Raw genomic sequence first — 1153433 nt, forward strand, 5'->3', positions numbered from 1 at the left:
AGCACATTTTAAATTCTGGCACCACAATGGGTGGTTTTCTAGAGTTCAGTTCTGCAGGTTTCCCCTTATAAATTAGTGTTTCTGTGTGTACTTTCAAAAGTTTTAATAAGGATTAGGAGAGAAATGAGTTGTTTTTTCTTCCCCTTTATCAGCAAGGAAAGCAGCTGGAATGCCAACTACTCTACTCTTACATTTTCCTCCTGTAACACTCTTCAGCTCAGGAAACTGATTCCTGGAGCTCACATATTGATAATGAAACATGAGAGACTTATCAAGTTCTTTACAGCCATCTTTACCTGGAGTGGGCTCCATGAAGTTCTTTCCATTTAAGATATCTTTGATTTACTGGAAAATTATAAGCATTGTGCCTGTGTTTAATGTGTTTTCTGGATGGCTACTATAACAAAGCCATTGGGTGAATGGTTACTATACCAATAAGAAATACAATAAACATGTTTTATGCAATAGAATGGCTAAACACTACAACACTAGGCAAACTACAAGGTAAGGTAACTGTGGATTATTACCTTTCACTCAGCACTTCTCTCTCTTCCAAGTGTTTCTAAATGTGATGTAAATATAATTCATATGTTTCACAGATTGTGAACAACTTTTCCTACACCTTTGACCACCATACACAATGGCACCCAAGATGAACATAATTTTAATTCAAACAAGACTGCAGGCATCTACAGTTCCTTTTGTACTGCAGGTGTAATGTCAAAATGTGAAGATACTGGAGTGTACGTCATCCCTGTGCAAACACAAAAAAACAATGTAATGTTCAAGTACACTAAAGACAATGTAAAATAAAGTTCAGCTGGGCTGAGTCGACTATCCTTTTTGTTGATGCAGCTTGCACGCATAAAAATGAATTGTGGGTGCAAATCTGAGCGCCTTTGTCTCTGACTGATTTGCAATCTCAATCGTTAGCTAAAGGTAAAACTACTTGGATTTGGCCCTGCAATACAACTATGGGTGAAAAAATGTGGGCACAAGTTTTGTGACTGAAAATTGCATTCACAAAAGGGAGACCATCCAGCTGAAACTTCACTTCATAATATATCCTAGCTTATATCTTCTGCAAAGAAAGGCCCATGGTTTTATTTTCGATAGTATAGGACACAGCTTCCCCAAAGACCCCAAAAGTGCAAGCTGCTTGAGGCAGGGCCATTTACTATATGACCCCAATCCTGCAAAGACATAGACATGTGCTTATCTTAACTACTGTGCGAATTTCCATTAAGCATTCCTGTAAGTCTGCAGGATTGGGGCCCAAGTTTGTACAGTGCCTAGCACAATGGGGCCCCAACACGTTCAAGACTTCTAGGTGAAACAATAATAATGAATAATAATAAAGAAACTGGATCCACACAGGCAGACCCCTGCCAATACAGAGCCTCCAAAACCTTCCACTTCTAAAGTGAATTTCATGTTACTGAGTTTTCAAAGATCCGCACTTTGAACCAGAACCTGCACTGCAAATATATAAAACTATTTCTGTCATAAAGCCTTTCCCTAACTATATTTGGACTTTACTTTTTAACACTTGCTGCTGTTTTACACATGTTAAAATGTTTTACAATAACTAGCACTAGATTTTGCTGTAACTAGGAGCTCCGCTGGCACGGATATGAGCTCAGAATAAAAACCTAGAGAGAGACCATGTAATCCTCAGGCAATTAAAAAGGGGATCAAAGACTAAGAACAACTTGGACAATGCAACTGTGAATTCTTAAGTTGGCTTCAATGTAACTATAATGTGTCTCCGTTTGAAGCTGCCTTACCATAGCAGATACTGTGAATCTCTATACAATTTGCTAACATTTAAAAAATGAAATGAAAATTATTTAATCTCTTTTGCAAATCTTTCACCAAAAATATTTACAATTTTCTGACCAGTATACAGCAGAGTCAGTCTATTCCATGTAACTGACATACCAGCTCATGTGTGGGGTTCATATGCCTGATCTGGGCTGGCCAAAGGCATCCTAGGCTGGATCTTCTGCTACTGTAAATAAGAATAACTCCACTGAAGTCAATGAAGCTACACAAATTTCCACCAGCTGCAGATCTGGCCCTTAGCTTTTCCTCCGTATTTTGCCTATTTTTTATCACAGGCTGGGAGGTCTATGATCGTCTGACCATGCTCCCATTGCATTCCCATGCAGCTGAGGATGCCTTTCATGTGCCATTATACCTCCCAAATAAAAATTAATCTCTATTTTTAAGGCCAGATTCCGACATCCTTACTCAGAGCTTTAGTATCTTACTCTACAGACAGTTCTTCTTTCTTCCATGGAACTATTCCTGGATTAACAAGCTACTCACTATGAGCAAGGCTGGCAGAATCTGGCTGTCGTGAATAAGGTCCTGTCTTCTTTCCACATGGGAAAAAACATGCTGTGCTCTTTTACCATAGACCATGCTGTATAAATCTACACTTCTGTAAAACTCTCATTTAAGACGACCCAAACTCCATAACACAAAACATTCAGACAATTATTCAGGGTTTCCACCAAAGCCCTACAGGGTGGTGGCCCACCACAATTTCATTTTTTACCCCTACACATTTCCTTCCTGGGAAGCCTACGCCCACCATTAACTTCATCTACGATAACGCCAACAGAAACAAAGTTGTCTTTAAAAAGAAAAAAGAAAAAACACATTTAAGCTTCTACCACAGAAACCTCCTGATGGCTCGATTTTCATTCTTACTTAAAAATCCTGCGTATAACTCCTAATGTGTACAAAGGTGAAAAATACTGAGCTTTAACTACAACATACAGAGAAGGTTGAGCCGGCACCATCACTGTAAATTTCAGCTGGTTTCTGTCCTTATTGTTTTGCTCAAGAAACTGTACACAAGCTAACTAGTATTAAACTCGGCAGCCTTTGATAGGCTGCAGACATTGTGGATGGGGTTGAGCAATGATCCATTGCCCTAGCATCTAGTGAAAATTGAAAGAGACAGTTCAAATCCGGTTTCATGTGGGAAGGAGCGTAGGAGTAGTATCAGGGTGTGAGTGGTGTACCCAGAGGCTGAGTGTTACTAATGTGTACTTAGAAATTCTAATAGAGCTGAGTCACAGGTTATTCAGCACTTTCCTCCTTTATGATCTCTAGAGATTCCTATGACTAATGCAACAGTCACTGACTTGGCAGCAAAATGGTCTAAATGCCTCACAGCATACAACCCATTGAACAATCACAAACGTTTCAAAGAAGCCAGGCAATGATTTAATTCTGCCTACCTCCTTACCCAGAATCACTCGCAGTTTATGACTGATGTAAAAAGAATAATGAACAAACTATGTATTGTTTAGGCTTAAACTGGGTTCTGTTTTGAATTTTAAAGAAATTCCAGTAACTACTCAAACAAGAAACATTCAACTGACTGCAGGAAAAACAAATATATTGCAGTTACAAATATAAAAACTGCATTTGATCGCCTTCAATGGATGCACTTTCTGGAGAAAGGAATTACTATTATAATCCAAACACACTCTACTTGTGGAGAATCACATAGACATTAACGTGTTTTACCTCATATGCAGTTTGCAGCTCAGCAGTTAAAATCCAGAGTCTCTTTCTCCTTGATTTGTTCTTTATGTTCCATTCCAATCCTTCATGCACTTACGTACGTGTGTAACTTTGCGAGGCCCATTGGCTTCAAAGACATACCCCTGTATAGCCATTTATAGATTTGTGCTTTTGAATAGGGAGGAAAAGATACATGAAAATTAATCTATTTATCGAGGTACTGATATTGTCCCCATTACTATAACATCTGAGCACCTCACAATCATTAATGTATTTACCTTCAGAACAACCTTGTGAGGGAGGGAAGTGCCATTTTGTACAGACTTGGACCTGAGACAAAGGGTGGGATCCACTTAGTCTGGGGTTTAGGCACCTAAGTCCCAATTTTGGCTCCATTGCAAGTCACAAAACTCCCACCAAACCATATAGGTGCCTAAACTCACTCGGCACCTAAGTTTTTCAGGGTAAAAATTCCCTTGGTACCTATGTTCCTGGGCAGGTGCACTGCTGTTTCCTCTAGGTGTCCAGAAATCTATCTTCCACATAAGTCCCAGAGTGATTCACAAGCCAGAGGAAGACAGGCCTTCATCCATCTAAGTTGCATGCAGGGCTGATCCAGTCGGTGTGTTCATGGTTGCCTACTGGCTTGGGTCCCCATTCAGAATCCAGCTTGAGGAGGTGCTCACTTTTAGCCCAGTGGTTAGAGCACTCACATAGGATGTTGGAGATCCAGGTTCAATTCCCCCTTCTCTGCCAGAGGGGGAAGAAGGGATTTGAACAGGGGTGCCCACCTCTCTTGGGGTGCTCTAACCACTGAGCTATGGGATATTCTGACATGAGGGTGGGGATGTTCCTTCAATGTCTTCTAGTGAAGCTCATAGCTAACTAATGAAAGAGTGACTGGAGCAGCAGGACTAGAACCATGGTCTCCCAAATCCCAGGCTACAGAGTCATTCCCATTCCCATTCCCACCTTCTCTCTGGCCCAATGACTACCCCAGTGTGGATAAATAGTTAAACAGCCAACCACTGAGCTGATGAGCAATCTTCATTCTTTTTCTAGTGTAACTAATATTTAATAATTAAATTAGTTAACTGGAACAACTTCAACAATAGAGATTGGGGGAGCCCCCTCACAACAGAATATCCTATAGCCCTTGGTTAGAGCACTCAGCTGAGAGGTGGCAGATTCCTCTTCAAATCTGTTCTCCTCAGCAGGCAGACCAGGGACTTTCTCGAGTGGTTTCCTACGTCCCAGCTGAATACCCTAACCACTTGGCTAAAGATTACAATAGCATGCCTCCTTGGGCTGTTTTGTGTGGTATTAGGTGGTCTCCGAGAATACCTACCTGATTGGGGCTAGATGCCAGACAGGTGGAGGAGTAGCTATCCTTCTTGTTTGTGGATTGCTCTAGGACTTAGGCAGGAAATGGGTATCTAGTCGCCTAGAGCGAGGCAGCACTGCATATGCCCAGAGGCTGGAACTAGGGGTGCTGAGAGTACAGGAGCACCCCCTGGCTTTAAGTGGTTTCCATGATATACAGGGTTTATAGTTTGGTTCAATGGCTCTAAGCACCCCCCACTGTACAAATTGTTCCAGCACTGCTGTCAGAGGCAGAAACATAGGTGCCTAGGGAACTCTTATGGCAAAAATTTAGGTGCAAGAGTGAGTTTAGGTGCCTACAGGGTTTAGGTGGCAGCTAATCAGGAATTTTGTGGATTGCAGTGGTACCTAAAAAGGTGACTTACGCAGTTAAGTACCTTTGTGGATCTGAGCCTAAGCAATTTGCCCAAGGTTACAAAGGAAGTGTGTGGCAGAACCAGGACCTGAACTTAGTTCTTCTGAATTTCAGGTCAGCAGCTTAACCACCATCCCATTCTTAATGGCCATGCCATTTGAGTGCATCAAGAGGGTTTCAAACTTCCAGGCTAATCAGTATTTTTTACATCCTTATTCCCATTGAATTGTACCTTTTTTCTCATATATTCCCTCTGAAGCTAATGGGCCTATTTGTGGAATAAAGTTACTCAAAAAAATAAGAGTATCAGAATCTAGCCTTGAGAGACCAGGACACAGGCAGTGTTAAAGAAACTCAGGGTCTGTTTACCACTTCCCTCATGCTAAACCTTATGCCTCACTAATTGCTAATAGTACACAAACACCACTATATTTTCATATGTCCAAAAGAAAGTGCTAACCATAAATGCCAGCACGTTAAAAAAAACACAGTAGAACCTTTAATGTACACTTTGCTAATCCTCCCTCATAATTCACACACCTAAAAATGCAACCTTTCCCCATTTCTCAGCACAAATTAAATAGCAGAGAACTATACCGCGGTCTCATATTACTAAGACTTACTACTACTTTTACATAATACACTTTTGACTAGGGCTATCAAAATTAATCACAATTAATCATGCAATTAATCGCACTGTTTAACAATAATAGAATACCATTTATTTAAATATTTTTGGATGTTTTCTACATTTTCAAATATATTGATTTCACGTACAAAACAGAATACAAAGTATACAGTGCTCACTTTATATTTATTTTTGATTACAAGTATTTGCACTGTAAACAAACAAAAGAAATAGTATTTTTAAATTCACCTAATACAAGTACTGTAGGGCAATATCTTTATCATGAAAGTTGAACTTACAAATGTAGAATTATATACAAAAAATAACTGCATTCAAAAATAAAACAATGTAAAATTTTATAGCCTGCAAATCCACTCAGTCCTACTTCTTGTTCAGCCAAACATTCAGACAAACAAGTTTGTTTATATTTGCAGGACAAAATACTGCTCGCTTCTTGTTTACAATGTCACCTGAAAGTGAGAACAGGCATCGCAAGATATTTACCTGCCAGGTGTGCTAAAGATTCATATGTCCCTTCATGCTTCAACCACCATTCCAGGGGACATACAACCATGCTGATGACAGGTTCTGCTCGATAACAATCCAAAGCAGTGCGGACCGATGCATGTTCATTTTCATTATCTGAGTCAGATGCCACCAGCAGAAGGTTGATTTTCTTTTTTGGTGGTTCGGGTTCTGTAGTTTCCACATCAAAGTGTTGCTCTTTTAAGACTTGTCCATACCTCATCCCTCTTAGATTTTGGACAGCACTTCAGATTCTTAAACTTTAGGTTGAGTGCTGTAGCTATCTTTAGAAATCTCACATTGGTACCTTCTTTGCATTTTGTGAAATCTTCAGTGAAAGTGTTCTTAAAATGAACAACATGTGCTGGGTCATCATCCGAGACTGCTATAACATGAAATATATGGCAGAATGCAGGTAAAACAGAGCAGGGGACGTACAGTTCTCCCCCAAGGAGTTCAGTCAAAAATTTAATTAACACATTATTTTTTTAACAAGTGTCATCAGCATGGAAGCATGTCCTCTGGAATAGTGGCCGAAGCATGAAGGGGCACACGAATGTTTAGCATATCTGGCACATAAATACCTTGCAATGCTAGCTACAAAAGTGCCATGCAAATGCCTGTTCTCACTCTCTGGTGGCATTGTAAATAAGAAGAGGGCAGCATTATCTTCTGTAAATGTAAACAAACTTGTTTGTCTTAGTGATTGGCTGAACAAGAAATAGGACTGAGTGAACTTGTAGGCTCTGAAGTTCTACATTGTTTAGTTTTTGAGTGCAGTTATGTAATTAAAAAAATCTACATTTGTAAGTTGCACTTTCACGACAAAGATATTGCACAACAATACTTGTATGTGGTGAATAGAAAAATACTATTTCTTTTGTTTATCATTTTTACAGTGCAAATGTTTGAAGTCAAAATTAATATATTCTGATTTCAATTACAACACAGAATACAATATATATGAAAATGTAGAAAAAACATCCAAAATATTGAATATATTTCAATTGGTATTCTATTGTTTAACTGTGTGATTAAAACTGCGATTAATCGTGATCAATTTTTTTAATCGCGATTAATTTTTTTAAGTTAATCATGTGAGTTAACTGCGATTAATCACCAGCCCTACTTTAGACCCTTTTCTAGTATACTATGAAGTATGATGAACAATCATTGCTAATCTATATGTCAAATAGGTAAACAAAGTACAGTTTTTGTGTTTGTTTATTCATTAATTCACAAAGTTCAGCAATCTGCAATGAGTCATTACTGCAAATCAGACAAATTATAATAAAATGTTATCCAATTTAATACTTTTCCCTAACTTCTTAATGAGGTTGCAGTTGTCTATGACCTACTCCACCAAAGACAAAAATAATGTAAGATATTAACACAGTTTAGAAAACCTTTTAAAACAGTTATAGAGATTTACTTTGTTGTTTAAGATAAAGTATTTACAGAAAAGTGCCATATTTTACATCAATCATACAACAACACATCTGGTATCTCTAATTAAATTGTGTGAAAAAAGCCATCCTTTTGCTTTCATTATTCAGCCACGGTAATACAGCTACTGGGAACCACAAAAGTATTCTTCATGCTCAAAGCCGAACATGAATGGTTATGACAGGTAGTTGCAAAAATCAGTCTCTGTGAATAAGGGATTTTCTTTTCCATTTATGGTTAAGCTGCAACTGACTTACAATAATCATAATGGCCCTGATTCAGCAAAGCACTTAAGCACGTGCTTTGTTCTGCTGAACATGAATAGACTAAGGCCTGAGTTTAAGCGCTTCACTGAATCAGGATCAATGAGACTAAAGAAATAAATGCTCTTAATGTTGGTGAAGCTGCATTATTTTATTAATATGCATTTCTTTTAGAGATTATCTGCAGACTGATTCCCCTCGCTGACACCAGTGAAACTCTTCAAATCTGATTTACTGTGGTGTAAGGGAAAGGAGAATCAGGCCATAAAAAGAAGTAAACTCCAGTTGCTCTCAAAAATATGACTAAAAACATTGGCCCTGATTTAGGGAAGCACTTTAGCATGTGCTTAAGTTTATCCCTATACAGCAAAACATTTAAGCACATCTTTAACTTTAGGCATATGCGTAAAATTAATCAAGCGCTTAAAGACTTTCCCAAACAGGGATGTTTTTCTCAATCAGATCCATTATTCAGAGTAACTTTCATCTGTTTTAATGTGATTATTCTATATATATTCTGAAATAAGTTTTCTGTTTAGTTAAGCAAACTTTTTCTTAAAGAGTTGAAATGTATTTAAATAGCTGGTAAAGGAATCATAGAATCAACTTGCTAGGACATATTTCCACCTAATGCAAACAAATAACTCCTTAAAATACACTGTTTGTTTTCAAGTTGGAACTGGATGTTCCATTTCATGTGATGATTCAGTTATAACTCACAAAACATACCAATACACTCAGACTTTGTTTTGAAATAAAATTGGTCTCTAAGCCCTGGCAGTAATTTTGAATATGTTGCTTATGACTTTTTTCTTCCCCCTTTTTTTTATAAATACTTCATGTATGTTGCCACTACAAGCTAGGGGTGTGATTCCCAACTCATGTATACATACTTGTGCTAGCTCTCATCGGCACAAACATACTAAAAGTAGTAGTGAAGCCTCGGTAGCACGGGCAGCAGTGACACAGGCTAACTTCTCCGAGTACGTAACCACAGGGTCCAGGCGGGTCGGTATTCAAGGTGGCTAACCCATGCTGCGGCTGCTGAGGTGAGAACACAAGTATGAGTAAGCAAGCTGGGAATCACACCCATCACTCCTAGCCTTAGAGTGATCTGAAAAATATCTATTAAAATGCTTTCCTGTGTATTGTTACTTTCCTATTTAAAATTTATATCTTTAAAATCAGGAAATGCATGTAGTAAGAACATAATAAGTAATAAAGTCAGTGTGATAGAAAAATAAATATAGCATTTTTGCCTGGGTTAAATGTCAGATGTAAGGAAGTGCAGAGCATCCTTACTTCCTATAGAATCACTCATCCTTCCTCTACTGAGACTGCTTCCAAAAGGCTGTTGTTAAGTCTGGGAAAGGATGTGACAGAAAACCATGGTAAAACACTTGAACACATATGGGCTATAGACTTATCTATCATGAACTATATTTATTTAACAAAGGAGCAAAGGCATGTTCCATGAGCAAACGTAACATACAGGTCTCCATAATTGCACCTAAACTTAGGTAATGCTCTGTGCAGTGTTTGATTTAGAATGTTAAAATATTAACAGAAGTTTGCTACAGCATAGTGTTCCTATCAAAGTGCAATGACTCATAAGATGCTAAATTCAAACCAGATGGGCATAAACACTAACTGAAAAAAATCAGATATTTAGAGGTCAGCATGGGTCTTCATAAAAATGAAGCCGTTGTATGAGTTACTGAAAAATGAACTTCAGTGATAAAAAAGAAAACAAGAGAAAATATTAGTGATTTTATTTTAATTATACAAGCCACTGTCAATTAGAAGAACTAACATTTACAAAACTTTACACGGCTGTTTTAATTTGAAAAAGATGACTATGGTAATCTTTAGACTTCAGATAAACAGCACTTCAGAGTCTCCCGTACAGTGAGGGAGAAAGGGATACATTAGCTCAGTATGCCACGCTAATATTCTGTAAGAATCTCTGTGCTTCCCATCAAGGAGTAACCCTGATTATAGATTAGTATGGTACAGAAATCTTCAACCACAGCTCTGTGGCATGATGCCAACCTTAGCTTCTCTTTGAACCTGACCACAGAGGGGGAAAAACTCTCATTCCTGTTGTCATACTAAAACATTTCTGATGCTTTGTTGTTAAAAATGTGTTTTGTTTCGTTTTTCTTTCCTTGTGTTATCCAGTGCTCTCTACCATTTACAAATTGTCTGGAATACTTATTTTAAACTTTTATACCCTACCAAAAGAAAAATATGTGGGCTCAAAATTAATATTGTTTTTGACTTATGGTGAAATTCCAGTGATGTTTAACTTGGACTGCTATATTTGTGCATTTTAAAGAGAATAGAAAAGAATACTTTTTGAGCTGAAATGTGTAATGGGAGTTCCCTACTGTTTTGTTGCTGGAACCTTGGACAACAAGAAAAATGACAAGCGTATAATTTATTCCTTTTAAAACATACAGCCTAACTAAGTAGAGAAAATAAGAGTACTACCAGTGCTATAAACTATTAAGGCATATGTTTGTATCCCTGCTCCCCGATTAATTTGTTAACCACTACCATTCAACCTCCTCATAAAAAATGATTGTTCAATGTATATTACTGTCAACGATTTTATATTCCAAACCATAACCTCTTGGGGGCACAAGTCAGTGAAAGATATATGTGGCTTCCATCATGCAGAAGCCCACACAATGCTGTTGTAGCCAGTTTCTCTAGGCTTCTGGGGCCTCCTGCATAATATGGGGCCATAATTTTATTTTGGAGCAATGTTCCTTTATTTGTGGCATGTGTTCTACCATGAATGGCAAGGATTTTTAGACAAGGTAATGGCTAAAATCCCTTGTAGTCAATGGGGAACTTTGCTATTGACTTCAGTGGGAGCCAGGATTTCACCCAATGAATGTAAAGGGGTTTCAAATGGATGCTGTAGAACCTGTAGAGGTGTCGTCACAGTATTTCCAAGACAACGATCCAAATTCTGTGCAGATTTTCTTTTTGGGGTGCCTTATGATTTATTATTTGTGTTGCAGTAGTACCTAGAGATCCCAGTCAGGGATTGGGCCCCATTGTGCTAGGCACTGTACACACATCTTAAGAAGAGACCTCCCCCAAATCTAAGCAGAGATAAGAGAACTCTAAATCACCTCAGAGCTGTACTTCAAGCCAATCAGGGACATTGGTTGCTTCTACTCACTGCGTAGTGGAAGAAGTGGTTGGGAAAAGTTGGGGCTTCCTGAATAGCCTTAGGAAAACTTTGCTGTCCTGTTCTGAAACCCTCAGTTTAAAAAAAGGAGTGAATATTTGGGAGCCCCCAAATTTTCTGAGCAGGCACTGGTCTTCTGGGTGATCTGGAAGACAGTATGAATCTGCTGGTACTATATTATTTCTATAAAGATGTGGAGATATGGGCCCATAAGTGTCACTATATATAATTGGAGTTATTTTAAATTGTAACCAGGGCCGGCTCTAGGTTTTTTGCTGCCCCAAGCAAAAAAAATTTTGGCTGCCCCCTCCCCCCTGCTTTTTTTTTTGCTTTTACACGTTTGCACTTTGCAGTTTTGTTTTGACTGTTTAAATTTTTTTTAAAAATGAAAACAGAGAATTTGTAGTTAGTGAAATAAAACAATTTCCTACTAGTGTAATTTTAACATTTAATTTTAACAAAATCACAATTACAAACAGTTTGGGTTCAACTATACACTAATGAAAAATGTTAGTGTCTTCCAGTTTCTCATAAATTAAAAGAATTTATATGAACTGAATTTTTCTGGGTTTTATACTTGTGTAGTCTTGTAATAAGTCAGTGAAATCTAAATTTTTTGCCATAGTACTTTCAATTGAAATTAATGAGAGTCCAGACAAACGATTTTGAGAAATGGTGGACCTCAAATAATTTTTTAGTAATTTCAGTTTTGAGAAACTGCACTCACCAGAAACCACTGATACTGGTAATATTAAAAGAATGCATAATGCTATAGAAGTGTTTGGAATGAAAAAATCATTTCTTGCTATAAATTCTAATACTTTTAGAGGAGAAGTTTTAGGACTTATTAGCTCAGATAAAGCTATTAATTCATCATGCAATTCTACTGCATCAATGTCAGCAGAGTTATCAGTACTGAGCGCTAAATGTAGGTCTTGGCAGTGCTTCATGAGGTCTTCTTTGGAAAACTGATTTTTAATATTTCCAATATCATATAAAGATTCAAAAGTTTCACAATGACCATGCAACTGACAAAATCTTTCTTCAATGGAAGTTATAGCTACATCTAAAATACAATAGAAACATTCAACTTTAAACCTTTCGTTTGGATCGAGAATAGGATCATCATGAGCCTCATAACAAAACTGTCTTGTTTTTTCCCGAGGACGAACGAATTGTTGAGGTGCAAACGTCGGTTCAAAATCAAGATTCTCTGCTTTTGTTGTTGCTTCTTTGACAGTTTCTTCAAATCCTTCATCTGAACGGTATTTTTTTAAATATTCCAACATTTTATTCAAAATCGTCTTTGCCTCGGATATGTCTATGGCTATATTCTGCATAACTTTGCTGGTCAAATTAATTTGATTTAGAATATTATGCCAAATAACCGTGCAACATGAAAATTGAAACTGCATCATTTTCTGAGCCAATGTTTCAGATTCATGTTGAAATGAAGGATCATACCACAAGACCTGGCTTATTTTGAATAGTGCATTGTAAATCTCTCCTGATGAATATCAGAATGGTCTAATAGCGTCTATCCTGCTTTCCCATCTAGTTTGACTTAGAGGTTTAAGTGTGAGTTTTTGTTCAAGATGCTTCTTCAAGACTGCCAACGGTGTGTGGAAACTAAAAAAGTTGTAAATTGCTTGCACTGTGGTAAAATATGAAACGGCATCTTTAGATGATTTGGCGGCATCACTAACAACCAGATTGAGCGAATGCGCATGGCAAGGAATGAAAAAAGCTCGATTGTTTAAATTCAATATTCTTTGCTGTACACCCACATGTCGTCCTCGCATGTTTGAGCCATTATCGTACCCTTGGCCGTGCATATTTTCTAAAGGTATTCCATAGTGTTCCAATCTCTGTAGAATTACATCTGTGAGGGCTTTCCCAGTAGTTTCGTTCACTGGTATAAATTCTAGAAAGTGTTCACAAATTTTCACTTCTGCATTTTCATCAATTTTCAGAAATCGTAAAACTATTGACATTTGCTCAGTTTTGCTCAGATCTTGAGTACAATCAACTATAATTGAGTAATATTTGGCATATTTCAAATTCGATACAATTTCATTACGCACTCCATTAGAAATTAATTCTATTATCTCATTTTCTGTATTTTTACCCAAATAATGGGTGTGAATCTCTCCATCTTTCACTCTTCATACATGCTCAGCCATAACATTATCAAATTTTGCCAATAACTCAACCAATTTTAAGAAATTTCCATTGTTATTCTCATATAAAATATCCGAGGATCCACCGAATGCGAGGCACCGTTTGGCTAGGAAATTAATGATTTCCAGTAAAAGTTCCAACACAGCTTGCCAACGTAGAATTTCTGAATTTAGTTGACATTGCTGTACCGCATCGATTGTTGTACCGGAACGTAATCTGTTTGACAGCTCAATCCAATTTGTCAATGAGCGTAAATGATTTTTTGATATTTCATGTTCTTTCAAATGCTGATGCAAATTTCGCCAGTCATTAAAACCTGCAGTTGCCAGAAGAATGTCCAAGTTACAGAACAGTTTGCAGCAAAAACAAAAAACTACATCTTTGGTCTGTGAATACACTAACCAAGATCTATTAATTTGTTCCCCATTTTTCATTTTTTTCTTCATACTGGATGGCATAAATCGATGATTCGACTCATTAAATGGATATTCAAATGTAGGATCTAGTTTTGAAGGACTTTTTTTCACAATAATCATTTGCATTGCATCAGTAATTATTGTCGGCCATGTACTTGGATCCGATCCTATGTCAGTCTCTCCACCTTCCAATAATTGTTCTTCAGTTTTAGATTTGGATAACAGTTCTTCGTTTCTGGACTCTTCAGCTGAAGTAGTAAATCTTTGGATGGATTGTGATTGTTCGTCTTTATCAGTTAACGAAGATAATCTTTGGTCAGATTGTTGTTCATCTTTATCAATTGATAAAGGTAATCTTTGGTTCGACTGGTCTTCATCAGTTGATGAATAATCACCTTCAATGCATTGCTTAGAGCTTTCTCCTTGATTGTCGACTTTTTTAAAATACTTTTTTGAAGTACAAGAGTTTTTCTAATTCTTTTTGCTGTTTCTCTCTTTGTTGCCGGTAGGCAGCACCAGAAAGTCGTTTTCATTTTTGTCCCAGCATTTTAGCCCTATAACCACTGGCACCAACACGAAACGGAAATTAGCGCGAATGGCGCCGATAGGGCAGCACAGTACACACATGTAATCGTGATTTGAGTGACTGTGTCACAACATGACACGATATTTTTCAGGTCACGCTCCTATTGCACTACTGTACTTGCCGTAGATAAGGCGCTAGTCATTGGGGCGAGAGAGCTTCCCACGAGCTCGGATAAACACTGGACCCAGCCCTGCTGGCGTTTTTCCAGCGCTGATGCCGCCCTGCTGGGAGCCCGAGGAGCATGCAATGGAGAGAGCTCTGGGGCTGGAGGAACCAAGGAAGAGGTGCTGGGCTTGCTGGACAGATGCTGCCCCTCTCTGCCAGGTCGCTCGCCCCCTGCAGGAGGGGAGGCAGAAGGAGACTCCAGGCACCGGCGTGCTGTGCGGGGCTGGGGAGGGAGGCGACAGCCTCTGGGGCTCCAGCAAGCAGAAGCTTCCCAGGGGTCCCGGGGACCCTCCCGCCCAGCCCGACTCTTACCTTGCTGCGGATCTGTCCCGAGGTGGATTCATCTCCCATCGCCGCTGCTCCCGCGGCTGGGGGTTGGGGCTGCTGCTGGATCCCAGCCCCGCTCATCCTCGGTCTTTGCCTTGGCCCCAGTACGAGTTCGGTTTAGCCTGGGCTGCCGCTCCACTCCCTTCTCCCCTCCCCTGGCAGGAGGTGGAGCAGAGGGGAGGAGGAGGAGGAGGAGGCAGGGGCGGGGACAAGCTGAGGAGGAGCGGCCCGCCTGGGCCCCATGTCTTGCCCACATGCTCAGGGTCTAACTGATATTTGGGTCAGGAAGAAATTTTCTTCGTGTCAGATTGGCAGAGACCTGCGGGGGTTTTTGTATTCCTCTGCAGCATGGTGCATGATTCACTTGCAGATTTAAACTAGTGTAAATGGCGGATTCTCTGTAACTTGAAGGCTTTAAATCCTGATTTGAGGACTTCAGTAACTCACCAGAGGTTAGGGGTCCATTACAGGAGTGGCTGGGTGAGGTTCTGTGGCCTACAGTGTGCAGGCAGGCAGACTAGATCATCATGACAGTCCAGTCTATGAGTCTAAGTCACTCCCCAATACCAGTGATTGAGGCCCTACTACCTGATTTATGCAGAACAAAAGTATTCCTTGTTTGTGATGTCAAGAATAAGTTCTGGCATATTGAGCTAGATGAGCCATCCAGTCACCTGACAATATTTGCCACACCTTCTGGCAGGTATCGCTGGGTACAAATACCTAAGGGCATCCGCCCAGCCCCAGAGGTGCTCTGGTGCAAACGGAATCAGGCACTAGAGAAACTCCCAGGCAACAAGACTGTAGCTGATGACATTATTATTGTAGGAGAAGGCAAGATTAAGGAAGTTGCAATCCAGAACCATGATACCAAACTGTGACAACTATTCCACAGGTGCCAGGAGTGAATCTTAGGCTGAATGCAGAAAAGCAGAAGATTGTAAGGGAACTGAGGTCCCCTATGCGACGCTGTAGAAAAAGAAAGATTACCATGTTTTCACTAATGTATCACCACGGATGTATCACCACTGCTGCACAATTGAGATAAATCTTATACAATGTATGCCTTGTAAGGTATCACTGGAAAAGTTATAATCTGCTAAATATTATTATCCTGTTTAAATGTGTGTATCATCTTAGTATATGAAGTTGTGACACTTTGCTGTATGCTTTTTACTAACATATTATGTTCCTGGGTAACACCCACAAGATATATTTACATCAAGACTAGCCAGCTATATGTCAATGGGCCATTAAGGATAATCAACTTATCCAATGGGCCCCTCCTGAGGATGCCTCAGAAAGCATATGGTCAATGGAGGCCCAGTGACTCAGCAGGGCACGTAGAGCATGTGATCCCTGACTCCATGTTTGAGACAGTAACTTTCCATGCACATGGACAGGGAGGTATAAATTGGAGACTGTGATATCATCTCCTGGCCTCTTTCCTGCTCCACATCTCTGGACTGTGATTTCTAACAAAGGTAGCTTTGAACAATGGACTGAGGACTCCAATCTTTTGGATGTACTGAGAGACTTGTTACAAACTAGCAGATTTAACATCACTGCTATTACCCTGATCGGCTGACTCTGAAATCAACTGTAATGTATATGATTTGCTTTAATCATTTAACAACTCTCTTTTTTTCTTTTTTTTTTAACTAATAAATCTTTAGTTAGTTTATTAAAGATTGGCTGCAGCATGGTATTTGGTGAGAGCTGGAAGTACATATTGACCCGAGGTGAGTGTCTGGTTCTTTGGAACTGAAAGAACCAAATATATGTGATTTCTGCTTTTAATAGTCATTTATCACAGAAGTCTGGTTTGTCTGAGTGGTGTGTGAGCGGCTAGGGGGTCTGAAGGGGACTGTCTGTGGCTACATAATAACTAGTATAGTATTTTGGAAGCACACATTCTTCTTTGAGTGCTTGCTCATATCGATTCCAATTAGGTGTACGCGCGCCGCGTGCACGATCGTCGGAGAATTTTCTACCCTAGCAACACCGGCGGGTCGGCTGTGGAGCCCCCTAGAGTGGCGCCTTCATGGCGCTGAATATATACCCCAGCCGACCCGGCGCCCCCTCAGTTCCTTCTTACCGCCCCTGACGGTCATTGGAACTGTGGAGCGCGGCGTAGCTGTTCTCCACTCTCCCTAGCTTATTCCGTTTATTGATAGTTATAGTTATAGTTCTAGCTGTATATAGTTAGATAGTTGTTTAATTCACTTTGTTAATAGTTGTTGTATAGTTAAAGGGGATTAAGGGGGTTGTCTCCCCCTTTTTCCCCCGGCGCGTGGCCGGGCTCATGCCCAAGGCTCCCGGCTTCAAACAGTGCACGTCCTGCGCTAAGCCTATGCCAACAAGTGACCCGCACGACTCGTGTCTGAAGTGCCTGGGGGAGTCCCATCAGACAGATAAGTGCAAGATCTGTAAGGCCTTCAGACCGAGGACCAAGAAGGAGCGGGACTTTCGGCTTCGGCAACTCCTTATGGAGGCGGCACTTAGCCCGGACGCTCCATCGGCGCGTCAAGCCCCGGCACCAAGCGCCTCGGTGCGCAGTGCCCCGGCGGCACCGACCATTCCGACTACGCGAGTGGCGTCGGACAAGCCTCCACGGCACCGGACCCCGTCGGCACCGCACTCACAGCAAGTGCCTCGGCGCCGTTCATCATCGCCGGGACATAAAAAATCCCATAAGACGGGGACTGCCGTACCGAAGACGCCGGCTCCCCCGGTGCCGGGGGTAGAGCCGCGTCCACCTGTGGAGCACCAAAAACAGGTGCCTCCAGCACCGTCGACTCCGGCTCCGAGGCCGTTGAGTCCGGTGCAGACAGGGTCACCACCGCGACCGGCGGTGATACAGTGCCTCCCGTCGACCCCAGAGACCTTCGCGACGGCGAGAGACTTGATCGCTCTCACGGAGCCGGCACCGCCCCAACCACCGGCACCGTCGGCACAGTTGACTTGTCCGGTCCAGTCCAGGGGGAAACCTGCCTTGATGCGCCCTCCATCGCAGGGACTGGAACCACGGCACCGGTCCAGGTCCCGAAGCAGGTCCCCACGCCGCTCGCAGTCCCGGCGCCGGATATCACCTCGGCACCGGTCGTACTCGCGGCTAAGATCATCGTCGCGGCACCATTCTACGTCCCGGCACCTCTATGATCGTCGGTACCGGTCAACATCGAGACGTAGTTCTCGGCACCGCTACGATCGACGCTCAACGTCGAGGGGTCGCTCCCGGCACCGGGCCTACTCCAGGTCACCGTCCAGGTCCAGATCTGACTCCCGGCACCGGCGCGGTCATCGGCACCGATCGCGATCTCGGCACCGATCGCCGGCGCCACACAGAGATAGAACATCTCCAGACCGGCACCGTGCGGCACCGTATCCCACGGGAATCGTCTCGGCACAGTCGGCACCGCCATGGCCATCGAGATCGGTGTCTCGCTCCTCTGAGGACATATCGAGATCGGCATACCCCCCTCAGGGGCAAGCCGAGGAGCAAGATATAGGCCACTGGCAGGAGGTAGCAGAGGACCCTGCTCACGGCCCATCTCACTGGTCTTTCTGGACCCCGTGGGCGTACCATCAGGCGCAAGGGGCCCCACTAACTTCAGCCTCTCGCTCGGGTCACTCTGATAGAAGGGCCCCAGAGTCCACCATCTCTCGCCCTCCTCCAGGGGGCATGGAGGCTTCCGTGCCCGCACCACCTGACGTCCTGGACCCAAGGGCAGGTGATGCTCCGTCCCAGGAACAGGGAGAACAGGACCCTCCCTTGGACCCCTTACCACCGGAGGCATCTTCCTCTTCCTCTCCGGATGAGGCAGTGGCGGGCACGTCGTGCACAGGTCCACCCCCAATAGATCTTCGGGCTCATCAGGACCTCTTACGTAGGGTGGCCCGTAATATGGACCTACAGGCGGAGGAGATAGTGGAGGTGCAGGACCTCATTGTAAATATCCTCTCGGCGGATGCCCCATCCAGAGTGGCGTTGCCCCTGATCCGCACGATCCAGGCTAACGCCACTACGATATGGCAAACTCCTGCCTCTATTCCACCCACAGCCAGAGGGGTGGAGAGAAAGTACTTTGTCCCCTCAAAGGACTATGAGTACCTGTATACTCATCCACAGCCGTGTTCACTGGTGGTGTCATCGGTGAATGCAAGGGAGCGCCACGGTCAACAGGCCGCAGCGCCCAAATCGAAGGAGGCTAAGCGCCTCGATTTGTTTCGCCGTAAAGTTTATTCAGCCGGAGGGCTGCAACTTAGAGCGGCTAACCAGCAGGCGCTCCTGAGCCGCTATAACTTTAATTCCTGGAACTCTATGGGGAAGTTCAAGGAATTGGTTCCCCAAGACTCCAGGGAGGAGTTTGGGGCCTTGGTAGAGGAGGGTAAGAAGGTGGCTCGGACCTCCTTGCAGGCCTCCTTGGACATAGCAGACTCGGCTGCGAGAACCCTGGCTTCAGGTATCGCTATGCGGAGGATCTCCTGGCTTCAGGTTTCGGGTTTGCCTCCGGAGCTGCAGCAAACCCTACAGGATCTGCCCTTTGAGGGACACGGATTGTTCTCGGACAAGACGGACTCTCGTCTGCAGAGCCTCAAGGACTCGAGAACAATCATGCGCTCCCTGGGGATGCATGTTGCGGGTCCCCAGCGCAGACCATTTAGGCCCCAGCCTCAACGTTTCTACCCCCCTCCACCTCGTCAGAGACAGGACTCTGCCAGAAGGCGGGGGCGAGGTGGTAGGAGAAGGTGGACTGGCCCTCAACCCGGTCAGAACCAGGGGCCACCAAGGCCACCTTCAGGCCCCAGGCAGAACTTTTGAAGGTGCGGTCGAGGACGGCGCCCCAGTCATCCCCCAGGATCCAGCCCCCTCCTTTCGGGATCGCCTTTCCCATTTCCACCGTGCTTGGTCCCTTATAACCTCGGACCGTTGGGTCCTTCGCACGGTAGAGAGAGGATACGCTATCCAGTTTTCTTCATTCCCCCCCTCCCCGTCCCTCTTCAGGGACCCTTCTCACGAGCAACTTCTTATACAGGAGGTTTCCACGCTCCTATTGACGGGGGCCATAGAGGAGGTTCCATTAGAGTTAAGGGGCAGGGGATTTTATTCCCGCTACTTCCTGATCCCCAAGTCCAAAGGGGATCTGCGACCCATCTTGGACTTGCGCGGACTCAACAAATTCGTAGTAAAGTTGAAGTTCCGCATGGTCTCTTTGGGGGCCATTATCCCTTCCCTCGATCCTGGAGACTGGTTCGCCGCCCTCGACATGAAAGACGCATACTTTCATATTGCAATTTACCCGCCTCACAGACGCTTCCTGCGATTCGTGGTAAGCAAGGTGCACTATCAATTTGCAGTCCTTCCCTTCGGCCTATCCTCGGCCCCAAGAGTGTTCACGAAATGTATGGCTGTCGTGGCAGCATACCTTCGTCGGCAAGGGATACAGGTGTTCCCGTACCTAGACGACTGGCTGGTACGCGGTCGCACCAAAGAGCAAGTTCGAGCTCACGTCCACATAATAGTGCACACATTCAACGAGTTGGGCATCCTACTCAACAAGGACAAATCCACTTTAGAACCTACCCAGAGAATAGAATTCATCGGCGCAGTCCTAGACTCCAGACGTGCACAAGCCATCCTGCCAGACAACCGCTTTTGTACCATCACGAGCCTTATTCAAGGGCTCAGGGCCTTCCCAACTACCACGGTGAGGTCGTGCCTCACCCTGCTGGGTCACATGGCTTCCTGCACGTACGTAACCAGGCATGCCAGACTTCGGCTTCGCCCACTCCAGACCTGGGTGTCATCGATATACCGCCCACATCGGGACAGCCTGAACATGGTGGTCACGGTCCCGAACTCGGTCCTGACCTCCCTCACCTGGTGGCTAGATCACAATGTGGTTTGCGAGGGGATGCCATTTCACGCCCCACAACCCTCTCTGCACCTGGTCACAGACGCTTCATCTCTGGGTTGGGGCGCCCATCTCAACGAACACCATACCCAGGGCCTGTGGACTGCACCCCAGCTAGCCCTGCACATCAATGTTCGGGAACTGATGGCGGTGCGCCTGGCGTGCCAGGCATTTCTCAATCTCCTACGTGGCCGCTGTGTGTTAGTTCTCATCGACAACACCACGGCCATGTTTTACATCAACAAGCAAGGAGGAGCACGTTCGTCAATTCTATGCCAAGAGGCCATTCGCCTGTGGGACTTCTGCATCGCCCACTCAATCCATCTCACGGCATCGTTCCTCCCTGGAGTCCAGAACACTTTAGCGGACCGACTCAGCAGGTCCTTTCAGACGCACGAGTGGTCTATCCGTCCGGACATCATACATTCCGTCTTCCAGAAGTGGGGGTTTCCCCAGATAGACCTGTTTGCATCTCGAGACAACAGAAAGTGCCACGTGTTCTGCTCCCTGCAAGGTCGAGCTCCGGGCTCCCTCTCGGATGCGTTTCTCCTTCCCTGGAAAGACCACCTGTTTTATGCCTTCCCTCCGTTTCCTCTGGTCCACAAGGTACTGCTCAAATTGCGCAGAGACCAGGCACAGGTAATTCTGGTCGCTCCAGCGTGGCCGAGACAACATTGGTACACCACACTGTTGGAACTCTCGGTTCAGACACCGATCCCGCTTCCATTATGTCCAGATCTCATCTCTCAGGACCACGGCCGGCTGCGTTACCCCGACCTGCAATCTCTTCACCTCACGGCGTGGCTGCTCCATGGTTCACCCAGGCAGAGCAACAATGCTCACTCTCGGTCCAACAGATTCTGTTGAGCAGTAGGAAGCCCTCAACACAAGCCACGTACTTGGCCAAGTGGAAGCGGTTCTCCTGTTGGTGCGAACAACGAGCCACGTCCCCGTTACAGGCACCTATTCCTCTCATATTGGAATATCTCCTCTCCCTAAAACAGCAGGGGTTGGCGATATCTTCAATTAGAGTCCACCTGGCCGCTATATCGGCCTTTCACCCAGGGGAACTCGCGTCCTCGGTATTCTCTAACCCGATGGTCGTTAGATTCCTCAAGGGCTTAGACCGGATGTACCCACAACAACGTCAGCCCGTTCCGACGTGGGACCTCAACCTGGTTCTCTCCAAGCTCACAGGTCCTCCATTCGAGCCACTGGCCACCTGTTCACTTCTGTACCTATCCTGGAAGACAGCCTTCCTCGTAGCCATCACTTCAGCAAGGCGCGTTTCTGAACTCAGGGCGCTTACATCCGAGCCCCCTTACACAGTTTTCCATAAGGATAAAGTGCAGCTTCGTCCACATCCTGCCTTTCTCCCTAAGGTGGTTTCTCCATTTCATATCAATCAGGATATATTTCTCCCGGTCTTTCATCCTAAACCACATGCTACTCGCCAGGATCAACGTTTGCATTCTCTGGACGTACGCAGGGCCCTGGCTTTCTATATTGACCGCACAAGGCACTTTAGAAAGACGACGCAACTCTTCGTTGCAGTGGCCGACCGAATGAAAGGCTCACCGGTCTCCTCACAACGCCTATCCTCCTGGATTACGTCTTGCATCCGGACTTGCTATGACCTGGCAGGTGTCTCAACACCGCACCTCACCGCTCACTCCACGAGGGCCCAAGCTTCCTCGACGGCTTTCCTGGCGCAAGTTCCGATCCAGGACATTTGTAAAGCTGCAGTTTGGTCATCAGTCCACACATTTACAGCTCACTATGCACTAGTGCAGCAGTCCAGGGACGATGCTGCATTCGGATCAGCGGTTTTGCACACAGCAATGTCTCACTCCGACCCCACCACCTAAGTTGGGCTTGGGAGTCACCTAATTGGAATCGATATGAGCAAGCACTCGAAGAAGAAAAGACGGTTACTCACCGTTGTAACTGTTGTTCTTCGAGATGTGTTGCTCATATCCATTCCAAACCCGTCCCCCTTCCCCACTGTCGGAGTAGCCGGCAAGAAGGAACTGAGGGGGCGCCGGGTCGGCTGGGGTATATATTCAGCGCCATGAAGGTGCCACTCTAGGGGGCTCCACAGCCGACCCGCCGGTGTTGCTAGGGTAGAAAATTCTCCGACGATCGTGCACGCGGCGCGCGCACACCTAATTGGAATGGATATGAGCAACACATCTCGAAGAACAACAGTTACAACGGTGAGTAACCGTCTTTTTGTTACTGGTTTGGTGAAATATTGTGATAGAATATACCACCAGTTTGGGGCACATGCCCTGTATTCTGGCAGTCTGACCTGAGATTGGCGCTCTTAGCTGTGTTCCACAGTAGGCAGCATCACACCCGACATTGGATGTCTTTTGACTTCTGAGGGATTCCAGTCAAACTCTGACAAACTGAGAGGCAATAAAGAAATGGCCAGACCGTAGGTGGGGTGATCTAATGGTCAGAACAGGAGTTTGACCTAGTGGTCGGAGCAGAATCAGAGGGCAGACCCAGAGTCATAGTCAGGAGACAAGCTAATGGTCAGAGTCAGGAGTCAGGAGTTCAGAGGAAGGTAGGGACTAGGGCTGGAGAGGGAGAAGGCATGGATTGGAGCAAAGCCAGTACAGGAGGCAGGCCTGGTGCAGCTGTGGGCATGGAATGCATTGAGCAGCTACAAGGCTTAAATGGTGATCTCTTGGGCCTTCCGTCCAATCAGGAAACACAGTTACTTAGTGAGGGTTTATTCGCCCCCATTGAGCTCATTGGGTTGCTAGCCCACAGTTAGCTGAGGTCCTGACACAGACCAAAGGATGTGAAGGGAGTCCAGCAATCTCCAGGGACGCCCAATCATCTTCCCAAATTCTGCACACATATCAGAAACCTCTGAACCCTGGAGACTGTTAACACACAATGAGGCATTTTAAAAGTAAAGAAAATAATATGTGAAGCACCAGGCCTAAAGTACCACAGAGCATCTAGAGCTACAGGGCAATGCCTCAGAAGAAGGCTTAGCAGCAGCACTGATACACCTAGCATTCTCTAGTAGCGCCCTGACAGACACAGAAGGAGGATATGCTCAAATAGAAGAGGAGCTACTGACTATGCTCTTTGAATGGAAAGATTCCATCAATTCACCTCTGGGCATGAGGTGGACGTGCAGTCCGACCATGAGCCAATAGAAAGCATCCTGAAGAAGCCACTGCTGACTGCACCCAAAAAACCACAATGCATGTTATTGAGACTGTTACTGATGGGACAACAATGGAACAGGGAATGCAGATGTGGGGAATTAGGTTGGAAGCAATTCAGCTACAAGGATAGAGCCGTGCACAGAATTTAAGAATGTTCTATTTGTTCAACTCAACCTGCAGTCAGCTTTACTCCTTGCTGATGAAACATGCTGGTAGCGTCTGAGGAGTAAGTTCTGTGAAGTGCAGCAGCTGGCAACGTGAGCCACAGAACTCGGTCTGAAGGCCCCAGAAGTCTTGCATTTTGCGGACACTAAGCTAGCCCAGCAATGGCCCTATGGAAGGAAGCATTTGAGCTGTACACAGACCAGGCCATGCAGGAGGATGTCAGCCAGCAGGAAAGTAAAACTATTATTTTACCTTACTGGGAAACAAGGCACAGAGGCCTGCATCTCTCGGAAGCTCACCACTGCCTCAAGCCTCCCAGCATCCTTAGGAGCCATGGGGACCCACAGCTCCCAAAAGCAGAACACAACTGTGGAATGATACAGAATTTTCACTGGAGACCAATCCAAAGGGGAGGGGACAGACCCCTATGCTATTGCCTTACTCACATTGGATGCTACTTGCTATTTTAGGGACTTGACAGACTCCCTAATTCAGGATAGGAGAGTCTGCAGCACTTGGGATCACTACCTCAGGGAGTGGCTGCCTCAGGAAGGTGATCTGACACTGGATATTTAGACATGGGGCGTGCAGCAGAAGCCTGAAGAGAAAGGATGAAAGCTCTAGGAGGCACAGCAACCCCAGTAGTACATGCAGTGAGACAACATCAAAGGTCAATAAGTGGCCAGGATTCCACACCCATGGTGAGATGCATTTACTATGGGAGATACCATGAGTCGGTAAAGAAGAAGTGCCCCGCAGTAGGACTTGCAAGAGGGGGATGGCACATCACACAGTGGGGAGACATCATAACTCTCTCCTTGAGTTTGAAAGCTTATCAGGCTCAGGCTCTCAGGACAGGAAAGCAACTAGGAACAATACCAACCTCAGTGCAAGCAACAATGTTAATAGGGAAATGCCCTGTGTGATTTCAGCTGGGTAGTGGGGTCTCCTGCAATTTGATTCCTTGGGTTAAATTGGACTGGAACACACGCATTACAAACATCAGGTACAATCTACCAATATACAATGACAGCATAATGCAGCCTGTAGGAAAATGTGATCTCATAGTAACTAACCTGAAAAATAACAGATGTTACCAACGGAAGTTTGTAATAGTGGATGGTGACCACCAAATAACTCTCTGGGGGAATTCAGCCACAGAAGCCATGGATCTGATCAGGGTGCAGTGTCAGAATTTTATAGCTGCAGCACAAGAAGCAAAAGGGGAACAGTGGAGACAATTTTAAAAGCATAGGGGGATGTTTTCAAAGGTGACAAGTGCTTCAAAGGAAAGCTTCAAAGCTTCCACTCCCACAGTGGAACTATGTGCTTCCCTCAAAAGAAAATTCCAGTGGTGCTACATAATCCAGCATGCAAGGAGCTCAAAAGTCTGTTGAGTAGGAGAATCATGCCACCTGTAGAGGCCAGTACAACCTGGGTAAACAGCATGGTGGTGGTAAAGAAGCTATCAGCTAAATTGTGCATCTGCATAGATCCAAAGCCACTGAACCAGGCATTGAAAAAATGCCACTAACCACTTCCCACAAGTGATGATATCTTGCCAGAACTTTCCAAAGCCAGAATTGTAGTTTGTGATCTGAGGAAATGAGTTTTGGCACATAAGCCCTGGATAAAGAGTCCAACATGCTGACAACTATTGCAGCATCATTTGTTCTACATGGATGTCTGCACATGCCGATGGGCATAAGCCCAGTGCCAGAGGTCTTCCAAAGAAGACTCACCCAAGTACTGGAGAGACTCCTTGGGATGAAAATAATTGTAGATGATATCTTCATTATAGGTGAAGAGAGCAATGATACAGAAGCTGAACGGGATTGTGATAGAAAACTACAAGCTTTTCTACAGCACTACAGGAACAAGAATATAAAACTCAATGCAGAAAAAAATGTGACTCAAACAGCATGAGGTGACATACATTGGACATCTGCACACAGCTCAGGTCCCAACAAGACCCCCAACAAGATCAAGGCAGTCAGAGAAATGCCAGCTCCATTGGATGTGAAAGGGGTACAGTGTTTCAGAGGACTGATACTTTTTCTGTCCAAGTTCTGCCCACAGCTACCTGCAATAGCAGAACCCATACATCAGCTCACAAGGCAAGATGTTGAGTGGGACTGGGCAGGTCCCCAACAGCAAGCATTTGACATGCTGACACAAAAGATAACAGATGCCCCTATCCTGAAGCACTACCATCCAAAGGAGCCACAGACACTCTAGTGTGATGTATCAGAGAAAGGACTGGGTGTAACTCCTTTCCAGGAGTAGTTGGCTACTGATGCCAGTAGAGCCCTGCCACAGACTGAACAGGGATACACTCAAATAGAAAAAGGTCTTCTGGCTGTGGTATTTGGAGTGGATTGATTCCATCAGTACACCAATAGCCACCCGGTAATAGTGCAATCAGACCTAGACACAATCACAGCAAAACCCCTTCTTAGTGCTCCAAAGAGATTGAAGTGCATGTTGATGTGCCTCCAACGCTACCCAGCAGAGATCATATATTGTCCAAGATGATTATTGGTGTTAGCTGATAGCCCGAGCAGGGCATATAAACTCAGCATTAGCAATTTGGGGGATGGGGATCAGGACACTGAATTCATTAACATGCCACACTATCTCCCAGTTTCCACAGTGAAGCTGATGGAAATCAAAGAGGCTTTAGAAAAATACATCCAACTACAGGCAATCAAGAAAGCAGTACTAACGGAGTGGCCAAAAGACTCTGCTTCCTATAAAGGGTAGTCTGTTGTAGCCCATTGAGGAATGATGGATAAGACACAGAAGCAGTTAAGAGACTATCAAGCTAAGCAGGCAGTTCGCTACAACAGAGGAACAAGGATCTGAGGCTACTTCACATAGGTGAGCAGATTTGAATCCAAGCATCAAATAGCCACATAAAGCAATGGCAAAAGGCAACAGTCCAAAATGTAGTGGGAAAGAGGGCATATGAAACCAAAGACAACTGCATAGTCATGGCAGATAGCCGGCACACCCAGACAAGCAGCGCTAATGCCAGGACCAGGAGAACATTGAAAGATCCTCAGCTATCAGCCGTTCTGATGTAGGAGAATCAGAAGAAATGAGGCATATGAGCAACAGAAGACCAACAGAACATCACCCAGCAGAATGAAGACAGCAACAGGATAGAAGCAAATCCCTCACCAACAGTGAAAATCAAAACAAGACATGGGAGTCTAGTTTGAAGATCAGCACACTTGAAGGACTATGAGGCCTAACAGGAGACAATGGGATGGCCGCAATGGCTATGACCTTACGGTAGGCTGGCACAAAAGATGCAACAACAACAAAAAGCATTAAAAGGAAAGATGTGTGTAACCTGCATGAAACTTAGAGAGAGAAGCACAGGTTGCAGGAGGGAAGAGTTTGGAGGAGGCACCAAGAAGCCAGTCTGCAAGCACAGGGATTGAAACCGTAGCATTTCAGTAAATAGTTGTCTTAATAAAGAGCCAGTTTAGTTTTAGAAATATGGAGCCCTCTCATGTTATTACCCAGCATGTGGTACATGAAACGGGGACTGTGGTGGTTTAGCACATCAAGGAGGAGTGTCCTCCATACACACCCCTCTTTCTCACCACAGGCCTTACATTTCTAAACCACAATGATGCTATCAGAAGCAAAGTCAATAAAGACTAAAGAAGTCCTGAGATCAGGCAACTTCTGAAGCTGTGAATGCAAGTTCACTTTTTTCCCTGTTGCTCATATAACTACCCAAACTGCAATATACTTGTCTTATATTTTATCTGACAAATTTTAAAATATTTTTGAATTGTATATCTTCTTTTTCTTTGAGTAACTGACATCAAACTCAGTTAAGAGCAGTATATAGACCCTTCCAGAGGCATGGCATGCTGGCTTGTTGGGTGGCAGAACATGTGTTAGGGACAGCCTGAATAGCCTCCGTAAATGGAGTCTTCTGATGATAGTGCCAGTCCTTGTGAGAAGAAAGAAGCAAACTTCAAATAACCTCAATGTGGAGAAGATTTTACCTCTGAAGAACACCAAGACTATCCTGGTGAAATACTGGCTCCACTGAAGTCAATCGTAAAACTTCCACTGACTTCACTGTGACCAGGATTTCACCCTGTGAGTCTACTGCAAACACTTTTTATAAAAATCAGTTTAGATAAGGTGCAGTAAGTGTCTTTGTGTAGTAAGGGTTATTTCAGGTTGCTTTTCCTGTATAGGAAAATGATTTTCCTTCTGTAAAATGTATATGTAAGTTTCTCACCTCTTTTTGTATCCTCTGTTGTTATTCATAGAATCTACAGAAGGAAAGGACCTATTAGGTCATCTAGTTTTTCCTGCCAGCACAGAATTGTTCTCTATCAAACATTTATTAGGGTCTTGTTTAGACTAGTTTTACTTGTTCCAAGCAACAAGGCTTCTGCCACTTCCCATGGGAGATCATTCCACAACTTAATAGAGCTTTCTAGCAGGAAGTTTTTTCTTGATTTTCAGACTACATTTTCCTTCTTAATTTCATTCTCTGAGTTATACACCCAAATACCTAATTTTTTAGGCTATTCTATAGCGCCCATGTCATTACAGTATTCTCTCCCTCCTTGGTGCATATACCCTGCAGATCTATGTGCACAGTTATCATGACCCTATAGCCATATTTTACATATAGCACTCACTTTTTTATAGATCAGTTCCTGCAACCCTGTTACCATTTTGTCGCTGTTCTTTGAACACTCTCTAATTTGTTAATATCTTTCTGGTAATGAATCACCCAGAATAGAAATCAACATTCCCATGTGTGATCATACTAGAAAACGACTATTACCCACTTTGTCCCATTATGTGATGCTTCCTTGGATGCAGTCCAAAATTACAGTGGCCTGTTTTGCTGTCATAACTCACGCAGATTCATGTCTAATTTGCTGTCCACTATCTCCACTCTTTTGATGATCCTGCTTCTATATTTCTGCATTCCATTGAATGTGTTTCAGATTATTTCTCCCCACATATACTGACTTGTTTTTTTCCAGTTCATATTTCAATTATAATTTTAAATGTTAGAAGAAATTTGCCTTTTAATTTTCTTCAGTCTTTATAATGAACAGTCAACTGAGAAACAAAGGATCCAAACACAACCAAACTCATAACAACATGCTATTGTGACAGCTGGGGATTGAAACAGAGCTAAATGCAACAATTTGAACCAAAGTTCTGTAGCTTGCCCCATAACAGACTCATATCCTCTGTGGATTAGGCACAGAGAGGGTAGGGTGACCAGACAGCAAGTGTGGAAAATCAGGACGGGGGGGGGGGGGGGAATAATAGGAGCCTATATAAGAAAAAGACCCTAAAATTGGGACTGTCCCTATAAAATCGGGACATCTGGTAACCCTATGGGCTGGTCTACACTGGGGGCGGGGATCAATCTAAGATACGCAACTTCAGCTATGAGAATAGCGTAGCTGAAGTGAACGTATCTTAGATCGATTTACCTCACGTCCTCACAGCACGGGATCGATGGCCACAGCTCCCGCGTCGACTCTGCTTCCGCCTCTCGCTCTGGTGGAGTTCCGGAGTCAACGGGAGCGTGTTCGGGGATCGATTTATCGTGTCTAGATGAGAGGCGATAAATCGATCCCCAATAGATCGATTACTACCCGCCGATCCGGCAGGTAGTGAAGACGTACCCTAAGAGGGGGATATGTAACACACACTACTAGCAGTAGTAGCAACTTTTGAACCCAGTCCTGCTGATCTTGCTCATTTGAGTAATCTCAACTTCTTGCATGGGTAAGGACTACATATTTGCACGCATAAATTAAAGGCTTGGGACGTTATTCTTAGTACATAGAAGGAACAAGGAGACAACCCTGAGCACCAAGAATTTTATACAAATAGAACAATTAGGTGTAAGTATTAAGAAAAACAACACCGTTTTAACCTCTCAAAGTAACTTTCTCTCTTGTCATGGTTAAATGTTTTTTTTGCCAGGAGTAGGCAGATAGGACAGGTATTATAAGAAACCTTTCTGAAGGTTACATTTTATGAAGTATTGTTTTGTAGTTATAGAGTGGAGAGCAATTTCTGCTGCTCCAAATGAAAATAAAACATGAAATAAGGGTGGGAAGAAGATGAAGTATAGCTGTATCAAATTAAAATACAATTACTGAGTGACTTTGAAATAGCACTTCACAACAGTGCTCTATGAAACACAGTGGATATTTTCACTCAAGAAAAATACATAGAAGAAAGATGTAAAGAAATTATTTTCTTCGTCCATTTTACAATTAATCATTCAGAACCCCAAAATTCACTACAGCTGTTTACAATAAAAAGAAATGCAAAGTCAAATTTGGCAAATTGAAAGTACATGGGAATTGAGACAAAAGTTAGACCAACAACAACAAAAGGAAGGGAATCATTTCATCAACTGAGAAGACAGATGAGGAATGTGAATACCAGAATTTTCCCTAACTCCTGAATATTGATGGCTCCATCATGCTTTAATAATTTTCTCCCCCTGTACATGCCCTCTTCTGAAAACTTCCCACATAGTTTAACTTCATATCAAAATGTGGTCCTTCTCTGAAATATGACTGAAAACATTTCATTGTGGGGTTCTATGTTTCATGTTTATCAATGATTTCCAAACAAAACTGTTCAGTTACCAAGTAAAAAGCAGGATTTTTAAAATTTGTTTCTTAAACATCCAGTTCAGGAAATCCAGTCTGCAATCTGAAAAGCAAGCTGGGTTCTTTCTGCTTCACCTGTTTCCAACAACAGAGATTCTGCCATTGGGATTTGGTTAACAATGATGTTGATGAAGCAAAAGCCAGAATTGCAGCCAGCTCACACTGTGTGCAAAGCCAACACAGCTAAAAGGAGTCAAGTGTAATAAGAACTTATTTTTAATCAATAAAGAAAATTGATATGACTCTGAATAAACAGTTGAGTAAAAAGGTGCCATTTATATACAACTGCTTTTCAAATAGATCCTCACATTGTCCCCAGTTCAGGAAAGCACTTAAGGTGATTAACATTAAGTTGCTTATGTCCCATTGAAGTACAATTTGATTTTCTTGAATGAGGACAAACTTAAGTGTATGCTTAGGTGCTTTCCTCATCTGGGACTATTGCTATTAAAATATTCATATCGCTGCATGGTTATTTTTAATTTTTATATATTTAATACACATATACACAGACAGTGAGAAAATTTCATGGCTTCTCAACCCTGTATTTCCTAAAGGCAAACCTTAATACCACAACAACTAGCACAATATTGATATTTGTTAAAGGTACTTAAAAGACAAAAATGACTTATTAAAAGCTCCAGTTTAACAAAGCACATAAGTATATACTCAAATAGCTTTAATGGAATTTAAGAATATACTTAAGTGCTTTGCTGAATAAGGCACCAGTCCTGCAAACACTTATGGCACTGTTAAAGATAGTAAAATTAAGCTCATGCATAAGTGTTTTCAGGATCAGGACCTTGGGAAAGACTTCACATGATTAAAGTTGCATGTGCTTAAGTGCTTTTTCTGAATCAGAAGGATAATTGGGTTGCATTTTAATAACATTTAGTGGCAAGATATTTAACTTTATGAAGCATAACTGAAAATTATTTAGGAACAGAAAAACTTACTTCACTAATGAGTTGTGCAACTAGTTATTAAGGTATATGCTTCCACCTAGTGACTCATAGCAATAGCTTATACATTTTAGAAGACTGCAGAAGCAGCAAATAAATGTATAGAAAAACAATATTCATCATCTATTAATGGAAAGGACCACAGTACTTAACTACATTTTGTTACTGCCACAGTATCTACTTTGAAAATAGGGTGAAAATGTACACTCTTAATTTGTCAGCAATTATTCAAAGCATTCGTTCTGCAAACACCGTGACATCAGTGCTCAGCACTGGTATTGTGGGAATACTGAGATTTTAGTCACCTCTTTGTATCAATCACTGCACCACTAGTCTCTAGCTGTGCTGCTGCTGATCCTGCCCCTACAGTGGAGCTAACACGTGGCAGAGCAGGAGCCGCTCTATTACTATGGGAAGAGGCATTTCTGATGCCAGGCTAGTAAGGGGAGCGCTCGTGGTGACACCAGGATAACAGATACTACTAAAAATATCAGAGGCAATTTTTGTTTTTAAAGGAGAAAGCTTTAGCTTTTAATTTCTCAGTAATGCAAACACATGCGTATCTGCTCCAGCCTGCCCTGTACTAGAAACAACAGCAGTTTTAGAGCCCAATCCTCCTCCCCTTACTCTGGTAAGCAATCCCACCAAAGCCAACATGACTTCTTGCATGAGTAAGGACTACACACTTGCACATGAAAAAGTTACCAACAAGAGTCCTTAGTCTCTATGGTAATTAAAGGCTGTGAGGTGCTGAGCATTCTGCCCTGATCCAGCCAAGCACTTAAGTACTTGCTTAATTTTAAGCACGATTAGTCCCATTGAAGTCAAAAAACTTAAAGTCAAGGAAGTACTTAAGTACTTTGCTGAATTGGGGACCAAAATATTCCTTATACTCACTTATGGTTTACTGAGCCAAAATGATCATCTATAGTAACCTCCCATTATTGTTAGATCATTGGTCCGAATCCAGCCACAGTTGGAAATGAGTGAAACGTCATCACCATCTGACAGCTCTTTGGTGTCCCATGTAATTTAGTTGGTTGTACTGGCAGCAGTGTTGGCAATCCCAGGAGAGCCCAAGGAAATGAAGGGAGCGTCAAAATGAACTGCACTACCATCTCTACAGCTGACCTCTCCAAGTATACTGTAGAGCAATGTGAGGAAAGCTTGCATTGCTGGCTTTGTGGGTAAACAGAGGGCTCCAGTCTTTAGCACTCTCCATCCAGTATCTTTCAGGATCACAAATGACATGAAGGTGCAGAACTACTCCTCAGTATCAGAGCCAAGGGTCATTATAAGATCCTGGATCTACAGAAACAAACAATTCGTATCAGTTAATCAACTATCTCTTGTAGAAAATAAAAACTATTTTCCAAGTTCCTTTTTCGTTTCTTAGGTTTTATTATGCTCTAATTTTGTCTACATAAATTAAAACACAGTTTTAAAAAATGATTTGTGTAATGGTAAAATATGTGAATTTTTAGATTACAGTTCTTTTAATATAAATAATAAATCATAATATAATATACACTGAGAGACATTATGGTTTTACACAAATTAAAATTATAATCTAAAACTGAAATATTTTATCATACATTAAAAATCATAAAACATATTTTCTTCCTTTCCTATTCCTGTTAATTTCTCTCTTCCTCTGCTTATGTATTATTTTATGCTGGGACTTGGTTTGTATAAATGACACTATATATAACAGAATTATTTTGTACTGATTTAGCTTCCTTTAGTGAAGTTACTGCTGTTCATCAGCGGGAGAACTCAGAACTCAGACTGAATTTTAAAATGATTCAATTGATCAAAAGTACAGTCACCTTCCACTGAATAATAAACATTTTGTCATGAAAAGAATTAATACAATAGAAAAATATCTATTTGCAAAAGAAAATTAATTCTTCATGTGTATAGTTAATACTGTACAGTATTGACACTCAGAGCATATAAATTGTAGCCTACCTATTTTAAAATGTTTCATAGTATTTCCTCAGAATTTTCAAGCTTTTGAAAACTGTGGACAAAAATTCCTCTTAGTTGAAACTCTCTATATAAATTCCTGCTCTAGCACTGATTTGGCAATCAAGGTTGTTACCATATGACAGATGGCTAGAGTCAAATACAAAATTGGTTTTAATAGTTTCGTTTGCTTTTGCTTTCTTGATATTAGATTTGTAAATCACAATAGTGATTTATGCAGAGTGGTACCTTTTTGATATTAAAACAGAAAAAACAATTGTAATAGAACCAATACATTAATTAAAAGCTTACATCACATGACCATATTCTTTTTGCCTCTAGTTTTAAGGAAGATTCAACTTCACTGAAGTGTATGAATGAATCCTAAAGCAATTGCAGTCTCCTTGATTTACACTGTAATCCAACACAAACCCTTTTTCAAAATGTATCCAGATTTATTAGCAATGACCAGATGGGATCATAATATAACCTCAGGGAAGAAAACTAATGGGTTTCCCATCAAGTCATATTTGGATATGATCCAATCACCATTAACATATCCAGATTCATTAGGAGCCTCTGAATCCAAGCACAATTTAACTGAGAAGTTACTGAGAAAGATAATTTTGGAAATTATTTAATTTCTTTCCCATAGCAAATTCACATTGCATCTAAAGTTGACGTAGCTCACCATATGAACATCTGAGTGTTCTTTGTTTGCCATGCAATAATCACTGGGGTTAGCAAGGCTGGCCAGAAGCTGTATTCCTTAGTTTGCTTCTTGCACTTGTGAGGTCTTCAACAGAAACAAGGAAAACCCAAAACTCAAGTCTTCAAAGGAAATGTAGGGAAAAGAGGAAGTCATCTCAAATACTTTGTTTCAAATATATTTGCAAGTTTTAAATCATCCTATGTACTCAAATCTGCAAAAGTTTTGGGTCTAAAAAAGATTTTGCATGTGTTTTATTTACATCTTTTCATGTAATCTTTAAACAAATCTGGGGTTGCATTTAGGGTTTAATCCTTGCACTTATAAAAGCCAGTGGCAAAATTCCTGTTGATTTAAATGGTACAGGATCAGACCCTGAAGTGGATACATGTCCCACAGTGCCTATATGTCCAATTACTTTGTAACTGTACATATGCATGTAAATTAATTGTGTGTGCCTGTTATTATTTTATCTTTCTGTGTGTAAGTATATTTCTCCATGTTAAACAAAATTAGTTTTCTTTTATTAAAGTTAGAAAACAGTTCCTCCGTTCTGAACACTAGTTCATAAATTAATAGAACTGTACAATGGTGTAATTGTTTTGTGGATTGTTACTATTTTTAGAAGTAAAATCTTGTTCTTGAAGATTTGAATGAAAGGGACATATTTTTGTACATTTAAAATAGTTTTTATCTTTACCTTTATATTCCTTTATGTATAATACATTCGTGGGAAATTAAAAATGAAATTACTTTTCCCAATTAGCATCAATAATAGAGTAAGGAATGTGTGCAGCTGTAGCAACAGTGTTTGCTAGATTCCTGCTATTTCAATAATAGTCCTGGAAGCACAAAAGTTTTGTTTTCTGTGGGTTCTTGAAAAATGTGTTTTTACTATAGAATTAGTAGTCTGGTTAGAATTCATTTTTAAACAACAAATGTCCTTTCCTAATGACTAATGATACCTTAAGAATTTTAAAAATCCAATTTACTTTTCATCATCTATGTTGTTGATTTAAGTTATTGCATATATCTACATTTGGACAATGAAAACAGCCCAGATATTTTTACTTACGTTTCTGGTCAGTTTCACTTTCTGGTTTTCCTGCCAGAATATCTGAGCTGCAATCACCACATGGGACTTTTAAAATCCAAACAAGACAAGCAAACAAAACAACCCTCTTTTCAGTGATTTTTTTTTTTTTTAATTTCATGGGAACATTTGAAATGATTGATATTAGAGTCTGGCAAAAACTTTTCTTTAAAAAACAGAATACTACATTTTGGGACATGCTTCTTTTACATTCTTCAGTGATGGAATGATATGTTTTTTTAAAAAAGGCAGTGTGGGAAAATCTTAAGAATTTGGAAGGCATTCCTAATAAATAATAATTTTAAGATATTTTAAAATTTGAGCATGAAATACCAATGACTAGTGTGATTTAAGTGTGTTCTGCTATAGTTATAATTATGAAAATAGTAGCAAAGCTAAACAAACAAAACAAATATTGTAAAACTTTTTATTCTTTTAGATAAGTGACTTTTATAAAGTTAAAAAATGTTGATTGAAAATTAGTGGTATATTTAAACTAAAAAAGTTTAATTTTCTTTAATATTAGAAATGTGATTTTTTCCCTTGAAACAAAATTATTTTAAAAGAATTTGACTAGTTCATTTTTGCAGCATATTAAGAAAGTCGGATCAGAATTTTCCTCTGTTCCCAAAACTGTATCTGATACTCATGGTGCCATCTACTGGACAATATCATTAAAGCAAACAGTGCTCACCAAAATAAGGATCAGTGTTTTTATTTACTCACAGGACTGGTACAACACAGGGTACAGCAGTCCAGACTTTCTTAGACTGGCTCCTGATTAAATCATTTTTTGGAGTGAGAATGTAGTTCATTCTTCATGGCGTCTTTACTCAGAATGTCAATAAATATTCTAACTGGTGCCAATTGTGACATGTTTTCTAGGAACTAAACTGAGACGAGACCACCTACTCATTCTACTTAGGCCACTGAGCAGCCATCAGACACTAATGATTGTCACTAGGATGAATTTGAATCAGTCTCCTAGAGATGAAAAAAACACCATCTCTCATTACCAATCACTCAGGCCGTCCAGTCCCTTTCTCTAGACAGTTTGTTTTTGTTTTTGTTTGTGTTTTTAATGGTGGGAGGATAACAGGAAGACAGATTAGAGGGAATCTCTCATTTCCTCTCCCTCCCACGACCCTGGGGGTTGCAACTCAACTTCCAGCCATGGAGGGATTGACCCCATTTCCTCAGGAGCATGTCAGTGCTGTATGGAGTATTGGTCAGGGAGGCTTGTTCAGGAGTTACACAAGGCTGATAAATGTACTACCTCCAAACAGCCTTCAAAGGGGAGCAATGGGGGCAAAAGACATATCTGGCTTCAAGACTAAGCTTGATAAGTTTATGGAGGGGATGGTATAATGGGATAGCCTAATTTTGGCAATTAATTGATCTTTGACTATTAGCGGTAAATATGCCCAATGGCCTGTGATGGGATGTTAGATGGGGTGGGATCTGAGTTACTACAGAGAATTCTTTCCTGGGTGTCTGGCTGGTGAGTCTTGCCCACATGCTCAGGGTTTAGCTGATCGCCATATTTGGGGTCGGGAAGGAATTTTCCTCCAGGGCAGATTGGCAGACGCCCTAGGGGTTTTTCGCCTTCCTCTGCAGCGTGGGGCACGGGTCACTTGCTGGAGGATTCTCTGCACCTTGGAGTCTTTAAACCAAGATTTGAGGACTTCAATAGCTCAGACATAGGTTAGGGGTTTGATACAGGAGTGGGTGGGTGAGATTCTGTGGCCTGCATTGTGCAGGAGGTCAGACTAGACGCTCATAATGGCCCCTTCTGACCTTGAAGTCTATGATTCTACCTTCCAGGTAGCAAGGGACATGCAAAGGAGATGAACTGTGATCCCCTGCATTTCAGCAACATGCACAGATTGTCAGCCTGGCCCTAATGTCTAGTTCTTCAGTTTGTCTACACAAAATTCCAGACAGTCTGCCAAATAATTTTTAAAAAGTGATGCAATTAGACTTCTCAAATGTTGGACAATCTGAGGGCCTGCAGGGCTCAGATTTTTGTTTTTTAAAACAAGCAAAACAATAAAATTAAAAATCCTCAAGCAGTTTTCCCCTTAGGGACAGAAAAAGAGAAGGAAAGACCCACGATTGACAAATACTAATCACATTGCTTAATGCATTGTTGGACGATGCTCAGGTTTCACATTTAAGGACATGGATTAAGAACCAGAGTAGAATACACTAGATTAAGCATATCTAAATTTCAGGTGTTTTCACAAGATGTCTTACACAAACACAAGAATGTTTAGGCTGTTTCGGAGAGGAAGCACGGCCCAGTGTTTAGAACACTAGCCTAAGACTTGGCAAACTTTTAGTACAATTTCCAGCAGCGCCATAGACTTCCTGTGAGACCTTGGGCATTATGTACTTCAGTTTCCGCCACTATAAAATTAGGGATAACAGTACCTCTCTACCTCCAGTGGTAAATTATAGCAGAGCATTTGCTCTGTTGTAGTTAAGGCTGAACATCACTTTCCACATCAACTATTGTAAGTTTTCTAAAATATGCATGCTTACTTGGATCGTCTTGAAAATTTGCTGTTTCATGAGGGAGTAGGATAGGGGTGGGCAAACTTTTTGGCCTGAGGGCCGCATCGGGTTTAGGAAATTGTATGGAGAGCCAGTTAGGGGAGGGAGTCATGGCCCGGCCCCCACCTCCTATCTGCCCTCCCTGGGTCTCCTGCCCCATCCAACCCCCCATTCCCTGATGGCCCCCCCAGGACCTCTGCCTCATCCACACACCCCGTTTCCTGTCCCCTGACCGCCCCCAGATCCTCGCCGCCCCATCCAACCCCTCCTGTCATTCCTGATGAGCCCCCTGGGACCCTTGCCCCATCCAATTACCCCTTATCTCTGTCCCCTGACTGCCCCGGAACCCCTGCCCCTGACTGCCCCCTGTCACCCCATCCAACTCCCCCTCCTTCCTGACTGCCCCCCGGGACCCCTGCCCCATTCAACCCTCTATTCCCCCCCGACCGCCCCGACCCCTATCCACACCCCATCTCCTGACCACAATCCCGAACTCCCCTACCCTCTATCCAACGCCTCCTGCTCCCTGCCCCCTTACTGCACTGCCTGGAGCACCGATGGCTGGCGGCGCTACAACTGTGCCGCCCGGCTGGAGCCAGCCACGCTGTCGCCACCGCACAGCACAGAGCACCGGGTCAGGCTGGGCTCTGCAGCTGCACTGCCCCAGAAGCTCACAGCTCCACCGCCCAGAGCATTGCGCCGGCGGCAGAACGAGCAAGCTGAGGCTGAGGGGGGGGGTGGGAGGGAATAAGGGGAGGGGCCTGGGGCGACAGGACGGTCCCGCGGGCCATCGTTTGCCCACCCCTGGTGTAGGATAATGTTAGCGGTCCACATTTGGGTCATTTAAGCACAGGGTTAAGATACAGCCCCCACCGCAAAACCCCCAGCATTTTACAGAATCACCTGGTTCTTTAACTGATTTTTTGGACATAGCTAGAGCTCAAACTATGGTTCCAATTCTCTCCCAGTCACTCAGGATTTTCTTAGCTAGTGCACTTCATCAAATACTCCTTTGGGGGAAGCAACATTGAAAAAGTTAAGGGTAAAGTTTGTAACTCCAGGTCAAAATTACATGACATGCACATATGGAGCAAAACTAGAGTTCTGTCCTTAGTTCTATCTACAAACCTATATAACTATACCCCCCTAAATTTAACACACTTTATTCTGTTCAAAAAATTAGGAAATTTAAATGAAAGGTTAAGGTAATGCAAACATAAACTTATGAAGAAGCATGAAATATAGTTAAAATACATGCCACTCCTTCACTGCAATCTTAACTCTAACCCCTGGGGCTGGCAATAGCTCAGTAAGGGTGGTGCCATAACCAGAAGTAGAGTGACAAAGAGACATGCCATTGTTTGCTGGAAATTAAATCGAACACCACAATTATCTGCATGCACGTAGCTGCTTTCATCACATTAGGTGTAGGCGTATTGAATGGAGGGATTAGTTGGAACAGGCTGGAACAGCTGTCACTGTGATTTGAGGTCAGGTGCACATGTACTTTGAGACATCAAGCGTGTCCCATTTCAGCACTGAGTTCTGTAGGTCACGTCAGTAGTGATGAACGGGAGTGTTCTTGTGATGAGGACTGTCAGCAATCTGGTGAAGGAGCCATAACATTTAACAAGTCTGGGGTGGTTTGCATGGAGTACGCTCAGGCCAGGAGTAGATAGCTCCTGTTGCTATACCTAACTTAAATGCAAGCTTCACCTTAGCAAAGAGGATCTAGATATTGTTCTACAGTGCTCATATGCACTGTTCCCCAAGCGTTCTGTGCATCTGTAAAGGTAAAATACTAGTATGGGTTTTATTGGCTAGTTGGTGCATCACTCATAGGGCAGAATTAAGGTTGCATTGCAGGGATGGTGTTTACCTTAACTATGTATTTCCTGATTTTCAGAGTGTAGCTGAACTTGATGTTCTGGAAGGGCACAAGGGATGACCAGGCAGCCTGTTACCTATCAGCTCTGTGTTCTTGGAGAACCAGGGCGCAGTGTCCAGCCTGTCTGACTCATGAAAGACCTCCCTGCCCCCAGCCTCTGCTTGAACCAAAGTCAATCAGAAGGAACACTTACAAAAGGCGGTGGAAGACACACCCAAACCCCCCTGGACAAGGGTGACAGGATTAAGGAAACTCCCCTAGCCTCGTTTGCATTGAAGATGGGACAGGGAGGCATCTCCATTAGAATACAAAATGGAGAACAGAGATTCCAAGGCAAGAACTGCACTGAACTCTGGGACCAGAAAAGCAGGAAAGCACTGCATCATGGGGGATCTCTGCTCCAGATGTTAATGAACCCATGCCTACACACACCCAGCTCAGTAGTTATCAGACCAATTCTAGTAATTCATTCTTTATTGGTATACAAAATACTGAAGCTGCTTAACTACATTGTGAGCTCCCTGGAAGGAACACCGCCCATAGCCACGAATGATCAGTTCTTATTGTCTAGCCTGAACAAAACTTTGGTATACTCCCTTGAGCCATCAGTTTACCCATAAACAAATCTAGTGTTCTCCCTTGAACCATTGTTCTTTCCCTACAAAAACCCCTACCCATGCTGAAGTAAGTGTTCTGATTCCTGTATCCAAAATTTGCATCAGTTCCATTGGGACTTCATTTTCTCCTGAGTGATCATGCTGGGGGCTCTGCCTGTTTCCCGCACTCTGGACCCTCAGTTACCATCACCTGGGAACCCTGATCTATTCAAGTTTTGCGGAATGCTGAGAACCCAACCCTCTCTCCTTCTCTCTCGAGGTATAGCCTTCTGACCCTGACTTGTGTGATCAGTCATAGTTTTCTAAACCTGACTTTTATAATCAAATTTAAGTTAGACTTAATATTATAACTGTTTTGTTTGTTTGGCTCCCCTTGTATGGTTACTAGCTGGCAATAACAACTTTCATGGTTAAGCTGGTTGCTTCTCTCTCTCTCTCTTCCCCTCATAGATGTTTTTTGACTTCCCACTCACTCTGCAGTAACACTCCTTGCTCCTATGCTAAAGATTCCTGCAGCGCCCAAAAATCCTGTGGGGTTTGCTCCTCAAGTGGGTTACTACCAGAACAATTGTAATATGAAAGTGGGGATAGGGACATGCTGAATCTGGGGCATATAAGGGTGGCAGCTTGGAAGTGCTGCTCAACCCAGCCTGCTGAGTCCAGGGGCATATAAGGGTGGCATATTGAAAGTGCTGTTCGACCCAGCCTGCTCAGGCGTACTGTATTCTGGTGCGGTGCCTTGGCATATGAGGGCGACAGCTTGGAGGTGCTGTTCAATCCAGCCTGCTGAGTCCAAAAGCATATCAGGGTGACAGCTTGGAAGTGCTGCTCGACCCAGACTACTGAGTCCAGGGACATATAAGGGGTCAACTTGAGAGTGCTGATTGACCAGGTCCTCTCAGACACGCTCTGTTAATGTGTGTGTGTGTTCGTCTGATTCTGGGGCTGGAAGAACCCAGCCCTGGGGAACCTAGGTCCTGCAGGATAGCTCCATTGGGCGGGAACTTGCAGAAGGGAACAGAGCTCTGTATGAGAACACAAGTGACACAAGCAGTACGTGGATAGAGTTACAGAACACACACACCCGAGCAGAGTAACCCTAATAAATGAGCGTACCGCAAAATAACAGGCAAATCTGGTAACAAACCTTAACTGTGTTAATGTGGTTTTTGTCTGTGAATAAATTAACGATTGAGATGCACTCTTATGATGGTGACACGGACCATATAAATACTCAAAATTGCACTTAGTGCTGAAAGAAAAGCACCATGAGTATTTGATTTCCAACACATCGTTGCCATTTTCTTCATAAGAGTCTGCAAATCTCATACATTACATAGACTATTGATTTTTGTTAGGAAAACCTGAAAGACACTAACTTGATAGCCAGTAACCAGTGTCATGGAAAGAGGAGATTCTTGTACAAAAATGAGCCTCCTGCTATAATGCTTTCTTCAAGTACTGTCTCCAATGCCGATGCTAAAGAGAACATTAAATGGAATATTTTAGAGAAAGGTGAAGGAGGCAAGGATTCCAGGAAGAATTCTTTCAGTCCCACCTTTCTGTTTCTATATCATTTCAGGAAAAAATATACAATCCTACAGGAAATGGTTTACCTTGAACAAAAGTTCCTATGAAACATCCTTAGTTACAAAGAGACTACTACAGTTAAGATTGTGAGCAACTTTCCATAATAAACCCCATTTTTAATGTCACACACTTGCATAGAAAGTGGATCAGACAAAGCCTTTGTGAGACATGACAGTTTGAAAAGTCATAGGTTGTAACATTTTCCATACTGTCAAATCTCAAAAGAGGTTTGGATTAGACACTTCCAATTTGTTTTACTTAGGGGGTCTCCTAAAAGATACCTTTAAATATTTTCAGAAAGCCCTGGTGTTTCTCTCTCTCTTCCTTAGGTACTTTGAATAAACCCACCTCCAACTAAATTACTGGAAGTAAAATCAACACTTGGCCACGAGGGCTATGGGACAGATTTTCAAAGGTATTTTCATACCTAGTCACCTAATGGGGTTTTCCAAAGCACCTAAGCAATTCAGGCACCTAAATCTACTTAATTTCAATGAGACACACCTAACCTGTTTAGGTGCTTTTGAAAATCCCACTGGGTGCCTATCTGCATCTTTAGGCACCTAAATACTTCCTAAAATCTGACCCTATGCCCTTCCCCTAGCCCTGCAGTAGTGGGAGTGAGACAAAGTCACTAATTTCAACCCAGAGAATGTGGTATTTTTTTTTAGAGTAATAAAATATTTACCATTCAATATATCATTCAGCAATGAGGTGTTTAACCACATTAGAGATGGAAAGATCTATTAGGTAGACCATTTATTCACCACCTCTTCCCAGCCAAGAAAGAATTAAGTGATACTTAAATGTAAAAGTGAACTGAAAATAACATTTCAAAATTCCCCATCTGCTGGAACTAAAACATGAATTCAGTTCATTACTACCTAAAATATTCCCCTACTCTTTTTTGGTTCCCTGAAATTGTTGCTATAGCATTTATTATGCTGCAGTACCATGGCTACAGTAGCAGGAAATTCCAGTGGAACTGATGCACAGGAGGTTCAGATAAATTATTTTTTTAAAACCCTATTTGAAGTTCTTCATCTTTATCCTTTCATTGTGCTACTATACAACAGAAACAACCTCCTAAACACTTCAAAGCTCACAGTGTTGAAAATTAAGGAAAATTATAAAAATGCAATCATAAGATTACCTAATAAACTATCACTTGGTTAACATGAGAGATCCTCACTACTCGTCAATTACAATGAAAGTATTTTTTTCCAATCAGACCATCTACTTATCAAAATGTTCCTCTGCATTTCTCGAACAGAGATATTTAAGATAAACCCTACTTTGTGTTTTCTCCCAAACTGCCCTTCATGCTTACGAAGAGTTTTCCATAAACAGCCACAAAATTATCCTCCTCCTCCTTCAAAACTCTTCTTTCCCATGATGTCTACAAAAAGCTTAGTAACCACGAGACTGCTGTTGTACAGACTTTTGCCTAACATGTTGTCCAACACTATCTCAATGATTTTTTGTATTCCCTTGTCTAGCTATATCCATCTGTTGTCTTGTCTTACACTTAGACTTGGCTTGTAAGCCCTTTCAGGCAGGGACTCTCTTTTTGTTCTGTTTGTACAGAGCCTGGGGGGTCATAGCCAATATGGTAACAGAAACAAGAAAAATAATTTATAACAAAGATGCAAGAGCTGAAATTTTTCCATCATTATAACACATTATAAATCTTGTGCTGCAACAAACCTCCACTTGATTACAATTCACAGAATCATAGAATATCAGGGTTGGAAGGGACCTCAGAAGGTCATTTAGTCCAACCCCCTGCTCAAAGCAGGACCAATCCCACCTAAATCATCCCAGCCAGGGCTTTATCAAGTCTGACCTTAAAAACCTCTAAGGAAGGCGATTCCACCACCTCCCTAGGTAGCCCATTCCAGTGCTTCACCAGCCTCCTAGTGAAAAAGTTTTTCCTAATATCCAACCTAAACCTCCCCCACTGCAACTTGAGACCATTACTCCTTGTTCCGTCATCTGGTACCATTGAGAACCGTCTAGATCCATCCTCTTTGGAACCCCCTTTCAGGTAGTTGAAAGCAGCTATCAAATCCCCCCTCATTCTTCTCTTCTGCAGACTAAACAATCCCAGTTCCCTCAGCCTCTCCTCATAAGTCATGTGCTCCAGACCCCTAATCATTTTTGTTGCCCTCCGCTGGATTCTTTCCAATTTTTCCACATCCTTCTTGTAGTGTGGGGCCAAAAACTGGACACAGTACTCCAGATGAGGCCTCACCAATGTCGAATAGAGGGGAATGATCACGTCCCTCGATCTGCTGGCAATGCCCCTACTTATACAGCCCAAAATGCCGTTAGCCTTCTTGGCAACAAGGTCACACTGTTGACTCATATCCAGCTTCTCGTCCACTGTAACCCCTACGTCCTTTTCTGCAGAACTGCTTCCTAGCCATTCGGTCCCTAGTCTGTAACAGTGCATGGGATTCTTCCATCCTAAGTGCAGGACTCTGCACTTGTCCTTGTTGAACCTCATCAGGTTTCTTTTGGCCCAATCCTCTAATTTGTCTAGGTCCCTCTGTATCCTATCCCTACCCTCCAGCGAATCTACCACTCCTCCCAGTTTAGTGTCATCTGCAAACTTGCTGAGGGTGAAATCCACACTATCCTCCAGATCATTAATGAAGATATTGAACAAAACCGGCCACAGGACCGACCCCTTGGGCACTCCACTTGAAACCGGCTGCCAACTAGACATGGAGCCGTTGATCACTACCCGTTGAGCCCGACAATCTAGCCAGTTTTCTATCCACCTTATAGTCCATTCATCCAGCCCATACTTCTTTAACTTGCTGGCAAGAATACTGTGGGAGACTGTATCAAAAGCTTTGCTAAAGTCAAGGAATAACACATCCACTGCTTTCCCCTCATCCACAGAGTCAGTTATCTCCTCATAGAAGGCAATTAGGTTAGTCAGGCATGACTTGCCCTTGGTGAATCCATGCTGATGCTCTTCGCGGATGCTCTTCAGACTAAGACAATTTTCCTGTGGCACCACTGAACCTCTGAAAAACACTCAATCCTTCAGCTCATGCCCACCTGTGGTGATAGCAACAGAGGCTCAGATGGAATATGGGGGAAGAGGTTAAAGGGAGAGTGCCAGGGCACAGCTGGCAAGGTAAATGAAGCAGCTGGAACATGCCCCCACTTCTGGTCCTGTCAGAGCAGGAAAGAAACTGACAAAGCACTTTATAAAACCTAGTGCAGTTGGCAATCATTGATTCCTCTCCCACAAGTACGGTATGTATATTGGAGCTTGAAATTACCCTGATTTTGTTATCTACTTTCTTTTTTGCTGAAGAGCAAACAAACATGACACAACTCTAGGCTCCATCTGCTGGTCCTAGAAACAGCCAAATTCTGTCTTCAGTTACACCTGAGAAACCCTTAAACCTCAACAGGGGCGAACACATACAGGACAGAATGTGGGCCGCTGAACGAAAATAGTAAAGAAATACAAAGTGACTTATTTCTTTTAATTTCTCAGTAAACAGGTAATTCTCTTGTTTAAAAAAAAGTTACGGGATATTCTCTTCCTTATTAGCCATTTAAAGATAGTTCAAATCTAAAGGACATTCCATATTTAATATTCAAATAGTTTAATTAAATGTATTTTCTGTTTTGCAGTATGACAGCTGTAATGAAATCAGCAGATGGATATTTTCAAAGTACAAATGCCAAATATATATTAACTGTACAATATTGGGTAAGTTTATACCTTAATCTACTTATGTAACCAGGTCAAATTTGAAGTCTTATTATAGGAAACAGACACACAAATTCACAATATTCAAATAGATTTTATGCATACATTTCCCCAATTGCCTCTTAGTAACTTATATGCACTTACTGTTCTGTCCTGCGGGACCTTTTCACCTGATTTCACTTGAGAACTGAAAGGGAAAAGAAATCCCTCCTCCCACAACTCATTAAAAAAAAAAAAAAATTCTCTTGGAACCTGGAAAAATTTCTTATGTAATAATAGGGCCGCCAAAAGGGGGGAGCAAGTGGGGCAATTTGCCCCAGGTCCTGGGCCCCACAGGGGCCCCCACGAGTATGTTGGAGGCTCCCCCCACCTCCGTCTTCCCCCATCCCCCAGCGTCTCAGGTGGTAAGGGGGCGGGGCTGCGAGCTACGGCCGCAGGAGCTCAGGCCCCGCTGGAAACATCACGCCGCTGCAGCGCTGGATACGGCGCGCTGAGGCTCCGGGAGAGTGGGTAAGCGGCATGGTAAAGGGCAGGAGCCGGGCACCCCCCCCAACCCCATCCCCCACAGCCCAGACCCCCAGCTCCGAGCCCAGCCCCTCTGAGCCGGGCACCCCCCGTTGCCCTGACTCCCAGCTCTGAGCCCAGCACCTCTGAGCCGGGCACCCCCCCGACCCCATCCCCCCACAGCCCTGACCCCCAGCTCCGAGCCCAGCACCTCTGAGCCGGGCACCCCCCCGACCCCATCCCCCCACAGCCCTGACCCCCAGCTCCGAGCCCAGCCCCTCTGAGCCAGGCACCTCCCGACCCCATCCCCCACACAGCCCTGACCCCCAGCTCTGAGCCCAGCCCCTCTGACTCCATCTCCCCACAGCCCTGAGTCCAGTCCCTGTGAGCCAGGCACCCCCTAACCCCATCCCCCCCACAGCCCTGACCCCCAGTTCCAAGCCCAGCCCCTCTGAGTGAGACACCCCCCCTGACTCCATCTCCCCACAGCCCTGAGTCCAGTCCCTGTGAGCCAGGCACCCCCTAACCCAGAGCCCAGCTCCCCACCCAGCCCTGGGCAACAGCAACACCACCCCCAGGCAGCGACAGCCCATTGGCACTAACCATCACCATGACCCAGCAACAGCCCATTATGTAATTGCAAATGTATACATACCATTAAAGCATTTAATGTTTTTAATAATGTATTTAGTGTTTTTTCAAATTAATTTTTGAATGTATTTCACTAGTTATTTTTTACATTTCCAAATACATGTTACTATAGTATTGCAACTTTTTTTTATGGAAGGGGCCCCCGAAATTGCTTTGCCCCAAGCCCCCTGAATCCTCTGGGCAGCCCAGTGTAACGACAACACCAAGCTGACCAACATTTGTTTGTTTTTAATGTAGTACCTAAACTGGTATCTCTTTATGCTAAAAAGCATAAATCTTATTTCCTTTGTGTTGTAGTTACTACCTATTACACATACCGCCATGTAACCATTGGGCAATCAGAATACTTAGGTCCCAGTTCTGGAATACACTTTACATGGGTGGGGATCTGTGGGTAAAAGATCCTTAAGTGGGCAACATATTGCATGAGTGGGATCTTAATTATATCCATTTTTGAAACAAGAGCCTTTCTTGTAAAGATATAGGGTAACATTCTCATATCTGTCATTATGTACTATTGTTGATTAATATGCAACAGGTAACTGGATGCAGTTAAATAGCATTTGCTATGTAATCACACGATACTTGGGATCTTGTGTCTACTCTGTAAAGTAGGATACAGGAATACCAAATTAAGGAGATATTTGTCTACTTTAAAAAAAATCACACATATATTGCCAACATGTTTATTTACCTATATTACAACTGTTCAGAAAAATGTTTAAAGTACAGTTTATATTTATTTTATTTTTACTCTTTATGCCTTTGCATTCTTTCAGATGGACAATGAAAATCCATTAAGTCTATTTTACTTTCAATTTCTAAGTAGGATAATGTTTGGGTTGCAAACACAAGGTTTCTTTGTTTAAAAATAACCATTTCTATTCAAATTTTTAAAAATAATTAATAGCAACATTTTTATTGGTCTTGGGTTTTCAATGTTTCAATTTGAACCAAATTTCAGTTTATAATGTCTATATAAAGTCACACAATATGTTTTCATAATTTAATACTTCAATATTAAAACAAACACATCAGAACTCAAAAAAAAAGTTCTACGGGAAAATTAGAAGGACACTGTCAATTTACAGAACATGTTTCTGTTAAAATATTTTACCTCCTACGGTGCATAGGTGGTTCCATGGTTTCTACAGTTGTTCCTGTGTTCAAGACCAACACAGCAACAAGTGAGAAAAATATTTAAAAATGCATAACCACAAATATTGGTCAGAGGACTCAAAGGCAGGTGAAACACTTAATTTAAAAGAAAATGAGTTAACTAGATATAAAATTGATGTCCCTTTCATCAATTTCAGATCTAATAGAGTCTCCAGACTTAATGATAATTTACACTTGGTAGCTGGACCCAGCCTGAGGTGGCCTCCGTTTTCTACATAGTCTCTTTCCCATCCTTCAAACTTCTTTGAAGCTACCATGCTAATCCCTTGGCCACCTTGGATTTGTTTTTTCCTTTAGCCCGTTTTGCCTTAAGCTTCTTCCTCTGTCTGGGATTCATCCATACTGGGTACTGTCCATGTTGGTCTAAAAGATTCTTTTTGTTTCTTTTAATCTGTGTGTCCATCTTCACTTCGTCTGAAAAAAGAAAGCATTTACAAAAGTCAATAAAAACATCTGAATCAGCTTCATACAGGATACTTAGAAGCACTAGATTTACAAACAGTAACCGAAATAATCTCTTTTCAAACATGCCACAATTTTTTTAGTCTCGGTATTGACAGTATCAGGAGTTTCCATAAGAGATTTGTTTGTGCCTCCAAAAAAATGCAACACAGGGTGATCCCTTCTAAATAATGCTGTTTGCCACGGCAAAGAAGCGGGTCTGGAGTGTGCATTTGGTCAGATGCTCTTCCCCAAGCCAAGTATCTGCTGCTGAGAGCAGGCGATAGCTCGATGTGGGAGGGAGTGTGCAAACCCATGGAACTTAGGAGCAGGAGCTGGTAATGGAGTCTGTTGTTAGGAGAGAGGAACAACATGGACTATGCTATTACAGTTAAGAGCTACTATTGATTATAGATATTGTCTTTTCTCTAGTGTTGATGGGTGAAATGAAGGGTCACTAGTACCAACTAGAATGAAAAACAAGTTTTTTAAAAAAGCAATTCCCCTCCCCACCCCCCTTGCTACTCCATTCCAGGCTTGAAAACCAGAAAGGTGGTTGTGGGGAGGTGCACGAGGGAGGAAGTGGTTGCAGGGAATCCACGAAATAAAGGCGGATGGGAGGGTGGCACACACAGGGAGCTCTTGGGAGGAATGGAGGGATGCAAGTAGCCCCATAGGTGTGCTCTGAGCTCAGCCAACAGAATCCATGAAGTGTCTGACCCACAGCATAGATTCACAGCTGTATGTTTCAGAACCTAGGTTGTTTTTTCCTCTGGAGACCAATAAATAGCGCTGCAAAGTTAAAATCAAACTCACCACCTTGATCTTTGACTTTCTCGGGAGTGACGACCGTTGCTATTTCTTTAACCTCCTCCATTACAATATCAGCATTTGCTTTCAGAATGTTCTTTAACCGGCTGAGTTCCTTCGGCGCATTCTTCTTCCTTTTCTCAGCTCGCATCTTTCTCTTCCATTTACTCCTTAAACTCTTGGCCATTTTTCGTTTTAGCTGAGATGAGGGAGAGGTGCCCAAAAAACAACAAACTTAGCTTCCAAAATTGGACACTTCACATTTAAACCAACCACTTCCCCTCGCCCCCCAACAAACCCCGGACCCCGAGTGGGCGCGGAGAAGCCCGGCCCCTAGCCCTGTGCTGAGATGTGGGTGGGCTCCAAGCAGCCCCACTCACTCGCTGGACACAGCCGTGAACTGGCCCCGCCCCCGGGCCGCGTGCAGCCCACGTGCCCCGGGTTTCCCAGGTAAGAGCGGGCGCGGCCCGTGGGCTGGAGCGCGGCTCAAGCGGGGGGAGTCGCTACAGGGGAAAGGTCTCCGCCCAGACCCGCCCCGCGACACTCCCAGGCGGCCGCGCATACCCCTCCCCCCGTGCGGGAAGGCCCCGGCGGAGCACGCGACCGCCGGGCTCGGACGCTTCACTGGGCAGGGGCCGCACGTGGGCACCTCCCGGCCGGGCCGGGGCCGCGCGCTCCATAATCCACTCACCGAGAGTCGCACGGAGCCGGCTCCCCCACGCGCCCAACTGCCAGTTACTCAACAGCACTTGCCTTCCGGTGTCTGTGCGGCGCGTGCGCAGCCCTGCGGGGCGGGGTACTGGTGGAACCCGTACACGTATAGAGCCACATCAGGGGGCGGGGCTTATGAGCTGCTGAGTTAACCTGTTCAGAGCGGGGGCGGCTGTAGCAAACGTCTCCTGAAAAAGGGAGTGCGCGTGGGGCCAGGCACGTGGTGACCAGCGCGAAGCTGGGGTCCCTAGCTGGCACGGGATCAGTCTTGGCTGGGCCATGCATCCTCTCTGCAGTCAGTCTCCCAGGGAGCTGCTGTGCAGCAACAGCAGCCCTGCGGCCAGACCCCTGCTGGTCTTGGAGCAGAACAGCTACAGAAACTGAGGCATTACCCAGTATTCTACAGTCTCTAGAGCAGGGGTTCTCAAACTGGGGGTTGGGACCCCTCAGGGGGTTGCGAGCTTATTACATGAGGGGTCATGAGCTGTCAACCGCCACCTCAAACTCTGCTTTGCCGCCAGTATTTATAATGGTGTTAAATATGTAAAAAGTGTTTTTAATTTATAAGGGGGGGGGTCACACTCAGAGGTTGCTACGTGAAAGGGGTCACCAGTAAAAAAGTGTGAGAGCCACTGCTCTAGAGTCTAGACAGTGGGTCACTGTTTGCAAGGCACTGCTCCTTTGCCCAGGAGTACAGAGACAGATCTGAGCTGTTGAATTAGACACTAGTTTACTTAGAGGAAAATGCTTTATCTAATAAAAAGCCCCCTGACGCAGGGTGAAAATACCTAGGAGAACTTGGTCCTTCAACAGTTAATAAACGTACACATTAGCTATACTGGAGGATGGCTAAGTTAGTCTTCCTGGCTTTTGTTTCACGATTGATCATATTCTGATACTAAATCATGTGTTCAACACATCCAACATTTTATTTGCTGATAAAACCCGAGGAAAATAAGGTGCTATTTTCTAGATAAAACAGTAAACACACACAATGTAAATAACCCCAAAGACTGAGACATGTGACCTTGTTACTAAACATTTAAAATTTTATTATATTTCTTAATACAGCTCAAATATAAGAGCAAGTAGAACATTCATTTACAGTCCTCCTTGACCAACATCTCAGCAAGCCAAATGCATACCTGGTCTTAAACTATCCCAGTTCTTTATTGCTAAAAACAACTTTCACTTTGCCTCCCCTTACTGGCATTCCAAAATTTCACCAGCCTGGAAAAGAGAACCTACATTTCAACAGTACCCAGGTCTCCCAAGTTACAAGTACTGCTGCTAAGCAATGGTTTACATTTTTAGTTCTCTCAGATATGTGATTTTTGGAGCTCTCCAATTCATACAGCTAGATGAACAGATTTTAGGATTACGATTTTCCAATCTTAATGCATGCAAACATTTATAATTCAATGGTGAGTCAACATTTTTATATGTGCAAAACCACATTCCATCTTTCAATGATATTTATGTTAATCAACAGCTGAAAGATAGATTGCTCAATTATTTATTGCCTAACTCTCTATATTGTTCTGTTTATACTTGACCTTGGTAATAAAATAATCTCATAGCTCTAAACCAGAGTAGATTAAAATATTTTAAAGGAAGTGTAGTTATGTTTTACTAGTTAATAATTCCAAGGCTTTCAAATCAAGAGCCCACTAATATACATTTTTAGAATGACAAAATTTTAGCTTATGTAAAATATCACTATACACTAACAAAATGAAGAGGCTTGATTTTATACTATCCAGACAGACTTATGATTCCAAAGGAACCATCCAGAACAATTATAGGATAGCAGAAATAAAATGATGGGATTTTCTGACTGTTCATGTTAGGGCTATCAGAAGTTGACAAGCATTTTCATCAAAAGCTACCTTGGTCACAAATAAAGCCTTTACAAAAGTAACTGAAATGGCTGCAGTGTGCAATTAAAGTAAAATATATATTTTGAGCAGAAACTTATCAGTTACATAAAACCCTTTCATTTCTAAGAAAAAGATTCAGTAACCATGGAATGGAAAAACAGGAAAATTCAGTCTCAAAATATACTGCAGTTTGTATATAATCAAAACCAACCTTATTTAGACACAACCCTCTATAAACCAAATTTAACTATTTGAGGAGGAGTTTCACTACAGATCGCCTACAATTATTTTTTATTTAATGCTTCTAGTAGGCGCAGCAGGTGCAAGAACAGATTGATGATATCTAAGTAGAGATTAATGGCAGCCAATATATACTCTTCAGGGGACAGTCTGTGCATCAGCAAATGAGTGTCATAGATGATAAATCCGCAGAACAGCAGCGCTCCCGCAGCAGCAAACAACAGCTCTATTGTCTCACTATAGAAAAACAGCTATAACCAAATGATAACGTGAGAAGGGAAAACATTTGTAAGTTCAAATTTCTTATACAAAGGCACTTTAGTATGAAAACAAAATTACAACTAGACAATTGTAAATATTTTGCCCTTGTACAGGAATATACATATTGCTAAAAGCCAGTAGTAGAAGAGGAAATTCCAAACTTTTGTTTTCCTCACTCAAATTAACACCCCCACCCTTGAAGTCTTAGGTCAGTGTCGCCATTCTTCTGGGAGATGTGAATTAGATATGATTTACTTCAAAACTCAGTATATTTACACATATACTAATGATTCAGTAAGACTAGTCACGGTAGTGAAGTTAAGCATATGCATAAGTATTTGCAGGATAAGGGCCTAAATGAGCTGGGGGGGTTGCTACTGGGTGACGCAAAGTACTGCCCAGGGGCTAAGCACACTGCTGTTGCAGTATTCCAAACTCAAGGAGTAAGACAATGACAAACTGAACATGTATTTTCTGCAAAAAAGTGCAGGCTGTATGCTAGAGCCAGTTTACCAAAAACAGACAAATTCCTACCAGGCCTTCAATGTTGTCTATCCCAGGGGTTCTCAAACTTCCATTGCACCACAACCCCCTTCTGACAACAAAGTTACTACATGACCCCAGGAGGAGGGCGAAGACTGAGCCCCGCCACCCCCTGGGTGGGGGTGGAGTTCGGGCTTCTGCCCTGGGTCCCAACAAGTCTAATGGTGACCCCGTTAAAATGGGATCCCAACCCACTTTGGGGTCCCGACCCCCAGTTTGAGAACAGCTGGTCTATCCCTATCATTCCAAATTTGTGTCATTAGAAGCAATGCCTCAGAGGAAGCTCTACTTTCAGGACAGTAATAGTGAAGGACAATGAAGGAAAAAAAAAGTGGCCATCCTGCCTGCACCCGGTCAACCCAGAAATATAGTTTGATTAAGTTATTTCCCAATCAAACATACTCCCAATTTTACAGTGCCAAAAAAAACAGCATCCTACTGAAATCAATTTGAAAAATGTGGTCAAAAGGTTACAACATAACCTGTGCCAATAACGTTCATAGACTGCATCAGCAAATACCCACCGCTTTTAATCTTACAATATAAATGAAAGATTTCTACAAAATGGTGACTGAGCAGTACATTTTAAGTTTAATTACAGATAATTCATCACTACATTAACTTGTAGTCAATTCCCCTTAGAGTTAGCCAATTGGAGACACATACATGATACATTGGCTTATTATAGATCAAGGATAAAATTATCAACAGCACCCAAGTGGCTTAGGAGCCCAGGTCTTATTGAAAGTCAAAGTGTATTGAAAATCAGACTGATGATCCTAAGTCACTTTGACGCTTTTGATAATTCTATTCCAAGATTGTATAGATTTTACTCTGAGTTCTCAAGCATGTCCTATTCTAACAATTGTACTCTTTTAAAAATATATATATAATTAGGTGCTAAGTATTTTGTTTTAGTTACTAATTATGTCAAACAATCACTTCTAGCCCTGAACACAATATATCTTACCCTCAGGAGACTGGAGAGGATGAAAATCCACAAGCAAGCAAACAGCCTGGAAAAAAAAAGACATTTGTGTGTTAGCTATATTACTATTATTTCAAAATTTTCTTCAAATTTTTACATCCCACAGAAAAACACCTTGAATAGTCTAACATTTATTCGCATATATATGTGAATACACACAAATACCCCCTCACACCCACCCACCTCTAAGATGCCAACCCTAACATTAAATCTCTCTGTTGCAGGTAGCAATAAAAACTCCTGTTGATGATTTGCTATTTGAAAGTTCCCTAATATTTCAGTGAAAAATACAAATAAATAGTTTGCTAGTGTAATACTAATATTATCGTTTTAAAATTGTTAACATAAATAACAAAACTGCAAAATAAACTATTTGCCAAAGGAGGGGCCTATATAAAAACAAAAATTAAAACTCAGAACACCCATAAGATTCCCTTAAATAAATTACACAACTCAGCTTTCTGTAGGCCTGACTTTTATTCCTGTATCTGTAATACTTGTGCTTTTAAGATAGTCTGATAAGGGAACCTACCCTGCTCCAAATTTGCTGAAATCTCTCTTGGACTGCAAAGTATACACAGTCAACCCAAGAAACACAGCAGTAGTCAGAATAAAAGCTTGTAAGACAACTGATACATCATAGAAAGTCACTGTAAACGGAAAAAAGTAAATCATCATTTAAAAAATAGTACACTATGCATATAATAGAACAAGATTTTTGATTTAATAAATGCTTAAACATCATGATGAGTTTTTTATATTTATAGACTGTCAATGTGAGAGCTGGTTAGATTTGACCTAACAATCTTGAGACTCATACGTACAATACGCATGTAACATATGCTTCTACGTTTGCTGGTTCTTAACATTTCTGGTATAGGGTTAGCTTTCTTAAATGGGCATGTCAAATCTTTTGTACCTGTGCTAAAAAACACTGTCAGACTTGTGCAAGGAAAGCCCAATCCAAGAGCAGAGAGGGAAGAGAGAGTACTAATCCCATTCCTGCAATGGGAAAGTGGCATCTTTTCTTCTGCTCTTTAACAGTCAAGTCATAGGGGTACAAAGCAAATGTAGAACTTCTATTTTTTCTATTTAACAGGAAGAAAGAATGACAATCTGATTTCCTCCCTCTGCTCCCGTGACTTTGCTACACGTGTTGAAATCGTGTGCAAATCCAAAATAAGAGCTCCATCACCAGCCAGGCCACATTTGGCAGTTTTAATCAGCAATGGGTGCAACGTGTCCGATTCCTTTCCCTATTTCTGTCTGAAATCAACAGGCAGTATTAGAATGACTAACGTTTACCTGTAATAGCAACAGTCAACGCTTCCAAAAGGGTCTATGAGAAGAAATAGAAAAAAAAAGCATAAACTAAAGATATTCATATGAAAACACTGTACACATTCGCCAGTTTGTAGTTTAAGTATTTTGCTACATAATATTTTACTATATGTAGAATGTACCGTGTGCTATAGAAACATGTTAGTTGATTAAAAAACTTTCAGTTTTAAAAAATAAAACTCTCAGTAAGACAAAAAATGGAAAATACAGTATGTCTTGCTATCCAGTAGAGAGCATAATTGTTAGGCTGTAAAATAAAAATTACATGTATCTCCTTCTCCAGTTATGCTACATGACAATTTTAAGTAATGTGCCTAACAAATTTCCCTTAAATAACAATAAAAAGGTAGGTAGGTTTATCAGAACTGTTATTATAACTGAACTGTTTTCAGTTTCTCTGTCTGTATATTTTTCAGTATTAAAATACTTTCTTAGAGGGAATTTTAGGACTATGAGGTGGAAGTATGTACTTGTGTCCTTAACTTCTTTCCCTTGACCAATTAGCTTGAAATCAAATCCACTACTGTTGTATTGGCACAAGACTGAAACAAAACTTGGAATTTTCCTTCGTTTTAATATTCATTAAAGAAACATGAGGGGGAAAAACAGTTTTCGGAACAGTACCTTGGCTGTTTTTATCCTGTTTACTCTTGGGAGAATTCTGTGGTACTGCATGCCTGCAGAAAATGCGCCCCCCCCCCCCCCCAATTCCTTTGCATCCCTGCAGAAAATGACAGGGAAGCAAAGGGAAGCCAAGGGCGGGGGTGTGGGGATGACCATGGGTGCAGTCCAAACAGAGGTGAGGTATCGGGGGCACTCCCCCCCTCCCAATTTCTGCAAGCGCAGAGCTGTCCAGCTGAAGGAGGCTGTGCCTGGGCTCCAATGATTCTGCAGCTGAATGCTGCCTCCTGGGTCCTAGTGCCAGTCATGCTCTCCTATGTGCTGGGAGCCTTCCTGTTTTCTATGCAACAGTGAGTGTCCACAGTGGGGCTGGGTAAGTGGGGGGTGGGGGAAATGAGGGAAGGAGGTGGGGGGGGAGGGGAAGAGGCAGTGTGGAAGGAAGGAGGGGTGGAACAGGGCAGGGGGAGGAGGATGGAGGAGTAGCAGTGGGGGAGGAGGAAATGGGGAAGAAAAGGGGATAGGGGAATCGTGCGGGGAAGCAGGAGCCCAGCATGCGGCATCCGCTCGGCAGCAACTGGGGCTCCCCCATTAAGCAGGCCCATTGAACCCTCACCTCGACGAGCCCCAGCCCCCTACACCTGGACTCCCTGATGAGCCCCCCACCAGATCCCAACCCCACTGAGCCCCAACCAGCTGCACTTGGACCCCCCCCAGCCCCACTCCCTCAGCACCCAGACCCCCCCCGCCAAACCCCATCTCCCATACCCAAGCTCCTCTCCCCCCGCTGAGCCCCAACCACCTTCACCTGGATCCCCTGCAGAATCCCATTGCCCCTGCACCTGGAACCCCCCCCCCCCCCCCCCGAGCCCCTGTGCATCCAGATCTGCCAGTGAGCCACCCGCACCCAGATTGCTGCACACAGAAACCTCTCACCCCACACCTGGATCCCGCCCCCACTAAGGCCCTCCACACTTGGATCCTGCTGGGCTGAGCCTGCCTACCCACACCTGGTATTTCTGGGGCCAGCCCAGCCCTTGCCACTGCATCAGGGTCGGGTGCAGCCTCACTGCCAAGTCCCTGTACTGGAGGAGGTGGGGTCTTCGGGGTGATTCCCACCTCAGTGCAGCCAGTGACCTGTGCTCCCCACTGCCATGCTGGAGCCACATTTATTTACTGACCAATAAAATTTGCAGAATTTTAAAATATTGCTTGCATAATTTTTAGGCACAGAATTTCCTCGGGAGTACCTGTTCTGAGCCCTCACTTTCTTTAAATCTATTATGTCCCAAACTTACAGTTTTGTCCTATCCTTTTTGCAGTGTGTAATGTTTAAACTGTTGAGGAAAACTATTGGAATGCAACATTCCATACTGTACTTGGATGCAACTTTGACGAAAACTATTTTAAATAACTGGAATAAACCCTGAAATTTTTCTGCATCACAAGTTCAGAAACAGAAAAATATAAATCTACATTCTAATTAAGATAACTGACCCCCTGCATGGTTTTTGGAGAAAACATCCTTGTGTCTTATAAGACAGGAGAATCTGGTAGCTATCTTCAAATTTGAAGAATACAATTTACACCACTTCTTCCAAGATGTCAAAGCCAGAGGAATGCTAGTGGTGCAACCAACGCGCCTCTTTTTGGCAGACTGAACTGTCCCATTACTTGGAACAAGAATTCCTTAGGCTGTCAGAGGGTGACTGTGATAACTACAAAATTCTACATTGGGCTGACTGGTAGTTATATACTCTCATGCATGGGAATAAAAATTTGAGATTAGCTCATTCATATGTTCTTTGAATTGGAAAGATGCTCAAAACTCTTAACACCAAGAAGGAGAAAATAGATTTTAATCTTCTACAGTAGAAGCCACTACTGGTTCCTGTCAGCAACTGTGCTTGATCTCTGTTATCAACTATTTAACGGTTTAGTACGTATGGTAACATAGAAATTTCCTTGAGTCCCATGTTTCCTATTCAGCATCTTATAGCCAAAAAAAGGCCTTAAAGTCAAGGGAGATATTAAAAAAGAAAGAAGACAAAAAAAAAAGAAACGAAAACTTTGCTGAAGCCTATTTAAAGCCCCAAGACAATGTATTCTTTCCATAAGGAAGCTTGCAGAAGACTGAATGGAGGATATCAGGGAACAAGGTGTGGCCGAAGCATACAAAAATTCAAACGGGCTAAGAATTTTATACTATACTTCGCAAAAAGGTACAATGAAATAAATTAGCAACCACTGGTTTGTTTTAAAAAGCTGTTTGCAATTAACATTTTCATTAAGCATTACTCTTGTAAAGAATGAAGTTATAAGGATACTTACAAATCCGAAGAGTAGGTATAAATTAACAGGATGCTGATGTCTATACAGGGTTAGTGCTAAAATCATAACCAAAGATCCAAGCACAGATACCAAAAGCAAAGCAGGGCTGTAAAGTTTGACACAGGAAAGTCAGAGTTAAATAAAAGTAGTAACACTACTTCTCAGGTTTTCTTAAGAAGCTAATACTTACACCATATGTCTACAGTAACACTAAATTGAGGGGTGTGAGAGTTCCTTATACCAAAAGATACAGGCTGTTCAGAGATCTATTAGCTGGATCTAAAACAGTGATCTATTATGCTTGTGTTTGGACGGGAAAAAATAAGCCTATTACATATGCAAAATGTAAGAAGATATTGTTGTTAACTGTAAATAAAAAAAATCCATAATACTTCTACACATGGGCTCTGATTGTGCAAACACATACGAGTAATTTTATGCTCTAATCACACAGAATTCAACATAAACATTAACTAGTAATTTGCTGCTGAAATGAAATGGATAAAGTAGTTCCCCAAGCAAAACATAAAAAGTTTCTGAATTAGATGGGGGGTTTCCAGCTATGGCCATGTCTACACTATAGAGCTTATAGCACTGTTGCGCTGCTAGTGCAGATGCTCTAAGCTGATGAAAGAGAGCTCTCCTGCCGACACAGCACTGTCTACACCTGCGCTTAGGTCAGTATAACTTATGTCGCTCAGGAGTGTGTTGCTCATTCACACCCCTGAACAACAGAAGTTATACCGACCTAAGCTGTAGTGTAGACATGGTCTATAAATATAATCAAGTAAATATTTTATACGCAACAGAGGGTCCTGTGGCACCTTTAAGACTAACAGAAGTATTGGAGCATAAGCTTTCGTGGGTGAATGCCCACTTCATCAGACTTCTCAGGAAATCCGGAGATAGCTGAGAGTGCTGGTGGCATAGGGTCTGAGTAGGGAGTCCACATATCCAGACAGTCCTTCAATGAGAGTGCCAATGCCCAAGATGATGGGGCGTCCAGGATTTCCAGGTTTGTGGATCTTGGGTAGTAGATAGAATAACCCCGGTCGGGGCTCTAAGGGTATGTTGATTTGTTCCTGGGTTAGTGTAGGGAGTGTCCTGAGTAGATGGTGCAGTTTCTTAGTGTATTCCTCAGTGGGATCTGAGGAAAGTGGCTTGTAGAATTTGGTATTGGAGAGTAGTCTGGCAGCCTCCTTCCGGTAGTCAGACCTGTTCATGATGACAACAGCACCTCCTTTGTCAGCCTCTTTGATGATAATGTCAGGGTGTGGATGGCATTGCATTCTGCACGACTTAGGTTATGAGGCAAGCAACGTTGTTTTTCCACAATTTCTGCCTGTGCACGTTGGTGGAAGCATTCTATGTATAGGTCCAGACTGTCATTTCGACCCTCAGGAGGAGTCCATGTGCAGTAGTTCTTCCTGTCTGATGAAGTGGGCATTCACCCACGAAAGCTTATGCTTCCAATACTTCTGTTAGTCTTAAAGGTGCCACAGGACCCTCTGTTGCTTTTTACAGATTCAGACTAACACGGCTACCCCTCTGATATTTTATACGGTATCTATTATATAGCATTTTGTGATGCTGTTTTATTGAAATTGGAGAGAAAAGAAAAGTTAAGGCAAAATTACAAGAGCGTATGTGGCACAGTGCCTGAGAGGGAAAGTTCTAGATAGAATCATACAGATGGAAAAACAACTCAAATAGGATCAGTTGTGGTGAAGGGACACTAGTAGAAACAGTAAGGAACATTGGAGAGCAGTGGATACAATTTCTGAGGCAGAAAGAATCAGGTATGTGAAGAATTTCAGGGTAATTCTCAGTGAGTCAGCAATGGCCAGGAAGCCAGAAATGGTGATTGAGGATGGGGCGCGATATGGTCCAGCTTCCTGGGACACGAAAGTGACAGTTTGACTATAGAGCATCCAAATGCTGAGTCAAAAAGCAGGGATTTAGGAAGACCATAAGAAAGAAAACGGCATTAGGTGAGATATGAAATGATTAAGGCATGTATCTCAGCAGAGAGAGGATCAGGATATGTAAGAAGATAGGAAAGAGAAATATGGGAAGAAAGTAAACAAGATCTAGTCAAATTCTAAGATTTCTAGAGAGAAATACAATGAAAGAGAATTATAGAACCAAAGACAAAGAAGGTGTTCTACTCAGAATATATCTGGGAGATGTAAAAATATTAATATCATTAAATATCCTTTCTCCCTTCCCTCCCACAAATTCCGAAGTGACCATTGCACTAGCTACATTTTACTTTTTGAAAAGATTTCCCATTTCATTTAAGAACTTTACCTTTCATGCACAAACGTCTGAACTGGAGTAGAGTAGAGAAAAATCGCAGACGTCACTGTGGTCAAAAGAACTTGAATTGAAAGAATACTGTAGACTTTTCGTAGAAAAGCTGGGATAAAGAAACAAAAATGACATGTCACCTTTGAATACTCATTGCTGAATCACATTTTAAGACTTAAAATAGACAGCAAATTCAATCTGAGTTTGCAATGTGACATGGAAGCAACAGAAACTGACATAATTATTGAACTGCATAAAAACATGTCACAGAACAAAGCAGTAACAGTCCTTTCACCATACAGCTCTGATGCACCTGCACAGTATGTGGAGATATAACTAGGTGCAACGGGATGAAAGAAAGAAAATTTAGGCTATTAGATCATAAAACAGTCTCCCAAGATGGTAAAAGACCCTTGCTTGGGATATTACATAAAAAAAGACCGGTGAAAAATCCTGTATTGGCAGACACACGGTCCCAAATGATTTAAGTGTATTGAATATGTTTATAAACACAGACCCACACATTTAGAGCAAAAAAAGTCTCTTCACCTTGTCACCATCTGAATTCTTAAGATCAAGAAAAATTCTGTTTTTCTACACCTATAGTAGCTATTTTCCCTTCATTCAAAACCTCCAGTCTCCCTAACTTTTTAAAAAGTTATTCTAGTTCTAGAAGCCAAATTTGACATTTATGTTTCCTCCATAGCAATGCTTAAAGCAACAGAGGGTCCTGTGGCACCTTTGAGACTAACAGAAGTATTGGGAGCATAAGCTTTCGTGGGTAAGAACCTCACTTCTTCAGATGCAAGAAGTGAGGTTGTTACCCACGAAAGCTTATGCTGCCAATACTTGCATCTGAAGAAGTGAGGTTCTTACCCACGAAAGCTTATGCTCCCAATACTTCTGTTAGTCTCAAAGGTGCCACAGGACCCTCTGTTGCTTTTTACAGATTCAGACTAACACGGCTACCCCTCTGATACATAGCAATGCTTGAAGTTCAAACTGAATACTAGAGACTAAATCACCTAGTGAGAAAAAAAGTCAAATCTGAATAGAAGAGTTCACAGCCTCTTTCCTGCATTCTGATAAGAGATAGTACCTCAAGTAAGGAGGGTGAAATTCACCCTTGTGCAGAATGCCAGTGCAAGGCCTGTGTCCTGCTTAAACCGGATGTAAGTGGTGCACTGACTTTCTGCTGATTCTGCATAAAGATAAATTATATCCAGAAAGTTAAGAGAGTAACATATCAATTAAAGCTATAACCATCAAGTGATGGATTAAGCAGATGGGATAGCAGGAAATTCCTCTTACATGAATCTTAGAATTATCTTTGAATCCACTTTTGATAATAATACAAGTTGACCTTCCCCTGGACTGTACTCATCCTGGGTAAGTGCTTGGTGAATTACCCTAGATTGGGTACTAGGAGAAAGAATAGCCACACGGTGTTTTTAGACCTACTGAAGGGAGCTGGCTTACAACGCCTGCCCCTCGGATTGCAGCACTCGGAGCGTACGCAGGAAAAAACAGAAAGTGAAACACTGGCAAAGCCAAGCAGACTAGGACCGGTCCGCCCCAGCTGAGAGCGAAAGCAGCAGCCGGGGGTTGTGGGGCAGCGAACCCAGAGTGTCACCACCTTGGCTACCGGGGGACCGCGGGGTAAAGGCCCCGCGGGGGAGGGGAGGGCAGGGGGGAGTCCAAGCTAAAGGGGGCCCCGGCAGGCCCCGCAGGGGGAGCCCCACACGCTAACGGGGGGCTCCGGCCCGAGTCTCACCCATGCGGATGTGGACACTGGCCGAGGCCACGTTGCTGCCGTAGTTGAAGTCATCCTCGATGGAGGACCGGGGGTACCGCGGATCCGCCGCCGCCTCCATCGCCACCGTCACCAGGCCGGGCGCCTCCGTCCGTCCGACTGTGGCTGCAGCAAAGCAACCGACGTTCGCTCCGCGGGCTTCCGGGTGAGACAATCAAACTCCGAGACACCGAGCCAGCCACAGAACCGCCGAGAGCATCGATCGCCGGGCATCCTGGCTCCCTGCGGAGCGCGCCTGCCAGGGATGAAGGCGGAGCGAGCGGCTCCTGGTGGGGCAGGCGGGTCTGGGACGTCAGCGCCCGGGCAACCCGCGCGCGCCCCGAAGGAGAACGACACCCACGTTGCTCCCGTCGCTGCGAATACTAGTTCTTGCCTCCGTGGCTGCGGACAGCGCCCGACCGCACGTTGGCGGTTCCCGTTTAGCCGGGCGGGATATTTCCTCCACACTAATTTAACCCTAAAATCCTTTATTAAACCCAGAGCCAAATGGTGTTTATACAGTTGCGCTAAGCCTGCCCCCAAAGCCTAACTAATAGGCAGGCTACTATACCCAAACGGTAACAAAACATTTATAAGCATTTGATCAAGATATTTACAAATGGGCTAAACCCACTGGTTTAACCCAGGGATGCTTAGACCCATATCAGTCCGGGCCAACATGGTCAGGCAGGTATTAGCAATGAACCCTTTAAAAGTTTACTTTTTATACCCTTGAACAAACAAGCAAAGCCATTGCCAGTCACTGACTTCAGCTAAAAACTAATTTAAGACAGTTCACCCTTCTTTTGACTCTGAATCCATATAAGATTTTCAACCTCCTTTCTCTCTAAAGCCTTTCTTCCCTATCTCTTCCCCTCCTTACTGACAAACAGTTTTTCCTTTGCACCTGGGTTCACATAGGCCCTAATTTTTTAAATAACACTGGTATGTGGGGTGGGAAGAGCCATGTGGACTTATTTTAAGACAAATTCTCTTTGTCTTACTTAAAACCATCTGCAGTCAACCCTATATCATCAGTAAGAGGCCTTCTTTTTAAAACTTCCCCTTATTACATTAGTTCTTCTTTGAACCAGACATCCTCCCAATTTCATTCCTTCTGGCCTTATGACTCATTACCTTCAACAGGGCCGGCTCCAGGCACTAGCCTGGCAAGCAGGTGCTTGGGGCGGCTGCTCCGGAGAGGGGCGGCACGTCCAGGTATTCGGCGGCAATTCGGCAGATGGTCCCTCGCTCCCACTGGGAGCAAAGGACCTCCCGCCGAATTGCCGCCGCAGATCGCGATCGCGGCTTTTTTTTTTTTTTGGCTGCTTGGGGCGGCCAAAACCCTGGAGCCGGCCCTGACTTTCAAGGTCTTTCTTGCTAGTTAGGGCCTTTCATTACAACACATATTTCTTTAGCCTAACTTTAATTCTCTAATTATATATTTATTCAATACCTCATCTGGTAATTACACCTCCAGCTGCATTGCAAACCTACCTGTCTGTAGCATCAATGGGAGTTGAGGGTGCTCAGAACCTCCAGGGGTTGCTCAGCACCTGGCAGGGTTAAGCCCTAATTCACCATTTCTATTAAATAAAGTTCCTTTGTGATATAGCAACACTGAATTTGATTTATAATAGATTTTCTTTAGCATGTGGATAAATACGTACCATGAGAATCTACGATGTATTTCACATTAACAGCTGAATATAAAGTGAATATTTAAAAAAAAGGGGTGGGGGTTTATAAATATATGTAGAATTAGTATTTGTAGGAAAAGTTATTCACTATACTGACACTATACTGACACAGGTCTGTTCCACTCACTGGGATGGTTTTGTGAGGCTTTAGATTTGTTCTCGTCTCCTGGAAGCCTGTTTTTTCTGTTTTAAAGCCTGAAATGTCTAAGGGGAAATGTGAAGGTTGAAAAAGCAGCTTCTCTAAAAGGGTTTGCCTCAAAATTATTATGTGGTAGTACATCGCTTTCCTCATTGAGTCAAAGTAAACAACAACTATGTTCTGTAGAAGTTTTCAGAAATTATTAATAGAGGTAAAGGTGGCCTTTGGCTCTAGAATTTGCTCCTGGTGTATACCCCTCTAAGCCTGAGTTGTGCCACTTTAAGGGTACAATATAAAGCAGATCTTTGTTGAGGCTTTCTCCTAATAATGGGATTGATCCTGTAAGATACTTAGTACCCTCAGTTACATTCAGTGGAAATTTAAGGTGTTCAGCATAATTAGTATGCCAAAGATGCTGATATACTGTAGTGTTAGACACCTTAGAAATGCTGTAATAAATACATGTAATACATACAAATTAAATAAAATAATGTTTAAAAATTAGAAACAATTGAAATTGTAAAAAAAAAAAAAATTAACCCCAGTGGCTTCTAAATGTGTACGTCTCCCATGAGAATCTAAATATACCAATTCTACCATGCTGTGATGAAATGATTCTAAGCAAATTTTTCAGTTATTCAGTTGAGTTGGTTCAAGTTCCTACATGGCACTCTCAGAGGAGAAAATCTTATTTTAAAATTAACATTACTTTCTACTCTGCAAAATTATTATAGTTCTATTAATGTCATTTTGGATTTTAGACACTGTGGAGCAAAATCATTCAGCTTCATTCCTGGATTCTTTCAGCCTCAGAATTAGTGAGGACTGGACACTTTCACAATTGGAAAACTAGTCCAAAGTACACTTACAAACATATACATTACATTGTAACTACAAAATTTAATGATGTTCTTATGAGACAGGAAGTGAGCACAAAGAAACTCAAAGACAGATGTGCCATCTGCTGCTCTAATATCCTTGATCGTGATTGTGACAATCCACAAATCAGGGGACGAGAGTTTATCTTCTTTAATACTTAGAACTTCATGAAACAAACAGACTGCTGGTCTGGCCTTTGGCAATCAGATTACCAGGCCAGCCTTTAATTTTTCTAGGATGAAGTACTTCTCTGAATGTCTCCTTTAGCTGTACATACACCTTAGCTTTACTTGATGAGAGTACATTGCTATTCATCTTATGTCCTGTCTACACTACAATATTTGTCATTGTATATAACCAATGAACTGTAACTGGGTTGACTTCACACTTTGTTCTTGAACACACATTGTTGTGAACATATATTTCATACTGTTGTTCAACCTTGCTGGCAAGCAAGACTGTAGTTCAAAATAGGTCTGTTGCCTGCATAAAAAATTGGGACGGGGTGAGGGATAATAGGTGCCTATATAAGAAAAAGCCCCCAAAATCGGGACTGTCCCTATAAAATCGAGACATCTGGTCACCCTACTGCAGCAGCAGCAGCAGCACTACCAGCTGGGGGACAAATTTTTATCTATTGGAAGCAAGGAGGGGCGCCCCTCATCCTTACTCTCTTGTTCAAATAATGGTCCTTCTGTGAGAAAAATATATTTTAAATCAGTTTAAAATACATAGTTGGTTACATATGGTATATTTTAATGACTCAGTGAATAAAATCTAACACTCATAGATGAACAAACGTTTAATATTTATTAATACCTGCCAACCAAATCATTGTAATGCAAAATGGGCCCTTTTCAGGTGTGGTTTCTTGATTCCTGGTTGAAATAAATAATCTTTCACAACTCTTCAGCAATTATTTTGAAGCACTAGGCCATGTCACAAGACTGCAATAATTCTGTGGAGAGTATCACTTTTTTGGTTAGCAGAAAATTACTGCTGTGACAGAATTTTGGTTAATCTTCCCTAAGGAGCCTCTCAAGAGAGTGACAAAATTGACAGTGAAAATGTTAACATAATTAGTCTAATAAATGTAAGCAGAGGAAAGTCTAGCATTTCATATCCAAATGTTCTTTTCTCTTCTTTAGGAATATCCTTAAATTCTTCACATGGACAGAGGCAGCTCGTGCATGGATTTCAAGACATCAATTCCAAAGTATTCCCTAGGTAATGCTACTGTGTCTGAAGTCCCAAAGTAATCTGATATATTGCAGGACTGAAATTTCTGAGGCCTGGTCTACACTACACAGTTAGATCAACATAAGGCAGCTTATGTCAACCTAATTATGCCAGTGTCTACACTACAGCATTGCTCCTGCTGATGTAAGTGCCCCACTACGCCGCATAATTACTCCACCTCCACGAGAGGCATAAGGCTTATGTCGGTGGTAGGGCAATGCAGTGTGTGTGTAGACACTGCATTCCTTATATCGGCTGTCTTGTCAATTTCATGGCAGGAGCTGTGAAATTGACAAGAAAGCCCAGCTGCTAGAGCCCAGTTGCCCCCCCCTGATCCCCTGGAGGCTGAGCAGCCTTGGACCTGCTGCCAGCTGGGAGCTGAAGCCCGGGTGGTCTCGGACACCACTGCTGGTTGGGAGGCGGAGTGCTCTCCTCAACCCCTCCAAGAGCCAGGCAGCCTTGTCAATTTCATGGCTCAGTGAGCCATGAAATTGACAAGGCTGCCCGGCTCCCAGGGGAGAGCAGGTTGGGGGCTGGGGATAGGGTGACCAGATGAGGGAAAGAAAAAATCGGGACACATGGGGGGAAAAGCAAAAAAAAAAAAAAAAAAAAAAAAGCGCTGCCGGCGGATATTGGGACAATTTGTGATAAATATCGGGATGGTCCCGATTTTATCGGGACATCTGGTCACCCTAGCTGGGGAAGCTGGACCCCATTCCCTGGGGATGAGAAGCCCCCCCCCCCCCACTCCTGGTGAGGACATACACCCCCAACCCAAGGAGGGTAGTGTGGAGATGCACCACTGCGGTAATTACTGCAGTGGCTGTAAATTGACCTAATATAGGTTGACTTAGGTTTGTAGTGTAGACATACCCTGACTCTGTATGGCTGGGCTCCAGTCCCAATGAATCCAACAAGCAAAGGAAGTCAAACTCAGATGCCCTGCCCAGTACCTCTGGGATAGCTACTCAGATAAAAGCAGACTATCCACAAACAAACCATACTATGTAGGGCTTATTTCCCAGATCTGCCCAAGTAGACTCCACAAGCTTTTGGGGGCAATGGGGTAAGGGTCAGTTATCCAAATTTAGGTTGTTTGAGCTATGGGTTTCTGAGATGCAGGCCCGCTAAAACTCATGTGACATCAAAATTTTGCAGCTGTTTTAATGCTTTTTGTAGTCGCTTACAGCTCAAGCTATGGCTCTGATCCTTCCCAAGCTGATGTCACTTGTTTGGTTTTAATCTTACTAATGGCTGACATGCATTGCCCCTTTGGGGAAACAATATTTTTAAAGTTATTCTGGCAAAAAGTTGCATCTCCAGTATGGCTTGAGCTGTGGTGATATGCCAGAAAAAGTCATTCGCACTTGTGCAGTGGGATCAGAACTCTATTAGCCTGCCAGAGAATTTGTGAGGAATCTCACATAAGAGTAAATGGGAGTCTCACATCGGAGCAGAAGGTGGCATGGTGTTGCCACTTAACCCAAGCTGCACTCTTGTCCTGTGAGTCTGAGTCCTGTCTTGAGTGACTGTGTGTTGTGCATGTTACTCACTCTCTGCCAGCATTCTGCTTCAGCTGATGGACTGCATCTGCAAAGCTCCTAGCTTGAGATGACATTTCAAAGTGCTGCAAAATCCACAGGCATACTCAGAATGTTTTGAAAATTGCTGTACCTGATCAGTGTCAGGGAAAAAGTTAGCAGTGCAAGTCTGGGGTTATACAGACCCCCTTCTCTCTGCCTTAGCCCAGGAAGTGGTGCAACAAGTCTGGGGCTCTGAAACACCTCTCACTTGTTGCCTCCACCTGGCAGCTCATTACAGCCCATTGGTTACCATCTTCCTTCCTCCCCCTAGTTCCCTGCAGCTCTCCTGGGGCCATGGAGGGGCCAGGTGGAGACCAGAATTCATAGCTCAGGTGTGACTACAGTTTTTGTACTTGTTTAACCAGTGGTGCAAGTATGGTGGTACAGTACGCTGTACAGTAAGATATTTATAGCCAGTACGGTATACCAGAGAGATACAGGAGGAGCCTGCCCCTTTCCACGCAGCTGCATCTCCTGAGTCCTCCTGTCTGGGGTCTGTACAGCAGCCCCACCAGAGGACAGGGCTTGGGGGGCAGGGCTGGGGGTGGTACAGCAGCCACACCGGAGGACTCTCCTGGGAACCACAGCAGGGAAAGGAGCAGAACGTGGGGCCGCCAGGCAGCCCATGCCGGCAGCTCCTCCATACCATCCCCAGGTTGGTTCCCAACCCTTCCTTGCAGCTGCATCTCCTGAGTCCTCCTGCCTGGGGTCTGTACAGCAGAAGTCTCTGGCGCAGTGGCAGGAGGACAAACCCGCCCCCCCAGGTAACATGGGATGGATGTGGATCATGGGGAGGGGACAGGGAGAGTGTGTGTGTGGGGGGGTCACGTGGGGACGTCACATGCCCCCCCCCACTTTGTTTCCCTCCCATGAGTGCAGCGTACCAGCAAGAAATTATTTCTACTTGCGCCACTGGGTTTAATTATGTTAGTGGGCTGACTTTTTTTACTGAAATAGTTATACTGGTACAATCCCTACTATGGATGCAGTAATGTCTATAAGGGTGCTGTATTCCACTCCCTCCTGTAAGGAATAACCTATACATAAGCTTATAAGACACATAACTGCATCAATGCCAGGGGTATTGCAGCATTTTAACTATACTGGTATAGTTAAAGTGGTACAACTTATGCATGTATTTCCTACCTAGCCCCTTGATAATGCCCCTCTCACTATTACCACTTTCTTAAAAAACAAGGGAAATTCACTGTCCCAAAACATCATTCACACAGATTTGAGGTTGAATGGAAATGCCTTGTCCACTTCCAGAATGTGAAATGCACCAATACTTAAACCTCAGAAAACCAGGAAATACAGAATTAAGGTAATTTCTATCATCTCTTCCCCCACCCCATTCCCAGCACTGTCTCCTTTCAGCAATGCCTTAACAAGGCCCAGAGGGAGATCATAGGACTATACCATTCCTGAGCCCAGTATGCAAAGCTAACATGGAGAGTGTGGGGGAAACGCTCAGGCAGTCTTCCCTAGGTCAACGGTAGAGCTTAGGTCAGACTTAGCAAAGATGAGCACTACATACACCCAACCACTTAGCCTACTCTAGGCAAACCACCAAAGACTTGCTAGAACGTTAACATTTATACGTCCTGCTCCTAAGGATTTATTGAGCCATCATCTTCAGTTAGTCCCGACTAAGCCTTTGGTACAGTGTCATGTTTGACACTGTAAGGAGGAAATTTTGTTAACCCAGTAACATGCCGAGACTACTGCCCACTGCGGGAATACCAACTGTTATGCTTATTGCTGAAAGCAGCTAAAAGGCGGCCTTTCTGAAACCTTAGCACAACTAACAGGCCAGACGGGGAGGGAGGAAATGAGTGACCACAAGGAGTAAACATGACCCTGTGCCCTTCTGACTTGAGCTTTTTCCAGAGCATGCGGTTTTTCAAGATGGAAAGTCTGGCAATAGTTAACCGTTTGCCAGACTTCCCATGTGAAATACAGCTGGTTAACTGATGGGAAACTACATACTACAGGCTGGAAAACTCCACACTTAGCTTCTGCTCAGCAGTTTTTTTGGATGAACAAGCTATATAATCACAAATGGGGTATAAAAAGAGGAAGAAATCTGAGCTCAGTGGAAACTTGAACACTTGGATGCTTGAACACTTGGACACCTCTCAAGTTCCCCTGCAGACTGAAGGCTGGCCACTGGATGTCTCACTCGAGACCTCCTCCAGACCTTGAGTAAATATGAATCTGGGATTTTGGGGGTATTGTACCAACCTGTTGCAGATGTGTGTAAGTGCTTGAGACTAAATAAAGTAAAGCTTTAAGTGAAAGCACTCTTGATTTGTACTGCTTGTGCCAGCCATCTATCGGTCAGATGACTGTGTCCCCATCGATTTATTTCCTGCCACCACCTCACCAAAAGTGAAGAGGAATGATTGGTATAGCATTGTGTGGGATACAGCCCTTCATGGGAAATGGCAGATTTTGTTAGGAATAGGTCAGGTTTGGTCATCCCTGTGTCTATTGCCAACTCCAGGAAGGCAGAATGAAGGTTGTCTGGGAGATGTTGCCTTAACTCTTTATTTCCTGTTTTTCAGAGGTGTAAGTATGGGTGCATTTCCTGTTCCAGAAGGATTCAAGGGACTGCTAGTCAACCTTAACTTTATGTTAATGAAGGTTTTGGGCAATTACTTTTTGAAGGGGCAAATCTTGGGTCCATTGTGGTCCATGACTGGTGCTCCACACACTGTTACCTCCTTGCTCAGCAGCTGCACAAATTCTGACTATAGATCTGCTTTGAAGCTATTTCTTGCTTTCTTCTTCATTGGCCTAACCATCTGGAGATCTGTCAGGCCACTGAGGAAACCCTATATGTGAGAGCAAGGGGCCATTGGAAGAAAGCATCAAGATTTGGCCTGAGGTGAATGTAGTGCTGGTGAAAGTGACCAGATTAACAGCACTTGTCACTGAAGTTCTATTTATGAAAAGAAGAGTTAGCTGTACAGAAAGACAGTGCCAATGTAAACCAGACCAAACCTATATGCCTTAACGCTTTTTAGAGGGATCATTGCTAGGGTGAGAGATTAGTAGTGTGAACACTAGTGTGACATTGCACTTTTATAAAAAGATGTTTGTAAGTGTGGATATGATGTAACTGGAATATGCTTTATACGAAAGGTCTCTTGTAAGGTATCATTACAAAGCTTATAATCTACTGAGTGTATCATTCTTGTATCTGAAACTAGGAATATGAAATATAACTCTGAGGTCCTATTGTAATTATGAAAAGTGTGGGTCATTAATGATGATTTGGAATCTTGATGGCTCCCATTAATCAGGACAATTGGTTGTAAATGGCTCTGTTTACTTGTAAGATTTCCTGTATACGTGTGTGCCAGTGAGTGGGTAATGAAGTCTCACAGGACTTTAACCTGGTGCTTTTCCATTTAGAAGGGGGGGGTGGGAACCCAGAGAGAGAGACAAAGGATTTCCGCCTTGTGCCAAAGCTGTTAAAGGGGTGGAACAGAACAAATGCACTCCCAGTCATGTGGAATCCCCTGCTTTTCACCTAAGATGCCTGCTGGAACTAACAAGGTCTGTACCAGGGAAAGGATTGGGCCCAGACTAGGAAGGAGTCTAGTCTGTGAAAGAAGCCTATTGGCACATCTCTGAGGGTGAGATTTAACTGTATTCAGTTTCTTAAATGTATTAGGCTTAGACTTGCGTGTTTTTGCTTTATTTTACTTAGTAACTTACTTTGTTCTGTCTGTTATTACTTGGAACCACTTATGTCATAAACAGACAGTTAAGGGTTAATTCCTCTTTTACCTGTAAAGGGTTAAGAAGTTCACATAGCCTAGCTGACACCTGACCAGAGGAATCAATGGGGGGACAAGATGTTTTCAAAGAGGGAGGAGGGGAAAAAGTCCTTTGTCTGTTCAGTAAGTCTGTGCAGGAGTGAAGGATCCAGAAATCAGCCATCTAACATTTCTTAAAAGTAGTAAGTGTTTAGAGAAGGAATGTATTAGATTATGTTTATTTTCTTTTGTGACTTTCTTTTTGCATAGAGGGAGAATCAAATTGGGTTTCTTTTGTTTAACTTTAAGATTTTGCCCAGAGGGACACCCTCTGTGTTTTGAATCTGTTGTCTGTGAGAGTAGCTTGCATGCTAATCTCACAGAAGTATTCCTTTCACCCTTTTCTTTAATTAAAAGTCTTCTTTTAAGAACCTGATTGATTTTTCCTTGTTTAGATCCAAGGGTTTTTTGGATCTGGGCTCACCAGGAATTGGTGGGAGGTGAATCAATCTCAATCCTGCCAGGAAAAGGGGGATAAAGACTGGGGAAATATTTGGGGGGGAAGACAGAGTTTCCAAATGACTTTCCCATAAATGTTTGTTTAAACTATTTGGTGGTGGCAGCTACTAGATCTTAGCTGGTAAATAAGCTTAGGGGTTATCTCATGCAGGTCCCCACATCTGAACCCTAAAGTACAGAGTGGGGGTGACACCTTGACAACTTAAATCCTACTTTTTAATCTTAATAAACTCATTTTTGTTTATTATTATTGATTAATACCTGGGGGAGCAAACAGCTGTGCATATCTCTCTTTCAGTGTTATAGAAGGCGGACAATTTATGAGTTTACCCTGTATAAGCTTTATACAGAGTAAAATGGATTTATTTGGGGTTTGGATCCCATTGGGAGCTAGGTGTCTGGGTGCTGAAAATAAGTTACCTGCTAAATGGTTTTCAGTTAAAGCCTGCAGCTTTGGGGGCATGGTTCAGACCCAGGGTCTGTGTTGCAGCAGGCTTGCATGTCTGGCTCAACAAGGCAGGGTTCTGGAGTCCCAAGCCATCAGGGAAAGCAGGCTCAGAGGTAGTTTCAGCACACCAGGTGACAGTCCCAAGGGGGTCTCTGTGACCGAACCCATCACAACTAGTTCTTAGCCTCTGTCTTGAGACTGCTATTTAGGGCTAATTGTAGTAGCGGTTTTGAAAATGTGGATACCTATAGACAAGAAATTTCTGTAGGCCAATGAACAGCTTTTGATGGAACGAGTATGTGCTTTAAGTAATATTTTTAAGTGGGCTGCACTGTGCTATACTCTGCAGAAGAATTACTGTACTACACAAATGTGAACTGTGATGTTCTAGTGATGTGCTGGGAAGGATTATTGAATAGAATTATTTTTTTTTCTCCGTCAGGATGTAGCTGATGACAGGGTGGACAATGTAATGCCTATGCCTGAATCTTAGTACCTGGGTAAGAATATTTAAGTGTTCCTCCTTAACCCCAAATATATTTGATTCTCATTCACATGCAAATTCTTTCTGTAAATAGATTGCTGCTGGGAATGTAGCTTGAGAAGCTGCAAGCTTTCCTGAAACTTATGCTTCCCATGATGATAGTAAATTATGAAATTCATGTTAAAGGCCTACTAGCTCTCTCAGAATATAAATGTGAACTATTTATTCAGAGAGGTTTACAAAGAGGCTTACTGTCATCTTGCATTTGTGGGATTTGTTACATCTATACAGAGTAGAAAACAAATATAAAATGGTGCTAGAACTTTTTTATCTTTATAGCTATCTTGATCCATCAACAATCTAAAAGAACAGCACGTAGATCAGAAATGTTATCATAGATAGTATTTTAAAGTACAGATTAATTTTAACACCATTTGGCTAGGCTGTGGTACAGTTCAGTTCCTCTCAATATGAGAAAATCCATCAATCTAAATGCCTACCATGATTTAGCTACTATATTATGATGCATCTTGCTCCCCATCCCACTAGTACCATTCTCCTACAAAGCTACAATGACAGACAGAGTTTTTGTTGTTTCAGTCATCAAGCCATTATCAAAATGTGGCTGGGCATTCACCCAGCAAAACTGCTTCCTCAAAAGCTCTGCACCAGCAAGCTCCAAAATAAGTTTTATGACAAGTGGTCAGATCTTTCAAAAATAAGTATTGGTGCTGAATGTTAAGTAATACATTTTAAAATTAATTAATGCATTTTTAAATAGCAAAGCATCATTACTATAGCATAGAGTCCTTAGCAGAAGAATTAGCCTCCCTTGATTTGATGGGGGTCAACTAAGCCCATCACTCTGTGGGACAAGTTGGATAACCGCTTAGCAATAGCTCACATGAGATTTCACTGGTCCTCAGCTGAATTGGAGAAACATATCTACTACACTTTGAGCAATGTAAAAACAGTACAGTAATAATTAGGGCTGTTGATTAATTGCAGTTAACTCACATGATTAACTAAAAAAATTGTCCTTCAAGGAACATATGAATCTGTAGCGCATCTGGCATGTAAATATCTTGCAACGCTGGCTACGGTTACAACAGTGCCTTGCAAACGCCTGTTCTCACTTTCAGGTGACATTGTAAACAAGAAGCGTGCAGCATTATATTCTGCAAATGTAAATAAACTTGTCTGAGTGACTGGCTGAACAAGAACTAGGACTGAGTGAACTTGTAGGCTTTAAAGTTTTACATTGTTTTATTTTTGAGTGCAATTATTTTTTGTACATAATTCTACATTTGTAAGTTCAACTTTCATGATAAAGAGATTGCACAACAGTATTAGGTGAATTGAAAAATACTGTTTCTTTAGTTTTTTTACAGTGCAAATATTTGTAATAAAAATAAATATAAAGTGAGCACTGTATACTTTGTGTTCTGTGTTGTAAGGGAAATCAATATACTTGAAAATGTAGAAAACATCCAAAAATATTTAAATAAATGGTATTCTATTATTGTTTAACAGCGTGATTAATCCCGATTAATTTTTTTAATCGCTTGACAGCCCTAGTAATAATGCTTTGCTATTTAAACCACAATATTCAGCAGTAATAGTTCTTTAAAAAGATGCATTACCCTCAATTCATATACTGTCATAACATTTTTCTTGGGATTTGCTAACGCAGAGCTTTTGAGGAAGCAGTTTTTGCTGTGTGAGTACTTGTCACATTTGACAGCATGTCTTATAGCAATGTTTCTCAACCTTTTTGAAACCAGGGACTGGCTTGTAGCCTAAACTGTCATGAGAGGAAAAAAATAAATAGTGTTTCATTGTTATTCTTGCTGTTTTTTCAATATTGCCAGGCATTTTTTTTTGTACTATCTGCATGTAAGGCATTTCTTTCTTGCTCACCAGCACAGGGCCACTACTCCTGTTCTGTTTATTGGTTAAAGTCCAGTTCAACCTGTTATGGGATATGAACATGTTAACACGATTTTTAAACAGTGTTTCAAATGAAGGGTACCAATAGTTTTCTCTACAACTGTATACCTCACTTTGTGCACTAGAGATAATTCAACTGATTTTTAAAAATAATAAAAAAAATCAGATGGATTCACTCACCATACTGTTAATGAGACGTTTGTGCCTGTCTTGTAGACACAAGTCTTTCAATCTGGGGATGAATGTTTGAAAAGCACACTCGGAGCATCTTTCCAATGCAGCCAGTTGCAGTATTTTCTTTTTGTTGCAGTCATAGCTGAAAACCAGTTTCACGGAGGTACGTGCAATGGAACAGGAGCAAAGTTTTGACAGGAGTTCATGGAGTTGTGGGTATTCACTATACTGAGGACATCATTAAGCTCTGGAGACAATTTCTTGGTTGCCAAGACCTCTCAGTGAATAAAGCAGTGTGTTGTTTGAGCAGTCAGTGCAATTTCCATCTCTCTTGCCACTACACCTGAATGTCTGCCTGTCGTTGAGGCCACTCCGTCAGTGCAAATTCCAACACAGTGATTCCACTGAAGTCTATGTCCTCTCACATACTCCTGTAGGACCTGGAAGATTTCAGTACCTGTTGTGTTTTGTGGCAGTTCTTCACAGAGCAGATCTTTGTGAAATGTGCCTACATACGCATAGCTTAATAAGAACTGCTGCGTTAGAAATGTCTGACTCATCCAACTGAATTGCAAAGCAGCTTGACACTCTCACCCTTTCTGTCAACTGAGCTTCGATATCTTCTGCAATATCAGTGATTCCATGTGAGACGGTATCATTTGACAGTGGAATGCAACTAACTTTTTTGGCAGTTGCATCAGGCATCTATTACTGAAGACATGATTAATTCTTCACCAACTGTAAATATATATTTGTATTTAGCTATGTATAGGGAGAGCAGATGTGATGTTTTTAACATACCTTCATTTGATGTTATGGCAGTGTACAGTAGTTTCTTTTGCTCCTACACTACAGCTTGCTTCTGTTGGAAGAATTCCACTGGCTTTACTTTTAAATTCGGATGTTTGGTTTCAAGGTGTTGAATCATTTTTGAAGGTTTCATAGCATCATTGCTCAAAGTCATGCCACACACACAGGTCTGGGCATTCTACGTCCTCACTTGGAACAAACTCCTACTTAATGTAAGACTTAAGTTGGTGTAGTTAGGGTGACACAATGTCTGTGTAGACACTGGATCCCTTACATTGGCCATCTTGTCAATAAAATTAACAAGGCTGCCGGGCTCCCAGCAGGTAGCGCGGGGTGGAGGGGCTGAGAGGCTGGGCAGCTGGACCCTGCTGCCCGGGGGTGAGGAGCCCCAGGGCAGCTTCCCCCATGCTTCTGGTGGGGAACAGGGAGTGGCAGGGAGCAGCCTGCCAGGAGCCTGTGGGACAGGCAAGCTTCTGGTCGGGAGCTGCCAGCGGAGCTGAGAGACGGGGCTCTCAACTCCCCGCACTGCCTCTCTTAGGTCGGTGGAAGTGCTCCTGGTGAGGACACACACCACTGACCCAAGGAGGGTAGTGTGGACATGCACCACTGCAGTAATTACTGTGGTGGCTCTAAGTCGACCTAATATAAGTCAACTTAGGTTTGTAGTGTAGACATACCCTGAGTCACTCGCATCTCAGTTTTTCTGAATTTTTGTTAATTTAAAGAAATAGATCCAGAGCTAACTGCTTTGAGAATAACATTGTCTGGTTTAGCTAAGTAAAAATTTTACTAGAACTTAAATTTCACTTACCGCTTTCTGTAAACTACTTCCTTCCAACAATTGCATCCAAACGTGCTTTGCATATCAGCACCATGGCAACTGATGTCAACCCAGTTGGTTTATTTATTTTTTTATCAGAAACAATTGAATAAATACAGTGATTTAAAATGCAAGTACAAAAAAGTTTACGTTTTAAATATTAATATTCTGTGTCAGGGAAATCTCAGGGACCAGCAAGGAGGCTAACACAGACCAACACTGGTCCACAGACCGGTCATTGAGAAACCATTTATAACCCCTAAGGAGATTACATAGATTCCTGGGACTCTGTCTGCTGGCAGCTCAGGGAGAGGCGCACTGTCCCTGGTAGGGATGGGGGGCCAAGGCAGACTCAGAGTGAGCCCAGCAACCAATAGGGAGTGACAGGCCCTCCCAGGGAGAAGCCATTTTGTAGTCAGTCTGGAGCCAGCCAGGAAAAGGGCAGGACTGGTTGTGTGGGGGGCTGGTGAGTCCCAGGCCTGCATGCAGGGTTCACCCTGAGCAGGGCCGGCTTTATGACCTGCGGGGCCCGATTGGAATACTTGGCAGCGGTCTGGGGCTTCAGCAGCACTTCGGCGGCTGAGGGTCCGCTCCGGGTTTTCCACTGCACCAAAGGACCCCCCGCTGCCGCAATGCCGCCGAAGACCCCCGAAGCAGACCCCCTGCCGCCGAAATGCTGCCAAAGACCCCCAGAATGGGGCCCCCTTAGGCGCGGGGCCCTCTTCGGCGCAGGGCCCAATTCCGGGGAATTGGGTGAATCGGCTTAAAGCCGGCCCTGCCCCTGAGAACAGGCCTCTAGGGACTGCCAGGGCCTGTGCTACCATTAAGGCAAACTAGGCGGTTGCCTAGGGCGCCAAGATTTGGGGGCGCCAAAAAGCGGTTCCCCCAATTTTTTTTTTACTGTGTTCCTGGGCTGGGCTGCCGGCGGCGCGCTGATATGTGTGGCTCAGACTCCCTCTCCCAGCGCAGCGGCCGCTCCATGCAATTATTGTCATTGCCGGCGGGGGCGGCGTGCTCAGGGAGGGGGCGTAGCAGAGGTGAGCTGGGGTGGGGCGACCTGCTGCAGCTCCCTCCCTGCCCTGAGGCACACCCCCTCCGCGGCAGCTCCCCACCCGCCGGCCTGGGGAGCCATGCAGCAGCTCCCCACCCCAGCTCATCTCTGCTATGCTCCCTCCCTGAGCGCGCGGTCGCTGCTCCACTTCTCCCGCCTCCCAGGCTTGTGGCGCCAATCAGCTGTTTGGTGCTGCAAGCCTGGGAGGGAAGGAGAATTAGAGTGGGGGCGGCGTGCTGGGGGAGGAGGTGGAGCAGAGGTGAGCTGGGGTGGGGAGCTGCCACACGGCTCCCCGGGGGGGGAAGGTACCAAGCGGGGGGCACCTCAGGGCTGGGGTGGGGCACAAGGTGAAAGTTTCGCCTAGGGCGCGAAACTTCCTTGCACCGGCCCTGCTGACAGCAGATACCTCAGCTGGGTTTTTTCCTTCCCCACTGATGATTCCCAATTTGTAGCCTTTGCTGGGAAATTTCCCCAGCCAGGCTGAGTTCGCCCTCCAGCTCCCTAGGTGAGACCAGTCACCACATGGTCAGCTCTGCTCTGTCTGCTAGTCCGGGGAAGCTGCCTGCGCAGTGTGTGACTGGAGGCTGGCCTACGAGACTACAGTTTGGATGTTAGTGTAGTTGTATAACCTACAGCTTGAGCCCTGCACCCCTTTGTGGTGAGGGGAAATCCTGGGACCGATGCAGCCTGATTCCTGCCTGAGGAGGATCCCTGCCAGGAGAAAGCAGCCCCTCTGCAGTGACTGAGGAGTCCAGCATCATCTTCGAACCTGAGGATCATTCATGGAGTTTGTGAATGCACCATCTTTTAGTTAGTTAGTCAGGGAATTTGTTTTGGGGACCCCCTACTCCCTGAACTGTGTCCTCAAGCCAGGGAGTGAGGGTTTGAGGATTTTATAACCTGCTGCATATTAAACCTGTGGAGGGATTTACCACCTCCTCCCACTTGTGAGTCCTTTGGGCTGTACTGAACCCAGTCAGCCACACTGCTAAACCACTGCAGAGAAGAATTTTGTGGTTATAGGTCATCAAGGGCCCCAGCAAAGTACGCGTACCAACGGGACACTAATTTTACATTTGCTACATCAAGTCACGGGTATTTTCAGTGACCCTAAAATAGTGTTTCACCCTGTTATGTTGTATTTGTCTCCTGTTTAATATAATTATGTTGAATATATTTTTGTGTTTGTGTTATTTCTTGGAAGTCTCCAACTATCTGGTAAGTAAGTGGGGATTACTCTGTAGTTAGAATTTTCTGCCCAAGCTGCCCTGGTGACCCTTCCAGGAAGAGCGAGCGGGGTGGAGGCACCACCAAATAATTTCATAGGAAAAAAAGAAAGAAGATACATCCTGCTGAGTGGGTGGCAGGATCCAAAAAAACCCAGACCTGTCCATCAAAACCTGTAAGCGGATTGGCATTAAAGGAGGTAACCAGGTGGAGAGGGGCACTACACATATCATATACTGTAAAGGAGCTTTAAAGAGGTCAGAAGTGGGACCTCAGTATTATCCCCTAATTTAGGGGGCTCCTTTTGTGTGGAGCTGCTGGAGCAGCCCTATGCTGCTCCATTCCCAGCCCCTGGATTAGGAGTTGTGTAAGGGCAAAACTGGGTGGGGAGTGGAAGGAAAGTTGTGTGGCCTGAAGTCAGTGTGCTCCAGCTCTACTCTGCTTCCTAGAGCCCCTGAGGGATTCTGGGGAAGAGTGGAAGTTAGAGTATCCCTGAGGCTGCTCTAATTGATGCTGGAGGCCATGTATGCCCCCAAATAGTTCCAGAATATAAATGGCTTAAAGCCCCTTTTAGGCCCTTAAGCACTGTTCCTGCACTCAACACGGCATGTGGGTTACCAAAAATTCACAACCAGTAGCAGCAGCACTGATCCTAGAATATGGGTAATTGTTTAGAATTGTAGTATCTGGAGAGATGGATAGTCCCATGCAAGGAACCTCACATTTCTGTCTGCGCAGTAGTGTTAGACACTGACGAGCATGATATGACATTTCTGTCTCATTCTGCTGTCACCTGTCATTTGTGTTTCGATGGACACCAGCAGTGAGAACTCGAGGAAAACGGGAATAACCACAGGTATCTTAATTCCAGAAGTGATTGACACACAATGTTCCTGTTCCTAGGGAAAAGCCAAAACATCACAGAGGAAGAGAAAATATCAAAGACTTGATGATTGGAACAGGAGAGTTCTCTAAAGTGTACAAATTATATTACTGAAACAGGTATGGAATAAAACAGGTGCTCCAGTATGGAAGCAAGATTGTTTAGTTGCTAATGTTTCAATGCATATTTCTGATCCTTTTCTCCCCCCTACCCCTTTGGAACAATGTTTAGCTTTCTTGGACAATGTATGTCTTAGATATTACATGAATACACTACAGCTTTCCAAAATAATTTTTGGGTCCTGAGGATATTTATAAGATATGATACCAATTACTCTGTCTAGCAGTCATCTTCCTTGCCTACAACTGCGAGCTGTAGGAATTTTGTGGCACTTAACATAACAGTCTTGCACTGGCCGAAGCACTGTTATGGCAGAGTATTCCTGCAGTTAGCACTAGATAATATCCCACCAATGTATATTCAGTGCAAATGTAAAGATACATAAGAAAGAAGATTTTGAAATAAAATAATTTTGCCAATGCAATATTTTTTTTTAAAGTTTTGGAAAGTCAGTTCATTTTAATCTGCTTGAGTGATATATGGCCTGTAATAGCAATGGGGCCTGAGTATTATTCCCATGTGCTCCCCCTTCTCTATGTCCCAAACAAAAGGTTTTACTCTTTTCTCATAATTCCACTTGATCATAGAATTCACTTCCAGCCTTGTTCTTTTGCTGACACACAAAAATATATAACCCTGGAGAGTCCTCCAATTTAGAATTCCAGACATTTCAATAAGGAATGGTTTGATTGCCTTGGAAACAGCATATATTTGAACCATACCGTTTTAAAAGAATCTCTGTTCCTGTCCATATTCAGATTTAGGTTTGTTTGTTTTTAAAGACTTTTCCTGGAGTTTTAAGTGAACAGAAATATTTATTAATGGCATCAGATTAAAAGATGTATTTTTCTCCTGATGTGCATACATAAATGCCATTAGTCTAGTTCAGTGGTTCCCGAACTGGGATTCGCGAAATGTTACAGGGGGTTCTCGGGGAAAAAATTCCCTAATGGTGAACAGAGCTGTCCCTAGGGACCTCGGGCAGCACAGGCCAACAGCCCGGAGCCCCTGGACTTCCAAGCAGATCAAAGCAAGCATATCTATCACACTGAGAAGATTTAAACTTCAAGACTCCTTATAAGAAATGAAAAGGGAGGTGGATATTTTTTGCTGTTTTTAAAATTAAATAGGCAGCTAGTATTTTTAAAATTATTATGAAGAACAAGTTTAAGCTTTGTTGTAACGTGCATTGTTTGCTCAAGACCTGAATGCTTGTGTAGGAGGAACTCTGAGTTGGCTTCTTAAATACCTTTATGCTGTTTCACATCTGATACTCCTTGATGAAACATAGGAGCCTAGTTTTATAACAGGCTTATTCAAAGTGATACAAGCTATGAAAGTGAGATCTTGGAAGAGTTTTCATAATGTAATAAAATACTGTAATGATTAATAATTAATAATAGTGTGTAATCATGTCATAAAAACAAATTCTATATTTCCAAGATCACTGCTTTTATTAATTTATACTCAGGTAAAGGAGAAAATCCCTGGAAATATTCATTTTTAGTGAAAGGGGTTCACAGGTTGTTAAAGTTTGGGAACCACTGGTCTAGTTATACATGCAAATCAAGAAAGAGACTGTTGGTCTAATTCAGTGATGAGATAAGCAGATGCACCTAAGCTGAAGTCAAAGGACTTAACTATTTAACTGTGTATATGTACAGTATTTGGGTATAGCTGTTGGGAAGTTTTCCCCTAAATGTATGTTTAATGATGTTGATGTTTATGTTTGAATTAGTATATTTGCTGTAATGATTAGTATTTGCTGTAAATGAATTAATTATGGAACAGAAATCAATGGAGTCTATGATTCAAGATGTTGTGGTGCCATAATAACTCGGAGTCCAGGTTGTTGCTCTTTCTTGTCAGAACTTTTGCACCTTTTTAAACTAGTGGCGGGAAAAGAGCAACGGACTCGTAGGGGGCAGTTAGAACAAACTCAGACCACTAGGTTCGCGCCACTGAGCCTATAAAAGGGGCTGTGTGTCTGAGCATTCTTACTGTCCATCAGAGTGGCAGCCAGGTTATCACATTGATTTGCGTGGACTTCGAGGATCTCCTCAGGGACTTCGGACCCACACCATCAGCCAAGAAGACATCACTTACCATCACTCATGAACTATAACATCTACCTATATCCTGATTCCAGCACAGAGGTGGGCAAACTACGGCCCGCAGGCCCCTCCTGCCCGGCCCCTGAGCTCCTGGCCTGGGAGGCTAGTCCCTGGCCCCTCCACCACTGTTCCCTCTCCTTTGCAGCCTCAGCGCGCCGAGCTGCCAGTAGCGGCCTGACCCGGTGCTCTGTGACGTGCAGTGGCGTGGCTGCCACCAGCCACCAGTGCTCCAGGCAGTGCGGTAAGGGGGCAGGGAACGGGGGGGGGGGGTTGGATAGAGAGCAGGGGAGTTCAGGGTGGTGGTCAGGGGGTGGGGGTGTGGATTGGGGTCAGGGCGCTCAAAGGGTGGAGAATGGGGGGTTGAATGGGTGCAGGGGTCCCATGGGGGTAGTCAGGAAGGAGAGGGGGGTTGGATGAGGCAGCGGGGGGCAGTCAGGGGCAGGAGTTCCAGGGGCAGTCAGGGAGAAGGGGTGGTTGGATGGGGCAGGGGTCCGGGCGGGCATTCAGGAATGAGAGGGGTTAGATGGGGCAGTGGGGGGCAGTCAGGGGTGGGGTTCCAGGGGCCGTCAGGGGACAGCGAGCAGGAGGGGTGGATGGGGCAGGGGTCCTGAGGGGGCCATCAGGGAATAGTGGGGTTGGATGGGGCAGGAGTCCCGGGGGGGCCATCAGGTGGCAAGAAGCAGGGGGGGATAGGGGGTGGGCCATGCCTGGCTGTTTGGGGAGGCACAGCCTCCCCTAACCGGCCCTCCATACAATTTCCGAAACCTGATGTGGCCCTCGGGCCAAAAAGTTTGCCCGCCCCTGTTCCAGCAACATCTTTATCTGCAATCCTGGTTCCAGTAAATCTTTGCTGACGGTCCTGTGCTCCTCCCTCCCATAGCCCAAGTCAGGCTGTGAAGCTTGGTTTGAAGTCCAGGATTCGGAACCCACTCTGTCAAGCCACAACGAGATACACCACCATCAGCTGTTTTGTCGTACCTGAAGTTGTCGCCTCTGATTCAGTACAGTATTGGGTTAGTTTGTGTTTTCCTTTTGTTTGGTTTAAATATAGCCAAGGTTAAGTGTTGTACGGGTCTCCGGGCTTCACATCCAATTGGCCACACTTGCATTTGTATTGGGTTGTTTATTCTAGTTATCATTCCCCATCCCTGCTATTGTCAATTTCCTTAATAAATCTTTAACTGTTTTCAAAGCATTCACATCTCTCTGTCTCTTTTCTATTCTACACGAGAGGGAGGTGGGTGGACTGACAAACTGCTTCCACAGGTGATCAGATACTGTATGCCAGCCCAAGTTCCTGACCCTTTTGGCTAGGTTGAATGTTAACACCTCCATGTTGGTGTGTGAATGGGATGGACTGGTGAGGAGAGGCCCTTGGGCACACTTTCTCACCCCCTCTCCCAGAGCCTCAGTAACGGACATAAGTTGTGCAAAGAGCTCATCCATTACAGGATGAACTGTACCCTATATTAACAAGTCTTAAGTACTTGTGTAGATTTAAAAAATATACATTATTTGTTTCCTGGCTAATATACAGGAGAAACATGTGAAATGTCACAAACAGTGGAAATTCTCTCTCTCAGAACTTGAAGCTTTACAAATGTGAGTAGAGTTTATACCGATTTTTCTTTCTTTTTTTTTTTATGGCCGTGTTGTCACGTCATTATGTAAAATTTCAGTTCCTGACAAATGCAGCCTATTAGAAAGATTACAGTGTATAAGCAATCAGTTTAACTGTGCTACTCTCCTGGCTTCATGGGTAAGAAGCTGGGTAATGGTTGGAATTTATGTTATGGAACATATAGCAATTTGTAAGAAACTGGATTCAGACACAGTACAGTTTTTATTCTTGCCGTTACATTTTGTGAGGAGATATTTATATCCCTTCAATCTTATCCCATAACAGGAAGAGAATGATAATAAGTTTAAATGTTAAAAAGTTTAAATAAGTTTATTCTGAGTTATTTACTAGAATTTATGCATCTAGCTGATTTTAATAGTGAATTTGAACTATTAAATTGCCAATGGATTTATAATTATGGCCATGCAGCTTGGCCAGCAAATCCTATGGATTTCACCCATCAACCACTTTACAAATGGTAAAGAAATAAGCTTGCAGTAGAATATTATACAAAATTATCAATCCCCCATAGAATCATAGAAATGCAGGGCTGGAAGGAAACCCAAGAGGTCATCTAGTCCATCCTCCCTGTGCTGAGGCAGGATTACATACAGCTAGACCATTCCTGACAGGTGTTTGTTTCACCTGTTCTTAAAAGCTTCCAGTGATGGCAATTCCACAACCCCCTTAGGTAACCTGTTTCAGTACTTAACTAGTCTTATAAAAGTTTCCCCAATACCTAACCTGAATCACTTTTGCTGCAAATTAAGCTTATTACTTCTTGTCCTACCCTCGGTGGACATGGAGAACAATTGAGCATTGTCTTTATAACAAGCTTTTACATATTTGAAGACTTATGTCCCCCCTCAACCTTCTCTAGACTAAAAATGGCAAGTTCTTTTAACCCTCCTTATAGGTCATGTTTTCTAAACCTCTTATCATTTTTGTTGGTATGTTTAAAGCTAAGCTTCTGTGTATGATCAATACTCTCTGTGACCTTAATGGACATCAGATTCACACTGATGAAGAATTGTGACAAACTGACCTGAGACAATTGCTTGCTTTACATGGGTCGCACATGCTTGGGGTGACCGTAAACATCTGACTACCAGAAGCCAGGAGTGGAAGACAGGGCCCATCACTCCAAAATTGTCCTGTTCTGTACACTCCCCCTGAAGCTCTGGAGACAAGACAGTGGGCAAGATGGACCATGCTCTGACCCAATATGGCAGCTCTTATGTACAGGTACATAGTTCCTCCCTAGGCTGCTCAATTGTTAGTCCATTCCTGAGACAGTGACTTCAGTTTCAAACACTTGGGCGGTTTCCCTTTTTTTCAGTAGTTGCATATGCAAAAACTTTTTTATGCCTTGGTTTCATCACCCAAATGTACTTGAATTGGCTGGATACTTTTCAGAGAATGGGATAGTCTGCTTGGTCTACCTTTACATGAGAAATTACATTGCTTTTTTAGTCATGATGCTGTAAACCAAGAAAAATCCACGCTAATAAAAATTATGCATAATATTAAGAGAAAATAATATCTAGAGATAATTATTAAAATTCCATTACAGTTGTAATCAGCCAAAAGATGTCTCAGACTTTTTAGAGAACAGATTTTATAACATCCCACAGCATAAATAAATACATTGATAACATCCACCAAGGCAAAAAAAAAAATCTGTCTGGTAGAATCTGAAGCTTTTTGTAGTGTGCTTTTAGCCTAAGGCTCTGATCTGAGTTAATGCTTAGCACATCTACACCTAATTTAGAGCTACATACTATCCTCTTCATCATGACATGCAATGAACCAAATTGGAATAACTTACTCCAGAAAAGGCTAGGCAATAACACTGTGCCATGCTTGAAAGATCACATATCACAGTAATTTGGTGAGATGAGAATCAGGGTAGGTAGATCCATTTAAGAACAAGTAAAATTATATGGTCATCGATGGAGTTAATGCTGCTCCCAGAAGAATTATGTTAATTCATGATTTGCTTGAGCAGTGACTCTGGGAAAGGGCTTTAAGGCCCTGATTCGGCAATGTGATTAAGAACATGTTTAACTTTAAGTATTGGCTTAAGTCTGGTTTTAAGCATATATGTAAATGATTAGCCAAATCAGGACTCAAAGGCCACACGTGTCTTACTAGAGTGCTGCACTGCTATATCCTCCACTCGTGCACAGCAACCCTGTGAGAACAATGAAAATAAGACCCCCACTTATGCTAGGAAAATGACGTAGCAGTGTTGAAAATTCTTTCATTGCTAGTGTAAATGGTTTTGTTCCATTTACACACAAAGTGTGACTGAGTCTCTTTTGTGTTGAAAATGGTTTTGTCCTGTGCACATTAGTAGGTAAGTTACTTTCAAGGGGAGCGCAGGAGAACCCCTTGTTGAAAACTGCTGCAACCACAACAGGTTCCTTTGCAAAATAGATGGGCTGTAAGAGTCTCCAGCATATCTCAGTGAAAGTCCCTCAACATTACTGACTGCTACTCCCATGCACCCACATATTTCCTATGTCTGTTTTTAAGCTCGGCTCTTTTCTTAACCTAAGAGTGGAGAAACAGGAATTTATTCATGCATATGCAGCATATGCTGAAGACTCTTCGGGTTGCATATTTCCTGTGCTTCCTAGACAATATTGTGGTTATTTTGTAATAAAGGGGACAACGTGACCCTCGGTCTCATCAAGTTTGTCTATTTATGTGTTTGATCATTTTATTGCTAAAGATATTCAATTATGGCACTTTAATCAAGAAAAGTAACAAACCAGTTAGATGAGGGAAATGTAAAGAAATTGATGATATATCAAAATAACTTTGGCCACTAAGTAGCCTGTTTATATTCAAGGAAAAGAGAATACCTGGTGTCTAAAGATTAAGCATTTGATGCATTATTAAAGAGTTTTAATCACTGTTGAATATTTTCTTGGATGTATAACCTAACTACAGTTACTCTGGTTTTAGGGTGACAGTTTTCCACTTTGTTAGCTAACTGATCTAAATATCCTAATAGCAATAACCCTAGCTGTTGAGTATTTGCTCACAGCAGAACCCTAAGTGTGGCAATATAAATGAGATAAAGTGTACAAACGAACTTCTTGTAAATCTTATGTAATATGCAAATATACACAGCACTAGGAGCTAGTGTAATATAAAATATATACTGAAAACATTCATTCAAAGTAAATATTACAAATCTGTTTCAAATAATTGGGTTGCATTCATTTTGCTAATAAAAATATTACATAGTGTTGCCCAGTTTTATAGGCCCTTGATCTTGCAGGGATTTCCACCTACACGCTTAACTTAATTCACTGTTAATTATCCTATAGCCTTCAATGAGACTCCAGATAGTCGTACAGTTAAGCATACACATAAGTTTTTGCACAATCAGGCCCATAGTGTGCAAAGGAACTAGGTAGGCAGTGGGGATGGAATCCTTCTGCCATCTTCTACTACAAACCTTTTGCCAGGGCACAGAGCATTTGTGCAACCCCGCACTCCCTCCTCCTGCCTCCCCCCCCCCCCCCCCCCGCCCAGCAGCTTCCCCCTACAGGTCAGGTCTGTAGTAGCAGCCTTTGTGGCAGGCTGCATTAGAAGTGGCTTGTGGCCAAATTATGATGGGTGGCGCATATAAGAGGCTTGCCTCCCCCCAAATAAAAAAGGCTAGCCATACAGGGGCAAAGGCCAGATGCAGGTCATCTCCCTTTGGAGGCGTGCTGTCTGTCTCCTTTGCGTCATGGGAACAGGAGCACCAGCAGCTCCCTAGAAGTGTGGGGGGGCACCGATGCCTGGACTTTGGCCCTGCTCCCGACCCTCCCCTTAAGTGTGAGCAACGGGGGGAAAGGGTGGAGAGGGATGGGGGAGGCCTTGGGGGGAAAGGCGAGGGGGGGCCCATTCCGGGTGCTGGTGGCCCTCCCACTTCTAGGGAGCTTCCGGCGCTCCTGGGAATAGCCTCCCCAAACGAAAGACTCACGTTCCGCCTATGCAAATTATGAATTCACTGGCTCCACCACCTCCCCACAGTCAAATTCCTCCTGTTGCAGAGGATGCCAGGGAGCTATGTTCTGTCACTGTGTCATGCAAGGTGGTCATATTTCCTCTGTGTGGCCTCTTTGAATCCTTTTTTTACTTGCACAATGGAAGTGAACTGGTCCCATTGTATTGGTGGCCTCCCACAGTCCTTCCCCACACATGAGAACTTGACTCCAAAGTGCAAAAAAAAAAAGAAAAGGTCTTAATTTACATTACTGGCCAATGGCCTGCAATCTGTTGAAAATGAAGCCAGTTTTGATTTGTGAGATAGCAAAAGTGCATCTAAACATGGTTAACTTAGTTATGATTTATGCTCTTTCCTTTTTATTTTCCTCCCCCCGCCCCCTGCCCCAAGTTTATAAAATAAATTCATTCCTGAGTGGAAGCTTTGATCAGCAGATTTATTGGCTTTTTACCCCAAACCTTTTACACAGCAGTTTATAATGGAATTGGTGACAAAAGCATAAATACAAGAGTGCTGACAGCTACAGCGCCCAGTAAATTTTCCTCTTCCTCTAGAAAAACCACAGTGCATTAGTTAATTTGGCAGATGTGTTCTTGTTAGCCATCAGAGGATTTTTTGTCTTCACAAATGAAGATAGAGTGTGCAGTAAAGCTCAACCCTGCAATGAGCTCCACCAGGACAGACCCCGAGGCTTACATGGAGCCCGACTGACTTCAATGGGTCTCTGAATGGGAGCAGGACAGTGCTGGCACAGAGGTCACTGTAGAAAAGGGATCTACGTTTTGCAGTTTCTAGCCACAGCCATTCTGAGTTATGTGAGTGCAAAAAAAAAAAAAAGGTATGGTGTAGTAACAGCACTTATCCTCTCTCTGCCCTTCACAGAACACAAATACAGTATTGAACTGATTTTGCTGAAATTAATACACAAGATTCACCTCTGGGCTGAGACTAAGCATGGGAAATATCAGACCAAAATGAATTTGGTTTTGGAAGTTATGGGCAACTGAAAAGGAAGCAGTCATCTACTAATAATACATACTGAACACTTCTCTCTGATGGAGCATGTGCTTAACTTAAAACACCTGAGAAGTCTTCTCATTGAAGTCAATGGGACTATTCAGGTTATTGAAGTTAAGCACACAGTTAGCGAGATCAGAGCCTAAATGCACAGTAAAATATGTTCCTGATGAAAAGGAAGATCCCTATGTATGTGGAGGATGTTCTGTGTGTCTCAGATTGGTTGTGTATTTATTGTGCAGCCTGTTGTAATTTTCACCAATACACCATCATGCTATCAGAAGTTAATACCTTCAGTGGGCTGACATTAAAAGGCATATAGCTTGGTATTTGTAATTAGGTTTTTTTTCTTTGTGAAGTGTTCTGCCCCACCATACTAACAAAAATTTTAACTGATTTAAGTTTGTTGTTCCAAAAAGTGTAATATAATCCAAAGGGTGCTTAAACCACTTAAAAACATGAACAAGTCCAGATTAACCAGTTTCAAGACTAAATGCAAAAGGAGGTTGGATTTGCAGTAATCCAAATTTATTAGAAAAAAGAAAAGGGAGGAAATTGCTAGCAGCTATTGTTTAATCTCCATGGAATGCAAGACATTTCTGACATGGATGTTGGGACTAAAATGGCTTCTAGCAATTTTTATTCAATCACAATGGGAAGACTACAAAGTTGCAACTGAACTGGAAAAGTAAAAGCCTAAGGCATAGATTGTTTCCTTATGCTCAGTAATGGAAAAACTGCTAAGCTATATAAGCATCTGAGGCGTTGCTTGCAATAGAAAATTTACGATTTGTTTTCAGCAATGATGTAGCTGCAATGGTGTTAAACATGGAGCGAGCACTACAGTAGACTGAGTTCAGGTGATTTTACTATGTGTCATGGAAACCTGCTCAGATCAAGCCTACGTGACAGTGTTAAAAATGCCAGTCTACTCTACACTAATGCTCCCACCGTTGCTGCCAGCAGTGGAGCTGCATAAGGGGGAGATTTAAAGAAAAAACTCAGTGTAGATAAGGCCTCCCACTGCCTCATGTAGAAAAGAAGATGTTATACCAACACTTGATGCACTGGAGAAACTTCCAGGAATGTTATATATGAGCAGCATGTGTTTAAATGAAGCACACTCAGAGCTCAAGATGGCTGGGCAATGGTTTTCCTCTCCCAGGAAAAAATTAAATATGTCAAAAATGTTTTCCATCCTAAATCAGGATAAAAAGTCAAATCTCATAGTTGAAAAGTCATAACATTTTCACGAACCGACAATCCACATATTTTTATTTGGGTCAGTTGAAATGTTTTGGTTTTAACATGAGACTTCTCAGTGCTTAAAATTACACACATGCTTAAGTATTTTGCTGGATCTCAGGGCCTATGTCACAAAACTGAGGTGGTCCGGAGCCACATGCAGAGCAGATATGTGACTACATAGTGCTGAGTGCAGAAGAGGCAGGGCCAATCTTCGTGTCACCCGCAAACTTTATCGCTAGTGTCGGAGAAAACCAAGTCCTCACTCTGAGTTTGAAGCAACAAGCCAAAGGCAGCTTTATTTTCGAGCAATTGCAAAAGCATGGGAGAGTACACAGGGGCAGATCTCTGTTAGATAAACAATTAAGGCAAGCATTTATACCTTTTGTCACATACAGTAATGATCAACAGCTGCATTTTGTTTATACATATTCCTTCCTGATATCTCACTTTTTTTTATTAATTTCTGCCACAGTCTACATTCCATTCTTATCTAACACAAGGTCAAAACAGTATCTTTTAGTCTGTTCCCACTTGCCTAGGCCTTCAAGTCTCGCGTTATTAGAGTCAGTGTCAGCCTTACTCTTGCTCTATTCCTAGAGACTAAGATATCTATGTTCAAATTCCCTTTATCCCTTTCTCCACTTCCACACTAGTAATGGTATGTTTTCTTCCAAGTTATATTTTAGAATGTTAAAGATAGTGTAAGGCCAAGAACTGACCCCAGCGTGACCCCTCTGCGATGACTCCCTGTTTACAATTATATTTTGAGACCTATAAATTAGCCACTTTCTAATCCATTTCATGTGTGCCATATTGGTTCTGAATCATTCTACTTGCTTAATCAAAATGTTGTGTGGTACCAAGTCAAATGTCTTACAGAAGTCTCTTACATCAACATGATCACCATATCAAACTTGTAATCTTGTCAAATAAAGATATCAACTTTGTTTGACAAGATCTATTTTCCATAAACCGGTGTTGACTGAAATTAATTATATTACCTTCCAAGTCAATGAACCAACTGATTGGATCAACAGAATGGTGACAGAAAGCCAGGCAAAAGTCAGGCAAACTGCCAATCTGCATCCATCCTAAGACCTGAAAAGAGCACCAAAGCACACACCATAGCTCCTGGAAACCACTGGAGAAATGTGGCTAAATCTAGTAAGCCTTTTTTGTTCTGAATGTCAAAAATGGCTTTTGGTAAGCTAAGATGGACAAACAAAGCTGTTACTTGACAACTTTTTGGATCCGGCTTGTGCAACAGTAGTGGCTCAGAATGCCCTTTTATGTTTATGTTCCAGTGTGTGGCTGGGGTGAAACAGTGAAAGCAGCAATAGCTGTCAGTGATCACAAATTGACTCCACTGCTAGAAGAAGCAAGAATGAATAACCTCAAGTTGAACAAAAAAAGTGGCTTTTGACTAATTTGATTTGTATTTGACATCTGCTCCCAAATGAGGGAACACATCAGACTCGGAAGATGGCCTAGCACTTCTGGATATGCATAAGCAGCACAACATGTAAGAGGTACAGCGCTTTGTGAATTACCTTGCAAAATTTCTGTCTTACCCATCTGATGTGTGTGTGAGGCTCCTAGAACTGAGAAGGATTCTATCAGAAATGGGAGTTGCAACATTGCAAAGCAGTTGAACAGGTAAAAACATTTGTCACCCAGGACCCTACTACAAAGACAATGAAGATGCTACAGTGTGATGCAAGTGGGAAGAGAAGAGACAAGCCTGCTACAGGAAAGGCAGCCTATAGTTTTTGCATACAGGTCTCCTTTGCTTACAGAACAGTGATATATGCAGGTAGAGGAGTACCTTGCTTTGGAATTCACATGTCAGAGGTTTAATCAGTATCAGCACAGTTAAGATGTGGTCAATGTCAATTCAGACCATAAGCTTCAAGAAAACCTCTTTTGGACCTTCAACACCCCTAAGGACCTTCAACATATGCTCAAAAAGAACAGGAGTACTTGTGGCACCTTAGAGACTAACAAATTTATTAGAGCATAAGCTTTCGTGGGCTACAACCCACTTCTTCGGATGCATATGCACAAGTACTCCTGTTCTTTTTGAGGATACAGACTAACACGGCTGCTACCCTGAAACCTGTCAACATATGCTGTTCAATTTAGGGAAATGTTATCTGAAGGTACGCATATGCATCCGAAGAAGTGGGTTGTAGCCCACGAAAGCTTATGCGCTAATAAATTTGTTAGTCTCTAAGGTGCCACAAGTACTCCTGTTCTTTTTGAGGATACAGACTAACACGGCTGCTACCCTGAAACCTGTCAACATATGCTGTTCAATTTAGGGAAATGTTATCTGAAGGTACACTACAAAAAAGAATCATACATAATCAGGCTTCTGATCTAGAGCACCACTACCTCAGAATCAGACCTTTCAAACTTGACAAGCCTCTGAGATGTTCAGTAAGTAGAGAGCTCTTTTACCAAAGAACTTCAGCGGTGCTGATTTCCTGTGTGTGTCAGATAAATATATATCCCAGATACAAAGACATACCCAGCAAGATGAAACACTTAAGGAAAGATGAGGCTCCTGACAGCACAGGGAAACTAAGTGTTGGTCCTCTATTGCTGTTACTCCTTGTGGTCACCAGGCTTTCACCATGAGCTTTGCTGACTTTAGTCAGTGTGTCTTGTAAACCCTCTGGAGGTTGGCAGTCCTTTGCCCATATCTCTCATCTGGTCCCGACTTCTTAAATTGTCCTACAATCCCACATTGCCATTGCCAAGTCCCTGATTCAGGCCATGCAGCTCTGCTGCTGCCACCTCCTCTGCAGCTCCCACCTTCCAGTTATGTAGTGAATTAAAGCATCCGCCCAGTCCCTTCCTCTGCCGGCTGTGCTGTGGGCCGGGATTGCTGGGGACACCCATCTGCACAAGGAGCCACGTGCACCGTGGTGGTGGTATGGTTAGCAGCTTTGGCTGCCGTGGTAGGGCCCAGCACAGCACTGCTCTCTCCCCTCAGGCAGCAGTGGAAGCAAAGGCAGGTTGGTTTGAAAGGGAGGCAGCAGCTGCCATGTAAGCAGCTTGCATGGTGGCAAGAGGAGCTGTTGGTGGAGCCACGAGGAGCTGGGAGACAGCAGCACTGTGGTGACCTGGGAGAGCAGGTTGGGCAGGCGGTTTGGTCTGTCCTGTCCCAGCAGCAGCAATAGTGATGAGGCACTGAGTGCCCTGCTGGGCCTTCATGATGATGAAGTAGTAGTAGTAGTTCAAGTTCCATGTAGAACTGCAGGAGGTCTCTTCCATGCCATTCATCAACAAGATCCTCTTATGCAAGGTGCGGTTGCCAGACCGGGGCAGTTTCAGTGGGGAGTCCTCCTGGTAGGTGCCTTGTTGCTCCTTGCAGCCCCCTCCCTCCCCTAAGCACACTCCAATCCAGCTCGCCCATCCATCATTGTGTCCCTCGTTTCAAGGTGTGTTATCCTTCTTTTTGAGGGTTACTTTCCCTCATTTCAGAGTCCGGGGGTTCAGAGGTATGCCTTTGACAGTGCTCCAAGTCAGGTACCTCTTAAGTCTGTTCTGTCTCTTCCTCTTTCCCTTTCCCCAAAACCAGACTAGAGTGAATTACCCCAAAAGAGCTTACACTTGAATCTTAAAGAAAGCAGTTTAATTGGAAAGTTATCAAACCCAAATTAAAGAGTATAAAATCAGATCAAGCCCAAGTCTGGATAACAGCATAGCTAGAAAAGGTAAAAAGCAACAGAGGGTCCTGTGGCACCTTTAAGACTAACAGAAGTATTGGGAGCATAAGCTTTTGTGGGTAAGAACCTCACTTCTTCAGATGCTTTTTACAGATTCAGACTAACACAGCTACCCCTCTGATACTAGAAAAGGTAGAAATTCATAGATGTGAGTGTATTCATAGAACAAACAAATCTTGCTTTTTAGGTCTCTCCTGCTTGTCCGTCATAGCACTGCAGCATCTCAGAGGCTCATGCTCAGTTGGTGACCATTGCTATAATTAATTTCTCAGATGCCCTGCCTATTACATGTCTAACAGTCCTTGCAGTCATTTTGAATGAAATATCCGGTTTGACCAATGTGTTGCCACATAAGCCACAGAGTCGTATGTTGTATTTGAATAACTACCATAGCGATTAGGCAGATGGAATATCATAGGAAGGAAGTACATTTCTGTTTATTTCCCCTAAAATAATAGCCATTGTACACCATAGTTAAAAAAAGACAAGTTAACCATCCCCCTCCAAACTGTACGTATTCTCCCCTCTGTTTTCTGTGGTTTGCTCTAGCATTCTGAAATCTCCTTTGATCCTGCTGCATATAACATATATTTTATTTGCCATCATCTTGGTCAAAATGAAGCCTATTACATGTTAATGTTTTCTCCCTAAGGGGGTTTTGCATTCTCTTGCTGCCTTGTTAGACATGGATTAATCTCCTTTCATCACTTTGGAATGCAATAATCCGGTATTCCTCAGTAATAGCAGACTATATTGAATTCTCGACAGACAATATCTGTCTGTCTCAGGAATACCAGAGATATCATGAGGAATTTGGTGTGCAGAACGGAATCCTATATGAAGGACCCAGATTCATACTTAAAATTGTGAGACTTGAAATGTAGGCAATGGTGCATGCTAGTCATCTAGGCTACACTAGACATTCTCAAAGTATAGACCACTGGTGAGTCATGCAGCGCTAGCTGGTGGTCTGTGAAGAGCTGGCTGGTCACATGGTGCTGGCTCTCCTTGTTTCCAGCTGCTAAGTTGAGTTAAGACAGGTAAAATAATTAATATTACTTTTCCTACTAAGCAACAGCTGTAGTTGCCACAGGGAAGTGGTATACATTTCCCACTCAAAATTAGTATGGACTTATTTGTAGCAAAGAGGACAAGAAAATGCAAATGGATTTTGGGGAGGCCAATCCTGTACTACAATTGGAGTGTCAGTTACTGGTACGCCATGGTATTCCTTAAAGAATGACAACTGATATCAGTTCACAGTTCACCAGGAATTAGTTTGTGCAGTTTCATAAAACATGAGAATCTGAGCACACAACCTTATCAACGTCTCACAGTCCATTTAACGGAAATGGAATCAGAAGTCAAAGCTTAAGCAAAGGCAATGGTACAAATTTGTGGAAAAAGATTCTCAACTAGTGCACTACTTCAAAAAAAAAAAAAAAAAGCACCAATAGCTGCCCTGTACAGAAACCAATGTCCAGATGAACCAAACACTGCTCCCAACAGCCAGCAAACTACTGCAGTCAAAGGTTGTGGAAGGACCAGAGACCACAATTTTCAGCATTCCCGAAGTGAAGGCATCTTATGATCCAGGAACCAAAGAATGATCAGCTTTTCAGATAGTGCAGGCTATAGGTGAATCCAGCTCTAAATGAACCAGGAGGGAGGAAAGCAGGGACAGGTCTACAAGTCACACTAAGTTCATACCTTGTGGAGGTGGGTGGACAGTTATACTGACATTTCAGAATGCTCTTCTGAGATGCCACAAAAACAAAGATCAGATGAAACAAATAATTCTCACTGCTACTGAATCAACTGCTTCCCCTGTTCCTGAGCCAAAGAAGAAACCTGCAAGTGTGCAGAACAAAGACATGTTGGAGGAGGTACCAGTGTCATTTCACCACACGTGTGAGTAATTGAAACATCAACAAAATTTAAGTAGTATGTAATGGATAGACAGTGAATGTTCAAAAGTAGAGGCATGTTTTTGGTCCTTAGGGCTTGATTCACCACTGTGTTACTTCAATTTTACCTCAGTTTAACTTCTAGGATCACTCAGTGGCAAATCAGGCCCTGATCTGGTAATGTATGGGCAGACTGCTGCAGCCGTGCAGAGCCCCATTGACTTTAGTTTCATATAACTGATAAGTATGTGAAGCCAATGAAGTCACAGCCATGCAAAACTGGTGAAAGAGGAGGAGAATCACGCATGTTTTAAAATCTACAATCTCATTGCCCAATAAGTCATTATATGTGGAATCTACAATACCCACTGTATACCACAGCAGCATTGAACCAAGAAACATTCCTAGGGCATCAACAAAGCTGATGTCCAAAAATGTTTTAGCGTGATACAAGTGCTTCACAAGGTGAAACTGCAGTTTAGGAAAACAAAAAAAACGATTAATTTCAGATCCATTCTAAACAGTAAAGAAAAAAAACCTTCCTGCCAGCTAATGTTATTTTCTCAAAATATAACTCTGTCCAGAGTAGCCTGATATTACTGAAAAATAAGCTACACAGGATCAGAGTGAAATTAATTTCATGGTTTCAAATCCATTCCTTAGAGACCTGGCACTGAAATGATAAGGCAGTGGTTCTCTAACTTTTTATTACACCGATCCTCTCATCAATTGCTTTCTGTGTCAGTTTAGGTGGCCCAGAATACCAGTGTCTGAGAACTACTGCAATACAAATGTGTCCTTAAGCTAGCAAATTGACTTCTTTAAGACTAATATATCTTCTTCTGCCACTAGGGGTCACTTTCTCTACATTCTAGTGAAAGAGCAAACTCATTTAGCAAATTGAGTCACCATGAAATATTCACCTTTGTGTTTAATTTTTTAAGTCGTTTGCCATTTGTTTAATGGAAGCTGAAACCCTGCCATGGCTTACAAGCCTTGAAGCAGTGCTGTGTCGCCAGATTCTTCTGGCTTTGTGGGTAATGGCGATATTCATATTTGCAGTAAAGGAGTAGAAAATAAAATTGAACATGGCATTTAGTTCTGTGGAGTGAGAATTCAGATCACTGAACTCACGTGATAAATTATTTGAGGTCTTGATTATCTACAGTCTTAAATAGCTGATATTGTCTTATCAGTTGTTTTAAAGCACTTGCACATTTCAAAATTCCTAAATCCTCCCTCTTTTATTATTCCAGTTTTAATAATGCATGTCACATGCAGAGTGGCTGGATTAGCTTCTTGCTCTAAAGAGAAGGGGAGAAAATGTTGAAATAACCTCTACCCCGATATAATGCTGTCCTCGGGAGCCAAAAAATCTTACTGCAATATAGGTGAAACCGCGTTATATTGAACTTGCTTTGATCTGCCAGCGCACACAGACCCGTCCCCCTGGAGTGCTGCTTTACCGTGTTATATCTGAATTCGTGTTATATCGGGTCGCGTTATATCAGGGTAGAGGTGTATGAGAGTAACACACTCCAAAAGGAATCAAAACATATATATACATGGTGACCCATATTTCCCAAGGGAAAAACGGAACACCGCGTGGGGCTAGCCCCAGCTGCTCATCCGAGGTGCCCCTCCCCCCAGACTGTCACTGTTCATTCGAACCCTGACAGCCCCCCGCTTGAGGCTGTTGCTGGTCGCTGGAACCCTGCCTTCCCCCCACGCTTCCCCCCCAGTCCAGCCTCCCCCCCACATGGGGCTGGCATCTCTGCTTGCCCTCCCTGCACGGTCCTCAGCACTGCACCCCACTTTTTGGACAAAAGTGGGCATTTGTCCCATTTACTTTTGCCAACTTGATCAGTTTATATATAAATTGGGAGGGATTGCAAGTGCTTCCGAGGATAGGATTAAAATTCAAAATGATCTGGACAAACTGAAGAAATGGTCTGAAGTAAATTGGATGAAATTCAATAAGGACAAATGCAAAGTATTCCAGTTAGGAAGGAACAATCAGTAGCACACACACAAAGTAGGAAATGACTGCCTAGGAAAGAGTACTGCAGAAAGGGATCTGGGGGCCAAAGTGGATCACAAGCTAAATGAGTCAACAGTGTAACACTGCTGCAAAAAAAGCAAACATCATTCTGGGATGTATTAGCAGGAGTGTTGTAAGCAAGACATGAAAAGTAATTCTTCCGCTCTACTCTGCGCTGATTAGACCTCAACTGGAGTTTTGTATCCAGTTCTGGGGAGCCATATTTCAGGAAAGATGTGGACAAATTAGAGAAAGTCCAGAGAAGAGCAACAAAAAATGATTAAAGGTCTAGAAACCATGACTTATGAGGGAAGATTGGAAAATCTGGGTTTGTATAGCCTGGAAAAGAGAAGACTGAGAGGGGACATAATAACAGTTTTCAAGTACATAAAAGGTTGTTACAAGGAGAAGGGAGAAAAATTGTTCTTAACTTCTGAGGATAGGACAAGAAGCAATGGGCTTAAATTGCAGCAAGGGTGGTTTAGGTTGGACATTAGGAAAAACTTCCTAACTGTCAGAGTGGTTAAGCACTGGAATAAATTGCCTAGGGAGGTTGTAGAATCTCCATCATTGGAGATTTTTAAGAGCAAGTTAGACAAACACCTGTCAGGGATGGTCTAGATAATACTTAATCCTGCTGTGAGTGCAGGGGACTAAACTAGATGACCTCTTGAGGTCCCTTCCAGTCCTACGATTCTATATTTCTATACAATAAAGTTTTCCTCCATTACACAAGAAAAACCAAGCTCTTTATAGCCAAGTTTTGATGTTTTCTTCCCAAAGCATTCTCTGTTCACCTTCCTTAAAACTCCTGCATATGTTGACCTTCTTTCTCAGGCTTCTGCTGCTTCAAGTGCTGCTGATTGCAAATTATTGCCCTTGACTTTAATTTAACCACAGCTGGGCTTGCTAAGTTCTAATGCCTGATAGAAACTAGGAGGTAGCTGGTACAGTCATTCTCTCTGAAACCAGCTATAGAGGGCCCTATCATTATTTTTTCACTTCAAGAAAGACAAAGAAAACCTCAACTACGACTTTCTTTTATTGGGAGACAGATTAGTTTCATTCCAAAGTTAGCTGAGGTGTAGTTACACTGTACCAATCAGCTCACCCCTTCATCAGGGAAAGAAAAAATAGTTTCTCTCTGCTTCTGGGAAGAGTTTAGATAGAACATTGCAGCAATTTAGAGAAGGAAGAAAAATACTTAACTACCTGTCACGCCCCATCAGTATCGCATTCACTCACATACACATGCCATGTGAAAGAGAATTCTCAAAGCAGTAGAACTAATGCTTGGTGGGAAAACATCGTCAGTCCCTTGAAGGTGGGAAAGAACAGAGTTTTTACGCTTTCCCTTGAGGAGCCCCATTCCCAAGGATCAGATGTCAAGAAACCTCGTTCCCTGTTGCACAATTCCCAGAGAACCTTCCTTTCCTAGTCATGTAAAAAGTAGACTGAACAAAAACACTTCTAAACAAACTAGCTGTGCTGTCACAACACATCAGCTAATTTTTCTGGGTTTGCAGTGCTGATAACTACACGAAACCAAAATTTACCAGTACCATACATTTATCACAGTAGTGGAGATCCTTCCATGGGAAAATTATACCACTATACGTATGCATGGCCAAAAATAACAGGTAAGGATGTTAACCCTGTGCACCATGTTTATCGGGTCTCGGCTACACATTTAGTTTAGTTATGCTGTTCCTGAGGCTAAGGAGCAAGGAAGCACACCTCAATGTTATGTCTGTGGGCACTGATAGGGAGTGAAACAGAGCAGGTCTTGCCACAGCTTTTAAAAATGAGAAAGTGGGGGCAGCCTCTGGCCCTGGCCTTTCTCACTCAGAAACATCTCTTCTTCTTGATTTGTTTTCCCAGTTGATGTGTCCGATCTACTTGTGATGTAAAAAACTCAGTTTTCTTGGAGGGAAGCTTAGGGAATAGATCTGGAGAAAGCAATACACCTATGTAATAGTTTTTTCTCTTTTGATATTCAGATCACTAGAGGTGGTAATGAGCTGGACAGTTGTGACTTTTACTCTTTTTCACAGCCTTTGAGGTTTTCAGAAGAAATGATCAATTAGGCAATGCAAATTTTAGGAGAGCATTTAGAAGAGCTTGGCAACTGTTCATTTTAATATAATAACAAGGTGAGTCTGATGATCCAAGTAAGAGTTGAGCACTCAGAACTGCCATTTTAAATCAAACAGATGGAAAAAGCCAAGTCAAAGGGAACAGTAAGAACAATTGTAAAGTCAAATAGAATGAGAATAAGGTCCAGTGGAAAGCTGAAAAGAAGAAAATGCAGATATGGTGAAGGTAGCTGGAAGGAAGTTATCACTGCCATCAGTCAGGATGAACCCATAATAAATGATGGCATAGTTTTCACACTTCATCAGCAGAGAAAACCAGCTGAATATTAGACAGAATGATCCTTCCAGAAGGCTTGGAATAGTTAAGTAGTCTACTCTGGCCTCCACAAAAAGTTAATAGCTAGACATCACTAGATTTTTTGATAGATATCAAGAATATATAAAAGTACATGTCATAAGCACTTATCTCTGTTACCATCGCATGTATCTCCTTGGTGTCCTTTTTTTTCTGCTTGAAACACAATATAATAGATTCTGGACTTCCACTATTTCCACTTATGTGCAGAGGAAATATAAGGAGAGGAGTATGAGGGAATCCATGTCTGGGATTGTCATCAAAGAATTCCAAAAAACAAAGAGGTCAAGAAGCTATCAAATAATTCCCTGGATGGTTCTGAGGTTGAGAAATATTTCAGACCAGTGTCAACTTGAGATATATTTGGTTTTTATTTTTTTAATATTTGTTTTTTATTTTTAAATTAAAGATACAGTTTGACAAAAGTCCTCCATCTTGCTGTAATCTCATTTAATAGTTTGAAGATAGTCATTTATTTCTTATCTTTCAAATCTGTACAATATTTTAGACAGTTTGGAAGAGTTTCCTTAACACGCATCCTGTATGGTCTCTAGCCAGAGTTCACTTTCCACATTGTCTCGTGAAATTCCCTGTAAGAAGCAGGGGCTCTTTCGAGCCCTCCGACCCTTTTTCCTCCTCCCAACATCAATTCACAAAGTTCTAAATATATTGTTACTAGATCCTGCCTTACAGTCAGCTGAAAAGTTAAAGTTGTGGGAAGTTGTCTCCAGAAAGACAAATCTCTTTTACTGTGCTGAACTAGTGCAGGTGCCAAATGCAATGAGGCAGGTTTAAAGGATTTTTCCAAGTCAGCTCAGAGGAAGTGATTATCGTGAATTTTTAATTGGTTTCTCATAAATTAAATAGTGAATCACCATTTCCCCCACTTGCTAGATTGCTTAGCACTCAACTTGATGCTCTGATAGAGTGGCACATACCTAACTTTAATGAGAGGCTTGTGGTGATCTTTTATTTTATTTCTAGGAGATGTTTCAGATCTCTGACCTGGGAGTGAAGGACAATATCTGCATATCAGAAGTTATAATTAGGATAGTCAAGAAATACTTTTTAAATGTTGCCAGGGCTGTTTCAATCAAATCTAGGTCTCCCCCCAAAACTATTTTTGGGAAAACTATAATTGGGAAAGAAGGCATCTAAAAGCCCCAAGACCTGGAGTGAAATTTACTCCCCCAATCCAAGATTCCATGCCACCCAGACAGAGATTGGAGTAGATTAAGGGGGTGGAATAACAGCATAGGCAACACATCCAGAATTGATATGGCTGTGGTTTTGTGGTGGGAGGTAGGGGAGTAGTGGATCAAGATTTCCTGTTTATACAAGAAGGAACCTGTGATATGCTCTGCTCAGGACTGTGTCAGCAGGAGAGACATCCCAGTCACCAGTGATCTGTAGTTATCACCACCAAGCAACCTGTTTGCCTAAAGCAATTTATTCTCCAACCTATCAGCTCTGGAGCATGCTGGCATACTATCATTGCTCAGGGTCTCAGGGACTCTCTATGGCTACAAGTTAGATAGCTTTGTCTGAACAGTCCTCAATGTTATGTAAAAATCAAGATTTAAAGTGCAGTTCTACTCTGAAATGTGCCTGTGTAACAATGAGATTGGAGAAGGGAGGGAGCTCCATGTTTATTGTCTCTAATTGATTCAATACCAGATTTGATTCATTGGCAAATTAAAATATTTTTCCAATTGCCAATTCTGAAAACTCAAACTGGGATCTGAAATTTAAGCATATTCCTTCCAATGCATGCATGACCACCAGTAATAAAGATTACAATCTGAATTAGTAGGGCTGTCAAGCGATTTAAAAAATTAATCGTGATTAATCATGCGACTAATCACACTGTTAAACAATAATAGAATACCATTTATTTAAATCTTTTTGGATGTTTTCTACATTTTCAAATATATTGATTTCAATTACAACACAGAATACAAAGTGTACAGTGCTCACTTTATATTTATATTTTATTACAAATATTTGCACTGTAAAAAACAAAATGAATTAGTATATTTCAATTCACCTAATAGAAGTACTGTAGTGCAATTTCTTTATAATGAAAGTTGAACTTACAAATGTAGAATTATGTACAAAAAATAACTGCATTCAAAAGTAAAACAATGTAAAACTTTAGAACCTACAAGTCCACTCAGTCCTACTTCTTGTTCAGCCAATCGCTCAGACAAACAAGTTTGGTTACATTTATAGGGATAATGCTGCCCGCTTCTTGTTTACAATGTCACCTGAAAGTGAGAACAGGTGTTCACATGGCATTGTTGTAGCTGGGGTCACAAAACATTTACGTGGCAGATGTGCTAAAGATTCAGATGTCTTTTCATGCTTCCACCACCATTCCAGAGGACATGCATCCATGCTGATGATGGGTTCTGCTCGACAACAATCCAAAGCAGTGAGGACCAATGCATGTTCATTTTCATCATCTGAGTAAGATGCCACCAGCAGAAGGTTGATTTTTTTATTTATTTTTTTGGTGGTTCGGGTTCTGTAGTTTCTACATCGGAATGTTGCTCTTTTAAGACTCCTGGCAGCATACTCCACACTTCAAGTGCTGTATCTAACTTTAGAAATATCACATTGGTACCTTCTTTGCATTTTGTCAAATCTGCTGTGAAAGTGTTCTTAAAACAAACATGGGTCTGGGTCGTGCTGGGTCGTCATCCGAGACTGCTATAACATGAAATATATGGCAGAATGCAGGTAAAACAGAACAGGAGACATACAATTCTCCCCCAAGGAATTTAGTCACAAATTTAATTAATGCATTATTTTTTTAATGAGCATCATCAGCATGGACGCATGTCTTCTGGACTGGTGGCCGAAGCATGAAGGGCCATATGAATGTTTAGTATATCTGGCACGGAAATACCTTGCAATGCTAGCTACAAAAGTGCCATGCGAACGTCTGTTCTCACTTTCAGGTGACATTGTAAATAAGAAGCAGTCAACAGTATCTCCGTAAATGTAAGCAAATGTCTTAGCAATTGGCTGAACAAGAAGTAGAACTGAGTGGACTTGTAGGCACTAAAGTTTTACATTGTTTTGTTTTTGAGTGCAGTTATGTAACAAAAAAAATCTACATTTGTAAGTTGCACTTTCACTATAAAGAGATTGCACTACATTATTTGTATGAGGTGAACTGAAAAATACTATTGCTTTTATCATTTTTACAGTGCAAATATTTGTAATAAAAAATAATAATGTAAAGTGAGCACTGCACACTTTGTATTCTGTGTTGTAATAAAATCAATATATTTGAATATGTAGAAAAACATCCAAAATATTTAATAAATTTCAATTGGTATTCTATTGTTTAACGGTGCAATTAATTGTGATTAATTTTTTTAATCGCAGTTAATTTTTTTTAGTTAATTGCGTGAGTTTATTGCGATTAATCGACAGCCTTAGAATTTAGTTAGCAGTTCTGTTGATGATGTACAAGACAGCATAGCATCCAGCTGCTCTTCCATATGCATATTGTCTCAAGAACAATATCGAGAGCCAAAAAGTAGCAAACCTTGTTTTTTCCCCCAGTAAAATAAATACTGTAGCTACAATACTAGGAACAGTACTACTGGATGAAAATATGCTATTTTTACAAAATTACCATAAGTTTTAAAATATTTTTATGTTAATATAAGTAATTTGTATTATTTTGGGAGGGGGAGGGCATTTTTCTCTAGAAATGTAAATTGTATGTATCATGTTAATATATAGTTCCTTATCTTTCACTTCTTCATTCTTATTCAAAGTGAGTTCAGTGGCTGAATGTAGCTTTTCTAGGATTTCCTTTAAAAAATCATTTTGGCTTTCTAGATATTTAGATGACTACATCTAATGTAATCAAAGTGAGAAATCGTGATTCATTACTTGACTTTTTTGAAAGGGTTTTACCAGTTCATACACCCAATGTAATGTTTTTCTTTCTGGAAAACTGTAGGTGAAAGAAAACCTGTTCTTAATAATAATCAGAACTATTCATGAAAATGATTTATAGCATCCAAATGAGCTCAGGTCTGAAGAGGATTTGTCCATCCTGCGCTACACAGACTGTGGGGAAAAAATTCTCAAAAAGCCACTACAGTAAGTTATCTTTGTTTTTTTCCTTTTCCACTTTTCTTCCTGTATTGAGCAGCAATTTGTCCTTCATTCTTTTTCAGTGTCTATGTCTTCCCTAATTTTTCATCTTTTTAAATACTTTAGTTTACAGCTTTGTGGGGGCCCCCATATTCTAACCTCTTTACCCTTATCTGTAATTATGGGATGCTTTAACCAATTAACTTACCCCAAGATGAGGGTTTACACCTACCTTAATCTGTGAGAGTTCAGCCCCCATGATCAAACTACAATAGAGTGATTTTCAATAGAAGGGGGATCCCACAGTGCAGAACAGAGACTACATAATGCTCTTTCTGTAATAATTACTTTTATTAGCAACGAAACAATCCCCTTGTGGTCTCACCAGAGTAAAGGGGCATCGGTGGCTTGCAGTCATCCTTCTACTTCACTCCAATCCTATTGACAGCTGAGGACTAATCTGGTCCTCAGCAGTAGTTGGAGCAGCTCCAACTTGTGCCCCCTGGAACATCGCTAGGGACTCCTCTACACAAAGGGAATTCCAGTTGCCCTTGTAGGGCTGAGAATCTGGTCTGATATGTTGAGAATTTGTAACACCAATTTAAGGTGGCTCCCACCCTTAGTTATGCTAGCGCACAAGCAGGGGGGATGTGAGCACAGAGAGCCTCTTGCAAACATAAGGACATTTTCTGGAGCACTCATGGAAGTTCTAGATGTGGTCATGGAGCCATTTCATGAGAGAAAAATATGGCAGATCCACAAAGCAATGAATCTTTCAGTTTAGCTGGCGAGAACCTGCAATTATTAGATTAGGCATTAAACTGGCGATTCTACTGCGCAACATTAATGTTGTTTCCATGATACTAACAGTTTGTGTTGCATTTGCTACAAGCAGAGGCTGCTTAAGACAATCTGCTGCACAAGGCAAACCTTCAGTGTCACCACCACCCCTCCTATCCCTAGAACAGAGGCTCTCAACTGGGGAGCCTGCCCTGTCAGACTTTCGGTTTGTCGAACCTTCTGATGGTTTGGTAGTTATGGTAGAAGTGTGGGAGCCAAGTACCAGGTTGCAGTGCTACTCATTCAGGTTTGGCCCTGCCACCCCTCCATTCTGACAGAGGGGTATCTGGGCCAAATTTCAGTGAATGGAGTTGAGACCTGGCCCACAGAGTCGGGCGCCACTCAGGTTTAGCTTGGCTGCCCCTTGCCAATCTAGACAGAATCTGCCTCCCTAGGCAGCTGGCTAGTTTGCCCATAGAGTGGCTCCTGGACAAAAGTAATATAATTTCAAGGCATAATTTTGTTTTGTAGAGATGATCCAGCACTACTCCAGTTTGCTGAAGCAAATCAGCGACCATTGGGCATGTCTACATATTATGGTTTGGAGAGATTAAGATAAATGTAAATGAGAGAAGCCTGCCCATGGACAAGACTCATATATACAACTGGTCTTCTCACTTAACTCTGGCAAGTGGCATTAATCTTACTCTTCATATTTACTGCACGCTGTACTTACCAGAACATTCTGAAAACTGATTTCTGAGTGGAAATTAAAAAATGTCCATTTTAAAACAGGAAGATTTACATTTGCATTCTGTCTACTGACTGGGGGAAGAACTTGCTACTGTATATCAGGGAACAAAGCAGTAATGGAATGGTATGAATTATCTGTTTTTGTTTGTTGTGACTATTTACTTTTTAGGGCTTCAGATAGCTTTTTTCCCCCATTTAAATACAGTACTATTGAGTTCAAGTTTAGAAATACATTTTCCCCATGGACAGAAGAGTAATAACTTCCTTAGTGTCATGTCAGATTATACTCTGGGAGTCATGAATTATCACAGCAGTGATAATACAGTGCATTAGGAGGTACAATCATAGGGCTGTCAGAGTGCCTATTCCTTCTACTGTACATCCTCCTCATGTACTTGTGTGGAATTTAAATTGGGAGCTGATGGCAGAAAAGTCAGTCCACCAAGTTAGCTTAGGACTTCAAAGTACTTTTCAAGCTATGTTCTGAAGCCCTTGTGACAGGGTAATTATTGACAGAAACTCCTTGCCTCGTGTTGCTGTATTTTTCAGTTCCTGGCAGTCTGTTCTCACAGATATGCATCATAACATTCTGTTTTTCAGTTTTATTACATATACGTTATGAGTGACATCCTGGACCTACTGAAGTCAACAGTTTTGCCACTGACTTTAATAGTGGCAAGATTTCACCATTTATGCACTTAGCTGTATGAGAGGCTGTGTGGAATGAGCAGAGGACAGAAATATCAATAAAACTTGAGCTCTAATCCCAACGTTACCATTGATTCAGGCAAATCATTTAGGCCCAGATTTTCCAAAGGGATCTCTAATCTTGGATGTCTCAATTTTTGGCTGCCCTGCCCTGCTCTAGATACCATGGCCTCCTTAATGGGAGCAGCGGGTATTCACCATCTCTGAAAATCAGGCACAGGGTACCTGAAGTTGGGTGCCCAAAAACTGAGGTACTCAAAATTAAGACACTTTTAAATATGTGCTTTAGGCTCCCTGGGTATGAAATGGGGATAATATTCCCTTACCAGCCTGACAGGGGGCTTAAATGCAAACCACAATATTTTTATTGTTGTCTACAGGTATTAAAAAGCCAAGAGAAACCTCTGCCCTAAACTACATCCCAGGAACACCAATTCTGAGAATACAGGAATCAGATTTGTTGAAAATGACTTCATATTTGCAGCCCAACTTCTCATTCAAGAATGTACTTGTATATTCAGGTACATTCATCTCTCATTTACACAAAATAAATATGTAACTAAGTATTCCCAGGTGAAAATCATCTCGGGGCATTCATTTAAATATGTCTATACAAAGCAGCCAAGTATTTCCATGTGGAAATTGCCTTAAGCAATTAATTTAGGTATGATTCTCTGTATCAGAGGCTCCCACCCTCTTCCCCTTTTATATGTCGTGTTTTTAGCTTGCCATCTAAAGGGACTAATCTATAAATTATCTGTAAGCTCAGTACAGAAAAAACTGATTTCAAGAAAGATGTGGAGAACTTGGAGAGGGTCCAGAGAAGAGCAACAAGAATGATTAAAGGTCTTGAAGGAAGGCTGAAAGAATTGGGTTTGTTTAGTTTGGAAAAGAGAAGACTGAGAGGGGACATGATAGCAGTTTTCAGGTATCTAAAAGGGTGTCATAAGGAGGAGGGAGAAAACTTGTTCACCTTAGCCTCTAAGGATAGAACAAGAAGCAATGGGCTTAAACTGCAGCAAGGGAGGTTTAGGTTGGACATTAGGAAAAAGTTCGTAACTGTCAGGGTGGTTAAACACTGGAATAAATTGCCTAGGGAGGTTGTAGAATCTCCATCTCTGGAGATATTTAAGAGTAGGTTAGATAAATGTCTATCAGGGATGGTCTAGACAGTATTTGGTCCTGCCATGAGGGCAGGGGACTGGACTCGATGACCTCTCGAGGTCCCTTCCAGTCCTAGAATCTATGAATGTATGAATCTGTATTCTGGTGGTCCCAATCACTTACATGGGGTAGCATTATTACTGTGAGGCAAGGCCAAGTCCTCCTTGATAACTTAGATACCAGGGTTTCCTCAACTACTTATTGCATGTCTTAACCATTGGCATGGTCACCTTGCTGTCATATTAGTCGATCCGCCGACAGAAGAATTTGCTGATTTAGTCAAAGATAATTTCTACGATCAATTAGAATCTCTAGTACACATTGTCACTCCACAGGATAATCTTGTGATGCTGGGTGACCTAAATGCAGTTACTGCCCCCATTACCTGGCATGGACCAAGTTTTTGGTCATATCCCTTCAGTTTGAGAAGGTGGGTGAGGGAATATCTTTTATTAGACTCTCTTCCCCAGCGTGACGATAGGGAGGGGCATGAATGGTCACATGCCCCTCTCCAGATGCCTGGGGGGGGGCACATTCCAGAGGGGGCAGGGGGAAGCTGTCCCTGTCCTGTCCTGCCCAGCTGTGCTCAGGTACGTGCCTGGATGAGAGTAGCCTGCCTGTCTGAGCTCACTGGAGTCGCTCTGCCTGCTGCTGCTGGTAAGAAGGGGTGCTTCTTTCTTGCAGTGACAGGGCAAAATGGGAGGGCTCACGGGAGGGAGGAAGTTGAACGGTGGATGAGAAGCTGGATATGAGTCAACAGTATGCTCTTGTTGCCAAGAAGGCTAATGGCATTTTGGGCTGTATAAGTAGGGGCATTGCCAGCAGATCGAGGAACGTGATCGTTCCCCTTTATTCGACATTGGTGAGGCCTCATCTGGAATACTGTGTCCAGTTTTGGGCCCCACACTACAAGAAGGATGTGGAAAAATTGGAAAGAGTCCAGCGGAGGGCAACAAAAATGATTAGGGGTCTGGAGCACATGACTTATGAGGAGAAGCTGAGGGAACTGGATTTGTTTAGTCTCCAGAAGAGAAGAATGAGGGGGGATTTGATAGCAGCCTTCAACTACCTGAAGGGGGGTTCCAAAGAGGATGGAGCTCGGCTGTTCTCAGTGGTGGCAGATGACAGAACAAGGAGCAATGGTCTCAAGTTGCAGTGGGGGAGGTCTAGGTTGGATATTAGGAAACACTATTTCACTAGGAGGGTGGTGAAGCACTGGAATGCGTTACCTAGGGAGGTGGTGGAGTCTCCTTCCTTGGAAGTTTTTAAGGCCTGGCTTGACAAAACCCTGGCTGGGATGATTTAGTTGGGAATTGGTCCTGCTTTGAGCAAGGGCTTGGACTAGATGACCTCTTGAGGTCCCTTCCAACCCTGATATTCTATGATTCTATGAAGGGGAACAAGGAGGAAGGGGGGGCTGCCGGGGACACTGGGGATGATCATCATGGGGCCATGGGTGATGGGGGAGGCAGCATAGGCCAGGGCTGGGAGTCTGGTGGAGGAGTGGGGCAAGGAAGGAGCCCTCAGCATGTGGCCAGACTGGATAGGCGTGGGGGGTGGGGGTACAGGGGAGCAGCAGGGCCAGGGGCTAGCGATGGGGAGGTGTTTGGGGGAGGCAAAACCCATGGGGGATTTCTGGGGGAGAGAGAGGTTTCTTGGCCTGGGTTCCTCCAGCCACACAGTAAGCTAGATGGAAATCCCTGATGTCCTTTTAGCAATGCACAGGATTCCTTTAAAGCCATAAGGGTAGGAAACAGGTATTTTACTTTAAATAAGGCCTTGCCTGAGTCCCAAATGTTGCATGAGTGCAGAATCAGACTTATATTTCATGAAAGGAAACCAAACTTCTATATGATCTGGGCCAGCCTACTAGTAGCTGATGAGCACTTAAAACTCCAGTGCATCCTCCAAATGTTTGTTGTATGTTGATATGAAATTCAAAGTAGAGGAAGGATGGTCTTGTGGTTAAAACACTGGCTTCTCTTTATATGACCTAAATATTATTATTATTTTGCCACAGACTTCCTTTATGCAAGTCGCTTAATTTCTCTCTGCCTTAGTTTCCTTATCTGTAAAATGGGGATAATTCTTAGCTAAGAAGGGCATGTGATGATGAACTTGTCTGTGAAACTTTGGAAGAATGTGCTATAGAAGGACAAAGTATTTATTAAAATATTAAGGATGAGACTTTAAAGAATGAGTGCTTAAGTCAGGCACATATGGCATTATCTTGCATCACTGAACTCAAGGATACCATTGCCGCTGATCTCAATAGGAACAGGATCAGAGCCCTAAATCCTTATTGAGGTTCCTAAGTAAGTGGCCCAGTTTTTCAAAGCACCCATCAGTTTCATTTTTGAAATTGCATCATGTATTTTGGCGCCTAACCGGGAACATATTTAAAGGGGGGAAAAGTCTTGATCGGTGTTATCTGGAGGTTATTGCCTTCTTTGAGGCAACGATTATTGCTCTTTGGGCATTTAAAAAAAATCTGCAACCAACACTTGTAGAACATTTAACAGCAATTGTCATGCAAGAGTATGGAACTGAGTAACTGACATGTAAGCGATATCAAGGTAACTTGGTGCAAGTTACTCATTCTTCCTTGACTATGAATACATTTTGCATTTGAGTCATGCTTGCTAAATTGATATGAAAATGTACCAGCGGAGGCACAAATTCTACTAACCTGAACTTACAATATTTTAATAAAAGCAATATTTTACTTGCTTGTTTCCCCCCCAAAATGTGTTTATCATGCATGTGTGGAGTTTTGCAAGGGAGAATCAAGTCAGACTATGGAAAATGCTTCAGGAATGAGTGCTGATTAAGTTAGCAGTTCCAGAGTTTTGTGACTGATAATGTGGCACTCCCTAAATTAGTAGATTAGGGCCCAATCCTTCAAACATTTCCACACATGTGCAACATTATTTACATAAGTAGTCTTACTGAAATCAATTAGAGTAGTGATGTGGAATGCAGCTAATGTTGGTACATTGATTACTTGTGTGAGTACTATTTGCAGTGTTTGTACAATATGGTTTCAATCCGAAGACCCAATACTGAACTTAATGGAGGAGTAAAATCTTTAGCAGAAGCTAGGAAGAAGACTCTGCTGTCTTCCTCTTTAACTGCAATATAGCAAGGTTTCTCCTGAGAGAAGTAGCTGCTTTGCCTGATAGTTCGTAACTACACTTAAGTGCCCTCACCACAACTCAGTTAAATTGTATAAAGTAGGTACACTATCACATTTTGATCTAATATGTATTTAAACACCCATATTTTAGCCAAGCTTTATACCAAAGATTTTTTTTCATAATTCATTAAGTGATTTTATCTAGTCATATACCTAAGTGCATTCTATATTAACAGGAAAGAGAGCAGAACATTATTGCAAACAGCTCAGGGAAGACCTCCACTCACTGTGCAGCACAGGGGTTAAAAAGCAAACAAAATGTTAGGATACAAATGGAATGGAGACTAAATGGAGAATAAAATAATGCCAATGTATAAATCAATGGTATGCCCTCATCTGGAATACTATGTGGAGATCGGATCGTATAAGAATGTAAGCGGGGGAATGGTCCCGCTATTGTGGGGAACTTTCCTGGCTTCTGCACTACCCCAGTGAAGTGGGCTAGCAAAAGGATCTGAGTCCTCGCTCCCACTCCCTGTACCCAGAGGCCTTCCTGCCCTTGAGGACTCCCCTTCCACTCTCCTGTCTGGCAGAGTCCTGTAACCCCAATAAGGCTGGGCCCAGCATTCCTGGGGGGCTCAACCCCGAAGCCTGCTGTAGTCACCTAGGACAGGGGATAGGGTGTCCCCACTCTGGGGTACTCTCTCTGCACTGGGCATCTCCCTGACCCACTGATTATTCCATACAATTTAAAACAAATACAAGTTGTTTAATTAACAATTAATCTAAAGAAAAGAATAAAGAAAAATGGGAGAGGTTAAAGGAAAACACATCACCCCGCTCTGTGGCAGGGAACATTACAGTGTCTCTGGACATCAGGGCACTTCGCAGTCTGTTCCTTGTAGGTCCCAGATTTCCTTCTCAGGCCCTGGCTGTGCTGCAGGTATGCTGCGGGTTGAACACTTGCAATGGTGGTGGCCACACACCTCTGGGCTTCGAGTGGTGGGACCCTTCTTCCCAGCGTCAGCCCCCTGTCAGGTTAAGGTCCCCCTCCCGGTCTGGCCTGCAAGGGCCCTTGTCTGGGGGTGTCTTTCTGTGCTGGGCCCTTTGCCCAAGGTCCCCCCTTGGCTGGCCCCACTTGTTCACCACACCTGGCTCTGTGGCTGCAGCTCTGCTCCCAGCACAGGATCTGCTCTCCCTGGGCTGCATCTCTGTCCCCTCTGGATCTGGCACAGTTCTGCTTTCCAGCTCAGCTTAGGCCCCTGCTTTCTCCTTAGCTTGGCCCCACTCAGTCTGACCCAGGCAATTCCAACTCACACGGAGGATGGGACCCACCCTGGCCTCCTGTCGTGCTGATTAGCCTGCCCGCCCTGTCAATCAGGCTGACCTGGAGCATTGGCCTCTCGCCATTGTTCCTGGGGACTGTCAGTCTCAGGCTCCTGATTTGCCATCGACCCTTCCCCTTTTAGTGCTGGGAGCTAGCCAGCCAAAACACCCCCACTGGATGTTAGTAAGGGGCAACAGTCCCCTTACAAGAATAAAGCAGAAATAGAGAGAATTCGGGCATGGGTGCTGTGATTGATCCAAGGCATGGATAAGTTCTGATATGTAAAGATATTGAAAAGACTGGCATGTTTACTAGAGAGATGTGCTAGGATTTTCAGAAGAGCCCCAGGAGTTAGGTGCCCAACTCCCATTGAACTTAAATGGGATTTCAAGTGTCTAACTCAGGGGTCCCCAATGTGGTGCCGGGGGTGTCTAAGTGCGCCCACGTACTGGCCAGCGGACGAGCATCCACCGAAATGCCGCCGAATTTCGGCAGCATTTTGGCGGCGACACCTCTGGATGACGCCGCTTGTCGGCGGCATTTTGGCAGATGCTCGTCCACCGCCATGGTCCTCCGTGGCTCGTCGTCTGGTGCCCGCTAGACAAAAAAGGTTGGGGACCACTGGTCTAACTTTCCGAGGCTCCTATGAAAATCTTAGCTAAGATGAATGAGAGAGGACCTGATAAATGTGTAGAAAACAATGGATGGTACAGAGAAGGTAGAGTGGGAACTTCTGTTCACCCTGTCTCACACTGTGGGAACAAGGGGATATTAAATGAAATCAAAAGGCAAATTCAAATCTTGTAAAGGGAATTATATTTTCATGCAATGGAAAACTAGCTTGTGGAAAGTATCAGAGGGGTAGCCGTGTTAGTCTGGATCTGTAAAAAGGTGCCACAGGACTCTCTGTAGCTTGTGGAACTCACTACGATTTTCATTGAGGCCAGAAGCTGAGAAGGAGTCCAAATACGATTAGACATTTATGGATACTAAGAATATCCAAGTTATAATAGTAATTATACATTAAAAGAAATACCCTGAGGAATTTTGGCAGGAATATAAACCCTTAACATGCTGCAGGGCATAAGATAATCTATACTATTGGGGAATAGGAGTAAACTTTCCCTGGGGCACCATATACTATAACTAACTACAGCAGGGTTTCTTGAACTTTGTTCTGAAGCATCTGGTACTGGTCACTGTTGATGACAGAATACTGGACTAGGTTGACGGCTATTCTAATCCAGTCTGGTAATTTGGCAATTCCTATATTTCTGTGTTCCTGTTATTAGAAACAAGTATGACAGATTTTTGGAGTCCATCTAGATTTAAAATTGAGGGTGTTCAGATATATATATATATATTAAAATTTATATATATATATAAAATAGCCATTAAATTAACCCTATTCAATATGAATTCTCTAACCAATTTACACATTAAAAATAAAGCAAAACAAAATAAAAAAAATTAAAATCTTAGTAAACTAAGCAGCATCTGTTGTTCAGCTTGTTAAACTGGAGGCAGGTCAGAAAAGGTGGGTAAATATGCATTTATTTTGTGGATTTCTAATAGTGCACTACAGAGCTGTAGTTAATTGTATGTTACCAGCTGCCTCATCATTCAGTTTATTTTTACTTTTTTTGCAAATGAAATATTCCTTTTATTACAGGTCAAAAACTCAGGTGTTAACGGGACATTCATGGTTACCAGCAGGCTATATCTTTCTATATAGTTCAAGTGCGTTGCTCACTTTGAGCCTTTTAAGGTATGGGTCCTCAACCTCATTATAGACTCACCCCACTAGTATGAAGAAATATAGGCCTATAATATTTAACTATGGTTTGATGCACTCTTGTGTTCTGTGTATGACAGAGCCATTGAGCTTCCTTATGCTACACAAAACAATTCTGTGCACTTGAGTTTTCTTGTGCATCTAGCTATCCCTACGAATTAACAGGAGGATAGACTGAACATCAGAGTTACTTCAGGCCTGAGCTCAATAGGATCTCCCAATGTCTTGTTTGATCTCAGGAGCGCTAAAGAATAATTTTCCAGTCCTGGGTGGTGTGCCATGAATGCCTGTCAGCTTTATTTTGCTCTTGTCAAAGCATCTGTTATAGGGGTACAAATATGTGGTAATTGTTCCAACTTAAAAATAAACCATACAAATTCCTCCTCCTACGAACAGAAGGGAGTATCTCTGCAGACATTTTCCCACCAGATGTTCTTTTTAGGTATTTCTATATCTGAGGGAGAACACAATTTCCCAAATAGGGAGAGACAGGAATAAATTACTTTTGTGTCCCCTGCTTGTGAATGGACCAGACCACTTGCAGCGATTCCGGAAACATACTTTCTCCTGGGGTCTTTCTGGAGCACAAACTGCTTGATCGATAATGATTTGTCAAGTTTCCAGTATATATTAAAGATCTAAGGTTGGCTGTAGAGTAATATTTCCTGAAAGCAGGGTTGCAAAAGTGCTTACACTTTTTTTTTAAGATGGCCACCATCCACATCCTGCCTTACCCCAGGGTTGTGACAGTCAGTCTGGAATTCCCTACGGGGCTAGGAATCCTGCATTCCTCTCCAGGTGGGCAGAAATGTAGGATGACAGCTAAAGGCACAATGTCTACTTGAAAAAACACATTTCTGTCGGGGACTACGGGCCTAACATTTCTGTCTGAAAATGTTGTACAAGCTAACAAGTAGGATTACAAAAACCCAAGAGATTAGTGGGGGTGGAGGGGGAGGAAGAGTCTTCTCTACTTTTTTTCAGTTTCTTCAGTTTTATGTATTGATGGCACTTTGTGTATAGTCAGTTTCACAGTGTCCCTGTAAGGTCTGTTAGAGCTAAATTTGGGCCCTGCTGCAAGCACCATGTATGGGGCAATGCAATACCACCATAACCTTTATTATCACCAGTTACTAGTCGCCTATGTCTCTCCTCAACAGGAGCTTGTCCAATAAAAGATATTCGCTCACCCACCTTATTGCTCTCCAATTGCCTGGGCCCAACAGACTACAGCAAAGCTTTAAATAGCTTGTGCGGTGGTGCTGCAGTTTTACAGAGCAGCCCCAACAGCGTGGCTAGGCCTTGGCTGCGAGCTCTAGTAACAGGCTACTCGCCTCCCAGCCTGGTTTCCTCCTCACACTACAGCTGCTGCTGTTGTGTAAAGAACAATGAAAGCCAGACCCCGCCAGGCCAGCAGTTCAGTGGCGGGTGCGGCGCCCCGGTCGGCCGGGGAAGCGCAGCCAGCACATCGCTGCGCCCCTAAGGCGGGCAATACCATGGGACGGGGACAGCGGAGGCGAATGGCTGGCGGGGCCCGGGGCTGAAAGAGGCGGAAGGGCCTGGGCTGCTGGAGAAGCGAGAACGGGGTTCAGCGGCGGGACGCGGTCCCTCAGTGCCAGCTGGCTGGGCCCGCCCAGGAGGCGGCGGCGGCGGCGGCGGCGGCGCTGCGGGGAGGAGCCGTCCCCCCCCCTTCGGCCGGGCCCAGAGAGGAAACATGGCCCAGGCCCGCGGGAGGACGCGGCCCGTGAGCGAGCTGTGGGGGGTGCTGCTGCCGGCGAAGGGCAGGGAGGCGGAGGCAGAGGAGGAGCAGGACGACCCGCATCCCGATCCCGACTCGCTCTTCGTGGACGCCTCCGAGCTGTGCAGCAGCGGGCGGGTGCTCCGGGCTTCCCTGCCCGCGCGCCGAAAGGGTGAGGAGCGGTGCGCCAGGGCAGGGAGACCCTTCCCCGCGAGCCCGCCTCCCTTCTGCCCACGGGGAGCGGGGACACGGCCCGTCTCGTCCCTTCACCCCCTAGCTGGTCCCTCATGGGCTTCAGTGTCAGGCAGTGCCTCTGGGGGGCTGGCAGGGAGGGTTTCGCTGTGCATTTCAGTGACACATTTACCCAACTTCCTGCGCTTCCTCAGTGCCAGCGCTGGGGCATCTTCCTTTTCCCTCAGCCCAGTGTTTTCCCCAGGACTTGAAATGGGTGGTGGTGGTTCAAAAACATGGGGGGGAGGAGTGAAGACTGATGAGGGGTGAGACCAGTGGCATAGCCAGGTTCTAACATCAGGGGGAGCGAACACATAAAAAAAGGCACCACCCGACATATCAAATTACTAATTACATACTTTTAAATTTGTCATATACTTATTTTGTACTCCACCCCCCTTGCTTAATTTGTGCAAGGGTTTGCCAAGGCTGAGTCCCAGCACCTGTAGGCTTGGCAATTCATAGCCCTGGTACCTTTGGGCTTGCTGCGTCAGTTATGAAAGTAAAAAAATTGCTTGAGACCTGGCATCTTTCATTGTGAATTAAGCACTGATCTAGCGACATTTATTATTCTTTTTAGAGCCTCACCCCGTAGAGGCCTGTGAGTATGTGAGAATCTCAGCTATCATTAACAACAACAAATACAAGATACTAGCCCTCATGGGAGAGGGGCAAAGCTGGAAAACCAGGAACTCTAAAAGCTCAAAAACCAGAAGGCAAATAAAAAGAACCCCAATTTTATTATATTTTAAAATCTCATGATTTTTAAGCCAATCTCGGGATATTTGGGGGCTTGCCTCATGATTTTTTGAGTGCTTGGCATTAGCACTAGTAAGGGAATCACCTGGTTTTCGAGGCCATCCAGGATATATCCCTATGAAAAATCAAGGACCAAGGTTATTGTTGGGAGACCTGGCACCATAAGACGTAGTGTGGTAAGTCACAGGCACTGCTCAGAAACCAGGAAGGGTGAAATCCTGCCCCTTCCCCTATTGAAGTCAAGGGCAACCCCCCCCATTGATCAGCGCAGACAGAGACAGGCTCCTGCCAAGTGCTGGAGCTGGTCAAACGCTTGATGGGCAACAGCGTCCTAACGCACCACCTCCGTGCAGGACATAGGGCCCCAAAGGGCGCCCCTTAATACAGGCCAGGTGGCCTGGTGACAGAGTCAGCCCAGAGCAGTCACAAGGGAGCATTCTGGGATAGCTCCCGGAGGCCAATAACATAGAATTGCGTCCACAATACCTTTAACCTGGGATTGCGATCTCGATTTAAGCGCTACTCCACTTGCCAAGGTGGAGTACAGAAATCGAATTAAAGAGCCCTTTAAATCGAAAAAAAATTTGGTCATGTGGATGGAATCATTTTTATTTTTGAAATAACTCGGCTAATTCCGAAATAACAAGCTAGTGTAGACCAGGCCTTTGTTCATACTTTTCAAACCTATTGTACTTTTTCAGGTAGAAGTATTTTATCATATACTGTATATGCTTCTAAAGTGTGTATTAATGTTTCAATTTAAATTCAAATTTCCAACCAAAGACTAAATTGGCAACACTGCATGTAACTAGTTGACCACTGGAGGAGGGGGGTGTTGGGGAAATCCAGGGAGGGTATACACCCCCACTGGGGGGGCGGGGGGGTGGTGTAGGGAAATCCTTGCCTCCCTCCCCCACGGCTGTCCTGGCGCTCGTTTCTCATGGCTCCTTTGCAGGGGCCTGCCCACGCTCCTGTGGCTTCTAAGCAAATCCTTACAATACTGTATAGGAAAAAGATGTTTTTAAAACTTGCATTAGCTAACTTTTGAAACCCACTTAACACCTAATATAGATATTGTTTAACGCCTTTAAAATCATATTAGCCCATCACAGTTTTAAAGGTGGTAAACTGTGTCAGTCATAGAATCGTAGGACTGAAAGGACCTCCAGAGGTCATTTAGTCCAGTGATTCTCAACCAGGGTACGCAGAGGTCTTCCAGGGGATACATCAACTCATCTAGCTATTTGCCTAGTACTTTTTACATAGCCTGTTGTAAAACTAATGAAGTCAGCAGGGTGGATTTGATTTAAATCAGGGATCTCAAACTCAAATTATCACTGGGGCTACATAAGGACTAGTATATTGGCCTGAGGGCTGCATCACTGACACCTTTTCAAACAAAGCTACAAAAGCCCTGGCCCCACCCCCACTCCATCCCTTCCATGAGGCCCCACCCCCATTCCAACCTCTTGCCCAAAGTCCCTGCCCCAACTCGCCCCCTCCCTGCCCCTATTCAAACCCCTTCCCCAAATCCCGGCCCTGCCTCTTCTCCGCATCCTCCCCTGAGTGCACCACATCCCTGCTCCTTTCCCCTCCCTCCTGGAAAGTCCTAAGTGCCGCCAAATAGATGTTTAGCAGCGGGAAGCGCTGGGAGGTAGGCGGAGGAGCGGGGATGCAGTGCGCTCGAGGGGGGCGGAGTTGGGGGATGAGGGGAGCTATTGCAGGCCGCAGGAAATAACTCCATGGGCCGCCTGTTTGAGACACCTGATTTAAATCAAATTTAAATCACTAGTCAGTAAGAATCAATTTAATTATGGATTTCTATATAAAAGTGCATTCTTGTTGGTTGTTATAACCTTAATAGATATTCTTCAAAACTCAGAGATAGATGAGACCCAAACTGGGTCTCTTTTATGGCCTGCTGCCATTATAGGTTTTCCCTTCTAGTCAGAGAATGGTATGGTAGATCTCAAATCAATGAAGGCTACACTCAGAAAGACCTCAAGATTTCTGGAATATGCTGCTCAAACAGTTTCACTTTTGTTTCTACTGCCTGTTCCCTCCTTTCTCACATTTATCTCCAGACTTCTCCTTGTCCAGATCTATTCCGCCCCCAACAATCTTCTATTCATTGATTTTTTTTGAAATTTTGCACTTTTAGAGAGAGGTAAGGAACTGACTCTGTGTACACAAATTTGCAGAGAGACAATAGGGTTGAGGTCTGTTATTTCTCACCTCTATATATTTATTTATTTAAAAACATTTTTGCTGTTAACAAGCATGTTCTCTCTGGAGACACAAATCCACAGTTCGAGAACTGCAAAACTAAGCATCTCTGATGCTATCTTCTAGACTTAGCATTGAGTCCCATTGGGTAGATAGAAAGATTAACCTAAATAATTTATACAGAAGCCCCTGGAACCCCATAAGTTTGGGTCCCTAATCCATGAACTATTGGAAATCACGTACAAAATTTTTCTTAAACATGACATGAATATATTGTCTCATACTATAGAATTAGAATTTATAATCACTGTTCCATGGTGAGACATCTTTGAGCTATAATGTATCTTAATTAAAACTATCTTTAGATAGGTTTTTTCCCCTCAAAAAGCATTTTATCAAAAAAAAACGATTTAAATAAAAAAAACAATTGATTTTTATCCACCCTGGAAGTCAGTACAAATTAAAATTTTATACAGACAATGACTTGTTTATACGGCTCTATGTACCGTACACTGAAATGTAAATATAATATTTATAATCCAATTGATTTATTTTGTAATTATATGCTAAAAATGAGAATGTAAGCAATTTTTTAGTAATAGTGTGCTGTGGCACTTTTGTATTTTGATGTCTGATTTTGTAAGCAAGTAGTTTTTAATTGTGAAAGTTGGGGGTATACAAGACAAATCAGACTTCGGAAAGGGGACAGTAGTCTGGAAAGGTTGAGAGCCACTGTTCTAGTCTAGTTCCCTGCACTTACGGCAGGACTAACCATTATCTAGACTATTCCTGGCAGGTGTTTGTCTAACCTGCTCTTAAAAAATCCCACAACCTCCCTGGGCAATATATTTCAGTGCTTAACCACCCCGACAGGAAGTTTTTCCTAATGTCCAACCTAAACCGTGCTTGCTGCAATTTAAGCCCATTGCTTCTTGTCCTGTCCTCAGAGGTTAAGAACAAAAGAATGGCCATACTGTGTCAAACCAAGGGTCCATCCAGCCCAGCATCCTGTCTGCTGACAGTGGCCAATGCCAGGTGCCCCAGAGGGAATGAACCTAACAGGCAATGATCAAGTGATCTCTCTCCTGCCATCCATCTCCACCCTCTGACAAACAGAGACTAGGGACACCATTTCTTACCCATCCTGGCTAATAGCCGTTAATGGACTTAACCTCCATGAATTTGTCTAGTTCTTTTTTATAGTCCTAGCCTTCAAAACCAACTCAGGCAAGGAGTTCAACAGGTTGATTGTGCGCTGTGTGAAGAAGAACTTTTTTGTTTTAAACCTGCTGCCCACTAATTTCATTTGGTGGCCCCTAGTTCTTATATTATGGGAACAAGTAAATAACTTTTCCTTATCCACTTTCTCCACATCACTCATGATTTTATATATACCTCTCATATCCCACCTTAGTCTCCTCTTTTCCAAGCTGAAAAGTCCTAGCCTCTTTAATCTCTCCTCATATGGGACCCGTTCCAAACCACTAATCATTTACCATTACGCATTATTCAAGATGTGGGCGTACCATGGATTTATATAAGGGGCATTAGGAAAAACTTCCTGTCGGGGTGGTTAATGATGGGCCCTTCTCTGAACCTTTTCTAATGCCAGTATATCTTTTTTGAGATAAGGAGACCACATCTGTACGCATTATTCAAGATGTGGGCGTACCATGGATTTATATAAGGGCAATAAGATATTCTCTGTCTTCTTCTCTATCCCCTTTTTAATGATTCCTAACATCCTGTTCACTTTTTTGACCGCTGCTGCACAGTGCGTGGATGTCTTCAGAGAACTATCCACGATGACTCAAAGATCTGGATAGTTCTCTGAAGATGTTTCTCCTTTCTCCTTGTAACAACCTTTTATGTACTTGAAAACTGTTATCATATCCCCTCTCAGTCTTCTCTTCTCCAACACTAAACTAACCCAATTTTTTCAATCTTCCTTCATAGATCTTGGTTACTAGACCTTTAATCATTTTTGTTGCTCTTCTCTGGACTTTCTCCAATTTGTCCACATCTTTCCTGAAATGTGGCACCCATAAGTGGGCACAATACTCCAGTTGAGGCCCACTCAGTGTGGAGTAGAGTGGAGAAGAATTACTTCTCATGTCTTACTTGTAACACTCTTCTTATTATAGGATGTACTAATGTTAGCTTTTTTTTGCAACAGCGTTACACTGTTGACTCATTTGGCTTGTGATCCATTCTGACTACCAGATCCCTTTCTGCGGTACTCCTTCCTAGGCAGTCATTTCCCATTTTGTATGTGTGCAATTGATTGTTCCTTCCCAAGTAGAATACTTTGCATTTGTTCTTACTGAATTTCATCCAGTTTACTTCAGACCATTTCTTCAGTTTGTCCAGATCATTTTGAATTTTAATCCTATCCTCCAAAGCACTTACAGCCCCTCCCAGCTTGGTATCATCTGCAAATTTTAAAAGTTTGCTCTCTATGCCATTATCTAAATCATTTATGAAGATCTTGAACAGAATTGGACCCAGGACTTATCCCTGCAGGACCCTCACTCGGTATGCCCTTCCATCTTGACTGTGACCACTGATAACTACTCTCTGGGAACAGTTTTTCCAACCAGTTATGCACCCACACTATAGTAGTTCCATTTAGGAGCTAGGCGCTAAGTGGTGTTTCATATGTCAATTAATTTGGTCTAAAAGCCCTACATTTTTTCCTAGGCTACGTCTGTGCTACGGGTACTATAGTGGCATAGCTACTGCACCGTGGCTATGTTGGCATAACCTTGAGTGTAGACCCAGCCTGCAGCGAAAGAAGGGATTTTTTCATCACTGGAAGAACATCACCTCCCCAGGAAGCATTATTTTGTCAACCTAGTTTTGTCTACACTGAAGCTTATGTTGACATAGCTATGGCACTTGGGGTGTGTTTTTTTCCCCCCACACAACTGGGTTATGTAGCTATGTCAATGTAAATTTGAGAATCAGGCTTGCTCTACACTTAAAACTGATATTGGCATAGGTATGTCGATTAAGAATGTGCTTTTGTTTAAACACCATAGCTGTATTGGTGAATAAGCACTGGTGTAGATGCACTTATAATATCATAAAACTGCATTAGCTGCTATAATTTATGTCTCTCAGGGAATTGGTATAAGCTCTACTGGCAAAAGATAGAATCATAGAAATGGAGGGCTGGAAGGGACCATCAAGTCAGGCAGGACCAAGTAAACCTAGACCATCCCTGACAGGTGTTTTTCCAAACTATTCTTAAAAACCTCCAGGATGGATACCACAGCCTTCCTTGAACTTAACTACCCTTGTAATTGGAAAGTTTTTCCTAATATGTAACCTAAATTTCCCTTGCTGCCAATTTAAGCTAGTTACTAGTTCTCCTAACATCAGTGGACATGGAGAACAATTGATCACTGTCCTCTTTATAACAGTCCGTAACATATTTGAAGACTGTTACCAGGTACCTCCTTAGTCTTCTTTTCTCAAGATTAAACATGCCCAGTTTTTTTTAACTTTTCCTCATAGGTCAGATTATTCTAAATCTAGAGAGTCTCTAGACTCTCTCCAGTTTGTCCACATCTTTCCTAATGTGTAGTGTCCAGAATTGGACACGTTATTCCAGCTGAGGCCTCACCAGTGCTGAAGAGAGCAAGACAATTAACTCCTGTCTCTTACATAATACATTCCCGTTAATACACCCTAGAATATTAGCCTTTTTTGCAAGTGGATTACATTGTTGATTTATATTCAATTTGTGATCCACTACATCCTAGATTCTTTTTAGCAGTGCTACTACCTAGCCAGTTATTTTTCATTTTGTAGTTGTGCATTTGATTTTTCCTTCCTAAGTGAAGTACCTTGCGCTTCTCTTTATTGAATGTCACTGTGTTGATTTCAGACCAATTCTTCAATTTCTAAGGTCATTTTGAATTCTAATCCTTTCCTCCAAAGTGCTTGCAGTTCCTCTCAGCTTGGTGTCATCTGCAAACTTTATAAGCATACTCTCCACTCCATTAGCCAAGTCATTAATGAAAATATTGAATAGTACCGGACCCAGGACTGACAGCTGTGGGACCTCATGAGATACCCCCTCTCCCCTCAGGTTGACAGTGAACTATTAATAACTACTCTTTAAGTATGGTCTTTTAACCAGTTGTCCACCCACCTTATAGTAACTTCATCTAAACGACATTTCCCTAATTTGCTTATGAGAATGTCATGTGGTATTGGGTCAGAAGCCTTATTAAAAATCAAGATATAACATGTCTACTGCTTCCCCCCATCCATTAGGCCAGTAACTATGTCAAATTAGGAAATGAGATTTGGTGTGGCATAATTTGTTCTTGACAAACCCTGGCTATTCCTTTTCATCTTATTATTCTCTGCCTGTATAAGTTTGTCTGTACTAGGAGGATTTGCCAGCGTAACGTTTCTAGTTTTGATAAGGACTAAGTCAAGTTAGAAAAAACCTTTACCATCTTTGTGGGGCTGAAGAGATAAGGAATATGTGACTTGTTATGGCAATACTAAGTCATATTTGTTTATTGCCATTGGCTCATCCTGTGAGCCGTTGTTGCAGTATGTGAAAATCTCTCACAAATTTTCCCATATCATTTATAAATATTCATTTAAAACCAAATAATTATGGGAAATGTTCCTAATTCCTTCACTCGGCTCATTATTTTATGAGTTATTAAATATTTATCACTCTTAAGTGTAGAGTTCAATGGCACCCTGACCTTTTTTTGTTCCCTATTGGCTAAACAGACATAGGTGACCGAATAGACATAGATGGCCACTAGACTAGTCCTTGCCTATTTTTAAGTAACTATTTCAATTTTTTAGCTATTTAAATTATTTTAAAGAAGGGAACTGAATGTTCTGAATGAGCTCCTGGTAGACTCTATGCTTAAAACCATAGGCCCCAGTTCTACTCTATTACACCAGTCCAGCTATATAGAAATTGGCCCACAGTCTGATAGATCTTCAACTTTACCAGCACCCAGGAGCACAGACTTAAACGTTTTCCTGGCTCCTTATATTTTTCTTCTAAATTACATATATGGTTTTCATTGTCTGAAACCTCAGATTAGTGTATACCATTAGAAGATTTATTAAGACATTAGACTGAAATAACTACCAAACAACAACTACTTCTGTTGCACCCTGAAATTCTGCTGAGCTGCTAGCTAGTCACTCTGGCCTGGTGTACGTTTAAAAGTTGGGTCAACATATCAACATTGTTGATAATCACATCCCTGACCAATGTAGCTATGCTGATTTACCCCCAGTGCAGACACAGCTATGTCAATGAAAGAATGCTTCTGAAATGTAGCTACCATCACTTGGGAAGATGGTGTTCCTACTCCAGTGGAAAAACCTTCCAGTGTTACCTATGCCTACTCTATGGGGTTATGCTGGCATAGCTAAGGCAACATAGCTATGCCAGTATAGTCTCTATAGGATAAACATACTCTCTGGGTGGGAATGTCTAATACCTGACTATTGGCTGAGTCTGCCGAGCTTGCTTCTTGATTTTTCCGAACCAGATTATCCAAAGGTTTGGGGTTTTCCCTGAGACTTTAGAATAATTTAGTTTCTACTGTATTATATTTTTAAAGTTCTTACTGTTTCAATTGGAATAAAAAAGTGTGTAGCTTACTGCCTATATGGAGTGTGCCTGATGTGTATTGCAAAGATAATGTGTTCAAATCCAGTTACGATTGTACTTTTATTACACACTTTGTTCTCACTTCATTAGTGAGATTATCAATTAATTCTTGTCACTTTTGTAACAAAAATAAAACATAAAAACAGTAGAGTTAAGCTTTGTCTGACCTCTTTCGACTTCTCTGTCTGTCCTTAGATTGTGAGCTTCTCAGAGCTGGGACTGGTTCTGCTTTGAATGTTTGGAAAGTACTACCATAAACTAATAACAGAGCTTATCATTGTATACAGCTATAATATAAGCAAGGGGTTGCGTGTCCTTTAATGCAATCAAAATGTCCAAGAACTCAATTATTTTGGACAAGATATTATCATTTTTTGAAATAATGAAGTTAAAACTAGTTGTAAGCATATCTCCAATAACATAAAATTGCAATTGATTTAAATAGTGCAAAATCTGACCCATTAGTAAGCAGCTTTAACTGCTCACACAAATAATTAATACCAGAAAATTATTTGATGTATTGTTGACTTCAGCCACCTACAGAAACATAATCAATTAATCAATTTAAAAATCATGCTTATGTCTGAGGTGTTTTTTGTTTTTGTTTTAACTTACTACTGTTAAAAGCAATACCTAAGATTATTATAACTAAATTACACCTGAAAAAAATTAAAATTTTTGGTTTGTTTGCTTTGACTTAGTGAATTTGTTATGCAAAATGCAATAAAGTTTTAAACAATATTATACTGATTTTTTTTTTTAATTTTAGTTATAATACAGGATGAAAGATCCCAAAAGACGTATGAAGTGGTTGGATATTTTCCATTGGTTGGCCCTTGGTGGAAAGTTAATGTTAAAGTTAAATTGGTGGACTCAAAGTACTTTGTGCAAGGATATCCATCATACTTCCTACGAACCGATATAAGGGAAAACCAAAACGCAGTTTTTTCACTCTTTTTTAAAGAGTGCTGTGTTCCTGATAATTTCAGAGAGGAGTTTTTTAAGTGTTTTCCTGAGATATCTGATCTGAACTTCAGAAACCTTGAAGAAAAACTTAATCAGTTTCAAGAGTCAAAATTAAATCTTCAGCAAGGGAACAAATCTATTGAGACGAAAAATTTTAATATTTTTTATTATATTATGCAATCATGTAAGTATAATTTATATATTATTGGATTATAAAAATAACAGAGTTATGCTTTTAAGATGTTTTATCCATGCTAATGTGCTGGTAGAGTGTGTTTTTAAATGAGTATTGATCCCGCAAAGATTTTTGCTGAGCACATAAAGGGGACTACTCACATGCTTGTAGTTAAGCATGTATGCAAGTCTTTGCATGACCTGGGTCTTATACCATATAGATGGAACAGGAATCAGTTGGAGAAAAAAAGTAATAGTGGAACTCACTTAAATGAAGATCTGTTAAGAGTTAACTTCCATTTCACTCAAAAGTGCTGGCAGTTCTGCTTAACTTGACATTTGATTGAACTGAAGGATGGGTGATGTTTCAGGTTACCAGGTTTTTATATGTTGCGCACACATCAGGGGAGGTAGACTTGACTACTAATGTGAAACTGACTATATACAAAATTCTGTCAAATACACAATTTAATCAAAGTGGAAAAATATTTTTTAATCTATTTAAGTAATCTTACTCGTATCAATAGTATATAAAAGCTTTTTCAGACAGAAAACTAAAGAACCAGTTCTATTTAAGTTTTTTGGAATAAAGCCTGCTAAGCTAAGTAATCAAATTGCCTTCTACAAACACTTTTTGTATTTTAATAAATACTTTCTTGGTTTGTGATGAATATATAGTTACAGGAAAGACTGTTTTGGTAGCTTTGAGTTTCCCAGTGATAATGGAGTTCCTGCCAAGACTTCTACCACGTCATTTTTGCAATATTATAGAGGGGGTGAGCTGGCATAAAGTGACCAAACAGAACAGCAAAAGTGATGAAAAAGTTTCTCCTGCAGATGAGATACTACCAAAATTAGATGAGATGTTAAAAAAAGAGCCATGGAAACTTGGATTCAGCAGGGTAAGTAACATGAATTAATTACATTTTGATCATCATATAATTCAATACTATTTGTTCAAACTATGACCCTTAGATGGAGGCTTATTCTTTTTGGAGAGAGATAATTTTTCTCTTTTCAAGACCACCTGGGCAGCTGCACTAAACAGAAACCTTCTGGATATGTCTGCAGTACTTGTAGTGGGGCTCGCACCAGTGCACTAAAAATACCTGTGTAAATGTTGCGGTTGTGGGGAAGAGGTGTGGGCTTCAGAGCCTGAGCTTCAGCCTGAGACACAATATTGAAGCACTGTCCACACAGCTTTAGTGCTCTAGTGCCAGCATAAGTCTATGGATCCCAGGCTGTAATGCTCACTTCCAGATGCAGTGTAGACATACTCACTGGGTCCAGAAATACCTTATCTAACCTTGTTAGTATTCTTCCTAATCACTGTGCAACTGTTTCTAATATAATTTAAATATAAAGGAATTATTCAGTTTCTTGATATACTCCATGGAAGAAATGGAAATTGCTTTCAGACTGTGTGAACACAGGGAGTTTCATATAAAAGATACTGAGCTCCTCGAGATAATCTTGGTTTCCCACTTCAGTAAGGCACAGTGAGGCTGAATAAAGGTGTTTTGACAACCATAGTTAAGAGTTTAATGTTTAATGTTAATGTAGATTTCCATGTACATATCTATATAATGAGACTCCAGAAATGTCACTGTGTGTCACTCTGAAGCCTAAAATGTCTGAGTCCGTGTGAAGCGATGGAAACAGCTACAAGTGTGGAAGAGAGGTTTCTTTAGTTTAGAACAGTGTTTTTCAACCTTTTTTTCATTTGTAAACCCCTAAAACATTTGAAATGGAGGTGTGGACCCCTTTGGAAATCTTATACATAGTTTGCAGACCCCTAGGGGTCCGCAGCTCACAGGTTGAAAACCACCGTTTTATGGTAAGACAACCTTTCGCGGACCCTTTAGACATAGTTCACGGAACCCTGGGGATTCCTTGATCACAGGTTGAAAACCATTGTTTAGAATATCACCAGATTCAATCATCACTGGAATTCATCATCTGTTAACTTAAAAACTGGATTGCATCAGCCATTTCTGGCTCTTATGAATTATGTGCCTTTATGAATTATACCCATGTGATAGCATGGGGTTTCAGATACTAGTATTGCATACCAACTTACTCTACTTTATATTCTGGCTTCTTCAGCATTCTCCATATATTCACATTAGCTGTTCTTCTTAAGTCAACATATTTTAGAGGTGGTCATTCCTCTGTAGTTTGAGTTTTGTAGCTTACTTCCCATTATAAGCAGAGCTGGCTGGGAAACCAGATTTCAGTTCTGCAAAAATTTTTGAGTTTTCAGAAAAACTTAATCTAGAATCCTAACAAAAGTTTAAAAAAAAAATTGAAATATTCATGGAACTGAAATCTTACAATATTTCTTTTTAGAAACACTGAAATGTGGTATATTTCATTTTGGAAACACTCCTAGGATCCCCAGCTGCCTACCTTGTGGTTTGCAGGGAGTCAGGGACCCTGGAAGCTGTTGACTGAAATTATTGTGATTCTTGTTAGTTTCACTGCTGCCTATCACTGAATAGCAGCAGTGAAACTGACCAGACTCTTATTGTCATGTCAATAGGTACCTTCTCCAGCGCCAGATTCTTGGGAGTCAGGCAGCTTGGGTTACCCGTTGGCCTGAAAGTCTTGGGGTTCTTGACTCTGAGGCAGTCCACATAGTAGGCTGACCAGAGTGGCAGACCCTTGAAGCCCAGATCCCCAGCAGCCCACCAGACATGCTGCAGGACAGCTGGGTGTGTGATCTGCTAGGAAACAGTTCAGTTTCAAAACCTGGCTGGCCAATAGGTTTCCATCGGCAATTTGTCAGAATCAAACTTTCTGTAAAACATTTGATTTTAATCGAGTCAGCAAGTTTAGACAAAGTTTTGTTGGAATTTTTCCAACCAGCTCTAATTATAAACCAGATCTCTCTCTCTCCCCCTGCCTCCCCTTTTGTTTCACATTTGGTTAACTAAAATACAGTGTTGGAAGCAAAGCTGTTAATGTGTGTGACTAGAAATGCATAGTATAAATTTAAAAAGCAGTAGGATCTGAAGGAATATTATATTTGGTAATTGCCGAGTTTTTTATTAAGGACAGACAAGTTTGTGTAGGGGAAGATTAGCATGTGAATAGAATTGGAAGGACTGAGTTATTTGGTGTTATGAAGTGTTTGGTTGTATGTGATGAGGTGAATGAATCTGTGTAGGGTAGTGGAAGCCAGGAATTGACCTGAGTAGAGCTGGTTGGAAATTTTCTGATAAAACTTTTTGCTGAATCTGTTAAAGATTCCACAAAACTTCAGTCAAAATGCTGGCAGGTTTCCCTGCACTGTAGGCCTCCCTTCTCCTTCGGCAGCTCTGGAGGCTGGAGAGGCACAGCCCCCATGCATGCTACCTCCCTGCCACCCCTCTATTTTTCCCCAGCTCTTGGGGACAGGCAGTGTCTGTTTGGCTCCTGGAGGGTTGGTGGGAAGTCAGAGTTCCCTAGGCGCTCTGCCTTTCTAACAGCTGGAGTGGAAGGCTCTTGACATTGACAAGAGCATTCCTTGAGTGCAGCCAGGATGCCAAAAAATTCCCTCTTGGTTTTCCAGAAATGGATTTTTTTCTTTAACCCTCCCCCCCCTTCCTTGTATCTTGTCCTGCTTCTAAACTAAACTTTTTCTTAAAAAATGCAAATATTGTCATGGAAATGGATCACCTTTTTTTCAACCAGCCCTTGTCTTGAAAGCTCTTGCTTAAAGCAGGCTTTCACCTTACCTCTACTGGGGAGAAATGAGCAGGAGCCACTGTGGACAGGGACTGACATAAAGGCCTTTAGATATTTCTCTTAAAGGCACCATTTAACTGTTTTTTGCTTTTTTTCCCCCATAATCTTCTTGACTGCTGTAGCTGGGCAGGATGATGATGAAGGGCACATCAGATCAGCAAAATAGAACAAGTTGATTAGTGCTCTAGAAGAGAGGGAAAGTGTTCATGTGGGAGAATGATTTCTTGGCCTAGAGGTTTTTTGTTTTTGTTTTTTTTAAAGCTAACTGAGAAGTTTGCCTCTAACATTTTACATGGCTGTCTGTCTTGTCTGTTTTTAGACTGTAAACTGTTTGAGTTAGGACTAAGTTAGCCTGTGTTTTTTCATTTTTAGCACAGTGGGGGCTGTATCCTGATTTGGGCACTACCATGTTATAACTAGTTAAAATAAACATACCAACACAGTATTTATTGTGTAGTCCATTACATATGTTTCAGCAGCAAATAATTATAGATTTAAAAGGGGGGAATAAAAGCTTTCAGGTTCAGAAAAAATATGTAGATTTTAATACTAGTGTGTGTATATATTTGATGATTTAAAGAGACAAAATTTAATGCTGCATGACCAGTGCAAGGGCTGGTCTACAAGAGAATGTTTCACCTGTTTGTTTAATGGTGTGGTTTTAAAATTGATCTAGTTAAACCAGTGCAAATGGATATGTGGACACTTCAGTTCAAGATAGCATATTTTGGTTCACTTGAGATTGATTAGGAATTGGTTTAAGTTTAAACTGAAGCAAGCTCCTCTTAAACCACAATGAAAGTGTTCTCACAGAAGTTTGCAGTAGTTTAGGGTATGTCTATGCTAGAAACGCTACAGATGCACCACTTCAGTGTAGACACTTACTACAGCTATGGAAAGGGTTGTTCTGTTGCTGTAGTAAATCTGCCTCTCTGAGAGGCAAAAGCTTTTGTTGACCTAGCAATGTCTAGACTCGTGCTTAAGGCTATGTCGACCCTAGCACTTTTGTCGGTAAAACTTTTGTCCGTCGGGGCACCTTAAAGACTAACAGATATATTTGGGCATAAGCTTTCGTGGGTAAAAAAACACTTCCACTGCCATGCATCTGAAGAAGTGATTTTTTTTTTTACCCACAAAAGCTTATGCCCAAATAAATCTGTTAGTGAAACACAGTTTCAACTTTTAATACTGAACTGTTTTTTTTTATGTGAATTTGGTATCGAGATATCAATGCAGTATTGGCTTGCCAAAGTACGACGCTATTCAGTTGACATAACGTTGTGGTATTGTAAATTTACTTTCTAATAGCAATAGGCCAGCACTAAACTATAAGAAATAAAATCATTCTGAAAGGGAATATGGTAATGAGAAACAAAGGGTTTTTTAAAATTATTTTTTACCATCATTTTTCATCTGTTAGTAGCTTTTTCTCAGTCTCCTCTCTTTTGACTGCAGTTCCACTAAATGTTATTGAACAGACTCTGCAGAGCTGGTGTGTACATCAGGAATCAATGGAGCAGTCACCTTGATATTTTACTATGGAGATATCTTAATTTTCTTTTCAAATTTAATTTACTCTGTTCCCTTTTAAAATTTGTTTCCAGGTAACTTTATAATATCCTTTTAGAACACTGTATGTAAAATAATTTATTGAGAGGTCAATGCATACTTTTTGTGGGAGGGGGGTGTTTACGAACAAAGATCTCAAAACAGAAACAATTTGGTTCTCGATCACTGTTTTACCATTGTCTAGTTTGTCATTTCAAAATGGCTGTTTTATGAATTCTTTCTTACAGGCTATTGGTCCTTAAAGTGAAGTCAGCTTTTGCTATGAGGATATGAATTATTAGGGTGTTCAGTCCCATTTGAGTACAAATAAAATAATCCCACCGTTTATAAGTAATCTGGTTTTCCTAAATCTTTGTTTGCGCTATAAGAAGAAAGGGAAAAATATTAAAGCAATAGATGTAAGCTCACTAAAAGGAAGGAAAATGTGAATTAAAACCATTTCATCCTACTTTGCCAACATATTGCAGCGAATGAGATCTTATTTACGTATAATGTGTGCTATAATGTGTACACATGCACTCAGATATTATCACATGTATTGTATTATTATTCTATAGCAGTTTGCTCTTTTATTCGGCTGGTGATAGTTTGGGTAGAATACAGATTTGATACAAACCTCTTTTCTAGAACCCAATTTCTGTTAGTATTTTTTTGTACAATGATTCAGTTTTCTACAGCAAAATGACAGATGGGATTGATCAAGCCTCCCTTGCTTTGAAATTCCTTGCTTTGTTTGGTTTGAGAAGGTAGTATAGCTAGAATTTGTTAAAACGTACATATTGTCTGTGCTTCTTCATATCTTTTGAATTATAAAATTGTATTTAATGACAAAAGCATTAGTTCTGCAGTTACATACCAATGTCTTGTGAAATAATTTAAACTTTTTTTCCCTTTTGGTGGGAAGATAACCTACAAAGAACTGAATCTTTCCACTTGTGAGGCAACTTGGGCAGCCTTCTGTCAGTGTGAGCATCTCCTCTGGAAGATTCCTGAATTGCAGAAGAATGCATTAATAATATACGATAAGCTCAAGCAAAGATGTAGAGAAATGGGGCATACCTATGAAGAACAAGACATTTTGACTTCTTTAGTTTCTAAAGATATGCCCATTGAACATGCCTGGCAATCCTTGAAATTTATGAAAGATGAGAAGATAATGATTGGTGAGAAGAAACTGGTATTTCTTTCTCATCTTTACAAATCTGAAAAAGACATTGCACTTTCTGTAAATCATCTAATGAAAAATGACCCATGGCAGTTACCTGTTGATGTGAGAAAAGTACTTAATGTTAGAGATACCACCAAATCAAAAGCAAATGGAGATATTAAAATAAATAATAACCAGCCTCCTGAAACAGAGCAAGTGGAGGGCAGTAATGGCCCAGATATACAAAACAACAGTGACAGTGATTTTCTTTATAACGAACAGGTACCAGACATAGAAGCTACAAGTGAGGCAGAAGTGGACCCAGATCAAATGAAAGCTGTGAAAATGATTTGTTCTAATCCAGTGACAATCATAAGTGGAAAAGGGGGTTGTGGGAAGACTACTGTAGTTAGCTGCCTTTTACAGTATTTAAAGCAGGTGGAAAAAGAAGTGGCAAGTGCTTGTAATGATTTTGAAAAGGACCTGGATGCATCTGCTGAATGGAATACCTTTAATCATTTTTGTCAGGAGAACATTTGCACAAAAAACCTTTTAAATGTTTTACTTACTGCACCTACAGGAAGAGCAGCTAGCCTGCTGAATGAGAAAACAGAGCTTCCCGCTTACACTCTCCATCAGGTATATAATATTTGTGCATTCTCTCGCCAAAGATCTTTTAGTATAGTCCTCCTTATTTTGTACAATAATCAGATTGCTAACTGAACCTCTCTTATAAATCTTTTAACTGTTCATAATGGCGTTTAATAAGCACAGCTTGTCCACATTTAAGAGTCAACCTTGTTTTTCAGAAGTCTACAAGTCAGACTTTTTACATCATGTCAGCTGCAATTTTTGGCCTTCTTTATTTTAAATGTGCATTACAGTACCTTCTAGAGGCATAAAAATGATGAGGGGCTTTCACGTGACTTTTTTCACCAATTCCACATATCCTAAAGTCTATAGTACTGTATATACTTGTTCATTAGCCCGTTCGTTTATAAGCGGACCCTCCCAAAATGGTTAGGTAAAAATATCAAAGACTGTATGACCCTTTCATAAGCTGACCCTATATTTCAGGGGTTGGCAAACTTTGGCTCCCGGCCCGTCAGGGTAAGCCACTGGCGGGTCGGGGCGTTTTGTTTACTTGGAGCATCTGCAGGCATGGAGCCCCTCCGCAACCTGTGGCCGCAGTTCGCCGTTCCCAGCCAATGGGAGCTGCGGGAAGTGTCACCACTTCCGGCAGTTCCCATTGACTGGGAGGCCGCGGTTCGCCAGAGAACATAGAAAAAATGGGTGTTGCCATTCCAACTCTAACAAGACTAATCAATTAAGGTGGGCTATTATCAGCAGGAGTAAAAACTATTTCCCCATGCTAATTTTTTCCATACTGTTACTCACACCTTCTTGTCAACTGTTTGAAATGGGCCATCCTGATTATCACTATAAAAGTTTTTTTTCCTCCTGCTAATAATAGCCCACCTTAATTGATTAGTCTCTTTAGAGTTGGTATGGCAACACCCATTTTTTCTATGTTCTCTGTGTATATATATCTTCCTACTGTATTTTCCACTGCATGCATCCGATGAAGTGGGTTTTAGCCCACAAAAGCTTATGCCCAAATAAATTTGTTAGTCTCTAAGGTGCCACAAGTACTCTTCGTTCTTTCTGTATAAATAGTTTTAGTTGATTCTGCTCTGCTAAAAATGTGTTCTGGAGATGTGTACATGATTATTGGAGAGTAGGATTGAACCTTTTGAGCCTGTAATGAATCAGTTTCATCATGTAACTGAGATGATGGCTGTGGTAAATACAGCATGGAAGATCCCACATTTTACTTGTTATAAGAAAGTTATTTAAATTTGATAACTTCAGGTGTTTCTTGAATGGAAGTTAAATTATTTATTTTGATTGATTTCTAGGTCATCTACAGTTTTTATTCATGGAGATTAAGAGATGGACGAATGCCGTGGAAGTTTTCTACTGTGACAGTTCTGGTTGTGGATGAAGGAAGCTTAGTACCTGTACAAATGCTTAGTTCAGTTTTAAAATTGCTGTGTGACCACGCTCAACTTGCCAAGCTTATTATACTTGGTAAGTGAAAAGCAATAGTGTAAATTTAGTCTAATTTCAAAATATTTCCTGAGTTATTCATAGATTCTAGGATTGGAAGGGACCCCGTGGCAGGACCAAATACTGTCTAGACCATCCCGGATAGACATTTATCTAACCTACTCTTAAATATCTCCAGAGATGGAGATTCCACAACCTCCCTAGGCAGTTTATTCCAGTGTTTAACCACCCTGACAGTTAGGAACTTTTTCCTAATGTCCAACCTAAACCTCCCTTGCTACAGTTTAAGCCCATTGCTTCTTGTTCTATCCTTAGAGGCTAAGGTGAACAAGTTTTCTCCCTCCTCCTTATGGCACCCTTTTAGATACCTGAAAACTGCTATCATGTCCCCTCTCAGTCTTCTCTTTTCCAAACTAAACAAACCCAATTCTTTCAGCCTTCTTTCATAGGCCATGTTCTCTAGACTTTTAATCATTCTTGTTGCTCTTCTCTGGACCCTCTCCAATTTCTCCACATCTTTCTTGAAATGCGGTGCCCAGAACTGGACACAATACTCCAGTTGAGGCCTTACCAGGGCAGAGTAGAGTGGAAGAATGACTTCTCGTGTCTTGCTCACAACACACCTGTTAATGCATCCCAGAATCATGTTTGCTTTTTTTTGCAGCAGCATCACACTGTTGACTCATATTTTGACACATATGCAGGATGTGAGAGAACTTGCTGGGTGCGAGTGTGTTTTATAACGAGTGGTAGTTCCACGATAATTAGTTGAAAGAAATCCAGCAGAGGTATGATAGTTTACCTGTGATCATAATGAGGCTGTAATCTCTAGGGCCGTCTGAAAGGCATGTTCTATTCCATGGATTTTGCCACTCTTGCCATAAAATCATAGATGAGATGGAAAATAATTATATCATCCAGCCTACCTTCCTGTCAGTGCAGGATTATTCTCTATTGTATATTTCCTAGCGTTTTGTCTGGTTCTAAAAGTATTTGATAATGAGGCTTTCACCACTTACTTCCCTTTAGATTTTTCAACAACCAAAATAATACATCTTATTGTTAGTAAGTTTTCCTTCAGTTCTTTAACACAGCTTGAGTGAATGTTGACAGCATATGAACTGGACAGAAGAAAAATAAAATATTTGATTTTAAGGTAGTTCAGACAGATCCGGAACTAACTTGTTTTTAATCTAACAAATAGAACAAAGTAGCATGAAAAGAAATTAGGATTTTGTACCCCTGTGCCCGTTTTTGGAGATCACATTTTTATCCCACCAAAACAAATGCCATGATTTAAATTTATAAATTCCCATAGACAAGTCTGATTTAGTGTTGACATTTACCATAGAGAAGAGACTTAACAAGATGGCATGACATCGAGTACTAATGGCTGTTCGAATTGGGAATATAGAATATGCTCTGAACAGTGATTTAATGTATTATATACTGAAGGGAAGACAATTAGAACTATGCAACAACCTGATTCAAAGAAATTCCATTTGGGGATTCTTGGTGAGAAGCATAATTTCACAGAATTTGTATTGCGCATACATGTGATAACTCTGTCTTGTATTCTAATAGAGGTGGAGAGCATATTTCTTGTCAATACTGTATTTTTGGAATATTTCCCACTGATATTCTGTTCACTATTTATCACTGATCACAAATGCTATTAATATATCTTCTCTTTAGGTGATATCAGACAGTTACCCAGCATTGACCCTGGCAACATGCTCGCTGATATTTTTGAGGGTCTAAAATCTAGAGGCTGGTCTGTGGAACTGAGAACTAATCACAGAGCTGAGTCTCAGCTAATTGTAGACAATGCCACAAGGTAGGAATTTTTTGTATATACTGGAGAATTTTTTTTTTATAGAAGTCCTGGTCCTTTTATTTAGTCTGCAAAATGGTAGTGGCCCTGAGACATACAATAGAATTGTGTGACTCAGTGTTCCTGTTGCAGATCTCTCGTATTCTCATGTTTCTGTCTAACTTTGGGAAAGAAATTACAGCTGAAACACCGAGGAGCAATTTAAACAAAAACATAAAGTATGCAAAGTTTTTGAATGATAAAAGATGCATATTAAATAAAAAGAACCCACCAAAATTGGAGACTTTTTCTTGTTCACTCTTTATAAATAAAACATTTGGTCCCACTGACGTCAGTGGGACTATTCATGTGAGTTAGTGTTTGCAGGCCCTGATCCTGTGAACACTTAGGCACATGGGTAGTCATAGTGCCATAGGCCTTGATTCTGCAAACTGCTCTGTGCAGGGGACCCCTCATGAGCAGCTTGCAGAGTGACCGTTTTGTTTGTAACTGGTTTTGAATTGCTGTACAAAATTGGATAAACAGGTTCAGTGCACTTTTCTTTATTCTGACCTTCCATTTGCAATTACACCTTATCAATGGTAGTTTACCACAAATCCATGATAAACAGAGTGGATAAAATCAATGACATTAAAAAAAACACAAAACTTTCAAATTTAATTGAAATACATTTGTCTTCTTAAAATAAACCTATTTACAAATGAAATTTGCAGTGATGACAACCTATGATCAGGCCTAAATTTATTATAATCTATTAAAATAATTTAATTAAAAACAATATGTTTTAGCACTCAACCCTCCCCAAATGTTAATGAGTTAAAGGTTGCCTGCTCTTTTAACTATATACAGAATTGGGGGAAAAACAGCTTTAACTTTCAATTCATGCTTTATTAATATGCCACAGGGTATTGCAGTAAGTATCTACATTATTTTCAGTCTTTACAAATGGGGCGAATAAGATTGCCAACCCTCCAGGTTTTGCCATGAGTCTCCTGGAATTGGGCTCTATCTCCCAGGGGTTATTGCAGCCAAACTGGGAGATTTTTAGGCTGCTAAAAGTCTGGCGGCGCAGTGGGGGCCCAGGGCTAAAGCAGGCTGGCTGCCTGCCTGCCCTGGCCCTGCGCTGCTCCGAGAAGGGGCCAGCACATCCATGTGGCCCCTAAGTGGGGGTAGGGGTCTCTGCACCCTGCCTGCACCCCAAGTGCCGACTCTGCAGCTCCCATTGGACAGGAACTGCGGCCAATGGGAGGTGTGGGGGCGGCATGCAGAGGGGGCAGTGTGTGGACTCCCCTGGCCCTGCTTACCTCGGGCAGCTCCCAGTTGGCGGTGCAGCGGGGCTAAGACAGGCTCCACTCCCGCAGCTCCCATTGGCCATAGTTCCTGGCCAATGGGATCTGTGGAGTTGGTGCTCAGGGCGCGGGCAGTGTGCAAGGCACGGACATACCAGCCACTTCCGGGAGTGGCGCGGAGCCAGGGCAGGCAGGGAGCCTGCCTTAGCCCTGCTGTTCTGCCGACCAGGAGCTGCCTGAGGTAAGTGCCGGCAGGCCGGAGCCTGCACCCCTCACCCCCTCCCGCACCCCAATCCCCTGCGCCAGCCCTGAGCCCCCTCTTGCATCCAAACTTCCTCCCAAAGATTGCACCCCTCACTCCCTTCAGCACCCCAGTCTCCACACCACCTCCTGCACCCCAAACCCCTACCCCAGGCTCAGCTCAGAGCCCCCTCCCACATTCTGAACCCCTCGGGCCCCATCCCAGAGCCCGCATCCCTTACCGCACCCCAAACCCTTGTTCCAGCCAGGTGAAAGTGAGTGAGGGTGGGGGAGAGCGAGCGACAGAGGGAGAGGGGATGGAGTGAGCAGGGCAGGTCCTTGGAGAGGGGGAAGGGCCGAAGCAGAGGGCGGGGACGGGGCAAGAATGTTCAGGTGTGTGTGATCAGACGGTAGCCCTAGGAGCAAATGCTGGTAATTGTTTTTCCAAATATCAGTACTTTCAGTTTCTATTGTGAAGAAAAGCTTTTCCTTTACTACTTTTGGTTTCAATTAGCTAGCAGGTGCAAAGAGAATATTTTCTTCATTTGGACTAGTTAATTCAAAGTTGAAAAACTGACTGGGAATAGAAAACAAATAGAAAAGAAAAGGTTGGTTTCCTCTTCCAGTCTATGAATAAAAAACATGTGAGAATGAGATCTACTAATTCTACAAATGTGAAGTTGATGGGGCCAGATTTTCAAAGGTATCTAGACACCTTAACATGCAGATAGGTGACTAGAGAGCTTTTCAAAAGCACCTGAAGTTAGGCACTTCAGAAAATCCCACTGGGACCCTATCTGCATCTTTAGGGAACTAAATATCTTTACGCAAGGGTCACATGTTTCGTATCTTGTGTAGGCTAAGCTTATTGCACTCAGCCGGGGCTTTTTGCATCCCTCCATTGTAGCCCACAAGCTGTGTGTCACTTTCGCATCCCCCTCTTTCAGGAAATCCTTGCAATTTATCCCCCATAGCTGGGGCTCTATGGCCCTTTCCCCCTATGCCTGGGGCTCTGTCTCTCCCTGTCACATGCCAGGATCCTCCAATTTCTTCCTCTCACTACTAGGGTCTTTGTGCCTCATTCCCTCCTCCCCCTCATACCAGGGTCTCCCTTTCTCCCCCCCCCCTCCGCCCCATGCTAGGGGATGTGTGCATGCCCCCATCCATTCTCCGCATCCTCTACTGCCAGAATTCAGGTGTCAACATGTTAAACTCTGTTGGGAGAATGTGCAGAGAGAAGTTGAGTATTGTTATGCCGGAAAGTTTTAATGGTGCCATCAACCAGGTCTTTGAGCTATAGACAGTTGCAGAGGTGCTTGAAGCAGGGCCTATGCTCACCAGATGGCAGGAGCTCCATGTGTCCTTTATTTTTTTCCCCCTTTCAATTTTCCAATTTTCTAAAAATCAATAGGATTGTGGCATTTGATGCCTAGAATATTCCCTGAAATTTTGGAATTGATCATATGTGGCATTCAAATGTTATCACTTGACAGAGAGCAAGCAGTGCTGTTGAGTTGATTGTAAGGAGTAGACACGTTTTTGGCTCAAAAAATGGCCCCTGTTGACCAGAAACAGTCAGTTCAATTCACTAATTACAGTTAATTCCTCCTTTGTATAATAAATCAGTTATATTTTGAGTTTAAAACTGTTTTGGTAAACCTTTTTTTCTGATGTATCCACCAAGTTTTAAGGTAGTTTTTCTTTAACTAATAATTTTAAAATGCTGTTTTTGTGCATTTTTAATTCTAATTTCCATTCAAATGCAGATTGACACAAATCCCAAGTAAAAAATTATCCTATAGTAAATAAGACATTTGTCATTCACCATTTTCTAACCTAAGAAATTTAAAAATTAAGAATCTGAGTAAATATACAATTGCTTAAATAAATGCAAATAGATGCACTGTATCTTCCTGGTTAACAAAAATAAGTGCCAAATGTAGTGTAAAAAGGATATATATATTTACCGTAGAACCTCAGAGTTACGAATACGTCAGGAATGGAGGTTGTTCATAACTCTGAATACAACATTATGGTTCTTTCAAAAGTTTACAACTGAGCATTGACTTAATACAGCTTTGAAACTTTACTATGCAGAAGAAAAATGCTGCTCCCCCCCCCTTTTTTTTAAGGTTTTTTTTTTTTTTTTTAGTTTTTACATTTGACACAGTATTTGCTTTTTTTTGGTCTTGTCTGCTACTACCTGATTGTGTACTTCCGGTTCCAAATGAGGTATGTAGTTGACTGCTCAGTTTGTAACTCTGATGCTCGTAACTCTGAGGTTCTACTGTAGTTGCAAATCAGTGTTTTATTTGTTATACAAAGCAATGAGAATGAACTGTTCTTTAGGAAAGTAATTAAAAAGTCCAAATGCAAAACAAAATTAAAATAGATTATTTACATGCAGGTTTCCTGCTTGCTGATTTACAACACTTTTTAATATTAAATCAATCCACCCTAATGATAAAAGCAACAAATGGCAACTTCTAAGAATGACTGAAATACAATCAATATTTAGGTGATTAGACCCATGTAACCATATATTTCTGCTTAAGTATAAGTTGTTTCTTAATTTTTTTTCTTAAGACTCTTAACATTTAATATTGTCATTAATTTTATTGACTTAGGCTCTAAACAAATGAATACTTAAGCATGTGCGTAATTTTCAGCAAACAAGTAATCCTGTTGATTTCAGTGTGACTACTCATGTTCTTAAAATAAAGAACATGCCTAAGTGTTTGAAAAATTGAGGTCTTAGGGCCCTGTCATGCAAGGTGTTGAGTGTCCTCATCACCCTTTGACTTTAACAGTTCAGGGCACTCTGAAACTTTCAGGACTGGGCCCTTATAGAGAATCAAGTGCTGTAGGCACTTATTTACAAATTTACCACTGCCAGATATAAGAGATTGTTTTCTTCTGTAGTATTCTGAATTCCTCCAATAGGACACTATCTGGATGGTTACTAAATATCAATTGCAACATTGTCATATTTAGAAATTAAAGAAATACTAATACTTTACTGTGATTTTTAGTTATGATCAAAAAGCTTTTTCATTGTCTATATTGGGTAGACAATAGGTGGACCTTGGGCCAAATCCAGACAGCTGGACACTTTTGAATGGGCCACAAAATCTTCTTATTTGCTTATTGTCATAATTATTGTTGTTTTTATATTATTTTCTCTGGAGTCTGGACCTTGACTAAACCTTGACCAAGAAATTTGAATCTAGACAAAAAAAAATTGATTACCATTTGTCTATATTTTATAGAAGTTAAAGGAGATATCCATAAAATTGTATAAGTAAACTTAACTATGATGCAAAAGGTTGAGATGCACAGCTAGAATGTTTTCGTGTTAAACTATTTTTGTCTTTTTCTTTTGTGGTTAAGAATCTCCCAGCGAAAATTCCCAGAGTTTGACTCAGTGCTCAAAGTCTCTGATTGGAGTGAAAAGTTGACAATGCCAAGCCCCGAGAAGAAATTTATTTATGTTGTTTTGCCTTCTGGACATGGTGCTCACTGTATGTTTGTATACTCGGTTAACCATTTGTTAATATTGCAAAAACTCTCATCTTTCCCCTTTTGCAAAGTGTAACATATTTAACTGACATAAAATCAGTTTTCAGTAAATTTGAATTAGTCAAAATTATAGAATATTAAATTAGATTTTTAGTTATTTATCTTTTGACTATGAGCTTACCCATCAGGAATTAAATGCATGTACAGCAGTTTAAAAACCCCCCAATAAAATGGATAAATCATTATTTATATCAAATTACAGTAAGGGGTACCATGGCATGAAATAGTCTTGATGGGAAGGTGCAGAAGGCTCTATAGCTTAGGACCATGGTTTTCAAAAGTTTATTACTATTATCAGGTGCTAATTTGAGAGAACTTTAAATGAGGCTGGATTTCTAGAGGATAGGTGCTTGAGCTGACAGCACCATGGGTTAGCTTTTTTGGGGAGCTGGTGACAAGGCCTTCAACTCTAGATTTTGCTTCCATCCTGTTGGTCAACAGTGTTGGATCAGGGGACATTGGTGTTCGCATTTTGATTTTTAGGGTCTTTTGTTTGTTAACCTTTGAAATATTTCATATATAGCAAAATACAACTGCAGTGATAACTTTTTTTTTTAAAGACGTCTTAACCCCCCATAAATATAATATGGGGAAAGGAAAGTAATTGGTACAGTATTAATGTGTTCTGGTTTCTTAAGAAACGTATTCAGTGGACAGAACACTTGCATTTATTTTCATATGGGTTATGTTACAAAGTTTAAACTTCTAGTTTTAAGGCTTTTTTTCCAAAATTTAATACTTAAATCCCCTAGAAACTGTCCAATCAAAGGATAACTCCAGAGGTTTTTCTTTTAATTGTGTGAAATATATTGTAGAAAGCTGTGTAGCCTAGGGGAGCAAGAGGTTTTTCCCATGTCTTTTTCAGTACCATAGTCCCCCAGATTTGAGATATGAGACATCTGCATTGCTTGCCACAATTTTTATTTTTTTATTTTTTTTTTATTTTTTTTTTGTTAAATGAAGCTTTGTATTTCAGGTAACCAAAATTTAGCACCCTGGGGAATTGAAGCAAATAAATAAGCAAATTCTATTTTCATACTGAATTGTATTTTTTTTCTCTTAAGTTATTTATTGTTCTACACACTTACTTTTCTTTGTCCATTATTAGATTTGCAAACTGCCATACAAACTTTACTTGAAAAAGGACCTGGACTACAAGATGCCAAACAATCACAGTTCATCGCTTTCAGAAGGTAGCAGAGCATGTATGCAGACTTTGAAAGAACTCTTGCTAGCATATTTGTTCTAAAATGTCTAAAAATTGAGTAAAAGAGACTGGTGGTGGTATTGGCAAAAATAGGCCAGTTATCTTCTCTCTCTGGCTTAGATTTTTTTTTTTTAAATGTGGAATGTTGATAGCTTAGTTTTCTACTGCTAATTTATGTGGTTCCTTTTGCACTATGTACTTTGCCCGAAACTATCCACATGGGTGTTGGATGTTCATGTTCATCCTGGGGACAAGTAGCTCTCTGCTCAAGGTGCTTTGAGGAAATCAACATTTCACATGCCAGTTGTAGCAATCGAGTGATAACAAGCTGTCTTTCAGACTTGAATTGGAACAGGGTTCCTTATTCAATTTCTGACTCCCAGCTTGTACCCTTGACCAGCTTTATAATCTAATGAAGATGATTTTAGGTCTTCTAAATTCTTTATGATCTATTTTTCTTTCTTCACGATCTAGTCTCGTGTTGATCTTGTTAAGCTGTTCTAGTGCTAAGCAAATAATCATTCTCTACAAGCTTAATTGTCTCTTACCCACCCATATCTCAGCTTTTCAATTTTCCATATTACATTACAAAACATTATCATTTTGTAATTTTAATTTTCCAAATAATTACTAGAGTATTCATTGTACACACAAACTAATCTACACTAGGCATGCTGTTGCAAGGGGTCGTGGTCTTTTTTGTCTTTTCAGCCAGATCTGTTGCTCCTAAGATTGGTTCATTGCCTGGGCACATTTCTTTAGATTGCAATTGCATTTTTACTTATTTCTAGACTGTGTTAGTATCTAAGTGGCTGGTAATTTAAAAACCCCCTCCAAACTCCAAAACCTTTTGCCTAGTGCAAATGAGACACAAAATCAATAGTTGAGAGGGGCTTTATTTCTGACTTTGCCTCAGGTTTCTTGTGTGACCTTGTGCTAGTCATTTAACCTCCCAAAGTGGGATAATATCTGCCTGACTCTCACAGGAGTGCTGTGAAGCTAAATTAATTATTTGTAAAATGCTTTGAGATCCTCTACTGTAAACCATGTAATGAAAACTCAATATTAAGATAAATTGTTGATTTAACATCCAGTAGGAACCAAGCCTGCAGCATTAAATTGTGAAGAAAATTGATCTTATTCTGATGCTTTTCTTGGGGATGTCTATGGAAATTTGGAGTTGTAAAAACCCCAAATTCTAAAGCAGTAGTAGTGATTTATGGATATTTTACCTATATTTTATTTATATTGTGAACCCAAAGTGGCTCTGCAGTTGTTTTTAATTCCTCTGGTCTGCTTTGAAGAGGATCTTGCAGAATATTTATCATCACACCTAAATCCTGTAAATTCTAGCACACAGTTATTAAGCTCCATTTAAATGTATTATTTAGCAAATCTTGTGGGAACATAATCTGCAATAACAAGTTTTTAAGAGTTCTTAAGATCTCCAAGTTTCCAGAAAAGAAACATTAAAATGCTGGACTCCTTTTAGTTCCAAAGAGTCTATGGACAGACAAGCACTAATACCTGAATATACTAATTCTTGTTTTGCTGTGCTATCTTGGAAGGAAACTCAATTTTCCTAGGTATATTTTGCAAGCTGCTTGCCTTACTTCTGCAATTAAAATAAAACAAAACTGCTCTTTTGCAGCAGCATCTTTTGAACTACCTCTGGATTAATACACTTTTCAGTAGAAGATTGTCACTGCTAAAAATGTGTCCTCTTTCAGTTTGAACACGCTTGTTTCTAGATAAATGTTCATTATTCTTTGTACATGCCTCGTGTTGCTAAAGCTGTGCCTCTTTCATGTTTGTAGGCAAGATTGTGATCTAATAAATGAACTCTGTTGTCAGCACTATTCAAAACATTTAACCAGGTAAGACAATGTTTTGAGTCTAAAGGTGTATAGTGTGTATACATTGCCTTTCCTCTCTGTATCCATCTTATTTTATGTTTTAAAATTGTTTCACACAAGGGGCCAAAATTCTAAATACACTACATGAAAATATTTTAAACTTTTAAAAATTGGTTTTAGATATAATGTCTTTGGTGATTGTACAATGCCTTGTTTGGCATGTCCTCTAATTGCCACCTAAACAGCCAGCAGAAATGAGCATAAAGATTCCGTGACATATCTGTAAGTTTGATGAAAACCCCTGGGTCGTGGCTAGTGATCCTCTCTCTCGTTAAAAGAGGTGTTCATGTCCAAAAGCCAAAATTTTTGTGAGGAATTGCTGATCATTAAAGTTGATCTGCAAACAGTTATTTTAAAAAAATTGAGGTAGTGCTATTTTTTTGTTGCTGTGACAGGACATGCCTATCATACTCCTGCCACTTCCACAAACGCAGACCACTTTGAGACCTTCTTATTGACAACGTTAGCATATACTTTATTTACAGCGTCTCAGTCCCTCCACCAATACAGATCAGTGCATCAACACCTATGCACTGTTTTCCAGCTTTCTGGTCTCTCTCCTGACAAGGGTTGGATTGAAGTGCCTCTACTCCGAGAACTCCCCTAGAAGGCTCCCCTAGCTGCCTCTCTCTTTCTCTCCCCAGCTCCCTTCCTCTTCCAACACCACCTTCCTGTGCTCTTTTAACCCCAGTTATCAGGCCCACTTGTTACCAATGAGGCCCTCCCTGAGGAAACCTAATGGGTGCTGATAGTGACCAGAGTGCTGAAGCAAGGTCCACCTCTCAGTACTCTGTCACAACTGCTTTATGTTTTTAAAGAGGTTATGAAATGTGTGTTTTATACTTTTTTACCTTAGAAATATGAGCAATGTCAAGTGTGGTCTTCCTTGTTTTTTCTGTAGGTCTTTTTGGAGAATCTTAGAGATTCAACACCTTAACTGAAGGGGTGGGTTACTGAATCTTTAACCTTTCTTCCAAATTTTTGCCACAAACTAAAAAAAACAAAACAAAAAAACCCCACTATTTAACTTCAAAGTCAAAAAAGTAAGCTGCAAATGTTTGGGGCTTTTTAAAACTGGGCATGTGCCTTTTTTTTCTTCTTGGCTTTACGGTGTACAAAGAAGGCATTAAAGACTTTTTAAATGTTTTTTTTTTCCCCCCAGCCCCTCTGTTAGACATATCAGGAATGTCAAGTTTTTCCTTCTTTAGTTTTTCTGGAGGATGTTTCAGATGTCTGAGCGATGTTTTCAACAACAAAAGTTAAATAGTCTGACTGAAAATCCTTTTCTCTTTCAAGAACTTAGCCTTCATTCTCTACTTTTATGGCGTCAACAATTGCTAAGGTTAAGATTTTGTCCTGGTTATTTTTAGTAAAAGTCAGACAGGAAGCGAACAATAAACAAAAATTCACTGAAGCCTGTGAACTGTCCTTGACTTGTACTAAAAACAACATGGCGGCAGGGGGAGGGTGGAACTGACAGTCCAAGTGGTGGGTTGGCTCTGAGCCCTGCCACTGGGGGTTTGTGTGGGGAGGGGAATCCAGCCCCCACCATAGCCACAGGAGCTGAAGCCGAACAAGTCATGGAGGTTCGTTAAAGTGACGGAATCTGTGACTAAATCTTATCCTTACATTGCACTTGTTCTCCAGTCACCATAATCTTTTAAGAAATGTAGGATCTACATTTTTAATGTCAAAGACTGCTGGGGGAGGGGAGTCAAAATGCTTTTACTTTTTTTACTCATAAAAACCCCAAATAGGGTGCAAACTATATATTTTTTCCCTTTGCAATTTACTTGTACTTTTAATGGCTGCAATACTTACTTACAATCATGATATGGCTTTGCAGAGCTCCTTGGGTTTCAAGATCTGGAAGGCTCTCGTGGTTTTGTTGGTTTTGTTGGTTTTTAAAAAAGACCCATCCTTTCTATCTTCTGATTTAAAATGTGTATGTGACTTCAACTTTTGTGAAACATTTTCTTCTGGCACAGGAGTGCCAGACTCATTCTGTGCAGTGGACTGAACTCCATTTTTAATTGACTTGGGGCCAGGGTATAAATTTAAACTATAGATTAAGGGTAATAAATAGTTTTATCTCCTGTTGGTATAAGTGAGAGAGAGGACTGCATAAATTGCTTGGGTAGATTATGATCTCTGTGTAGTAACCAAACTTCTAATTATTGTTTGTCCAGGGGGAAAATATGCTCACCTTTTAGGATGATTCCTGTTCCTGCTCATTGCCCCTCTTCCATCCCAAACCACCTGCCTATCTCCTCTCATTACTTGCCTTTCTTCTCTGTGCATTGCATTTCTCTCCTGGAGGCAAGTCCCTTCCACTCCCTTCTCTATGCCAGCTGCTAAAATGATCAGTTACAAAGTAGTCATGACTTCAGCATTAACCCTTCAGATAGTAGGAAGCAGGAGAGTTCTTACCTCTTGGAGCCATCACTTCAGATGGCCCTTCAGAAGCGAACACTGCATTTGTTTATATTTGGAAGGTTATCTTCACAATCACGAAGGCTAGCAATTTTATTTTTAAATGAAAGCTTAGTGTGCATAGCTGAATTGGTCATATCAGCCACACAAATACATTGAGTGAGTTGCAAATAAATATTTGTTTTATTTCAATTTTTTCCCCCTCCTGATTCAGAAACCATAAAAATCGACTGGTGTTCCAATGTGATGACAAAATTTGTTCCACGAGGAATGCCTATCTCAAGGACCTTCTTCCAAAAAATGACACAGCTTGCACAAGGGAAAGTGACTCTCAGAATCCTAATCAATGTGAATGCAGAGGGTGTTGTAGAAGAAAAGCCTTCTTGAGTGGACAAAAGCTACCTGGTGATCTTGGGGGCAGTGCTGAGGATGACAGACGATTGTGCAATGGAGAAATATTTTTCATAACAGATGTATGTATTATTTTGAAAGATTAATAATTAATTGTTAGGATTTACCACAAAATTGCATTAGCATCCCCGTTTTCACTTTCCTGCTGAGGCCACCATTGCTCGTGAGGGGGTTAGAGGGTGGTCCCATCCCAGAGGGGGATGAGGAGGTGGTAGGCTGGTTCTATCCTGGGGAATATGGGCATGGGGCAGTCCTCACTAATGGCCAGGGCAGGGATTGGGGCTTGGCTCATTCTGCGCTCAGCTCCAGCTGCTGTTGCGGCTTCCTATCAAGTTGGTGCTGCCAACATGGGAATTAGGATCCTTGGCCTGGCCCTGCCCAGCCTGCCCCACAGTGGCCCCTGCAGGCCTGAGGTAGATACTGCAATGCGGGCTGGAAAGAGATATGAGAAGTCTGGGAAGGGGCAATTGGTCCCCTGCCAGTAGTAAATGAGGCCCCTGCAGGTAGGGACAGCAGTCAGAAACCAGATCTTCTGGGGACTAGTAGCAGGAGTGGAGACAAACCTGAATAAAGGACAGCAAGTTATTTCCTCACAAGGTGTTTGTTTTGAAATAGGGGAGGAGTCAACTGAGACTTCTATCATCAAATATGCTTTCTTTGGATTAAGCCTATTGTGCAGTTACACTGTTATTGAAAGAACTGGGTCAGTTAATATGATTCCATAGCTACAGCCCTTAAACTGTGTACATGTTGATCTGATTTCTACTACAACCTGGTCATGAAGTCTCCTCACATGCTGGTTCTATAGGATGTAGAAGTCGATAAGTGTCGTTTATTGACCATCAGCAGCACGTATGGCTCCAAATTCACTGTGGTGTATGAGGCACTGAAGAGAGAGTGTCAAATAAAGCATGCATGGGCCAGAACTATTCACACATTTCAGGTAAGAACTGTAATTCAGCACAGTTATGTCAACCAGTAAAAAGCCTGACTGCAGTGTTGCTCTGTAATTTCATCGGAAAGATTTGGTTTCAGGAGCACCCTTAAGACATAAAGTCCTTGAATATGAACTTAGGAACAACTTTGGGGTGTGAGGGAAGGAAGTGGTGTGATACTGGCTCTTTGGTTTACCCTCCCACTGGGATTAGCTGAGTAGCTTTGCAGTAAGTCTGAATGAAGGCACTCATTGATCCAATGGAAATTAACTTACTATCCAGTAATACTTAAAAAAAAAAAAAATAAGTTACACAAGTTGACTAGTCTAAATCAAATTCCATGATAGACATCCAGTATTATGAAGCATTAGTTAGTACATTTTCTGTAGCCAAGTGGGATGTGTGAATGTAGTTGACTTGTTTTGTTATTGTGGACATGGAAACAAACTGCCATTCCTATGAGAAACTAAAACTTTGAGAATTTAGGCAAAGAAGAGTCTCCTTCATTTATAGACTTGTACAGAATCTTGCCTTCTAGTACAACTTTGTCTACATACTAGTATGCACCTATGTAAGTAACATAAAAAATACAGCCCAAAATTCATGCCCATACTTCTGTAATTAACTGATGGCACTTCTCTAGTAAGCCTTTGTTTCTTGTTATTTTAAATATTTTTAAATTAAGAGTTCTTAAAAATCTGTGTGTGTGTGTTTCAGGGTTCAGAGGAAAGAACAATTGTCTATGTAGTCGGGAATGCAGGCCCACAGCACTGGCAGCATGTATACACAGCTGTGACTCGAGGATGCTGCCGGGTCTATATTGTGGCTGAAGAGACTCAACTCAGGAAAGCAGTTACTACGAAGAGCTTTCCCAGAAAAACTCGCTTACAACAACGTTTAAGAGAGACCTTTGCAGAAATGAGTGACTCTCCAGAACAAATGTCATCTCACCTAAAGGGTTGTTGGCAAAGTCAAGGGCATGATACTCAACCTGGTCCTATTTCAGTAACTGAGGATATTCCCCTCTCTTCTGTACCTGTTGAAGATGACTTCATTAAAGCAGAAGAGCCTGCAGTTCTTAATGACATACAAACTAATAATGGACAGTGGAGTACTGCTGAACTGGCCAGTGCAGGTAGTGAGACTCCCGTTAAATCAAATGGATGTAAAAGACCAGGCAGTTTTACAGATAGTTTTGAAAGTCCTTCAAAAGTTACTATGGTAAGAAACCCTTTAAAGACTATTTAAAATAAAACTTTTGCATAGAGCTGGTTGAGAATTCTTCAGCTAAACATTTTGGCAGAAAATGCAGTTTCATCAAAACCAAAACTTTTTGTGGGAACATATCAGTTTAATTAATCTTTTGTCGGGAAAGTTTCCTCAGGTCTCATATGGAATGAATGAGAGGATGAAGCTTGTCATACAGTCTGAGTAATTAATGGTTACTGTTTAAACTAGTTATGATCTTAGAAGTAATATTTGATAAATTGTTATTGATCGCACTGGCTCTTTGACTTGCTCAAAATGCATTAATAATTGATGGCTATAAACAACAACAAAAATTGTAGGGGCTGACCTGTGCAAAAGTACAATATTAATATAAACCATGCAAACTTCTTTTATACACATTAAATTATACTAAAGATAATTAACATTTACGAAGACAGGCTCTCCTGGGGTTTGCCACTTGTATATTGTTTTTTGAAAATAATTCTGAACTTCCTCTGTCATTAATGAAAATCTTTTTTTGAAAATAATCCTTGTGTTGCATAGTAACACTTTACTATATTTTAAGTGCTATTTCTAGGCCTCATCACTCTCTTCCTGTTTGTTTGACAGGTAAATAACGAAGGCTCGCCCCTTGCGTCAACCAGACTTCAGAATCTGACTTTGAGGAGCCCAACTCCCAAGCAGCTTTTTGGACCTTAAAAATCAAGTACATTAATTAATATGACACTTAAATATGTTATACAACTCCAAATAAGGTCTTGGAACAGAGAAATAAAGTCCGCGGGATCGGTCTTAATTTTTTTAATATGTTGCAAGTTTTTTTAGGAGCATCACTTTTAATATTCAGAATTTAGCTTGTGTTTAGCAGAAGATATGGCCAACTTTTTCTTGAAGGCTAAGATGTCTGTATATTATCTTTTTAATGTAGTTGAACAAATAACTTTGAATAGAAGCTTTGAGGTCCTAAAGATCTGTTGTTCAGAAGAACGGAATTTCTTGGCCCACAGTATTTAAGCCTATATAAGTTGTCGACGCAACACAAAGTATTATGGTTTGATAATGGCCGTCAGTTCATACCCATGTATTTTGACTAAAGACTTACTTACAGTGCAGATTTTTCTTCTGTACCCATCTCCTCTAGGTAACTTCATGGAAGTTTGGGTGTGACAAATAAGTACTAACTAGCCTATCACCACCATACAGGATCATGAAGTTGGGTCAAATCTTGCTCTGAACAGATTGTAATGAAAAATAGGGCTCTTAAAGTGTGGTCAAGTGCTAAATGTGAATTCCTTTTAATATCCTGGCTAATTACTTGGCTTGATGCACTGGAAGTTTCCAGATAGGGAAAATGTGCAAATTTAAACTACTGACTGACTAATATATACTGAAATTTGGATGGCTAATATTTGCCTAGCACAGTGGGGTCCTGGTTCATGATGGGACTCCTAGGTTCTGGAATAATACTTCGCATATTTCATCATAGATTATTTAAAATCCCAATATTTGCCTAAAGAGGCTTGCATTTCTTGTCTTAACTACACTTGTGGTAGACATACTTAAAAAATAAATTTATTTTTTAATAAAAAACAATTAAAATAAGATTGGGAAATGTGGTATCTCTGCAATAGTTTGTAAATATGCTATTTTTCCTGCTGTCTAATACATGCAAATACCATCTCGTTGTTAAGAATATTGTCTTTAAATCACTGTTTATTCCATTTTATACAGTTTTTTCCATACAAATATTTGCAAGTTTGAGTTCCCAAAATCCATACATAGACGATAAATATCATGCTATTAAAGTATTAAATTTGTACAAAAATACTTTACAGTTTAATACTTATTTGTTACAAATAAAAATACATATTTAAGTGACTCATGAACTTTCTGTTTTTACATGACTTGGGGTTAAATTTCATATTGACTGATCCTCTGGCAGTGCTGAAACATGAATGAAACATTACGCTTGTGTGTGCAGGGCAGGTGAGCTTGTTCATATAAAGGAAAACAGTATGGGGGGGATAGTCTTCCTAAACAATTTATATTGACCCAAAACAAATCTGGTTGTAAGATAATTGATTAGATATGAAGACTCTACAATTAATATACAAATTCAGTATCTTTATATTCACCAAATAACAATAATTACCAATGACAACTTGAATACTGGAACAAATCAAAGCAGCTGCTGGTGAGCATTAAAAGCAACTGGCAGTATTTTATTGCTTCAAGAGGGGTGGGTAGGAAAGAATTTGTCATATATTTGTAAAATGTATTTACAGTTCAAATTTCTAAAAACTTGTTAGGGTAAATATGAGAAGGCTGAAAACAAAGCCTTTGTAAATGGACTTCATAAATCTATTAGTAACCCTCAAGAAACTGTTTTATTAGTAAATAAAAATTTAGATTTGTATGTCCTTGTATGAATCATTCTCATTTGAATGGATTTTACATCAGTCCTCCATTGCTACTAGTAGTTGATATAATATAAACATTTCCACTTGACTGTTTTTAAAAAAAAAAACTTTAATTTGATTTACTTCTATTCAGTAATCCTCCATCAGAAGTTTCCCACTACCTAAAACATCTCTGTTTGAAATGAATCTTAAAGTTCCAAGACACATCCCATCTAGTACTTCCATTGCATAGGGAATCACGTAACTTCTAATAAAATTGTAGCACAGTTGGGCAGTATACTTGACCACCACACACTGCAGCTTCCTACGTGCATCTTTGCTAAAACACTTGAACAGCACTTAGTGTGATGGCTGCACCCCTCATGCTGCAGCAGAGCAATGGTTCACAAAACACTACTCTAACAGTATTGGGGCAGCATACCCCCATCTCATGATCCCCCTCACTCAGTAGCCAGCTAGCTTTATTAAAAAAACCAAAAGCCAGACACCTGTGGAAAAAGAGACTAATTCTATTTTTTCTGCTCAAAAACTAATGATGCGGTTAAGACAGGAAGGAGCAATTCAGTCTCTTTTAAAGGTCTCCCTTTCTGCTACTTCAGGGAAAAAAAATAAGGCCATTAGCCATTTTCTTTACTCAATATCATTCTGACATCAGGCTTAGTTTGGAATGGCACTACTCAGTGGCCATCACATTAAAACCAAACTCAATTTTTAAAGTAATCCATGAAGTAACACGAGCCTTGAGAGGGATAGTCAGACCCTCTGGGCTTTTTAATGCCACATGACATCTGTGCCTCAAGTGTCACAGAAATCTGAAAAGGGGATTTAGCACCATATATTGTCTTTCATTTCGGAGTGTCCCACTAAAATAACTTGTTGCTATATTGTGTTTGTAGGATCTCGTGTCTCCACACTAGCAGTATGTCCGGTTTGTTGAAAGAAGGCATTATTTTGGTCATTCCATTCCCCACCTGCTAAAGTTTGTTGATCTGAGGTCGCCTTCTGAGAGGCCAGTGGGTTTCTGCTAATAACCAGTTCCAGTTTATTGCCAGATTCTGCTATGAGAGGCACAACTAGACAGCAGTCAAAATCTCTGGTACGAACATGATTTACCTGAAAGGTTTAAAGTGTTGGTTTAGTTTTATTACTGTTTTAGATTTAGAAAAGAAAGCAACATAACACAAGTATCTAAGAAACACAGATGTTCTCTAAAATATGACTAGAATATGTGAGTGGCCCTGTAGATGAAGTACACAAAGTACAGAAAAGGCAACAACATGGTTTAAGGAGAACAGATAACTTTTTTCTAATCTGTATTTACCATATTGCACTTAATGCTAGTACATATCATGTGGTCATGATTATCAAATAAACATGACTTATTTCTCACTTGCACTAAGTTCACTAATATAAATGTCACAGACTATTTCTAACATTTCAGTCCTCTTAAGCAGGTTTTCCCAGAATTGTGTCTTATGAATAATTAAAACATTTATATTGAAAGTGGTCGGAGAGAAAAAGTTTAAAAAATAATTTCCAACTCATTTTAGACTCTAGTTTCAAAATAAATGTTTGGAGTAAGTTCTGCTAATGTGGTAGTTGGTATCTTGTGAGAGCAGGCACTGCACTGATCAGATATGTGACTGACTACTCATTTGTAGACCACATACAGCAATATCTCAAGAACAATGAGCACCACAAACTGAGGAAGAACATACCACAGGAGAGTTGGAAATTTCTGCTTGACAGTAAGCATTTGTTACTCCTGGGGGAATTCTGTGCATGTGCATAATTTATGTCCCCTGCAGAAAAATGACTTTCTCACAGGGAAGCCACCAGAGTAGTCATGCGACCCTCCCCAGCACTATGTTTCAGGTGCACAGGGCAGCCAGCAGAGAGGTAGATCACTGGGGGGCGGGGAAGACCTGGCTGGTGGCACCTACCCTGTGCTGGGCTCAGCTGCGGAGGACAGGACTTTGACTTCCTCTTCCCCTGCATGGCATCTGGGGCCAGGTCAGACCCACCCTCAGATTTCTCCCGCAGTTGCAGGAAGCTCTGCAAACTCTTCTCTTCCCCCACCCCTCCCACTTTCTGCACCCATTGCTCCTCAGCTGCAGGGGGAGGGAACCCTGTGCAGGGACCTGCTCCCTCATCTGCCCAACCCCTGGGCATCCAGACCCCTCATACAGAGACCTTCCTAACAAGCCTCTCCCCACCCCTGCACTCAGAACCCTCCCAATGAGCCCCACTCCCCCTGCACCACCCCGACAAGCCACCCACACCCAGATCCCCACCCCACTGAGCCCCACTCCCACAGCATCTGGTCCACCACATCCAGACCCCCCCCCCCACCCACACACCTGGTTCAGCCCCAACCACATTCACCTGGACCCCCCTGCAGAGTCCCATTATCATTGCATCCAGATCACCCCGCTCCCAGATTGCCCCACATTGAACCCTCTCAACCCACACCTGGACCCCCCCACACACATTAAGCCCCTCCACACTTGGATCCTGCCCTGCTGAGCCTGCCTGCCTTCACCTGGTGCACCTGACACAGAGGGGCAGGGCCCCAAGGTGTTTCTGGGGTGGCCCGGTCATAGCGCTGTGTCAGGGTTGGGTGCAGCCTGACCACTGAGTCTGTGTCCTGGGGCAGGGGCAGCTGCAGAGTGATCTCCCACCTCTGTGCAGCCAGTGGCCTGTGCTCCCTAATGCCATGCTGGTGCCTCCACATTTGACAAATAACATTTGCAGAATTCTGCAGCATTTTAAAATACTTTGCGCAGAAGTCCCCCAGGAGTAATTTGTACACCACCTTGGTGTTTTGAAGCATCTGACTTCATAAAATAGTGTTATCTTGGCTTTACAGAAAATCTAGCTTAGATATTTTTAGAGTTTAAAATGTGTCGGTACTAACTTTTCTTATCTGGATGTCTGACTTATTTCCGTTAATTACTATGAAGCAGGATAACTGAGATACACACTATTGTACCAATAAACACATTTTAAAACTCTAAAAAGTTGCACTTATTTTCTAGAGGGTGGTATAAACAGAATATGGGTAATATGGTCATTCAAAACAAGTGACAATAAAAACATTATACTCTTAAACATTTTATATATAAATCCCATACAACATTTATCACATACACCTTTTACAAAGAAAACTGTATACAAAGTACAGATAGTGTTACCTGTAAAAGTCTGTCATATGGCTTCAAACCACCTAGATCCCCAGGTCCAGCTGGTCTAATGTTTTTAACATATACGCCTTTTTCCAATAAACCATCTGAGACACTGAATCCAAAGTCCTCTACGTCTGACTCCTTGTACAAAGTTACCTGTTGAAATAATTTCGAAATAACAAAAGGAAAAGATTTTCCGCATTTCTGCACTGCTGCATATTATCACAGGTTTTTCTCTCAATGTTTATTTCATACTAGAATGATAATTTCCCTATTATTTTGCATTTCTAATTTGGAATGTAATTAGTGAAGTTCTTTTTGGAAAACTGCTAGGAGAATATGAATAATGTTTTTGTATATTTCAATAATAATCCTGAATCACCTCTTGTTAATCAACTTTTTTAACCTGTCTCCTTGGACATATTTTCTAGCCTTTTTCTGTTTAGTTTCTCTGTCATCTTATTTTCTGATTGCCCAGATCATTAGATACATGAATTAGAATGCTTTGCTAATCAGTTTTTGTTATGTACTCAGCACCTTTAAGATGTAGTACTTGTGTGTAGGCTAAATAACTGTGTGCATAGCAAACAAGCAGGTTCTGCTGTGCGACTGACTTCAATATATGGGAGGCTATACAAAAGTTTGAGTTCTCCCTGATCGAGGAGGGGAAAACAGTGGCGAGAGCCTCCTTACAGGTAGCTCCTGGATGCGGCTGATTCTGCAGCCAGATCTATGGCCACAGTAGTGACCATGCACAGAAGCTCATAGTTGCCATTGTCAGGTTTTCTCCAAGGGGTACAACAAACCCTCCAAGATCTCCCCTTTGACGGGTCCATGCTCTTTTAGGAGCAAACCAATGCTAGGCTCCATAGGTTTAAGGACTCTAAGGTGACCCTGAAATCCCAGGGGCTATATACTCTAGCAGTATCCAGGAAGAATTACAGGCCCTAACAGATTGTCAGTTACTTTGCCCAGCCAGCCAGCCAGCCAAGAACGGCAGAGGCAGAAGAACAGACATAGACCTCTTTCGCCGGCCTTAGGAGGGCTGATGCAGATCGCCTCCAGACTCCCGGGGAGCTCGAAACACTTGTTTTGATGAGATGCTCGAGGTTGACATCTCAATCCTCACAATATCAAATCCAGTTACTCCTCTTTTTTCAAACCACCTGACCCACTTCTTCAATGCCTGCACCCACATTACTTCGGACTGTTGGGTACTTAGCTCAACAGAAGTGGGATATACCCTCCAGTTTTTGTCTACCCTGCCTTACTCCCTCCCCCCCTTTTCACGAGCAACTATTGGAACAAGAGGTCCAATCCCTCCTTCAGGTGGGAGCCATAGAAGAGATTCCGCGTCACTATTCCCATTACTTCCTAATCCCAAAACCCAAGGATGCTCTCAGATCTATTCTAGACCTATGTGGTCTCAACTGCTATCTCAAGAATTTAAAGTTGCAGCTCAATGACTGGCTAATCAAAGGCCAGTCCAGAGCTTAGGCATAATCCAACATCCATCTCATACAATTGACCTTCTTGGCCCTAGCCCTACTGATAAACACACAGAAACCCACACTTATCTCAGTGCAGAGGACAGAGTTCATCAGTGCGGATTTGGACTCCATCCAGGCTTCCGGAAGACCGGTTTTGGGCAATTCAGTCTTGATAAAATCCCTCCAGACTCATCCAATCACAACAGCTTGAAAATATCTGAGTCTTCTGGGTCACATGGCATCATGCACTTACACAGTTTAACACCTGAGACTGCGTCTCAGACCTCTCCAAATCTGGCTGGACACAGTACATTCAACTTTGCGGCATCATCTGGATTGGTGTTCACCATCCCTGCTCAAGTCCTCAGTTCACTGACTTAGTGGCTGAACCACCGCGTGGTCTGTGCGAGAATGCCCTGTTCACAGCCCCCAACCATCGATGTCTCTGATGTGTCAGTACTGAGCTGGAGAGCCCACTTAGGGTCCTTCAGGATTCAAGGCCTATGGTCCCCAGAGGAGCTCTCTCTTCGTATCAATGTCAGAGAGCTCAGGGCAGTCCATCCTCTTAGGCCTCTCGGTAGAGAGCCCTCTCCTGCTGCCGGAACACTCGGACCTGATCTCCTGCGACCATGATTGGTACTACACCCGAACCTCAGCTCTCTTCATTTGACAGCCTGTAAGCTCCATAGATGGATCTTGAGGAGCAAGCATGTTTGGAGCAAGTCTGTAGAGTCCTGCTAGGCATTAGAAAACCTCCACCAGGACCACTTACATTGCAAAATGGAAACAATTCTCCATCTGGTCCTCCTAATATGGAGTTCTGCCCAGGCAATCCTCATTGCAATTCATATTGGAGTATCTTTTGCTTCTGAAATAATAGGGTTTGGTTGTGTCTTCAGTCACCTAGCAGCCATTTCAGCATTTCATCCCCGGGTCGACAACCGGTCTGTCTTTTTGCACAACATTGTTAACTGTTTTCTTAAATGCTGGAGAGATTATACCACCAGGTAAGAGAGTCGATTCCACTCTGGGACCTAAATCTCATATTGTCAAAGCTTACCGGTCCCCTGTTGGAGCCGCTGGCAATGTGCTCATTAGTGCACCTCTCCTGGAAAGCAGCTGCCTCAGTAGCCATCACCTCAGCCAGAAGGGTTTTGGAGATCTGTGCCCTCACATCGGAACCCCCATATATGATCTTCTTTGAGGATACAGTGCAGTCAAGCAGTCTTTCTGCCAGCTGCATGCGAACAGAGAGGAACAGTGCCTACACTCCGTGGATGTTAGATGTGCCCTGGCATTCTACATACAGAGAACCAAACTGTTTTGCAGATCAACCCAGCTCCTTCCCGTCTCCACCAAGAGGATTTCACCCTGGATTATGCATTCATGCGTGTTACGAGCTGGCCGGCGTTCCACCTCCAGCTAACCTGACCACTCATTCCACAAGATCGCAGGCCTCCTTGGCCACCTTCCTAACTCAAGTCCCTATTCAGTACATCTACAGGGCAGTAACCTGGTCTTTGGTGCACAGATTCTCGATGCACTATGCCATCACATAGCAGGCCAGAGACTATGCCAATTTCAGCCGCACAGTCTTGCAGTCAGCTTGTTCTTGAATTCCAAACCCACTGGTTCCATAATTTTGAATTTCATAGATTTTAAGGCCAGAAGAGGGACTATTAGATCTTCTAGTCTGATCGGTATAAGATGGGCCATAGAATTCCATGCAACTACCCTGGATTGAGCCCAATAACTTGTTTGACTAAAGCACCTCTTCGTGAAAGGCATCTAGTCTTGATTTGAAGGCTTCAAGAGATGGAGACTCCACCACTTCCTTTGGTAGTTTTGTTCCAATGATTAATCATCCTCCTGGTTAAAAAATTGTTCCTTTTTTCCAATTTGAATTTTTTCTGGCTTTAATTTCCAGCCATTGGTTCTTAGTATGCCTTTCTGTAGTTGAGCGACTCCCACAATTCTGTGATAGTATGATGCAAGAGCCAAAAAATGCCACCACAGAAATACCAAGGTCAAGACGGCAGTGGCAACATTAGCAAAAGATACACTAATGCCATTGGAATGGATTTTCTTTCCCAAGGATACATCCAACAGAAGGGATTTTGAAACGTCCTTGGCTACTCTCCGGGCATCCCCAGCAATGACCTGCTTTGCAAGAGCCACAGTGACCTGGCTGGATGACCTAACAGCCCTAGACAAGAACTATCCTGACTTCAGAGAACTGGATCAGACTGCAAAAACAGAGATGGCAGCACCATCTCTTAAGAGCTCACTATGACAACAGGCTGTGCTCTGGCCTGATGAATCAGGAGACTATTTTTTTGGATCTGGTATTGGAACCTCCACTGCATCTTCCAGTGAGAAAGGACATCCTTCACCAACGTCCCATCCTCCATGCAGACCCTGGCAGTATCTAGCTGGCAGCTTGGCTGTTGAGAGGGAAGTGCTAATTGCCCTTGGATTCTGCTGACCTCCAGAAGAACTTTAATGCTAAAGGCCTATTCTTCCATCTGGGAACAGTACAGTTCATATCAAGAAAACAGAAACCCCAAGGACACTGGTATCACAGCTATGCAGGACAGTATGGAAAAGGGACTTCAGCTCAGCACTATATAGCCCATAAGGTGTCAACCATAAGCACTGTTTCGCACACAGGGTCCTTGGTCTCGTTAGCTGACAGTCCTCAAGTTTGAAGATTTCTCAGAGCAGCTAGATTTGCAGTCAGACCAATCTTTCCCAAGTGGGGCCTGCCACTTGTGCTAAAAGCCCTAACTGCCCACCCTTTGCTTCAGTGACAACACTCGCACCATTCTACCCATCCATTAAAACCTGCATTTTGGTCACTCTCATGTCTACTAGCTGAGTCTTGGAGTTAGCCGTTCTATCTATCCAGGAACCACAGTGTTTTTCAATGACAAGATGGTTCTAAGGGTGCTAGGATCTCTTACCAAAGGTGAATTGATCTTTCCATGCTTCCTAGAGAGCAGTGCTTTCATCATTCTGTCCAAATCCACAGCACCTTACTGAAAAGCTGTGAGATAATCTGGACGTAGGCAGAGCACTAAAGATATACCTCAAGCACACTGAACTGATCCATCATCTTATTTGTGTTCTTTGACCCAAAGTGCCAAGGTCTTCAGGTACCCACACTATCCCTGGCAGATAGATAGATTAAATTATGCTTTCTGGAGGCATCAGGCGAACCTGAAGAAAGCAAAGCACACTCTACAAGATCCCTGGGAAGATCATGTGCAGAAAAATCTTGTACTTTGACTGAGGAAGTCGGTAGGGCAGCAATATGGTCGTCCATCAATACATTTATTAAATATTATAAGGTGGACTTTCTGTCCTCTGCAGAGGCCTTCTTTGAAAGGAAAGTAGTGCATGTGGTGATCAAAGAAAACACAAAAACAACAACAAAAACCAAACTTGTGCCATTCATGAATTTACTTAGGAGGCAAGATTTCTCTATTTCAGTCTGTTTCTTTATCTGTCCCAATTTAATGTTTACTGCTTGCAGCTTCCCCTATGAAGGATTAAAGGATTGGAAAATATGCCTTATAGAGATAGAAGTCACTGCTTAAACTGAAGCTTAATCTGTATATTTTATCAAAGAGAAGGTTAAGGGGTGACTTGATCCCAGTCTGTAAGTACGTACATTGGCAACAGAAATTTAATAGAAGGCTCTTCAATCTCGCCAACAGAGGTATAACACGAACCAATGACTAGAAGGTGAAGCTAGACAAACTCAGACTAGAAATAAGGTGCACGTTTTTAACAATGAGGGTGATTAATCATTGGAGCAATTTACCAAGGGTTGTGGTGAATTCTCCATCCCTGGACACTTTTAAATCAAGATTGGATTTTTTTAAGAAGGGATGCTTCAGTTCAAACACACGTCTTGGACTTGAAGCAGGCATTAATCCTGGGAAGTTCTATGGGTCTGGGGTATGCAGAGGTTTGGCAGGATTCAATTTAAATCAATAGATGTTGGTAAATGTCAATTTCAGCTGACTCTGAAAGTGATGGGGGGGGGGGGAAATCCATCGATAACAGTCTGAACAAGAGCAACCTCCCACTCCCACCCCATGCACCTGTAGACATCAGGTGTCACTGATCCTACGGCAGCACAGGAAGCCCTCTGCAGTCCTGCTGTCACAGCCCCACTCATTCACCACCTGAGAGTGCCAGTTCTCTGCTCTGCCTTGCCAGGCCTGCACCCTTCCCCACAACTTGCACCTGCTGGGATGAGGTGTCACTGGCCCTGCAGAGAGCCTTCTGCAGCCCCACTTGTTTGTTCACCAGCCAAGAGTGAGGGGCCATCCCCAGGCAGGAGCTGTTTAGCAGTGGGGTGGCTTTCCCCATGGCAGGGGGATCATCGCCTCCTTGCAGTCCTGCCTGGGGGTCTCTGCTCCATCAGGCCAAGACAACAGCCTCGTTTGCACCTAGTTAGCTTGGGCCCCCTCAGCTATGCAGTTCGCAGGCCAGTTAGTCTATCACACATAACTTACAATTTGTTATTAAGATTATTGTGACTAATCATATTCAAAGACTTTGTACATTGCTTTTGGAATGGCTCTTCTGGAGGGAAGCTGGAGAAGGGGGCATAGCCTGCATGGGCTGTGGTGCAATGCTGCACTGCCTCTGAGTAGCCCAACAATATTGTTGGAGATGCTGGGCTGCAGAAAGAAAATTATCGGGTAAGAAATTCCTCATTTTCCACAAGGTTAAAGAGCCCTTTAGTACGTGACATTTTCTTTCTATGCAGGTTCTCCTACACTACAATCAAACTTTAGCTGGCTATAAGGATTCATTTTCATGTACTACAAGTTGCTTTGAGACTTTGGCAGGGATTCTGCTGCTATGAGACGTATTCTTTCACACTGCAGGCTCTTGCTGACTCCATCTAACTTCTCTAGTGACCTCAGGATCTACAGAACATAAGGGATTTGCTTTTTTGCACCGAAGGCTGTTTCTTGTTGTGTCAATACCTTTATATTCTTAACTCTTATTTTAATAGAAGTTTAAAAAATAGAGGAAAGAGAGTGAGTTTCTTTAAAAAACAAAGTGGCAATATTACTACTATTGACTTGGTGGTCATTAAGTTGTTGAAAGGCAATATTCTGCAGGTAGCTTTCTTTTGTTATTTGGGTTATAGGATTTTTTGCCCTGAGATATTGGGAATTGGGAATATCTGAAAAATTCCCAGAAAAGATCTGCTGTCTGAAATCTTTTGCTTTGTATTTAAGATTCATTATGAGCAAAACCTTTTTCACTCAGGTAGCTCAGTTGTAGCTTGCTTACTTGTCACTAAACGGGCTTATCTGAAAGGTGCGCTATTGTTGATAATGAATATATCACCTAAGCTATTTTGTATTGTTTTAGTGAGTAATTTTGATCATAACTGTTTGGAAGTTTTGGCCTCGGTGGAAGATTCATTAGACTTTTTAAAATTGCATCAGTAGATCAAGAAAACACAAAATCTGAGATGGAAACTTAGGAAATATTATATAGGAAATTAAATATTCACAAATTTGAAGTAGAAACGTATGAAGTCATGAGTCTTTAAAGAAGCATCTGTTTCTATTTTTTCACCCTGAGTTCTGGGAAAACATCTGGATTTTAATTTTTTACATCTAGAGCAGATTGAATCAGCCATTCAAATTTCTCAACTTGCTTGTAATTTTAGGCAGATGACTATTGAAAATGAGAAAGTTGAAAAATTACCTGATGATTGTTAAATTCTTTTGCTGTCAAAGGGACTAGAATAGAGTTGTGTGAAACTTTTTTTAAAAGAGTCCCCTGCGGTTTATAGAAAAATGAATCCATATACTTATCTAGTCAATCAATGGATTAATTATACTTGGGTGCTGATGTAGCAATACATTATCCAGCTTAATTAAGAGTTGTTTATTACTATCTAAATTTTTTTTTAAAAGAGCTGGAATGATAGTGTTTAGATTCTGATGTGGTTTTCTCATTTAATTTTAATCAACTGCTTAAGAGAACCTCATTGCATGAGAACAATAATACAATGTAGTTGTGTATAATTGATAATGAGGTTTACATTAAGATTTATTTTACGACCTTGATCTTTTTTACACACTCACAAGCTGAGGACAGAGGTTGTTCTTGTGACCTTATTCAGAACCTTGCAGGGTGAGGCCCTGACTCGGCTGGTCCGTAGGAACTATCGCAATATATATGTTAAATAATAATTCTTCTTAACCTGGTGTTTTCTTTTTCCTGACTTAACAGTGACAAGGCCACATATGCATGGCTAAGCAGTATAATTAAAACAAATGCCTGTCATACCCATTCGGGCTTCCACTCTAAATAGTTTTAGCCACTCCACTTCATGGTCCTCCTCCATCTGCATCATAACTGGATTAGGGTTTTTTTGCAAGTGTGTTATAGCAGTGGGCTTTTTCATCAGTACAGTACTACGTTATTAATTTTACAAGTGAAAGTGAATTGACTAAGCCCTGGTCTACACTGGGGTGGGGGTAGGGGGATCGATCTAAGTTACGCAACTTCAGCTACGTCAACAATATAGCTGAAGTCGACGTACTTAGATCGACTTACTGTGGTGTCTTCACCGTGGTGAGTCGACTGCTGCCGTCGACTCTGCCTGCGCCTCTCACAGCACTGGAGTACAGGAGTCGACGGGAGAGGGCTCGGGGGTCGATTTATTGCATCTAGACTAGACGCGATAAATCGATCGCTGCCTGCCGGTCCGGCGGGTAGTGTAGACATACCCTAAGAGTCCAGTTCTATTAGGTTTCAGAGTAGCAGCCGTGTTAGTCTGTATCCGCAAAAAGAAGAACAGGAGTACTTGTGGCACCTTATAAATTTGTTAGTCTCTTAGAGCATAAGCTTTCGTGGACTACAGCCCACTTCTTCGGATGCATATAGAATGGAACATATATTGAGGAGATATATATACACACATACAGAGAGCATAAACAGGTGGGAGTTGTCTTACCAACTCCCACCTGTTTATACTCTCTGTATGTGTGTATATATATCTCCTCAATATATGTTCCATTCTATATGCATCCGAAGAAGTGGGCTGTAGTCCACGAAAGCTTATGCTCTAATAAATTTGTTAGTCTCTAAGGTGCCACAGGTACTCCTGTTCTTCTTTTTGCAGTTCTATTAGCATCATTACCATCACAAAATGGCAAACCCAATGCATGAGACCTCTGTCTGCTAATCCTGTTTTGGATTGAAGTTAAGATGTGAGCCCTGACTACAAGGCATAAATGCCCTGATTCAACAAGGTAGATGGACATGGCCCTTTATGGCTCTGATTCAGCAAGGTACTTAGAATGTGAGTAGTCCCATTAAACTCAATGCAAATATTCTTGTGCTTAAGTTAAGCACGTGCTAGGCACCTTGATGGATCACAGACTTAATGGGCTGTGTCTAAGCTCCCTCAAAGACTGCCTATCCAATCACAATTTTCCAAAACAGATATGGTTCCCCAAGTGTATGCAGCTGGCCCAGACTCAGACTCTTGCCTGCAGTGGGTAGAGCATTTTCAGTGGTAAGATTCTTACTTAGAAGGCTTTTCTCTGCCACAGCTTGTTCAGATCCAAATACAAGAACCACCTTTTCACATCAACCCAGAACTAGAGTTGGTGAAAGATAAAGAGAAAACAAACACATGTACATATTAGGGGCGGGGGGTATGAAAATATTGCCAGTTAGGGAACACTCACCCTGCCATCTTTAATTATTGCCTAGGTAGCATCGGGGTGGAAAAGCTCAATATGGCTCATTCCTCCAGATCCTGATTCTTATGTCTTCAATCTAATTGTAGGCATTTCTCCATTCATAGATCTCCTGCTCTGTTCCTAGCTTACTTGGCATGCTAACTCCTGGATCAGCTTCAGTTCCTTTTTGTTGAAGGAAATGAACCATCAGGGAGACTATGAACCTTATTTACTTTGACTTGAAAAACTTCAACTACAGCCGTATGTAAATACACAAGGCAAAGATTGTTGTTCTATTTTCTCTTTCAACATTCTTCCATTGAACACTTAATAAGTACAGCTTAGTTCAGGACTGACTTGTACTCTCCCTCCCTCCTCTTTATTCGTAAGTGACAGTGGGAGAAAAAAAGTAGATCAATACTTAAACTCCCATCAAAACAAAAGCAACACTGTTGTGACCTTAACAAAGGTTTTGTTCTAGTAATGTTTTGTTTTATTGCACTGCTGCATAGCAAAGCCAATAAATATCAACAGTGAAAGCCACTGGTTCTGTGTGGAGAATCATTCCTATAATTCTTCTATTTACCCTCATCATGGTTTAATTAATATATATGGGCAGGAATAGTGAATTTAATTTTGCTACCTAGCACACAATATTCTGTATGTGTCTCACGACCGCATTTTTCAAGCCCCAAAGAGAAAAACTCTCCCTGGGGAATTTGCATCTTCTGTTGCAATCCAGAACTTTGAGATAATATATCTCAAATTTTAAAATAACCACTTGGCTGCCTTTTTCCTTTTGTTACCTCATGGCACTTTACATTAGGTTCTTGGGCCAAAGGATTTTACCATTAAAAATATAAATGGCCTCCTCCCTTTTTTAAACTGGCTAGTAGTGCCACAAACTTCTGACACACAGCAAGTATTGCCTACAAAAACACCTGCTGCTACAGAGTATTCATGTCAGACATTTTTATGCCAGATGCTATTTTGTGCTGGAATCCAACACTTTTGGCTATTGTGCTACCTTCTTATCATTTGGTGTTCCTTCCGCCCTGCCCCACCCCCCCTTTAAAAGCTGAGAATGTTTCTAGTATATTTTTCTCTCAATAGTATAAATAAAAAGTGATCAGTACCTAGGATCACTGAACTAATGGGTACAATCACAGCAGAAAGAGAAAACAGCAGGTTCATTGCTACGTCAGATGAAACACATGGAACCAGATTACAAGAATTGAGAAAATGATTTACAAAGACAAGTGTGACAAAATAAAAAAAGGATAGCACATGATGTGAAGAAGAAGGCTTTCAGTGGGCCCCATTGACTTGGGTGGACTAGATTGCAGGATTCGGTCCTTGGAAGTTTTTACAAAAATACAAGATAAACATTTTAGGAGGGGGATTGACTTGTAAATTTTGAGACGGGGTGGGGTGAGGAAATCTTGACAGAAGAGGTAGATAGTACTAGGAAACTCAACAACTTTATTTCTGTGCAGAGTGGAAAAACATTCAGTTATTCTATCTCCATTCAGAAAATGTAACAGTTATAGCAATAAAAAAAATAATAGAAAAAATAGCAGCTGACGGGAGAGAAGGATGAAGGACAGGGACTTAGGGGTAGCAAATGGAATTAAACACCCAATAGCAGAAGTCTGACTCAGCAGCATGATGAAACAAATTCATCGTGGAAAAGGAGGAAAAGCAGGTTTTTATTCCCTACAGAAGAAAACAGCCTTTTTGCTTGATGGGAAAAGACTTTAAGGACCCCTCCAATGTACCTTTATTCTCTGTCTCACATTAACTGGACAGATGAAAATTCTTGAAGACTGTGCTTTTTACAAGTCCACCAATCATTTCACATCAAACTGAGAATCAAATGATTTCTGGAATGAGCATGTACTAAGCTAACTGATCTCCTGATTGATTACAGTGGCAATTAACTCCTCTTCCAAATAACAGATCCGCTTGCAGCTGCTATCTGGGAACATTTAATTTTGTACATGGTAGGGCTGTGAGAGACATGAAGGTTCAGTACAGGAATAGAAACCTGCAGGACTGTGTGCAGAGATTAGACACAAATCAAGATGTGCAAATTCTCTCTGAGGTTTGAGGCTGATGGCTTTTAACCTCTCATGAGGAATTCCTCCATAAACTGGCTCCTTCCTTCAAGGGAGACCCCTCCCTCCTTACCTTAGATGTCTCCTGAGGGAAGGAATTATCCCAAAGCTTGATGGGGAAGGGGGAATGCAGGAGAGTCACTGGATTCCCACCAAAGTTTCACAAACTTCTGGAAACACTGGTTGCAGTTCATAGACGCATCATACTTAAGGTTCAATAGAGCAGACTTGAAGTTCATTATGAATATTTTGCACAGCTTTACCGAAGACTGCCTTCAGCTGCACAGTCACCTTTCTGCCACAGGGTATGTCTATGAATGCCTGTCCCCAGGAAATGAAAAGCTAACCTGTTTTATATAAACCACATTTCCTAGACTTTTGCAAACTTAACACCATTAATTTGGGCTTGAATGGGGACTGGGAATGGCTGGCTCACTACAAAAGCAACCTTCCCTCTCTTGGTATTGACACCTCCTCATCAATTACTGGGAGTAGACCACATCCACCTTGACTGAATTGGCCTTGTCAACATTGGTTCTCTACTTGTAAGGTAACTCCTTTCTCTTCAGGTGCCAGTATATTTAGGCCTGTATCTGTAATTTTCACGCCATGCATCTGAAGAAGTGGGTTTTTTACCCACAAAAGCTTATGCCCAAATAAATCTGTTAGTCTTTAAGGTGCCACTGGACTCCTTGTTGTTTTTGTGGATACAGGTCTGTCGCATCTTACGCGCATTTAACATGCGCGATTTCAGCTTTACGCGCTCAGCAAAACCAAAACAAAAAACAAAACAAAAAAAAAGAGAAAAATAACAATTTTAATACTGTACCTGTAGTGCGGGCGATTCCGCCCGCTGTTACACTCAATGTAAGTTTGACTATACGTGATTTTCGCTTTACATGCTGACTGCGGAACGTAACCTCAGCGTAAGATGCGACAGACCTGTACAGACTAACGCCTCTGACACTATTTCCCAGACTGACAATTATTTTATCTCTCTCACAGAAAAGGGATCCCAGTTGTTGAGTGGCAACTGTGAATGTTTAACCTCTGTCCTATAGATTTCGAGTTGGTCTATCAAGTACATGGTAGCCTATGTTAATTTGAAGAAGGAAACAACTAAAGTAATGTAATATGTTGTAAAGCAACTATGTGAGCCACAAGCCATTGTGCATAGTTTTCTAAAGAAATATCTTTTCTGCAAATTAAACTTTGTTGTCTTAATAAATACATTATGCAGAGATGAATGATCACTGTTGTCAAATCAAATCGTTAGCAGATTCTCCTTGGAAAAGAGCAGTATCCACTGAGGATATGCTTTAAAAGCAAACAGCAAATGACAATGCATCTTACTCTATTTGTTCCCCCATAAGAATATATCATTAGTGTGTTTGCAAGAAATAATATACACAGCCCCAAAAGCCTGTCTTTGGGACTATTATGAAAAGTACTTAATATATCACACATAATTAGATTCCCTATGCTGCATGCATTAATCCAAAGCAAGGATTACTGCTAAAATAAAAATTACAGACCTTGTGTAACTCAACGGGCGTTGGTGACATGATTTCTTTCATTTCTTGTTTAATTTTTCTCAAAACCACAGACTTTCTCCCCACGTCTGATGGCAGCGTGTTACTGCGGGCAGCCTGGCTGTAATGTGGCCTCACATTGCTTCTTTCCTGGAAACTGGCTTGTCTTCCCAGTTGGCTGCGAGGCTGTGGATTTTCATGATTCAAGCTCATTGTACTTCCTGACATAATTGTTGCCTACAGCATTAACAGTTTTTTTTAAAAAAAATTATAAGTTGGATTAAAGAAAGGGTTACTTCATAACACTAGGCACAATTCTCTAATCTCTTGTCAAAACAAAACCACTTCAGGGCACAGTAAAAGGCAGGAGGATAGACATACAAACTGGTTGTAAATCACTAAAAAAAGCCCAACCGTGAGCAAAAGGTTTTCAGATGACATTTTAAACCAAAATGCCAAAGAAAGCATTAAAACTGCTATTTTTATGAAGCCAAACAGTACAACTGTTTACTTACACTGAGGATATTTTTAAAATGAAATGACAGCCAAATTCTGGAACATTAGCTTTCCCTAGAACTTGAACAAAAGAAGGCATTTACTATTGTGGCATATGCCGATTTCAAGGAAAAATACTTGAACCAGCAAAGTGTGAAGGCAACCCTAGAACCAGCACTGCCTTTGATGGTGACTAGACACTGCCACAGAACAGCAGATCATTTAGAGTAGCTGCTTGAGAAGAACCCAAATATAATAATGATGCTGTAGCAGTAACTTTCTGAAGTACCACCGGCATGTGAAGAGATACAAAGCTCTGTCTCTTGCATCAATTTCATTCTCCCAGGAACAGGACCCTTCTCATTGGTAATATTGCTGTGGATGCAAAGGGTGAAAACCTGGATCCACTGAAGTCAAAGGCAAAACTCCCACTTCATCCCCAGGGTAGAATAGCTTAATGCCGACAAATATCAATATAGAGGAGGAATTGTTTCCTCTGTTTTGTGGAATGTAAAAATCTAATCAGATGCCCTTAAACATTCAGTTTTACTTTCTGCAAGCACTGGGGGTAAAGGTTGTAACCACTGCCAGGGCAGGGATTTTGATGAGGAAGGGAGTCTCCTCTTAGATTAGGGAAGAAGCAGCAGAAAGGTCACAACTGAAGGGGACAGAGGATGCAGACAGCCCTTCCCAAATATGGAGAAGAATGGAGAAGAAAATCAGATACGTTTTTGATTAGAACCACTGGTTCTGGTGATGGATTCGGTGCTGCCCATGTTCCCGTCAGCACCAGCACTGCCTTAATTATGTGACAGTACTATGGTTGTAACAGCTTCCCAACACATTAAGTGTGACTTATGATGCTCCCTTGTGAAACAGCAGCTGCAAGAGGACTTGATAAAATGTATTTCACCTTGCTGTTTGGCTGAAGACCTTGAAATGAGCAATGAGAAGGGAGTCCTAATGAAGGAAGTAGGGATGATACTTTAAAAACAGACACAGCCCATTTTAGCCTTCTGATGCAAAAAGACATCTTGTCATCCATTGGGAATACTACTTCTATAATCTTATGTGGACAGATGTCTGTTCAGAATTGTGCTGGCCATACAATTACATATAGTGATAGCAGTAAAGCACTCAACTACAGTTTTGATTTTTAATTTTTAAACCCATAAATTGATGGTAAAAACTGTAAGAACGTCAATTGGTTGAAATATCCATTTTGGTTATCTATTTCCATACCCTTTTACTGTGCTCTGAATAATGAAAATCACAAGAGAACCCCGTGGTACCATGCCATAGATAACCACAGAATTAAACTAAACCGACATTAACTTTTCTCTTAATTTCTCTGTCTTGCAATTACAAGTATTTCAGAATCACATTAAAGTAACCGTACATGCAATACAGAAGCCATAAATCTGAGCATGTACAATCATTTAGAACTGCAAAAGTTTCACCTAGTTATGCCATTCACATTCCTTGTGGTTGCTAAGAGACTTCATATGACATAAAAATGAAAATGAGATTTTGCCAGTTTTGGAGCTCAGGAAATTGAAAAGAACATAAAAGAACATATTTTTAGGATTTTCCATTTGACAGTTTTAAAACTGTCAGTATTTTTAATAGTTCTGATTAAAGAACTTACAGAAAATGTATTAAAAATGCACAGTTATTGTTTCCTCTTACCTCCCCCAAAATCATCTGATACAAAGTTATAATGGAGTTCAGGTTTGCAATTAAACTTCAGGATGCAATGTGAAAATTTACTGTATACAACAACTTTTCTTTACTGTGAACATTTCTTGTGCTGTTTTTGTTCACAAGTAGACAGATTCCTGTTAAAAACATTTTTAGATGATGTTTTTCTTTTATGTTCATCTTAATCAAAGTAGGTTACAGACCAGAGGCAAATTATAACATGCCAAGAAAAACTTCATGAAACGGCTCTAAGGAGTGGGATGCACCGCTGCTGGAAAATTCTGGCCACTTAAAAATTCTGCACAAAATGCTGCATGTGTTAGCAGAGCGCACAGCAGAAGCTACAAGACAGAAAGCTTTTGGGTGATCATGTTTATCTACTTTCAACTGCATAATATAACAGAAAATAGCTTTATTTGGGGCAGGGGAGGCAGCTGCACAAGCAAAAATATAAACATAAAGGGTAGGTACCAAGAGAGTCATGTTTCTCAAATACAGACGCCTGTCAGCCTTGTCCTGTGGAAAGGGGTTAAAGCTTTTAAATGAATTTGTGTGATTAATGCAAATAAAGAAAAAAGAAGAAGAGAACAGAAAATGAATATAAGACAAAGAAAAATGTTATATCTCTATTAGAAAGATTGCACTACCTCGAGTTCCCTCAGAATTCCTGACTGGCCACAGGTCTCTAAATCCTCCAGTGCCTGAGACCAGAAGTTTTCCTCCTGGTCAGTTTCACTGTTGTCGTGGGCACCTGAAAAGCTGGGTTCACAAAGAGAAGTTCAGTCAAATGTACAAACAACACACAGGCTTCACTTTGCAGTGCATTAGTCAGACAAGTGTCTTGTCACACACAGCAGCTACACAACAGAATGTCAGTGTTATGCTGAGTGACTGCTTGGATCACAAACCTTTGAGATTGGATGTTAATGCACCTTTCAATGAACATAACTGTCAGGAAAAGTTAAACAGAAACCCCCTTACTTAAGACAAAAGGGGCTTGTGAATCTGCCAAGGAGTTTGGACTGAGTGATGGAGGGCTTTTGCTGAGCATTTTTGTGGGGGGTTTTTGGGGGGACGGGAGGGAGGACGGACGGGGGACAGACATCTACTCTGCTTTGTGGACCTGATCTGTGAGACTTGGTGTTTTCAAGCCCACGCTTGAGCGTCCACACTGCATTGTAAACCTGGACTTACAATTGCTAGAACCAGATCTCACAGCTGTGCTAACGCATCCCTACTGCGCTACCCAGACCTTCAGACTTGGGTCTGTGGCTTGTGCTACGTCAACATTGCAAAATGACAGAGCTTAGACATGAGTCACAGTGGGACTTGGGTTCTGACCCACCCTCTTAACAGGGTCCCAGGACCTGGGGTCTTAAGTGCTTGCTGACCTGAGCAGACTGATTTCTGTGTGGACAGAAGGGGAGCTTGGGCTCAAATATAAGTCAGAGCTCAGGCTTAGTGTGCAGTGTAGACACACCCTACAAGAGAAGGGGGGACACACAACAGAGAGAGAGCAGCAGAGGCAAAAAGCAAGGAAGCCAAGTAGGAGCCTGTCAGCACATTGTGACCCTGGAAAAAGCTAGAGAGAACTTTTGGGTCTGGTGTTGGGTAAAGAGGCTTGGGGCTGTCAGTTAAGAAACTGCTCCTTTTATTCTTGGTTCCTCCTACGTTCAGAGAAACAGGACTTCGTGCATTCCTTGAAAATAAACAAGATGACTGCCCCAGAAAGAATACTAGACTCCATCCATTTCTACTTCCAACTGGAACATCCCCAGGGCTCTGAACGCTGACTAGCTGTTTAGATTAAAAAGGGGAAGCATTACAATAAGAACGGGAGAGTAGGTAGGATACAAAAAGTAGGTGATAGCCAGTCTCCCATACATGGGCAAATACTAGCAGCTGACTGCTTGCAGAAGAGGTGGATTTTGAGCAGTGTTTTATAAGGGGAATGAGAAGTAGATTCTAAGAACAATCGAATGTAAATTTCCTTCTGTAATAATTGGGACATCTTAATGAAAGTTAGTGAACCAGGCATCATTACAGTTCATAGCTGATCAGTGCAATGAAATATTTGTAATTAGGCTTTTCCACCCACACATTTCCCTTGTGGTATGCAAAGAGGGCCCTCCAGTCTGCAAATAATGTCTCGCAAACTTATCTAGTCCAAGAAAAAATCCTGACACTTTCAGCTGTCTCCTTCATTCTATGCTACATTTATCATAATCAATTTAACCCCAGCCATGCTTCCATCAGAGCAACTGCTGCAATTGCAGTATGCAAACCACAGCCTGCAGGGTATAGATTCTCTTTCAGGACTTCAATGCTATTTCACAGACTTAGGGCTTGATCCAGCAAAGTGCTTCAGCCCCAATGAAGTCTATTCTCAGGACCATTCTTATTGTTAAGGATTTATGCTTTGCTTCAGAAAAGTGCTGAAGTCTTGTTACCAACTTTCTCCTGCAAGATTTTGCTAACAGTGACACGTAGGAGAGTGGGCCAGTAAGAGAGTTTTGATAAAAACAACCAATTTACTGCAGAAACACAATACAGAGTGACACCAGCATAGCATTTTAAAGCATAGCAGTAGGCTGGATGGACAAGAAGCTCGGAAGAAGTGTGCATGTGCACACACACACAGGAAGCACCATTATAGTGGTATTTCTGTGCTTCCTTGATAAATAGCATATTGCCAAACTAGTGTTATTAGTACTCCATTAACATAACAGCGATTAATGCCACAAACATTATAGCCTGAAATGCTTCACAGATGTGGCATTTTTGCTTCAAGGATGCTTTCTTACAACCACCATCAGTTAGGCAGATTGTGGTTGGCCATTTCAAGCAAATGTGTCTCCTTTCACAATGTCTTTCCATAGAGCGCCAGTGTCTATTCTAAGATATTGTTCAGCACTGGTGAGGATATCTGCTCAGATACAGATGCAGTTACTCCCAGGTAACACCGAAAGGCCTTTTCAAATGCTGTTTCAGAAAAGTCTTTGAGCTTAAAAATTGCCTTTTTCTACCATTCTGAGTACTTGCGTTTAATTACCAGCACTGATTTCAAACAGCCAAATATATCCAATATAGTATCTTACTAATACAATATATGTAATCCATATCTAACCCAGTATTTTACTAGTGCAGTGAGTCCTGACCTTTTTTGACTTGAGCCCCCATTAGGGTGACCAGATAGCAAGTGTGAAAAATCGGGACGGGGTGGGGGGTAATAGGAGCCTATATAAGAAAAAGCCCCAAATATCGGGACTGTCCCTATAAAATTGGGACATCTGGTCACCCTAGCCCCCATTACATAGATCAGTGTCTGAACTGAGACTGTTGGGTCTCAGTGCCATTCCCTGCCTGGAGCATTTGCTGTGTTTTGCCTGTTTTCTCCCCATTACTCTCTCTACTGTCACTTTTTGTCTTTGCTTTCTCTTATTCTGCTTTTTATTTCAATCATTTCTCTCCTTTTTTCTGGTTTCACTCGCTATTGTTCAGGCTGGGGTTTGCTCTTTTCCCTTCCCCTTCCACCACCTCTTCCCTCTAGTTCTCACCCTCTCTCTTGCCATGCTCCCTTAGCTACCTCCCTGGTCTTTCCGCTGTAGTTTACTCTGAATGGTTTCCTTGACTTGCCCCTAATGCTCCCACTTCTTTCAGTTGCCACGTGTTCTCTCTCCTCTCTGCAGCTGCACTACACAACACAAAGCAGGCAGAAAAAAGTATTTTTTAGTGTTACTCAGGGGAGGGACAAAGAACTTAGCTGGAGGCAGTGGCAGAAAGGGGCTAAAGCCCTATCCTTTTTTCTGATTGGCTGGAAGGATGGGCAAGTCCCTCAGAAGAATCTGGAGCTCCATTAGGAATCCCATCAGTAGTGGTATAGTCCATCTTCTAGATACTGTCTTCAGATAATCTTTATTTTTATTTGTGCTGCATGTCTCAGAGGATTTTCACATTGGTAAGTAGGAAATAGCTTTTGTATGAAGTATAGTTCTATTGATTTTGCTTTTAAAGGACAGCTGGAAAATATGATGTTTATTTTCAACAAATTATATGATATTTTTTATTACCCTGATTCCTTGTTGATATCTGATGACATTTTTTAGCCTGGTATTTAACTGGTCCCCAAACAGTAAATTTATCAAACCCACGATTATATCTGGTCCGAGGAACAAAGGATGAGTTTGAACGGAGGCTAAATGTGCTTCTTTTGGTAAAACAAAGCTATTAATTTAAAAACAATTGGGAGCATATAGCAAGGACGGATGGATTCCTTTACTAAATTTTTTACACTTGTAATCTCAGTAGTCAGTGTCCAAGAAGTCTGGTCTTCTGTTTGCTCACACATCACAGTAGAGTCAATGTCTTGCTTTTTCACTTTTTCAGCGCACTAATATGGAATTAACTGTCTGTGAAGAATTAAAATCCCTTCACCAACAGGACTGGATGTTTTATTACCTGGCTGGTAGAAGGGTGAAGAAAGGTATTTCCATAGTTTAATGCCATTTTTCACGTCTGGAACAGCTTCAGTTAGAATGGATGAAATCTAACTATTAACAATTCCAAGTCCTATTAGAAACCAATTCAACACCTTCAGTCATTTGAGTCTCGGTATGTAGAATATTAAGGCCCAGATTCTCAATCAGTCAATGAAACTGAGGAAATCAATAGGAGTGAGATGCCTAAATATCTTCAAGGATCTGGGCCTAAATCTCCACATCTACTAGAGTACACTTGTTGCATCCTTCTGGTTAAGTATCAAGAGGCAACCTCAATCCACCTACCAATGGAAGACTTGGATACTTTCATCATAAGGTGTTTGACATGGAAGGAAATCAATAAGAATGAAGTTTTATTGGGTTAATCAGCTCTATTTAAGATATGAATTAACTGCTCTCCTCACATCTGGCTTTTTTCGGCTGGGTAAAACAAAGGAATAATGATCTCCTGAAAGTTATGAAAGGAGGAATTAATCTTGGTTATGAATGGTTCCAGAGCATTGAGCACTACTTTGTCCTCATGGAAGATACAGTATGGCTCATATCTTCCAAGAGCAGAGATTTTTATGGAGAGGATTAGATGCCATCAGTTTGAATGGATGGGTCATGAGATGTGGTGGTTGTAGGGCCTTGCCCCAAATCTAGGCCTTGCAGTAAGAAATCTAGAAGAGCTGGCATGCCTGTTTTCCTGGGCTTGTTCTATTTCTCTTGAAGCAACAGGAGGACTTTGTCCAAACTCTTGCTCGGTCCAGGAAGGTAAAAGGCCTGCATGAGGCTATGAGAATCTCTATTACTTTGGATGAGTATCCTTTCTTGTTTAGGCCTTGCCACTCAGGATGTTAGGCTCAGGTAGTCTGCATTGGGATGAGAAGTGTGCTCTGGAAAATCCTGTCACCTAGGTAGAAGCAGCTAAGACCTCTGCAACAGTTCCACTAAGACTGAGGGTTACGGCCTTTGGAGTGATAAGCATTTCTGTTCTTTCCTCCTTTTGTATTCACACTTCCTAGTAGTTGAAGATGGAGGAAAGCCTAGAGTTGCTAATTCATCTGCTCCCAGTGATTCTTGGTTCTCTTTCCTTGTGAAGAGAAGGCTTCACATTTCAGCTGGATGTGTGTAGGTCCACCTGAAGCTGGCCTAGCTCACTGGATATTAGCTGGATTACTACTGGGTTCACGGACCATTCCAAAAATGGTTTATCTAATGGTTTAGCTAGTTTGCTTTTATGCTCAGTGTGGACTTCCCTGGTGGAGACTACCAGGAAAGAATCTGCATCGCACTACTGTTTAGACTTGAGCTTCTTGTGTGTCCTTGCTGTTTTATTTCTTGTATTGAACCAAGCCATGCTCATTCCTCAAATAATCCTGGAAGTCCCAAAGAACCAGCGTTCTTGCTCTCTAGGGAGTTGATGCTGTGTCACCTTTCTGACCTTGACCACATTTCCTGTGTACTGTTTTGCCCAGGTGTGCAACCCAAGCTGAAGGGTTGACATTTGTGGTCAGGACTTGGAGTCTAGATTATAAAGGGAGAATCCTACTGTTATGTGAGTACCATGCCTTCTCCAGCTGGGGGACTGAACCTCTTTGGATAGTATGTTGCCCTTCTGTTATATCTCCTGTGTGGAATGGTTCCAGTGTGCCTGGAACTTTCATACGCCATGAACTATGTAATCTCTATGTATGAGATCAGAAGACCTAGGTGTTGCAGGTAAAGATGGATGGATAATGCTCTGTTCTGTGACACCATAGAGACCAGTGTCTGGATCTTGTTAAACTTTTCCTGAATTGAGAAGACTCTAGCTTTCCTTGTGTCCTTCTCAAGTCCTAGGAGAAAAAATCCTTTGAGGAGAGATAAGGGAATGCTTCTTTAATGAACCTATGTGCCTGAAGTACGGAAAGTGTCTTCTGGACAACTTTCTGCAACGTCCCTGGGAAAGCGTTCTGTATGTCATTTAAGAATGGGCATTATTGAGTCCTTAGATTAAACCCCAGGAATGAAGGAGCTGTTAGAACTTCTTGTTTCTTTTCCTGTTTTCGGCTTTTTTGGTTGCCTCCTGGAGGGGGAGGGTGGCTTCTTTTCTACCATCTGAAGCCTACCACGGGAAAAGCACCTCAAGGATTTTTTTTCTTTGACATTAATACCTCATGCTATGTCTTTTATGCACAGAAACTCACGTTACTTACAAGCCTTGCTTTCAGCTTCGTAGCCTTTCATTAATGTCACTGATCTATCCTTATAAATCTCATGCAGCATGAAGTGGCATCTTAGAAAGGAGAAGCTGAAAAGCTGGGTTATTAAAGGTATTTTCATTCAAGAAGATCAGTGCTCATTTTTTAAAGAAAAATCACTGCAATTTTGCTGCAGTTGTAAATCTCACATTCCAACTTAGCATGTGACTTACCCACTTGCTGTTGGTCTGTCCCATTCATCATCACTCAGTCCTGTGTCATGAAATGGGTGGTTTCGTGGTCTACTGGGAGGGGACAAATTGTCTCTTTGCTTAGGACTCCTCCATTCATATGCATTGAAGTTGTATCCTGAAGCCTGATAGGTGGGACCTAAAAAATTAATCATATACTTTGGACTTTATAGATGTTCAAATAACTGAAAATGCATATATTTAATAGGCAGATGTTCAAAAACTTGTACCCATAATTTGTGGGCACACAACTGCCGGTAATTTTTTGTGGGTACAATTAGATACTTAGATGTCTAAGTTGTACTCACAATTAATTGTGAGCAAAAAGAGAGGTCCCTTAAAACCAGCTGAAACCAGATGTTAAATATCCGCAATACAAATGAAGCTGATTGTCCTAGATTGTGTCTCTGCCCCCTGCCCCCTTCCCCCCACTCCAGGGCTGTTCATCTAGTATCTTTGATAAGTATCACATTTTCTTGAATTTTCAAGAAAAACAGGAAAAAAGAGGCAATGGAGTTTAAATGTAAAAAAGTGAAAAGTCAACAGCAGCGCTGCCTGAAGCAAACTAAGATTATATTGTTTTTCGGTTTTACATGTTTCATATTTTAAGGTATCCTTAAAAGCACTTTAAATTAACCAGATCCAAGTGATAGTCAAAGTGGCAGCCCTTATGCATTCAGCTCCAGTTCACACAGAGACTTGGCCAGCAGCCATATTTCCTTGTGCTGTGATCCTGTCATATCTGAAAATGTAAACTGGATTGGATGGACTTGGTACTTGGATGGGAGCCCCCCAAAAGAATACCTACGTGCTATATGAAGCAGTATTAGGGATTCAATAGCTGACACTCTTCTCAGTCAGTACTGGACCAATGTTCCAGCATAGCATTACAGGGCACTGTGCTGCTAAAGGAGTTACAGTCCTTATACAATGTGATCTCATGGTAGTTTTGATACAAGTAGAGGGGCTAACCTCATTGTCCTGGCCAAATTCTATCTCAGGTTAATTACATTCTGCCTATCTAAATTTCCCCCCAGTTTCCACCATTTAAAATTCCCCTGCATTTGGAATAAGGTATTCATTACTTCCTGTCCTTAGGTGATATCTGTACTGTTGTGCCTCATTAAACTATTGTTCCATTTCATTGGTGGAGGAAGTGTTCCCTGTGTACAGTCTGTGACCTAGTTGAAGACTGGAAAGTGCTTTTGAATCTTCTGGGAGGAAAGACCCTATAAAAATGTCTGATCATTCTAACTATAACTTGACTTACTGAAGGGGGAAAAAAAGATTGGATCTGAACCTCAGGATTAACCGTACTTTTTTGTACAGTTTTCTACCAAAGGACCATTAACTTCCAGGTGGGAAGTCAACAGCAATAAGCAGAACTGACCTGCCCCAGTTAAAGATCTTATTCTAAGAATGGCACCTCTACCCAAAAATGTTCTGTCCTAAAAGGCTAGAATGCTACCAGCTGGGCCTTATTGACAGCTATTGTCTCTGTTGATGGCTGGGCTGAGCATTCTTCATAATCCTGCAGGTTAGCACTATTTTAGGTTCAGGAACTATTTACAGTTACAATATTTCATTATTTTGGTCTGACAGAAGCAGAAATATGAGCGGTGTGTCTGTAAGAAGCCATGTGTGTGATGCATGTGCAGTTTACTGTCAAACTAAATTACAGCTGCATGGTGAACATTCTGCTCTCCATAAGGGAAATGAAATGGCAGCAGTACAGTGCATTCTGGCACACTGTCAAACTAACCTGCTTGTTTCCCTGGACTGAAATAGAACAGCATAAAATCTTGCTGCTTATAGTACAACCTGTCATGCCTCTGAACATGATTTTAACCTCACAGCTCAATTGGATAGAAAATCTAGTCAAAATAAATATCTAAGCAGGTTCAGTTAAATTTTTAAATTAGATCATTAAGGATTCAATTTAAAACAACAAAACCAGAGCCATTCAGATGTATATCTGCGGTTGCATTTTAGGACTATTTCTGCTTTGCATTAATAAAGCACCTTCCAGCTCAGAAGCTCAAAGTACTTAACAAACAATGAATTTAACCTCACAATACCGTGAAGAGGTAGATCAGTATTACAATCCCCATTAAACATATATGGGAAATCAAGACATAAAAAGGTGAAGTGTCTTGGTGGTCAAGTGATTTATCAAAGATTACATAAGAAATTTATGGTAGAGTTCAGAATAGAACCCAGCCTTTCTGAGGGTATGTCTACACTGCAATTAGACACCCACGGCTGATCTGTGCCAACTGACTCGGGCTCACAGGGCTCAGGCTAAGGGGCTGTTTAATTGTGGTGTAGATGTTTGCTCGGGCTGCAGCTTGAGCTCTGGGACCCTCCCACTTCACAGGGTCTCCGAGCCCGAACATCTACACTGCAATTAAACAGCCCCTTAGCCCGAGCCAGCTGGGTCAGGCCAGCTACAGGTGTCTAATTGCAGTGTAGACATAACCTAAGTGCCAACTGTGTGATTTAACCATTAGACCAACCTTCTTAAATCTAGCGTAATATGCTCAGAATTGGCAGGGATCTCTGAACAGTGCATGATGTTACAGTAAACACTCTGGCACCAATTCTCCACTGCATCTGAGCTCGGTGGGGACACAGCGGAGACTGGTGGCACAGGGAACACACTGCGCTCTGAGTGCATGTTAGGGCTACACAAAGGCAGGCCTCACATATACCTCTGAAATAAGGTCCCCAAAGAACTTTAAACCATTGGAGGATCAGAAATGGCACAGCTCTGTTCCACCAGGTCCCTTCCCTTCCTTGCCCTACCCGCATGCATCCTCAGACAGCCCCTGACACACTCCTGGCCTCCCCTCTTGATAAGGGTTGGGAAGACTGCCTTGCGTAGAAGGTGGCAGAGCAGTCTCTGCCACATTTACACCAATGGAAAATTTTCCTTGCACAAGGGTATTTCTCCACTGGCCATCTCCAGACACTTGAGGTTTATCATGTGCTGCTTGTGCAGTCTACAGTATTCAGTCCTGCATGTGCTGGAATGTCTTAACATTATTTCAGTGAAACTTTTCTTATTTAATTTAATGTGGGCTGCATTCCAAATATGAAGAACCCTGTGCAATGACCCAACACATCCCTACAGCATCTAAGGAATTGTGGTGATGAACACCTGGTACAGTAGATTCTAATAACAATCCTTGATATTAAGCAACTTCCAGTTAATGTCAACATTGTGCTGGGAACCTGTCCCCTCCCATTAATATCAATGTTAATGGGATTTGGATATTGGCAATGGCATGCCACGTATTAGCAATTTGATTTTTTTTTAAAGACAGGCCCCACCTGCAGGCAGGTTTGTGAGGCTGCAGGCAGGGAAGGAAGCGCTGGGATGTGCCTTCCCAGGGGGCAGCCCCACAAACCTACCTGCAGCCAGTGCTCAGTCTGTCCCAGCACTTCCTTCTGGGGCAGCAGCCTGGCAAACCTGCCTGCGCACAGAGACCACACAGGAGGTAAGGGGCTGTGCGCTGTGGACAGGGCAGTAGCGGGGAGTAAGGCTCCAGCCCAGATGTCAGAGCTGCATGGTACCTCTCTCTGAACGCTCCAGTCTGCAACCTGCTGGGGGTGGGGTCGGGTGGGGGAGACTGCATACAGGGTAGGAAGCAAGGCCCAAACGCTAGAGAGCACAGGGCAAGATCCAGTTCAGCCCTATGGACCCCCAGTGGCCCCACTCACTGTAAAGAGCTGCAGTCGCCCTCCCTGCTGCTGTCCTGCCTGCAGGCAGGTTTGCAGGGCTGCAGTCAGGAACAACATGTCCAAGGAAAGCCACAGAGGGTCCTGTGGCACCTTTAAGACTAACAGAAGTATTGGGAGCATAAGCTTTCGTGGGTAAGAACCTCACTTGCATCTGAAGAAGTGAGGTTCTTACCCACGAAAGCTTATGCTCCCAATACTTCTGTTAGTCTCAAAGGTGCCACAGGACCCTCTGTTGCTTTTTACAGATTCAGACTAACACGGCTACCCCTCTGATACTTGACAACATGTCCAAGCACTTCCTTCCCTGGCTGCTGCCTCCCAAACCTGCCTTCTGCTTATTAACAACTGCTGGGTAATGGCAACATTTTGCTGGCAACCAAGAGGTTGCTAATAAGCATAATCTACTGTATTATTGACCCATGAATGAAACCACGTGTCTGTTTGGTGCACTGCACTGACCTTTTACATTTTCCTTTTTAACCCCTGTACAAGGAACTTTTCCACACACACTTTTGCTGGAGAAGCTCTCTTTTGTTGAGAAGCTCTGTTTATCGGTGACCAATACACAGGAGCAGTTCACTTCCTTGAATCTGTCTGGAATCACCTCCCTCAAAAGAGTGTAGCTATGGAGTTACTCCGTTACTCTTTTGGCTGAATGGCCAGCATTAATGCACCCAGATGCTGTTCAGGACAAGGGTTTTGCTTGTTTGTTATGGATTACTATGTAGGGAATGCTCTGGCTACCCCATGCTGGCACATTAGCCAATGGTCCTAAATATAGTGTCAATCCATCTGTGGGGAGAAACACTGCCACCAGCACTAAATCAGTATAACAAACAAGAGAAAATATTTTCTGGTGGTGCTACGAGAAGGTTTCCAAGACTCCTGAATTTGCTTAGTTTATATTTATGCCAAGAAAGGTTTGGAAAGGGAGCCAAACTGAGAAGTGACAGGTCAGGCTAGAATAGAATTTAATACAGAAGGGGGAGGGGGGGATTTTAGTACCAAGATAAGAGAATATTCATAGTAAGACACAACTTGATAACTACTCAGGCAGTTTAAGAGACATGAGATATACTGATGCAAGAATGGGACAGTATTTTTAAGGCAGATGGAGGAGATTTGTTTGCAGTTATTAGGTTAAGAAGGTGAATCATATATAGTTGTCAATCTGCCTCTTGACAATAGGATGACCAGACAGCAAATGTGAAAAATCGGGACGGGAGGGGGGGAGGAGGCTAATAGGATCCTATATAATAAAAAGACCCAAAAATCAGGACTGTCCCTATTAAATCGGGACATCTGGTCACCCTATTTGACAAGGACATAATCACTGTGGTAACATGAGTCCCCCTTTCACAGGTGACAAACATTCTCCTAGTACTGACAAGTCTAATCAGGGAATTGTTGTGATTCTTTCATTTAATCCATCTCTGGAACCATTTTTGGCAATATCAGCAGAGAGGACAAGGTCTCTTGGTCATGGAGTCTGAACTAAGCTCTCGTCTTCCTTCAGGACTACATCTGAGCACATTGGTGGGGCAGCATAGGGAAGTTTACGCTGTTACTGCCTGCTCTGAACCTGTTCTGTAAGTAAAAAGAGGATTCACTCCAGATCAATTCAAACAGGAAACAGATTTGTCAATCTAGCAACTTTCATAGCACTATATTCCCTTAAAATTATCAGAAAACTAAAGAAAATATAAAATTATTTATTCTATTAATCAGATCAAAGTGGTGGTGGTGGTGGTGGGGAGCAGAAAGAGGGAGGGGAAAGATACAAATGGGTCAGATTAATCTCTGCAGTAACTCCAGTGAAGTCAATTTAATATCTCGGCTCGAGTATGAGAATCATATTTTAGGCCAAAGAAAATGTAAATATAATAATAAATTAACCCCAAAACACAGAAAAGAGGGGTTATGATCTAATGCTGAGAGACCCTTTTGTACAACAGAGAGTTACTGCCAGGATATGCACAATAAGACCAAAAAATACTTAAAAATGAAATAAAAAAAAAAAGCAATCAATAGTGACCCCAGCTACTTCTTGCTCTAATATTATTAGACAGGCTTTAAAGGAAGATTGTCAGAGAGAAAATGACAAATGCTTCATTGAACCAGACATATATTAATGATATATAAGCAGTTAAAGTAATCACAAAGAATTTCAGTCTATTAAGGCAATGCATTGGGCCAAGGTCTGTCCCAATTCTCTGTATGGGGGTAAAACACAGCAGACCAACTGATCTGACTGCCCATGCCCCAGAAAGTCTTGACAGAAATGTAAAGATGAAGACACAACTGAACAATTTAATGAAATCAGGAGGAGGAAGAAAAATCTTTCTGGGTTAGGTGATCTGTCTGTGTAAAGATGTACTGTGCACACCAGTGGTAGTACAGAAATAATAATTTAAAAGACGGTCAAAGAAAACATATGAAGATGTTTGGAAGCCTCTTTGTTCTTTTGTAATTCAGAGTAATAAAGAACTGCCTACATTTTCTATAGCCTAAAAAACTTACGTCTTATCTTACATACTTAACGTGAATTATTTAAAAAATACTATTAAATAAACAGTCAAATCTAGCTATAGAAGTTTGAAGGTAATAAGAAGCCTGTTATTTCTTTAATTAAATAATCTCTTTAAACACAGTGATTACTTTGAGGGCTAAAAGTTTGACTCTAATGTCATGGGAATGAAGAAGAAATAAAAGAGTAACAAATCACTGAATGATCTCTCGTGTTCCCCTTCAGCAGTTTACAATAAATCTTCATTGTAGTCATCTTAAAAACCAATGAGAATGGGCCTCAGACACTCAATGTGTTCTGTGCCTTGTATTAATCTAATCTTGAAGGATAAGCTCATTTAGTGTGGATGAACTATGGATTGGGCCATTCAGACATTTGTAAAGCTAATGCAAGCCTGTTAATATATTGATAAATGCCTCATAACCCATCACAATGTTATGAAAGAATGAACTCAAGGCCACCTGAGTGTAAGAAATAACACCAGATACCAAGGGGTGTGCTCGTAATGAGACGTGCACACTGTGAAGTACAAAGTTGAAAGTTGGCGGGTAGGATTTTCTCTAATGTGGAGAACTGTGATTCAGACATCTAATCACTTCTGTGTTAAGTGGTGGTCGAAACTGTTGCTTGTACCTTGGCTTCCAAAGCTGGTATCAATACCAGAACCATCCCATGATTCTACTGCGCTGTCCACACTTGGAACTGTAGTAGAATAAATGTCCGAGAGTTTACTTGGTTTCTGTGTAGAAGAGGTTTCATCTTCAGCATCACTCAGCTCACTTAAGTGACCCGAGATGGAAAATTTCTTGGGGCTTGCAGCTAAATAGGGGTTAAAAACAAACATGATTATAGCCTCTTTGCAACCTAAAAAGATACTTCCCCTCCCTTTCATTATGGACAAGAAATTTCCCCTGGCACATACATGTTCAAATGTTTAAGGTGTAGAAATACACTGGTTCAAGAGCATAAATGTGACTCTAGCCATACTCACCATCTGTCTGCTTCTTGATTTTCAAGGTGACAGTCTCTCCTGCCATCTGTAACAAATGTATGGCTTCACTCAAAGGTTTTCCTTTCAGACTGCTGCTATTTATTGCTAGGATGCGGTCTCCTATGTGAATTGCACCTGTCCTAAAGCATCAGAAATAAAACACTGAAAAGATCAACAGAAAAAAATAGCAAAGCCAATTTCTTTGCATATTTTGAGACATGCGAGTATATTTTCAATTGTTCCTTTTAATTTCACATGTAAAGTATTATTACTGGAACTACTTTTAATCAGTACATTTGCCACTAAGGATGTGTAAATTAAGTTACTTCTGCTGCAGTGCGAGCAGCAGAGATAATGCACAGCAATGAAGATTTCTGTCTCCTTTGCTGTGGCAAAATGTGGGTGAACTGATCATATAAGGAGCCTGAGTGGTGCTCATTTGTTAAAAAACCTAAAATACTTTAATAACTTTAAAGTAAACTTAATGTTTACAGAAGTACCACTTTGACAGCACTGGACACTGAAGTCTCATAATCACAGGACAGATACAGCAAGTGCAATGGTAGCCTGGAAAACCACCCACTGTCGCACCAATATGCCTGTTCTGTAGGAATCACCTCAAGAGATGAGAAGATACATTTTGTGTGTCAATGCACCTGGTTCATTCCCCATGTATATATTTGCTTTTCTGGTTCATTCAGTTCTTGGCCTCTCTGTTTAAGATGGCCAGCAAAGGTGTCAGTTGCAATGACTATATGTAGTGGACACCTCCCCATCAGGACCTAAGGCCAAAATTTTGAAAAGTGACCAGTGATTTTGGGTGCCCAACTTGGGACACCTTAAAGGGGCCTGATATTCAGACTGTGGGTGTTCAGACTTTTCTAAAACTCAGGTTCTGTTCAGGTATCTCAAGTTAGGCACCGAAATCACTATTCACTTTTTAAAATCTTGGCCTAAAATCACCCACTCATTTCATACAGGTTCTGAACATCCACAAGATGGTTATGGATTTGAACAGCGTCAAACAAATAATAGCTCCATAAACTATTAATATTGCTCTTACAAAACAGTAAATTTATAACTTGCATTAAAAATAAGTATTACTGGAGACTGGCTTGTTCAATGGATTTATTGCTCATGTAGGGGTGTGTGTGTGTGTGTGTGTATATATATACACATATAAATTTTTATTGCTCTGGATATAATACACACACACTTACCTATAGTAACTACCCTTAAATACATGCAAAATTTTCCTGAAATAAATAGATAAGGTAACTTCAATATTTGCATTATTTCCTATACAGCACTTACTGTAGGGAAATGTTTAACATCCTTAATTAATGTTATCTAATGTAATTTCCAAGCTTTTAAGGGTGCCACTACATGTATGTGTAAAAGCACATACACAAATGCAGACTGTGTATTGTATGCATGTACAGTATATATGTATATACACAATCTGTGTGTGCATATATGTGCATTTTATATTTGCGCGCGCGCGCACACACACACACACACAGAGTGTCTTTTAGCTATTCCATTGCCATCTTTTCAAAAGGAGTTCATAAAATCTTCATGTGATGGAGGAGTTTGGCTGGCGGAGCTTTCTTAGGTGATTTACAACAAGGTCAGCAATCCTTATCACTCTAAGAAAATCATGCTGTAGGTTCAACAACATCCTGATAAAATATCCATGATACTGCTGAGCTTGGAAAAATCACAGGAAACATAAAACAACAACAAAGACTGGAAATGGTTAGTTTATCTTTTTTCATAGATGTTGGGAAAATCAACACATTCCTAAGCAAGAAAAAAAATCAGCATGTCCATGTGAATGAAGGAAGAAATGAACTTCGTAAATGGAAGTCCTATTAATAATTATTTCCAATTTACCTTTCAGCGAGTCCGCCTTTAGTAAGACTTGAGATGATTATTGGATCAAAGGGCTCTTCAGTACCAGAAATTGTGATCCCAAGTGGACCACCATAACGCTTGAGCTCTACAGTGTAAATAATTGCTCCAGAACTCTCCTGTTCATCTGCAATAAATGCCAAGAGGACGCAATTGGTTTCTTATGAAAGAAGGAATGAAAAGAATAATACATTCAGACAAGTGACCGGAAATCAGACAGAGTATCCTCAAAGGATTACAGTTCAGATATAATTTTTATTCATTATTCCACTGGCTTAATTTATAAAACAAAAATAAGAGAATCGCTAATTTATTTTGCCTTTATGGCCAAAAGCCAGTCCCAATGAAGTAAATGGTGGATCTCCCATTCACTTCAGTGGAACCAGAATTTGATCCTTATGTTTTAAAATCTTGATGTGTATGTTTTTTATACAAATGTAATTGGTAGGGAGGAGAGACTTTGCTGTGGGGAGGACCAAGACAATTTTTCTGTTAATTGGAGGAGACAGTAGGGGGGGTTAAAACAGGAAGGAGTTGTGAGGAGGGAGAAGTTTGAGGTCTTCACAGTCTTAGTTGACCAAACATTCCCTTGAGTTGAGCAGCCTTTATTCATGTATTTATTTTTAAAAGAAAAATCTGATATTAGGTCAATGTTTTTGAAGGGCATATTTTGAGTCTCAACTATTGATATAATTAAAAATAATTCCTGGCGTCTATGTATCAACAGACATCAAGCCAAACAATAAATTAACTAGGGTTATTTTCATGAAATCATTTGTATGACATCTTGTTTTTTTTGTCTTAGCACACAATAATCACGGAATAAAGAGGAAAATGTTAATGGGTGACCAAAAATGGAGTTCTCTACATGTTACCCAAAAAGTGTCACAGCAAGAGAGCAATCAACTGTAATGCTTATAATTTGTAAGAGGAAATTTTTAAATCTTAAAGGTTAGATTATCCTAAAACCAAAATAACAAATGCTCACTTGCTCTTGTGTATGATATTGGTATTCACCTAGTGTGTTTGGCCTGTCAGGCATGCATTCTCAGATCTGTGGGTAATGACATTTTGAAATGGCTCAGTAGGCGCTGATAACCCTTAAGGTGCATATTCAGCAAACATTACCAGAACTAAACCTTGACAGTCTAGAGTTTTTAAATGTTCTGCTCATTTAAATCATAAAGTTTTAAAATAAAGAAGGAAATATCATGTGTCATGGCAAAGGTCCATGGAGAGAGTAGCTTTCTTCTAACACTGAACAATGCACTGTATTAGAATAAGGGCAATGATATTTTCTTTAAAGCTATTCTGTCTCTGCTTCGCTGTAAAGCTACTGTCTAGAATCTTCATTAGTTCCCTTTTACCTAGCTTCCTGCTATAGATTTAAACAAACAATATATATATCATCAAAGCAAAGCAAAGGCTTGTGTTGAGAGAAGAATTAGTAATGTATTCAGCAAAGAATTACTGCTGGTGTATATGTCTTTCATATCTATCATGTACATTTGATTCCTATCTGGGACACCTGTTAAATGGGTTCTGGCCCTCTCACATCTCCTATTGGATGCATTTTTCTTGCCACCTGATTTCCAGAAAGTCACCATCACAGACAAATAAATAACACCCAAGATCCAGCTGGAAGTGATCAATGGTCATGTGATGATTTCGCACAAAACTGTTGCCACTTTAACAACAGAAAGGGCTGCAGACTCATTGCAGAATGTTGGCAAAGTGCTTAGAGATCCCAGGCTTGAAAGAGCTCCATAAATGTGGAACTTCAATAAAGAAGATGAACCGTATTGTTAAAACAATAACTAGCAAATGTTGGGTCAAACTGAAAATGCAGTAGTTGGTATTTACTGGGTGTTGACAAAATACTGGTATGTCCAGTTATCAATAGTGAGGTGTAGTGCAAGAGTAAGCAGACATTAATCATATGATAACTAGTGTCTGCATCCTACAGAAGGTTTACAACTATTAGGGGATGATAAGAAAGGAGGCCAGTCTATTACCTGTTTGTTTTGCTCAGTTCTACTTAAGAAAATTAATGACAGCAGAACAGATTTAAAATTGCAGCATTACTTATCGTTAATGTTACTTTCAGACAACTTGAGTTCTGACTATTTAACAACATGAAAAGTATATGGCCTGAATTCATAATGATAGCTGGTTTTGCTGCCAAATGGAAGACCTAGATTTGTAAAGACTTTTCAGGGTTGCAGGTTCAGGTCAATAAAGGTGATGACAAACTTCAGGGTGAAAAGTTGGCAGGAAAAAACTAGTATAATTTCTTGGACTCAAGTGCGTATGTTACCCCATGGTAAATAGGCTGAATCAAATTAGATCTAAACATATTAGGATTTCCTTAAGCTTGTTGAAATTTCCCCTTGTTGTCTCTCACCTACTGAAGCAACTTGAATCAAATGCAGAATCAAAGAATTATTACAAGTACTGTAGTGACTTAATCAATCATAGAATATCTGGGTTGGAAGGGACCTCAGGAGGTCATCTAGTCCAACCCCCTGTTCAAAGCAGGGCCAATCCCCAACTAAATCATCCCAGCCAGAGCTTTGTCAAGCCTGACCTTAAAAACCTCTAAGGAAGGAGATTCCACCACCTCCTAGATAACCCATTCCAGTGCTTCACCACCCTCCTAGTGAAAAAGTTTTTCCTAATATCCAATCTAAACCTCCCCCACGGCAACTTGAGACCATTACTCCTTGTTCTGTCATTTACTACCACTGAGAACAGTCTAGATCCATCCTCTTTGGAGCCCCCTTTCAGGTAGTTGAAAGCAGCTATCAAATCCCCCCTCATTCTTCTCTTCTGCAGACTAAATAATCCCCATTCCCTCAACCTCTCCTCATAAGTCATGTGCTCCAGCCTCCTAATCATTTTTGTTGCCTTCCCCTGGATTCTTTCCAATTTTTCCACATCCCTCTTGTAGTGTGGGGCCCAAAACTGGACACAGTACTCCAGATGGGGATTGGTCCTGCTTTGAGCAGGGGGTTGGACTAGATGACCTCCTGAGGTCCCTTCCAACCCTGATATTCTATAATTCTATGAGGCCTCACCAATGCCGAATAGAGGGGAATGATATGTCCCTCGATCTGCTGGCAATGCTCCTACTTATACAGCCCAAAATGTCATTAGCTTTCTTGGCAACAAGAGCACACTGTCGACTCATATCCAGCTCCTCATCCACTGTAACCCCTAGGTCCTTTTCTGCAGAACTGCTGCCTAGCCACTCGGTCCCTAGTCTGTAGCAGTGCATGGGATTCTTCCATCCTAACTGCAGGACTCTGCACTTGTCCTTGTTGAACCTCATCAGATTTCTTTTGGCCCAATCCTCTAATTTGTCTAGGTCCCTCTGTATCCTATTCCTATCCTCCAGCGTATCTACCACTCCTCCCAGTTTAGTGTCATCTGCAAACTTTCTGAGGGTGCAATCCAAGCCATCCTCCAGATCATTAATGAAGATATTAAACAAAACTGGCCCCAGGACCGACCCTTGGGGCACTTCGCTTGATACCGGCTGCCAACTAGACATGGAGCCATTGATCACTACCCATTGAGCCTGATGATCTAGCCAGCTTTCTATCCACCTTATAGTCCATTCATCCAGCCCATACTTCTTTAACTTGCTGGCAAGAATACTGTTAATGCTGCACTATCTCTGCTATACGTGCTGGTCTCTGTTCTGAAAAGTGATATTCGTTAAATACAGACTGGAGTGTGAAGCAGAAATACAACTGCAGAGCCGTATTAGCATGGATCACTTCACTAGTGACCTCACCGCTTGGATTCGCTTTGAGGAGAGTGGCAGAAGGCAGGCAAACATTTTGTTTTGTCTGAAGAAGTAAGGGATAGGAGAAAAGGCAGGATAAAGACAAACAGAAGGGTGAAAAATTTAAATAAAACCAGGATGAAGGTATAATAATGCATACAAAGAAAAGAGTAACCAAATGAAAGAGAAAGAGAATGCAAATTGGAAGGAGAAAAACTGTATGGGAAAGAAAGGGTGTAAAAATAATTTGCAAAAATAGATGATTAAAAACAACCTTACAAGGGAGAACAAGAGAAAAAACAACCCAACAACACCACAGTAATGAAGGATGGAGCAACAGAAGAATTCAAAAATAATCATTAAAAATCTTAGGGCTTGTCTATGCAGCGACATCCAGTAAAGTTAATCTGAATGAACAGAATTCTGAATTTGAAGTAGATGAGTTAAATCGCATTAAAATCCTCTATGAACACCCTTATTCAGAATTAAAGAGGCCATCCAATTCCAACTTTGATTTAGTTTAGTTCACATCCAAAATGAATTAAGTTAAATTGAAGTAAGGCCACTTTAATTCTGAATAACAGCATCAGCACAGGGATTTAATGAGGTTTAACGAGTCCTTTTCAAATTAACATCTTTAGTTCACGCAGACTATTTTTTCTGGAAGTCCCCATCTAGACAAGCTCTCTATGTTACACTGTGGTATAGAAATCATTTTAGAGTGCCCTATGCCTACTCATCTATAAACATCAATCTTCATTTCTCTTAGGGAACTTCTAATTAATGATCAATTTTATTGAGTTTAAAGGAACACCTTTGTTCCACGCAGCCCTAGTTGAGAGAAAATAATTAAATATTAAATTCATTTCAATTAAGATGGATATTTTGTTTTGTTTTACCTTTTGCCACCATTTTTCATAATGTTCCTTTTTGATTTCTTGGGATATTGATTGAAAGCCGCTTTTAAAAATTTTTAATCACAACATATACAGACTGGAACTCATTCAATTTTGTTTTAGTATAATCTGCATAGAAAATTATGTTCACTATGTCTACAACCTGTCTTTGTACCTAAATTTGAATAGATTTGGTTACACAGTGTAGATAATAGATTAATTAAAATTTACTAATCATATTTGTTAGTTATGCAGTAAGACAATTTAATTTGTAGATACAATAAATGATTCTCGATTATATTCTAGGTGTCATATTAATTTAGTCATAAAATTAAGAAACATTCATTTGCAAAAGTAACTTAGTAAGTAAGGGTCCTATTCAGACTAAAATATACACCATCTACCAGGGCACACAACTCCCAGAAGGCCACATATGCTGCTTCTGAGCAGACCTAGGGTGACATCTTGGCTTCAATGAAATCAATAGCAAAATTCCTAGATTTGTTCTGGGACAACACCACACCTGAGAGTTGCAGAGATGTTTAGAGTTGAGAGGGGATCATCTACAATTAACTCCTGCTGTGCCAGTATTTCTTATTTTAGATTCCAATTGCATCCCACATTGGTATTGCACAGGCTGCTAGTAACCTACACTTTTGACCGGGGAGGGAAAATAGGAGAACAGATAGGAGGAAGGTAGGAGACAGGATCCAGTGGTGTTATAAATAGAACTAGGTGGGAAACAGTTTTCCTGTCTTGTGAAAATTTTTGAGATTTCAAATATTTTTCCCATTCTGCATCAGGACAAAAGAGAGACCTTACCAGAGAGGGGTGAGAGACAGACTGACCCACCCCAGTCTGGTGGTTAGGGCACTCATCAGGGATGTGAGAGACCCAGATTCAAGTTGATGTTCTGAATCAGGCAGTGCAGGGGCTTGACCATTGTAATACTGGTTATTCTGGTGTGTCCCCATCCCTTTTGTTGTGACCAGAAATTCCATCCTGAACACAAGAAATCTCCTCTAAGGAAGTTTTGTTGAAAATGATACATTTTAGTAAACAGTTTTAGTGTCAATGAATCGGCATTTTCTGAAGGAAAAAACATTTTGTCCAAAAATTTCTGACCCGCTCTAGTTTCTGACCTTTAAAAAAAACAAGTTACTTGTGCGGGGAGAGTTCTTACACTTCCCATTGTTGAATGGAAACTCCTGCCCCAATCACCTGCCTACAATGGTTGTCTCTCTCTTCCATTAGCTGTTTCACTGAGCTCTGTAAAAGAGGTGTCAGGTAGGCGTCTCTTTGGGCCACATGATCCTTTATTTCCATAACTATCTGACATGAATTAGCCAGGCCAATCCCTCCCCCTCCCTCATTAGGATGTCTGAGGATGTACTGAGTATGTTTAACCAGTTCCACATCCTCATCCTTATGAGCCTAATCACCATATAGTGTAGGACAGAATTCAGTTTTAGTGATCATTTAGCTCACTGGATCCAAAGTTACTTTCCAAAAACCAATTTCTGCAGGTGCTGCTGGGTTTGCCCTTCATTAATACTGATCAGACCAGAAGTCATTTCTTTGCTGTTTTCAGCGGTAGAAAAGAATTTAAGAACTTCACTGCTGGCATTCAGCTACAGGACAAGAACATTATAGTGTGTGGGGTGCTAGTTTTAGTCAGTTATAACATATAATTTAGCTACTTAGATTGCAAGCTGTTGGAACAGGGACCATGTTTTTGTTAGGTGTTCGTACAGTACCTAGCATAATGGGGTCCAGGACTGTGGCTCCCCTGGGTGCTACCAAAATACAAATAATTAATAATAATAACTATAATTGGACTGACCTGCTTTGGCATTAAAATGCCTAGCAGAACTCACTCTATTCTCAACAAGATAGGGATTTGCTTCCATGAATATATGATTTGGGAAGTTTGCTGATTTATGGATCTGGATGTGGTAATTGACATAGTGTGCAAAATGGTGTTTGCCCCAATTCACCCTTAGGGGCTGATCCTTCAATTTGCTAAGCACTCTGTTCCCAATCCAGCAAAGCATTTAAGCACAGGCTTAACTATAAGTGTGTGAGTAGGCCTGCTTAAGTCAAATTTACGTGCTTAAAGTTAAGCATGGGTTTAAGTACTTTGCTGGATCAGGGTCATTGGCCTGATCAACAAAGGCACTAAGGCATTGTGTAATAATGCCAAGTGTTGCAATACCTATCTTTTAGGCACCTACAAATTAACAGGAACAACACTGTGATCGACAAAGCCAAGTTAGGAACCTAGGCTCCCTACACAATGCATGGGCAGAGATAGGTACCTATGAACATGATCCACAAAAACCAGCATGCTAGCTGGGGAGCCGCCTAAGCTAGCCAGCAGGAGATGCCAAGGAAAGGGGTGTGTCTAAGCCCTCTCCTCTCCTGGGGATGGCGCCTAAGTCCAGGCTGCAGGGAGGTAGCTAGTGTTCCACAGCTGGGGACCCCTCTCCTGAAGTCAGGTGGTTTAGGCACCTAAGTAATTTCTTGTGAGGATGAGTTAGGTGCCTGCCTCACTCCACACAAAATGGGGGGGGGAAGAAGAGGAACATGAGGTGGTGATGGTAGCACCACCACCACCCACCTTATAACTTTTAGACCATCGGTTAGAGCACTCCCCTGCAGGTTGAACTCCCCGCTCTGCCTGAGGCAGAATGGGTTTGGAACTGGGGTCTGCCACCTCTCAGGAGGGTACTCTAACCACTAGGCCATGGGATAGTCTGACGTGGGATTCCCTCTCTCACTCCTGTTGAGGTTGTTCCACTTTGGCTAAATTATTAAGTAGTTAATGACTTTCCAATGACACTCTCCTGAGAGGTGAGAGACGCTTAGTTCAACCCCTTTCTCCCGCTGAGGCAGAGGGGAATTGAACCTGGATTTCCCACATTGCAGGTGAGTGCTCTAACCAGTGGGCTAAAAGTCATACAGTAGGCACCTCTTTCTCTACCACCTCCTCCTCCAGCCAAACTTTGAATGGGACTCAATCTGGTAGGCAGCTTCTGAGTCCCATAGGCGACAAGGCACTGCTTCACTTATCTTCTCCTGGTTCGTGGGTCGCTTTGGGCCTCAGGTGAGGGGTAGGCATCGAGGTGTCTAGAGTGAGGCAGCAGTGTGCATGCCCAGAGGCAAAAACATAGGAATCTAGAGAACTTTTATGCTGAACATATCAGTGCCAAGTATGGACACCTACAGTGTTTGGTGGCAGCCGAGTGGAAGATTTGTGGATCGCAGCAGTGCCTAAAACTGGGATTTAGGTTCCTTAGAACCTTTGTGGATCTGGGCCAGAGTGTTCAGCATCTTGCAGGATCAGACCCTAAATCAGGATTCCACTTTGTGCGTCTCCGGTCCTTGGAACAGGGAAGACTTACATGGTCACATAAGGGCAAAATCAACATTATGTGACTGCATCTGAGGGGGAAAGTATCTCCTTGGAATACAGAGTAACTTCTACTACTGCAAAACCCCTGTAAATAATATCTCCATGGAGACAATTTTAGACTGTATAAAGCCCTGTGTTTACTTTTATTCTGAACATCTTTAACTGACATTAATAAATATAAACCAAATTTATCACATTTTTTAACTGCACTCTACAAACACAATAATAATCCTATGCTCTAAAAGACATGAAAGTGCATGTAACTACGTCACCATTCATACCGGAGTTATCTTCATCTTTGCGGATCTTTAGTTTTACAAGGTCCTCACAGTGTTGAAGGATCTGAACAGCATCTTCCATGGAGCAGTTGTCCAGTCGAATGTTATCTATGGCAAGCAGTTTATCACCAAGTTCTAGCGTTCCAGTTCTGTTTACAAATGAACAACGTTACATGATTAATTAGTAACATATAAATATGCTATTTAAAGTAGTGTTAACTCTCATGTACCATTCAAATGGATTTTTAATTATTTTGAAAAAAAAATTAATACATCTTTTTCATCTTGGTTTCGGATGACAATCATTAGTTTTAATTAATGGATATTAAAAACATATTATTTATTCCTCCAGTAAACTGATTCAATTGATTTGGAAACTTAACAGACCATAAAACTCTTGTAAGAGAGTTTCTATGTGCACAGAAGTTACATGGGGCACAAGCTGAAGGCAACAGACTTTCCCTGAAAGTTTGAAAGATCTCACCTATGAGCAACACTTCCTTTCTTTATATCAGAAATAACAAGGGGGTCCCCTGGTTTTCTACTGGATGGAGCTGCAATAAAGAACACACACATATATACAATTTAGATAGATAGATAGATATACTACCTGAAATATACATAACATACACTCATAAATTACACACACAAAAACTAAATTAAAAGACGATGCGAAATCAAGCAGCCAAGAGTTAGGAAATGCCATATTAAGATTGCCTATGCAACCTTAATTTAGTCCCATTGTGCATACGCATTACGACTGAGGCCAGTCCTACACTTGGAAGACTTTGCTGGTCTAGCTATATCAGCTAGACCAGCAAAGTGATCCTAGTGTGGAAGCAGTTTATATCAGCAAAACTGTGCTTTTGCCAGAATAGCTTATTCCAGCCCCTCTGCCCCCCCCAAAACTACGCAGGTAAAAGCTCAGTTTTGCTGATATTACTGTGTCTACACCAGGTGATTTTGTGGTACAGCTATGCTGGTCACAAATCACACCTTATCATATCCTGGGACCTGGCTGATATAGCAATGCTGGCAGATGTCTGTAGTCTAGGAAATAATGGCCACAGTCTAGAATTATATAATCACATTCTATTTGACCACCTGTGAAAAGTCTGGTTTAAGTGACTTGCCCAGCATCACATAGGAACTCTGTGGCAAAGGCAGGGATAGAATCCAATTTTCTGGGACAGCATTCAGCTGCCTTAACTATGAGACCATCTCCTCTCTCTTCCTGCAATTCACTGCCTCAATCATTACACATCGCCCAACTTCAGTAACAAATGAACCAGGGGAACTACAGACCATCTCCTTCACTACACAACCCTGATTCATCCCCAGAGCAACTCTAACTTGTGCAAAAAATAGTAGGTGATCATATAATTAAAGACTGTATCATAATGCAAACACACAAGGGGGCATTTCCTAACTAATGAGTGCTTGACTTTGCAACCTTAATGTTCTTTTAATATAGTTTTTGTGTGTGTAATTTCCTACATTTTTAAAAAAGCAAACTGAAAAAAAATTCCACCATGTGGCATCATATTGACATCCACATTGGTCATCAACAGGGTTGCAACCTTTAGATTCACCACACAGACCTCTGCCACTTGAGCTAAAGGAGTACCTGATAGCAGTAGTAGATTGTCATCATCTATGTGGACCAGCACCAGAGGCGAAAATCTCTACTGAGCATGTGTGATTTTTCAAAGGCTTATAATTTGGCCAGACTTAGGCAGATTTTCATGGAGATGGCCAAAGGCAAATTCCTGACACAAAGGCCACCCCTGGCCAAATTTCAAGTCCCGGTTCCAAATCATGGGGACGCTAGAGGATTTCAAAGCAAAAAATTGCCAGAATTTTTTAACATGGGTAAAACACTGTATTTTCCCCTAGCATTGTTCTTGGAACCAGCTGAACTGTCCTGGCTGGATTTCTCCCCAAAAAGACAGATGCCTGGCATGGAGAATTTCAGCCCAAATGGTTAAAGAATGGCAAAGTTATAAGCAATTAAAAGCAGGGTCTTATAATGGGAAGTGTCAGGTAACTTTAAAAGTAGGTGATACTACCCAGCCCCTCTTTTAATAATTATTTTATAAATAAATCAATCTTAGATTAAGCTTATATTTTAAAACTGATTTAGGGATGTCTTTGTCACCAAACAATTTTGATGAGGTTAATATCTAGGACCCTATCTCGCCTTTGGATCTTAATGCCTGTGCAGAGTCCCAGTGAAATCATTGGGCCTCCAGATGGGAACAAGGGACTTCCCATGTGGATCCGATTGCTAGATTATTTTAGCAAACATACTGATGGGATCTGCAAAAAGAAAACATGAAAACACCACACTCTTTTTCTGTATTTTGCTCCATAAGGAAATTTAGCTCTATTTTTGAAACTTCATGCTTAGTATATTCCTTTGTATGTAGCTATTGAGATCCCTGCACAGTGAGAGCCCTTACACCGGAGGTGGGCAAACTATGGCCCACAGGCCACATCTGGCCTGTGGGACCATCCTGCCCGGACCCTGAGCTCCTGGCCCGAGAGACTAGTCCCCGGCCCCTACCCTGCTGTCCCCTCTCCCCCGCAGCCTCTGTGTGCTGCGCCGCCAGCGCTCTGGCCTGCCGCTCCTGCTAGGTAGTGTGGCTGGCTCCGGCATGGTAAGGGGGTGAGGAGCGTGGGGTCTTGGGGGGCAGTCAGGGGACAGGGAGCGGTTGGATGGGGCGGAGGTTCGGGGGGGGGCGGTCAGGGGACGGGGAACGGGGGCGGGGATTGGATAGGCATGGGAGTCCCAGGGGGCCTGTGAGGGGGTGGGGGTGTGGATGGGGGTCAGGACAGTCAGGGAGCAGGGGGGGTTGGCTAGGGGGTGGGGTCCCTGGAGGGCGGCTGGGGCAGGGGGTCCCGGGAGGGGGCGATCAGGGGACAAGGAGCGGGGGGTTGGATGGGTTGGGAGTTCTGAGGGGGGCAGTCAGGGGGCAGGAAGTGGGAGGGGGGTGGATAGGGGGCGGGGGCCAAGCTGTTTGGGGAGGCACAGCCTTCCCTACCCAGCCCTCCATACAGTTTTGCAACCCCGATGTGGCCCTCGGGCCAAAAAGTTTGCCCACCCCTGCCTTACACACTCTGTATTCTGAACTAGGAGAGCGTGTTCTGAACTTGAAGGGTGCATAAGAGTGCATAAAAAGGTACAGGTGGTAAGTTCAGTGCTGAGGCTGAAATTCTGCTTTTAGTCCACTTTAAAATAAAATAAACTGATTAATACTTTGTATTTGTAATAATCATGTGTGAATTTCCTTTGATTTTTTTACACTCATTTAATATTCCAGAGAGGAAGACTATCCTGTGGTTAAGATACTGGCCTGGGACTCTGGAGATCTGGGCTCAATTTCTGGCTCTGCCGCTGTAATAAATAAAGTGGGGGGATAACTCCCTTTGACGGACACCCAGCCAGCCAGTTAGCTGTAAAATCCCTCCTGATAGCTGTTCTTTACTTGCTTTACCTGTAAAGGGTTAAAAAGTCCCCCAGGTAAAGAAAAAAAGTGGGCACCTGACCTCATAGCGTTCCCAGACCCTCCTTAAAACCTGAAGTATTCCATGTTAATTCTGTAAAGCCCTTTTATGCCCAAGAAATCAAGGTTCTTCAGTTTACAGCCCAGGAGAGAGACGACACTGAGTGGTCTGAAGGAGTCTACTATGACGGAAAAAACAACGGTGGCGTGGAAGAGGTGAGCCTTTCCATGATCCTTGGGCGTAAGCAGCGACAGCAAATCCAGGAGCTGTGCACCAGCTTCGCGCCAATGTTTTCAGCCACCCCAGGATGGACAGAACAGGCGTACCACTCCATTGACACAGGTGATGCTCACCCAATTAGAGCCCAACCCTACCGGATGGCTCCTCAAGGCAAAACCGCAATAGAAAGGGAGATCAAAGACATGTTACAGATGGGTGTAATCCGCCCCTCTGAGAGTGCATGGGTCTCTCCATTGGTTCTGGTTCCCAAACCAGATGGGGAAATCCGCTTTTGTGTGGACTACCGTAAGCTAAATGCTGTAACTCGCCCAGAAAACTATCCAATGCCACGCACAGATGAGCTATTGAAGAAACTGGGACGTGCCCAGTTCATCTCTACCTTAGACTTAACTAAGGGGTACTGACAAGTGCCGCTAGATGACCCCGCCAAGGAAAGGTCAACATTCATCACCCATGTAGGGCTGTATGAATTTAATGTGCTCCCTTTCAGACTGTGAAATGCACCCACCACATTCCAGAAACTGGTAGATAACCTTCTGGCTGGATTTGGGGAATTTGAAGTTGTCTACCTCGACGATGTGGCTATATTCTCAGATTCATGGGCAGAACACCTGGAACACCTCCAAGCTGTCTTTCAGCGCATAAGGGAGGCAGGATTAACTGTTAAGACCAAAAAGTGTCAAATATGCCTAAACAGGGTAACATACCTTGGACACCAGGTGGGTCAAGGAACTATCAACCCCCTACAGGCTAAGGTAAATCCTATCCAAAATTGGCCTGTCCCTAAGTCAAAGAAACAGGTCCAATCCTTCTTGGGCTTGGCCGGGTATTACGGACGATTTGTACCACACTACAGCCCAGTTGCCACCCCACTGACAGACCTGACCAGGAAAAAGCAGCCAAATGCCGTTCAGTGGACTGAAAAGTGTCAAAGGACCTTTAACCAGCTTAAGGCTGCCCTTATGTCTGACCCTGTACTGAGGACCCCGGACTTCAACCAACCATTCGTTGTAACCACAGATGCATCCGAACGTGGTGTGGGAGCAGTTTTAATGCAGGAGGGACCAGATCAACAATTCCATCCTGTTGTGTTTCTCAGCAAAAAACTTTCTGAGAGGGAAAGCCACTGGTCAGTCTCAGAAAAATAATGTTATGCCATTGTATATGCTCTGGAAAAGCTATGCCCCTACATTTGGGAACAGCGGTTCCACCTACAGACTGACCATGCTGCACTGAAGTGGCTTCACACAGTCAAAGAGACTAACAAAAAACTTCTTCGGTGGAGTTTAGCTCTTCAAGACTTTGATTTTGAAATACAACACATTTCAGGAGCCTCTAACAAAGTGGCTGATGCACTCTCCCGAGAAGGTTTCCCAGAATCAGCCGGGTAAAAATGTCCCTGTATTCTAAGTCATTGTAGTCCTTGAAATGTAAAAAGTACTGTTTAGTTCTTAGTAATTAGTAGTAAAATTATGAGTAAATATTATTAGTAAAATTAGTATGTATCTTATTAACTCTATTTCCTAAACCTCCAGTAAGAAATCCCAGCCGGTGTGGACCTGACCTGAAACAGGCTGGCCAGCACCGTCTGTGATTTGGGGGGCATGTAATAAATAAAGGAGGGGGGGATAGCTCCCTTTGATGGACACCCAGCCAGCCAGTTGGCTGTAAAGTCCCTCCTGGTAGCTGTTCTTTACTTGCTTTACCTATAAAGGGTTAAAAAGTCCCCCAGGTAAAGAAAAAAAGGGTGCACCTGACCAAAAGAGCCAATGGGAAGGTAGAACTTTTTAAAATTGGGAAAGAAACTTTCCCTTTGTCTGTTCTCTCGGGGCTGAAGGGTCAGAGCAGCCATGCTATAAGCAGCTAAGCCAGGTATGATTATAAGTCATCAAATCATGCCTAGAACTACTTACCTGAACTCCAATGTGTAAGTTCACCTCTACCCTGATATAACGCGACCCAGTACAACACGGGTTTGCATATAGTGCAGTGACCCCGGGGCTCCGGCTGACTCTGAAAGCCCACCCCCACTCCCTAGGGTTCAGAGTCTGAACTCCAGCCTGAAGCACGTCTGCACAGCTAGTTTTAGAGTGGTACCACGAGCCCTGTGAGCATGAGTCTGTCTACCTGGGCTGGTAGGCTCACTGCCTTGGGCTGTGTACACGTACCCCAAGTGCTACTGTAATATTACTATTAAAACTAGAAAAGGGAAATAAAAATCCCTGAAATCTACGGGAACCAATAATGGCAATGTCCCCATCAACACTACAGCCCTAGCAAAATCAGAAACTACACCTGCTGTCACATATCATTGCAAACATGAAACACAGGCTGCGGTCACTGAAACATCCATGAACTTTTTTTCAAAAATGTTTCCAACAAACCTGGATCAAATTACGATTTGGGCCAGAAACCAGGCAAAAGCATTTTTCCCCCTTAGTGTCCAGCCAAAGCGAGGCAATTGCAGCTGAGTTTGACTTTGAGGTTCCAACTTTGTTTGAACTCAAAACTCGAAGTAAAATTCAGAGGAAAATGGCTGTACACAAACCAAGTCGGCAAACTGAAATCACTGATGCACAGCTCTTGATAACCCCTACTTGTTAGAGCACACTGTTTACTAAAGGGACTAAAAAGCTCATTGAATCCATACGTAAGCAGTTCTTACAGTGGGATTATTTTTTGTTCTTAAAAGTGGATAATTAATATTATGATGGCTCATTTGGGGCTGCTGAGAGATGTCAAGTAAATCTGCACATTGTGGATGTGGGCCCAATCCTGCAAACCTTTGAAATATTATTTTCATTCTTACTCTTATTCCATGAGCTATTAGCTTCAAGGGACTACTTGTGGAGTAAGGTGCTATTTGTTGTGAGTAAGTGTATCAGAATCTTGCTATTTATATATAAGCACAAAAAAGAATAAATGACCTGCTAATCTTTGATGTATTTTTTTTAAGGCTTGCCTAATGTAAAGTGCCCATAATGATTTTTGGAAAATGAGTCAAGATAATTTGCTTCCAGGCTCAAACTTTGTACACCTGCTGCTTTCAAAGCCCCTTGAAATGATTTTTTTTTCTGGCCCACCTGTGAATGGAGGTTAATAATAAAAATTCTGATGACGTCAGAACTGTATCAGCACTAACAGACACTGCAAGAACTGATCTATGCTCATGAACAGATGGTTCAATACCTGAGTACAATGTAAGGCTAATACAAAGTAAATAAATAATAAAAATAGATAGTACGTATAGATACACCCATACATATACATAAATACTATTCAACATACAACTCCTCAAATATTTTTCTCCTTGACACTAAATATCACAATTAGCCTCCTTTTCTTAATATATAATGAAAACACCGTGAGGTATCAAAAAAAAAAAAAAGCACAATTATGCCCCACTTTTATTTGAAGACCACTTCTAATAGACAATCAGTTTTTGTCACTCGTTTTAGAGTGGCTGCTAAAGACAGGCTTTACTGTGTGTGTGTACACAATATTCTTTCATTTTTATATTTCTACAGTGGGAGCATATGCAACAGTTCTTTTATGCCAAAGGTGTATGATTTTCACATTTTTTGACTAAAGTTCAAATATACTTAATAAACAGGGACCTCATCCTGAAAAAATATATGCACATGTGAAACTTTACACATAAGAGGAGTGCCATTGAACTCGGTGGGCCTATTCATGTGAGTTACTCATGTGCATAAGTGTTTGCAGGACTGGGGTCTACATATGTTTTGGTGTATGATATACAGGACTTAGGAAATTACAATTTTCATATTACTTTAGCAAATATATCTTTTTGACATCTTTCAATGTATTTTTAAAATATGTGGCTATGATAAAGTAGTTGGTGTCACAAAAATCAATCTTAAAAAATCTATATTCCACTACGCTGTTTTAAAATCAATATAGATGGCAAATAAATTAAATCAAATTTAAACACCTTACAATTGCTGAGGGTTGACCTGCTTAGTAATTTTAACGAAATTACTGTTTAAAAAAAGGTGATATTGCCTAGCATATTGTTGTGTCGTACTTGGTTCCATTAGAGCTGGGGGAAAAAATGGATAAAAATTGTTTGCCAAAAATACATATTCAGGTCAGTGGAATTCACCAAATTATTCTGTCTGGAAAAAAAAATCTGAGAATGTTGAAAAGATTTGTTTCAACATTTTCAAAACAAAATGTTTCAATTTTTCAATTTGAAATGACTTTTTGTTTCAAATTTTGCTTCAGTTTTATTTTTACAAAAAGTAAAAAAGAACATAAAACAAAAACCCAAACCCAAATCCTTTGGGTCACATAAAATGTTTTGATTCAAAACAATTTTTTTCCAACTTTTTTGTTTTGCTGAAAAAAAGTGAAAATTTCTTTTTGGGTCAACCTGAAATGAATTTTTTCTCCGAGTTTTTAGTTTAGCTTCTGAACCAGAAAATCAGTTATTTACACAGTTCTAGTTTCTGTGGCCTGGTTTAAAAAATGGAGAAGTTCTAATTTCCAGAAGCAGTTAATTGGGTATGAAATTGGTGCTAACCGCAGTATGAAAGATAGAGTCACTTATCTTGGCAGACTATGGACTAGCCGCCTGATCCAAAGCGTATAAATATTAATGGAAAACAGGTCTTTCACAGGCCCTACGTGGATGCTAAGGGGACCCATAACCCATTAAAGAATTCTGGGGAACCATGAAAGACTTAACTAGGACCTTCTTTTGGGAGGTTAAAAGTGTAAAATTGTGTGTGTTAGAGCAGTGGTCTCCAAAGTGGGGTCTCCAAAGAGGATCCTTGGGGGTGCGTGGCAGGAGGAGCCAGGCGGGAGTCCGAGCGGCGCTTTTTTTTTTTGCTTCAGCGCGGCAGGGGGTGCGTGCTCAAAATTTTTTTACTGATAGGGGTGCGCGATCAAAAAAGTTTGGAGACCACTGTGTTAGAGCAGCATCTGACAAGCCCATTGTATTGAGAGACAGTTGACATAAAAGTTATGTGAAAGCTAGTGGCTTTGATTTACAGGGATTCACCTGAACTTTTCTTCTGGTTTTAGTTCATTATGATTTATGCCCCCTTAGTTTCTAGTTTGAATGAACCTTAAACAAAGTGAAATTCAGCCCCCAAAATTGAATTGCACATGGTTTCCTCCAAAACTCTAAATCTGCTCAGGTTCATTTAGTACTTTGTCCAGATTCACAAGCTTTTTGAGGACCAGCCAGTAGTTTCACGTAGACTTATTTACTGACCAAGAAAAATGAAAGAACCATCTTTACCTGGATCCCCCTGCAGAGTCCCATTACCATCTCACCCAGAACCCTGCAACAAGCCCCTGTGTATCCCAGGGCTGCCCAGAAGGGAGGGGGGGGGACAAGTGTGGCAATTTGCCCCAGGCCCCAGGCCCCACAGGGGCCCCCACGAGAATATAGTATTCTACAGTATTGCAACTTTTTTTTATGGAAGGGGCCCACGAAATTGCTTTGCCTCAGGCCCCCTGAATCCTCTGGGCAGCCCTGGTGTATCCAGATCCCCTCCGCACCCGGATCCACCACTGAGCCACCCACACCCAGATTGCCCCACACAGAACCCTCTCAACCCACCCCTGGATCCCACCATGCTTGGATCCTGCCTTGTTGAGCCTGCCTGCCCACACCTGGTGCACCTGGCACAGAGGAGCAGGGCCCTGGGGTGTTTTTGGGGCAGGCCTGGTCCTTGCGCTGTGTCAGGGTTGGGTGCAGCATCACCATTGAGTCCGTGTCCCAAAGGGATCTGCACAGTGATCTCCCACCTCAGTGCAGCCAGTGGCCTGTACTCCCCAATGCCATGCTGGAGCCTCCACATTTATTTGACAAATAAAATTTGCAGAATTTTAAAATATTGTGCACAGAATTTTTTGGCACAGAATTTTAAATATTTTGGTGCAGAATGCCCTCAGTAGTAATACCGATGGCACCTCAGACTAAGTACCTCACTAGCTCCTCTAGAACCTCTACATATGAACTGAACAAGAGGGGTAGCTGAAATGACCCCTGAAGGCTCCTGCATCAGAGTGCCTGCAGGAGTATTGACTATAGAGTGTCTACAGTGCTTACCCATTTCTAGCCCACATGGATATTATATCACCTGATCTCATGTAGTATTTATGCTCTAAGCTTGATAGCTCCAGCTTTGTGGAGAGTTGAATTTCACCCACAGTGCATGCAGATTCTTGTGTTTTTTTGTTGGGCCATTTTCATTTTGTTTTTTAAAAGAAAGCATTTAGCATTATGACAATAATATCAATAAATGGCATGCAGATATTAATGTGCTACAGATGCTCTGAGTGAAATTAGTATAAACCATTCACCCTGTTAAATCACACTGGCTCATTTCTGAGTTAATTAGGTAGAACAGAACAAAGTATTAAACCAAGCACAAGTACAACTGACTCAAGGTTTTACAAAGGGTCTGAAATCTATCAGACAAATTTCCAAAGTTTTAGTTAATGAGGGGGAGGATAAACACTTTAAAACCTTTGTATTACAGCAAATAGAGAAAAAATACATCTTCATATAAATACATATAAATAACATTATTAATACAAAGAAAAACTAATTTTTATAACCAATCAGGAAATCAACATTGAGCCATGGTCTAATAACTAAATAGAACAACCTCTTCCCATTGTTCAGGATTTTATTTGTATGAATGTTTCATGTGTTACCACTCCTTCTGCTGGCAGATCTATGATTTTAATTTGCATCAAACTGCATTCCTTATTGAGTCTAACAATTCTTGATATGCGTATATAACAAATGGGAACATAATAATCTGAACCTACAGTGGTGCATCTCATTTGTTCTTCAGATGCCCATCATGGTGCTAAATTCCTCACTTACTTTTGACTAATTTTTATCTGTCGTGCTGCTAAAAGCTTTGATAATATAAATTAAAGCACAAAAAAACCTACAGACATTTCACAAAGTATTTTGCATAAACATAACTCTGAATAAAGCTAATGGTCTAAGTAAGGCCACAAAAGCAATGACATTTTAATTCCTATCAGGCCAGATTCATCACCGGCATCCGTGCTCTATGCATAACACCCATTAACTTTAATGGGGTTGCGCCTGCTTGCACCATGGGTGGGGTCTAACAAGGTCAAGTTACAGACCAGAGCCACTTTTTACTGGCTGCTGAAAAAAAGTTAGAAATTCTTTTTTATTTCAAATGTAAAATGACAAAGTCAAAGTGTTTAAAAAATTAAATTCATATTTTTTCTCTCATTATTATTTTGACCTGAAATCTGTTTCCTTAATTAAATTAAATTTTCCTCTATGATGTGTCCATTTTTGGTGCACCATTAAAGTGTTTGCTGATCTGCTGGCACTAACACTTTTAAAAGTATAAACAGTTTTGAAGCTATTTGCTTAGCCCACACATAAACCTTGGGCCCTGATGCAGCAAATGACTCCTTGTGTAGGCCCTGCACCCAGGACGAGTCCCTCTGAAATCAGTGCAGAAACCACTTGCAGGACTGGGGGCCTTGCTTTGCAAAAATTGGCCCCGATGCAAGAAAGCATCCCTTGTCAGGAAAGAACTTTTGCTTGTACCAAAGTCCCATTGGCTTCTGTTTTTAAATTGACTACACTGGGATTTTGCATCTGCTTAAGTTCTTTCCTGAATTGGGGCATATATCTACTAAAAGATAAGTCAAATTTAAGTTATGGCAAACTTGACCATGCCTCTTCAACTAGCTATAAACATAATAAGGAAACTACAAATGTGTTAGAAGGAGAAACTTGATAATAGATAGCATTGCTAACCAAAGGCTCTGACTTTCTGTGTGCTCAACTCCCTGACTCTGTCCCAGGCCCCGCCCACCGCTTCTTCCCACTCCCATTCTATCCCCACCCCGCCCCCACTCCAACCCTTCCCCCAAGTCCCCATCCTGCTTCTTCATGCCCCGATCCACCTCCTCCCCTAAGCACGCCCTACCCTCGCTCATCCTCCTCCCTCCCAGCGCCTCCTGCATGCTGCGGAACAGCTGATCTGTGGCAGGCGGGAGGCACTGGGAGGGAGGGGGAGGTGCTGATCAGCAGGGCCGACAGCGGGTGGGAGGTGCTTGTGGGGAGGGAGCTGGCTGCCGGTGGGTGTTCAGCACCCACCGTTTTTTCCCCATGGGTGCTCCAGCCCTGGAAGTCCCAAAGAGTCTGCGCCTATGCTGCTAACCATCACACTGGCTGGGAATAGCACACACACAAAGAGGTATTTCAATTGAAACTGATTACAGCCCATGATTATATGATCCACTTTTAGCTATATAATATCTTACAATAGTGGGCTTAAAAATTAATCATAATTACTTACAACTTATGGTGATGCCAAGCTCCACGTTATGCTTCTTTGGTAGTTTTACATGAAATGTTCCACTACTTGGTATAACTGATTCTGTAATGAAAAGTAGATGAGTTACAGGTTGCAGTACTGTACTTGCAAGGATGTGGAGTTTTAAGTGCAAGCCAATGAAAATACATTTGTAACACTTACATCACACCTACCCATTCATGAAAACAATGTAGGAGTTGATGTGAAAGGAGCATGACACATGCAACATGTTTTATATCAGTGATGGTAATGTCACTGCATAAGGTAAGGGTCTGTAGCTTCATTATTCTGAGGGTTAAATCTCAACTGATGGAGACTGCATGTGCCTACCGGTGGCTTAGCCCACAATTTTGTGTGCGTGCGTCCATGAAAAAAAATACTGTTGTCAGGTAGCTTTTAATTAAAAAGACACAAAATTTCAGGCACTTTTGGGTTTAGGCCTAAGACATTTTGAAATATTCACCTAAATAACTGCAGTGGATTTTATTTCTCATGAAAAGTAAAGGAACAAAAGCATAGCATAGTGAGGGAAAGCAAGGAGCCAGCTGAGGCAATGAAAGTTTGAACACACAACGTTACATCCCAGTCCTGACTTGTGGCACCTCCATTGCCCCAGATAAATCAGACTGCATGTTGCCGTGGTTTAGAGATGTAAATAAATACCACTAGCAACTAGAAGTCTGATTCTGCTCTGGTGAAGTCAATGGGAGTTTTGACGACATTATTGGGAACAGGAGTAGGCCCAAAGTTTGAAACACAAAACTCATTTTCATTTGTGACCTCGGACAGATTTAAAATTTGCTCTCCAGTTGTGCATGGTGTTATTTTTGAATATTGCATTGGCTATGTACAAAAGTGCAATAGTCTGACCATACTTGAATGGAAATTTGCATGATAAGATATCACTCATAATTATTACTGTAGCAACCCTTAGCTGGGATTTTGCATAACATGACCATTATATGAAATTCCATTTGTAAGAATATTTATACCATGCAAAATCACTGCAGAACTAACACAGTAATGACTTCTAAGGAGCTATTACTAAATTAATGGAGATGTCTTAATGGTTCTTAATATTTTATATATATATATACATAATATTAATTTAAAAATATTTAAAAAATAATATATATGTGGGTGTGGGTTGGTGGGTGTTTTGGGGTGTACATTGTTTATATACTGTGCATATTACATATATAATCTGTGGTTTTGTATTCTATATGCTTCAATACCTTAAAAAAGGTGAGGAGTCATGGGAAAGTAAAAGATGCATTGGCAATCTTATGCATTTCCTGACTTTTATTAATTTAAGTTTTTGCATATAATTGTTTTTCAAGATGAAATTCTATTGATATTCTTTCTGGTCCATACCCTCAAGAATGGAACCATTAAGATTTCTCCACTAATCCACTTTTTACATAACACTTTTCTGTGCAGCAAAACATGTTATTAACAGGTAACACTCTATAGGAGATTGTAATACATTTAGGAATATTCTGCTGAGCTAAGACTCAAACTCTGGACAGAAATATGTTTGCAAATGAGGAAGAAGAGGGACTGTCACCATAACTTTCTACAGCATTTGTCATATCCACTGGGGTTTTGGAGCACACTGAGGAGGGCCATGTGCAATGAGAAAGCTGCACGAACAGGCATAATTTTCAGAGCGGCAGCTTCCCAAACAAATGGCATCTGTGAAAATAAAGTTTCAGCCTCAAATGCCTGCCAAATAAAATACACATGAAAATCATTCCTAATACTGTCTTGCAAAAAAATATATATATTATACATTCATACCTGCAACATCAAACTCTATTTCTAAAGTGACCTTGTTGGTGATAGAAGAGTCTCTAAGAAGCTGATTAGCTTCTTCAAACGTGCTGTCTTCTGTTGGGATTCCATTTATTGCCATGAGTCTGTCTCCTATTTGTAGAACCCCACACCTTGATACACAATAATAAAAATTAGCCTTCAGAGGTACAGGTAACCAGTATCCAGTTATACAAAATAAATCCCATCTAACCTTTATAAAGGATGATATATCAGCTCATTCTATGGAATGGCAGCTAGCAGTTGTATCTACTATTGAGCTAATGTAGTTCTACATGGAACCATGTTATCACAAAAACATATGTGGGTGCAGTTGAAATGTTCCAAGAAGTAATTAATAATTCAAAACTCAAGCATTTCCTATGTTATGATCTGAACTAAAACTTAACAGAGATGAATGCGGTTCCTCCTTTGCAAAGAGTTTATTAGTTTTGAATTTCAGAGATTTTTAAAAAAAATGAATTATCTCCTTTTTAATTAATATAGCCTCTAGTCTGCTGTTGAAGGAATCAGCAAGATAAAGGCGCTTCTGCTTGTTATTTGTCTTACACCTGACCAAGAATACAACATTTTATTATCAGAACAGGGAGTTCATTACGTGCTACTTTTCCACTGAGCAATGGTCCAGAATTTCTCAGAAATCTGAAAGCAATCAAACCAAACCATCCCCAGGCATCATCAGCAAGATATAGTTAGAAGCAATCATCTGAAAGAGCCTCACCTTTCTGCTGGGCTGTCACACTCAATATATGAAATCAGAGGTGGAGAAGACAAGGTCTCAGTGGCAAACACGCTACCTTGGAGCTGTATCCCAAATCCTACAATGGGGTCAGCTGTCAGCACTACTTCTGTGGTTTCTGTGTGGACAACCTGCCCAGCCAGACCAACAGTGCTAGAGGCTAAAGACACTAAAACAGAACAGACCAGAGGGAAAGACATTCAGACACAGAGTAGAAATGTAATTGCTTTCTGATATAATCCATTGTATAGATTTTAAGGGCAGAAGGGACCATCATGATAATCTACCCTGACCTCCTGCATATTGCAGGACACAGAATCTCACCCACCTACCCTGTAACAGACCCCTAACCTCTGGCTGAGTTACTGAAGTCCTAAATCATGATAACTTCAAGTTACAGAGAACCTACCGTTTACACTAGTTTAAACCTGCAAGTGTCCCATGCTGCAGAGGAAGACAAACCCTCTCCCACCTGGTCTCTGCTAATCTGACCCAAGGGAAAATTCCTTTCTGACCCCAAATATGGCGATCAGTTGGACCCTGAGCATTTTGGCAAAACCCAACAGCCAGACACCCAGGAGAGAATTCTCTTTAGTAACTCAGAGCCCCTCCCCCCCTCCCCACACACACTATCTGGGATCTATCACTGGATGTTGGGGAATATTTGCTACTAGCAGTTGCAAATTGGCTACATGCCATTGTAGGCAGTCTCATCATACTGCCTCCCTCCATAAACTTATCAAGCTCAGTCTTGAAGTCAGTTAGATTTTTTGCCCCACTGCTCCCCTTGGAAGGCTGTTCCAGAACTTCACTCCTCTGATGGTTAGAAACCTTTGCCTAATTTCAAGCCTAAACTTGTTGATGGCCAGTTTATGGCCATTTGTTCTTGTGTACACATCGGCACTTAAATAACTCCTCTCCCTTCCTGCTATTTATCCCTCTGGTGTATTTATAGAGAGCAATCATATCTCCCCTCTGCCTTCTTTTGCTTAGCCTAAACAAGCCAAGCTCTTTGAGTCTCCTCTCATAAGGTAGGTTTTCCATTCCTCGGATCATCCTAATAGCTCTTCTCTGGACCTGTTCCAGTTTGAATTAATCTTTCTTAAACATGGGAGACCAGAACTGCACACGGTATTCCAGAGGAGGTCTCACCAGTGCCTTGTATAATGGTACTAACACTTCCCTATCTCTACTGGAAATACCTCGCCTGATGCATCCTAGGATTGCATTAGCCTTTTTCACAGACGCATCACATATGCGGTTCATAGTCATCCTGTGATCAACTAATACACCCAGATCTTTCTCCTCTGTCACTTACAACGGATATGTCCCCAGCAGGTAGCAAAAATTCTTGTTGTTAGTCCCTAAGTGCATGACCTTGCACTTTGCTATATTAAATTTCATCCCATTTCTATTTCTCCAGTTATCAAGGTCATCCTGATATTCTTGTATGATATTCTGGTCTTCCTCCATATTGGCAATACCTTCCAACTTTGTGTCATCTGCAAATTTTATTAGCACACTTTAACTTTTTGTGCCAAAGTCATTAATAAAAATGTTAAATAAGATTGGTCCCAAGATTGATCCCTGAGGAACTCCACTAGTAACCTCCCACCAGCCTGACAGCTTCCCTTTCAGTAGTCTCCCTTTTAACCAGTTCCTTATCCACCTTTCAATTCTCATATTAATCCACATTTTCTCCAATTTAACTAATAATATCCCATATGGAACTGTATTAAATGCCTTACTGAAATCCAAGTACATTAGATCTACTTCATTTCTTTTGTCTAAAAACCAGTTCTCCTATCAAAGAAAGAGATCAGATTGGTCTGGCACAATCTAACTTTTGTAAAACCATGCTGTACTTTATCCCTGTTACTGTTCACCTCTATGTCCTTAACAACTTTCTCTTTCAAAATTTGTTCCAAGACCTTGCATACAATTGTGGTCAAGCTAACAGTCCTGTAGTTTCCCAGATCTTCCTTCCCCTCTTCCCCCATTTCTTAAAAACAGGTACTATCTTAGCAATTCTCCAGTCATAGGGTCTGACCCTGAGTTTATGGATTCATTAAAATCCTTGGTATTGGGCTTTCAATTTCATGTGCCAGTTCCTTTAATATTCTTGGATGAAGATTATCTGAGTCTCTGCAATTTAGTCCCATTAAACAGTTTAAGTTTGACTTCCACCTCGGATGTGGTCATTTCTACTTACATATCCTCATTTCCATTAGCCACCCTGTCACTACACCTAAGCTCCCCATTACCCTTATTAAAAATGGAGGCAAAGTATTTGTTGAGGTGTTGGGACATGCCTAGATTATAGTTACTCTCCACCCCATCCTCAGTGCTTACCGGTCCCACTTCTTCTTTCCTTGTTTTCTTTTTATTTATATGATTACAGAACCTTTTACTATTGGTTTTAATTCCCTTTGCAAGGTCCAACTCTGCTTGGCTTTTGGCAGTTCTCACTTTATCCCTACACTTTCTGACCTCCAAGAGGGAGCTTTCCTTGCTGATCCTTCCCATGTGCCATTCCTTTTAAGCTTTCTGCTTTCTCTTAATCACCTGTTTGAGATGCTTGCTCATCCAGCTTGGTCTGCAACCCTTCCCTATGAACTTTTCCCCCTTACTTGGGAGGCTTCAGTTAGTTTCTGAAACTTCGATTTAAAGTAATTCCAAGCCTCCTCCACATTCAGATCCATGAGTTCTTCAATCCAGTCCTCTTCCCTAATTCCTTTCATTTTTTAAAGTTTGCCGTTTTGACATCAAGGATCCTAACTGCAGATCTATTTTTGTTTACCCTTCCATTTAGTTTAAACTGAATTAGCTCATGATCACTCGAACCAAGGTTGTCCTCTACAACCAGCTCTTCTATGAGGTCCTCACTACTCACCAATACCAAATCTAAAATTGCATCGCCTCTTGCTGGTTCAGTGACTATTTGGTGAAGAAATCTGTCAGCGATCACATCCAGGAAAATCTGAGTCCTACTATTATTAGTAGCACTTGTCCTCCAAGTTAAAGTCTCCTACAATCACACAATTCCCAGTAGTCTTTATTTCTTTAAAAACATTAAAGAGGTCTATATCCATATCCAAATCAGATCCCGGGGGTCTGTAGCATACCCCAAGCACTATCTGTATGCCAGTCAGGCCAACTATTCCACTACAATATTTGGTTTCACTTCCTGCACCAGTAGCTATAGTTCCTCCATTTTGTTACCACGGCTCCTTGCATTGGTGCACATCTATTTAATAAACTCACTGACTCCCAGAGACAGTCAACTTCTCATTCAAACTCTATTTAGAGCAAAGTTTATAAATGATATTTAAATGGGTATGACCGCTAAAAAGAACAGAAAACAGCTGGTTTTACAATTTTAAAAAGAATGTGTCTGAATAGCTTACGGGAGTTATGTACCGACTCCCACTGACTTTCAGCCTCACTACCAGGGCTGTAACTAGGGTGGGACGAGAGGCGCAGAGCTGGTGGGGGCACAAAAATGGGGTGGCACAGGATCGGACCCAGCAGCATTAACCCCCCCCCCCGGATTGTGCCCAGTGGCATCAGCCTCCCCCACTCCCCAGGATCAGCTGGAGCCCAGGATGTTCAGCACACCCCCACCCTGCAGGATCGCGGGTCCAGTGACCCCATCTAGAGCAGGCTCTCCCCGGTGTTAGGACCGCAGTGGCAGGCAGGCAGGGCTCTGAGTGTTGAGTGGCAGGAAGGGCAGGGGAGGGGAGTGCAGAGGTTAGGGGAGAAGAGGGCACAGGAGGCGAGTGCAGGGGTTAGGGGAGAAGGGGGCGCAGAAGTGGAGTGTAGAGGTTAGGAGAGAAGGAAATACATGAGCATCAGCATAAGCACTAGGACGAAATGGGGTGTACAAGTGGGGCCTTGTTTCGGAACATACACAAAATGTGTTAGGTGCTGTACGAATCTGTGCCATAAGGAACTGTGTGTGTTTTTAGCTCAGGATGGAGCTGTTGCATTCCCCAGACCTGCTGTATGGCCATGATCCAATGGCTCTGCTCACGCTCCCTAACCTGTGTCCAGGGCTGAGGCCTGGCAGAGCAGTGTCGCCAGCTTGGGGGCATGGCCCTTCCCAGCATTGGGGGTAAGATGACCAGGTGTCCAGTTTTTGACCGGAACACCCGGTCGAAAAGGGATCCTGGTGGCTCTGATCAGCACCGCTTGACTGTCCGGCGCTGTCTACCACCCTACCCCTAGTGCTGCCCCCGCCCCAAGTGCCACCTCCGCAGTTCCCATTGGCCAGGAACCATGGCCAATGGGAGCTGCAGGGGTGGCGCCTGAGGACGGGGCAGCGCGCAAAGTCACCTGGCGGCGCCTCTGCATAGGAGCCTGAGGGGGGACATGCCGCTGCTTCTGGGAGCTGCTTGATGTAAGCTCCACCTGGAGCCTGCTCCCCTGACCCCATCCTGGGTCCCAATCCTCTGCCCCAGTCCGATCCCTGATTCCTCCTCCCGCCCTCTGAACCCCTTGATCTGAGCCCGGAGCACCCTCCTGCACCCCAACCCCGCGCTCCAGCCCTGATCCCCCTCCTGCCCTCCAAATTCTTCAGTTCCAGCCCAGAGCACCCTCCTGCATCCCAAACCCCTCATCCCCAGCCCCATTCCACAGCCTGCACCCCCCCCACATCTCAACCCCCACCTCAGCCCAGAGCCCCCTCCCATACTCCGAACCCCTCAGTTCCACCCCTCAAGCCCAGAGCCCACTTCTGTACCCCAAACCCCTCATTCCTGGCCCCATCCCAGAGCCCACAACCCCAGCCGGAGCCCTCACTCCCCCCTGCACCCCAATCCCCTGAGACAGCGCAGTTAAAATGAGCAAGTGAGTGAGGGTGGGAAGAGCAAGCGACGGGGGGCGGGAGGGGAGTGAGCAGGGGCATGGCCTCTGAGAAGGGGCGGGGCATGGCAGGGCCTCAGACAAGGGGCGGGGCAGAGGGCAGGGCAAGGGTGTTTGATTTTGTGCGAGTAGAAAGTTGGCAACCCTAACTGAGGGAGAGAGGACATCTGAGGTTAAGGCTCTCATTAAAGTTGCTAATCACCAGCTGTACACACTAGAGGGTGTTTGGAATTTAAACAGACTCATCCCTGATCAGGGTTTCGCTGTGGACGAGCTGTGTGATGAGCTGCACAGCCGTGGCTCTTGGGTGGCCTGGCTGAACATGGCATTGACGCACACCCACCGGGCACTGCTCAGGCCACTCACAGGGTCAAGACTGTCCTGGAGCCTTTGCCTCACAGAGTGCTGACCTCTGCCCCTTGCTTGACGACAAACATTTGAATCCCGATACAAATGCATGGCAATGGCAAGGAGGAAAGGCCTCCTAGAGCACCCCATGACAGCCCCTTGGCACTCACATGTGCTCAGCTCCCATGGAACTGGGGAGTCCCAGGCTGAAATTCCAGCAGAGGGGTCTATAGATGCACGTTTTTCACAGCTGCTGATGGAATGATGGCCCCTGTCACTCACACATGGATTGCAAATTACAGTGGCCAGCTCTTCTTTGACCCTGTTCTATGCTGTAATAACCTTTTGACTGCATTGAACAGCTCCCTGGGCACTGGGCCAGCAAAGGAGTAACTCAGGGCGGTACTGCTCCGTGGTGACACTCCACAGCCAGATGGAACTGCCATGTGCCACTGTGCTGCATAACAGCCTTGGAGAGCTTCACAGCTGCACCAAATCACTGGGCCCTGAGGCCTGAGCTAACAGAGAATCTCTGCTATCTGTTAGCAGTGTAGGGCCCATGACAACCAAGGGAATCACAAAAGGTACATGGTGCACATACACACCAGCCTGTTCACTGCACACGTGCCTAGATAGACAAAGCTTGCCCGGAGAACCAGCTATTCAGATCTAACTTCTGACATCAGCATAAGAAATCTCTGTGCACCAAATGCTTCCATCCCATAATTTCCACCGTCGCGGCTTCTCTTTCCTGCTCCACATCTCTGGATTATGATTTCTAACAAAGAAGAGCTTTGAACAATGGACTGAGGACCCCAATATTTGGGATGAACCAGAGAGACTTATTACAAACTGGCAGATTTAACATCATTGTATTAACCTGATCTACAATCTCTGAAATTAATTGTAATGTATATGATTCATTTTAACCTCTTAATAATACTCTTCCTTTTTTATATATTAATAAACCTTTAGTTTTTAGTTACTAAAGGATTGGCTAACAGTGTGGTTTTGGGGTAAGATCTGAAGTGTGTGTCGGGGTCTTTGAAACTGGAAGAACCTAATATATGTGATTCTTAGTTTTAATAATCATTTATCACAGAAGTCTGCTTTGTCTGAGTGGTGCATGAGGGGCTAGGGAGCCTGAAGGGGACTGTCTGTGGCTACATAATAACTAGTATAGTATTTTGGAAGCACACATTTGTTACAGGTTTGGTGAAATCTTGTGATAGAATATACCACCAGTTTGGGGTACATGCCCTGTATTCTGGCATTCTGACCCGAGATTGACGCTTTTATTGCGTCCCACACCAGGCAGCGTGACAATGGGATCTTGGGATTTGTCATTCCCAAATCCAGATTTTCCCCCCGAGAGCAACAGGCCCCTCAGTCACTGAGGCACCTCCTCCTCATATGGGACTCAATCCTGGCCATAGGGATTGAAACGGACTCCTCCCATTCCCAAAGCACAGGCTTCTCCCCACTATCAACTGAGCTGAATGAGGGTCTTATTGATTTAATGGTAGGACACAGCCGAACAGTTTTGACTCCACCTCAAGTTTTGGGATTGGGAATATCTTGCTGTATTATCTCCTGATTGTTCTAAATTTACATATAAACTTAAAATACAGCTTTAATTGGTGTTTATATACATTTTGTTCTTTCTTTATATAGGAATTAGATTCAGTGCTAATTTCTAAGTTATCTGCAAAAAGCCTAGAGTTTTCAGGTGCCTAAGTAGTCCATGGAATCACGGTCAAAGTTGCCCCCCATACCAAAATCTGAAATGGCGCCCTGCTCAGCCCGGGGGAGCGGGAGAGGTCTATAGGGAAGCGCTGACTGACAGCTGGTGCTGCATTCCGAGCCTGCACCAGCTGCCCTATCACCGTGACAGGGAGTGACACTGCCCCACACCTCCAGTGGGTACCCCCACCGCAGCTACCCCCTCCAGCGTTCCCCAAATACCCACTCCAGCGCCCCCCAACTGTTCCTCCCCAACTCCCTCTCTCCTCCTCTTCCCCCCAGCAGTGTCCTCTCTTTGGGAACATGAAATCTGTAACCCTAGAGGTCGCTCTGTTCTCACAGCCTGGGTTTCCGGAGCTGGCAGAAGTGAGTCCACCCTGCCAGCAGCAGCCGCTGAGCACCAGGTTCACATGGCCAAGGTGAGAGCTTGGGCTGTGTGACTGTCAGCCACAGGGCTGGGGCAGGGCAGGCAAGGAGCACAAGAGGTGATTCCACTCTGCATGCAGGGAGTGTGGGGAGAATGACCCAGCTGCAATGGCAGGTCCCTGGGCGGTGAATGGGGTGTGACCAGACTGCTGAGAGACAGGTGCCCAAGAGGGATGAGTACTCCAGAGGGAGCATCTCATAGCAGCCAGGATCCATGGGCAGGGGCTGGCCCTGGTCAGCACCAGGCTCCTTCAGGGCAGAGGCAAGAGCACAATGGGGAACAGCTTGGAGCTGTGCTGCCCACCCTGTCTGGGGAGTGCCAGGCCGTGCAGAGGGAGCAGGTCAGGGGAGAGCTCATGGGCAGCCAGCCAGTGCTCTGGCTCCCACAGGGTGGAGAATCAGAGTTCCAAGCGGCCAGGCGACTCCCTGCCAGCTCCTTGCAGGAGTTAACAGTTTTCAAACTGTGGGGCGCGTGCCCCTAGAGAGGAACACTTTTAAAACATCTGTGTTAAATGGCAGAAATCTAGGGGGATGGAGCGGGGACGTGACCCTGGGTGCCCCACCATGGGTCGTTTCTAGGGGATGCAAATATGCTTGCTCACCTTGGGCACTAAAATCCTTAGTTATGGCTCTGCTAGCTCCTGTAGGCTTCTTTGAAAATCTCTAATATTTTATTCATTAGCAACCGGGCAAATGTCCTAGAGAGGTAGGAAATCTCACCACCTGTCGTGTTTATTTCTCATTAACATTTATGTCAGGCTATTTGAGCTATGTAATACCAATTAACCACCCTTTTCTGCTTTATACCACAGTATAGACAAACATATTTGGGGAAAGAAGTTCTATAAGGTCCTTCAAAAAGACTGATCTTATAACTCCTATAGAAAGCCCCCCCTGTGCTTGCAAGATTCCTATGTTTCCGACAGACTTTTTTGCTCTCTCTTTATTCCCATTCCATCTCAACTGACTGCACTGCGGCACAAGTCAAGAGAAAAATGACTTTGAGATTCAACACCGATACCTACACAAAAGGATTAGGGTGCCCTTGGGTACATTGATCCCTGCCTAATGAGGTCTTTTATTATTATTTATATGTAGCCACTGGAAGACACTATTATCTTATACAAAGAGGACGGGCAGCAATTCGTTCTGTTTCTAGTCAAACCAGTAAAGCACTATTGCAGCGGTATCCCTAAATCCTCCAGCACTTATGGCACTGCAAGTGTTTTTCCAGTACAAATCTAGGCTACTGCCCACTCCTCCTCTAAATTCCTTCAAGGCTCATTTCTGCCTACAAGGAATTAGCTAAAATTTAATGACTCATCTGAGGGACAGTTTGCTTTGTCCTTTTTTAATGAGCAAAAACAAAGTTACTACTTGTTATTAAATACGTTTTGCATTTTGCAAGTTGTTAGCACAGCCGTAGAAAAATCACATTGGTTTTCCTTCCTTGGGATTTGTGTAAACATTTCCTTCAGTTTAGGGTTTACAGCACTAGTTTTTTGCTTTGAGTTTCAAATTAATATGATTTTGCAAACTCAATTTGCAAATTCATTCAATACCCACTGTAGTCAATAGGCGTCTGTCCATTGGCTTCAATGGTTTTATATCAGGGCATCATGACTGTTTTTTCATGTCACTTATCTTCCACTCATCTAATTAGGTGCCACCCCGAAAAAGATATTGACTATGAATGTATTATAAAAACAAACAAACTCCTCACTCCATAACCTTAAGCAGCCTCCTCAGCTAAAAGTACCTTGTATTCTTATTAGCTTCCCTTAATTCTCCACTCCTCTTTTTTTTTTTTTTTTGGTCATCATCTTCCTGTTTAGTGCATCATCTTCCTGTTTAGTCTAATTTTAGATAGCAAGTTCTTTGAAGCAAACATAAAAGGCTTAAAGGGACTATTTCTCAATCACAAAAAGGCAAACACTGTCCAAAATGAAAAGCTAACAATTCTGCAAGTAAAACACAAGAATGCAATAACGGAGTCCCCAGTCTACCAACTGCTTAGGCCTTCCACTCTTTTATATCTGTCATTCATTAGCAATATCTTTTTACCAACTTTTTTTTTTTTTGGCACCTAAACTACTATAAAGTTTTGACCAAATCAGTCTGAATATACTAAAAACATGCTTGATAAAAAACAAAGCTGGCTAGATAGGCGTGCATGTATTTTTATAAATTGACAAATTCAATTCAATTGTCTTCTGCAATTTTACTTCAACTATTTCCCACCATTTTGATGTAATGAACTGTGCCACAATCTAGTTTACACATATAGATTTGGGGAAGAACTCTGGAGCTTCATGTTGAATGTCAGAAGAGAGGAAAGGAACTGGGGTTACATCCCATCAGCCACATTTCAGACTTCTTTTTCTGTCCTGGCTTCACCTATGACTTTTGTATTTAGGTTGAACTCTAAGCTATGGCAAAGAAAGATTCTGTGGCTTCTCTGAATCAGTTTTTGATTTTGTGAGTGTGTGGTTCCAGTTCTTTATTGCTAAGATCAGGCCAATTTCCCCTGAGATGCTGACCGTAGCATCATCAGCATGTAAACTGTCAAGTCCCTTAAACCTCCTTTAGTCATTTTGTAAATGTAGTGCCTATTTGCAGAATCCCTTGCTATGTAAAATGGGTGTGATATTTTGATTGAAGGTCTCCTCTTGATCAATACGAATTCCTAATACAGATGACTGACATTTTTCAAATGACTTTTTTGGTTGAAAATGGCTTTAAAAATTATGAGGCCATTTTAGCTTTTCCAATGTTTTTGTTTTTCAAAAATTTGTGACATGACTTGTTGGCGTATAATTTAAACTTTTTCAATCAACCTACCATGAGACTGAGGGTGGCAGATGAAGAATTTTTTTAAACTTCTACAATGTTCATTAGGATTGTGTTAGATATTGCTTCTTACTCAATGAGGTTTAAATAGTGCACTAATCATGAATAGGTCAGAGAACGATTACATCTGAGAGTTCTAAATTTTTTCATTTTATAAGCAAATCGTGAAGACCTCCATGTCATAGTTTTATCTGCCCTTTTGGGTGGCATCATCAGCAACTCAGGCAAAATATTCTGAGGGTCTATTTTCAGACACAGAATCAATATTTTAAGTAGGCACACATTTTTCTCTATGCTTATGCCATTATCAGGCCACTTCTCATATTCAACCAGGCATTTTGCACTAATGTCAATGCCAGTTCTTTTTGTTCTTTAACTTTTCCTTTTGTTTCTTCATTTGCAAGTTGAAATCTGTCTTGAGGAGTATATCTAAGGTAAAATGTTTCAGTCTTATTTCAAATTCTTCAATTTTTTTACACAATTATTTTAATGGCATAATCACCAATTGATCTTTGCCATTTTTTAGGAGCCGAAGAACTGTGGATGGGCTGGCATCTTGAATGAAGCAGAGCTGTGACTAAAGTTATGATCATGATTATGATTATATTTCCATGACTAGGTATCTATCTAGGTACTTCTACTGTCCGTGTTATCATAGTATCTGATTACTGTAGAATATTCAGTGACGACAATGGCATCAAAATATTTCACTTGCGAAATCAAGCTCATCAATGTTATTCTCTTTCACTTCGAGGTTTCAGTCAAGAGAACAGTTGATTTTGAAGCTAGTTTTCTGCACTTTTTGAGATGAGCATGAATCTTCTCTCTTTTGCTACTCAAATTTTGATAATGTTTATATTTTACTTTACAAGAATTATGTTTTTTTTACTTCACCCATCCCATAGCTTCTTTCTAACCACTTCCTTCAACTTGAGTCATGCCGAGTTAGATAAATTCATACTCAAATGTCTTGTAATCACTAAATACTAAACATCCATATGTAGTAAGAATGAAAAACAAACAAAAAACCTCTAGTTTCAATAATCTGAAAACTGAAAATTTAGATAGTGACATAAGTATAGACCCATGTTATCAGATGCCCCACCTACCTGCCAGAAGTTTCCAAGTCCTTGCAAAGCAAACCTCCTAACAGTTCTTAATCGCACACATTCCCCTTTAACATCAAATGACAATTATTCCATTCACTAGCCACATCCCTCTCTCCCATCACCAATAACTCAACTTCTTTCCCTCCCTCAGCTTCCTTCATGACAGCTCTGATATTCGACTGAAATTAGGGCCTAATACTTATAGTGCTGAAACACTTTCAAATGTATATTTTGTTTCTGTAGTTACAGAGTCTAAGTGTGCCACCAAAGTTAAAAAAATATTAAAAAATCTGACAACCAATAAAACTCCACTGGAGGGTTTGCACAAACCTGCCACCCAAATGCCAGTAGAGGGATACTCTCTGTCTAGCCCAGGGGTCGGCAACCTTTCAGAAGTGGTGTGCCTAGTCTTCATTTATTCACTCTAATTTAAGGTTTCGCGTGCCAGTAATACGGTGGCCAGGACCCGGGCAGTGTGAGTGCCACTGAAAATTAGCTCGCGTGCCATAGGTTGCCTACCCCTGGCCTAGCCTCTAGGTTGTGTGCAGTGAAGGCCCCAAAGCTTTAGCAACTGTGCAAGGGCGTCTGGATCCTGTAGTCTAACTGCAGTAGGGATCAGACTGTGCCACTTCCAACTACTTGAGGGACATCTAAAAGGCTCTGTGGATAGAGGAGGGGGCAGTCCTTGCATGACATTTCCCTCTTTTGGAAGTCCAGGATATGTAGGTAGAAACAGCCACATGACACACTCTTGAAGAGACTGGTATGAAGGGAGGACTAAGAACACCAGGCCTCCATCTTAAAAGACATCAAGGATGAATGGAGACATGGGGGTTGGTTAAGGCCTTCATTGGTTAGAATAGTTTGGATGAATATCTGAACTTTTGGATGCTTCTGAGTACTGGAGTCCAAACCTTTGGAAATTTCCCTATCCCTAAAATTTGTCTGGAGTTTGATTATGGTGTATTAGGGCTTTGAGTACTATTGGTGTATTTCTGCAAGAAGAGCATGTAGGATACTGGCCCCAGTGAATCTTTGTTAATGCTGAGGGCTAGTTTATTGCATGTTTTTATACATACATTGAATATGCAAGCAGTTATTTTACTAAATGCTCCTATGTGTAATATTGTTGGCCTTCCTGGGGACTGGTTTACTATGTGCTATGCAGTATGTAGATTTGTAATCCTGAATATGGGGGTTGCATATTTGTTATTTTTATTCCTCTAATAGTGACAGAAGAAGGACAAGAATTATTAAAAGGTGAACGGGGGATTATTTTAGCTGCATAATTACAAATTAGCAGGGGAACTCTGGCAAATGTAAAATGCTCCATATTCCTAGAGGCAGTGGAGAAACTAGCCAATGACAGCAAAACATGAGAGATGATTGTCATGGGGTGTCCCACACTGTCTCAACCACTAAAGGGTTAATAGGGAAACTAGTTGCCCGCTCAGCTAGGGCTGACTGGTGGACTCACAACAACTACAGTGGTAAAAGGACTGCAGAGCAGAAGGCTGAGAAGCCATAGAAAACAAGAACCTTCAGCAACAGGCTGGTGAGAAGACCAGGAGACCAGACCCTCTGGAGGAGGGGACTACAGGAGTGACTTGGAGGAACAGCCTGCAAGACAAGCCTGGTAGGAAGCTGCCAGGGAAACAGTAAGAGGTGGGGAGAGTTTGGAGCCAACTGCTTTGCACAGGTTCCCTGGCCTGGAACCCAGAGAGTGGCCGGGTCTGGGTTCCCCTACAAACCCAGGAAGGGGGCTGATTAAGGCCCTGAACAAGTGAACCATACCTAAAGGGGTCAGGGACTGAGTACCTCTCATCTAGAGCCACCGGCCTCCTGAAGTATTGGGCTTTTTAACACCCTGAGAGGGGAAAGAACCATCAGGGACCTGGACAGAGAGCTAAGGTCAGAACAAGGAAGCAACAAGCAGGCTAGAAGGCAGGCAACATATCAAAAAAGGTAAACTGAGGCAGAGCTGCTGTGTCACCAGATCTTGCTGCGAGGTGGCACCAAAAATCAAAGGGATCACCAGCAATGAGGTTTTGTGAAAAACATAAAAACAAACAAACCAGGGATTCCCAAGACCATCTCTAATTCCTACCTGACATGTGGCCACGAAAACCATCACGTCAACTCTTATATTTCACCAACCCTAGTATAAATTTCATCTATCCTATTTACATAGCCACACTGCACAGCATTTGGGGATTTAAACTCTACCCAAACAGTGACATAATTGTTTCCATAGTAAGTAAAATACTTCAAAGGTGAAAAAGCAGAGGAAGAGGAAAAAATAAGTGGCATAAATAAAGTATGTGATGGCATGGAGGTGTCTTAAATTTTCACAACCACATGTTTGGGAAGCCCTGTATAAGTATTACAATCATTGTAAACTCACAGCAATAAAATGTTTATAGTACCCTTTGTTACCACGAGTTTGGGATGATCATATTAGTTATGCAGGTTTTTCTAACAAGGGGCAATGAAAACTTTATAGCACCCTTCACCAACATATCTTCTCCCTTTCCCTCTCAGAGATTTATTATAACTTACATTTAAAACTGTTCCACAACAATCTGACTGGTTAGAAATTGGTCACTAAACCCAAAACAGATTGTGCTATTGCTCTTCTAGGCAAAGGGCAACAATCTACATCTGACATAAATCACTGTTGTCAAGCAGGGACATTTGACCAGTCTCCCATTAATCCCCTACAAAAGGAGCTGGCAGGCTTGTCCAAATTTTTCTGCTTGGCAGTGGAAGTGGCCATCTCTCTGAGGGACATAAGAATTGCCATCTAATGGAGTGTCCTGTCTATGACAATGGCCAGCACCAGATGCTTCAGAAGAAGGTGTAAGTGTAACACCGACAGACCCCGGTCATCGGTGGGCGGGATTGAACCTGGGACCTCTGGAACTAAATGCATGAGCCTCTACTTCATGAGCTAAAAGCCATATGGCCCTTAGCTAAGGCTGTAGAGCAAACTCATTAATCTCTAAGTGGTCTTGGTGCCACTAGATGGGACAGAACACCACACCCAGAAGGTTTGTGGTTACATAAGGACTCCACAGTGGGCAGATGTGGGGTAATCTGATCAGATGTTATCAGATGTGGGGTAACCCCCTCCCCCCACTTTAGATGTTTCCTAATCTCTATTTGTTAGGGATTGGTTTAAAACCTGAAGCATGAGGTTTAATATCACTTCTTGGGTTGGTTGCATTCCCAGTTTCTCCTTAATGCAGGAACCATTCTCAGATGTTGCAGTATGTATGTGATTAAAGTGTGAAAATCACCTCTGGGCAGAGTGTCAGTACGAAGCCCCGCCCATGTGCCACTTACACCCTTTTATGTTGGCGCTCTGCACAGGGGAGAATTTGACTGAAAGACGTATGTTTATTGAAAACATTCTAAAAATATCATAAAAATAGGTAGTGACTGTCTCCAGAGGCAAGAGCAGTAATAAAATTGCCTCAGATAATAATAGTTTCTTCAATTGCACAAAATGACCACAGTCTGACAGGATACCACCATCTCAGGAAATATTTTTGCCTTGGGCAGTATTTTACTGCTATCCCTTTCCAACTCAATTAGTATTTGTATAATAATCCCTCTGTCTCTCTGCACGCATAGAGAAAGAAAGAGATTCATACTTTATAATACTTAATATTATCAATGCCACAATATGGATTCATGCAGTATCTCCTAATGATCTTAAAGGATATATTAGCAGATGATATGTCAAAATGTGTATTGGATTAAATGGCAGATCAGATAAAAAATCTGATGAAGGGCAAAACTGTATGAAAAGAGTTGTACTGCTAAAGAAACAGGCAAACACCCCCCCCCCCGCCCCCCGTCTCACATGGAGTTATTTGCTATTTCCCACAAAAATCAGAGATGATTTACATTGACGAGAAACTGCCATTTTGCTGTGACAATGGCAGATTTTTGAGAGGGGGTGGTGCTTTGTGTTGTGGTGGAATCCCACAATTTCCTTCACTACCATCCCCAAGAGAAACTTGTTCAACAGTGGAAATAGTGAAAATTTATCTCTGACTAATGCCCTAATCCTGCAGGCTGAACCGAGCAGGAACATCCATTGACCTCAATAGATCTCCATGTGGGCCAACCCTTATGTCTGTGCAGAGTCCAATTCAAGACAGCAGGGCTCTGTGCAGGTACAGGAAGTTTATCATTATGTATCAGATTGCAGGATCATGTGCAAAAACTCTCAGAATGAAAGACAGTAGTTTCACATGCTCTACTTAAAGTGGGCCTGGAGTTAGCAAAATAACTATATAAAAATGGCCCCTCTGCTCAATGTATCTGGTACCTATTTATCATGAATTGCCCAGGGAGATTAGGGAGACTATAAAAATAGAAAGCTCAGTAATAATGGAGGATTTCAATTATCCCCATATTGGCTGGGATACATGTCACCTCAGGACAGGATGCAAAGATAAAATTTCTAGACACCGTTAATACCTGTTTCTTGGAGCAGCTTGTCATGGAACCCACAAGGGGAGAGGCATTTTTTGATTAAGTCTTAAGTGAAGCCCAGGATTTGGTCCAAGAGGCAAATATAGGTGAACCACTCAGTAATAGCGACCATAATGTACATCTCTGTAGGGTGGAAGATACCAAAGAAATCCACCACAGTAGCATTTAACTTCAAAAAGGGGGACTACACAACAATGAGGAAGCTAGTTAAACAGAAATTAAAAGGAACAGTAACAAGAGTGAAATGCCTGCAAGTTGCATGGAAACTATTTAAAAACACCATAATAAAGGCTCAAACTAAATGTATACCCCAATCAAAAACAGTAAGAGATCAAAAACAGGCTACCATGGCTAAACAGCGGAATAAAAGAGGTGGTTAGAGGCAAAAGGCATCCTTCAAAAATTGGAAGTCAAATCCTACTGAGGAAAATATAAAGGAGCATAAACTTTGGCAAGTCAAATATAAAACTATAATTAAGCAGACCAGAAGAGAATTTGAAGAATAACTAATAAAAAACAGAAAAACTAACAACAAAACATATTTTAAGTACATCAAAAGCAGGAAAGCAGCCAAACAATCATTAGACGATCAAGGTGCTAAAGGAGCACTCAAAGAAGACAAGGCCATTGCATAGAAGCAAAATTACTACTTTTGCATTGGTCTTCTCTGCAGAGGATGTGAGGGAGATTGTCACACGTGAGCCATTCTTTTTAGGTGACATATCTGAGGAAATTTCCCAAATTGAGATGTCAATAGAAGTAGTTTTGGAACAACTACTTGATAACAGTAATAAGTCACCAGGACCAGATGGTATTCATCCAAAAGTTCTGACGGAACTCATATATGAAATCACAGAACTAGTAACTATGGTATGTAACCTATCTCTTAAATCAGCCTCTGTACCAGACTAGAGTATAGAAAATGTAACACTAATATTTCTTTAAAAGGCTCCAGAGGTGATCCTGGCAATTAGAGGCCAGTGAGCCTAACTTCAGTACCAGGCAAGTTGTTTAAAACTATAGTAAAGAACAGAATACTCAGACACATAACTGAATACAATATGTTGGGGAAAAGTCAACACAACTTTTGTAAAGGGAAATCATGCCTCACCAATCTATTAGAGGTCTTTGAGGGAGTTAACAAGCAAAAGGCAAGGGTGATCCTGTTGATACAGTGTAATTGGATTTTCAGAAAGCCTTTGACAAAGTCCCACATCAAAGGATCTTAAGCAAACTAATCAGACATGGAATAATAGGGACGGTCCTCTCACGGACTAGTAACTGGTTAAAAGATAGGAAACAAAGGGTAAGAAAAAATGGTCAGTTTTCACACTGGAAAGAGATAAATAGTGTGGTCCCCCAAGAATCTGTTCTGGGACCAGTGTTGTTCAATATATTCAACAATGATCTGGAAAAGAGGATAAACAGTGAGCTGGCAAAGCTTGCAGACAATACAAAATTACTCAAGATAGTTAAGTCCAAAGCTGACTGCAAAGCGTTACAAAGGGATCTCACTAAACTATGTGATTGGCAACAAAATGGCAGATGAAATTCATTGTCTGAAAAATGCAAAGTAGTGCACATTGGAAACCATAATTCCAACTATACAGGTCTGTCGCATCTTACGCACATTTAACATGCGCGATTTCAACTTTATGTGGTCGGGGAAAAAAAAAAGAAGAAGAGAAAAATAACTATTTTAATACTATACCTGTAGTGCGGGCAATTTCGCCCACCATTGAACTCAATGGAATTTTGGCTATACGCAGTTTTCGCTTTACGTGCTAACCGCGGAACGGAACCCCCGCGTAAGATGAGACAGACCTGTACATTCTAAATGATGGGGTCTAATAGCTGTTACCACTCAAGAAAGAGATCTTGAAGTCATTGTGGATAGTTCTCTGAAAATGTCTGCTCAATGTGCAGCAGCAATAAAAAAAAGCTAATACAATGTTAGGAACCATTAAGGAAGGGATAGGTAAGACAGAAAATATCATAATGCCACTATATGAATCCATGGTACATCCACACCTTGAATACTGCGTGCAGTTCTGGTCACCCCATTTCACAAAAGATATACTCGAAATGGAAAAGTTACAGAAGTACAGAAGAATAGCTTCCATATGAGAAGAGATTAAAAAGACTGGGACTGTTCATCTTAGAAAACAGACGACTAAGGGAGGATATCATAGAGGTCTACAAAATCATGAATGGTGTGGACAAAGAGAATAAGGAAATTTTATTTACCCCTTCACATAACACATGAATCAGGGGCACAATAGGCAGCAGGTTTAAAACAAACATAAGGACGTACTTCTTCATACAACGCAAGTCAACCTGTGGAACTTGTTGCCAGGGGATGTTGTGAAGGCCAAAAGTATAAGTGGCTTCAAAAAATAATTAGATAAGTTCACGGAGGATAGCTCTATTAATGGCTGTTCGCCAGAGCAACCTCGTATATTAAAATGGTATGTATTTTTATGATGACTGTAATGATTTTAGATAGTTGCCTCGTACAAACTGAATAATGAATAAACTCACCCAACTGTGTTTAAGTATTGGAGGGGTCCAAAACTAGCACTGCATACCCACCCAGAGAGTACCAAAGCAAACGACACTAAAATAATATATATTTTTAATCCTGGGTTACACAAACTAGAAGTAATCAACCCATTTTAGTGTTGGATGCCAACACTGCACATTGCTGATTCCTGCCCCCCAAATCGAACACACGGACACCTAAACTATTGCTGCTCTCCTGGCTACTTCTCTTTAATACATTTACCAAAGTAAAACTGCAGTACATTTTGTGCCTTTTCTTTCATCTTGTTTCCCCAGCCCGTCTGTCGCACACTTCAAATGACCGCTATTACCACCTACATGAGCTTTTGAAGTCCTTCTTTTTCATTCGCCGCCTCATCATTGTTCCGCGTGGGCTGGTGGAGTAGAGGCTGCGAGGTAAGGTCCCCATGTTCAGGGAACTCAGGCTGTATGCACTCATGGAGGTAGGAGAGAAGGACGAAGACACCAGAGCTGCTGTAAAAAATTGGACACTTGGCACATAGCACTCTATAGCAGGGAACAGTGCACCATAAGCCTGCAACTCACTCATGAATCAGACAGTGTGCATGGTGCACAAAAATGGTTTGTGTATCTAGTAACAAACACTCACATCAAACCTTAGGTGTGACCCTAGATAACAGCATAACCAGAATTTCAACACCATGTGAGGCATAAAAGGAACTAGGAACTAGCAAAGACACTGTAGACACAAAAATATGTACTATATACCTTATTTTAAGCAAAGTACATAAAATAAATATTTTTGAGACACAATGTAAATCAATGTGTCTGGATACTGACTCTAAAAATGCCTTTTTAATAGGTGATTTCTGACATAACATTTGTAAGCCATTCTTTGTATTCGAAGATCATGATGCACATAAGGTGCTGAAACCGAATGATCTAGTAATATGGTTTAACAACCAGGTCACTGAGAATTTTCAAGCCTTTCCCCATCTACGAAGACTGTCCAATTAAAGAAAGAAAAAGGCATAAGTTGTCAGAAATAACCTTGTCATAGTTATGAAAAAAGTGTGAACTGAAATGAGAGAAGAATGAGAGGAAGAAGAAGAAAAAAAATATATGTCAGGAGGAAAAAGCGTGGAACATTACGAGGGTTTTTTTGAGGAGGCGTTTTCTGGAATTTCAAGGCTGGCATCCTGCAATGGTCAGGGTGGTAGGTGTTATAATGGTGGTAGGTGAGGAGGCTGCTGTGGTTGTTGGCACAGGAATCCCAGGTAAGTTGCCTGTTGCTCCTTTGAACCTTCACTGCCCGCATGAAGGGATGACAGGAAATAAGAAAACAAAAAGGGACCAGAGAAGAGGGAGAGGTAACTGAATTGCATAAATAAAAAGTAACAAAAATGAAAGCTATTTGAAAAGGGGAAAAAATTAATGTGGTTTTGTCCCCTTTCTTGGTGATCAGCAAACACCGTGATCAACTTCAGAGATGGAAACCTTTCATCTTCCCAGAAATAATGCCTCTTATGGCTTTTTTTTTTACCCCCCAAAGATAAGTACTCAATCAATTTCTAATCTCCCTCTGGCCTTAAGAGCTAAGATTAAAACCTTTTTTGAAAAATACTTAAGTCAACATTATTGAGATGTATGATATATGACTAGTAATTACAGGTTTGCAAATCTCCACCCGCATTAGCAGGACTTGTATATATTGAGAAAATAAAAAGGGACTATAAATCACATTTCCCATAATGACTTGAAGTGGTTTACATGTCAGTCATTTCAATTTTCTGCTATGACATTTTAATTTTGCAAGCATCCATCACTGGTGGTTATACTACCCTGGGCAATAAACTACTTCACTCAACCATCAACACAAAAATCCTATCTTGGGGCCTGACTAATAAGGACAAAACAAAAGTCTAAAGTCACTATTTATGGTTTTGCAGCGTGATCGTCAGATCTTTTCCTTTTCCCGATTAAAATTAAGACCATATTTGATTCCTACTCTCAGGTTTGTGCTCAAAATGGGAATTGCCAAAATTTGTCAAAAAAATAAATGGTGGGAGGGGGGAGAAGGGAATGGCACATGTTGATCGATTTGCCAAAAGCCAGGGGGCTGCTCCTAAATTATACAAAATGGTACAGATAATAGCCACCCTCATTTTTAGTACCGAGATGCATCTCTAGATGCACAGTGGTCTGTTCACTCTGAACAAGATGGAACACAGTGTTTTGTGACCTGTAGTCAGTGATTAATTTGTAATGAAAGAGGTGCTGTGGCTCAAACAATTAGGTGCCAGGCTCAAGCAATTTTTTAACTTTCATATCTGACGCAGCACCAGAGGTGCCGAGGCTATGAACTGCCAAGTCTAGAGGTGTCAACCCTGGTAAGCCCTAGAACAAATTAAGCACTGCCTGTAGTCACCACTGGCTTCACCTTTGTATTGAAAGATGAGGTGGGATTTATCAAACACTATGAGCTACATTTGGTCCAAGGCCTAACTAAATGCCAGAGGAAAAGCTATAGTTTTTCTCTCTTTTATATTATAGAAGTAGGATCTCTTTCTTGGCTGAATACATTAAATCTTTTGTATCTAAATAGAGATTGCCCTCCCTCCCCCTCCCCAACCCCAGTGGAATGTTTCATTACAACAAAGGGTAGGTGAGGGAAGGTAAAAGGAAAGGAATGTATTGGACTTAAAAAATAAAATATGTTTTGCCAACACCACTTTATAAACCATTTGAGGGTCACCTGCAGTGAAATTAGGACATACAGTTCCTGGACAGAACCACTAAGCTTCACTTCAAAGTCCAATAGACTGATGCCTGAACAGCTCACCAATCTACTTCTAATAAAAGCAACCTTGAAGAAGTCTATAAAAACTTACATATCAAGCAGGGTAATGTGGCCAGGAAAATCCCAGCAGCCCTAGTAACAATCTATCTCAATATTTTGTTTTAATGAATCAAACTTACTGTAGTTTCCTATCATAACTTTTCAAATTCAACTGATTCTTCTTCTGATAATCTATGTCAATTTCTGAGCTTTAACCACAGTATAAAAATTAAAATCTGATAAGAATAATATGGCCAGGAGGATTTTCATTATATTCAGATTGCTATGAGCCCTGTTTAATTAAAAAGGCTGCTTCCAGCAGGAAATTGTCTGGCAGCTCTTGATTTTTTTTCTCTTGAACTGTGGATAGGTGTAAAAAGTGTCCTATGAGGTGGAAAGTCCATACAAATTAAGTTTCCATATCTTGCAGAATGCTCATTCCAATTCAATAAGAATTTTGTATAAACCTATAGCATGTACGTTAGTAATTCATTGAGCTACACCGGCCCAGGACTTCTTAATGCTGCAGTAAAATTTATGGGGCAGCAGTATACAAAGGAATGAGCTTGGCATTCCAATATAAAAGGAAAAAAAACTTAAAAACAAATCGGGTCTCTTGCGCTTTTTTTTCCTTTCTTTTTGGCTCAACTCTTTATTCTTCCATTCTATAACTCTCTTTGGGTATTTTGGTTTGATTTTGGGTTGGGTGGTTTTTTGGTTTTTTTTGTCAGTTCATAATTCAGCGCACATTCTAGGGTGAACGATAACTGCGTTCAACAGCGAGAGCCTTAATGACTCAACAGATCATGGAATCATAGAAGATGGTGATGCGAAGTACTTTTAAATCATCCAGTCCATCTCTCAGCCAATGAAGGATTGTTCCCAAGGCTACATATGTTTCTATAAAGCATGTTTCCTCTTGAGTAGGCTGTGGTTTTTAAGTAGCACCACCTGGGAATCTATTCTCAAAACATTTGGGCTCTTCTGGTTAATTTAAGGCAGCTGTCTCGTTGTCTAGGGAGAGCTCCCCTAGAAAGATATCCTTGCATACATGTCACTGAATCCTCTTGATGTCATTTCACAAAGCTCAGTGCCCATACGCAGCACAACAACTATACGGGCCTCCAGATTGCAGCTGTGTTAGGTGAGGTGAATGGTATATCACAGAAGTCTTGAAGGAAGACCTTGAAGTATTTAGTATTGTCTTAAAAAGCAAATTATAATCAGCTGTACAAACAGATTGCTACTGAATAGAATCTTTTGGCCATGGTACTCAACTTTTAACAGAAGAGAGCCGCTTCATCCTCAGAGGGAGTTTCAAACAGCCACAAAATAGCCACATGTGACATCTTTGCCTCATGATGTTGCATAGTTTGTAACATACTGGCACAACTGTATGGTAAGGAAATAAATCATCAACCGTGGTCTCCCCTCCCCCCACCCCAATACAGCTTTTGAGCATAGATGTCATGCCTCACTTTCTCTCATCCCTCCAGACTGCTGTGCAGAAGAGGGATGGAGACCCAACCGGAGGATGGCAGAACATGGAATCCCAGGAGCTACTCTTCATTTATCCCAGTAGGGGAGAAACTAAGTGGCATCCAAAACACTGGTTCATCAGTTCACAGCTTGCTGCTCTCTGATAAAATGAATAGATCATAGATCAGGTGCCTATTCAGGGCGCTATATTCAGCCATGTATCTACCAGCATTTCTTATCACTGAAGTATCTAGGCCTATAAAGCAGACTCTTGACCAAAGAAGCCACAGATTTAGTATTGCTGTCTTTGGCACTAAAATGCATCGGGTCTCTCACTACAGCATAGATATCCCAGTGCTGTAGGTATCTATCTATCTCCAGTATTTCTGCTGAAGATATACAATATTATTAGGTTGAATTTATCTGTGGATAATTGAGATTAACCACTTTTCATAATTATCCAATCTACAAGATATTCACTCCCCATATTTGAGCTGAATAAAAACAGGTGTCACATGTCTGGTTGGAAAAGTTCCTTTCTGCATAGCATTATAATATAACACCAGGAAACAGTAAATTGAACTAGGGTACGGACTTTGGGGAAATGTCCATAAACAAACATTACAATTTGTAAGTATCTAAACTGGGCAGCAGAGTAATTTGAAAAGCTCCCTTGAGAAGGATGGCAATCAATGACAAAGTTATTAATAAGAGAAATTCAGTCTTTTGGAAGTATTTTGAGAGAGGAGACTCAAGAACTTATCAGGGTTTACAGAAAGTAGGTGAATCCATGGGCATTCATAATACCCTTCAAAGTGAATATGCTTAAAGAAGTTGGTAATGATGCATATTATTTTTTCCATTTTGAGAAGCTATTCAGAGTATAATTCACTGAATTCATAGATAGCTTGTTTTCTTTCATATAACCACAAAGGTATATTCACCAACTCTCTTTTTTATATGACTGGAACTATGCAGAGGCACTTTCAACAAAACATTTTCTCCTTATTTTTAAGGATTTCTGAGGATAGATTGAGATGAACAAACAGTACACAGCTTGCAAGAGGTTTTCAGAAGCATAACCCGGACAGCTGAAAAGAAAGGTTACAGATAAAATTGCCTTAATATCTTTCCCCCAAGTTACAGCAATGGCAGTAGATATGAACATGCAAGAAAGAGGAAGTGGGATCTAGTGCTACAGATCCCCTTACCGTGTTCTGGTCCCTTCAATGCTAGCCGAGTCTGATGGTGAGGAAGGATCTCAAGTTTGACATTGTCTGCTGTATTAGCCAAGAACTGTGTTGCTTCTGCCAATGTACAGTACTCCATGCTGGTACCATCGATGGACAGAATATGGTCTCCTACGTGTAATGCACCACATCTATACAAAGGGAGAAAAACTCAGTATGATAAAGTGTGCTCTTTGCTTGGTATATGAGTTTTATAGCCTTCAAATTGGTCATGGCAATTATGAGACTGTACATTTTTAGAGAGAAAAAATTAATATTTTTATAAGGATTGTCACTGGACAAACTTTAAGTCTATTAGTACAAATCTTAAATACAATTCGGTAAATACAGTATATGTCAAGACATCACTCACAGAACTGGAATGGGGTACTAGTTGATTACTAGTATATGTGTGAATGGCAGCAGAATAAATGAGAAGAGCTTAAGGAGACTCAGCAAGCCTGCTCATATCCCTCACACAAGCACCCAGTTCATCATTTTTTGAGTTATTCATAGTTAAACATTTATTAGTACAAAAGCTGTAAATGATGATGAAATTATGCAGTAGTCAAACAAATAATGAAACCAGGGCTGGCATGGTGACTCGAGGAGTGGGGTGGGGAGGGGGCTAGCTGCTACATCTTGCTGCACTCAAGAGACTGGCTACTGGATGAGTTGAGAAATGCAAACACAGCAGTCAGCATCCCGACGTACCAGTCAAGTAGACAGCTCCTTTAATTGGTTACCCCCTGTGGAATGGGAAAAAACAGAGGGAGAAAATTAAAGCATCCTGCACCATTGAGCTGGAGAACCCCTCTGGATCAATGGCCGTCACTCTCAAAGGTTCTACTGTAGGGTAAAGCCCACAGTGGAGCTGTAGACTCACTGTTACAAATGGCTGCTACTAACAGCACCATTGGCAAAGAGGAATTACAAGGAAGGGTGACTGGGGACATGCAGGAGAAATTTGCTGCTGAAACATAATATTTAAGGTAAATTTAAAAAAAAGATCCCACAGCTTTACTACAGAGGTTACACCATCTGGGGCAGGGGTGGGCAACCTGCGGCCTGTCAGGGTAATCCGCTGGCGGGCCGCCAGACAGTTTGTTTACATTGCACAGCTGCCTGCAGCTCCCAGTGGCTGCGGTTTGCCGTTCTCGGCCAGTGGGGACTGTGGGAAGCGGCACAGGGACGTGCTGGACACCGCTACTAACCACGAACTGCAGCCACTGGGAGCTGCGGCGGCTGTGCAAATGTAAACAAATTTCCTGGCGGCTCGCCAGCGGATTACCTTGATGGGCTGCGTTTGACCCATGGGCCACAGGTTGCCCACCACTGATCTGGGGGAAAGTATCTAACCTTTTTTTTTTTTCTGTTTGTAAATATAATTTTATCTCATGATGGTGGAATTTTTCAAATGGAGTTGAAAAAGGGATTTTCCTTATAAAATAACTCTAAAATACAGGAGCCAGTCTTTCTAATACCTCAGGGGTATTCTAAAACCTTCATAAGAAAAAAATCCAAGTATAAGGAGTTCTATTTCACTGTGCCACAAGAATGAACGATGCACCCTAAAAGAGCACTTCATGGTTGCTAAGTCTCAAAATTTACTTACTTTGACAGATGTTTCATACTGTGGGACTTACTTTAAGAATTGCAGCAGGGTATTTATCTTTAATGCTAATCACTGCTGCAGCATTATATTTAAAAAGCCCAAGCAAACCTTCAAATTACTCTGCAGCACAGCAAAAGCAAACAGGTTCAGACATACTAGAAAGAGGAGACAGTGGTTTTTTATGGGCTGACATAGGGTATTGTTGGGAGTTGGTTTGTTTTTTTCTGTAATTTAATGCCGTGTGAATGAGCAAAAGTAAAATGGCGTCCAGGAATCTTTTTAAAAGCTCTACATTATAAAGCTACTGTTTGCCAAGAGGGGTTAATTTGAAGCTCTAACAACCTTGAGAGCGTCTTCTTCAGTCAAATTCATCTAAAATGCCAAGGGAAGTTTTTTTAAACAGCAACAAAAATACAGATAAGATATCAAATGGATGCGTAATCCTATAATGTAGGGCCTTCTGTAGCACTCACCTGTCTGCAATACTTGCAGATTTGATTTTGTCTATGACAATGACCTGTTTGTTGCAGCACATCGAGGTAGTAAGTGCAACCCCAAGAGCAGCACCAGGAGTTTTGGCAACTTCGACTAGCAATGGTCCAGATGCTGTTGCTACCGAATCTGTTAAAATTAGACCAAAAAGAGTATTTCAGTATTATACCAATTTGGTATCTGTGCCATTTTCATATTTCATTTTCACAGAAAATCTCTACAACTACTGTATTTATCTAGGCCGCAAACAGGAAAACCACACTGGACTGGGGAGTTCCAGAGGGAGCGATTAGGGGGTTTAAATAATTAACTAGGGAGCCTATATTTTGAGTGTGGAATGAATGAAAGTGAGAGCAGGTCAGTAAAGTCATTGTTGATAATAAGGTGTTGAGGTTAGGCACACGAGAGCTCTAACTCGAAGAACCCTATGAAGCAGCAGACAGATGCAATTCTGAGATGAAAAGAAAGAACAGAATGACTTGCTAAGAGATAGCAACTGAAGTAAAATTGTATCAGGGACATAGAATGCTATTTAAATAACTAAGGCAGTGAAGAGTTAAAAATGTTTCAATATCTGAATGAAGACCAATAGAGCTACATACGTAGGAAATGAATAGGTATAAAAGTATAAGATGTATAAAAGTGCATGCTGGTTTAGTTTTTGGAGAAGTGGAAGGCCTTTTATAGTAACTGAAATGGCTGAGAGAAAAAGGTGAAGGAAAATTTGATGAGAGGTGGAATCACCAGACTCAGGCTGAGATAACAGAAAAGACCATTGTGAAGAAAATGGAAGAAGTGACTGTATGGCAACTAGAAATAGTATGAAGAGCAGAAGAGAAAGGTGTGTGGAGTGATGCAAGAGACACTTGCCATAGATGCCCTGTCCTTAAAAAGGAGAAAGAACAGTCCAAAGATAGTAACTCAACAACTGGCCAAGAAGAAAGCACTGAATAGAAACCAGAAAGCAAGAAGCAGCAAATGAATCTAATTAGTGACTCTGTGTTGAGGAACTAAGCCCAAAATATTTGTTACCAAGATCAAGGGAAAAAGACGGTAGTCTGCCTCCTGAATGCCAAGATAAAGCATGTGATAATAAGAGTGAAGTATATTCTGAAAAATAACTGCGGAATCCCTACCAGCTATTGACAATCAGGCAACAAATGAGATAAGTGAAAGGGAGATTTGAGAAAATGAAGATACATTTCAGGGATGTAAGACGACAACTGAAAACTGGTACAAAGTAAATTGATCTTTTCAGAGGTGCTCTCAGTGCCACACATCAGTGGAGAAAGGAGAATATTAACATTGCAGTAAACTTAATGGATGTACAGAAGGAGTTTTGGTTCACAGAACACTGGGATGCCTGCTGTGAGGAGAGGCACATGTTTAGATGTGACGGCATCCACAGAAGCGGCTGGGACTGAAATTGGTACTGTTTATTAGCTGGGATTTAAACTAGTTAGGAAAAGGTAAAGGGGACATGAGGTCTTTTATTGAATATTAAAGAATCTGTCATGTATTTCCAATACACAAAGTGTGACAGAAAATGGAATTTTGCAGAAGAGGAAGAATGTGATGGCGTGATTCAAGAGACACCTGCAATAGATGTCCTATCCTTGACAAGGAGAAGGAACTATCCAAGAACAAGCCAAAGATAGCAACTCAACAAGTGGCCAAGAAAAAAGCACTGAACAGGAACTAGAAGATTAAGAATGTGAAATGTTGTATTATTGTCCCAAAGCATAAATACCGGGGAAACGTGTGTGGGAAGTAAACAAACCGAACTGGAAATACTATTAAGTAACGAAGGTTGGGTGGTCCTCATAACTAGTATACAGGAATGAAAGGGAGTGAAAAGAAGAAAGAGGGGGTGGGGTGGAATTGTTCATGATGTTAGAGGTATTAGCTAATTATTCTTCACGAAACCTCCTGTGAAGTAGCTTGATATTATCATCCCCTTCTTGCAGATGGAAAATTCAGGTAGAGAAATCAAGGCTAACTTTTCCAAGAGTGGCCACTAATTTGGGGTGCCTCAATTTTGTGCCCAACTCAGACCCCTTGGGCCTGATTTCCAGAGGTGCTGGACATCCATAGACACTATTAAAATCAAAGGAAGTAGAAGGCACTTAGCAACTCTGAAAATCAGGCCAAAACTGTCTCAAGTTGAGTTCCCAAAACAGAGGCACCCAGAAGTAGCCTTTTGAAATTTTTTCCCAAGTTGACTTGCCTACGGCCGAAGGTGTCCATTGCAGAGACTAGAACTTATGAACTCCTGGCTCCCAGTCCTGTGCTTGTTGTCATTTTTCAACTAATTTTGTCTACTGATGTTTGGAACTACAAACAAATTATTTGAGCATCAGTATTTTATGATACTCTGTAAAGAAGAAAGCCATTTTTGTAATAAATATTGTGGCAAAGAGCTGTACCAATAAAGATTCTGCAAGTGATAAACTTTAACCTGGCATTGGCCTGTCACTAGAAAGTACTTCTCATAATCTATGTCTCCCCTACAACCACAAAGAAAAAAGAAGATGCTAATGTCATCTGGTGATACTGAGTCAATGTCTCAAGATGCTGCTGCAGTGCTTGCAAAGTTACTTGTAAGAGGAAAAATCAGCTTATTCCCTGGCAGCATTTCTAGATGTCTGTTGAGATGTACTGGGAAGGTAAACTAAACTAAGGTAGACAAGGTGAATAAATAAGATAACTACATTAGAGAAAGCAGAAGAAAAGAAATGGAGTGTGTCTAACTGAGAAAAATAAACACAAGAAAGAGAAATCTGGAAAGGATAATCAAGTGCATATCCCCTGACAGAGAAGGATTAGTTTATCATGTTGAAGTAAAGCATGGGTATGAAAAATGAATCATACAGATATAAATTATTCATGTCTAAAGATGTTTCAGTCATTAAGATATTTACACCATGACTGAAGCATTTACACACCGTGTTGATTTACTGGCCATGTAATTATATAAGATATACTGATGAATGTTTGCATGGAAAACACACTAGAATTTTTATTTCGTTAATCAGTTTCCCCACTTTTGAGCAGTGCATCTCAATCAGTATACAAGGCTTGATTAAAACCTCCCAGAGGCTGTAAAATTACTTTCTGCATGCTAACAACAACCTTGCCTAGATTCATGTTTCTTCAGATAAATAGTAGGGAACCGTTTTTGCTTGTCAACTTTGACCATTAGCAAAAAGGCCTACCATATTTAATGTACTACTCAAACCAGTGGCAGATGTAGAGTTAGTGGGGCCCTGTGTGCAGCTTCATTTTTGGCCCCCCCAGTAGTGGTGACAGCAGCCAGGAGCCCCAGGGCCTTTTAAATCGCCAGACCAAGGGGCAGCTGCCTGTTTTGTCCCCCCCATCAGTGGCCCTGGGTGCAGGGGGTGCTGCAACACCCCCACGTTTTATGGCCGCCCCACGCCATTTATGTTAAAACATATTGTTAGGAGCAAAGAACCATCCAGGGTCCTGAGGAGACTGGGAGGTTCCGGTGCCAGAGCCCGGCCATGGGAGCTGCAGTGCAGCCGCAGCGGCTAAGGGTGATCGCAGCCGCCTGCTTTGCAAGGACCCAGTGGCCAGGGGAGGCGAGCAGAGATCAGCGTGCGGAGTCAGCAGGGCGCTCAGGTGGCCGCCGATGGAGCCATGCCCCTCCCCCACCTACAGGTGGGTGTTCAGCCCACCTGGGTCTCTGCCCACTTCTCCGGGCCAGCCAGCGGGGCAGCAGCAGAGCCCACAGAGCCTTGGGCGTGGGGTGGCAGCGGAGCCCGCAGAGCCCCGGGTGTGGGGCGGCAGCCAGGACCCTGGGCGCAGAGTGGCAGCGGAGCCCGCAGAGCCCCGGGCGTGGGGTGGCAGTGGAACCCGCAGAGCCCCAGGTGTGGGGCGGCAGCCAGGACCCTGGGCACAGGGTGGCAGTGGAGCCCAGCATAAAACATGGGGGTGCTGCAGCACCCCCTCTACCCCTAGTTCCCGTGCCTATGTTTTGGGGAGCCCTGTCATTGGGGGCCCCGTGCCACGGCACAGTATGTTTTAGGGTAAATCCACTCCTGACTCAAACAGCGATGAGCAAACAGGTCTTGATAAAATAAGTCAACCCTTGTCCCAAACCAAATGCAAGGCTCAAAAAGTGTTGTTTACTTTTAATTTTTTTCTTTTCAAAGTCTACTAGTACCCTCTGGTTTCAGCTAGGAAGTTCTGAAATAACATGAGAACAGTGTTTCTGGAGAGATTTCAAGCCCTATTTCTAACTGTATGTGCTCTTTACTTTTCTCTTCTATAAATGGAAGGGAGAGGGAGGTTGCTTCTTTGGGAGCTCTGCTTCTTTAGGTAAAAGGTTATCATCTTAAAATGACAGGCATAACCACAACAACCAAGACTAGGTGAAAATAATCATTTTAAAACAGTTTTAAAACAGATAAAAAGAGAGAAGAAGGAGGGATTTCACACAGTCTGTTGAGCTTAAGAGGGCAGCAGCTGTTGAAACACACAGCTACCCAAAGACTACTAGTGTTATTCTGTCTGTTATTTGGGTTCTCCAATGGAATCTCCCTCCTAGGTGCTCCAAAGTTCTACAATCTATTCACCTGAGAGAGATAAGCCTGCATAGCCCTTTTATGTTGTGCTTCTTTGACCAAAGCCAGTAAAAAATGCAGTGAGCCAAAAAGAAAAGTAAAACCACCCACAGTAGCTGTTTGAGGTCAACAGAATATTTAAACATGTGGGTTTCTAATGGCAAGTGATCATCAGTACATGAATCAGAGGCACTCACAAAATCCGATTCCACCCAGAGTGAAAGGAGAGATCATTGTCAGTTCCCAGGGGTTCTTGTTTTAATCAGAAAAGCGATCCAAACCGAGGGAAAATCTCTGCCAGTTTCCACAGAGCATGCTGATGCACAGATGTGGAAAAGGAAGCACGTTGCCCTGCTACAGAAGTGCTGCATGTCTGTATATATGTAAATAGTCAGGCTGTCAAACGATTAAAAAATTAATTGTGATTCATCGCAGTTTTAATCTTACTGTTAAACAATAATAGAATACCATTTATTTAAATATTTTTGGATGTTTTCTACATTTTCACCTATACTGATTTCAATTACAACACAGAATACAAAGTGTACAGTGCTCTTTATATTATAATTTTTATTACAAATATTTGCACTGTAAAAAAGATAAACAAAAGAAATAGTATTTTTCAATTCACCTCATACAAGTACTGTAATGCAATCTCTTTATCGTAAAAGTGCAACTCCCAAATGTAGATTTTTTTTGTTACATAACTGCATTTTAAAACAAAACAATGTAAAACTTTAGCGCCTACAAGTCCACTCAGTCCTACTTCTCGTTCAGCCAATTGCTAAGACAAACAAGTTTGTTTACATTTACGGGAGATAATGCTACCCACTTCTTATTTACAGTATCACCTGAAAGTGAGAACAGGTGATCACATGGCACTGTTGTAGCCTGCAGTGCAAGGTATTTACATGCCAGATATGCTAAACATTTGTATGCCCCTTTATGCTTCGACAATCACTCCACAGGACGCGCCTCCATGCTGATGATGGGTTCTGCTCGGTAACAGTCCAAAGCAGTGCGGACTGATGCACATTCATTTTCATCATCTGAGTCAGATGCCACCAAGGTTGATTGGTTGATTTTCTTTTTTGGTGGTTCAGGTTCTGTAGTTTCTGCATTGGAGCATTTCTCTTTTAAGACTTCTGACAGCATGCTCCACACCTTGTCTCTGTCAGATTTTGGAAGGCACTTCAGATTCTTAAACCTTGGGTCGAGTGCTGTAGCTACCTTTAGAAATCTCACATTGGTACCTTCTTTGTGTTTTGTCAAATCTGCAGTGAAAGTGTTCTTAAATCAAACAACATGTGCTGGGTCTTTATCCGAGACTGCCATAACACAAAATACATGGCAGAATGCGGGTAAAACCATGGAGCAGGAGACATACAATTCTCTCCCATGAAGTTCAGTCACAAATTTAATTAACGCATTTTTTTTTAACAAGCATCATCAGCATGGACGCATGTCCTCCGGAATAGTGACCAAAGGATGAAGGGACATTCGAATGTGTAGCATATCTGGCATGTAAATACCTTGCAATGCTGGCTACAAAAGTGCCATGCGAACACCTGTTTTCACTTTCAGGTGACATTCTAAATAAGAAGTGGGCAGCATTATCTCCCATAAATGTAAACAAACTTGTTTGTCTTGGCGATTGACTGAACAAGAAGTAGGACTGAGTGGACTTGTAGGCTCTAAAATTTTCCATTGTTTTGTTTTTGAATGCAATTATGCAAAAAAAAATTCTACATTTGTAAGTTGCACTTTCATGATAAAGAGATTTCACTACAGTACTTGTATGAGATAAATTGAAAAATACTATGAATTTTGTTTATCTTTTTTACAATGCAAATATTTGTAATAAAAAAAATAATATAAAGTGAGCACTGTATACTTTGTATTGTGTTATAATTCAAATATATTTGAAAATGTAGAAAAAGATCCAAAAATAGAACAAAAAGTTCTTTACATCAATTGTTAATATGCAAAATTGGCTACAAAAGATGATAACCCATGAAATTTAGGGCAGAGTGAGGTTCACTCAATGAGTTCACACAGGCCCTACAATTTTGTGATTCTCCCCTGGATCGCCTCAATACTTTAGTACAAATGCTTCAGCAGCTCAGAGATTTCAAAACAAAACACAGCATCATGCTGCAATCCAGGTTTTTACAAGGCCAGTTCTTCACAGCCAGCTATGCATCTCCTCCCATGATCCTCCCTCTGCGCCTCTTATCCCAAACAGCCCCTCCTTTCACTAGCTGACACACTGCATCTCTGCTGTGTATGGTTAGCACACAGTGCAGTTCCTTCATTATGCTAGGGCTATTCAATAGCTCCCTCTGTCCTTCCAGCTCCACTCACTACTGCTACTCCTTGCCCACCAAAATAGCATCCCTCAAAATTGCTGAAAGTCAGTGCAGTGGATGTCTTACTTATATCACTACAGCTGGGAAGAAATAGTTAAGAAAGTGAAAAAGCTCAATAAAGCAATGAGACACCTAGATGCCATCAGTCACAGTGGTGAGACTTATCAGTCAACAACCAGTATTAGTGGTAATGCCTTCTGCAATTTCTAAGCAGCCCTGTAAAGAAAAGCAGCTGGCATACATAGGTGTAATCGTGATCATGATTTTCAGAACCAACACTGAAATTAAAGAATCCTGTGCACTTCAAAAAATACAATAAAGGACTTATACTCCATGAACTTATCTAATTCTTTTTTAAACCCAGTTATACTTTTGGCCTTCACTATATCCTGTGCCATCGAGTTCCACAGGTTGACTGTGTGAAGCAGGCTGTGTGAGGAAGTACCCCTCCCAAGCAGGAAATCCTTCTCTACCATTGCTACACCTCATATGATAACATAGTGATCAAAGTAAGGTTTGTGCTCTCACAGAAACCAAGGGGAAAATCAGACATTTTTACCACTTATATGTCAAACAGCCTTCCTCTAGTAGCAAATAAGGCAAACTTTGAGCCTGAAAAAAGGAGAGAGGGTATTCTTTGTAGCCCAATTTTTGAGCCTTCCAGAAGCACTTTCAGCACAGTGAGATACCAATAGCACAAACTGCAGAAAACACCTGTAGCCCATGTCCCTCAAATATTCTCTGCTGAGAGCATTCCAAAGCAACTGGAGTGCTTTGTCAGTGTATAACTCTCCCATTGCACTAGCCTTCTTTTCAGGTGTATCAGAGCTCTTTAAAAGTGCATTAAGTGCACAAGTACATTAAGCGTCACCATGCTTCTGTGATGATCAGTGGGTGCTGTAGGTGGCAATCTGTCCCCTCCCTCCATCTTCCATCAGCACTCCTCTGATATTCAAAGTGAAAAGCTGGGACACTCTGGCTGGGTGTGTCACAAAGAAGCATTTTGGTGGGAATAAGGGAGGTTGTTGGTGAAGTGGAAAGAAAAAGAAGCACTCTCTTTCCTCTCCCACTTCGAGAATGAAAAATTGGGACATTTTACAGTAAAGAACAGCCTGGGAGAAACAGATTTTATCCCTCTGTGACTTCCAAACTCTTTCCCTTCAATTTAGCTCTTACCCCTCTCTGCCTCACTCCACAGAAACCTGGATTTCTTCCTCTATGCCTCCTCTCTCTGCTGCCTCAGATGCTGCAGGGACTCCTGCCAGGATCTCCCTGTGGCAACTAGATGTATTGCAGCCCCTAAGGACAGGAGACAGAGCTTCCTCGAGGGTGAGCCCAGGACTAGGCAATTAACTCCTCCAGGAACTAAGGTCCATCACAAACCTCACCACCTCCCGATCCAAGTGCAAGGCACATTTCCTTGATCGGCCCTCTCTAAAATGAAGAGAGAGCAACACATGCATGTGTAAATTTCAAAACAGAACACTCCAGTGCACACAATTCTTGCCTTAGGGAGAGGATGAGAGGACATGTTTTTCATGAAATGTTTGTCATGTTCTTAGTGCATTACTGGTGCTGAGCACGGTATAAGAGCCAGAATAAAGTTGAATCGATATAGGAGCTAGAGCAGCTCCAACCTTCTGTTAGCACGAGCTGGTACTGCTCCCAGCAATACATCAGCTGCACTACACAGTGTCTCCAGTGTCATTGATAGGTGAGGAATTATTGGTGGGGCTTAGCCACAACACCTCAAGTATCATTCTCCCTGTTTTACATATCAAGGGGCTGAGGCAGAGATATATTCAGGTGCAATTTTTCAAGAGTGGTTAGTGATTTGATGCCCAATCTGAGACATGGCTTGGCCCTGATTTTCAGAAATACTGGGCACACACAACTCCAATTGAAATCAATGAAAGCTGCAGTCTGAAACGGGGCCAAAATGTTTCTGCTTGGGCACCCAAAATCAGTGGCCACATTTGGAAATGTTAACCTCAATACTTGCTAAAAGTCACAGGAGTGTTGTGGCAGAGCTGGGAGTAGAATCTAGGAATCCTATTTCAAAGGCCTGTGCGTTAGCAGCAAGAGTATCTGTACAGATAATTTCACAGTGTCTTACACATGGTTTCTTTGCTGAAGACAATGGGAGCAATATAAAAGCACTCCGGGAATCTTTGCTCTTTCACATTCACTTTTTTCATTAACTCACAACCCATTCATTATTGTCAGAGAGTATCTTAAACTGCACTTAATATATCTTGCTGTCTTTTCTCTGGTATGTTTAAGGATCATTGTTTTAGAACTATCACCCACTTGATGTCCTTCAAAAACATACTCTGCCTCCTCCCTGTAATACTATGGAGACACTGAAGTTGTCCTGGCTTTCTCAGTGGTCAAAGTGGGGGAACATGATGGTACTTTGCTATCACGCCCCATCTACTATGCTGACAATCCAATAATCATATCTCCTTGCCATGCCACAATCCCATAATTACCCAACACCCCTTTTTCCGATCCTAAACTGGTGGCTCCTGTTCAGCCTCCTCCAACTGTGCGCTGTTTCCATGGTCACTTGCATAAAGGGAAACCGTTAAAGGGACTGTCTGCCCATTTTCAAGCCACAGATTGCTTTTGTAGTGGAAGTGAGCAAGTTTGGGGGGTAGGATAGCTTTCCTCAGCTTAGTTCCACAAATCCCCTCTCGACCAGTGCTCTTGTCTCTTCCCCTATTGTCTTGCTTCCCAGCAGGTCTATCAAAGGCAGGAAGAGAGGAAGCCCTGGCACTTATTTTCTTTGGTTATGCTTTTGACACAAGTAATGAGTCCTACGGGGAGAGGCAGCTTGAGTACTGGCATGCTGGACCGAGGCCTATCAATACATTCGAGCTCTACATTCTCCACTACTAACATCTGGTCATCCTTTGTTTGGCTCATTCCTCTCTCTCTCTCTCTCACACACACACAATCTCATTTACTTTAATTGTTATGGCATTTCATTAATTCAGATTTAAAGCCGAGCAGATGATTAACCTAGTCTCACTTTCCCCTCTCCCACACATGGTTGATGGTTCCTTAATGCCATCACTCTAACTTTCAAGGGGGTTATATATTTTATTTAAACTCCCATAATGCACTTCCAGGGTGGCTTGTCTCTCTAATCCTAATATGGGTCTATTTAAAAAATGGGACTTGGGTGGAGGCTGAATGGTTTAGGGAAAAAGTGGTAGCAGCAACAGGGAGAGAGAGCACAGCTGTTACAGAGAAAATGTCTGCAGCATCTCAAGGGCAGGGGAGCAACATTACAGCCAGCAATGACCATTATCAATCATAGTATTATACTATTCTTCATAGTTTACTGTCTATAAAGGTCATGAGTAAACCATACAGTAGTAGCAACCATATAGTACTGGCATTTGTATTCAGTTTTACTAATATAAAATAATGTTTGCACCCTGGCTTCATTCATGCTTCATTAAACAGAGTAACCTTTTTTATTTCAGATCTTGTGGGGAAATTAGAAACATCCTCAGCCAGCAATAATGAAGGCTGAAAAGCCAAAATCATCAACGGTATTTCTAATTCTCCCTCAAGAACTGGAATAAAGAAAATATTAATATGCTTAACGATGTGTGACACTTTAGCCCCAAAATATATTTTGGAATGGAGTAAGCTGGTACTGTGCAACTGCAAGCAGTATTCAGGTAGTGAAGCAGGCAAGTTTATTTAATAATATAACAGCTATTTAAAAATTAAAGAGCATTCTTGTTCAAAGGGTTTGTGGCAACCTCAGAGGCCCACTGTATAACCTACCAAAACATGTCTTTTCCCAGTGCCTCTGATTTTGGAAAATGTGTGTGTTCCATCAAGGCTGCAGAATGAGTAATAAGAGCATACGAACTGCCATACTGAGTCACACCAATGGGCCATCTAGCCCAGTCTCATGTTTTCGACAGCAGCCAGCACCAGAGCTTCAGGGGGAATGTAGTGAACAGGGCAGTTGGAGTGATCTTCCCCTGTCTTCCCCTCTTGGTTTCTGGTTGTCAGAGTTTAGGGTTACCCCAAGCATGGGGTTACATCCCTGATCATCTTTACTAATAACCACTGATGGATCTATACTCCATGAACTTATGTAGTTCTTTTTTGAACGCAGTTATGTTTTTGAACATCACAACATCTTATGGCAATGAGTTCCACAGCTTAACTATGCTTTGTTGAACAAGTACTTCCTCTTATTAGTATTATACCTGCTGCCTATTAATTTCATCGGGTGACCCCTGTTTTTTGTATTATGGGAATGGTTAAATAACACTTCTTTATTCACCCTTTCCACACAATTGATGATTTCACAGACCTCTATTATACCTCCCTTATTTGTCTCTTTTCCAAGCTGAATAGCCCTAATATTTTTAATCTTTCCTCGTATGGAAGTCGTTCCATAGCCTTGATCATCTTTGTTGCCCTTCTCTGAACCTTTTCCAGTCCCACTATATGCTGTTTGAGACAGGATGACCAGAACTTGGTACAGTATTACAAGGTGTGTGTACACCATAGTGGTATTATGATATTTTCTGTCTTATTTGCTATCCCTTTCCTGACAGTTCCTAACATTGTGGTCATCTTTTTGACCACTGCTGAAGTTTTCGGAGAACTATCTATGGTGTCTCCAAGATCTTTCTTTAGTGGTATCAGCTAATTAGAACCCCCATTTTATGTGTATATCTGGGATTATTTTTTTCAATGTGCATTACTTTGCACTTAACAATATTGAATTTCATCTGCCATTTTGTTGCTCAATCACCCAGTTTTGTGAGATCCCTTTGTAACTCTTCACAGTCATCTGTGGACTTAACTATCTTGCATAATTTTGTATCATCTGTAAACTTTGCCACCTCACTGGTCACTCTCTTTTCCAGATCATTTATGAATATGTTGAACAGCACAGGTTCCAGTACAGATCCTTAGGGGACCCTGCTATTTACCTCTCTTCATTGTGAAAACTGACCGCTTATTCCTACCCTTTGTTTTCTATCTTTTAACCAGTCACAGATCCATGAAAGGATCTTCCCTGTTATCTGATGACCACTTAGTGTCCTAAGAACCTTTGGTGAGGGACCTTGTAAAGGCTTTCTGAAAGCTCAACTACACTGTATCAACTGGATCACCCTTGTCCACATGCTTGTTGACACCCCTAAAGAACTCAAATAGATTGGTGAGGCATGATTTCCCTTTACAAAAGTCATGTTGACTCTTTCTCAACAGATCATGTTTATCTATATTTTTGATAATTCTGTTTTTTACTATAGTTTCTACCAATTTGCCCAGGGCTGAAGTTAGGCTTACTGGACTGTAATTCCCAAGATCGCCTCTAGAGTGCTTTTTAAAAACTGGCGTTACATTAGCTATCTTCCAGTCACCTTCTGTAGAGGCCTGTTTCAGCAATATGTTACATACTATAGTTAGTAGTTCTGCAATTTCATATTTGAGCTCCTTCAGAGCTCTTGGGCAAATACCATCTGGTCCTGGTGACTCATTACTGTTTAATTTATCCATTTTTATAAAACCTCTTCTACTGACACATCAGTTTGGGACTGTACTTCAGATGTTGCCCACAAAGGAGAGCTCTGATGTGGGTATCTCCCCCAGATCCACGGCAGTGAAGACTGATGAAGCTTCTCCACAGTGGCCTGGTCTTCCTTGAGTGCTCCTTTAGACATATGGTCATCTAGTGGCCCCATTACCTGTTCGGCAGGCTTCCTGTTTCTGATGTACGTAAAAAAATTCTTATTGTTAGTTTTCGCGTCTTTAGCAAGTTGCTTCTCAAATTTTTTCTTGGCCTGCCTTTTTATACTTTTATCCCTAACCTGCCAGAGTTTTTTGAACCTTCTTATTTTCCTCATTAGGATTTGACTTCCAATTTTTAAAGGATGCCATTTTATCTTTAATGGCCTCCATTAGTCTTCCATTTAGGCAAGGTGGCATTCTTTTGGTCCTCCTACTGCCTTTTTATTTGGGGCATACATTTAGTCTGAGCCTCTGTTATGTGTTTTTAAATAGTCCCCATACTGGCATTTAACTCTTGTGACTGCTCTTTTTAATTTCCATAAACAAGCATCCTCATTTTTGTGTAGTTCCCCTTTTAAAGTTAAGTGTTACCAAGGCATTTTTTAAAATTATCCCCGCTACAAGGGCATTACATTTAATTACGCTATGGTCACTATTACCAAGCAATTCATCTATGGTTATCTGTCTGACCCGATCCTGTGCTACACTTTGGACTAAATCAAGAATCGTCTCTCCCCTTGTAGGTTCCAAAACTAGCTGCTCCATGAAGCAGTCATGTATAGACATTTTACATCTGCATCACACCCAGAGATATTTATTCAGCCAATATGAGGATAGTTGAAATACCCCATTATTATTGCCCCTTCTGCTTCTGTAGCCTCTCTAACCCCCCTTAGTATTTCACAGTCACTGTCACCATCCTGATCAGGTGGTTGGCAGTATACGCCTACTGCTATACTCTTCTTATTCAAGCATGGAATTTCTATTCAGAGAGATTGTTTGGTCCAGTTTGATTCATTTCAGATTTTTACAGTATTTGACTCTATGCTTTCTTTAACATACAATGTCATGCCCCCACCAGCACAACCTACTCTGTCATTCCTGTATATTTTATACTCTGGTATTACTGTGTCCCATTGATTATCCTCATTCCACCAAGTTTCCATGATGCCTATTATATCAATATACTCATTTAATGCCAGGCACTCTAGTTCACTCATCGGAGGCCTGGTCTACACTACACAGTTAGGTCAACATAAGACAGGTTATGTCGACCTAACTATGACAGCCTCCAGGAGCATCAGGTGCACCTGACACAGACTCGGCTCCATCCTCATGACCAAGATACCTGGCCAGTAACTTGGCATGAGCAACTTCTCGGCTGGTAACTATAACACCTATACAGAACTTAAATGAATGATTGTGTGAATGAATCTATCTATCTATCTATCTATATATATATATATGTGTGTGTGTGTATATAAGGAATAAGTAGTGATAGGAATAAGTAGTCAAACAACGTTGTTTACTTTTATCTTTTGCTTTATCATTATATTTACAATAAATGTGGCATCTTTGCCTTATCCCTCTTAATAAGATCCTGCTGGTTTTTATTCTATCGGTATAACATTTTGCTGGAGAATTGCGAAAGGGGAAATATTGGTAAAATGCCTCAGTTATTGTAAACATTGGTGTGCAGACCACCAAGTAAACTTAGCATAATACATGTCAGAGTGCACACTACAGCCTTACTCCCGCCAATGTAAGTGCCCTACTACACCGACATAATAATTCGACCTCCATGAGAGGAGTAGGGCTTATGTCCGTGTAGTTAGGTCGACGCAGTAGGCTGGTCTACACCAGTGGTCTCCAAACTTTTTTGATTGCGCACCCCTATCAGTAAAAAAATTTTGAGCATGCACCCCCTGCCGTGCCGGCTCTACCATTTTTGCCAAAGCAAAAAAAAAAAAAAAAAAAGCCGCTCGGACTCCCACCCAAATAAAGAAAAAAAAAAGCGCTCCTCCTGCCGCGCACCCCCAAGGATCCTCTTGTGCACCCCCTGGGGTGCATTCACCCCACTTTGGAGACCACTGGTCTACACTACCGTGGTAAATCGATCTAACTTATGCAACTTCAGTTACATGAATAACGTAACTGAAGTCGACGTTGTTAGATCCACTTACCGCAGGGGCTACACTGCACTGTGTCAACGGAGAGTGTCTCCCGTTGACTTCCCTTATGCTTCTCGGGGAGGTGGAGTACACAAATCGATGGGAGAGTGCTCTCCCATCGATTTAGCGGGTCTTCACCAGACCCGCTAAATCGACACTCGCAGTATCGACTGCAGTAGTGTCTATCTACCCGCAAGTATAGACATACCCAGTGTCTGTGTAGACATTGCATTGTTTACACTGGAGCCATGAAATTGACAAGAAAGTTGGGCAGCTAGAACCTCACTCAGTGCCCTGCTGGTCACAGACCTAAACAATATGTTGCTTAACTGGACAAGCAACAGCAGAGAGACTCTAGTTTTAAGAAGCATGCGTGGGGGGGATGGGAGTGAGGGTCCCATACCTGCCTCTTTCTGGCTAATCTCAATTAACCCCAAACAAGCCTGAATTATTTGCTCTGCATATGCCCCGGTCTGCTGCCTGCCTGAAAATCATATGTTGCATGGTAAGTGCAGGTGGCACCAGCTCAGTTCCAGCCAGGCACGTTACAATGACTGGAGCACACAGGGGCTGGGAAGGGTAACTCATGCCCCTACCATGAATCTCTCAGTGGCATGAGATGGTACTGCAACATGCAATACAGCACCCATATTATAGGTACAACCCTTTATAGTCCATTTGACAACTCGGGCATTATTACTGTAGTTTAGCCTCCCAATTACTAATGACTAGCTGCTCCTGAAGCCAGCCCAGAACTGCTACACAGAATTAGATTGCTGTGAAACATCTAATAAAGACAGCCTGTGTGGCACCTAGAATTTAGCCTACATTTGATTCAAGGAACTGTAAGGTAGAACAATACTGCAACCCTGACTAATGTCCTCATCCCAAGAAATAAGAGGATCTTACATCAGTATAGATCAAATTTAAACTCTTCTGCTGACAGGTCCTACAATAACAAACCATCGGGCAGTGTTTTCTCCATTCTAGAGGGTGTGTGCATGCATATATCACCGCTCTACCTGGCTGTTAAATTCCGGTGAGTAAATAGGAAATTGAAATATACAAGCATCCTGATCTCTTCAAAAAGAGCCAAGTTCTTGCAAGGTTCTGTACTTGCCTGTTACAACACATAGAGCAAACAGGCAGGGTAGAGTGACAGCACAATTTGCATGTGTGCCAGCAAACTAAAACACAGCTGGTATTTGATTTTATGTCTGCCGGCCTGGAAAGTGTGCCTTTCAGCGCACACCACTATAGAGAATATAAAGTGCTGCAATGCCCATAAATTAAGTCCAGTTGCCACAATGTTCCTAGGCTTCCGTTTAACAGCAACAGCTGTAATTAAAGAGAGAGCCTGGAGCCCCTTTACAAAGCCTACAGAACACAAAGCTCCTATCTGCCAGAATATGACAAATAGGAAGGAGCTCTTTGAATACCCAAACTATCATTCCCTATGATGTTGACAGAGTTCACTTCTGTAATATTAGACCCCACAACTCTACAAGTACAATGACATTCCTGAAAGCTCCTGATCACAAGGTATGCACTTCCAAATTCTTGATATTAACCGAAATGATAGAGCGAATATGCCAAAAAATAAAATACAGCCTGTGAACATTATTTTGAAGGTAAGATTAATTGGATTGTTAACTTATTATTTACACTCTGATAGCAACCCCAGTGGGCAGCTAGACACAGTCCCTGCCTTCGACTTGTTCACTTCAGACTTGCTTTTGGTCTCATTGAAGTTAAGAGAACAGGAATGTGCTCTCAGTTTGTACGCTGTTTGAGGCAGGGACTTTATACCTATCTGTTAAACACTGAATACATGTCTTCACACCTGTTGGCAAAGCCTGCTGGCACTTTACAAATAAACATAAAATAAAAACAAAAATAAAAAAAGAGAATAGGTTGCAAGTGTAAATTTCTGAAGATATAAGCTTGTACCATCATAAATATCTGTTATTAAAAAACACTGGTATTCTTTCAATAGTCGGTGCACTGGCTTATGATGTGAAACCATGACTGGATTTTATATTCATGTACCATGGGTTAGAATGAGAGTGTTGCAGGTATCCAGGGATACTGGAAAGAGTAAGAAGGGCTATCAAATGCCAGCTAGTGATGAAATGAGATTTTAGTAGCATTAACCAAGAAACAAGCTGGTTAATTGTTCTCAAAATCATACTTCTAGTATTGTCTGAGGAGCAATTCAACAGAAGAACAGATGGGATCTAAAGGGAGTGGGGGTGAATGATAGTCCAGAATTTAGGTAAATTGCTCTACAATCTAACATTCACAAATACTGCTCTTGGAAAGCACTCATAACATATGAACTTTGATACAGAATGGTGGGTATGGGTTAGCAAAAAAAGTTCACTGAAACTTTGAATGTTTGAAAAAATCCAACTATGCTACAAGCTGGTAGAAAAACAGCAAACAATTTTTGCAAGAAAATTTGAAAATTCAAAAATTTCCAATTCCTGCCCATCTTCTACCCTAAAGGTGAGCCTCCAAGCAAACCTAGAGTTTCTTGCTTTATCCTTTATTGCTCCTTTATGATTCTTTTTATTTTAAATTAAAGGGGCACACGGGGAGTGTTTTGTTTGCTTTCACTTTTGAAATATCAGGATTTCACTGTCCTCACTTTGCTTGTGGATCCTGACAAGATCTAGAGAATATGGATAGTGATTTCATATGACACTGTTACCTCAGCTGCATCTCTTCTGCCACAAATGAGTGGGAAGGGGATGCTGACTCAAGAACATCCCTATTCAAAGTCTCCAAATCTTGCTTGAGACCTACAGCAAAGCAAAGCAAGTGAGGATCTGATCATTCTAATGTACCAACAGGCCTGCCAAGTGACACCAGCTTTCAGATTTGCCTGTATATCAGCTGGAATCTCATGCCTCAAGCTGAGCTATAAGCAGGCTGCAGGCATTTGCCTACAGCTGTGCTTTCCAGCCTGATGGGGCCACTGTGGCCTGTAGCCACAGGCCTCCGCTTTAACAGCCCCTTTTAGATTATAGCCAGCAAGGAGCAGCCAGGAGAAAGTGGTGGGCGCAGCACAAGGTGAGGGGGCCAATACTGGCCTCAAGATCCTTCCTAAATCACAGATTCCCAGCAAAAACAAATCCCCAGCATTCCTCCCCTAGCAAACCCTCACCCTTCCCCAACAGCCACAAGGATCCCACTGCTACCAGCAACTCCAGGCACCTGAGCACTCCATCTCCTCTCTGCTTCCCCATCCAGTTAACCTGCCAGATAGCCCCCACATTACTCTTCACATTAGCTCCCAGAGAGAGAGCCACCGGCTCCTCCTCAGACAACCTCCAGCATCCACCATCTCCATTTGCCACGTTTGGGCACCTCCATATCCTACACCTACCATTGCTAAGAGCACATTGTATTGACTGCAAGCTACAGTTTATAGTTATATGCTATGGTTATATTTAAAAAATTGTATAAAAGGTCACACTTAGAGCTTCACAAAAAATGCAAACATGAAAAAAGCAGACATATCATTTAAAAATAATTAACATTAAGACAGTCTTTATCCATTATTACACACACACACACACACACACAAAATGATGTTAAAAGATTATCATTAAGGTTGCAAAGTCAAGCATTCGAAAGTTAGGAAATGCCAGAATTAAGGCTAGTTTGATTCCCTTGTGCGCATGCAACATGATAGTCGTTAATTGTATGAACACATACCATTTTTCCACATGACTCCTGCCTTGTTTAGTGCACTAGATGGACAGTGCTCATTTAATGAGCAGTTATTCAATATTTTGTGTTATCCTCATTATTCAGTGTGTGGCCTCAGGCCTTATTTACTGCACAGTATCCAACCCTGCTCTGAAGACAGAATTATTAATTTCGACATGGGCATTTCATTGGCGTTTATCACGATAGCATTTGAATGTTTCACAAACATTAATGAATGTGTTACTACAATGTTCCTGTGAAGTGAAGAGGGTGGTATTATCCCCATTTTACAGAAGAGGAACTGAGGTACAGAGAGATTAAGGTCAAAAGTATCCACTAATTACGGGTGGCCAATTTGAGATATCTGGGACCTGATTTTTTCAGAGTACAGTAGAACCTCAGAGTTATGAACATCCCGGGAATGGCGGTTGTTCGTAACTCTGAAATGTTTGCAACTCTGAACAAAACATTCTGATTGTTCTTTCAAAAGTTTACAACTGAACATTGACAATACAGCTTTGAAACTTTAGTATGCAGAAGAAAAATGCTGCTTTCCCTTTATTTTTTTTTAGTAGTTTAGTACTGTTCTGTGTTTATTTTTTTGTCTGTCTCAGACTGCCTGATTGAGTACTTCCGGTTCCAAATGAGGTGTGTGGTTGACTGGTCAGTTTGTAACTCTGGTGTTCGTAATTCTGAGGTTCTACTGTACTTACCACTATATAGCACCTTATATATTCAAAGCACAGCTCCCATTTATTTCAGTAGCAGCTGAGAGTGCTCAGCACTTCTGTAAATCAGACCTCAGGGTCTCATGCTGTGCACCCAGAAAATGAGGAACACACAATTAGTGACCACCTATGAAAAGTTTGCTTTAAATGACTGGCCCAGCATCACCCTGTGGCACAGGCAGGAAAAGAATCCAATTTTCCAGAGCAGCATTCAACTGCCTTAACCATGAGACCATCCTTTCCCTTCCTACACTCCCCTGCCTCATTCACTACAAATCTTTAAACTTCTGCAATAAATGAAGCAAGGGTCTTTCAGAAAACAGGGATCCTACACACGACAATCTCCTCCACTACACAATTCTGATTCATCCCCAAAGCGGGACTAGCCCGTACACTGAAGGAGGCCTAGAAAAAAAAAGTATGTGATTAGGTCATTAAAGACTATTATAATGCACATGCACAAGGGGGCTGAATTAAGGTTTGCAACAGCAACCTTAATTCTGGCATTTCCTAACTTTTGCATGCTTGACTTTCCAACCTTAATAAAATCTATTTAACATCGTTTGTCTGTTATTGCCTAGGTTTTGAAAAAAGCAAACTGAAGAAAACAGAAGTTCCACCTTCTGGTACTGAAAGGGTCATCAGCAGGGTTGGAAACTTTAGATCCATCACACAGACCTCTGCTACATGAGCTAATGGAGTAATAAAGAACAGTAGTAAGTTTTCATCCTCTGTGTGGACCAGCACTAGAAGGGAATGAGACACACCCTTTGCCAGTGAATTTCACAGATCTTTGCTGACAGTAGAGGAATTTAGAGGGTCAGAAACAGTAGGCCTGGGTAGTCAATTATTTTTTGTCAAGGTCCAAATTTCGAGAAACATTTTTCACACCACAATAACAATAATGATAATAAGTCAATAAAAAGATTTTGCAGTCCGTTCAAAAGATCTGGCAGTCCGGATTTGGCCTACGGTCCACCTATTGACCACTCCTGTAGTAGATTTATTACAGTTTGTGTGGGGGTGGGGAGGGGAGTGTTCTCTAGTGGTCATAGTTCCTTCTGCCTGTTCCTACCAAACTTGATTCCTTCTGCTGTATCCTCTCTAATGTATCCCTGTCCCAGTCCTTTCTGTCCCCTACCCTGGCTCCTCATAGCCCAATCCTATACTCCTCATCTAGTACCAACACTTAAATTTCTAATCTCAGTCCCAGTCTCATTGCCCACCCAGTCCCAGTCTCCGACCCCCGACTCCTTGTCCATTGTCAGTCTCTCTCCTACATTAGCTCCAAGTTCTCCCCTGCTTGTTTCCCTCCCTAGCTCCCAGTCTCCTTGCCCAGCCAGCCTCACTCTCCCCCTAACTTCTAGTCCCAGTTTCCCTTCCCCACTGCAGCAGCCTCCAGTCTGAGTCTTCCCCCCATAATCCTCAGGCTCATTGTCCTAACCTACTCCTCAATCCTGGCCCGATTCTTGGCCCCCCCCAGCCGGTCCCCCTGCACCCGCGCTCCGGCCTCGCTGCAGGTTTGTTTGTTTTTTTGCTTTGCTGTTCTGGCCACCCAGGTTTTTTTGGCTTGGGGCGGCCAAAAAGCCAGAGCCGGCCCTGACTGGAAGTACAGGAGAGACAGTCTTTCTACTCTCAGTTCTGGTGCCTGGACCTGGAACTGGCCCAACTCAGAGTAGCAATTCCAGTAAGAGTCCTGCTAAGCCCCAGAAATGAGCATGCTCAGTACAGATGGAACCTTCAGGGAATTTAACGGCAAAGCTCTAGACAGCCTCTACTGAGCATATTTGAACTGTGAGTTTTCAAAAGCTTATAACTCTGTGAAAATCCACTCACTGAAACAGCATAAGGCACATTCTGACAAATAGGCCATTCCCTTCTAAATCCAGAGTTTTTGCTCCAAAGCATGAGGTGCTAGAGCTTCTCAAAGAAAAGGTTGCTGGTTGGTTTTCTGTTTGTTTCTTTTTTGATATGGGTAGAGAACATATTTTTCTCTAACTTAATTCTTAGAAATTGGTTGAACCATTTTGCCTGAAACCTTCTCAAAAAATCAGTCTGAGGCAAACATTCAAGATGGAAAATATCAGCCCAAATGTTTAAAGTTTGAAAAAGTTACAAGCAACTGAAAACAGGGTCTTATCATGGGGAAGTGTCAGGCAACCTTAATAATAGGCAGTGCTACAATCCTCACCTATAATAAAGAGAATTTATACATTATAATTAAGGCTGCGAGTTCGTCACGGAAGTCATGGATTTTTGCTTTGCAGTTGGCTTTTAATGTAAACAAGGCAGCTGACACCTGGCTACCATTCTCTGACAAACTAAAGAATGACAGAATACACTGCGTGAGACAAACCAGCAACATGAATGCTTCTCTGTGATTTATAACATCAAAGGCAGATATTTGAAATCTGGTCTGTTACATGAAAACCTGAAACTTCATCAAATGAAATTCACAGTATGCCAATGTATCAGTTTCTCAAGTACGCTTTAGGTAAGGGTTTGTGTGGTGTTCTTACTCCACATGAAAACTGGGGTGGACTATAAAAGTTGTCTCAAAGCTGGCAATTTGATACATCTACATCCTGTCCTCAAATTAGTGCTAATGACCCACAAGAGAAAAATCCTGATTAAGTTATAAGCATAGAATGGTAAAGCACAAAATTCTCTTTTCTTGACAAGAAACAAACTGAGTCTTTTAATGTTCCGTTGTGTTTGCGGACACTATTCAAACAACATATAGCGTGAGGTGTTTTGGTTTGTTTTTTAAAGTGCACCACAATTAGGTCCTCAGCAATATAGGTCAGGGGTGCGTTCCCCTCCCCCACCCATATTCTTGCCTGACACAGCCAGCAAAAGCTCTAGTGTTGATGCAGTTATACCAGCAAATATGTTCTGTTGATGGTATAGCTGATTTCTTTTGGGAACTAGTTTAAGCTATACCAGCAAAAAAAAAGAACTCTTTTGCCAATATGGACTGTGTTCCCACTTGGGGGGAAGGGGGATTGCTGATATAGTTATACCAGGATAACTATAATGGCAAACTCTTTCAAATGTAGACGAAACCATACTCTTTGTCCTTTGGGGCCTCATCTAAAGGTCACTGAAGTCAACAGGAGTTTTCCTATTGACTTCAGTGGGCTTAGATCAGGCCCCAATGAATCATAAGGTAATTTCAGGCAAGATAATGGATAGCTGACGTGACAATCAACCAGGCTTGTCTCATCTGAAACATGTCAAAGATTTGAAAACAATATTGAAATATACCCAAGACATACCCTAATAATCCTTTGTCTTTAGTGATAAACAGGTCAGCCCCTGCTGCTTGTTTCATCCTGTGAATTTCCTTTTTTGTTGATTTCACAATCTCTGCTTTTTCCTATGGCTCAGTATACAAATAGATCTACATTGTGAGGCAGACAATACACAATGTGCACAGGACCGGACAGGGAGATAAACATCTGTTACCTCCTGCCTAAAAGAAACATGTGTCACCTCTCGGTGATCTGCCTTAACTCCAAGACCTTAAAAACGTAACTCCTTAAATATTATCCGAACATATATTTTGCAATGACTATGATGACCAGTGGGGTACTAGCTCTCAGTAGAGACCTCACATGCCACTCTTTGGTGAACTATTATGCAGATATCTGACCCAGGAGATCCCTGTAAAATCCTATGCACCTCCTATAGCTGCTTTCAGTTGGCACCAAGAGGTCCCTGGGTCACGGTGTGGAAAATCCTAAACTTATGATAGGTTCCTAAGATTTATATTAACTTACATGTGGGGTTGTTTTAGTTAAGTTTAATCTGAATTTTAAAAATGCACACCGAACACAACTAATCATTGTTTGAATATTCTGTTTATGACATTGTTGAATCAAGACCTTTGAAGTGCAATTCTAAAGTGGCACTGTACAAGAAAGCATTGTGCAGCTCTATATTAGTGTGTCTCCATGATTTCCAGATCCAATTTGTTCAGCTCACAAGTAAAAAGATGGGTCCCCGTTCCCAACTGTCACGCCTGCAAACTCAGCTTGGGATCTCAAAGTCAAACCTGAGTGCTTTCCTTACTGAGAATATACAGTTTCCATAGGCCAAATTCTAAAACCTGTGAAACCTCACTGGGTCTGATTCTGATCTCACCTCAATTTTATTCCAGAACAGCTTCAATTGAGTTATTCCAGATTTAGGCAAAGTAATTAAAAACATATTTAACTGTAAGCACCTGCTTAAATTCATCCCTGTTCAGTAGACCACTTTAGCATCTGCTTAAATACTTTGCCTAATCAGTGCCGTAAACTGGTATAATGTAAATCAGAATTTAGCCCATTGTCTCCAAGTTCAGCCTCTCAGTTACACTTATTAATGATGTTCTAGGTTACGGCCTAAAGGGCTTGCAGGCTGCCCTCCCCTAGGCCAAATCCACCATGCACAGCATAGCCTTTATGCTCTGCTGATAAAAACTGACAAGAGGACATGTTCAATTCAAGCTCCCCGCTTCCATACCCCATCCCCACAAATATTTGGGGATGGTTCTAGTAAAATGAGCAATGTTCACCTTTCCACCAGACATTGAGTGGAGTGATTGCTACTGTTATTGACACCACCGCTGTTCCTTCAGGAACAGGCCTGTTTCTCCCACAGCCTCAGGGAAAACAACCCCAGCCCTTTCTAATTTGTTAGTCTTTAAGGTGCCACAGGACTCCTTGTTGTTTTTCTAATATGCAGAAATTCTATTTCATCCTAGTCTTTGGTCTCCTGGTTTGCTGCAACATCACTAAGCCAGCTCCAGTGGCTGACATTTTTTAATTGGATTTTTCTGATTATAGAGTTTCTCCTGCACTGAACTGTATGCCATGTTGAGACATTTCTTTAATCTTTGAGATGCTTAATTATCAGCCTGCCTTTGTGACATCATGACATTTTTGCCCTGAATTTAAGCACTTCATCTGCCTTGCTCAATTCTTTTTCAGACTCTCATAAACTGAGAGGAATTATTATGCCAATTAGTTTGGTTTTATCCAACTCAATAAGTAACAGATGAGCCATCCTAAAGAATGAACATTTGTTTAATCTCCACTGAGGTTTAGGTGTGTGCATATGGTTGGGACTTCAGTCCTCTTTCCTACAGCTCTTCCCACCCCCCTGCCCAGCACATCAGGATAGTTTTCATTCAAGGTGACAAGAAGAAAGTCAAGGAAAGTGTGAGCCCCTTACTGAATGAGGGAGGCAACCTAGTGACAGAGGATGTGGAAAAACCCAATGCTTTTTTTGCCTGTCTTCACGAACAAGGTCAGCTCCCAGACTACTGCACTGGGCAGCACAGCATGGGGAGGAGGTGACCAGCCCTCTGTGGAGAAAGAAGTGGTTTGGGACTATTTAGAAAAGCTGGACAAGCACAAGTCCATGAGGCCGGATGTGCTGCGGCTGAGCAGGAGCGCTGCCAGCTTTTCTGCTCCCCTAGGCGGCGGAAGGTCCCTCCCCGAAATACCGCTGCGGTCGCCACCCCCCAAATCGTAGTGCCCTGGGCGACCGCCTAGGTCGCCTAATGGGTTGCGCCGGCCCTGCATCCGAGGATGCTAAAGGAGCTGGCAGATGTGATTGCAGAGCCATTGGCCAATATCTTTGAAAACTCATGGTGATCGGGGGAGATCCCGGATGACTGGAAAAAGGCTAATGAAGTGCCCCTCTTTAAAAAAGGGAAGAAGGAGGATCCAGGGAACTACAGGCCAGTCAGCCTCACCTCAGTCCCTGGAAAAATCATGGAGCAGATCCTCAAGGAATCAATTCTGAAGCACTTAGAGGAGAGGAAAGTGATCAGGAATAGTCAGCATGGATTCACCAAGGGTAAGTCATGCCTGACTAACCTAATTGCCTTCTATGACGAGATAAATGGCTCTGTGGATGAGGGGAAAGCAGTGGATGTGTTATTCCTTGACTTTAGCAAAGCTTTCGATACGGTCTCCCACAGTATTCTTGCCGGCAAGTTAAAGAAGTATGGGCTGGATGAATGGACTATAAGGTGGATAGAAAGCTGGCTAGATCATCGGGCTCAGCTGGTAGTGATCAATGGCTCCATGTTTAGTTGGCAGCAGGTATCAAGCGGAGTGCCCCAACCGTTGGTCCCGGGGCCGGTTTTGTTCAATATCTTCATCAATGATCTGGAGGATAGCGTGGACTGCACCCTCAGCAACTTTGCAGATGACACTAAACTGGGAGGAGCGGTAGATACGCTGGAGCGTAGGGATAGGATACAGAGGAATCTAGACAAATTAGAAGATTGGGCCAAAAGAAATCAGATGAGGTTCAACAAGTCCTTCACTTAGGTCAGAAGAATCCCATGCACTGCCACAGACTAGGGACCGAATGGCTAGGCAGCAGTTCTGCAGAAAAGGACCTAGGGGTTACAGTGGACGAGAAGCTGGATATGAGTCAACAGTGTGCCCTTGTTGCCAAGAAGGCTGATGGCATTTTGGGCTGTATAAGTAGGGGCATTGCCAGCAGATCGAGGGACGTGATCATTCCCCTCTATTTGACATTGGTGCGGCCTCATCTGGAGTACTGTGTCCAGTTTTGGGACCCACACTACAAGAATGATGCAGAAAAATTGGAAAGAATCCAGTGGGAGGCAACAAAAATGGTTAGGGGGCTGGAGCACATGACTTATGAGGAGAGGCTGAGGGAACTGGGATTGTTTAGTCTGCAGAAGAGAAGAATGAGGGGGGATTTGATAGCTGCTTTCAACTACCTGAAAGGGGGTTCCAAAGAGGATGGATCTAGACTGTTCTCAGTAGTAGCAGTTGACAGAACAAGGAGTAATGGTCTCAAGTTGCAGTGGGGCCAGTTTAGGCTGGATATTAGGAAAAACTTTTTCACTAGGAGGGTGGTGACGCACTGGAATGGGTTACCTAGGGAGGTGGTGGAATCTCCTTCCTTAGAGGTTTTTAAGGTCAGGCTTGACAAAGCCCTGGCTGGGATGATTTAGTTGGGGATTGGTCCTGCTTTGAGCAGAGGGTTGGACTAGATGACCTCCTGAGGTCCCTTCCAATCCAGATATTCTATGATTCTATGACATTTGATTAATCCTTTCCCCACAATTATACTTAATAAAAGATATGGAAAGAGGACATTTTTCTCTAACCAGTAAGGTAAATTCCTTGTAGAAGACATTCTTCAGGCTGGAGGATTGCTCGCATATACCAGCTGGAAGCAGGCAGCAATTCCATGCCTATTCTTAAAAGTTAGCAGATATAATGTTAACACCAACCAAACAGAATGCATGCTCTTCATTTTTAGCTCTGCATGGTTTCATCCAGGTTGGTGGATTTCTACGTATGAGAAAATAAACAGTACAAATATGTCCACACTCTCATATGGGACATCCACCAAATAGGAAGACTGCTGAGAAGTAGGCAAGCAGTGGAACCACAACAAAGAAAATGAATTGAAATTAACAAACTTGAGATAACTACATACCCATCCATTTTATAGATCCCATACAAAAACTGTGTTAAAATTGAGTTAAGATTGAGAGTGCATATCAGTCATTTAATATATTACCTGGATGCTGTTGTTATCCCCAAATCAAGCATTATAAACCCAGGAAATTCAGAGTAAAGGTTAAACCGAAGAGAAATCCAAACATCCTAGGGTTTGGAAATGCACAGTTAGGGCACCCAAACAATTTTAACTTTGCCTTGTTGTGATACCATGCAACAACCTATTATTAGGATTAAAACATTTCAGTCATTGTGGTCCCAGGTTAGATTAAACTGGTTTATAGAGACACATTGGGGTTTCCCCCCCCACTCATGGCATGACCACAGGACACAGTTAAAGAGTTACACACATATAAACAATGGATACCTCAGAGACTTGCGAGATCTGAGAGGCACAGGTTGGGCTAGGCTAAGCTTTTCTTCTAGTGCTTTGTACAAGCACTTTTCAAAGACAGACCCAGAACCCTGAATTCAATCTTCATATAAAGAGCAGGGTTTGAGTTTTAATTACCATTAGTTACCCTCCCTCAATGTGTGTAGCTGGCAGATGAAACTAAGTTACACTGCTGCAGAATACTTGAGAGAAAGCAGCATAATAAAAATGGTAGTTTGGCAAAGCCACATTAGCACTGATGTAGCTCTTCAGAGGCCTAGGTGCTGATACCTCAAGGGCCAACTGGTTGTAGGGAGCATAGCAGGTGAGATACTGTGCTCAGAAAAGCTTTTCCCAGGAGTGAAATGAAAATTAAATGAAAATGAGAGAAGTTATCCAAAACCGTTATTTCTTTAGTAACGAGAGAGGCAGAGGGCAGCTGTTTCACAGATAGGGGCAGCTTACACTGCCTGCATCTCATTGAGGGATACAGAAACTTTAATTGGCACCCAAAAAGTCAGACCAGCTCCCTTCAGAGGACATGGGAGGACATACTATCAGTCCTCCACACAGATAGATGCCCTGCATGAAAAAATGCTACGTAATTTATATTGAATTCTCAAAAAATCAGACAATATTTACATCAGCACTAGATAGTACGGGTTCTAACTTCTTAATGAATCTTTGAAAGCAGATGTCTTCACTTCTCTGTGTCCAAATTAACAGAAAGTATCGCACAGAACAACATTTTTTTATTATAAATTTTGTTTACCTTCTGAATAGAATGAATCCCTCTTCTCTCTTATTATTTCAGATAATGAAATTTTATTTTTACTTATTCTGTAATAATAAAATTTCATTTCATCTTTATAGTTTTTCTCTCATACAGAACAATGTTCATGAAGTGGTATTTAATGAGCCTTTGGTTTCCAAAGTCCTAGAGAGAAATGTTAATTGGGCCTGTTAGAGTCATTTGTAAGCTATAAGATACCATTGAACTCTTTTTACTTCTCTTCAGGGACAATCATGAAGTTTTGTAAAGAAAAAAAATTTCCTAAGTGTAAAAAATAAAGATTTCTCCCCTTTTTTCCATAATCTTCTACTCACAGACATGGATAACAAATTATAACAACAAACAAAAGTAGACAACAAACAAGAAAGCCAAGTGAATTTAGCAGATCCAGTACAACACATGGGGTTTGTAATGCCATCTATTACTAAGGTTGCCTGACACGTTCCACTATAAGACCCTGTTTTCTGTTGTTTATAACTTTGCCAAACTAACCATTAGGGCTGAAATTTTCCATGCCAGATGTCTGCCTCAGGCTGTTATTTATTAATTGTCACTTATGAAAACTTCAGCTAAAACAATTCAGCCATTTCTGAGAACGAGTCTAGGGGAAAATACATTGTTCTGCCCATTTTCAAAAGTTTTTTCAGCCTTTATATTGAAAATCTCTAGCATCCCCATGTCTTTGAGCAGAGACTTGAAATTTGGCAAGGAGTTGCCTTTGTGTCAGGGACGTCTGTTTGGCCATCCACATGAAAACTGCCTGAATGTGGACAAGTTATAAGTCCTTGAAAAATTGCAATTTGCACATGCCCACTAGAGACTTCTTAGCTTCTAGCGCCTAAATTCTCCAAAGAGTCTGTCTGCACTGGGGATGCTCCATCCCGATGCTGAGCAAGACTTTCCCTGCAACTGCACCTCTGGGCTGCTGTGGGCCATGCCAGATCCTGATCCTGGCACTTGAACTAAGGGCAGGGAACCTGTCTCCTGTGCTTTCAGGGTCTGCCTACACAGGGATAAAAAACCTGCAGCTGGCCCGCATCTCGTGGGGCTCAGGCTCTAGGGCTGAAAAATTGCTATGTAGATGTTTGGGCTCGGGCTGTAGCCTGAGCTCTGGGACCCTTTGGTCCCAGAGCTTGGGCTCCAGCCCAAGCCCGAATGTCCACACTGCAATTTTTAGCCCCACATCCTGAGTCCCACAAGCCCAAGTCAGCTGACCTTAGTCAGCCACGGGTCTTTTATCCCTGTGTAGATATACCCTCAATGACACCCCGCCCCATGCCGGGCTAAGGCAATAAGGAGGAAGCTGCCTGATTTGCATGTGGAGGAGAGAAGAGCCAGACCTGCCAGTGGGAATAGAGGTGGGAGCAGATTTAAACAAGGATCCTTGGGGTGGAGGGAAGACTGGGATTGGAAGCCAGCAGGGAGTGGGAGAGGGAAACCGGGACTGGTAGCTGGGGTGGGTAGGAGACTGGGACTTGCACTGGAACCTGGGGGTGGAGACTGGGAGTTGAGGAGAGAGTCTGGGGCTGGTTGGTCAAACAGACTGGGACAAGGAGCCGTGGGTTGAACTCTGAGACTGGACGAAAAACCTGCTGAGAAAGACAGGGACAACAGGCAACCTTAGCAGTGGCATTTCCTAACTTTTATGTGCTTGACTTTGCAAACTTAATAGTGTTTTTTGAATGTAGGGGGACCTTTTTCAGTGTGGAATGATATACCAGGCAGATTAATATTTCAGCTAAGGCTACTATGACAATAACAGTAGTTTTCAGTATAAATTTGACACACATAGCGAGTCTGCCCCTGAAGGGACATATGAGAGATAATGTATTTTAAAGGATCAGATAATTCGCATTTAGAGTACCGTGGGATCCAGACCTTTTCACAGTGCGGCTATTAGCAGTCTCTTTCAAATGCCAGATCCCTGGCCATCCGTCATGCCAAAGTATTTTAATAGACTAAAACTTTGTTAATTTTAAGTTGTTAACAAAATAGGGGGGCCAATGCAGAGTATAGGAGCTGCACCGGTCCTTGGCTTCCCCTAGCTCACAGTATCTTGCTGAATTCATAACCTTTGCAAGGGTCCTGGCTCCTCCCATTGCTGCAAAGCTTTGCAGAGTTCCCAGCTCCTTTGGCTTCCCCTTAATCTGTAGAATTTGGGGGCTCTAAAAGTTCCTCAGGACTCCAGATCCTTTGCCTTATGATGCTCTGTGACGCTTAAGAGCAATCCCCAGGATTCCTTTTTTTTCTCCACATCTTGCCCTGCACAGGTTTTTAAAAGTGCTCATCAGATTGTGTAGATTACACAACATCTTGGACCATGCAGCTGCTAGACAGTGCCTTTTCTGCCAGGTGGGTCCTTAGTAAGTCTTTATAAAGAGTTACTAAATAATAAGGCAGATTTTTGTAATGTATCCTTTAAAAATTGTGATTGCTCTTTACGTATTCTATGCACCAAATTTTTTAGCTAAAGTGACCCAGTAGGTAAGACACTTGATAGAATATTTTAAAAAGTGTAATTGTAAAGCATTGGTAACTTTAAAATATTATGAGTAATTGTCTTCAAACTTTCCAGAAAACAAGCACATTAGTACTCCCCCCCCCCCCCCGCATGTACAAGGGAGTAACCATCATGTTCATCTCAGAACCTGGGGTGCAGCTCTGTCAAAGCAGCTGCTACTCAGTGGCTCTATCGTCAGAGTGATTTTTAAAGACCTAGAACTCAAAATCAGCTTGGCCAATTTCATTGTCATTTTGCAGGAAACAATTGTTGCTTCCCCCTGTTCAATGAAATGATTGCGACAAACAAATAAGTACTGTAATTGCTAGACAAACAAGTCAAATATGCAAGCTAGGATTAGAATCCTGTTCCTTTAGTTCTAAAAACAAGAATACAGGTCCCTACTACTTTAGCTAAGAGGAAGCCTCTATTACAGAGGTAGATTATAGAAGGATCTTTATGTTCTCTCACAGCTGTAGCCAGCCACCTAATGCTCATTCAGACACTATATCCTAACAATTGATAATATTTTTGCTTAATTACAACCTCTTTACTACAAAGATTCCCTATGCAGGAATTGTCAAGGAGATGTAACAAGGTAGCCAGCTTGAAGGGGCAACAATAAGCTATATTTAAGTTAGAGTTGCACAAAAATGTTAGATAGAGGTTAAAATTCTAAATCATGGTACTATTTTCATGTCCTGAAATATAAGCAGATTGATGAATTTTCTTCAAACTTTTCAGAATTTTTTTCAACAACTTTCAGAGTAAATATAGTAATTATAATTATGGGAATCAGATGTTCTTGAAAAGCCTGAAGAGTACCTTCCCTATTCTGCTCATTAAGAAATCTATTAATAAACTTTTATTCCTCCTCTTGGATGGGGACAGTGGGATTCTTAATTTTGAACTTGTGTCAATATCTTGTTTTGTGGCGACAGTCACACTTTTACAGGATTTCTCATTTGTGCCCAAAAGATCTCTGAAATCCAGCTTCTCCTTGAAGAAAACCTGAGCTCCAGATTTGTTTTCTTGGGAAAGAGTAATTTAGTGCTCATCCACTATCTAAAGTAAGCCATTATGAAACTCACTTGGCAAACTACAGTACAATATTTCTAGCTTGAACAATTTGAGGACTTACTTCAATCTAATGCAGTAATTCTCCATGTAGAGATTGTTCTTCTACCCTATACCATGTCCTCCAGAAATAGATACATTCCAGTGCAGGACAAGAAGATTCACTGTAGATATCTCTGGGGAAAAATGTCCCCTGTGTATTATCTCACAAAGCCAATTGACTTGACTCATATGTTTTTCTCTTCCTGAAGAGATTTTTAAATCACTCATTGATAAGAAAGTGCAGTTAATCTCCTGTCAATGGCTTAATTTAAGGACTACCATGAAAAATAAAAAAGCCATAAAGTCCATGCAGTTTATATCTCTGCAAGATACTAAATTTAGTGTGAGATTTTCACACCCTACTTCTGTGCAGACACACATGGACTTGCAGAATTATTTATTTTTCACAAAATCAGAAATATTTGTAATCTCCCCTAAATCTTCTAGGGCATATGAGCAACCATCTTCTTTCATCATCAAAACAGAATGAGATGGTTTTGGGAAAGGAAAGACACCTGGCAGATTGCCATCTCTACTCCTTCAGAACATTTCTATGCTCCGAATTCACTGTAAAGAGCGTTTTCCTCAAGCTGTCACTGTAGAACACATTTTCCTATCATTTTCAGAGATTAACCTATTATTTCTTATTCTTATTACACCGCTACCTCAATATAACGCCACACGATATAACACGGTTTCACCTATAACACGGTAAGATTTTTTGGCTCCCGAGGACAGCGTTATATCACGGTAGAGGTGTATTTCAAAGTCCTCTAGAAACTATATCCTAATGTCCTCCATGAATCAGTCTTTTAAACAAGACACATTTCCCAAGAAGCAGCAACAAGCAGATAGTATCCCTTTCATGTTGGTAGGCTGACAAGCTTCTTTGCACAACTCAGCAAGGCACTTAAGCATGTGAATAACTTTAAGCAATGCATAGTCCCATGAAGTTCAATGCAACTGGAGGGCCTTCAAGAAGAAAGTGACATGGTCTGATCAACAGGCAAGGAATGCTATTACCATTATTGGTATTACACTAGTGCTTAGAGCCCCAACTCAGATCAGGGCCCCATTGTGTTAGGCTACGGGCAGACAGACAGGAAGAAGCAGTCCCTGCCCTATGCTGTTTACAATCTAAACAGACAAAGGGCGGGGTGTGAGAGGGCGGAAAGGAGAGGCACAGATAGTATGTCTATACTGCATTGTGTGGAAGCAGAGAAAGAACTGACAGGGATTTGAAGGGGATTTCATATTCTTATGTGAGCAAGAGTCAGGCTAGCTGTAACCCTAATAACGCGAGATTTGTAGAAGCAAGGATTGTGTGAGGCGAGTGGGAAAGAACTGTGTGAGAAGTTGTTGCGACCTTGAGTTAGATAAGTATGGAATGTAGACTATAGTTTAAATTGGTGAGAAAAATAAGATATCAGGATGACCTACGCATAAACAAAATGCAGCTGTTGCCCATTATTATTTGTAACAAAAGGTATAAATGCTTGCTGTAATTGTTTGTCTGGGGAGAGACCTGTTTTGCTCTCTCCCTCCACGCAATTGCTAGAGATAATAAAGTAGCATTCCCGAGTATTTTTAAATGATTATTTTTAGGTGGAGAACAAAATGAATCTGGTTTCAAATGTGATGCCAGATAGCACTGATTTATCCAGACAAGCACCAAAGGTAAAATGGCAGATGCTTGGAAACACCCGGTCTCTGAGAGTCCTCTATGGCCTCAACATCATCTGCATTCATGTTTTCTCCAGAGAAGTTCTCCACCCAAATGGCTGAGCTACCATCTCCTTTCTGGCTGGGGGCCACGGTGGGTCTTCAGCAGAAACTATCCAAGGCCACCGCTGCTTTGCTAATAGTGGGGGGAGGGAATGAATAAATGAGAGTATATGCTATGTGAAGAAAAATTACTTCCAGAAGAGAGCTGTTCTAAGATAAACACCTGTCTGAAGTTTTATTTCTAAATGTCAATCTTTTCCAAAGTCTGGGCATTTGAATCCATGCTATGTGGCAAAATTCAAAGAGGTCACTTTCCTGCCAGGCAGGAATCGAACTAGGCAGCTGAGGAGGAATGAATGATGAAAGGCTCCCAAAAGAGAGTGGAGATGCTTCAATTCAACTGATTGCCTTTCCTGCCTATTGCTGCTGTTGATCCTGTGCCTTGTGATGTGCACAGCATGTTTCAGAATACGCCTTAACCAGCCGGGGATGTAATGGCAGGGGGAGGCCTGGGGCAAGTTTAGTCAAATTACTCCGTACTATATAAAGGCAGAAAATCAATATATTAGTATTGCTACAGTGTCATAGGTGTGCACAGTGCTATACAAACATATGCTGATATAAAAAGGCAAGTTCCCCATCATCAAGAGCCTTCAATCGAAGTGATACAAATGAGGGTGATGGAATCTCTCTCCAAAAGCAGATGAAACATCTATTCAAAACTCTGCTGTAAAAAACCATCTACCCTGTCTCACATTCTGGCCATGTTCAGCCCCTCATCAAATATCTTCACTGGATTCGCATTGCATCCTGTATCAAAATTCAAGCTCGTTTTGCATCTCACAGTTTATCTCCTTCCTACCTCCTTCTGCTCTCTCACACACCTTCTTTGCTGTTTCAGGATATTGGTGGTTGCATGGCTTTTGCCATTGTGTTGGCAGCTACACTGGCAAAATAAAAGAAGGACTCCTGCTACAGCAAGTAAACCTCCCATTTGTGCAATCTGGATAGAAATGCTTACACACCTTTATCTACTTTGTACAAACATAAGGTAGTCACTGAGAGAGTTCCTTTGCTAGGATCCATAGTATGGTGTCACTCTACAAACCATGGAATATCAAGACTCTAAATTACAGTACTGCTCACCTCTCCATGAACCGAAAAATATTAATGAGAAGGTGCTGATGGGAATATCTGAAGTATAACAAGTCAGAATCAATTTTGAAGTAGCTTATCAGGGATGGATAGTAAAATGTCACTGATGGCTGTCAGAACTAAAGCTCAGCATTTCAACATACCCATTACTGAGACGTCATATTCTATCAGCAGAGTCGCTTCTTGTCCACACTGTTTCAGAATACTCATGGCTTCAGCATGTGACGTTCCAAGGAGTCGAATTCCATCAACACTCAGCAACCTGTCACCAGGTTTGATTGTGCCCTCTCTGAAGAGAAATTAAAGGAACAGTCCTTATTAATTTAATAGCATGTGGTTTGGAGATAATAGCCACTTATGCAAAGCGATTCACTCACGCCCTTCCTGACATCTATCCCACTTGACTTTACTCTTAACATTTACTTTGACAGTAAAAACGTTCAGGGGTCATTGTGAAAAGGAAATTGCTTTAATCGGAAAATCAGTGATGGGAAAAACTACCCATCACTAAATAATCAAGTCACAGTGGACTGCTATTAGGTATTGGTTTTGTTACAATATATGCGCGCTCTCTCGCTCTCTCACACACACACACTGATGAAAAAGCAGATTGCTAACTGTAAGGGATCACCTCCTGATTTACATCCCTCAACCCATTTGGACAGCTCTCTTCTTCCCCATCTGCTATCTGAAAGAAAATTGGCTACCAATGCCATCCTCTCTCTAAGGTATATATCATAACATATCCTGAATTATTCTTAACCCAGGTCTCAGAGAAAATGGCAGGGAGGAAGGGAAACAGAAAAAAAAAAGACAAGGATCTCTTGAACATTTGTTATTTATTAATTTTAGCCAGAGACAAAATTTCTGAGCATAAGCCAGAGAACTCAGCATCCTTTAAAGAAACTGTGTGTTTAGTTCCTTTAATGGTTTAAGGACACCAATGCCATTTCTGAAAATGTAATTGACATATATAATCACTTATCAAAATAGCTTTTTTCTTCTTTTTTTTACAGACATGGGATTTATATATATGTATATATATATATAGAGAGAGAGAGAGAGAGAGAGAGAGAGAAAATATTCTAATAGGGCCACATCCTAAACTCCTTACTCAGGACTGATTGAGTGGGAGTTAAGCCTGAGAAAGGACTGAGCAATAACTCAGGTCAGGATTGGCTCTAATATTTTCCCAGAAAAAAAATATAATACACATCTAGATCATTTGTTTCTGTAGTGCAAGAGAAATACATTTCAAAATACAGTATGGAATTAAACTGTACATTAAGGTTGCACTGTGCATCAAAAGGTTGTTTGAAAGCTGTGAAGAGCATGCGATAATCCCATCATAGGATTTTTAATTCCTCTCTCTCTCTCTATATATATATTAAGTGTGTGACAGGCAATTCTGAAACAAGCAGTTTAGTCTCTTAATTAAAATTCATGCTATGTCATCATGCACCAACCTCCTATGGTTGCCTATTGTTATTACAATGAAATGCATAATTTTTTAATTTCAAAGGATTGGGTTTGAACGTGTCTATTGTACTCCACAGATGTCTGTCTTAACTTCAGTCTCAGACAAACTAACCTTTCTCTTTTTCTCTCGCTACAGAGGAAAATGAATTGTACCTGTCAGCAGGTCCTCCAGGTCTAACACATGTTATTACAACAGGACGAGATTTATTTCTGTCATCATGTGCTCCACCTAGAAAAGGGAATAAAACACCCTTGTACTCCCTTTTTTTTTTAAATGAAAACTCGTTTCCAAAATGCAATTCCAAAGGCTTGCAGCATGCACACTTACAGACTGGTTAGAAAAGCAAGAACCATTAAACCACTAAAATACACCTACATGGCTGTACATGTAGAGTAATGCTATGCTAGTTTATAATAGAGGGGATTTCTACTCTACTGCTCCTTTAGAATAGGATTTGTTAAATGGGGATATTCATTTCTTAAAACCCCCCACAAATTCATTCCCCTTTTTTGTTCTCAGTACGCCCTCTTTACGCCTGTATGGACATTAGCACTAGGTATCCTGAATACTTTGCTGCACCAGGGAGGGAAAAAATCTATTCTTAGAATAGCACAACACATTGAGGAGACCCTACACATTGAAAAAGACCCAGGACACTGCTTTCCCTGAGGTTAGGGTTCTGTTACAGGTTCCAGGGCCTGCAATGTACAGGAGGACAGACTAGATGATCATGATGGTCCCTTCTGACCTTGAAGTCTATGAGCTAATAAACTCCCACAATTTACTACAGGAGTATCATTGTCTAAAAGCTGCATAAAGATTTTCTGTTCTCTAATTCAGCGTGAAGACTCTCATTCTACTATAGAGACTGGGGATGTTACTAAACTATAAATCAAATTTTAATAGCTAGCTTATACAAATAGGGTATAAGGTATCTCCTTTAAGAGCCCTGATCCCATTGCAAATGGCAAACTTCCCATCTACTTCTCTGGGACGAGGATTTGGCCTTGTGTGACCCAAAGTCAGGTTTGTTCTTGGCATTCATTATTATTCATTACTATTGCTCCATAAATAAAAATTTATACCAGTTCATAAACACAGTTCATTAAGTACAGAAGAAATCATGCATTAATCACACAGGATTTACAAACTGTAGACAACAAATCTTGAAATATGATTGCACAGTATCATAAAAACTTATTGCTATTTTGCTTGTGCTCGTCTAGAAATTCAGACTATTCATGTTTACGGATAACTTACCTCGTATTACAAACCCAAAAGTGTTCCCTTCTTTATGTAAAGTAACTTCCACCGTTCTAAATATGACACCCGATCCTTGTACAGCTGAAAGATTTAAAAGAAAAGCTTTGTCTGATTATACTCATAGCTCTACCCTGCTTCCAAGCAAGCTCTTGAATTTCTGATCATACACTTGGAAGAGTTCAACTACAAAAAATAGTTTTTAACAGTTGTAATTTAACTACAACCCATGTTCTTACTGAGAACATTGTGGATCAGATCTTTAGCTAGTATAAATTGGCATAGACCCACTGAGTTCAATGGAGAGCAATTCCAATTGACAGCCTGTGACGAAGTGGGACTGTTCTTAATGTTTTCCTCAGTTTCCCCTATGCAGTTCTCAAGTATCTAGGGGGTGGGATAAGGGTGTATGGTTGCTGCAGAGCAAAGGGCCAGTGCACATAAATGCCCGACACTCTGTCTCCTGGCCTGATGGTCTGGGCCCCTCCTCTGCAAAGGTGCCAACTGAAGGTGTTGGAGACAAAGGGATCAGGTAGCCTCCTGGCCCGGGAAAGAGACAAAGCCCAGAGGAGGAGGGGCTGGACGGGGGTTGGAGTTTGGAGCTAGCTGGGGACTAGGAGTGAGGTGCAGACGGGGGGTCTGCCTCGCTGGGCCCCAGAATGGACCCGGTGGAGGGGTCCCGTTCACTGGACCTACAAGCTCTGTTTTAGACCATGTTCCTGTCATCTAATAAACCTCTGTTTTACTGGCTGGCTCAGAGTCACGTCTGACTGAAGTGCGGGGTGCAGAACCCTTTGGCTTCCCCAGGACCCCACCTAGGCGGACTCGCTGTGGGAAGTGCACGGAGGGGCATATGCTGAATGCTCCCAGGAGAGACCCGGGAGGTGAAGCCGTGTGAGCTTCTTGCCCTGAAGACAGTCTGCTCCGAGGGAGAGAAGGCTCCCCAAAGTCCTGAGTGGCTTTGTGGGGAGCAGTCCCAGAGCATCGCCAGGGGACTCCCTGACACAGCCACTGAGGGATCAGGCTCTCTGTGTTTGAAGGTATGTCTACATTGCACACTCCTTTTGGCAGTGTGTAGAGTACATACACTTCACACCCACCCAGCACAGGTATAAATAGCAGTGTAGATGGGGAGGTACTGCCTAGGCGAGCAGATAAGGACATGCCTGAACCCTGTAGGTATGTACCCTACTTGCTCAGGCAGTGCTTCCCAGCTGCTGCCACCCCCCAAAATCCCTCCCCCCCCCCCCCCCCCCCGCTCACTGCTATTTTTTGCAGTGTAATGTCCTGCTGCCTCTCTGCTGCAGGAGTACTTCCCCATTGCAGGAAAAGGGTACAGCAGTTCCTTGTGGCGGAGAAAGGCTCCAGCAGCAGGGAGCTGTCAGAGCCTTTCCCCGCTGCAATGAAAGACTCCAGCAGCAGGGAAAGCCTTTGGCAGGGCAGAGGCAGTGGAAAGGCTCTGGCAGTTCCCCACTGATGAAACTGTCCTCGCTGCCTCATCCCCGACAGAGCCTTTCATTGATGCGTGTAGCTACAAACCACAGCATGGACACAGCCTGCTTTTCACTACGGTGTGTTGTTATACATCCGCTACGTGCCATGCCACGGGTGTGCAGTGAGGCACAAAGACGTCAAGTCAATTGCTCGAGGTCAGTTAAAGAGTCAGCTGCTCAACCCAGAATCCAGGAACCTTTACTCTTGTTGCTCAAAAGGTAGAGTCAAGATTTTTAGGCTACAAACCTCACCAACATTAAGCTTATTTTTTTGACACTGCAAAATCAGTTGTTTCCAGAGTCAGGCTGACATCAGTTGAAAAGGCTGGTGCACAAACCAAGATGGTTGGGGACAATAAGCCATTGTATGAAAATCGAAGATGTTGTTGTTAAGAAACAAAAAGCCATTTACATTTAATTGCTAATAGAAAAAACTTTGGAAGAAGTGGTAAATTCACTATTTCCAAAAAACTCAAAAATCAACAGGAGAAACTTTTGCAAGCTTCTAACAGGGTCTTACAAACAAGGGAGCACACAAGGAATTAAAAAATTACTTAATAGCATTGTTCCATGTTGGACTTGCAGTTAGCAATGCTGCAGTGTAAATAGTTAAAAGGTCAGGATGCTGTTAATAAAGGCCATACTAAAGGTCTCTGTGGACAGAGGGGACAAAATATTGGTGCATCCACGAAATACAGAGAGGGGTCCCTCACCTACATATTGGGTTCTGTGCAAAATGGAAGGTGTGGGCAAGAATAATGGGATTACTACACTCTGCAGCACTGCCCCATCACAAGGTTTCTGTGAGTAAATTAATGCTTATTCCATCATTACTACACCACTGGCGGGTGCCCCCACAGTCTGAAACCACAACTACCCCATCTCCCCCAGCAGTGCAGTTTCAGCATGCTGGGGGGATGACAAGGTCTGGAAAGCATAAGCTTATATACAGAAATCTTCCTACTATATTACAAGGCATAGTACATATAATAGTCAGTAGATGTCGACAGGGATAGCTAGGATGCTATTATTCAGTCTCGTTACCAGCTACACTTGCACAAAGGTCAGAAATTCTGAAAACTTAAATGAATGGTTATGGTTACCACTGTAATGTAGCATGACAGACACATATTTCAACTGACCAAAGTCGCACATATACCAAAAGTACCTAAACTGTAGAAAGTAGATTTGGTTAGCTGCAAAAGAAAAAAAATGAGAGCAAAATAACCACATCCACTGTTTAATTTATTTAATTAATTGAAATATCCTAATTCTGAACATGAAGTTCAGTTATCCTCAGCAACCACTAATCAACAATAAGCATTAAAGCACATTAAGGAAGTTGCCAAAAGTTCATAAAAACAAAGAATTCCATAAGGAGAGTTAATTGCCAGCAGCTAGAACACAATGGGGTTTATTAACCCTTGCCCCTTGAGGAACCATAATGCGTCAGGAATGTAGAGAGATCAATGGGATACTCTGCTTCCAGTATGCTGCAACCCTTTGTTTAGGCAGGAAAATCCTAGCAAGCTGGTTCTGCAGGTCTTCCTTCCTTTTCTTGTCCAGTATCAGTGAGAATAGACTTTTCCCACTTCCAGTCCCTCCAGTTCCAGCCCCCACCTTTCCAGCTCACCATCATTCCAACTACCACTACCCACCTGATTCCTCCCAACTGCCACTAATTCTCTCTCTCTCTCTCTCTCTCTCTCTCTCACTCACACACACATAAACCTTAAAAAAACTGGGGATGGATGGGCTAAGGAAAGAGAGAAGGAAGATATTAAGTAGGACTGTGTGTACTTCTTTTCATAACAACACCCAAAATAAGGTAAAGTCAGCTAGCTTTGGGTGTCAACATGAACTTGAATCTTGGAGTCCATTTGGACAGCTTGAGGTCCTCCATTCACCCACTCAACCACACAGCTCCGAGCACATCTCCCCGTCTGCTTAAAACAACCCTCCAGGTCTGATGTCTTCAGGGGGTATCATAGAATCATAGAATATCAGGGTTAGAAGGGACCTCAGAAGGTCATCTAGTCCAACCCCCTGCTCAAAGCAGGACCAATTCCCAACTAAATCATCCCAGCCAGGGCTTTGTCAAGCCTGGCCATAAAAACCTCTAAGGAAGGAGATTCCACCACCTCCCTAGGTAACCCATTCCAGTGCTTCACCACCCTCCTAGTGAAAAAGGTTTTCCTAATATCCAACGTAAACGTCCCCCACTGCAACTTGAGACCATTACTCCTTGTTTTGTCGTCTGCTACCACTGAGAACAGTCTAGATCCATCCTCTTTGGAACCCCCTTTCAGGTAGTTGAAAGCAGCTATCAAATCCCCCCTCATTCTTCTCTTCTGCAGACTAAACAATCCCAGTTCCCTCAGCCTCTCCTCATAAGTCATGTGTTCCAGCCCCCTAATCATTTTTGTTGCCCTCCGCTGGACTCTTTCCAATTTTTCCACATCCTTCTTGTAGTGTGGGGCCCAAAACTGGACACAATACTCCAGATGAGGTCTTACCAATGACGAATAGAGGAGAATGATCACATCCCTCGATCTGCTGGCAATGCCCCTACTTATACAGCCCAAAATGCCGTTAGCCTTCTTGGCAACAAGGGCACACTGTTGACTCATATCCAGCTTCTCGTCCCACTGTAACCCCTAGGTCCTTTTCTGCAGAACTGCTGCCTAGCCATTCAGTCCCTAGTCTGTAACAGTGAATGGGATTCTTCCGTCCTAAGTGCAGGACTCTGCACTTGTCCTTGTTGAACCACATCAGCAGGGCCGGAGCGTCCACTAGGCGACCCTAGGCGGTCGCCTAGGGCGGCAGGATGTGGGGGGCGGCATTTCGCCTCTCTCTGCGGAATTTTGGCAGCAAGGGGCTCTTCCGCTCCGGGTTGTCGGCGGAACTTCGGCTGTGGGTCCTTCACTCACTCCGGGACCCGCCGCCGAAGTGCCCCGAAGGACCCCCACCGCCAAGAACGCAGCTTCAGAGGAGGAGCTGCTGCTGATTACTGTGGAGGAGCGCCGCCTAGGGCAGCAAAAACCCTGGCGCCGCTCCTGCTCATCAGGTTTCTTTTGACCCAATCCTCTAATTTGTCTATGTCCCTCTGTATCCTATCCCTACCCTCCAGCGTATCTACCACTCCTCCCAGTTTAGTGTCATCTGCAAACTTGCTGAGAGTGCAGTCCACGCCATCCTTCAGATCATTAAGGTAGGTGATATGCTGGCCAGCTCTCTTCCCCACTCTTAGGCTCACCCTTCTCCCTATGACTAAACTGTTTAGGGAGGGACTGTCTGGTCCACATCATCCTCTTACCTCTTCTGTAGTTTGCCTATTATACCAGTGCAAACTAACATCCCTCTGAGCCTTAGACTGAGGTAGAGGTCAGTGAGGTGCCAGAGACACAAAGAACAGCAATGTTTGTACACTGAGAGGCAGGCAGGTCTCCTATCACCCAGAAAACCCTTATCACGAATCTGTTGAGGGTTTGGACTTGAAGAGGACAGGAGGAGGAAAGGAGTGAGTTGGCAGTCCCTGAAGATGTTATGGAGTGGACAGGTCACTCCTCAATCATGACCCCAGAAGTCACAAAGGTAAGGTATTCATCAGAGGGGGCTTTATGCATGGAAGGGGACTGCATCTTAAAAGGAGGAAGGCAGAGGTACTGGTAATACTAATGGGCACTATTATCTTCTTGAGATATCTTATTGTTAAAACAAAAAGGTGGAGAGGAACTGAAGACAGAAGTACAGGGGCAACAGGAAACAAAAGTGGAGGTTCGAGTTCCTGTTCTCTTCCCCCACCCTACTCCATAGTTCTCTTGCCTCTGAATATATCAAATGTATTTCCCAATATCCTTAGTTAATGGTCATCCCCAAAGTTATGGGGAAATAGTGAATAAGGAGTAGGTATAAACTGTTTACGTTGCCTGTATTTGGAAGCTGATTTTCAACGGGACTTGTGCTCCTCAGCCATTTAGGTGATTTTGAAAATCCCACACTACATAATCATTTGATTTGACCATTTCTGTACTCTGCAATAACTGTAACGGAAACACACATTTTAAAAACCTCTTATTGAAAATGTCCATTCTGTTATTCTGTGTGTAAGATGATTTCAGTTTATCTGTCCATTACTTACAGACTGGAGGGAGCTCATACTCCACTTCTAGAACAACCCTCTCGCCAACATTCTTGAGGAGGCTGATGATCTCGTCATGGCGAAATTTTGTCAGGTTGATTCCATTCACAGATTTGATGTAGTCTCCCACGTCCAGCTGGTCACTTCTGCAACAGACACATGTTCTCTTCCATAAACTTGTACGTCATGTTGCCAAAGTAGCAAAGTTGCTTTCAATTACATTTTTAGTGTTGATAAAAATGAATCTTGCCACACAACTAAATTCAAACAAGCAAAACCCTTCTTGTGCTGATTTTCCAAATAGCAGAGTGACATTTCAAGAATTTAATCTAATATAATACATAAAATATATACAAAGAAGAGACGAATTAGAGTATTAATTTTTGATGTAGGAAATCAGGACTGCATAACCATGCCAGTGACAGTACTCAGCTATACCTGGGATGATTTCTCTTCCTTCATGTGCTCTTTTAACCTCCCTCCCGTTCCCCCGCCCCCAACACCACCCGCCACCTCTCTCTGTTTGGGCTACTGCCAGAAGTATTTTCTGGACAAGTTGTTGCCTCCACAGCCAACATCACAATTACAGCAGGTAAGCCAGAGCCCATTAGCACATGTTCTGCTCAGTTACTTGGAATGATTTGCCTTAATCTGGGTCTCTCCAGCTGCATCTCTCCCCAGTTACACCTTGTTCCGCTTTCTCTGTAGAAGCAGGCCAGTGATATATATATATATTAAAATCTTTAATAAACAGGTCATCAACAGTCATTTGAAACTATGATACCACCTTATCTGAACTTTTCAACTATATTTTTTCCTTGACATTATAATGTGTTTTTGTAGGTTTTATTCAAGGACAACAATTCATTAAATTTAAACCATTTATAAGAAATTAAATTATTCTTGAAATGATGCAACATCAGTATTTCTGGCTTTTTATCAGAGCAGCCTTGAGGGACGCAACGGTTCAACTACTATTGAAATGTTTCTTATATCGCTTCTCTGCTCTGATGTGCCGCTTTACAGATGCTGGTAGTCACTTATTTATTAGTGACCTTTTTGATGCGGTATGTATTTTTTGAAGCAATCACATCTTATAATGTATTTTGTGGCTTCAGATGTGGTTACCTAGCAGCGATTCCTCCTTGACGAAGGTTAGAGACTCTTGGTTTCCCATCCTTGTCAATTCCACCCGATACCGTAAGCCCTAAGGTGGTGCCTTCTTTTTTCATTAATTCAACTATTGTTGAGCCCTTGAATTCCTCTGTTGAAAGAAAATTATTGGCGTTATTAAAATTTAAATTGTATTACAGATGTTGCTTTTTTAAAAAACTATTTCATCTACCTCCCAAGGAAGTAATTTTGTATTTTAATAGGGTAAAATGTGTATATCTGCCTGCTTTTTATAATACAATTCACAGGCTTGGGCTACAAAGCTCTATGTATAGATAAATCTGATGTAGATATTCCATAACAGATTATTAAAAAATGCACCAATAGGCTAGTATACTTCAGACTGCCAATAAATACAAAGTGTGGCAAGGCTTACATAAAAGGTAATTTTTCTGTATTCTATTTCACATTCTCAAATCGCTTTCTTCTCTTTGATTTCTCTTTCTAAAACCAAGGTTTAAATTTACACTTTTGTTGGATAACAAATTGCTGGGATAAAATAAATAGCGGGCAAATGATGTAACTGAATTTTGGATCCAGACTAATTTTGAGGCCATTACTATATGTCCAGAATAATCAGGCATAATAAGATTTCAGGAAGAAATAAAATGCATCAGGTCCAATCAGTTCTCTCTCTAAGGGCAGGTCTACACTAACCCCCCAATTCGAACTAAGGTACGCAACTTCAGCTACGTGAATAATGTAGCTGAAGTTCGAAGTACCTTAGTTCGAACCTACCTCGGTCCAGACGCGGCAGGCAGGCTCCCCCGTCGACTTTGCGTACTCCTCTCGCTGAGCTGAGTACCGCAGTCGACGGCGAGCACTTCCGGGTTCGACTTATCTCGTCCAGACAAGACGCGATAAGTTGAACCCAGAAGTTCGATTTGCTTGCCGCCGAACTACCAGGTAAGTGTAGACCTACCCTAAGATAAACAGAGTTCCACTTTAATCTACAGATGAAAGGTGTTAGTTAAATGCTATTTAACTATTATTAATTTAAGATCCAGTTCTGTCAGCTTTATATTGAGTAACACCTTTCTCTACAAGTAGTCTGACTGATATTAATGGGACACTTGCAGACTCAAGTGCTACTCCTGTGAGTAAGGGTGGTAGAATCTGGCTCAGAAGTGTCCAATAATGCCACATAGCATGCCTTGTCTTCTAAAGCCTGATTTTGAAAGGTGGCCTCAACTATAATTATTTGGGCACAATTTTGCACCCACAATTGCCAATGCAAAATCAGAGGTTGAATGGGGTCCCATTTACAGGCAGGGCCTCGAGATACACAGACTTATAAATGTGTGTTTTAAAAGTAGTGGCCTGTATCTACAATGAAGTGTATCATATTAGTCATTGAGACTCCTCAAAATGCACTGAAAAATCTATCCCTGTAAATCAATACTTCTAGCATTACGAAACACCATGGAACAAAATATTGCTGTGCTTTTTTTCCCCTTTATAAAAATCTGAAAGTGAATTTAGTGCCCATGAAAGTAAGTTAATGGTGGTACTAGCCTGAGCCAAGCACAGTGTTCATTTGTGTGGACAGTATGTAAGAATCTTTATAGAGCAGTGCCAATGCAATATCGTTGACCTATAAACACCCCTGCTATTCCAGTCTTAAGAGAGAGGAGGAGACAGGCAATTGTGGCCAATTGTGGGGTGGTTTATAAGGATGTGCACAAATGTGGACAAGGAAAGGTCTTCCAGCCTTATTTTAAATTTGCAACTAATATGGGAACTGAAATTAGAAAAGAAAATTCTATTATTTGTCAAACTACAGAGTGGAATAAATGACATGAGTTCAGAAAATTCAGTGAATCGTAGCCTAAGGCTGAACATACTTATAGTTCTATTTGCCATAATCAGCTATAATAGAGACCTCAGTGGGTTAGGTAGCTTAGTGGTTAGTACCCTGAGTGCCAACCCCCCCAGCAGGCACGTCTTGCAATCCAGGCCCTCTTTTAATCAGAAGTGCAGTGAGGTGGGAGGTGGGAGGGGAGCCCTGGACCGCTCACTCCACCAAGCTGTGATCCAGGGCTCAAGGAGGGTCAACAGTGTCTGGTCCCCACAGATACCTTCTGAGTTACCCTCCGTAGGTCACTTTCTACTGTCTGCTGTTCTTCCCCAGCTTCCAGTTCAATATGAGGTGAAAAGAAAAAGCTGCTGAGACAGAGAACAGGATGTTCCTCTCCTCTGAATTCTTGAGATAGCACAACTCTGAATCTGACATTGGATGCATCTGTTTGGAGAATAAAGGGCTTCGAGAAGTCTGGGTGGAATAGTAGTGGCTCCTGGGTCAACTGGTCTTGTAGTGTACTAAATGCCCTGACACAGCTTTTGGTCCAATGGACCCTTTTAGTGTGGTATCCTTCACCAGGTCTGTCAAAAGGGCAGCAATGGTCGTGAAGTTTGGGATGTACTATCTCTAGTACCCCACTAATCCCCCCAAATGCTGGACTTGCTTTTTTGTGGAAGGGATGGGGCAGCCCGTTAGGGCTTGGACTTTGTCCACAAGGGTTTGTAGCTGCCCTCCTCCCACCATGGTATACCCTGGGTAGGTGACTTCTTGGGTGGCCAGCCGACATTTGGTTGGGTTGCCCATCAAACCTGCCTCTTGAGAGCCGTAACGCCGCACCAATGTGCTCCATGTGCTCGGCCCAGATGACAATATTGTCAATGTAGATATCCACAGTACACGACCCATGCGGCCACAGTACTCTGTCCATCAGCCACTGGAAAGGTGACAGTGACCCCATGAAGTCTACAGGGCATGGTTTCAAACTGATATAGCCCCCATGATGCAGAGAAGGTCTTTTTTTCTTTTCTTTATGGAGATATACCTCTCTCATAGAACTGGAAGGGACCCTGAAAGGTCATTGAGTCCAGTCCCCTGCCTTCACTAGCAGGACCAAGTACCGATTTTGCCCCAGATCCCTAAGTGGCCCTCCTCAAGGATTGAACTCACAACCCTGGGTTTAGCAGGCCAATGCTCAAACCACTGAGCTATCCCTTTAGACTTAGGTGTCAAGGGGATTTGCTAATATGAACAATGACAGCTCCCGTTCCTGACTGGATAGGACGGTCTTGGGGTATCTGGTGGCATAGTCCAAGATTACCAATGTATTTGTGCCCTGCTGCAGACTTCTCTACAGGCCAATCACGTCTATGCCTGTTCTCTTGAAGGGTACTTCCACAATAGACAGGAGGGCTTTTGGGACCTATTTCTGGCCTGTCCACTGACATTATGGACATGAAGCACAATAGTCTCACACCTCTTCATGGATGTCTGGCCAGCAGAACCTCATGGTCACACTGTCAAGAGTCTTCTTCCTCCCCAAGTGACCTCCACATGGGGCTGTGTGGGCCAATGCAGCACCCTCTTCCAGAATTTCTTGTTTTACCTGTCTTAGGATCCTTCATTGCCCAGTATGCCGTCTCCCCTATCAGTTAAAAATGGGGCCACTGTTTCAACTGCTGCGGGTCTAGTGCTTTACCACCTGCATGGGCAAGTTGCTCATAAACACTGCTCAGGGTCGGGTCATTTCTTCTTTCTTCCACAAAGTCCCCCTCATTGGACAGCAGGTCTAGGTTGAAAGGTGGCGGCGAATGCTTATGGCCCCAGTTGGGTTCAGGCAACGGGTCCTTTATCCGTGAAGGTGGTCCTACTCGAAGGTGTTGGTCCTCCGAGCCCCTTCCTTCTTATGGCTCCCTCTTGGCCACTGGGGCTACCCCTGCCTTCCAGGGTCTTCCGGCTTCAGCTCTGCCTTTTTTACAGGGGCAACTCACCACCCTTTGACCACTTCTTCAAAGAACTTCCAGTTGTGCCCAAGTATGACCAGGTAGGCCAGGTCTTTTGCCAATCCAGCCTGCATCATTTCAGTATGTTTTTGCATGGCCAGTTGTAATTCTCTTTGGATAGAATTGTACATCTCCATGGATATACTGGAGATGGATTATGTTCCCAGTTGTACCTCCCGTCCTCAGCAGCCTCTCCCAGACCAAAGTCTGACTACAGAATGAGTTTATCAGACCATATACTGCTACACCATTCATTTGTACTGGGACCAAGATCTTCCCAAGGCCCCTCTTCCAAGCCCTGTTATCGGCCGTCCAGGCCTGCCCATAATCACAGTCCATGAATAAGAAGCCCTTTCTGAAATGTCCTTGCTGAACACATACAAAACAGCTCCCAGTGGGAGGAATTTGTCTCTCTGTTGATTCTCTCAAGGGGAGAAATCCCTTTGGATAAGGTCGTTCAGCCAGGCCAACCACAGCCCTCTTGGTCAGTGGAGGGCGGACTTCCAGGCTCTTCTCTTGGCCTTTGTGTCTCCCTCCACTAGAGTTGGGTGTCCAAACCTCCCTAATTACCTTTGTTGGAGTTCGGGCATTGGTACTCTGCGGGGACTGGGGCTTCATAGGACTGACTTTTGGTGTTTCTGCCTCTAGCTCAAGGAACATCAGGTAAACCTCTGCCAGTGACACTGCCTTGGCCAAAGTTTCTGACCAATGTCTTACCACCCACTTGCACGACCCCTCTGGAAGGATTTAAGTGAATTGTTCTACAATGAGCTTTTCTGTCACCTGGTCTCCTGTACACATCTCTGACTGGAGCCATCGCCAGCAGTGTTTCTTCAGAGTCTGGGCAACAGCCCGTGTCTGCGCACAGGAAAAAATTTCTCAGGGTGGAACTGCTGTCGGTAGGTTTCTAGTGAGATGCTGGAGGCATCTAGGATGGCTGCTTTGACATGAGAGTAGTCCTGAGCAGTTGTTGCATGAAGACTCTGATACACCTCTCGGGACAGTCTGGTCAAGTAGGGGGCCAACAGAGCATCCTAGGATTTTATAATTATACTATGATAATTAATTATGATTTGATTTCATCCTGCCAGTCACCCTTTTTGAGTAGCAGAAAGGAATGACCCTCTGGGACTATGGGATTCTGTTTCCCATATGCATTACAAATTGGGCCCTTTTTAGTTCTTTGTTTTAAGGTTTAGTAAGTAAGAGACAGGATCCTGTAGTGTGTTTATGTTAAGTAGATTAGAGGAACGTTGAAGGCCTGGGTCTCAATGTGAATTGTTTTGGTTATAAAACTTAGCAAGGTTTAATTTACAATGTCTTTTTGCTCGATATAAAATACTTTGTATTCTCAAAGGTCTCTGTAAAAGACTGTGTGAATGAGGAATGCATCCATCAGGAAAAGAGAAGGTGTGAAGGCCATTGTTAACCAGATGGTCAAGAAAGGAGGAGTGAAGACACTTATTGAGACTTATTGACACCAGAGAACCATCAACGCACATCCATGATTGAGGAAGGGCAGATTGACGACCTTGAGGTGGAGGCTGGCACAACTAAAGTCAATTGATTAAATCAAATCCGGGACAGGATGACCCTCTCGGAGGTGTTTTGAAATGTTTACATCAAAAGATAAAACCAATTAAGGAGTAACCAGTCATAAACTGACACAGCAAAATCCATAGACTTCAACCGAGAAAAAAGACTATAACAACAGGGTGCTTTGCCATTGGACTTTGGGTTCGTCTTGCCACTAATCCAGGAGCATCAGATCGTGACCGACAGAGCCCGGCTCCTCTCCACCACCAATCTGGCTGGCCACTAGATTGATCCAGACTCTGGACTGGTAACTATAAACATCGACTGGCGGGGCTGTGTGCATGGTGTGTGTGTGTGACTGAAAAGCATATACTAACTGCTGTATTCTCAATAAATGCAGCATGTTGACTTCTCCCCTATAGAAGATCTTGTGTGCTTTGTTTAAGCATAACATTTTTGGTGGAGAATTGCAAAAGGGGGAAGAATTTGCGCTGTAATTTATTGACAATACTGCTAAGAAGGTATACCATACACTTAAAGGTGATCAATCATTCAGGTGTGCACACCCCCGGTCATAGAGATACCGGGCAGTAAAGAGAGAACCAGGTGTGGTTAATATTGTATTCACTGTTGGTGCTCTCCTTGGTCCATGACAGCCATGCTCTCCAACGTGACCAGGAATGCCTCATGCTCATCCGAGGGCCCCATTTTAGTTAGCTTCACCGGGATACCTGGGCTTTTATCAGAGTTCCTCCAACCAATGGTTAAACTCAGGGCTGCCTCGGGTGGTTGTAAGAGCATTGTCACCTGCTGGACTAGTTGCTGCTGTTCCTGCTGCCGTTGCTGGGCAGCGAGCTGCTGGAGCAGTTGGCTCTGCTGTTGCTGGTTTTCAAGAACCTATTTTAGCAGTTTCTCTATATCCATCCCTTTCTTTTTTTCCCACCTCCTTTCTGGTCTCCTATCAGGCCTGGGACACTACGATGCCCACACTCTCCACCAAATGTAATAGAGTCCTTGGTGGGTTTAGCAGGCCTAGTGATTAGTGTAATTAGTGTAACCCCCCCCCCCCCCAGCACCAGCAGGCAAGTCTTGCAGTCCAGCCCTCTTTTAATCAGAGGTGTGGCGAGGTGGGCAGTTGTAGGGGAACCCAAGTCCCCCCACTCCACTGGGCTCTGACCCAGGGCCCTAGGAGGGTCGGTATTTTTTCCCCCAAAGGTGCCCTCCAAGTTGGTCACTTCCTACCATCTGCTGGTCTTCTCTAGCTTCCAGTCCAATATAAGGTGAAAAGAAAAAGAAAAGGCAACCAAACCACCAGCCCCAACTGGGCTCACCATACAGTTTAGTCCCTGAGAGAGGCTTCTCTGGTGCTCTTGTCAGAGCATATAAGGGAGGTCTGTCCTCCAACCCAGCCTCCCCCTTCTGATCTGGGTTGCTCCCTTTTCAACCCTTTCTCCAATTGAAGCATGCTCTATGGGGCTGGATGGGTGGGTCTAGCTGGGTACAGTACTTTCCTTTAATCCCTTCCAGTCCAGTGTGGGGTTTGTATACCCTATTACACCATCTAAAAGGTATTAAACAAACTGGTAATATATCATCAAAACAGATCTGTGATATGAACCAAAACAATTATTTTAAGGCCAAAAGTTAAGAAAGAAAATATGACAAAGTTTGTAAATGCTAATGTTTCATATTTTCAAATACGTTTTAGAACTTTTTCCGAAGCCACCAATAATAAATAATAATAATAATGCAAGAGCACCTGCAGGCCCCAGTAAGGGACTGGGTGCTATTACAGTAAACTTAGTACACACATACAATAAAAAGAAAGTCTCCGCTCCAAAGAGGTTACAGTACAGGGCGCTGAGCATGCAAAGACTTACATATGTGTTTTACAAACTGTGAGTAGTGTCCATGAGCTTACAGTCTAAGTAAGGTGAATAAGTTAGCCTTGGGTAAGTAAGTTAACCTTACCAGGTAAGAGTCAGCATGCGTGTGGATTTAACCAATATTTTTATATGTGCCATTCTACTATAGACAAAAAGTGTCCTTTATATTTCCTGATTTTTACTCAGCATAGTACTTGGGCAACAAATATATAATTGAGTATCTGCTATAACAACTGAGCTCTGAAAACAATGTTATTTAAAAACAACTCCTCCTCCCCTTGAGCTGAATGCTTCTCTCAGTTACACTGTTGCAATCCCATAATTGAATGAGCCTGCTTTTCATTGGGGTCTTATTGGTGTTCCGAGGCCAAAATCTGTCCTGCACACCACAGAACTGTAAGTAACCACCATCTTGGGACAAGAAAATTTCAATGATAACAGAAAAGGTGCTCAAATACAATGGTCACTGAGGTAGACTGAGTTGCACCCCAAGTGCACCCCAAGTGAAATCCAAGAGACACTATGACAAGATTATTATTTCTTCAAGAAGAATTGGATCACGATTACAGTAAAAGTTCCGTTCATGGCTCGAATTTTAAATCTGACCTTTGTGGGTATTTGTCCAATTAAAGAAAATAAGTTGATTTTAATCTTTTGATTTTCATCAAGTTGATATAAATATTATGTGTTAATGAACAGAAAGCAACAAAAATTAATTGAATCATCAGAAATCATTCTCTTCTCCAAAAATAAGAGAGATTTTCACAAAACTACAAATGGAGAGAACATTTACTCAAAATATATTCAATTAATATATAAAAACATGTGTGCTGCTTCCAAACATTTAGTGTGCATTTTTCATTCCTTTCAATGAAAGCTAGGATTTTATTAGTTTCAAGAAAATACTAGGAAGTCTAGATTTTCAGGAAATACATTTGCAGTTTAGTGAACTACTCTGTGCGGGGACTAAAAGCCCATGGAACTTAAAAAAACTACTTGTTCCTGCTGCTTATTTTTTACCTTAAGACATGACTAATTAATAAGGGAAATCTATGAAGAATTTTGACAATGCAGTACCTGTGGGAATTTCCTCCACACGTCAGCAGAATTTCTGCAAGGGAGGCATTTTGATTTTACATTCTAAATGGGCCTCTTTTGTGTCTTAATAACAGATCACATAAGGATTTAGAGGGTTGTTCAAAAATATAGACTAGCTTCTTAAACTGGATAGACTTCATGGCTCCTAATGCTTTCAGTTCATTGTTGGCAGGCATGGTTTTCTGGCAGTCTCAAAGGAAAGAGAAATATAGAAAGATTATGGATAGGATTTGAAAACTTCCTTCCAGTATGGTGAATAGGGGTCTTTTCCTGGATGAGTACCATTAATTTCTGCAAAATCCAAGCTTTCATTTAAAAAATTTCAAATCCTTCTGCTGTGAAGAAATCCTTGAAAATATGAATCAAACATAAACCAATACAGAGCAGTCTCCCTGAGTCTGCAGACAGACAGCTCCAGTGCCTCTACTGATGACCACAGCTCGTCAAGCTGCAGCAAAATGAAAACTGACAAGTCACGTTACAGTAAAAGAATGAGAGACGACTAAGGCCTATGTCTACCCTAAAAATTTCTGCCAGTATAACTATATTGGCAAAAGCCTCCTAGTGTTGATGTAGCTTATATCAGCATATAACAAAAGTAATCAGTTAAGGTGGGATGGGCCATCCTGATTATCACTACAAAAGTTTTTTTTCTCCTGCTGATAACAGCCCACCTTAACTGATTACTCTCGTTATAGTTAGTATGGCAACACCCATTTTTTCATGTCCTCTGTGTATATATATCTTCCTACTGTATTTTCCACTGCATGCGTCCGATGAAGTGGGTTTTAACCCACAAAAGCTTATGCTCAAATAAATTTGTTAGTCTCTAAGGTGCCACAAGTACTCCTGTTCTTTTTGTGTTTAAACATGATTGTGAAACATGAGTGTAGCTCAACCCTTGTTAGGTTGTTTGGTTAAAAAAACACACATACAGATTAGGGAACCATGTTTTAGTTTTCATATTGACCAAGGTTAAAACATAGGGTTCCCTAACATATTCATACATTTCTTTCCTGTACACACAAAAGCCTCATCTACAGTGAGATGAGTGTCAAATTCTCCCAATATTGTTCAAGCAGCAATGCAGCTTCACCAATGCTAGCAACAGTGGGAGTTCTAACCAACTGCGAATCCGTGAGGTTTTTAAATTACTGTCTTGTCTGGGCCCAGCCGTGACACAAGACCATTTCATACCAACTGGCAGAGGGCACAGGGGATTCATAGGGCTGTACAGGGATCCCATGGGTCAGATATCTACAGAATACTGTATACTAATGCAAGAAGTATGGGGAATAAGCAGAAAGAACTTGAAGAAGAATGCTAGTAAATAAACACAACTATGACATAGTTGGCATCACAGAGACTTGTGGGATAATACACATGACTGCAATATTGGTACAGAAGGGTACAGCTTGCTCAGGAAGGGCAGGCAGGGAAAAAAGGGAGGAGGTGTTGCCTTATATATTAAAAATGTATACACTTGGACTGAGGTTGAGATGGAAATAAGAGACAGACTTGCTAAAAGTCTCTGGGTAAGGATAAAAGGGGTAAAAATCAAGGGTGACATCATAGTAGGCGTCTACTACACACCACCTAACCAGGAAGAAGAGGTAGATGAGACTTTATAAACAACTAACAAAATCATCCAAAGCACAGGACTTGGTGGTGATGGGAGACTTCAACTACTCAGACATCTGTTGGGAAAATAACACAGCAGAGCACAGATTATCCAACAAATTCTTGAAATGTATTGGAGACCATTTTTTATTTCAGAAGGTGAAGAAAGCTACTAGGGGAGAGGCTGTTCTAGATTAGATTTTGACAACTACGGAGGAACTGGTTGGGAATTTGAAAGTGGAAGGCAGCATGGATGAAAGTGATCATGAAATGGTAGAGTTCGTGATTCTAAGGAATGGTAGGAGGAAGAACAGCACAATAAAGACAATGAATTTCAAGAATGCAGACTTTTAGCAAACTCCATGAGTTGGTAGGTAAGATCCCATGGGAAGCAAGTCTTAGGGGAAAAACAGTTGAAGACAGTTGGCAGTTTTTCAAGAGACATTAAGGGCATAAGAGCTAACTATCCCACTGCATAGGAAAGATAGGAAGTCTGGCAAGAGACCACCCTGGCCTAACCAGGAGATCTTCAATGATCAAAGAATCAAACAAGAGTCCAACAAAAAGTAGAAACTAGGTCAAATTACAAAGGATGAATACAAACAACACAAGTATGTAGGGACAAAATTAGAAAGGCCAAGGCACAAAATGAGGGAAGATTGAAAAAAATTCATTTTGTTTAGTCTGGAAAAGAGAAGACTGAGCGCAAACATGATAACGGTTTTCAAGTACACAAAAGGTTGTTACAAGGTGGAGGGAGAAGAATTGTTCTTCTTAACTTCTGAAGATAGGACAAGAAGCAATGGGCATGGGAGGTTTAGGTTGGACATTAGGAAAAACTTCCTAACTGTCAGGGTGGTTAAGCACTGGAATAAATTGGCTCGGGAGGTTGTGGAATCTCCATCACTGGAGATTTTTAAGAGCAGGTTAGACAAACACCTGTCAGGGATGGTCTAGATAATACTTAGTCCTGCCATGAGTGCAGGGGACTGGACTAGATAACCTCTTGAGGTCCCTTCCAGTCTTATGATTCTATAATAGTTCACCAAAGAGTGGTATGTGAAGTCATTACTGAAAGCCAGGTGCCCAATGGACATTATAATCATTGTGAAATGTATTTTTGGACAATATTTAATGCATTATATATCTATACTGAAAATTAGGCTCTTACAGTCTTGGACTTAAGGCAGGTCACCAGGAGGTGACATACCTCAGAGATGATCCTTTCAGGCAGGAGGTAACTGATACCTATCTCCCTGTCTGGCCACTTGTGTACTGTATGTCTCATACTGTGTGCCTATTTGCATATTGAGCTAGGTGTGAATCCAGAGACTGCGAAATTTACAAAAGAGGAAATCTACAGTAAGAAACAAGCAGCAAGGGGTTGTTCTGTTTATGAATAAAGACAGGATTGATATGGTATATCTTGGAGTGCAAAGAATCCTTTACCTAGAAGGCAAATTGACAATGTGCTTCTCACAAAAGAAGAATCGCAGCATGTCTGGTGGTAAAACGCTGCAAGGATATTGGGTGCTCTATATGCTACAAGCCATGCGAGCACCCTGTTAATTAAATCTAGGCTTCAGAAGGCATATTATGAGGTGGCTCACAACACTGGTTACCCCCGGGAAGCATCACACCAGTCTGTACAGGGTTAGACAGTGCTAGAAATGCAAGCTGCCACTCTGCATAAATGCTCCCATCATTGCCACACTGATGATACAGCAATGTTGGGAGAATTTAACAAAAACACCAGCGTGGATAACACTATAGATAACACAAATGAGCATTCCCATGTTGATCAACCTCACAATTAAGGTGGAAGCAGAATCTGTATGAGAATAGTAGATTAGGCTTCTTGCCCTACCCCAGGGAAAAAAAACCCTTTGTGTGTTTTTTTTTTAAATGTAAGATTGTCCTCTCTCATCCTGTGGAAAGCTCTGGCTGCTAGTTAGTGATGGCTGCACTGGGGTAGGATATGGATGTTAAGGATAACAAAACAAACTGTAGAGATACAAAGCAGAATTCCTCCTCTCTAAGTCTGTTCTCTTTCAGTGCAAGTTCTGTTATATTTGCATCCCGCAATTGGTGGGTGAGATATGTGATCCCAAGAAGCAGAGTAAAATATTTGATCTAGGTGATTAGATTGAAGTTGCAATGTCTAGATTGCCATTGCCCCTTCTCAGAGCCATGTACATTTGGCACAGAACAAAAATAGGGCATGACATAAAATCAGGGATTTGATAAATAAGTGACCCCAAACAGCAGTCATGACAGGTACACTGATGTGCAGTGATCCCACTCCAGAGAATATACAGATGATGAATTCTTTGTATTAGAGGACAAAGATGTTGCTGCTTTGCTTTCGTGGAGAAAAATACTATGTGGAATCAATACCAAAAGAAGAGAGGGGTTGGGGCTCTGAATGGAAAAAAAAATAGCTCTTAATTTTGGCCTTTGATTGAGTTATGGTGCTCGTAATGACTTTACACCAAAAAAACCCTTCAAAATAAAATGTAAAACAGTATCTCAACCAACAAACAAACAACCTCCCCATATTCTGAAAATCTAAAAGTGTCCATGTGCCAAAGATCTAAAAGTGTGTGTGTGTGGTGGAAGAGGAGGAGGGGCAGAGTACAGAGAGGTTAATTTGAGTTACCGCTACTGATGACTGTACCTGACTCCTTTAAAAGCTAGCGCTTTTGTGAATGCTTCTTCCCCTTAGCTCATCGTCTGGGGTTGGGTTGTTGTGCAAGCATCTGCCATCTTCCTCTGTCAGAGGTGGCACTAAGATCCACCTGCTCACCATGCTCTTTGATGCAATCCATCCATTGCTTCCTCAGCTTTCATGGGGCCTCTTTCCTATCACCTTCTCCTGTCATGCTATTGGCACAAGGTCCTCTTCATTCATCCTCTGTACAGTAACTCCCCACTTAACTTAAGGGAGGGTGGAGGCTGAGTGCCGTGTCCTCACTCCTCCCCCCAGCCTCCTGAACGCTGCAAGACAGCTGATTGCCCCAGGCAGGAGGCAGGGGGAACAAGGGGAAGGCACTGATCCGCGGGGTCCACCAGCAGGCGGGAGGCGCCGTGGGGGGGGACATAGGGGAGCTGTTGGGGGCTGCCAGCCTGTTTAATACCTGTATTAAATTGCTTGATTAAAATGTATATAATGCCTTTTGTCTGGCAAAAAAATTTTTCCCCCTGGAACCTAACCACCACTATTTACATTAATTCTTATGGGGAAATTGGATTCACTTAACAACATTTCGCTTAAAGTCGCATTTTTCAGGAACATAACTACAACGTTACGTGAGGATTTACTGTATGTGTCTGAACAGTGAGGTTGCACTTCCTGGATTTTGTCAGCCAGATCACGAACTCTAACTTGCAGCGTAATGCTGTCATTTTGCAATCTTTCCCTTCGTGTAACTCTTTTTATTGCATGAAGACATCTCATTTCAAACACTTGTAGGCACTGCACTTGCAGTCTTTTATTCACCCATGCTTCTGCACCAGTACTGCATTACTGGATGAACCATTATTCTATATAATTGAGCTTTCAGTCCCAGTGGCATACACTTGTCATATGCAACACCTGAGATATTACTCCACACTCTTCCAGCACTCCCTACTCTAGACTATATCTCACATTCAAGCTCACCATCTTCTGGAACACAGCTGCCCAGTACTTGGTTGGTCTGGTTTAATCGTGCTCCATTAATCTCTATATCCAGTTTCCCTGTGAAACCTCTACTGGTCCACAGAACCTCATGTGACACAGAAGCCCACTGATGCCAACTGACAACAGGTTCAGTACTCTGTTAGCAACTTCTAGCAGGCCTGACAAACTTACCACACGTAACACACCGCTTTCATGGTATTTATCCATAAATAAAGTAGTGTCTTGTAAGATATCAAATGAAAGCTGGTGTCACACTGATCATTCATATTGTTGTGAAATGTATATACTGATGATATCGTGCAGTTATGTGTATATATTGAAAATATATCCTGAGAGTCAGTATCAAGATATGAGTAAGGCTAAGATTTAGTCATGGGTATTTTTAGTAAAAGTCATGGACAGGTCACGGGCAATAAACAAAAATTTATGGCCCATGACCTGTCCATGACTTTTACTATAAACACCCCTGACTAAATCTTAATTGCCCTGGGGTCCCGCTGCTCTGGGGGAGCCCCTGGAGTGCTCCCCAGGTCAAGCTCCACTGGCCACTGCTCAGGTGGTCCCCAGGGCCAGCCACAGTGGCTGCTGCTGCTCTGGCAGTCCCCGGGGCCAGCTGCTGGGACCGCAGAGCAGTGGCTGGTGTGGCTGTCCCCAGGGTTGCTCCAACAATGACCAGTGCGGCTGGCTGGGGGGAGGCTCCAGGAGCGGCTGGTGAGGCTGGCCCCGGGGCCAGTTGCTCGGGCAGCCCTGAGGTCAGCCACAGTGGCCGGCCACAGTGGCCGCTGCAGCTGTGGAATTTCACGGAGGTCACGGAAAGTAACACCCATCACTTCCGCAACCTCTGTGACAATCTCGGAGCCTTAGGTATGAGTCACCGGCAGAGACAGGTTTTCTCTCAGAACCAGGAGTGTTTGTCCATCTAGCTAATTGACATGTAAATTAAGCATTGTATTGTTTCACAATGGGCCTCACATTCATGGTTTAAACTGAATGCTAATAAAGAACAGAGACTTATGAAGTTAACATGAAATCAACGGGCACCAGAGAATATATGCTATGGGCTTTACTGACTCTGTGGACAAAAACAATGACTTTGGGGGAATATAAGGGGAAGGCAAAGGACACATCTTTGTCCATCACTGAGGGGGCAAAAAGAACAGCGTATTTTGCATCTATGAACAGCGGATACGAGCCAGGTAGGTGGTGAGGCTGAAAGAAAGCTTTAGGTAAAAAAATGCTTTAGACAAGGATGTCCAAGTGTAGTCTCTAAGGAGTGTATTATACCTTTTGTTTTACATGTGTAAGCAGAGTCTGAATGAGCTCTCCCCTGACATCTAGTGATGAGCTGGGGAAGAGGACTTCAGGAGCTAATCTTGTTTGCATAGGCACACTCACCCTCCCTAGGTGCTCAGCATGATGGGATTGCTTGCCCAAATGATCACTTTTGGCTGGTGTTGCATTCTCAGTCTCCTTGTTATTGGAGAAAGAGTAATAAAGGGTTGTTATACTTGCTGTGTAAATCGAGGGCAGCAGAACTGTACCTGGCATATCCCGATGGAGGGACTCACCCTCAACAAAATGGCACTTGCTAGCTAGGGGACATGGGTTCCAAAGCCCAGTGAGTTGAGAGAGGGTGTGGACAGGCATTTGTACCTGGTGGTGTGGGCCCTGCTTAAGGGTCCTAGACATCATTTGATCCTTTCTCTCACCACTGTGTAATAAAAGAGCTAATTTAGACTCAATTTCTGTCTCCTTTATCCTTTCTCAATATCTCTTAATCTTTATCTTTGACAATAAACTTACAATTATTTCACTATAAAGACATCTATGCACGGAGGTATTATAAAGGACCTGATTCTGAGCTGTACCTATCAAGCTGTGTATACACTTTTCCCTTGGGAATAGCAAACCTGGTAATTATTGTAAACGTCCAGTGACAGGAGCTGGACACTACAGAAGGATGCTTCAGAGGAGCTCAGGGATGGGGTACACCAAGTTTTAACTTGCAAGGCAAAGTAGGTTTGCTTTGTTACCTAGACTGCAATTCTCATCTCTTCCTCAGACTCAGGCCCCACATTAGGCTCATATGTTGGCAACTCCACCAAAAAGTGGCTTGCCTCATTTAAGATTCTCAAAGTATTATTTCTACCTCTCCTTTATTTGTTCAGGCTTTCCTAGATGTCTCCCCTGGTTATCCTTTACAAATGGTGCCACAATATCATCCCTCCTTCCCTTGTGAGTGGTTTAGCAGCCTGAAGTGTAAATCATCTAAGCCTAGGGCATTGTCTTTGGCCTTTGTCACTGCCTGCTTGGCAGCTCACTTTACTTCTTTGTATTCATTTTCATTTGTACTTGATTCATTTATTTTTCTTTACATGCCATTTTCTTGTTTCAGATCGCTACCTGCACTTCATCGATCCCCCATTACTCCTCTCTTTCCCGCAGTTTTCCCCCTTTGCATTGTCCACAAAACTCTTCTCTGTAACCCATATTCTTTTTGAAGTGGTTCCACTTCTCTTCACCTGACACCAAATCAGTTTCCAGATGCTTATCATTTACTTCTTGCACAAAGATCTCTGCTAATCTTCCCCCTAATTTCCCATACTTTAATCTTGTTTCTTTTGAGCTTAGTTCCCTCCTTGTATAACGCACCACAGCAATCTTTGACATAAGAGGCTTATGAAGCAGAGCTACTGTCTCACTAGGTATCACTTTGCAGTCCATAACTCGGCTCCACTGAGATTTCCTCACCATCATATCAATTTGGCTTTTGTTTCCACCACCGATGTATGTGACCAAATGACTCACCCTCTTTTGGAACCATGCATTGTCTAGCAGCCATTGATTGGCAATACAAATGTCTAGCAACACTTTTCCTTATTAGTGACTAGTTTCTTATGTCTCTCTTTCTACTATTGTGGGTTTTTTTTAAACTACTTCAGGGACTGCCAAGGTCCTTTCAATCTAAAAATAGCTCTGATGCTGAAACACTCAAATACAGCAACTCCTCTTCTCTCTACGCTTGCATGAAATGGCAGGCAGCAAGGCTCATATGGCAATACATTCATGCAACTAGAAAGCAAGTAACATAAAAATATGGTTCATTTTTCCATTCCACTTGGTATTGGTCTAGAGAGAGTAACTGTGTCCGTAAGGTGGTCTGGATGGACATAACATTCATAGGTGTGAGAGGTGTCTCAAGGTGGGCACCTTCACAAATTAAGTCATCAAAAATCACTGGCTGCTTTTGAAAATTTTTGCCTACCCTTTTAACAACCAAAAGTTTTCTTTAGCTCAGGTGAGAGTGGCCTGTGCTTTTGAAGTAGGGAGATGTGAGCTGTACAATACAGCAGCCCTGAAATTACAAATGGGACTTTCTTAAACAACTGTAATATGTCTCAATTAGGTGCTAATGATGAGGGAGGGACGGAGCTCTTTGATAGCATTAGTTTTTCTACATTTCTGTCTGAATCAGATGCAAAGCTTAATGATCCCATTAAGCTCTGAGCGGGTATACTGCTATTAGGCAGTTGAGCCACCTAAAGTCATGCCTAGGTTGGAATGGCTTTATTGTAGAATTGTCTAAAATCTTGATAGTTGATTTGGCATTTTCAATGGTGAAGGTTCATCCCGATACTTTTGAATAGGGTCTACTTCAAATTTCTTCTACATTTCCTTTATTAGGTAACCAGATAATATTGGGACATGGAGAAATGCTGCTCTTTAGATCTTTTGACTGTTGATATTACACTGATTACAGAAAACCTTCCTTGATAGTTTGGATTCTCTGCTTCCTATAATTTCCAAAATAGATCTGAAAGGATTAATAAATTTTAAGGCCAGAAAGAACTATCATCATAATATAATCTGACCTCCAACCTCCATAACACATGTCAAAGACATAATCTCTGCATTAAACCCATACCTTTTTTTAAGCGATAGCATACATTTTATAAAGAGAACCAGTCCTGTTTTAAAGGCTTCAAATAATGGACAATTCACCACATTCCTAGGTAACTTTTCCAATAGTTAATTACTTCACTGTTAAAAATTTGTGCCTTATTTCTAGCCTGAAATTGTGTAGCATCAGCTTCCAATCATTGGATCTCATTATGCTTTCTTCTGCTAAATTAAAGAGCCATCTACTGTCAAGTATCTTTTCCCCATGTACTTACTTGTACACCATGATCAACTTTTTTTTTAGGTCCACTAAATAGACTGAGCTTCTTAAACCTCTCACAATAAGGCATATCTTCCATATCGCAAGACATTCTTGTAGCTCTTTTCTGAACCCTGTCCATTTTTTTAACATCACTTTTTAAATGTGGACACCAGAATTGGACATGGTATTTCAGTAACTGTTTCAGTAGTGGTGGTATTACCTCTGTATACAGCACCCTATTTCCACTTGATATCCCCCACGCTTATACATCTGAGGATCACATTTGCCCTCACAGGTACAACCTCATACTGGAAGCTCATATTCAGTGTCACTGCATTCCAGGATACAATCCCCATTCTATACGTGTGACTTATATTCTTTGTTCTTAGATGCCTGCTTCCATTTGACTGTATTAAAATGTATGTTTTTCTACTGATCCCACCCCTTACAAAATAATTCCGGTCAGTCTGCTTAAATGACTATCACTATTTATTACTCCACCAATTTTTGTGATCAGAAAATGTTACCAGTAATGATTTTATATTTTCTTTTATCTAATTGATAAACAGTATTGAATACCATTCTTCCAAAAACAGATCTTTGTGGGACCCCACTAGAAACAACCCCAGTGAATGACTATTCGCCATTTACAATTACTTTTTGTGATGTATCAGTTAGCAGTTTTAATCTATTTAATATATGCTATGCTGTTTTTATATAGTGGTACTTTTTTTCAAGTCAGAACATCTTCTAGGAATAAGTCAAATGCCTTACTGAAGTCTAATATATTATGACAACAGTTACCTTTATCGACCAAACTTCTGGTTTCATCTAAAAGCAATAGCAATTTTGTCTGACAAGCCCTATTTTTCATAAAATGATGTTGACTGGCATTAATTATGCAACCATCCATTAATTATTTGCAAATTACTTTCCATATCACCCTTTCCATAATTTTGCTCAGGATCTGTGTCAGGCTAAACAGCCTATAGTTACAAAAGTCATCCTATTTACCCTTTTAAAATACTGGCCCAACATTAACTTTTTCCCAGTCATCTGGAACTGCCCCAATGTTCGAAGATTTGTTAAAAATCAACATTAATGGTTCATAGAACTCCTTGGCCAATTCTTTTAATGATCTTGGGAGCAAGTTACCCAGATCCATGGATTTAACTTCAATAATTGCTTTTTTAACATCTTCTCTAGTTACTGATAAAATAGAAAGTATTTCCTTATCATTGTAAAGATATGAATACATCATCTTGTTTCTTTCCAAATACAAAACAGAAACAGAAACATTTATTGAATACTAATGCCTTTTTACATTACAATTGACAATTTTACCATTCATATCTAATATTTTACCTATACCACTGCTAGGATTTCTTTTATATTTAAAAAAATTCCTTTTATTTTCCTTAACACAATTGGCCACAAATTCCCTTTATCAATTGTCAGCATTCCCTAAATGCTGATGTGTACTCCTTGCTATCAGCTTCTCCATTTTTCCATTTGCTTCATATATTTCATTTATTTTTTACTGCTGATTTCACTTTCCCCCTTAACTAGAATGTTTTTAAGCCTTCTTTTGTGATTTTGGAATTGTGTTATTCTGGGCATCTAATAAAGCATCTTTAAATAAGACCCAATTATTATTCACATTCTTATGTTAATTTCCACCCGCCCCCACCACCCCAGTTTTTCTCATGATAGTTTTTAGCTTTGGGAAATTGACCTTTTTAAAGCACCAAGTGTATACGCTTATGGACAGGACTATATTCTGTTTGCACATAACACATAAAATCAGGCCATGATTACTTGCAGCTAGGCAACCATCAATGTTTAATCATCAGGATTTATTACAGGAAGTCATTCTGCCATTAATATTAGAAGACTTTTAGGTTCTATGCATTTGTGGGAACAGTTGGGATGGGTTGCTTCCTTGGATACAGAAATAGCCTTTGACAGAGTGGAGCAGCATTATTTATGTGAAGATATTTGACTCCTGGTTAGGCTCAGATTTCCTCCATTAGATGCAGGTATTATGAAACTTCTAAGGCTGCTGTACTTACCAATATTATATACTCTGACTTTTTTTTTTTTAATTTTACATGGGGTTGTAAGACAGCAGTTTCTCTCATTTGTTTCTGTAGCCTCTGGCTGTGGCTCTTACATACATGGATGGAACCGAAGGTATGAGAATGTGAGGAGAATATGCTAAACCAGCATTATATCCTCCTGGGTTAAACTATTATTCACAGATATAGAATGTTAGTGAATTTTAAAAATGATATTATGAAATTTGAAGTTTTAAATAGCAACTATTCTCCTGAAAGCAGAGGCAGTAGACTTTCCCCCATTTAGATTAATAAATAGAAAAACTAAGTACTTAGGAGGTAAAATTTCTATTCATTTATAGGATATATACAGCTGAACTATTCTATTCCTACTTTTTAGTATTCAGGGAGATTTGGCATGATAATTATATTTGCCATTGTCTCTGTTTAGAAGGACTAGACTTTGGAAAATGAATGGTCATATTGTCTACAGATCTTCCCTATTGTCCTTTAGAGAAAAGATATTAATGAGAGAGAGATTTTTCTTTTGATTAATTTAAAGGAGAATGTGATCATGTATTGCTCTCAAAGCATGCCACAAGGTAGGAGAGCTTTCCTTCCCATTTATAAAACTCGATACATAGCTTGTCAACTCAGGTTTGCTTAAAGAAATCTGCTCTAGTGGACATTCGATGTAGATGCCAATGGATTTAGCCAGTGAAATGTTAATAATAACTCTATTACAAATTCTTACATGTGACTGACATATTTGAGAAAAATAACATTGAACCAATTGCTTAAGGCACTTGCCATGGATCCACAGGATCGGCGCTATGACCTCAGCTTTGGAACAATCTCTGGGAGGACCTCTTCAGTGTGTCAGACCCTATAGGGGTCCCACTTTTCCTCCAGGGTAAGCCAGTCGGCTTCACTGTCTCATTGGACTGGGCCTTCAACACTGCTTCACACTGTAAGCACCGTTCAGTGAGTCCCCCTGAGAGAGACCCCTGAGGGAGATTTGTACTGTCTTAGGGAGCAATGCACTCCGCAAGCATCTGCAGTGACACTCAGCCAGCACTGTCAAACAGTAGGGTTTATTAGTCAGCTGGCACACAGCATAGGGAGTCCTTGGTGAACAGAGAGAAATGAAGGTTAAAGCACAGCCCATTCTGGGCAGCAAGAGCCCTGCCAAACTGTAATGAACCCCATTGCTCAAGCCCTATCTGTCCCTCCATCTGATCTCCTTCATCAGACTCCCAGGTGTGCCCTCCATTGCTTCCTGCAGCCAACGCTTCACTTGCACCTCACACCCTTCCCCCCGAGCTGTGGAGATGCAGCTTAGCTTCTGTCATAACTATAAAGGGAAGGGTAACAGCTCTCCTGTGTACAATACTGTAAAGTTATTTTCCATCCTGATTTTACAGAGATGATTTTTACCTTTCTTTCTTTAATTAAAAGCCTTCTTTTTAAGAACCTGATTGATTTTTCCTTGTTTTAAGATCCAAGGTGGTTGGATCTGGACTCACCAGGAATTGGTGGGGGGAAAAGAGGGGGAATGGTTAATTTCTCCTTGTTTTAAGATCCAAGGGTTTGGATCAGTGTTCACCAGGAAATTGGTGGAGAAGTCTCTCAAGGCTACCCAGGGAAGGGAGTCAGTACTTGGGAGTGGTGGCAGCAAAACCAGATCTAAGCTGGTAATTCAGTTTAGGGGTTCACATGCAGGTCCCCATATCTGTACTCTAAAGTTCAGAGTAGGAAAGGAACCTTGACAGCTTCCTTGCTGAGAGGTGGGGAAGACCATATCTCTCTGGGTCATTGGTTGCTAGGTGTCCACATCTGGGCATTTGGATTTGCCATTGTCTTCTCAAGAGCTCCACTGATATGGGATCTAAGGCTCCAGACAGCGAGGCACCATTCACACCTGTGTCTTAGCCTGCCCGGAGAGCACACAGTCCCTTTTCACCCACTAGGTAACAATGCAGCATACGGGGGAACTGAGGCACACAGAGGCTTCATTAAAACATTACAAAAAATTCCCACTTTGGAATTAAAGGCCTGTAAATGCTGTGATTAAACACTTGGGATAACTTCTTTGCATCTAAGATGCATGAACCTGTGATTTACACCAAGTAAATCAATTAGGTTCCTAATTTATGGCGATACTGGGGGCTTAAATCCCTAGTAGATGCCTTTGAAGCACAGGTCTCATTTAGCACTCAATCTGCTTTTGGTCTTCCCTGTGAGCTCTCCTTTCCTCACCTCCATTTAGAAGACTATGAGTAAAATTGGTCAATTGGGCCACAATTTCTCCCCATGTAAATGTAGGTATTTGTTAACTCAACAATTAATCTGACCCTCTGAGCCTTGGAAAAAGATTATTACTTTAGTCAAGTTACCTAGCAGCTTGATATCCTCCTTCTAGAGAGTAAGTCAGACAGCCCAGTTACAGAAAGGAACAGCACCAGAGGCAACCTATTGGCATGAAATACAGGAGCAGAGAAGGCAAAATTTGCTTCTAAATAATGGTAAGATATCTGTAGTGGTGATGCAATTTACAATCAGACATCGCACTATCCTTGAGCTATGTGTGATCCACATATATCATATCTATTTTAAATGTAAATTGTTATCTGGGAATTGGATGTTGCCTTATTAGAGATTTTTCGCACTGATGTATCTATTTGCTTAAGCAGAAATGTTAAAACTTCATGTGACTTATTGTTGCTAGGAAATGTGATGGATATGAGAGATCTGACAGGTATGGCACAGTTATACTGGCTTTTGTTTGGTAATCACATTGTATCTATTATAGAGGATTTAAGATGAAATGTTGTATGTAATCCATAGGCTATTATTGATTTATAGGGGGCAATGGAATATTTTTAGATGCTCTAAAATAGAAAATTGACAGTAATAAAATGACAGGATTAATTCAGAAACAACAGCACCAAATTAAATGTGAGAAATTTAAGATTTACAAAAAGGAGTTGCTGATGGTGAGAGAGGGCTATATTTTACCATTCAATGTGAGCATTAAGTTACTGATTAGTGTACTACCAAAAAAACGTTCGGAAAAGGTATCATCAAGGCCAAGGCTGGATTAAAGCGCTACAAAATAAAATACTGGCTTACATTAAAATGTGCTGAATCACAGAAGTGCTGATGACCTTCACTGCCAATAAGTATTTCAAATCCAGAAGGATTTCAATTTCTGTTAAAGATGTTTGCCAATGGAAAAAAATCTATAATTCAGAAGTTTCCTCCATACTAGCCCTTGCTCCGTATTTCATAATCAATCTCTTTACTTGTTCTCTGGGGTTTAATGTCCGCATAATGAACTAATGGCAAAGAGAAATGAAGACAGATGCATTCATTTGCATGAGCTAATTTATTACATAGCCAGACTTACTGAATACAGCACTGCAGTGAAACATTGAGCCATAAGAATGTACTGAAGGTTGCTTTCTTTTGCAATTTAAAATGTAAATATTTTTCACCAACTCAATCAAGAAACTGAAGTGGTATTATATTAGCACACATAACAGAGTGAATGTTAGGTTATGAGGCAGTAAAAAGCCTTTAAATGTGAAGGTTTTTTTCATCTATAGTATTCAGTTCTCAAACCAGAAGTCCTAGTGAGATGCAAATATAACATGCCTATATCATCCTTGAGCAATACTGTTATTAGAAGTAAAAACATTTCCAGTCAAACTACAAAATGTGACATGTCCCATGAAAATGGATATTCTCTCTCTCTCTCTCTCTCTCTCACACACACACACACACACACACAACATCCTGATGAATCTTAAGCTCTGAAATCTTAAGCACTGAGACTCTCTATCGTGACGCTAGAGTCTGATTTCCAGAGGTGCTGAGCACCTGCACTTTCCCCTGATTCAATTGGAGTTTCAGGTGCTCAGCTCCTCTACTTCTTTGATTTCTCATATAAGGCAAAGATGGATGGTTAGTATCCTTGTAGTTCCTTCTCCTCCCACTGAAACGTGTAGAGTAAAACAGCATATTAATGCAACGCTCAGATTTCAAAATCACAAAAAGCAATTTTCATGGTAATTTTCTCCCTTTTGTCTGTTACATGAAAGCTTAGGTAATGACAATGGGTTGGGCTCATTTGTTTCTATTTTTAACCCAATTGATACAGGAAATGCAAGTCCCCAGACCTGGCTCTTGATTGAAGGCACACTGGTATAATTTTAGGTCAGTGAGGGTATGGTCACCAGTCTTTAACTTGCACAAGGTACTTAAGTTTAACTTATGGTTTCTTTTTTCTAGTTACAAATTTATTCCCATTTATGGTCAGGACACCAGTATAAAGGATACTATTTGAAAAGCATGTAGATAATTCTTGGCTTTATTTCCATTTTTATGACATGAAGTCTCCTTACCCACTTGATGGGAGCGTATTCCTTTTGTTCATATCAGTTTTAATGTGTTTTATGGAGCTGAGATTTACCTCACAAAAATATGATATATTAGAAGCTATCTTTATTCATAAATATGTAATAATCAGCTCATTAAAATGGACAGAAGGATTACTTTTGCCTATAGGCACAATTTGAGATTTCCCTAAAATTTATTTCATGCCCGTAGTAGGGGATCATGAGAGATTGCTGACTGTGTTTAATATTGCCAGGAGATAGTTGTCTAAACTAAAGAAGCACTAGACTATCTCATCTAAAGATTTTTTTCCCCTACAGAATGCACTGTAATTCCGATAATTTTAAAAATGATACTTTAGGTCACCCCTTCCAGGGGTTCTTGAATTAAAAAGTAGATAGAAGTGGTGCCCCCTGCTTGTATAAAAGCATCTAATAAAAGTCTTTGTCATGATTTTTGCACAAAATGGTCAGCCATTCTATGAACTTTTCTCCTAAACAAATATGTATAAACTTCTATGCTGATCCCACCCCCATGAGGAGCTTTTCTGATTGTAAATAAGCTAGCTAAAGGCCAGGTCTGTGCTAGAAAATGTTTGCTGGTACAGACATACTGGCAAACCCTCTCAGTATGGACATTGCTTATATTAGCAAAAAAAAGTGTTTTTGCAAATACACCAGGTAGTGGTTTGTCAAGCATTTTTATTCCAGTATAACTATGCCTACACTAGGGCTTTTGCTGGTATAAGAAATGTTGCCAAAAAAAATCACATCCTTAATCAACACTGCTATATTGGCAAAAGTTTCTAGTATGGACCTGGCTTAAGCATCATGGAGAACAGACAGACAGAAAGTTCCACTCTGGAACTTGCTCCCTTGTTGGTTTGACGAAGTCTTAGTTAGTTGATCATTAGGCCATGCTTCAAAGGTTACTGGTTAGCTTACTGAGGTTTGGCACAAGTTCTTTGGATAAGAGGTGTCTTATATCTCAAAGCTAGCGTGGGCGTGGAATTTCTCAGCTCCTCCAATTTATGGAGGATGTTGGGAATTAATCCAAGGAACATCTGCCTAATTCTAATTGCTGATAGTTGTTATGAATTTGTGGTATTAATTTTATGTTTATAATGTTTTAAGGGAGCCACAGAGTTGTGCAAAGGGTACATATGTTATAAAACCAGATATAAATAAATAAATGAGAGATGGTGTCTGAGTCTTCTTAAAATGCAAGTTGATGAACTGCTGGGCCTAAAGGCCATCTGGTTCTCAGGTATTATATTAGCCACCACTACTGGAAAAAAATATTAGTAACTAGTGTAGTTAAAATATTGAAACCCGTCTATTTATCAATCAAATGGAATATTGTAGCTTCCTACTCCAGTTTCTACATATGGAAAATGGGAACTTCTACCTCCCAAAAATGTTGTGAGGATCATATTATTTGAAACTTGGACTTTGAAAAGCACTTTGTACTATCAGTTATAAGCATTGCTAGGTTATCTCAGATGGTACTTAACTCAAGCTTATTTGTATAATTATGATTATTTTTTGTTGTAGGAGTAGTCTGAGGTTCATGCTTTCTATGTGTTCTCCAGCTCCATGTGCTTATTATTATGCATTTCCTTTTTGTTAACATATAGGAAGTAATGGACCAGAATGTTAACAATCTCACTAGATCTTTACACCACATTTATCAGCATGGTATGTGAATGGGTTGTTGGGCCTCTGATTTTGCAGGCACAATTTTGCAATGAGTTTCAAATGCACTGGGAAAATGTTAAGTTCTTACTGGTTTTATTGAAGGCCCAACCTTTTGGCCAGAACTCAATCTGAAAGGTTTTAGAAAAATTACACACATTCACCCACAGGGGCTGGCTTCCTCCTTTCCCTGGGGGGGCTCAATCCCCACTCAGCCCCAGGCCCCACCCCCACTCCACCCCACCCCTTCCCCCAAGTCCCCACTCCCACCCCGCCTCTTCCTACCCCCATTCCACCCCTCCCCCAAACATGCTCCCCTCTGGGAAGCACTGGGAGGGATGGCGAGGAGTTGATCAGCGAGGCCACCAGCAGGTGGGAAGTGCTGAGTGGGAGCGGGGAGCTGGCTGCTGGTGGGTGCTAAGCACCTGCTAATTTTTTTCCATGGGTGCTTCAGCCCTGGAGCACCCAAAGAGTTGGTGCCTAAGCATTCACCCCACACAAATAAGTTTGGGGGTCTGTTTGTTTGTTTTTAAAACTTCAGACTTATTGCAGTATTAATAGATTTCATGGTAATGATGCAGTCTCACTATGGTCTTGGTCCATCAGCAACATTCCCTATGGGTGTTCTAGGAGCTCTATCGATTTTGATCTCTCTTAGTTTTGCTTACATAAGCAACACTTCTGGGATCAGTTTTTCACAGAATTTGACAGGATCTGATCACTCCTGGGTTTCTGGGAGACTTATAATTCAGCTGTAACATGTGTGTCCTCTGTTTTCCAGAATCTTGTTTTTCCTCTATCACAGAGGTTAGCTCATTTCCATATTATTTATCTGCCAATTTCTTGGAGTCACAATGTCATCTACTGTGGGAGAAAGTTGTACTATGTGGCGGATTCTTGTCTCATGGTTATCAACTTTCAAGCGAGACTTCCTACTGCTCCACTGATATAATCAATTAATATTGGAGCTTGGCACCTCTCCCAGCCTTGATCAATATATACTCTGTCCACTTTAGGGAAGTAAATTCAGGATACTGTTTCTGGCTTATAAATAACAGCATTCCTTTCTTGATTTCAGTATGGCATCCTTCTCCCCCCAAAGTTGTGTTCATGTTTCTTTTATTTCTGGTCAGACATCCTCTGTAACAGAGACAGTTTAACTTTCTGTACCAGTTTTAATTCGTGGCTATTGGATAGAGCTCTCTTTCATTGGTTCTTCACTGCATGATCACACTAGGGGACATAAACAGCCATGTAGATAAAATGTGAAGAGAAGATCTGAAGGTTGCACAAGGAGAATAAACAGAACCCAAAAGAACAATGTCTACATTCTACAAACATGTTGTATTTCCCTGAGACCTGGGTACCACGGGAGCCGGTGTGGGCAGCACTGGGAGTGTCAGGCTCTCTTGAGCTGCTCAATGAGCTTCGGGTGTCGACGGCACCTGAAGCTGGCTGGGGCACTGCTTAACTTGAGCTGGGGCCCGACTTCCCGAAGGGGGTGTTGAGCTGCCCAGCATAGGTTGTGGCTCATCCCCAGCCCTCTCCTGTGCTTTACAGGAGGTAGGAGATCTTCCCCTCCCAGTCTTTTTCAGCTTCTTCCCAGGAGCCATGGAGGGCAACCGGTGCCAGCTTATGGATGGCGCTGGTGGAGCACTGTGCATGGAGGCTGTGGTGCTCAGTGCGGAGTCAGACCGCTGCTCTGGTGCCGGAGTGAGTGCCGACTCCATTAGGAGCACTTTCAGACAGATATCGAGCTCTTTCTTCATCCTAGGTTTAAAGGACTTGCAGATACGGTACTTGTCACTTATGTGCCCTTCGCCTAAGCACCTTAAGCAGCAGGTATGTAGATCACTGATGAGCATAGACCGTTTGCAGCGATTGCAGGGCTTAAAGCCTGTGGACCGGGGCATGCCCCGTCCCCTGGCTGAGTCCCATTTGGGACTAATGAAAAGTTGAGAACTACTTCTAGGGGTAACTAAGAAACTGCTAACTATATACAACTATACTACAGGTTTTCAAAGTTCACAAGAACAGAAAATGAAACAACGCTAGCCGAAGCAGCAGATGTTCCAGCACCGTCACTGGCAGCAAGAAGGTACTGCAGGTGGGAGGGAACTGGCAACGCCCCTTATATCGCACTATGCGGGCAGCACTCCAGGGGGCGCCAGAGCACGGCCCCTATGGATACTGCTGAAAACTTCTGGCACTGGTGCATATGGCGGGCACACACATATCTAATATGGAATGGACATGAGCAAGCACTCGAAGAAGAACTTTTCACCTCAAAATTGCCAACTGAACTTATCATATAAGTACTGAATGAAACAAAGGTAAATTTACACACTGTGCTATGCAATAGTGAGATTTAATTTGAAGAGACAAATAGTAATTTAGAATTAGGGTTTATAACATTTGTAAGTTTTGTTGAAAATGCACGGCTTAAACCGGTATGAAATCTTGATGGATAAAAAAAAATGCTTATTATTTATGGTAATCACCGCTAGTCAGCTTTGGAATCAGTCATTTGGAAGATGGGAGATAATGTAGTGTAATAAATATCCCTAAGATCTACATTTCCCTCAAAACTTATTAGACTCTCCATATTTTATGTCCATTCTTCAAAATATTGAATAATTAAATTATTTACAAGCAAAAATATGCATTTTTAAATTTAAAGTTTGCCTATTAAAAGTATAATGTAGTTATTTTTCTTAGTAAAGTGAAGTGCTTCTGGTAGGAGTTGAATATCCACTGCTGAAACAGAATTTCTTCCCAGACTACCCCTTCAACCTGCCTTGAACCTAAATTTATGGAGCAGACTCTAAGTATCTTGCTGAACTGGGGCCAAAATCAGGTATCTAATTTTAAGCGTGTAAATAGCTCCATTGAAGCTAATGGGACTTAGCCAACTTTCTATTCGCACAAAATCAAACACTCTTGCCCCGTCCCCAGCCCCAGCCCCAGCCCCACCCCTCCTTTGAGGCCATGCCCCTGCCCTGCCCCTTCGCTGAGGCCCTACCCCCACTCATTCTATACACACCCTCTGTTTCTTGCTCTCTCCACCCTCACTCACTCGCTCATTTTCACTGGGCTGGCTCAGGAGTGTGTGGGAGAGGGTGAGGGCTCTGGCTGGGGGGTGCAGGCTCTGGGGTGGGGTCAGAAATGAGGAGTTCAGGGTGCAGGAGGGGGCTCTGGGGTAGAGCTGAGGGGTTCGGAGTATGGGATGGGGCTCCAGGCTGAGGCAGGGGATTGGGGTGTGGGAGGGGGTACAGGCTCTGGGCTAGGGGTGCAGGTTCCGGGGTGGGGCCAGAAATGAGGGGCTCTGGGTGCAGGAGAGGACTCTGGGCAGGGGGTTGGTGTGCGGGGGTGGCGTGAGGGCTTCGGCTGGGGGTGCAGGCTCCGGTGTGGGGCTGGGGATGAGGGATTTGGGGTGCAGGAAGGGGGTCCAGGCTGGGACTGAGGGGTTCAGAGGATGAGAGGTGGATCAGGGCTGGAGCAGGGGTGTGTGTGTGGGGGGGAGTGAGGGCTCCGGCTGGGAGTGCAGGCTCTGGTGTGGGGCCGGGGATGAGGGATTTGGGATGCATGAGGGGAGTCTGGACTGGGGCTGAGGGGTTCAGAGTGCGTGAGGGAGCTCTGGGCTTGGGCAGAAGAATAGGATGCCGGGGGGGTGGGGGGAGAGGCCTCCGGCTAGGGGTGCAGACTCTGGAGTGGGGTTCAGAGTACAGGAGGGGATGGGGTGCAGGGGTGAGGGCTCTGGCTGGGGATGCAGGCTCTGGGGTGGGGCTGGGGATGAGGGGTTTGGTATGTAGGAGAATGCTCCCAGGCTGGGACTGAGGCGTTTGGATGACAGGAGGGGGATCAGGGCTGGGACAGGGGTGTGGGAAGGGGTGAGGGGTGCAGGTTGCGGGCAGCACTTACCTCAGGTGGCTCCCAGAAGAAGCAGCAGCACGTCCCCCCTCCAGCTCCTACGTGGAGGTGTGGCTAGGCAGCTCTGTATCTGCGCACTGCCCCTTCCACAGGCACCGCCCCCACAGCTCCCATTGGCCATGATTCCCGGCCAATGGGAGCTGCAGAGCCGGCACTTGGGGCGGGGGCAGTGTGCGGAGCTCCCTGGCTGCCCCTACACATAGGAGCCAGAGGGGGGACATGCTGCTGCTTCTGGGAGCTGCAGGAAGCCTGCCTTAGCCCCGCTGTGCCACCGACCGAACTGTTAACAGCCCAGTCAGCGGTGCTGACCGGAGCCGCCAGGGTCCCTTTTCGACCAGGTGTTCCACCCGAAAACCGGACACCTGGCAACCCTAAATCGGGGTCTAGGAGAAAACAGGAATAATTTAGATCTAGGGTCACTTGGTTGTTCCACTCTCTACTGAGAGTGAAAGCAATGATGCTAAATATGGTGGGCCTGTTTACTACGTGTATGCCTGCACTTTACAAACTGGACTAAGCCCACCAAACTCATTTGATATAGGCTACCAAATAACCATCAGATTAGTTGGTTAATACTAAACTATGTCACATTTGAATGGTTCTGCTAGAGTAGGACTAACCCTGTGAGACATCGTCTGTCCCAACAAATATTATTTAATGAAACTGTCATCCTCAGATCACATAAGGTGAATATGATTTTAAATTCATGCTGCTTCTTTATGTTACTTGCATAAACATTGCTACATTTTCCTTTACATTTACCAAGATTATGTTAATCTTGTAAAGAGGAAATATTACACTACAGTTATTCCAGTATTATACCATGCTATAATAGCTCTTCTTTCATCAACATTGCAGCATATAAAATCAAAACGTTAAATTCAGCCAATCTGATTTTATTTGACTTAATCTGTAAACTGAATCACCATATATTGGATCATATGTTCTGGATAATCAGAACACTTACTGTAACCTGCACATGACGTATGCATTATATTCATTTTGCATTTTATTACTTTTATATTAGTTATTTTCTAAAACTCTGTATAACCTTTACTTACGTCCTTTTTACAGATTTTTTTCTGTTCTCAAAATTATATGGACATTTCAGATTTAAAAAAATATGTTACTATATGGAAGCAACTAGTTTGGCCTTTAAAATTCTCTCGCTTCCAGTTGACCTATATTCTCATCCATTAGTCTTGGGTACTAGACAAGGTATTCCCCTCAGGAATTTCACATTTGGTGCAGCCTCAGACAGAATATGAACAGTTGCTGCACAGATGCCACGGACCAGGGAACCCCCTCCGCACACACTTCTGTTTTTATAAAAAAGATAAACAGCACCTGTATATATTCAGAGCCAATGGCCTTAAGAAAACTGCCTGTCTGCAGCCAACACACACAGAGAGTGTATATATACACACTGTATATTAACTCTGAAAATCACATAAAGGATCACAAGATATTATTGCTTTATTACCATTACTAAGAAAATTACATATAGCAACAATTTTCTAGATATCAGCATCATAAATCTTTTTCCTGACATTCATTTCAAGGCATTTCTTCCTTTTGCATATGCTCCCTTAAAGAATCACTTTCCAGTCCAAAAATTCAACCTACCCTAAAATTTCATGTTTATTTAACATTTTATTACTGATTATTAAAATTCTATCAGCCAAATCCTCCGAAATGAGGCTTCACAATTGCAAATAAAAACTATTCCACTGGCTGAACTACTGTAGTAGATGCACATAGTGCTGTGCAATCATACCATGTTCTCCCTCCAGTCAGACTGCCAGCTCCACTTTTGAGATCAAGCAGCGTACAGCAGGAAGAGAGCCTTGTAAACGAAAAGATCCAGCATGCTTACAAGGATAAAGGCAGCAGGTATAGTGGAGAGATGATACAATATACTTGGATGTGCCTATATACTGAAAGAAAATTGGTTGGTTTAATTTTAGACCTCAAAAACTTGACAGTTTTCTGTCAAAACACGGTGCCCAAATTTAACAACTGATCTACAAATAAATACTGTACATTTATGCAACTAAATATCAAATTCTGAGATGGCAGGAGGAAAAATCCTGCTTTGGTGGGCGAAAGGAAAAGAACAGGTCAAGAAAATAAATTTCAATTCTAGTTCTGTACACTTGTTCCTTCTTCTGCTCTACGAAGGTAACTCCTGATCTCACCATGGTCGCAGAAGGCCTCGTATTCATTGGACCTGATGCCATTCTGGCACAGGAAGGCAGTTGGGAGCAAGATTTGACAAGGTCTAACACCCCCTGCATATCATGGACCCAGGCTCTGCAGGAACACAGGGCTTTTGGGGAAGCAGGACAGTAGTGAGTTAAGGAGGACAGTGTGGAACTGCTGCTGAGTAGATCGGGCAGTGCAGAAGCTACTGCAGATACATAACTGCTCTGTAGCCTAAAGCAAAGGAGATTTCTTCTGCCCAGGAAAGGTCCCCACTGTGCAGCCCAAGTACTTGGGCTGAGAGCAGTGTACAGGTTTTCACTTGGAGGAGAGAAAGCAATATGGTTATAATTCCCATCTCTAAGTCAGTAAAGCCACAAATAATTACAACACCTGTCAAATATTACAGTTTGCAGAAAGTTCACCCCAGTATTTTGGTGAACATTTCAAGCACTCAAACTTCAAATTACGAACAATCTGCCATGCTAAACACATTTGGCTTAATAGGTTTTCAAAGAAATACTATGCTTATTTCACAAGGATTATTTTACTCCTCTGTGCTACTCAAACAGATAAAGAGACATACATTATTATACAGGAAAGCACTTCAGAACTTGCTTGAGTCCATCCCTGTTCCGGACATCATTTAAGCACATGCTTAACTTTAGGTATGTGCTTAAATCCCATTGACTTCAATGGGCCTCTTTAATAGTATTGCCCACTCTTGCAATTTTATCACTACTCTCCCAATATTTTCTTAATTCCCATCTCCTGCAGAAATGAGAGAGAATGAGAAACTCAGTTTTCAGTCCAAAAAAGTAGATTTCTAGTCCTCTTGCTTGCAGAGAAAAGCTGGATAATGAACATTAAAAGATCAAACACCAAGAGCAAATAAGAAAAAAAAATGTATTATTTGTAAAGTCTCATGGTTTTGGGGGGCTGACTTGTGATTTTTGAACATGTGGGGCTGGCAACACTACTTTATGCAGGTGCTGAAGTGCTGATCTGATAGGGATCATTACCTGAATTAGGGCCATAGTCCCTGCCCCAAGGATGTTGCAATCTAGTACACAGACAGATTAACAATTCAGCTGCATAATACATCAGGTGCTAGTCTAAATTCGAATAATGCAGGCATCTTGCGGAGACGAGAGGAAATAATCTGTCTCTCACTCTGTAACCTGTCAGTGCCAACACCACCTCCATACTCAGGATTAATTTTACCACAGAAAAGAAACTGCAGAGCTAACCAGTGATTCAAATAAATACACACACACAGTATTAATTCTAAGTTTTAAAATGCAATTTGGGTATAATACTACTACACATCACTTTAATTAACTATCATTACTTTCAGAAATTCTATAAATCCCTAAGAAAGAATCAGTCATTTGTTTTGGGGCCATGCGAAGACATGCTTAAAATGATAAATACCCTCATCATATGAATAATGCATTCACTGTGTATCTAAAACAAGCTCTGTTCCAAAGAGATGTTTAATCCATTCCCTGCTTTTGGGGATAAAATGGAATTAAAAACGGGACATTTATTTCATGAATTGCCTGGTTTGGGCTGCAGGTTTGTCATGGTGATAAAAAATGTCATGGACACAGTGACTTTACAGTTTGTCCACAACTTTTCCTTGTGTCTGGGATTTCACAGGCTGCAGAGGTGTGGGGGTCACCCGAGCCATGGCCTGACTATGTTTACTGTCACAAAAGCTCAGGGCAGGTGATCCAGCAGCGCCTGGGCCAGGAAGGGAGTGGAGCATCAAGGGAGAAAGCCCCACCTGCATGCTGTGTGAGAACCAATGGGCTAGAGCAGGGAGCCGGGCCAGCCCTTTGAGACAGGAGCTGCTGCTGCAGGAATAGCGAGGGGTTGGTTTGTTCTGCACCTCCACCTCCCCTCAGGGCCTACTATTATCCACAGACAGGACCAGATCCCCAAAGGACATCCCACCCTAGCAGCAGGACTGGACTTTACCACCCTCCAGCACGTGGCCCCATCACTTTCAATGGCGTTCCTGTGACTTTACATACCATTTCTCCTTAAACTTGTGACATTTACTAAGTTTACCTTGACTGTAAACTCTGGAAGAATTCCACCATGATTTCAACAGCTTCCACCCCACCATCAACCTCAGCCTGGACCAATCTACACGGGAGGTCCACTTCCTAGACACCACAGTACATATAAGTGATGGTCACGTTAACACCACCCTATACCGAAAACCCACCACCGCTATGCCTACCTTCATGCCTCCAGCTTCCACCCCGGACACACCACATGATCCATCGTCTATAGCCAAGCGCTGAGGTACAACCGCATCTGCTCCAACCCCTTAGACAGAGACCAACACCTACAAGATCTTCACCAAGCATTCTCAAAACTACGATATCCACACAAGGAAATAAGGAAACAAATGAACAGAGCCAGACGTGTACCCAGAAGCCTCCTGCTACAAGACAAGCCCAAGAAAGAAACCAACAGAATTCCACTGGCCATCACCTACAGTCCTCAGCTTAAACCCCTCCAATGCATCATCAGTGATCTACAACCCACCCTGGACAATTATCCCTCGTTTTCACAGACCTTGGGAGGCAGGCCAGTCCTCGCCCACAGACAACCCGCCAACCTTAAGCATATTCTCACCAGCAACCACACACCACACCATAACAACTCTAACTCAGGAACCAATCCATGCAACAAACCTCGATGCCAACTCTGCCCACATATCTACACCAGCAACACCATCACAGGACCTAACCAGATCAGCTACAACATCATCGGTTCATTCACCTGCACGTCCACCAATGTTTATATGCCATCATGTGCCAGCAATGCCCCTCTGCTATGCACATTGGCCAAACTGGACAGTCACTACGTAAAAGATTTGAACAAATTCTCTCTTATAAACAGAGACAGACGCCAAAGAAAAATTTAAGGGGACTTCCTCTACCAAAGATACTGGAAGACTATTTTCCCAATGGATAGGCAGATGGAAAATAGTACTTTGTTCAAAAGAAAAGGACCTCCTTTTCCCAGGTTTCTTAATTGCTCATTGTGATGGGGTGTACTCCCCATACTGGTACGGAGACGGCTGAATTAGATTAGGTGGGCCCAATCAGCGAATTAAGCAGCAAAAGAGGGAGACAAGCTGTGTGGGGAGCTAATTGCAAGGAAGCTCACCTGTGAAAGAAGAGGAGGTAGGCTGAGTTAGTATAAGTCCAGAAATCTGGTAGCAGCAAAGGCTGCCCAGAGGATTTTGCAGTCAGCCTCTGTTTAGTAGAGAGTGAACCGAGGGAAATAATAGGACCCTGGGGGCCTGGCCCTAAGGGAAGGGCATACACTCAAGAGAGTAGGGTGGGAAGAGAGCTTGTGGGATGCGGGGTAGGAAGCAGCAAGGTTGTGGACTAAACAGACCGTGGCTGCATGTTGTAGGGAATCTGGGTTGGAACCTGAATAGAGGGTGGGCCTGGGTTCCCCTATGTGCCACTGGGGAAGTGGCACTGGTGGGGCAGTGAACTGGAAGATTGCCTGGGTCACTGGAGGAGTGACAGGGTCAGGGCACTGGGTGTGAGAACTGCCAGAGGCCCCTTGAACAGAAGAGACTTTGAAAGATTATACCCTTGAAGTGGGGAATGCTGAGTGACCTGGCTGGAGGGCTGAGTAACAAAGAGGCAGCAGCAGCTCCTGGAGTGAGAGAGGAGCTGTGGACCAAGAGAGACAGAGAGAGATGGTGTGCAACAGAGCTAATCCCCAGAACAGCCAGGAGGAGGTACCATTGCAGCAGTAAGTAGAGCACCCCCGTCACACTCATCAACTGGAGATGGTGTAAATGCTACTTGCATTCAAGGCTGAAACTGGAAGAATCTGTGCCAAGCACAAGAATTTTAGATGTTGGTTCTTCTCATTTCTTCCACAAGGATTATATTGGGAACACAGAACACAGCCTTATAAGCATGTGTTCTTCTCCCAAATACAGTAGGCACATTGAATGCAAGTCTGTGATGGACATGTGGCACAAGCGGTTTCATACGTAACTTTAAACTTCAATAATTCTCTCCTCCTCCATCAATTTCAATTTAAAAAAATTCCAGAAGAATACAATACAATAAATAGATACTTAATAAGTTGAGTTTTATTGACTCATAATGTAAAATACTACCCAACTATGGTACCAGCAGAGATCTGTATTCACTTCAGGAAGCACTGAATCTTGATTTTTATTGGACTGGAAAAACTAGTATGCGACCATGTAACTAAAGACTGCATAATAATACATACGGAATAAAGGCAGCACAGGAAATCTTCATTCTGGAGCTTTCTAACTTTTGAGAATTTGACTTTGCAATCTAAACAACATTCATTAAATGAACGGGGGCAGAAGGGAGTTGTTTGCCTCAGATTTTTTTAGATAGAAAAAAAACCAATTCTGTTATGCACAACTGCAATGCTTTCCTCCATCACCATATCATCATCAGGGTTTGAACCTTGGACCTTCAGCACAGACCACTGAGAGACAGTGTGACTAAGGCCAGGTTTATACTACAGACTTATATTGGTATAACTACATTGCTCAGGGGTGTGAAAAATCGACACCCTTGAACAACGTAGTTATACCGCCCTAACCCTCCATGTAGACAGAGCTATGTTGACAGGAGAGCTTCTCTCATTGGCATAGCTACTGCCTCTTGGGGAGGTGGATTAACTAAGCCAATGACAGAAGCTCTCCTGTTGGCGTAGGAGCATCTTCACTAAAGCGCTACAGCGGCGCAGCTGCGTTGATGCAGTGTTTTAAGTGTAGACCTGCCCTAAGTGGCACTCTGGTCTGTCATATTACAGCTCTGAGTTCCATTCCCTGGTTGTGTAACCTCTTAGTGGAATATCAGGACTTGGTATCAGGTATCTAGTACTGTGCATCTTCCAGGAGGTCAAATGGTATTGTGGTTGGGAGAGGGGATGCCCACATCATTTATTTTGCCTGTGTCTCATTAGAGGAGGTTCAGCTTTGTGTGGCATGCTGGAGTGAGATACCAGCATCGTGTATGCACAGTGCTGACGTAACGTTGAACGCGTTTAGCAGTTAGCCTGAAGCAAGCTCTGCTGAACAAAAGACTAATGGGAAATGTCAGCTTCTAACACCTTATAACTTGGCCCAATTACCATTATTATTTAACATTTATATTGCAGTAGCGCCTAGGGGGGTCAACCCAATTGAGGCCTCATTGTGCTAGGGCTGTACAAACACATAGAAAATCACAGTCCCTGCCCCACAGAGTCTACAATCTAAAAGACAAGACATGGTCGATGGGTGAGATAAACAAGAGAATTGGGGTGGGGATGGTATAATATGGGACATATACAATTCTTAGCCAATCAGAAGTAGTGATGACAACTCACCACCTACTTAGACAGTCTGAATAGATTTTTCAAGAGGACAACAAAAAGCACCTCCCTTGACCCAAATGTCAAAGTGCCCATGCAAACCAAGGGGGCATTACAGTACTTGTAAAAAGCAGATTTTTTTTAACAATGAAAATGTGAGGCAATCTAAATATAGAGCATCACTAGAGCGCTCCATATAATAAACCATAAACCGCTTGGTAAAACTAACAAATGATTTGGCTTCTCTAACTTGTAATGTATTTTTGTGAAAATGGGGTAAGGACAATTAAAATTTAAACTAGCTGGTCTACCTGGGATGCTCTGTCTCCTCACAGCCAATGCTCCTTCAGGTGGTTTTGTCTGGTTTGCAGATTTAGTATAGGGACTCTCATCTGAAAACAAACAAACAGTGAAGGTTTCAGTTTCAAATATGTTGTAATATATTGTAATATATAAATGTGATATATTTCAACATAATTTCTGATTTAACTAGTAATTTACTTCTCCCACAAAAAGGAACAATTTGATAACATACCAGGAACATTATTAGTCCTATAGGATTGTCATAAGGCAGCCCCACCCGGAGCACCCTTGTAGGGAAGGCTGTGGCATAACAGTTTCCTTCCTTCTTAGTCCCCAGAAATAGTCCAAAGAATCTTCCCAAGTATAAATATAGCCCTTGTGGGGTTCATTTAATACAAAAGTCCCATCTATATAAATCATAACAATACAAGTCCCATCAATGAGAATTCCTCCAGCATAGTCCAAACAGTATATATACTATGCAACGTACAAGCCCCGCAGTCCCTCACCAAGCCCTTGCGCTCCAGTGCTGCCCCAGGGTCCCTCACCACATCCTGACACTCGAGTGCACTCTTGTCCTGTCCTTTTATTAGGATGGCCACCCCCGCCTTTCCAACTGGAGTACAACTCTACTCCCATGGTTTCTCTGGGTCCAGCTCTCAAGCCCTGGAGAGGTCAGCGGGTAAGCTCCTGCACTGGTTCCCTCCCTTCAGCCCTCTCTGGCCCACAGCTCTGGCTCTCCAGCTTTGAGCCAGCAGACTACTCCTGCCTTCAGCCCACTCCAGCACTCTCCCTCTACCTTTCTGGCTTGGGGATACCAGCCAGCCGACCCCTCTTGCTGCTCTCCTTGCCTTCAGTCTTTCCCCAGGAAACACCTTCTTCTCTCTTTCTGGACCTCCTCCAGTCCCCTGTTCTCAGGCAGCTCTCACCTGTCTGCACTGGGACTCTCTTTCCTGGCTTCCTTCAGGCACTTCCCCTCACTGGATCTCTCCCTGGGCCTTTATAGTTCACAGTTGCTGCCCCACCCTCTTAACTGGCCAATTGGGAGCACCTGCTCTGGCAAAGGGAGCTTGACCTACTTCATTTACTGGGGCCAGCCATTCTGTGACAAGGACGCACAGAATGTCTTTAGTATACTAGCCAGGGCAGTGAGTAAAGTGCACTCTCTCTGAATACAAGAGCCGTCACTAGCTACATTGGAAGTATAAGAATGAACACTTCCTCTCTTTTGAACACTTCCTCTCTCTTGGACAAAGATGGCAGACTCTAGCTGTGTCACAGAGGAGAAAAGCACTATGTAAAGCTCATATTGCAGGCAGCCTTTACCTGTATCTGGCTACAGGTCTACTTTAAAAGGACTCTGGGAAATGTGGACTTTCCCCTTTTCACTTTAAGAACCCTTGTTCTCACTTTAATGACTCTAGAAGTGGGAGGCCTCCCATCTACATTAGCTGCAAGAAGCTTTATGCCTTTATCATCTTGAGACTCTGTAAGAAGACCTTCTTTTTGATTTGGGGCTCTGCTCACAGAAAGCCCCTCTTGTGTTGTGGCCAGTGATCTGTGAGAGCCAACCATTTCCAGACTCAGCCTGGCCAAGCACTTTCCTACCCCAAGGATGACACTGCACCCACTAGCAATGGGCTTGTCTTCATGCACAGCAATGCAGCTGTGCCACTATAGCGCTTTAGTGAAGATGCTACTAAGCCGATGGGAGACCTTCATGTCAATGGGAGAAGCAGGGCCGGCTCCAGGCACCAGCTGAGCAAGCTGGTGCTTGGGGCGGCAGATTGTTGGAGGTGGCATTCTGCCCAATCCTAGGGCGGCACGGCCGCTTTTTTCTTTTTTTTTTGTTTTGTTCTTGTTCCGCTCTGGCCGCCCTGTAGGGGGCGGCGGCGTGGAGAACCAGAGCGCCCTGCAGGGCAGTCCTCTTCCTTCCCTCCCCGCCGACCGGAGCGGAGCCCTCGCGGCAGGCGGCAGGAGGCGGCACAGCGGGAGGAGCCGTGTGGCAGCGCCCCTGCTGTAGCCCTGGCCACCCACTTCTCTCTCTCTCCCGCCCGTTCCCTCCCCCACCCCTCCCCCAGCCAGTCCCCCTGCACCCACGCTCCGGCCACCCCGTTTTTTTTTTTTTTTTTGGCTTGGGGCGGCCAAAAAGCCAGAGCCGGCCCTGGGGAGAAGCTCTCCTGTCAACCGAGCACTGTCTACAGGGGTGGGGAGGAGGAAGGTCGGTATAACTATGTTATTCAGGGTGTGGATTTTCCACACCCCTGAGCAATGTAGTTATACTGATATAGGTCTGTAGTGTAGACCTGGCCTAAGTGGCGATGCTGCTCTTGATCAACCTTGATCCTTCTGAGTCACTGGGACTGGCTAGCAGGGCAGATGGGCCATCCATTAAAGGCAGAACCAGGTAGAAATGAGTTGCTTACTGCTCCCCCATAGCAGCCTTCTCAATAGGAGAAAAAAAACCCCAGCTTACAGTGCACCATTAAGTATAAATTACCACCAGAGAAAGACTTCAATGGCAACTGTATGTGTTAATTAGGCACTCGTATTAATAGTGTTTACTTCACTTCCTCAATCAAAAGAAAAAATAAAAGGGAATTAGATCCTACTTTGTGGGTCCTTTAATCTGGTTCTCGAACAGCTCTTTATGCATTATCAAATATTTCTATTTGCATACTTTTTTCTCTTTAAGTTGGGAAGGACCAATTAGTTTTTAGCATATGCATACAGCCGTGCGTAAATACAGATCAATGGCTAAAGGAATCAAAGCCTAAGTTATCTAGTGACACCTTGAGATGCAACAAAAATCAGTAGATGAATAATATAAACATATTTTTGGCTATCAATTTTTTTTTTCTAACTGACCCTCTTGAGATTTTTTCTCTCTTTACTGATTACTATATTTGTAAAATCTCAGACTCCATTAGAAAATTATATCAGAAGGTAAACCATTCATTTTTATTCAGATAAGATAAGGGTTTGGTCAGCATAATTTAAAACCGGGTCTCAGATAAAAGACACTACAAAGAACAGTTCATTTTTTTCAAACTACAGATCTTCTACAACAAATTCCACTTAGTAAGGCAGACTCAGTAACAAGAAAAGCTTCTGAACATTAGCAACAAGGTAAAAGGCTGTTGTACAACCATGCTCCTGGAAGGGAATGGAGCGAATAATTAAAAGCATCTCAGTGTATCAGGTCTGCAAGACATCATTGCTTCTACTACAGTAAGATTAACTCCCATTGCCATGGAACTATATAATCATAATGAGAAAGATAACACAGCCTCTGCTACACTGTATGCTAGCGTAAAGCCAAAGACAATAACAAACATAGAATGGAGAGAGAGAAACAGACAGGATTCTGAAATGGATTTAAGTCATGCCTATGTTAAGACAAAGGTGGACTTTGGAGGAAGCACCACCTATCTTTCCACCTTAAAAAAAAACAGCTTTGGTAAAACTAATATTATTGTATGAGCGGATACAGTCCTGTTGGATTTTGAAAAACACGTCTGGAGAGAGAAGTTAGTGCTTGTGAAAGAAGTGGATTGATCTTTCTCATTCACAGAAAAGGCAACGCACAGCTACTGGCAGTACAAGGTTCCTCAGGCTACCCCAATAGGGGGCAGTTTAGATACCCCATACATGCAATCTTTAGCTCTTTCTTATTAGAAGATGCCAATTGTGATGGTAACTATTGTGGCAGTGATACTTCTCTATTAAGAAATGAACAGAGATCATCCATGTAGTTTCACATAATCTGATGAATGACGATGACGCTTGGTTACTACCAATATCTGAACAGGGGGACTTTAGACAAAAAATATCCATTGAACAAAACAGTCCTGGTCCTAGTGCGCCTTGTTAAAATATTCAATTTAAATTAATCACTTTAGGCAGACTGGAGAGAGGACAAAGGGAAGAGGAGTTCTCACAAGTAGACATTCAAACCCTATTTCTAAAGAGATAAGTAAATCAACTAACATTTCCTGTGAGAACAAGATTTTCCCAGTACCCCACTGCATTTTAGGGGGCCCTGGTCTCAAAGTGAAGTTTACAGGGCTCACAGGTGCCCAGGTAGATTTGAGTACGTACTTTGTATTGAAGAAGCAGGACAGATGGTTGCACTATGAAGCTCAGAGAAGAGAAGAGGGGCCAGTTAGTCAAAGTTTCCTGGAGCCAGTGGTTCATATGGCTGATGTGGATAAGGCACATCAGTTTCATAGCCAACAGTACACACAACGGAGCGTTGGGGCCAGCATCACATCTGACTGCTTTGACTTTCCTAACCGAATGGATCAGGTACCCATTTTGCAGAGGGGTAAACTGGAGGTGGCCTTTCAGTGTGAGATTGAGTGAAAATTGAACCTTCAGGATTGCAGTCGAGCACCTTAATCACTCAGCCACTGCACCTCTAGCCAACATCCCAAAAATGTAAGGGGTAAATAGCTACAGATAATCTCCCTACCTGAAAACCAAAGATTAGGTAAAGGGAGGTGGATTTCAAGGCTTGTTATATGGAGAGGAGTCATGTGGCACAGCAGAGGGGCATTCCATTATCAAGATTAGATTATATTCAGGAGTATAAATATCATCTAGATATAATCCTGAATGTAAATATATACTGATTATTTATCATTCATAGGGAGATATTCCTACCCTTTAATGAATTTCTGTTACACTAAACTAAGTGTTTTGTTACTGAGGAGCAAAAACATTTATCTGCAGCACTTTCATATACACAACTTCAAATTTTGCCTCTTAATTCACGAGCTCTTTACCATTTCTAGAGAGACCCTACTGCAGGTGTTCATTTTTACTACGGGGGAAATAGCATTGCTCTGTAGATGCAGTCCTTGACCTGCATTCATTGCATCAATGGATTTTTTTTTTAATTTCCTCTGGCTGAGAGATTAGACAGTCTGTGGTAAACAAACAATTTTTAGTAAATCACTATGTTGTACTGTGGTAACTGCTATGCCAGCAGATTCCTTAACTTAATGACTACAAGAAAAGCTTTTCATGTTAACTATCAGGTTTCAATTTCCATGGCTATGAAGACAGACAACTTGCATATTTCTTGTAGTTGTTTGTACACAATATTGAGCAAGTTACCAGAACATTTTCATTTACATCTTGCCTGACCAGAATGCAAAACTAATGTTTGAGGAAAAGTCTCTCACATTATGGACATATAAACTTCTTAAATTGGTAAGCAGAACGCCGTTCATTCTTTTACCTGTGCTCTGTAAAATTATTGCTGCAAATAGTAAAATATAGCGATTATATATACTACATCACATTACACCTTCAAAGCCCAATACATACATATATACACTAATTAATTAGCACTATCACTATCACCACTGAAATCTTTACAAATGACTGATTTTGTACATAATTAACATTAGTGAGATCCCCCTGGTTCCCTGTGCACTACAGTGCAAAGACCACAATACCTAGTTGCAAAGTTTATAGTAACCACCACCACTACCACTACATATTGTATAGGCAAGTGGTGCAATGAGTCCACTGCCTATCATTCTAATGAATACTGTCTCATTGTTTCTTTATGCTCCCCAGTCTCTCTCTCAGCATCCATCTGCTGTCTTATAATTAAACTATACGCTCTCTGGGGCAGAGACCATCATTTAGTTCTGTGTTTGTACATTATTCCTAGTGCAACATGGCCCTGATGCATGACTGGGACTCCTATATTCTACTGCAATATAAATAATAAATACTATTACATAAGTAATAATGTCTTACTACAAACATAGACACTGCACAATGCATACATAGGGGGCTTCTTTGTTTGTTCCCTTCCCCGCCATTTCAAGTATCTGCTCCTGTACCTAGCCAAAAAAGGGGGGGGAGAGAGAGAGAGAGTACTACATGAGATCTTTGGTGTTTATTCTTTCTACTCAGTTTGATAGCATCCTTTAAAAAAAAATGACTAATCAGTGACAAGACAGTGAGTAAGAGGAAGGTTGTAGGATACCTCCTCCACAGTATAGTCCAGGCATTCAAAACATCAATCAGCTTTACATAACATTATTTATGTGTCACAACAGATAACTGTGAAAGTAACTGATAACAGAACTGTGCCTGAAGGTTCTCATCATGCTGAGTTCTGATGTAACCTCAGCCTCTGTTAGCCCATGGAGTTTGGGATATAACCCCAACTCTGGTGCATAGTGTTATGCCATTACACCGTAAGCTGGCCCAGTGTATTTTGGGCACCCACCAGAAAATTGCAGTGATCTATATTTGTAGCTGCTTGTTCTATGTGGAGTAGTATGTGTGGGAACAATACAGAAACACATGCTTTATCCATATATTTGCCTGTATAAAAAGGTATTGATCCTGGTGTAATTTTTAAAGACACAGTATGAAGATGAGGATGATGTGTTGAGTTATTAAGAATTCTTCCAGAACTGCTGAAACTGCAGTGTCTCCAAACGAGTTAGTTTGTCAAAAATGACTGAAATTAATGAGCACATGCCTCAGATTTTCTGTCTCTGGAATTCCTTGAGCTGATATATCTGAGTCACAGGATGACAGCTCTAGTATTCCTGAAACTCATAATGAAGAGCATTATTCATAACAGGAACAGAATTCAGAAACACAAAGGCAATAACATAGATCTTACTCAGTCTACATGACACTCCTTCTGCTCTGTCAGCTCTAGCTAACATTAGGTTAGCAATTCTACTGTTTGTTACTGCTCTGCAGCCATCAGAGCCAGAAGGGAATATGTTCTTTAGACTTATCCAAAACCCGCATTTTCTGCAGAGTATCATATTTGTGGCAGCTGTTAAATGCTAAAGGACTGGGTTGCTAGGACCTCTTCAGTTTCATCCATGGCTTGTGGTTAGAGCCCTTCACAGCAATAAATAAACTTTGCTATTTCTTACAAGCCCAAAGGTTGGAGGATGCTTAGGGAGAGTGGGCCCACTGAGGATAGGGCCTACTACTATGAGTAATCCTACTGAAGACAATGGCAGCCATATATCCCTAGTTGAAATGAAGACATTCTGGATGACAGCATATTAAAGTAACTTCACAACAGGTATGCAATACCCTGCACAGTGTAAGTAGCAATATTCATGTGCAAATCATGGATACTAACGTCACATCTTTGAAAAGGTCGACCTTACATAGCAACCTGATGAAATTGAGAACAGTATGCCGTATACAGAAAGTGAATTCTACTTTGTATAATTAATATTTGCAAAGTGCTTTGGAAAGTAAAAGCCCCATGTCATGCAAAATATAAAGTATAGTTTAAAGTGGATGAAAAACAGCTGTATCTAAATGGGAATAGTTTGTGATGCCACAATGCCCTGAAATTTTCTAGGAATTACTGTGTATTTAGAAAATCTATCCAGATTCTTGATGTTACACTTAGCATCAACATTAGGGTTACCATACGTCCGGATTTTCCCGGACATGTCCGGCTTTTGGGGGCTCAAATCCCCGTCCGGGGGGAAATCCCCAAAAGCCGGGCATGTCCGGGAAAATCGGGAGGTCAGCCGGGCCGGCGGGGAGCCGGGTCGGCGGGGAGCCGGGCCGGCCGGGCCGGCGGGGAGCCGGTCAGCCGGGCCGGGGGGTGCGCCGGGCCGCCGGGGGCCGGCAGTGCTGGGCGGGCCGGGGGTGGTCGGCCGGGGCCGGCACCCCAGGGCCCGAGCCGACCCAGGCTGGAGCCGCCGGGGGGCCAGCCTGGGCCGCGCCTCCTCCCCGCACACCCCCCTTACCTGCTTCAGCTTCCCGCGAATCAAATATTCGCGGGAAGCAGGGGAGGGGGCGGAGACTTTGGGGAGGGGGCGGGGGTGTGGGCGGGGCCGGGGGCTGTGGAGTGTCCTCCATTTGGAGGCACAAAATATGGTAACCCTAATCAACATTTTCAGCACAGTAACACCTGCTGTTAATAATGCCATTGAGAAAAATATTTAGGAGGAGGCTATTCTTGGAAGGAAGAACATTTTGGAAAATTTACTTTTAAATAATGCAAGAGCCCAGATTAGAACTAATATTATGGATTGGCCAGGGTTACCACAATGTCTCAATCTGAACTGGAGAGTTTGATGGCCTACAACAGCAGAAAATAGAGGCAGTACTGGCCAAATGTTTTCAACGCTGAGTAATGAACACTGTCTGAATTTACAGGTTTAATAGAACAGCACAATGTCAATAATCTACTACACATGTATATTATCTTTTTTCAGACTTGTCATGCAAAGTTTAACCATAAAAAAATGATCCGCCATTTTACATCCAGTGGTGCAAAGGGGTAAAAATTGCATAGGCACCTAAGTCCCATTTTTCAAAAGTGGCACTGACTTCCAATGAGACTTCAGCTCCTAAGTGCTTAAGTCACTTTTGAAAATGGGACTTAAGCAATTTTTAAAATTTTACCCAAAGAGCTTTACATTCAAAACTTTAAGTGCCGGAATGGTCATGAATGAACCTCTAAATACCACAAATATGAATGTAATAATTTTTATTCACTTTTTGATGTACTCTGTGATTCTCACCCTTAACCCCTAGAAATCATCATTAAGAAAACTTAAGGCCTTCTATTTTCCACTTATTTGGAAGTTTTGGAGTGTGTGTATATTGGGAGAAACAGGAGGAAGAGGGTTTTAAAAATCCTAAATATATTATTTCTCCTCCTACACTTAGCCAACTGTCACATGCTGTATCTGCAGACATCATTCTCAAACAGTACTAGCATCCAGCAAATAACCATTAGCGCTCTAAGACGTACATAAGGTGAAAGAAAGTTGAATAAATCTTTATTCTATTCTCTGAGTTCTGAATTGTCTGGTTCTTTAGTACAGAACCATCCCAATGATAATCTTAAACTAATGGACGCTACAACACTCTGTAATTATGTATCTTGAACTTCCTACTGATATCTAAAATACCCAGTGAATTTTACTGTCTAAAAGTAAGCTAAAGATAAAAGTCACTAGAAAATGTAGATGCCTAAAATTAAGCTCCATAACCAATATTTAGGCACCTGAATAGAAATGGCCTGATTCTCAAAAGGTGCTGAGCTCTCATACAGTTCTTTCGCTATGGGAGATGCACATCTTTTTAAGATTGCCTGAAAAAGGCAACTGGATCTAGTAAAGTTGCCTCTGGAACTGCTGGCATACAGTGAAACTCTCCTTCAATGAATTCTCTAATAAAGAAGAAATCCTATTACAATAACATGTTTTTAAATCTACCAAGCAGAGATTACTTCAAATCCTATAAATATTTATTTTTCTATGTTTGTAAAAATGTCAAATGTTTGCTAGAAGATTAAACCCAATGCCGTAAAATAGAATAATTACTGAATCATAAAATAATCTAACCCTCATTTTAGGTTGTAAAGTGGGGTACTTACTACAACAGTGTCTTGAGCTGCCATGTTTATTCTCTCTGAAAATGATGTACAGTGCAGAACACAAGTGAAATATATGGAGTTTATTCACATCTGCTAGAAATGGGAGAACTCGCGGTAGTTAGGGATGGAAATTACTTCTTATATCACTGACTCCATCTCTTTACCAATGCATGATTGTGCTGCTTAGTGCATTTTATACTGCTGTGGCCAGTCTAGTCCCAAATGATGGGGCTTCCACCACTATCTTTTACAAGAAAATTCCTCAGTGAAATAGCTCACACTGACAGGAAGCTTTTCCTGATATTCAACCTAAATTTTCCTTTTCTAAACTTCATCCCATCATTCCCAGTTAGATTCCTAACTGAAGGATGCTTATCCAAACGCCAGACCTTTCTGGTCCTCCCATCACAAGGTATTTTGGCTGCAATTTGGTTTGGAAAAACATATGCACAGAGAGCAGCCATGTTGCATTGTTTTGACAAAGCATTGCATACTGATGCAATATCGCAGTATGTGTGCAGCAGCCGTTTAAGCACAACCTGAAAACTATATCCTGTGTGATAACTAAGATATTTTTATACACTAATTAAAACCCACACAAAAACATTTGGAATTGGTGGCTAGCAATCCCCAAAACATAAGCTTTTGTGAAAAAAAAAAAAAGTCCCTAGAAATTTTTTGAAATGCTGGCAAGACTGTAACCTCTTAACTATAGAGTCGATACTGTGACACCATAATAACCCTAACAATAGAGTAGAGAGAGACGACCAGTCCTCTCCTTTGCCCCCCTTTCTCCCACTGTAGTAGGCACTTACCTTTGTTACTCTACTGTTTTCTTGCATAAATGTTTATATTTGAATAACCTTAATATTGCCTTTGGTCTCCTCTTGCTTTACCTACTCCCTCTCCCTCCAGCTGTACCTCAGATCCCCTCCGGCTGGGTTTTTATTGACCTGCTGAGACTGAGCAGCCATGGTCTTTGTTCATGACTTATTGGGGGAAAATAACAGGTTTGTAGTGTGGTAACATTTCATCCTGATAAAGCCTTTTTGTGATTGTATGGTTTGATATAATCTTACTTTCTTGTAATCTATTATTACATCTACCCACCTGCAGTTAAACTGTGATAGTAGAATGTTTCCTGGATATTTGATCTGTACAGATACTGAAGGATATGTCTACTGTATTGGTGGATATAATGGTTCTGCATATTCTGATGGCCTCTATGCTTCCTTGGATACCTGCTAGAGCTTTTCCTGCAGGTCAGCTGCCTAGAACTTAAAAAGTGGAAGTGGTGATTGAAACTGCCACAAGGCTATTTTAAAGCCTATTGGATTTTCCCTAAATGGCTGTATATGGATAATCATCTTTTTAGCAGTACGTGCTAGAAAACTAGCCAATCCTGGTTTCCCTATGTGCACAAGAAAGCAGGTGTGTGTGTGTGTGTGTGTGTGTGTGTGTGTGTGTGTGTGAGAGAGAGAGAGAGAACCTTTTACACAGCATGCCAAGGAAAACAGAAGCCAGTTTTGAAAATGAATAAATAAAATGAATAAAAATATATATAATATAAGCCAGTTAAGAGAATGATTGTCACATTGGAATTAAATACAAAGGCAACTATTTAATAGGGTGACCAGATGTCCTGATTTTATAGGGACAGTCCCGATTTTGGGGACTGTTTGTTATATAGGCATCTATTACCCCCCACCCCCATCCCGATTTTTTACACTTGCTATCTGGTCACCCTACTATTTAAGAAAAAAATCTCTATCCCCTTTCTATTATTTCTCATTTAAACTATATATATTTGTGTTTGAACAACAAAATGGGCATGAAATGGTAATATAACAATCTACATGTATGTTGGAGGAATAAACAGCCAGGAGGTAGATTTGTTTGTTAAGGTTTTCACAGAGGCAGGGGATATGGCTGGGAGTAACAGGATGGCATTTTAAAAAGAAAAGAAAATGTAGACTGACTAAAGGAAGTACTTGCCAACTTGCTACAGCCTGTAGAATAGTCTCCCAAGGCAAGCAATGGAAACTCTATCACTAGAGACATTTAAAAGTAGATTGCAAAACATATGATTCACTGCAGGTAACATTAATCCTGCACTGGAATGGAGATAAAAGGACATATTTTTTATTAGGTTATTTAATCTCTTACTTCTGTGTCTTTGGAAAGTAGGACTGACCTTTTACTTTTGACTTGGCTTCAGGCTACAGTAGGAGTAAGCAAGCTGGCATACCGGACTCTCTCTCACAGTGCTCCTCTGTCCAAGTTTTAGGACTTGATAAACAGTGGGGTATCAGAAGTGTTTGTCCATTTTCCTGTCTACCTGCAGTCTAACTCATGTCTGAATTACTGCCTTGTAATACTATACCAAATAATGTAACAATCAAACAAACAGGTGGACATGTAATATGCATAAAATATTATAGGCAGCTCCCACGCCCTTCACAAAAATGTACAAGTAACTTTTAATCTTTCCCAATATATCAATGCTCCAGCTCCTTAATCGATATTGTTGCTCCTCTTGGAATTCATTGCAATATGTCCGCAACCTCTCTGGCCCTGAAGTTTTCAGAACTGAACACGATCTAGCTATCATTAGAACTGTATACACAGACCCTATTGTCTCATTGTTTTATAATATGAAAATACAATTTGTTGCTTGTTTTCTCAAATCCAACATTAATTTTCAAGGCAGGGGATTATTATATTATTTTACTTATTGTGTGTTGGTATCATACTGTGTAAATGTAGAGCCTGCAGCAGTAATTTTTAGTGATAGAGTTATTCAATGTATAAAATTTTCTTAACACAGCCACTGGGAAACGTACACACACAATGTAAAACCACATGCATTAAAAAAATAAACCAAACTGGCACATTTTCAGCCAGAGGCCTCACCAACCCACAAAATATTCAGCCCTTCAGGTAAAAGTTTGAGTAAACAGATAGCACTTTCAACATGTTCTTAAGGCCAAACACTCATGCTTTGTCAGACAAACAAGGGGAAGTGAATGCCAGAGTTGACGGAATTCCACTAAATATGGCCGGTCTCCAGATTTTTATATTTAAGGATTTGTCAGTGAGAGAATCCAAGCTGATTTCAGCAGCTGGGATGGAGCATAGGGAGATTACCAGTTTATAAGATACAGCAGGGGTCGGCAACCTTTCAGAAGCGGTGTGCCGAGTCTTCATTTATTCACTCTAATTTAAGGTTTCGCGTGCCAGTAATACATTTTAACGTTTTTAGAAGGTCTCTTTCTATAAGTCTATAACATATAACTAAACTATTGTTGTATGTAAAGTAAATAAGGTTTTTAAAATGTTTAAGAAGCTTCATTTAAAATTAAATTAAAATGCAGAGCCCCCTGGACCGGTGGCCAGGACCCAGCAGTGTGAGTGCCACTGAAAATCAGCTCGCGTGCCGCCTTCGGCATGCGTGCCAGAGGTTGCCTACCCCTGAGATACAGTATACAAGACCCAGACCATAAATGGCTTTACAGATTCCAACACCCAAATTAAACAGAAATCAAGCACAGTCTGTAGTGCACAATTGTAGTATGCTCCTCAAAAACTGCCATTAGTTAATCAGGCAACCACATTCTATGCTAGCTAAAAGCTCTACACGGGTAGCCCAGTGCAGAGCACATTGCATTAATCTCACCTGGAAGTAACAAAGGCATGAGTAACTGTGGCAAGACCCAGAACTGAAAGAAAAGGTCACAACTACCTAGGCCAAGCAAAGATGGAGCAAAACAGTCTTGATCCACTGCTGTTACCTGAAAAATCTGGAGGAAATGGAAGTTCTAAATAGATACTCTAAAATGCAAACCTTGTTAACAATAGCAGGGATCAACTGAGGAGGAATCTATATTCTAAAGTGTGTCTTTTGAATGTTTTCCCATGTCTGTCAGCATCACCTCATCTTACCTAATTGCTGTTTCAATTACTGCCCTGACTGCACGGTTCCCGGAAGCAGCCGGCGTCTCCAGCTCCCAGACACAGGGGCATCCCCGGAGCCCTGAACGCCGATGGGAGCTGCAGGGATGGCACCTGCAGGCAGCATGCAGAGCCCCCTGGCCCATCCGCCTAGGAGCCGGACATGCCAGCCACTTTCGGGAGTCGCCTGAGGTAAGCGCCGCCCAGCCAGAGTTCGCACACCAAACCTCCTTCCGCACCGCAACGCTCTGCCGCTCTGCAGGTCGGAACTCCCTCCCGCTTTAGCCACTATGCAAAACAATTTTTCATTATTATCAATGTTATTTTTAGGTGTTAAATTAAGTTATAGGCAATATTGTCTATTGTTACCTAGATAAAATAGAAGCTTATTGAGACTTACAAGTTTAAAAACTGAATAAAATGACGACAAAGATCCAACAAGGCCTGTTCCTAGTTCATACAAAGATCAATATGTATGCAAAATTTCATGTAAACAAGACATTTTATGATTTTCATCTTTAATAAAAAACTAAGGTGACGAACAAAAGTTTCTCTACATTTTTAAACATTAGATTTCTCCCAAAATAGATATTTTACTATATGATAACCGAGCAAACAGGTCAATCACAAAAAGTAATATTCCATTCTTTGGTATTGTCAGGAAACCATCTCAGATTCTCAGACAAGTTAGATCTTCTATAAATAGCAGAAGTAACACTTTTCCTATCTTAGGTCCCAATTCTGGAAAGCATCCCTATTTCTGAGTGCATTTAGGCATATGCTTAAATCCCACTGAAATCTGTGGCATGTAAACACATGCTTAAAAGTTACACATGTGAATGAGTGCTGTCCTGAATAGAGATTCTTTCCAGAACTGGGATCATATGTCCCCATTCTGCAAAGACTTATGCACATGCTTAGCTTTTATGCACTGTAGTATCCTATGGAAATAAACAGGTCTGTTCACCATGAGTAAAGTTAAGCTCGTGCATAGTGCAAATCTCATTATAATCTCTGGTCAAGCTTTTCAAACCTGGGAACTTAAAATTAAGCTCCTAAATGAACTTAAATAAAAGTAGCCTGACTTTTGGAAGTAGTGAGCATCCACAAATCCTTCTGAAGTCAACTGAAGCTGCACGTGTCAGTACCTGTGAAAAATCAAACCACTTTTCCTTAGGTGCCTATACATGGATTTGGGAACCTAATTTACAGCACCCAGGTTTGAGCATTTTGGACTCAGTCTAAAAATATATTTTAAATAGAGTGCTAGAACATTTGTACTCACAAAGCTGTTAAAAATATTCATAAATAGCAATTTCTGAAACAAGAAAACATAGGATAATAGACGTTTGATATAGAAAAGCACCAGTCCATGTCTGTTCCCTGACAGTTTTCCAGTCTAATTGTAAATGCCCAAGTGTTGGGGATACCATCTCTTCTCTTAGGAGACTCTTTTCTGCATATATAGTAATAATACACACCACTGTCAGGAGGTTTTTCTGGATACTTGGCTTAAATTTTACTTTCCTAATTTCATCCGTTTACCAGTAAATTACACCACCATTTAATGATTCCTTTCCATCCTTTCCTACCCTATCATTCCTCTCTCATCCCTCACACATGCACACTCTTAGTAACTGCCTACCCAATATGGAAAACAATACAATCTAGAGCTGGTAAATGCTAAGGATTTGTTTTACACTCTTAATGGCACATATACTGTTTTGATTCATTAGTTCCTTCTCGAAATCTTGACTAAATCCACAGAGAGCCATCACAAATTACAATCACAGCTAAATTTGACTGGTTACAACAGTCTTTTCAGCCATCAATCACCTGTCTTTCTCCATCTGTTTGAGCTTGGACTATCCCACATGCATAAAAATAAGAACCTGAGGAACTGTGTTTTTCTACTTGTTTAAGTGAATCCCCACATACAAGAAAGTCCATAGTAGTTTTTCTGTCAGATAAAATCAGTCCTCTGGTAGTCCCTGGGACTCAACTGAGCACAATAATATTTTATGTCCAACAGTAACACTGACAAAGAACAGTATGTTTAATTTAGCTTATGGGCTCAGCATGCAGATATTTGGCAGCCGTAACCCATTTCCATAGCTGTGTTTCTATTCCCACCACCCCCGGTCTATAAGCAATTAATTTATGCCGATGGTCCAAAGTCAAGGAGCACCACAGAGTACAGTGCAGCAGTCAGCCTGTCTAGTGGATGGTATGATTAGCATTTAAAATGTAACCCTATTAATCTAAATGCAGCTTCTGAATGTTATACAGCTGTGTAACTATTTTTCTAACAATTCATGTGCTAAATTCTACAGGATTTTGCTAAAGACCATCTTTAACTTGACAGCCTGAATTTAGTAAGATAAAGCATACACAGCAAACAATGCGCATGAGCAACTCTGGTTACAAAAAAGATCAAATAGGCTTTTTTAACCATTAGGAATGGACTGGCTAAAGCACTGGGGCACATACACAAGGGAGGCCTAGGTTGGACATTAGGAAAAAGTTCCTAACTGTCAGGGTGGTTAAACACTGGAATAAATTGCCTAGGGAGGTTGTGGAATCTCCATCTCTGGAGATATTTAAGAGTAGGTTAGATAAATGTCTATCAGGGATGGTTTAGACAGTATTTGATCCTGCCATGCGGGCAGGGGACTGGACTCAATGACCTCTCAAGGTTCCTTCCAGTCCTAGAATCTATGAATCTATGAACAAGAGCATCACTGCAAAATAAACATCATGAAATTGAACTATTCCAAGTACTCAACACACACCATAGTTCTACATCTATGGGTAAAATGTGTGTCTTCTCCTTCCAAAAGGACTATATTATTAATTCCAGTTATGAGACACTGCAGTGTCAAGTGAAGAAAGCCCAGAGTTTAACTCTCTCTCTCTAGTTGCACATAGGATATGGCCCAATTTCACTGCAATGTCTGTGCACCTACCAAGTGTTTAAAAATAAATATAATAATCGCTCTCTTTCTTTCTTCCCAGACTGTAGGAGATACATTTGATTTGCTTATAGGGCTTTTGTGTATGTGTAAAGAATTTGTCAAGGGGAAGCTAAAATGGACAAATAATTTTCCATTTAGTTCTGAGTGCAGTGAGGTTTGTGGTCATTTCTATCTCTTGCAGGAGTGAGTTCCATTAGTCTAGGTTTAGCTTCATTAAATGTTTGGATTCCTGCATTCGTAAGTCGCTCCCTACTGCTCAACAGCTTTACTGTTCCTGTGGAGTCTAGCTGTTGTAGGAAGTCATGGCCACCTGTTTATGCTCTCTGTATGTGTGTATATATATCTCCTCAATATATGTTCCATTCTATATGCATCCGAAGAAGTGGGCTGTAGTCCACGAAAGCTTATGCTCTAATAAATTTGTTAGTCTCTAAGGTGCCACAAGTCCTCCTGTTCTTCTTTTTACAGATGAAGAAGTTACTCTCTCAGATAGGTAGGGCTAATCCCATGGAGGGCTTTGAATACCAGGACAGAAATCTTGAAACTGTATTCAGTGAAAAGTCTGTACAGAGAGCAGAGGACAGAAAGATTGTGTTCATGGTGGCCCATGTGTCTAAGTACAGTAAAAGGGCTGCATTTTGTACCAGATGGAATTTTTTCAGGGCTTCATTCCTAGATCAAATGAATTGCAACAACCTAGATGAGATGTCAAATGTCTGGATCACTGGGGCCAGGTCTGTGTCTGCTAAAATAGGGCAGAATTTTTTCCACACAGAGTCCTTTTACCTACTGGGCTCTAGAGGATCATGTTCCTTTCCTCTTGTTTTTCCAACAGACCTCTATTAAGCTAGACCAATGCATTCATATAGAAAAGTCTAATAACCCAATACAATAACTTTACCTCACTGATCCAGTCAGATACAGTATTCATAAAATTATTATAGATCAGTATTCTTAGATTACTACATAGCAGCTCCACATCCACCAAACTTCCCTCTTCCTACCAGCATCACCTCAGTCTTGCTCTGATCATGTATTGCTCGCACTTCACCCTGTATTGTCTCACAAATGCTCCTAATGGATGCTGAATGCCAAGGGGAAGAGGACTGAGCTTTGTGGGACTCGTAGGCATGGACAGGAGTTGGAAGAACAGCTCCCCATGAGGATTCTCTGGGCTCAGTTTGAGAGGAAAGACTTCAGCTATTACAGGTGTAAAATGTCCTCTGCCCACCCCTCTTCCTGAGGCCCACTGGCTACCCCAATAAAGCACAGAGAGGCTTCTCCTTCTGCAGCACCCATGGCTTTATTTGCACATTTCTCCCACCACCAGTGATATACTATATACAGCTTGCAGGCCTTACAATCTCCTCTTCCACACAGAGCCTGCCCTCAGCCCAGAGACTGACCTTCCCCTGGCCATTCTCCCTCCTTCTGGCTGCCAGCCAGCCTTTATAGCCCTTGAACCCTCAGGCCCGCAGGTGCAGCCAGTTCTAAAGGCCAGGCAGCAGACTTCTCCCCAGCCCCAATCTATTTCCCCTGATTGGGGCTGGCTGAGCAGGGGCTAATTAGGTGCCTTTGCACCAGCACCGTGCTACACACGGCATCTCTATTCACTCTTCTCTGTTGCTTTTGGAGGTGGAACAGAAGTATTTGGAGATCAGAAGTATCAGATGCAGCAGAGAGGTCCGGCAGACAGTGTACAGATGTGATTTCCTTCTCTGTGGATAGGAAGAAGTCATTCACCAGAGCAACAAGTGCTGTCTGTGTACAGTGCTCTGAGACTAAGGCCTTGTCTGCACTACATAGTTTTGTCAGCAAAAGCTGCCTTTTGCCAACAAAACAGAGGAGGTGTACTAGGGTTACCATATTCAAATATTTAAAAAAGAGGACACTCCATAGGGCCCTGGTCCCGCCCCCTGCCCGCCCCAACTCCGCCCCTTCCCCGCCCCTGGCCCCACCCCCGTCCTGCCCCAAACCCACCCCCATTCCAACCCCTTCCCCAAAGTCCCTGCCCCAACTCTGCCCCCTCCTCTGAGCACCCTGCATTCCCCCTCCTTCCTCCTGCTCTGATCTTGGTTGGGGGTTGCTAAGTGCTCCCCTGCAGCACCTGCATCCCCCCGCCCCTGCAGCCTCTGCGCCCCCTGCCGGCCCTGCCCCTGCAGCCTCTATGCCCCTGCCTGCCCTGCTTGTCCTCGCCCTGCAGCCTCTGCACCCCCCAGCCTGCCCTGCCCCTGCCTGCCCTGCTCTTCTTCACCCTGCAGCCCCTGCCCCCCCACCGGCCCCTGCAGCCTCTGTGCCCCCTGCTCCCCACTTGCCCTGCAACCCCTGCACCCCCTGCAGGAAGGGTCCCCCAGTGGCCGGGGAGTCCCCGCCCGCGAGGGAAGCCCGAGCCACTGGCTGGGCCCAGCCTCCCCATGGTTCTGCGGGCTCGGCTGGGGCGCGCGGTCCACCCGGCCTCCGGGGGCAGCAGCAGCCCCTTCGCCGCCTTCTGCGGCTGCGCCCCTCTTCCCCCGCCCGAGCTCGCTACAATGTAGCCAGGTGGCTGGGCTGCACTGCGGACCCTGCGGGTCGTGCTGGGGCCGGGCGGAGCTTGGCTTATGCTTCCTCCCTATTTCCCCGGATATGTTCAGCTTTTTGGCAATTCCCCCCGGACGAGGATTTGAGTACCAAAAAGCCGGACATGTCCGGGGAAATTCGGACATATGGTAACCCTAGGTGTACACACTACATAGCTACTTTTGGCAGCAAAACTCTGCTGTTTTGCAGACAAAATAAAACCACCTCGACGAGAGGTGTAGAGCTTTTGCGGCACAGTTAAAGCGACAGGGTCAGTGTAGATGCTGTTGTTCATTATGTCGACATGACTGGCCTCCCCAAGTATCCACAATGCCTGCTGTGACCACTCTGCTCACTGTTTTGAACTCGGCTGCCCTGCAGGCATGTGCCCCTCCCCTTTCAAAGTCGAGGAAGCTTTGACATTCCTCAGCGTGGAGAGCTCCCAGAACTGCTGAGGATGCCGCTCCTGGTAGCTAAGGAGGCTGTGGGAGAACTCAGAGGGAATCACAGAACTATTAATGTAGAATCAGCAGGCAGGCAGAGTGGGCTGTTGCTGTGGGGGGAAGGAGGGAAACTGCTGTGCAGAGCCGGGGTGGAGGGTGATGTGTGGGGAGCGTCCCCCTCCCCCAGGATTAGGTGCTCAGGCCGCTGTCTGAATATAAAGAGACAGTATGCCGACATACTCACTTCCCCAATACACACTGGTCTCCCACCCCACCTCCCCCACATTTCAGTTGAAAAGTGGCTGGCAATCTAGTAGGATGCCCATGGAACGATGCAATTGAGAAACCTGCATCATTTGATGCTGTACCTGCCCCATGAGGCATTGCAAACCCTTCCCAAAGCACCCTGCAGCCAGTTGCACAGTGGGGTAGCTACCCATAGTGCACTGCTCTCTGTGTTGATGCAAGAGCTGCTAGTGTGGATATGCTCTTTCGTTACAAGGAGCATAGTGTGGACATGCAACAGGGGTTTAATTACAGTGCTTTAATTAAAGAGGCATAACTTTTGTTGACAAAACTCTGTAGTGTAGATGTAGCCTGAGTAAAATCTGAGGTACTGGAAGCTGATAAGTGGTATGGAGGGGCTGTTTGCTAGCTTCTCTATTAGCTTGCATACAAAGCTACTAGGTATAAAGCTTCTACCTGCCTTGTCTGTTAGATGCAATTACATACTTCTGTGGTTAATTGAAAAAGTTGCCTGAAGTTTAGTGGAGAATAGCTAGAAAGCCTGAAGCAACTTAGGCTATTAGGCAGACTCTGTTCTTTTTTTCACTTTATCTCTCATCTTTTCTCACGGCAGTCTTAATGACAACAGAGACATTACAAGAGGAGGTTTAGACTTGCTGCATGTTACAACTCTGTGAGCAGCATACTGCACAAAAGGTTACTTCCCTGTAATGGGAGCTCCCAGAGATGGTTGCCTGCAAGAGTGCCTCCATACTGTCAGATATGCCTGTGCGCTTCTCATCTTCACCAGAACCCTTTAGAAAGCGTGGGCTATCAGGACCACGCACATAGTTCCTTTAGGGTACTGACCATTCAGGATCAAGGTTATATAAGAATATGCAGCCTTGCCCAACCCCTCAGTTCCATTCACTACTTCAGAACCCACTATATGGACATCAAATACATGGGGATGGAGGCTGGTTGGGCAGACAATCATCTCAAAGTACTCCAATTACAGGGCAGTAACCTGTTTTCCTTCTTTGAGGGTTGCCTACACTAATCCACAGTCTTGCAAATCTGTTAAGAAGTAAGAGGCTGAGAGTCTGAGGAAGACTGTACTAAAGACTAACACTATACCAGCCAACTGCGCATCAGATCTTGAAGCTAAATCAAGGCGGTAAAATGGTCTGAATGCATGGAATAGACACAGGATGCTATAAAATGAGTAACAACTATTTAAGAGCAAATCCTAGCTCTTCTTCAGGGTTTTCTCCGTGAAAGCAACATACTTGCTACTATACTCTGAGCAGCTATGGACATTACATAACATTGGACACAATCATTTTTCCCGAGCATATTATGCCTGCCAGAATCAGGATTTCTCCCATATCTGTTCACAGCCACTAAGATCATGTATTCCACACCCTGTCCTATAAACAATGCCTCTCGATGACCCTCACTATTTCAGTGTATGGAGTGCCTGTGAACTGTTAAATCAATAGCTTAAGCAGGAACTGGAATTTATAGGCAACAGTTTATATTCTATTTTATATTTTTATGGCTTCCCCCTTCCTTCACACCTCTATTACCAGTATGTTTATTTAGATTTTTAGATCATGGGAGCAAGAACTTTCTCTTCATACAAGCCTGTAAAAGAACCAAGCTCCCATTTGCTGTTTATACCCACTCTGCGCTGATGTTAATGACTACATAAGATGCACGACAAGAGTGAATTGCAGCATACGTGTGCATAAAGGGTCTAAACCTGAATTTGCTTTTTTGCCTCTGAGTAAGCAGAAAAAAACAATTCAGATGTAACATTGCTGCAGTTCCATTTTCACAGATTTGTGGCAGATAGGAATTTTAACAACATATGATGTTGATAATCAGAAAAATCACACATACTCATTGGGAATATGGATCTGAAGCAGATGAGAGGATATTATTTTCTTTCAGAACTTCATATTGCAAAACAGTGCAATATCTATGCAACAGGGCTGGCTCCAGGGTTTTGGCCGCCCCAAGCAGCCAAAACAAAAACAAAACAAACAAAAGCCGCGATCGCGATCTGTGGCGGCAATTCGGTGGGAGGTCCTTCGCTCCCAGGCGGAGTGAGGGACCGTCCGCCAAATTGCCGCCGAATACCTGGACGTGCCACCCCTCTCCGGAGCGGCCGCCCCAAGCACCTGCTTGAGAAGCTGGTGCCTGGAGCCAGCCCTGCTGTGCAAAACTCAACAATTCACAGTAACAACCTTGTGAGGTAACAGCTAGTCTCTAACATTCCCTTTCTAGGTAAGGTCATTGGAAAAAAGTGGTGACCAGCCAATTTTGGCAACAGCTGACATCCTATAATTTTTGGATCCTCAATTATAGGTCAGACTGGGCTGTGGAATGGAATAACATTAATCACAGTGGTCAATGATCTCCTCAGAGTAACAGACAAAGGCCAGATGGCCTAGATATGTCAGTGGTCTTTCGCACAGTCAGCGATGAGACACTACTTACTTGACTACAGGACCTGGCAGAAAAGCATGCCACTGACTTAAAGCGCTCAGCACTTTTCTTTCATAGAGACTGCAGGGTGTAGTGCTGGGTAGAGAATTGCCTGACCCTCCCAGGGTGCACTCAGTTGTGAAGTCCCACCATTCCCTGTTCTGTTACTATTCCTGATCAATGTTTCTGTAAATTACAGTATTTGTATGTAGTTACATAGTCCAGTGTAATCAACATGCTGATGACATGTAGCTCCATGTCTCGTACTTCTGAAGTGTCTGGCAGAGATAGGTATTTGGATAAAAACCAGCTGATTTGTGTCCCTCTCAGGTAAGACAGAAATTATGCTGGCCAGGAGAGGGAAGCATTGAAGAACAGCCAAATACAACCTCTAGTCCCTATTCCATTTCCCCACCTACTGTCAATGTGGCTTGCAATCTTGAAGTGTTACTCCTGAGGGCATTCTGCACCAAAACATTAAAAATTCTGTGCCAAAAAATTTAAAATTCTACTTACAATATTTTAAAATTCTGCAAATTTTATTTGTCAAATAAATGTGGAAGCTCCAACATGGTATTGGGGAGCACAGGCCACTGGCTGCACAGAGGTGGGAGATCACTGTGTAGCTCCCCCCCAGGACACAGACTCAGCGGTGAGGCTGCACCGAACCCTGACACAACGCAAGAACTGGGCCTGCCCCAGAAACACCCCAGGGCCCTGCCTCTCTGTGCCAGGTGCACTAGGTGTGGGCAGGCAGGCTCAGCGAGGCAGGATCCAAGTGTGGAGGGCTTAGTGTGGGGGATCCAGGTGTGGGTTCAGAGGGTTGTATGTGGGGCAATCTGGGTGCGGGAGGCTCAGTGGGGGGTCCAGGTGCAAGGGGTCTGGATGCACAAGGGCTTGTTGTAGGGTTCTGGGTGTAATGGTAATGGGACTCTAGAGGGGGCTCTAGAATGTGAAGGTGGTTGGGGCTCAGTGGGGGGGTGATAGAACTCGTCAGGGGGATTTGGGTGTGGGGGTCTCAGTGGGGGGCATAGATGCTGGGGGAATGGGGCTCAGAGGGGTGGGGATCCAGGTGCAGCTGGTTGGGGCTTGGTGAGAGGGATCTGGATGTGGGTGGCTCATTGGGGTGGTCCAGGTGCAGGAGGAGTGTGAGTGGGGCTTGTCAGGGGGGGTTCTGGGTGTGGGGGGGGAGTGAGGCTCGGTGGGAGGGTCTGGGTATGAGGGGGTCTGGATGCACGGGAGTTGGGCGGATGGGGGAGCAGGTCCCTGTACCCCCCTGTAGCTGAGGAGAGATGGGTGCAGGAAGTATTTGGGGGGGATGGGAGCACTAGGGAGCAGGTCCCCATTCCTCCCCCTGTAGCTGAGGAGAGATGGGTGCAGGAAGTATTTGGGGGGGAGGGGAGCACTAGGGAGTTTGCAGAGCTTCCTAGAACTGGGTGAGAAATCTGGGGGTGGGTCTGACATGCCCCCTGACCCACAGTGATTTACCTCTCTGCCAGCTGCCCTGGTCACCTGAAACATACTGCTGGGGAGGGTCGCATGACTGCTCTTGTGGCTTCCCTTTGCTTCCCCATCAGAAAGTCATTTTTCTGCGGGGAAAACAAAGAAATCTGCGGGGGACATAAATTCCGTGCATGTGCAGTGACGCAGAAGTCCCCCAGAAGTAAAGTGTTATTGGACCCCTTGTTGGTCCTAGATAACCAGATAGCAGCAGTGACCAAAAAATATAACCAATCATCTATTGCTGACCAGAAGAAAGTAGCCATTCCTCTTGGCCACAGAGATCCAAACCTTTGCTGCCTCAGGACTGAACTAATGCAAGTTTGTCCAAGGAAGACAGATGATCCTTGTGCGGATTCAATACTCAGAAGAATCAAAAGAACATTCTGCAAGGAAGAAGTGGACAACAGGGCTGTGTGCTATCATCCCAGGAGCTAAGACACAAGAGGTCACCTTAAGAATGGATAGGCTTCTGAAATCAATGGACAAGGATCCATTGTTCATATCAGCAATAATGACACTGCATCGCAGGATCTCTCACAGATAATGGATGACTTCAGGGATCTCAGAAGTGTGCTGAAGCATGTCCCAATGATCGTCTCTGAGATCCTTCCTGTCCAATGAGTGAAGAAAATTAGAAGATTGTGGAAGTGAGCCATTGGCAAGGAAAGTGGGTTAAGGTGGAGGGTTTTTGTTTTGTGGAACGCTGGTCCACCTTCTATGGGGAGAAGTTTAAATGGCCTCCATCTCAGATAAAGGGGAACAATCTCCTTGGAGACAGGCTGGCTAGATTAATCAGGAGGGCATTAAACTAATAACAAGAGTGGAGGGTAAAGGAAGGGAAAATATGAGCACTCAGCATAAAAATCAAGATGTTGAGAACAAAATTAATCAAGGAACCAAAGGATATTAAGGCAATTCTTGAATAGCCTACACACAAATGGTAGGCGCGTGAGTAACAAACAAGAGGAATTGGAATTGCTCAGCTACGAGCATTAATTTATCTAGTTGGTATTTCTGAAATCTGCTGGGAAGATTTGCGCAGTTGGAATGATAAAATTAATGGTTATAACCGAGTTTGGAAGAATCAAAATGGGCAAAAGGGGAGGTGGAGTGGCACTGTCAAAAATGTCATTACCTGTTTCTGAGTGACTGATAATTTGGAAGAAAATAATCTTGAATGCTTATGGATCAATGCTCTAACAAAATGCAGTATTAGTTGGTGTCTGCTGCAGACCACCAAATCACACTAGGGAACAAGTTGATCAGCACCTTACACACCTATCCATAACGTGTAGGGGAAAAAACCTGTGTGATCATGGGGGACTACAATTTGAGTGACATATGCTACACGTGTCATGCTGCCAGTACTTGGAATTTTCTAAACATTATAGATGACAATTTCCTAACTCAAAGAGTGTTGCATCCAACACAGGGGGATTCTTTATTAGCCTTTGTCTTAACAGATAAAGGAGAACTGATCACAGAACTAAAAATTAATGGTAACTTAGATACAAGCAATCGTGACTTGATCACACTTATAATGTGCAAACTGAATAAAGTCTAAACCAGTAATATACACACCTGATGCTTTAAAAAGGCCAGTTTCATAAAGCTGAAAACAATTAAGAGCCAAATCAGCTGGGAGGAAAACTTTAATCCAAAAAAAAAGTGAATGATCATTGGGAACTGTTTAAGAACACTTTACTAGATGCCCCCAAAGCCACAATCCCACAATAGAGGAAGAAAGCCACATTTGTTAAAAAAAAAAAATCAACCTGGTTTAGAGGGGAAGTGAAGGAATCTATAAAATAATTTTTAAAAACCAGTATATAACAAATGACAGAAAGGGGAAGTTGATAGCAATGAATATAAATCAGAAGCTGGGAATTGTAGAAAATTGATCAGGGGAGCAAAGGGATGCAAGGTGAAAGCTATAGTCCACATAGTCAGCAGAGTTAAGGACAACAAGGAGGAGTTTTTAAAATATATTAGGAACAAAACAAATCCTAACAATGGAATTGGAATTACTAGACCGAAATGGTAGAATTATCAATAATAATGCAGAAAAGGCAGAAGTGTTCAATAAATATTTCTGTTCTATATTTGGGTTAAAAAAAATAGATGATGCACTCATATCCTATCACACTCTTTTCATTCCACTAGCATCTCAGAGGGATGTTTAACAGCAGCCACTAAAATTTGACTTTATAAAATCAGCAGGTCCAGATAACTTGTATCCAAGAGTTTTAAAAGAGATGGCTGAGGAGCTGTCTGGACCATTAATGTTGATTTTCCAAAAAGTCTTCGAGCACTGGGAAATTTCCAGAAGACTAGAAGAAAGATAATGTTGTGTCAGCATTTTAAAAGGGTAAACAAAGTGAGCTGGGTAATTATCAGCCTGTCAGTCTGACACTGATCCCAGATAAGATAATGGAGTGGCTGATGGGGGACCTGATTAATAAAGAATTGAAGGATAATATAATTAATAGAAATCAGCATGAGTTTATGTAAAATAGATCCTGTCACACTAACATGTTTTTTTTTTAATGAGAATACAAGTTTGGTTGATAAAGGTAATAGTATTGATGTAATAGACTTAGACTTCTGTAAGGCGTTTGACTTGGTACTGCACACCATTTTGATTAAAAAACTAGAACAATATAAAATTAACATGGCACACATTAAATGGATTAAAAGATGATTAACTGATAGGTCTCAAAATATAACTATAAAGGGGAAATCATCATCAAGTGGATGTGTTTCTAGTGGGGATCTGCAGGGATCAGTTTTTGGCCCTACATTATTTAACATTTTATCCACTATGACGGAGTGGCTGCCAGGCCAAACTTGAGTGACGCTGGGACCCTGTGTGCCTGGTCATGATGCCTGCAATGGGGAGCTGGGCCCAACCCTGCAGGACAGGAACCGCCCCTGAAGGGTGAGTGTGGGGCAGGCTCACTCTCCAGCTGTGTGACCGTCCCTGACACAGGCTCCCCCAGGGCCGGTGCAAGGAAGTTTCGCGCCCTAGGCGAAACTTCCACCTTGCGCCCCCCACCCCCACGCCTGCGGCAGCTCTCTGCCCTCCCCCTCTGCCCTGAGCCCCCCCCCCCACGGCAGCGCCCCCCCGGGGAGCCGTAGAAGCCTGGGAGGCGGGAGAAGTGGAGCAGCGACGGCGTGCTTGGGAAGGGGGCGTAGCAGAGGTGAGCTGGGGTGGGGAGCCCTGCAGCAGCTCCCCCACACACACACTGAGGCACCCCCCCGGCAGCTCCCCACCTCCCCCCCCCAGCCTGGGGAGCTGTGCAGCAGCTCCCCACCCCAGCTCACCTCTGCTCTGCCTCCTCCCCAAGCACGCCACCCCGGCTCTAATTCTCCTCCCCTCCCAGGCTTGTGGCGCCAAACAGCTGATTGGCACTGCAAGCCTGGGAGGCGGGAGAAGTGGAGCAGCGACAGCGTGCTCAGGGAGAGGGTGTAGGAACACTGTAAACAAAAAACTGGGGGCACCGCTTTTTGGCACCCCCAAATCTTGGCGCCCTAGGCAACCGCCTAATTTGCCTTAATGGTAGCACCGGCCCTGGGCTCCCCAGCCAACTGGGGCTGCCGGGCAGAGCAGGGAGAGCAAGAGCAAGCGGGCTAAGAGGAGCCAAGCAGGAGGGGAGCAGGAGTACTCACCTCATCTTGATGCTGGGGAAAACTGGAATTGTGTGCCCCCTGGCTGGCAGGGGGATGTTTGGTGTCTGTTTCAGTTAAGGCCCCCAGATGTAAAAAGATCTTTGAGAATCTAATTCTCTCCTAGCTTGGAGGGTTGCTTTGAGTTTTCTTCTGTTTTGTTCTGTTTAAGTGTACCACTTAAAGGCGTAGTGACTTCAAATTACAAGGGTGTAGGAGGAACCCTGTTAGAGTTCTCTGCTCACAAGAGGGGGCAGGGCTGGGAAAGCAAGGGGACTGGGGGAAGCTGAGCCAGGATTTGGGGGCCAGGCTTGGGAGGGGTGTTAGGAGTATGGGAGCACATACTTTTGTGTTTTTTTCTTTTATTTCTGAAATTTTAAAAACACAAAATGCAGTCGGTGGGTTGCCTTAATAAAAAGTTGGGGAACAGCTAGGGTGGGTAGATAGATACCACAACTATTATTCAAACTCCCTATTCAAGGGGAAATTCAAGATGAAATGCCATAAGTAGCCTGGGCACAAAAAATTACCTCCATCTCTATGCCTCACCACAGCAACTACATTTGGAGGAAATATTTTAGCTAGATAGCCCTGCAATGAAACATGAGGGAGTTGGAAGATGGGCATATTCCGTGGTGTGCCCTTATCTTTGCAACTCAATCCTGCCATAAACAAATCTGACACTACCGACTCCACAGTCAGTGTGAGATATAAAATGTATGTCTTTATCAAGACTCTTCAAAAACAGCAGGCACTAGACTCCCCTGAATGCTATTTGCTGTCTTGGGACTTTTCGAGGAAATTGATCCCGATGCCATGGAGGGACATGATGTACACGGGGGGAGGGATAGCTCAGTGGTTTGAGCATTGGCCTACTAATCCCAGGGTTGTGAGTTCAATCCTTGAGGGGGGCGCTTAGGGATCTGAGGCAAAATCAATACTTGGTCCTGCTAGTGAAGGCAGGGGCTGGACTCGATGACCTTTCAAGGTCCCTTCCAGTTCTAGGAGATAGGACATCTCCCCATTCTTGTGAATTTTATTGTTACCGCCTTTTAACGGATGTTGAGAGTGTTCAGATATTGTACTGGACACCCTGTAGATAGCTGTCTTAATACTAATAGTTTGTATACTTTATTCTATCATAATGAATGGTTAGTAGAGCTGGTAAAAATTATGGGATTTATTATTATTATTATTTTGGTTTTTTGAAAAATTTCAGAATTTGAAAAATATTTTACTACCTCCTATGCTTAGTAACTACACTACAGAACACATTGGCTTTCACTGAACATTCTGGCAAAACATTCTGCAAATATCTGTCAGCACCAGTTGGGAAATATGAGTTTATTGAAGTAAAAACTCAGTGTTTCTGCTGGGACTGTCCAACTATTACTGCACATCATATGCTAAGATTGCTGTTTAAAAGTTGTTCTATTTGTAACAGTTTAATATTTGTGCTTTTACAAACACACACATACTATATTTATGTATGTTTCTCACATTACTATCTGCTTGATCATTACTTTAATCTTCACTTTTTCTTATCACTATTTACCTTCAGCGTAACACGTATGCATCATCTCCTAATGTAAGGGACCACCTGGTTTGTTAAAACAGTAACTGGAAATCAAAATCTATAGAATTTAGTTCCTCAGATTATTTCTTTAGGGTCAGATCGAAAGCCCAATGAAGTCAATAGGAGTCTCTCCATTGTCTTCAGTGGGCTGTGCAATCACTTTGGGGAAGGGATCATTTTTTTATTGTGTGCGTGTGTGTACTGTGCCTAGCACACTGGCTTTAGGCACTGCTATGAATAATAATGCTGCAAAAATATTAAAAACAAAAAATTAAGGTCATATTACAAACCAATTTGAATAGTTATAAACAAAGCAATACAAGAAATGATTTTCCCATCCACTTTTGATCAGAAAAAAGATAAAGCTAAAGACAAGTGTTTTACTGTAGAACCTTCCATTTGACTGAGAAAAAGGATACGTTGTAAACTTCAATGAAGAAAGACTGGTTGCCTTGCTGGATTACTGCCTGCTGGAGTTATTTTTGTATGCGTGCTGTGCTTTAGTTTAAGTTTGCTAGGAACTGAACTGTATATTTTTACAGCTATAGAAAAGGAAATGTCTCCATGTCCAGAGAAATTTCATAATTAAAAAAGTCATTCCAAGCACAAAGAAATTAATAATGTAACATATATTTTGTTCATAACATTCACTTTAGCAAGGGATACGTAAATCAGAGCGAAGAGATGGAGAATGTATACCGTACTTTCCTTTCCTTTCCATTCAAAAGTACGTTGAATTGATACTGACAGACAAGTACAATAGTTTCAGAAAGAAAAAAAGGACTGTATGGTGTAGCAGTTATGAAATTGCATGAACTTAAGCAAGGACTTCGGATCTCTTAATATCAGTAAAACTGTAAAACTAGGGTAACTAGCACATTTGTGAGGAAGATAAAGGGTTAAAATGTATTAGGCTATGTGCACATTATAAGCTAGGGGTCTGATTCCCTGGCTCACGTACTCGTATAAATAGCAGCATAGCTGCAGTAGCACTGTTCATGGAAGCAGAAGCATGTCCAAGTTGTGCTGCACACATAACCACTGGTTTCAGAAGGGCTTGGCACAGAACAGCCATGCCTCCGATGCCACTACCAGTGCGACCGCAGTTAGAGTACTATTTATACCCACGGCTTATAACGTAGCCTTCAAGTGGTGATAATATTACTGAAGAGATGAACAACAGAACCTGTAACAGCAGCATGTAGGCCCAAATTGAGAGTTTCCTTCTTAGGCAGTGTGCAGTGGGGAGAGGGAATAAGGAGCATCCCCCTTATGTGGCCCAAACGTAAGGGACAGCTAGAATTGCAATCCCTGCACTTGGAGGAGTTTAGCGACTGCTGCCAAATCTCAGTAATTTACTGTAATGGCCATGGGAACATGGTTATAGTTCCACCCCACTTCCATGCTACATGGGGGGGGGAGGAGTGGAGGGGGAAGGGCAGAGAGGGCCATGCAGCAGCATTTAAAAGGGTGTCACAGATTGATCTCTCCCAGAGAAAGGAGGGAACTCCCTCTCCAGTGGGTTGACTCCACACTGCCCAAACCCAGGGTACTACTGTCTCAATGTCACAATCATAGAGTTGTAGGACTGGAAGGGACCTCGAGAGGTCATCTAGTCCAGTCCCCTGCACTCATGGCAGGACTAAGTATTATCTGGACCATTCATGACAGGTGTTTGTCTAACCTGCTCTTATCTAGTCCATAATAAATTGCATGAGAAAAACAAAGGCCATTAGGCCAGATTCAGTCCACATGTAGCCCGCATTTACAACCAGGAAGCCTTGTTTACATTAACATAACAGCATGAATTAGGAGTGCTGGATTTAACTTCTTATCTTCTGTCACAAAATCAAATAATGTGGGGTTGAAATTCCCAGCCTAGTGTATTTGTTTTAAAATGTAGTTTATAATGTTTCAACTATAGTGACTTATAATGGAATAAAAGCCAGTCTTCCACTGGTTCTGAGCTATTTCTGCTTCTATCAGTATAAAATTGTCCAAAAGTGTTCAACTCAAGCCATGCACTACTGAGATATGGGACACGGTAGTTGTAAAACTTGCAGATTAAATTTTGACACACAACCATTTCTGTTTCAGAAGATCTATTTCTACAGAATGGTGCTGGGAGAAATATCATATACTATTTACAGCTCTCTTACTTTTTTTTTACTGCACCAAATAAACAATTGATGTTATCTCTTGAGTATGTACCTGTATGCACTACAGAACATTCAGAATTCAAAGCTTGGAGTTAAAACCATGGCTGCTGGCTCATAGGATGTGGAATGGCACATGGCAAATACTGATGGAGGTGAATAGAAATCCCATTTTCTCCACAGATATTCATTGACATTCCCAAAGGTAAACAGTTGGAATATTATTATTTTAGGAATACCCAGTTGCTATACTATGACATTATTTCAAGAGGTACCTACACTGAAGACATTTTCCCTGAAAATAAGGCAAAACACGTTTATGTCTCTATGAGAAAGGAGGCATAATAAGTAGCAAAATACATCCCACCTGTACCTAATAATACTGGTATCTTAGGGGACTTGAATCATCCCATATGCAGAGGTTGGTAAACAGAACATTCTTTATAATCAGGTTAATAATAAGCTGCTCCTGAGCAGATTCATGTGTTAGCTAGGTACACAATCACCTCTAGCGGGCTACCCATATCTGGGTCAAAACCAGACAGCTTCAGCCGACAGTAAAAAATTACACAGGAAACCTCACTCACGAAAGTTCCAACAGTATCCAGCACCGTCACATGTAGGAAGAGATCAGATGGATTGTGTATAGAGGGGGGATATTCTCTTAAATTCTCCCCACAGTCCAAGCTCAGCCCACCTGTGATGCCAAAATGAGATGACACTCACGGGAGATTGTGAAGATCTTCAGAATCTGATTAACCCTTTTCTTTCTTAGATGTGATCAGAAGTGAAATAGCTAATGCGGACTTTTAAATATTCCATATTAGGGTTCAGAGTTAATACTGAGATGCATATAGACAGTTCACACCTCTCAGAGCGACTGCTTTAGGTTGCCTTATAATGATGTTTACATCAGTCTTAGTAATTTACAACTTCACATTTTGAAGGGTTCCTTTGCAAGTATAAGGGTTAGGCACTTAATTTTTCACAATGACAATTTAGATTCTGAAACACACAACTACAGCTCCCACAGTACAGTACCTGCTTACTTAGCCCCAGATGTTGCCCCTATGGCACTGCAATATATTGCCATATGGTGGATCTTCAGGACTGTGCCTTGCCCACACTTTTTTTTTTTTTTTTTTTTTAAAGAGGCAGCCGTACCCACTTTTCTTTTACAGAGCACAATACACAAGTAGACAGAGCATAAGCAACCCCACGCCCCCACTCATGGCAAGAGCATAGGGACATAAACTTTCTGGGTTGTAATTTGCACTCTTTTCTGCCAGTAGGACTATACATTATTTTCTTTTTCACCCCCTATATCTCATGAAGCTAAAAATGCAAAATGAAGGTGAAGGGGGAGAGGAGACGCTATTTTTCCCCCTACACCCCAGATGCAAATGTAGCCCATTGTCAATGTGTCTCAGTCTCCCTCTGTGCCTCATCACAAAAAGTCAGTTATAGCAACCAGCGACAGACTTGTTCCTTAGCTCAAGCTGGAGACACTTATGCTTTCAGGTGTGGAAGTGCCTCGTTCAATCCTAAAATGGTGAACATCATGCAAACTTCCTCAGCCTTGGGATCAAGGTCCCAAATTCATGGTTCACAACTCTCTGTACAAAAGCCTGTGCGTCAGGAAACGATGGATCTTGTTTCAGATCTGTTTTTTATAGCATTGGCCTATCTGTAACTATGGCAACAGCTGTTTGTTCAAGTACAATACCTCCATAGTGCAGTTTGATGGGATTATCTGCTGTACCATGCAATGTGCTTGAAAATAATGTATATTTTCTTAAAAGTAAATTATGCAGATATTTTGCTGGAAACTCTCAGATGACTTTCATACTTACTCCTGAAATCTGAGCTAATTTGCCAATTTTTTCTGCCATGTGAATGAGACAATTAGGAAACATAATTCCTGGGATTAACTTTCCCGACCTTGGCTTCCCTGGTTTGCAAACTCGGGAAGAGTGCTAAAAAGGAAGAGCAGAGGTGTGGATAGTCAGGATTAAAGGGATTTGGAAGAGATGGAAAGTAATCTGCACAACATCTACTAACAATTATGCCAACCTCCATAGCCAATGCCATCAGTCCCTCACTTTCATTAGCCACAAAACAAAAGCAAAACATAAACCACCAGAAAAAGGAGAGCAAAATGCTTCTATTTTACCTTTAAAAATACCAGTTCGCAAAAACAGTGACAGAACTGAGCCCATAATTATTTTGGTTATATGGATATTTAATTTGTGGCCACCTTCAAGTACTTTGAGCTCCACAATTTAAATTCCATACTTTGCTGAATCTGTAATTTCAAATGCCCTTGGTTACACTCCGATATCTAGCTTTAAATGCATTCAGTTTCATTTGTGTAAGAAACCTACTGACGCTAATGGCCTGGTTTTCAGAAGTGCTAAGCATCCACAACTCCCGCTGAAATCAGTGGGAGCTGCGGGTACTCAGCACATCTGCAAATCAGGCCATAAGAGTGGCTTGATTACTACTCCTGAGAGCTGGAGAGATTATTTTAAACCCAACCAGATGGACACTGGGTAACTTTGAAAGGTACACAAATGGGGGCTAACGCATTTAACTGTGTCCCTTGGAATACAGAATTTAACTAGAGCTGATTCACTGGTCTTTACATAACAGTTTGGAGTAATTTGGGTAACAGCTATCGTTTAATAAACTGACTGAAAATATATTAACCCATACACTTCCTCTACCTTTTATTGGCTTGTTCTTGTCATAATGTTTGCAGATTATTCCTATTTTTCAGTACAGTCATGGTTACAAATTTACATAGCTACATATCTGATATATTTTAAAGTATTTTAATGAATTGAGTTGAATGAGCTCTCTTTTGAACCAACAGCTATTGGGAGAATTGCAGGATATTTATGATTTGAACCATTAACAATATTTGTCAAGCTACTCAACAGTAGCTGAACTGAAATATCTCCATGATTGTTCCACAACAGTGCTAGTTTGTTCAAGAGAGACAGACTTTTTTTTTTTAATTTCACTCAAAAAACACTCAAAAAGAAGGGATTTTGTTTGATAATGTCCATCAGTGATCATTCCCCTCTAATCGGCATTGGTGAGGCCGCAACTGGAGTACTGTGCACAGTCTTGGGCCCCACACTACAAGAAGGATGTGGAAAAATTGGAAAGAGTCCAGCAGAGGGCAACAAAAATGAGTAGGGGGCTGGAGCACATGACTTATGAGGAGAAGCTGAGGGAACTGCAGAAGAGAAGAATGAGGGGGGATTTGATAGCTGCTTTCAACTACCTGAAAGGGGGTTGGAAAGAGGATGGATCTAGACTGTTCTCAGTGGTACCAGGTGACAGAACAAGGAGTAATGGTCTCAAGTTGCAGTGGGGGAGGTTTAGGTTGGATATTAGAAAATCTTTTTCACTAGGAGGGTGGTGAAGCACTGGAATGGGTTACCTAGGGAGATGGTGGAATCTCCTTCCTTAGAGGTTTTTAAGGTCAGGCTTGACGAAGCCCTGGCTGGGATGATTTAGTTGGGGATTGGTCCTGCTTTGAGCAGGAGGTTGGACTAGATGACCTCTGGGGTCCCTTCCAACCCTGATTTTCCATTATTCTATTCTATGATTCTATCAGTTGGTCCTGTGTTTTCTCAGGTAGGATGGAATATATAGAGGTGTCCCTTTTTGAGATTTTCTATATATAATTTATTAATGTACCATAGTAATGTATGACTTTTTACATCTCCATACCTAACATATACTTAGAAAAAGGTTATTTTTAATCCAATACCTTACCATACTAAGTTCACTTTTTCTAACGCCTATTTGTAATATCTAAAAATATATCAAAAAGCAATGCTACTTTAAGCAATAGAGCTTAATATGCATTAGTTCAACTTGCTAGTACTGTATGTACATACGTTTCCACCTCTTTACCCCTTTATGCTTCTCCAAACACTTATGCACCCAGTTCAGGAAAACAACCCTATTCAGTGAAGAATTTAAGCACACTAAAGTCAATGAGACTTAAACACCTACTTAAAGTTAAGCACTTGCTTAATTGCTGTCTGAATTGGGATTCAAATCTGGTATGCACATACAACCTTCAGTGCATCACAGCAAAATTATTTTTAACATGTTAATAAGAGTACACTGTATTTGCATATTGACCAACGAAACCTAAGAATACCAGTGTGCATCCTTAATATGGCAAAGACACTATTTACACTATAACTGGTTTCAGACAGCTGAATGTTTGCAATTAATTCTCCACATGACACTTAAAAAAAAAAATCATGAGTGTAAGGTTTTGGGAGATTCCTCTTGCATCTGCCATGTCCTATAAAGCCAAATGCAAACTGAAACCAAGTTCACTTATCTTTTGACACAGTAGTTACATGTCTAAATCTCTTTTGTGGTTTTGAAAATCTCAGCCACAATGCTGAACATCTGACATCACAGCTACCATGGTAACAGATTTAGTCCAACAGATTTAATTGAAAAATAAAATAAAAAGGCTTAGGATTAGTCTCCTAAATGCATATTAAAAAACACATGCCTGATTTTCAGAAGTGGTAAGGACCCAGTAGCTCCCATCAAGATAAATTTATGATAGACCTTTAATAATAGAATATAGAGAGATTTTCATCCCTGATATTTAGAAGGAGGTGTGCTTCTTGGGTTTTCCATATTGCATGACATTCTAGGAAGTGACACTGAATGAGATTTAGACCTGGAACACAGGTCCTAGAGGTTAAGGTCCTTAAGAAACAGATATCTGTCAAGCTCTGAATCACTGGATGTTTGTTAAGGTTCTCCTAGGGAACATGTTGCTTGGACAGCTGCCAATGAAAAGATGTGATGACATGGCTGAGAAAGAGGAGAATGTATGACATGCTCTTGCCTTGAGGATACCATTGAGTCCAAGAAAAGCATGAAGGGATCTTACACATAATGTGGACTAGGACACTGATCCTAGGACCTGAAGGCACTGTTGAGATACGGGACAGCAACTTGTCCTGAGGATTTTAGAGATGTAGGGTGAAATCCTTACCCCATTAAAGTCAATGGGAAAACTCTTTCTGACTTTAATGGGGTCAGGATTTCACCCTAGTTTATAGATCAATAGATCAGTCCAGCTTCTGTCATAAGTCTAGCTCCCAGATAAATTAGTTTGTGTGCCCAAAGAAGAGATCTGTACGGATGAGTTATAAAGAAACCACGTATGTCATTGAGTGTACTCTTTAAAGGGTGCTTTCATTAGTTGGGAATGTAAACATAATACATGGCAGAAGTAATATCACTATTCGATCCATCACCAAGCAAGTTGTGCCAGAGAAGAGCTGCCTGGTACAGAGAGCACTGGCATAAAGAAAAGAAGACCGGAGAAAAAAGATTTTGAAGAGAAAGTTCCATGAAAGTAAGAAAAGAGGTAATAATATAGACCATCTGCTAGCTGCTGCTTGGTCTCTAGAGGCAACCAAACTGGAGCTAAGAGTGAAATGGCTGGGACTGGGAAATGGTCTGCATTAAAAGTTCACAAACTGCCTTTACCAAACCCCAAGAGTACCTTCAGGATTTCTGGAGGTACAAGCTCATGAAAAAGTCCACATTAACTTGCAAATATCATTGCCAAATATCAGGCTGCCAATGGAGAGACTTGTACTGTGGGGGGTCAATTGGCCACAGCTTTTAGTAAATATAACAGAACAAAAACAATCAGACCTAAACCAAGCAGAAAGCCCTTGCCAAACTTGACTGTGATCCATGTGCACTGCTAATCTGCTTCATTACAGGAGATTGAAACATTCATTGATTTGTGAGCTCTTACCCTTGGACTGGTTACACAGACCCCCAAAACAGTTTAATCTGATTTGCTAGGCTTTCACACAGACACTTTCCCTCTGTCCATTACAAATCTCTCTGGACATTAGTACTCTACGGGCTTGTCTATACTTACGCGCTGGTTCGGCGGCAGGCAATCGAACTTCTGGGTTCGATTTATCGCGTCTTGTCTGGACGCGTTAAATCGAACCCAGAAGTGCTCGCCGTCGACTCCAGTAATCCTGCTCGGCGCGAGGAGTATGCGGAGTCTGCCTGCCGCGTCTGGACCGCGGTAAGTTCGAACTAAGGTACGTCGACTTCAGCTACGTTATTCACGTAGCTGAAGTTGCGTACCTTAGTTCGAACTGGGGGGTTAGTGTAGACCAGTTTAAGTCTCAACACTCTGTCCCAAGTACATGCTTGATGAGACAGTCACTTGATCCAAAACTTCTTTACAACTGCTTTGTGGGCCACCCCAACTGACAGATCCAGGATGGGAACATGAGTCTTGAGTGGACCAGCAACTTTGGATTGGGATCACAGCTCTAACTAGGTTTGTGCAATGCAGCCGGCTGGAGCGTTCCTCCTTGCCCAATTGATGCCATCAGGTGCAACTGGTTTTTTCCCTCCTCTATGCATCTAAAAAGGGTCTAACTTGCTTTGCCAGCTTCCCTGCCACATGTTGGATCCTCTTCTGTCTGCTCATAGATCAAGTTCTTTATTCCATTCTCTAACTCATGGGCAATTTTGTTTCTTTGGAACAAGATACTTTGCTATGCATCACTTCTCAATTTATTGCTCTGCATATGTCCCTGCTGAAATACCTGGGAGTAAATCTTCGGGGACAGAACATAATTTCCCAAGGGTCTTTCCATTCTAGTTTGACATTCCATGGATATTTTTTGTTTACAGCAAGTTTTAGCCTCTCCTAGGTTCCAGAGACATTGCGTATATACAGAAGTTAATGTGTATATATACTGAGTATATATAAGAAGTTGTATATATCCAGAATGTATATATACACTGCATTAAAATATACACACACTGCACAAAGGGTTTTAAACAAATAGAAAATGTGGTTATAATTATAAGAATTGTGATGCTGGAAATGTATACAAAAGACAAAGAAGGAATGCACGATGAAGTATTTATTTTTGCCGCCAATAATTACATATGCATCAGAAAAACTTTAGTCACCATCATTTATCATTTTCTAGCAATGGAAATTCATGGTTGTATGGTTACATTTTCTGTCAAATTGAGTGCCTATGGGCAGTATTAAAAATGCTTGTTTTAGCTTATTAGAATATCCCTGAGAAGTCTGCAAGAAATATTAACATATACGGTTATGTCTCTAGCAGTACTTCATAATTTACAAAGCTCATAAGATTGACAGGCAATAACGATACAACTGGCAGCTAGCCTAATCTGTGTAATGACCTGCATTTCACAGTTGTTAACACAGTTATCAGAATTAGACTATCACCAAAAACCTATAGACAGATAGTGGGAATAATTTTTTTTTTAATTCAGCATGATACCTCTCAATAATAGCAACCCTGGACGTTATTTTAATGTGGTTTTCCTAGCGGACAGTACTGGAGCTTCTAATAAGGTATAAGTCACAGCGGCAATACTTTCATTAAGGGCTCTCTCTATTCTGCAAACACTTATGCAGTCCCAATTCATAATCAAGCTGTGAGAGTCTAATGCATATGAAAATTCAAATAATTCTTTATACCAAAATCAATTTCTGAAAGTACCAATATGTACAAACATATTGGAAAGGTAGGTATGTTCAAGCTACTAAACAAAAAAATAATAGGAATATGAAAGGCATTGAGTAAAATTTGTTATTGTAAGACACTAAACTATAGAAGATGACCATGTTCTTAACTTGTTCATATAAATCCCCTGAATCTTCTCTTCATCCCAAGATATTTAGTTTCTTTGTGAGGCTGTGAATTATTTGAATCATTATTAGGATTTCACCTGACATTATGCAATATTCCCCTCCTAGCTTTACTTTACAGATTCCTATGTTAACAACTCTTAATTATTTTTATTTAAAAAATACTTTAAAGTTTCATAGTTTCAAATTGTACAGTTTTTTAATTGCCACAGATATGAATGTAATATTTTTATGTATATCAAAGAGCTTCTTATTCAAATACCATGTATGGTCTTATGTGAATGTTAAATATTTTCAGTCTCCTAATTAAATACTTATTTTAGAAGTAAGAGATAGAAAATCCTACAGTATTAGGTTCCATTCCCACACCCTGCCATTGCAAGGATAGTTCCCTATAGTACATCTTCTAGCTTTTTGGCCACCCTACTGTTAAAAGCAATGGCGCTTTGAACACTTCCTTTGAGCGACCAGACCATAGCTTATTGCACCTCACTGTAAAGAATTTTCCCCAGATAGTCAGCTCAAATTTTCATTTTCTTCATTTCATCCAATCACTCCGCATTATACTTCTCTTCATAGTCCTTCTCTATCGTTGGCATTTACATCCTTCAAATAGTACTGGACCATTTCCATATGGCCTCTTAGATCACTGTTTCCAAAGCAGGGCAAAACCTTGACTCACTACATGAACTTTATAGAGATCGGGGGGGGGGGGGGGGGGGGGGAAGGAGTGTAGGAAAGAAAGGAGAAAGTGAAACCTATGCTGTTTACATACAATTGAAATTCCTGAAAGTCACTCAATAACTGGCTATTTTAGGAAATGGGAAAGGTCACTGTCACCTTCAAATTAAATACAAAAGCGAACATTAGCATGTCATGGTTTGGTCATTCAAACATATATAAAATGGTTGATATGTTTCCTTTAAAGTGAACCACCTCTGTTTCTCCCTCTCTGAATTGTATGTTATAAATATTAGGAAACAAAGCTATTTCTAGGAATAGCTGATAGTTAATAATAATCAACTGTCACACTAAATTTAACTTTAATTCCATGAAAAGGTTTTCGATACAATCCAAGGTGAGAATTTACATTTTTATGTTCAGTTTTTGAAGTGCAACAGCATGTCCAATATCTATTACAATTTTTTCCACTTAAAAAGTCATTTCCTGGGTATTAAACTGTTAAACAATCAGTTCTTTTATGAGGCTATTTCTAAAGATACTTGAAATACAGAAATCTATACTACTACTTTGCTTTCGTTTATTTTTATTTCTTTGCAATCAGTACTATATTCCTCACTCCCTAGACATTTTAATTAAGGGGAAATCCCTTTAGAAAGAATTTATCAGTTTTTACCATGTATTATATTTCAGGTTGTAGGGATATTAAAGAAGGTACTAACAGTGATTCCCCCAAGTGACAGTGACCACCTCATAATTTGTCCCCCACACTTTAAAATACAGCAGTTTCACCAAGTACAAAAATCTCTTGGGTCTTCTGTTAAAACTTGTAAGCTACTGTCTGTAGAAACCATTGATTATATCTATCCTGTGAAAGATACTTTATTACTATGTAAAACTTACAAACAAGTTAATTGACTTTGTTCTTGAAGTAATTGATACAATGTAAACAAACACTATAAGCTGTTAAGTGATTTTCACTTCATTCAAGGGCTCCTAGGACAGACCCCCACCCTCTGTGATTAAAGGGCCGGGAGTCTCAAATGAATTAGCACACACCCTGAAAGTGGTGGAGACAGTAAATTAAAATATGGTTAAGGTATGGAATGTATGCTGATGAATGCTTGATATACATGGATGGTTAGGGAGGTGCCAGCCTAGAAAGGGAGTATCCATCGGCCGAAGAATGTGTCGAGGAGGACCACCAGACAACCCCCTGAGGGTAAACTGGGATCCACCCCATCACCTGGAAGGATGAGAAACACAAACTTTGGACAGTGTGGAGCCACCAGGAATGTGCCACTTTGGACAGAAATGTGCCATCTGCTGACTGAGTCAGCAACAGCAGGATGAAACAGTTCCCATAGACTAACATAGGAATTAATTCCTATAAGAATGGACTCTAAAGACTGATGACTTTGAGTCTCTGGTTCTGCTGCCAACCTCCAGGAGCATCAGGTGCACCTGACACAGACTTGGCTCCATCCTCATGACCAAGATACCTGGCCAGTAACTTGGCATGAGCAACTTCTAGGCTGGTAACTATAAAACACCTATACAGAACTTGAATGAATGACTGTGTGAATGAATCTCTCTCTCTCTCTCTATATATATGTGTGTGTGTGTGTGTGTGTGTATAAGAAATAAGTAATCAAACAACGTTGTTTACTTTTATCTTTTGCTTTATCAGTATATTTACAATAAATGTGGCATCTTTGCCTTATCCCTCTTAATAAGATCCTGCTGGTTTTTATTCTATTGGTATAACAAGGTGGAATCAAGAAGGTGCTCTACATAGCAAAAAGATGTGTTTGAATTTTGGAAGGAGAATGCTTTCAATTCTGCTTGGATTTCAAAAACTGACATATTGATTGACTATGTTCCAATCAGAACATTGTTGCAAAGTGGCAAGTGCAAAGCAAAAGACAGTTGCATTAAGGTTTCTTTGTTTGCTTTTTGTTGTAATAAACTGATACACAAGTATATGAATTATACCTACATGTGCTGTTGCTCTCTCTCAAAAACAAAGTTGTAAAATGTAGAATTACTAAAATTCTGAGATTTAATACAGCATATTTTTCCCGTCACTATTATTTCCAGGTGTCTTACTTTTTATATCAGTCTTTGTAAAGATTACTGCAGCAATTTGCTACCTGAAGCCACCATTCCTTCAAGTCTTGCTTGACTATGCTATGCAAGTTTATAGTGTCAGTAAATATGATATTATGATGTACTATGGCGATAATTAGGAGGTTGTAAATAAATGCAATATGCAGCTTAAAGTCTGAGGGTGAAACAGGGACAGCAAAGCAAATTACAGCTGTAACAAATTATGTTATTGTTTAATAGAGTGGGCTATATAAATCACTATTTTGCTAAAGTACTGGAAAGCTATGCTTATTCCTAAAGATGCAGTATTGTTTTTCAATATACATTAAATAGTTTCACCTAATACTGCAGATCCAATATCTGCTCTGGAAAAGGTATGGCTCTAAAGTTTTGACCTATTGCCTTAAACATAGCAAAAGAAATGAAGTAACTTCTCTAGGAGAGAATGGAATCTTCAGAGTGAAAAAGATTTAACTGCAATATATTTGTGGTTGTTGAACCTCTATTCAGAAATGGAACAAGATTTTGTCTCAAGTGCACTGCTACTAATTTTCTAAAAATAATTCATCCAGTAAAAAAGACATACCTAAAGCAGGTCAAAAGCCAATTTAAATGCGAAGAGTTTTAAATGCAATGAGATCTATACAATTGGAATAATATTTATCTCACAAAGAGGTTGAAGGTGTAATCAATTACTGTTTGTGAAGTTCTTTGAAATCCTTGGATGAAAGGTGTTATATGGGTGCGAAATACTTTTATTACTATTTACTGCTTAGTTTTGGTTAGTGGTCATACTCCCTATACATCAAAGAGATTTCAGGAGCTGGAACCTAGGTGTTTGTACTCTGTACTAACATGCAGGAGACCTAGGTTCAATTTCTCAGGTGAAATCCAGGCCCCACGGAAATCAATACTAAAACTCTCATTAAGTACAATGGGATCAGGATTTTACCCTTATTTCTTTACAGATTTTTAGAAAAACCACAATTATCCTCTCTGAGCCTCTCAAAATCACTAGGGTTGTGCAATTCTTTCTTTAGGCAAGAACCCAGCCACCTCTAATTTCAGCCAAGAGAAGATATTTGACTTCCTTCTATGATGCATCTGCTCTCCATCTGCCTGAAAAAAAGAAGCACTGGAAAAAGTTCCTTGTACCAGGATGGCAGGGCTCTTCTCCTGACCAGTCTGTCAGCAGGTGTTAAAACCCTGACTAAAGATGCTGAACTTCTGCCACTCACATGTGCCAGGTGTGTTTCATTAACTCCACTGGGAATGGAAGGGAGTTGGGAACCACTGTTTATGGTGAGGGTACTAAGAAGCTAGGCCTCAGAAGGATCCTCGAGGGAAACCCTGGCAACCACCACGCTCAAGGAAGAAGTTTAGGTTCATGTTTATGCTGTCATTGCTTGTAAGTTACCAATAAAGCCAAACCCTTGGAGCAAGGAAGGGGTGAGTTTGGACACTTAATCAGGAACTATGTGCTCTGTTGAGGAGAGGGTAAGGGTTTGGCCTGTTCACAATCCTTAACATGGGTTTTCCACATTTCTGTGCTGAGTTACATACCAAACACACTTAAAGCTTCACAATTCAGTTGTTATCAACAATAATTAATGGCATATAATTAACTGTTTTTTAACATATAGGCATTCATAAAGCTACTCCCTGATTCTCAGTGGATTCTTTCTGGTCTCGATCTTTGGAAATGAAATATTACCACTATTCTAAAATCATTCCTGCATCAAAACAAAGAGTTACAATTCGCTATTATCAGGAAAAAGAAAAACAAGTCTTGCATGTCCATAAAATAGTTTCTCACACCACTGGATCATACCCTTTCCTCATTTTCCACAGCTATGAATGCAAAAAACCAATAGAAAAAGCATTAAAGGGAGTAAATAATATTTCAAGTGAAGATCATCTTTAATTTATCAAGGGAATGCAGAAGTAAGTTTTAAGAGAAAATACACGTCAACTCAAAAGAGCACTAGGGTTTATGACTTTGGATCTGTCCCCAAATCAATTTCCCACCCACTTCCCCCATCTCCTGAGGGTTTTAGTCCAAGACAAAACTCATTGTGAAAAAGTTGCCGCAAGTGAAGGATTAATTTTATATGGAAAAACTTTAATGAATAAAATGATGACCACTGCTACTCAAACAAAGTTTATCTACATAAGAACGGCCATATTGGATCAGACCAAAGGTCCATCTAGCCCATTATCCTGTCTTCCGACAGTGGCCAATGCCAGGTGCTTCAGAGGGAATGAACAGAACAGGTAATCATCAAGTGATCCATCCCCTGTTGTCCTGTCCCAGCTTCTGGCAAACAGAGGCTAGGGACACCATCCCTGCCCATCCTGGCTAATAGCCATTGACGGACCTATCCTCCATGAATTTATCTAGTTCTTTTTTGAACCCTGTTATAGTCTTGGCCTTCAGAAAATCTCTGGCAAAGAGTTCCACAGGTTGATTGTGCATTGTGTGAAGAAGTACTTCCTTTTGTTTGTTTTAAACCTGCTGCCTGTTAATTTCATTTGGTGAAATTAGCCACAAGTACTCCTCGTTATTAGTACTGATTTGTTGAATCATCATCAATGTGACATATAGTCACATAAAACTGCTAGGGAATGTTGTGAGTCAAAATATTCTCAGCTTTGTAATTATTTAGGCTTTAAGACTGCCAGTTTAAAAGTACTTGCTTTGCACATACTGAAATCTTTGTTAGGACTGAACAGCTAGGAGGAGGCAGGGAGACCATTTTGTTTCACACAATGTGTCACTCACTAATGAAAATACTGTATTGTGCATAGTTATCTTAATATGATCACCCCAGAAGATTATAGAAACAAAGCAGAACTGATACAGCAGAACACAAACCAAAATAATTAATTAAAAGCCAAACAGATAACATTTTAACTAAGGTTTTTTAAACAGTCAGGTACTATGAGTTTCTAATGCGAAACACTAGAGAATTCCACCATCAAGAAGCATAAAAAATAAAGGACCCGACACCAAATAATCAGGTCAGAATAAAAGGTTTTTTAATAGGGCCACACTTTATATTAAGGTTCCACTTACAAATGGTTTATAAAGTGTTAAAAATTGATAGATAGATGCATGTTACAGACCTGAGTAGTACATGTTATAGATGGTTATAAGCACTTGAATAAAAGGTGTTACAGATGGTTATAAGCAATCTTTTGACCTCATGGACTCTATAAACAATTAACTAATCATTTATCAAAGCATCTATTAATCATCTATTGACTCTTTATAAACAAGCTTAATATAAAGTGTGACCTTTTAAGGCTTGATATGTTAGGGAACAGGAAGTCATTAAAAGACAAAGCGTACCAAATCACCTACAGAACTTGGGATATATAATATGGAGAGTCTTGTACATAATTAAAAACTGTACAATCAATATTTTTCAAGTAAAGTTGTATAATAAAACAGTTTTGTCCATCTTACAATACTACCTGGGTTCTGTTACAGATAGAGATGATTTAGGGATCATCCAGAAGGAATACCAGCTAATAAAGAATTTAAAGTATTCAGACCCAAAGTATAACTATTTTTCATTTCTGTACATTAGCACCATGAATGTGATGAGCCCTAAGTGTGAACCAGAGAATTCTAATCCAGATGAGTCCAAAGCCAACGCAGGAAAATCTCTGTTGATGATAATAGGAATTTTTAATTATTCTGTACATTATTCTTCCACCCTCACATTCTGTAGTGTATTTCCTCAGGAGTAGTCATGGTGAAATCAATGGGACTCCTAGTATAGTTAGATGTTACTCAGTGTGAAGATAGGTGACAGATTCAGTTAACCAGGGCCAGGAGCTTACCCTCAGGCCCTTTGTTAATATGCTTCTCAATAAATAATTATTGAATTATAGAAAAGAAGGGCTGTAAGGCACCTCAAGAGGTAATCTAGTGCAGGGTAGTCAATATGTGGACCGGGGGCCAAATCCGGACAGCGAGACACTTTTGAATAGACCGCAAAATCTTTTTATTTACTTATTATCATTATTGTCATTATTTTTGTATTACTTTCTCTGGAGTCTAAACCTTGACTATACCTTGACCAAGAAATTTGGACCTTGACAAAAAAATAATTGATTACTCCTGATCTAGTGCATCCCCCTGAACTGCATAACGAATAGCATTTGGAACCAAAAATCACTTAATGTAAAAGTAACCATGGGCACACATTTGGGCTTTCAAAATGACTGTTTATTATACTGTTACCCCACAGTAAGCTTCAGAAAACTGTAAGTCTTCCAGTTTTTGACCTTAATTGGCCTGATTTGGCATCTCTCATCATTGTGTTTCAGTTCAAATGATCTGATTGCTCATTCAGGTAATCAGAGATTTAATAAATGGTAACATTTGTAACTACAATTAATATTTGGTTCACAAATTTTAATCTGCAAAATTGAAGAATGCTTTAAAAAAAATCAAGCTCTAGATTAGATTAGATTAGATAAAATTGCAGAAACTCAGATATAGAGTTGAGTGTATTAGTGCCAGAGATATTAGTATCAAACCCAAAATGAAGCATCAGAGGGGTAGCCGTGTTAGCCTGGATTTGTAACAGACATCTGTTAGTCTTAAAGGTGCCACAGGACTCTCTGTTGCTAAAATGAAGCATGTTGCTGCAGAATGGAATCTCATAAATACTGAAAAGAAGTAGGCCAAGAATAAAAACCTGATGTAGTTCACAATTCAAGGAGATGGTATCAAATGAGTAAGTGCCCCAGTAATATGGTAAATCTATTAGTAACTACAAGTCACACAGACAGTCCCCATGGATTCAAGTCACAAAACCTACATTTACAGGAAAAATATTTGCAGGAGAAGTTTATTAAGAATGAAAATCCTTATAATGAAAATCTGCAGAGTCAGAGAATAAATTACCATAAATGCTTTGTATTTCAGCCTCATGTGTAATAATACAAGTATGATCTTGATTCCCTCCCTACTCAACTCTTTCCAAATATCCCACGTGACATTTGCTCCTGTAAACGAGAATGAATGTGGGTTTTACCCACTCCACACTCACCTGTCTCATTTGGTTTTTTGTTTGTTTTATAATTTTTACTACTGAAGACTTAATCTTTGAAACAATGGGAATCATTTTGTTTAATTTGTTCTTTTTGTTATAAATCTCAGTAAAGAGACATTTGACAGGGAAAGTATGTGTTGAATTTCTTTTTTTCATAATCATTTCAGGAATCTTTTAAAAATATTCTTTTGGGACTTATTCCTACGCTTGACAGAATTTTCCAAATACATAATTTAGATCTCTATTTATAAAATATGTAGAAGATACATTACGTAAAATAATCTCTGTGAAGGAAGAGCACTAACCATCACTGTCAAAGCCTTTAAAATTGTGAAATAATTGCAACTTTGTGATGTATGGTGAAAGATTAATAAAGTTCTCTTTTCTGCTACTCTACTTGATAAGTATTCAACAACCAAATCTGAATTACAGAATTGATTCTTTGCTTATTTCTGAAAGCATCAGATCTCTGATCAATCACAGTGGAAACAGTCTATTCAGGTGTCAACGACACCCCATCTCATAAAAAAATATTTTTAAAATCTCTGTAGTAAACATTCAGCTTAGGCAGGGGAGAAAAATTCTCATCATTTGCTCATAGGTATGTAAGATTTCGAATTTGGTTATTCACCAAGCAAATGTGGTTATTTTAAATTTTGGGCTGTAGTCTCATTCTCTCAAGTAAATAAAAAATAAACACTTGCTGAGATTGTCTAAAGCAGGGGTAGGCAACCTTTCAGAAGTGGTGTGCCGAGTCTTCATTTATTCACTCTAATTTAAGGTTTCACGTGCCAGTAATACTATTTAATGTTTTTAGAAGGTCTCTGTCTATAAGTCTATAATATATAACTAAACTATTGTTGTATGTAAAGTAAATAAGATTTTTAAAATGCTTAAGAAGTTTCATTTAAAATTAAATTAAAATGCAGAGCCCCTCCGGACCAGTGGCCAGGACCTGGGCAGTGTGAGTGCCACTGAAAATCAGCTCGCGTGCTGCCTTTGGCAGGTTGCCTACCAGGTTGCCTACCCCTGGTCTAAAGGCATCTCTCTGCATTGTTTGGATTGGGCTCTGAATTATTATCAGGGTTTCCCATCCTAATTCTGTGGTTTTTGTGCATCTGAATCCCACTTGGCTCTGTAAATGCAGTCTGAGCCTCAATTTAATGTAAATTATTAAGCCACTGCTACCACCAGAGAAAGATGAGAGTGTGTCAGCACTGAGACTGTAATGTAATTTATATCAAATTCAGGCAAACATTTTAATATTTAAATAATATGATGGATGACATCCATCTGGTTTGAAGTCTAGATCCGATCATGTACAACAGCACTAGTCTAGTCCTCCACTAGCGCTGCCTGCTGATGCTAATGACTGCTCATTAGGATTGTATCCATGAACAGATTTTGTTACTGGTTCCCCAGCAGAGAACAGGGTGATGGGGCTGAAAAGTGTTTACCTTTGGTCATTCACTATTGTTTGCCTCAAATCCCACAGTGTACATTGCTGCCTGTGGGCTTGCTGTGATTAAGCTAATTTTGGAACAGCCAAGTTCCTTCATAGTCATGCTACAGGATGAGAACAGTATTTCCACTAAGAGCAATATGTACAGAAATACAGGTAGCTAGTTGGTTAAACTTGTGTTACACAGTGGTGTATTTGTTGTGGATTTGATGGTAGTTCAGTATAATTTTAAAGACAGCCAGTGATATCGGTCACTTTCCTTCTCTTCATTCAGCAGATTTGTGTAAATCAGTGTAGCAGATTGTCAATTTGCACATCTCTGCAGCAGGCCAATTCTTTTTTCTTTTTTAACTATGTCACCATGTGGAGTCAACCACTGAACCCATGTGCAGAATGGTTGTTGTATAGGGTTACCATACGTCCGGTTTTTCCCGGACATGTCCGGCTTTTCAGCAATCAAACCCCTGTCCAGGGGGAACTGCCAAAAAGCCGAACATGTCCGGGAAAATGTCGGCCGGGCACTTCCCCTCCCGCGGCGGCTCTGCTCCTCCCCTGACTCCTCGGCTCTGTTTAAGAGCCGAGCTGCCTGAGCGCTATGGGCTTCAGGCAGCCCCCTTGCCTCCGGACCCTGCACCGCCGGCGCCCGGGAGGGGAAGCCCCCGGCTGGGCGCTTCCCCTCCTGGGCTCCAGCTGCACTGGGGAAGTGCCGGCCGGGGGCGCAGTGTCTGGGGGCTGCCCAGCAAACCGTGTAGCCGGTAGCGCTCAGGCAGCCCTTTTCGCGTGGCTGGGAGTGGGAGGTAGGAGGGGGCGGAGTTAGGGTGGGGAAGGGGTGGGGCTGGGGCTAGGGTGGGGAAATGGGTGGGGCCAGGGCCCAGTGGAGGGTCCTCTTTTTTTATTTGTTAAAGATGGTAACCCTATTGTTGTAACCTGGTAAATCAGGCATCCAGATGTCCAATGGCAGCTTCAAGCTGACTATTCTTCAGCTTTACCTCTGAAGACACAGCAACACGTACCCCGGCTAAGTTTTCATTACTAAGAATAAGTGTCTAGACACAAAAGATAAGGTTTTCTTTAATTCCAACTCCAGCAAAAGACTTTGTAGTTTTTCTGAACCAAGCAGGAAACCTGACATTTACTTGCCCAGGTAAGTATCCTGGAATTCTGGCCAACAGGATTCAGACTTCTGCATGTGGATTTAATTTAATGTAGCTTTGCAAGTTAAGGCAAGTTTTTTTTTTTTTTGATAGCCAAATAACATAACACTGAATCTTTACAGCATTAGCGTCATCACGGTAGGGGTAAGCAAGCAGAATTTATGCCTGAGCTAGTACATTTTTCATGATAATTTTGCAAGTGTTATTTGGTGTCATGCCCTCAGTCTTGTGTTCAGTATTTACTCAAGCTTGTCAATCTGTTTTTGAACAACAGTTGTCTTTAGGCTGCCATCTTTTTACTCCTCCTATTTAACCAAGTTTATTTTGGCATCAGCAAACAATATTTGTATGTCTCCTTTGTTATGACAAACACTCCAGATATGACGACACTTAGATGCCACAACGGTAAGTGGCACAGATTTACAATAGATTAGATAAGTAGGTATTTGTCTCTCATGTAACTGATGTAATTACTGTAGTTCAAAGTGTTGCTCCATTTTCTTTTTCTGCCATAATGAAAACCAAGTTCTAAAATTCAAATGGCAAATTAAGTCACTAAACTATTTGTCACAAAATTACTAAGGAAATAGGATGTTCAGAACTACTAAGAGAAACTGTGGCACATTACGACTCACAAACCGGTATTTGTAGTGAAATGCGTATCAACAAATGGGGTAAATGAGAAATCACTGCCTTGACAGCTTGAGAAAAGAGGAGGAAGTTCATATTATAAATAAATTAAGAGACAACCTGAAAATCTGCACAAGTAACCATAAATCACTTAAATGTACAGAAACCAAATATTTAGGTCATATTAAGAAATTTGTATCACTCAGATAATCCCTCTAGTGAGTCACAGCTATATGCACATCTTGAATACATTTCTTTTAATTCAAATCCTCTCTTCAGAGGAAAGGAATACTCTGAAATAGAAATGTACATTTGAAGCAGTTCTTTCGAGAAGGTATTTCTTAAGTCTCGGGAAAACTTTAGGTTCTGTGACTTTATCCTTAAATTGTATAGGCCTTTCCAAACAATTTCATACTAAAATGTCTGTCCTAAGAGCTCTTTTCTTCCTCCCTGACCTTTTAGTCTGCCCTATTCTCTATTTCTAGATCCAAATAAAGACATACTCACCCTGTAGCTCTTATCCTACTTCTCTTTTTATGGTAACATGGATATGAACATTTAATCAAAAAATAGCTGTCAAGAGATTAGAGAAAATTTTACTCACTTCATTACCCTCTGACTAATTAGAGATAAATAGTAAAAAAGCTCATTAGGATACTATCTGTGGACTTATAGCAACACTTGAAGCAGAATAATTACTGTGTCAGTTGATGTGCAAAAAACCTGCAAATACTGAATGGAACTTTCTATGGGCAATACTAAAGAATTGGACTTTGGCCTATTTCTTCTCAGATAGATTAAAGCCATCCATCATTTCCCAGTGGCATCAACAACCTATAAGTTTAAAATCACAGCTCCACCTGGAATTCACAGATGAAAAAGACAGGGCTACTGTCCCCTCTTTTATTTGTAATATACATTTAACTGCTGGGCTCAAGACTCTCCAAATACAAAAGACATTAAAACATAGAAAACACAATTACTAACAAACCACCCATTTTCACAAACCTGATTGTGTCTTTCACCTTTATTCTTGACAAAACCAACTACAAACCCAATACAATTTCTTATTTCCAAAATAAATGCAGCGAAAACGAGAAACTGTTCAATGAATTTTCAAACCTCTGTAAACAGATGTGTGTTCAGAGACCAGTAGATAACTCAGATATTTTACTTATCCAGCTTACATCTGGATCTGTAGCTGTTGCCCATCCTGAACGCTAATATCCTAAGGGTATGTCTACACTGCCAGAGTTACATCACTGGCAGTTACAGCGCCGCTCAGAGAGCGCTGGAGGGAAACCGCTGTTGTGTGTTTACACTGTCAGCTGCCTGCGCAATAGCGTTTTCACACTTGCGGCACTATTCGGAACGGTGCACTTCATTAAGAGATTCAAAAACACTCTTTGTTTGACTGCTGCAGAGTAGAAAATGATATGTTACCTCACGTCCTGCAATGTGGTAGGAAATCGCAGCAGTATTGATTGTAAAGGGCTTGGGTATGTCTGTGAGCATCTATGTCAGGGGCGAGCAAACTTTTTGGCCTGAGGGCTGCATCGGGTTTCATAAATTGTATGGAGGCCCAGTTAGGGGAGGGGGTCGTGGCCCAGCCCCCACCTCCTATCTGCTCCCCCCGTCCCCGGGACTCCTGCCCCATCCAACCCTCCCTGTTCCCTGACGGCCCCTCTGGGACCTCTGCCCCATCCACACACCCCCACTCCCTGTTCCCTGACTGCCCCCGGGCCCCCGCCACCCCATCCAACCCCTCCTCTCATTCTTGATGGTCTCCCCTCTCCCCCTCCCCCGCCGGGGCCCCTGCCCCATCCAACCCACCCCTTCTCCCTGTCCCCTGACTGCCCCTGGAGCCCCTGCCCCTAACTGCCCCTGCCACCCCATCCAACCCCCTCTACTTCCTGACTGCCCCCCGGGGCCCCTGCCCCCATTCAACCCCGTTTCCCCCCCAACCACCATCCACACCCCCGCCCTGACCACCACCCTGAACTCCCCTGCCCTCTATCCAAATCCCCCTGCTCCCTGCCCCGTTACCGCGCTGCCTGGAGCACCGGTGGCTGGCAGCGCTACAGCCGTGCTACCCCGCTGGAGCCGGGCCACGCTGCCTCCGCCGCCACCACACAGCACAGAGCACCGGGTTAGGCCAGGCTCTGCAGCTGCGCTGCCCCAGGAGCTCACATCCCACCGCCCAGAGCATTGCGCCGGCGGCGGAACGAGCGAGCTGAGGCTGCAGGGGATGGGGGACAGCGTGGGGAGGGGCTGGAGGGCTCCCAAGCCAGGAGTTCGGGGGCCGGGTCAGATGTGGCCTGCCAGCCATAGTTTGCCCTCCCCGATCTATGTGATGCTCCATATATGTGACTTGTGGCAAAACCACACCTGACTCTTTATAGTTTGCATCTCATGCTCGGCATTTGGAAATGACATCCAAATGCAGGAGGTAGCTCCTCCTGCCAAATATGGCCATTTTAAGATGTTTGTAATATCCTGCTTTATCAAAATAGTCAATGTCTCCTAAAGAAGTAACATGGGCCTGAATTATATTTTGCTGATGACACTAATTCAGTCATCTGAATAGTTGGTATTTATTTGCTAAATAGCCATCTCTAGTTTAACCTTTATACTGAAATTGAAGTGATTAGCATACATCCATTTCTGATAGTTTACAGTATGTAATTTTCAAGAACAAAGTTTTTCCCCCCGGAATGCTGCCTGCTGTTTGAATTTATATTTGTTGTAATCAATCTGCTTTAAAGTTATTTGGAATTTTAAGACCTTTTAGAATGTTTCTTAGAAACAACAACATTAATGGAAGCTACACATAAGTACCCAAAGGTATCCTGCAGTGATTGCAAAAACACGTGCATTATGAATCCCTGTGTCCCCATAATTAGAACTTTCTGAATATTTTGCCTTTTGGGCTAAAACTTTAAAGAATCACAAACATGTAGAGCTGAAAGGGGCCTCAGGAGGTCACCTAGTCCACCCTGCTGCACTGAGGCAGGATTAAGTACTCTCTAGACCACCCTAAACTGCCCAAAGGGGAATATTACTGGAATATTTGTGTCAAAACATTCAGCTACTTTATAATTTAATATATACATTTTCCACTGGAAAAAAATAGGATTTTTTTTGTTTGCTGACAAATACCTCAAGGCAACTGAAGTTTAAAGGTTCATGTCTGGATGGTCTGTAGTGAGGAACAGTCAATGTGTATGTTTGAAAAACGAGAAGACCACAAATTACTAGAAATTAATTTTCAAAAAATGTTGGGGGGTGGGAGTAAGTGTAATTGGAACTCTTGCTACATTTTAAGTAGCTAGATGTTTTGTGGCACCATGAAGTCCCAGACAATTCTGTCACTTCACAGTGCAGTTGTTACTGCAAATCGGAAACACAAAAGAGGAATCCCTTTTACATAGTTCTTTTCTTGGCCTCTGAAAGAATGAGGAGCAATTGACCACCACCAACAACCACCACCACCACCTCCTGGAGAGTGGCTGCCCAGTTGGTTTACTTCCTGGAGTCATCTTTGGGGACAGATTAGGATGAACAGTGCTAAAATCATATTTCATGACAAGCAAAACTATCCCACTTCCCATACTAAGTCAGGTTCTCCCTGCATCATGGATGGGAATATGAGGAATTGGTGCCTCGTCCCACCTATAACCTGAAGCCACCATCTGTATAGATTTCTGACATCTCTAGATAAATAAAAATCACACAAATTTCTCTTTTACCTTTTTTGGTATTAAACTTCCTTTAGGATAAATATAAAATAAAAAAATTACAGTTAGCTGAAGTTTAGTTAAGGAAATATCTCTTTGTACAGAAAGGCCCTGACTAGCAAATAAAAGAAAGGCCTCGAAATCAACAAGTTATAAGGCCAGAAGGAATGAAGTAGGGAGGATGTCTGGTTCAAAGAATAACTAATGAGATAAGGGAAAGTTATCTCAGAAGAAGGCCTCTGACTGATAGGGGTGACTGCAGATGGTTTTACATAAGACAAAAATAATCTTTTACATAAGACAAAAAGAGCCAACATGGCCCTTCCTATCCCACATATCAGTCTTAAAGCTTATGTGAACCCAGGTGCAGTGGGAAAAACCATTGGGCATCAAGAAGAAGGGGAGGAAAGGAGGTTGTAAACCTTATCTGGATTAAGATTGGAAATAAGGGTGAATAGTCTCAAATTTGGTTTTTAGCTGAAGTCAGTAATTGGCAATGACATCATTTGATTGCTAACAGGTATAAAAAAGTAAATTCTTGCTCATACCTGCCTGACCACATTGGCGCCAACCAATCAACACGGGTCTTTGCACCCCTGGTGTTAGCTTGTTTGTAAGTAACTTGATCAAATATTTATAAATGTTTTGTTACTGTTTGGATGTAGTAAATTACTTATTATGTAGGCCTTCTAGGCATGATTACAGCAATTGCATAAGTACCATTTGGCCTTTGGATTTAATAAAGGAATTAGTGTTTGGTGGTTTCCTATATTAATAATTTCAAATATTAATAATTCCAACACTTCCTATAAACTAATCATTTTTGTAAACCTTAATATACACCCAGCTCATTACTCCTCTTCACACCACTCTCTTTTCTTCTATACTTCACCAACAGCAGCTCTCTCTCGCTCTCTGCTTATGCAACATCTGCTTTATTTCAGAGTTCCCCTCCACTCCCTTCTTCCTCAGTATCCTCCTGTCATAGCCTCATTTTCTCTATTTCTCACTCTTTCATTTCTCTGCTCTTTTTTCTTTCCTATATCTCTCCTCCATACTGCCTCCCAATGTTTCACCTCCTCCTTCCATTTTGCCCACAATGACTCACCTCCTCTTTCATCCTTCCAATTGCATCTCTCCCCTGCTAACTAGAAATAGCCCCAAAGTTGGTATTTGCACGTGGCAAGGGGCCCCAGCAGATGACTAGGGTGCCAAGGATTCCTGAAGATTACACTCTCCTCCACATAGGCTACACCTCCCTTTCCCTTGCATCCATTTAACTCTGCCCTTAATTCTGAAGAGCATCTATACAAATTGATACTCCTCTAAGCACCAAATATGCATAAACAGGAAGCCAATCTGGCCTGAAAAAAACACTTGCTGTTAGGCATGTAGAACCTGCATTTCTGTGTGCAAATTGGGTAACCGAGAATGCAAAGGTAGGTTTTGTACACATTTTTACAAGTACAAGTCAGCTGCCAGTTTCTGAAAATCTACCCCATCATGTCTGACAAGTGCACTCTATTCCTGCTTTTTCACTGGACTGGGACTTAGGAGATCTCTATTCACTTCCTGGTTCTGCCTCAGACTTCCTGTGTGAGTTTGAGCTAGTTTAGGATTACCTTACGTCAAACCCCCGTCCAGGGAGAACTGCCAAAAAGCCGAACATGTCCGGGAAAAATACCGCCGGCCGGGCACTTCCCCTCCCGCGGCTGCTGTGCTCCTCCCCTGACTCTTCGGCTCTGTTTAAGAGCCAAGCTGCCCGAGTGCTACTGACTTCAGGCAGCCCCCTTACCTCCGGACCCCGAGCCGCCGGCCGAGCACTTCCCCTCCCGGGCTCTGGGGGCAGAGGGTCCGGAGGCATGGGGGCTGCCCGAAGCCAGTAGCGCTCGGGCAGCTCGGCTCTTAAACAGAGCCGAAGAGTCAGGGGAGGAGCACAGCAGCCGGAGCCCGGGAGGGGAAGTGCCCGGCCGAGGGCACAGGGTCCGGAGGCATGGGGGCTGCCCGAAGCCCGAGCGCTACCGGCTTCATGGTTTGCCGAGCAGCCTCCAGACCCTGCGCCCCCGGCTGGGCGCTTCCCCTCCCGGGCTCCAGCTGCGCTGGGGAAGCGCCGGCCGGGGGTGCAGGGTCTGGAGGCTGCCCGGCAAACCGTGAAGCCGGTAGCACTCGGGCAGCCCTTTTCGCGTGGCTGGGAGGGAGGAGGGGGACTTAGGGCGGGGACTGTGGGGAAGAGGCGGGGAATGGGCAGAGTTGGGGCGGGGAAGGGGTGGAGTTGGGGCGTGGTCGGGGGTGGGAAAGGGGCGGGGCCAGGGCCCGTGGAGTGTCTTTTTTTTATTTTTTAAATATGGTAACCCTAGCTAGTTGCTTAATCTTTGTGTGCCTCTTTTCCTTCGCCATAAAACAGGGAGCAAACTTCCCTAATATGTATAGATGGTGAGGATAAATTCATTAAATGTTTATGGGTCATTTTTATGTCACTGGAGTGACAGGGTCAGACCAGAACCCAGAAAGATGCATGTATAACAACATCAGTATGCCAACTCTGGGACCCTATTATTTAAAGTTCAGATGGGCCACCTTCACCCAAGCCTAACATTTACCAGATCAATAAAACAATATTCTAAACAACTTTCTCCTCTTAGGCTCCCATTACCATAATATCTGAGCAGTCACAGACTTTACTGTGTTTATCCTCACAACAGCCACGTGAGGTAGGAGAGTGCTATTTTACAGAAAAGAAATTGAGGCACAGAGAGGCTAAACGACCATCCAGGAAGTCTATGGTGGTATAATGCCTTGAACCCATCTCCCTGAAGTCCTAGACAAGTACTCTTACCTCTGGACCATCCTTCCTCAATTTGAAACCAACTTTGAAATCAGTATGAAAGCAAGCAATTCTGCATTCCATTTTGAACTAGTGTCCTCAAATGATTTCTGCACTTATTATGTATATTAATGTAAATACTTTTTCTTATCTACTCGAGTATATCAGTCACCTGTCATCGGCTTTGAAATACTGTGTATCTGACAAGGGAGGTATTTCACTTCTTGCTGTCTGTCAAACTTTCACCAAGCTTGGGTAATGTAAATTGCAAATTAAAATGTCCTGAATTATTAATGTGAAGCAGTTTGCAATTCTTGAGTACATCACAGGCCAAGAAACTTGTTGTCCGAACTTGTGAACTATGGTTAGGTTAGAGCGGAAAATAAATCAATTTTTTCCTCCTTCATTACTTTTCATAACATGATCAAAGTGTTCTTTTGAACAAAAAGACAATGCTTGCAAACTACTAGTACTCATTAAATACAATAAATCTGCTTCTTTTGTTCTTCACATGTGCAGTGCTGGAAATCCTAAACAGCAATTACAGCAGGAACATTTTCTTAAGAAACAAATAATTTCTTTCCTTCTCCTTCGGCTGCCACAAAGCAGAGATTGCAGGTTTCAAAGCTTCCTTAAAACAATTCTTTCAAGCTAACAGCATTTTAAGTGCAAATGGGAGGGAGAAGGAAGAAAGAAAAGTCCAGGACAGTAATCATGTAATTTGCTATTATCTACCATACCTAGTGGCCATTTCAGGAATGGGAGCCAAGAGGCCTGGAGTCTAACCCTGATGGCTGCTGACTTGCTGTGTGGCATTGAGCCAGTCACATGAGTACTCTATCTCCATTTCCTCATCTGACAAATGACAATAATAATAATCATACTTATCCAACTTTCTGCAGCATGTTCAAATCTCTGAATAAGGCTTTTTAAGAGCAAGGTGGGATCTAGAATCCGAGCTCCCATTATTCCTGGAATGTAATGTAAGTAATGTTTCCAGAAAAGACAACCCGTATTACTTGCTGGAATGGTGCAGCAGGAATTGTATGAACATTCACCAACACCAAATGAACTTCCTTTTTGGAAATGACCAGTGGAACAGAAAAGTAACAAATTTAAAACTGATAAAATAAATGCTTTTTACATAAGATGTAATTAACCTGTGGAACTCACTGCCACAATGTCTCAATGGGGCCAGGAGCTTAATGGGATTCCAAAAAGGATTAGATATGAATAAAGGGAATATCCACAGTGCTTTAAAGAAGATAAAAATCATATTTTTAAAAGGAACAAATTTTTATAGTACAGGGTGTAAACCAAACACTAACAGAGAGGTTAAGAAGAAACTTCTCCCATTGATAGGTTATTCCATGATAGCCTGTAGGGGACATTCTTGTATCTTTTTCGGAAGCACCTGCCATTGCTGAGAAAAGGTTACTGAACTCAGTGTGGTCCACTTATTTCAGCCTATTTGACAATTCCTATGTACCAGCTGCAAATGAAGCTTCAAAATTTTGCTCTAGCTCTTTATTTTGTCTTCCTAGTGATAGGTTTGTTTGCTATTTCAACAACCAAAAAGGGACCAGAAACACTATGGGCCTAGATTTACAAATGTGGGCACTTAAAATATATATGTAAAAAATACATAGGCAGCTGCTCTCAAACCCACTAATATATGTACAAAAACCCAACTGAGCATGCAAATCAAATAATTGTGCACCTAAGAACCTATTTACAAAACTCAACCAACATGTGCAATTTTTTGAAAATGCAAGTTGGGTCCCTATCTTTCTATATTTGGTCATATGTTTAGAATTATCTGTGCATGACAAATTTTAAATATTGTTATTCCAGATATTCTTCTTTCTTCCAATGCAGGCCTCGTGTGTATTCTTTTTTTTAATTTGGACTAGCTTTTCTCTTTTTTACAAAAAATATACTAACAATAAAAGGCTGCTAAGATAGAATTTATATTCAGGATCATTTTCCATTTACATGTTAGTAAACAGCTGTTATATTCAATATAATTTGATGCTCAGAAACAGTGGAAATTTTAGGGGAAGAGCGTATATACTCGTTTATAAGCCGAATATTTTTGGTAAAACGTGATGCATCAAAGAGTGGGGGTCGGCTTATAAACCAAAATTTGATTATTTTAAACTCTACAGAATCATTGAATTTAATATCTAATATATTGTCATTTTGTTTACCTGGTGCATCTGCATGCATGGAGCCCCTCAGCTCCCAGTGTCCGCGGTTTGCCGTTCCCAGCCAATGGGAGCTGTGGGAAGTGGCGACACTTCCCGCAACTCCCATTGGCTGGGAACGGCAAACCGCGGACAATGGGAGCTGAGGGGCTCCGTGCCTGCAGACGCGCCAAGTAAACAAAACGTCTCGACCTGCCAGCAGCTTACCCTGACGGGCCGGGAGCCAAAGTTTGCCAACCCCTGAAATATAGGGTCAGCTTATGAAAGGGTCATACAGTTTTTGCTATTTTTACCTAACCATCTTTTGGGGGTTGGCTTATAAATGAACAGGCTAATAAATGAGTATATACGTATGTCCCCCTCTCCATCTGTTTCAAATCCTTTGTCACCCTTTTCATTTTATCCTTTTGAAGATTTTTAAGTCAGATGTTAATGGGTCACTTTTCCCTCATATTATGTTGACTCAGCATATAGCCTTATTAATGTCAACTCAATATACAATTAACAACAGGTGGCATCAGTAGCAGCAGTGAACCCTTGAACCCAACATTTTAAATATTAAAATGGCTATTTCACGGAACCTTTAGGAAATGCTGATGCTAATTCAAACTACACACATAGTTCCAGCACTTATGTCTTGATGTGTCATGTGGATGGAGTTCACATGTACAAAGTAACATGTTAACCTCAACCTTTGGAGACCAAAGCTAAGCATTCTGATTCCTACTGCCTATGAGTAAAATTGATTGAACTAGTTGGCTGAACTTATTTAGTTCTTGTTTTATTTAAGCAGATATTTCCATTGCTTCTGTAGAACTCTAGACACTTGACACAATCTAAGTGAACAGTACTTTTCAATCACAAAATCACCACACTAGTTGAGTTAGTTGTCCCTACTCAGGAGAGATCGTCTCTCCCAGTAGCTAGGGATGGAGTGGGATTTGCTTCTCACACAGATATTAACATACAGAATGGGTCCCCCATCCTCAGCTTGCAGGTTTAGTCCTCTGGCTAATAGCTGTCTGATAGGACTTCCAAGTCCCATGCATGAGTGAATGAAGTGATACACATAAAGGTGTATGTGAGTGAAAATGTCAATAGGTGTGGGGTTTAAAGGAAGAACGAGAGAGGAAAGGTTTGAAAAGAAAGGCATGTTATTGGGAAAGACAGATTTTAGTGGGCAATGGGAGAAGGTGAGAGAAGATATAGGAGACAACAAAATGTAAGGCAAGCAAGACAGACAGAAATATAATGCAGTGGAGAGGAAACAAACCTGAAGAAAACTCAGGAAATGATATTCTATGATGAGATACATCTGTTTTATTACTTTAAAGTACAAAGGGCATGGCTTCGGCTAGGCACAGTGCCAAGGGTATTTTGCACCCTGGATAGTGAACTTAGTCTTTGCCCAGTTAAGTGTCAGGTAAATGTTTCAAACCCTGAAATCAGGCACCTGACCTGTGAACACATTGCAAAAAATTAACCCATGCTCTTGCACCAACAGAAATATCAAGAGCATTGTTAGGGAACCTTATTTACTGTACACGGACTTTGCTTAAAAAGTACACAGTATGCCTAAAAAAGATTTCTATATATGTGGAAAAACAACCTGGAAATTAAGCTATGGAGTCTGGTGAAAATCATGGCTTGGGGTACAGGAAAATATGCTTTATTTCCAGAGGCTTTGGTCACAGAGGCTCTTCAGTGCAACTGTAACAGCTGTGCCATAGAGATCAGTTATTGTGGTTACTCGTACAAAAATTAAAACCAAACATAACCTGAATCATAGGCACCGACTCCATTGGTGTTCCAGGGCTCAAGCACCCATCTAAAAAACAAATATATATATATATATATATACACACAGGGGCTGCTTAGCACCCGCAGGGCCGCATTAATCTTTTGTGGGCATGCAGACCGTGGCCCTGCCCCCAACTCTGCCTCAAGGCCCCACCCCTGTTTGGCCTCTTCCTCCCAGGGCCCTGCCTGTGCTCCACCCCAAGGTCCTGTCCCTGCTCGGACTCTTCCCTCCAAGGCCCCTCCTATGCTCCGCCTCAAGGCCCCGCCCCTGCTTGGCCTCTTCCCCCCACCTCCCCGAGGCCCTGCCCACCGCTTGCAGAGAGAGGAGGGAAAGGAAGGGAGCATCCACCGGCAAACCCAAAAGTCAGCATCTGTGACCTGAATCCAATTCTACCATCCCCTCTGTAAGTGCCTCAACGTCTTGACTGCCTCACATGAATCTTGTTATGCTTTTTAAAAAGAAACAAGACAAGGAATTATAAAATAAAAGGAAACAGCTTCTCTCCAGGAATTCAAAGTTCTGTTAGCTTGCAAAATATTGGCAATAGTCCATTTAAATAACATATTCTAGAAGTTTTTGTCTATATGCTACTCCAGTGACCTGTCATACATACTATAAGAGGTCATCAGATAGCAGCTTCTCCACTGCAAATCTGTAGATCTGAAAGGCATGCTCTGTACTCCAGAACAGCTCATCGCTCTGCCCTTCATTTTAGCCTTATCTCAAAGTATTTGGAATATGATGACAACAGAGAAACTTGGCTGAGCACAAATTTACAGTGAAACCTTCTTAATCTGCTGTTCGGGGGATGAGGCAGCTAACCATGAAACTAATTTAGCTTTGAACTTCAGTCGCCTACATATGCCAGCAAGTTTTTATCACTGCTGTGTGCTGTATACTTAATATGTACTATATTGTGCAATTATGGTTTACTGTGTGCACTTCACATAAGTGGCTTTCACAAACTCTTTGGCATGCACAGAATGACACAATACTGCAAAGTGCTACACATGTACATTTAAGGTTGAGGAAAAATTGGTTTTATATTGTATTATCTGAGAAATACTATGTTGTCAGGTAATTTAAGACTGAGCATATGCACAAAGGAGCAGAGTTAACCTCAACTGTGGTGCTTCCCAATTTGCAAGTACTCAGCTGTGCAATCTTAGCATTCTTTTAGAGCCCAGTTTAACTTTCAGTGAAGTCAATGGGAGTCTTTCCATTGACTTCAGTGGGAGCTGGTTTGGATCCTTATAGTTTTTTTGGATCATGGCTTTATATGAGGACCTTAAACTATATTACTAGTTAATGGAATCCAGTCTGCAAATGCAACCTTTAAAAAAAAAAAAAGGAGAAAATTTCACTCCATCCTACCAAGTTTAAAGATAAGTACACCTCTACCCCGCTATAACGCGACCCGATATAACACGAATTCGGATATAACGTGGTAAAGCAGTGCTCCAGGGGGGCGGGGTTGCGCACTTCAGTGGATCAAAGCAAGTTCGATATAACGCAGTTTCACCTATAACACGATAAGATTTTTTGGCTCCCGAGGACAGCATTATATTGAGGTAGAGGTGTAATAAAATAAAAAGAAACAGCTTCTCCCCAAGAATTCAAAGTTCTGTAAGCTTGCAACAAATTGTCAACAATCCATTTAAAATCCATATTCTGGAAGTTTTGACTAGACACTACTCCAGTGACCCTGTCTTGCACACTTTAAAAGATCAAAATGTGGCAACTCCTCCCCTGCAAACCTTAGGAGCTTGGAAAGCGCTTTGTACCCATGTAATCCAAAATTGCTCAACAATTTGCACTCCAGTATTGTTTTAAAAATCACTGTCAAAGACCATGTCTGCAAAATTTCACCCCAAAAGGTAAAAGCTTCAGAGATTTATGTGTGAATAAAAGCAGGCGATTAAAATCGAAACTCCCATGCAGCGCTAACTCTAGGGATTGCTGCTCCTCTGTGCAACATTTTGTTATGTCAACAATCTCAAATATTATTAATGAAACTGGTAATCAAAATGAGCACAGCAAGAAACTTATTAGTGCAGAATCTGGCAGTGTTTCTTGAATTTTTAAAAACAGATTTAATATGGACCAATACTAAAGCTTGGAATCAGCATGCTACAACACAATTTTATTTTGTATTGCATTTTTAATTAAAACGGTATCACTAAACACACTATAGAATTAAATATTAGTTAAAGTAAACTAATAAATAGCAGAGTCAGATATGGAAATGGGAGAAAATATATATTTCCACATTAGATTTTAAAAGATACAGAGCACATACCTTTGAAGTGTACTTCATTTCAAGGGGCTTCACTCATTTAGTCTGAAAATTACCTGGATCTCACACATATTTTGTGTCCCCTCACTTTTATTGTTGACAATTATTTACATTGGAAATAAATAATCATGAAACTGAGGTAAGAGTTATTTACACTAAGGGAATACATCCCATAGCATTTTAAGTTTTCCTCGTGAATAATTGTGTTCCCCTCATGGTGCCATTTGCCCGTTGGCTTGTCGAGAGGTATGATGGAGACTCTGTGTAATAAAAGGGAAGGCTGGTCTAGATAGCAGCTTCTGCAGCTACAGTGGCTTTTGCACCAAATGAAGCGAAATGATTTGAAGGGAATACACTGGTCAATGCTAGATATGTGCTGGTCAACGGCAGATATGCAGAAGGACCAGAGAGGGGAGCAGAGTGACAAAGTCTGTGAAGAATAGTGGGAGAAAAATAAGGAAGGTAGTTAACGTTGAATTGGAGCCTGAACTGAATGGGGAACTACTAGAAACTACATTTGAGGAAAAAGTTATTGGTGATATGGGCAGAGTGCTCTGTAAGCGTAAAAAGGCAGGTGGAAGTAATATGGACATGATGGAGTCTGGAATTATACTCACACAGGCCATAGAGGAGGGAGCTGCATTAGTCAAGGGAAAAGGATGAAGGCCTGGCTGAGGATTAAGCATTAATAGAGCTAAGGCAGATATAAGACAGGTGGGAGGAGAAGTGACACCAAGGCTTAGGACAGTAGTGGTGTAACACAAACAACAACAACAAGGAGTCTGGTGGCACCTTAAAGACTAACAGATTTATTTGGGCATAAGCTTTCGTGAGTAAAAACCTCACTTCTTCGGATGCATACACAGATGCTTTATACTGCAACATTTGATTTTTAACTCCTAAGAGTGGGAGAGAAACACTGAGAAGGAAACAAGGATTTCAGGTTGAATACACGGTGTCTCTGCACACATGCAAAGAGCAGGGCTAGAAGAGCCAGGAAACATCCAGAAGTGGGGTCTGACAGTTACTAAACATGCTCAGTGACAGTTTCTGAAGGTATATGGGAGGTTTTCATGGAGGACAAGCAGTATTGCAGGTTCCACACATTCACGGTCTGAGAGTGAATAGGGGTGGGAAAGTTATAAATATAGGAGTTTAAACAGCCCACTGGACTCAGTGGCTGATTGACACAGGACCAAGAGAGGTATTTGCTGTGTGTGATGGATTCCAACACCTGTATCACTTTGGATAAAGCTACAGATTTCCTGTTTCACCAAGAACTGAAGAGACCAGTCAGCTATTAACCCAAGGACTGGAACGCTGCTAGCCATAAGGATCCCCAGGCTTTTGTTTGTTGACAAAGCTCTGGAAAAGAACAGAGATGCTGCCATTCTTCTCAGGGTATGTCTCCACTACAGAGCCTACGTGGGCATAGCTATGCCGGTATCGCCCTCCAGCATAGACGCTGTGCACACTAACAGGAGTTTTTCTATTGGTGTTAGGAACACAAATTCCCCAAACCACATTAGCAATGTCAGTGGTTCTCAAGTGAGCTGCAGGGCAGCAGCAGCCCAGACCTCGACCCAGGACCCCTGCCACACGAGGCCAGCCGGCTGCCTGACCCCAGGTCCCCGAAGCTCACGGGGCTGGCCAGCTGCCCGACCCTGGACTCCCGGAGCTCGCAGGGCCGGCCAGCTGCCCGACCCCGGACTCCCAGAGTTTGTGGGGCTGGGCGGCAGCCTTGGACCCCCACCCGGCAACCCCAACCCCGCCATGCTGGGCAGTGGGGCAGCCTGGACCCCATTGTACCAGGAAGCCGGGAACCCGGACCCTACTACCCAGGCCAGCCTTAAGCACACAGATGAGCTGGGCTGCAGCTGTGTGCTAATTGGGCCGCATGCAGCCCACGGGCTGAGAACCGCTGAGCTACGTTGACAGAAGCCCTCTTCCGTCAACATAGCTGTGTCTATACTGGGGTTTTTGTCAGCATAGCTATGTCCATCAGGGATGTGGGTTTTTTTTTAACACCTTGGACAACACAAGTATGCTCATATAACATTTCAGTGTAGATCAAGCCTCAAGCTCTGAAGAATCCAGGTGACACACACTACATATTATGTCTACATGCTAGAGTCTGTGAAATCCTCTGTGCAAGAAGATTAGAGGGGAATGTGTTTATATGCATGTGGTGATGTATAGAAGTTTAAATGTTATGCTGAAACCTAGCATTTAAACGTGTAACTGGAACAAAGTATGCTAGTAGATTTACTGTTTTATAGGTTTTGTTTAAAAAGTTTTTTGTAAGTATTCCAAATACCATTTACAATGTTTGTGTGTGTATTAAAAGTTCGTTTGCTAAAAAAAAATAGTATGGTACTCTATCTTTGAAGCTAACTGGGAACTGTTAATGGCTACATTCAGGCTTTTACATACAATAGGCCTGAATTTGACTCTGTTTAAAGCTATTTGAAAAGTTCTGAAAAGAGAACTCTGGTCTCTGTTTCAGCAAAGAGTTAAGCTGAGGTACCAGCAAGGAGGGGAGTGTAACAGAAATCTCCAGAATATTGTCTCCACATCTCTCTAACCTGTTAGAATGGCAAGTGACAATAATTATGTTTGGAGTTTCTCCTGTTGCTCAGCAGACACAATTCAGTCTAAGATATTTAGCTGAAAGAAAAAGGGATGAAGTTACAAATTTACTTGATCAAGATAGAAGGGAAACATTAAAAGTGTCAAAAGATATACACAGCTGAGCACCAGATAGTGATAGCTAAAGTTAATGTTTAGGTGACTAATAGGCTTAAGTGGAACTAAAATGTATGCAACTTATATGTGAATACTATATACCAGGGGTCAGCAACCTAAGGCACGCGTGCCAAAAGCGGCACATGAGCTGATTTTCAGTGGCACTCTGCTGCTGGTCCGGGGTCCCGGCCGCCGGCCCCGCTCAGCTCGCTGCCGGTTGGGGATACCGGCCGCCGGCCCCCGATACCGGCCGCCGGCCCCACTCAACCCACTGCCGGCCTGGGATACTGGCTGTCGGCCCCCTGCCAGCCGGGGTCCCGGCTGCTGGCCCCGCTCAGCCCGCTGCTGGCCTAGGATACCGGCTGCTGGCCCAGAGCTCTGCTTCTGGCCTCGGCCTGGCGCTCTGAAGCCAGCCCCAGCTGTGGCCCACTGGCCCCAGCCTGGGGCAGTGAGGGATGCAGACAGGGGCAAGAGGGGGCACACTTTAAAATTATTCCAGTGCCACTGGGATATTTTTAAGTCCTGATTTGCTGCTTATACCATGCCACGTGGAACAGCACACTGCGTTTGACATCGTGCATGCCGTCTGTCATGATTTTTTTTTTCACTGTGAGTTGTGGGGGTACATTTGACAAAATGTCAGCTCCTAAGAAAGCAAAGTTAGATGTCCATTCATTTCAGCCTTCTTGGACAGACACATTTGGATTTATTCAAAAGAAGGACCGTGCTGTTTATGCTTTCTGTTGTGAAAGTGTTGTTTGTCGCACATCAAGTGTTCGATGACATTTTGAAACGAAGCCCGAGAAAACCTTTCTTGACGAAGCAGACAAGACTGAATCGATCAAAAACGCAGTAGCAGGATATGAGAAGCAAAGCAGTGCTTTTAAATGCTTACGTGTAAGTAAAAATCAAGCTACAGCAGGAAGTTACAAGATTGCAGAGTGCACTGCAAAAAACGGAAAGCCGTTTACAGATGGGGAATATATAGAAGTTTTTCCCAGCAGTTCGGAGGTTTTGTTCAATGATTTGCCAAATAAAGATACAATCGTATCTAGAATAAAAGAACTGCCTGTCTCTGCCAGAATAGTTGAGAGATGCATAAGCGAAATAGCAGAAAACATTAACAAAAAGCAGACGACTGAGTTAAAAGACACAGCAGTGTTTAGCGTTGCAGTTGATGAGAGCGTGGATATAAACGACGTTCCACGTTTGGCAGTTGTTGCAAGATATTGAGCTTCCAATGAAATCCAAGAGGAACTTTGTTGACTAAAACCCCTGCATGGCACAACAAAGGGGGAAGATATATTGGAAAGTTTTGCAAACCATTTTGAAGAGCGAGGAGTTGACATCAGAAAAATATTGTGTGTGACAACAGATGGTGCTCCTGCCATGGTCGGAAAACAGAACGGATTTGTAAAGTTACTTGAAGATCAGATTGGTCGCCCGACAGTTAAATTTCACTGTATCATCCATCAAGAAAACATGTGTGCTAAAATTTCTAATTCAGAGCTTAATAATGTGATGATTACAGTGGTGCGAATTGTGAATTTCCTCATTGCTCGATCTGCTTTGACTCACAGACAGTTTCAAGCACTGCTAGAAGAGATGGACAGTGCTTATAATGACATCCCACTTCACAGCAACATTCGGTGGCTAAGTCGTGGCAAGGTTTTGGCGCACTTTGTAAACTCTTTAGATGCAATCAAGGCCTTTTTGTCGGAAAAAGCATAAAACTACCCCGAACTAGATGATGACAAATGGCTATGTCAGCTCATGTTTCTAACTGACATCACCGTTCACCTAAACGAACTCAACCTCTGTCTCCAGGGTGCAGGGCAAACAGTTCTGGATCTTTATGAAGCCTGGAAGGCATTTGTTGTAAACTAGCAGTTTTTTCTCAGGATATTCAAATTTCAACTTTCCACTACTTCCAATACATAAAAGTGTCAGTGTTGTTGAGATTGGGATGTACATGCAAGAACTGGAATCGGAATTTTCTGACAGATTTCAAGATTTCCAGCGATTTGGCCCAATGCTTTCTTTTCTAATGAAACCTGTAAAGTTCAATGAAAGCGACTTGGATTTGTCTGTATTTCAGTGGATGGGTGTTGAAGATTTCGAAATGCAACTCATTCAGTTAAAAAGGTCAGAATTGCGGGTATTAAAGTTTGGAGATCTGCGGAGTGCACTTGAAGCTACCAAGAGAGATCATGGGGCCTCTATTCTGACTTGCTGGACATTCCTGCCAATGAAATGTAACTGTTTGAAGAAAATTGCGTTTGCAGTGCTTTCAGCATTTGGATCCACATACCTGTGTGAACAGGTATTTTCACACATGAAATCTGTCCTCTGCCCCTCTCGGAGCCGGTTAACAACTGATCATTCAGAAGCCTGTGTGCAGCTTAAAGTATCCAAATACGTGCCAGACATTGGAAAACTCAGCAAGGAAAAGCAAGGGCAAAGATCACACAAGGGTAAGATCTGCATTTTAATTTAATTTTAAATGAAGTTTCTTAAACATTTAAAAAATCTTACTTACTTTACATACAACAATAGTTTAGTTATATAATATAGACTTACAGAGAGAGACCTTCTAAAAACTTTAAAATGTATGACTGGCACGCGAAACCTTAAATTACAGGGAATAAATGAAGACTTGGCACACCACTGCTGAAAGGTTGCCCTGCTATATACATTTTACATATCGGACTTACCTGAGATCATATATTGACACACAAACTATTATGAAAGTGGTACTCTTCATACTATAATTTACAATACACATGTCTAGCATTTACTAAAAATACATGATATAGTAATTAAGTATATGCCATACATATATCATTTCCACATGAGGGTTGAAAGTATTTAGAAGAAGAGTAGAAAGGACTAAGAAATGACCTTTTGGCCTTCATGGAGGATGCGTATTGGTATACAGAGAAGATATTAGCTAGACTGAGTTAAACAGGAGCAAAGCCTTGACCGAAGGGATACAGCCTCCCTAACTATGGAATCGGCCCAAGCAAATAGAGGATCCAGTGGCCAAGGCTATGCTTGACCAAGAGTGAAAGAGAAGGCAGAAAGCAAAAGACTGTTGACTACATATAGGAGAGTCATTTACATATTATGACCAGCTAGACTAAATAAAAGCCTATTATTGTTCTTTGACATCTTGATTATGTTGACCAATCCGTAACTGATGGCTGACAAGTAAAATCAGAGCCAGAGAATGCTGAAAATTTTACTATTAGAACAAAGGCCTAATCAAAAATGAGAACATGATGGTGAAATGCTAGCAACAAAAGACACCCAATGATAGAAACACAGGCCTATTTTTTTGCTGTCAGACACCAAACATGTTGTTCATCCAAGCCAAGGAACCCTGCAAACACACTGAAGAGCTTCATTTGTCTATCATTCATTCTCTATCTCTTGCAGAGAATACTCCATCCATCAAATTACATGTGAACAATTGTTCTAAACTGGTTTGAACAATTTAACAAGTTGTCTAGATTGTTAAATAATATTTGTCATAATGGTTCAGTTACAAAAAGTACGATGTCTATCTGAATAATAATGGTTTTGGCCTTGGATTTAGCACAACAGAAATTGAAACAAACAAAAAAAATTAGAATATTTTTCCTGCCTGAGAAAAATATTGTCTTCCTCAAACTACATCTTTGAAAAATGTTTTCTTCTTTTAAAACATGTGGACAGGATATTGTTGTGGTCACATACTGTTTTTCATCAAAGTTAAGCTTATTGTCTGGAGAACGTTTTTTTTCTTTTTAATGAGCTGAGTTATATTGAAAAAACAAACAAACACAACCTGTTGCAAAATTAATTGGCCAGCATCAGTCAAAACCAAAAAAAAAAAAAATGTTATGAGGTTATTTAATAGACAATCGGAGGTCTTAAATACTGAAATGGAAATAAAAGATATAAAGATTAAGAGAGTAAGATTCAAATCTGTTGCACTGGAAGCCAATAGAAGAGGATCGCTCTCTCTTTTTGCATATGGATTGTTAATAGCAGTGATGGCAGACAAGTGTAGTGCACAGTTCTCTCAAAGCAGACAACCAATGGTTTCATACCAGCTCTTACTGGGGCGAGGGGTGAAGGGAGTTAAAATTATTTCAAAGAATAAAATCAGCTTATGTTCTTCTAAGTGATGGAAAGTGTAAAAGAATTAAGATGGGTATGATGTATGAGAATATTAATTCCAGAGGAAACTGCATTTAAGTGGTGCAACAACTCTCAACACTAATAGACCAAATTATTGTGCCAAAACCTGCCTTATACAGAGTTCATTAGAAAAGAGATTATTTCCTTCACGCAAAATAACAAGACAAAAACTGAATTTCAGTCCGATAAATGAAGAATAAAGCTACTAAACTAAACTAAACATTACCAGGCACAGATTTGAAGGAGAGAGCCCCTCAATAGAAGAATAGATTATTTTAAGATATGTGCTATGAAAAAAGTATATTCTAATGTCTTTACATTACATTTTAGACAGTAGGAAAATGCATTAGATACGTTTGATTACAAAATTCTCCTCTTCCCCCTTATTGTTCTAGACCTATCACACACATTTGCTTTCATTCTTCTACAAAATAAAATATTAATTGATTCTGAGCTGTACTGCTGACTGACTAAAGAATTCTGATGTTTCAAGCTAAGCTGATACAAATAGTTTCATTAACATTTAGGACTTTACAGCTCTTCAAATATAGTAATAACCATTAATTGTTTCACATAACTAAGTCTGAAAACAAAAGCTTCTCATTTTCTTGCAGCTACATATTGTTACTATAATGTTAGAAGTTACTACAAAAAACTTTTCTTTAGCATTGATATTTTACACAGAGATGGTACAAAGATTTGACAGTAATAGTAATTGGCATTTTTAATATATAAAATGCTATTTTTTAAAAACTAAATTGTACTCATTTTGGAAAAGAAGGAACATTTTTTATCCAAGAAGGTTTAAAAATAGCTGCTCTAAAAAAAACAAATAGGACACAAAATAAGGTTCAAATAGCATTTCAAAGTATTGACAGATCAAACTGAAGGCAACAGTGATTCATGACATCATAAAAGGAATGCTTCTATAATGGGCAAATTAACTTCACAAGGGTAACAACATATCAAAGCCATCAATTTATCAACCCCCCATATTTAGTCATGTACAACCCATTTTTTGGCTCAGGTATTATAAACATGCAGAGAAACCCCCTATGAGAGATTATAAATACTAATAAACCAACAATTCAAAAATTCCATCTTTGATACAGGTTCTGGATCTAGCTGCTTTCAGTAATATACTATTGTAACACATGCAAGACTTCTACTGATCAGTTATCAGGAATACAAGACAATGATACCCCATAATAACTTTAGCACTTGTCTTAAAAACAAATTCCCTTTTAAGGAATGAAATCATCTTATGCTTCTAATATGAACACACCACGGGACTTGGGACTCTTTCAGTTAAAATCCTTACCTGTATATTCACAGAGTTCTTTGTTGTCTGACAATAAATTGTAAGGGCAGTCATATTCGAAAGTAAAACCATTAGGCTATATTCATGGAATGCTGCAACAGAGCCATTGAATGAATAACAAGGAAAGCACAATACCTTTAGCAAGTCTCCTCAGAATTTGACAGCGGCATTTAAAAGAGACAGCTATCATTCTTGCTTACTGCCTTCAGTGGTAAAGTATACTCTTGGCTCTGCTCTGCTGGATGCAGCAGAAGCATATGAATTCCTTGCTCACATACCAGAAGAAAGGTAGTCCCAGTGGGGAGTGACAAAGCTTAATTCCTCTTGGCTGATGCAGAGATCAGCTTCATGTCATCCAGCAAAGCTGTGTCATTCACTACTACTACCACCACCACTTGCAGTACGAGATCAATGGCTTAAAAAGCAATGTTTCTTTAGCAGCTACAAAGCATCAAATAGTATAAAATGCTAACAATGATACTACACGGAGCCATTCTACATTCTCTCACATTCCCCTGCTGTGCACGGAGCGCTGGTTTCTGTTCTAGGCAAAGGGCCATGCATTCCAGCAAATTTAGGGATTTTTTTTCCCCCTCCCTTACACATCTTTCATTTCCTTTGTGATTTGAACTGAACAAGAAGACAAAAGAGTAGAAATGCTAGTTTTGAGGGCAAATATTTTAAAATGAAAAATATGTTTTAAAAGATTTAGATTTTACGTTATATGAAGGTAGTGAAAAAAACAAACTATTTACCTGCCTGATTTTATCATCTAAAAAGCATTTTGATAATTTTAAAATAATTATATTAAGGTAGTGGAAGCAGGGGATCAGAGAGAAAGAGGACAGAGGGATATAGTTTTGTGGGCAGGACCATGAAGCATTTGATCACACAAAATAAATAAAATGATGCTGCATAAAAAATATGCAATAAATCGGGTTCGCTCACCAATTCCCAACTGAAATGAGGAGAAAAGAAAAAAAAAAGGAAAGAAATTGAGATCCACTTTTAGTGCATCTAAGAATCAACTTGTCCCATTTCATAACAAATCCATCCAAACCTTACCAAATTTTACATATGGCACAATATTGCTCCATTACTTCAGATGTTTTACAGTCTCTTATCTCCATTCACAAAGAAATTGAACGTTTCATTCACAGAATAATGAAGTAGAACATGATGCTTAAATGACAGTTCCACTGTACCCTTACAAACAAACCAAAAATTTTCTAATGGACAAAACCCAACATAGGATCTATGAACTTAAAAGCAAAAATTTAAACAAAGCTGTATAAAACTTTAAAGGCAGATTTGTGTCCAAAAGATAAATGGTTCACTTCACAATGTCAACATTGTTCATTTAAAACATTAGATAATTATTAATCTATCACCCCTTCTCCATTTTGGATATACATTTAACATGGCTTCATATACTCCATGTCCCGTTCATTTTCTTCTATTTCAAAATTAGTGAGGGTATATTCTGACATTTTTAACCAAGGTTGCAGTTAATTTGATCAGTTGGTGCTAACGTGCACATGTGCTACATTGGGGGATTAAAAGATGAAAGAAGGATTAGATTTCTGGGGAATTGGGGGGAAGTGGCAGGGAGGAATGGGACAATGTTTGTCATAAGCAATACATTTTGTAAATGTTAATAAAATTCTGGAAGCTGCCATGGAAAAGGCCATCCAAAGAAACTCTAAAGGGGAAATAGATTGTTTTTTAAGTCAGTGGTTTTCAACCTGTGGTCTGTGGATCCCTGGGGTCCATGGACTATGTCTAAGGGGTCCACGAAAGACTGAAAACTGAAGAGAATTCAACTATACAACAGACAATATATTTCCAAAGGGGTCCACACCTCCATTTGAAATTTTCTAGAGGTCCACAGATGAAAAAAGGTTGGGAACCACTGCTCTAAGTACTTCATCAGACAGGTCAGTTTCTTTCTCCATTTTAAATCAGAATTTCCACTCCACTGTTTTTCTTATTTTTCCCTTATTAGTGGCATCCTATCCCTCCTGGTTGTAGCAGCACCCACACTTCGAAGAGACTGGTCAGACGTAGTGTATCAACACAGCTACAGTGTCCTAGACAGACCCACTGACCATAGATTGTTTTGTTTTCATTGGAAGCTGATGAGAACTATTCTAGGCAGTGGTCGGTCTGATGTTCCTTGGTTGCAGATTTGAGTATATCACAGTGTGGGGGATTTGGGTTGTCTGTCTCTGTAATTGCTGAGTTGTGACCAGTTATGGGCCATGTGTGTGTGGTGGATTGGGGAAACATAGAGCCTTCTCTGCATGGGTTTCAGCCAGTGTTATTCATGGAGGTCCTGAAAGTACTTGTGAAATGTTGAGCTATTACCTGCTCTTTGTACCCTTGCCCTTCCAGAACGATGAAATCAAGCAGGGAGGCATTGGATCCATCATTGATGGAACTGCCATTATCTTTTTCAAAAGGGCAACTTGCCAACATTCCTTAAGGAAAGCATGTGATTTGGCCCATGCTCAAGTCTCAATACCGATAATGTCATCAATTATTACCCTGTCTCTAATCTTCCATTTTTTAGGAAAGGTTATTGAGAAAATAGCAGCAAAGCAACCCTGGAAATACCGAGTCTTCAGATTTCCTTGTTACTTGTCAATCCAATTTTAGCCATGTTTATGGTGAGGAGATTGCACTGGTCTTGTGGGTCAATGATGCCCTTCTGGCAGTGGAGCAAGATCAAGTGTCCATATTGTTTTTTGTAAATGTGTCAGAGACTCCTGATGCCTTGAAGCTTGGCAAGGATACGTAGAGTTGTTTAACTGTCTCCAATCACTACTCTGAGAGAAACTAGAGGAGGCTTTTGGACGATTTTTCAACTGTCCCAAGAGCTCTATTCTTTCCTGCTTATTGTCCCTGATTCCACCATTTTCTGTATTTTATTAGGAATCAAAAATCTCTCTTACAGGACAGTAATTGCCAGGATAGCTCTTCTTTTCTTTTAGACTCTGATTCAGGAAAGTACATAAGCATATCTCATTTGTGTTTATGCCCTTTCCCTAATAGGGATGTTTTCCCAAACTGGGGCCTTAATGATAGTTACCAAATGTTTGTTGTTGCAGAAATGCTCTGGTAGAAGCCCAGTTCTTTGGGATTTTCCTGGGATATGTGACATTTAACCTTGAAACCGATCTAACTGGTCTTTTGAAAAAAAATAAAGGGTAATGGACAATGAAAAAGCAATAAAAACCTTGTCACCATAGTGAATGGTAAAACAGATAGAAGAATACTTGGAAAAACTACGCACACGTGCACAGAGTGTGTATATATAAAATTGTGTGCATGCAATTTTTTTTCCTTACCCTTGTGTCTGCAAGATTTTCATTATTTCCTAATTGGACATAACTATTTTTTCATTACGAACAAAACAACAAATGCATTAGTAAATCACACATCTTAGAATCTTTGCTGATTTGGCCTCCCTCCTTACTAATTAATGGACCTACTATTTCTCCAGAGTTTTCTCCTGATATATTTGTAAAAACTTTTTTTCATCTTAATCCCTTTGGGTAGTGTGAACTCATAGTGCCTTTTTTGCTGACCTCATTATTTTCCTTAAAAGTCATAATTTACTCTTATAAACATAGTATTATATATACCACACACAGATTTGTACATCTAAGATTATATTTGTAAATATTCAATTGCATGTCATTAAATGGAAGCAGCTCATTTTTATGTGACAAAATAGACAGGATCTATATATATATTTCCTCTCAAAGGTCACCTTCTACCTAATCTTTACCAACCCATCTCTAGGGAGAATGCTTCATAACACAACATCAGTTAAATTCCTCTGAAGTGACCCAAGATGGAAAATTAAAATGAAGAAAAATATGCTTGTTCTATATGGAATAGGAGATTGCAATTTTTATAAAAAATAAAATTCCAATATGAAATCAGGAATTTAACTTGTTGATATTTAGAAGTGGGTCAGGAATTTTCTGTCAAAAAGACTCTTGGATGGAAAATTACCTTTCTGAAAATTGAAATTTTATATGGGAAAACATTGATTTTGCCAAAAAATTTCAGTTTTCTGTTGGAAAAATCTAAATGAAATATTTAGTTTCTCGTCAGTTCAACATTAATCTGTATTCACCTGAGCTGCCATGGTGTCTCATGGAAGTTGTAGCTTGGGTGCCCTATGCCTCTATTTTCCTCTATAGGGCAGGCTCCCTGCCCAGACGCCATTTCCCATGCTGCATCCTCTTTGGTTGAACTGATGCAGGGCATCATTGGAGTCATGTGGTCAAAGGGTCATCATGAGAGATGTAGTCTAGCCATAGAGCCCAGCATGTAGAGGAGAATGGGGGCATGAAGCACTCAAACTACAACTCCCACCAGGATTAACTGATTTAAATCAAAGAGATTTAAATAGCTGATTTTAATCAAGATTTAGATCAGCAAGCAGCAAACTTTGATTTAAATCATCCGCTTTAATTTTGTTTTGTATTTGCATTTTTTAGTTATTTCCCTGAAGAAAAATTGATTCTCATTGGTTGAAAACCATTAAAACGTTACTTTGCAACTAATATAGCCATTATGCTAAATTTGATTATTCTTTTTGCTAACCAGGAGGCTAGACAATGTCTATACACATGTATTTAACCAATTATATAGCTTAATTTACATTTCTTCATACTCAAAATTTTATATTTTTATTGTTAGAGGTTGATATAAATTAAAAATAAAAATTAATCACCTAGTAAATAAGAAAAACATTATTCACCACTTTCTATTTTGATAGAAATTCAAATTCAATTAAAATGCACAAAACAACATTTATCCTTATTATTAAATGAAACTATCTTAAATATGCTGGATATGTAAGTAAAAAAATTTATCCAAACATGTTTTGCATTTAAAATTAACCAATTTATTATTCAAAGGAGGTATTACCTGCTGTTAGTGAACTGAACTCATTACTTCTGGTGACCCACATATTCAAGATTTTAGAACTAGTAGATCTCATCCTCTCATACCTAGTTTTTATTCACAGATTGGAAGAGGAAAATAAATGTTCCTGCTTTTTCAACTCCCAGTCAGTTTCTTAATTTTGACTGAACTAGTTGCTGAACTGATGTAGCTGAGTAAACTGAAATGAAGAAAATATTCTTTACTCTGTAGCTGCAGAAGAGGCTACTGCTGTAAATAGGCTGTTTTAGCACTTCAACAAACTCTGGTTCCAAATACTTAGTCAGTGACTTCACCAGTTCAGTTGTCTGACTTTCTTTAAAACTTGGCAGCAAATATATACTACTTAATATTATTTTCTTGATTTAATGTAAATTATTTTAATAGATTATAAGAAGATTGGTCATTAATATAGGTTGCCAATTTCAAATTTAATTTTAAACAGGTTTACTTTTAAAAAATAAACCTGTATTTAATTTAAATAAAAAAATCCAATTTAAATGAAAACTATGATTTAAAAAAAATTGACATTTTCCCCCGACCCCAACAAAGCAACATGGCACCTCAGGAGGGGGCAGATTAATATCAAACCAAGATGAAATGAGATGTTTTGATTTGGTTCAACACACCAAAATGAAATATTTTGATTCAGGAATGTTGGGTTTTTTTCCTGTTGGAAATAGTGAAACAAACATTTCAACATCACCAAACCAGCAACTTGTGAACTTTTCATTCTGCACAACAACAACAAAATCTGATATTTTGACTTTTATCTTGATTTGGGATCTGATTTTTATCCTGCCTTACTAATGGTGGTTTCCAACAGTCGCGATTTCCACTCTAGACCCTCAATCTTGCATTGTAATGTCCACAGATGGATTTCAGTGGTGTTCTGTGTAGTTGCAGTGGTTTGCCCATTTCAGGAATGGAGCATAAATACACAGCTCACTAGCCCATTATTACAAACATGTAATGAGGAGGGGGGGAATAGCCTTTTATTAAAGTCATGGTGCACTTCCAGAATGGAAGAGTACTTCATATAAAACAATTTTTTTTTCACTTTCTTGATCTTAACTCCATCTTAAATTCAGACACCCAGAGTTCTCAGGTGATTAACACTTGGTTTCAGTCTCATGCGTCTTGATTCATTTAGATGTATTGGTACTTTGTACAACTGCCTATTTTGTGTGCCACTGCTTATGTAATTAACTAAAAAGAGACTGTAGGTGCCTGCAAAATAATAGCATTTATTTCCACCCACTTTTAAAATATAACAATAAATACAGAGGAGGTTGCAATCATCCCTGCTGAAATAGTTTGGTAACTAAGGGAGTGCTGCCCAGTGAACGAATGAATGATAATAGCTGGAGATTATCAAGAGAAGTGTAAAAGTGAATTTTTAAATCTATACTTATTATTTTTATTATTATTATTTTAGCATCCAAAAGCCCAAGCAAGAGTAGGCGCCTATTGCGCTAGACACTGTATGAAGATATAGTAGAAGACAGTCCTTGCCCTGAAGCTCCTAACTGGAAACAAAATGCAACAAGCAGACGCTACAAAGAACAGGAGATATGTAGAACTGGTCAAAACCTGGAATTTCCATTCCACAGGAAATTCTAGCATTTTAAAATTTTCTTTCATCCCAAACTGGATCAAAAAGTTGGCATTTAAAAAATTCCCAGCATTGTGAAAATTTTTGTTTTGAAATACTGAAAATGACTTATCAAAACGTTTTGCTTCACTAATGTTTTAAGTGCTTCATGTCAATAAGGAGGAAGCCTTTGTTTTGACTTAATTGTTTCAACTATTATATTATATATTGACTAATATAGTATTGCATAAAAGTCAAAAGTGCTTTGATCTTAACATGAAATGCATCAACCTTATCAAAACACAATGTTTCAATAATTTTTAATCAAAAATGTCAATGAAATCAACTCATTCCTGTAAAGCAGTTTGATTTAGTTAAATCAGCATTTTATAACCATAAACTGTTCTGCTAGAAAATTTTTGTTTAGCTGTAGAGATGAGAGAGGAGGAAGGTATCAGTAATAAAATCCCATAGTGGCATAGGTCAGCTATGTCCACAACTTCTTGGTTCCCAATTATTTGAAAGGTGATTTTTTATTTATGTATTTATTAAATAAATATCAGCTATGCCTGACTGATGTTTCAATCTTTCCAGAATCAGTTGGCTTATTTCTTTTAGGACTTACAGAAAAGGAAAGTCCTGAGGAAGGATTAGAGGAGGTAGAAGGCATGGACTTATATAAACATCACCAACAGTGAATGCTCTACCATATATTGTGTCCTTTATAGCAAACTGTACAACAGATGCACAAAAATGTGAGAATAACTGGTGAGAAAATTGAAACTGTCCTTTTCAATAAAAATGTGTATTGCAGAAAGGCTGAGAATTGTTTGTTTACATGGAAGAACTGTCCTTTGCAGACCTTTGAGGTATTTAATACAAAACAGATCTTTCACTCTTAACCTAATTTCATTTACTGTAAACTACATGGTTCAGCTGTTCTGGCCAATGCTTTCACAAACGCATAGATTTGCTTCAAAAAAATAATTAGGGGCTTGAGAGGAATTGTAATATACTAATAAAATGATACCGTATGTGCTACAATAATAAAGAACCTTATTTTAGCAGCTCTATTAAATTCTGTCTTTCAAAGGTATCACTAAATATAAGCTGAACTATGTGAGATTTTAATTTGGGCAGAAACTTACATAGGAAAAGTCTTATGTGAACCATTTTGGATACAGCACCACTTTAGACATGAATCCACAACATTGCACCATGTTTCTTGGCTTTGATTCATAAAATTGAAAGAAAAAGAAAGAGGGTGCTTTCTTTCAGGAACACTGCTGAGAAATCTTCTTAGTATCTTCTGTCATAATGATTCATAAACAACCTGTAATCTTCCAAATATAATTAAATAAATCACCACCAAGATAGTTTTTCACCAATACTGGAAGCAGTAGCATTAAGAAAATGATACAACTGAAACCAAAAAGGATTCTGCACCAATGTTTGTAGATTTCAATGAGAGAAACCATAAATAACCATCCCCCTCCAGCACACACACTCAGCCTAGTAGTGGTGTCTGCCAGCAGCATGCATATAATTACAGTCTCTGGGATTTAATGTAATCTCAAAACTAAGGGATGTCTCTGTTTTACAAGCAGTTTCCACATGCTGTAGTATATGGTTAAAGACTTCCGTAATTCCAATCTCTATAGGGCTTTATACTTTTTCAATTAGTCACAAAGATGACCTTCCTGCTGTTGCAACATCCTTTATTTTATGGAAAACAGAGTTAGATTTTGAAAAGCTAGGCTACTAAGAACATTTCTTTGCTCCCAAAGGTGTTTGATTTGAAAAGGCCTTTAGGGGCTGGTTAGAGGATTTTACCTATTCTAATCGAATTGCTATAATACAATCTACATATTTATCCTTTACACAGTAGAGTACAGATGCTAAACACAACACAGTGTAAACAAATAAAATGCTGTTAAGAAATTCCTACACTATTACCATTCAAATGGGGTAAAGCCTCTTACACTTAAGAGAAAACAGCTGCTTTTACTCTGCCATTTAAAATCAAAAGATTATCCTAATACCACTAGAACAAAAAGTAGAATAATTATGCCTTTCTCTAGTTGTATTACTTGCTTCTGTATTTTATTTTGATATATTATTTTAATAATTTAACAGTTATATAAGTGTGAACATAGGGTTACCATATTTTGTGCCTCCAAATGGAGGACACTCCACGGCCCACGGCCCCGCCCCCAGCCCCGCCCACACCCCCTGCCCAACCCCGCCCCCTCCCCAAAGTCTCCGCCCCCTCCCCTACTTCCCGCGAATATTTGATTCGCGGGAAGCCTGAAGCAGGTAAGGGGGGTGTGGGGGGAGGAGGCGCGGCCCAGGCTCCCCGCGGGCCCGGCTGACCCGGCTGACCCGGCTCCCCGCGGGCCCGGCCGACCCGGCTCCCCGCGGGCCCGGCTCCCCGCCGGCCCGGCCGACCCGGCTCCCCGCGGGCCCGGCTCCCCGCCGGCCCGGCCGACCCGGCTCCCCGCGGGCCCGGCCGACCCGGCTCCCCGCGGGCCCGGCCGACCCGGCTAACCCGGCTCCCCGCCGGCCCGGCTAACCCGGCTGACCGGCTCCCCGCGGGCCCGGCTCCCCGGCTGACCCGGCTCCCCGCGGGCCCGGCTGACCGGCTCCCCGCGGGCCCGGCCGACCCGGCTCCCCGCGGGCCCGGCCGACCCGGCTCCCCGCGGGCCCGACTCCCCGCCGGCCCGGCCGACCCGGCTCCCCGGCGGCCCGGCTGACCCGGCTCCCCGGCGGCCCGGCTGACCGGCTCCCCGCGGGCCCAGCGGGCCTGGCTGACCTCCCGATTTTCCCGGACATGCCCGGCTTTTGGGGATTTCCCCCCGGACGGGGATTTGAGCCCCCAAAAGCCGGACATGTCCGGGAAAATCCGGACGTATGGTAACCCTAGTGAACACCATATGAACAGATAAAATGCACATTGTAAGACATACGACCAAATGTTGGTGCCCATAATGCATTTAGCACAAGAGTTCAAGGAATTTTTCAGGTATGAACTTTAAAGATTTTTATAGGCAAAACTTTATGTTCGTGAAACCCTGAAAGGACAATAAGAGGTTATAACTAAGGTGATACAGTACAAAGATGAGGTGATACAAGTTACTCAATATAAATAAAAGTTTCAACTCACAGCAATTTCTGATGGCTGAGTTATAAACCTTGAAAATACAGAATTGGAAGGGAAAACCTGATTCACTGTTGCAATTATATTCCCATCTCTGCATACATTGCAGGATGGAAAGGTTGCATTATAATTCCTTTGTTACAATGAAGTGTGTTTTTTTGTACTGAAATTAGGACTGATAAGGAATGCTTTGGTTGCAGTCTCACTCTTTCCCCAGAATATCACATGTCAGAACATCTCAGGTGAGAAGCAGAATCTGAATGCCTCTTTCATCTGTCCAGTACACAATAAGGTGTGGGGAGAAAGAGATCAAATACACCTCTACCTCAATATAACGCTGTCCTCAGGAGCCAAAAAATCTTACTGCATTATACGTGAAACCAGGGCCGGCTCCAGGCACCAGCTTGTCAAGCAGGTGCTTGGGGCGGCCACTCCGGAGAGAGGCGGCACGTCCAGGTATTCAGCGGCAATTCGGCGGACAGTCCCTCACTCCGCCTCGGAGTGAAGGACCTCCCGCCGAATTGCCGCCGCAGATCGCACTGTTTTATCGCGTTATATCCGAATTCATGTTGTATCGGGTCGCATTATATCGGGGTAAAGGTGTATATAAAACATGAGACTGGACAAAGAAAATAAGTGGGGGGGAGGAGAGAAGAGGTCTGCATTCCAAGTTTGAACACTTGGAGGCTGACTGTGCCATGAATATGTTGAGTTTGTTCTACAGCAAGTAGACAAGTGGACAAGTGACTAACATACTCAATATTCTGTACTAATCCCTGCATTTATGTAGCACCATCTACACCCCTTCAGATCATGCCATGGACTAACACCAGGATTTAGGCTTTGGAGGGAGCTGTATTCTTATGAAGAGACAAAGCTGCCATGGACGCGACAAGATGGACAGACACAAGGTGGGTGAGGTAATATCTTTTATTGGACCAACTCCTGTTGGTGAGAAAGACAAGTTTTTGAGCAACACAGGTATGAAGAAAAGCTCTGTGTAGCTTGAAAACTTGTCTCTCTCACCCACAGGAGGTTGGTCCAACAAAAGATATCTCACCCAACTTGTCTCTCTAATATCCTAGGACCAACATGGCTACACCAACACTGCATACAATAAGGTGGACGTTAAGCAAAGCAAAATTTGTTGTCAGAAACCTTTTTTAAATGGTCTCTTTATCTGAAGTATCCTCAGCATTGGCTGTTCTTTGGCAACCTTCACACTATGTGCCAGTAAGTAAACTGTTTAAAGGGCCAAGTCTCTTGTGTTTCAGTGCACCATACACATTATGTGTCCATAGCCTAATCGTTTTTTTTAGGAGGGTGCACTGTGTCTTTTTATTATCCTCAACACTGTACCCCAAGGATCGTCACTCTATGCCTCTCTTCATAGTTTCCATTAATTTGATGTCTTTCATTATCCTACACTATGAATTTTAAAAATACAACTGTTTGATAGCATCTTTTGATCAATTAAACTACCTAAAATGTATTATTTCAATTCTCTCATGTAAAAGTAAAAAAGAAAAAAGAAACAAAATAAAATTCACTGAGGTTTATCTCCATGGCTTGCTTCATGGTAGATGTAAAAGGTCACACTGTGTGGCACTGAACATTTTCATCCATCATAGCTCAGCACGGGGAAGTCATACAGAGCAATATGGATCATTTGGCAAGTTGAGCCCATTAAACAAAATGAGTTTTAAAACAGCCAAAGGCAAGATCTAGGAACAAAGAATGCAGGCCACATCTACACAAAGGGGAATCATATCCTGAAAAAAGTGAGTCTGAAAAGGGTCACAGTGGACAAATAACTCAACATGAGCTCCCAGTGTGATACTGTGGCAAAAAGGGCCAATGCAATCCTGGGATGTAGAAAAAGGTGAGTAATCAGTGGGAGTCAGAGGTGATTTTACCTCTTTATACAGCATTGGTGAGACCAACACTAGAGTACTCTGTCCAGTTGTGGTGTGCATTAGAGAGGGTGCACAGAAGAGCCACAAAAAGTACTTGAGGGCTGAAGAAAATGCCATATAGTGAGAGGCTTAAAAAGCTCAATTTATCTAGCGCACCAAAAAAAAAAAAAAGATTGAAACCTGACTTGAACATGGTGTACCTTCACAGAGAGAAAAAACGGAGAACCAAAGGGCTCTTCAGTCGAGCAGAGAAAATATAGCAGGAACAATGGCTGGAAGTTAAAGCCAGACAATTTTAAATTAGAAGTTAGGCACAATTTTTACAGGGTGATTAAACAAACTACCAAGGAATGTAGTGGATTCTTCATCGCTTCATGTCTTCAAGTCAAGACTGGATGCCTTTCTAGAAGATACGTTTTAGTCAAACAAGTCTTTGGGCAGGGATTAAAGGTGTGAAATTCTACAGTTTGTGTTATGCAGGAGGTCAAACTAGATGCTCTAATGGTCCCCTATGCCTTTAAAAACCTATGAGCAAGGATAATAATGTGATTTCATACGGCTATCTGATATCTTCTCCCCCCCCGACTTAAACAGTAGAGATTAGCTATAATTGAAAGTGGGCAAGCAAAACTCTAAAGGGTATTTAGACCATTCTCATCCTGAAATATTTACATTAGGCAGATTATGAAATGCCCTGTGTTGTACCAGTCTGAAATCTGTGCACATAAGATTTGATTAAAATTTGAGGTCATCTGCAAAACCTGTTTTAACAAAAATAAATGAATAAATGCTTAATTTTTAAAAATTCTTCTAAATATTAAAAGCCATAGTATAACAAGGAATATTGACTATTTAAACCTCCAATGTAGCCTATAGGATTAACCTGCTTGCTTGCATATTATATATCTTTTATTATAGTTTAAGTATTTGATGTATTGTAATACGTTTATAAATGTATATTAAAAATAAGTTTGGCTGTAATGCAAAAGACCTACAGGCCATATCCTGTATGTTAAGCTAAGGCAAAGTTAGCATATCTATATTAAGACTTTTTACCCAAAAAGTAAAGTTAACCAATATCTTGTTACCTAAACAGATAAATATCCACGCATATGTCTATGACCTTTTATCTAGACCAATAGACAATGGAAGAATGGCATAGGGGGTTTTTCAATGTTGTACCCACAGACTTAACAGGTACACCACAAGGAAACATATGTGCGTAGGTACATGTCATCAATACACACATACATACCAGCCTATGGGGTAAGCATTTTGTGGGTAAGGAATGAAATTTGGGCATAGGAGGAAAAAATTCCGGCACTTGTGCCCTATAAAAGAGGTGACCCACCTCTCTAAAGTATTCTCACTTACCTTCTCCACTCTCTCTATCTCACTTTTTCTATTCTATCTACTATGACCACTACTATTAGTAGGCTATACACCTCTACCCCGATATAACGCGATTTCATAGTTCTTAGCATTCATTTTCTCTAAGCACTACATCCCTCACTCAAGAATTGAGAAACCTGAATTGCAAGGCTGGTCCTGTCTCTCTTACCACCAGGTTATCAAGAAAGGTTGTGAGTATATTAACCAAAGCTTTGTTGCATATAATACGATATCATATGTATCTTTTAAATAGCAGTAATGCAATTGTACCTTTGTAACTCTGAGTATTTTACCATTTACTTACTATTATTAATTTTAATAAAAAGTCTTTAAGGCTATATCTGTCTCAGTGTGAGCTTCCTGTCATACCCCCGAGGGTCCTTTGTAAATTCTGTAAAGCCTAATTTGGAACAAGAACTTTTATCTTCTGATCAAACAGATTGGCGAGCCTAAAACCCATATTAATTAATATTAATAATTAAATACAATTAAAGTAATAAATTAAATTAATAGTATTCATACACCTTAAATCAAGCTACACCCTGTATTTTTATTTAATCTTTCTTTGTCCTAGACCAGTGGTGGGCAACCTGCGGCCTGTCAGGGTAATCCGCTGACGGGCTGTGAGACAGTTTGTTTACATTGACCGTCCACAGACATGGCCCCCCGCAGCTCCCAATGGCCGCGGTTTACCGTCCTGGCCAATGGTAGCTGTGGGAAGCAGCGGCCAGCCCGCACCACTTCCTGCAGCTCTCATTGGCTGGGAATGGCGAACCACGGCCACTGGGAGCTGCAGGCGGCCGTGCCTGTGGACGATCAATGTAAACAAACTATCTCGCACCCGCCAGCGGATTACCCTGACAGGCCACATGCAGCATGTGGGCCGCAGGTTGCCCACAACTGTCCTATTGTGTAAGGTTGCTGTACATGATTAAACAAATGATGCTTTCCATCCCAGAGGTGACAGTGTTACAATAGGGTCATAAAAATAAGGGCAAACATACTACATAAGTAAGATGTGCAAGTTAATACACAGCATATCATCTAGGTCAGGAAAAGAAGATGTTTGTAGTGAGTTTGGCTAGAAAACCTTATTAGGATTTGAAAAACAATTATCAGACACCTACTATGACAGCACAAATAGAACAAATGCTGGCATGCTCAAAGACAAGGTGTTGTAATATTTGTACATGCCTCTCAGGGGAGTAAAAGCTGGATAACCCACAAACTTATTTTAGGACCATTCCAGTATGGATCATTAAGTGTTTTAGTGGCATCCTGTTGCTATTCAACACATTTTTAATAGCACCTTTAAAAAATCCTTTAAAAAAAATATAGAAGTCAGGCCAGATATAACACTAACACTCTGAAATTTGCACATACCCTGGTCAATTTTTTGTCCTCCCCACTGCTCACTGTATACCTATAACCTCCCAAAGTAAACATAACATTACACACTATATGACCAATACAAACCGTGAGCAGCTAAATATAGATTTTTATCAATTTATTAATAAATGGCCTGATAAAGAACGAAAACCAATTTGTCAACAGAACAAATGCTTTTCCCCAGAAAATTAAAAGATTAATAAAAATCTAGGTCAAAATCTGAATATCTGTCCACAGAGTGTCCAGTTATCCTGGTATCTATATTTAGAGGAGTACCGTTCTGCTATATCATTTGTTTATTATCGGCAAATCTTTGTTTTAATTCCTTTTTCCTAACGCTTTTTTGAAATTTTGTATATAACACCTGTACACTGATTTCCTCTTGCAGCAGATACTGGTATTAAGTAGTGTTTTATCAATATAGACTGCTCCTTGTTTGCCATTTGGTAAATTACTATGGAGCAGCAGATGTGATTTCATAATTAAAGCTGAAGCTCACTTTTCATTACAAACCCAGTTTTCATCTCCACCCAACAACTTCACCCAAAAGATACTGAACTTTCTGAAATATTACATGACAAATCTCATCCCATTACAGGTAGAACTTTCTGGGAAGTGTGATAAAATTCTTCTAATGATTTGTAAAGTCATGGAGATTTGAGTATTGTCATGAAGTTCACTGTGATGTTATCTGATTAAAATATGACCATATACATCACTGTTGCAACCACAGTTATATATTTGCAACAAATCTTGTACAAAAATGTGGCATGTAAGATGTCTATGAAAAGGTTATGATTTGCTGGTTATGATTATACTATCTGTATGGCTCTATATTTTAAATGTTTGCTCCTGGGGTAATGCCTACAAGGTAGCTAGCCAGCACATCTTGGAGGGCCTATTCAAATTGAGTGGCCCATCAAAAGAGCATTTAACTGACAATGGACCAGGGGAGACGCCTATCTACACTTAATGGAATTTCCTGCTGTGACTAGGAGAAATACGTGAACATGTGACTTGCCCATGTGACTCCAAATTCCATCTTGTTGCTGTAATTTTTCACAGTAAGAACAATGAAATTCCCTCCACATGGCAAAAGCTATAAAAGGCCCAGGAAACGCCTCCATTTTGCCTCTATCCTGCTCCAGCCTCTTTCCTGCCCAAGCCTCTGGACTATGAACTTATTGGGAGCATTCTAACCAATGGACTGAGGACCTTCCAATGATTTGGAAGCAACCAGAGACTTGACTTAAGCCAGCGGTTTATTCCATCACTGGTACAATCCTGAACCAAGAACTTTGCAATTACTTTATGTATTTGATTCCTTTAACCAATTTTAACTCTCACCTTTCTTTCTTTCTTTCTTTCTTTCTCTTTCTTTCTTTCTTTCTTTCTTTCTTTCTATGATTAAACCTTGAGATTTTAGATACTAAAGGATTGGCATCAGCGTGATTTTTGGGTAAGATCTAAGTTATATATTGACCTGGGTGTGTGACTGGTTCTTTGGGATCAGAAGAACCTTTTATTTGATGAGACTGGTTGTAAAGTACCACTCACCTTTAAATCCAGTGTATTTGGTGGTGATATAAGACCCAGAATGCCTAAGGAAACTGCTTTTATTACTTTGTGTTAGCCAGTGTGGTGAAACAGAAGTTTACTTTTGTTGCTGGTTTGGTATATCCTATGGGGGATTAGGCACCAGTCTTTGGGTATATCTGACCTATTAGCAATTTGTCCTGATTTTGGCATCCTCAGTTGTGGCCGACTGAGGCACGGTTACATTGACTCAAAACTTTTTTGGGGCTTACGAACCAAAAACGACTTTATATAGAAACTCACAGTTTATTCTATTGTGCTGGTCTTTCTGAGGATGTTAGAAGAGCATCCATTTTCATGGATGTTGGAAGAGCAATTACTAAAATGGCTGAAAGCCTGTGCTGTCACACAAGTGTAATTCGTAAAGTTGTGTGTAGAAAAGCCAAAAACAGCTGAGAACTTAAAAACTGGACAGCAGTTGGGAACTGACTACAAATCCCGGTTATGATGCAAGCTGGTGATATTCTAAACAAAACAAACTCTCACCCATTTGTATAGCTGCTTCCATTGCTTCACACTGACTCTACAGATATTCCAGGTTTCTGACTGATATTTGGGGTTACTGTTTTTGCTGGTTGTCTTGTTGTGTGGGTGATTGTGTTGATGCGTGTCGGTTGTGGTGGGATATTTGTGTATGTAGCAAATGAAGGGTGTGTGATGCCATGAGGAGCTCTGTGTGTGTGTGCTGACTGTTTTGTTGAGAGGCCGATTTTGAGGATCTGTGGCAGTTGGGCCAATCTGTGTGGTCTCCTTCATACAACCAATGAAATTGCTGCAGGAGTCAGGGTGATTGTTGCTTAAGTTACCTCTGATATGATAACAGTCTAGGTAGGACTCTGGCACAGCATAGATCATGCCTTACTGTAGCTGTATACTGCACAGGTGCAACTGGTAAAGTCATAATGGCTGAGAACTTCAAAACTGAAAAGTAATAGGCAGCAAACCTAGTGATCATTCAAACTGGTGAAATTTTGAACAAAAAAGTTCTCAATCATGCTTGTCCCTTCTTTTGTCACTTCACACGGACTCAGACATTTTAGCTTTCAGCGTGACATGGTTGATAGACAATCCTGAATCTTATCCTATAGATGTAATAAAAACATCTTATAATGTTGTCCTCTATACTGTGGTGAGCAAAAATTGGCTGATTAAAGCAGGGATAATAAAGAGGGGCCAATAGGGGAGAGGCCCTGAGTTGAAAAGGAAAAGCTTGCACAACCCAGCCTCACAACAGAGTTGGGAAGCAAAGATGAACATGAAAACTGAAGGACAGTACAATACTGCTTAAAAGAGACGTTGCAAATTAACCACTCTTTGGTTTTCCTACAGCTGAATGAATCTCAAGCTATCTATATTGCTTGTTGTGGTTTCTTTTTTTGGGACCAGGCTGAAGGTAGCCGCAGTTCTGATGCCCTGTATATTACTCTGGTGTAGCGCCATGTAAGTAAAAGTTACCCTTTTTTTTACAAAGATTCAAAACGCAAAGTTGGAATGTCTGACCAAACAGGTTAGGGATGCAGCCTGCTCCCCATTGCCACAAGATTCTTCATCCCTCATTATTGCCCCATCTGACTTACGTCACTCACCCAACTTTACTATTGTCCACTAAATTTGCCCTTTTCAATCTTTGCACATGTTTTTGCACAAGCGGTTTGTAATGCTCTTGTCTGGCTCTGCCCATCTTTAAAGAGTTAAATACCCGGTGCACACTCTTGATGACATCACTATGCACAGACCAGGAAATATACACAATGTCCCACAATTCAGAGATGAATAAGACCTATTAGATCAGCTAGCCCATCTCCCTGACAATGCAGGATTGGTCCTACAATTGGCACTTTGTCTAGTCTAGTTCCACAGGCCCAAAACTACCCCCTTAGCAGATGTTTTACTTAGCCCAATAAAACTCACTGATAGGAAGATTTTCTTAAATATTCACCCTAAATATTCTCTTTTTTTAATTTCGTGTAGCTGCTAGTTATAAACCTTTGAACCTCCCCAAAAAATTCACCTCTCTCCTTGGTGTTAACACTTTTAAACATCATAGAATGTTATGCTCTCCCCATTAGTTGTTACTTAGCTACAGGTAAAACATACATATAACTCTTTTTTTAAAAAACTTTCCTCATAAATAAGCCCCTTGTTTCAACCCCTTAATTCTTCTTGTTGCTTTTCACTGACATTCCTTCACTTTGTCAATGTGTTTTCTAGTAAGGAAGTACCCAGAATAGAATTCAATATTCCATATGCAGCCATATGAGAAAAAAATAGCTAGGGACAATTACTTTCCTTGTCTGTGACACAAGGCATCTGGGTGTAGACCCTGTTGCTGTTTTGCAAATTCAGCTGCCATTTTGCATTGCAAACTGAAATTTAATGTGCTGACCACTATCTGTAGTTGGCCTCCTTGCATTACTGCTTTTCCGGCTTTCCCCTTGTATTGAATCAGCATATTTTGGATTACTTCCCCACAGATGTATTAGTTTTCCAAGTCAAATCTCATTCTGCTTTGGTCCGTTCAGATTTCTGGTTGCTCTAAGTCTCCTTTTATTGTTTCTCTGCTTTCACTACTACTTGGATCTCCTCCTAATTTAGTATCATCTGTGTCTTTATTAACAAACTCTCATCATCTCCCCCGCCCTCCCATATTGTAGATAATCAATAAGACAAGACTTAACACCTTTCTCCGTTGGTTCCTGCTAGATATCTTTCTGCAACATGATATGTTGCTATTTATCATCAAAACCTTTCTGATTCTCGAGCCAGTTTTCAGTGGTTTTCCTATCAAAGCCTAGTATTTTTCCAACTAAAATTGTGAGACAGTGTATCAAATGCTTTACCAAAACCCAAACAATACATCAACTACTTTTTCTTCTTCCATCAATTTTACAATTAAACAGTAACTGTGTCAAGATATATTATATATAAATCCAAACTACGTTGTGCTCATGGTTATCCTCAAAAAGGCAGTGACTTTTCCTTTCAATAATTATTTTATTATTTCATTTTCACAGGGCACAAATTTAAGAGATGTTAATTGTGAGGACCAATTATATTTCCTATTAGTGTGCATATTAAAATACCCAATAGCATGTAGGTAATTTGCTATTCCCACGATACAAATTTGCTATGCATACGATTTGCTAATTCATACAATACAAATACCATGGTGGAACATATATACATAGCTCAGACCTAAATCAATAAGAGCTGTCCAAAGGTAGAATTCTGGCTGGAATTTATTTTTGAATTTCCTTGCTTTTCATGTAAAAAGCAACAGAGGGTCCTGTGGCACCTTTGAGACTAACAGAAGTACTGGGAGCATAAGCTTTCATGGGTAAGAACCTCACTTGTTCAGAACACTTCTTCTTCTTGCTTTTCTTGATGTATCTTAGTCTTTATGAAAATAGTCACGTGTGGGATTTTTTTTTTTTTTACTCTATACGGTGTGCATTTAAAATCTGTATTATGCCAGCTGTTGTACTTCAGCGATGAAACTAAACTTGGTACCACAAAGAAGGGCAATGAACAGATTCTCGCTATGAACTTGTTTAGAAAGAGCTATATTTACTTAATCGATCAAACAGGAGTCAGAAAAGGATGAAATATTTTGCAGAGGCATATGCTAATAGTACTGCACCAACCTTTAAGCCCTACTGCTTACAGAAAAGGTCCATAAAACTGTTGAGATGATGGAAATGCTCCTGAGCTGCTGTTCAGAAAGCAGAACAGCATAATAGCAGCATAATCTATTTATTTATTTTTAAAATAAAGTGGAGGGAGAGGTGGAAACACTTTAATAAGAAATTAGAAAGCTGACTGACATAAATTCACCATCTATCACAGCTTGAAAAAGTGAATTCACACTCTTCCCCTTCCCCACTTCCGATTACAGATCCCTCAGCAATGCTTGAATGTTAGCAGTGCTGCTAATGGATAAAAATGGAAACAAATGCATGCAACAAATCACTGTATGCTCTTGTGCCAGCTTTCCCATTCTGATTCATCATACACAGAACTTCATGTGGCTACTGCATATTAAAATCAATGTTCTGCCTCTTCATTATTACCATTATTTCTCTTTCACTTCAGAAGTTTCCCTTCCTTGAGATCTCTGCTTGAATAGCTTGTCAGAGAACATTTAAATCAATATCTGCGTGCGTGTGCTATGCATCCGGATGCCATCTCATTACAATCTGAATTCCTATAATTTCTGTCAAGGTGCAGAAACATAGTAAAAACTGTGTTAGATGATTGAAGATTATAGCCATCTATCTCCATCATTTAGAAATCTGAGGTAACTGAGGATTTATCATCAGCTCATTTCACACCTGATAAAAAAATCTAAATAAAGATTGAATGCAGCATCTTCTGTGATGCATGAAAATTAGTTGCAGCTCAAGCAGAAAGCATTAAAGATTCACCCTACATTTGGCCACTGCTGGGATGCTTTATCTTAGTACAGCCTACTGCACCTGAGACCCAGGTTTAAGTCACTGTTGAAAAGCTGTGGTATCACAGAGTGTTTATATATGATACAGAAATCCAGAGCTGGATGAGCGGTGAGATTACTTTTTGGGTGAGAGGAGTTCTATAGTGGGCAAACGCAACTAAGACAGCACATGTTTATGGAGAAATAGCAAGCCCTGGCTGGGCTCCAAGACACAGATGCCTGTGCTCAGGGCCGACCCTAGACCTAATGGTGCCCGAGGTGAGGAGAGTCTTTGGCACCCTCACCCCCATTTATTAAACTTTTGAATACCTTATTTTTATTGCATTTGTAGCCCATTTCACAACTTTGATGCACGATTTGCATTCATGATTTATCTCTGTTATACAAGATGATAAATTTGCATGCTAGGATCTGTAAATCTGTATTTATTTATGATATCAAATTAAAAAAACTCATTTTCTCAAAGCTTACAGAAACTTTTTAAATTTTAAGAATAATTGAAATGTACTAAAATCAAGAAATTGAACTATGCACCAATGCTGAGTGGACCAGTATTAAACAGTGTTATAGCAGGTGACAGACTCAGAATGTTAACCCTGGTCCTTTAGTTCAAAAGGTGCTTTTCTCACCTTTGCCCTTGAGAACTGAAGCACAGCATCAGACAGATCCAAAGACTGGCCAATGGCATTTTCAAGTGATAAAATAGCTAGAGATGTCAGTCTCTCATCAGCCATCATCAATCGAAGATATGTTTTAATGAGCCTGAGCTTCAAAAAGCTGCACTCACCACTTGCAACTGTGACCGGCAGCATGAGCAGAATTTTCAAAGCTAACCACACATTAGGAAAAGCGTCCTTCAGCTCTGCATCATGAATGGATTGGAGAACTTGGGAGTGGAGAGTGCTTCCCATCTTGCAAAATGTGATGGATGTTGTCCAATTCAACAACTGGAATGTAGTAGGTAAGACACAGAAGGTAATTGTCCTACTCTAGTCAGCAATGGTAAGGCCTCAGTGTAACGATGCTGCCCTTGGTGGGACCCAACTGTGAGTGCCAATTCGGGACAAACTGCTTAAAGCAGGGCAGTTACAGCCCAAGGCTGGGGTTTCTATGCACACCAAAGCAAACCAAACCAGCCAAACAAAGAGGACTTTGGTTTTACCCCACTAGCTAACCACAAGTCACACAAGCAATTCCCTTACACACTCCAGTTTCCCAGTATTACCACCAGTGGCACTCGTTATGGGGACAAGTGGTTATGAAAACCAATACCCCAGTAAAATAAAAAAGGTTCTCTCGATCCCAAAGGACCAAGCCCCAGACCGAGGTCAATATACCAGTTAGATCTTACCCACAAATCACGCTGTTGCCAATCCTTTAGAATCTAAAATCTAAAGGTTTATTTATAAAAGGAAAAAGATATAGATAGCTAGAATTGGTTAAATGGAATCAATTACATACAGTAATGGCAAAGTTCTTGGTTCAGGCTTGTAGCAGTGATGGAATAAACTGCAGGTTCAAATCAAGTCTCTGGAGTACAACCACAGCTGGGATGGATCACTCAGTCCTTTGTTCAAAGTTTCAGTTTGTATCAGAGTCCCTCCATGGGTAAGAAGCAGGATTGAAGACAAGATGGAGATGAGGCATCAGCCTTTTATAGTCTCTTGCCATGTGGTTTTTGCTTTCTTTGTCCCAAGGACATGTTATCCAGCACAGGGCATAGAAAAACCTTAGAGTTCTGTCCAAAGGCAGGTCCCTGCATACCTTGCTGAGTCACAAAGTGTGTCTGCCTTCTCTCATTGGGTCAGTTGTATAGCTGATGGTCCTTAATGGGCCATCAAGCAGGCTAGGCAGAGCTGACACCAACTTGTCTGGGATGTCACCCAAAACATAGCATAAATTTGAAATATAGACAGTATAGAGCCAATATTTAACTTCAACTACAAAAATGATACGCATATACAGATAGCATAATTATAACCAGCAAACCATAATTTGTTTTAGACACCTTATTTGACCCCCTTTATACAAGATTTGGTGCCACTACAGGACTGTGGTTGCAACAATGATCTATATGGTCACAGGTTATGTCAGTAACATCACACTCAGCTAGAGTTCTGTGTCCAATTATGTGCACCACACTTCAGGAAAGATGTGAATAAATTACAGAGAGTTCAGAGGAGATCTTCAAAAATGATAAAATGTTTAGAGAACCTGACCTATGAGGAAAGGTTAAAAAAAAACCTGTGTATCGTTTTGATAAAAGACGAGTGGGGAGGGAGACCCTGATAACATTCTTCAAAAAATGTTAAGTACTGTTATCAATTGTTCTCCATGACCACTGATGGTAGGACAAGATAATGTGCTTAACCACAACAAGGAAGATTTAGGATAGATATTAGGAAATCTCTCTCTATACACAAGGACAATTAAGCACTGGAATAGGCTTCCAAGGGAGGTTATGGAATCCCCACCATTGGAGGTTTTTAAGAAAAGGTCAGGCAAACACCTGTCAGGAATGCTTGGTATACAAGTTATACTTGGTCCTGCTTCAGAGCAGGAGGATAAAATGACCTCTCGAGGTCCCTTCCAACACTACATTTCTATGAGTCTATGCAGGGCCGGCTCTACTGTTTTTGCCGCCCCAAGCAGCGCGCCGAATTGCCGCCGCAGACGGCGGGGGCAGTCAGTGTGCCGTTAGGGCGGCACGCGCATTTCTGCGGCAGCGGCAATTCGGCAGCAGCTTCCGTCTTCAGCTGGAGGTGGCCGCCACGGGCAGCTGAAGACAATTCAGCATGCTGCTTGGGGGGGCAAAAACACACGGACTGCCACCCCTTGCAGATTGCCGCCCCAAGCACCTAACCGTCCATTGAAATGAAGAGGGCTACCTCAGATGACTCCATCAAAATTAAAATTTCAGGCAGTCTATAGACTCATGCAGACAATACCACCTCAGTTACATTCCGTTCAGATTTGGAGGTTAATCTTCACAATTACAAGGGATAGAAATGCCAGCTGAGATTCTGGACTGTGCCTCTAAGAGGTGCAGACCAGAAAGAGAACTCACAGACCAGAAAGAGTGGTGGTGCTGGGAGGACAAGATGGCTTACGCCATTTTTGCACTCTCTTGATACTGGGCTGTTTCAGGGGCCAGAGTATATAATCCCGGTATAATTTAGACAGCCCTGAGAGGACTGTGTAGATTTCAACAACCCCGCCAGGGTGTTGTATAGGCAGAAACATCAACAATTTCCACAGTATACATAATGTGTAACCCCCCTCCCACCCACTGCCATTCCTGAGGACACTCTTCCTCTCCTCCAGCCATACGCCTGGCACATCTCCTACGCTTCCTGCATGGGGAGAATCCTCCTCCAGCTATAGGGCCCCTGGTGTAAAGGGGCTGGGTGAGGATCTCACTCTGCCTTTTTAAAATGAAATCTTGGATTCTGGATCACGACCACATGGAATTCTCAAAAAAAGGTAATTATCTGGTCATTTATCTGGTCAATAGCTGCACAATTACATTATACATGAGGCTTTGCATATACCACAAGTTCTGCCCTGAACTATTGATAAAGAAGGAAATTATTCAGAGAACAAGACAGACTAATTTTTGATCAGAGTGATTAATACTCAGCCTGTACTGTCACAGTTTCAGGTTAACTGTGTCTGTCTTCCCCACTCACCGCCCCCCTCCCAGTAGTCCACTCCAGGAGTTCCTAGTCAGGTCTCAGGCCATTATCCATCACCTGTCTCTGGGTAGGAACCTTTCTTCCACTCTCTTATGACCAGAGGAGATTTAAGGCTGCACAGCTCGCTGCCTTACACTGTGATATCCCCAGCAAGCCAGTCTGCCTAGCAGCCAGCATCCCTATTTTGCTTTCTCTCCAAGGTCTATGACCAGTGTATTGCCAGCGGTTACAAGTTACCATGCAGCTTTTTCTAAGCAAGCACATTTATTCTTAAGGTAAAAGCCTTACACAAAAAACATATTAAAACAATAAAAGTTCCTCTATGCAGGCTAAAAGCTTACCAAATGTCACCCATTAATCTTATGGGGACTAGTAGGCTGCCCTTCCGCAAAGGTTGGGGGCCCTCCCTTGAACAGAAGGTTCTGTGTGTTCCTTGCCAGTTCAAGCCCATGCCAGTTCAAGCTCATCCTTTTATACCAAAAGTACTTTCTTCGTCTTCTAGTCTCTGGAAGACCCAGCTTGAATCAGTAGATGCAATCCACTCCAGGTGACAGTACCTCTAGAGAATTATTTAGTGATTTGCCTTAATCACCCCTCTCCATTTTCAGATTGTGCGGTAACCCTCCCCCATGGAGAAGAATACAATCATACATAAACTATTCATAGATTTAATATGGGTCCCAAAGATATCCCACGTGATTGCAATATCTGTCACATATAATATAGCATATTTTAAAATGCCTATTTCAGGGAACGGGATGGCTCAGGAGATTAGTATGGATATCTGGATCCTTTCACTTTGAGGCTGTCAGTTTGGATCTGGCTCAGGTAGTAAATGACTGAAGGTTTCTAGTATCTAAGAGCGTCATGGTGGCCTATGTCAAATGACAAGCCAGCTGGAGTAAGCAAAACCTATTTAACTCTTTCCCAGAAGGATCAATACCTGCCTAACAGGAAACACTATCACCCTTTTACAAGGCCCCTTGAAAATTTAGGCCTAAATGTTTGGAAAAAAAACAAATCACAGCTAAACTAAATACCTTAGACTAAGATCTGCAGTAATATGTAACACATATTAATACCTATATATGCACCCATAACCCTTTCCATTGCAAGGAAAGGTTTATTAATTATATAATGCCTAACTAATGGGATCTAAATAATATTTTGTAGCTCCAAATACACCATAAATATGAAAATAATTGGCTTTTATTTAAAATGGTATTGCAGCTAGTGTTTCCTGTTCAAGTCAGTCAAAGCAATTATGATAGTCACAGTCATATGCTAAGTATTAGAACTCCTGATGGAAGCATGTGTAACATTTCAATATATTGAGTTATCATCAATACACGTCCACAGTCTTCTGTCTTTTAAGGACAGGAGTATTCAGATTACATGTTTAGCTCCATCTTAGGCTCTGGAGCAAACACTACCCTTAGCACTGGATTTGAATGATGGGGTTTGCATCATATTCATTTCTCCCCATTAAAGGTTAAGCTGAGACCAAACTCATTTCATTTACATCCTACAAATGGAAATTAATTTGAGATTGCCTAGGAAAGAAAGGGGTTTTTCCCCCTCCCTACTGCTGAGATGAACTGACAGTATCAATTAGTTATGAATAAGAATCACTCTCCAGCACCATTCACCCCCCAATTCCTGATCCCATGTGTATAGCCTCCCCTTCTTCTGTACTTTGACAATTTTTCCCAGAGTCATGGTGTATTTTCCTTAAATGCTGAAAGGCCTGTAAAATCCTGCCTTCATGGCAACAACTTCTGATCTTGATTTTTAATGAAGGCAAAAATCCTATGAAAGGACTCAAGTGTATAGATTGCTCCATGCATTTTACAAGCACAAAGAAAATTGCATTTCAGAGGCGGTACATATCCAATTACGAGGAAATAAGCTACAACAAAATGGCAAGGAGAGGCACTGTAATAAAGACAAACTCAATTAAAAGTTACCATAACAAAGCAAAGAAAGATACAATATAATGAACATTAATAGCCTTTTCAAAATCTAAAGTCAGACTGGGTGGTGGATACCAAAAATTATTTTTTTACGTAAAAGCTAATGAATCATTTTTGTTAACAAGAAAGGCTCTTGTCTTTGATCAATGGGATCTGAGAATTAGCATTAAGTGGAGAAAGCATCTCGCATAAGGCTCACGAAAGACTACGATTTTAGAAATTTCCTCTTAATCCATTTTATACATCTTGAAGCAACACTATCAAAAAAAGGACCCTCTGTTTTTTATTTTTATAGAAGGAACACTTTTTTGTTCAAGTCTCAGGACTATATGTAAAACAGCTGGCTGGTAGAGGTGACAAATTTAACAGATATAATCAAAACTCCTCTTCTCCTACTCTCCCTTTTTTTCAGCTGCTCCTGCCCCATGTACAGTTCCTTGCTGAGTGGTGGCGATGAAAGAGGTGAGTGATGAAATACGCAGGAAACACAGGGATAGCATAAACATGCAAATAAAGCTATTATGTAAAGTAAAATTGGCCATTGCCAGCTTTATTAGGCCACTGCAAAGCTACTAGCCTTATATTCTTTCTGGTCCATTTTTTCCCCTAAACAACAACAACAAATGACAAGTGTTATTACAATTTTTTCTTTCTTTGTTTTTTTTTTTTTTTTAAACCGAGTCTCCCCTATTGGGGATCTGTCACAGTTGACTTCTGACACAAATGCCTGCCATAACAATATGGGAATTTGGTGGTTTATTATTATAGGGCAAATGAAAAATTAAATTTGCTGCCATATAACTTCTCCTCATAACATTTTGACAAATGATAAATGACAAAAATAACTCTTCCTTATACCCATCTGTCTAGGTATTATATGAGCCTCATCACCAGAGTGCCTGAGTACCTCCCGCAAGTTAAAACAGGGGTCGGCAACGTTTGGCACGCGGCTCGCCAGGGTAAGTTTATTTACCTGCTGACGCAGCAGGTTCGGCCGATCGTGACCCCCACTCGCCGCGGTTCGCCATCCCGGGCCAATGGGGGCGGTGGGAAGCGGCGCGGGCGAGGGATGTGCTGGCCGCGGCTTCCCGCCGCCCCCCATTGGCCCGGGACGGCGAACCGCGGCAAGTGGGGGCCGCGATCGGCCGAACCTGCTGCGTCAGCAGGTAAATAAACGGGCCTGGCCCGCTACGGTGCTTACCCTGGCGAGCCGCATGCCAAATGTTGCCGACCCCTGAGTTAAAACAATAACAATGCTCCCCCTCACCCTTCAGGGGAGGCTTCCAGGATTTCAGCTATTCTTTGTTCCACAGGTGAGAATGAGGTTACTACTGTGGGAAAACTTTTTTTACTCTTCTCTTCAGGTTTTTACACTATGCCTATCTGAATACCTTCCAGAAGTGCATTAAGACAATCATGTGTGATTCATTCTCTTTCCTTCCTTCTCCCTTCCACTCTCCTGAGGGAATGCTGCATGAAAATATTTATAAGTATATTTTTATTATCTGTGTTCTGTGTAAGGTGTTTATATAGGTAAAAAAAAAGGTGGAGTGGGGGCTTCTCTCACTTGGAATAGAAAGCAGTGAGGTTTGAAATGGCTCTCAGCTCCTGCGGGAGTTTGTTCCACAGTTTTGGACCAACCCAAGAGAAAGCTCTATCTCCTGAACAGACAAGCTTTACTCTTGATGCAAACAGTTCCAGTGTGTCCAAAGAACAGGGTTCTCAAGTGGATCCTTATCCCAGAGCTGTAGGCATTTTTTGCTGTCCAGGTCTCAGACCATTATGTGTGGGGCCCTACCAAATTCATGGCTGTGAAAAATGCATCCTGGACTGTGAAATCTGGTCTCCCTCTGAAATCTAGTCTTTTGTGTACTTATACACAAGTACACAGTGTTTCTCAAACTGTGGATCCCGACCCAAAAGCCTATTGTAGGGGGGTCGCGGTATTGCCACCCTTACTTCTGTGCTGCCTTCAGATCTGGGTGGCCAGAGAGCAGCAGCTGCTGGCCAGGCACCCAGCTCTGAATGCAGCAGCGCAGAAGTAAGGGTGGCATGGTATGGTATTTCCACCCTTACTTCTGCATTGCTGCTGGCAATGGCACTGCCTTCAGAGCTGGACGGCTGGAGAGCAGCAGCTGCTGGCCAAGAATCCAGCTCTGAAAGCTGCGCTGCTGCTGGTGATAAGATAAACAGAAATATTTACAGATAAACCATAATGAATGTTGCTTTATATATACACATGAAAATGATACCAATGATACCATAACACTCAGGGTTTCTTTCTCAAATTTGTTACATTGGTACAATATCCTCTCGATGACCAGAAGAAAAAAAAATGGTAAAACGTGAGCAACACGATATTTTAGTAGCAAGGCTGATATTTTTTATTTATTTTTGGTGGCCCTTCTACCATATCACTCCTGCTAGAAATATTTAATTTAAAAACAGTATGTTTCTCTTCTCATTGAAAGGAAGTAGCTGCATGTGGATCTCCTGTAGAAACTCACACTCAGTTTCCATGCAAGTTTAAAATGCTTTTTATTACCTGGTCTGCTACAACAATGGGTTTCCCGACTCTCTAACCTAGAGGCAGAAGATGATTTTAGGTTCAGGGCCCTCTTGTATTATGAGAGATGCTCCTCTTGCCCAGGCTGGGCATTAACTCTGCCTCAGCCAGGCTTCTATCCTGTGAGGCCAGGAGTTTGAGCTGTTCAAGGAGAGATCGGCTCAGCCACCAGCAGCTGCTCTCTCGGTGGCTCTTCTTTACTGGGGGAACCCACCTCTGACTCACAAGCCTTCCACACAACTCCCACTTCCATTCATTCATCTGCTGTCTATACACAATCCTACCACATGTCACTCAAATGAAAATTCGCTTTCCAGTCCCTCCAGGGAACGGGAAAGGCCAAGCACCGTACAAGACATCTCTGCAGTCCCCATTGGAATGGGTTTCTTCTCTCCTTTTCCCTGGGGCCAGCAGAGTGGAATGACCTTTTCCCTGGCCCTTGCACAGAGACCGGGTTCTTCTCTCTCATATCCCCAACCTTCAGGCACTGCTTTAGTTCCTCTGGCAATAACAGTAATAGAAGAATAGACGGAAGGACTCCAGCCTTGAAGTAAACTATTCAGAGATCTCTGTTTTTCTCCCCTCTCTTCCTGTCTCCCCTGTCATCTCCACTGGGTCAGAGAAACCACAAACACGGCTTCCAGATCTAGACTCCCAAGCCAAGGTCACTACACAACTTTCCAGGGTTCCAGTCCACCACCACCAAATTAGATTAACTTCCTCCATCTAATATGTCTCCTTGCCTCTGATGGGGACAATCTGGCTCATTTAGCCTGAAAGGAAAAGATGCTTTACAATGTGCACCTTGCAGCTGCATTATAGATGCCATGTACACACAATCAAATTCTATGGAAACTGACAGAGCACCCTTACACACACATACTTACATCAGTTGTTCTGTCTCATACACCACCTCACCAAGATGTACTTTTAAGTCAAGAACACAGAGGTATAAACTCTTCAGATTTTTTTAAAATATTTGATTCCTGCTGCACGAAGAGTTTACAAATACCACCAGGGAAAACATAATTGCTGTAACTGCCAGAATATGCAACTTTTAAGGGTAAGGCATGTTGGTTTGGGGCTAATTACTAGTGTCCCTTTAAAGATCAAAACCTGCATAGTTACCAACTTGTATTTAAGAAAGAAAGAATTTGAAATGAGTAACCATGACAATTAATTTGACTTGCTGAATCCTTAAGCATTACTGTAATTACAGCATGTCAAAGCAAAATTATTCAACCCCCCCCTCCATTTTTATATATGTCAATAACAAGCAATAAAATCAATATACTTTCCCCAGTATTTTGTATATAGAACAGCAGTACCTATCAGGCTCTTATGGAATTCTCATATGTAAAAACTAACTGCGTGCAGGATAAGGATATAACAGTATTTAAAAGAATCTATAGACACATGAACTTCAGAAAAACAGATACATACTGCATACTTGACTTTTCCTTTGAAGCAGTGTTCACAGGTCCCAAATTAGTGTTAATTGACTCCCTCTACTGGTAAAAGCTGGTACTTTATCAGAAAAAAATGTGTCTATTTGCATCTTCCTAGTGTATAAGATTGGAACATGCATGTGAACTGACAATATCATTCGGCTAAGGTCATTGTGTAGTCAGCTGAAAACAAGGAAATAAAACCAGTAGATTCTAGAAGATATATATAGTACATTCTAAAATATATAGCATGTGGATAATGTTTATCACAACTATGCAGTATATTGAGCTCAGTGTCATTAAGGGATTATGAATTAATATTTTGTAGTACATGTTCAACATTGAAATAAATTTGGGGTTTAACTGTATTTCCTGATAAATTCAATAGATATGGAACTCTTGAAAATACATTCAGAATTCATTTTAGCTGTCGCTAGTACATTAGTTATCACGGGTATGAAATGACATATATTCTGCTTTCCCTTTCCATACAAACTTTATATTTTTATTATTAAAGAGAGTCTTAAAATAAATAATGAAAGATCCCTGAAATAGTACATTGAATTCTAGTTTAAATATTTATGGAATTCTCGAAAAAGAAAGCTGCCTCTTGCATTTTACTCTGAAACCTTTAAAAGGAAGAAATAGTTATGCATGAATGAACCTGAATCACTGCAAAGTAACTTTAACAGTACCTTCTGTTTGGCTTTGCTCTCTCCATCTGAACAGAGAGGCAAGGTGAATCAGCAAGACTAGCCAAGAGAGTTGAGCAAATCTGCTACATTTCTGTGCTACACACATTAGAAGGAAAGGTTGATTACTTTATACTGTCTACTGTCTGTTTATCAAAGTAATTCTTATCCACAGTCATTTTCAAGTCTATGAATAAGAGTTAAAATATTTTCGTTTAGGTTATAGCAGGTTAACTGGCTAGTTCTAAAAAAGGGGGGAAATGTCAAATTACTTAAAAATAACACAGAATTAGCAATGTATTTAAGCGTGGGATACCCTAGTACCATTTCAGTGGATGTGAATATCCAACAAAACACCCATTCACAGGCAACTTTAAAAATGTCTTGGGAGGCAGTCAAATGAGCATGCTGCATGCATAAAATTTCCCTTTAATGTTTTCCCATCCCTCTCAGTCTCTTTCTGCTGCTTCAGCCTCTAGCTCCAATATGCACAGCATGAAAGAGTACAAACTTTCAATCTCTGAAGTGCTCTGTGGGGATGCCCCAGAGAGAGGGAGAGTTTTATTCTCTTTCACTCTAGTGCTATTAGTGCAAGTGGCACAAAGCATCAGTCAGAAAACAGAAGAAATGGAGGACAAGAATGAGTGGAAAGCCAAAAGGAGGGAGGATTTCAAACTACTCTTGCTCAAGCAGGATTCCCAGAACCCCTAGGCTCAGCCCTAGAATAATTCCAGCACAGTAAATGGTATTTCCCCAAGATATATAGGTTTTTAAAGTCTCCATAATATTTTTGAACTAAAAATAAGTAAAAACTCTATAGCCTAAACAGTGTAACTCTACTATAAATACAGTGTTTGTGTCCCTCCATTATAAATAGAATGTGTGTGTAAGTGTGTGTGTAAGTATGTGTGTGAGAGAGAGAGAAAAGGTGATCTCTTATGTAGAGATGTCTGCAGTCTTATTTTTTTGTACAACATGAACATTAAGGCCAGATATTTATAAATGTTCAGCACCTACAGTTGGGGTCAGATTTTCAAAAACACCCAACCTCCAGAATTTGCCACTGTTGTCAATTGGAGCTGCTTGCTGCTTAATACTTTTTAAATTCTGGCCCATTTATTTACATATATAATGAAAGCCAAATGCTTTTGAAAACACAGCCACTTAGTTAAGTGCCTAAATGAGAGCTTACAGGCGCTGAGCTCTTTGGAAAAATCTGGCCTTCCATTCATCTCTGCTTCAGATCCCACATGGTCAATTTAAAAAAAAATCACAACATACTGTAAACAAAACATTTCTCTGTGGATTATATTTTGACCAGGGTTGCTCCTCTGACATCTCAGGGAGGTGCATGAGCTGCACCACTATACGAATAGCTCCAGATCTGACTTTGACTCCAAGACACCCTTCTGAGTGTCTGATTAATTAGCGTTCAGACATGTGATGACATGGAGAAGAGATATTTTTGGTCTTTAAGGTGTTCTATTGTACCATTTAGTATCACCAATCCCAAACATTTAAAAATAATGCATCAGGCCCCCAAAATCTTGAGATTATTTAAAAAAAATTATATTTTAAAAAATAATAAGTTTTGGTCTTTTTATTTGCCTTCTGGTTTTGGATCTTGTAGAGAGTTGCATTTTCCAGCTTTTTTCCTGTAATCATGAGAGCAGAACCTTACTTTTTATTATAAAATGAAAGCTAAGATCCTCACTTAATTACATGACTCCAGCAGCAGGGCTTTAAGCCAAACACCAACTATTGCAAGATGTGTGATAAAACCTTGAGTTAGTTGGCCTCATGGTAATTAAGGCACCTTGCTCTTCAGGGAATGAGAAATCCAATAAATTTCTTTAAGACTATGAAATAAATTTTCTGTAAAATATGTTGCACGTGTAGAATAAGTGATTGTGCCCTCAGTACTGCAGAAATCCCAAACTCAGCTAGAATGATCATTATCTATTCTGTTCATTCCCTATGTTCTTATGTAATTTTTTTTAATCTTACATCACATACCGTATATACTCGTTCATAAGCCGAATATTTTTGGTAAAAAAGTGATGCTTCAAAGAGCGGGGGTCGGCTTATAAACGGGTCTACACCAAAATTTGATGATTTAAAACTCTATGGCAGAGATCGGCAACTTTTGGCGAACCGTGGTTCGCCGCTCCGGGCCAATGGGGGCTGCGGGAAGCGGCGTGGGCCGAGGGATGTGCTGGCTGCCGCTTCCCGCCACCCTCATTGGCCTGGAGCGGCGAACCGCGCCCAGCGGGAGCCGTGATCGGCCAAACCTGCGTACGCAGCAGGTAAACAAACCGGCCCAGCCCACCAGGGCTTACCCTGGTGAGCCGCGTGCAAAGGTTGCCGATCCCTGCTCTATGGAATCATTGAATTGAATATCTAATACAGTGTCATTTTGTTTACCTGGAGCGTCTGCAGGCATGGAGCCCCTCAGCTCCCTCTGGCCATGGTTCACCGTTCCCAGTTCCCATTGGCTGGGAATGGCGAACCGCGGCCACAGGGAGCTGAGGGGCTCCATGCCTGCAGACGCTCCAGGTAAACAAAACGTCCCGACCCGGCAGCGGCTTACCCTGACAGGCTGGGAGCCAAAGTTTTCCAACCCCTGAAATATAGGGTCAGCTTATGAAAGGGTCATACAGTCTTTGCTATTTTTACTTATCCATCTTTGGGGGTCAGCTTATAAACAAAGGGGCTAATGAACAAGTGTATACGGTATATGCTCTCGCAGCTATATATGACATAATACACACTCACAAATGTGCATGCACATGCAGGAACACACAATAAAATAGCCATTTGGGGGTTAACACTGTTTTCCATTATTTCAAATCGTGTAAGTCTCAAACTTGGAGTATTACCACCATTTTAATAACAATGTAAAAAGTGCCTCACATTTTTGCCCAACTGAAGCATACTTTTGTTTTGCACAAGTCTTGCACATTATTCACAGACTATCTAAAAATAATAAGATAATTTTACAAAATATAGCATGAAAAATAAAAATCAAAGGGCAGAGCAAGGAAAGAGCTGTCATGCCTAACCAACAACTAGAGGGAAAAATATACAGTGTGCCAAGACTGTTTGCTTGATTATTAGTACAGTTTAGATGTATTTGATTTTTATTTTCTACTGGAAATGGTATGAAAACCGTTCTGTATTCTATGTCCTTGTAAAAGCTTTTATTAGAAGAAATAGAAAAGAGTTTGATTTTATGTAGTGCCTTTCATCCCAGAGGGCTTTACATAAACTAAGGAATTAGAAACTACTAGTGCAGTAATTGTTTAGGCAAACATGGCAGCCATTATGTGAACAACAATAGCTTACACAGAGCCTCAGGCATCAGAATCTGTTTTATTGAGAGAGTTGGAATACTGGCTAGCATGCTGAGATTATTTCAAACTCCTTTCAGAAGGTACAATGGACAGTCACTACACATGGGCAAAGAGAACGCCAATATGTCTCAACCTAAGGATGGCAGAGAAGCATTCTATAGTACTGCAGTGCAGTGTTAGCATTTGGGAGGAGTCTAAATCCTATTCAAAAGGGTATTTTTAACAAAGTGTGCTACAAACAGTCTTTTATAATGGGAGGGAATCCCCAAGATCTAACAAGTCAATCACATGCATGTTTATGAAATGCTGATTTTTCTGAAATGCTGGAAAACCAGAGCAGCAAAATATATTTCTTGAATTTTGTAGACAGAGGGCAGCATGATCCAACCAACAGCATTGGCACAGAACTATGTGCAGATTTAATTAAACTTTCACTTTCGCTAAGAGCACAAGATCTTTGTATGATGGCAATTCTTATTCCCCAGGATACTAAGTCATTTAAAAAGGAAGCAGACTGTATATATGTACATGATTTCAAAACCTTGCTTTTATTCTAGCTGGCATTTCTGCTTGGCATAAAAGAAATTATGTGGTCCTAGTAAAATGTTAATCCTCTCAAGTCAATAAAAAAATCTGAACCAAAATGTCACTGCAGCTTTCCCAGAGGAACACACAGAAACAATGAAAATTGTAGAGTGGGAAAAACAGAGCATGTATTATAAATGACACCTTGTGTTGTCAAGCCCAGGTATCTTGCAACCCCAAGAACTATATCGCCAGAATGATTCATATTCGTGGAGCTCTAAGAGTCTGAAGAATTAATCTTAAGAAGATCATTTTATTAATTGACTCTATAAGGCTGACTGTAAGAGTTCAGCATTTACTTATAACGATAATGCATATTAGCCAGTAATTACCAGGAACTTTTCTGTAATTATAACCGATAAGGCATACTAATCTTATGTACCTAATTGATGAATGTAATTAAGTTTGAATAGCTCTGTGGGGGAGAACACTGATTTAAAAAAATCTAGGAGAATGGCATACAAAAATTCTCCTCCTATTTTGGTTTATGCCAAGACACATAAGAAATTCATCTCCTTTAGCTGGAGAGAATTGATTAACCCTGCTTTGCCCCTGCACTGACAATACAAAGCACATTTCTGAAATAGCTTTTCCTAGGGCATGAAAGGAGATTAGGAAGCTTTCCCAGGCAAGTACATCAGTGCATCCACCTCTTGGAAATCTAAACTCATTTAATTTTAGAAAAAAAATTATTAGCCTTGTGCTGTGAAGAGAGCAGTCCAAATGTGAACCAAATATAAGCCAATGCAGAACCATTTTTTGCTTCCCCTGTTCAGAGACAACCATGTGGGCAGTAGTGAAACTAGTACGAATCACATAAGTTTCACACCAAGCAGAGGCAGGCACCAGAGTTATGCACAGGGGAGGAACATGCAAAAATGGAGGTGAGGGAGGGGTAGAATAGTGGAGACAACCCACTTGAAGCAGCCAAAAAGCTGAGCAAGATGAAGAGAGACACCTCCGATTCAGCAGCCAGGGAGTGGAGAGGAGGGCAATAAAGAATGTATTCCTTCTTCCTGTCAGCAACTGGAGTAGCTGGGGCCACTTCCAAAGTTTATCAGAAATCTACGTAAGATGGAAACCCAAGTAGAATGCAGTGTCCTATTTAAGTGCTACAACAAGTGTTCTAGAGTCACCTCTCAGTGAACTTATTCGCAAAACAGGGTGAATTCCTTGCTTTCTTCCCAAGGTTCCTGGTATAAGGCCCTGCTCAAAAGTAAGTAAATGCACAGAAATCTAAACAACAATGATTAGAAGAGGAGACCTTGGAACTCATGACCTTCTGGCTCCCAGCTCAATGCACATTCCCCTAAGGCTACATGGTGTTCTGTAGGGAGTGAATAGCTCTGTCTCTGCCATATCCATATCCATGCACAACCCCATAGCTTCACCATGCTGCAGAACAGAAAGGAGATTAACCTGAAATGGGGAACATTTTGTATAATGTAGAATGAATGACAGATCTGGGCTCTTTATGTGGGAAAATGGTAACTCCTCTAAAGGGCGTACAGCACAGCAGAAATTGTTCCACCAACAGAAGAAAGATACAAATAGATACAGAGAGAAAACAGATATTAAAGGACACTAAAAGCCCTTTTGGAATAACTACTAAGCAAAAAAGAAAATGAAATGGGAATGAGGCTGTATTAATAGACACTGAGATTTTAAGAGAAAAATGAACAAGTTTTGATACATCAGCACCAATGTTGCAAAATCTCATAAGTCACCATCACTTATACCCAACCCAAGGTAAAACAGGTCACTAAAGGGGTAGAGGAAGTGCTGGGTTGGGTTGTTTTGGGTGTCTAATAAGCTTCCCTAATTTAAACTTAGTTCAAATGGACTGCTTGCCTAAATAAGTACAATCTACTCTGTGGAAAAGCAATAAACATATTTTTAGACTTTAATAATTCAATATTACACAGACTTAGTCCAGGCTGCTCTCCATCTTTCACAGCAATACAAAGGGTTGTTTGTAAGGTCACAGAGATATTATAGAATTATGTTATGAAAGTCCCTAGGTAAACTTAAGAGAAAAGAAAATATCAAATTCCTAAAAATCTTTAGTGGCTACCTGAGGGATAGGAGAGCTCTGTAACAAGAACCAGAAAGAAGGTCATTTACCTTTGGAAGTAGCCATCTATACCCAGACAGGAACTGACACACAAATGAACAGTGCTATAAAGGCAAACCGAGTAAAATTTCAGCATTTTGAGCCACTCAGTTCCCAGTGGAAATTGCTAAAGCTTTAGAGTTCACCAACGTGATATTCTAGTAGAAAGTATGACAGGAATCTGAATTTTAGACCTCAAGCTCAGCATTTAGTACAGGCTGGTATTAGAAGAGATAAAGTCACAGTGATAAAGTTTTCAGTCTCTACAGATGGCTTGCTTCACAGTGCCAGTGGCCTTTTCTGCCCAAGGGATTGGAGAAAGATACAATTCCATCACACTGAAGACGGAGGGAGAGGCCAAAGATGATTTTCCCAGAGGACCAGGCAGAAACCAAAAGCACTGCTTAGTAGCAGGGGCGCTGAAACAATTTGGATAGTGGGGGTGCTGACAGCCATTGAACCAAACTGTAATCCCTGTATATAATGAAAACCACTTCAAGCCAGGGGGTGCTCCAGCACGTCTAGTTCCAGTACCTATGCTTAGCAGAAGTGGGCAGAAGAAGAGGGAGGGATTGCTATGAAGGCCTTAAGATGAGCTCTTGATCCTCTATAATCATACTCCAAGATTAAAAGTTAGTGGTCCAAAGTCAGGGCAACCTCAAGCTGGGCTAGAACGTGGGCTGGGCTTGCCGACACCAAAAAGAGTCTTGTCAAATTCTGCAATGGAAAGGGTGAATTTCATTGACAATTTACATACCCACTTTATTTTACAATAGTGTGCCCTTTAGAGTTACATACTTGGATAAAGATTCACATTCAGATGTATAGTTCATATGGACCATGATTGCAATTCTCCATTTAATAATCTGAATAACTGTGAACTAGTGCCTAAAAGGAAAATCTGTACAATGTTGCAGTTTATCAGAAAACACTGGCATTGCCATTAGCTGTAATAGACCACTCTAGTAAACCGCTAACACCTCAAGAGCAGCTTAAGCAGTAGAATACATTAGTCAAATGATATTTAACAAGAGGCTGTATTCTGAAAATTAACACTAAAATAGCATGATAGAGGTTCCATGTTTATTGTGTCTCAATAATTTGTGTCAGATATGCTAAGTTTATAAGGGCTGGTCTACACTGGGGGGGTGGGAGGGGATCGATCTAAGATACGCAACTTCACCTACGTGAATAGCGTAGCTGAAGTCGAAGTATCTAAGATTAAATTACCTGGGGGTCCACATGACGCGGGATCGACGGCTGCGGCTCCCCCATCGACTGCGCTACCGTCGCTCGCTCCAGTGGAGTTCTGGAGTTGACGGGGATCGCGTTCGGGGATCGATATATCGCGTCTTAACGAGACATGATATATCGATCCCCGATAGATCGATTACTACCCGCCGATCCGGCGGGTAGTGAAGACATATCCTAAGTTAAAAGGATGGGATTTTTTTTCAATCTATCTCCCAGCCCTGGAAACTCAGCCTGGGCTTTGAGCAGCAGGCTGGGTTATTTCCATCCCATTCATTTATCACCAGTAATAAAGGCACTGGTAACAGCTGTTTAAGCCCACTGCCATCAGTGGGTTTGCACAGGTGTAGCTGACTGGAATTTAGTAAAACAATTCCAAAGGTGCACAAAATGGAAAAGGATCTGGTTCGTATGATGTTGGCTTTGCAGTGCTTATGAAAAGTTCACTTCAAAGTAAATAGCCTTTTCTTCACAGGGCAAGAAAATTTGGGACAGTATAGCCTCACAGGCACAACTGCCATGCAAGGAAACATACCTGACCTTACCTTAATGTCCATGGCAACCTGCAATTTAGATGAAAAGGGCAAGAGAGTCCCTACTTGCAAACAGTCAACTGATGCCATTTTCCCCTCTTTACTAATTCCATTTAGACCCTGAAATGCACTGACATTCACTATCAGGAAAGCAACATTAAACAAGTTTACCCTACAGACTACAAGTGCTCCTGTGGGACCTAGCTCACATCATTAACTGACAACAACATACTCAACAGCAGCAGCCTCATAACAGCTCTCAGAAAAAAAAGACCAACTAACCTGTGTGCTATTAAAGAAAAAGGGTTAGCTATCCTGAATAAAAGATAATCTCTTCCATTCTTTTTCCTAACCTGTTGCATGCTATAACAAAGAGGTCTCTAACTGCATAAACAAAAGATCAAGAGGTTTCTTATTTTTTGGGTACTCTTCTGGGTCCTGATCCCAAATCCACTGAAGTCAGTGATAGTCTTCAATGGACTTTGGATCAGGCTCCAATGCATGTCCCTTTTAGCCCACACTGCCAGCTGGAAGTAGCACAAAACATAACAGTGGAGGCTTTGACAGCATGTGGTAAGTGCTTGTGACAGGGTGAAGCAACAATACCCTAGTAAACAAGGGGTTAACCCAAACTTTCTTTGTCTCCTCCTTCTACATTCAGGAGTAGCTGAAAGGACAAAAGGGGGAGAGTGCAATGGAAAGGAATTCCACGCCCACCCCCACCCCCAGTCTCTGATGGCTGAATTGATCTGCAGATACAGGAAGTTTTTGTTACTCTTTTTGCTTATGTTGCCTTGTTTTGATTTATGTTTATAAAGCGTCTCTTCCCTGGAAGAGATTTAACAGCGTGTTGCTATGTGTCTGCTCAGTCATCCTCCCAGCTTACAATGCTCCATAGTTATTTCTCACACAGTGTAGGTAAAGTTTGGAGTAGAATTAGGGCCAGTGTGAGCAGAATGAAATGTGCAGAACTAGGCTCTCCCTTAAAGCCCTACTGATTCTGCACAAAGTGCTGAAAAACACCCATTCTATTTCAGATGTTATTTGCCTTCTGTTTTCTATTTTTGTCATTTGTCTTCCCACGTTTGTAGCTTTTGGCTGCTTAATCTTCAGCTTGTTATCTATTGGTACAATTAATTAATATTAATATAACTATTATTAACATTAACCATTTATATTGTGATAATAGCTAAAGGCCTCAACCAGGTCAGGTCCCCACCATGCCAGGCTTTGACCGAACAAACATAGTAAATGACTGTCTCCTCCTCAGGAGCTCACAGTTGAAAAGACATTACCTGGGGGGCCGAGGGGAGGATGGGGGGTGGTGGTAACGAAAATAATAACACAGACTAGTTGGCTGCACAATCCCTAGGCGTTTAGCAGAAGTGATAACTTATCACTTAGCAACTATTACCATATGATAGCAGTTTTCTGTATGCATCACAGAAGACCTGAGTTCTAAGGAGGGTCTTGAGACCAGGATAAGGTGGTAGCTTTGTGGATTTTGACTCAGAGTTTTCCCCACATGTGGGGAGTGATGTAGGAGAAAGCCCCAAGATGTTTTGGGGAAGCAGGTGATCGAGGCTGGCACAGCTGGCAGAGAGAAGGCAGGAACTGACCTCACAACAACAGCATGGATAAGTACAGTGGGCACTAAATCACAAAGGGCTTTGGAAATCGGTCATCTGGAGTCAAACTCTGTTTGTGACATCACAATTAGATCAGAACAGGACTCTTCGTTCCAGTGGGGAAGAAGCAGTAGGAGTATCAATAATGTGATTCAAATTCCCTTACTAACAAAATAAAATTTCTAAAAAATAATGTTTTCCTAAGGTTTTCCATCAGGTGCCGGCAGCTCTCTAAAGCAGAGCTACACCATAATTCTCCGCTCCTTTATTCAACCCTACAATCTAAGTTCAGATGGAGCAAATCCTGCCTCACCTTCACATGTACATAGGGTCCTGAATCCAGCAGATCTGGTATTCAGCAGATATGGTTCTACTGCATAGACTGAGGGGGCGGCTGTGAGGGCAGGATGTGGAGATCCCACACTGTGGTCTGCACCTCTGCACAGTGTGGAGTTATGCTCCATGCGGGAACGGGACTCTCTGTAGTGGGTATTTGGAAGCAGGCTGACTGTGGTAATATAGATCCACCAGTCCAGCTATCCCAGGGGAGGGGCAAGCAGAAGTGACTGCAGCCCTAAGGCTGCAATACTAGCCATACTTTGGATATAGGATTCCTTCCCCTCCACTGACTGAAGCAGAAGCCCCCCCCCCTGCACCAAACCCTTTCACTCAGGTTCATCACGGGGACCAAGATTTGCAGTTTCTCACCATGAACTGCCATAACATATTAATTACATCTCGCATTTATTACCTGATTGCTGGTGGTATCTACTGTCTAAACTGATTTGGTGGCGATTAGCCAGATTCAGTCCTGTGGGCATACAGGGTGAAATCTGATCACACTGCATGTATCTGTGGAAGTAGCTGTCCTGGAAAAGGGGGGATTCATCCCTGGGGAAGGGTGGCAGCAAGGCCAAGGAACACTGTCCGAACACTAATATTGAAACAAGAAGAACATTAATGTTTAAAAAGCAATTTCACATGTATTTTCACTATTAAACCAGTATCAAAGTAAGTTGCAAATTGATTTACAATGCCAGATTCCCCTCTCATTTACGCTATTTTAAATCAGGAATAACTCCATTAAAGTCAATGAAGTAAAATTGTGTAAAATTGGGGTTTTTTACATTGAGCTCTAATACTGCCAGAATCACAAAACAATGATAATTAATAAAATTACTACCTTGCATTTGCCTTTTATCTTCAAGTAAATGAAATTTCAGAATCTGCTACTAGTGACAGCCACATTCCTTTTATGATGTGCCAATTATAATTAGAAACTTTATTCAAATACACCTCAGTTCGTTCATACCAATTACTCTTACCTTTTGAACCTTCAGACTGCTGAGCTAAGCAAAATGGATTCAACTTTCCTTTTAAATGAGAAAGACTAAAATTGAAGTATGAGAAATCTATATAATTAGAGTCCAGGATTGTCACGGTGGGCATGTCTACACCTACCTCCAGAGCGATTGATCCAGCAGGGATCAATCCAGGAGGGACAGCTCAGTGGTTTGAGCATTGGCCTGCTAGACCCAGGGTTGAGAGTTCAATCCTTGAGGGGACCACTTAGGGATCTGGGGCAAAATTGGTCCTGCTAGTGAAGGCCGGGGGCTGGACTCAATGACCTTTCAGGGTCCCTTCCAGCTCTATGAGATTAGGTATATCTTTATTTATTTATCATGTCTAGTGAAGACGCAATAAATCGACCGCCGAGCGCTCTCCCGTCGACTCTGGTACTCCAAGCAGAGTTGACGGGGAAGCGTCAGCCATTGACTTACCGCAGTGAAGACACTGCGGTAAGCAGATCTAAATACATCGACTTCAGCTACGTTTTTCACGTAGCTGAAGTTGCGTAACTTAGATTGATTCCCCCCCACACACACAGTGTAGACCAGGCCTGTGTGAGTCATTCTGAAGCCTACAATGTCTGTTTAGCCAGTGTGAACCAATAGAACCAGCTACAAACATGACTGAGAGCTCTCTCTGTTTAGATTACTACCACTCTGAATCATCACTGGGATTCGCGGACTGTCGCCATCCAATTTTTAAGTTGTCAGTCATTTTGACTTTACAAATTAGACCTGTGTAGCGTTACAGCTACAGTAAGTCAACTGCCATGCCAAGAGTCAGACCATTGCGATCTCAGTGGTAACATAACTAAACATCACCTTTACTCTACAGTTAATTAGCAGGCAAAATTTAATTGGCTGTATGAGGGCGACTGCACAGATGGCGGATTGAGTGGCCCAAGTGCCACACCTATGCAACAGTACAGGCTTTCATCTACTAATTCAATTATACGTACCCTAATTCAGCTGAGGTCTTGCTCCTCAGATATGTACGGTTCTTAGTTTGAGCTAAACAAAGGCTTTTATTTAACTCTTCAACAGTTGTAGAAAGCACTAAACCATTTCTCCACTATATATTCCTGCAGCTAGTTCCTAGAACAAAGTTTAGAGGAGCTGAATATTGTGTAAACTTGGGTTTATGAGGCAGAAACAAGGCTAAGAATTTAAAATTTGACCTCTATAAAAATGTTCTGTGAGGGGAATCCACCTGCTATTTATGTCTGGCAAAGAGAAAAAGTGCTGCTGCAGGTGCAGACTGGAGAAACTCATTTGTTATAAACCTTGAACAGGCATTTTAATCACGCAGTACAGCAACTTAACGTTTCTTCAGCACTTTTGAAGGAAGACAAAGAGAATGATTAGACACCAAATTATATGTCATCTCAAGAGCAATTAGACTGGAAGCTGAAGCACTTTCATCACTATTAAAAAGTGCACCGTAGGATTTTGATATGAAATATAAGGCAGCAGCGCTGGTTAATTTTTCTTAGGCCTTTGGGGCAGGGGGAAGGGCGGTGAAGAGGTTGAAAGTACTTAGAAGGAATGGGAAGGAAATGAGCAAGCAAGAGTGATATACCACGCAGTAAAAAGCAGCAGGAAGCCAGGACCTTGCATTGAAAGTACTGGGGAATGAAGACTACGTCTCCTGGACTCCATAATGTCTAGTGCAATAAAACCACTCCTTTTTTTTTTATTATAGCAGCATATTCTCATTACCATAGTTAAAGTTGGGTCAGCAGTTTCATTTTTATACCCCTATTTTCAGCAGATTATAACTCAACTGCAAAAAAGAGAGTGTATTGAAAACTGGCACACAAGTCTCAGCCTGGAAGCAGCTGTTCATTTTTGATGAATAATTTATTTGTATTTATTTATTTATTTAACAAATTTGAACAAAAACAAAATAGAAATGGTTCTTAAATTATAGAATTTAAACCTCCAAGAATGTCCCCTCTTCCTCCAAAACCCTATATTTAAGTTTGGGAACAGATTAATACAGGACTTGAAAAATGTACCCAACACCCACTCTTCTGACGACAAAGTCTGGGGTTATTAGCCAGGATGAAAAATACCTGGGCTACCAGGACATTGCCCAAAGCCATGCAATTTAAAGAAGTAAAATGATTCCATTGTGTACTATATTTAATTGCACCATATGGACCATTCACTGTTGTTTTTTAATTTAACTTAGTACAACTTTTGCTTTTGTTATATTGTCTTCCCTTTCCTGTCTTTATTCTGCTCTCTATAAAAGATCACACTATCTTTTTTCTGTTTCAGTGTTAGTTTCTCCTTTTAATTCTCTTGCTCTCTCTCTATTCTATTCTACCCTTCCCAGCAATGTGCTCTCTATCTCCTCTCCCATCTTTTGTCTTTCTCATTTCTTCTCCTACTTCACCCCCGCTCCTCAAATTACCACTCTATTACGTAATTTTACTTTCTTATTTATCCTATGAAACTCCCTCCTCACACTTCATCCCCTCAGATATCAGGCTTGGAAATTTTATCAGACACATAGTAGCCAGAGGACTAACCCCAAATCCTATATAAATGAAGAGGGAAGAGTGTACCATCCAGGGGTAATGCAAATGTGAGAACATAGCCCCTCTCCCCAGAGGTAAATAAGCTCAGCTACCCTACCCCACTCTCAGCTTCCTGGCTTTTATCTTTGCTACTCTCTCTCTTTCCCATCCTCTGTTTATTAGTCCTCCACTCCAGGGAGGAGCCCAAGCATTTGGCACTGCTGATACTCAAAGCTTTCCAAAACAGTATCAAAGTGAAAATGACTTGATTCTAGTCACTTTCACAGAAGCCCACAGGGACCTGAATAGCAGAATCACTCTGCTACAGCTTCACAAACCTCCGAACAGCAGCCAAAGCACTGGAATTGGTGAGTTTCAAGCACTGCTACTGACTAGCTAAGAACTGTGCACATCCTATTATATTTGTAAACCTGTTGCCCCCCCCCCTCCCAGCTTCCTGTTTGTCTCACTTATCTCTTATGTACAGTACCATGCCTAGCACCATAGGACACCAACCTGCTTATGGTCATAGGAGCTACCAAAATAAAATGTTAAATAATAATGGTAATACTGAAACTGTCTGCAGACTCAGGCAGACAGTACTCCATTGTTTTTTTTACATTTGGTCCACATTTGGAAAATTATTTGGGACAAGTGAGCAGAAAGGAAAACATGCAACTCCTGCAATTTCCCACTGAGAATTATGTGGCTCCAACTTTTAGAGATCACTTTCCTAAATTCACTTTTCAATGAATAATTGAATAACTATGCTTAAAAAAAACCAGGATAATCAGACATAGCTTTATATTAAAAAATGTGTCTGGGAGGCAATGACCCAGACCTCCTCAATAATTTCTCATGCTGCTCGCAATCAAAAGGTCCTGAGCTATGCCCTTTCTTGAAATCCTGTGGAATACACTAGGAACAATTTTCATAACCTGTGTTGAAACTATCATACATAGTAAAGGGAAGCTTCTGCCTTAATATGAATCCTTATGAAAACAACATTACTCCTCTAGTCATTCATTCACTGAGCTACGTAGATTAGTCTAAATATTTGTACTTAAGCGGATATCTTATATTTAAACTCATTCAGCTCTATTTGAAAGATGGTTAGCTATTTTAGGTGACTTCTCAGATGGTATGTGCTGCTATCCAAAATGGAGGAATCACAAGCACCATGCAGACAAAAGGTATATACTTAGCCTTTTACAGTCACTGCATTCCCCTCCCCTTTCCCCTCCCTCCCCCTTCTCCCGCTCCCCCAATAGGAGGTCTGGTTGATTAGGCTGCAATTCAGACATGACTCATTGTTTCTTCTTGCCTCTCTCCTGGGTCTTCCTGTTGTCTTTTCCTTTCTTGCCTCTGATGCTTCCCTCTGCCCCCTTCTCTCACTTCTGCTCCTCACTTTTTAACTCTTCTCTGCCTTTTCTGTTTGTCTTTGTTTTTTTTTTTTTTTGCCTCTACTACTAAAACCAACTTTCATGTTAACCAGCCTGGTCTTCCCTTCTTTGTCTTCTCTCCTCTGCTTCTATTGTTTGCTCCAAAACTTGCTTTTTTCCTGCCTCCATTTTGTAATACAAGCAAATATGGTCCTGCAGCTTAGGCACAGACTGGTTTTGGGGAGGCTTGAGCTCTATTCCCGCTTCCACCACTGCTTTCCTGTGTGACCCTTGGCAAGTCATGTACTCTCATTGTGCTTCACTTTCTCATCTCTAACCTGGAGATAGTGTTAGGAGCTTAAAAGATAATGTTTGTAAAGTTTCAGAGTAGCAGCCGTGTTAGTCTGTATCCGCAAAAAGAACAGGAGTACTTGTGGCATCTTAGAGACTAACAAATTTATTAGAGCATAAGCATATGCATCCGAAGAAGTGGGCTGTAGTCCACGAAAGCTTATGCTCTAATAAATTTGTTAGTCTCTAAGGTGCCACAAGTACTCCTAATGTTTGTAAAGCACATTGAGTTTCTTGGGATGGAAGCCACAGCTCTGCTCCCAGCCGCAGCCCCACTCCCGGCACTGCTCCAAGCTGCGGCCTCGGCCCCTGGCTCCCGGCCCAGCCATGACTCCGCTCCTGGCCCCAGCCACGCCCCCACCCTCTGCAGCTATGCTCCTAGCCCAGCCCCAGCCCCTTCCCCAGCTGCGGCCCCGGCTTCAGACCCTGGCTCCTGGCTCTGCTCCCAGCCCCCAACCCTGGCCCCGCTCCTGGCTCCCAACTGCAGCTGTGGAGGGCGTGGACAGAGGTAAGGGAGGGCATGAGGTAGAAAGTTTTGGGAACACTGATTTAAACTAAGAAAAATATATTTTAAAAGGTTACAAATATTGGAGAGGATGAGGGGAAATAGGGCCCTTTCTGCATACATAGTGGAAATGCCTTAAGATTAAAATTTTGGAGGAAAACAACAAATAGAATTTTAAGATAACCAGAGTTATCTCACAGAACCCATAGCAATTTATTAGGTTACAGTCCGAAAGGCGGTTATTGACTCAGGGACGGTCCTACTGGTAACACAATTATTACTAATAACCAGATGTGTATCCGTTCATTTTTGGAAAAGAACTGAGCCCCCTAACATTAGTGGCATGGAGAAACAAAGTATGAGAACAACAAGGAGTCTGGTGGCACCTTAAAGACTAACAGATTTATTTGGGCATAAGCTTTCGTGAGTAAAAACCTCACTTCTTCGGATGCAAGGTTTTTACTCACGAAAGCTTATGCCCAAATAAATCTGTTAGTCTTTAAGGTGCCACCAGACTCCTTGTTGTTTTTGTAGATACAGACTAACACGGCTACCCCCTGATACTTGAAAGTATGAGAAATCATTCATGTATGTTAATGACAAGAAAAGATTTGGGGTTATAATGCTGTGATTTTCTTAAAATGAGAGAAGGGAAAGAAGGATTATAATGGAGGACTAAACACAGTAAATCCTGGATATAGATGCATGACATCTATCTGTCCTACTGTACTAAGAATCCTGGTACAGCTGATGGTTATGCAGTCAGCAGCTGAGGCGCACCACATTGATGTACAGCGTAATGCTAGCCTTTTTAAGCATTGCCTATTTCCATGAGGAAACCAACTACATAAATATTTTAATTCTCTTTCCATCTTCTCTACCAAATTCCAAGCAAGAACCTCACAGTAGTATCAGGTGAATTAAATAAAATATCCCACTCCAGAAACACTCTGGGATTTTGGGACATATAAGTGTAGAAATGGTGCATCCTAGTGCACGCTAGCCTGTTGGCCGTGTACCTGCTGGCACTCACAATTCACTGGCGCACAGCCTCAGCGGGCATTTCAGCACCGACTACAAGTGGGAATGGCACAATTCTGTACTAAGCCACAAACCTGAGCAACCTTCTGTGAGAAGGGTGGATATCCACATGAAAGTACGCATCTTTCATGTGGAGAGCTGTGAAACAACCTGTCTTTATCAAGGGACAGAATTACTGATGCTAAATGTGACCATGAAGAGTCTCAATTTACAAATAAACAGAGCTGATGGAGGTCAAGAATGGATCTCCATCCTCCATTTTCCTTGGGAATCAGGAAATATTTTGAATATAATCCTTTCCCCTGATTTTGCAGTCATACTCATTCTAATAGTCTGTCGGAGAGGAGATTCCACTTTCTGCAGGAGGATCTCCTCCTGAGAGTAGTCCCTGAAGAAGGATAAGTAGATGAACCCAATGGTATAGCCAGCAAGGATGGTATCCAGCACCCGCTTGTCTGTTGTCATCCTCCAGTGTATGAAAACTGTATTAGCTAAATGCCAAAATGGACATCAGTGTCAGGTGGAGATGGCATCAATACTGGTTTGCAGCTCCCAATCATCCTGTCAAAAGTATCTATTGGCTGGGAAGTGAGGTTGAGTGGATGTGGATGAAATGGTGGGAGCAGTTAATCTAGATTATTGCACCCTCTGTTGCTTCTGAGGCAGCTCATGAGACTGCTGGTGACAGAAGGGCTGTGGCAATGGCTTGTGCTTATGATATTCCCCCCTTTGGGGTTGGGATATATACACACCCAGGGAGCAGAGAGTTGCCGTGGAATCTCTGAGTGAATGTAAAGACTTGTATGTTTTTTCACTGAAGAGGTTGGTTTCATCAAAGGGCATATGTCCTCTATCATATTTTGGACCTTCCTTGGGAACCGCAAAGAGCGTAGCCAGGATTCACAGCCCATAACTGTGGCCATCATCATTAATCTCAATGCCATGTCAGCTGCATGACAGCAGCCTGTAAAAAGGTTCTGGCTATCAATCTGCCTTCATCAATAAGGGCTTGAAGCTGAGCCCTATCTTCTTGAGGGAGTTTATCTTTATAAAAGTCCAACAACTTGGACTAGTTCATAAAATCATATTTGGCCAGAATCGCTTGGTAGTTGGATATTCAAAATTGGAGGCTGGTGGATGTGAATACTTTCCTCCCTAGAAGTTCCAAGTGCTTGGCCCCTTTATCCACAGGAGTAGCCCTTGGGTGCTGTTGCCTGGTTCTTCAGTGGCTGCCTGAACAACAGATGACATTAGGGCAGAATGAGTAAATAAAAACTCTGCTCCCTTAGTGAGGATGAAGTATTGTTTCTCTGCCCTCTTGGGAGCAAGTGCACAGGTTGCTGGCATATGCCACATGGCTCTTGCAGGATCCAAGATGGCTTCATTCACCAGAAGCACTACCCAACTAGATTCTGTTGTTTATAAGACATCCCTCAGCTTGTGATATATCTCCTTTGAACCTCTTCTAGAGAGATTTGGATTTCATCTGCCACTGTTCTTAGCCGCTCTTGAAATTGTCTGCAGTCATCTGGTGAAGCTGGAGCAACTGCCTCATCTGGAGATGAGGATAATACCTCTGTCAGTACCTGTTCATCATACTCCTCCTCCACTTCCTAGGCTCTGGGGGATGTTCTGGCTGATCTCTTGGAGGGGGGAGGTATGTGATTCCCAGTAGAACCTCATGGACTCCAGGTACCATGTATACAGGTCCCATGAACCCTAATAGGGCCAGTATGAGGGGTTGAAGGTAGTCCAGAGAAGTCCCCAAAAAGTCCTGAGGAAGATGTCCCAGTATATGATGTTGAGGCTGAGTTTAGGAGACTCTCAATCTCCTGTCTGGGCTGACCTCTCTTGGTGGAGGTGATGTCCGTCCTTCAGCCCCATCCAATCCTCTTGATGAGGAAAAAGTTGGGTCCATTTCCATTAGCAATGAAGTCAGGATGCTACAGCTGGTGAATTGGATAGGGGATGAACTTCTCTTCCCGTAGTCTGCCTCATCTGTTGGAGTCAGACTTTCACTGGTAAGGACTGATTCCATCAGTAAGGGAGATTGTAGGACTGAAAGGACAAAATATCCCTTCAAGGCAGTATATGTCTCTATCCCTCTTGGGACATGTAGAGTCTTGTCTCCTTGTGCTGCCAGAGCTCTCAGTGATCACTGTTTCCTTCTGCAGTGATGATGCATGGCCATCCCACTGACTGTCCTTGACTGGTACCAGTGGTTCTCCCAGCTTTTAGTCCCAGTGTTTACGTGGGGCTGGTACAAGAGCCAGTGCTATTGTCTATGTGGAAGCTGGTACCAAGGTGCCCTTGCTCTTTTGTGCCTTTTGTGGAGGGTAATGAGGCTCTCAGACTAAATCTTTGGGATGTAAACAAAAAGACGCATCCAACTTTGGAGTTGGGGAGGGAAACCATCCTCTTAGAGGTGGACTTAGTTGGGGGATCTGCTCTTTTCCTTATCTCCTGCTCTCCAGAGTGTCACCTGCTCTCATGGAAAGATCAAAGAGAAGGGTCCTTAGCCTTATTCTTCCCTGTTCCTGAGTCGGACAATGTGGTGCTAGAAGGTTTGTTCCTGAACTACCGGGGGGACCCCCTAGCTAGGGTCTGACTGAGGACTCATTGCATTCTCCATAAGAGGTTTACTAAGCCAGAGTTCCTGCACTTGCCAAGTTTGGCTGGGAAAGCAGGGGCAAATACTGCACTTTGCAGAGACATGGGCATCTCCTAGGCAGTAAAGGCACCATTGGTGGTTGTCTCTGTCCAAAAAGTAGTGAGGTCAGGAGATGCAGTTTTTAAAGCCCAGTAACTTGGGCATAATCCACAACCTGTACCGGGGAGGCAGGGCAGGTTCTCCTAGGGGGAGGAGGCTTTTAACTAAATAAACTAACACTAACAGCAGAACAAATCTTTAATATTTACAGATTGAAGACAAAGGATCAGCTCAGACCATGTGGAAGTACAAAGGAACTAGAGAGGCAGTTGGTTTGCTCTGCCACTTACATACTTGGCACAGACCACAAGAAGAGCAAGGGTGCAGGTACAGACCAACAGATACAGCTAGCAAGAATCTTCTGGTCTTAGGTGCATGGAGAACCTGGGTACCACTGGTGGAATACATAGGGACCAGCGCTTGAAGAAGAAAGTGGTTTTTTTCCAGAGCCCACAAAGTCACTGCAATGTACCTACTGAGCTTTCCAGATCTGATTGTGAAATAAAAGCCAGAAGTGTGCCAGTTCTTTTCAGGGTGACTGACAATATATTTCAAAAACTCAATTTAATCATTTTACCAAGGTGACCTAGAAGAACGAAAAACAGAATGGGTTTTGAAGAGAGCAAATACATTACAAGCAGTTGCTGGGGGAAAATTAAGCTACCACATGTGAAACGAAGGATCAACAAGAAAAATTAAACAACAACATGGAAAGGATCAACCACCCACAAGATTGAGGTCCTATATTTTGTCATACAACTGAATAAAATCAAGATATATAGGAGATACAGTAGATGTGTGATGGAGCATTTTATAAGGTGAGAAAGAATTAGGCTAAAAAGTGGTCCCTAAACACTAAATCACACACTGATGGGAGAGAAGAAAAAAATTGGGATGAGAAAGTGAAAAAAATATAATGCTATGAATAAGAGGAATTGACAAGTTGTGTAAAACTGAAAGAATCCAGGGACAAAGAAAACTAAAAGGGATCCAAATTATTATTAATATGGATAATAAAAAAAAATCACAACTATAATATCACAGGAAGAAAAGTCTGCTCATACACAAAGGTTATATAAATGGATAATGTAAACGGTAATTTAAGTTGGCTGGGTGAAACATACTGAACCGTGAGCCAGTCAAATGAAACAAAAAAGAACAAAAAAAGAAGACAATTTAAATACAGAGTTAAATATAACAACCACACTGCACAGCACCCAAGGGGCAAGTCTGCTCAAGAAAAGAATACCCTCCAGGATCAGCTACAGAGACAAAACAGTCACCAGAAAATTATGCCAGGTTTTGGCCAAATAAAAATAGAAAGAATACTGATTGTGTCTGAGTGACAATAATGTACAAGAAGCCTTTTACTAGCAAGCAAATATATTAAGATGGTCACTTTTACAGATAGGGCTAAAAAAACATATCTATTCTGAGGGATGAGAGTATAGAGACAGGGAAAGGCATGGCACAAAGAAAAGATGTAGAAGGTGTGATAAATACAGGGTAGTAGAAAAAAGCCAATGCTTTACTCTTTTTTTTTGTTTTGTTTTTTTTAAGAAATTCTAGTTTTTTGGTCATCAAGGTAGCCTTCAGACCTAAACCAGTTGCTAAAATCAAGGATTAATCACAATAGTTTTTTCTCATCCATCATCGGTTATTTGCTGTCACCCCTTCAGCTTATGGCTGGTCTTTGGGTACCATAAAGGCTTCCCAACAGAAACTATTTGAGGGTGGGTCAGAAAGGACCACTTCATTAGCCACTCCAAGAAATACCATGGGTGACCCAGAAATGAATACAATTAAGCATCATAATTTAAACTGACAAAGTACAAGTCATTACTTAATCCTGAAAATAATTGAAAATTATATACAATCATAATTAAATGTTAACAAAATCATTACAAATAAAACAAATACCAAACAGGTCAGCAAATAAATAAATAAATAAATAAATAAAATAAAATAAAAAAACCGGGGAGGCAACTTCAGACTTGACCAAAGTGGGAACAGCTCTTGTTAAAAGTCTATTCGAATTGGCCCACTTACCCCAGGGTTGAATTTGGATTACAAATGCCAAAATGAGTCAGTGAGAAATGATTTTAAAAATAGGATGAATATATTCAAAGTCCCAGAATAATCAAACTAAAACCAGATTAACAATGACATCCAAAAACCAGTCAGTTTGTAATGTCAAGATTCGGAAGGGCAAACAGTAATTCAAAGTTAAGATGACTATCCAATCAACAGCTAAAAATAAATAACAGAAACAAAAAGACATTACAAACTACTCAGTGATATCCCTGATCCTTTAAATCTTCTAGTATGCTTCAATGAACCCCTTCGTACCAAATCACATTTAACCAAAATCCCAAATTAGCAACAATTTTCCAGGTAATTTTCTGTTGTGCCTCTCTGACAGCTACTTCTTTCATTTGTGTCTTTAATTATTGCAAGATTGTTACCCTGAATTAAAGTCAGTTTTTTAAAGGCCTTATTGTTCATCTCAACATGTTACTAAATCTAAAATCTTCTCTAGTTTAGCTCAGATTAATTTTTTTTCCGTTGTGCTGCTCAACAAACCACTTATATCATTGTTTCTCAATTAATTCAGGAAAACAAGGTTAATGTTGATTGTTTTAACTTAGTTTTATGCACAGTATAACTTTAATAGTGTGTCTCCATTCTCTGTAATCCAGATGATAGATTGGTTTAAACATTTATTAAGGATTTTCGTGTTTAACATTTATTTCTCATCAAACAACTCCATATTTCCTTTTTATTACTATTGTTGTTCACGTACTCTTTTCAACATCCAGCCATTAGTAAATTCTGTTCTAAGAAATCAATTTCAGGTGACAGTATAGTGGTGCACCTACACATATGAAGCTACTAACCACTTGAAAAACGCATTGAACTAAACACTTGAAAAAGGCACTATTTATGTAGTGGCCGTGAGGTTATATTTTTGCACTCTAAATATGATTCCTATTCTTCCATCAATACATAGGGGAACTTGCATAGTTTATTCTAATGGAAGTATATTGGTGGCCACCTGCATAAATGAAGAGATTAACCTCCCCATAATAGTATTTGTATGATCAACATTGTAACTCCTAATTGGATGTAAGAGACATATTTTAAAGTGTTTAAACACTCTCGGATGTGCCTGTGATCATTTGACTTTAATATTTAATGTACAGTAGAAACAAAAGAAGAAATTATAAGAAAAAATTAAATTGATAATGTTTATGAGTGACCTAAAATGGATGTTTAAAATCAAAAAAAGAAAGAAAAGGGTATCATGCCCTTTTTTCCTTCAGCATGATATCTAAAGAACATCAGAAAAGACATTGCTACGTATTTTTATAGCTTGCTTTTTATCTTAGACATATCACTGAGTAGACTTGAAACATCTGAGTTGGGGGAAGACATGATACAGACACCTGAAATTGGAGTCATTGACTTGCTGTGGGAAAAGGATACACAATCAGGGGTAGTGAATAGGTGGACTGCGGACCAAATCCGGACCGCCAGACACTTTTAAATGGACCGCAAAATCTTTTTATTTACTTATTACCACCATTATTGTAATTATTTTTGTATTATTTTCTCTGGAGTCTAGACCTCGACCAAGTAGTGTGGACCTTGACAAAAAATAATCGAGTACCCTATAGGTAATCCTTATTCTTCCATAACTACAAGAATGATACCTACCCAGATTACCGTTTGCAGAATGTAATACTTGATAGGCTACACATACTATTTCTTTTGTTTTAATCTACTTTTCTTTGCCTACTCTTAATAAACAATGTTTTTAATGAGAGCATTTGAGCCTTAGATTGTTTTCATAATGCCACGGAGGTACATCTTTGAAAAGAAGGAAACCCTTTGTCCTCTATGAGATACAGTCAGGGAGAAAACTGTACCAACCCTGCAGCCTTCAGATGAGGCAACCCATAAGAAATGCCACTGCAGCCTGTACCTGAGTCAACACAGGCACGGGGAAAGTCCAATGACCATGATGTGCTGTAGGAATAAGGGACAGTGGCACTGTATCCTTATGAGAGATTGTATTTTATTCTTTATCAATTGTGTTAAAATAACAGAGGTATTAAAAGAAAAGGAAGGTTTTGGTTTAAACTGAGCCAAGAACTATTGTCAAAATTGTGAAAACTGGGTGCCTAAAATTAGGAACTGAAATATATAAGGCTGATGGTTGGCACAATTATAAATAATGACAGATGACTTCTTAAGCAGTCTCTGCTAGTGATTCTTTAAGAACACCCATAACCTACCCTCACAAGAGCAGGCAGTGAAAGTCTCTGAAAAAACACATTTACAGCAGATCAGTAACCTGTGGACTGTACTCAAAAATCTGAAAATCTTTGGCAGTAGGTAGGTATCCCCATGCTGTGATTTTATCATCCCTCCTGTGTTGTTTTTTTAACTCAATGTCCCATGTTATGTTAAGATTGTAATCTATTTAGGGCAAGGATTCTCTTTGAATTACATGTGCACACAGGACCTAGCACAATGGGGCTCTGATCCTTAATTGGGGCCTAGACACTTCTGCAATAAAAATAACAACAAACAACAACAGCTGGCTTTGAACTCCCACCGCGGACTATCAGAACTAGCTCTTTTGCCTTTTGTATTTGTTGCACCTCCACTTACATGACAGCTCCAAAGGGGTTCACACAGGCATAGTGGGAGGAATTAATGCAGCACTTGTTTGTACAGCAAATTTCAGTGCAACTTCTCCCCCTTTGTTAAGGGAAAATACTGTATACAGCACCTCTTCCCTGAAGACTCCTCAATACTGACTGCACCCTATTTTTCACAGATTTCGTACAGAGGGCCTGGTACCTTTAAGTGGCCGTATGGATTATTCTTTCATTAAAGCTTTTGACTTTCCAGGGCATTCATCACATTACAAGGCCTTCACAACGGGGACCACATGGCCCCAAGTTATTTTCTCTGGTTAGAGATTAACATCAGTTATTTTGTTATGTGTCAACAATGTGCCCAAGTGCTCTACAGACAAATGCCCCAAAGACAAGAGAGAGATTCTTTTTCTCTAATTTCCTGGTCAATCAGTGGGTGGCAATCCCCTTTGTTTATGTGGGTTAGCATTTAGCGTCTTTGGATGGAGAATTTGAAAGGAGAGAGGGTGGGCAGCTGACACCCTGGAATACGTAAACTCCAAATGGAAGCATGAAGGTAGTGACTCTCTTAGCAGGAATGTCACAAAGATTGGTGTCCTTTATTTAGCGACTGCATATTCATCAAGCCAAGCAACAGCATTCTTAGTGGACCAAATGGAGCTCTTGGAGCCACCACTGAATGTGGTTAGCGGGCACTACTCAACAATGTATATCCCTGTATGCAGATCACATCAGTAGCATGTTGATGAGCAAGAGTGCTGATTAAATACCACTTGGCTGCAATAAACCCTCAACGCTGAGTTGTAAAACTCAGAGTGCAGGCCCCAATGGTATGGAAGCCATGGGATTGCACATTTTTAGGGTTACCGGAAGCGGCAATACCAGGAGTCTTCAAGTATGAGCTTTCGGAATTCGGTTGGCTAGGAGGATCACTAGCTTCCCCACATGGTGCCGGGTACTGACAGGTGGCACGATTAGAACACAGATCCATTGACACCTTTGTCCTTTCAACAGTCCCAACAGGTAAATTTCAGTAGCTTCCAGCAATGTCATGATGGCTGAGCTGCGGCAATATAAGCAAGTCTCAAGAGTGCTCGGTGATTCCTTCCACCAGGCCCTGAGAGGGCAATTTGCAGAAGAGCAGCGTGGTGGATTTTGGTCAGAAATGGCTCTCCCAAGGACAACTCAGCTGGGATATAAGTGGTGAGGTTTCTTTACCCCTCACTTGTGGCAAAGGCACTTTTCCAGGCACACTTGGTAATCAACTGTTTATGGGGTGCTTTCGCCCGAATGGATTTACAACCTTTCTTCTTGGCCCTGGAAATTTGTGGTCACAAGGTCTCTTTCTCTTCTCTTATAGCCTTGTTTTCACCTAGTATTGTGTTTGATTCCTATTTATTCTTCCCCATAAGTATTTCCTCTGGATAGCATCCACTTTACTTGCATACACACAGACATTACACTGACACACATTTTATGTACTAGGAGAAAGAACCTCTTCACCATAAATCCTATTCTCTGACAATGTTTTCAGTACCTGACTGTTTGTAGACATTCAGAATGACGGTAAATAATTACGATCTGCTGTGATTTTTGAGAACAGCAGCATTATTCCTACTGACAGACAGTCAGAATGGTGGATGTTTCTGTTAGTCACTCAAACACATTTAGCAACAAATTGATGAAATGGTCTGCCTAAATGTGACTATCATAAAAATTTAATCTACAGTAGATCAAATGAATTTTAATCTACTGAGGTCATAATATATAAAATACAGTGTATTATCAGGACATTATGTCACCTTTATTTCTTTCATAGACACATATTGTAAAAGAATAGCCGTATTCTCACACCCTAAAAAGCTGTTAAACATTTTCTACAAACTGTTTTTATTGCAGTAAACAAACTAGTTATGCTTCCACAAATCCAATAATCATTCTAATAAAACAGCACAGCAGTGATAAAAATATAGATAGTAATAGCTGTAGCAAAGATAGTAAAGACTGTAGTAATTGAGAATATATAATACCACAAGGGAATTTTTCCCCCCTGGTATAACTATTGAAGTCAATGGAGTTACACCAGGGAAAAATTCAGTCTACGGAGTCAATTCCCTACATAGTCACAGTATAAAAAGGTGCCTATCACAGTTTTTAAACCATCATGTAATTCAGAATCCCACAATTATTTAAGAGTGCTGAATAGTTTAGCACATGCTGAAAAAGTAATTAAACTTGTTTACAACTTTAATGCGAACAAAGTAAAAGGGCTTTTGTTCAGTCTGAGACAAGAAAAAAGGGTAGGCCATTTTATTACATTTGCATTCTGTGCTACGAAAATAAGGAACAACGCTAACAAGAATACATTTTTGCCTCCACACTGGGGGCTGGACTAGATGAACTCTCAAGGTCCCTTCTAGCCCTATATTTCTCTGATTTTATGGTTTTAATTTTCAATGCAACCATGCCTGGAAGCCTCTGGGCATCTCACCCAAGGATTACTCAAACCAATCTATTACACATAGGAAAAACATTGTGTGGCATTTTCAAAAGTGCCTAAGAGACTTAGGAGCAACAAGTCCCACTGGTTTTCAATGGGACTTATTCTTCTACATCACTTAAACTCTGGAAAATCCCACCCATTGTCTTCTCTGGGTGTAGATGAAGTCCCATCCTCTATTTTCTTCAGTGAAGAGGAGGATACTTGGCTTGCTCCATTAATATTGCAGAATCTTTTACTTACTATACCTGCACGTATACTAATTATCAGGACCAAAGGGAACTAGTTCATTAGTCTTAAAGTAATCCCACGGGGGAAATGCAGAAAGGATCCGATTCCAGATACAAGGTAGATCTTTGGGTTCTTTTTCTATTCAGAGTCCTTTGGCTATTACCTGAATGGTGAATGAGTAGAATCTACAGTTTCTTAAAGTGAGTCATTTTTGCTTTGCGGTTAGTAAGAGAAAGTAATTCAGGAAACATTCCAAAATAATGGAGAAGGGTTATTTTTTCCCCAAGCACTACAGATGACTTCCAAAGTGGTTCACTTCAGAAGCTAACGACTAAATTTCAAATAGGTAAAATTGGAGGGGAACAGTGTAGTAAACAGGCCACAGGCAAAAGGCTTGTCTATACAGTAGGGCAATGCACACTATGGAGTATGATTTCTAAAGCAATGGCTATCAAGCTTTCCAGACTACTGTACCCCTTTCAGGAGTTCAATTTGTCTTGCGTACCCCCAAGTTACACCTCATTGAAAAACTACTTGCTTACAAAATCAGACATAAAAATACTAAAATGTGTCAGAGCACACTATTACTGAAAAATTGCCTTTCTCATTTTAATCATATTATAAAATAAATCAATTGAAATATAAATATTGTACTTACATTTCAGTGTATAATATGTAGAGCAGTATAAACAAGTCATTGTCGTATGAAATTTTAGTTTGTATTGACTTCGCTAGTGCTTTTTATGTAGCCTGTTGTAAAACTAGGCAAATATCTAGATGAGTTGATGTGCCCCGGGGGAGGCCTCTGCGTTCCCCCAGGGGTTCATGTACCCCGGTTGAGAACCACTGTTCTAAAGTGTACTAATATGTTGGGCATTTATTGGTCCATATAGACACTGCTGATGAGCACTAAAGGTTCCCTAGTGCACTTTATCTTAGTACTAAACCATTACTATGTTAGAAATCACATCCCCATGGTACACATTATTCTATAGGCACCGACTCCATGGGTGCTCCAGGGCTGGAGCACCCATGGGGAAAAAAATAGTGGGTGCTCAGCACCCACCAACCACAGCTGTTCAAGGCTGCCACAGCCAATCAGCTGTTTGGCAGTGCCCCTGATGAGTTAATCAGGGATTCTGGCAAACAGCTATTCGGTAACACTGCCAAACAGCTGATTGGTAGCTCGTGAAGGGACTTGGAGGAGTGCGGAGAGCAGCGAGCGGGGGTCTCAGGGAGAGGATGGAGCGGGGGCAGGAAGAGGCAGAGTGAGGGCAGGGCCTCAGAGAATGGGGTGGAGTAGGGGTGGGGCCTCGGGCAGAGGAGGGATGGAGCATGCCTGGGGAAAACTAGAATTCGATGCCTATGCATTAACCCACCATGTAGACAAGTCCAAAGAAAAAAAGAATTCTATGCTCTATTCTTTGATATTGATACCTTTGCTTGAAAAATATTGTAACCTCGTCTTCAAATATAGCATTTTTAAGTAGAAACAAGAGAAGGATAAAAAGCAAGGGCAGACAAGTCATTTACTAAAAAGTGAGAATTTTAACAGATTGAGGTATACTCTAGGTGAAACCCAATTGTCCTCCAGATGAAACAAAACAACAGAATGATGGTTTATGCTATTAGAATCGCAATCAGAAAAATTTTACCAAATAGTATTTATTTCCAGAAGCTCCAACAAAATTCAAGGCTTCTTCTAACTAAAGATAAAGGGCTGATCTCAACCCATAAAGAGTTTATATTGTAAAGACAGACAACGGGTAGAAGGAAGCGCAATACACCTTTGCGTTAGCTAATAGAAATACAGACATGCCAATTACCCACATTTACTCCTCAAACATGACAACGTCAACTAGCAAGTTTTTTATAGGCATACAGAAGGACAATACTTCTGAAAGACACCACCCTAGTGACTCCAGAGCAGTCATTCATTTTATCCACTCTTGTCCTGAAAGGAACATGGTGAAGCCAGCTTAGTTACCTGAAAGATGAGTCAATCTTTATTGTCTCCAAATTATCTTCCACATTTCTACAATAAACTGTCAGAGTGGTTGAAATGTTCCTCTTAGAAACATAAGAAAACTTCCATTGTTACAATCTTTCAAGATACTCTTTAAAAGTAATTTATAAAATTTAATATTTGAGAAGACAATTACAAAGAACTATTTGCCTGCCTGCCCAATAAAAAATTAGGATATACTCCAACACATCTTGGCAAGAGGGCAGAATGAAGTATTAAAAAACTAGTTGCTTTGCAGCATGACTGTTAAATGTCAGTTATTTTGGAGTATATCCCTATGTGATACATTTCCTTTGTACCGTGAGGACAACCTCAGAAAGCATGACAACATAATAATGCTAGGGAAGACAACCCTCTTATTATTGCTGCAGGAAATAAAACCCAGCTTAATGTCACTAAAGCACATGTCAGAGAGATGATGATGTGTACAAATGAGTCTTCTCATTATGAGCAAAGAACAAAGTACCACCTAAAACTGAATAATAATTATATACAAATCACAAATGGCATCACCATCTGCTAACTGTGTATTATGCTCTCATGCTATCAGAGGGTTTGGTTTACATTTTTTCCCTAAAACTTGCTAAAAGTCTTTCCTTTCTGTTCAAGTGACATAAATTACAAAGTAGCGTAGCAAGCATTTAGACTGCCTAACAAGGGAAATGCTGGCTCCAATGGGTGGCTCACTACATAGCAATTCCCCAAACTACTCATTATGCCAAGATGATGGCGCAGATGTACACTGGAGACCAACAATAGAGAAAGACGTTTTTGCCTTCCTAATTCAAAATACAGAAACTGAAATTTTAAAAACAAGCTCAGTTCTTATTCATTATCTGGGATGAGGCATTTATTAATAAAGCATTAAAAATTAATGAAAAATCTCCATTTCCTTTAAAATTTTCCTTTGGAGCACATTCCAACACTCATTGTTGGTAAACTGACTTAGATTTTGGCTACAGAATATTTATATTCAATAAATACAGATATTACTAATGATCTTTCAATGCAAAGTGAGTTAATGAGATTTGGTTCTTTTGAACTCCTGCCTCTGTCATTTTCCTTTGCTCATGAATGAGTTCCATTTAATTAAAAAAAAAATCTTATAAAGTACAAGTCTGCATTCTTCGAAAGACAGAATACAAAAAAATCAAAATATGAATCACACATGAATACATTTTAAAAAAAAAACTTAATTCTGCTAGAAAGGCTCATACCACAGACACAGTTAAGTGTCGAAAAAATATTGGGCCATCTTTTAATGAGCATTTATCAAAAAGAGAGTAATTTAGAGATTTTTGACAAAAAATAGAATCTAGAAATATACAGAAAAATAAAGCATTACAGATAAAGTATATCTTTGTTAAATAAATGTTATCAGAGATTTCAACATCTGCATCCAGTTCTTCACCTTTATGAAGGAAGTTCTGTTTTCTTATTGAACCAATACAACAGAAAACCCTTTTTATTATTACAATCAAGATAACAGGAAAAGATAACATTAAGCTCCTGTGGATTCAATAGAGAACTGTTTTCCTCTCTACATCGTTTGCCTAGAAATTGCTTCATGACCTCGAATGCACTGGTTTTAGTAGACTGTATATAGTGAGGTATGTTAGCTTTCCTTCTTTATGCCATACAATTACACTGTGGTTGTAGATAGACTACAATTTTTCTTCTCTGTATCATACAAGTAATTGTCTTCTTACCTGTACAATGCAATCATAACTTTTACATACATATTCATATATGCTATTTATATACCAGATAAGCAGCTGGCAATTCTTGCTGGACTTAGGACAAGTTTATGATAAAACTTGGGAAAGAGAAAGTAGCTTTAGGTTTTCAGATCTTACACATACAGTTGACACGAAGGACGGCAAGCTCCTTTAAAAAGAGATGGCGGCTTACTTGCCAGAAAATCTGATTTCTAGACACAAGTGGTGGGATTCTTCTTCCTGACGTGGTCCTTCAATGTCGCTGCAGCTGCATAATGGAACCTTAGAAACCTTCAAACTGATCAGGGAAGAATTCATCCACCACCATATAAACTGAGTAAGATAGCCACAAGCTCTGGCTTAAGGTGCATATCAGGGGAAGTCTACAGTGCAATGAAAGACAGGCAGCACACCAGCTGACTTGGGCTCAAGGGCTATAAAACTGCAGTGTACATGTTTGGGCTGGGGCCTGAGCTCTGAGACCCCGTGAGGGGGGAAGGTCTCAGAGGCCGGGCTCCAGCCCAAGCTCAAGCCCAAATGTCTACACTGCTACTTTTAGTTGCACAGCCTAAGCCCTAAGAGCTTGAGTCAGACATACCTTCAGAGGCCACCTTAGGCCCTTAGCACCTGGGTTGCTAGTTTTTTTTGCTGCTCCTCCCAGGGGTGCAGCACAAAATTGTACCCAAGAAAAGATGGTCAAATACAGCACAGCAATACACATCAGAACATGTAGCTTTGTGGAATCCATGCTCAGAGTATTCTCTGGTTCCCTGCTGGGATCATCTGAATTTACTCACAAAGGACTATCTGCCCATATTTTGCCATTGGGTAAATTCTTCCATTAAAGACACACCCTCCTCTCCCCCCCCCCCCCCCCCCCCAAAATGCACAGAACCTCACTGACTTCAAAAGGTCCATTGCAAGGAACAGCTTGCAGGATCAGGGCCTTGTTCAATAAAGTTATCATAGTCTGCTCGTTCCAACAACACTGGAATCTGTCCCCATTTGAATGTGTCCACAGCAACTGGTATTTCAGGAACTAACAAATGGACCATTTAATTGTGTGTTCTCACTTCCAATATTAAGATGTGATAAGTGCTTGTAATGTAATTCATAATTCTGACATGAACTATAACTCCACTATAAACACTGGATTTAAGCTATCAGTCTGGAAAAAAATGTTTTTGTTTGTTTAGACATTTTATGTTGACAGTTCTCAAATAAATTGACTTGGTCACCTTTAGGTAATACAAGTGTTTAAGAAGAAAAATGTATAATTTTTATCACTGAGTAAAATTCTGAAGTTTAAAAACTGACTACTGCTTATATGCAAATAACTTTTCTAAACAAAATTCTCATGGGCTGATCTGAAGGCCATTATGGCACACAAAAAAGTAGCATTTTATTAGGTTAACGATATAGATAAATACTTAAATATTAAACCAGAACTAATAAATACTTAAATATTAAACCAGAATAGTAGCTGAACAAAGTGTCTACTAAGTCAAACACACCCAAAAAAGCAAACCAACAAAACTACCTATTTGTATTCAGGGCTGCAAAGTATGCAGCTGCGCAGGACACCAGGAAATTTGGGGCCCCAAATTTCCTGGTGCTCTGCGCAGCTTTGTGCTGCTCCAGCCCCTGCCCCGCCTCTTCCCATGGCCCCCGCCCTGCTCTGCCCCAGCCCCACCTCTTGCCACCCCTGGGCCTCCCCAACCCCGCCCCCACTCCACCCCTTCCCCAAAGCCCCCACCCTGCTCCGCTCCCACCCCGCCCCCACTCCCCTGAGGACTGAAGCAGGGCCGGGCCTGCAGTCACCGGCAGCAGGAAGTGCAGCAACCCAGCCCCAGCCGCGCTGCCGGTGAGTGCTGGGGGGCGGTTCCCCTTGCCCCCCAAGCCAGCCCCCCCCCCCCCATGGAGGCCTGGAACCCCACCCCTCCCCCCATGGGGGTGCTGCATAGGGCCCCAGAATGGCTAGGGACAGCCCTGTTTGTATTATATTATGCCATGAATTAGTCTTGGCTGAATAACCAATTAACCTTATAATCTCTTTCTCCCCTCCTTCCCATTGCTTTGTTTCCCCTTGTTACATCTTAGTTAAGCTGCACCACTAACACTGCAATTAGATCTGTGTGGGCAGAACCTTGCATATGCACCGAATTCTACTGAAGCCTATGCAGGTTCCTGTAGAGGCCAGGGTCTTCTTGTTTGGGCCCAACTGCAGGACCAGGGTAATTAGCCCCAACCCTGTAAGGGATTATCACACGTGGAACAGTAAGCACACAAGTTATCGCACTGAAATTAATGAGATATTTACATGCTTAAAGTTAAATAAATACAAACAAGTTTTTGCATGATTATGGCCTGTGTATTTTTATGTCCTTGTCCAGCACAATGAGACCTCAATCCTGATTTTGTTAGAGTACGTAGTTAGAGAAAAGCTGTTGAAGAAGCATGTTTTACACTAGAACTGCACAAGCAGCTATAATTTGATCTAACTGACCTTTGGTGGGAATAGCAGCAAAAAAAAAAAAAAAAAAAAAAACCACCACTAGCATGGAGGAAAATTAACCATTGGACCAGAAGACAAGCATATATAATTTATATGCAAGTCAACTGAGAAGCAGCAGAGCTGGCTTAATGTTCATCTCCCCCTCTCCCAGCTACACAAACACACGCTCTGTACCTCAACCATTTCAAACAAGAGCACGCTGAATTTTATAACCTTCCTGGCAGCATTTAGGATGCAATCATGCCTTTATGACAAACACTAATAGCACTCTTAGAAATCACAACAGCTGAGAAGTGAAGGTCAAAAAATCAACAATTTCTGTCCAACCTTTATATTTAATTTGTGTGTGTGTAAAACCAAGATCAATTTGCTTCAACAACGATGATTAAGTTCTCTGTCTTTGATGATGCACGCCATGAAATGTTACAGTCACAACAGTGTACAGTGATATTATTAAGGTGTTTTCTTACTGTACATTTTATTGCAGCAGTCAGATTAACATTGCCTTTATGTTCCTGGGGGTCTTGTGTTGAAAAGCTAAAATGGGAACTTTCATCATTACTGGACCCCATTGAAATAACCACTATTACACACAGTAACTTTACAAACATGAATATTCTATCAAACCTGTATTTAGCACTTTCCTGTATTCCTGTTCCTACCCATGACAGAGATATTTGCATATAAACACAAATGACTCTTCTAATCAGCCTTCTCCTCCTGGCATGTTACAATGCAGTGTTTGTGACTGCACAATCACTTCCGCAGTGATAAATTCAATACTAGGGAGTGTTTAGTAAATTGGCATTTATTTGGTGCTCTGACGTCCAGAGGAACCTCCAATTCCAGGGACAGATCCATATCTACTGGGCCGTACAAAAACCTACAGGAACAAGTATCCCAGGTACAGAGTCATAATGTGAATGATTAGCAAAAGAAGGTTTAATCCCCTGAAAGAGGAGTTGCTGCCCCACTCCATGACAGCAAAAGAAGAGGCAGAACATAGTAATGAGGCAAGACAGAAATGTAAGCGATTTGGCAAGTAGTGAAGGTGAAAATACACTCCGTGATAATTGAAGGCTAATAGTCTTTGCCTAGCAATTTAATCAACAGCTGATCTGATTCACACAAAAGGAGAGATTGAGCAAGTAAGAATGGAGGGTTGAGTGCTACTTTGAATTGGGCAAAAGCACTTGGCCTATACTGTGTCTCAAGATCGTCATGGTAAAGTTTATTTATGGGAGCAGACTAGTGATCTGGCTGTAAAATGCCCACATTGTTTCCTCCAAGTATAATCTTCTTCAATCTAAGCTGTACTTTTATATTGTTAACTTGACCTATGTGAAGAATGCATCCAAAGAAGTGGGCTGTCGTCCACGAAAGCTTATGCTCTAATAAATGTGTTAGTCTCTAAGGTGCCACAAGTACTCCTGTTCTTTTTACATCTACTAATGTGATATATGCCATCATGTGCCAGCAAGGCCTTCTGCCATGTACCTTGGCCAAACCAGACAGTCTCTATGTAAAAGGATAAATGGACAGAAATCAGACATCAGGAATGGTAACATACAAAAGCCAGTAGGAAAACACTTCAATTTCCATGGACACTCAATAACAGATTTAAAAGTAGCCATTTTTCAACAACAAAAACATCAGAAACAGACTTCAAAGAGAAACTGCTGAGCTACAATTCATTTGCAAAGTTAACACCATCAATTTGGGTTTGAATAAGGACTGGGAGTGGCTGGCTCGCTACAAAAGCAATTTTCCCTCTCTTGGTATTGACACCTCCTCATCAATTATTGGGAGTGGACAACATCCACTCTGACTAAATTGGCCTTCAACAATGGTTCTCCACTTGTAAGGTAACTCCCTTCTCTTTATGTGCCAATAAATATTTATGTCTGTATCTGTAATTTTCACTGGATGCATTTGAAGAAGTGGGTTTTTTATCCATGAAAGTTTATGCCCAAATAAATCTGCTAGTCTTTAAGGTGCCACCGGACTCCTCATTGTTTTTATCTCTAACTTATGCACTAGGGGAACTAATAAACTATACAAACTTTCTAAGAACTACAAACAGAGAATCACAACTAGACACAGTTCAGAAGGAAAGCTTGCCGAGGCAAGGAGACGTTCCAGCACCGTCACTGGTGGTAAAAAGGAACTGAGGGAAGAAAGGAGCCTGCAGCACCCCTTATACTGGCGCATATGCACAAAACTCCAGAGGGCGCCAGAGCCGGTCCCCTATGGATACCACTGAGGGAAAAAGCTTCTGGCACTGGTGCATATGGCAAGCACACACACCTACAACAGAATGGACATGAGCAAGCATTCAAGAAACATCTTACATGTTTTCCCAGGATCACTGCATACCACCATAGTTTTTTGTCTTGTCCACATTCAACTCTAGACCATATTCTTTGCCAGATTCATACATAATCTCTACTAATTTAGTCAGTCCTTCTTCTGAATCAGCAAACAGCATTGTCATCTGCATAGCAAATGTTACTCACCCTTTTCCATTCATCTTCATACCTTCTGTTTTTTCAATTAATCACACTCACTATAAATGTTGAATAAAGACCGTGAAATTATATCACCTTGTCTAACTCCACTCTTGATCTCTATTAGATCATCACTGGAGACTAAAAGAGAGGTGGGCAAAAGAAGATAATTCTGACACTGAAATAGAAGGTGGGGTGAGTGAGGATGCCATTTTGTTTTACCTTCTCCTTCCTCCTCCTCCTCTCACAGCTTGTCTCTGCTTTTTCTGCAGTGGGGCCTACAGCCAGAAAGTGAAGCAGCCAGAAGAGGCAGTTAACAGGGCAGGCAGAACAGAACCACCTAGCCTCCAGAAGATCATATCCAAGGCTCCAAACCTTTCAACTCTAGCATTGAAGAGCAACAATCTGCACTAAGGCCCCTTTCTCCCATGAAGCCTTGCTGTGATATGTCCAGGATAGCCTGTGATACACATACCAAGGGAAAATATTTGGAGGAGGAATTTTTAGGGAAGGATATCAAGGCATTGCTGGTTACCAAGAGTGTACAAATGACACCTGCCCAGAATGACCAGAAGGAAGCTCTGCCCCTTTGCCAAGAGAAGTTGTGTGGTTAGGTGAGGGACAGAGTATGTTAAATGAGGAATGTTGCACGTGTGCTAAGGAACAGCATGAATCCTAAGGAACAGCAAGGAAAGCAATTGTATTAGAGTAAGTCATGGAGAGTCTGTCAGGTTATTGGGGTCAATGTATTTTAGTAAACATTTACTGTACACCAGGCATGTGTTTCTATATAGTCAAAAAGTACTTGAATACCAATCCCATAACAATTTCAATACACACACTTTGTAATGCGTATCTTATATAAAAGACACCAAAAGTGGAAATGTTAATTAATAGTTGGCAAAATCCTGCTGAACTGCACAAAAAGCTGCTAGTTGTTTATTATATTTATCTTCTTGCATATTTATTATAGTGTGGGAAGAAGAGTTTTGGTCAATTTCATGATAGTAGGATTTTTAAAATTGTAAATTTCATGATTTCAGCTATTTAAATCTGAAATTTCCGTGTTGTAATTGTAGGGGTCCTGACCCGAAAAGGAGCTTGGGTGGATGTCCACAAGGTTATTGTAGGGGGGTGTTGCAGTTCTGCTACCCTTACTTCTGCGCTACTGCTGGCGGCGGTGCTGCCTTCCAAACTGGAGAGCGGCGGCTGCTGGCTGGGAGCCGAGCTCTGAAGGCAGAGCTGCTGCCACCACCGCCAGCAGCAGTGCAGAAGTAAGGATGGCATGATATGGTATCACCACCCTTACTTTTGCGCTGATGCCTGCAGAGTTGGGCCCTCAGTCAGCAGCCACCACTTTCTGGCTGCCCAGCTCTGAAGGCAGCAGTGCAGAAGTAAGGGTTGCATCACAGGTGCCGACTTTTCAAAGTGCCGGGTGGTGCTTGACCCCCCGGCTCTGCCCCAGGCCCTACTCCTACTCCACCCCTTCCCCCAAGGCCCCACCACCGCCCCACCACTTCCCGCCCCACCTCTGCCCTGCGCCCTCCCCCAAGTGCACCACGTCCTCGCTCCTCCCCGCTCCCTCCCAGCTTCCTGCATACTGCGAAACAGCTGTTCGTGGCAGGTGGGAGACGCGGGGAGGGACAGAGAGGCACCGATCCACAGGGCCTGCCAGCGGGGTGGGAGGAAACACTGGAAAGGGTGAGAGGGAGCTAATAGGGTGGCTGCCACTGGATGCTCAGCATCCACCATTTTTTTCCCCGTGGGTGCTCCAGCCCTGGAGCACCCACAGAGTTGTTGCCTATGGGTGGCATGGTACGGTATTGACACCCCTACTTCTGTGCTGCTGCTGACGGGGCGCTGCCTTCAGAGCTGGGTGTCTGGCCAATAGCCGCCGCTCTCCGGCCACCCAGCTCTGAAGGCAGCACAGAAGTAAGGGTGGTAATACCACAAAGTATCTAAATTAACCTTCTGATCCTCCTGCAACTCCCTTTTGGGTCAGAGCCCCCAATTTGAGAAACGCTGGTCTCCCCAGTGAAATCTGGTCTTTTGTGTGCTTTTACCCTATACTATACAGATTTCACAGTCTGTGGCGTGTTTTTCACAGCTGTGAATTTGGTAAGGCCGTAATTATGAGTAAGGCCAAAAAAACGGTCTTATTTGGAGAACAATCTTTTCTGAGAAAATGATTCAGCAGCACACAACAATCTCGGCTCGGCAACACATGCACTACCTATTGTATTTTTTTGTGGCATCACACGTACGGTTCCCTCCCAGTAATTTCAAGAGCACCTGTTGTTTACTGAAGGTACTGTATACTCCACAGGAAGTGTACAGTCACAGACATAAACCACTCAAGATTCAGACTCACTTGCTTCCAATACCTGACCCAGTAATTAATAGACACTTTACAGAATTAATATTCTAGCAATGCCACAAACAGAAAAGCATAAATCAGTGATCCTGTTGCTCTGCTCAACAACTCTGAGTATCAACTTGAAATCTAAGCCAAGGTCAGTGGGGTCTTTCTTAAATATTCATTTCGATTTATTTATTCATAAAATCTTGTTAAGGCTCTGGCTTGCCATAATTACATACATTAGGATGGCAAAAATAAAAATAAAATTTCAGGTGGTATTTTGACCTCTGAAACATAATAAATAATTATTCTCATCCTCATGATTACAGTAGTTTACAGGATGTAATTTAAGGTCCTTCTAAATTAAAATAAGCATGAAGAGCTTCTGAATAGATACTGCTGAGGCAAAACTATTGTATTGTATGACCCAGTATTCAAATCAGCCCTGAGTAAGAGCTGCTGGGACTCTGGTACAGCATATAGCTATAGATTGTCTTTACAGAAGTGGGCGGATGGTCATGGTTAGCTGTTTCTCATATGCTGGGAAATTAGGGAGGCTGTTTATTAAATTTGGGGAAATTATGAAAAAGTAGGTCAGGTACCACAACTATAAGCAATCAGGCTGCTTGAGGGGGAAGGAGGATGCACGAGAGGAAATTCAGTTCTTCCAGGCACAGACAAATTGAGGCTTTCGCAGCTGCGATGTGTTCAGATCCCAAAATGCTTTCCAAAGGCTACAGAAAATAAACCTTGTTACGGTAGCAGAATCCATCTGTGTTATTCTCCAGCCGCCATTAACAATATTTGTATTTTAAAAGTCATTTGTATATGTTTAGCAGACACTTTCCTTAACTTTTTTTCTTCTTTTACTGCACGTCCCAATACTGTGCAGCTTTTAGGATGATGCAGTCTATAGATCAGATGGGATTTTGCATAATATGACTAATATTTCTGTAATAAGGAATAATTGCTATGTTAGCACTGGTAGCATAAAATGCAATGTGTTTTATACAGGCTATACAACAAACAACTGGTCACGGCAAATCCCAGAGCTGTAATTCCACCAGGGAGTTCTGGTGATGTCAAACTACAGAAGCAACACTTGAATGAGGTGGTTTGTAATCAACTCGCTAAGAACATTTTGACAATTATTTCAACTTGCTATCATCAGAACCTCCAACTACTTCTTTTTTTTTAATTTACCTTGCGGGGTTTTCCCCCCCACTGTTGCAGCAGCTCCCCAGCACTTCCCTGTTCCAAGAAGCTACAGCAGTCACAGGGCAGACAGCATGCTGCACAAAGAACCACCTCTCTGAAGTGTTTTACTAAGTTGGAACACTTCTAGGGCTGCCCCTCTTCAGGGATAGGATCAAGGGAGGTGAAGTTCAGAGAGCACTTTTTGATGCATGGTTTGAAAGCTGCTTACAGGCAGGGGAAAGGAGTGTCACAGGGTTGGGAATTTGTTTTCTCTTTTTGAGGTTTGCTGTAAAAGTTGACAGTGTAAGTAAAAAAGGGAGCCTGAGAGGAGCTGGAGCTGCTGCTGCATTAGAAGGTCTCTTTTTGGGGAGAAAACTGCTCTTCTAGCCAGCTGCTGAACTCCGCATTCTCCTTTAGCCTTGGCAACTCAGTCCATCTCCCACAGCCACTCTACCATGATGGCGAGGAACAGGACCTAAAGGGGCTCATGGTAGCAATGCTGGAAAGGATATGGAGAGGGACTGTTGATAGATGCTGAAATCATCAATGATGGATTTGCTGCTGTACTATTACCCTTCCTCGAGGCCAGACAACATCCAGGACCACAGGGCAAGAGCATCCTGGTTGTTGCACAGGTTGGAAGTAACATCTTCCCACTGTTCCCAGCAGTGCAACCTCCTGCTTTGCTGCCCCAGCGCTGGGGTTATGTGCAATGGCTCACTGAGGTTGGTTGAGGGCAGACACTTGCCAGCGGCAGCTTCAACATCTCTCACCTCCCTTCCTGGCACTGGGCAAGTGACGTGAGACTAAGTCAAAGAACTTAGGTTTATATATTTGAAAAAGGAAAAGTAATAACAGGAAGGGTAACATTGAAAGGGAAATCCAGTCAGTTATTTAAAAAACAGTTAAAAGTAATTTCAGGTTCTAAACCTGCTTCTAGTTCCCCTGGCAAATTTTTCCGCTTTACAGCCAAGTTGTCCTGTTTTTACTACCGCTGTCAATTAATTGCAGTTAACTCAAGCGATTAACTCAAAACAAATTAACTCGATTAAAATATTAATCATAATTGCAGTTTTAATTGCACTGTTAAACAATAATAAAATACCAACTGAAATTTATTATAAATATTTTTGGATTTTTTTTTTACATTCTCAAATATATTGATTTCAATTACAACACAGAACACAAAGTGCACAGTGCTCACTTAATAATATTTTTTATTACAAATAGTTGCACAGTAAAAAAGATAAACAAAAAATAGTATTTTTCAATTCACCTCATACAAGTACTGTAGTGAAATCGCTTTAGTGAAAGTGCAACTTACAAATGTAGATTTTTACATAACTGCACTCAAAAACAAAACAATGTAAAAATTTGGAGCCTACAGGTCCACTCGGTCCTACTTCTTGTTCAGCCAATCGCTAAGACAAACAAATTTGTTTACATTTACCGGAGATAATGCTGCCTACTTCTTATTTACGTCACCTAAAAGTAGGGTTACCATTCGTCTGGATTCCCCCGGACATGTCCGGCTTTTTGAGCTAAAAATAGCGTCCGGGGGGAATTTGTAAATGTCCGGACTCTTTCCCCCCCCCCATGCAGAGCGCGCACGGCTAACAGGGCAGCCGGCTGGATGCTGCCACTTACATGGGGCTCCGACAGAAAGCCCCTCCTCCTCTCCCCTGCAGCAGAGATCTCTCCCTCCCTCCCTGCAGTCGCAGATCGCCTCCGGCAGTCTGGAGCTTCTCCCCCGCTCCTCCTCCCCCGCTCCCCAGCGTGCCGGGACAAACGGCTTCCTGAGCAAGCTCACAGAGACCTTAGGCGAAGGCCAACAACGAGGGAGCCAGGGGGTCGGAGAAGGGGCAGGGAGGTTCTGGAGGGGCCAGTCAAGAGACGGGGGGGGGGGAGGCTTTCTGAAATGGGGTGGGTGGATAAGGTGTTGGGCAGTCAGGGTACAGGTAGGGGGTAGGGTGCTGGGGGGCAGTTAGGGGCGGGGGGTCTTAGCAGGGGGCAGTTAGGGAACAAGGAACAGGGGGAGGGTTGGGGGTTCTGAGGGGGGGAGTGGAGGGGCAGGGGCGGGGCTAGGACAGGGCGGGGCTCCTCCCGTCCTCTTTTTTGCTTGCTGAAATATGGTAACCCTACCTAAAAGTGAGAACAGTCATTCGCATGGCACTGTTGCAGCCAGTGTTGAATAGTACTTACAGGCCAGATGTGCTAACATTCGTATGTCCCTTCATGCTTTTGCCAACATTCCAGAGGACATGCTTCCATCCATGTCCACTGGAATGGTGGTCCAAGCATGAAGGAGCATACAAACGTTTAGCATATAAGAAGCGTGCAGCATTATCTCTCATAAATATAAACAAACTTGTTTGTCTTAGCGATTGGCTGAACAATAAGTAGGACTGAGTGGACCTGTATGCTCCAAATGTTTACATTGTTTTGTTTTTGAGTGCAGTTATGTAAAAAAAATTTTTACATTTGTAAATTGCACTTTCACGATAAAGAGATTCCACTACAGTACTTGTCTGACGTGAACTGAAAAATACTTTTCATTATCTTTTTTACAGTGCAAATATTTGTAAGCAAACATAAAGTGAGCAATGGACACTTTGTATTTTGTGTTGTAATTGAAATTAATAGATTTGAAAATGTAGAAAACATCCAAAAATATTTAAATGGCATTCCATCAATAGTGCGATTAAAACTGTGATTAATCACAATTAGTTTTAATCCCATGATTAATCGCGATTAATTTTTTTTACTTGTTTGAAAGCCCTATTTTAGAAAAATGTTTTTTCTTTCTCCTCCTGCTATATGGAAGACCCAAACAGACAACAAGGGAAACTGGATTAATGGACTACAAAGAGGAACTACCTGAAACAGATATATGGAAAAAACAGGAAAATATTTTCCTTCTATTCACTTTCGGTTCTAATAATTTTAGGTGTTACATCTAGCAAAAGTAGTGCAGAACTGCAGTTGTTTACAGATGATGATGATGCCCCTTGAATCAACACAAATATTCAAGTTAAGGCTTTCAGACTGCCTTCATTCATATTGTGCATCTGCGTTTTGTACATATGCTGTAGGGCCGTATCTTAATCTCTGCTACACAATTTTAAAAGTCCACACCCAAAGTGACATTTCTTTTTCTTTTTCCAGTTATGAGATGGTTAAAGTCATGGTTAAAGTCCATGACATGTGACATGACAATCTGAGACTTCAACACAATAAGGTGAGTTATAGACTTGGAGGATGGAAAAATACAAAATGTCACAGCTTTTCCTTCAAACCAGACCCTTAACATTATGTAAGGCTTGAGATTTGATTTGCTTTTACCTTAGCACAGCATTTTTGACCCTTGAACTTGTTCTAAAATGGTCTATGAAAAATTTGGATATTTCACTGAAGTTCAGATAATGGCATCCAACCACATAAACAAGAAAACCTTGGTTTCCATGGCTCCAGTATCTCAAGATAGCGACTACAACATGGGAGTAAGGAGAGGGAGGAGAGAAGGAATGCAGACTTGTAGTAATATTCTCCAAAGGCAGAAAAAATTGTTTAAACAATTTAGCTAATCCTGGACAAATCTAGAAGGGGTTTTGCAAAGCCTTCCAGAAGTAGGATAACTAGTGAATGTGGTATCAAATGAATTAGAGGGGGGAATTAATGTATGATAACTTTATTATACGGTCTTTTATACACCTGGTATATTCTTGATATCCTTTAAAAATAATCTGTTATTGAACATGGGTTAAGATTTTTTAAAACTTCTGTTTGTAAATTCTAGCTTCTCTGGGTTCTTGGTATGCACAATTTGCTTTGCAAAGTGTATGGAGCAATGTCCTGTTTTAATATGCACTTGTTTTTCCATTTCAATTCATTGATGAAACTGGGTAAGACCAGGAAAGCTAGAAAAAGACATTCAAAAAGAATAAATGTAGGTTATATGTTTTTTTCTTGAGCCTCATCCACAAAGGTTAACTTATTCCAGAGACATTACATCTAACTGCTACCAAATTTAATTAAAACACATCTGTGATGGGGTTTACACACCCCACACTATGGCAGAGACAGGGGAAGTGCTGGAGCAATATGGGGCCAGGGAGGCCCCACCCCTCAGGCACCGGCAAGCATGCTCCTGTGAGAAGACCAGAATAAAGGGCGTTTCAGCAGCCCGAGGCGAGTGAGGGGAGAATGAAGACCATTTCCTGGAGGAGCACCACTCTGCAGGAATAGACAAGGAAACCTCCACAAAGGGACTTGGCTTGGAGTCTCCCCAGCCCCACCCCCAGGCACTCCCCAAGAGGGAGGGAGAACTATGGACAAGGACTTGAGAAGGCATTGTAGGCATTGGCCCTAGACTGTGTGGGGGATTAGAAATAAAGACCCTAAGTCCAATGTGACTGCACCACAAACAGACACTGTGGTGGTAGGAACTGGCCCAAGGGAAGGTGAGCAAGTGGACGAGCCAAACTTAGGCTGGTTCATGCTGCTTCACTTACTGCCCTCCACCCCCACCCATCATAGAGCTATGCCCCTGGCTGCAAGCAGGGAAGGGCTAAGGATTACCATCAAAGAGGCCAGTCCAGCTAAAACCTCATCCAGAGGGTAGACACACCATGAACTAATAGAAAGGCTGGAGTCGGAGGCCTAGATCAATAGGCCTGCTGACTGAACAAATCACCCCATGATGACATCACATCTATAAGGCAAGTAATACTAATTCAGAATCCTATAGAGCATTCTACACTTTAAAATATTTTCTGTGTTCAGTCCAGTTGTGATTCTGAATATACAAGTAAGAAAGTCCTATTTTTACATAGACACTTTTCAGAGTAGAACCAAACTGTAAAAATAGATAAAACGCAAACATATGATTTTATAGTGAAATTTTAATAGACGAAAATGAAAAGGTAGTTGAGATTCTGAATATCATTCCTTTTATCTGAGATTTTATCAGAGTAAGGATGTTTCACAAAAAGCAATAATTTCCAACTTCATTCTCCGTTTAATATATCCTGCATTGTTTTATTTCTTTTTTTCTAGATATGTGTTATGCTACATCCAGAGTTGTGAATTGTTTTTCTGTCTGTAAAACAGGAATATTTCCCCATATTTGCAATGCACTTTGATATCTTCAAATTAAAAACAACATTTACATCATAAAATAGTATTTTTGTAGCATACAACTCCTTTCTGCTGTGCTTTATTAATTCTTGCCTACTGACCCTTCTTTTAATCACATTTTCCATTGTGTCTACTTTATTTTATAAACCTTTCCAGACTCCATTTTTAGTTAGACAGTTATATTAATGTACCAACTTTTGGTTCTTGATCTTTAGTGGATGTTTTAAAAACATTTATTTAAATAAGTATTCAGTAAGTATCAAAGATTCTTGCTACATCTAGCAAGATTTCAAGGTTACAAATATAACCCCTTATCCTGAAAACACTTACATATGTTTCCATAATTCACATGTGACTTACATGTTTGTGGGCCACATGGAGTACAGAAAAAAAAATGTATCATTGTAACTAGCCAAGGATTCCAACTTTTTGAGAAGTATTATTCCTCCCTGTATAAACCAGCTCTTCATTATTGGTACTCTGTGAAATTTCTGAAATCCATTCAGTGATTCAGACCTTTTCTGATGTCCATTGTTATGGGATGCATAAAAATTTCACATGAAGAACTAATGTGTGAAAAAACTAGATTTATAAGAAGTGAAATCGTGTTTGAATCCAGTGAAGAACTTCCCTTTTGTTTCAATAGCACATTCTGTTTGTTACGTATTTTCCCATTACTTTTATAGTTTACACATTTATACGTATGCTCAGCATATTCTAGCACATCTCCAACACTAGTTATCTCTGATATGTTTCTATTTCAATTTTTTAGTCCAATAAAGAGTAAGAAATAGTCTTGTATTCTCATATAAATAATGTTGATGATTTTCCAGGCATGTTGCAAAAGCCATTTATGAAATGGGTGTCCTGGTGGGGTAAAGGGCCTGTTTTGCTGCTTTGATTTATTGGCTAGTTGGGTTAATTAATTATGGGCCTAATTCAAAGTTGAAGGACTTTGGAATAACTCACTGACTTCACTGGGCTCTGGATCTAACTCTATTTATATATGATCAGTTTCACTACTGGGTGGTCATCATACATTGAGCTTTTTGTATTTGTGGGGTTTTAGTGATTATTTAAATATAAAGAAATTAGATTTATTTTTGATATACTTTTTATTAATGCACAAGATTTTTTTTTCACACTAGTGGTTCAAAATTTATTTTGTTTTTATCTTCTGGTATTTTATATGCTGCATCCCATGACTTGGGCTGTTTTCACAATATCCATGTCTGTATAACTTATTCATATATTTTGCCTTAACTAGATGCCCCTTATTTTGTGCTACATGCAAACTTTCACGTATACATTGTTCCTTAAGGTGGCATTAGCACTCTGTTTCAAATAAAATCTATACAAGCTGCATAAGGTCAAACATCTGCTTCCTGAGTTTGACTTTATTGGTAATTCAGATAACAGTAAAAGAAGATTAAAACCAGCCTACATTTTCTCCCAAAGCCCAGCCATTCTTAGGATCTCCTCTAAGATGTCCCTTCTTTCCTCTGACCAGAGGGTGGGGACACATCCCTCAGATCCTGGTAGAATTAATAAGCTATATCTACCATTTTGAATCAGCAGAACATACCCATTAGCAGAAGTTAGAACCCTGCATTAAAAGTAACAGAGTGGTTCAACAGAAGAGCCCAGCATTCCTGCCAAACACACTCAGCAATGTTAGTTTTTATTTGTTTGCTATGTCTATACAGAGTTGTTGCTTTTTAAAAAAAACTGATTTCGAACTTCAGGTTCTGTTTTTCCAGATTCTTTTTCCAAAATATAAGAAACTGTCTCTCACACTAGAGAGCATGAGAAAAAACAAATTAGCAAGACAGAGTCAACTCATCTCTATTTAGCTATTCAAATCCTTGAGAAAACCTTATTTCTATGCTGTCTGTAATGGGGTCACTCATTGGCTAACCATTGTCACAGAGCTTTTTGACACAGTACTGTTACTGCTCAGTGCATCTTCTGGCTACCTAATCTTTCACAGGGTGTGAACAGGAGCTTCTGGGAAGCTCCTTTATACTGTCATTACATTGTCACATTTTCATAAACACCTCTCTCAAAAGATGGTATAATAATAAAGGCAGAGCAAATTAACATTGATTTACAATTAGCCCCCTAGAGACCATCAGTAACACATATCGGGTCATGGCTCCAATGCTGGAATAGGAAATTACATTCTACTGTGCATCTGTGGTCAGCTTTAACAGCAGACAGTGCAATGTTTTTTCAGAAGAGTGAGACTCTCCATTAGTGCATGCGCATGCGCACACACACACACACACAGCAAATCGACTGAAATACATACCTGCCATCAGTAGAGCACAGCTACAAAGAAGCCTGTATCAGTAGAAAAGATTTGTTTCTTGTGCTCACTGTGAACTAAGTGAACATGGATATGAAGAGCCATGCTAAAAGAGACACGTTAAGGTGCAGTGTTAATATGTGAAGTCACATACAATTTGAAATGTTGTCTAGTCTACGGCGCTCCGCCCAGCACAGCTGAGAGGCATGTGCTTGTACAAGCAAAGTTGGCTGTATGTCACTTTTCTGCCCTCTTCCCCTCCCCCAGCCTTGGGGCTCACCAGAGGCCAATTTAGCCTCAGCAAAACTTGGAACAACCTCAGAGATACTCTAATATGTACCCGTCTACAACAGCCCTAATAGGCCAGTCCAGCAACCAGAGACCATCAGGCTGCAGCCTGAGCTGTGAGACCCTCCCACCTCGCAGAGTCCTGGAGCTCAGGCATCAGCCTAAGCCCAAAATCTACACCACAGCTAAACAGTCCTTTACCCTGTGAGCCCAAATCAGCTGGCATAGGCCAGCCACAGGTGTCTAATTGCACTGTAGACATACCCTGAGTGACCTGGGGATTTTCCTTACAATAGGAGAATCCCCAGGTAGCTGATGACCTGCTTTTCCAGCTTTTCTGTTCCATTAGAGCAGCACAAAGTAGCCCCGGGGGATGATAGGTGGCTTGAAGATCTGACCCTATATATTCAGGGGGATTAATTCTCTAGTCAAATTATTAAATTGGCTATGCTGTAATTAGTTTTAAAACAGTCTTTATAAATATTCTTTACAAATATATTCCAAGCTCAAGAATCTGGAAAAAGAAATATTCTGTACTTTAAAGAGGATACATTTATTGTTAGTATGCCTGCATTACTATTACCTTACAGATCTGTGTGTTCCATTATGAGCTGGAACTTAGTGTTGAGAAGTAAAAGAGGAAAGCAAAAGCATATTCTACTGAATATAGCTGCTTTGATTAATTATTAAACCACTGATACATACTTGGTACTTGAAATGGCTTTTCAAAGGGTCCAGTGTTCCCATTAGCAGATTAACTGCTACTCTTGGCAGTTGGCAACCATTACTTGCAACAATGACATGCTTAAAGTATGTGAATAGCCTCCACTAAGGCTATCTAATTTACTTGGGTTTTTTTCAATACCGATTTCCTCCAAAGCTTTAAGTGTGTTTTCTCTGTGTTACAACAGATCTCCGCCCTCTCCGCACCCAATACCTTGCCTATGTTAAATTATCAAAAAATGTTGTCTCAATTTTCTACATCCATTTACTTCTGGGGGAATTCTGCGTCACTGCAGTTGTGCAGAATTTATTTCCCCCACCAATTTCTTTGCTTCCCTGCAGAAAACTGACTCTCTGATAGGGAAGCAAAAAGAAGCCACAAGAGTGGTCATACGACCCTCCCCAGCAGTATGTTTCGGGTGCCCAGGGCTGGGCCGACTCCAGGCACCTGCCGACAAAGCACATGCTTGGGGCGGCACCTTGGGGCAGGGCTGCGCTCGATTTTTAATTTTTAATTTTTATTTTTTGGATTCGGCAGCGCGGCACTCAGAGGGGAGGCGGGGGCTTCGGGCGGCGTGGTGCTCGGAGGGTGGGCGGGGGCTTCGGGCAGGGCGGCGCTCGGAGGGGGGGTGGGGCTTCGGGCGGTGCTCGGGGGCGGGGCTTCAGGCGGCGCGGTGCTCGGGGGGGTGGGGGCTTCGGGCAGTGCTCGGGGGGAGCTTCGGGGGGTGGGGTGCTCGGAGGGGAAGCGGGGGCTTCGGGCAATGCTCGGGGGGGGCTTTGGGCAGCGTGGTGCTCGGAGTCTTGGGGGGGCGGGAGCTGGTGCAGTGCGGCGCTCGGGGGGGCCGGGGGCTTCGGGCAGCGCAGCGCTTGGTGGGGGTGGGACTTCGGGTGGCGTGGTGCTGGGGGGCGGGGATTTCGGCGGCGCTCGCGGGGGGTGTACGGCGGGGCGGTGCTCTTGTTGCCTGTGGCGGCAAAAAAAGTTAGAGCCAGCCCTGGCCCAGGGCAACCGGCAGAGAGCTAAATCACTGTGGGGTATGGGGTGGGACTGGGGAAGACACAGCTGGTGACTCCTACCCTGCAACCGATTCAGCTGCTGGTCCCAGCTTTGCTGAGGAGGACAGGACTTCCTCTTCCCTTGCACAGTATCCAGGGCCATGTCAGACCCACCCCCAGATGTCTCCCCCAGCCGTCTCTGCAAACTCCCCCGCCCCACGCTTCATGCATGCATCACTCCTCTGCTACAGGGGGAGGGGTCACTGTACAGGGAGCTGCTCTCCCATCCACCCATCCCCGTGCATCCAGACCCCCTCATACCCAGAACCTCCTGCCGAGCCTTACCCCCCACCCACAACCAGAATCCGCCAATGAGCACCACTACCCCTGCACCTGGACCATCCCGACAAGTCACCCACACCCAGATCCCCATCCTACCAAGCCCCAACCAACCATACCTAGATTCCCACCTCACTCCCCCAGCATCTGGACCCTCCCCACTGAGCCGCCACCCACACCCAGACCCCCCTGACAAGCTCTATACCCCCTACACCCAGACCCCCCGCCCCGGCTGAGCCCCAACCATCTTCACCTGGACCCCCCTGCAGAGTCCCATTAGCGTTGCACCCAGAACCCCCCAACAAGCCCCTGTGCATCCAGATTCCCCCCGCACCTGGATCCCCCATTGAGCTGCCTGCACCCAGATAGCACGACACAGAACCCTCTCAACTGACACCTGGATCCCCCCCACACTAAGCCCTCCACACTTGGATCCTCCCTTGCTGAGCCTGCCTGCCCACACCTGGTGCACCTGGCATGGAGGAGCAGGGCCTTGGGGTGCTTCTGGGGCAGGCCCTGTCCTTGCGCTGTATCAGGGTTGGGTGCAGCCTCACCGTTGAGTCTGTGTCCCGGGTAGGAGCTGCACAGTGATTTCCCATCTCAGTGCAGCCAGTGGCCTGTGCTCTCCAATACCATGTTGGAGTCTCCACGTTTATTTGACAAATAAAATTTTCAGAATTTTGCTGAATTTTAATTATGCACAGCATTTTTTTTTTTGGCGCAGAATTCCCTCAGGAGTAATCCATTGCATCCACAGTTAATTTTATGCAATATACACAACCACATTATCATATTTTAGAGTATCCAAGAGTCAATTAAAATATTAAAGACTCAAACAAAAATTGTACTCAGGCACAAATACACCCAATAGAATGCAATTCATGTTGGCCAGTTAGTCAACTAAGTATAATATAATGGAAAAGCTAATGAATCAATGTGGAAATAATTGGCTATACTGACGCGTAAATATATAATAATTGCAGTGAAAACATTAAATATTTGTTTCCTTTAGAAAACAGGTTTCCCTTGGAAAAACAAATCAAAATGACTTTATAAAGATTACAGGTATCAAAATAGCTTATTATATGAGCAAAAATGCCTGTGTTATGAGCAGTGTTGTTGTAGCCATGTTGGTCCCAGGATATCAGTGAGACAAAGTGGGTGAGGTAATATCTTTTATTGGACCAACTTCAATTGGTGAGAGAGACATGCTTTCAAGCTACACAGAACTCTTCTTCAGGTCACTCTGTGTAGCTTGAAAGCGGGTCTCTCTCACCAATCAAAGTTGCTCCAATCAAAAAAATTACCTCACTCCCTTCTCTCTTTGTTATGAGCATTATTTAGAGTTGGACCAAAAAAACGGGGGGAATTCAAAAGACATAAAATAATTTAATCCAAAATTTTCCATGAAAGTTTTTGTTTTTTCTACAATAATTTTCAAAATAATTTTCAAAATGATTACTTTAATTTTAGTGGGAGGGGAAAGTACATATTTCCACCTGTTTTTCAAGTGAAAAAGAGAAAACAAATGGGAGAAAGACTTTTCCCACCATCACCAAAATAAAAAAATTTTTTTTAAACCAAACTGAAAATGCTTCTCAAAAATTATTTGTTTTGGTCAAAAAAGAATTTTCCATCCCCAAAAAAAAAAAAAAACCCACAAATGATGGAAATTTTAAAATTAGCTTATAAGCATTAGAAATGTCTGAAGGTTGAAAAACTCACATAGACTTGACGTTTTCAAATCACTACGCAATTAATTATATCTGAATTCCTTCTGGGCTACTGTCCAGATGTCATTCAAATGGGACTTTTCCCTAGATTTGACCTATGAACTTGAGGTCAAGAGGTTCTGTTCTCCAGATAGGCAACACATAGGAAAACACACATTCACTTGCATGTATGTTCCGTAGCGCGAGGACAAACACAAAGAAAGCAGCAACTAGAGAAATTCCCCAGCAGGAAGATCGTCCGTTTGTTAAGCTCTCCACTGCAACACATCCTGGTCCTCTCTGGAAACTATAGAGGACCAGGAAGTGTATAATCACTCCACATCTCCTTTTCTTTATAATAAAAGATTACAACTTAAATTACAGGTGTGTATGCACAGTCCCCCACCCAAAAGTAAACTTCAAATTCCCTCAAACTGTTTACCACTCTGTCTCCTTATCAATTACCTTTAAATAGCAGTCCTGATTACTATTCTAAAGATCAAGATTTGGGGAGTGAGGGAAGGGGGGGTGGGAACCAGGGTCTCACTGGTTGACTGTTGACTCTGTGCACAGAGTTTCCTGTGGAAGGAGCTCACTTCCTGAGAGAGTACCCGGAGTTCCAAGATCCTCTCCTTCTTGTGTTGGGAAACATTGAAGATTAACCGACGTCCTCCAGAGAAGTCATTTTGGAGTCTCTCTGCGGTAGGATCTGGAAGTTTCTGCCAAGTTCCAAACAATTCCAAGTGACTGGCAGCTTTTGAGACAAACTTTGTTCCCTGTATCTCAGTTCAGGTATTGCTTTTGTTCTGTGCCAAACACTAAAGTTTTGTTGCTGCTGAATTTTTAATTCAGCATCTAATTTTCGAAATTCCTTCAAGTTTGACCACTTAGGTTTAAGCTGTATCAATGCCAGAGGTAAAGGAGTCCTCAGTTGTCTTCCCATCAGAGGTTCTGCTGGAGACAGTCCAGATGCAAAGCAGTGTTTACCAATATGCCAGGAATGCTTTATATGGACCCACTGCTTTTTACAGAAAAGCCCTTTTAAAGCCTGCACTGCTCTCTCCACCTCCTTGTTGCTCTGGGGATAACGTAGACCACTAGAATGATGTTCAAAATCTAGGTCTTCTGCAAAGGCTAGGAATATTTCAGTGGCAAACTGAGGCCCATTATCAGATATAGGACGTCAGGAACTTGCAAATACTGACTTTAGTACCTGGTTGACCTGTACCGATGAAGCATTCGTAAGTATGGCCAAGTCAATAAATCTGGATAAGTAATTGACTACAATAACTTGTGTGTGTCCTTTCCAGAAAAACAAATCTGTGGCTACCCGCTGCCAAGGTCTGTCAGGTAGTTTTGTAGGGAGTAATAGTTCTGTTTTTTCCTTGCTAATGACCTTGCAGCCCTCTACAAAGGTCTGAATTCTCTGTTTGCTAATTATGTATCCTATAAATATTGTCTGTTCACATTTTTCATTCTGTGAGGCCAGCTTGTTGGAATCGCCTCAAAACTACAGTTAGTCACTGATCATGTTCATTTTTCTCTCTGCCTCATACCAATACATCATCTGCATGGCAAAGGATGCCAGGCAAACCTTACATGATCTGAAAGTTTCTCTTCTGGAAATGTTCTGGTGCTGAAGATATGTTGCATGGAAGTTGATTGAAACAGTACCTTCCAAATGGGGTGATGAATGCAGCTAATACTATAGTTTCTTTACCAAAGGGGATTTGCTAGAAGATTGCTGTCGCATGTCACTTTGAAAAGACTTTGGTCTCTGATAACTGAGCTAATGTCTGGTCAATGGCAAGAAGCATAAGTCTTTCTCTGCGCATGTTTTTATTAAATTGTGCATTTGTGTGGACCTTACACATTTTGCAACTGGGTTTCCATCCTACAATCATGCCTGCATATCAGTCAGTAGGTTTTTCTATCTGGGAAATAACCCCCATATCTTGCATTCTTTTTAGTTTTTCTGAGACTTTCCCTAGCAAGTGTACAGGGATGTGGCATGGAGCTGAGAGAGCAGAGGGAGTCACTGATAGTAACAGTTTTATTTTATACTCCCCTGACAGCCTTCCTAGCCCTTTGAAGATGTGTGGATAGATCTCCTGTATAGTTTGCTTTTTGCCATTAACACATTTCAGTTTCTTTAGTAAGTATAGTCCTTGTATTTCTGGCAACCCTAGCAGGGGAGTGGTCAGTCCTTGTATTACATATATAATTTGTTGAAGTTTCCGTCATTTCTTCAGTTTCTCAAGGAAATGGCCACAGCCAGTGTAGTGTTACTAACACTACATAGAATCTTATTTCATCTTTGCAGATTTCCATCCTGGGATGGATTATAATCTTTTTTTTTGGAATTGCATTGATTGCTGACCCATATCAATTTTAAATTTTAATTTCAAATTTAAGGTGTCAACCATTTAGGTTCCCAGCCAATGGGAGCTTGGGGTGGGGGAAGTCCACAGAGCCCCTGTGACTGCCCCTGCGCCTAAGAGCTAGACGTGCTGGCCGCTTCCAGGAGCCGTGCGGAGCCAGGGCAGGCAGGGAGCCTGCCCTAGCCCCGCTGTGCCACCAACCGGACTTTTAGCAGTCTGGTCAGCGGTGCTGACCGGAGCCACCAAGGTCCCTTTTCGACTGGGCGTTTCAGTTGAAAACCGGACGCCTAGCAACCCTACTCACCTCTCTGGCAGTCTGAGGGAGCGGTGTCTCTTTTCTTCCCTTTACTCCTTTAGAGAGAGGTATTCACTCACTGCTGCTACCATGTAGAGTGAGAACATAAACACAAAGAACCATGCCTTAAACAGCAACCAGAGAACTTCCCAAGCAGGACATTCCTACATTTATTAAGCTTCCCGCTGCAACACATCCTGATAACTGTGGAGGACCAGGAACTCTATAACCACTCGACATGTTCCATCACCTCAGCCTACACCTCTGCTTCCACCTAATCCTAAGGGAAAGGGACCAAGGTCGGGCTCATTCTCTCCCCTCAACAAAGAGGTTCCAATAGTCATCTTGCTCCCCGAGGTTGTCTTTACTAGGAATAAACCTTCCACACAAACTTCCTCCTGGATAGACTTTACAAATGCTACTCTGAAACCTTTACTAGGAATAAACGTGTTTCTTCCACATGTTAGTCACCATGTGTTAGCTAACACGTGGAAGAAAACTTTTTTTCCTTAGTGACTACAAGGCTTGAGACTAGTGATGCAGGAAACATAGAGACACCACTAGAAGAATGTTTAATAATTTATTTTATTTCCTATGGCAAAGGTAGAGAGAAATCTTTGGAGAAATAAACACATAGGTGCAGGGCCAGCGCTAGTGTTTTTGATGCACCAAGCAAAAAAAAAAAAAAAAAAAAAAAAAATCTGCGATGGCAAGTGGCAGCAGCTCTACCGCCGCTTCATTCTACAGTGGCAATTTGGCGGCACGGAGAGGGAGTGACGGCCCCACCGCCGAATTGCCGCTGAACAGCCGAATGTGCCGCCCCCCTCTTCATTGGCCACCCCAGGCACCTGCTTGCTATGCTGGTGCCTGGAGCTGGCCCTGCATAGGTGCAAAAATGTGAAAATTTGGAAGGGTCATGACCTTTTAGGGATCTAGGAGGAAAACTGCACATTCTATTCAAAGAAAAGTAGTAAATTCCATGACAGTACAAGTAAGTCAAATAAGCTCACTACTTTGCTCTAATATGCAAAGTGCAAATAGTGATCTAACTCAGTAGCCACTTTCGCATGCAGAGTTCTTGAGCACGCACTGACTTCAAAGAGAAATTTGTCTGAGTCAGAACTGACAATGTGGCCTTAAGTTTCTACACTATTGAATTTGCTTTCACATATTTCTCCCACAATATAAACTTATTTATTGGCTGATTAACATAATGGAAGTAAAGGTGAATGCTTTCCCCTCAGAATGACTACTAGAATCATTTTGCAATTTTCTGAATTTAAGGGATAAGTTAGTCTGGGGAGTCTAAGTGTAACTGATGACATTGAAATAAAGTAGGTGCATTAACGTGGCATACTGAGCTTTTGTTGAAATCTTAAAGAACTAAAGTCCTGTTTTACACCTACTTTGCGTCACAAGTCCACTTTGTTGCAACCTATTTAGGTCTTACTTTGCACACACCTGAAGAAATAAAGCCAAGATGCTATAACATAAAATATTCATGATATAATTCCAGACAGTGATCATACTGAAACAGCAGCTTGTTTACCCTTTCTATTCTTCTGAGCACAATTGACAAACCATGCCTGTGAGCCCCATTGTGTGTTCACTGAATAGGACCTGTGCATGCAGTACTCCCATGTGTTTTTGTGTGTGCTTATAAATGCGTTTAATTTCTGTCCAAGAGAACTAGGTGTAATATCAAACTCCTGTTTCAGTATGATCAGTGGCTGCAATTTTATCTTGAATATTTTAAAAATAGGTAGATCTCATACATTAAAACAGGTAGAAGTTGAGTCTGATCTTAATTTTTACCTAAAATTATTTTATTCTAAGTGAGTAAAAAAAAGATTTCCTGCTTACTGCATTTGATAGTCCCTCCAACTTAACTTTTTCCATTACAAGACTGCTCTCTTTTCTTCATACTTCAATAGATCAACATTTTGGGGACAGCTAAATATGCTTTACTTAACTTAATTTTTTTTAGTATTATGCTATTTATTTAAAAAACATTATTTAATTTCTATAGGCAGGCTCATGCATAAAAATATATTGGAAAGAATAATTGACTTTTTCAAAGAAAAGAACTCAAGAGTAAACTGCATTAGACCGGGTAATCAATTATTATTGAGTTTTCTGCTCCAGGCTAGTGTTTCTGTCAACAGAGATCCTTCAGACCCAGGTTTTCTACTTCAGCTTTAATAAATATGGTTGAAATCATGAATTGAAATGAAATAATGCAGAACTAATAAACTCTTTGTTTTTTTAACTCTGAAAGAGTCCACCTGAGATCATAATTAAAATACTACACTCTAGCAAATACTTATAAAATTGTATTAAAAACAATTTTTCAATCCAAGTAAAATCCATCTCCCTAACAGAGTGAAACAATGTATAAATATTTAAAAAGTCATTATGACACATATATAAATATATAAATTTGTAATAAATAACAAACCTTTACGATTTAAAATGGTCATTCTACCCATGTGTTATTTGTAACCAGGCATGCACCTTCACCATAATTTTCTTAAGGATCCAGTGCTACAAACACTTACTGACATGAGTAACCCATTATAGTCAATGGGACTACTCGTGCGAGTGAAGTTACTCAGGTGCATAAGCATTTGCAGGATCAAGTCTTTAGCTATGCTATTGGCAGCGCAGTTTAGCATATCCAAAGCAAGAATTTAAAAAAAAAGAAAAAAAAACTACCAATTTTCTATATCAGGGGTCGACAACGTTGGCACGCGGCTCGCCAGGGTAAGCACCCTGGCGGGCCGGGCCAGTTTTATTTACCTGCTGACGCGGCATGTTTGGCCGATCGCGGCCCCCACTGGCCGCGGTTCGCCGTCCCGGGCCAATGGGGGCATCGAGAAGCGGCGCGGGCAAGTGATGTGCTGGCCGCGGCTTCTCGCCGTCCCCATTGGCCCGGGACAGCGAACCACAGCCAGTGGGGGCCGCGATCGGCCGAACCTGCCGCGTCAGCAGGTAAATAAAACTGGCCCGGCCCGCCAGGGTGCTTACCCTGGCGAGCCGCGTGCCAACGTTGCCGACCCCTGTTCTATATCATAAAAGAGAGTCATACAAACAGACCACTTAATTCAGATGTTCTTTGGAGATAGCTAATTTAGCTTTCTGAATGGTAGGTTTTTGGTTTTTTTAAATCTTCATACGCATTTGGAGACACTGAAGAACCTATTAAAATTACAGACGAAATAAAAAGAGCTGAATTTGCAGATCAGAAGACTGTTTAAATTTCACTTCCTGTGCTTATTCTCTGTGCAGCTCACCATTTACATTTTTTGTTTTGGCCTCGAATTAAGACATTCCCAGCTGTTGCAGGGCAAGCTCAGTGACAGGTGGTCTATACGTTTTAAACTCTGGACTAACCTGTCAAATCAACTATCCTCTTTCTGCTTTGTTGAATACCACAGAAATTCAGTTAAATAAAAAAACAGCAAAGACAGTAATGACGCTGACAGCTCACACTTCTTAAAACAAAAGCGCATACACTGTAAATTAGATAAAGCCCGTAGTTTACAATCTACTTTTACATGTGTTGTTGAGGTTCAAATGCAAATCTATCCATTTACTATTTTCAATCAATAAATGGAAAAATAAAAAACCTTAATTTATCAAGGAAGTGAGTTAGTGTGTATGGGATATGTTCAGCTTTTTTTCTCCCCAGATGATTATGATGTGGCTGTAGGCCACAGACATGCAGGAAAAATGCTAGCTGTTGCTGTTTCTTGGAATAGGGATACATGTGGTTCTCTTGTCCCATATACCTAGTTTTACTGCATCTCAACTATTTGCTCCTGAACACACACACACACACACACACACACACACACACACACACTTATAATTCTTAATGCATAAAAATTATACTTGGGAAAAACAATCAGGGCCATCCAGTTCCCCAAGGCCAAAACATAATACTTTTAAAAATTTAAGTCAAACAATTACGTGCAGTATAACAAATAAAAAAGAAAAGTGACATACAGCAAGACAAATCTAGCTGAGTCTAATATCAAAATGTATGTATTATCATCTTGGTATTCTGTTACTTTGCCTTTTTTGCCACATTGTGATCTGTATTACATTAAACCAGACCTCCACCTTATAAGTGCTGCAAACTGAAAGTACGGGCCTGGGAGAGAGATAAACAAGATGATTAGTGCTTCTCGGAAACTCACTATTTACCAACACCTCTCCTACAGGAATAAAAAAAAGAACAATTCAGCATATCTCATCCATTTATTTTAGTTTTCTGAATGCTTGAGTGTTACAGGGATTTTTATTTAATTTATTTATTTATTTGGTTTTAGACATCATATGATGGCCAGTCACTTTAAAAAACCAATTAGAAATTAACAACGAATAGCAATTACAGATTAATAAATTTTAACTTATTAGATAATAGGTGATCTTTAAAAATAAAAATTATTCTTAGAAAAGTTTTTTTTATAACCTCTGCATTTTACACAGACATAATATACTGCAAATTTGTACATAATTTGAAAGTCCTTTTATTTGTGTGAATCCCATTTCCAGCTGGTGGGGATATATATCTACCTATGGCTAGAAAGCTGTAACTGTTTGTCTCCCATTACCAGTTATCATATAAGACATGCCTCGATTTATCTTTAAACGAAAGATCACTAATCAAACTACATTTGCTCCCATGCAAATCCACTAACAATTTGCCATAGTCAGTAAAAATGCCAATGTAGTCAAACTATATAAGTAGCCCAGCAGCCATTACAGATAAATGTTTTCACGCAAAACCCTATAACACTATCTTAGTGTAATGTGGGAAATGTATAGAGTTTACACATTTCCTGGAAACACAGTATAAATGATTTTTCGTACAACTGAATGGTGTCTTTTTTCCACCACTTTTTTCTTATTAATACTGATGTAAATCTGAGTCATATTAATCACACTAACAGCACTAATGTAGAAATATGCTTAAGATTCTAAAACTAACATCTAATAAAATTCAATGATTATCTGTTATTCAAGAAAATAATCCATCATGCCTGGAAAAGTGGTTGTAAAAAGTCCAATTATCTGTAAAACACAATGGACCACCAATCCTTTGGGCTGTAACTAGAATGACCTTCTACTGTTTTGCTCAGTCTCTGGAAACAATTTTTGTGACACACAATCTATCCTATGAAATCCACAAGCCATTAAGATTCTTTATAATAGGCTGACTTTAAAGGAGTAGTTAAAAAAGGCATTGTTTTCTAGCTGCCCAATAACACAAGCACAAATCAATTAATGAATTACAAATCAAACCTGACTTTGTTACTTTGAGGAGCAATAGCAGTCTAAAAGAACAACTGTAAATCTTTCAGTAGGCAAACCCTCTCACATGGCCCCCCCTCCACACAGTTGCTTTAAACACACTGTCCATTATTCCATGCCTGAATAAAGTTATATTAAGACAAGGAAATTATCTTTAAATGTAACAAAAATAAGAAAAAAGGAACCTTTATACTGATGTGTCAATAATATTTTTAAAGATTTTTGAGAAATGACTGAAAGTTTATGGAGAATCAAGAAGAGGTTCAACAGAATATCAGTATCCTAATCTCAAAAAGATTCTTTACAAAATTACTATCCTTGTATTCTGGAGGTATGGGGAATAGTAAAGTTCATAAGAGGACCTCCAATAACACAAATGCTAGGAACTCTGAATAACTTTTTTGGATATCTTTCTGGGGCTGTGATAGACACAGCATTTCAGACTCTATCAAACTGTCACTTTATCCAGAGGTGTTGCAAAGAGCCCAATGATTCAACAATCGTACTACATTCCACTTGATTTAATTAATGCACAGTTATAACCATTGACCTCAACAGCTTTGGTCTCAATGTTTCAGTACTCACCCACCCCTCCCTTCAGCAATGAACCTAGCCTGCAATTAAAAATAGTAAAACACTTGTACGCTATTTATTGTGTATTTTACTTAATTGTAATATATTGTCAATCAATTTTCTTTTGTAAACACAACTTACTACAAGAACTGATAGAACAGCAGAATTTTGGTAATGTATATTGTCCAAAGAATTTCACTGGTGTTTGTCAAACAACATTCAAATAGTGTTTGGCCAACTATAGAGCTAGGTGAATACAGAGTTGGGAAGAGCATTTTTGAACAAATTGGACCATAGCACTTCTCAATGCTATTTGGCCTTCCCTTCACTTTTGGTATCAATTTTTTCCCTTTCCTAACATCTTTTCCTGTCATCTTCAGTTTTTTTCTCTTTTCATTTTTCTCTCTCTCCCCTCTTTACCTACATTCTACCTCCTTTCAACCTCTCCTCCTATATTTTCTCTCACCTCCCTCCAAAATTCACTTTTTTTAAAACTTATGCTATCAATCCCTCTCTTCCCTCTCTCATGCCTTCCTTGCCTCTACAACTCTACTCCCGATACATGAGTATTGGAAATTTTACCGGATACCTAAAAGCATGAGGACTAAATCTACAAGCCACATTCTAATACTAAAGATGGGGGACCCCAGTCTCCAGGGGCAACACCCATTTGAGAAACCAGTTCCACCCAGGTGCTTGTCCCTGGACTTGCTCAGCAGCTCTATTTTTTTTTTAAATCAGCATTTGGAAACTAAGTATCTGACAAAACTGAAGCGCCTGAGCTCACACCCGTTCCTCAGTTACTGTTAGCTAGGACAGATAAGGAGCATATTTTGTCTCACACATTCTGTTTCCCACTTCTCATACAAAGCCTTCACATTGCTACCAGGGTTGGTTGAGATTTCCACTACTTTACACCTCCTTCAGCCTCCTGGCTGCTGCATTTCAAGGTCTCTCTCCCTCAGCATCTAGGATGCTACTAGCAGCGTAGCAGAGATGATCCATCTTCCACAACCTACCTTCCCAATGAATATTGTCAGTGCCTACCTTTGCAGCTGCTCAGAGTTCTCCTAGGCAGCAGCAGAGTGAAACTGATGTGTTTTTTGTTTGTTTCACTGCTCCCCACAGTATTCTGAATGGCAGCAGTGACAATAGAAGCTGAAGCAAGGGAAAGCACTGCAAAAGCACTAGAGCTGTCAGTTTGCACTCAGGTCACATGGGGTGACCAGATGTCCCAATAAAATTGGGACCGTCCCGATTTTTAGCTGTTTGTCCTTCGACCTGACCGATCTCTTTGTCCCGATATTTTACTCTGCCGGCAGTTTTTTTTTTTTTTTTGCTTGGCCGACAGCACTCGGCTTTTTTTTTGCACCTTCCTCCTACCCCCCCGGTGTCCCGATATTTTCTTCCTCTCATCTGGTCACCCTAAGGTCACATGATCACATTTGAAATGTTATTTTCAGAACCATAAGAGCTAGAACTTTTTCTAGTTTTAAAATTGTTTTAAATGAAAGCTGAGATGCTGCATATATTGGCAGTAATTGTCCAGAAAAGCTTCCTTCTTACCCTGGATGTATGGACTTTTCATAACACATTGTAGAATATGAAATTGTTAGTCAAGAATTCTATATTATTTCCTATACACAAAACACTAAACTAAAAAAAATTAAGGTTGCAAAGTTAAGTACACCAACTTAGGAAAAGCCAGAATTAAGGTTGACTCTGCAACCCTAAATTTGTCACTCCCCCCTTTGAACATCTGCATTTATGATACAGTTTTTAATTACATGATCACATACTTTTTTTAAAATCACAGGACCATGTCTCAGTCATTGACCAGGACTGAACGGATACTCAATATTTTGTTTTATTATTATTGTTCAATATGTGGCCCCCATGCCTTGCTTACTGCACACTATTCAAGTCCTGTTCTAAAGAGAAAATAATTAATTTCTTCATGAACTTCTCTACGGCTCTCATCATTATAATATCTGACTGCTTTACAAATGTTAATTCATTTTCACAACACACCTCTGAGATGAGAGGCTATTATCCTCATGCAACTGATGGGAAACTAAGGCAGAGAGAGATTAATGTCAAAGGGCTCCATTAATTTTGGGTGCCCCATTTGACATGCATAGGACCTGATTTTTTCAGCATTATACAGCACTTTATATGTTCAAAGCACAGCTCCCATTGACCTCAGTTGCAGTTGAGAGTGCTCAACACTCAGACAATGAGAATACACTATTAATGACCACTAGCAAAAAGTTTGGTTTGAGGGTATACATACACTGCTATATGATGGCTGCACGTGTCAGCATACCCAAGCTAGCTTTGATCGAGCTACTCACTAAAAATATACTTCTAGGAGAGTTGTGCCACTGCACGCACACAGAATTCATGTCCGAGGCAGATTTCTTTGCTTCCCCACAGAAAAATGACTTCTGACAGGGAAGAAAAGATAAGCCACAAAAGCAGTCACGCGCCCCCTCCACAGCAGCATGGGCTAGCCACCCATGTACTTGGATGGTTAATCTGTGCCACTGCTGCTTCACTGCTATTTTTAGTGAAATAGCTCAATTAAAGCTAATCGGATATGCCTACACGTGATGCAATCACATCTCCCAAATACAGTGTAGACATACCCTAAGTGATTAGCTTAGCACCACATAGGAACTGGTAGAGGCAGAGAATCTCTAGGGCCGTAATCAAGTGTCTTGACCATGAGACCATTCTTTCTCTTCCTGCGATCCTCTGCCTCAGTCATACAGAAATTCCAACTTCTGCAACAAATGAGGTAGGGCTTCTACAGACAATAGCCTCCTTCACTACACAACCCCCAATGAATCCTCAGAGCACAATCTGTCCTGTGCACTGAGTAATGAAGGGTCCTGTGGGAAAATATAGCATATAATCATGTAATTAAAGAATGTATCATAATGCATATGCAACAGGGATTCAAATAGTTTCCTAACTTTTAGGTGCTTGATTTTGCAACCTTAATGTTTTTAAGATAATTTTGTGTGCGTAATTTCCTAGGTTTCTAAAAAAGGAAACTAAAAATCAGAAAATGTAATCATGTGGCATCATATGGACACTCAAATGGTTCATAAGCCAGATTGTAATATTTAGAGCCACAGCAGACTACTTCCACTTGAGCTAATGGAATAACTGACAGCAGTACTAGGTTGCCATCCTCTATGTGGACCAGACCTAGAGGGAGATGAGATACACACTTTGCCAGTGGAATCAAATCACAGAATTATAGAATCGTAGGACTGGAAGGGACCTCGAGGGGTCATCTAGTCCAGTCCCCTGCACTCATGGCAGTATTATCTAGTATTAAGTATACTAATACTAAGTATTATCTAGACAATATGTGACAGGTGTCTGTCTAACCTGCTCTTAAAAATCTCCAATGTTGGAGATTCCACAACCTCCCTAGGCAATTTATTTCAGTGCTTAACCACCCTGACAGTTGGAAGTTTTCCTAATGTCCAACCTAAACCACCCTTGCTGCAATTTAAGACCTTTGCTTCTTGTCCTGTCCTCAGAGGCTAAGGAGAACAGTAAGTTTCTAGCCCTCATGGTTATAGATAAAAGCTTCAAAATATTACCATAGTATATCCTAAAGACTTAGATACTAGAAGACAAATATAAAAAACCCAACATTTATAATTAAAAAAAAAAAACTCTTATGATTCTTAAGCCAGTCTCATGACTTTGTTCAGGCCTGACTCAAGATTTTTGAATGCTTGAGGTTGGCAATAGTGGATCACCATGCAAGTCTCCCTTCCTTCCTGCCCCCAAGTCAATTTGACCTGGTGACTGAGCATGGAATAGCCTTCCCACCCCCAATTTGAGTATAATCAATAAGGGGTGGTAGTCATCAGATCATCCTCTCTACCATTACCTTCCTGCAGATTAAGTATTAGCCTACAGGAAGGGTGTAGTCTCTCATCTTAGAGAACCCTGGCACAATTGCATGGTCTGGGAAGGCAAGATGTATTCAAGCCTTAGTGGTAGCAGTGGACATGAGCATCCCCATGCACTGATACGTGAATGAAGAAAGGGTAGTAGGGCCAATGACAATAGAGGAGCTACGATCTCTCCTTTTTTCATGCTGCAAAGCACTTCCTGTGCACTAGGGCTTGTTGTATTTGTTTCTCTGAATAACGTTGTGACCTTTTCAGCCATTCTTTAAACTCAAACTCTGCATGTTCACACTGATACCTGCTGTCAGCAGAATGTGTCAGTTTTCTGCAAAACAGAACATATAAGCCCACCAACTTTTGTGTCTATAACTCTGTTTGTTTGTGTTACAGGCAGCCATTGGCTCACGTGTAGTGCTGTTGTTTCACAATAAGCATGGTCCTGGCTTGCATACTATTGCTCGGATTCTGAGCTAATCAATTGCTCAATCGTACTTGTACTTAATATGGCCCACTTTATCATAGAATCTAAGTGCCTCACAGTCTTTAATATGTTTATTCTCACAGCACACTGTGACAGTGGTGCTCAAACTTTTCCAGTAGTGCCCCCCCTTAACAGTAACGGAATCTGTCCACGCCCTCCTCCATTACATAAGAACATAAGAATGGCCATACTGGGTCAGACCAAAGGTCCATCCAGCCCAGTATCCTGTCTACCGACAGTGACCAATGCCAGGTGTCCCAGAGGGAGTGAACCTAACAGGTAATGATCAAGTGATTTCTCTCTGGCCATCCATCTCTACTCTCTGACAAACAGAGGCTAAGGACACCATTCCTTACCCAGCCTGGCTAATAGCCATTAATGGACTTAACCTCCATGAATTTATCTAATTCTCTTTTAAACCCTGTTATACTCCTAGCCTTCACAACCTCCTCAGGCAAGGAGTTCCACAGGTTGACTGTGCACTGTGTGAAGAACAACTTCCTTTTATTTGTTTTAAACCTGCTGCCCATTAATTTCATTTTGTGGCCCCTAGTTCTTATATTATGGGAACAAGTAGATAACTTTTCCTTATTTACTTTCTCCACACCACTTATGATTTTATATACCTCTATCATATCCCCTCTTAGTCTCCTCTTTTCCAAGCTGAACAGTCCTAGCTTCTTTAATCTCTCCTCATATGGGACCTGTTCCAAAATCCCTAATCATTTTAGTTGGCCTTCTCTGAACTTTTTCTAATGCCAGTATATCTTTTTGGAGATGAGGAGACCACATCTGTATGCAATATTCAAGATGTGGGTGTACCATGGATTCATATAAGGGCAATAAGATATTCTCCATTCCTTTTTGAATGATTCCTAACATCCTGCTTGCTTTTTTGACTGCCGCTGCGCACTGAGTGGACGACTTCAGAGAACTATCCATGATGACTCCAAGATCTCTTTCCTGATTAGTTGTAGCTAAATTAGCCCCCATCATATTGTATGTATAGTTGAGGTTATTTTTGCCAATGTGCATTACTTTATATTTATCCGCATTAAATTTCATTTCCCATTTTGTTGCCCAATCACTTAGTTTTGTGAGATCTTTTTGAAGTTTTTCACAGTCTGCTTTGGTCTTAACTATCTTGAGCAGTTTAGTATCGTCTGCAAACTTTGCCACCTCACTGTTTACCCCTTTCTCCAGATCACTTATGAACAAGTTGAATAGGATCGGTTCTAGGACTGACCCTTGGGGAACACCACTAGTTACCCCCTCCATTCTGAAAATGTACCATTTATTACTACCCTTTGTTCCCTGTCTTTTAACCAGTTCTCAATCCATGAAAGGATCTTCCCTCTTATCCCATGACAACTTAATTAACATAAGAGCCTTTGGTGAGGGAACCTTGTCAAAGGCTTTCTGGAAATCTAAGTATACTATGTCCACCAGATCCCCCTTGTCCACATTTGTTGACCCCTTCAAAAAACTCTAATAGATTAATAAGATATGATTTCCCTTTACAGAAACCATGTTGACTTTTGCCCAACAATTTATGTTCTTCTATGTGTCTGACAATTTTATTCTTTACTATTGTTTCAACTAATTTGTCCGGTACTGACGTTAGACTTACCGGTCTGTAATTGCCGGGATCACCTCTAGAGCCCTTTTTAAATATTGGTGTTACAATAGCTATCTTCCAGTCATTGGGTACAGAAGCTGATTTAAAGGACAGGTTACAAACCATAGTTAATAGTTCTGCAATTTCACATTTGAGTTCTTTCAGAACTCTTGGGTGAATGCCATCTGGTCCCAGTGACTCGTTCCTGTTATGTTTATCAGTTAATTCCAAAACCTCCTCTAGTAACACTTCACTCTGTGACAATTCCTCAGATTTGTCAGCTACAAAGGACGGCTCAGGTTTGGGAATCTCCCTAACATCCTCAGCCATGAATTACTGCACAGCCAAGGCTTCCTCATCTGTGGAGCTTGGGCTGAAGGTGGAGTTGAGGACAGGGGTGGAGCTGGGGCTAGAGGCAGAGAGGGAATAAGGGCAGAGCTGGGCTGGGGCTGGAGAAGGGGCTGTGGTCAGAGCTGCAGCTAGGGTCAGAGCTGCTCTGGGGGTGGAGCAGGCAGCAGAGTGAAGCTGCAACTGGGGTTGGAGCTGCTCTGTGGGTGGAGCTGGTCCTAGAGGCAGAGCAGGACTGGGGATTGAATGAGGTTGGAGGCTGAGCTAGTGTGTGGGCGGAATGGGGCTGGAGGCATTCCGCTCTTTCCCTGCCCCCCGTGGGGGCTGGCCCTGGCCCTGCTGTCTGCCCCCCTGAACTTTCCTCTGTGCCCCCCTAGGGGGCATGCCCCACAGTTTGAGGACCACTGCCCTATGAGTTAGGGAAGTACTATTATCCTCATTTACAGATAGAGATTGTTAGGAGGCTGTTATAAAAGGGAAAGTCTTAGAAACTTATGAGTCTTTTTAAAAGAGTCTGTAAAACATTTTCCATGGTCCAAACAGTAAAGAAGTGTGGAGAAAATATGTGCTATTTTATATCTTCATTTATGTTTATCAAATGTTTCTAGCCAAGAGGATTTTGTCTTCTGTTTTGCTCACAGATGTGTATGAATGTTTGAATAGTAACTACAGATGAATTATGTAGTTTAATTAAATATGAATTTATATAGAGTCCTTGCTTAAGCAATGCAGTTTTATAATACAATTTGGTCAGTGAGACACCATAACATGTGTAGTTCTCTGCAGGTAGGAAAACCATACTTCTGTTGTGCTAGGTAGAGTCAAGTCTTGAAGGTCACTTGGGGGAACAAAAGTAATCTTTCCTGTATTGCATGTTTAATAGAACTTTGGATTTACGCTATTATAGTTATTCCATATAGTTATTTAAAGGAGACTGGTTTATTTATGTAGTTTTAAGAAGCCTACAATGATAACAGGCTGAGACATCAGTACTTCAATTTTTTGCACTAGCTATTGGAACTTCTTTCTGCTAACAATTAGGAATGTGGACTATCAGTACTATTGTTCTTTCTTTCACCCTCAAGTCCAACTCTTGTTTCTTGTCTATTGAAATAAAGATTTTCATATGCCTTAGCTCAAGAAACATATTTTTATAAGAAATGTCACCCTGTAGCTACTCTTCTCTTGAAATTACTTTGCTGCTATGACACTGCACATCTAATCATTTAGAATAGTGAGCAGTCAATGTGTTCCTACTGTCCAATATATTTATATCAGCTTCTTCTGATAACCCAATTTCAAACAAGGGAATTTAGAGATGTGGCCAGCCATTGAACTTTCTGTTTCATGTGGTGAATGTGTAAGTGCAAGTATTTATCATCGATATGTGAACTTACATCATGCATATAAAATGATGGGATTATTTTTCTCTCTGGATACTCTGAATTGATTTTGACACTGAGTTATATGAACTAAAGTTACGCTGATAGACAAAAAACAGTAGGTAAAGTGTCTATTCTGCTACAGCCATCCTGCTCTGAAATTCCAAAGATTGAATGGATTTTTACTATTTTCTTCAATAGGGTATAATTGCCATGCCTTTATATCGTATAGTATAGTATCAAAAAGAATAGGCAGCTGTTTATCTTTAAAATATTTTGTCATTTATCTTATATAGATATTGTTCAGCCACTAAAATATATTATAAGCAAAGCTGATAGTGCTACCTATATTTAAGGTTCTTCAATACTTTATATTATAAGAACTTGTTTTCATTTGCTTATAATATTGCCAAACTTAAAATGTTTTAGGCTGAAATTTTCCTTCCTTAAAAAATGCAAACAGCCATTTCACTGAGAAGCTCTAGTCAGGGCCGGCTCCAGGCACCAGCACAGCAAGCAGGTGCTTGGGGCGGCCAACGGAAAGGGGCGGCACGTCCGGCTCTTCGGCTGCGGGTCCCTCACTCCCTCTTGGAGGGAAGGACCTACTGCCGAATTGCCGCCGAAGAATGAAGCGGCGGCGGTAGAGCTGCCACCGAAGTGCCGCCAATCGCGGCTTCCCTTCCCCCACCCCCTCCCGGCTTGGGCCGACAAAAACGTTGGAGCCAGCCCTGGCTCTAGCGTCTCCATTCTTTGGGGGCAGGGACTTTAAATTTGTCGGGGGGGTCATCCTGACACCAGGGATGTGCCTTTTGCTTTCCCCATGAAAAACAGTGCAAATTTGGCTGAATTATAAACTTTGGGACGGGGGCGGGGGAGGGGGGGGCAGTTTGCACATGCTCAATAGAGACTTATTAATTTGTTGGCTAAACTATCTCAGGATGCCATTTGTACATAGCACACTCCATCGTGGGGCTGCAGAGGCACAGTGGATTTTCCCTATAATTACTGTTATGGGCTGTTGTTGGCCACTGTGACACCTGGCAAAAAAAATGAGACCAAGGGAGTCTGTCTCCCCTGTACTCTCAATGCTTCTGGTGCCCAAGCAATGTGGAGGAGGAAGTGGCCTGATTGGATGCAGAGGTCTCAAGAGACAGACTTTAAGGTGGGGGATGTGGCAGAGGGAGTAGATTGGGACAAGAAGCTTGAGGGAGGAAGAGTGGAATTGGGATCAGGGGTGTGAGGTGAGGAGCAGACAGATCAGATGAGGAGCCGGAGTGAGTGGGGACAGGGACTGATTGGAAATGGAGATTGTGGGAGAGGGAGGGAGGGGAGCTGCCACTGGGGGTGGGGCGCCTCAGGGCAGGGGGGGTCGGAGCTGCACCGGGGGGGGGCCTCAGAGCGAGGGGGGGGTGGGGAGCTGCCGCAGGGCTCGGGGAGGGGGTGGAGCAGGAGGTGTGCTGGGGTGGGGAGCTGCCGCACGGCTCCCCGGGCCGGGGGGGCGGGGAGCTGCCGTAGGGCTCGGGGAGGGCGCAAGGTGGAAGTTTCGCCTAGGGCTCGAAACATCCTTGCACCGGCCCTGCTTACAATACCTATACAGCAACGTAGATCACCGCTATTATCATTCTAACAGAACTCAATAGCGCTACCATAACTGCAAAGTTTTAGGCATTCCCTTTATAAAGTCTATCTTGCAGTGCAAAGCAACATAATTTGGGTTCCCAGCAGAATTTAGCAGTTAGTTCTAACTGCTCCCATTGAAGTCCATGACAAAGTTCCCCCATTGACTTCTGTAGGAGCAGAGTGAGGTCAACACAGAGTGGTTTTGAAAATTTAATCTGTGAAGTTATACAAGTCAAAAAACAGATCTGTAGTAGTTTGGGGTTCTTTCTGGTCATTGTTTAGCTTAATGTTTTAAGTAAACTAGTTTGGATATTTTCCCTTTAATTTTATAGTATAAGAAAACAAGATCTAAAACAAAACAAAACAAAACAAAAATGCTTTAATTCCCAGATATAGAGATAATGTGTACTGAGAACTCTAAACCAGTGTCTCAGTCTTTCCACTTTCAGGATTCTTCTGATTTGTCTTGTGTACCCCCAAGATTCACCTCACTTAAAAACTATTTGCTTATATACTCAGACATAAAAATACAAAAGGGACACAGTACTCTATTACTGCAAAATTGCTTACTTTCTTATTTTTACCATATAAATCGACTGGAATATAAATATCGTACTTACATTTCAGTATACAGTATATAGAGCAGTATAAACAAGTCATTGTCTGCATTAAATTTTAGTTTGTACTGACTTCACTAGTGCTTTTTATGTAGCCTGTTGTAAAACTAGGCAATTATCTAGATGAATTGATGTACCCCCTGGAAAACCTCTACATACCCACAGGGGTATGCATACTTTGGTTGACAACCGCTGCTCTAAAATTATCAGCCTTCCTCTGCACAATGTATATAAGGGCTGTCAAGCAATTAAAAAAATTAATCGTGATTAATCGTGTGATTAAAGATATTAATCACACCATTAAACAATAATAGAATACCATTTAGTTAAATATTTGTGGATGTTTTCTACATTTTCAAATATAATGATTTCAATTATAACACAAAACACGAAGTGTACAGTGCTCACTTTATATTTATTTTTTATTACAAGTATTTGCACTCTAAAAAAACAAGAAATTGTATTTTTCAATTCACCTAATACAAGTACTGTAGAGCAATCTCTTTATGATGAAAGTTGAACTTACAAATGTAGAATTATGTACAAAAATAAATGCATTCAAAAATAAAACAATGCACAACTTTAGAGCCTACAAGTCCACTCAGTCCTATTTCTTGTTCAGTCAATCACTGAGATAAACAAGCTTGTTTACATTTGTAGGAGATAATGCTGCCTGCTTCTTGTTCACAATGTCACCTGAAAGTGAGAACAGGAGTTTGCATGGCACTGTTGCAGCAGCGTCACAAGATATTTACATGCCAGATGCGCTAAAGATTCATATGTCCCTTCATGCTTCATCCGCCATTCCAGAGGACATGCATCCATGCTGATGACAGGTTCTGCTCGATAACAATCCAAAGCAGTGCGGACCAACACATGTTCAGTTTCATCATCTGAATCAGATGCCACCAGCAGAAGGTTGATTCTCTTTTTTGGTGGTTTGAGTTTTGTAGTTTCTGCATTGGAGTGTTGTTCTTTTAAAACTTCTGAAAGCATGCTCCATATCTCGTCCCTCTCAGATTTTGGAAGGCCCTTCAGATTCTTAAACCTTGGGTCGAGTGCTGTAGCTATCTTTAGAAATCTTACATTAGTACCTTCTTTGCCTTTTGTCAAATCTGCAGTGAAGGTGTTCGTAAAATGAACAACATCATCATCTGAGACTCCTATAATATGAAATATATGGCAGAATGAGGGTAAAACAGAGCAGGGAACATACAATTCTCCCCAAAGTTCAGTCACAAATTTAATTACTGCATTATTTTTTTAATGAGTGTCATCAGCATGGAAGCATATCCTCTGGAATTATAGCCGAAGCATGAAGGGGCATACGAATGTTTAGCATATCTGGCATGTAAATACCTTGCAATGCCAGCTACAAAAGTCCCTTCTGAATACTTGTTCTCACTTTCTGGTGACATTGTAAATAAAAAGTGGGCAGCATTATCTCCCGTAAATGTAAACAAACTTGTTTGTCTTAGCAATTGGTTGAACAAGAAGCAGGACTGAGTGAACTTGTAGGCTCTAAAGTTTTGCATTGTTTTGTTTTTGAGTACAGTTATGTAACAAAACAAAAAAAATCTACATTTGTAAATTGCACTTTCACGATAAAGATATTGCAATACAGTACTTGTATGAGGTGAATTGAAAAATACAATTTCTTTTGTTTCTCATTTTTACAGTGCAAATATTTGTAATAAAAAACAATAAAGTGAGCACTGTACACTTTGTATTCTGTGTTCTAATTGAAATTAATATATTTGAAAATGTAGAAAAACATCCAAAAATATTTAATAACTCTCAATTGGTATTCTATTATTTAACAGTGTGATTAAAACTGCAATTAAATGCGATTCGTTTTTTGGGGTTAATTGCATGAGTTAGAATATCAGGGTTAGAAGGGACCTCAGGAGGTCATCTAGTCCAACCCTCTGCTCAAAGCAGGACCAATCCCCAGACAGATTTTTTCCCCAGATCCCTAAATGGCCCCCACAAGGATTGAACTCACAACACTCTGCAATTAATCAACAGCCCTAATATATATATATATAATATATATATAATATAATATAATATATATGTGCCTCTGCTAACATATAATATATATGTGCCTCTGCTAACATTTAGGAACAGATTGGTGATAAATAACTGCCTATGCGGATGAAAGCTGACTAACCTTTGTCATTAGCAAGTAATATGTGATTTAACCAATAAGAATTTAAAACAAAAATCAGAACACATAACTGAGGTATGTCACTTTCCTTAGTACAGGTTTAGGGTTCGAGTTATTTTGATAATAGGTCTGGTCTACAATTTGACCTAATTAGCTTTATCAGCACAAAGTTATTTTTCAAGTGTCAGGTTAGGGAATGCAAAGACATTTCCATATAAGATTTTCCTAGTGGCAGAAGTTCATGCCATAGTCTTGCACATTATTCTCTGAGAAGACTCCCTTAACCTTTGCAGTTTTTCTGCAGAGGGTCTCTCCCTGACCTCCCAAAGTGTACATTACAAGGGGTTATCACAAGTTTAATATTAAGGTGACCATACATCCCGTTTTGGCCGGGATAGCCCCTTTTTTAAGCCCTGTCTTGGTTGTCCCGACTCACTCCCCCCCCCTCCCCCCAAAAGAGGCATTTGTCCCATTTGCTCTTGCTCTTGCCAACTGATCAAGTTAGCAAACAGGACAAATACCCACCTTTGTTAAAAAAGTCAGGCGTGATGCAGAGAACCATGTGGGGGACAAGCGGAAATGTCAGCCCCTTGTGGGGGGAAGAGGCAGGGCTGGGGGGGGGAGAGAACATTCCAGTATAGAGGGGTCCCCACAGGGTTCCAGTGAGGGGCAACAACCTTGCAGGGGGTGGGGGGAGCAGGATTTCAGCGACCAGCAAGAGCAAAGGGGGGGCCTCAGGTGAGTGGCTGGGGGTGTCTTGTTTTCTCTTTGGGAAATATGGTCACCCTATTTAATATTAATTCCGCCTTGTCTCACTGCATGCATACTTCGTTGTTGGCAAGGACTGCTCTTCTCTCACTGCACATACTTCCCTGATGCTTCATTCCCTTCTCCCCTCAATATTTGTCTCCGGCTGGTGGCTACCATCCCACAATCCCACAGCTGACCCTGAGAGCAGTTCTGGTAGCAGTGGTACCTAGTAAAGACAGCTAAATTGGCTCCTCATTTCCAGGTGCCTTTAAAGGTGTCCAAGCTCCTCTTTGCCAGACAAAGAGCCCATGGAAGCAGTTGGAAACAAGGAGAAGAGTCAGCACCATGTGGCCCTCCAGATAGCCTGAGGACTGCTACTTCTGACTCAATCTCAAATTTATTCATTTTGCATCTATATCCCCTGGAAAGGCCTTTAGGTCTTCTTTTTCACCAAAGATTTGCTCTAGCATGGATGGAGTTCTCCAATTCAGAACCGGGGCCTGAGTTTCCATTACAAGTAGCTGATGCCAGCTTTAGGCAGATTTCAGCTTGAAAACATCTAACTGATCCAATTAATTTTTGTACACACAATGGTCACGTTGTCTCTGAATTAATTCTGTACATTTCAGATCATCAGGTTTGGCAAACTGTTGTAACATTAGCATTTTTATGGTTCCCTAAGTGAGTGCTTAGCTAGACATGGATCTAACAAGGCACTTAAGCACATACTTATTGTTAAGCACAAAAACTCATGTATGACCATTCTGTACATTAGCAATTTCCCACACACACCTATTTGGTGTTCTTTGGTGTTTTTGAATATTGAATGATATTCTGAAACTACCAAATAATTTAAATTTTAATAGTCACTATTAAGTATATGCTACACAATCTTTACATAATATGTTAATACTACTCATTTAGAAGTCTTAACTTTCAGTATTAAATATCTTGACCATTACAAATGACAGCAGGCTAAACTTTGACATACAGATTGCCACTTGGATATGACATTTTCTACCAGATAAGTTCCTGATCCTGCAAACAGATATGTGAGTAACTTTACCCACTCAAATAATTTTATTGACCTTACTCATGTGGGTAAAATTACTTATATGGGTTTGTACTAATGAGGCAAAAATACGTAAATCAGTTAAATAATTGACACAGCAAACAATGCATCATCATTTCTGCTTTATCACTTAAAAATGGCTTTTGGGGGAAGTGGCCAAAGTGTCTCTCTAAAATATTTTATTGTTCTGAAAAACAGTATTAAGGCATCAAAAGAAATATTACATATCTTTATATAATTATACATGCTATGCTGTGAGATTTCTGGTAATCCAGTGGCCTAATCTTTAATAAATGTAAACAAGCAAATTTTATAATCTGACATGTATAAGAATTGAGAAAAAACAAAACATAACAAAACATGCACACAATGTTCTTTGTCTTAAAATGAGAACTTATAGTTATACATTTACTTTCTACAAACTGGAGCCTTTTGAGTTTACATTGAGAAATAGCTAAGCACATGCCTACCTACTTTTCAAAGTACTTTTAGAGCTAAAGTGCAATAATGCTACATAATTTTTACTAACTGTTTATTGTATATCCTGTAGTAGTTCCCTCTGCACCTGAGATAAGGATGTGAAATTCTCCTAAAATTTCCCCCCTTTAAAACCATCGTCTCCACAAAGACCTAATATCATGGTCACCAGCAGATGCTTTTTTGAGTCTAACAAAACTGTAGCATAGGCTAGTTATATACTTACTTCTGGTATTACCCTGTCCTGAGTACTGAGCATACAAACAATAAATAACATTCCGTAATCCATCTGCAATGAAAGTTACAGCCCAGTTCAGAAGCCAAACTGTGATCCTTTTATATTGCAAATGCCACTAGGGCAGTGTTACTACAAATACAATATTTTGTCAAAGTTTTATTTTTCACAATTTAGTATCAGCCATTTCAAACTATAATCTGCTGAAACTTGTTGGCTGACAGAGGCAAAAATCATAGATCATTCAGGATTCTGAGTAGGTTTTTTTTTTTTAATTGTAAAACTAAATGGTGCTTCCGTATTGACTATGTAATAGAGAAGGTTAGAGGATGCCAACTCCATTAAGTTACAACTTTCAAGGTTATGATATTTATTAAGGGGTAAATAGTGAGGTGGCAAAATTTGGAGATGATACAAAACTACTCAAGATAGTTAAGTCCAAAGCATAGTGCAAAGCGTTACAAAGCGATCTCAGAAAACAGGGCGACTGGCCAACAAAATGGCAGATGAAATTCAATGTTGATAAATGCAAAGTAATGCACACTGGAAAACATAATCCCAACTATACATACAAAATGATGGGATCTAAATGAGCTGTTACCACTCAAGAAAGAGATCTTGGAGTCATTGTGGATAGTTCTCTGAAAATATTCATTCATTGTGCAGCGGGCGTCTAAAAAGCCAACAATGTTGGGAATCATTAGAAAAGGGACAGATAATAAGACAGAAAACATCATATTGCTTCTATATAAATCCATGGTATGCCCACATCTTAATACCATGTGCAGATCTGGTTGCCCATCTCAAAAAAGATACATTGGAATTGGAAAAGGTACAGAAAAGGGCAAAAAAATTATTAGAGGTATGGAACCATTTCCATATGAGGAGAGATTTAATAAAACTGGGACTTTTCAGCTTGAAAAAGAGACGACTAAGCAAGGATACAACAGAGGTCTATAAAATCATGACTGGTGTGGAGAAAGTAAACAAGGAAGTGTTATTTACTCCTTCTCATAACACAAAAACTAGGGGTCACCAAATGACATTAATAGGCAGCAGGTTTAAACCAAACAAAAAAGTATTTTTTCACACAACGCACAGTCAACCTGTGGAACTCCTTGCCAGAGGATGTTGTGAAGGCCAAGACTATAACAGGGTTCAAAAAAAGAACTAGATAAATTCATGGAGGATAGGTCCATCAATGGCTATTAGCCAGGATGGACAGGGATGCAAAACTATGCTCTGAAGTGTCCGTAGCTTATGTTTGCCAAAAGCTGGGAATGGGAGATAGAAGATGGATCACTTGATGATTACCTGTTCTGTTCATTCCCTCTGAAACACCTGGCATTGGCCACTGTCGGAAGACAGGATACAGGGCTAGATGGACTATTGGTCTGACCCAGTATGGCCATATTATGCATTGGAATGAAAATTTGTATTTTTTTTTTTTACAAAACAGAATGGTGTGGAACCCTCCATTTTCAGATTGAAAAGGATAAGTTCCTGATTAGTGTGCCTTCCTCTCTGGTCAGAAGTGAATAGATTGCCTTCGAACTCAGAAATCTTCCCATTAGAAACTTCATCAAACCAATATGTCTTTGTGAAATGTTTTGGTTTTGGCGAAACAATATAATTCAATGTCAAAAATGTCCCAAGAAGCTCTACTATGTAACATTTGTACTGTTCAGAAACAGTCTAGATAATGTAATAAAGGATTTTTATTATGCAAAGTTTCATTAAAAGGAACAGGTTGGGTGGTGGAGTTTTAATGGTGCACAAGATGAATATAACACTTGCTCAGGCATCTTATGTAATAAGCATCAAGTTTTCTGAGTACCTGGGGCAGTAATTTCATTATCCGTTATTGTCACAATGTTACGTCTCATTTAAATGAATGTGACACCTGCAATTCACTACAAAAGTTTTTTTCTCCTGCTGACAATAGCCCACCTTAACTGATTGCACTAGTTATAGTTGGTATGGCAACACCCATTTTGTCACATTCTCTGTGTGTGTGTGTGTGTGTGTGTGTGTGTATCTTCCTATTGTATTTTACATTGCATGCATCCGATGAAGTGGGTTTTAGCCCACGAAAGCTTATACTTAAATAAATTTGTTAGTCTCTAAGGTGCCACAAGTATTCCTCGTTCCTCTAACAAAAATAATGTAGCTCATGCGGCATCTCAAAATAAGGCTAGCCTTTTATGAATAAAGCTTAAAGAAAATGAAATTAAATAGAGCTGTAGTAAAAACTTGATAAAAAGGGGGAAATTCAAAGTTGGGACCATCCTTTTACCAGGGGAGTCTTCGCTATTACTACCCTTCTTTCACCCCATTGTGCCGAAGCAGTATAGCTCACCTGGTTTTCCATGAAGAGGGCTTCAGAAGAGTGGCGATGCTATATACCATCTAGCATGAGCTACAATATCCAGGCACAAAAGGGGACGTTAAGGACAGAATAAGGTCAACTTTTATCCAAAATCCCCAGAGGCCTATTCCATTTTTAACTCTATTTTCTTGCTTTTTGTGTGGTTGTTTGATCCTAGAGTTATTTTAATACAGTTTTTGCATTTCATATTAAACAGTGTACATAAAATACACTGGGTAATATCAAGTAGAACATGAGAGATATTACTGCACATGTGAAATTACTGTTTGAATGAATCCTCAGCTCCATTAGGTAAATTTAAGTAGAATTAAAATGTTTACATTTCTTTGGACATAAAAGTCCAAATAGGAAGAGGGCATAAAAGAAATGCGTACACTATTTCCTCTGAGCTGTTGACATTTGTATCAGTAAATACAGTAGAAGATCTTTTCAACAATGCAAAGAATTTTCTAACCATAAAGGAATGCCAAAGGAATCATTATTAAAAGGTTTGTCATTCCTCTTAACCTGCACTGTAAACAGTGAATTGCTGGTGCATAGTTAAGTAATATTTAAACATGGAATGTACATTTAATTTTATAAATTACATGAAATGCAGGTTAAAGAGCAAACGTTTTAGCAATAGCAGCAGCATTCCTTGACATTATGTGCAACATAATTTAAGTGAACATCACACCTACTCACCAAAACAGTGACACATAACGTACTTGAAAGAGTAGACAAAAGAAGCATTAAGAAGCAATTACATTTGATGAGATATCTCAATAAAAGACTCTGGTATTTGATGACTGATGAACAGTCAAATCTCTAGAGTTTGAGTCTCTTGTAATACATTTTATTAAGTAGCTGTTTGAAGTTGCAAGCCCCATGTGCATCCAACGGCAGAACTATGCATTATGTTTTAGGTGATTATTTAACTCTGGATTATGAGTACTGATGAAAGTGGCAGAGAACATGCCAGTTGCAAAACTGCCTACCCACACACTTGAAAATATTTATTGTGTACATGACCTTGGCAGGTTAAAGTATGTAGAAAAAATATTTATCATTTTATTCTAGTAAGAGGAGTCAAAAAGAAAGGAGTAATCACTATTAAGCATTTGGTCCATTCACACAGTTGCCTCATGCTATTTTTTTTTAAAATTAGCTAATAAAATCATAGGTGCATACATTTGATGTTGGTTTGCTTGGTTGTTTTTGTTAAAATATATTCTATTACAATCTGCTAGGGAAACACTAGCTTAACACAACTGATTTGATATATAGTCATGTGATTTGCGTGACACTAAGAGCAGAAGAAAGCTAAAAAGTTGCATGTTTTCATTAACTTATTTCATTTTAAAAATCTACAATGTTTTATAGTTTTAAATTTGATATTCCTGATGTAGAGTTACACAATTGTAAGATGGTACCTTGCCATGATAATGTTTTTTAAAAAGAAAGTGCTTTGCTTAACAGATCTCAAATCAGTTGCACGTAAATCATATACATTACTTTAATGTAATTTGTGTAACAATAAGCACATATAAAAAAAAGGTCAGAGAATATTTCTAAGGACAGCCCCATTAAACACTCAAACAAAATATACACATCATATATTCAACAAATATTAGAATATTTTCCAAAAGTGAATCATCTTGTTTGACCAGCATAAAAAGTTTGATGCAGTTGATCAGAACTATGTCTAAGTCATTTTTACTATGTGCAGTTCCATGAAAGAAGAAACTTGTTTTTTTCTAAATTACAATCCAATTTTTCAGCATTTAACCCTAAAAAGATCATAATTTTTTCATAATATACTTTACTCGGAAGGAAACAAGAGTAAGTGATGGAAAAGGAAACTGACAGCTACTTGAATGGTACACACACGTAAGAGTACATTTAAGCTTCAAGTTGCCAGGAAAATGCAGAATACTAACTCTTTGCAGCAAAGCTCCCAAATCATAGGTCAAAAGAATAGCAGCCTTATTTAAAAATAATTTTTGTGCATGACTGATTATACTGTCAACACCTTCCGTTAGAGAATGGCATAATACACTCAGACGTCTGTGAGTAGCTTCTCTCCCATTGTCCCCTCAGGCATTTCCAATCCATTGGGATAAGTCAGAGAGAGACCAGGAACTCAGAACACTGACAGGTACAGAGAATTATTCAAGTGCATTGCAGTTTATAATACAGTTTTTGCAGGGGTCTTAAAAACAAGCATTCTATTTTGATTTATAGCTACTACTGCAGATGTCTGACAGCAAATTAAGGGGGGGGAGGGAACCCTGATTACTTAATTCCTGAAGCAATTCTGAACATGCAGCAGCAAAGAATCCCACTTGAGTTACTTTCTACTGTAAAGATCAGGGCACAGTCCAGACACAAAGGACAGACTTTCAATCAACAAATATTAATCATCAACTTGAACTTATGCAGGAACAATTATTTTTTAAAAAGCAGTGTAGTAGAAATATGAATGCAGTTATATTTATATATAAAAGTGTTCTAAAAAGATTATCATATCTGTTTACAACACAAAGTCCTCTAACAAAAGGCTTGCAACAGTAAGAATCAATTAACTGCACCTGAAATATTAACCACTTCTACAGACCCTGCTTGATTTGAAAGCTACAATACTATAGCTTTTCTATCTAATCCAGCAAATTTAGACAAATAAATAATAGTTGTCTAATGCTTGTAATACCTGCATGAGGCTCACACGTAGATATCTATCCAGTGTTAGCAATTTGTAATTAAAAACAACATTGAATATTTATCACAAGAAGAAAACATTAGGTTACACCGTGCTTACTTCGAAAATGCTCTGAAGCATAATAATAGACATCCTCATAGCCCTCATGGTAATCCTCCTCGGGTCGATACTTTTTGCCTTTTCTTCTTCTCGATCTTCTTATCTGCTTCACAAAGCCCAAGAAACGTTCCATCTCTTTCACCAGCGCACAGTTATCAGTCCAGTTTACCTTTTGCTGGTCTTAGCAGCTAAGCTTCACAAAAAGCTGTTTGAGCATGAACGAACAGCAAATATAGATGGAGAGCTGCACCCTTTCACTAGCCACTCTGATACCATTTAAAAAAAAAAATAAAAAAAAAATAAAAAAGCCCCAACAGTTTCAGTTATGACAAAGCATTTTGTTTTACCTTTAAAGGGATCTTTATCAAATCCATTGTTTTTATGTTGAAATACTGCAACCAAGGTAAAGGAGGAAATAAAGAGAAGTGTTTGATCACAATCAGCTTTTAGACAAAACAGAACAAAGTTCAGAAGATCTGCCTGACAGCAAGAGGAATCCCAGCACTAAAATTTCACTACCCTATGTCTTCATCATTTGAAGAGGAGCTGGGGGGGCGGGGATACATGTTAGTCAATGGACTCAACCATATCTGAAGGCAAAACAGGTTTTCTGTAGCCTGTTAATCACTACCCTGATGTTTACTGTGGCACATGCTCAAGACCTCATTTGATTTCATTTGCTTTAAAAATGTTAACCACGCTGATCCATTTCCGATACCACACATGGTGGATGAATAAACAACAAAAGTGGTTTAATCCATATACACAGCCTACTCACCGACAAGTGTGTGCGCTGAATGTGTTAATTGGAGCAGCAGGGAGAAAGCTCGGCAGCTGCTTAAAAATGACACGTTTACCCACAGGGCATTAATGTATTCCAATCATTGTTTGATCTAAATATTAAAATGCACTTCACAGACAGGCTCCTTATAGATCCAGCACAGCTATACAGTAATGCAAACAAAGCAAGCTACATCATGACCACACCGTACTGCCTACCCTTTACTGTACTCATCTAAAATCCTAGCTGAGTTGTAAAACTTGAAAAAAAAACAGAGCAAACCAACCAGACATGAAGCAGAACTCTGTTCTGTAAGCAAAAAGCCTGAAAAGGTGCTCACATTTTTCTGACCACTTGTTTCTGCATTCCACAATTATTCTCTAAGATAAGACAGGAATTTCACAAGCGTTTTTGGCAAAATTCCCCTCCTTTAGGGTTTTTGCCGTCCCAAGCGGCACAAAAAAAAAAAAGCCGCAATCGCGATCGGCGGCAGCAATTTGGCAGAAGGTCCTTCGCGGCGAGCGGGAGTGAGGGACCGGCCGCCGAATTGCCGCCGAAGAGCTGGACGTGCCACCCCTCTCCGAAGTGGCCGCCCCAACACCTGCTTGGCAAGCTGGTGCCTGGAGCTGGCCCTGCATGTTTGGAATGCAATTAATCACATCAGTCAAATTATTTTGTACCTACTTACCTATCACCGGAACATATCCTGTTCCTCCTTACCCTATGAGAGGAGTCCCAATTATTTACTTTGAAAGCCTGGTCACTATAGTTATTTGATGAACAAGTCACTAATTCAATTCATTTTAGGTTATGTCTACACTACGAGCTAGGAGTGTGATTCTCCTGCTTGCGTACATATATTCATGATAGTTCAATGAGAACTAGTGTGAGTATCAGTAGTGTAGCTGCAGTAGAGGTGAACTGAGCTATGCCCTGTACAAACACTCCTGAAATCAGAGGGCACCTACTTGGCACAGCTAAGCCATGTCTTCACTGCCACTGCCCATGCATGCTACTGCTGCTACACTATTTATATTTGTGCTAGCTCTTGTCAAGCTCCTGGGAGTATTTGTACACAAGCAGGGGAATCTTCACACCCTTAGCTTGTAGTACAGACATAGCCAAGTATCATAGCTCTCATATGGAAATTATTTTTTGTTACATTCCTGAACACTGAGATTGCGTGATAAGATGATGGAAAACAACATAATGTCACATTTTTTAAAAAGTAATAAAACTTTGTATAGGTATTTTTATGAACAGATCACTGCATCCTCCAGCGTTTTAGTTTCTCTCCCTTTTTTGCTACTCTGCTTCCAAACAGTACAAAACATATTAAATGAAAATTGTGACACCTTTTCTGCAAATATTTAGAGTATTATAGCAGGAGAGGCAGACGCCCCTGAAGAGTTAGGTCTTATTATTATTATTGCTTACGTACTCCCAGTCTATAACTCTCTCTCCCAATCCCTTTTTCAATAAGATATTAACAGCGGGCTGGATCTGGCCCGTCTAATATTTCTGTCCAGCCCGTCTAATATTTCTGTCCAGCCCGCCGGGGTCTTTGGCTGCCCCCTCGCAATCTCCGGGCTGCTAAAAGTCCCAGGGCGCAGCGGGGTGCTAAGGCAGGCTGCCTTCCTGCCGTGGTCCCACGCCGCTCCCGGAAGTGGCCGACTGCTGCTGGCATGTCTCTGCGTGCCTCTGGCTTGGGGGCGGAGGGAAGGGAAGAAGGCAGCTCAATGCGCTGCCCCCGCCCCCAGAACGTCCTCACAGCTCCCATTGGCTGGAAATCAGCATACAGAGGGGGCAGCATACAGAGACCCGCTGCCCCCTCCCCCCAAGGGGTGCGCAGAGACATGCCAGCAGCAGTCGGCCACTTCCGGGAGCGGCGTGGGGCCACATCATGCAGTCAGCCTGCCTGAGCCCTGCTGCGCCATTGGCTGGGAGCCACCTGTTGTAAGTGCCTCCCGGCCAGAGCCTGCATCTCGCACCCCCTCCTACACCCCAACCCCCTGCCCCAGGTCAGAACCCCCTCCTGCACCCAAACTTCCTCCCAGACCCTGCACCCCATTCTGTACCCTAATCCCCTGCCCCAGCCCAAAGCTCCCTCCTGCACCCAAACTCCCTCCTAGACCTTGCACCCCCTCCATTAATATAGTAGAAATCTGCAGCCCGTGATGACTTACCAAAATTCATGGAGTGCCCCCCCCCCCCCCCGGCAAGACTTGGACTCTACTTAATGGTGATTTTTTTTTAAGCAACTAAGTAAAAATGGTTCAGCTATTTTTAAATATGAGGGGGTGAAGAAAACATAACTTTCTCCAATATAAAACAAACTTTGAGACTTTTTAACTGCCCTACAGTACGAGTGGCTAAGGGTTGAAAATTGAAATTTGGCATGGATGTGGCCTTCACTGAGGAAATGGGCCTCTCTTTATTATTATTGTTATTAGTTCTGCTGTAACAATGAGCCTCACTCTGGGATGAGGGTCCCATTGTCCTAGGCACTGTACATGCATGGACAGTCTACACCTAAAGAGCTTGCAGTCAATCCCATGACTAGAGATAATATGTTGAGAAAACAAATAGGAGGAGACAAAGTAACAAAACAATCATAACTAGTGTAATAAGCGAGACAAAGTGGCTGGCTGTAGATAACAGATTTCTTGGTGTTTTTGGGGTGGTTACTAGATCTATGAAGGTAGGTGTGGGGATCTGTGGGTTTCTTGTATAGGATTGTCTGTAGGATTCCATTATTGAAACTGATCAAGCTGTCCAGAAAGTAGATGCTAGTGTGGGAGTGTTCCAGAGAGAGTTTAATGAATGGGCGATGGTAGTTGAAATTGTGGTGGAAATCTGAGGAAGTTTAAGTTGTCTGTCCAGAGGATAAAAATATCTTTGACGCATCTCAGGTGTATCATTGGTTTCATGGTGCGTTTGTACAGAAATCCTTCTTCAAGGTGGCCCATGAAGAAGTTGGCATCATCAGACCTACCATCCCAATACACTAAGGCTTGGTCTACACTAAACCCCCAAATCGAAGTAAGGTACGCAACTTCAGCTACGTGAATAACGTAGCTGAAGTTGACGTACCTTAGTTCGAACTTACCGCGGGCCACACCCGGCAGGCAGGCTCCCCCGTCGACTCCGCGTACTCCTCGCGGCGAGCAGGATTACCAGAGTCGACGGGGAGCACTTCTGAGTTCGATTTATCGCGTCCAGACAAGACGCGATAAATCGAACCCAGAATTTCGATTGCCTGCCGCCGAACCAGCGCGGTAAGTATAGACAAGCCCTAAGGAATCTGTTATCTACAGCCCAGCACTCAGAAACCACAAAATATGCTCCAAGGAAAAAGTCCAGGCTATGTACCTTAACACACTCAAAACCGTCTTCACTAAAACAAGGACATTGCACCAGAAAAGTAGTTCACATCATGGAATGGGCTCCCCAGCTTCAATATAAAAATAAACCCCTCCAAATGCACACCCTTAGCTGTCATCTACCATCCCACACAGAGACCCATATCATCAAACTACAGCCCATACTCCATGGGGACCCAATCTTAAAAAAATCTTTCCTGAACCTCCTCTTCTGGCCTTCAAACAACTCCCCAACCTCTCCAAACTCATCATCAGAAGCAAGCTCCACACAGACCAGAACTAGGGTTGCCAACTTTCTAACTGCACAAAACTGAACACCCTGGGGTGCAGGAGAGGGCTCCGGGCTGGGGGGTGGGACCAAGGGATTCAGAGTGTGGGAGGGGACTGTGGGTTGAGTCAGGGGGTTGGGGTGCAGAAGGGGGTATGGGCTTTGGAGTGGGGCCGGGGATGAGGGTTCAGGGTGTGGCAGGGGGTTGTGGTTCAGGGGGGTGAGGGCTCTGGCTGGGGATGCAGGTTTTGGGGTGGGCCTGGGAATGAGGGGTTTGGGGTATAGAAGGGAGCTCCAGGTTTGGGGGGGCTCAGGCCTGGGGCAGGGGCTCGGGCTTACCTTGGGAGGCTCCTGGTCAGTGGTGCAGCAGGGCTAATGGCTCCGCACTGCACCCCGCAAATGGCCAGAAGGTCCGTCTCCTAGAGGGGGGGTGGCCAGGAGGCTCTGCACGCTGCTCTCGCCCACAGGCACACACACCCCAGCTCCCATTGGCCACAGTTCCTGGCCAATGGGAGTGTGGAGCCGATGCTCAGGGCAAGGACAGTGCGCGGAGCCCCGTGGCTCCCCGCCTAGGAGCCAGACCTGCTGGCCACTTCTAGGGCACAGCACGGTGCCAGGATAGCTAGGGACTAGCCTGCCTTAGACCCGCAGCACCGCTGACCGGACTTCTAATGGCCCAGTTGGTGGTGCTGATCGTAGCTGCCAGGGTCCCTTCTTGACTGTGCATTCTGGTTGAGAACCGGACACCTGGCAACCTTAACCAGAACACACCTACTCAGAGTGGCACCAGCCCCTGCCAGAACAACAGATGCAAAACCTGCAGACATATCTCCACTGCTACAATGATCAACACCCTCACAACACACCTTTCAAGATCCATGGGTCCCAAAGGTGCCTTAATCTGCCAAGGGGTGCTCTCCCCCCGGCTCCGCCCAGGCCCCATCCCCACTCCACCCCTTCCCCCAAGGCCCCACTCCACCCCTTCCTTGCCCAGTTTTCCCGCTCCCCCAAGTGTGCTGTGCCCTCAGTCCTCCCCCATTCCCCCCAGCACCTCCTGACACCGTGAAACAGCTGATCTGTGGCAGGCAGTAGGCGCTAGGAGGGAGGGGGAACCACAGATCTATGGGGCCTGCCAGTGGGCAGGAGGTGCTGGGGGGTGGGGGATGTTCTGTTATGGGGGCTACCAGTGGGTGCTCAGCAACCACAGAGTCGGCACCTATGATGGGTCCTGCACATGCCTATCACAATAAGCGGTGTACCTCATCCAGTGCACTAAATGCCTCAATAACATCTGTGTTTGTGAAACCAATCACTATGCTCTCAAATGAACTCACACAGGAAAATGTTCAGAGAAAAAAACACCCTATCACCTGTGGGTGAACACTTTTCACAAATTTCAGAGTAGCAGCCGTGTTAGTCTGTATCCGCAAAAAGAACAGGAGTACTTGTGGCACCTTAGAGACTAACAAATTTATTAGAGCATAAGCTTTCGTGGACTACAGCCCACTTCTTCGGATGCAATCACAAAGCAATCACTCTATCTGACCTATCAGTCCTCATCCTCAAAGGAAACCTGAACAACATTTTCAAAAGATGAGCCTGGGAGCTTAAATTCATAGCTTTGCCAGACACTAAAAATCAGGGTCTCAAGACACCGCATTTATGGCTTATTTCAACACTCTGTGATATAATAACCTCCTTTTTTGTCCTGTGACTACAGCAATGTTAATGGGCCACTTCACCTTGAATGGTCCCTTAAAATATGTGCTAACTGCGTGTGCTAATCTTGATCTTGTATTTAGCTGTGACACTCTTAGGGCTTATGTTCCTGAAAGTGCTACAGTTCATGTACAGTGCTTTAGTGAAGACTGTTCTCCCATTCACATAGTTAATCCACCTCCCTGAGGGGCGGTAGCTAGGTCAGTGGGTGTGAGTGAAGCTCTCCCCTGTCAGGGTAGTGCTGTCTACAAGAGGGTTAGGTTGCTATAATGACGTCACTCGGGAGTGTGGGTTTTTTACACCCCTGAGCAATGCAGTTGTACTGATATAGGTCTGTAGAACCTTTCCCAGACCTGAAGAAGAGCTCAGGGTAGCTCAAAAGCTTGTCTCTCTCACCAACAGTAGTTGAAAAGATATTACCTCACCCATCATGTCTAATATCTTGGGACTTACACAGCTACAACACTGCATCGTGTAATAAGCAGCAGTTCTAGCACACCAACTGCCTGCCGATTTTCTAAAGAAAACTGGTTTTACTTTAAGTTTTGAGCTTTTGAAAATTGCATACTGAGCTTGCACAGTAGATTTTTTCCTCACTAAGCTTGTAAAGTGCATAGCTAAGGAAGGATTCATTGTGCACAAGTGTATGGCTAACTTAGCAAGGTAGTGAAAAAATATACTGAAATATATTGCTGCAAACGGATAGGGAGACCAGCAGCTGGGAAGAGGTTCTTGCACTCCTTGTAAGGCATGAGAAGATTGAGGGCAGGTACCTGTGCAATTTCTAAGCTGGGCAGGAGGGAGCCCATACTCTGATACATAGTGCCCATTTTGGTCAATTTCACGGTCATATGATTTTAAAAATCATAAATTTCATGGTTTCAGATATTTAAATCATAAATTTCACAGTATTGTAACTGTGGGGGTACCAACCCAAAATAGGATCATGGAGTGGTGAGTGGGTCACAAGGTTATTGTTGGGGAATCGCGGTATTGCCACCCATACTCTGTGCTGCTGTCTTCAGAGTTGGGCAGCCAGAGGGCAGCTGCTGGCCAGGTACCCAGCTCTGAAGGCACCGCCACCGCCAGCAACAGCTCAGAAGCAAGGGTAGAAATACCATATCATGCCATGCCACACTCACTTCTGCACTGCTATGGCAGCCACACTCCCTTAAGAGCTGGACTCCCAGCCAGCAGCCACCAAGCTTCCTGCAACCATGGGAGGTTCCTGGAGATGGGTCTAACCCGACCTCAGGAGTGGCTCATGCAGAGGAAAAAAGAAATCCTGTCCCTCCTCAGCCTGTCCAGGACAGCACCCAGAGTCCAGCGCTTGGGAGTTAAAGTGGCCTTGGGCTGGCTGGGGGGTGGGGGAAGGGAGGAGAGGGGTGACCACAGCACTCCCCTCCCCCCCCCATCATGCGGCCCTGGACGGTTGCCCACTCGCCCACCTGTAAGGCTAGTCCTGCCTTCCCCAAAAAGTGACCGAACCCCCCTCCCCCAATACCATGCCACCCCACTTCTATGCTGCTGTTGTCGGCGACACTGCCTTCAGACCTGGGCTCCCTCCCAGCAGCCGCTGCTCTCCGGCTGCCCAACTCTGTAAAATCTGGTCTCCCCTACAATAGTCAGATTTCATGGTCCGTGACACATTTTTCACGGCCGCGAATTTGGTCGGGCCCTACTGATACACCTTAGTGTATGACTACAACAACTATTCATATCGAAGGTGCATAAATAGGGCTTTCCAGTGGACTCTAGCCAAAGAGCTAGTTGATTTGCTGACAAGTGCTTTATTCATCTGTTCCCCTTTGTATAAATACCAATAGCAATGACTAATATTGCCAATATCCTTATTTTAATTATTTTGTACTAGACCATGTATGTTTTTTGTGGGGGACTTCTGCACATCTAAAGCTTCAAGTATTAAAACCAAGCTACAGCAATCCAAAAATGATGCAAGTTACCAGCCCTCCAATTTCACACAGCTGTTACTTTTAAAACACTGAACAGATTTACTGTTATTTCTAACTTTCCAGAAAACTGTATATTTAGAGGAAGTGGAATAATATCATTAGAGATACAAAAATTGGTGTGTATCTAACTTCTACCCCCAAGTTATAACTGCAAGTCTCACCAGAGCTTTAACTATGGAGCTATTAACAGTTACTGCCAAATACAACACTTCAGAGTTATGTGATTCTCAGCCTGAGGCTCATAACCTCCAGGTGGGCTGCAAAAAGTGTCAAGGGGTCATGACCACTTTGCTCTTCTCATAGGCTAAATGGGATGACATCTCAGCTAGATGACCGGGGGGCCGGGGGGAAGAGGTCCTGTAATGGAAAAGATTGAGAACCTCTGCCTTAAAGAACAGAAAATAATATTAAAAATTATCTAATAAAATATATTGGACCAATGTGAAATGAAATTATTTTAAATATGTAAAATAAACACTAGATGCTTCACCTATGCCTGTACATTTGAGGGGATTGCATTATTTGAGAAATATTATAAAATGTTCTAATATAATTGAAGACTATTACAAAATGCATGGGCACAAAGGGGGCAGAGCTAAAAATTCTATAACAATTCCTAACTATTGAGTGCTCCACTGTGTAACGTTAGCAATATATTAAAGCTTTGCATATGAAATATATGTTTAATACATAGCTCATATTATATTTAATGGTTTTTAATGTCTTCATTGTGTTTTACAAATATTAAGCCTCAGAATATACCTAGGAGGTAAATGTTATCATCATCCCATTTTCAAATGAATAAGCACTGCGTCTTGAATCAAATGTTACAAATACAGCTTCCTAAAGTGAAAAAGTGTCATTTTTCCCCCCATATCTACCCACCAACCTGTAGCCCACTCTTGGGAATATTTAGTTTCTCACTGATAACACAGGAAGCTCTTTTCAATGTTTTGGCGCCATGGGTTTTTATAATCCCCACATAAAAACCTTCTAGAGTTTGAGCTAGGAAAAAAAAAAGACTGAGATAAAATTTTCAAAAGTACCACAGAGACTTAGAAGTCTAAGGCCTTGTCTACACTACGAGAGTAGTTCGATTTTACTTGCATCGAATTTTTGTAATCGATATTGCAAAGTCGAACGTGTGTGTCCACACTAAGGACAGTAATTCGACTTTGTGCGTCCACACTAACGGAGAAAGCGTCGACATTCGAAGCGGTGCACTGTGGTCAGCTATCCCACAGTTCCCGCAGTCCCCTCTGCCCATTGGAATTCTGGGTGTATCCGGCAATGCCTTCTGGGTAACAAAATGAGTCGAGGGTGCTTTTGGGAAACTGTCGTCATCCGTCCATCACTCCCGCCCTCCCTCCCTGAAAGCGCCGGCGGGAAAACAGTTCGCGCGCTTTTCCAGTCATTGACAGCGCGGACGCCACTGTACTCCGAGCATGGAGCCCGCTGCGACCATCGCTGCAGTTGTGGCCGCTCTCAACGTCTCGCAGCTTATCATAAAGGTTTCCCTGAGGCAGATGCAGAAAAGTCAGGCGAGGAGGCTACGGCACCGCGGTGATGTCCTGAAGTCTGAGAGTAGCACAGACCTGTCAGAAAGCAGGGGACCCAGCGCCGAGGACATCACAGTGGCAATGGGTCATGTTGATGCCGTGGAACGGCGATTCTGGGCACGGGAAACAAGCACTGAGTGGTGGGACCGCATAGTGCTGCAGGTCTGGGATGAATCCCAGTGGCTGCGAAACTTTCGCATGCGGAAGGGAACTTTCCTGGAACTTTGTGAGTTGCTGTCCCCTGCCCTGAAGCGCAGTGACACCCGGTTGCGAGCTGCACTGAGTGTACAGAAGCGAGTGGCCATAGCCCTCTGGAAGCTTGCAACGCCAGACAGCTACCGGTCAGTCGCGAACCAGTTTGGGGTGGGCAAATCTACCGTGGGGGTTGTTGTGATGCAAGTAGCGAAGGCAATCGTTGATGTACTGCTGCCAAAGGTAGTGACCCTGGGAAACGTGGAGGCGATCATAGATGGTTTCGCAGCGATGGGATTCCCAAACTGCGGTGGGGCCATAGATGGAACTCACATCCCTATCCTGGCACCGGACCACCAGGCCACCCAGTACATTAACCGAAAGGGCTACTTTTCCATGGTGCTGCAAGCACTGGTGGACCACAGGGGACGTTTTACCAACATCTACGTGGGATGGCCAGGCAAGGTTCATGACGCTCGTGTTTTCAGGAACTCTGGTCTGTTTAGACGGCTGCAACAAGGTATTTACTTCCCGGACCACAAAATAACTGTTGGGGATGTGGAGATGCCTATAGTCATCCTCGGGGACCCAGCCTACCCGCTAATGCCCTGGCTCATGAAGCCCTATACTGGCGCCCTGGACACTGAAAAAGAACTCTTCAACTACCGGCTGAGCAAGTGCAGAATGGTGGTGGAGTGTGCTTTTGGCCGTCTCAAGGGGAGATGGAGAAGCTTACTGACTCGCTGTGATCTCAGCGAAACCAATATCCCCATTGTTATAGCAGCTTGCTGTGTGCTCCACAATCTCTGTGAGAGCAAGGGGGAGACCTTTATGGCGGGGTGGGAGGTTGAGGAAAATAGCCTGGCTGGTGATTACTCACAGCCAGACAGCCGGGCGATTAGAAGAGACCAGCGGGAAGCGCTGTGCATCCGGGAGGCTTTGAAAGCAAAGTTCCTGAGTGAGCAGGGTAACCTGTGACTTTATAGTTTGTGTACTGAGAAGCTAAACCTGCCCCCGTTTCTTTACCCAGGTAATGTTGACTATCCTATCCAGTTACATACCCCCTTCACCCCCCCTCCAACACAGGTGTCGAAATAAAAATAGTTCTACTTTGTTAAAGCACACCGTTTTCTTTAATACTGTTTTCGCGGGAATTTTTTAAAACTGGGACGCAGACTGTGGTGCGGAGCGGGTGTAGTGTTGTGACGCGAATGCAGCTTCTAAACTCAAGGATTGACAGGCTCCGCTGCGGTGGGATGCTTGTTTCAACGGAGCCTGTCACCCCTCCTGATCGGGACTGTGTGTATGGGGGGTCTATTTGACTTTGTGGCAGGGGGAGGACGGTTACAGATCCCCTGCTGTGTGGCTCTGTGATCCTGCCTAAGGACCGGCACTCAAGATCTGTAACTGCCCTCCCCCGCCACAAAGTCACAGAGCAACCCCCCCCCCAACATAACATGAAAACAACCTCCCAGACTAACCGGGGTAACTAGTCACTGCATCACTGCACTGTGTATGTGCCCTGCTGCTGTGCCTGCCCCCGACTATGTACCCTGCCAAAGGAGACTGTCCTGTCCAATTACCAACCCCCTTTCCCCTCCTCCTCCAAAAGAACATGATTGAAACAGTAGTTAACAGAAACGAATTTTTTATTATCAACTACACATGGCATTGGGAGGTGAAACTTGGACGTGGGCTTCTGTCAGGCGGGAAGGAAAGAACTTTTCAAATTTTGGGAAATGAGAGCCTTCTGCTACTAGAGCTCTCTGCAGGGGTGGAGTGAGAGTTAGCAGGGACTCTGCCGCCTCTCCTTCTTTGCACTTTGGGTGAGGTGGGTATGGGACTTGGTGGCGGGGGAGGGCGGTTACAGATGGACTGCAGCGGGGCTCTGTCCTCCTGCCTCCGTTCCTGCAGAACATCCACAAGGCGCCGGAGCGTGTCCGTTTGCTCCCTCAGTAGTCCAAGCAGCGTTTGAGTCGCCTGCTGGTCTTCCTGCCGCCACCTCTCCTCCCGATCCATGTTGGCTTGGTGCATTCGGGTCAAGTTCTCCCGCCACTGGGTCTGCTGTGCTGCCTGGGCTTGGGAACAGGCCATAAGCTCAGAGAACATGTCCTCCCGTGTCCTCTTCTTCCTACGCCTAATCCGCGCTAGCCTCTGGGAGTGTGATTCCAGGCTAGGTTGTGAGACAGTCGCAGACGGGGCTGTGGAAATGGGAAAAAGGGAGTGAATTCCTAAGAAAGATAAATGTAGTTGTGAACAAAGAACATAGTCTTTCTCTGTGAACAAGACCATGCACAGCACCTTTCACATGCGCACTCAGCACAAGGTCGAATTCTCGGCCTTCGCATTCAGTGCCTGGGGTCTTGAACAGCACATTTGAGAAGCGAGGCAGCACAACGGAATTTCTGTTGCAGGCAGACATGGTAAGCCGTACACTTGTGGCAGTTTAAAACTTTTATATTACCACTGGCCTCATTTCACATTTAAATCAATGTCAGTCCCTGCTGCCAGCAATACGGCAAGCGGGAACTCTGCCCCTGTCCCACCCCCTCGCGGCTGTCCCCAGGAACGATCCCTTTCGGCTGCCCCTCTCCCGCCTCCACCGCGTGGCTGCAAACCAGCGGTTACAGTTCTGTAAAGGAACGGGAAAGCAGTCCCAACACTAACATTCCCCTACCTAATTAAAAGCAGGTCACCATGGCCGACATCACCCTGATGAGGATCTCCGAGAGCGACAAAGAGAGAATGCTCCGGGAAAGCCTCCAAAGACCAGGGCCGTATGCCGCCCTGCTGTGCAGAGCAATGATCCCGGAGTACTTGATAATCTCGTGGCGCGGCAACGTGTCGTACTTCGGAGGACCCAATAAGGCCGCTCTCCCCAAGAACCTCATGCAACGGCTTTCAAGTTACCTCCAGGAGAGCTTCATCGAGATGTCCCAGGAGGATTACTGCTCTATCCCCGGACACATAGACCGCATTTTACTGTAGCTGCAGTAGCAGGGAATAAACAGTAGAGCGGCTTGTGCAGGACAATCACTGAAAACCGGACATTGCTAGATTTCTTTTCAAAACTTGCACTGCCCCTTATTAAACCGTTAAGCGCCTAGGGCACACTAATCATGAACAACCCATTCTTTTAATTGTTAATATTCCTGTTTTGTTAAAAATAAATGTTTAGATGTTTACAACACTTACTGGCTGATCCTTCACCAGATTCTGTGTCCGGGGTAACGGCTGGGGACGCTTCGTAGGGGATCTCTGTAAGGGTGATGAAGAGATCCTGGCTGTCGGGGAAATCAGCGTTGTGAGAGCTGCCGACTGCCTCGCCCTCCTCATCTCCTTCCTCATCTTCCCCGTCCCCTAACATGTCCGAGGAACCGGCCGTGGACAGTATCCCATCCTCAGAGTCCACGGTCACTGGTGGGGTAGTGGTGGCGGCCGCACCGAGGATGGAATGCAGTGCCTCGTAGAAACGGGATGTCTGGGGATGGGATCCGGAGCGTCCGTTTGCCTCTTTGGTCTTCTGGTAGCCTTGTCTCAGCTCCTTGATTTTCACGCGGCACTGCGTTGCATCCCGGCTGTATCCTCTCTCTGCCATGTCTTTAGAGATCTTCTCGTAGATCTTTGCATTCCTTCTTTTGGATCGCAGCTCAGAAAGCACGGACTCATCGCCCCACACAGCGATGAGATCCAAGACTTCACGATCAGTCCATGCTGGGGCTCTCTTTCTATTCACAGACTGCACGGCCATCACTGCTGGAGAGCTCTGCATCGTTGCCAGTGCTGCTGTGCTCGCCACGATGTCCAGACAGGAAATGAGATTCAAACTGGCCAGACAGGAAAAGGAATTCCAATTCAAATTTTCCCGGGGCTTTTCCTGTGTGGCTGGTCAGAGCATCCGAGCTCGCACTGCTGTCCAGAGCGTCAACAGAGTGGTGCACTGTGGGATAGCTCCCGGAGCTATTAGCGTCGATTTCCATCCACACCTAGCCTAATTCGACATGGCCATGTCGAATTTAGCGCTACTCCCCTCGTCGGGGAGGAGTACAGAAGTCGAATTAAAGAGACCTCTATGTCGAACTAAATAGCATCGCAGTGTGGACGGGTGCAGGGTTAATTCGATGTAACGGCGCTAACTTCGACATAAACGCCTAGTGTAGACCAGGCCTAAGTCCCATTGACATTAGCTCCTAAATGACTTCGTTTTTGAAAGTATTATTCTGAGTACATAGGGTTAAATGTGGCAGACACTCTGGGCTGTGTTGACACTCGAATTTTTGGACCCATAATTCCCAACAAGTGCAAAGCCCCGGCTGGAAGTTGTAATGTAGACAAGTCAGGCTTTTTGTTTCCAAAAGGCTTAACCAAAAATCTTTACATGTGCTGTATTCTCTTGGTCCTGATTAGAAGTAGTGTCTTTGATTACCTTGCATGGGGGGAAGCCATGGAAGTTCGGGCATTTAGATGTTAACTGCAATTTCCATGAATACAATAAAGTTCACAATTCAATTTTTGGCCCTTCTGAAACTGTGATGATGACAGCATTTCGTAATGTAGATATATGTCTGCTCTGACAATGAACTCATTTCATATAGGTTACCAAGAACTACACAGTGATAACTTTCAGGTAATATCAACCTGGGCCTGATTCAAATCAGTGACCTGCTGGCCAAAGGCTTCATGACGACAATAAAGTCAACATGACATGAAGATACTATGCCCTTGGGAGAGCTGAACTAAGACCTCAGCAGATATGTAGCATGAGATCCACGTGATCAGGATCAGCGCATGCTATTGCTTCAAAATATGGGTTAAGATATATAAGCTTCACCTCCATCTGTGGTAGTCATAGCAAGTATTAGTTGTTACTATCAGTAAAAGCTCTACATTTAACATTCCTGTTTGCATACAATTATTGTTCACCACTCACGGAAGTATAAGCAAATATTTTGTTTTGAATGGAATGTGGTGCAATGAAATAAATATATTCATAGATGTCCAGAGGAAAACTGCTCTGTAAAGTCTCACACTTCATAGTGAGTGAATAAGAATGAACCAGCTTGACAAGTTAGATACCAGAAAACAGCCTGAAGAACCTTGATCTGACTAGCATAAAGGAAGTTTATAGGTGCCCAGGAGAGAAATTTGTCACTGAGCTCTACCTATTTTTTAGAGTTAAACATTTCTGATGAAAGTTCATTAGAAATGTAATAATGTACGTGACATTTCATGAATGACAGACTTGTTTATTAAAGCATAAATTCACTTTTAAAAAGATATTTGGGGAAAGAATGGGGGAAGGGTTAGATTGGTATTTATGTCCATATTAAAATAGGCATGGCATTAAGATATTATGCATTTAAGAGAGGTTGACACCTCATTGGGCTTAAAAACATGGGACCTTGGGACCATCAGGACCCAAGGGAGAGAAGCAGGCCTGCATAATGCTTCACTCCTCACCTAGTTCACAGTAAAAAAGTCAAAGCTTTAGACAGGTGAGCTCAAGCCAGTATACAACATTTCTGCTATCGGGAGGGAACATTGGGTTTGCCTCACTGAGTTCTGGCTGGAGAACACACAAGCAAGAGAACACAACAAGGTGGCATAAGAGTTCTGCTTAATATTACCCCTCTTGGGACAAAAATAAAGCTGCATTTAAATGGTTTCTGGAGTTCAACTGAACACAGAAAATCTCCAAAGTACAAACCTCTTGAGTTACAACATAAAGATTTTCTATGTGAAAAACTTACATGTATTGTAGAGATCCAAGAGATAGGAGAGGAGGGCTTATCTTCTCCAGCCCTCTTGCAATTGTGGGATGTAACATCTGATAATCTACAGTTTTTTGATGTTGAGACCAAAAATCACAGACATCCTGATTTCCAGAAGTTGTTGCCCTGTCACAGCCTTGTCTTTCCTGACATCCTAGGTTCTCAGTAGCAGATGTGGAATTATATATTCTCAGGAGAGACTGTGGGTGATCACGTACCCTGAGCTAATAGCATCTAGAACCAGTCCATCTGAAGCAGGCTTCTGAATACAGGTTCAATCTTCTTCCAACATTTGCCTGCTGAGACCATCATAAAAGTGTTGACTAACCTACCCTATCATTCAATATTAGATCCATTTCAAGATCCTGGTCGGTCCTCACCTTCAAAGTCCTTAATGGCCTAAGCAGGATTACAGGAAAAGCCTCCTCTATGCTACAGCTTCCCTAGCAATGGCACCAATTCAGACATTCTTGTGAGGGGAAAGAAGGGGAAAATTCCAGTCCCCATCCATCTCATCACCCAGCAGGGACCCCATTCCAGCAGGGGCCTCACTTCCCCCATCCTCCCCCCTCCTGTTGGGACGTAGAGTCTCCCGCGCCAGGGAGTCTCCCCCCTTTCTTACCTACCCAAGTGCATAAACTGGGACTGCCAGGAATCAAGCAATCAGTGGACTCCCCTGCGCTCCAGAAACAGACTCCTTGTGCATCTGGTCAGACCACCATTTGGCTCAACCACACCTGCGTCTCGACAGAGGGGTGGCCGGGCCAAATTTTAGTGGCATTGCACCTGCACCACTGGAGCAGTGCACCAGACCACTCTGGCATTAGCCATACTGATTTAGTAGGGGCCCAATGCCTAAACATGGTCGGGCCACTGCCTCTCCAGCTCTGCGGCCTATGGACCTTTCAGCAAGTAGTTTGTGCCAATTTTAGCCTACTTTACTTCAGTTCACAACTGGTCACTTTATTTACTATTAATTATTCACTCAAAATCACACAATGTTGTTTGTTTCTGTTTCCTGATTACAGGATACAAACTTTATAAAACTTTTCTGTTAATAAATTATCCGTGACCATTCATCATTATTTGACAGATCTATTGTGCAAATAAACAGTTTTTCAAAATTGATGTGCAAGCACTTCCAACGTATACTCTGAGATATTCATAAATGTTAACATTCCTGATTGCTTTTGCTCTCTGCAAGCTTTCTAGCAAACAAATACACACTCACAAATCAGTGTATAACCAGTGCTAATGCTGTAGAAAGAGGAAAGATAGTGGAGAAGGGATTAATTCACAAAAATATTGGTTAATTTTGTGAGAGAGACAGAGAGAGAGAGCGCGCGCAAGAGCAAGTGAGCCTAGGCATAGCTCGTAGATGTGCTGCAAACTGCTGTGAAATCTTCATAACCCTATTTAAAAGGGACACTGTCAACTAGAATTGGTGCAAAATTTATATTTTGGGGGGAAATAATTCTAAGCCTTTTTTTTTTTTTCATTTAAAAAAGTTTCAGTGGAAACACAATTTATACATTCTATCCCTTTATCTGTTTTTTTCTGTACCTGCTAGACCAGGGGTGGGCAAACTTTTTCACCTGAGGGCCACATCTGGGTATGGAAATTTTATGCTGGGCCATGAATGCTCATGAAATTGGGGGTTAGAGTGTCAGAGGGGGTGAGGGCTCTGGCTAGGGTTGTGGGCTCTTGGGTGGGGCTAGGGATGAGGGGTTGGGGTGCAGGAGGGTGCTCCGGGTTTGGACTGAGGTGTTTGGAGGGCAGGAGGGGGATAAGGACTGGGGCAGGGGGTTGGGGCGTGGGAGGGGGATCAGGGATGCAGTCTCCAGGCAGCGCTTACCTCAAGCAGCTCCTGGAAGCAGCAGCAGCAGCAGCATGCCCCCCCCATCCAGCTACTACGCGGAGGCGCAGCCAGGTGGCTCTGCGCGCTGCCCCATCCGCAGGCGCCGCCCCTGCAGCTCCCATTGGCCATGGTCGCCCAGCCGATGGAAACTGCGGGGGCAGTGTGTGGCCCTGGCTGCCCCTAGGCGTAGGAGCTGGAGGGGGGACATGCTGCTGTTTCTGGGAGCCGTGCAGAGCCATGGCATGTGCAAAACCCTGACCCCACTCCCTGGCTGGAGTGGGAGCTCGAGGGCCGGATTAAAATGTCTGAAGGGCCGGATGCGGCCCCTGGGTCGTAGTTTGCCCACCCCTGTGCTAGATACTGCTTTAAATGAACGGTCTCAAGACCAGGTCGCGGGTGGTCCAGCCTACTGTGTGGAGCTGGAGTCGGACCTATTTGCCAGAGCAGGAGTCAGAACCAGAGTCATAGTCTGAATGCCAGAGCCCAGGGTCAAGGCAGTATGAGACCGAGGAATTGGAGCCAAAGATCAAGGCAGGAATCAGCGCAAAGGGTCAGAACTGGATTACCTGAGTTGAGGAAGGCAGGAGCAATGGTGGTTCCTGTGCGGGAGCAAGGCTGAGACAGGACTGGAACAAGGTCCAGTGCAGGGATTAGGTGGGAACAGGACAGAAGCAAGGCAAGCACAGGGAGACAGGATCCACCAGTCTGTGACTTGAGCAGCCAGAGAGCTACTGCTGAACTTAAAAACAGGCTTGCTAGCTTCTTCAGGCATTCAGGTGGGGTGGTCTTTTAGCCTGCCCTACTTTGTTCATTAGGCCATCAGGAGACGGAGTAAGTGCAGCTACAGGGCCTGATTCTTGACACTAATAGTTGTAACAAACAAAAGTGGGTAAACAGAATCTAACCTGACACTGCCACAGAGACACCCATTGCCCTGATAAACACCAAAAAAGGCTGAATTTGCTTAGTGTTCTGAGTTAACTGACAGTGGCTCTACTGGTAAGAATTAACTAGGTTTCGTCTCTGACAGGACTTTAGAAATTCTCTGGAGCTGAAACAGTAGGTTAGTTTTATTAAAAAAAACACTGAAAGTGGAAAATATTCTTTGAGGGGTCCGAATTGAGGATGTTTTGATCCCTGGCAAGTGTTTCTGGGAAAAAAAATAAATGGTCAAAAAGAACACTTCTGAAATCTTGCTTGGTATGTCTCATTCAATTTTGTACCCCTTTTGCACATAAAGTATACATTGTACTAACTTCTAAGTTCATACAGAAGTAAACATTTCCCTCATTTGAACTACCAACTTCCATTTGCCACAAATCTTTTAGCCCTTTTCTTGAAAAATTGATTTTTTCCCATTTAATCAAAAATAAAAACACCAAAACAAAGTTGAAGTTCAACATGGAGGTGGGAGTAGGAAGTAAGAAGAGAGAAAAAAATGCAACAGACATTTCACTGGCACATGAATGCCTAACAGATATGTAAATTGATGATGTTGAGGTCAGAATTAAGGTTTTGCATCATACCTTAATCCTGAGGAATAGGGCATGTGCATTGTGTTACTTTATATCTGGAAGGTGAATGGGATTTAGCTGAATAAAATTTAAGTGAAATTGGCAAACGTGATATGTGTGTGTTAAAGTATGTTACAGAAGAATACCTTAACTGGAAATTTCTTTCCTTTTAAAGGTTTGTGTAGGATACTGTTCCTCTTATGCAACATTAACTGGCTTTTAAAGAATTTTTTTCTTTGTGGAAATAGCATAAATGGTTATGGAAAAGTAGTATATGGATGCATTCACTTAGGCATCCTGTGTATCCTTCTACCACAAGCACTTCCTGCTCATTAAACCAATGTCCTCCCTGATCCTGTTCTATGCCCTGATTGTGCAATAAACACCAAGGGTTGCTGGGGTCTGCCCACATGAAACTCACTGAAGGATCCAGGCCACTACTTCCCCGTCCTCCCTGTCTCCCCCGTGTCTGATGCCGCTCTATCAATGACCCACATTCTCACCTCTCCCTGCCCTAATAAAATCTAGATTAATTTTAAAATTAAGAGAGCTAGCATAATGTGTTGTACTGCGAAACAAATATCTTCCAGATGTTATTTGATGTAAACCTTCTTCCCTGCCTCCTCCTTGTCTGATGTCAACTTTCTGTATCATATCAAGACCAGATTATAAACTCTTCTGCACAAGGCCCATGTCTCTATTCTTTTTTAAAGCATCATGTACACCTCAGCTGCAATAAAATCCTGCTCAATGTTTACTAACAATAACAGTAATTAGCTGATAGCAGTGAAAATCTAATTGATATGTCCCTCTATGGAAAACATCCACCAAATTACACTGTGTGGTTATCCACAGAGAGGAAACGTGCTGTAACAAGAGGCCTTTGTCATTTGTTTCAAAATAATGAAGGAATGGCTCAAAGCGATAGAGGACAGGTAATGGTGATGAGTCTGACCACAAGACAGGGAAGCCAACAACCAGAAACTAAAACACTGGAAAAGGCTCTCTAGATCCTGAAGGCAAAATGCAACCTGTAGAGTCATAAACCTTCCGCGGTAACCGCAAGAAACAGATAACACTGATGAACAGAAGGATTTTACTGTTGTGGAACTCAAACAAGCAAATTCTGTTAAATGATCAAAAAAGAGAAGTGCATGCGAACACTCTATTATGAGTGAGTGCATTTGTGATTAAAAATATGTAAATATTTATGCAAAGTAGGTAATCTGTCTACAGTCTCCTGCCCCAGAGGCACAGACCAACAAGATGAGTAATAAAGAATCCAGTTGAGGCAGGTTAACCCATCTCATCCACTCCCAAATCCCAACCTTTCCTTTCTTTTTTATATATCTGAATGCAGCCAATAATCCTTCTAAATAAGCAAATGTACTTTTAACAGATTGTTGTCCCCACATGGACATCAACAGTGAGAAACAATTTGGGTAAAAAAGATACAGATTAGATGGGCAACTTGAAAGGTATAAGGAGAAATAAAAAGATGTAAAATCACAATAAGGAGAACCCAGTAGGAAGCATCTCAGTCAATATCATATTACAAAACCATGGGCAATGACCATAGGACACTAGCACAATAAAAGGTCCCACCGACTAGCTCCCACACTTCAGAGAAGGAATTTGTAGAATGGGGGTTTCTACACATCTTTACAGAGAATATTTGGCTTCCTTTTGGTCTCTATTCCAAAGCCGCAGAAATAACTCCATATTTAAGGGTGTAACTTACATCTAATCATGACCCCTTTTTTTAACTTCATTTGAGAGAAAAAAAATAGCAACAAAAAATGTCCCTGATATTTCACAGTGTGATCTTCTGCATAAGAAAATATTTGAGAAAGTTAGAAAGAAAATGGCCAGGGCATTCAAGAGATATCAGAGCTTGAAAAACTTGGAGCTAGTTCATGTTTGCAAACGTTTCCAATGATTTATTTGGAACCTCAAGATCTACAAGCATCAGAATGGTTTCTTCAGTTCTCCTCTGTAAGTATTAGCGCCTTTGAGTATTACTTTGAAGATGTAAATAGTATAATGTTTTGAACATCTGAAACTCCATCACCTCATCTTTACATGCCTGGAAGATTCCGTTCTCAGAGAGTGCTTTCTGCTCTCAGCTCCCTCTATTATCATAATACTTGCATAATTTAAGCTTATGGGTTTATATGTGAGTCAATGATTTGTACATATTTTCCATGTAAATATAGTAGTGATACAAGATAAAAATATCTCTTTATTCTTTTCTAGACACGCTTTTAAGAACATTTCCTTAAAATAATATTTATCCTTGAAATCATAGTAATAGTAACTCTTAGATATTCCATGTTTCTTCTTTCTTAAAAAAAAAACCCACAATAATTCCCAGACAAGATTATTTTGACTGGGAATTTCCTTAAGTTTTATAAAATATTTATCATTTTTTCGTGGAGCTTGCAAGTTATGCAGAATGTTCTCTTCTCCCCCATGCTTCCCCTTCATTTTGCTTCCAACCTCACAATCCTTGCTCTTTCCCCATTGTGACTCTCTGCATCATTGACAAAGAAATATGCATATAATGTGGATTTATTTGGGAAGTTCTAGGCAGGTAGATGAGCAATCTTTCCTGTCCAGAACAGTCACTTTATCATCCTATATTGTTCTCTCTTCTCCTGATCCCTCAGAGCAGCCCGCCTGCCATCAAATGTGGTTCTCTGCAAGCCATTGTGGCTGTCTGCATTGGGACTACTTGAGGTAGATGCTTTCTAAGCCCTGTTTGGGCCATGAGTCACAACCAACAGTTTTGGAAGCACACAGCATTCAGCTGTGTGCCTTCTGAAGTATGTATAAGACCAGTATGTTATTTAGGAAGCCCACAGAGAGCAAGTATTTAACATCCGAAAGCTCAAAACTGGTCTAGGGCTTCAGTTCACACCAGGACCAGCGAAACCAAAATGAATTAGAAGTTTTTACACCAAACCATTTGAATTGTGATGAGCCAATGTCCAAGAGGAAAGAGCACATTTTAAAACCTCAAACATCCCAAATGCTTTGTCCAGCTTGTCTCAATCTTTCCAGATCAGATGGATTGTTACCATTTTGACGGCCCAATATATAAAGATACAAAATTTTAAAAATATGACATTTTGAATTAGGAGAGGACTTTGTAAGCTGATCTGCTTAAACATGCTTGGGTCCTCAAATTTGATGAGCAGTGATAATTGTACTCTAGAATTCTATAATTCTAAACTGGAATGAACTATTAAAAACTGCATGAGAAATTTACAAAAAAACCAAACACATTTCCCCCAGTTTTATATAGTCCTACTGAACAAGATGGCAGACTACTGAGGCAGAGTTAAAGTCATTCATAAAACTTCGAATTACTAGACTTTCTACTTTTTTTCCCCCCAAATCTTTTCAACTTAGCTTAACCTTTCAAATATAACTTTTAAATTGCTATTGCAACATTTTAAAGAAGGCTTTTCAAAAGTATTTACAAACTTAACTGTGTAATCATTTTTTTTTTGTCTGAAAGTTGTTCCTTACATTCCCTGCTATACTTCATTATTCATATGGAGGCTATTACCTTTACACTCTCGTAATATAGGGCCTGATTGTGTACTGATAACTGCTTACCACTGTACACAGTCCCACTCAATTAAATAAGAGTGCTCAGGGCAGTATGCACTACGCTAGTTAGTGTTTGCAACATCAAGGCCTTATTCTACACTGGTGTTGCCAGGTCCTATTTTCAGTCATGTTCACACCATGAGTTGTAGGTTTGCATGAAAAAGAAAACACTGGTGAAGTAGAAATAATCTTATGTTGATAGAAAGAACGAGCTCAGGTGTGAGGACTTACAATACAGTGCATTTTGGAAGCTAAGGGTGACTGTTTGACATTTAATTTTCCAAGATGTCTAAACAACCACAATAAATTTACAAATGTAGACATGCCACACTGTTAAATTTCATTTCACGCTCAGTAAGCAAACATTACCAAACTATAAGCACTGTCATCCTTTGTCTTTTTAGCTAGAAATCTTGTAGCCAATAAAGGTTCGACCTTGAAATATTTCACAGATGGATGAGTTGGCTTGGGTTTGCTAGTCACTCTGTTATGAAATTTACAGACCAGGACAGTTAGGTCACATTTACTGTTGTAATTTCTGGCAGGTGACTATAGGCCACATTTTAGAATACTGTCACTGGAATACATCAACAAAATGTCAGAAAATTAGTGTATATTAATCCTGATAGAGATATAGAATGAGAAAATCATGTTTGTATTTAATATTCTTACCAATACTTTTATTATGAAAAAATAAAAACCTCTCTAAATTTCTTTGCAGGGTTTCTAATAATTTCACAAAACTACAAGAATATCTTATTAAATTATGGAAAATATATGGTTATGTGGGAAAGGATGATTAATTGTTATGGCAGGCTAACATAAGACACAGTTCAACCATTTTTGGCATGGACTGCACCTACACATCAAAAAGAAAAATTACAAGTCTTATTTACCCAAGGGATTATTTATGGTTTTCTGATACTGCCACTCCATTTGAAACACTGCACTGCACCAGCTAAGCAAATTAAACAAGCAAACATACAAGTATTAATATGTGCCAACTCTCATGATCTATATATCTTACTTATTTGGAGAGCTATATATTCATTTTCAATGGTATAAGATGCAACCACTTAAGGCTGCAGCATATTTCAGTATCACTTCAATTTCCACCCTATAGTAAATACTCAATCACATTTTAAAGAGAATAAATATTCAGTTCTCTCTATTAAGTATTAAGTCTTTAATCTAAGTATTAAGACTGATTTAATATGAATTGAAAAACTGTGAAAAATAACTTAACATTCCAAATAAGTAGCAAAATATTGCACCTGGGTAGTTTTAAAATATACAGTGTACACATTTCAAAAATAAAAAAGGTAACAAACAGTAAATTAAAAGATAATTAAAAATCTTCATTGTTACCTTTTAGACAAGTGTATTAGTCTCTCCAGTGTCTGCATACTGGCCCAAATCCAGCAAAAACTTATACACATGCTTCATTTCACATAGTGTGTTGTTACACTGAAGTCACTGGAAATATTTGGACTGCGTAAATTGAAGCATGTGCTTAAATCTGCGCAGGAATGGGAACATTGTCCTCTCCCATCCTTATGTTTTATGTCTCTTGTTATTCTTATCTAAATTAGGACCTAACACTGGTGTGCTGATGCCACTACCTATCATGCTGGCCAATATTGTCTCATTGTACTCACCCGTGGGTCTGTCTTATCCACCTGTTGTTTCTTGACTTATACTTAGATTGTGAACACTTTGGAGTGGGGCCCATCTTTTCTGGTCCGTGATTAGGACTCCTTGGCACTACAGTAATACAGATAATAAAGCTACATACAATTATTTTTCTCAGTGCTGTTATTCCTTCCTGGAGTCCTATCAAAAACAATGGGAAACTATATATACAGGAATAACTGTATGTAGGGCTTCCAACTGTCTAATCGCACAAACCCAAACACCTTTGCCCCACCCCCTGCCCCACTCCTGCCCCGAGGCCATGCCCCAGCCCCACCCGTTCTCTGAGGCCACGCCCCCATTCACTCCACCTCCCTCCCTCCATCACTCACTTTCCATCACCCTCACTTACTTTCACCAGGCTAGGGCAGGGGGTTGGGGTGCGGGATCTGGGATGAGGATGTGGGTTCTGGGGTGAGGCTGGAAATGAGGGCTCTGGGGTGCAGGAAGGGGCTCAGGGCAGGGGCACAGGGTTGGGATGCAGAAGGAGATGTATGAGGGGGGTGTGGGCTCTGGGAGGAAGTTTGGGTACGGGAGGGGGCTTTGGGCTTGGGCAGGAGGTTAGGGTGCAAGGAGGGGGTGAGGACTCCAGCTGGCAATGCGGGTTCTGGGGTGGGGCCAGGGATGAGGGGTTTGGAGTGTAGGTGCGGGCTAGGGCTGGGTGCAGGAGGGATGTGTGTTGCAGAAAGGAGTTTGGCTGCAGGAGAGGGCTCAGAGCTAGGGCAGGGAGTTGGGGTGTGAGAGGGGGTTCAGGGTTGGGGCAGGGGATTGGGGTACCGGAGGGGTTTCGGGCAATTTTAGGCTACTGAAGTCAATAGAAAGATTTACATGGACTTCAATGAGACTAAGTGGGTGACATAATAATCTTTTATTGGACAAACTTTTAAGCTACAGAGAGCTCTTTTTCAGGTCTGTTCTTCAGGATCTGAAGAAAAGCTCTATATAACTCAAAAGCTTGTCTCTTTCACCAACAGAAATTTGTCCAATAAAAGATAATTACCTCGCCCACCTTGGCTCTCTAACATCCTGGGACCAACACAGCTACAACACTGCAATGGACTTCAATGAGCTTCTAATCAGATCCTTAGTTCTGAAATCAGGATTGTGTGGTTCCCCTGCAACATTTTAATGATATCAAAAATAGTAGTGCAGGCTAGGGCAGGGGAAAATCCCTAGGATGTTTATTGTGTTGCAATGCCAGCTCTTCCAAGGGAAACGTGGAATCCTGGTGTTGAGACTTCTGACTGCTAAAAGCTGAGACTGGACGACAGGGAATGGATCACTTGATAAATGCTCTGTTCTGTTCGCTCCCTCTGAAACATCTGGCCCCAGTCACTGTCAGAAGACAGGATACTGGGCTAGATGGACCATTGGTCTCACCCAGTATCGCCATTCTTTTGTTTCTATGACATAGCAGGTAAATGAAAAACAAATCTTAAGACAGTTGGAGGAAAACTGCCACTTTGCGGTTCTGACTTTAAGATTCAATAATTTTGTAATACAATGAATACGTATTATAGCACTGATGAGTGTCAAGATGCCATTTTTGCAACAAAAACATATTTCGGAATGAAAATAGTTCTGTCACTAATCATGGAGGAGGACAGACCATCTGTTTTTGGAAAATTATACTACGTTCCTTAATATTATGTATGCTGATTAGGTTAAAAAAAACTTAAATTGTATATTAATGAATGTATAAATGATTCATGGGCAGTCTTGTCTTTTATTTTGCATAGCATATTAAGAAATGTCTTGAGGGAAAGAGAGAGAATTATGAGTCATATTTAAGTGCATCAAATAAGGATTTAAATTAGATTTAATATGACAGTTAATTTATGTCAATGCAGACCATCTTCTCAGAGACCCTTCTGGTGCCACACACACACACACACACACAAGAGAAGAAAGGAACATACCAATACTGGATACCAACCAGTAGATGGCTGTTGCCAATTTTATTGTGAGGCTCATGGTAATTGCTTTATTTCTTAAAGACCCAACTCAGAGTCAAATGAGTACATGAGAATCTGAACTTTTAAGTTTCCGGCCCTCATGATTGCACAGAAAAGCTTGAAAATGTGACTTGAGCATATTCTATATATTTTAAGACCAATCTCATGTTTTTTGGTGCCTAAGTCATGATTTTTGAACTCTTGGACTTGGCAATAAAGAGGTAACTGGTTTAGGTTTAAACTCCTACAATCCCAATGCAATGAGAAGCAGATATTTGGATCCGGCTACCTTTTTAAAAGAATGATTTTAACCAGCCCTCCCTCGGCCCCAAATTCAAAGCACTCATCCCCAGCCCCACCCCAGATCTCGCACCCCCAGCCAGAGCCCTCACCCCCGCACACACCTCAATCCTATGCCCTGGCCCTGAGCCCCCTCCCGCACCCCAGAGCCCGCAGTCCCACCCCAAACCTGCACCCCCAGCCGGAGCCCTTACCCCCCCCACACATCTCAACCCTCTGCCCCAGCCCTGAGCCCATCATTCCCAGCCCCACCCTCGAGCCCTCCCCTCTCCCCACCCCAATCCCTAGCCTTGAGCCCCCCTCCCACACTCTGATCCCCTTGGCCCCACCCCCACCACATGAATGTTGTTATGTGCACCAATATGGAGGTGATGTGCGACACAAAATTCCTTCCACACATGCATGGGAAAAATTAGAAGGAAACACTGACCCAGACCCAATATACAGGTAGACCTGAACATGATTGGGGAGGGTAGTTGGACACCTTTCTTTTGTAACTTTGTTAGGGTTTGTCACAATCTAGGCCTTAGAAAGTAATTTAATGATCTCTCTCATATATATGCGTGTTCCCTACAGGTCTATATATATAGGTGGATAGGGAGTGTTTATTTAGTAGTAGCACTCCACGTAATGGTTACTCACCAGTGGAAGACCTCAATTGTAAGTTTCGCCAGACTGTTAACAAGTTAACTTCTGAGGAATAATCTATCAAGTGAGACACAAATACCTATCTGCTGTGTTTTCAACATAAAATTTTAAGTTGGCAGCACATTAGTGCTCAAGGGAGGTTGTTTGAGGAAAGAGATTATGCTTATGCCTATGTACATTTACTTAAAAATGGAATGCAAAACAATGTTTAAATAATGTTAATTGTCTGATTTCAAAGGAAGAGACTGAACAGCCAAAGCAGAGGCTGACCCTCTTCTAAACTCATGCAGATGTATTTTTTAAAAGGCACATCAATATTCATCAAAGATGTGGTACTTAATTTTGCATTCTTTCAATTATGGTTAGTATAATTCAGACTCTTACATTAGTTATAATGAGACCCAAAACTAGGCTCAGGCCACTTGTGATCATTATAAAAGTCCATGGAACTTTTGTACAAGGAAGGTTGCGAACCATGGTGTCTTGGCCAAAAATCCAATTTACTGTGGGAAATTACATTATATTTTTGCTAAATAAAAGTTTCCTATTGTTTCAATTGGAGAAGTTATTCTTCATCTTCCCTCCTGGGTTAAAAAATGTTGTGTACAACTGGTAACTGGTGCACAATAACTGCAACGTTTCACCCTAGAGGGTGCTGCACTTCATTGGTGAACAAATAATCCCTTTATACAGAGTCCATAAGAGCTTGGTGATACAAGATGAAAGCACTGAAGAGCTCTTCAAGACAGACAACGTGCCTTCCTCTATATTTGTACCGTGTCTAGTGCATGGTGGACATAATGCCATAATAAGTAAGTGTATGTTATTATATACTTACATTTTTTCTGTATTGCTAGTAATTTTAAAAATTAGTTTTTCATGAAAGGTGATTCAAACATATGCTAGTATTTACTCGAGAACAGCAAGGTCATTTGGTAAACAAATATCCCTTGCATCTGAAGAAGTGAGGTTCTTACCCACGAAAGCTTATGCTCCCAATACTTCTGTTAGTCTTAAAGGTGCCACAGGACCCTCTGTTGCTTTTTACAAATATCATATTGTTTCCCATAAACATACACAGAATGCGTAAACAACTGAACATCTTCAATCCTAGTGATTGGTTTACATTTTGTTATTTAACTTTTATATTGCTGTAGTGCCTAAAGACCAAACAGGTTAGAGGCTCTATTGTGCTAGCTGCTATACAAAGATACAGTAAATTATTTTGAAGTATAGCTTTGAAATGAAAAGATCTAGATATTAAACAGGGGAAAAAATACCTTTGAGAATAAAAAGATTCCAAATATCAGGGAACCCGTGGTCACAGGCACTGTGACACAGTCTTTAATACATGATCACAGAGTATTTTTTCCACACGACACCAGCCTCATTCAGTCATAGAATCATAGACGATTAGGGTTGGAAGAGACCTCAAAAGGTCATCTAGTTCAATTCCCTGCTGAAAGCAGAACCAACCCCAACTAAATCATCCCAGTCAGGGCTTTGTCAAGCCAGGCCTTAAAAACCTCTAAGGATGGAGATTCCATCACCTCCCTAGGTAACCCATTCCAGTGCTTCACCACCCTCCTAGTGAAACAGTTTTTCCTAAATATCCAACCTAGATCTCCCCCACTGCAACTTGAAACCATTACTCCTTGTTCTGTCATCTGCCACCGCTGAGAACAGCCGAGCTCCATCCTCTTTGGAACCCCCCCTTCAGGCAATTGAAGGCTGGTATCAAATCCCCCCTTACTCTTCTCTTCTGCAGACTAAATAAGCCCAGTTCCCTCAGCCTTTCCTTGTAAGTCATGTGCCCCAGCCCCCTAATAATTTTTGTTGCCCTCCGCTGGACGCTTTCTCATAGACTCATAGACTTTAAGGTCAGAAGGGACCATTATGATCATCTGGTCTGACCCCCTGCATGTCGCAGGCCACAAAGCCGTCCCTACCCTTTCCCTTGACTCTGCTGTTGAAGTCCCCAAATCCTGTGGCTTAGTGACTTCAATTGGCAGAGAACTCTCCTGCTAGCGATCCCTGCCCCATGCTGCGGAGGAAGGCGAAAAACCTCCAGGGCCTCTGCCAATCTACCGTGGAGGAAAATTCCTTCCCGACCCCAAATATGGCGATCAGTAAAACCCTGAGCATGTAGGCAAGAGTCTCCAGCCTGACCCTCATTGGCCATTATACTATTTACCTACCAAGGCACGGTATTCATTTGGCTAAAATCATGTTATTCTATTAAACCATTCCCTCCATAAACTTATCTAACTTAATCTTGAAACCAGACAGGTCCAATTTGTCCACATCCTTTCTGTAGTGGGGGGCCAAAACTGGACGCAATACTCCAGATGTGGCCTCACCAGTGCCAAATAGAGGGGAAGAATCACTTCCCTCAATCTGCTGGCAATGCTCCTACTAATGCAGCCCAATATGCTATTAGCCTTCTTGGCAACAAGGGCATACTGTTGACTCTCATCCAGCTTCTCATCCACTATAATCCCCAGGTCCTTTTCTGCAGAACTGCCACTTAGCCAGTCAGTCCTCAGCTGTAGCAGTGCGTGGGATTCTTCCGTCCTAAGTGCAGGACTCTGCACTTGTCCTTGTTGAACCTCATCAGATTCTTTTTAGCCCAATCCTCCAATTTGTCTAAGTCACTCTGGACCCTATCCCTACCTTCCAGTGTATCTATCTCTCCTCACAGCTTGGTGTCATCCGCAAACTTGCTGAGGGTGCAATCCATCCCATCATCCAGATCATTAATGAAGATACTGAACAAAACGAGCCCCAGGAAAGACCCCTGGGGCACTTCACTTGATACCAGCTGCCAATTAGACTTTGAGCCATTGATCACTACCCGTTGAGTCCGACGATCTAGCCAACTTTCTATCCACCTTATAGTCTACTCAGACAATCCATACTTTTTTAACTTGCTGGCAAGAATACTGTGGGAGACCGTATCAAAAGCTTTGCTAAAATCAAGGTATATCACATCCCGCTTTCCCAATATCCACAGAGCCAGTTATCTCATCAAAGAAGGCAATCAGGTTGGTCAGGCATGACTTGCCCTTGGTGAATCCATGTTGACTGTTTCTGATCACTTTCCTCTCCTCCAAGTGCTTCAAAATGAATTCCTTGAGGACCTGCTCCATAATTTTTCCAGGGACTGAGGTGAGGCTGACCGGTCTGTAGTTCCCCGGGTTCTACTTCCATTTTTCAAAGATGGACACTATATTTGCCTTTTTTCAATCATCCAGGACCTCCCCATATCGCCACGAGTTTTCAAAGATAATGGCCAATGGCTCTGCTATCACATCAGCCAACTCCCTCAGCACCCTTGGATGCATTAGATCCAGCCCCATGGACTTTTGCATGTCCAGATTTTCTAAATAGTTCTTAACCTGGTCTTTCACCCCTGCTCACCTCCTCCACATACTGTGCTGCCCAGTGTAACAGTCTGGGAGCTGACACTGTCTGTGAAGACCGAGGCAAAAAAACCATTGAGTACTTCAGCTTTTTCCACATCATCTGTCACTAGGTTGCCTCCCACGTTCAGTAAGGGTCCCACACTTTCCCTGATGTTCTTCTTGTTGCTAACATTCCTGTAGAAACCCTTCTTGTTACCCTTCACATCCGTTGCTAGCTTCAACTCCAATTGTACTTTGGCCTTCCTGATTATACCCCTGCATGCTTGAGCAATATTTTTATACTCCTGCCCATCAGTTCCCGGAGGGAGTCAAAGTCTGCTTTTCTGAAGTCCAGGGTCCGTATTCTGCTGCTTTCCTTTCTTCCTTTTATCAGGATCCTGAACTCGACCATATCATGGTCACTGCTGCCCAGGTTGCCACCCACTTCTACTTTCCCTACCAATTCTTCCCTGTTTGTGAGCAGCAGGTCAAGAGGACCACGGCCCCTAGTTGATTCCTCCAGCGAAGTGTACAGGTTGGACCTGCTCTCAGGATGAATCAGGTGCTGTGAAGGATACTTGTCTGCACGGTCCCTGCTTCATTTGTTGCAGAAGTTGGAAGGTGTGTAGTAAATGAGGCAGCATATGGTAGGAAGAAAAGGATGGGTTCATGGTTAAGGCAGTTGAATCCTGCCCTGGGGAACTGAATTCTATCCCCGCCTCTGTCAAATATGATGCTAGACAAGTCACTTAACCTAAACTTCTCACAAGTGGTCACTAAATGTGTTCTCTTCATTTTCTGAGTGCTCAACTTGGGATCCTGGGGTTTCCTGATTTGTGATCACGTAATTAAAGCCTGTATCATAATGCATACACACAAGAAGGGCAAATTAAGGTTGCAAAGGCAACCTTAATTTGGTTATTTCCTCACTTCTGAGTGCTTGACTTTGAAACCAATAATGTTCTTTTAACAGTGTGTGTGAGAGATTTTATATTTATGCTGATATTGCATCCTGTTCTACAAGGAATACAATTTTCCTTCCAACTTCATCTTCCCATTTAACATTTCCTTTAGATGGTAAAACCTGTGCGCCAGCTTTGGAGCAGCCAGAGATGGTGATGAAAATGGGGGTGGACAGACCCTGCGGCTAAATCTCCAGCCTCCTGAAATAGTGGCATTGTAGTGAGGTAAAAGAAATTACCTTACTTCATTCAGTGCCCCCTTATTCTTCATGCTCTTCAGTTTAACTTTTTAAGTCAACTTCCCCATCCATTATGGCCATTAATTTGCAAGTGACTGTCAACCAATAAAGACTTGTACAAAAAACTGGTGTAACTCAAACCAATTGCTTTTGGGATCACAAAGAAAAGTGTGCACAGGAGAAGTGGATTTACTCATACTTGAATTTTTTTGTTGTTGTTGTTGACGTTCATGGTCTGAGCAAACATTTTTTGAGGGCCATAGTAGAGGTTAGCTGCTATTATTAGTTTGATTATTTGTGTTTTGTAATTTATAGTCAAAAATATTTAGAGTGCTAGAAAACTTTTTTGTATACTTTTATAAACAAAGAACAAATTAACAAAAAATATTATTATTATGATGGAAAAATATTTACAATCCTATTGTGTACCCAACTTGGCAAGCTTCCCTAAAGCCTAGCAGTACTGCAGAATAATTGGGACTACTATTAGATAGAAGTGCACCACACAGATGCTTCATTTCTATAGTTTAATCACAATTTGACAGGTGGAATTTATTACTGTCACAGAGGTCACGGATTCTGTGACTTTCCGTGACCTCCGTGACTTCTGCAGTGACCAGTGCTGGCTCGGGGGCTGCCTGAGCTGGGCAGCCTGCTGGCCAGCAGCAGCAGTTTGGGTGTGTGGGAGGGGACTAGGGCAGGGGAATTGCAGGGGGATGCTTACCTTGGGGTGGGGGGGCTCCCTGGTTCTCACTGGCATGGCCCTGCAGCTCCTAGGCGGAGGAGGGGCCGGGAGCTCCGCGTGCTGCCTGTGCCTGCAGGCTCCTGCCCCCACAGCTCCCATTGGATGCAGTTCCCAGACAATGAGAGTTGCGCAGCCAATGCTTATGGCCCCTCCGACGCCTAGGAGCTGCAGGGACACGTGGAGCTGGGAAGGGAGCCCCTGTCAGCCCCACCAACCCTCACCCCCAGCACCAGCGGGGGTCCTGGGCCGTACGCCGCTGCCTGCCTCTCTTCCCCAGCACCAGCGGGGGTCCTGGGCCGTACGCCACTGCCCACCCCCACCCCAGCACTAGTGGGGTCCCAAGCCACCTCCCCCAGACCGCCATCCCCCAGAGCACCTGTTGCCCCCCACCCAAGTTTTAGTTAGGGGTATATAGTAAAAGTCATGAACAGGTCACAGGCCGTGAATCTTTGTTTACTGACGGTGACTTTTACTAAAAATACCCATGACAAAAATGTAGCCTTACTGATGACCAATTTGGGCAAGGGAGTGCCATTTTAGCATTCCAGCAAAAACAAACTGGGTTCTAAACCAGTGTGGATGATACTGAATTTCTTACATTGTCTGAGCCGTAAGATTTCTAGCATAAAGTCCGAGATATATGAGTGCTCCATGTAGAAACCCAAATATTATCTTTCTTTTATTACATCTTAAGTCTTATTCTGTGTCTTGCCATGCATATAACCTCCCATTCCTAGCAAAAGGACCTTGCTAAGTTCCTCATTCATAGGGCCCTACGAAATTCATGACAATGAAAAACGCCTCAGACACCGTGAAATCACACACACACACACACACACACACACACACACACACACACACACACACACCTCCCTTTTGGGTCAGGACTCCTACAATTACAACACCATGAAATTTGAGATTTAAATAGCTGAAATCATGAAATTTACAATTTTTAAAATCCTATTACCATGAAACTGACCAAAATGGCCCGTGAATTTGGTAGGGCCCTACTCATTAATTTCGGAAACAGAAGAATCACTTCTGTTTCAGGTAACATCTTTGTACACTGTACATCATAAATTAGTGCATTTCTCACATTTGCTACTATTAGGGCTCACGTGGCTCCCAAACTGAATATTTCAAAGGCTCATCAGTTACAGTTAATAGTTGCTAAATTGTACACAAAATTTAATTCCTCCTATGTATCCAGACAAAATGTTCTGTACCTTCCAGAGTGAACTAGAAAGAAAATCTATTTCTTAGTCCCGTATGACCAATGAAGTGACACATGGATTAAATGTATACAGTGTTATTGTATCAGTGTTGGCCCCAGGATATTGGAGAGACAAGGTGGGTGAGGTAATATTTTTTATTGGACCAGCTTCTGCTGGCGAGTGAGAGAGAGAGAGAGAGACAAGCTTTCGAGCTTGCACAGAGCTTGTCTCTCTCATCAACAGAAGCTGGTCCAATAAAAGATATTACTTCCCCCACCATGTCTCTCTACTGTGAACCAAAGACAAGAACAAAACATGCTTTGCTTTATGTATGCCCCATCTGTTCAGATAATAAACCATTTTAGGTTTCAATTGTTTTAGCGTTTACAAAAATTAAGACATTCTGAAAAAAACCACAGTGCTGTTCAGACTTACGCCTCTTCAGAGTCAATTACAAAACTAATTACTAATTCAGCCCTGATTCTGTTATTAGCTATGTCCTTTCCAGTAGGGCTGCATAAGAAAAATTCAAAATACATCTCTAGAAATTATATTTTTCACCAAGGATTTGCATCAGTGTTTTGTTTTATTGCCTACTTATAATAAACATATGTTTATATGTTTAAAAACTCCTCATTACTTTAAACAAAAAGCCATTTTGGGGATGTGGGAAGAGAGTCTGAGGAAAAACTAAATCCTGTGTAACCTGGGTCATTCCTCGATAAAGTAATATTTTTCATACTTCTTTATTCTAGCTGAATATGTGTATGGAACTCACAAGCACTTTGCTAGCAGAAAAAAGCTGTGAATTTCACCGACTTGTCTTTAGTTCCATTTACACTTGTTATACACAACAGCTGCACTGAAAGAATATAGCGTGTAATACCCAAAACCCATTTAAAATTCTTACCAAAGGATAAATGACTAGTCCTCACTAAAGACAGAGGAAGAATGGCTGCACTGGACAGGAGGATTTATTACTGGCTTCTCAGATATAACTGTATAAAATGAGTACTTCTGGAGAATTGTTCACCTGATCCCCTATGAGTGACAGCAAGTGGGATTGTGCATTCCTGTATGCTGTCCCCTTTTACTGTCTAAAGTCTTAGTTCCCATTGGAAAGTAAGGTTGTGACACCTTATATGCTGCCCCAGTTTACTAGTTGTCAGAAAGTCTAGTTCCCACTGGAAGAAGCATCTTCTAATGGCATATACAATGAAAATCATGGAGGGAGCTAATCAGTCATATATTAAGCTCCTGTTTTCTACTGAGGGAATGGCTGGTGGATATATTTTATCGCCAGATGTTATACAAGGACCTCTTTCCTTTAAATGTAGTTTTGAATGCCCAGAAGTGTAGCAGCCCTTTCTTATGATAAACATCAAATTAGTCTCTGCTGAACCCCCCTATGGCCAAAAAATGAATTATTTACTTTGAGGATCAGATGCTTCACCCTCACTTATTTAAAGAAATTGGTGTAATGTTATTAACATTTTAAAGTAATTCACCCAAATAAACATGAAGCAATCTGGAGCCCATTTCTATGTTTTTCTGGTCCGGGAAGAAAGTCCCTTCCTGCAGCTTTTGAAACAGACCAGAGTTCCTGAAGATGCGAGCGTCCTGTACCTTTCCCAGCCATCCCACATTGATGTTGGTGAAACGTCCCCTGTGATCCACCAGGGCTTGCAGCACCATTAAAAAGTACCCCTTTCGGTTTATGTACTCGCTGGCTTGGTGCTCCGGTGCCAAGATAGGGATATGGGTTCCATCTATCGCCCCACCACAGTTAGGGAATCCCTTTGCAGCAAAGCCATCCACTATGACCTGTACATTTCCCAGAGTCACTACCCTTGATATCTGCAGCTCTTTGATTGTGTTGGCTACTTGGATCACAGCAGCCCCCACAATAGATTTGCCCACTCCAAATTGATGCCTGATTGACCGGCAGCTGTCTGGCGTTGCAAGCTTCCACAGGGCTATCGCCACTCGCTTCTCAACTGTGAGGGTTGCTCTCATCTTGGTATTCTGGCGCTTCAGCAGGGGAAAACAAGTCACAAAGTTCCATGAAAGTGCCCTTACGCATGCGGAAGTTTCGCAGCCACTGGGAATCGTCCCAGACCTGCAACACTATGCGGTCCCACCAGTCTGTGCTTGTTTCCCGGGCCCAGAATCGGCGTTCCACAGCATGAACCTGCCCCAATAACACCATGATGTGCACATTGCTGGGGCCCGTACTTTGTGAGAAGTCTATGTCCATGTCTATGTCCTCATCACTCTCGTCCCTGGGCTGCCATCGCCTCCTCACCTGGTTTTGCTTTTGCAGGTTCTGGTTCTGCATATACTCCAGGATAATGCCACGGTGATCCCAGTGCTATGGCGTCTGCGCTGAAAAAAGGTGCAAAACGATTGTCTGCTGTTGCTCTGACGGAGGGAGGGGCAACTGATGACAAGGGTTACAGGAAATTAAAATCAACAAAGGGGGTGGCTTTGTATCAAGGAGAAACACAATCAACTGTCACACAGAATGGCCCCCTCAAGGATTGAACTCAAAACCCTGGGTTTAGCAGGCTGTTAATTTCACGGAGGGAGGGAGGGGGAGGAAATGAATACAAAACAAATCGGGTCTATTTCTTGTTTTGATCCACTCCATCTATCTTTTACATCTTAGGCTACCAGCAGATGGTGCAGTACGACTGCTAGCCATTGTCATCTCCTGGGTGCTCGGCAGAAGATGGGAATGACCTGACTGAGTCACTCCCATGTCTGCACAGGTGCCCCTAACCGACCTCACCAAGGTCGGCTAAAAGAGCACCCAGGAGTACGACAGTGACAGCTACCAGTCGTAATGCACCATCTGCTGCCAAAAGGCAATGAGCTGCTACTGTGTAGCAATGCAGTACCACGTCTGCCAGCACCCAGGAGACGTATGGTGACGGTGAGCTGAGCAGGCTCCATGCTTGCCATGGTATGGCGTCTGTACAGGTAACCCAGGAAAAAAGGCGTGAAACAATTGTCTGCCATTGCTTTCATGGGGGTTGGGGGGGCTGACAACATGTACCCAGAACCACCCGCGACAATGTTTTTGCCCCATCAGGCATTGGGATCTCAACCCAGAATTCCAATGGGCAGTGGAGACTGCGGAAACTGTGGGATAGCTACTCACAATGCAATGCTCCAGAAGTTGACGCTAGCCTTGGTACTGTGGACGCAGTCTGCCGACTTAATGCACTTAGAGCATTTTGTGTGGGGTCACACACAATCGACTGTATAAAAACGATTTCTAAAAACCGACTTCTATAAATTCGACCTAATTTCGTAGTGTAGACATACCCTTACTCGTGTGAATAGCCCTCCTGCAAACAGTAACCCCATGTGACTGGTTTCAGTAGGAGTTATATAAGTAGTGATGGCAGGATCAGGCCCTTAGTCTTTATGCTTCGGTACCAAAAAAAATAATAATCAGCTTGCAATGCTACTTGTGTAAAAATCAGAGAAGAAAGAAAAAGTTTAAACTTCTATGATGGTATGAGCAAAACTATTATGTTTCCATTTTGGTTGTACAGTTGTCCACAATGGAGGAGTAGATGCTAACAAACTAGACATACATAGAATTTATAGATTTTTAATCATTATAAAGATTAAGTGTCCCTTCAGAAAGGAAAAGATATTCCATCTCCCCCCAGCTTCCCTCCTAAGCAACAACACCCCCCCCAAAAAAAAACCCCCAACCAAACAGCCCTGGACAATCAAATCATACATTAAAAGACATCTTAAATTAAAGTCCATATAGATATAAAAATCTAATTGTTATGTAAGCAGAAAACAAAACAAAACTAATAAAATAGCCACATTTTCCAAGTGAAGTTGAGGACCAAAACTATTACAATAGAACTGCAGAGTTAAGAACACCTTGGGAATGGAGGTTGTTGTAACTCTGAAACGTTCGTAACTCTGAACAAAATATTATGGTTGTTCTTTCAAAAGTTTACAACGGAATAGTGACCTAATATAGCTTTGAAACTTTACTATGCAGAAGAAAAATGCTGCTTTTAACCATCTTATGTTAAATGAAACACAGAAACAGTTTCCTTACCTTGTCAAATCTTTTTATTAAACTTTCCCCCGTTGTTGTTTTTTTGGTAGTTTACATTTAAACACGATACTGTACTGCATTAGCTATTTTTTTTTTTTGTTGGTCTTTGTTGCTGCCTGATTACGTACTTCTGGTCCCAAATGAGGTGTGTGGTTGATCTGTCAGTTCGTAACTCTGAGGTGCCACTGTCTTTAAACAATAAATGTTCCTCTTTCAGCTTCCAAATTTCAATCCAAATATTAAAACAAAAAAAAAACTATTGTAGATAGTTATGTCTTCTTTATCCATTGATTACATCAAAGTTTATTGATTTCAGCCATGTAAAACATGCAGGTATACCCTCGAACTCAGAATAAGGCTGATAAACAGCCTAAGCCTGAATTCTGCCAAAACTTACGGACTGGCTTAAATTTAAGCAAGTGAGCAGTCCCAACAAATGCAAGTTAATGTAAACAAATATATAAGTCTTTGCAAGGTCAGGGCCCTAGTGGGTGTGTTCACATCACTACATACCCACCTACAAGATAGCTATTGTATAAAAATAACAAACCCAGTTTTTAAAAGTTTAACAAGCTGACAACATGATGCTGGTATTTCAGGGTTTTTCCAAGGTTAACTTTTTGACTTCTAGATAATGCTAAAGATTTATTTATGGAGAACATGAATAATTGTTTGTTGCCTAGGAAACAAGTCAAGAATGCATGTGCAATTCACATCAAATATTCAAAAAGTTTTGGCTGAAACTACATGTTCTAAAATTAGGTGATATTTTTCAAGTCCCCTATATTTTAAGCACAAAAAATAAAAATCAACCTTTCTGTACGTAATTTATTACTGACATCATTATTTCATGACTAATGGATAGGGGGGAGTAAACACTATCGAGTATAAATCTGACTGTTGTGGAATCAAGTATTTTATTACTTTAGGCTTAAAACAAAACAATAATAATTTGGCAAATTATTATTTCACCAGTCAGTGCTTGAACTTTTAGGGTATGTCTACATAGCAACTAGACACCTGTGGCTGGCCCATAATAATAATTAATGGAGATATCCCATCTCCTAGAACTGGAAGGGACCTTGAAAGGTCATCGAGTCCAGCCCCCTGCCTTCACTAGCAGGACCAAGTACTGATTTTTGCCCCAGATCCCCAAGTGGCCCCCTCAAGGATCGAACTCTCAACCCTGGGTTTAGCAGGCCAATGCTCAAACCACTGAGCTATCCCTCCCCCCAAGGGATGCCAGATGACCTGGGCTCACAGGGCTTGGCTGCAGAGCTGTTCATTACTGTGCTTGGGCTGGAGCCCGGCTCTAGGACCCTGCGAGGTGAGAGGGTCTGAGAGCTTGAACATGGAAGTCTACACAGCAGTGGAACAGCCCTGCAGCCTGAGCAGCTGGCAAAGGCCAGCCATGGGTTTTTCTTTGCTGTGTAACTGTATCCTTAGGGTACGTCTACACTGCGATAAAAGACAACATGACACGGCCACGGCTGGCCCAGATTGGCTAACTCGGGCTACCGGGACTCAGGCTGCAGGGCTACAGAATTGCAGCATAGATGCTGGGGCTCAGGCTCTGAGACCTTCCCCTCTTAAGGGGTCTCAGAGGCCAGGCTCCAGTCCAAGCCTGAATGTCTACCCTGCAATTCTATAGTCCCACAGCCCAAGCCTTGTAAGCCTGAGTCAGCTGACCTGGGCTCTGAGACTCAGCAGGTTTGGGGGGTTTTGTTTGTTTATTTTTGTAGTGTACACACAACCTGCAACGTAAGCCCAAAGTTGGCTGAACTCAAGTTAGCAGACCCTGGGTTTCTTAACCATGGGCTTGAGAGTCCACACTTATTTGTAACCCCAGGTTAGGAATTGTTGAACCCTGGGGCTCCAGCATCTACACTGCATTATGCAGGCCCAAGTCCAACCACCCACATCCCACACTTCCTAGCACTTTCGCAAAATGCAGTTGCTCTAGTCCTTTGTTCATAGTCCTGTGTGAGAAAACTTGACTGTCCACCAAACTTGACTGTCCAGAGGACAAAGGAAGTCAGCCCTTGGGATTGTGGGATACTTCGGGCGGACTCCTAGAGTACGTATCCAGTGGGGCTGCATCTACACTGCAAAGCAATAGGGCTTGAACCCTGGGTCCCAGCTTGGGGGTCCTGGCATCCTGGGCGCAAGCCCAGAGTCAGTGTATTTGTGCGTAGACAAAAGGGGGGTTAGGCTTGAGCCTGCGTTCGAACCCTGGGCTCACACTGCAGTGTCTTCAGTTAAACACTGCTTATCCTGAAACAGCAGCCTCCTTTTATATGTCATCTGATCACCCACCGAGCAGTTTATAAAATTTTTAAGCAAATGGTATTACAAACTCAACGAAGGATACAGCAGTCAGAAGTTCATGCAGGAATAAATTATGAGCATCACAGAGCATTACACTTTCACGGGTATGGAAGAGTGCCTAGAAGAGGACGTCTGCAGCACTGACACTTGACTAAAGGAAAGGGAATTTCTGCCTAAGCTCAGTAAGACTACTATTTCCAGATGTAAAACTCCCTTGTTTTCCTGCTGCTATGGATTCCCCACAAATCAGAAGTATCTTTCACGTATTTTTCTCTACCACCTCAATACATTTGTTCAGCACTCAACCTTTGGACACAGCCTGAAATCTTTATCCCAAAGTGTGTGAGAAATCCTGCCTTATCTTGAATTTAGAACAAAGGGATCCCACTTCCCTCTTAGGTGAGGAGGCTGTGATTTGGCATCGTCTTCTCTTCGAAAATATAAAAATATACAACCCATTGAAACTTACAATCTACTATCTTAATTTAGATTGCCATATTTTAGACCCCAGCCACATGATCTGGCTTTTTATACACTCAAGCCTGTTCTACATACAAAGCTGCGCCAGTTTAGCAAAAGTTATGATTTTTTTTAAGTGATTTAAACTGTTGCAAACCTCTGTGGGGATGCACTCATATTGGTTTAAAACTAACAGATATCAATTAAGCGTGAAACTCATGGGAACAAGAAAAAGCGCTTTCCTGGTGTCTGGTCTACAGTTATGGATCCCAATCAGCACAAAAGTTTATTGCTCTCAGAACGAAATATAAAACTCACTTCTTTGACTTCACTTCCTCACTCCAGTGAGTAAGATAGAAGATGGGGGTGGTGGCAATTATTGATTTGGCAGAAGAAGGGAGAGAACTGGAAAATTTGTTTTGGTATATTGGATTTTGTAATTTTGTTAGGTGCTCAGATACTATGCTAATGAGTTTGGGTCAAATGAGATAGCTACAGATCCTTAGGCATTTCCAGTGGACTAAAATCTGATGTATGGACATTAAAGGGCTGTGGCCACGGTTCCAGCCTGTAAGACTGCAACAATGGCCATGGAGGAAGTCACTGATGCCACAGTCTCTGACCCTGGGTTAGAGAAGTGTGTTCTGTTGGCCCCACTAAACCCCAAGAAGTTTCTTGCACAAAACTAGACCATTCAGCCTTGTGCCAGGAGTGGGTCTATGTATTTCTCCTATCATACTGCTGCTGTTCTTGTTTACTTTTGCACATTAATAAACTGTTGTATGATGAACAATCCATCATTTCATTGTAGTGCAATGTGTCTGTTTGCCAGAATGAGCCAGCTGGAACAATGGTACACGGCACAGCATTGTTTAGCCCAATTTTTCAGGTATACTATTTGTCAGGCAAGAAGTTAAAGAAAGTTGCTATTCGGAAAGTTGCTGAGAACTGGATCTCCCAAAGTGTACAATACCTGCCAGTTGGTGTATTCAAAAGACCAATAAATTAATCCTCACAAGTATCTTTAAGATGAAGGGATAGAAGTGAACCCTAGCAGGAATTTTTATGCAGTATCTGAGTATGAATTTCAAGGGAATAAATACTCACAAACAAGTTATAAAACAGCATATGGGGGTATGAGGCAGGAGTCTATGTGTCTGTCATGGTTGGTGTGAAAGGAAAGAGGAATACGCTGAATACAAGAGAAATAAAGTAAAAAAATAAATATACGTCAGACAGATGAATACATGTGATCACTGGTAATGAGCACCTAAAAGAGGCTATTTTAACTATTTTAACCTCCACAGCAACCCTTTTAAAGACATGGAAATGGAAACAGAAGTGACGGATGGCCTAATACACAAGATCAGTGGTTCTCAAACTTTTGTACTGGTGACCCCTTTCACATAGAAGCCTCTGAGTGCGACCCCCCTAATACATTAAAAACACTTTTTTATATATTTAATACCATTATAAATGCTGGAGGCAAAGCGGGGTTTGGGGTGGAGGCTGACAGCTTGCGACCCCCCAGGTGGTGACCTCGCAATCCCCAGTTTGAGAACCCCTGCACAAGACCCTTCAGTAACAATAGCTATTATGCATTACAAGCTCTTACACTTGAACCAAAAGCATAGCAATGTATGTTAAACTGAAACGTAGTGGAATCATGGAGCTCAGTGCCAACAGACATATCATTGTATAAATAAAGATAAAGCTATCAACTTGAAATTAATTAAGGCCTAGCCTACACTAGAAAAGTTTCCAGTTTAGATACATTAGCAAACCCTCCTATTGTAGATGCAGTTTATACCAGTTCCCAGAACAAAAGCACTTTTTTTACACCCCTATGTTTACACTAGCACTTCTGCGGATAGAGATGCCATTAACAAAAAAGAATCACACCCCTAGTTAACATTAATACACTGACTAAAGTTTCTATTATAGACCTGGCCTAAGAATCTGTAGCACTAATTTAAAAAAAAAAAAAAAGTGAAGCATATCCCAGTAAAGGCTGATAACACTTGAAAAGTGTGTTAATACCATGTTCTCCATTGTTTCTTTCATGATGGAAAAAATACACACTAGTGGCTACTGTATTAGTACCTCGATGGAAAGAAACAGTGAATGTCAATTTTAGAGAGTAAAATGGTTGATTTACTATTTTGAGAAGAGGAGGTTAAAGAAATGATTGATTGTGAGACTAAACTGAAGAAAACAGGCATTAATTGTGCTATCAAAATAATGCTGGGGCAGTCTGAGGACACTTAATATTCTCAGGTAGTTTAAGAGCCTCTTGTTCACCTGATTATACCAGGAGGTTCTCCTTTGGAGGATAGACCACAGCATTCCTCACACCTATGACTGATATACAGATTGTCACTTGCACCTTGTCCTCCTATCTTGAAAAGACAAATACATTCCCTAGCCAGTATGTACAGCACCCAAACTTTGTGTAACTAAAAAACAAACCATAATTTCCAGAAGTTTACTGTACCAGAATCATAATTAAAATGTTTGGTATTACACAGCAAATATGGGCATTACTGAAAGCTCCTTCAAGCTAGCCTTCCGCTTAAATACTGAATATTTGTATATTTTCTTGGTTCACAATATAACAAGCACTCCAAAGCTATGCTTAGTCCCAATATAGTGTGAGTCATCCTCTTGGATAAGAGAGAGGTTTTCTCCCCTAGAAACTAAGACAGACTGTCTATCCTACCTGCTATTTAAAGATGGCAATTGCCAAAAAATACTTGCTTAGAATATTGTTAAAATAAAAACTAGCTTTTGATCAAGACACTCTTCCATTTGAAGTCAGGGAAACAAAGAAGAACATTATATGAAGTCATTTTCCAGATTATACCAACAATTTGTCTTTATTTCTAACATTTATTGATCAAGAGGTTGGCAATTGTATCATTGCTGGAAATATATTCACTCCCAGTAATCACTAATCTTTTGCATAGATTCCAATTACAGGTTTTTTTACATGGTTAAAGATTGCACAAGGCACTCTACTTTGGCAGTCTTCATTAACATACGACTCCCAAGAGACACTACAGCAGCCCAAGCAGTTGCAGTTCAATGCTGAACTGACCCGAAGTAAAACATTTCAATACAGTTCGACAAACCAAAATGCTTCAACTCAGGACAACACAACCTGAAAAAAAATAACAGAGTCCTGTGGCACCTTTAAGACTAACAGATGTATTGGAGCATAAGCTTTTGTGGGTGAATGCCCACTTCGTCGGATGCTTATGCTCCAATACATCTGTTAGTCTTAAAGGTGCCACAGGACTCTCTGTTGCTTTTTACAGATCCAGACTAACACGGCTACCCCTCTGATACTTGAAAAAAAATATTTCATTTTGATTTGCCTGATGGAAAATTTTAAAGGACCAAAATCAGAATTTCAGTGTTGTGGAAACCATTTCCCACACAAAATCACTGAGGAAAAATTCCATACAACATCTAATAAAAATGTAGTAAGTCAGCCAACACACAAAATTCAGGAGGATTGTTTAAGTATGAGAAACAGAAAAAGAGCAAGTTGAACCCCAGAATGGGAACGGATCAGCTACAGAGAAGACTACAATTTTGTTATGTAATTATTATATAGTCTTCAAAGCTGATAGTTTAAGTAGGAAGTTAACAATAGCATAAACCTCCTCTAATATATGTCAGACAATATCACCTTCATCCATTCATAGATTTGCAGGCCACAAGGGACCATTATGATTATCCAAGTCTGTCCTCCTGCTTAACACAAGCCACAGATTTTCACGAAGCAATTTCTGCCCTAAGCCCACTATCCTGTGGTTGAACTAGAAAGACATCCAATCTTTAAAGACTTCAGATGATGGGGGATTTGCCACATCCCATGGTAAGATGTTCAAATGGATAATAATCCTCCCTGTATAACCTCTGCATTTTATTTCCAGTTTGAAATTTTCTAAACTCAGCTACCATCCACAGGAGCTTCCACTAACTGCAGTGCATTGTTTTTTAAGTTTTAGTAAAACATCACACTAGATTTAAACTCAGATTTCTATTCCTCACATGCTCTCTCGTGCTCTTATTTGCTTTTTTAACAGAAAGAAATGAAATGATAAATCAAAATAGCATAAGAATGATGCTGACACAGTTGAAGAAAGGACATTCCTAGTGCTTTGTTACATTAACACAGCAACCAGCAGCTGTTACCTGCCCAACTGTAGTTAAGTTGATCTGGTTTGGATAGGCAGAAGATGGTGAAATGTGTTGTTAGGTGTCATCACAGTTTGTTTCTTCGAGTATTAGTGCTTGCAGATCTCATGGTGTTATTATGGGATATGCCCAGAGCGTTCAGTTTGTCAATTTGATTAAACATCTATACTGTGGGTAATACAGAACTTCCAGGATAACAAGACAGTAATGAAAATGCTGCTTAGAAAAGCTAAAGAGGATTTCCTTTAGAACTGGAAGTCAGGTAATGGAACAGGCATTGTAGAATGCAAAGAGAAATACTGGGGGGATGGGAGTGAGTATTTGGGATAGTGTGTCTGAATCAGTAATTCTCACGTACCAGCATTAATATTATATGCTTGGTCTGCCTCATCTTGGCTGTGTTCCATGACAGCCAGTACTTACCCTGACTAATTTGGAATTTGGCTTATATCTAAAAAATATCCAATTTCTCATTAGGACAAACATTTTGCTCACATCTCCTTTACACCATCTATTCCCCACAAAAAAAGATCTAGCTCCTTGGTTTGCTGCATCTACTTAATGGTGAAAGGCACTGGATGACAAACTCAGCACAAATGTTGGTAGCTGATTGCCATGTCACATTTTGTCAACTCTGACAAGTCACGTGACCAGCAGCCTAAGGAGAAGCACGTTGCTGCCACCGTGTTCACAGTTCCTGTCTGTTCAGAAAGCAAGAGACTAAGATAATGTATCATATACGAGCCTCCTGTGTACAGCATCTTCCATTAGGTTCTTCATGGCAGGATTTTTTATTCATAAGCCATTTGAAAAAATTATGTTAAGTGCTGTTATCACTTTACCACCCTACAGAATAGAAAGGTCCATAATTTCCTGCCCTCTTTGCTCCTCTTCAGACCCACCATAAGGCCTGTATGGGCCAGAACTATCCAAGGATTTTAAATGTATACCCAGTGAAAGTCACAGCAGCTGGCTCAGTTTAAAAACTGGGGAAAAAAACAAACAAACACCTGTCACCACTAGGGCCACTGTGCAGATCAGGCAGGAGCTTTCGCCTGATTGTTCCCCTTTCCCCTCTTTGACTCAGCCACTTGGCACACTGGTGAAATCTATTGGCTGCAGAGCAGGAAGAGGAGAAACAAAGGGCTTGTCTACTCTACCGCTTAAGTCGATGTAACTTAGATCGCTCAGGGGTGTGAAAAAAAAACACACCCCTGAGTGACGCAAGTTACATCAACTTAAAGCAGTGACTACACCGCTTTAAGATGTTCTCCCGCCGACATAGTTTCTGCCACTCACTGAGGTGGAGTAATTATACCGATGAGAGAGCCTCTCCCGTCAGTGTAGTAGGATAGTGAAGACAAGGCCGAAGAGTGACTAGGGAATAAGCAGCACCTGCCCATTTACAAAACACTAGCCCCCACTACCACCAGGGGACACAAAGGGAGGAAGGACTGGTTAACACAGACAGGGAAAGGAGACAGAGATGTAGGTATGGGAAAACATGGGAAGGAGGAGGGACATATATTAAAGGGACGCATGGGGCTGTGGGAGTCCTGAACCTCCCACAATGTTTGAAAGGAGAAAAAAAAGAAATAAGAAGCCCCACATTATCCTTTTTCTCCTGGAGGAAAGAGGCAAGGTTCTGTCTGAAGATGCAAGATGTGTGTGTAAGGACAACAGGCCTGCCATGTTACTACTTATTTGTAATACAGTAGTGTCCACAATGGGGTAGGTACTATTCAAACACATAGTAAGACGCAAGTCCCCCAAAGGATCTAAAGATTCTGGAAAGGGGCAGTAGACCACTGGGCTTTCCTATCAAGATAAAAGCTGAAGGAAGAAATCTGTCAGGAGAGTTGGGTTGTTTGGGTTTGAAGGATCACAAGTCCTGATATGAGGGCTTTCATAGTTACAGATCAGCATCCAAACTTCTGGCTACATATCTGAACCCCAGACCTTTACAGGCCTTCATAATTAAAGTACATTAAAAATAACCTGACTATCAGAGTGCACAGGCCACCCTCCAATGGCCCTTGAGCCCATTGGACATATTTTCAGAATTGTCCATGTAAAATAATATCTTAAGACGTGCCAGCTCTGCCTTATTTTTCACTCTCTGACCCCAACATGTTGACCCACTAAACTCTGTAATATTAGAATTCGGAATTTATTCCAATATTTTTCCCATTTGTTATCAAACAACCTCCTGAAAGAATAGTTTTAGGAGAAAATTTGTTTTAAACAGCCTTATTTGACTTCTAATATAAGCAAGAAAATGCTTTTATGCATGGCTGGCACACGGATTTCTAAAACTACAGATTTCAAATAAGCAATTAAACTAGAGACTGAACCTTCAGAGTAAGTTGGAAGCTAATCACAGTAAAATACAGAAATTAGAATCATCAACCTCTGTCCAAGACTACTTGTCAGACACTATAATAGAAAATAAGACAGCACAAACAAGACAATATAAGGCCAATCCTGCACCACTGAAATCATGGGCAGGTTGTCATCAGAGTCAATGGGAACAGGACCTTAATGGCCACACCTATATTAACTTGCACGATTTCTTGAGTAACTGAAAATTTTATTTTTTAAATTTTGAGTAGATAAAGCTAAACGAAGTTGTCAGCTTACCCTCCTTCTGACACATGCACATACACAAAGCAGGTCTCTCTTTTTTCCTACAGACTAGGTAGGTGTGAGAATGCCTGTGTGATAATAGGAACTCTCAGATTGGCTCATTTATTTCCATTTTATTTCTTACTAACAAAAAGGGAAAGAACACTTGCTTATTTTTCCTAATCTCTCACATATTATTATTATAATACATATTAACATCATGGTTTATGTCTCTTTGTTTCTTCCCTAAGCTTGGCATATTTCTTAAGGTACGTATTTAGAGCAGGGGTCTCAAACACGCAGCCCGCAAGATTATTTTCTGCGGCCCCCCACCCTCCCCCAGCATTTACCTATAGCGGCTCCAGCCCGATGCGCACCGGGGGCAGGGCAGGCTCCCTGCCTCCGTGCCCTGCCCCCACGCCGCTCTGGGAAGCGGCCGGAACTTGGGGGAGGAGGGGCACAGGGGTGTGTGTGTTGCTGTTGCTTCAGGCGCCGCCCCCAGCAGTTCCCACTGGCCGCGGTTCACCATTGCCGGCCAATGGGAGCTGCTGGGGGCGATGCCTGAAGCAACAGCAACACACACACCCCTGTGCCCTCCTCCCCCAGGTTCCGGCCGCTTCCCGGGGAGGGGCGGGCAGGGAGCCTGCCCTGCCCCCGGTGCGTGCCAGGCCAGAGCCCGCCCCCCGAACCCATCCTGCAGCCGAATCCCCTGCCCTGAGCCCCCTGCCGCACCCCTCCTGCACCCCGACCCCCTGCCGTACCCCGCACCCCTCCTGCACCCTGAGCCCCTGCCCTGAGCCCCTGCCGCACCCCACACCCCTCCTACATGCCAACCCCCTGCCCTGAGCCCCTTGTTGCACCCCTCACCCCTCCGGCACCCCACATCCCAACTCTCTGCCCTGAGCCCCTCCCACACCCCACACCCCTCCTGCACCCCCTGGGGGAAGGGAGGGAGCAGAGTTGGGGTGGGGATTTGGGGGAAGGGGTTGGAATGGGGGCAGGGAAGAGGCAGGGCCTCATGGAAGGGGTGGAGTGGGGGCGGAGCCGAGAGCGGGGGGGGGGGAGAGGTGTCAGTAATGCGGCCCTCGTGCCAATGTACTAGTCCTCATGTGGCCCTCGTGGTCATTTGAGTTTGAGACCCCTGATTTAGAGCATTTGTCATTTTCTCAGCAATTTTTGGATTGTATGTTACAGACCTGACCTAATCCCTTTACTGCATGGTAACCAGTCCATTGAAACTGGACCCAACCTTTGGATCTCAGAAGTAGCGATTCTGTCTTGCGGGGTTGTTAAATTGATAAAAATAACTCACCAAAAATGAAATTTAGTTTTATGTAAATGTCCAGAAATCAGGGGTTTTCAGGGCTCTCTTTGTATGCACTGTAATGAGTAATGTATACTATTTTTAATGTAACATTATAGATATATGTTTATATTATCTAAATTCATAATTACAGTAGTATGTATGATAATGAGTAATCTCTTTGTAATGTTCCCTAGTGTACTTTAACATAGTACTGTTTCAAAGAGCACTATGCTAAAATGCACTAGGGACCCTTTAGGGCGCACCAGCAGGGTCTACTTGGACCAATTAATGCACATGTTAGTGCACTTTAGGAACCACACCCCCATAGTTTGCGTTACTGCTCTGTGTAGATAAGCCCTTAGATATAAGTAACCATTTCCAGGGTTTATTAGATAAACACCAGTTTAATTTTTTTTCTTGTATAGGGGATGTTTATCCATGTTTATCAATTAAAACTGAAAATCAGAAGCTTCCAAGCCAGCTGGGTCAAGTCAGTGTCTAATTCTAGACCTCTGTAACCCAAGAACCTCTAGATGCCAACTGGCAGAGGGCACAGGGGTACAAGGATCCCTCAGATTCACCAAAAGACTGTCATGTAAGGTCTCTAATGAAAGCATTGTCTCAATGATCATCATAATCACTGCAAGCCATATGTATGGCTGTTGAATGGGGAGTTATGTATATATACTGAAAATTATGTTCTTAAGGTCTGTGACTTGGGACGGCTCAGCAGAAAGGTGAAAAGCACATTTTCTTTCTTGTAAGAAATGTTTGTCTGTCCGTTTACATGTAAATTAAGTACTGTATGGTTCACAATAGGCCTTCACCTACAGACAGAGCCAAATGCTAATGAAGGATTGTGAAATTTTCAAAGAGAGGGTATTTACTGGAAGAATTAAACCAGCCAGGGAAACCCTGTTTACAAGTAAGGACAATGAACTTTTGGGGGCATAACTGAGGGGTATGGAGGTATATCCTCATTCCTACACTTTGTGAGGCCAAGCCACCAGCAGGCTTGATCTTATGATACAGGATCTCAGCCAAACTGGTTGAAAACACTGGAGCAAGCTACGTTGTAGAAGATAGGGGAATTACTTGTTAGTTAAGTTTAGGCTCTAGAAAGCATGTCATAATTTTGTTTTATTATGTAACCATCTGTTTCCAATATTTTCACTCTCTATCACTTGAATCTTTGATTTTGATAATACAATTATCTTTGTTTTCACAAGCGCTCTCTCTCTAAGTACAGTGTGTTAAACCGAGTGTGAATGATGAGCTAAATCTTTAAGCTGGTACTTATAGATTCCTTTGGGAGTACCGAATCTGAGAGTTCTGTGAGTATTCAGCAGACGAGAGGGGACTCAGGGGTGGTGTGTGCCTATTGCTAACCTGTACAGAGACAACAAGGCCGACGGAGGCCTGGATGGCCAAACTTGTGTTGTCAGAGGCTGGTGGTTACAGGGAGCTGATCCACAGCAGGCACAGACAAAACTTCTTCATGCTAAAGGCAAGTGGTGACAAAGTGCCTCGCATCCTTGGGTGCCCTGGGAAGCATCACAGCCTCCAGGATACATTGACAGACACAGACCTCCTTCCTGGCCCCCTTCCTTGGGATGTGGGATTCTGCAGTCCAACTGCCCTAGTCCCTGAAACCAGTGCTTTCACCTCCCATGCCTGCCCAGTCATTTACGCAGACTCCCCCAGAGTTCCACCACACTGCAAAGCACTCCGGTTTATAGTTTAACTCCTCTGGGACCACGGGGCAGGAAAACTAACTAGGGGTATGTCGACACTACGAAATTAGGTTGATTTAATAGAAGTCGATATTTTAGAAATCTATTTGATACAGTCGATTGTGTGTGTCCCCACTAAGCGCATTAAGTCGGCGGTGTGCGTCCACAGTACCAAGGCTAGCGTAGACTTTCGGAGCGTTGTCCTGTGGTAGCTATCCCACAGTTCCCGCAGTCTCCGCCGCCCATTGGAATTCTAGGTTGAGCTCCCAATGCCTGATGGGGCAAAAACATTGTCACGGGTGGTTCTGGGTACATGTCGTCAGGCCCTTCCCTCCCTCTCTCTGTGAAAGCAACGGCAAAAAATCGTTTCTTGCCTTTTTTCCAGGGTTATCCTTGCAGACAACATACCACGGCAAGCATGGAGTCCGCTCTGCTCACGGTCACCATATGTCTCCTGGGTGCTGCTGACAGACGCGGTACTGCAGTGCTACACAGCACCATCCCCTTGCCTTGCCTTGCGGACGGCAGACGGTGCAATACGACTGCTAACTGTCATCGTCGTCCCATGGGTGCTCCTGGCCGGCCTCGGTGAGGTCGGTCGAGGGGTGCCTGGACATAAATGGGAGTGACTCCAGGTCATTCTCTTCTTTAAGTTTTGTCTAAAGGAGATTCAGTCCTACCTGGAATATCATGCAAGCTGGAGCTTTTGCCTCAGGCTGCTCTCCCAGCCGGCAGCACCGCGTGGTCGCACCTACCCCAGCCTACCCCTTGCTCTCATGACTCATGAAGCCTGGACAGTAGTAAGGAGCAGCTCAACTATAGGCTGAGCAAGTGGAGAATGGTGGTAGAATGTGCCTTTGGAAGTTTAAAATCTCGCTGGCACTGTTTGCTGACTAGGTGGTTTGAAATTAGAAGAGCACAGCAAGGTGCACTGCGCATCACAGAGGCTTTGAAAACCAGTTTCATGACTGGCCAGGCTTCAGTGTGACAGTTGTATGTGTTTCTCCTTGATGCAAACCCGCCCCCTTGGTTGATTTTAATTCCCTGTAAGCCAACCCTGTAAGCTATGTCCTCAGTCGCCTCTCCCTCCATGAGAGCAACTGCAGACAATCGTTTCGCACCTTTTTTCCGCGCAGACGCCATACCAGGGCAAGCATGGAGCCCGCTCAGATCACCGTGCCAGTTATGCGCACTGTAAACACCACACACATTATCCTGCAGTGTGTGCAGCACCAGAAACTTCAAAAGCAGGCAAGGCGGCGATGGCAGCACAGTGACGGGGAGTGATGAGGACATGGACACAGACTTTTCTCAAAGCACGGGCCCTGGCAATTTGGACATCATGGTGGTAATGGGGCAGGTTCATGCTGTGGAACGCCGATTCGGGGCCTGGGAAACAAGCACAGACTGGTGGGACTGCATAGTGTTGCAGGTCTGGGATGATTCCCAGCGGCTGCAAAACTTTCGCATGCGTAAGGGTACTTTCATGGAACTTTGTGACTTGCTTTCCCCTGCCCTGAAGCGCAAGAATACCAAGATGAGAGCAGCCCCCACCATTCACAAGCGAGTGGCAATAGCCCTCTGGAAGCTTGCAATGCCAGACAGCTACCAATCAGTCGAGAATCAATTTGGAGTGGGCAAAACTACTGTGGAGGGCTGCTGTGATCCAAGTAGCCAATGCGATCACTATCAAGGGTAGTGACTCTGGGAAATGTGCAGGTCATAGTGGATGGCTTTGCTGCAATGGGATTCCCTAACTGTGGTGGGGCGATAGACCGAACTCATATCCCTATCTTGGGACCAGACCACCAAGGCAGTCAGTACATGAACCGAAAGGAGTACTTTTCAATGGTGCTGCAAGCACTGGTGGATCACAAGGGACGTTTCACCAACATCAACATGGGATGGCCGGGAAAGATACAGGACGCTTGCATCTTCAGGAACTCTGGTCTGTTTGAACAGCTGGAGAAAGGGACTTACTTTCCAGACCAGAAAATAACCGTTGGGGATGTTGAAATGCCTATAGTTATCCTTGGGGACCCAGCCTACCCATTAATGCCATGGCTCATGAAGCCATAAACAGGCTGTGACGTTATTGACATAAACTGGGACCATATAGATCATTGTTGCAACCAAAGTCCTGTAGGGGCACCAAATCTTGTATAAAGGGGGTCAAATGGGGTGTCTAGGACAAGGTTATGGTTTACTGGTTATGATTATGCTGTCTATATGTATGTATCAGTTTTGTAGTCGAAGTTATGAATATTGGCTCTATACTGTCTGTATGGCAAACTTATGCTGTGCTGCTGGGTGACATCCCAGACAAGCTGAGATTAGCTCTGCCTAGCCTGCTTGATGGCCCATTAAGGACCATCAGCTATACAATGGACCCATTGAGAGAAGGCAGATACGCCTTGTACCTCAGCAAAGTATGCAGGGACTGGCCCATGTGACTCCAGACTCCATGTTGCTGTAATTTAAGAACAAAGAGGTGTTCTTACACCTGGAAAAGACTATATAAGGCTGATGCCTGATCTCCATCTGGTCTTCAATCCTGCTTCTTACCTCTGGAGGAACTTTGCTACAAGCTGAAGCTTTGAACAAAGGACTGAGGACCCATCCCAGCGGGGGATGTATTCCAGAGACTTGATTTGAACCTGCAGTTTATTCCATCGCTGCTGCAAGCCTGAACCAAGAACTGTGCCATTACTGTATGTAATTGATTCCATTTAACCAATTCTAACTCTCATCTCGATCTTTTTCCTTTTATGAATAAACCTTTAGATTTTAGATTCTAAAGGATTGGCAAAAGCGTGATTTGTGGGTAAGATCCGATTTGTATATTGACCTGGGTCTGGGGCTTGGTCCTTTGGGATCAGGAGAACCTTTTTCTTTTACTGGGGTAGTGGTTTTCATAACCATTTGTCCCCATAACGAGTGGCACTGGTGGTAGTATTGGGAAACTGGAGTGTCTAAGGAGATTGCTTGTGAGACCGAAGTTCTCCTAGTCTGGCTGGTTTGGTTTGCCTTAGAGGTGGAAAAAACCCCAGCCTTGGGCTGTAACTGCCCTATTTGAGCAATTTGTCCTGAGTTGGCACTCTCAGTTGGGTTCCGCCAGAACCGCATTGTCACAGTGGCGTAGTCGGCAGGATCCACAGAACCAGGTCAATTAAGCTTTGGGTCAGAACCCCACGCTATCCAAATTTGAATTTTGGGATTGAGAGTTTTGTTGGTTAAAGAGCTGCTGCAATGGCTGAGCAAAGAGCATATGAGGGACTTGGCAAAAAAGCCCTGGAAAATTTGTGTTCAGAAAAGAGGATAAGCTTTAGAAAGAAAGCTACAAAGGAAGAACTGAGAAATCTGTTAATAGCCAGTGATCAGGGGGCAAGAGCACAGCCCTTACCTGAGGCTGCAGAAGATGCAGAAAGAATTAGGATGCAAAGGGTGACAAGTAAACTGCAATTTGAGCATGAACAGAAGCTAGCGGATCTTCGGTTGCTGGAGAAGCAAAAAATAGCAGAATTAGAGAAGGAGGCTGATGAGAGAGCTCGTAAGGGACGTCTAGAGCTGCTCGCTGCTGAGCAGGAGACTCACAGGATGGAACAGGAGACTCACAGGATGGAACAGGAGACGGCCAGACTTCAGCTCCAAGTACTGGAAGAGCGGAGAAAGTCATCCCCACCTGGTACTCCACTTCCCCCCCGCCATGAGAAAAACTGGGAAAGGATGTGTCCCATTTACAATGATACTGAGGATATAGAGGAGTTTTTGTCTACCTTTGAACGCCTCTGCAATCTGTACCAGATCCCCGAGGGTCAGCGAATGCCTGTCCTGCTGACCAGACTGACTGGAAAGGCCAGGGAGGTATTCAATGACTTGGGGGAACAAGAAGCCTTAGATTATGAGCTGTTTAAGGATTCTGTGTTAAGGCGGTTCAAGGTTACTCCTGAATCTTACAGAGTTAAGTTTAGAGAGTTTAAAATGTCTAAGGATTGTACTTTTGTAGAATGTGCTCATAAGCTGATGGGTTTTGTTAAAAAGTGGGTTGTGGGAGCCAAGGCGCATGGGAGTTTTGAAAAACTGCTGGATTTGATAACTTTGGAACAGTTCTTAGACATTGTGCCTGACAATGTGAGAGCAGCTGTGTGTGACAGGGACCCTGAGTCAGTCCTACGGGCAGCAGAGATTGCGGATGCCCATACCCAAAACAGGGCTCGAGAAGGGTGTAAAACCCCGGGGAAAAGTAATCACCATTCCCCCCAGTTCAAGAGGAGGGAAGGATTTAAAAATAAACCTGACTCTTCTAAAGGAGTTCAAGGGGGCCTGGAGGGTAGGAACTCACATCCCAGGACGGAACAGGTTACATGCTATCACTGTGGTATCCTGGGCCACATGAGACCAGACTGCCCGACACTGAAGGGCAGCCCAAAACCAGCAACCCTAAATGCCACGGCAAATGCTAACCCTGTTGTTGTAAACTCACAGGCAAGCCACACAGAGCCCAGAATTGGTGCCCTGTGTGCAAATGCTGTTTCTGTGGTCTCTGAAGAATTTGACCTTAAAACTCACATTAAAGCTAAATATGGGGGAAATAACGCAGAGTTTATTAGCAGTGCAGAAGTGAATGGAGTAAGGTGTATGGCATGGAGGGACACCGCAGCAGATATTACTCTGGTTAAAGCAAGTCTTGTCAGGAAGGAAGATTATTTGCCAGGTGAAGATGTAACTGTTGTAGCCTTATCTAAGTATTTTGTCAGGGTGCCTTTGGCTAAAATCCACCTGAAATGGAAGGGATTGGAGGGCACCATGGTTGTGGGAGTAAAAGACATAATCCCTAAGGATATTATGATTGGAAATGATATTAAAGCTATGGTCAGTCAAGTTAATACAAACCAGGCACAAGAGAGGATTGATCCTAAGGTTGTGCCTATGGAGGGTTTCTCCAAAAGTTTGTCCTTGGAAAGTAGCTGTTTGGCTGTAAATGAAGTTTCTGAATGTCTATCTAATGTCTCAGAAGTAAATCTGGAATTAGATCAAGCGAAGGGAGAGGAGAACAAGGAGATTTTGGATGAGTCTAGGCAGTCTTGTGAACTGATGGCTTTATCTGGTCAGCAGTTTGGGAAGGCAAGGAGAGTGGAAGATGAGTGTCCCTATACCTTATCTGTTTCCTGTGCGAAGAATAGCGACAGTGAAGGAAATGTGCCTGTGTCTGTCAGGGGTATTGACTTGCCTATGGAGGAAGCTACCCCAATCTCCAAGCAGTTGTCTGTGAACAGCCCGGTTTGCTGGGACAAGGGAAATGAAATCCCAAACTGTATGTCTAGTAAAGAAAAATGCGTCTCCAACTCTTTTTTGTCTGTGGAGCAGACAGAAGGGGCCTTTCGGCCTGTGATGGTTGAGAGTAATTTAGCTGTCTCAGAGTTGGTTCTGGATTCAACTAAAGCCCAGGAAGGGAATGGTCCTAAGTTTGCATCTGCTGGGGAGAATGGCACCATAACTAGGTTGCATCCAGTTAGTGTCTTAGCAAAGTCCCAGAGACCAGAAAATTCTGGTGCTTGTATTTTGCCTGTTGCTCATGTGTGGTTGGAGAAGGGTGTAACAACTCTGTCTGATCAGGGTGATACCCTAGCCAGGGCACAAGGAGAGCAGAAGGGTAATTTGGTTATGGTACCTACGGACAGTTTAACAACTTGTAGCAAAAAGGAAAAAATTCCTAAGCTTGTGTGTGGCAAAGAGAAGGGAAGTATTTCTAACCTTTTATCTAAAAGGTCTATGGGTGTGCCTGAAGGGGGATTGTGTAGAGATCTGCCTGATGGGCCAAAGGTGATCCTGAATGCAAGTAAAACCCAGACAGAGTCTGTTGTTGCTCAGGAAAGTGTTCCTTTAGAGCAGGCCCTAGGTGAAGAGGGTAAGGGCAGAATTTCTGTGAGGGATGATTTGCTGCTTAGAAAAGCTCCTGGAGAAAGGAATCCTCATGGTACTCGGTGCAAGCAGTTCCCTGCAACTGAAGGGTGTGAGAGTGATTTAATCAAGGAAGTTTCAGTTCCTAGCAGCCAGAAATTGTCTGTTGTGAATGGATCCACTGACTTTCCTTTTAAAAGATCCAGTGTGGGTAGCTTTGAGAAGGTCTCAGAGGAAGTAAAAGTTGTTAAGGAATTGAGGCAGCCCTATAACCAAGTGGCTGTGGGGGGCCAACTTGTTGGGGAGACAATGGTGTTGGAACAGAAATGTCTCCTTTCTAATTCTTTAAACGAGCAGTTTGTGCTTCAGGGTTTGAGGACAGATTTGGTTACTGAGGTGTCAGAGCAGAGCAGTTTTATGGCTGAATGCTTGAGGATGCGGGGGAGAGCAAGCAAACTCTCACCCGCAGACTCTTTGGATTTGTGTGGTATCTCTTTAAGGCAGAGTCCAGCCTTGGAAATTATAGCAGTTGAGGATAGGAAAACTGGTGGACTGGCTCTGGTCTGGGGTAGTGCAAATTACTTGCCTGGCTGGGAGGGGAAGGACTTGCTAATAGCTGTTAGCACAGAGGGCCCACCCCATCAGCCAGTGAATTCGGTTAAGCAAGAGAAATCAGGGTTTGATTCTGCAGGACAAGGAGGAAAGAGAAAACTGGATTTGGCAAAGGGAAGCCACAGGTTAACCTTAAAATGCCCAAACTCCAATGGTATTGAGCCAAAGGTGTGGCATGACAACCATGATTGTAAATGGACACTTGCAATGAACTTGTTGTTATTGCTTAATTTTGTAATGAATATGTTGCTATTGCCACAAACTGTAAAAATGTACAATGTGCCTAATCTTTTGGAGAATCCCTTGAACGTGTTAAAAGGAATACATGAGAACACACGTTATGTTAAAAGGCCTTGTTACACTGGGGTTTCACAGGTAATGCCTATAAACAATATGGGAACTTTTCACAGGGGAAAAGACATTCCAGACCTAATGTGCTGTATGAAAAGGAAGACTGAGGCACACTACCATATTGCTTTCATGGCTAAATGCCAAGATTCCTGTACTATGAAGAACATTAATATCTGCATTTATTCGATGTTAATGGGGTTCCAAACATTTGCCCGAGCTGGTATGGATAAAGTAGCTGTTTTCTTTAGCTCTTGGCAAGATCACGTAACACATACAGGAACCATGCTGCCAGAGCAGATCCAATCCACTATTGTTCTAACTAAGTTTTACCTTGAGGTTGTAAAGAGGTTCAATCATGTGGTTAAACATGATTTTGATAAACCATTTCTGTTATACACTGGTATGGCTTCTAACCCAATACTAGCTGTAGTAAGACAGAACCCAGGATGGGGAGCTCTTGGGATGCAGTCAGTGATGTTTGTGTCATCCCTTCCTGCATCAATTTTGCGTTGGGGGTGTGACGTTATTGACATAAACTGGGACCATATAGATCATTGTTGCAACCAAAGTCCTGTAGGGGCACCAAATCTTGTATAAAGGGGGTCAAATGGGGTGTCTAGGACAAGGTTATGGTTTACTGGTTATGATTATGCTGTCTATATGTATGTATCAGTTTTGTAGTCGAAGTTATGAATATTGGCTCTATACTGTCTGTATGGCAAACTTATGCTGTGCTGCTGGGTGACATCCCAGACAAGCTGAGATTAGCTCTGCCTAGCCTGCTTGATGGCCCATTAAGGACCATCAGCTATACAATGGACCCATTGAGAGAAGGCAGATACGCCTTGTACCTCAGCAAAGTATGCAGGGACTGGCCCATGTGACTCCAGACTCCATGTTGCTGTAATTTAAGAACAAAGAGGTGTTCTTACACCTGGAAAAGACTATATAAGGCTGATGCCTGATCTCCATCTGGTCTTCAATCCTGCTTCTTACCTCTGGAGGAACTTTGCTACAAGCTGAAGCTTTGAACAAAGGACTGAGGACCCATCCCAGCGGGGGATGTATTCCAGAGACTTGATTTGAACCTGCAGTTTATTCCATCGCTGCTGCAAGCCTGAACCAAGAACTGTGCCATTACTGTATGTAATTGATTCCATTTAACCAATTCTAACTCTCATCTCGATCTTTTTCCTTTTATGAATAAACCTTTAGATTTTAGATTCTAAAGGATTGGCAAAAGCGTGATTTGTGGGTAAGATCCGATTTGTATATTGACCTGGGTCTGGGGCTTGGTCCTTTGGGATCAGGAGAACCTTTTTCTTTTACTGGGGTAGTGGTTTTCATAACCATTTGTCCCCATAACGAGTGGCACTGGTGGTAGTATTGGGAAACTGGAGTGTCTAAGGAGATTGCTTGTGAGACCGAAGTTCTCCTAGTCTGGCTGGTTTGGTTTGCCTTAGAGGTGGAAAAAACCCCAGCCTTGGGCTGTAACTGCCCTATTTGAGCAATTTGTCCTGAGTTGGCACTCTCAGTTGGGTTCCGCCAGAACCGCATTGTCACACAGGCACCCTGGACAGTAGTCAGGAGCTGTTCAAGTATAAGCTAAGCAAGTGCAAAATGGTGGTAGAATGTGCATTTGGACATTTAAAAAAGCGCGCTGGTGCAGTTTACTGACTCAGTTAGACCTCAGCGAAACCCATCGTTATTATTGCTTGCTGTGTGCTCCACAATATCTGTGAGAGTAAGGGGGAAATGTTTATGGCGGGGTGGGAGGTTGAGGCAAATTGCCTGGCCGCTGATTACACGCAGCCAGACACCAGGGCGGTTAGAAGAGCACAGCATGGCGCACTGTGCATCAGAGAAGCTTTGAAAACCAGTTTAATGACTGGCCAGGCTATGGTGTGAAAGTTCTGTTTGTTTCTCCTTGATGAAAACCCGCCCCCTTGGTTCACTCTACTTCCCTGTAAGCCAACTGCCCTCCCTTCCCCGCTTTGATCACCGTTTGCAGAGGCAATAAAGTCATTGTTGTTTCAAATTCATGCATTCTTTATTAATTCGTCACACAAAGGGGGGGATAACTGCAAAGGTAGCCTGGGAGGGGTGGGGGAGGAGGGAAGGACAAGGCCACATTGCACTTCAAAATTTATTTATTGAATGCCAGCTTTCTGTTGCTTGGGCAGTCCTCTGGGGTGGAGTGGTTGGGTGCTCGGAGGCCCCCCCCACCGCATTCTTAGGCATCTGGGGGTGAGGAGGCTATGGAACTTGGGGAGGAGGGTGGTTGATTACACAGGGGCTGCAGCAGCAGTTTGTGCTCCTGCTGCCTTTCCTGCACCTCAACCATACACCAGAGCATATCAGTTTGATCTTCCAGAAGCCTCAGCATTGCTTCCTGCCTCCTCTCCTCATGCTGACGCCACCTCTCCTCTTGCTCCTGCCACCTGTCCTCGCCTTCATTTTGTGCTTTCCTGCACTCTGACATTGTCTGCCTCCATGCATTCTGCTGGGCTCTTTCAGTGAGGGAGGACTGCATGAGCTCAGAGAATATTTCATCGCGAGTGCGTTTTTTTCGCCTTCTAATATATGGAGATATACCTATCTCATAGAACTGGAAGGGACCCCGAAAGGTCATCAAGTCCAGCCCCCTGCCTTCACTAGCAGGACCAAGTACTGATTTTGCCCCAGATTCCTAAGTGGCCCCCTCAAGGATTGAACTCACAACCCTGGGTTTAGTAGACCAATGCTCAAACCACTGAGCTATCCCTCCCCCCACTAGCCTCTGGGACGGAGATGATACGGGGAGCGTTGAAATATTTGCAGCTGCGGGAGGAACAAAAGGGAGAGTAGTCTTTAAAAAGACACATTTTAGAGAACAATGGGTAGACTCTTTCACAGTGAACCAAACTGTTAACATTACATAGCACGTGTGCTTTCTTTACAAGGTCGCATTTTGCTTCTTATATTGAGGGTCTGCTGGTTTGGTGTGAGAGATCACACATGCAGGGCCGGTGGGCAACAGAATTCGGCTTGCAGGCAGCCATGGTAAGCCAGTGTCTTTTGGCTTCTTTAACCTTCATAACATGTGGCAATGGTTTCAAATAGCAGCGCCCTCATTTCACATACCAAGCACCCGTGGGTTGGCCATTTAAAATGGGTTGGCCATTTAAAAGGAGGGGCTGTGGTTTTCGGATTAACATGCAGCACAAATCCAACTAAACCCCCCACACACATCCAATTCTCTGGGATGATCGCTTCACCCCTCCCCCCACCACGTGGCTAACTTTGGGAGTACATCCAGGAGAGCTTCATTGAGATGTCCCTGGAGGATTTCCGCTCCATCCCCATACACGTTAACAGACTTTTTCAGTAGCTGTACTGGCCGCGAATGCATCCCAAGTCTTCAGGGCAAATTAATCATTAAACACACTTGCTTTTAAACCATGGATTATATTTACAAAGGTACACTCACCAGAGGTCCCTTCTCCACCTTCTAGGTCCAGGAGCCCGCGTTCAGTGAGTTGGGAGGGTACTAGATCCAGGGTGAAAAACAGTTCCTGGCTGTCAGGGAAAACAGTTTCTTCGCTTGCTTGCTGTGCGTGATCTTCAATCTCCTCCTCACCTTCCTCGTCCCCAAAATCCGCATCCCTATTGCGTGAGAATCCATTGACGGAGTCCATGAACAGGTCTGGGGTAGTTGTAGAGGCACCCCCTAGAATGGCATGCAGCTCATCATAGAAGCGGCATGTCTGGGGCTCTGACCCGGAGCAGCCGTTTGCCTTTCTGGTTCTCTGGTAGGCTTGCCTGAGCTCCTTAAGTTTCACGCTGCACTGCTGCGGGTCCCTGTTATAGCCTCTGTCCTTCATGCACTTGGAGATTTTTTCAAATGTTTCGGCATTTCATCTTTTGGAACAGAGTTCTGATAGCACAGATTCCTCTCCCCATACAGCGATCAGATCCAGTACCTCCCGTTCAGTCCATGCTGGAGCTCTTTTGCGATTCTGGGACTCCATGGTCACCTGTGCTGATGAGATCTGCACGGTCACCTCTGAGCTCGCCACGCTGGCCAAACAGGAAATGAAATTCAAAATTTCACGGGCTTTTCCTGTCTACTTGGCCAGTGCATCTGAGTTGAGAGTGCTGTCCAGAGCGGTCACAATGGAGCACTGTGGGATAGCTCCTGGAGGCCAATACCATCGAATTGCGTCCACACTCCCCCAAATTCGACCCAGCAAGGTCAATATCAGCACTAATCCCCTCGTAGGGAAGGAGTACAGAAATTGATTTTAAGAGCCCTTTAAGTCGACAAAAATGGCTTCAACGTGTGGACGGGTGCAGGGTTAAATCGATCTAACGCTGCTAAATTCGACCTAAACTCGTAGTGTAGACTAGGGCTAAAACTTTTCACAGGAGTTTTTAAAACAACAAAGTCACTTTTATTCTCAAAGTATACAGGAGTTACAGATCATTAAGTAAACGACTATAGCCTATATGCTCTCTCCCCTTTGTGTGAGTTCTCAGCCCTGTGCGTACATCAGGTGAGTAGACCCATCCTGTCCTCTGCCTCCTGCAGTCCTGTTGCTTGGCAGTTTTCAACCAGTGAGTGAGTAAGAGACTCAAGCCTTTCAGTAAGATTTCTGTCCCCCACATCAGGGGACCAGCGCTTCTAGAGCCCAAACTGGAAAAACCAGCTTCCTTAGCTCGGCCACTGCATGTAACATTGTTAAGATAATCACTGCAGATGACTCTTGTGTTATCCCCGCAGGGAGGTGTCAACATTACAATAAGCTGTTCTTACTTTGTCTCTGACATCTCTAGGCAGCTGCAGTTACATACTAAAAATGTAAGTTTCTTCAAAAGGGTGCTTACGCAGTTGGGTTTAAGTGAAGGTCACTGTAACGGGGTCACACTCACCTCTCGCAAGTGGCCCCTGGCCATGTACCTGCACTCTCTCTCTACCTGTTTGTGGTGGGTCTTCGGTAACTCAGCCCAAGTCATACACTGTCTGTGTGATAAAAGCAAAGCAAAACCCTTCCAGGGTATAAGTCCAACTGGGGGCCTATTTCAGTGCCCTCTGTAAGGTCCTTTGATCTGCAGCCCTATCCTGGGGCTCACTCTTCAATTAGTCCAGCAGGGCCTATCACAGTACCCCTGGCCAAATTGTCTCTCAGCCCCTTCTGGTCTCCCTCAAATTATCCCTGCTCTTTAAGCAGTCCCAGTCTGGGTGTGAGGCCATGTCCTCCGGGGCTCCCTCCCTAGAGACTCTAAGCCTCTCTGGGCCTTTCTGGCTTGGCCACTTAAAGAGTTCAGTTCCCCTTTCTGGGGTGCATCAAAGTCCAGGCCACATTCCCAGTGGCTGGTGGGGGTGACCCAGACCCATGCTCTAGTCTGGGTCCCAGCCCTGGGACACTATAGATAGAAGCTGTCCACCACGTCCCTTTAAATAAACTGTGTTGCTGCTACAATTCTCTTGGCCACTTCCCTATGACTCCAGCACGTTATTCACCCTTACCTCAGGGCCTTGTCCTGGTGGAGTCCCAGCCATAGATGCTGACTCCACAGGTGCTCCAAGGCTGGAGCACTCATGGGAAAAAAATGGTGGGTGCTCAGCACCCACCGTCCGCCACCCCGATCAGCAGCTCTCCCTCCCCCCAGCGCCTCCTGCCCACCAGTGGCCCCAACGATCAGCACCTCCTCCCTGCAGTGATCAGCTGTTCCACAGTGTGCAGGAGGTGCTGGGGGAGGAGGAGGAGAAGTGGGGGCGGGAAGAGGTGGAGGAAGGGGGCTTAAGGGAAGGGGTGGAGAGCGGGTGGGGCCCAGGGCGGAGCAGGGGTTGAGCACCCCCAAGAACCAAAAAGTCGGTGCCTACGGTCCCAACAGCCAGCCCAGAGCAACATCCTCTCTCCTCCAGCTCTAGCAGGGAACTGAACTTGCTCTGGCCCTACAGCTCTTATACTAGCCTGCCAGGCCCCGATTGGCTGCTTCCCACACAGCCACTCTAGGCAGCTTGGAGGACCTCTCTACTGCCCTCTTCTAGGGTGGAGTGTAACAGGGCCACAAGGCCTTCAGTAGGGGGCGTTCGGGCCTAGTCCACCCCATCACAGTCACTATTTGTAAACAGATTTGTACAGACCTACACCTTCCCAATGGTGCAGATCAATGTACATTTTGGTATTCATGAAAGCTTGAGAGACCCATGACTACAGCAAGCTTGCCTGTATCTCTTATTTGTTTATTTTTTAGGTTCAGAAGATGAATGTTTCCACACGGCTCAGCATGCATGCACATCATTTAATAGAACCACGTGCAAACTTAAGAATGCTCCTTTGGTTTTAATGCCCCTTCCCTTTTTAATTTGTATTATATAAGACTCAACCAACTGTCAGCTCAACAATGGTTCTTTTCCTTCACATTATTATGCTAAGATAAATCCAGTCTCAGTCAACAATGCACGTTGAATTCTGGTTATATATTAGTCAACATCACGTGAACAGGTGGCATCAGCTATGCATAGCCATGTTTCCACTTGCATTTTTCAGAGTTTATGGATATTAAATCTCTGCCCATTTTGTAATTTTCAGGAGGCAACGTAGGCCTGAAGGTACATATACGCATACATACTTACCCTCAAGAGGTTCAGGCCACAGGGCTTAAGTGAGCTGCTATTGCCATCTATTGATGAAAAGGGGAAAGGACAGTTAAGAGCTACTTGATAAACTGTCAGAACTCCAGATGGACAGAAGCTCTAGAAGGAAGGGACTCTCTACCACCATCTATTGGTGAACAAGGGAAAGTATGGCTATTGAGAGTTTATTTACATAATCTGTCTACCCAAAAATCATCCAATGACACTTTGGCGAGTCAGAAGAACTGTGCACAAACTCCAAATTGGTGGAGTAATGGGGCTGAACTCAGAGAGGAAGTAGTAAGGAGCTCCTACCTCACGGCAAGGAATGGCTTCCTGGTGGCAAGCACTCTGCTCAGGGATCCAGGAACCCCTGAAGACTTTTTGAAGAGATATTGCAGTCATTTCTGCACCAAGAATCAACATAGAGGCGGTTCTTTGTTGAAGCAACAGAAGACAGCAACAGAGCACCTACCCAACACCAATAAAGCTGAAATGACTATTGCTGGGTTAGGTGTTGGAGCCTCAAGACCAGACCAGGCAGCATTTTTCCTAGGGACTGGAGACTGGCCTGCCTGAGTGCACTCCCAGGTTTTGGTACTAAACTACCCACTGACACCAAACCATGAGTGGGGTTTAGTGGAGGCGGCAGGGGGAGAAATTACATGTTAAAGGACATTTGCTAATCAGACACTGACTAGCATATATAGGGATCTGAATTGAAGATCTACTGCCAAAGATAGCATGTCAGTGGGTATTTTATGTATTATCAATTTATATATATAGTAGATGTTTTTCCCCCAGTGGATTCTGTGTTCCTGTGCCCCTAATAAAGTTTTCCTTTTTTTTATAAGCAGACTCAGTGCTTGCACAGAGGGATGTATTGCCAGTTAAGGGTGTCTAAGGAAGGTATTTAGTTATCCAATAAATATTGGATGGGGGCTTATGCCAGTGGTGGTGTTAATTTTAAGAGGAACACCTAGACATTTGAACCTGGCCCTTGTTGCTGCTGACACCTGGCAGGGATGGTTACATACCAGTCCCTTACTACTTTACACTGCATCTACAACAGAGATCAACAGAAAGATGGAGAAGCAATGCCAGTCCCTTCACTTTCTCACTCTCTCTTCCCTCCACAAGAATTCAAGACAGATCAAAGGCCTTTTCCACCTTTGTAGCAATAATACGTAACTAATAAGACAAGAGGAAAAAGTTGTATGTTTCAAAGTTTAGTTAATCATAAAACAGGAACTCAGGGCCAAAATGGACAAGAAATACGAAAGGCAGTGGTCAGGATGCACTCTTCCAAGCCTCTATGATATATTAATATATCCATAAGAGAAAAGTCTAGCAGTCAGCAGTGCTGAAGTAATGATGCTGGGATCATTACAGAAACAATTAGATACCAGCTTGGGGGAAAAGTACCAAATGGCTGCTCTGCAACTTGCATGTCAGGCCAAATAATAATGAAGACTCACTCTAGATGACAGTATCCATAGGCATTTTGTTCTGCCAATAAGCAACAGCCTAATAAATGTCAGCACCACTTGATTAAGGTATATTAATATTATGAAGACAAAGTGTGTTCACCTTCATAAAGAGAGTGAAAGGCAAAATACAATGATGTCACCCTGGAGGTTTGGCAACTGTGCTAAACATTGCTGTACGTGAGAGACCTTGGCCTGGTCTACACTATGAGTTTAATTCGAATTTAGCAGTGCTAACTCGAGTTAACCCTGCACCCGTCCACACAACGAAGCCATTTATTTCAAAATAAAGGGCTCTTAAAATTGATTTCTGTACTCCACCCCGACAAGCGGAGTAGCGCCAAAATCGATATTGTCATTTCGAATTAGGGTTAGTGTGGCCGCAATTCGATGGTATTGGCCTCCAGGAGCTATCCCACAGTGCACAATTGTGACCGCTCTGGACAACAATCTGAACTCAGATGCACTGGCCAGGTAGACAGGAAAAGCCCCGCGAACATCTGAATTTCATTTCCTGTTTGCCCAGCACAGGAGAGCATAGGTGACCACAGAGAGCTCATCAGCACAGATAACCATGCAGGCCGATAATCGAAAAAGAGCACCAGCATGGACCGTACGGGAGGTACTGGATCTGATCGCTATATGGGGAGAGGATTCAGTGCTAGCAGAACTTCGTTCGAAAAGACGAAATGCCAAAACTTTTGAAAAAATCTCCAAGGGCATGATGGAGAGAGGCCACTATAGGGACTCAGATCAGTGCTGCGTGAAAGTCAAGGAGCTCAGACAAGCCTATCAGAAAACAAAGGAGGCAAACGGTCGCTCCGGGTCAGAGCCGCAGACATGCCGCTTCTACGCCAAGCAGCATGCAATTCTAGGGGGCACCGCCACCACTGACCGTGGATTCCGAGGCGGGGGTAATCTCATCAGCCACACCTGAGGATTCTGCGGACGGGCAAGAGGAAGAGGAGGAGGAGGAGGAGGAGGAGGAGGAGCTTGCGGAGAGCACCCAGCACTCCGTTCTCCCCAACAGCCAAGATCTTTTTCTCAGTCTGACTGAAGTACCCCCCCAAGCCAGTGCCCAAGACCATGACCCCATGGAAGGGACCTCAGGTGAGTTTACCTTTTAAAATATAAAACATGGTTTAAAAGCAAGCGTTTTTTAATGATTAATTTGCCCTGAGGACTTGGGATGCATTCGCGGCCAGTACAGCTACTGGAAAAGTCTGTTAACGTGTCTGGGGATGGAGCGGAAATCCTCCAGGGATATCTCCATGACGCTCTCCTGGAGGTACTCCAAAAGCATTTGCAGAAGGTTTCTGGGCAGTGCAGCCTTATTCCGTCCTCCATGGTAAGACACTTGAGCATGCCATGCTAGTAGCAAGTAATCTGGTATCATTGCATGACAAAGCCTGGCAGTGTATGGTCCCAGTGTTTGCTAGCATTCAAGCAACATCCGTTCTTTATCTTGCTGTGTAATCCTCAGGAGAGTGATATCGCTCATGGTAACCTGGTTGAAATACGGGAATTTAATTAAGGGGACAGAGGTGGCCGTTCCTACTGGCCTGTTTGCCTGTGGCTGAAAAGAAATCCTTCCCTGCAGTTAGCCAAGCGAGGGGGGGGGAGGGGAATTGGCGCTGAGCTTTTCGCCTTTGGCTAGCAGGGATCTTCCCTGATACCAGCCACGCGGTGGGGGGAGGGGCACAGTGATCATCCCAGATAATTGATGGCAGGTGGGGGGGGCGGGGGGTTAGTTTGGTTTCTGCAGGGATCTTCCCTGATACCAGCCACGCAGTGGGGGGAGGGATAAAGCGATCATCCCAGAGAATTGGATGGGGGGGGGGGTTAGTTTGTTTTCTGCTGCTGAAGGTTAACAAGAAAACCGCAGCAGTCAACGGGCTTTGCTTGGTATGTGGGAAAGGAGGGCGCAGAAGCCGAAAGACAATGGCTTACCATGGCCGCATGCAAGCCAAATTCTGTTGCCCGGACCTGCGTCTGTGATCTCTAACACCAAAGCCACCGGCAATATTAAGATGGAAATTGCGACCTTGTACTGAAATCACATGTGCTATGTAATGTGAATAGTGTTGGTCACCGTGAAAGAGTATAAGCATTGTTCTGTAAAATGTATCTTTTTAAAAACTTCTCTCCTTTTTTCCATCTCTCCAGCAGCTGCAAATTTTTCAAGCCTCCCTCCTCCGTCCCGAAGGCTATCTCAGATAAGGCGGAGGAGAAAGAGGACGCGAGACGAGATGTTCTCAGAAATAATGGAATCCACCCGCAATGAAAGAGCTCATTTGAATGAGTGGAAGGAAAGATTGCAGTGAACGTGAGGTCATGAGGGATGCTCGAGATGAGAGGTGGCTGGCTGCAACACTGGGGCTGCTACGTGATCAAACGGACATGCTCCGGCATCTGGTGGAGCTTCAGGAACGGCAGCAGGATAACAGACTGCCGCTGCAGCCGCTGTATAACCTCCCTCCCCCCTCACCATGTTCCATAGCCTCCTCACCCTGATGTGTAAGAACGCGGGGGGGGGGGGGGGAGGAGAAGGGTCCGTGCACCCTCCCACTCCAAAAGGCTGTCATTATATTGAATTTTTTCAGTGGCCTTTTACTTCCCTCCTATCCTCCTCCCAAACCTCATCCGGGTTACCTTGTCGGTTCTCTCCCTATGTTTATAATCAATTAATAAAGAATACATGATTTTTAAACGATAGTGACTTTATTTCCTTTAAAAGCAAGCTGTGATTTAAGGGGGGAGGGTGGTTTGCTTACAGGGAATGAGTCAATCAAGAGGGCGGGTTTTCAACAAACAGAACTTTCACACCGTAGCCTGGCCAGTCATGAAACTGGTTTTCAAAGCTTCTCTGATGCGCAGCGCTTCCTGGTGTGATCTTCTAATCACCCTGGTGTCTGGCTGCGCATAATCAGCAGCCAGGCGATTTGCCTCAGCCTCCCACCCCGCCATAAAGGTCTCCCCCTTACTCTCACAGAGATTGTGGAGCACACAGCAAGCAGCAATAACAATGGGGATATTGGTTTGGCTGAGGTCTGACCGAGTCAGTAACGAGCGCCAGCGACCTTTTAAACAGCCAAATGCACATTCTACCACCATTCTGCATTTTCTCAGCCTGTAGTTGAACAGCTCCTGACTCCTGTCCAGGCTGCCTGTGTATGGCTTCATGAACCATGGCATTAAGGGGTAGGCTGGGTCCCCAAGGATAACTATAGGCATTTCAACATCCTCAACGGTTATTTTCTGGTCCGGGAAGTAAGTCCTTTGCTGCAGCTGTTTAAACAGAGTAGTGTTCCTGAAGACGCGAGCGTCATGAACCCTTCCCGGCCAGCCCACGTTGATGTTGGTGAAACGTCCCTTGTGATCCACAAGTGCTTGCAGCACCATTGAAAAGTACCCCTTGCGGTTTATGTACTGGGTACCCTGGTGCTCCGGTGCCAAGATAGGGATATGGGTTCCATCTATCGCCCCCACCACAGTTAGGGAATCCCATTGCAGCAAAGCCATCCACTATGACCTGCACATTTCCCAGAGTCACTACCTTTCGTAGCAGCAGCTCAGTGATTGCTTTGGCTACTTGCATCACAGCAGCCCCCACATTAGATTTACCCACTCCAAATTGATTCCCAACTGACCGGTAACTGTCTGGCGTTGCAAGCTTCCACAGGGCTATCGCCGCTCGCTTCTCAACTGTGAGGGCTGCTCTCATCTTGGTATTCTGGCGCTTCAGGGCAGGGGAAAGCAAGTCACAAAGTTCCATGAAAGTGCCCTTACGCATGCAAAAGTTTCGCAGCCACTGGGAATCGTCCCACACCTGCAAGAATATGCGGTCCCACCAGTCTGTGCTTGTTTCCCGGGCCCAGAATCAGCGTTCCACAGCTATAACCTGCCCCATTAACAGCATGATCTCCAAAGCACCGGGGCCCTCGGTTTGATAGAATTCCATGTCCATGTTCTCATCACTCTCGCCGCCGCGCTGCCGTAGCCTACTCCTCGCCACCTGGTTTTGCAGGTTCTGGTTCAGCATAAACTGCACGATAATGCGCAAGGTGTTTACAATGTTCATGACTGCTGTCTTGAGCTGAGCGGGCTTCATGCTTGCCGTGGTATGGCGTCTGCACTGTTCACCCAGAAAAAAGGCGCGAAACGATTGTCTGCCGTTGCTTCCCTGGAGAGGGGGGAGGATGTACCCAGAACCACCCGCGACAATGTTTTTGGCCCCATCAGGCATTGGAATCTCAACCCAGAATTCCAACGGGTGGAGGAGACTGCGGGAACTATGGGATAGCTACACACAGTGCAACGGTCCGGAAATCGACGCTAGCCCCGGTACATGGACGCCCGCCGCCAAATTAATGTGCTTAGTGTGGCCGCATACATTCGACTTTATACAATCTGTTTCCAAAATTCAAATTATATAAATTCGGATTAATCCCGTAGTGTAGACATATTCTTGACATTTCTCAAGGGGTGAGACATTTAGACTCCTGGAGGGTCTTCAAAAAAGTTAATGATTTTTTTAATGGTAAATAAAAATAGAACATAGTGGTGAAATCAATGGGACTACTCACATGTGGAAAGTTTAGCACATGCATATGTGTTTGCAGAATCAGGGCCTTAAAGGGTTCAGGAAGTCTCTTCTCTATTGACATGCTGGGATTCGAAGCACCTATCTTGTAGGATGATTTTAATCGGACTCTGCATGAGCACATGGGTCCACTCACACAGATCAACTTGCAGGACTGAGGCCTAATTTAGTTAAGGACTTGATGGAGGAATCACCTTGTGAAGTTTTATGGTCTGTGTTATACAGAAAGTCAAATTAAATTATCATAATGACCCCTTGTGGTCTTAGAACTCTGTAAATCAATGAATTTCATAAATTATATGCATAAATGCCCCAAACACTGAAAGGAGGACAAACTCCCTCAACAGGTAAGAAAGAGAGAATCTCCGTTTCTTTGCAATACAAACCCCCCCCCCCCCCAACTAACAAAAACAGCTGCCAAGAACTAGCACCTTTGAAGCAAAACAGATGTTAATTCTGAAAAGCTATTCATTTCACATACATTACAAAACAAGAGAAATTATTTCCATTATATTATAAACTATAACTTAAGATAGGTCAAAAACAAAACCTTGTATCAGAAGACTCAAACTTTTGAGGAAAACTGGATCCATCTGTACCTCCAAACTTTTAGGCTGGCTCCCTATCTCGGGGCTGAACTGAAATTCTAAACATCCCTGAACTTTGGAGAGCTCAGATACAGATCTGAAATTTATAATTTAAGTCCATATCTAGCTATGACACAGAACATGTTTTGATTGGTTCTCAGATTAGAAAAACTTGTTGGCTCTGTGTTGCTTTCCAGAGTAAACATTTGTTTTTGTCCCCATATCAGCAGAATATACACCCAGAGCATTTCTGATTCATAAGATGGAGTCTTTTGGTATGTAACCGTCTTTCAAAATACAATTGCAGTGTAAGCTGCTATTTATGCTCAGGTGGCATGAGTGTTCTAAGGACATGTTTTTCATATCTTCCTGACTCACTAGCTTACATTTAATCTTTATTTGACCAAGGCTTAAGAACTGCTCTCTAACCTTAAGAGATTGATTTTAGGAGCAATTCACAAGTCTCAATTAATAAGCAAATTTAGATCCATTATTCTAGATGTATAGTTGGGATTATTTTTTTCCAATGTGCATTACTTTGCACTTACCAGCATTGAATTTCATCTGCCATTTTGTCACCTAGTTAAGTGAGATCCATTTGTAATTCTTCACAGTCATCTTTGGATTTAACTATTTTAAGTAATTTTTTATCATCTGCAAATTTTGCCACCTCACTGTTCACCCCTTTTTTTCAGATCATTTAAGAATACAATGAACAGCACTGGTCCCAGTACACACCCTTGGGGGACTCAGCTACTTACCTCTCTCAATTGTGAAAACTGACCATTTATTCCTACCCTGCATGTCTTATCTTTTAACGAGGTACTGATCCATGACAGGACCTTCACTCTTATCCGAGGACTCCTTACCTTGCTTTGGTGAGGGACCTTGTCAAAGGCTTTCTGAAAGCCCAAGTGAACTATATTAAGTGCATCACCCTTGTCCACATACTGGCTGTCAACCTCAAAAAATTCTTATAGATTGGTGAGTATGATTTCCCTTTACAACGTCCTTGTTGATTCTTCCCCCATGTATCATGTTGATCTATATGTCTGATAATTCTGTTATTTGTTATAGTTTCAACTAATTTGCCAGGTACTGAAATTAGGTTTACTGGCCTGTAATTGTCATGATTGCCTCTGGAGCCTTTTTTTAAAATAGGTATTACAGTATCTACCCTCCTGTCATCTGTTACAGAGGCTGATTTAAGTGACAGATTACATACTGCAGTTAGTAGTTCTGCTATTTCACATTTGAGTTCCTTCAGAACTCTAGGGTGAATACCATCTGATCTTGGTTACTCATAAGTGTTTAATTTATCAATTTGTTCCAAAACTTGCTCTACTGACACCTCAAATCAGGGACAGTTTCTCAGATTTGTCACCTAAACAGAATGGTTAGCATGTGGGAATCTCCCCATATCTTCTGCAGTGAAGATGGATGCAAAGAATTCATTTAGCTTTTCTTGCAAAGGCCTTGTCTTCGAGAGCTCCTTTAGCACATTGATCGTCCAGTGGCCCCACTGACTGTTTGGCAGGCCTCCTGCTTTTGATGTACTTAATTTTTACTGTTAGTTTTTGTGTCCTTAGCTAGTTGCTCTCAGTGAAAGTAAGCCGGTATGGGCCAGTACGGAGGACCGGTAAGAAAAGGAGACTGGCTGAGGGAAAGAGAAGCCTGCCCCCTGCATAAGAAAGGTTTAAACTCAGCTGTTCCCTGCGCCCCCGGGATTAGGAGCCGTTTCTGGCATTCTTGTTAATTTCACTCACAGTTGCTGGGGGGGGAGGGGAAGGGACCGGTGTGTGTGACCATGGCAGGGGCAGTTCTTTTCTGCCCCCGGGATGAGGGGATCTCCTATACACAAAAAATACAAATCAAAATCAGGAACCATTTCCAAGTTCAAATCTATCCCATTCCCTCCCCAGCAGAGGATCATGGTTGTGATGTCCAAACTGCTTGCAGATCCTCTTTGAAATGTTACTGTTAAAAAAAAAAAAAAAAAAAAAAACACACATGGAGAACACGGTGGGAAGATGTGTCATGATGATCAGGGTTTATTTTGGGCAAAGCAATTTTGCTAAAGCAACTAAAGATTCACAGGGAAAGCAAATAGCCCCCATAGATAAAACCACAAAGGGATTGGAGGGGAAAACTGGATATTCAGGGAAATTATTGTGCCTCCTTTGAAAGAAATAGTAGTTTTCATTCCACCCTCTTTATATATTGATTTAAACACCTGAAATGTCCTTAGGACATAGGGCGCAATCTCAGATCTCTTTTTGTTTTGTCCTGCCTACAGAGTGCAGAGGCTGAAATTGACAAAACTTTCTCTAAATATCTTGTATATTTCATGAAGGCTATTCCAGTTGTCACCCCTGCCTTCCCCTACTACTAGCCACCCATTGGTGTGCCCCCTGCACTCTTTTATGTGCCTGGAAGGGAGATTAAAAAATCCTTGATATCTGACTTACTAGGAAATAGGGAGGATCTAGGGAAAGCGGGGCACTGGTGGGCATGATGCAATGCAGTCCCTTGCCCCCCTGGCTCCCTCCCTGGCTAGCTATGTTTTTTGCCTTGGTTACTTACTCCTTGGCAGACCCAGCCCAGCGGCATCTGCTGGCTCTCTGCAGGCAGCAGCAGCCCACAGGGGCCAGTTGCTGGGGTCGCTGCAGGTCGGCGGCAGGGTGCAGCTGCATTGTTTGTGACACATTCATACACATACATACTGTATGTATTACTATCCTGTGGGGAGGGTGCCGGTGCCCTTTTGCGAGGTGGGGGGGACAGGGGAGACAGTATTTCTGATGCTCACACCTCAGCAACTTCTGTAAGAGGCAAGGTCTGGCTGGGAACTGCCAGCGCACCTGTGGGCACCCAGCTTTTGGGTTGCTGCTTAATGGTGTCCTCAGGAAAACTTCCAGCTTCAGCAGCTGCTGTTCTCTCTTCCAGCTGTGGGAGGGAGCCGCCCGGGAGACAGGGGAGGAGACGGAGGTCTGGGGGGCATGCGGCAGCAACAACACAAGCAATAGGGGGTGGCAGGTGGGGGCTGCAGCTCCAACGGGAACCACTACCCACAGCAAAGCCGCCCCAGCTCCCGACTCAGTCCTGGCATGTGGAAGGTGTGAGTGGGCCAGCCCAGCGGAGGCAAGAAAGGGGCAAGGACTGGATGGAGCAAAGCATCCTTATAGCAACTCCCACATTGGGCCATACAGCTGCTCTCACTGCTCTCCCTGTTGTCGTGCCATACCTCGAGATGAATGTGCTGCAAGTCGGCCCTTTCCAAGCCACAGTTTCACATATGGCATGGGATTCCACTGAGTATAAGGAGGTCCCACACGTGAAATGAATAGAAGTCCGCCACACGACGAGTGGTAAGTGCAGTCCGTTTCACTGTAATGATGTTGTTCATCGTACTGAATCCCCTTTCGCAGTCAGCATTGCTTGCAGCAAGGGTGTCCACTGCAAGGACGAGTTTTTTAAGTTTACCAGGAATGTTTTTTCCTCCAAAAGCCTTGAATTCAACAAATCCCTCAGTTGATCAGCCAATGCTCATATTTCCTTTTCTCCGAAATGAGGATTCTCTGGATTCTCTTGCCATTTTTCGGGATTCAAAACTGACAAATTGTTAATTAAGTTCTTATAATTGGAAGACCTTTCTTCACCTGTACTTTGATCGGCTTTGTTTGAGGCAACTGTAAATAGCAAGCCCGTGCGATTACCATGTCGGGGTACCGTATGGCACTCAAAAGCTAACTTTGGTTCATCCACATGAATGTCTTCCTGGGAAAACAAAATCTTCTTGTCTTGCTTCACAGATCTAAATCTACTCTGATCCAGGTATATTCTAAATGTATATGTACAGTATGGATGGATCGCTCAAAAAAGATAGCTCTTCAGTATAGGAGTTGGACCAACAAACAGCCCCCTGGGGAAGGACGGACTCCATTAAGCAGCACACATTAAGCAGAAGTTCCTGAGGTGTGTTAGCCTAGAAACACTTGTCTCCCCCTCCCCCCCCCCCCGCCCTTAAAAGGGCACTGGCACCTTCCCCACAGGACAGTAATACATACAGTATGTATGTGTATGAATGTGTGCGTCACAAACAATGCAGCTGCAGCCTGCCGCCGACTGCCCCGACCCCAGCAACCAGCCCCTACTATTGTATTATAGTAGTAATTGGAGATCCCCTCATCCAGGGGGCAGAAAAGAACTGCCCCTGCCATGGTCACACACACCTTCCCCCCACCCCCGCCTCCAACAACTGGGAGTGAAATTAACAAGAAGGCCAGAAACGGCTCCTAACCCCAGGGGCTGAACTGCCCAGGGAACAGCTGAGTTTAACTATTCTTATGCAGGCAGCAGCAGCAGGCATCTCTCAGCCAGTCTCCCTGCTCACTGCAAGTAGAGCCTAGAGGAGATCCCCTGCTGAGTGGGGAGTTGGGGAGGAATGCAGAGCCTTACTGTCTGCAGCCTGGCTGGAGGAGGAGGGAGGAGACAAGAAACCAAGCTGACAGTGAGTTTTCCCCTTCCACCTGCTTTTATTAGCTCTGGATTTAAGCTGTGCAGCTAAATGCTTGTATTTGTTGCGTATATTAGTTTTGGAGATCCCCTCATCCCGGGGGCAGAAAAGAACTGCCTCTGCCATGGTCACACACACCCTTCCCCTGGCAACAACTGTGAGTGAAATTAACAAGGATGCCAGAAACAGCTCCTAACCCCGGGGGCTGAACCGCTCAGGGAACAGCTGAGTTTAAACTGTTCTTATGCAGGAAGCAGGCTTCTCCCTCCCTCAGCCAGTCTCCCTGCTCCCTGCTGCAAGCTAGAGGGGAGTCCCTGCAGCCGCTGCTGAGTGCCAGGCAGGGGGAAAGCACGGCCTAGCGTCGGCAGCCTGGCTGGAGGAGGAGGAGGGAAGACATGGAGAAAAATGTGACAGTGAGTTTTCACTTTTTCAGGTTTATTCCAATATTAAAGTTTTTATTACAGACAGTATTTTTAATAGTAGTAGCAGCTTTATTTTCTAGATCTATGTCATGCAATGGGAGGGATCCACGAAGTACGTAGGAGAGATGGGTTGCTTGCTTGCAATTGGACCATATGGGTAAGAAATGTAAATTACTTTCACCCCTGCCCAAACCCCAGGGCTCCCAGCTGCCTCTGCAACTGGTAGCTCCGGGGATGATTTAAAGGGCCCGGGGCTCCTAGCTTCAGCCGGATCCCCGAGCCCTTTAAATCCTGATTTAAAAGCCCCAGCTATATTTAAATCTTGATTTAAAAGCCCCGGGATTTAAAGGCCCCACCTCTTCTGGTAGAGGCCACGCCTCTTCCAGTTGAGGCCCCGCCCCCTGCGCAGGACTCTGGAGTACCAGTAAGTCCTTTAAGTTACTTTCACCCCTGGTTGCTCTTCAAATTTATTATAACTTTTAGACCTGACCATCTAGAGTTTATGCTGCTTTCTATCTTCCTCACTAAAATTTCACTTCCAATTTTTAAAGGATGCCTTTTTGCCTCTGGCCACCTCTTTTGTTCTTCTGTTTAGCTATGGTGGCACTTTTGGTTCTCTTACTTTTTTTTATTATTATTATTATTATTTGAGATATACATTTAGTTTGAACCTCTAATATGGTGTTTCCAAATAATTTGCAGGCATTTTACTCTTGTGACTTTTTCTTTTTTCTTTCTTTCCTCATTATTGTGTAGTTCCCCTTTTGAAGTTAAAGGCCACTGTGGTGGGTTTCTTTGGCATTTTCCCTCCTACAAGGTATGTCAAATTTAATTATATTATGGTCGCTATTACCAAGCATTTCAGCTATATTCACCTCTTAGACCAGATCCTGTGTTCTAAGTAGCTCTAAATCAAGAACTGCCTCTCTCCCTTGTGGTTTCCAAGAGGAACTCATTTATGACATCTAGAAATTTCATCTTTGCATACCATCCTGAAGTGACAAATATCCAATCAACATGAGGATAGTCGAAATCCCCATTATTATTACGTTTTCTGCCTTTGCAGCCTCTCTAATCTCCCTGAGCATTTCACAATCACCATCACAGTCAGTATATTCCTACTGCTATACTCTTATTGTTCAAACATAGAATTTCTATCCATAGAAATAGAAACTCTATAGTACAATTTGATTCATTTAAGATTTTTACTTTATTTGACTCTGCTTTTTCTCACATAGCGTTCCACTCCACCACCAGCGCAGTCTACTCTGTCACTCCTAAATATTTTGTACCCTCATATTCCTGCGTCCCACTGATTAGCCTCAATCCTCCAATTTTACATGATGCCTATTATATCAATAGCCTCATTTAATGGCAGGCACTCTAGTTCACCCATCTTAGTATTTAGACATCTACACAATGGTGACCACATCCTGACAGAAATCTTTCCTGAACCCCTTCTTCTGACCTTCAAACTAGTGATATTAGTAATTAATAGATCCCAAACTTCTATTTGTAAGATACATCAGACACTTTCTCTGTAGTGGAAAACAAGCAATGCAAAGGTGTGAGATAAAGACTCAATTTTAGAATGTCCTGTTTTCTAACTTTCATAACCTATCAGTTAATGAAATGTAAAACTGTGTACTCATCTCATTTCTTCTTCAGATGTTAAACATTTTTAAAGGCCTTTTTGTTTATTGGGTAATATTTATTGTTTGAAGGGAAGGAAGGTATTTGTCAAATACATACAAAATAACCACTGTTCAAGGTGCTACAGGCTTAGGTAAGTGCTTTTCACCACCATGGCAGTCTATTCAAATTTAACTACATTAATTCCTTTTGGCCTCTTTAATAACCCAGGAATGTTTCAACTAGGGCTGTTGATTAATCACAGTTAACTCACACAATGAACTAAAAAAAATTAATCGTAATTTAAAAAAATTAATTGCGATTAATCGCAATTTTAATCTATTGTTAAACAATAGAATACCAATTAAAATTTATTAAATATTTTGGATGTTTTTCTACATTTTCATATATATTTATTCTGTGTTGTCATTGAAATCAAAGTGTATATTATTTTTTATTACAAATATTTGCACTGTAAAATGATAAAGAAAAGGAATAGTATTTTTCAATTCACCTCATACAAGTACTGTAGTGCAATCACTTTGTCATGAAAGTGCAGTTTACAAATAGAGATTTTTTTTGTTATATAACTGCACTCAAAAACAAAACAATGTCAGACTTCAGAGCCTACAAGTCCACTCAGTCCTACCTCTTGTTCAGCAAATCGCTAAGACAAACAAGTTTGTTTACATTTACAGGAGATAATGCTGCCCTATTCTTATTTACAATGTCACCAGAAAGTGAGAACAGGCATTTGCAGGACACTTGTGTAGCCGGCATTGGAAGGTATTTACATGCCAGATATGCTAAACATTCGTATGCCCCTTCATGCTTCGGCCACCATGCCGGAGGACATGCTTCCATGCTGCTGACACTCGTTGAAAAAATAATGCGTTAATTAAATTAGTGACTGAACTCCTTGGGGAGAATTGTATGTCCCCTGCTCTGTTTCACCCGCATTCTGCCATATATTTCATGTTATAGCAGTCTCAGATGACGACTCGCACATGTTGTTCATTTTAAGAGCACTTTCACTGCAGATGTCACAAAATGCAAAGAAAGTACCAATGTGAGATTTCTAAAAAGATAGCTATAGCACTCAACCCAAGGTTTAAGAATCTGAAGTGCCTTCCAAAATCTGAGAGGGACGAGATGTGGAGCATTGTGGGGATGTATCATCCCTACACCAACCTAATGGAAAGTTCCATGAGGAGGTAAGGGTCACGATGGGACACTTGCAAGGTAATAAATCATGGCCTTATGTCAGGCCCCCTGGTGGTCTAGGATTATATAAGATGATCATGGCCTTATGTAAGGCCCCCTGGTGGTCTAGGATTATATAAGATGAGGTAAACAAATCATGGCCTTATGTAAGGAACGGTTGAACCAATCGGTGTGGGGCTATACATGTGATAAACACATGATTCTCCTTCTTGTCCAATCCGTAGATGTGTTATTATAGCCTAATTGTGTTATGTAACGTAGAGAAAAACTATAAAAGAAAGCTTGCAATAAACAGAATTCGGATTCAGCCTGCAACCACAGTGGTCGTGTGCTTTATCTGCTCCGCATGGAACCCCACAGAGCATGCTTTCAGAAGTCTTAAAAGAGCAACATTCCAATGCGGAAACTACAGAACCCGAACCACCAAAAAAGAAAATCAACCTACTGCTGGTGGCATCTGACTCAGATAATGAAAATGAACATGTAGCAGTCCACGCTGCTTTGGATTGTCATTGAGCAGAACCTGTCATCAGCATGGACGCATGTCCTCTGGAATGGTGAATGAAGCATGAAGGGACATATGAATCTTTGGCACATCTGGCACATAAATACCTTGCAACGCTGGCTAGGCTACAACAGTGCAATGAGAACACCTGTTCTCACTTTCAGGTGACACTAAACAAGAAGCGAGCAGCATTATCTCCTGCAAATGTAAACAAACGTGTTTGTCTGAACCATTGGCTGAATAAGAAGTAGGACTGAGTTGACTTGTATGCTCTAAAGTTTTACATTGTTTTATTTTTGAATGCCGTTTTTCACACACACACACACACACACACACACACACACACACACACACACACACACAATTCTACATTTGTAAGTTCAACTTTCATGATAAAAAGATTGCACAGTACTTGTATTAGGTGAATTGAAAAATACTATTTCTTGTTTTTTTAGAGTGCAAATACTTGTAATCAAAAATAAATATAAAGTGAGCAGTGTACACTTTGTAGTCTGTGTTGTAATTGAAATCAATATATTTGAAAATGTAGAAAACTTCCAAAAACGTCTATTATTGTTTAACTGTGTAATTAATCGCGTGATTAATTGTTTTAAACGCTTGACAGCCCTAGTTTCAACTTCTCACTGATTTAGCTGTTACCACAAACTTCAGCAGACAAACTGCTCTACTTGGATGATCTTATGTTCTGCAGAAGCACTGAGGAACAGTTAGCCAGACTGGGAGAATTTATTCAATTACAGAGACCCAACCAACATATTAAACTAATTTACTTACATTCAGCATCTGACCCACAATCAGTGCAGAGGGAGCAGCAGCTTGCCCATTTAATATATAGGCAGAACTTTTTTGCAATAACCCTTAGGGCGACAGACACAAGGAGTTTCCTGGGATTTTAAACATGCGTGTTATTCAGACTCTCTTCAAAATCTAAAAACTCTTCCACCCAGGTCGTGGATAGTGGAACCATGTTTGTGTCGTACAAACTTGTCAAGAAGCTTTTGTAAAGCTAAAGTCCTGTGTGGTCATTTTTCCTGTGTTAGCTTATTTGAAGCCAAACAGTAAGAGGTGGATGGCAGGTCCTACTTGTACCAAGTGATACAAGGCAAATAAAAGATATATGTTTATATCAAACTTTTTATCTGTCCAGAGAAGTACAGCATATACCCCCCACACACAAACACGCAAAATAAACTGCTAGCTATACTGACTTTTATGAGATACTTCACGCATTATCTCTTGGGGAAATGGTTTACCCTGAGGATGTAGCACACACCCCTGAGGAGGCTGCAGAATTTTCAGCATCCACAAGGACAGATGGCCTCATGGTTAACGCAGCTATCTCATTTGGATTATAAAATTATGCATTGCCCAGGGAAGGCATATCATCATATTCATCAATTCACAGGAGAAATATAGGTGTGACAGATCACCGTGCCCGGCTGTAAGAGTTATAATCTTATGAGCCAATATGTTGAAAACAATTTTTTTTTAAATTTCTGTATGACTTCTATCTAAAGAGCTGACATACTATAAGGGCTCAGCAAAATCTTAGGGCTTGTCTATACTTACCGCACTGGTTCGGCGGCAGGCAATCGAACTTCTGGGTTCGATTTATCGCGTGTAGTCTGGACGCGATAAATCGAACTCAGAAGTGCTCCCCGTCGACTCCGGTAATCCTGCTCGCCGCGAGGAGTACGCGGAGTCGACGGGGGAGCCTGCCTGCCGGGTCTGGACGGCGGTAAGTTCGAACTAAGGTACGTCGACTTCAGCTACGTTATTCACGTAGCTGAAGTTGCGTACCTTAGTTCGATTTGGGGGTTTAGTGTAGACCAAGCCTTAGTTCTTTGTTAAAACTTCAATAGAAGATCAAGTATTTTATTTGTGTAGCAGTGATTAGCCATGTTAGACCCAGGATATTGTATTGCATGTGCACAGTGCAAGCTTTTCAAAACATGGTTTACCAGAAGTTTGTCATGTTTGAAGACATCTGATTTACAAGTAACAGACACATGTCCTCACTGAGAACTAAGTCATTTAGAAGTAGGACATTTTTAAGAGTGTCTGAAAAATGCTTTAAAGCATGGAAAACCACTTTATTATAGAATATTGAGATATGGGATCACTGAAAAAAACAGCCAAACAGAGTTTTATCAAACTTCCCAGAAACATCCATCTTTGGGTTCAGAACAATGATAAGACACTTGAGCCCAAAGTGTAAATACCTCCCCACCCCCCACAAAAAGTATGCCTCTGTTTTCAGGTGAACTATAACTAAAGTATCACCAGTAACATAATATTTCCACAAAACAGAAGTATAACATGTACAATCATAAAAACTCCAAATCAGAAAGGTATGAACAACTTACCTATATTAAACTTTTACCAGAAATAATTTCATCTGAGCAGCAAGTTAAAAATATAGCAATGTCTGTAGCTCTGTGTGAACAGAGGACCCTATTCTTACTTATTGAGAAATTAAATAATATTATTAACAGTGTCCCAGAGTACTCTCTCGCTCTCTCATGATAAATGGAATAGGGGGGGCTTTTCACGAGGAAGACTCTAAAAAGATTTCTTCCTGGAGATTACCTCAGTTTGTTTCAGAGAAAACTCCCACAAACATCAAAGAGGTCTATGTGATCCACAGTAGGCCAGCCCCACCCACTCATGGTCCTGTACCCCCGGAAGCTCTCTCCCCACTCCTTTGTATCATGGCTCCAGAGACGAATGATTAAAGGATTAGAACACATGCCTTATAGTGATAAATTAAATAGCTTGAGCTCCTTGAGTCTATCAAAGAAAACATTTAGGGGTGACTTGATTACAGTCTATAAGTACCTACAAGGGGAACAAATATTTAATAACAGGCTGTTCAATCTAGCAGAGAAAAGTATAACACAATCCAATGGCTGGAAGATGAAGCTAGACAAATTCAGACTGGAAATAAGGCATAATGGTGAGAGTAATTAACCATTCAAACAATTTACCAAGGGGTGTGGTGGATTCTCCATCGCTGTCACATATTAAAATCAAGATGGAATGTTTTTCTAAAAGATGCGCTGTAGGACCTATTTTAGGGAAGTTCTATAGACTGTGTTATACAGGAAGTCAGACTAGATGATCACAATGGTCTTGGCTGGTCTTTGAATCTAGACTACCAGGGGCTTTCAAACCACCCCACCCAGGTGCAGTAATTCCTGGGTACCCTGGGGAGGTATGTGGAGAGATATAGAGAAAAAGTTAATAGAGCTACAGCTGTATTTACTTTTTTGTGTATCTTCCGAAGAGTCAGAGTGGAGACAATGTGCATCTCCTATGTCTTGGCCAAAGCCTGGCCCCAACTCAAGCTCAGACCACACAGAGAGCTCTCCAAAGGATACAGAAAGAGGAGAGGGCATGTTGGCCTGGAGGTGGCAGAACTCCCCTTCTTCATGGAGGAGATCCATATATGGAGGATCCGTCCATGTTCAGATCAAAGGGGGAAATGATCTGGCCACTGCTGCTTTTGTTATAAAAGTATATAATGCCAAATATTTAATGTGGGGACACATGAAGTTACTATTTTTAAAAGGTTCTAACTCTCAAACTCAGAGAGAGTCCAGTAAAAAGAGACAACACCTGAACAGTAATTTGTAAAAATGGGGAATAAATGCCTTGTAGGCAATCCTGGAAAACTTTTCCCTTATGACATATCATTTATATACATGCAATTCAGTGTCATCTAGTGCATTCCAAACACCAAAGTAGTGCTTTTCAAAAGTATGTTTGTATCAGAATAACTACCATTAGAGGCAGAGAAAAACACCCCTAAGCCCATCCTTCAGAATCTGAACAATGATAAGAGAGAATGTACAACTAGAAACTCTCTACAGGCAGAAGCCTGCGCTATTGAAGTCAGTTGCAATACTCCCATTGGCTTAAGTGGTACAGGTTTAAGGTCTTATTCTAGACTGAAACGAAAAAGCCGTGCCAATTAAAATTTCATCATAAAAAACAAATATGCTCTAAACACTTCTCTAATACAGTTTTTTAAAAAGTCTAAGATAAAATAAAAAGTTGGGACAAATATTTCTTCAAAAATAACAATGCTTTTTATTTTAAACCTTTTAATCCTTCAGAATTACTTCAGAACAGCTTTTACTCTTTCAGAAAAGTATCCAAAGAGTAGTATATTTTTTCAGTAAAACTAAATATAGAAATCACTTGATTTCTATAATTCTGAAACCTGCAATGTTTTAAAATCTACACTAATTTTCCTATGCATTTCTGCTAATGCCAAAAAACATTATATGATTCAATTTATAATGCAAGTAAAACAGTTTTACTGTTATAATATTGAATATCATTAGTGTTATCAGCATGTATGTGTCTAAAGTATCAGGACCATTCCTAACAAAGACTACCTTCATTTATTGCAAGGAACAGTGTGTATAAAAGTGTGCTGAGCTAGCAAAATGTTATTTAACTCTCTCTCTCTCTCTCTCTCTCTCTGACAAATCTGCAAGCACCAGATCTCACAGCAATGTATTTAAAAGATCTCCAATAATCAATCAAATGAACAGGAATCCAATAAAGCACTTTACTGTCCCTTCTCGGGGTCAGTTAGTTAATTTAGTAATAGATTTGCACATAAGAAGTTGCCTTTCTATATGACTGTCATTTCATAATGGAGAATCCTCACAAGTGCTTCATGATTTATATCATGTATACAATTAATTTCAATCAATGAAACAGGCCATCAACTGTACTGAAATTATGGTCTAGTTCAATCAGTTTAGCAGCATTCAGAAGCCTCCACAAGATGAGGCAAGTATTTTCCTATTGGCACCCCATCTAATTATTGACTGTGAGCAGTTATTTGCTTTTTTCACATTCCTGGAAGCTTTCCCACCCCAAAGCACTACTTCTGATAATGACATGGCAATGCGGCAGTGGAACCTCACACATACTTAAGAGCTCAAGAAGTTCAAATTATCATCCTTTGAAATTAATAATTCTTCTCATAAATGGTAAATAAAGATATTGAAAAACATAAAAAGCTTTGTGTTTTTGTAAATTTCATTTAAATTCCCATCCGAATGTTATCTGAAGCATTACCACTACCGGTAGCAAATATGTTTAACTTTATAACCCAGCACATCAGACTCCCTTTGTCAGAGATAAGGTGACAGCGCCTGTTTGGCTACACCCGCATGACCCTTGCACATTCAATTCTGGGAATAGGGAAATTTGATCCTATTCGAGCTGGATTGGCTGTTTCCACCCGGGGCAGATCAGTATCTGAAGTGGACAAATGACAATCTCTGGGTAGGTCTATACTGCGATAAAATACCCAGCACCAAGTCTCAGAGCCCAGATCAGCTGATTCACAGGGTAGTCTACTCTGCGATTAAAAACTCACTCATAAGGCTGAGCTGCAGGGCTAAAAACTGCCATGTAGATGTTTGGGCTTGGGCTGGAACCCAGGTTCGGAGACCCTCCCCCCTCACAGAGTAGACATAGTAAGTGAAATTGAAATCACTGGGTAAGTTCTTGAATGTGTTGGGGTTTGTACTAGCAAATTGGGCCTAGACCCCTTATAGAGACTGGTAAAATCCAGTAAGGAACTGCTGGAGACACAGTTGAATTAGATCACTAGTGCCTCCCTAAGCAGAGGCAAGAAACCAGTTTCCCTCAAATGAGAAGCTGTTAGGCCTTGGCTCAAGACATCATCTCCTGATGCTATCCCTAACTTGCTCTTTTTGGTAGAGGGTACTAACATAAGTCTAGGACCCCTGAGCGATGGGACTCAGGCTTCGGCTTCAGCCCTGGGCACCTTCAGATTACAGCCTCCCGCTTGGGACAGTGGGGCTCAGACTTCGGCTTTGGCCCCCCTGCCTGGGTCAGTGGGGTTTGGGCAGGCTCAGGCTTTGGTCCCCCCTCCTGGTGTCGTGTAGTAATTTTTGTTGTCAGAAGGGGATCGCATGCAATGAAGTTTGAGAACCGCTGACTTAGATGGACCGGACATGTCATCAGAATGGAAGATCACTGCCTCCCAAAAGGGATGAGAGCTGAGTCATGCAAAAGAAAAAAGGGTCATCCGTATTAGCACTTCAAAGATAACTTGAAGAGCAGTCTCCAGTGAGCTAGCATCAATCTCAAAGAACTCGAGCAAATGGTTCAGAACAGGACTCACTGGCAGTCTCTGATAAGATTAGCATGCAACAGGTTCAAGTGGGATTGAAGAAATTGTTTCCAGGCTGCACAGGAAAGACGCCACAGAGCTGCATTGTCATACATCACGGATATGGACTTCCCATGCCCTCAGTGAGGCTGACTCTGTGAATCAGGGTTCAGACTTCAGAGTCACAGGCATAGCCATAGAAGAGAATTACAACAATATTGTCAGCAGCAGCAGCAATGACCTACTACTACTACTATCTGGAGGTCAAACACACAACACATGGTTCTTGCATTGAAGGTTATTTGGAAGCTACAGCTGATGCACAATATGGTGGTGCTTGCTCAAAAGCAATAGCAGCAGACATTATACCACTTTAAAGTCTTCACTGCTTTCTATGCATTTCTGGATGTTATTCAAGTTACTGATATGTGATTAAAGTTCTCCATGGTTTGGGTCCAAACTACATGAGAAGCTGCCTCTCCTCTCCACATCATCACAACAGTCCCTCGATCTGAATGTCCAGGAGGTGGAACAAAGTATTTTCAAGTAGAAGACTCTGGCATTAATTTCTCATATTGATCTGACACAGCCCATGTCTTGACCTTTAGGTGGTGAATCTCTACTTATTTCTCTTTGTGGAGATTCAGTCTATATCAACACCAGCACTTTTGCTGGTCAAGGGTCTGAAAAACATACATTCCATCACCAACATAAGTTACACTGACAGAAGCACCAGTGTGGACAGCGCTATGTAGGAGGGAGACGCTCTCCTGCCGACATAGCTAGCACCACTCATTGGGGGTGATTTTATTATGTTGAAGGGAGAGCTCTCTCCTATCGGCATAGAGCAGCTACATGGGAAACCTTATAGCAATGCAGCTGCATCGGTACAGTTGTGCTGCGGTAAGGTCTCTAGTGTAGACATAGCCTCAGTCTCTTTAGGTTTTGTTTGATTTACCTCATCTTGAATTACGTTAATGTGTATGTGCACCCAGAGACCCTCTAAGGGGTGCATTTTTAAAAAATCAGCAAATAACATTTAATCACGATAGTTAATCTAAATAATTATCCCGCAAAAACCCTATAAGCAGTTTATGACCTGATTTCCACTTGGTAAGATAATGATTTAGACAGTTACTGCAGTCTTACTATACAGCGATTAGATGTTGCGCTCTAAAGGGTCAAATTCCCCCTTACATGGGGGCAGCTTTGTGCTGAGCTGCTGGCACACAGCTACCCTCATGCCTGCTAATGTGGTAAGTAGCAGTTGACCACATTGTAGGAGGCTTCTCCAGTGATAAAGAGCTACATCAGTGGAGCTTATCACTCCTCCTGCTCCCTGCAGCACGACTTAAACCCACCGTTGCACATATTCCCGAGTCTTCCTTGGCCACCACCAAGAATCTAAGCCAAAAGAGAAGCAACTGGAGTTCATCTAAAAACAGTACTAAATAATTTACCTAATTTAAGAAAAAAAAATTTCCATCAGAAAGACAGGACATTATTTACTTAAAAATGCAAAACCATTTATTATTGTAATTCTAACCCTGACAAGCATCAATACAGTTTAGACATGGTGTGGGAAGAGGACACACTGCTTTCACATTTGGGATAATGATTTATAAATGGGGTTATGATTCATAATTGGAATGTACTATCAGTATTGAGATAACACATATGGTGAAATGTTTTTGGTTTTGGTTTCAGGGCAGTGAAAAGTAACACAGGAATTTGCCAACCACAATAGTGACAACAACAACAAGAGATAAAATGCTGCTAATGAATGTTTTTGCTACTAACAGTAAAAGAATATCTGAAATATCTCCAATTACAGGCCATTAAAAGATAAATTACATGCTAATGCAAAGCTATTAACCATTTAAAATTGAACAAGCCATACCTGCTCCCTACCTCACCATCTAGTTGAACTAGTTCATGTAGAAATTCTCTTAAACACTTCAACAGGTCTTCTTTCACTAAAACAACTAATGAGTTTCAGAAATCAAAATACAGATGATGTATGTTGGGTTTTTTTTAAAAAGAAACAACACAATACACCTAAACCGGGATAAGTACAATGCTCCCAATAGACAGTAAAATAAATACATTCTGAAGCTGGGATAGTACTATCAAATTTATAAAAGGAGTTACTCGCTTCCCAATATTTACACCACATAGAATCATAGAAGTGTAGGACTGGAAGGGACCTCAATTGTCATCTAGTCCAGTCTCCTGCACTCAAGGCAGAACAAACTAATAACTAGATCATTCCTGACAGGTGTTTGTCTAACCTGTTCTTAAAAACCTCCAATGACAGAGATTCTACAACCTCCCCAGGCAACCTGTTCCAGTGTTTCACTACCCTGACAGTTGGGAAGTTTTTCCTGTGTCCAACCTAAACTGCCCTTGCTGCCGTTTAAGTCCATTGCTTCTTGTCCTATCCTCAGAGGTTAATGAGAAGATTTTTTCATCCTCCTCCTTGTAACAACTAGGGTTGCCAGGCGTCTAGTTTTTGACTGAAATGCCTGGTCAAAAAGGGACTCTGGCAGCTCCAGTCAGCACTGCTGACCGGGCCGTTAAAAGTCCAGTTGGCGGCACAGCGGGGCTAAGGTAGGCTCCCTGCCTTCCCTGGCTCTGCACAGCTCCCCAGAAGCAGCTGGTATGTCCAGCCCCAATGCGCAGGGGCGATCAGGGAAGCTCCTCATGCTGCCCCTGCTCCCAGTGCCGGCTCTGCAGCTCCCATTGGCAAGGAACAGCAGTGAATGGGAGCTGCAGGGTGGCACCTTGCAGGTGTGGGCAGCGCACAGAGACCTCTGGTCCCTCTGCCTAGGGGCCGGACCTACCGCCCACTTCCAAGAGCAGCGCAAAGCCAGGGCAAGTAGGGAGCCTGCTTTAGCCCCACTACACTGCCAACCAGGAGCCACCTGAGGTAAGCGCCGCCCAGCTGGAGCCCACACCCCAAACCCTCTGCCCCATTTCGGAACCTCCTCCCATACCTTTACTCCCTCCCAGATCCCGCACCTCCTCCTGCACCCAAACTCCCTCCCAGAGCCTGCACCCCACATCCCCACCCGCAACCCAAACCCCTACCCCAGCCCTGAGACCCCCTCCTCCACCCCACACCCCTGCCCCAGCCCGGAGCCCCCTCTCGCATCCTAAACCCCTCATTTCTGGCCCCACCCTGGAACATGCACCCCCAGCTGGAGCCCTCACCCCCTCCCACACCCCAAACCCCTGCCCCAGCCCAGTGAAAGGGAGGGAGGGAGGGGGCTGGCATGAGTGGGGGCAGGGGCGGGGCAAGGGTGTTCTGTTTTGTGCAATTAGAAAGTTGGCAACCCTAGAAACAACTCTTTATGTACTTGAAAACTCTTATATTCCCTGTCAGTCTTTTCTCCAAACTAAACAAACCCACTTTTTCAATCTTCCCTCATAGGCCATGTTTTCTAGACTTTTAATCTTTGTTGCTCTCCTCTGGACTTTCTCTAATTTGTCCACATCTTTCCTGAAATGTGGCACCCAGAACTGGACACAGTATTCCAGTTGAGGCCTTATCAGCGTGGAGTAAAGTGAAAGAATTACTTCTCGTATCTTACTTACAACATTCCTGCTGATATAACCCAGAATGATATTTGCTTTTTTTGCAGCAATGTTACACTGTTGACTCATATTTAGTTTGTAATCCACTAGAACCCCCAGATCCCTTTCTGTAGTACTCCTTCCTAGGCAGTCATTTCCCATTTTGTATGTGTGCAACTGATTGTTCTTTCCTAAGTGGAGTACTTTGCATTTGTCTTTACTGTATTTCATCCTATTTACATCAGATCATTTCTCCAGATCATTTTGAATTTTAATCTTATCCTCAAAAGGACTTGCAACCCCTCCCAGCTTGGTATTGTCCACACATTTTCTAAGTGTACTTTCTATGACGTCTAAATCATTAGATATGAAGGAGGGACAATGAGGACAAAATATACTTGTATTTGTTTTTTAATATATTATACTACACAGATACATAAGTCTGCCTCAAGAATTAGACCTTTCAAACCTTGTATTGAGACAGTATAAGGTCATGTTCTGTAAGTAGATATAAATTCAGTATACATGTTATGTGAACTCAGAATGAACACATTTTCGACCAAAAACTCCATCATACGGTTACAACACAGTGCCATCTGCTGTACATTTGTTGTACAGATGACAAAACTTCCAACCCAAAATATAAAACAAAAAAACCCTCTTATGTAGGTTTTCAAAATACTTAACATACAGGCTGCCTTACAGTAATGTTGCCACTGATGTTTTCCATGAGAATAAGACTGAGCACTACATATTCAATTCTGCAAATATACAAAAAGCTCCATGTATGCTAGCATAAGGTGGCTGCTGACCACAGAAATTAAATGAAGCCATGGGCACCACTGCTTCTATTTCCCAAAGCAAAACTGATTGTTTTGGTCACAGCTGGAGTTTACATGAGCCTTCTTCAATAAAATATTAATATGCACATTTTGCTACATTCCCTCATTAACAACAAATTATGCCACAGACGGCAAGAAAGCTGCCAGTTTTCATGCAGCTTTCTCTTGCTTACAAATTCTCTCATAAACACATCCTGATTTTTTAAAATATCTTTTAGAGAAAATGGAGATGAAACAAATGGGGTAAGCACCATTAGGAAGTTGGAAGACCTCACTGAAATATGATTGATTGTTACATCTTAGAGGTAATACTGTGCAATATAACTGCTTTTCATGTTCATCAAAACTAGTGATAGAGTAAACAGGGAGTAGAACCTGAATTATTTACTGATATTCATGCTACTGATATTCCTGTTACCAAAGGATCCTTGCAGGCTCTCAAGGTTCCCTTGCCCTTTCCTCCAACAATTTCATTCTTCCTGTTAAACTCTAAACTCACTTTCCTTCTAAATGGAAAAAAAAAAAGGGGTCTCTTTAGCTAGGAGAACATAGGAGTTACCTCTCCAGAGTTTGATATCAAGAACGCTCCCATAATTAGCCAACAAGAGATGTTAACACAGCAAATAGCCACTAGATACCACTTGCTCACATGAGCACACATTGAAGCTGCTGAGGTCCACTATTGTGAGAAGCAAAAGACTTGAGGCAGTTCTCTCAAACCTAGCATCACCACAGATGCAAAGGTAAAGCAGTCACCTCTTAGAATGATCTATAATGACCCATTATGGTTTTGCAAGCAACTGAAGAGCCCCCTGTAGTTAGCAAGAGAGCATAGTCCCCTGCAGGAAGCAGAAGCATGCTAAGATGCACTAATCATATATTAAATTCTACTGCCATGCTGCCAAAATGAAAAAAATTCTGGAAATGTTTTGCATTTCTTTTCTCTAAAGAAGAGTGGTGTATATTGTGTATTTGATTCAAGTAAGGTTCTTATTGCTGTAATTCAGTATGTTACAGTAATAACTTAAAATACAAAATATAAATCACATGTACATTGTCATTTTGAGGAGCATTTGGGCTCCCCAAACCCCGATTTCCTAGGAATTAACAATACTTTACATTAGACTGAGAATGTACCAATACATTGCATTATGCATTAAAAACTGGTCTTAAGATCCTTTGTATGTTTATAGGAACTGAAATGTTCTGCGTAGATATAACATTTCAAGGAGGCTACTGCTGGGTTTGCAATGGTTTTTTGTTTTTTAGTATTTCAGATATTGCGAACTCTTGCAATTTTATCATTAGTCTCATAATATATTTTTTTTTAACGTCCCAGATCCTGGAATTATATGATTAGGTGAGCATGACAGGGTTTATCGGGCTTTCTCTGCCCCCCGTTGGAGGTGTTGGCTCCCTGCCAGCCCGCTGTTTAAAAAAAACCCACTCAGGCCAGGCTACTAACAAGACTTACTCCTTCAGGGTAGACAAGCCACTTGTCTGGTTTTAAGTCCGACTGTCCTGTTTTAAAATGTTTTTTCCCAGTCCAGTACTAAGACAAAATCAGACTTGGTTTTGTCTAGTATCACAGACAGGGGATGCCATTTTGAAGAGTGTGCCATTCCACCCCTACTAGCGTAACCTCACATGCACAGTGTATGTGAGGTCACAATTCATGACTCTCTAGTTTGCAAGGAAGATGATGATGGGAGTTCTCTAAGCTACACAGCCTGAGCAATGGGCACGAGGAAGAACTTTTCCAACGTGACAAAAGATGCTTAAGTTCAATTATCTATTTGCTGTGATATTTTATTTGCTACAAATTGAACGTGTGCAGAAAAAGCAACAGGAGGGTGAAATTCTCCTGGGCCACATTAAGCCTGCCAACCATGAAATATATGCAGTTACGTTATTGAAGTCACTTACAAATTAACGTTCTCTTTACAGAGAATCTGAAAGTTCTGAAAGAGTCACAGAGGCTAATGTTTGTGTTAACCCAGGAAAATGAGGAAAGGCAAGCAGTTTTGCTGAAAAAATTTTAATGGTGAATCTTGGTTCCTTAAGCCTTGGCATCTGTTTTCTGAACCGAACGCATACGCTTTACATGTGTAATTCACATTAGCATTAATTGAAGCTACTTACACAAATCCCTTATGAATCAACAGTAGATTAAACCCCAGTGTCAAAATAATCTGAAAATTAGTAATACTCAAAAGAGAATATAGGGTGTTTCATTTGCTCAATGAAATCGGAAACAGAAAATAATGAAGAAGAACAGGATAAGTTTAGCAAGGATTTATGGAATCTTTCCATCTATTATAGGCCTCAGAATTCAAATTTCCCCAAAAGAAACAGCTCTCCCTGAAATGTTATATGTCACAACTCATCCAAGGGTAAGGTTTGTCTAGGAAGTTTGGTAAAAATCAGACCCTAGTTACGATGTTTTGAAAAAGTAACAATTTACATTTATTCTAAAAATGTCTAAAGAGATATTTTGGTGAATAATCTAAAATTGCTTGGTAGGAGTTCCTGACACATTAAGGGATTTTTTTTAAAGAAACAATTCATTCTGTCTCCCAAGCTCTTGAATTCAATAGTTATTTTGATCTGTTTGACCCGAGAGGCTAGTCAAAGATTGGAGTCCTGGGGATCTTTCAGCTGGGGGTGGAAATTGACAAAAGAGTCTGGTATTTTCTTTGATGCAATACTGTACTTTGCCTAAGTATAGAATCTTGACAAAATTGCAAAAAGAGAAAAAAATAAAAACTAAAATAAAAATCGGTTACTCACGGGGGTTTTCTAATCCCACGACTTAATCCATACAGTCCTGTTTCAGTTAACCAAGGCAGTTTTTCCTTCACCAAAATACTTAGTGAACATTTTGATTGGAAACTCTCATATTTTAAGGCCCAAATCCATCTGATCTTTCTACAATATTATTTAGGCAAAACAATTCCATGTCAAAAGGGTCATTTTCCAAAGAAACACTGAAAAACAGATACTTGAATACGGGGGTGATTGCTTATACACCAGAACGTTACTATTTTTCAGGCTTAATCTCCAGAGTGACATCTTCACAGGAAATTAACCACTGAGCTGCTTTGTCACTGATCCAGTGGCCCAAAACCCCCACTGCAGAGAGCATAGTGATGCACTGGCTACTATTCTAATCTACAGGCTAGGACTAGAAGGGGATAGGTCAAAGCTGCTGTGAAGGAGCTGTGCTACAGCCTTGTGGCATGCTGATGAGTTAGGACAGACTTTCATCCCAACCTAACCCAACAGGTTTCCTGAATAAAATCTGTTCATTCAAACTTTGTGCAGGTAGGCATGATGTTCACTCTTGATGAACAGCCTGCTGATCATGGCTGAAAAAGAGTTTTGTCTGGAAAACCTAAAGCTTTCCCACCTCCATAAATATCACTAACAAACAGGAAGACTATGGGAAAAGTCTATCACCTGTTATTTGCCAGTTATAACACAGTGCATACTAAGAAGGCATTTGAGTTTCTTATCACATACTTTCACTGCATTGGAGCTATACAGAAAAGTAAACAGTAATTTCTAATTATAAGTAGCAAGCAGAATATTCATTTTAATCAATATTTATCTAAACACTTGAAATATACCAGACAGGACATTTGCAACACTAATTACGACCATTGGAGAATTTCAAAAATGTTCACAACATTTAAAGGGATTATTTACTTTTGTCCACTTTTAAAGATATTGTATTGTTTAGGCGATCAAAAAAATTAATAACGAACCATAGAGATTTGATTTCTCTCTCTTTTTAAAATCTGTTTTTATGCATTTATACAGGAACGGGAGACTTATGGTCTGACAGATTACCAAGATCAATCCTTCAAATACTAGAGAAATGACACGGAGTTGGACAATAAAAAGGTTGTAACTTTACACACTATTAACTGCTCACCTGGGTGCCATTCTGGTCCCTGCAGAAATAACTGCCGGGTGATGCAGCAAAGTTTCCTACAGTGGAGGGAGAAACAAGGTAGCTCTCCCAAGGAACCTTCAACAGAGGATTGCAGAATATCTACAGGAATGTTTCCTAGAGATCACTAGGGAGGTTTCCTGGGACATCCTGGTGAACATTAACAAACTTTTCTGCCATGGCCCCACTGCGTAGTTGGACAGGCTCTGTTAATTTCTGTTCCTTATCCGGCCTCTACCATATAACAAAGTACATAAGAGCTCAATCTGCTCTCACTGTGCAGTATGAAAGCAAAATGAGCACTTACCTGAGCTCCCCTTTCCTGTATCCTGCGCACCAGCACAAGAGTGCTGGAACTGGCTAGACCCCTCCAGAGCGAAAAAGAGGTTCTGACTTGCCGCACCACTGGACAACTCTGCCATGTGCTCCATTTCGTCCTCTAGCTCCACCTCCTCATCCACCACTTCCTCATCGGTGTTGAATCCACTGGCCGCTGCCTCCAGTCTCCCAGAAGTGTCCATGGGGCTCTTGGCGGTGCAGGTGGGGTCACCACCAAGGATGGCATGCAGCTCCTTATAGAAGCAGCATGTCTTTGGCACAACACCAGAGTGCATCTGAAGAAGTGAGGTTTTTACCCATGAAAGCTTATGCCCAAATAAATCTGTTAGTCTTTAAGGTGCCACCAGACTCCTTGTTGTTTTTGTAGATACAGACTAACACGGCTACCCCCTGATACTTGACACCAGAGTGATAGTTGGCCTCCCTTGCCTTCTGGTACACCTTCCTCAGCTTCTTGATTTTAGCACAACGTGGGTGCATATCCCTTTCAGGCCCCTTCTCCTGCATGCCACCAGCAATCAGATAATAGGTATCAAAATTCCTACGGCTGGTACAAAGCTGCAACTGCACAGCCTCCTCTCCCCATAGACTCAGCAGATCCTACAGCTCTGGTGTGCTCCATGCAAGAGAGCATCTGCTGCAGAAAGTTTGCATGGTCAACTGGGAAGACGCTGTATGAACAGTGCATGCCATCGAGCAAACAGGAAGAGGAATTTCAAAAATTCCCAGGCCTTTAAATGGGGGTGGGGTGCATACCTATGTACCTTCAGGGCAGCTGAGTTCAAACTGCTGACCAGAACAGTCAGGATGGGCACTGTGGGACACCTCCTTGAGGCCAATAAGGGTGACATAACCAAGCTATGTCACTATAACTATGCCACAAATAGTTCAATGCCACTCATCAAGGTGGCTTTATTATGTCAGCTTAGCAGGGGAGTTACATTGGCAGGAAGAACATTTCAGTGTGTACACCTCCACTGCTTTGTCAATGAAAGCTGACTTTTGTCAACAAAACTGTGCAACACAGACAAGGCCTGAGTAAACCCTGGTCCCTTCTCTAGTTGTGTATTTAGGGTGACCAGATAGCAAGTGTGAAAAATCGGGACATGGGGTGGGGGGTAATAGCCTATATAAGAAAAAGACCCCAAAATCGGGACTGTCCCTATAAAATCGGGACATCTGGTCACCCTATGTGTATTTATTCGACAAATAGCCATAAGGTGGCTGACTCTATAATCATTTCTTTAGCCTGTTGGATTGGAGACTTGGGTCCTAACTTGACAATGGATTATGTTAAATGGACTGACATTGATCTGTATCATCACCTTATTGGGGGGGAATTGTCACATTTGCTTGCGTAGAGTGACAAGTGCAGAAGGGAAAATGGAAGTTCCGCCCTGTGGGAAATTCTGATATTTCAGCAGTTGGTCTTATACTGAATTGAGATGAAAATTGAAATACTGAGATTTTTCACAGAATGACTCTGCCGAGTTAAATCATTTTGACTTTCTCAAAGCAAAACGCTTAGTTTCGGATTAATAAACTGAGCATTTTGCTTCCATCTTCCCAATGGAAAATTTCATTATAATCAATCTTTTCTCATGGAAAATTTCAATTTTCATAAAAAACACTTTCTATTATGAAACCATTGTATTTGAAATTTTGTGACCAGCCTCAAAAGTGCCAGTGGTCGTCTGTGTTTTAGAAGCTGGAGTCAAGGCAGAGCACAAGTGCAAAACATATAAGTAACAGACACACTACTAACTACAGAAACTTTGCCAAATGCCACATCGTGCAGTGATGGATTTTTGGGGGGCTAGAAGTGGGGGGAATATCAAATTATAGTTGAAAGTCAGCCTCTTTCCCTCCCTCATATATACCCATTTAAAAAAATATGCTCAGAGCTAGCGACTATCGTATCTGGGTTTTTTTGCTAATGATTTTGCATATCCACCAATGCTGATTTCATGGCTTAAATTTTCAGTACTAGCCAACAGCCAGTTTGCAAATAAAAGGCCTTCAAATGAACCTGGCAATTTTCCAGCCCTTTTCAGCTAAATCCAGACAAGCTAGATCTTCTTGTTTTTCCCACTATGAAGTATTTTAAATCTCATTTTACTTTGAAAAATGACTATATAAATGGCACCTTCTCTACTCCACAGATCTACTTCCTGTGTATTCAGTCACATCCATTAGATTAAGTAATTAATACGTTTACAATAACTGTGGTGCTCCACTTTTAATGAGAGTAAAAAGTAGTAGAGTTAGTTGGATTCTGTTTTGGCTCACACATCATCTGTAGAACTGATATAAATGTTGGGACAAATTCTGTCTCCAGTTATACTAGGACAACCTCATGGAAAGTTGACAATATGGTAGCAATGGTAATACTGAGTGAGAAATTTGGCCTACCAGTGATGATGTGTAAGCCAGAAGGAAAACAGTTTGTCTTTCATATCTCACTTTGAATGTGTAGGGATGGCAGCTAGCCCTAAAACAGCATCTTTTTATTTGTAAGTTGAGCAGATCTGTTATGGAAATCACTGAGTACGACATGACAAAAGTGATGAAAACATCTGTTGACAGCGCTGCTGACGCCACACCATCACTGAAAATACAATTACAAAATTTCCTAACGTCACTCAGAGAGACAAACATGGAAGCTCCCAATGGCTTTATTAAAGAGCCATTTTTCAGAGCAGAACCAGTACTTCAATATGTGTTACACAAACTTGAGAAATATTTGTTCAAAACTGAAAGAAAAAAAACTCTAGAGGGAATGTGAGCAATACTAGAAGAGAGATAGTAAGCAAGAAAACAATATTTGATATGCGATTTATTCGGTCAGCCCAGGAAACCAGAAGAGAACATCCTTAGCAAAGATTTTCCTTCACAAAGAATATAACTGGAGAGGAATTGTCAAACCACAGAAGTCACACTGAATAGTGACATGTATTTTATATACAGCTGTTTAGGTCTGGCTAGCTCCATGCAGGGTCAGGAAGCAAGACAAAATGCTGAAGTACAGCTAAGGCAGATTTGGATTGCTGCTGCTTTAACTTCCCCACAAGGTCATGCAACCCACATTACTATGAGTGGGAATAACCATTTACTGTATAAAGACATTCATTTTCCACCAGTGCTAAATTTGATATTAGTGTTTGTCTATAAGACTACTGTCATACCTTAAGGCCCATCATCTATATAGGTTCTGATTTCTTGTCATGTCATGGAAACATCACAATTAGATATTTCCTTAACATTGTTCTTTCCTAAGGATACATGTGTCAGCAGATGCAAGAATAGCACACACTAAAATGGAAGAAGAATACATTCCTAAGGAATCCAAGTGTCACAGCTTTCTGCTTTTACTTTATATATAAAATAGAAAATTTTGACTACATATAAATTAATTAATTAGTTAATTCTGTGATAAGATACTCAAACTGATCGGCTAGTTCTGTTAAATAGATATCAGAACAGATTGTCAAATACCATAACTAGTGGCTTAATAGCTGTGGCACTCTGTACCTCAAAGCAGCACCCTGGTGTGATGGGTTGTGTGATGGGAACTGTTCCCAGACTGCACCCTTGGGGGTGACAACCCATCACATCTGGAACCCCCATATTCACCTGTCATATAATTATGATATATTTCATAGAAAGCATGCCATGGTAGGATATTATATGAAAGGTCATGATCTGCTGAAACCCATTGTTCTGTCAAAATATGTATATCGTTAGTGTGCATGAAGTTATGAGATTTTGCTGTATGTTTGTTACTGAAATATATTGGAAGATTGAGAGTCCCCACTACTAGTTCCCCAGTGACAACAAAGGAGGTGATCCACTCCCAGGAGGGCGTTAACCATTAATCAAGAAGGGAGTTGTAAACAAGGGATTTTCAATGTTGTAGGAGGGTTCCGCAAGCATCACACAGTGGGGGATTGCTCAACTCTGACTCTGACTCCGCAAAGCCCACTAGGACATGTCTGGGATAGTGTTTTCCAGGCACATGGACTGAGAATATAAAATAGGAGACAATGGCATCATGTTTTGACCTTTCTCCTCACCCACCTACACTGGAAGCAACAAGAACGCTGGGAAGACAAAAACTTGCACTGAGGAGACTGGTCCCAGGCTTAAAGGGGAAGCCTGCATATTAAGAACTATAACCTACCTGCAACATCCAGTGGGGTGAGAAAACTGCTTGATCCAAATACTACCTTGTCTAATGAGGTTTAAGATATACAGACTGTGTACTTACCTTTTATTTTCTTTGGTAACTATATCTGACCTTTTGTGCCTACCACTTCTAATTACTTGAAATCTATCTTTCTGTAGTAAATAAATCTGTTTTATACTTTGCCTAAAACCGTGTGCTTTGCTTGAAGTCCTTAACAAATCTCAGCCCAGTTTACAAAGGCGAGTGTGTCCTCGCCAAAAGGGGGCGGGGGGGAAATGAGTAATAAACTTACACTCGTCAGGCTTCTGACCAGGGCAAGATGGTATATTTTGGGGGTACAAAGCTGGAGGCTTAGAAGATTTACTGGTGCCTTTCTTTGTGTGATTCATGAGTGGCTCAGGAAACATTCACAGAATTTAGCTGGGTGCTAAGCGATAACAGCAGCGGGAGGGGTTTGCTGCTTGTCACTAGCAAAGCATTGTGAGTGACAACCCAGGCTGGAGAATTAAGGGGGCACACCGGTACCCCGGTTCCAGGTTGTGACAGGATCCCTGAGGTACAATAGTATAAAAAAAGATCATACTTAATTCTAGAAACCATTAACCAATGGAACAGAAATAGTCATATCAGCACAGATACATATTACAAATTATGCCTCATTGGACATAATCTAAAGCTCATTGAAATAATTGAGAATCTTTTCACTAATTTCGGTGGAATCTGGATAAAGAGCATACAGACTAAAACAACCGATTATAGATCAGCCTATAAGGAATGTTACCATTATTCCTCCTGATAACCAGTATCTTTAATATGATTGTCAATGAGATAAAACATGCAGTCAAATAAATATTGTCATGCATATTTTTCCTCACCCAGTTCTCTCCATGTTAGTCCATGTCCCTGTCTTAAAAGTATACCACCCATTCTCAGAAAGGTCCAATGCAACACCCAGCTGGAATGGCAATAGAAAGCGCTCCATTGCATGTCTCCCTGAAATGAAGTCCTAATGGTAGCCACTAAGAGAAAGCCAAATTCTGCAATCCTTAAACATACAAAATTCTCTTGAAGTCAATTGAAACTTTTGTCTAAGGATCACAGAATTTAGCCCATTGAGAGTTTATAGGATCACTGAACACCTTTAAACATGCCCAACCTTGACAGTATCACACATGACATAAATTATTATAGACCCCAGTAATTAGGATTTTGTTAAAGCACAATTAAATGAGATTAGTAACAGCAGAGTCAGTAAATCTATATTTAATTTAAACTCACCAGTGAATTGAGGAGAGCTCCTCAATCACTTGTTTTACTTTCTCTTAATTTAATGGAGTCTCCAACTCATTTTTACTTTTCTAATCTACAGTCAAATGGAAAGTTACACACTTGTCCTGATTCTGCACCTTGAGAACAATTTAATATTTAATTTATTATATCAGGGTCTCTTCTTTCACGCTATTTTCCTGTTCTACTGTCATTTCAAAATATCATGACAGGTATTGCTGATAAATTGACTACATATTGGCACAAATAATATACATTCTATTTTTTGTAAACTTTCTAACTGTATACTAAGCACATTTCTCAGTGAAGCTTGCGCGTTGGTTCATTAGGCCTTGATGTTACTCATAAAGAAAGGCTCAGATTGGTGGCAAAGGTGCTCAACTGGGCTTATTATCTTCATGGGCTCAATGGTCACAGACAGGTACACTAACACATCTATGCCCTCAACAAGATAACAGCTCAGCATGACATAATGCTATCCCCTAAGCCATTACAAAGAAGTCCCTCCTATGACTTCTCCTTTTATACATTGATACAAACAAGTTAGGTATTACACTCTAGATGTTGTTAGTTACCACCCTTATTCTTGTACCTGCTAGTTCAAACAAAACATCTTCATTCATAATCCTGTTATCCTTATCTTACGAGGGGTCAGTGTGTTCCTGTACCATCTCTTGGGAATTTGTTTACATAGTTATTTTAGAACTCTGGTGTTCTTGTTCCATCCTCTCAGATCAGGAATGCACTTAGTTAGCTAATACCTGGTGTGTTACTATTCTGCCAAGGCCAGACCTACTTTGGTTCACCTTGTCAGCTATGCCCAGGGCTCCAGCAATGCCCACACAAGCATGTCCCCCCCCTTCCCCGCAACCCCTTCAACAGAGCATTTCCCTAGTAGAAAAAATATGATGGATCTTATCTGGAGTCAAGTGCCATCTATACAGTAATTTATAAAAATTGTCTTTATAAGCTGCACAAACTGAAGATATGTATCGCCTTTCCCATAGAGAGACCCATTCATCCAGATCAATTTCTTTGTCCAAATCCCTCTCCCATCTTTTCATCTGGGTTGTTTTCTTAACATTTTTTTCAATCAAAATTGTATACATCTTAGAAATTAAATCTTTTCTTCCATCTTGCTCCTGAGTTGACTCCTCAAACATGGTTAAAGCTCTAGATAGAGCTGCCTCATATCCAGATTTCACAATAAAACTTATGACCTGAAAATATGGGATCTTTACAGTATTTACTCTATTACATACCTCTTGGTCTGATTTTAAATCAGGACCCAAAAACAGCCATCCAAATTGAGTAATTTCAGTTCTTACCCCACAATGAATAGTCAGTTTGCTATTTCTTATGGATAAATTCCTGGTCATTAATGAAAATAGCTCAGAGAGAGGGCCTTGGCAAAAGGAATTTGGTACATTTGTCCAAAGCTACTAATGTGGTCTGGATGAATGGATGACTTTATTTTTGGTGACCTAAATTTCTTTTTAGCCCAACATTTACTATGAATAGCTGAGCCTACTGAGGGCCTGGAAAAAAGGGATCTGTGAACCCTCTCAATATGAATGTGAACTTTATTGCCCAGTTTTAATACATCAGAAAATATCGTCCAATGTGTCCAGCAGATTTCTCTCCTCAGTCTCCTCTGGAATACCATTCATCCATATGCAATTCCTTCATTCCCTGTTTTCTCTTTTTTTCAATTTTTACATTCGTCCATCTAGATTAGCAATGCTGTCCAATTGCTCATTTAATGCTGTTTCCACATCTGATATTTCCCCACTTCTCATTGATTTCATTTTTATATCTTTAATGTAAGCCTGGAATTCTTTCCTCATATCCTCATTCATCTTTTTAATATCTAATAGCAGGTCTTTCAATCAGCCTATTCTATATCACATTCAGATTATTTTGTAAAGGAGATCACTATACTGCATTTATTTACTGTGGATCACCAAAAAGGGACATATTAGCATCTTCTAAAGAATAATACTTAACTGTACTTCTCTTTAGATGTTCAAAGAGCAGCACAACTGTTAACTAATTAATGTAAGAGTTCTTCAGCAACTTGATTATTTTGATTTATAAAATTTCACCTATGGCTGTGGGTGCATTTTCAATTCAATTTTTAATATAAAGCAAAAAAGATTCAGAATCCCCATGTTAACATTAAGCCCCATCCAGCACAAAGTATGAACACCAATGAAGCTGTTACCATGGTCTTGGAATAACATTACTTTTTTAGTAGTTACAATACAAGATTGTACTGAGTAAATTTTTTTCAGATCAGCAAGAACAGTTTATCATGATGTGATCAGAGTTTTTTGGTTGGTCGGTTGGCTGGTTTGTTTTTGGAGAGCAGGGGGAGAAGATAGGTAGTGTTAATATTGTGGGGTGGCTTTTAGTTTTAAAAAAAATATAAAATTTAATAAGACAAGTCTTGCTCTGACTCTACACAAGGGCTACATCTACACTACACACCACTGGCAACGACACAGTGTAGCAGTGTAGACAGGGAGGCACCGTTTGGGGAAATGGAGAGAGTTTAAGATATGTACCTGGGTATATACCCACACCCTTCAGATGTGTAATCTAGGCCTCACTAACTACTCTGCTATTTACACCCATGCTACAGGGACTATGCAGGTACGTAACTACGTGACAAAAGAAATTTGCAGTGTAGACGTACACACTGGCTGTAAATCAACTCATTTTGTTGCTAGATTAAAAGGATGAAAGACTTTTCTGAAGCCACTTCATGTTTCTGCCTTTTTCATTTGACAAAAGTATTGGTATTAATCATTTTAGCAGAAAATTGTAGTACACCTCTACCCCGATATAACGTGACCCGATATAACACGAATTCAGATATAACGCGGTAAAGCAGTGCTCTGGGGGGGGAGGGGGAGGGGCGGCTGCACACTCCGGCAGATCAAAGCAGGTTTGATATAACGCGGTTTCACCTATAATGCGGTAAGATTTTTTGGCTCCCGAGGACAGCGTTATATTGGGGTAGAGGTGTATCACCAGTGTCCATGTATATTTGAGCTTCTGCAAAGGCCTACAAATGGTTCTATATGTTTACGACGTATACTATGGGAGTTTTGGAGAATGTTTAAACAATCTCTTCATGTCAATTAGATAGAGGAGAATCATCATCATCATTCAGATTAAATTACATTTTATCCCACCCCTACAACTCCTATAGGGTAGTGTTGCCAGCAGTTATAGAGGTGGGCGAGAAGGGTGGTAACTATTTATTTTTTTGCTCCGCTCTGATGAGCTGACCATGTTTGCTCTTTTGCTACTGATTAACTACCTTATTTTATTTATTTGGCTTGGTCCCTGGGGAGGAGGGGGCACCAAAAACCTATTTGCCGTGGCCAGCTAAATGGCTAGGGCTGCTCCTGAATGTCGCCATTTCATTAGAGATTATCTAATTTAGTACGTACACGGGAAAGTAGAATCAGCCCTGTTTTAGGAGAAAAAAACAGGGAAATAATATCTTGACAAGTGGGAGGGAAGGAGATCAAGGAAAACAGACTAAAATCTCAGGAGCCCACATATATCAGCTAAATCTACAATACAATTATTGCTGTTCAGCATACCTTTCAAATGAGGGACACAAATCTGATACACAGAGAGTCAAAAAGAGGGATAGAAGGAGGAGAAACACACCACAAGAAACTTAAATTTGTTGGTTGCTCCATGACATAAAATTCTATGAGATCACCAGGTATCAAAATGTGCTACTTAACTGATCGTTAAACAAACAAACAACACTAATGAATTAATTAACTTCTACAATATTTAAGAATGAATATCCTTTCCTAGTTAAGCAAAGGATATATTTATATTAATTATATTATATTAAAAATAATATTCACAGTATACAGGGCCGGCTCCAGGCACCAGCTTAACAAGCAGGTGCTTGGGGCGGCCAAGGGAGGGGGCAGCACCTGCGGCAATTCAGGGGCGGCAAGTCCCTCACTCCCTCTAGGAGCGAAGGACCCGCTGCTGAACTGCCGCCGCCGATTGCGGCTTTTTTTTTTTTTTTTTCCAATTCCCGCCGCCAATCGCAATTGCGAGGCTTTTATTTTTTTGCTTGGGGCGGCAGAAATGCTGGAGCCGGCCCTGACAGTATAAAAACTTTTCCATAACCGGGTCTTAAAATTTGTTAACCTTTCCAATTCTGCTCAGTTTTAGAACTAGCTCATGATATATTATTGGTTTTGAAAAAGTCATGAAAGCTCAGATTAAGCATCTATTAAAATATACATTTTATGACAGTTTTGTCAGGTTAAATTTATTGCTCAGACATATTTCTGGTTCAGTAGTATCAAATTATCCCAATTTAAGCTTTCATGATATGATTTCTATCAGGAGAGAACATTATTTGGTAATAAATTTCATAAACTACCCTAGTTTGATCCCCATAAAAAGTGATCATAAGAAATTCACTCTCAGAGACAAATGTGTATATTTTGTTCACTCATTTTCCTTTGCTTAAAGCTTTATGTTCTACAAAAAAGTATATGTACAGGGCATGTGTATAAAATTATTATACATTAGATAAAGGAACACAGTAATATGTTTATGTATTCATATATGCACACAATTTACTTAATTACTAAGAGGTCTAGTCATCTGGCAATTCATATATTTCACTGCCACTGTCATTAATGAGAACTGCACACAAATATAACACAAGTGACTCATAAGTGATTTCGAAGAAGAAAAAATAAAACTGGGGTGGTACATTCAAGGGCTGGAGGAAACAATGGGGGAGATGCCTGTCTCTCTCACACCCTTGAATTAATCAGTTATGGTGTCTGGAATAGTTTAAGAATGTCCATCTTCCTCTCGATATGGATCCCTACACCTTCTGCTAATTCCTTCCCTTACCCAGACGCAAGCACACATCCTACCCATTTATATATAGCCTCTAGTAGAGCCTAATGACCTACTATTCTCCTTGATGGGTCTCTCCTTTCTTGTCAGAGGCAGATTTCGGGGACTGTAATTCCCAATTCCAAGGGCAGGGAGTCTCATCTTCAGGAAATGATCAGATAGCCTGCTCCTGAGTTCTTCTGTCTGGTCTCTTCTAAAGGAAAGTCAGGCAGTCCCTTCCACTCAGTCTAATTGGGAATCACTTTATCGGTGTGGCCGGGGAGCCCACTCCCTCACTCTCGTGCAGAACCATTAAGTTAGTAGGACATGGGAGAAATCTGATGGACTTTGTGGGTTTTCAAAACATGGTTATGCACATTAGGGCTTGGGATCTGGAATTTTTATTTTAAAATAGCAAGTTAGCAGAACCAAGCAGAGTGGGGGCTAAATCCTGCCACATCGAAGCTCTGGGAATGGGGCACTTCTATAACTTGATACCGAGTGTCCTGGGAAGAATGGGTTACCCAAATACTAGACTGGAGTCACCAAGTCAACTCTAAAAAGGAGACCTCAAAGCCTGTGTGAGTAGCAGACCCCTAAATATCTCACTGAAGTGGAAGCACAACCACCAGAAAACATGTCACTGAGTTATTCAAAGAGAAAACACTGTTAACAAGGGGAAGGCCTATTTGGTTAAGGGTGGGAAGTTACAAGGATTAGGAAAGGCAGCTGCAGGCCTGATTGAGGCCTGAGTTTTGGCTGAACATCCATACCAACCCTCTGAACCGTTCTGAAGCTCTCCTATCATGACTATTTACCCTATGAATCTTTTGAAAACAAGGGTCACTAAACTATCGTGCCATAATGCTTTCTATGAATGTTTTGTACTGATTTCCATAACTGCAATATCTGACTACCTTATCTTGTGATAAATAATTTAATACTGTGCACACAATATTAATTGGTCTGCTAGAATCCTTGCATCTGCTACCACAAAATTAAACAAAATCTGCTTTTATAATTTATTGAACTATTGTTTAAGCATTTCAAATTTTCAAAAGGTACCTCGTGGCCCACATACCACCCAATAGGGTTATGCCTTAATTATAGGTTTCCAAACAGTTATTGACACTCAGAAGATAACTTATTTGGCGGAACTGCCATTCTTCTACCTAACTGGGACTTACTGTATGATTGCCATAATGTGGCCAGTGATCAACAGTGCCATTCTTGGTAAGGGAAAAATGTCATGGTTCTTTCTGAACTCCAGTCTCTAGAATTGTTTCTTGTCTTTAGACTTTCGGACAGATTCTCTATAGTCCTGTGCCATGTAGATATTCACACCACAGCAAAGAGGGCACAAGCAGTACCACCTTTACTCAGTAGTATTTTACACCTACTTTGCACTGATGTAAATGAGCACCCAGGGTTCAAGACAACAGAGAATCTGGCCCATTATATTTAATTATGGATGTGTTTTATTATCTACTTACTACATACACTTTGCATACCACACTTTGCCCCTTGATACGGCTACACACACACAAACTACACAAATAAAGGCAAAGGCTAGATAGTAAAAACAGGAAACAATATTTTATTTATTAAAAATAAGGAATGTGATTGCAGCTCTACCTCACCCTACTCATGCTCTCTTCATTTTAGTGCCCTAATCTTTTCCTGACTAATTTGAGTGCTTGCAATCTTTGAGCAGCTAAATCTTTGTTAGCATACTATGAATAGTAATGAATAAAAGTGTGGGGGAGGGGAGAGGAAGCTGAAAAGAATTTAATTTTAAGACAAACACCAGCTGCAGTTCAGCTGTGCAACAATTAATGGGTCAGGCAGGGCCCCTTCTTGCCTCTCCCGATAACATGAAGGCAGAAGTATTTTCTGTGAGATTTACTTGACAACTTGAACAATAAAACTGAGAAGATACAAAATACACTGCAGGAGAAATGGGAGACATTAAAAAAGAAGTTAGACATTTACTGTACATCAAAATTTAATATGCTTGAGGGTAGAGGAGAGTCTATGAATTTAAATAAGTGGAGAAGAAAGTGCTCAGCTGGGGGGAAAAGGGCACTGGGGTTTTCTGCATTAGAAAGATTCTGAAGCAAGGACTACTAGCAGACCATAAAATGGAGAATCCATGAAAAAACATTGCAAATATCTAGATCTTTGGTCCATGGAAAAAAAATCCCTCTAGCCAGATAGATTTTATTGAAAACAAATTTTTGATTTCTTGGGTTAACAAACACCACATAAGAAGACACAGTTAACATGCTTCTGTGCTGCTAGATCTTACAAAGAGGAAAAATGGGATAAGGACTGGGTCTCACTATAGCTACTATCTAGTGTCTGGAAACCTCCTACACATAATTAAAATCTATTTGTATATCCTGAAAATAACCATGGCTCTTAGGGATGCCTGACAAGCACAGCTAGTTCTTCTCGCTCCTGGCAGTTTCTTAGCATCTTCCCAAACTTCTAATGTTACAGCCAGAAACTGGAAAGAGATTATTCGCTAGAGCTGCTAGACAGAGATTTGGAGGGCTTTTTAAAAAAAAATATTTTTGAGCTGCAACTGTGTAAGGTGATTGGTGAGCACAAATCAGCTGTCACCAAAGTCGGCGAGTCAAAAAATTGCAGGGATCAACATGCCGACATTTGCCAAAATGAATCAGAGCACAATGATCCTTTTAACTACAAACACCAGTCCTTGGGTCAGCCAACCTGTGCTCAGTGCAGAACCGGAGAGGGGATACAAACGTAACTGTACACCACCTTTGTGCTCCTACAATCTGCAATTATCTGTTCATGCGCCGGTACCAGTGCTTCATTTGTGCCAGGGCTTGCCGGGCCTGAGCCCTGGCATCTCTAGCCTTGCCGAGTCAGTTAGCAGTTCCAGCATGGGCAGCAGGAGGCTCATGCAGGCCTCAGAGTGCCTTTCTGTGCTGGGGGTGCAGCCGCTTCACCCACAGGTTCCAGCACCGCTGCCTCGCCTGCACATGCCAGCAGCATGCTGAACCTGCTGGATGCCCAGCGGGTGCAGCTGCAGCTAAATCGGCGCAAGCGGAGCTCCCACACCCTGGGCAATGAGTCCTTCAGGGCCGAGAACGCCACCCCTGAGCAGCACTTCTGCTAGCGCCCCCTTCCTTCCTCGGGGGCTTGGACAAGGAGGCCGCTGCTCCCTGGGAGGCCCAGGAGAGGCAGAGACTCCTCAGTGCTGGTGGTGAGAAGAGAGGTGAGGCATCAGGAAATGGGGAGGTGACCGTGTAGCTAGGGCGCAGTGCAGGGCAGGAGGAGCTGGGCGCCAGGGAAGCTCCGAGAGACAGCCTCAGCACCATGGGCAGGGCCCCACCAGGGGAGGCGGAGCAGGCACATAGAGCAGTCAGAACGGGCGCACAAGATGCACCAAGCAGGAATGGGGCTCCTATTTCTGGCCAGGGGGCGCTGACCTGGCTGCCACAGCCTCCTGGCTGCGTTCCTGGCTGCCAGAGCCCCCAGCAGCAGCCATGCTCAGTAGTTATGTTATTTTTTATTTTGTTTCACTTCATCTATAATTTGGATTTGACACTCAGCAGGTGATAATGTTCCAAGATATGAAAGCAGCTCGACTCTCAAGGGGAGAAAAAGAAGAAGTCAGGTTAACATGTCCAGAGGCAGCCCAGATCAAAATGAAGTGCCATACAGTTGCTACAGCCTCAGTCATTAGCAATACTACACATGGTACATAGGGATTCCAAGAGCACAGATATCTGTTATTTCCACATTGTTTAAAAGGCATGAGTTTGGGGTGGACCTGTGAATGAAACCATTCATGACTAAAATGGGCAATACAAATCTTTATACCAGCAAACTGCACATATGCACAAACCGTGTATATGTTAGTCCAGGGGTAGGCAACCTATGGCACGTGTGCAAAAGGTGGCACACAAACTGATTTTTAGTGGCACTCACACTGCCCGGGTCCTGGCCACCGGTCCAGAGGGCTCTGCATTTTAATTTAATTTTAAATGAAGCTTCTTAAGCATTTTGAAACCTTATTTACTTTACATACAACAATCGTTTAGTTATATATTATAGACTTATAGAAAGAGACCTTCTAAAAAGGTTAAAATGTATTACTGGCACGCGAAACCTTAAATTAGAGTGAATAAATGAAGACTCGGCACAGCACTTCTGAAAGGTTGCCGACCCCTGCGTTAGTGTATTATTCAGAGGTAAGTATAGCTGATGAAAATTGAGTGTCTATTTTTATGTTTGTAAATTGGCTTGAACCTAAACGACAGAGCAGCAAAAATAACTGTTGTGACTGCTGAACTGAGCAAGTAAGGATACTGAGGCAATTGTAAACACCAAAGAGTTTATTATTCTGTTTGGTTTTTCACAAAACAACGTTCACCAGGGGGACACTTATCCTGGTTGAGTTATTTCAGATGATGAAAGGAAGGTTGTGTCATTTTCTATCAGACAAGATACATAAATATTACCAGAAGACTTTCATTTTCATGTCTGGAAAAGTGTAGGAATCTTAGAACTCTTATGCTTCAGCCTGGGTGATCTTCATAAGGCAAAGTTCTGCTGGTTAATCAGCTGTTTACACTCAGTGACAGATTTTTAATCTGTACTTCATCCATAGAAAAAACTCACTGATTTACACTCATGACTGAGACCCCCCAGGAATTTGTGCACATTGCAAATCAGGAAGGAAGGAAAAACAAAAAACAAAAACTATCCCTCAAGGATGATGCATAATAAGTTTATCTTGTTAGTTTCACAAGTGTAATTAAAAATATTAACTGATACTCCATCGTTCAATAGAGTATATTTTGTAAAATAATGGTGTGTAGAAGTTGCTATAGAACTATGCTACAAAATCTTTGTGGAGAGTTGAGTTTTCACCAGCAGCTTTTAATATACATGATAAAGTGTGAAGTTCAGCAAGGTTCTCCTGTAGCAAATCACAGATATCACACACAAAAATCTTAAAAGCGCTTCCACCTTCTGGGTTAAAGGAAATTAGGCATACATGCTGATGACAAAGAAAATCTCTCTTCAGTACCCTCCTTTACGGGCTATATTCTGTCCTTTCAATGACAGGCAGAGTGATGGATGCAGGTTTCATTTTAGAATGTATAACTCCATCATAGGCAAAATGGAACCAGATTGCTGACACTTAAAATTAAAAAGGCTGTAGAGCAGTTTTTAAGCTAAGGGCTGGGGGAAAGCTGACAGGTACGGAGGAGCACGTGGTTCGGACAAAGACATCCCTTAGAGGAGGATCTATTAATGGAGATTCTCTATGTCCTAGTAAGGATATAAGGATAGAAGAAGATAAAATACAGGCAGGATCTGATGAGAACCAGTCAAATAAAAAAAAGTCCGATTCAATTACATCATGTAACGGCAGACAGCTAAAAAGTGACTTTTTTTAAAAGTACTGATATACAAATGCTAGAAGTCTAAATAATAAGATGGGTGAACTAGAATGCCTCGAATTAAATGAGGATATTGCTATAGTAGGCATCACAGAAACTTGGTGGAATGAGGTTAGTCAATGGGACACAGTAATACCAGGGTACAAAATAAACAATTAGGACAGAACTGGTCATGCTGGTGGGGGAGTAGCACTATTTGTGAAAGAAAGCGTAGAATCAAATGAAGTAAACATCTTAAATGAACCAAACTGCACCATAGAATCTCTATGGATAGTAATTGCTTGCTTGAATAATAAGAATATAGCAGTGAAGATATACTACTGACCACCTGCCCAGGATGGTGATAGTGATTGTGAAATACTCAGGGAGATTAGAGAGGTTATAAAATTTAACACACAATAATGGGGGATTTCAACTATCCCAGTATTGACTGGATACACGTCACCTCAGGATGGGATGCAGAGATAAAGTTTCTTCACACTTTAAATGACTGCTTCTTAGACCAGCTAGTTCTGGAACCCACAAGAAGAGAAGCAATTCTAGATTTAGTCCTAAGTGGAGCACAGGGTCTGGTCCAAGAGGTGAATATAGTGGACCGCTTGGTAATAGTGACCATAATATAATTAAATTTAACATCTCTGTGGCAGGGAAACCACCACAGCAGCCCAACATGATAGCATTTGATTTCAGAAAGGGAGAACTACACAAAAACGAGGAGGTTAGTTAAACAGAAATTAAAAGGTACCGTGCCAAAAGTAAAATCCCTACAAGCTGCATGGAAACATTTTAAAGACACGATAATACAGGCTCAACTTAAATGTATACCCCAAATTAAAAAAAAACATAGTAACAGGACAAGAAAAATACCACTGTGTCTAAACAAAGTAAAAAAAAGCAGTCAGAGGCAAAAAGGTATCCTTTAAGAGGTGGAAGTTAAATCCTACTGAGGAAAATAGAAAGGAGCATAAACTCTGGCAAGTGAAGTATAAAAATATAGTTAGGAAGGCCAAAAAAGAATTTGAAGAACAGCTAGCCAGACTCAAAAAGTAATACCAAAAAAAAATTTAAGTACATCAGAAGCAGGAAGCCTGCTAAACAACCAGTGGGGCCACTGGACGATCAAGATGCTAAAGGAGCACTCAAAACCGATAAGGCCATTGCAGAGAAATTAAATGAATTCTTTGCATCAGTCTTCACGTCTGAGAACGTAAGGAAGATTCCCAAACCTGACCCATTCTTTTTAGGATTGAATAAGGACTGGGAATGGCTGAGCCATTACAAACATTGAATCTATCTCCCCTTGTAAGTATTCTCACATTTCTTATCAAACTGTCTGTACTGGGCTATCTTGATTATCACTTCAAAAGTTTTTTTCTCTTACTTAATTGAACTCTCAGAGTTGGTAAGACAACTCCCACCTGTTCATGCTCTCTGTATGTGTGTATATATATATCTCCTCAATATATATTCCACTCTATATGCATCCGAAGAAGTGGGCTGTAGTCCACAAAAGCTTATGCTCTAATAAATTTGTTAGTCTCTAAGGTGCCACAAGTATTCCTGTTGTTTTTTTTTGTTATAAATAATAAATTTATGGAGATATCCTATCTCCTAGAATTGGAAGGGACCTTGAAAGGTCATTTGAGTCCAGCCCCCTGCCTTCACTAGCAGGACCAAGTACTGAATTTGCCCCAGATCCCTAAGTGGCCCCCTCAAGGATTGAGCTCACAACCCTGGGTTTAGCAGGCCAATGCTCAAACCACTGAGCTATCCCTCCCCCCATAAGGATGGTGCTAGTGATTGTGAAATGCTCCCATAAGACCAGTTAAAGATAGGAAACAAAAGGTAGGAATAAATGGTCAGTTTTCACAATGGAGAGAGGTAAATACTGGTGTCCCCCAACGGTCTATACTGGGACCAGTACTATTCAACATATTCATAAATGATCTGAAAAAGGGATAAGCTGTGAGGTGGCAAAATTTGCAGATGATGCAAAACTACTCAAGACTGCTTTGGGCTTAACTGACTGCAAAGAGCTACAAAGGGATCTCACAAAACTGAGTGACTGGGCAACAAAATGGCAGATGAAATTCAATGTTGATTAATGCCGAGTAATACACATTGGAAAACAAATATACATAAAAAATGATGGGATCTAAATTAGTTGTTACATTCAAGAAAGATCTTGGGGTCATTGTGGATAGTTCTCTGAAAACATTCATTCATTGTGCAGCGGCAGTCTAAAAAGCCAACAGAATGTTGGGAATTTTTAAGAAAGGGATAGATAATAAGACAGAAAATATCATATTGCCTCTATATAAATCCATGGTATGCCCACATCTTGAATACTGCGTGCAATCCCTGTTAATTCCACGAAAAAAAAATGCTCAGCAATGGCCAGTCCCACAACTTACTGGGTAGAAAAAAAAAAGTGACAGTGTTTGGAAAACAAGTTTAATAATGTAGCTTGTTTCTTCATTCCGAGACCAGCAGGAGCAAAGGGAACACCTCATGTTACTCTCAAATGACCCATTAATGGCTGACTCAGGAGCAATGTCAATGGGCTCTAGAAAAGGAATTGCATCCGGCTTTTTGAATGTTAGTGGAGATAGAAAAGGGAGGGAGGGAGGGAGAGAGAGAAAAAAGTATGGTTGAAATTACTTTATATTGCAAAACCCATTTAGAAGTGACTCCAGACTCCCATTCCACTGAGCCCCAACCAGCTACACCCAGATCCCTACCTTGCCAAGTGTCCCAGCACCCAGACCCTGCACTGAGCTCCCCATACCCAGAACCTCTGCCAAATCCCATCCCCCTACACCCATACACCCCCCCACTGAGCCCCAACCACCTTCACCTGAAGACCCCCCTAGAGAATCCCATTGCCTATGCAACTGCAACACCCCAATAAGCCCCCATGCATCCATATCCCCCACTGAGCTGCCTGTACCCCAATTGCCTCACACAGAACCCTCTTACCCCACACCAGGCCCTTCTACACTTGGATCCTGCTGGACTGAGCTTCTCTGCCCACACACAAGGAGGCAGGGACCCGGACTGTTTCTGGGGCAGGCCCAGCCCTTGCAATGTGTCAGGGTCGGATGCAGCCTCACCACCAAGTCCCTGTCCTGCAGGGCCGGTGCAAGGAAGTTTCGCGCCCTAGGCGAAACTTCGACCTTGCCCCCCGCCAGCCCTGCGGCAGCTCCCCGCCCCCCTTCCGCCCTGAGGCGCCCCCCTGTGGCAGCTCCCTCCCCCGGGGAGCCATGCAGCAGCTCCCCACCCCAGCTCACCTCTGCTCCGCCTCCTCCCCGAGCATGCCGCCCCCGCTCTAATTCTCCTCCCCTCCCAGGCTTGCGGCGCCAAACAGCTGATTGGGGCCGCAAGCCTGGGAGGCGGGAAAAGTGGAGCAACCGCTGCGCTGGGAGAGGGAGACTGAGCCACACGTGTCAGCGCGCCGCCGGCAGCCCAGCCCAGGAACACTGTAAAAAAAAAAAAAATTGGGGGGTACCGCTTTTTGGCGCCCCCAAATCTTGGCACCCTAGGCAACCGCCTAGTTTGCCTTAATGGTAGCACTGGCCCTGCTGTCCTGTGGGGAGAGGGTCGTCTGCAGGGTGATCTCCCATCTCCATGCAACCAGTGACCTGTGCTCCTCACTGCCATGCTGGAGCCTCCACATTTATTTATTGACCAATAAAATTTTGCAGAATTTTGCAGAGTTTTAAAATATAAAACTCACAGAATTTATTTTTTGGGGGGTGGGGGGGCACAGAATTCCCTCAGGAGTAACTAATGAGCTACAGAGCCTATGGAGAATGAGGTGCACCTTGATTTACCTTTTGATATGATCCTGCCTCACTGCAAGAAGTTAAAACAAAGAAAGCAGTTAGTGGGGAAACAGGAAATGAAACAATCACAAAGATAAGTTACAGTCAAGAAAATATCAGGGATAAAATAATGTGAAAGCTATTAATTGAGGAATACTCCCTGTGTGGCTCCAGCTAAGCAGGCAAACTTTATTCTTCCCATTTCGGAACCCAGGTTGAAAGGTGATACTGACATTTAAAAGATACTGGTCGTAGGAAGGGAGGCAGATTGGAATGGATTTTCAGCTGCTGCCCTCAGAGTGGAACGCTGACAGGCACACAGGCAGGCAGGAACTGCAGCAAGCAGGGTCTCTCCCCCAGCCAGATGGGGGTAACTGGGATGAATGGAACTTACAAAATCTTGCAGGGAAAGATTACAGTGTAGGTAAAACCCATGCATACAATGTAGGCCTTTCTGTGTGTTTCTCTCTTTGCTCTGCATGGTATGCACCTTTGGGTGAATACACAGTGCTTTGTTTTGAATAAGTTGTCTTTGAGTCACTTTAAATCAGTTGCTGTCACAGGTTCTGGGAGGAAGAGGACCAAACACGGCTGAACCGGTCAGGTTAGGAAAAAGGGTGGCCTTCCACAGTAGGACTGCCACCTGCCCATGTTGCAGCTCCCACATGACAGACTCACCATCACATTTTGCATTAAACTGGCAGACTCAGAAAGGCCAAGAACTGCATGGGCCATTGAGACCAAGCCACGCATGTTACCCATAGAAGTCTCCCCAACATCAGCCTTGTTGTATTCTGGGAAATTTGCCCGCTTGCTATCCACCTCTCACACCAACACCTTTCACCAGCACTACATTTAAGCTGTAGTTTATGACCACATGCATATCTTCAAATAGGCATAATAGATCATTAATACATTTGGAAAAAATACACATGGCACTGCTCAAAACTGGGCTGATATAGAGATGTGTTTATAACGAAACACTTATAACCGAGAGCCTGGTGCTCACTTTACACTAAATTTAAAAACATTTGCTCTTGGATACAAACCGATCCGAACAATAAAATAAACTTGTAAAAAAGTTAATTTTCATTTTCCTCACTGGGGTTTCAATAGTCTCCCCTCAGTACACAGAGATAGGCACATAAATCCAAAGATACAAGAACAATGCAGACCAAAGCTCTCTCTTTTCCCAAGAATTTGCCAGTTTAACCATGCACAAAGTGTTACGGTTATGGAGCCAACTTAAAAAAAAATTAAGGAAATTAGTTAGGGAAGTGGACTGAACTGAAGAACCCAAGGATCTGAATGTGGACGAGACTTGGAATTAGCTTCTGCAACTTTGACTTCAAGTATCTGAACCCTGCATCCCAAGCAAAGGGGAAAAAATTGTAGGGAAGGGTTGCAGACCAAGCTGGATGAGCAAGCATCTCAAACAGGTGATTTAGAGAAAGCAGAAAGCCTATATAGGCAATGGAACATGGGAGGGATCAGCAAGGAAAGCTACCTCTTGGAGGTCAGAAAGTGTAGGGATAAAGTGAGAACTGCCAAAAGCCAAGCAGAGTTGACCTTGCAAAGGGAATTAAAACCAATATTAAAAAGGTTCTATAGCCATATAAATTTGGGATCGGGAAGGAATTTTCCCCTGAATCGGGTTGGCAGAGACCCTGGGGGTTTTTTTTGCCTTCCTCTGCAGCATGGGGCACAGATCTCTTGCAGGTTTAAACTAGTGTAAGTGGTGAATTCTTTGTAACTTGAAATCATTAAACCATGATTTGAGGACTTTAGTAACTCAGCCAGAGGTTAGGGGTCTATTTCAGGAGTGGATGGGTGAGGTTCTGTGACCTGCAATGTTCATGAGGTCAGACTAGATGATCATGATGGTTTCTTCTGACTTTAAAGTCTATAATATGAAATCTCAAATGTTAAAGCCTTGAGTTTTAATCACTATCAAGTAAAGACAGATCTGACAATGAAATTTTTAACTGACATGGTAAAAATATAATTTTGTTTTGACTGATAGTCTGTCACGATCAATCAAAACAAAATTATATTTTTACCATGTCAGTTAAAAATTTCATTGTATATATTTTACTTTGAAAGACATAACTTCCATTTTGAATCTACATTTTGAGTTATTTGTCTGCATTTTTAATTTTATGGTGGTCCTATGTCAGTGGGAATTCATGCAGGAGCTGACATGTTATTGCATATATACCCAATCGAATACTATCATGCTTCATGGGCCATGAAGTTTGGATTTTATTTAGCATGAATTAGTAAATGTTTTTTAAATAAAAACAGTCTTCTGCTTAATTACAGTAGAAGTTTCTACAGCACATTTATCAACAATATGGTGACATTCTCTTTAATTGGACGAGGGAAACAATCTGCTTTCTTATAAACTTTGTATAGGCACTGTAGTCAATACTGCTTTGCACGAATTGTAGCTGATGAATTTAATTTGCTATTTATTGGGTTATTGATTATACGACAGACTATTTGAGAGAGGAAGTTATTTGAAAACTTATACTGCTGCTAGACTTGACTTGTTCCATAGAAAATGATTTTCTAAATGTCGCTGTTGCTTAGTAGTTTTCTTATAAGTAATAAAACCAGTCCAAGTTTAATATAATATGATATTTTAATGTCTGTGAAGAATCGTCTTCCGTTTTGAGTTTACTTTCAATTTACTTGCAAAGCGGCTTTTATCCCTCCAGAATATTGGAAATCTATAATGGAGCTTGTTAACTGAAATGTGTTTATTTGTGGACATTTCATTGCAAGTATTTTATTTTGTTTAAAATAACTTGCATTTGTTTTAGAGATTTAAGAATCTTCCTGCAGGACTTACTGATTTGACAATTTTTTGCACTGTCCTTGAAAGATGTACTTTAAGATTTTGTATCAAAGATACTGCAATAGATTTGCAATGAAGCCTGTTTGACTCAAAGGAACATTGTCATGCTAAACCTATTTTTTTTTTTAAAGTTTCCATATCATTTACTTTTCACAATTTATACTGTTTTCTCTAACACTCTGATTTATTTATTTATTTTTAAACCAGACAGACAAAAGGTGGAAAGAGAAACTGAAGGCACAGAGGTGAAACAGCTAGCCTGAGGTCCCACAGCACATCAGTGGCAAAGCCAGGAACAGAACCCAAGTCTCCTGATTCCCAGTCCAATGCCCTGCCCTTGAATAAGTCGGTTTCATAAGTCAGTAGATCAGTTTCATTTTCTTATGCCCTAATAATATTTACTAGGCATTTCTACAAAGTGCATTCTGTACTTCACAAATAGATTAACATAAGAACATAAGAAAGGCCGTACCGGGTCAGACCAAAGGTCCAGCTAGCCCGGTATCCTGTCTGCCGACAGTGGCCAATGCCAGGTGCCCCAGAGGGAGTGAACCTAACAGGCAATGATCAAGTGATCTCTCCCCTGCCATCCATCTCCATCCTCTGACAGACAGAGGCTAGGGACACCATTCCTTACCCGTCCTGGCTCATAGCCACTAATGGACTTAACCACCATGAATTTATCCAGTTCTCTCAAACTCTGTCATAGTTTAAGAGAGATTAGTTTACCATCTATGCCCAGTTGGCAAGTATTGTCCTGATTTTACAGGAAGGAAAGTTGAAGCAGAGGTACTTAAATGATTTGTCCAAGATCATGAAGAGAGTCAGTGGCAGAACCATGATTATAATTCAGGAGTTACTGGTTCCCAGTTCTCTATTCAGTCTACTGTCCTTTTTAACATTGTGGCATTGTGTTTGATACCCAATAGCCCAGGTGAATGTTTAACCCTCCTCCTGAAAAGAAATGTTTTTGTTAATACTTAAATATAGCACACCAAAACATTTCTCTATTCAGATTTTTAAATTCTTTTTTCACTGTAGGACTAGAGAAAAAAATGGAGGAGATAAGCTATATTTTCACACTTCCCCAAATAGTAAGTGGAATTGTATGAATCTTGGTAGGTTCAAACAGCAGGCAGTATGAACAGTTTGTTTGGTTTCTACTCATGTTGAGTTTACACTCCTTGATTTAGATTTTGAGTGTGTTTGTCCCTGAATTCAATCGCTGTGATACTCAGATAAAAATATTGAGTTTCTCACGTTTTTTGGGGAACATTTTGAGAAAACAGCACTGAGTTTCAGGCCACTTGCAAAAATTTTGCGCAGCTCTGATAAAGAATTGTATTTTGTAATATCCCAAGCAAAGTATAAAATCTGTCTCCTAGCAGTGGCAAACCAAAATGCAGAACTTTATAGGAAATGTTCTCATTTAGAAGGTGTAGGGAAAAAATCTCTACTTCCAATGAAACTGGTGAGTGAGCTTGTTTTTTTTTTATTATTATTTTTTATTTAGACTTTGTTTCAGGGTGAAACTGAAAAAATGTTGCAGATCTATTTTTGATTATTCTTCCATTTAGTTTAAACTGAATTAGCGCATGATCACTTGAACCAAAGTTGTCCTCTATAACCAGTTCTTCTATGAGGTCCTCACTACTCACCAAGTACCAAATCTAAAATGGCATCACCTCTTGTTAGTTCAGCAACTATTTGGTGAAGAAATCGGTCAGTTATCACATCAATGAAAATCTGGCCCCTACTCTTATTTGTAGCACTTGTCCTCCAATCTATATCTGGGAAGTTAAAGTCTCCCATAATCACACAATTACCCGTAGTATTTATTTATTTAAAAACATTAAAGAGATCTCTATCCATATCCAAATTGGATCCTGGTAGTCTGTAGCACATCCCAAGCTCTATATCAGAGGAACCTCTTGTACCTTTCTTTCCCAAAGTGGTTTCGGCTCAAACACACTCTGTTTTATCCATTCCATCACTTCTAATTTCTTTACAGTCTAAATCATTATTATACAATGCTACTCCACTACCTTTGCCTTTATTTCTGTCTTTTCTGAACAGCACATACCCTTCAACACCTGTACTCCAGTCATGACTACTGTTCTACCATGTTTCTGTTATCCCTGTAACATCTGGTTTCACTTCCTGCACCAGTAGTTCTAGTTCCTCCATTTTCATAGAATCATAGAACTGGAAGGGACCTCTGGAGATCATCTAGTCCAGTCCCCTGCACTCGTGGCAGGATTAAGTATTATCTAGACCAGTGGTTCTTAACCTTTACTGCAGCCTGCACCCCTTTGGTTCTCAAAAGATGTTCTCACACTCCTTATCAAAAATCATTGAAGTAGGTCAGTTCTTTAAACCTAGATACATCATAACTATAGAATGAAAGAGATCGAATTATACATTTATTTTAATTTCGCAGTAAAATTAAGAATATATGAAAAATTAGACACCTTTCTTTAGATTTATATATTTATTATTCCTTCTTTACATAGGCAACAAATCCTGAATTTTTTCCTAGCATGGCAGGGGCACCATCGGTGCAAATTGATCCACACACGTCAAGCGTTATCTTATGCTTAGGTTTGATTAAACAAAGTAGTTCTACTTACATGCCTGTGCTTAATTTGTGTTAAGAATCACTGACTTAGACCATCCCTAACAGGTGTTTGTCTAACCTACTCTTAAAAATCTCCAACGTTGGAGAATCCACAACCTCCCTAAGCAATTTATTCCAGTGTTTAAGCACCCTGACAGTTAGGAAGTTTTTCCTAATGTCCAAACTAAGCCTCCCTTGCTGCAATTTAAGCCCATTGCTTTTTGTCCTATCCTCAGAGGTTAGGAAAAACAATTTTTCTTCCTCCTCCTTGTAACAATCTTTTACATACTTGAAAACTGTTATGTCCCCTCTCGGTCTTCTCTTTTCCAGACTAAACAAACCCAATTTTTTCAATCTTCCCTCATAGGTCATGTTTTCTAGACCTTTAGTCATTTTTGTTGCTCTTCTCTGGACTCTCTCCAATTTGTCCACATCCTTCCTAAAATGTGGTACCCAGAACTGGACACAATACTCCATCTGAGGCCTAATCAGCATGGAGCAGAGCGGAAGAATTCCTTCTCGTGTCTTGCTTACAACACTCCTGCTAATACATCTCAGAAGAATGTTTGGTTTTTTTGCAACAGCGTTACACTGTTGACTCATATTTAGCTTGTGGGCCATTATGACCCCCAGATCCCTTTCCACAGTACTCCTTCCTAGGCAGTCATTTCCCATTTTGTATGTGTGCAACTGATTGTTCCTTCATAAATGGAGTACTTTGCATTTGTCCTTATTGAATTTCATCCTATTTACTTCAGACCATTTCTCCAGTTTCATAGAATCATAGTATATCAGGGTTGGAAGGGACCTCAGGAGGTCATCTAGTCCAACCCTCTGCTCAAAGCAGGACCAATCCCCAACTAGATCATTTTGTCTAGATCATTTTGAATTTTAATTCCATCTTCCAAACACTTGCAAACCAAGTACTTGCGTTACCCAGGATCCTTGCATTGGTGTACAAATATCTTAACTGTTGCTGCATGGCTTCGCCCACAATCCTCCCCCTAGGTACAGTCATTCTACTGCCAGTATTGCCTATCTGACTGGTATCAGCACTATCCTTCCTCTTAAGGTCCATGCTCCTATCCTCTGCTGTTCCCTTCTCCATTGCTGTATCCATTCTTACTTGATTTTCCTCACTCTCAATGTTAAAATCAGGCATGGAGATTACATGAGCATCTCCCAATGGTCTCCCCGGAGTTCCTAGTTTAAAGCTCTTTTAATGAGTTGTGCCAACCTCCATCCCAGAAGTTTATTTCCCTCCATACTCATGTGGAGTCTATCCCACGAAAACTGACCTCTGTTCATGAATGCCTCCCCAGTGGTCAAACATTTCAAAGTCTTCCTTATAGCACCACTGCCTGAGCCATTTGTTGATCATCATAATCTTTTCTCACCTTCACTCTCCCGGAAGGAACAGGCAGAATCCCACTGAAGACCACCTGAGCCTCCGTTCCCTTAAAAGTTTTCCCCAGCCTGGCATAGTCTCCCTTGATATGTTCCAGTGAGAATCTGTGTCATTTGTTCCCATGTGAAGGATAATCAGTGGATTCTTTCCTGCTCCCATTAGGATCCTCTTCTGCCTCTGGCCCACATCCCGTATCTTAGCTCCCGGCTGACAGCACACCCTTCTGTTCTCTGGATCAGCTAGGGTGACAGGCCTGTCTGTTCTTCTTAGTAGGGAGTCCCGAATCACGTACATCTGCCTTTTCCTGGTGATGGTGTGATTTTTCCAGCCTTCCTCCCATTCTTTCTGGCTGCAAGTCCTCTTGTCTTTTATTCTCCCTTGCAATCTTCTGCAAGTCATCCTGAATCTTCCTGGGGCTCTGAACTCCGGTATCTTCATTGGCTCTTTCCCTCTTCTTACTGGACTACCCACTCCTCTCTTCTTTCTTGCCCTCCCTCCTTAAAGAGACTTAGGCACTTGATTCTGGCTCAGAAGTTTGACTGTGCCTTAAAATTGCAATAATCTGATGGAATATGACTTGCTGATTTTTAAATGTATTTTCAATCTGCTATTCCATTATAAAGACGTTATTCCACACAAAAATAAAAAATCACTAATTCTGGTTTGTGAAGCTACTTACCTTTCTTTACCACAGCTCTTTTGCAATATGGCTCAAATGTGCCCTTGCATTGTAAACTTCAGAGGATCAAAAATGTTTTAATCTCACAGAAATGGTGAATGTGTGTAAACGGTAGAGAAATGTGGCTAAATAAGGAGCCCACACTCCCAACTACCCACACTTGGGCATAGCCACTAAACCATGTCCTCTACAAAACGTCAGCAGTCATTGGAACAGGTGAAAAAATGAAGAGGGGAAGGAGAAGTCTGGCAGCAGCTGCTCTAAAAAGTACATTCTCACTCCTACACTTGTAACTAACAAGGTTCATGTAAAAATAAACAGAATTAGTTAGTGCTGCTCTGAAATTCACTGAGTCATCCGCCATGGTTTGTGATACTCTTTAGAGCAGGGGTCGGCAACATTCGGCACGCGGCTCGCCAGGGTAAGTACCCTGGCGGGCCGGGCCAGTTTTATTTACTTGCTGACGCGGCATGTTCAGTCGATCGCGGCCCCCACTGGCCGTGGTTCACCGTCCCAGGCCAATGGGGGCGGCGAGAAGCCGCGGCCAGCACATCGCTCGCCCGCGCTGCTTCTCGCCGTCCCCATTGGCCCGGGATGGCGAACCGTGGCCAGTGGGGGCTGCGATCAACTGAACCTGCCGCGTCAGCAGGTAAATAAAACTGGCCCGGCCCGCCAGGGTGCTTACCCAGGTGAGCCGCGTGACGAACGTTGCCGACCCCTGCTTTAGAGGATCACACCGTGCAGCCACAATTTCAGAGAGAATGACAGCAAGTCAACCAAGTTGTTATACTTTCACTGATGGGAATGGGATTAGCATGGGTCCACTGGCCCCAGCCAGCAGACCTTCCAGGCATCATGCATCTCACATGACATTTCACGCATTCCCACTGCAAAAGCAAAATGTTATGCATTCAGTGGGACTCTGGGCTGCATGAGGGTTTGGGCTGCAGTTTAGTTTGGCCACCACTAGGGACCAGCATGGCACTTATGTAGCAAGATGGCTTTTCTATTGTTATCCCCAGCCATAGGGAACCCCACTGGAGAGAGGGAGGTGGCTTCAGCACAGGGGCGTCATTTCAGAAAAATTCTAGTGTGGGAGAAGGGGAGCAAAGTTGCGTCAGTATCCCCTCAAAAGGCCGCAGCTGCTTGTGGGGAGTTAGTGAACTGGTCCCACTAGGGTTGCCAACTTTCTACTCACACAAAACCAAACGCCCTTGTCCCCCTGCCCGCCCCTCCTCTGAGGCCCCACCCCCGCTCACTCCATCCCCCTCCCTCTGTCGCTCACTCTCTCCACCCTCACTCACTTGCTCATTTTCACTGGGCTGGCTAAGGGGGCTGGGGTGCAGACTCTGGGGTGGGGCGAGAAATGAGGAGTTCAGAGTGTGGAGAACAGGAGTACTTGTGGCACCTTAGAGACTAACAAATTTATTAGAGCATAAGCTTTCGTGGACTACAGCCCACTTCTTCGGATGCATATAGAATGGAACATATAGTGAGGAGATATATATACACACATACAGAGAGCATAAACAGGTGGGAGTTGTCTTACCAACTCTGAGAGGCCAATTAATTAAGAGAAAAAAAACTTTTGAAGTGATAATCAAGCTAGCCCAGTACAGACAGTTAAGAAGTGTGAGAATACTTACAAGGGGAGATAGATTCAATGTTTGTAATGGCTCAGCCATTCCCAGTCCTTATTCAAACCGGAGTTGATTGTGTCTAGTTTGCATATCAATTCTAGCTCAGCAGTCTCTCGTTGGAGTCTGTTTTTGAAGTTTTTCTGTTGTAATATAGCCACCCGCAGGTCTGTCACTGAATGACCAGACAGGTTAAAGTGTTCTCCCACTGGTTTTTGAGTATTTTGATTCCTGATGTCAGATTTGTGTCCATTAATTCTTTTGCGTAGAGACTGTCCGGTTTGGCCAATGTACATGGCAGAGGGGCATTGCTGGCACATGATGGCATATATCACATTGGTAGATGTGCAGGTGAATGAGCCCCTGATGGTATGGCTGATGTGATTAGGTCCTATGATGATGTCACTTGAATAGATATGTGGACAGAGTTGGCATCGGGGTTTGTTACAAGGATAGGTTCCTGGGTTAGTGGTTTTGTTCAGTGATGTGTGGTTGCTGGTGAGTATTTGCTTTAGGTTGGGGGGTTGTCTGTAAGCGAGGACAGGTCTGTCTCCCAAGATCTGTGAGAGTGTGGAGGTGGCTCTGGACTGGAGCAGGGGATGAGTGGTTTGGGGTGCAGGAGGGTGCTCCAGAATGGGATCAAGGTGTTCGGAGGATGGGAGGGGAATCAGGGATGGGGCTTATGACATTCTCATAAGCAAACTAGGGAAATGTGGTCTAGATGAATTTACTAAAGGTGGGTGCACAACTGGTTGAAAGACTGTATTTGAAGTCTGGTGGCACCTTAAACGCTAACAGATTTATTTGGGCATGAGCTTTCGCGGGTAAAAAAACCCACTTCTTCAGATGCATGGAGTGAAAATTACAGATACAGGCATAGATATACTGACACATGAAGAGAAGGGAGTTATCTTACAAGTGGAGAACCAATGTTGAAGGCCAATTCAGTCAGGGTGGATGTGGTCCACTTCCAGTAATTGAGGAGGAAGTGTCAATACCAAGAGAGGGAAAATTGCTTTTGTAGTGAGCCAACTACTCCGAGTCCCTATTCAAGCCCAAATTAATGGTGTTAAGTTTGCAAATGAATTGTAGCTCTGCAGTTTCTCTGTTTTTGAAGTTTTTTTGTTGAAGCATGGCTACTTTTAATCTGTTATTGAATGTCCAGGAAGATTGAAGTGTTCTACTGGCTTTTGTATGTTACCATTCCTGATATCTGATTTATGTCCATTTATTCTTTTACATAGAGACTGTCTGATTTGGCCAACGTACATGGCAGAGGGGCATTGCTGGCACATGATGGCATATATCACATTAGTAGATGTGCAGGTGAATGAGCCCCTGATGGCGTGGCTGATGTTGTTGGGTCGTCTGATGGTGTCGCTAGAGTAGATACGGGGACAGAGTAGGAAATGGGGTTTGTTACAGGGATTGGTTCCAGGGTTAGTATTTCTGTGGTGTGGTGAATATTTGCTTCAGATTGTGGGGCTGTCTGTAAGCGAGGACTGGTCTGCCTCCCAAGGTCTGTGAGTGCGAGGGATCATTTTCCAGGGTAGGTTGTAGATCGTTGATGATGTACTGTAGAGGCTGTAGCTGGGGGCTGTACGTGATGGCCAGTGGTGTTCCGTTGTTTTCCTTGTTGGGCCCGTCCTGTAGTAGGTGACTTCTGGGTACCCATTTCACCTGGGCGGGACGTGAGGAAAGAGATTGACAGAGCTAAGTGTCGTTATTGATGATTTGCTGTTAAATTGGGAGGGCGTATCTAGCGGGGTCCCACAAAGGTCAGTCCTGGGTCCGGTACTAGTAAATATTTTCATTAATGACTTGGCTAATGGAGTAGAGAGTAGGCTTAGAAAATTTGCAGATGACTCCAGGCTGAGAGGGGTTGCAAGCGCTTTGGAGGACAGGTTTAAAATTCAAAATGACCTTGACAAATTGGAGATTTGGTCTGAATTAAACAAAATGAAATTCAATTTAGACAAGTGCAAAGTAATTCACAAAATAAAATGCACAGCTACAAAATGGGGAACAAGTGTCTAGAATGGTAGCACTGCTGAAAAGTATTTATAGTGGATCAAACTGAATGAGTTGCCAATGTGATGCAGCTGCAAAAAAAATAAGGGGGGGAGGGGTGCTAATACTGTATGATTCTGGGGTGTATTAACAGGAGTGTTGTATGTAAGGCACAGGAGTTAATTGTCCTGCCCTACTTGGCACTGGTGAGGCCCCAGCTGGAGAACTGTGTCCAGTTCTGGTCATCACAATTTAGGAAGGATGTAGACAGATTGGAAACCGTCCAGATAGCAACAAAAATGATAAAAGGTTTAGAAAACCTGACCAGTGATGAAAGGCTAAAAAAATTGGGCATGTTTAGTCTTCAGAATAGAAGACTAGGGGACAACCTAATAAGTCTTCCAATATGTTAAGGTCTGTTATAAAGAGGATGGGATTAACTGTTCTCCATGTCTGCTGAAGGTAGAAGAAGTAGTAATGGGCTTACTCTGCAGCAAAGGAGATTTAGGTTAGATATTAGGAAAAACTTTCTAACTATGAGGGCAGTTAAGGTCTGGAATAGGCTTCCAAGGGAGGTCGGGGGTTCCTATAATTTGGATGTTTTTAAAAACAAGTTGGACAAAAAGCTGTCAGGGCTGGTTTGGTTTACTTGGTCCTGCCATAGCACAGGGGGCTGGACTTGATGACTTTTCAAGGCCCCTTCCACCCTACATTTCTATGATTCTATACATGCCAAATTTTGTGCAGTTCCACGTGACATCTTAGACAAATTTATCTATTTTCTTATATGACAGATAATTTGCATAGAGCCACAAACATCAGTTTTTAAAATCCTGTATGGATGTAGTGCTGGTGAAAGGTGTTCTCTTGAGACTTTATTTCCCTGATCGTGTTCTTCAAGCATGAAGAGCAAGTATGGAAGACGCAAGGGCCTTGTTTCTTGCACACCTCTTAAGAAGAGGGTCTAGGGAAAGGGGGACACAGGCATCTTGTGGGGGAGCTGAGGGAAGCAGTGATGTTTGAGGAAGGTGTTGATGCTGGGCAGGAGGGAACCTGTGTGAGAGCTGATATAAGCTGGCATTGGCCCCTTTCAGTTGCACACATACAAAATGGGAAATGACAGCTTAGGAAGGAGTATTGCGGAAAGGGATCTGGGGGTTATAGTGGACCACAAGCTAGTGTTGAGTGCCAAGTATCAGGGAAGATGTGGACAAATTGGAGAAAGTCCAGAGAAGAGCAACAAAAATGATTAAAGGTCTAGAAAACATGACCTATGAGCAGAGGTGAAAGTAAGCTGGCTTCTCTGGCAGTGATTTAAAGGGCCCAAAGGCTCCGGCCGCTGCAGGGAGCCCCAAGCCCTTTAAAGTGCCACCGGAGCTCCGGCACTGGGGCTTGGGTGGCGCTTCAAAGGGCTCAGGACTCCCCGCAGTGGCCGGAGCCCCAGGCCCTTTAAATCGCCTCCGGAGCCCTGCCACCGCTACCCCAGCCTTAGCCCGAGCCCTGCTGCCCCGGGGTAGCAGTGTCAGGACTCCGGAGCCCCGGGCCCTTTAATTTGCCCCTGAGCCCCGGGCCTCCCAGCTGCCTCTGCAGCTGGTAGCTTCGGGGTGATTTAAAGGCCCTGGGGCTCCCAGCCACAGCCCCAGGGCCTTTAAATCTTGAAAGGCCCCGCCTCTTCTGGTTGAGGCCACGCCCCACTCAGGACTCCGCTGTACCAGTAAGTCCTTTAAATTACTCTCACTCCTGCCTATGAGGGAAGCTTGAAAAAAATTGGGTTTGTTTAGTCTGGAAAAGAAAAGACTGAGAGGGGACATGATAACAGTTTCCAAGTACATAAAAGGTTGTTACAAGGAAGAGGGAGAAAAACTGTTCTTAATCACTGAGGATGGAACAAGAAGCAATGGGCTTAAATTGCAGCAAGAGAGTTTTAGGTTGGACATTAGGAAAAACTTCCTAACTAGCAGGGTAGTTAAGCACTGGAATAAATTGCCTAGGGAGGTTGTGGAATCTCCATCATTGGAGATTTTTAAGAGCAGGTTAGACAAACACCTGTCAGGGATGGTCTAGATCAGGGGTCAGCAATCTATGGCACGTGTGCCAAAGACGGCATGCGAGCCGATTTTTAATGGCATGCTGCTGCCTGCCGGGGTCCCGCTCAGCCCGCTGCCAGCCTAGGTGAACGGAACCCCAGGCTGGCAGCAGGCTGAGCAGGTCAGCGGCTTAAGATCAGCATTTTAAATGAAGCTTCTTAAACATTCTGAAAACCTTGTTTACATACAACAGTAGTTTAGTTATATTATATAAAAACTTATAGAGAGAGACCTTCTAAAAAAGTTAAAATGTATTACCAGCACGCGAAACCTTAAATTAAAGTGAATAAATGAAGACTCAGCACACCAATTCTGAAAGGTTGCCGACCCCTAGATCGGGGTGGCCAACCTGTGGCTCCGGAGCCACATGCAGCTCTTCAGATGTTAATATGCGGCTCCTCGTATAGGCATCGACTCTGGGGCTGGAGCTACAGGCACCAACTTTCCAATGTGACGGGGGTGCTCACTGCTCAACCCCTGGCTCTGCCACAGGCCCTGCCCTCCCTCCACACCTTCCCGCCCACTCCCCTGAGCCTGCTGGGCCCTCGCTTCTCTGCCCCCGCCCCCCCAGAACCCCCAGCATGCCACAAAACAGCTGATTGGGAGGTGCGGGGAGGGAGGGGAAGACGCTGATCTGGCTGGGCTGCCGATGGGTGGGAGGCGCTGGAAGCAGTGGGAAGAAGCTGATGGGGGGCTGCTGATGTAACTGTGGCTCTTTGGCAATGTACATTGTTAAATTCTGGCTCCTACTCAGGCTCAGATTGGCCACCCCTGGTCTAGAGAATACTTAGTCCTGCCATGAGTGCAGGGAACTGGACTACATGACCTCTCGAGGACCCTTGCAGTCCTATGATTCACTACCTTGAAGATGCACTATCTCTGGGTGAGTTTGCAGATTATTTGTTTAATTCCTCTGACATATTATACAGACATTAAATGGATTTTTAAAGATATATTTTAAAATGACACTGCTCTACAGCCAAAATGCTTCTGAAATAAATGTAGTCAAACTTTACTAATTCTGGGTCACTGAAAACGAAAATGATGCTTAAAATTGTTGATTGGCTCTAGTTTTCAAGATATGCTATTGGGTCAGTATATACAACCCTTGACTTGGGAATGGCGGAGGATAAGTGAGTTATAAAGGGAAGGGATCTCAATTTAAATCAGAAATGACTAAAATACATCTTTGACTGGATCTATGAATAAATCTATGACTGGGTTTGGACAGTACTTGCTTTTTAGGCAAAACAATGAATGATGCAATCTGAAGCTGGTATTGCGTCATACATGATATGAATTGCATCATGTTATTCCTAGAAGTCATGGATGATGCAATCATAACGAAGCTTACATCACTCTGCTGAACAAATTGCCCTATATCAGCTCTAGAAATCATACACTGTCATGCTCTTTTATTTGTCAGTGTTTGATTTTGCAAAGAGACATATTTCTGTTTAGCCAAAGTGAGCAGAGATGCCTCATACTTGTGTGAACAGTGCAGATAACTTCTGCTATGTTTGTAGTGAAGTGACTTTTGCATCACAAAAGCGCAGTTTAACCACTATGGTTAAGAAGGCCTATCACCTTTATTTTGGCTGCAAAATTGGAGATCAGGACAAGAGGTGGGCCCCACACATATGCTGCAACACTTGTGCAACAAATCTTCGCCAGTGGTTGAACAGGAAAAGGAAATCTATGCCTTTTGCAGTGCCAATGATTTGGAGAGAGCCAACAGATCATACCAGCAATTGTTACTTCTGCATGGTGCCTCCAGTTGGGAAAGGTGTGTCAAAGAAGAAAAAGTGGACTGTGCATTATCCAAACATTCCATCAGCTATACGCCCAGTACCCCACGGAGAAGGACTGCCGGTTCCTGATGCCCCAGAATCATTCTCACTTGAGTCAGACGAGGAAGAGGAAGAAACTTCTGGTCCTGAACCATCAATGTCACAGGACCCACATTTTCTCCCATCCTCCTCCTCTGAACCACACCTCATAACACAAGGTGAACTGAATGACCTTGTCAGGGATTTGGAACTACCCAAGAGTAAGGCAGAGCTGTGGGCTCCAGACTACAGTGTTACATAAACAGGACAGGTGAAATATTATCATGTAAAGCAACCATAAACACATGAAAAGACCTAGGTTTACAATTTATGATTAAAACTCTATCTACACAATATATATAGACACAAAATGTAAAAACTTAAATATCTTAGAAACAGTAGCCAATCAGTTGTTTTAATTGTCATATTTGAATTCAGCACATCAAAATACATAATAAATAGCACATTTTATCTCTGAAGCAGACGACTTCTCAAAAATTGTAGACCAGTGTTATTAGAGTAATTCTAGCTGATTCTCTACAACCATAGTGCTTTCTATTGTTCCTTTAAAAATATTTAGTTCCAAACACGATGGGCTAGACCAGGGATCGGCAACGTTTGGCACGCGACCCATCAGGGAAAGCCGCTGGCGGGCCGGGATGGTTTGTTTACCTGCAGTGTCCGCAAGTTCGGCCGATCGCAGCTCCCACTGGCCACGGTTCGCCGTTCCAGGCCAATGGGGGCTGCAGGAAGCAGCACGGGCTGGGCCACCTCTTCCCACAGCCCCCATTGGCCTGGAAAGGTGAACTGTGGCCAGTGGGAGCTGCGATCAGCCGAACCTACGGATGCTGAAAGTAAACAAACCATCCCAGCCTGCCAGTGGCTTTCCCTGACAGGCCACGTGCCAAAGGTTACAGATCCCTGGGCTAGACGATTAGTTTGTGATTTAGCTCATAGTAAGGTGCATTATGCTATGATGCTGTTCTTATAGTATCCCAGGATGAAGACTGTGCCTCAAAGAGTTAATCACCCTCCTAGTCTCCCTGCTGCTTTGGCGAGGGAGTGAATTGTGACAGGTGAACACCTGTCGCAGCATACACCCCAACTCACCGGCGTCACTACACCCCGGGGCATGTTGTTGGAGATAGAGTAAAGCCTCCACCTACCTTCATGGGGAGGGCTGAATGCAGTGGTTTTGCAAAGCATGTTTCACTCAGCACACATTAAGCGGTGGTACGGGACAAGGGAGTAAGAGATCACCTAATACCCCATATATTCCCTTGTGCACAGGACAGGCCATGATGTGGCTCCAAATAATTAAAGGCATTGGTAGCAACTCCATGGTTAAGGATTTTCCAGTAAAAAAAAGGGATTAAATCCCTTCTTAGGCATGTAAAGTGTTGATACTGTAACTAAAATTACAATACTCAACCATAGGGTAGAGATTTAATTTTCTGGAAAGCTGCAAGTGAATCTATTGAGCACTTCAGGACTTCAAAGAGTGAAAAGTTACTCCCTCTTGAAACCTTATTGGTGAGTGCATGGTTTCTTTTTTAAATCTCTGTAAAATGACTTTGTTTTAAAACCTTCAAACATTAGGCAGACTAAGAACTAAACAAAATTTCTATATATAAAAGTTAAATTCTTAGCATTATTAATTGTAACTGTTTCTATTCACAGAACACTTCCAGGAGAAACTATGACACCAGGACCTACTACACGGACATTACACAACACCCTAACATTATCAACTTACCAAGTCTGCCCCTTATCACAGTTGAATTATCTGTACTCTCCAAAGGACTGAACTTCTGCCCCATCACAGAACCAGATACCGCACTAACAAGTGAAGACTCTGTGACAAAGAATTTTTCACAAGATGACACCATCCACAACTAACACGTCCCCACTGGCAGTTACAAGAAAAAAAGAATAATCTGATTGGACAACCCACAGGGGACAAAACCAACTCAAGACAAATTGCTCAAACAGGGCAATTACAGCCCAAGGCTGGGGGTTTTTCCACCTCTAAGGCAAACCAAACCAGCCAGACTAAGAGGACTTCGGTCTCACCCCACTGCCTAACCGCAAGTCTCACAAGCAATCTCCTTAGACACTCCAGTTTCCCAGTATTACCACCAGTGCCACTCGTTATGGGGACAAATGGTTATGAAAACCAATACCCAAGTAAAAGAAAAAGGTTCTCCTGATCACAAAGGACCAAGCCCCAGACCCAGGTCAATATACAAATCAGATCTTACCCACAAATCACGCTGTTGCCAATCCTTTAGAATCTAAAATCTAAAGGTTTATTCATAAAAGGAAAAAGATAGAGATGAGAGTTAGAATTGGTTAAATGGAATCAATTACATACAGTAATGGCAAAGTTCTTGGTTCAGGCTTGCAGCAGCGATAGAATAAACGGCAGGTTCAAATCAAGTCTCTGGAATACATCCCCCGCTGGGATGGGTCCTCAGTCCTTTGTTCAAAGCTTCAGCTTGTAGCAAAGTTCCTCCAGAGGTATGAAGCAGGATTGAAGACAAGATGGAGATGAGGCATCAGCCTTATATAGTCTTTTCCAGGTGTAAGAACACCTCTTTGTTCTTACTGTGGAAAATTACAGCGAAATGGAGTCTGGAGTCACATGGGCCAGTCCCTGCATACTTTGCTGAGTTACAAGGCGTGTCTGCCTTCTCTCAATGGGTCCATTGTATAGCTGATGGTCCTTAATGGGACATCAAGCAGGCTAGGCAGAGCGAACACCAGTTTGTCTGGGATGTTACCCAGCAGCATAGCATAAGTTTGAAATACAGACAGTATAGAGCCAATATTCAAAACTTCAACAACAAAATTGATACACACATATAGACAGCATAATCATAACCAGTAAACCATAACCTTGTCTTAGACACCCCATTTGACCCCCTTTATACAAGATTTGCATGCCACTACAGGACCTTGGTTGCAACAATGATCTATATGGTCCCAGATTATATCAATAACGTCACAACCACCTATTACAAAGAATTCAAAGACAACGCCACACCACAATTCACCCAGTAATTTAAGGAGACCATCAAATCCTTCCGGAAACAAATCCAACCTCATTCCCCAGCTAACCCATTACAGAGACCTTCTATATGCTTCTCAAGATATATAAACAAGAGAACCCAGGCAGAACCATCATATCTCGCTATGGCACTGTTACTGAAAGAATATCGGGACTCATAGAAACCATCCTCAAACCACTCACCACACAAAGGGACAGCCCCTCCAGGACACAATGTACTTCCTCCAGAAACACATCAACAGCCTCCCTCAGAACATCTTCCTTGCCACCATGGATGTTATACCTCCCTATACCCCAACATCCCTCACCATAAAGGCCTTGCTGTCTCCCTCAAATATCTACAAGACAATGGACAACATTTAGATATCTACCCCAAACACATCATAAAACTCAGCCATAACAGTTTTACATTCAGCAAACACTCTGTCCAAACCATGGGAACAGCCATGTGTACTAGGATGGCTCCCCAATATGCCAACCTCTTCATGGGCCACCTTGAGAAAGAATATCTGGACTAATATATTATTGGTTTCCTGGTGCATCTCAGATACATGATATTTTCATCCTCTGGACAGATGACCTAAACTGCCCGAGATTTCCACCACCCATCCATCAAACTCTCTCTAGAACACTCCCAAACAGCATCAACTTCCTGGACACCACGATCAGCTTAAACAATGGAACGCTATAAATGACAATTTACAAGAAATCCAAAGAACACCACACCTACCTTCACAGATCCAGCAATCACTCCAAACACACCAAAAAATGTGTTAGCTACAGCCAGGCACTCAGATACCCATAGAACAGGGGTCGGCAACCTATGGCACGCGTGCCAAAGACGGCAAGCGAGCCGATTTTTAATGGCAGGCAGCAGCGTGCCATTAAAAATCCTGCCCAGCCCGACCCAGCCCACTCTTCTCCGCACTTCGCCCCACCCACCCCCTGCCCGGGCAGGAGGCAGAAGCTTGGTCCTGCTGGCTGCCCCTCCTCCTCCTCTCCGTCCCTCCCTCCCTGCCGATCAGCTGATGGCCCTTGCTGTGGGAGGAATGGAGTCAGCATGCTCGCTGCTCCCGGCGGAGGCAGAGAAGAAGCGGAGGCAGGGCCTTGGGGAAGGAGGAGGTGGAATAGAGGCATATTCCCTTCAGCCCCTGCCGTGAGCACCCCACGACCCCAGCCCACACCCCCAGTCCTCTGCCCTGACCCCACCCTCACACACCCCAACCCTCACACACACACACACACACAGCCCTCTGCCCCGCACACACCCCGGCCCAGGCCCTGAGCCCTGCACTCCACACACACACACACCCCAGGTCCCTGCCCTGAGCCCTGTACCCCCTTCACACACACCCAGCCCTCTGCTTGACTCCTTCCCCCCCCCACAACCCCAGCCCTGACTCTGGCATCCCCACACATACCCAGGACCCCCACCCCATGCCCTGACACCTGCACCCCCCTCACATGCCCCCAGCCCTCTGCCCTGACTCTTGCACACACACCCCACATCCCCAGCCCCCCCCATACCCCATGCACCCCCCACATCCCCACCCCCACCCTGAGCACCTGCACACACACCCCGCACATTCCCACCTGCACCCCTCACACCAAATGGGAGCTGCCCAGGTAAGCGCTCCACACCCAAACTTCCTGCCCCAACCCTGAGCCCCCTCCCTCATTCTAGCTCCTGCCCAGACCCTACACCCCAACCCCCAGCCTGCTCCTTCACCCCCAGCCCTGTGCTCAGTGCACTCCCACCCTCAGCTCAGTGCAGAGAGAGAGGAAGAGAATGGGCCAGAACCAGGGAGAAGGTAGGTACCCACTGTATGTGGGCAGGGCCGGGACCCCAGACCGGCAGCGGGCTGAGCGGGGTTCTGTTCATCTAGGCCGGCTGCGTGCTGAGCGGGGCCTGCGGCCGGGATCGCAGCTGACAGGAGCCAGCGGATGGAACCCCTGAGCGGCAGCGGGCTGAGCCGCTCAGCCCACTGCCGGTCTGGGGTCCCGGCTGTTCGCCCCGCACAGCCCGCTGCCAGTCTTGGGTCCCTGCTGCCGGTCCCTTGCCAGCCGGGGTCCCGGCCGCAGGCCCCATTCAGGCCGCTGCCGGCCTAGGTGAACAGAACCCCAGACCAGCAGCTGGCTGAACGGGCCGGCGGCATAAGATCAACATTTTAATTTAATTTTAAATGAAGCTTCTTAAACATTTTGAAAACCTTGTTTATTTTATAATACTACAATAGTTTAGTTATATAATATACAGACTTACAGAGTGAGACCTTCTAAAAAACATTAATATGTATTACCGGCACGCGAAACCTTAAATTAAAGTGAATAAATGAAGACTCAGCACTCCACTTCTGAAAGGATGCCGACCCCTGCCATAGAATATGCTCCAAGGAGCAAGTCTGGGATACACACCTTAACATATTTAACCATTATTACCAAAAAAGGACACTCCACCTGAGAAATAGATTGTATCATGGAAAGGACCACCCAAATACCCCAAGAGCATCTGCTTCAATACACGGGGGGGAACCTCACCAACTGCACCAACCCCTAGTTGTCACCAACCCCCCACACTGGGTATCAAACAATTACAACCCATACTCTATGTCGACCTCATCCTGAAAAAAAAAATATTTCCTGAACTCCCTCTTCTGGCCTTCAAACACCCCAAGCTCATCAAACTCATCAGAAGCAAATTCCCAATATTCCAAGACACACCAACTCAAAGTGGCACCCCAACCTCCCGCCAGAACAGATACAAAACCTGCAGACATATCTCCACTGCTAACGTCATCAATACCCTCCCCCCTCCAAAAAAAAAAAAAAAAAAAAAAAAAAAAAAAAACACCTTTCAGAATCCATGGGTCCTAAACATGCCTATCACAACATACAGTGTAACAACCACCATGTGCGTGGAATCAGACAATCACTATGCTCAAAATGACAGTATGATTTTCACACAGAAAACCTACTGGTCCACGCACCAGCTCCAGGCTCCGCTCCAAAGTCCTGAATGAAATGATTAAAAATATATATGTTGTTTCTGCTTAAATTTTTGATTTGATCAGTAAGCCATTTTTTGTCCAAACAAAAACAAATAACGATCAGAAACCCACACATCAATGAAAAATGTTGGTCAGCTCTACTTAAGAGACAGCATTGATTCTCTATCTCAGTTCTCCTCCTCTGCAGAGTCGCAGAGCACAGCTAAGGGCTGGAAGTATGGTTGCCAGTCCTGCTGTGATACCATGGCTGTAAGACAACAGGAGCTGTCCCAGTGCAAGGAGCAAATTCCCTCCATGCAGCTGGGCACACACTAATTTTGAAGACCTGGATCCCTAACTGTCCACTTCCTTTTTTGGCCCCACACCAGATCCATTTCACAACCCCACCAACTTTGCAGACCACTGGATAGGATGCGGGGGATAGAATGTTCAGATCCTTCAGCTACATTGAACTCAGATGTTCCCATATTCACATTAATGCAAAAGGAGAGGAAATTAATGCTATAATGAATTAAAGCTTTCTTGGTTAAACGCAGTCAAATTTAAAAAAAAAATCTTTTTAGTGACATTCACATATGAAGTCACCTTTTATGGGTAACAAACTCGTATAAACTTTTCTGGACAAAGACAATGTCATACAAAAAATGCTGTTTTCAAACTATGAATTGTTCTAGCTGACAGCACAGTAGGTACTATAGCATGGGATTTACTGCATATGATAAAAAAAAATCAAGTTTTATATATGAGGTGAGAAAAAATATCCAATGGGAAATCTACACTGAACCATAAATCATGAGAAGAACATGGAGATTAGAATCCTAGAAGCACTGTACATTAAATGAACAGTATACAATTCAAAATCAATTGAAACAAATGCAGTACTTTTGCTATTATAGCATAATAACTGTCAATTTGAAAGATGAAGGTTGCTTATTTCAAAAGAACCCATAAAGTAATTCTTTTCCTACCTAAAATATAGGTACTTATAAACTGTAGTGTCAGTCAGCCAAACAAATTCACAAAACACCTCAGAGCAATGCACTTCAGTTAGAGAATATTCATAAAGGATTTAGAAAAATCTCTCAACTCATTGACCTAAATATTACAAAGCAAGTCATCACTCTATCTTCTAGAGGCAACAGTGTTAGAAAATGTCAATTACCATATTTCTTATCTGACAATTGAACTACTACTGTCTTAACAATACTTTGCATTCCTATAGCATCTTTCACCCAGATACCTCAAAGTATTTTACAAACATAAGCAGCTAATACAGTGTCTCATTGCAAAAACTAGGTAACTGTATAAGCTGATGATGTTTATAAAGTACTTTGAGGTACGTGGGTGAAAGATGCTATAGGATTGTGAAGTATTGTTATGCCTACATGCAATTTGAGATTTTATGTTTATTACATATAAGTACAAAGGTGTCTCACAAGTCACACTTGGCACTGTAAGGTTCATCCAAATTACTGAAGATTAGGAATTAGTGAGAAAGTGATCATCACATGAAAAAAGCAGGGAGAATATGTCACAAAAGTGTACTTTCCTCATTTATTTTGATTACCTTAGCTTTACTGTTTGTGTCACTATATTCTAGTATAATAGAAAAAGTACTAGAGTACTAGAATACTAGAGTACTAGAGCACATCTTTATATGCAAGGAAGTCATAGCAATTATAAGGGCTCCACCTCAAAAAAAATCTGTATTAATAAATGGTGGGGGGCAGGGAGAACAACTATCAAATTTGCATTTTTGCTTCCCTCGCCCCCATGTGATGTGGGGGAAGAAGAAATGGATGGCAAGCCAACATTATCTTGGCAGCCACCTTACTAAATTTTTGTTTCTTTGAGTGGTAGGTTGACTCAGCACTTTAATGCTCTCATTACTAAACTACTACTGTTAAACCACACTGCTCTGGGATTTAGGCTCACAATTACAGTGCTGTCTTGCCAAAATATGAAAATGTTGAGAATTTTTCACTGCAGTTGATATAGTGGCTACCCCCAGTAGAAGTAAAGACAATTTAAAATGTTAGAAATATTGCAAACTCAGGAGGAGGTAGAAACAGCATGCAAGAGTCATTAATGCTCATCTACAACTGCTTTCTGGTCCCCATAACAGCCATCAGCATTCAATAAATGAAAGATACAAGGCAAGGCTAGATTTGGAAGCAAGTTAACACATTGCACTCTTAACAAAATAAAATATTAAAAACAAACATTTTAAAGTCATGAATAAAATATGCATACAGCCTACTGCTGCAAAAAGAATTAATCACCTTTATGGCACAAAATGACAAATATAAAGTAGATTAAATTAGATCATACATGGTGTGCTGAGATGTGGAATAAAGGTTTTTAAAATCAGCAATAATTTGGCAAGACCTTATTATTCACAAGAGTTATGCAGGTCATCCTACATTCCTGTTAAAAACTTTATATGCTGGTACACCATCATGTTTTCTACACTACATATATTTTACAGAAAACGCTACTTTAGAAATGGTTTAGAATTTTACACAAAATGTTATTGAGACTATTTTCTTCATCTCTTCACCTCCGAAACTCAGTTTCCCTTTCAACCAGGAATTCAAAAGTACAAGAAACAGGGAAAGAAAAATTATAACTGATGCATTTAAAACACCTCCAAAAGTCCTAAAATAGCTTTTCTGTACATTGCAATGTCTGTTTTTTCAGCCAATATCTTAGGCTCTTCCAGAGACATCAAAATGTTGTGTATCCCACTGAAAAACTGAGAATCTCCTCTTCCCAATGGCATAAAGTTCCAGTCCTCACCCTGTGTTATTCCAAGGCACTGGACAGCTCGTTGCTCCAACACTTACAGTTGCTTATGTATTTCACCTCAGACCAATTTAAGTTTGTTGGGACATTTCATATTGGGGGGCAGGGTGAAGGGAGTAAATACACCTCTATCCCGATATAACGCGACCCAATATAACACGAATTCGGATATAATGCGGTAAAGCAGCGCTCCGGGGGGCGGGGCTGCACACTCCAGCAGATCAAAGCAAGTTCGATATAGCGCAGTTTCACCTATAATGAGGTAAGATTTTTTGGCTCCCGAGGACAGCGTTATATGGGGTAGAGGTGTATTTCTTTTGCAGGTTGATTTTTTTTTTTTTAAGTGGACGTTTGAAGATGAACTGAAGTCTGAAATGTTAGAATAAGACCTGGGGAGCTGGATTAGTGAACAATGCACAGGTGAGATAGTCAAAAACATGCATGATAAATAAATGTATCAGATAGCTATGCAATTCGTCAAATTGTTACACAATTTTAATCAGGGTGGATAAAAGTCAATGATTAAAAAAAAATTAAAAATCGGATTTTTTTATTTGAATAAGATTTTTTTGAGAAAATAGTTTTTTTCCCCTCAAAAAGCATCTAAAGATAGTTTTAATTAAGATATATTATAGCTCAAAGATATCTCATCATGGAATAGGGATTCTATAGTATGAGACAATATATTCATGTAATGTTTAAGAAAAAAGTTTTGTAAATGAGTTCCAATAGTTCATGGATTACGGACCCAATCTTATGGGGTTCCAGGGGCTTCTGTATAGATTATTTAGGTTAATCTCTCTATCTACCCAAAGGGACTCAGTGCTCAGTCTAGAAGATACCATCAGAGATGCTTAGTTTTTTTTGCAGTTATCAAACTGTGGGTGTCTCCAGAGATAACATGCTTGTTAACAGCAAAAATGTTTTTAAATAAATAAATGATATATAGAGGTGAGAAATAACAGACCTCAATCCTATTGCCCCTCTGCAAATTTGCGTACACAGAGAGTCAATCCCTTACCTCTCTCTAAAAGCACAAAGTTTCAAAAAGTTCAGTGAATAGAAGATTGATGGGGGCGGAATAGATCTGGACAAGGAGAAGAAGTCTGGAGGTAAATGTGAGAAGGGAGGGAACAGGCAGTAGAAACAAAAGTGAAACTGTTTGAGCAGCATATTCCAGAAGTATTGTGGTCTTTCTGAGTGTAGCCTTCATTGATTTGAGATCTATCATACCATTCTCTGACTAGAAGGGAAAACCTAAAATGGCAGCAAGCTGTACAAGAGACCCAGTTTGGGAATATTTTAATGAAGTTCCTCTACCTGTGAGTAAGACAGGCATGCGTGCAAAATGCAAACATTGGAACAAAGAAATGCAAGGCCTAGTTGTCCGAATCAAAGATCATCATGAGAAATGTTCCTTCTCAGGAGGAAGCTGCGCTGAAGATGATGAAAGGAACATGTCTGAACATGCAGGATCTTCAGGTTGGTAAACTTTATTTCCTATTTCTTTCTTAAGGCTTGCCTGTCTTCCTTCTGGACTATTCTTGAATTCTCATGTTGGAACAAAACAAATAGTTGTTACTCTATGGTATCATTTAGATGCAGTTGTGATAAAAAATAAATAGGTGAAATAGGCAGATCTTCCTTTTACAATTTCATCTTTAAAGTAGTACTGAGTGTCAGTGAATGCAATGAGTAATACTAAATGAGCAGTATGATGATAATAATTAAATAACTGCATTGACTTATTTTGTTTAGGAGAATCCATCCATGTGATAAAGTGTATGAAAAGAGAAATTGAGCAGTGTGCCAAAGGTCTAGAGGGTAAAATTGTTAACCTGAGTCTTGATGGGTGGAGCAATGTCCACAATGATCCTGTTGTACGTGCTTGTGTGACAACAGAAGAAGGGAATGACTTCCTTACAGAAACAATGGATACATCAGGAAATACACACACAGCAGAATACTTACAAAAAGCAGCAGTAAAAGCTATAATAAACTGTGACAAAAAAATCAAATGTCTAGTACACAGCTTGGTCAGAGACAATTCTGCAAATGTATCCAAGATGAGAAGAAATTATTTAGAAGAGAGTCCCAAGCTAATAACATACTGTTGCAGTGCTCATTTGATGCACCTCCTAGCCAAAGACTTCAGTGTTCCAGAAATAAAGGCTAATGTTGTTGAAATTGCAAAATACTTCCGCAACAACCACTTTGCAGCAGCTGCTCTGAAAAAAGTGGGAGGAACCAAGCTAACTCTCCCACAAGCGTGCAATGGAACTCAGTAGTGGACTGTTTTGAGCACTATATCAAGAACTGACCTAATCTGATGAGTTTGTGAACAAAATCGTGAAAAAATAGATGGCACTGTCACAGCCAAAGTTTTCAACATTGGGCTTAAGAGAAATGTTGAACACATGGTGAGTACCCTGAAGCCTATTTCTGTAGCCTTGAACAAAATGCAGGGAAATAGCTGTTTTATTGCTGACGCTGTTGAAATTTGGAAGGAACTGAGTAAGATCTTAAAAAGAGAAATATGCAATAATAGAGTTAAATTACAAGCATTAAAAAAAACAAATGGGACAAGCACTATCTCCAGATCATTTTTTTGCAAATATTCTCAATATTCGGTACCAGGGTCAAGAGGAGTTGACTATGACGTGGTCATGCAGCATTCATCTATATGCCAACTATAATAAACTTCAGAGCTAAGGGTGAACCAGTCAAGAAATATATGTTTGGTGATGATGTTTTAAAGAAAGTCACACGAGTGAACTGGTAGAAGTCACTTAAGCACTTGGATTCAGAGACTGTTGAAGTGATAATCTCACTTTTAACAGCAGTATCTTCTTCTGCCGGTGTAGAAAGAATATTTTTTTCCTTTGGACTAATTCATTCCAAATTGAGAAATCATTTGGGACCTGAAAAAGCAGAAAAGCTTGTTTTTCTTTTCCAGATTATGAACAAACAGGAAAATGAAGGTGAAGATGACTGAGTTAGTTACGTTTCTCATGTTGACCTGCCTGACATAGTCTATTTTTTTTTTTAATTTTGTTTGTTTAAATATTTCATTTAACTATTTTAGTTAAAAACAATTAACAAAAACAAACCTGATTTTAAAAAACTAGAATGTTTAACAGAATTCAAAAATTCATATGCTTGCTTGTTTTGTTAAAATATTATATGTTTGCTGTTGAAGAAAAAAATCCAGAATACATAACGTTGTTTTAGTTAAATAAAACAATTTAAATGCATGTCTGGTGATGTTCTCCTCCTACTACCGCATGGCAAGAAAATCCTCCAAATATTAATGATTAACCTGTTGAATTGGAGATAGTTCACCTCTCAATGACTTCATAAATATCTGCTTCAGTTACCTTTGGTAAATGAAATAACCAAATTATTCATTTTCTGGTATAGCTGAAAAACTAATCTGAAAAGTTTTCAAAATAAATCACTTTAAAAATGTATAGTGTGTACCTTCTAAAAATGAAACCTACATTTATCTTTGAGTTGTGAAGTATATATATTAAGGTTATAACAACCAACAAGAATTCACTTTTATGTAGAAATCCATGATTAAATCGAGTCTTCTTGACTAGTGATTTAAATCAATTTGATTTAAATCAAATCCACCCTGATTTTAATCTCACAGAATTTTATTTATATCACACCCACACCCACACCCACCTACTGACAACTAAGGTTGCAGCAGGACATATGCCACCAACCCAGATCCTTGAAAGCATGGTATGATGAATTGGGGTTATGATTTTGAATCCTGACAGATATTGTGAAGTTGCATTATAAAAACTACTGTATTGTCTGTGCCTAAACATTTGTGTGTCCACCAATGCTGACAGGTCCTGTAGCACGTATACACTAGATCAGGGGTCGGCAACCTCTGGCACGCGGCTCACCAGGGTAAGCACCCTGGCGGGTCGGGCCAGTTTGTTTAACTGCCGTGTCCGCAGGTTCGGCCGATCGTGGCTCCCACTGGCCGCAGTTCACCGCTCCAGGCCAATGGGGACTGCAGGAAGGGCAGCCAGCACATCCCTCGGCCTGCGCCACTTCCCACAGCCCCATTGGCCTGGAGCGGTGAACTGCGGCCAGTGGGAGCCACGATTGGCCGAACCTGCGGACGCAGCAGGTAAACAAACTGGCCCGGTCCGCCAGGGTACTTACCCTGGCGAGCCGCGTGCCAGAGGTTGCCGACCCCTGCACTAGATAGACACAATGAGAAGGTCCTTAGGACTTAGCAATCCTATTTAGGTACAAACATCTGGAACACTGGGTAAGCTTCCTCCTTAGAAAACCAGTTTAGCTGACTCCTGATGGCAGAGAAGATAGAAGCAATGGAAATGTAACAGGAGTAGAACAAGAGGGGCCAGGTGATCAATAGGAGTTTAAATAAAGAACCACACAGAAGCAGAGGGTGCCAAACAAGACGACGATGCATGAGGCAAAAGAGAGCATGGTCACATAAGCTGGGTGAGGGGCTCCAGGAGGGAGAAGTCATCCAGTGCGTAGCAGCCTTATGAAGCAGCAGTGCCTGCCAACTTTCCTGAGCCCAGATGTCCCAAGGACTCTGGACAACCCAAGGGACTTAGATCCCAGGCCCAAGGAATACCACGGAGTGGTGGGGAAACTAAGGCAGGGGACATATGTTTAGCATTTGTTATTTAGTATGAGCTGTACTCTCCTGGGTTTTAGTTGATTAAATATAAAGAGCATAAAAGCGTTAGTCTGTGAAAAGTGCGTGTGCATGTGTCTATGTTGACTGCTTCACAACTGCTGTGTACCCTTGAGAGAGTTAAACAGTAAACCAGCAGCTTCACACCTTTGGGACGGAGTTCCAGGAACAGTGACCAAGCCATCCTGTATGTCAGGGAGACTCCTATTTACAATCCAACTCAATTTAATACTCGATTTAATACTGTTATCTCCCGCATAAAAGTAATACAAAAGCATCCATTTATACCAGATTTTAAAAATTCAGCTATGTTACCCAGAAGCATATGTGTCAGCCACATGTGCAATCAGCATAGGCTGCAGAGCCAGGGTGGGGGGGCCACCCAGGCCATGGCCAACCACTTTTTGGCCAAATTGAAGCAGTGCTATGACCATGTGTGACATTATCGGATTAAGATATGACCATATAGATCATTGCTGCAACCACTGTTACATATTTGCAACAAATCTCATACAAAATTTGGCATGTAAGTTGTCTATGAAAACGTTATGATTTGCTGTTTATGATTATACTATCTGTATGCATGTATCATTTTTGTATTTGAAGTTATGAGTATTGGCTCTATACCTGGATTTAAAATGTTTGCTCCTGGGACAACGCCCACAAGGTAGTTAGCCAGCACATCTTGGAGGGACTATTCAGATTAAGTGATTCATCAAGACACACTTAACTGACAAACACCATGGGAGACACCCATCTACACTGAATGGGCTGTCTTGTAAATGTACTGTCTGGGATATAGGTAATGATTACCTGCCATGACTAAGCAAAATTATGCATGGACATGTGACTTGCCCATGTGATTCCAAACCCCATCTTGTCACCTGTGATTTTCTACTAGCTGTGCTGAGGGCTTTGTTTGAAACAATGAGTTTCCTTCCTAATGGCAGAAGCTATAAAAGGCCCTGGAAACACCTCCATTTTGCCTCTTTCCTGCTCAAACCTCTGGACTATGAACTTATACTAATACGTTCTTTCTTTTTATGAATAAACCTTTAGATTTTAGATACTAAAGGATTGGCAACAGCAAGATTATTGGGTAAGATCTGAGTTATATATTGACTAGGGTTACCATACTTAACAAATAAAAAAAAAAAAAAAAAGAGGACCCTCCACGGGGTCCTGGCCCCGCCCATTTCCCACCCACAGCCCCGCCCCAACTCCGCCCCTTCCCCGCCCCAACCCCTCCCTAACTCCGCCACCTTCCCCCTCCCACTCCCAGCCACGCGGAAAGGGCTGCCCGAGCACTACCGGCTTCACGGTTTTCCGGACAGCCCCCAGACCCTGCGCCCCCGGCCGGCGGTTCCCCAGCACAGCTGGAGCCCGGGAGGGGAAGCGCCCAGCCAGGGGCGCAGGGTCTGGCGGCTGCCCAGCAAACCGTGAAGCCAGTAGCGCTTGGCCTTCGGGCAGCCCCTATGCCTCCGGACCCTGCGCCGCCAGAGCCCGGGAGGGGAAGTGCTCGGCGGGGGCGCAGGGTCCGGAGGCATGGGGGCTGCCCAAAGCCCGTAGCTCTCAGCTCTTAAACAGAGCCGAAGAGTCAGGGAGGAGCAGAGCTCTGCTCTGTTTAAGAGCCGAGCTGCCCCAGCGCTACCGGCTTCGGGCAGCTCCCGTGCCTCCGGACCCTGCGCCGCCGGAGCCCGGGAGGGGAAGTGCCCGGCCGGGGGCTGCCTGAAGCCCATAGTGCTTGGGCAGCTCGGCTCTTAAACAGAGCCGAAGAGTCAGGGGAGGAGCAGAGCAGCCGTGGGAGGGGAAGTGCCTGGCAGCATTTTCCCAGACATGTTCGGCTTTTTGGCAATTCCCCCCGGACGGGGGTTTGATTGCCGAAAAGCCGGACATGTCCGGGAAAAACCGGACGTATGGTAACCCTAATATTGACCTGGGTGTGTGGCTGGTCCTTTGGGATCAGAAGAACCTTTTATTTGATGAGACTGGTTGTAAAGAACCACACATCTTTAAATCCAGTGTTTTGGGGGGTGATACAAGGACTGGAATATCTAAGGAAACTGCTTACCTGATTTCTTGTTAGCCAGTGTGGTGAGACAGAAGTATACTGTTGTTGCTGGTTTGGTATATCTTATGGAGGAATAACCACCAGTTTGGGGTGTGTCTGCCCTATTTCTCAGCAGTTTGTCCTGAATCTGGTATTCTCCGTTGTGACCCACAAAGGCACGGTTATACCATGTGCACCACAATGCAATGCCACTCACTCTAATTTGAAGGGGTAGGTGTAGGGGCAAAGAGTGCTACCTTCACTGTACTTCAGCAAGATCATAAATAAGGTAAACACACGTTTCTATGTGATCATTTAGCAGAGTAATACAAGGGAACTCATATTGTGTTTATTCAGATAGGCTTTATTAGCAAATTAAGTACCACCACAAATCTCCCGGAAATTAATTTAAAAGTGTTAGTCAGTATGGTTCTGGGAGACGGGTGAGTTTAAGTACCGACTCCAAGCAGTCTGAAGGTCAAGGAGATTAGGTGGTTGGACACAGTGTTCCAATGCAGAGAGGGAGAAGTGCCAGATAAAAGGTTTGTGCTTGAGTGTGTGCCTAGAAACCCCAAGATTAGGTTTCAGAATGGTAGCCGTGTTAGTCTGTATCAGCAAAAACAATGAGGCGTCCTTGTGGCACCTTAGAGACTTACAAATTTATTTGGGCATAAGCTTTCGTGGGCTGGGCTGTTCCTGGACTCTGTTAAGGCTCCAGGAGCTTGAAACACCTGAATTCAGAGCAGCAGAGGCTTGGCTTTCCCTCACCGCAGTCCTAGTGGGTAGCTAGTAGGGACCACTCACTAGAATCTGTGACACACGGAAACAAGTTAACAGACAAGCCTCCAACATTCCTGGCCACCTTCACAGATCTACAGCACTGCACATAACACACTCCAAAAAAGCAAATAATTTCCATCTCCAACACATTCCAAAACGCAATATGTACCCCAGTTTTATCCAATTAACTCTGCCATGCAAAACCTTGCTAGAAACTTCATACTCTCATAAACAGACATATCTGACTATTAAATAGTCCATTAATTTGGAAAATTAGTCTGTTTTAATATTGCTGAGATCACCACTAAGGCTTTGCATGGCAGCAACTTGCATTTCTGCTATTCTTAATTAAATAATGTATTTCTGGAATATCAAGGTCCATAAACTTTTAAGAAGGCCCAAGGTTGCACCAGGATCCACTAGAACAAGTCCTTGACATTGATTTATAGTCCCACTGAAGCCAATGTGACTCTGTGGGGGTCTGCACAACTAGCTCAGGCCCATACACTACAAATTAACACATGGAATCTTCAACACTGTCTGGTCCATGTTCAAGAAATAAGACAACTCATTAATTGCAACGTATAAATGCTGTGAATCAATTAAGAGTTTGTAAAGGATAGGGAGTTAGTGCTTTAACTAAAGGCTCCAATCCTTAGGTACATGCTTAAAGGTTTTCAGGATCACAGTCCAATGGCTCAATTTTGTGTATATTATTCAGATATTCCACACTGCAGGAGGTCACAATTCCGGACCACGTGGCAAGACAATTTATTCCTTAGGTTGTCTGGACACAAATCCAGTAAAGAAAAGGAAGAAAATACACTTTTTATTAAAATAAGGCTTGAAAAGTTTCAATTCTTATCATAAGATGGAGCCTTCTCTCCTAAAGCATAGCTGTCTAGCATTTTGTCTCTCTTTTTGCACCCACACAATAAGTTGATAAGTTGGGAATTACTTTATCAGAAAACTTTGTACCTTTGCATGAGCATGAATGGCAGAGAGCTCAAAAACAACCTGCTGCTATATTTTAAATGCTAGTTAAAAAAATACCCTGTGTAGTTTAGCTATATAAATAACCAGTAGCAAATAAAACTAATTTGGCCCCTTGCTATATCTGCAAATTGCCCACAAGCATTTTACAATTCTCAAATTAACTAATTTGAAATTATAAGAATTTATAGTTGTTGCTCTATATCTACATCAGCTATACGAAGAAGATTATAAGAATGATCTCTCCAACAGCACTTTTCATATATAGATCCCAGAGTGCTTTATAAATAACTCTAGATTTGCAGACTTCAAGCAGTTCATTGCAGGTATTTGCAATATAAAAAGCTGTAGCTATGTTGTTTAGTTTGGACACGAATCATATAATATTATTTCTGCTTCCTGGATGTAAAATGATTAACTCTTAAAATCATGTTTCTGGTGATCAGACTTGAATTTGAGCTCAAATTTCACTTTCCCTGTATGTTCTCTAATATTACTTTAAAATGTAATATTTCTATGAATATTTATTTTACTAAACTTGTCCAACAGAATAGTCAAAGAAAGCAAACTCAAAAAGTATGTAATCACAGCAGAAGAAAATGCAGGTTTTTTTATTTGAGCAAATATTCACTGAATTTTTGGAAGGGTTTATCTGCTCCTACTGCCTAGTATCTAACAAAAGATGGAAGATGATACAAGGCCTTAAATGACTGGGGCTACTAATGTTCTCTCTTCAAGCAGTTCCCTCTTTAAATGTGTTTCCTGGCTAACTGACCAGCTGCCAGCCAGAGAAGAGCCAACTCTCCACATTGGACATCCAGGAGATTCCTAAAGCAGTCGCAGCTCTAGACCAGTGTTCTATCACCCAACCAGCCTAGCAGACCAGAGATCCATCTCATTTTTCCTGTCTTATGGTCTTATCTGACTCCAATAACAGTGGGCCATGGGAGAGACTGAGCCCTCTAACTTGCCCTCCCTTGAAAAGTTGTACTTCAGCTCTACCACTGGGCTTCTTTGGCCCTGTGGGTTATGGAAGGCCTCAAATACAGGCTTGACACAGCCTGCAGGATGCAGCAGGATGGCTGAATATTGTTATATGGAGGTAGGAAAAAGGAAGCTGAATGGGACCGGTCCTTTGTTATTGCACATAATGCCCTGTCAATCTAGAGCCAGCTCTGTTCCCAGCCATGTTATCAAGTTCCCTCTTCCACAATTAGCAGTAACAAGACTGCTATAGTAGAGTACTAACGTTGAACAGAATCACGGTTTCATTCTCTGTGGTCATAAAGAGGAGATGGGCATTTTTCAGGAGGTGAAAGTATTGATTACATATATATATGTTTTCCCCCACACACAAACTGCCACTTTTACCAGGGTTAAGAAGCTAACTTCTAATGGTACGGAGCCCTAATACTGTTTTGGTGAAGAACAGCTGTCCCAATTTATGTCTTCTATAATCAAAGATGTTAGAATCTCTCTCTCTTGCTCTCTCACACACTCACGTTGAGCAACCCCTCATAGGGCAACACAACAGTAACAGTATTTCCCCCAAAGAATTTTGATCAATATTAAACTTCCTGAAAGAATTTTGCTACAACTGAAATTACATTTATCATAATCCATAGTCGATGTGAGGGCTGTTCTGTAATAATTTAGGAAATGTGTGACCTGGTTATTGGACTATTTACTGTATCCATATATTGAGTTAATTCAAAGCAAGACTGTCAGGAAATACAGACAGGAAGGAGGACAATAGTCCAGATAATGTTGCTCCCCCAAACTCCTCCTGAGCTGCTCAAACTGGTTTAACCAGAGACTCAGAAAACAAAGGGATACAACAGGACCTGGAGCTGGATTTAAAAAAAGTGTCACTCTTTTGCAGGGGTGAGGGGAGAGAAAACTAAGCTGAACTAAGACTCCAAAGGTTGGAGTGTCTGGGAAGTTAAACATGCCTAGAGCAGGAGCCTCTGCTAAGGTAGGGTTACCATACGTCCTCTTTTTCCCAGACATGTCCGGCTTTTTGGCAGTCAAACCCCCGTCCAGGGGGAATTGCCAAAAAGCCGAACATGTCCGGGAAAATGGCGGCTCTGCTCCTCCCCGACTCTTCGGCTCTGTTTAAGAGCCGGGCTGCCCGAGCGCTACCGGCTTCAGGCAGCCCCCGTGCCTCCAGACCCTGCGCCACCAGCCGGGCACTTCCCCTCCCGGGCTCCGGCGGCGCAGGGTCCAGAGGCACGGGGGCTGCCCGAAGCCGATAGCGCTCGGGCAGCCCGGCTCTTAAACAGAGCCGAAGAGTCGGGGAGGAGCAGAGCCGCCCGGCAAACCCTGAAGCTGGTAGCGCTGGGGCAGCCCTTTCCCCCTGGCTGGGAGTGGGAGGGAGGAGGGGGCGGAATTAGGGTGGGGAAGGGGCGGGGTTGGGCGGGGCTAGGGGTGGGGAAATGGGCGGGGCCAGGGCCCGTGGAGGGTCCTCTTTTTTTTATTTATGAGATATGGTAACCCTAGCTAAGGGAGACCAGGCCTTTAAGTAAGATACACATGCTTGTAGATCTTTTGTTTTAAAAACCTTTTATCTTATTATGCTTTGTACCCACAGTTAAGATTAAACACTAGTTTGTTGTAAGAATGCAGTTTTGGGTCACAAGCCCCCAAAGGAAAGGGCACTGTAGCCTTTGACCTGGTCTAAGAGTGGGAGAATTGTGGGATTTCCTCTATGGGGGAAGGGATATGCATGCAGAGACCAGAGAAGGGGTCATAGGTGCAGCTAATCCCGTAACTGTGACAGACAGCTTGCCATTTCAAAATATTTTAATAGCTGCTGACTTACTTTACCTTACCTAGCGGCTAGACTAACATTTTTCTATGCTGAGGTCAAAAGTATCATCAATAGGCTTCAAGCACTTTGCATTAAATCCTTTAAATTGCTCTGCTGCAAATGAGGTTATATGTGGCTTGAAGCGGTCACTTAAAAAAAAAATTCCTTTTCAGGTCCAGTGGAAATATATGACTTGTGCAAGAGTAAAATCACTTGTGGCCTGGAGAAGGATCTTCTTGTGTCTGAATAAAGCTGACATTTGCTTTCTATATTTACACATCTAACAAACAAAAGATAACTAATTATGGAGCAACAATTCCTTCACAGTTTAGGAGAGTTCATAAACCAGAGAACACAAGCTTAAGTGGTTTATGATGCTGCCAAAATCTTAAAACTCCATAATTCAAAATTTTCCCTTTTTATTTTAAATTATATAAAGATCACTCCTATGCTCATAGGACTGCTATACCCTCACTCTTTGTCAAAGTGGCTTTCACATTCAGAAACTTCCTGTTCTCCAATGAAGTAGCTTCAACTTACCGCTTTCTACCTGAAATTCTTATTGCTGTGGTGATTGCTTAAAGCTTGTAATTGACAGGTATGCCATATTTGTCAATAAAAGCAATAGGCTGTGGTGTGTTTAGAAACATAGATTGCAAGTTTATATACACAGATTGAGAGAAACATATTAGAAAGGCAACAGTGTGTCTAATATTTACCAGTAGCTTGCTAGAATCACTTCCTGATGAAACAAGTGGACTAATTTCCACAGAGACAAATCGTATTACATCTAGTATAGCTGCAGTACTACTGCCTGGAAAATAAAGCACAGATCCTCTCTCAAGCTTAGAGAAGGAAAGCAATACCATAAGCTGATTCTAAGGGTATGTCCACTCTACAAGCTGGGGTGAGAGTCCCAGATGGCAGAGACATACTCTAGCTCTGTTTGAGCTAGTGCACTAAAAAGAGTAGTGTCACAGTAGTGTGAGATGCTAGCCGTCCTGAGTCTTAGCATCTTGGATGGGTATGTACTCGGGGACGCTACGGACGTTGCCACAGCTACGTTCTATTTTTAGCATGCTAGCTCAAACAGCGCTAGAGTGTGTACATCTCCTTGAACTGTGAATCACCTCTGCAGCTTGAAATGTAAACATTACCTTTATTACAGGTACACTAAGGGTAACATCTATATAAACAATATTTTACATTTAGTACAACTGTAGCTAATTCTTCTGAAAATTATTCCCTTAGAAGGGACACACAATTGCATATTTTTGAACACCCTTTAAATTGCAATAATATCTTGAATTTTTTTATTTAAAAGGGTTTTGTTTTGTTTTTTGCCACTCATAGACTTAAGGCCAGAAGGAATCATCATGATCATCTAGTCTGGCCTCTGCAAATTGCAGGTCACAGAACCTCCCCCACTCACTCCTGTAATAGACCCTTAACCTCTGCCTGAGTTAATGAAGTCCTCAAATTTATAAATACTTCAAATTACAGAGAATCCACCATTTACACTAGTTTAAGCCTGCAAGTGACCAGTCTGACCCGGGGGCAAATTCCTTCCCGATCCCAAATATGGTGATCAGCTAGATCTTGAGCATTTTGGCAAGACTCACCAGCCAGACACCTGGGAAAGAATTCTCTGTAATAACTCAGATCCTCCCCATCTAGTGTCCCATCACTGGCCACTGGGGACATTTGCTACTAGCAGTGGCAGATCGGCTACATGCCATTTTAAGCAGTCTCATCAAACCATCCCCTCCATAAACATATTAAGCTCAGTCTTGAAGCCAGTTAGGTTTTTTGCCCCCAGTGCTCCCGTTGGAAGGCTGTTCCAGAACTCCGATGGTTAGAAACCTTCACCTAATTTCAAGCCTAAACTTGTTGATGACTGGTTTATATCCATTTGTTCCCATGTCCACATTGGCACTTTCCTTAAATAACTCCTCTCCCTCCCATGTATTTATCCCTCTGATGTATTGATAGAGAACAATCATATCTCCTCTCTGCCTTCTTTTGGTTAGTTAAACAAGCTATGCTCTTTGAGTTTTCTCTCATAAGGTAGGTTTTCCATTCCTCCGATCATTCTAGTAGCCCTTCTCTGGATCTGTTCCAGTTTGAATTAATCTTTCTTAAACATGGGAGACCAGAATGGCACACGGTGTTCCAGAATTAAATTACACTGGTCTCACCAGTGCCTTGTATAATGGAATTAACATGTCCCTGTCTCTACTGGAAATACCTCGCCTGATGCATCCTAGGACTGCATTAGCCTTTTTCACGGCCACATCACATTGACAGCTCATAGTCATCCTGTGATCAACCAATACACCCAGGTCTCCTCCTCCGTCGCCTCCAACTGATAATTCCCCATCTTATAGCAATAATTCTTTTTGTTAGTCCCTAAGTGCATGACTATGCACTCTACACTATTAAATTTCATCCCATTTCTATTACTCCAGTTTACAAGGTAGTCCTTCCTGTATGGTATTTGGTTCTCCTCCATATTGGCAAAATCTCCCAATTTTGAGACATCTGCAAATTTTATTAGTACACTCCCACTCCTGTTCGTATTTGTAAGGATCTCTTCAGCAACAGATGTGAGGAAGGCTGGTCTGGTGGTTAAGGAACTGTGTTTAATCCCCAGCTCTGCCACAAACTTCCTTTGTAACTTTGGGCAAGTTATTTAATCTTTGTGCCTCAACTTCCTATCTGTGAAATGGGGATAATGTGGGGCTTCTTTTCTCCCAATTTTGTCAGTATTGTCTAACTAGTTTGTAAAGGACTGTTTCTTACTATGTATAGAGTGCCTGTCAGATGGGGATCTCCAGACACTACTGGAATTCCTCACTGTGCATTCAACGAACCAGTGAAGCAGACTATACACAAAGCTCTGCTAAATGCACAAAAGTGAACTAAAAAAAAAAATCCAGTAACTTATTTTGGTTATAGCCATCTCGAGTTACTTCTAATTATAAGAGGTATATAATTTTCAGCCAAATATGATTTTCAATTTATTGGGTCTTCAGCTTTCTCAGTTCTAGTTGGTGAACAGCTTTTTTTTTTTTTTAGCATCATACATTTGGATGTGCACAATAAAATGACAGGCTATAAATTCCAGTGGATACATAAATATATGAATTTTGAAGTACCAGTAGTTTACAAGCACATTTGTAAGCACGCACCCCCCTTTTACCCTCAGCAGCCCCTTCCTGCAGTTCCCAGCTGTTAGGTCTGCATGGAGAGGCAGAGGCAAACAGCTGGGAGCTGCAGGGAGGGGCCGCTGCTTTAGCTCAGCAGGGAGAGGCAGCAGCAAAAACAGAGGCTCTCCCTGCAGCTCCCAGCTGTTTGCTGCTGCCGCTCCCCAGAACTGCACATCTCACAGCTTGCAGGCTCCAGCAGCTGCCATGCAGGGAGGAGGCCCAGCAGCACCATGTGACCAAGCAGGGTCAGCAAACCCTGGCAAAAATTGTGGGGGGACCCCACATGCCCCCCTCATGCAGCGCCTCTGGCTTCTGCCCACGGGGAGGAGGGTCTTGGGGCTTCAATCCCATGGGACACACCTGACAGGGCTTCAACAGGAACAGGGCTGAAGCCCCGAGCCCTGGCTCTTCAACTTCTGAAGATTGTTGTATACAGCTCTGTCAGTAAGTTTGGCCACCCCGATATATAACTTCATAACACTGAAGGAAGGACAGGGTTTATTTAGGACATTCCAGGGGGAGAGGAGGTAATTAGGAATAATGGAATTAAAAATAATTTAAAAGAAATCCTGACCATGAAAAATAGCCATGGAATAGTTTCCGAAGGGAAGCAATGGAAGCCCCATTGCCTGTGATATCAAACTAGACTGGACAAAAAAATTGAAAATAAAATGTATGGCACGGAACAACTCCTATATTTGCAGGGTGATAGAGTGGATGACCTAAGAGGTCTTTTCCAGCTCTAATTTCTGTGAAAATAGAGGACAGCTCCACTTTCTCTTACTATAAAGGTTCACGTAACAGGCAAAGAAGAGCTACGGCATAGATCCATGGGACTCCTGACGCATTCACTTGAAAAGAGCAAGTGAACAGAGGATTCTATATGTAGAACTTTATATTCACAACCATGTGGTAATATAATGGCCTGGATTTTCTAATCAGGTATTTGAAGACTCACTACTGGCTATTCACATTGTTAACTCAAGCCAGCTTCTACTGGACAATATGAAAACCACTTCTACAAATGGCACTTATATCGACTATATTAGCACAAATCAGAAATCCTGATGGTGACACTAAAACACCTGCCTCCTCTTAAGCCAGTCTCCTGTGGGGCACGCAGAGGTCCAACCTACACCTTCTCGTACCAACAGATCTGCCCCTCCGCATCTTTGAAAGCACGAATTTTCCTTAATTCAGCATGATAAGAGTCCCTGTCTCAAGGCATATTTGAAGCCTCAGTCCATGTAATAACAGGCTATTAGTGAAATTGGGGGGGGGGGGGGGGGGGGGGAGAACTTATTACACAGAATTTCATGCAGTTAATTTTTAAACGGTTCTCAATATATAGAACAATGAAAAAGCAAAGCATAAACTTCAAACAATTGTCTAAAATGTTAGTTATACCTGAACAACCTCAGACAAAAAACTTTCAGAGTAAATATACTCTCATATTCCAAAGATTCAACAGTGTTGTCATGACAGCACTTTTTTACTTTTATTTAAAAGGACAGAGTCTAGACTAAAAGACACAGAATCAGCAACTCCAAAATCAAACGCAATGAAGTCAGACAATTCAAATGCCTGCAAGAAAATATGCAATAAAGAAAAAAAGACGCTGAAATACAGAAAATGTGCACCCACAAAACACAGTCAATAGATGGAATATTCAAAGACAACGACAAATAAATGTTACTTTTCTTCACAATATGCTTTTAAAAAACTGACAGCTAGGCTGATAACTAAGAGCTATATTGTATAGTATAATAAACAATGCACTTGCCCCAAAATGTATAGGAATAATGCCCCCAGTCTTTATGGGCCAGGCTACCTGGCTCAGCAACATTTCAGATGATGCACCAGATTATCCCCTCTAGCTGAACCACAGGAGTACACCAGGGAACTCTCTAGCTGTGGTAAACCATGAGAGATTTAGTCCAGCCAGGGAGCCCCACCCGTAGAGGGGAATGGGGCCACAAGGTATCTGTACTACAATGACATTTCCAAACTGAAATTATTCAGTATCCAATTGAAAAACCCCAGAGTGTTTGGTTTTGGGCCTTCCGTTTTTCAACAAAAAGTCAAGACGCTCCATGGAAAGCAGGCACTTTTTGTGAAAGATTTCAGTTAGCTGAAAACCCAATGTTCTACTGAAAAAAATCAGTTTTGAGGAACGTTTTCAACCAGCCCTATGAATGACCAGCAAAATGACACCTGTAGATTTTCAATAATTATTAAGCATTTAATTACTTGTCATAGGCGCTATAGGACTAAATAAAAAAAACCCAGCAGCAAACACTTCTAAGCACAATAGATTTTCCAGTTGACTGGGTCACTAGGGAACTCTTCCTCATAACAACCATAGTCAAGCACTGACTACAGATGAGAAGTCTCCCTGTAGTCTTGTTAAAGCATTCCAGTTCTCTACAGGGGAGTTACTCTGTAATGTTAATAAAAGTGTAATGTTATAAATTGTTAGGAATTAAAGAACCATTTTGTCCTTGAGATTAGGTCAGTCTCTGTAAATGATACGTGGTTTATCTCAATAAATGTAAGAATGAGTCTTATCAATGTGGAACATGACCCAGTGCTTTAATAAGATTTTATTTGGATTGTGCTGATGAATATTTTACAGGAACAGTGAGATACATATATCACATCAGTATAAAAGGCTTTGCAGAAAGCCACACAGCCCCATCCTTTGGAGAATACAGATATTTCTAAGTAATTAGTAAAGATGTGTTCTTGCATTATACATCTACATCATAATTTTCATAAGAAAATTGAAACTAATTAATTAAATGTATTAAATGTATCCAACTAAACTAAATCATGCAAACTAAAAAAGGCCCTGGGCAATGTAACAACAAACAACTCCAACGAGAAACTGCAGAACTAGAATTAATTTGCAAACTGGACACCATTAAATTGGGCTTGAATAAAGACTGGGAGTGGATGAGTCATTACACAAACTAAAAAACTATTTCCCCAGGTTAATTTTCCCCCTAATGTTACTCATACCATCTTGTCAACTGTTTGAAATGGGCCATCCTGATTATCACTACAAAAGTTTTTTTTCCTCCTGCTGATACAGCCCACCTTAATCAATTATTCTCAGTAGAGTTGGTATGGCAACACTCATTTTTTCATGTTCTCTGTATATATATATATATATCTTCCTACTGTATTTTCCACTGCATGCATCTGATGAAGTGGGCTTTAGCCCACAAAGCTTATGCTCAAATAAATTTGTTAGTCTCTAAGGTGCCACAAGTACTCCTCGTTCTATATGTCTGTCTCTGTATTTCCACTTGATGTTCTTACATGATATTAACCTACATGGATACAGTTTGGTTTTAAAACTTGGACTTCCATAAAAAAACACTTATATTTGCTTTAGTTCTGTCAGATAAGAAAACACCAGAAGAATTGTTCTAAGAGAATGACAACAACAGCAAAAAGATTCCCAAGTACAAGTAAAATATTCTACTACAGAATAGTTATTCTGAGTGTTCTGTCTAGTATAAAGGCAGAAAAATCAGTCAAAGCTGTTTAAAAAAACTTGAATTGATTTTTAGTGAACATTTTTTGTGAAAATCTGTTAGTTATTTCTTGGGTAAAAAACTGAAACTTTGAAGTTTGGCAACCAGCCCCTAGCAGCAAAGAGTAGTGTTGAGGGCAGAATACCCCAGTGGGGCATACAACAAGTAACTAGAGGTTTGGGATAAAATGCTTCAGGGCACATAGGCAAAACAAAGCTAAGTCACAGGGATAAAGCAACAGAGGGTCCTGTGGCACCTTTAAGACTAAAGGTCTTGCATCTGAAGAAGTGAGGTTCTTACCCACGAAAGCTTATGCTCCCAATACTTCTGTTAGTCTTAAAAGGTGCCACAGGACCCTCTGTTGCTTTTTACAGATTCAGACTAACACGGCTACCCCTCTGATACTTGTCACAGGGATAGTATCTGCAATTTATCAAGAATAAATAATTTGTCCAAGAACTCACCCCTAGCTTTTAAGGGTGGATTGAACTAACTAAAGGGCACACCATTTACGAGAACAAAGAAAGGAAAATCCTCTGACATTTACATCTCTACCACTGAATCACAGCAGAGGCAGAAAGTATGAGAGAATATAGCAAACATATAACATAACTCAAAAATTTCTCATTAAGGGCCCAATTCTCCTCCCTTCGAAGTCAATGGCAAAATTCCCATTCCACTGATGGTGCAGATTCAGGCCCTAAGTGCATCATTATTTTTAAGTTGGCCCCAACACGTGGAGTACTAGCCTGTTGAATCCCCAAACATCTGCACATGCCTGGGAGTATTCTTGTAAATGTTTTGTGAAAATACACATGCATGTGTACACGCACACTCCAAAACAGAAGATATTTCACAAATTTCTGCTGCTCTAGCACAAAATTCTTCTCTTTGTTCCAGGAGACTATGCTTTACTTCATTGCAGGATATATATACACCAGCACTCTCACACATTAGACTGGGTGCGCTGCTCCAAACATTAGATTTTTACAGTGGTTTCCACATGTTTCATCAGGATTGTTGTCTTAAAAGTAACTGATACTACATCATTTCTCCAGAGATCTGCTTCTATGTCTTTAACTATTTATTCCCGATGAAAAACTTCCCCTTTCACATTGCAGATAAGTTTATTTTGTAAGCAAAGCCACTGCCCCATCGACTTTAGGGAACTGACTTTTTAGTTTCAAATCTGTAATGTTTCACGAACTACCTGTTACATCTCCCGGTTTATTCGGAAGCTCACATTCTGCTTTAATTACATCCTCCCAAAGCATAGTGGAGAGAAATAGCAGGCTCCTTTTTGGTTCCTAAGGGGACATTTTTACCAGAATGGATTGTTTATCACCTCCTGTTCATTCTGAATGCCAAGAATCTTAATTAAATTTTTGGCCATTATCAGAATGAAATACTTTTTAAAATCAGTCAGAGAACTCTCATTTCCTCCTTCCAGAATGAATGTGAGGATACCCAGGTTTGATTATTATTTTTAATATTGTTGGATTACCCCCTTTTTATTCTAGGAGAAAATGAGGAACTTCTACCTCTTAACACAAACAGAAGATACTGGGTCAATGGAATTTGTACTTGCACTGGCAGATAAATTCTATCTAGATAAGATTCCACAGACTACAGAAAAGACTAGCTTCTTTAGCCATTTCAGGAGAACTATTTCCCAGTATAATAATTACTGTGTTGTTACCACCAACTATTAAGGCTACCATGCTGAGATCTTGTTCTAGTTGCTTACTTGCTCATCAAACTTGCCAATTTTCAATCTTTTGGGCTAACGTTTTCCATACTAGTTTGTCTCAGGCTGAATTTTAATTTTAATTTTATTTTTTGGTTCAGCCATTTCCAAGAATAAGGTTATAGAATGTTAGTGGTTCCCCCCGCCCCTCCAAAGTTAAAATTCTGGTTACCTCTTCTTTGAGAAGCTCCTTTAGAAGCAGGGCCATGGCATTTGCAGGGGTGTGGCTTTTGTGTCAGGGATGTGCCTTTCGCTGTCCCTGTGAAAATCTACCCCAAATTGGCCAAATTATAAGATTTAAAAAAAAAAAAAAAAATCTCAATCTGCACCTGCTTAGTAGAGACTTAAAAATTAACAGCTAAATTCCACAAGGATTCTATCCACACTGGGTACACTCCACACCCTCACAGCACCTACATATGATCAGACTATGCATGCACCATCTCCAGAGAGCAGCTGTGCATGCTCCATTCAAAGCTAGAGGGGTGAAGCTGGACTTCCCCTGCAATGGCTTCTCCAGGCCAGCATGTAGCCGGGCTGCAAAAATTACAGCCGGGAGCCCCTCTCTCTCCTTTGATCTCAGGGACCCTTGGCTGGCAGCCACACAAGCAGTGTGCAGGAAGAAGCTACTAGACTCACTGCCCATCCTGGATAGTAGCCACTGATAGACCTATTCTACATGAATTTATCTAGTTTTTTTTTTTTTAACCGTTATAGTCTTGGCCTTCACAACATCCTCTGGCAAAGAGTTCCACAGGTTGACTGCGTTGTGTGAAGAAATACTTCCTTTTGTTTGTTTTAAACCTGCTACCTATTAATTTCATTTGGTGACCCCTAGTTCTTGTGTTATGAGAAGCAGTAAATAGCACTTCCTTATGTACTTTCTCCACACCAGTCATGATTTTAAAAGCCTCTATCATATCCCCCCTTAGTTGTCTCTTTTCCAAGCTAAAAAGTCCAAATCTAATTAATCTCTCCTCCTATGGAGGCTGTTCTATACCCCTAACCATTTTTGTTGCCCTTTTCTGAACCTTTTCCAACTCCAATATATCTTTTTTGAAATGGGACGCCCACATCTCCAGGCAGTATTCAAGATGTGGGTGTACCATGGATTTATATAGAGGCAATATGATTTTTTTCTGTCTTCTTATCTATCCCTTCCTTTATGATGCCCAACTTTCTGCTCACTTTCTTGACTGCCACTGCACATTGAGGGGATGTTTTCAGAGAACTATCCACAATGACTCCAGGATCTCTTTCTTGAGTGGTAACAGCTAATTTAGAATTTTATATGTATAGTTGGGACATTTTCCAATATGCATTACTTTGCATTTATCAACACTGAATTTCATCTGCCATTTTATTGCCCAGTCACCCAGTTTTGAGAGATCCATTTGTAGCTCTTCGCAGTCTGCTCAGGACTTAACTATCGTGAGTAGTTTTGTATCATCTGCAAATTTTGCCACCTCACTGTTTACCCCTTTTTCCAGATTACTTATGAATATGTTGAATAGGACTGGTCCCAGTACATACCCCTGGGTGACACGCTATTTATCTCTCTCCATTCTGAAAACTGATCATTTATTCCTACTCTTTGTTTCCTATCTTTTAACCAGTTACCAATCCATTAGAGGAACTTCCCTCTTATCCCATGATAGCTTACTTTGCTTATGAGCCTTTGGTGAGGGACCTTGTCAAAGGCTTTCTGAAAATCTAAGTACGCTATATCCACTGAATCCCCCTTGTCCACATGCTTGTTGACCCCCTCAAAGAATTCTAGTAATTTCCCTTTACAAAAACCATTCTGACTCTTTCCCAACAAAGTATGTTCATCCATGTGTCTGACAATTTTGTTCTTTACTATAGTTTCAACCGGTTTGCCCGGTACTGAAGTCAGGCTTACTGGCCTGTAATTGCCAGGATCACCTCTGGAGCCCTTTTTAAAAATTGGCATCACATTAGCTATCTTCCAGTCATTTGGTACAAAAGCTGATTTAAATGATAGGTTACAAACCACAGTTAGTAGTTCTGCAGTTTCACACTTGAGTTACTTCACAACTCTTGGGTGAATACCATCAGGTCATGGTGACTTATTACTGTTTAGTTTATCAATTTGTTCCAAAACCTCCTTTAATGACACCACAATCTAGGAGAGATCCTCAGATTTCTGACCTAAAAAGAATAGGTCAGGTTTGCGAATCTCCCTCACATCCTCAGCCATGAAGACCGATGCAAAGAATTCATTTAGTTTCTGCGCAATGGCCTTATTGTCCTTGAGTGGTCCTTTAGCATCTCGATCGTCCAGTGGCTCCACTGGTTGTTTAGCAGGCTTCCTGCTTCTGGTGTACTTAAAAATGTTTTTGATATTACTTTGAGTCTTTGGCTAGCTGTTCTTCAAATTCTTTTTTGGCCTTCCTCGTATTTTTACACTTCATTTGCCAGAGTTTATGCTCCTTTCTATTTTCCTCAATAGGATTTAACTTCTGCTTTTTAAAAGGATACCTTTTTGCCTCTCACTGCTTCTTTTACTTTGTTGTTTAGCAACGGTGGCACTTTTTTGGTTCTCTTACTAGGTTTCTAAATTTGGGGTATACATTTAAGTTTAGCCTCTATTATGGGGTCTTTAAAAAGTTTCCATGCAGCTTGCAGGATTTCACTTTTGGGGCTTTACCTTTTAATTTCTGTTTAACTAACCTCCTCATTTTTGTATCGGTCCCCTTTCTGAAATTAAATGCTACAGTGTTGGGCTGCTGTGATGTTTTCCCCACCACAGGGATGTTAAAAAAGGTAATTATATTATATTATGGTCACTATTACCAAGCGGTCCAGCTATATTCACCTCTTGGACCAGATTCTGTGCTCCACTTAGGACTAAATCAAGAATGGGATGGGGCAGAAGAGTCATACTTGAGGGACAACAGGCAGGTGGGTGTGTGACCACTAGAGATTACTCCTCTCTAGAGCCTGGAATGGAACCCATGATTCCTGAGTCTCACTACTTGTCTCTCAGCAAACAGATGTGAAGTCCACTAAGTGTCTCTCTCATCCCGCCCTCTAGTGTGAATTCACATAAAAGGAATGACAACTAACTATTGCTATCAGTTACTCTGTCAGTTCAAGCGATTGTTCTAAAGGTTCCAACCCTCTTGATAACCATGGGGGTATTGATACAATGCCACATTATGGCATTTCTGTATTTTCAGGGGGGTTTAAAAACCACAGAGTATTAAGGTTACAAAGTCAAGCACTCAAAAGCAGGTGCACTTCATGAGGCAGAAGTCCTGTGGCAAAAATTGTATGTGATCATGTAATTAAAGACTGTATTATAATGCATACACGCAAGGTGATCTGAATTAAGATTGACACACAATAGTTTCAGTATTCTAGCCATATATATATATTACACACACACACACACACACACACACACACACACCCCGTTTCACTAAATCTATATATGGATTTCGTGAAACGGTACCGTCATTGCTATACACAGACACAAGTAATTCATCCACAACAGATACAGCTTATATTTGTAAGCATTCCAGTATTGAAATTCACATAGTGTCAGGGCTTCATGTATTATTGCCAACAGAATTAGTTGAGAAATTCTTGCTTTGTGTTCAATAGGAGTCTGCAGTCAGCCTTAGAATGGTCAGCTCCTCTGTTCTCAGTGAGAGTTTAACTCCGAAACCTAAAGACAACAATTTAAATGTCAGTGTTAAGTGTGGTCCAGTGGACACAGCACTAGACAGGAATTCAGGAGTCCTTGTTCTATTCCTGGTTCTGCCACTGGTCTGCTGGGTGACCTTGGGAAAGTAATTTAACCTTTGTGCCTCCATTTCCTCATCTGGAGCTAATGATAGTGACCTATTTTGTAAAGCACTTTGAAATCTACTGTGTACATACATATATATACACATACACAGCTTTCCATCCGTAGATTTCAAAGTGCTTTACACAATGGGGTGTGTGTGTGTGTAGATAGATGGATACCGACCAACCGATCAGATAATTATGTTTTAGGAGAAACAGTCACCTTATGAAACTCTCCTAGAATGCATAACTGCCTCCTCAAGTATTCCTTTCCCAACTGTCAAAACCTCTAGTTTATTCCCTCCCCACAAAATAAAATTAAAATAAATTAATACTCAAACAGTGCCAACAACCCGAGTCAGGATTCTGGCCATGTTTTGCCGGGCATTGTACAAACACATAGAATATCACAGTCTCTTTCCTAAGATCTTACAATCTAAAGCCCTGATCCTGAAATGTACAGTGCATGGGCAAAACACTGCACCTGTTTAGACTGCACCATAAGTCAGTGGGGCTCTATGTGGGCCAATGCACTGCATATTGCAGGACTGGAGCCACAGCCGACAAGAATACATGAGTTTGGAGAAAAGGATAGAAGTTATAAGTTAAATCCAAATGGTGATAGACATGTCTCATTAAATGGGGGGGGTTTAAGTTGATTTTTACATTTTTTTTAATAAATACGGGGGGCATGAGTAGATGTAGCTGAATAACAGGAAAGTCATATGAGTAAATAGGAACAAGGGAGGGAAGGGAAAGGAAGAAAGGGCAGGAGTGACATGGAGGTAAAAGGAAAGAAAGGGAGACAGGGAGAAAGTCAAGCTTATAGTCCTGCTACCAGCAAGTGGAGTGGGAGGATGTGGGGCAAACAATCAAGAGACAGAAAACAACATACAGGATTTCAATTGTAAAAATCACTGCTAGCCAGGGGCTGTAATGGTTTAAGGGAGCTTCCTAGCTATTGATGGGAAAGTTCCTAAAGTTTCTGGGGTTTGCTCCACCCCAAGATACCCAATTCCGCCTCCCTCCCTATGTGGATCTCCTCTCCCCAGTCAGCCTAGAACCCACATTCAAATCCAGGTCAGGGAGGCTAAGGAAACCCAGCTGGAAAATAATAAATACAAACTACAGTACTGATTATTCATTTTCTAAATAATTCATAACATACCTAATCTTTCTAAATTTCAGATTGAAACTGCCACAGAATTTCCAGTCTGCTGCACCAAAGTGACACAGAATCCAGGGACACTGCCAGAGAACATAGATCTGGTTTGCCATGGAGTCTCGATAACCTCAGCTTGAAGGGAAGAGAGACTGAGAAGCAGTTGTGTGAAAGCTGAATTCATTTTTATTGACACCATTCAGAATATGTGCAAGTGGCCTAAGGCATAAACACAAATTTGGTTACAGTCCCACTTCCCCTCCAGGAAGCATTCCACAGGGTACCAAATCACCTGTCTCACTCCCAGCAAAAGGTCTGCAGAACCAGACAACAAGTAAATGGGCATCTGCCAGATTCCAACTTTTCCTGTTCCTTCAAATTGCTTCAACTTGTCACCAGATCACAGGCAAAGGAGAAACCGTGAGGAGAGAAAAATATTTCCAACTACATCTCATAACATGACAAGACCAGAGACAATTTAATAGTCCCTTAAACAATCGTATGTTTGTAGAAACACACCCCAGGAGTTGCTGTTCCTTTCATCCAACCCTTTTGAAACACTTAAGTATATAGTTATAGAGAGCATTCAGGGATGAGTCTTTCCAACAGTGAAAATTTGACGCTGAGGATTTATTCATGTGCTTTGCACTAGGGAAAATTAGTGCTTACCTACTATCTTACTGGATTGGGGCCCGCTCAACTACCGCTCATCCACATAGATGCTCAGAGTCTGTGATCTCACATTTTCAGCACACAGGCAGAGACAGAAGAATCATTCTAAGCCTACGTGGAGGTGGGGATCTGAAACAGGAGGCTGCACAGATTTCTGACCTGTGCTACAGGCAGCTGAACTGAAAGATCGGAATTGAAACTGGAGGATTCTTCAGCATGCAACTTTCTTTTGGATTCCAATAGCATCAGGGTGTCTCCCCAGTCACAAAGGCAGATGACAGGGAAGTATATAGCACCCAGGGCAGTGCATTTCCCAGTGCAGCAGCTGGGTAAGGGATCTCTCTCACCACTAGGTAAGAGAAAAGTGACAACGTATGCAAATTTCTCCTATATTTACCACCCCTGTTCTCTTGGACCTTGGTCTCTTGTTTGCAATATGTCCCTTATTTTCTTTCTGAAAGGATGATAAGTGTGCTTCATTCACTACCCCAGCCATGTGTTTCAGCTCAGATTTGGACAGATCACCTCTAGGTTTAAGAGTTAAACCAATATTTGACCTACATGGCTGCCAATGCTAGTTGCTACTCACCTTGTATCTGATAAAGGGGAGGCGTTCCAGGCATACGCATGCACAGGTAAACATCTGTATATCTGTGCCTATCCACTGAGATAAGTTGGAAGTTTTGGATTACTTGAATTCACATAAATGCACATTGGATCACATCCACCTTGCCTTACTCACATGATTAGTCCCAAAAACTCACATGAGTTAAGCAAGCAGAATTTGACAAACTATGCATTTAAAGTAGGAATAAATGGTCACTTTTTATCATGGCAAAAGGTTAACAGTGGGGTGTCACAAAGTTAAATACACCAAAAAAGGGGTGAGCAATAAGCTAACAAGATTTCCAGATGACAAACTTATTTAGGGTAATCAAGACTAGAGAAGACTGAAGCACTTCAAGAAGGATCTAACCAATCTAGGTGAATGGGCAACACAAAGGTTAACAAATGCAAAGTAATACAGATTATAGGGAACAATTTGAACCCTCTTACTGGGCTCTAAATTAACTGCATCAACTCATGAAGAAGAGCTGAGCGTCACCCTGGACACTTTAATGAAGATCTCTGCTCAATGAGCAATAATGATAAAAAAGCAAAAAAATAAAATAAAATAAAATAAATTAGTATACATAGGATGAAGAGTAATAAGAAAAATACTATAATGCCTTTATATAAATTATAAAACAAAAGTACACCCTCATCTGGAATATGATGTTCAGTTCCAGTCTTCCCATTTCAAAAACAACATAGCATAAATAGAAGGTGTTCAGAGACAGGCAATGAGAATGCTAAGTAGCACAGAACTTTTCAACCTTTCTTGGTAGGAAAAGATTCTATTGATTTTAGAGAGGAAATTAATCAAGGTGGGACCATGATACAGGTAAATAAAGAACTTCTGTTCACCCACCTCAATAAAACAAGAAAAAAGGAGACACTGTGTAAATGAAAAGTGGCAAATTCAAAACTAATAAATGGAAATGCTTTTTCACATAATGCATAATCATTGTGGAACTCATTCTCACAAGATAGTAGCAAGACCAAGAGTATCTGAATTAAGTTAGACATTTATATAGATAGCAGGAATATCCAATTAAAATAGTAAATATTAAAAACAGGCACTTTCGAAGGCATATAAACCCTCAAACTACAAGGCATGAATATCAATATCTAGCTATTGGGGAAACTACAAAGTTCCTCTTAAAAGAAAAGAGAATTTTGTTTGATTTAAAAAAAATACAAACAAAATCTATTGCAACACTGTCTGAGATTTTAAACAAAAAAAATAAAATCCGAAGATTCAGAGTTACAGAGCCAACAATAACCCTAATACTGCACTTATATATGAAGGCATTCTCGTTAACACAACACATCTGTGCCAGGGGTTTAGGTATGGTTGTGAGAGAATTATAACTTTGAAGTTATTGATTTTTGTGCATTTAAAAATAGTCATAGTATCATTTTTGGATTTAACTGGAATATTTCTAATTTTCATTGTAACTGGGATTAAAGCTTCAAATACAAAAAGTATATCCTGAGCATATTTATCCAAAGCATTTCACAATGAAACAGATACCTCAAAAACACATTTGTAAAGCAGCAAGGGACATAATTAAATTGTAATTTGAAACACAGAATTCTCATTTCAGGAAATTTAACTAATTCTTGAATTTAAGTATCATCATCTGCCTTTAAAAGAGTAAAAAAAAACACAACGCTATTTTCCAAAGAACTCATGCTCTGAATTTTAATTATATTTATACAATCTATACTCTATATAAACAAGCAGCCTAAGGAATTGCTAAACCTTTAAGTTATGCATTCTCCTAATCAAAGTGACATTTTATTAGAATCTTCTCCATCCGCTTGTATCTTTGCATATCACAGTACACCTACCATTTAGTTTTGCTAATTCATGATATTTTTTAAAAAAAGCTTTAAATTGACACATTTTAATAAAAAACAAATCACATTCTAAAGAAATGTCACAAGTGTGGGGATTAATTTAAATATGCATTATGGTCTTCATATACAGTAATATACACCTTTAATAATACCTTTATAATTAACTACCTTACCTCAGTACTTATTAGCATTTTTCCACAAGTCTTCCCTACTCCTCAGGTCCAAGGTCTTTCCTATGGCTTCTTTAGCTCACCACAACCTTGAAATGCCCCATTCCACATTACCACAAAGGGGCTCAAGTATCAGGAAAATTAACATAGCCCAACAACAGAATCTATTCCTAGTGTGTTGGCGTCCAGGATGATCTAGTTGGATGTCTCATCAGCCAGGACTGTGGCAAGGTAATATAAATCTGAACAAAATGAATATCATTCCTCATGTTCCATACATATATCAGCACCTCCCAGTACACATACCCAATATGAGCTGAACAAACTTTCATAGGACAATTCTGAATTGTCTGGGAGTTCTCAAAACTTGTGATTAAACTAAAACATTTTTGTTTTCGTGAGAAGAGGCGGCCTGCTGGTCTCCCAAATCTTTTCCTGTATCCCCCCCATGTTACCCTGGAATGCTGATGCCTTGCTCTTACTTGGCAAAGACTCATTTGAGCCTATTGCACTTTTCTCCTTTTTATGTAGAATTTCAGTGTGTGTGAAAACTTCCTGGGCTGGACACCTACATCTAGTCCTGGTGACATTAGTTCTAAAATACATTCAGAGTTCCAAAGAGATCTCCTGAGAACTTTTATTAGCAACATTTTCAGTATTTTCAGCTGAACCATTAGAGGTTTGTTAGAGCAGGTATACATATGAATAAATGTGTGTGCTCATAAAAGCTATAGAGTGAGGATCCTTAATATTGTACAATGGAGTCTTCTTAGAGACAAATCCAAAGATGGGTAAAAATCAATGATTTTTTAAAAAAAATTAATCTGTTTATTTAACTAGGATTTTAGATTTAAATTAAATACATTTTTCTTTTTAAATAACCTGTTCAATACACTAACTACAGATAATACTTCCTTTGCTTAATAAATCCATTTTAAACGCAAAACAAGTTTTGATTATTTTTTCCTCATATCTAGCATATTTAAGGTAGTTTTATTTAATAATAAATAATAATAATAGTTTTGTGAATTTTAATTGAATCACAATTTCCATCCAAGTAGAGCTTGACACAAATCACAAAAACACAACACCCTAGTAAATAAGGAACATACTGTTCATCACTTTCCAAAATAATAAAAATTATGAATCTTAGTATATGTATGTTAAGCTATTTAATTACTAAATAAATGCATATAAATGCACTGTGTCATCCCAATTGGCAAAAAGTACCAGTTTTAGTGTACAGACTATAACTTTGTTTTAATGATTACCAGCCAATGAGAATCCACCTTTCTTTATGAAAATAAGTATAAATTGAAAATAAGATTAAGATCAATTATTTAAATCAAGTGCTCCTGCTTGATGATACAATTCATAATTAAAATCCACTTTGATTTAAATCTATCCACCCTGCAAATACAAACAAATATTAACTGCTAAGTAGAAGACTAATCTCATTTTTTTCCACCGGTCTGGGGCACACACACACACACACACACACACACACACACACACAAAAATACTATTTTTCCAAAATATTGTTACTTCTGCATCTGCCTTCTCCATGACTTAATATGATTCCATCTTCAACACAGCTAATGGTGTGATGCATTTAGGAAGTCTGGTGATCATATTTATGTTTGATGGGCGAAGAGGCAGGACCAACACAGAGCCATTCATGTGTCTTAAGCCTAATGTATTGGATTCTACAAATCAACTTTCGACTTCACCTTGACTCTGTGTTCCTAAGGATAAATGCCAATGCTTTTCCTTGGCAGGAACACTTGTTATCCACTTTATTCAAAAAAGGCATCCATTCCTCCACTTCTACTCTACCTATACCTTCCCATAAGCAACGAATAGAAAACCTTACCGACGTACGGACTTAGGCCTGGTCTACACTATGAGTTTAGGTCAAATTTAGCAGCGTTAAATCGAATTAAGCCTGGACACATCCACACGACGAAGCCCTTTTTTTTGACTTAAAGGGCCCTTTAAACCGGTTTCCTTACTCCACCTCCGACGAGGGGATTAGCGCTGAAATTGGCCTTTCTGGGTCGGATTTGGCGTAGTGTGGACGGAATTCGACGGTATTGGCCTCCGGGAGCTATCCCACAGTGCTTCATTGTGACTGCTCTGGAGAGCACTCTCAACTCAGATGCACTGACCAGGTAGACAGGAAAAGCCCCACGAACTTTTGAATTTCGTTTCCTGTTTGCCCAGCGTGGAGAGCACAAGTGACCACGCAGAGCTCATCAGCACAGGTAACCATGATGGAGTCCCAGGATCGCAAAAGAGCTCCAGCATGGACCAAACGGGAGGTACGGGATCTGCTCGCCATATGGGGAGATGAATCAGTGCTAGCTGAACTCCGGAGCAGTAAATGAAATGGCAAAATATTAGAAAAAGTCTCAAAGGCCATGAAGGACAGAGGCCATAACAGGGATGCACAGCAGGGCCGCGTGAAAATCAAGGAGCTAAGGCAAACCTACCACAAAGCCAGAGAGGCAAACGGAAGGTCTCGGGCAGAGCCGCAGACATGCCACTTCTATGCGGAGCTGCATGTCATGCTAAGGGGTGCAGCCACCACTACCCCAACCCTGTGCTTTGATTCCATCAATGGAGAATCACGCAACAGGGAAGCGGGTTCGGGGTACGAGGAAGATGATGATGATGATGATGATGAAGACAATGAAGATAGCTCACAGCAAGGAAGCGGAGAAAACGGTTTCCCCAACAGCCAGGATACGTTTATCACCCTGGACCTGGAACCAGTAACCCCCGAACTCACCCAAGGCACACAGGGGACCTCTGGTGAGTGTACCTTTGTAAATATTACACATGATTTAAGAGCAAGCGTGTTTAATGATTAATTTGCCCTGGCAATCGCAGCCAGTACAGCTACTGGAAAAGTCTGTTAACGTGTATGGGGATGGAGCAGAAATCCTCCAGAGACATCTCCAGAAAGCTCTCCTTCATGTACTCCCAAAGCCTTTGCAAAAGGTTTCTGGGGAGGGCTGCCTTACCCCGTCCGCCATGGTAGGACACTTTACACGCCAGGCCAGTAGCATGTAGTCTGGAATTATTGCATAACAAAGCATGGCAGCGTATGGTCCCGGTGTTTGCTGGCATGCAGACAACATCCATCCCTTATCTCTCTTTGTTATCCTCAGGAGAGTGATATCATTCACGGTCACCTGGTTGAAATGGGGTGATTTTATTAAGGGGACATTCAGAGGTGCCCGTTCCTGCTCGGCTGAACAGAAATATTCCCCGCTGTTAGCCACATGGTGGGGGGGGAGGGGTGAAGTGATCATCCCAGAGAATTGGGTGTGTGGGGGGAAGGGGGTTAGTTGGGTTTGTGCTGCATGTTAACCCAGAAACCGCAGCCTATCCTTTTACATTGCAAACTCACTTTAAATGGCCAACCCAATGGGTGCTTGGTATGGGAAATGAGGGCGCTGCTGTTTGAAACCATTCCCACATGTTAAGAAGGTTAAAAAAGCCAAAAGACTGTGGCTTACCATGGCTGCCTGCAAGCCAAATTCTGTTGCCTGGCACTGCGTGAGTGATCTCTCACACCAACCCAGCAGGCCCTCAATATAAGAGGAAAAATGCGACATTGTAACGAAAGCACATGTGCTGTGTAATGTGAACAGCAAAATTTAACATGAAACAGTGTACCCATTTTTCTCTAAAATGTGTCTTTTTTAACCACCTCTCCCTTCTCCTCCACCAGCTGCAAATGTTTCTCCTTCGCAGAGGCTAGTGAAGATTAGAAAGAGAAAACGGCAGACTCGGGATGATATGTTCTCGGAGCTCCAGATGTCCTCCCACGCTGACAGAGCGCAGCAGAATGCGTGGAGGCAGTCAATGTCAGAGTGCAGAAAAGCACAATATGAACGAGAAGAGAGGTAGTGGGCTGAATAGCGGGCTGAAGAGAGCAAGTGGTGGACTGAAGAGGATAGGTGGCATCAGCTTGCTGACAGAAGGCAAGAGTCGATGCTCCGGCTGCTGGAGCATCAAACTGATATGCTCCAGTGTATGGTTGAGCTGCAGGAAAGGCAACAGGAGCACAGACCGCTGCTACAGCCCCTGTGTAACCAACAGCCCCCTCCCCAAGTTCCATAGCCTCCTCACCCAGACGCCCAAGAACACGGTGGGGGGGCCTCTGGCCGCCCAGCCACTCCACCCCAGAGGATTGCCCAAGCATCAGAAGGCTGGCCTTCAATAAGAGTTAAAGTTTTAAAGTTTTAAACTGGAGTGTGTTCTTGTCCTTCCCTCCTCCCCCACCCTCCTGGGCTACCTTGGCAGTTATCCCCCTAGTTGTGTGATGAATTAATAAAGAATGCATGAATGTGAAGTAACAATGACTTTATTGCCTCTGAAAGCGGTGCTCAAAGGGGGGAGGGGAGGGTGGTTAGCTTACAGGGAAGTAGAGTGAACCGGAGGGGGGGAGGTGTCATCAAGGAGAAACAAACAGAAGTTTCACACCGTAGCCTGGCTAGTCACAAAACTAGTTTTCAAAGCTTCTCTGATGCGCACCGTGCCCTGCTGTACTCTTCTAACCGCCCTGGTCTCTGGCTGTGCGTAATCAGCGGCCAGGCAATTTGCCTCAACCTCCCACCCTGCAATAAATGTCTCCCCCTTACTCTCACAGATATTGTGGAGCGCACAGCAAGCAGCAATAACAATGGGGATACTGATTTCGCTGAGGTCTAGCCGAGTCAGTAAACTGCGCCAGCACACTTTTAAACATCCAAATGCACATTCTACCACCATTCTGCACTTGCTCAGCCTATAGTTGAACAGGTCCTGACTACTGTCCAGGCTGCCTGTGTACGGCTTCATGAGCCATGGCATTAAGGGGTAGGTTGGGTCCCCAACGATAACTATAGGCATTTCAACATCCCCAATGGTTATTTTCTGGTCTGGGAAGAAAGTCCCTTCCTCCAGCTTTTGAAACAGACCAGAGTTCCTGAAGACACGAGCATCATGTACCTTTCTCGGCCATCCCACGTTGATGTTAGTGAAACGTCCCTTGTGATCCACTAGGGCTTGCAGCAGCATTGAAAAGTACCCCTTTCGGTTTATGTACTCCCTGGCTTGGTGCTCTGGTGACAAGATAGGGATATGGGTTCCGTCTATCGCCCCACCACAGTTAGGGAATCCCATTGCAGCAAAGCCATCCACTATGACCTGCACATTTCCCAGAGTCACTACCCTGGATATCAGAAGCTCTTTGATTGCGTTGGCTACTTGGATCACAGCAGCCCCCACAGTAGATTTGCCCACTCCAAATTGATTCCCAACTGACCGGTAGCTGTCTGATGTTGCAAGCTTCCACAGGGCTATCGCCACTCGCTTCTCAACTGTGATGGCTGCTGTCATCCTGGTATTCTGGCGCTTCAGGGAAGGGGAAAGCAAGTCACAAAGTTCCATGAAAGTGCCCTTACGCATGTGAAAGTTTCGCAGCCACTGGGAATCGTCCCACACCTGCAACACGATGTGGTCCCACCAGTCTGTGCTTGTTTCCCGGGCCCAGAATCAGCGTTCCACGGCATGAACCTGCCCCAGTAACACCATGATTTGCACATTGCTGGGGCACGTACTTTGGGAGAGGTCTATGTCCATGTCAATTTCTTCATCACTCTGTCGCCGCGCTGCAATTGCCTCCTCGCCTGTTTTTGCTTTGGCATGTTCTGGCTCTGCATATACTCCAGGACAATGCGCATGGTGTTCATAGTGCTCATAATTGCCGTGGTGATCTGAGCGGGCTCCATGATCCCAGTGCTATGGCGTCTGGGCTGAAAAAAGGCGCGAAACTATTGTCTGACGGAGGGAGGGGCGAGTGACGACATGGCTTACAGGGAATTAAAATCAACAAAGGTGGATGTGCATCAGGGAGAAACACAAACAACTGTCACACAGAATGGCCAATTAGGGACAATTATGAAGACCTTTAGAATCTAAGTGGTGTTTCATTTTGGCATCATGGATGGGTAGAGCTTGAGAAAGTAGCACCATCTATATTTTCCCAATCTTACCCATGAAAATTACAGTCATCAATACAACTTCATACTAAATTGCAACACTCAAAAGAACAAGACAATCTCAGACATGCTTTAGACCTAAGTGTTTACTTACTGGTAAATATACTCTAATTTGTCAAATAAGATACTGAAACACAAAAGCCCCAAATTTAAAGCTACCAAATTATACTATTAGCTGATCAGTTGCATTGTCCCTCCTCCATCCCCACACCCATATATATATATTTAACCAATTGTTCTACTGCTGAATTGCAAATCCTGGATGTTTATCTAGCTCCTGCACAGTTTGTAAACAGACTTATCAGTCTCCAAGTACACGTACAAACTTCTACAACAAAACATAGTCAAAACTTGTATCTTATATACTATTGGTGTGGTTGGGGGCGGGGTTTGGAGGAGGAGGTAAACTGCTTAGAGTTGTTAATAACGATGTACTCCTCAAATAACTATGAAAAGTTCCTTGAATATATTATCTGGTTGTATCTCTACGTCTCCTTAACCAACACACAGGATATCACGCGATCTACAAATATGCCAGAAAAACAAAAAATAAGAGGCACAAATCTGGCAGGAAGAGACGTGAAGGCAATATAGTTTGCTAACAGTTCTCTTGTCCTTTTCAGAAAGAGATCTTGGAACAATATAAGGAACTGACTCCACTGCAAGAGGCAACAAGAGACTCGCCCTAATTCAGTGCTGGAATAAGCAAACAGATCCCCACACGAGTCAATGGACTTAAACCCACCTTCTACCAACAGTGCATTTAGCTCCGATTCTGTGGCAATATTTTCCATGTGATTACCAATATAGTTTCTCTCTAATAGACCAAATTACTATATCACAAATCCTCAAATTGATCTCTTATTCAAGCTATCATGTAAATAATCCATTCCTTACATAAAAGTACAGATGCTTTACTTACACACATTTTATCATTGAAGTTAATTCTTCATTGAGTAACAAAATGATCTGATTACTCCAGAAGAATAAGCTTACCTTAAACATTGGTCCCAATACTGCCCTCACTGTATCTGGACATCCCACTGACATCAACAAGAGGTTTGTACAAACGAGGACAAAATTAGACCCTTTGCTTTGCCATTTGCCCATGGTTTATGCACAGATATCGAGAAGACAGATGGATAACGACGTTTTAGCAGAATAGTCAATCCATTGCACTTATAATTATGCTTGCTAAGTCCAGATGCCAGCAATTTCTCAACCAGCTAGTGATGACCAAGATTGCCTATACCTTGTCCATTCTTACTTCCTAATGCTTGGTGATGACAGAGAAATATACAAGCTCCATGAAGAGGCCAACCCTTCCCCAATTTAAAAAGCTGACAGTTAAAGAATACAAAGTTTATTTATTTGTACTGCAGTAGTACCCAGTCAGGATCAGGGCTCCACTGCATGATGTGCTATACAAACACATGGTACACACTCCTTGACGCACTGAGTTTGCAATCTAAATAGACAAGACAAACAAGTCAAAGGTACATGAATTATTATGTATTTTCCCAATTTCCTATAAATTAGTTCCCTCACAAAACACAGCTATCCCAGACAGAGGCTGCTTTATCCTTGCTGACCTAATGTGCTTTCCATCATCCTGCTAACGGAGTTGAGCACAGTGTGGGAGGGGAAGGGGAGAAGAAACAGCTGATCAAATGGTGCCTATTACAGAGTGAGAGAAAGCATACAGTGACCATAGCCAGTTCCTGCTCCCAGTATCCTCTGGCAGCTGCTACCATTCCTATCCTGCCATTCAATATCTCATTCATGAGTATCATATACATACATTTCCTGTCTACGCTAAAATATATCCCCTGAGTTCAAGTGTAGGCACACATTTGAATAGTATTAAAGGACAGTGTCAATCCAAAATATAATTAATTTAAAAAAAAAAAGAAATTCAAAGTAGTTTCAGGTCACACACCTGCCTGAATCCCTCTGCCAATTTCGGGGAGGAAAGAAGGAAGGAGACACAATGGGAGGTGTTGCAATTTACCTATTGCTTAAAATGCTGCATGAAAAAAGCCCGTATGCAAAAAGTTTAAGCTGATGATGTCCCTTTAAATTCCGAAGACTTATTGTTTTATTCAAGCACCTACAATATAAACTAATTGAGATGCGAGTCCACCTTGACGAAGATAAATTAAAAGGTGCCATTTATCTGCAAGAGCCGGAAAGGTTACAACACTTCATATATAACCAATCTTTAAAGGAGTCATCTGTTGCTATAGTATTTATCATACAAAGCTGACTGAATGTGATGGTAAATTGTGATTCTTTTTTTAAACACTAAGTCTGTTTCAAGAATTCCTTACATTTTAACAGATTTCTCTCTCTCATTTTTAAAGTAGGCTCTCTTTAAAAAGAAAATGCAGCCTGCTTATTCATTCCAAGAATAAGCCAAATTCAGGTGCAGAAAGGATGTCCCAATACCTTTTTTGCCCATTGTACTCCATAGAGAGGGACTGTTTCTGACAGTGTACAGGGTTGGGCACACTATCAGCTCCTACCAAATAATATGTATACTTCATTTTTCACCAGTTAAAAAATAATTCACCAATGCAAAAAATAATTCTCACCAATAAGCTCTGGCTAGCAGAAGAAGCTTAAAAAACAAATCTTGAACCATGGACAACTGGACTCTTGAGTGCAATTGTACAGGGACTAGTTATATAATTTATATCTTGTTAATTTGTATCCTAAAAAAAAAAAAAAAAAAAAAGCTTGAAACCTGAAAATTGGACTGACAGTTAATCCACATAACCACATGTTCCAGTCACTGTTGCACTCATCCCCCCCTCATTTGTTACATCCACTTGGCACTTATTGTCTTGTTTTAATTCACAATGTAAGGTCTTTGGGACAGGAAACCATCTCTTACTGTATATTCATGCAGCACCCAACAGAACCTCAAACCAATTGATGTCTCTGGCTGCACAGGTAATACAAATAAAAAGTAATAAAGCTGGTGCTAAAGTTTTGAAGAAAGTGCTACATTATACAGGAATCATGATTAATTAAAGTTCACTAAAAAAGTGCACAATCAGAACTTTTGAAAAAAAATGTTATTAAGTACATGTTCTGGCAATCATAGAATATCAGGATTGGAAGGGACCTCAGGAGGTCATCTAGTCCAATCCCCTGCTCAAAGCAGGACCAATCCTGCACTAAATCCCCAAGTGGCCCCCTCAGTGATTGAACTCACAACACTGGGTTTAGCAGGCCAATGCTCAAACCACTGAGCTATCCCTCCCCCCCAGAATATACAAAAAAAAAAAAGGTTGCTATTATGGAGAGAGTGTTGATGTTCAGTTTACCTTCCCACAAAAAGGTGCCAGTAGTTTTGATTGGCATGCACTCTCAAAAGATTAGTTTGTTCATGTACAAGGAACCCGGCCTTCCATTTTTTTATTTTTATTTTTGATTAATAATGTAAGGTCGAGGGTCAAAGTTATAACAGCCCACAATTCAATAAAACATTAGATGCTCAACTTCATATATATCAATGACACCTATCTAGACAATGCTGCAGCATCTAGTATAGTGTAGTTAGTATTAGCTGAAAAATCAGCACAAGCCAAAGAAGGAAAATCAGCAAGGTGGTAGCGGGGCTGTGCTATTAGCATCCAACCTGAAATATAGTTCTCCTACTCCCAGCTAGATTGCATATAGGAAGTTCATCTTGTGAGAATCCCAGGATGCAGCTGAAACCAGTTGTGGTGCACATTGTCCTGTTACTTAATCAGTTTATGACGGGACTCCGTAATGTAACTCACCAGCGTGGTATTCTACGAGTTAAGACAGTCAGTAACTTCAACATCCATGCGGAAGACAAATATTTGAAAGAGTTTAGGATTTCATTGCCACCATGTTGACCATAAAACATCCCAGACATTGTTGGCTCACCTCAAACAGCTACTTCCATTCTTGAGCCATTGGTTAAGTCAGGATTTGAGACGAATAATTTGGAAATTTTATGTAGATCATGGAGTGACCACTAACTCCTGCATTTCGAAGTTGCACCTCTCCTATTAAGGTAATGAACCTCTTTTGATGCTTCCCCCTTTGAAGGGCCTAGAACAATGGATTTGTTTTGGATAATGGATAGCTTAATCCATGTTGTCTCACTCAATGGTTTATATGAGAAAATTCCTGCTGGGAAGAAATTTCCTCTTATTTTGCCAATCAAGTTTTTCTGATGCAGGCAGAGCTGTCACCAACAAATTTTTGAAAGTATAAATCATACATCTCCCCTACCTGAGTTGGGAGCACTTTGTTCAACAACCTGTTCTAAAGACTCAACCTGTTCATGAAGGTCAATGAAAAGAATAGGGCCCATTGTTGGTGAAGACTGTCAGTCCCTCCTGGAAGGAGCACAGGTTGCTGGCTTCCCTTAATAGCATATATTGCTAGTGATTCAATAAACCATCACTAACTGGTGACAAAACCGGTCAACTAACACTCTGTATCTACCTTTCCATTTTGGGTTAATATTACTGAAAAAAGTTATGGTAAACAATCAAGTGTTTATTGGCTTCAGAGTTCCTTGTCTTATATGGGTACCACTGGGTATAACACAGAAATAGCTAAGGTAGATGATCTTTTCTGACTGATGGATGAAAATCAGGTACCCATAATTATCATTTTACATCCACATTCCTTCAGTGCTGTTGCTCAGGAGGTGCCTTTGATTTGGCTAAATCAGATCACAGGGGAGGTGGTTGGGGTTTGCTCTTGTATGGCTCTTTTCCTCTCTTGCTACAAGGATGATAGGGAGATTTTTGTTCTTGCTGCCCTGAAGGCATTCTTGTGTGGGATTCCACAAGGTCCCATCTTGTTTAATGTGTAGCTGTTGGGAGGATTAGTGACAAGACATGTGTGGCAATGTATGCTGATGACACCCAGCTTTTTAATTTCCATCTCATGCTAGTTAGCTGGAGCAGTCTTGGCCCTACCCGGTATTTGGTGAAGATTAAGGCATGGATGAGGACTAGCTGTCGGAGAAACAATTCAATCAAACTGAAAAGTTGGTTGGCTGGGAAAAGCAATCAGAAGATGTGCCAAAGATAGTGTCTGCGTTTTGTTGTTTAAGTTTGCAAATTAGGGGTCAGGTTAAGTTTTCAGGTGGCAACTACAGCCAAGCCAGCTTTTTCTTTTTTATATATGGCTAAGAGATAGTCTTTCAGATATAATCTTTGTCATCCGTTCCTTTCTCACCTCAAGATTAGACTACTGCAACATGCTTTGCATGAGATTACATTTTAAAAGCATCCAGAAACGGAGGTAGTGCAAAGCGTATAGCCTGATTTTTAAAGCAGTTGATCTTGTTGTATTACACCACTGCTCTAATCTGCACTTGCTGCCCATAGGCTTCTGGGTAGACTTCAAGGTGTTGGGTTTGACCTACAGAGCCACAAAAGACTTAAGAAATTTATCATCTGAGAGACTGTAACTGGCATTATTGCTCAGGGAGAAATGCTCAAGATGGAGCAATCCCCAGTTTAACAAACAAGGGATTGTTGTCATGATGGCCTGCCAGCTTTGGGACTTGGATTTCTTCCTTATGCAGATTTTGTTGACCTTCAAGCCACGCTGCAAAATCTATCTATTTTTTCTGTCTTCAAGGAGCAGCAGGGGAAAAGAAAGGGGTTATTGTCTCTTGTTTTTCTGTTATTGAGCACCGTGTTGGTTAGAGGGGCAAGACTGTGGGAGTCAATTATGACAACTATATATTTAACCTGTCAAAAATTCATGGAGCTAAGAATAGGTGCTCATTTTATACAGAACAAAATAAATACACTTTTTTAAATTATGTGTATACACTAAGGGATACCAAGCAGTTCTGCAGGGAACACACAAGACAAGCCGATGGATCACTTGATGATTACCTGTTCTGTTCATTCCCCCTGGGGCACCTGGCATTGGCCACTGTCGGAAGAAAGGATACTGGGCTAGATGGACCTTTGGTCTGACCCCGTATGGCCGTTCTTATGTTATTTGTTAAACATTCCTGTTAAACTTGATCAGCTATGAAGCTGACACTGGAGTCCCATAAAATGTTTTTATTTATTTAATTTAACTTGATTGGAAGTTTGAATTTCAGAAATGTTTTTCTCAAAGTATTTGCTCAAATATCACCTAAGAAAGAGTTTTATAAATTGATTTGGTTTAGTAGCTTAGACAGAAAAACTGGGAAAAGTGTGCCCTGAATTTTAATGATACATCATCTTACACTGGTGAGTCTTCACATGTCATTTCTGAAGTGACAAGGTTTACCACAACAGCCATATGTTAGTTTCATTACTCAACATAGAGCATAATTCCAGTCCTCTAAAAGAGGAAGCTCACTATGGTAAGCTTAGTAGTGGAATCCAAGAAAGACCAGTCACTACAGATGTTGTTTCATTATGGTATTAAAATTATGGAGGCAGCAGTACCAACTCCATAGTTTAAGGATATGTTGCAATTTGCACTTAAACAAGACTAAAATCCCTCTTTCACATTTTAATTTACTGGATTTAGTCTCTAGATTTGGCACAATAATTCTCCAGAGGCCAAGTGAATGCTCCATACAATTTATAAAGAAAAATATTTACCAACTTTTGTAGGAAAGATATTTCAAAAAAGGAGAATTTTTAAATGTTAATTTGTTTTTCTCACTTTGCTTTAGATCTTCTAAATAAAGAACCAAAAGTCCTGCATCACTCCCTCCCTCCCATCCACCCCCACGCCACACATACATACACACACCCTACCTCATCGGTATTCTTTGAAACTTTAAACTTAAACACAAACTTATTCTCTTCATTCAGAATACAGATAGATTTGATCAGCTAACCTTAGCAAAACTCAGTTACTTTATTTTAAGTCAAAACAAATTTCCATTGAAATTTTGTTTTCATCAAACTCTTCTGACCTGCTTTATCCCTGACTCTGCTTCTATGCTCTCATCAGTAAGCCACGGAGACAGTCTGAGCAGCAGGAATTATGGCATTGCCATCATTGTGCCAGAAGGGGGCAAGTACAGATATACAAGACATGTGCAGAGGGGGGTCAAGGAGGTTCCTCAGCTGAGCAGGGAATCTGGGGTTGTAGTGAGAGTCTGGTGTGTTTGCATCAAGATATCAGTCTTCGTAAGGTTCCTCAGCATACCAAGGTAGCAGCACCATGGAGAACTTTTAAAGAGCCAATGACGTGGCACAGACACAGCTTGTTACATTGGGCCTACAGCACAACACCTCTGGTGTACTGGACAAGATGAATATCTGCACTGATGCAACAGCATTTGAAGGGTTCCCCACAGAATGCTCCCCTAATACTGCTGCATTGGTGTGCTGGAAAGCAGAAGCAACAGTAGCAGGAAGCCCTTTAAGAGTTAATCCCTCAACACAGATGCACTGGGACTGACGTACAAGGACTGTCACACAGCTTCCGGCTCTCCTAACAAGGCTTTTCTCTCCTCACTGTATGTCTATCACCCCTATGGCTCCCACAACCTGCCTATCCACACACACCCTTGATTTCCCGAGTATACCACACCACAGGGAGCCAAAGAGGTTCCATGGGGAGCCAAAGATGAACAGGCAGCTACATATAAAGAAGAGCTTCGGTGTTGAATAGGGATGTTGAGGAGAGGGTGAGAAGGAATGTGTGTAAGATCATGGGAGAAAATTATAGGATTTAAGGGGGGGGGGGGAAGGGCCTGGGGAAACAAGATTTGTGTTCTGACAAGCCATAGGTGGTCCGTCATAGTGGAACTCTGTTACACTTCTCTCAATAATGTTTCTCCTACCTTAAGTTCAATTTCCTCCCCATTCAGCCCTACTAGTCCCATCCACCCACATCAACACATATCCCTTGGCTCCATAATCACAGGATCCCACCTAACACCCCCTAATGCCCCACTCCTGTATATTGCTCCCCAAACTCTCCAGATCCTTGCTCCTCAACATACTCCTCATCATGCCTCCTACTTCCCTATTACATTCAGCTTTCAAAAAAAAAAAAAAAAAAAAAAAAAAAAAAAACACAACACATGTGTGCATATGATATGCGCACATCAATTGTTAAAGCTAAACATGGAAGAGAATTAAGAGAACATTGTCTGGAACTGGATTCTACAAGAGAACATGGAGAGCTGCGTTCTTTCTCCAAGGGGCAAGAGAGACTGTAGAGTGGAGGGGCATGGGAGACATCAGATCTCAATAGGAAATAATTCTTATCCATACCAATAAACTAATAAGCATTGAGATATTAAGCCATTGGGAAATTAAACTTTGGAGTTTAATTTGCTAGCCCAAATAACCTACCAATATAAACAAAATTATTTATTATATGTATTATGGCAGCCCCTACAATCTCCCAAATGAGATGATGGTCCCATTATGTTAGGCACTGTACATACACTTCAATACCAGGCAAATTGGCTGAAACTATAGTAAAGAACAGAATTATCATACACAGAGTGTTGGGGGAAGAGCCAACACAGCCTTTGTAAAGGGAAATAATGCCTCACTGACCTATTAGAATTATTTGAGGGGGCCAACAAACATGTGGATAATGGTGATCCAGGGGATATAGTGTACCTGGACATTCAGAAAGCCTTTGACAAAGTCCGACGCCAAAGGATCTAAGCAAAGTATGGAGTCATGGGATAAGAGGGAAGGTCCTCTCATGAATCAGTAACTGGTTAAAATATAGGAAACAAAGAGTAGGAATAAATGGTCAGTTTTCACAATGGAGAGGTAAATAGCAGGGTCCCCCAAAGATCTGCATTGGGACCAGTGCTCTTCAACGTATTCATAGCTGATCTGGAAAAAAGGGTAACCAGTCAGGTGGCAAAATTTGCAGACAATACAAAATTACTCAAGATAGTTAAGTCCAAACCTGACTGTGAAAAGTTACACAGGGATCTCACAAAGCTGGGTGACTGGGCAACAAAATGGCAGATGAAATTCAATGTTAAATAAATAAATTGCCCTGTTATGTTCATTCCCCCTGAAGCATCTGGCACTGGCCACTGTCAGAAGCCAGGATACTAGGCTAGATGGACCATTGGTCTGACCTAGTATGGCCATCCTTATGTTCTTGTGAGAAAGTCCCTGGCCCAATGAGCTTACAATCTGAATAGACAAGACAGTGGAGGCTCCATCACTGATAATTTTTAAAACAAAATTGAATGCTTTTCTAACAGCTATGCTCTAGGAATTATTTTGGGAAGCTCTATGGCCTGTTTTATACAGATCAGACTGGGTGATCACCATGGTCCCTTTTGATACTGGAATCTATGAGAAAGGAAGTATTATCCCCATTTGACAAATAGAGAACTGGGTCAGAAACAAACATAAGGGCTAGAGCCACGAAAGAAGGTGCGAGGATGGGGGATAAGGGGGGGAAACTTAGGCTCAGTATCGCAATGCCTGACTTTAGGTGCCCTGCCATCCAGTGGAATCCTCAGCTCTGACTTAGACACCCAGATGCCATATACAATGCATATGGAGAGTGAGGTGCCTAAAAATGGGACTCTCAAAAGTCAGCACACTGAGTACGGACCTGTCTAAACTAGCCAGTCGGAAACTGTGAGGAGCCCTGCCCCACAAAGGTAATTACGTACTTATCTCTGCTTCAGATGTACAGCCATGAATCGTCTCCTACAATTAGATGCCTAAGCCAGGCACCCCTTTCTTGCACAAAAAAAAAAAAAAAAAAGGGTGGGGGGGCAGGGGGGAGAGATGGTTGTGGTCACAATGCCCTTACATCCTCTAGTTCAGCAGTTAGCACTTACTAGGGATGTGAGAGACCTGGGTTCAAATACCCATTCTGCCTGATTTGGAAGTGGGATCTGAACTTGAGTGAGTGGCCTAACCATGGGGAAACAGGGTGGGTCTCTCTCAATCTTTCCTATTGAAGTTGTTCCACTCTGTAGGAAATACTTAAATATTCACTGGTCCAGAAAAAGAGAGAGTGTGCGAACGACTTGGCTAGAGTTTTTTCCTCACTCTCTCTCTCTGGCCCAATTAATATTTACATATTTCCTACAGAGAGGAACAACTTCAACATGAGAGATTGAGAGAGACATACCCCAAAATACCTGTAAACCAGTGGTTAGGCCACTTATCTAGGAGACACAGGTTCAAATCCCTGCTCCAAAACAGGAAGAGCAGCAATCTGAACTTGGGTTTCACACATCCCACGTGAGTGCTCTAACCACAGGGCTACAGCTTATAAGTGGACCACTGCTACTTCCTTCTCCCTGTGGGTTAGGCATGCGCTAAGAATCCCTACTGGATTGGGCCCTGCAGGCAAGATAGATTGGGAATGCCTAATTTGAAAATCCCACTGGGGCTTACACACCATACTCCTGGGGAAATTCTGCAGGTCTACACGCCCACAGAAAATGCCCCCGCAGAATTCCTGTGCTTCCCTGTAGAAAATGACAGGGAAACCACTTGGCCTTGGGCACAGTTTGGGCGGGGGGAGTCATTGCTCTCCCCCAAAACAGAGATGAGGCATGGGCAGACACGGGATTACATGCCACTGCCCGCCACCCCCACCCCCCATTTCTGCAAGCACAGAGCTGCCCAGTTTAAGGAGGCTGTGTCTCGGCTCCCCGGATTCTGTAGTTGAACTCTGCCTCCTGGGTCCTAGTGCCAGTTGTGATCTCCTTCTATGTGCTCGGAGCCTTCCTGTTTTCTGTGCAACAGTGAGTGCCCACAGTGGGGCTGGGTAAGGAGGAGGTGGGGGAAATGAGGGAAGAGCGGTGAGGGAGTGGGGAGGAGGCGGCAGTGGGGAAGGGAGGGAGGGTAGAATAGGGCAGGGGGAGGGGAATGCAGGAGTGAAGGGAGGGGGATGAGATGGGGAAGAAAAGTGGAAAGGGGAATTGTGGAGGGAAGCAGAAATGCAGCATGCACCGTCCTCTTGGCAGCAGCTGGGACTCCCCGGTTAAGAAGGCCCATCGAACCCTCACCCTGACAAGCCCTATCTCCCAACACCTGGACCCCTCCCCAACGAGCTCCCCAGGCCCAAACTCCCACCCCACTGAGCCCCAACCAGCTGCACCCGTACCCCATCAAGGCCCACTCCCCCAGCACCTGGACCCCCCCTCTAAGTCCCCCACACCCAGATCCCCCCTGCTGAGCCCTAACCACCTTCACCTGGATCCCTTGCAGAGTCCCATTGCCCCTGCACCCGGAACCCCCACAACAAGCCCCCGTGCATCCAGATCTCCCACTGAGCCGCCTGCACCCAGATTGCCCCACACAGAAACCTCTCACCCCACACACTGGCCTGTGTTTCCCACTGCCATGCTGGAGCCACATTTATTTACTGACAAGAAACCTTTGCAAAATTTTGCAGAATTTTAAAATATTATGCACATAATTTTTATATTTTTGGTGCAGAATTCCCGCAGGAGTAACACCAAGCTGCTCAGTGGCATCAGGACTTACTTAGGCGGATTTGCATATGGCCACCAGCAGAAATTTAGGTCCCTTAAGGATTTACCAGTAGAAACTTGATGGAAAATAGTTGAGGTTGTTGAAAAGGCGAACTGATGGGAAGAGTACAGATGGGCCGTAGAATGACTTAACTGATTTTTTTCCCTTGCTTGTTGTGATTTGCTTTATAGAAATATGCCATTTAGCAACCTTAACTCAAAGTTAATGGATCTTTTTGTGTTGAATTATACAGAACATTAAAAACTTGTGTCCAAACCTACTGATGATCAAAGAAAAGCATCAAGACTAAGACTAGCTTTCCCCCTCCCACCCCACTAACAGGGAAAGTATTAAAAAGGATCAAATACAGGAACATATATAATACAATTCAAAATAAAGTACATATGTATTGATGAAATATTCCTTAAGAGTCAATATGAAATTTAATTGTATTCTGTAATTTTTTGTTAATTTGGATGTAAAAGATGGTTATGATATTAGGTTAGAATAAATATCTTATATACAAAAGAATTATACTAGCATGATGTATATATAAATGGATTGTAGACTATCTGAATAAAAATATTGTCTGGAAATAGCAGAGGAGGATATTAGCACAACTGGCCCTAAACCAGAATTTAACTGTATTTGTAATTGCCTTTTAAGTCAATGCCATACTAAACTGCTACATTAGCTAGAGATGCATCTTATTTCATTACTACACTGGCCATTTTTCTGGACAGTTTGAAAAGTCTAATCTACTCTACTATTCAGGTTCAAGGACAACCTGATTCAACAATGATTACTTATTTTGATCACTATGTTTTCCTGAATTCCAAAAAGAAAAGTTTGATCAAATTCTAAGTAGCACTGAAATTCTGCTAAGTTAATTAGCTAAGCTTGAGCAATATACAATGAAACATACATTAGAAAGAAACTATTTACTCTAGGTTCTGAAGAGCTTTATTTACCCTGTGGAAATAAAATACAAAAAAAAAGCATCAATGATAAGAATTTCTAAATGTTAATTTGTTGAGATTCATAATGAAAATAAGAGATAGTAGATAATGTTTTCACCCCTCAGCTCAATACATACAAAATATGAACTGTTTACAAATCAGCATCTTAGCTGATTTAGAAAGACAAAGTTAAAAGAAAAAGATATCTAATAGTAATTGTGCACACTACTAAAAAAAAGATAAGGCAGAAAGCACAATACCCATTCCTGACTGATTTTTTTGCTTTCGCTATCTCTGCAATACACAGATTAGATCATCTTTGAAAGTTCCCACATTTCTAAGAAACAGCTAGCATATTGTGACAGTTCAGTCATCTACTCATTTCTATGTTTTTCCAGAACACAGCACCATACACGTTTACTCATGTCAAAAATATGCATCTAGAGTTTAGCATACATGTGTAATAACGTACACCTCTACCTCGATATAACGCTGTCTTCGGGAGCCAAAAAATAAAAAAATCTTACCGTGTTATAGGTGAAACCGCATTATATCGAACTTGCTTTGATCCGTCTTCCCCCCTCCCCCCCGGAGCACTGCTTTACCGCGTTATATCCAAATTCGTGTTATATCAGGTCGTGTTATATCGGGATAGAGGTGTATTACATTAACATTACATAAGAGAATACTTAGTATTCATTTCAACCATGAGAAACTAACATTTCAATTATCCTTTTTAATTACTGTACATTGTCCTCTTCACTACTTTAGTGACTTACAACACACACAACACTTCTGAAACAGGCTTCACTATCCAGCCTGAGACCAGAAGTCTCTTCCTTAGAGCAGATCATACAATCTCACTTTGAATATTTTCTAGGTTCCTTCTTAGCAATACATAGATGTATCCAATAAGATAACAGTCAAAAGAAATAAATTCCCTGGCTCATTAGTCTATAGGAAAACCAAAGACCTCCTCTACCATCTAGAGGAGTATATGCGACTGAACATTGAAACTTGATTAACAAGTGGTATATCAAAAACTTACAACTTTTTACATATAATAATGAAATAGGTACAGTCTAAAATTCCCAAATGTTAATATTTTACTGGATTTTTTTCTTTATATGCATAATCCTTCCATAAAGCAGTGACAAAGTAATCCCTGGTGACAAAACTTGTTTTTGCAGTTACAATGACAAAGTTGTTTTATTCCACATCAAATGAAATCAAAGCATTGTTGGTTTTGAAAAGTGACCAGAAAACACCAAATCCATCATTTTGTCACAGGATTTAACTTTAACCAAATAATCCTGCACTATAAAGGTTTTATTTGAGAACGTTTCTACAATCCCTTGTTGATCTCCTTAAAGTTGTCTTAATGGGATTTGCAATTTTTCCCCAATGTTATTAAAACTGTATAAATACTTAAGATGCCATCATCCCCTCTGAAAGTAAACCGCAGGATTTTTTCCCTATTTTCAGAATTTACAGTTTTGAAGTCCTGCAATACTGACAATTTCTAAGGACCAGTCGTTTAGACCCACTCCTCCTAGTCACTTTCACACATTCCTCGAGAGCTAGGTGCGATCTGTAATTTACATTCAGCTGAGAATCTAGAAGTTACATACATCGATCACCAGTAAGGATCATGAATAAAACGGCTGCTGTTTGCACAAAAGCAGGCAGAGGCTTCGTTTTAAAAGTTACCCTATAATTTACCTTCTTGAATCGCAATTTATAAAATGTGTGACCTGCAAGACACCGCAAAAATAAGCCAAGTCCTCTGCAAACATTCTCAGAATTACATGTTTCAGAGTAGCAGCCGTGTCAGTCTGTATCCGCAAAAAGAACAGGAGTACTTGTGGCACCTTAGAGGCTAACAAATTTATTAGAGCATAAGCTTTCGTGGACTACAGCCCACTTCTTCGGATGCATCCGAAGAAGTGGGCTGTAGTCCACGAAAGCTTATGCTCTAATAAATTTGTTAGCCTCTAAGGTGCCATAAGTACTCCTGTTCTTTTTTCAGAATTACATGAAGATACTGCTCCATTGGTGCAACTTTCTGCGTGTAGACATGCCCTAAATTGCAATCCAGTACCTGTACAACTCTGAGACGCTGAAAACGCCAGCAGCTTTTACCCGTAGGATTGCATTCAAGTTTTATACCCATTGAACCGGATTTCCCTGCTTTCACCAGTGTAACTCCATTGCCTTAAGGAGGTTGCTTCCGATTTACCCTGGTGTAAATAGGAAGCGAATCAGGGCCATCCTTTAGAAAAACACTCCGATATTTATTGAATTTCACGCATACCATCTAAAACCCCCTCCACTCCTCTCCCGGGTTTCTCTTTGATCACACCGCCTCGGCAACTTTGTAATCCCCCAGCGCAGGGCCAGCCAGGGGTCGGACTCCAGAGGGAGAGCACGAGGAAAGTTTGCAAAGCCTCTCTGCGAGGCAGCGAGCCCCCCGCGCTCACAGCCAGCCCGAGGGGGAGGTCCGAGCGAGAAGCCACAAATCCGGGAGCTGGAGCGCTGCCCCGGCCAGGAAAGTTAGCAGCTCCAGCAGCAGGGGAACGTGCCCCCTGCGCGGCGCTCTAGGTGCGCCTCCATGCCTGTCACTCCCCCGCTCTCCCTTTGTGCCCGGCTCCCGGAGCAGCTCTCCGCTCCCGCCCAGGCAGCGGACCGGCGGAGCTCAGTCTCCGCGGCTGCCTGCCGGGGAAGGAGGAAGAGCAGGAGGCCCCGGCGGCATTGCAGCCCCCGCTTTCCCCCCCCCTTCCCTTGCCCAAGGCGCCGGTCCCAGCCCGCCGCCCCCGCGGGCTCACCTCGCTCCGGCTCGGCTTGCAGGCAGGTGGGGATGTTCTTCTTCCAGCCCGGCATGGTTCCCGCGAGCACCCGGCTCCTCACGGCTGCTGCGGCGGCGGCGGGCGGCACATTGCAGTGCGAGGCGGCGCCCCCTTCTCCTCCCGCACTCCGGGGGGAACTCGGCGGCTCCTCCGGGCAGCGGCAGCCTCGCTGTGGCAGGGAGGGAAGGGGAGGGGGCGAGCAGCTAGGAGGGGACGGGGGTGGGGGGTTCAGCCGGGGACAGGGCGGGGTGGGAAGGGCGCTTGCCTCTCCGCTCCGCCGCCGGCCGCACAATGGAGACGACGAGCGGCGGCGGGGCCCCAGCGGACTCCCCGCAAGGCAGGCAGGGAGGGGTTGTGAACCAGGCGCCGCGCAGGGCGGGGGAGGGCAGCACCTCCCCGCTTGGCCTCCAGGTAAGAGGCGAGTGCCGCGGGTCTCTCCCTCCCCCGCCTGCAGGCAGAGCGGAGTATTGTCTTGGGGAACAGCGCCCCCGAATCCGTAGCCCCACGCCTGGCTTCCTTGTCACCCGGGGCCAAAGTATTTATCAAAAGCACCAACTTCTGCCCACTCAGAAGGCAGGTGGTTTGCCTGTAGAGGCAATCAAGCTGCTCCTGTCGAGGATGAGTGTACAGCTACAAACAGATCAACAAGAGCCTGCAGCTCAGAAAACTCCTGCAGCTTTAGGGCAGGACTGCTCTTTGCCAAGACATCCCCCTTACAGCCCATTTTGGCCTTTTAGAAGGAGCTACTACAGGCACAGCTGAACAACGGGTCCTGCACCGGGTCTTTCTCATTTGTAATGAAAAATGTATCTAAAGACATTGTTTTTGCCTGCAACAATTATCAAATCCATTTTAGGATGGAAAGAGGCCGTCTGCATCTAGATTCCCCTCCTCCACTGAAACAGCTGTTTCATCTTACATTGTCTCCAAGGGGGGAGGGGGGGGTCTAAATCTGTTCTGACAGCATAAATCATGAAATAACTTGATCACTTTCAAAACAGGTGGGTTTGGGAGAGGAGATTTCTTGCTAGAATAGCATAAGAACAGCCATACTGGGTCAGATCAATGGTCCATCTAGCCCAGTGTCCTGGCTTCCAACCGTGGCCAATGCCAGGTGCTTCAGAGGTAATGAATAGAACAGGTAATCATCAAGTGGTTCATCCTCTATCGGCCATTCATAGCTTCTGGCAAACAGAAGCTAGGGACACCATCCTGGCCCATCAAGGCTAATAGCCATTGATGGACCTATCCTCCATGAACTTATCTAGCTTTTTTTTTTTTTAATCTGTTAGTGTTTTGGCCTTCACAACATCCTCTGGCAAGGAGTTCTACAGATTGACTGTGTATTGTATGAAGAAATACTTCCATTTATTTATTTTAAACCTGCTACCTACTAATTTCATTTGGTGACCCCTAGTTCTTGTGCTATGAGAAGGAGTAAATAACACTTCCTTATCTACTTTCTCCATACCTGTCATGATTTTATAGACCTCTATCATATCCTCCCTTAGTCATCTCTTTTCCAAGCTGAAAAGTCCCAGTTTTATTAATCTCTTCTCATATGGAAGCTGTTCCATACCCCTAATAATTTGTATTGCCCTTTTCTGTACCTTTTCCAATTCCAATATATCTTTTTTGAGATGGAGCGACCACATCTGCACGCAGTATTCAAGAGGCGGGCGTACTGTGGATTTATATAGAGGCAGTATGATATTCTCTGTCTTATTATCTATCCCTTTCCTAATGACCAAAAACAATCTGGAGGTATTGTGGTGAGTCACGGTGCATTGACAATCACACCTTAGATTCTAGTCAAGTCAATGCCCAAAAATTTCATTAACATTTAAGATTGAGCCACAGTGCCCCTTGCCCTAGAATACTGAGAGCATCTATACTTGCCCATTTGGGAAAAAATTCAGGAAATAAATCAAAGGTACACACCACCCCTTGGGAATAGTATCGCCAGCCCCAAGATCAAAAGACCCATATTTGCACCACAGTCTCCTAGGACCTATTGCAGCATACCAGTTTTCAGGACAACCTCCTCAGGCCTGCAGATTTTAGAGCACTTTGATTATTAGAGCCAGCTCCTTATTGGGCAAGCTGTATCTGGGGAACCCCTTAATCAAATGACCTCAATTTGCACTGCTGACTCTATGCCTGGCACAGCAATATTATGATGGGGCGGCAGAAGTGCCACCACAGTTAAAGTTATGCCAGTTTTTATATTTTAAAGGGGGAAAAGAGCTACAAAATTTTCTGGGTTTGGAGGTAGCATGTCCCTTTAAAACCCTTATTGTAGTTTGAGTACTTCTTAATTTTTCTAAGGCAGCTTGTAGAGGGGAACATATTTTTAGATGTTTGCTATGACTGTTTTAAAAGGGAGTTACATGGCTAAACTTTTTCTAGTGTCTAACATTCCCTTCAAACTCCTTTTTCACAGAAACCACAGTATTTTGAGGGGTGAAATTGATAAGTGTGAACCTTTGCTTTGTGGAGATTGGATGAATTAGTGTAGAAAGTTGGGGGAAGGGAAAATCCGTTTATTTTTCATGATAAACAAATTAGTGTTTTAACTGATGACAGCATCCTAGCAGCACATTTGTCAATGTTGATAGTAAACCAGTCCTTAAAGTAGGGCTCTCTTGTGGGTGCGTTTACTGATGCTCAGATACCCCTTAGATCCTGTTCACATTGAGGAGAATCACAGCTACTTGCTTTTCTTTGATTCCCATCCCATTGTTGAAGAAAAGGGTGAATAGCATGCAGCATGATTGCATTCCCTAATGCTACTGCTTCCTAGAGTCTTTCATCTTCTCTTTAGGTAATGTTATTTCCCTTCCCAATACTTCTAAAGAAAAATTGGAGTATACATTTGAATTTTAGAGAACTCCAAAATATTGACTCTTAAATTAAAAGCTTTGCTCTCAAGGCAAGATGTCCAGAAGGTGCTCCTGCAGAATGCAGGCAGAAAGCAACTAGTATGCACAACACATGTTCTTAGAAAGCTGTCCAGGTGAGGATTCAAACTTACAGTACATGGGTGCCAGTCAGGTTCAGTGGCCACACAATGTCTCCTGGAGTCACCCGCTTACTGATCTCAGGCTGCTTGCAAACTCTCGGCTTGCGACAGAACTCCCGTCCTGCTATACAGGTGCAAATGACTTTCTCAAGCTTGTCAACTTGCCCCAAATCACATTACAGATCCAACTTTTACCCTGAATAACTTTTTAAATATTGCTTCCCCAAAGGAGCAGTAAGTGCTGGACATTAGCTGAGATCAATTCTGAATGGGTGATACCTGTTTAGGGAGGATCAGAGGCATAGTTTGATCCCAGGTTAAGGGCATGGATGGACAGATACAATTTTGATTTAAGGAATTTCAGTTTCTCAGGAATCCTTTGCTCAAATGACCTCCTCCAGGTCATTAAGCTAAGTCTCAACCTTAACTATAGTGGTGCTACTCCCCCAGAATAAGAAAGGTTCTGGTTGCATATGGAGCCTGGACCTTGCAAAGGTAGAAGTGGGGGATGTTCTCCTCACCTCTGATTCTCAATGTGATTTCTGGACCAAATTGGTTTAGTAAGCACATATAAAATATAGTATATAGCCACCAGTGTTTGGTCTATTTTCTTGTCTATTTTTCCCTCATCTAAACTTGGCCAGCCATTGGGTTTAGGCAGCATTGTCATGCCTATGATCTGTATGTAAAAAACTGTTTTATTGAAAGAGAGCCCCTCAGAATAGATACAGGTTTCAGAGTAGTAGCCATGTTAGTCTGTATCTGCAAAAAGAACAGGAGTATTTGTGGCACCTTAGAGACTAACAAATTTATTTGAGCATAAGCTTTCATGGGCTACAGCCCACTTCATCGGATGCATGTAGTGGAAAATACAGTAGGAAGATATATGTATACACAGAGAACATGAAACAATGGGTGTTACTATTCACACTATAAGGGGAGTGATCAGTTAAGTTGAGCTTTTATCAGCAGGAGAGAAAAAAAAACTGTTTGTAGTGGTAATGAAAATGGCCCATTTCCAGCAATTGACAAGGAGATATGAGGAACTGTAGGGGGAGAGGGGGAATAAGCATGGGGAAATAGTTTTACTTTGAGGTATTTGACTAGTTTTACAACAGGCTACATAAAAAGCACTAGCAAAGTCAGTACAAACTAAAATTTCATACCGACAATGGCTGGTTTATACTGCTCTATATGGCTATACACTGAAATGTAAGTACAATGTTTATATTCCATTTGATTTATTTTATAAATATGTGGTAAAAATAAGAAGTAAGCAATTTTTCAGTAATAGCGTGCTGTGACACTTCTGTATATTTATGTCTGATTTTTAAGCAAATAGTTTTTAAGTGAGGTGAGTCTTGGGAGTACGCAAGACAAATCAGACCCCTGAAAGGGGCACAATAGTCTGGAAAGGTTGAGAGCCACTGGTTTAGAGGATACACCCAATAAACAAACAGATACGCACACAAGCTCTGAAGTGCATATGCATCTGAACGTATTGATGAATCTCATGGCCACGATGTACACACTTCGAGCTCTTAACAGATAACAGTTTAAAGATCTGACACACTAAAATGGGAAGAAAATGAAAATCTGTTTCAGAATACAAGGAAGTATTTGAAAATTAAAAAAAACAAAAACAGGAGAAAAGGATGAAGTTGCATGTAAATGGTGTGGCCCAATTATTAAATGTAAATATTTATAGGTTTATAGTTCTAAGTCTACAACAGTAAACTGTTATTCAAATGAAAAGTTGTATTTGGGGATTAGAGATACATTGTTTTCTTAAACAGAGGTGGCATTGTGTTTTGAGTTCTGTTTTAGTTCTGCAGCAAACTACATTGAATTCCATTAATCAAAGCTTGAATCTACTGAATACTTTTCCCCCTGTCCTTCTATCCACCAAAATAAACCCTGATATTTACCCAGAAAAATTATTAATAGTTTTTTCTACTGATTTTCACGTGCTTTTGTTGTCGTCGAAATAAACACTGATAAATTCACAAGAAAAATAAAATAAAAACAAAACAAAAAATGAAGGGCCCTAACTACACTTCAGTTTCAGTTCTTTTTTATTTTTTTTTTAATGCTAAAAAGAATCCCAATAGGCTACAAAACAGAAGTCGGAGCATGGTACAGACATTTTCAACCTTGCATTAAGGTACCTACTTTCACATGCCATATATATATTTTTTTAAAGTTGCCTACTGCATGAGGTTATATTCTTCTGCATATTATCTATGGGCCCAGTCCTGCTCCCATTGAAGTTAGTGGAAAATTGAAGCAAGTTTACTGTTGATTTCAATAGGGGAAGTTTTAGGCTCTAATTTGTCAAGACAACATGTGGGCTATGTTTCTCCCTCTGCCATTAGTTCTAGTATACACCAAGAGCAACATTTTTAAAATCACATAAGTGTCTTAGGGGCCTGAGTCCTATTTGCAAATGTCATTTGGTGCTTTTGAAAATGTTATTTCAAGGCTACAGGCTTCTTTCCTGTTTCAGGAAGGAATTTCTCCACTTTAAGTGGATGTGTTCAAGCCTACTCAGCACATAAGAATGACCATAATGGGTCAGACCAAAGGTCTATCTAGCCCAGTATCCTGTCTTCCAACAGTGGCCAATGCCAGGTGCTCCAAAGGGAATAAACAGAATAGGTAATCATAAAGTGATCCATCCCCTGTCCCTCATTCCCAGTTTCTGGCAAACAGAGGCTAGGGACACCATCCCTACCCATCCTGGCTAATAGCCATTGATGGTCCTATCCTCCATGCATTTATCTAGTATTTTTTTAAACCCTGTTAGTGTTTTGGCCTTCACAACATCCTCTGGCAAAGAGTTCCACAGGTTGACTGCGTTGTGTGAAGAAATACTTCCTTTTGTTCGTTTTAAACCTGCTGCCTACTAATTTCATTTGGCAACCCCTAATTCCTGTATTATGAGAAGGAGTAAGTAACACGTCCTTATGTACTTTCTCCACACCAGTCATGATGTTATAGATTTCTATCATATCCCCTCTTAGTCGTCTCTTTTCCAGGCTGAAAAGTCCCAGTCCTATTAATCTCTCCTCATATGGAAGCTGTTCCCATTCCCCTAATCATTTTTGTTGCCCTTTTCTGAACCTTTTCCAATTCCAATATATCTTTTTTGAGATGGGGCGACCACATCTGCGCGCAGTGTTCAAGATGTGAGCGTACTATAGATTTATATAGATGCAATATGACATTTTCTGTCTTATTATCTATCTCTTTCCTAATGATTCCCAACATTCTGTTAGCTTTGATTGCCACTGCAAACTGAGGGGATGTTTTCAGGGAGCTATCCACAATGACTCCAAGATCACTTTCTTGAGTGGTAACAGCTAATTTAGACCCCATCATTTTATATGAATAGTTGGAATTATATTTTCCAATGTGCATTACTTTGCATTTATCAACATTGAATTTCATTTGCCATTTTGTTGCCCAGTCACCCAATTTTGTGAAATCCCTTTGTAGCTCTTCGCAATCTGCTTGGGACTTAACTACAGGACCGTCCCTAGCTATTTTGGTGCCCTATGCAGCGCCCCCCAGGCCTCTGTGGGTGGAGCGGCAGGGGCTGTCCCCAGGCTTCTGCAGGGGGGTTGTGTGGGGCCCCGCCCTAGTCCTCCCCACGGGGGGGGAGGTGGCTGGCCCCAGGTCTCCATGGGGAATGGGGGGAAGAGGAGCTGGCCACTTCCTGCGGAAAGGGGAGTGACCCGACACCAGCCCGCTCCTCTTCCCTGGCTCCCAGGCTTGGGGGGAGGAGGGGAACCTCCCCCCAGCACTTGCTGGCTGCACGGCTGGGAGCCAGGGGAGCAGAGCAGGCTGGGGCCAGGTCACTCTACTTACCGGTGAGTGCAGGCCTGACTGCTTCTGGAGTCCTCAGGGGAGTGGGGGCAGAGCTGGGGTGGGGTGGAGCAGGGGTGTGGGCTCTGGGGAAGAGCCGGAGCAGGGGCTGGAGCAGCACACAGCTGTACAGGGCATCAGGAAATTTGGTGCCCCAAATTTCCTGGTGTCCTACGCAGCTGCATACTTTGTGTATGGGTAAGGATGGCCCTGCTTAACTATCTTAAGTAGTTTTGTATTGTCTACGAATTTTGCCACCTCACTGTTTATCCCTTTTTCCAGATCATTTATGAATATGTTGAATAGGACTGGTCCCAGTACAGATCCCTGAGAGACACCACTATTTACCTCTCTCTATTCTGAAAACTGACCATTTATTCTTACCCTTTGTTTCTTTACTGATCCCTTTTATCCAATGACAGCTTACTTTGCTTAAGAGCCTTTGGTGAGGGTCCTTGTCAAAGGCTTTCTGAAAATCTAAGTACACTATGTCCACTGGATCCCACTTGTTCGCACGCTTGTTGACCCTTTCAAAAATTCTAGTAGGTTGGTGAGCATGATTTCCCTTTACAAAAATCATGTTGACTCTTCCCCAACAAATTATGTTCACCTATATATCTGATAATTCTGTTCTTTACTATAGTTTCAACCAGTTTACCTAGTACTGAAGTTAGGCTTATCGGCCTCTAATTGCTGGAATTGCCTCTGGAGCCTTTTTTTAATAATTGGTGTCACATTAGCTATCCTCCAGTCATCTGGTATAGAAGCTGATTTAAGTGATAGGTTACATACCAGAGTCAGTAGTTCTGCAATTTCACATCTGAATTCCTTCAGAACTCTTGGATGAATACCATCTGGTTCACGTGTCTTATTACTGTTTAATTTATCAATTTGTTCCAAAACCTCCTCTAATGACACCACAATCTAGGAGAGATCCTCAGATTTCTGACCTAAAAAGAATGGGTCAGGTTTGGGAATCTCCCTCACATCCTCAGCCGTGAAGACCAATGCAAAGAATTCATTTAGTTTCTCCGCAATGGCCTTATCGTCCTTGAGTGCTCCTTTAGCATCTTGATCATCCAGTGGCCCCACTGGTTGTTTAGCAGGCTTCCTGCTTCTGATGTATTTTAAAAAAAATTGCTATTACTTTTTGAGTCTTTGGCTAGCTGTTCTTCAAATTCTTTTTTGGTCTTCTTAATTATATTTTTACACTTCACTTGCCAGAGTTTATGCTCTTTTCTATTTTCCTCAATAGGATTAAACTTCCACTTTTTAAAGGATGCCTTTTTGCCTCTCACTGCTTCTTTTACTTTGTTGTTTGTATTTTTCTGGTCCTGTTGCTATGTTTTTAAATTTGGGGTATACATTTAAGTTGAGCCTTTTTTATGGTGTCTTTAAAAAGTTTCCATGCAGCTTGCAGGGATTTCACTTTTGGCATCGTACCTTTTAATTTCTGTTTAACCTATTTCCTCATTTTTGTGTACTCAGGAGAATAAATGGAATAAAACTTTAAGATCCTTTTGTACCATCCAGATTCCAAATCACTGGGTCTCCTCCGCTACCACTAATTCCTTGCCTTTCCAATGTGTTTTCCACATTATGGATAGAACAAAGCTCCATTGAGCCCTAACATTGCACTTTTTGATCCTGCAATTTGCTCTTTGCCATTGTCAGACTTCTGTAGAATTCCATTTCAGTGATACAAATTTGTAGTGGATTGCCATGCTTTTGTCTTCAGTATACAACACCTAGTTTCCACCTAATTCACAGTGCCATCACTTTTAAAGAGTAAAAATTCCTTGGGACTGACTGCTGGATTTTTCAAGGTCTCACAGGAATCATAAAATCCCAGCTGCTGTTTTGGATTTGCTCCAGAGCTATTAAAAAATTCTAAATATGGACTGACTTTTCAGGAATAAGCACATTGAATATGAAAGAAGCATCTGATGTTATTTCTGCCACTGACTAGAACTAATAAATTACCTCTATCATGTACAAGATTTTTATTTTTGCTTATTTTTGTAGAGTCTTCTTAACCAATTATTTGCTCTTTCTGACAAACGTCTCCATGGAATCACTGGAGGAATTTGTAGGGTGATATCAACTGCTTTATTTGGGTGAGTTTGACTGCATTTTGTTATTCAGATTAGCAACAGATTAGCTGTGTTGAATTGACAACTGGTTTTGGATGGCCAGAAAGTGGTCGTCCATTTGTTAGGATACATTTCTTACAGCGAGCACATCACACCAATACTGTTATGTGCACTGGCTTCCAGTTCATTTGCATGTACATGTTTTAACTTTAAAAAGCTTCAAGTGAATTGAATCCTGATTTCTAAAGAGACAACCTCTCTCCTTGTTTGATCCTGCAGCACTGAGCTCTTCTGAGATGTTAAAATAAAAAAAATCCTGATTTAATCAAGGGGGATGGAGGTAGGATATTCTGGATGAGGTCCCCATATGTGAAATGTCCTTCCTATTTCAATTAAGAGATTAAATGTGTTGACTTCCTAATCACACTGCAAAGTCCATTTGTTCTCCAAAAGCTTAGATAGGAGGAATAAAATGTTGGATGCTGCTGATAGTTCAGCTGTGGGGGAAAGGTGGGGGGCATTTAAGAGAATTTATTATTGCTTTTAGAAATTGGTGGGATTTTAGTAGCTTTTTAATAACTGTGCATGTGATCGGAGTACTATGTGGATGCATCGAAACTGAAATAAATAAAACTAAGGATTTGGAGCTTTAAACGTATTTGTATTCCAAATACCTAACAGTATCACACAGGCATTTGGGATTAAAAACAAAGCTTCAAAAGCAGACAAAGAGAACCCCTCCTCCAAAAGAGGACATCCAAAATGGCATTGCAAATTGCTGTGGTAAGATCTTCCAATTCTTGCAGGCCCTGATACTGCAGTGCATTTGGATCTGTGCAGGTAGACACCTATGCCCATGCGGAGCTCATTCACTTCAATGAGACTCCACACGGATGGAAGGGTCCACCCATGCAGATCCAGCTGCAGAACTAGGATGGTGATGGCACTGTCATTTCCACTGTGCACTCTAAACTGTTGTAGCTGGCAGCTATGTTAGGTTCATGTCCTCTTATATGGGGACAGAGACCCACATTGTGCTAGCAATGGTTACATGTATAAATCATTAATAATATGATTTTAGTTCATTAAGAGGAAGATACAAATCTTGTCATACCTGAGTACTGGGCACACTGAAACTCTATTGTATACAGTATTGTCTTCTCTGTATACTTCTGTTTGCTTTTCTTCCCCTGTATTTTCTTTTATTAAAAAGGCTGCTTATCTTCAAAGCTGTTTGTCACAGTGTAGTAGATCAGATCAAAAGGTTCATGGATGAGACATTCAGGGTATGCCTACACTTGAAGTTTTCAGTGTTTTTTAACACATTAATTAGCAAATGTTAATGGGGGGCAAGCAGGGGCATGCCTTCCCCCAATGATCAGCAGGGGCACAGAGCTCCTCTGGCCCCAGGGCCACAGGGGGGGCACCGAACATGCCCCACCAAAAGCGGACAAATTTAAATTCTTGTGCACGCCCCTGAATGTTAACAAAAACGGTAGTACTACATTCTAGTGCAAACACTAATGTTTGTTGTTAGTTATCAGGGGGTAGCCGTGTTAGTCTGTATCCACAAAAACAACAAGGAGTCCAGTGGCACCTTAAAGACTAACATATTTGGTTTTTTACCCATGAAAGCTTATGCTCAAATAAATCTGTTAGTGTTTAAGGTGCCACTGGACTCTTTGTTGTTTTTGTTGTTAGCTGTGTACCCAAACATTAATTGCTAGCTGTACTGAACCGTAGAGTATCTAGGAACAAATGCTTGTATCTTGTCCACACTAGACTGTGTAGTTCTGTTAATATTTGTTAATTCACAGCTGTTAAGACATGGCTAACTGTTCAACTATAGACATACTCTTAGGTAGAAGATTATTCTAGAAGGGTTTGGAGTCCAGCTTCAGCAACAGAAGCTAGTGCCAAAGGTCCTGAGTTCAACTGCCATTGATGGCCTGAACTGGAGGTCTTTATATATGCAGTATAGCACCAAAGATGACCTTCATATTCACTTCTAACCCTATGATTCTATGAAAGGTGTGCATGGTTCTTTACAAAAAGAATACAAATAGGGGCTAAAATTTTCCAGACTGACTAGTGATTTTGGCTCCGCAATATTTGGTTGTCCAACCTGAGACACCATAAAAGAGCCTGTTTTTTTTAGAAAGTACTGAGAAAAAATGTCAGATCTTTTGTGTGTATGAGGTTGGGCACCCAAAAACTGAGTCAGTCAATATGACTAATCATTTTGGGAAATCTTGGCCATCGTCCCAGCCTTAAGATGCTTGCACCTTTCTTGTATAACCTATATCCCATGAAAAATTTGATGGCCTCCTATGCTGCCCTGTTTGACAACTAGAGTATTTCTCTCCATTTTAGGATTTTGATTCCTCACTCTTATACACCTTTACTATCTGTACAAAAAGGTATTAAGTGAAATATTATAAAGATCTTTCTTCCCCCACATGCAGGCAAACTTAGCCCCACTTCAACATGCTACATAACAATGGGCTTAACTCCATCTCTGTTCAGCAACGCATTTAAGATTTGCTTGAGTCCCATTAAAGTAAATGGGACTCAAGCACATGCTTGAAATTAAGCGCATACTTAAGTGCTTTGCTGAGTAGGGATGGTTTACTGAATCAGGACCACAATCAGCAGTAACTAACCCAGCCAGTTCAATTAAATTATTGTATGTTTACATGGGAGAATACTTAAAACACAATTCAGAATTTATCCAAATGATTCCACTATGGAAAAAAAAAGTTTAATGCAAAGTACTACTATTTTTAACATAGTTTGTATATAATTTAAACAAACACTAATTTAACACAAATAAAACCAATGATTCCCTCTCCACCCACAATGATATACCCCAAATAACACCAATTAATGTGAAGAGTTACAATTAAACATTTATTAACATGTTCTTTCAGAATTGTCTCATTTACTTCTGACTTTAAAGGATTTTTTAATTTTTGTCCAGATAATGGCAAGTGGCAATATGAAAAAAAAAGGCTTTGATATTTCCAAGAGAAGCTGGTGTTATGTAGTGCAGGGTATTATTGTTTGTATTAATCTTTAATTTAAATTAAACTTTAGATTATAAACAACTTTGTGTAAAAGTAATTGTGTGTTTCATATTTGAGCCTGAATAATGTTTGCATTTTATATTTATTTTGATTTTTTTCTAAACGATTAATAAGATAGATCCAATTTTCAAACCCAGATGCATAAAGGTAAGCTCCTAAATCAATATTTCAATTCCTAAATAAAAATGGAATAATCTTCTATAGGGCTGAGCACCTTGAACTTCCCTGGACTTCAGTGGGATTTGTGGGTTCTCAGCAACCTTGAAAATAAGGCCACTTTTAAGCCCCAATTCAGCTTGGTACGTAAGTATTTGCCTAATTTTCATCATTGATTTCATGTGCCTAAGAACCTTCGTGAAGTGGGGCCGTAGTTAGGAGCCTAAGAGTAGATTTAGGCAACTAACTTTAGGCACCCAGATTTGAAAATTTTGGTTTGGGTGTACCATTAAAATAAAATACTTTAATTAGACCCTGTAACTGTCTTGTTCTTTCAGAAAATTAGTTCTGTAGCCCTTTAAATGACTTACAAAACTACCAGCTTAATGAAAACAGCAAATTATGAATATTTGCAATCCAAATTATTGCTTTCTTTTTATGCAGATATTGAATTATAAATCTAAATAGATTATTAACTAGAAACAGTCTTTTAAAAATAAAGGTACTTAGAACTCTTGTACCATCGAGCGTTTGCGTTAGTGGCTAAAATGGATAAAGAATGAATTTATCAAAAGCTCCCAAGTGACTTTCAATGAGACTTAAGTGTCTAAGTGACTACGTCTCTTTTGAAAATGGGACTTAAGCACTCTTGAAAATCCCACTATAGAAGCCTAACTTCTAGTGATTTCAGTGGGAGTTAGGTACGTAGACACCTTTAAAGATCTGGTCCCAAGTCACTTAGACCCAAATACCTTTGAGGATCTACGTGCTTAACTCCCATTGAAATCAACAGAAGTTAAGCACCTAAATACCTTTGAGGATCTGGGCCCTATGCATGCTTGAAAATTTTTCCCCAAATCTCAAAAATGGATGTTCATTAATGATGCTGAAAACCCACCATGGTGAATTTTTGCACACATTTCTTCCCCAAATGTAAATGAGATACATTTATTTAATTTAATGAAAAATGCAAGTGAACCCAACCTAATTAAATTCTTGCTATATTTTCTGTTACTCTATATAGTATTGAAATTATCACAAAGAGACCTTTCCATGTGTGTCAAGAAAAGATGATACTCTTTATAGTACATATTTCTAACCTTTATATGTACAGTCCAATAGAAGGATGCTAGATTTGCATTTTGTAACTGAAAACACCACATTCATACATAGATATGATAACACACCAGAAGAACATTGAATAAGTATGCACAACAATAGAAGCCTTGAAGCATGCTCACCTTAAAATGAGATTTACTATTGTTAGTATTAATTATGAATGTTGAGGTAAGAGTTCGTTACTTTTTAGCCTGCTTATGATCCTGATCTAACAACAGACTATGGATGTGCATAACTTGAAGTATTTAAATACTCCCACTGACTTCAATGGTACTACTCACATGCTTAAAAATTAGCACATCCTTAAATGCTTTGCTGGATCAGGGCCTAAATCAGTACCATTGGGTCAATCCAGCAAGTCCTCCATATGCAGAACTCATATTGAAGTCAGTGGGAGTTTCATCCACTGAGGGTAAATAAAAAGTGTAATACAGAAGAGTGCTGATAAGAGAACTTTATTTCCTGGCCCTAGTCACCTGACATGGGAGAAGATTACAAAAGGAGAAAAAAATCCTGCCACAGGACAAGGGTCTGTATCCACTGGAGAACTGGCTATTGTTACACCGAGGGCTTGAATGCCTGGGCCCAACATGACATACAGCAGTAACACATTCACATTTATTAAGGTTAATACTGACCCTTTAGAAATATAGGCACTCTACATGATGAGGCCATTAGACAATGGGTGTAAAATCAATATGGCACATATCAATGGATTAAAAACTGGCAGGTCTGAAATTGTAATTGTAAATGGTTAATTCCCACAAGCAGGTGTATTTCTACTAGTCATACAGCTAGGAACAAAGAATGCAGGCCGCACTTGCAGGGTGGAGGACTATCTTGGGAAGCAGTGACTCTGAAAAAGACTTGATACTCAGCTGACCATAAACTGCCACTGCGGTATTGTGGCCAAAAGGGCTAATGCAATCTTTGGCTGTATCAACAGGGGAATATCAACTAGAAGTAGAGAGGCATGGGCAACACGTATAATAGGCCAGGGGAGGCTCTGCCTCCCCTAGAGCAGCCACTGCAATGGGACCCCGGTTGCAGGTTTGGCAGGGGAAATTTTTGCTTTTTATTATGCCCCATGCAGGTTCCAGGGCAGCTGAGAAGGCCGTATGTGCTATTCAGCTTCCTGGGTTCATTAGTAATCTCCCTAAGGGGCCAGGGGGTCTTGTGGCTACAGCCTTGGGGAAACAGGGGGGCTCGGGCCACGGGGGGGTGGAGGAGGGGGAAGGGGTTCCGGCCATGGGGAAGGGGCAGGGGGTCTCAGGGCTCCAGCCACAGAGGGGGCAGGGGGACTCGGGCTGCGTGGGGGGAGGAGGTCTCGGGGCCCAGGCTGCAGGGGATGGCGAAGGGACGGAGCCGGCGGCTAGCCTCCCTGAAATGGGGCTCTACCCGCCACCCATGTAGAGAGGTTATATTACCTCTGTATTTGGCACTGGTATGACTACTACTGTAATATTGTATCTAGTTCCTGTGTCCATAATTCAAGAAGGTTTGGATTATGGTTGCAGAATTAGGTACTTTCTTTAACTTGAATAATGTATATGATAGTTCCGTTGCACTTGGGAAATATCTATTTTGAGATCCACTGCCCAAATATTTTAATGCAGAGCTGTGAATTCAAAATAATAATCAACTATGGTAAATTCATTTAGGGTGTTAGTACCCTATCCTGCAATCCTGGCTGAGACAAAAAATAAAAATAAGTCAGACAAATTCTGCCCTTACTTTCACCCATGCAAACACACTGACGTTACTTGAACTGCAAAAATTGGATAATTGATTTCTGTGAGTGAGTTTTACCCAAGAAAGAACAAGATCAAGTCCCTAATGCAAATTAAGAAGATATTTATGATGTGATTCATTTTGAATTGGTAATTGGCTTATCTGCTGATTTTTATTTATGTATTGGGAATGACAATCACCGTTACCACTCCCATGCTGTTATACTCCTCCTAAAAGTCTTGTAACAAGGGTATTGTATGTTTGGGTTTTCCTTGAACATTTTATTGCTTCTCTTCACAATGTCTTTTGTATTGATTTCTATAACAGGTGGCTGTCATAACAACTGATTGCATTAATTATAGAATAGTTTACATTTATGTAGTGCATTTCATCCTCACGGGAATTCCAAAGCATTTCACAAACTATTGGTATCACTGTACATGAGAATTACATTAAAAGTTACAAAAGTTTGAACTCCCATTAATTGGAATGTATTTAAACTCTCCCTGTAACCTTTCAAAAAGGAGGTAGGGTGAGGCAACTTGGGGACTAACTTGCTGTTTTCCTGAAAAAAATCATTAAAGTAACATTGTTTTGACAAACTCGAATTGTTGGGAAAACTAATTGGTTGTTTCTCAGCAAAGAGACAAGATGGGTGAATTAATACCTTCTATTGGACCAGCATCTATTATTGAGAGACAAGCTTTCGAGTTTACACAGAGCAAAGACTCAATCCTGCAGGATGCTGAGCTTTCTCAGTTCTCTACAGAAGGAGAATGCTCAGCACCTCAGAGAATTAAACCCTTGGATTCTGGAGAACTCATTAAGGTTTTTCATAGTACCTTGAACATTAAGAGCTGAAGCATATTTAAAAATAAATCAATCAATATACTGTAGTCAGAGAAAATAGCACTTGTGTTAGTGAATGCAAACACTGATGCTTTGTGCTGTGTTCCTTTCTCTCGCATCATACAATAGGCAGATTTATATCAAGTGTATATATTTATTTTTTAATGAAACTCCCTAGCTAATAATTTTCACTGTGATGTACTTTGATGATAGTACAATATTGTGCTACCTGGGGAAGAAGAACTGCATTTCACAGTCTATTCATTCTCTCTCTTCTTGGAAGGCTCCAGGAACAGAGTACAAAATACCATAAAATGTATCACAACCCTTTGGAACAACAAGGACCGAATAACTCAACAAAAGAAGATCCTTTGATGTGTGATTGTGAGTGGTAGAACATATTAACCATCAAAACGAGCTAACAGTAGTGTCCCAACAATAACACTAGAGAAGTTGAAACGCTACAAATACCGTGCAATAAAATGTCTCATTAAATAAACTATAACACAACCTACTTAGCTGGGTAAACTGCAGCTACCCCTAATTATGCCCAGATCAACAAATAGTGTCACCAATAATTAATTAGTGTCTCACTATCCCTGATGATTCCCCTCGCCCCCCCTCCAAACACCCATGATTCTAATATATCAGATTCTTCCTGAGGGATAATATAGTACCCCAGCTCAAATTTTCCAGACAGGCTTAAAAACCTTAGGGCCAAATCATCTCCTCCCACATTAAAATTCACATGAAGTGCCTTTCGGGGAGGAAATCTACACAAATGTTCCCTCATAGAGATTTTCCCCCACCCATGATCCCATTGGAGGGTTTTCTCCCTGCCTGTGGAAAAGGATTTTGGGCCCATTGCCAAACCTGGATGATCCCAGGAGATAGCCATCCATGCTGAGGTTCTGTGTTTCCTCAATGGCTGTGTCCTCCAGGGAGCTTCTTGCTCTCTGGCAGCACAGCCTCAATTGGTATCATCTGTGAATTTCAGTAATGTTCACTCTGCCCTTAATAAAGATGCTAAATGAAACTGGGCCTTACACTGATTCCTGCAATTCCTCCTTAAAAGTCTCTCTTCCACCTCAATATACTGTCATTTCGTTTTACCCTTTGTTTACAGTCCTACTATGGCAATATTTGAATTCAAATCAGTTTGACAATTTTGAATAATATTTCAGAAGATGCAATCAAGTGTTTTACAAAAATTCAAACATAGAACATATGATGCATTCCTGTTATCCACCAAGGCCCCAGTCCTGCAGCCTTTTTTCATACAGGCAGGGCTTATGTGAGCGGTTCTGATGATTATTATCACCTTGATGGAAATCCATAGGTCAGCAAGGGACTATGCATTGGAGAGCAACTGGTCCCTGCTCCACTTCTGTATCACTCCCCCTGCCTCTTCAAGCCCAGCAAAACTCAGAGTTTTCTCCAGGGTCCCAAAGGAATGTTCCATAGAGCTGCAGCTCTCTCACATATTCTCTCAGTACTTCAACTCCTGCTAGGGCGGGTGGGGGAGAGAGAGAGATCTACTGATTTTCACTCCCTTCTGCTTATGAGAACAGAGGAGGCAATCTATTGAGACTATTATGAACAAAATTAAATCATAGCACCTTATCACTAAAACCCTGCTGACCCCCTCCTACTGGAGAGTGCTGACCATTTGCAACTCACTTTGAAGTCAGGGGGAGAGAGGAGGCTAGTAAATATTTACCAGTATGTGCTTGCCCCTTGTGTTTTTGAGTTCTAAGGACTGCTCCTTCTAGCAGAGGTTCCCCCCCCCCCCAAAAAAATCAATAATTCTGACCAAAAAGTATATCAAAACATGTGTTGGACATCTTTAGGGAAATTGTGAATCCCAAAACTGAGAATATTATCACATTTCCACTCCACTGATCCTCCATCATTGACACAGGAATCTCAGTTTTCCAACTTGGGCACTCCCATAAGAGCGCCAAACCCTGCATTTAGACTCCCCAAAATAAGAATTTGCGGTCGGTGTGTAACAGGTTCACCAACCACAACAGCACCTTCTCCAGGCCTGGTTGGGCATAGCAGCTTTCTTCCCATATGCCACCCCCATCAACGGTCACTCTGTTGCTGCAGTGGTCTCATCCCAGAATTCAGTGTTCCCTCCCCACAACTCAGCCCTCCAACTCGGTCACTATGTGGTCCCCCCACGCTTCCAGGGTATCCAAATCTCCCCAGACCAACTGTCTGGATGGCACCTCCAACAGTCCCGTGCCACTTCCCAGTGGCTGATAGGGGAATCCAGGTTTTCCCTTTGTGTTCCAGTCCAAGGACCCTATAACCAACAGGCAAGGTCTACACAGTCCCCCTCATTTTTGCTGTTTTCCTGGGCTTCTTTCTACCCTGTCTTCTCTGGTCCTTATTCTTTAAAACTTCTCTGGGGTTGAGGCCTCTTCCCAGGCTAGGATCCCAGGGCTTATTCTCCCCGTGTAGATTGTTGTTGTTGCTTCCATCTCTGTCGTCATCATCGTTGTCGTCTTCTTCTCCCCCCAGCAAGTGACTCCAGGTTCTCCCCCTCCTACTACTAACTTCCTCTCATTATATTCCTTACATAGCTTCTCCCCCAGATGGGCTTCATCAGCAATTAGTATTTCTTCAAGTGCTTGCACATGTCCATTTCACTGTAGGCACGTGCACGCCCTGAGCAGAGTTGCCAGAAATTTTTCCCTCAATGATACCCATCAGGGCAGCTCGGGCACCCTGTGGTGCCACAAGCACATAGCACTGGTATAAAGGGCCCAGCCAACCCCGTGCTCTTCTTTCCAGTTCCTTCTTTCCAGCCAATCACCGATGTAGAGGGGTAAGAGGGCAAGTCTTGGAATAGACATGAGCAACACATCTCGAAGAACAACAATTATGGAAAGGTTAGTAACTTTTTTTTATAAATCCCAGGGCCTCCCTTCAGGTGCAACTCTGAAGGTTAATTGGCCTCTTCTGGGCCATTTTAACGCCTTTAGAGCTGGTGTGGAGTGAAAACCCCATTAAAAGGTGCATAAATAATTATTTTCTGGACTTAAATGTTAATTTAAATACCCAAATTAAGGGTTTGGATGTTGCTGTTTGAAAACTGGGCCCACAAGCTCATTACAATTTTTTTAATGTTTTGCCATTCAGCTTAGAGAAACCAATGTTTTCTCACTCTACTTAAGGAGATATATGTTGTAAGCTCTTTGGGGGCAGAGACTGTATCCTTGAATGTTTTACAATGCAGCCCTTTAGTGCTACCATATGTAAATATGAAATAAGGATTGTTCGATCACAATTTTATAACAGACCTGGAATCAATAACTCTGAAAAAGAAAAACAATGAACATTCTACCATAAGAGAACTCCATGCGATTTGAAGTGCCTACATTGTATCTTACTCCATCTTGTTCTTTACTTTTGCTTTTGATGCTTTTCCCTTGTGGTGTTTTATACACCAGATTTTTTTTTTTTAATAAAAACATATGACAAAAAGTATTTTGCTTTTTTTGGTGTGTGCAATTCTGAGTACTGTTAAGTGTCACCAAAATACTATATATTGTTTGTTTCAAATGACAGAAAGAAAGAAAGGTGTCCAGGTAGAGTAGCTTCTCCAAAAAAATCTACATAAAATGCCCCTAATCTTGGAATATATCACAAAATAAGCAGGGTAGGAAATGGAGGTACATGTAAAACATATTGCAGAAATAGGGTTGCCAACTTTCTAATCTCACAAAACCGAACACCTTGCCCCTGCCCTTTCTCCGCCCCTTTTCTAAGGACCCACCCCTTGCTCACTCCATCCCCCTTCCTTCCATTGCTCGCTCTCCCCCACCCTCACTCACTTTCACCGGGCTGGGCCAGGGGGTTGGGGTTGAGAGGGGGTGTGGGCTCCAGCTGGGGGTTGAAGCTCTGGGATGGGGCCAGAAATGAGGGGGTTAGGGAGCAGGAGGGGGCTCTGGGCTGGGACTGAGGAGTTTGGGGTGCAGGAGGGGGCTGAGAGCTGGGCAGGAGGCTGGGGTGCGGATGGGGGTTCAGGGTGCGGGCTCCGACTGGGCAGCGCTTACCTCAGGCAGCTCCCGGTTGGTGGCAAAGTGGGGCTAAAGCACACTCTCTGCCTGCCCTGGCTCCGTGTGGCTCTCGGAAGCGGCCAGCATATCCAGCTCCTAGGCACAGGGGCAGCCAGGGGTCTCCGTGTGCTGCCCCCGCACCTGCAGGCACCACCCCTGCAGCTCCCATTGGCCGCAAATGCCAGACAGTGGGAGCTGCAGAGACAGCTTGGGGTGGAGGCAGTACACGGAGCCTCCCTGGCCACCTCTGCACTTAGGGGCTGCAAGGACATGCTGGCTACTTCCGGGAGCCATGTGAAACCAGAGCAGGCAGAGACCGTGCTTTAGCCCCATTGCGCCGCCAACTGGACTTTTAATGGCCCAGGCAGTGGTGCTGACTGGAGCTGCCAGGGTCCCTTTTCAACCAGGCATTCCAGTTGCAAACTGGATGTCTGGCAACCCTATGCAGAAATAGTGTGGTGTTCATTCGTAATTCTGGAATTTTAATTTCCATGTCATAACATTGTTTCATCCAAATTACTACAGTTTTTCTTGTGAAGAAACTTATTAATCCTCTTTAGTCTAACATGGAAGAAAAGCTAAAAGTTTGAATTTAACTTATAATGGATAATGAATTTTAAGCTTGAAATGATTAGTTTGTTTATTGGTAGGTACATATTTTTATTGAACAGCTCGAAGCCAATAAGAATGATAATAGAAACAAGATGGTTCTCCTTAGACTACTGAAATATCAAGTGTATATAATCACATTTGGGGAAAATAAATTATTCTTCCATGCTTTGTATGAGCTGCTTACAAGCTTTTCTTCATGCCAAAAATTTATTGAGGGGAGAGGAGGAGGGGGAGGAAACAGATCAGAGACAGTAAAGTCATTAGGAAATGATGGAATATGTTACTAAATGTCAACAAATGTGTTCCTCTCCCCACTTTGCTTGAGGAAGAGGAAACATATCCATTAGTAAGTCTTGAAAATGTACAGTGGTTTGTATAACTAGCTTAGTTTTTATACTTGAAAAAAAGCATACTCTATACATTAAACATTACATATCTATATACACATAAGGCAACTTTGTTTCCATTTTTTTTTATTTTACTGAATATATATTGAGTCTTTCCTTAATGAACATACCTGCATGTCAGTGGAGGAATGTTAGTTAAGACATTTGTATGCAGTGTTGTTGTAGCTGTGTTGGTCCCAGGATATTAGAGAGACAAGTTGGGTGAGGTAATAACTTTTATTGGACCAACTTCTGTTGGTGAGAGAGACAAGCTTTCAAGCCTACACAGAGCTCTTCTTCAGGTCTGGAAAATGTACTCGGTGTCACAACTAAATACAAGGTGGAACAGACTGTATAGCATAAATAGTTAGCACATATTTTAAAGGACCATTCAAAGTGAAGTGGTTCATTAACATCTCTCCCAGAAGCCCGACCAGTGTAAATGTATTACCCAGTCTACCCCTCCCTCAGTGTGGAGAGGACAATGCACCAGCCCATGTTCCTGAGCAGATTTCCTTTTGCACTTCAAACAACACACTGTTTTAGGTTAAGAAAAAAACAGATATATTAACTACAGAAAGATAGATTTAAGTGATTATAAGTAATAAGTGTACAGATCAAAGTTGGTTATCTAAGAAATAAAACAAATTTGCAATACAAGCAGATCACAGATCTTCCATACACAGGCTAGAAGTCCCTTCAGCCTGGGACCATCTTCCCAGTTCAGTCTTTGTTCCTGAGGTATTTCCAGGTGTTTGGGGGTAGTGAGGCCAAGTGATGATGTCACTTTCCTTTTTATAGCTTCTGCCATGTGGCGGGAACTTCCTTGTCCCAAAGAAAGCCCCCAATACAGCTAGTGGAAAAGTATAGGCACAAGATGGAATCCAGTGTCACATGAGCTCGTCACATGCTCTTGCATGCTTTGATGAGTCATAGAAGGTGCCATTACCCATATTCTGTCTAGAACATTCACAGGAAAGTCCAACAGGTGGTGATAAGCTTTGTCCATGGCCCATTATGTTCATTTTTGCCAGCCCAGAGAACCCCGAGGGGGCAACAGGGTTCGTTGCCCGGTGTGCGTTGCACCAATAGACACACCAGGGTGGAGAAGCAAACCAAGTTTATTCGAGATCTCGAAAAGGCACTCAGGAGACCAGCATGTCTCAAATCATAAGCGCAGCAAATACAAGCAAGTTTTCCCTTTTATATTCCAAGCTGTTTTCAGTAAGCCTTTTGTTCTGGTTTCTTCCTACCCCTCCCTCCCCGACAACAGTTACAGCAGGCAGTACATTAGAAAAGTTCCCGTTCGCATGCTTATCTTCGACCTTGCAAGCTCTACGCACTAGGCCTTTCCCTCCCCCTTTTCCCCCGCATTATCACTACTTTTTCTGTTAGTGCGAGCAAAACTGCAGCTGTCTGCTAGAAAAAGCTGACCATTACATATTCTGCTTCAGCTTTAAGCTGTGAGCATGTAGGGAGGTTACAGTTCACAAGATGGAGTTACTGTGGCTCACTTAGACCCAGAGCAGGGAGTTTCATCGGCACTTACAGCTTTCCACTTCCCCAAGTTACCTGGTAGCTATGCCTAGTGACGTCAACACATTGATGGGTCATCAACTTGAATAGTTCATTCACAGTGTGCTGGCAAGACTGGATGTAAACTACCTTGTGGGAGTTACCACAGGAATAAACATGTAAAATACAGGTACTTAGTCAATATTTATAACTGCAGATACAAAAATGATACATGCATACAAATAGGATAATCATATTCACCAAAGCATAACTTTTCCATTGACATTTCACATAATACTTTGTATAAGATACATCATAATTATATCACCGTGCTAATGAGGGGGGTGTCAGGTGTTGCTCTGGGGTACACAGCATCCAATTAGTGGGTTATAGATTGTTGTAATAAGACATAAATCCAGTGTCTCTATTCAGTCCATGATTTTAGTGTCTAGCAAAGTTATGAATTTAAGCTTCCAGCCTTGTCTTTTGAAGGTATTTTTCAGGTTTCCATTGAGGATGGGGACGGAAAGGTCAGATATAGAATGATCACATTGTGAAAAGTGATTGCCCATGGGTGACATGGTGTTTTTGTCTTTAATAATTTTTCTGTGTGAATTCATTTGAGAGCATAGTGATTGTCTGGTTTCCCCCACATCTTTGGTGATGGTGCATTTAGAGCAGTGGATGAGGTACACCACATGTTGTGATAGGCATGTGTAGGACTCATGGATTTTTAAAAAGTGTGTGGTGGAGGCTGTTGATCATTGTAGCAGTGGATGTATGTCTACGGGTTTTGCATCTGTTGTTCTGGCAGGGCCTGGTGCTATTTTGAGTTCATGTGTCCTGGCTTGTGAGGAGCTTGCTTCTGATGATAAGTTTGGCAAGGCTTGGGAGGGTGTTTGAAGGCCAGAAGAAGGGTTTTGGGAAAGATTTCTTTCAGGATGTGGTCCCCATCAAATATAGACTATAATTGCTTGATGATACCCTGTATGGGTTCCTAGTACCCATAGCTGTTCCCATGGTTTGGACAAAGTGTTGTTGAATGTTGAATTTCATCCTCACTGTAACTGCTTATAAACCCAGCTCAGGGTGGGATCATTTTCTTTGTTCTTCCACAAAGTCCCCTTCATTGGACAGTAGGTCTAAGTTGATGGGTGGTGGCTTGTCCCCATGACCGTGGTTGGGCCTAGGCAATGGGTCCTTCACCTGTGAAGATGTTCTTTCTCCTGAATCTTCATCTTCCTTTGAGCCCCCTTCTTCCCAAGGCTTCCTCTCAGCCACTGCAGCCACCTCCCACCTTTTCGGGTCTTCTGGCCTCAGCTCCACTTTCTCCATTGAGGCATCCCGCCACCCTTTGACGTTTCATTGAAGAACTTCCAGTCATGCTCAAGTATGACCAGGTAGGTCAGGTCTTTTGTCACTCTGGCCCTTACCATTTCTGGGTGTTCTTGCATGGTCAGTCATACTTCTCTCATTGGGTAGGGTCATATGTCCTATGGATACACTGGAGATAGATTATGTCCCCAGCTTTATCTCCTGTCTCCACCAACCTCTCCTGGACTAAGGTCTGGCTATAGCCTGAGTCTATCAGCCCTTGTATTGCTACTCCATCCACTTGTATCGGGATGAAGATCTTCCCAGGGCTCCTCTTTCAAGCCCTGTTATTGGCTGTCCGCGTCTGCTCGTAATTAAAGTCCATGAACAGGCAGGCATTTCTGAGGTGTCCTTGCTGGCCACATGCAAAACAGCTCCCGATGCAAGGAGTTGGTTTCTCAGTAGTTTCTCCCAAAGGAGGGAATCCCCTTGGATAGGTTGCTTGGCCATGCCAGGTGAGCCCTTCCTGATCAGTGGATTGTGCATCCAAGTTCCCTCAGTTACCATTGTCGGTGTTTGCATATTGATGCTCCTCTGGGACCCAGGGCACACAGGACCAACTTTCGGTGTTTCAGCCTCTGCCACACAAGGGACATCAGGTACTTCTCTACCAACAATAGTCAATACTGCCTGTGCCAATGTTCCCAGCCAATGTCTCACCACATATTCGTGTCTTCCTGCTGGAAGGATTTGGGTGAATTGTTCTCTATGATCTTTTCTGCCACCTGAACACTGGTATGTCTCTCTGGCTGGAGCCACCACCAGCAGTGTTCCTTCAGGCTCTCAGCAACTGCCCATGGCCATGTGCCAGGGGGAATTTCTCCAGGTGGAACTGTTGTTGGTAGGTTTCTGATGAGTTGTTGAAGGCATCAAAGATGGCTGCTTTGACATGCAAGTAGTCGGGGGCAGTCATTGTGGCGAGACTTCAGTATGCACCCTGGGCCAGTCTGGTCAAGTAAGGGACCAATAGGGTGGGCCACCAGGCCATGATGGCCATCGGCTCAAAAGTGACAAGGAACTCCTTGGGGTTGTCCCTGGGCCCATTTTTGTCAGCTTTACCGGGGTTGGATCAGCATTCTCCCTCCAATGGATAGGCTCAAGGTCACCTTGGATAAGCCACTGTTGTTGCTCCTGCTGTCATGCTGCCATATCCTTAATCATCTGCTGCTGCTGTTGGGCAGTGAGCTGCTGGAGCAGTTGGCTCTGCTGTTGCTGATGCTGCTGTTGGTTTCAAGAAACCATTTTAGCAGTTTCTCGATATCCATCCATAGCTGAGTGTGTGGTTTATTTTTTCTTTCTTTCATCCCGCTATCAGGCCTGGGACACTATTGTGCTCCTGTTTTCTACCAAATGTAATAGGATCCTTGTTTGGCTGCATGGTCTAGTGGTTAGCACCTAGCCAGTATGGGAGCAGTGGTAGCGGAGCCCAGACCTGCCCACTACACTGGGCTCCAACCCAGGGCCCTTGGAGGGTCAATAATGTTTGGCCTCCAAGGGGGCCCTCTGAGTTACCCTCCCTGGGTCCCTTCCTACCACTACTTTCCTTCCTCAGCTTCTGGTCCCAGATAAGGTAAAAGAAACAAAACCATCAGCCCCAATAGGGCTCAGCACATGGTCCTATTCCCTCAGGGAGGCTTCTCTGGCCCCTTTTCCAGGAGCCTTCAGGGTAGGTCTGTCTTCCTTCCCAGCTTCACACTTTTGAGCTGGGTTGCTCCCCTTTCAACCCTGTCTCCAGTTGGAATATGCTCTGCAAGGTTGGAGGGACGGTGCTACCCAGGTCCGGCACATACACAGTAACACACTTAAAACTGCTTTCACTAAACCAAGACATTCCACCGAGAATTATATAGCACCATGGAATATACCACCCAAATATCGCAAGACAACCTGCTTAAATACAGAAGTAAAACTCCCTCTGACCACACACCCTTAGTTGTCACCTACCACCCCTCACTCAAACCCATATGGAGTATCATCAACCAGTTATAACCCATACTTGATGCGGACAGCATGCTGAAAGATATCTTTCCTGAACCCCTCTTCTGGATTTCAAACAAATCTCCAGCCTCTCCACACGCATCCTCAGAAGCAAGCTCCCCACAGTCCAGGATACACCAACTCAAAGTGGCACCAGACCCTGCCAGAACAACAGATGGAAAACCTGCAGATATATCTCCACTGCTACGGTGATCAACACCCCCCACAACACACGTTTCAAAATCCTTGAGTCCTCCATATGCCTATCACAACATGTGGTGTACCTCATCCAGTGCACTAAATGCAGCAACAACTATGTGGGTGAAACCAATACTCTCAAATGAATTCACACAGAAAAATGATAAAAGACAAAAACACCACATCACCTGTGGGTGAGCAGTTTTTATACTCTCTATATCTGACCTCTCCATCCTCATCCTCAAAGGAAACCTGCAAAATACCTTTAAAAGACAAGACTGGGAGCTTAAATTCCTATCTTTGCTAGACACTAAAAATCATGGACTGAATAGAGACACTAGATTTATGGCTCATTAGAACAATCTATAACCTACCAATTTCCCATCCTCCCATGACTGGAGAGGTGTTAACAGGCCACTTCACCTTGAATGGTCCCTTGAAATATGTGAGAGAGAAGGCGGATGAGATAATATCTTTTATTGGACTAACTTCTGTTGGTGGGAGAGACAAGCTTTTGAGCTTACAAGCTTGCCTTTCTCACCAACAGAAGCTGGTCCAATAAAAGATATTACCTTACCCAAATTGTCTCTAATATTTTGGGACTGACATGGCTACAACAACACTGTGTACCTTGAAATAAGGGTTAACTCAGTGGTCCACAAACTATGGGGCGCATCACCCTGGGAGTGTGCAGCAGGGCCTGGGCCAGCCCCCATGGGGGGCAGGGAGGAGCACCACCCAGCCCCGCTCTGTCCCAAGATGCAGCTCCACTCCACCTCCTCCACTCCACCCCCGGCCCAGCTCTGCTCTGATTCCCTCTCTACTCCCAGACCAGCTCTGATCTAGCCCTAGCTCTTCCCCTGTCCCCAGTTCTGCCCCCCAGCTTCACCTTCAGCCCAAGCTCCTATGCTGAGCCAACTATGCAGTAATGGGGGGCAGAGGGAGGGGCACAGACATATTCCATTACTGGTAAGGGAGGTCAGGATGGGAAAAGTTTGGGCACCACTGGGTTAACTGTTTATGCTAAACAATCTGTTCCACCTGGTATTTAACTCTGACAATGTGTACATTTCCCAGATCTGAAGAAGAGCTCTGTGTAAGCTCAAAAGCTTGTCTCCCTCGCCAACAGAAGTTGGTCCAGTGAAATATATTACCTCATCCACTTTGTCTCAGTTGACATTTGGCAGCCTGCAATATTCATGTGTGAGCTTGCTCTGAAGTACTTAGGTATAGAGAGTGCTTACCTTTTACACTGAGCAAATAGAAATCATACCAAATGTAAAATAAATTCATTGTCCTGTATCAGGAAACAGGTGTGATTGTATGTGAAATGCTTTTAAATAATTATGAAAAGCATGTATTTTGCAAAACTAAGTGAAAAGAGATTCATTGTGGATAGTTAAATTAACTATACAGTAGTGTGGTTTATTGTGCATTATTCTGAGATAAAATAGACTGTATTGTGCTATATTTAAATTTAATTTAAATTTAACATTCCAGTACATGTGGGCACATTGTGAAAGAGTAGTTTCTGAAAAATTAATTTCTCACTTCATATGTTATAGCTAGTCAGTAAAGTGCTTGCTTTACAATTCAATGAAGAATCAGGATGGCATCATGAAATATCATGAAAATAAGATATCTTTTCTGTTCCAATTAATATGGAATAAGTATGCGCTATCAGAAGCTTTTAGGATCTGTTCAATTCAATTTCACTCTTTCTTAGACACACCGCCTTCCTCCATTCCCTCTCTTATCATATCCTTGAAAATCTTAGGGCTACCTAGACGCATAACTATGCAGAACAAAACCACAAATGTGTTAATTTGAAATTCCATTTAACTAGCTTTTGCATTTTACCCAACTCTTCTTTGAGGCCAATACTGACTCTTGTCATTACTTTGTTTCAGAATGAAGTGTCATATGATTCATGGAAACAGTAGTAACTATAGATACTTATGGGGCCCCAACTTTGTGGCTTCACAGATGATCATTGTCTGGCTTTAATAAGTCCTTGCTGTTATATATAAACCTCTAAAATTCCCCTTTTAAATTTGGATTGTATTATCAATGGGTTTGAATGCACACTGTGACTCAGACCTTCTGCTGGAATTAGTGAATGTAGGTTTCAACATAGTTTAAATGTCAATTAATTCTGAATAAAAAGCTGGAAAATGTATGAAATCTGCTTTACTAGGGCAGTTCTTTACTATGGCAACATAATAGTAATGCTAGTTACTCTGTTACAGCAAATAGTAGTTCCAACTTCTTCCTTACCAGCCCAAATTGAAGAGTATGCTTTCTCCCATCTCTACCAGTATCTTAAAATGCTACAATAAAAACTCCCAGGGTGAAATCCTAAATTAAAAACTGAACTGAATATTTTTAGTAACCATGAAAGAGAAAGCTAACTGCTGAAAATTTCAAAGTCTGATATAGAGATCTCAAACTGGGGGTGGGCTTCCTTAGGGAGACGCAGAATGTATTCTGAGAAATGTATTCTGTGTACATTTTACCCACAGCAATGAATAACTAGCAAAGGTGATTCCTCCAGACATATCAGGTCCTCAGGTGGTGTCGTGCATTTGACTCTAGATGGCGCTGTGCATTTTGACAGATTACTGTTAAGCTTGCATAGTATTATACAAAGTCGTTGCCATCTGTACATTAATCTGTTTGCTATGATGCGGTGTTCACATTTAATTGTATGCATCAACCACAATCACAGTTTTGCTTTTGCTCTTATTACAATGGATTGTTGTCTCAGTCTGAATGAATGCCTTACTGTTTTTAATATTTAGTGAGACTTTCATGTTGATTTTTTTTAATCGGTATATGTATTTGTGTGGCGGGGGTGGGGGCATAAACTACTACAGACACAAAGAAGGGGGTGTGATCAAATAAGTTTGAGAACCACTGGTCTAATACAAAAAATTCTAAAGCTCTTACACATTAACTTTAAATTATTATGAATAGTTGCTTTTGTAAGTGTGACAGGTTTCCCCCGGGGTGCCACCTGAAACTGGGGTACCACTGAGCCCTCTGACCCACCAGCCTGGGCTCCCTCTCGCACTGTGCTGCTGTGACAAGCTGCAGACCAGCTCCCAATCCTACACTTCCACCAGCATTCACACAGATAGGGACACAGTTAAATACAGCTGCAGTTACATACAGGCGCTCTGACCAGCCATACATGAACCAACAATAGAGAGGCTACAGCCAAAATAACCACCAGCTTCCCAGCCTAGGACCCCAGAGCTGTACTGTTCAGCCCTAGTCAAAACCCCGACCAGTATGAATTTATTATCCCGTTCGGCTCCCCCTCAATGTGGAGAGGAAATGCACAAACCTTTCCCCTACAGCTAAGATTTCCAAGCACTTCATTCCAAACTTACTGGTTTAGATTAAAACATAAAATAAGTTTATTAACTAGAAAAAGATAGATTTTAAGTGATTATAAGTGATAGCAAACAGATCAAAGTAGATTACCTAGTAAACAAAAATGCAAACTAAGTTTAACATACTAGAAGGGTAGGATTTGAATTAACAATCTCTCAGCCTGACTGATGATATAAGCAGCTTGCAGATTCTCAAGGCACAAGCTGCACTTGCTTTGCAGCTTGGGATTCCCACCCCCGTTCCAAGTCCTTTTCTTTTGAAGCTTCTCCTAGGTGTTCAGTTGTGGGGGAGTGAAGAACAACTGATGATATCAGTGCCTGCCTTATATAGCTTTAGCATATGGTAGGAACCCTTTGTCCCAAACTCAGTTTGTGGAAAAACACTGATATCCAAGATGGAGTTCCATGTCATGTGGCCTGGTCACATGCCCTTTTATACCTTGCTGAATCATAGCAGCCATTACTTGTCTTACAGGCTGTCTGGCGCATTCTCAGGAAGGTTTACCAAGTGGGGGATAAGCTTCTCCTAACGCCTATTGTTTTTCTTAATGATCCATTACCTTGAATAGGCCCTTCACAGACGGCTATCTAGACTGGAAGCATTTTGCCTAGTGGGTGTTGCTCACATGAAACTACATTTGAAATACAGATACATAGTCAATATTCATAACGTCAGATAAAAAAATGATACCTGCACACAAATAGGATAATTATATTCCACAAATCATAACTTTTCCAATGACACCTTACATGCCCCATCTTGTACAAAATGCATGCTAATTATGCCATAATCATATCATAATAATATCACTATGAAGAATATGGGGTGCAGTGTCACAGTAGGTATCACATGGTACCTACTGTTATTTGGTTATGTTTGGGTTTGTTAAATAGATTCCTTTTGTTTCACAGTGCTAATTTAGAGCCTTAAATGTAATGATAACTTAGTGGCTATTGTCCTTTATTCACACATACAATCAATGGGCAGTTCCGTGGAGAGCATGGGTAAAGAATATGTACCTCCTAGAGCCAGAAATGAATGCTCAAAATATACTGATCTTTCTTGGATAAGTGCCACATTTTCAGTTTATCAGGCATCCTTTTCACTGAAGGGGTTAACTCTTCCAGACAACTAATGTTCACTGTGCTTCTGCTAGAATACATTCAGTATAAAATATTTATACTGATCTCTTGGAATTAGCATAAAAAAACTAGTTTGTTCAAGAGAATGGTATTAAAGAAGAGTAAAAATGAGAACTGGAAATAAGCTAATATAATCCTTTTTTACAATATGGGCATCAAGGGAAGAACTGAGAAATGTTGTATATCTGACCTTGATTCTAAATCTTTGGTAAGGGGTAAAATAGAACACTTTGGGATGTACAAAATGGTTAGAGATAGTCTCATGGATTTACAAAGGGAAGTTCATAGTTAGAAAACTGGATTTGATAAAAAGGAGACACAGAGCTAAATATTTTCAGAGTGATGATGATGCAGTCCAAAATGTCTCTCAATCTCTCTGCTCACTTCACTTATACATTGAACAGATGGGGTGATAAAATGGAACCCTTTGTAAATCTGCAGGTAAGAGTCCTCAGGGAGCAAAAAAACAACATTATCATTTATGATCTCTATGAAAGAAAAGAGAAACTCACTGAAGGGACACTTCATTAGCACCACCAGATCCTGCCAACAAGTCAATAATATCTGGCGTAAAAAAAACCTGGTGAATTTAATAAAATCAACACAGACATCTTACCGTGGTCCTTTGCCACAAAGAGATAATCAACCAAGACTATCAGTACAGCCTTCATTCCACACCCAGACCTGAAATCAACTATAGGATTCAATAAATCTGTAGAATCCGAGTATGGTTGGAGTTGCCAAGTAGCCTTTTTCTCAATAACTTTTCCTAAGAAAAGGAAGTTTGAGATGGGGTAGTAACTAGCAAGATCATTAATATCTAACCACCATCAACCATTTAAAGTTAGGTGGAACTTTGCCCTTCATAAGAGAGACATTAACAATCCTCCTCCATTAGGAGCCTATAGTTTTTACTGGCCTTAAGCCATCAAGAACGTGGGTCTGTCTAACAAGTCTGAAAGCAAGCAAGCTGGTCAACATGTTCCAAATTTCAAATTTTCAACAATTTTCATTGATGATTTTTGGGTTTTCCAACCAGCTCTAGTGATGGGAAATGCTATTTACCTGGGTCTGAACAGGGAGTTGGACACTGGGGCCTAGGCCACCCAAGAAGAGTTAAACTCCAAACTCTCCTGGACTTATTGGTAGGATTCTCGTAGTTCCACCTCATACACTCCAACTTCCACTTCCTCTGCTTTATGTCACCTTGTAAATGATGACTCCCTAAAAGGATGATGCAGGGAAGAAAGTGTCCTGATGCCACCATGTCAATATTTGAGGACAGACAGTTACAATTGTCCACTGTTGCAGCCTGATGACCTGATGACTTTTGCAGTAAATATCCTGAAGACCATTTCAGAACCATATTGGGTCCATCAATCTCCAATGGTGAGGAAAGGTCTGCACCATTATTAATAGGAGTGGTTAAGAAAATTATGATTATATTAATTAGAAAGAGGGTTTTTATTCAAATATATAAAACATATGCTGGGAAACTCAAAGTTGAAATTAAGAAAGGACTAGAACTAAGGAATTTCAGACACATTCCTTACAGAGAGGGTATTTACTGTGAGGAATGGACTATCAACATTATTATTCATTAATATCCATAGGGCTAAACAAGTTTAAAGATAAGATCACTCTCTCAAAGAACTTACAATAAAAATACATGACAGGGCTTAAATGGGAGGTGGTGGGATGAGTGGGTGTATGAGGGTACAGTTTCCATAACCTTACCCAACATGCCATCTTGTATTTTAGAATCAACTCTTTCCTTTCATCATAATACATTTTAAAAGGAAGTCTCTACCACTTCAAAAAGAAGAACAGGAGTACTTGTGGCACCTTAGAGACTAACAAATTTATTAGAGCATAAGCTTTCGTGGACTACAGCCCACTTCTTCGGATGCATATAGAATGGAACATATATTGAGGAGATATATATACATACATACAGAGAGCATAAACAGGTGGGAGTTGTCTTACCAACTCTGAGAGGCCAATTAATTAAGAGAAAAAAAACTTTTGAAGTGATAATCAAGCTAGCCCAGTACAGACAGTTAAGAAGTGTGAGAATACTTACAAGGGGAGATAGATTCAATGTTTGTAATGGCTCAGCCATTCCCAGTCCTTATTCAAACCGGAGTTGATTGTGTCTAGTTTGCATATCAATTCTAGCTCAGCAGTCTCTCGTTGGAGTCTGTTTTTGAAGTTTTTCTGTTGTAATTGAATCTATCTCCCCTTGTAAGTATTCTCACACTTCTTAACTGTCTGTACTGGGCTAGCTTGATTATCACTTCAAAAGTTTTTTTTCTCTTAATTAATTCTCCCACCTGTTTATGCTCTCTGTATGTGTGTATATATATCTCCTCAATATATGTTCCATTCTATATGCATCCGAAGAAGTGGGCTGTAGTCCACGAAAGCTTATGCTCTAATAAATTTGTTAGTCTCTAAGGTGCCACAAGTACTCCTGTTCTTCTTTTTGCGGATACAGACTAACACGGCTGCTACTCTGAAATCTACCACTTCAGTTTACAAAGAAAACTTTCAAAACACAAACTGAGTGTAGCAATACAGTGATATCTGCATAATCACTCTGAGAGGTGAAAACTATCCCTATTCATCTCAGTTAGGTGTTAATTCAGATGTCAAATTATGAAAATGGAAATGTCAGCATTGTTAACTATTTCATTAGTAATAAAAGAATGTAGGAAAGGAAAGGGAGGATTGCAATCTGTGGAGCATGTCTTATTTAGATGCCATGAGTAGGTGGCACACAGGAGACACTACCACTGTTTTTTTCATCAGTCAAGCAGTGAAGCCTAAGAGTATCGTCAAGTAGGAGGAGCTCAGTAGAACCCATGGGTATATCTGATCCCCAGTGAGGAGAAGTCAAATCCACAAAGGCCACTGGAACACAGCCCAGCATATGTAATCCTAATTTCAGCACTTGCACAATCTACTGTGAGTGCTGTTTCACTTTGGTGTCATTTTATGGGCAGACCCTGGAAAAATACTACTTTTCTCCCCAGCAATTTGAGTCCTGGATGACATAGAGATGGGTGATAGGGGATTGGATGCAACAAACAGAAAAGTGGCAGAGTGGTGACATTTAGCCAACGCCCATTGTGATTACGTGGGCTACTTATGTGGGTTACTTAGTCGACCTCTTTGCTGAGATGCCACATAAATCCACAAACAAACGTCAATTTTCCAGCAATCTTCCATTCCTCTGCATGTCTGCCTGCCATTCCTTCTCCACATAAAGAGGTGTCTTCCATGAACGGGAGAGTTGAGTGGATTTTCTTCACCTGTTCTGTTCAGTCTGGGTATGTCTACACTACGAAATTAGGTCAAATTTATAGAAGTTGGTTTTTTAGAAATCGTTTTTATATAGTTGATTGTGTGTGTCCGCACACAAAATGCTCTAAGTGCATTAAGTCAGTGGACTGGTCCACAGTACTGAGGCTAGCGTCGACTTCCGGAGCATTGCACTGTCGGTAGCTATCCCACAGTTCCCGCAGTCTCCGCCGCCCATTGGAATTCTAGGTTGAGATCCCAATGCCTGATGGGGCAAAAACAGTGTCACGGGTGATTCTGGGTACATGTCGTCAGGCCCCCACTCCCTCCCTCCCTCCGTGAAAGCAACGGCAGACAATCGTTTTGCGCCTTTTTTCAGCCCAGACACCATAGCACTGGGATCCTGGAGCCCGCTCAGATCACCGTGGCAATTATGAGTACTATAAGCAACACACACATTATCCTGGAGTATATGCAGAACCAGAACCTGGCAAAGCAAAACCAGGCGAGGAGGCGATGGCAGCGCGGTGACGAGAGTGATGAGGAAATAGACATGGACATGGACTTCTCACAAAGTACGGGCCCCAGCAATGTGCACATCATGGTGTTAATGGGGCAGGTTCATGCCGTGGAACGCTGATTCTGGGCCCGGGAAACAAGCACAGACTGGTGGGACCGCATAGTGTTGCAGGTCTGGGATGATTCCCAGTGGCTGCAAAACTTTTGCATGCATAAGGGCACTTTCATGGAACTTTGTGACTTGCTTTCCCCTGTCCTGAAGTGCCAGAATACCAAGATGAGAGCAGCCCTCACAGTTGAGAAGCGAGTGGCAATAGCCCTGTGAAAGCTTGCAATGCCAGATAGCTCCCGGTCAGTCGGGCATCAATTTAGAGTGGGCAAATCTACTGTGAAGGCTGCTGTGATCCAAGTAGCCAATGCAATCAAAGAGCTGCTGATATCAAGGGTAGTGACTCTGGGAAATGTGTAGGTCATAGTGGATGGCTTTGCTGCAATGGGATTCCCCAACTGTGGTGGGGCGATAGACAGAACCCATATCCCTATCTTGGCACCGGAGCACCAAGACAGCGAGTACATAAACCGAAAGGGGTACTTTTCAATGCTGCTGCAAGCACTGGTGGATCACAAGGGACGTTTCACCAACATCAACGTGGGATGGCCGGGAAAGGTACATGACACTTGCGTCTTCAGGAACTCTGGTCTGTTTCAAAAGCTGGAGGAAGGGACTTTCTTCCCAGACCAGAAAATAACCGTTGGGGATGTTGAAATGCCTATAGTTATCCTTGGGGACCCAGCCTACCCCTTAATGCCATGGCTCATGAAGCCGTACACAGGCAGCCTGGACAATAGTCAGGACCTGTTCAACTGAGCAAGTGCAGAATGGTGGTAGAATGTGCATTTGGACGTTTAAAAGTGCGCTGGCGCAATTTACTGACTCGGATAGACCTCAGCGAAACCAATATTCCCATTGTTATTGCTGCTTGCTGTGCGCTCCACAATATCTGTGAGAGTAAGGGGGAGACATTTATGGCGGGGTGGGAAGTTGAGGCAAATTGCCTGGCCGCTGATTACGCACAGCCAGACACCAGGGCGGTTAGAAGAGCACAGCAGGGCACGGTGTGCATCACAGAAGCTTTGAAAACCAGTTTCATGACTGGTCAGGCTACCGTGTAAAAGTTCTGTTTGTTTCTCCTTGATGAACCCCCCCCACTTGGTTCACTCTACTTCCCTGTAAACTAACCACCCTCCCCTCCCCCCTTCGATCCCCACTTGCAGAGGCAATAAAGTCATTGTTACTTCACATTCATGCATTCTTTATTAATTTATCACACAAATAGGGGGATAATTGCCAAGGTAGCCCGGGAGGGGTGGGGGAACAGGGAAGTGCCGTGTAGGGTGGGGGAGGAGGGAAGGACAAGGACACACTGCACTTTAAAACTTTAAAACTTATTGAAGGCCAGCCTTCTATTGCTTGGGCAACCCTCTGGGGTGGAGTGGCTGGGTGGCCAGAGGCCCCCACACCACATTCTTGGGCATCTGGGTGAGGAGGCTATGGAACTTGGGGAGGAGGGCTGTTGGTTACACAGGTGCTGTCTTTCCTGCTGCCTTTCCTGCAGCTCAACCATACACTGGAGCATATCAGTTTGACGCTCCAGCAGCCGGAGCATCGACTCTTGCCTTCTGTCGGCAAGCTGACGCCACCTATCCTCTTCAGCCCACCACTTATTCTCTTCAGCCCGCCACCTCTCCTCGCATTCATATTGTGCTTTCCTGCACTCTGACATTGTCTGCCTCCACGCATTCTGCTGTGCTCTGTCAGTGTGGGAGGACAGCAGGAGTTCTGAGAACATTTCATCCCAAGTGCGTTTTTTTCACCTTCTAATCTTCGCTAGCCTCTGCGAAGGAGAAACATTTGCAGCTGTTGGGGGGAAAGGGAGATACATTTTAGAGAATAATAGGATCACTCTTTCCCGTTAAACCTTGTTGTTCACATTACACAGCACATGTGCTTTCATTAGAAGGTCACATTTTGCCTCTTATATTGAGGGCCTGCCGGTTTGGTGTGAGAGATCACTCATGCCGTGCCAGGCAACAGAATTCGGCTTGCAGGCAACCATGGTAAGCCACAGTCTTTTGGCTTCTTTAACCTTCATAACATGTGGGAATGGTTTCAAACAGCAGCGCCCTCATTTCCCATACCAAGCGGCCGTTGGGTTGGCCATTTAAAATGGGTTGGCAATTTAAAAGAAGGGGCTGCGATTTGCGGGTTAGCATGCAGCACAAACCCAAATAATCCCCCCACACACATGCAATTCTCTGGGATGATCACTTCACCCCTTCCCCCACCACGTGGCTAACAACGGGGAACATTTCTGTTCAGCCACAGCCAAACAGCCGAGCAGGAATGGGCACCTCTGAATGTCCCCTTAATAAAATCACCCTATTTCAACCAGGTGACCATGAATGATATCACTCTCCTGAGGATAACACAAAGAGATAAGGAACGGATGTTGTTTGAATGCCAGCAAACACCGGGACCATACGCTGCCATGCTTTGTTATGCAATGATTCCAGACTACGTGCTACTGGCCTGGCGTGGTAAAGTGTCCTACCATGGCGGACGGAATGAGGCAGCCCTCCCCAGAAACCTTTTGCAAAGGCTTTGGGAGTACATCCAGGAGAGCTTTATGGAGATGTCCCTGGAGGATTTCCACTCCATCCCCATACACGTTAACAGACTTTTCCAGTAGCTGTACTGGCTGCGAATGCCAGGGTAAATTAATCATTAAACACGCTTTCTTTTAAACCATGTCTAATATTTACAAAGGTACACTCACCAGAGGTCTCTTGTCTGCCCTCAGGGTCTGGGAGCACGCCTTGGGTGGGTTCGGGGGTTACTGGCTCCAGGTCCAGGGTGAAAAACATCTTGGCTGTTGGGGAAACCGGTTTCTCGGCTTCCTTGCTGTGAGCTATCTTCCTCGTCCCCAAAACCCACTTCCGTGTGGCATGATTCTCTATTGACGGAGTCAAAGCACAGGGTTGGGGTAGTGGTGACTGCACCCCCTAGCATGGCATGCAGCTCAGCATAGAAGCCGCATGTCTGCGATTCTGCCCCGGACCTTCCGTTTGCCTCTCTGGTTGTGTGGTAGGCTTGCCTTAGCTCCTTAATTTTCACACGGCACTGCTGTGCGTCCCTGTTATGGCCTCTGTCCTTCATGCCCTTTGAGACTTTTTCTAATGTTTTGGCATTTCGTTTACTGGAACGGAGTTCAGCTAGCACTGATTCGTCTCCCCATAGGGCGAGCAGATCCTGTACCTCCTGTTCAGTCCATGCTGGAGCTCTTTTGCAATCCTGGGACTCCATCATGGTCACCTCTGCTGATGAGATCTGCACTCACCTGCACCTTGCCACGCTGGCCAAGCAGGAAATGAGATTCAAAAGTTCGCGGGCCTTTTCCTGTCTACCTGGCCAGTGCATCTGAGTTGAGAGCACTGTCCAGAGCGGTCACAATGGAGCACTCTGGGATAGCTCCCGGAGGCCAATATCGTCGAATTGCATCCACACTACCCCAAATTAGACCCGGCAAGGCCGATTTCAGTGCTAATCCCCTCGTGGAAGGAGGTGGAGTAAAGAAATCGATTTAAAGAGCCCTTTAAGTCGAAAGAAAGGGCTTCGTTGTGTGGGCGGGTCCAGGCTTAAATCGAGGTAACGCTGGTAAATTCAACCTAAAATCATAGTGTAGACCAGGCCTCTGTTTCTTTTATCTGCATCTGCCCTTTCAATAATAGACTGGGAGGCAGCAAAAGATTCAATCCACTAAGGACAACAGCAAAGACAAGAGTGACCTGTTCTACCAGGCCTTCTCTAAAAGGCAGAGTGGACAAAAACCGTGAAAGGGATCACTTAGGGGAGCAGATAGATAGAGAATGAAGAAAGGAGGTGGTTGCTCTTCAGGGTTCCTAAATTATACAGGAGTAGAGTTACTGTTGTGGAAATTAATCACGTTGTATGCTATGGACCTTCTCTTGCTACTCAGTCCCTAAGTACATTTCAGATGAATGCAGCTGACAAAGGGGCCTGCCTTGTGACAATCTAAACCTTGCAAGAGTGGACCCTTGCTCCTGTGCAGGTGAGGGAATGCAGAAAAGGGAAAGGTCACTGCCATGTGGAACTACTAATCTTTAGAGATCTCTGCTCCTGTTCATTTTGGGAACTGTGGTATGTAGTTCATCATATTGCCGTATTCCCAACTTGTGTCTCCAACCAGACCAACCAGAATCCCCTCCCAAAGAGCTCCTAAACCCTAGAGGAGAAATATTCCAGTATTACTATTCAAATAAATAACCTGCAGTGATTAGAGTAGTATGCTTTTAGAATTAATTCAATATAACTGAAAGTTATAAAATAATTTTGTAATCAATTAGAACCAATGCATAATGTAGCATGGCTCTGCTGCATAAATCAGGGGACTTTGACATATAATTTAGTCCTAATGTGCTTCACAGTACTAGGGGCTTTGAATTTATCTGTGCATCTTCTTAGTTCTACAATGTGGCGTTGACCTTTTTCTCCCTTGCATTTTTGCTAATGCTTCCAACATAAAGGGAGGAGTCAGTAAAAGAAATTGCCATTGTAAACATCATTAGAAAAAAGAGTGAAGTACACAGAAGAAAGAAGAAATATAAGGCACACATGCTGGCTAGATAGATTGACTTTAATGGCTCACATGAGCTCCATCCTTCCCAAACTGTTGCTATTTCTCTTTACAAAATATGTGTATTGATTTTCTAACTGAATATATACAATGATGTGATTAATATCAATTCTGCACATCTATTTATATGTGAACCTTCACACTAGCTAGGATTTATAGTTTTATAAGGATGCGAAATAGAAACAGTGAGAATAATTCTTCCAAACCACCTTACAATATCAACAAAATGAAATGATCTGTAAGTATATTAACCTAGGGGCAGCCATATGTTAACCAAAACTCTGATGTCTCCTTTACATAAAGAAACCAGAATGAGTAAGCAAAAATGATGGCTTAGTAGTCTTTTATTCAGTGTCAATCTGACTCATTAATAAAGCAACACCGAGAATGATTTTAGGAGACACTATGGTGCTTAGATGTATTGGCTTTCAGATTAGATATAAAACTAACAATTCTGGTGTCTTATGGTCATTAAAAATCCTATGCCACTTTTTGTAAAAGTTGAACTGTCAACTTGTTGCCCTAATGCCTAACTCAGTTTTAGTCTGGGTCTTTACATTCTATCTACCTACATCCCCGCTGTAGTTTCAAGTAAATATGTTATTTTTCACTCCCAGGCCTAAACATTCATGTTGTATTCCTGAGAGATGTTAAACAGGTGCTGTATTGCTTCTCAGAGGTGGTTATCTGCCTGGCACAGTGATTCGTATACAAATGCCCAAACTTAAATAGGGCCATTTCAATTGATAGGATTGTGAGAAAACATGTAGATTTTGGCCTGTGGTTTGCGCGATCAGGATGAAATGCACCCAAACAGAGATTGAACACTAGGCCTATGGACCACGTATGTCCCACATAAACCTTGTATTGACTTGAACGGTGCATAGGCTTTGGATGTGCACCTAGTGGTGGATATAGAGTTAGTGGGACCCTGTGAGCAGCTTCATTTTCAGGAGCCCCCGTTGGGACCCAGCCAAGAAAAACAACATTCTCTTATCTCCCCCCAACCCCATTTTTCATTCTTTTTTTCTTCATCCTCCTCCTATATTATAAGTAATGGGAAGTAAATGAAAATAAAGTGAGGTACCTTGATTGGGGCAGGGGGTTCGGGTGCAGGAGGGAGTGCAGGAGTTGGACTCTGGAACGAAGTTTGGGTGCAGGGTGTGGGCTCTAGGCAGAGGCAGGGGGTTGGGGTGTGGGAGGGGGTGAGGGGTGCAGGCTCTGGGCTGGGGCAGGGGTGTGGGAGGGGGGCGGGAGGCGGTGCTTACCTCAGGCAGAGTGGCTCCAAAAGCAACCGGCACCCCCGCCCTCTCTGGCAGCAGCTCCTAGGTGAGGGGGGCCAGGGGGTCTTCACGTGCCACTGCCTGCAGGCGCTGCCCCTGCAGGCGCTACCCCCGCAGCTCCCATTGACCGCAGTTCCTGGCCAATGGGAGCTGCGGAGTCGGCATTCAGGGCGGGGGCAGCACATGGAGACATTGCTCCCACAGGGTCCGCAGGACATGCTGGCTGCTTCCAGGAGCGAAATGGCGTTTGTTTCATGGTAAATCCGCTCCTGCCATTGTCACTTCAGAATCCACTTGTTCAACTTTTGCAGTCGTCGTGGTATCCCCACAACTCGGCAAGTGATCAGATCATTCAGATGTTTCCTTGCCCATACTTTTTGATGAATGTCCACCATTCAATACTTCAAGCTTATTAAAATAAGATGACAAACTGTCTTTTTGCTTAGCTTCGTCGTCTTGCCTTGCCTTCATTTTTTGTGTGTTTTTGACAGCCAGACTCATAGTGTCGCTTCATTATTGCTAAAAAACTGACCTTGATTTTAGGCAGATTAAAAATGTCTGAAAGAGCAGGGGCGTAGCCACAGGTGGGCCTGGGGGGGTGGGGCGTGGACCATTCAAATAGGTTTAATGCCAGTGGCACTGGAACATTTTTTATAGTAGGGGTGCTGAAAGCCAGACCCCTGTCCACCCCAGGTGCAGGTCCAGACCTGGGCGTGGGCTGTGGGGTAGCAGCCAGGACCATAGGCACAGGAACTAGGGGTGCAGGCAGAGCTGCCAACAGAATTGCCGGGCCCCTGGACAAGGTGGGGGGGGGGGCTGGCTCTGGGCCCCTGAAAGGGGCGAGGCCTCAGGTGGAAAGGACAGGACTGGGGGTCAGCCTCTCTCAGCCAGCCCTTCAGCACTGCTTGGGCCACGCTGCCGGAGGCTCCGGCAGCAATTTAAAGGGCCCATGACTCCAACCGCATTAGTGACGGCATTGGCCAGGAGCCACGGGCCCTTTTAAATCACTGGGCCCTGGGGCAGCTGCCCCTTTTGCCCCCCCACCCCGGGTGCGGGGAATGCTGAAGCACCCCCACATTTTATGCGGGGCTCCTCTGCTGCGCCGTGCCACTTAGGTTAAAACATATTGTTAGGAGCACAGAACCACCTGGGGTCCTGGGGAGACAGGGAGGTGCCTGAGCCCGGCCGCGGGGGCTGCAGTGGCTAAGGGCGAGCGCAGCTGCCTGCTTTGCAAGGACCCAGCAGCCAGGGGAGGCGAGCAGAGATCAGCACGTGGAGGCAACGGGGCGCTCAGGTGGCTGCCGATGGAGCCATGCGTCCCTCCCCCTTCAGGTGGGTGTTTAGCCCACACGGGTCTCTGCCCACTTCTCCGGGCTAGCCAGCAGGGGGGCAGCAAAGCCCACAGAGCCCTGGGTACGGGGCGGCAGCCAGGACCCCGGGCGCCCCGGAGGCAGCGCACGACTGGAGCCACCATGGGTCTGGAATAGGAGCCAGGAGACACTAAAAGAAGAACAGGAGTACTTGTGGCACCTTAGAGACTAACAAATTTATTAGTCTCTAAGGTGCCACAAGTACTCCTGTTCTTCTTTTTGCGGATACAGACTAACACGGCTGCTACTCTGAAAGGAGACACTAAGGGTACATCTACACTACAGGGGGGGGTCGATTTAAGATACGCAAATTCAGCTACGTGAATAGCGTAGCTGAATTCGACGTATCGCAGCCGACTTACCCCGCTGTGAGGACGGTGGCAAAATCGACTTCTGCGGCTTTCTGTCGACGGCGCTTACTCCCACCTCCGCTGGTGGAGTAAGAGCGTCGATTCGGGGATCGATTGTCGCGTCCCAATGGGACGCGATAAATCGATCCCCGAGAGGTCGATTTCTACCCGCCGATTCAGGCGGGTAGTGTAGACCTAGCCTAAGATCTTCATGGCCAAGGACGGATTCGGGCGCCCCGGGGCGGCTGCTGGGACACTGGGTGCAGGGGGGGCAACCAGGACCCCAGGCACAGGGCAGAAGCGGAGCCTACAGAGCCCCGGGCATGGGGGGCGGCTGCTGGGACCCCGGGTGTCAGGCGGCAGCGGAGCCCCACATAAAGCATGCAGGTGCTGCAGCCCCACGCACCCCTAGTTCCAGCTAATAAGTTTTGGGGCCGCTCTCATTGGGGGTCCTGTGCCGCAGCATGATATGTTTCAGGGTAAATCCGCTCCTGGATGCGCCTCTGCATAGGGGTGAATTTCACTCTCCGATTGTAAAGCACAGTAAAGATTGGGAACCACTTAGATAAAACTCTCTATGCAACTGTAAGATTATTAACATCATAGAAAAAATAGCACCAATATCTAAAGAGACCTTTTAGCAATGTAAATACATTTAGAGACACAAGTTTTCATGAAGGAACATATTGTGGAAAGTAGACGGAAAGTATTAGGCACACGGTGTAGCATGATACATTATTACATTAAAGCAAAGGTAATAATTCATTCTACATCTAGGAGATAATGTGCTGGAGAGCAATAAATGGACCACATCGGTCAAGACTGTCCTATGAAGTATAGAATTATAATAACCACATGTCTATGCTGGGAGATGGCGCCTTCCAGGAAATAGCAACGCTCGAGTTAGCAAAAGAAGCATAGACTTGAATTGAAGCAGGAATGTTTGTTTAAAACAATTAACAAAAAAAGTCATGATAGTTGAGTGAGTGTGATTACAGGCTTTAGCATATCCACAATTACAGTGCAGTCAAACATCTGTGTCTAAAATGACTTAGTTAAACAATCAGAGCATAGGCTAGAGTAAAGTTTCATACATTTTTGGCATCATGGAATCAGTCCTGTCTTGAATGTATGTATTATTAAACAGGGCGTGACTCAGATGATATGCTGCGAAGAAATGTGTAAGCCCGCGTTTTGCATTCTATGATATGCTTTCATTGAAACACCAGGATATTTTAAACTCAAAAAGATTAATCTCAAAGCTGTTTTTCACCAATTTCTTTGTAAATAAGTTGTATAAAAGGAAAATTTTGATAAATTCTCAAGAATTTAAAATAAAAGCTATATAGGCGCCTGACTCACGTTGATTTCAATGGAAATCAGGTGCCTCAATACATGTAAAAGTCTGGGCCACTGTTACAAGATGTACAGGGTGACAGAGTTTGTTTTGGGTTTGTTGTATTTTTTACAGTTTTCCTGACCATCAAAAGATTTAGATATGATAGAAAGAAAGTTATGTCCTTAAAATGGATTTGAAAAGCTTAGCAAAAATCCTCAAACAGTTGCTTGACTTGGGATGGGATGATTCTATTATTTGTAGACATACTGGATACTAAGCATTTAAGGATGCAGATTTGCCTGGTACTGATTCCTAATTCAGTGTATATACTAAAGTGTATATGAAAGATACAATCATTGGGTCTGGCTGAACTATACTGGGTGCAGGACCTGAGAGGTGTAGGGAAAGAACAGTCAAAAATGTCTGTGTGCCACCATTATGCCCCCACCAGCCCCCTGGTACTAGCCTTCCTCAGGGCTGCTCCAGCTTGCAACTGCTGGTAACAAATCTGACTAGCTAGGGATTTACTCATGCCAGAGTAACACTCAGATGCCCAGTTAGGGCAGCTTTGTGTCCTCTTTGCTCTGCCAGAACAATGGCTAGGAGGTTAGCATGCTCTGAATGCTATTGATGTCACCAAACTCTATCACTTCACTATTACCCTCTCCTCCCACCCATTTGTGAGTTTTTTACCAGCTCTTCTCTCTCTCATTATATGCTTAAACTGCTGGTCTGTGGGCCCCCAATTCCCCAAAGTTCCACTGCAATGCAAATAATAATTAATAATAGTGTGGTGCAAAGGGGCCATAGAGGGGCCAATATTTATGTGTCTTCAGCACATAAATATTTCAGAGTCTAAATCTTTAGTCACTGAGCTAAGAGTTCAACATTTAAAGTCCCTAATCCTGCAATGTGCTGAGCATCTCCTGAAGTAAGTGAGAGTGGGGGGCATTCAACATGTCTCATAATAAAACCCATAGTCTTTAGCTGCTAAGTAGTTTCATGTTCTGAAGTCATCAGCAGGTAAATACCTCTCCTCTCCCTTGGTCTCACTTCCCCCCAGCCTTGTGGAAACTAGAAGATGTGGGATAGGAAAGACCTTAAGGTAGGAGGGGGCAGCAGGGATTCTGGACAGATGGAGGGAGTTACCTGTGATGGGACCACAGGTTTCTAAAAGTCTGTAATTGGTAACTGCTCCAGTGCTGAAGTCTGTATGTTCTGAAGAGTAGAGTAGTAAAGATGTGCATAAACATTTACACATGTAAAGTGTGAAGGTCATCAACATGTTTCTCTCTCTCTCCCATTTTGTCTTCTCTGTAGCCACCCAAACTTGTGGAAGACAATCAAAGCAGAGAGGGCACGGGCCTCAACATAAAGGTCTTTGGGAGGTAAGAGAGATTTGGATCAGTTTCAGGAAGTTGTGGAAAAACAGTGCCAAAAACAGTTCAACCATTTCACGGCACCAGGGCTTAGTACCAAAAAATACATCTTTCCATTTTAAGTATAAATAGAGATATTGACAAGATGCTGGCCTTCATTGGGATATGGATTTCATATGTAGAATCATCCCTTTCCCACATTAGTTATTGTGATATTTTCTCCATGTAATAAATCCAGAGCAATATAGAACTAAGGCTCAATTGCTATTTCCTTATGTCAGCCTACTGACCTGATAAGCATTTCTTTCCATACTATACATTTCATTCCATGCAGAAACTTCTGCAAAGAACCAAGGGATTATAAGAGTGAGAAAATCTTCCCTTTCCGCTACTTTGAGTTGGAGGTGTGAGATTTGTTTGAACCTAATCACAAAAGAAAAACTGGATTTAAGAGCCAGAGTTGTTTGATCTAGCCTGGAGCCTGAATAAGAAATTTTAAATTCAGGAAGTGATAAATACCTTTTAATTAACTCCTGCTGGTTCATGATTTTTTAAAACCATATAAGAATCTCTTAATAAAGATTTGTATAGGAAAACAGGGCATCTATTCAAACAAAAATAAAGATGCCTGAGGCTGAGAGATATATTCACTTTGGTTACTTGTGTATGTGGCACAGAAGGGCAACAATTCCCATTTTGATAGATATTCTTTCACATAACAGTAATTCAGATTGGAAATCACTTACAGAGAGTAAGGAAGTGAGAAACAAAAATATCTACCAAAGGAGAATCTGAAGGGTAGTTAGACTGGAGAATAGTTTGACTACCCTCAGAGAGTGTAACTTCATGTTCAGATTAAATAAACACAACTTTGATTTGCTAGAATTGATTTTTAAACCAAAGAAGCAAACATATTATTTTTGATGATGCAAAAGTGGATAGCAGGGGTGGTAAATGAATGATGATGATTACATATAATTAAAGCATATTAGAAAGCAAATAGCTAATCCATTAAGTGCTGCATTTGCTTGTTTAAATTTCTCTTATTTCAATTAAAAGATTAAAAATACATTTTAAAAAGCTTTTCCCATTAAACAATTCTGTTTATCTTTAGGAAAACTAAATAACTAAAAATCAAAAAAACACTACAATTTTTTTCATAGATACAAGTAATTAAAATGTTCCATACAGTCACAAAGTTGTTTGGGGGTTTTGTTCAAAAAAGGGACAGTGTCAGGTTTTCAGCTAATCCCTTAACACGTGTAATCTATCTATTACAATAAGCAATAACTCTATGCATCTATTTTACATAAAAACCAAACACGAAAGGCAAGTTGACAATTCCAAATATAAAATTATATTATTTAACAACTCAGGTTAGCACTATTCTTTTTTTTCCCTTTACATTTTCAGTAATATATTTGCAGGCCATAAAAGAGCTCTGATTATAACAAAAATGTCTTGAATATCTTATATTCTTATAAGCAAACTCGGTTACCCTGTTAGCAGCTAGTTCAGCATACAGGTGCACTGCAATTATATCTCTTAGATACTACACTGTAGCTTTTAACCCCTTATTTATACACTTCCTAATATACACCATTACATACACTCAATCTTTTTCAGGGAGCTGAATTGCCATGGAAAGATATATCAATGGATGCTATTTAATCAAGAGAGAGGCACAGAAGAATCTTTATCAGTCAAAGCAGAGGCCAAAGAGGAATCATAAAAAGCACAGCTCTAGTTAATTGTCTCATCGTTGACATTAATCTTGTACACAATACAACATATTAATTTCCATTTAACTCTTTCAAATGCTTTTGCACTTACAAGTAGCAAGAAAAAGAAAAGCTAGTATGATGCCTAAATCATTCTTATGACTCTAAATTAAATACTGTATTTCATTTTTACTAAAAAGAAGGAAAATGACTGGAATACAATGACTCAAGGAAGAGGGTATGAAGTATTATTCTAACATTTTACAAAAAAATCCTAGAATTTGGCTCAGCTCTACAAAGATACTTAGGCACAGAAAGCCCAGATTTAGGCACCTAAATCTTGGGTATAGGTGCCTAGGTTCCAGTTTTGGCTTCACTATGATCCAGAAAACTCACCCCAAACCCTGTAAGTGTCAGGAATGAGCACCTTCAGCTGAGCCTAAGGACTAGCCAGCCCAACCACCAGGTGTATTATGAGGTCAACTGTACTGCAGTCAGATTGCTTGATTGGCCAGCCCACCTGATTGGCTGAGGGGAGCCAGCAGGCCTGCTTTTAAGCTCAGTAACAGCAAACTGCTGGCTGCTCAAAACTTTGGCTTGTAGCTATGATTGCTCTTGTTCCTGTTCTGCATGAGCTCTGGTCTTGATTCAGCCCTGTTCCTGACTCTGGTTCCCACTCTTGGCTCTGGTTTCTGGCCCCCTTAGCCTGGTTCTATCCATTGAACTGGACTGCCCCCTTGACAGTAGGTTCCCTAAACTCACTCAGCACCTAAGTTCCTGCCTCACTCTACTGTCCAAACACCTATTTCCCAGGTAATTCATAAATTGGGGAAAGCTAGGCATTCATCCACCTAAGTTGCATGTGGGGCCTGATCTGCTAGGTATGCTCAGAGGCTACCTATCAGGTCATGTCCTATTCAAAATCTGGCCAGAGCAGATAACTTATAGTCCAGTGGTTAGAGCACTCACCGGGGATGTGGGAGACCCAGGTTCAATTTCTCCCTCTGTGTGAGGGGGAAGAAAGGTTTTCAACAGGGATCATGCGCACTGCTTGGGAGGGTGCTCTAACTACTGAGCTATGGGATATTCTGAGGTGAGGCTCCCTCACTCTCTCCTGTTGAAGTTGTTCCACTGTGGATATATACTTAGTCAATGAGCCAGAGAGAGAGAGAGAGACAAAATGACTCTGTAGTCCACTGCTTAGGACACACACATGGGAGTCTGAGGGCCAGTCCTGCTGCTCCAATCTCTCATTCATTAGCTTTCCACAGTGGAACAGGCTCGCCCGGCAGAGACTGAGAAAACCCCACATCAGAATATCCCATAGCTTTGTGGTTAGAGTATGTACCTCAGAGAGGGAAGACACCTGTTCAAATCCTTACTCCCCCTTCAAGCAGAAAGGGGTGATTTGAACCTTGGTTTTCTATGTTGCAAGTGAGTGCTCTAACCTCTGGGCTCAGAGTGATAAGGTGAGCAGCTCCTCCAGCTGGTTTGTGTGGAGCAGCGGAGACACCTTGCTCACTTCCCCAACAAATGCCTTATGCCTTTGAGGGTATCGCTACATGGCAATAAAAGACCCACAGTTGGACTGGGTCAGCTGACGTGGGTTTGTGGGGTGCCAGCTGTTGTAGGTCTAAAAATCACAGTGTAGACATTCAGGCCTGGGCTCTGAGACCTACCCCCCTCATGGGGCCTCGGAGTCCAGGTTCCAGCCCAAGCCTGGATGTCTACACTGCAATTTTTAGACCTGCAGCCTAAGCCCTGTGAGCCCGAGTCAGCTGACCTGGGCTCTGAAACTGAGTGTCATGTTTTTTTTTTATTGCAGTGTAGTTGTTTACTTAGCTGCCTGACTCCAAGGGGCAGGTTCCTGTTCCTGGATCGCTAAACTGAGATAGGCGCATCCCTGCAGCCAGAACTGAGTTCGCTCCATCTGTGAGAAGGGTGGGACTTGCATACACCCCTCTCATTGGCATCTCCCATTGGTCAGCTTAGGCTGCTAGCTTTGCAGGCTTTTGTGGATCACATTCTAAAGCACCTTCCTCTCCCCATTATATAGGGAGCATAGGTGCCTAACCCAGAATTTGCAGATCGTGGTGTTGTTCCAGTGATTTTTTATGTGCCTATAAGTTAGGCATTACAACACTTAAGTCCCTTTGTGGATCCAGGCTTTAGTACTTAACAAAGCATTGGTGCTCTATCCAGTACCATCCTTAGGATTCCTGATATTTTGACAATAAAATGGGGAAAGCAATTTGAAGTGTATCACTACTGACTGGCTTTCTTGATCATCTATAAAGTCTTGACAGAGTGGATGGAACAATGTGTAAGCAGTGCATCTGTAATACAAAAAAACGGTTACAAATATCATTGCTACCCAGTAATATTAAACAAGTTTCATGTACAGTTCATCACATTAGTTTCTTCCAGTAACGCTTCTTTCCAAATGCAGTGCTGTATTTTGTACAGAGAGAGAATAAATGTGTATTAATAAGAAAGCCATCCATTTTCATTTGATTAGCATTCAGGTCTGATGACTAAAGAGAAATATAAAACTGTCCAAGTTCTTTACTACTAAGGGATCAGCTGTAATCTTCCCCAAGGATACATGTGTTGTATTTAACTCCTTCTCATTCCCTTTCATGTTCTGCCAAGAGTAATTTTCCTATTGTCTTCTTGATCATGAGGGATAAATTAGTGTAGTATGTGAAGATGAAATCAAACTAATTTTTAAAAGAAAAAGATTCAAAGGGAGAGCTGGGTGAAATTTTTCAGATGAAGTTTACTTGCTGAAAAATACAGTTTTGGTTGACCCCAAACTATCCACAAACGTGACGTGAATTTGTTGACTAGCTCGTTTTTCTGGGACTTAGGTACCATTCACAGAATAGCCAGAGCAGCAGGATTCTTCCTTATATCTTTTAGGTCAGTGGTAGAGATTTAGGACACCCAAATGTGATTTCCTACTCTGTCTGCTGAGAAGCAGGGAGCTGACATTCAGTGTCTTATATTGCAGATAGGTGCCATAAACACGAGGCTGTAGGATATTTCGGTGTAGCTGTTTCTCAGTCTCTTCTGTTGAAGCTGTTTCACTGTGTGTAAATAATTAAATAATCACTGAAGCAGGGATATAGAGTCATTTTTGGATTCCCCCATTGGCCCAATGACTATTCAGGTATTTTATACAAGTGGAATAGCTTTAACAGGAGAGACTGAGAGCTGCCCATTCCAGGCCACTCTATAACCCACAGGTTAGGGCCCTCTCCAGCCCTATGGAAAACCCAAGTTCAAATCCCCCTTCTAATAATTATTTTCTTATTTCTACACAACTGGAACCAAAAGAAGTGGAAAGACAGTCATGCTAGAATATCCAATAGCCCAGTTGTTAGGGCATGTTCCTCTAAGTCCCTGCTCCAGAGTTGGCAGAGCAGGAGATTGAACCTGCATCTCCTATGCCTCAGCTGAATGCCCTAACTAGTGGGCTAAAGGTTAAAAGGGTGACTTCTCCTTTCCCCACTCACTCCCAGTTTTGTGAACCTAGCCCTTAATTTTCTTTGCTTTTATGTTAAAAAGTCTCTTAAACCTTTTGATTGAATAAAACATTTTGATTGAATAAAACATTTTGTTTGACCTAAAACAAAATTTTCATCGAGTTTTTCGATTCTCCAAAACTTTTCTGATTCGGTTCAGGTTTTCCCCAATTATTTTGGAATTGGCGGTGAACCAAAAAATCAGTTATTTTCCCTGCTCTAGTATGAAGATGACTTTGAAAAGAAGGTCAGTTCTAATTCAGAGCCTTACTGTTAGCCCAAAGATTGTTTAGTTTATGAAGAACACCTGTAGCCAGAATTATCTGAACTAAAACCATTTCCTCCTAAAATGCTCTTATTGGGCGCAGTTCACTGCTGCGCTGCACTTTGTGTAGTCATTTATACCAAAGCGAAGTGGGTGTACCATTATGATCTGCATTTACTTTTCACAGGCATTAATGGTCCCACAAGCTAGAAATAGTGGGGGATCAAGCTTCAGAATGTTATTTAAACTACTTACTGAAAGAGATGGCAAGTAATGTTGAGCTTTTCCTTGATTATCTTACAGTGAGGGTTTAAAGTATTCAACTTCCATCTCATGATTGATCCACCAGGGTAAAGCTAAGTGAGTCAAGATTCATCTTATGAGTAGGATAATCAGATAACAAATTGAACCAACTGTTTGATCAGTCATTCCACAAACTTAATAGATTCCATTCTGGAATAGGTTTTATGCATGGGATGTGTGAGTAATACATATGCAATGGCCCTGGGGAGAAGAGTCCCTCTAGATATCTGTCAGAAGCTGAGCCAGCACAGAGATAAATCTATTCATAGCTTCAGATGACCAGCAGTGTGCAGTAAAAAGAATAATACTCTCCAAAGAGAAGGTTTAAATTACTGTGCAACTGAAATCAACTTTTGTAATAAAAGTCAGCAGCCATTTTTAAGGTTCATAATCTTAGAAGAAAATAAAGGAAACCCCTATAAATAAGTATTTTTAAAAGTCTAATGACATGTTAGAAAAGGTACTAAGTCATCAGAAAGAATTAATGAGTTGTTGTCAAAGTATTAATTGTGGATCTCTGTTTTACTTTCCATTCATATTTTGGAGGGGGACTGGATGGCTCAGAGTATTGGTAATGGATTGGAGAGATTTTTAACTATCAAATAACCAAATGCTGTTACTAATAACCAAACACCCAGCAGCTGTTCAGTGACCTATGTGAAATGAACTTGGTGGCCTCCATTCATAGGAGGCCAACAAGCTCCACATGTTTGATACTAAGGCTTGGTCTACACTACCAATTTATGTAGGTACAACTATGTCACTTAGGGGTGTGGTTATACTGACCTGGTGTAGACAGTGCTATGTTGACGGGAGGGTCTCTCCAATCAACACAGCTACCACCTCATGGAGAAGTGGAATATCTACACCAATGAGAGAAGCTCTCCCGTCAGCATAGGTAGCATCTTCACTAAGTGCTATAGTGGAGCAGCTGCGCTGCTACAGCGCTGTACATGTAGATAAGTCCTAACTGCTAATCTTATTGGCAATCTTGGCAGTTAAATCAAGGATTCAGTGGGCCACAGTGAACTATCCTCTCACCCCTCTAGATCAGTCTTGAGGCACATTGGAAGACAGCATAGGGAAGCTCACACTCTTTCTGCCTGCTGTGTCTGGTCTGTGGATAAACAAAAGCTTTTAGTCACCAAGGCTTTTAGTGCAGCATCTTTCATCAGCACTAAAATTCACACACAACCGTTTCACCGAATGTGTACCATGTATTGTACAGCTCTATGACCTGAACTGTCTGCAGGGCAGGCTCCAGGCACCAGCTTTTCAAGCAGGTGCTTGGGGTGGCCGCTCCGGAGAGGGGCAGCACATCCAGGTATTTGGCGGCAATTCAGCGGACGGTCCCTCACTCCGCCTGGGAGCGAAAGACCTCCCGCCGAATTGCCGCCACAGATTGTGATCGCAATCGTGATCACGGCTTTTCGTTTTGTTTTGTTTTGGCTGCTTGGGGCGGCCAAAACCCTGGAGCCGGCCCTGACTGTCTGACTCTTATTTGAACAGAGGACAGTCTCAATTTTAATTTAAGGTGTGTGTGTCACTTTTTAAAATAAGCATTAAAAAAGTCATCACTGTCTCCCAATATTAACTGTCTTTAAAATGCAATCTTTGATGCATTACCTAACGGATATACTATGATCAAGGGTTTCCCTTTTCTCTTTCACAGTCTCACACTTCCGAGGCTAGCAGATGCTCAGCATACTGCAGAGGCTGCACTCAGCCCCTAGAATAAGGGAACTGCTTCATGTTACTCAATAGCAATCCCTTCAGCTGATTTAAACTGTGATCACTAACCTGCAAGCCTAGGTTAACTAACTCATTCTCTCATTCTGAATGTCTCACAGGTCTCAGTATGAAATATCTTTAGTATTGCACAATAGGAGTTTTCTGAATGGCTGCTAATAGTGTCATAATTGTTATAATAATCATTTATTATTATTATTTGTATTACAGCAGTGCCTAGAAATCCCATGAGATCAGGGCCCACTGCACTAGGTACTAAAAGACAAGTCAGTCCCTACCACAAAGACCTTACAATCTGAATAGACAAGACAAAGGATAGGAAAAAGGGAGTACTATTATTAGCCTGGTTTAACTGTGTCAGTATTTTCCCATGAAATACACATGTATTACTTTCCCTCTTTCCAAGTTAATTTCCATTTCATAACTACAAGATAGTCCCATACTCCCTGAGTTTCATATTGAGTCCTGGTAAACCACGTTCACTGATTTCAGAGTAGCAGCTGTGTTAGTCTGTATCCGCAAAAAGAACAGGAGTACTTGTGGCACCTTAGAGACTAACAAATTTATTAGAGCATAAGCTTTCGTGGACTACAGCCCACTTCTTCGGATGCAAGTTCACTGAGAGATGCATTCAGGCCGTGAGTCAAGAAACAATCCCTATTCAGGACAGACCAGTGGGACTTAAGTGTTGTGCTGAGCATGGATGGATTAGCAAATGCTTTAGTGCTTTCCTGAACTGGGGCTTTACTGACTATGGTCTGACTGTCAGAAGTACTGAAAAACAAGTGGGGGTGAGGTAATATCTTTTACTGGACCAACTTCTGTTGGTGAAGACAAGTTTCTGAGCTCCACAGAGCTCTTCTTCAGAACACACACAAATCCCAGCTAAGTGCATGGGACCTACAGGTGCTCATCACCTTGGAAATCTGGCTATATATTATTATTCACTACCCAGAAATGTATTCAGATTTTTAGGCCTGCTAGCTAATGTAATTTCACATAAACCATAAGTGTGCAGTCAGAGTAAGTCTGTTATGTAAGTGAAAGCCATTGGAAGTGTGTAACTGCTGGCCTCTGGTATCACTGAGGCAAGGATGAGTGTCTTGATTAGCAAAGATTTGTGCATGTACTGATCTTTCAACAGTGCTGGGGAAAAGGGAGGAAATACAGTTCATCCATAAGTGCTGTAATTTCCAGCAAACCTATATTTATACAACTCTTCAGATTCAGAGAGATTCCTCTCTCTTGAGGTCTGATTCTACAACCCTGATTTACAGTGACTTCAATAAAAATACTCACAAGAATAGATGCTGCTCAGCAGACACAGGGCTGCAAGGCCTGGTTCTTTGTATTGAGCATCTGTACCATGGTATGCCACTGCTGCTTGCCTCCCACTCAATTGTGTTATAATCTGCTGTCGTTCCAGTTTGAACCTATGGGCAATAAGCATAGGCCTTTTTGAATACTACAGTAAAGCTCAGAACACCTGAAACTATATATGCACAAGGAAGAGCCTTTGCAGGAGGGTCTAAACTTTAAAGCAGTTGGAAAAGCCAAGATAAATCCCAGCACAGGATTTTTTGCTTGCATCTCATTTCCAATGGAACAATACTTTCTTGCTAAGACATATTCCACTTGCTTTTATTTTCCCATGCCACTTCCTGCGCCATTCAGCCTCTCAGTTCTCCTTCAAATCCTGCCTTGCATGTGCGTCGTTTGCTTTCCCTTTCATCACTGATCTCCTCTCCAGCATGGTATCTCACCACTTGTAGACTGTAATCTCCATTTAATACAGTCATTTTGTCTTCCTGCATGTTGGTAAAGACTGCGCATGCTTATGATGCTACATAAATAATAATAATAATTCCCAAAGAGGACCATTCTGTTTATCTTCAGTGGTCCTCAAGGAAGTGGATGAAATAACAGATTATTCCTTGACAAAGAATCCATTAAACTTTTTTTTCTTCACCATAAGAACACTGAGCCTGTTGGCAGTAGAGCACTGTGCTTGAACTGAATAATCTGCAAAAGTGGTAGAGTGATTGCACCTGCGATTTTGTGGGTTCAAAATTATGGATTGGATTGAGGCCCCTTTAAAACTGTGGCCATAAATGTTGCTTCTGATCAGCTAGGAAATTTTACTGAACATAAACCCAAAGATAATTTTCCACCAAGAGCTAAGAACACTGCTAATATCATGCCTCAACAGAATGTTTGGTACTTAAAAGGCCAGTAATTACATTTTTATACAAAAATCAAAACTGGAAGAGCCAAGAAGATCATTGATTCAGAACGATGAGCTTTACAGACAGGTTTTAATGAATTTGTTGCTTCCTAAAAAGTCATAATTGATCTCTTTACAACATTCCTGGTACTGGCTATTAACAGAGTATAATTGATCATTCCAAATTTAAAAGTCAAAACCAAATACTGACATTATAAAAAATTGCAGGAAAAAAAATATAGTCAAGTAACTTACTAGTCTACTGTCCATTTCGTGGTTGACATTTAAAATAGTATACCTCTCTGCCAACGGAGGAGAATCCAATTATACTGAACTTTAGGCTAGAAATGACACAATACTCTGATGGAAAACTTTATAGAGATGATAGTCACACTAAGAAATACATTTGAACATGTTGTGTGAAGTATATAGTGACCTTATTATGTTTATATTACTAGAGAAAACCTGGTTATTTGTTTGTAAGGCTTTTTGATATTTTAAAATAATCAATTCAGATTACATGTTATTCATGAGTATGTTATACTGTTTCTTACTATAGTGATCAAATGCTTTATGTTGCTGCTGAATCCATCTGGTCTTGGCTCTGCAGTATAAGTGATGAGTCCATACTTTCTTCTTTGGGTTGTCAGCTATATACATTTTAAATACAGAAACGTAATTATGGTCCCTAAAGGCATGAAGCTTCTTTAGGGCCTGTACGTTTGCAATTAGTAGTTGCTGAAACTCCTAAAATGCTATTAGTCACATACTTGCTTAGCTTATCAGCATCCCTTTAATCTCCCAAAATATATATGAATGTTCTAAAAATGAATTTAAATTAAATTGTATTTAAAATAAGGCAATTTTCATGTCCTATCTCATAGAACTGGAAGGGACCTCAAAAGGTTGTTGAGTCCAGCCCCCTGCCTTCACTAGCAGGACCAAGTACTGATTTTTGCCCCAGATCCCTAAGTGGCCCCCTCAAGGATTGAACTCACAACCCTAGATTTAGCAGGCCAAGGCTCAAACCACTGAGCTATCCAACCCCCCAACAAACAAAAATCCCAAACACACACAAACTGAAAGTTAGTGTGTTCTACTTAACATTTTAAATAGACAATAATGACACAAGTCATTCATCACCATGGGTGAATATTGTAAGAATAGCTGCTGGAGGCAGTGGCTGCTCTCCCATCTCATGATAGGGCTATAATCTTTGAAATTATGACCTATGTCACGAGGCTGGGGCCAAGAAGTACAGACGAGTCTCTTACACACCTGTGTGTCTTACATTATTAGAAATAACAAATACATTATCATTAGATATTTATCTATTCCAAACACCTAAAAACTGGCAAAGAAAATAAGAACATGTCCTCAGCTAGTGTAAACAGATGCAGCTCTGTTGATTTCAATGGGGGGATACCCAAGAGTTGAAGTTCTGTTCCCAAATTTGCTGTATTTTGAAGATTATGGTAATGGCAGAAATGCACTGGCACAGTGGTCTCAACTGCTGACCTGTGTATTAGTAATGCTACATGAGTCTTTTATTCCTGGGTAGTCTAAAGTCTCCCTCTTATGGCCCAGTCCAAAGTCCATTAAAATCAGTGGCTCCTAAGGGCTTTGATCAGCTTTGGGATAAGCCTTTAATGGATAACCTTCTATACTGAGTGCTGTTGCAGCACCACTACTTACCTCCCATTTAGTTGTATGTGCTGTAAACCACAATCAATCTTGGTAAATGGGTATAGCTGCCCTGTATGACTGGGAAACACGTATTCATATATATTTAGAACTTTTTTCTTTGAACATTTGATGTTGAAAGTATAAATAATCATTCCAAGGTGACTGTCAACTACTAACTAATTATCATGCTAATCAAAGCAGGCTTCAAGATGTGGTTTAGACTCATTATCATTCTGGTATCCCAGTAACTTGAAGACCATTCACGTTTAAATGCAAACAAGAACAAACTTTATTCCAGGGGTCTTACTGGCATCTTCTCAAGGTTTCTGTTCCTCATGACCTCCCCTTCCTCCTCCGACCCACCTCCTCCTCCTGGTTTCTTAAAGAAGCCACAACTCATAAACAGTCATTTACAAATGCTATATTTCCCCTCTCCAAACACTTTAACAGCCATACAATAACAAATTATACAATTTTAACCTTCAAAATTCCAGTAATTCCTTTGGATGTTATACCACAAAGTCCTGCAGCCAACATGAGGGCCCACTGGAGTGTAAAAGTCTATGCACATCACCTTTGGCACACCAGCAGCTGGGGGAGGCAGGGCTGGAAATGAAAGTTGAGCCACCGCTGGAACAGGAAAAGCCTCTGTTGGGGCAAGCCTTACGTCTTCAGCTGCTGATGGGGCAGAGAGGATTTCCACACCTGCTTCACCTGTGATGGTCTCCCATACCTGCACTAAATTACTGATATGCCAATGGGATCCATCGTACAATTCATATGTTAGTGCTACTAGATGCCATGTAACCTGCATTGGAATGAAAGCTATGGCCCAAACTTGGACCCTCTGTGTGGTCTGTGTGCAGATATATATTGCCCCACCACCAGGGTCTTCACTGTAGCCCTCGGTTTCTCATTGGTGTAACCTTTGTAGTATGCCTGAAACTTCTGTACATGGTTGTGAATCTCCCGCGGACCTGTATTCCTGGGATCTTTAAGAAAGGGGAATAATAAGTCTAATGATAAGCACAACTCTTACCCCAGCAAGCTGGGGACTGACCTGTAGCTCTCTGGAGTACAGGCCAGTAATGCTGTAATAGTGAGCAGAGAGCATACGGAAAAGGCAAACCCTAGGACAGATGAGCCTGAAGCTCGTTCTTCAATGTGCGATTAAATCTCTCTACGCCCCCATAAGCCTGAGGGTGGGATCTGGAAGTGCAGACATGCTGGGTCCCTTTATCTGCTAGGAAGTAGATGAAACAAGCAGAAAAAAACTGCAGTCCATTATCAGTAGTTATTGTGTAGGGATAACCCCAACTAGAAAACCACTCCTACAGCCAATCACAGATGAATTGTGCTGTTACGAGGCTATCGCTGCTACCTCTGGCCATTTAGAAAATATATTTTAGGCTACTAACAGAAACCACTGGTGCTGTGGGGCAGGGGTTATTTCTCCACATATGTCTAGCTGTATGGACTGCCACAGCCCAGGCTGCAGCAGGGTACGGATCATGAGTGCACCAGTTGGTTTATAGGATTTATCACTAAGTAAACATGGTTCACAATTCCTGACCAACTTCTCAATGTGACTATCAATTCCTGGCCACCATACCGCTGTGTGAAACTGCTGCTTCGTATGTAGTACTCCAAGGTGCCCTTCGTGGGCAGTGGCCAGAACCTCTGCCCGCCTGGCCTCTGGTACTACCACCTGGGAGCCCTGAAGTAGACCATGATCATCTCATGGCAACAATTCATATTTCACAGGGAAATAAGCCTCCAGATAATCTGGAACAGTTTTTGACCAAAACTGACCAAGACTGACGAACATGTCTGAGAACTTCTTGTAACACTTCTTCCTGAGTCAGTGTCCCTGACAGTGTAAACAAGAACAAACTTTATTCCAATGATTTGAGAGTGACAAGAGAGAGATCAGTCTTTACTGATTATCCCCTTCCTGGCTCATAACCCCCACCCCCATTTCTGTGGATTTATCAGGAAGAGCCCAGGACAGGTGATCAGCCACTTGATTGAGATTACTTTGATGGCACCATACTGAGAAGTCATACAGATGTAGGCAATCAGCCCATCTATGAATACAAAGGGGGTCGATGCCCTGACCCAGATGGTGTTAACAGTATGGTTAATGCTTCGTGGTCAGTGCGTAATGTGAAAGTGGGGCCATAAAAATAAAGATGCGACCTTTCACATGCGCATATGCATGCTAGGGTCTCCCGCTCCCCTGCCAAATATTTTTGCTCAGCTGAGGAGAGCGCTTGGGAGGCAAATGCCTCTGGGTGTTCCACCCGCTGGAGACCACGGCACTGAGAGCTCCAGCTAAGGCATCACATGTGACAAAACTAGGGGCTCATAAGGCTAAGTGTACCAGTGTGGGATCTGATGTAATATCTTGTTTGAGCTGTCGCACTGCCTGTGAACACTCTGTTCCAGACCACATTGCTGCGTAACAGGGCCCGTAAGGGTGAAGTGAGCAAAGCATAATCTTGCACAAAACAAAAGTAATAAATAACTCAAGAAATGATAGTTCTGACTTGTCCATAGGGTCTGGCAGTTGAACAATGGCATCCACACTGGACTCGGATGGGGTGATACCACTTGCTGACAGATGATGACGCACAAAATCTGGATGAAAACCATACTTCTCCATTTTCAGAGTCAGATGATGGTCCTTAAATGGGGTTAGTATTGCATGTAGGGAAGCATCATGGTCAGAAAGATGATCCATGAAGCAGGATGATCCATGAAGCAGGATGTCAACTAGATAGATGACCACCCCAGGAATGCCTGCTAACACTGAGGCCATGACTTTTTGGAAATGGCTAGGGGCTGAAGATAGACCAAAAGGCATCCTTTTAAACTGAAAGAGGCCCCTATGGGTGAGAAAAGCCATGAAGTTTCTTGAATAGGGGGCTAATGGTATCTAGAGAGATCCCTGGCAAAGATCCAAGTTAGAGAACACATTTGAACCATGACATTGTGCTGCCAATTCCTCTCCAGTTTGGTAGAGTACAGCAGTCGGGGATGGTTGCCTTGTTCACTTGGTGCAAGTCCACACATAAGCGTAGTCCCCCTTTCTTTCTTTTTTGCAACAACAAGGTTTGACACTCCTGGTGAAGAGTCAGCCGTTTCTGTAATATCCTCCTTGATGTCTATGGCTTCCTTTAATGCCAGATGTGGTCTGTGGAATGCTTGTATAATTGGGGTGGCCAGTGGATCTACCCTTGGATGATGCTCATTGCTACAGCAATTGCTGAGTCCAGAGGAGATCTTGGGGAGCATGTTTCTCCAGTCATTCCACACAAGGTGGATTTCTGTGTTCTGCAAGTCTAATACTTTAAAGCCCAGTGCCTGGAACAGATCCAGCCCAAGAAGGTTACCCCAGAATGGGCCATGTAAAATGGGAACACTCCCACTTCTTGTTGATGATACGACACAGGGAGATCTATCATCCCCAGGAAAGTGATTTTTGCATTGCCATATCTAGATAGTGTGGACTGTGCAAGACAAAATAGGCAAAATATCTACAGTATGTGATATAGTTTATGAGTGAGACTCGTGCTCCATTGTCCACCAGCAGCAGTATCTCCCCACCTGTTAAATGGCAGGGGCAGATTTTAAAACTCTCCTGGTCCTGTGTAAACTGAGTTGATCTCCTCAGCATGGAATCTTCCTCCATCCCCCAGTCATCAATATAGGTGATGGCTGGGGCAGAGAAACACGATCTGGCAAAATGGTTATGTTTCCCACCCACATCAGTGTCATGTTTATCTCTGGGCTGAACAATCTCAGAGCCCCTGACAGTGATGGGCTTGGCCACAGCTGCTACAGTGAGGACCCATGCCGGCACCCTTCTGCATCCTCCAATGATTGGGGGCGATCCCCTCTGTCACCCACATGGTTACCTGAGCCTCTATCAGTGCGCTCTACTGGGATGGCTGCAGCAGTGGATGGTGTGAATGATGCCTTTGAAGAAGAAGAAGAGTCTGGAAAAGAGTCTGAGCCACTTCGGTTGCAAATTCAAATTGACAGCCAATCTCCACTGTCCTGCGGAGTGTCAGGGAATCTGGCTCCATCAGGAGGTGATCCTGCAAGTGTGGGGATGAAATCTGCACCATAAACTGATTCTGAATCATCTCGTCAGTTAGGATTGCAAATTTGCACGTAACTGCCAGTTTCCGGAGGCTGGCTTCAGCCTGTCAGACTGATTATCCGGGGAGCTACACTCACTGCCAAAACTTAATAGCATAGCATCGGGTGTGGGGTGAAAGTGCACTGCTAGTGCCCTTACTGCTTCCTGATACGATGGGCCAGTATCCAGAGTGGAGAAGATCCAAAAGCCTTTGGTACCTAGCGTGTGAAGAAGTGTGCACTGGCGAGCTTCAGGTGCCGCTTCCAGACCAATTGCCATCAAGTACACCTCAAATGCTGTGATCCACCTGGTTCATGGCAAAGGTGGGTCCCCTCGTAGCATCAGGAATGGGGCAGGTGCTGTAACAGAAGCTGGGAATTGTACGGTAGCCAGAGGCACATTTGGGTCTGACATCCTCGTTGCCACTGTGGTATCACAATAAACTTGAAGACCACTCAGGTTTAAATGCAAACAAGAACAAACTTTATTTCAGGGCACCACTCTAGGTTTCTCTTCCTCATGACTTCCACTGGGGACTCTCCTTTTCCTCCAGGCTCCAATTTCTGGTTTCTTAAAGGAGCCATGCCTCAAAAGCAGCCATTCCCAACTACAGTAACTCCTCACTTAACGTTGTAGTAATGTTCCTGAAAAATGCGACTTTAAGCGAAACGATGTTAAGCGAATCCAATTTCCCCATAAGAATTAATGTAAATGAGGGGGTTAGGTTCCAGGGAAATTTTTTTCACCGGGCAAAAGACTATATTATATATATACACACACTCACAGTATAAGTTTTAAACAAACAATTTAACACTGGTACACAGTGATGATGATTGTGAAGCTTGGTTGAGGTGGAGAAGTCAGAGGGTGTGATATTTCCCTTACTGCTAAATGATGAACTAGCAATTGGCTGAGCCCTCAAGGGTTAACGCTCTCACTCTGCAAGGCAGCAGGAATGGAGGGAGATATGCACATTCCCCTTAAGTACACTGCCTTGTTAATTAGATCAGCTTGCTGAGACCGCAGCTGCTGCAAGCTCCCTCTGTCCTGAGCCCTGCTCTACGGAAGATGGGATAAACAGGGTGCAGGACCAGGGGGGAGGGGGACACCCTGACACTAGCCCCCCTCTTCCTTCCCTCCCCCAACCCCCGGCACAGCAAGCAGGAGTCTCGGGGAGCAGCTCCAAGGCAGAGGGCAGGAGCAGCACATGGCAGTGGGGGGAGGGACACAGCTGAACTGCAGGCAGCTGCTGCACAGGGAACTTAGGGGAGCGGGGAGCTGATTGATAGGGGTCTGCCGGTCCATCCTGGTTCCAAGCCCCCACCAGCTAGCTGCAAGGGACTGCTCTTCCTGCAAGCAGTAGACGAAGCAGGTGGCTGCCAAATGAGGTTAGAAGGGAGCATTACACAACTTTAACCGAGCATGTTCCCTAATTGATCAGCAACGTAACAGCGAAACAACGTTAACTGGGACGACTTTAAGTGAGGAGTTACTGTACTACAAACATCACAAAGGAACAGCTAAAGGACATGTATATCAGGCTTGGTGTCAGAAGTGAATACTTCCAGACAATATAATTTACATGAATGGCCATGTATATTGGTAACAGGGGGACATTGGTTAGCATAAGCTAATACCAGAGACTGAATAGATTCTTAGGGTACGTCTATACTTACCCGTTGGTTTGGCGGCAAGCAATCGATCTTCTGGGATTGATTTATCGCATCTTGTCTAGACGCGATAAATCGATCCCGGAAGTGCTCGCCGTCGACGCCGGTAATCCTGCTCCGCGAGAGGAGTAGGCGGAGTCGACGAGGGAGCCTGCCTGCTGCGTGTGGACCCGCGGTAAGTACCTTTAAGTTCAAACTAAGACACTTCGACTTCAGCTACGTTATTCACGTAGCTGAAGTTGCGTATCTTAGTTCGAACTGGGGGCTTAGTGTGGACCAGCCCTTAGGTTCATTATTAATGTGCAGACAGCACAGTGAAGTAACCATTCTGTGTAAAGAAAGATATCTCCACATCAAATGGGGAAGAGTGGAGACTGCATCTGCACATGTATATACTCTCTCTCTCAATCCCCTCAGAAGCCTGTCACTGATATTTTCCCAGACAGGGACCAATGAAGCCAGAAAATGTCTATACTACTGCAAGAGACAAGGTAGATGAGGTAATATCTTTTATTGGACCAACTTCTCTTGGTGGAATGGACAAGCTTTTGAGCTACACCTAGCTCTTCTTCAGGTCTGGGGAAGGAAGCAGAATGTCTGAGATAAATACAAGTTGGGAAGCTTGTTAAGCAGAAGGGGTAACGTGTGGAAGGTGATCACATGAAATGAAGTGGACAATTGGAGGTGATATTTTTACACATAAAGGGCTTGAAGTGGGCAATTAAGGGTAGCAGGCAGTGTGGTATGCTACTGCAGCGAAGCGAAGACTCACTGGCGCGGCGCCTCCTGCTGGTCATCTGGGAATTAGCTCTTTTCCAGCATACAGAGCACCCTCTACAGGCTGGTGTCTCACCTGCTTCTGGCCCTGTGTCCCTCCCGGACTCCCGTGCCCCTTTACCTTGGGGTTCTGCGCCCTGCAGTACCTGCACACACTGGGTCTCCCCTCCCAAGGGAACCCCCATCCCTTCTATCCCCACCTTGGCTACTGACAGTCATCATCTAGCCCCCGTTCACTGGGGCAGACTGCAGTCTGTAATGGCCACTCATCATTGGCAAGGGGTTAGGACCAGCTGCCTCTGCCTATCCCTGGGCTGCACCTCTGCAACCCCAGTACCTGGTTTGGCCTTACCCAAGGCCTGCAACCTGGGGGTTTGCCATGCTGGAGCTCCCCAGCTCCCCTTTGACCTTCCCCAGCACTCTCCTCTCAGGCAGTTAGCCCTTCCCATTCCAGGGCTAGAGTGAGACTCCTTCTGGCTCCTGGCCCTCCAGTCCTCTTATCAGGGCTAGCTGGGCCCTGATTGGCATGGCCCCAGCTGTGGCTGCTCCTCAGTCAGCTTCCCCCAACTGTTCTCACTCCTTTTCCAAGCTGCAGTCCTCTCCAGGGCTGCTTTTAACCCCTGTGGGAGTGGGGCAGCCACCCCACTACAGTTACAAATTGTTGTAATGAGCCTAAAAACAGTGTCCCTGTTAAGACCATGTGTGATGGGTTATACAAACCCTCATCCTGGGCAGGAAAGGGTTAAAGGACAGTACTGGGCGCCCAAGTAGCTCTGATCCTCCAGCCATGCAGAGCATGCTCCAACTGGAGACAGGATTGAAAAGGGAGCATCCCAGCTCAGATGGGGAAGGCTGGGAAAGAGGACAGACCTACTCTGAAGGCTCCTGCCAAGGGCACCAGAGAAGCTTCCCTGAGGGACTAAGACTGTCTAGTGAGCCCGGTTGGAGCTGACAGCTTGGTTGCCTTTTCTTTTTCTTTTCACTTTATATTGGACTGGAAGCTGGGGCAGAATAGCATATGGTAGGAAATGATCCAGGGTGGATAATTCGGAGGACGCCTTCAGGGGTCAGACACTATTGATCCTCCTAGGGCCATCGTTCAGAGCCCAGTGGAGTGGGTGGGCCTGGGCTCCCCTACCTTTGCCCACCTCACCGCACCTCTGATTAAAAGAGGGTCTGGACAGTAAGACCTGCCCAGTGGGAGGCAGCGCTAGGCCACATAACCTACCAAGGATTCTATTACATCATGGCTGTTGGTGCCTAGCAGAGTTATGAATTTAAGTTTTCAGGGTTGCCTTTTGAAGATATTGTACAGGTTTCCCTTGAGCACAAGTACAGAAAAATCAGTTATAGCACGATCACTTTGTGAAAAGGGTTTGCCCACAGGTGATATGGTATTTTTGTCTTTTATGTTTTTTCCTAATACTCATGGAAACAACCATGGGTACTAGGATGGTTCCCCAATATGCCAACCTCCTCACGGGCCACCTAAAGAAAGAATTTCTGGGAAAATGCTTCACAAAACCCACAATGTACCTTGTGGTCAGATGTTTGGCTGCGTGTGTGTGTGTTCTCCCTGTGTGCTGTCCCAGCTCTTCGCAGACTGCAAGAAACAGGGTGATAATCCCCAAAAATTGATGGTTTATTCTATAATTAGATTAACCAAACCAGTAACAAAAGAGCTTCTGTAGCACCACACTGATTAACAAGAAGCCAAGCACAGTCCCCTTTACGCATTCCAGCCCATGGTTCCCATCCAGACAAATTGGTCTAGTATAGTGAGAGGTTACTGAAAACCCAATTCACTATATGTGAGGTTCTATCAATCCCAAGGGATCAGACACTTACCCGCTGGTCAATTTGTATCTCAGATCTTACTCAAATATAACTGTCAGCCAATCCTTAGTAAACTAACTAAAGATTTATTAATAAAAGAAAAGAAGAGAGTTATTGAATGGTTAAAAGATTATATATATTACAAATGCTTGCTAGGTCCTTATATCAGATTTATAGCAGTGATGAATGAGTCTGCGGTGATGAATGGCAGTGATGAATGGCTTGCAAAAGTCCCTCTGGAATCATCCCAAAAGGTTAGAATCCAAATGTAGCTTAGATATAAAGTCTGTTAGAGTCTTTCCTTCCTACGGGTGGTGGGTGAATGCGCCCTTGGGTGAGGCTAGTCCCTGGTACCTCCTCCTCTGTCCGAGGCCTCACCCCTTCTGACCCCCCCCACCCCTGCCAGAGCCTGGAGCACAGTCCCCCCACCCACAGCTGCCGGGACCCCCCCCCATGCACCCCGGGCCCCAGTGCACCGGGTGGGCGGCATGGCCGGAGTGCCCCCAGCCCCAGCAGTGGGTGGGCGGGCAGGTGGTGCGGCCGGAGCACCCCCAGCCCTGGAGTGCTGGTCAGGCAGGGTGGTCCCAGAACTGGGAGGACGGGCAGCAGGGCGCAACGTGGCCCCAGCCCGGGCATCTTGTGCTCACCACAGCCCCTGCCAGCCTCAGCCTCTTGGCCATAGAAGGGAACAGCAGGCAGGAGGGGACCTGGCGGTGGAGTATGCGTGGGGCCATGCCAGGCTATTTGGGGAAGCACAGCCTTCCCCTGTCTATGATACCCACCGCCCTGGCTTGAACTTTTCCCTGGTTAAAGTTTGGCAGACTAGAAATGTGGGAGCAGGCCCGAAGCTTCACTTTTATAGCTGAAACGGGCTGTCAAATGTTTTGAGCACACCACATGGCTGAGGATTCTTTTTTGTTGAACACACACTAACCCACTAGTTTGAAGTTAACATTCAATTTCCTGTGCATACACAGGTAATCTAGTTACACTCATTTACATAAGGCAACAGCCGGGCATTCATTATAACAGGGATAGATACACTGAAGACAATGTAGATAATATTATTAGTTTCCTGGAGTGTCTCGCATCTTTGATCTTAAGGTTAACTGAACATAGTCGCATACATAATGTAAGGCAATTAAGACATGAAAAAGATTTAGCATCTAAAAGCTAATTTGGTTACATTGGCAAACTTCTAAACAAGGACATTGCCAAGGGGGGTGAGGGGCAGCTGGAGGGGGCTAAACTACTAAACAAGAACACTCCACCTGAGAAGCAGATTGCAGTATGGAAAGGGCGACCCAAATACCCCGAGAGAACCTGCTTCAATACAAAAAAAAAGAAACTCATTGACTGCACACCCCTAGTTGTCACCACCCTCCTCCCACTGGAACCCATACAGGGTATCGTCAAACAATTACAACCCATGTTTGATGGGGACCACATCCTGAAGGAAATCTTTCCTGAACGTCCTCTTCTAGCCTTCAAACAACCCCCCAATCTCATCATGCTCATCATCATCATCAGAAGCTCCTCATGGACCAGGACACATCAACTCAAAGTGGCACCAGCCCCTGCCAGAATAACAGTTGCAAAACCTGCATACATATCTCCACTGTTACAATGATCAACACCCCCACAACACACCTTTCAAGATTCATGGGTCCTACATGTGCCTATAACAACATGTGATCTACCTCATCCAGTGGATCAAATGCCCCAATAACAACTTGGTGGGTGAAGTCAGACAATCACTATGCTTTTGAATGAACTCACAAAGAAAAATGATAAAAGACAAAAACACCATATCACCTGTGCGCAAACACTTACCACAAAGCGATCATTCTGTGACTGATTTTTCAATACTTGTTCTCAACCAGGGAAACCTGCACAACCCCTACAAAAGGTAGAGTTACCATACGTCCAGGTTTTTCTGGACATTTTCTCTCTTTTGATTGTCTGCCCTCTGTCTGGGTGGATTTTTCAAATAACAGGAAATGTCTGGGATTTTTGTGGCGCAGACATTGCAGCGCAGAAAGAGCTGGCTCCGTGTCCAATTGGTCCCTCCACTGCAGCCGCAGCTGCCAGATCCCACCCACCCTGGCCCCTGCACCCAGTTCTGGGGAGGGGAAGAGGTAGAGAGGCACTGATGGATGGCTAGTGCTGTGTCCTGGGCTTGCACAAGCTGCCCTGCCAGCATGACAGGGAGCAACACTGCCCCCCACCTTTTAATAGTGAAGCTCAGGTACCCCCTCCAACACCCCCAAATACCCCTCCCAGTACACATACCCCTCCAACACCCTCAAATACACCTCCCAGTACACACACCCCTCCAGCACTCCCTAAATACTCCCTCCAACACCCCCAAATACCTCTTCCAGTACACATACTCCCTTCCCGCACTCCCCAAAAATCCCCTCCCTCACCTCCCAAATACCCCTACCAGTACACCCATCCCTCCAGCACCCTCCCAAATACCCCCTCACAGTACATACAAACCCTTCCAGTAATCCCAAATACCCCCTCCAGCAGCCTCTAAAGCAGTGGTTCCCAAACTTTAACAATCTGTGAACCCCTTTCATGAAAATGTCAAGTCTCACGAACCCCCTCCTAAAAATGAATACTTCAAGGGATTTTCTCCTTTACCTGAGTATAAATTATAAAAGCAGTGATCTTGGAAATACACAATTTGTTTTTATGACATGTTTATTACACACTATTTATTATTATTATTTATCATTACAGTATTTTTATTACATTATGAAAACGGCAACACTCTTCCAAGATCTCACTATCGTAGCTTGTATCACTTTGAATAAGCCTGTTATAAGACAAGGTTCCTATGTTTCATCAAGGAGTATCAGATGTGAAACAGCAGGAAGGTATTTAAGAAGTCAACTCAAAGAGTTCCTCTTACACAAGCATTCAGGTCTTGTGCAGTCCAGGCAAACAACGCACGTTACAACAAAGCTTAAACTTGTTCTTCATAATAATTTTAAAAACAACACTAGCTGCCTATTTCATTTTAAAAACAGCAAAAAATATCCACCTCCCTTTCCATTTCTTATAAGGAGTCTTGAAGTTTAAATCTCCTCAATGTGATAGATAGGCTTGCTTTGATCTGCTTAGCTCTTGGAAGTCCAGGGGCTCCGGGCTGCTGGCCCCGTGCTGCCCCGGGGTCCTTAGGGACAGCTCTGTCCGCCATTAGGGATTTTTTTCCCCGAGAACCCCCTGGAACATTTTGCGAACCCCCAGGGGTTCACAAACCCCAGTTTGGGAACCACCGCTCTAAAGGTACCCCTCCTCCAGCTGCCACTGTCTCCCTCTTTGGCAGTGTCCTCTTTTTGAGAACCTGCAAGATATAAAAGGCAACCCTGGAAACTTAAATTTATAATTCTGCTAGACACCAAAAGCCATGGACTTAACAGGGACTCTGGTTTTATGGCTTTTTACAACAATTTGTAGCACAAGGCACTGACAGCTACTCTTAATTGCCTACTTCAAACCCTTATGCATAACAATCTAACCCCCAATTGCTCACTCCATTTCAAGCGACCGCCTCCCACATGTATTACCCCTTCTGCTTAACAATCTGTCCCTTCTTGTATTTAGCTCAGAGACTCTGCTTCTTCCCCATAGTGACCTGAAGAAGAGCTCTATGTAGCTTGATATGGATAGAAATGAATAGAAATTTCATGCTCTAATAAGAATATAACATTAGGGATCTATTATAGACCACCTGACCAGGACAGTGATAGTGATGATGAAATGCAAAGGGAAATTAAAGAGGCTATCAAAATTAAGAACTCAATAATAGTGGGGGATTTCAATTATCCCCATATTGACTGGGAACATTTCACTTCAGGACAAAATGCAGAGATAAAATTTCTCGATACTTTAAATGACTGCTTCATGGAGCAGCTGGTACGGGAACCCACAAGGGGAGAGGCAACTCTAGATTTAGTCCTGAGTGGAGCGCAGAAGCTGATCCAAGAGGTAACTATAACAGGACCGCTTGGAAATAGTGACCATAATACAATAGCATTCAACATCCCTGTGGTGGGAAGAACATCTCAACAGCCCAACACTGTGGCATTTAATTTCAAAAGGGGGAACTATGCAAAAATGAGGGGGTTAGTTAAACAGAAGTTAAAAAGTACAGTGACTAAAGTGAAATCCCTGCAAGCTGCATGGGCGCTTTTTAAAGACACTATAATAGAGGCCCAACTTCAATGTATACCCCAAATTAAGAAACACAGTAAAAGAACTAAAAAAGAGCCACCGTGGCTTAACAACCCTGTAAAAGAAGCAGTGAGAGATAAAGACTTCCTTTAAAAAGTGGAAGTCAGATTCTAGTGAGGCAAATAGAAAAGAGCATAAACGCTGCCAAATTAAGTGCAAGAATGTAATAAGAAAAGCCAAAGAGGAGTTTGAAGAACGGCTAGCCAAAAACTCCAAAGGTAATAACAAAATGTTTTTTAAGTACATCAGAAGCAGGAAGCCTGCTAAGCAACCAGTGGGGCCCCTTGATGATCGAGATACGCAAGGAGAGCTTAAAGACGATAAAGTCATTGCGGAGAAACTAAATGGATTCTTTGCTTCAGTCTTCACGGCTGAGGACGTTAGGGAGATTCCCAAACCTGAGCCGGCTTTTGTAGGTGACAAATCTGAGGAACTGTCACAGATTGAAGTGTCACTAGAGGAGATTTTGGAATTGATAAACTTAACATTAACAAGTCACTGGGACCAGATGGCATTCACCCAAGAGTTCTGAAAGAACTCAAATGTGAAGTTGCGGAACTATTAACTAAGGTTTGTAACCTGTCCTTTAAATCAGCTTCTGTACCCAAATGACTGGAAGTTAGCTAATGTAACACCAATATTTAAAAGGGGCTTTAGAGGTGATCCCGGCAATTACAGACTGGTAAGTCTAACGTCGGTACCGGGCAAATTAGTCGAAACAATAGTTAAGAATAAAATTCTCAGACACATAGAAAAACATAAACTGTTGAGCAATAATCAACATGGTTTCTGTAAAGGGAAATCATGTCTTACTAATCTATTAGAGTTCTTTGAAGGGGTCAACAAACATGTGGACAAGGGGGATCCAGTGGACATAGTGTATTTAGACTTCCAGAAAGCCTTTGACAAGGTCCCTCACAAAGGCTCTTAAGTAAATTAAGCTGTCATGGGATAAAAGGGAAGGTCCTTTTATGGATTGAGAACTGGTTAAAAGACCGGGAACAAAGGGTAGGAATTAATGGTAAATTCTCAGAATGGAGATGGGTAACTAGTGGTGTTACCTCGGACCAATCCTATTCAGCTTATTCATAAATGATCTGGAGAAAGGGGTAAACAGTGAGGTGGCAAAGTTTGCACATGATACTAAACTGCTCAAGATAGTTAAGACCAAAGCAGACTGTGAAGAACTTCTAAAAAATCTCACAAAACTAAGTGATTGGGTAACAAAATGGCAAATTAAATTTAATGTGGATAAACGTAAAGTAATGCACATTGGAAAAAACAACCCCAACTATACATACAACATGATGGGGGGGGTAAGTTAGCTACAATGAGTCAGGAAAAAGATCTTGGAGTCATTGTGGATAGTTCTCTGAAGATGTCCACGCAGTGAGTAGAGGCAGTCAAAAAAGCAAAGAGGATGTTAGAAATCATTAGAAAGGGGATAGAGAATAAGACTGAGAATATATTATTGCCCTTATATAAATCGATGGTATGCCCACATCTCGAATACTGTACAGATGTGGTCTCCTCATCTCAAAAAAGATATACTGGCACTAGAAAAGGTTCAGAAAAGGGCAACTAAAATGATTAGGGGTTTGGAACAGGTCCCATATGAGGAGAGATTAAAGAGGCTAGGACTCTTCAGCTTGGAAAAGAGGAGACTAAGGTGGGATATGATAGAGGTATATAAAATCATGAGTGATGTGGAGAAAGTGGATAAGGAAAAGTTATTTACTTATTCCCATAATACAAGAACTAGGGGTCACCAAATGAAATTAATAGGCAGCAGGTTTAAAACAAATACAGGGAAGTTCTTTTTCATGCAGTGCACAGTCAACTTGTGGAACTCCTTACCTGAGGAGGTTGTGAAGGCTAGGACTATAACAGAGTTTAAAAGAGAACTGGATAAATTCATGGTGGTTAAGTCCATTAATGGCTATTAGCCAGGATGGGGAAGGAATGGTGTCCCTTGCCTCTGTTTGTCAGAGGATGGAGATGGATGGCAGGAGAGAGATTACTTGATCATTGCCTGTTAGGTCCACTCCCTCTGGGGCACCCGGCATTGGCCACTGTTGGTAGACAGGATACTGGGCTAGATGGACCTTTGGTCTGACCCGGTATGGCCGTTCTTATGTTCTTATGTGAAGCTTGTACCTTTCGCCAACAGAAGTTGGTCCAATAAAAGATATTACCTTACCTCCCTTATCTTTCTCATATCCTGGGACCAACAAGGCTACAAGAACACTGGTAATATATAATACTACAGGTCTAAGTAATTATTCTGTTAATTTTGTGCCTTGTCACATACTTAGATTGAACTCTTTGATGTAGGGATCATCATTTTGCTTTGACCAGGTACAGTGCCTAGCAAAAGGGGACCTCAGTCCCTGATTGCCCCCCGCCCCAGCCTGAATGTAATATAAATAAATAGCCTAGCAAAAATTTCCGAAGTGTTTGTCAAGGGTGTCTATGTCATCAGCTATCTTATTTTAGGTTCTCTTTCTCTTTCTGTGTTTAAGCCAAACTAAACTGGGGGTCTGACAGTTACCTGGGGTATCTGCTGGCAGGCACAACCAAGCTAAAACTGAACTGAACACTGGTCTCCAAGGAGGTAAAGCTAAGTGATTGTAACTGCCTGTGCAATGGGTCATAGGCACAAAGATTGCAAACTTTTCTGAAATGGTTCCACAGAACAACTGGCAAGGCCATTGTATGTACAGGGAGGGGCAAATGATCTGTGGAGTATGAAGCAACAGTTACAGTCATACACAAGACTCCCAGTTTCCTATCTTATGACTTGAAAACTTATTACAGAGCCACAAGTTGTGTCTTCATAATCAGTGCTGCAGGAAGCTTTCCAATATATTTCTCTTTGCTTGGTACAGTAACCGTTTCCTATTGTGTAAAACAGCTTGATAAAATACTGCACATGAGTAGGTAAGTTTAAAGAATATCACAGTCTCACATCAGATCTTCACTGCTGTCCTATTGAAGGCAACAGTGTATTTGTTCCTATTGATTAACAATACATGTTCAAAGCTGAATGTTTTAAATAGACACTAACGTAAAGAAATGTGTGTTTTTGTTTCTTGAGTTCTGAAATAACATTAGCCATCCCTCCTGGGCCTTGGTCTCATCAGATCTCCTGAGATAAGCAAGTATTATTTAGGGCATTACTTAGGTGGGATATATTCATGAAACTATAAGGTACTTAGTGAAGGAGTTAGTTAATCGATAGATAGCACTGTTTCTTCCATGTGAGTACTGAACCAGTGTTCCAGCATAATGTGAAGGGGTACCAGCTGGAGGTCTTTTGAATGAGTGATACCACTAATATTCATGGGACTTTTCACAAGAGAGAGGGTATTAACTGGTGCCCTGGCTAACTTCCACTGTGAGTAATTACATTTGACCTTCCTAAATCTGCAGTTTTAAATGTATATAGTATTACATTCTTCCATTAGGGTACATCTACACTACCTGCCGGATTGGCAGGCAGCTATCAATCCAGCAGAGATCAATTTATCGTGTCTAGTCTAGACGCAATAAATCGACCCTTGAGTGGCTCTCCCGTCGACTCCTGTACTCCACCACCACGAGAGGTGCAGGCAGTGGAGCGGCAGCGACAGGGGAGCGGCAGCAGTCGACTCATTGCAGTGAAGACACCGCAGTGAGTAGGTCTAAGTACGTCAACTTCAGCTACGTTATTCACATAGCTGAAGTTGCGTAACTTAGATCGATTCCTCCCCGCCCCCCCCCCCCCCCAGTGTAGATCAGGCCTTAGTATTCTAACTGATGTGTACTGTTACCATGCTAAATAGTTTCTGTATTTCACTGCAGATGTGGCTGCATTTCAATGACAGATATACTGATCCTATGGTTCTGGTGGGATGACTGAGCACAGAAATCCTAGCAATTGTCAGTAAGTTTACTAAGGAGGAGAGATTTTTCATAAAGACAAATCAAAACAAGGCACAGTGGTAAAAAGTGTCACAAACTACAGCCTCTCCCCTCAAAGCCTAGGAGGAAGCCCTGCCTTCCCCAGGCACTCTCCCCCTTTCTGTATCTTCAGTAGCCCTTTTAGATCCCGTCCCCTGAAAACTTGTGCAAGAAAGGGCCAAGGAAACTTGAGTTAACCTTCCTGGACAACTAGGGACAAGGTAGTACTGTTGTATCCTCATGCAGGTTTGTATTTTAATGTGCAAAGTGCTTTGGAACCCTTTGGGATGCAAGACATTGTATAAATGTAAGATATGATTACTGATGTGTAGTATACTGGAGTGGTCTTTGAAAATCTTTGCTGAACTCATCATTCAGTATGAGGAGCTTTTCATACCACTATTATTCATCTGTTTCTTTTCTTCTTTAGCATATGAGTGTCCCGTACCCACTATTGGAATATTATTTTCAGAACCCAGGAGCTATTTCTCTGGGCAGGTAATTGAAGTTTCTATTAATAAAAGCAAAGAAATCATCCATGATCTTCAGTCTCTGCTGGAGTTCTGCAAATAAGAAATGTAATTTACACTTAGTAATGAAACTTGGACTGGAATGGAGATAGTGTGCACAGGTCATTCAGACACAGATCAGTGTGATTAACATTGCAACCAGGTTTGGCCTTTTGGCAGCAGCTGACTTACTGCATCCCCTCACTTAGGTAATATACTTACTGTGAAGGGACAATTTTAAAGACCTGCTTAATATAAAGATGTGCTAGAGAATTAGTGAATTAAAAATGGTAACCTCAGCTGGAAGCTCCACAGGAACAATGTCACTGAAATTCAGTTTCAGTTGCCTCACTTTTTGCATCTATTTATAGGGCCTCCGACGCAGTAGTGTCGGGGCTCCATCAACAGGCTGGTAACAGGTTGTCATCATTTCAAGTCACTTGTCGGTCATAAACAGTTCAGATTATAAATTCGTCACAATTAAATGATCTGGTGCTAATTGCTCTTTTGCATGTAATTATCAGTGCAGATTTAATCAGTATGGAAATATCACTACATGACAAAAAGTAAAATTAAGACTGGGGGGAAAATGCCTGAAAAAAAAAACCCAACAAAAACCCTTGGTGGTCAGACTTTTTAGTTAATCCTGGAACACCATATTTGGCTACATCTCTCTTGGTGAGCATCTCTGGCCAAGAGAGCTCTTATACATGTAACCTTTCTGCCATGTGGAGCTAGCAGCAACAAGGGCCGAGTTCAGTATCTAGGGGTTCCTTTTCAACAATACAACACAAAAGCGTCTTGAGCCCCCACCCAGTGACCTGGGACAATTACACACCACCTCCTGGGCACCTCTAAGAGGCAATACTTCCCCTGTCGCAAGCACAGAGTCTGAGTGTAGCAAATACTTTTAATAAAAGGAGGGAATTAACTCAGCATTAATTTGGGAAAACACCACAACTAGGGTTCATAAACACAAACCATGAGCAAAAGACCCCTCAGGGTCTTAAGTCCAGCAACCCAAAAGTCCCTTTAACATGCCCGTCCCTTCTCTGTACCCCACTCAGAGTTGCTATCTTTGGCCAGTGCAGCCCAGGGTTCAGAGGCTTATCCTCAGAGTTCACCTCCCACCCTCTGTGGAAGGCGGGGGTGGGGGATAAGGAGGCACTTTACACGCTGCACTACTCGGGCACTCGCCTGTCGCCCCAATGGTCAATTGCCATGCCTCTGCGGGGCTCTGCTCTGGCCCTCTCCACTAGCTTCTCTGCTGGCCACTTGCCACACATCTCTGCCAGCCGCCCTGTTGGTCGCACCTCTCTACCAACCGCCCTGCTAGCTGCTTGCCACACCTCTCCGCCAGCCACCCTGTTAGTCGCACCTTTTTGCCAACTGCCCCTGCTAGCCACTTGCCACACCTCTCCGCTAGCCGCTCTGCTAGCTGCTTGCCCTGCCTCTCCACCAACCACCCTAGTGCCAACCATCAGCCCACTCGGCAAGATGTCTTCAGGCCCCCCCCACACTTAATACAGCTCTCAGTAATTTCAACTCTCAGTGATTTCAGCTGTTAATGGGGGAGCCTCACTGCTGGTGCACACTGGGCAGTCTCTTGCAATAGAGACACTCTCCCAAAGTAAGTTTAATATTTAGACCTAGGTATCAGTGATTTCAGCTCTGCAGTATATAACAAGATTCTCAATTGACTCTAAATTAGCTCTTTTATTATACCATGGAGAGAGGCAGGGTCAACACCACCATGTACAGGTACCTAACCCACCTTCTCTCAACTCATTGGACTTTGGAACCCATGTCCCCTGCTTAGCAAGTGCTGTTCAGTTGAGGGTGAGTCCCTCCATTGGGGTATGCCAGGTACAGTTCTGTTGCCCTCGGTTCATACAATAAGGATAACAACCCTTTATTACTCCTGCCCCAATAACAAGGAGACTGGGGATCAAACACCAGCCACAAGTGATCATTTGGGCAAGCAATCCCATCATGCTGAGCACCTAGGCAGGGTGGGTGTGTCCATGCAAATGAGATCAGCTTCTGAAGTCTTTTTGCACAGCTCACTACTAGATGTCAGGGGAGAGCTCATCCAGACTCTGTTTACATAAATATTCCTTAAAATAGAATAAATGGTAAGCTGACTTTCAAAGATGGAAAAGTTTGGGGTTAAGCATCTGGAAAGGAATGTTGATGACACTGAGAACAAGGTTGAACATGTGGAGGAGAATATACAAGATCTTAACAATGCTTAATAAGAATGTTCTATGTTGGTTCAGTGTCTACCACAATGGGGTCCTGGTCTATTACTGGGGCTTCTAGAAGTAATGATCATGCAAATAAATAATAATTATTGAATTAACAAAGGACCAAATAAAATTGGTCAAAACCAAGGAGTGGTTTTGTATTTGATTTCACAAAATATTGTCAGTAGAGGTTTTGGAGCCGCTCTAACTTTGCCTCTGCTATATGGCCCCTTTCCTACACACCCAGATGAGTGTGTGGTGGTTGTTAAGCAAACTAATGACATGCTGCAAAAGATTAAAGAAGAAATTATTACCAAAAGAGTGAAGTAGAATCAAGGCCTGATTTTTATTTTCTTGAGGAGAGAAAAAAGACTTTTGCTTTGTATCTTTTTTATTTTTATTTTTAATGATCCCAGTTAATGTTTAATAGTATTAGATGGATTTGAATATGCCTTTTTTATAGTGACCCACTTCCCACAGTGAAGTAATGATGAAATATGTAATTCATTTGACTAAGTAAAAAGTTGATAGAAAGGCTGTGGGTGGGGAATGGCATTACAAACCTTCCTTGTGCTGCCCAGCCAATATTCCACAACCTAAAGCAGGGGGAAGCATCTCAAAGATTGAGAAGGTCTTTCATTCTCCATGTCTTTTCTCATTCAGAGGAGATTAATAAGGATGACAATTATGGGGAGAATGTTGTGTGTGTGTGTGTGTGAGATATGCACACTTCTTCATTAGGAATCCTGAGACCAGGTCACTAAATAGCTATCAGATGGCAACAGAATTCAATCACTATTGTACTAACTTGGGTTGGATATGAACCAATGTTGTGGTGATAAAAGGTTCCTGAGCCCATTACGAATCCACTGAGCTCTCTAAATGCTTCAACATCTTTGTATTCTACCAACTGGACATTAAAGACATTCTTTGCGCTGCATTTATGTCAGGAAGATCATTTGGACACTTTGGGGTTTGGAGATGATGGGTTTTCCCCATCATTATACTGGAGTGTTTTACAATGAGGGTTGTTGTTTAGATTTATATGGTGTGAGCTAGTAGTGAAACTTATTTATTTCTGTTTTTTGCTGGCTTGTTATGAATTCCTCTGAGAAAATATCATTAAAATAATAATTCTAGGAATGATGATAATAATGAAGTAGATTCAGTATCTATTTCCCCCCCTGAAAGTTGTCTGCACTCCATCCTTGAATGATTTTGTGATAAGTTAACTCTCTGGAAGGCATAGCATTATTTTTCTGATGCATGTTCAGCTTTTCTACACTAGAACAGAAAAAAAACAAAAACCCTGACCGACTGGATCTCCTTAGCAGTGAATTTCTTCAGGACTTCTGAATCAGAGCAGATTAGATCATTCTGAACTGATGTGATGTATAATGCCCATATCTGCTATGCAGTCAGTTCCTTGTATTTTGTTGGAAGGGATAAGAATAAAGCTCCAGAATTTGAGTGAAATTGTTTTTATTACTGGAATCACAAGATTTATTATGGGCATAAATATTCTATTGCAACTGTCATAGAGAGTGATTCAAGTTTACATATTGGGGTCCCTGACCCTGGAAGCATGAACTGGACTTGAAACACATCTACTGCTTTGGGTCCTTATTTCCATATAGTCCTACTGTCAAACAGAAAACATTTAATGCTTGGAATTCAGTGTGTACAATTTTATTATTTTCTTTAAATCTTCCCCTTGTTTCAATTACTGTTTATTAAATGTTCTTTTGACATAATATTTTCCTTTCTAAACGTGCCTGGGCTCATGAGGTAACAGAGTGGAGGCAAAAACTGGATCTCTGACTTGAAACTATTTATGGACTGCAAGTAATGAAAAAGCAATGACAGATGAAATGATGACTGTCTTAGCAATTTGAATCCAGACTTTGTTGCACTTGTTGATCAACTTTGAAAAATGAAATATGAACTGTAATGGAATATCACTCTCAGTGAGTCTTCTATCATCAGATAAGGGATTATGACTGCTACATAATTCTGCTTCTTCTGTAAAAGGTGACACTGTGGCATAAAGAGGCGTGATTGTTCCATTAGTTCTTGATATAATTTAGTACTTATGACATCATTGGCTACGTGAATTGATATTTGCACTCCGTAATCCTCAGAAATGCTTTGGAAACACGTACACAACTTCACATCTAGCTACCTTCCCATCTTGAGAATTCGTTGACTGCTGAACTACTGTACTCCTTTTTCTCCCCTCCCCCCCCCACAAAACAGAGTGGTCTTTTTATTCTTTGGAGATTTGAAACAGATATTGTCTTTTGTGTGACTTAATTTGAATTTATTTTTGGCGTTTTCATGTATTTTGGGGACTCAAAGGAGTGGCTGGTAAATTAAGCAAATATGCAATAAATAGCTATCTACGGGATTTCAGTATGCATTCATTGTGAATGGACTCCAAGAGTGGGCTCTTATAAGGTGAACTTTCATTATAAGGGGCCATCTTGTATCAGTACCTTGATCATTTTTTCATAGAAATCTTAGTTCCTGATGTGAAAGAGGACTACAAGCCTTGTGGTTTTCCAGGATATCTATACTAACAAGCGACTAGTGGGTGCCAAATGACTTACTAACAGGTATGTTGAGTGCCTGAAGCTATCATCTTCTGTGATGACATATACCTATCAGCCCATCAGTTTGTTCAACACCATGGCATGCATCCACTTCATCCTGCTGCCAAAGGCTTTGGTTAATAGGTCCCTTCATGTTTAGAGATTTCCAAGTCAGGTAGGTCCATTTCTAATCAGGGGAAGAAGCACTTGTGGCACCTTAGAGACTAACAAATTTATTAGAGCATAAGCTTTGGCATATGCTTCCGAAGAAGTGGGCAGTAGCCCACGAAAGCTTATGTTCTAATAAATTTGTTAGTCTCTAAGGTGCCACAAGTACTCCTGTTCTTTTTGCGGATACAGACTAACACGGCTGCTACTCTGAAACAGGGGAAGAAGGTAATCCTTTGGTGTCCTATAGTTAAATGCTATAGGGCTTGTCTATCTGGGGAAGTTATTCTGTAGTTTATGTTTGATGCAATAGAGAAGGAGAAGCCAGTGGGAAATGTCAAAGTGATGGGCTAGGAGAATGATCTTTGCAGCAGCATTCCGAATGGTTATGCATAGAGCAAGATTGCATTTGTCAATAGAGTGCCTTTTTCTGGTTTATCTTAAGTCACTTTGGAAATGAATTGAGATAAACCAGAAAAAGGCAATCTTATTCTGGAATAAGAGTGTCCGCGTGGGGAGAGAGTGTGGAATAGCTATTGTGGAATACTTATTTGGAATAGCTATGATACATAGATTATGTACAAGCCCTTATTCAGCAAAAAGCTACAGCTGAGCCACATTTCCTGCTTCCTTATTGCTCAACTGTTTTTTTAGGATATCTCACTCAAAGAAGGGTGCTGTGTTGGTGCTTAATATAAAAATAATAATGTTAAAAAACGTGCAGAAAATAAACAAAGGAGCCTAATACCGAGGCTGCCTGTCCTTGGAGGAATGAAGGATTCAGCTATAGAAACCAGAAAGCAGTACATTTCCTGTGTGGGGTTGGGACTGAATCATGGCTTATAACTGTATTGTTGTAGAGAAATTTAGGAATAATCAGGCCATTTTCTCCCTTTTCCCCAGCTGTAAAGCTTGCCAGGCTGGGCATTTTCACTGGCTCCAGAGAACAATTTTATAGCGAGCAATTTATTACAACACAAAGAGAAAAATGTGCTAATTCTGTACCCTTAGCCACACAAATAAAGAAAACATGTAATGTATTAACTAATGTGATCCCTGAAGCCTGTTTCTTTTTAACAGACATGGTTTAATCTTTGAGCAGCAGATGCACAAATTGACTTAAGGCTGAAACTACAAACAGTGTGATTTTGGGAGGAGAACTGTACATGGAGGGAGACTATGGCAACAGTTGCAATATGCTATTTCTCTCTCTCTCTCTCTCTCTCTCTCTCTCTCTCTCTCTTTTGCAGCACTGCACCAAAGCTGGCCTGTTGCCTTGCCTTTAAGACACTTCATTTCAAGCGCCATCCTCCGAGAGTATGGTTCAGCATCTTCTTTGCTGCGGTGATCAATGTCTAGCTGTTCTTGTGAAAATGGAACTTCATTCCAGTTCGTAGTGGGGCAGCTGCCCCACTCCTGGAGAACAGGTGTTAAAAGCAGCCAAGCTAAGCTGATTGGGGAAGCAGCCACAGCTGTGGCCAGCTCAATTAGGGCCCAGCTGGCCCTCAGAAGAGGGCTGTGGGCTGAAGGAGGTGGCTCACTCTAGCCCTGGAGTGGGAAGGGCTAGCTGCCTGGGAACAAGGTACCTGAGGTGGAGCAGTGCTGGAGAATAGGGCAAGGGAGCTGGGGAGCTCCAGCCTGGTAAACGCCCAGGCTGCTGGCCTTGGCAAAGGCTTACAAAGGTACTGGGGCTACAGAGGTGCAGCCTGGGACTAGGCAAAGGCAGCAGGTTCAACCCCCTTGCCAATGATGAGTGGCCATTACAGACTGCAGTCTGCCCCAGAGAGCGGGGACTAGATGAAGATTGGCAGTAGCCACTGAGGCAAGGTGGGTTTAGAGGGTTGGGGGTTCCCCACAGAGGGGAGACCCAGAGTGTGGGGGTCCTGCTGGGGCAGAACCCCAAAGTAAAGGGCACCGGGGTACAGGAGGGACACCGGGCCAGCAGCAGGTGAGACACCAGCCTGCAGAGGGTGCTCTATATGCTGGAAAAGAGCTAATTCCCAGAAGACCAGCAGGAGGTGCCCTGCTGGTGAGTCTCGACATTGCTACACAGTTCTATTTTTAATCTTTCAAATGAGCAAATTAGTTATGAATTATTTATCTAGAACATTCAAGTGGGGACTAACAAAGGAGATTCAAATGTGCTTCTTTCTGCCTTCCATGAAACTTTGGAGCTTTGGCAATTTATCCACCACGCCTCCAATCATGGCTTCATATTGTTCTGAAAACTTGACAAGTAGGGTTCACTTGTGCAAGGTTCTGAGCACATCTTGCGATGTGCTTAGCATTATCGTCTCCCCGTTGACTCAGTACTATGCAGAATTGGGTCCTTAGTAAGGGGCCTAAAAGGTGGTGATTTCTTCTTTGCTCTGAACTGATGTTTTCAAACCACTGAGCAAAGCAAATATATTCATTAAATAAAGCCAAACCTCCCAGGCTCAAATATATGCTGAACAAGAGCAGAGAGATTTTTTTCTCTCTTTGCTTTATGCACCTGCAGTATGTCCCTGATCCAGAAAAACACTTAAGCATGTGAGTAACTTCAAGCACACGAACGGTCCTATTAGCTTAAAGCTAAACACATGCTTAAGTGCTTTGCTGTATTCAAGTCAGTGGGTTTCAGTATAATGAATCAACTGAATTGGCTGACACACTCTGACCCAATTATTCAATCCACCTTTTTCACAGCAGTACAAAATACCATGGATCACTGCCAATCTATTTTGACCACCCTCCAGATATTACAATATTAGATGACTTACTGCATGGTAATGTGTGCTGGGAACTGATTTCCTGAAGCATAAGTTATCTTCTTTCATTTGTGGACAAATGTCTTTCAATTGTTTTAAAAAGAAAACTAACTCCCACAAATAGCCCTGGCCCTCTATAAATCTTCTGGCTTGTGCCAATTGCAAAATTTTGACTTTTTTTTTATTGTAATAAACTAGATATGTGTTCAACTTGAACTTTATATATGTACAAACTACCTCTCTGAGATGGAATCAGAACCACTCAACTGTATGCCTTAGGCCCTATGCTAGTGAAAGTTCTTCTTTAGCCCAAGAGGGAGAGGCCCTCTTCTTTTGAAGAAGGAAAATGTGGCTTTTATGCTATTTCTAGACCTCTGCCAGAGTCCAAGATGGCCACTTGGGAAAGCAGAAGGAAAAGCATATAGTGATTGGGAGGGACTTTAGGAGCCACACTGAGAGCAATAAGAACATTTTAGTGCACAGAGTTTTTGAAATATTTTTTTGCTTGTTTTTAGAGCTGCATTTTGTGTCCCAAACAATATCATCAGATGTGACTTTCTGCTGGAAATGATTAATAACATGTTAGTTCTCATTGAGAACTAACAACTCCATTAACACTTATGGAGATATTGAAACAGCAACAGGTATTTCTAAACATTCTCTTGAAACTTAAGTATATATTTTTACTGAGGGCAGAGCTGACTACTACCCAGCGCATCCCCGGGTGGCAGATCATGGTAAGCTGTTCAAACCAGGCCGCTTCTGATCCAGAACCAAAATGTTGCCGATCCTAGTTGTTGAGCTTCAGTATGCTGATGATGCTGTAGTGTTTGGAAACAGGTCTTCAGGAGATCATCAACATCTTTGCTGAAGCATATCAGAAAATGGGACTGACACTCAACATCCAGAAGACAAAGGTCTATCAGCAAGCTCCTGGTGCACAACTCACAGCACCAGCAATACAGATCTACGATAACCTTTTAGAGAATGTTGTGCATTTCCCATACCTTGGAAGCCACCTCTCAGAGACAGCTGATATTGATGAAGAAATCCAGTACTGGCTCAAATGTGCTAGCCAAGCTTTTGGTTGTCTGAGAGAAAGGGTGTTTGAAGATTGACATCAGAATTAAAACCAAACTTATGGTTTACAAAGCTGTTGTGATCCTCACCCTTGTGTATGGGGCTGAAATATGGACAACATATAGGAGACATCTTAAGGCGCTGGAGAAATATCAATGCTGTATGTGTAAGAGTCTTTGAATTAAATGGGCAGATAGATGCACTAATATCAGCGTCCTCTCGCAAGCTATATCACAAGCATAGAGGTAATGATTATCTATCATCAACTTTAAACTGCCAAAACAATTTTTCTATTCTCCACTCAGCCAAGACAAACCTGTTAGAGGAGGGCAGAACAAACATTAGAGACGTCCTCAAGGCTAATATGAGGAAATGCAATATTGACATCAGCTCATTGGAATCTATAGCTCAGGACCGACAACATTGGAGGAATTGCTTGAGGCAGGGAACTCAGCACTTTGAGAACCAGCTGTGACTACATGTAATGGAGAAACAGGACTGATAGAAAGAGAGTGTCATGGCTCGAACCAACATCCCAGGTTCACTCACCCTGCTCATTAATAGGTGTCTGCAATGTGGCAGAGTCTGTGGCTCTAGAACAGGCCTGATCAGCCATCAGCAGACCCACAGATAACCTGAAATAGACATCCATGAAGGACAATCATCCTCAACATTGGGGGTTTCGCTGATGATGTATTTTCAATATACATTTATTCTTATTTAACACGATTAGTTATTCTGTCAACAGTAAAAACAATCACAGCAGTATTCCTCTATGAGGCTTTTCCCACATGAGTAATAAATAGGAGATACAAGAGATTCTTGGCTACATGATTTTGCATTTTTTATACTATGTTTTGTATTTGTCATTCATATACATAAATTCACAAATGAGCCACCAATTTTATACATATGCATTATGGATGGACCAAGTTTAACAGATGCCCTCAGGGCTCAGAATTTCTAATAGTGGCCCTGGCAGCTTTAAATATTTACAGTTTAATATTATCCTGAGAAGGCTGGGGAAGTGGATTGTTTAATCAATCCTATACTTTGTTCCTATTGCCAAAGCCATAAGAGAATCGTCAAACGGGTTTCAAAAACTGTTCAAATCAATAAAAAGAAGAACAGGAGTACTTGTGGCACCTTAGAGACTAACAAATTTATTAGAGCATAAGCTTTCGTGGACTACAGCTCACTTCTTCGGATGCATATAGAATGGAACATATAATGAGGAGAGATATATACACACATACAGAGAGCACATACACATACATATCTCCTCATTATATGTTCCATTCTATATGCATCCGAAGAAGTGGGCTGTAGTCCACGAAAGCTTATGCTCTAATAAATTTGTTAGTCTCTAAGGTGCCACAAGTACTCCTGTTCTTCTTTTTGCGGATACAGACTAACACGGCTGTTACTCTGAAACTGTTCAAATCAATGTTTTTCTAACTAGCTATTAACACTCTAATATGTAAAGATGGACTCAAAGGGCTGTATCAAAGAGGAAAATTAATTCTGAAAGAAATCATGACCCCAAGGTGTGCTATAAGGAGTTAGTTGTGTGGAGTCTGAGCCAAGATTTTCCCAATTAAAAATAACCCTGTATAGTATCTGGATGGCTGCTAGGATCCATTGGAACCCAGAGTGGAAAAATTCAATTAGCCTTTCATTGTCCTCCTATTGGTACAGCCGTCCCTTCCCAGGACAATCACAGAGCGTTTAGATTGCTGGCAGGCAGAATATGCAGAGACTTTTGTGGATGGTGGTCAAGCAATCAGTCACCCCAGAGGCCTTGTCTTCGTTAGGAAAAAAAAAGTCATGTTCTTAATTTGTTAGCTAACTCAAGGTAAAATATTAGTAAAGATAAGGCAGTTTGTAGATTTCTCACAAGATAGAAGGTTGAGTTATAGACTATTAATGTGACCTGCTAACTCATAAAACTACAACTACCTTGTCTTCACTAGGATTTTACCTTGAATTAGCTAACTCAAGTGAAGAGCACACCTTTTCTTCTAGTGAAATATTGTGTGTGTACGTTTTTCTTGGTCAGCAGCCAGAGACGTGATTGGGATCAGTGAGACAGCTGCATTTTAAAACTTTGTTTGCATAAGATGCAAAGGATTCTTGACTATGGGATCTTGGGAGGAAGAAATGGCAGTTATGAATGGGAAAAGGTAGGGAAACCCTGCCCTAGTCTCATTGCATAGTCTCAGTCTACTGTACTGTTCTGTCTTTGTTCTCTACACAACACTAATAATATGAGGAAATCAAATGAACACAGTTGGGTTCCAAACAACTGTTTACTAACTATGTATAAATATACAAGGCCTAGCAGGATTGTGGTGGCTTCTGCAACAGAACACAGGAAGGCCCACTAGATGGCTTCCAAACTATTTAAAGGGATTGTGATGAGGTGTGTGTACCCCATACTGGCATATGAGAGGTTGACTAGAGCTAGAGAGCTCACTTAAGATACCTGGACACTCTGGGTGGGTTGGCCAGCCCCATCTGATGATGAATCCCAACTGAGGGAGGAGCTGGGGGTTACTATAAAGAGAGGAAGTTTGTAATAAAAAGGGAGCTGGAGACAGGAAGTCTGCAGTCACTCTCTGAGATCATAGATTCCAAAGCCTGAAGGGACCATTGTGATCATATAGTCTGACCTTGTGTAGAACACAGGCCATAGAATTTTTCCAAAATAATTCCTAGAGCACATCTTTTAGAAAAACATCCTTAAATCTTGACTTTAAAATGGTCAGTGATGTAGAATCCACATGGCCCTTGATAAATTGTTCCAATGATTTTGATCCTCCCTGTCAAAAATTTATGCTTTATTTCCATTCTGAATTTGTCTAACTTCAGCTTCCAGCCATTGTATTGTGCTATACCTTTCTCTGCTGGATATAAGAGCTCATTATTAAATATTTGCTCCTCACATAGGTACTTGTAAATTGTAATCAAGTCACCCCTTCATCTTTTCTTTGCTAAGATAAATAGATTGAGGTCCTTGAGACTATCACGATAAGTCATGTTTACTAATCCTTTAATAATTCTCATGGCTCTCCTCTGAACCCTCTCCAATTTATCAACATCCTTCTTGAATTGCGGGCACCAGAACTGGACACAGTATTCCATCAGTGGTTGCACCATGATCACACAGCTTTTTCCCCAACACAGTATAGATAGATAACCAGCTCTATCCTGTTCCCTAACGTGATTTGGCAGTCCGTAGCAGACACCAACTAATACCCCTCTTGTGCTTTTGCTAGGACCGTGATCCATAAGTATTCAAGATCAGTTCCTTCTGAGTTATCAGTGACTCAGAAACAGATAATGCCAACATTATGTGAATCAACCCACGAGTTTTCAGTAATACTAACTAGATTGAATTTATGCTCTTAAATGAGCAATTCCAATTTCTCTTGTTTGTTACCCAGGCTCCTAGCATTGGTGAATAGGCAATTCAAGAATTTCTTCTCTTCATGTCCTTTAGTTTCTTGGTTAATTTTAATTAATCAGAGTGGAAAGAACCCGAGGAGGGCAGAAGGGTGTTTAAATTTATATTTATATGCTGGGATTGCTTGGGAGATTCCAGGGGAGAGCTTTGCAAGTCTTAGCCCTGCATGAAAGATAAGCTTGGAGAATCCTAAGAGAGACTGAGTAAGAAGAAACCCAGGGAAGCAGCAGCAAGGAGGTGGACTAAGAAGACCTTGGCTGCTTGTTATAGGGTTGCTGGGGTGGTACCCAGTGTAGTGAGAGGGTCTGGGTCCCCCTACCAGCCAATTGGAAGGTGGCCTGAGCCTAGAGAAGGGAACAAGGATGACAGAGTGCCTTGAGAGAAGGGTGGGAGGACAATAGGGCCTGGAATTTGGACTGAAGACCTCATTATAAGAGCACTGGATTGTTTGTTTATTTTTGGGACTTTGATACCCTGGAAGGGGAGAGACTTTGAAGTGACCTGGCTCGTGGGTCAAGCCACGAGAAGGGAGACCACTGCAGGGCCAGAGCAGCTGTTGGCAAGGAAGCAGGAGACAATGAATGAGCAGCTATGCCAAGCCCAGCCACAAGGGGCAAGCCTGAGGTTAGCATACTCTTCTACAGGGATGCTACCCAGTTCCTATATATGACATGGACCTTTTCCATTAGTTCAAAAATTCAAGAAAGTCTTGATTTGGTCAGACTTACAATGAGTTTTCTAATCTCATTCTTGTCCCTAATGAAGATTAAATGTGAAATTTAATTCACAATTAAATTGCCCTTCTAATATGATTGGCAGGTCTGCATCTCTGCTCACAAGGTGCAGAATAGTGCAGGTGTTAGATGTCAGGATTAAGGCTCCCTGGGAAATGTGTGTAGAGATGCATGCAGTGATCTTATACACAAATGGAAATCCATTGACGTCAGTGGAGACTCTTAGACTTACATTTGTGTCACTGAGGGCTGAATTTAGCTCACAGTGCCTGATGAGTTAATACTACTTATCTGAGTTTATTTCTCAAATAACATTTTTTAAAAGAGAAAATCCTGAATGTAGTTTTACTAAGAGAAATTCTCCCCTTCTGGGCTGTAGATGAATTGTAAGCTACTACATCCCTTGTTTGAAATATCCACAGGGAATGGAAAAAACCCATGAGCCTTCTTGTGACAGTGAACAGAGACACATCTTGACAAGTGGTGGACTACCTTTATTGTTCAAGTGATGTATGCTGGCAACTAGCATCATCCGCTCTTGAAGTAATGCGGCACTGAGTCACTTTACCTTACGTGATCCTGTTGATGAGTCAATTTTGCTCCCCGAAGCCACTCTCCAGATGCTGTCTAGTTTTATCTGACTTGTACATTCCAATTTATTTTTAGCCATTTGCATTCTGCTTGGTTCATGAAAGTGTACGTATGGTGTATTTTGTCATCTTTACAGGCTATCATTTGTAGCCCCACAAAAGAGGTGGGGAGCATACCTAGTTAAGAACCAAAACTAGCAATTCTTTAAAAATGCTAGCAGGTAAAGCAGATTAGTCCTGAGACCAGCTTTGATTCACACACTGGCTATTTACATAGCATTTTCTAGGGTACATGCGTGGCCAAACCTTTGACATGTGCAACCTAGAATAATAAAGAAGGAGACTTCAAGCGGCAAGTAACTTTCGGGGATGCTGCTTTCTCACCAACATAGCAAGCTGCCTTGAACTGTATGTGGGAGGACAGGGGAGGGGCAGATGTTGAGGGTGGGAGATTATCGTGTGTGGGGTCACTAATGGTTATGTGGGGTAGAGGGAGAAATGTGCTGCACTTTTGTTTAGTTTTGTAATGATTCTAGATTGTATTTTTTAATTAAAATGGCAAGGTCACTTACAGCCCAGCAAAGACATTATTTTATGTTGCTGCATCTATATCCAAACAAACACACACAATTTTGGGGTTGTGACAGGGTCGGTAGCTCACCCCTGCAGCGCCTCCTCCTGGTCATCTCAGGGAATTAGTTCAAACCAGTAGAGCGCCCCCTTTGGGTGGCGTCCCGCCTGTCGTCTCGCCTCTGTTAGATGCGCGGACTTGCATTGCTCTCAATGTACGGTGTCCTCTTCTGGAACACTGTCCTCCGACAGTGTCCCTTTGTCCATTCACACCCCCTTCCGGGGGGGAGGGGGGGGTTAATCAACAACCCCACACCTCCAAGTCCGATCCTTGCAGTCCCGGATCTGGTGTGGTTCCGGCTGGCTGCTCCCTGCGGCCTAGGACTGTGCGTATGGCACCACAGAACACAAAAGGGAAAGGGGGGGGGGGGGGGGGAGAAGAGAGACTCAGGCCCACCCACTACTCTGAGTCCTGGTCCAGAGGCGCTCTGGTGACAGTCTCGCTGTCCTCCTTCTCCTTCCTCCTCTGGACCGCTTCCCCAACGGCCCTTCTCTGCGCTAGGCCTCCTCCTCCTCCTCCTCCTCCTCCTCCCAGGTCTGCCGCATGGCAGGCTATGGAGTAGGGCCTTCTCCCACTCTCTCAAGCTGTCCTGCGCTGTGCTGGCCTCCCAGCTCTGGAAACAGACCTTCCCCTCTGAAGGCCTGGGACAGACTGCCTGCTCTCACTCTGAGCAGTCTTTTATATGGCTGAGCCGGGCCCTGATTGGCTGGCCCCAATCTGTCCTCTGATTGGCTCTCTGTAAGCCCTTCTCTGATTGGCCGCGCGTCTACGCAGGTGCCTAGGCCTGCCGCAGCCCACCCTCTCCGGGCGTGGGGCAGTTGCCTCACCACAGGGGTGAAATACTCAATTATTACAGCACTGAGGCAAACTTCTTCTGTGCCTGTAACTCACAGGAACATATGGAAGCACATCATTTCACGCTCAGCTGCTAAACTTTGGCCTAGCTGCTGTGCACGGGTCATCAGAGCTGCATTTTGGCTAACCCTGTTATAAAAGTCTTAGCAGTCAACCCAGCTAAAGTGTGAGTAGTTTTCATTTCCTTTGTGTGAATCATAAACAGGGTTATTTACTGCCGAAATTTCAGATCAGTTATAGATCTGCAAGTTCACTGAAGGCAATGGGACAACACCAGTGTGTGAACATAATGGGAATATGCAGTGTTGTTGTAGCCACGTCGGTCCCAGGATATGAGAGAGAAAACGTAGGTGAATTAATATCTTCTATTGGACCAACTTCTGTTGGTGAGAGAGACCAGCTTTAGAGCTTACAGGGTTCTATGTAAGCTTGTCTCTTTCACCAGCAGCAGCTGGTCCAATAAAAGATATTACCTCAACCCCCTTATTTCTCTAACATAATGGGAAGTCAGTTGAATTGCATAGATATAAATGAAAGCATAATTTGGCCTTTGTAAGGCCTCTAAACCTGGAGTTTCTAAAGAGTGCAGATGCAAGTGGTTGGTGTTCAGCTGGTGACATGTGTGAATAAAAGAACCTAGCTTGACTTTTAGAACCCAGGATGAGGTTTGCAGGGCTGGCCGTAAGGGGGAGGGGGAGGAGATAATCTTTGTATTTGTAAACTGCTCAATTATTTCTATATCAGATGAGTTAAATGTCAGCCATGCATTTGAGAGTAAAACTACATTTGAAAGGTTTCAAATTATATTTTGGATGATGTATATTTGAAAAGTTTTGGACTGTGAAGACTGCAAAAAATATATATATTTTTTTTAAGTAACCAGAGGGTGGAACCACTTTCAGACCTCCTGTCTAGAGCTTTCTAAATTCTCTCTTTTTATGGTATTTTGTTTGCTGAAACTTAATTTTATGATAGTTTATTGTAGCTGGATTCTTTTGCAAAGCAATTTGACAGCCCCTTTCAGTCAATTACTTAATCACATGCATTTACTATTTTACTATTTTTAGCACTTTGATCCTGATCTTGCTTCTTTTGAAGTCAATGGAATCATCAGGCCCCTCAAACAGTTTCCTTTGCTTTTGAAAGGGGCTTATCTGGATTAGCCGGATATGACATTTTTGTTTAAAGTTGTGTGAGTTGCTGCTTTTCTTCTGTAAATTTATAGAAATCTTACTATAACAACACTTTTAAACTGCTTTTGGAGATAGAATCCCAAAGTATATCATCCTAGCTTTCAGATGAATAATTTGTTAGCTTGAGATAGAGGTTGTGCAGGAGAAAGGAAAACTTAAAATGACTTTTCTTTAACAGGTCAAAGGAAGTTGTCAGGTTGTTTAGTCCTATACTATGGCCTACTTTGAATTGTTGTGATTCACTATGGTACGTAGCCTGCGTACAAAAATAAGGAAAATTGAAACAAAATACAACCCAAAAATCAAACTAAACCAAATGAACCCTCTACAATGTGATGTTCTAGCTGAGATGCTAAAGTCAGGAAACTCAGTTATTGTTGCTATACCTACTCTAACTCTATTTCCTGGCACATAGGCATTACAGTTAGTATTCCATATAGAATGTTATCTCCTCAGACACCTACAACAACACACATGTACCCTACTCAATGTAGGGTTCTGTTACTGGTGATTTTTTGTTTTAGTTTAGAATTTATAATTTCTCTCTCTGTATTCTATTTTTCCAAACTTTTTTTTTTCCAGATTTAAACCTAGATAATTCTTTAGTGTCAGCAACAGAGAAACATTATTGTAATAAGCTACAGTTTCCCAGGTGTCTTACCAAGATTCAAAATTCACACTTACAAAGCAAAATACCTTTCTAAATGACAGAACAAGTCAGTGTAACATTTTTCTCTGGATCAAAATTGTAGCAGCTAGGTGTATTTGACTTACAGCAATAATTTCCTTTTATTCCTACACAACCAGCTGTAAAAACTGATAACCAGCTTTAAATTTGTCATCCTAAAGGATTAGCATTAACGCCTTATACAAAACTATAGAATAATTCTTTACACAGATATACAGAGATGCAGTGCATCTTTTTCTTTCCTGATTGGTGGATTCAGAGTTCTTGTAACAAGTGCAAGTGTCTGGGTTTTCAAATGTAAACTCCATGAATGTATCAGTAAACCAACCTTACTTTTCACTCACCTTCAACACTTTTTTGTAAATATATTTCAAAATTTATGACAACATAAATCCTTTCAGAGGGGAGGGGGGTCTGCTGCTGTCTGAACTTACAAGACAGCATGCTGACATGCTCTCAGCCCCCCCCCAAGCCCCCACTCTCTCTCCCCCCACATACACACAACACACTCCCTGTCACACTCCACCCCCCCCATTTGAAAAGCACGTTGCAGCCACTTGCATGCTGGGCTAGCTACCACAATGCACTGCTCTTTGTGGTGTTGTAAGAGCTGCTAATGTGCCCACAGCAGTGCGCTTGAATTTGACAGTGTGAACACACTGCAGCGCTTTCCCAACTGCGCTCTCTGAGGGTTGGTTTAACTCTCAGCGCTCTACATCTGCAAGTGTAGCCATGCCCTTAGTGTTGACACATGGCAAAATATTAATCAGAAGGGTGAGTGTGGAGACACTGAACCATTTGTGCTTAAACCACTTATAACTCATAGGTTCAATGAGGAATGATACAGTTCTCTTCTGCAGACATCACCATAGTATAGATAGGTCAAAAACTGTTTTCAGCAGTTAATGATAGCAGAAGTGAATACATTCTCCTTGTCTGTATTGTTCCAGTTGGCTTTCTTAACTGTCTAACAATCATTCAGGCAACAGGGACTAGCTGACCCTACTCTTTAAAAGTTACATCATCATATCATTCTCAAACATACATAGTCTGTAAGCCAAGGTTGATGGTGTGCTGGGTGTCATGTAGTGAAGTTCCCAGATCTGGCTCGATTCTGCGAATCCAGGAATCTCTGAGGCAGCCCTGCAGGCAGTGCCAGCTAGGCTCATGGAGAATCTGAGAGTGTGGCATGCTGGGTTGTTTTTGTCCATCCTGGCAACATGGTCAGAGAGCATGTAACATCTGAAAAGGAAAAATATTTGGGCTTAAATCTTTCATCCTCCGCCCCTCCCCTTGTATCAATAAAGCCTGAAAGGTATTTCTTTTGGGTTTTTTTTTCTTTTATAAATAGTTGGAAAAGGTGAAGATTGGTGGGTGTTCTCATGTTTTTACATTGGAAGTGCAGGTGTTGTATACCTTAGAAGACTAGCTTGACTTACATGAAATTTAGGAAGTCTTTATAATATTTCCCATCATTTTAAACTAACAGCAGTATTGACAACCCCAAACGTTCAAAAATAATGAATCAGGCTCATACAATTTACAAGAGTCACTTAAATAATCATGAGATTTAAAAAAAATAAATGTTGTGTTCCTTTCATTTGACTGGTCTTGGAGCCTTTAGGGTTCACATTTTCAAGCTTTTCTCCTCAAGTATAAGGGTTAGAAACATTTTACGAGACTCACAATAAAATCATGAGGATTAGTGATGCTGTGTGACAGCAGTGCTGCGATAGATGTGTTCAGCTGCTACCAGGCTGTAGACCGAGTCTAAGCAAGGTTAGAGTGCTTGAAACGCCACCCTCCTCCAGGAGTTCTGTCTATACTAGAGTAACCACCATTAGTGCCACCAGTGAAGCTAAATCAGGGATAGTGGTGATGAGAGAATTTTAGCAATGAAAACCCAGTGTAGACACCAGTATTACAACACAGATAGTCAAAAATCACGAGTCAACTCTTCCCAAAATAACGATATTGGCTTAAAAATAATTAGATTTAAATAATTTTTTTTATTATTATTTGCCTTCTGGATTCTGACCCTTTAAAATGCACTTAGGCCAGATTTTTCAAGCTCCAGTCTCGCCATCCAGAAGGTCTAGAAAATTATTAGGGTGACCAGATGTCCCTATTTTATAAGGCGGGGGTTGGCAACCTTTCAGAAGTGGTATGCCAAGTCTTTATTTATTCACTCTAATTTAAGGTTTCGTGTGCCAGTAATACATTTTAACATTTTTAGAAGGTCTTTCTATAATGTATAACTAAACTATTGTTCTCCATACCATACGGCTAAATGCAGTGCCTTGCATGTGTCAAGTACCAGAGGGGTAGCCGTGTTAGTCTGAATCTGTAAAAAGCAACAGAGGGTCCTGTGGCACCTTTGAGACTAACAGAAGTACTGGGAGCATAAGCTTTCGTGGGTAAGAACCTCACTTCTGAAGTGAGTAGGGTGACCAGACAGCAAACGTGAAAAATCAGGACGGAGGATGGAGGGTAATGGGAGCCTATATAAGAAAAAGACCCAAAAATTGGGACTGTCCCTATAAAATCGGGACATCTGGTCACCCTAGAAGTGAGGTTCTTACCCATGAAAGCTTATGCTCCCAATACTTCTGTTAGTCTTAAAGATGCCACAGGACCCTCTGTTGGTTTGGTTAATGCCTCCTCTCCCAGCTCCCTAGTGTCCTGTTTGCCTTCACAGTAAATGGACACCCAATACAAACCCATGTTCTAAACCAGTAAAATGATCGCCCCGCCCCCACCCCAGTGGGAGACTACAAGTCCCAGCATGCAATGCTCCGCCAGCAGTTCACAATGCAACTTCTACACCGCAGCATGAAAAGCGCCTCCTGTTCTAGAAAAACTACAAGCCCCAACGTGCATTGTCCTAGCCCACTTCGCGCGCGTCGGCGCATTGCATGCAGGGATTCGTAGTCTTCGAAGCCTACGCTTCTTTCCTCCGCCTCTTCCCCTCTGTAACCGCTGCCTCAACGTCCCGCGCACGCTCTGCGCCACGTCCGCTCTGACATCGCTCGAAGAACAGCGCGAGCCTGCCTGAGCCAATCAGCGGCTACAAAATCGCGTCGCTCGCGCGGCTCGCGAGAGCTTCCTTGAACTTTGACCTCGCCCCAAGCGCGAGCTGTGGCCGTCTCGGGTTCTGTTCCTTTCCCCTCCTCTCGCCTGAGCGAGGCCGCTCCCTCCCCCCCGTGTCACCAAGTGGCGATGAGCCTGCCCCCCCGGCGGCGCCCTCACTGATCCCCCTCCCTTCTCGCTCCGCGCCGCCCCCGGGGACACAGCCGCCGCCGCACCCAGCCAGCGCCGTCCCCAGCAGCGGGCGAGGTGGAGCCGGCGAGGCCCAGACGACGCCCCCCACCGGGACCATCAACATGGCGAGCGCCTCCTACCACATCTCCAACCTGCTGGAGAAAATGACATCCAGCGACAAGGACTTCAGGTGAGCGCCGGCCCCGCGGAGCGCCAGGGCCCTTCCCCTCCCTGAGCTCCCCCGCAGGCGCCTCGTTTCTCCCGTCTTCTGAGCCCGCTCTCCGCCTGCGACCCGGGAGCCTCCCCGCCAGGCGGCTGCTGCTCCTCTTATCTCAACCCGGGCCTGGCTGTTGTGCCCCCGCGGCAGGAGGCCGATGACCGGCTGTCAGAGCCGCGGCGGGTGCTGGCCAGGAGGGATGTGCGGTAGGAGCGCCATCCCCCCGCCCCGCTGTCTGGCAGCATTGCGGTGAGCAGGGGTCTGGGCTCAGAGAAATTCCAACACCCCCACCCCCGGCTTGCCCCGAGTTTTCTGGCGCCCAATGAAAGTTTGGTCTAAGTTGCTCAGCTCCTTTTTGGTGTCTGTGAACGGGGGGGGGGAGACAAGAGCTGAGTGCACCGTGCTCCGAGATCCTCCTGGGGTGGGGAGCCACAAAGGGCTGACCTCAGTAGTTGGTGACCTGCGTGTGATTTCAGTCCAGTAGTCCCTAGAAAGGCGAGCAAGGATTGAATGGGCGTAGGGAGGCTATCCCACTAGGGCAGGGTTGAAGTCGATAGGGAAGCATTGGTGCCTACTGGCCTCGTTGCACCTGTTCTGGAGGCAGAGGGTTTCTTGCTCCAAAACCGACCATGAAAGTCCATGCTTAAAGTTTTTGTAAGGGAAGCCTAATTGAAGATTATATCTGATGGAGGGGAAAGTGACTTAAATTTTAGGATTTGTCACAGCAGAACTAGAATTGTTTAGGTGCACTCAAATAGCCGTTTGCTAGTAATCATAGTTGTACATCAGTGTAGATTAAAGAAGTTGTGCATATAAACTTTGAATAGCTGACAGTGAAATGACAATTTTCACAGTGACACTGGAATGACATAAAATATTTGATTTGTTTCATTATAAATATATTGTAGAAAACAAAAGTTGAGGTTTTGTCTCCACACATTAATTTTTTTAAAATAAACATTTCTTGAACCAGCAGTGGGAGGCTAAATGTGTCAACTACTGAATGCATCAGGTTAAAAACCATTAAAAAAGTTATTTGGGCCTAAGTTTTCGTGCGTAAAAAACCCACTACAGACATCTGAAGAAGTGGTTTTTTTACGCACGAAAACTTATGCCCAAATAAATCTTAGTCTTTAAGGTGCTACCGGACTCCTCGTTTTTGTGGCTACAGACTAACATGGCTACTATCTCTGTGATAATACAAGCAAGGAATTTTTTTTTTAAATTAAATACCCTAGAAAATCAAAGTTAAATCTAATTTACATCTTGTATACGTGGTACATTTGCATTTAACTCAACATGGACAGTAGATTAATTACTTATTTTTGTTAATAGGAATTTTCTGGTAAGGCTGATTCCTGGCTCTCATGCACTACCACAGTGGTACAAATGCTTAGCTTGCAATCACTGTGAGGGAATAAATACATCCAAATAAAGCTATTTCAAAGATCATTTAATTAAATTATTTCAAAGGTCTTTGTGTAATAAAGATGGTAGGTGAGCTCTGGTTTTCAATTTACAGTATATATAATTTTGTGCACTTGATACAAAGCAGTCATAGCATTTAGAGACAAACTTTATTAGATTTAACTATTGATACTTAGTGTTCAGATTGTTCAGGTGAGTCTTTTGCCTGATTAGATAAACTGGCGTAGGATGTTATTTTAAGAATAAAGCTATACCTCTACAAATCAGAGGAGTGATGTTATGTTTAATATTCTTTCTTTTCTAAATGATTGTAACAGTACAATCTAACATTGAAAATGGTGTTTCAAATGTTTTCTGTTAAATCTTGTTTCTTTATGTTAAGAACTGTTTAAATTAAAGCTTTTCCAAATTAATTTTTTTCATGCAATTAAATATTTTATATTTTGCATTGGTGAGGTAGCTTCTAAAGAAATACTTAGTTACCTCCATACTTACTGGTTTTAATGGATTTAAAGTTTTCACAAAAAAATGGCCTGTGTGAAAAATGACATACAGTATTAGCCCAGAAAGCGCATTTTTCCAGCCAAATGAGTTTAAAGTTTCTTTGACAGTTTATGAACACAAACAGCAGAAATTTATTTGTTCTAAGTATTTTTATATACTTCTGTCTACATTGAAAAATAGTTTTGGACTGTTGTTTAGCATGGATTAAACACTTTGAATTCCCAAACCATAAAAGATATGATTAAGAATTGAGGTTTGCAAAGTGACTTGTTAAGTACTAACAGTTTTTCATAATTCAGTTTTATGTATTGTGAATCCAGTCAAATATTTGGAATATGTATTTGCATATTGAATGGACTCTTGCATTAAGAATCTGTTTCTTAAGTCCCCCACTGCTTTAGATTGTTTTTAGTAATACTTAAACCATACTTTAAAGAGAGATGGTGGAGATGCACTCTTTCTGTTACTAAGGAAGGGCAGAATTAAGTACATTGCTTACTTGTTACATTAATAGTATTTTGTAGCCATTTGCTTTAACTGTCCAAACAAGATTTGGTCCTAAACGTCACATGTTTCACTACTAGGGAGATAAGGCAGGTGAGGTAATATCTCTTTTTGGATCACCTTCTGTTGGAGAGAGAGAGACAAGCTTTCAAGTTTACACAGAGCTCTTCTTCAGCTCCTTTCTGATACTGTCATTTGTTGTGTTTTGATCTCAAAATGCTCTTTTTGGAATTTGGAGCTCCTGGGTGCAGCCCATGCTGTAGTAGGCAGATTATGTTCCCCAGGAAGTGTGGGATGACAGCTGTGGTGAAGGTGAACATTTTTGCAGCTGGGAGTCAAAGCTGCTGATGCACTGTTGAAGTGCAAGATGAGTTGAGCATTGGGAAGCTACTGGGGACAGGTGCTGAGGGAGTCTATAGAACTTGGAGCTGAAATAGGGCTGATAAATGGGAGATGCTGATCAGAAAAGCAACCCCAAATAAGTGTTAAGAGGGCTTAGGGGAAAGATGTAGAAAGGGAGTGAGAACCCGTGTACAGTTCACTTGACTGTTTTAAGCCTGGTCTATGCTGGAAAATTAGATTAACCAACTATGTCACTCAGGGCTGTGGAAAAATCTTGTGCCCTGAGTGGCACAATTAGACCGACCTAACTAACCCCTAGTTGAGCTGCAGCTAGGTCGACAGAAGAATTCTTCTGTCAACCTCGCTGCTGTCCCTTAGAGAGGTGGATTAACTACATGGATGGAAAAATCCCTTCTGTTGATTTAGGAAGCATCTACCCTGTGGCATTACAGTGCCATAGCTGCGCTGCGGTAGCATAGACATACCCCTGGTCAGCAGCTGCCTTCTCCATGTCCTTACTCCCTTCCTACTTTTCCATTTCCTTCACTCAGTTCCTGCCCTGGCTTTCTTCACATGAAAGTTGGCTCCCGACAGGTCTTTCCCTGGTTTTGCAGGATCCCAGGGACATATCCAGCAACTTGCCACATGCAGCTTGAAGAAACTCTTTCAAGGATACTTTCTAAAATAAAGATTTGTCGCTACACTTCTAGTGGTTTTATGTTTATAAAAGTTTGCTTTTACAAAATCTGTTTGCAGCAATTGAAAGTGTTGTTTTAAACCCTGATAGATTTCTGTTTCCATTCTTCCTTTTAATTCCATTTTGGATAGTTATTCAGACCTTTACTTTAACATAGTGTATAAACAGTAGAAGTAAATTAAGTTTGTGATTGCTTTTGTTCTTGAGGAGAGATTACAAGATAAATGAAAGATTATTGCTGCTGTTAGAAATGTTGTAAGAAGCTTTTCTTGTATCAATTTGTTATGAGACTAAAAGTAATCAAAACTGGTGCTTTTTACCCCAGAATAGTGATAGCATTAAATGTTAATACTAAATTTGATCATGCATGACTGAAACTGATGAGCTTGGGTTGTAGCACATTGTGAATAGTCCATATCTGTTTAGCTTTAATGGTTTGGATATTCTTTTGGATAGGTTTATGGCTACAAATGACTTGATGACTGAACTACAGAAGGATTCCATCAAGTTGGATGATGACAGTGAAAGGAAGGTCGTGAAGATGATTCTGAAGTTACTAGAAGATAAGAATGGCGAGGTGCAAAACTTGGCTGTCAAATGGTATGTGTTCTTTCTGCAGTATAAACAATTGTTTAATCTTTGAACAATATAACTGACTTTTCTAATTTAATTGCGCAAATTAATTTGCATAGCAATATTCTTCTTAAATTTAACATCTTTTCAAGAGACCCTCATAAGTGATTTGCCTTAATCCCAGTCTTACAGAGCATTTTGGTTTGTCAGTGATCCAAATTATGATCCAGAGATCGCAAATAGTTTGCATAGCACTTGCTGGTGGTCTGTGGAGAGCTAGCTGATTCAGTGGTGATGGATCTCCTAATTTTCAGTTGCTAAATATCACTCAAAGAAGCTTAGACCTCCTATTACCTTTCCATGTTAAAAAATGCTGCAGTTGCCACAGGGATGTTGTTTGATCAGTGGGAAGGTTCAAATTGCAGTTGGAATTTGGGGAGGTGAAGTATGGTATTATGAAAAGTTCTGAATAGAAACCTGACCACTAACAAATGACTAGGTTTGGCTATCAAAACACACAGTTAATAGATTCAAAACTTAAAATATTTCAGGCTAAGGCTTGGATAAATGCATGGAAGAGTAGGGGAGCAGTAGCAGGAGCTCACCTGGTCTGGCCTTAGGTGCCTCCATTGCCTCAGTCTCCCTTTTTTCCCCAATTAAGGAGACTTCACATTGTGGGTGTTTTCTCATTAATTCTCCCTCCCCTTTTTGAAGTCTGGTTTATTAACATAGATTTCAAAACAACTTACATTTTCCACCCAGCCCTTTTTAGTTGGCTTCTGTTTCCTTCAGGTTTATCCTCCTCAGACCTTCTAAGGAGTGAGTCTGTGAAGTAGCTCACACATTCTTCCTGCTCCTTTAAGTCTTTCTTCTTTCTTTACTGAACCCAGGGTGTCTTTATATCTTCCAACTGGCTTGTTTCCTAGTCACATGCTTGTATCATGTGACTCCTGTACTGCGTGGTAAACTTATTACAGGTGAGACTGAACCCAGGACTCCCTTAAACAGCCAGTTTGCCTGTGACCAGGGTGTTTGGCTAGTTTGTTTGAGATTGATCTTCTTTAGGCTTTGTCAGCCTTAGTTTGAACAAGGCATAAAATATAATGCATACGTGTACTTTCTCTTAAATATTCTGGCAGTGATGGAAGTTTCATCAGTTGTGATTTTTAAAATTAGGCTGGCCAAAATAATGAAAAATGTACTGTAGGCAACAGTGGAGAGAACATGAACTTTGTCTCAGACATATGATTTGATTATTATACTAATACCTTTGTCAATATTCATTACACTGTGGCCCACAGAAACAGCAATGCTAGGTTAGCATGTTACATAGTATTGCTGCTTTCTTCAAGGGAACAAAGAGGTTTCCATTTTTTTGGCTGAATTTTAAACTTCTGAAATATTTAATTTACCTGTGTTAACTGAAGGTGTACCCTCTTCCAGTAGAGTTTGCACTCTGTATTTGTGACCAGATTTGACAACTGCACAAAGAAAATAGCTTCAGAATTTGAAGCACAAATAGTTTATGGGAGTTTGGTTGAGGCCTGGAAATAAGCTATTGTGGAAACAAAAATGAAAAACCAGCTTCATATTGTGTCCATTTTCAACGCTTTGGTTGTAATTTCCAAACCTCGGTGCCTAGAATTAGGGATTAGGAATCTGATTTTAGTTTCACACATTTGAAAATTGCAGCTTTAATTTGTTTTAATGAGCATTGTTGGTGCAGTAGAAGGCAATCTTTTAGGAAAGGAGCAGGATTGAAGCTATAATGGGTTAAATTGTGTACGGCATGATGGAAGTAGCTTTTTCCAGGTATCTTCTTATGTTTTCCATGAACTCTGGTACACCAGCATTGGTAGCAACCATGTAAAATTGATCTTGATCCCGTTTTTCTAGCCAGTTGTTTGTTGCTTGTTTTGTTAGAAAAGGGAAGAAAAGTGCTTAGACACAAAGGTGGTTCAAAATTAATGTTCATGCCAAAAATGTCTGTTTCTAAACTGCTTTGGGTCTGGGTGAATATGTGTGCTTAAATGCATGAAAAGCCTGTTATGCTTAAAAACAAGTGGTGATGGTTAAATAGAAGGATGCAAGCATAAACCTTGAGCAGGGGAAGACCTGAGCATAAATTGAAAGGGAACAATAGAGATGCAAGTACATGTAAACCAAAGGTAATATACAGTAACTAAAAGGCTCAAATGAAATCTCCCCTTTTCCTACTCTTTCAAATCCTGAACATATTAAACACAAGGATTGTGGAGGAACCTGCTTCAGTAAACCTGCAAATCTAATGTTTAGCAGGCTGACCTTTTACATTCTCATTCTTTCTTAAAGGATTGAACAGAACAATGAAATATTAAATCATTAAGGTATGGCTTATTTCTTGCATTTTTACTGTAGCAGCAGTTGCAGACAGTGAATGGAAGAAAATTTCTGCTAGTGTCTTACCTTATATCCATTGTTTCACATATGCAAATAAAATTGTAATATTATGGTAACTGGTTTATGTTGGAAAGTCTTATTGAATTTACTCTTCAGACATCTTCAGAGGTGAAATGGAAACAAGAATGATGTAGCCAACTTTGACTTCCGCAGAGTGTTAGCAGCATTTTGTGTTTCAGATAAAGCAATTTTACAAAAGTCTTTGGACCTCGGTGTTGATGCAAATAGTTTTAGCAGGTTGGGGAATTTAAGTAAATCATTGTACTGACCAAATAGTCCACATTACTGCTGGTGTAAGTGAGACACTACTTGCATAATATCTCTTGGAATATTGGCAGTCGTTGCACAGTTTGGGCATAGTTACCAACCTTCCCTTTTTAAGAGCTTCAGCCTGTTCAATTGGCATAATGCTTGTACCTGTATTTTACTTAAATCTGTGAAATGGAGTGTAACATTTTGTAGAACAATCAGTTGTATAGAACAATATTCAATTTATCATAAAGGGGAAGAGAACCTTTTCTTTAATGTTTATCAAGCAATTGCAAAACATTATTAATTCTGCTTGCAGATGGAAGCAGGAAAGAAGTTATAAACTCTTATGATACCACTTTCCTTTAAAGGGGGCTCTCTGGCATGTCCTGCTCAGTGGTTTTTTGTCTCTCACCAGATTGAGGCCCTCTTCTTTTGGAGGGTAGGCTCAACTTAATTTTTTTAACTTTTTGTGTTGGTTACTTGTCTGCTCGGTCCTTTCCTTTCTTCCTAGGTTAGATAGTTTTAGGTACGTTATAGTGAAGTTTCTTCTTTTATTCTTCTTCTGCCCCTCAGATCTCTAAAGAGGTCCAGCTTGTTTGCTGGAATCTCCCCAGCAGAATTGGTCCTTCAGGTTGTGGTATCTTACTGTTGGGATAAATAGGTTCCTGGATTTCATGGCAGTACATTATGGAAGAGTAATCCATTGGCCAACAGCCAAAGGACATTTTATGCTTAGCAGTCACTGTGTTGGCTCTGTAATAGGTGCAGTGGCTCTAGGAGGGAGTGGCATGCTTTTCCGAAAGGGCCTCTTTCAGATGTGATTGTTGCCATTTTTTTCAAAGCTGCTTGGTGCAGGGGCGGATTAGGGTTTTGTGGGGGGCCTCTCCCCACCCCTTACACCTGCAGTCGTCCCCTCGCCCCCCGGTGCTCCTGTCGGGGAGTGGGTTGGGGCACGGGGACTTACCCTCTCCACCCAGCCTGGGCAAGCCCCCGCACCCCGACCCTGCTCCCTGACTACAGCGCAGACCAGAGCAGGGCAAGCCCCTGTGCCCCGACCCCGCTTCCCGGCTGGGGCGTTGTGTGGGCGGAGCGGGTTGGGGCATGGGGGTTCCGATTTTTCCAGGGTCCCCCAATTGGCTGGGGCCCATGGGGATGGGCCCCATTGACCCAGTGGCTAATCTGTCACTGGCTTGTTGTACTGCTCGTGCAAGGATGTGTGACCATATTTTCTGTCATCATTTGCATTACAGTAGTGCCTAAAGGATAAGAACCATTTGTGTTGGTGCTTCTTGTGCAGCTGTCCTTATTATAGCTTTGCTGGTGCTTTGTGCTTAAAGTATGTCCTGTTTTGGCTAACTCCACTGATTCATATGCCCTGCTGGTCTCTGTAGATCCTGCAGGAACAACTTGCTGGGTTGATATCGGGTGGCCCTTTTTAAAGGTGTGTCCATTTTAATGGTGGTATTCCTCCAAATCCCTCTTCCTCTGTAGCTTTGATCCTGTGTACATGGCAAAGTGCTTAAGCCAGGCTTTGTCTCTTGAGACTGACTTTTATTGTGTCTCTCAGGATGGAGAAAAGGAACTTTCCTTTCCAGATAGATCCATATCCTTATGGGGACGCAGTAGATATAAATGATAGTGTCACTGATAACCCTGAAGAGAGGAGAATCTCTTGAGACTTCTGAAGATATACTATCTCTTCTATTACACTTAGAATCTAAAACACACCTTTGGAGCTTAGAGGGCTATTTCTGGCTAAACATAAAAGCGACTCTTATGTGCAGGGCTCCAAGTTTTCCCCCTGTTCACTATTCTATTCAGAACACTTTGAATAGGACATGAACTCTTTTGATTAAGAAACAAAACTCCTTTAAATGCTTCAAGCAGTTTTTTTTCCACCTCAAAGTACATGTTATTACGGTTCTTGTACTGCTCAGGTGGATGCTAATATTTTGGGGCTGGTTGAATAAATGTCAAACTCTAAAGAGAGTTTACAAGCGTTTCGGGGGTTCCTTCCAAGACAGTTGTCTGTACAACCCAATTCCGGATAAAATGTGGTTACAAAAACTGGCTTCTGGGGAATATTCCTTCTTTCAGGTTGCCCCATTTCTGCACTTACCTGTCTTTTCTGTATCCTCTATGGTGTAATTCAAATTCCTTTCTGCAGCCTCTCTTTTAGTTATAGCCCCATAGGCCCTACAGTTGTTTGAGCGACTTTTCATATGCACCTGTTTTAATAGAGCTCCCCTACAAGGCAAAAATGTTGTCTTAGGGTATGTCTACACTGTAGTTTAAACCTGTGGCTGGCCCAAGCCAGCTGGCTCGGGCTTGCGGGGCTTGAGCTAAGGAGCTGTTTAATTGTGGTGTTGACAGTCAGGGTCAGGCTGGAGCCCAGACTCTAGGATCCTGCAAGGTGGGAGGATCCCAGAGCGCCAGCTGCTGCCTGAGCCCAAACATCTACTGCAATTAAATAGCCCCTTAGCCTGCAAACCCAAGTCAGCTGGCATAGGCCAGCCATGGGTGTTTTAATTGCAGTGTAGACATAAACTTGGGTATCCCTAAGGGTATCTTATGAAATATTTTTAAGAATAACTTGATGGTCACCTCCCAGAGATTGTCCTTTAAGCATGGTAACTCTTTGGACAAAGTGTTGATGGATGATCTGTTTTTCAGGATTGAACCTACAGGCCAGGGAGAAAAGAACTCTTTGTCTCTCCTCCACCCAAACCCAGTTATTTTCAGAATGAGGCTCCTCCATGTAAAGGGACAAGAGTGGCTGTAAGACTCTGATATGTAGTCACATGTAAGACTGATATTTAAAGCCCTGTGCGGATACAAATTTATATCCGTGGATATAAATCGGTATCTGCGGAACCGCACGGCTCTCCTGGGAACTGCAGCGGTGAAAGGAGTAGAACGTGGGGCCGCCACTTCCAGGAGCCAGCACCTCATGCCGGCGGCTCCTCCTGTGCGGCTGTACTGCCCCACGTCTTGACCCCATCCCTTCCATGCAGCTTTCTGCGTGACTGCATCTCCTGTCTGGGATCTGTACAGCCACGCTGGAGGACAGGGCTGGGATAGGTATAGCCGTGCTGGAGGAGCTGCCGGCGGGGGGTGCTGGCTCTGGGGAGCGGCGGCCCCATGTTCTACTCGTTTCGCCTCTGTGGTTCCCGGGAGAGCCCTGCGGTTCCGTGGATACCGATATATATCTGCATTAGCAGATATAAATTTGTATCCGTGCAGGGCTCTACTTATATTGTCTCAGTTTTGCTGTTTTTGTCATAATACCCCCAGCAAGGCTAGTACTTTCCCTCCCTCCCTATCCTGAAGGATCTGCTCAGAAGAAGGCCATTAAGGAAATACAGGAGCATCCTTTAAAGCTCAGAATAGTGTCTGATGTCTTCTCTCACAAAGCAGGCTCAAGTGCATGTTTTTTGTGCTTTGTAATCCCTGTTGTTTCTGGTGTTTTTCATGTTTGTTTCTAAATTACTTTCGTATGAGATGCGCTCAGTTGGCAGGAAAATGCCAGCACTGCAGATTCAGCCTGGGATCTGAATGTCAGACTGGGATCTTTACTTGTTGCACACAACAATACCAGTTAAAAGTTCTGCAGGACAGTTTGTGCCTTCCTTTATACCTGTGCAACCCTATTATGTTAAGTTGTACAGGTTTAATTGTTAGAACATTAATTAACAATTCCGTTGATACACAGCTGGAATAAAATATAGCCTACCTGAGTTGTGTTGGCTCTGCAGAGCAGACATGAGTGTAAATGCAGTAAACCCTTATCATTATTAATGAAATCAACAGGTAGAACTCTGACAATGCACCCCACCAAAAAATCTGATTATGGTGTGTTTTGCACAGTCGCTTTTCGGAGCACAACAGCACATAGAACATCTTTGGTGTCTTTTTGTATGGCGATCCTTCATTTACAACATTCATGTTGTCAGCCAAGAAGTGTTTTATGTGCTGCCGACTTGCAACATGCTATGATAAATTCTTGTTTGTTATTTTGTTGGCAGTGTAGCTTAGGCCTCTTCTTTTCAGTCTGACTTGGCATCCTGTACTTCTCATGAAGGTGGCGGCGAGTCTGGCTATGGCTCTGTCCATCAGTGCCTAAACAATTGGTTGGCGCAGATGAGAGGATACCTGACAGTGAGAAGGGTGCTGTCTTCTTGGAATCTCACAGCTGGGTAATAAATTGAAGCCAAGAGTTCTTTTCCCAGCTCTGCAATTAATCCACATTATGGGTAAGCTCATTAAGTTGACAGTATTCCTTCAGATCCTCAGTGAACTAAGTCATTACCTTGAGCCTGCCAATTTTGCATTCTAAGCCCCAGGATATTGAGTCTGGGTCTAATGCATTGGCATGTTTTCATTACCAGTATGTCCAGTTATGTATACGTAAAGCTTGGATTGTGGTGACCAGTAGCTATCTACTGGCCTGACTCTTTGTCCAGCATCCTCCTTCAGACTGTAAATTCTTTGAAGTGATGGTGGCAGGCCTAAACTATCCAGTAAGGTTGATCTGAAATTTTTCATGAGTAAATAATAATTATGATGGGCTCTTAACTTGTTGGGGAGCCCAGTTTATCCACAAAACAGCACTGGACTGTCTGTGACAAAGAGGACTCTTAAGAAAAATCAGTTTAGGTGCCATTCATGGTCTCCATTTGCTGGGACTGAGACCACTATAACAAACGAAATTTCACATATCTTGTGTGGTCTCAGATTCCAAACTTTTTTGAGGAGGCAGGTTGAAACGGCAACTTTCATATTAATAAAAATATCAATTTTAAAATCTTGTTTAAGTGTCATCTAAATATAATCAAATGTCATATTGTCATAGCAACAAAAAACACCCACTTTTGCTTATGATTAAGGCTACAATTTTGTCATGGATATTTTTATTAAAAGTCATGGATGGGTCATGGGCAAGGACCAAAAGTTCACAAAAGCCTTGACCTGTCCCTGACTTTTACAAAAAATATCCCTGACAAAATGCGGAGGGAGGACGGTCTAGCACCCTGCCCCACTGCATACAGCGGCAGAGAGCTGGGAACCCTCCCACCCCTGCCCAATGGCGGGTCTCCCACTACCCATGGCAGCTGAGGAGGTGCGGGGCCCCAGTGTTGCAGAGGTCATGGAACTCACGGAATCCGTGACTTTCGCAACCTTACCTATGGCTTGTCTTCCCTTCTATTGGTCACAGATCTGGCTAGGATGATTCATGCTTTTGTAACTTCTAGGCTTGATTATTTATAATTAAATGCTTGTCTACATGAGGATGTTATATTGGATTAGTTTGTTTGCTGTAAGTGCAGCAAATTAACTATATTGATTTGAAGTGCATCCACACTTTTGTTATACCGACTTAAGGTACTTTCCTTGTTTATCATTGTGTCCACAAACCTCTGCATTTGTTCTGATTATCGCTTAGAATGCTGCACCGTTGTGGTGCAGTATTCTGCTGATCAGGTCTGTGCACTGGGATTTTTCTTGCAGTACATGGTGGAATGCCCACCAGAACCTGCAGGAAATAAGGGGTCTTTGGGGTCAAACTAACACAATTATTATTCCTCTCCTGGCATTCCATCATCTAACTATTTTGCCAATGCCATTTTCAAACTGTTATCAGGCAGCATGGAAGATGAAATACTGATCACTGTGATTATGAGTCATTAATAGAAACAGGATGATGCACCAGAATTGGCAGTCATGCAGCTGGATATATTTGGCTTGGTAACTTTGAAGGGCTTTGAATGATGTGTTATGGCTACAGGTGGAGGAGAAGCAGGAAGATGAAATTAAGCAGGGCATTTATTTGGAGCAGCTTTACTCAGTGGAACACCTCTTCTGGGCTTGGCCAACTAGCACTGACTGGTCAGACAGACTAGTGATGAAGAACTAGGACATCCAGCAGTTGCTGCAGAATTTCAAGATGTGGAAGACTGCTTTTGTGTGGAACTCACTCTGGAGCTGCAGCAGAACATCAACATAAGAGTTTCCTTCAGCATCTGGAAGCTCACCACCCTCAATTGCTACTCGTCAGTAGCTAACCAGTCTGGTGTTGGTAGATCAGCTGCTAGGGGTGTTGTCATGATGGTTTCCAGGGCTATTAAGAGCATTGCCAAGTCATAAAGCTTGGCAATACACAGGTGATTGGTGGTTTTTCACAGAAAGAGTTCCTGAACTCTGTAGTGGCTATTGATGGGCCTCACATGCCTATTCTTTCCACACACTTCCCTCTCCCCAAGATTAAGCTGAACACCTTAAGAAGGGCTATTTCTCCATGGTGCTGCCAGGCCTGGTTGCTCACTGTGGAAGGTTCACCAGTATTAATGTGCGTGATCTGGAAAGATCCACAATGACCGGATCTTTAGAAACTCACGCCTGTTCACTGGAAATAATCAAGGGAATTTTTGCTTCCCAGACCACTTTGGACATTAAAAGACTTATTCTCCTTTGATTCTGGGAGACCCAGCTTACCCTCTGCTTCCCTTGCTTTTGAAACCTTTCACTGGACACTTGACCAAAGGAAAGGAGTGGATTAACTATATCCTGAGTAGTTCCAGGATGCCAGTGGAGGGTGTATGTTTGGAAGACAAGGAAAGGTAGTGGTGCCTCGTGACAAATTTGGAGGTTTATCATCATTTATGTGACTCATGTGATATGTGCTTGCTGTATTTCTTATATCTGTGAGAGGAATCGAGAGAGCCTGAACAGTGGTGGGTGGAAGCAGGAGGTGGACAGACTTCTTGGACCTTATGGGCAGCTGGAGAGTGTGTCTTAGAAAAATGTCCCAAGCAGTCAGGAATGCATTGTGTTCTTATTTGGGACCAGGGGTTAGCTGCGGATAATTAATGTACTGCAACCAAGTAAATGACCGAAATGTTTGTGTGTTGGTTTTATAAGGAATTAATTTTATTGGGGGATGGGGAGCGGAATGTTCCTCAATGAAATTTTTCAATTGAGTTGTATTAACTTTTTTTTTTTTTTTTTTTTAAACAAATACCATAGGTAACAAATTACAGGAATGTCATATAAACTTAAGATCCGTGGAATGGTCTGTAATTAGGTTAATTAAAATGGATGTCCCAATATAGTATGATCACCAGGCTTATCAGTACAGTGCAAAGTTGGGGTGCAGTGCTTGACCTTTGTAGCTCATTACAGCTCTTCACCTCTGCATTGTCTGCATCATGTCCCTTTCCAGGACAATGAGGTTCCTTTCTAGTCTTTGTGATTGCTCCAGGAAACCATTTCTCCACCCTTCTGCCTTCATGGCTCTGTCGGGATGCAGTCAGTAGTTCCTTGAACATTTCCTCTCGTCATCTCCCTCCTCCCCCCCTTCAAACGTTTGTCAGCCCCTCAGCCAAGCAGGTGGAGAGACACTTCTACCTCCACTCAACATGGTGGCAGACAGCTATTACTTGGGGGGAAAAAGTAGTTTAAATCCTCCTATACCATTGTATTGTAATACAGCACATAATACTGGTAGAACTCCACTCTGCATTATCATCAGGCTGGCTGCTCGTAGAGCTCTCCTCCACAGCAGTTTCAGTCTGGCTATCTACAGGGGGTTCTTGTGTAATCTCTGAATCTGCTGTGTCATAATTCTTCTGGGCAGCCAAGAACCCTTTCTGTTTGGGCACAATGGTACATGTGAGGTCAAGGGAACTTTCTGTGATGCCTTCGTTGCATTCTGTATTGTCTAGAGTGCTTTGTGGAGAACTGTTCACCATATCAGTCTGGGATGCAACCACTATCCAGTCAAAAGCAGAGCTCTTTCCATCAGCTCATAGCTGAAGTTCAAAGGAGGATCCAAGAAATTAAAAACAAATGGTGGGAGGACAAAGCAAAAGAAATCTAAATATTCGCTGACAGTCATGATATGCAGAGCTTTTTTTTGTGAGACAGACCCTGTAATGACCAAGCTCATGTGGCCTCACATCTCTGAGAACTGAAGATGGTAGTACCTTCTTAAAGATAACGAATCAATCAAAGAACGCTGGAAGGAACACTACCAAAAGTTTCTACATTGAGAATTCACTGTGACTGGTGACACCATTGACTCCATCCATCAGCACCCAATCTGGGAAACTCTTGCCAACCCACCAACACCTAAAGAGGTCTGCAAAGCAATTAAACAAATGAACAATAAAGCACCCGGCCTTGATGGCATACCAGCTGAAGTATTGAAAGTTGGGGGAGAAACATTGACTAACAAGATTCACTTGTTGCTTCTCAAAATCTGGCGCACCAGAGAAATCCCTGCTGACTTAAGTAATGCTAACATTGTCACCATTTTCAAAAAGGGAGACAGGGCTGACTGTGGCAACTATGGAGGCATTGCCCTCCTCTCCATCACTGGGAAGATTCTTGCTAGAATCTTACTGAATTGTCTGCTCCCTCTTGCAGAGGAAGTACTTCCAGAGTCCTAGTGTGGCTTCAGAACATCACAAGGCACCACCAATGTGATATTTTTCCTGGATCTGCCTGGCTGCGAAAATCAAGAACAACACCAAGAGCTGTATATGGCCTTTATCGATCTGACCAAAGCCTTCGACTCTGTCAGCTGCAAGGCTCTGTGGAAAATCATGTCAAAGTTTGGCTGCCTAAGCAAATTTATCACCATTGTAAGACTCCTCCAGGCCAGATGACTGCCTCCATCCTGTGCAATGGCTCTACCTCTGCGGCCTTTGTCAATCGAACTGGCATAAAACAAGGTTGTGTACTGGCATCCACCTTTTTCTCCATTTTCTTAGAAGCTATGAAAACATTAACCCAAGACCGTCTACCAAAGGGCATTGGCATCCAATATCAGATTGACGGCAACGTCTTCAACCTTTCTCATGTCCGTGCCAGAATAAAGTAATATCGGCAACAATAACCGAACTCCAGTATGCAGATGATTGTGCTGTAGTTGCACACTCAAAGGAGGATCTACAAACAGCCCTTAATTGCTTCCCTGAAGCTTGTAAAAGCCTAGCTCTAACTCTGAACATTGGGAAAACAGAAGTTCTCTACCAGTCAGTCCCCAGTCAGTCATCAGACCTAGCAAGGAAGATCTACATTTGATAAAGAACTGGAAAATGTAGAATACTTTGCTTATCTTGGCAGCCATCTCTCACAGAGGGCAGACATAGATGTCAAGATTCAGCACGGAATTCACTGTGCCAGCCTTGCCTTTGAGTGTTCAACAATCACAACATCTGAACACATACTAGACTTAGTTTCTGAAGTGGTGGTAATCCCAGCTCTCCTCTATGGCTGCAAGACTTGGGTGACTTATAGAAAACATCTGAAAAACTGGGAATGCCAGCACCAGCACTTTCTTCGGAAGATCCTCAACATAAAGTGGGAGGATCGTCGCACAAATGTCAATGTCCTCACAGAGGCCAACATCTTCAGTTTTGAGGCCCTGATTATCCAGCACCAGCTGAGGTGGAGCGGGCACTGTGTGCGCATGCCTGATGGACGCTTACCAAAATAACTGCTATATGCCCAACTCACCAAAGGAGAAAGGAAATGGGGAGGCCAAAAGAAACGCTTTAAAGACACCCTCAAGATAAACATCAAGAGATGTGGGATCAACATTACACACTAGGAGACAGCAGCCCAGGATAGGGTTAACTGGAAAAAACTTGCCAGAGAGGGAATGTCCACTCTTGAGGAAAATTGCCTTGTCCTGGTCGCAGAAAAGCGCCAGAAAAGAAAGGAAAGACAACTGCCACGCAGCAATCGTGGCCTAACTGTGTATTCCAACATCACCTGCAACATCACCTTTGGAGATTTTTCCACCCTGCAGGGGTTCCACATGGAAGCGGGGTGGAAAAATCTCCATAGGTGGCTAGATCAGGGTCTGAAAGGAATTGCACTCTGCCGATCCAAATAGTATCTCCTAGTAATCTCAAAGAGTTATAGCTCAAGTACAGAAGTGTTTTGTTTGTTCACTAGATCTTACTGGAATTGTGTGGCAACATTCAACAAATTAAGAATTCAGATTAAATTCTGTATAGCGATGTTGTAATTCCAGTATTATTTGTTAACGAAAATTTATGGGGTTAACATTTTCTACACCTATGCAACTTGTGGTATTCAAGTTCATTTTTTTTATTTGATCTTGATTGTTCTAGGGCTCCCATTGTCAAATGCTGTGATATGTAAATGAAGCAAGGATCACACTTTAAATCAGATAAAACGAATTTGTATCTGAACTTACTTTCCAAAAGTGTGATAGTATAATCGCTGATGTTGTCCTTCTAGATTTGTCATTTGCATGATGTTTATTACTATTTATTACAGTAGACCCCAAAAAGTTGTAGGAGCTTTTCAAGCATAGAGGAAATAGTCTCTGCCTTGAATATGCTTGGAGCCCTGCAAATCTGTGGATATGCACTATATATACACAGATATCTGTGGACCACGTTTGCAGATTGAATGCAAATACAAATTTTGTATCTGCACAGGGCTTTAAATATGCTGTCTTCAAAACATAAAGGGTAGGAAAAAAGGATACAACAGAGTGCTTAAGTTGACAATCTACATGTCTCTAGTTACAAGGTGGTTTATCTTTCAGTTAAATACACTATAATCTCTCTTTTATTTTTCCATAGATATAATTTGCTTGTTAAACTGCTGAGTGCCACACATATTTTAATAAGGTTCTGACTCACGGTGTGGGGATCAGACTTCTTTGCAGTATCAGGAGTGTGAAATGCTTTAGGAAGCAACAGTTCAGGGTTTGAAAATTTAAGCTTTGTCTTTGTGTTTTCCTTATTGTTAATCTTAATTGTTTTGATCATTGTGTAGTTCACTCAAGCTTCATGGTGGTTTTCAGTTTGACTGTTACTGAAATAAAATAAAGCTACTCAAAATTAATGTTCAGTGTCCTTACACAGCTCAGAATATATTAGTTTCCTGAATAGCTCAAGTTAAACAAGCGTGTGTGAGAAGCAGATATATAGAGCTGCTATTCTGAGTTCAGTGTGAAAAAGAAATCTTGCTTCCATCCCAACATTTGTAACATGGTCTCAGATAGTGTCTTTAGATTGTGTAGCTTTGTTATTGTGTTCCTCTCTTACAGTGCTTGTACATATTTTTATATCAACAAGTTACAGTTCTTGGGAGTTGTGATCTTCCCGAGGCACGACAATGGCAACAAAGCGGTCTCGGAAGTCTTTGGAAAATCCTTGGGTAAAAATCGCGATCTGGCAAATATGTCAGACACTGTTCTCCTCCCCTCCTGTATACACATTCAAAACCTTAACCAAACTGTTTACACCTATTGAACTGTTGTAAGCCCTCTGACTTTACTGTCCTTAAAGATAGCATTGTGTAGGACCTCTTGACTGTCTTTTACCTCCTCTAGTTCTGGCTTTAGTTGCTCTGGTGTAGATACATATAACTGGGAGTGCAACTTGCTATTGTTGCAAGTCCTGGGTGAGTCACACCCATATGCTCTTGAACCAACCCATAGCATTTCTGCAGAAGCGACCGCTGCAAAGCACAACTATTAGGGAAGTTCTATATTTATGAGCAACCAAAACAGACTGCTTGAGGAGAGCAGCATTGGCGTGAAATAAGTTTTGAGTTAAGTGTATACTTATGTGTCTGCAGGTATGGCTGACATAGGGCTCTGTTCAGAGCAGCGTTGTAGCCTTGATCTTAAGGAGAGAATTGAAAATGGGCAGTGATAAGAGGTGTACCAAAAACAATGAGGGGGGCAGGAAGCTGACAAAATGAGGGGGGAGCTGTGTGACTTACAGACTGGTTATTGTATGTGGTAATTTGGGACCAATTTGGGTTTGGAACACTCTGGGGAATGACACTCATTCCCTGCGGGGAGGTAGGTTGATTGTTATGCAGTATGTCTGACAGTAGTATGGGAGGTTAAAGAGTTGGTAATCAGGATCTGGAAAGTTTTCCTCCTTCAAAGAATGGTGGTCCTTTATCCACAAGATAGAGTAACTACTTGGGAGAGACATTATACATTGATGATGGGGCACTAGCAGAAATAAGAAGGTGAAGAAAATGCACAAATCCAAAACAGGAAGGGGGAGACAAATCTTATGGGGGAGAAAGTTTTGTAATTTGCTAATGCAGTGTTGCTGCAGATCAGTAGAATTTTTCAAGTAGTCTTTTAATAAATGGGTAGTACATTACTCCCCCGCCACGCCCCCCCACATCTTGGTAAAGTTTGGGGTCTGGGTGTTAAAATCAGACTTATTTCAAGACTAAGGGTATGTCTGCACTGTGACGTTGTCGACAAAACTGTCTTTCACTGATACTTAAAAAAGCCCCCCGTGAAAGACAGAAGTTTTGCCGACGCAAGTGGCAATGTGAACATGGCTTTGTCGGAAGGAGCGCTCTCCTGCCGACAAAGCTAATGCTGCTCGCGGGCCTGGAAGTATTTTGTCTGCAAAGGTGCCAACAAAATACCTACAGAGAGCGTTTACAATCAGAGGACTACAAGGAACAGTGAGACGTAATTGGTTAACTTAAGTAGGTAGTGGTCTCAGCACACCAGTGGTGTACTCAACCATGCAAACTAAATCTGAAAGTCAAGCTGTGATTTCTAGCTTGTGTTATCACCAATAATAATGATTGCAGGCCAAATTCTAAAAGCTCTGTGCAACTTGGACAGAACATGGTCATGTAGTTGGAATGTGCTTAAGTCTTTTGATATTCAAGTAAAAAAAAAATCCAGTTAATTCTTCAGCTGTCTTTTTACTCTGGAATGCTGAGTAAAAATTTGAAAATTAATATTTCACTGATAAACTGATGCATTTTAGTGCATGAGGGAAATAGAGCCATTAAAAACAGTAGCACCTTCTTACTTTGCATTGTAGTGTTTTGGAGAACCACCACATCAATTATTGAAAAAACATTAGAAGAGGTAACAGTGTGGGGAAGGCTGGGAAAATGTTTAAGGCATGCTTTAATTTTTATCACCGCTATACTAGGTTTTCCAGTAGTAATGCTAGTTGGCCCATTACTATAGCAACTCATGATCACAACATTTTGTGCAAATAGATGTTGCTGATAAAAGAATATGGGATTGCATGACCACCCAAATGGGAAAAGCACTGATTAAAAGAACCATCATAGATTCAATAAAACAAAGAAGGCATGTAACCAGACAACCACTCCACCAGATACAGGGCTTTCTTTGGACTCAACAGAACTTGGATGTAAAGTTTCATTCCCTTTGTTCTTCCATCTGTTGTATGTTGACACACATTAAGGCATTGGAAGGAGTCTTTGTGTGGTTGAGCTCAAAGCATGTCTAGAGTAATGACACAATCAAGTAATTCACTGTTACCCTGTTATATCTATATATACTTCATTTTGTGAATCTAGCTTGGGGGAGGAGGAGGGGTGTCATGGTGGACAATTAGCTAAACATGAGATCCCAGTGTGATGCTGTGGTTAAAAGGGCTAATGTTATCCTTGGATGCATAATCAGGGGAATCTTGAGTAGGAATAGATTGGTTATTTTATCTCTGTCTTTGGGATTAGTGCAACCACTGCTGGAGTACTGTGTCTAGTTTTGATGCCCACAGTTCAAGAAAGATGTTGATAAATTGGAAAGGGTTCAGAGAAGAACCATGAGGAGGATTTGAAAACATGCCTTAGGGTGATAGCCTCCCCCCCCCCAAGAAGCTCAGTTTATTTTGCTTAACAAAGAGAAGGTTAAGGGGTGACTTCATTACAGTCTGTAAGTACTAGGCATGTAAATATAATTTTAAAAGTTAACTATTTAAACAATTAGGAGTCCAGTGGCACCGTAAAGACTAACATTTATCTGGACTCCTTGTTGTTTTTGTGGATACAGATTAACACGGCTACCCCCTGATGTTTAAACAATTAAAATTATATCGTTTAATCAGTTAACCGATTAAAGGGAGAGGGGCTGGGGCTGTTCTGGCCAGCCAGGGGCTGGGGTCAGGGTCAACTGGCCAGCCCGGGGCTGGGGCCGCTCCAGCCAGTGCGACTGGGGCTGGGGGTTAACAGGGTGGGTGAACCGGTAAGACTAATATTTACCATTTAACCATTTAATATTTTACATCCCTAATAAGTACCTGTGTGTGGCAAATATTTGATAGTGGTCACTTCAGTCTAGCAGAGAAAGGCATAACATGATCCAATGGCTGGAAGTTGAAGCTCGACAAATTCAAAATGGAATTAAGGTGTACATTTTCGACAGTGAGGGTAATTAACCATTGGAACAATTTACCAAGGTTCACTAAATCAAGGTTGGATGATTTTTTTAAAAGATGTGCTCTAGGAATTATTTTGGAGAAGTCCTGTGGCCTATGTTTTACAGCGGTTCATACTAGATGATCGCAATGGTTCCTTGTAGTATAGGAATCTATCTGCGAGTCTATGAATATATTATGTACTGATGGTGAAGCATACAAACTAATGTCAGTGGATATGGTAATTTTGTTACAAGCTGTGGCTTTAGCTGACAATTCTATTTGTTACTCCAGGGTTTGAGAGTATGAAGAAGTAACACTGATACAACATCTGTTGGATCTGGAGGGTTTAAAATTCCCAATACAAAGCAAACGTGTCTAAAACAGTGATTCATTGTGTCAGAAGATTTACAGGGCGTGGGTGGGAAAGGATTGTAACCTAAGTAACTGAAACTTGGCTTTCACATCAAGAATGCTACTAAATAGAAATAATGCAGAAATAATAGCAACATTATCTCAACCCTGCAAACATCAGTATTAATAGCTTTGTGAATACATTTTTAAAATAAATTTTGAAGGATTCTTAATATAAACATGGTATATGTAGCTGGATATCACTTCTGTTTAAACCTGCAGATTTATTTTTTGTTTTATTTCAGTCTTGGCCCTTTGGTGAGTAAAGTGAAGGAGTATCAAGTGGAGACCATTGTGGATACACTCTGTACTAACATGCTTTCAGATAAAGAGCAGCTACGTGATATTTCAAGCATTGGCCTTAAAACAGTCATTGGAGAACTTCCTCCAGCTTCCAGTGGTAAGAAATTACATTCTTCTCCCCTTCTCTGTTTTTAGAACATGAGGTCTAACTTTACTTCTCTATATCCAATTCTTTCATTGTAAGCTAGTGTCCTTCAGTGAACCAGATTCAGTTGTCCCTCAGTGACTCTTGACATTGAAATTGACGTTTGTGGAGATAATCATTTGTGTGGTGCTTCTGTTATCATAAATAGGTAACAGTGTTATATGTAAAGATAAGTCAAGTGGTAAACTTGAAGTCAAGTCACCATAAAAAGAGCTGGAAGTAATTTCAGATTACATCTGCTATGGATATCTACCTTAAATATTTTCAGGCAACAATATTCCTAGGCTTTTTAACGATAGTAGTTAAATTTCATTTGGGTAAATTTTTTAAAAATGGACAGTGCACTTTTAAATTGAGATGTCTTTTCTTTAATGGGATTGTGATAATTTCTTGTCCCAGTATGTGTTTTGGGATGTACCTAGTGTTTCTAATTGTAGAATTACAGTACTTCAAACAGCCTGACTTCCACTATAAAATTAACAAGGCAATCTTGAGGAATTCCACTTGCCAAATGTTAGCCACTTTGTTCTTTTAAATCTAGAAGGTGCTCAAATACCACAGTGAGTGCAGTATGTGAATTTGATTGGGCTAGAAGGGAATGATAACTCAAAATGGATTTGGGGATTGGAGTTCTCATGTTAGGTTGATTACAAAGGGCAAGCTGCAGAAAAACTTTAAACAGTCTAACACAGTTATAAGTCTGGATAAGTAGAATTGATAAAATAAATGTGCTGAAATTTTGACCATGCTATAAACTAGTAGAAAATCAGCAAAAAATTGCTTGTTTTGAAATTTTTCAAATAGCACTGGTGGAGAATTTCTATTTACTTTCTTTTAACCATGGTTTGCAGGCCCAAAATTAGTGCTATATGTTATGTTTGATCCACAGCAGAATTTCTCAACTGTAGTAGCATAAACAATGATGGTAGAATATGGCCACAATGTAGTGTCTAACATTTTAGTTTTATTCAGCGTAACTCACTGATGCAGATGATGCAGGGGTTCTTTAGGACTACTTCCATTTTTGTTCTTGGCTTCTTTATTCCCTGGTATACAGTTTCTTTTGCCTCCTTTTTAGTCTCTGTTGTCTTTCCTTCCCCGTTCTTTACAGGGGAGAAGCTGACTCAAATCTTCAGAAAGATTTGAATTTACTTCCAATTTCCCTGTTTTCCCAGGCCTTCGTTCCTACTCTCCTGAAACCTATAATAAATACAGTAGTCTCCAAAGCATTTGGGTATCTTATGGAGCAAATCTTTTTCCCAACCCTTCTCCCTAGTCCTAGCACAGAAAGAAATTATGGCATCGTATTTTCTTGTCAGTCCCTAATTATTCGATTAGAACTGGTTTTGTGCTTTCCAGACCATGCTATGTCTCCTCTCCCACTTACCTACAATAAGTGGATGTATGCTAGGTGTTCTTACACATGTTTAACTAGACATTAGGAAGCAGTCTCCCTAAATGTTAACTATTTTGCATTATGTATTGAAAAGTGCTCTCAAAGGTCCTATTGAATGTTTAAAAATAATAAAACGCTACAGATGTTTTATGCTAAACTATAACACTCACCATTAAAGCATATGTTAACTTAAAAAATCTTTCCCAGGGATGTGCCTACATCCTTTTAAGGTCCTCAAATAAAACAAAAACCAGTCATGCTTGTTTAACCTTTAGCAGAAATAAGCATATACAATAATTTATAAAAAGAACATTATAGTAAGTGATTTCCAGTTAGGCTTTTATGCTGGTTAATGGATCTTCTGGCAAAAATGCCTAAACAAAGAGCTAAAATTCATGAAATGAGGGGGGAAATAGATATTTTATAGATTTGGACTGCTTTTTAAAAAAAAACATAAGTCAGTTTTGTTGCTTTCTATAATCTAGAGGCAAAGGAAAAATGAATACTCATTAAACTAAAGGTTTTATTGCAAAGAGTCAAATACAGCCTTATGACTTCTAGCTCTTTTAATACAATGCATTTGGACTGCTTGCTTCCTTACTCTTCCGCCATAAAATGCCCCAGCTAATTGCTATTCAATTATTTCAACTAATTTTTAGAAAACTGAATTAACAGAAGAATAAAACCTGAAAATCAGGGTGGATTTGATTTAAATCAAATTGATTTAAATCACTAGTCAGGAAGATTCGATTTAATCATGGATTTCTATATAAAAGTGCATTCTTAGTGGTGGTTATAACCTTAATACGTGTTCTTCACAACTCAGAGATAGATGTAGGCTTCATTTTTAGAAGGTGCACACTATATATTTTTAAAGTGATTTATTTTGAAAACTTTTCAGATTAGTTTAATAGCTATAGCAGAAAATAAATGATTGTTTGGTTATTTCATTTACCAAAGGTAATTGAAGCAGGTGTTTATGAAGTTACTGGGAGATGAGCTATCTCCAATTCAACAGGTTAATCATTAATATTTGGAGGATTTTCTTGCCATGCTGTATTAGGAGGAGAACACCAGAGAGACATTTAAATTGTTGTATTTAACTAAAACAACAACGCTATGTATTCTGGATTTTTTTCTTCAACAGCAAACATATAATATTTTAACAAAACAAGCATAAGAATTTTTGAATTTAAACATTCAGATTTTTTAAAATCAGGTTTGTTTTTGCTAAAATTGTTTTTAACTAAAATAGTTAAATGAAATATATTTAAAAAAAAAACAATTAAATCGACTGTGTCAGCCAGATCAACATGAGAAATTTAAAATATTGGCTTCTGCAGCTAACTCAGTCGTCTTCACCTTCATTTTCCTGTTTGTTCGTAATCTGGAAAAGAAAAACAAGCATTCCCGCTTTTTCAGGTCCCAAACAATTTCTCAATTTGGAATGAATTAGTCCACAGGAAGAAAATATTCTTTCTACACTGGCAGAAGAAGCTACTGCTGTTAAAAGTGAGATTATCACTTCAACAGTTTCTGAATCCAAGTGCTTAAGTGACTTCCACCAGTTCACTGGTGTGACTTTCTTTAAAACATCATCAGCAAACATATATTTCTCGAATGGTTCACCGTTAGGCCTGAAGTTGATTCTAGTTGGCATTATGGAGGGATGATTGCTGGATGTCCATGTCATAATCAACTCCTCTTGACCCTGGTACCGAGTATTGAGAATATTTGCAAGAAAATGAGCTGGAGATCGTGCGTGTCCCATTCATTTTCTTAATGCTTGTAATTTAACTCTGTTATTGCATATTTCTCTTTTTAAGATCTTACTCAGTTCCTTCCAAATTTCAACAGCGTCAGCTATTTCCCTGCATTTTGTTCAAGACTACAGAAATAGGCTTCAGGGTACTCGGCATGTGTTCAACATTTCTCTTAAGCCCAATGTTAAGAACTTTGGCTGTGACAGTGCCATCTATTTTTTCACGATTTTGTTCACAAACTGTCATCAGACTAGGTCAGTTCTTGATATAGTGCTCAAAACAGTCCACTACTGAGTTCCATTGCATGTCTTGTGGGAGAGTTAGCTTGGATCCTTCCAGTTTTTTCAGAGCAGCTGCTGCAAAGTGGTTGTTGCGAAAGTATTTTGAAATTTCAACAACATTAGCCTTTATTTCTGGAACACTGAAGTCTTTGGCTAGGAGGTGCATCAAATGAGCACTGCAACCGTATGTTAGTAGCTAGGGACTCTCTTCTAAATAATTTCTTCTCATCTTCGATACATTTGCAGTATTGTCTGTGACCAAGCTGCGTACTTAGACATCTGAATTTTTTGTCACAGTTTGTTACAGCTTTTACTGCTGCTACTTGTAAGTATTCTGCTGTGTGTGCATTTCCTGATGTATCAATTGTTTCTGTAAGGAAGATATTCCCTTCTGTTGTCACACAAGCACGTACAACAGGATCATTGTGGACATTGCTCCACCCATCAAGACTCAGGTTAACAATTTCACCTTTTGCACCCTGCTCAGTTTCTCTTTCATGCACTTTATCCAGCAATTTGCCTGCGACATCTGCTCTGTTGGGTGGACTGTATCTTAAGACTGTGGTCTTAATGACTGAACTATGTTAATGAAGTGTGGGTTCTCAATCTTACAGAAAGGAGAGTTTGTTGCATAAACAAACTGGGCAATTTTTTCATCAATTACCTCTTTTTGTAATCTGCTGGTTCTTATCACAAATTCATCTATGGTTGTTTTTGGATGATGGAGTTTTTTTGTTCTTTTTGCTACAGGTGATATACTGTGGCTATGTGACATACATGATGTGACTGAAACACTATCATTGGCAGATAACTATGAAACTATAGAAAATGATGGTGATCTTGAAGTTCGATAGTCTTCAGAATCCTGTATGTTGAGGATGGATTCTCCTAAACAAAATAAGTCAATGCAGTTATTTAATTATTACCATACTGCTTATTTAGTATTACTCATTGCATTCACTGACACTCAGTACTACTTTAAAGGTTAAATTGTAAAAGAATGATCTACCTATTTCAGCTATTTATTTTTTATCACAACTGCATCTAAAATGATAATACCATAGAGTAACAACTACATTTTTTGCTCAAACATGAGAATTCAAGAATAGTCCAGAAGGAAGACAGGCAATCCTTAAGAAAGAAGTATGACATAAAAAAGTTTACCAACCTGAAGATCCTGCATGTTCAGACATGTTCCTTTCATCATCTTCAACGCAGCTTCCTCCTGAGAGGGAACACTTCTCATGATGATGTTGGATTTGGGCAACCAGGCCTTGCATTTCTTTGTTGCACTGTTTGCATTTTGCATGCATGCCTGTCGTACAGGTAGAGGAAGTTCATTAAAATATTCCCAAACTGGGTCTCTTTTACTGCCTGCTGCCATTATAGGTTTTCCCTTCTAGTGAGAGAATGGTACGGTAGATCTCAAATCAATGAAGGCTACACTCAGAAAGACCTCAAGACTGCTGGAATATGCTGCTCAAACAGTTTCACTTTTGTTTCTACTGCCTGTTCCCTCCCTTCTCACATTTATTTCCAGACTTCTTCTCCTTGTCCGGATCTATTCTGCCCCCATCAATCTTCTATTCATTGAACTTTTTGAAACTTTGTGCTTTTAGAGAGAGGTAAGGGATTGACTCTCTGTGTACACAGATTTGCAGAGGAACAATAGGATTGAGGTCTGTTATTTCTCACCTCTATATATCATTTATTTATTTAAAAACATTTTTGCTGTTAACAAGCATGTTATCTCTGGAGACCCAAATCTACAGTTTGAGAACTGCAAAAAATCTAATTATCTCTGATGGTATCTTCTAGACTGAGCACTGAGTCCCAGTGGATAAATAGAAAGATTAACCTAAATAATCTATACAGAAGCCCCTGGAACCCCATAAGATTGGGTCCGTAATCCATGAACTATTGGAACTCATTTACAAAATTTTTCTTAAACATTACATGAATATATTGTCTCATACTATAGAATTTATAATCCTTATTCCATGATGAGATATCTTTGAGCTATAATATATCCTATTTAAAACTATCTGTAGATAAAAAGAACAGGAGTACTTGTGGCACCTTAGAAACTAACAAATTTATTTGAGCATAAGCTTTCGTGGGCTACAGCTCACTTCATCGGATGCATAGAATGGAACATATAATGATATATATATATATATATATATATATATATATATATATATATATATATATATATATATATATATATATATACACACATACAGAGAACATGAAAAGGTGGGAGTTGCCCTACCAACTCTAAGAGGCTAATTAATTAAGATGAGCAATTATCAGCAGGAGAAAAAAAAACTTTTGTAGTGATAATCAAGATGGCCCATTTCAGACAGTTTGACAAGAAGCTGTGAGGATACTTAACACGGGGAAATAGATTCAATGTGTGTAATGGCTCAGCCATTCCCAGTCTCTATTCAAGCCCAGATTGATGGTATCTAGTTTGCATATTAATTCAAGTTTAGCAGTTTCTCGTTGGAGTCTGTTTTTGAAGCTTTTTCAGTTGCAAGATGTCTGTTTTTGAAGCTTTTCTGTTGCTGATAATTGCTCATCTTAATTAATTAGACTCTTAGAGTTGGTAGGGCAACTCCCACCTTTTCATGTTCTCTGTATGTGTATATATATCTCCTTATTATATGTTCCGTTCTATGCATCTGTAGCCCACGAAAGCTTATGCTCAAATAAATTTGTTAGTTTCTAAGGTGCCACAGGTACTCCTGTTCTTTTTGCGGATACAGACTAGCACGGCTGCTACTCTGAAATCTATCTTTAGATAGGTTTTTTCCTCAAAATTTTTGTATCAAAAAAATCTGATTTAAATTAAAAAAAAATTGTTTTTATTTTATTTTTTTTAAATTTAATTGATTTTTATCCACCCTGCTGAAAATTAATGATGACCTATCTTAAACTCCTTGACACTTCACTATACCAGCTGTTCTTCACGGCCAGTTCAAGTTACCTCCCTACTTTTCTCAGTAAACTTTCTTGCTGTTATTTCTCTTTATTCCCACCTATAAACTCCTCCTGGCTCCACACACTTTCAGTCAACAAATACCCCCTGTTGAAGGCTTTCAGTGGCCTCTACTTTCTGCGGCTTCCATGCCAGCAGCTTTCTGTTCCTTTGAGTTGCATGCAGATTTCTTACATTTTAATGAAAGAACATCTTGCTCAGTAACTGTTTCTAGGTAGAGCAACCTTTCAGTTTGAGTGTAAAGCAGTCAATTTAGGCTTATGTTGGACAATTAAAATTTTTGCTAAGTAATTTCTGTTGCAAATATGACATTTGATATATGACATTTGGTATTAGATTTGCACATTTTTACTCTCAAAATGCTAAGATTTCGTTGTACTTTTCAGGATCTGCATTAGCAGCTAATGTTTGTAAAAAGATCACAGGGCGTCTTACAAGTGCTATAGCCAAGCAGGAAGATGTGTCTGTCCAATTAGAGGCCTTGGATATCATGGCTGATATGCTGAGCAGGTAAGCATCCTTGTTACAAAATGGTGATAGAATCTAATTTTGAATGCTATGTTTTAACTGGTTTATATCAATGTGAACTTAATTTTTCTAGTTATTAAATTTTAGGTGATTATAATTTAGGCTTTGTAAACATGAAAAAGTTGAGTAACTTGTTTCAAACGAGGAAAATTGAACACAAATGAAACTTTGTAGCAGAATACAAATGTTACATTTAAAATATCTAATTTAAGCATTGCTGATTAATCAAATAACTCATTATTTATCTTTTGATGCTGCTGAGAACGTCTTTAGTTACCAGTTTCAGTTGTCAGTATACTTAAAGGTATATGTGAAAGCAGTTAGTTTCTTAGTTTTTCCAAATAATTCTAAATGCACTTGATATATATTTTTGTATGGCATTTTGGGAATACTTGGAATAAGAATGATACAATAGAAGAACGAAATCAGTTCTAGATTCAGTTGGTTTGAGTTTGTGTTTTGTCTGTTTTAAGGCAAGGAGGACTGCTTGTTAACTTCCATCCTTCAATTCTGACCTGTCTGCTCCCCCAGCTGACTAGTCCCAGGCTTGCTGTGAGGAAAAGAACCATCATTGCTCTTGGTCACTTGGTTATGAGTTGTGGCAATATAGTTTTTGTTGACCTCATTGAACATCTGTTGACAGAGCTGTCTAAAAACGATTCCATGTCAACAACTAGGACCTATATACAGTGTATTGCTGCTATCAGTAGGCAAGCAGGTCATAGAATAGGTAAGATAATTTATATATTTTTCTCTGATTCTGCATATTTTTAGATGTGAATGATCACTTTTTCTAATTTTCCTTTTTCAGGTGAATATCTTGAGAAAATAATCCCTTTAGTGGTAAAATTTTGTAATGTAGATGATGATGAACTAAGAGAATATTGCATTCAAGCTTTTGAATCTTTTGTTAGGAGGTAAGCTACTTTTAAGGTATGTGGGTTGTGGTTTTTTTTTTTTTTCTTACAAGTTGATTGGTTGTCATTTGAATGTATAAGAAGTCATTGCTAGTCCTTGAGCAATTGAAAAGAGTTGTAGTAAGCCACAAGAAATGTGTTTCCTTTCCTGATGGAAGTGATGGTCTTTGTGGTGCAAAATACCTTTGCTGATTTTGAGTCAGAGATCATACCTGAATTGCTAAAGCAGATTTTTCTATCACTATCTTGTAATTTAGCTGATGATCAGTGTAATATGTACACAGACTGGCACAATAGGCCATGATTTGCTATTCATGTATAGTGACAGATAAGAAAATTGTTTTTATAAATATAATGCTTATGGAAAGTGCTAGATTCCCATTAGTGGAGACAGAACCTTCTTATTTCCAAAGGTACATCATAAGATTCTATAGCAGTCAGATTAGAAGATCATAATGGTCCCTTTTTGCCTTAAAAATCTGTGACTATAAATCATAGGCAGCAGCAGAGCATACTTCCCTGTCCCTCTACTTTTGCATTCCCTGAAGGGGTGAGAGGATCTTCCTGTTTGCTTGACCTCTGCTTCGACAGATTGCAATGGCAATAATTGTCACAGTAGCTTTTGGGAGCTGAATTATGAGAACGGAACTACAAGACCACAAAGTGGCTAGTGAACTCGAGCTCTGGTCAAGTGTAGGTAGTCTCTTGGTCTATCCAAGGCCGTGATCAAGTGTCTTGATGTTTTTGGTCTTTTGGCCTCGAGATGAAAACCTTGTCTTTGTTTCTGGGACTTTGAAATGAAAAAATTCTCTAAGTTATATCTCTTTGTTTTGTTTGATTCTATCTATGGAGGTGAAACTCCATATTTTTTCCAATCTTCTAAATTATCCTGTGTCAGTTTGGCCTGAGTTCTTGTATAGCAAGTTTCAGATTGTACTGAATGTTTGTAACTGAGTTGAATTCTGAGAAAAAACATGATATGTAATGGGAATTCTGATAGTATTAGATTTGCTAGTGGAATCAATACTAAAGCATATAGATAACAATTCTTCTTCAACAGAAGAAATTTGTAATTGTTGAATATTAATATTTATAAGCTAAACTTATTTGTTAAATTTATTATGCAGATGTCCTAAGGAAGTTTATCCTCATGTGTCTACCATTATAAACATTTGTCTTAAATACCTTACCTATGATCCTAATTACAATTATGATGATGAAGATGAAGATGAAAATGCCATGGATGCTGATGGTGGTGATGATGATGATCAAGGTATATTTTTCTCTTGGTTTTGGAGAGAAGAGCTAGTGAGCCTAAATTGTGAGGAAACAGAAATGATCAATTCTATAAGTCTTAATTCAGGTCTTTCCAAAACTTAAATGATTGTGTGACATTTTCATGTTTTCCTCTTTTATTTTTGCGGGCATGGCTATTTACTACACTCAGTAAGGTGAACAGGATGACATTTTATATAGGTATTTAGTGCATCCGTTGGCCTGGTATTGTGAGTTTAGAGGGATTATAGTAAAGAATGACATAACTGTCTAAAAGTACTTGAATGGTGTAAACATGAGGAAGGAAGAGGAATTCTTTAGTATGACATAACTAGAACTTGGAAGAAATTTAGAGAATGGATTTAAGATGTGTATGAAGGATGCTTCTTTGCATGAGATGTATATTATTTTTATTTATTTGTATTACCATAGCATCTAGGGTCATAGAGATGGGGATCTCATGCTAGCTGCTGTACAAACACAGAACAAAAGAATGTCCAATTAGACTGGATAAAGCACCACAAAATATTGTGTAAAACATTGCTACAGTTGCAGAGGGGTGGAGTAGAAGACTCAGAAGGTCTTAATACCACTTAGCTGTTTGACAAAGCTGTGAGCAGCAGCAGAGAGATAACCAAATGTAAACCGATGGTATTATCTTTGCAGCAATAGGGCTAGAAACTTAGTTTTTGTTAAAAATGAGATGTTAAATTCTTTTGAAACGGAGACTAGGCCACCACTCTTGCCAGGGAAAGTTTCCAAGTTGCCATCAGTGAGTGCATTTCTCAGTCCCTCTTTAGGTTAGGTATAAAAAGTATAAAATTATTATGTTGCTGCTGGATAGCTTGCTATACTTACTGAAACTTTGGCCCATCACTTAATCTGGATTTCAGAGCATGAGAACAGCATGCTTGTGACTCAAGTAGATCTGAACCTAAGCTGTCTCAGTTGTAAAGGTAGAGCATTCTTCTACTGGGACATCTAGCTCTGTTTTAAATTAATTTTTAAATAGTAATATAATCTGCTTTACTTCTTGCATGCTCTGCTTCTGTTCTGTTTTCTTTGTGGAAAATAGTATGGTTGAGTTTGTTGATAAACAAGTGTCTTGCTCTCTTAAGCTGCTAAATAGTTAACTTCAACCCTATAGAAGTTGCTTCAGAGGGCTTTGTTTTCCAATAAAGGAGAGTTAAATAGAATATTCTGATCAGGTCTATAATATAAATGTCTGATTATGGGGAACTAGATTTTTAGGCGGTAAGAGTATATATTCTAACAGTTACAAAATCTTATGTACTATTTATTAAACATAATTTAGTTCTTTCTAAATTGGTGGTACAACAAAGAATGTAGAGATAAAGGGAGATTTAACAAAACAAAACTGGGGAGTATTTAGGACTTTGAAAGACAATATCTTGTCTCTGTTCACAAAGCAATGTAGATTTTGTAAAATTATTAAAATCCGTACAGTTTCCTACCCTGGAAAGAACCCGAGACATGTAAGTTTTGGCTTTTAGAAGTCACTGTTGCATATTGATATGACTCCTCTTTTATGGAATGGGATACAAATATAATTGTAGTCTATATACAGGTGATAGGACCAACCACATGGTGTTGAACCCATGCACAATTTTTGCTGGTATAATGCCCCCAACAAGAGTAAAATGTGAAGAGGCTAGTTTTCAGAATTTTGATGTGCTATTATTACCTTATTGTCTCACCTGATGAATAGATATGAAAACATTTGAAATAAAAAATTTAGTAAGGCCACAAGTGTGGTGGGAATGACTTCGTCCAATTAGCAACTGAAGTTGAGGAGGGGATGTATGACGGGCTGGTGTGAGGAAGCTGGCAAAGTAGATAATTAATTTTAGGACTAAGGCAGTTTTGAATGACCTTTTGTATACTTCTGCTTTATCTTGATTATAGACTGCTTCTTAAATTTCTTAAGCTAATATATTATCTGTTTCTGGTAAGTTTTACACATTTAACAATCTCTTGTATCAAATAAATTTGGGTTTAAATCAAAACTTCCTGTACAAAACTGCTAGCATGGAATGTCTCTTTGTGAATTTGTGTATAATAGAAGTTCATTTTATTTTGTCAAGGGAGTGATGATGAATATAGTGATGATGACGATATGAGCTGGAAAGTGAGACGTGCAGCAGCTAAATGTTTAGATGCTGTGGTTAGCACACGACATGAAATGCTTCCAGAATTCTACAAGACCGTATCTCCTGCTTTAATAGCCAGATTCAAAGAGCGTGAGGAGAATGTAAAAGCAGATGTTTTCCATGCGTATCTTTCTCTCTTAAAACAAACTCGACCTGTGCAGAGTTGGCTGTGTGATCCTGACGCAATGGAACAAGGAGAGACACCTTTGACAATGCTTCAGAGTCAGGTTAGCTGTCATGATTTTTTTTTTTTTTTTTTTTTTTTTTTTTTAGTTCTTTGAATTTGAGAGAAGGCCATGTTGATTATTCATGGTTCTCTGGGTTTATGTGGAAAGTGGCAAAATCACTATTTGTCACCAGTTTCTTATAGTTGTACACAGATTATGGGTTTGGACTCTGCTAACTCATCTGAGAGGGAGTGTAGGTTAAATTGGCTCAGATACTTGCAGCTGCTCTGGAAACTGGAATTACCTGTTGGACTCATAGAGTGCTCATTTGATTTTAATTATTAGCTGCCCATCTCTAAAAATGCTGTGGAGACTATGAACCTAGTTATTATTTGTCCCACATTATAAAACAAAACATTCAGAGTCTGCGACCTATTATAGCTGTGTAGCTAAATTCAGAATAGGAGAAAACTTAAATTCTCACAATAAAAGGAAGGCGACACTTGATCAGTAGAACACATTTTACTTGTAGAATAGGGAGAAGTATCGATACTAACAGAATCATTTTCCAAATTGATTTAATAGGGTAATTATGTAATTAATATTTCTGTTTCTAGAAATTTGAGAGAGAAGCTACATGGAAAACATGTTTTGCTAAATCTGACCTTAATTTTTCAAGTTAAAAATTCCTGGGATGGTAATTGATTTGAAGATCTGAAACTTAAAGCTCTCAATGTATCTAGAAATACAGCTCTTCTGAAGACTCAAAGCCCAGAGAGACATTTTGTTTTTCGTAATTTAGGATAACTGTAAAGGAAATGCTAACTGCTGAACTAGTTAACAGGTGTGTAATTACTACAGGTTCCCAACATAGTTAAAGCCTTGCACAAACAGATGAAGGAGAAGAGTGTGAAGACTCGTCAATGTTGTTTTAACATGCTAACTGAACTGGTAAATGTTTTACCTGGAGCCCTAACACAACACATTCCTGTACTTGTGCCAGGTATGAAAAATGTATTAGTAAATCTGCTATAGGTTAACTGTGACTTTGACTTCAAACGTTTCTAAACCTTAAATCCTGATATTTAAGAATAAGAATAAGTTTTGAAGTGTAGTTCTAAATTAAGACAATACCACTCAACTGTAAGTGGCAGCTTAGCTTCTTTGTGAGTCCACATGCATAGTTTAGTGGCATTTTTACTTTGGTTGGCCCTGGAGAACCAAAGTAAAAAGCCCTGGGCTTGTACGCTAGATACATTTTTGTCTTGTCTAGAATCAGAATTGTTAACTTGTGTCGAATTGGAAGACCAAATTCTGCCCACATTTCCACGTGTGCAAGGCTAAATACTGCCTTTACCACCCATGCAGAATCTTTACCACTGGTTGTGGTGGATGAGCCAAAAAAAAAAAAAGCTTTACTTTCAGATTTGTTGTAGAATTTACAGGGCTGGTAGCTAGAAAACTCTTATTGGTAAAGTAGACAAATTTTGATAAAAGCTACTGAGAAGCTACAAATATGCAATCTTCTATATCACTTTTATATAATCACTTTTCAGAGAATGACACTTTTTATATAAAATGATTATATATGTTAGTATATGTTAGTCTTTAGATGCAGCTAAAACTTCTAACTTGTTTCAGTCTCATGAAGTAGCTAGGGATGTGTGTGTACACACATACATGTTTTAAGTATGATCATTTTGAGCATAGTTTCCTCTAGTACACCGCTACCTTGATATAACACGACCCGATATAACGCGAATTCGGATATAAGCTGGTAAAGCAGCGCTTCGGGGGGGGGCGGGGCTGCGCACTCCGGCGGATCAAAACAAGTTCAATATAACGCAGTTTCACCTATAACGCAGTAAGATTTTTTTGGCTCCTGAGGACAGCGTTATATCGAGGTAGAGGTGTAGTTAAAAGAAAAAGACAGCACAAGCCATCAAATGGCCTATGTGTGCTGCCTGAGTGGAAGAAGTTTGGAAAGTTTATTGCTTTAAATCAAAGGTGGGAAAGGCTTTCTGGAAGGAAATGTTTAAGAGCAGAAAATGTTATCATGATTTGGCTGCATTCTTTGGAACTTTTAGTGATTTCTGATGTTAAAAATAAATACATAAATAACAGAACCTCTTTTCTTTTACAGGGATAATTTTTTCACTGAATGACAAATCAAGTTCCTCTAATTTGAAGATTGATGCTTTGTCTTGTCTGTACGTGATCCTGTGTAACCATTCTCCCCAAGTCTTCCATCCTCATGTTCAAGCACTGGTGCCTCCAGTTGTAGCTTGTGTTGGAGATCCTTTTTACAAGATAACATCAGAGGCACTTCTGGTTACACAGCAGCTTGTGAAGGTCATTCGTCCTTTAGACCAGCCTTCTTCCTTTGATGCCACACCTTATATCAAAGATTTGTTTACTTGCACCATCAAGAGACTGAAGGCTGCTGACATTGATCAGGAAGTAAAAGAGAGGGCAATCTCCTGTATGGGCCAGATCATCTGCAGCCTTGGTGATAATCTGGGCACTGACCTGCCTACTACACTTCAGATCTTCCTAGAGAGACTAAAGAATGAGATTACTCGGTTAACGACAGTGAAGGCTTTGACACTGATTGCTGGCTCTCCTTTGAAGATAGATCTGAGACCAATCCTTGGGGAAGGAGTTCCTATCCTTGCCTCTTTCCTCAGAAAGAACCAGCGAGCTTTGAAACTAGGCACGCTTTCTGCTCTAGATATCTTAATTAAAAATTACAGTGACAGCTTGACAGCTGCCATGATTGATGCTGTCCTGGATGAGCTTCCACCTCTTATCAGTGAAAGTGATATGCACGTTTCACAGATGGCCATCAGTTTTCTAACTACCCTGGCTAAAGTGTATCCTTCCTCTCTCTCAAAGATCAGTGGGTCCATTCTTAATGAACTTATTGGCCTGGTGAGATCACCATTATTGCAGGGTGGAGCACTTAGTGCTATGCTAGAATTTTTCCAAGCGTTGGTTGTGACTGGAACAAATAACTTAGGATATATGGATTTATTACGCATGTTAACAGGTCCAGTGTACTCGCAGAGCACTGCACTTACTCACAAGCAGTCTTATTATTCCATTGCCAAATGTGTAGCTGCCCTTACACGCGCTTGCCCTAAAGAGGGACCAGCTGTAGTAGGTCAGTTCATTCAGGATGTCAAGAATTCAAGGTCCACAGATTCCATTCGTCTTTTAGCTTTGCTGTCTCTTGGGGAAGTTGGGCATCACATTGATCTAAGTGGACAAATTGAGCTCAAGTCTGTAATACTAGAAGCATTCTCCTCTCCTAGTGAAGAAGTCAAGTCTGCAGCATCTTATGCCCTTGGCAGTATTAGTGTTGGCAATCTTCCTGAATATCTACCATTTGTCTTACAAGAAATAACCAGTCAGCCTAAGAGGCAATACCTACTTCTCCATTCTTTGAAAGAAATAATTAGCTCTGCATCAGTGGTAGGCCTCAAACCATATGTTGAGAACATCTGGGCCTTACTGCTGAAACACTGTGAGTGTGCAGAAGAGGGTACCAGGAATGTTGTTGCTGAATGCTTGGGCAAGCTTACTTTAATAGACCCAGAGACTCTGCTACCACGGCTCAAGGGATATTTGGCATCAGGTAGGCTGTCATTCAAAATATAAATATATATATATACACACAGGCTGTCTGTTAAGAGAAAGGAAGTTTTGTACTTCTAACTATGAGTTTAAGCTATACTCAATAGCTTACACTTGAGTTTTATTGTATGAAAAATCTCTTCTTGAATTGTGGACTGCTTCCAGAAAATTTTAGCAAATGAGATCATGCTACCTCTTGACGCCTGATTTTACATATTATGCATGAAGGCATAAGAAATAAGGCATTTAAATTTCATTATACATTATGGAGCAGTGATCTGAAATTTTTGTTACTTATCCAATTGAACATTGTATAGATTTTATTAGATTTGTACTTTACAAATAAGTATTTGAATGGCCATTGTTTTTAGAATAACATTTTCCTTACACTGGAGGAAGTAGATAGTATATAATGTGAATTGCTTCTATACTTTGATAATGAGAATCTGGCTTTTGAAATAATACAATGGTGGTTTTATTAGTGAAGAGTTGTAAACTAAATCATGTAAATAGTTTTAAAGAACATGGAGATAGCAATGTTTTTTTTCAAATGCAGCATACAAACAGTTTTGGGACATAATCAAAAGACTTCTGAAATATAAGGATGATAAGGGCTGAGGGATATATATGTTCATTGTACATAGTTCAATACAGTAATTGCACCCCTAGGGTTGTATTGATATATATACAGATATTTTCATTTTCTTAGAACAAAGAATTCCTTTGTAGAACTACAGCTGTATCTATTTGGGATACATTTTTAATTAAGGCGTTCATTATGTAATGACATTGGTATAGAAGACAAGTTTATTTAATGTATTTCTAATTAACATTTAACATTAATCCCTGTTTAAAATGTAATAATGGAAAATCATGAAAAAAAGTAACACCTTGCCAGCCAACCAGTAACGTCTAATTCCTTAGTATTTTGAAATTAATATCAAGAAGTGTCTTTCTTAGAAAAATAGACATATTGTGGTGAGAAAAGATGACTTTTATAATATAATTTATTTGATTAAATTATTTAGCAACTTCAATATTTTTTAACTAAAATGACATGTTTGGTATTAGGGTCATCATATGCGCGAAGTTCAGTGGTTACTGCTGTGAAGTTCACGATTTCTGATCATCCACAACCCATAGATCCCCTATTAAAGAACTGCATAGGTAAGTTTCTTATGTTTTTTTAAAATTAAAACCAAGTTTCTTTTTAAGCAGTTAATATAAAAGTTAGAATATCAGGGTGTGTAGTGTAAAGAATCCATTAAAAAAAATGCTTTGCAGGTACCTGAATTAAACACTCACCAATGACAACTATTAGTGAGAGCTGTTATTAAAGACTGTAGACTGAAGCTTACTGGATGCCATTAAGGAAATGGTAACTTTTCAGGATAGACCACTGAGGTCCCAAAATAGATAGCAATAGCTGCAAGATTGCTAACCATTTACTTTTTTAATTGCTAAATTTCTTTTCAAATGATAAATCTTAAATTAAAATGTATATACACAGTCATGTAATGCATTAGAAACATGATAGAAATCTATTACATATAATTTTTATACATTATTTGAAGAAACCAATGAGCTGTCAAAATGTGTTATTGATCCATAAATAACCAAGATACTTGGAGAATCCAGTACGTCTTTAGGAGGAAAAACAAGCTTTGCATTGTCACATGACTTTCTGATCCTCTAGATCTACTCTTGTTCATGACCCCCCAGCACTGTGTAGTATGGTCAAACCCACCAGAGAGAACATTATAGAATCTATTAAGTACATCATTTCTACACATGTGTGTTTAGTACTCTATTTTAGATGTCAACCTTTTCAGTCTTTATAAAATCATGTATTTTTAAAGCAAATACAAACCTTGGTCTGATTTTTCATATTTCCAAGTTGGTTATTTTCTTATGATACGACTGTGCTTTATTTTAGACTGTATCTGGAATAGGTATTACAGTGTATCTGTATTACACTTGCGCTTTATTGTTATACTTCCTCAAGTTTTAGGAAAGCCTTTCATAAATTGGTTGGGTAGCCAAAAGAAACTGTCGCCATTAATGATGTGATAGTCCAAAAGCCTTTGTTAGTCTCCTTCTCTAAAATTAATTAATTCACTTCCTTCTTTGAGTCCATTTTTCCTACAGCCTTACTTGTATTTTTTCCTCCCTTCCATTACTATTTGTTTTTCTCGGGTTCTCCTTGAGAACTGCGTTCTTTGAGGCAAGTGGCTTCATTAGATTCACTTTTTTACTATTTGTTCTCTAAACTCACTGCTGCATGGCAACAAGGCCTCTGGCCTAGAAAAGTTTTTGAGGGGCCTTCTTTCAGAATCCGCTAGTGTCATTCTTTCATAGGTCTAGAAGAAATTCAGAGATTCCAAGGCCAGAAGGAACCATTGTGATCATCTAGTCTGTACAACACAGGCCATAGAACTTCCCCAAAATAATTCCTAGAGCAGATCTTTTAGAAATAAATCCAGTCTTGATCTAAAAATTGTCAATGATCGAGAATCCACCATGACCTTTGGTTAAATTTTTGCAATATTTAATTATTCTGACCATTATGCCTTATTTCCCGTCTCAATTTTTCTAGAGTAACTCAAAACGATCTTGCTGGCCTAGAGAGCTAGGAACCCAATTTTTGTTTTGTTCCTGGACTTCCAGCAGTGTTCCTGTCCCTTAGTCAGCCTTGCTTCCTCTTTATTTTTTGTTATACAAAAAGAAACAGGGTACCTAGAATTTTTTTTTGGCTTGTCACCCATACTGTTTTTTCCCCCTTTTTACTTTGTTCCTTCATAGCAGCGTCCCATAATACTTAGCAGTATTGATGTGATCCTTAGTACATTTATTCTGTCTAGGAAGTACTGTGTTACTGATCTCCACAGGATTTGGACAGTGGATAGTCTGTGGAGATGTTTTTATCTTAATATATATTGAATTATCCTTCTTTTCATTGTAATTTAAGAGCATTCAGTGGATGATTCTGCTATCCTAGGGTATTTTAAAATATACATTGGACGGTACTTCAGGGATTTATATTAGCAAATTCATCTTAAACTCCAGAGTTTATAATGGTTTACTCATGTGTAAGTTTTAAGAAAATTGGAACAAAGAAATAAGGGGAGAGATGGCAGTCTTCATGATTGTTTAATAAAATTTTCAGTAATTATACAAGTCTTTCAACAATAAAAACTTATCAATTTAAAAATGAGTATAAATACTGATAAAACTCATGAAACTTACTTTTGGATAACAGAAACGTTTCTGTTTCAACTTCATTACACTAATATATCAGTATATTATATATAATATATCTATGGAATAGTTTCAATTTTACGTCATAGAATTATATTCCGTTCTCACAATATTGTGTAGTATTACAGGCATATGCTTCACTATTCCATGTGGAAGTTTGCCAGATTTCTTCCCCCCTGCTCCTCCCCAAAGAAAATAAAAACTCTATAACTAATATTTCTTACTTCTGTAAAAGTAATGTGATTTTATGGCCGTATAGCTGTTTTGAGTGCATATTGCCTGCTCAGTTTAAGTATCTAAGGTATAAAACCTTATTTGGTTGGATGTGTCGCTCAAATTGTAGGAAAGACCAAAAATTACATGTTACATGTGTTTTTCATATACAGATGCTCCGTGAGTTATGTAAACCCGACGTACACAAATCCGAGCTTACGGAAAAAGTTCTGTAAGCTAGAAATAAGAGTGGTGTTTTTTTGTGTGTGTGTAATGGTCAGAGATACGTTTCCAACTTACGCAAAAGTCGAGTTACGCCATGCGTTCTGGAATGGAACGCTTGCGTAAGTCGGGGAGTGTCTGTAGATTCTTATAATTTCTTGTTTTTTCATATTCAAGTATGAATATTACTTGGGATTTCCCCAGCCACCTTAGTGTGCTGTACATGCTTTCTGCAGTCATGCCTTGCATCACACGTTGTTCTAGGCAGTAATGCTGCTGTGTAAACTGAAACTTATTAAAATCTTTAAACTGATTTTAGTTAATGTATAGTTTATACTGATGCTGCTAAATGTAGCGATGTCAGTTCCATCAAAAACAGTTTGCACAGTAAAAATCTCTCTCTGTTAAAAGGTAAATGCAAATCCCATGTGGAAAAATATTTCCAGGTTTCTGAGAGTAGCAAATAGAAACATCTCTTGGTAATTGATTTCTTGGCATATTTGCAGGTGATTTTCTAAAAACATTGGAAGACCCAGATCTCAATGTAAGGAGAGTGGCCCTAGTGACGTTTAATTCAGCAGCACACAATAAACCATCATTAATAAGAGACCTTTTAGATACTGTGCTTCCTCATCTTTACAATGAAACAAAAGTCAGAAAGGAACTAATAAGAGAGGTAGGTGAACTTGGTGAGACTGCAAAATATTTGTATAAACTGATTTTAAATTTTAGTAAATATATTCTTTTCTAATGTTTTTTGTGTACAGGTGGAAATGGGACCATTCAAGCATACAGTTGATGATGGGCTGGACATTAGAAAGGCAGCTTTTGAGTGCATGTACACTCTTTTAGATAGCTGTCTCGATAGGCTAGACATATTTGAATTCCTAAACCATGTTGAAGATGGTTTGAAGGATCATTATGACATTAAGGTAAATTATCATCTTGTACATTTATGCTTAAACTTGAGCATGCTGACATAATTAATATGAAATATTGGCTAAACAGTGACTTCTTTTAAATATTTTGCAATGTTTTTGCTGTGCAAATATTGTTCAATTGACTAGAAAGCTGATATAAATATTACCTGAAAACTGTTTTTAAATATACAGTGGGATGTATAGTGAATCACACTTATACTAGGATGTTGCTGTTTTAAAACTCCTTGTATAGTGAACTAAAGAAAAGACCTTAATTGTGCAGAACTTAATTATCTCTGAATTGGTTTTCTCCAACTAGATGCTAACGTTTTTAATGTTGGTGAGACTATCTACTCTTTGTCCAAGTGCAGTACTGCAGAGGTTGGATAGGCTTGTCGAACCCTTACGTGCCACATGTACAACAAAGGTACTGTCTTAAACTGATGCTTATGTTCTTGAGTAATACTTTGAACTTTTTGCTGTTATATAGAAATGTTATGAACCTGAGACTTGAATATTAAGTATATTGCTGTTTGAGAAGCTGTCCACATGAATTTAGTATTACCTGTAGTTCTGGACTGATGATCCACAATAGGTTTACATCCGAAGACTATGTGCACGACTCAACTGCATTTTAAGGCAAGATGCCCAACGTAGTAGCTTCACTCACGTAAAGTGCACCAGTAGTCTCTTTATGCATACCCTGTCATAGTTGAGTTAGAGCATGGGAGGGCAAATTACGGCCTGCGGGCCGAAAGCCACTGCCGGACATGTTGGCCACTTCCTGGAGTGGCGTGGGGCTAGGGCAGGCAGGGAGCCTGCCTTAGCCTCTCTGCGTGCCGCTGCCACCCCGGAGCTGCTTGAGGTAAGTGGCACCAGGCTGGAGCCCGAACCCCTCCTGCGCCCCACACTCCAACCCCCTGCCCTGAGCCACCTAACCCCCTGCCTTGAGCCCCTGCCGCACCCCGCACCACTCCTGCACCCTAACTCCTTGCCCTGAGCCCCTTCCTGCACACTGCACCCCCTCCCGCACCTCTGCCCCAGCCCTACATTCATGGCCCTGCATACAATTTCCCCACCCAGATGTGGCCCTAGGGCCAAAAAGTTTGCCCACCCCTGAGTTAGAGTATGGCTCTTTAATTTTAAATGTTGATCAAAAATAATTTGGGAGGCTCATGCAATACATCATATGAAAAATAGTTCCTAGTAAAATTATAAGAGAAGATAGTGAGGAAAAGAGTATAAATCCTTTTTCTAATCTGAATTTACTTTTTCTAAGTTTTTTAAAGTTCTTTGGATTATTTGGTCTCCTCTCTGTCCCTCAGAAGCCTGAATGCCATTTAAGCAACTTGAAAACTCAACTTTCATTGTAGAAACTGAATATGGAATATTGAAGAGTTTTTAATTTTTAACAATAGAGGTTTAAAAGTTACTGGAGACTTACAACTTGCTTCTGAAAGGTGAAATAAGCAGTTTGAAGGGAGGAGAGCAGTGTAAAATGTTGCTTTCCCCTCCCTTCTTTTGAATACTTCCTAACTTAAATTTTTAATCTTGTTCAGGCAAAGATCATCTTTTGTTCTGTGCTTATACAGTGCCTTGCACAATGAGTTCCTGATCCGTGACTAGGGCTCCTAAGATAATAATAAACTTACACAGTTTGTTACCCATCTTCCACCAATAATCTGCTCCTTATTTCACTTGATGGATTTAGAGAGTTTGACTTTCAATGATGAAGTCCTGCCTGTGTACCATTAAAAGTTCTTGTGTAGGAATAATAGCAAAAAGGTCTAACTGATCAAGAATGCGCTTTGGTCAGTATGTCCATTGCTGTATTCCAGTGGTTCCCAAACTTGTTCCGCCGCTTGTGCAGGGAAAGCCCCTGGCAGGCCGGGCAGGTTTGTGTTCCTGCCACATCTGCAGGTTTGACTGATCGCAGCTCCCAGTGGCCACGGTTCGCTGCTCCAGGCCAATGGGAGCTGCTGGAAACGGTGTGGGCCGAGGGACGGACTGGCCGCCACTTCCAACAGCTCCCATTGGCCTGGAGCAGCAAACTGCGGCCACTGGGAGCTGCGATCGGCCGAACCTGTGGATGCGGCAGGTGCACAAACCAGCCTGGTCCGCCAGGGGCTTACCCTGCTAAATTGAACCAGTTTGGCTGCTGTTTGCTTTGAATCTGTAATGATTTGCTAACTCAGATTTTTGTTTTGTTTTGTTAGGACTGTTTTTGCTTAATCTGCAATTTTCAGGCTCTAATCTATTTGTAAGGTTTTTTTAATCAAGACTGCTAAACATCAGATGCACTACAGTTGTCCAGTCTCCTGTGGTTACCTTTATATTCTTTTCATCCTAAAAAAAAATCCTGTGCAGTATAAACTATTTCAAGTGCTTGTCAAATTAAAGTGGTAATATGGAAGGAAAGATACCTTACATTGACTGGTTTAAGAAGAGCTCAGTTTTAAATGTAAACTTCCTAAATATATTACTTTTTCTACAGGTAAAGGCAAACTCAGTGAAACAGGAGTTTGAAAAACAAGATGAACTGAAGCGGTCTGCCATGAGGGCAGTAGCAGCCCTTCTAACCATTCCAGAAGCAGAGAAGAGTCCGTTAATGAGTGAATTTCAGTCACAGATAAGCTCTAACCCTGAGCTGGCAGCAATCTTTGAAAGTATCCAGAAAGATTCATCATCCACTAACTTAGAATCAATGGACACTAGTTAGATGTTTGTTCAAAATGGGGACCATTACGTTGAACCATATGATGCACTGAATTGACAGGTTAAGAGTAAGAAACAGAAAAATATCTAATCTTCACATTGTTCCACTTTATCTACCTTTATGGAGACAGTTGGCTTTTTCCCATTGTTGCTTTTCTAGCATTTATTCCAGAAATACGTATTTCCATGATCCAGAAGTTGTAAACCACTCATGTTTTAGTGGATTTGGCCACATTTGAAATGGAAATAAAAGGTTAAAACATATGGTGTATGGAAATAGGTTCCAACATCCATTTGCCCTGTAATGTTTAGGATTAAAATGTTAAAATTTTGTGACCATGTTTTTTTTTTTCTTTTTTTAAAATTTTCTTCTTTCTGTAAAAACAAAACCACCATGTTTTTGTATAACTTTTATTCTTTTGTGTTTCAGCTACATAAATTGATTTGGCTGGCCGATAAGAAATTCTTCTGTGTAAGATTTATTATATTGCAGAGGGTTTGGGCACAGTTTAAAAAATGCAGACATAGGTAAATGTCATTTTTAAAGGTGTGGGGATTAGAAAATTAATATCCCTGTTGTGCACACTAACTTTGCATGAGCAAGTTTACAAATATATATTGTCTGTAAAACAGCATGTGCAGTTTATTCATAATACATCTTAAAATAAGTAATACTGCATCAGTGCAATTTTCAGGTATTTATTTTTACATAGAAAATGCATTCATAGAGGAAGGGAAGAGGGTTAAATTTGAATCTGGTTTTTTAAGTGTAGGTGTGGTGAACTACAGGTATTTTTACAGTGAAAGTAATCTTGTCTGCTAAACCAGTGTTTCCCAACATGGAGGATGGATTCCCCTGGAGGTGTGGGGGTAGACAAGCAAGGAGGTTGGGATGGTTGGGCAGAGAATAGTAGGTGGGAGAAAACTGCATAACTCTGGACCCAGCTCACCCTCTATTATAAATGTGTGCCAGAAGGTGGCTTCTTGAAAGGCCTCTGCCTTGCATCCCTCAGCTCTTAATAGTGCAAGTAATGTGCAGCATTGCTGCCAGGAAACTCTTCTCTTTCCTAATAGTGGTCAGAAGGAATAGCACATGTGTTCTGGTCACATTGAACCATCAATGGACTCCCATACCTGAAGCATCTGGTGAGTGGGAAACACAGGAACAGTCACGAATGAGACCAAACTGGAAAACTAGATAGCAAAAAGATACACAAGAAAAGAAGTAGTAATAAATGGACAAAGACTGCAGCAACTGTGCCGGGGCCTCGTGAAGGGGGACACTGAGGTGGTGGGTGCTTGTCCATCAATTCATTGGAAGTGGCTTCATCAGAAAAAAGTTGGAAACCCACTGCCTTAAACTGATTAATGTAAAATTCCAATCTCTGTTTCATATCTTTCTCTAGTTTAGTTTTGCTTGATAACTTTTAGCCATTTAGAAATTCTTGAAGCCCAATACTACCACCTTTTTCTGGCAAACATTGATTCTTACAGGACTACCTGTAGCATGCTTTGTCTAAGAATTCTGTGGCGCTTAGTAGGTTGTCAGGATTTGTTAGCTAACAGAGGTGAATTGTTTAATTTTACTTACCCATTTATACCTTGGTGGGGTTTTGATGCCTTTTACTTTAAAAGGACCTGAACTGAGAGGAAAAGTTTACATGAACTCATACAGTAGTTACAATTTCAAATAATGGGGCAACATTAGCATCATTTGATGTTGTAGCTTCTGATCTATCCTCAAAATCTTCATGCTTATGTAACTGGAAGTTGACTTCTGGAAATGGAGTTGGTCAGTTTATCTCCTTCAAGTACCAACATATTTAAATGTAGTGGAAGGGGACTAATCAAAGGTGAAAAGTAGTGATGGCTGATTTTAGTGAGAAATTATATTTGGAAAATGCACCTTTTTATTATTGGAACCATGAATTGAGTATTTCCTCTGCTGTGTACCTTATCTGTTTTAACAACTGTACTAATTAAGAATGTATTGTGGTTATTAGTTAACAGCAAAATACTAGGATCTTACGTTGTCTAATGTGCACTCACAATAAGTGCGAAGGGTTTATAGACTTAGACATAGGAAAGGACAATCTGAAAATTTAAACTTCGTAAGGGACACTGAAATAGTAAATTTAGATACAAGTGTAATAAGACTTCTCCTTGGAGAAATTGCTACATATTAGTCAGTATTACAAGGTATCTAATGTTGTGGATACTCAAACTTACTTGGTTTTCTTATTCCACAGTAAATTGCAATACAGCAAGCTCCAGGACTAAGCAGGAGCTTGAGATTCTATTTGGTTGACATTTCTCTGTAAAATGCAGAGTTTCAAGGCCAAACATTGAAAGATGTGAAAGAAAGCGTAGCACAGTAAGCGGAACAAACAATATATAAGCTACACTTTGACCATTGAAGTTGCAGGTTGGGGAGGAAGAGAGAACTAAATTTTCTTATGCAGAAGAAAACTTTTAGGACAAAATTACAGAAATTAAAGTATGGTAAGATTTCTGATCAGTAATTACAAAGAAACTCATTGTCTTCCAACAAAGCAGGAAGTCACTACATCAGATTTAAACATGTATTTAGGTGCCTAAAGATACAAACTGGCATCTAGTGGGGCTTACAAAAGTGCCTGTCTTGCACCTTCAGCACCTCAGTGCCCTCCCATCCTTCTTTCGTAGCATAGTTTGTGATGCAGACAGTGCTATTTATCATATGAAAGGATAGTGTAGGAGTTTTTCAAATTTTAAGGTAAGTGTTTGACAATATGTATATTAAACCACTGTTAAAAAAAATGAAGTAACTTACAACTCTGAAAGCTTATGCTCGTTTTCTATTCTGATTGACATTTTGTCCCTCAAATTTGTCAGACTTGTTTTCTTCTAGGAAGTATCAGTAAAATGGCAACTGTTGCTGCAGCACCAGCACGGTTCAGTTTGAATGAATCGAAACAGTGGCGAGTGTTTATAAAATCTTTTGAAAAAATCTTCATACTTAGGCTTTGCCTACACTGGCACTTTCATTGCTAAAACTTTTGTTGCTTGGGTGTGAAAAACGCCCGCTGAATGACAAAAGTGTTAATGATGAAAAGTGCTGGTATGGATGGACTTACTGGTGTGGACCTACTGCCCCCCCGTTGGAGGTGGTTTTATTTTGTAGCCGGGAGAGCGCTCTTCTGGCAATAAAGAGTGGCCACACAGCGCACTTTACAACGGCACAGCTGCAGCGGCACAGCCGCGCCGTTGTAAGGTGTGCAGTGTGGACATAGCCTTAGTTCGCTTTCTGGTTTGTTTAAATATAATTGCTAAAAACAGCTGAATTGGTGATTGTATTTTCTATTGCATGTCTTAGCATTAGGCTATTATGAATTTGCCTGCGGTAGGAGAATTGGAAAGAGAAACTTAATGAAAGCTTTGGGAGAGCATTCTCATACAATATTTCTATGTTTTTTTCCATTGTTCGAGATATTATCTGCTTACAGATCTTTCCCTATCGATTTCCTCCTTTCAGTGAGCAAACTGACTTCAGTTTTTGGATGTCACTGAAATGAACAGCTGTTTGTAGTTACTTTATCAGTGCACAAGGACAGCACAGCTCTAAGAACACTGTTCATTAGTTGACTGCCGCAAAGCCTGCACCAGGAACATTGGGATGCAAAGTGTTTTTTGATAAACAATTTAAGGCATGGTTCTCTAAAAAGTGACTATTAAAATGGCATCTTCCTATTCAACAGATTTGCTCCTTGAGTGTATTGTCACTTTTTTGCTTCAGCAATAGGTTTTTGATGCCTTTTGCTCCTATTATCACTGTAGAGCCAGTGTGTTTAAGAAACTGAGCTGGATACTTCTACTTATTTTGCATCAATGTTTATGAAATTCCATGTCAAACCTGTACACACTCATGGAAGATACTGGGATCTCACAGGTATAACTGTGAGGATCTTATTTGACCTGCAGAACTTCTATTACCGGTGATATGAGAAGAAAAGAACCCTGTTTCACTATTAGAATCCAGGTTGGTTTGCAGGACTGGAAGTATAGAAGAAACACATTTTAATTTCTCAACTGAACGCTTGTTATGAAGAAGCCTGAATCAAGAAACTTGAAACTACAGTGTCCTTTTTAGTTACTTTCCAGAATAGAATCTTCTATTGGATGACGTTTACTAACCAATTTAAAAAATATTTTGTTAAAGTGGGTTTTCTTCTCCCACTTCACCATTAATAAAAGTTCAACAGACCAAATAAGGTCCTTAGTTATACTTGTACAATCTTATCCATGAATTTGCACATATGCAATTGACTGGAATTTACTAAAGTAATATACAAGTAGTAATAGAAGTTGTGAAGAGGCCTGCCACTAGTTAAAATTTGTGCTTAAACTGCTTTTTGTCTGTCTTCAAAATGAGATCCTCTCAAATGGGAAAGGTGTTCAGTAACCTCTAGTCTTATGTAGAAATAAACTGTTACATCTGACATGACGTCCTTTTTTGCAATAGAATCTGAAACTTACGAATATCTTAAGGGTGCCACATTTTAGCTTTCCTCCACAAAAAGGTTGAACAAAGAATAACATCCAATATACAAGAGTTGACAAAATCAAAAGAATTAAATTCAGCAACAGCTGTAGAGAAACTGCTGAAACTATTAGGGTTCTATATACTGAGATTTCGATCAGGCCAAGATGCTGAGTCCCGGGTGCTAAGTCCTTTGTCTTCTAGTCCCAGGTGCAGCAGCCCTCACTTTTTCTGTTTTGACCTGAAAAGGCCCCTCTACCATTTAAAAATCCTTTCAGGGTACTTGCCTTACCCTATGTCAGGGACAAATAAGTGCTTCCTGTTTAAACAGGGCTATCCTCATGTCTGGAACCTGAAAGCTGCCCTCCTCCATTTTTGACTAGCTCAAAACACCTTACAGCTTTATTCTCATTTAATCAAAGGCCTTCTGATGCTGCTTTAGCAGTGAAGTGAGTATAAATGTAATTCATACTCTTTTACACTATCGGAACAGTGTAAAGGAGCTGCAGAACAAATGATAATCAGGTCCCTAAATATCTTGTGTTGTTAAAAAGGTGGCAGTTTATAGCGTCTGGCTTGGAGCAGGCCTTTGTAAGTGAGAGTTATTAAAAACATACCTTAACATTACTTCTGACCTAGTTTCCTGTAGGAGTCAGACAGGAACGTCTGACTGAGATCATGCCCACTAGCTACACAACAGATTCAGGCTGAATCCTTGCCTATTTTTTTTAAATGGCTCTATCTCCCATGACTACCTTCAAATAGGTAAATGTGAGTTAAATAGATGCCAGAAAATAAAAATGGGTCTGTTTTGAGTCTCTCTGTAGTGGGTTCAAATCAAATTCAGTCTAAACTATACTGCTATGAGTTGGTCTTTTTTTTTTTTTTTTTTTTTTTAAGTGTTTGGAACAGGATTGCTGATAACACTATACAAGCCCTCCATTAAATCATACTGTCTTTCTCTAGTCCTTAAAGTTCATGAGCTGGGCCTATCTGCTAATACATAATCTGCAATTTATTCTTTGTACCTAACCTGTGGGATGATGCAAAGTAGTAAGACTATAATGGTAAATACTATATGCTAAGGTTCGACTTACGTCAGCTTTCCATTTTGCTAGTTTATTTAAACACAAGGAAAAACTGACCTGTAGAAAGCTGGTTTGGTCAGTATTTGTATTAGGGAACATTACCTCTTTCAAATGCGATGTAATAGTCATCTTCCATAACAGCTCAAATTGAGACAAAATGAGAAGGTGATACATACAACTATGATGGGTGTATTAAAACAACCTGAAAAAAATAAGCAGAAAGCAAGTTAAACTTATCTCAAACTGGCCAAGAATGTGGTCTCTGATCCATCTTCCCAGTGGGAATGATCTAGCCTACAGTTGTCATTTGCATTCTAACCCAGATTATTTGAAGCTGACATCTTGAGTATTGTATGATGGGTCCGAACCAAGATGGTATACTACTCCAAAGCAGAAATGCTTCTGGCTTCTTACAGACCTTCAGTGTTTTTCGTCTCTGCAGGAATATGGGTATCCAGGTCCTCCTACTGATGTTAGCGCCACTTAAATTTCTTTTATGGAAAATCTAGACCTGTGCCTAAGACCTCTTACCATATCTCACATTTCATGATTGAGCAAGCTCATCTAAGTCTCTGGTGGATCATCCAATGTTATCAAAGTTCCATATGACAGCATTTCTACAGCACAGCTTCCCTCCTCATTCGTCACAAATGGGTAATGCATCTAACCTGTGGAATTTAGAGTTCGTCCAATGTTGCTGGAGGTTCCAGGACTAAAGCCTTCTCTTCAACTAGGGCCAACAGAATTTCTATCTCTGGGTGCAAAAAAAAGTTACTGGTTCAGTTCCTTCTGACCACTTTGTTCTATAACTTTATTTCTTATTCATTTTTGGTGCAGTAGTTACTTCATTTTAACTTCTAGCTCCAGTCTCCCTTTCCAGAGCTGAGGAATTACCAAAGCAGCATTTTTCTAATAGAGTCCCTCAAGCTCCCCTGCAGCAGAGAAACATTGCAAATATCAAATCATCATCCAAGGGTGGGGGGAATGCATGTGTGTGTTTATAGGCAGCTTTCCAGGTGCTTCAGAGGGTGCGATATGCACTGTTGCCACAAGCTCACTCTTGCTCTGCCAGGGCATACAGCTTTGAGACAGACTGGCCTTCCAGGGCTTTGGCCCCAGCCCAAAGTCACAATTCCTGGTAGGCCCTTCCTATGGTGAGCATGAGAATTCCCAAGGAGAGGAGACACCCATCAGCAGGCTATTAGGGAAAGTCTTGCACCTTGTGCAAGTAAGATCTGCAAAGTAGTTTTCCATTCATCTGCAGGGACATGCGTTGGTGAAAAGGTGTTGCTGGGTTGGTTCCCTAATAATTTCTTCAATTACAAAATTTATGCTTCATATGGGGGGGAACTTCTATTTCTGCCTACTGTACTCATTGAAATTGTGCTCTCCCTCCCCTCCTGCCTGCACTTCTATGAATCACTGCTTGCTACTTTCCATTTAAATGAAGCATCTGCGCAGCAGAATGAAGGGTTTTTTTTTCCCCATTGTTTTTACCTGATTTTCTTTCTGCTAGCAGCTTCCCTCGTTATGCAATCAACACTGCTAGTCTGGTAAATGACTGGAATGCAAGTTGGAACTTTTTTCTAGAGGGGAAACAAACTTATGCCTGACTTAAGATTAGTCTGGATAATTTCAAGTTTGGCTTAATACTGATAATTGGCTTCTACAGCTTTGGAAGAACTTTTGGTGGCCTGAGTTGATGCACAGGGCTTAGTCCTGGAGCCTCCAGAAACAAAATTAGACTGTCCATGAATTCTACAGATAAGGGGTGTCGCAGTTTTGAGGTTAGCTGCGCCTTTGTCCCTGCCATAGTCTGCTCAATGTCACTCCTCTTAAGTCTCAGGCCTCTAGCTGCCCCTCTCCTTCCAAACCAGGGATTTAGTTTTGAAGTTCCCCTGCAATTCACTGAGCTTATTCTAGTAGGTCTGACCTTAGGAGAGAACCTGCTCTTCTGCTCTCTCCCTGGGGCTGTGACAGTGGTTACCAGTGACCGGTCAGCTTTCACAAACCATTGTACATTTATTTTAGGACAAAAGCAGAGAGAGAAAACAAAAAGGAATAACCAGTCTACAGCCACGCTAAACTTAACTATTGTAACCATTGTCCACATGGAGGTCTTGACTGGTTTCCAGTCCTTCACACCCTTCCCAGCAGGGTTTTGCCCTCTTGGTTACAGGTTCATGTCAGTTCTTTGCTCAAAAAGAGGGGGGTCTCAGCCGATTTGGGCTGACACTTTTTATATCAAAAGCTTTTTCTTTGTCTGCCAGGGCTCTTGTCCCCAATCTGAATCAGTATATGCAATTCCCAGGAGGGGGAGTGGTAGCTCTCTAGTTTACCTGTCTTTGGATCTGTTGTAATTACCCTCCACTAATTTTAGTTCCCAGAGGAAGTTCAGTAATCCCCCACAGTAATCCCTAGCTCGCAAAGATACACATCACATTAGTAGATACAAAAGTTTATAAGCCTATCGCATCTGGCCCAACTCAATATTAGTCTTTCGACACTTCTCACAGCAGTCACAAGAGACATTACTCATTTCTGATGAATAAGGAGAGAAGCTGCTAACAGAAAATTATCAGGTAAGACATTTTTTGGTCTTTTCAAAACAATTAAGCCTACATTCCCTACCTGGGACCTGCCTACAGTACTATAAATTCTCATAACCCATCCACTTGAACCAATGGTATCTAATTCCCTGTACTTCCTTTTAATAAAGACATACTTTCTGTTCATAATTGAAATCTCTCTAGTACAAACCTTTACTGAACTTTTCTTTCAATATCTCACTGAAGAACATTTTTTCTTCATTTTCCCCAAACCTAAACATCAATAAGAAATTGGTGTGTCCGTGAAGAGCAGACATGATATCATTAGGGGACATGATATGATATGATAATCATATCATTGACAAAATAGTGGAGGCATACGCAGAACAATCCTCCACCAGCCACTTTAACTCTCCTGCTACACTGACCTAATAAAACCAGCTTGATGGGCAGCATAGAGCTTTCTATGACAAAGTTAGAGTGATGCAGTGTCAGTATAGACACTGCGCTTGCTTATGTCACCCTAAGTGGCCTCCAGGAGGTGTCACACAATGCCCATCATGACTGCTCTGGTCAGCCATTTCAGCCTGCTGCCCTGCAGCCAGGTACATAGGCATGCACCCCTCACCCTTTAAAGTCCCTGGAACTTTTGAAATTCCACTTCCTGTTTGCTCAGTGTGGAGAATTCACATTGCATCTTCCCTGCTGACCATGCTGGCTTTCTGCAGCAAACGCGCTTCCACCTGGAGTATATCCGATTTGGATCTGTTGAGTCTGTGGGAAGAGGAGGTTGTGCAGTCGCAGCTCTGATCCAGCCATATGAACTTTGATATCTATGAGCAGATTGCTCATGGTATGGAGGAAAAGGGGCATGAAAGGACATGCAGCAGTGCTGTGCTAAGATCAAGGAGCTAAACCAGGCATACCAGAAGGCAAGAGAGGCCAACCGTCACTCTGGTGTGCTGAAAATATGGTGCTTCTGCAAGGAGCTGCACACCTTCCTTGGCGGCAACCCCACCTCCACTGCCAAGAGCCCCATGGATGCTTTGGGGGGATTGGAGGCAGCAGCCAGCGGAGTCTCAACCCTGAGAAGGAAGTGGTGGACAAGGAGGTCCAGTTGGTAGAGGGTGTGGGATATAGGTGACAGGGTTCTCCGGTGATGTGTCGAGCCAGGACCTCTTTTTTGACTTTGGAGGGCTCTAGCCAGTCCCAGCAGTGTGGCTCCGGCATGCCTGAAGCAGGAGGGGGGAGCTCCCAGTAAGTAATCACTTTGCTTTGATACTGCAAAGTTACATGAAGTAGAGGTGTCCTTTATTTTGTTACATGGTGCACATGAGGTACTGTTTGCATCTGCTTCTCATTTCCCCTCTGCAGCTACCCAGTGGGGACCCTGTGGAAAAGTTTGTTAATGCACACCGAGATCTCCCAGGAATTCTCCATAGAGATCTCTAGGAAACTTTCTCGCAGATACTCTGCAATCCTCTGCCAAAGGTTCCTTGGCAGAGCTGCTTTGTTTCTTTCCCTGTTGTAGGAAACTTTGCTGCGCCGATTGGCAATTGCTTCTGGAGGAACCAAAGCAGCACACAGGAGAGCAGCATATGGACCCAGTCTGAAGCCTCAAGCATGCAAGAGATGCACCCTTGCATCATTGGTTACTCTCAGTAGTGAGATATCAGCTTCGATCACCCCCTCCCTCTTGAAAATGGTGTCAATATTCAGAAGAGTGTCCCTAGATGCTTGTCGTGATCCCACTCAGACCCTTTATCCCATCTTGCACCTTCCTCCCCTGGTCTGACCATATTTATTGCTCTTGCCATGCTACGTGCCTGCCGAGGGAAAATGAGAAAGATGTCTATGTAACTTTTATGATTCAAGACTGTGAGTGCACTCACAATACTGATTCTGTGTATTGTTTCTTTTGCTTCTGCAGATGTGCCCTTGAGGGCCAGCTCCTACACAACAGCAGACCACCTCCATCATATCCTCATTCCCATTTATATCCTACCATTATCCCTAAGCTCCTCATTAGCCTCATTAAAGACTGAGGCAAAATATTTGTTTAGATATTGGGCCATGCCTAGATTATCCTTAACCTCCACTCCTCCATCCTCAGTGTTTAGCAGTCCCACTTCTTCTTTCTTTGTTTTCTTCTTATTTATATGGCTATAGAACCTTTGACAACTGGTTTTAATTCCCTTTACAAGGTCCAATTCTACATGGCTTTTGGCCTTTCTCACTTTATCCCTACATGTTCTGACCTCAATAAGGTAGCTTTCTTGCTAATCCCTCCCATTTTCCACTCCTTGTAGGCTTTCTGCTTTTTCTCAATCACCTCTCTGAGATGCTTGCTCATCCAGCTTGGTCTACAACTCCTGCCTATGAATTTTTTCCTCTTTCTTCGGATGCAGGCTTCTGTTAGTTTCTGCAAATTTGACTTGAAGTAATTCCAGGCCTCCTTCACCTTTAGATCCACGAGTTCTTCAGTCCAATCCACTTCCCTAAATTTCCTTTATTCCTTAATACTAACCCTTTTGAAATCAAAAATCCTAGTCCCAGATCTATTTTTGTTTATCCTTCCATCTAGTTTGAACTGAATTAGCTCATGATCACTCGAACCAAGGTTGTCCCCTACAACCATTTCTTCTATGAGGTCCTCACTATTCACCAAAACCAAATCTAAAATGGCATCCCCTCTTATTGGTTCTTCAACTACTTGGTGAAGGAATCCATCAGCTATCGCATCCAGGAAAATCTGAGCCCTATTATTATTATTAGCACTTGTCTTCCAGTCTATAACTGGGAAGTTAGTCTCCCATGATCACACAATTCCAATTAGTGTTTACTTCATTAAAAAACATTAAAGAGGTCTCTATCCATATCCAAATCGGATCCCGGTGGTCTGTAGCACACACCAAGCACTATCCCAGGAGAGGCTCTCATAGCTTTCTTTCCCAATGTGATTCTTTCCCAGACAGACTGTCTTATCCATTCCATCACTTCTTATTTCTTTACAGTCTACCTCATCATTGATATACAGTGCTACTCCACCACCTTTACCTTTATTTCTGTCTTTCCTAAACAGCACATACCCTTCAATACCTGTACTCCAGTCATGACTACTATCCCACCATGTTTCTGTTATCCCTATAATATCTGGTTTCACTTCTTGAACCAGTAGCTCTAGTTCCTCCATTTTGTTACCTAGGCTCCTTGCATTAGTGTACAAACATCTTAATTTTTGCCGTTTGGCTTCACTGACATTCTTTACCCGGTTAGGCACAGACATTCTACCACCAGTATCACCTATTAGACTGGTAACTACACTACCCTTCCTCCTTATGTCCAGTCTCATACCCATGGCTGTATCCTTTCTTACTTTTTCTTCCCTCTCAATGTTAAATTCTGGTGTGGAGATTACCTGGACATCTCCCAACCATCTCCCCCAAATTCCTAGTTTAAAGCTCTCTTAATCAGTTGTGCCAGCCTCCATCCTAGAAGTCTATTTCCCTCCTTACTCAGGTGAAGTCCATCTCGAGAGAACAGTCCTCTGTCCATGAATGCTTCCCAGTGGCCATATATCCTAAAGCCCTCCTTATAGCACCACTGCCTGAGCCATCTGTTGATCGCCATAATCTTGTCACACCTTTGTTGCCCTTCTCTAGGAACAGACAGAATCCCACTGAAGATCACCTGAGCCACAATTTCCTTAAGTGTCTTCCCCAGCCTGGCATAGTCTCCCTTGATATGTTCCAGTGAGAATCTAGCTGTATCATTTGTTCCCACATGAAGGACAATCAGCAGATTCTTTCCTGCTCCTGTTAGGATCCTCTTCAGCCTCAGGTCCACATCCTGTATCTTAACGCCTGGCAGACAGCACACCCTTCTGTTCTCCGGATCAGCTCTAGTTACAGGCCTGTCTATCCTTCTCAGTAAGGAGTCCCCAATCACGTAGACCTGCCTTTTCCTGGTGATGGTGCGATGATTCTCCAGTCTATCCCCTGTTCCCTCTGGCTGCAAGTCCTCTTGATTCCTATTGTCCCTTGCAATCCTCCGCAACCCATCCTGTATCCTCCTGGGACTCATATTTGGTGTTATCTCCATTGACTCTTCCTCTCTTCCTATAGGACTAGCTGCTCTTCTCTTCTTCCTTGCCCTCTCACCATCAGCGGCCACCTGCTGTGCCCTTTCTTCATTTTCCAACTCTGCAAACCTGTTTCTGAGCTCTATTTATCCTTTACTAGCCTGTCTTTTCCTCTGCCTGGTTCTCTTAGTCACATGCTTCCACTGTCCACTTTCCTCACCCAGCAGTTTCCTCTGAGTTCTTTGGTCCTGCTTCTATCTGCAAGTCTGAGCTTTTCCCTTCAGCCTCCTCATGTCATTGCTCCATCATCTGCTGTAACCCCCTTCTAAACTCAATCAGAGTTTCCACCTGCATCTCCAGTTCTTGGATCTTTTCTTCCATCAGCTCTATCAGGGGGCACTTCATGTAGACGAAACTCTTTTCAGGTACCCCCTGCAGTATCATGTACTTGCTGCAGCTTCCACATCCAGTCATCTTCATTGTGTCTTCCACTGATGCCTCTGTATCCGTCATACCTTCCCACCTAAAACCTGTTAGTCTGGGAAACACAAACCAAATCAAAACACCACCACCCACAGCGCCTTTGCCTGTGTGAACCTAAGCACAGCATCAGAGAGATCGAAAGACTGGCCAAGGGCATTTTCAAGGGATAAAACAGCAAGTGATGTCAGTCTCTCATCCATCATTGATTGAAGATATGTTTTAATGAGCCTGAGCTTTGAAAAGCTGTGCTTACCACTCGCAACTGTGACCAACAGCGTGAACAGAATCTTCAAAGCTATCCACACATTAGGAAAAGGGTCCTTCAGGCAGGGCCGGCTCCAGGCACCAGCCGAGCAAGCTTGTGCTTGGGGCGGCAGATTCCAAGGGGCGGCATTCCGGCTTCCCTTTTTTTCTTTTTGGTTTGCCGCTCTGGCCGCCCTGTAGGGGGTGGCGGCAGCATGAAGGAGGGGAGCACCCTACAGCAAACTTGGCAGGGCAGCCAGCGTCCTTCCCTCCCAGCCCACTGGAGTGGCGCAGAGTCCGCCTGGCAGGCGGCGCGGTGGGAGGGACCGCGTGGCGAGTGCCCCGCTGAAGCCCTGGCTGGCCCCCTTCTCTCTTCACTGCTCCCTTCCCTCACCCTCCCCCCCCCGCTAGACCGCGTGCACACTCCACTGCATGTCTGCAGCACAGGGAGTCCCCCTGACTCTGACCACCCTGCAGTTTTTTTTTTTCTGCTTTGCCACTCCGGCCACCCCGCAGGTGTTTTTATGTGTGTGTGTGTGTGTGTGTGCGCTTTGCTACGCCAGCCACCCCGCAGGTATTTTGTGTGTGTGTGCTTTGCTACGCCAGCCACCCCGCAGGTGTTGTGTGTGTGTGTGTGTGCTTTGCCGCTCCGGCCGCCCCGCAGGTGTGTTGTGTGTGTGTGTGCGCGCGCTTTGCCACTCCGGCCGCCCCGCAGGTGGGGTTTTTTTTGTTTTTTTTTTTGGCTTCGCCGCTCTGGCCTCCCCGCAGTTTTTTTTTTTTTTTGCTTGGGGTGGCAAAAAAGCCAGAGCCAGCTCTGCCTTCAGGCCTGCATCATGAATGAATTGGAGAAACTTGGAGTGGAGAGTGCTTCCCGTATTGCAAAATGTGATGGATATTGTCCAATTCAACACAGAGGTCTTTATCACGGACGTCCGAACATTCCCCATGTGTCAGTATCTGGTGAAGGTCCATACAATTGTTCAAGAGTGTTTTCCTGTCCAACAGCTTACTAAGATCATACAAAAACTGCCAGGTCTTTTCATGGCACTTCATTTGTCCAAATCTTTCTTTGATGGACACTTGAGCGGTGTCAATGAGTGAACAAAAAAACACCCTCTTGAATTTTTCTACCAAGTTTCCCATCATCTCATCTCTGCTCTCATAACCAAACTCTCTCTTCTTCCAATGAATATGAGTTTCCTTGAAAATGGGCTCAACTACTAAAGTTTCCGCCATTTCTTTGGCAGCAGTGATGGCATCTTCAAATCTGTCTCAAAATCAAGGCTACTTTTTATCAAAGTAGTAGCGGTCACAGTGTGCATCCACTGAGTTTGTAAAGCCTTGCTTACAACATCTACTTAGAACAGGATATCGTGCTGAACCACAACTGAGACCAGAAATCTGAAGTCCGTGATCTGATTTGCCAGGCTTTGCACCTTGTGTCGGATTCTGACCTCTGCTTTACTCGACTGCGTCAGTTCTCTCATGGCGTCGTAAACCTCAGTTACTTGGTACCTCACTGGCCTTACGCTGTCAATGTGATTCTCCCAGCGAGTGTCACTTACTGGCTTCACGGACAGTTTCCTAACATTGTCCGTGAGGATCTTCCACCTGGTAACTGATGCTGAAAACAGGATATATGTCCTTTGCAGTACTCTGAAGACGGATACTGAATCTAAAGAAAATGAGACTGCATCTGACACAAACAGGTTGAGGGAATGGCAACCACAAGGCATGAAGAAAGCTCTTGGATTCAGCACAAGGATCCTTTCCTGGATGCCACTTTTCTTTCCTTCCTTCCTTCAATCAATCCATTTTGAATTGTTTTGCTGCCATAATGGTTCATGGTTTCTTTAAGAACTACTCGACGTAGGTGCTCATGCATGACATTGTCATATTTCCCAAGGAACTCTACCAAACTGAGGAAATTACCATTATGTTCAGTGAACAATGTATCCGACGAGCCCCAGAAAGCCAAATTATTCTTTGTAAGGAAGAGGGTAATTGAGGTCAGATGCTCGAGCATGTTCCTCCAATGCTGGGTTTCTAGAGTAATAGTGCACTGGTTTTCTGCATCTGATACATTTATTCAGCTTGAGCCTGGACTCAACCTACATCCATTTGGAGTGGCTGTAAAATGCCTGGGTGACTTTTCATGTTGCTTTAGTGCATCAGCTAAATTTTATGCCATTCATTGTACCCGGAAAGCAGAAGCAACATTTTGGCATTCTTGTCAAATATTTTGCAACAAAAACAGAACACTGTCAGTTGATTTCGAGTAAACTAGCCAATGCAGATTCAGTTTCTCACCATTCTCGAGCACTCTTTTATCAGGTGACTTCTGCTCCTTTACTGGAAACATCATATCCTCAATTTTGACCTGCCCATTCAAAATTGTATGATCAATATGAATGGCATTTAGTATTGACTGCCATAAAGCAGGATCTGATGTATCAATTTGTGGTGTGCAATTTTTCTCATTGCCGTTTCTGACATCGTGCGAGGCTGATTCTTCTGTATCGTTTCTATCTTTTTCATATAAACCAGGTTTTTCTTTGTCTTAGTCCTCTTCATGTGATCCACATTCTTCTTCATCATCACTCTCCCTTATGCTGCAAGGAAAACTGTACAAGTCTGCATCACTTTCCTCACATTTCCATTCCTTATTTTCAGGTAAATTTGCTAATTCCTTAGTAATAGGAATTCCATCATTTACACTTTGCTCCTCAATTTCTTCTGCATTGGGACACCCTGGTCTGTGCTGTTCTATCTCATATATTTTTTCCCAGAAAATTTGCCCCTTGCTGCAAATTAGATTGCAATTGAACTTTTCACTTCCTATCCTGAGCTCCTGAAGGTTTCATCAGAGGCATCTTTTATTTTCTATGGAGGAAAATAGACAGTATTAGGGAGAGCAAAAGTCTATTTTCTGCAGTCTTACAAACGGTATATCTTCACTACCTGCCGTATCGGCGGGTAGCAATCGATTTATCCGGGATCGATATATCGCGTCTTGTTAAGACGCGATATATCAATCCCCGAACGCGCTCACCGTCGACTCCAGAACTCCACCAGAGCGAGCGGCGGTAGCGTAGTCGACGGGGGAGCCGCGGCTATCGATCCTGCGCCGTGTGGACCCCAGGTAATTCGATCTTAGACACCTTGACTTCAGCTACGCTATTCGCGTAGCTGAAGTTGCGTATCTTAGATCAATCCCCCTCCCCAGTGTAGACCAGCCCAAAGTCATCAAATATTGTGTGTTAAGCATGGCAAAAGACGTAACACGCCAGGCACCCCCTAAGCCTGGTGCCCCCCAAGTTCGGCACCCCAGGCAGTTGCCTGCCCCTAAATCTGAACCTGCTCATTAGAATTTCCACTCCTCTAGTGTGGACATCATGTAGCCAGGCCTTTAGAGATTCTCAGAGGGAAGGTACTATTGAAGTGCAAAGTATTTTATGAAAATGTGAAATCTCTAGTTCCCTCTCTGAGTGAATGATTTAACTTCAGATCTGGTAGGTGGCTCAATATGCTTCAACCTAAAGACGTAAACTGAAGTAAAATCTGCCATGTACAGGGGATGTAGTAGGAACTTGTATCATGCTCTTGACTAGCAAATGGTTAATATCCTTGTCTATTTTCTACGGTTTTAATATTAGGCATTCCTTGCTCCATAGTTTTTTAAATAGGCTTAATGAATACCTACCAATAAATTGTATTCAGTGCTAATATTATAATGTGTATCATTCCTAAATATCTTGCATCAAGATTCTCAAAGACCTGGAGATGGAGGGAATGGGGTGAAAGATGATTTGAAGAAAGTGGAATTGGGCAATTTTATTGGACTTGCAGAACACTTCCCAAAAGAAACAACCTATATGCTAACCTGTGAAGACTGCACTAACCCTAACCACCATCTAGCAGGAAGGCCGATGCAAGGGCAACAGAGGGGCCAGACTAAAGCAGTTCTTGTAGTATGCAATAATTAAAAGCAATACTTGTTATGTTTGAAAGTGTTAATGACTGCCATCAGTCATAGTCCTGGTTAAAGCAGATAGGTGTAGTAAGCACCCTTCATCCAGGCTAAATGGAAGGAGCCATTATATGCCTTCTTTCTAGTGATAGCCATGCCTTGGGTGTTGATTTTTATTATTTAAGCTAACTGGCAAAGTCTGAGCTGAAGCTAAGGGGTTTTCCTAGGGCCTGATTGCAAACCCAGGGCCTGTGGCACTGATTAGTTGCAGCTGTGTGTGTGTCAGGGCATGTGATGGACAGAAAGAGAGCAGAAAGCCAGTAGAGAACCAAAGAAGCAGTAGTGAGCATGGGCCTGGGGGGAAGCCAAAAGACAGAACTTGTTCTGGGTACAGTACTTACCCAGTGTTGCAATAAGCACTGATAAAAAGGATTTAAATATAAGTGACAAGTACACCACTGCAGAGGTTCTTACAAGTACAAGTATGCTGTGGAAATGGTGCTTATGTATTTATAAGTAAAAGCACAAGTATAAATTGAAGTCCAAATACTTCCAACTCCCAAATTCCCTGCAATTGTCTGGTCAATATATGGACAACTACTTAAATAATGTAAGGCCACGTGGAAGAGAGAGAGAGAAAAAGCCCAACAATTAAATTTTATTCATATATATACACAAGCATGGAATAACCATGAAAAAAATCTTATAATATATGGAGATATACCTATCTCATAGACCTGGAAGGGACCCTGAAAGGTCATCAAGTCCAGCCCCCTGCCTTCATTAGCAGGACCAAGTACTGATTTTGCTCCAGATCCCTAAGTGGTCCCCTCAAGGATTGAACTCACAACCCTGGGTTTAGCAGGCTAATGCTCAAACCACTGAGCCATCCCTCTTATTACAGTGAATCAATTTATACATTTCCTTTCCATTTTATATAGTGTGTGTATATTATGTACAGACATATTATCCCATGAAATGGGCATTTTTCTTTAACAACAGCATAACCTTGATTAAATCTGTACTTTACAGCTGGTTGATAATGGGGCCAAAGAACAGACTATTCAACGTGAAGTCTGTCTTTGTTGGTCTTCATTTTTTTCTATAATCAAAAGCAAATTTTTCTGTCCAGATGGCATTCACCCAAGAGTTCTGAAATAACTCAAATGTGAAGTTGGGAACTGTTAACTAAGGTTTGTAACCTGTCCTTTAAATCGGCTTCTGTACCCAATGACTGGAAGTTAGGTAATGTAATGCCAATATTTAAAAAGGGCTCTAGAGATGATCCCAGCAATTACAGACCGGTAAGTCTAACGTCTGTACCGGGCAAATTAGTCGAAACAATAGTTAAGAATAAAATTGTCCGACACATAGAAAAACATAAACTGTTGAGCAATAGTCAACATGGTTTCTGTAGAGGGAAATCGTGTCTTACTAATCTATTAGAATTCTTTGAAGGGGTCAACAAACATGTGGACATAGTGTACTTAGATTTCCAGAAAGCCTTTGACAAGGTCCCTCACCAAAGGCTCTTACGTAAATTAAGCTGCCATGGGATAAAAGGGAAGGTCCTTTCATGGATTGAGAACTGGTTAAAAGACAGGGAACAAAGGGTAGGAATAAATGGTAAATTCTCAGAATGGAGAGGGGTAACTAGTGGTGTTCCCCAAGGGTCAGTCCTCGGACCGATCCTATTCAACTTATTCATAAATGATCTGGAGAAAGCGGTAAACAGTGAGGTGGCAAAGTTTGCAGATGATACTAAACTGCTCAAGATAGTTAAGACCAAAGCAGACTGTGAAGAACTTCAAAAAGATCTCACAAAATTAAGTGATTGGGCAACAAAATGGCAAAGGAAATTTAATGTGGATAAATGTAAAGTAATGCACATTGGAAAAAATAACCCCAACTATACATACAATATGATGGGGGCTAATTTAGCTACAACAAGTCAGGAAAAAGATCTTGGAGTCATCGTGGATAGTTCTCTGAAAATGTCCACACAGTGTGCAGAGGTGGTCAAAAAAGCAAACAGGATGTTAGGAATCATTAAAAAGGGGATAGAGAATAAGACTGAGAATATATTATTGCCCTTATATAAATCGATGGTACGCCCTCATCTCGAATACTGCGTACAGATGTGGTCTCCTCATCTCAAAAAAGATATACTGGCACTAGAAAAGGTTCAGAAAAGGGCAACTAAAATGATTAGGGGTTTGGAATGGGTTCCATATGAGGAGAGATTAAAGAGGGTAGGACTCTTCAGCTTGGAAAAGAGGAGACTAAGGGGGGATATGATAGAGGTATATAAAATCATGAGTGATGTGGAGAAAGTGGATAAGGAAAAGTTATTTACTTATTCCCATAATATAAGAACTAGGGGTCATCAAATGAAATTAATAGGCAGCAGGTTTAAAACAAATAAAAGGAAGTTCTTCTTCACGCAGCGCACAGTCAACTTGTGGAACTCCTTACCTGAGGAGGTTGTGAAGGCTAGGACTATAACAGAGTTTAAAAGAGAACTGGATAAATTCATGGTGGTTAAGTCCATTAATGGCTATTAGCCAGGACGGGTAAGGAATGGTGTCCCTAGCCTCTGTCTGTCAGAGGATGGAGATGGATGGCAGGAGAGAGATCACTTGATCATTGCCTGTTAGGTTCACTCCCTCTGGGGCACCTGGCATTGGCCACTGTTGGTAGACAGGATACTGGGCTAGATGGACCTTTGGTCTGACCCGGTACGGCCTTTCTTATGTTCTTATGTCTGATTGTGTTAGTGAGCAGAATATAATGGATTGGTAAATACTGCACAACGCTGAAGATTATTTTGTTTTCAAAAGCTGCTTGCTGCATCATGTAAGAGTGTTACAGAGCTAGTTTGCTAATTTGATAATGGTTACAAATAAAATTTTGTAGGTGTTGCAGACACTGAGATAGTACAAGAACTGCCACATTTGTTCATTTGTAAGTACAAAAGTCAAGTAAATATTTACTAAACACTTGAAGTCATTGCTGAGTGTATTTTCAGGTTTGTGTGGTGTTTTTTTTTTTTTTTTTTTGAAGCAAAATCCAGTATAGCAAAGCTGAAAGAAAAGAAATTACCAGCAAATTCTGCTCAGTTCACATACCTTGGGGATCAGAAAGAAGAGGATGAATTCACAGGCTTTGTTTCCAGCTAGGTATCAAACATAAAATGCTTAATGCTATATTTAATTAGAAATTTAACTATTACATCAAAGATCCATAAACTAACAATATACAGTTTTAAAATAATAGATCAAAATTCTGAAAGCCATGTGTGGCAAATTTTCATTTGAAGTCAATGTGAGTATTACTTGAGTAAGAGCTGAGGGTCCAAATCACTAACTCAGCTTCAAAAGCCCCATAAAACGTGCATAACTTGAAGAAAACTCTGAGGTTTCCCATATATTTGGTTGCTCAGCTCAGCCGTCTTAGACTCCCCTGACTATAGTTCCTCATGAGACCCACAAAAAATAGTCTTTGGTTCCATTAACTTTTCTCCACTTGTTCAGTGAAGGTTCTAGGTGTAACCCTGGCCTGCCTCCTTGCTATTGTAAAGAGCCTTTTGCAGGGCCTGGGGAAAGAAGGTAGATAATATCTATTTCCATGAAGGACAGGGGAGATCCAAACACAAAGAATCCCCCTGGTTCCTGGCTAAGGATTACAGGATTTGGCCGTTTATATGTTAAAGCACAAGCAAATTCCTTGCCTATGCTGTTAATTGAGGACACCTCAGACCACTACAATAACTTAATATATATAATTTTATTTTCATTTTTTATGCTGTTTTATATTGCTACATTCTGCAATATCAAACTTTACAGTTGTGATATTTTTACCTGTGGAAAAGCTGTTTTAGTATATATTTCATTCTTCCTCTGACTCCTGTACGGTTGGACATGGTAACTAATGCACCCAGCTATACAGATGGGATAATACAAAATTAGCATTTAGAAATGTTTTTAGAACTCTCTCCAGCATTTCTAAACTAGTTAAATGTGTGGTGCATACAGAATACTTGATAGTGTGGCATCAAGCTTTACTTTTACTCCTTTGGGATCACCTGCTTTACAGTTCATGAATAACAGTTATTCCAATTTCTTGAGCAAACCTTTATGCCACCATCATGTATTCTCTGTTTACCAGGTGGCTCTGCAGTTTATCACTCTGGCATCACCACTGTGTGTGTCCTTTTCATTCTTTGGTGAGCTTTTGTTAATTTGTAATTTGTTCCCCCAAATTATTCTTCTCTGGATAGGATTCTTTGAGACTAGCAATAACAATGATCAGTATTGCACTGGTGGAAAAGATTTTAGTCATTTGAATGCAAAACAGACCTTTTAAATACTTTGAACTACTGAATGAAATAACTTTGATTTTAGAATTGTTGACTAAAAAGCTTAAAATCTGTTCTGAGATGGTAGTATGCGTGTAAATTGTTTTTTTTTTTTTAGTTAATATGCATAAGAACTTTCCAACCTTCATTAGAGAACAAAATTTAGTCAAAACATAAGCTAATTATAATCTTTATTATTTTCATTTTAATTCTCACATTTTAAAATTGAGTTCTGGTTTGATTTTTTTTTGAGTCCAATAATCTCAGATGCAGAAACCCTGATTAATTTCTGTTTGGAGCAAAAAATTAGCCCCCGGAGATCAGATCTGTGCTCCCACAGTGTTGCTTACTCCACCAGGATGGAATCTGATGTCACCTTTCCAATATGGAGCATAAACATCTCCTCTCAGAGGATTATTACAAAGCATGTACACAGCATCATCACTGTTCTATTGTAGTCATTGTAATGGTGTGGAACAAATCTACGACCATGAAACCTATTTATAAAGCCTTTTTCCTTTACAGTCTGCCGAATTATAGTCTTGCTGTACAAGTGCTGCATAATTCCAATACCAATTTACATCACATAGAAATTTAAATTAGCAACTGAATTTCAGCAGTCATTCAAAAAGTGAGTTATTTAGTTTTTCTTCCAGAAGATGGCGATATAACTTCATCAACAGACCACAAGCTACCAAGCAACTCTACAAGATTTCTACACCAATAAGTCTAGTCCAGTGGTTCCCAAATTTTAACAGCCTGTGAACCCCTTTCACTAACATGTCAAGTCTCGCGAACCCCCTCTTAAAATGAATATTTCCAGGGATTTTCTCCTTTACCTGAGTATAAAAGCAGTGATCTTGGAAATATAATTTTTTTTATGACATGCTTATTACACACTATTTATTATTAATTATTTATCATTACAGTACTTTTATTACATTATGAAAACAGCAACACTCTTCCAAGATCTCACTTTTGTAGTTGTATCACTTTGAATACACCTGTTATAAGACAAGGTTTCATCAAGGAGCACCAGCTGTGAAACAGCATGAAGGTATTTAAGAAGCCAACTCAAAGAGTTCCTTCTACACAAGCATTCAGGTCTTGAGCAGTCCAGGCAAACAACGCACATTACAACAAAGCTTAAACTTGTTCTTCACAATAATTTTAAAAACAATACTAGCTGCCTATTTAATTTTAAAAACAGCAAAAAATATTCACCTTCCTTTCCATTTCTTATAAGGAGTCTTGAAGTTTAAATCTCCTCAGTGTGATAGATCTGCTTGCTTTGATCTGCTTAGCTCTTGGAAGTCCAGTTCTCTGGGCTGCTGGCCCCATGCTGCCCAGGATCCCTAGGGACAGCTCTGTCCACCATTAGGGAATTTTTTTCCTGAGAACCCCCTGTAAACCCAGGGGTTCAGGAACCCCAGTTTGGGAACAACTGGTCTAGTCTAGTGCATGTGCAGTCTCAGCCTTTCAGTATGTTTGATTAAATAAATAATCATTTTTTCACCAGGCATCTGCTCTTGAAGTTCCTCATTGTGGCTGGTTCATATGAAGATCAATTTCAAGCTTTCAAGAGTCATTTACAACCTTAATTTCTGTAGCGTGTACTAGGCCCACCGCACAAAGGTTTTTTTTATCTATTAGAGTTTTCCCACAATTTCCAGTCACTGTTACAATGATTCATTCTCTTTCATAAGCACTTCATTTAAATAATGTAAGCTACGTTTTTAAGACTAGCCTGTAAAATTGAAATTTATCAGATGTTTCTCTCTCCAAAATGCATGTTCTTCCTTGATTGTAACCCATGAGAGACATTCTTCCATTTTAGTGCCTAGAGAAACTAGGTTACGGCCATTCCTAAATTCTAGACTAAAATTTGAAAAACAGATGGTAGGAAAAGGCAATTTTATGGCATAATTTACATGCTAGTTGTCTTCTCCTCTCTCCCATGCTTTCAGCACTGGACTCATGCATGAGTTTTAGCCTTTAGCGCTAGAAATGGTAGCCATCAGATAGTTTTCAAATGCTAGTTTACCACAAACACCACTAGTGCTTCCTCTGTTAAAAGGTGTATAATATTCCCCTGCTAGTAACTCTTAAAGTTGCTAAGACCTTCCTGATACCAATGGGTCATTTGTCTCCAATGGCTCCTGCTCACTCATCATTCTCTACAGCCAGGTCCTGCTCAATCCGGACCCAGGGATCCGTAGCAAAAAGGTACATGCCCACATTGAGCCAGCAGCCCTGTGCCCCAACAGATGCTCTGAAGAGTAGGCGGAAGGGAGTTCGCCTGCTACTTGTCTCTGACTATCAGGCCAGAGCTCTTGGCCCAGTTGACCCAGGCAGAGGAGGCTGCTGAATGGATGGCTTGGCAAGCCTCCACCCATGCCAGGTCTCCCAGGTCCTGGGCCGTGAGGAGCATGTTGTTGGCATACATTGAGAGGACCAACCACAAGTCCGGCTGCTGCAGTACCAACCCAGTCCTCCTCTTGTGGAGGAGATGGAGGAAGGGCTCAGTAGCAATGATGTAGAGCTGGCTGGCCAGTAGGCAGCCCTGTTGCACCCTTCTTGCCCTTTTTGTTCCCCTGGCTCTTTCTGCTGACTGAGGGCATTTCCTGGGTGGTTGCAGGAGGTTTGATAGTGGAGACCTTGCTTGTGTCTGCTGCTGCCACCCTGGTGAGGGTGCTGATGGTATCAGCAGTGGTATTGGTGGCTGTAGCTGTGATGGTGGCTGTGGGAGAGAAAGCTGAGGTGGTTGGGGATCCCCCCTGATCCAGTTCCCAACAGCTTTGTCCATGGGAGAGAGTAAGCTTTGTGCATGGCCAAATGGGGGTCTGCCTTTGAGGATGGGTAGCAGGAACAGTCACAGAAGGGCAGGGTAGAGGTGCCAAAACTATGGAGGTCTGCTTCCAGTGAGTTTAATACAGATGTTTGCAAAATTCGGATTAATGTGACGTGTGATAGCTAAACATTTTCACACATCTATTCCATGCTAAATAATTAACAGCCCAGATACTGATCATGTGAGTCATGCAATTGGCCCACTCTGCTCTTCTGAACACTTTCACTTCTCAGGAAAGTGAGGGTTTTTTTTTTTGAAAAGCACTGACCCAGAACACTGGCAGCATCTGACTATTGGAGAGTTAAACTCTGAGTGTGAATTTTCATCTCAATTGCTAACTAGAACAATTCCTTACTTGGACAAAAGTTATTTCTGTCTCTCTTCTGAGCCGAAGTACCTGAAACACCTAACTTAGCAAATGGAAAAATCTGAGGTTTTTGTATAATCATTTGGCCAAAAAGACAAATTATTTCAGTAAGCAGGAGATTTCAAGAGATATTTGATTGTTTTTAAAAAGGACCATAGGAACTCCCATAATGGATCAGACTCATGGCCCATCTAATCCATAATCCTATCTTGAACAATGACCAGCATCAGCTGCTTTGGAGGAAGGTTCAATAAACCTGCCTACAATGGCAAAGGATAAATTAGAGCCACTCAGCCAAACTGTGCTTCGATTTTACACTCTTTGCAACTCTGTTGACATGAATGATGGGTTGCATGGGTGTAAGTCAGAGCAGAACATGGCCCTTTGGGGGCGCTGATACTGATTTATATGTCAGGGGAAATTCTGCTTTCACTTGTCCATGTGTAACTTCATTGACTTTTCTAATAATTAATATTGAAGCTGAAATTTTTCCTTCCTCATATTTATATTGATTGACTGATAAAGGAATTCCACTTACCTTAGTTAACCTGCTGAGAGATGTCAGAGCAAAACTTCGCCCTGTGGGGGTATGGCTGAGGCATGCCTCAATGGTTATAGCAGACTTGAACTGTAGGCGGATCGAGTTTATTTCCCAGGAATCATATTTTGACATATTATCTCCCACTTTTTAAAATCATTGGTCTTTTGACTTCAGTGAGTTTCGGGACTGGGTGGCTGGGAACAGAAACATGGTTCCTATCTTCTGTCCCCACAGAGTTTATTTGGAACAGATGATATAACCTGGGCCATCTTACCTATTTTACACTGCTCCCTCCGTGACAGGGATCCTCTATGGGGGGAAGTCCCCTAAGCCAGAGAGGAGCCACCTACCAGAGAAGGGGAGGTACTGAGGGCAATGGCTTTCTGTGGATCCCCTGTGATCACATGGTTTCTGTGGGGATCCCACAACATTTTCTCTGTGTGTGTGGGTGAAGGTGCAAGGAAATGGGTGGGAAGTCCCATCCTCCCTGATCAAGGCTATTTAGGCCTCTAACTCCCATTGATTATCTGGTCCCTCAAGTTTACAAAGCCCAGAGATTGCTAATAATAATATTATTATAATTCTCCCCATTTAGGGGGAAGTTCCACCAGTGTAAGCTCAGGCGGAGCTGTACTGGGACAAGGCATGTTGGAGCATGGCAGTGAAGGAGAGAGAAAGGGGCCTGGTGAAGTGAGATTCTCCTACATCCAATTTTCCACTGGCATAAGTTCTGTGAGATCCCTTACATCAGTGGCGTAAGTTAAATTGCTGCTCTGCAGCTTTAACTTGTGCAGGTGCTGGGCAGCTTTGAATCAGGGAGCCAAAATGGACGCTGATAGCAGAGCTCAGACACAATGCAGATTTTAAATGTTTCTTGAAAACAGGCTGGACAATCTGAATAATTAAACCCACCCTTTGAGAAACAGCTTGTCCAGTGATCTTGCATGACCAGAGATAATATTTCACTAGCATGAACTATTTTGGAGTAATATTTTCCAGTCTTTTAGGCACAAGCATCATTCCACGAGCATGAGGCATGCAGGTTTATTTGTATGCTTTTCATTTTAGAAATGCTTACTGTTAATAATGCAATGAAAATCTACTCTGCGTGAGTTTGTTTCCTCCTCCAGTGTTCTAGGATTCTGATGCGAGTCAAAATCTTGCTCTAGATCACATTTTTTGACACTGCCCTTCCCCATCAGTTGCTGACTTGTATAAAATATCAGAGGGAACTCCACAGGAAAGGGGAACACTATGGATGGTCAGAGGTTACAATAAGGCAGAGTAATATCGATCCCTAGACAGTAATATTCATCTGTTACTCAGGAAAAAAGTGACAAATGGAACTACCAATGTCTTTCGGAACATAGAATTTGGCCATCAGTGTCTAGTCCACATTAACACGTATGAGCCATTCCCTTTATGTGGTCCTAAAGGAAAAAAGGAATGTCCTCACATGAAATGAATCTGAAAGTAACTGTTAGTAATACCAAAGGAGCATTTCTACACGAAGGAATCAAATAATACTTTTTCTTGTGGAATGAAAATATTAATTAGTAGAATTATAGCAGCTCCCTTCAGATGCTTACCTTTGTGTGCTACTCCGGAACCCCTTGAGGTTAGTTTTTAAAATCAACTGAGCTGATTGACAGGCATTTGTCAAATCAGGTATGTACTGCTCTATTAATTTTGGGCCCAGCCTTTCATTCAGCTATTGCCATGAAGCATTACTGCACTACTTGTCAGGGTCCCTTTAATAAATTAATGCCAGCCTTAAAAGAAGAAAGTGCATACTTTTAGTGCCTCATGAAAAACACATTTGGGGATCAGATTTCATATTAAATGATTAACTAGAATGCTGAAGATTACAGTTAAATGCTCAGGAACTAAACCAACCATTTTTCCTGCCATACATACTGGTAGCAAAGAGATGTTTATTTATGACACACTTGTAATGGGGAAGTGCCAAAGATGGAATGATCAGCTCATGTTGTTGTATTGCTAATTGGGAAGACAGAAGGCTGTCAAGGGGTGATTTATCATGTTTAATTAAATTAATCTTATCTTTGCAAATTGTTGTATATTTTCCATTTCCTCTAACCTGGTGGGTGGGTAATTAATTTTACAAATAATTTAATAGAAACATGCCAGGTTTTTGAGGCCTATCTGAACATTGATACAACTGTGAGATTTGTCCATATCCTGTCTATCCTGTATGAGAACTGTGAAAATTGGAGTCCTAGAATGCAAGAATGTTTGAAGCAGAAAGTATAACATTTAAATGATTTACTGTGGATTCATGTTTTCAAGCATTAACAACGATGCTTAGTATTTTATATAGCACGTCACATGTCTCAAGTGCTGTACACACAAATGAACTCATTCTGTAGGGAGGACCAACTGGCATTGTTATTTATGGGCTGTGGTATTTATGAGACTAAATACTGCCTTTGACCCACAGCAGAGCACCCATTGATGTCAAAAGGAGAGTTATTCAAACATCAAGGGTAGAATATGGGTCTTAAAATAACTAAACTTTTGATTGTTATTACATGTCTTCTGACATTGAGCATTAGTTAGTTGGACAATATACTCCCCTTAGGACAGTGCTATTTTTGCCCTTTGTTTCTCTTCCTTCCCATCCTCCTGTCACTGTTTCTCTCTTGCTGGTAATATTTGTATCACAGCATTGCCTAAGGGCTGCAGCTGAGATAAGGGCCCTGTTGTCTAGGCACCTACAAACACATTACAAGAGACAGTCCCTGTATACAATCTAAATAAACAAGAGAGACAAAGGATTGGGGGGAAACAGAGGCCCCAAAAGGCGAAGTGACTCACCCAAAGTCACACAGCATCTCACTGGCAGAGACATGACTAAAACCCAGATTTCCAAGAGTTTCCAGATTTCCAATTGCCTGTCCACCAAAGCACACTGTCTCTTCTCCTTCCCTGTCATCTTTCCTTTGCATTTCCTTCCTTACAATGACATCCAGATCTTCCCCACAGCCTTTCCTATCCCATTTGCTAAAGTTATCCACACCGGAATACCTAATTTAATGCTGATATTTTAGGTTTTAGAGTTAACCTCAGATGAGATTAGGAGGTGGTCACACCTCTGAGCTCCTGTTTCAGGCTCCTTGCAGACTAAGGAAGACAATCCTGCATTAGGTTACCTTCAGTTAACTTTAGGAAGATATCTTCTTAACCATGAGAATTTAGTTTCCGCAGAATCTGAAAGTCATGTGGACCATATAAGTACATCAAGTACAGCACAAATTTGACATCATTGATTTCTTTTTAATCAAAACAACCTCGTCTCCAATTCCTGAAACTGACAGTAGAGAGGTGACACGAACAGCTTTAAGAAACTGAATCTTTGAGGACTGGTGCTGTGTTATAAATATGTAGGTGTCATAAACTGGGACATACGCTGTCACAGTTTTTTCTGGGTGTGAAAGTTGTCTGGGACTGTAGCATTATTGTTTGCCTAAAGGTAAAGCGATTGTTCACCTGATTTTGCTCAGTGTAGCATTCTGTAAATTGACATGAGAAACACGTCTTGACATGCATAAAGCTAAAACTGTTAAGCCATAGTTCAATATAGTGTGGATTTGAATTCAGAACATGATTCCAATATGCTGCACATTGCAAATACTGTGAAGTCTTTGTCACTCTTTAGCCTCATGGCTACCACTGGTTTGAATGTCTAAGACACCTCGTGAAGCTCTGAAAGTGTTAGTGGTTGTATATATGCAGTATCGCTAACCTTAAACATTCAAGTCATGATTCAGAAATCATGAGATTGAAAACTAATCAATTATGAGTTTTTAAAATCCCAACTTTCTGTTTTTTGATCCTTTATGGTACATTTGGGTTACTTTCAAGCTTTTTTCCACAACCGTGAGGATTAGAAATTTAGAGAGGGGTGTGTTTGTGAATAAAGATGAGATTCTCACATAATCATTTGTCTCTGGGAGCTAGGGCCATAAGTAATCAAATATTGCAAGACTCACAGTAAAATTTTGAGAGTTGGCAACATTGCACATCCATGTTAAACATAAATTCCTTTGTTGGTAAAGTGAACTGACAAGATATACATTCATTATTATATACAAGTAAGTGACACATTCTGCAGTGTGCTTTCTCTGTGTGGGTTTGGTGTTTCATATGCTGCACTGTTCTGCCATGCTGGATACAGTACATGTCATTGTTTTTTGGTAAGATATTTTTGCTTCTCTGTCATGATTTGTAATTAGAATGACAAGTTTCACAGGTTGGAATCTTTAAACAGCAAACAAAATGCTGACTGAATCCTTGTTCCTACATTAACAGTCCAGTTCAGTGCTCTGAGGTCTGTGAAAACAAAATCTGGAACTATGCCAATTTCGGAACCTCCATTTCCACTAGTGAATGTGACTATGATTAACAGAGACAGCCAAAAAGGAAAAAGTGTCACTGGCTGACATTATTGATTTTCTCATGGAGAGAAACAGTACCTTGAACACAAGCTAAGTCCACTTCCAGAATTCATGTATTTGTCTTCCCAGAAAATTCCCTCACTCTGCAATGTAAGAATGGTTAATGTGGATTAGATTTCTCCTTTCACTCTATAAGCAGGTGTAATAAATACAATTGAAATTTGCACATTGCAATGCACTGGAACAATTTTGGTGGGCAATATTAAATTAAGGGATTACAGTGGTAATCTTATCTACTTGCAAAGGTATGAATGAAAATCAAACTCATAGCAGAGGCAATACTACAGTTACTTTAAAATATCTCATTTTTATTTGAAAACTTCGTACTGAAAGTTAATGAAAACACATTTTCTTTTTTATACTTAGTGCATTTTACATCACTTTGTGTAAAGCCAGTTTCACTGTTTTCTGTCTACAATGTTTCTCCTTTAATTTTTAAAAATTCTTTCACATGTTCACAACAACTAGTAATAGAGTACTGTAAGAACTGGATTTTTTCTAATAACTCAATTAAAAATAAGTCCCTTTAAATACTCTCACAGGCAATTGTATAGATTTCAGTGGCAATCATTGGTATGTCCCATCTGCCCATAAGAAAATCATGATATTTCATTTGCAGATTATACCTTGCCAGGATTTTCATATATTCTATTTTAAGCTTTATTATTCATTTATTTTTTAAATAAAAGTTTCAGTTACAAAGAAAACCAATGGAAATGTAGGAATCCTCTGGTCCATTTCAAGGGAAAACTACGTACTTGGGTTCCACCCCAAACAGGATTACGATAGTTATTTCACTTGATGGACAAGCCTCATTTATGCCATCTCAGTATTCACTGGCAGACTCAATACATTATGGGAGAATCCTGTACAGAACCAAGACACTTCATCTGAGGGAATATACACACACATACCACTTTTCACAGCAGACTAACTCAGCCCCGGCAAGCCTGGAGACAAATTAAGCTCTGGATGGGGAGGTGGGAATGGAGGCAGTGGGGGGCCAGTGGCGATGGGGCACTGTGGGAGGCAGCAGGGGCCAAGGGTGATGGGGGAGGGTGAGCTTGGGGCCAGAGCCCACCACCAGGTGGCCAGGGAACGGAGCCTGAAGCCCCATGGCTGGAGCCTGCCACCCACCACCCCAGGGCTGACACCTGACCCCACCACCCCTGAGAAGGTGAGGAACTCACTGGCTGCCTTCTCCTCCAGCTTTTATGTCTCCAGAAGGGGGGCAGGGCCCAACCACTCCTGGCTTTGTGCCCCCCTCCCACTCCCCACTGCCAAGGAGGCTGTGGCTGCAAGAAAACCTCTGGTGGCTGCATTTGAGAAATGCAAGAGCATGTATCTTTGAATGCTTCGATGAGAAGAGGGGACAAATTGTGATTTTTAATTAGAACCAGAGCAAGTTTTACTCAGTTTCTGAACTGGCGCTGGATATGGCCTATATTTACAGCTAATGTAGGTTCTGCCCTAGGTCAGCAACACATTGGTAGTTATGCTTGTGTAAACAAAGCCCTAGGGATCCTGCACAGTGCTTGACACACAGCTGAATATGAATGAAGTTTTCTATAATTAAGTTTGGGAAGATTCGATTTTTTTTAAAATTGGTAAATGTTGATGAACGTCAATTTTACCACACACACAAACCACTGAAAAAATATTTCCGTCAATAATAATTGAAATTTACAGGTAGGCAAAGTAAGAAAAATGCTGCTTGAAAACTTAGTTTGTTTTCATTATAGTTTGTTTTCATGTTATTTACTTTGTATATTTTGACATATGTCTACAATTTGTGTTTTAATGGTTATAAAGCTTCATCTTTTTGAATTTGTGTCTACTGTCAATCAGTAATTAGTTTTACCTCTCCATTGTCTGACCCCCCCATGACAATTTAAAGATAAAAAAAGCTTAAAAATAAACAGATATTACCCACTGAAATAAAACAAGTAATTGAATTATGTGAAGCCTATCAAAATGGACATGAACCTAATAGCACAAATAGGGTGACCAGGTGTCCTGATTTTATAGGGACAGTCCCGATATTTGGGGCTTTATCTTATATAGGCGCCTATTATCCCCCCCCCCATCCCAATTTTTCATACTTGCTGTCTGGTCACCCTTAGCACAAATAGTTCCCACATTTGAATGTGAGTGTGACATTGTCTAATTAAAATATGACCATGCAGATCGTTGTTGCTACCACTGTTATATAATTACAACAAATCTTATACAAAGTGTGATGTATGACCAGAAAGGGTTAAGCATCCTGTAGGATAAATGACACATAGTCAACCATTAGAGGCATGCGAATGGTAATTAGAGCCACTCCATGGTAAATAGGCTAGAACTTTGAAATGCAAATCTATATTGTTAGAAATTAGAGGTGATACTAATTGTATGTGTTTACTTATTAATCTTCTTAAATGTTAGCCATGTAAACAGACAGTTCCTGTCTGTCACTATAGCTATTGATTGAGAGATCAAAAGGGAATATTGCATTCAAGATTCATCTAAATGTTAATAGTGTCATTGTCTATATGTCTCTTTGAAGTTTGTGATAGACTGCCTAATGAACGAATTGCCTTATGTTAATTTGTGTAACTAATTACCAGTGATGTGTAGGAAATGGATCTACTTCAAAAGTCCCCATGAATGCCTATTGTTTGCCTAAGAACTCCGAGCTGCCAAGAGGCTGCTAGAAAACTGTATGAAAGACCCTTGGGGCCTGATCCTTTTTTCTCAGATCTGCTTGAGCTTCATCAGGAGAAGTTTGAATCGCAAGATTGAGATCCCAGTCCTAAGCTGGAACACCCTGAATAAGATATTGGACTATAACCTATGGACTAAATTCTAAAAGAACTCTTTGCAACTACAAAGCTCACCATCTCTGCTCTGAATCCTAATGTCAAGAACTGTACACATGTCTGTATGTACACTGATCTTTTAACCAATATGCTCTCTCTTTTCTTTTATTAATAAATTTTAGTTGAGTTAATAAGAATTGGCTGTAAGTGTGTATTTGGGTAAGATCTAGAATATTCATTAACCTGGGAAGTAATGTGTCTGATCCTTCGGGATTTGTAGAACTTTTTTATATGATGAATACGATTTTTAGTAATCCTCATCATATTTGACTTGGGTGTCTGGGTAGTGGCCTGAGGCTGGATTACTTTTAGGGAACTGTGTTGTTGGCTTCTGGGTAAACAGTGAGGTATTATAGAAGCTGTTTTGTGCTGGCTTGGTAAATCTAAGTATTGGAATAGCCACCAACTTTGGGGATTGTCTGCTCCATTCTTTGCAGTTCACCCTAATTGAGTGGCCTCAGTTGTCTCCCCTGGGACTCCGGTCAGAGTGAATAAATGCAATGTGAAAATGTTTTGCATATTTTTGGTTTTTTGTTACCTTTGGTGATCTAGTGGTTAGGTTACAAAGGCTGAAAAAAGGAAATAAGGAATAAAGCACTGAGTAAAAAAATGTCTTGGCATGTTGATATATTTGGGAATAGTTGCCTGGTATTACATTTTTAAAAAGACATTCAAATTCAATGTTTTGTGGAGAACAGCTGATTTCAGTGAACTCAGAATAAATGTTTTATTCCCTGTTACCAAGCATGTCTAGCTCAATTAAAGATCTCTCTGGGCACTTCACCTTGAATGGTCCCTTGAAATGTGTTAACGAATTATGCTAAACAATCTGTTTCATCTTGTATTTAGCTGTGACACTGAGTAAGTTTCCATTCCTGAAGACGAGCTCTGTGTAAGCTTGAAAGCTTGTCTCTCTCACCAACAGGATTGGTCCAATAAAAGGTATTACCTCACCTACCTTGTCTCTATAATATCCCTGGGACCAACACGGGTAGACTGCATACAGCTCTCTGGAATGCAATCTAAGAAATGTATTTGCGTTGTAAAACCTGAACAGGCAAGAATTAGGATTGGCAAATATTCACTCACTACTGCAGCTACATGAGAGCGAGAACATATTCTTTAGTCACTTTAAAAACATTTTTTTTTGGCAAAATATTTTGGCTGAAATTAAACTCATTTAATTTTAGATTAATAAATAAGTCTGTTTTTAAAAACAAAATCTAACGCAAACTTTTTGGCCCGAGGGCCACACCTGGGGATGGAAATTGTATGGTGGGCCATGAATGCTCGCAAAATTGGGAGTTGGGATGCGGGCTCTGGGGTGGGGCCAGAAATGAGAAGTTCAGCATGCAGGAGGGGACTCCGGGCTGGGGCAGAGGTGCGGATGGGGGTGTGAGGGCTCCAGCTGGTGGTGCGGGCTCTGGGGTGCAGGAGGGTGGGACCGAGGGGTTTGGCGTTCAGGAGGGGGATCAGGGCTGGGGCAGGGGGCTGGAGTGTTGCAAGGGGTCAGGGGTGCAGGCTCTAGGCAATGCTTACCTCAAGCAGTTCCTGGAAGCAGTGGCATGTCCCCTCTCCAGCTCCTACATGGAGGTGCACCAGGCAGCTCCGTGCGCTGCCCTGTCCACAGGCACCACCCCTGCAGCTCTCATTGGTCGTGGTTGCCGGCCAATGAGAGCTACGGGGGTGGGGCTTGGGGCAGAGGCAGCATGTGGAGCCCCCTGGCTGTCCCTATGGGTAGGAGACGGAGGGGAGACATGCTGCTGCTTCTGGGAGCCATGGCACTCGTGGAGCGGGGCACCCCCCGGACCCCACTCCCCAACAGTAGCTTGAGGGCCAGATGTGGCCCCCTAGGCTGTAGTTTGCCCACCCCTGATCTAATGTATGCTTGTGTCTCATGTCTTTTAGAGTAAAATTGAGAGCAGAGGAAAAAGTATGATGAACGATATGAAGCGAGTGAGAAGCATGTTCAGTATCTGGAATATGAGAAGCACTTCTGAGTCATTGGCCAGTGGGCTAAGGCTCAAACTCTGGAAGGAAAGCTCAACATCAATCTGATGAACAGTCAGCTCTTTCGGGAGCAAGCCATTGAAGATAACAGAATGAAGTGGGTGATATAATGACTTACAAGCAATAAGAAAATCACTCTTAATATCTGCAGTTCAAGATGTTACTGAAGCATATCTTTACACCTAATTAATCAGCGTCGCTAATGGTGATTTTATGTTAACCAAGGAGCATGTGTTCCTATCATTCCATGTGTTAGCTAATTACCACATTTACATTCATGGGAGTTCTGCATGTGGATCGAGTGAGGAACCTAGTGCCAGTGCATTCTCATTACTATGAAAAATGGCTTGGCTCTTTTGTGGGGTGCAGTATAGAATAAATGGCTACTTGTAGAACTGGGTAAAATATTTGACTTTAAATCAGTCTAAATCTTCCCTTCAACAAGTTCTCAGTGCCTTTATAAGCATGCAGTGTTTTGCTCAAAGTCTAGTGAAAATGTATGAAAACTATGAGGCACCTTTCTGCAGGTCATTGTTGAGTCATATGGTATTTCTTCTGGTTCCGATTAGCTGGACCTATCTTACATGCTTAGGAGGATCACCAGAAGTCACTTTGTGTGCTCTCTGAACCACTAAGAGGGAGCCTAGTATCTGATTCCTGTTAGCCAGTGGGTGTAACAGGAAATTGTTCTGTGCTCTTCCTGGCTGCAGTTGGGCATGGGGCATGGATGAAACTGCTTACTATTTCATCTGAAGACTGTCCTGAATTTCAAGGAGCAAAATGGCTATATCTCATCTCTCCCCTGAAACTCTGCATGTTCTGTCAATCCAATTGCTGCTAAATGAAGCTGATCTATGAGTTGCCTGTTTTTGGTATAGAAAACTAAAAATTACAAACTGTTGTTTTAAATCCAAAAGGTTTTTGTGATCCTTCTTACAGGGGATGGGGGATCTGTAAGGAGTGTGCCATCTGGGTCTTTCAGCAGTCAGTCTGCAGAGAATCTGCCTAGATTAAGGTGGGGTAAATTGTGCCTCTGTTTTATGGAGCAGTCTGCTTTGTCTCTCTCTGTTTTGGGTTCTTGTGTGTTAAGGTTCTGGATTTTAAGAAACAAAGTAGTGTTACATTGCAACCATCCAGAAAGAGTCTTATGGTTTTTTATCTAATTTCTCTGTTTGTATGCTAGAAACATAACATTCTATCATATGTAAATCACAGTCGTTTTGATTAATGGGAAGCAGGTTATAAATGCACTGGTGACTGTTCTACTGCAAATTCAGTTGTTGATTTGGGATGTGTGAGTAAGACAAGTCACCTCAAAACAGACATGTGGTCAGTGGTCAGACCAGATTACGTGTTTGTTATTGATGACTACGGGTACGTCTACACTTACCTCCGGGTCCTGCGGCAGGCAATCGATGTTCTGGGATCGATTTATCGCGTCTGGTCTAGACGCGATAAATCAATCCCGAAAGTGCTTGCCGTCAACGCCGGTACTCCAGCTCGGCGAGAGGAGTACGTGGCATCGACGGGGGAGCCTGCCTGCCGCGTCTGGACCTGCGGTAAATTCGGACTAAGGTACTTCAATATTCTATAATACTTCGTTATTAACGTAGCTGAATTTGCGTACCTTAGTCCGAAGTGGGGGGTTAGTTTGGACCAGGCCTAAGGGTATGTCTATGCTTTGAGCTGGAGGTGCAACTCCGAACTCAGGGAGACATACCCCTGCTAAATCGCTTAAAATAGGGTGTAACTGTGGCAGCATAAGTTGTGGCAGGAGCCAGCTGCCCTGAGTACATACTTAGTATCTTGGATGGGTAAATAGTTGGGGCAGCTAACCATTTCTGCTGCCTGTGTCACCGTGGCTACACTATTTTTAGCGCGCTAGTTCATCAGAGTTAGTGTGGGTATGTCTCTTTGAGCTGGAATTTACATCTCCAGCTCAAAGTGCAGTCATTCCATGTTCAAGTCTCTTCCCTGACACTGAGGGGGTAAGTGGCTAAATAGCAGCAGCAGAATCCAAAACCAGAATGTTTTCTTCCTGTAAACCTCTGTCCTCTTTTAGGCTTGGTCTGCACTACAGAATTAGGTTGACGCAAGCAGCTTATGTCAATCTAACTTGGTCAGTGTCTACAACGTTGCTCTTGCCCATGTAAGTTGCCCACTACACCGACCTAATAACTCCACCTCAGTGAGAGGTGTAGCGCTTAGGACGACTCAATGTCTGTGTAGATACTATATTACTTACACCACCTATTGGCTGGCAGCCCTGCACAGGGCTCACAGCTGGAGACCCCTCCCCCACATGCGGGGGGGGTGAAGGATCCTCTAGCTGTCAGTGCCCCACAATGCCCCCACACGGCTAAGTTGGTTGAATCACTCCTAGCAAGGATGCACACCACAGCTGTAATTATTGTGGTGGCTGTACATCAATCTAACTTAGGTCTACTTAATTTTGTACTGTAGACAAGGCCTTGGTGTCTCTTATTCTGTAAAGCACTTAAATCCCAGTGACTTCACTGGCTTATAATTATGCTTGGGTATAATTGTTTTACTGATTTAGGGCTTCACAGTGTGCAAAAGAAAAATGTCAAAGAATACCTCTGTAACAGTATCACTTGTACTTGGAATTTTGAACTACAAATTGAATGAAAAGTGACTCTTCAAAAATTTTTGTACTTTTTGAAGCAGGAAAAAAATCAGTCGTCAACAATTGCCCTGAAATTCTGCAGAAAAGCAACATTTCAGGGGCATAAAAGCACCTGAAATTAAATGGTAAACACATTTGTGCAAATAGATCACAGCTCTGGATATGCTATGAGACTTTTTCCACTTCCATTGAAGAGCCTGGTGTATCTCTCATTGACTTCGCAGGGAGGAAGGACAGCTCTTTTGACTACAATACTTAGCAATTTTTTTTTCACAATTCCTGGAGTTTTAGGCTAGATTAATAATTTAGGTTACAGGATTAAGTATTTTTTTTCAAACTAGACATCTTCTATCTAATTTGTAAGGTGCCTCAATTTAAATTAAAAATAAAAAAAGCTTTAAAGCTATTTGAACCACTTTCAAATAGTCTGAACATAAAACATGTGATTAGGTAAATGCTGTAGTTAATGGTCCGGTGCTAGCTGTCCTTGTGATTTCAGTTCACTGGTAAAGGAGAGAGCATCTCTACAATGCATAAGTGTTGGTAATTGCCTTCCTAGGACTTTTATAGCCTTTATAGAAGCAATTGGTCAAGAAAATCTTTCAAAAGTGACTTGTTTAAAGTTTCGCATACTCTAATACTTAATTTTTTTATTCTCCCAAAAGTGATTTAAAGACATTTCCTCTATATCTGGGCTTTCTGTTAAATTTTCATTGTTATTTTTTGCTTTCTTTCACAGGCATTTTCTTACAGTTCACTGGTCTTGGGAACCTCAGAGAGATCAACTAGACAACACACAAACAGCTACAACTTATATATGTGTGTAACAGTTGTAAAATCAAATACTTTTTTGCGGGGCGGGAGGGGGAAAGGGGTGGATTCCTGTGAAGGTTTTGTGTTGCGTTATCTTCAAAGCAAAACAAAATTATAGCACAAAATGTCCAACCCTGGCTAGTTTCACCACTGTTCCATTGTATTCCGATATCAGGGTGATGAGTGCACTAGAAAATGCTTGATGCCCTGATACTACTTTGATTTTCCCTAATAGTTCAATCAATAGAGAATAGGCCCAGTACACCAACACTTAACAGATGAATGGAAGGAAATCTTTTTTTTTTAAAAACCCAGTAACAACGTGAACAGTGATACAATATGCAATCTAGCAGTGTCTTTCACCCCTAACTCTGTCTAACCATGCCTCAAAAAGTAATTTATGGCTACACTTCAGCTTATGTTGGCATAATTTATGTTGCTCAGGGGTGTGAATAAACCACCCCTTTGAGTGACATAAGTTACACTGACATAAGCGATCATGTGCACAGCACTAGGTTGGCGGGAGAACTTCATTAGCCGACATAGCTTCTGCCATTCATGGAGGTGGTTTTATTATGCCGGTGGAAGAGCTCTCTCCCATCAGCACAGAGTGTCTTCACCAGACGCGCTGCAGTGGCACAGCTGCATCGGTACAACTGCACCACAGCAGCGCTGTACGTGTAGACATGCCCTTTGATAGACAGTGGGTCTGTTCCTGCTGACCTTGTTCAGGAAACTCACCCTGTTGAAGTAACTTGAGCTCAATTGTGTGAGGCAAGAAAATAAGTCTTGGCTCAGTGTCTAAATTGAGCACATTGGTTCTTAATCTAGACAACTCCCACCTGTTTATGCTCTCTGTATGTGTGTATATATATCTCCTCAATATATTTTCCATTCTATATGCATCCGAAGAAGTGGGCTGTAGTCCACGAAAGCTTATGCTCTAATAAATTTGTTAGTCTCTAAGGTGCCACAAGTCCTCCTGTTCTTCTTTTTGCGGATACAGACTAACACGGCTGCTACTCTGAAGCAAACATTAATGAAAAACAAAACACGGGAGTGTTTCTAAATTTTTCCCAATTTATCTTTTTCTTTCAGCGTGTCAAGCATCCTTGGTTAGTCACCCCCGGTTAAGATATTTAGACCTGGGAACTTGTTTCAGCCCATTAAAGGGATAGTGGCCATCTACAAAATCCAGATACTAGCAATAGATTCTATGGTGCTGGCACATTTAGGAAAACTAAATGGATTGATAGAATCAGGTTGGTTGTGGTCTGATCTGGGATTTTGGTCTGGGATCAATTCCTAGTAAAAAAATTTTTTACATCAACCAGCTGTATCCAATACCTCCCTTTCCCCCCTACTTTTCTTTTTGACGTAGGTGTTTTTCTTGAATGCCTACCAAATATATTCCCCCCCCCCGCCTTGAACACCACTCAAATTTATTGGTGTATGTTTTAAAAATGCTGCTTATTTATTATGAATGGAAATATGCATAAATTCCTTCAAAACTGACTTTCTAGTGTTAGCACAGAACAGTTGATGAATAGGTCCTTCATAAGCACACTGCTTTAGAAATGCACCATACATTTTCCCCTTTAGCACATTTAAAAAAACATTAAAATAATTTACAAAGTAGTCACTGAATGTTGATGCCTTTAGTTTATGAATGTGTACTAATTGGACAAAGTAATAATTATTTAGCTGTTGCTGCGTTTTAATTAAATTACACTAGGATCATTATTTTATTGTATATACCTTATTGTATATACCAGGGCAAACAAAGCATGGTTGATGGTTATTGGCACTAATTATTCCCAAACCTTGCTTGATCTAATAGGAGAGAAACACAGAGCAACTTTAAAGAATGAAGAAGCACCATCTGCACCATGCAGATAGGTATTTTTTATCATGTTTAAGTTATTGTTATATGTATAATGCCAACACTATTGTAGGCGTTTACGGAGAGGTATGAAGACCCACAGAGTGTGGATGGTGGAGTTAAGCACTTGTCTTTTTAGTTATGTGATATTTTAATTTTTCCCCATTTTGTTATATTTAGAATTTAATTTTCAAACATCCATCAGTTAACACTTCTAAGGTTGGGGTCTTGGGATTACAGGCCTTTGGAAGAAGTATGTTTTAAGAGGTGAGTATGGAATCATGGCAGAGGAAATGGGCAGGTTCTAGCCTTATGGGCTGCATGGAAAAAGACCTGGATACAAAGTGGTACTTAGTCCTGGCTTGGATGGAATGAAGGGGGCAAGGAGAGTAGCCAAAGGAGATGGGCATACAAAGGAGGGCAAGAACTACACCATACAGGGCCCTCAGTTTAAGATGACTCAATTATTAAAGTTTATCATCTTTGATAAATTACATAGCACTTAAGAGCTCCAGAGAAAATCAGTTCAAAGTGCCAAAATTAGAAGCGTTCAATGAAATCTTCAAGTTAAAAGTCTTTTTAACTTGAAGGCCCATGCCCTGTAACAAGGAAAATCCAGATTTGCAGAAGTCTTGGAGAAAGATTATATGAGAACAAGCCAACTGTAAACATCACTGATAGGTAGAAACAGCCATTAACCAGATCCCTAAAGATTATCCATCAATAAATGGGTCTAGGTTTTTTTCCTCATTGATCACTTTTACATTCCATCCTCATATCAGTCTTGTACAGAGCCATATATGATCATGAGATTTGCAGTAATAAATTGAAAATTTCCCACACTCCAGCATCTCTTTGATGCTGATACAATAATTATTTTAAGTGTTTGTTCTGAAATAGTAAATGTTGCATATATGCTTAAATAGGTTTGTTACAAGGAACATATCTTAACATTCAACTAAATTTGGCATAGACCTAATTGGATTCCAGACTCATTGGACCTTAATTGACTCAATATGCCTTTATAAGATGACATTGGTAGGTTATTCAATATATTTAACTGAACAGTTCCAAAGATCATCATACTTCCCTAAAACCACAAATGTTTACATTTAAAAGCTGAGTGTTTAAGAACTTTAAATGTCCGTGTAAAGAACAATCTTCATAATTTCTGTTAAGCTTAGAAGATGCCTAATCTATAAAGCTATTACATATTTCACAACATTATCAAAAATCCTGTGGTTTTCAATGTCTATAACTCTGGGGATATATTGGGTCTGAAAAACAGGATTTTTTTTATGGCGGTTGTCCTTTCATTTCTTAGGGCACGTCTTCACTACCCGCCGGATCGGCGGGTAGCGATCGATCTATCGGGGATCGATTTATCGCGTTTAGCGTAGACGTGATAAAATCGATCCCCGATCGTTCTGCCGTCGACTCCGGAACTCCACTGCAGTGAGAGGTGGAAGCGGAGTCGACAGGAGAGCGGCAGCGGTCAACTCGCCGTCGTCCTCACAGCCTGGTAAGTCGACCTAAAATACGCAACTTCAGCTACGCTATTCGCGTAGCTGAAGTTGTGTATCTTAGGTCAACCCCCCTGTAGTGTAGACCTAGCCTTAATAGTTTATGTTGCTATTCTGATGGATTTTTAATAGCTTCATATATGATAATCCATGAATTGCAAAAATCCATAAATTCTCCAATATTCAATAGGTTATCTTTCCAATCTTCCCCACACAACAACTCAAAAATGACACAAATGAGCCCTATAGAATTGTTGTATTTCAAGAACTGTGCAGTAGCAACCAATTATATGAAAGATGACAAAATTAAAAACAAATATCCTGATTTTTTAGATTTGCTTTAACCATGTGACAAGATTTCTAAGTGATGTCATTTGTACTTACAAATTGTTGCTGAGACAAAACTGCACATCTAGTTATTTGCACCCACAAAATTACAGGTACAAAATGGGAGGTCATTGTCAAAGTAAGGCTGGTAACATTTGAAAAAAAGGAAATAAAACGTGGAACAATGAGAGGATGGAAGAAAAATCAGGGGCCATATATGAAGGTTACACAAGAATGTGTTGTATGTACTCAAGTGGATATTTTGCAGTGGGCGGGATGGGAAATAGTGATTCTCTGAAATCCAATCCTATCAGGTTTCTCCCCCCAAATCAAATAAAAAGCAATTTGGCAGAAGCTTCCTGGACATGTTCCCAAATGACATGTTAAGTTATATTTTATTGACATTTGCAGATGTATTACTCTATCTTTAAATATATAAGTGCTTGCCAAGGCTAAAAAAGCAAGGAACTGCAAACAGGGATCAAACCCCTTGTTTTAACCATATGCCAATTTATGACCTGATGACCCTTCCATTGAAGTCATTGGAATTTTTACCATTGACTTCAATCATCTTGTTAATCTGTGCCATTAGACCGTTGGGCCAGACAATAATTGTTTTTAATTGCATTAAGTCTAGGATATTTCCCCCCTTTAAACTTAGAGTCTAATTTACTGGGATACTGAGCCCCACACATCCAATTTAAATTAATGAGAGTTGTTGGTGTTCAACTCTGAAAAATCAGGGTTTTGCTGCAATAACACAATAGACAAAAGAGCTATTTTCCAGGAAGCAACCTCTGAATGTTCTCTGCCAGACAAGGCCAATCTCGTTTCTAGAGCAATTCCAAATGAAAAAATAAACAATAGCTTTGGGATGCAGATGTGCAAAGACCAAATATGATTCTTTGTGGGGCTAGTAAGGCTATGTTGGTTGGTTGTGACCAGTTCCTTAGTAAATTGAAGAAAGGACAGAAAATTCTTCAATAAATAATATATGTAATACAAGGACCAACAACTCTCCTATTTGGATTGCCAGCAAAACAAGGTCTACAGCTACTAGAAAAACTGGAATACATGAATGGCAAAAAAGCAAAACTATACAGAGATATATCCACATGTCTTCACAGGGCTAGGAAAAGCTGTCAGGAAAGTACAAAATAAAACTGATGCCATCAGCGACTCTCTTTGCTCTGACAGCCCCATGCCACATCCTTGCATTATTTCTAGGGAAAGTCAAAGAAGAATTAAAGAGAATGCATGATATGGGGGTTATTTCCCAGATTAAAGATCCCACTGTCTGGTGTGCAGGGATAATTGTAGTATGAAAACTCAATGGGAAAATCCACATTTGTGTGGACCCTTACACAACTTAATAAAGATAAGTGCAGAGGAAGACACTAGCTTCCTGCAGTTGACTCAGACATTAGCTCAATTATCAGAGGTCAAAGTCTCCTCAAAGTTAGATGCTACAGCAGTCTTCTAGCTCATCCCCCTTAGTAAAGAATCTATATCTTTAACTACATTCATCATCTCATTTGGAAGGTACTGTTTCAATTGGCTTCCATTCAGCATATCTTCAGCACATGAACATTTCCAAAAGAGAATCTCTCAGATTGTGTCAGGTTTGCCTGAAAGCCTTTGGTATGTTGGAATATGGCAGAGATAAAAATGAAGAGTGACTAAATGAAGTTTTGAGGCACTTCCAGCAAGCCAGCCTCACTATGAATGAGAAATGTAAATTTGGAAAGCAGCAGACAGCATTTGTCGGACACATAATTGGAAAACAGAGAATTCAGTGAGAGTCCAACAAACTGAAGGCATTACTTGCCTTACCTAAACCCCAAGACATTTCTGTGGCAAGAAGATTCCTGGGCATGACAAATCATTTTGAAAAATTCTTATCAAATTTAGCTCATCTAACAAAACCCTTAAGAGATCTCCTTAATGGTCACAGTGTGTGGATCTGGGGAAGCACACAACAAAATACATTTAATAAAATAAAATAACTACTGCCATCTCCGTCTGTTTTGGTATAGTACTCAGTAAAGTATGCAACAACAGTAGCAGCAGGCACATCTTTATATGGTTTAGGAGTAGTGGTCATACAAAAGCAGTCAGAAGGAGACCAGAGTCCTGTTGCATTCATATAAAAAAGCCTCACGGTAAGCAGTAGTATGCTCAAGTGGAAAAGGAAGCTCTAGCAGTGAGTGCATATCTGTATGGCTTGGATTTTTACATAGAAACAGACTTCCAAGCTGTTGGCAGCACTATTGGATTCACAACCACTCAGTGACCTCCCACCTAGGAGTCAAAGATTTTGACTGATTGATGCTGTTTTCTGTCAACATTGAACATATACCAACAAAAGCACTGATAGCAGCAGACATTCTGCCTAGTGCCCTGATTAAGTAGCACTAACGGAAGAAGAAAAGGCTTTAGAGAAGGATGTTAAACTCTACACTGACCTTGTCCTAGCAGCAATTCCAACATCAGCCACCTGACCTCGGCAAATTAGAGATGAACCACTGAAGGATGAGACTTGCCAGAAATATACTCAACTTTGCTAACAAGGGTGGGGTCGATGGAGTCAACTTCCCACAGACCTACTACCATATTGGCAGTACCTAAATGACCTTCATATGACCAATGGCCTGCTTCTGAAAGGACAGAACATTTTTATCCCTATGGTACTTCAGAAAGAGATGCTCTCCAAAATCTATGAAGGACACTAAGGTGTAAACAAGTGCAGAACAGGGCACAAGCACAACAATCCATATGGTGGCCTGATCTGAGTACACAATTTCAGACCTTAGCAGAGGCCTGGAGGTATATAACAAGAAAAGAAAAGAAAACATAATCAACAGAATCCTTACTTTCTCCCACAAAAGGCGGGTAAGTAGTGGGGAGGAGACATGGATTTTAATTGAATCCTCTGTGCCTCTTCAGACATGCAGAGAGCAGTGTAGGACAACTTAGAAGAGCCCAGAAACATTCAGAAATAGTGTATGGCAGTTACTAGATGTACTCAGTAGCTGTTCTGAAGCTGTGGAAAGGGTTTCCATTGAAGGCAAGTATTCTTGCAGGTTTCACACGTTCACCATCTTTGAGAACTAACCTTGAGGGGGGGTGTGTGTCAGGGAGGGGCATCAGTTGGAGCTGGAGCCAGCCCTGTGAACTCAGGGGCGGATTAGCCCAGGACTAAGAGTTGGCTGCTGTGAAGGCTGTGTCCCTCTACCTGTACCACTTTGGATACAGGCTGCAGATTCCCAAATGTCTCTGGAAAGCTGAGGAGAGAGTCAGCTATTGGCCTAGTGGACTGAAATTGCTGTGGCTGAAAGGATCTTCAGAGTGTTTGCTGAGAAGACTCAGGAGTGGTTGGAAGAGTCTGGGAGGCTGTAGTCTGTTCAGGTTCTGAAGTGTCCAAGTGACACACACACTTGCATTTTGAAACTACACTATAAAGACTGAAAAATCATCCATGGGAGATCAGAGTGGAATGTGTCTGTAAGTGTGTACCAAAGTATAGAAGTGTATATGTTTTGTCAAAACTTCACACTGAAATATATATACAAGCATCACAGTGGTGACATCTGTATAAAAACACCAGTCGGCTTATGGCCTAATAGTTTTGTTAAAAAAATTATTGAAAAATATTCTTAATGCAGTTTGCAAATGTGTTTGTATTCAATATTTTGTTCACTAAGAAACTGTATGGGAATCTATCTCTAAGATTGATGGCAGCTGGTATTACCATCTACATTCAAGGTTTTGCATATCCTACCTCTGAGATTTTAACTCTGTTTAATATTCTTCCCTCACCCTCAGAAAAGTCCTAAAAGGATAATTTCCTGCCACCTTCTGGTGCTTTAGCAGAGGTAAGCTGAGCTGCAGGAAAAAGGGGAGTGTAACAGTTAAACAGAATATTACCTCAGAACCCATATGCTCCATTACACCAGCTCCCAGGGGAGAGAAATAGAAAAGGCACATCCTTCTCTCTCCATCTAGAGAGAAAAGGTCCCAAGAGCAACAAAATGCTCCTGGGAGCAACAAAATGGTCCTGTCAGCTCCCCCTTCTCTCCTGGTGTACAGTAATATGGAGGAAAGAAGTGAATTCAGGAGAGGTAAAGGGGAGAATGCAGAGCCAGATGGGGAAGGGTGGAACGGGATAGAGCAGGAGGAAGGAGAAAATGGAGGAAGGAGTAGAAGGGGGCAGAATGGAGATGTAGATGGCAAAAAGGAGTGGGGGGATTTAATCAAAAGAGAGACTTGGAAAACTCAGGAAAAGACATAGGCAGCGAGAAAGAAAGGAAAGAATGGAGTGATTTAAGGAAAGGAAGAACATGAACAGAAAACGTACATGTTGATAGTAAAATAAAATTGTATAGAATGTCTGGTGCCGAAGTATTGCAATAAAATACACATACATGTCTGATATAGATTGCAGGAGCCATAGTTGTTTGGGAGGAGGGGCCTGGAGAGACCTGGGGGCAGATCCTCAGCTGGTATAAGTTGTCATAGCCCCATTGACTTCACTGGAGCTATGACAGTTTGTACCAGCTGAAGATCTGCTGGGTGGTTTAGATGAGAAATAAACACAGAAGGCCAGTATACTTACAGACAGGACAGGCTAGTCCCAGTGAAATAATGGATTCATTTACCCTTTTGGAGGATGGATCAAAGGGGCACACAGTCTTTCTTATGAAAGATCTCAACAGCTTTTAAAATGCAGGAAATTTGCATTAGATATTTCAAAATTATCAAGGGGAAAGACCCCGGCAATCCTCCAATTTTTATTTTAACATCAGCTTGGTCAAGTCTGAATAATAGCATTTATGGGAATGGGGGTGAGAAACAGTAGAAATCTATCACCCACACAGTTCTGCATGCCACATGCACATGCATTTTTGCTTGGTTGCCTAAGAGCATATTTGGGGATAGAAACACCTTTCAGATAGATTTCTCTCTTGTCCCCATTCTGTTCTTTGTGGTGCCTCCTGCCAACATCAGGTGATGCTATGATGTACTATTACAGGAGAAATTCTCCTGCCTCCATTTTTTGTGCCTGCTCTCTATTCTGAACAGACAAGAGCTGCTCTGCTCTAAGCTGCTGATTTTTAACATGCTCAGTACTGAGATAGGGTGAAAAGTTCAGTCAATTGGCAGAAAACCCAGAGTTTCTAAGATGGTGCTCTGGCAAAGAGCCAAGTATATGAGTGTGTGGATCGGCAGAATCCCAGCTCTGATGTAGATAACAACAGTGAGCATGTGCAAGATTGGTGGCTACTGAGCATGTGCAGTTAGGGGTTACAGGTCAATTAACTGAGCAGCTAACTGGTCATAGCCCACTTATGAGAGTCATAACTTGTTTAAAGGTCAGAGCTGTCAACCATAGCTCTGAGATAATGGTTGATACTGAGCATGTGCAAAACATGCTTACACAAAGACCCAACAGCCAATTGCACAGTACATTAAGCCAGACTTTTAGAGCAGAGCAGTCAGTCGATGGAGAGAGAAGGAGAAAATCTGGATTGGATAGAGAGAGATTCAATCGGAAGAAGACGGGGAACTGTAAACCAGTGAAGAAGAAGCTGCTGAAAAGAAAAGATGCTGCAGAGAGAGAGAGAAGAAAATCAGAGGGGAGTAAAACTGATTGACCAGGAACTGTGCAGCAACAGCGAAAAATACCAAAGGATTTATAAAGAAACACCAACAGATATATAAAGTAAGCCTGTTATTCTTTTAATTACAGTATAATATAAGTATAGTGAAAGATAGTATATAGCAGAGGTTGGCAACCTTTGGCACGTGGCCCATCAGGGTAATCCGCTGGCGGGCCGCAAGACATTTTGTTTATGTTGACCGTCCATAGGCATGGCCCCCGGCAGCTCCCAGTGGCTGCGGTTCACCGTTCCCGGCCAATGGGAGCTGCGGGAAGTGGCGCAGGCTGGCCTTCACTATACTTATATTATACTGTAATTATACTGTCCTTTAGTGTTTCCTTAACAACCCTGGAGTCTTTTACCTTTGGAACAACAGATTAAGGGAGTGATAGGCAGATTATTATAGCAGCATCCCAAAATCCATTTTTTGGGGTAACAGTATCACTACATGACTTCAAGGCCCATCAGAACACCCATCAAGATTGTTCAAGTCCCTGTACTATTCTAATATACTTTAATGATTAGGCAGATGTCACTGAAATGACAAAAATCAGCCATGTGACCAGTCTGGGGCAGAAGTTTAGTGTAATTTTCCATAAATTTCTCCATGCAGATGGAGGCAATATTTACGATTTGATCTGGAACTTGTTTTTGGCTCATTCTTTAATTCTATTGGTGGTACACCTGTTCAGTGTTAACTGGGGATTCTATTTGTCAAACTGTAGAAGTGTGTGAGCTGGGAATAATGGGGACACCGATTTACAATAAATAGTACAGCTTTGACTTCAGTTTATGAATTATACCCCTGCAGGAATTCTAAAAGATATTACAAATCCCTGCACTTAAGTATGTTTTTTTTTTTTTTTAAGTCTTTGCCAGGGAAAAAGCAGATTCTGCCATCTCCAGTGGTGGCCCCTATTCATTTCATTCATATCCATTGGAACAACTTAAAAAAAAAAGTTAAGGCCAGTTACAGATTTAGAACGAAAACTATCCTTTCAGCTGATCATACTTTTATTATGAAAAATACTAGTGCTATCCCTGAGAATGCTACAGTCATAGAATCATAGAATCATAGATTATAGGACTGGAAGGGACCTCGAGAGGTCATCGAGTCCAGTCCCCTGCCCGCATGGCAGGACCAAATACTGTCTAGACCATCCCTGATAGACATTTATCTAACCTACTCTTAAATATCTCCAGAGACGGAGATTCCACAACCTCCCTAGGCAATTTGTTCCAGTGTTTAACCACCCTGACAGTTAGGAACTTTTTCCTAATGTCCAACCTAGACCTCCCTTGCTGCAGTTTAAACCCATTGTTTCTGGTTCTATCCTTAGAGGCTAAGGTGAACAAGTTCTCTCCCTCCTCCTCATGACACCCTTTTAGATACCTGAAAACTGCTATCATGTCCCCTCTCAGTCTTCTCTTCTCCAAACTAAACAAACCCAGTTCTTTCAGCCTTCCTTCATAGGTCATGTTCTCAAGACCTTTAATCATTCTTGTTGCTCTTCTTTGGACCCTTTCCAATTTCTCCACATCTTTTTTAAAATGCGGCGCCCAGAACTGGACACAATACTCCAGCTGAGGCCTAACCAGAGCAGAGTAGAGCGGAAGAATGACTTCTCGTGTCTTGCTCACAACACACCTGCTAATGCATCCCAGAATCATGTTTGCTTTTTTTGCAACAGCATCACACTGTTGACTCATATTTAGCTTGTGGTCCACTATAACCCCTAGATCCCTTTCTGCCGTACTCCTTCCTAGACAGTCTTTTCCCATTCTGTATGTGTGAAATTGATTTTTCCTTCCTAAGTGGAGCACTTTGCATTTGTCTTTGTTAAACTTCATCCTGTTTAACTCAGACCATTTCTCCAATTTGTCCAGATCATTTTGAATTATGACCCTGTCCTCCAAAGTAGTTACAATCCCTCCCAGTTTGGTATCATCCGCAAACTTAATAAGTGTACTTTCTATGCCAATATCTAAGTCGTTGATGAAGATATTGAACAGAGCCGGTCCCAAAACAGACCCCTGCGGAACCCCACTCGTTACGCCTTTCCAGCAGGATTGGGAACCATTAATAACAACTCTCTGAGTACGGTTATCCAGCCAGTTATGCACCCACCTTATAGTAGCCCCATCTAATTTGTATTTGCCTAGTTTATCGATAAGAATATCATGCGAGACCGTATCAAATGCCTTACTAAAGTCTAGGTATACCACATCCACCGCTTCACCCTTATCCACAAGGCTCGTTATTCTATCAAAGAAAGCTATCAGATTGGTTTGACATGATTTGTTCTTCACAAATCCATGCTGGCTGTTCCCTATCACCTTACCACCTTCCAAGTGTTTGCAGATGATTTCCTTAATTACTAGCTCCATTATCTTCCCTGGCACAGAAGTTAAACTAACTGGTCTGTAGTTACCTGGGTTGTTTTTATTTCCCTTTTTATAGATGGGCACTATATTTGCCCTTTTCCAGTCTTCTGGAATCTCTCCCGTCTCCCATGACTTTCCAAAGATAATAGCTAGAGGCTCAGATACCTCCTCTATTAGCTCCTTGAGTATTCTTGGATGTATTTCATCAGGCCCGGGTGACTTGCAGGCATCTAACTTTTCTAAGTGATTTTTAACTTGTTCTTTTTTTATTTTATCCGCTAAACCTACCCCCTTCCCATTAGCATTCACTATGTTAGGCATTGCTTCAGACTTCTCAGTGAAGACCGAAACAAAGAAGTCATTAAGCATCTCTGCCATTTCCAAGTTTCCTGTTACTGTTTCTCCCTCTTCACTAAGCAGTGGGCCTACCCTGTCTTTGGTCTTCCTCTTGCTTCTAATGTATTGATAAAAAGTCTTCTTGTAAGTAAGTAATACTGAGTTTTTAAAATGTTTTTATCCTAGTCAGTTCACCTTTGGACCATTAACTGCTTACATCAATCTTGAACCTGTATTACTAGGTGCTATACCTGTAGTGATCAAGAGGAGGTGCTACTCCCAAAATGCTTATTGAACATGCAGCATGGAAGAAACGAAAGGCTCAAGGCCAGCAGCAGCAAGCAAGAAGGATGAAGACAAGTTTATAAAGTCACCAAATGTTCTGCAAAAAGCATGTCTGGGAAAGAAAAAATATAGAGGAGCTATTTGTTTAGTCCATCACGAGAAAATGTGTGTGCCCTCTGTATATCCCTGTGACCACCCCCTTGTGGCCTATCAGGCACAACTCGCCCCACAGCAGGTCCCCAGGCCAGGGCCGGCTCCAGGCACCAGCCCACCAAGCTTGTGCTTGGGGCGGCACCTGGAGGGGGGCGGTGCGGTGCTCCGGCTCCGGCCGCCGGGGAGAGCGGAGCCCCGGCTGGGCTCTCCGGCCTCCCCCCGGCACTCTGGCCGCCGGGGAGAGCGGCCTGCGGCCGGGCTCGGTGCCCTCCCCTACAGCGCTGGGAGGGGAGGGGGGCGGGCGGCTTTTTTGCCTGGGGCGGCAAAAAAGCCAGAGCCGGCCCTGCCCCAGGCATCACCCCTCACAGATTAGGTATCATGGCACCTTAGCCCTCCAGTTAGGGCACGCTCACATCCTACCCTTGCTGGGGTGTCAGAGTTCAAAACAAAAAGGAAATCAATGAACTTCTGAAGCAGGGTTGTCCACAGGTTTGTCAGGATGCCCCACGCCCATCTCCGCCAGGCTTTTCTCTGGGCAGCCAGTCCCCTTGTGACAGTTTTCCTGGACCTACTCATCCCATCCATCAAATAGCTCACCCAGATAGCAAGCAGCCTTAGGTTCTCACTAGAACCAGGCTTTCCTCAGCCTGATGATCTTTATGGTGAAGTACACTCACCTACTGAGTCTATAACTGCCATCCACTATATTCCCCATACACTCATGCCACTACACTCTCATACGCTGCTCTATATCCTTTAAAAAAAACATAGAACTTTTTTAATGTTACCCCACTTTGCCAATACTCTCACTAACCCCTTTGTAGCATATTCTATCACCTTAAAGCATCTAATTCTTCATAAAGAAGCTTTCTTTCCTGGGAAAATTCTCGGCAGGCCCACATCAAAATATCAATTGTTTCTTTAACCTTGCATGGGTTACATAACCCAGCTTTGTGTCTAGTCAATAAATACAAATTATTATTCAAACCACAGTGACTAGCTAACAGTCTAAATACGATCTAATACTTCACCGATCCTTTCGTAACTTTGGAGTCGCACATTATCCTTTATTTTGGGGCATACTTCATAGAATCGTCTTCCTCTTTTCTTCACAGTCCGTCATTCTTGCCATTCCTTTTTAAACTAAACTTTTAAATTCCTGCTTACTCAAAGGACTCTTTATATCAATTTATCCATTTTTAATATGTGTTTCATTTCCTTATCTGCCATTTCATTGCCAGGTATCCCAGCATATGCTGGAATCTATACCAGTACTATTTTTAGTACTGAGCATACTAACTCTATTGTCCATAATATTTCATTTATTAGATCACGCCTGCTTTCTGAGGTACCTCTTTTAATTGCCAGTATACTTGATAATGAATCCAAAAAAATAACAGATGCAGGAGGCCATATATCCCTTATCCAGCCCTGAACGAGACTAGGGATGTACCTCTTTTAGCTCTCCTCTCCACACCTGACATTGGCTGCAGGTGTAGTGGGACGAGGTCAAATGGGTCCACAGACTCTTCTTAACCATCTCGTTACTAGTGGGGAGTCTTTGTCTCCTTAACCCTCTCATTGCTATTGTGGGGCAGAGAGGCCTCATCACAGTGCCCTAGGGGTATGTCTACACAGGGATAAAAGCCCTGTGGCATGGCCATGGTTGGCTGACTTGGGTTTGTGGGGCTTGGGCTGCAGGGCTAAAACATGCTGTGTAGATGTTTGGACTTAGGCTGCCTACACTGCCCTAATGTTAAATTTTCAAACAAGTACCATTGTGCTTTCTCCCATTTGCTCCACATGCTTGGGAATTGCTCCTGTAAACATCCACAAAGCCAACTCATTATGCACATTCACATCCCTCCTCAAAACTCTCCTTTAATGTCCCTACAGAACAACTTGACAATGGCTAAGCTGCTGGTGTGCAAAGACCACTGCCTACCAAGCCGACTGATGTGGTCTCACTGTTTCCACTGTCGGTCTCTTGTACCTGTTGTCTCTTGTCTTATATTTAAATTGTAAGACCTTTGGAGTAGGAACTGTCTTTTTGTTCTGCGTTTGTACAGTGCCTAGCACAATGGGGTCCTGGTCTGTCACTACAGCCCCTCGGTGCTATGGTAATACAATGAATAACAAGTGGGTCTTTGTGTTGCTTACATGTGCAGTGCCGAGTACAATGGGATCCTAATGCCTGATTAGATACTACTGCAATAGAAATAATACTAAACTCGCAATAGATCCCTGACTAACCCAGATCTAGAGCTTCATTTGCGAAGATCCTACTTCTAAAGAGATGAGCTACTGAGCCAACACAGAAGAAAAGAAACGATAATCTTATAAGCAAAATCACCCTCTCTCTCAGTACCATGGTGCCCCTCAATAAAATGTGTGAAGCCACAATGATGGACTCATGTTCAGCTTGATTCTGCTATGTGCAGTGTATAGCCAGTATCCCTCTGGAGTTGGGTGGATGCATGAATGCCAGTTGTATGGACACAAGTGCTGGGGTCAATCTTACCTTGGACTGGACTGTTGCAGTTGAGGGAAAAGGCACAGACAGCCTCTTCACCATATGCAAGCAGCAAGGCAGAATCGCTGAACGGTGCTCAAGAGTAAGATAGCATGAGGAGAGAGGGACAACTAATGTGCTGACCTGCATAATATCCCCGAGGAGGTATGGTCTATGAGTGGGGCCAGCTAGTGTGTGCTGCTGCTGCTGTCAGGAGCAAGTGCTGGCTAGGGATGGATACAATGCCTGTTCAGAGCATCAGTAAAGTGCATTTCTGAGCATGTTTCCCTCCCTGTGGAAATCTGCCCTGACTGGTGAGATTTCTGTAGCACAGGAAGCAGCAATCAGTGTCTGTCTCCCCTGGCTATGCAAGGGCAGGATTTAGCCCTGTATATTCCCAATCAGTGAACATGGAAGCAATTTCAGCCAAACAAAGGAAATAGAAGGAAGTCTTCAGAGAGGTGTTTAATTTACACTGTAATCTGATAAGCAATTACTCATGAAATTTCAAGGGCAAGACTTAATGCATGTTAGTTAATTTTGCTGATGAATTGTTTATACGGCACACCGAGGCATACTAGTAAATGCAATAAGCTTCCCTATGTGAGGTATAAATGCGCATCCTTGTTAAAACAAAAGCTTATCTTGAGAAACAGTTGGTGCTTGGATGTAAATGTGACAGATTCTCTCCCCCTCTTCTACTCTGCACCTCTCTGGCCCTGATTGGCCATCTGAAAATTCCCCCAGTGTTCCCCTTCTTGCAAGACCACTGGATTCATTCATAGATTTTAAGGTTAGAAGGGACCATTAGATCATCTAGTCTGATTTCCTGTATAACACAGGTCATGGAATTTCATCCAGTTTAGGGTGACCAGATAGCAAGTGTGAAAATGGGACATTTTTGGGGAGGGGTGGGGTAGGGGATATAAGAGAGATCCTCTAATATCAGGGCTCTCCTGATAATATTGGGACATCTGGTCACCCTAATCCAGTTACTCCTGTAGTGAGCCCAATAACTTGTCTGACTAAAACATATCTAGGAAGACATCCAGCCTTGATTTTAAGAGATGGAGCATTCACCACCATTTGCCATGATTGCTTTTCTCCAGCTAGCTGGTATTTTCAAAAACAGCGAGGAGTCCTTGTGGCACCTTAGAGACTAACATTTCTTTGGGAATAAGCTTTGCCAAATAAATGTGTTCATCTCTAAGGTGCCACAAGGACTCCTCGTTGTTTTGCTGATACAGACTAACATGGCTACCACTCTGAAACCTGGTATTTTCAGTTTGTTAGAACACAACAAAAACAAAAAGTCAGAGTTTTAGTAAGTTTCATTGTTGCTATCTCCCTTAATAGTACATATTGTTTGAACCTGCTGATTTGTATATGTTCATATTTTCCAAGCAGGCCCATACCTGCTATGTATCAATAGTTATTTCCATGGGTCAGAATCTGCCACGCTTACTCACATTTAGTACCTTACTCCATGGGTAATCTCATTGATTTTGATGAATCCAGTTACAGAATAAGGTAACTACTTGGTGTGATAAGGGGTATCAGAATCTGGTCCTTAAAGTTCTTCCTTTTTCCTGAAATTTCTCCATTTTCCTTGCTGAGTTTTGAAAAGGACCTCAGCATCTCTGCCATCTGACAGCCATTAATTCCCACCCACTCCTCAATTTACACATGTACTGACTTTCTCTCTACCCCTTCTTTTTTCTCCAATGTACGTAGGGAAGGATTTTTTCCCTGTAGTCCCTTTGGTTAGCATTCATTTCTATTGGGTTTTTTTTTGTTTTGTTTTTTGCTGCACTTATCTTTTCCCTGCAAGCCTTAACTAACTCTCTGAATTCTTGTGTGCCCCTTTTTCTGTTTACAGAATATTTTTTTCCTAACCTCAGGTCTTTAAGCAGTCTCTCAAGAAGCTCCACTGGGCACGTTTTGTTCCTTGCATTCTTTTTATTTTTCAAAGGATCTCCATCTTAATTAGGATGTCTTTTAGGATTCCCCTAATTCTTTGCTGCTTTGTGGATTTTAATACAGCCTCCCATCAGACCTGACTTGGTGGATTTCTTTAAAATTAGCATGTATTAGTTTTATAAGTGATCCTTGGGTGGGACTCCTGTGTACATTTGATTTTGTTTTGAATTCTGGACACTATAATCTTGAAAGTAGTTCTTTAGGTTTATCTAACGTAGCTGACTTATATGAACAATGGCAGGCAAGTCCCACCACCTCTCTCCCTGGCATGGAGGAGGATGCTTGCCGTGGAGCCAATGCAGTTTTGCACGGTAGGGGGCAGGATGCCAGGAGCCTGCGCAGGGAGTACACATATCCTGGACATCCTGGCTGCTCGGGGGCTCCTTTTGTGCTGGAATGGAATAGGATGTGGGGACGAAGATGGTCTGCTGCGTATGCAGAACTGCTAACTCTTACTTTGTTCCTCACTGTATATGGAAGATCCGCTCACAGGGAGAAGAGGGGGGAAGATATTGCAACTTGGACGCTGCAGCAGTGGCCACAGAGTGGTTTTGATGTTGCTCCCATGGTCTATTTAAAAGACTCTTTCCTAACTCCTGCCGAGTTCCCTTATTTTCCTACACAGGTTGGTTCTGCTTGGTACAATGGACTGGCAGCAGGCATGAAAAGAACAGTTTGTCATTGCAAGATTTGGTAAGCATGGCATTTGGTTAGTGTCTGTTGTGGAGGGGTTCTGCTATCATGGGGTGCAGGAGCCAGGGGAAAGGGCAGGAGAAAGACATGAATTACTAGAATAGTACAGGTTTCAGAGTAGCAGCCGTGTTAGTCTGTATCAAATAAATTTGTTAGTCTCTAAGGTGCCACAAGTACTCCTGTTCTTTTTGTAGAATAGTACAAAGATTTGGAAGTCTCCAAATCCATTTCCTGTTGAGGTCAATTGATGATGGGTTTTGTACTATACTTAAACCAGTTTAGATTCTCCTGCATTTCCCTGTACTAAGTAGAGTATTGTATGTAATATCCTAATGGGATCTGTCTACTAAAATACTGTATGCATCCATTAAAAAGTATATAATGGTGATCTATTGACCAGGAATACAATGTGCAAGGGCATTTTATTACTTTACAGCCTGACTGCTGCTCTGAGGGTGACTATTCCAAGTGAACTTCCAATAAGATAACTGAGAATTATTTTGAGGTAGAAGGCTGCACACTTATGATCTAGCTTGCACTTAAAATGGTTTGTATGTTTTTTGTTTTGAAAACACATTGGCTGAGTAGAAAGCCTATGGTCATATGTCTCAGTCTGCCCCAAACCTAATGTGAGACAAACACTTGACAGAAAACAACAACAAAAGCAATGGAGCAGGAAGTTTATCTGAGGTAAACGATTTGTCGGGCAAAATAACATTTTATAACTTTTACCATTGCCTAGAATAGTGTGATACTGAAAAATCAATAGTATTATGTTTTGAGTGGAGTTTGGGTTCAAGATAAAGGATGTTCATGTTCCTTGTTGGCACAGTGGAAAGGTATTATATTCCCATGCTTTGGGGATTAAATTTATTTGAATTAATGGATTACATTCATGCAGGAAGCCCCTTAATGCAGCAGGACCAGCGTGATTTTGCTGCATACGGGGTGGGAAGTAACCAAGCTGGTGTATCAGGAGACTCTGCATTACCTGTGCATGGCTGCATTGGGCTCTGTGCTGAGGTGGAGTGGGATAGGAAGTGTGGATAGTGGATCTGTGACTGGGTGGATTCAGAGGCCCCAAACCCCAGTGTAGGACATGAGTGGTGGTTGTGGCAGCTAATCCAGCCCTAGAGCTGGAGTAGTAATCATGGCAGTGGAACTGACCCATGCCCTACCTGCAGACTGTCCCCAAGAACCATTGTGTAGTGTCTCCCCACACATATTTACTCAGACATTGTGCATGGTGTGTTTGAGTGAATTTCACCCATCACATTGGATGCAGAGTAACACTCAGCTCAGCATATGATCTATGATCATAGAAAGCTGACAGCCAGTGTGCATTTCTAGTGTATGGGCTAGCTAGGGAGTTCTTTCCTGAAAATGTTTAAAAGTTTGTACATATAATAGCATACATAAATTGCATACACAATAACTGGAAAGCCAAATGGTCAATTAGCGCTGGCAGAGTTCCATCCCCTTGTTTCAGAAGTATTTGATAATAGATAGGTAATATACTCTGCACATTATATTAATAATTTATCTGAGTTTGAGGAAAGTGTGTCTGGTCTGTGAAGTAGAAAGTTACCAAGTACATCAACAGAAAGGGCTACTTCTCGATGGTATTGCAGGTGCTGGTGGATCACCATGCTCATTTCACTGACATCAATGTGGGGTGGTCAGGGAAGGTGCATGATGCACATACCTTTAGGAACACTGGCCTGTATAGAAAGCTACATGCAGGGACTTACTTTCTAGACCAGAAGATTCCAATAAGGGATATGGAAATGCCTACAGTGATCCTGGGAGACTCCTGTGGCTTATGAAGTCTTACCCCAGAAACCTTGACAGCAGCAAGGAGTGCTTCAACAACAGGCTCAGCAGGTGCAGAATTACCATAGAATGTGCATTTGGCAAATTAAAGGGTCGATAGCGCTGCCTTTTTGGCAGGTTAGACCTCAATGAGGAAAATATTCCCATGGTCATAGCAGCCTGCTGTGCTCTGCACAACATTTGTGAAGCCAAGGGGAAAAAGTTTCCCCAGGGGTGAAGTGTTGAGCTGGATAGCATGGTGACTGATTTTAAGCAGCCAGACACCAGGCGCTATTAGAGGGGCTCAACAGAGGGGCTATTCGAATCACTGAGGCTTTGAAGCAGCATTTTGACAGTGAGCTCCAGTAACATGTCTTTCTGTAATGAATTGAGCCAGGCATTGTTCACTTGCCATATTAATGACCCCTATAATGATTCCTGAGTGTTAATTGTAGTCTGATGATGTGTATGAATTTCTGTTGCAACCACCCTGTGTTGGTCACAAAGAAAGAATCACCGTCTTTGTAAGCCTAAATTATTATTGAACAGCAATACACAGATTAACATTTTTCTGAAGTGAGGCTCAGTGTGTGAGTCCAGCTGTCATTATGGAAAATGACCCTAGAGTTGGAGTGCAAGGTGTGCTATGCTGGGCCAGGAATTTGAGAGGAATGTGTGTGTGGAGTTTGGGGAAGGCAAGAAGGCTGTTCTGTCTGGGCTGCAGGGGGAGTTGAGCACACATGTGTTCCACCTGCAGAGCAATTAGGAACCTCAGCATGTCTGTTTGGTCCTTCATGAGCTTTACTATCTGCTCCTGGCCCTGTCTGCTCTCTGGAAGCTGGAGGCATGTAGGTACGTCTGCATGGACTCCTCCTGACGGTCGAAATGACAGACTGGACCTCTACATAGAGTGCTTCCGCAGATGTGCACAGGCTGAAATTGTGGACAAACAACATCACTTGTCCCATAACCTCAGCCGTATAGAAAGCAATGCCATCCACAGCCTCAGAAACAACTCCAACATTATCATCAAAGGGGCTGACAAAGGAGGTGCTGTAGTCATAATTAACAGGTCGGATTATGAACAGGAAGCTGCCAGGCAACTCTCCAAGACCACATTCTACAGGCCACTATCCTCTGATCCCACTGAGGAATACCAAAGGAAACTACACCATCTGCTCAAGAAATTCCCAGCTACAGTACGGGAACAAATCTACATGGACACACCCCCAGAACCCTGACCAGGGGTATTCTATCTGCTACCCAAGATCCATAAACCCGGAAACCCTGGACGCCCCATCATCTCAGGCATTGGCACTCTTACAGCAGGATTATCTGGCTATTTGGATTCTCTCCTCAGACCCTACGCTACCAGCACTCCCAGTTATCTTCGAGACACCACCGACTTCCTGAGGAAACTACAATGCATTGGTGTTCTTCCTGAAAACACCATCCTGGCCACCATGGATGTAGAAGCACTTTATACCAATATTCCACATAAGGATGGACTACAAGTTGTCAGGAACCGTATCCCTGATGAGGCCACAGCACGTCTAGTGGCTGAGCTTTGTGACTTTATCCTCACCCACAACGACTTCAGATTTGGGGACAACTTATACCTTCAAGTCAGTGGCACTGCTATGGGTACCCTCATGGCCCCACAGTATGCCAACATTTTTATGGCTGACTTAGAACAATGCTTCCTCAGCTCTCGTCCCCTAGTGCCCCTCCTCTACTTGCGCTACATTGATGACATCTTCATCATATGGACCCATGGAAAGGAGGTCCTTGAAGAATTCCACCTGGACTTCAACAATTTCCACCCCACCATCAACCTCAGCCTGGACCAGTCCACACAAGAGATCCACTTCCTGGACACTACGGTGCAAATAAGTGATGGTCACATAAACACCACCCTATACCGGAAACATACTGACCGCTATACGTACCTACATGCCTCCAGCTTCCATCCAAGACACATCACACGATCCATTGTCTACAGCCAAGCCCTAAGATACAACCGAATTTGCTCCAACCCCTCAGACAGAGACAAACACCTACAAGATCTTTATCAAGCATTCGTAAAACTACAATACCCACCTGGGGAAGTGAGGAAACAGATTGACAGAGCAAGACGGGTACCCAGAAATCACCTACTACAGGACAGGCCCAACAAGGACAATAACAGAACACCACTGGCCATCACATACAGCCCCCAGCTAAAACCTCTCCAGCGCATTATCCACGATCTACAACCTATCCTGGAAAATGATCCTTCACTCTCACAGACCTTGGAAGGCAGGCCAGTCCTCGCTTACAGACAACCCCCCAACCTGAAGCAAATACTCACCAGCAACTACACACCACACCACAGAAACACCAACCCAGGAACCAATCCCAGTAGCAAACCTCGTTGCCTACTCTGTCCCTATATCTACTCTGGCGACACCATCAGAGGACCCAACCACATCAGCCAGACCATCAAGGGCTCATTTACCTGCACATCCACTAATGTGATATATGCCATCATCTGCCTGCAATGCCCCTCTGCCATGTACATTGGCCAAACCGGACAGTCCCTCCGCAAAAGAATAAATGGACACAGATCGGACATCAGGAATGGTAACATACATAAGCCAGTAAGTGAACACTTCAATCTCCCTGGTCATTCTATTACAGATTTAAAAGTCACTATCATTGAACAAAAAAACTTCAGAAACAGACTTCAAAGAGAAACAGCAGAACTAAAATTCATTTGCAAATTTAACACCATTAATCTGGGCTTGAATAGGGACTGGGAATGGCTGGCTCATTACAGAAGCAGCTTTTCCTCTCCTGGAATTGACACCTCCTCATCTATTATTGGGAGTGGACTACATCCACCCTGATTGAATTGGCCCTGTCAACACTGGTTCTCCACTTGCGAAGTAACTCCCGGCTCTCCATGTGTCAGTATATAGTGCCTGCATCTGTAACTTTCACTCTATGCATCCGAAAAAGTGAGGTTTTTACCCGTGAAAGTTTATGCCCAAATAAATCTGTTAGTCTTTAAGGTGCCACCAGACTCCTTGTTGTTTTTGTAGATACAGACTAACATGGCTACCCCCTGATACTTGATACACGTCTTTCTCATTTTCCCTTGGCAAGCATGCAGCACGGCGAGAGCAATAAACATGGTGATTTCAGCCCAGGGGAGGAATGTGCAAGATGGGATAAAGGGTCTGGGTGGTTTCAGAAGGGGATCACTACAAGCGCCTAGGGACACTATTCTGAGTACGAGCACCGTTTTCCACAGGCGGGGGCGATCAAAGCTGAAATCACACTACTAAAGGTAACCGAAGATGCAAGGGTATATCTCCTGTGTGCGTGCGGCTTCAGACTGGGTCTGTATGCTGCTCACCTGTGTGCCGCTTTGGTTCCTGCAGAAGTAATTGCTGATCGGTGCAGCAAAATTTCCTAGAATGGGGAAAGAAACAAAGCAGCTCTGCCAAGGAACCCTCGGCAGATGACTGAAGAGTATTTGCAGGAACGTTTCCTAGAGCTCTCTATGGAGGATTCCCAGGATATCTTGGTATGCGCTAACAAATTTTTCCACAAGGCCCACACTGCGTAGCTGCACAGAGGAATGAGAAGCAGTTGCAAATAGAACCTAGTGTTGTTAATTTTGATCCCTTACCCCACGCGCATGAGTACTTACCAGAGCTCCCCTCTCCTGCTTCAGGCATGCCAGAGCCAGATTGCTGGGACTGGCTAGACCCCTCTGGAGTCAAAAAGAGGTCCTGGCTTGCCAGGCCACCGGATGAGCCCATTGCCTATCCCACATCCTCCTCCAACTCAACCACTTTGTCCACCACTTTGTCTTCAGGGTTGACTCTGCTGGCCTCCATCCTCTCCCCCACCATCCCCGGAAGTATCTACAGGGCTCTTGATGGTGCAGGTGGGGTCACCGCTGAGGATGGTGTGCAGCTCCTTGTAGAAGCAGCATGTCTTCGATGCTACACCAGAGTGATAGTTGGCCTCCCTTGCCTTATGGTACACCTGCCTCAGCTCCTTCATCTTAGGACGGCACTGCTGCATGTCCCTTTCATGCCCCTGCTCATTCATGCCATGAGCAATCTCCTTGTAGATGTCAAAGTTTCTATAGCGGGATCGAAGCTGCGACTGCACAGCCTCCTGTCCCCACAGACCCAACAGATCCAGCAACTCTGGTGTACTCCATGTGGAAGCCCATTTGCTGCAGAAAGCTGGCATGGTCAGCTGGGAAGATGCGATGTGAGCTGTCCATGCCAAGCAAACAGGAAGTGGAATTTCAAAAATTCCCAGGGCTTTAAAGGAGGAAAGGCACGTGCCTGTGTACCTGGATGCAGGGCAGTGGAGTAGAAACTGCTTACCAGAGCGGTCATGATGGGCATTGTGGGACACCTCTTGGAGGCCACTTAGGGTGATATAAGCAAGCATAGTGTCTACATAGACACTGCATCACTCTAACTTTGTCACAGAAAGCTCTATGCCGCTTGTTGAGGTGGTTTTATTATGTTAGCGTAGCAGGAGAGTTAAATCACCTGGAGGAGCATTGTTGTGTGTGTATACCTCCACTGTTTTGTCGATGAAACCTGACTTTTGTTGACAAAACTGTGTAGTGTAGACAAGGCCTTATTCTAAAGCTTGCTAAATACCCCAAACTATAGTACTTAAATCCTTTAAGTACCTATGCTATATATTACAGAGCTGCCTGAAAATGAATTGCACTATATACAGAAGCAGGTAAAAAGGTTATAAAAATGTAATGTGGTATTTACTTGTTTTTATATGCTCATTAAAATTATTTATAACTTGGACAAAGTATAATTAAAAACCAATTAAAATATGAGTGTGCTTACTTTTGATGTGGTACATGTAATTTTGTAGGAGGCCAGAATATAATTTCAGCATGGTGTACAGTAGTTTCTGAGTTCAAGTTGCTTCTTGAGTTAATTACAGGTCTAATTCTCTTTACTCCTTACTGAAAATATATCCTGATGGTATTGCACTGGTACACATCATTTAAAAAATATTTCTGTTTCAAAAAAGAATAAAATATATGGAGCATTTCAAAACTAGGTCAGTGGTTAGAACCTAAGCCAAGTGACCACAGATATTTGCCATCTGAGAGCTGTTTAGTGACTTGTGTGAAATGAATTGATGGGCTGTGTTCAGTTCCTTGGCAGGCGGACGTCCATATTTTGTGCTCACTCTCTCACTCACTCACTCACTCACACATACACACACGCACACACCCCTCCCTCCCTTCCTCCCTATCATTTTATTGACCATTGCAGCAGGGAGACACAGCAGAGATAGTCCTGAGGACAGCAATATCAATTCTAGAGGTTCACCCTCCATTCTAAAGTTGTGGAAGCGCATTGGTGTGGCAGAATGAACTGTCATGAGAAGAAGGAAGGAAACTCTTAAAGGCTCTGTAAGAAGCTGGATGTATTCTGCCCAAGTGGTGTTAGGACCTGTCACAATGTAGCCCTTTCAGAAGGAAGGGACCAGTGTACCTGACACTTATCAGCTGCCTTCTAATTGGCTCTTAAGAGAGGGTAGCTGGGCCATATAAATGGGAGCTGCCTGGAGGAGTCAATGAGGAAAGGGCAGATGAGAGTTGTCAGAGACAGTAGGAGGTCCCTGAAGGAAGCTGTAGGTTGTTCCTGGGGGAAGTCTGAAGACCAGGGAGCAGCAGAAGGGAGTTGCCTGCTGACTTCCAAGCTGGAGAGCAAGAGCTGAAGGCAGAGGAACAATGGAGGGGGCTTACCTAATGATGTCTCCATGCTAGGGAGCTGGAGCCAGAGGACTGAGGGCAATAGGGAGTGAGGGATGCTCCCTGGTGAGAATGGACTCCCAGCAGAGATACTGTGGGGGTTGGTTCCTGATGAGAAGAGCAAGGTGGCACTCCATCTGGAAGGGCTGTGGTGATTGTGTTGGTAGGAGGACAGGAGAGGACCAAGAAGAGCTGGGTGTGATGGAACATGCTGGAGTGTGGTATGTTTTGTGTTGGTGGACTAGAAGGTGTGGGATTTTAAGGATTCCAAACAATGGGTGTGAGAAATGGACTGTTTGAGTCTTTTTATGGATTATTTGAACTATGTTTTGATAATAAACCAGCCCAAGGAGCCATGGAGTTACTGGGGACTCTGAAGGAGGGAAACAGGAGGCCTGCTCTGCTGCAGCCTCTCTCTGGGGGTGCACCAGGTCAGGCTGCCCTAAGACAGGCCCCAGGGTTGGAGCCCCGAGAGTAGTTGGGAAAGAGGCAAGGCTCCCCTTCTCCAATGTTACCTTACTTTTCTGTCAGGAAAAAACAAGACCTTGGAAAGCCTGTCCCTACTTCAGAGAAAGATTCAGGGTATAGAAAATACTTGTTTTGCTGAAAGAATGGGGGAGGAGAGGCCTGATTATTTCCTTTTATCTGGGCATACTGGGCCAGGGTGGAGTCTGGTCCCCTATATAATACAAGCTCTGCTACCTCTTGGTGTCTGTAGAAAGCAGCACCAGGGGAAGACGTGGTATCCTAATGACCTGTTGGAAACACAGAACTAGAGATTCCCTGACTGAATAGCTTTTTGACTTTTTTTTTAAAGACCATTTTGGGGAACCATTAGCAATCATCCCAGGACAGAAAGGCGGTAAAGGGCAAGAGTTCAAGTATTCTACTGATTTGCTAGAGGGAGTTTGCAGGAGCCACAATGGGTCATTATGATCCTGGCAGAAAAAAGTTCATATATCTGGTCCAGAGGAAGTTGGTTGCTCCGGTGCATGATAAAAAGCTATCAGCCTTGTAAAGAGCGACCTCTAGTGTTCTATGCGCTGACATTCCTAGCGTGGTGTACTCTGCAATTTTATTTTTTCCCCTCTTTTCACATAAAAAAATTCTGGACATCAACTGCAGGGGGAAAACATAGCTTATATTAGACCAAAGCTGCTACTAAGAGAAAAAAAATGTGATGCCTGAATAAAGACTTCAGAGTCTCCTGTTTTCCCAAGTTGTTGCAATGGAGTGTGAGGGTCCGTTCATCTTACTCTGTCATTCTTGCTAAAATGGTTCCTTGCTAAGCCTCTAGATTCTTTAATTTTATATTTGTTAATTTAAAAATATATTTTAAAACAATATGAAATGATTTAGAATGTGGAAAAAACCTAGAGTTTTCCTTGAGTAGCCTCTCTGAGACAGGTTTTGTCCTCTGTTCATGCCACTGCTATTTGTATTCTGTCACACAGCTCTAAAGTGATATGTGGGGCCTTGTTCAACTTTCTCAACCCCCCTAGATGAGTCTTTGTGCCTCATACGTCATTGTTAGTCTTTATCGCCTTGCCTGCAGCCTCCTTGGTTATGACAACCTCCCCCGGCCCCATGGTTGTGTTAGACTCTGCAGGCTCACCTACAGTGCCTACTTAGAACCCAAAGCCTAAAAGTGGAGCCAACAGCCCCTTCCAAATTAGCCCTATTCGGCTTAGGTTGCATAGGCCCATGGCAGCCATTACTTGATGCAAATATTCAGTACTGTCTTCCACCCACTCTAACAGTGAACTGTCATCTTTGTTACTTGACTGTAAAGCATTAAGCAAAATGAGGCCTTGAGCCATTGACTGGGATTTCTAGGCATGCCATGATACAACAAAAAAACTAATAAAAACAGCTGATTATCCTGACAAGTGGAGAGTGAAAGGTTCAAAGCCTTTAACCCAGCATAACCTGTGGGAAAAGGGCCATTAATTATTATTATTAACCATGTTTATTACCACAGTGCTTAAGGTCCAAGAGCAGAGCCCCATTGTGTCAGGCACCGTACAGACACAGAGTAGCAGCCAGTCCCTGCCCCAATGAACGGAGAGTCTAAACAGTCAAGACAAATTCAGGATGGGGGAAGGAGTAGAACCCACAAGCAGAGGGAACAGTGTGATGGCAGCAAAGGTCATGTCAGTGCCACGATTTTTCAGTGTGTGTGTGTAGTTTTAGTTAGGAGGGGATCAGTTGCATGGAAAGCCCAGGGAAGAGAGAGGAGACATGGAAGGGAAAGAAAGTGAGGGGAGCGGGTGTGGAGCGAAGCTGATGTGAAGAAATTGAAGGAAGGGGAAAGTGGAGCAAACAGCCAATCTGCACTGGATAGAGAAAGTCCAACCACAACTGAAGATGGTTCTCTGAATGTCCCAGGGTCCCTGCTTTGGCTGCTTCTGCAGCTAAGCCTCACTCCCCTCCCTGTTTTCTCATTTGTTGTCCCCTGACTTTACCTGAGCCCTGAGTTCAGTGGTTCCTCCCCTTAGGCTGGGGGAGGGGCCTTTAGATGTGGGTGGGAACAAGCCCACCCCACTGGGAACTCAATAGGTGCTCCTAGGGGCTAATCATTGGCTGGTTCCTCCCTGCAGTTTTTCTCTAAGGCCACATGGGGGAGGAGAGGAAGGCACCACATAGGTTCTAGTGCCCTCATAGTGTGGGGCTCTCCATTGCACAGTTCTTGTGTGGAAGGGAGCTGGGGGAAGGGTGGAGCTAGTACACCTGGCTGGGACCCATTTTATCCCTACCACCCAGTGCAGCAGTCTCTGCTTTGGCTACCTCTGCAGCTGCTCTTACTGGTTGGAGTCTCTGATTGGTTCCTCTCTGCATTTCACCCCTCCTCCACCCTAAGGCCACATGTGGGTCAGGAGTGGAGGCATCACCTGGGTCCTCGTGTCCTCAGGGAGGGAAGGTTTGAGAGTTTTTTCTGAAGGAAGTGCTACACTGCAGTGGTTGTGGTGACAAAAGAATGGTGACAGATCAGGACTGAAGTAAATAAGATATCAGTTCCATATACAGTTGACCAGTTCAGTTTGAAGTATAACCATAATAAAGTCAGTGGTAGGCAGTAGATCTGTGTCTAGCAGATAGGTGGGGAAAATTTGCTTTGTGACATGCCCAGCAGCGCGATAGCACAGATTCAGGAACTCCAGCGATTGCACACTAGCTGAACACTGATTGAGGGATAGTTTTTTTCCAGCTATAAATACAGCTCTTGATTTTTACCTGCTGGTTTCCTAATAGCTATTTGAGTGCCATCAATCTCAACAGTGACATTTAGAAAGGCAGCAATGCTATACAAATCTGCCTAGGACTTCATGTTGGGAATTTTGCCTCAGAATTAGGCCACCATTCTCTCAGGCCTTTAGCTGCCTGTTTATCGGCTGTACGCTAATTTAGGCGCAACTAAAGCCAAACATAATGCCAGAAGCTTCTCAGAAGCGGACACTACCAAAAATATAGCACTGCTGTAAGTTACATATGGGCAGCAATGGCATGTCCTTGGCAATCACTCTAACAGCTCATGAACTGCGGCCTTATTTAGCCATGCCCAATAGCACTGCCAAAGTTGTCAGCATTTTCATTATATACACCTATTTTTAGTTGTATAACTGCCAAAGGCTACGTCTACGCTGTACACCACTGGCGCCGTGTGTAGGGTATATGTAGCTACATGCCACAGGGAAAAGTAGGCTGGGTCCACACTGTGGTGTTACACGTTTTACTGAAAGGCTCTGGAAGCGGGGATGCAGCGAGGCAACAGCGGAATATTACACTGCCAAAAACTTCAGCGTGGGGCGGGGGGGAGAGGTACATCTTGGGCAAGTAGAGAGCCATGTAGGCTACATACCTGGGTACATACAAGGAGGGCCTTGTTCTACTCTACGCACCTAAGCAGTGCTGTTTATACCTGTGTGTTTGTGTGTATCGTGTATGTACTTCACATGCTGCCAAAAGGAGTGTGCAGAGTTGACATATCTAAAGTGTCAGCCACAAGCTCTTTTCCTTAAACACAAACGAAAAGATGTGGAGGAGTAGACATTTTTTCTTGCCCTGTTATTCTAAAAGGATTTTTGGTTGGCCTTTAAATAAATATTTCAGATAATTACTCTGCACTTTGTAGGAGTCACTGGGAGTGTTCTGAAGTGTTTGAGAGAGTTCTCAACAGTCACTGTCTGCTTCAGGTATGAAGACCAGTTCTCATTAAGTTTATGCTCTGATCCTGCAGTCCTTGCTCAGAAAAACTTCCCACCAAAGACCTATTTCTATGGGAGGACTGCCTGTGTCCAGAGTGAATAATAACTGAGGCAGAACCTCTTGATTTGGCCCATTAATTCTATATTGAGTAAATATTTCTGCAGCTTTTCAATATTTAAAATACAATTTATCATCATAGAAATGTAGGGGTGGAAGAGACCTCAAGAAGCAGGACCAAGTATACCTAGACAATCACTGACAGGTGTTTGTTGAACCTGTTCTTAAAAATCTCCAGTGATGGGGATTTCACAACCTCCCTTGGAAGCCTATTCCAGTGCTCAACTATCTTTACAGTTAGAAAGTTTTTCCTAAACTTTCTAACCTAAACCTCCCTTGCTGCAGATTAACCCCATTACTTCTTGTCCTGCCTTCAGTCAACATGGAGAACAATTGATCATCGCCCTCTTTATAACAGCCCTTACGTATATGAAGGCTGTTATCAGGTGTCCCCTCAGTCTTCTTTTCTCAAGACTAAACATGCCCAGGTTTTTTAACCTTTTCCTCACAGGTCAGCTTTCCAAAACCTTTTTTTCATTTTTGTAGCTGTTCTCTTGACTCTCTTCAAATTGGCAGCATCTTTCCTAAAGTGGGGCACCCACAGTTGGACACAGTACTCCAGCTGAAGCCTCGCTAGTGCCAAGCAGAGCAGGACAATTACCTCCTGGGTCTTACATAGGACACTCCTGTTAATACACCCGGAATGATACTAGCTTTTTTAGCAACAGCATCACACTGTTGGCTCATATTCAATTTGTGATCCACTATAACCACAGATCACAGATTCAATCTATCTATCTCCCCTTGTAAGTATTCTCACACTTCTTATCAAACTGTCTGTACTGGGCTATCTTGATTATCACTTCAAAAGTTTTTTTTTTTCTCTTACTTAATTGGCCTCTCAGAGTTGGTAAGACAACTCCCACCTGTTTATGCTCTCTGTATGTGTGTGTATATATCTCCTCAATATTTATTCCACTCTATATGCATCCGAAGAAGTGGGCTGTAGTCCACGAAAGCTTATGCTCTAATAAATTTGTTAGTCTCTAAGGTGCCACAAGTACTCCTGTTCTTTTAATCTAGATCACATTTCCCTAGTTTGTTTATGTCATGTGGGAATGGGACTGTGTCGAAAGCCTTACCACAATCAAGATATATCGCATCTACAACTTCTTCCCTATCCACTAAACCAGTAATCCTGTCAAACAAGGAAATTAAACTGGTTTGGCATGATTTGATCATGACATATCCATGTTGGCTATCTCTTAAAATTCTATTATCCTCAAGGTGATTACAAATTGTTTTTTTAAAAATTTGTTCCAGTATCTTTCCAGGTCCTCTTTGTTCCCCTTTTTAAAGATAGGTACTATGCTTGTCTTTCTCACCCATTTACCCTGGCTCACCCATTCTCCACGAGTACTTGAAGATAATGACTAAGGGTTCTGAGATTGCTTCAGCTGGTACGCTCAGATGAATTTCATTAGTGCTGCCAACTTGAATACTTCTAACTTATCAAAATGTTCTTTATCCTGTTCTTCCCTTATTCTGTCTTGTGTACTTTCCCTCTTGTTGTTAATATAATTATGTTCAGCATCTGGTCACCATTAACCCTTTTTAGTGATTACTGAAGCAAAATATGCATGAAACTCCTCAACCTTCTTGATGTCATCAGTTGTTAGCTCCCCCTCCCTGCTAAGTAGTGGACCTATACGTTCCTTCTTTTTTCTTTTGCTCCTAATATATTTAAAAATCATCATCTTACTGTCTTTTATGTCCCTTGCTAGGTATAACTCATTTTGTGCCTTACCCTTTCTCATTTTTTCCCTACATGCTTGTGCTGTTCTTTTGTACTCCCCTTTAGCAATTTGTTCATATTTCCACTTTTTGTAGGATTCCTTTTTGATTTTCAGCTCATTAAAGAGGTCCTGATGGAGCCACATTGTCTATTATTATTCTTCCTATCTTTTCTTTGCATTGGGATGATTTGCCGTTGTGCCTTCCATATTACTTCAGAAACGAGTGGCTCTGCTGAACTCCCTTTTCCCTTAATTTTTCTTTCCATGGAACTTTACCTATCAGTTTTCTGAGCTTGTCTGCTTTTTTTTAAATTTAAATCCACTGTTCTAATTCTGTTGTTCTCACTCCTTTCTTTTCTTGTAATTGTAACCCTTCTTCCAGGTGCAGTCAGCAGCAACAAGGGCCGGGTTCAATATACAGGGGTCCATCTTAACAATACAACATAGAACTGGCTTGAGTCCCCACCCACTAATCTGGGAAAATTAAGCACCATACTTCCCCTCTCGCAAACACTGAGTCTGTGTATAGCAGAGAAAACTTTTAATAAAAGGGGAAAGGAAACCAGCATTAATTTGGGAAAACACCACAAACGTGAACAAAACTCCTACCCCAGAGTACATTGAGCAGTGCCCTTTGCCTCTGTTCTCACCTTGTGGAGTGAAAGTGCAACAAATAAATGTCCCTTTAACATTCTCCTCTCCTCTCCCTCCACTTTACTGCTGTCACAACTGCTCTCCTTGGTCAGTGGAGAGCCAGAGTCCAGAGGTGCATTCATGTGAGTTCACCTCCCACCCGGAAGGGGAGGGGTGGGGCTGCCGCTTACTCTGTGTTGCTGCCTGCTGCGGCCCCTGTGCTGTTGTTCACTCCACTGCTGTTATTTGTCATGCCACAGTTCATTCCACCAGGCAGCTGCACACCTTCACCTTCTGCTACCCTCCTGTGACTTCTGCAAGTTAGTCTCTTGAGGTTCTACCCAGCTGTCAGTGATTTCAGCTCTTAGTGGGGGAACCTTACTGCTGATGTCAGCTGGGCAGAAACACTGTCTCTCAGCAGATTCTTTCAGCGCTAGTGATCACTTAACAAAACAAAAAGACTCCTAAAGGAGCCTTAATTATCTCTATCTTTAAACAGTGGAGGAGCAGGTTAAAGAATGCCTAGTACTCTTATGAAGAGCCCACACCTCCACGCAGGAACACCAGTCCCCATCCCCTCTTACTCTTCACAGCGTAGTGATTTCAGTTCAGTTGAGAGTGACCCTTTGATCAGGACAAGCTAAGTACAGTCTTGCTGCCCTTTATTCAGACAATAAGGATAACATTTCATCCCCCCCACATTCAAGTGAATGTTTAAAATGAAATATACACGAGTTAAGAGGGAAGGTACTGTACATCTGGGGTCAGGCTTCGGTTATGGGGGGTATAGTTATTGTTTGCAAGGATGAAAAGATACATACATATCGCATAACCTGCATAGACCCAGATTGGGGTGCAAGGGTTTTTAAAGTGTCAGTGGATAAGTGGGCTCGGGTATGCCACCCATGGAATGAATAAGGAGTCCAAGTCAGTATCTGTGTAGCGGATAAGTACATGAGTGGGGTGTGTCCCTTGGTCCGTCAGGGAAGGAAGTGGGTTATTTCCCTGGTCAGCAGTCTCAGTTACTCAGTGTGGTATTGGCGGTGTCTACTAAAGTGATTTGTAACCCAACACCAGCCAAAATGGATCACTTTGGCAACACAGCCTGTCTGCTCATACCTAAGCAGAGTGGGTGTGTTCATGTAAATACAGTCTGGTCCTGAAGTCTTTTCCCCTCCCCAGCTCATCACTAGCTGTCAGGAGAGAGCTCATTCAAACCTTGCTTATTTAATCATAAAATGTATCATTTAATGATCACTTGCACCCAAACAGACTTTAGATTCACAATCAATTCCTCCCTGTTACCAGCATCAAGTCAAAAATGGCTGTTCCCCTCATTACCTCTTCCACCTTCTGAAACAAGAAGTTGTCCCCAGTACATTCTAAGAACTTCCCGGATATTTTGTCTTGCCATGTTAACTTTTCCAGCAGCTGTCTGGGTATATCTGAAAGTGTTGAAAAGGAGCTCAGTGCTGTACAAGCCCTCAAGTACAAAAACAGTCACTACTCTGGGGAGCTCACAATGAACCTGAGCCAGAAAATTTGGAGGTGCTCAGATTCAGGAGTTTGGTTTGGCCCATGATTAAAACATGGGCCAGCCACAAAGTTTAAACCGAGATATGAAAATTTTCAAAGCTTTGGCGTGGTTCACAGCTGGAGCCTGATTCTCAGGCAAACTAATGTTGTCTTTTCATGCCACTGTGGTAATGTAAAGGGGCCTTAAAATAGGCAGAATTTCCCTCTTGCATATTTTCCCCATACATTAGGCCTTCATGGCTGGTGGAAAGTCTCTTCACAAGCCTTGCTTCCATCCCCAAGCATAAGAGGATGGTTCAGGCATGTGGCCAGACTAGCACTGTATTACAACTGTTCTCTATTTCCCAGGCTCATAGGATCCTGTAGGGAGCAGAGCATAAGTTAGTATAGCCTAGAGGTTTCCCCTGGTTACACTGGGGACCAGGAATGTTCTCACGTGATCCTAGAATGTGAGGTATGCAGAGATGGCTTGAAGCCACCTTCTCTTCCCACCATATCTGCCCCTAATGCAAGAGTGCACTGAATGATAATCCAGCTCTTCAGTTTGATCTCTCATTTATACTGCATTTTATTTTATTTTGGAAGTCTATCTGGCTAGGTATAGTAATGTAAAGGTAAATGCAACAACACAACACTGTATATCTTCTCTTGGAGGATACTCCAAGCCTTTGGAATTACCATTTAACTTTTGTTTCACGTGTGATGGCTTGTCTACACCTTGCTGGCAAAGTGCACTACAGGGGTGTGTTTGTAAAGCAAGGTGCGGTGTTGCACTCTAACTGCCCCACGTAGCCTCTGCTGGTCTGCTCTAAAATGTAACTAGTTCATGTTAACTTAATCCTTTTTGAAATTGGACTACATTAACATGAGCTTTCAGAGAGCGCCAGCAGGGTTTACATGGGGCAATAAGAGTGTAGCATGTTAATACACATTAGAAATCACACCTCTCTGGCATGCTTTGCCACACCATGTAAACAAGACCTCAGTTGAATTAAAGCATTTTTGCTTTTCACTAAACACTGTTACTATCCCATACAACGTAATATCAGGCATTAGGTGTGGTCTTGGAACAAAAGGAGTTTGTCACTATAGCTTTCTCTGTGATGAAAAACATATGTAATTTTAGACCAGTTAACATTAACAGGTCATAAACATTTTAATCTAAATACTGCTATAACAACTATACCACTCCTATATACCTCAGTGGAACTTAGAATGGCAGTTCTCACCAAAATAATTGCTTACACAGTGGAAAAATCAGAGCTAAATGCAGAATTAAGGATTGGTTCTTTATTGGCCCTTCCAAGTTCCCATGCCGGTTTTGTTTTTCTACATGAAATGTTTTTCTGGAAAGATAATAACTGATTGTTCTCAAAAGAAAGTGAAAAGGATTATTGCACTGTTCATGCTGTGAGGTGGTGATGGCAGAGATACAGTCCTGGGACCACCATCCTGGGCCTAATCGGTTCAAAGAATACTCTTTACCCAACGATGGTGTTCCACTTCTGAGAAATCCCTTTTAATTTTACCTGTTTAGCTATGTTCATTATTTCTCACAGCGGGAGAAGGGTTAGTATTCCATGTCCCTACTTGAAGCTTTTAGTTCACTCCCATCATACATGAAACCACATATAGCAGTCACTCTCCAAGTCAGAGAGAACTGGATGGAACTCTGCTTATTATTTTTTCCAAATACCCAGTAATCTGTTTGACCTTTCTTGGAGCTTCTGACTTGTGGTTGGATTTCACTGTCTCAGTGAACTTAGGGCTGGTCTTCACTACAGGGAGATTGACGCTGCTGCAATTGATGCAGCAGGGGCTGATTTAGCTGGTCTAGTGAAGACCCGCTAAATCGATGGCAGAGCTCTCTCCAATTGACGCTGGTACTATCTGAGAAAAGTAAGGGGAATCGACTTGAGAGTGTCTCCCATTGATGCAGCGCAGTGAAGACATTGGGGTTAGTCGACCTAAGCTACATCGACTCCAGCTATGTTATTCACATAGCTGGAGTAGCGTAACTTAGGTCGACTTTCCCTGGTAGTGAAGACAAGCCCTTAGTGACAGAAAAATCTGCACACAATATGCAAGCTTAGATACCAGGGTGAGTTTTAACACCTATTGTGATGCCCTTTTCCCATCTCCTTCTCACCTCTAGCAACAATGAAACTATCAAGAGTGACCTTAGAAGATTGTTTTCTCTTCTTTAACAGTTCTGAGTCTCTTTTGTAGTTATTTCAGTAGGTGAACAGTAGTGTAGGGAGATCTTAGATTTGCAGTTGTGTGAATTTCTAGCTGGGTCTTCAGTAAATTTATGGCTTGTATCTCAGGGCCATTTATATGTCTTATCAGTATATAAGCGAGCTATGCTTATTGTGACAGGCACATTTGCCATTTCTGTGGAAAAATTCTGCAGTAATCCTGTTGGAGGCAGCAAACAACAAAGAAATCACAAAAACAATACTACATTTCAAAAGTAAGCCTGAGCATACTGCAAAGTTATTTATAAAATCATTTCAAAGACTCAAGGGCATCTCCCAAAGTCTATTCAAGTGAGGTGAGTTGGCACAGGAAGGCTTGCATGCTTTGACCATTGGTATTCATCTAATCTCCAATAGCACGTATATTTTACTACCCACAACCTACCGGCTTTTGTCACATTTATTATTGTGTCTACCTAAATTAAACTCTCCAAAGACTTGTTTAATGTAATCATTCCTCTTGAACGAGAAGGAACTTAGTTTGTCTCATGTCCCATATTATTGTCACAGGCCTGAAGGCCGCTATTTCAGCTTGTCTTTCATTGTGACAGCAGCAGGAACATTTGCATAGCCACAAAGGAATACACTGTGAATTTAGAAAACCTCAGACATTTTCAGAATGTACTCAAATAGTTTAAAAGTAATTAAGCTACTGGCATCAATGGATTACACCAGCAGAGAACTTGGCCTGCTTTGTTTTACTTTAAAAAGTATTTTGATAGAGTCTTGGGGTCTACGATGGGAGGTCCTGGAGGAAGACAGTTGCAGGAGAAGGTGAAGTTTCAACTATAGGGAAGAATGAAAGAAGACAGAGTGCCACACAATTGTTTCTCACAAAGGTACATTTATAGTTGTGTGGAATCCACAGAAATTAGCTGTTATCACTTAGCAAGGGATTCCTGTATGCAGCTGCCACAGTAAATGCCTCCCAAGCATATAATCTAAAACCATCTTTGACTATGTTGGCTGGATCAGTGGTATCAGCTTTACAGGATTAGAGAGACACTCTTATCATCAAATAGACTTGCAGTGTCACAAAACCACTGAAAAGTGACATCCAAACAGTAGTGATATCGCATCATCACGCATTGAGGCATAGTCTCAACACAAACATAGGAAAGAAATTTCAGATGCCACATTGTGATTATTTAGTGGCTTTTCCATTTGACTCATATGGCCAACTTCAGCCCATGCTTGCATCTCTTCAGCCCTAGGAAGTTCATTAGGTTAAAGCACTTCTACTTCCATCTCATAAATTGATGTGATACTTACTCAATCTAAAGCATTTCAATATCAGGTGTAGCAGTGGCACTCAAGAACCACAGGATGAGATGTAAGCAAAGATAGAGCCCATTTACCCAACATTCCCTCTTCTTCTATACTCAGGCATCCTGGTATATTTGTGCTGAGCAGACTGTTCACTCTGATCAGGCGGAGCAAGAGGAACGCCAATCAGACTTCTGGACTCCATGAAAGCCACATATGTAATAAGTATTTTAGCCAAATTTTCTACTACATGTAGTAGAAAATGTGTCTTTAAAAATATTCACAAAAGCTGAAATTGACCCCAGTACAGAAAGGCACTTGAAGATCACCAGTAACACTTAATCCCTACTACTTAATCCTTTAATGTAGGGTTTAAATTGTACCGAAGGCCTTGCATAGACTATGCACTTGCCTTATATTGGTGAATTGAAGCCATCAGAAGCTATAGGAGCAGAGGAGTATATGCTCTGTAATGACTCATTACTCAAAAATCTCATTCAGAAATGATAACATGGCTAACAAATTGTGGGGGATGATGCACAATTTACAATGAGCTGAGTCTTAGCAAATTCTTGTTAAAGAGAGTTGCACCTAGGATTGTTCTAGTGCCGTCAGAAGCTGCATAATCCTTCTCGATGCTGCTACTGGCATCAACTATTTTTCTAATATCACCACCCAGGAAAGATTATAATTTCCCTGGAACCGAGCAGGTTTCTGCTATTTTTAGGCCCTTTTAATTAGACAAAGAATTTCAAGTTCAGCTGCCTCAGCTGCTTATATTTTGTGGAACCGGATGGCCTTGCTTGGAAAAAAGTCACAGGTTCCAATCTGACTTCTTTATGACTGAGTGCTGTTGCCTACAAATCCATACAAGGAAAACAGGAGCAGCACTTTCTGAAAATCTGGACTGGTGGCAGGCCTGGGCAGACAGAGCCAGGGACTGAAGGAGAAAGCTGCTGATTCAGGGTCCTGCAAACACAGCTGATCTCACTGCAGTGAAAATAGGTCACTAACGACATGTGGCCAGAATCCAAAAACTAGCCAGGAAAACTCAACGTCTGCTGGCTACAAAATCCATTTTACTAGAATGCACAGAAAGAAAGCAATCCACTTTAGTTTGTTCAAAACAGCCACAGGATTAGGCGACCGAGACACTAAGAATGTGATTTCCCTCCCCCGTTATTATTTTAAGCAAGCAACTCATTTATTGTTCCAGCTCATCCCTCACTTCCATTCCCATGTACTAAAATAACTCGCAGATCATGCTTCTGCTTTTAATCTGAGTTCAAGCAAGCAGGTTTGATTCTTTAAAGAAAAAATAGCACTACCCTGCATGTTGCTGACACGCTAACTTCTTTTATAGCCTCCTGTCTAGTGAAATGAGTTCCGGGCTAGTCTACTCAAAATTGTATCTATCTAAACAAAGATAGCATCAAGGGTCCTGCTGATGTTTTTCCATCAGGAAAAAATTCATTTTCTTTTAGATCACTCTAGCGTTTCTCTTTAAGTTGTTTGCCCACCCTGAATAATTTTGTCAGAAAAAGGGTGGGTAGTTAGTGAATTCTATTCTTACTATTAGTCATGTTAGTACCATAAGACCAGTCAATATCAGTGAATCCCTTTTCCGCTGTATAAATTATTTCCATTAGTCAATAACTATTAAAACAGGAGGGAAATGGAAGCTTTCTAAAACTAGGCACCTAAGGTTACAAAGAAGAAGACTGGTTTTGTGCTTAAGGCCTGTGCCTTTAGAAACCAAAAGATATGGGCTCAAATCCGAGCTTTGCCACATACTTGATGGTTCACCCTGATCAACTCATGCAATCTGTGTTCAGTTTCCTGCTCTACAAAATAGGGACATTATAGATCTTGATTCATGGACTGTGTAAAGCATGCTGAGATCATTAAGTAGAATGTAATGTGGAAATGCAGGGATTAGAATTTGTGTATTTGATTTGCAGGTACAAATTGCACTCTTTTAAAAACAGTGAATTATATGCGCAAGTTTATAGAGAGCTAGTTTGTATTTGCATATATAAATACACAAGCTACATTTAAGACTGGTAAGGATGTAAAATCAAGCACTAAAAAGTTAGGAAATGCCAGAATTAAGGCTGGCTGTGCAATTGTACGTGGGCATAGGAATTATAATTCAGTTACATGATCATAGTGTTTTTCCCCCACAAATCTAGGTCTGGTTCTTGTCCCCTTTATATTTGAGTCAGGCTGCTTCTTATTTTACAATAGGGTGACCAGACAGCAAATGTGAAAAATCAGGATGGGGGTGGGGGATAATAGAAGCCTATATAAGAAAGAGACCCCAAAATCGGGACTGTCCCTATAAAATCGGGACATCTGGTCACCCTATTTTACAACCACCTCCTCCTGTCTCTCCTGTGCTGTCAATGCCCTGAATGCTGGCCTGGGAGTCTCCCTTCCTTTGCCTGGTGCCACAGCGGCCCCTAGTAGCCAAAAGGAGTAATTGCCAAGATAATTTTGCTCGCTCCCTGACACCCTAGGATGGGACGTGCTCTCTGCAGATGGAATCTTCAGACATTAGCCGCCAAACACTATCAAGTCTCTACTCAGCTTTTGCAAAGTGCAATTTTTCAGACTTATAACATGGCCAGATTTGTGATTTCCCCCCAACACGTCCAGCAAAACGTGAAGTGTGACCCTCCCCCGCCCCACAAATTTCAAGTCCCTGCTCAATAGCATTGAGTTGCTAGAGCTCCTCAAGGAAACTTGTAAGAATGTTTTTTAAATGTGGGAAAAGCCATGTATTTTCCCCTAATGGTTGGATCATTTTTGCTGAAGTTTCCCCCAAAATTTAAGTCAGAAGCAGACACCTGACATGGAAAATTTCAGCCTGAACAGTTAATATTTGGCAAAGTTATGAGCAACTGAAAACAGGTTTTTGTAATGGGAAGTACCTGACAATCTTGACTATAGCAGGCGCTATGGGCATTACAGTGGATGAGTGTGCACATTGTTAAAAAAAATGGTGTGTGAAAGAGGCAGAATCAATGGCTCCAGAGTCCCAAATCATCTTAGCTTATTATAAGACAGGCTAAGGAAAACAGAAACAAGAATGAACCAAAGTAAAATGTCTCCCTAAGAAAGAACACAATCTCAATCCTTTGTTTCAGGCTGCTGTAGCTCAGAGCAAAATAGCTATTGAAATTTGCACATGGAGATTTCTTAGAAGTCAAAAGGGGCAGAACATAAAAAACAAAAGGCATCAGAATGTCATAGATTCCTGCAGCAGTTTCAAATGTAGGGCCAAATGTTGAATCAGTTGCATGCACTGTTCAGAACTGATTGTAGGACAGGAGGAGGACGCAGCCTGAGTAATGCAGAGGGGTCAAGGTGGGCTTTGTAACCAAGCAGATCTTCAGGGTATTTCTCCCCCTCAGATTGGCTGCATTGTGCTTAATTGGGCACCAAACTCTGCCTCCTGGCCAGGTGGCAAAGTCTCTCACTGACCCTTCCAAGCCTTGGCTGTCTCAGTATGGGATGCAGCATGGATTGATTTCCAGGGAATGCAGGACGTTGCAAAGCTTGTTAAATTGGGGATGATGGTGAGAGGAAACGGTGCATGTGCACTGATGGTTATCCCAACTGATTTGGAGAGAGACAGCACCCGTCAGGCTGCCTGTCATGCACCTACAAGACAAGATGGAATTTTTTGTTTGGAACACAGATATCCAACCTCATGCCCCGCCTTGCAGTAGGTTTATGGGGGTTACTCAGGACTGCAGTAATCACATTGGCCCCTGTAGAGGCAGTGAGATAAAGAATAGTGACACATCACCTTCATATTGGTGCACATAACAAAATTCATGTGGTGGGGGTGAGGACGAGGGGTTCGGAGTGTGTGAGGGGGCTCAGGGCTGGGGCAGAGGGATGGATGTAGGGGGTGAGGGTTCCAGATGGGGGTGTGGGCTCTGGGGCAGGCCGGGATGAAGGGTTTGGGGTGCAGGAGGGTGCTCCAGGGCTATGACGGGGAGAGAGGACTCCACCCAGCGCTCTCTCCTCACAGCAATACCTGGGCTGTGGGGGAGAGGCGCCTCTCCCTGCCATGGGAGCTTTGGGGCTGGGGCTTCAGGGACAGACAGGTGCCCCTCCCCGGCCTCAGCAGGTCTGGGCTGGGGGAGGGCCACTCTGGCTGTGCCTGGATCTGGACTGCGGGAGGGCCACCCTGGCCTCACCTGGGTCCGGGCAGCACTGCCCCAGCCGCGGCAGGTCCAGGCCGCAGGCGGAGTTGGGGCTGGGGAGGGGCACCCCTCCTGCAGCAGGTTGGGGGCCAGGCCTGCCCTGCCCTCGGTCGCGGCAGGTCCCCTGAGTGCCTGCGTGGAACTAAATAGGATGCTGTGTGGCCGCACAGCTTACAGGGAACTTAGCTTGGTATTCTATTGCTTAACGGTGCAATTAAAATGGTGATTAATTTTTTAAATCACAATTAATTTTTTTGAGTTAATTGTGCGAGTTAACTGCGATAATCAACAGCCCTAGAAATAACCTTGATGAGTATCCTGCTGTGCATAACAGAACTACAAAGAAGCAAACCTCAAATGTTGCTCTATAAATGAAACTCCAGGGTTGCCCTCCAAAGCAAAACTCAAATCCTTGCTCCTGGACTCATGTAACAAAATCTCAGCTGAGTCCACCTTCCCACCCCATCTCCCAGCCCAAAATAAACTCCTTGTGCAAGACTCGGAACCAAATCCAACATACCCAGTGTTCTGGGTTGTCAGCCAACTGTTGGCAGCTAACACTGACTAAGTTTCCTTTTCCTGCTTATGCGAGCGTGCACATACAAAATAGGTTCAAATAAGAGCCAGGAGATGATTTAAATCAATAAATCCAAGAGAATTCAGAGAGAAGAAGACTGAAAGTCCATAGATTAGAAAGCCAGAAGGGACCACTGGGATCATCTTGTCTGACCTCCTAAATGGGTATAGGATCATCACATATATTGTGAAAAATCACCCATTTTTTTAATATACCTTGATAAAGGAGCTTCCATTAAGATATAAATTTACTGAATTTCATGCTTTTGTATCTAAAATGGGTTCTTAATGTTACTTAGGCCTGGTCTACACTGAAAATTTTTGCTGGCATAGCTAAGAACTTGCCAGTATAAGCAACATCTCCACTAGGATGGTTTGCCGGTCTGGCTACATCAGCAAGCCCTTTCTAGTATAGACAAGGCCTTAATGATATTTTTGTGTTGTTTTATTATCTCTAAATAACCCCCCCCTCCCGGATACAATAATACCTTTTGATTCCTTTTATCCAAGAACCTCAAAGCACTTTAAAAATATTAACCTACACCCGATAGCATACCTGTGAAACAGATAAATATTAATATCCTCATTTTAAAGATAGGATATGTCTACACTGTGATAAAAGACCCACAGCATGGCCACAGCTGGTCTGGTAGGCTGACTCAGGCTGGTAGGGCTTGGGCTACACTGCAGTGCAGACATTTGGGATTGAGCTGGAGCCTGGGCTCTCAGACCCTGCAAGCAGGGAGGTTCTTCGATCCTGGGCTCCAACCCGAGCCTGTACGTTTACACTGCAATTTCTAGCCCTGTGAGCCCAAGTCAACTGACCCAAGCTCTGAGATTCAGTACCGCAGGGTTTTTATTAGTAGATGTACCCAGAGTCACAGAGAAAGTTAGAAGGATCACCCCAGTACAAGGGGAGCTTCTACTAGTGCAAAGTTAGTATAATGGTTTCTACACTATCCATCCCATGGAGCTGGTGCCCCCGTGGGTTTATGTCCCACTGGTCACTGGGTACCATATTAGCTATTTGGGGCAATTGACAGCTTGTGTAATTTAGAGCAGCCTTCAGGAGGCTCTCGTGGAAGGGGACTGGTCCAGTGCTCAGCTGGTCTAGGACTGGGGCAGTGCAAAGATGGCTCAAGGCCTCCTTTGTATCCAACTTGTAATAAGTGCTCAACAGTTGCTGCTTCTGTCCTTTGGCAGCACAGACAACTGAACACTTCATTGTGACTGCAGATAGAGAAGGTGTTTTTGAAAACTGGCCCTTACATTGTATTGCGTAAATCTTTGTTTAGGGATTTTCTGGAAAGATGGTTTTTGACCTCACAGATTTATAGGTTTAGTTTTTTAAATAAAAAAAGACTGCCTTGAATACAAGTATTTGAAAGCTGCTCTTTTGGAGTATTTTTGCAATGCATTTCCAGGGTAGATGATTACTACCTAATGAGACACATCTGAACCCTTGAGAATGTGAAATAAGTGACATGTTTAAAAGTAAACAAGGAGAGTTTTCTCATCTGGAAGATACTGCTGCTAGAAAGAAATGCTGAATTGGCTGATACCAGTAATGATGAGTGGCCTGTCTCTATATGTAATTTCATACCACTCAGCAGCTTAAGTGAAGATAAGAAGTTACAGCACAGTGACATGAATATGAGTCCCATGGCATTAGGGCAGTACTGAAAAGCTGTAACCTTCCTGCCTGGAAGATGAGTATCCAACAGGAAAAGCATAGCAATAGCCAAACTGTTTGTGTTTTACCTAACACTGACTGTCTTTTATAACCGCTCATTAAAGTTTATTTTTGCAGGGGGAGTTATAATTATGGTTGCGCAAGGGCTGGGAGATGACACAGTTGGGGTACTGTAAATAACCTTTGAGGCTGATAGCTCTGGAATTCCTTAAAGTAATATTAGCCAGTATGTGCACAAACCATTTCTGCCTCTGTATGTCTCATCCCTTTCCTTCAGAGGGAGGATGAGCCATGTTTTCCTACATGACCTATTCTAGTGCCTTATCCTTGACTAACCTGCTTGGTTAACATAAAAATGGAACCAAACTTTGATCCTCCCCTTCCATGATACTTTTTGGGGTTACCCAAGGTGTCTGAGATGAATCACTGCCACCTTACAACTGTGTGGGCCCACCCAGGGAAATTCTCCCTCACCACTGGCTGCTGGCAACACAGGCGTTCCACTCTGGCCTCCTCGAGCCCTGCTCTTTCCCTTTGTGAGTAGCAATTTATACACCTCACTTTGTTATGCTGGAATTTCCTAGTCCCTTATCATTTAGACACCCACAATGTACACTGATCTGCTGCCTCTGTGGAAGCAGTGCATCTCAGTTTGCTGGTTTCACCTTAGTTCAAGACTTCCCTTAGCACAAGGCACATAGACATGGCTATAGTAAAACCTAATTAAAATGTATTTAACAGAGTGGGAGACAGAAAGTCAAGTAAAAGCAAATAGAAGGATTTGGAAATATAAAATTACAGGTACAAGAAAAATATAAAACTCAATTTGCAGCCTATATGTATTAAAAAGTTACTTTCCCATCTAATAAGGTATTTCTCACCCAAGGGTCAATGCTTGCCCAGTTCAGAAAGCTGGGATCCACGCTTCATGAGACCCCCGGGGGTAGAGTCACTTGTCTGTAATAGTTAAGAACTTGCTCTGATATAGGTACAGACTATTGTCTCTTAGCAAACCGGGCCCCTCTTCAGAGAGTTCTCCTGGGGTTCATTTGTCTTTGTAAATGCCCCAGTCTCCACCCTGTCCAGACAGCAAACAAAGTGCTATTTCCCATACAAACATCTCACAATAACCATGGCAATTAGCTGTTTTTTAGTTTTCAACAGAATCCATACACACCCACCTTCAGTGCAATACTGAAAAGATAGTTGGCCATGGGTAATATACCTGCCTGCATATGTCTGTGTCACACCTTCAGCTGAGCAAAACATATTTTTGAAGTTCAGGAAAGTTTACTTAGCTTGACTGTTCACTGTTTGATGGTAGAATCTTGCCTGCTATTTCACTTTGGCACATCCACTATGACTAGGATGCCCAGATGTCCCGTTTTTAAAGGGACAGTCACGTTTTTTGAGATTTTTTCTTATATAGGCACCTATTACCCCCAACCCCTTGTCCCATTTTTTCACAGTTGCTATCTGGTAACCCTAACTATGACACTTGAGAAGAGTGCTGTTAAAACCCTAAATGCCATGCAATCTGGGTTTTCCCAATACACTGTACATATTGAGATAGTCCCAGACGCAGAGCATGACACTTGTTTGGTATAACTCTGGGCCCAGTACCATTCCCATCTCTTGTTGAGGCTAGGAGGAACATATGGAGCTGTCATTCTAAAGATTGGTGTGTGGGAAGCAGGGGCGGCTCTAGCTTTTTTGCCGCCCCAAGCACAGCTTTGGCGGCTTGCCTGCGGGAGGTCCGCCGGTCCCACGGCTTCAGTGTACCCACCGCCGAATTGCTGCCGAATCTGCGGGACCGGCAGACCTCCTGCAGGCAAGCTGCCGAAGGCTGCCTGACTGCCACCCTCGCAGGGAGCGGCAGGGCGCTCCCCGCAGCTTGGTGCCCCAGGCACGCGCTTGGAGTGCTGGTGCCTGGACCCACTACTGGTGGGAAGGAAAGCACTGAGTTGCCAAGAAGTCCAGAGAAAGTATGGACAAGAGAGGGGGCAGTGTGAGGTGGGGAAGCACACAATATTTCTGGGTAATACAGCTAAGCAACAGAGCCAAGAATTTCTGAACTTTCGGAGATTCATAATTGTCCTTGACCCATCATACCTCTCAGATAAAAAGATGATGCCTTAATCCTTATAAAAATACACTACAAAACTGCAGCTTAGCAGTAGTGTTACCATAACATTTTGGTACTGGAATATTACTATACAACAGTGTGCAATACATTTTGCTGAGGTAAATACTATGATACAACATTATGTAAGGGAATCTCGGTGGAAATGCCAATAGATTCTATTAGAATCCTATATATGGTCTCTCCTGATTTTCACTGAGTTCTTGGTTTTATTTGGAATATCAGTAGCCCCAGAAGCCAACAGACTAAGACCTACTGAAATTATCCAATCCTAGCTGGCTAATGAAAACAATAGAAAACTTTCAGCTGGAATTTCCACTAGGGAGGTATTGTTATGCTATTTATTATTATATTATGGAAGGCACTTGTTTTTTGTGATCTCTAAATTGGGAGAAAACATTACTATAGTGATTTAGGGATTGTAGATGAGGGGAAAGCAATGGATGTGTTATTCCTTGACTTTAGCAAAGCTTTTGATACGATCTCCCACAGTATTCTTGCCAGCAAGTTAAAGAAGTATGGGCTGGATGAATGGATTATAAGGTGGATAGAAAGCTGGCTAGATTGTCGGGCTCAACTGGTAGTGACCAATCACTCCATGTCTAGTTGGCAGTCGGTGTCAAGCGGAGTGCCCCAAGGGTTGGTCCTGGGGCCAGTTTTATTCAATATCTTCATTAATGATCTGGAGGATGGCATGGACTGCACTCTCAGCAAGTTTGCAGATGACACTAAACTGGGAGGAGTGGTAGATACGCTGGAGGGTAGGGATAGGATACAGAGGAACCTAGACAAATTAGAGGATTGGGCCAAAAGAAATCTGATGAGGTTCAACAAGGACAAGTGCAGAGTCCTACACTTAGAACGGAAGAATCCCATGCACTGCTACAGACTAGAGACTGAATGGCTAGGAAGCAGTTCTGCAGAAAAGGACCTAGGGGTTACAGTGGACAAGAAGCTGTATATGAGTCAACAGTGTGCCCTTGTTGCCAAGAAGGCTAACAGCATTTTGGGCTGTATAAGTAGGAGCATTGCCAGCAGATCGAGGGACGTGATCATTCCCCTCTAATCGACATTGGTGAGGCCTCGTCTGGAGTACTGTGTCCAGTTTTGGGCCCCACACTACAAGAAGGATGTGGAAAAATTGGAAAGTCCAGTGGAGGGCAACAAAAATGGAACACAGGACTTATGAGGAGAGGCTGAGGGAACTGGGATTGTTTAATCTGCAGAAGAGAAGAATGGAGGGGGGATTTGATAGCTGCTTTCAACTACCTGAAAGGGAGTTCCAAAGAGGATGGATCTAGACTGTTCTCAGTAGCAGATGACAGAAAAAGGAGTAATGGTCTCAAGTTGCAGTGGGGGAGGTTTAGGTTGGATATTGGGAAAAACTTTTTCACTAAGAGGGTGGTGAAGCACTGGAATGGGTTACCTACGGAGGTAGTGGAATCTCCTTCCTTAGAGGTTTTTAAGGTCAGGCTTGACAAAGCCCTGGCTGCGATGATTTAGTTGGGAATTGGTCCTGCTTTGAGCAGGGGGTTGGACTAGATGACCTCCTGAGGTCCCTTCCAACCCTGATATTCTATGATTTATATTTCCATATTGGAAATTAGGATCCAATGTAAAATCTGTAGAATCCCTGAGTGACAGGGTGGAGACCTCATCCAGAGATGTTCACATATTATGATGATGATGAATTATGTAAATATATGTCCAGGGAGAATGGCAGACAAGGGGCTAACTTTTTCCTTCTGCTGAAAGGAAGAACCCAGTCGCCTGCCTGCAGTGTAGTGATCTGCAAATTAGCAGAACTGGGCAAGCTGTGGAGAATTAGTTGCTTCTTCCCAGCACGCTGTAAGGTGGATGTGCTGGGGAGAACAGTCTTGTGTCTTGCCGTGCGTCAAGATCTTTATGAAGTGAGCTGGAGATAAGAGGGGAAGCAAGAGATTGTCTTTATTCACTTTGGAATGTGGCTGAAGAAAGCCATACTTTTGGCCTTTCTTTTGGAGTTGGATTAAGTAAGCCAGCATTGGGGATGCTCTGTTGTATTTCTATTTGGCCATTAAAGAAGAAAGGCCTTCTTTAAATGTACTGTTCTCTATAGCACAACCACACAGGTGCTTAACCCTCGTCTAAGCTTTCTGAACCCTTTTCTGCTATGATCCTTAGAACTAAATTAAAATATGTTTGAAAATCCAGTAATTCAAAACATTACCTGCTCCCCCACTTGAGCTAATTAGCTAGGCATTTATATTGGGAACAGACAACAAATGTTGGCTCCACAGGACTCCTCCTCTGAGCTGTTGAAGACTGTGATTTTGTGTGAGAGTTGCCCTTAAAAACCCTTATTTAATTCCCACGCTGAAGCAGCCCACTCTGTAAGAGGTATGTGTGTATACAAATGTCATTGCTAGCAGGATCCATTGTGGCAGTAAGTGTCTGGACTCCTCTTGTTTTAATGTGACTGAAGTGCACACAGGCAACTGCAGAGAAAACAACAGACTAGCCTGAGACAGACAGACTGTGTTTGAGCAATGGGGCACAACTGATCACCTTAAATGGAATAGTGGATGTGCAGCAAAGGCAGATCATGCAAACATTGTGAATTTCATAAACTGATCCTTATTTTTTAATTGCCCTTTTAAAATAGGCTGAAATATTGTCAGGAGTTTGTTCTTTAAAAAAAAACCACTTTCGTTTACTGTCTAAAATCTAGAAATAGAAGTATGAGCAGATTTCTCAGATTGTCATTTTCACAATAAAACTTTTTTTAAAATTGTGTGTGGGTGTTTAGCTAAGGTAGAAAACAAATAACTTCTAATAATGCCTAAACACATCGAATGAGGAATTACCATATACGTTGCACATTATGTTCCTTAACCTATTTGCTAAAACTTCTCCAAGCAGTGACCACTATTAATACAAGTTAGAAAAAAAACATTATATCCTATATAACACTGTGATAAATAAAGGGGGGGGGGGAAGTAGCTCCCTTTGATGGACACCCAGCCAGCCAGCTAGCTGTAAAATCCCTCTTGGTAGCTGTTCTTTACTTGCTTTACCTGTAAAGGGTTAAAAAGTCACCTAGGTAAAGAATGCATTGGAGACTTTGTACATTTCATAATAAATTTAATATAAACCCGATTCATAAGTGATCTACTGTAAACTGGCACAATGCTATCCTGCAGTCATAGCAGCTTGTGGTGTTAGGCTGGCAGTGCTTGCAAGCTAAGCAGCATGAGACCAGGTTAGTACTTATATTGGAGCAAGGAAATAGGTGACTTTAGCACTTTGATGATGTAAGAGTGGGACTTCAATCACATCTAAAACTTACCCCCAGCATTACGTCCCTGACCTTCACATGTATTAATCATGTATTCACCACCAAAGTCTCCCTAATCTCCCCCTCTAACGTCTTACATTTGCCTCAAGACTTTCGAGCCCTTCATCTATCTGTGTCAAGACAGTCTGTCTCTGAAGACAAAGGAAAGGGTCTCAGGGAAGAACAAGTCAATGCTTAATTACTAACAAGTGTTATTTGTTTTCTACATTTGTCTCTTGTGACTGGCCTGCTGAGAGAGGGATGGATCAAAGCTCCCCTTCCACCCAGTGCTAGCAGATGATGCTTAAGGAAGAAGAAGAGACCTGAAAGCAGGCCCTAGAGTGTTTTATTCTCTTACCTGTGTGATGGACACTGGGCATGGCACAGAGCGGGCTTGCTGTGTGCCGTGTAAGTTTTTAACCTGGGAGTCACCAACAGGTGCCAGGGAGTCACAACCATTCTTCCTTTCTTTATGGCTGAGCGGGGTGGAACTGTTTTTCTCTTGTCACAAATGGTCACAGTATGAAAATGATTGTCTGCTGTGTCATAAATAGAGAGAAGAAAGTTATGTTCATCTGACTGAGCCACTCTAGTAACAGTAGGTGGGAAGGGGAAGGAAGGCCTGGTTGCCCAGCACCTCTTGGCAAGGCATTCTGGGAAAAGGAAGGCATCTGGGTCTTTTATAATGCAGATGCCTCTCTTTTGGTTAGTGGTCAAGAAGTGTTACTGTAAACTGCTGTAAAATGTTGCTATAAACTGATTGGTAGAAAGCATTCTGGAGGAAAACTTTCTGTTTACAAAGTTTCCTTGAAACTGAGTCATTTCACCAAAATTTAAACATTTATATTTCAAATACATGAATAACCTAGAGCCCAGGGGCCTGATTCTGATCTCACTCACATTAGTGTGAAGCTGGGGTTACTCCACTGATATCAATGTAAAAGCAGTGAGATATCAGGATCTGGTCCAAACTATGCGTAACTCACACACCTCCTGTCTGTGGTGCTTTGTTCCCCTCTAGTGGCACTGAGACTACTTAGAGATTAATGAGTCAGTCACAGCCTTTAGCAAAGAGCCCTGTAGCTCTTACCTCATACAGTAGAGGCTCATTCATTTAGTTCCAGAGACCTCAGGTTCGATCCTGGCTGCCACCAACCAGAGTCTGTCAGTGTTATAAGTGGGGGCTTGTCTGGGATATCAACTGGGAAATCTCTGAAGCTCGGGGTGTGTTTCCTCTGCTAGGAGAAGTAAGTAACCCACACACCTCCTGGGTGTGGTGCTGTCCCCCTCTAGTGACAATGAGATCACTTAGAGATTAATGATTCTGCTACAGCCTTACCTAAGAGACATGTGGCTTTTAGCTCATGCAATAGAAACTCGTGCATTTAGCTCCAGAAATCCCAGGTTGGATCCTTGCCGCTGTTGACCGGTGTCCATTGGTGTTACATATGCTCCTGAGCTTCTCTAACAGTGTAAAGAGACAGAAAATCAAGTTTGTCCCTTTGATGGGGCATACAACCACCACACTCTGCCCAAAGGGGTTCAAAGGCAATACCATGCCCAGGTAGCCTCGCCCCTCCAGCCCTGCCAAGCATACTCCCACTGGAGGAGCAGGGTAAAAGGAGCTCAGAAGCCCAGGCAAAGTGTGGTGAACAGGTTGCAGGAGAGATGAGCCCTTTTCTGGGAAGCCAGACAGAAGGTTGAACCTGAGAAGGGACCCCATAGTGGGCAAAGCCCACAAGCAGTACCTTCTCCAACCACCACCTTTGAGACCCAGGAGGTCCTGCAGGGCCTTGTTCATTTGGACTTTTTGTTAAGCTACTGACTGTTTGAGTTATAGGGGCCCTGCCCAAGCTGAAGGAGCACCTGAGTAGAAAGTAGCTCAGGGTGACAGAGTTAGACACTGTGTAAGGAGGACCCTGCTGGTGGTATTCCCACAGGGCCCTGGGCCGGGATTCAGTGGAGAGGGAGACCCTTGGTTCCCCTACCACACACCACTTAAGGGTGAAGGCCCAGATGTAGGTAGAGGTCCAAACACTCCCAGCCTACAGTCAGGAATCAGGCACCTCTGCTGTCCCTTGACGGAAAGACAAAGTGCTGGAGATCAGGTGTGCTAACCACTAGGCCTCCTGGCCCCCTGAGTAGGGTGACCAGACAGCAAGTGTGAAAAATTGGGACGGGGGTGGGAGGTAATATGAGCCTATATAAGAAAAAGACCCCCAAATTGGGACTGTCCCTATAAAATCGGGACATCTGGTCACCCTACCTCTGAGTGCCCTTTCACTGTCCCTAAAACATGTTCTTTGGGGCAGTAACAGCCAGAGATCCAGCCTACCTTTCAGTCTGCACCACAGAATTAAATGAGGAGGTGTTTTCCCAAAAGTGTTTTCAAATAAAACTAAAAGTCAAGAGATCCAAACGTCACACACATCTTGCAGTTGCAAGAGTGAACAGCTTGTTAAAAAAAAGTGACAGTTTTTAATTGAACTTGCTACAATGTCTGCTGCACATTGGAATAGACCCACATTTATGGCTGCATGCGTGGGTGCAGGCATACACCACGTACCAGCACATTATGACATATTTTAACTTCCTAGGGATAACATTTTTTATTGCAGCTACCAGAGGGTATTTTTTTTTAATCTTCATCAGGCCTTTAATTAGCATAGCACTTAACTGTGTATCTTCTAACTCCATGCTTTATGCTAGTGATCACACTGTTCTGTTGGTGTGTATCAGATGGTAGTTTCCCTTTTGGAGTCTTCTGTCAATGCTCACTGTGTTCTGTTTTAAAAGCCACCAGAAACCAGTCCGAGCAGCAGTATGTACATAGCTAGGCCTGGTGCATTTGTGTATATTTACTCAACCCTGGTAGTTGGGTGCCGTCTGTACCCATGTAGTTCCTTCATATTGTTTTTGTTCCTTAAAGAGCAAAATATGCAACTGTGAACAGTATCATGGCATGTCTATGTTGGATACTTTGGGGTATCCTCAGTCTAGGCAGAGGGCAGTGGCCTGTCTAGTGAGTTTGCATATTTCATAATTCTAGCTGGAATTGTCACTTGATAAAAAGTTTCAGTTTTGTCTCTGTCACGTAGTGGCCCTTCTCTAGGACTTGATAATGAATGGGCCGAGTGCTCTGGCCCTGTTCTAGCTTAATCTTGCAAGCTACATCTTGCTTTGCCCCTAAAGCATAGCTGCTGTTATCCTCTACTAAATAAACAAATAACTAGAATAAACATTTGCATACGTTTTCATATATTTGTATAAATTCAAGCATATAGCATCTGCCTTAAAGTCACGTCTTGGGAAGACTATAAAGCAATCTGAATCAGGATTATTTAAATTATGAAATAACTCAAGAAAACCAGAAATTGGCACATTTTAGTGCCAGAGCCACTTCTTAACACACACAAATTGTTCTGTGATCTTATATGAAACCTCCCATTACTAAAGCCTGTGACCCAGCACCAGATAAAAAGCAGTAGGTTATATGGTATTGAGGGGTCTGTGTCTTTAAGGGCTGAGCTTCCCAGACAAAGAGTCTGGACAGGGTGCTGTGACGCTTTTGTTAATATGCGTAACCAATTGGAACCAGACACAGAATAAAGCAGATACTTCAAAGCACCTCAGGCACTGAGTGATTGCTGAACACCACAGGTTGGTTGGTTTTCCCAGTGAAAGGGCCTCAAAACAGTAAGCTGCTGGGGAAAAGCAGTCGACTTATCATGTCTGTTAATTATAACAGAATATTGGCTGGTGCATAATATGCCAGGCGAGATCTAGCAATTATGTTCTATAAAGCAATAGCACTTTCTTTCCTGGGGCTTGGTCATGCCATCATAGTATCATGTTTTTTTTGCTGCAGCTGCACATTGCTAAAGGGTTCGGAAAAATTGTTATGCTCCTTTACAATCCCCTCCCATTTTATTAGACATTCTGGCTGTGTGTTACTTAATTATCCCAGTATTCCTGATTGTATAGTCATCTGTATTGAAGAGTATTTATTCTCTGTCAGCTAGGACACTTATATGATAAGTCAGTTACTACTTCATCAACTCCCCTCCATAAATGTGGCAATTTGTGCTTTTAACACCATCATCCAAATTCACTTCTATTAAAAAGAAAGTTGTAAACCCAAGACTGTTCCCACTGGTATCTCACTAATATTTTCATTCTAATTCAAAAAGGTTCTAGTTTGGTTAAGCTGGTGTCTTGTCCTGGGTTGTATCCAGTTTTCAGTCTAGGGACTCAAATGTCAAGAAGCCAAGTTTGTGTGTCTTCATCTTTGAACTGCTGAAGTGGAAATGAATCACTAAATTTCTAAAGCTATGAGTGTATATTATCCATACAACTCACTGCCTCCTCTTTGTATACCTTGTCCATTAATATCCCAAATAAATTCAAATGAGTTCACCTTGTATGCACCCTTTCCTGATACTACGTAAGCTAGTATTAATTGGCTTATATTTTGCTAGGCGTTTAACCCATTAGTTGGCCTTCCCTAATAGAGCGCCACTTCTGATTTTAGAGCTTTTTTGATCTAACACCTGTTTGACACCAGTGTAACTCTGTTAACTTCAGTGGAGTTACTCCTGATTCCCATCAATATAAATGAGAAAAGAATCAGGTTTCTTATGTTTGGAGCCTCATGATTTCTAAGGGAAAAGACCTGAGATGTCAGTAGCTGAACATGTAAACAAGAAATCTGTGAGACTTTTTACTATATCTGAACCCTTTAAGATTTAGGGAAGAAATACAAGACCATGAACATCAGAATGTGGAAAGAGTCCTTGGTTAGTACTGTATTCTTGTTATCACAGAAGTGAAATGGACCAATTTGTACTTTTCTTTTTTACCTATTAGCATTATGGGCTGGGATTTTCAAAGGAAAATACTGGATTTAGGTGCCCAGATCCCATTGAGTTGCAATGAGATTTGAGCCCTTAACTCCCAGCCCAAAGCTGGTTTCAGTCTGTGACAAAGTTCTGTCCTTGACTCCGTGGGTCCTGCATTTCTTGATGGATTTTTGCTAGCCTCAGAGGCTTACTGTGACCCTCCACATAGCCCTTCTCTCTCTAAAGGCAAGGGTCACAGTCTACTGAGCCATTTTCATCATAAGCCAGCAAGGGAGGTGAGGAGAAACAACCCTCCCTCACGCAGTCTCTGTTGTCTCCCAGTATCAGTGATTAATCAGGGAGGGGAGAGCCCAGGCCTACCCTTTACTCCAGGCTCCAGCCTAGGGACCCTAAACTTAGCAGCTATGAAAGCTGACTTTTGGAAATAGAGCATGTACAATTCCCTGGGCTACTTCCCCACAGCAGCCCCCACTCAATATCTTCTTCACAATTACCTCAGGGCCTCCTTCCTTGCACCTGATATGGCTTCATACTACTTCATTCCTCCAACAGCACAGCTCCCTCCTATAGCTCCTGACACCCACACCACACTGACTAACTGAGAGGCTTTTAACTAGTTCCAGCCAGTCCTTAATTGGCTTCAGGGTCCCAATCAATCTAGCTGTCTCTCCTGCCTTCTAGAAGGATCTTAATTGGCCCCAGGTGTCTTGATTAACCTGGAGCAACTGCCATTTGGTTACCATGGTACCAGGGATTTGTTTAGCCTGGGGCTAACATACCTGTTCCTCACTACTTTACTGTAGCCATCTGGCCTTGCCCCATCACAAGTCATTATAGATCTTTTCTGAATTCCCTTTCACTTGGGCCAGCAATCTGAAAATGTGCATGGTGTCAGGCACTCATCACTGTACATAAACAACGGGTTGTATTTGACAGTAAAGATCACCACTACTGCCATTAACTTTGCTTACCCAAGAAGGGACGTGTCTGGTCATGGGCAGAATAGTTCCCTGACAGACAACAACCCTTCCCCACCTGGTATTAAGGTACTGCACTAGACCTTAGCTTACAGATCTCTTGTGTATTATTTTCTTACATCAAAATGACATTTTGCCCTTGTATTGTTGTATATTTCAAACCATTTGACAGTAACCGTGGGGTCAGTGATTTCTCTACACCCCCCCTGAATTTTCCCAACCCCCCCTCCCCCAGTTTTGTGAACTAGTTACATGCCAATTTAGTGACTGTTTGGAAGTTTGAATTGAAATTGAAACATTAATACACACTTTAAAAGCATATACCTTGTATGATAAAATACATGTATCTGAAAAAGTATAATAGATTTGAAAAGTATGAACATAGACTAGCTTCCTTATACAGCTGTTGTTTTTTATGACGATGTCAGTGCATTCATTTTGGTGATGTTGGCCAACCTAATAATTTCAAATTATGATTTGTAAGCGAAGTCTAAATGAGCTCTCCCTGAGAGCTAGTGATGAGCTGGGGCTGGAGGGAAAGGCTTCAGGACCAGATTGTATTTACATTCACATCTAATCTACCTAGGTACCCAGCAAACAGAGCTGTGTTGCCCAAGTGATAGATTTTGGCTGGGGTTGGGTTACAAATCACTTGAATGTGGGGTGCGGGGGGGAATGAAATGTTGTTGTTCTTATTGTATGAGTAAAGGGCAGTAGAACTGTACTTAGCCTGTGCTGATTGAGGGCATCAAGAGAGAGGGTGGGGACCTGTCCCTCTCCACTGTTTAAAGACAGAGCTGATTAGGCTCCATAGATAGTCTTTTGTTCTGTTAAGTGACCACTGCAGCTGAAATCACTGAAAATCAGGTCTAAGTGATTAGTCGTGCTGTGGGGACAATGTTTCTGTGGAAGAGATGGCCCAGTCTGCACTAGCAGTGAGGTTCCCCCACTGAGAGCTCAGCTGAAATCACTGAGAACTGGGTGGAACCTCAAGAGACCAACTCGCAGAGGTCACAGTAGCAGGTGGCAGCAGAAGGTGACTGCGTAGGGCCATTGGCAACAGAATGATGGAGTGAACAGTGGCACAACAAACAGCAGTGGCCAGAGCGAACAGTGAGCAGCTGGAGGAATGAGCAAGGTGCCTTCTTGCCCCCTACCTGGGAGGTGTATTCATGTGAAAGCACCTCTGAACTCTGAATCTCCACTGACCAAGGACAGCACCGGTGAGTGGGGTGTGGTGGAGGGAAAACTGAGGGGCACGTTAAATAAGCATTTGTTTGTTGGATTATATTTTCGTGACTTTGCTCCAGAATGCTAGATTTGTGACTGGGAATGGAAACTTATATAAATATCAGTAAAAAGCAACAGAGGGTCCTGTGGCACCTTTAAGACTAGCAGAAGTATTGGGAGCATAAGCTTTCGTGGGTAAGAACCTCACTTCTTCAGATGCAAGATTGCTTGTTAGTCTTAAAGGTGCCACAGGACCTTCTGTTGCTTTTTACAGATTCAGACTAACACGGCTACCCCTCTGTTATATAAATGTGTTTCCTAATAGGCCAAGATTTTTAAAATGCATTATTTGCCAAGGTTGTTATCTCACATCGTTGCTATCTTGAGAGGTCATTATGTTGGGGAGTTTCTGTACTAAACATTTTTACTATTAGAATTAATTTTTACATAAGAATGGTCATATGGGTCAGACCAATGGTCCATATAGCCCAGTATCCTGTCTTCCGACAGTGGTCAAGGCCAGGTGCTTCAGAGGGAATGAACAGAACAGGGAATTATCAAGTGATCCATCCCCTGTTGATCATTCCCAGCTTCTGGCAAACAGGCAAGGGACACTCAGAGCATGGTGTTGCATCCCTCCCCATCCTGGCTAATAGTCACTGATGGACCTATTCTCCAGGAATTTATCTAGTTCTTTTTTTAATCCTGTTACAGTTGTGGTCTTCACAGCATCCCCTGGCAAAGAGTTCCACGGGTTGACTTATGTTGTGTGAAGAAGTACTTCCTTTTGTTTTTTTAAAACCTGCTGCCTATTAATTTCATTGAGTGACTGCTAGTTCTTGTATTATGTGAAGGATTAAATAACATTTCCTTATTCACTTTCTTCACACCAGTCAAGATTTTATAGACCTTTATCATACCCCCCCTTAGTCGTGACTTTTCTAAGCTGAAAATTCCCAGTCATTTTAATCTCTCCTCCTGTTTCATACCCCTAATCATTTTAGTTGCCCATCTCTGTACCTTTTCCAATTCCAATATATCTTTTTGGGATGGGGTGACCAGATCTGCACACAGTATTCAAGGTGTGCATGTACCATGGATTTACATAGAGGCAATATGATATTTTCTGTCTTATTATGTATCCCTTTCTTAATGATTCCCAACATTCTGTTTGCTTTTTTGATTGCCGCTGCACATTGAGTGGATGTTTTCAGAGAACTATCCACAATTACTCCAAAATCTCTTTCTTGAGAGTTAACAGTTAATTCAGACTCCATCATTTTGTTTGTATAATTGAGATTGTTTTCCAATGTGCATTACTTTGCACTTATCAACATTGAATTTCATCTGCCATTTTGTTGCCCAGTCACCCAGTTTTGTGAGATCCCTTTGTAACTCTTCGCAGTCTGCCTGGGACTTAACTATCTTGAATAGTTTTGTATCATCTGCAAATTTTGCCACCTCACTGTTTACCCATTTTTCCAGATCATTTATGACTATATTGAACAGTGATCGTCCCAGTGCGGACCCCTCAGGGATACCACTATTTATCTCTCTCCATTCTGAAAACTGATAATTTATTCCTACCCTTTGTTTCCCATCTTTTAACTAGTTACTGATCCATGAGAGGACTTCCCTCTTATCCCATGAGGGCTTACTTTTCAAAAGTCAATTGAAATTAAATACATTTTTTTTTAAATTATATTTTTTTAGAAATCTAGACCTGTTAAGTGTTTTGGTGTAACTTGCATTATCCTTATGTTAAATTTGCATTATCCTAACAAAACATTTACTTTATTCATATCTCTTTTATATGTTGCAGGTCAAAGTGAAAATGAAAAGACAAAAAACAATACAACAATTTTTCCACTCAAAGGCCTCAAAAACTAACCAAGGTGAAGAACACATCAAGAACCAAGAATATATCAACATGTCATCTGAAGGTTCAAGTGGTGTATCTACATCCGACCAGCCCGAAGCACAAATACAGCTCCTACTGAAGAAACAGCATCTCCAAAACCTAAAGGCAGTTCCCGATGTTTGTCGGTCAAAGTGTTCCCATTTATTGAAGTTACAAAAGATGGCTATTGGTGCACCTCTTGCAAAAAAGCTTACGAAGAAGGAAAGCTTCCCAATGCTATAATTGGTAAAAGTGGAGGAGCTTGGTTTGTCAAACCGATCAGCAAAGCCAATGCCGACAAACTACGTGAAAAGGCTGCAAAACACCAGGCCTCTGAGTGCATCAACATGCAGAAAGCCTTATAAGCCCACCTTCAAAGCCAATTTTAGAAGTACTTAATGAGGCTGTTAAGAATGCTGGAGACACAACACAGTTCATGAGAACAAACATGGCTGTGGCATCCTACTTTCTATTTAAGCAAGAGTTACCACACACTACAAACTGGAGGCCAATGTTAAATCTGTTGTCACTTGTTCATCCTGAAGTTGAACATTGGTTCCAAACAAGACCAGCAAATGCTCACTTTCTTTCTGCAAGAAACTCAACTGACTGGCTAGAAGCATGCGGTGAAAGACTCAACAGTTGAAAAAGTGAAGAACTCTCTCACCACATTCAAAAAATTTGCATACATGGCTGATGAATGCACCGATGCAAATGGGCATCAAGTATTAAGTCATTGTGTACATTTAGGGCTGGTCCACACTGGGGCGGGGGATCGATCTAGGAAACGCAACTTCAGCTACGAGAATAGCGTAGCTGAAGTCGACATTTCCTAGATCGAACTAAGTTTACTTACTGCGGGTCCACGCAGCACAGGCAAGCTCCCCCGTCGACAGTGCTTCCTCCTCTCGGTGAGCAGGAGTTCCGCAGTCGACGGGGGAGCGCTTCTGGGATCGATTTATCACGTCCAGATGAGATGCGATAAATCGATCCCAGAAGATCGATCTCTACCCACCGAATCAGGCAGGTAATGTGGACCTAGCCTAACTTGATGTCAGGGGTAGGCCAGTAGATGCATTTCTAGATGTTCAAGTTATAGAAGACACATCGGCTGCATCTGTGACAACCCACATCTTAGAAGAGTTAAATGCTTGTCAATTGGACCCTAAACAGATGGCTGCTTGTGCATTTGATGGAGCTGCAAACTTCTCTGGAAGACACGGTGGAGTACAAGCTTTGCTCAGAGAAAAGTGTAACCCTAATCTCTCCTATACACACTGCAGAGGCCATCTACTCCAACAAGCTGCAGAATCTTCAAAAGACTTTAAAAAAGCTATAAATTTAATGTATTCATTATATTCTTTTTTCAGCAAGAGTCCAAAAAGACTGAATATCTTGGGAAATATAGAAGATACACTGGACTGAAGTTCAAATTAGTCCAACCTGGGAAAACCCTCTGGCTTTCTCATGAGCGATCCTTGGTTGTTGTCTTAAAATTACTCCAGCCGTTATTACTGGCTTTGGAAAGTATCTAAGTAGTGAAGCTGGTGGATTACTTTTGCTACTATGTTCAGAGAAAACTATTGCCATTCTCTCTCTCGTAAGTCTTCTGTTGAAACCACTTGGGTCATTAAACAATGCCATCCAGGCATCTGCTACAACAGTAGTAGATCTTTGTCCACCAAAGAAGCTACATTTGGATCAATCAGAGAGCTATCCATTGAAAAAGTACTGGAAGAAGCAAAGACTTCAGTCCAGAAGTTGACTAATGAAAACATTTATATTGAACCCTTAAGTGAAGAAGACAAGAAGTTTTGTTAAGACAACTGAAAAAGTACACAGACTTGATTCTTTAAAATCTACAACAGCGACTTCTAGATTCTACTCAACCTCTACGTAAGTTTTACGGGTTTTGATGCACAGGCCTGGGTTCTTCTGGATCCTGCCTCCAGCTCAGCAGGGTTTAACATTCTCATTTTCTTCCCATATGAATTTATCTGGTGGTGCCTCCACCCCCTTTGCACCTTTCTGGCAGGGTCGCCAGGGCAGGTTGGAAGGAAAATTCTAACAACAGGGTAACTCCCACTTACTTGCCAGATAGTTGGAGACTCCCAGGAAATAACCCAAATACATAATATATTCAACCAAGTAATTGTTTTAAACAGAAAATAAATATAATGTAAAGGGTAAAACAATACTCTCAGAATCACCCCACCCATGAATTTCCCCAGTAATGTGACCTGATATAGCAAGAGTGAAATTTAGTGTCCTGTTCTGTGCATGTTTCATAGGGGCCCATGATGATCTGTAACCACATTATCTTCTGTGCAGCTTTTAGCAACTTGGCTGATTTGGTTCAGTACAGCCCAAAAGACTCACACGTGGGATAAGGTTGCAAGTCCCTCTACACAGGATTAATAGACAGTAGGTAATGAAATCCCCAAACCCTTCCCCCTTGGCTGGAGGACACAGTTCAGAGAACAGGGGGTCTTCCAAACAATTCTCCTGACTATCTAACTAAAAGATACTGTGTTCACAACTCTGCAAATGATCCTCCGGTTCAGAGATGAATCTGGACTCCTCAGCAACTGCCAAGACACTGACAAGCTCAGTTGGCAGGCAGCTGCTTCATAAAGGAATGAGGCTGCTTCTGTTCCCAAGATTTCCCCTCACCATAAAGGGATGCAGGGATCAAATTACAATAACGAGCCTAACTCCTGATCTCATGCCCTAGAGCTCAGATACATTCACAGCAGATGGGCAGCAAGTGCAGCACTTGGTAACTGGTTTATCTAGGAGCTGAAGGACTAACTCCACCTGAGTGGGTAGGGAGTTTTCCCAACACAATTCTATAAACTGGGAGTCACCTTGAACAGGGAAAGGACCAAGGTTAGGGCTATTGCTTCCAGCTACCCAGAGGCCAGTTTTCAAGGGGACCTTGCATGCAGGCCTGGGACTCACCAGCTCACCCACAGCCACTCCTACCCTTTCAGTGGCTGGCCTCAGACCCTCAGAAATGGCTTCTCCCCCTTCATAGTGCTCCTGGGTGTAGGCATCTCACCGAGGAGCTTCCTATTGGTCAGGCTAGCTTTACTTCCAAGGCTTTTACTTGCCTATCATTGGACTCTAACCCCCTCCTTTGCCTCAGACATTGCTCTTCCTCTGAGCAACTGGGTTGGTGGCCAGCTAGTGTCACCTGCTATCACTCCACAAGCTGACTTGGGCCCCTATTACTCAAAATAGTGTCTCTCGTCTCTCCCTCTGGGTTGCCTAGCAAATGCTGTGTCTGCCCTTGGCCCCCTTCCTCCAGGGGACAGCATGCCTCTCCCTGAGTTACCCGCAGACATAGACCCAGAAGGAACCAAGGTAGGATCTGAATGCATCCTGTATTCACAGCCTAAACACCACTGTAATAATCTTTGTACAAAATATGCCTTGCGAGTTCTCATTTGAAAACTAATAACTTGCTGGTCAGTAATATCATGGTGAAATGTGTGTAGCAACATTATACATAAAATTATGAACAGAAGCTGAAATTATGACAGAAATGTGGTTACCAGAGAAGACTGGGGAGGGGAAAAACCTGTGCCTCAAAGACAAAGGACAAGCTGATGCCTCTAGCCAGGTGTCATCAAAGTTGATTGGCAATCACCTATTATGTGGCCATTCCTTGGCAATGGAAGGGGGCAGGAACAGATCAATCTGCATTTTAACAAACAACAACATGGAACCTCTTTCACCATCAGACTCCATGTCTATGTCCTCACAGTGGGAAGGAACTTTATCTAGGGGTATCCCTCAGGAAAATACATTTGAAAGGGTGATTGGTCTATAAAAATGAAGTGCAAAAACACCCCAGGTATTCTCTTTCTTTCTCATCCTTTCTCTTGCTCTCTTTCATCTAAGAAGACAAGTGAACCAGCCTTTGAACTTTGAGAGGAGTCTTGACCTGAGAATCCTGTTGCTGGGAACATGTGGTAAGGATTTTACCTTGAATCAAGTCTAGTTTGTTAAGTTCCAGTTATTATTAGAAAATGTTTTATCTTTATTTCTCTTGTAACCATTTTAGATTTTAATGCCTGATACTTGTACTCACTTAAAATCTATCTCTTTGTAGTTAAATAATCTTTGCTTTATTTTTTTAATCAACACTAACCCATTGTTCTGTTTAAACTGAACTCTTTGGTAACTCCAATTAAAATAGCACACTGTTGTGTATTGGCCCCTTACAGGGCCAACAGACTTTGAAGAGCTGAACCATCCAGGAGAAGGCTGGACAGTGCAGAACACACATTTTTGGGAAAGTTCAGGACTGGGGGTGTGTTAGGGTCACCCTGCAGATAGTAACCAAGGCTGGTGGAAGCCAGAGTGTGGCTGTTGTGTTGCTGACAAGTTGCTGAGGTTACAAGTTGCTGGCCCTGAACTTCAGCTATACACAGACACGCAGGGTGTGAACTGCCTGCTTGGAAGCTACAGCAGCAAAGCCTTGTAAGGCTCCCAAGGTTGCAGGGAGCTGGTGACACAATCCCTCACTGGTCTGGATTGCACCCCAGAATATGATAGACTTGTAGGGGTTACTCTAATATGGGGGCCCCTCCAGAGTTCATGAAACCAGATACCAGCCTCCTCTTGTAGCTGCATATAACTCTCCCTGAGAATCTGGCCTGTGACCTTAGCAGGACCGTATCTCAGATCCCATAATCACTCTCCATCAAGAGAGAATTTTTTGCATACTCCCCTGCAAACCACATAGAACAGAAAGGGGTCAGGGCTGTCTGCTACACTCTGGGTGAGCATCTTTTGAACCCTTCACTTTTCTCCCTGATGGCTCCTCCTTTTGTATAACTGACTGTCCCTCAGTTCTAGGCTGCAGCTGTGGCCATATTGGTCTCTTTGGTGGCTCAATTGCCATTTTCTCCCAAACTCTGCTGCTGCAGATAGCTGGTGTCAGCACATTCAAATCTGCCCCTTGTCAGGCAAACTTTCCATGTTTGTCTCCATTATAATAGTGCCCATTAATTCTCCTACTATGGGACTGGGAGGTCTAGGAAAGGGAAGCTGCTGTATTTGGATGATCTCAAGATCTGGTGGGTTTGGTCCATGTTCTCTCGTGGATCCTCAACTTTTGTGTGTTCAACAAGCCACAATTCCTGATTCTGATGCCATGATGCTATCCCTTCCTCCCACTCTCATGGTGATGACACAGCTTAGTTCAGCTCCTCAACAGTAATGCAGCATCTTGCTTTTATTAGCAAAGAGAAGATGCATATAGCCCATAAAGTCTAAGCAGAATGTACTTATGGTTGTGTACTGTAGCAAAGGACTGTTTCCCATGCCCACTTCCAGAATGACAAATCTGTAACCTTGCTACTTGTATCTTGCCTGGGTTACAAATCCTTTACATGCACATTATACCCCTGGGGCAGTGAGAGCCCCTTGCATGGTGCCTCATATATTACTTAAAATATCAATCAGGCAAATTCAGGGGTTGTCATACCCATCGTGAGATAAGAACACACCTTTGCTTTAGACTTTCTCCCGTCTGTGTTGTGACTCATGCTGTTGTTATATCTGTAACCACACCTCCTACAGTAAAATAAACAAATTAAGGGAGATATCCTATCTCCTAGAACTTGAAGGGACCTTGAAAGGTCATTGAGTCCAGCCCCCTGCCTCCACTAGCAGGACCAAATACTGATTTCACCCCAGATCCTTAAGTGGCCCCCTCAATGATTGAACTCACAACTTTGGGTTTAGCAGGTCAATGCTCAAACCACTGAGCTACCCCTCCCCCCCTATAGTTTATTGCAAAAATCAATCTAGTCCTTAAATAAACATTAATAGCTATATAATTGGGAGGAGAGGGAGAGGGGGAGAAAGAGAATTCTGTAAAATATTGGTACCACTAGTAAAAAGACGACATTCTGATGTATTATAAAAACACTGTTCTCTGCACTTTGGTGGGGATGGAAATGCTGGGCTGCTGCAAACTGAACGGCTCCTGTATAACATTAACACAGGCATATATTTGTATGTAGTGTAGTTGTAGCCATATCAGTCCCAGGATATTAGAGAGACAAGGTGGGTGAGGTAAGTTCTTTTCCTGGACCAGTAAAAGATGTTACATCACCCACAGGCATATATTTGACATTTACATTGTACAGTTCATTCTAAAGTCCTTCACAGACTATACATGCATATGGAGCTCCACTGAAATGCAGCCACCTCTGGAATGGAGCAAAGTAGCAAATCAGCAAACAGTACAACAGTGTGGGAAACAGCAATTTTGGCCAAGGTCCCTGAGGCAAAGCCTTACTCTTAGGGGGCAAAAACACCAGGGGGTCTTCAATGTAAGGAAGATCATTGGTCTCATCCAAAACACTGACACAATATGTGACAAGATACCCTATTTAACTGCCTCTGAAGCATGTGTAGATTATATAGCCCCACATGGATTCGAACCTAATTCTGCCTTGATTTATGGGGCCATATGGATAAGCTCACACTGGTGCTGCCCTTGTTCTGAGGATCAGTAGAGGACATCAGGCTGTTATCAATCTGGCAACTTTCATGAGCTATATAGTCGCCCTAAATAATAATAATAATAAAATAATAATATAATACATAATAATTCATACATTAATAATACAATGTGTCAATATACTGGCAGGGCCGGCTCTGGCTTTTTTGCCGCCCTAGGCAAAAAAGCCACCCCCACCCCCACCCCACCTCCCCGAGCGCAGCAGGGGAGGGCGCCGAGCCCGGCTGTGGGCCCGCTCTCCCCGGCGGCCAGAGTCCCGGGAGCAGGGTGGCGATCCTGGCCGGGGCTCTCCACTCTCCCCGGCGACCAGAGTGCCGGGAGCAGGGCAGCGATCCCGGCCGGGGCTCTCCGCTCTCCCCGGCGGCCAGAGTGCCGGGAGTAGGGCGGTGAGCCCGGCCAGGGCTCTCCGCTCTCCCCGGCGGCCAGAGCGCCAGGAGTAGGGTGGTGAGCCCGGCCGGGGCTCTCCGCTCTCCCCGGCGGCCAGAGCGCCGGGAGCAGGGCGGCGAGCCTGGCCGAGGCTCTCTGCTCTCCCTGGCGGCCAGAGTGCCGGGGGGAGGGCGGAGAGCCCCCGGCAGCTAGAGCGCTGGGGGGAGGGTGGCGAGCCTGGCCGGGGCCCCACTCTCCGCGACCGGCCGGAATGTCGAGGGGAGGGCGGCGAGCCCGCTGTGGATCCGCTCTCCCCAGCGGCCGGAGCGCCGCGGGGAGGGCGGCGAGCCCAGTCGCGGCCCCGATCTCGGGCCAGAGCGCCCCGCCGTGCCGCCCCCCTCCAGGCGCCGCCCCAAGCAGATGCTTGGTGGGCTGGTGCCTGGAGCCGGCCCTGTATACAGGAATAGATTTAATAGTGGCTGAGTTTGGCCAATGATTAGGTACTTCAGGAATACAGCAGTAGATAGCTCGTGAACACACAGCTTTTGTGTATACTAAAATTCTTCATCAGGGTTCTTTCTTTCCCAGGTGATCACTTGAAAAAGTTTCATCACATGGACATGTGACCATTGGCACACATTCAGACTGATTCATTCAACTGGTCTGACAGGCTTGTGTTTCCCATTTTGGGCTTGCAGGACAGAAGTGGCACTAGTTACTATGCCAATGTTAGGAAATTCTGTAGTTATTAAGTAAATGATAAAGCACTGATTGCATTTTAATCATGATGACAGAAGTCATCCACGTATGCCCTACAAGCAGATTTATTCACCCACTCCTGCACACACAGCTTAGTAATGCTGTGCTTGTCTGCTTGCAGGGTGTGGGCGACTCCCAGGGTTAAAGTCAGCAAGTTAGAACTCTGTTCGCTAATGTGAGTTCTCTCAGGGCCGGAGACAGTCCTGATTGCAAACAGATGCAACTCCATTGACTTCATCTCCATTGTCTTTATATGAATATTGTATTCTCATAATCATATTGGTAGCAATAGTTTTATTTTTCCCTCCTTTCTATGCATTAGTAATGCAGTGAATTACACTGTACAGAAGAAGAGATGGATATTGCATGCAGTATAAGATAGGCATTTAAGAGGTTTTAAAGGAATGTCCTTACAAGCATTATACTACAGGGCTTTCTCCTCTCTCCTGCAAACCAGAAATGCCAGCAGACTGCCTGTCTGACCAAGAAAGATTTTGCTTTCATTTATTATTTATGTTGCGCCTGAACTTCATGGTTGTATTCCTCCAGCTGGGAAGGAAATACAAAATGGTTTGTTTTGCAAATCATATATGTATAAACTTCTCCTCTATGTAATTCTGGAGAAGTTTAATGAGGCAAAATTGTAAATATTTACCTAGCTCTAGTGTTGTCAATGCACAGCTATACATTTTTAAATATTCCACTGTTGTGTTTTAAGTTTTTTGCTTTAGAGATATTTAAGCAGGAAACCACTTTCTACCTTATGAATCCATAGCCCACTGAAGTCAGTGGAAGTCTTGCCATTGATTTGAATGCACTTTGGACCAACCTTTTATAGACCACAAAAATAGATAAGGTAGTAAAGGACCAAGGAACTGTTAGTTGTTATTAGGCAAATATGGTGAGGTCTATAAAGTAAGCATTATTGGATCTTTATTAGTGGAGTGAAAGATTAAGGATGTCAAGGATCTCTTTTTACTGCAGGTATTTTGATGGTTTGTTGGATGACTGATTATTTATAGTCTTGCAACATTCTTGGTAAGAAAACAGCCATCTTCATTAAAGGGGCCTAGAGTATGTGAAAAACTTTCACATCCTATCCACAAATCCTCAAATTCCTTTCAGCTGACAGGCTGTGGGAAATGAGTTGATGTAGGCATGCAGGGCTAAGTTCACATAAGGACTTAAGTGCCTAAGTCCCAGATGTAGGGGTCATTGATAGTCACACAACCCTTGCTTAGCTGCCATCTAAATTCACTTGGTGCCTACATATTTTGCTGTAAAAATTACGTAGACACCTAGGTTTCTGTCTCTGGGCCTGCACATTGTTGCCTCCTCCGAGGTCTCTGGACACCAAACCAGGGGAAGATAGGCACTCCTCCACCTACCTTGCTTGTGGGGCTGGATCCAGTAGGTTTACTCAGAGGCTGCCTAACCTCAAAACCCCCCCTAATGGTGAGGGTGCTCACCTGGGATGTGGAAGACCTGGGTTTAATTCCACCCTATACCCGATGAGGAGAAGGGATCTGAACTAGGCTTTACCATCTCTCAGGTAAGTGTCCTAACTACTGGGCTGTCGGATAGTCTGATGTGTATGTAGTTGTGTGGGGGTTGGGATCTCTTTCAATCTCTCCTGGCGAAGTTGGTCCACTCTGCATAAATACTTAAATAGTCATTGGGCTTGTGAGAGAGTGTGAGAATAAACTCTATAGCCTGGTGGGTAGAGCTCTGAGGTGGGAGACTCAGGATCTAGTCCCCCTGCTCCAATGGCTCTTTAATTGTTTCTCCAAAGTGGAACAGCTTCAACAGGAGAGACAGAGGGAGCTCCACCTCAGAATGTCCCGGAGCTCAGCGGCTCACCTGAGAAGTAGCAGATCCTTGTTTAAATTCCTCCTCCTCCTCCTTCTTGCAAGAAACGCCTGACTCCAGAAGAAGGTTCACAACAGAATCCCAAACAGAGATAGGTGACTCCCTGCAGCCTGGACTTAAGTACCAAACTACGTGAGAGGGATGGGGGGTTAGCACACCTCCCATTGACTAGCTTAGGCAGCTACCTGCTCAGCATGCTGGCTTTTGTGAATCCCCTCCTTAGGTGCCTAGCTCTCCCCATTTACTGTATAGGGAGCTTACACATGGAGTCCAGGCTTTGGGAATCCCAATGATTTTCTAGGCACCTAAGTGTTAGGCATTCAGCATCACGCCCTTTATGAATCTTGCTCCCAGTGAAAAACTTGGCCAAAGTTTTTAAAAATAGGAGCCTAAAATTAGGCTTCTAATTCTGAGCACCCAGGAACTCCCCCTCAGCAAGAACTGTTGGGTAATCAGTGCTTTTGAAAATCAGGCCACTTAAGTGCCTAAGTGTGGATTTAGGACCTTAATTTAGTGCGTTCCTATGTTTGAAATCAGACTCTTAGCAAACCAAATTTCTGTTATGCTTTTTAAACCCAGGGCTGCTAACAATATCAAACTTGATGATATGAACACTCTTTTTGCATTGAATTAGAAAAGGTGAACACTACCTCTGACATTTCACTGACCGAACACAGCTCACATAGAGGCTGGCAGAAGGTTGAGTAAAATGTTGCTAAGAATTAATGATTTTTTTTTGCACATTTTCATAACTATCTTTGATTGTGGTGATGTACAATAGCAAAAAAGCAAGATGACACCGAAGGAAGAACTTTCACAAGGTGTCCTACAGTTACTACAGCTTTGATTAATCATGATGATTAGAATCAGTTTTGAGCCATTGCTGGGAAATGATCAAACTTGGGAATGTGTCTCAAAAATTAAATTTTATATTTACCTTAAAAAAAAAAATAGGAAACTGAATCTAATCCCTGAAACGATACCCACTATATCTGTCTTGGAGTGCATTTTTACCTCCCAAGAATTCATGCAGTAATTAGATGGATCTGTTTAATTAATCATATTTCTTTGTGTTGGAGAGTTCGAAAGAAAGCATTCATTTCTGTCTCCTTATTAAAGCATTGTGGAACGATGCCCCTGTCATGTGCTCATCATCAGACTTTTCATCAATTAATCTTAACAAAACCAAGTTTACCAACAGTAGTGAGTTAAAGTAAGCTAGTGCTCACACAGTTGTTGTTTCACTGTGGCTTTATGTATGTTCCTTTGTGCTTCTCAATTATATGTAATTACTGGGGAACCGGGAGCACAATCTGTTTAATCTAAAACTAGTGTGCTAAATATAAAATGTTCTCAGTGCCTGTTTGTTTGATGCTGTTCTAATAGACTTGGTAGCATTTAACGCAACAAATAAGTCATGCTTGATTACCTTCATTTATTCCCCTTGCTCACTGTCACTGTTTATAATATAATTTGCTAGTCCACTTAGTATGACCTGCAGTGCAATTATTGCTAATGTATTTTTTCATATAAAATGCCATCAGATTTATCTGTAAACTAGGACTAAGATTTTCAAAAGCAGGTGCCTAGAGTTAGTCTCCCAAATCCCTATTCAGGTACCTACATAAATGGTTTTATTTTCAAAACTGCCGAGCACCCAGCAGTTCCCCTTGATTTACCAGAATTTTTATGGTACCTTATAGTAGTATTTTTTGCTGAGTTTGCAACATGATTTTCCAACATTAATTCCTCATTCTATAGATAGGAAACTGAGTCAGAGGCTAAATGACTTGTCCATGGTTACACAGTGACTCATTGATAGAGCTGAGGTTAGAATTTGGAGTTCTTATCTCCTAGCCCTATGGTCAGCATACTAGATAATGTTGAATTTTTATTAACTAGTAATTTGTCACTATAGTACTTGAATATTTTGTCCAGTTTTTTAAAAGGCCTTCCTTTTTTGTGCATGTAAATAACTGGCATATACACCTACACCTCTACCCCATATAATGCGACCCGATATAACACGAATTCGGATATAATGTGGTAAAGCAGTGCTCCGGGAGGGGGCGGGGCTGCGCACTCCGGTGGATCAAAGCAAGTTCGATATAACGCAGTTTCACCTATAACGCGGTAAGATTTTTTGGCTCCCGAGGACAGCATTATATCGAGGTAGAGGTGTATTTGGAAAATTTTGCACACACAGAAATATTTGTTCATGAAAACTGGTTTCCCAGATCTGCCAATCTTACTTCTGTTGAGAAATATCTTCCTTTATGAGTAATCTCATTGTAATCAAAGTATCTACTTATGTAGAAAATTAGAGATGCAAATGCCTATTTGCATGCAAAAATATAGTGTTTGCAGGCAAATTTTGCCCCCGTGCACAAGGAATACCTATTAAAAATACAGCTGTTTATATCATGTTTTCAGTCAAAATAGTATTTAGAGTACATACAAAATTGTGTTCCACATAAAAGTATGAATTTTCAGTAATTACAGATAGTAGTACAATGATTAGAGTTTATCAGAAAAAATAATTCCTTGTGGGAAAATTTCAACTTTTTATTGAAAAAGACAAAACAAAAAAACCAAAGGTTTTTGGCCAGAAAGTTTTTGATATAAATGTGACATTTTCTATGGACACTTTTTTCATGAAAAATTTTGTTTCTTCCAACAAACAATTTTCCATCAAAAACAGGCTAGACAGGACATTTCTGACTGCCCTAACTCTCTCAAGTCTATAATATAGACTTTGTCACCATGGCTAAGTGACAGTTCAGGAGCTGAGACTCATTTCTCACCTTTAATAAACTGTAAACTTTTAAAGAAGGGGGGTAGTTCTTCCCCTACCTTGCCATGTAACTCTCTTTGAAGCCCAGGGGAGTTGCACATTTGGGCCTGTTCTAAAGCCCATTGAAATCAATGGAAAGACTCTCATTCCCATCAGTGAGTTCCAGGTTAGGCCTTTTCGCAAGAGGACCGAATATGGGCACGGGTATGTACCTGATGGTGGAATACCAATGGACAACACATCTCAATGAAATTCAAACATAAATTAATTCTACTCTCAAGCCCAGATCCACAAACGTACTTAGGCATCTAAATCTCAGACTCAGGCACCTAAGTCCCAGTTTTGGGTGCCACTGGAACCCACAAAACCACTGCTTGGCAGCTGCCTAATCCTGTATGTGCCTAAACTTGGTGCCTAAATTTTCAGGGTAATAGCTCCCTTGGTGCCCAAGTTTCTGCCTCTGGGCATGCACACTGCTGCCTCACTCTTGGTGTCCAGACACCTACCTCCTACCCAAGTGATCTATGAACCAGGGAAAGATAGGCAGAGAGGAGTCTGTTGGGCCCAATCTGATAGGCGTGCTCAGAAGCTGCCTACCGGATTGGGTCCCATTCAAAAACTGTAATTCACTGAGAAAATCACTGAGCTAGAAAGCAAGAGACTGAGAATGACTCTATAACCTTGTGGGTAGGGTACCTATCTGGGAGGTGGAAGACTCATGGTCCCCTGGCTCCAATGACTCTTTAATTAATTATTTATCCATAGTGGAACAGCTTCAACAGGAGAGACTGATGGAGCCCCTGCATCAGAATATCCCATAGCTCAGTTGTTAAAGTGCTTTCCCGCAAGGTAGGAAACACCTCTTCAAATCGATTCTCCCCATCAAGCAGAGGTGGAAATTAAACCCAGGTCTCCCATGTGCTAAGTGAGTGCTCTAACCACTGGGCTAAAAATTATAAAGTGGGTACAGGCATCATCATTTCTCCTCCTCTTGCTGCCATTTTGTGTGGAGTGAGGCAGGCACCTAACTCATCCTCACAAGAAATGAATTCGGCACCTAAACCACCTGAGTCCAGGAGAGGGGCTCTCAGCTAACAGAGATAGGCACTTCCCTGCAGGCTGCACTTAGGTGTCTAACTGTGTGAGAGGGGCATGCCTCAGGACACATCTGTGTCATTGGCATCTTCCATTGGCTAGCTTAGGCAGCTCCCTACCTAGAGTGCTGGCTTTTATGAATCACATTCTAAGGTGCCTCTCTCTTCCCATTCATTGCACTGGGAACCTAGGCACCTAAATCAGGCTCTGTGGCTCACAGTGTTGTTCTTGTGAATTTTTTCTAGGCACCTGGAAGTTAGGTGTTGTGACACTGAGCACGGCAATGCCTAAGTACCTTTGTGGATCCAGGCTTCAGTGCCCAGGAAGCCCAGTGATGAACACCCTGGAAATATCTCGTAAAGATAGATTAGCTAGGAAATGTGTGAGTGGTTTCCATGTAAGCCAGTGTGAAGTTTGCATGTATCTGAGATGAGAACATAGCCCAAGGTCTTTAATTAAAAGCATCATTTTTTAGTCTAATAGTGGCAGTGCCCGTCTAGCTCAACAAGTGACCTCAGAGGTGGTACCAGTACTTGGGAGCCCCATGTTAGCATTTACCAGTTCTTTCAGCCCACTTGAGGACTATTTGGAGAATCAGAAGAATAAATAAAATATGGCCCCTCATGAATTAACACTTCTGCAAAATGTCTTGGGGTCCTGACTTCAACGGGAGTTGATGGTGCTCAGCACCTCCCTGGAACAGGCTGTCATTTTGGTGGAAACAAGTCACACTGTGAGGAAGCTTATTTGGTCTCCAAAGAAATCAAGAATGCTGGTGGTTTTCTAATTAAAGAGACATCCTCAGCCGGCTGACTCATGAAGTAGTAATGGCATAGACTTCAGAGGAAGCCAATTACTTTTCTTCAGGGACAAGAGAAACGGATGCATTGCCAATTGGCAAGTATGAGGAGGAGGTTAATTGGAAGAGGGAAAAGGTAGAAAATAGTGACCCAAAAGGTTAGGACAGGGAAACATTGTGATCTTCTTGGATTCTATTAGAAAGCAAGTGAAGTGTTCATATCCTACTTGGGGCCCGCGTTTAGGAAAGCACTTGTGTACTTACATGCTTTCCTGAATTGGGGTCTGGGTGTCTATGAACATTAAGAGGTTATAACTAAAGTAAAATCCCTGGCATGATTCTTCCATCTGATATTAGTATAGCATTGATAATAGTTGTTTTGCTTATATTTTGTAAAAAATATTTTAGAACTCCTGAAAGGTGCCAGATTCACAGCCCTTGAGACTGAGCCTCTGGTTATCCTCAGAACAAGTACAGCACTAGCAGCAAAGCAAGCTTCCCTACCCTGTCCCACCAGTGTGCATCCCTCAGGCCTTTTCAGGAGAGATGACTTATAGTGCTGCTGAGGGAGTAGCTCTGTACCCATTCAAGCCTTGTCTTCTCTGCTTAGACTGCCAACAAGGGTGCCAATTAGTGCCAAGTTGGAGCCTGTTGAGTTTCTCAGAAGTGCGGTGTGGTGGGGCGACTGCCCACACTCAGAGAGGGTAGGCTGCAGCAGGTCTAGGCGCCTGCGCAGGCGCCCAACCAATCAGGAGAGGGCTTACTGGGAGCCAATAAGAGTGCAGATTGGAGCCAGCCAATCAGAGCCCGGCTTAGCCATATAAAAGGCTGCCCAGAGCAGGAGCAGTCAGTCTGTCCCAGGCCTTCAGAGGGGAAGGTCTGTCTCCAGAGCTGGGAGGCCAGCACCACGGACAGCGCAGTGCAGGCCAGCCTGAGCGAGTGGGAGAAGGCCCTACTCCATAGCCTGCTAGGCGGCAGGCCTGGGAGGAGGAGGCCTAGCGTAGTGAAGGGCTGTTGGGGAAGCGGTCCAGAGGGATAGTCAGAGGAGGAAGGAGAAGGAAGACAGTGAGACTGTCATACGAGGGCCTCTGGACCGGGACTCAGAGTAGTGGGCGGGCCTGAGTCCCCCCCCTCCTTTTTCCCCCTTTGTTTGCTGTGCTACCCCACGCACAGCCACGGGCCGCAGGGAGCGGCCGGTCAGAACCACACCAGGTCCTAGACTGCGAGGATCGGACTCGAGGGTGTGGGACTGTTGTCTAACCCCCCCCCCCCCCCCCGAAAGGGGGTGTGAAGAGGCAAAAGGGACACTGTCGGAGGACAGTGCTCCGGAAGAGGACGCCGACGTTGGGAGCAACGCAAGTCCGTGCACCCCACAGAGGCGAGAAGACAGGCGGAACGCCACCCAAAGAGGGCGCTCTACTGGCGCAAAACTAATTCCCCGAAGCGGCCAGGAGGAGGCGCCACAGCGGTGAGCTACCGACTCTGTCACACGTGGTGGAGAATGCAGGTATAGCGGTCCGCCCCTGATACGAGGGGCCAGCGCCAAGACTGCGGACTATTGCCAGAGCAGTGTCTTGCGCAGACAGACGGTTGACCCAGATTGTGGGTACAGACCCGGACCCACCAAAGGGGTCCAGAGTGAGGGGATTGAACCGGGAGTAACCCGCTGAACCCCAACATGGAGGCTGAGAAGTTATTAAAATGGCTGCTAGAGAAGCAGCAAGAGCAGTCGGCCCAGCAGCACCAGCAGCAGATGCAAATGCTGCAGCAGATGACCACTCAACAGCAGCTGCTGATGACTCAGCACCAAGAGAATCAGCAGCAGCTCCTCCGAGAGTTGGCCACCCAGCAGCGGGTGCAGCAGGAACATTTGGTGCAACAGATGGCCGCACTGTTACGACCGGCAGGAGGCACCCCTGCCGACCCCATGGGAACTGGACTGTGGGAAACCCCAGGGGCACTACCGATACGTCTCACCAAGATGGGGCCCGAGGATGACCCAGAGGCCTATCTGGTGACATTTGAACGGGTGGCGACTGCTGCCCGGTGGCCCTCAGAACATTGGTCCACGTTACTAGCCCCTTATTTGACGGGGCAGGCTCAGGCCGCATATCGGAGCCTCGACCCCCGGGAAGCGCTCGAGTACGCCCGAGTCAAGGCGGCCATCCTAGACCATACCGGCATTAGCCCAGAGACCTACCGACAGCGTCTCCGCAAGGAACAATATCCTCCGGGGGCCCGACCCCGCGCTGTGGCCCAACGCATCCGAGACCACTGCTGGAGATGGTTGAACCCAGAGGGCCTGACGGGACCCCAGGTCGCGGAGATGGTAGCCTTAGAGCAGTTCACCCAGATCCTACCCCCGGGAGGGAGGGCCTGGGTACGACGGCATCGCCCGGCCACCCTCTCCGCAGCAGTGGCCTTAACGGAGGATTACTTGTCGGCAGAGGGGGCGGAGCCACCACCCCGAGCGACTGGAAGCCTTGGTCGCAAGGGCGGCGCAGAGAAGGTAAATTCTCGTGGGGCGGGAACCTCCGAACCACTGGCAGGCCACAGCCATGGGCGTCTGAGGCCCCCCAACCCTGAACCCCGACCCAAGTTACTACCAGGGACGACTTGGAGGGAGCGACAGCCCCCAGAGCGAACAGGCCCCCCCGGAGGAGGCACAAGCCCAGCCGAGTCCCGAGAGAGGTGCTGGGACTGCGGTCAAGAAGGACATTTCCGGCGAGATTGCCCTTTTATGGACTGCAGCTACGGGCAGGCCTGGACGGCCGGACAACGGGCCCGGAAGAGAGGGGCAGGAAAGTTGATAGTCCCGGTCTGGGTTGAAGGGAACCCCACCAATGCCCTCGTAGATTCGGGGTGTAATCAGACCCTCATACGAGAGGGGCTCGTCCCAAATCTCAATCTTTCGGGGCCCCCGATCTACCTACAGTGTGTGCATGGGGACATCTGCCAGTATCCCACAGCCTGGGTCAAGATGGGAGTAGGCTGCCGAGAAGAGGGTCTCCGGGTAGGAGTGGCCCCTAGGCTGGCCTACCCAGTGGTGTTGGGACGAGATTGGCCCGGCTTCAGAGAGATCCTCCTGAGATACCAGCCGCCCAAGCCCCGACCAGCCAAGACCATAACACCGGGGACGGGGCTGCTTGGGAGCAGGCTAAGGGATGACCCCGGCGAGGGGACCTCCTCGACGGCGGAGACCCCTGCGAATTGTCACTTAGGCCAAGAAGTGACCTACCTGGGATACACGGTAGGAGGGGGGAAACTAACACCCCTGATTAGCAAGGTACGAGCCCTCAGAGGTGTACCCACCCCCACGACGAAGAAACAAGTACGCCAGTTTTTAGGACTAGCTGGGTACTATCGTCGTTTTGTGCCAGACTTCGCATCTATAGCCGCCCCCTTGTCAGATCTAACGAAGAACTCCCGACCTCGACAGGTACGGTGGACTACGCAATGCGAGCGAGCCTTTAACACACTCAAGGAACGGCTCACCCAAGAACCAGTACTACGACACCCCGACTTCGCAAAAGAGTTTATACTCCAAACAGACGCTTCGGAAGTCGGCCTAGGCGCAGTACTCTCCCAGGAAGTAGACGGGGAGGAACACCCGGTACTGTATTTAAGTCGGAAGCTGTTCCCCCGAGAAAGACACTTCTCAACAATAGAGAAAGAGGCCCTGGCAGTACGGTGGGCTATCGACGCCCTCCGTTACTATCTGCTAGGGAATAGTTTTAAATTAATCACAGATCACGCCCCTTTGCGATGGATCCACAGCATGAAAGACACGAACGCGAGAATTATGCGGTGGTACCTTGCCCTCCAGCCTTACGACTTCCAGGTGCTCCACCGACCGGGTAAGGCCCATACTAACGCCGATTTCTTCTCCAGGCTAGGGGAGGAGGGTGAAGAATCGGGTCAAGGAGGGAGATCCTTAGCGAAGGGGGTGGTCTGCGAGGGGGCAGCCAAGCCCCCATCCAACTGCCGAGGTCCTAGACAGTCAGCCCTGACGGCAGAGGATCCGTCACGGTCGTACGGGGTGTGTCCCAAATGCACGGAGAGCGTGAAAAGAGGGAGCATACCCCAGCCTAGGCAGACGGTCGTGGGAGAAGAACCCTTGCGGGAAGCCCCGGTGGAGGACCAGCACACCCTCCTGGAACCGCCGGGGACTGTGACTTCTCCCAATCGAGAGGGAGCCTCGCTGTGGGAAGGACCAGCCGAGGCGGTGGACCACGAGACCCGTGGAGAATCAGGGGACCCGTGGGACACTCCGGCAGCTGAACGGATAGGAGGCAGCTTCAGGGAATCGACAGGCTGGTACGTCGGACCTGGTAAGCCTCAGCGTGTTTCGGTGGGATCCCCCCGCTGAGGCGGCGGATAAGCCGGGTTGCCTGGTAGCAAAGACTAATTTCCGTGACTTTGGGGGCCAGTAGGCCATGGGGTCCCGCGACAAGGGCTATGTTTCTGGACTGTGAGCCGGTAAGCCGAGCCACTGTGGGATAAAGGCTAAGTTCCGAGCTCCTGAACATTAGGCCGATTAGGATATCCCCCCCCCCCCGGGAAGGTTCTTAAGGGGGAGGGTGTGTGGTGGGGCGACTGCCCACACTCAGAGAGGGTAGGCTGCAGCAGGTCTAGGCGCCTGCGCAGGCGCCCAACCAATCAGGAGAGGGCTTACTGGGAGCCAATAAGAGTGCAGATTGGAGCCAGCCAATCAGAGCCCGGCTTAGCCATATAAAAGGCTGCCCAGAGCAGGAGCAGTCAGTCTGTCCCAGGCCTTCAGAGGGGAAGGTCTGTCTCCAGAGCTGGGAGGCCAGCACCACGGACAGCGCAGTGCAGGCCAGCCTGAGCGAGTGGGAGAAGGCCCTACTCCATAGCCTGCTAGGCGGCAGGCCTGGGAGGAGGAGGCCTAGCGTAGTGAAGGGCTGTTGGGGAAGCGGTCCAGAGGGATAGTCAGAGGAGGAAGGAGAAGGAAGACAGTGAGACTGTCATACGAGGGCCTCTGGACCGGGACTCAGAGTAGTGGGCGGGCCTGAGTCCCCCCCCTCCTTTTTCCCCCTTTGTTTGCTGTGCTACCCCACGCACAGCCACGGGCCGCAGGGAGCGGCCGGTCAGAACCACACCAGGTCCTAGACTGCGAGGATCGGACTCGAGGGTGTGGGACTGTTGTCTAACCCCCCCCCCCCCCCCCCGAAAGGGGGTGTGAAGAGGCAAAAGGGACACTGTCGGAGGACAGTGCTCCGGAAGAGGACGCCGACGTTGGGAGCAACGCAAGTCCGTGCACCCCACAGAGGCGAGAAGACAGGCGGAACGCCACCCAAAGAGGGCGCTCTACTGGCGCAAAACTAATTCCCCGAAGCGGCCAGGAGGAGGCGCCACAGCGGTGAGCTACCGACTCTGTCACATGCGGCTATTGTGCAATTACTGGGAAATGAAAGCAGCTTGTTCCTGGAGTATTTTGCATTGTACAATAACTACAATTAAATGTTTTTTCCCCCTCTGGCATTTGAGTTAAAAGCTTCATCTCTATATGAATGCTCTATACTCTTGCGTGGAACTTCTTGATGTTTCATTACACAAAAGACTCCATTTCGTAGAAATCATGTCCTGCTGTGAGATATCAAATACTTGAATTACAGGTATTTTGCAGGGGGGAAATCTGGCCAGAGACAGTGTCATGGATCAGATTCTGTTGTCAGTATGGGGAACTGCACAGGTAACTCGAAAGCTTAATTTATTTTTTAAAAGAGATAGGATCCCACAGTCTATATCTTCAGAAAGGGTCCTAAGAGGCAAAAAGAAAGCTGAGTATGCTGGCTGTACAATGGGCCCTCAGGGGAAAAGGTAGGCTGGTGTACAAGATTAAGGCAAATGCAATTGTAGGATGATGTCTCAGGCAAGGCAATTCCAGTGGAGATACAGAAATATTAATGCCACTGTACAAGGCACTGGTAAGATCTCATTTGGAATACTGTGTACAATTTTGGACACCCAGATTCAAGAAAGATGAATTTAAACTGGAACAGGGGCAGAGAAAGCTACTAGGATGATCAGGGAAATGGAGGGCCTATTTTATGAAAGGAGGCTGGATTGTTTAGTCTAGTTTGGCTTGTTTAGCCTAGCGAAAAGGAGGTAGAGAGCGGATATGATTAGGCATATGGAACAGCTTCCTTAAGAGGAGAGATTAATAACACTGGGACTTTTCATCTTAGAAAAGAGACGACTAAGGGGAGATATGATAGAGGTCTATAAAATCATGATAAGTGTGGAGAAAGCAAATAAGGAAGTGTTATTTACTCTTTCACATAACACAAGAACCAGGGGTGACCCAATGAAATTACTAGGCAACAGGTGTAAAACAAACAAAAGGAAGTATTTCTTCACACAATGCAAGGTCAACCTGTGGAACTCCTTGCCAGAGGATGTTGTGAAGGCCAAGACTATAACAGGGTTCAAAAAAGAACTAGATAAATTCAGGGAGGATAGGTCCATCAATGGCTCTTAGCCAGGATGGGCAGGGATGGTGTCCCTAGCCTCTGTTTGCCAGAAGCTGGGTATGGGTGACAGGGGATGGATCACTTGATGATTACCTGTTCTGTGGCATTGGCCACTGTTGGAAGACAGGATATTGGGCTAGATGGACCTTTGGTCTGACCCCGTATGGCCGTTCTTATGTTCTTATGAATTATCATTGGGTTTGTGGTGCATTTGTCCAGAAATTCTTCCTCGAGGTGGCCCGTGAAGAGGTTGGCATATAAAAGAAAATTAGGAATGCAAGATGGCTATTCCTGCTGGAATACTTTTTAACCCCTTCAACACATCACAATATGTAGGTGGCTGCTTTCTCCAGATTACTACCTGATGTTTTTGCATTTCTGCAGTCCATTTGTCATACCGTGATAGCCATTTGATCATTTCTATGCACAAACATATCCAAGAGTGATTCATTGGCTTGAGAACTCTGAGCAATCAAAGCTCATGAAATTCTGTAACCTCCAGGGAAATCTTAGGGTGCAGAATTATAGTAGTTCTTCTAAAAGCTCTCAGTGATGCAAAAATGCTTCAGAATCCACGTACTTTCAGTGGAGAAACTAACTTGGAACGGTGGCAGAATTCCAGGGTGCAATGTGTCTGGCATTCTAGGTGTCAGACTGAAGTGTCTGCTCTGCATTTATAATAGTGTGCACCTTGTGACAACTGACAAGTCACTTTTGTAGAAAAGTGCAATAAAAAAAACCCAAACACGGTTGTATTCATACCATCAAGAACTGTATGTAATATAAAATGTTAATCATATTTCATGCAGAGGAAAGCAAAGGGATGATTGGGAAGAAATGATGCAAAATTAGACTGCAGTTACATCCCACTGCAAATCTGTGATTTTGGGGGGAAATGGGTGTACCTCAACATTGTTTTTTTATAAGGAACAAAGTTAACATATCACTAAGCCCCGTTTACCATTTACCATGGATAATTTATAAAGCTCTTAGATTAGGCTAATTTTTTTCACAGTAAACACTTTGTGATTACATTTGTGTGTCCTTTGGGCAAAATAATAAAACCCAGGAGTGTAATTTTAATCTTTTCCATATTTCCATCTCACCAAGCAGAAGCAGATGAACATTAGGAGGAAGAAACCCAATATATTTGCTTTTTGTTAAATTCTTCAAGTCAACAACTAAGCCAAACCTGAAAATAAATCTCCCACATCAAGTGGTACCTCCTTAACAAGGCCACAATCAACTCCCCACAGATTTGGTGTGAGACTCAGATGCCTTTCTCAATCTACTTGCAAATTAAGATGAGATTCCAAGCAGGAGGCTCTGCCCAGAGGAGATGTAGTGTTAACTGAATGGGAATTAAGGACAAATCTATTCAGATTCATCTCATTCATCATTCCAGGTATATTCAGCCATATCTCACATAGGGTATGTCGACACTGCAGCTGGGACATATGATTCCTTGTGTGAATAGATAGACTTGTGCTAGCTCAACCCCAGCTAACATACTAAAAATAGCAGTGTGGTCATTGCAGCACTGGTGACATCTTGGGCTAGCCATCCAAGCGCTCCCAACTCCCTGGGTCCGAGCTTGAGCAGCTAGCTCAAGCTGTTGGCCAGGCCGCAACATCCACACTGCTACTTTTAGCCCACGTCTGTCTATCCTTACAAGGCATCACACCTCCCAGCTGTAGTGTAGATGCACCCTTTATGGACCAGAGGAACGCAAGTGTCTAAAGGTAGTATTAAAAGGATGATCCAGGGACTAGTGTATTTTGTACTGTACTGTGTGCAGTATTGACAACCAAAACAATCTGGAGATTGAGATTAAAAAAGAACGTTCAGGTTCTTTTTATTTGCCCTTTGGTGTTTGAGCTTTTGGGGCACACTTACTTCATATTTCCAGCTTGTCTGCACAACCATGAGGGCTATAAACTTCCTTAAAAAAAAAAAAAAAGTGGAGAGTCTCCTATAATCACACCTGTATGAAAAACACCAGAGAGTGCAAGACTTTCACTAAAATCGTGAGAGTTAGCCGTGCCTCCAGCAAACCCAAGGGAGCACACACAGCAGTCTGTGCTTGTGACAGAGTGCTAGCTGTCATACCCTGGTCACTGAGGTTCCTGCAGCACAAAGAAGTCTGCAGGCTTAATTGGAAGCAATTCATCAGTTTCTGTTGGGGATATTACTGACACCTGAATGGTAATTGCTGGGCTGATGAGAACTGGCTCAGTAAGTGGGAGGCTATATAATTGGGAGGAACAGGAAGCAGTAGGGAGTGACGTTGCACTCCATATGATTTTATGAAAGTATGCTGATGAGTATGAATATAATGTAACTGGAATATGCTTCATGCAAAAAGTCTCTTGTAAGGTATCATTACAAAGCTTATAATCTACTGAGTGTGCTCATCCTATTTGTATAAATGTATCGCTCTTGTATCTGAAACTAGAAATATAAAATATAACTCTGAGGGCCTATTGTAATTATACAAAGTGTGGGCCATTAATGGTGGTTTGGAATCTTGATGGCTCCCATTAACCAGGACAATTGTCTGTAGATGGCTCTGTTTTACTTGTGAGTCTTCCTGTATATGTGTGTGCTGGCAAGTGGGTAATGAAGTCTTACAGTGACATGTGATCATGTCACCTGAACTAGAATCCATCTCTAACCTGGTGTTTTTCCATTGAGAAGGTGGGGGGGAACCCAGAGGGACAAAGGATTCCTGCATTATGTAAAAGATATATAAGTGGGTGGAACAGAGAAAAAGGTGAGCCATCATGAGAAATCCCCTAGGAAGGCGTCCAGTCTGTGAAAGAAACTTATTGAAACATCTCTGAGGGTGAGATTTTATCTGTATTCAGTCTTCTTACTGTATTAGACTTAGATTTGCATGTTTTATTTTATTTTACTTGGTAATTCACTTTGTTCTGTCTGTTACTTCTTAGAACCACTTAAATCCTACTTTCTGTATTTAATAAAATAACTTTTTACCTATTAATTAACTCAGTGTATGTATTAATACCTGGGGGGGGGGGGAACAGCTGTGCATATCTCTCTATCAGTGTTATAGAGGGCGAATAATTTATGAGTTTTATACAGGGTAAACAGATTTATTTGGGGTTTGGACCCCATTGGGAGTTGGGCTTCTGAGTGTTAAAGACAGGAACACTTCTGTAAGTTGCTTTCAGTTCAGTCCGCAGCTTTGGGGCACGTAGTTCAGACCCTGGGTCTGTGTTGGAGTGGACAGGCGTGTCTGGCTCAATAAGACAGTGCTGGAGTCCTGAGCTAGCAGGGAAAGCAGGGGCAGAAGCAGTCTTGGCACATCAGTTGGCAGTTCCCAAGGGGGTTTCCGTGGTCCAGCCCGTCACAGAGGGAAAAGCAGAGGAGGCCAGGTGTAAACATTTGCCTGTCCTTTATCTGTGCAATGTTCTGTTTTGCTTGGGAACTGAAGAACAACATGTGGTGGAAGGGAACCAGCCTGGGTGTGTTTGCAACTGGGAGACCGTTTTTGAAAACAGGCTAGGCAGTGCTGCTCACTGGGTAGCTGAAGAAGTGTCCTGTGACACTGCTGCTATACACCCTTCTCCAGAAAGCAATGTGTGAACTTCACTGACCCATTTCCTCTTGCTCCTGCCCAGGAAGTAATGAGGTTATGATGCCACCCTTACCCCCATCCTTGTGAGGTTTCTAGCACTACTGTCAGTGTTTGTTGTGCTCTAAGGTTGGTCAACAAACAGGCTTAAGAAGGCAGGGAAGGCTCCTTGTGCTGTCTCCCTCTACCCCTTCCCTTTGTGCACCCACACAGCTCAATCTAGGCCCTTAAAATGTTTATGGTTCTTATTGTAGCCTAGCCTCATCTCAGGCTGTACCCTCTATCTTATGTATCTGACATCCTCTCTTTCTGCTTGTGTAAGGAAATAATTTGTATCATCAACACTTCTGCTTACCGTCAGTAAAGATTAGTAACTAAATCACAGCCTTGCTGAGTTCACCTAGCCCTACAATGAGTTCTTCTTTAGCAGGGCTCAGAAACCATTTACAGTGTAGTCATGATTTGTGTTAAGCCCTTACTTAATGGTGTGTTTCTTCTCAGGAGAGAAACGCATGGCTTCCTACAGCTAGGACAGCTAGCAAGGTTGCCTCAGGGAATCTGTGAAAATTAATAAGCAAGCCACTACTCAATACATTTTGAAAACTTCACTTAGCAGCGAAGATTCAATTGTTTTATTGCTGCTCAACCTTTCTGTTCCATTTAGTTTTCAGTGTGTCAAAGCAGGCAGGAGATTCTTTCCTGGTGGGGCTGTGCCCAGTATACTGGAGCAAGCGGCATCACTGCACGAATGCCTGGCACTATCAGTCATGTAGTGATTTTACAGATTAGTGTAAGAGACAATCCTGCACTAGCACAGGGGGGATGGGCTTGATTTAGGTCCTTTCAATGCTAGTACTATCTATGACTTAATACCTTTGCTACTATACAGGTTTCCTGAAGAGACAGTGTAGAAAGTGTAGCTGATACAGATCAGGTTCAGGATAGATATCATTGCTCGCCAATCTACTGGCAGTTTGGGGACCAGCCAGTTCACTGGGGGAATTATGTCCTTTTGCACAAAGCTTATGTGCATAGCCAAATGATGCCCTACTCAGGTCACCCAGAACTATGAGAAACTGTTACTGCTCTGCCTTAGCCAGAGTGAGCTTTGCTGCTGCTAAGCTTTGAGTCAGTTCCCTGACCCACCAGCTTGTCTGCCTTCCTAGTAAACTCCTCAGGCCTCTGCCAGGGCCAGCCTTGCCCTGCAGGTAACAATCAGTGATCGCCAATTTCCAAGTTGCAAGGTCCAATCCCTCTGACAGAAGTTATCAAGTTCACTGCCTCCAAAGAGACAGAACACCTGCCAGCCTGTTAATTTAATACGTAGCACTGAGATGGCTTTGTAATAAAACAAGAGTGAGGTTAGTAACAAAACACATATTTAAGTGATAATAAATAAGAACAGAAGACACAGGTATGGTTACAAGTAAAGCAAAGAATGCTTTCTAGTGAATAACACTTAATTTCAGCAAGTTATGATCTTGGTCTAAGCAGGTTTCTCACCTATAGTCAGTTCCTACAGACTTCAACCCTTTTGGCTGAAAGATCCAATGTTCTCAGATTACAAGAGCTCTATTCCCTGGTGTCTGTCCAGTCATGGCTAGCAAAATGGCATTTTTGTTTTTCCTTATATCTTCCCAAACTTCATTGACTCTGTTCAAAAGGCAGGAAGGCTTCCTAGGGGGCCTCCATCCCCATTGAGATTAAGTGGTCATCTTTTCCCCCACTTGCTCACCTGATAATTTTATTTACCTTACATTTAAATGTCCTTTTCATTGTCCTCGGTCTGACTTTGCTTAATTTACACTGGAAACACAGTCAAGCCAGCAAAATATTCCTTGTTCTAGGACAGCTGGGCTTAGGAACTGCCTGCCAAACACATTTTAGGAACATATTTCCAGCACACATCAATAATTCTTTATACACTGTCTGTACGTAAATCACGCAATCATATTAATGATCAACATGTTACCAGTTTGCATATGACACCTTAAACGACACCTTTTAGATACAATTTATGACGACAGAAAGTTGGGGCAATGAATGTGTCAGGTCTGATGAGAGTTATGGTATGGCGCTCCCTCTGCCAGTTGTCATTGAGGGGCTCACTGGGTCACAGTCCCGGACCTGACACATGTTTTCACTGTTCTACCCTGCCAGAAGCATATGTTACCCAATCTGAGCTTCCAAGCAGAGCTCAAATGTTAAATATTTAAGGACCTTTCAGCACAGGCTTAAGTTCTTCATTGAACCAGGGCCTAAAAGGACAACCCTCTTCACATGCTGTCCTCTCCTATATTTTATCAATACAGATGTGAGTGATTAAGCCACATTTCTAGGAACTGTAGAGTCCCAGATGCCAGCTGTCATGTCCCATGCTGATCTGGATTTCATAAAAGGATGAGCTTGTGGTTTAGGCACAGTGCACTGTCAGGAGATGCACAGAGAGAAGGGGGTCTTTGGAATTAGCTATAGGAATGGGAGGGAGATACAGTAGCGGGGAGAGAGGAACGGGCATTGGGCATTTGGAGAGGTCTGTGAGGAGGGGAAACAATGGCTAGGAAGTGGAGGGAAGGAATGTTTGAAGGGAGCTGGAAGGAGCCAGGCCCTACTTAAAGTGGTTATTTGCAGAGGCTATATTGAGTGTAAAAAGTGCTGTGAATCCCAGAACTGGACAGGACATGAGAAAGCATGAACTATTGATTAATTTATATAGCTAATTAATTCATTTTGCCCTCTATTCCAATTAAGTTTTGTATTCAAGTTTATACAAAATGTCTGGTTCTGTGGAAGAATTGATTCTAATTGTGGGACTCCTCACCATGATGATTTTCTCATGGAGGGCTGCAAGGTGCCCATACTGCAGTGCTCCGGAGTTGGCTGATTACGCTTTCCAAAAGAATGAAAAAAAAAAGTAATAAGACAGTCAGGCAGGGGGTTCATAACAATAATGGAGTCAGAATGGAAATAATGAATCCAGCTAATTAAATGGCAGGAAAATATCTGTTTGAACCAATTAAGATAATTGATAAATCAAATGTTTAAAGAGCCTCCTGTACAAGCAACACAAATGACAGAGGGCAAAATGAATTAATTAGTTGATATATAAGTTAATCAATATTTCATATGCTTTGGTGCCTTACATGTTTTCATTTTATAGCCATGTTCCAGTGTTCTGTCTCTGCATTTGGGAGCCAGCCAGTTTGCTCATTATTATAATGAGATGTGAATGATTAAGAAGGAGTTTATAGTGGTCTTTGGTGAGATTGGGAGCTAGATTGCTGAAGGGGGAGGAATGGATTTTGTGGGTGTGAGGAGGACAGTGAGAAGGAGAAGCAGTGGTTGGGAATGGGAAGAAAGGGATCCTTGAGGGGAGCTTACAATGAATGGCCCTATAGTGAGAGATGAAGGGCTTGTCTTCACTACCGGGGTAAATCGATCTAAGTTATGCTACTCCAGCTACATGAATAACGTAGCTGGAGTCGAAGTAGCTTAGGTTGACTTACCCCAGTGTCTTCACTGTGCTGCGTTGATGGGAGACGCTCTTTGGTCCACTTCCCTTACTCTTCTCAGAAAGCTGAAGTATCAGGGACGACTGGAGAACTCTCTGCCGTCAATTTAGCGAGTCTTCACTAGACCCACTAAATTGATCCCTGCTGCATCTATTGCAGCAGCGTTGATCTCCCAGTATTGGAGACCAGCCTGGAGATATTTGTCTGAGCTGACATAAAAGAACGTATTGTTCAGTGTAACAGGACCAATTGTCTCCAAGTAACAGACAACAAAGAACTAGAACGTGTGGTCTTTGGATGTCCTGTTCATATACTTTAACTACTTTAGTAGCAAACCCAAACAATCTAGGGTCCCGAGTTCCATAGAGTCCCCTGAGGGTATCTTTACTTTGGCCACTGCAGTAATTCACTGATTTTCCCTGAGATACAAAACATAGCAGATGATCACAATTCCAGGGCCAGTGCATTCCTAACATTTACATTTACTAGGCTTCTGTGAGTCTGTACAACTCTGCAGAACAAGTGAGTGGAACATATTGAAGAGTGTGCTGACAGCAGTTAAGCAAGTTATGTGGATGGGAATGAATGTAATACACAGTTCAGTGGTAGTATAAAGGTACAACCACATAAATACACTTTTTGATACAATAGATACTGTAGAGCTAGCAGCTCCCTGAACAAATTCTGGTCCTAACAATGTTCATAAAACTTAACATAGTGCTTTAGGTGTTCAAAGTAGTGTACAAATTTTAACTGATTAAGTGCCGATTATATGAATTCACAACCCCCCCTACTGTGAGTCTCAACTGTTTTTTGTTTATGTAGTTGGAGCAGTTGTTCAGATGCCCTGTTGTTCCATCTTTATAGCATGCCAAATTAAGAGCTGCATATCTCCTCATATGCATGGTAAAATCCTTCATATTCCACTCTGTTTCCACAATGCTAACATTGGACCTAATCCAGAGCCCTTTGGGGTCAATGGAAAGTCTTCCATTGACTTCAGAGGGCTTTTGGACCAAGCTCATTTTGAGCAGCAATGCTAACCATATGGTTCTTCCCATTGCTAAATTTTGGCATGTCAGTTTTCACTGCCACCTATGTGATTTAAAATCCACGGACTTTGCCAGTGATATGCTTGACATTGAAATGACATGCCTTATCTACATGAATTCTGCAGGCAGGGGGTACATCGCTCCAGTGGGTGTAATTCTGCACAGTGATCTGCAAGCATGGGTCTAACACTGAGGTGGGAATTTGTTTAGAGTACATGTTGCTGTTTTTGGTATTTCAAAGTGATTCAAGAGGAGACCAGCTTTTCACCTTTTATAATCCAGGCACAAAGCCAGATGTATAATAAAAGGGCAATGATAACACTCCCCAAGGTGCTGTTCCTAAAGAGAAGTCAGTCTGCATGTGGTAGAATATGTTCAATAATTTTTGTACATCTTCTGGAGGTGGGATGACAGAATATTGATCTCAGCTACTTTGGATGAGAAATGTATAACAAACAATTTTGTTTTAAAATTGCACAAGAATTCAAGAATCGTAGCACATAAATGATGGCAGGAGAGTGTTGGCAGAATCTTCCAAGTACAGAGCAAAATGGTTAGAGAATTTGTTCAAAAGAACAAGTGACAGATTTTTTAAATGAATTTTTAATGTAATTTGTTATTTAAAAGAGATACATCTAAGAGATGAAAATATTATTCATACTGCTTTCTTTGACCATGCAGGAAATCATATTCATTACAAAAAGATTGATTCACTTAAGAAGCTGCTTATATGCATGCTTACATAGATGAGAAGATAATAGGATGCACTACACCTTGTTACATAGTCCTGTGCAAATTCTTTTCATCAGTCTTTTCACTGAAACAGTATTGACTTTTAAGGTGATGGTTATTTAAATTGAATGTTATCGACATAGGGGGCAGCAGGGATGGGGTATGGGAGGCCATGACCTAGCTACCACTGTCAGAGCTAATTAGGCTTTCAGTTCAGGGTAATAAAGTTAATTAACTATCACAAAATTGTATTTGCTACCTATATGCACTATTTTGATGTCTGTGCCAGTGATAAATTACTTGTACACTTCTAAAAGTGACAAAGGCAACTATCCCTTTCCATTATTTGTATGTACTAACACGCGCACACACACTTAAACCCATCGCACCTTGTGTTATGACTGATACCAGTACATCTCAGGTATATTGTGAAGTGCAAGATGACGTCAAGTGACTATGTATCTTTTTCTCACAAGAACATTTTGGATTGGAGAATGTCAATCTTCAACTTGCCTTCCGGAAAAACACTATAGTATTTTACAGTAAATGTGTCAGACACTATAATAATTATTGGCTATTGTGTTCTGGACCAATTTTTTAGAATACTATATTTTTTAACAAGTTCATTGTTTTAAAGTGTCAGTTCAGGTTTGGGGATGGAGCAGAGCATAGGCAAGGGCATGGCTAGTGGATCCACCATTATGCAGATTCAGGAGCCGGGACCTACTGCACAGGAGTGTATATGTGATCATGAGCTGATAGAATTCAAGATCCTCTGGAAAGGAAGAGGACATGAGACCAGCAAAACAAGGACACTGGACTTCAGAAAGGCAGATTTAAACCGTCTCAGAGAAACAGTAGGCAAGGTCCCATGGAAAGACCAATTAGGAAAAAGGGAGTGGAAGGGGCCTGGCAGTTCTGAAAAGATGTAGCACTATAGGCTTAACATCAAGCTATTCCAACGCAGAGGAAAGGTAAGAAGAGCCACAGGAAGCCAATGTGGCTGCACAATGAGCTTTTAAGCTATCTAAAACCTCAAAGAGATACATACAGGAAATGGAAGGAGGGGCATGTCACCAAGGAAGTATATATGAGAATAGTGTGAGTATGTAGGAACAAAATCAGGAAAGCTAAGGCGAAGAATGAGTTACAGCTGGCAAGGAATGTTAGAGACAACGGGAAGGGGTTCTTCAAACATGTCAGACAAAAAAGAAAGATCAAGAACAGCGTGGGTTCACTGATCAGTGAAGAAGGTGAGCTGGTAATGATGATAGGAAGGCAGAGCTGCTCAATGCCTGCTTTGCTTCAGTCTGCTCACAACAAATAACATGTGACTGGACGACTAGGTAAGTTACCATAGACAATACAGGGAAGGAATGCAGATTAGGACAAGTAAAGAACATGTCAGAGATGTTCTGATCAATTTGAATTCAAATCAGTGGGGCCTGATGCTATTCATCCGTGAGTACAGAAGGAATTAGCTGAAGAAATCACGGAGCCAGTGGCAATAATATTTACAAACTTATGGATGACAGGAGAGGTCCCAGAAGACTGGAGAAGGGCTAACGTAGTGCCCATCTTAAAAAAAAAAAATAAAGGGTGGGGGGGAAGGAGGAGCTGGGAAACTATAGACCAGTCAGCCTGACTTCAATACATGGGAAGTGACTAAAGCAATGTATAAAACATTCAATTTGCGAATACCTGGAGGATGAAGTGGTGATCATGAAAAGCTAGCATGGATTTATCAAGAATAAATCATGCCAAACCAGCTTGATTTCCTTCTTTATAGGGTAGCTAATTTCATGGATAGGGAGAATGCAGTTGACATAATATACTTGGGCTTCAACAGGATTTTGACACAGTCCCACATTACATTCTGATAAGTAAGTTGGAGAAATGCAGGCTTGGCGGAACTGCCATTAAGTGGATACATAATTGGTTAAATAACCACAAACAAACAGTAGCTATTCATGGAATGACGTCAGATTGGAGGGAGGTCTCAAGTGGGGTTTCAGGGATCTGTTCTGGGCCTGGTGTCGTTTAACATCTTTATTAATTACCTAGATGTAGGACTTGAGAGCATATTGATCAAATTTGCAGATGACACAAAGCTGGGGGGTGGGGGAGGAGTTGCCCACACTTTGGAGGATACGGCTAAGATTCAGACGATCTTGATAAACTGGGCTATACACAATAAAATGAAATTCAATAAAGACAAATGTTAGGTGCTACACTTAGAGAAGAAAAACCAAATGCACAAAAACAGAATGGGGGATAACTGGCTTGGCAGCAGCACTGCTGACAAGGTTCTGGGAGTTGTGGTGGATCACAACCTCAACATGAGTCAGCAATGCGATGTTGCTGCAAAAAAAAAAACGAATGCAATTTTAGGTTGCATTAACAGAGGCATAGCATGTGTGTCATGGGAGGTGATAGTATTGTTCCACTTGGTGCTGTTTAGGGCTCAGCTGGAGTACTGTGTCCAATTTTGGTCACCAATGTATAGAAAGGATGTGGAGAAACTGGAAAGGATCCAGAGGTGAATGACGAAGATGATCAAAGGGATGAAATGCAAGCCATATGAGCAAAGGCTGAAGGAACTGGGAATGTTTAGTTTGGAAAAAAAGGAGATTAAGGGGGGACATGATAGCAGTCTTCAAAAACTTGAAAGATTGCCATAAAAAAGATGGAGAAAAGTGTTCTCTTGCCACAGAGAGGACAAGAGGCAATGGGTTCAAACTGCAGTATAGCAGATTTAGACTGAGTCTCAGGAAAAACTTCCTAACTGTAAGAAGAGTAGGACAATGGAACAGACTGCCTAGGGAAGTTGTGGAAGCTGCTTTGCTAGAGGTTTGCAGATGGAGGCCGGATAGTCATCTGTCTTGGATGGTTTAGACACAACAAATCCTGCATTTGGGCAGGGGGTTAGACTAGATGATCCTTACAGTCCCTTGTAACTCTATGATTCTATATGACTTGTGAATCTTATCCCAGCGTAGGATTCTAGTAGATGATTCCGAGAGGCTGTTCTGCACTTTGCCTGTAGTTTGGTATAGATTCCCTCTCTCCAAACCATACATTTCCCCATTGCTTGCTTGGTGCAGAGGAGTGGGGTGAATTTCAGACTGCCAACCTAATCCTGAACTCTTTGCTAAAGTAAAACTTCCAAATGCTTCAACGAAAGTTCTGCCTGAGTAAGGAATTCAGGGTTGGGTCCTAAATATAATCTTCATTTTATTTCCAAAGTAGCCCACCCAAGAAAATATTGTGCAACAGTGATTAAAACGTAATAAAATTCAATGACCCTGATTCCCCACAGTGTTTCTCTGGTTTTATGATTAATTTCAAGGGAGTGACAGTGTTGTGAAAGTGGTGTAAAACAGTGAACAAGGCCAAAGAAAACCAATAACATTCTGAACTACAGTCTTAACTTTTTAAAGGAATAAAGCAAAATAAGAGAAAAGAGAGAGTGTTCTAGGTATAAGGGGAGACCTGGAAGGAAGCATGAAGGGCAGAACTAGAGAGGGGCTTCCAGGGCAAAACCAAAACAGCAAGAAGAGGAGGAGGAGTAGTTGAGAGCAGAGATGCTGTTACCCAGGGTTTTGAGAACCCAAACCAATGGTAACTTAACGGTTTCTCTCCAGAAGGTGTCAGGAATAAATCAACGAGGACACAGCTTCTCCATCTGATAAATGATTGGCACAAACAAGAGTATTTTTACCTAAAACTACTTTTTTATTAGGTGTCAAGAGCACGCACACACACACACACACACACACACACACACACACACACAGTTTAAGATGGTTTCGAGGAATCAACAGCCAGCCTTCCGGGGGCCCTCCTTCTATCTGAGTGCTGGGGAGTTTTGATGCCAGACTCTTGCCAAGGAAAAGCTTCCTCAGACTGCTTCAAAGCACAGTTTCTAACTCAACTTTTTATAGATTTTATCCAAACAAAGCACATAACTCATAAGAGCCCCTAATAGGCTAACATTTCCCTAGCAACAGCCAATAACAATTCATTATTCTCTGTATCAGCAAAGCAACTTCAACAAAAAATCTTACAAATACAGACAATCAAAATCAAGGTCAGTTTTCCACATTTCCCCCCTTCTCATGAATGCGTCCTTTCACTTTTTCCAGGCAGTAAAACTGCAGCTTGCTGTTTTTTTGTTCTGTCTGCCTCAGCAAGGCTAAGTTATTCCTATGTGGTGTCTTTGCTTCCAGCTTGGGGTGGGGTGAGGGGTTAAGTGCACAAGATGGCTGTGGACTATGTCAAATCCAGTTTTCTTACAACAGTGCCAGCATGAGTGGAACTGTGCAGAACCTTAATTGTGTGTACAAAAACCCTGAACTTGATGCAGAAGTCACTAGGAAAGTGAAGGGTTTCGTGCAGTTTGAAAGGGCGATGACTTTGACATCAGCATTTTGGACTGAGTTGGCAGAGAGCAAGATGAGAAGCAGGGACGGTTACAGTAGTCTGGGTGGGTGATGACCAAGACAATGGACAGGGGGTTGGGACAGGCTAGGTTTTGGAGAAGACACTCACACTAATATTATGGGCTCTGAAAGCCAGAAGATAAGAAATGAACACATTAGTGCGGGTGCAGTTCTTTCCGCATGGAACAGATGAACTCCTGAAAGAGGATGGGCCTGGGAAGACTTTGGAATGCCCTGTGGTATAGAAGGAGAAGTGCTCTTTGGGGGATAAGAATAGTGACCACTGGAAACCACTGTACTCATTTCTTGATAAGAGAGTTGTCCTGAAAGCTTCCAGGTGAAAATAGAAAAGATAAGCAACACAGGGAGGTTACTCTGTCGAGAGGCTCTGATGAAACATAAACCATGAGGGCGTCGTAGCCCATGAGAACAACATGGCTTCTTGAGTGAGTCCCAGGTGGTGTGCATGGCCATTGTTTTGCCTTTAACACTATCTGTTTTTTAAAAAATCCATATTATTAAACAATGAAACGAGCTCCTCTCCTGCTGCTATTTCTTATTCTCACAGTTAGTGCTCAGCCTCCTCTCCCTGGCTTTTAACATTGAAATCACTGGTTGCCTCTTCCAGTAACATTTACCTGTGTCCTAGGCAGGTTTCAATTTAGAAACCTAAACTGAGATTTCAGCATGCTCCAGATGTAGCTATTCAAAACAAAACAAACAAACAAAAGATACTACAGAAAGGTCATCTCAAAGCCTATTAATATCAATGGAAAGGCTCCCATTGACTTGATGGGGTCCCAACAGACGAAGTATAAGAGAGTTGAGTAAACAATGGATGTAACCTGGCTTGCACTATCAGTTCTAAACCCCTGCAATAGCAGATCCACTGTCAATGAAAATGGAAATAGTGTCAGGTCCATGTATGACAGGACTTTGGACTGATAGCTGCAGGCTGACAGCTGTCTATCTTCTGTATGTTATAGAAAAATTATACTTGCTAGAGAGCTGATTGCCTGATAGGTCACAAATCACCATAAAGTTTCTGATGCCCAGATTAGGATTACTTGTTATGTAGGAGATGACTAATTGCCTTTATTTTGCATGGATGCTTTTATTGTTACTTAGAGTTGACATCTGTCTGTTTTGGACGGGGGAGTCTCATCAGATTTGAATCCACAGTATTGTATATCACAGTACCTGGCTATTGGACAAGGCTGGCTTATTTTTAGCTTCGTAGTGTGCAGAAGTTTCTTCAACATAATAATTTTGAAGGAGAGTCCTCCCCATGCATAGCTCACACTCCAGCTTCCCACAACCCTGGCTCTTCAGAGAGGGCATTTTCCCCCTTTGTTCATTCTATAAAGGAGGCCAAATGTTTATTGCTGATTTCCCTTTTTTTCTAGGATAGTAATTAAAAGCAGCCTTCATTTGATTGCTTTATGGCTTAGATGCAGTTGTTGGAGACACTCGTTTTATGGAGTGTTGAGATAAGGCTTAGTGCTTTCAGGGCCCATAGACTCAGCTTTAAAAGAGTTCAGCACATGTTCCCCCTAACACCAGCCCTTGAGTGCTAGGAGTTACCCAAAGTGACTGGGGCTCCAGCCTCATCCCCATAGCACCCATCACACCCTCTCTGGGGTGTACAGTGCCTCAATCCATGTTAGCTCACCAGGACGGGCCCACAACATTTTGGCACCTGAGGAGGGGAGCTCAAATGATGCCCCCATATCCTCTCGCTTGGGCCAAAATTTTGAAAGGCCTCAATTCTGCCTTCTTCCTGTTCTACTCATCTCATGGTACTGCTCTGCTACCTACCCCAATAAAGGAGAACTAACAACTTAAAATGCCTTTGTTCAAAAATTTTAAGTAACACTTAACTTTCAAATGCCTGAACACCAAATGTAACTTTTCTTGTCTGCATAGTAAACACTGGCATTTTTATCTGTTTGAATAATCAAAGTGGTGCTTTCCGAGCCTTCTTGGTTGCAAAGATTTGAACTGCTTCCTGCTGAAGGTCCACAGTCTGGGCCAGCTCATGCTCTATTGAGATGGTTGCAAAGCCGACCAGCCTCTCCTGTGTCATTGTGGAGTGTAGATGTATTTTTATTAATTTCAGCTTGGAGAAGCTGCATTCTCCACTGGCAACTGTTACAGGAAGTGTTATAAGTATGCGCAGAGCAACAAAAGCATTTGGAAAGAGGGTGGTCATCTTATTTGTGCACATATATTCCAGAACAGCCTTTGGAGTTGATCCTGCTGAAATGTATCTTGAAAGGGCTTTCAGTTCATCACCTAAATCACTCGCATCAATATTGCACATGTCATCCTGTGTCAACACTGTCTCTAGTGCCCTGCATTGCTGGTGTAGGTCTACTTCAGGTATAGTGAGGAGTTTTGGATTATCATACAACATCCCAAATATACTGCTGTGTTCCTTGAGCTGCATGAAACATTCTTCAACTGACTGTATTGCACAATATAGCACCTGGTTAAAGAATTCAACTTAGAATTGTTGTTTGGGGTCTCTTATGGGATTATCCCATGTCTGGTAATCAAAATGTCTTCTTTTTCGGTGACTCTTGTATTCTTTAATGGGTGGGAAAATAGCTTCAGTGTTAAGTTCCTCTGCCAACTTCTGTGCATTCTTCAGAACGTTTTGAAATTCCTCATCTGACCGGTAAGATTGTAGGTATGACTTTGCTTTGTCCAGTTGTTCCATTGCTCCAGATATATCAAGGTCAACACCTTGGAGTCTCTTGCTTACAACATTTATTTCAAACAGTATGTCATGCCACAACACTAAGCCACACAGAAATTTGAAGTTATGTATGCTTCTGGTGATTCCATTTCCCTCTGCCACTGTTTTCCCACAAACAGTTCCTGTCATAGCATTATCCTCCATAATGGCAACTATGGCATCATCTATCTTTCCAATTTGGTGTTTGTTAGGCTTTATTGCCTCCACTCAACTTTCCCATTGTGTGGCACTCAGTGGTTTCAGTGTCAGAGAGGATGTTCCTAGATGTTGCTTCAAAATTTGCCATCAATGAGTTGATGCAGAGAAAAATACATAGCCCTCACCCACAGACAACCTGCCATCCTTAAGCATATTCTCACCAGCAACCACACACCGCACCATAACAACTCTAACTCAGGAACCAATCCATGCAACAAACCTCGATGCCAACTCTGCCCACATATCTACACCAGCAGCACCATCACAGGACCTAACCAGATCAGCTACAACATCACCGGTTCATTCACCTGCACGTCCACCAATGTTATATATGCCATCATGTGCCAGCAATGCCCCTCTGCTATGTACATTGGACAAACTGGATAGTCACTACGTAAAAGGATAAATGGACACAAGTCAGATATCAGGAATGGCAATATACAAAAACCTGTAGGAGAACACTTCAATCTCCCTGGCCACACAATAGGAGATGTAAAGGTAGCCATCTTACAGCAAAAAAAACTTCAGGACCAGACTCCAAAGAGAAACTGCTGAGCTCAGTTCATTTGCAAATTTGACACCATCAGATCAGGATTAAACAAAGACTGTGAATGGCTAGCCAACTACAAAAGCAGTTTCTTCTCCCTTGGTGTTCACACCTCAGCTGCTAGCAGAGGACCTCACCCTCCCTGATTGAACTAACCTCGTTATCTCCAGACTAATTCTTGCCAGCATATTTATACCTGCCTCTGGAAATTTCCATTACATGCGTCTGACGAAGTGGGTATTCACCCACGAAAGCTTATGCTCCAATACATCTGTTAGTCTTAAAGGTGCCACAGGACTCTCTGTTGCTTTTTATAGATGCTTTGAATTACATTAAAAAATTCAGCAGCCTCACTAGAAGCTAATGCTGCATCACTGACCACCAACTTCAATGAATGAGAACTCGACAAAAAAAGGTCGAGGGTTTAACTCTTAGATCCATGTCTGCACTCCTCTGTTCTTTCCTCTCATGTTGGCACCATTATCGTAGCCCTGACCTCTCATGTCAGCTATCGCAATTCCCATATCTTCCAACTTTTTAAGAAGCACATTTGTCATACATTTGTCCTGTAGTATCATCAATGTCAATACATTCTAGAAAATGCTCTCTGACAGTCACCATTGCAGGGACATTTTCCCTAGGTTCTGTTATTGTTACAAAATGCACCATTAAAGTCATTTGTTCTGTATGGTTGATGTCAGGTGTGCAGTCCAGAATAACAGAGTAATATCTTGCTGACTTCAGATCTGCCACAATCTTCTGTTTGACTTTTGTTGCCAGTAACTGTATGATCTCATTTTGAATTGTTTTTCCAAGGTAGTGGTGTGTGTACATTTTTTGGGTGGTCACTCTTCTTGGATGCTCCTGGAGTACAGCATCAAACTCAGCCATCAGCTCCACAATTTTAAGGAAGTTTCCATTGTTTGGCACATACAGCTGATCTGAAGTGCCACGCAGTGCTAGGTTTTGGGTAGCAAGCATACTCACAATGGCAACGAGCCTTTTCAGAACATTTTGCCAGTAAAGAGACTCTGATGCAATCTTCTCTTGATGCTGATCATCTATGGTGGCCTTTAACCTTAGTCTCATCTCAAGCTCTTTCCACCTATGAAATGTTCTCTGGTGATTTGCTGCCTTCTCATGGCATGCCAATTCCAGTCCTTTGTTCCTGTAGAACCCAATGTGGCTGGAACATTAGACTGGACTAGTTAGCAACAAAAACAGTATGCAGCCTTCTGGGTTTTTGAGGACATAAGCCATGGCCTCTCCACTTTGTCACCATTGTAATGTGTTGGATGGAAACTTCTATTTTCATTGTCTTTGGGGAATGTGAAGTTTTTCACTTGCAGTGGCCCATGCAGTACAAGGAAGTCCCACAGGCTACTGCTCAAATGGGTCCACAGTCCTGGATCATCTAGACTTAAGGAACTAAACTCAGCAGCAGCTGTTTCTTGCGCCTCCACCACACTCTTCTCTGATCTACACTTTTCTTCAGGAATGTGAGATGGAGATGGAGATATGGATGCTGCATTAACTGCTAGGTCACCTGCACTCCGACTAACTGGAAGATCAGGCATCTCCTCACCACTCACATCCTCACTGGGGCTGGAAGGCTCACCGTGAACATTTGTGTCTATTTCAGAGTGGTAGCTGTGTTAGTCTGTATCAGCAAAAAGAATGAGGAGTACTTGTGGCACCTTAGAGACTAACACATTTATTGGAGCATAAGCTTTCATGGGCTGAAACCCATTTCATCGGATGCATACAGTGGAAAATACAGTAGGAAGATATATATACACAGAGAACATGAAAAAATGGGTATTGCCATACCAACTCTAACGAGACTAATCAATTAAGGTGGGATATTTATCAGCAGGAGAAAAAAAACATTTGTAGTGATAATCAGGATGGCCCATTTCCAACAGTTGACAAGAAGGTGTGAGTAGCAGTAGGGGAAAAAATTAGCATGGGGAAACAGTTTTTACTTTATGTAATGACCCATCCACTCCCAGTCTTTATTCAAGCCTAATTTAATGATGTCCAGTTTGCAAATTAATTCCAATTCTGCAGTTTCTCATTGGCGTCTGTTTTTGAAGTTTTTTTTGTTGGAGTATTGCAACTTTGAGGTCTGTAATTGAGTGACCAGGGAGGTTGAACTGTTCTCTGACTGGTTTTTGAATGTTATAATTCTTGATGTCTGATTTGTGTCCATTTATTCTTTTGCGTAGAGACTGTCCGATTTGGCCAATGTACATGGCAGAGGGGCATTGCTGGCACATGATGACATATATCACATTGGTAGATGTGCAGGTGAACGAGCCTCTGATAGTGTGGCTGATGTGATTAGTGTGATGGATTGGATCACAGAAACCCTCTTGGGAGCTGCCAACCGATGTGCCAAGGCAACCTCTGCTCCTGCTTTCCCTGCCAGCTCAGGACTCCAGCACCCTGTCTTGCTGAGCCAGACACTCCCGTCTGCTCCAACACAGACCCAGGGTCTGAATTACTTGCCCCTGCTGCTTTCTGTTATTCCCTCTCACCTTTTCTCCTGCCTTCCTGTTATGTCTCTTGTGCCCTTCTTCCTCCAGCACAGCACTCCACCATCTGTGTGCATCTAGAGCAGAGAGAATACATGTGCACCAGCAGCAGACACAATTTTCTACACTCTGGGTCCCAGTGGCGCCCCCCACAGTCTGGCACCTGAGGCAGCCGCCTCAGTTTGCCTCATGGTAAGGTCAGCCCTGTAGCTCATCCCCCTCCCATTTTGGCATGCTAGCTGCATTCTGTATTAAGATAGAGAAAGAGGCTCCTTGTGCCTTCTCCCGCCTCTTGCACATCCTTGTCAGGGCAGGTCTTTGTATTTTAAATTCATTCATAAAATACCACTTACTTATAGTCTAAGACCTTCCATCCTCTTTAACAGAGAAGACAACCTACTCGGGCGATCAGCATCAGTAACAGGATACAGAAACAAGAGAAATTCTTACCAAACAAAACAAGGTCCAATTTAAAAACTAAACCAGAGGGGGACTGCATGACTCAGGGGATTGGTATTGGGTTCCAAGGCCTTCCACCTGTATGCCTCTGGCCCAGGGTGGCAGAGATCAAAAGCCTTTACTATCTGACAGCTGTCACTGCATTATGTAAAAGGAATTAGTCCTATCAAGGGGTAGTTACTAGTGAACAGGTATCCACATGACAAATCCACCACAGATGGCATTCATTGCTGATAGCAGAGGATAAGATTAATAGATTATAAAGCCAGAAGGGGCCATTGTGATAATCTAATCCGACTTCTTGCATTACACAGGCCACAGGACTTCCCTGAATTAATTCATGTTTGAAATAGAGCATAAGTTTTAGCGAAACATCCTATATTGATGTAAAAATGACCAGTTATGAAGAATCCACCACAAGCTTTGGTAAGTTGTTCCCATGGTTAATTACCTTCACTGTTAGCAGTTTATGCTGTATTTTCAGTCTAAACCTGCCTGGTTTCAACGTCCAGCCATTGGATCTTGTTAAACCTTTGTTTGCCAGATTGAAGAGCCCTCTCTTATCAAATTTCTGCTCCGTATGTAGGTACTTATAGACTGTGATCAAGTGACCCCTAAACCTTTTCGTAGGGCAGGTCTTCACTACAGGGGGGGGGGTCGATTTAAGATACGCAAATTCAGCTACGCGAATAGCGTAGCTGAATTTGACCTATCGGAGCCGACTTACCCCGCTGTGAGGACAGCGGCAAAATCGACCTCCGCGGCTTCCCGTCAACGGCGCTTACTCCCACCTCCACTGGTGGAGTAAGAGCGTCGATTCAGGGATTGATTGTTGCGTCCCGACGAGACGCAATAATTCGATCCCCGAGAGATCGATTTCTACCCACCGATTCAGGCGGGTAGTGTAGACCTAGCCTTAGTTAAGATAAACAGATATAGCTCCTTGAGGGTCTCAAAATTAGGGCATTTTTCCGATCTTTTAATCATTCTCATGACTCTTCTCTGAATCCTGTCCAATTTTTCAACCTCCCTCTTGAATTCTGGACACCAGAGCCAGACATAGTATTTGAGTAGCAATCCCACCAGTGCCAAAGCCACAGGTAATATAACTGCCCTGCACCCACTCAATATAAGAATCGAATGGGCATGGGTACTACCCTGTCACCTCTTCTGGTGTGCTTTTCAAAAAGGATTGAGGAACATTGGCATGGCTGTTTGTAAAGAAACATGCACAGGCCAGTCCATTTTGTACCTGTCTATAAATTGAGAATTTCAGTTTTGCCTCTTTCCAAAGCACTAACTTCACATAAAGAATGTTAAAAACAAATCAAATGAAAAACCAAAACCAAACTGCTGAGACAGAATCGGGACCACAGTGTAAATTGCTTAACAAATATCTCATTACAAATTAAATATTATTACATAACTGTTTTGCCTGAAAAAATACATTGTTACCCTGTATAATAAAAAAGCATATGACCTAATTTCTGTGAATACAGCACATACCAGTACAGGATTTCAAAGATTTACGCCCTGAAAAGGAAATGCAGATTTCCTATATTCACTGAGAAATATCAGGAGTAACAAATTTGATCGAAACTAGACAATTGGAAAAAATCTATGCTGACTTACACCCAACACAATCGAACTGAAGTCTTCAGTTGACTTCACTGATTTTCTTCAGTGAGGTTGCCTGGGGCTGAGTCAGCTCTGAGTTTGGCTCTATGCATATGACATATCAGAAGCTAAAGACCAGAACAACAAAGCAGCAGGTTCTGTCTGTACTGCAGCTATCTAGCTACAGTACTAAACTAGAGCAGTAGGCTCAGACTCTCTCCTTCTATAGCTACTTTTATGTCAGTTCAATGGTATGAAATGGCCTTGAAGCCAGCATATTCGTCAATCCCAAAATTCCTCCAGGGTAGGGATATCCCAGATGGTGACGAGCTGGCATAGAACCTAGGTGTAGGAAGTATAGAGGACACAGCCGAGGAAAGGGAGTGTGGCCCGAGCACCTCTGTACTCCAGTAATCACTGTATGTCAGAATGGCACCCTTGGTGGCCACGGGCAGCTGGTTCAATTTAGAGAGGCCTTTGGGCTGCTTTAAGTTATATCCAGCAGCTCCAAGATCAGAACGTTGAGGTAAAGCGACCCTTGTATGCACATCTCTCTCACTAAACTGCACTGAGAGCAGCACAGCTGGACCAAAGGCTCTGGCTCTTAGTGACATATGGTAGTTGGGAACAGGTAGCAGGGACTAAGACTCCTGGCATTGTTCTGCCACAGTTTGTGACCTTAGCCAAGTCACTTAACTTCTTTGTGCTTCAGTTTATTCATCTGTAAAATGTGTATACATGCATCCTACCGTTCTGTGAGATTTATTGCAGAGTGCCTTGAGAATCCTCAGCCTCGAAAGTACTGTTACTTATTCCTTGCATGGAATGGCAGCCATTCAAGATCTACTTATGCACTCTCTTGGTTGTTAGGAGAGTTTTGTGACAATCTAATATTACCCTAGATACCTGACAAACCAAATTTTCATTTTCAGGGATGATATTGCAATTCGTAGGATCCCAGCAAAGAGCTCCAAGCTGCCATAAGGGAGAGAATTCAATCAGGCTCTGGTGCTGCTGCTAGAGGGAAAGATCCAGTTCAGACTTGTTAGATACCAGATCAGTGCAGGACTTCCAAAGCAGGGCCCCCAAAGTAAGCGCCCCCGTTGCTATACCTAAGACCATTGTTTTACAAACTGTTTGAAAGCATATGCCCAGATTAGATTACTATCGCTAAAATGAAGTGGTTTAAATTAACTGAATGCCATGGCTTCAGCCTCAGCAGTGTGGATGGTAGTGTAGTATTCTTCATGCTGCATGCAATATTCTTATTATTGAGTCATTCAGTCTGTTCCTTGACGCAGAAAACATGATCAAATTTTACTCCATGATACTCAGTAAATGTGACAGTGCTAAATAGAAGGAATTTCAGCCAGCTTCAGGCATGACACAGAGAGAAAGACAATGAAAGGGACAGACCAAGAGACCAAGTTTGTTACTGAGCTGATCACATATCTTCTCTCAGGGGAGATGATATGAAAGACACAAGAAACACCATTTGCAGTAATTAGAAGAACAATGTGACCCTCCTGTATAAATATTTTAGATTTCAGCACATGTCCCGTATAGGTCATGAACAGAAAGACTAAAAAGGGGGAGGCGGGGCTGGCCTCAGCTGTTGACATTGTAGTACTCCAGCAGATAATGTAAATGGCACTGACAGCCCTTCAAAGAAACCTTTTGAAAATGATATAAAGGACAAAACCGGCGTCTAAGCAAAGAACTTCAAGATCAGCAAGTGAGATCAGAGAGGTAAATTTAGTGTTACATAGGAACATCCAAATACCAGGAGAAGACCTAGAGGTTCACTAAGGCTTGACCTTTAAGCAATATGCTTCAAACAATGTAAAATCAACCTATTCCTCAGCATCTTTTCCCTAGATTCTACAGGTGGCTCTGTACTCTCTGGTTTGGCTCGTCTCTAAAATTCATCTCTGTCTTGTGCTGATTTGGATCCTGAATTTGTTCTACACGTAGGTGCTGGAACTAGGGGTGCTGGGTGTGCTGCTGCACCCCCTGGCTTGACATGGATTCCATCCTATACAGGATTTACGGTTTGGTTCAATGGCTCTCAGCACCCCCACTGTACAAATAGTTCCAGCGCCCTTAGTTCTACATTTTCAATTTCCCTCCTGAAAAGAAATTCTATCTGAATTGCTTATCACCAATCTTCACTTAAACAGTCATCATTAAACCTCTTTTTGATCAGCTGTTTTATAATTAACAGGATTATATCTTTGAGATGACTTTCTGCCTGCAAATGGAAGTGTCTGACTAATTCAGAAAAAGTGAAGTGTAACAAAACTGTCCTCATCTTCCTAATGGAAATTCCAGTAGAGTCCATTAGAATCCTTCAGCTGGTCTATGGATTACTACTGATTTCAGTTGCTTTCTACTGGAAGACTAGTATCTCCAGGATGAGCAGAGATCAATAATAAACCTGTTCCAAAATCGGCTTTCCAACTGGAACTAGTAGGAACCAGTTGCAAGTTTTCGTTTGGAACTTCCTCTAGGGCTATCAACCACATCTCCACTAGGAATCATTCCTCCATTCTTTGGAGTGGGCTTTACATTACAAAGGCTAGCCCTATCAAGAATAAGGAATAGGGCGCAGGTGCAAAAGGTCAAAATTGTGCCACGCCCAGCTGTGTGTTAGAGGAGAATTAGCATCAACCCCAGCATACCACTATCTTACAAACAACACACTGAGCTTAAAAAGCAAGGTAAGGCACAGTGAAAAAGATGTTTCAGTCAAAAACAAATTATCAGCCCAATCATTATAAATGTCTTGGCTATATCTCTTTGAAATGCATATTGCTCATTAGCTTTCTCTGCTTGTGACAACGTGATCCCTTAAAGAAATAGTTTTAAGCTCAAAGTACATGGTAACAGAATATATAGGCTTCACCAGGGATTGGCAAGGAGATATTCTATGTCTCAGCAGAAGACAGACTGTCTCATTAGCAATACATGATGTAGGAGGCAGGCAGAGCTGTAGGACTGAGATATTTGTTGACCATGCATAGAGGCCATTATTATAAGCTGAGGGTATGTTTACAGTGCAATGTAAGCGTAGCGCATGAATTCAGGCTCAAGCCCAGGCTCCCTTCAGTATACACACAAGTCTCACTAAGCCAAAGCTCGGATCCAGGGTTGCAGGATCACTGGGAGATGGAGGGTCCAAGCCTGAGTCAAGCCAGGATTCAAGCTCTGTAGCTTTGTAGTGTAGATACAACCCCACTGGACTTGTGCTCTGGGAATTTGCCAAAAGTATTCCATGATCCCACGGGCTGACTTTCTTTGTCTTCTGGACAGTCAACTTGTCTGTCCACCAAACTTTTCCCATACTGAGCCATGAACAAAGGGCTAGAGCAGCCACATTTTGGTAGGATGTTAGGAAGTCTGGGATATGTATGTTTGGACTTGGGCCCTCATAATGCAGTAGTGTAGACACTGAAGCCCCAAGTTGGAACTCAGGGTTCAACAATTCCTAACCTGGGGTTACAAATTAGTGTAGATGTTCACGCCCTAGGTTAACAAACCCAGGGTCTGCTAACTCGAGTTCTAACCCTGGGCTTACATTGCAGTGTAGACATACCCTGTGGGTACAACCTTTCAGCGCTGGGGCTGAAAATTGCTGTGTAGATGTTTGGGCTGAGGTTGGAGCCCAAGCTCTGGGACTCTCTGAAGGTTGAGGGTCCCATAGCTCAGGCTACAGTCGAAGCCAGAACGTCTACAAAGCAATTTATAGCCCCACAGCCTGAGCCCCGCAAGCCGGAGTCAGCTGATCTGCACCAGCCATGGCCATGCTGTGGGTCTTTTATCCCTTGTAGACATTCCCTGAGAGGCTAGTACTTGTCTGCAAGGAGCCTAGCCACCATCTTCCATTCCTGTGCGCCAGGTGTCCTGCCAAATGAGGTCCCCCCTGAAGCCTGTCCCTCTTTCTCCAGTCCCACTCATCATAATACAAAGACCACAGTAACATGTCCTCTCTGAAGGGATTTTTGGGATAGCATGGGTCTGCTAACTGTCACAAATTCAATAATTACCCCTATATACTGAAGAGAAGAAAATGGAAAGCTCTGGGGTTGACCTGGTTGGCACTAGGAGCCAGACCCTCCTTGAGGGGCAGAAGCAAGAAAATATTAGCTGGGAAAACCCTCTTTCTACTAGCATCAAACCTGGGCTGCACTATGCCTTTTGGAACACTCACATTAAGCTCTGTCTATGGGTAGTTTTGTTTATTTCATCAGTGCTGAAGACAGCCATTTTGACTTTTTAGTTTCAATTCTATTTGAGAGTATTTCTAAAGCATCTATCATGGTGGTGTCTAATCCAAAGGGTAGGAAACAGCGTTAAGTTTTTTGTTATTGTTACTGGGTCCTGAAAAATATCTATTTGTCCATCCTTTGAGAGTTTGGGATAGGCAGGACCTAAGATTGCCTGATGTATTAGATGTGTATGTGTGTGTGTGTGTATCATATCCAAAATAGTTCCAAGAAACCACACAGAGCAATGTTAGCATCTGGACAATGAGATCAAAAAGATTGTACCAGCCATTTGTATCTGAAGCAGTCTGTCAGAATGCACCACTACATATATCCAGCTTTTCCATCTTTAGTCCCCAAATGTATAAGCATCGTCAACAATTCCTTTTCTCCTCATTCTCATTCTATGTATATGCTTTGACTCTCTCTTCTGACCTTCCCCATGGCAACAACATCCTGCAGGCAATGTGCAGTGTTTCCCTGTCTGCTGTATAGGAAATGTCTCAGTGTTCCTATAGTCTCATTCCCAGGCAGGGTCCTCTGTGTCCTTGATCCTTGTGCTCTCTCTGCCATACAAACTCCTAAAGGATGTAGCTACCCATGAAAAGACCAGTGCCATCTTAGAGGTCTCAGGGAACTCTCCCTTTATGTCCTTCTGTTATTACTTCTTAAACTCTTTCTTCTCCTGTTGGTACCCTGAGCTTCAATAATAAAGTGGGTTTATACTCTGCATCAGAGATGACCAAAGTAGCTCAAAGACCACTTCTGGCTTTCCAACACAATGATTATTTATTTATTTAATACTATGATTTATTTGTATTGTGGGGCCTCAGTAAAGATGAGGGCCCCGTTGTTCTGGGTACTGAACAAATATGGTCCTAGTCCCAAAGAACCTACATTCTGATTTGACACAGGATGCCATGAGAGAGTGCAAGGAGCAATAGGAGGAAAGTGGGGAAGGAGGACAAGGGTAATGGTAGCAAAGGACACGAGTTAGCTGCATGCTCAACTTGATGGTTCCAAACAATCCCTGGCTGCCGTTAGCTGATTTCCTGAAGGTGGCACATCAGAGCTGGGTCAAGAAGGAGAGGGTAGTAGCCTATCGGATTTGTTCAGGGAAGGTGTGCCGTATGCAAAAGATCGTGTGGAAACAGCACCGAGACCTTTGTAGGAGAAGCAGGAGAATGGGCATTCAAGGCTGACACCACTGTTGAAGGAGAGGGGGTAGGGGAGAAGGTAATAACAGGCAAGAGCAGATAAGTACAGAGGGCAGAATTGTGAAGGGTCTTCAGGATGAGGATAAGAAGCTTGAATCTAAGCACTGAAATGTAAGTATTCATATGTGTAGCTCTCTGCCCAATAAATGTACCAGGTTAGGACTCAAGTATACAATTGCCTGCTCCCATTTGCTTCTCTTGTAGCTCCATGTTAATAGGGACTGAATTTGGGACCAAACACAGAGCAAAAATAATACGGTAGGTCACTCCAGAAGGGAGTGGGGGAATTTACCACCTTGGGGTGGTTGCATTAAGATGAACGGAATAGTTTACACTTCTTGGAGCTGGTGACTTATGCTGTATGAAGACTCAACCAGACAAGTTACACTTGGCTCATGTTGGCAAACTTTTGATTGTATCCACAAGGGAAGAAACCATTTTTTTAAATGAAAAATTAGATTCTGATTTCTTCATGGGGCTCCAATCCCTGGACTATGGTATATGTCTATGCCTTAACCCAGGGGTCGGCAACCTATGGCACGCGAGCAGACCACAGCAACAGAAGGGGCTTTTTCTATCACCGTAGGAACTCCACCTCCCCTAGTGATGGTAGATAAATTGATAGAAGAATTCTTTTCTTGACCCATGTCTACACTGTGGGGGTTTAGAATGGCATAGCTTCACATCCCTGAATACCGTAGCTATGTCGACCTAAGCTTTAAGTGTAGACCAGGCCTAAAATTGTGCTCAGCCCCTGCACAAGTTGGGGATGGTCTAGACAGTATTTGGTCCTGCCATGAGGGCAGGGGACTGGACTCGATGACCTCTCAAGGTCCTTTCCAGTCCTAGAATCTATGAATCAATTGCCCTACCCCTACAGTGTGCAAGGATTTTGCACAGTAGTAATCCTTGTGCTCTCTTGATCCTGTTGTATTATTTCCCTTCTCGTTTTTGAAATATGTGATTGGTTGCAGGAACACTATCAAGACACTAACAAACAAATAAAAATAGGAAATCGTTCCAGAAGAAACCTGGACAGTTAAGAATAAATGATGGTTGCTGCCAGTGTTCCAATTGTGACCGCTGTCCAGAACTGAATTAAAATGGGATGATGCTGAACTGAGCTGTGCAGAATGCCTTTACTTGGCAGAGAGCAAGGTGCTGTTTATGGCACCACTGAGTAGCGTGAGAATGCTGGGGTGGAGTCCCTCACTGTGTTATTAGAGCTGGAAGAGAAAGCACTTGTGGCCTGAGGCAAGGTGACAAGCTTGTGAGCAGCCTGAAGGATAAAGCCACTCAGAAACACCCAGTCTCCTGCACTAATAACAATATTCATCTGCATCCCTCTGTTCCCACAGCAGAGCACTGCCTGCAACAAATTACAGCTTATGTGCAATGGCACAGTTTCAAAGCTGCACTTAACACACTTGGGATACATTTGACCGGACTTTCTCTACTTGGGAGTAAATGTTTTTAAAATGTCAGGCACCCAGGAAGTCAGAGGCATTATTTGTGCTTGAGGTTTGAATTATTAGAAGCATTTTATTATTAAACTATTGATATTACCTTAGCGCCGGAGGCTGGAGCACCTTATACCAGCCACTGCACATTCACCTATGAAGATGCAGTGCATACCTTAGAGACCTTACAGGCTGAGAAGACATGACATGCAAAGTGTGAGAGGAGAGGGATACAATCAATTATACACAATTTTTACATACTGTGATGCTACACCCCATATTCTTTATGGAGGTAAGCTTATGATATGGATATGGCATAACTGAGATATATTTTAGGCAAGATGAGTCTTGTAAGGTATAATCAGAAAGGTTATAATTTACTGAATGTGATTATTAAATGTGTATCCATGTATTATTTCTCTATCTAACATTAGGACTATTGACTATGTAACAATTACAAATGTGTGTGTATTTGGGAGACACCCACCAGACAACAGGCCACCAGCCTTGATGGGCTATTAGGAAGAAACAATAAGACATTGAAGATATTATCTCTCTCCTTCCTGAGAGGCCTCCTAGGACGTAGCTGTGACACTACTAGGTCAGGTGGTCCTGTCACATGGTACTAAACACCATCTTGGACTTCTAGTAATTTTCCACTAAAAGGTGGGAGAGTTCAAGACTGGGAAACAAAAGGTTCCCGCCTTATGTAAATCTTATTTAAGGCTGGGGAGTAAGGCAAACAGGACTCTTCTCCATTGCCTTCCTGCCCAAGAAGAAAGACTGCTGAAAGTACCTGAAGAGATAAAGGAACTGAGCTGAGAGAAAGGCAAGGGCTGAGTCCAGACTAAGACAGGAGTCTAGTCTGTAAAGAGAAATAAGTGGAACTCTAAGCTACAGAAACTCTGCAACATGCCTGAAACAACATTTAGGATGAGAAATTACTTCTTGAAACCAGTCTACTTAAGAACTTAAGCTTAGTATGTGTGTTTTGTTTTATTTGCTTGGTGATCTGCTTTGTTCTGTTTGCTACCCCTTGTAATCATTTAAAATCTACCTTTTATACTTAAAAACCTGTTTTTGTTTGTTATAAAGCCCAGTTTGTGCAATTTATAACTCGGGAGTGGCAAGAAGTTGTGCATATCTTCCTCCACATTGAGGGAGGGGGCAAATTTATGATCTTACGTTGTATAGATGTATCTACAGCACAAGACAATATTAATTTGGTTGTACTTTCCAGAGGTGAGCTGCACTTGAGTGCTGGACAATTTCTTAGCTAAATCTTCCCATAGAGAGCTGCTTACAGTCTGTGCAATTCTACAGCTGGTGCATCCCTACCTGTGTGTGTGTGCTGCATGAGGCCAGACTGCCTGATTCAGCAAGACACAGAGAGAGGGAGCCCAGGCTAGTGGAGCAGGCAGGCTCAGTGAAATCCCAGTACATCAGGTGGCATCCCAGATGGGGTTTTCTCCTTATAGAGATATAAATGCCAACTCTGTGCCCCTTGAGCCACCACTGATTTGTTGATTCCTAGTAGGCATTGTGGCAAAGGTGGGTTTTGGGAGGCTTAAAGGACAAGAGGGCTTATGAATCAATGTGGGGAGATCATTCCATGTGGGAGCACAGAAGAAGGCACAGAGATGTTTGTATGAGAAGCTGACAAACAGGTGAACAGGGCTGGCCCTGTAGCTGGAAAGTGGGGGGCACGGGTGATGAGATAAGAGATGAGATGGGATAAATAAGAAGGGGCAGAGTTGTGAAGGGCGTTGAATGTGAAGTTGGGATACTTTAACCCAATGTAATGAAAGGGGGGAGCCAGCAGAGGGACTCAGAGGAGCGGGGGTGAGGTCAGTATGATGGGCAAGGAAGACCATCTTAGCAGCTGTATTTTATATGTGACTCCAAGATCTCTTTCAACCTGGGTTGGGAGGCTCAATGCTGCGGGCTGTGTAGACCTATCCGATGAGACTGGAAAAATAGTGTTGTTTGGCAAGGGCTACGACAGAACTGAGGGAGGAGAGAACAAACTGGTAATGGATGAAGTCCATGTGGTCATGGGTTTTTCTACAGAGGCATTCAGTAGTAGAGATGCAGAGTAGAGGTGGCAGATGTTGGGGGTTAAGGGACAGACTTTGTGGTGAAGTGACACTTAGTATAAATACTACATATGCTGATAGGAGGGGTTCACCTGTCGGCACAGGTAATCCACCTCCTTGAGAGGTGGTAGCTAGGTCACCAAAAGAATTCTTCCATCAACCTAGCCCTGTCTAAATGGTAACTTAGATCAACTTAACTATGTCACTCCGGGCCGTGGATTTTTCACACCCCTGAGCGATGTATCTGGGTCGACCTAATTTTCTAGTGTAGACAAGCCCTAGTGAGAGGAGAATCAAGCCCTACATCTCTGATAGGGTGGTTGCAATCGAAATGTCAACATGTCCCTTACATAAGTGCTGTGAATGCCCTGCTAGCACAGTGTGATGACACAGTTGTCAAGAAGCTGCAAAACCCAGCTTCACTAGTGGACAAATATCTCAGCACTGTAGATGTGACGAAAGTAGAATTACATTGCTTGCAGTCATGCAGTTTTGGCCTCTGTGAAGCAGTAACACGTTTGTAACGGATTCAATGTGCAGAACTAATGAATTTGTACAGCAATGAGTGATTGGAGCACGTTAAAAATTGATTACACACTACCCAGCCTAGAGTGTCTCAAGGCTATTATGAAGTGGAGATTATAAAAAAAGGGAAATGGCTAATGATATTATACCTATGCATGTATCACTGCTATTGTTTATCATTAATCATTTACATGGCACCTTACAAAACACAGAAAATGAGAATATAAGGAATAGGTGAAAGTGAGGTCATCTGTCCTGTGAGTCCAGTCCCAGCAAATCAAGCTCAAACTCCAACTGCAACATGAACAGCCTCAAAAAATGCAGAGTATCAGAGGGGTAGCCGTGTTAGTCTGGATCTGTAAAAGCAGCAAAGAGTCCTGTGGCACCTTATAGACTAACAGACGTATTGGAACATGAGCTTTTGTGGGTGAATACCCCCTTCTTCGGATACAAGAGGCCAAAAAATGCAGAGGCCAAAATAAATCCAAACAATTTTCAAAAAGCTCTAGTGGAGCATTTGCAGGCCTAAAGGAAAGTTCTAACAAAGCACTGCTGGTTTGGGAATGGACTGCTAGTACAAAACACAGCTGATTCTTATCATATTGGCAGTGCCAATGAAACAATTCACAAGCAGCTCTGCATACATGATAATAGCACCCAGAGGCACCGGCTTCTAATTTTCCCCGGGGATACTCAGCCCCAAGCCCCGCCCCCACTTCACCCCTTCTCCCAAGCTCTCACCCTCACCCTGCCTCTTCCTGTCCCCACTCTGCCCCATCCCCGCCTCTTTCCTCCCCCTCTCCCAAGCACATTCTCATTTATACACCTCCTCCCAGCTCCTCCCCCACCCTCCAAGTGCCTCCTGCACGCCATGGAACAGCTGATCCGCAGTGGGTGGGAGATGCTGGAAGGGAGGGGGAGGAATTGATTGGGTGGGCAGGAGTGGGGGGGAAGAAGGGAAGCTTGGTTGCTGGTGGGTGCTAAGCACTCGCTAATTTTTTTCTGGTGGTGCTCCAGCCCTGGAGCACCTATGGAGTTGGCACCTATGATATCAGCTATCCAGGCTTCACTAAAGAAGACATTCCTTGAGCATTGAGCTTTAATGAAGTACAACTTTGCCAAGTTATTACACTTGAAAATTAATCCTAAAACTCTGTTTCTCCCCATAAAGAAAAAAGAGGTTGCCAAATATGACTGAATATTTGTTATTTAATTTGGTTCAGAACTGTTAACTTCTAAAAAAGGACACATTCTATTATGTTATTTATCTAAGAACAGAAGAATGGCCATACAGGGTCAGCCCAATGGTCCATCTAGCCTAGTATCCTGTCTTCCAACAATGGCCAGTGCCAGATGCTTCAGAGGGATTGAACAAAACATGTTGTCCTGTCCCAGCTTCAAGCAGTCAGAGGTTTAGGGACACCCAATGAGGTTAATCCTTGACCATCTTGGCTAATAGCCATGATAGACCTATTCTTCATGAACTTATCTCATTATTTTGTGAACCTAGTCATACTTTTGGCCTTCACAACATCCCCTGGCAACAAGTTCCACAGATTGGCTGTGTGTTGTGCGAAGAAGTACTTCCTTATGTTTATTTTAAACTGCCTGCATATTAATTTCATTGGGTGACCCCTGGTTCGTGTGTTATATGAAGACGTAATTAACATTTTCTTATTCACTTTCTCCAAACCATTCATGATTTTATAGACCACTATCATATCCCACCTCCCTGCCTTCATCTCTTTTCAAGGATGATCAGTCCCAGTCTTTTTAATACCTCCTTAATAGGAAGCTGTTCCATACCGCTAATAATTTTTGTTGCCCTTCTCTCTACTTTTTCCAATTCTAAAATATCTTTTTTTGGCTGGGGGAGGTGAGGAGGGGGGAGAATGTGGTGACCAGCACTGCATGCAATATTCAAAATATGGGCATACCATGGATTAACATAATGACATTTTGATATTTTCTGTCTTATTATCTACCCCTTTCCTAATGGTTCTTAACATTTTGTTTGCTTTCTTTACTGCTGTTGCACACTGAGTGGATGTTTTCAGAGAACTATCCACAGTGACTCCAAGATCTCTTTCTTCAGTGTTAACAGCTAATTTAGAGACCATCATTTTCTATGTATAGCTGGGAGTATGTTTTCCAATATGCATTACTTTGAATTGATTAACATTGAATGTCATCTGCCATTTTGTTTCCTAGCCACCTAGTTAAGATCACCAAGCATCTTAATTTTACACCATTAGATTCATTTCCAATCCAAATTGCTTTTTTTCAGTGAAATAATGTTTGCTCCAGCAGAGCAGTCATGTTCCAGGATCATTCTTGCTGGTGCTTTAGAGCCAGGCAGTTTTCTAGTGTCTCATCCTGGCACAGCAGGGAAGAGAGGAAGGACCAGGCCCTAGAAAATCCAGGAAGAATGAGACACACCATCAGCACTTTTAGGTGCACAAGGAAAGAAGAATTGGGCTGTAAGGGGTTTTACATCCATACCTTGAGGAGGTACCTCGATTGCTGTAGTGGTAGCTGTGATAGCACCATAAATCAGGTGATGTTTTAAATTTGTAAACTGTTTTGTTTGCTTAGTTTATCTTATTGGTCAGTGTTATTAATGGTTACAGTGAGAATCAGTCCCTACATACTAACTTTTAATGCCAGTGTGTCTTCAATTTTCTCTCCACTTTGACGTGTGAGACTCAGAATTTTATCCTGTTCTTCCCTAGTTTAGGGCCAGATTGTTCCTCGTGTTGAGGTGTGAGGATGTGAACCCCTTGCACAGCCCACTTAAGTGCTAAGTTGAATTGCAGCCCCTGTACATGATGCTCCAAAAGGGGGGGTGGAGGAAGAGGTGCAATGGCTTGGCCTCCCAACTCCAGCTATCAGAGCTGGTCCACTATGCAGTGGAGGGGAATCAGTCATGCCCCAATAAAGAGTGTAGTAGCAGGCATGCAACTTCTGTGCACTTATTTTCAGAAGTGACTAGTTGTTTTGGGTGCCTTCATTTTTGGGTATCCAGCGTGAGACACCTGATTTTCCGAAAGAGCAGAGCAGCCACCCTTGCAAATGCAGGCCCTTCGAGGTTATAATTTGGGCACCCCAAAATGGAGGCAGCCCAACTCTGAGTCACGTAAGCTGGGTAGAATGCTTCACAGAACTCCACATGGAGCAACACAGCTCTGCACCACCCCTTAAACAGGCCTGTAGGTAAATGGAACAATCCAGCCTCAAGGGGTTTTGTTTTTCTAACTACTATGTCACTTTTCTCTTTTATTTCTCACTACTTGCTTAGGAACATGGACTCTGTTACTATTTTATAGCCACCTGCTGCAAACTGCACTTATACATTTTACTATTATACCCTTTCTTTTATTTGTTTTCCATACTATTTATTTCAACTCATTTTCTTTGTGTTTATTGATATTAGCAGGCTTGATTCTCATTTATACTAACCCCCCCCCCTTTATACCATTCTGGCAGTGTGAAGGGGGTCTTAAAGTGAGAATAAATTATGTTTACATGCACTATAAGGCCCCTTTTCACTGCCAAAGTGCTGTAAGGTGGCCTTAGTGTAAATGAAAATCAGACCCACTAATGTGTGTTTATATACTTTTGTTTCCTAAGAATGAGGCTTTGTATTTTCCCCCTCTTCTATTTTGCACAAATAAGTGCTGCTGGAAAGGCAAAAGATTAAACATTTGCTTGTTGTTGTTTTTCCTTTGAATTGTTTAATTCAATAAAGCTGTAGAACTGGTAGATATTGTGTTAACATGTTTCTTCTGGTAATATTTTTCAGTATTTATATTTGTCAAAGATGTACTTCCAAAAATCCCTTAAGGGATCTCACTTTTTAGAGTTATATACAGATTTCTCTGAGAGATGAAAACAGCAGACATTCCACTCTACTGATATACTTTTTAATTTCAGTTTGATGGGTGGGTCCTATGAATTTTGGCAGGATTTGCTCAATGAACTCTCTCTCTGGGGTTTCTTGATGATACATCATCTAGGCCATATATTCCTAAGGTTCTAATGCACTTCTCCCAAAGGATCCCAAACCATTTCACGAACTCAAGGTCCAGTTCTATCAACATTTGTTACCTGAGTAATCACACTGGGTCTGGTTCTGCAGTGTCTTGTCCTTTGTGTAGCTGTTTCTGTCTGTGGATTGTAGATATAAAACACCATGCTTCTGATTTAGTAGCATTTTATCCTCACTAAAAAGGCATAAAACCAAGTCAACTCAGTTAATTGGGATCACTAGATGTAACAGCATCAAGCCCTAAGTATGTGAAGCACAGAATGGAATCCAGCTGAACTCTGGGGTGGAGAGCAGAATCTAATATAAATCTAAAATATTATTACTGAATAAGTTGTGATTATATGACAAAAAAGGGTTTCCTGCTAAAAGATACTGAATGTCAAGGCTAGAGAGATCAGAGGTAATTGCAGGATGAAGCTGGTTGTTTTTTTTGTAAAATTCTTTTGAAAGGAGATCTTGAGGTTTACCTAAATCAAGGTAAGAGTGTAAGGATAATTATGGTTATACTCTGAAATTAACTTTACACATTCAATTTAGTTGATCTAGTAGTGGAAGGAATTACAGTGAATTGCTCCTTTCTGATTTACCATATTTACTCTCTTTTACAGGTGATGAAATGCAATGGAGTGTTCAGATATTTTTTATGAGTCTTGTCTTGAGTTTGTCATTTTTTTTCTACATCATCAAAACAACCCAGATTTTTGTGCACCATCCATTCAAAGGGTTCTGCAATTTAATGGCAATCAGTGTGAGCCACAAGATAGTAGTAACTTAAGCAAAGTTTGACAAGTGGACTCCAGTATCTAATAATGCTAATCTACAGTAGTGGATAAGGCAAATTGTTTTCCTGTTATTTTTATAGAATATTTCATAAATTGAGCTTGAAATATTTATATTTATTGACTATTATACAGTTTATTTCAGATTTGTTGAGGAAAAATGATCGTGTGCAAATGATAGGAGCATGCAAAGCTACATGCACGCATATAGAGCCTGAATTGAAGCTGTTTGAAAATTTGGCCTCAAAAGTTTGGTTGTCCAATCAACCCAGTGGAAGCTGTGGATTCGTTTTAACTTTGCTACTGAAAACTTTCAGATTTGGAACTGCAGCTGTAGTAATCCTCTTGTAGCACTTGTGGAATCATCTCCATTTTCTATAATAGATGAACTTTCTTACATCTCTTTCTCTTGCCTGAAGCTGAGATCCTGTTGAACAAGGTGAACTTTTAAGAGAGAGACTAGATTTGGAGGCTGTCCTTCATTTGTCTAACAAGAAAAATGCCTGTGGGCTGAAAATGGAATGATTAATCTAGATCCACTTGATAGATTGGATACACTGATAATATCTCATCTGATCTTCAAATACTGAACTAGGAAAAGACTCTGATAAAAAGGATATTTTTTAGAAAAGCCTGCATGATGAAAGAAATGGTAACAGATATTGTGGGTCACAACGATGTAGCGCACTCCTCTTTGCTCTTGTCTACTGCAGCTACTTTGTGTCTTTGTCAATACTGCTAGTTGCCTAGAGGTTTTTGCTTTGTTGCTTTTTGATTGACAGGTTTGAAAGACAAAACCCATAGGAAGTTCACATTACAAAATGGAACTGTCACCATCACAGGATTTCCCTTTGATCCAAATTACTCATTTCCTTCATGCCAAAAGCAAGAATGAGTCCTGAAGTCCCATTTGCACCGTTTACAGTATTTGTGATGCTCATCAGTTCTTAGTCAATAGGGGTTTTCATTTCTTTTTGTCACTTTCGTTGAGCTTTTGTGCCTGTGTAGTTCCTTCATGTTACCTATGTTGTGCAAAGAGCAGAAGACGCAAGAGCTGTGCTGAGAATTACTATAAAAACAAAGATCCCTGTGCAGTATTGAAATCCCTTGGAGGTGCACTTTGGGACCAACAATTCATAACTTTGGGTGCCTAAGTTTTTGGGTGTCCAACTGGAAAGACCCTAAAGGGGCCTGATTTTCTGAAAGCACTGAGCACCAACTCTCTGAAAAATCTTTAAAGTGTCTCTGCTTGGGCACCCAAAATCACTCGTTGCTTTTGAAAATCTTGGCCTGGGTTTCTAACTGAAGGCTTGTTTGTACGTGCTTCTTGCAACTAACTAGAGCCTGCTGGAATAACAGATCAGTGATGACCTTAGACCTAGCATGCTATCTATTTAGCCACAAAGAGCCCTCCTCTCCCATGGGACCTTCTTCACAGGCATATGGACATCTATCTCTCCAGTCCCTAGTTCCCCATCCAGGCTTTGTTCTCACTCTGACACTGGCAGGCTCATCAGATTCATCTCCTTGCCTCATCCTTCCCCTGCTCACTCCAATTCCTGACTTCCTGATGTACTTATGTGAGCACCAAAGGCTGCAAAGTCTCATAAAAATGGAAGGTTGGGTTGCCACAGACTGACGGAACAGGATCACAGGTGGGAGAGGGTTGGAGGGATGGTATGATTTGTCGTGGTGAGGGAGTGAGCTGGATGGAGCCTTGCAGTGCTCATATGATCTTGCCTCGGGTGCTACAGAACTCAGTTTCAGGCCTGTAAGAAGCATACAACCCTAAAAGAACAATGCTATATTTTTTACAACCGAGGAAGTCCATACTATGAACTGTTGACTAAAGAGTGGGCATCATGTCCTAGAATTGAAACATATTTTAAAACTGCAGATTCAAAGGCTACTTTGTTGCGCTTAGTGCTAACAGAGAAATACAAAAGAAAGATGGAATACCACTGGGGTAGCTCTATTTTAATGTAATTCCTAGTCAGAGTTGGATGGAGGGCACATTTGTACAAAGATTTGGTAACTCTTGAAGCTGGTGGTCATTTAACCTGTGATTGTAAAAAGCCTTTACAGTGTCTTTTTCTTTGCTTTTCTCTTTACATTTTGTCTATATATTGATAAGAATGTAAGAACGGCCATACTGGGTCAGACCAAAGGTCCATCTAGCCCAGTATCCTGTCTTCCGACATTGGCAAATGCCAGGTACCCAGAGGGAATGAACAGAACAGGTAATTATCAAGTGATCTATCCCCTGTCGCCCATTCCCAGCTTCTAGCAAACAAAGGCTAGGGACACCATCCCTGCCCATACTCACTAATAGCCATTGATGGACCTATCCTCCATTAACTTATCTAGTTCTTTTCTGAACCCTGTTATAGTCGCACCCTTCACAACATCCTCTGGCAAGGAGTTCCACAGGCTGACTGTGCATTGTGTGAAAAAATACTTCCTTTTATTTGTTTTAAACTTGCTGCCTAATTTCATTTGGTGACCCCTAGTTCTTGTGTTATGAGAAGGAGTAAATAACACTCCCTTATTTATTTTCTCCACACCAGTCATGATTTTATAGACCTCTATCATATTCCCCCCATAGTCGTCTGTTTTCCAAGCTGAAAAGTCCCAGTCTTATTAATCTCTCCTCATATGGAAGCCATTCCATACCCCTAATCATTTTTGTTGCCCTTTTCTGATCCTTTTCCAATTCCAATATATCTTTTTCTAGATGGGGAGATCACATCTGCACCCAGTATTCAAGATGTGGGTGTATCGTGGATTTATATAGAGACAATATGATATTTTTTGTCTTATTATCTATCCCTTTCTTAATGATTCCCAACATTCTGTTCACTTTTTTGACTACCACTGCACATTGAGTGGATGTTTTCAGAGAACTATCCACAATGACTCCAAGATCTTTCTTGAGTGGTAACAGCTAATTTTGACCCCAACATTTTATATGTATAGTTGGGATTATACTTTACAATGTTCATTACTTTGCGTTTATCAACATTGAATTTCATCTGCCATTTTGTTGCCCAGTCACCCAGTTTTGTGCGAGCCTTTTGTAGCTCTTCCCAGTCTGCTTGGGACTTAACTATCTTGAGTAGTTTTGTATTGTCTGCAAATTTTGCCACCTCACTGTTTACCCCTTTTTCCAGATCATTTATGAATATGTTGAATAGGACTGGTCCCAATACAGACCCCGGGGGACACCACTATTTACCTCTCTCCATTCTGTAAACTGACCATTTATTCCTACCCTTTGTTTCCTATCTTTTAACCAGTTACCAATCCATGAGAGGACCTTCCCGCTTATCTTGTTAAGTAATTGAATGTTGTTAAAGGCATTGTATTGACAGCCCTGGAGATAAAAGTCCTTTGTTTCACCAGAGAATAGATACATCATAGGCAGTGCTAGCATAAATTTTCCCCACACTCCCACACTAATGTGTCCCTGCTCCAGCCTGGAAAGACCACTGCAATGAGGTCTGAGGGTACTGCAGTTTCCACAGGTTGAGTCCAAAACCCACTGAAGTCAATGGAAAGATTCCCATTGACTTCAGTAGGCTTTGGATCAGGTCCCATACCCTAGCCTCTCTGCTGATGCTGCCATCAAAGGGTGGCAATACATGATGGAGGGTTTTGTGATGTATAGTAACGCTGGACTGAGGCAACTACTAATCTCATGTTTGCTGGCAAACAGCCCTTTATATGTCAGTCACCCTGCAACCTAGCTTAGATGAAATTCACCATTTGTTAAATGATATCTAACATATTTTGTATTAGGATGACCAGATGTCCCGATTTTATAGGGACAGTCCCGATTTTGGGGGCTTTTTCTTATCTAGGCACCTATTACCCCCCCCCCCAACCCCCTCCCGATTTTTCACACTTGCTGGCTGGTCACCCTATTTTGTATTTTTTCAGTGTTGCTTCTCCAGCTTTTGAGAACTGTGCTAAGAATTGTGTGTTCGGTATTTGCTCTGATGGCTGATATTTATTAATCAGTCTCAGAGGCCTTGCTTCTCTTCTTACTGAAGTCATAGCAAGATGCCCATTCACTTCACTGGGATCAATATCAGGTACAGAAATCTATTTAGGAGGAGAAAATGGTGAAACTGACAGTTTACAAGCCCTAAGGAAAAGACACATTCAAGCAAAATATTTCTGTGTTTCCTTTTCTCAAGCAAAACCAATAGCGTTCTGGTTGTTTTTCAGGCTTCTACATTTTTTTTTAAGGGTTTGTTCATGTCTAGGTAAAAAACAACAACCTTGTATGACATGTCTGGGCTAAGTTGATAAGCATACTGCATGGGTGATTTTTATAGAGAGCAAGGCCCAAAGGTGTCCAAAGCAATCTAGTCGCAAAAGTAAAAGTTGTCATATTTCTGAATAGGTTCTTAAAGAAAAGTGAACCTCGGTTTTTCTTGATAAAAATACAGTAGAGAAAACCAAAACCATGAGAACATATGTATGTGTGCTTAGCATTCATGGATAAATGGCTACAACCATCTTAATTTAATAAGTGAATCATGCAAGCTTCTTGTATGCAAGTGATTGATGTCTTTGAATATGTAATTGGCACCTGTGCTGTTCACAAGTTGCTGGTTGTTCATGTTTGCAAAAATGCAGAATAATCACCTGCATTTTATTTTTTTTCCATGTGATTCTCATGGCAGAGCTGCCGCATTAGGTGCTGTCCTGTAAATCCAATATCTTCTTTACAGCTCACACAACGGCATGCCCCAGGGCACAATCGTTCTGGCTAAGCCCTTGTACCAGTTCTGTACTATTCTGCAATTACTGTCACTTCAAGGACTTCACATCACAGTGCACGGGGGAGACAGGAGATGAAAAGGCCTCCTTATGAAAGATTAGATTGCTTGAGGTTAGATTTTTTCCTTAAACAAATGTACACTCTTGACTGGATGTCTGTTCAAAGATTGTCATATTTCATGGGCTGAGGTATTCTGTTTGCACTTGCAGATGGTGATCTTTATCCACTCACGTAGATGTTGGGGAACTTTTTTTCACAGCAGTAAAGAAGGTGCTTGAATTACTGTGTATGGCATGTGGGGTGAAGCATGTGGGGAAGGCTCTCTCACATCCGCACCTTAGTTCCTCTAAAAAACTTATAATGATCTTTCTGTGTAGAAAATAGCTAGTATTCATACTCCCAAAAAGGATTGATCATTCTTTCATAGAGCTTCTTCTCATGGATGTTTGAAAATAGGCAGGGTCTGTCGTATTCAGCTATCATTCTTATACCATGCCTATTGTCATGATACATGAATGTCTCCTCCCCTGTGTCTTCCCAAATGATCAATGTGTCCTGATAATTCTCATCTCCATTTTTAAAGAACAAAATATATGGAGAAGATCATGTTTCTCCTTAGGAGTTGGTCTCTCTGGATCCAGTTCAGATCCATGGCTAATGGGAGTGCATCCATGTGCCTGAGGGTACTGTTTATAGGGACACTTTGTATTCACATCCTTGCATTCAGGCTTCTGCACTGCAGAAATTATGCAATTTTTTTAAAGGTTGCCATGGACAATTTCTGTAAATCACCCCAGAAGAGTTCCATTCTTGGAGAATTTGGAAAGGTGTGGAGAAGAAAAGTGCAGCCTTTCCATTTTAAAGCATAGGTTTCTGGGGGTGGGGGGGAATTAAAACTCTTTCTAGAGGAAGTTTACTCCATTCTTCATTAAACTCCATGTGGTGTGAAGCTGGCATTTCACTGGTAGTGACCTGCATAGCGACAATGAAAAATGAGTTAATCACAGATTTATATGCTGAATGATCCCACTAACCAGGCTCTGAGGGACATTCAGCACAGAGAAAAAAGGTTTAACTAACCTTTTAAAAAAATAGATGTCCTTTCTGTTAAATTCACTGGCATTTCCTAGTTTGCTGAGGACTTCCCAGAAATCATTGTGCTAGGAAATCGCATCACTGACAACATGGATTGCCCTGAGACTTCTTAAAATTGGTGCCATTCAACACACACTGCTAAGACTGTGAACTCCATTTTTATTTTAGCAGCATAGCAATGTTTTTTCCACCTGCATGCACTTAAAATGGCCAGTAGCAGCATAGTGGTTATGAAAAGAACTGTTTTGGTTACACTTTAGTTGCCATCTCAGTCAGATACTCAAAGATTTGTGTTAATGTGAGATAAAGCACTTCCCCCACAATGAAGGCATGTGGAGAATGTCAGGTGATATGTTATCTCACAGTGACATGAGCCACATGTGTCTGATTGAAACTTAAACATAAGGATGAAAATCTTATCAAGGAAGCTAATTGGTGATGATGTCATCATACCCAAGAGCACATCAATATCATTTTACACGAATGTCTTCATCCAAAGCTCTACTCATGTACTTTTTATTAATTACCTGATATAATTACTGAAGCTTTTGTAGGAGAACAATATTTATTTTTGATTTATAAAGATTTAATGAGGAAGTTTAGCGCAAAGCCCTGTAGAGTGACCATTCACCCATATGTGTAACTTAGACCTATTCTCCACCCTCCGGTTGTCCTGCAATCAGCCTTTAGGATTGCCAAAGAGACAAAATTATTTCACCAGTGCAGATAGCCGATCTGCTTATGCCACCAGTGCTATATTTGCTGGGTTAATTCTTGCACTTAATATAGGTTACATTATAACAACACGGGCCAGTGGATATGGTACTGGACTGTAATCCAGAGCCATAGGTTCTGTTCTTGGCTCTGCCACTGACTGGCTTTGTCACTTCAGATCTCTGCCTCAGTTTCCCCATATATAAAATGGAGAGAACTTGTAAACTACAGAGAGATCTATGGATGAAGAGTACTGTATAAAAATGACATATTAGCACAACAACCATTTGGCCAGATTTGCTAAACTCAGGAAATTTGTATTCTCTGCAGTTCCTTCACGCATATAACCTTCAGTTGCACAACAGAGGTTTTGCACAAAATGATTTTGTGCTATCACATCTCAGATCACTCTGTCCTGACCAGAACAGAACAACTCAGGACCCACTCTAGATTGTAAACATAAGCATCAATCTTCTTCTCTGGCGTCAGTATTCTCTCCGAGACTCTTCAGTATTCTCTGCAAAGCACAGTGGCACTGGAACACTTTTAATAGAGGAGGTGCTGAAAACCAGCCCCCTTCCCCCTGTCTGTGCCTCCCCCTGGCCCTGAGCTGGGGCCAGGAACAGGGCCATGTCTCCAGGGGCGGGGGACCCGGACAGGGATAAGGGGGCTGAGGCTGGGGCCACAGCTGGGGTGGGCATGTGACCAGCAGCTGGGACCCCAGGCACTGGGCCGGCAGTGGAGCCCTGGGCGTGGGGCTGGGAGCCCGTGTGTGGGGCCAAAAGCAGAGCCTTTTCTAATGCTTTTCTTGCTTTTTCCCCAGTGCCTCTCTCATCTTCTAGAACTGTCTTGTGTAACACAAAAGCCTGAGCACTCAACAGTATTGGCAATCTGGTGTGATGGGCCTCTGAGTCCCTTTCATTCACAGCTCAACTGAGTTGAAATTGTGGTGAACTGTTTTTCAGGGAAAACTTCAGGTACGTACTGCCCTAAAGAGCAAATTGTCCAAGGCCTTGTCTACATGCAAACCTTTCCTGATTTAATTAAACTGTTTTAGTTAAGCCAGTGCAAAACCCCTGAGTGGACACTCTTCATTTTGGTTTAAGAGTACTTTATCTCAACTTAGTTTCAATCTGTTCTCAGTCAACTTAGGCCTGGTGTACACTACAAAGTTAGGCTGACGTAAGTCGTCTTGCATCGACCTATTTGTGCATATGTCTACACTCAAATTTGTCTGCGGCTGCCATAAGCACCCTGTCGTGGCAACGCAGTAATATCACTTTCCCGAATGGAACTGAGCCGTGGTCAACCTACTGAGAGTGACACAGTGAGAGTGTAGATACTGCAAGACCTATGTTGATCCCAATAGTCCTCCAGCAGCTATCCCACTATGACCTCTCTGGTCTCAAGTGTGAGCGCCACCACCCAGGGATCACAGACACCAAAAGCCAACCCCGCCCCACTTTAAAACCCTTGTGTATTTTTGAAATGTCTTTTCCTGATTGCCCAGCTTAGCGAGCACACCTGGCAGCTCTCCCTTGTTATGTGCAACTGTCCAACTGACCATACCAGTTCCACACACTAGACGTGCTCCGGCCTGGAGTAGGTGGGGGGGTATTGGATCTCCGGGGCCTGTGGGGAGAAGAAGCTGAGCAGACACAACTACAGACCAGCTGTAGAAACATGAACATCTGTGAAATGATGGCACAGGGGATGCAGGCACAAGGGTATGACAGGGAGCAGTAGCAGTGCTGCATGAAAACACAGGCCTGCAGCAGGCATACCACAAGGCCTGGGAGACCAACAACTGAGCTGGTGCTGAGCTGCAAACCTCCTGCTCTTACAAAGAGCTGCATGCCTAGGGTTGCCAACTGTCTAATCACACAAACCCAAACACCCTGGCCTGGCCCCTGCCCCGAGGCCCCGTGCTCCCCCTTCTCCAAGGCCCTGCCCCGCTCAATCCATCCCCCCTCCCTCCGTCGCTCGCTCTCCCCCACCCTCACTCACTTTCATTGGGCTGGGGCAGGGAGTTGGGGTGTGGGAGGGGTGCAGGAGGGGGTGTGGGGTGCAAGCTCTGGGAGGATGTTTGGGTGCCAGAGGGGGCTGAGGGCTGGGGCAAGGGGTTGGGGTGCGGGTACGGGCTCTGGGAGGGAGTTTGGGTGCGGGAGGGGGCTCAGGGCTGGGGCAGGAGGTTGGGGTGCGGGAGAGGGTTTGGGGTGCTGGCTCAAGGAGGGGGTTATGGGCTGGGGTAAGGGGTTGGGGTGAGGGAGGGAGTGAGGGGTGTGGGCTCTTGCCGGGCAGTGCTTCCCTTGGGCAGCTCCCAGGTGGCAGTGCAGAGGGGCTAAGGTAGGCACCCTGCATGCCCTGGCCCCCTGCCGCTCCCGGAAGTGGCCAGCACATCCCTACGGCCCCTGGGGGTGGGCCAGGGAGCTCTGCATACTGCCCCTGCCTGCACAGCCCCCACAGTTCCCAGTTGCCACAGTTCCTGGCCAATGGGAGCTGCGGAGTCGGGACTCGGGGTGGGGGCAATGTACGGAGACCCCTTGATCTCTCCTCAGGGCCGGCGAAACCCATTAGGTGACCTAGGCGGTCGCCTAGGGCGCTAACATTTGGGGGGCGGCGACCGCGGCGGCCGGATCTTCAGCCGCCCCGGTCATCGTCGGCATTTCGGGGGCGGGACCTTCCGCCACCTAGGGCGGCAAAAAAACTGATGGCGCTCCTGCCTCTCCCTCTTGGGGCCGCAGGGACGTACTGTCCTCTTCCAGGAGGAGCGCAGAGCCAGAGCAGGCAGGGAGCCTGCTTTAGCCCCACTGTGCCGCCGGATGTTTAACGGCCTAAAATCTCCTGGTTTGGCTTCAGTAGCCTCCAGGAGATAGAGCCTGATTCTAGGAGATGCCCGGCGAAACCGGGAGGGTTGGCAACTCTATGCATGCCATACTTGGCGGATACCTCACCAGCATGCCACAGACCACCGAGGATACCTCCAAGGAGCCAGAGGGTATGTCTACACTGGAAAAAAGAACACTCTGTGGCAGTGAGTCTCAAAGCCCAGGTCAACTGACTTGGACTTGTGAGATAAAAATAGCTACCTGGATAAAAATAGCAGTGTAGACATTCCTGGTCGGGCTGGAGCCCAGGCTTTGAAACCCAGTGAGGGGGATGAGTCTCAGAGCCCGGGGTCCAGCCCAAGTGGGAACATCTACACTGCTATTTATAGCCTGTTTGTGTGGGGCCAAGTCAGTTGACACGGACTCTGAGATTTGCTGCTGGTTTTTTTTTTTTGAAGTGTAGACGCACCCTGAGACACAGCCCCCTGCCCTGAACAGCAAGGAGGAGGAAGAGGAGGGGGGAAATGTGGTGGGGGGTCCAGCTACGTTGTGAGCCAATATCTTTTTGAGACTCCATCACAGTCTAGCCATTCCTGCCAGCTTAGCATGGACTTGGCGGATGAAGGGGAAGGAACCTTTGGTAAGCGTGTGCATGCATTTTTCCTTACAGTGCTTAAATGTAAAGATGGTGCCCAACTTAACCCTAAGTTAGCAGGACACAGGTATTGACTTTTCATTGTTTTACTTGTATTAGAAGCGGTAGTGGTGCAACAAACAGAGGCATTCCTTTTCAGGAGCTGGCCAGGGGAGAGGAGAGCGATGTGGAGCAGTTTGTTAATGTACTTTGGGATGTCCCTTGTATCTTCCTGAGAGATCTTGATGAAACTTTCATGGAGGTACTCTGCAATCCTCTCTCAACAGTTTCTGATGATGGCAGCCTTATTTCTTCCTTCATGGTAGGACACTCCCACACCACTCTGTTATGACTTCAACAGCCAACAGTAAATAGGTTAGGGGCATATGGCCCCGGTGGCTTTGGGACACCAGCAGGAGCTATGTTCTTTGAGCCTTTATGACCCTCAGGAGTGAGATATCAGCTAAAATCACCATGGCTATCACAAATAGTACCAGTACTCAATGCCATTGCCCTGCAATCATATTCATGGAAATAGGGGCTGAAACTTTATTTGTTGCATAAAACCAAAACCATACTGGGTCAGACCAATGGTCCATCTAGCCCAGTATCCTGTCTTCTGACAGTGGCCAATCCCCGATGCTTCAGAGGGAATGAATAGAACAGGTAATTATCAAGTGATCCATCCCTTGTTGTCCATTCCCAGCTTCTGGCAAACAGAGGCTAGGACACTCAGAGCATGGGGTTGCATCCTTGACCATTTTGGCTAATAGCAACTGATGGACCTATCCTCTATGGACTTATCTAGTTCTTTTTTGAACCCAGTTACAGTTTTGGCTTTCACAACATCCCCTGGCAACGAGTTCCACAGGTTGACTGTGTGTTGTGTGAAGAAGTGTTTTGTTTTGTTTATTGAAAACCTGCTGCCTATTAATGTAATTGGATGACACCTGGCTCTTGTGTTATGTGAAGGAGTAAATAACACTTCCTTATTCATTTCTCCACACCAGTAATGATTTTATAGACCTCTATCATATCCCTCTTTAGTCGTCTCTTTTCTAAGCTGAAAAGTCCAAGTCATTTTAATCTTTCCTTGTACTGAAGCTGTTCCATACCCCTAATCACTTTTGTTGCCCTTCTCTGTATCTTTTCCAATTCTAATATATCTTTTTTGAGATGAGGTGAACAGAGCTGCATACAGCATTTGAGTTGTGGGCTTATAATGGATTTATATAGAGGCATTATCATATTTTCTATCTTATTATCTATCCCTTTCCTAATGGTTCCTTACATTCTGTTCACTTTTTGAACTGTGGCCAGGGCCGGATCCAGGGTTTTGGCCGCCCCAAGCAGCCAAAACAAACAAACAAACAAACAAAAAGCCGCGATCGCGATCTAAAAGAAGCCGCGATCGCGATCTGTGGCTGCAATTCGGCGGGAGGTCCTTCACTCCCAGGCGGAGTGAGGGACCGTCTGCCGAATTGCCGCCGAATACCTGGACCTGCCGCCCCTCTCCGGAGCGGCCGCCCCAAGCACCTGCTTGAGAAGCTGGTGCCTGGAGCCGGCCCTGACTGTGGCTGTACATTGAGAAGATGTTTTCAGAGAACTATCACCATGATTGTAAGATCTTTCTTGAGTGGTAACAGCTAGTTTACACCTCATCATTTTGTATGTATAGTTGGGATTATGTTTTCCAATGTGCATTACTTTGCATTTATCAACATTGAATTTCATCTGCCATTTTCTTGCCTAGTCACCCAGTTTTGTGAGATCCCTTTGTAACTCTTCGCAGTCAGCTTTGGACTTAACTACAGTAAAAGCTGTGTGTGACGGTGCACCCCATAAGGCTTCATGGGAATATGCTTATGAATGTATATATATGATATAACTGGAATATGTTTTATGCTACATATTCCATGTAACATATCTGTGTAAAGGTTATGATCTACTGAATACATTCCTCCTATTTGTATGCATGTATCGTTTTTGTACTTGAAGTTAGAAATATTGACTGTATACTTGCTTGATTTCTAAGTAGCTTTTGTAAAGCATTTGGTCAGCTTCTCGAGAAAGGAATGTGCAAATTAAGTGCCCAATCAAGAAGCACTTAAGGGACAATGACAGGTTTCAGAGTAGCAGCCGTGTTAGTCTGTATCCGCAAAAAGAACAGGAATACTTGTGGCACCTTAGAGACTAACAAATTTATTAGAGCATAAGCTTTCGTGGACTACAGCCCACTTCTTCGGTACGCATCCGAAGAAGTGGGCTGTAGTCCACGAAAGCTTATGCTCTAATAAATTTGTTAGTCTCTAAGGTGCCACAAGGACTCCTGTTCTTTTTAAGGGACAATGGATCTTGGGAGGCTCTAATAAGGGCCGGCTCCAGGCATCAGCCAAGCAAGCTGGTGCTTGGGGCGGCAGCTTGTAGGAGGCAGCATTCCGCCCAATCCTAGGGCGGCACGGACGCTTTTGTTGTTGTTGTTGTTGCTGTTGTTCCGCTCTGGCCGCCCTGTAGGGGGCAGCGGCGTGGAGGACGGGAGTGCCCTGCAGCAAGCCCGGCAGGGCAGCCCGCGTCCTTCCCTCCCCGCCAACCCACTGAAGCCCTGGCTGCCCCCCTTCTCTCTCCCCCCCACTCCCTCCCGCCATGTTTTTTTTTTTTTTTTTTTTTGCTTGGGGTGGCCAGAAAGCCAGAGCCGGCCCTGGCTCTAATCCACATAAGAAATCTACATGAGGATGTTCAAGGTAGCAGGTAAGCAATGGCTGCTGCCTGTAAAAACTGAGTCATGCATGGACATGTGACTTGCCCATGTGACTCCAAAACTCCATCTTGGAGCTGGACTTTGCATAGGAGAGAGGAGGGGGTCTCCACCCAGAAGAGAAAGTCTACTTAAACCCCTCGGAGACCCCTCCATTTTGTCTTCAGCTGGCTAAAGAGATAGCCTCTCCACCCCCAAGGATACCTGAAAGAAACTGGAACAAAGGACAGTAACTACAGGGTGTGTGTGAGTGATTGCTGGACCCAGTCTAGAGGGAGAATTGTCTGTAAAAGGACGCTTACTGGGTGAGATTTTTATCTGTATTCAGTTTTCTTAGACATAGGCTTGCGTGTTCTATTTTATTTTGCTTGGTAATTCACTTTGTTCTGTCTGTTACTATTTGGAACTACTTAAATCCTACTTTCTGTATTTAATAAAATCACTTTTTACTTATTAATTAACCCAGAGTATATATTAATACCTGGGGGGAGGGGGCAAACAGCTGTGCATACTTCTCTATCAGTGTTATGGAGGGCAAACAATTTATGAGTTTACCCTATATAAGCTTTATACAGGGTAAAACAGATTTATTTGGGGTTTGGACCCCATTGGGAGTTGGGCATCTGAGTGTTAAAGACAAGAACAATTCTGTAAGTTGCTTTCAGTTAAGTCTGCAGGTTTGGGGCACGTGGTTCAGACCCTGGGTCTGTGTTGGAGCCGACTGGCGTGCCTGGCTCAACAAGACAGGGTGCTGGAGTTCCAGGCTGGAAAGGAAAGCAGGGGCAGAAGTAGTCTTGGCACATCAGTTGGCAGTTCCCAAGGGGGTTTCTGTGATCCAACCCGTCATACTGTGTTATCCGGCACTTTACCAGCCAAAAAGCTCTATGAACCGGCATTTCTGATCTTCATTGAAAGTCCAGTTTATAGTCCAGTTGGTGCAAGGCTGGCAGGCTCCCTACCTGGCTTCCCGGAAGCAGCGACATGTCCCTGCTGCTCCAAGGCAGAGGAATGGCCATGGGGGCTCTGTGCGCTGTCCCCGCCCCAAGCACTGGCTCTGCAGCTCCCATTGGCTGGGAACCATGGCCAATGGGAGCTGCAGGGGTGGAGACTGCGGGCGGAGGCAGTGTGCAGAGCCACGGGGCTGTGCCTCCGCCGAGGATCAGCAGGGACATGTTGCCACTTGTGGAGAGGCGCCTGAGGTGAACACCACCTGGACAGGATACTGGGCTTGATGGACCTTTGGTCTGACCCAGTATGGCCGTTCTGATGTTGTTCTTATGTAAAGGCCCCCACTGTGGACTTTCCAACTCCAGAATGATTGGCCACTGACCAGTAGCAAACCAGAGATGCAAGTTTCCATGGTGCAATTGCCGCTCAGTTCTCCACTGTCAGTCCAGCTCTCATTCTGCGGTCCTTGCACTGGATGGCTGGAATGAGCACAGCACACAGATCCAGGAACATGGCCTTTCACATCCAAAAGTTCTGCAGCCACCGCTTGTCATCCCTAACCTGTGTTATGATCACAGTTGCCAACTTTCACGCAGTAAATAAGCACCCCCGACTTTCACAATAAGCCAAAAATCAAGCTAATCCCATTTCAAAACAAGGCCAAAACAAGCCAATCCCTAAGAACCCCAACTCTCTATGTGACTAGATCCCCCCGGTGTGCAGTCTGGGACTGCGGTGGGCCCGCTGTGCACCCCTGACTCTCTCCTCCCCTTGCCCCTGCTTGCCCAAGCTTGCCCCCCCCGCCCCCCGCTTGCTGGGAGCCAATCAAAAAAAAAAAAAGAAGAAGCAACAAGCAACAAGCTACAAGCCAAAAACTAGCCAACAAGCAACTCTTAAGCCAAAAACAAGCCCAATTTCTGCGTTTTTTCCCCCCACGGGTTTGGCATATCTGACTATGATGTGATCCCACCAGTCAGTGCTTATTTCTTGGGCCTAGAAGTGGTGCTCCATCATCTGCAGCTGCTCCATGAATGCCACCAACAACCTTGAATGGGTTTAAGCTATGACCCTCAGCAGCCTGGCCTTGGTGAAATTGTCGTGCCCCCAGTTGTCGTGGTTCTTCCTGCAGCTCTGCAAATATCAGAGGATTTTTCAACCTGTGTTTGCAGTGTTCATCAGAATAGCGCAGAGCTCTGTGGACTTCATGCTTCTGTCAGAGATGGCGGACAGTGAAAAGTGCCATGCGATTTTGTGGAATTTAAAAAAAACAAAATTATGGGATATGGATGGCATTATGGGATGGAGAAAGTTGCATGATGGGAACTTGACCCCATGCTCCCAGTCACCCTTGTGCCACTCATTTCTGCCCCACCATGCATTGCCAAAATTTCCCAAAGGACAGTGCGCCAGAAGGTAGCAAGTGGCACACTGGGATACCTACCCAGCGTGCACCACTGTGTGCATTGACACAAACTTTCCTCGTGAGTACGTGTAGTGCAGATGTCAGCACCCAAGTGTGCACACACATGAGCAACATACTACTGGGGTGGCTTTATGCTGACGTTACTTGCATCAACCGCAGCTGGTAGTGTAGGCATGGCCTCAAATTAAACCCAAATAAGTGTGGTTGAAACTGAAGTGAGAGTGCCCCTGCAGCGTTTTGCATTGGCTTAACTAAATCCATTTATAATCATATCTTAATTGAAACCAGGATAACTCTGTACATAGTCGAGCCCTGAGAGATGGCACTACTTGTCTCTGTATCCTGTACAACATACTATGTACAATGTAAGCTCTGAACTATTGGCACCTGACATTTTCCATTAAACAGAATTCCAGCTCTCATTACAGCAAGTACAGAGCCAGATCCGCCACTGCAGTACATTGGGTTTATGTTGGTATAGCTCCTCTGATGTCAGTGGAATTGCACCAGAATAGAAGCGCTGTAAAATTGTGTGGAATCAGGCCAAAGGAGAAGAAATAAATCTGGTTTTAAAAAATGCAAGTTATACCTGGAGAAAAAATAATCTAAAACTAATAGGACTGGTCTACATGCAGTTTTGTATTGCTTTAACTATATGTGTTTTTTGTTTGTTCATTTGTGGTTTTTCTGTTTTGTTTTTCCGTTTCTTTTCTCCTTTATTGCTTATTGCCACTGAATGCAACAGAATGAATGATGTCCGGGTTTTGTTTTGTGCTCCCCCTGCCCCCAACTAACTTTTCAAAACTCCTCAACTTTGGAAGAGTTTCAGGTTGGCAAAGGAAGCATGAAACATCATAGAGCAGATGCTCTAACTTTGCAAAAATTGGGGAGCAGAAAGAAAAATTAAAAGAAAGAAAGAATGAAAATGAGCAAGTGGGGAAAAGGGGGAAACCCTGAAAATTTGACAGTTCAAAACTCTTCATAAATGTAGTTCATGAAAAATATTAAGAAATCTAAAAATTGCTCCATTTCAAACTAGAAATAACTTAACATTTTCACAGAATTGTCTCGCCCTCCCTTTATTTTATTTTTACTAGCGCAGCCCTAGTTTGATTTGGAGTACGGTATTTTGTCCTGTCTGTGTTACATACAAGTAAATGGGTGATGCTACCGGGCTACATATTTTAGATTTTTTCAATGAGAGGTTTAAAAAATATAAGATTTCACGTTCAGCAGTATCACCTTAATCCTTGCCCATAGCTATTATATTCTCTATTGGTTCTTATACCATGCTCATCACCAGAATCCAAAGGCAGAGAGAGAAAATGAAGTGGCTTAGGCAAGGTCATATCAGTATCAGAGACAGGCCTAGAACCCAAGTTCCGAACTACTACGCCATTTCTTTATCCACTAAACCACACTACCTTCCTTTTTTTCTCTTGTACGACTAGCTTAAAGAGCCAACAGGGGATTCCCATTGTGGTATAATGCCACAGTGAGAGCTGCTTAGGGCCATGTGTACACTACCACTTTTCTCAGTATAACCTATGTTGCTCAGGAATGTGAAAAAACACTCCACCTGAGCGACATAAGTTACACTGACAGAAGTGCCGGAGTGGACAGCACCATCTTGGTGGGAGGGCTTCTCCTGCTGACATCACTATCGCTGCTCGTGGAGGTAGTTTTATTATGTCGACAGGAGAGATCTCTCCCGCTGGCAAAGAGCAGCTACATGAGCGATCTTACAGTGGCGCAGCTGCATCAGTACAGCTGTGCCACTGTAAGTTTGCTAGTGCAGACATGGCCTTAGAGTTGTTCTAATTTTTGCTGAAGTCAAGTACTGCCTGGCCCGCTCTGGAATTGGGCAGCGAGAGCAGGCGTGGAAAAGCAGCATAAAGCTGCCTCTAATCAGGACCTCTCAGATCCTGTCCTGAGCACAGCTGTGGTGAAGCCAACAATCAGGGCCTTGTTCCTATGTCACAACATGTAGCATTAGTTACCCGCCACCCAGGCATGTGTGTGAGCCACTCAGATGCTACAGTGATAAGCACTGCACAGGTGTCTATAAATAAGTTATCATATATAATTACAATATGTGCAGATGTACGAAATTTACAGGCCGTAGCTTTCTACATGATACAGTATCAACTAGCTCTATTGTGAGTTCCAAAACAAAGAGTTAGTAACATGGGCTGCAGACTCTTAGCAACCGTGCCATTACCAAGCACTACTACAATAACAAATGTTGCTGCTCTGAACTTCAGAGTCGTTTCCTTTGTTTGTCGTTGACACTCATTTGGAAAGCCAGGAACCTGCACAGAAGCTCTGGCAGGGTTTTCACTATCTTTGTTGAAGTGAAGATACACATTTCAGAGGCAAGGGGAATTTGTATGGGGGGTTGGGACTGGTTTTATTTTTGTACTTCGGTAGGGTTTTTAGAGACGGGGTGGGGTGAGTCTAGGTGAAACAGATACCTTCTCCTAGTCTCCCCAGTGTGGTACCCCAACTTACTCTCCCAGACATGTCATGTGCACCCCCCTCTCGCAGATCACCTCTGAATTTGGCTCACTTAGTGCAGTAGAGTTTAAGCTGGTGTAATGCCAGGACACCAGCAAAATGAATACAGCAAGAAAAGTGGCTAATGTGAGGGTGTGAGGCAGTATAAGTTAAAGCAGGCCAGCCCCTTCTTTACCGTACACATTCTCAGCTCTCTCCTTTTCCTCGGGATGTACATTTCACCAGCGTAGGCTTCTTTACACTCACTCACACATTGGTAAATGGGTCAAACTGACTAGAAGGAAGTCTAATGTACATCACCTCACATCTCAGCCCTGAATTTGGCTCCAAACAGTACACATTTATTTGTTTTGATTTATACACACTAAAAAGAGCTTTAGGTGCCCGTGAATATGTATAAAAAAGCAACGCCATTATAAACGATTCAGCTCTGGCCCATATAACCCCTAACTAATGAGCCATTCAAATTCAAAGTTAAAAACAGTCTTCCTCTTCAGCAATTATACTTTCCTGACATCATCAAATGTTGAGGGGAAACAATGTGGTTTTCAGCATGCCCCAAAGCCCACTGGTGTCCTGAATGACTTGTGTAAATCACATCCCTGCTCCATGCCACAGTTTCCCCATCTGTAGAATGGGGATAATGATACTGATCTCCTTTGTAAACACTTTGAGATCTAGTGATGAAAAGTGCTGTATAAGAGCTATTATTATTATATTATTAAACCAGATATCCTAGGAATAACAGAAACGTGGTGGAATGGCAGTCACGACTGGAACACAGGTATGGAGGGGTATGTGCTGTTTAGGAAAGACCGGAACAAAGGTAAAGGTGGGGGGGTGGCATTGTATGTCAATAGTGAAATAAGCTGTAAAGAAATAATAGTTGATGGATTAGATAACACGGAGTCCATCTGGGCAATACTCACACTGGGTAATAGGACTACTAGAGCCTCTCCGGGGATAGTGCTTGGAGTGTGCTATAGACCGCCGGGATCGACCCAGGATATGGATAAGGAACTATTTAATGTGCTTAGAGAAGTAATTACTAATAGAAACTGTGTAATTAGGGGGACTTTAACTTCCTGGATATAGATTGGGGAACAAACGCTAGTAGCAATAATAGGGCTCAGATGTTCCTAGATGTGCTTGCTGATCAATTCCTCCATCAAGTGGTAGCTGAACCGACGAGGGGGGAGGCCATTTTAGATTTGATTCTGGTAAGTAGTGAGGACCTCGTTGAGGAAGTGGTAGTAGGGGACAATTTGGGCTCCAGTGATCATGAGCTAATTCGGTTTAAAATACATGGAAGGAGTAACAGAATTAAGTCAAAGACTAGGGTTTATAATTTTAAAAAGGCCAATTTTAACAAATTAAGGGGACTGGTAAGGGAAGTGGATTGGGCAAACGTATTAATGGATCTAAAGGCAGAAGAAGCCTGGGATTATTTCAAGTTAAAGATGCATGAGCTGCCGGAGGCCTGTATTCCAAAAAAGGGAAAAAGATTACTAAGCAAGAGATTTAGACCGAGCTGGATGAGCGACCGACTCAAAGGGGCGATTAGGAAAAAACAGAAAGCGTACAAAGAGTGGAAGAGGGGAGGGATCAGTAAGGAAATGTACCTAAGTGAAGTCAGAGAATGTAGAGATAGAGTGAGAAAGGCCAAAGGCCGTGTAGAGTTGGACCTAGCGAGGGGAATTAAAAGCAATAGTAAGAGGTTTTACAGCCACATAAATAGGAAGAAAGCAAAGAAAGAAGAAGTGGGACCACTGAAGACTATTGCCGGAGAGGAAATTAAAGACAATCTAGGCATGGCGCAATATCTCAATGAATATTTTGCATCGGTGTTTAATGAGGCCAATGAAGGTATTAGGGATACTAGCACCACTACAGAGGGGCATTCAGGATGGGGGATTACCGTATCTGAGGTAGAAACAAAACTTGAACACCTTAATGGGGCTAAGTCGGGAGGACCAGACGATCTTCATCCGAGAATATTGAAGGAATTGGCGCGGGAAATAGCAGGCCCGTTAGCGATAATATTTAATGAATCTGTAAACTCGGGGGTGGTCCCGTTAGACTGGAGAATAGCTAATGTGGTTCCTATTTTCAAGAAAGGGAAAAAAAGTGATCCGGGTAACTACAGGCCTGTTAGTTTAACATCTGTAGTGTGCAAGGTGTTAGAGAAAATTCTGAAAGAGAAACTAGTTGAGGACCTGGAGGTTAGTGGCAATTGCGATAAATTACAACATGGTTTTACGAAGGGCAGATCGTGCCAAACAAATCTGATCTCCTTCTTTGAGAAAGTAACGGATTTATTAGATAAGGGAAATACGGTGGACCTAATATACCTGGATTTCAGTAAAGCGTTTGATACTGTACCCCATGAGGAATTATTGGTTAAACTGAAAAACATGGGGATCGATATGAAAATCCAGAGGTGGATAAGGAATTGGTTAATGGGGAGAATGCAGTGGGTCGTATTAAAGGGTGAACTGTCAGGTTGGAGGGAGGTTACTAGTGGAGTGCCTCAAGGTTCGGTTTTGGGACCCATTTTATTTAATCTATTTATAACTGACCTCGGAACCGATTGCAGGAGTGGGCTGATAAAGTTTGCGGATGATACGAAGGTGGGAGGCGTTGTAAATTCGGAGGAGGATAGGGATATCCTGCAGGGAGACTTGAATGAGCTTGTGAATTGGAGTATCAGAAATAGGATGAAATTTAATAGTGAAAAGTGTAAGGTGATGCATTTGGGGATGACTAATAACAATTTTAGAAACTAGTTGAGGACGCATTGGTTAGAAGTAACGGAAGAGGAGAAGGACCTAGGGGTCCTTGTAGACCGCAGGATGACTATGAGTCGACAATGTGACGTGGCGGTGAAAAAAGCCAATGCTGTCTTGGGATGCATTAGGCGAGGTATATCTAGTAGGGATAAGGAGGTCCTGCTTCCGTTGTACAAGGCGCTGGTGAGACCTCATTTGGAGTAGTGTGTGCAGTTCTGGTCTCCCATGTTTAAAAAAGATGAACTCAAACTGGAACGGGTGCAGAGAAGGGCCACTAGGATGATCAGAGGAATGGAAAGCCTGTCGTATGAAAGGAGACTAGAGGAGCTTGGGTTGTTTAGTCTGACAAAGCGAAGGCTGAGGGGGGATATGATTGCTATCTTTAAATATATTAGAGGGATTAATACAAGGGAGGGAGAAGAATTATTCCAGCTTAGTACTAATGTGGATACAAGAATGAATGGATATAAACTGGCCGTGGGGAAGTTCAGGCTTGAAATTAGACGAAGGTTTCTGACCGTCAGAGGGGTGAAATATTGGAACGGCCTTCCGAGGGAAACGGTGGGGGCGACGGACCTGTCTGGTTTTAAGATTAAGTTAGATAAGTTTATGGAGAGAATGGTTTAATGGTAAAACATAGTAGTCAAGGAAAACCAAGCAATGGTAGGTAAATAGTATAATGGCTAACAGGGGTCAGGCTGGAGACTCTTGCCTATATGCTCGGGGTCTTACTGATCGCCATATTTGGGGTCGGGAAGGAATTTTCCTCCAGGGCAGATTGGCTGAGCCTCTGGAGGTTTTTCGCCTTCCTCCGCAGCATGGGGCAGGGATCTCTAGCAGGAGGGTCTCTGCTGATTGAAGTCACTAAAAACAGGATTGGGGACTTCAACAGCAGAGTCCAGGGAAGGGGTAGGGACGGTTTTATGGCCTGCAGCATGCAGGGGGTCAGACCAGATGATCATAATGGTCCCTTCTGACCTTAAAGTCTATGAGTCTATGAGTCTATGAGTCTATATGATTCATTTCAGACCAGGCAGGAAAATGAGTTGCAAAGCCATGGGGCTCCCCTCAGACAATTCCCTACTAGCAGCCCCCTTTCAAAGACAAAGATAATACTTCAGACATTACCCAGAAACCCAAAGGCAGCCAGTTCAGATTATGGAGCACTGGTATCATATGCACATGGCCGGGTAGGTCCAATTATGTCACTCTCAATAGTTATACTGTAAAAATCAGTCAGCATTCCACCATACTAGATGCGAACCACATGGAGAGACTGATTCATATACAACTTGTCCACTCTATGATGCAGTTCTCTACACATCTCTGCTTCCTGCATTGCTCTCCTTTGATACTTCATTCCCTGGGAAGTAGCTGCAGAGTGAAATTTACCAGAATACTGATCGCTGCAGAACCAACACAACGTATGCAGACTGATTCCAACAAACAGAGTGGAGCAGCCAGGGAAGGCAAAGCGGGAATTGGAGGGGAGACTGGGATGGAGGGGTTGGGAGAGACACTTAACACCAAAAAAAGAGAATTACAGCTGAGAAAGACAGTCCAAAAAGAAGTTCTTTTTTACCAGTGATGCCTCACATTTTGAATCAAAATTTTCTGAGGTCCCAGCATTTTGTTTTAGACCTGTCTGCTCAGTTTTTACATTGTTACCTACATTTTGTTATGCCCAGGGCTGGCCTTAGGAATGGGTGAACAGAGCAGTCGCTCTGGGCACTAAATTCTGGGAAGGGTGCCAAATCAACATGAGGAGAGGGGACGGCCATTTTGTTTTGTTTTGTTTTCACGCTCACCACTTCAGGTAGGGGTGAGGAGGGCACAGTTTTCAGCCCTGGGTGGCAGAACACCTAGGGCCAACCCTGATTGTGCCATACAATGCCCCAAGCAGCTTGTCAGGGAAGCACTTTTATATTATCCTACATAATGTATAAATTATTCTCATCAGAACCCTGAATACACCTGGAATCCAGAATGGGTTTGAATGCTAGTCCTACCCTCTATGAACATTTGGTGGAGCTGCCTTATGATATTTACACAGTACAGCCCCTACCACCCACCCGAGGCCCTGGGCCCTCATTCCAAACCATAGTTTTGTTATCTTCAAGGCACTAGTGTCTTGATTCCTCTGCTCATTCCTAAGCCCCCTCTCCTGAATCTTCAGAGGGCATCAGGTAGCTGCTTTCTCTAGATTTGATGGCGGTTGCCTAGTATGGTCCATTGTTCCCTCACATCCAGAGACTCTTCTGGGGTGTTAGAAATCAGACTGACCCTCCTCCAGTAGTGAGCAAGAGAGAGAGGTAACACTCCTCCAATTGCTGTTACTCCCTAGATGAACTGGAGGTGCAAGTAGAACTACCTACTAGGGCTTCCCTTAGCGTTATCTGCTCAGCCTCATAAGTGCTGCATTGCTCTTACAGTTAGTTTAGGAGCTGACTGCTGCAGGAGAGGAAGTGCTTCCTGTTTTCGACTGTCTGTACAGGGAAGACAGGCTGCTTCCTGATGGCTCTGAAGGCTGTGTGGATTCTGAAGGAAAGTGACTAATGCTAGAAGGTCCCCAAAGCTAGAAAATGGAGAAATCAGTCACCTGATATATCATGGCATCCCCAGGCATAAGGCATGGAGGGCTAGGAACAGCCCATCAAGAGATGGAGGGGATCAGGCCATTGGCCTCACCAGACGACGGCAAAGGTAAGACTTGGGAGTCCCAAGGCCTGGATGAGAGACCTCCTGGGTGGTAGTGAGCTCTCCACTCATCCCTGTGGGATGCAGTTTCCTGGAGATTCAGGTCCTCTAGAACACATACCTCCAGGTGAACTAGGACGGGCTCAAGAAAAACGTCCAAACTTCTCAGCATATTAGCAGCAGCTAACCCATGCCAGGGAACCCCCACATTCCAATTCATGAACCCATATAAACCAGACCTTGCAAGGTTCACTGAGTCCTTGTTATCTTCCTTTTATTGCTGTAAGTTACTGATATTGGAAATGCTGTGTCATAAAACCCAAGGTAGAGAAGATATTCTTTGTGCATTCTATTAATCTCCCACATTGTTATGTGGGCACTGAGAGATATGCAGAAAGACAAAGGACTGAAAAGGGCCAAGAGACAAAGCAAAGAGAGAAAATATAGAATAGAAAGCACCAAGAGAGAGAGAGAGAGACAACGAATTTACACAAAACAGGAGGGCACAGGTGGAGATAATACCAACTGAAGGAAGAGAGAAAGAGACAGGGGTCACAGGTAAAAGGAAAGCTCATGCCAGCAGATAAAAGGTGACTATCTTTTCACCCCTTAGTTTCCCTTCTTCCTCCCTCTTTCTACCTGGCTCTCCATAATTTCCTTTTTCTTAGCATTCCTAGTGCCTATTGTGTACCTTTCCTGCGCCTGAGCTATTTACCACCTAGTCATCATTGTGCTTTCTAATCAGAGAGATAGATAAAGGATCATTAACCTCCATGTACTAAAGTTAAACTATATATAAATATACTTATCACATTCCAACACCTTTGACTGACAGAGACATTACGCATTGCTTGCGTGAGGCAGTATTCTTAATACAGTTCTTTACAAGGGGAAGAAAAGACAAGAATTCATGGGCTGTACACCACATGATAGGCCATTTCAAACAAAATGGAACAATAAATATAATGCTCATATTGTGCCTTTCATTTTAGGGCCTCAAAATATTCTAAAGACATATATTAATAAGCCTCGCAATATCTCTGGCAAGTAGGTAGATCATATTTTTATACTTATTTTGCAGCTGGGTAAACTGAGGTGCAGCCAGGTTATTGGCCTGATTTTCAGAAGTGCTGTGTACTCACAATTCCCATTGACTTCAGCACCTCTGAAAATTAGGCCGTAAGTGCCTAAGGGCTAGTCTTCACTTACCGGCTGGTCCGGAGGCACGCAATCGATCTTCTGTGATCGATTTATCGCGTCTGGTTAAGACGCGATAAATCGATCCCGGATCGATCCCGGAAGTGCCCACAATCGGCGCCGGTACTCCAGCTCTCCGAGAGGAGTACGCAGCGTCGACGGGGGGAGACTTCCGGCCGCGTCTGGACCCCGGTAAGTCCGGACTAAGGTACTTCGAATTCAGCTACGTTATTAACGTAGCTGAATTTGCGTACCTTAGTCCGAAGTCCGGACTAAGTGGGGACCAGCCCTAAGATGACAAAGCAAGTCAATGGCAGAATGGCAGATAGAACCCATTTTCTTCTGATATCGTCTAAATCCCAGCTAATAGGTTCTGATCACTAGCCAATGCTTCCTCCTTTCTACAGTTTAGAAAGCAAAGTTAAAATGAGAACTGAGCAAATAATTTGTTCAATGAACCAAGGTCCAGATCTTGTAAACTCTTAAGCTTAGGTGTAACTTTAAGTATGTGCTTAGTTCTGTTGAAATCAATGGAATTGTACAGTTGCACACACATGCTTGTGTTTCTTGGATGAGGACCTTATTCTCTTTTTCTGTTTGCAGAATGTCTGTGAGAAGAATTCCCTTGCATTAATTTATTATTCAGTGATTTTTAAATTTCATGTATTTATTTTTGCAATTTTTCCTCCTCTATGGATTGATTGCAAACAGTTTGTTTGAGCATGTAGGTACACATCAACTTAGGAAAATGAGTACAAATTATAGTGAACTAAAACCTTCTACTTTAATTTTCACTCTGTCACAAAAAAATTGTACCTGCAGTTTAACACACAGACACCTGCACACACACACCTTTCTTCTCACCCAAATCTCGGCCTGACCCTCTTCACTTAAAACAGTGGTCTTATTTATGGCTCTAACAATCCTGAGCAGCACTGAAGAGGGTAAAACGACATATTGCCAAATAAAGATTTTATGCCTCTGAATGGCATAATACATTCAGAGCTCTGGAGGAACATGGCTAAGAGATCCCCTTGCTACACCCATACAACAGGTTTAGCCAGCATTTCCTACAGCATGACTACACAGGGGGTGGAGCCAGGACCATGATCTTGCTTCAGTGAGAAATGCCCTCTAGTGTTTCTGAGCCAGCCATCCTAACAGTGCTTAGAGCCATTCCAGATATGCATTGCACGCTGGCAAGTGCACAAAGTAGAGGTTTGAGGAGTTCCCAATACTCTTTCTCCCCTTCAGATATACCAGAGGGAGGCATAATTTAGCCCAATACATCAGGATGATTCCTTTCCTGTTGCCCTAACATGAGCCCTGAATATATTTTAATGAAAAAGGAGTTTCCTAGCATGAACCGTTAATTTTGATTTTCAGCGTTTAGTTCACAGCTTAACTCAGAAGCCTGCATGTAAATCCTGGCAGCAGATCACATCAGTGAATGATAGTGGGCCTTGGGACACACAGTTCATTCCTTAGTTGTAATGAATCATTTTCCTTTTATGATTAATAAATTCTCCCCAGAGACATCCTGTCTGAGGAAAGAATTTGGTTGGAGTGAGTTCCTTTTGGATACTGCGGGTCTCTGACACAATTTAATTATGTCTTACTTGTAGAATGATCATTTAAATGAGGTTTATCATAAGTGGCCTAGATTTGTAATTTAACAGTTTTCGTGCATCCTGTGAGGTAATGAGTTCCCTCAGGGACTTCAAAGGGAGCTGAGGACATGCAGCACCATACAGAATTAAGCCCCAATCTCTACAAAATATTGCAGTGGAAGAGAGCTCCCCTCTCCCTCTCCTTCCCTGTGAAGGATTGTCATACTTACACATAAGGTGGGAGGAGTAAAGATTACAAGAGTTTCTTTTGCTGGGAGGAGCCCTACCTTTGTGTGAACAGCTGGTTTGGAAACAAAGCCCTAGAAACTGATTCGCCCACACATCAGTTGCAAGAGAGATTGCACAGAGTTTCTAAATTGGCTTTCAATATGGTTGGAGAGAGGAAACTAGTGCAGGGGAAAGAAAACAGGCTATAACAAGCTGGTGATTTTTCACTGAAAGAATCTGTTAAAAACTCTGACTATACCAACTGATTATTATCCTACTTAGATTATTTCAGATTCAAGTTTTAGTAAAAGTCAATATGAGGGTGAGATTAAGAACCAGTCATTTTCAACCACACCTAAGAGCCTGAGCATACCCCTGAGCTCTGCCCTTGTCTACATGACTGGGAATGAAAGAGAGCCACTTTAAAAGGCCATCTCTGCCCCTGGGCATGTAGAGGAAGTGTTGTGGATCCAGTGTCCATGCATGGGAATGGGGCACAAGAAGAAGGACCAGGATGATGGGTATCATTCCCTTCAGTCCTGCTGTACATCTCAGGAGTTCATGCAGATGAAGGCTGTATCAACTATTGAGAAGAACCAACAGACTTTATGCTGTGGAATGTTATTTTAAGAGGAGCTAAAGAGGCAGCTGTGGCTAGAAGTCACTGTTTCAGCATTGCTTCAGAGGAGCAGGGGGACAGCAATAGTGGCAGGAGACAGCCAGCATAGAGGCTGAGCTCTGTATGGATTTCCATGGCTTCCTTTGGACCCTGGAAGATCCGTGGAGTTTGTAATCCCTCTTATTCTGCAGTGAAGCCACCCCCTTCTGCCTTTTCTGACAGAAGAATTTGGAGGAAGCTCTATAAGGAGAAATTTATGGATTTTTCTCCTCATACAAATAAAAAAAAATTTCCACAAGAAGGGGTGATAGGACCTGCAGGCTGAGAAAATAAAATCTCTCCATCTCCTTTACCTGTTCCCTCTCTTCATTCCTTTTATCATCTCCTTAAAGCTTTATCCTTTTCATTCACTCTTTCTTCCTCCATCCCTTCTTTCCCTTCATTTTCCCTTTGCCCCTTCATCTGCTTCTATTTGTTATCCTTCACCTCCTTCTGCTTGCTCTTCCGTTCCTCTTCCCTACATTTGATCCAGAGAAGTTGCTTGTTCATGCATATTGATACATATTAATATAAATCACTAAGAAAACAAAACTCATGCTGGGAGAAAGGAAGATGGGGAAAGAATGATGAAAAGCAACCAAAGTTGTTCCTATTCCTACTTCATGATTGACCAGGACTCTGCTGCATTTTCCATGTTTGGTGGATTGAGAAAGGCAATGGACTGACCTTATATAACACATTAATTCATTACAAGTGTTAAAATATATTTGGACCTGATTCTCTTCCGCTCTCACTGACACCAGTTTTACACCAGTGTTACTTCCTTGACTCCAGTGAAGTTGATCCTCATTTACCAGGGTGTAACTGAGAAGGAAACAGGAGCGGTTGTCTCCAAATTACCCATGCTGAGAATTTAGGCAATAACAGATGTTAAAAGGATAAATCTAAAATTGTTTGAGAAGACAACATGGAAAAAGAAATGACAAAGAGCAATGGAGGGAGATTTGAGGCAGAGCAGTTTCCTCAACAATCTGTACAAAACCAAATGAGAATGAACACAGGGTATGTCTACACTGAGTCTGGGAGCAAACCTCCCAGCCTGAGTCCACAGATCTGTGCTAGCAGGGCTCATGCTAGTATGCTAAAAATAGCTGTGTAGATGGTGCTTTGACATTGGGACTCAGTCTGGAACTGGGGCTCTGAAACCCCCTCCTTTTGTGCTTGCAGAGCCCAAGCACCAGTGTCTACAGAGCTAATTTTAGCATGCTAGCAGGAGCCCAGCTAACACAAGTCTGTGGACCCACACTGGGAGGCTTGCTCTTAGATGCAGTGTAGACATATCCTGTGAAACTGAACATTAATGCTATAAGACTCCAGAAAAGATACAGCAAATCTGCAAACAGAGACTTAGAAATGTTGGAGTAACCTAGGGAGGAGGCAAAGTATTTCCAGTAATGGATGGTGGACCTGTCCTAAGATGCAAGTATACTGGAAGCTTAATTGCTTCACAAAATAGCTTTAATAATATAAGGATGAAATTACCATTCAGCCTGCAGTCTCATACAGTACCTCAGAGCATGCCTTTAGGGGTATATTCATATGCCAATAAAAAAAACCCTTGTATCTTAATGCTATAATAAAAGTGGCAGCTTATGTGTTCAGAGTGCAAGCTGAAAACACCATAAACTGTGAGAATGTAGTGTAGCTGGAGTGGAGCGTAGCTGGAGTAGTTTATGAGTGCCAGCAGATATTTGAACCTTGCAAATGACTTGGTACTATATTCCCTCCGGGGCTTGCTAACACACTTTCTACCGTTCTCTGGCAATGGCGCTCCAAATACAATACTTTCCTGTCTGATGCTATACATTCCCCTCTATATCAACAAAAAACAACCCCATTTTTCAAAATTGTGTTGAAATATAATCTTAACCCTGGCTGCAATGGACTTTGTGTTGGGAAAATAAGATGTTGGGAAGAAAGGTGGATTACGGATTTGAATGTACACAACTCAGAAAGGATGGGCCTGATCCTGCTTCCAAAGAAAATTCCCAGACATTTCAATGGCATCAGGAGTGGGTCTTAAGGCAATTCAGATCTAGCTTTGAAATTCAGTCCAGATTCTCTGTGCTCCCCAAGCTCTGCTCGGCATGCGCAGGGAGGGCAGGGTTAGTAGTAAAGGAAGATTTGAGCCACCTTTGTACTTCCCCAATTCTGGGCTCAGCCCCCAGTATAAGTTACAGTAGCCTTACTTTATGCTTGGCTGGCTATGGCCAGAATGGGCTGTTATGACAGCTGAGAATAGTCAGAACACAGCAATGTCCCTGCTTCCCACCCAAGCAGCCTACACTGCGGGTGGCAGAGCGCTATCAATCCACCTTTGTGCCACAGGCAGATTCTCTTGTTAGGAGGGAATTCCTCAATAGTCAGATCAACGAGTTTTATAACCCCATAGTGCCACAGGAGAGGATCAAATGGTCTATAATGTAACAGACAATCAGGCTCTGTATCTCTCCCTGCTGTACTGGGACATTGGTGGAGAATTCTATAATGGCATTTTTTATGTACCATCTAATCAGCAATAACCATATACAAGAGGCCGACTTTCCTGATTCTAGCTTATCTTGGTTTTGTGGTTTTAAGATAGAATTTTAGCTGTATTTTATTATTTAATCATTTATGATTTAGACTAATCGTGGCCAAGCATTTGGAGAGATTGTGTACCGGTTTACCAGATTAAGACTTTAACTGTAACAGCCAGTGGTCAATTCGCCCAACTTTCCAGGCAGCCAGCTACCTTTCTCCTCTTCTTCTGCAGCCAGTGGCCTTCTTGCCCCACTTCCCTCCCAGTCAGTGACCTTTGCTCCTACTTCCCTTAATAATGAATCTGGGGCCACCCCTTGTGCTGAGCCCTTGTGTGCCAATAGTGTCTGCCTCCCATTCAGTTGTCTGCATTCTCATCTGCAGTGGAGCTTGAGCACTGTAAGTCCCAGAGCAGCAAGATCATCTGAGACCAGGATCTTCATATATCTGTTTTAAAAACAAATGCTTCAATGCTATTTTTCCTAAATTCCTTGTAAATAATTTACTGCTCATGACCACACAATAACACACTAGTATACATGGGATGACGGGAACATTACTCTTTCATTATTAAGGCAATGGACTCTATGGGAACAGGAGATAGGGTTAAGAAAACTCTGATTAGCTTTTCCTTCTAATCTCTCAGTATTGTATCAGTCTCTTCCAGCCAGGGTCTAGTATACTTTACTATGATGGGTGTTGAACTTGGCTGATCCTGTCCATGCCAGCATTTTCAACATTGGTTTGGAAGGAACAGCAAATGTTTGCTGCACTGCAGTGTCCACAGAACTCGATAGCAAAAGCAGCTGCCCGGCAACAGAAAGGGGGAAATGTGGCCACACAGCTGGATGGATATCCAGGTATCTGTATATAAGGAATGAAGAGAGGTCCTTGCTTTGCCTTTTAGCTGTGACCCTCGTCACTGGGTTATGCTGTCCCCCCATGCCCTCTTGTGTGCTGTTCAAAAGCCTCAGCTTGGCTCTTTTATTGACTTCTTTTATGCTTCACATTTCCTTCCAAATATGTGTGCCTATGCTTGTGGAGGTTGTTGTTGAGTGTTGCCACTTACAGTGTCATTTGTAGCTGTTTCATCCTCCTTCTCCCTCTCTATAGGCCAAATCCGCAGAGATGCTCTCAGTTGCAGTTAATGTAAATTACAGGTGCTCAGCACCTCTGAAGAATTGTCTCTCTACCTGTCATTCCTAAAGTACCATCACCATAGCCTAGCATGCAGCCATCAAGTACACAAGATATGCAAAATTTCATCCACAAAGATAACACACTCCTGCTCTCCGTGATCTCACCACCATTTTTCTAAGGGGAATGTTCTTTCTTGTTTCTTTTCCTGGAAAAAAAGCTGTCAGCCATTCGTTAATCATCATTGCAGTAAGGCATATGTAGAAGTGTTTGGCACCGTGTTCTATGACAGGCTTGTCCTGATCTCCAGTTTCACTGAAGACACCATCAGCCACAGTGTGCCCATTGATCTCAGCTGTCAAGCTGGGTTGCACAGAATCTTTGAGATATCTAGGCCCCAGCCCATTGAAATATTTGAAGATTAGCACTAAAACCTTGAAATGGATGTAGAATTGCATAGGGAGCCAGATGGGAGGATCAAGCACCAATGTGATGTGCTCTTGTTGGTCGGACTGCATAAGGAACCAGCTGACTTTTCTATGTAGCCTTCATAGTAGTCCAATGCTGAACAAATTGCAGTAGGCAAGCCTTAAAGTGGCACTGGTATTGATCACCTGATAGGAAGGAGTGCAGGCTCCTAGCTTGCTGAAACTGGAAAAAGCCATATTTCTGCTATTTGGGTGTTTTGGAGATCCAATGAGCCCAGAAGGAGCACAAGGCTGTATCTCATCATGGCAATCAGGGCAGACATCTTCCATAAAGGTAAGACCAGAGCTCCTGCTAGTTCCTTGTTTTTCTCATATCAGCATAATTTCTTTCTTATCTGGATTGAATTTAAACTAGCTACTTTTTCACCTCAATATTTATCTTGCTCACACTTCTCTCTCTCCATATATAGTAATCCTGTACTTCTCGTGACCATTCCTTGAACTGCTGTGCTATCAGTGCGTTTTATGAGAAACGATAATGTTCCCATGGTGACTGTCATCTTGGGTGCTGCTGATGTGCAGTTTCATTGCTTGTATAAATGTTTCCACTTTTTGGCACAATTGGAGTCCTAAATGGTAGTTAGACACCAGCATTTATACAACTTTATTTAGGTTTTTTTAAAATATAACTGCCATAGAAGTAGGACTCTGTTTCAGTTTACTTTTCCTCCAGACCCTTCTCCTTTGTTCTTCTAGTTTTGCTTCAGTGTTTTCTAAGGTCTCATAGTTAAGGCTAAGATTTTGTCATGATTTTTAGTAAAAGTCATGAACAGGTCATGGGCAATAAACAAAAATTCACGAAAGCTGTGACCTGTCTGTGACTTTTGCTGCTGCAACTCCATGGTTTCCCCCACCACAGTGGTGGCGGGGAGCTGTGGGGATCCCCCTCTGCCTGCAGCAGCTGGAAGCTGCAGGCCCCCCCCCCCCTACACCCACAGTGTCTAGGAGCTGCAGGGTGACCATATTTACCAAAGAGAAAACGGGATAACCCAGCTGCTTGCCCCAGGCTCCCCCCCCCCCATCTGGAGCTGTTGCACATCTCTGGAAATGTGAGGAGGGCCCCCTCAGAAGTCTATCACCTGTCGCTGGAACTTTGCAGGGGGCCTCTTGTCGCTTGTCGCTGCTGTCACCTGTCACTGGAACCCTGCCAGGGCTCCACTGGCTGTCAGCTCCAGAGTCTTGCAGCCCCTGTGGCTGAAGCAGAGAATGTCATGGAGGTCTCTGGAAGTCACAGATTCCTGATTCTGTGACTTCCATGACCTCCATGACATAAACCTCCTAATCATAGTTGGTACCACTGTCATCCCAACATTGTTTCAGTTCTTCCCAACCCCATCCACTTCTATTTGCCATCTCTGTCCTCTCCCCATTGGTGCCCTGACCACCTTGACGCTCTCAAGGTTTGAGCCCAGATGATGGGTTCTGCTCATCATCCAAATGCAGGTGATTGAGAATGGTTTTTTGGGGGGGGGGAAGGGGGAAAGAGTTTGTAGCTGTCACCCTTTGTGAGTGTCACAGAATTGACTGCCCTCAGCCAGGCAAGTGGAGAAAGGGGGAAGGAAATTATTTCTTTGGAACAGGGACACCCCTTCCTCCACTGCCAGATAGAGAAGAGGAAGGGAGGGAGCCAGACCTTTCCTTTCTTGCCCTAGGCAGGAAGTCTCTCTCTGGCATTGGGGAAAGGGTTGCTAATTTTTGCATGGCGAGCTGCGGCCAACAGCCGCTGGCTTGCAGCTCATGTCAGGAGAGCTCTGCCTCCCCCGGGGAGACCTGCACAGACTAGGAGGCAGGAGATGGTCACCGCAGCCGCCCAGCCCAGGCCCTTGGGGAGCAAGGGAAGGAGCGGAGGGAGGGAGGGATGGGGGCGGGGAGTGGTTCCCCTTTGGGGTTGCTGGGAATTTCGGGGCGTGCCCGTGTGGCTCTTAGCTTCTGAAAGTGAAAGTGGCGGTGTTTGGGGCCAGGCGGGCGAAGAGGGAGTGGGGGTTTGGAGGGCGGGGAGGAGAAGCGGCTGGGGGCGGAGATTGCCCCTCCGGAGCTGTTTGTTCCTATTGCTCTGTGTGTGCAGGGGGAGGAGGGTCCTGGCCGGCCGCCTTCCCCCGATCTCGCTGTGCTCTATGTGAGGGGATCGGGGAGCTGATGTGCCTGGGCAGGGGCGGCGGCGGCGGCGCCGCTGCTGGCGGAGGAGAAGGAGGCTAGCGGGGCTGCGGTCTGTCCGGCGGGCCCGGGCCGGGGGGATGCAGCGGAGCGTGGGCCGGAGGGGAGCTGATCGGAGAGGGAAGGCAGCCGCCGCCGCCGCCCGGAGAGGCCGAGGAGGAGCGGAGCGGAGCAGCCGTGACATGCCTTTCCCTCTGCCACCTCTCCAGCGGCCATGTTAGCCAGGAAAGCCTCGGCGAGCGCGGCTGCGGGAGCTGCCTACCCGGCGGGTAAGGAGAAGGCAGGGCGCAGAGCCCGGGAGCAGCCCGCCCGGCCAGCCGGGACACGCGGCCTTTGCTCGGGAGCCGGGGGAAAGGGCTCAGCCCGCTGCCCTCCCGGCTCCAGCGGCGCGGGGCGGCGGAACAATGATTTGCCCTGGGCCGGGGCACGGAGGGAAGCCAGCGCTGGGCAGTGTTACCTCTTCGCCCAGAAGCTGCCGCTCACCCCCGGAGGGGCGCGGATCCGAGCTCGTCTCGCCACCCTCCTCCTTCCCCCGCAGGCTCGGGATCCCCGTGGTGGGGAGGGGGGATCTGGAAGAAGGGAAACGGCGGAAATCGGATTGGCTGCGTGGGGGGGTTTCTCGGCCAGACGGCGCGGGCGGCGCCCATCCAGGCTGCGCTGCCCCTTGGCATGTGCCCGGCGGCGGGGTCCATCGCGGCCGCAGGGCTGTGCTTGGCTGACAAGCTCCGAGCACACGCGGGGCCCAATCCCGGTCCTTCCTGCTCCCTCCGCTGTGCCACGTTTGCGGGCCGCTTCCCAGGGCTTTCAGCGTCTGCAAAACTGAGTCTGGCGGTGGCAGGAGGCTTCCCCTCCTTCCCCAGCCTCCGTGCTGTCAGCCAAGTCCGCCCCACCGGGCTCCTCTCCTCGCTCACCGTCTGCTCTCCCTTCCTCTGCAGGCAGGGGAGGGGAAAGTGGCCGCCAGCTGCAGTCTTCCCCGGGCATCGGAGCCGGGGGATCCCGGACGGGAGCTGGGACCGGCCCGCCATCACCCATCGCCTTGCCGCCGCTTAGGTCCAGCAACACCGCCCACACGGTGAGAGCCGGGAATGGTGGGGGCAGGGGGCAAAGGCCTGGCTTGATCTATTTGCAGCGACCTTGTGCAGGCCATAGGACCCTCCCCATCCTCCCCGTGATGCCTGGGGATCTGCAGCGCCAGAGCATGTTCATTCTCAAAATACAATAACTTCCCACCAGCCGCCCCCCCTTCGTATTAATAGAAATAAATGTGCTAGGTGCAGTCAGGCTGCCAGCCAGCCCGTCTGCCAGAGAGCTGTGAATGAGACTAGAAAGGACAGAAGCCAGTAGGATCCCTATTAATTATCCTGCCTGTCTCATCATGTCTCATTATTCCTATTACCAGCCTGGTTTCAACAGGTATGCTAATGGGGCTGAGGGTACTTTTTTGGGTCACTTGGAACTTTGCATGGTTGGGATAGAATCCCTGGCCTCCATGAGTCCTGTGTGAAGGGGTAAGGGTGGGGGAGGTGAGGAGGAGGAGGGTTTACCAGGTTGTTATCTGTAAAATGAATAATGCATAAACACTGCTCATTTCATTTTAAAGGGTCTGGTTAAATGTTGCATGACTGGTTTTGAAGCTGGCACCTTGCATGGATTTGCAGGGAAGGTCTGTGCTGGTACATGTGTTCCCATGAAATGACATTGGTTTGAAAATGAGGTTAGTCACTGTCATTAGAGGACGGCCTTTACCTATGGTGGGAAATGAAAGCTGCTCTTTCCTCATTTGTCTGATTAGCTCAGGCTAGGTCTACACTACCCGCCTGAATCGGCGGGTAGAAATCGATCTCTCGGGGATCGAATTATCGCGTCTCGTCGGGACGCAACAATCGATCCCCGAATCGACGCTCTTACTCCACCAGCGGAGGTGGGAGTAAGCGCCATCGACGGGGAGCCGCGGAGGTCAATTTTGCCGCCGTCCTCACAGCAGGGTAAGTCGGCTCCGATAGGTCGAATTCAGCTACGCTATTCACATAGCTGAATTTGCGTATCTTAAATCGACCCCCCCCCCCAGTGAAGACCTGCCCTCAGACTGATAGCTCTTTCCCAGGGTAACAACTATTACTGTAGTCAGGGGCAGTAAGTGGATGAAAGACTGACACTGCTGCTACAGCACAGTGTAGCTAAAGGAGCATGTGCCGCCTGACCTGAAGGAGATTTTTATTTTTCAGGTCTCTTATCTTCCAGTTCTAGCTAATCCCGTTGGAATGGAAATTCACAAGTGTAGCACTATTTATGGATGCAAGCGGGCATATCTCTCCTTAATGTGTGACTGAGTGGATAGGCAGGTCTATATGATTATATATTCGCACTAAATATCTCATGTTTTTATTGCATAGATTTTAAATGGGTGAAAAATGTATTATTTAAAAAACATTGCTAGAATATTTTGCTTTGAGCTAATGATTACTTTATTGGATGCTCACATGCTATCTTGGTAAACATATGGCAGAGCTTTAAACTATAATGTGATTATGGGCTGATGGAAGGTGAAACTGCATTTGGATATTACTGTGGCACTGACTTTCTATGCTTTTGTGTTAAAAGCATCGGCCATTTACAATAAGAATAGTCTTTTTTAATGAAATAATACATTTAGGGTGCACTGAAAAAGAATGTGATCATCTACAAATTGTGTCTGCAAACGCAAAATCAATATCACTATACACATAAAATACAGTATGTGTCCACAAATACAAATGCCAAATTTTGTTCTGAGTTATACATATGTGAATGAGTTGAAGTGCTGATTGAGTTAAAAAGAATTAGAGGCAGTTTTAAAATTTCCTTTTAAGAACGGAACATAAGATATAATAACAAAAAACATAAGTAATGATTGTGAAGACTCATGTGTCCATTCTTGTGGAGCCCCCTGGACTTAATTGGGGCTCGCATGAGCATATAGTGATCCACTTGCATAGTTCTACTTACAGAGTTGGGACATAGTCTTGACAGTACAGACCCCCAATCTGGTGGGGGGTTTTAATGCACAAGGGTAGCCAAGCACCGGTATTGTTAGTTTTCGGGTCCTTATAACTTCTGATTGTTAGAATCTGTGCTTTTGGGATATAGGTTCTACCACACACAACGTATTTAGCCTTGAATACTGTTTTAGAAATATTGCAGGCTGTCTCTCTGAATTTTGTAGGTTGTTATTTTGTGGTTGGTAGAAGATGCTAACATAACTTTTTATAGTAAGACTCAGATGTGACATTAGAATAGTGGATTGTAACTTTAAAACCCATTTGGATATGTCTGTTAAATGATCATTCTAGGAACAGTAGTCCCAGTGACCTCAGTTAACACTGACTGACTAAAATCCCTTTAATTTTATGTTCCACTGTTTCCTCAAATCCGTCATGTCTAAAATGGAACTTCTCATCTTTCTATCTGAACTGTTCTCCCTCCCTCTATCTGTTTACTTAAATGGCCCCCATCACAACAGTGTCTAAGTGCCTCCCAAGTAACTAAAAATAAAAATAACAATCTCTCCCTTTTGCCTTCCCAGACTGTAGGAGAAGTAGCTTGGCTAGTTTACTGGGTTTGAGTGTGTTGTGTATATGAAGACTTTATCGAAGGAAGAAATGAGTTTTGCATTTAATTCTGAAAGTGAAGAGGTCCATTGTCATTCTTACCTCTTACAGGAATGAGTTAAGTAGTCTAGGTCCAACTCCTGTCAAAATTCTGTCTCCCACCTTGTTGGTCAACAATTTAATTGTTGCTGTAGTATAGCTTCGTGGGGGATCATGGTCAGAGAGGTAGAGGTGTGAAGATGAGGACAGAGGTTGTGTAATCATGGCAATCTGTGTTGCTAACCAGACAGGCTGCTGTGTATGCACCAGGTAGAGGTGCGTTTTTTTTGTTTTTTGTTTTGTTTATAAAGAGTGCGTGGCTTCCTCCTAATTCTTTCCTTCTCCCTTTCCACTGATACTGGCACTGTCTTTCTGGTCAGTTAGGCTCAAAAACATGGGAGCATCACTGATTCCTCTTTGTCCTTCTCTTTTCCAAAATCTGCCCTTTCCTCTCTATTCCTTACTTTCAAAATCCTTTCTTTCTCGCCTAAACTACTGTAACTTTTTCTCTTCAGTCTCTCATCTCTCCACTGTTGTATCCAATCAACATGCTGCAACAAAGATAATCTTCCTTACCTGCTGCCCTCATCATGTGAATCCCCACCCCTCTGTGAGTCTGTTGGAATTATTAATATAGAATACTGCCACAATGCCAGTTTCACCATAAATTCCTTTATTAAATCTAATGGCTGAATAGTAGTTCTACAATTGCTCTAAACATGTCTAAAAAGCCTAAATTAAATGCAGTTTAATACATCCATACAATAACAAGCATTTATGAGCATTTGATCATAATACTCACAAAAGGGCTAACCTTAGGGGTGCTTGGACCCATTCTGGTCAGCTCCAACTTGATCAGGCTGCTATTATCAATGAACCCTTAAAGAGTTCACCCTTTTATACCCTTTATCAAACAAGTGATGTCATTGTTTCTAACTTAGCTAAAAACTAGGTTCTGGCCAGTTTGGAGTTATTGCTGGTTCAACACACACAATCCTTCCATATTATTTACTATGCCTCGTAGAAGGAAGAAAAGGCCACAATTATCTTATCAGTTACCTTTCAGGTCCAGTTTTTCCAATTAGGCTATATTCTTTCAAGGCCTTCCTATTACTGCCAACAGACTGAACCTTACATGACCTTATATATTCATTTCGAACTAATTCAACCCTTTGTGTCCTACAGGGTCCATCTACCAGCTTCTTATCTCTGCCCTCTGCCCCCATCTACATCTGTGCTTTTATTACCTGTTGCACCCACTCTTGTACACTCCACTCTGCCAGCTTCTCCTGTATTACTGCAATTCTTCGTCTCCTTCTCCCAGTACCGAGGACTGGATTGACCTTCCTTCTACAATGCATCAAGCAACTTTGTTCTCCTTCTTCATGACTCTCCTCAAATTTCCCTCTTTCTAGTTAGCTTTCCATTACTGAACATCTTCCATCTACGCCCTATTCTTTTGCCTCAACTCATAATCCTAACATTTAACTTAAATCACAGTATAACAGAGGTTCCCAAACTGTGGTCCATGAAGAGCTGATTGGTCACATGCTGCTAATTGTCCTTGCTAAATCTCATTAAGACAGCTGAAAATACATTACTGTCCTACTTTTACTTTTCCATATAATCAGTTACTCTCATTGCCACAATTGCTCATGTTATGTGAATTTGAGTGGAAATGTCTATACAATCATGAATGAGAAGAGAGACATTCGTAAGACAGTCTCTTTATTAAGATGGGTCCATGCTATGAAAATTGTGTGTGCTTTAAATATATCTAATACTAAGTGCAAGCTCTTCAGGGCAGACAGTTTGTCTTAGATCTGTAAAACACATGATAATAATCAAAAGCATTTCAATAATGCTGCTAAATTGGTATAATATTGGCTAATAAGGAGATATTTGTGGAAGTTATGAAGCACAGAAGCACTTGAATCCATCTATCAAAAAAAAAAAAGGCATTCATACATATGCATACTTGTGTTGCAAGCAGCTAAATGAGCACTGAAGTGTGCTACACCTGATACCCATATGTCTCTGGTGTGTTATGAGCAAAAAGGCTGAAAGCCAAGTGCCTTGACCTAACCTAGAGAGAAGAGTATGTTGTGTAACAGTCTTTCTAAAAGTATTTTATTGCTTTTACAAAATGTTCCCCCCCACCACCTATTTTTGTAACATCAGATTGACAAATCCTGGTTCTACTTGATATCATCTCTACAATCAGAGCCTTTGTCAGCCCATCATATTGCTTGTTTAATATGATTCACTTTATCATTTTGAGGTTCTGATGACAACATAAACTGTTGTTTGGGCTTTGGTGGAATTAATTCATTGTAAATAATTATAGCACAACTATTTCCTTTGCATGGTTTTATAGGGTACAGCGCCTGAGACCAAGTGAGATTAACAATTGAAGATGAAAAATAATTCCCTCTGTGTTGACTACATAGAGCACCACATTGCTACTAGGAAATGCAATTAGCAAGTGAAAATGCCAGGAAGATTTATGGACTACTATGGAGAAGGCTTATACCTGATCCGACAGTGATGGGCCGAATAGAAAATCCTAAAATAGATTTATGTATTGACTGGGTATTGTCCACACATGTATAACCGATTGCTAATCAGTCCCATTTGGTTTTAAACACTGGACGCAATTTATACTATTAAAGTATTTTACAACTAGTATAGTTGTGGTAGAACAGTTTGTGGTAGAACAGTTTCCCTTGAAACCTCTTGTCCAAACCTCTTGTCCTCACACATTGATACATTTCAGAAACATACATTTATTTTGGGCTGAATTTTTCCGTGATGGGTCTCTATTTGAAGGGGATATGTGGATGTTTTGTACCCCATCCTACCCATTTCCATAACATGAACAAATAAAGGTTTGCAGCAGCCAATTTAGAATTATGAAATGGTAAAGAGAGAAAACATTTTTACTTTTATTTTTTTCTCTTTTGTAATTTATATTCCCAAATAACTCAAGCAGAGGAATTTTTCAACTTCAGACATGATATGTAGATAAATTTTTAGTGAACACTGTGTGCTTTGATAAGTGTGAGAAGAAATGTCCTATAAAAAAAGTTATGACTTTGAAAATGTGTGTAGGAAAACATCCTATTAAGATGTATATGCTGCACAGGTATATGCAGATGTATAGCTCGGTAGCTATTTGGTTACAGGAATTTACAAACTCATCTGCAGAAGCAGAAGGAGTTTATAAACCTCTCAGGATTACACTGTCAGATGAAATGATTGTGAGTGCAACAAGCAGTTCACTGCTGGACTACGAAGCGTATAGCCCCTTATAGCTCCACAGGCCCATTAAGTGTGGTTCATGGAACTTACAAGCTTCACTGGGGAAGCCTGTAAGTTCTACAAGTCTGATCTTGAAAAAAATATCCAGCACCTACTATCCAGAGAATTATACCTGCTAGGCCAGGGGTCGGCAACCTTTTAAAGAAGAAGAGCCATTTTTTTGTTTTTGTCTTTGACCAAAATATTTCGAGAGCCGCATCACACGCAAAGCTACTTGTAGAGTTAGAATTTATCAACTAATAATAAACGAACATATTAAAGCTATTACTAGTCACCAATACTTTTAATGCGACTTCTGCTGTTGGACATCTTTAGAGAGTTGCTCAATGTTCGGTGAATATGCCGTGATTTTCATTTTCAAGCAGGACTCAAGACTAACATCTTGCATTTGGTTCCTCAGTTTGTTTTTGATGAAATTCATGTTGGAAAACACTTGTTCACAGACGTACGTTGAACTGAAGATTGAGAGAAGCCCAAATTCGTACTTCTTCAGCTGACTGTATGTATCCAGTAGACAATTCCAAACGTTGAATATAATCTGTCTTGCCATTTAAGATCGTCCATTTCAGACCACTTGGGTTGTAGCCCCAGGGTGGATTTCTGCCTTTCCAGATTTTCAAGTTCAGGGACAAGATCTTTCAATTTTGAATTCCATAAATCCTTGTCTTGCAAGTCCACTAATTCAAGTTCAAATTGCGCTCAATCGATTTCTGCAAATGCTGAAAAATTCAATGCAGAAGTGTCAGCTTCAAGCGGTTTCAACAGAAATGACAAAGTGGACTTTTCCCTTCTGAACTCGTGAAATCGGTCAGCAAATGCAGCCTGCATTTTGATGACTGTTTCTGCAAGGAACCTAACGTCAATGTCACAGCCATTTGTTTGTTTGTATTGCTTCAGTGTTGGGAAATGCACTAACATGCCCGTCAAAATGTCCCTTACAAATAAAGGCAGTTTTCGTTCAAATGGAAGAACTTCTTCCAAAACCGAATTTGCAGTATTTCCTTTTCCCTGTAGCTTCCGATTCAACACGTTTAAATGAGAAGTTAAATCCACCATGAAATTGAATTTCTGCAGCCAGTGAGGATCCGTTAGCGCTGCATATTTAAGGCCCTTTTCTTGGAGGAACACCCTAATTTCCTCAAGACATGACGCAAACCTCATCAGGACTGCACCTCTGGAAAGCCATCTTATCTTGTTACACATGAGAAGATCAGAATATTGGCTGTTAACTTCTTGAAGAAGCTCGCAAAACTGCCCATGATTGAGAGCGCTTGCCATTATTTTGTTAACAATCTGCACGACCATTTCCATTACTTTTGAGATTTCCTCTGGAAAGGTTTGTGCTCACAGTGCCTCCTGGTGGATTATGTAGTGAAATGAAATTACATCGTGCTCCATACTTTTTTTAAGTAAAAAAACCAAAGCTTTGTGTGCCCCTTCATGCTTGGTGCTCCATCTGTAGCAATAGCAATTATTCTGTTGATGTCAATATCTTTTTGTTTCAGACATTCAGTGACAGCAGATGCAATATCTTCGTCCTGAGTTTGTCCTTTGAGTGGCAATAACGTGATCAACTCTTCTTGAGGACCTTGATCATTAACATATCTGCCGAGTAAGGCAACCTGAGTGATGTCATTCACATCGCACGTCTCATCGCAGGCCATAGAAAAACCTGGTGCTGATCTAATGTCACTAACCTACTGGCTGATTACGTCTACGGCCATCTTAATAGTTCTGTCCTTTACAGTCTTCGCAGATAATGGCATTTCTCTAATTTTCTTAACTATTTCATCTTTGTTTCTAAAATCGCCAAAGAGGTGCTTGGATGTTTTAATGAAACATTCTTTTACATATTCTCCATCTGTGAATGGTTTTCCTCGTTTTACAATTTCTTGAGCTGCCATGAAACTAGCAGTAGTGGTTCCACTTGGCGCCTTCATCCATTTAGCAAACGTACATCTTGTTTGCTCTGCTTTGCGTCGGAGCTCCTCTACTGCTTTTTTCCTCTCATCACCAGCTGGATAAGTTTCAGCAAACGTCCAATGTTTCTTTTCAAAATGTCTTTGTAGGTTTGATTTCTTATTGTTGGATAGTTTTTTGTTGAAAATGGAGCACAACGGGAGTTCAGCTGAACTCGCTAGAAAAGCGTAAGATTCAGTCCAATCATTTTGAAATTCTCAAGAAGCAGCTGAGTGAAAACTGAATGACTGCTCAGCAGCAGCTGAAATACTATCTAGAATCCAATGAGAAGCAATAAAAAAACTGAACAGTCTTGGTAGTTTCATTCATCTGCTTAGAAAACCTATGTGCAGCAGGAGAAACACTGAAACTGTCTAAAGGCTCAGGAAGGCAGAACTATATTGTTTAAGATTTGGAAAGCTTATCTGAAAGCTTCATTAGGAAACAATTTCTACTCACTGCTGGTGATGAGTGGATAAATTGATTTGTTTTTTTAACTCCTGGTATAAGACAAATAACTACAGTTCAAGGAATGTACATCCTGTAGTGAAACCTACAGTAGTTGTAAAATGCATAAGCCAAATAGTCCTTAAATCCAGGAGAATCAAATTAAAAAACTAAAATGAATTCAAGGTTTAGATTGTGGCATTGAGCACTTAAAGAAATTCTGAGAGAGATGGTTTCTTCCTCAACACCATCTCAGTCTCATTGCTCATAAGTAGTATTTTCTACTCCTGTCTTAAGTATGTTCTAGTTTTGTTGTTAATGTGTATCATAAAATGTGGTTGAATTAATGTTGCAGAAGAAATCTTTACTTCTCTGATTTCTTGGCTTTAGTATTTGCAACCTGCACTTTGCACTAATGCCACATTTTTATGTGATTCTTATTTACACAGTCTTTTAATTCTACATATACTGAACCCTTCCCCGCAGCCCTCTCCCAAACCCAAGAAACCTTCTAAGTAATTTGGTGCTTGTGAAATATGCCTTCCTGATAGCTCTGTGGACTGAAGTCCTCTCTTTACCCACCAAAGAAGTATAGCATGCTCAGGAACAGAGCAGCATTCCAGACCCTGCCACACCAATATTCTTCAAACATGACCTGGAGGAATTGTCCGGAGGGGTCACAGGGCAGTTAAGTCTTCTTGGTGGTTTAATTCATGGTGTTTCTGAGAATTTAAGCAAGGGAGGTAGTTAGTACAATATTCTATATCTCTCCACTATGCTTGAATGATACAAGCTCCTTTGCTCTGAATGCCAGTGTGTTGTAAAACTTCATTTAAGATCAGTCAGATTTGATTGCCCAGGCCCAAATGCCTTTGCAAATAAACATGTGCAGTCAAGTTACAATCTTGAAATAAAATAGACCTGTTATTAGATAAATAGACCTGTTATTAGATCTGAGTCGCAATGTATGTAGAAAAAAAATAAACTCAGCAGAAAGAATCCCCAGGAACTCTAGAGATTTTCATATTATGAAAACTTAAGACGTGCAAACTGAAAGAATATCATCAAAACATAAAGCTTGCATCCAGGTTGTCTGCTCTTTGGGAAACGAATGATTTTACAAAGAAATGTCTGTCATATTAGAATAAAACCTGTAATAAAATAATGTAATATGCTAACGGTGCACTACATGGGGGGATTTTCTCCTGGGGAAGCCCTTTCCTCTGCAGTTAAAACATTGCCTGAAATCAGAGTTTACTCTAGTCATTTCTGAATTTCATTTTAACATTAGTGCACTTTTGGTTAGTGATTTGGCATAAATTTTGAGGCCGATAAGTCAGGTGGTGAGATGGCAGGAGAATTCTTCACACATTTGTGTAAGACCAAGCTGAAAGAATGATGAGTTATTTCTATTACAGTAAAATTTAGAGGCCTCAACCAAGAGTGGTGTTCCATTTTGTCCATGGTGCAGTGTACAAACACGTGGTAAAGGACAGTCCATGCTCTGAGTAGCTTACACTCTAAATAGACAAGCAGTCAAAGAGTGGAAGAAAGGAAGTATTTCCTTCCTATTTTACAGATATGGAATTGAGGCGTCAAAGAGATTAAAGGAAATCTGTGGTAGAGCTGGGAGATCTCCAAAGTCCCAGTCCATTGCTTTAACTGCAAAACCATCTTTCCTCTCTGTTCTACTTTTTAGTGTCTGTTACTGGTAAAAACTGAAAGTTTGTTATTGACAAGATTTTGTCAAGATATTCACCCAGTAATCTTTGTCCAGTACGTTAATGATAAACTAACCAAAGACAATGCCTTTATTTTGTTTATGTCCCACATGAGTAATATCACAGTGGTAGTCTGGCATTCTGGTTTGACTAATATTTTTGAAATGAATCAGTGAGTATCAATCACAGCCCATGTCTTGATATTGGAGTTGTGAAATTGACTTCAAAGATTGATATGGTTGTGTTAATGATTTAGAACCCGTATTTGTAAATGAATCTTAAACACTTAGGGTTGCATATCATTAGCTTCACTATTTTATCCTTGCAAGTTTTTCCAATAAATTAATGTAGAAAAATCAGACCCCACGTTGTTATAACTGATATATCCAAGGTCATTACAGGCAGGAATGAAGAAGATGCATTTCAGTTCTTAAGGCCTCTTTGTCAGAAGTACTGAGCATCCCACAACTTCACTTGAAGTCATTGGGAGTTGTGGGCTCTGAGACCACTTAAAAATCAGGTCCTTAGAACCAAGCTCATCCCACAAGTAACTCCATTGACTACATTTTTATTATTGTAATTTGAATTAATTAGTTACATTAAAACTTAGTTTTGTTACCCTTTTACTCTAAGACTCAAATTTATTCTTCCACTGACTTCAGTTGAGTTACTCTAAGGATGAATTTGAATTGTAAAGTTACAGAAAGTTATTTTTTATTTTAATCATTTTACTTTACAGCTTGAAATTAATGTATTTACAGATTGTTTAAGGCCCTTTTTACGAGAGAGAATATCCTCCACATAGAGCAAATGAGAAATTACAAAGATATCAGTGTTAGGAACAAGGGTTTGCTTATATATTTCTTGTTTCTCTGTTATGTAAATAGTTGCTTTTCACAACTCTGATCACATATTTTATTGTTTGAAAATGGTTGAGATTCATGCTTAGTCCATCATACAAACTATAAAAAAACAAAACGTAATTTCTAAAACCAGTCCTAATTTTTGTAATTACAGAGAGTGGAAAATAGATTTTGATTGTACGCTCTTTGAGGCATGGATTTTTTTTTTATGGTTTAGTGTTTGTACAGTGTCCAGCACTCAATCCTGATAGGTGCTATAGTAATACAAATACAGTACTCAGTTCGGCAAATTGCTTAAGCATGTGCTTTAAGTCCGGTTGATGTAAGTGCATTGCGGAATTGTAGCTATAGACTCTATAAATGTTAAACTCAATCTCTTGCACTTTCATAACATCCAGATTTTTTTTCTTTTGAAATGTCAAAACTCATTCCCTTCAGTTTAAAATTGTACGTGACAGCTTTTGTCCCGCACCAAATTTTGGAAGGAGTTAAAATCCTGATTTTTAACAATTTGTAGAGGTGGGGGAACTACAAGTGCCTTATCAATAGAAGTTCCTCCAGATGATGTGAATCTCAAGCACAACTGAAACTGCTACTTTGTATTCTCTAAAGTCAAGTTTATTTTCCCTCCAGCATATTTTTTGATATTACTGGGCTGTTGCCTTACAGATTCTCTGAAGAAATTATTAGCCCATGATAGTACCATACCCTTGTTTGCCTTGTTGCAAACCTCTTATTTGTTTGCCTTGTTGCAAACCTCTTATTGAAATGGTCATGACAGTGAGGAAAGTCTAGAACAGGGGTCGGCAACCTTTCAGAAGCGGTGTGCCGAGTCTTCATTTATTCACTGTAATTTAAGATTTCACGTGCCAGTAATATGTTTTAACATTTTTAGAAGGTCTCTTTCTATTAGTCTATAATATATAACTAAACTATTGCATCTGAAGAAGTGAGGTTCTTACCCACAAAAGCTTATGCTCCCTATACTTCTGTTAGTCTTAAAGGTGCCACAGGACCCTGTGTAACTAAACTATTGTTATGTGTAAAGTAAATAAGGTTTTTAAAATGTTTAAGAAGCTTCATTTAAAACTAAAATAAAATGCAGAGCCCCCCGGATCGAGTGCCACTGAAAATCAGCTCGCGTGCTGCCTTCGGCATGCATGCCATAGGTTGCCTACCCCTGGTCTAGAAGTATAAGAGATTCTAAGATCTTTAAAATGTGACCAGTAACGAAAGATATCATGGGATATTGGTCATATGTTTAATCTAGCTGTAAGTAGCTTTAGAAAAATGGTTAATTTAAGTAAATTCGGCCTGGTGGGGGATAGAAGAAGGAATTTTGAAACATTAAAAAAAGTGTGGAACTGAATGTTCTAATTGGAAAAATATTGTTTTGAATTTTAGGTTGGAGGCAATAAGCACACAATGAATGAGCACCTGCATGTTGGTAGCCACGGACAGATTCAGGTTCAACAGCTGTTTGAAGATAATAGCAACAAGAGGACAGTTCTAACAACACAACCAAATGGGCTTGCAGCAGTAAGCAAATCTGGATTGTCAGTGGTACCGGACAGACAGATAGACAGTGCTCATAGACGACAGGGGAGCTCCAGTTCTTTAAAATCGACAGATGGAACAGGGAAGGTGAAAGCCTCCTTTATGACACCAGAGCAAGCAATGAAGCAATACATGCAAAAACTAACAACCTTTGAGCATCATGAAATTTTCAATTACCCTGAAATATACTTTTTGGGTCCAAATGCAAAGAAGCGGCCAGGTGTGATTGGAGGTCCAAACAATTCTGGTTATGATGATGACCAGGGGTCTTACGTGCAAGTACCCCATGATCATATTGCATACAGGTATGAGGTCCTGAAAGTAATAGGGAAAGGAAGTTTTGGGCAAGTTGTGAAGGCTTATGATCACAAGACCCATCAACATGTGGCGTTAAAAATGGTGAGAAATGAAAAACGTTTCCACCGCCAAGCTGCAGAAGAAATTAGAATTCTGGAGCACCTAAGGAAACAGGATAAGGATAACAACATGAATGTTATTCACATGCTGGAAAACTTTACATTCCGCAGCCATATCTGCATGACATTTGAGTTGCTGAGCATGAACCTTTACGAGCTAATAAAGAAAAACAAATTTCAGGGCTTCAGCCTGCCATTGGTCCGTAAGTTTGCCCACTCTATTTTACAGTGCTTAGATGCTTTGCACAAAAATAGAATCATTCACTGTGACCTTAAACCAGAGAACATTCTGTTGAAGCAACAGGGTAGAAGTGGTATTAAAGTTATTGATTTTGGCTCTAGTTGTTATGAGCATCAACGTGTCTATACTTACATTCAGTCACGTTTCTACCGTGCTCCGGAAGTGATCCTGGGTGCTCGTTATGGGATGCCTATCGATATGTGGAGCTTGGGCTGCATTCTAGCAGAGCTTTTAACAGGTTACCCGCTCTTACCTGGAGAAGATGAAGGGGACCAACTGGCTTGTATGATAGAGCTACTGGGCATGCCCTCCCAAAAACTACTGGATTCATCCAAACGAGCCAAAAATTTTGTGAGCTCTAAAGGTTATCCCCGTTATTGTACCATTACCACGTTGTCTGATGGTTCTATAATACTCAATGGTGGCCGCTCCCGAAGGGGAAAATTGCGTGGCCCACCAGAGAGCCGAGAGTGGGGGAACGCGTTAAAGGGATGTGATGATCCCCTCTTCCTTGACTTCTTAAAACAGTGTTTAGAGTGGGATCCTGCTATACGTATGACACCCAGCCAGGCTTTACGGCATCCCTGGCTTAGGAGACGTTTGCCAAAGCCTCCAACTGGAGAGAAGACATCGGCAAAACGAATAACAGAAAGCACTGGTGCTATAACGTCAATTTCCAAGTTACCTCCAACATCAAGTTCGGCTTCAAAACTTAGGACTAATTTGGCACAGATGACAGATGCCAATGGGAATATTCAGCAAAGAACAGTGTTGCCAAAACTCGTTAGCTGAGTTTGAATAACCCAATGCTGGTCATACGAGAATTCTACATTGCTGAGCCTTATTCGTAAGAAAAAGTAGCTCAGATTTTTATTTGCTCAATAACTTTATTCATTTGTATCTTTTCAGCACTCATTTTAAATGTAAGAAATGTTGATTTTGTTTTTATAAAAATATGGGGACAATGCTTTAAGTTTTTATACTTATTTTTAAAAGTGTTTGTTTTCTAAAGTACAATTAGCCTTACTGTAATTAGTGTGCTACAGTAATAAACATCAGTGGCAGGCCACTGGTTACAACACAACTGTCATGCATTACAGCTTAGTGTCAAAGGTGTTAACCATTTTTTTCCGCATGGTCCATATTAGTTTTCCCTTGGGCAGAGGTGAAAGTGGGCCGGTACGGGGTACCGGCGCATACACAGCTGACATTAAAGCGCTTTAACATCACTGTCCATTTTGCGCCCCCCCCCCCCTCCCTCCGGGCCACCAACTGGGGAGCAAAAGGGGCAGCTGCCCCAGGGCCTGGTGATTTAAAAGGGCCAGGGGCTCCTGGCTTCCGCTACTGCAGCAGCGGCCAGAGCTCCAGGCCCTTTAAATTGCCACTGGAGCCCCGGGTGGTGCGGGCCAGGCAGTGTGGAAGGGCTGTCTGTGGGAGGCTGACCCCTCCAGTCCCGCCCCTTCCACCTGAGGCCCCGGCTCTTCTGGGGGCCCAGAGCCAGGCCCCTGTACTGGTAAATCTTTTATCTTACTTTCACCCCTGTCCTTGGGTTAGATTTGCAATACTCTTCCTTCTCTGAATTCATTGACAGATATAGGTCCTGATCCTACAAACACTTACACAAGTGCTTAATTTGATGCCGGTGGGTCTAGTCACATGAGTACAGTCAAGCATCTGTGGAAGTGTTTGCAGAACTGGGGCCATAGCATGTTTTCATTTTCCATATAGTAGCTTGGAAAAAATGATATTTTGTAACAATGATATAGCTACATCCTATAGATTTTTTGAAAAGAAAAAACAACATTAATGATTAAAACAAATGTTCAAATGTAAGTCAAAAAAAAAAAGAAGAAGCCGTGTCCAGCACTAAAATTGACATTCATACTATGTATAAAAGAGAGAGATGAGCAGACAGTGGGAGGATAAATGAAGGTGGGAATATGTGTGTTCCTCTAAAAAACTTAACATGACAGATGAGCTACTTTCTATAGATGAAGTTATATAAAGCAAAATATTTTGCACATAATTTTAGGTGTACAACCTATATTCATGTTTGGTTTCCTTTTTTTCTCATGTTTTCTTCTCTCACTGCTTAAGTGCAGCTAGGCCTCCCTATATCACACATTCAGAGCTGTTTCCTCTGTCATTTTCATACTGTATCTTCCAGACTGTTAATGCAACACAAATTTCACAGATTTTTTTTCCAGATAATCTGTCTGATGGATTATGAATTCTTTGGCACATTTTAACTTCAGAGCAAATCAGTGTACAATGGCAAATGTTGTTTTGCTCCTTCAAGATAACTATTAATTTTTAGAAAACAAGACACCAGACAAGAAAACCACTAACCTGAAGATTGTTAATTGTGAGCATCTGCAAGTGTTAATTGTTTCCTCAATGGAATGATTGGAAGACATAAACTTAATCAGTGAAATAAACTGATGCACTACATCTCTAAGGGAAAAAACATTAAGGAAAAGATAAGTGGTTTGAATTAATCTTTAGCATGGTAGCTGAAGAGAACTTTGAAGGAACAGTAGAAATTTAAGTAGATTTGTGTTTGTGTGTTTTTTTTTTTTTTTTTTTTTTAAACTGCACTCAGAGAAGGAAGATGATCTTTTTCAATGAGTGATCGCTAGAGTTAGGATGAGAATGGTGACACATGTAATATGTTTTCACTAGTAACAGTTTGTAAAATCAGTATTATGTAACAAGCAATGACCGTGATCTACCTTGGATGTATAAAGTACATGAAAAGGAAATTTTGAAGAAAGTAGAACATAATCTAGAACGATTCGCGGATGTCAGAACGAGAAGTTTGGGTGGGTTGCATAAAACTTCAATAACTTTATTAAAACAATGTTTATATGCACCGATTGCATTAAATTACTTGTAAAAGTTATTAAAAATACTTAAAGCATGGTCCCCAGAGAGGCCAAGAAAGTTTCCGGTTAAGTTCTCATTCATATTCATTCAGATTTTTCATTTAAAAAGAAAGCAACGTAAGTTTTATTTAACTTAAGATTCTGGGGGCGGGGTATGGAAAAGAAATGGCACTATTCTCAGGAAACATATAATACAACTATTTGCCAAAAAGTCAGTACACAAAGAAATCCTGAAAATTAATTCCTGATAAAGGATGGTGTTTATTGATGATTGATAACTTTAAACATTCAAACACTGATAAACTAATTTTTCTTACTATATTTTTAAAATTATAGTTTCCTGCCTCTAGTCAAATTTTAAATTATTTAGAAAGTGTTAAATGTAAACAATTTTATACAATATGTGGAAGTGCAATATATAAACATGTATGGAATCATATTCAAAAATGAAATATAATACAAATAGGTAACAGTGGTTTCTGGAATCTAAATATCTGGTGATTGACAATTGGTAATTTCTAGGTCTGGAAAAACATTTATTTACATGTAAAATAAACCAGTTAAGCTCCTACCCCCCAGCTGTTTAGGAAATCAGCAAGGGATAAAACAGGAATTCCATTATGTTAGAAAAAATTATTTCCCCCCATATATTTTTTAAATTAAACATTGGAACCTGTTCTTGCCTTTAATGTAAATTTAAGGTGAAAATATGCATAATGTTCTTGGGTCATTAGTAGACTAAAACCACTACATTTTATTTTTCATGTAACTGGTTTTTTAAATGCCAATAATGCATTTGTGATTGACATTATTCATAAATGCTACCGGAAACTTTTAAGCCAAAATATAGTGTGCGGAGCTATTTTTAACCCAAATACAGTAAACTTCCTCTACATTTAAAAGAGCAGCTATATTATGGATTTTAGTGATATAGCTCTTGTTATTGTAGCTTATTTATAAATGTAAAAAGAGGGGGGGGAAGAAACTGATATTGCCTCTTGCTTTGATGTGATTTAATGATAAGGGCTCTGATAATTAGGCTGATAGAAGTGGCTTGGAAACAGTGCTTAGTCTCACATGTTACCATTGTCTAGAGATGTCTGAGCTATTTTCAGATTTAGTAATAGCACAGTGTTGTCTTGTCTTTGGTTGCAGTTTCATTTGGCTCAGTTTCATGCACCACTGGAGTGTTCATTACCACTTAAGTGTATTGGAACAACAGAGTGATGCAAGATGTGTAGATTAACAACACAGGATAAATTGTGCTCTTGGTGTTAACAATGTGCCTTTTGTTATAAATGCCATGTTGTAGGGCAGACATCTTGGCCTCTTTAACCCTTTGAATACTAGATAATAAGGATGAAATCTATTTTTAAATGCTATATCTATCTTAAAACATCCTGTTCGTTTTCAAGGCCTTAATAGAAAACATAAGGCAATCACACTATGTTGGATAAAACATTCTGTTATTGTAGTAACTTCTATGTTGCTTAAGGGGTTAAAGATGGCACTTCATGGTTAGTTGTATCTTAACATCAGACTGATTTTTTTAATATGTTTTTGTTATGGTAACACTAGCAGAAATCAACTGTATTTGTAAAAATTTACCTCAAACTGTTTAATTTTATAGTGTGATTTAATCCCAGGGCATTTGGTATGAACCAAAGTGCATTCCTTTTATATGTGCCTGGCTCTAATAAAGATGGCCAGGGATTTTTACAATTTGGGTGCAAGGCACTTAAGCCACTTTTAACTTGGTGGGTGGTTTGGAGCGATAAAGGACTCCATAAGAATGTTAAAACACTTTAGACATAAGTAGCATTGGGCTATATTTGAATCTTTAGGAACGTGTGTGCATTATTTTATACTCTCCATTTTTGTAACACTTTTTTTTCCCCATCAAGAATATTTCTGGCAAGTAGGAGACTTTCTTTTTCTTTTTTAATTCTTGCTGTCAGTAAAGATTTTAATATTGCCCAACTTGATGCTGCGGTAGCATTTAAATAAAAAAAAAAGCATTTGTGAATTATTGTTTGTAGGGGCTTGTACATCTCTGCTACAAATTGTAATTACTCGGCTCAACTGCTACAATTACGTCTAAGCAGTAGCTTGGGTTTGTATTGAGCAACGACTTAGACACGTGACTGTAATATGCTGCAACTGTGTGTACTGAAAACGTGAAAAATGATTGAATGTGGACTGTGTATATATGTTTGTATAATTTTCTGTGAGATGCTGCTGTCGCCACTTAACATTAAATATGTTGTAGTGGATTTTAATCCTAGTGGCCAGTTTTATGATACTGTATGTATTGTACAGCTGATGACAGGAGTAAGACTGTTTTGGTGCATATTTGTTACAGTTTATTGTTGTGGCCAGAGATCATTTCAGAATAAAACTTTATGTCCTACTTTTCCTTTTTCTACTGCAGTTTGCGTTTTGTCTGACCGTAAGGAGCCCTTGGAATGCTGGCATTTCCTAGACAAATAAAGGCCTTTTCCTGTGCCCATTGAAGTCAATGGCAAAGTGCCCTTTATCTTCAGCAGTGCAGTACAAGGCCTAAGGCCAAGATCCTCAAAGATATTTAGGTGCCTAACTCTCATTGATTGAGTTAGGCACCTTAATACCCTTGAGGATCTGGGCCTAAATGCTTAGTGGGACCTATATACAGTATCTGCACATTAATGGAGCCTGATTTTTGTTGTTTTTTTCACAGCCCTTAAATATTGTCCAAAGGCAGCTTTTGGCTTGAAATTTCTAATATTCATCTTGAGAGCTGGAGTATAATTTTTAAAATGATTTTTAAAGTCAAGTTGTTGCCACACTCCAAAGAAAATATGTCTTTGATGAAAGTGTTGCCTGTATAAAGAAGGCAGGACTTGCTCTTTAGTTGCTTTTAACAACTATTTGCAATTAATTTTAATGTTTTCTGTGATTGTCATAAGTCTTTTATGAAAACAAATTATTTTTTCTTTTTTTCAAAACTTCCAGTAAAAAATAAATGTCAGACTCAGTTATGGGATTGGTAAACATGACAACAAACAGATACTGGAGACTCTGCACGAGTGTATTTGTCAGTCTTTGCAGAGAGACCGATGTATTCCTCAGTGCTAAATGTGTGTTTGGGGCCAAATTCTGCTCTTAGTTAAATTGGTGTGAATCCAGAATAACTTTATTCTTCAATGCCAGATTATATGGGTCCCTAATTACAGTTAATGGGCCAAATTCTCTTCTCAACTACACCTTTGTATATCCAGGGTAACTTCATTGAAGAAAGACACTGGTATAACTGAGAATAAACTGACATTGAGGGCCTGTGGAATTGGATGGCACTTTTAGTACCCTTTTCTCACTGTGGTTGGGGTATTTCTGCAACATATTAAAGTAATTTCTGCAATAGGACAATGAATGCATAGAAATCTAAATGCCAATTAAATTAAGTATATATTCCCAAATTCACATAACCAATTCCAATACAATTTTATAGTATAAGAGTAAAAATAAATCTTTGTAAATAACAGGTAGAAGTTCACCATTTCGTCCATCTCCATGCTCTTTTGGAGTCAGGACAGATGCTGCATTTCATTTTAAAGGATTCCCTTTTCCTCGTAAATGCATTGCCTTTCCTTTATTTTTCCTTCCCCCAGCCCTGTATCCTTCTATGCAAACTCCTCTCTGTATCTGCTACTTCTGCTTATTCATGTAATATGTTACTACATATTAAACAGCATTTTCAATACAAGCAGTAAAGTCGCAAGAACAGGAGGGGAAAATGTCATTATATAGCTGTATAAATGTGCATGGCGCTTCAGCAGCTGAGTTACACGTACGTATTTCCTATGGCTGCGTCTATCTTTGCAATACTTTCCGTGGCCAGGTAACTGTGGTGTACTATTGGTACTGATTATAATTCTCTAGGTTTCCTATACATTGATCCAAATAAAGAATATAAGAAGCATATATTCATGATGTTACAGGACAGCATTCCTTAATGTGTGCTGCTGCTGCTTTCCTTTTAAATTCCATTTTGACTCTAAGTTTTAAGACCTTTTTTCAATATTCGGAATCAGCTTAAAGTTGTCCCTTATCCTATTTCAAAACATGACAAGAAAGGCTAATGGTCTGGTCAAGCAGGTCAGGGAGGGCTGTCTGTGCAGAGGGCGAGGTGTGCGGAAAGGCACAAAGACATTGATAGGAGAAAAACAGACAGTTGTGTTTGAGGTCAGTGTTTCCTATGGAAATAAATGTGGTATAACAAATTCCGCTTTATGACTTCATTGCAGGATCAGGTAAGACTACTAGATGGGGCTGAGATAGAATCAACCTTAAATAAAGATAAATATTTAAAAACGATTTCTGACTAAACTATTTCAGTTTAAAAGTGTCTTTAACATTAGCATTACTGCTCTGCTTTTGAGGCTTGACATTTTAAATCCTACGCTAATAATTAAAGGATAATTTTAAAGTGTGTGATTTTTTTTTATGCTAAACTTCATAACATTGTTATAACTTTCCTTTAAAAATGTAATTGTTATTCATGATACAGACAAGGTGGGTGAGGTAAGATATTTATTGGACCAACTTCTGTAATGATACTGTTAGCACAATCTTCTGCTTAATATTTTGAAGTTACGGGAGGAAGAGTATAATTCCTTTAGTTTCAAGTACTGTGTAATCAAGGTCTCATAGGGACTATTGTAGAGAGGAATGGAAATCTTGAGATTCAGCACAGGACTTATTCAGAGAATCTGGATTTTGTTCCTGGTTCTATCGAAGTCTTCTTCTGTAACTCTTGGAAACTCAAATTCCTTGTGCCATTTTCCCTCTTTACATGGCGGGCAGGGGTTGTTTTTAAGAAATACTTTCAGACCTCGTGTGGACATTGTGAGGCTTGAGTCTTCACTTAATTTAAAGCACTCTGAGATCTGGAATGGAGGGCACTGTAAAAATAATATTTATTATGTTTTGCTCTGATTACAAGCAGAAGATGATCCTTATGGGTGGCTATATCTAAGTTATTACTAACATCTGCTATCTAAACACCTCCAAATTTTGGAGAAATTCAAATCCAACCTCTGGGCCACATCTTTTACTGTCCAGATCCCTGCAGGAGGTGCCCAAGAACCAGTTTATGAGACTGCATGTATTTATAACTTTGAGGAAAAAGATGGAGGCCACTGAAATGAGGGAAGGCAAAATCACCTCACCTGCTGGAGGTTCAGGATACACTCTGTGATGGTAAAAAGTGCCTTTGATAAACTGTTGGGTCTCACAGTCTGACCACAGAGCTGACTGTCAGGAATTACTGTCAGCTTTGACACTAGCTTCCTTGTAATCTTAGGCAGGTCCCTTAACTACTCTGCCTTGGCTTTCCTATCTGTAACCTAGGCACAATAATACCCACTGTATAGGTATGAGGTACATGGAAGTGGTATATGGAATGATTGTAAAATGATCTCAATGTAAGTGGTGAGTATGAGCTTTTTTTATTAATAAGGTTGGCTTAAAGAAAACTAATGATTTTCCTGCTGAGATTTTTTTAAAAATAAGTCCCCTTTTCCTACAAAGTGTTGTGCATGTGTGAACCTCTTAGTCCATGCAGGGCTCCATTGACATCAAGAGGGCTCAGTGTGGGCACAGGAGTCAGCCCTGGTGCAACGCATTGTAGGATTGGGGCCCAAAGGCCTATGTGTGAAGCATTAACCCCTAAACATTTTGCTGCAGGCTGGTAGAGGTATCCATGCCACAGACAAAGCATAGCAGTTAACAAGCCTTATTCTAAAAGCTATGGGCCAAAGTCTGTCCTTAGGTACGCTAATGAAGATCTGGAAAATCTCTATTGATTGATGCTGTTGACCATAAGATAAGAAGTCATAGTGGCCTGGGGTCTATTTAACAAATAATTTGAATAAGAAGACAAAAATAACAAGAACATATTTTCCCAAGCTAATATGTGCAAAAATGGCAAGTAAACCACCCAAATTGAAATACCACTTTTAAAAAATAAAAATATGTGAGGTTCCTCTTTAAGCCTGGATCCTGCAAACTCTTGTGCATGTACTTAGCTTGTCTCACGTGAGTAGTCACATTGGCTTTAATGTCGTATTCCTTCCAGTTCTCCAGTCATTCAGAGTGTCTTCCCAGGTGGGGTGTGTTTCGGGGGCGGGGGAAATCAGGTAGACACAATATGAACACTAAAAGCAAGCAGAATGTATTATTATTGTTTAAAAAACCACAGGCTTTCTTTATAACACTTGAAGCAGAAATGAGCACAACCTCATTTTCCTCCCCTCCCATTGCAGGACACCTTGACGTTTCAGAATAAGTACAGTATCATTACATTTATGCTGCATGCCAAAGAAAACTACACCGGTTGAAACAGACATAAGTTTGGCTTCCCAAATACTAAGGAGAGTGTGTCTAGTTACTAGGAGGGCAAAATTATAAGGCCAAAGTATTCACAACAGTAGACATTGGTAATATTTTCTCAATGTTAATTTTGTTAATCATCTGGGGAAAAGATTTTGTCCATAATAGCTTTCTTCCACTGGGCAACTAATGACTCCTTAATAGTTTAAGCATGAGTCCATGAATACAAAAGGAGTCTATAAACTTTTTAACCAAAGAAACAATAACCAAAGCCAGTGCTGAGCTTTTAAAGACCAGGTTCAAAATCAAAATGGCCTTTAAGAGCTAAATTTGTGTCTTAGCATCATGATAAAATGGGCCATCTGCAATACAGAAAATAAAATCATTTAATTTTTTGTAAACAATCCATACAGTCTCCAAAACTTTAGATATAATTATAGAAATCAATTTGCACAGCTTTGACCAGCATAGAACCTGTTGATACCAACAGGAACAATTGGCTCATGTGTGTGTGTGTGTGTGTGTGTGTGTGTGTGTGTGTGTACGTACACAATACAGGACCTGCAGAGCCCGACCAGCATCCCACATGGAGCCTCACTGATCTCTCTGGGGCTTCCTATCAGTGCAGGCGTCCACTTACACAGATCAGCTTGGGGCCCTGCATAGGGGGCATGTCAGAGTGGAGTGGGAGGGACATTTCAGGACTGGAGAGGGGCTGCCATGCATAGGACTGCTGGGATTTAGGGCAGTATTTCTGTCCATAAACTGCTGTGGTCAGGAAACCCTAACTAACCTTTCAGGAGTATCTAAAGTATTCCAGGGTCTGCGCTGGCCCAAGCAGCATCCCAGAATCAGGATTAAGCAACAGTGTCTCAAAGCCTACTAAGCACCACCTCTCCTTGCCCTGTGCCACTTAAGGTGTGTGTACACTGCAGCTGGGAGGGAGCCTTCCAGCCTAGCTAGATGGACTTGAGTTGGCAGTGCTAAAAATATCTGTGCAGACATTTCAGCACTGATGAAGGCTTGGTCTAGACACCTGAGCACAGACCCACACTAGCCTGAATCTTTGACGGTGCCAAAACGTCCACAGTGCTATTTTTAGCATGCTAGTGTGAGCTCTGCTAGCACAAGTTGTCTACCCAGGCTGGTGGATTTGCTCACTGGTGCAGCGTAGACACACCTTTGAGGTGCAGCAAAAATCTCACCTCACATGGGATTTTGCAGCCTTCTCTCCCCTATCCTTGTCCTGGTGCAGTGCTCCATTTTCTTTCCATGTGAGGTACTTTAGATAAAGTGATCCACATTTCCATAGTTGAGGAGCTATATTTTGATTTGAAATGACATAATTAGAAATTAACTAACAGCAGCACTCTTCACATATTCAGTGAGAATTGCTTGCAGCAAACAAATCTAGCCAGTGTCATCAGCAAGGTATGCTAATGCATTTTTACATTTCTTGAAATCACACATTTTTCAGACCAACATTTATTTCCCCCCCCGACACTGACCAAGTGTGACAGCTTGGTGCCCAATGACTGCAGCTCAGTGAATGTCTCACTCTGTGGGCTTTTAAAAAACAAGATTTATGATCAATTCTACAGGCGTTGTAACTTTGATAGACTTTTCAGAGTTTGTGCTGAGGCGTGCATACCCCCTACAAAGTCAGGGTGAAGAGAAAGGGTTCTCTGTCTTCAAAAGGACACCAAGCAGCATGTGTGCTGGGGGAGGGTTGCAAGGAGAATCTGCATCTGGTTTTCTAAGGCCCTGCACCTGCTTTGTTTCATTCACAAATGTTTGATCCCTCTGCTACGGAGAGAGACCACACAGTCTTTCCCTGTTATGGTTGTAGCTGGCCATGTTACACCCCACTTCCCTGAACTCAGCAGCTGAATACAGTATTTATACTCTTACAGAAGTCCAAAGAAATTGTAGCTGCGAACAATAAACTAGATGTGGAAAATACGGAGTGTTTTAAAAATTGTTGGTAAATTTAGTTTTTAATGATTATGAGGGGGAACCGCTAAGCTGAGCTTCATGGTGTGGGCTTATTTCTAAATTCATGCAATATGCGATGCAAGCTGGCACTCTTGGCTCTGCCCACTCCCACTGCTCGACCACTCAAGAAAAGGTTATTGTTTATGAGAGCCATTGGGTCCCGTATGAACTAAATTAGGTCTCGCTTTCATATGTGACCTCCGTCCAGAATTTGAAACCACATCTCCAAAGGTGTGATACTTGGCATATTGAGCAACAGTACCATATTCCCCAGAACTTTGTATTTTAAAATCATGCAGATTTCTCACAAAATCATGTGCCCGGTAACTGATGACCAAGAAGGAATTCTCACAATTAGATCCCACAATTTTTCTTTTTTGTTGTGGTGTACAGTAAATTTTAAAATAAAGTACAGTGGGTTTGGATTCTCCACACATTTCTCTTCAATATGAAAAAAAAAACAAACCTTACCTACAAACAATTGTTTCAATGTTCCATGCTAACTAAGAAAATGTTAATCTGTGGAGGGAGGGGACAGGAAAGTGTTATGGACAGAGTAGTTTAAAATTGGAGGAAACATTTCATGAAAATATTATATGTTTTGTTTTGAGGTTTTTAAAAAAAAACGTATTTCCAATCAATTTTAGATTTACTTGTAGCTTGTTTTTTTTATAAATTTTGGGAGATAAAACATACAGACAAAAAACCTAACATATAAAAGGAAATGTAATTTAGAGGCATCAAACATGAAAAGCATTATACTGTGCTTAGATTTCACTGTTGTTCAGTAGTGTTAGAAGTTTTAACCATAATGCCTTTTGTGAGAAATGCTTAACTGTGCTGACATCTTGAAGGATATTTACAAATGTAGAAAGCAAAAATCCACAAATGGAATCTTCTTCTCCCATAATCATCTGTTCTGCTACACCTGCCACTGGGGAGTAGAGGACTAGGGATGGGTGACCTAAGAAATGAAAACCAGGGTTTATCAATGGTATTAGATATATATTTATACACCACTATTACTTTATTTTTATTGTAGGGCTTAAGAGGCTACAATATTTTGGCTTGCCTAGAATGCTGTTTGAATAAAACCCAGCTGAGCTAAGAGAATGTATTAATGTCTACATGACATGAAGTATCATAGTTATGGTTAGATATGAAGCTATTAAGGTCTTTGTCTGGGAGGGATTTTGGTTTTGGTATGTGCATTCGTCCATCCAAGCCCTTACAATCAGCAGAAGAAGCTATCTAATTTTCATTGCTTGCCTTTCATACCAGGACTGAATTGACAAATAGTCAATCCAGTCTTAACCTCAGCACAGGCAAGGGAATAAAACTTGTAAAATATATCAGCTTGCGTGTGTTGGGCGATGCAGAAACCAAAGGCAAAGAATGGACAAGTTTTGATTACTAGCAGCTGCTGTCCAGCTGATGTAACTCAGAATTAGCCCATGACAGGCAGACAGTATAGAAGACACAAGTGCTAACTCCTCAGGGAGATGACTATATTCATAATTTATAAAAGTGCATTTTAGAGTAGGGGTCAGAAGGAAGTGGAAGGCAGCTTGAAAGCTAACTCTGAAGGAGAAGCTAGTTTTTTAGAGGCTATATGGATGTGGAACATCAGCTAATGAAAAGTAAATGAAAGGGAAAAAATGACACTTAGCTGTAATGGAAAAGGGAATTAACTGGGTAAAGGCAATGGAGAGACAGGAAATAAAAATTAGATCTGAAAAAAAAAGTCATGTTTTTAAAAAAAACTCCATTGAGAATGTGTGGCAATCAAGATGTTCAGTTGGGAACAAGTCAGTTTCTTTTCAGGGAGAATCAAAAATCAAAATGAAGTGTTTTGTTAAGGCTTTTGGACTCTAGCTTTCAGTTACAATGAAATTCTTGAGCCAACACTCTAGGCCCCCGCTTTCAGATGCTCAGCATTTCTGGGGGAAAATATCAATTAAACTGAAGTTCTTCTTTCTTGTTTCTGGGCCAAAGATGAAGTTTTTGATGAAGTTCTGTTTGAGTTCTCTTAGCATATAAGTATTTTTTCCATGCAACAACAAATTGTTCTGACACTTCTTGTTTAGGTTTTGCATTTAACATAATGTGAAAGCTCTGACTAGTCCATGAATTTTGTCCTTGCTGAGGACAAGTGCTTTTGACATATGTGAAGAAGTGTTGGCTTAGAAATAAACTGTTATAAAAGCTTGTTACTTATGTGCAGGGGCATGATTTTCTACCAAGGTTCATAGGTTCAAAAGTGGCCTCTAATTTTGTGTACCCAGATTTAGATACCTGGAAACTGATTTATGGCGATGCTGGCTGCCCACAAGCCTGACTTGTGTCTACTTTTAATTCCCAAGAATAGCTTCCCAAGGATGGTGTGCTTCAGTGCATATAGCAGCCCTTATTTTATGCTGATCCAGATTGTTTTTTTTATTGTCTGCTAACTATAGACTCTCTAGTACCAGATATTTTCCCCAATTACTAAGGTATTAAGAGTGTCTAAACTTGGGGATGTGGAATCATTATTTTCCAGAAACTGACACTTCCATAGCACAGAGGTCTTTTATTTCATGTTTTCACTTGTTCTCAGGAAAAATTTACTTACTAATATACTCGCTCATATATGATCATGATGAGGACTTTATAAGTACCTGGATAGATATAATTACAGGCTTGAAATAGAAAGTAAAAAACTAGTGGGGGATGGGGAAATAATCCCTTGCTTCAGAAAACCCACTATGAATTTCTTGTTTTGATGCAGGGAAGCTTTTTGTTCCCCTGTGGAGTGTCCCTCTGTGGACAATAGTACCATGAAGGTGACTTACATACCTTTCCACCCCTCATTTCTGTGCAGTCCAGGGGAAATGCATGCATGGCAAGTCTCCTCTGTGCAGTGCTTGGAGTGGAGGGAGATAAGGAAACCCATTTTAACTGCAGTGATGTACATAGAAGACTTTTAAATTCAGAAGTCAGTGAGCTAAGCTTTATGTTTCCTATAGCAACTCAAACCTTGTCCACTTGCACCTATTTATATAGAATGAGGTCTTTCATTCTCTGATCCCACCGCAAACTGAACTGTACTATTTTGTAAATATAGGTTAACTGTTGCATTGAAAAATGACATGCTAATAGTAATGTACCAGCTTCCAAAGGTGAATAGAAGGATACCTTGAGATGGATGGACAGAAGTGCTCAGAATATTGACTGATCATGGGATTAATAACCTCTTCGATTATTGATTTAACACCAAACAAGTTGAAGATTATGGGGTGTGAAAAAGCACAAGGAAAGCTCGGGTTTTTTTTAAAGATACAAAATATAGCTTTTCTCATGCCAGTTCTAGTACAATCACCAGAGCCAAAAGAGAAACCATCTCGTTATAAACAAATATTTTGACATGTGATAGGACTGTTTACCTGCACTCTTGCCTCTGTCCAGGTTTTCATAGTGAAACCAGCAAACCAATCCCCTTCCCTTGAAAATCAATTCTCACTTGAAAATCAAGTCCATTTAAAACACTATACTCAATGCACATAAATAATTGTGGATGCCTCTTCCATGGAAACATATCTAGCAGAATAGTGATGTCAGCCATAGGTACTGTAACAATGTTTTAAAGGAGGTTTACTGTCTTACAGTATCAAAGGACAACTAAGAAAAAGGGAGGGAAACATTCTGAATTAAAGCACCCCTTATTTTATTTTTCAGTGACAGATTTTACATTGGCCAAAGCTGCCTTCATTTCTATGTGACAAACTATACACTTGGAAATTCTGTCCTTATTAAAGATGAATGTATTGGGGTGAACAAGTTATGGAATGTCAGAAACAATACCCTTACACATTCCATGTGGTTGTGGGAGGAAATGGGCAAAATTAATTGTACACACAAATTACATAATCTAATTATCTGATTTGTGGGTACAACTGGGTAGTTATTTGAAGTCAGGGGAGCAGAGTTAGGCCAATGCTGCTGAGTGCTTTTGAAAATCTCACCCTAAACATTCCAGTGTTAGAATTTACATTAAGATTTCTTTTGCCCACAATGAAGTTCAGGCACAAAATTGGGGGCCAGCTCTAAAAACTAGGCCCCACATATATTAGTACAAGTATATTAGCAGCCTTTATTTTTAAAGGTCATGAAAATTCATGTTTAAAATAGTATAGATGTATCAGCAATACTTGGCTGTACAATATAATAGATCAGTTATATACCTAATATATGTGTACCTATGCTGCAGGTCTTTTAACCTTTCAGTGCTTCAGCATAAGAATATTAGCAAGCCACCTCAGTCCCTACAGAAGGACTGGAGTGAAATGACTTTGAAGTAAAGCACTTATGTCTGGAGTCCAGTTAAGGGAACACTTATCAAAAGCCCAACACTTATAAGAATAGACTCTTCATGGCTCTCTGCTTTCGCTGCCTATGTAGTTAAATGGAGAGCTGTCAGGTACCGTCTTTTATTTGTGATTTATCCAGTCAAATCACTGGTTTATGGTATTTGTGCATTACTGGAGAGCAGTTTCACTTTTCTAATGTTCTTAGAGAGCAGGCCTTTTAAAACATCTTTTCTGTAGAATCACGATAAAAAGGAATATTCATTTTGATTTTTATGTGCAAGCCCCATGACAATCACATTGAGTGTTCAATGTTTCAATAATTTTTGTAGATGCTTCTTTTCCACGTGTATTTGCCAAGTTTAGTTGACATTATTTTCCCTGAATTTGAGGATTAAAGTGTAGCGAATTATTTATATCTAGACTTCACTTTGAGTGAAATACATTGTGTAGCTCTTTATTTTAAATAGTGATGCCAATGTGACAGATTAAAGCATAATATAATGATGCAATCTTGTGAATTGCTGTCCATAAAGCCCCTTTAGTATCACTTTCTCTGTTTTGATCTTGAGAGTGACAAATTCCATTTGAGTAAGGCAGCACTTCCAGGTATTAAAGTGTAATTTATGGTTTCATTTACTGGGGTTCTAGAACTGACTCCTTTAAATGTATGTAACATATTTGACTTAAATCTCCTGGGACTTGGAATAGTATTGTAAAATACCAGCGACTCCTAGCTTCCTTTGTTATCATTTAATAAAGCCAGAATGCCCTTTGTTAAATGAACCATTTCACCCTCTGGGTGAATTAAATCGAATTATATTTTAACTTTCATTTAAAATTGGAACTAAATGAAAATCATATAAATAACTGTAACGTCAAGACTGATATTCCTAATAAGGTAACGGATCTTGCTGGAATGGCCTTTTTTATGATACATTAATAACTCTCCACTCTTATTACATATTTATCTAAAATGATATAGTATATTTAAAATGCTTAACCGGCAGTTCCCATAAGGGAAGGGCTAATAAGGTGTCCTATTAGAGATTTGATTATTAAATGATTTAACTGTGCTGCAGATTCTGCATATGCCTGATGCCTTGTGTGAAAGCCTATATGTTAAAATTCTTATCACAGTGTTGTTCAACATTTCATTTTTGAAATTAGGTAAATTTGTTAAGGGTTCATGCAAAATATTCACACACTGTTTTAAGTGAACAAGGTAGTCTATAACTATTAGTTCTAATACCTTTTTTAGAGCAGTTTGGCATGTGGACTTTGCAGAAGATACAAAATAGTATATAAGAGCTAGATTCTTTTTATTAATTATTCTGTACACCGAATTTCATTTGCCACCGTGATGTCCTGTTGCTCAATTATTTACAGCGCTCTGTTCCTTATTCTCAAGAGAAATATTAACTTAGTATCTTTTGCAGTACATCTCCTTGGTAACTGTTGTAAACACTTCTCTGAGGGAAATTTAACTCTGAGTTTTCCAGAAGGCAATCTGTTAGCTGTAAAACCATAGGCAGCACTGATTCTGGCTTCAGAGGAATAATTTGGGAGTGGGGTGTAACCTATTGCCAACAAACTTACTTAACTTTGGCAAGGTGACCCATGTTGTCCGAGAGAATAGTGTTATTAAAAGATGCCAAGTACAGTAGAACCTCAAAGATAATGAACACCAGAGATACGGATTGACTGGTCAACTGGACATCCTGTGAAACAGGAAGTAACCGATCAGGCAGCAGCGGCGGGGGGGGAGGGGCGGGGGAGCAAATACTGCCCTGTGCCTGTACTGCATCTGGGCTGACTGTCCCCACCCCCACCCCCACCCCCACCCCCATACATGATGCAGCCACTTACAGCTAGGAAGTGAAGACACTGGGGCTGCCAGCAGAGCAAGAGCAGTGCTGGGATCTGCGCCACTTTCATAGATTCATAGATTCTAGGACTGGAAGGGACCTCGAGAGGTCATCGAGTCCAGTCCCCTGACCACATGGCAGGACCAAATACTGTCTAGACCATCCCTGATAGACATTTATCTAACCTACTCTTAAATATCTCCAGAGATGGAGATTCCACAACCTCCCTAGGCAATTTATTCCAGTGTTTAACCACCCTGACAGTTAGGAACTTTTTCCTAATGTCCAACCTAGACCTCCCTTGCTGCAGTTTAAACCCATTGCTTCTTGTTCTTGTTTCACCCCTCTTTCCCTCCGGCCGGGTGGGGGATGCGCTGTTTTCATCTCTCCCCCCTTCCCCCGGCTGGGAGGGGGACAAGCTTCCAAACTCAGTCCAACCCAGGGAAAAAAGCTGCCTGTAAGGAAGCTGCCAGCCCTGAGGAAGGAGGTCAGCTTCTGCTGGAGTCTGGCCTGGAGTGTCAGCTGCCGGATCTAGAGCCCGAACTGCACTTTGTTCAGAGTTACGAACATTTTAGAGTTACCAACAACCTCCCTTCCCGAGATGTCCATGACTCTGAGGTTCTACTGTAATATGCTGTGTCTGCCTTTCATCTAGTGAAGTAGCACTTTGCCTGATGTCACTCATCTTTCAGCTTCTTCTGTAAATAAAATGTCTAAAGACCTTCCTTCAATCTCATAACTTTCTTTCTTTGTGTTCCCTCTTACAATACTATGCACATCATGGAAAAGTGGAAGCCTCATTACGTGGTGCGTGCCCTCTTTTAGCCCAGATCATTTTAGCCCATCTCATAGGAGATAATCGTGAAAGGCCTAATTGAATTATGATGCAGGGAATCTGTTTATTGTGTCCATTTCATTATGGTCTATACTAATCTGAAAACGTACATGGTAACGGCAGGATGGGTTGAGGAATCCTGATTGATCCAGTATAATAGAGATCTTCATGTAACATGGAAGTTAAAAACTAGAGAAGTATACATGATAGAATATCCATTATCAGGGGAGTTGGCTAGCTTAGGCGCTTGTAATGGGATTTAGAGTCATACAGTAAAAGATGGTTCCTAGTGAATATTGAAGTCCTTTTACTCTAAAGGTAACTTGGCCTATGTGAAATGAGTTGATGGTCTCAGTCCAACTCCTACTTAATGGCACCCATGGGGTGACCAGATGTCCCGATTTTATAGGGACAGTCCCAATATTTGGGGCTTTTTCTTATATAGGCGCCCATTACCCCCCACCTCCGTCCCAATTTTTCACACTTGCTATTTGGTCACCCTAGGCACCCACCTCGCAAAGCTGCCAGGGCTATTGGAACAGACTGGCAGGTTGAATAAAGAAGGTAGGGACTAAACGGATAGACTGAACTGCCTCTTATGCTTAGAAGTGATCCCTGCAGACGGGGTTGAAAAGCAGGGTTGGTAGGCAGCTGCTGCACTCTTGCTGACTGTCCTGGATTTGTTCTGTGGCTAAAGAAATGTTCTTTGGTGTCACCATTTATGAACATACAAATTAGTTATCATCCTTCAGGTGCTCAGTCATGTGAATCACTTTGCCTGTCCATCGGCCTTAGGGATCCATCGCAATGCTAGCATTGAGTGATGTTGTCATTGTGCTTGGGAAGTGCTGGGTATGCCTACCCCTTTCCCCCTGTTTCTACCTCAATATTAGTTGCTTTGGAAGGGCAGGATTAGTAAGAGCTCCATTGGGCCAGGTACCAATGCAGTAGTAGTTAAAATGAAAGTCGAACTGCTCCATCCCCACTTAGAGTAAATTGTATGTTTTATTAATTGTATATATAATTTAATTTGTATTTTTATATTAAAATTGGATTCTTCAATGTTTTTAGTGGTTTGTTTTAATTTTCTTTGTTTTTTAATAACCGAGGCTGATAAAGGGAAAACCTTAATGTGCTGTCTTCCGTAACACAAGACAGGGGAAAATAAACAGAAAAAAATCTATAAAGGAAAACTAGTAATATAAAACAAAAAGAAATAATCCCGAGAAAGCGTAAAGTGTAGATGCAGGAAGGAAGGTGGGGACAGCCTAAAAAGAGAAGAAATGCAGTAATATCACACACACAGGAACATCCTCATCTCTCTACAGTTAAAGGTAAATCTATTGGAGGTAACTTTCCTAGCCATGGGCTGGAATTTGGCAGAGACCGAAGACCAAAGTTCCTTTTTTCTTTTCAGATGTAGTGATGTTGTCATTAAGGCCAGGATCCTATGTGTTTAATTTGTGCAGACCTACACTCATTGACTGCATAGGGGCTGTGATTGGAGTATTGCCAACCTCAAATGTTCAAAAACTATAAGTCTGGCTTTAAAATTGAGACCTATAGAAATGAGTTTTTCTTATTTGTCTTGATTGTTGAGCCTTTAGGCTTCATGTTTTCAAGGTTTTCTTTGCAACTACCAGGGTATGGAATCACATGACTCCAGGAGCTCAGACTTAACAAAACAATAACAAATATTATGAGACTTATGAGAAAATCATAGGAGCTGGCAACAGTCCATTTTGAAATAAATGGGACTTTCCAGATTTTCTCAAAATAGTTTCCCTCTGCCAGTTAAAATACCTGGATAAACATGCCTTGGTACCTGCCAGGTGTGTCTTTAAGTTCCCAGCCTTAGCTGCTGCTTTTCCTTCTGTGCATAGATTGCAGAACTCTTCTTTTTCAGGAGCACTTCCTAAGCAAAATTCTAATTCTCTATTCTCAGAATTCCCAGGTCAAACTCAGGTTCTTGTATGTAAATGAAGTGGAGCACTGCTTCTCTGTTCTTATCAGTTGTGGAAATGGACAATCTCCAGGACAACCAGGGCACAGGAAGGTCACAGCACAATTATTACAGAAATGCACTTTGTTTCAGGACAGCCTTATGTTATAGAAAGCAAATGTAACCCTTAAGTGTTTTCAAGTTGTCATGTTTATGCTCTTATTGCATTTTATTTAGAAAGACATAGTGGCTCTGAATTAGGTTATGTCATGTAGATGACACCTACTTAAACACTCAATGACAAAATTTCTAACATTTTAGGCTCCTAAATAAGTGGTTGAACTTTCAACATTTTTCTGCACCCATTGACTCCAAAGAGAGGTGCCGATATTCAGCACTTAAAAACCAGGCACCTTATTTAGGCGCCTAAATATGGATTTATTTTTTAAAAATCTGGCCTAAATCCATAATGCACTATTAGGGTTACCATACGTCCGGATTTTCCCGGACATGTCCGGCTTTTGGGGGCTCAAATCCCCGTCCGGGGGGAAATCCCCAAAAGCCGGGCATGTCCGGGAAAATCGGGAGGGAGGGAGGGCTCGGCCGGGGCCTCTTTGGCCGGGGCCGGTGCGGGGCCGGGGTCGCAGTGCCCAGCCGGGCTGGGCGCGGGGCCGGGCGGGGAGCAGGGGGCCGGGCCGCCGGGCCGCGGGGGTGTGCCGGGCCGCGGGACCGGTCCGGGAGCCGGTCCGGGGCCGCGGAGCCATGGGGGTGCGCTGGGCCACGGGGGTGCGCCGGGCCGGGGGGGTGGGCCGGTCCGGGAGCCGGTCCGGGGTTGCGGAGCCGCGGGGGTGCGCCGGGCCGCGGAGCCACGGGGGTGCGCCGGGCTGCGGAGCCGCGGGGGTGCGCCGGGCCGCGGAGCCGCACTGAGCCGGGGGACCGGTCCCGGAGCCGGGCCGGGGTCGCGGGGCCGGGGGGGTGCGCGGGGCCGCGGGGGTGCGCTGAGCCGGGGGGCCGGTCCGGGAGCTGGTCCGGGGCCGCGGGGCCGGGGGGGTGCGCCGGGCCGCGGGGGTGCGCTGAGCCGGGGGGCCGGTCCGGGGTCGCGGAGCCGCGGGGGTGCGCCGGGCCGGGGGGGCGTGGGGGTGCGCCAGGCCGGGGGGTGTGCCGGTCCGGGGGGCCGCGGGGGTGCGCCGGGCCGGGGGGTGCGCTGGGCCGGGAGCCGCAGGGGTGCGCTGAGCCGGGGGGCCGGTCCGGGAGCCGGTCCGGGGTCGCGGGGCCGGGGGGGTGCACCGGCCGGCAGTGCTGGGCGGGCCGGGGGGGCCAGCCTGGGCCGCACCTCCTCCCCCCTTCCCCCCCCCTTACCTGCTTCAGGCTTCCCGCGAATTAAATGTTCGCGGGAAGCAGGGGAGGGGGCGGAGACTTTGGGAGGGGGCGGAGTTGGGGCGGGACATGGGCGGGGCTGGGGGCGGGGCCGGGGCCCCGTGGAGTGTCCTCCATTTGGAGGCACAAAATATGGTAACCCTATGCACTATAGAATTCATATGTTTGCTTCTGGAAGCCAAGGACTAGTAGGACAACTCATGTGGCCTCCGCTTTGTTGTGAATTCTCCTAAAGAAATCTTTGGGCCCATCAATGTTACAAATAGATCCTTGTTTTAGTTTAGCCTTGTCTTTGTTCTTATTTGTATAGTAATAGTATCTTCTTAGCCAGAAACGTCCTAAATGCACTATAAAATGGAAGTGTGCATTACAATTCTGGAAATACCTTGTTTGTAACTGGATTCCCCTGCTGTGGCTGTGTGTGATGTAACTTGGACTTTGAGCAATTTATAGATGTTGTAATACAAAAGATTTGAATCTCCTGCTTTTTAAATGTTGCTATTTTAAAGCTATTCCTTGCTCATGGGACTTCTTTTCTTTTTTAAAAAACTGTTGTCACTAAATTAATTCTTACAAGGAATGCTGGCTTGACAGCCCTGGAGAACAAAGTCTATTTATCCCCAGTACAGGTGCAGCCCAACCAGCCATTGACAGGGAAAGCTTCCCCACAAAACTGACCAAGAAGACTCACCCTGTTCTGAACAGTCTGCCTCTAAGAATGAGATGGTAGTAGATCAGTTTCCTGGCCTGTTCAGCTATTGGCCTTTTCACTGATAGTGCCAAGTGTCAACTGTGAGGGGGACAACCACCTAACAGGAAGTTGGCTGAGACCACCTATAATGGGCTATACTTAGGGACCAGCAGGCCTAGTGGGCAGGCTATGGCTTAATCATCCCCAAAGTCCTGGTGTGGCCTTGCTGAATAATCTGAGGGCCTGGCAGCCAAGTTACGGTCTGTCATCCCTCCGTGATCCCCAGGTTGTCCTGGTCAGACAAAGGGTAGAGGGAAGGGTCGGGGGACCCTGGGTTTCCCTCTCTACCAGGTCTGTGCCCAAGGCTGAAGGGGTGAGGAGTGTCTCAGTTCCCTCTAGCTGATAAACCAGACCAGCCTCCCCTGGGCCACTTCTGACCTCCCCTGTCCTCTCCTCAGTTTTGGGCATGGTCACAGCACTCTGCTTCCCTCTCAGTAAAGGGTTGCTCAAACAGTTTCAGTTATTCAGCTAGTCAGGGCTTCTCAGCTCCATTTTCAGTGTCCATTTATTCCTCCTTGTCAGGGAGAAGGGGAGAGAAAAAGGGGTCTGGTCCTTGGCTACCCAGCCAGGTCTTACCCACAATCCAGGCAGGCCCTTCCTCTATGGATTTCTCTGTCCCAGAAGCATTAACTGGCTTCCTTCCTGCAGACTGCCTCTCCTTCACTCTCCCCCTGCTTACTTGTCAGACTCCCCTTTTAAGCTAGTCCTCCATTTGGAGCATGCTCTGCAGGAGGGCCAGGGCCTTTTTGGCCCAGTACTGCTCCATCACTCTGTTAGTCGCAGAGAAGGGTCTGTAAACTCCATCACACCATCAAACTCACTTCACCTGAACCACTGAACAGCCATTCATTTCAGAAGGCAATCTCAAGGGGAGAGTTTGTCCGTCCCATTACCGCTCCCCTCAGCAATCCAATGCACCACCAATGTGTTTTCCCCCCTTTCTTAGATCATAATTAAATTGATATCTTTTTTTTCTATTTTTCAGACTAACTCTTTGACACAAGTGCTCAGAAACCATGCTGATGAAAGCAGAATATGGTAAATATCTTGAGAGATGGATGATGGCTTTTAAAATATGGAATTGAGTTTGTAATAAGGAAAAGAAGGTGAAATAGTCGGATTTTTAGATTTAGTAGAGATGACTCTTTTCCCTATGGAGTTACTATTATCAGTGCTGGATGAGCACGGATATTAGAAAGTCAAGCTGTCTAACCCACAGAGATTATTAGTATTCAGTAAACAGATATGCTTGCAGATCTTAGTTGCTGAAAATCTGCAGTAGAATTGTTCACACTATCCTTTAAAATATTGCAGCTGCTGCATTAAGAAATACAAACCAGAGATAGTACCAATGAATAACAATTTGAGGACAGATTTTGTCCAGATACTATGCAGCTGTATAAGGGATTTCAGAGAGGCCACAAGGAAGCTTTTCCTCAGCTCCTCCTGTGGCCCACATAAGGCACAAGGAGCTTTTTAGGTATCTAAAAACAAAAAGGGATGCATAAAGAAGTAGGGGCATGTCACCAAGGAAGTATACATGGGGATAGTGCCAGTATGTAGGGACAAAATCAAGAAAGCCAAGGCAATGAATGAGTTATAGCTGGCAAGGAATGTTAGAGACAACAGGAAGGGGTCCTTCAAATATGTCAGGCAAAAAAGAAAGATCAGGGATGATGTGGTCCACTGCTCAATGGAGAAGGTGAGCTGGTAATGGAAGATGATAGGAAGGCAGAGCTGCTCAATGCCTGCTTTGCTTCGGTCTGCTCACAAAAAATAACATGTGACTGGACAACTAGCAAAGTTACCATGGAATATACAGGGGAAGGAATGCAGATTGGGATAAGTAAAGAACACATCTGAGATCTTCTGACCAATTTGAATGAATTCAAGTCAGTGGGGATGATATTCACTTGAAGGTACTGAAGGAATTAGCTGAAGAAATCTCAGCGCCACTGGCAATAATATTTGTCATGGATGACAGGAGAGGTCCCAGAAGACTGAGAAGGGCTAGTGCCCATCGTTAAAAAGGGGGAAAAGGAGGAGCTGTGGAACTATAGACCAGTCAGCCTGACTTCAATACCTGGGAAGCTACTAGAGCAATGTATAAAACATTCAATTTGCGAATACCCGGAGGATGAAGGGGTAATCACTAGTAGCCAGCATGGATTTACTAAGAACAAATCATGCCAAACCTGCTTGATTTCCTTCTTTGACAGGGTAATTAGTTTGGTGGATAGGAGGAATGCAGTGGATATAATATACCTGGACTTCAGCAAGGCTTTTGACACAGTCCCACATGCATTATGATAAGTAAGCTGAAGAAATGTGGGCTCGGTGGAACTACCATTAAGTGGATACATAATTGGTTAAAAAAACACAAACTATTAATGAAATTATGTCAGATTGGAGGGAGATCTCAAGTGGGGTTCCACTGGGTCCGGCGTTGTTTAACATCTTTATTAATGACCTGCATATAGGTATTGAGAGCATACTGATCAAATTTGCAGATGACACAAAGCTATGGGGGTTTGCCTAACTTTGGAGGATAGAGCTAATATTCAGAAGAATCTCGATAAATTGGAGAACTGGGCTATAGACAACAGAATGAATTCAACAAAGACAAATGTAAGGTGCTACACTTAAGAAAAAACAAATGCTCAAATAGAAAATAGGGGATAACTGGCATGGCAGCAGCACTGCTGACAAGAATCTGGGAGTTGTGGTGGATCACAGCCTCAACATGAGTCAGCAATGCGATGCTATTGCAAAAAAAAGCAAATGCAATTTTAAGTTGCATTAACAGAGGCATAGCATGCAAGTCACAGGTGATGATAGTACTGCTCTACTTGGCACTGGCTGGCCTCAGCTGGAGCACAGTGTCCAGCTTTGGTCACCAATGTATAGAAAGGATGTAGAGAAACTGGAAACGATCCAGAGGTGAGTAACAAAGATGATCAAAGGGACAAAATGCAAGCCATATAAGCAAAGGCTGAAGGAACTGATTATGTTTAGTTTGGAAAAGAGGAGATTAAGGGGGGATATGATAGTGGTATTCAAATATTTGAAAGGCTGCCACAAAAAGATGGAGAAAAGTTGTTCTCTGTTGCCACAGAAGACAGGACAAGAGGCAATGGGTTCAAACTACAGCATAGCAGATTTAGATTAAATCTCAGGAAAAACTTCCTTGGGCCTGGTCTACACTAGGCGTTTATGTCGAAGTTAGCGCCGTTAAATCGAATTAACCCTGCACCCGTCCACACTGCGATGCTATTTAGTTCGACATAGAGGTCTCTTTAATTCGACTTCTGTACTCCTCCCCGACGAGGGGAGTAGCGCTAAATTCGACATGGCCATGTCGAATTAGGCTAGGTGTGGATGGAAATCGACGCTAATAGCTCCGGGAGCTATCCCACAGTGCACCACTCTGTTGACGCTCTGGACAGCAGTGCGAGCTCGGATGCTCTGACCAGCCACACAGGAAAAGCCCCGGGAAAATTTGAATTTGAATTCCTTTTCCTGTCTGGCCAGTTTGAATCTCATTTCCTGTCTGGACATCGTGGCGAGCACAGCAGCACTGGCAACGATGCAGAGCTCTCCAGCAGTGATGGCCATGCAGTCTGGGAATAGAAAGAGAGCCCCAGCATGGACTGATCGTGAAGTCTTGGATCTCATCGCTGTGTGGGGCGATGAGTCCGTGCTTTCCGAGCTGCGATCCAAAAGAAGGAATGCAAAGATCTACGAGAAGATCTCTAAAGACATGGCAGAGAGAGGATACAGCCGGGATGCAACGCAGTGCCGCGTGAAAATCAAGGAGCTGAGACAAGGCTACCAGAAGACCAAAGAGGCAAACGGACGCTCCGGATCCCATCCCCAGACATCCCGTTTCTACGAGGCACTGCATTCCATCCTCGGTGCTGCCGCCACCACTACCCCACCAGTGACCGTGGACTCTGAGGATGGGATACTGTCCACGGCCGGTTCCTCAGACATGTTAGGGGACGGGGAAGATGAGGAAGGAGATGAGGAGGGCGAGGCAGTTGGCAGCTCTCACAACGCTGATTTCCCCGACAGCCAGGATCTCTTCATCACCCTTACAGAGATCCCCTACGAAGCGTCCCCAGCCATTACCCCGGACACAGAATCTGGTGAAGGATCAGCCAGTAAGTGTTGTAAACATCTAAACATTTATTTTTAACAAAACAGGAATATTAACAATTAAAAGAATGGGTTGTTCATGATTAGTGTGCCCTAGGCGCTTAACGGTTTAGTAAGGGGCAGTGCAAGTTTTGAAAAGAAATCTAGCAATGTCCGGTTTTCAGTGATTGTCCTGCACAAGCCGCTCTACTGTGTATTCCCTGCTACTGCAGCTACAGTAAAATGCGGTCTATATGTGCGGGGATAGAGCAGTAATCCTCCTGGGACATCTCGATGAAGCTCTCCTGGAGGTAACTTGAAAGCCGTTGCATGAGGTTCTTGGGGAGAGCGGCCTTATTGGGTCCTCCGAAGTACGACACGTTGCCGCGCCACGAGATTATCAGGTACTCGGGGATCATTGCTCTGCACAGCAGGGCGGCATACGGCCCTGGTCTTTGGAGGCTTTCCCGGAGCATTCTCTCTTTGTCGCTCTCGGAGATCCTCATCAGGGTGATGTCGGCCATGGTGACCTGCTTTTAATTAGGTAGGGGAATGTTAGTGTTGGGACTGCTTTCCCGTTCCTTTACAGAACTGTCACCGCTGGTTTGCAGCCACGCGGTGGAGGCGGGAGAGGGGCAGCCGAAAGGGATCATTCCCGGGGACAGCCGCGAGGGGGTGGGACAGGGGCAGAGTTCCCGCTTGCCGGATTGCTGGCAGCAGGGACTGACATTGATTTAAATGTGAAATGAGGCCAGTGGTAATATAAAAGTTTTAAACTGCCACAAGTGTACGGCTTACCATGTCTGCCTGCAACAGAAATTCCGTTGTGCTGCCTCGCTTCTCAAATGTGCTGTTCAAGACCCCAGGCACAGAATGCGAAGGCCGAGAATTCGACCTTGTGCTGAGTGCGCATGTGAAAGGTGCTGTGCATGGTCTTGTTCACAGAGAAAGACTATGTTCTTTGTTCACAACTACATTTATCTTTCAGAGGAATTCACTCCCTTTTTCCCATTTCCACAGCCCCGTCTGCGACTGTCTCACAACCTAGCCTGGAATCACACTCCCAGAGGCTAGCGCGGATTAGGCGTAGGAAGAAGAGGACACGGGAGGACATGTTCTCTGAGCTTATGGCCTCTTCCCAAGCCCAGGCAGCACAGCAGACCCAGTGGCGGGAGAACTTGACCCGAATGCACCAAGCCAACATGGATCGGGAGGAGAGGTGGCGGCAGGAAGACCAGCAGGCGACTCAAACGCTGCTTGGACTACTGAGGGAGCAAACGGACACGCTCCGGCGCCTTGTGGATGTTCTGCAGGAACGGAGGCAGGAGGACAGAGCCCCGCTGCAGTCCATCTCTAACCGCCCTCCCCCGCCACCAAGTCCCATACCCACCTCACCCAAAGTGCAAAGAAGGAGAGGCGGCAGAGTCCCTGCTAACTCTCACTCCACCCCTGCAGAGAGCTCTAGTAGCAGAAGGCTCTCATTTCCCAAAATTTGAAAAGTTCTTTCCTTCCTGCCTGACACAAGCCCACGTCCAAGTTTCACCTCCCAATGCCATGTGTAGTTGATAATAAAAAATTCGTTTCTGTTAACTACTGTTTCAATCATGTTCTTTTGGAGGAGGAGGGGAAAGGGGGTTGGAAATTGGACAGGACAGTCTCCTTTGGCAGGGTACATAGTCGGGGGCAGGCACAGCAGCAGGGCACATACACAGTGCAGTGATGCAGTGACTAGTTGCCCCGGTTAGTCTGGGAGGTTGTTTTGATGTAATGTTGGGGGGGGGTGGGTTGCTCTGTGACTTTGTGGCGGGGGAGGGCAGTTACAGATCTTAAGCGCCGGTCCTTAGACAGGATCACAGAGCCACACAGCATGGGATCTGTAACCGTCCTCCCCCTGCCACAAAGTCAAATAGACCTCCCATACACACAGTCCCGATCAGGAGGGGTGACAGGCTCCGTTGAAACAAGCATCCCACCGCAGCGGAGCCTGTCAATCCTTGAGTTTAGAAGCTGCATTCGCATCACAACACTAGACCCGCCCCGCACCACAGTCTGCGTCCCAGTTTTAAAAAATTCCCGCTAAAACAGTATTAAAGAAAACGGTGTGCTTTAACAAAGTAGAACTATTTTTATTTCGACACGTGTGTTGGAGGGGGGGTGAAGGGGGTATGTAACTGGATAGGATAGTCAACATTACCTGGGTAAAGAAACGGGGGCAGGTTTAGCTTCTCAGTACACAAACTATAAAATCACAGGTTACCCTGCTCACTCAGGAACTTTGCTTTCAAAGCCTCCCGGATGCACAGCGCTTCCCGCTGGTCTCTTCTAATCGCCCGGCTGTCTGGCTGTGAGTAATCACCAGCCAGGCTATTTTCCTCAACCTCCCACCCCGCCATAAAGGTCTCCCCCTTGCTCTCACAGAGATTGTGGAGCACACAGCAAGCTGCTATAACAATGGGGATATTGGTTTCGCTGAGATCACAGCGAGTCAGTAAGCTTCTCCATCTCCCCTTGAGACGGCCAAAAGCACACTCCACCACCATTCTGCACTTGCTCAGCCGGTAGTTGAAGAGTTCTTTTTCAGTGTCCAGGGCGCCAGTATAGGGCTTCATGAGCCAGGGCATTAGCGGGTAGGCTGGGTCCCCGAGGATGACTATAGGCATCTCCACATCCCCAACAGTTATTTTGTGGTCCGGGAAGTAAATACCTTGTTGCAGCCGTCTAAACAGACCAGAGTTCCTGAAAACACGAGCGTCATGAACCTTGCCCGGCCATCCCACGTAGATGTTGGTAAAACGTCCCCTGTGGTCCACCAGTGCTTGCAGCACCATGGAAAAGTATCCCTTTCGGTTAATGTACTGGGTGGCCTGGTGGTCCGGTGCCAGGATAGGGATGTGAGTTCCATCTATGGCCCCACCGCAGTTTGGGAATCCCATCGCTGCGAAGCCATCTATGATCGCCTCCACGTTTCCCAGGGTCACTACCTTTGGCAGCAGTACATCAACGATTGCCTTCGCTACTTGCATCACAACAACCCCCACGGTAGATTTGCCCACCCCAAACTGGTTCGCGACTGACCGGTAGCTGTCTGGCGTTGCAAGCTTCCACAGGGCTATGGCCACTCGCTTCTGTACACTCAGTGCAGCTCGCAACCGGGTGTCACTGCGCTTCAGGGCAGGGGACAGCAACTCACAAAGTTCCAGGAAAGTTCCCTTCCGCATGCGAAAGTTTCGCAGCCACTGGGATTCATCCCAGACCTGCAGCACTATGCGGTCCCACCACTCAGTGCTTGTCTCCCGTGCCCAGAATCGCCGTTCCACGGCATCAACATGACCCATTGCCACTGTGATGTCCTCGGCGCTGGGTCGCCTGCTTTCTGACAGGTCTGTGCTACTCTCAGACTTCAGGACATCACCGCGGTGCCGTAGCCTCCTCGCCTGACTTTTCTGCATCTGCCTCAGGGAAACCTTTATGATAAGCTGCGAAACGTTGAGAGCGGCCACAACTGCAGCGATGGTCGCAGCGGGCTCCATGCTCGGAGTACAGTGGCGTCCGCGCTGTCAATGACTGGAAAAGCGCGCGAACTGTTTTCCCGCCGGCGCTTTCAGGGAGGGAGGGCGGGAGTGATGGACGGATGACGACAGTTTCCCAAAAGCACCCTCGACTCATTTTGTTACCCAGAAGGCATTGCCGGCTACACCCAGAATTCCAATGGGCAGAGGGGACTGCGGGAACTGTGGGATAGCTGACCACAGTGCACCGCTTCGAATGTCGACGCTATCACCGTTAGTGTGGACGCACAAAGTCGAATTACTGTCCTTAGTGTGGACACACACGTTCGACTTTGCAATATCGATTACAAAAATTCGATGCAAGTAAAATCGAACTACTCTCGTAGTGTAGACAAGGCCTAACTGTAAGAACAGTAGGAAAATGGAACAGACTGCCTACGGAGGTTTTGGAAGCTCCTTCACTGTAGATTTTCAAAAGGAGTCTGGATAGCCATCTGTCTTGGATGGTTTAGACACAACAAATCCTGCATCTTGGCAGGGGGTTAGATTAGATGACCCTTTCAGTCCCTTGTAACCCTCTGATTGTATCTGGTATAGAAGCTGATTGAAGTAGTAGGTTACATACCACAGTTCACAATTTCACATTTGAGTTCCTTCAGAACTCTTGAGTGAATACCATCTGGTCCTGGTCACTTATTACTGTTTAATTTATCCATTTGTTCCAAAGCCTCCTTTATTGATAACTCAATCTTCCCTCAGAGCTGTCAGCTTAAAAGAATGGCTCAGGTGTTGGAATTTCCCTCACATCCTCTACACTGAAGACTGATGCAAAGAATTCATTGATGTTCTCTGCAATGACCTTTTCTTCCTTGAATGCTCCTTCGACACCTCAATCCAGTAGTCTCACTGACTTCGGCAGGTTTCCTGCTTCTGATGTACTTAAAAAAGTTTGCTGTTTAGTTTGTGTCTTTTGCTAGTTGATCTTCAAATTCTTTTTTGGCCTGCCTAATTATACTTTTACACTTGACTTGCAAGAGTGTGACAGTGTGTACCAACCCCGCAGAGGACCAACAGGGGTGGACCAATCACTGTGGGCCTAGGATGCCACGCCCACTTCCCCTACAGTGCATGCTCCAGGCAGAAGAGCCAGATAAAAGGAGGCAGCCCAGCTCAGTCGAGTGGTCGGCGCAGGGAGTAGGATGTGTACTGCAGGTCCCTGCAGAAATACATGCGACGCTCCAGGCAGTAGAGCTGGTAGACCCAGACTACACTGCTTGCTGACTGCAGAGACTGACAGGAAAGCCGAGCCACCGCCAGCTGAGGAGACGCCCAGGATACACTTAGTGGTAGGAAGTGACCCAAGGGAGGTAGGAGAAGTGGATACCTTGGTCAGTACCTGCCATGGCGCCGGGCCCAGAGTCAGAAGGGGCCCTAGTCAGCCCAATTCCCCGGCTGGCTGAGCCCACCAGGAAAGCTGCCCCTGCTCCGCCCCCGCCCCGCCTCTTCCCACCCCTGCTCTGCCACAGTCCCGCTCCCACCTCCATGCAATCAGTGGCTTGTGCTCCCCACTGCCATGTTGGAGCCTCCACATTTATTTATTGACAAATAATATTTGCAGAATTTTAAAATATTGTGCACAGAATTTTTAATATTTTGGTGAAGAATCCCCTCAGGAATTTGGGGTGCTGTGCAGCTGTGATGGTGGGACTGTGAGGAAGGTGGTGGGCAGTGGGGAGGTCTATGGGCGGGAGGTGCTGGGTGAGCGGTGTGATGTGCAGGGTACTGTGCAGTTGTGGTGGGAGGCCAGTGTGGGAGGTCTCTGGGAGGGGTGAGGGCTGGGCATAGAGATCTGTGGTGGAGGTCTCTGGGTGAGGAGGCACTGGGCATAAGGGTTGGGCACTGGGCAGGGGGGCGGTGTGGTGCAGGCCCACCCTCAAGGGGAAGGGGCATGCTGGTAGCACAAGGCTGGGCAGGCCAGTGTGCGTCTGGCAGCTGCAGGTTTTTAAACAGTACCCTCCTGCTGGGCTGCACAGAGTGGGGCTGCTTCCGCCATGCTGTGCCTCATTGCCACCAGCCCGACCTTCACTCTGGAGGCTGATCATCCCAGCCCCCTGCACCTTGCCCCATGGGGACCCACAAATATGTTTGGCGCTGGCTAACAAAAAGTTAATCTGGCCCTGACCGGGAGTTCTCTGGCTTCATAGGGCCCTGTGTCAGACCTGGTGGAGAGGGAGGGACCAGGTTCCCCTACTACACCCCAAGTGCTACGGTTTGCCCCAGCCAGGAGGCTGCAGGTGTGGTTCAGAGGAGGAGGATGGGAGAAAATGTGGGTCCTGTGACATTGATGGTTCAGGACCAGAAGTTTCATCCTCTTCCTCTTCCTCGTCTGACTAAAGTGAGAATGATTCTGGTGCATCAGGAACCGGCAGTCCTTCTCCGTGGGGTACTGGGCGTATAGCTGATGGAATGTTTGGATAATGCACAGTCCACTTTTTCTTCTTTGACACACCTTTCCCAACTGGAGGCACCATGCAGCAGTAACAATTGCTGGTATGATCTGTTGGCTCTCTCCAAATCATTGGCACTGCAAAAGACATAGATTTCCTTTTCCTGTTCAACCACTGGCGAAGATTTGTTGCACAAGTGTTGCAGCATATGTGTGGGGCCCACCTCTTGTCCTGATCTCCAATTTTGCAGCCAAAATAAAGGTGATAGGCTTTCTTAACCATAGTGGTTAGACTGCGCTTTTGTGATGCAAAAGTCACTTCACCACAAACATAGCAGAAGTTATCTGCACTTTTCACACAAGTACGAGGCATCTCTACTCACTTTGGCTAAACAGAAATGTGTCCCTTTGCAAAATCAAACACTGACAAATAAGAGAGCACGACACTGTATGATTTCTAGAGCTGATATAGGGCAATTTGTTCAGCAGAGTGATGTAAGCTTCGTTATGATTGCATCATCCATGACTTCTAGGAATAACATGATGCAATTCATATCATGTATGACGCAATACCAGCTTCAGATTGCATCATTCATTGTTTTGCCTAAAAAGCAAGTACTGTCCAAACCCAGTCATAGATTTATTCATAGATCCAGTCAAAGATGTATTTTAGTCATTTCTGGTTTAAATTGAGATCCCTTCCCTTTATAACTCACTTATCCTCCGCCATTCCCAAGTCAAGGGTCGTATATACTGACCCAATAGCATATCTTGAAAACTAGAGCCAATCAACAATTTTAAATATCATTTTCTTTCTCAGTGACCCAGAATTAGTAAAGTTTGACTACGTTTATTTCAGAAGCATTTTGGCTGTAGAGCAGTGTAATAGATAATTTACTTAAAAACGTAGATTGTGGTAGTGTCTATAGGCTAACCAACTGTGTGTGTTAGCCAGCTTAGCATTGTGTTAAGTGCTAAACAGTCGGATAGAAAATGACAATCCCTGCATCAAAGAGCTAAAACAAGATTTAGCAGGTAGATAAGGCAAGCAAGCAGGCTTGGGGGGAGAGGGAGTGTGGAGAAGGCAAACAGGATAAGAGAAATAATGGGGTGTGTGCAATTCTTGGCAGTGATAACTACTCTCTGCTTGCCTAGCCATTATCAGGATTGCCATCTTCTGTGTGCATGACAGCGGAGGTGAGCTGTGGGGAGGATAAGGGTGGTGGTATTTTTATGGATTTTGACTAGGATTTTCCCAGTTGCAAGGGATAGCATGGGAGAAAGCGCAAGGTGCTTGCAGAAGAAACGGAGAATCAGGTGATTAAGGCTGATATCCTTGGTGGAGCAATGGTGGGAGCTAACCTCACAATAAGAAAACAGGGCAGATAGGGAAGGCATATGGTGAGGACATGAGACAAGAAGTTTGTGTTTTGATGTGGTGGAAAATGGGGAGCTGAAGGAGGGTCTTAAAGGAGTTGGGTGGGTAATATGGTCTGAGTGACAAGCTGGAAAATTGTCTTTGAATGACTTGAGCGGGGAGGTTTCAGAAATTGTGTGAGATGATCAAAACTGCAGCAGTGTGGGCAGAGAGGAAGATGTTTTGGAGATGTGGAGGAAAAAATGGCAAGATTTAGACATGGCTTGGGTGTATGGACCAGAGAAAGGGCCAAGCTGAAGCCAAAATATAGACTTGAGTGACAGATAAAATGTTGCATCCACCATGATTGGAGGGGTAGAAGGGCTATGGGGAAAGATCAGGGGCTCTTCAAGGGGACTATATGTAGGTGTAAAGTTAAGCACATGGCAGGTCTTTGTAGAATTGGGTCCTTAACTATTGTAGTAAACAGAAAATTCCTCTTGACCAAATGCAATTTGTTTACTTTTTTATTTTATTTTACTCAGTTTGGTCAGTGAAACTACCATTCTGTAACTTTAGCAATCCTCTTAGCCTGTTACAGGATGTGTGCGTGCACATGTGTAGGGTGCAGGAGCTCATTGTCATTCAATGCAGTTCACTCTACGGGACAAGAAATCCCTTGCAGGGCAGGACAGGTGGAACTCCAGGGATCTGTTGGCTATTTGGTGTAACTTGACTGACTTGAAAAGACTCATGTCCACTTGTTCCATGGCTGACTTTTAGCTCCCAGGCTGTAATGTTAACATTTGTTTTCTTTTATTTATAGTCCATTTCTACTTGTTGATCTCTTCCAGTTCACATGAACACTGCTCTTTTTGTAGATTAATCCAGTGTGCAGGAGGACATTTAAATAAATTACAACTTCACTTACCTTCCATGTCTGACGCCCTCTCTGCTCATGTAACAAAATAATTTGTATGGGAGTTTATGCAATTTAACATGGGTTATTTTTTGGATGGCTATAGATATGTGTAGTCAATCTGTTTGGGAGTTGGTGTTGATTTACTACCATTTACTGTCACGCACCTAGAACGGCAGTCTGTACAAGGGGGGAATTAGCTGTCTCTAGGGCTCAAACCCACAGGCAGGGCAGAACAGCGAACAGTTCAAGGGCCCAGGCCCTTAGGCAGGGTGCAGCACCAACGAGTCTAGAGCTCCAGCTCTCAGGTAGGGGAAAAAAGTGCACAGTTCAGGTGCCCAGGCCCTTAGGCAGGGCGGAGCACCTTGCAGTCTAGTGCTCCAGCCCTCAGGCAGGGGCGAGCACCAAGTGGTCGAGGGGCCCCCCAAGGGCGAGCACCAACCACAGTCTATGGGGCTCAGGCAAGGGGTGGCGCACCCAGCAAACAGCCTAGGATGTTCAGGCAAGGGGTGCCCATGAAGCACAGGCCTCCTAACCTAAGGAGGGGGAGTACTGTCACTCCAGGGGTGGGGTGGCAGGGGGATGCAGGCCTGCCCAACTCCACTGTGTCCCAGCCCAGGGTCCTAAGAGTGGCAGAGTGGTCTGCCAGTGGGGAATCCACCTGCAATATGCTGACCGTGTCTCTGGCAGCACCACATCCAGACGGTTGCTCTGGGCTGCTTCCTATACTCCCCCTTGGGTTGTCCTCCATCTCCCCAGGGTATATTGCAAGCGGCAGCCCCAGCAACTCCTCAGCATCAGGTGTGTCTGGCCGTTTGGGTAGCTCAGGGCCTTCTTCGGGACAGCAGAAGTCTTCTGTGGGCTCCTGCATCTGCAGTGGGGAGAACGCGTCCGTCTCCTTTGGCAGCTGCTTCTCAACTGAGCTACAGGGCCTGCCTTTTATACTTCCAGTTCCTTTCCTGCCCCTCTGCTTCCAGCGTGGAGAGTATGGACTTCCTGGTTCTGCCCACCTGGGGGCATCTGGACGTCCCACATTGTCAATCTCTGAGGCCAGCCATGCCTCTTCGCTACACACCCCAACAAAGCAGAATCACAAAGTCTCTTACTATTTTTAGTATGTTATTTGCTTTAGTCTCTTAAATGCAGAGGGGGAAAAGTATCTTTGTTTATAAAGTGATTCCAGTCAGGAATTGTGGAATGAATACATACCCCATCATGTATTCTCCCCCTCAAGTCTGCAACCCTCAGGGGAGTGGATGTCTCTTGCCCTGCATTTGCCTGGGCTCTGCCTGCATATCATCCCTCTCTTGTTCCACTTCATCCACCAGGAGACACAGATTATGATAAAACAACAAGGAGTCCGGTGGCACTTTACAGACTAACAGATTTATTTGGGCATAAGCTTTCATGGATAAAAAAACAGTGGTTAGTCTTTAAGGTGCCACTGGACTCCTTGTTGTTTTTGTGGATACAGACTAACATGGCTACCCCTCTGATACTTGACAGATTATGATAGTCCTCCATGGCATCCCTAAACTTTTCCCTTTGGAACGCCAAGTCTTCTTCAGCTGTTCGCAGGGCTTGCTCTGCCGCTACTAGCTTCCCCTGGAGTTCCTTCAGTTGCCCCTCAAGATCCCCAAGCACGCTTTCACTCAAGGTCTGAGTTCCCACCGTAGCTTGCTCTGTTTCAGTGTTAGTTCCTGTGCCTGTCTGGGCCCTCTCTGTCTCAATCATCTTATCTGTTACTTCCTTACTACCCCTACAGGGTGTGTGGGTTGACCACCTGCCAGGTCCATGATCATTACCACCACGTCTACCCTGACAGTCTCTGGCATACTTTGGTCCCCAGACAGCTCCTTCTTTTTTCCTATTTCCCTGGGGTCTGTGTCTTCCCCTTTTCTGCCCTGCCCTTTCTTAAGAGGGCAGTGCCTTATTATATGGCTGACCTCACGGCACCTACAACAAACTCTTTTCCTTGCCTTTTCAGTAGGCTGTGCTTTGACATTCTCTTGTCTAGCCACCTCTCCTGATTAGCCTTCACCTTGAAGCTCATATATGGGCATTTCCTTCTTAGGTGCCCCATCTGACCACAGGCAAAACACGCCCCTCCCTCTCCTGTTCTCTCCACATGATGGACTATTTGGGCTTCCTCTCCCCTATCCTAGTAGGAGCACTCCTTTTTCAGGTGTCCTCGTTGTCCACAGGCATAACACTGCTTTGACCGTGCCTCCTGGCCCAGGTACCTCTTTTCCAGTCTCGCTCCCTGCAGCCTCTACTAACTTGTTCTCGCAGGAGCTTAACTAAATAGAGCTGCTGTTCTGCCACACAGTTGTGCCAAATAGTTTTGCAGGTACACCTAGGCTTCCCCCATCTCTGCTGGTTCTCCAGCAGGGCCTGGATCCATCCCTGCTTTTGTCAGTCCTCCTCTGCAGGGGTGGCGACTCTGTAGTCCAGCCTGGGAACGTATAAGTGCCCTCTGCAAAAAAGCTTCCACATACTGCTGCTCCATTGTCTTTTCTTTTCTTCTTTCCTGCTGTGGCCTTTTGCTCTCCCCTTGTATCAGGGGTAACTGCCTCATACAGTTTTTCGCAGTCTACCAGTGTCTTTCAACCTCCCCTATAGGGGCAACTATGTGCCCACATTCTCCACCAAATGTCGTGGGGTGCACTCACTGCTGGTGGCACCTCCTATTGGCCACTTTGGGGATTAGCTACAGCCAGGCATTGTGCCCTCCTCTGGGAGTGTCTCTCTTGTCATCCACTCATCCCATGGACCCCTCTCACTCCAGGAACTGAAGCTTCCTCTTCGTGACTCAGCACTCCGGCTAGGTCACCATACATGTTCCCCAATTCCAGGGTATCAAAGTCCCTCTTGATAACTGGAATCAGGCTGTTTTCCTGCTCTCTGCCCCACTGGTGCCATTCTGTCAGTGGCTGGTAGGGGGACCCGAGCCCACCATCTATTCTGGGCCCTGGCTCAGGGGCCCTCTCATGAGCAGCCAAGATTTGACCTACCCCATACCTTGGTGCTTTTCCCCTGAGTCTTGCCTGCCTCTCTGGCTCTCCCCCTTCTCTGGGTTTGCCAAGCCACACTCCTTCCTCCCAGGAGTAACCAGAGGCTACTTGCCATTAGCCCTAGACATGTCTCCTTTCTCCCAGGGAGTGACTGCAGACTCCTTCCCTGCAGCCCCTTCTGTTGCCAGCTTCCTGGCTCCCCCAGAGTAGAACAATTCTAACCAAATCAAGTTCCCGTTAGCTCCCCAATCATAACTGCACTGGAGCCCATTCTCCCACAAGTTCCTGTTGCAGTGGGCTAACTAATGGCAGTCCTACCAGCCAGGGGTGGCATGTTTGTAGAAATTTTGGTGGTGCCCAGAATGCCCAGAGCCTGCCTCCCCCGAATTCCACCCCCCACCTGCCTAAGGCTCTGGGAGGGAGTTTGGGTAGGGGGAGGAGGTCTGGAGTGCAGGCCCTGGGCAGAGGCAGGGGATTGTGGTGCAGGAGGGGCACAGGGTGCAGGCTCTGGGAGGGAGTTTGGGTGCAGAAGGGGTGAGAGGTTGGGCTCTGGAAGGGAGTTTGGGTGTGGGAGGGAGTCTGGGGTGCAAGCTCTGGGATGGAGTTTGGGTGCTGGGTGCAGGCTCTGGGCTGGGGCAGGGTGTGGGGGTGCAGGCTCTGGGAGGAAGTTTGGGTGCAGGCTCTGGGAGGGCATTTGGGGGCAGGAGAGGGTGTGTGGGAAGGGGGTGGAGAAGCAGGCTCTGGGACGGAGTTTGAGTGCTGGATGCAGGCTCCGGGCTGGGGTAGGGGGTGGGGATGCAGGAGGGGGTGAGGGGTGCAGGCTCTGGGATGGAGTTTCCCCGGGCCGTTTTAAATCACGGGTGGGGGGGGAGCACCCGGGGGCGGAAGGCGGGGCCAAGGGAGAGACCCAGCCTCAAACATTGCTGGAGCCTGTCCCCGGGCCAGGAATATTCCTGGTGCCCAGGCACCACGGGCCCATAGAACTCGCTGTCCATGCTACCAGCATTAACCTTCTATGGCTTTTGGCTGTGGAGTTTTTTTTCCCCAGGAGGCTTATGGCAGCTGTTCTCTTGCTCTACCCCCTGGAAGTGCCCTCTGATCCGCTATAGTCATGTGTAGGGCATCCGGGGACTCTGGGACCAGGTAATGAGCTGCTGTTTCCCTCCTAACACAACCCCCGTTCTAGTTCCACCCATTTGTCACCCTTTTATGAGTGGGTGTGGAGAACACAAAAGGCCTAAAGAAATGAACAATTAGTTGTCCAATTCATTCGTTACAATGACAAGTTTGTTTCTGATTAAAGAAGCTTCGACAAATGTATGAGACTTCTTCTAAGAGTGCTATATTTTCATTACCTTATAATTTTTTGGTAACAATTTTTAAGCAGCACTATCCTCCCTCTGAAATACTAGTAACGTCTCGGATTTCACTTTTAGGAAATAAAAGAGTAATGGCTAGTTAGAGCAGTTAACATCTGAGCAAGTTCTAAATTAGTATGAGCAGTGCCAAGCATATCAGAACTATGCCAAAAATAGAACACTTTGGAGAACAAACCATTCATTGTGCTGATGTGTGTTCATTAATTGGTGTGGGAATAGGGGGAAATAATGCAGAAATTAAATGTTCGTTTTTTTATTCATAAATACAAATATTGAACTGTGACTGGTTTTGTTTAGTTATTTAATCCCTCTTTAAAAAGTCACTCTTATGCCCAACAAAGAGTTGGAGAAACAATTGCTGATTTCATTTGTCATTTTTGTACATGTATGACCATGAGTGGGAATGAAAGATCTGGCTTGGCATGAAAGACCTGGTGGAATGAGCATTTTTAAAACAATACTCAGTTATTGATCTTTGTATTAATAAAGTCCAAACTCCTTTTAATGTTGGAAAACTTCAATTTGCAGCTCACAAATTGCCCAGAGTTGGAGGTAAAGTCCTTATGTATAGTCCTGCCTACTCCTACCAGGGTCTTACACCACTTAATAGCAGGTTTAAATTACCATGTGTAGAACTGATTACAAATGATATATTACAATGAAAATTCTGTCTCAAAAAAGCTTTCCCTAATTTTCTTAAGCTCCTTATTTAATATTGACTCAAACTTTTTATCTGACATTGCTTGTTCATTTTTTAAAGCCAGATTGCCCTCAGAGTCCTTTGGAGAAAATGAGGGATGGCCAGACAAGGGCAGCTACTACTCTTGTTCATTGATTAGCCAGGATAGGCAGGGATGGTGGCCCTAGCCTCTGTTTGCCAGAAGCTGGGAATGAGCGATAGGGAAAGGATCATTTGATGATTACCTGTTCTGTTCATTCCCTCTGGGGCACCTGACATTGGCCACTGTTGGAAGACAGGATGCTGGGCTAGATGGACCTTTGGTCTGACCCAGTATGGCCATTCTTATGTTCTTATGGACCATTTTAAAAACCCGTCTGGTGTAATATTGTAATACTTATTACTCTTTCAATGAATGGGTAAAGGATCAACATGTGGTTCATCACTCTTTGAAGGAATGAAGTATGCTTCATATAGCACTTGTCATGCTGCTATCTTCAAGCTCTTTATTGATCACTGAATCAATGTGAAACCAGGGAAGTTCATCTACTGTGCTTCGGGAGTGGAATGTGGCTGCCATGTGCCAGCTTGTGATATAAACACTTCCAGTTGTTGGAACCTGATTCTTTCCTATTTGTCCCTTCAGGAAAGTATAAGGGGAGGAAATTTAGCTACTGGGAAGATTTGAGATCAGCAAAAATCAGTGTGATTGCCTGGGCTACTAGAATCTTTAACTGAGGTGTGTATAAGGAACTCTCTCTTAATCAGAGTGCTGTCCATTAGAACAACATGGAGATACAATTTCACCATCTTGATCTTCAACATTTAAATATACTGTATGTTTAAATAACTTACAGATGAGGGCCCAGAATGGGCATTATTTCAGATGCTTCCTTGCCCGCTTCCACTGATTCTGCCCTGTGGACAACCCATTGTTAAGTGGTAGGTTGTGGTATCAGATGCAAGTCACTATTCCCTCTATTTGTATCTTGAAATCCTATTGGATTAAATTAAATAAATCCTTTGACGAATGAAGCGGCGCATTCCCACACCATTTCAGACCTGGTGCCAATGGTGCAGTTAAATCCATTGTCTCTATTACCTCTGTCATAGCCCCACCACTCAATAACTAAGAAGTCATAAACTTTGTAGCTTCTGTAGGCCAAGCTTATTGTACACAACATGAGCTCCTTGCATTTCTCCATTTCCCCACCTTGAGCTCCCAGTGTGGCACCCTCCCCATTCCTCTATTTCAAGGACTCCTGGCAACACCTCCAATCTCTCCTTTACAGGGGTTCTATATGCCCCCCCACTTCTCCCTCCACCCATACTAGGTTCTCCATTCTCCCCCCCTCCATGGTAAGGGGTCTGTATGTGACCCACTTGTCCCCCAATCTTCCCCCATGTCTGTGTGTGCCCCGATTGCCCTCTTCCCCCTCCCACACACCTGAGTCTTCCAATCTCCCCCTCATACCAGGAGATCTGTGTGTGTCCTCATGCCAGGGGCTCTATATTCCTCCCTTTCCCATATTCATAGGTGCTGGAACTATGGGTGCAGGGGGTGCTGCTGCACCCACTGGCTTTAAGTAGTAATAACAACCTAAATATATGGTTTCCATCTTCAGCACCCCTGCTATAAAAATTGTTCCAGCACCACTGCTCACCTTCCTTTCATGCTAGGAACTCTGTGTGTCCCTTCCCCCATAGCCAGGTCCCCCAATTTCTCCCTACCAGGGGTACTTTGTGCCCCCTTCTCTCCATAGCAGAGCCTCAGCTTCAAGTTCCTCTGCAAAATAGATGTCAGGGGTTCCATGTGTTCCCCATTTCCCCCTTCTCGTTTTCCCCCAGATCAGTAGGGGTCTGGCCATTGATGCCTAGAACATTCCATGAAATTTTGGAATGGATTAGATGTGTTCAAAGGTATCACATTACAGACGGACAAACACAGAAATGCCATCACACTGAGTGTAAGGCCTTTGCAAGCTCAGCCAGCAGGATGTTCATGAAGCATCAGATGAAGATGAAAGAATTTGAAGAGTAAGGAAAACATAGGGGTATGAGAAGAAATAACCTTCACTGTACACCTCTCAGTAATGGGATATTCATAGAATGACTGCGAGAGAGAGAGAAATGGGAAGAGGAAGAAAGTACTACCCACCTTCCCTAGGGATATCATAAAGTCAACTTTCAGCCCTGCTGCATGAACCAGCTTCCTTGCACTTTCTTCCCTGAGCCAGCTTCCCTGTATTAGGTAGGTGGATTTACCTTGTGCTCTAAGGCATGAATCAGGAAGCTTCCCCCCCCCCCCCCCACATCCCATCTCTCCCAGTGGAGTCCAGATTGCATCTTGGAGGCCTGGTCCTTCTCCCACCTAGTGCTAATTCTGTGTGCAGAAAGCATCCAGTAACAGGCCCCTGAGTACAGTTCACCTCACCCGTTACACATATTCAGTGATATATACGCTGAGAAAATTTCCCCCTCAGCATTTGGCCTAATATAGCTTATCACAAATCATTTATTTATAAAAAGACTCTTCAGAGACAGGATTTAAAAACTAATCTATCAAAAACTGTCACATTTCTCTTATATTTCAGGGTCAGATTATTATTTATACTGCGGTAGCTCCTAGGATCCCCAATTAGGGCCCATCTGTGCTAGTACTGTGCAAACAAGAAAAGCAAAGAGGATACCAGCCCCAGAAAACTCAGTCTAGGATAATGACAAAACACTGCAGGTAAATAAACAGATGATGAGCTGGCTTGGAGTACCAGGAAACAGATCCTGCTCCTACCAAAGTCAGTTGGGGCAGGGTTAGGTCCATAGGATATAATATAGCAATTGGCAAACTCATTACAAGCTGCTGATACTCTTGCACTGAAGTGTATGATCTATGTATGTATGGCTGACAGGCAAGATTCATGTGTGAGGTTTTTTCGTCTTCCTTGAAGATTGTCAACAGCGTTGATCTAACTTTAAAAAAATGCTAATGCTATTTCAACTCTGTGTTGGCTAGAGAGAACTGTCTTAAGCAAAACTGAACAGATTGGCCAGCAGCTGTGTGGAGGACATCGCTAGCAATTACAGGAGGAGGATGTATGGCTTGATAAACAGCCCTAGAAACCCATTTGCCCACAGTGGAAGGCAATCTGAATTGTCATCAAGAAATAGGAACAATAAGCAATTCTCAGATGTTGCTGTGCCTGGTACTGTTACACGACAGCAAAGCCTCATCTGTTGAATTTTTGCCGCAGGGAATAGCTGCTGGAATGTGATCACTGTTTGGGCTTTTCTGGCGGCGCTGCATAATGTGAAGTTACTTCTCACCCTCCTGAAATTTATCAGCAGAGATATGCTCAAGTGTTTAGAACATTTGGCCTGGAAAAAACAGGCAGTGCCCAGAGAATCATCTGGCTAAATGCTGGCTAACTTTGAAGTTATTATTTAAACCAGGGGTTCTCAAACTTTCTGACAACAAAAGTTGCTACACAACCCCAGGAGGAGGGACTGAACTCTGAGGCCACCTGAGCCCCACCACCCTGGGCGGGGGAGTTCAAAGCCAAAGCCCGAGCTCCACCATGCCGGGCAGGGGGGCCAAAGCCGAAGTCCAAGGGCTTCAGCCCCAATTGGGAAGGGAGCCTGTAGCCTGAGTCTAGCTACCCAGGGTTGAAGCCCCAGGCAGTGGGGGCTCGGGCTTTGGCCCCAGGCCCCAGTAAGTCTAATGCCAGCCCAGGCAATCCCATTAAAATGGGGTCCCGACCCACTTTGGGGTCCCGACTCACAGTTAGAGAACCGCTGATTTAAACCCAAAAATCAATGAGCAAGAGTAGTAGGTGTCAGGTGACTGAAAAGTTAACCTTATATGTGTGGGTTGCTTAAGTTGAGAGTTCTTTACTTTACAGACCAATCCCCATTGGGAAAATTACTAGGACAGGAACAACAAGAAGTAATTATGTGTACAGGCAAAAAGCCTTCTAAAAATGAAAAGAGGGGCTGGGGAAGGGAAGACTTTCAAAGCCTTGTTTGTCACAGAAGAGCCCTTTGAAAGACCAGGCTTGCTATTTGCTGCTGCATTACCCGCATCCCCTCCCAGTTTTCCAGAAAGTCTTTCTACTAAAAATTATATTGTAGGGAGAGGATCCCAGAACTATGTTCAAAAACACCACAGGATAATATCAGCACAGGCATTTAAGAAAAAAACCACTTGCCTTTATAAGAACCAACTTTTTAAAAAATTGATTTACTAACCTTCTCAGTTGTGGTGAAAGAACACAGTCATACATAACCAGTCACTGCGTTCCAACTTAACTGGTGACAGCATGATGAGAAAAGGCTGGAAATGGGACACTGTATGTGAGTACGGTATAACAACCATTGGCAGTAGGGTGCAATTTTTCTTTCTGAGATAAAAAAATAAAAGGATATAACTATCGGGGTTACAGAGAAGAAACAAAAATTTGAGCACACAGTGCAAGCTGTATGTACAATTAGGATATGGCTTCATTGCCGAGTTAAACCAGGAGATTAGCACTTGGATGAGACTAGCCCAGTGAGAGCCCTGCAAAGCTCTGCTTGCATACTGTGTCCTCAGTAGTGCTTCACTCACCCACATTATCACTAGGACTTCTGGGGTCTTATCCCATGGTTCTTAGCACTGCAGTAATCTGAGCTGCTCTATGATTCTTCCCCAGTAACTTGTCGGAGAACTTGTCTGTCCTTCTCAGCACATGGGGGGAATTGTGAGAAGGTACTGGAAGACTATCAGCCCTTGGCCTGTATCCTCACTGCAAAGTAGATAGGTTACCAGTCCAAAGTGGAACCAGGCTCTGATCCTGGCTGAAGGCATGACTTAACTTGGGTGAGATGTTTTTATGTGTGGATGGGGGATCAGTGGCTAAGACCAACACCCATGTAAGAACCCAGGCTAACTCTGCAGTGAAGAGATTTCCTTAGTCTAGTTGTAGGTATTCAATAGCACTTCCTTAATGTTTCCCCTTCTCCTTTGTGTTTTTTGTTTTCCTGTCATATAGCATTTAATATTTGTATTAATGCATTAATACTCAGTGACCCAAACAGGAGATGGGACCCTGTGTGCTGGGCACTGCACATTAAGGTTGTTGGGAAAATGGCATTGTCCCCACAAACATTTTCATGGGGAAAAAGATTCCTCTTTAAAATTTTTGTGTTGGAAAATTCCAGTTTTCCTATCAAAAACTTCAAAAAAGTTGGTATTTCACCACTTTCTCACACTTTCTGACTGTGTCTCAACTTTTGCTAACTGGAAAATCATCAACAATTTATCCTTCTCTCTGCGAGCACTACTATCAAAACTTAATAGTATTTCTCCCACTTTCTCAGTGTGTCCCAGTTAGGAAATAATAAGAAAGTGTGTGTGAGAAAACCCACTATTTTAAACAAAAAAAAAATCAAGTTTGATTTTATTGTTTTACCAAAAGATTTTCACTTCAACATTTCACTCCCCCCTACTCCCCCACCCCCACCTCCACCCGAGGTTGTTGGTTTTTTTTTTTTTTTTAATCTAAAAAAAGTCATCAAATAACATTTTCCCATGAAAATTTTTTGTTTTAATCAAAACTAATTTCTGATAAGTATTTTAACCAGCTTTACTGTACATATCCATAATTAGAGAAGGTCCCTGCCTTGAAACATTTGTAATCTAAATAGATAAAGACATGCAAAAGGTGAGAGAAAGGGAAGTAGAATTATTTCAGTTTTACAGATAGAAAACTGAGATGGAGAGAAATTAAGAACCCAGTCCAGCAATATACTTAAGCACATGCATAACTTTAAGCAGCTGAGTAGTCCCTTTGATTTCAATGTACTTAAGTGTTTTGCTCGCTTGGAGCTGAAGTGACTTGCCCATGGTCACACAGAAAAAGTATGGCAGAGCCAGCAGCTGATCACAGATCTCCTAAATCCTAGTGCAGCATCTTTGCCAGTAAAAAGTCCTTCCTCTCTCCGTGATGCTTGATCTCTGGGTGACAATCTGATATGTTTTTTGCTGTTTTTTATTTTGAATTATCCAAAGGCTCTTTACTACTGAAGTTCAGTAGTACCATTAAGCGTCAGAAGTGTGTCACATTTGGACTTTGTAATGTTTTTTGAGATAAACTTTTAAATGTTCTTCTTTTGTCTCCATTTATTGGGTTGCGTCACATGCCTCATCTAAGCTTTATCCTAGTAAATAAATAAAAATAGTAAATTAATCTCCTAGAACTGGAAGGGACCTTGGAAGGTCATTGAGTTCAGCCCCCTGGCTTCACTAGCAGGACCAAGTACTGATTTTTGCTCTAGATTCCTAATTGGCCCCCTGAAGGATTGAACTCACAATCCTAGGTTTAACAGGCCAATGCTCAAACCACTGAGCTATTCCTCCCCTCACGCTAGGAAATGCATCATGGCTAAAATATATCCTTTGTAGTCTTCCTGTCATTTTCTGAGACAGTGACAAATTACCTGATTTTTTTTTCACTCACAGATAGCACATTGACACAATCCCAATTTATTTTGCTTTTGCCTGTTTTTGTAGAGTTGGCAGACAGTATGAACAGTGAAAAAGATGATAATGGGGTACTGCCCTTTGAAATATGAGGCGATTGTACTTTTAGATGAGTTTGGGTCTATTCTCATAAATTTCTGCTTAAAGTAATATTTCCGTCTACATCCTTGTGATCTATGCACAAGAGGGATTGGCTAAAAGTTGTACAGATGCATTAGGTGGCATTTTGGTACTGACGCCCTGGTAATGCTATCTACTTTTGCCTATGGTGACAGCAAAATATTAGCTACTTTATATGTGTGATTACTGGAACTGGATATGGAGATCTAATATTCATACTACCTTGTTTTTTGGGGAGCAAACTTGAATACACAAAATTGTGTGTTTCTACATTTACACCAAGTTCCATTACTAATATTAATACAGACATCTTAAGTTTATCTCACAATCTTTTTTATTAAGGCCATATTTTACTAGAGCCCAGAATAAGCAGGGATTGTACTGCTCACTATCCAGTGTAAAGTTGTTTAAAAAACTGCTTTCCATAGCAAACATTATTTGTAACAGACTCAGATTTAGAGGCACTATTTTTATGCATTTGATCTGTCACAGTGTCCCTCAGCAAGTTGGGACAATGCTATTGATAGCACAGATTTTATTCATTTGCATCAACTATTGTGAAAAGGGTTTTAATTATACCTAGTTTTAATTTTTTAAATGGGTAAAAATAACCTTTCTTCCCATAAAAATTGTATAGAAAAATTTCTGTCAAAAATTAGAAACAAATGTATGTCTTGTGAAATGTTTTTGCAGAAAATGGTATCTAGTTTTAACCCCAGTATTAATCCCAAGTGTTCAAAAATCATGAGATTTAAAAAAAAAAAAGCTTGTCATAGCCTTTAGGACTCATATTTTTCAAGCTTTTCTTCACAATCATGAGGGCTAGTGTATGAGAGGCAGTGTAGACTAGAGATTAGAGCACTAGAAGGGGACCCAGAAGACCTGTGTCTTCACTGCAGAGAATGGGAGGGAGATTTCCACACCTGAACCATTCTTTTTAGGTGATAAATCTGAGGAACTGTCCCAGACGAAGTGTCAATAGAGGAGGTTTTGGAGCAAATTTTTAAATTAAACAGTAATAAGTCACCAGGACCAGATGGTATTCACCCAGGAGTTCTGAAGGAACTCAAATATGAAATTGCAGAACTACGAACTGTGATATGTAACCTATCACTTAAATCAGCTTATATACCAGATGACTAGAGGATAGCTAATGTGATGACAATTTTTTAAAAAGGCTCCAGAAGTGATCCTGGCAATTACAGGCTGGTAAGCCTAACTTCAGTACTGGGCAAATTGGTTGAAATTATAATAAAGAACAGAATGATCAGACACTGAGATGAACATGATTTGTTGGGGAAGAGTCAACATGGCTTTTGTAAAGGGAAATCATGCCTCACCAATTTATTAGTCTTCTCTGAGGGTGTCAACATCCACATAGACAAGAGCGATCCTGTGGATATAGTGTACTTGAACTTTCAGAAAGCCTTTGACAAGGTCCCTCACCAAATGCTCTTAAGCAAACTAAGCAGTCATGGAATAAGAGGGAAGGTCCTCTCATGGATCAGTAACTGGTTAAAAGATGGAAACAAAGGCTGTTTGCAGAATGGAGGGAGGTAAATAGAGATGTCCCCCAAGGATCAGTACTGGGACCAGTGCTGTTCAACATATTCATAAACGATCTAAAAAAGGGGGTGACAAAGTTTGTTGATGATACAAATTTTTTAAGATAGTTAAGTCCAAAGCTGACTGTGAAGAGTTAAAAAGGGATCCCACAAAACTGGGGGACTAGGCAACTTGGCAACTGGGAGATGAAATTCAGTGTCAATAAGTGCAAAGTAATGTAATGACCATTAAAAAACATAATTCCAAGTACACATACAAAACAACAATGTCTAAATTAGCTGTTACCACTCAAGAAAGAGATCTTTGAGTCATTGTGGATAATTCTCTGAAAAAATCAGCTCAAACATCCGCAGCAGCAGTCTAAAAAGCTAATAATGTTAGGAACCATTAGGAAAGGGATAGATAATAAGACAGAAAATATCATAATGCTGCTATATAAATTCATGGTATGTCCATATCTTGAATACTATATGCAGTTCTAGTCACCCCATCTCAAAAAAGGTATATTAGAAATGGAAAGGGTACAGAGAAATGCAACAAAAATTATTAAGGGTATGGAACATCTTCCATATGAGAAGAGATTAAAAAGACTGGGACTATTCATCTTGGAAAAGAGACAACTGAAGAGGGATACAATAGGAGGTCTATAAAATCATGAATAGTGTGGAGAAAATGAGTAGGAAGTGTTATTTGCCCCTTCATATAAAACAAGAACCAGGGGGTCACCCAATGAAATTAATAGGCAGAAGATTTAAAACAAGCAAAAGGAAGTATTTCTTCACATAATGCACAGTCAGCCTGTGGAACTCATTGTCCGGGGAATGTGTGAAGACCAAAAGTATAACTGGCTTCAAAAAAGAATCAGATAAGTTTATGGAGGATAAGTCCATCAGTGATTATTAGCCAAAATTGTTGGGGATGCAACCTCATGCTCTGGGTGTCCCTAAGCCTCTGACTGCCAGATGCTGGGACTGGATGACATTGGATGGATCACTCGATAATTGCCTCTGAAGCATCTGGCACCTGGCCCCCGTTGGAAGACAGGATACTGAGCTATATGGACCATTGGTCTGATTCAATATGACCATGCTTTCGTTCGTATATTATGTTCTTATTCTCAGCTCTGCCCTGGCCTGTTGGGTGAGTGACCATGGGTAAGTCATATGGCTGCCCCAGGCCTCAGTATCCCCAACTGTAAAATGGGAGTGATGCGTGATAAAGCACTTTGACTATCTTTGTTGAAAAGTTATAAAAGATCTATTATTATAACTCCTTTTTAAAAATGAAAGCTGAGATTCTTACATAATCACATCATTCCGGGAACATGAGAAAAAAAGAAAATCATCCAGTATCAAGAGGCTCATGATAAAAATCACTACAGCTGGCTATAGAGATATAGCATTGCTAAAATCTGATGTTTTTGCTTAGCCTGTTCATCAGGATTCATAGTGTCGTCTATTGAGCCCTCTCCTACACACCCTTACTCACATAAGCAGTCCTTAATCATGTAAGTAACCCTGCTGAAATAAAAGGGATTAGTTGTTTAAGAGTTTGTATGACTGGGCCTCATATTTGCTCTGGGGAAAAACATTTCATTTTTGAAAATATTAAATATGGAGTAGTCTCATTCACTCTCACAGGTTCAAAAATTGGTCTCCATAGTGACTCACATGTTCTAGTACTTTAAGTAGACTTCATCCAATGTTGAGTATTCTTTATTCTGTGAATGTTAGGTTCTAGAAAGTTTTAAACGTTATCTCACCAGATGGTTTAATGTCCTGCTGGGAGCATTGCATTTTGGTAGCCTGATCATTCTAACCAAGCTAAACAACAGAGAGAAAAGTATTGTTTGTTAAAATTTGTCTGAGGGCAACTCTTCAGATCTGCAAAAAGTGGCAAGGAGATAATTTTTCAATGGGATTTAACTTAAATCATATATGTACGCAACTCCAAACCCTTATGGGGTGGTACCATTATCTTTTCCGATGGTGAAGATGCTGATCCAGATTACATAAACCAGGAGACTAGGAGAACAGGTAGAACTGACTAATCTTATATATCTGCAAATTAATGAAAACAAAATTATTCTCTGGGGAACACTGGATTCCTACACAAGTAATAGGCGTTAATATCCACCATGCAACTGTTATCCATGTTCTTTCTGAATCTACCTCTCTCCAAAGGGAAAATATAAACTGGATTTAAAATCTATTTGGATGAAATTGAGGTCCTGATCTAGAGCCTATTGAGGTCAATGTGAGTCCTTCCATTGACTTTAATGGGTATTTAGAGAAGGCCTTTAATCTTTTAAAATAACTACAGCCCTGTATGTGCTGTTACCTGGGAAACACACTCTCTTATTCAAAATGAATACTAGTGGCAGAGGACATACAATTCTGCATTCTTTAGTGCTATAAAGCAAAAAGGAATGATCCTTCTTGTTTTTATTAAATCGAGATCTGTCTGTGGATCTTCAAAGTTCCTGAGAGAGAGAACTTTCACTCTTTTGCCCATCTGTTGTTCTTCTGGAAGAAACTTAAGGGTTTTTTTTATACTAGATGCATGCCTAACTTGGCTTTGGGGGGCAGGGGGAAGGCAGGAGGAGGATTGCTATAGTAAAATAACTCACATTTTAAACTAAATATGTTTTAAGCCCAACTTAATTGGCCTCCTTTTTGGAAGTCTCAGCACAAGTATGAAGGGTGGAGTATGAAGAGCATGAAATTTAATTACTTACCCACCCCAAGACTGGGTCCCTTGGTGACTGAATTGAAGTACATTGGCAGGCAGTATAGCGGACGCTTTCATTGCTAATGCCTGTGCTTCAACTCTGCTGGGGACAGAGGGCTGACCATGTGACTCCTTTCAGGAGCATTCGATTCAGTTTACAACAAACAAACAAACAAACAAACAAACCCATCTCGATGATTTTTGGCTCTAACCAATTATAGAATATGAAAGGTAAAGAAATAACTATTCATCCCATGTAATGATGATTTAATGATCCCGTCATGTATTTAGTTGTGGGAAGGGATACAATGTTTGGATTACAGTGCAATGGAACAAAGAAAGGAATGACCAGAACAGAGCTCTTACGGCTGCCACTTCAGCTGAATTACCTGTAAATTACCAGTCTTCACTTCAGTCTCTTCTCTGTAATCGCACCACGTCAGTGATAACAGCACCAGATACATGTACACAGGCTCCTCTCCTGTACCCTGTATTTTCAATATAACCATTTGAAACACAGGTTTCTGAAGCCTGAAATTACAGTGATCGGCTATAAGACTATGTGCCTGTCAGTCTATCCTCCTGACTGTGCATCACCATTAAATACATTGTATTTCTCTAGATATGTGAACATACAATGGTAGATCTCAAATTTGAGGCTTTAACTGCAGGAAAACATTTATCCCTAAGGAAGTAATGAGATGAAAAAGTACCATTTCCATAGGGATAAAACTTAACTGCAACAACCATGTAACATATTTGTGAACTAAATTAATCGTTTTTCACTTTAACTTACTTTTTGTTATCCAAGTTTATTTGAATGAATGCCCTTGACTCAGCTCTATCTAAGACAGTTGCAGTCACAATTATCTAGGGTCATCCTTAATTAACCATTCCCCTTCAAAAGAAATTAATGTTACAAGTGTCTAGAGCTACCTCTGGATTTCTATGTGCATTTTAATCTCCAAATTGAATAGACTTTTGTTACAGCCTTGAGGTTATAAATTAGGCATCTGGCTAGGTTCAGTTTTTGTTAATAAAAATGCTCCAGCTGGCTGGCAGCATCTGCATTTCCTGTAGTCAGTAAAATTGCTCAATTTGCTAAAAATATATATATTTAACCTTGAGATTTAAGAAATGTAAAACTATATTTGGAGGGTGATACAGTGGAAAAGGAAACTAAGCTCTGTTAAGGTGAAATGAGTTTCTTTGGCAGCTGTCAAATCTAACCCTCATTTTAGGTTCCCAAGTTTGGCCTTCCATGCCAACTCCTCTGTTCCAAAACAGCACTAGTATTAATTTGAAAGATGGGGCCTATCAGTGTTGCTGAGAGATTCCATCAAGGATGTGCAAGGCGTTTGCCTGACTTTTTGACTGTAAGACAGGAGTGAGAATTGACGACTCTGATTAGCTGCCTGAGAGCTAGGTGTTTTGATGTCAAATTACGCTAGCAACAAAAGAAGATGGGATGGGAAGAGGTTAGTTATTTAAAATTAATAGTCTTGGAAGTGTAACACCCAGACCAGCCGCAGGCTGAAGTAGCAGCTGAACTCAAAAGAATTCAGGCCCAAACTTTCAAAACTGCCCATTAATTTGGGGTGGCTCAACTTGGGGAGCTGCAGGTCTTGGCACTCCTGAATCAGTCCCAAGATGTCTCAGCCCCAAACTAGTTGCCCCATCATGTCGTCTTGGGACACATTATAAACCCACTGATGAATCTGGAGGAACGGTGTGTGCCATCCCAGGGCCTGCACCCACCTTTGAAAATAAAAGTGAGAAATGTTACTGAAATCAGATGAGTGGTCAGGCTGCAGATAAAATTTGAATAGCTCCTATTGCCAGGTTTTTAAAGGTGCCTCAACTCAGTTCCCAGTGGCGGGATGGGCAAACTGCCCTGAACACATGCCTTTCAGAGATCCATGGTATGTACTTAGGGTAGCTACCCTGTCCTGCAGCTCGCGCTGCAATAACTACACTCTATTTTTAGCGTTTTAGCTTGATAAGAGCTAGCATGAGTATGTCTCCTCAAGCTGGAAATCACAGCCCCAGTTCCAAGTGTAGACATACCCACAGAGCAGCTCAACTTACTGCAATCCTAAGAACCACGGGATTGGCCCCTACAAGTCCTAGCAACACACACAAGTAGGTGTAGCCCCGGTCTGGATGCAGTTGAGTGGACACACTCCAGCATGGCTTTGCTGTGTGGTCACTCCCCACTTGGGTGAGGCTAACCTGGGTACTCACACCTGAGTATCGAGCTTTCATGTTAACCCCGCAGTGAAGACGTACCCTGAGATAGGAGAGATACTAGATCTAAAGGCAATATGTAAGAATGTGTGTCACTTCATGCACTGGGTTTGTTGTATACCTAGATAATACAGTCTGAAAACATATGTGCCATTTTATCATGTATTAAAATAATGGTAAAGGTTTAATTGAGACTAAACCACCATGCCTCCAAGAAAATCAGAATTAAGAGTAAAGTTTGGTTCCTCAGCTTACCTCTAGAACTAGAGATGTACAAAGACACCACCTAGTTAAACTTCTCAGTGAGCCTGGGCTGAATTTCAAGTAAACCAATTAATATTTTAAAGTGAAAGCCATGTGACACTTGGTGGGTTCATCCTGCATCCAGGCTCAACCTGGCAGCTGCGGCTCAGTGTTTTTGCACCGTTCCGAGGCAAACTTCTGCAACACACATTGCATTTGGGGGAATTGGAGGAGTGTTTGCCAGCTAGAGAGCCAGGAGTGGAGGGGGTTGGCGGCTGGTAGAGGATTTAGACTGGGTGTTTAGTCCTGTGGAGCTAGAGAAGGAGGAGCTCCCCCGTCCATCTCTCAGGGAATGGCCAAGGAGCAGAGGATCATAGGTGTCTACTGAGCCCTGGTGCTGATGGAGCAAGGCCCCTAAGCATGAAGGGTCCTGTGGGGCTATATTTTTGCCACATGACACAGGGCCAGCACTAGATTCCCTGTAATCTCTGACTTTGGACAAACTGGAAATGATAAAATACCTTGGGGAGAAATGTGTTTGTTTGTTTGTTTGTTTTAATTTTTCCTTCATGGAATGGCTAAAACTAGTTTGGTTCTTATTTTATCTGAATTGGTTCACCCCATCCCAGTAATCACTGAAAATATATGCCCTATTAACAAATATTTATCAGGGTCTAACTCTTTCTTTGAGCAGAGGGTTGGACTAGATGACCTCTTGAGGTCCCTTCCAACTCTGATATTCTATGATTCTATGATTCTTGTAAATACACTTAGTAAATCCATACTTGGCCAATATTGTATCCATTGTATACTAATATGTAACTGTAGGTATAAATCCCCTTCTTGATTTAAAATATATTACCCAGACCCACTGAAAGATTTAAGAGAGAAAAATACTCAATGGGCCAAATTAATCATTCATTTAATATTAGAAATCATACAGTTTCTAGGAGTGAAGCCAGAATGTCCATAAAAAAAACAGTGCTGTATATTACAAAGAATAATAGTGTGCCTGCATTAAAAATGCTTTTATGATGCAGGGTAAATTAGTGATTTTTAAAACTGTCAGTATAGATTCAATTCAGATGAATCACCTTAATTTTCAAGGACATTCTGGTTCTGACACAGAAGAGCCAACAAGTACATAAAGATCCAGCAGTCTAGGGTTTGATGTGCGGTAGCATACAACACACTTATATAGCTTCCTGCAAAAGAGGTGCAGGGCACTTTGTACACTTCACGTTTAAAAAATGAAATGTAAAGCAATACCAAAAGTTTTAATGATTTCCTATGCAGAGGACCCAGGTGCACTCATGGGAGTGATGAGCTAGTATATGCCTACAAGATGGAAGCATGTCCCCTATAGTTGGTCAAAGCCAGTAGTGTGGTCTGAGGTCTATTATTGAGAAAAGTTGTAAATGTTTACAGACTAAGTAAAAAAGCAGTGGCTAAACCTTTGCTCAATAAGCCACTTGATGTGGTCACAACTAATGTGTCCAATTATTGCCTTGTTTCCAGCTTTCCCTGTTTGGGGAAGGTTATTGAAGCATAGCAGGGTAGCTCAAGGGTCACCACCTGAGTTCTTTTGCCTTTGTGGGATTGTGCTTCAGACCTGGGTGTGATATGGAAATTGATTTGGTATCCTTGGTCCTGATGATCCTTCTCCTGATGATGGACTAAGATCAAGAGTCTGCTAGTTGCTCTGGCATCTGGCTTTGAGATGGTGGATCGGAAGGTCTTGCTGACTTGCTTACAGGATCTGGCAAGACTTGATGGTTTGTTTTTCAGTGGCTCTATTCCTCCTTTTTTCAGAGAACTCAGAGGTGGATCACACCAGACTCCTTTCTGTCACCACTCACATTCAGTGTTTACTTGACTGCTGGGGCGGATTGTGCTGTGGATTTGGACTGCAGTGCCATCAGTATGCTGGTGACCTTCAGCTCTACATCTCTTTCCATCAAATCCAGATGGTGTAATTTCCTTTCTTTCCTTGAACGTGGCCAGTATAGAAACCTGGATGAGAATCAGCTGGCAGAAAATTGGGCAAGAGAACGAGGAGGTATGAGAATGCTGGCAAGGAGAAACAATTCCAGGAACAGTTAATGGTTGTGACTGCTCCATCTATTGAGTATGTTCACCCTTGCCAAAGTTTTGCAATTCCAGAGAATTATTGGCCTCCTGTCTGCTCTTGAATTCTCAGGGACAGCAGTGCCTCTTACCATTTATTTTCATCTGTATTTACGTAACAGGTTACAATCTTCCCTTGAGGATGCTGACTTGGTGCTAGTCTTTCATACTTTTGTCACTTTCAGGTTAGATTGCAACAGGCTGGTTTAGGACCTACCATTAATGAGCAATGGGAAGCTTAGTCTAATATAAAATAGATAATTTGAGAGCTTGATTGATTAGCAGAGTAGGCCAGCAATATTACACGTGTGATCAGTCAACTGCACTGGCTTTCCATCTACTTCTGGGTCCCATTTATCTACTCTGTTCACTCCTCTTCATCTTAGTATCTCCAAAGTATAAAAAATTGATATAACAGTTCACGATGCTAGTTGAACTGGGTTTGGAATCTGGATAACATAATGTCTCATCTTTTTCTGTATACCACAGTGGCTGAGATCAGCTGAGATGGCTTTCCTAAACACTGGAATAAATTGCCTAGGGAGATTGTGGAATCTCCGTCATGGGAGGTTTTAAAGAGAAGGTTAGACAATCACCTCTCAGGGATGGTCTAGATAATACTTAGTCCTGACTTGAGTGCAGGGACTGGACTAGAAGACCTCCCGAGGTCCCTTTCAGTCCTACTATTCAATTATTCTATCGCTATGTGTGCATTTTTGAGGATTGTGGATACAAAATGTCCTGGAGTGGGTGGAGCTATTTTTCTCTGTGTGGTCCACTGGCTCCAGAGTTTACCATCAGACAGTTTTTTTTAAATGCAGACAGATACTATGGTTATTGGTGCATAAAAATTAATCACTAAGGCTGGGGTCTTCAAAGGAGCTGAAGGGAGTTAGGCACCACAACTCCCACTAAAATTCAATGGGATTTGGATGCTCCTAATTCCCATAGGTGCTTTGAAAATCCCAGCCTACAAATATATGTCACTTTCAGTACTGGCTTCTTCTTCTTCTTTCGTATGGCTTGGGTAGGTAGCAACAACTACAAATTTATATCTAGGTTTGATAGCCAGCACATTGCCCCACCAGTGAGCTGGTGAATGTTCTTCAGGCTCCCAGCAAACAAATGAAGGGGACATTCAAATATGATGTACTCTATCATTTGTGCCTGGTGACCACAATCATATACAGGTGTTTGCCTCATTTTCCATTTAAAGAGGGTTTGTCTACATCTTCTATGAAATGTCCTGATGTGATTCAATCTGCACCAGTCTTTCCGACATAAATCAAAACCCAGTGGTTCCTCAACAGAATCAACAATGAGCTGTTTGTTATGAGCGGTCGAAGTGCCCCATGTGACTCTCCATTGAACCTCAGCATCAAAGTTGGGTGTAAGGATCTTGATACGGTTCCATAGAGGGTTGCAGGATTTTAATCTTGTCTTTGGTGGGCTCCTCGTATTTGCATTGACATGGTGTAGCGGGGTGGTTACCCCGCTCCTGCCCTGAAGGGCTTAAAACAGCCCTGGGAGAGGGCTGTGGCAGGGAAAGCAGCTAATAGGCTGATTGGGGAAGCAGCCGCAACTGGGCCACACCCCAATCAGGCCTCAGCTGGCCCTATATAAGAGTCTGGGAGCCAGGAGCTCAACAGTCTCTCTCTAGCTGTAGAGGGAGACGGACCTGGCTGCAGGGACCTGAGCAGAGTACCTGAGTGGAGCAGGGCTGGGGAAAGGCAGAGGAGCTGGGGAGGGTCCAGCCTGGAAAGCCCCAGACTGCGGCCTAGCAGAAGTCCAACGGGTACTGGGGGTTGCAGAGGGCAGCCCAGGGGTAGGCAAAGGCAGCAGGTCCAAACCCAACCTTGCCGGTGATGAGTAGGCTGATACTGCAGTCTGCCCCAGGGGTGGGGACTAGACAATGACTGGCAGTAGCCTTATACTGAGGCAAGGTGGGGATAGTGGGTGGGGGCTCCCTGGGGAGGGGAGATCCTGAGACAAAGGGGTTGCTGCCAAGGGGCAGCACCCCAGATAATGGGGCACCGGGTCCGGGAGGGACACGGCGGCCAAGTGGCAGCGGGACACCGGCCTGCAGAGGGCGCTCCGGAGGCTAGACGAGCTAATTCCCAGAGACAACCAGCAGGAAGCGCCGCAGGGATGAGTCCCGCATTGCTACTCATGGTTAAGAAAGCATGATGTCTGAGTAGCTCTTCTAATCTGTGGAGGCTGGATGTGCGGTAGGACCAGGAGCCAGTCAATTGGTGTAGATTTAAGCGTCCCCAACACTATGCACATAGCATTATTGAGTTGAGTGTCAAAGAGTGTAGTGTGACTGCTATGAAACCACGCTGGTGCACAAAATTTAGCTGCAGAATATACCAAGGCAATTGTTGCGGTTTGTAAGGTCTGTGGACTGGAGCCCATGATGTTCCGGACAATTTTCTGATAAGCACAACACGAGGCCTGACCTTATTGCAGGTGTTCTTGAGGTGTTTTCGAAAGGTCAAACTCCAGTCCAGTGTGATGCCAAGATACTTTGGATTAGCTTCATGGCTGATGCTCTCACCGCAGAACTGCACATCAAGTTTGGTATTAGCCATTTTATTGTTCAGATAGAAAGCAGTTACCGGGGGGGGGGGGGGAGGGAGTGGGGGGGGGTTGGATTAGGCCTAATTTCCAGTATTGGAAATAATCAGCCATTGTGCTAAGATCTCAGGTTAGGGTGCTGCTGATGGTATGGAGGCTTGTATGCTGAACAGCTAGGGCAATATCATCCACATACATGAATTTCCTTGACTCCGTCGCTGGTATATCCGCGGTGTATAGATTTAAAAATATTGGGGTCAGGACAGAGCCCTGAGGGATGCCTGAGTTAAGAGTTCTTGGTCTACTGATCTGACCATTAAGGTGTATCTTAAAGCAGTGGTCCCCAGTCATAGCCGTCAAGAGGTGGATCATTTGCCGGCAGTGAATGATGTGGAAGACCTTGAGGAGGAGGCCCTGTCTCCAGACAGTGTCCTATGCTGAGGACAGATCAAACAGGGCAGTTCCTGTCTTCAACTTATGTTGGAATCCTGCCTCAGCATGGCTGATAATGGAGCTACTTGGTCACAGCAGTTCCTCTTCAGGCGAAATCCTGCCTGCTCACCTGGGAGGATGTCTTCAATAATATCAGACAGACGGTGGAGCAGCACCTGTTCCATGAGCTTGCTGGTGGTTGAGAGGAGAGAGATGGGGCCGTAGCTGGCTGCGTCCTCTGGGGGTTTTCCAGGCTTCAATAGGGCAACCACTGTTGGCTAAGCTTCAGCAATAGGAAATTTACATTTATCGCCAGTTTCATCTAGCCTGTTGCATCACTGGTAGCTGAAATGAAATAAAAAGAAACTATGAAAACTCTGCCACAGGCTTCATTTGAGCCCTAATATATTGCAAGAAATCCCTGCGGGATGTTTGTCTGCTTTGACCTAATGGGGTTAAAGGAGCTTACATGCCCATTAAGATAAAAACTCAAGTGATGCAAATGTCCACCTGAATCTGAAATAAATTATTTATTTTAAAGTTGCAAGGAACATTATTCAAATAGGTTCTCCAGAAAGCACCAAAAATCTCCTTTAAGGGAAGTAGCTTCATTTAGCAGACAAGGCATGAGACTATGAGTTGGGATATTTGGGTTCTAGTCCCAGCTCTCTGACCCCAGTTAGCTATGTGAATTTGGACTGAAAATACCAAACAGTGTATTGCAATGAGCATCCTACGGAGTCAGTTATACTGAATGTCCACTTCTAGGGCCTGATCCTGCAGGGTGTCAAAGGGAGCTGCTTGGGATCTTATAGGGCTGGGTTTATGGTGAAGATATTCACTAGGGTGGGGGGAGGACAAATGTGGGTGAAATTCAGAGAGGGACAGCAAAAGGCCAATGCAGCATTTAAATTGTATTTAAGCTTTTAGGTGAGACCTAAGCAGTGCACAGGCCCCCTGGCTCGCTGCACAAAGGTGAATTTCCCCCTAAGAAGGTTCCACATAGAGCCTTGCCTACAGCAATTCCCTATTTACTGGATTGTTGACTTCGTGTGGACTCCAGCTGGATAAAATACAGTAAAGTAGGAGAGGCTTTAAAACAAGTGATTCAAAGAAGGCAAATAGACACAGATAAAATAACTGCTGCTCTCTCTGAAATAGCCACGTACTAACTTGTGTCTCAGTCAGAAAAATGGGAAGGCGGGGGGTGGGGGGGAAGGGAGGCAATGCCTAAAGAGGCTCTCCTCTTGCTTTGAGCTATCTGGGCCAGTGAGCCTGAAAACAACTCATGCCTGACACTCTGTCAGCATTTCTGCTCTTCTCCCGATAGCCAGATAAATCTGCAACCTTGTTTGCTACTGTAAAAAAATTTACTATTTCATGTCACCCCCCCACCCCCCATTGCACAATTCTGCACACAAGTGAGAAATCAATCAGCGGCACAGACAAAGCAGAGGCTGTGGTGCCAAGACAACGAAACGCTAAGCCAGAGCCTCTGTTTAGCTGCTGCTGCTCTGTTTCCTGCAAAGTGGTTAATTTGAGGGTGGCAGTGGGGGAGGTACAGTGCTGCAAACCTAATTTACCCACTGGAAGCCTCGTCAAATGCCTGATTGGCTGTGAGTCTCTACCATATTAGGAGTGTGTGAAGCAAAGATTAGAAGCCTGGCCCACACAGCAGGAACTCTCCTGTCAATCTGAAGACCAGGATCTATATTTAGTAGCAGGCCCATAGGAATAGAATTAAAATGTGGGAGGGGACTGTTCGAATGCAGATTTTGGGGTTTTTTTTTTAATCTACTAGACACTTGACGAAAGCTTTAAGAAAGAATTCAGATCACATATTGCACTTTCTTCAGAGAGGATCTGGTGCATAAATTAATTTTAATTATTTTATTTACTTTTGCATTAAAACAGGAAAACTGTCTGGCTACTATGTACGTTGACCACCGTAGTTTAGATGACTAATAATGATTATTACACTCCAAAATAAAAACCCTGTTAAAAGTGTTTGTTTACCCTTCTCCCTCTTGCTTCAATAGCATGGAAACTAATCAGCAAAAGTGCATTTCATTTAAATGCAATTATGGCAGTAATTATGCTGTGCAAAACAGTTTTGTTCCTAATAGATAAAGGACTGCTGTGACAGCCCTCTCTGTTGAGTTTAAAGGGGCATTTGTTAAAAGGAGAAAGAGATGTCTGTGGTGTTTGAGAGGTTCTGGGGCCTGTTTACACACTCCAGATATAGTTGTTTTAATGTACTGTTACTAAATGAAGGGGCTTCAGTTGTAATTATTGTATGTACTAATGTTTTGTAACAGAAATTAATTGGCACAAAGTACTGCTATGATGAAACAAGCAAAAAATCTTAAACTAACCACTCAGCTAAGGGCATAAATTCCTTTGATGAAATAAATATAAACTTCATTTTCCCATAGAGATGCACCTGTGTTGCGTGTGTGTATTTATCCAGGAAAGCCCAGATGCCGTAGCTGGGCTGATTGCAGCTCAAGGAGATCAAGTCACTGCTGGAAGGTCACACACACTGAGTCAGTGGTTCAGCTGAAATTAGAAGGTAGGATTCCCCTGGCTCCCACTCATTTGCAATAGCCATAGATCATGTAACCTCCTATGAAAAGCATGTGGGTCCAGATCACTGTACCCATGGGAAAAACTTGGGGGAGGGGACTCAAGAGGAGGGAAACTGCTAAATTCCCCTCATGGAATTTTCCTCAACTCATTCCATTTTGGGGAGGGAGAAGGGCAGGAGAAGGAGGTTTGGTCCTGTGGGGATACAAATAGGGATTGGCATTTCCCTCAAGACTTCTGAATCCTCTGGCAGCCTGGAGTCTTCCACATATAAACTCTATGTTTCTGTTCTGCATCTGGAACCCTCTGGCCCATCTCGCTGGCTGCTAGCAGCACAACAACATTAAAACCATGCTGCCAAGGTTTCATCTGCTGGCATCTGCCCCGGCATCTCCCTTTGTTATGGCAGGGGCCTGTGAAAAAGCTAATACAGCTTAAGGTAGCATTAACATTTTCAGATTCCCTGGGGGGGTTGGTAGGATTCCCTTTCCTTACAAATCTGCTTCCCCCCCCCCCCCCAAGTGACAATCTGTCTTTGCTCCTGTTTTCCTATCATGTAGGGCTACCTCTATTTTAAATACTGATTTAATACTTTGTGCACATATAAATTGCCTTTCTAAGCTACAGTACATTATCACTGCTGAATGTTCTGTAGTAAGATTAGTCTGTGTTGTTTATATTTGTGTGTCCATTAATTAATGCATCTTACATTGGTTTCAGTTTTGTTCATTATTGATAATGGGCCTGCCACCTGTAAGAGAAGCAGTACCTTCTTGATGAAGTTGTGGTTTAAAAAAAAACCAAAACCTTGGAAGGCTAGGGACCAGTCTTGTTCAAACTCTGACAAGAAAGACTGTGTTTCACAGATTTGTTATGTACTAAAACCGATACCGGGTAAGGCAGTTGACTTCTGAGACCTTAAGTAAGCAGCGAGACAAAATAAAATCACTATAACTGCAATGTGTAAAATCAAAGGAGAGCAAAATGGATTCCTGGTCCAGTTACTAGGGCTGATAATACTACTGCTAATAGCTGGGTTGAAGTTAGCCTTCTATTATAAATGCCAATTTTAACCATATAACTTCACCAGAACTAAACCCATTCACCTGATACGTCACAGATGTGTTCTCACATCAGTACAGCATTTTTCCAAGAAGCTGGAGGCAAACCAAGCAAGGCATTTGGGAGATATCAGAGTTTTAAAGTGAGATGATTTCACTCTGAACATGTTTTGGTAGCTTTTCATAGCTCTACATTTGCTTTAATCTGTTGGTCTTGAAGCGGACTGGTGTCTTTAACTAGCTTTAGAGGGGGAAATGTAAGCAGAGTTATTTCAGTTTCATTAATAAAGCAGTTATCAGTTTCTATTGTGTGGGTGCTGCTCAGGCAGCTTGGTGGACAGCGGTGCTTTGATCCAAAAATTAGTTGTTTTCCTGTTGTGGGTAGCTAATTCTGAATAGTGAAGTCTGGTGCATACTGTACATGCCTATGGATTGCTACAAAATTTTCATTAATTGCATTTATATCTTCCATGTTCATCCATGTGGAACAAATGTAACAGTGTCTTGTATTTGAAACTGGGGAGTCCTGTTTTGTCCTCTATCAAAATAAAAACTGAGGTTTCTTACACAAAGCTAAGGTGACAAGATCACAACACTAAAATATTGGGACACATTGGAGTGCCGTCAGCCCTGCCCACAGACCACTCCCACTCCTCTCAGGCTCTGCCCCCACTCTGCCCCAGGTCCTGCCCCCTCCCCGCTTGCCCACTCCCCACCGTGCCCTTCCTCATCCCCCAGGTGGCTTGCTGCATCCCTCCTCAGTCCCCCACCCACCGCTCGCCTCCTCACCCCCCCCCACCCGACCTCTACATAAATATATAAATAAATTGCAGGGTAGGATGTGGGTTCACAAGGGTGGTTTGTCATACTAACAAGTTAAAGTGCTGAGCCTTTGAGGCATATAAATAATAATTAGCAGCACATTTCAGGGGAGGAGGGATGTCACCCACACAGGCATACATTTTTGGAACAGGTGCACTCCCAGTCAAAATACAGTTGACCTTATCAGGGTTCCAAAATGTTACTACTGCAGGATTTGGGGAAATTGAGAAGGGCTGAAGCTGAGTCTCTTTTTTAGCTTAGGGCCTCTCTGCCAGTATACAGTACTACACTAAGGATTAATGCAGCCATGTTTAGTGAGGCAAAGTGCAGATTCATAGATCCAGCCCCTACTTTCCAAGTTTTCTGTGTTACTGCTGAATTTTGAGAGATGCATCTTGACTGAACAGATGAACGTTTTCTAAAAGTCAAGTGCATTAAGTTGATTTTTTTTAAAAATGTTCTGACATGCCAGCATGAATAGAGCTCCAAAAACTTACTGAAAGAACATTTTAATGTGGCACTTGGTGACTTACAGGTTCAAAGCCATTGATCAATTTAGCTGCAGAGAAAGGTTAGGTTTTTTTCTCCTATATCACTAATCAATTACTCTAATGAAAAAGAAAAGAAACAGAAATTGATCTGGTTAGGAGTATTCATTTGTGTCAGTTATATGGGTGATCCTTTGTTTGATTTCTTTCTGAACCTACTTAGTGATGAGACTGGAACAGGAGTGAAAATCTTCTTATACTAACTGTGTGTGTGTGTGTGTGTGTGTGTGTGTGTTCTGGGGGGGAGATAATCTAAAAGCTCCCTCTCTATCTGGTAAATACATCCTGAAGGACTTCATGGAAAGGGCATTTCAAACAGGGATGTGACACATTCCTCTGTTGTAGGAGAGCTGCATGTCATTGATACATTAATCTCCCTTACTCATTTTGATTATCAGTCATCCTTGCTTTGCCCGAAAAAGGCCAGGGTGTTTCAAAGAGACGTTCTTTACTTTGTTTAATACATTGAAATGGTTGTATAATTGGGAGATTACAAAACATTAATTTCTAAGGTAACTCAAAAAACACAGGAGGTGGAATAATTAATGCTAGTCAACTAGCAGTCAACTAGAACGGTGACAAACTTTTCTGTCAGTCATAATGCATGCCAGGTATCAGGCAGCGTTTCATCAAGTATGGCATTCAGATTCCATCCAGGAAAAAAAAATGGAAGGCTTTTTCCATGGCTAGTATTTGTCTTTGCCATTCTGGGTACTTGGATTGAAGGGGCATAGAGACAATGCCAACTTTAATAAGCACGTAAAGATGGAAGTGGATAGTTGGACAGATACAGTGTTCCTGGTTTTATTGCTTGTCTGGTCTACAACACAAATGTTGATTTTTTTTTAAAATGAATTATAAAAATCTTCATGTAAAAAGAAAAACAGTATAAGGCCTGATTCTTCTCATAATGAAGTCAATGGGAGTTTTAATGTTTTTTCACTAGAAGCAGGAGTGTACAAAGAATAATCACATGCAATGTATATATAGAAAAGCCACAAGCAAGTCAGTAGAGGTAGGCCCACACACACGATAACAGCCCTTTGAAATAAATATTGCTGGTGTTCAATTGCTGTAGAGGTGAGGGCGACACAAGTCCTGGATGGATGGGTAGACAAAACACCGTTCAGAATTCTGGTTAAGTTGGAGCCAAAGTCTACTCTCCTTATTCACCCTTCAAGACACAAATTATTCCACTTTCTGTTTTTCAGCGTGTTTGAGTAGAGGAACAATGGAGGAACTTGTGTGAGTCAGAGGAGCAGGATTTGGCCAGAGTTATTAACCAGAATAATTACAGTGTTCAAATTATACAGTCAGCAGTCTTTGTTTCAAAGGACTCGGTTCATCTGTTTGGTTCCATAATTAACAATTTGACATTGATTTGATTACCTTTTTAATATTGAATTCTGGCTCCCTCCTACCCCACTTGTTGGTCTTTTTATCTCTGCCATGGGTATATCATAGGCCATTGAAACCAAAAGTTGTGTTTACATTTATTTCAGTGGGCTTTGGATCAGGTCATATGGGACTGCCACTTCTTTTCTTCTTGAAGGATTTAATTTCTTCAGTATGTATTCTAGGTGGACACTTAGGTGGGGGACTTCCTGACATTCATGAGGTTTGGCTTGGCTTGGCGGTATGGCCCGACCATTCCTTCTTTATCAGATGATCACTGGCTCCTAATTTAGAAAATCCTCCTCTTTTATGCCCTATTATCAATCTACTCACAATGTTTTTCTTACAATGTAGTAACCAAATGAAAGGAATTCTTTGATGTGTAGTCAGCATCAGTTTGTTTGGCACATGGTGGTCTCCTTCCATGTCCGGTTGTTTAGCTTGTTATTTTAAAATTAAATTCCAAAGTTTGTAAGTACTTTGAAACTGCGAAAAGCAGTATAAATGCTAAGTAAAATAAATATAATACACCATTTTAAACTATTAATAAAATGCCCGGAACACTCTTCCAAAAACTTTAAATAATCCTCCTTTCTGAAAGAAACCTCATTATGAAGACCCTGTGCTGCCCAGGAAACCAGCACACCTCATTTTACATAAAGTGGCATAATTTGCAAGATATACAAAATGCTACTTGAGGGAAGGTTTCCCAGTGATTGCATCAGGGCCTGATCCAGCCCTGTCTGAAGTCAATGGAAAGGTTCCCATTGACTTTGATGGGCTTTGGCTCAAGCATTTAGTTCCTTTCTGCAGACATACCTAGATGACCATTCTCCACTGTTCTCTATTGAAAGAGTGGCAGGGTGCCGGTTTATAGATGTAGGAATACAGCATCTGAGTGGTAAAATCCCACATTTTCCAGGGGCAAGGCCTAGCCATTGTCGTATTTCCTTACAACTACTTCATGTTGTAGATAGTGGGTTGGGGGGCGGGGGGAGGGATGTTTTTAGTTCTCTTTTTATTTATTAAATACATACTATATATCCCTGCTTGTTGACTGCAGTCTACTCATGTACTCAGCTATACTATGAGACCCACTGTATTCTGGCCACCCTTGTCTCATGTTTAAACTGAGGGTGGCTGGTCTGCCTCCCGTTCGAATTTCCACATGCTGTAGGGTTTGGTGCATCTCACAATGCATACCACACTCTTCGGTAAAACTCAAACTGGAAATATCTAGCATGGTGCACAGAGGGATATGGGGGCAGCTACTCTCACTGTAAAAGCTAAGGAGTCCTTAAAAGCTGGAGATTTGTGGACAGTGAAGGGATGTAAGAGACATGAGGGGCAGATCAGGAGATCTCCAGAGAGGAAGAGGGTTGTCTGTGCATTCAGGGAGGGGAGAGGAGCCATTCAAACTTACAGATGCTTCAAAACTGCGCAAACGACATCTGTTGCTTTATGTGGGTGTTAGATTAATTCTGACCACACGTCCTTAATTCTACGCATATTAGGATACAAAAGTTTGGGGTACAAAGTGGTGAGGTGGGGAAAAGTCTTCCCCTAGAATGGGTGGTCAATATGAAATTCAGGGAGGGTGCTGAGGAATCATCCATTTGTAAAGATGTGACTAATAAGTTCAGCTAGATTTTTTTCCCCCTTAAAAATATTATTCTCCCAGGACATATTTCCCCCAAAATGTCCAGCTTCTCTATTATTAGCAGTTCCTGTTTAGTTTAGTTAGCTTTCTGTTCCATTACATATTGTTTGAAATACACAGCATTCTTTCATTAAGAATGGTACATTAGCAATTATCCAAACTGTTTGTAATAGCTTCCCCTACGACATTAAGGATGGGTAAGTTAAAAGGAATAGGAGCCAGCTACATTGTGCTGATATGTTTCATTGAAACCAGTAATTACTGTGTGTGTGTGCGTGCGCGCCGACAAACACGAAATCAAATGGACTACAGCAAATGCTATAATTCTCTTTGCTGTACACATCCAAATTCCTCGCTGTGGTAACTCTTTTGACTTTGGCAGAGTCACATCAGCAATGAATTTGGCCCATTTTGTTTACTGTAATCATTATGTAGTTGCATGTGTGTGTGTAGGTATTAAATACTCAGCCAAATTGTGACATAGTGTGGCCAGCTGCAATTCCATTTAACTCAGGGGAGCTGCACCTGCTTGCACAAGGTCTGAATCTGGCCCAGCCGGCAGTGGAGGGTGCTAGGAGTCATTGTTTCGTGTGTGGTATTTTTGATCCAGAGTACCCTGACTGTCCACCTAAAAACAATGACACCACAATATATTGAAGAGACAAGGTGGGTGAGGTGGTCTTTAATTGGACCAACTTCTGTTCTTGAAAGAGACAGGTTTGTCTCCTTCACCAACAGAAGTTGGTCCGGTAAAAGATGTTACCTCACTCACGTTGTCCCTCTCATATCCTGAGACCAACATGGCAATAATAACACTGCAAACAACTGAAATATATTATAGTTTTGAGTAACAAAAAAAAAAAGTTCATTAAAGAAACTTGTAGGTGTGTCTGTCATCTTAATGGATCCTTGGGTTCATTAGCACACTGAGAAAAGTAGTCATGAAATTTAAGACTGTCCATGAATGCAGTTAGAAGATGCATTTGAGTTCACATGCATGAATGGATTTACCTAGCCCTTATCCAAAGTCAGAGTAGAAGTGAAAGCATTGTATTTATTGCCTCAGTTACAGCAGTAACGCTAGCAGTCATCTATTGACTTTTAGAGGCTGAAAGTGCCTTTTGTTCCTATCTTATTCTTGTAGTATAAATCAAATCACCCTTTTTGTGAGCCATAATCTTTACTGATCAGGCTCCCACTTAACCTGCTAATTGGTAAAAAAACCCTGTAATTAGCCTCTAACCTCTCCTTTCCTTCTCTTTTAGCACAGTCTTCGATATGAGCCTACTAATCCAGACACCTACCTGCATTAAAGCCCATTCAAATTGCTTCTGGTGTAACAGTACCTCTTTGTAACTCACACAAAGTAACACCAAAGGGTATTGTGCTAATAGAATGGGTTTTCTTTTCTAGAAATGGATTTCTTAGATGGAAGGCAATGCCTGCCTGCAGGTGTAGCAGAACCTATTACTTAAATGATTAACACTAATATTACAATATATTTGGAAAATTCACTAGCTATACCACAAAGTGCAAGCCGTGATGATTTGGAGTTCAGTCATGGCTTTGCATAGTCAGAGACCAGAAGGCAGACAGCAACTCAGTCACAATCTGTTTTCTGGGCTCCCCCTTGCTTTGAGGTCTGTAGTGCAGCAGGTCTAGACGGGCACAGTGTACTTCCTCTGGCATGCTGGTGTAGCTACATTAGCTGGCAAACTGGAATGGGAAGGAAGGAGAAGAGGAGCCAAAGTCTCGTCTACTCCCCACCCTGTCCATTTGTGCAACCCTGCAGCGATTCCTCTCCTCCCTGTGCTTTATACCCCCTTCGTCCCTGCATGTCTGCGCAAGCCAGACCATAGTTTGTCTCCAAATAATGGACTTAATATTTACCTCTTTGTATCTATTGCTTCCTAGTGTTTCCGTTGGGTGCGGGTATGTTATTGTGAATGAACAGGGGACTTTGCTTTTTGCCAATTTTTCATTCTTTTATTTTTTGGAAGTGGATGATGGTTCCAGGCTGAAGGGTCCAATTGATTTCAGTTATCCGACGGCATGTACCGTTCCCAGATGCCTTCAATGGGTGATTTATAAAGCAATAAATGAAATGAAAATAAAATATTTAATCAGGAGGGAACTGTCATGAGTGCCCATACCACATGCTTGCTTGCTTGCTTGCTCTCTCTGGCTGTCTCCTCTTCCTGGGTATAATTATAGCACTTCTTCCTATGTTCCCTTAGCAACAAATGAAAAGGTGCCTGCCAGCATTTCTGTCTTGGTCATGGGTATGTTGTGCTGCCCCAAGAGTTCTGAATTCTATTCAGAGCTTTATCTATTTACATATTAGGACTAGACCAAAGAACAAAGGGGAACTTGACATTCTACAGAGGAAGATATAACGCGGTAAGCAAGACAAAATCCCAGTGTTCCTGGTGATGTTGCTCTGAAATACCAGACAAGACTCATGAGGCTATTGCTTGATTTTCAAACAGTCTCAGTAATACAGAAGATTACTCCTATCATTGAAACTCTGTCAAAATGTAGACGAAAAACACCAAAACCCAGGTTCCTGGCTCTTGCAGGCTTTAAAATTTTACTGCTGTCCTCCTCAGAACACTTTGTTTTTAATACTAGTCAGCTCCCCTGCCAGTTTCTCTGACCTCTGGCACCCCAGCAAATCACACGAAGGGAGAGCAGACAGTGTTTTCCTGCCTGCTCTCCCTAAGGGATTCTAGTCTGAGAGCTCCATAGGAGCTGCTCCAGTAGAGGGAGGGGGATGGGCTGAATAGCATGTACTCTAGCCAGCCCTATCCAAACCATAGGTGCTGGAACTAGGGGTGCTGGGGGTCCTGCAGCACCCCCTGCCTTGAAGTGGTTTCCATCATATACAGGGTTTACACTTTGGTTCAATGGCTCTCAGCATCCCCACTATACAAATTATTCCAGCACCACTGACCCAAACTCAGAGATGCGATGAACCCTCATATTCCGTATTCCAAAGCACCTCACCTCTGGCGGGTTTCCTGATGGAGGGGAGCCTGGACTTGGGGTGAATTTAGCCTCTGAAAGAATATAGTTTTCTGTGAATTGCAACAAAGTGTATGTTTCACAGCAATTTTTATGTGATCAAAGGGATTCGTCTTAAACTCTAGCAGTTATCTACAGACTATACATTTTAATTTCCAGAAAACATATTCACAAAGGTCACACCACGTGATGCCGTGACAAAACAGCATACCGATCACCATTGTTATTTCTTGGTATTGCTAGGGTACCTATACCCAGGAAAATCCCTTCATTACAAATGAACAAGGAAAATGAATTCTCTGGATCCACTAACCAACGGGGATGGATAAAAGGGTTGGCAAAGCTGGCAAAATTCCAGCCATACCCTCTCTATGTTGGTCACTTTCAGGCCCTTCCCCTAGGGCCTTATGCAATTCTTAATCACCCCTGGGTCCTCAGTTCATTTGTTCACTGAGCCTTTATCTTTACAGGTTTCAGAGTAGCAGCCGTGTTAGTCTGTATCCGCAAAAAGAAGAACAGGAGTACTTGTGGCACCTTAGAGACTAACAAATTTATTAGAGCATAAGCTTTCGTGGACTACAGCCCACTTCTTCGGATGCATATAGCTTTATCTTTACAGCCAGGCCTATCAGCAGATCAAAGAGGTGGGGGACAGGAAGAGAGTTGTTAGAGTGGGGGGAAGGAAAACAATAGCTATGAATTATGTAGTTTATAGGCAGTATAGCCGATAGGTTACACTGTGTTCTCTACACCGGGGCAGAAAGAGGGTAAAGGTTAAGGAAGCATCCAGACAAGGATGCAGAACAGCCTGCGTGCCCTAGGATAAAAGCTTCCGGAACCAATAACATCATGCTTTTCTCAATGACATTTTTAATTCCAATACCAAATGATGCCAGTTTCTGGCATAAAAAAAACAGCATAACCTATAATTGACAGTTCTGCTCAGTCCAGAAGAGGGACCATCAGAGCCAGCTACAACTCCCTGAATTTGTGAGCTGGTCTGTGCCAGGCCCAGCAGGGCATTCCTGTAACTGGCTCTACTGGCACATATTTGTTAAGGGAGCATGACAGCTGAGGACTGGTAGAGTGGGCAAAGCTTTGCCCTGCAATCTCCCTGTCCACAGCAGTCTTCATGCCACCCTTGGATGCTCCCTCCCATGCTGGAATGGTGGGGGAAATTCTCATCTGACTAATCAAAAGCTAAAATCTGATGACTCTTCACTACAGCCAAATTGGATAGAATCTTTTTTTATCCCTGGCCAATAGTTTCAAGACTGGGGCTCTTGTATTTACTATGTCCCTGGTCACAGGACACACGCTAGTTCAACAAGGAAACAATATGAAAATAAAGACCCAAGTATCTCAGAAAATCTGAATTCCACGGCTAAAAGAACACATTGTCATTCTCAGTTTCTTAAGTTTAGAGAGACACAGCCACTCATGTTGAAAGGAGCCCTGTCAAATCAAATCAAACCAAACCTACTCTATTCTTAAACAGTGTCTGGTACGATAATTAATCGTTCTTTTTTGTTCTGAACCAACTGTTCGTGCCACTCAAGACTTCATTGTTACGTTTCCCTAACATCTAAAGGCTTCAGCTTTTTAGAGTTCCAGTCATCCAAACCACTCTGTGGTTTTCTACTGAATATGTGTGGAAGCCTTCGGTCTAGGCTTTGCATGTATCTGGCCTAGCCATTAGAAACGCACGAGTTTGGGTCATGAAGGGTTGAAACGAAGGCATTGGACTTTAAATAAATAAGATTTTCCACCTCTGCTTGGTCCATGAAGGCCAAAATCTGTGTAACAGTGTAGTACTTTTTAAAAAAAACAACAACAGGCAAGCAGTCTATGGCTCTATAGTTATGCATCACCTGCCTGTCTTGTGTCTCTGGCTGGCAAAATAGGAAAGTATCTTGTTTCCCTCAAAAAAGAATAACCTCTTTATGTAACTAAGGGGTCCAGTCTTCTATCAAGGGCAATCTGACATTAATAAAATTCTTGCTATTTTGACATTTATAAAGGAGCTGGTACTGTAATGTTGCTCAGTCCAAGATCTCATCAGAGATCAGTGTTTAGTGGAGTTTGTCTGATTTCATTAAAACCAACTAAAATCCATATATGGTCATAGGGGAAAGCTTAGCATTCACCTGAGGGGGGCAGGATGGAAAGAAGGTTCAGCCAAATTTCTCATGTCCTTGTAGGTAGTGATGTTGGACCTTAGATAAGCTAAATTACAGTTGGGCTCTTCAGGTGTTACGGCACAAACCCTACATGCACAGCACTGTGAATCTGGAAAAAAATCAATTTGAAAAAATCAGGGTAGTGCCCATAGTAGGTAAAACGCACTGGAGATCCTTTATTTATTTTCCCTCAGTCCTCTCTGGTGGATTGCTTGAAGACAGATTTCACATGGTTGTGAAGTTTTTGGAAACATCTTGTGTGGAGAACTGAGCTATGGACTACAGTTTGAATCAGATTTGGGTCAAAAGAGCTGCCCAAAATAAATGCTGACAGCCTATTAACTATGAACAGGAGTAGCCAGCTGTTGGGAGTACTGAAATCATCTAAAAAATGTGTGTTTCCTGATGCAGCTTGGCTCTTTCCCCAACCCCCCCAACAGAGAGTGACAGCTGTAGACAAATCTTTGGAGAGGCTGAGTGCTCCTTTCCCCATTTCCAAAAACAGAACTGGCCTTGGCTAACACCCTCTGTGGGCTACATTGATTTACATGCCAAGTGCTGCATCCAGAATACTTATTTGGTCCCAGATGGCACATAAACAGCTACAAGATTAGATCTGATAAGCTGCAAAGTTAGGCAGCTTTTTGTACTTCAATCTTTGTTATAAATAAATTTAATACTTTCTTTGAAATCCACATTTTATTTGTCCTACGAACCTCTCAGTGCTGGATCTTTCTCTAACGCTCTGGGAGGGTGGCATTCTTCAGCATGAAGAGGCTTTAATGGATTTAGAATTCCTTAATTTAGTCCTTTCCTGAAAAATGAATAGCATCATAGTACAGGGGGTGTTTGGGAGCTCAGCTCCCCTCCCACCCTAAACACACTCTGCCAAGGAATATGCTTGTCAGGACATTCTCCACGTAACAAAATAAATAAATGTTTGTGTTCTAGCCTGTCAGTATGTTACAATGTCCACACACCCTGTAATATTGATATCCCTTATCTCTGGGGTCCTCACCTACAATTAATAGATTAGAAATCAGAGCTCTTCCATGCTGCCCTCACCCCTTCTCATTCCTTGAACAGGTTATATTACTTCAGTACAGTACCAAGAAAGGAGTGGTTCAGGACTGCATTTCTATTTTTAAAACAATAAATATCTACTGAATACTATAAAAGAACCAAGGGAAACCTTAGATGTGCCTCAATAAAAGTCAGCTTGAAATTATAATAATCCTGTAATATATATTAAAGGTCATGACCCTGCATGGCTGGTATTCATGGGAAAAGGCCAACTCCATGGTATGATTAGCCTTTGAAATGTATTAGAAATGACTGGCTGTAGTTGTAGGGATAATGCTGGACCTCCGCTTTCTACCTTTGCACATTTTTTTTTCTTTTTACCAGAGGGTTTATTTAATTAATACTAAGAAAAGATGGATTCAATTTGTTGCTGGGTTTGTCTCAGCTGAGCATCTTTATTTCTCTGTGCTCACTGCAGCTGCTTTAACTAACCCTTTCACATCGTTCATGAGCTGGCAAGATGAAAAAAGGCAGGGTCTAATACTCTCAGTTGTGGGGTATTATCATTTCCCATTTTATTTTATCAGAAAGGGTATTTCTAAAAAAAAGTTATAAATGTTAAAACTAGATGACAAATATTAAAGTTAGATGGTCAGTATCTGTTGAGGCTTGATTGGTTAAAGTTAAGCAAAGTTTTATAAGCAACTGAGAATGGGGGTTTAATACTGCAAAGTGTCAAGCAACCTTAACTATCGGTGTTGTTACCAGATTTCTTTACATTAATAACTTTTCTAAATTAGGAATTTGTTCGTTATGGTGGAAAAGTTGGAATTTCAAAATGTGACTGACTTTAGGGTTGGTAGAGTTAGTGCAGTTAGTGGAGGGAGGATATCTGGCCTGCTTGATATTTGGTGTGTTGCGAGTTCTGCCCCCCCCCTCCCCCCCCTGAAGTGAGGATAACATAGGTGATAAATAGACTCCTGCTGCTGGCAAGCATATATAATCTGAGGAGTAGGGCATTCCATACAGTGTATTTTATATATATGTATTAAATACACTGTATATGTTGTGCATACCTCTTAAAATTATCCATACTCACTAGCAGTGGGATATTCTTTTTAATATCACTGGGAGATTTAGGAGCAAAGTCATGAATTATGGGTTCACCTTCTCAGAAGTTTGTGTAGTGTTTTTGGATGTGTACTCATATATTAAAGGAGCGCAATGCCATATTGTCAGAGTTCACACACACAAAATGAATTGTGTTTATATACAGCATTTATAATAAGCGTGTCATAGCCACTGGAGCATACGGTCAATATAAACCAGCATTTCTGGATGGCACTTTCATGTCTCAAACTATAGTTAACCTATCCCTCTGTAAAATGACTGTAATGTTTACCTGTCTCTCTGGGATTGTGTGAGACTTAATAATACTATTTCATAAGTAGCTTCTCATCCAAAACAGTGCCAAAATCTCTGTGTGCAGGATAAGGCTGGATGTATTGTGACTAGTGGATTTCTTTCTACTAAACAGGTGGCTTTTTAATCCTGTCTGTACATGATGAAAGTCACCCGGTATCTGAGTTCCCCTCATTACTTCTGACCAATTTCACATTCTGTATCTGGTGCTAGATAAGCCTCTCTGTTGTGGTTTCATCCAGTTTAGAATCCTGGAGGTGATTCATGTTTAATTTTTTTCTTGTTCTGCTTTGTTTCATTTTAATTATCTAATATTTAGCATTCTGGCATTTTCCATATTTCAAAATGGGATATCAAATTGGTGTTCTGTGTTATTGTCACCTATTTAGGGATGTAGAGTACTTGCTAATAAAATAATCTAATTCATTCAACACCGTAGAAATATTCAGTTTGTGAATGGGGAAGGGTGTGCTTGAGCTGACTTGAACAAGTATTTTCCTTGGCTTGGCAATGTATTACAACATTTTGCTTTTCCATTTTTGGCATTAACTTTGTACAAAGATGGTTCTAATTTTTGCTGCATACACTTTGCAGTCTCCCCACGAACCCTTCAAAATACCAAAATGCACTTCCGTTCAGCAAGGCAAACAAAACAAATTTTAGTTTCTAGGCCAAGACACGTTTGGAAACATTAGGAACCTTTTCTCCCCTGCTCTGTTTTCCTCACCCCTCTCTTCTCTTTCTGTTCAGCTAGTCTCATTACCCCCCCCCCCCAAAAAAGAATTAACATGACGTTTGCCACTATTATGTTGATATCTCTGCTTCTATATTATACCCCTTTCCTCTACCCTGTGTCTGTCTTGCCTATAAGCTTTTCGGGGTAGGGATTGTCTGCTACTGTGTTTGGACAGTGGCTAGCACAATGGGGCCCCAGTCTTGGTTGGTCTGTACTATCTTTTCATATAAGACTTACTGAGTGTTATACTTTATTCTCCCAAGCTACTCTACAGGCATCTATGTGATCCACTGTATAAATATAACCTGACAGAAGTTTTGATTTGAAATAATGTTTGTATTTAATTATTTCTAGGCACTGTGGTATAAATTTATAAAGAATACATAATGGCTGATCTCTGTTAAGGATATTTAGTGTTTCTGATTTAGTGTTTCTACTGGCTTGCAAGTGTGCTCCCCTAAAGCATCAATCCACATGGATTTGGTGGGTTGGGTTTGTTTGTTTGTTGTGCTAAGGCCCAACAGGTAGGGGATCTCTGTAAACAAAATCTTCAGGACTGAGCTGCAGTCACCCAAATTTAAATCTAAATTAATGAACTTGTCTGGGATACTAAGTGTAACGGGGTATTCAGGATATTTGAGTCTAATGAGGGGAATCCTCTTGAGTCAGTTTCACCCTGTTTCAGATGTGCCTGTGAGAGGGCAAGGAGAAGCTATCAGTTAGGGACAGGGCCGGCTCTGGCTTTTTGGCCACTCCAAGCAAAAAAAAAAAAAACACCGGGGCAGCCAGAATGGCAAAGCAAAAAAACCCAAAAAAACCTGCGGCGCGGCTGGAGTGCGGATGCAGGGGGACCAGCTGAGGGGGCCGGAAGGGGGAGGGAGGGAGCGGGCGGGAGAGAGAGAGAAGGGGGCGGCCAGGGCTACAGCCTCCTGCCGCCTGCCGCGAGGGCTCTGCTCCGGTCGGCGGGGAGGGAAGGAAGAGGACTGCCCTGCAGGGCGCTCTGGTTCTCTATGCCACCGGCCCCTACAGGGCAGCCGGAGCAGAACAAGAACACACACACACACAAAAAAAAGCGGCCGTGCCCAGGACCGGCTCTGGCTTTTTTGCTGCCCTAGGCAAAAAAGCCACCCACCGCCCCCCAGCGTGGTAAGGGAGGGCGCCGAGCCCAGCCGCGGGCCCGCAATCCCTGACTGGCCGGAGCGCCGGGGGGAGGGCGGCGAGCCCGCCGCGGCTCCCCGCTCTCTCCAGCGGCCAGAGCGCCGGGGGGAGGGCGGAGAGCCCCCGGTGGCCAGAGCGCTGGGGGGAGGGTGGAGACCCCCCGGCGGCCGGAGCGCCGGGGGGAGGGCGGCGAGCCCGGCTGGAGCCCCACTCTCCTCAACCATCCAGAGCGCCGGGGGAAGGGCGGCGAGCCCGCTGCGGCTCCGCTCTCCCCGGTGGTGGGAACGCCGCGGGGAGGGCAGGAGCCCAGTCGCAGCCCCGCTCTCGGGCCAGAGCGCCCCGCCGCCCCCCTCCAGGCGCCGCCCCAAGCAGATGCTTGGTAGGCTGGTGCCTGGAGCCGGCCCTGGCCGTGCCACCCTAGGATTGGGCAGAATGCCGCCTCCAACAATCTGCCGCCCCAAGCACCAGCTTGCTCAGCTGGTGCCTGAAGCCGGCCGTGGTTAGGGAGGAGGAAGTGCTATAGGGTTTATTTAAGAGAGTCTCTTCTGTTGATCCAGGCTTTAAGCTCTCAGGCTGGAGTTGAGTGGGGGGACTGGAACTCCCCTCACTTCTCAGTGATGGAAGACAAGGCTAACTCTTGGAGTTCCCTAGTAGTCTATTTTTCCAGCATCCAAGGGAGCAGGGCAAACTGGGAACTTTAGTCCACTGTGCCAGCCATTTAGATCTGGTTGGAAAATTGCAATTACTTTCCATTAAAAATGTGATAGAAAAACAATTTTCCTTTTGTTCAGAAATGGTCATGTAATCATTCAAGTTTTTGTCTATTAATTTTTTTATTTGACTCAAAATGAATATGAAAGCCATATTTCTAGTTCTAGCTTCTGATAAGCACTGTTGGGGAATGTAGCCTTTTATTTTATTGAAAGTGAATTTAGTGATGTATTACCCCACCATGAGTTTGGCTCCAGTTGCTACAGTTTCAAGCTCAACAATGTGAAATTGCCTCTCGTGCTTTTCTCAAATTTGGAGACTCTAGGAACACATAAAGTCCAAAGATAATGACTACAGACGCAATCACAAGTAAAGTTTTATCTGTACTACAAGTTTTATTAAAGCAATAAATTACAATTACCCATACATATAGAAATCCTATAAAAACCTATGCAATAATTATATCTGTAGTCATATTCACATCCTCATTGATATTCTAGGGTCTGATGGACCACTCAATAGATGATCATCACTAGAGGGATGGTTCCTGCTGGGGTTTCCTGTGGGGTCATCCCTTGGATCTTCCCACTTTTACCCAACCATGGAACCCTCTTTTATATTGTAATTCTGACCACACCTAATGCCTTATGCATATGCATAAGGGTGTCAACCCTCTTTTCCTTATCTTCCTTATCAATTTTCCTTATCTTACTTCCACACCCCATGAATATTGGGGTGCCCCATTTTTCATAGGTGGTTTGTAATTCCTTTTATTCTCATTAGCATTTATGCATGACACGTATCCTGTGGTCAAGACGGACATTCAAAGATGTTACTATCACGTGTCTCATGGTCTTGGACAATACATTGCGGTCTATTGCAATCACCTATTGGCACATCTTTACAGCAACCTTGTGACCTTATGCGCATCGGGTTACTCCTAGGTTACTCACTCATGTTAAGTATTCTTAAGCCTATGGTCTAGTATGGCTAAGTTAAATCTTACAGGTCTCAGCCTGTAGGCCTTGCGTTTCAGACATGCTTTACTTATATACCTACTACACACTCATCACTCCTAAATATTTATTAGTGCTATACTTCTATATCCTACAACTTAAATCTCTTTAGCATACATTGATTATATATGAAATAGCATATACATTGACCATAACATCACATAATACAATAACAAATGGATGATAAAATGAACTAATTGGATACAGGAAATAGATAATGTAAATAAAACAGAACTCAGACAGATTTGGAAGAAGTGGTCTATCTGGGTAGGGTATCCTGAAAGGAGCACAACAGTAAATGTTTTTTTCGTTGTGGTTAATTTGTAATCCTTTTCTGTGTAATTGTTTTGGGCCATGCACCTCCAATGATCCATATCTGGAAAGTTCCATGAGTTTTTCTCTCCGTTGGAGGAAATAAAAATCAAAATACCCAGGCAAGAGAAACTGTTCACATAACACATTCCAAGAACTTGCTTTTATGTTGTTGGTTAGCCTCCAACATTAAGAATCCAGATATTTCCCCCTATATTCAGTTTTCTGAACTGAAGCTAGCTAGAGGTTTTTAATGGAGAATTAGTCTTGCTACATGCTCATGTTTTCTAATGCAAAACTTTCTTCTTGTCCTACAAAGTCAACTTTTACCAACTGTCACCACAAAGTGGTATCTGGCTATTTTCACAGATACTGCTGTGTGGTAACTCATGTTGAATGTTAACCTTATAAGGGGAGCCACTTGCCTATTATTTGACTTTATCTTGGTTGATTTAATCAATTCATACAAAGGTATAGGGAAAGAAATATAAGGATGCAAAGTCTTCTCAGAGACTAACCCCAATTTTTTTTTTCTAGGACACCTGTAGGGCAGCTATTTAACAAGGAATTTAGGGAGGGAGAATGGTGATTTGTTGATGATTAAATACAAAAAAATGGGGTACATCTTTCCATTAAACTTGTCAATTTATCTTGGCGTGAGAATGAGGATCCTTCATAAGAGACTGTATATGCAAGAGAATGAAGACATTCAATAGCAATCCCCATGGAGTGTATCAAGATAGCGATCTAAATCATTCTTTGTATTAACTTAGAATCAGCATGAATGCAAGAGAGACTTTCTCTGGAGCTCAGCATACAGTGAATGATAGCCTGTCTGTGATCCATGGCAATTGAGTAATGGAGATAACATATAGCACCAATATCCAAAGAACCACTAGTCTAGCCAGACAAATAATGTAGCTTCACATTGATTGCACGCCATTTAATCAGAGTGATGCTCCTACAATCTAAAGACATTCAGGCAAGCACTATTAGAAAGTGACCCTATTAGCACAATACACATGGAATATATCTTCCAAGATTTCAGATCAATACTATCCCAGACAGAAACAATATTTAATTCAGTCTGAAATCAACTTTTGAAGTTGAACGTAATTTAAAAGTGTGTGAATGACGTGTAATATTGTAAAACCTACATTAAGGTGGTAACCAGAGTTGACTGTGTTTGATTACTGCAATGCAACAACCTTTTTCACCATAGTAAAATATGGGGAAAGCCATCCAAAAGGAAATAGTGGCTCTTACTGATCTGGCCTCTTGTGAGGCTTTGCAATGGGTGTAAAATTAACCCAGTGCACCTCTGTCATTGAGCCTGATGATTGCTTAAGCAATAACAACTGAGGTGCAGGGCAATTTCTGGGGATTAATGACAATTTAGGAGGAGTTGATGATCCAGATCAGCCTATTAACTCCACTCAGTCATTAGTCCCTAAAACATAGCACTGAAGTCATTATTGCTTGTTATAAGATGAAATGAAGGGGAAGGGAAAGGGAAAGGAAGGCAAAATAGGCATACAGATATGTTTAATGAGATCATTTTAGTTTCAGTGGAATTTAGGGCTCAACTCAGCAAAGAACTTAAACATATCCTTATATTAAGCACGAATAAGTTCATCTCTATTCAGCTAAGCATTTTGGGCCTGAGCCATAGCCCATTGAAGTCAATGGAAAGACTCTAATTCACCTTAATGGGCTTTAGAGCAAGCCCCTTTAAACAGGTGAGTAGTTCCAGTAACATCAATGGGACTTACTCATATGCTGAATCACAGGGCCTCGGTGATTGAATGTTCTGTGCATTACACTAATTTATCAGATTACTTGACCCTCTCAATGCCTCTCAGCATTCAGCTGAATTTACAGTGGTCCTATACTAGCTTTTACAGTACTCTAGGTAGCCTAGATCTTCATTTCCTTTCCATGTAAAAGTATCACTCATTTTAGTTCCATGAAGTCAGTATAGCACACTTTCTTGAAATTGTTTTGCATTTCTTGCTGCGGAATGAGAGCCGAGTTTGCCATTCTTGTTCAAACCTACTGTTCAAAATGAGAAAACGATGGGGACTGTCTCACAAGGTTACATGTATTTTAGCAAAACCCTCACTTTTTAAAAACCTTGGTATTTGTATATAAATTAAAACTAACGGGCATTAGCAGGAGTCATACTTCCACAGAGATTAATGGCTTTGAAACAATTTTCCCAGATAAATTGTGCACAAATTTCCCATTAAGATCAGTCATAATTATTTCTTTTCCACAGTGTTTGGACTTGGATGAAGAAAACATGCCTATGATGGTATCACTACCCTAACAATCCCAGTCTCTATAAATATCGACATGTCTCTTTGTTCCCCTTATACAGCATCACATGGGAGTGATTGTGTAAGAGGAACTTGTTTATAGCCCTAATGTCTTGTGTTGGAAAAACTCCCTACAAGGCACCAGTGATAAGTAACAGTCAGTAGGATTATTGTTGTACAACATTATTTCCGTGTTTTGGGGAAATTGAGATTTATATTCCTTTTTGTATGGAAAAATTCAGACCAGCCCTTGAGAAATAAGATGCTACAGGCCTGCTAAGTACCCTGCATTACAGACAACTTCTGAAAATGTGGGCCTCCATTTTCTCATATCCCTTGCACACACTGATACTTGCTCTAGAAGATGAGATAACCATAGCCTTTCTGACTTCAGAAATGACAGCATTCATTAAAGGGCAGGAGTAGGAGTAGTTTCTGGATCACTAATTTAGTCTGAATTCTAACAATTTTTCTGCTTACTCATGGGGGCCAGCCACCTGTTTGTTTCTGACATCACATAATCTGTTCCCCAATAAATAAGAACATAAGAATGGCCCTACTGGGTCAGACCAAAGGTCCATCTAGCCCAGTATCCTGTCTTCCAACAGTGGCCCGTGCCAGGTGCCCCAGAGAGAATGAACAGAACAGGTAGTCATCAAGTGATCCAGCCCCTGTCACTCATTCCCAGCTTCTGGCAAACAGAGGCTAGGGCCACCATTCCTGCCCATCCTGGCTAATAGCCATTGATGGACCTATCCTCCATGAATTTACCTAGTTCTTTTTTGAACCCTGTTATGGTCCTGGCCTTCACAACATCCTCTGGCAAGGAGTTCCACAGCAGCAAAAAGGGAGTCCCCTTATTTAAAATCCATACAATGTGCCATTAGTCTAGCCTAGCCAAAGACTAGAGAGGAGAGGCCTATTTTGAGATTAGTACAGTGCAATCATTGTATCTATCCTAATATGCAGAAGATCCATGGGGAATGGTCCAGTCTTTTAAGTTGGGGGTGCGGTGTGAGTGGAAAGGCAGACAAGAACTGTTGAAATGCAAATAGGCAGCACACTACAGGTAAAATTTTCAAAAGTACCTAAGTCCCATTCCCAAAAGTGACTTGGGCCAAATTTTTCAAAGGTGCCTAAAGATGCAGATAGGTGCTTAATGGGATTTTCAAAAGCACCTAGGTACCTAAATCAGACACCTAAATCAGACATCTAAAGAATGTTGTTTCAAAACCAGAACCCAAATCCTTCGTTCATATCTGACCCTTTCTCTGTATAATGGGATGAACTCTCGGTCTGAACACCCTCAAACTTTGGGTACTTCAAAATCTAAACCCATTTCTAGTTACATAGACTGTTACCATAGAAGAATGGGTTCATGTTCCCACAGCCCACAGATGCAGAGATATTTATTTCCAGAGCTAGAGACCATGAAAAAAATTCTTGTCTTATCAGACATAGTGAGTCGACGGAGTGGAGAGTAGAAGGGAATGGAGCAAAGCAATCCCTCACAAAAATATTCCAATTGTACAGAGATAAGTTGGGGAATCCCATACCTGAGCAGTACGATAAGCAAGTTTTTCTTAGTATATTAGTGATTGTTTGGTGAGCACATTGCCTTCTGTAGCTGGCTCCCAGCATTAGGCTTTCACAGTCCTGAAGTTTTAAAATTCCACCTGGTCTTCAGGAAAGAAATGTTTTGCAGTTTTTTGTTTGTTTTTGTTCTGTTCTGTTTCCTTTTTAAAAAAAAGAACTCCGTGTTATCCAGAGAAATTCACTCTAAAAGGTGGAATTTTCAGGCTCCCGGAGTATATACATGGGTGTGAGGTTTCTCTCCTACTCTCAAACAACAAACTGATGACTGAAATCTGAGGGAGGAGCAGAGAGAGCAACAGTTAAACCTGAAGCACATTTAAGGAGAGGGCAAAGGGCATTAGCAGATCATAAACTCATCAACACACCAACTGCAACTAAGTAACCGGGTCTTGCACAGAGATCGCTTTCTCTAGGACATTCAGTGCCAGAATGCACACAAATTTAATGTATGAAAGAAATGGCTGAGGTGAGCTAAACAAAAACAATCTTGTTTTCCAGCTTGTTTTCCTCAGATGCCTTAATTAGCTTTCCTTCTGCCAAATTCTCTCCATCTCTATACTAATTCTTTGTAAAGCTTCCTGACTGTGGTGAGAACATTAGCTCCTAAATGAGACCAACCTTAGGCCATTTGTCTTTTTATCAAGAGCCCCAGCAAGGTGGACAAACATTCCCAGGTACTCACAGGTGGAAAGCAGAACAGAGTTGTGTGGAATGAATTCCCTCCATGATGGCTTTACTACATGCCCTACTCACTCTGCTATAAACCTCTTGTCTTCCACATGACCCTGTCATTAACTGTACTGCATAAAGTAACAGTTAACTGAATCGGGGGTGGAGGGAGGACTTAAACTAAACAGAAACCACACCATCTTCCCCCCACACAATAGTCCTAAATAAATCATCTTGGTGAAGTAATCAGTCTAAGCACATTGTAACAGTATATCTCAATAATATAATGCTTTATATATACTGAAACAATCCCAAAAGGGTTCCTCTTATCTGTGAAAAGGGTTTCTCTATTTCTCATCTGATATAGAAATACAGTCCAAATGGAAAGAAAGACACGGTTATAACAAAAATTACTAAACATGTCCATAAGTTGCAAAGCAAAACATGTAAAGGAATCATTTTTTAAAAATATCTGACCTACTATAATGAATATAAAATGTATTGTCACCTGATTTTTCCATATGTACAAAAAGTTTTAAAGACCGATCATAACAAATCTTTTTGTTTGCTATAGCAAAACGGTTCATCTTGTCGTCTTTCTCATTACATACTGAGTCATATGCCCCAGAGGAAGTAAAAGGAAGCATACCATCATTAATATATGTTATAAATTATACCTCAGGACATGTTCCACTTCCAGAGATGGAGCTATAAAAAACAGTTTCTCTGAATAAAAGTGCCTGCCCTGCGATCCACTGTCACTTGGTTTTAGAGCCTCAGCATTTTGAAAAACGATATAGTTTGGGATAGTGCTGAAACATAAAGGGCGACATGCATAGTAAAAGGGTATAAAATTCAAAGGGTATAAATTAACTGATCCACCAGTCTGTATCCACCTCCCCACAAAATGTGAACTTGGTATTGGTAGCTGACTTGATATTGGGAGTTAAGTCCAAGGTCTTAAATTCAGGAAGCCTGTGGCAGAATCAAGGATAGAATCCAGAACAGAATCCAGGTCTGCTGGCGCTTTAGCAACAAAGATGTCCTTTCCCTGGTGGAGAAGGGGGGGAGTAATGACTAGGCGTTGAAGTGAGCAAGGTTTGTCTTTTAGCTTTGGCACCAAATTTATATGAAGACAACTATCTTCCACACAGGAGCGGCAATGTAAAGCTCAAGCTGCAGCTTGCACCAGAAGGGATCCTGCCCTCTGTCTGAGGTGCCAGCATCCTGGAAGGGGAATCTGCCACATAGAAGGACCTACCAAAGCTGGTTTGTAAAGGAGGTGTGCTATTTTATTTTTTTACTGCACAAATTTATGGGGCAAACATTAAGCAGGAGTATGGTAGGCCAGATCCAAGGCCACCAAAGTCAGTCAAGAGCCTAACACTGACGTCAGTGGGATTTAGATAGCAAAGGGAAAAGAAAAGTAATCTATGACACAGAGCAAATAGCATATGAGTTTCTAATTACAGGTCAAAGTCAAAAGACAACTTCCTATGGTAATCTTGTAGAACGTTATCATTATTATTAATTTGTATTACTGTAGCTAGAGACTTCGACTCAGATCAGGGCTCCATTGTACTAGGAACTGTACAAATACTCATTGAGAGACCATCCCCTTTTCAAAAAGTTCACAATCTAAATAGAAAAGACAGACAAAGGATGAAAGGGGAAACAGAAGAGCATAGGTTAAGTGATTTGCCCAAGGTCACATGGTAGATCAGTAGCAAAGCAGGTCTCCCGACTTCCAGTCTGATGCCTCCTACCATTGGGCCATGCTACCCTAGTTACACAGCCTAATTATGAAATCCTCACTAGATTTCTTATCTTTATTTAAAAACACAAAGACAGTTTCTGATATCTACCAAAAATCACCTGAACATTCTAATTAACTGCTGGGATTGTTTTTAAATTGATTTTTCCTAAATAAGAAAGATCTGTGGGCTTTTGAACTGTAGGCCCAGACTTTGTTCTGCCGTTTTTTGATTTTCCATGCACGTGTGTCTTCCTTGGGGCCATTGCTGCATTTTTATATAGTATAGCACAAAATAGAATTCGGTTTAATATAGCACTTCACCTATTCAAGGTATCCCAAAGTGCTTTGCAATAGTGAATTACTAATTAGCAGTGCAATACCTTTGCAGGGAAATTTGGCACCTGATACATGCTCAGCAATCGATCACATACAACATTAGAACCTGTTGTATTGTGAGGGAATGTGGGCCAAACACTAGGTTTATCCCCCTGCTCTTTATTTTTAAAAGCCTGGGATATTTTATATCTGAACAACCACCAGTGTTGGGCTGTAAGGTTTAGTAATGATTTGAAAGACAAATTTTCAAATTATGTAGCAGTCCATTATTGCACTGTGTATGGTATAAACCACAGGCAGCCTGTGTCTCCCCTCATGCAAGGGTTTAGATTATATCCCCCAGCATTTCAATGTGAGATATAAAATGACCCCCCAAAAAGCATGATTATGCATAAGACTTACCTTTACATAGTACATTTCAGCCACAAACATCCCAAAACACTTTATAAAATGCTCAGTGCACTGAATGAGGCAGGAGTTCTGTGGAAAAAGTAGTATGTGATCATGTAATTACTGTATCATAATGCATATGCACAACGGGGCCTAAAGACGGTTGCACAGATAATAGGTCCCTGGTGTCTGGCACAAAGAACGATATGGAGATGGGATCCAGTGCTAGGGGTTTTATCTGTAGGTCATATTTAATATTTGAGTTTACATTTTCATTGATATAATTGAACATATTGTGACATTCCATTCCATATTCCTTAAGAAAATATGCTTATGATATGAATATAACATAACTGAGATGTACTTTGTGATTTACTGAATGTGATTATCCAATTTGTATGCCTGTATCATTTCTGTATCTGAAGTTAGGAATATTAACTATGGCCCTGGCTACACTTGCGGATTCACAGCGCTGCCTCTCCAAGGGGAATAGCGTGCAGCGCTGCAGGCGCTGATTACACTGGCGCTTTACAGCGCTGCGCTTGGGGGGGGTGTTTTTTCACACCCCTGAGCGCAGCAAGTGCAGCGCTGTGAATTGCCAGTGTAGCCAAGGCCTAAATATCTGTATTAGGAATGTGTTACTTTCGGTGTCAACCCCAACCAGCCCTTCAGGTACAACAATGGAAAAGCCAGACAGGGCTAATGGGCCATTAGCAGAAACAATGGATTGTGAAAGAGCTTAGTCTTCTTGTGGATGCTGGAGACAGCCTATGAGCAACAGCTGCCACAGCCATACAGAGACATGAGTCCGAGTCACCTGGTGCTGGATACTCCTCCTCCCCTTTCGGAATGCCAGTGGTTTTCCACTAGAAGACAAAGGGTTCCCACCTTACACAAAAGCTATATAAGGCAGGGGAGTGACATCATCATGGTTCTCCTCTGCCTCCCCACCCAAAGAGACACTAAAAAAGACCTGGAAGCAAAAACTGAACTGAGGGTAGAAGGGTTGAACCCAAGCTGGAAGGGCGTCTAGCTTGTGAGTAATAATACCTGAGGTCTCATGAGGGAGACCAGTGCAGCAGCCTTTCAAGACTTTCTGTCATCTGCCTGCAACAATATCTAGGCTGAGAAATACTATTTGTAACCAATTTCTTTAGTGAAACTAGCTTAGTTTGTATGTTAGGTTTCATTTGCTTAGTAATCAGCTTTGTTCTGTTTGCTACCCCTTTTACCACTTAATATCTGCCTTTTGTAGTTAATAAAATTTGTTTTGTTTATAATATAACCCAGTTTCTGTCATTTCTAACTGGGGGCGGGTGGGGTGGAGGAGGGGAGAAGTTGTGCATACCTTCCTCCACATTAAGGGTGGAGGCAGATTTCATAATATACCTCTGGGCCTTCACTCCAAGGGAGGTGGACACTTGAGTGCTGGAGCAAGTCCCTTAAGCCGAATCTTCCCAAAGCTGATCTGCAGCTGGGTGTGGCCCTGCCTATGTGTGTGTTAGAAGAGGCTGTAATATCCTGGTTCAGCAAGACAGGTTAAAGGGGGCCCATGCTGGCAGAACAGGTAGACTCAGTGGTATCTCAGCACATCAAGTGGCTTCCTAAGGGGCATAACCCATCACACATATTTAATTGGAAAACATGGTTCTATTTTCTGAATAAGTTTCCTTGAAAAGATTATTTGTTTTAAACTGGCATTGAAGTCAGGATTTGTTGTAAAACACAGTGGAGAATGTGTATCATTCATGATTCATCATGCACAATTGAATTCTAAATTATTCCTTCCTTTATAATTTCACTTGCATGTTTCTATGGAAGCAAGAATCAATACACTCAGAAATAAAGGCATAGTACATTACTTTTATTGCATTTCTTTGGAAGATGTCATATATAACGACAGCTTTAGCTCCCAGCAGCATATAAAACTGCCCCAAATAAAACATGAATCAATCAATCTGGAAAAACAAATACATATTAGACCCATGACATACATCCAGATTCAGGATTGCACATTAGTGCTAGATTTGCTTTGGCTAAATCTTATTAAGGGCTCAGTCGTGCAAGGGGTTGAGTACTCTGGCCTCCTCCAGCAAAGCACTTAAACACATGCTTAACTTTAAGTTTGATAGTAGTCGCATTCATTTCCCACTTTGGGACATTAAGTAAATGGGGGTACTCACATGCTCAAATTTAAACGTGTGCTGAAGTGTTTTGCTCAGCACCCTGCAGGTTTGCGCTCAGAATAAAGTGATGAAGATTAAAAACATTTGGGGTTGAAGTCATTGAGTGCTACTGCATACCTGCAGTTCGTTTTAATCTAGCTAGCACAGTTCAAACTAGCACTGAATACACGGCTGCGCAGACTTCAGTGTGGGCTAACAATGTACCCTGGTGCTGTACAGCCCATACTGTCGCCCGTGCTGCCATGTCATCACTGCAACTGTGAGCCGTGCTAATCAGATTAAAGCTAATGTGGTTACGCGAGCTGTAACCACACCTTCCATTGCAGTGTAGACATACCCTGAGAGGCGTCACCTGTCAGGACCAATTTTTCAAAGATATATTAAGGTCCATCATTTTGAAAATCCCACTAGGCACCTATCTTCACTTTTAGGCGCCTAAATACCTGTAAAAAACTGGCCCTCGGAGCATAACTAAGGAGTGAAGTTCTCCACACCAGTGCGGAGGTGTGTGTGTGTGTGTGTGTGTGTGTGTGTGTGTGTGTGTGTGATGGTTCTCTGGGCACTCAGGACTGCGAGTCAATTTGTTACTCTGCAATGTGATGTTGACCCCACAATAGCCTGGAAAGCGTTAATGAGGCTGAGATGGGGCCAATTAACTGGATAGAAGGCCTAAGCAACCCCAATTGATGGAGCCCAGCTGAGAAGGAACAGGAGGGGCTGGTATAAAACCAGGAAGTTGGCAACACAAAATGGCTGCATGTTAACTAGAAACATGTTCTTAGAATGTGTTCTGGTGGCTGTGCGTAAATCAAGCCTGCCCTAGATAAAGGAATATGGATTCCCCTGTCCGACTGGCAGGCAGAGGACAATTAAAGGACATTTATGTATGAGGTAAACAAAGCCATCAAGCTAATAAGCAGGAGAGAAAACAGCTTAGTAGAGTCTGCACCCCCAGGAAGCTTTCCTGGCTCTTCAGGCAGAGACAGTGGACTTTGGGTAACATAAGGGGTGCAAAACATCATGAATTATCCATTACTTAAAAGACAAAGAGGCCAGATCTCTTGGAATGTGTGAAAGGCGGATCCTTTAGCCATTTGGGTTGAAGTATCTGGGTGAGAAATTGCCTGGGACCAGAACTGCAATCTGTTAACCTTTAGACCCTAGAAAACTGTGTATTTTTGTTTTGTTTGTAACCATACCTGTCTCTTTCTCTTGCTTAGTATCACTTAAATCTCTGCTCTTTATTAATAAACATATTCTCTTTTTATTTCAAAACCACCTCTGCGCTATGTATTAATGAGAGGTGTGAATCTTCAGCTCACCTAAGAGGCTGCTGTGTGCACGGTCTCTTTGGAGGCTGCAAATTTAATCATTTCTGAGAGTGTTACAGTGAGAGAGCCTGGGCACCACAGAGAGATGTGTCTGGGGAACTCAGAAACTGGGGTTCACTGATTGTTACCTGCAAGGCAAGGCTTACACTGGCAGCATCTCAAGGAGTTTGCTGGTGAGGAAGAGCAAGTAATTATGGCAGGGAGCTGACACACAGCCTAACCTCCAGTAAAGCTCACTCTCTCTGAGGCAGAGAGATCACATTGGCTTACAGATCTGGGCTGCCCTGAACAGAATGTCACAGCATTCCCCTGGGCTAACCAACCCCGAGACTGACTACTCACAGAAATTTCAGATACTCTGTACCCAAGGGCACAGTGTGCCCTAATTTACCAGCTTTATCTTAAACCACCGCTCCTGTAATCCACACAGCACTTGTGAGCACTTATAATAAAATGAAAGGTTTGCTTTAAAAATAAAGATTTCTCTAGAAATGGTGGAAACAAGGGGTTACAACACAACAATCATAACATGCAAACCTGGGTGTAAACTTCTCAATAGTTACCTTTCCTATCTAATAAAGGAGATTCTTTTCCTTCCACCACCACCCCTCCCCGCCCCAAAAGAGTTCAGTCTATTGCAAAGCAGGCTGGCTTTTCAAGAACCAGGATCTGAATGTTCATGAAAGACCCTCTATGTCCCACCAGAGGTTTTCCTGTGTGAATGGCTCCAGAGTACCTTTCCCTATATTGTTATACTGCAAGCAGTCTTTCTGTTCACAGAAAGTTTTATTGCAGAGTTTCTTTTCTACCTTTAAGTGGTTTGGATTGTCGTTGTCTCTGATGGTTTTCCATTGACTGTGGTGAGGGTAGACCATACCTTGCATTACCTTGCTGGCTGACTAGGGAGGGGTGATAACTCCCTCTTACTTTGAATGGGTCATCATCAAGCCATCTCACCTACCGTTGACTAATTTCTATTCCAAGTCTATAAAGCAAACTTTCAATATAAATAGATTATTCCTTAAATATTACCCCAACATACATCTCCCAATGACTGCGTCTTGACAAGTGATGAGCCTTCTGTACATAGCTTACATGTTACTCTTTAAGGACAAATATCCTGTAAGATGTTTGGAGTAATGAGTTTTTCAGGTCTGAGGTCCGAGTTGATTGCAAAGAACAGGGGATCCTTTCCCCAAGACGTCCCTATCACAGGGCCCTCTTCAGAATCTAAGGTTGGATGAAGTTGGTAAGATGCTGTTATACTTGCTTTTTTCCCCTTGGCTTGCTCCTTCATTGTTCTTGGCCTATGTTGTGTGGAGATGATGTAAAGAGATAGCTGTGTGCCATTAACTTGTTCATCTGAGGATTTTTTAGTTTTCTAACTGAGAAAGGAAACTTGTTAACTGACTTCCCAGTGGGAAATTGGCTGAAGTGTCTGTATACTACAGACTAGTGTAAAAGCCAACTACAGAGAAATAATTCAGCACTGAACATATGTTAAAAATTGATTTTTAATTTAGCCGTAACTGGGGATTAACTATTATCACTGAAAATGAGTTCTAATGTCTTTAAAGATGGTGCAGGGACTTTAATCAGAGAATTTACTCATGTAGAGTCTTAGGATTTGTCTACACTTGAAACACCACAGTGGCATTGCTACAGCTGCACCGCTGGAGCGCTTCACTGTAGACACAACCTATGCCAACAGAAGGGGCACTTTCCTTGGCATAGTTAATCCACCTCCCGAGAGGCAGTAGCTAGATCAATGGAAGAATCTGTTGGGGGTAGGTCAGTTTAGCTACATCATTTGGAGGAGGGGTGTGTGTGTGTGGGTGTGTGTGTGTGTGTGTATTTTTCACACCCTGAGTGATGTAGCTATGCCACTGTAAGTTCCTAGTGTAGACCAGCCCTTAGTAGCTCATGCAAAACCAACCTTCCCCCGCCCCACAAAAAAACCAACAACAACTCATCTTAAACTCTTGCATGTGTCCCTAAGTGCCCCTGGCAGTTGAACGAGGACTTGATTAAAAAAAACTCCTTTCCTTATGATTGTAGCTTCCTTTGTCTTGCAAAATAAGCAATGTAATAATCTCAAACTTCCTCTATTTTTATTTTCCATGGACTCAGTTAAACTTAGTTTTTAATTTTGTTCTTATAAACTGAAAGTACACAATGAAACTAAAATTACATTGTATTAGACACAGGTGGTCTTAAATAGAATATCAGTATCTTTCTTGAGTGGATTTATGTACAATAGCTTATTTATACTCTTAGCCCATAGGTTAGAGTGCTAACCTAGGATGTGGAAGACCCATGTTCAATCTTCCCTTCAACTTGATGAGGAAAGCATAGTAGAATGCTAAACTCTATTATCCTGTTCAGCCACTAGGTGGCACTGTGTGTAAAATACCTTATTTAAATGAACCTCAGCCATACCTGGCAGAGCATTAAAGCAGTGGTTCTCTACCGGGGCTAGGTATGCCCCTGGGGGTATGCAGAGGTCTTCCAGTGGTTATTCAACTGATCTAGATCAGTGTTTCTCAACCTGGGGGCTGCAGCCCCCAGGCGGGTCAAGCACAGGTTATGGGGGATCGCAAGTGCAGGGCTGGCATTAGGGGGTGGCAAGCAGGGCAATTGCCCAGGGGCCACCACAAAGCTAAGTTAAATGCTTCAGCCGCGCTGCCTGGGGCTCAGGCTTCAGACCAGGCTCAGAAGTGAAAACTAGGCTCAAGTATCACACTGAAACTTAAGTGCAATATTTATATTCCGAGTGACTTATCTTAGAAGTATATGGTAAAAAGGAGAAAGTCAGCAATTTTTCAGGGGGAGTGGGGCTCAGTGTGGTGGTGATCCAGGTGCAGCTGGTTGGGGCTTGGTAGGGTGAGGCTCCAGGTGCGGGTGGCTCCTTGGGGTGGTGCAGGGGGAGTGGGGCTTGTCGGGGGGTTCTGGGTGTGTGAGGCAGTGAGGCTCGGTGGGAGGGTCTGGTTATGAGGGGGTCTGAATGCACAATGCATGGGCAGATGGGGGAGCAGCTCCCTTACAGAGATCTCTCCCCCTTAAGCTGAGGAGCGATGGGTGCAGGAAACGGGGGGGGGGGGAGGAGTTTTCAGAGCTTCCTACAGTCAGGGGAGAAATCTGGGGGTGGGTCTGATGGGTCTGACACGGCCCCGGATGCCATGCAGGGAAAGAGGAAGTCCTGTCCTCCCCAGCCCAACCGGGACTAGCAGCTGAGCTCGGCGCAGGGTAGGAGCCACCAGCCAGGTCTTGCCCAGTCCTGCCCCTTGCCCCACAGTGATTTACCTCTCTGCCGGCTGCCCTGGGCACGTGAAACATACTGCTGAGGAGGGTCTAATGGCCGCTCTTGTGGCTTCCCTTTGCTTCCCCATCAGAAAGTCATTTTTCTGTGGGGAAGCAAAGAAATCTGTGGGGGACATACATTCTGTGCATGTTCAGTGGCACAGAATTCCCCCAGGAGTAAATACCTAAATCCTTTTGTGGGTCCCATCCTTAGTTACTGGAGAACAGGTCTGCCTGTTTTAGGGCTTGTCTAAACTGGAGCTTTGCAGTTTTAGCTGTCTTCTAGTGGCTACTGCACATGAGAGGATAAGAACCTACCAGAGTGACTAGTTGCAGGAGTTGCTCTTTTAGTTCAAGCCATAGAGGCTCATACTGTTTAGCTTTGATAGTCCTAGGTTCAAACCAAGCAAGAGGAGACTACATTGGTAATTTTGGTGTAGTAAACCTGTATGACTTCCTAAAAAAAGATAGGAAATCACAACAAATGCTCCCAAACTAGACTCACTTACATTTTTTCTTCAAAAAATTAGAGCTGGAAGAACTGCTCAAAGTTTCCCCCTCCCTCCATTGAAATCTGAAATGGCATCCCTTCTAACATCCCAATGTAAGGTCTTAGTCAGTGGGCTCAAATTCAGGCAGCTGGGCTATATGTATTTGAGGGGATAGTCTCTTGAATAACTTTCTGTCATACCAAGGAACCCACCATAGTATATTCCCTGTGAAAGTGGGGGAGGCTTCATCTGAAGACATACTTTCTATACCTCAGAATATATGGCAAAAAAAAATTGCAGCACTCATCAACTGGGTATCTCGGGCAAAGATTAGAACTCAGCATAATTCTAGCACTTATAATACTTGCAAATTTGCCCTAGTGGAAGTGTGATCAAGTAGAGGTGTTAAAAGTTGCCAACCATGCTCCATAGTGCTTAGCGGTCAAAAAGTCCAAATTGGTAGAGCATTAATCTATTGAGGTAATCTATCAACTCTGTGCCCATGATTACCAACTCTTACTGTAAGCAATAAAATACCAATTCTAAATGTATTCCTCTGCTCTTCTATGCATGCCAACGAAGAGAATGAAATATTAAAACAAAGGTTTCAGAGTAGCAGTCGTGTTAGTCTGTATCCGCAAAAAGAAGAACAGGAGGACTTGTGGCACTTTAGAGACTAACAAATTTATTAGAGCATAAGCTTTCGTGGACTACAGCCCACTTCTTCGGATGCATATAGAATAGAACATATATTGAGGAGATATATATACACACATACAGAGAGCATAAACAGGTGGGAGTTGTCTTACCACCTCTGAGAGGCCAATTAATTAAGAGAAAAAAAACTTTTGAAGTGATAATCAAGCTAGCCCAGTACAGACAGACAGTTAGATAACAAGTGTGAGAATACTTACAAGGGGAGATAGATTCAATGTTTGTAATGGCTTAGCCATTCCCAGTCCTTATTCAAATTCTCCCACTGGTTTTTGAGTATTTTGATTCCTGATGTCAGATTTGTGTCCATTAATTCTTTTGCGTAGAGACTGTCCGGTTTGGCCAATGTACAAAATACTCAAAAACCAGTGGGAGAACACTTTAACCTGTCTGGTCATTCAGTGACAGACCTGCGGGTGGCTATATTACAACAGAAAAACTTCAAAAACAGACTCCAACGAGAAACTGCTGAGCTAGAATTGATATGCAAACTAGACACAATCAACTCCGGTTTGAATAAGGACTGGGAATGGCTAAGCCATTACAAACATTGAATCTATCTCCCCTTGTAAGTATTCTCACACTTGTTATCTAACTGTCTGTCTGTACTGGGCTAGCTTGATTATCACTTCAAAAGTTTTTTTTCTCTTAATTAATTGGCCTCTCAGAGGTGGTAAGACAACTCCCACCTGTTTATGCTCTCTGTATGTGTGTATATATATCTCCTCAATATATGTTCCATTCTATATGCATCCGAAGAAGTGGGCTGTAGTCCACGAAAGCTTATGCTCTAATAAATTTGTTAGTCTCTAAGGTGCCACAAGTCCTCCTGTTCTTCTTATTAAAACAAAGGTAACACCTGACATCCTGCATGAACTCACTCATTATGTAGGTTGAAATGCAAAAGGTTTATAGTCTCTATTATATTTAAATATAATAAAAGTTAAACAGGCTTTTTGTTCAAGCTATTGTATGACCAATTGTTGTCCAGTGGTAGCTTATTTAGAATGTTTCTATTCTTAGCAGAATAACTGATTGAACCCTCTAAAGCCTTTTAATAGGTCAACTCCAATATGTTTCTTATTGTTCGAGTTCCCAAATGCACATGACGTGTGATCAAGTTCAAGGAAGACATTGAGCAGAATATGTAGATCACGCAGCAAATATGGTATCTTATATATAGTGCCACAGGCAGGTGTGTGCATGCACATGAGCGAGAAAGGAAGAAAGGGAGTCAAGCCAAGGAAATCAAACTGATTCTCATGCTTCGGTGGGAGGCGGATTTCATTGTAGTATTTTCCATGTCTGCTAATACCCAGGGCATAATGGTTTTTGGTAAGGGTAGAATCCTCAGCCCAGTGCAAGGCTTGAATAATGGGACTGTGGTGTTTCAGGGAGAAGTCCCCTCCCCAGGCTGTGGCATGAGAACCAGGCTGCTTCCCGGCTGAGTTTGTAGTCTCAGAACAGCAGTAGTCTCTATGGTTCGTGCTCCATGGATAGGTGGGGGGAAATGGCCAGTGAATCACATACTGGTAATTCCTCTGGCCTCGTCCTCATGAAAATCTACCTGCAAATAGGCCATAATAAGTTCCTGGACAGCATGACTCTGCAGATTGCTGAGGGAGGGGAAATGGACACCTTGAACATGGCACTGGCAACCTGTCCACTTTCCACAGTGGAACCACATCAGTTCTATGAAGTCAAGGCCCTTCATAGCTGTGGGAGGCATGTAGGGCAAGATTTGCTCCTAGATACACATTCTAGATATGGTGGAGGAGGCAAGTGCTGAAGCAAGCTATTACACTGTGACTTACCTGGCACTAGCCCCTGCATGTATTTTTTGCACAGTGTGAACTCCGTGCCCTTTAGCTTGCTTAAGACACATCTTGAGTCAAAGCACAGAGGCATTTTAACAGCTTTCATTAGAGGACATTTATGTAATTATAAAGCATGGACACACCACTCATCAGTCACACCAGCAGAGGACACATACATATTCTTAGCATCTCTTTCTTACTCAAAGGCTACATCTATCTACACTACATCTGGGACTATGCTTCCCAGCACAAGCAGACAGACACACGCTGTGCTCAAGCTAGGGCACTAAAAATAGCCCTGTCACTGGGGTAGCATGGACAGAAACTCAGGCTAGCTGCCCAAGTAGGTACCCAGGGGATCCAGGCAGGTTTGTACTCACGCAGCTGACCCCAGCTGCTGCCCATGCTCGCCCTGGCTATGCTGTTACTGTTAGCTCAGTAGATACTGTTGTCTTAACTTAGATGGCATATATGCACCAACGGTGTTAATGTAACCCAGTCACTGTCCAACATTAAATAGTGTTAAACAAGCTCCGGGGTTTGATATGCAGAGATGTCAGCCTGCCTAGAACCATGGCAAACATACTGCTAAAAATGCTTTTAATCCTTTCTTAAAGCTACAGAGAAGAAGGAAAAACACTGAAAGCATTTGAAATGTAAAGTATTAAGTAAGACTTTCACTTTAACATTTCTTGTTCCCTTTCCCTTTAGCTGGGAAGAGTTTTTAGAAAGAACATTTTTCTTCTTTGACAGCCTCAAAGGTATCAAAGATGGTGGTACTTGTCCTTTTTGGTAACAGAAATTGAGATGAGCTGGAGCTGCTTCTGTTGTTGCTGTGAAAGTTTAATCCTGTTTCATGTTAGGTAGTGGTTGGGCTTCAGATGGAGCTGATAGGGAGTGCAATAGAGAACTGGAGGATAATGGAACAGTTCCTATTTCCTAGGATACTATTTCATTTACAGCCTTTATTCTGCTGCCTGATTGTGCTAGAGGAGAGTAAAGAAAATCTTCTGACTTGTATTTGGTCCTGAGTTCAGACTCATTTGGACATTTCTCTAGCCCTCCAAGGTACTGCCATTGCCTTCAAAGTTATTACATAGCACCCTCCAGAAATCTCTCTGCCACCTTCTACTTCATTTGCTGGCCAGCTTTGATCCTTCTCTGCTAGTCCATGTTTTCTTTGTTGTTCTCCCTTGCTCTCTTCAGCTACTCCACTGGCTGATATGTATAGTTGGCAGAATTTAATTTTTATTTTTGAATGGACTAGGGAGGCTGACAGACTGTGGGAGGCTAACTTGGGTAAAGTTGGTTGGGAGGAGTAAACTGTGAGACCTATGCTATTTTAACCTATAGGTATTGCCCTTATCTGAGCACCCTGCTTTATTTTATTGATGCGTTTGATGTAAATCGTGTCATGTGCCCAAGTAAGAAAGACAGTCACTAGATACAAATAAATACATAGCCGAGCATCCAGGGATCGCACACTGTAGGCATGCCAAAATTCCCCCAACTCTGTTTCCTGGGTCCTTTCCGTCCCTACCGCTTACCTAGTCAACTCCCCAGCTGTGCTGTGAGCTCAGCGGCACGACCTGTTCTATTCAACAGCAGCTGCTGCTTCTCTTGCTCCTAGGATGCAGCTGCGTCACAGTAGCGCATCTGGTGAAGATGTGCTATGCCAACAGGAGAGCGCTTTCCTACGGGCATAATTACTCCATCAAATGGAGAAGTGTCAGCTATATCAGCGGGAGAGCGTCTCCTGCCAACATAGTGCCGGCGTGAACAGCGCAAAACTTGAGTCACTCGGGTGTGGGGGCTTCACACCCCAAGTGATATAAGTTAGATTGCCCTGCAGCCTGGCTCTCTGCAAGAGCAGAAGGAAGCAGACTGCCTCTGGTTGCTTTTAAGAACTTGCACTCATCAGAGATCAGCCTGACTTTATACCACATGGAGCTTTCTGCCTTATGCTGGGAGGACCTTTGGGAAACTTGGAGTCCATGTGTACAAAAGCCCCAGGTCAGCTAGGGCACACTGGCAGGTTCCCTCCCCCTTGCACGAGGAGAGATATGGGACTACCAAAAAAAGAGAGAGAGGCGAAGGAAACAAATGTAGAGACAGATAAAAAGAGGGGGAAAGGAAGCAGGGAGGGGAGAGAAAGAAACGAGAATAAAAAATGGAAAGGAAAAGCAAAGCACAACAAAAAAGTGCCCACTAAAGGTAAATTGTACTTACGTTTTCACCCCTGTTCTTTGCAACCTGAGTTAGGGGCAGCTCTCAGCATGTGATCTATTAGAGTTGTGGTCTGTAACATTCAGTAGCACTTAAACATTGCTGACCTCTTTTGTTTTCCAGGAGAGGGGGCACTGAACAACTCTTCACCAGGGGCACCACTGTCCCTAATGTCTGGCCCGAGCTGTGATGCAGCTACGTATGCAAGGTAGGGGGGGTGGGCAAAAGTGGAAGAAAAAATGTTGTGAGAAGCTTGGGTTGCAAATGTTCCGTGTTTTGGTTCAGGTTATTCCATACCGTCCATGGTCTAGACGGTATTTGGTCCTGCCATGCGGGCAGGGGACTGGACTCGATGACCTCTCGAGGTCCCTTCCAGTCCTAGAATCTATGAATCTATGCCCCTGGAGGTTTGCTTTTGCCACCATCTTTTTGGACAATAGTCCAAACGTATGTGCAAGCGTGTGGTTGTGTTTATGTTTTTGTTTTACTTTGGAACTTGAGAAAATGACACATTGCTCTAAATTGTTTGCCTGAGCAGGACTGGGATTCCCTCCTCACCAAGTTAAACAGAAGCCTGTGAGGAAGCAGGGGCTGAGCTGGATTCCTCAAGGGAAGAGGATGTGGGGGTTTCTTGTAGGTTCAAGTTTTGTATAATGTGCACTTCCAAAAGCACTTACAGGGGTTGATCCACTGAGATCCCCTGTGAAAGGAGCCTGAAGGACTGGCTCAGACCCAGCAGTGAGGAACACGCTGAATATTATCGGGATGTTAGACTCAGGTCACAACCCAGGATGGAGGTGAGGGGCAAGAGGGAGGACACGTGGCAAAGTTGGCTGAGGAACTTGCCCTTCATTGTAAATGAGACTCTGATTTGAAATGAAAATTTGAAGCACGTCGCCAGAGAACTGCAGCTTCGTTATGGAATATGGAGGAGAGGAATATTCTGCTCTACCAAGTCTCAGGTTTTGGCTGTCACACAATGTCTAAGACCCTGTCAGAGGAGATTACTTATGTCATATGGTAATCAGCACTAGCATCCTAATAGATTAAAAATGTCTTTTTTTGATGAGCATGACTTGCACTGAAATAACTCAGGGTAGAACATTCTCAAGGCATTTGCTTTACTCCCTCACAGCATGTCCTTTCAGGGGCAAAACTGGCCTGCACTTCCCCCTCCCTCACAATGCAAAAAGGGTTCTTTAAGGGAGAGAACTGGCAAACTGGAGCAGTTTGTCAAGATGGAAATCTGCCAGTCTAGAAGTGTTTTTTCTTCGAAACTGACCTCTCCAGAAGAGTGTGGATCAGATAACAGGCTCAGTAATTACAGAACCCTAATTCATTCACTGAGCACCATCCCTCCTGTGCAGTGAATAAGTCCGGGATCCTGTGGGAAACAATTGGATATGATCAAGTAATCAAAGACTAGCATAAGGCATAGGCACAGGGGAGCCAAACTAAGGTTTCATGGGCAACCTTAATTCTGGCATTTCCTAACTTTTCAGTACTTTTCCCTGCAGTCTTTACATTCCTTTAACCTAGTTCTTTTGCATGTGGTTTCAAAGACTTTTAAAATCAACGTGAAAAATGAAATTCCATTATGTGGAACCGCGCAGGCACCAGTACGGTTCCATTCCAGAGCAGCAATGATAGAAACATTAGATGCACAGCACAGACCTCTGCTACTTGAGCCACCAGAGTAACTAATAGCAATATGGTGTCATTCTGAGTCAGCCACTAGAGGGAGATGAGGCAAACATACTGCCAGTGGGTTTCACAGCTATTTGCTATCAGCAAAGGAATGGTAAGATTCAGGAATCCTGGGTATTGTCCAGGGTCTGAAAGGGGGGCCATAGGTTACCCTTCTGCCCCTCACTCCCTCTAGCCTATCTTGTTCCCAGTGTCCCTCCCCACCCCTCACCCCCCAGCGCCTTGTTCCACTCCCACTTGCCAGCCCCTTACCATCACCCATCCGCTTCACATCCTAATTCCCTAGCCCCATCCCAGCTCCTCAACCCCACTTCTTGTCCCCTTCACCAAGCTCCTTGTCCCAGTCTCCCCTGAAACATTCCCAGTTCTTTGGCCCCATCTCTCCCCAGGCCCAGCTCCACTCTTCTGCATTCCAGCCAGGCTGCTTCCTCCTCCTCACTGCCTGGGCACTAGCAAGGGGAGCATTGAGACAGTCTCCCTGCTTCCTGTGCATAGTGGCCCTGGTTTCCAGGAGAACAAATGGCAAGGGAAAGTCCTGGTCAGCCTGTGGAGCCCCCAGAGGAAGCGAGCTCAGTGCAGACAAAATCTTTAGAAAATTTAGCTGCCTAACTCCAACAAGTCTGTACTGAGTATATGCTAATAGATTTCCAGAGACTCATAACTTGAGCAAACGTCTTTGATTTTCATGGGGATGGCAAAAGACACACCCCTGATATTAGGGTGACCCCCTGCCAATTTCAAGTACCTGCTCCAAAGCCTGGAGGCTCTAACGATTCTCAATGAAATGGCTGTAAGATTTTTTTGTTGTTGTTAACTTGAGCAAAATATTTTTCCTTAACCTTATTCTGAGAAATGGTTGAACTGTATTTGCTGAAACTTTCCAAAGAAGTTCAGCCCGCGGCAGATAACTGGCATGGAAAACTTCAACCCAACAAGTTAGTTTGGCAAAGTTATAAGCAACTGAAAATAAGGTCTTTATAATGGAAAGTGTTGGGCAATCTTAACTGGGCATCACTCCCTAGCACTAGCTGCACCCTTCCTATCTGTTCAGGCATTTGGCTCAAGCTCTGTGTCTGATAACTCTTCTTCAACTCTGAAACTCAGCCCTAGCACATTAAGGTTGCAGTGTCAAAGTTCAAATACAGACTTGCTGCTTTAATCCTGTTTCATGTGAATATAATTGTAGGTGTGTGATGTTATTGACATGAACTGTGACCATATAGATCATTGTTGCAACCAAGGTCCTATAGTTGTACCAAATCTTGTACAAAGGAGGACAAGTAAGGTGTCTATGAAAAGGTTGTAATTTGCTGGTTATAATTATGCTGTCTGTATGTATGTGTCATTTTTGTATGTGAAGTTATAAATATGTTATAAACATCTCAATGTGTTTGTAGCATTAGTGAAGCATTTGGTCAGCTTCTTGAGAAAGAATTCTTCAGGTTAAGTGCCCAATCAAGAAACACTTAACTGACAATGGATCTTGGAAGACTCCAATCCACATATGAAGAGCCTTCCTGGAAACATTCAAGGTAGCATGTGAGCAATGGCTGCCACCTGCAAACTGAGTCATGCATGGACATGTGACTTGCCCATGTGACTCCAAACTCCATCTTGCTGCTGTGATTTTCCACAGTAATAACAAAGGGGTCCTTCCATATGGCAGAGGATATAAAAGGCCCTGGAAGCCCCTCCATTTTGTCTTCAATCCTGCTTCTGACCTCTGGAGGAACTGTGCTTGAAACTGAAGCTCTGAACAAAGGACTGAATGACCCATCCAAGCTGGGATGTACACCAGAGACTTGATTGGTTTAAATCAGCAGTAATCCAAACAAGCCTGAACTAAGGACTTTGCAATTGTTGTATGTATTTGATTCCATTTAACCAATTTTAACTCTCATCTATATTTCTTTCTTTTTATGAATAAACCTTTAGATTTTAGATTCTAAAGGATTGGCAACATTGTGATTTGTGGGTAAGATCTGACTGGTATATTGACCTGGGTCTGGGGCTTGGTCCTTTGGGATAAGGAGAACCCTTTTTGTTCTACTGGGGTATTGGTTTTCATAACCATTCATCCCCATAAGGAGTGGTGCTGGTGGTGATACAGGGAAACTGCAGTGTCTGACGGAACCTGCAGTGTCTGAGGGAACTGCTTGTATGACTTCGGGTTAGCCAGTGGGGTAAAACCAAAGTCCTCTCTGTTTGGCTGGCTTGGTGAGCCTTAGTAAAAGACCCCCAGCCTTGGGCTGTGACTGCCCTGCTCTAAGCAATTTGTCCTGAATTGATACTCTCAGTAGTGTCTCACCAAAGGCCGCTTTGTTACAAGGTGTTATGTATAATGTGGCCTTAGACTACAGTATGGAGGATTTTAGATGAATGCAAGTGTGTACCAACTGAAGGAAAATGAGGCATGATATAGGTCAAACAATTACTCTTGCATGTAGTTCCACTGATTGCAGGACAGGGGCTATAACTTTTTTTTTTAACGAAGGAAAAGTTAGTAGTTATTTTACCAATATAAAGTGAATGCTGATAGGTTATATTTATGGATTTAACATTTCCTTTAGGAAGATGGGGTTATTTTTTAAATTGTTAGTGGACTTGCTTTATTAGCTGAAATTTCCTTCTTGTTGGCTTCTTGATTTCTTCTTGGCTTCAGGTGAAATTAGGAAGTGGGTAATTTGTCATTACTCACTACTATATTGTACCTCTGACTAGAAGGAATCCTGGAACCACCTTTATCCTACAGCTTATCTTTATAATCCTCTAGATAATGCATAGGGCTGGAAGTCAGAAGATCTGTGCCCTATTTCCAGCTCTGCACAGACTTCATGTGTGACCTGGAACACATTGTTCAACTTTTCTGTCCCTCTGTTTCCCCATCTATAAAATGGAAATGATACTTTACCACTTACCTCCCACACAGGTGTACTGTACATTCATTAATATCTCTACAGTGTCTTGAGACCCTCCTATGGAATGTGACATAATTTTCAATTGAACAGATTTATCACTTTAATAAACATATGTCAAATTCTCATGTAAGTGCAGAATACTATTGTACAAACAATGCAGTTGAAATTAACAAGCTAAAGTCTATGCTAGCTAAAGAATGAAAAACTTAGAGGTGTTATTCCTTTCTTATTTATACCAACAAATTTCCATTGGCTTTGTGTTTGTTTAGATTTTAGTTTGTTCAGATTATTGGAAGTGTTTACTTCATCCTAATATATAGGGACGAAATTCTTTGCTACTGTAAATTGATGCTGCTCCATGGATTTCAATGGAACTGCATCATTCTACACCAGCAAAGACTTTGGCCTAGGATATAGGTCTTGGAACACCTGTCATAAGTTTGCATTGTGCCCAAAAGAGTGAGGTGCAGGAGAGAGAAAGAAGTAAGTTATTTGTATTCTCTTCTTTTAGTGTCTTGACATCTTGGGAAAAGAAAGTAAAGCTGCCCCAGGTAACTGTAATTTACTATGTCCATTACTTACTCTGCAACTCATCATACCATAGGTTTCACTAAGCTTGGCAGCATTACAGGGTTATATTTTCACACCCAGCTGCTTAATGGCATGTCACCTAGGTAATAGTGGCCAAGGATTCACACTCTCAAGCTTCCATTCTCCATTATTTATTCAGATGGTCTTCCTGTCTGGAGATCAGGGTTCAGTGTCTGAATCTCACCCAGAAATGCTGCCCCTCCCAGTCTCAGGCTCTAACTTTGTCTAACAGGCTATAGGATATCTTCCAATATTCTGACACCTTTCATTGTAGCGTCCCTTCTTCTAGCACCCTACAAAACTAACTTTTGATTAAGTTGCATATGCAACTCCAGACTTTGAGCTGGATTCACTAGTACGTGGAGGCTCCTTTGCAGTGCTTCAATAAATAACTTGGAGAACTGGGCTATAGACAACAAAACGAAATCAACAAAGACAAATGTAAGATGCTATACTTAGGAAAGAAAAACCAAATGGACAAATACAAAATGGAGGGTAATTGGCTTGGCAGCAGCACTTCTGACAAGGTTCTGGGAGTTGTGGTGGATCACAACCTCAACATGAGTCAGCAATGCAATGCTGTTGCAAAATAAAGCAAATGCAATTTTATGTTGCATTAAAAGAGGCATAGCATGCAAGTCACAGGAGGTGATAGTATCGCTCTGCTCGGTTCTGGTTAGGCCTCAGCTGACTACTTTGTCCAGAATTCATCATATATAATTATGATGCATTTTGTACAAGATGGGTCATGTGAGGTGTCATTGGAAAAGTTATGATTTGCTGAATATAATTATCCTATTTGTGTGCATGTATCATTTTTGTATCTGAAGTTATGAATATTGACTATGTATCTGTATTTCAAATGTACTTACTCTTGGTAACACCCACAACTAGCCTTTCAGGTACAACAGTGAAGAAGTTAGACAGTGCTAATGGCTTAGCAACAAAGGCAATGGACCATGGAAGAGCTTAGCCTTCATGTGAACGTTTCAGCCAGCCTATGAGTAATGGCTGCTATGACTCAGCAAGGCAAGCAAGGGCATGTGACCGGACCACATGACACTGAACTCCATTTGGGTATCTGTATTTTTCCAGAAACTGGGCTGGGAACTTAGCTTGGAACAAAGGGTTCCCGCCATATGGAAATACTATATAAAGTGGAGAGCTGCATCATCTTGGGGCCTCACTCCTCACACAAGAGAACTCCTGGAAACACCTGAGGAACAAAGACTAAGCTGGTCCCAGGCTAATGGGATTTCTAGCTTGTATATGGAAACTTGGTGGGCTGTTTGTATCATCAGTCAGGGTGAGAAATAGATAGGATTTGAATTAGCAATCTAGTATGTTAGGCTTAGTTTGCATTTTTGTTTATTTGCTCGGTAATCTGCTTTGATCTATTTCTAATCACTTAAAATCAATCTTTCTATAGTTAATAAACTTGTTTTATGTTTTATCTTAATCAGTGTGTTTTGAGTGAAGTGTCTGGGAAAATCTCTGCTCTATAAACAAAGGCTGTTGCATATATTTCCCACATCAAGGGGAAAGTGAACTATATTAATGAGCTTGCACTGTACAAACCCCTGTGCTGTACAAGATGGTATAATACTGGGTTTATACTCCATCAAGGGTGCAAGGCTGGGGAGCTGAGAAATTGGCTGTTGTCTTCTGTCTGCCCTTGAGTGGCTTAGGTAAAGCACTCAGGTAGCTCAGTTGGGTGTGTGTGGTGCCACCTGCTGTCATGTTGGGTGATAACAGAGCCTGGAGAGGCTGTCTGAATCACCAGAGAACAGTGTGAGAGAGATCAACCCAACTGTATGGTTACGGGGCAAAGCGGTTCCCCTGGCTCCCAGACTGCACCACAGGGGTGACAACCCCTCACACCTGGGTCCTGTTAAGGTTACTTTGCAATACTAGAGTGGCACAAAATGACCTTAAAGATGCTCTGAAAGGGCAGCTGATGCTTAGCCCAGTGCAGCTGAACCCAGGGCCAGCCCATTTACTGCTGGGCTGTTCTGGGGCAGTGAGTGGGTATGATAGAAACCAGGGAAGATGGGGACAGAGATCAACACTAACAGTAAAAAGTTCCTATGGGGAATATGCTAGCTGGCATAAACTAGAGCAGCCCTGTAGGTGCTCTAACTTGTGGCAAGGGTCAGGTCTCCCCCTAGCTGGTTCGGGATCAGGGGAGACATGAAGATGGCTTATAACCCCCTCTGCTTCACTCCTTCTGCCTGCATTAAGACTGAGCTCTAGTCGTTTACTTTAAAAACATACAGTACATATACAAAAACTACTACCTTTGCAAAGTCAGCTGCAGATTTTGCAATTAATACAGAAGAGCTTCCACTAAACTGATTACTTAATATGGGAGCTTGCTTTATTTCTGTTATAATACATAATGGCTTGTGCGATTGTGTATTTGTAATTTGAGGAGACCTGCACTCGACACTTGCAACATAATCTCTTGATGGGTCTTTAAATCAGAAAAAAATGAAACACAGATGGCTGTATAGTCTGTCTGTCTGGGTTGCACAACCCAGTAACATTTCATCGAGGATCCATATGCATGACTGTGAGACACTCTTGGAGACCAAAAGCAGTGCTGAAATGTCGTGCTTGTTCTAAATTAGGGAAAAATGCCCTATTTGCTGCTCTTGAAACACAATCCTGGGACGATTAGTAGAGCAGGATTAATAGTAGCCAGGAGAAAATCATGTTGATGGTGTACTGTAACAGGAGTAATGCAAAGCAAACACTCCAGTGCTCTTTCCACTGGACCAGACTGATGGAGTAATGCCAGATTTATACTGGTATTTAGTTCAGTCCAGGTCTCAGTGGACAGGTGTCTACATCACAAAAATCATAGCTAATTTGTCACCCTTGTTTTCAGTAGTGGGAGAAAAACCAAGGAGTGAATGAGCATTTGAAACACCATTGCTCTTATCCACAGAAGTCTCTCTAGGTCAGAGAAGAAAGATACCAGCAGGGCAGAGTGGAGAATCTTGGACTGCTTGTTCCATTGCCCTATCTGTTCTGTGGGGAAGAAGATCACCCAGATGCTATTAGCCAGGACGGGTAAGGAATGGTGTCCCTAGCCTCTGTCTGTCAGAGGGTGGAGATAGATGGTAGGAGAGAGATCATTTGATCATTGCCTGTTAGGTTCACTCCCTCTGGGGCACCTGGAATTGGCCACTGTCGGTAGACAGGATACTGGGCTAGATGGACCTTTGGTCTGACCCGGTACGGCCTTTCTTATGATCTTATGTTCACCCTGTACAGAGGGCCAATACAGTATGCCCTAGATGACTATAGTATGAACTCTCTAGGGTTCTCAGTCCTTCACAAGCACTAAATTCACTTGCAGCCATGTTCTGACACCCTTACATATCCTCATGTCAATGGGACTGCTTGAAGAGTAAGGTGCCACTGACCAGGAGTGACAGGCCAGAGGACTCTTTTAAATAATCAAAGCAGAATGAGAAGATCCAGAGACTTTCCAGCATTGGTTGGAAATCTCTGGAAATCCCCAATAGAGAATGTGATATTTCTAGGTCTACCGTGTGTGGAACAGACTTAGCCAACTGCTATTTCTCAACATTTGGGAAGGAATGATCAGTTGATTAAGCTGATGGGGAAATTCAGACTCCCAACATTCCAGAGGTGAGAGGGGAGGCATCGGAAAGTCCTTGCATGTGGTGCGGTGTTGAAGGGTGTTTTTTACTCTACTGACAGTTGTGAGAAATTAAAGATACATTAGGCAGAAGTGGCATGCTGCAAAATAAAGGCCCTAAATAAATGAATCTGGAGGTTAACAAATAAGGCAGAGAGAACAGTTTTTGGCTCAGGTGACTGTAGTACCCTTTCCCATCACCACTGCAGAGCTGGCAGCTGCACTGGACCAGCTTATGTAGGGCTCAGCAGACAGTTGGTGCTGTAAGCTTACCAAGATGTGACCACCTCGCCCATTCCCACTAAGATGAACTTGGAAGAGTTTTTGACTAAGCAGCGATAACTTGAATCTAACCTTTATTATGAGAGATTTGGGGATGGAGAGTAAGGTAAGGTGGCTAAACTGACCAATTAACCATTGAGGAATTAAACCTGGGAGCATCTGATACCTAGGAGCCAGGAACAGATCTGGATCTATTTGAAAGCAAGTATCTTATCTTCATAGTATTCTGAGCAAGAGAACTAAACTATTCGTTTACTTGCAGGAGAATGACACATATTTTATACTTTTCATCCACCGCCAAGCAAAATGTAATGGGGAGAAATAAAGCCCTTTCAAGTTCCTGTGAGGGTGGAGGTACTCTCTGTCCTGAGAGGAATATTATATCTGTTTAATAACTGGTCCTTCCCTGATTAGCTATTAGTGTTTCCAAAGTGGATCTGTTTGAGTCCAATTACAGTGTCTCTCAGCTTTTCCCCTTTTCCCCTGTTTCATCAAAGGGGTCAGAATTTATCTTGCTCTTCTTTGCATCCTTCAGGGTTCTCTAAGAGCAGGATTAGGAGTTGAGCAAAATGATTCTATACCTTCTGTCTATAGGGAATGGTTTGATACCTCTGTAAAAAAAAGCAAAAGGTCTCAGAACTATTCTCTAAAGCCATTCAATTCAAAATCCTCCACAGGCTACACAGTAGTAGAGCCATCCTTTGGGAGCATGTGGATGGAGGCAGGAGGGGAATTCAAGGTCTCACTAGTTCATGTGGTTTGCTGATACACAAAGTTCATCCCTTTTAATCAAACATAGTTATTAGAACAAATTTGGTTCTTGCCTCCAATCCACCATTTATTCTGAGAAAACACCATGAACCTGTCTAGCCCGAGTCCCTATGAGCAGTTATTGCTCCAGAGTGTCATCAAAGCTGCCAAAAGCTGATCTAAAGTGACAGAACTAGTTCAAATGAAAGAACAACCCACCTGAACTGTCCCTGCTTCCTGGAGAGACGCTGACCCATTTACGTGGTTCAGAAGACATCAGATAACATCCTGTGCAAGTCCTTGTTCCTTTTGCTGCTAGAGTTGTGCGGTTTAACAGCCTCAGAGCCCTGAGCATACATTTTTCACTTTTGATAAAAAGACAGTATAGCGCTTGTTCTTCCTTCAGTCTGGGGATGATCTACTATGTCTTTCCTGTAGCTATTTATATACTGTGACATGCTGCAGAGCTAACAAATGACATCCTAAGAGTAAGGTTGGAACACATTGTATGAATGCACTGTTACACAAAAAATGGTATTCCCATGCTATTACATGCCAATTCTTCGGAGTCAGAAGAGGGCCTGAAATCTATTGCTTTCTGTTTTCCAGTGCTGACCACTTCATTGATTTCACAGATCTGGGGTCTCTGTGGGATCTCTATGTGACTGTCGAGAAACAAAAATTATGCGAAATATTCCTGAAACACAGTGGATGTTCAGTGCTTTGTATTCTGGTGAAACTGATCAGGACCTTTCAGTTGATGTTAGAAATCTGTAGAATTTTTGGTTTAAGTTTTATGTGTGTAGTGGAAGCAGAAACAGAAGAAGTGTGGAATAAATCACATTGATATCACATTCTTTCATAGTTTAATATTCCAGCATTTCTCAAGTCCTCTGCTGTTTACACAGCAAACAGAAGACACTTTAAAAGCCCTTTACCCTAAAAAAGGAAAGTGGTATGTATCAATCACCATATGCTCCTTGTGGGCCAGATTCTCATGTCTTGCTGAGTTGTTCTGGGCATGAGGCCAGAGATAGGACAAAGGTGGCTTTAGGCCACCTTCACATGGGGCCAGCTGGGGCTGGTCCATTCCCTAGCATAAGAGCAACTTTGCGGCATCTCTAACTTACAATCATCTACCCAGGGTCCTAATGGGCTATTTTGATAGCAAGTGGTCATGGTGTAGTAGGGACACCCTAGCCAAACCTCCTTTTTTTCCATGCCTAGACCCTATGCTGGGCATAAGAGCATCCTGAAAACCTACAAACATTCGCATTTCCAGTGACCGGTAATGACGGAATCGAAATAGCAGGGACATAAGTAAAATGGAAAGGATTTAAATCAAATACAATTGGTGTCAGTCAAAGTGATTTTTCTTAGTGGCTGCCCTTTTCTCTTATATAAATGTTCTAAGAATGTAAATCCGTAATTACTCAGAAAATGGTATATTTATCAGTTTGATATAGGTTTTTTAAAATAAAAAAATGTCTAATAACCCTTTTTTTTTTTTTTTTTTTACAGATCAGCTGATTTTTAACACACCAGTCAGAATGCATACTTTAAATTGTGGTACACTATGCAACTCTTGCTTCACCACCACCATGTACCTCTGTCAAATAGAACAAGAGCAGCTGCATCATAAATCATTTGGTACAACATTAGTAAAGTCTTTGTATCAGGCCACAGTTACAGAATAAATGTTTCCCCCTTTGAAAATAGATTTCTTGCCTTGGCTTTGATGTTCAGTTTGATAAATGATTCGACTTTGCCTTAGGATTTCTGTGGTAGTGGGAAACAATTATTCCACAACAACATTTAATTTCATTGATATTATCTATTAATTTAATTGTATTTGAGGCTCGTGACAATCCTGAATTTGGAGGGGGGAGGGCAGGGGCAGCTCTATGGTTTTTGCCGTCCCAAGCACAGCAGTCAGGCGGGCTTTCGGCGGCACGCCTGCGGGCTGGCCACACGGATTCGGTGGCATGCCTGCAGGAGGTCCGCCGGTGCCGCGCCTTCAGCATCCCCACTGCCGAATTACTGCCAAAGCCGCGGGACCGGCGGACCTCCCGCAGGCATGCCGCTGATGGCAGCCTGACGGCCGCCCTCACAACAACTGGCAGGCTGCCCCCCGCGGCTTGCCGCCCCAGGCAGGTGCTTGCTGTGCTAGTGCCTGGAGCCACCACTGCGGGAGGGGAAGATGCTAAATTAACCTGTTACACATCAGGCTCACAATACCAGCAGCTCATTAACCTTAGGAAACACATTTCTACCTAAAGTAATATTTTTGCTCTTTGCTATTCTTCAATATTATTTTGACCATCTCAAGCGCTACTGGTAATGGGGAATGGGGCACCACAAGCAAATATACTGGGGAGTGTGCTAATGCAAATAAAAACACATTCCATGCTGGCATGCTTCCTGTGCACAGGAAGGCCCTGTGACCTTGTAGATAGGTAAATCAGGGGACAAAGGTACAAGCCAAAATTTCAAACAAGGCCTCTGAATCTTAGGGTATATTGGGCCAGATTTTCAGAGGTGTGACCACCTGCAGTTCCCAATGACTTCATTTGGAATGATGCATGCTCAGCACTTTGGAAAATTAGGCACTAAGTATTTTAAGTTGGGAGCCCAAAGTCACAGGCCACTTTTGAGAATTTTGGCTTAAATTGCTTAGAATCACACAGTAAGTCAGTGGCAGAACAGTAACAGAAGGCAGGTGTCCTGGTCAGCAATCCAATGCCCTATACATTATTATACCAGTCTGCCTACCAGTTTCCTATCTTCCACAGGCTACCTCCTGAGCTCTTTGCTTATCTTTTGCTGCTGAGGTGAATGATTCTGTGCAGGCAGCATCTTGCTTTGCATGTGAAATGTCCAACGTGCCCTCAGTCACAGAATTTTTAATAGTGCTAATGAGATTAATGCCCAGAATTTACTTATGAATATTTAATGCTGAATTCTACTAGGGTGACCAGACAGCAAGTGTGAAAAATCGGGACGGGGGTGGGGGTAACAGGAGCCTATATAAGAAAAAGCCCCAAATATCGGGACTGTCCCTATAAAACACTGGTCTACAATTTTTGAGAAGTCGTCTGCTTCAGAGATAAAATGTGCTATTTATTATGTATTTTGATGTGCTGAATTCAAATATGACAATTAAAACAACTGATCGGCTACTGTTTCTAAGATATTTAAGTTTTTACATTTTATGTCTATGTATATTGTGTAGTTAGTAGAGTTTTAATCATAAATTGTAAACCTAGGTCTTTTCATGTGTTTATGGTTGCTTTACATGATAATATTTCATCTGTCCTGTTTATGGAACACTTTAAAAATCAGCAAAAGGGTTATATAAATAAAATTTATTATGAAACAAAAGGCAAAAAACTATTATGTACATAGTTTAGTCCTATTCAGTGTCTACTCGGCGCTTCTTGGCTTGTCTCTTGTATTCATTAAATGGAGCATCTCTTGTCACTGTCCAGTAATAGTCTGCAAGCATTGATGGGCTCCATTTGCCCTGATAGCATTTCTCCATTGTTGCAATGTCCTGGTGAAATCGCTCGCCATGCTCGTCGCTCACTGCTCCACAGTTCGGTGGAAAAAAATGTAGATGAGAGTGCAAAAAATGTATCTTTAGTGACATGTTGCAACCCAGGCTTTTGTATGCCTTGAGGAGGTTTTCCACCAACAACCTGTAGTTGTCTGCCTTGTTGTTTCCGAGAAAATTTATTGCCACTACCTGGAAGGCTTTCCATGCCGTCTTTTCCTTGCCATGCAGTGCATGGTCAAATGCATCATCTCGAAGAAGTTCACGAATCTGAGGACCAACAAAAACACCTTCCTTTATCTTAGCTTCACTTAACCTTGGAAATTTTCCACGGAGGTACTTGAAAGCTGCTTGTGTTTTGTCAATGGCCTTGACAGAGTTCTTCATCAGACCCAGCTTGATGTGTAAGGGTGGTAACAAAATATTCCTTGATTCAACAAGCGGTGGATGCTGAACACTTTTCCTCCCAGGCTCCAATGACTGTCGGAGTGGCCAATCTTTCTTGATGTAGTGGGAATCTCTTGCACAACTATCCCATTCACAGAGAAAACAGCAGTACTTTGTGTATCCAGTCTGCAGACCAAGCAAGAGAGCAACAACCTTCAAATTGCCACAAAGCTGCCACTGATGTTGGTCATAGTTTATGCACCTCAAAAGTTGTTTCATGTTGTCATAGGTTTCCTTCATATGGACTGCATGACCAACTGGAATTGATGGCAAAACATTACCATTATGCAGTAAAACAGCTTTAAGACTTGTCTTTGATGAATCAATGAACAGTCTCCACTCATCTGGATCATGAACGATGTTGAGGGCTGCCATCACACCATCGATGTTGTTGCAGGCTACAAGATCACCTTTCATGAAGAAGAATGGGACAAGCTTCTTTTGATGGTCACGGAACATGGAAACCCTAACATCACCTGCCAGGAGATTCCACTGCTGTAGTCTGGAGCCCAACAGCTCTGCCTTACTCTTGGGTAGTTCCAAAACCCTGATAAGGTCATTCAGTTCACCTTGTGTTATGAGGTGTGGTTCAGAGGAGGAGGATGGGAGAAAATGTGCGTCCTGTGACATTGATGGTTCAGGACCAGAAGTTTCATCCTCTTCCTCTTCCTCGTCTGACTCAAGTGAGAATGATTCTGGTGCATCAGGAACCGGCAGTCCTTCTCCGTGGGGTACCGAGCGTATAGCTGATGGAATGTTTGGATAATGCACAGTCCACTTTTTCTTCTTTGACACACCTTTCCCAACTGGAGGCACCAGGCAGAAGTAACAATTGCTGGTATGATCTGTTGGCTCTCTCCAAATCATTGGCACTGCTAAAGGCATAGATTTCCTTTTCCTGTTCAACCACTGGCGAAGATTTGTTGCACAAGTGTTGCAGCATATGTGTGGGGCCCACCTCTTGTCCTGATCTCCAATTTTGCAGCCAAAATAAAGGTGATAGGCTTGCTTAACCATAGTGGTTATACTGCGCTTTTGTGATGCAAAAGTCACTTCACCACAAACATAGCAGAAGTTATCTGCACTGTTCACACAAGTACGAGGCATCTCTGCTCACTTTGGCTAAACAGAAATGTGTCCCTTTGCAAAATCAAACACTGACAAATAAGAGAGCACGACACTGTATGATTTCTAGAGCTGATATAGGGCAATTTGTTCAGCAGAGAGATGTAAGCTTCATTATGATTGCATCATCCATGACTTCTAGGAATAACATGATGCAATTCATATCATGTATGACTCAATACCAGCTTCAGATTGCATCATTCATTGTTTTGCCTAAAAAGCAAGTACTGTCCAAACCCAGTCATAGATTTATTCATAGATCCAGTCAAAGATGTATTTTAGTCATTTCTGGTTTAAATTGAGATCCCTTCCCTTTATAACTCACTTATCCTCCGCCATTCCCAAGTCAAGGGTCGTATATACTGACCCAATAGCATATCTTGAAAACTAGAGCCAATCAACAATTTTAAGCATCATTTTCGTTCTCAGTGACCCAGAATTAGTAAAGTTTGACTACATTTATTTCAGAAGCATTTTGGCTGTAGAGCAGTGAAATCAGGACATCTGATCACTCTAAATTCTACTATAGCTATGTGATGCACAGGGATCCCAAACAAGGAAGGCTTTCTTATCAGATACTTAAAATAACTCAGCAGAGCTTTCACACGTATTTTAACAGTAACAGAAAAGTGCAGATGATGATGAAGAAGGAATGGAATACCGGACGCTTGCTGTTGGCATGAAAAATAGATACAGCAAAAATAATAATATAATGCAAATATATCTTTACAAAACGCATGGATTCAAAAACCTACATCTAGTAGAAGGTTTTACTTAGTGAGTTAACTAAATGGTAATAAACAATTAGAAAATGTGATTTACTTTTTTGCAAAATTAAATTCAAGTTTAAAGCAGTATGAAGGGACAGCCATTGGGAAAACATGCAGTAACCAATGCTGAGTATTATATTTAACTTCTAGCCATAATAAAATGTTTGCATTGTAACATCTACATTTCATTCTTTGAGACTGCAGCATAAACTATGAAAATAGATTGCTCTAACATATGGTACATGATTTGCATTATTTTGTGCATGGTAGCCATACAAATATAAATACACAAGCCTGAACATACCAAAATAGTATAGCAGACAGGGAGGAGGAAAGATTAAAATTAGCTTTAAAATTGACCAGGTTGTGATAACTTGAGACACTTCAATGGCACCGGCCACTTTTAAGATAGTGTTTGAATTTATGTTTATGAATTTATTGGGGCCAGGATCATGTTTCTTATCAAAGTAGTGGGCTTTAGGAAACAAGCATGCAAAGGGAAAATGTGTTCTTTGGAGATCTTTCTAGTCAGATCAAAGAAAGAACTGAAGATAAGCAGCATGGCTTCATTGTTAGGGCTATATGAAATGTTTGCATGAAAACCAGGAACTGCATGAAATGTTCCTGGCTTACAAACTGAAAAGAACAGCCCTAGTTTATCAAGAGATTTGCTAAATTTCTTTAAATTTAAGAGAACTTGGACCAATTAATGATTTTTCATCCAAACTAAGGAAAGCTCATCATCTTGACATTAAACCAGGTGATGACTTCAAGTGGATTGAGTTTTTGTGTGTGTTTGCACCAAAATTTGAAGTGAAATTTATTGGATACAAAGTCAGATGAACAGAAACCTGAAAACTTTATTTGCCCAGTTTTTCATTAAGCTAGGGCCATGTTGTAGATGCCTTTGCTATGTGGGGGCTTCCCTATGCAGGACCACAAAGGAGTGCATTGTGGGAAAGCAAGAGAAGTGGCAGGGGTATAGGCAGGATGTGCCTCCAGTGTTGATTCACCTGTCCAGATGAGTTTGGATGCACAGTGAACCACTTCCATTGTTCCTTCCGATATCCAGGAGTAGAATGAATAATGGATTTGGTTTTGTCTCACTGGTAATTCCAAAACATTTGGGGGAAAATCATTTTAGGTTACACCAAAACCTTTTAATTTTTTATTATTATTTTTTTTTAATTTGGTGAATCAAAAAAGTGGGGAAAAAATGGTTTTGATTTTCTCTGCATTTTTTTAGTCTTTTTTTTTTTTTTAACAAAACAATTCAGTGAAACTAGTACAAATTTGTGAAATGTTTTGGTGTCACTGAATCTTCATTTTCACTGATGAAAATTTCATCCCGTTCTATCCAGGAATAGCAATTGCCAAACCTGACTACACAGGAACACTGGGCACTTTTTGTGAGTTGCAATAGAATTCAATCCTTCCTGCCCCTGGGATTTCACTACACAAAGCATTTTACTCCGCCTGTACACTGGGGACCAGGATTTATTCCAATATCTTCTACTGATGCTCCACTAACAGGAAAAATTATATTTGGCTTTTTTCCAAATTTGTTTAAAAAAAAACACAAAAAACTGTGTGTGTAAGCAGTTTCTGCCCAAAATTTGCTTTTCAGAAAGACAATCTGCAAACAAGGACTTTAATAAAAAGTTCCTTGTCAGTCTTCATTCTATCAGCTCTACCTACCTACCATAGTCCTCTAAATCTGAGCTGCAGATGGACCATAATGTTCTTTTATTCTGATGGAATTTCATGAGTTCAAGCACGATGGTTTGCCTGGGGTGAATCAGGAGCCTTTATAAGCTTTCCTTGTCCATCTAGGACTCTTAGCACACAGTGCTATCCAAAGTAGATCATCTCAGGTGTCCATTTGCCAGCCTCAGTGATGTTTCAGATCATCCCAGTGATTACATATCACAATGAAACGGGAAGAAAAGAAACCATTGTCATTTCTGTAGTGGCCTCTCACGGTAATTTAGGGCTATTAATGAATAACTAAAGGTAAAAACTTTTCATCCAACCTAATTCCATACTGGGTGAAATTTGCTCCTTCAGACAGATCTGAACAACTGATTTAACTACGTTGCCTGAGGAAATCTGGGCACCATCAGAATAACTGAATTTGGCATGTCTCTGACAGCTTAAGTTCTGCTTATCTTTACTCTTCACTTTTAACCAGATATAAAATGGAAAGATTAAAATATTGGGCTAAAAGATGAACAGGATAAAATGGATCAGCAGTCAAAGTGTAAGAGAGCTTGACACGAGCATCTACTTTTGACATTTTCTAATCTAAGGTATTTTATTTTGACCAGGCATACAAACAGTTAATGTCCTTTATGCATTTCCCATTTAAAATCAGTATATCTAGGTTTTATCTACACAGTAATCCTACCTCTTAGGTGCGGTGTATCAGTTGCATAATCCTGGGGAAAGGCACTGTTGGCGTCAGACCAAACGCTCTGTCAGCCAAAGTAACAGGATTTTTGCTTACTTCTGACATCCCTTAGTCATTGTTTGCCTCCGATTTTTATGGGTCTGATCTTGCGTCCATTGGGCCCAATTCTGCTATTTTTATACTGAGTAGCACTGCATTTCAATGCAAATACTCATAATTTAAGCTATAGGGGGCAATAACGTTTTGCACAGCATAACATGCTTTGCATTTTTTGCTCAGGAGAGGTTCATGATTCTGGAGCAACAGAAAAGATGCTGGTCACAAAGGAAGGGCTCTAGCATTGCTGTGTAGGAACTTGCATAACACCTGTGAGCACCATGACTGGAATTCTGGGCCATAAAAACAAGGTAGATTTAATCTATGAAATGTTAGGTTGGGTGATTCTTTAATAAGGATTTAAAAAATACATAAAAATACAAGATACAATAATGATCAACTAGAATCTCAGGGTTAACCAGAATTTCCTTGATAACATTACTCTGTTTAACATTATTTTAATTAAATGTACTATAGTACAGATGCAGCTACACTGAGAGAAAGAGAGGCAGTGTTCTTTCTCCATAAATATATACAGTTAATACAGAGGCGGGGTTGTCACAGTGAGAAGGCAAAGGGACATTAAGACCAAATTCAGTAATAGAATTGGAGGGTCCTATGCCGGAATATTTCAGCATTGCCCTTAGGAAAGACGGTGATTGACTTCCAAACTACCACATTTAATATGTGTTCTCCTGCAACTATAAAAATCTTTCAGGCCTTTTGCCAACAAGTTTACTGCGAGGGATCAGATCGCAGAAGCTATGGGTCCCATGCAGGATTATTCTTGCGCAGCTAAATTCAATAATCCAGAATAAACTTTTACATTTTAACTATATAGGATTCAAAGTCTCTGCATCAAGAACCACAAATGCTCCAAATTAAATAGGAGCATCTTCAGTTACTTGGGAATCAGACAGGGAAAATCCATATTAACAAAAACAAGAGGTGCACTCTTAATAACTCCGGCCGGCACCATCCTGAACGTGTATCCCAAAGGGTTAATTCTTTCAGGAGTGCGGTTGTGTTTCCTGCTCACAGACCTGTCCATGCACATAATAATTCATGTGGAGACTGGGTAACTGCTTGTGGAACTACCCTATTTTCATGTGCAAGTCTACAGGACAATTTGAGGCTGGCAGGAAATGTGGCCTTGAATGTTTAAAAACTAAGGGCATAATATAGAGAGGAGAATACAGTATACTTTTAAAAATGTTATACAACTGGACTGGGAATACTTACAGTTTAACTAGGTTATGAATTAATACTTAACTGCATTAGTGCAGCAAAGCCATGACCCTCATCTGGCCTTGGGACACACTGTACAGTCTCCTTTAGCTGCCATTCTACTGAAAATAATGGGGACATGCATAAAAATACAGTCCAGGAGTGCAAGGAGGATGGCTTCCAGGAATTAACAGACTGTTCTCTTCCTGCTGTAGTGGTGTAATATGGCAAAACCCTGTGTCGGTCCCATGATATTAGAGAGACAAGGTTGGTGAGGTAATATCTTCTATTGGACCAATTTCTGTTGGTGAGAGAGACAACAAGCTTTCAAACTACATATCCAAAGCTTGTAGGGACTGGATTCGGATACCTCAACAGTACTTTACACCACAGATATGGGAAAGGTACTCAGAATGTCACAGCTAAATACAAGGTCAAACAGATAGCATAAGTAGTTAGGTCCCTTACAATATGTGCTAACTACTTATGCTAAACTATCTGTTCGATCTTGCATTTAGCTGTGATACGTACAGTTCCCAGACCTGAGGAAGAGCTCTGTGTATGTAGCTTGAAAGCTTGTCTCTCTCACCAACAGAAGTTGGTCCAATGAAAAATATTACCTCACTCACTGTTTCTCTATAAGGTGTATCGGGCATCTGCTGTCCTCTGCCACTGTCTTGCCACACCCTGCTCAAATGTGACCTTTTGGGAGAAAGGAACAGCAAATTTAGACCTCCAGGAGTTATACCAACAAAATTTGTCCTCCAGCACCTAGAAGACTCAGGAGTGGGTAGAAGTCAATCCAGGCACAGCAGGCAAGATTAAAAAAATCTTCCTCCAGGAATAGGATTAACAAATAGAGGTTAGACAAGGATGTGTAGCCTTTAACATATGGTAAGGAGCATCTTAGAAGGAAGACATGGGGGAGGGATAGCTCAGTGGTTTGAGCATTGGCCTGCTAAACCCAGAGTTGTGAGTTCAATCCTTGAGGGGGCTACTTAGGGATCTGGGGCAAAATCAGTTCTTGGTCCTGCTAGTGAAGGCACAGGGCTAGACTTGATGCCCTTTCAAGGTCCCTTCCAGTTCTAGGTGATAGGATATCTCCATTAATTTAATTTATAGTGAGCGATCAGCTATTGTGATCTGCTCAGAATGTGCCATGTTTGTCTTTTTCCCAGAGGACAGAAGCGACTTCGTCTGTATGAAGTGCAAGCTGGTTTGCATATTGGAAGAGAAGGCTAAAGGACTAGAAAACCAAGTATCAACCCTGTGTTGCATCAGAGAATATGAAGATTTTCTGGATAGAAGTCAGTGTTTGGTGCTGGAAACACAACTTGCTGAAGAGACTGCAGTGCAGAACGGGGAAGAATACTGGCAGCATGTGGCCTCCAGAAGAAGAAAGAGGAGAACCTATGTACCCCCAATGCAGATAGAGATGCAAAACCGTTTTCAGGCTCTCTGCTCAAGCACTACTGCAGAGAAGGATTTGGAAGAGCCCTCTGAGGAAAGGGATCAGAAGGAGACCCCGTCGGCTGTAAGGCATGGGATGCATTGTCCTAGGGATGGGGGTTCCATGACCACCACTCCCAAGAGGAGGAGACGAGTGGTGGTGGTCAGGGACTCCCTCCTAAAGGGGATGGAGTCATCCATCTGCCAACCAGACCAGGAGACTCAAGAAGTGTGCTGTTTGCCTGGAGCTAGAATCCAGGATGTGACGGGGTGTTTGCCGAGACTGTCAAGACCTCAGACTGCTACCCCTTCCTACTTCTCCACGTGGGCACCAATGATACTGCCAAGAATGACCTTGAGCAGATCACTGAAGACTACGTGGCTCTGGGAAGAAGGATAAAGGAGTTTGAGGCACAAGTCGTGTTCTCGTCCATGCTCCCTGTTGAAGGAAAAGGCCCATGTCGAATTGTGGAGGTGAATGCGTGGTAATGCAGGTGGTGTCAGAGAGAGGGCTTTGGATTCTTCGACCATGGGATGTTGTTCCAGGAAGAAGGATTGCTAGGAAGAGAGGGGATCCACCTAACAAAGAGAGGGAAGAGCATCTTCGCAGGCAGGCTTGCTAACCTAGTGAGGAAGGCATTAACTAGGTTAGCCAGGGGATGGTGACTTAAGCCTAGAGGTAAAGGGGGAAGTGGGATACCTGGAGAAAACACAAGGAGGAGGGTACAAGACAGGAAGCCTCCTGATTCATATTGAGAAAGTAGGGCAATCGGCTAGTTATCTTAGGTGCATGTACACGAATGCAAGAAGCCTGGGAAACAAGCAGGAAGAATTGGAGGTCCTGGCACAATCAAGGAACTATGATATGACTGGAATAACAGAAACTTGGTGGGGCAGTTCACATGACTGGAGCACTGTCATGGATGGGTATAAACTGTTCAGGAAGGACAGATACGGGAGGAAAGATGGAGGAGTTGCATTGTATGTAAGAGAGCAATATGATTGCTCAGAGCTCCAGTATGAAACTGAAGAAAAGCCTGTTGAGAGACTTTGGGTTAAATTTAGAGGCAAGAGCAACAAGGGTGATGTCATGGTGGGCATGTGCTAGGGTGACCATATGTCCCTATTTTATAGGGACAGTCCCAATTTTTGGGTCTTTTTCTTTTATAGGCTCCTATTACTCCCCGCTCCCTGTCCCGATTTTTCACATTTGCTGTCTGATCACTCTAGCGTGTGCTATAGACCACCGGATCAGAAGGATGGGGGGAGGTAGACGAGGCTTTCTTCAGACAATCAACTGAAGTTTCCAGTTCACAGGCCCTTGTTCTAATGAGGGACTTCAATAACCCTGACATCTGCTGGGAGAGCAATACAGAAATGCACAGACAATCGAGGAAGTTTTTGGAGAGTGTTGGGGACAATTTCCCAGTTCAAATGATGGAGGAACCAAGTAGGGGCCATGCTCCTCTTGACCTGATGCTTACAAACAGGGAAGAATTGGTAGGGGAAGTAGAAGTGGGTGGCAACCTAGGCAGCAGTGACCATGAGATGGATGAGTTCAGGATCCTGACAAAAGGAAGAAAGGAGAGTAGCAAAATACGGACCCTGGACTTCAGAAAAGCAGACTTAGACTCCCTTAGGGAAATGATGGGCAGGATCCCCTGGGAGGCTAATATGAGGGGGAAAGGAGTCCAGGAGAGCTGGCTGTATTTTAAAGACGCCTTATTGAGGGCGCAAGGACAACCATCACGATATGCAGAATGAATAGCAAATATGGCAGACAACCAGCTTGGCTTAACAGTGAAACCTTCAGTGAGCTTAAACTCAAAAAGGAAGCTTACAAGAAGTGGAAATTTGGACAGATGACTGAGGGGAGTATAAAAATATTGCTAGAGCATGCAGGGGTGTAATCAGGAAGATCAAGGCACAATTGGAGTTGCGGCTAGCAAGGGATGTGAAGAGTAACAAGAAGGGTTTCTACAGGAATGTTAGCAACAAGAAGAACATCAGGGAAAGTGTGGGACCCTTACTGAATGTGGGAGGCAACATAGTGACAGATGATTTGGAAAAAGCTGAAGTACTCAATGCTTTTTTTGCCTCGATCTTTACAGACAAGGTTAGCTCCCAGACTGCTGCACTGGGCAACACAGTATGGGGAGGAGGTGAGCATCCCTCAGTGGTGAAAGAACAGGTTAAGGACTATTTAGAAAAGCTGGATATGCACAAATCCATGGGTCCAGATCTAATGCATCCAAGGGTGCTGAGGGAGGTGGCTGATGTGGTTGCGGAGCCATTGGCCATTATCTTTGAAAATTTGTGGCGATCGGGGGGGTCCCGGATGATTGGAAAAAGGCAAATATAGTGCCCATATTTAAAAAAGGGAAGAAAGAGAACCCAGGGAACTACAGACCGGTCAGCCTCACTTCAGTCCCTGGCAAAATCATGGAGCAGGTCCTCAAGGAATCCATTTTGAAGCACTTGGAGGAAAGGAAGGTGACAAGGAACAGTCAACATGGATTTACCAAGGGCAAGTCATGCCTGACCAACCTGATTGCCTTCTATTATGAGATAACTGGCTCTGTGGATATGGGAAAAGTGGTGGATGTGATATATCTTGACTTTAGCAAAGCTTTTGATACCGTCTCCCACAGTATTCTTGCCAGCAAGTTAAAGAAGTATGGATTGGATGAACGGACTATAAGGTGGATAGAAAGTTGGCTAGATCGTCGGGCTCAACGGGTAGTGATCAACGTCTTGATGTCTAGTTGGCAGCTGATATCAAGTGGAGTGCCTCAGGAGTCAGTCCTGGGGCTGGTTTTGTTCAACATCTTTATTAATGATCTGGATGATGGGATGGATTGCACCCTCAGCAAGTTTGCAGATGACACCAAGCTGTGAGGAGAGAGAGATACGCTGGAAGGTAGGGATAGGGTCCAGAGTGACTTAGACAAATTGGAGGATTGGGCTAAAAGAATCTGATGAGGTTCAACAAGGAAAAGTGCAGAGTCCTGCACTTAGGAAGGAAGAATCCCATGCACCTCTACAGGCTGGGGACTGATTGGCTAAGCAGCAGTTCTGCAGAAAAGGACCTGAGGATTACAGTGGACAAGAAGCTGGATATGAATCAGCAGTGTGCCCTTGTTGCCAAGAAGGCCAATGGTATATTGAGATGTATTAGTAGGAGCATTGCCAGCAGATTGAGGGAAGTGATTATTCCCCTCTATTCAGACTGGTGAGGCCACACCTGGAGTATTGTGTCCACTTTTGGTCCCCCCACTACTGAAGGGATGTGGATAAATTTGAGAGTCCAGTGGAGGGCAACAAAAATGATTAGGGGGCTGGGGCACATGACTTAAAAGGAGAGGCTGAGGGAACTGGGGTTATTTAGTCTGCAGAAGAGAAGCATGAGAGGGGATTTGATAGCAGCCTTCAACTATCTGAAGGGGGGTTTCAAAGAGGATGGAGCTAGGCTGTTCTCAGTGGTGGCAGATGACATAACAAGGAGCAATGGTCTCAAGTTGCAATGGGGGAGGTCTAGGTTGGATATTAGGAAACACTATTTCACTAGGAGGGTGATGAAGCACTAGGGAGGTGGTGGAATCTCCATCTTTCGAGGTTTTTAAGGCCTGGCTTGACAAAGCCCTGACCGAGATGATTTAGTTGGTGTTGGTCCTGCTTTAAGCAGGGGATTGGACTAGATGACCCCCTGAGGTCTCTTCCAACCCTAATATTCTATGATTCTAAGCTGTGTTAAAGCCCAGGGGAACCTAGACTTGAATTCAACCAGCTTAGCATTTTTTAAAGTCTATGCTTCTTTGTCTGTATTAGACAGTACAATAGGTTAGCCAATCATTTCCAGCAACACACCTGTGGGCCATGAATGTTTTTGACTTTAAGCATGTGCTTAAGTCCCATTGGGACCTAAGCACATGCTTCAGTGTATTGCTGAACTTGGACCTTCAATTGTAAATTCATTGGGGCAGGGCCATGATCTTTGTGTGTAAGTGTCTTTTGGTGCTATAGAAATTATTAATAATACATAATACAAAAAGGAATGACACCAAAACAGCATACATAGGGAGCATTCTGGTACTACAGTATCAATCCCAGCAATAAAGCTGCACCGTAGGCCAAAATGATGAGAGAAACATGGCAGAACCTATGGCAGAGAGGTTGTGGCACCTAACTGCAACAATTTACCCCTCTTGCCAACCTCCTATAATGGGGTTTTTAAAGTTATTCAGATCAGTTTGGCCCCTCTTTACTGCTTCCAGTGTTATGCTTATAAGAAGCACATGGGATCTTTTTTAGGGAAAAAGGCAATCCACCACATTTATTGAGAATACAGCAGTTAGCATATGCTTTTCAATCACACACATACACACACCATGCACACAGTCCTGCCAGTTGATGTTTATAGTTACCAGTCCAGAGTCTGGATCAATCTAGTGGCCACCCAGATTGGTTGCAGAGGGGAGCCGGGCTCTGTCGGTCGCAATCCGATGCTCCTGGAGTTGTGGCAAGATGAACCCAAAGTCCCATGGCCAACCACCCTGTTCTTATAGTCTTTTTTCTCTGTTGAAGTCTATGGATTTTGCTGTGTCAGTTTGTGACCGGTTACTCCTTAATTGGTGTTATCTTTTGATGTTAACATTCCAAAACACCTCCGAGAGGGTCATCTTGTCCTGGTTTTGATTTAATCAATTGTCTTGTCTTTAGGGGTGCCAACCTCCACCTCAGGTTCATCTATCTGCCCTTCCTTCATTATGGATACGCGTTGATGGTGTTGTTAAGTCTCTTCACTCCTTCTTCTTTGACCATCTGGCTATAACAATGGCCTTCACACCTTATCTTTTCCTGATGCATACATTCGTCATTCACACAAACAATCTTTTACAGAGACCTTCAAAGGTATACAGCAGTTTTTATGTTGAGCAAGAAAAGACATTGTAAATTAAACCTTACTAAATCTTGTAATCAAAACAGTTCAGATTGTGGCCCGGGCCTTCAACATTCCTCTAATCTCCTTAACATAGACACAATACAAGATCCTGTCTCTTACTTACTAAATCTTAAAACAAATAAATTTATATTTAACTAGAATGCCTAATTTGTAATACATATAGGAAACCACAGTAGACATTATAACTTATCCTAAAACAAAAGGGTGACCATAATCAATCATAAGAATTGTTCTGGTCTGTCCCTGACTTACCATCAGTACAGACACTGGCAGTCTGTCGGATGCATTTCTACCAATGTCCTAGAGGGTCATTCCTTTCTGCTATTCAAAAAGGGTGGCTGGCAGGATGTTCAAATCATACATTCATTCTTATAGTACAAATATAAAATCCCAGGCAGGGTTTCAGTGCCAGCTATGCAGATTTTCCAGTTGCTGGCATATTTCTGGAAGTGCTACAGTTCAAGATAATTACAGTGCAGTCAGGGACATGGCTTGCCCCTCGCAGGGAGGTGGCAGCTTTGCCTGTGGGTTTGCATTCGTGGCCAAATCTTTGCTAGGAGACAGAGAAGAGTCCTGTGACATCTGTATTTGGACCATCTGGTTCAAAACTAAGGGCCTAATTCCAAGCTCATTTTCACAATGGAGTTACCTCAGTGTAAGGGAGTGGAGAATCACACCCTACCAGTGTAGACAAAATTTGTCATGGAGAAGCAGCAAGTAATTTCTGCATTGGCCTGCCACATGAGATTAACACTGTTCATTGCAGTTCGTCAAGGGCTAAACACTCACACTGAGACATATCTTACTCCACTATCAGAGGGGTAGCCATGTTAGTCTGAATCTGTAAAAAGCAACAGAGGGTCCTGTGGCACCTTTGAGACTAACAGAAGTACTGGGAGCATAAGCTTTCGTGGGTCAGAACCTCACTTCTTCAGATGCAAGTAATGGAAATCTCCAGAGGCAGGTATATATCAGTGTGGAGATAACGAGGTTAGTTCAATCAGGGAGGGTGAGGTGCTCTGCTAGCAGTTGAGGTGTGAACACCAAGGGAGGAGAAACTGTTTCTGTAGTTGGATAGCCATTCACAGTCTTTGTTTAATCCTGATCTGATGGTGTCAAATTTGCAAATGAACTGGAGCTCAGCAGTTTCTCTTTGGAGTCAGTGGGACAACTTGCAATGTAAAGTACTGTTGAGCATGCGTAAAGGTATCCAAATCCAGTCCTAAAAGCTGAGTGTTTCTCATCACAGTTCATAAAGGAAGGGAGAGTGTCCTCTTAATGACAACTGTTGCCCCATAGAAAGACATCTCCTTTCCCAAAGCTGAAGTATCTCCAGTGCATTCAGGCAGCAATATCCTCCAGCGCATAAGGACTAAATTAGCAGGGCCTGTGGGAAAAGATAGATACTGTTAAAGAATTGTACTTGTTTATATTTGGGTTTGATAATTGGACACTTAATTAATCCAGTGTTGAATGCATAACACAGGAAGATGAAAATTATAACGACTTTGAGACAATGTGCAAAATCACAGGTGCTTCACTGCAAATTAATTAAATATTTTATTTCTGTTTGAAGACAGACCTTCTTGAACAAGTGACACTCATGCAGTTATCTAATTAAAAGAGGTCACAAACAGATCTATGTTGAAATAGCATGTAATTACTAATTAAGTAAACTAATTGCGGTTTTAAACCACTGTTTCATTAAATTCTAATACTGAGCTGGGTAAAGCATTCTGCACACCAAGCAAACTCAATGAATTCTGGTTTTGCAGTGCTGTGCAAAGGTGCAATTTATAAAACTGGCACCAAGTGAAAAACAATAATATTTTAAATGCTAAAAGCCTGTGTTGTCCCTGTACAGAATCCTCACTGCAACTGCTGTACACAGAATAACTCCAGGCTTTTATGGAGTGACCATACTGGCTTAGGTGATCTACCCAATGATGAGCCTCATCAGGTTCAGACAGGCTCCTTCCAAACACCGAGGACACAGAGCTTTCACTTGGGCATTGAACAAAATTCTGAAAAAGCAAAGGAAGCCACAACAAATAGTTGTTTCTTTCTTTGTTCCGTGTGTGACTCTATACGTTCAGAGATTTTTTGAAATGATGATTTTTTTTATTCATTATGGCCGTAGAACCTGTTGAAAAGGCTTTATTGGAAAAATGTGTTTTGTTTATCTGAGCTGGGGCTCACTCCGCTATCTTAGGGCAAAATGTTTTGTAGCTGGGTTCCCAGCATTGAGAATAGCCAGGCAGGTGCTCAGGTTATGACAATGTGTAGATGATTATCTGAGTTGCATTTACTTCACTCATCCAGAAAGGAGGCTGAAAATCCTGTGAGAAAAGACATTTGTCTGGACAGGAGTTTGCAATTCAGGTCAGGCTTGAAGAAAAGATTTGGCTTGAAATAAAGGAGTTGCCATGTCAGAACAGACACATTAGTCCAGTCTCCCTGGCTCTGAAGAGAGCATTTGGTCCTAAGAAAGAAAGAAAATGTGTCAATGAGAATGACGAAAAACATTCTTTTGAGTCAGGAATGACTAAGCTCCTTTAGAAAGTAGTTTTGCAAATTCATGTCTCTCTAGTTTCATATTCTATGGCTGCACCCTATGATGTCTTCAGTAAAATGGATAATTATGCTGTAGGACTTCATTTAGGCAATATAACCTTAAATTTTAGCTCAGAGAATATTAGTTTTCACTTGCTTTATGTTCAGTCTGGATTATAATTAGATTATCTAGTGACACCTAGTGACGGAGACCGGAACACAGATACATCCAAGAGATGTTTGCATTAGAGAGGCTGATGCTGCGTAAAGTATGAAATGGAAGCATGCTGTTTGCCAGAGATTCTAGCTGGGGAGAAAAACTCTCACCATTCTCTCCTAGTAAAATAATAATAATTAAAAATAATTGTCCAGGCTCTAAGCTCACCGCATAATAAAGTCCATTGTGGTTGTGAATGTCATCCCCTTGATTAGGTTCCATGAGATAGTCAAAGACCCTCAAGCATGAGGCCACTGGGACGGGAAGAGAGACTGAACATGAAAGTGGGGTGTGAAAAAGCCATAGGGAGGGAGGCGAGACAAAAGCACTGTGAAGAGCATAGGGGGTAAACCATTTTTTTTTGCAAATCGAAAGTGCTGCTGTTGCCATGGTGAAAAAAAGAGTTTAGTCTAGAATTGGAAGTGGATGGGATGCTCTCAGCTCCTGGGGAGGCTGAACAGGGCATGACCTACACATGGAAGATGTTGGCATATGAGGCAAGGGTTGGAGAGCAGTGGAGACTTTAAGGGGTTGGGGACAAGAGAAGATACTTGCTACATGCAATTTTACAAGGGTTTGCCATTTTCTTAAATGACAGGCTGGATTCTCTGGTGTGCTGAGATCACCTTGTGAGAAGTGTGTGAATGGCCAGTAAGGAATTGTACGATGCAGAGAAACTGTCTTCTGACAGAAAGGTGGAATCAGCTGTACCACATCCTACACCAGCAAAAAGAAATGACTCATGGGCAGCGTGTGGCCAGGGAGGGAAAGATTGTAGTGGAATGGAGCTCCCTGCACCCAATCCATCACTGACGTATGGTCCTGTGCAGTCCTAACTTGCACAAGAGCAGGGCACCCCTGCAATCAGGGAGCTGCAGCTGGATCCCTCAGGGCCCCCTCTCCACTCCATCTTTATGTAGCTGTACATTCAGCTCACACAGATGTGCAGATCTTACATTTTTTGCTGCTCTCTACATATTTATATTAGTTTGGAATAATTTCAGTGCACTGAAAGCACCTTAAAAACACTTTTAAACCCGTAGAATAGATTCAGGAGGAAGCATGGCCAGTTTTCTTTTTAACTCCCGAGTATGGTGTGTATGACTGCATAGGATGAGGATGTAGGGCAATGAATAAAATGCCCCCTACAGTTTGTTCATATCTTCCACCAGAAAAGGGGGAGAGGGACTGGGAGGCAGAAAAGTCCATAGCGAGAGGGGAGAAATGTAGGGTGTCTCAGAGGCAGCTGAGCCCCACTTCTCCATGTGCAAATGGTTGGAGCCTGTTGCAGTGGATTCCCTCCATGTGCAGAGCTAAGAGGACCAATTAGCTTAAACTCTTCGGGGCAGGGACCATCTACTACTGTACTACTGTGTTTGTACAGTGCCTAGCACAATTCTTACCACTGGATGTTCTTGGTTGGCTTTTAGGTACTGCTGTAATAAACATCATTAAGCAGATTAAGTGGAAAAGATCACTATGACAGTGCAACTGCTATTTAACAATGGATTTATTATTATTATTATTATTTGTGCATACCCACTCTTCACTGGAATTTTCACTGGCACTCATCTTGAAGACTGGAATAACAGAAATGAAATTCAATAGTACAAAGTGCAAGATCATGCACTTAGGGTCTGAAAATAAGAACATTTGCTATAAGCTGGGGCTTATCAGTTGGAAATGACAGAGGAGGAGAGACCTGGGTGTGTGGGTCTATCACAGGATGTCTATAAGCCACAGATGTGATGCAGCTGAAAAAAAAGGCTGATGTGATTGTAGGATGATGTAGCAGGCAAGACAATTTTAATAGAGATAGAGAAATATTAATGCCATTTTACAGGGCATTGGTAAGACTCATCTAGAATACTATGTACAATTTTGGTCGCCCATGTTTAAGGAAGATAAATTCAAACTGGAACAGGTGCAGAGAAGAGCTACTAGGATCATCAGGGGAATGGAGGGCCTACCTTATGAGAGGAGATTGGAAGAGCTTGGGTGGTTTAGGCTAGCAAAATAAAGGCTGGGAGGGGAGATGACCACTCTCTATAAATACATTAGGGAGTAAACACCAAGGAAGGTGAAGAGTTATTTAAGCTAAAGGCCAATGCTGGCACATGAACAAATGGGTATAAACTGGCTATACACAAATTCAGACTGGAAATTAAAGGATTTCTAACTGTCAGAGAGGTGAGGTTCTGGAACAGCCTCTCAACAGGAGTTGTGGGGGCAAACACTTAATTAGTTTTAAGAGCAAGCTGGACAAATTTATGAGGGGGTTGTATGACAGGGTTACTTGTGATGGTGCCAGCAGGGCTCAACAGACCTGGGAGTCCCTTCCAGTTTATGTCCCATGCAGTTATGCTTCAGGGTTTCAGCTGGTCATCTGAAAGGGTTAGGAAGGGTTCCCCCTCCTAACCCCCACCAGTGTATTCTGGTTTGTTTGTTTGAATTTGTTTCTTTCTCCTTCCTCTGAAGCATCAGAGATGGCCAGAGATGGAGATGGGACACTGGACCAGGTGGCCAATGCTCTGAAGTGGTGCTGGCCAGTTCCTTGATCACATGTTCAGGGTCTAACTGATCGCCATATGTGGGAAAGAATATTCCCCGAGGTCAAAATGGCAGTGGCCTTCGGTTGGGGTGGGCTCCTCTTCCTCTGCAACTTGGAGCATGGGTCACTTACCAAGATTATCCAGGTACATCTCAATTAAGCAATTCCTTGCCATTGCATGTCCTCAGTCCCTTCTATTCTCTGCTGTCTAGTCTCCTGTAGGCTGTAATACTTTGATCTGATGTAGATTGCTGGGTTTAGTGTTTGGGTGCTGGGTGGTGTTGGTTGCCTGCGATATACAGAAAGGTGCAGTAGATGATCTGGTGGTCCCTTCTAGCTTTAACTCTTTGGGTCAAATCTCTGGCAGGTTTTCTATCTTGGCATCCATTTGAATCATACAGGATGTAGTGAGGCGGTGTGGCTGCCAGAGGATCTGGAGTGGGAGCGGAACCAGGGCCTAGTTGCCCCTCCCCCAGGAAGTGGGTGGGAGGGGCAGGAAGTATAAAATGTGGCCAAGAAAGCTCAGAAGGGAGGCAACCACTAGAGCCACCAGACTCCTCCTGTGGCCTCCTGAGCTGGGAACCAGCGGAGGGTGCCTAGGGCGAAGAGGACCGAGGACAGAGGGTGAGTCAGTGTGTTGCGGCGTGGATCCCTGCTGACCCAGTGACAAAACGCTTTCTCACTGCTCGGGTCCTGGGCTGGGATGCAGTGGAGTGGGTGGGCCTGCGTACCCCCTGCCACCACAACCCAGGGTGGCAGTCTCCCTTTCCCCAGGCCATTTGCTTGAGCCTCAGATCTTTGATACCCTGCCTTGATCCAGGCCCAGGGCTAATTGACTGTTTATTTTCTGCTCAGCCTGCCCACAGGCCTGAGCCTCAGACTCTGTGTTGCCCTGGCTTGATCCAGGGCTGGGGCCCATTGACTGTTTGTTTCCCGCCCAGCCTGAGCAGAGACCTGGGCCCCATCTGCAAGCAGAGATCGCTTCATTCCCCACGGCGGCCGATGTAGCAGGGTGGCCTCCTGGAGATCTGGAGTGGGAAGACCCCTGCACCGAGCCACTACAGTTGGTGGAGAATGCGGGCATCAACCCGACCCTGCGATAAGGGGTCCCATGGCTGCCCCTGAAGAGTTCTTGGAAAAAATAAGAGAGAGAGAAAAGAATGGAGTTGGACAAGCTCCTTCAGTACCTCGCTGAAAGCCAGCAGCAGCAGCAACACCAACTGGTGCAGCAGTGGAGGCCCAACAACAGCAAGTCCTCTGGGAGTTGGGGGCACAATATCAGGAGCTGCAGCAGCAGTGCCTCCAACAGCTGGCGACCTTGCTATCCCAACCTAATAGACCCCCATCTGGGGAGGCCGTCAGCCCCACCGTGGCCCCGGTGCCCATCAGGCTCTCCAAGATGGGACCCAAGGACAATCTGGAAGTGTTCTTGGAGACCTTCGAGCGGGTCACTGTGGTGGCCGGGTGGCCCCAGGAGCAGTGGGCAACCCTCTTGGCCCCATACTTGAGTGGAATCGCCCAGACTGCCTACTGGGGGCTGCAAGTTGAAGATGGGTTAGAGTACAGGCAGGTGAAGACAGCCATCCTGGACGCCCTGGATATTACACCTGAGACCTTTTGTTGGTGGCTCCGAAAGGCGACCTACCCTCCAGGGGCCCAACCTCGCACCATTGCCCATGAGATAAAGGACCTTTGCTGGTGAGGGTTGCACCCAGAGTGGCATTCGGCGGGAGAAGTCGCCAAACAAGTGGTCCTGGAGCAATTCACCCAGTTTCTCCTGGCCTGTGATAGGGCCTGGGTACTCCAACATCACCCAAAAACTTTAAGCATGACCGTCACCTTGATGGAGGACTTCTTGGCTGCTGAAGATCCCATTGGGCTGGGGGCCTGGGCTCTGGGCACCACAACTAAGGCAATAACCCCAGCGTCGATGCAGAGACCTGAACCCAGACCTGAGCAGCGCTTGGGCACCTGCAACTCAGAGAACTGCACCTGTAAACCCACCAACCCCCGATCATTCACAGGGCACGCTTCTCGAGAAGCCTTGAGCTTGGCAGGCCCGGATTATCATTGGAGCCCACCTCTAAAAGCGGCG

At 42.3% G+C, this 1153433-nt stretch overlaps 7 protein-coding genes and 6 long non-coding RNA genes across 40 annotated transcripts; 7 read left to right on the forward strand and 6 right to left on the reverse strand.

Moving 5' to 3' along the window:
- Positions 1 to 47941: 47941 nt before the first annotated feature.
- Positions 47942 to 50748, reverse strand: LLPH (LLP homolog, long-term synaptic facilitation factor). Of its 2 annotated transcripts, none has more exons than XM_005295550.4 (3): positions 50391 to 50748; positions 49706 to 49898; positions 47942 to 48862 (listed from the first exon to the last, which is right to left on the reverse strand). In XM_005295550.4, exons 2-3 carry the CDS (start codon positions 49884 to 49886, stop codon positions 48699 to 48701), a joined length of 345 nt encoding a protein of 114 aa, XP_005295607.1. In that variant the 5' UTR covers positions 49887 to 49898; positions 50391 to 50748; the 3' UTR covers positions 47942 to 48698. The 2 variants fall into 2 exon arrangements, with proteins under 2 accessions (XP_005295607.1, XP_005295608.1); XM_005295551.4 differs by having other exon boundaries at positions 49709 to 49898; positions 50391 to 50533.
- A 685-nt stretch (positions 50749 to 51433) lies between these two features.
- On the reverse strand, positions 51434 to 63160 carry TMBIM4 (transmembrane BAX inhibitor motif containing 4). The gene is made up of 7 exons (XM_005295549.5): positions 62697 to 63160; positions 60923 to 61031; positions 58613 to 58718; positions 55628 to 55661; positions 54855 to 54972; positions 54305 to 54350; positions 51434 to 52781 (listed from the first exon to the last, which is right to left on the reverse strand). The coding sequence occupies exons 1-7, from the start codon at positions 62794 to 62796 to the stop codon at positions 52575 to 52577; spliced, it is 720 nt and encodes a 239-aa protein (XP_005295606.1). The 5' UTR covers positions 62797 to 63160; the 3' UTR covers positions 51434 to 52574.
- A 3394-nt stretch (positions 63161 to 66554) lies between these two features.
- Positions 66555 to 77370, forward strand: LOC135973763 (uncharacterized). Its single transcript, XR_010590779.1, has 3 exons — positions 66555 to 66659; positions 73431 to 73488; positions 75733 to 77370. It is a non-coding gene; the product is annotated as an uncharacterized LOC135973763 (long non-coding RNA).
- A 38342-nt stretch (positions 77371 to 115712) lies between these two features.
- On the forward strand, positions 115713 to 166152 carry HELB (DNA helicase B). Of its 6 annotated transcripts, XR_010590804.1 has the most exons (16): positions 115715 to 116341; positions 116981 to 117001; positions 125820 to 126200; positions 126869 to 127092; positions 132393 to 133274; positions 134555 to 134726; positions 136401 to 136542; positions 141459 to 141589; positions 142756 to 142840; positions 144672 to 144731; positions 147418 to 147676; positions 148423 to 148557; positions 149267 to 149770; positions 150389 to 150485; positions 153096 to 163669; positions 164052 to 166152. XR_010590804.1 is itself a non-coding variant. In XM_065558565.1 (14 exons), the coding sequence occupies exons 1-14, from the start codon at positions 116146 to 116148 to the stop codon at positions 150476 to 150478; spliced, it is 3282 nt and encodes a 1093-aa protein (XP_065414637.1). In that variant the 5' UTR covers positions 115715 to 116145; the 3' UTR covers positions 150479 to 151657. The 6 variants fall into 6 exon arrangements, 5 of the variants coding, with proteins under 5 accessions (XP_065414654.1, XP_065414637.1, XP_042708513.2 ...); XM_065558565.1 differs by lacking the exons at positions 153096 to 163669; positions 164052 to 166152 and having other exon boundaries at positions 150389 to 151657; XM_065558582.1 differs by lacking the exons at positions 144672 to 144731; positions 153096 to 163669; positions 164052 to 166152 and having other exon boundaries at positions 115713 to 116341; positions 150389 to 151657.
- GRIP1 (glutamate receptor interacting protein 1) lies at positions 151475 to 716249 on the reverse strand. 15 transcript variants are annotated; one of them, XM_065558558.1, is made up of 25 exons: positions 497956 to 498478; positions 317227 to 317307; positions 279417 to 279552; positions 278289 to 278434; positions 272655 to 272738; positions 271547 to 271622; positions 270058 to 270203; positions 235605 to 235752; positions 233499 to 233668; positions 229122 to 229277; positions 228327 to 228482; positions 209584 to 209770; positions 208830 to 208975; positions 207012 to 207092; positions 195407 to 195476; positions 194926 to 195071; positions 186526 to 186670; positions 184630 to 184769; positions 184272 to 184457; positions 177350 to 177506; positions 171100 to 171211; positions 170924 to 170968; positions 168260 to 168493; positions 155394 to 155540; positions 151475 to 153312 (listed from the first exon to the last, which is right to left on the reverse strand). In XM_065558558.1, the coding sequence occupies exons 1-25, from the start codon at positions 498086 to 498088 to the stop codon at positions 153079 to 153081; spliced, it is 3462 nt and encodes a 1153-aa protein (XP_065414630.1). In that variant the 5' UTR covers positions 498089 to 498478; the 3' UTR covers positions 151475 to 153078. The 15 variants fall into 15 exon arrangements, with proteins under 15 accessions (XP_065414630.1, XP_065414573.1, XP_065414559.1 ...); XM_065558501.1 differs by lacking the exons at positions 170924 to 170968; positions 497956 to 498478 and adding an exon at positions 716138 to 716249 and having other exon boundaries at positions 186526 to 186703; XM_065558487.1 differs by lacking the exons at positions 170924 to 170968; positions 497956 to 498478 and adding an exon at positions 684905 to 692848 and having other exon boundaries at positions 186526 to 186703.
- Positions 573270 to 596247, forward strand: LOC135973783 (uncharacterized). The gene is made up of 3 exons (XR_010590807.1): positions 573270 to 573592; positions 574358 to 574418; positions 591387 to 596247. It is a non-coding gene; the product is annotated as an uncharacterized LOC135973783 (long non-coding RNA).
- Positions 716250 to 773636: 57387 nt separating the features above from the next.
- CAND1 (cullin associated and neddylation dissociated 1) lies at positions 773637 to 823587 on the forward strand. Of its 5 annotated transcripts, none has more exons than XM_065558632.1 (15): positions 773637 to 773657; positions 782782 to 782925; positions 800456 to 800610; positions 807489 to 807612; positions 808104 to 808360; positions 808442 to 808547; positions 809675 to 809820; positions 811928 to 812220; positions 813022 to 813163; positions 814304 to 815797; positions 816868 to 816963; positions 819996 to 820165; positions 820257 to 820421; positions 820729 to 820836; positions 822904 to 823587. In XM_065558632.1, exons 2-15 carry the CDS (start codon positions 782786 to 782788, stop codon positions 823126 to 823128), a joined length of 3621 nt encoding a protein of 1206 aa, XP_065414704.1. In that variant the 5' UTR covers positions 773637 to 773657; positions 782782 to 782785; the 3' UTR covers positions 823129 to 823587. The 5 variants fall into 5 exon arrangements, with proteins under 5 accessions (XP_065414704.1, XP_005280071.1, XP_042716096.1 ...); XM_005280014.5 differs by lacking the exon at positions 773637 to 773657 and adding an exon at positions 778467 to 778823; XM_065558614.1 differs by lacking the exon at positions 773637 to 773657 and adding an exon at positions 778645 to 779099.
- Positions 823588 to 896711: 73124 nt separating this feature from the next.
- LOC135973786 (uncharacterized) lies at positions 896712 to 915467 on the reverse strand. Of its 2 annotated transcripts, none has more exons than XR_010590809.1 (4): positions 915384 to 915467; positions 911370 to 911494; positions 910389 to 910569; positions 896712 to 901751 (listed from the first exon to the last, which is right to left on the reverse strand). It is a non-coding gene; the product is annotated as an uncharacterized LOC135973786 (long non-coding RNA). The 2 variants fall into 2 exon arrangements; XR_010590810.1 differs by lacking the exon at positions 896712 to 901751 and adding an exon at positions 909376 to 909770.
- Positions 915468 to 1005526: 90059 nt separating this feature from the next.
- On the reverse strand, positions 1005527 to 1009696 carry LOC135973791 (uncharacterized). The gene is made up of 2 exons (XR_010590814.1): positions 1009218 to 1009696; positions 1005527 to 1007800 (listed from the first exon to the last, which is right to left on the reverse strand). It is a non-coding gene; the product is annotated as an uncharacterized LOC135973791 (long non-coding RNA).
- On the forward strand, positions 1008579 to 1028211 carry DYRK2 (dual specificity tyrosine phosphorylation regulated kinase 2). 3 transcript variants are annotated; one of them, XM_005280016.4, is made up of 3 exons: positions 1008580 to 1009029; positions 1009696 to 1009832; positions 1022102 to 1028211. In XM_005280016.4, exons 1-3 carry the CDS (start codon positions 1008975 to 1008977, stop codon positions 1023701 to 1023703), a joined length of 1794 nt encoding a protein of 597 aa, XP_005280073.1. In that variant the 5' UTR covers positions 1008580 to 1008974; the 3' UTR covers positions 1023704 to 1028211. The 3 variants fall into 3 exon arrangements, with proteins under 3 accessions (XP_005280074.1, XP_005280073.1, XP_042716095.1); XM_005280017.4 differs by lacking the exon at positions 1009696 to 1009832 and having other exon boundaries at positions 1008579 to 1009029; XM_042860161.2 differs by lacking the exon at positions 1008580 to 1009029 and having other exon boundaries at positions 1009696 to 1010173.
- Positions 1028212 to 1048457: 20246 nt separating this feature from the next.
- Positions 1048458 to 1051003, forward strand: LOC135973790 (uncharacterized). The gene is made up of 2 exons (XM_065558670.1): positions 1048458 to 1049439; positions 1050434 to 1051003. The coding sequence occupies exons 1-2, from the start codon at positions 1048863 to 1048865 to the stop codon at positions 1050907 to 1050909; spliced, it is 1053 nt and encodes a 350-aa protein (XP_065414742.1). The 5' UTR covers positions 1048458 to 1048862; the 3' UTR covers positions 1050910 to 1051003.
- Positions 1051004 to 1080935: 29932 nt separating this feature from the next.
- LOC122174680 (uncharacterized) lies at positions 1080936 to 1133396 on the forward strand. The gene is made up of 3 exons (XR_006176832.2): positions 1080936 to 1083847; positions 1120183 to 1120267; positions 1131499 to 1133396. It is a non-coding gene; the product is annotated as an uncharacterized LOC122174680 (long non-coding RNA).
- On the reverse strand, positions 1104784 to 1130428 carry LOC135973793 (uncharacterized). The gene is made up of 3 exons (XR_010590816.1): positions 1130197 to 1130428; positions 1108007 to 1108084; positions 1104784 to 1104983 (listed from the first exon to the last, which is right to left on the reverse strand). It is a non-coding gene; the product is annotated as an uncharacterized LOC135973793 (long non-coding RNA).
- Positions 1133397 to 1153433: the final 20037 nt, after the last annotated feature.

This window comes from Chrysemys picta, chromosome 1 (assembly GCF_011386835.1).
Source record: "Chrysemys picta bellii isolate R12L10 chromosome 1, ASM1138683v2, whole genome shotgun sequence".
Taxonomy (NCBI): domain Eukaryota; kingdom Metazoa; phylum Chordata; order Testudines; family Emydidae; genus Chrysemys; species Chrysemys picta.

What these genes read in the sequence shown, in the direction of transcription:
- TMBIM4 (XM_005295549.5), bottom strand. Translation starts at nt 62,796, where the DNA reads ATGGAGGCGGCGGCGGATCCGCGGTACCCCCGGTCCTCCATCGAGGAT. An exon ending in GTTGACTGTTGCTATTACAG is followed by an intron (nt 54,973 to 55,627) that starts GTAAACGTTAGT and finishes TTCCGTTTACAG; the next exon opens with TGACTTTCTATGATGTATCA. An exon ending in TTCAGCAAATTTGGAGCAGG is followed by an intron (nt 54,351 to 54,854) that starts GTAGGTTCCCTT and finishes TTTTTTTTCCAG; the next exon opens with GCTGTTTGCTTGCTTGTGGA.
- LLPH (XM_005295550.4), bottom strand. Translation starts at nt 49,886, where the DNA reads ATGGCCAAGAGTTTAAGGAGTAAATGGAAGAGAAAGATGCGAGCTGAG. An exon ending in GAAAGTCAAAGATCAAGGTG is followed by an intron (nt 48,863 to 49,705) that starts GTGAGTTTGATT and finishes TTCTTTTTTCAG; the next exon opens with ACGAAGTGAAGATGGACACA.
- HELB (XM_065558565.1), top strand. Translation starts at nt 116,146, where the DNA reads ATGGCCCAGGCCCGCGGGAGGACGCGGCCCGTGAGCGAGCTGTGGGGG. An exon ending in GGAAACTTGGATTCAGCAGG is followed by an intron (nt 127,093 to 132,392) that starts GTAAGTAACATG and finishes TTTGGTGGGAAG; the next exon opens with ATAACCTACAAAGAACTGAA. An exon ending in GAACTATTCACACATTTCAG is followed by an intron (nt 148,558 to 149,266) that starts GTAAGAACTGTA and finishes TGTGTGTTTCAG; the next exon opens with GGTTCAGAGGAAAGAACAAT.
- DYRK2 (XM_005280016.4), top strand. Translation starts at nt 1,008,975, where the DNA reads ATGTTAGCCAGGAAAGCCTCGGCGAGCGCGGCTGCGGGAGCTGCCTAC. An exon ending in GGGAGCTGCCTACCCGGCGG is followed by an intron (nt 1,009,030 to 1,009,695) that starts GTAAGGAGAAGG and finishes CTTCCTCTGCAG; the next exon opens with GCAGGGGAGGGGAAAGTGGC. An exon ending in CCAGCAACACCGCCCACACG is followed by an intron (nt 1,009,833 to 1,022,101) that starts GTGAGAGCCGGG and finishes TTTGAATTTTAG; the next exon opens with GTTGGAGGCAATAAGCACAC.
- GRIP1 (XM_065558558.1), bottom strand. Translation starts at nt 498,088, where the DNA reads ATGGAACGTTTCTTGGGCTTTGTGAAGCAGATAAGAAGATCGAGAAGA. An exon ending in GAAGGACTTCAAAAGCTCAT is followed by an intron (nt 209,771 to 228,326) that starts GTAGGTGGTAAT and finishes GTTCTGTTTTAG; the next exon opens with TGTCTTTAGCCTCTAGCACT. An exon ending in GAATTCTGAGGGAACTCGAG is followed by an intron (nt 170,969 to 171,099) that starts GTAGTGCAATCT and finishes CCCTTTCCACAG; the next exon opens with GACAAGGCTGACAGGCGTCT.
- CAND1 (XM_065558614.1), top strand. Translation starts at nt 779,008, where the DNA reads ATGACCGGCTGTCAGAGCCGCGGCGGGTGCTGGCCAGGAGGGATGTGC. An exon ending in CGCTGTCTGGCAGCATTGCG is followed by an intron (nt 779,100 to 782,781) that starts GTGAGCAGGGGT and finishes TCTTTTGGATAG; the next exon opens with GTTTATGGCTACAAATGACT. An exon ending in AGGATCATTATGACATTAAG is followed by an intron (nt 820,422 to 820,728) that starts GTAAATTATCAT and finishes TTCTCCAACTAG; the next exon opens with ATGCTAACGTTTTTAATGTT.
- LOC135973790 (XM_065558670.1), top strand. Translation starts at nt 1,048,863, where the DNA reads ATGCAGAGCTCTCCAGCAGTGATGGCCATGCAGTCTGGGAATAGAAAG. An exon ending in ATCTGGTGAAGGATCAGCCA is followed by an intron (nt 1,049,440 to 1,050,433) that starts GTAAGTGTTGTA and finishes CCATTTCCACAG; the next exon opens with CCCCGTCTGCGACTGTCTCA.